Raw genomic sequence first — 1,110,206 nt, 5'->3', positions numbered from 1 at the left:
GCAAGGTGATCAATTACACTTGGTTTTACTCTTCATCTGGAAGCACAAATGGGAGTTGCTAATAAAGAGAATAAAATTAATTAAATAAAATTTTCAGTTAAAATTATTTTTGATTCAAGAGCTACTACATTATCAAACACCGCTGTCATTCAGGTTTGCACCCTTTGGATGACCAGCGACTTAAGAGCTGGGACCATATGCTACTCCAGTGGTAATAATGGCACTGAAAAGAAAGCATAGGCATGCCTACGCAATTGCTGTAGGGGACAAGAAATGACTCACCCTCAACGGCAACAACAATGCTAGTGGAAACAACTTATTTCTGGTTTCAAATCAAACAGGAGGAGAACAGGAGGGAGAGGAATAGGGAAGGACCCAGAACAAAAGAAGAAAGGAGGAAAGAGAAGGATTGGATTTCTGTAAAGAATTATTCTTAGAATTCGTCGCGGCCATTTTTCTGTTTATAAAAGTGAGAAATACAGACATTCTTAGCGGTTATACAGAACATAATGATAGGCAGTCGAAGGTAAATACTACTTAGTAAAAAGTTGCTCTGTCTCCAGAGCCACTCGCAAGAAATTACTTTAGGACATCCTGCTTTCTTTCAATATGCTTAGGAAGGTTTCTTTCATTCTCTAGACTTGAAATATTGGTATCTGTTTTCTAGTTTTACCCAGAGTCAATTTTTCAGAATTCACTAAGAGTCAATGATCAAACAGTGTTGCCTGGTACTTTTGTGTGAACCTCGTGTGTGTATGTATACTCTTGTATGAACCTGTGCATTATATATATATATATATATATATATATATATATATATATATATCTCACAGTTCTGGTGGGCACAGTAAAGTACTTTCATATAGATGATCAGCTGGCTCCAACCTCACAACAACATTTCAAAGTGGGTTTGGCACCTGACAAGAGACTTCGTTTTGGAGAGATTTAGTATCTTGCGGAATTAAACTCAAGCAGTCTGATGGTACTCCCGAAGTGTTTTCTACCCCATCAGGCCATGTGAATACTTTAAAACTTATTAGAGACACAGCTTTGGTTCTTTACGTTTCTTTACAAATGTCTGCACCCCTGTTTACTGAGCAAGAAGTGTACACATGATAATGATTTTTTTCCTGGATACCTGGAAATCCCCTAAGAAACCAGATGTCATTGAAAGGATGTGTTCTCTGATTAATTAGACCTCATCACCATGCAAGCACATATTTGTTTTCGGATAAAATCAAAAATTTTCCATCTAATTAATCCCTTCGCAGGCCATGCACATTCATTCTTCCTGCCATATCCAGCAGAGGGCAGGATGCTCCCACCAACAGCCGGCTCACTGGAGCCACCAATCAAACCAGCACAATTACCCAGAGCAGGGTTCCCGCATAATTAGAGCAGTTATCATTTTCTCATCTGGATCTGAAAAAGGGTTCAGGCTTGAGCTGAGAATAGGGGCTGTGGGATGGAGACTGGGGAATGTCAAGGAAAGTTTTGCTTTGGAGGCTGCCCACATTTTGTTGGGATTTGATCTTCAAGGTACCTGGAAACTAGCGAGTTCCAATTATCTTCCCAGAATAGCTTGCTGAGGAGGCCACCTTGGGGGATTAATGTAAGACAGAGCGTGATCATTTGTTTCTGGTTTTAGGCTGTCTCAGGTCACAGTGGGCTATTGCGCTCACAGGCCTTGTCGGGCCCCCCACCTCAATCCATCCTGAACCTACTAAATCCCCCTGTGTCCTTCAAAACTCCTAATGGCATAACCTCCTCTGTCTGACATTACTGCACATCGATATAAGAGAATGACCTCTGCCCCCTAATTCAAAACTTCCCTTTCTGTCCCCAGGTCCGATTCTGGAACCGTCTCAAGAAAATTTCTGGAAACCTTGGCCCTGTGATCATTACCAAGAAACTTTCACCAAGTGAACCAGTAGACGAAGGCTTTGTGCCAGGTCTTGGGTTTAAAATGATATACTCCATTCTTCTAGTCCAGTTTATAGCATGGTAAATACAAAATGGAAGGGAGCAGAATGAGTGCCATAGTTCACAGGAGACAATCTTCTAGCCCAGAGTTTTCAAACTATGGACAAAAAGTTTGTCGACTGTACCTCAAAGGCTCCCAGAGTGGAGTGGCGACTAGGAGTGTGGTGGTCACTTGGGAAGGCTCTGCATTATTCCTCAGTCCACTCCTCTCTCCTCCCTTCCCTTCCCCCAACCAGATGAGAGCAGTTCCATTTTTACCTGTATTATTTATGTACACCCCTGTGTATTATATGATTTCTTTTCAGAAAAGGAGCCTGTAAATATAAGCAAACAACGTGTTCATCAATAATTACAAAACAACAAGATAAATGTTAAAAACAGCATGAAAATCATTGCTCAAAAATTTAAAGGCCTTTCTTTTTCTATTTTTTGAGGGGGGGGAAGAGACAGGAGAGGGGGAACAGAGGGTCTGAAGTGGACTCTACTCTGACAGCAGCTAGCTTGATGCGGGGCTCAAACTCATGAACGACTTCGACCTGAGCCAAAGTTGGATCCTCAATCGATGGAGCCATCCAGGTGCCCCCAAAGACATTTGTTTATTGTTTAAGTAAACTTGCCTGGAAAGAAAGAAAGACCGGAGGTGGATTGGAAGCTGGAGGGTGAAAGAACGGGCACTTGCATACTTACATCTAGTCTCCAAAGCCAGAGATGCTCCCTCCCCCCCAAAAAATAGGGCTTGCATTGAGCCTGAAGGAGGAGAGGCATTAAGTAAAGGGATGGAGCATTCAGTCACCTGTGAACACAGCATTCCAACCAGTGGTGGGTACTCAAGAGCAAAGGTGAGAGACAAAGGTGCTTGCAGGGGCTTGCTCAGCAAAGAAAGACTAAGGTTATGGTTTTCTGCATGTTTATTGAACAATGTATTCAGCACTGGGACAGAGTGGTGGATGAGATAGACGGGCACCTATCTGTGTTCATGGAGCTTATATTCTAGTAGGGGAAACAGACATGTGATTGTAATTTGATAAATGCTACGCTGGAAAAATACAGGGTGCCACAAGATCATTCTTAAACTCTGTGACTTGTACCGCCTCCTGGATAATGCATTTGTCCCCATCACTTCAATTACTCAAGGAATCACCTATTCTAATAGCACCGAGTCCTGCCTGGCTCTCCAGAGAGCCTCCCCCAACCCCCAAACAAGACAAAATCAAGTATATCTTCTCAGTCACGTCCAATCTGGGACTGGTCCTCAGTCACTTTCTCTTTGTCTTTCATGACCTTGATATTTTTGAAGAGTACTGGTCACTTGTTTTGTAAAATGTTCTTCAATTTGGGTTTGTCTGGTGTTTCTTCATGATTAAATGGAAGTTATGTACTTTTGACAAGAAATTGCAGAAATAGCATCATACCCTCAGGGCATCCTGTCAGGAAGTCCAGGATGTCAATGTGTCACATTATTGGTGACGTTAATTTTTATTACTTGGTTGGATAGTGTCTGCCAAGTTTCTCCACTGTAAGGATACTACTTTTTCTTTGTAATTCGCATCTTGTGGTGAGATATTCTGAGATTATGCAAATATCTTGTTTCTAATTATATGTTTACCCGCTAATTTTAGCATCCATTGAGGCTTCCCTAAAACAATTATTACAGTGGCATTTGCCAAATGGTGATTTTGTATTTCCACTATTTATTTTACATGTACTCACTGCAATTCTACTGTAAGGAAAACCAGGCCTTTCTTTTGTGTTTATTTAGTTACTTGTTCAATTATCTGTTTTATCCATACAGACTTGGATATTTATTTTATCCTATGAATTATAATCCAATATTCCCAGCTTTGGCAATTGGGAGCTACTTCAGGTTGGTATCTAATCTTTTCATTAAGCTTCCACCCCTCTTCAACGTTTACTTTCTAGTACTACAACATGATCCAGACTTTCTTCGTGTTTTCTGTGCTCAGCCCTGGACTCAGCTATTTTACTGAAAAATAGTGCTTAAAAAAACCAAGGTTAGGGCATTAAGTATATTCATTGCTGAGGGGTCATTGTTTCTAGGTCTTCTAAGTGAACCAGAGCAAGGAAATATATACATGCATACACACACAAATACATGTACACCTGTATCTATCTCTGCATCTACCTCTCTCTATATATGTATTGAAAACCAGTAGTTAAATCTTATCTCTATGATCCTTATCCACAGGGTTCATTCTAGCCTTCCCTCTTTCCTCATTTGTAACTCCTTTGGACAGTAATAAATTGGCCCTCACTATCCACAGTTTATTTACTTCTTTATTCAATTTTAGAGTATACGTAGTTACAGAATTACTAATACAAACCTCTGATGAAAATAAATTTACTAACAAGAGGGCAATATTTGTGTCTTTGGCCTTGTAGACTATGTTCAAAGTACTGCTTTCCAATATTAGGCTTATCTTCTTTTATATCTCATTTGTTACAGCTGTGGTATTTATTTCTAGCAGTTAGATTCATTGGTCACCATGTGTATTCTCTTTGCCCCCCCCCCCCCACATCTTGATGGATATTAATTACCTATTTTTTAATATGTGAAACACCACTTGGTCCTAAAAGTCAGAACTATACAAGATGGTGGGCTTAGAAGTGTGCCCCCACGCATGCTTTCTACCCACTCTTACTCCCACATCCTTTCCACTCCATTCCCACTTACCTCTGTAGATAATCCATCACTTTAGTGTATAATTTATTCTTCCCATGTTCCTTTTTGCCCAAATGAGAAGAGGTATGTATATATTTTTATATCTCCTTCATTTTTACTTGAAGGGTACCCTACTATTGATATATGTATTTTTCTTTCACATAAAAATATATTCTGGATATCACTGAACATTGGTTTGGAAAGGTCTTCTTCATTTTTTTTTTTTTTACAGCTGCATAATACTCTCTGTTGTGTGGATGAACCATAGTTTATTCTACTACTCTCTTATGTATGAGTATTTAAGTGTTTTTCCATATTTTGCATTCACAAACCGTGCTCCAGTGAATAGCACTGTGTATGTTGTTTGTATTGCTGTCTTCGGAGTAACTTTCTGGAAACAGGATTGAGTCAGAAGGGAAATGCATATGTACCTTTGTTAGCTATTGCTAAATCTTCCTGGGGAGATTTTCGTACCTAATGATGTCCAAGCCCTACCCCAGAGGTTCTGACATAACTGGCTGAAAGATGGCACCAAGCATTGGTGTCATTTTTTATACTTTTTCTCACTTTATTGAGGTATAATTTGCACCATAAATTCACCCACTGTAAGTATGCAATTCAATAATTTTTAAAGTAAATTTCTAGTATTGGTATGTTTTTAAAGCTAATGGAAATCAAGTTTAAGACCACTGAACTGGTACACGATTGTTGGTACCACATGGTACCACATGGTGTCACTATTAAAGGCACATTGTGCTGCTTGGAGGCTCTGGGCTTTTCTTAGACAACAGCGCCCCTGCTGGTTTAGATCCAGTGGAACCTGTTTCACACTGAACAAAAGCATGTAGCCCAAAATCAGTCCTTATTCTTCAAAGCAGAATTAGAATCACTGGGCTCTAAACATTGCATTGGAGGGAGCTTCCAGTCAAAGTTACACACTTATGCAAAGCAACTTTCCTCCAGTAGACTCTCGTGCTGTGAAACTGTGTCATGAAACCAGACTTCACTTGTGACTTCTTTAAAGGTGTTCTCTCTCTTTTAAATTTTTTAAATGTTTATTTATTTTTGAGAGAGAGAGAGAGAGAGAGAGAGAGAGCAGAGGAGGAGCAGAGAGACAGAGGGAGACACAGAATCCGAAGCAGGCTCCAGGCTCTGACCTGTCCGCACAGAGTCTGACACAGGGCTCAAACCCACAAACTATGAGATCATGACCTGAGCTGAAGTCGGATACTTAGCCAATTGAGCCACCCAGGCAACCCCCAAAAATGTTCTCTTATTCATGCCAATTAGTCCCTTCTGTCCCAGCAACCAGCTGAAGCATAACTCTAAATGAACGAGAAGCCAACATAAATTTTAAATACTGCCCATGTGAGACAACTCTTTGGATGTCTTCCTTAAGAAGCACTCGTACAGTTCCATATAAGAAGGGTGTAACCAGCATAGACCCAGTCTGGGAAATGGTGGGAATGGTTTTCTTAGGCAGGCGATATCTGAACAGAGCTTTAGTTGATGACTCCTAATTAATCTGGTGAAACACAGAGAGGTAAAGGAGTACACATCCCATGCAAAGCAAGCAGCTTATGTGGAGAACCAGTAGGAGGAAAGGACAGGAAGGCTAGCATGACTGATGCATGGAGCGGTTATGGGGGAATATGTTACCGGACTAATGGGTAGATCTGAGCCAGATCATTCAGGCTTGAATCAGACCCCTTCAAGCCTGAATGATTTTGCTCCTAATCTTCAAATCAGCAGAGACCCACTCAAACATTTTAAGTGCTGGATTAGAAGAAGGTAAGGGGGAATTGCGTGATCATATTTACTGAGAAAAGTTCACTGTGACAGCAGCAAAGAAAACAGACTGACTAAAGTAGCTACTAGAAGACCAACTAGGAAACAAATGCTCTGAAACAGAAAGAAATGATTTTTTTAAAAATCTGGCTGGTGACTGGAAAATAGTGCTAATATTGGGGAAAAACAATAGATTGACAGGACTTAATGATTGGTTAACTCTGGCACTGAGAGAGAGAAGGTATCAAGGATGACTCAAGTGAACAGACTATACCACCCACTCCTCCTGATTGCAGTCATCTCTGGTTCATCCCTCATTACTCCTCATCATTCTTTTGAAACATTTAGCTCCTCACTCTCTGTCATTCTCACCATCCTGTGATAATTGTCGATGATTTCAATGTATAAGCAGATAATCCTTCCATTACTTTGATTGTTTGGCTCCTTGATTTCCTCTTCTTCAATCGTTTTGTATTCTGTGCTACCTTAGCCACTGATGCCCATGGACATATACTTGACTTTTCTCTAGTATTAATTGAAATCCCTCCAGAGTTTTATTTGTAAAGCCCCCTTCTGGTACTCCAACTCCAATAATCCTTAGACCCCACTGGGCCTTATAGTCTATTGATCCTACCAAGATCACACTGTCTCTCATCCCATTCTGTGCTCATTTTCATTACTATGCAAGTTAAATTCCAGAACCAATCATTCCAATCACTCTTTCTTATATCCTCAACTCACTTACCACCCCCCTCCCCCAATCTGTGGAATCTCTTGGCCAAGCCACCATTATGACAGTTAAATAATGTCCTTTGACGTTGAGTAAAAATAAGGTGAATAAAGACACCTTGTGTTCTCATCTTAAGATCCAATCTCCTTCCTTCTCTCTACTCTATAAGCTGACCTATAGGGACTACATGTACAGTATTCCCATGCCCTTTGGCTTTCAAATGGTCCAAGCAATGGAGAGGCCCAGCAGGAAATGGAAAGGATAGAAGATAATTGATTTCTATCTGGTTTCATCCCTGCAAGCTCACCAAAGGTTGTTTGTGTCCTTATATGAAGTCAGTTCACTGGCCTGCTGTAGGGAACTCACTCTCCCAAATTTTGGAAAACTCTGCTCCCACCCTGGCCTTCCCCTCTAGAGATGTTAGTAGCTCTACTTCTGGTAAACCTGGGTTCCTACATATCTCTGTAGTTCAAGTGCACCTTACCTACAATTTTTTTATTACATTTATTGTTCAGATATATTGACACAGTGAAATGCCATGAGCCAATCAACTTTGATAAATATATGTACCTGGAAATTCCATATTCCAATCAAGATATAGAACATTTCCATCTCATCAGAAAGTTTTCTCATGACCCTTTCCAGTCAGTGTACTCTCTGCCACGGCAAGAACTGTTCTGATTTCTATCATTACAGAATTACAAAATTACATTTGATTATTTTAAACTTGCATGAATTGAATCATATAGTTTTTATTCTTTTGTGTCTTGAGTCTTGCTCTCAACATGATGTCTATGAGATATATCATATAGTTGAATCTGTAATATGCCTCCTTTCACCGTCTTATTCCATTGTATGAATATACTACAATTGATCTCTTCTAATCATGGACATTCTAGTGCTTTCTAGCTATTGGCTTTTATACATAAAGATGGTATGAGTACACTTGTACAATCTTTTTGTGGGCACATGTTTTCATTTTTCCCAGATAATTAAAGAGGAATGGAAATGATGATTCTTAGGGAAAATCTATTGTTTATTTTTTTTAAGAAATTACCAGTTTTTCAAAATGATTGAATGATTTTATATTCCACAAACAATGTGTGATAGCTCCAATTACTTCATAGTTTTGCAACATTTGGGGTTGTTATATTATCTCTATGTTTATAGATATTTTACAGAGTGTTTAGTAGTATCTCATTGTAGCTTTAACTTGCATTTCTAATATTGAGTATCTCCTCACCCACTTTTTAACCATTTGTTAATATTCTTCTGTGATGTGTTCTAATTTTTTTGTCCAGTGGGGAGATGAGTATTTAGCTTCTCATAATTGAATTATAAGAATTCTTTTTATATTCTCAAAACAAGAATTTTTATATTCTCAAAACGAGGTCTTTGTGCATATATATTTTGCCAATATTTTCTTCTATTTAATGTCTTGTCTTTTCATTTTCTGTTGATTAGAGGATAGAATTGTATCAATGTTAATTTCTTATTTGGATCATCGTACTGTGGTTATCTAGGAGAATGTCCTTGTGTTTAGGAGATACATATTTAAGTAGGTAAAGGTAAAGAAGCATCATGTCTGCCATATATATGAAAGAGAATGATATAACAAATGTAAAACATTAACATGAGGAAACTAAATAAAGGGTAATCAGGAATTCTTTATACTAGCAATGTTTCTGTAAGTCTGGTTTTTTCAACATAAAGTTAAAAAAATATATTGTATAAGGGGCACCTGGGTGGCTTAGTTGGTTAAGTGTCCAACTCTTGCGTTTGGCTCAGGTTCGTGAGATCGAGCCCTGCACTGGGCTCTGTGCTGAGAGCATGGAGCCTGCTTGGGGTTCTCTCACTCCCACTCTGTCTCTATCTCTGCCCCTCCCTTGCTTGTGCTCTCTCTTTTTCTCTCAAAATAAATAAACATTGAAAAAATAATTTATGATATCAAAAAATCATAGGAAGAAAGGATTTTAATAGGAAAGATAATGTTTTTTACTGAATATTTGTGTCTTCCCCAAATGCATTTATTGAAGCTCTAACATCAATGCGATAATATTAGAAGGCAGGGCCTTTGGGAGGTAATTCGGTTTAGATGAGGTCACGAGGGTGGAGGCCCCAAACTGGGATTAATGCCCTTATAAGAAGAGGAAGGGAAACCAGAGCTTCCAGCGAGAAGGCAGCTGTCTGTAAACCAGGAAAAGAGCCCTCATCAGACACTGAATCTCCCAGCACTTTAATGTTTGACTTCTCAGCCCCCAGAATCATGAAAAATAATGTTTTGTTTTTAAACTATTCACTCTATGGTAATTTGTCAGGGCAGCCCAAACAAAGACAGAAAGATTCATCAAACTTATGGGCTAATGGAAACTCAATTTATTTAGAAACTGATGTATGTTGGAAAGGTACGTAGAAGGTAAGTGGTAGAAACCTTAAATGTCATACTAAAGGTAGTTAATTGTATTCCTGAGAGCAACTGGAATAAATTAACAGTTGTTGAACATTGGTAAAACAAATATGATGGACTATTTTGGTAATATTAATCTGGAAAAGACATTCTTGGGAAAACAAGAGGCTAGTTGGAGACATCACTTAATGAATAATTGCCAACCCAGCAAATGAAAATTTGGACTTAAGTGGTAATGAAAGTAGAAAAGCAGGGATATACATGAAAAGAATTATGGTGCATGAGCTCTGAATGGGCCGTAGAAATCTATAATTTTCAAATCTCTCCAGAAAATTCTGATTCACAGCCAGCCATGGGAACTTTGAGACTAGAATAGGTACTGGCACCCTAAAGTGACATTAATTGAGACATAATGTCAATTATGGGAACCAGATTGAAGCTAAAGAAAATGGAAAGTTACTATAATAAAATTGTGGGTTTAATTATTTTAAGACAGAACACTTAAACAAAATAAAAATTCAAAGTACTAAATCCAAAGGAAATGTAATGAAATTAACAACTTTGTATTGAGCCAGAGATCTGGATGGGACTGTTCAATATTGTTTAGGTTCATATAGTCTCACATATTGATTAAATTATAATGCCTTTAAGTTGTTTTTATTTTTTTGGGGGGGGGGACACTATCAATGAATAAAAACATGTGTGATACAATACAAGCTCTATTTACTCCCATTCCCTTTCATCTCCCTCATTATCCTGAGCTGTAAAAACCTCTCTTGGATATTTCCTAAGGAGTGAATCAAGTGCCTGTTCAGAAGACCTTGCAGTTACACACTTAATTCTCTGTAATTTCTACCTCATGAGCCTTTACAGGTCAACATAAATGCTTTTGTCAGACAAAATGGAATAAAGTCACCCTGCCAAAGTCAAAGGAACAGCATATACCATTTTCTTTCTTTCTTCCTTCCTTTTTCTTTCTTTCTTTCTTCTTTCTTTCTTTCTTTCTTTCTTTCTTTTTCTTTCTTTCTTTCTTCTTTCTTTCTTTCTTTCTTTCTTTCTTTCTTTCTTTCTTTCTTTCTTTGTTTCTTCTATCTTTCTCTTATAGGATATAAGATCCTATCTTATAGGATATAAATAATTACTAATAGTGAATATATTTCTAAGAAAATGAAGTTTGGCTAACCCAGAGAGTAAATACACAAGCAGGTAATGACATTAAATGAGAGCCAAACTAATAAAGCACTTGCTACATTAAAGGAAATAAGTAAATAGCAGCCTCCTCTCCCACCCAACTCCATCCGCTATTGGAGGAGGATAAGAAGTGGAAAAAAAATTGTCACGATTTTAAAATAAAGTTCATTTGTGCTTGCTGCCAATCTCAGGTCTCTCCCCAGGCAACAATTAGTTTCTGTTGGACCCTGTTGGGATATGGAGTTTTTTCCAAAAGGGGTGCAGAGAGGTTACAAAGTAGCTTTCAGGAATATTTTTTGCTTATTGTGGGTGGAAATAGAGAGTAGGCAAAGAACTCTGGGAACAAAATTGTCTCTCCCACAACTTCTAACATTTAAAGATTCATAGTAGTTAATGAGCTGTTCTTTTAAGGTGCAAAGGTCTCATAGGGTTAAGCCTCATTTGCACCTGGGTGTCATTAAACAAATAATCTTTTTTAGCTAAAATTCATGGCAGAATTTAAGGGGAGGAGATGTGAAAAGCCTTTTGGAGAAGTAGGGGAAATGGCAGATCCAGACACCTAGAGGCTCTGAGGGCAGTGAGTATCTGAAACTCAGGGAAATGATGGCAGATGGCAGTATGCTTTCAAAGGAAAAAGGGTTAATGGCCAAATTCAGCGTGGACATTTTGATCAGAAGTCAGAGAGAATGAATGTGTACTACTCATATTCCAGCAAGACTTAGAGATGACTACATTAAGACATTCAGACTCATAATAATTGTTTTTTCTTTTTTCGATACAAAAATTATAATCCCTACAACAATTTTGCAAGACAGATATTATAGATAGCATCATTTCCCAATTTAGGAAACTTGCCCACAGAGAAGTTGTGTGGCTTTCTCAAGGTCACAACAAAGCTCATAAATATAAGGGCAGAATTTGACCATAAATTTTCTTGACTGAAAAGTGTGCCTTGTTTTCAAGGAAGGCCTGTATACACTTGGCAAGCTACAAATCTCTTCTTCTTTCTGCTGGGCTCAGTCTTCTCAGGCTAGAGCTTAATGGATTTTTTAGTTCAACTCAGTGTCTTTCTGGTCAACCTATGCCTCTCCCCAGAAGTGGGTCAAAGAGTGGAAAGAATTCACGCTGTGGATTCATGTACCCTGGGATTCACAGCTCAGCTCTCCCACTTACACACTATGTGACTTTTGGTATATTTCTTCATCCGTAAAATAGATGATCATACCTAGCTTACAGTATTCTTGGTGTTCATCTGGGTTATTTATTGCCGCATAACGATCACCTCATAATCTAGTGGTTTAAAATTTGGTGTTTATTTTGCTCATAATTCTGTAAGTTGATCAAAGTCTGGTAAGGATAACTCATCTCTGCTCCACTCAGTGTCAGCTAGGGAGCTTGAAGCCTGGGGAAACGTAAAGGTTCCATTACTCACAAGTCTGGCAATTGATTCTTGGTGCTGCCTGATACCATAGCTGGTGCTGTCAGCCAGAACATCTATACGTGGCCTATCCCCGTAGTTTGGCTTTCCTCCCAACATGGGATTCCAAAGGTCAACATTCCAAGAGAACAAAGTTAGGTGGAAGCTCTATTCCTTTTTATGTCCTGGCCACAGCATCACTTCTGCAGCATTTTATTCACTGATATACTCACTAAGGTAGACCCAGGTTTTAGGAGATGGGGCATGCATTCCATTAAGAGGAGTGATAGCAACCTCCCGAAAGAGCATTTGGAACCAAAAGTATTATGGAGGCTGTTCTTGGAAACTAAAATCTGCCACAATGCACTTTTAGGCCATAACAATTCACATCTCTTCAATACTCAAAGTGTACCCACTTTCAGGGCACCTCGGTGGCTCAGTTGGTTGAGCGTCTGACTATTGATTTTGGCTCTGGCCATGGTTCGGAGTCCTACTTTCAGCTCCACGTGGAGCCTGCTTATCATTCTTTCTCTCCCTCTGCCCCTCCCCCCCCACTTGTGCACACATGCTCTCTCTCTCTCTCAAATAAAATAAAATAAAATAAAATAAAATAAAATAAAATAAACAGATTCACTTTCTTTGCCATGATCCCTCTCTCAAGCTCATCAGGCATGGGCTTGAGATCCTGGATTTTGTCAACTAAATCAGATGAAGTTCTTTGGGTATGGTTCCTTGGGTTTAGCCTTGACTGCCATTCCTCTGGATCTGCAGATGATTCCTCTATTCCACATACACCTGACAAACAATGATGTGATAGATGGGGAAAAACTATTAAATGTACTCACATTCAAAAAGAAGAAACAGGATGAAACACAGCTGTCTGGTTCATTCCAAAATACAACCAGAAATGGTTATCAGTTCCTTGACCAGGGCTCAGTCTTATCACCTAAGAGTTCTCCAGGGCTCCTTTTGCTCTGTCTTTGGGCTCTTTCAACCCGCTGTCCTATCTTTTCTATTCCATAAAAACGTAGATCACCTTTGTAGTTGAATGATTTTCTTAGTCTGCTTTCTGCCCATAGATTTTTTTGGAATACAAAGCCCTCTTAATTGTGTACAGTCTTTATCCTTTTTAGTACAAGAAGAGAAAATTCCTTTAAACAATTTGTGGGTTTCTTATGAATCACTTTACAATCCACCCCAGTACATAAAAGTAATATGTCCAAATATCACTGAGATAAGCCTTTTTTCTAACTTGGGATTTCTTTAAAGGCACCTACTTTATGATTCTTAGAAACCCTATTGTTTTATGTAAGGGATCTATGAAGCATCCCTTAAGATCCTTAGGGGTACTTCTGTCTATTTGAAGTGGTCTATAAGACACTATCTTAAAATTTTATGAGGTTTTAACAAATGGTTTTAAATTTAGACCATGTTTTCCTGACAGCACCCTGGATTTGATCTCTGCTCAGAAGCCACATCTTAATTTTAGCATCATTTGCCATCTGGAGAGGCTGGGAATGAGAAACGGTTTTCTTTTCCAACCCAGCAAGTCCTGGAGACTTTATATATAACAGTTCTTTCTTTAGCTCATCTCTCTTCCTTACATTTTACTACAGGCAGCTAGAAACAGACAGGTGGCAAAGCATTCTCAACCCTCTTTCTGCAAATCTTCTTAGCTACAAAATAGGTATGTTTCTTGTTTTCCACCTTACTGCAGGAGACATTGTTGCTAAACTTTCTGTCACCAAATCACAAGAGTCTCCTCTTCTCCACCTTCCAATGCCATTTTCCACTCTTTCTTTTAAGTCTTCACCAACATCCTTTTTAGGTCCATGAGCTTCCTATAATGGTCTCTTTGACCCCTTTAAGATTTCACTGACACTTTTAAAGATGCTTCCCATTTCTGCCTGCCTCCTGGTCCTAAAGCTGCCGCCACATAACTTAGGTTTAATTCTGTCCACACTTTACTTCTTAAAATTGAAATGTGTTCCGGTTATGCACTGCTGCTTATAAAAGCACCCTAAAACTTAATGGCCTAAAATAATGATATTTATTTTGCTCAGAAATCTGCAGTTTGAGGAATACCCTGTGGGATTGCTCATCTCTGTTCAGTTCAGCCTTAGCAGGGCATCTCAAAGACTAAGGACTGAATTAACATTTCACCTCTGCTCCATGATGGGCTTGGTAACTTACCTGGTAGACCTAAAGTTTATGAATGGCTCTCAGACAGGATCCTGAAATCATCTGAGGGCTTCTTAACTCATATGTATGATGGTTGATACTGGCTGTTGGCTGAGATCTTTACTGGAGCTGTTGGTCAAAACTTCTATGCATGACCTTTCCACGTGTCCTTAACTTCCACCATGTAGCTGAATTCCAAGAGTGAACATTTTGAGAAAAAAAAGGCATTTTGAAAAATGCCTTTCAAGACTTTGACTCAAAAGTCATGTAGGTCCCTTCTGCTGTAGTCTTTTCGTTGAGGCAGTTATATTGGCCCTAAGTTCAAGTGGCAGAAAGAAAGATTCCATAGACAGGAATGTGACAAGTTTCTGGAAGGGCATGCGAGACTAAAACATATTATTGCCACCATTTTTGGAAACATACCGTATGCCTCGAAAGAGTTAAACCAAGTAAGCATGCCTGGGTGGCTCAGTTGGTTAAGTGTCTGACTCATGGTTTTGGCTCAGGTTATGATCTCATAGTTTGTAAGTTGAAGCCCCACATTGGGCTCCAGGCTGACAGTGTGGAGCCTGCTTGGGAATCCCTCTCTCCATCTCTCTCTGCCCTTCCCCTGCTCACTCTCTCTGTCTCTCTCTCAAAAATAAGCAAACTTAAAAAAAAAAGAGTTAAACAAAATAATTTACATCAAAAAGTATATGTTCAACACATGTCAGGTTCCCAGTCTCAAAAAATATATATATTTCTCTTCTATCTTCACCCAAAATACTGCCTGAACATGGGATATACTTATGATCATTAAAGATAATTTGGATTGAATGTATAAGGTAGTCAGTATATATCTGTGCACATATATTTTTTGATGTGGAGAAGACCCATTAGTTTCTTAAAATATCAATGACCAGGAAAAACGTGAATAAAAACTACTGCTATGGTCTGTATCATACATACACTAGAGTACACTATTAAAAAAAAAAAAAAAAAAAAAAAAATATATATATATATATATATATATATATATATATGAAAAGGGACCTATCTCCTGTGTGCTGAAGGTCAATTTTACAGATGTTTCCTATGGAGAAATTAGCAGAAGGAGAAAGGAGCATCGATGCAAAAATATTTACATTTTCTATCATTTTATAATCCAATCAATATGCATTGCATATTTTTAAGCAAACACATATTGTCTGTTTGTTCCATCCTGCCCTTAAATAAGGTCTCTCAACTGAAAATGAAATCAATTTGCAGTAATTCAGTATTCCTATTTCATTAGAGTGGGCACCAAAGTAGGTAGATTATGGTAGTGGTGAAAACCACTGACGACAGTGTCAGCCTGCCCCTGGAGTTTTTTTTTTTTTTTTTTTTTTTTTTTCAAATTTCAATAAACAAGCTCTGGTTTCATGAATCTATCCTCAGAAGACTTTAAGCTAAATTTATGTGTATTATGACTCAGAGGTGGCCAAGCCATGTGAAGGAGGAAATAATGAAGCAAAATCCTTTTCCTCTTCTATACCAATCCTTACCACTGTAATTCCCATTATCTACCCCTTCTTGAGTAACAAAGAGCAGGAAATGAAAGAATACACACAACTGGAAAAGAAAAGAAGAAAAAGTGGTAGTCATTACAGGGGAGCATAAGTGCCACATTAAGAACCACGTCACATACTATGTGACTTTTAGCATATTTCTTCACCTGTAAGATAGGTGATCATACCTAGCTTACAGTATTCTTGGTGTTCATTTGAGTTATTTATTGCTGCATAACAATCCCTCATAATCTAGTGGCTTAAAATTTTGATATTTATTTCGCTCATGATTCTGTAAGCTGATTAAGTCTGGTAAGGATAACTCATCTCTGCTCCACTCAGTGTCAGCTAGGGAGCTTGAAGCCTGGGGACAAAATCCTGTAAAGTCTCCTCACCATTCTAAAGGAGAAAAAAAGTGATAACTGTCAGAAATAAGATAGAAGTATCAAAAGTATATATAATTACCTACATTCATTTAGAATAATAATCAGTGGTTTTGTTTTAGAGTTCTGTAAAAGTTGCAAATTTGGAGAACACAAAAGATCCAAGTAATATAGGTACCATACAAAATATTATGTTCAAGCTATGTCTATGATGAAATTGAACATTGCAGGTACAATTCTGGAGATGTTTGCACTGCATACAAGTAGTCCATTCTTCTAAAGTTATTATCATTCAGGGGTGCTTGGGTGGCTCAGTGGGTTAAGTGGCGAACTCTTGGTTTCACCTCAGGTCATGATCTCATGGTGCGTGGGTTCAAGCCCTGTGTTGTGCTCTGTGCTGCCAGTGCAGAGCCTGCTTGGGATTCTCTCTCTCTCTCTCTCTGTCTCTCTCTGTCTCTCTCTCTCTCCCTTTCTCTGCTCCCCCCTCATTTGTGCTCTCTCTCTCTCAAAACAAATAAATAAACTTTACAAAAAAGTTAGTATCATTCACTATCTCCCATAATCTGTTTATACCAACCCCTCAATATGAACAAATTATCATGAAGCTCTTGTGACCTTTCTCTCATTCCTTGTCCCCTAGTCACTCTTTATATTACAAACACATATTAATAAATTGAACACTTCCAAAATTTTACATTAGGTACTGGTTCTGTTGCATTTGACCTGATTGAGTTTTAATAGACTGAGTCCATGGACTAGATAAGCTTCTGGATAAATAATTGGAAAAACAAATAAAATACATTAGGAACTTAAAAAAAAAATAAAGACACTTCTGCTTCCATCCACAACAGTATCTGGTACTATAATTGCCTTCCTGCCATAAACAGCCGAAATTCTGAAATGGATGAAATATATGTGCAATATATGTGTGAAATATACATGAGATATATACATGAAATATATATACATGAGATACATATGCATATACATATATATCAAACTTTCAACAATAGGAAGCAGCACCGGATTATAATCCATAAAACAAGGGAAACACATGAAACAAGCATTCCCATTAGGATCTTTTCCTATATGCACTCCTTGGAGGAGGGTGAGAAAGGAGGAACCAAGCTAAGTATGGCAGTCTGGTTAAGTTGAGGAGACAGAGCCTGGAGTTTGAGAAAGCTAAGATAACTTGTATTTGCAGAACAGGGGGGAGTTTTACAGAGAAATAGTTTCCAAAGTCTCTACTGAGGGACCTTTGATTCTTTTGCTAAGTGCTAAGTTGTGCTACTTAGGTGCATCTTCATGAGACAAGGCAAAGAACACTTATTGAGAAGCTGTAAACTGCACAATTTACAGAGTTCACACAGGTCTGGGATATGTTTGAGTATTAATCAGGCGTAATATGAAAAGATTGAAACCTGGGGCACTCAGTTAAAATCCTAAGAGAGTCACACCTGTCCAGTATGGTTAAACTAGCTCTAGGATTAGGCTACTCCAGACCCATCCTAACAACGGTTAAAATGGCAAGACCTAAAAGAATAAAATTATTCTTCAAGCCTTTTAAATGCCTTCTAAATCAAACTTCCAATCTCCAGGAAAAAAATGACAATAAAATCCAGACACTCAATAATATAAACTTTATGATGTCTAGCATCTAATAAAAAAATTACTAGACATGCAAATAAGGAAAATATGATCCATAAAAAAGAGAAAAAGCAATTAAAAAACAGGCCTAGAGGAAGACAAAGACTTTATCACAGTATTATAAATACACTGAAGGACTACAAGTACATACGAAAATAGTGAGAAGAGATATCATATTTAAAAAGATCTAAATAATACTTCTAGTGGTGAAAAAGACAATACCTGAAATGAAAATTTCACCAGAAGAATGAATCAGGAGATAGAAAAAATGCAAAACAAAGGAATAATGAACTTGAAGTCACAAGAAATCAAAATAAATCAAGTTGAAGCACAGAGAGAAAAAAACCAGCAGAAAAAATGAACCGAGTTTCTACTCAGTTACCAACAAAGCAACGCCAAGATGTCTAATACACATGTATTTGAAGCTCTCTATAAAAGAGAAGGCAGTTTATGTGGCAGAAAAATTCTGAAGAAATTGCGGGAATTAGCAATTTTCCAGATTTGATGAAAATTGTACATACACAGATCCAAGAAATTCAATGAAACAAAAGTAGAATGAAAACTAAGAACTACACCAAGGCCCATCATAATCTGATTGCCGAAGACCTGTGAAAAGAGAAAATCGTAGGACAAGAGCAAAAGGCCACAACACACAAAGAGGAAGATAAGAATTAGCACTGTCCTTCTCATCAGAAACAACGCAAATGGGAAGATAAGGAAACAATGACTTTAAAGTGCTGACAAGAAACACTCACAAACAAAATAAGAAATCCTGCTAATTTAGAATTCTATGTCCAGTGAAAACATTCTTCAGAGGTGAAAGGTATTTTCAGATTAACAAAAGCTGAGAAAGGAAATTGAATGCTGTACAAGGAATGTTAGGAAAATTTGACTGAATAGTATCAGATTAAAACTCAGGTCTACACACACAAAAATGAAGATATCGAAAATATGATGGAAAATAGTCCTTATTTATGGGGAGCCTGGGTGCCTCAGTCAGTTGGGTGTCTGACTTCGGCTCAGGTCATGATCTCACAGGTCACGGTTTGAGCCCTGAATCAGGCTCTGTGCTGATAGCTCTGAGCCTGGAGCCTGATTCACATTCTGTGTCTCCCTCTCTCTCTGCCCCTCCCTTGTTAATGCTCTGTCTCTGTCTCTCAAAAATGAATAAATAATAATAATAATAATAAAGAAAAGAGTCTTCATTTAAAATTGTTTAATTTAATTTCATTATTTAAAATATATTTGACAATTTAAAGCAAAAATTAAATCAATATATTGTAAAATTATACCATATATATAAGTAAATCACACAACAACAAAACGCAAAGGACAGGAGGGAGAAAATGAAAATCTGTAAACTGTAAATGTGATGTGATGTTATTCAAGGTAGATCAGGATAAATTAAACATGGCCTAAACGATATAAGGTCGTTCGTGAGCATAGAGAAGGCAGATAGAAGAAGAATGAGGAAAAGATCCACTGTAGTGGATAGGGTAAGTGAATGGGCGGAAAGCAGATGGGGACAGAAAGTGATACCCTACTTGTACAAAAGTTTGTTTCGGGAAGGAGAGAAGAAATAAAGAAGTAGCCAAGCCTATGAATTTTGAATGTCATCTTCCTACCTGATTGTAAATTGGGGGCATTTACTAAGTACTTCGTAGCAAATGGATTCTCAGTAAGAAGTTCATGATATTACCCATGTATTTCTGGTAAAGGAAAAGCTGACTTAGAGAAAAATGCATTTCATGAACTAGTTCATGTATTATATAAAAGCAAAGATGTCGTTTGCAGTATAGAATTGAAATGTGTTTTTGCCTTCTTGCTTTTGCTCTGTACAGAAAACTAGACTCTATTTCCTTGTTCTGGTTCGCTTATATCTCTGTGTCACCTTGTGTTTTACCATTTGAAAAAAAAAAAAGGCGAACTCAGCAGTTCCTTTTTCTTAAACTGCTTCAGTAACCAGCAGTTGCCACATTAAAAGCTTCAGCTGGAAGATTATAAAAATAGCTTAATGCTTCCTAGCAGGTAACTACTTTTGAACCAATTCTCCTTTTGGGGATGGAGTGAGGTCAAATCAAATGGCCAAGGAAGGACGGGCTATGAGAGAGAAGAAAGCTGGTTGACATTCAAAGGGCAAAAGGGCATTGTGTTTGGAATGTTTTGTGTAAATGTTAAACAGTGCCCACATTTAACCACCTGCTTCTTGTTTAGAAGAGTTCAAACGAACAATTTCAAGCACAATTGAGTAACACTCAAAAGAAAATCAAGTGTAATTTCCTAAGTTGCTGAAGCAAGGGTTCTTCTATGAAATCACCATTAGTATTTCTAAACCCAATTTGATTATATTTGAAATGTACTGCACACAGTTCAGTGGCACCTGGAAAATTTTCATGCAGACATGGAATTACGAGGAAGACCTTTTGAAATGATTGTTTCTCTCTCTCTCTCTCTCTCTCTCTCCCTCTCTCTCTCTCTCTTTCTGTGTATGTGTGTGTGTGTTGTAAAAATCCCTGGGTTATATTTGCAATAATACTAAATTATTAAAGATGAAATCTTTAATAATCTCTAATTTCTTTTTCTATCTTCCTTGTGAATATATTCTGCTTTGCTTGTAAGACACATTACAAAGTAGGAAAAAGCACCATATAAAGACACCTATATCACACCAACTGTAAAGCTCATCTTAAAATTCTTCCCCTGTCTGCTATCTCTAAATATCCACCAATTAGGGAAGAAAGGTAATGGAGGAATCCTCAGGTCTGACACATCTCCTAAGAAGGTAACGTTTTTAGTTCCTTGATTAAATCTAGGCGGACCTTTGTTTGCTTTGCTTCTCTTTATCGAACTTCACAGATATTGCACTTTTTACAAATTGAAGGTTTATGGCAACTCAGCATTGAGTGAATCTATCAGTGCCATTTTTCTGACAGCGTTCGCTCGCTTTGTGTCTCTGTGCTGCATTTTGATAATTCTTGCAATATTTGAAACTTCTTCATTATGATTATACTTGTTATGATGATCCGTGATCATTAATTCGGACTTGCCAAAAGCCCAGAGGATGGTTAGCATTTTTTAGCCATGAAATCTTTTTTAATTAACGTATTTATACTTCTATTGTTTTTTTTTGGACATAATGCTCTTGCACGCTCAAAAGACTACAGGATAGTGTAAACATAACTTTTATATGTACTAGGAAAAGAAAGAATGAATTTGACTCATTTCACTGTGCTATTTGCTTTATTACAGTGGTCTGAAATCAAACCTGCAATATCCTCAAGGTACGCCTGTACCAACTTCCCATCATCCTTGCTGCTTTAAGACCCTCAGTCTCCCTCAGAGGTAGGATCAAGTTTAATCTGAACCTTATAAAAACCCTCTATGCTATTTCTATAGGTTACTCACTGCCTTGAGCATTCCTGCCTTTGTTTCAGACATTTTTCCTACCGGGGACTTCACTGTCAATTCCACTTATACATATTTTTCCCATCCTACAGGATCAACTCATTAATTTTCTTGAATATTCCAACTTAACTCATACCTCATTTCTATGTCTTTGTTATCATTTAATATCTGTACCCACACTCAACCTTAATAATTTTCTTATAACATCTCTTATATTAGCAGCTTCTAAGGTTGGGCAGCTATTTGTGTGCACGTCTTGTGTTCCTTAAATAAATTATCTTCTTAAATGTGGGAGCTTATTGTTTCCTTGGGAGTACCTACAAGAACTGCTATGATACTATGCACTTTGCAGCAATGTTTAATAAAAATGTGTTGACTAAGATGGGGGGGGGAGAATTTGAACCTATTTTAATTATAGAAGTGACTGTAAGTACAATTTTGTTAGATATAGCATTAAAAACAATAAAAACTTCCCTATAGGAAAGTTTCTCATTAAACAAATCTTAAAGAAACTATTCAAATCAAAGTTCAAATACTTTCTTTAACCACGACATATATGGAGAGCATTTCTTTAAAATCACACTTGCAGAGGGGCACCTGGGTGGCTCAGTCAGTTAAGCGTCCGACTTCGGCTCAGGTCATGATCTTGCGGTCCACGAGTTCGAGCCCCCGTCGGGCTCTGTGTTAACAGCTCAGATCCTGGAGCCTGTTTCAGATTCTGTGTCTCCCTCTCTCTGACCCTCCCCCGTTCATGCTCTGTCTCTCTCTGTCTCAAAAATAAATTAAAAAAAATTAAAATAAAATAAAATAAAATCACACTTGCAGAACACCCCATAAGACATCCTGGATTTAGTTATCCCCTAATCTCAAGGAATCTATCCTAAGGGGGGAAAAAAGTTTGACTAGCCGATTTTAAGTTCACTCACTAGGTAAATTATTTCATCACTGTGAATGTTCATCAACTTTTGCACACATTAGTGTTAAAAAAAGAAAATTGCTGAAAGGCCGTGACAAAGTTAGAACTGTAAAAACCCACTACGACTAGTCCTGAACCAAAGTGTTTGTTTTATGTCGGGCATGGGTTTCACACTCTAGACTGACAGAAGATACATATTTTGCTTTCCTCTACAACTCCAAAAGAAGCTAATCATGAAGCCAAATGAGAACCCGACTTAATGGTTTGTGAGGAAGAATACTTAAGTGTGAATCCGGTTAGTACCTATTTAATGCAATGAGGACACATGAATAAAACTGCCCTCAGAATGAAAAAAAGAAAAAAAAAATGAAGCAAAAGAACTTAAGAACCCATACCAAAAGTAAAGCTAATGCAGTATTCTGCCTCTCCGTGCTAAGTCCCAGAAAACACTCAACTTTGTAGGGTTGAAAATATAAACCAAACAACCTAATTTTCCCACAATGTCGTTCTGCAACAGCCACTATGAATTTGGATAAACCGTTCCTGACTGGGTTTGTAACCACCCCTTAAGGTTTATTACAGACATGGGGGAGGGGTGGGCAGGTAATGAGTCCTGCAGAGTATTTCTCACTGTGCACAATATATTATTCTTCATGTTTTAAAACTACATCTTCAAACTTAAGAAAAGACTCCTTCCTAGTCCTAGGGCTCAAGGTATATGATATAATGCCAGTTAATGCAAAGTACTATAAAGAAAAATAAGAGGCGTGTGGGTGGCTCAGTTGGCTAAGCATCTGACTCGTGATTTCAGCTCAGGTCATGATCTCAGGATTGTAGATGGAGCCCCAAGTGGGGCTCAGCACTGAGCGTGGAGCCTGCTTGTGATTCTCTCTCTCCTTCCCCCTCTCTCCCTGCCCCTCCCCTGCTCACATGCGCATGCGCTTGTGCTCTCTCTGTCTCTCCCTCAAAAAAAGGAAGAAAAAGAGAAAGAAAACAGGCTAAGTGGACTGTGAATGACAAAGCATGGCAAGAAAGGCCTGTTTGGTGTGATATATTCTAACAGAGACCTATGCCATACAACTATCTGCGGGAAGCATAATCCAGGCAGAAGGAATTGAGTAAATGCCCAGGGCAGGCAGTTGTGTTGCAAGTTCCAGGAAGAGCCGGAAGCAGAAATCTGGAGAACAGTTAGGGCTGGGGGGGGGGGGGGGGGGGGGGGGGAGGGCGGGAAGCCAGAAATGAAGGCAAAGAAGTTGTCAGGTTGACCACATGAGTGTTCAGGACTTTAAATGTGAAGAAAGCTATTTTTGACTTGAGAGCAGGCCTGCTCAAGAGTCTTTCAGTAAATGCTTAAAGAAGTACAAAGAATGGATACTCTACAGGAAAAAGAGGACAAAGACTATTTTGCTGAGTTTTGTGTGGAGAAATGTCTGTTGAAGAAGCGAGTGTCTCTTCCAGAAAGGAAGGGAGAAAATGTCCAGTGCCCATTGGAGCCAGCATTTGAATTTCCAAGACCCCTCCATTTACTGCATACAAATATAAAGATAATTTTTAAATAACAGAACACAGAAGCCAAAATATGACACATTTTCTTTTTATTTAAAATAGAGCTCTATATGCTTCACAGAAACAAGTGCAAGGAGTGATTGATGTATTAACTTTGCCACTTTACAAAACAATACATTTTCAGAAATGCATACATAAAAATATAACATTTAGGCAGATAAGTATTTACATTGGAGGCAGCTACAGTCAGTTATGCAATAATATTTTAAAAGCTTTAAAACAAATACTTTTATGACTTGCTGTTGGGAAAGTTAAAAATTTTGGTATGAAGGCTATCACTGAGTTCTTACTAAATTCTAAAATACTATTATTTCTAAACAAAATAAGTATATATATTACTATAAAATGCATATTTCCATAGACTAGAAGTTAATGAAATATCTGAATATTATTCATTCCTCTTTGGAATTTGGGATTCTTTTCAGCTTCAACAATTAAAATTACAACTATTAAAACTGCCATCTGCATTTTTTATACAATTTATTGCCCAATTCTCACTTTCAAACCTAATTTATTTCTTTATATTCCTTATATACATTCATTTGGGCCTATCTGTTGAAGGGTAATATCTTTTTACATACCTATGAATATTAGCCAGCTTACAATAAGTCTTTACAACAATGATTCTTTTCACAGTAGTTCAAGAGTTCAAGGCATGTTTTGCAATGTCAAAATGCAATGGTTTTGACATTTGTAATATGTTCTTAGGTATAAGAAAAGTCACACTACCAAAAGAAAAGTATAATTAGTATTAGTACTTTGAAAGTCAATCCAAAATTCTTTTTTTTTTTTTTTTTGAGATATGAATCTAATTTTCTGTTTTTAGGACATTTTAAAACCTGACACACAGATTGCATTTGAATAATTTTCTCCAGCGTAGGGTCAGAAGAGTACAAGAACTTGACACTGGTCATTGTCGAAATGAACTACAATTGAATATTTTGGGTCAGATACACTTTATATGCTGAGAAAATAAAAGTTGGATGTTTAGAGAATATCTTAATTACTTATCTTTAGTGTACTGAAAGAAATGAAGATATTAGTAAATCTCATTTTATACCCGCATTAGCTAGACAGACTTTAGGCATGTCATTGCCTCTTTATAGGCAAAGTCAATAACAGGTTTGCACATGAAAGGAAAACTCAACGGGAATATTAAATGAGGTTCCACATGTCTGGCTGCAGATTGTCTGGGTTGAAAATTAAATCAACAGAATACACATACAATCTCTTTTGCTCTCTTGGAAATGCCAGGATGAGAATCTAAAGAATTTTTCCCCTAAGTTCTCTAGTCAATTTATAGATGTCAAGAAGCATTTTGAAAATGTAATTCTCGTTTTCTTGAAGATATACAAGCAGGGCCCTTTTTCTGAAGATATATAGCATAGAAGGTGCTTTTCTGAACAATATAAAAATATTTAAGTTGAGGAACCAATTGCAGGTTGGATTTCGGCTCCTACCCGCCTCTCAGCTGAGAGTATTTGTGCAGACATACCCAGCTGGGTCTGGTGACACTCAGTATAAGGCTAATTTCCTAATACATTCCTAATATCCGAATGCATTCATACTCATAGTGGCTCTGTTAACATTCAGGTTCATGTAGTCCAAGGTAAAAATCTTGCAGTTAAAACTATTACATCTGGAGGGAAATTTTTCTTATAAAACATGGACCAGTGATAAGAAAATATAGCCATATCTGAATATATTAAAATCTAGGATGAGGCAGAGTGCATATTTTCCCAAATGTTGTGTTAACTTACAACTGAATTAAAAGTATCCTGGAAGTTCTTAATAGAGGGATTTTAAAATGGGGATTATTACTTAATTTCCATACAATGTTAGGTTATAAAGCATATGGCATAATGGCTTCATTTTAAAAGATGGCCAAAGCAAAATAAAGTGCTTGTATGAAACAGCAGAGATAAATTTAGCAATCACATTATGAGACATGTATTTCACATTCTCTGTCCAAGTCATCATCTCTGAAGTGGAATCTGGCATTAAGGCAAAAGTAGACATTCCTTATATGTTAGCTAAAAGCTAGAATATAACTACACTGGTAGTCTTTTTAAAACTTAAAAGAAAATCTTCTCTGCCATTAGCAAATACTCTCCTTATTGTGCCAAATGAAAGATCACTGGAAAAGGCACGAGACAAAACCTCTCACACGTGGGTATGGCACATTAAAATCATTTTAGGAAGTTCTGTGCAGAGCAATCTGAACATGAGCTAGAACACCTAAAAGAACAGGAATTACAGAGTGATTGGAACTGATATCTGGCAAAGAGGTTTTTTGTTTTCGTTTTTTTTTTTAATTTACCAAAGAAAGTGAACGCCAAAGATAAACTAATGAGAAGTTGAGAAGAGAGAAGACGATATGCTACTAGCCATGGTCTGAAAGTCAACTACGAATCAGCTCTCATTCCCCATCCCAGGCGTAAAAAGAACAATCCCTACAGAAAGGGTGAAAAAATATAAAAAAAAAAAAAAGAAGCAGGAAGTGTCTCTTACCATTCCTTGCTACTTGCACTAAGAAATTCTACATTTTCACAGTTCCTAAATTTTATTCAGCACTCAGTGGTTGCCTACCTAGCTTGACAGCTATTTTACCACTCTTCCCTGGCCTGTTAGAGTTTTTCTCACTGACCTCACCATGAGTGAGCAAATTATTTTAGCAGAAACAAAAAGAGAAGTGAGATTTGGTCATCATCACTAAATGGCACGTTATATCAGTGCACCTTCAAGGTAGGTTTAGATGCAGGCTAATGATTTTTTAATTAGCAAATGTTGAATGTGGTAGGGCCGTATGGTGGGTGTCACCACTGGGTTTTCCTATTAGTTCTAATAACTAGCAGTCATTTATCTCTGATCCTTGGTTTTGTCATCTATAAAATGTTGGGAATTGAATTATAAAGTCTCCTGCATCCTTGGCATTTTCCAAATTCTGGTTTTTGTCTGTGACACACCTGAAATAATTCAGACCACCAAGGGATTCTCTTTTATTAGGAGGCTAAATAATTAGAACGGTTAAGGTAAACAATAGTTGGTTGCTTTTTAAAATTAGGGACTAAAGATAATTTTGGAAGAGAGTAAGGGAATATTTTAAAAGGAGATGAGAAAAATAATGGAACATAAAAGTAAAGCTAGAGAGAAAAAAGAATGTCAGGTATCTGAAAATGTGCATTAAGACACTTTGAAAAAAATGCCTATTATAGAAATTCTATTTAGTATTACCACTTTAATGAAATTTTTGTATTCCAACCGACATTTTTTTCTGTTTAGAAGAAGCCCTCAGAAGGAAAGGATTACTGTCTTCACTAAATAGCGCATAACATCCATGCAACGTATTACCTTATGGAGGGAGCTAATACAAAGCATTGTCAAACAGACCAGCATGTTTTACAAAAGAAGAGATATTTAGAATATCTTTGAAAACCACAATGATGCCATTTTAAGACACTAATTCTTAAATATTTCTAAGTTTTCTACGTTTCTAAATTTATTTAAAGGAATGCTTGTTGAAGACATCAACTGCCATCAACTTGACTCATTTGCTACTGTTGCTTTCTTAATTTCCTGTTGGGAAATAAAACGTCCATAATTTAAATAAATGTATTGAAACAAAAAACATCTCCATATTTATTTTAAATAAATAATCAAAAAGTACTCCCTGCTAAACCATTTTAAGTTGAACTTTGTATAATGGCGAACGTGGGCTCCCTGCTTTCAGATGATTTGCTCAGTAGGTTCCCTGGTATTTTTACGTAAACTCTAAGACAGCCCTGAGTTTTCTCTGCCCCAAAAAATCACATGGTGGCAAAATTCCAGCACAGTAGTAGTTTTGTTTAATAATTCCCACTAAAGTAGAAGTATTAAGAATAATAAATTATTATGGAACTTGCAACCTAATGAATCTATCACAGATCCTCGTTTTAAGATAAAAGCTGATTTTGAAGTCTTCAGACACTGCAACCAGGTTACTATTTTCATACAATCATGGAAATTTAAAATGCGAAGTTAATTGAAAGTATAAAGATGAAAAGCAAGTGCTATGCCTAAAATAGTGCACGACACAGTCATGTTTCACTTCACTTTCAAGTCAGAACATAAATTAACAATTCTAGATGTGACATGCCAAATACTTTAGACATAGAAGAAAGCACACAAGCACACAACAGAATCTTTACCAATTACACACTTAAATGTGTAGCTTAAAGGCAACAAGTTCATGCTGTAATATTGACGACAAATAATGTTTCCCTTATTTTAAGGAAGTGATGCTGCATAGAAACTCTGTCACCACTTTGTACTGACATTTCATAAATAGCATTCCCCAAGCTTCAAATTATACCCAAAGTCAAAATATTTGAAAGGAGTAAAGAACAATGACACATTGAGCCTATGAAAAATATTTTTTGCTTATAACACAATTCAAATGAAATAAATACTACACAATGATACTTCATCAAAAACAAATAATATGAAGTTTAACAGTATAGGTATATACAATAAATTTGTTTTATGTTCTAAACTTTACCCTATTTTTGTAAGTGCATATTTTGTATTTATAATCGTGTTGAGAGTTGAGAGAAATTAGAACTTTTAACTTTTCTTTTAATCATTTTTGTTAACCTACCTCTTTTCTTAAAAAGTGCATCTGGTGATTGAGATGTAAGACTAGTTAGAAGCTACAGTCAACCAACATGAAAACAAGAAAAATGTCTCAAAAGGTAAAGATTCCTCTAGAGGAAAAGTTGAACCAAAAAAATATGGAATCATATTCGGACACCCTCAAATAAATTATAAAACACAGTGTCAAGGAAAATTGGGGATGTTAAAACATTCTCTTAAAAATTAAATAAGTATATTCACCCAATATAAGTGAATAAAACAGGAGATATTATTCTTGTTTATTTCGACAACCATGTAGCTATAGTATAACTAAAGTAAATAAATAATTTCATTCTCATATATTCATAAACAATCTCTGAGAAATCAAGGTAACAAGCACAAACAAGGTTACCCCTTCACGTAAGCTCTTTTTAAAATCCCTTCACATAGTCACTTTAAAAACTGATGTCTGCAATAACCAAATGAAGATACTTTCTAAATGTTTTGCAAATTGAAAGCAATTTCAGGAACCCACTGTCTTACAGAACTCAAGACTTCCTACTTTGTATTCTATTTGTCAATTTATTTCCTTCCCCCCAACCCAACACCTACATCCCTGTTCCCATTTCCAAATTGGCTTTTAAAATCCTCAGGGGCAGAACGTATCCATATTTTCTCTATTGGCCCCAATATTGTGGCAATGAAGATATGGGGTCCCCTATCTTATTTAATGAATGGATAACTGCATGAATGACAGTGCCACAGGCATCAGATTTGGACCTTCGATATCTGATCCCAGTCAAACGAAGATGGGTTCAGTAACATATTTCCATAGTGAAATGAATTATAACCAATAGATTGTGCTCTACATGAAAATACATAGATATATCCTTTAGAACACTTACCCAAGTTATGCTTTGTAGAACACTAAAATGTGGGACAGTAAAAAGGTCTGCCCTGTTCTTAATAAAAAGGGTTCCAAGGTCAAATAATTTGGGAAATCTAATTCAAAGAAATTCAAGTAACATCTCTTAATGGCTATATTCCTCAAAGCACATGATATACTAATGTGCAGTATCACTTTCTAAGAATCTATCAAAGAACGGTTTTGGCCTTGGAACATCTCAACAGAAGCGTGTTCTAAGGAACAGAGTTTAGGAAGCAGTGTTTTAGGACAACAAAAGATACCATGTTAAATCTCCTTTACCAAAGCAGAATTACAGATTTGAAGGAAATACTCAATGTTTCATGTATTATTCAGAATTCATCACTTCTGTCTCCACAGGAAGTAAAATAAAGCCAAAAGTATCATGAGGCTTCTTCTGCATCTACTTGCTCATTTTGAAAGAGTAGGGAAATATCTATTTATAGTTACTGAAGAATTTTCTTAATTTTTCTCAAAACATCTCCTGCTTTCGTCTTCCCTCTGTTCTAAGTGTGTATGTACAAAAGTAGTAGGGACCTCTGAAATAAATCTGAAAGACATCTTCTAACAATGGATCTATATGCCCGATTAATCTCTGGAAGTACGCAGAAAACATTAATCTTTATCTAACAAACAGGTGGACTATGAAATTTCCATGAGGAAAATGCCAATGAATATTGTCAGAGTTCATGCAGGTCCATTATGATTGTGCAAAATGACCCGATTTGTCTTCTGTTTGACTAGACCACGAATACCACCATGAAAGATGTTGTTTCTGCATAGGGAGAAAAGAACTACACAGATTTTAAGGGAAAGGAGGAAGTTGGCTAAGTCTACAGATTATCACAAGATTTGGACCAAGGTCCAGTGCCACCACTAGCTATGTGACTTTTGGGATTTCTCAGTGTCTCAAGCTGTCAGATGTCTCATTTGGAAATGAGAGGAAGTAAAAATTTTAGTGGCTTTCACACTGTTGCGGGGCTGCTGTGGTAGAGGCTTATGGAGAGCAGGGCACTGGGAAGAGACAAGGCCAAGGAAGTGGCTACTTCTGACCTCACTTTCACCTTCTAACCGAGCGGCTCCCCTTTTACATGTTTTAGACACTGAAGTTCAGAGCAATATTTACTTTTTTAAAAGATCCTTCTTAATTAAAAAAAAGCGAAAACCACAGATTATATCATCTAGAGTTCTGCTGAGATGTAATGTGCTCTAGTTCACATTTTTAATGAAACTGTTTTCGTCTCAGGAAAAAAAATGCTTTTACATTTCTTTTTCTTCATTCATGTGCTCTTGATTCAAGTAAAATAAAACCTTAATGGCTTGTATTATTTTTATATAGCTTATTTTACATTTTTGTCATATCTTATTAAACAAAAAAGATGAATCGATGTGTTGCTTTTCAAAATAAAATTAAAGACAACACAGAGATGGGATGAAGTCGACTCCTGCCCATGCTTGACTTTAGAGTTATTTTTCATGCTGCCTTTGGGCTCTTAAATACTGTCCTGCATTATCTTTGAGGTAGAACAACAACAAAAAAAGGCAACAACATTCACATAAAGAGGGAAAATGAGAAAAGAAAAGCTGTGAGAGACTTCTTTTTAACACAATTATCATCATTAGGCTTTGCAGTCTTCTCTCACACAAAGTTGAGAAATAGTCTTCTTAATACGAAGGGCGGTCAGGCGGGCTGCCCCATTGGCATACCAACACTCACGCATTATTCTCCCCATGACTCGGAGTGCCTTTAAAAGAGAAAAATATCAAACATGTTAGCCCATCACATAAGCACAGTACAAGAGAAGTATAACCACAAACCCAGGAACTGATGCTAAGCTCTGAAGAAAATCGTAAACTTAAAACAATATGAAAAGATAAGGACGCAACCTCCTTAAAAATCCAGTCAAAACACACACATTAACATTAGAGAAACTAACTTTTCGTTGAAAGTGCAATCCATTGATTTCTGGGAATATGGAAAAGTGGCCAGTTTTTAAAATCTGAGAAAGGCCATGAAAGCCAAAAAAGGGATATGGGATGAGTAGCAAATTCCCCATCCATTGGTCTGAATGGTAGGTACATATGTGTATACTTTTTTCTAAATTCATCAAGCTGTATATTAAGATTTGTGCATTTTAGCGTATGTAAATTATGCCATCTTAAAATAATGATCTAAGTATAAATATCAAAAATTCTCAGTTAAAAAATAAAACCTGTACAGTGAACTGGTAAATAAATAAATACTCAGAAAGGAAAATAATGAGAAAAGATGAACCCAGAGAGATGCAAGAAATCACTGAATCAAGTGGCCACTCTGGCGACATCTGCGGATCTCATAGTCTAGACTTTCAGAATTGACGAACAACATGTGAAAGTTAGGAAACACAGCCCAAAGTACACAGAAGGTGTCAAGTCAAGATGTTTGCCAAGTCCTGAATATAAGGATGAATCAGTCTGACAAGGAATTTTGTAAATTATCTAAATTTATTTAGATTATCTAAAAATTTTATAAATTATCTAAATTTTGCAAGTTACCTAAATCTTGACTCTTGGTAAGGAAAAAAAGTCAAGCTCAGGCCTTAAAATGTTAAGCATTTTAAGCAACAAGCCTAAGATCATGACAAAAATTCAAGCACAAGTATGAAGAAAGTACCATAAACAAGGATCAAGTGAAACAACAAACAGTAAAATCAGACCCATCAAAACATTAGATGCTAGAATTAAATGATATAAAATATAAAATAAATATATAAAAAATAAATTTTTAAAAAGCAAAGAGAAAATTCAAAATATAAGTTAAAAAGATCATTTTTTAAAAAAGAAAAAGTACCAAAAAAACATTGTGACATAACTCTTCAAAGAAAACCAAAGCAAAAATAAAATATTGGGACTACAACAAAGTTAAAAGCTTCTTCACAGAGAAGGAAATCATCAACAAAATGAAAGGGCAACCTACAGAATGAGAGAAGATATTCACAAAGTATATATCTGGTAAGGAGTTAATATCCAACATATATAATTTATACTACTCAACACACAAAAAATACAAATAATCTGATTAAAAAGTGGGCAAGGGACCTGAATAGACATTTTTCCACAGAAGATACACAGATGGCCTACAGACACATGAAAAGATGTTCAACATCACTACGCATCAGGGAAATGCAAATCAAAACCACAATGAGATATCACCTCATACCTGTCAGAATGGCTAGAATCAAAGAGATAAGAATAACAAGTGTTCATGAGGATGTGGAGGAAAAGAAACCCTTGTGCACTACTGGTGGAATACAAACTGGTGCAGCCACTGTGGAAAGCAGTATGGAGGTTCCTTAAAAACATGAAAATGTAAATAGTGTATGATCCAGTAATTCCACTATTGGGTATTTACCCACCCCCCCCCTTTAAAAAAACAGCAATGCTAACTTAAGAAGATACATGCACTTCTATGTTTATTGCTGCATTATTTAGAATAGCCAACATACAGAAGTAGCCAAGTGTCCATTGATAGATGAATGGATAAATTAAATGTATCTATATTTACATCTATATCTATATATAAATAGAAATGTATCTTCTCTATCTATCTATATATATATAAATCTATGGTGGAATATTACTTGGTCATGAAAAAGGACGAGATCTTGCCATCTGCAACAACATCTGCAACATCTTCTAGGTCCAATGGATGGACCTAGAAGGTATAATGCTAAGTAAAATAAATCAGACAGAGAAGGACAAATATCACATGATTTCACTTGTATGTGGAACCTAAAAGACAAGTGAATAAATAAATGAACAAAAAGCAGAATCAGACCCATATAAACAGAGAATAAATTGATGGCTATCAGTAGGGAGGCAGTGGGAGGAATGGACAAAATAGATGAAGGGGAGTGGGAGGTACAGGCTTTCAGTTACGAAATGTATAAATCACAGGGATGAAAGACATAGCATAGAGAATATAATTAATGGTGGTGTAATAGCATCGTACGCTGACAGATGGTAACTACTACACTTGTGGTGAGCACAGCATGATGTATTGAGTTGTTGATGTTGTATACCTAAAACTAATATAATGTGTCTCAACTATACTTCAGTAAAAAAACAAACAAAAAACCTAATAAACTCACTACCTTTTTCTGACTGAAAAAAAAAAAAGCTTCTTGACCTGAAAGATGAATAATTTTAATACTATTTAATATTATCATTAATATTTTTTATTAATATTTTTTTATTTTAAAAAAACTAAATGGATGAGATAAATGGCAGGTTAGACACATTTGAGGGCCAAATTAGTGAACTGGAAGATAAATATGAGATGCTACATAAAGATACAAATATGGAAAACAGGAGAGAATAGAAGACACACAAAAAACTGAAAGGTCTAACATGCATCCAATGAGTTCTCTAAAAATGGGCAAGAGAGACAATGAGAGGAGGAGCTATTTGAAGAAATAATGGTGCAGAATTTTCCAGAACTGAAGAACATCACAAATCCTTGGAATTAGAAAGTCCAAAAATTACAAGAAAGATTAATCAAGGGACAGCTATACCAAATACATCATAGAGAAACTGCAGAATACTAGAGACAGAGAAGTTCTTAAGGTAGTCTGAAAGAAAAGATAAATGAACTAAAAAAAAAAAAAAACAAAAGAAAACAAAACAAAACTCAGTTGACTTCTCAAAAGTGATAATGAAAGCCAGAAGACAGTGAAATAACAACTTTATTTAGAGAAAATAACTATGAACCTAACTTTGTTTATGATTAAGAACAAAATAAATTTTCAGATACCCAAACACTGAAAGAACTTCCAACCACTAGGTCTTCCTAAAAAACCAATTTACATAAAATACATTTAAAGAATGCACATCAGGAAATCAGAAAATGATCTTAGAAGGAAGCTCTGAGAGGCAAAAAGTAATGTTGAATAAAGAAAATGATAAACATGTTAAGTCTCAACACACAATAATGGTATAAAATCACATTAGTATCTCATGAGATTAATACAAAATAAGAAAACTAAATACTGGACACAAATGGACAAAAATCGCTTATATCAGCAATGTACAAAATTGTTTGCATTAAAACTATGTTAGATCTTTTCTAGGAATGCATGGTTGGTTTAACAGTGGAAAATCTACAAATGCAATTTATCACATTTAGAGACAAAGGAGAAAGGCCATATCATCACCTCATACAGAGGAAGAAAGTTTTTATCAAAACAAAGTCAGCTTTTATTTAACCTGATTAAAGTTATGAGAAACAAAACCTACAGCAAGTATCATACTCAAAGGTGAAATACATAAACTTTAAGGAGTAAATCAAAGATATCCAGTATCAATACTTTCAGGCAACATTATATTGAAGTCCTAGAAGCTGCAATAAGAAAGAAAAGGCTTGAGGATTGGTGCTAGAACTCTCATTATTTGGAGACATGATCATCTATATGGATACCCCAAAAGAATCTACATTTTTATACTCTAAGAAATTTTTCCACAACACATGTTGTTTAAAAATATTAAACTCACACATAAGACAAAGAGCAGAAAAAGAAATTTTACTCTAGCAATATAATGAACTACTGCACAGATATAAAAATGAACAGATTATGCTATACACATCTAAAAGGGAAAGTGAAAAGAAATTAAGAAGAGTATCTATAGTAAGTTTCAATAATATGTTTCATAATTACACAAAAGTAAACAATACATTTTTAGTGTATGTGTGTATGTATGTGTGTGTGTATATATATACATATACATATATATATAAAATATATATATATATATAACATATATATTTTTTCTCCTACAAAAAAGCAAGGCAATAATAAATCATCATAACAGTAATCTCTCAGAGGGGTAAGGAATCTTTGAATGTTCTATGTTTTAAAGTTGGTAGTGAATTCACTGCTTCTCATTTTATTATTATACTTATACTTTACATATATGTTATATACTCTTCCATATACATGAAATTATTAATTTTAGAAAAAAACGCACTTAATTTCAGTTTGGTTGTAAATGTCTCAAATTCTTCTTCTAAAATAATTAGTGGATAAGATACCTATACGAAATAGAAATATCAAGACATAAATCTTTTCTTAAGTGGAAAAAGAACTGAATAAAACATGAAGGAGGGGGGAAATGAGGAAAAAAACCTACTGTATAAAATAACCCTTAGGATAAAGCCAAACTAAAAATGTCACTTTCAAAAGACCTCACATATTACAATTAAATATGGTAGAATATATAAGGGGGTTGGGAGAGATTAAAGCATTAAAACAGTTCTGGAATTAGTTAGATGGTCTGTAGTCTTTGCCTCACCTTCCCTTCTTTCTCCGTGTGCAAACTAGAAAAGTCTCTTCCCTCACATAGGGCCAAACTAGCACTGCAATGACCATTTATTGTGTGTATATTCCATGGTGGTCACTGTCTGTGCCGTTGGGCATGAGGAGATAACAAAGGTCTTGGCCGTGAGGAGGCTTTTCTGATGAAAGAAAATAAGCTCAAATTTCAGCAAGTTAGGGGTTAGAAATAATTTAGTGACTCCAAGGATGATTGAAATTGTAATACTCTGTCTGGCATGGACACAGACTACCAAACATGTCTGTGTCTCTACAGTTACCAGCCTCTTTGCAGTCAGATGGGACTGTGTGACTGACTCTGGTCTATGAACCATGAGTGGAAATGATGTGACTCACCTGAAGCCAGAGCATTAGAGAGCCACGTGTGACCGTCCAGCTCCTCTCTTTGCCTGACCTAGACACTTGGAAACTATGCGTTGAGACAGCAGCATCCCAAGATCAAAGTTACCTGCATTACTGAATCAGCACAGGGAGCACAGCTGCCTGACCTGTTGGGGACTTTACACAGCAAGAAATCAAGTCTTGTTGTGTCAAGTCATTGGGATACCAGGGCCTGTTACTGGCACTTAACTTAGCATTCTGTATACATATAGCTAAAAGGACTAAAATCCTTCTGAGGACTGATGCAAGGACATACACTTACATACGTGGAAAGAATTGGATGCCTAGATTAAGAGAGAAGAACTATGTGGTCTCCAAAAACCTTCCCTGGTAACTTACCTCAGAATTACAATAGGTAAAACATATATAAGAACACAGCCTTACTTCACAGCTTTGCCACTGGTTGGGGATATTTGGTCGAAACTTCTGGTCACAAACAACCTTCCTCATTTCCTCTATTGATGGATCTGAAGGCACCATGTCATAATAAGGCAACTGGTACTCCTCAACAATTCCTATAAGAAATTTGCATGATAAATTTCCTAGTGTGAATAATAAACAAAGATGCTTATTTCCAAAGACAACCAATTATGTCTTCTAGGTACAAGGGGCACCCTGGGAAACTGGAAAGTCAGGTTTAATAAAATTTTGTGTCACTATGAAACCAAAGATACAGGTATTAAGCGCTCAGCTGAATAATTATTATGTAAGTTTATAAAATTTATATTATGAAAATGTATATAATTTTGATAATTACATATATCTTATATAAAACAAACATTTATTTTATGAAGTATATAAGTTTGACAATTACATATTGTATATTATGTATGATTTTATAGAAATACATCACATTTACCGGATTTTAACAATGATATAAATGTAAATATATAAAATATTTTACATAATTATAAAGATTATGTAAATTCTGATTTATATAAAATACCATTGTGCAATTCAAAAGTAATGCCTAATTGAAAAACTTATAGCGTGGCCTCATTGCTCTGGGAATGAAGTATGTTTTTCCATGAAATAACCTTTTCAAAACAGAATAGCTTACTCTTTTTGAAAATTGATGGGCAATCTTTTAAATGCTGTGTTTCTTACATTTGGATTATAGAAGTACCATACCTAAGAATGTGCCAAAGAAGCAGCAAAGGTACTAAATATGGACAGTTCAACATGAAGGTTCATATTAAAAGAGTCTCAAATACAAAGACCTGATCTAAATTATCAGAATATTACTTGAAATTGAGAATTTCCTTATAAAATTGTTTTAACTATAGTACTTTTAATGTAAAATATTTAAGATGTGCCCTAACAAATTACTATTTCAATAGTTGAAGAAAATTTAAAGACAATGACCTAAAAGCACATCTAGACAATTATTAATATGAATTAAAAAAAATTGTTACAAACATGTTTGAGTCATGCTTTTTACCACACACTGTCCTAAGCCCTTTACATGTTTTAACTAATTATTTCTCAAATCCACAGACTAAAAGAGGAACCGTATTATCCCTACTCTATAGAAGGAGGAAATTGAGGCACAAAGAGTCATAAGTTTGGTAAATGTCATAGAGCTAGTAAGTGGCAGATCTGGAACTCAATCCCAGGCTCCAAAATCCTATTGTAATTTTATTGCTTCTATAAATAGCTTCATCTTCCTGAATGGTGTACTATTTCATCTGTGAATAAAAGGGGGAAAATTATGTTTTCTCATTCAAGTATAATTTTAACCTTGGAAGCTTAAAAAATTTTTTTACTCATTTGAAAAAAATGAGATTAGCGTAATGCAAAATGACATCAATGTGAAATATAAAAACTGAAGTTGGTTTGATAATGACAGTTGTTTTATTGAATGTTTACTATAAGCATGCTTTATACTAATTAATTAATTAATTAAACCAATTTGTTAGATCCTCAAAGCCCAAGGGGTCAGTTTTATGATTCATTTTACAGATGAGGAAAGTGAGACCAAGTAACTTGCCTAAAGTCAGACATTCAGGAATTTGCTAAACCACAGCTTAGTTTTAAGTCTTTCTCCCTTGAAAGTGAAAACTCTAATCCATTTTCTAACAGTAGTTAACTTTTCTCCACTGAGGCCACAACTCCCTCAGACTGCATTTGTAGGGTTTCATCCTTTCAAACTCTCTTCCTCTCATTATTAATCTCTGAACTGCTAGGAGCATTGAGTCAGGAAGTTAGTCTATGCTCACCTCTGCCCACCATCGCTTTCTCTCTTCCACATGCATTATCACAGGGTGAAAAACAAAACAAAACAGGAAAAGCCTGAAAGCTAGAAGTCTTCAACTCCTATGGCTCTTGTTAAGTCATTTAACATCTTTGGGTTTAATTTCTGGTATAAAGTAGGGATATAGCAGGTGCCTGGGTGGCTCAGTTGGTTAAGTGTCTGACTTCAGCTCAGGTCATGATCTCACAGTTCGTGGGTTCGAGCCCCGGGTCAGGCTCTGTGCTGACAGCTCAGAGCCTGGATTCTGTTTCAGATTCTGTGTCTCCCTCTCTCTGCCCTTGCCCTGCTCACGCTCTGTCTCTGTCTCAAAAATAAATAAACACTAAGAAAAAAAAATTTTAAGTAGGGATACAGCTAACTGCATACAAACTGAAGAAAATTTTCAAGTGCTGTGCAAAATATCATTAAGAAAATCAGAATTATCAGGAGAAACGTCACTCCCACCTAAGCCGTAATCACAATATAAAATCAGCATTATACGTAGGATGCTCCACTTTTGCCAATGGAAAGCTATCCCTAAAAGGTAGTCTCTTAAATTTTAAAAAATGATTCAATATGGTGCTTAGAAAATAATACATACAAAATCATATCTTATATTCAAAGCATCAAGGAAAGACAGATACAAAATTATCCCCAACATCTTACCTCCAACTGAACACCTTCGGGCTATTTCCCAATAAACCAGACCAACAGAATAGATGTCAGCTCGTTTGAAGGACTCGAAGATATTCACATTCATAGTATCATCAAGCATTTCAGGAGCCATATACCTTGAAAAACATGCACATTTCAGATTCTGTGTATGACTTTACAGCAATCCAGTAAAATACAATCTTAATAAATCCTGTCACAAAATATAAATTAGGATAGCTTACATCATTTTTAAAAGTAGATCTAAGTCACTGTAATAAATTAAATTTAAATAATACAGTTATTGAATGAACCATAATTAAAAAAAAATTTAAATAAACCAGAGGTCATCCTATTCAGTGTCAAAGCACAAGTGCCAGGAGCCAAATGACTTGGAAAAAAAAGCTAGAGGGAAATTCAGTAAACAAAGCACTCAAGAGGAAAGAGGGAACTCAACTCCCACCAACAAATGTTGCCATGTAAAGCTCCTTGAGGGCAAGAAGCATCTCTTACTCATGGTGGGCGCAGGACAATAACGCAGTGCTCAGCAGCATACCCTAAACACCTTCTAAGAATGAACAATTTCATTTTATACTGGTTTCAAAAAATATATACACAATATACATTGGCTACAAGAAAATTACAACCTTGTTTGAATAAAACTAAACAAAAGATATCTACAGGCCACGGGACCTGACTGAGTCTAGCTGTCCTAGGGAGATTTTGATGATTTCCCAAAATATTAAGATCAGGGTGCAGTACTCTCCCAAACTCTTAAAAGTTTTAGATCCTCTTAAGGAATCCAGCATCCAAGGCTTCCCTGGGGGTCCCTAATGTGGAGACTGTCATATGGGCAAGCTGAAGTTTGCTTTTCAGAGGGAAAAGAAGAAAGGTCCCATAGGGCCGCCTGGTTTGAACAAACTGCCCTGAAGTGTTCCTGGGGCCTCATTAAATTCTAGGGACCCAAGAGAAGAGCTCAGAGTGATGGGCTTGGAATCTCTAATCTGGCTTGGAGGCCAACTGAACCAGAAATTCCCTACTCGCAAGATCCTTTAACAACTCCAGGAAAATGTTTTGGTTGTTTCTGATTTCAAGGTCAAGAACCCAGGAATTATACCAAAGGAGCATGAGCCTGATGTTCAAATAAAAGGAAATGGAAGTATGCTGGCTCCAGGCTGGCCAGAACAAGAAAACAACAGAAATCTCACTCCCAACGGGCCTGTCGTAATACATATGCAGTATGTTCTGTTTATCTCGTTCTTGTTCTGAACCTTCAGAGATTCTGTTCCCTGAACGTGGGAAATATGTCCAAACCCCTATTATTTTAATATACATCAGTTTGGGAGACTTAAGGATAAGTACAATTACAGGTAAATACAAAAACTGTTACACATCCTTAAATACTAAGGGAGTACAATAGCACATGTATGTATTTATTTAGAGTCCCTCACTTACCTTGCTCAATATACTGATTCTACATCTCTTGTTTAGAACCTGAAAAAATAGATCTAGCCCTGAGTTTCAGTGCATTTATAAGTATAAAGGCTTTGGAGGAGCTATATACTGATGACATGTTTTTCCTCCTATCCCTAGGAAAATGTATTCTCAGAAAGTGGCACACGAAAAATAATGTATCACCATCTCTTCCACTATCCCTATCTACTGGATTCCTTACCCAAATGACTACTGTCTATACAACTAAAATGCCAACTGTCCCTGCTTTATAAGCATTATGCCACTGACTTCTCAATGACCCACAGAAGACTTCTTGCTTTCTTGGGCCTAATGATTTTCCATTCAGACCACTCGCCACCAAAAAAACCAAAACGCACACACACATCCCATGACTTCACGTTTGGGAGGCAGTCACATGTCTCAGGGTGCTACCAAAGCTGGTTATCTTACCTTTTGGTTCCTACTTTAGGATTCTGAGGTATGTCAATAGTGTTCAGTACTGAATCATGCTTCACAGCCAACCCTAAGTCCGCTATGGCACACGTTTCACACTTTTTCACTAAGATATTCTTTGATTTTATATCTCGATGAGCAATCGCAGGTTTACCTATGAAGCATTAAGAAAAAAAATACTCCTTTTTTTTGTTGTTGTTACTAAAGATTGACTCTCTCCAAAGGGAATCACGTTGAAGACCTGGCTCAAATGTCACCTCCTAAGACAAGTCTTGCCTGACCACACATCCCACATCCCCAGTCATTCTCCACAGAGTACCTCGTTTTGCCTTCTTCAGAACCCTTATTACTGGCTATATTGTTCATTCCCATGTGTGTCTATCTGTCTTTCCCAACTAGACTGTAAGCTGCCTAAAGGCCTGTGTCTTGCTCATCCGCAAGCCTCTGATGCTCAGAACACTTGTTGGCACTTGGTGGCCACTAATAAATTTTTGTTGAATGAACAGGGAAAGAATTGGCATCGCTACAACTACGTAAGAATATAGCAAATATTCTCTTACAAACATGTTTCAAACTTTTACTACCCTACACCAGTGGTTCTCGAATGTGACCCTAAAATCCCTGGGAGTCTTTGAGTCTCTTTTCTGAATACATATCTGTGTGATATTACCTTTTCTTCACATACTTCAACCAAAACAACATATCGGAACCAAGTGAATGAAGAACATGCATGAGAATCCAGACATTAAGTCAGACAAGGAGATTTGCAAAAATGTAAAACAAAACCATTATTTTCACTAGATATGGTTTTTGTATTACAAAAAAAGGATGGAATTTTTTTAAAAGATGTAAATTTTTGAAACGTATTTCACATTTAATCGGTTAATTAGCATTCAGTAAATTAATAAATATTTTTTACATTTCTCAATTTTAGTTCATAATATAGTAAATGTTAACAGGTAGAACCCAAATACACAAACACTTTTGGGATCCTCAGTAGTTTTTAAGAGTTTAAAGGGCCCATGAATCCAAATTAGAGAATTATTGCCCCGTCCGGACTAATGACTTTCTAGAGCCAATTCTCTATTAACTCAATAAATAGTAAGGACAGTGCATATTATTTGGCCTTTGAATACATGATATGTAAATATCTTTTCAAGATCACATTACCATCTCCCATTATTTTAGTTATCAAAGGTAAATATTTAAGCTATCAATATTCTCTGAATATAGAGCATTTGCCGCCCCCCCCCCCCAAGTAAGATCTCCCAGGTGTATGTGCTAAATGGCAAAGCCAGAGCCACCAGTATAAAAACATTATTATGGCTAATATACACAATGGTGAGTATATAGATGAGAGTTGCCTGCATCATGATAATACCCTCAGTTTTATAAAGTACCTTAGTGCTTCTTTACATTTGATAATTGGAATAAATTAAAATACAAGGAAGCACTAAAACACAATTTGGTGTTTCCATCCTCATATTGAAGCAGAGAGAACTTAGAAAGAAAACACGTACCTTGTGTACCAACAATCTCCATATGTAAGTGGGCCAGACCACTCGCTATGGAAAGTGCCAGTTTGATCATGCCAGCCACTGTTACTACGTTTCTATTCAAATAGTCATATAAAGAGCCCAGTTCATGGTATTCAGAGACAAGCCAAAGTTGAGTCCAAGTTCCATTATCTAAATGGAAAAAAAATCATTTTGTTGCATTAAAAATCACTGTATTATGTTAAGGAAGAAACCAAAGGCTTTTAGCAAATGTCAGTATTGAAAATAAATCTGTATTGTTAACGAAGGAAAGTTAATTACTTTAGTGATGATACTGACAGTCCAAGTTAGTACCGTAAAATTTCTCACTGAATCCCTGAAGATGTTGATATAATAAAACCTGTTATACATACTGTAGCTATAGGAAGCTGTGAGAGTAATTATGATAAGTGAACAAGTTCTTTCTTATTCTCTCTATACATTGATAACACCACATTATAGGAAAAACTACTGACAGATGCTCTTAGGCTCAGTGTTGTGCTATAAATCACTCTGAGCTTTTAAGAAAGATTTTTCCAATAAAAACCAGAAATGCAACAAATGTACACAAAGTATTATCACTATAGTAAAAGCCCGAAAATTCTGAGAATGTTCATGTTGTTCACTTTTCAAAATATGAAGTTGATTTTCCCCAAATGCTTACATTAAGAGCCAGTTATGAAACATTTTCAAATAATTTACTTCATCTAACCAAAAGGTAATCCAGCTTATGAAATATTTTTAGCAGAACAGAAATTAGCTTAAAACTTCTGTAGGTATTAGAGTCCCTAGAGTTAGTTTTAGCTTTTGGAATGGAGTCTACAACAGCCCTGGGAAGCCCTGACCAGTTCTGATGCTCAGAGAAGGAAGCCATAATAAACATTTGCTCCAGAATTTTCCTATTAAATGCTTTATTTACAAAAGCTAACTCTTAATCCAAATATTTAATTTCCAAATCCAGGTAGCGATAAAATTTCCTAGGAATACAAAAATCAACATAACGTGATAAAGCTCAGTAATAAACTGACCATGAATAAAACTAATCCCTACTCCTACCCCTCTCTCTGCTCAACGCCAATGGCTACCTTTGTCCTCTCACATTAACGTCTTTGTCAGAGAGTTGACTAACCAATGGAACTGTAAGTACCACAAAAGATTTAGAAATGAGGATGAAAGCGATGTTAGAGGTCATTTGAAAGCATGCACAAAGCCACTGATTAGTAAGCCAGTGACAGGTAGACCAGTTAAACTGAAGAAGGAGACCATCAGGGATGATGTCTTTTGGGCCTATTGTTTTTTATAATCAAATAAACATTATGATTAAATTAGACCCATCAACATGATCCATATAACTAAAGTCATTACTGCTTTGACAACAATGCTAATTAATCTAATCAGTAGGTATGCTTCAACTCAATCTTAGGAAGGAAAAGTTCTTAGCTCACTAAGAAATGTCTCATTTTCGATAGTCTGGATATATTTTCAAAGTATATGTAGTTGAGAATTTGGAAAGAACATCTTTCTTTTTAAAGCTCATCTTGGCTTTACTCAGTCTATACCTACCCACATGAAAAAACACAAACCATCAGCAAACACAATTGCTACCAAAATGTACAATAACTCCAGGCCTCTCTTATGTCATCTAATTAATAACAATAAAGCTTATAATAGATCGAAATAACCATAGATTTTAATTTCCATAGGTAATGGTGAGTTCCTGATACCCGTAGATCATCTGTTTTTTAGATAGATGTTACAATCTCTACCTCACCAAAGTTCTTCATGAATATTACTGATTCAAATCAAAAACATTGAGTGGGTCAACTTTTGCTTCCCTTTGTGCCTTGTCTCCCTTTATTAAGGGAACTAATGCACAGTTAGGTGACTAAAATCTATGCAAAAAGAAGAAAGTACAGGTAACTCACAAACTTTATACCCAGTCCCTGATTACTCAGGGATTTACACCATATTTTCCAAATACGGATTTAAATACCAGGACACTGATGTTCTGCCTTGCTCCTCAAAACTCAAAAAATGATACTGTTTGGGGTTGTTGATGTTAAGCCTCAACATATAAATCATGCTCAAAGTACATTAATAGAAAATTTCACTAGAATTGATTTGCTGGCTGCCATTCTGATAATGTTCACGGAAAATTGGAATTCTGGAGTTGAAGCCTGTTCATACAGATGAGAGGTACCGTCCTAGTAAAGGTGGATATTCAGCTAGCATTCATTGGTATGTCTGTGCCAGTTATTAAAATATTGAAATATTTCTGTCCTCATCAGCTAACAGCTGCTATTCAAAATTCCAATCCCTTGGGGCGCCTGGGTGGCGCAGTCGGTTAAGAGTCCGACTTCAGCCAGGTCACGATCTCGCGGTCCGTGAGTTCGAGCCCCGCGTCAGGCTCTGGGCTGATGGCTCGGAGCCTGGAGCCTGTTTCCGATTCTGTGTCTCCCTCTCTCTCTGCCCCTCCCCCGTTCATGCTCTGTCTCTCTCTGTCCCAAAAATAAAAAAAAAAAAAAAAAAAAAAAAAACGTTGAAAAAAAACCAAAATTCCAATCCCATCCCTTTGCCCTAGACACCCAAAGCAACCTCCCCCACCTCCCACCCCAACCCCTGACAAGGTGCCTCCAGATTTCTCCACGAACCAGAAGATAAGGCATAAAAGCTAGCATTGCAGGGTTCTCTCAGGACTCTGTTCCAGTTGAATCTTCTATTCTGACTGGTCGATTCTTGTGCCATACCAGTCACCAAATACTTTAAATATCAACCTGGCTATGGCGTCATCATGATTTCATATCACTCGTCTGCCCTGCCTTTATTGTATGGATCTGTATGTTTATCTGTGGAGAAGAGGAAAAGCATTTTCTATCCTCAATAAAGAAATTAGACTAGATTTTATTAAAACAAGGACATTATTTCGTTTGATCTGATGACATAACATTTTTACTTGCTGAACTCAATTAGATTGAAAATACCTTTGCTGGGGGCGCCTGGGTGGCTCAGTCGGTTGAACATCCGACTTCGGCTCAGGTCATGATCTCACAGCTTGTGAGTTTGAGCCCCACGTCAGCTCTGTGCTGACAACTCAGAGCCTGGAGCCTGCTTCAGATTCTGTGTCTCCCTCTTTCTCTGCCCTTCCCCCTCTTGTGCTTTCTCTCTCTCTCTCAAAATAAATAAACATTAAATCAAAAAAAAATTAAAAAAAAAAAAAGAATATACCTTTGTTGTCAGCAGCTATGAAACCAAGTATGTTCTCATGTCTCAGCATAACCGTCTGGTAAATTTCTGCCTCACGAAACCAAGATCTTTCATCTCTGGAGGAGAATATTTTTACAGCCACATCTTCCCCACACCATCTTCCATGCCAGACCTCACCAAATCTACCTTTTCCTACTATCTCCTGAAGTACGATCGTCCTTGCGATTGTTCTTTGAACCAACAGAGGTAGACCTAACCAAAGAAAAGATGAAACTGATTAAAAACAAGGGAGTGCCAGAAAAGAACCATCATAATGGCCATTATTTTCACACAAATAGGGAAACATTTAAACGCTTTAATAATTTTACTGATTTTAAAGAAACTAGCACCATTATACCAAACCTTAATGTCAAACCATTGCTCAAAGGAATACTCCAAACTCTTACTATGATTTTCTCTTCTCATATTCACAAATGAAAATTTCCTGAACATAGACTACTGCTACATATATTTGATTTTTCAGAATTGCTGCAAATCTCCCCGATTTGCCCATCAAAACCAGTCAGGTTTTAATGGTTAAAAAAATATGCCGTTAGCCTCTAAAATAAAATGTATTGCTTCTAGTACAACTGGGGAAGCAGAAGAACTCTCTGTGTAAGACTGCAAAGTGAAGAATAAAATTCAATAATCAAGGGAGGTAATCACGTTACACTAAAAGTGAGGTATAGTCATAGAAAATATCAAATGGATATTCTGTGAACAAAAAAAAAAAAATTCAAAGAAAATATATTCTGAGTGTATGTAAAAAGTTCAGGTTCTTTGAACTAATAACCCCATGCCTAGAATTCTTTCTTAAAGATTCAACTGCAAAATGCAGAAATATTTATGTCAAAATATTTAATATGTTATTGTTTATAGGAAATAGAAGGAAAAATATCAGATAATAGAAAAATTGTTAAACATTGTACAGAGATTAAGAGAACAGATAACAAAGACCTGCGTTCAAATTTCAGCTGTGCAACATAACCACCAGCAAGTAATTGAACTTCTCTGAGCTTCAACTTCCTTATCTAAAAAACAGGGGCTATGGAGGGATTACTCCATAGGGGTAATCCAAGAATCAATAATCACGTTAAGCACCCAGCATAATATCTGGTATGTTAAGTGATCAATAATGGCTAGGCCTTAATATTCTGAGAACGGATTACTGAGAGCAAGTGATAATGATGCTGCTTATGAGGTATTTCTTAATGACATGTGAAAACACTTCTGCGATAACGTTAAATGAAAATAGTGCGGTAAATTCTATCCATCTAAATGAGCGTACCTAGCTATTCAAAATAGGCACCGGAAAAAGGCTAAAAAAGAAATCTATTAAATACTCTGATGGTTATTTCTATTTAGTGGAATCGGGGTGAATTGTGACATTCTTCCGTCTAACATACATTTTCTTAATTTCCACAATGGGTACTTACTACAATTATAATTAGAGGAAAATAGTTAAAGAGGTTACAGTACAAGCGTACTCTGGAAAGTCATGTTTAGTTATTATTATTGTAGTGGGATGGCTCGGAACCTCTCACTGCAACAGCTCTCTGAGCTCTGCAGGCTTCGGCCTCTGCTCCTGAAATGTGCCACGGTTTATTCAGATGTTCTCATCCTCGTGAGAACCACCCACTGTGGCTAAACAAGCACAGACTATAAGGTGGCTATTATGGGTCTTAACAATTAGTCACGGAGCCCCACGGTGAGCAAGTTCTGAGATCGTCTAGTCCAACTTTATCATTTTAGAGATGAGAAAATCGGGGCCCCACAATAGTCGAAGACTTGCCCAGAACTAGGCCATAGTGGGAGGCAGAGCTACAACTAAAACACGGGTCTTCAGTCCAAACTCTTGCTCTCACCATTCAGTGCATACCACCCCCACCCCCAGCCCTCTCCTGCTGGGAAGACTTCCAGCAGCAAACTATAAAGGCTGTTTCTGTAGACTACAGTCAATTTTACTACTTGGCCACACAATAAAAGTTGTACTGACAATTAGCAGGCCAAATTTCAATCTCAAACTCTCTCCTCCCTCTCCCATCTTGCACACACACACTCGCAAAAACATCACATCAGAGCTAGATAAGCCTGTGTTTTCAAACCGCAAATTGATCAAGTGCATGACCAATGCCCCAGACCATGGGCAAAGTAAGAGAACATCATCTAAGGTACTCAGCACGGCAGTTAAGCTGAGACACTAAAACTCGGTGAAAGTTGCTTTGGTATCTTTCAAGGCAACCATTCCAAACAATCTAGTTCTGCTTATACGCTTAGAAATTTCATTAGAAGAAACATGGACTCCGCTTCTCCATGTAGGTTCATTTTACTCTTCTTTTGTTTTTTTAAACCAGCCTTTGTAGAAGCTGCTGCCTATCTGATGGAAAGGTATCTTTCAGTTATGCCACTACTCATCAGAAGTGTTATATGGGGAGAGGAAAGCAGCAATGTGCCCAGACTCTTAGAAGCCACCTGAGACACAATCCGTTCTCAGAAACAGTCCCACAGAACATCGGTCCACTTGCCTCTTAGGTATTCTATCTCTTTGAAATGTGTCCCTGACCCGGTCAGGGATAAGTTTCATGATTTTGGTTTCTCAACATCTAACAAAACTGCCTTTGCCTAACATTTGCTGGCCAATTAAGAAAAGCAAAGGGGAAGCAGAACCACCTGATTTCCTCTCAGTGAATGAGTTTTCATGATGGAGGCATTGCTGCAGCTGGACCCATTCTCTCTGATTACCAAAGGCATTTTTAGCCAGTGCTCACTGCCAAATGTATGTATCTGACTTGGAGAGAAAGTGCCTAAAACTCTTTCAAACTGGTCATTTAAAAAAATCATCCCTGCTTGGGTATATTTACAGCTTTCTTTTTAAGAAAGATCTTAGAACATCCTGGGACACCTGGGTGGCTCAGTTAGTTAAGCGTCTGACTCTTGATTTCAGCTCGGGTCATGATCTCACGGTTCGCGAGTTCAAGCTCCACATCGGGCTCTGTGCTAGCTGAGGGGAGCCTACTTGGGATTCTCCCTCTCTCCCTCTCTCTCTGCCCCTCCCCTGCTCGCTCTTGCTCTCTCTAAAATGAATAAACTTTAAAAAAAGATCTTAGAATAATATAGAGACAAGAGCCCAACAGTTAATAAATCCAGATTTAGGTTTAACGATGCACAAAAACACCACAAATCTTAATTTTTTACTTCATGTCCTGACTCATGATTAGTTTCTTAAACTAAATATCCAGTCTCCAGTTATAACATCACTATTAATTTTATTTGAAAGGGACGTTCTTAGTCATCTTAAATATATTCCAGGAGTAGCTCTAAAATACACATTTCTATTTAACATCTTCAACTGAACTGAAGTTTTGGGGGGGGATATTAAATAGGAGGTTATTTAATCACTTGAACCTTATAAAGATATTATATAAGGTTTCAAGGAACTGGGTACAAATCAGAGCTCTCTGTGCTCATACTTTGTGCCTAGAATGGCACCAGTGCTCAGGAAATTAGGGAACAATAGTCCCCAGGATGTAATAGGGAGGACTGAGTACCAATTCTGGACAGTTTTACTTTTAAAGGAAGAATGCCAGCTTTCTATGCAAGAATTTAATTTGGATTTTAGTTCTATAAACTTTGCAGTTTGGAGACAGTTCTTTCCAATATTCCTCCTTTGAAAACATGCTATCTAATTTATGCAGGGATGGCATAAACACTGAGACCCTGTTCAATGAGAGAGCAGGCAGTCTTGCCCTCAGAAGCAACAAACTGTGTGCGCTCTCTGGATGACATAATTAGGCCTCTCTTTTCTGGACTCTGGTGAGCCTAAAGCTGCTTCATGTTAAATACGGATGCTCATACAGATGCTACCGCCACTCTGTCGTCTGCCCTTGTTAATCGTGCCACGCTCCTAAAGGCCATGGGCTGGGGAGTTTCTCAAAGTCCGCTTGGGGGAATCATCCTTAATGATTCTTCCAAAGCAAGAGGGGATCCAGGGCCTTCTGAGGTGACCCACCTCGGCTCACCCCAGTTCACATGTCTGCAGTACCACATGCCCTCAGGATTCCCGGATGTACACATGAGGAAAGGCCAGATTAGAGAGTCTGTTATTACGGAGGAGTCTGCTCTGTCACCAGAAACCCAAAATGCCCTCATATGGTTTGTGCTATGAAAAAGGCTCAGTTAGGCCATAAAATAGCCTCGTATTTTGAATGGCTTCACCAGGGGTTCTGGAGTTCCATTCAAGAGGAATAGAGTTATCATTTCACCTCGGCAACAGCGAGCAGAGGAGTGCTGTGCTGTTCCCTATCATCTCTGTTTCTATGCTTTTAGAACACATTCTTGATTTTGATTTCAGGTCAGCTCTCTGTTCACACACACATCCCAGGGGATGCTGCAGATTCCGAAGACTTTCATAACCACGAGCAAGGGCACTCTAAGAATACCACTTTGCACAACTAACATCTTTCCCCCAGAACCCAATTCCTTAAGTACAGTAACGTTTGTGCCCATGAAACATTACTAAGAGAGCCACAATGATTATCACCAACCATAACGGAGGCAGGGGGGAGAAGAGAAATTCTTTCTCGCTTCAAAAAATAAGTTGTGAAGGAATATAAAAGTGAGACTCGGAACACCTAAAGGCAGACAAGGCAACTGAGAAGACTTAACTCTTTCAGCCATGACGTTTTTTTCTCTTCATCAAATCCTAAAACAGGTTTCTATACCAGAACTTACCAGGTACCACGCTGAGCACTCTAAATGATGCAATTCATAATACTGGGGCCCTTTTCTACAGGTTAGAAATTGTTTTGATTTATTTTTAAATGTGAGTTTTCTTACTGCAAAATGGACAGGGGGCACATACCAGAGCCAGAGCCAGAGGCCGTCACATCGCATATCAGATCTTTTAGAGTTTTTCCAGCATTTACCAGATTGCACTCAGAGAGGGGTTCCTCCACATTCTGTCTCTTTTTCTTCCTGTCTGTGCACTGGCGACCTTGGCACGCCCATATCATCAGCGCCGCTGCCATGGACAGGAGGCAAACTGGCACAGTAATAACAACGGTCAGCTCCATGGGTCCGAGTTTTGGGGCATTTGGAGATGCTTCAGTTAAAAAAGAAAGAACACGACCATAAATCAACCCATTTAAGATACTCTAGAAATTGTAACCAGGATCACCAAAATTTCGCATCGTTGATGTGGAGCTACCCAGCACACCAGAGTTAGGATCGAGATGGGATCCAGATGGGATCCCAGATGGGATCCAGATGGGAGCCAGAGTTAGGATCGTGGAAAGCACCAGCACACGGGAGCCCTTTTCAATCCTCCAAGGCATTTGCCATTTTTCTACTATCTTCTCCCCATTTCTCAGCGGTCCATCCTTGGAGCACGTTCATTCACTCATACCCCAAATAATTACCGAGCTCTTTCAATAGCTCTTGCCACCGTTCCAGGTGCTGGAGATACAGCGGTGCGCGGCAGCCAAATCCTTCCTCTGGAGCTGCTTATGTTCCCACACGCCCACTGAACAGATGGATGTGCGACAAGAGGCCTTACGCGTGCTGTGATGAAGCAGAGGCGCACGCGCGTGACGCGGCGATGCCCCTTGCGGCAGAGTGCTCCTGGAGGCCGCTCTGGGAGGCGACAGGGAGCAACGCCCGGAGGGTCTCCGCGAGCCGCGCGCCAGGCAACGTGAAAGCAAGTGTACAAGACCCCGAGATGAGGCCCATTCGGGCTGCTCAGGCACAACCCGTGCCTGGAGGGCAGTGAGCGGGGAGGAAGGCAGAAGAGAGCGAGGCAACCAAGACAAAAGAGCCTGTGGGGTCTGGTAGGCTAAGCGAAGGGCTGTGAATTCTATTCCAAGTAGGAGCTGTCGCAGGACTTGGAGGAGGCGAACTACGGGATCTAAGGTTCATTCTGCGTGGCCGCAGAGGGTCACAGGAGTAAAAAAGCCAAGAGACAGAGGGAGGGGCCCGATGCAGTCATCCAGGCGCGATGGTCTTGGCTGAACCTTAGCTGAAATAGTAGGACTTCCTTCTGGGTCGTGGTTCATCCTCCACCCTTTTGCTGTTGTTTTAATCCCTGGGTTGTATCACCACCTGGCACATTATATATGCTTAACCGACTGAGCCACCCAGGCACCTGGCCACATCATATATGTATTTATTTATTATTCAATTCCCTCCAAAGAACGCATGCTTCGTGAGGGAAAGAATTTTGCCTGCTTTGTTCTCAACTCTATCCACAGTGTTGACAACTGGAGACGACGAATAGATCTTGAAATGGTGGAACCGCTAAAAGTTCTACTAGTTTGTTCTTAGTAAGCAAAGGATAAGGTTTTTAGTTTTAGAAAAATAAACATGATCATTGAAACCAAGTAACATAAAGGGTGTAATCAAATTTGTGACTCTCCTGTTAAAATACAGACAGCCAATTTTTCCAAAGTTCATCTTGCATTTAAGAAATCTTTTTAATTTAGGGAAAATAGTGATACATTAAAAAAATCTATGATGACAGATATTTCCTGTATTTTTTCAAAGAAATTATTTTGACACCTGAAATGAGCACATAGTTCATTTTCTTTTCATTCACTAAAGACAGCCTCAGCATCAATTTAATTTCATCACTGGGTCCTATCATTAGGGATGTTGGTTTTTGTTTTTAATAAGCCTTGGGAAGTATCTGATGGGATACAGGAATAGAATTCTGGGGTCTTAGGTTCTCAGACATCAAGGAGAAGTAGAAGAATGCAGACTTTGGAGAAAGAGAAGCCAAAGTGAGATGACACTTTCTCCATTTGTGGCTATAGTGCCTTGGGCAAACTGCCCCAGCTGACTAGGCATACCCAGTGAGAGGGTTGGAGAGAATGCATAGAAAGCAACGCACAGCACCTGCACCTTAGAGTCTAAACCAATGACGGTGATAATGGACCTTGTGAATTAAGCCATTCCTCAGAATTCTTTCTTTGCAATCCTAGAGAGCTTATTATATTAAATACACTTACATTTTACTTACAATATGTAAACCAGAATAGGTAAAGACAAATTTAAAATAAATATTATTTCATTCTCAAGGAAAAGGAATCAAATTCCTCAAAAATGTGTTCATAAGTTTCATTATAATCATAAAAATATATACATATATATTTTTATCATTGATAAGTAATATATTTAAAACTGTTTAGTGAGCTCTGGAAACAAACATAATCCATGCTTTTCTACTTTGCCCTAGGAATTCTGGCAGATCGCCAACTTTCCCTCTCCTAAAGGTTTCAGGATTCCTCTGAAGTCATTAGAAGTTGTACAGGTGCATATGAGAAGAGGTTGACCTTGAATGTTCTTATGACAAGGTGCTAAAAGAGTTCTCTGACTTGACTTTGTTTTAGAAATCATTAACTGTTGTACTTGCAACTTCTAAAGCTTGCTAATATAAAACAGTTTTATTATCCATTTAACTATGGTCTTTCAATCTACATTTCAAGTTGTATCTATATTTTTAGGTCCTCGCAATGCTATTCTAGGAATTCTAAGAAAGCCACAGAAAGCATTTAATCTCTTGCAACCTACATAAACATCTACTTGAGTATGCTTTTAAAAATAAAAATAAAATTTAAAAAATAAAATTCAAAAAATAAAACGCCACTATTAGCTACATTTATCAGGCTATATCTTATTCCGATATATGTTATCAGGAACTATCAATATAAACATTAGAGTTAAAAAGCTTATTGATTGTCTTCCTTTTAGTAAAGCTCTATTAAGCAGAGCTCAGATCATCACTATGGCAACCAATAAAGAGGCGAAAGGTCAGCAACCCTGAAAATAGAATACTCTCTATAAAAGTGTACTGCTCTCGTGAAGGTTAACAGCTCTCAGAGATGTTTATTACAGATGGGCAATGTTTCTACTTTTGTGAACAAATTTACCGATACGAGTTAGTAATAAAAAAAGATTACTCAGCTAGAAAAGGCTAGCAACAACATCCAGAAAGAGCTCCTTAAACACTGAGCAATTTTTAAAGCAAACATTTGTAAAACTATCTTCTAAACCAAATGTTGATTATAATCTCTACAGGAGAGAAATGAAGAAGAACTGTAGTCTATACCCAATGAGTCATGGCAAAAGGAAATAGTAGCACAGTTAAGAATACATTTTAATAAGTTACCTTTGATGAGCATATTAGTTTTTCTAGCAGGTTTTATATTCTTGATCATAGGAGAACGCTTATTATTCAATAATTTCCCATTTGAGATTGACTGTGCCAACTGAAATGCATTCTCCATGTTATAAGCACCTCCATGGTTTGGGCAGTGCTTCGTTGTTCATTCATGTTATTTCACTCCTTAGAAAATTAAGTAGAATAGAATGGGAATGGGGAAAAGCACTAACCCAGACGGGTGAGAGCCTAGCTCACAAATATCTCCCCTATATAAGCTCTACAATACATTGAACCAAGACAACAGAGGGAAAGGAAGTATTAGCAAGGCAGGGAGAAGAGAACATTGATCCAGATGAGGTGGAAGATTCTGGACATCTGGAGAGAGTCATGTGAAAGGCAGATGAATGTACAACAATAAGATAAGACAAAAGAACAACCGAAAAGAAAGATGGACGGATAGACACAATACTCAAAATGAAAAGAAAAAGATAATATGGGCATGATCCTCATGATCCCCATGTTTCCTTCCTTGCTGACCTCTTCTCTGTCCTTATTATAAGTTTAAAACTTACTGATGTTTATGAGACTTCTATGACCTTTGAATTAATTTATATCTCCTTAGTATATGCTATTAGCAGGAGATGGCTTAGAACTGAGTTATGGACTTGATCAATTGCTTCAAATGGCCCATATTGACCACTGGCACGGAAATCTTGTAGAATGTCTACAATCTATGTAAAGACTTTTTTTTTACTGTATTTGAATGACCTTCAAGTGACTAGAAACTAAAACATTATAGTGGAGTGAAGAATAGAAACTCTTTGAGAGTAGAGTGACTGAAGAGGTATGCACTGGCTGGACATCTGTTGAAAAACAAAATCAGACAAAGAAAACAGAGGTCTCCATCGAACCAAAGTGAATTTTTTGTGAAATTTACAAGGTTAGTGCTCCCTTCCCAGAAGCTGCTGTGGCAAGTAGCATACAGAACTTAAAGAAGATCCAAAAAAACCCCTGAAGAAACCCCAGACTAATATTAAAACCACTCCTATTCCTTTTATTAAAGGTTTTTCCCCAACTGAAAAGATACCACCCTGCAAGGTTGTATCCATGAATGTATAAATATCAAGTCTTCAACTGCCTCCCCACCTATTCCCCACAAAAGGGGAAGGAAGCATTTCTTCCTCCTGCTTGTAGCCTGTTCTCAGGTAGTAAGCCAACCCAAAAAGACAATGTTCCTTGAGATGCTTTCTGATGGGTCCATTTCTGTCCTGGCACATGGAAGAAATGCCACCACGGCCAACTGAATGATGTGGTCCATCCACCTACCCCATAAACCCTCTATGACACAGGCCTGTGACATCAGTGAAAAAGGCTTTGTTTAGTTTAGTTTAGTTCACAGGTTTCTGGGGCGAAATGTGGAAGTAATGTCCGCAGCTAAACCAAGAGAGAACACATTGCCTCTAAGATGTTCAAAGCTACCTTTTTAACTAGCCCAACAGGAATCATTTCTTTTTCTAAAAACAGAGTGACATGCTAAGCATCGAAAAATTTCCCAAATCTTCATGATGAACCTCCTTTAACCTGCCATTTCAAAACATCATTAAATGTGGATACCATCATTTCAAACATTTGCTTGACGGTAATGAAAATGCATTTTGAATTAGTTTCTTGCTGCTCTCCTAAAAGACTGGATCCAAAGGGATTGCTTTGTATAACTTTGCACTGAGAATGACTCTTGAGAAAAGATCCCAGAAAGTGGGGCACAGTCCACATCCTGATGGAATTTAAACCCTACTAAGGAATACATGATCCATCCGGGGAACAATTCTAAAGCAATTTTGAAAATAAAAAATATGAAGAAAACTATATAGGAGCAAGGGAAATGGGAGATAAGAAAAGATCATCATGAAAAATTCTATTCATGATAAATCAGTCTAATATAAAACAGCATGGAACTGCACTTACATGTGGAAAGTCTACACATGTGAAATAGAATGGGTCTCAGTTGCTAAGTCAAAAATACTGGGTGTATTTGTCTAACACTCCTGTGTTAATTCTGTACTCACTAATTGCAGGAAGCCCTCCACTACCTAGAGCTTGTCCTAGCCTACTATTCTTTACAGTGACCCTTACAAATGTCATCAGGAATAATTCAGGCAGAAGTTTATTCAATTGGATCTCTCCAACATACTCCACTCTAGGGAACAGCAAATGGTCACCCTTCTCCACAGAGCAAGAATAATCATGTCAAACAGTTTCTTTCTGATCAACATGAACCTCAAGTACTGAACGAGGGCAGATTTTGTAATCTAGAAATCCAACTGAACAATGAGAAATAGCCTGAAAATTATTTCTGCCTTTTAACAATCAGATGGGCTATTGATGGGCCCTCCATTGTTTAGTGCTCAGTCTAAAAATGGCTGCCTGCATACACCGTCTTGTCGGTCTTCTGGAATGATTTCATGATTTTATAGCATACAGGTTGCACCACACATAAAAATATTTCCTGACAGTTCTTATGTTCCTGGGCTTCAAGGAGTATGTGAGGGACACTGGGTATCTTCAAATCTTCTTTTGTCCACTTTTGTCTCAATTTAAGAAAAATAATGTTTTTATATTTTAAGGAATGAGGAATGTGAGATTGAAGAATATAATCTTTGGCACAGGGAACTTAGAGCTTTAACTTAGGCAGAGATGAGATTAATAAAATGTAGAAAGGATAATTTAAATCAGCTCCACAGTTTTTCTTAATTTCCCCACATGCACCTAAAAATTAGTTTATTCATATGTCATCAAAACACACATTCTCAAATGATACATATTTGTAAAGAAATTAGTTGGTAACTACTCAAGGAATATTTCAGGTTGTTTTTTTTTTCGTAAGCCAACACGGGAAAAATGAAAGATCCTTGAAAGTAGCACCCATATCTCCTACCAGTTTCCCCAGCTCATAGCAAAGCCTTGTTCAGAGAAGGCATTTGAAAATACTGACCATGAGGGAGAAGTTACACTTCTCTGTCCTAGAGTTCATGCTAGTATAAATTCTCCCACAGCAAACACATTCACAGAAAGCAGTTTGTTCACGTGGAAAAGACTGATGTGAGATAATCCTATTTTAACCGAACCCAATGTCCTGTACATGATAATCACATAAAAAGTATTTCAGTAAACAGGTAATAGTATTTACTTAGCATTACTAAGAGAGTAAGGGCTTACATAGTGTGAAATCCTCAATTTAGAACTGGTTATAAATTTTACTTCCAATTTCCCATTACATCCCTATGAACAAAATTTCATAATCAAAATCAGTGTACTTGTTTCCCGAGATAGGAAATGCTTCCTATGTTAAACTTTAAGAGCACTTCTTTGTATGCTTATATTTCATAGCACTTTCCGAAATATAAAAATCAGAGCACCTTTCAGTTTATGGAGGGGAAAAATACCCTGTCTGGCACACCTGTCAGGTGCGCACCGAATCCTCAGAGAACGAGCTATAAATGGATTTGTTCATGTGATGGCAGAACAATTCCACAAGGGGTCCCATGAGTATTTCTCAGCATGGAGATGTCACCTTACACTGACTACTATGGCAATGGATTCGTTTAAAATAGAAAGCCATGATAAAATTGGAAAACAACAATGAATTTTTAAAAGGACTGTAAATAACAAGACTTTAAAATCCCCAAAGAATAATAATATCTGAGCCTGCAATTTTTATAATTATAGCATCCTTTGAAATTATTAATTTTTGATAAACCTAATTCTAATGTTTTGGCAGTTTATCTTCCTTCAGATGTAACCCTTTAGTTTGGTTTAAATGAAAGTCCAATTTAGACATGTACCTAATCAATAAGCATTGTTTACCTGCTCTGACTGATATAAATAATCAATTTTCCTTTTCTCTTTACACAACTGAGAACACAATAGGAAGATGAAAATTGTATGGGGGTTAATAAAAGCACCCAATATTTTAATGTTGTGTGTGTCTTTTCTTTATTGAAGCCAATTATTTGTAAAGCAAAAAATATAATAGTATTATTAAAATAGTATGTGAAATCTGAAAGGAAATTATTACTACATTTAGCTTTTCAAGCACTGTAAGTTTTAATAGCAGAATGGGAACAAAGATACCTGGAACTTGAATGTTTTTGTTGAATAGTCTATTTCCATATGAAAGGTGGTAATTAGTGTAAGCAAGAACTAAATAGCAATTCCTATCAAAATTAACCCAGTAAATAACCAGTTTCTCTTGCCCAGGTTTCCTAAACTTATCCTAGATAAATTTTCATGGAAAATTTTAGAGTGTCCTTGATGCTGTGTGACATCACAGATATTTCTCTGAGCATGACTCTGATGTCACCTAGGGTCAGAAGAAATCATTTGTTACAAACTGAAATGCATACATTTTAATAAGGGAGAAAAGTAAGATATAAAGTTGAATAACTCAACTATGCTAAAGTAGAAATATACTAAACTATTGATAATGTAAACTTTAGGCCAGTGGGTATAAGCTCATTACATATTGAATGTGTGAATGAATGAATGAATGAATGAATGAAAAAACAGGGAAAGCCCATGTCCACTAAGGAAGAATGACTTGCTTCTCAGTTTTAACCAACTGATAAATGAGGAAAACCTCAAGAAAGCCATAACTGATTTTTCAAGGACAAGCCAGATATCTAGAACTTTTATATTAAGATTCTTAATTTTTAACAATGTTAAGAAATTTGTTTCTTTCCTTTTCCAGAAACTGTAGGTCAATCAAAATCCGTCTGTTGACTGGATACAACCCATATGCAGGTAGAACTCTGGATGACTTGTTTTGTTGTTTCTATATTCATTAGAATTGGGTTTCATTACAAATAACAGAGGAAACCAGACAAGTTTCCCTTTCTCTTTCATGTAAAAGAAACTTGAAGATGTTGAAGATGTCCAATGTTAGCAGGGTGACACCATGAAGTTTTCAGTCAGGCCCCTGTCAGTTCCCTTGTTGCCACCCCTGTGGTGCAGCCATCACCCTCATGGTCCAAGGCAGCCACTAAAACTCTAACCTTTACATCCAGGCAGTGTGATGGATGGTGGCATAATAACGTGCCAGTTCTATTTCAACAGGTCTTCTCAGAAGTTCTTCTAAACACTGCCACTCATCTCATTTGCCAGAACCTAATCATATGGCCACGCTTCTCTGTAAGAGCAGTGGAAAATATTGTCTGTTAGGAGGACAGCTATATAATCTGCTGGAAGTCTAGGTCCTGCTTCTAAATGGGTATTGGGGGAATCTAGATGTCTTTGAAACACTTATCTATAGACACAGTAACCTTTGATCTATTGGATTTTTTGGTTAAAAAGAGAACATATGTGCAAAACAAAAACCAAGTCAGACAGTACTGTACAAGAGTTACTAAGGAAAGAGCTACATCATGTCTTCAGCTGCTCAATACTCCAAAACCAACTCAGACGTTAGTAGAATGTGCAACCTCCCATTAACTTGCCTATATGCAAACATTACTTGGAAACTTGATGTTTGTTGTGAAATATAATGAATAAACAGAAAAGTCCATACATTATCTAGGTTGAGTATAAAAAGAATTATAAACTCCCACACATCACGTCCCTCCTCATCTCCCCGCCTTTTCTTCCACTCTGAGATACCCCCACATGATCACAACCTTTTTCCTTCCCCAAGGGTAACCCTTACCCTGATTTGCAAAATAATGATTTCCTTGCCCTTGTACTATGGTTCCCAGATCCCTTTTCTTACATGGCTCCAGGCTAAGATTGGCATATTTGTATACATGTTCACGAATCAGAATGGCTTGAAATTTTCCTTTCTTACACTGGCTTTGTTGGGTTTGATATCAAGGTTATGAATAAAATGAGTGAAGGAGTGTCTCCTCTTTGTCTACATTTTGGAAGAGTTTGTGTGAGAGTTCTCTGTTCCTGGAAGTGTATCAAAATTTTCTAGTAGAGCCTCTTTTCTAGTAGAACTTTGAAATTTTCTTTCTGGGAATATTTTTTACTACTTTTTAAAAACTTCTGATTCAAATTCTTTACTGTCATAAGACTATTCAGGTTTGGTATATTATAATTTTCTAAAAATTAGGTTGTTCGTAAACCATCTTGTTTCAACTCTATATAGTCTCACTAATTATTTTATCTAATTGTTTTATCACTTACCAAGACTGTGGCATATTAAAACCTCCCTCTGAGATTGTGGACATCTCTATTTCTCCTTATAGATCTCTAAGTATTTTCTTTATTTTTGAGTCCCATTTTTAAGTACATAGAAATTTAAATTCATTAAGAATCCCTGGTAAGTTGAAACTTTAGTCACTATAAAGTTACTTCTTAACTCTAGTAATTTTTTTTTGCATTAAAGTTAATTTTGTCTGGCATTAATATAAATAAACCAATATTTTTGTTTGTTTAATATATGTATGGTATATGTTTTCTATCAAAACAATTTCACATTTCTGTAAATTTTCATTTATCAAGACATTTTTAAAACAACATTTAATTGGATCTGTTTTCTCCAACTTAGTATCCTTTGTTTAGTCTATTTACATTAAATTAATTATTATTTAATTATTACTAACATTTGGATACTTTCTTATTGTCACATCTGTTGTGTGCTTCTTTCTCTTGCTTTTTTTTTTTACTACTTTTGGATAATTTTTATTGTTCTGTTTCTCATTGTAGATTAGAAGGTACATAGTCACATTCTACTCTTTCAGAAATAATTTAGCAATTACGACAGGGACATTTCAAAGCATAAAGATTAACAATATATTTACCTTTCTCCTAGACAAAAACAAGGCCCTTGGAAAATTTTAATTCCATTTAACCTTCTTGACATACATAGTATATAAAAAATGGTATTCTATGTTGAATGACCATTTTATCTTATTTCTTTTAAAACTCAAAAGACACCATTGCTGTTGTAGATTAATGTTGTTTAGAATCAGTGACATATTTATCACTTTCTTTGCCTTTCATTCCTCCCTGCATGTCAGAACTTTGGTATAGTTTCTTTATGCCTGAAGTACACCCTTAGAGTTTCCTTTATCAAAGAGTTTGATAATGTTAAACTCACCTATTTGTGTTACTTTGAAAATGTCTTTTGCTAAACCTCATTCTTCAAAGATAGTTTTTCTAGGTAGTATTCTGGGTTACCAATTCTTTTCTTTTAGAATATTGAAGATAAAATTCCACTTTTCTCTTTTTACTTTTTGCTTGAAAAGACAATGCCAGTTCTTCTGAACTCCTTTGAATTTCATTTACCTTTTTGTCTGTCAACTTGTAGGATTTCACTTTGTCTTTGGTGTTCTGTAGTTTTACTAAGCTATGTCAAGGTTCAGGTATCTTTTTATTCCTCCTCTTGATAGTCACTGGATTTCTTAGATTTGTAGATTGGTGTTCATCAATTCTGGAAAATTCTGAGCTGTTACTTCTGCAGAGACTGCTTTTGCCCAAACCTTTATCTCCTTTCCTATGGACCACGATAGAAAGCCACATGTTAAATCTTCTTATGTGTTCCTCTCTTTGTCATCCTCTTGTCCATATTTTCCATTATGTATTCTCTGTATAACTGCATACAAAATAACTTCTTCTGACCAGTATTTCAGATCCCTAATTCTCTCCATAGCTCTTTATATTCTATCTAATTGTTGTTAAACCTATCCATTAAGTTTTCAATTGTTATTATATTTTTAATTTTAAAAAATTTTATTTTGTTCTTGTTCAAATCTAGTAGGTCACTTTTTTATAATCCTCTATCCTCTAAAAATATTTCCAAATTCGCCTTATGTTTTTTTTTAAACTTAGAAGAATATTTGATCTATATTTATTTTCTGAGAATTCCAATATATGAAACCTTTGTGATCTTTCTGCTGTGTGTTCTCTTCTGCTGGCTCATGCATGCTGCCTTGCATACCTGTATGCTTGGGGTGCTTATTCTTCACAAGGTACTGCTCATGTCCTTGCAAAAGGGTCTGTTTTGTCTGGTTGAGACCTAACATTAAAGTCCCTTCCTCTAGAGAGCTGGTACTTTTTTCTAGACACTTTGGTGTACCCATAGTCTGGGACTAGCTTAAAGAAAGTTCTTCCTCTGAAGAGTCCCTGTACCACTCATGCAATGGGAACTTGGGCCTAAAATCCATGTGATGTCCAGGCTATGATCACAGCTTCACCAGAACAGGTTTTTTATTTGTCTTTTATTTTTCCTGCTCTGCTTAGTTAAAAGCCCAAACCTCCTCCCTGGGGTTAGAAGGAGATGGGTTTATATCTGCTTTAAACTTGCAGTAAGGAAAGAGACCTTCGATATCTCTGCTCAATATGGTGGCTTCTATTAGATGATTCAGTTTGAGCAAATCACGTTTCTTGACCTTTGCTATCCTTCAAGCTTGAGATCCCTGATAACAAAACCTTTTAACAAAAATTTTAACAAAGGCTTAACGAAACCTGATAAAATTTTCCTTATTAGAAAAAGCATACACACATGAGGAAAAAAGTATCAGAAAGTTATATAATAATGTTTTAAACAATAAGGTTGTTTACCAATTCCCCTAAGAATAAATCTGGAAATAGGCTGGTGACATTGTTGAGTCTCTTTGTTAATGAATCATAGAATCAATCTACTTCCAGATTTCCTACCATGTTGAGTTAGTGAACTCCCCTATTAAGACATTATTATCTAAGTTTCTGATACTTTTAGTTGAAAACAGCTTGACTGATACATCCCTCTTACAACTTATGCAAATCTAGTGGGCGGGGAAAAAATGGTTGTTTTAATTGGCCTCTCTCCAGCTATTAGTGATGTTGAACATCTTTTTGATACTTGACCATTTAGAATATTCTCTTCTGTAAAATTTGTCTGTGTCTCTTACCCATTTTTCCCTTTAGCGCTCTCTCTCCTTCTCTCTTTCCACTCTCTTGCCATGCACACACCCACACACATGCACACACACATGAGCTCTTTAACGTCCCATAGTTCCTACCTTTTTCCAGTCACACATGTGGCAAATATTTCTATCCCATATTTAACTTATCTTCAGTTTTATTTATGTTATCTTTCATTACTCATTTTTATTTTAGTTTGCATGCAGTTATATCTCTTTTCCTTTTATAACAGTTGGATTTCCTGTCTTATTTAAAAACAGCTTCCATACTATAAAGTCATAAAAATCTTTTTTTCTAAATTTTCCTCTGACATTTAAATTGTTTTATATTTCACAATTAGATATTTAATCAAGCTGTAATTTATTTTTGTATATGGTATGACACTGTGGTACAGCCCTGTTTTCTTCCAGATGGATAGATAATTATGCCAGCATCATTTCAAAAATAAACTATCCTGGAATTTCCATTTCTGCCAAGTTACACTTTAGATGTCCACAGAAGCCCTTCTTGGTACAGCACACAAAAATGCTGAATAAAATATAAATGAAAAACTTTTTTTCTATTACATGATTAAGCGGGTGAGAAAAGAAATGAATTGCTCAGAGCCACAAATAAAGTGAAAATCCAAAGAGGCGCTTGAGCACTTGGGCTGCTATTTACCCTGGAAGCATCTGGCAGCTCCTGGTGGTTACACGCTTAGTTTACCAGATTGTAGCACAAGATCAGGAGGTAAAACATGGTTCCTGAGACAGGGAAGGGCCAGATCAGAGACCCTCATATCAATCAGGCAACTATGAATGGCATTAAATTGAAAATAAAGCAGTGTTCTGCAGACAAAGACAGGGTGTACGCTCCTCTATGTGTGTGTCTCAACCTTGACTTTGGTATAGCAAAAAAGAAAAAATATATCTTCAAGTGTTTCTTACCCCAAGTGTGTACCATAGGCAGGCTTGGAGCCTTAATTCATATTACATGTTGGCCAAAATAAACCTAATCAAAACATTGAATGGGTTTTTGTTGGTAACACCCCCAGATACCTAGTGGAAGCCAATGTAAATCTTCTCTGGAGGAACATATATTTTATTATATATATATAATTTATTGTCAAATTGGTTTCCATACAACACCCAGTGCTCATCCTGGAGGAACATATTTTAAATACAGGCTCCAAAAATTTCCTCCACATAAGGTTCCCCAAAACCTGAGCTCACATTCAAAAATCACAAAACACATGAGGAAAGTAGCCATCAAAATATGAGTCAGAAAAATAAAATCATAGCACATTCAAACTCGCACAAACTGTAGATATTAAAATTATCAGATTCAAACATTAGGAAAGAACAGGGGAAAGATTTCAAGAGGCATAGAGAAGACATACAGAAGGCCCAGCTCACACAAACTCGGGGAAGGAATTGTGAAAAGTGAGGAGAACTTATTAGAAGGCTCCCAGATTGAACCCATCGTACATACACACCCGAACACCTTCCAATGTGAATGGAACTTTTTCATCTATTATTGTTTGTGTACCATAACTGGATCCCCCAGCGCCCCCCCCCCCCCACCAAGGGCACACCAATTTGTGTAAACAAGTCTTTTATTTTTGAAATAGAAATATTCTTGAAGAGTTAAGAATTTACTCTTTACTTTTTTAAAGATGTTTATTTTTTGAGAGAGAGAACACATGTACATGCATGGGGGAGGGGTAGGAGAGGTAGAGAAAGAGAATTCCAAGCAGGCTCAGAGCTGTCATCACAGAGCCCAACATAGGGCTGGTGATGAATGGTGAGATCATGACCTGAGCCAAAATCAAGAGTGGGATGCTTAACCAACTGAGCCAGTTACCCCGTATCATTTACTTTCAAAGGTAAATTTTTCCCACTCAGTGGCTTCTCTCCTAAATTCAGAGGAAGCTGAGAGTGGGCAATCTGCAGGAGTTATGAGGCAAGAAGTTTCCTGAAGCCTGGGAGTACTAAGTTCAAGTCAGAGCTGGAGTCTGGAGTCAGAACAAGAAAAGTAGCATCCAGAAAGGAAAGAGGATATTTTTGGAACTGAAGGTAGCTATTCTTATCTGGTCTAAAAATAAACAAATACATTAGTCAGGGTACATTACATAAAGTATATGTTTCTCTTGTTTAAGTGATTTGCACAATCTATATTTAATTTTTTTTATATTTAATTTTTAAATATTCAATACTACACTTGTTTTGTAAAAATAATGACATATTTGCTGTTAGTAGAAATGTACTCAAAGTACTAGTCAAATAAATGGCTGTTTTTGGAAATGGATGTTGCCTTTCAAGTTTTACATAGGGAAAAAAGCCTCTAAATATTTGTGATAATACTTGAACTTGGAAGGTCACTCCAGTGACATCAAAGATACCAGCTTCAATAAGCTTCAGGGAAGGGAAGCAAGTTTTCTAATATCATATCTCCATCAAACTATAAAACTGTTTCTATTAAAAAAAAAAGTATTATTAACTCCTAAAAATTAAACCCATGTGCAGTGTCACAGGAGAAAGTATGTTTTTTAAGGGCAAATGATTGAATTTAATGTGATCTAAGTCAATCTTGCTTGCAATGATCTAAATTAATTCTACTTAAATCTATACAACTTAGCATAAAAAATGAATGGGTAAAAGATTTTTAAAGGCCATTTAGAAAAAAAAATAAAAAAAAATTTCAACGTTTATTTATTTTTGAGACAGAGACAGACAGAGCATGGACAGGGGAGGGTCAGAAAGAGAGGGAGACACAGAATCTGAAAACAGGCTCCAGGCTCTGAGCTGTCAGCACAGAGCCCAATGCAGGGCTCAAACTCACGGACCGCGAGATCATGACCTGAGCTGAAGTCAGACACTTAACCAACTGAGCCACCAAGGCGCCCCAAGTGTTTATGTATTCTTGAGAGACAAGAGTGTGAGCAGGGGAGGGGCAGAGAGAAAGGGAGACACAGAATCCGAAACAGGCTCCAGGCTCTGAGCTGTCAGCACAGAGCCCGACGTGGGGCTCGAACTCACAGACCACGAGATCATGACCTGAGCCGAAGTCGGACGCTCAACTGACTGAGCCACCCAGGCGCCCCAGAAGGAAAACATTTGAGATTAAAACAGTAACTAGATTCTTAATAGATTTTTGTACTAGTAAATTAAAATAATAAGTGTCCCTGCTCCATTTTAAATTACCACATTTTAAAATACCAACTAAATGGTGTTTTTTGAACTGTGAACAACCTATTAGTAGGGTCTGACCACCGTTTTTACTTGAGGAAAATGCATAGGGTACCTCACAGGAAGGGTAAGAATATTTTGTAAAAATCTTGTTTCAGTAGAGTTTGCATGCAGGTTGGGGGAAATTGTATAAAATGTATTTCTTTCTGTGTGTCTCAGTGGAAACATGTATAAAAGCCACTAGTCTGGGTGCCTGTGTGGCTCAGTCCATTAAGCATCTGACTCTTGATCTCGGCTCAAGTCATGACCTCAAGGTTCCCGAGTTCTAGCCCTACACTGGGCTCTGCCCTGTCAGTGCAGAGCCTGATTGGGATTCTCTCTCCCTCTCTCCCTGCCCCTCCCCCTCTCGCCTGAATTCTCTCTCTCTCTCTCTCTCTCTCTCTCTCTCTCTCTCTCTCTCTCTCTCAAAAATAAAATAAATAAACTTGGGGCACCTGGATGGCTCAGTCAGTTAAGCATCCAACTTCAGCTCAGGTCATGATCTCACAGTTTGTGGGTTCCAGCCCCGCGTCTGGCTCTGTGCTGACTGCTTGCTCAGAGCCTGGAGCCTGCTTCGGATTCTGTGTCTCCCTCTCTCCCTGTCCCTCCACCACACATGCCTTGTCTCTCTCTGTCTCAAAAATAAATAAACATTAAAAAAATAAATAAAAATAAAATAAATAAACTTTTTTAAAAAAAGGCCACTAGTCTAAGGTTTTAGGAATTAGAGCCAAACACTTTAAAAGGATTTTTAGGAGGGAAAGAGCGAGCGCCTATAGTTCTCCAATTGCTGAGTTACAATCGCACAAGCAGAAGGAGGAAGGGAGAGAGAAAAAAGTCGAGGTCTGTGTTCAAGGCAGGAATTTTATCACAAAGAAACAAAGCAAGAGGCCAATTGTTACAGGACTTAAGCACAGAAGAGCATCAACTGAAATATCACAAACCTTGGTTACTACACCTACATCAAGTCACTACCCAGAAACAGCCCCATAGTCTGGAGTGCTGGGTGAAAGAACCAAAGAGCCAAGGATCCGCTTGACTTTCAGAGGAACCAAAAAGGGAAGTCCAGATTTTCCTGTATCTCTTCTGGTCACCTCCGTACGTTTTCTTCCCCATTTTGCCCGTTAATGTGATGTAGAGCACTAACACTGTAGAAATGTCACACTGCTTATTTTTCAGAGTGCTTTTATACATTTCACGTATACGTAACCAGATTTGAAATGGACAAATCCCTACTAGCCAGAGCAGGGGATATCAATCACGCTCACTGATGACACGAGAACAGTGGCGTTGTTGGCACGGCCTGTGTTCAGTGCTCAGCCTGGAAGTCCCTTTCCAAACAGCTGCTGCTCCAAATACAGCTAATAACCGTTTGGTGCTGCCTCACAGACAGCACGACCCAACCCAAGATGCCTGCATATACAATCCTATTCAATTTAATGTCAATTTACCATACAATGTCGCTAAAAGAAAAAAGTTCTTAGTTTAAGAAATTTGAATTGAGTAAATGTCACAGAGCATTTTTTGTAGACATATTAATTACTGGTGAGACAACATGTATCTTCCCTGTTATAAGTAATATTTGGAAATCAATGAATGTAATCCATCACATCAATAGACAAAAGAAGAAAAATCTTGCTATAATCTCAAGAAATTCAAGAAAATACTTGAAAAAAATTAATAGTCATTTAGGATTAAAAAGACCTCCCCCAAACCAGGAATTAAAGCAAATTTCATCAGTTCATAACAGGAATCTCAAAAACCTACAGTTAAAATCACACTTAATGGCAAAAGAGAGAGTGGTAATGAGTAATACTCAATACTCATTACTCATACTTAATGGTAAAAGAGCATTCACTCCTAGGACCAAGAAAAAGGCAAGGATCTTCACTCTTAGCACTCCTATTCGTCAACGTATTAGCAGTCCTAGCCAGTGCAAAAAAGCAAGAAAAAGAAATAAAATGCAAACAGATCAGAATGGAAGATGCAAAATTGTCTGTATTCACAGATAAGATGATTGCGTATGTAGAAAATGCCAAATAATTTCTTAAAGAGCTACTAGCACTAAAATAATGTGCTTTGGCAAGCTTGTCGGAAATAAGGTCAATATGCAAAATTAATTTCATTTTCGTATACTAACAATTAACATCGAGATATTAGAAATAGCATCCAAAAACATGTGCTACTTAGCGATAAATTCAAGAAAATACACATGAGACCTGTTTCTTGACAAGCACAAGACACTGCTAAGAGTAACTGAAGAAAAACTCAATAAATGAGGAAACATGCTATGTTCATGGATCAAAAGATTTAATATTGTTAACATGACTGTTTTCTTCAAATAATCTATATATTCAACTCAATCTAATAAAAATCTCAGCATGTGTTTTTGTAAGAATTGTCAAATCAATTCTAAAATGGAATTGCAAATGCAAAGGATTCAGAAGATCCAAATCAATTTTAAAAAAGAACAAATTTGGAGCGGTCACACGACTTGATTTTAATACTTATTACAAAGCTACACTAATAAAGGAAGTTTAATAGCGATATAAATAGAGACATCCATAACCCTCGAACAGAATAAAGAAGCCCGAAATATACCCACATATATATGGTCATTTTATGTTCAAAGTGCCAAAGTAATTGAAAGGATAGATTTTTCAACAAATGATGCTGGAAAAATTTCATGTCTATATAAAAAAATAAATTTCACCTAAACCTCACAGAGTAAGAAAAATTAAGTTTAAACTGATGCAGGCCTAAATTATGCTGAAATGTTAAAATTTCTGGAAGAAATTATGTTTCTGGAAGAAACATAAAAGAAAATATTTATGAACTTTGCATAAAGACTTCTTCAATTAGGACGTGAAACATATGAAACATAAAAATAAAAATAGATAATCCATCAATTTGTAATCTACTCTGCAAAAGACACATTCAAGAAAACAAAATGGCAATCCACAGAATGGGAAAAAAAGTCAGAATACACATATCTGATAAAGGACTGGTTTCCATATATATAATGAAGCTTTACTTTCAACCATAAGAAGGTAACCCAATGTTTTTAATGTGCGAAAGATTCGACATTTATAAAGGCAGATATGCAACTGTCCAATATGCACATCAAAATAATTGAACACCATTACCCATCAGGGAAATGCAAATTAAAACCTCAATGAAATACTACTACACAATCACTTGAATAGCTAAAATTAAAAAAAAAAAACAACTGATTGTAACACATGATTGTAAAAGTATGGACCAAACGGAACTATCATCATACATTTCTGCTGGGGATGTAAAAGTGTACAATTTCAAAACTACTTGGGAGATAATATTTGTAAAATGAATAGATACTCATCATATGATCCTATAATTCTGGTCTTAGATATTTTCTCACAAGAAAAAAAAAACATACCCCAAAACTTGTACATTAACGTTCACAGCACCTTTATCAACAATCCCCACATGGAAACCACCTGAACACTCATCAGGAGGCGAACAGGTAAAACAGCCATAGGAGATCCATAGAATGGGATATCACCCTGCAGTAAAAAAGGAACAAGCTACTAATACATCCAACAACATGAATACATCTCAAAAACATTCTGAGTGAAAGAAGCCAAATGCAAAATAATATCTTCCATAAGGACTCCTTTTTTTGCGAAACTCTGGGAAAAAACAAATCTAGTCTACACTGACAGAAAAGAGATCAGTCGTCTAGCCCTAGTCAAAATGAGGATTGACTGAGAACATTTTGAGGTGATGGAAATGTGATAGTGGTTACATGGGGTATGTGTGTGTCAAAACTCATCAAACCATCCAATCAAATTGTGTGCATTTCATTATATCCCAACTGTACCTCAATAACATTGATTTTTGAAACAGACTGGTTCCTACCTGGACTTGAGGGTGGAACATAAGCTTCTCGGTAGTTAGGCAGAGTTTATAGTTGGGCTGGAAGAGACCTACATTCTAGCTGCACTAAGTACCTTTAATTTGCCCAACTGCATATGAACCAGTTATCCTCGAAGACCGTTTGTTGCTGTCAAAATACTGTCTTGTGCCCATTCTGACTGGCAGAACCTGGTCTTGTGGGTAATTCAATATTGGGAAGACACATCAAAGATGCCATGGCCACAGGCTAATGCGGAGACCTACCTCCCCCTCCTTAATCTTTTGGATCTTGGTCATGGGAAGACAGCATAAAGTAGAGGGAGCCTTCACTTCACTTCAGCGTGTCTTGGGCCCACAGATAACCATGGGAGAAAGTCTAAGGGAAGAAAAGTACCCAGCATAGATGCCAGATCACCACCAAATCAAGGATGTCTATGGAATCTGAGACAGAGAGAATAAATGTGGTCTAAAAAATCAAGACTGCAAGTAGCCTTGGGGATGAAATATGCCAAGTATGGCTTCTTCTGCAGTATATAGGATAAAGCTCTAGAACAGTGTTTCCCAAAGAGTGGGACAAATACCAGTGGTGGTACATGTCCCTCAGAAATGATTCTAAGGGTTCTTGAACCGACTTGGAGTGGTCAGCAAACACGATTTAAATGACATTGAATCACACGATATTTTCTCTCTAGTTCTCTCAGTGTTTCTGTATTATCAAAAAGCCTCATTTGGGGCCAGTATGTCTATAACATCATATTCTTCTCTCTTTTAAACAAAAAGAAATACAAAATGCCTAACTGAAATACAGTAGCTATTTTTTCTTTATGTACATAGTTATCTTTTGCTTACACTAAGTAAACTGGTTTCTCATTTGTGGTAGTGATGCCAAGTTTCCGCATCAAATAAATGTCCTTCAGTAAAAAAGGGGGACAGTGAATTTATACAAAAAAAGAACGGGTTAAAAATACTACAGTAGAATATCGATATAGTGATACAGGAACACCTGAGGCTGCATAACAGTACCTTAACATGTTGCTTTGTAAGGAAGACTATATATCTGCGTGTAGATATAAACACATCAGTAAGCACTGAATTTTTACCAAATTGATAAATATGAAAGAAAATCCACTACAGAACATTTTCATGTCATAAATTGGCTTGTGGTTTTAATGACTTGCCCCTTAATATCCCCCAAAGTTGCAGATTCCACATTGCTGATAAAAGACGAGTTTCAGATTTTCTGTGTCTTGTAAATTAGGAGAAAACACCACGAAATTGGGGAAAAGGCAGGAATATATGTGCACAATAATGAAGAGTTACATTCCATTCTACCTCCATCTTCTTGCTTATGAGTGCTTGCTCTCGCGTGCAGGCAGGCAGGCAGGCAAAGAAGATACGCAGAAGGTGCCCATGAAAAAAGATTTTGTCTCCATAGAAGTCAGCAATCTACTATTTTTAGTTTTGCTCTCTTTTCTCTTTTTTTCTTGGTATACATTTTAATTTCTTTCCTTTACAAGAATCCATACAAACGGACATATTACTTTAGGTCCATTAATCACTTCTAAAAATACAACTCACATGGACAAACATCACAATTGTTATGCTGTTGTCAATGTTTTGACACTCTTGTGCAATTAAAAAAAAAATCAACCTCAGCTGTGCTCTAGAGAATATTACCAGTCAAATAAGGAGGGAACTGTAAAACAGATTTTCTTATTTAAAGAAACATCCAACAGTTTGATTTCTACCAGGCTTCTAATTTCCTGATAGTAAAATTACATTTGGGATGAACAAAGATAAATGCCTTACCTTTTGGAAGGTGCAGTGTTATGTTGTTGCAAAAATCTGTGAAGCAGCATTCAGTTTTGGTAACATTGTTGGAACTATGACAGAAGACTTGAGCGTTCAACTCTGGGAGAGAGACACAGGACTTGATCACCTGTTCTTTCCCATTGGTTAGCATAACCGAGGCCCAGCATGCTCCTTCAGTTTGGCAGGTAAAGTTTGAAGAGTCACACAAAAGACATACACACTTCAATCCTGGAAGTGTAAGGCAGAAAGCTTGAAGATGCAGAAAACATCATACAAATTTATTTCATAATACCTGAGTACAAGAGTTCAACCTTAATGAAAATTGAGGTAGGGTTTAAATGAACAGCATTGGGCAAACACATGCTCCCACTGTTAGTACCTCTCAGTCATGTGTTTTATTAAATAGGAGGCCCAATCATCTTTTATTATTACTTGTATTTTTGTGAATTTATTCAGTTGCGACTATATTTTAAAATCATTTTCCTGTCCACGGTCTAAATCCCACCTTCTTAAGCCCAACTGGCTTATTCCTAAGTCAATAGCTCCTGTGAAATGCTAGGATGCAGTAACACAGAAACCCAGGGGGACTGTCCAGCATCTCTTGTAAAGTGTGGTCAGAGAGCTGTGTAACCAAACATCCACTGTGCTCTGCTCATTTACCCTTTCTCCTTTAAACATTCAAGTACATGTGCAAAACACAAACCTAACCATAGAAATCTACCACTCTTGGGGCACCTGGGTGGCTCAGTCGGTTGAGCATCCGACTTCAGCTCAGGTCATGATCTCATCAGTCCCAAGTTCAAGCCCCACGTCAGGCTCTGTGCTGACAGCTCACAGCCTGGAGCCTGCTTTGGATTCTGTGTCTCCCTCTCTCTCTGTCCCTCCCATGCTCATGCTCTGTCTCTCTCTGTCTCTCAATAATAAATAAACGTTAAAAAAATTTAAAAAAAAGAAATCTACCACTCTAAAAATAATAGTGTGATCCTTTACATTTATATTCGATGATATTTTAATATTATTGCTATTGCCACAGTACCTTTAAGGCACTGATGAGCCATTACACTTCCCCTCTTGGCTAAGAAATACATGTCAAAAGAAGAGTCATTTGAACACAGACCATGACTTCAGGCACTTCTCTTTAATGAACACACCTATTCCAGAAAACATAACACATCAACAGTAGAATTTAACATATCTACACAAATAAAATTTCAAAACTGAGACTCTGCTAAATTAATCTGTTCACTGCACAAGTTTCCTCACTCTTCCCCACTTACTACACACACACACATACACACACATCCACCTCTCACATACACATTTACTCCCATGTTCAAAGTGGTGCCATATTTTTCTGTCCTGATGTAAAGTATCTCTCACCATGAAGTTCAGTGGTTGTGACAATTTATTCAAATTTTATTTAATTACACTGTTTTTAAATAGTACAATACTAAATAAGGCTTTTGTATTATTACTCTAATGAGCTTTTTGTTAAATTATAACTGTTCCCCACAATTATCTGAATGTACCAAATTTTATAATAAAATCATTTTTACTGAAATTAAAGACCTTAAATTGCTAATTGCTGAAATTGGAGCTAATTTCCTAACTGCACAGTATTTGATACATAAATGACAATTTTTATCCTCAACTTCAAACACCAATATAAAAACAAATATGGATAATATTCCTTCATAACTGGGTGTGTAAGAAAGAACAAATTACATACTGAAAAGCAAAAATGATCTCTTCTTTGGTAATCTTTCTTGATTGGCAAGATACCCTCTCTATAAACATTTTTATTACTATGGGCTAAAAGAAATACAGTCATAATACAATTTTGTTACCAACGTTGCACCAAGCACATAGTTCACTCCTCCATTTATTCTAGGGGTGACTAATATAAATAAATACACAATTGACCCTTGAACAACATGGGTTTGAACTGCACGGGTGCATTTATACATGGATTTCTTTTCAATAAATGCAGTACAGTACTGGGGCGCCTGGGTGGCTCAGTCAGTTGAATATCCAATTCTTGATGTTGGCTCAGGTCGTAATCTCATGGTTCATGAGTCTGAGCACCTCATTAAGCTCTGCACTGACAGTGAGGAGCCTGGTTGGGATTCTCTCTCTCCTTCTCTCTCTGTCCCTCCCCCATTCATGCTTGCTCTCTCTCTCAAAATATATAAACTAAATTAAAAAAAATTATTTTTAAAATGCAGTACAGTACTATAAGTGTAGTTTCTCTTCCTAATGATTTTTTTTTTTAATTTTTAAATGTTTATTCATTTATTTTAAGAGAGAGTCATGTGGATGAGAATGGGGGAAGGGCAGAGAGAAGAGAGTGAATCCTGACCAAGCTCCACTCCATCAGCCTGGAGCCCGATGCAGGGCTTGAACTCACGAACCACGAGATCATGACCTGAGCCGAAATCAAGGGTAAGATACTTAACCGACTGAGCCACCTGGGCATCCTCACCTAATGACTTTCTTAACATTTAATTTTCTGTAGTTTCTTTACTGTAAGAATATGGTATATGATATATATCATAAAGAAAATATGTGTTAATTGTTAATGCTATTGGTAAGGCTTCCAGTCAACAGTAGGCTATTAGTAGTTAAGTTTTTGGAGACTCAAAAGTTAAGGAGATTTTGAACTGTGTGAGGCGTTGGTGCCTCTAACATCCACGTTGTTCAGTGGTCAACTATACTCATTTGTTGATATTTATGTGCTACAGTCGAACCTTATAATCCACACTGATTAGGATTCAGTAGAGCTAGATATATAAAATCCAGGTGATTTGAAAAATATTTTAAGTCACTTTCCTTACATAAAAGACAGTTCATATAATGACTATCCATCCACCTAGGTGTCTTCTGACGGTGGAATCTCTCTAGTACCTCTACGACTGATCTGCCACAGGCTTTCAAATCCCAGTTATACTAGCTTTGAATTTTGGTCATCCATTTCCTTATATGAAAGAGGAGGAGAAGAAGAATATACCTCCTCATACTGTTGTTGTGAAGAATAAATTGATCTAGGTAAAGCTCTTAGAACAATGCCTGGCACACAGGAAGCATTATGGAACCATGCTTTCTCCTACTAGAAGAGGTAAAGCTAGTTGTATTATGTAACAATTGAAATACATTCATAATCCATAAAGGAATGGCTGAATGAACTAGGGTGTACAGACCGTTTAAAAGGCATCACAAAGAAATGCATCCCTTTCTACTCTGTGGAGTGAGTTGAATGCTCTCCTTCTCTTAACGTCCCAGGCTAGCACCTAGACAGCCACATAGCAGGATGGTGTCTGGCCATGGTCCAGATACAGAACTCAGGAAAAGAAGGTCTCAGTCCTACCTCGGTCACTAACTTGCTCATTGACTTTAGAGAAGATATTTAACCTTCAGGGCCTCAGTGTCTTCTTCTGAAAATGGAAAATGAACCCGGGTCAGGGCCATGTATCCCAAAACCTTGAAATATCATAGAGTGCCACCATTTTATGACTCTAAGATTTTGTACTTGATGGAAATTTAGAATTATAAAATATAGAAAACGCTGATGTTGAAGAAACTTAATCCACTGTGGTCATTCTTCACCCTCATATTTTAAGGGGCTGAAGTTGGGAAGAAGAACTCTCCTGACACCCAGTCTCAAACCAGTTGTTACTAGAGTCCTCATCAAAGTCTCCATGAACTTTCTATTTCCAAGAGAAGCCTAGCCTGGAAATCCAGGCAACTAACTATGGAATATGGGTCCACCGGGTGAAGACAACCATAAAGCACTCAACAACTAAACATACATTAGTTTTACGTGTGTTTATCATTACGTATAATTCCCAGTGACAGTGTGGGAGTTAGTTGTCACCATCTCCATTTTATAGAGAATGAAATGAGGCTCAAAAAGATCAAGTGACTGAATTAATGTAGCAGTTATTAGACTACTCAAGCGATGTTGTTTCTGCCCTACCAAAGCTGACACATTTTTTAAAAAGACAGGTACACAAACCATTTTGCTACCTCGCTGGTTTCTAGCAATTGAATAAAACACAATTCTAATACAGCAGAAAGAAATTAATAATTAACACTTGACCATTGAGGTGTTGATCTGTACTGTCCTAATTACCTTTTGAAATACAGTTGGTATTTTTAAAACAAATTCTACCCACTTATTTTCTGAGGAGACAAGCAGTTAAATAAAAGTCAGTCATCATGTGCTTTGTATCTACAGAAGTAACCTTACCTTTCAGGTTGTCTAAGTTTTGTATTAAGCACAAACATTGAAGTACCTAACCTGCTACTTTTTCTTAGAAATACTACTAGCTCCTTATAAAAATGATTAGATACTAGCTCTTATCGAGGAAGAATGTGGATACTCCCTGGATGTTTAATAAGCTATAAAAATTTCCTTCAGTTTTAATTAAAAGGTACCAATTAGAAGATTAATTCCGACCTAGGTGATAGAGTTACAACATAGTAAATGCCACCTTACTTTAAGTGGTGCATGATGGAAAACATTGACAAAACAGAATTTGCTGATAATGGCTTCAAACATCTGTTAAATATTCTCATTTATTCCAGGTCAACTGGCAGTACTATAGCACTGATGGAACACAAACAGCAAACTAAAAGAAACCTAAGACGTATATCTAACATGCAACATATTCAGTCTTGCATTTTTCATTTCCCACCAAACCACTCTATGGTCACATTTGGTATATAATTAAATTATATTTATATCAACCACCCTCAACATAGAACCCTTGTGCTGCCAATTGAAACATAAGCTGCCCTTAGTGATTAGACTTATGCTTTCATATTTTGTTTTTTAAAAGACTGATGTTAATTGAGTCAATTATACTAGAATATTCCATGACAGGATAAATCTGGCTGTTAGCAGACAGCAGTCCAGCCTTATGTTTCTTTATTTTATACTTTCCCATTATAATGTACTTGAGTCATATGGAAAGGGATAGCAAATGAAGTTGAAGAAGGAGGTAATTACCCGTAATAAGGAGGTCCATTAGAGTTTTCCCCACAAGAAAGATTGCACTTTTCTTGTGTCTCCTCCCACCCCTTTAATAAGCCCCCTTTCCCCCTTTTTGCCAATTAGTCTGTAAAAGCCAAGACATCTGTTACTCACAAGACATCTGTTACCCACATGAAACCCTAGGATGTGCACATTCCTAATCAACCAGAAAATAAATTTTCATCCATCTTTACATGTGATGGCAAACACACCCTGATGTCCAGAAGTGTAAAAACCATCAGACTGTAGAAAAAAACCCAAATTTATCAATTTGTATCTATGTGCTATTCTTGTTAAAAGGCCAAGTATTTTTTTGGGAAATATTAGCTATTTTAAAGGGGATACTGTTTTCAAAAAGTCGGTTGCCTATATTTTGGGTCTATATGCTAAAATATCTATTGACTGATGCCTTACACAAATTTCTGACACATACCCTTTCCTCTTCTCCAGACATTAGTTGATTCAATTTCCCTAATTTTGAGCAAGCTATTGAACACAATTTTTTTTTTTTTTAATTCAGAAAACTGTCTCAAATTTGACCGGTTGAATATGTAATCTTTTCATCATTTGCAGGCTTCTGAGTTAACAAAGGAACAAGTCAAGCTCGTCCATATGCTGAATCTGAAAAGAACACCAGGACGACTAGTACTAGTGAACGTGAAGGGAAGCCAGACAGGGTCAAAGGAAATCAGGCAAAGACCTATCTTCCCTTCTACTCCTTCTCAACATTGATTTTCTTCTCATTTGGTCATTTCAAATAATTTATCTTTCTTCACGGTAAGGAAAAATATAATAGAGAAAGAAAGCCGCCTTCATAAAATATGGGAAATCTGAATACAAACTTTTTGACCAGATGAGTTTTCAATAGAGATTCAAGTTGTAGAAATTCTACTTGCCAGGCTGTATCGAAGGACAGTCAGAACCCCTAACATATGAGAATATACCCGGCACAAAGGAAACTGTTCCTTTGCGCAAAGTGGCAATTATGTCCCCTGTTCAGGAAGGCCTCATCCTTAGCTGAGAAGGAATGGAACAACTCTAACAGGAGGGATTCTATCCAGGAGAATGGTTTTCACTCTCGGCTGCGGGGCTGTAATCAGGAAGAGCCCAACACATTTTGAATTACAGAGGTAGCCATTTTGAATGTCCGCAGTCCACAAGCAACACTAAATAAACCTCAGGTTTCAGCTCGACCACAAACCACCAAACACAACTTCTCCCCATCTTAGATTCCTCACCTGAGAGATAATAAGGTCAGGAAGCAGATTAAGAGATTTCTAAAGATCCCACCCACTTTACAGTGCTTTTCTGCTCTAGGCCCGGGTCGCCATTCTCAATATAAGTAACTACAGCGTTATCTTAGCTAAAAAGAGAGAGCACCCAAAGGATAGGCTTAAACCCCCAAATTCACACACGGGTTGTTCAGTGGATAGGAGGATCCTACTAGTTCATAAACTGACAAAATGTCTCCAGTCGGTATTAAAGATGATTTATCCTGTCCTATCTCATACGATGATCCAATGCCTTAACCAACATAGGCATAAGATTTTTCAGAAGTGAAGAGAAAGTTCACAGCCAGTCTGAATTGGGCTAGACACCCAGAGTCTTATCTAATCCCTCAATTAGATAGACACAGGATCACAGAAATGGCATGCGAGACCGAAGGCTATTCAGTAACACCAAACTATGGCAATCTGACGCTACTAAATGGAAATGAAAACATTTTCCAATAACGTTTAAATGGCTGATAAAAAGAGCAACATTTAAAGTTGGTCAGGATTATATTACTTATTTACCTACCGCCTCAAAATTGTGACCATATACAGAAAAGATATGCACTATGGCATAATGTCAAATGCTTTTAGGGAACTTAAAATTTTTTAACAGAGAAAAATGATCAGGTTAACCTTTTTGCTTCTCAGCACAGTATTAAATGTGAAGCTCACTTTTCAAAGAAGGGCTTTTCCAAAACTACCATTAAGAATATTAGCCCTGAAGCTCCTACAGCATGGTGGATATATATATATATATATATATATATATATATATATATATGGCAACCATAAAGGGCACAGCCTAATCTAAAAGGGGGATGACAAAATTATTTGTGTGGATTTTCTTAAAATGTCCCCCATGAAAGCATGAAAATGCAGAATTCTGTGCCAGGGAGAGGACAGCCTTTTCCTTCCTGCCTTGGGAAGTCAAGGCAGTAGTTTGCAGCAGGCTGGTAGGGGCAGAGTTGCATGAGGACTGCTTTTGGCAACAGTGTGACGTCTCTTAGAGTAAATCCTTGTTTCCTTAGGGAGGGCACATTTCCTGCAGTCCTCTGGCCAGCTTTAGATTTCGTAGCCATGTACGTAAGGAAAGGACCTCATTTGGGGTCTCCCGTATGTCTCCCGTATCAGAGCATCATGTCAAAGAAGAAGAGTGTTCTTGATCGCAAGACACGTATCCTCTGCCACCCTCCCATGGAATTCTCACTTAATTTGAGAAGTCAGATGCTTAGGCTGGCAGCTCAAATGGTGCCTCATCAAACTGTCCTCTTAATCTGGGTTTTTGTTGTTGTTGTTGTCTTGTAGTTAAGAAAATAGGTATGCTCAATGGATTGCAATTATATTTAGAATAAAACAAAATCCACAGTCATGACTGTGACCTTATAGGTTAGTAGGTCTGGGTTGTTCCCACTTCTTGAACCTCCTTTCTTTTAACTCAGCCCTTCAGACATACGGGTCTCCTTTTCATAGTTCTAGAAAATAAGTTCTTCCCCACTTCATGGTTTTTGCTCTCACGATTCCCTTTGCTGTAGTATTCTTCCTCTCCTTCTAATTCTTCAGTGTCAGCTCAAATGTCACCACCTCAGGGAAATCTTCACAGTCTCCTCTTTGACAAGTGATCTGCTCCCCATCCTTTCTGGTATATACTGAAATCTGTAGTTAGCCTAGTCATTGTATCAACCTTACAAGAAAGAACACTCTGTGAAGGCAAGGATCTTTCCTGCCTCGTCTACCATCACATCCCCAACACCTACAATAGGGTATACAGATGATAAAAAACAAGAAACATGTATTAAATTAGTAAGTATGAAAAACTACACAGATTAATGCTAAATGGCCAAACATATAAAAAGACTTACAACCATGTAACTATTCTCATTGTGGTATGTTATCTTCCAGTCTTTTTTCTTTTTTTAATGTTTTATTTACTTTTGAGAGAGATAGAGAGAAAGACTGCCAGTGGGGGAGGGGCAGAGAGAGAGGGAGACACAGAATCTGAAGCAGGCTCCAGGTTCTGAGCTGTCAGCACAGAGTCTGACACGGGGCTGGAACCCACAAACCATGAGATCATGACCTGAGCCGAATCGGACGTTTAACCAACTGCTCCACCCAGGTGCCCCTGTTCCATATAGGTTTCCATAGTTGAATTCTACCTATAAACACAATTTTAAGTGCTGCTCTTTTAGTCTATTAGCATTATATCATGAGCTTTTTATAATATCTTGTTTATAGTCACTTAACAGCATTCATAGACCTACCATTAGTGTAACTGGATGACATCCAGCATTTTCTTGCTTTTAGACATTTCAGTTGTTTCCCATTTTTGCAATTAAGTAACACCTTACTGAATATGTTTGTGGATTAATCTTTAACCAAATTTATTTTCTTAGGCTAGAGTCCCAGAAGTGGAATTTCAACATCAGACCTTCTCAATAGACACTGACAAATAGCTTTCCAGAAAAATTTTATCAATTAAGATTTCCATTGGCCTTAAATGAAAATACCCATTTCACATACACTTGTCAGCATTAGATATTCTCACTAAAACCTTAATAAAATGATAGATGGAGGTTGCAACTTATTTTAGTTTGCATTTCCCCACTAATGGGGTTGAACTTTTTCTTTTTTTTTTTCAAATATTTCCTCTGAAGTTCCTCTTGGGTGAATTTTTTGTCCATGTCATTTAACTCTCTGTTAAATCTGAAATTTCTTCCCAATTTGAAAGAGCTCTTTATAAAGATAGAAACCCTTTGCCATAGGTATTACATGTAACTTTTCCCACTTTCATATTTATTTGCTTCTTCCTAATGTAACATCTTCATTGTTTTTGAAAAAAAAAAAAGATACTTGCACCTTGTCAAAAAGGAGTCAAGCAATATACATAATATAAAGAAGTAAAATAAAATAAATCACCCCTAATCCCATATTTACAAAATGACTAGTGTTATCATCCTCTCCAAATATCTTTCTATGGAGCTTTACTTATAGAGATCAAAAAAACTAATGCAACAGATGGAAATCATATCAACCAATCTTTTACTCAGCACTTTCTTCCTTTGCCCTCAAGCTCAGGAAATACTCCATCATTATGTGTGTGTGTGTGTGTGTGTTTTATTCACTTAACCTCTATATGTATGCAGTTTGTGATTTATGTAATTTGCTTATGGTATTAGATAATAAATAGATATAATAAATAAATCTCTTTGACAGGTGATAAGGGGATTACTTTATGGTAAATTTCTAGATGTTAATTTTTAAATTATTATTTAAAGAATATCGTATTAACCATGGTTCTTCGGAGAAACAGAACAAGTAGGATGTATATGTATATTTACATGTATGTATACATAGCATTGTAAAATATATACATGGGGGGAGAGACAGACACAGAGAGAGAGAGACACTTATTCCAAAATTTGCCGGGTAGACTGCAGGGAAGAGCTGATATTGCAGATCAAGTCTGAAGACCTTTTGGAGGCAGAATTGCCTCTTCTTCTGGGGACTTCAGTTTGTTTTCTCTTAAGGCCTCCAATGAATTTGGTGAGTCCCACCCAATTATGGAGAGCAATCTGCTTTATGGAAAGTCTAGTGCTTTATTTTATTTTATTTTGTTTTATTTTATTTTATTTTATTTATTCTTCCAAGATTTTGTTTAAATTCAAGTTAGTTAACATATAGTGTAGTACTGGTTTCAGGAGTAGATTTTAATGATTCCTCACTTACATATAATACCCAATGCTCATCACACCAAGTGCCCTCCTTAATGCCCATCACCCATTTAGCCCATCCCCCCCCCAACCTCTCCAGCAACCCTCCCTTTGTTCTCTATAGTTAAGAGGCTCTTGTGGCTTGCCTCCCTCTCTGTTCTTAACTTATTTCACTTTTCCTTCTCTTCCCTTATGCTTATCTGTTTTGTTTCTTTTTTTAAAATGTTTTAATGTTCATTTTTGAGAGAGGCAAAGAGAGAGAGGGAGACAGAATTTGAAGTAGGCTCCAGGCTCTAAGTCTGACAGAGGGCTCGACCTCATAGACTGTGAGATCATGACCTGAGCTGAAGTCGGATGCTAACAAACTGAGCCACCCAGGTGCCCCCTGTTTTGTTTCTTAAACTCCACATATGAGTGAAATGATATGGTATTTGTCTTTCTCTGACTTATTTCGTTTAGCGTAATACACTCTAGTTCCATCCACATCATTGCAAATGGCAAGATTTCATTGGTTACGATGGCTGAGTAATGAAAATATTACATACATAATGGAATATATATCACAACTTCTTTACACATTCATCAGTCAATTGACATTTGGGCTCTTTCCATAATTTGGCTACTGTTGATAGTGCTGTTATAAACACTGGGGTGCATGTACCCCTTCAAATCTGCATTTTTGTATCCTTTGGATAAATACCTATTAGTGCAATTACTGGGTTGGAGTGTAGTTCTATTTTTAATTTTTTTGAGGAACCTCCACACTATTCTCCAGAGTGGCTGCACCAGTTTGCATTCCCACCAATAGTACAAGAGGGCTCCCCTTTCTCCACATCCTCACCAAAATCTGTTGTTTCCTGAGTTATTAATTGTAGCCATTCTGACATGTGTGAGGTGGTATCTCATTGTGGTTTTGATTTGTATTTCCCTGATGATGAGTGATGTTTAACACATTTTTCATGTTGTCTGTTAACCATCTATATGTCTTTTTTGGAGAAATGTCTTTCCATGTCTTCTGCCCATTTCTTCACTGGATTATTTATTTTTTGGATGTTGAGTTTCCTTATAGATTTCGAATACTATCCCTTTATCCAATATGTCATTTGCAAATATCTTCTCCCATTCCATAAGTAGCCTTTTAGTTTGTTGATTGTTCCCTTCAGAATATAAAAAGAGACAAAGAGTTTCTAAGACCAGCAAAAACTAAAGGACTTCAGGAACACAACCATCTCTGCAAGAAATATTAAAGGGGACCCTTTGAGCGGGAGAGACCAAAAGCAACAAAGACTAGAAAGGAACAAAGGCAATCTCCAGGAATAGCAACTTTATAGGTAATACAATGGCACTAAATTTGTATCTATCAATAATTACTCAGAATGTAAATGTATCAACCAAAAGACATAGGGTATCAGAATGGATTTAAAAAAACAGGACCCATTGATATGTTGCTTACAAGAGACTCATTTTAGGGGCTCCTGGGTGGCTCAGTAGGTTAAGTGTCTAACTTCAGCTCAGGTAATGATCTCGTACTTCATGAGTTTGAGCCCCACATCGGGCTGTGTGCTGATAGCCCACAGCCTAGAGCCTGCTTAAGATTCTGTGTCTCCCTCTCTCCCTGCCCCTTCCCCACTTGCATTCTGTATCTCTCTCTCAAAAATAAATAATAAATAAACATTTAAAAAATGTTTACAAGAGACTCACTTTAGACCCAAAGATACCTCCAGATTGAAAGTGAGGGGTGAGGGGGTGGAGAACCATTTATCATGCTAATGGACCTCAAAAGAAATCTGGAGTAGCCATGTTAGTATCAGACAAACTAGACTGTAAACCAAAGACTGTAATAAGAGATGAAGAAGGACACCATATCATAATAAAAGGGTCCATCCAACCAGAAGATCTAACAATTATATTTATGTCCCCAACTGGAGAGCAAATATATAAACTTACTGATAACAAACTTAAAGAATCTAATTTACAATAATACAATAATAGTACAATAACAGCAAGGGACTTTAACACCCCACTTACAACAATAGACAGATCATCTATGCAGAAGATCAACAGGGAAACAATAGCTTTTAATGACACAATGGACCAGATGGACTTAACAGATACATTCAGAGCATTTTATCCTAAAGCAACAGAATACATTCTTTTCAAGTTCACATGAGACATTCTCCAGAACAGATCACATATTGGGTCACAAATCAGCCTTCAACCACTACAAAAAGATTGAGATCATACCATGCATATTTTCAGACCACAACGCTATGAAATGAAGTCAACCACAAGAAAAAATTTGGAAAGACCACAAATACATGGAGGTTAAAGAACATCCTACTAAAGAATGAATGGGTGGGGTCCCTGGGTGGCTCAGTTGGCTAAGCGTCTGACTTCGACTCAGGTCATGATCTCTCAGTTCGTGAGTTCGAGCCCCGCATCAGGCTCTGAGCCAATGGCTCAGAGCCTGGAGCCTACTTCGGATTCTGTGTCTCCCTCTCTTTCTGTATCGCCCCTCCCCTCTCAAACATAAATAAACATTTTTAAAAAAAATTTTAAAAAGAATGAATAGGTTAAATACATGGAAGCAAATGAAAAGATGACAATCGAAAACCTTTGGTATGCAGCAAAGGTGATCATAAGAGGGAAGTAATAGCAGTACAGGCCTTCCTCAGAAGGCAATAAAAGACTTAAATACACAACCTAACTTTACACCTAACGGAGCTGGAAACGGAAGAACAAATAGAGCCTAAAACAAGCAGAATAAGGAAAATAATAAAGAATAGAGCAGATATAAGTGATATAGAAATAAAAAAACAAAAAACAGTAGAACAGTTCAACAAAACAAGGAAAATCTACTGCTTTAAATGTTAATCTTATTGAAAAAATGCCTGATAACAGCATCCACACTGGTGTTTGCCTATACATGCAGATACTATGGCGCAGCCAAGTTGACATATAAAATTTACTTTCCCAAGTATTTATTATACATCAAATTCCATGGTAAGAGCTAAGAAGGTAGGAAGGAAGAAAAGAGAAAAGACCATTCCCTAAAGGAATTGTAGAGTTAAAGGACATCATGATAGTGTGGTAAAAGAGTCACTGATGTGTGCACAATGTGTTGGGGGACAGAGGTTGAGCAATGCTTAATCTAACCTGGGGTGGGAGTGGGTAGGAGCAGGCAGGTAAGATTTCCTTAAGTTGAGTCTTAAGGAGCACAATTGTTCTTCACCATCCCCAGCCCTCTCTCCTCCTTCATAGTCCCACCCTACCTTCTCAGCTCATCAAAGACCCTCTAGTCAGCCCCCACCAGCCTGGGGATACCACGGCAGTCCTCACTCAGCAGACAGTGAAGTAATAATGTCTCCTGTTGTGGGGCTGATATGTACAGACTTTAACCTGCCCCCATTTTGCTAATGTGTTCTTGTCACACCCACCCTCCACGCAGAACTCCATTCCCAGTCCCAACAAGCATTTTGGCACTGCTTCAGAGGTCCCGTGGCCTCAGCTTCTGGTTGGAAAAGTTCAGCCTTCACTGGAGTTGCAGGATGTGGCTTAGAGCCCTTACCCAGGGCAAGGTCCTGGGGCTTCTGCCTGCTCTTCACCTGACTGGTTTGCCAGCCCCTGCTGGGGTCACGGGGACCCTCAGGCTTTGAGCCAGGCAGTGGCATGAGTGCATTCCAGACTTGTCAGCTCCTGGCTGGTCATGCCCATGGGTGCTTTTCCGATGCACCTGGGTACCACCTAGGTGTAGCAGGGAGAGGACACAGTTTGCTTTTTACAGAATGACCTCAACACTGCAGTAGCATTTCTCAAGCATTTTTAAAGCCCATATCTACTTAAACAAAGAAATCTCACACCTCCAGTCTTCTGTCAAGATTTCAAAATGAAATGTATAGCTTATCTAAAAACAAATCCACGTAGTGGTGACTTCACTGTGTTTTCATCAGAAAATCTGCCCTCTGCTCTTTAACCCCTTTGAATATCACCACTCTCAGTAGAGAAGAATGGCTTTGAAAGGCACTGCTTGCTAGATCAGGATTTATTGATATTATTTAGAAAGTGATATATTTCTAAATTATAAGAAGAAAAACGAAAAACTGGTAACTAAACCCTAAATACTTATTACAATTTAGGCTCTATTGACCATATAACTGCTGATAGTCACATAAAATCATACTTGATAGTGGTTACCAGATTTGGAGATTTCACCAACTAGTTAAATTCCAAAAATAATTTGGGACTCAACCAGGGTTGCACTAAATTTTTGTTTTCCCTAAGGAAGAACATGGGACCAGAGGGAAGCAATCTCTATTACCATCATTTCAAAACAGAAAGGTTATTATAATACCAACCAAGTGTGGAAGAACATAAAGACATTAAGGACTGACTTTGCCAAGATCAAGGATATCTTTTTAAATTTTCAAGTGTTGAAAAACATAATTACTTTTATAATGTCATATTCCTTTTGTCTTTATTAGATACAAACTGTTAATCTGGGGGTTGACCACATATCAGAAAGTGGAGCTTGAGTGGCCAACCTGTTTGTGTACTTTGTTTTGTTCACAATCCATGGTCACAATCTACACAGGAATGCTCTCTAAAATGGAAAAGGCAATATTCCACGGGGCTATTTGTACTCAGTATGGATATTCTGGAAAACTGAAATAATAAAAGCTGAATAATAGTAGCCACCTACCCCAAGCTACAAAAAAAACGAATAGTCCCAGATCAGTTGTCTGGCTAACAAGGGACTTCCTTGTGTAGTGAACGGGCTACCAGGCCTTTCAGGCTCAACTCAATGAGCTCCCTCTATGCAATGCCTCCATCAGTACTGGGGCACAGATCTTAACACTGTGTGTGATCAACCTGCACATTTAGGTCTATTTTACATGACCTGGAGGATGATATAGAATTTTTGGATCATTACAGACCTGTATTCCATATATTGTTTGTCAAATCTGTGATTTACTTGATGATAAACTCTTGGTCAGGAATACATCATATAATTTTAATACTGTTCTCATGGGAAACTATGGCCAATTATTACCAACTCCTGAAAGATGTAATTTCCAGCAACATCTTGTAGTGATAAGCAAAGACTGCTACACTGTTGCATACAGAAATGAGCCTGCATAAAGAGAACAGTGCAGGAGTTCTAATCAAGTCTGGTGTACTTAAGTCCATGTTAGGAGACCTGAGGTTCTAATCCTAGTTCTGTTAATGTGGCCTTTGAGGCTTCTGTGTCCTGATGATTTCAAAATGTTCTGAAGTTATATGACCCAAAGAAGTGAATGCATCAATGGCCACCATGAAGTATCAGAAAGAGCAATACAAATGTTTTATACCCAAAGAAAAAAGAAGTTGTCCTAGAATCATAGTTCACAGAGAAAACTGTTCAGGAGAATATCAGTCTAATAAGGATTGAAATGAACAATCTGAGCGCATACTTTGGAGATCCATTAAGTCATAGAAATCTAGTTTTGTGTTTTCAATCTCCAGGAGGTAGAAAAGACAAAAGATAGAAACCAAACGGGAAAGGACCACAAAGAATTCAGCGATGAAAGGAAAACAGGAGCCTACGACATGGTCAATCTATTCGGGATGAAAACATAAGGTTTTTTTTTTTCAATATATGAAGTTTATTGTCAAATTGGTTTCCATACAACACCCAGTGCTCATCCCAAAAGGTGCCCTCCTCAATGCCCATCACCCACCCTCCCCTCCTTCCCACCCCCATCAACCCTCAGTTTGTTCTCAGTTTTCAAGAGTCTCTTATGCTTTTGCTCTCTCCCACTCTAACCTCCTTTTTTTTTCCTTCCCCACCCCCATGGGTTTCTGTTAAGTTTCTCAGGATCCACATAAGAGTGAAAACATATGGTATCTGTCTTTCTCTGTATGGCTTATTTCACTTAGCATAACACTCTCCAGTTCCATCCAGAAAACATAAGTTTTTAAAGCTAAGGAAGCTCTCACCTGCTTAAGGGATACAATTAAAAATAACCAGTAAAGAAACAAGTAATCAATAATTAAGAGTCAAACTACAGGGCTAGAAGAAGATGCAGATAGAAAAAAAAAAGACAAAATTATCTCAAGTTTCAAAATAAAGTAGCAAAGAATTAAAGTCCTTGAGTTCTCAGGGGCTCACTTGTCAGAAATTTTCATCATGATCCACATTCATTTATATGATCAGATATGGTAAGGAATAGATAATTCTTAATCTAGAAATAAAAGGAAACTATCCAAAGTAAGATGAGCTAACTAAAAATAGATTGGCAAGTGAAGAGTTGAAAGGGGAAGAGAAGGGCAAGTGATACAGAAGGAAAGTTTTTCTTAGAGGCTGATCCCAACTGGGCCTCTTTCTGACACTGACCCCAGGACTCAAAGGTTTGGCTCATAGACTATACAGCATGCATAGTATGCACGCATGAAAAGGACAGCATCAACTGGCCCTCTATTCATAGAAGGTAGCTGGGAGTAATTGCTGAGGAATGGGAAGTGAAATTTTTAAATCCACAATTTAAAAATATATTGATAATTTTCATACTTTTAGGGATTTTCATAGATGCTTTAGAAGGTAGGTCAGGGGCATCTGGGTGGCTCGGTGAGTTAAGCATCCTGACTCAACATCCAAGGCCCAGACCACACTCCCTAAATATAACCCTTGGTGTGGCCGACAACCCTTCTGGCTTTGATTAACTTCTTCTTTGGTAGTAGACTGCCACTTCAAGGTGATAAAATTCGCAGCTCTGACACCAAATAGACATTTTTGTTAAAAAAAAAAAAAAACAAAAACCTTCTGGCATCTGAGCACGATCAACGAGTGGAAGTTATGTAGGGGTGGCTGGGTGGCTTAGTTGGTTAAGTGTCCAGCTCTTAGTTTCAGCTCGGGTCATGATCTCATGGTTCGTGGGATCGAGCCCCACATCGGGCTCTGCACTGACAAACTGGAGCCTGCTTGGGATTCTCTCCCTCCCTCTGTCCCTCACCCACCCATGTTCTACCAACCCACCCCCATCAAAAATAAATAAACTTAAAAAAAAAAGAGTGGATGTATCTAGAAATGTTCACTCTCCTACATTAGTTACTACATTATTTTTCTTCCCTTCTCAACCAATTATTTCTTGGGTCTGACAAACAATTTGGGAAGGACAAATGCTTCAGTAGAAAAATGAACAAAGCAGATGATTAGAGAAAGAAAAACTGTCAATAAATGTGAAAAGTGATACTTAAGACTCATTAGAGATTCAAAATGTAAAATTAATACAAAGACATTATTTCTATTTGCCAAGTCATAAATGATTTTGTAAATTATAACACCCAGAAATGGCAAGGGGTTATCAGTGAAATTTCACCTTTGTTCATAGTTGGTGGAGTACCAGGTCATAGAAACTTTTGAGAGGACAATCTGAAATGCTTGTCTCAGGAGCCCTACAAATGCTTACATTCTTTGTGATTGTATTTCCACTTCCTCTTCATGAAATAATCAGGAAAACAAAATTTTACTTTAAATCTCCATTGCAGCTATTAATCACAAAAGTAAAAATTGGAAATAACCGAAATCTCCCTAAATCAAAATGTTTAATTTCGACAAAACATATGATGGCATAATATGCTGTTTTTAATAATATTCAAATAGAATGAAAATTGCTCACTGTAAATATTAAATTAAAAGTAGAATCATTCAGGATATGATCTAAATTTACATACATAGGCACAGAAATAAAGACTAGAGGGAAATAACATCTAAATATTAATAGTGATTTCCTCTGAAGTAAAAACTAAAGATGATTTTTCTATTTTTCAACTCCTTTCTCTAATCTGCTATAATGAACACATATCAATACTGTAATCAGATACTAACATCTTATTTTGTTAAAATCATGTCTTGCTCTGTGAAAGTATTTCATTCACAGGGATTCGTTTTGGAAATCATAGGGATTCTGCATAGGACTTTAAAATAACGCTGCTGGCGGAATCTGGTCAATACCCACGTGCCCTCTGCCATGTTACCCCACAGCGTACAGTAACTATTTTCCAGACCCAAAATTGGAATTCTGTGGTCTAAAAATAGGCTGACATATGTGAAAGCAGGGTTGTCCCTGAAAATTCAGGTACGTGATGATTACAGAATGACTCCCACTCAAGACTGAAAACTTACCTGATCCTGAAATGTAAACCAACAGATTTGCTAGCCTGATGATCTTTCCATAACTTGACACCTCGTCTTTAAATCTGTCTTGGAAGAGGGTCATAACAGGTATAATGACTCTCCCTGACTGTGTAGAAGACAATCAAGAAAATGCTGACTGCCCACTGTGTGCATGACACTGTACTGAACAAGTGACCCTCCAATCTAACTCAGCAAAATGAAGTTTGTTAATGCATTAATGAGCCCATGTATAGACTGCTGATGCATGCAAACTTCTCCATAAGCAAGTTTAATGCTATAGTAAACCAACAAAAAGAGCCCAAGCAGCCCATAAGTGCTCCCTCGTAGGTGATAAATGACCTTTCAAGTTGAACCAAATGCTTTCACCTAAAAGAGCAGGTGAGTAATGCTGCATTTACAATGGGCTTTATCTATGTATGGATGATGTCCCTTAGTTGCAATTTCCTTTGCTCAGAGAAGAAATCACTACTCCAGGCTAATGAATTAAACATAGCCTAATTTATCCTAATTTGATTTCAGTTCTATCTGCTTTATGCCATTTTACAGAGTGCGGATGATACACACAAAAACCGTTTAAACAGAAATCCCTTATTTATATAGAAGTTATGTAACAAAAGCAAATCTATTATTTGTAATTTTAAAATGTTTTGTTCATATAACCGACCCTATAAGTGCATATGGTAAAAAAAAAAAAAAAAAAAAATAGCATAGGAAGAATTAAAGAGTGACCCACCTCTCCACAGTCTCACTTCACAAAGGCAGTTTTACATATTGTTGTTGCTGTTCTTTAGGACATTATCATAGGACATTAACTCTAAAAAATATACTGCTGCTCTTAATTAACCAATGTGAAACAGTATCAGCTGACTTCTTGATTTACGTAAGACTTCTTACTTCTCATACATGCTCTCCAATTTGGGGAGGAGGATCAGGCTTATTAAGATTTAATTTACATATAGTAACATTCATCCTTTTTCGTGTACAGTTTTATGGGTTTTGACAACTGCATTTCAATCATCCCTCCTTCCAGATTCCCTCATGTTCTCTTTTAGACAACTCCTCCTGCCACTCCAGCCCCCAGCAAGCAATGATACTTTTTGTTCCTGTATGTTTTCCTTCTCCAGAATATCAAATGAATGCAGCCCTTTGATTCTGGCTTCTTTCATTTGCTTCTTAAGGCATTCATTCATGTTGTTGTATACATCAGTAGTTCACTGAGTTGATATAAAACAGCTTGTTCATCCATTCATAAATTAAAAGCCCTGGGTTCCCCCACCTCCAGTTTCTGCTGATTAGGGATAAGCTTGTAATAAACCATACTCTATAGGTCTGTGTTGGAAATCAGTTTCATTTCTCTTTGCTAAATATCTAGAAGTGAAATTACTATACATTTTATATGAAATATAAAAAGTGTTTTCTAAATTAGCTATCCTACTTTATATTCACCAGTAATGTGTGAGAGTTCTAGCTGCTTAGGATTCCTACCGACACTTGATATTGTCATCTTTGTTTTCTTGTTGTTGTTTTTTTTTTCCTTTTGGTTGTTGTTTGGCTTTTTTAGCCATTCAAATAGATATGCAGTAGCATGTTGCTATGGTTTTAATAAGGACTTCCTCAATGACGAATGGTACTGAGAAGTTTGGGTGCATTTATTTCCATTCATACATCTTCTTTAGATCTGTTCAACTCTTTAGCCCACTTATTGGGTTGTCTTCTTATTATTGAGATTTGAGAATTCTTTATATATTCTGATTCAAGTGTTTCATCAAATACATGTTGTGCAAATATTATCTCTAAGACAAGGCTGTGGGGCTTGTCTTTTCATTCTCTTAACAGCATCTTTCAAAAATATAAGTTTTTTATTTTAATGAAGTCCAATTTATCAAGATTTTCTTTTATGGATTGTGCTTTTTGTGCTTTCATATTAAGAAATGTTGCTTAGCCCAAGATCAAATTTTTCTTCTATGTTTTTTTTAGAAGTTTTTATAGTTTTAGATTTTATTTTAGGTCCCTGATCCATTCTAATACTTGTAGATGTGCAAGGTGTATTTTGAGGTATTTTCTTTCTTGGATGTCTAATTATCCTATCATCATTTGCTGAAAAGACTATCCTTTTACCATAATATTGTCTTTGTACCTTAATTTAAAAAAATCAATTGGCTACATAGGAATGGGTCTATTTCCGGTTTCTCTGTTCTACTAATCAATGTGCCTCTGCTTTCGCCAAAAACGCACTTTCTTAATTATTGTAGATTTATAAGTCATCAAACAAGTTACTGTAACCATGCCAACTTTGATCTTCTTTTTCAAAACTGATTTGGTTAGTTCTTTTGCTTTTCCATACAAATTTTAAAAGCTTGTTGAAGTCAGCAAAAATCTCTGCTGGAATTTTAATTGGAACATTGAATGGGATTACATTGAGCCTATAAACCAAATTGGGGGATAACTGCCATATTAACAACATTAAGATTTTGATTCTGTGAATATACTATATCATTCATTTAGATTTCAAATATGTTTTATAGTTTTCAACATATACACCTTCTGTATATTTTCGTTAGATTTTTACCTAAGTATTTCATGGTTTTTAGGTGCTATTGTAAATACCTTCCTTTTTTTCCAATTTCTAATTTTCATTTGTTAGTATATATAAAATACAATTGACTTTTTATATTAACTGTGTATCTTGCAACCTTGAACTTGAACTAGTATTTATCAGTTCTAATCCCTTTTTGGGGAGATTCTTTGGTATTTTCTACATATAAAATAAAATCATCTGTGAATAAAGAAAATTTTACTTATTCCCACCCAATCCATATGCCTTTTACACATTTTTTTCTTAATGCATTGGCTAGGACTTCCAATGCAGCATTGATTAGAATTGGTAAGAGCAGATATCCTTTCCTTGTTTTCACTTGTAGTGAGAAGCATCCAGTCTTTTACAGGTAACACTGATGTCTAAAGAAGCTCTTTATTATGTTAAGGAAGTTCACTGCCATTTCTAGTTTGGTGGGAGTTTTTATCTAAGATGTTAAGTACTGTCATATGGTTTTTATGTATCTCTTGATATTATCATATTTTTTTTTCTTTAGTTTTCTGACATGGTAAGTTGTAATATTAAATTTTTGAATGTTGAACCAGCCTTTCATTCCCAAAATAAACTCTACTTGAACATGATGTATTATTATGTTATTTTCCTGTTTATACTGTTAGATTTGATTTGATAATATTATATTGAAGATTTTTGCATCTTTATGAGAGATATTGGTCTGCAGTTTTCATCACTAAGATGTCTTTTCATAGTTTTGGTCTCAGTGTAATGTTGGTCTTATAAAATGAGATAAGTGTTCTCTCCACTTCCATATTCTGAAAGAGTCTACAGAATAGACATTATTTCTTCCTAATTTTTAAAGCAATCTCGACACTCAGTGTGGGGTACTCTGAGATTAAGAGTCACATGCTTTACCGACTGAGTCAGTCAGGTGCCCTCTTCCTAAAATTTTTTGACAGAATTCACCAGTAAATCCATCTGGGATTAGTTTTCTTTAATAAAAGTTATCCAGGTTATCTATTATTTCTTGAGGGGCCATTGGTAGTTTGCACTTTTCAAAGAATTTGTTCATTTCCTAAATTTTCTAAGAATGGGCACAAATATATTTTGAAATATTTCCTAATTTTTATTTTTATGTATGTAGGATGTGTAATGATGCCCCCTCTTTCACTTTTTATATTGGCAATTTGGGTAGTTCCTCTTTTCGGTGGCAAATCTAGCTAGAGGTGAATCAATGTTATTGATCTTAAAAAAAAGATTTTGGTATTCTTGGTTTTCTTTAATGTTTCTTGTGTTGTTTTTTTTTTAATTTTCAACTTCATTGATTTCTCCTTCCCTTTATTATTTTATTCCATCTGTTTGCTTTGAGTTCATTTGCTATCCCTATAAATTTCATTCTAATCACTGCTTTTGATGTATTTTATAATTTTTGATATGTTGTAGTTTCATTTTCCTTTAATTGAACACATTATCTAATTTTTTTAAGCTTCTACTTTAATCCCCTACATATAACACCCAGTGCTAACTGACCTGGATGTAAATTAAAAAGTAAAAATAAATAATAAATACATAAATACATAAATACATAAATAAATACATAAATAAAACTAAAGTGGGTTGATGGAGGGAGTAGGGTGGGGGATAGGTTAAATGGGTGATGGGTATTAAAGAGGACACTTGTTGTGATGAGCACTGGATATTGTATGTAAGTGATAAATCACTGAATTCTATTCCTGAAACCAATATTACACAGTATGTTAACTAAAATATAAATAATAAAAATAAACTAAAACTTAAAAAAAACCCTTCTACTTTAATCCATGAGTATTTAGACATTTGTTGCTTAATTTTGAAATATTTGGTAGTTTTCCAGATAAGTTCCTGTTGATTTCCAGTTTATTTCCATTATGGTCAGAGAAAATATTCTATATACTTTTAATTCTTTTAAATTTATTAGGTTTGTTCTATGACCCACATTATGGTTTGTCTTGATTAACATTCTTCTAATACTTTATAAAATAATATATATTATCTTGCAGTTAGTTGGAATGTTAAATAAATGTCAATTAAGTCAAGTTGGTGTAAAGTGTTTCTCAAATCTTATATAAATCCTTACTAGTTTTTGGCTCCCTTATTCCATCAGTTATGAGAGAGGAATTTAAAGACTCAAAATATAATTATATACTTGTCTGTTTCTCCTTTGAGTTCTATCAATTGTTGTTTCATGCATTTGAAGCTCTATGATTAGATGCATACGCATTTAAGATTATCACATCTTCTTGGTGAAGTGAGCCCTTTCTCATTATGGGATATCCACTGCAATACTCTATTTTCTGAAGTCCGCTTTGTCTGTTATTAATATAGTCACTTTGGCTTTTTTATGATTTGTGCTTGCATGGTATAACTTTTTCTCATAATTCTACTTTTAATTTATTTGTGTCTTTATAGTTAAAGTGGATTTCTTATATTAAAAGTGAGTTTCTTAGAGCCAGCATATATTTAGGTCTTGGTTTTTTTTTCCCAATCTGATAATCTCATCTTTTTAATTGTTGTACTGAACCACTTACGTTTAATGTAACTATTGATATGGCTGAATTAAAATCTACCATTTTGCTAGTTGCTTTCTATTTATTCCACCTGTTTGGTGTCTTTGCCATTTTATCATGATAAGGACAAGAAGAAGACAATGGAAGAGTATGATAATAAAGTTCTTAGATTAAACTATGATCATTTAAAGATGGATATTACAAAACTTGGAGCAACCACTAAAAATAAAACAAAAAATTTAGCTTATAAACTAATAGTAGAAATAATACAGAATACTAACATTCTGCCAGTTAAACCAAACAAAGGAAAAAAAGGAATAAAGGGAGAGATATAAAAACAAGATGATAGTTTTAAACACAACCATATTGATAAATACATTAAATGTATAAGGTCTAAATTCTCCAGTTAAAAGACAAGTAGGTAAGATGAATAAAAAAGCAGGATCCAACCATATGCACTCTTCAAGAAGCCCAATTTAAATATATAATGTATACACACACATAAATATATATACACAAGTATACATATATACAATGAAAGTTTAGAAAAAAAGGATGGGAAATCTATGATATGCACGCACTCAGCCAAAGACAGTTGAAGTAGCTATATTAAAAGAGATATATAAATAGTAAGCATAAGAAAGCTGGGATAGCTACAATAGACATTAAAGCAAAGAATATTACCACTGATAAAGATATGTCATAATAATAAATAACACCAGGGATAAAGTGGGAGATTTCCTAATGATCAACATGCATTAAGAGTACATGACAATCTTAATGCGTATGTACCCGTTAACAAAATTTTCAAATACATGAAGCAAAAATAGAAAAATCTATTTTTCTAACAAATTCACACACATGTTGAAGATGTCAACAATCTTCCCTCTGTAATTGATAAAACAAGACAGAAAATCAGTAAAGATATAGAAGACTTGAATAACACTATCAAGCAACTTGACCTAAATAACATTTCTAGAACACCCCACCAAACAACAGCAGAATACAAATTATTTTCAAGTGCCTGTAGTACATTCCCTAGACCAGACACATGCTAGGCTCCAAAACAAATAGATAAAACCAGAAAAACTAAAATCATACAGATTATGTTCTTTCACCCCCAATGGATTTAAATTAGAAGTCAGTAACAAAAAATCACCTGAAAATCCCCAAAATATTTGGAAATTAAACAACAGATATCTAAATAACCCCAGGTCCCAGAAAACCCTAAAGAAAAATAAAAAAAAAAAAATATTTTGAACTCAATAAAAATTAAAATACAACATAACACGATTCATGGATGAGCTAAAGCGCTTGCCAAGAAGGAAACTTAAAGCTTTAAATGCTTATATTAGAGGGGCACCTGGGTGGCTCAGTCAGTTAATAGTCCTACTCTTTCAGCTCAGCTCTTTCGGCTCAGGTCATGATCTCGGGGTTTCGTGAGTTTGAGACCACATTGCACTCTGTGCAATGACCATGCAAAGCCTGCTTTGGCTTCTTCCTCTCTCCCTCTCTCTCTGCCCCTCCCCTGCTCACACTGTCTTGGTCTTTCAAAAATAAATAATAAATAAACTTTAAAAAAATAAATGCTTATATTCGAAACGAAGAATGATTTTCAGTGAATGATTTAAGAAAAGGTCATCAAACTAAGGCCAACTGGCTGGCTTATTCGTAAATAAAGCAACACATATTTGTTTGTGTCCTGTCTATGGTTGTTTTTATACAAAAATGACTGAATTAAATTTCAACAAAGACTCGGCCACAGGCCTAAAATATGTATTATATGACCCTTAACGGAAAAGTTTGCCCACTGTTGATCTAGAATACCAACTGAAGAAGTTAGAATAAAAAAGAATACATTAAACTCAAAGTAGAGGAAGGAAATATGAAGATAAGAGTTGGGGAAAAAAAACCCTGAAAATCGAAAAAAAAACAAAAGCTATTTATTTAAAGAATTTTAAAAATTTATTTAAAGAATTCAAAAAAAAATGATAAACTTCCAACTAGACTGATCAAAGTAAACAGAAAGAAAACTCAAATTCTTGATTCATGAATATGAGAGGACAGCGCTATAAATCCTATAGATATTAAAAATAAAAAAGAAATATTAGGAAAAATTTTATGAAATGGCAATATCCAAAGCAGAGTTCAGTAAAAGCAATTCTAAAGGAGCATCTTCACTTTGATTTGACACAATAAATCTTAGTACTTTTAAAGAGGTCTAGTTGTCTTAATGAAGTCAACTTTCTTCTCTGTGCAAAAGTAATACTTTTAATATAATGTAGTTAATTCATAGCTAGAGAATAGCTGTAGGAAAAAAAGATTTAAAATGAAAAAGAGGTTCATTTAATTATTTATTTATTATCATGTACGAAATGTTCTGCTATATTCTTTATTTAGTGTTTCAAATTTACAATGCATGATTATCTATTTCCTGGAAACATACACTACAGATTGTAAGTAGAATTTGGGTGAGAACAAGTCTCACTTTGATTATTAGAGCAGGCAAAATATTCACAGAGCAGATCTTTACCCTTGAAGAGCAACAATTGGGATGGAGGAAGAAAAATAAACATACTTTTAGGGGAGCAGGCCAGGAAAATGTCATCAGATGAAATTATGAGATGTGATGAGTTAATACTCTTTAATATATTTTGGCTCTGTTTTAAAACAATCTGGTTTCTTAAAGCTGTGTTCATCTGGATTACAACCTTCTGAGTTAACATCTCTTAGATAAGCATGTATTTATGAAACTACACATTTTGCATTAAAATGATCATTGTCCAGACCATAATGGGTTAGATTTCTTTCTTTATTTTTTCTTTTTTTGAAAGAGTGTGCACAAGCATGCAAATTACAGAGGGGCAGAGTGGGAGAGAGAGAGAGAGAGAGAGAGAGAGAGAATCCTAAGCAGGCTCCAAGCTTGACCTGAGATCATGAACTGAACCAAAATCAAGAGTCTGACACTTAACTCACTGAGTCACCCAAACACCCCTGGGTTAGATTTATTTCTAATCCTATTTTTGACCACAGAGTACTTATTTCAGTCAATAATGGTGTTAAACAAAAAATTTACAAAGAAATCAATCAATATACAGAGATATGGCGTCTTTGTCTATCATTTTACCTTATCATGAGATAAGGAAGATAAAACAAATTAGAAGAAAATATATGTGTCTCACTTTCAAAACTAAAGCATCCTAATCATTTTTTTGATGTGAAAAGTTTAATGAAAAAGTAGATTGATCTAATTTAGGATCCTTAAGTCACTGGCAAATTTAAATTGTTTAAAAAAATAATAAGCCAAACTCTTGACTCATACTGAATGATTCACCCATGAGTTCTTGAGGGGATTAATTTAAAACAGTTCCAAAGAAACAGTATATTCACATATCTACTCTAAAACACAGAAGAGGACAACAGAAAAGGGAAGTTATTCTAGAGGAGAGAAAATGAAGAATCAGGACAGAGCAGAACCTTATTAGCCTTGTTGGCCAATCACAGCAAGTGAATTCAAAAGCCACACAATAAGGCAAGGGAGCATCTCCTCAGATATGGGGTGTTGGCTTCTATGGAAATAAAGTCTTCATGTCTGTTTCACACTCCTACTCACCTCCTCCCTCCTTTTTACTTTTCACTGGATTCCTACGTGTGAGGAGTAGCGGTTTTACTGTCCCCATTCCAGGGAACCAAAAGGCACACGTGCTTTAGAGATCCAGCTTTCAAAGAACATGAAAGGCACAGGGTTCATGACCAAGGTCCTGTCTTCTACAGAGGTAATAAATGAGGGAAGGGCAGGACGTGCTTTCTAGTAGAAGAGACCCAGCCACCTCTCTGCACAGACCCTCCATCTTTTCCTCCCTGAGCAACAGCCTCTGACATTATTGCCTGAAATGTATCAGAGGTGCCATGAAGGCTGGATTAATGTGAGGTAATAGAGACAGAGGTCCTCCGCTCCGGCAACCTGGCTTCACTTTGTAGGCATAACAGCCTTTCGATCGTAGTGTCGGGGGCCAGGATTCTGATGTACCACAACTCCCCTGTCCTTTACCCTTAGGCTCTTGAATTGTTAAAAGTTCTGAAAAGAGGAGTATATTAGAGTTCTGCCATGCAATTTGGGGAGGGTAACCAAAAAAGTTACTTTGCTTTATTTTGGCTCCCTTTTCTGGATATCACCCTTAGTAACCTCTCTTAGACTGGAGAGATGCACGGCTAAGACATGACAGCATTTGGGGATTCCCACGTCTCCTTAGGAAAAAATGGAAATTCTATATCACTTCTGAACATATCCCTTTATTATCTCAGTTTCTTAAACAATGTAAGGATAAAACTGGAGATCTGACCATCAGTTGTGAAAATTTAAAACAGAAAATTTTAAACATAGAAAATTTACAAATTTAAAACAAAACAATTCAGAGGAGGCTTCCCAGATATAAATAAGGAAAAATACATACTAACATTTTTTGTGCTAGAATTTTTCCTTTTTTTCCTGTTTAGTTCTGTTTTCTATTTACATTTGGAAATTAACTCTCTTGTTTTATTATTTGTTAAACTCTTTATATACATGTGAACATATCCGTTTGAGCTTATTAACGATCCGTGCATAGAGTTGTGCATTATACATCACTTTCTTCTACAAATCTCAAAATGAAGCCAATACTAATCATTTAGTAGCAAGTCAAGACTTAGCTAATAGCAGAAACTAAACAGCCGCTAGGTGATATTAAGGTATCCCTGCCCATTTCCCAAAGGTCTTGCAAATGACTCCTTTAGGAATCTGCTCTAAAACCTCAATCTGCCTCAGATTACCAGGTCCTGTGAGGCATACCGCCTCCCTAGCTCCGACTCTGTCCATTCTCCACTCTCCTTAACCTTCTCTTATTTACAATGAGAGATGCAAGTATGGCCAAGAAAAATACAACTGTATCTTGGCTACTGCTTGGAAGCACTTCCCCTAAAAGAGAAAAACATAGGAACACTTACTCAAAAAGCAACTACTCTAAAAATGCATCTGAAAATAACAATAACATTCAGAAGACCGTGAATGTGGGCAAAACCAACTGCTTTCACACAACAATCATTTCCAGGGCATCTAGAGAGTTCTAACTTTTTCACAATCCTTTTGTGTAAAGATTAGGATTGTAAGATTAGGAAAAGCTGTCTCTCTCTGTTCACAGAGAAACAGTGGAGACATGCCATGCAAACCGCTGGAAGTGACCATTCAGAGATTCATAGAGGGATGGTGGCAGAGCTGGAATAGAAGTGGTAAGAGACAAGTTCTAGAAAAGAGGTTTATACTTCTCTTTCTAATCTAACGGCTGGGAATATAGGTAGCAGAAGCTGTTTAGCTCACCACAACATTTCTTTTTAATGTTGGGTTGCCAGGTGAAAGTACAGAACGCCCAGTTAAATCAGAATCAAGTGGCAATTAATTTTTTCAAAGTTTATTCATTTATTTTGAGCTAGAGAGAGGGGGAGGGGCAGAGAGAGAGGGAGAGAGAGAATCCCAAGCGGACTCTCCACTGTCAGCTCAGAGCCCAATGCGGGGCTCGAACTCACGAACCTTGAGATCATGACTTGAGCTGAGACCAAGAGTAGGACGCCTAATGGACTGAGCCACCCAGGCACCCTAAATAGCAATTAATTTTTAATATATGTATGTCCCCTGTCATACTTGTGTCATAATTATACAAAAATTATTTGTTGTTCTTCTAAAATTCAATTTAATTGGGTGTTCTGTGCTTTGCTAGATCTGCAACTCTATGTAATGTGTCTTTTAAAACTACCTATAAATACCCTTGGCTCTTGGTTTTTTAGCTTCAGCCTAGAATTGTGCCCTGAACCCTATACCCCAAAAAACCAGCTGTATCTCCATGTTAGTGTGCACTTGGCATTTTAAGCTCAATATACCAAAACCGAGCTCCAGCTCTCTGCCAGCAATCAACTCCATCCCTGCCCAGGCTGGACCGGCTCAGTCGGCCCCACCCCACTTAAGGGTCTATTCCTCCATTGCTTGGATCGAACATTTGGTGTCAATCCCCATTCCTTTCTCACACCTTACATTTATTTTTGTAGGATGACAGCAAATCAAAGGAACTCTCTTTGATAACTTCTGTAAACGTGAGGCTAGATAACAGGTTGAGGCACTACAGTTAGTGAAGAAGTATGCCCCCGAGGACTTCTGCACAGAAATTCTCCTGAGCCAAAGAAGTCTTTTCCTTGGAACCAGAAGCCTCTTGTCACATGTGTGTCAACCAACCAGGAAATGATCCTGCCGAAAGAAGGGCAAAGGTGGAAAAATCTTTTGCATTTACACATTCAGCCAGCCCAAGGATTTCACTTTCACTTCCGGCACAGCTTAAAATGTACAGAGAAAAAAAAAAAAATCTCCCTAACTGACCCCCTCCCCCAGGTTATTAAATGAAACGGCTATCTTTTCACTTTTATAGCACCAACATCTAGCTTACCCAACTCTTAATAATCCTTTCCCAACCAGCAGACCAAGGAATTTCATAAAATTAGTAGAGAAGGCAATGTCTAAATCCATCTATTATCCCAATCACAGCTTCAAACTTCAGAACCCCAGGATATTCTGTCCCAATCCTTTGTTTAATACGCATGATAAATGTGAAGTCATGCCAGGTCTTTCTTACCAAATAACAAGGAACTCAGAAACTAAATACCTAGAGTAACTTGGAGGAGCCTAATTGTTTAGTCAGTCCAGACCAATAAATATTTTCTCTAAGTTTAACCAGCAGTTACCCTCTGAAAGTCTCATCAAGGAGCAACGGTTTCTACCCCACTGCTAATGCCGACATGCCTCAGGTGATAGAGATACTGGGGAATAACAACCAAAGTAAAAAAGTGTTATTGGTTTATCAACGTCTTCAGGTATTTAAAGTCCTAGGCCGGGCACTCCGCAGAGTCAGCTTGGAAGGTGGTGTTTTCTGTCACCCAGCAATGTCATAGTGCCAACAGCAACCTCTCATATAACATGTCAACAATGACATGTACTGCAAAAATGAGCCTTAGGATTAACAATGTAATTTATAAAAGTGACTAGGTAAAAACAAAAAAAACGATGTAGGTAACCACATGAGAAAACAATTTAAAAGATGAGATAAATTGGGGTGCCTGAGTGGCTCAGTCAGTTAAACGTCTGACTTTGGCTCAGGTCATGATCTTGAGGAACCTCAAGATCGGGCTCTGCATCAGGCTCTGTGCTGACAGCTCAGAGCCTAGAGCCTGCTTCGGATTCTGTGTCTCCCTCTCTCTCTGCCCCTCCCCTGCTCGCGCTCTGTCTGTCTCTCTCTCATTCTCTCAAAAATAAACATTAAAAAAAAAGATGAAATAAATAAACTACTTGACTCCCTCTACCAAATCATCAAAGATCTATTTAAAAGTTAATATTCAAAAAAGTAGACAGCAATAGACATTGTTTCTGTGGGACACAAAGAAGGATAAAGTTCTTAAAAGAGACTTGAAAATGATTCCATTTTACACAGGAAAAGTTCAGTATAAAATTTCAATTTTGATAAGTACTTTCCTACTATATTGACACATTATCTCCATATCAGGCATTTTTCTGAGCCTTCAGATTTTGAGGAAAAAGTCAAATTTGAATGATCTATTTTTTTTTCTTTTTTGTACATTTCAATGTCAAAAGTCTCCATGCCTTTTAAAGAATATTGCATGGCATGTTTTCCTATATTGGTATGCCCAGGGTCTCTGAAATTTTCTAAAGATTCTGTCATATGACAAAATATACCTTTCAAGCTAGATAAAAAATAATTGAGTATTTTTTAAAATGTCTACAGCAAAGTTATTAGCTCCCTAAAATAAAAAGGGTTGTACAGACAGCCTGTGGAGGCAATTTCACAGGTGTCTAGTCAAAACTGTGATATGTCGAAGGCTTTTTTTCTTTCTTTCTTTCTTTCTTTTATTTCTTGGAAATTCTATTAAATCTATCAAGAGTAGTTTGAGTATTCCAAGTTAGTGAAGTTTCCAATCATTTCTTATAAAGACTTTCCCATTGTCAGTTTTCTTCCCATTGATGAATCTACTAACTCTGAATGCAAATATTTCACTTTATCCCATCATTTCCTGGACGGTCTCTAAGTGATGGCTGTATCTCCTAAGAGGCTGTGCTTTTCCAAAGATAACTAAAATGCTTTAATCCTCATATAGTATTAATTAATCAGTTCCAATAATCAATTTTCATTTGAATATTGTATTTAGTGATTCTCTCAGGACATCTGAAACACGAAATCTGCACATGACAGCAATCATACTATTCAAAACATTCCCCTGCACATGTCACTAAAAGGAAAACTACCCACCCTGGAGTATAGCTATTAATGTCAAACAGATTGTCATCTAGGAAAACAAAAATGCATCAGAATCAGCTTCGGACAAAATACAGCTCTACGGAAAAACACCAGGTTTTTGTGTGCAAATGTCTTAAATCTCTGATTGAAATGTTTGAAGAATGAGTTAGCAAGGAATCTGCCGCTGGTCTCCACAACCAAGGATAATGTTACAAGGAAAACAGTTTTAGAGTTAAAGGGTTTTTCATCACAGCACACTAGGATTTTAGCGAAGATGCATTTGCCCCAGTTTCTAGTAAACATTAGAAGAAACGTTGGTTTTTAGCTTGGGCCGAGGGCTCTATTTAGCCTATCAAGGCAGAGACCTGTTAAAAACGCTGGGGCGCTTGCCAGAATTTTTTTCCCCGGCAACTCTTAGTAAAGATCGTACCTCGAAAGCAATGTGCGTTGCAAACCACGCAGATTTAAGCTCCCTCTCCCGCCTACATCGCTTGGCACCAGCGGCTTTTGAGATATCCCTCGCCTCCTAAAACTCAGACCGAATCGCCACCACCATTCCCCACCGCTTCGCCACCACCACGTCACAATCCTTGCTCAGCTCTCCTAACCTCACTACAGAGCTTTCCCGAAGCCCCCGTATACGGGGAACTCCTGGCGCCACTCAACTCCCAGCCCTCCGCACACCCACAGACACGCTCTCCTACTCCCTCCGCTGCAAACTACCCCCAAATTTGTCACCCACCTCACCCCTACTAGCCATACTCCCACGTCCCTGTCGCTTTTTCCTCTCCTCCTGGCGGCTTCGTCCCCAACACACCTGTCTACCCCTATGGTTACCAGCCGTCAGAGGTGCCCACGCTGCGCCCTATCCCGAGCCCCCTCAGTCCAACTGGCTCTTCCCACTCCAGCGCTTCCCACTCCGGGAAGTCCAAGTGCTCGCAGCACCTTCTAGCCCACCCGCGTGCCCACCCGCAGGCCGCCCCAACCCCCCCCCCCCTCCCCCCGACTCCCACCTCACCGGCGCGGGCGAAGGAGCGCCCGTCGTACCTGTCGTGAGCGCGGCGGCGGTGGTGAGCAGCAGGAGAGCCTGGCGGAGCGCCGCGCACAGCGCTCGGGTCATGGCCACCAGGCGGCCGCGCCGGGGCTTCGAGGTCCCAGAGCGGAGCTAGGCGGTCCGGGCAGCGCGGGCCGCTTTGAAGTTCCCGGGCCGCGGGAGGGAAGCACAGCCCGGCACCCTTTTGAAGAGCGCAGTTGGCTCTAATCCATGCGGGCGCTCCCCTCTCCAACCTCCCCCATCCCCCGCCCCAAGCGGCTGGCGGTGCTCGGCGCTCCTGCCACCGGCCCCGGCAGCAGGCTGCGAGGAGGGTGGAGGGGGACAGAGCCCGCCCCCGCTGCGCCTCCGCCCCCTGCGCCCTCTTGCAGCTGCCCGGGGCCTGGCGCGGCCGGCCAGGCGGGCAAAAACCGCCAGAGCGCCAGGCAGTGAGACCGCCCAGAGCTGGGGGCTAGAAAGGCGGTTGGGTGGCGCGGAACCCCCAGGACCCGATAGCTGGGTAAGGGGTTGGGACACGAGGGAGAGCCCGACTGAGGCTTTGGGAAAACTTAAACCGTGCAGCGGTTGCTCCCTGGTGGTCTCTCTACTGTCTCCTACAGGAGATCCACCCGTCCAGGTCTCCAGACATTCGTTTGTAGTCCAGGTCCCTAAAGGTTTTCTAACTAGACTGAGCCGTGAGACAACCACTGGTATTCGTGCGGGGCTCATCCCACCACCATGTCCTGGCGGTGCATGAGTCTGTGGAAGGGCGCCCTCTCTGTTCAGCCCTGGAAATAACCAATTCCCTGACTGCCTTAGCTACCTATAGTTAGGCCTTAAACTTTCTCTCTTACCTGAGGTTTCAGGTAACCTTCCCCTCTAAGACTGGCCACCAAAGCTGAACCACCTGCGCCCGGGGCGATTTGATCATCAAGCAGGCTTAGAGGCAGAGGACTCCTCCTATGATCTTTGGAAGCTACCTTGCAGCGGAAATACTGGGCCAGGGGAGGGGAATCCTACCCACGGATTAAGGGAAGGTGAAGAATGATTTAAAGTAATATATTGGAAACTTGTTTGAATTTAATTCCTGGCGCTGCTTTATCGAATGGTTTGCTTCCCGTGTGGGCTGTGATTGAAAATATAAGGGTAACATTACCAGCTAATAAAAATTAGCCCCAAATTCAATTCATATATGTAGCCTATACGCTAAAGCGGATGAGTTTGTTTTAACCTGAACAACACAAAAAGCCAAGAAGCAAATACTGGTGTTATTGCTACTGTTAAGGGGCTCCTTGGAAAGCGATTGTCATATAAATTAATTGTTTTAGAGTAGGAGATATTATGTGCTTCCTCACCCACCTCAGCTCTAAATAACGTATGTTCTTTCTGAGGTCTACGAAAGACTTATGATGAAATAATGGATATAATTGACTTCACATCAAAAGATCACAGTAGTGGGGGTGCAATGTTTGTTGGATTTGGTGACAGTCCTGAGGATCTCACCCCCACCATTACCACCTTGAATCAAAACATTCCTAAGTGTAAAGAGACTTTGTTCTAATTTTATTATGGATCCAAGCAAACAAAACAAAACAAAACAAAAATGGAGATGTGGGACAAGCCTGAGCTCTTCCAGACACCCACAAAACAGATGCTTAAAAAAAAAAAAGGCAAGAAAATGCTAGGGCACATAATATTTTGGCTGATTTGGCTTGATCATTATTTGATAACTGAACTCTAGATTGTGATCTACCATTGGATCATGAGATTTGGAGCTGAAAGAACAGGTTTTAGTGTCTGGGCCTGCTTCCTCAAAAGTAAATGGCACTTCATCTCTCCCTGTTTCTTGGAACCGTGGCCAAGATTTAAAAAGAGTAGTGAATGTGGAAAGCATTGGTAAATCATCAGGCATTACACTCTTGTCAGGTATTTACTTGCAATATTTGTTTTGTCTCTTGAATACATGTCTCTTGCATGTTGGAAAGCTCTGATCTTCTAAAAAAGCGAGGGTATTACCCAAGAAGTCTAATATTGAATGACTTTAATATTCTAAACAAACGAAACACTGTCCTGTGAGTCTAATAGTGCATCATCTGCTATGGTATCCGCTTGCCAGGTGTAGAGAGTGAGCACTTGAATTGTGTCTAGTGCAAATTGACATGTGCTCTAAGTATAAAATACATGCTGGATTTCAAAGACTTAGTACCAAATAGAATGTAAAATATATCATTAATAATTTTTATATTGCTCATGTTGAAATGATCATATTTTGGAGGTATTGGGTTAAATATATTACTAAAATTAATTTCACATATTTCTTTTCACTTTTTAATATGGCTCCTAAAATTTTTAATTAAGTATAACTTGCATTATATCTCTATTGACAGTGCTGGTCAATGAATCCTCATCAAATGGCAAAGATCATCATCTTTGCCTTAAGCACTGTATTAAAGAAATAAACAATTGTTAATGCCTTGCCAGCCAACAGATAGCCAGCCAATAAAGGAATCAGGATCTTTTGAATTCTTGGCACAAAGTTCTGTGACACATGCACACACACACACACACACACACACACACATTCACACACCTATGGAAATTAGTCCACTCTTAATCCAATACCTTTTTGTATAAACTATTAAGAAAATGCTTTTCAGGACATATTGAGTGACTCCTGCCATTTAACATAAGCAGTACAACACATTGTTGAATATGTGATACAACACATCTTTTATATTTTTTGTACATAATAGAAAAAAATTCACATGTGAGGGCTTTTTTTTTATCCACTGGAAAGAATTTACATGCAAATGTGTTTCTCAGGACTTAATCTCCCCCCCCCCCCTTAATCATCTATTTGTACATATTCATTACCATAGCAACATTACATCATGACTCCTGGATTCTCATAATCAAAAGAAAACAACAGCAATAATCAAGGAGTTCATAACCCACCAGCAAAATAGACTTTGGGCGAATAATTCTTATATAAGCAAGGGAAATAAGCATAGGGACTTTAAATTGTAAAGACTTGATACATTTGCAGAATAACATTCCAAATTAATAAGGCAAATAAATGTATATAATAACTGAACTTTGAAAATGACTGTTGCGCCTGGTTGTTTGGGATTTTTTTTATCATACATGTTTCTTTTTTTGTTATCCTTTCTAGAATCTCTAATGCCATGCATCTTAATTTTTCATTTCATCTTGGAACATGAACTTATCATGGAATGAGCATATGGTGAGGAGGCATACTACGATAATTTGCTATATACTATCAAGGTCTAATCTGTTCTCATTTTACTGCATTTTTCCTTCCCTAAACTTATATTCTCCCTAAAGGAGCATATGATACATTCATTTCCACTCATCTCATCTGGTAATCCCAGAAATCTTTATATTAGGGACCCTTGACTTCACTTCTGTTCTCCTCCTTCTCCTTTTGATCATTAATTTCATTCCATGGAAACAGTCATGTGTTTTAGGACCTTTATTTAGGTTCTATAGTATTGTACCTTCAATGCATCTACCTCATGGGGACAGCTCAGGACTCATAAAGAAGAAAGATAATGGCATGACTGTGGATGATACTGGGGCGTAACATAGTTTCTTAACTCAACTTCCACTGCTAAAATTTTTAAAGTACTTACATTATCTGTTTTTACCACCTCCCAGAATGGCTGCACCCCTTCTCTGATTTTCCATGTCCTTTTAATACTATTAATATGGTCTTTCCACATAATTCAAACTTTGTCTGCTTTCCCTTCCACTGACCAATGTCAGTGTGCTGGGCTAATTAGCTGCATTCAATACGGACTCTGTAAAATGCAGGTCAGAGTTTCAGTTCCAAGTAAGTAAGCCACTACTACTTGGCTCATTACCTTAGAAAGGACCTGTAATTATACTCCTCCACAGTGAGGTCACAAGGAGGTTGAGAGAGTTATGGGATTCATACAAATCCATCCATTCCTGAGTGAGTAACTCAAAAAAAAAAAAAAACCACAGTTATTTCAACCCTAGCCAAATCAACATGGTCATTCTGATGACCTTGAATCAAGCAAAAGAGTAGTCTAAAGCTGCTGTGTTGAAGGTGGTAGCCAACCAGCTACTTGTGGCTCTTGAGTACTTGAAATATGACTAGTCTGATCTCATAGGTACTGTGAGTGTAAGATATTCACTAAACTTAAAGACTTAATACCCCCCCGAAAAATCTTAGTAATTTTTAAAATTAATTATGTGTTGAAATGATAATATTTTGAATATATGGGATTACATAAAATATATTATTAAAATTAAGTTGACCCTTTTGCCTTTTATAGCAGCTAGTAGGAAACCTAGCATTATGTATGCGGCTTTCATCATATTTTTATTTAGACAGTGCTCACCTCATGAATCTTCATCCGGTGTCAAGGATCATTTTTCCTTAAAATTGTAGGAGAAACAAGCCCTTTCTTCCAAACACATAGATCCAGCATAGTTATCTTTTACTCCTTTCACTCCTTCAATAGTGGCCCACAGTCAGTCAATAATAAAATCACATTTATTTTCCTTTCATGTTGTCCACTGTCATTCACACTGTTATTTCCACAGCTCAAGCCCCTAGTAACTTCATACTTCATACTTGAGTTGTTATAATTACAAACTAAATCGCCTCCACAACTTAATGTTATCCCCATCATAATGTATCGTCAAGACTGCCATCAGAATAACTTTCCGTTAACATAACTCTGATCATGTTTTCCCTTGCCCTCAAATCTTCAATGATCACCCTTGCATATAGAATCAAGGCTAAATTTTCTAGCCTGCTGGTTCTCAGACGTTTTGATATCATGATCCCTTTACACTTCAAAAATTTTGAGGACCCCAAAGAGCTTATGTTTAAGTGGGTTATAACTATCAACGTTTATCATATTAGAAATTTAATTGAGGGGTGCCTGGGTGGCTCAGGTCATGATCTCACAGTTCTTTGGTTTGAGCTCCACATGGGGCTCTGCACTGGTGTGCAGCCTACTTGAGATTCTCATTCTCTCCTCTCTCTCTCTCTCTGCCCTTCCCCCATTCATGCTTTCTCTCTCTCTCTCTCAAAATAAATAAACTACAAAAAAAAAAAAAAGATTTAAATTGAGAAATTCTTAAAACATTAAAACACAGGCATACACAAGCACACACAGTCCATTAGCCTTCAAAGCGATGACATCATTACACATCTTGTAGCTTCTGGAAAATTCCATTGTACCTTTGTGCCAGAATGATACTGGAAAAGACAAGTTACATGTTAGCATTACCTATAGACATAGTGTTCACCCTGTGAACACCCAAAATGGTCTTGAGCACCCCCTGGGGGGGCCTTGAACCATACCTGATGACCTGCTGGACTGGCTCATTTCTCTACACTCTCCCTTGGTGACCTAATCCTTTCCTTTTCATTGTTTATTTCTGTGTTACATGCTCAAGACTTCCAAGTCTCTGTTTCTAGCCTTGATCTTGCTCATGAACTCCAGATTTATACATCCTACTGCCATCTCCAAAGGTGGTCAAAACTGACACGGGTAAAACGGAACCTGCTTCCCAAACCTACCACTCCCCCTATCTTACTTATCTCACTAATTGTCACCACTCAAGCCAGATACCTTGTTTTGTTTTTTTTTTCCCTTATCTCTCCCTTCTTTCTCATCCTTTACATCTAATTAACCAATAGTTTCTATGGATTCTAACGCATACAAAATCTCTCAATTTTTTTTTTTTTTTTTTTTTTTTTTTTTTGCTTCTTTCCACTTCCCTGCCATCGCCCTACTTCCGATCTACCATCTTCTTTTATTTGAAATGTCAAAAAAGTCCCCTAATTGATCTCACTTCCTTGGGGTTTACTCTTCCCCAATCTATCCCTGTGACCCTTCAGCCAGAGGGATCCCTTAATAGCACAGAGGTGATTATAGCGCTGAAAGCTATCTAAGACATATTCCCATTTCAAACACCAGCAGTTCTAACATTGGCGTCTGAAATCAGCTTGGCGCATAATAAGCACTCAGTAAATACTTGTTGAAGGAATAAGTAAATGACATTTAAGATCCTTAACTGTATTGTCCCAAATGTCTGTCCATCTTCCCCTCTGCTCCCCTCACACTAACACTTTATTTGTTGAATAAATGAGTTATCTGAGCAACAGCAGCATTTTATGTAAATAAAGATACACTCCCTTTGCATTCACATGGCCAAAACAGAGACAGTGGCTTGGGTAAAGTACAGACAATGAGAGCGAATGCCAAAGCTGAGAGTGGGTAAATCTTAAAAGTGACCAAAGAGTGTTCCTTAAAGACAGTCTGGCTTGTGGGCTAAGTCATCCCAGGAAAAGAAAGTTGAGCTATACATCCGTCAAAGTTTTTAGTTGCGAACAAAGAAATCTACCTGAATAAGTTTAAGCAGGAATTAAACTTATGAAAGAATGGTTAAGTAGCTCATGGGCTTCTCTAGAAAAGTCCATGAACCAGGCTCGGAAGTTATGTGGCCAGGGACACATGCCACATCCTGCCACAGACTTGGCCTCAGAGATGCCCTGCCCCTACCCCTCCCTGAAGCACAGACAGTGCATTTTGCACCATTAACACCCTGAGGCTGGACAATGGATGATTCTGCTAGAACCTCTCCAACTGCTACATCCGAACATCAGCTGTAGCTTTCTCCGTCCTCCCTGAGGCTTCAAGGGGGGGCTTGGGACCTGAGCAGCAGGCTTTTATAGAGAGGTAGGGACTCATAAGGTAGGAAATTCCCCCCAACTGGATAATTGTTTTCGGGTGTTGGTGCCCCAAAAGGAACAACAAGCTGAGATCCTGAAACCCGGGGTTCTAGTCTCACTTTTCCAGGATTGAGGCAAATCAATCTTTCCAAAGTTACAATCAGAAACTGGGACTTTGCCTATAAGCCCTACATAACCACAGCTTTACCACCTTCTATTCACTTCAGCTATAAAATGGGAAAAGTACCGCTAAGACTATTATACAAATATAAAGTGGTAGTAATGTTAGTGTCACAAAATAGGGATAGTATGTTCCCAGGCAGAGAACTGTTGGTAATGACAAGATCACGTGGAGTCTTTCTGAATTTCAAAAACGTTGGACAAACACAAGGAACATATTTTCAATCACTTAGGTGAGAAAGGAAAGAGTAGAATACCTAAATGTAATTTAAAAATCACAAGTTACCTTGTTTGGTTCTATTTTTGCTAAAATTCTTTGAAAAACACTGAATCTTTGTTTACCTTTTCTGTTAGGATGATAAATGAAGTTTATGTACAAATACTGATTGGCATGAGTGACCTGTTTCTAAGTAAAAGGGACCACATATTTGTGTTTGTTCTTATTTGCCTGTTTCTTTGTCTGGCGGGGGCTTGGTTCTCCATGTTTTTCCAAGCAAAACAGAAAACATAAAATGTAAAAAAATTAAAAAGACAGCAAATGACAAAAGCCCTACACATATATGTACACATATCAAAAAGAATCACTTTCCATTCCCTCAGCCTAAACCACTTGTCCATAAACTCAGAAATCAGGGCTTCTTATGGAACCTAGTAGGAAAAATACCGAAAAGAGCAAGGATGGGGGACGCGACTGTCCAAAGCTCCAGAGGTGCAAGAATGAGACTGAAGGGAAGGATGGTGGGTCGTCTCAATAAATCCAAACTCCATTATTTCCTGTCAGATTTTCTATGTGACCCAATAGCTTTCACTATTCTACTGCCAGGTAGGGTACTTGTCTTGTGATAAGGGCCCCTAAATGTATCTCTGCTCTTAGAAGTTCATAAGCCATTATCGATCCACCTACTTCCTTTGCGATGACTCTTACATCAGGACTTTCAATTGCGCAGCAAACCATGACATTTTGGACAGTGGGGTACGTTATTTTCTTGGTGCTTCTCTCCTCCTTATCTATTGTGTAGAAATGTAAAATACACTGATACCTCTACGTATGCGTTTTCTGGGAGTGAGATTCTTCTGAAGACACCCTGCTGTGGTTGGGGAAAAAGCCACCCAGTACTTGGCCCATCACTCGAAACCAAGTTGGCTCATAGCTTATCATTTTCCCCTCAGGGCAAAAGGACTCAGAGCGGGATCTGTTGCCTATCTCTACTTGAAAGTAAATATGCCTCAGTCCAAGAAAAAAGGTAAAGTAAATCCAGCTTGCCTTTGATATTTCCAGCCTCTCTTATTTCTGTCCTTCCTGTACAAAAGGATCCCATCTCTGGCCCATTCCTCCCACTCAATAAATGTTATAAAATCATACATGATTTGGTTGATACATTGTATTTTGGAATGAACAAAATTCTATCAGACTACCACTGTGGCTGGGTATTTGTATATTTTTCCTTTAAGCTTTATTTTTTGGGGGTGGGGAGGAGAGAAAACTTTTTCTTAAATGGCTTTCAAAGAACAGCAACCTGATTAGGGAGAAATCTGAGGGTTATGGATAAACTTTAAATGTTACTGTAAAGAAGATTCTAAAGATATTTTAAGGAGACCAGAATCTTGCTCAGTAAATTAAGTCTAATACCTTCTGTGATTTCAATGGAGAGAATATTGTCAGGTGGGGAAAGAACTGGATGGATGGATACCTAATAATTAATTCTGCTACCACCACATGGTCCCAGAGAGTGAGGACATGAGGGATGCGAGTAGAAGAAAGTTCTCACCCTGTGACACTCTGGCCCAAATGCGGAGCACAACCGTTCCTTACATTTCTAGTACTAGAGGTGATACAGGAGCATTTAAATAAACTCCACTTGAAGCTCAGATGTAATAAAAAGGGAAACAAAACCAGATTAAAAACAAAAGCATACAACTAGGCGACATAATTCACAAAATATCACTTGCAAATGTTTTATCTTGTAGTCCCTAGAGAGGCAATTCTCCCTCCTCCCCCACCTTCAGGCTCCTTTCCCCGCAGCCTATTTGGCAGAAGCCATCTTTAACGAGGTGGAGGCTGACCCCAGAGAGCAACGGATGTTTCCTCTTGCATTTTTAAGCCCACCTTCTAAATGTTCATTCTTTTCTAAGAATCCTCCTCTTCACCGCATCATTGACTCCAGGAATATCCAACTCTTTAAAATGAAACTCTTTACTCTCTGCATGCACACATGCACACACACACACACACACACACACACACACACACACAGTAGCAAGGGTCCCAGTTCTCTGCAGCACCAGATTTCTCTCTTCATGAATGACTGCAGTCAAGCCTGAAATCAAAAGCACCAAAGATGAGTTTCCCTGAAAAGGGTGGCCAGTTCCATTACTCTGTTGCAGCTGTCTCTTTAGAAACCAAGCCCAGAAAATAAGGTAGGGGCAGGGAAGTGGACAACCTGTTGTCATCGGCTTCTTCGAGGTCCTGAAACATGTCATGCTATATAGCACAGAGACATCTAGCAAGCTCTGGTGTCCTTAGGAGATACAAAATGGAGAACAAGAATGTTTTTAGACTCTTTCATAAACCTCAGAGGTCAAAGTTTCTGATAACACAGAAGATAGAACAAGCAGATAGAAAACTTGCTACTTTGGGGAGCTCCTGGGTGGCTCAGTTAGTTGAGCATCTGACTCTTGATTTCAGCTCAGGTCAGGATCCCAGGGTCATGGGATCAAGCCCTGCATGAAGCTCTGTGTGGAGCCCCACATGGAGCCCCATGTGGGGCTGAGCACGGAGCCTGCTTAAAATTCTCTCTCTCTCTCTCTCTCTCTCTCTCTCTCTCTCTCCCCACTACCCCCTTCCCCCACTCATGCGCTCTATCTAAAAGAAAAAAAATAATAAGTTTGAAAACCTGCTAGTTTCTATCTTGATTTGGTTAAGACTACTTCCACAAAGCCCCAAAGTTTTACTTAAGTTTTAAGTTTTCTAAGCCATTAATACACCTTTAGTGTATATATCAAAGCACAATTGCTGATAGCTGTCTTTTCTTCATTCATTCATAGATGCAGTGACCATGATGTGATGGAAATAGTTTCTCGACACCTGAGTCAAACACACCTAGATTCCAGAAACTCCTTTTGTTAACAAAAACCTAAGTAATCAACATAATTGTTTAGAAATAGTTATTGAACACCTACAACATGGAAAATGTTATTCCATGGTCCTATAATACATAAGAAGATAAATTTGATCTGTCAGAGGTAGTAAGGAAAGTTTGTGGTAGAAAGTATGTCGAGCAGGACTTGGAAATAGAACAGAAATTAGGTGGGGTGAGTGTGTGTGTGTGTGTGTGTGTGTGTGTGAAGCACACAGGCAAGAAGGCGCTTGGTTTTAGGGGAACCTGAATAAGGCCAATGCAACAAGATGGGAAAGTACTGGAGATGAGTCAGAAGAAATATTTAGATCAGGTGGGTGTCTTTTAGGCCACATTAAGAATTTGGGTCCTAATTTTTAAGGTAATGGGAAGTCACTGAAAAACTTCAAGAAAGAGAATGAAGTACCCAGATTGAAATATTAAAATGTCACTTATCGATGCTAGTATGGAGAATGGGTTGTGCCTAGGCAAGAGTGAAATCTCAGTCACTAACTGGGAGGATTTTCAGTCATCTGGGTGATAAAATATTTTTGGCAAGAACCCATTTGGGCAGGGAGATGGAAAGAAGGGAATTTTGTTGAGGAAGGAGTAGGCAGGAAAGGAGAGGAATGTTCTCAGTATGCCCCAGGGTTCTGATCTCTGCACTGAACAAAGATGCCATTCACTAAAAAATGGAACACTGAGAAGAATCAGGTTGGGTGGGTATGAATTCCACTTAGGAGTTTAAGTTTGAAATGACCGTGAGACACCCAAGAGCTGAGGAGGGAGGAATTAGAAAAATAGGTCTAGGGTTCAAAAAGACTGATCTTAGCTAGAAGTACAAATCTGAGAGTTCTCTTGATATGCAGGAGGTAATTAAATTTTTTTTAATGTTTATTTTTGAGAGTGAGACAGAGAGACTAAGCACAAGCTGGGAAGCGGCAGAGAGACAGAGGGAAACACAGAATCTGAAGCAGGCTCCAGGCTCTGAGCTGTCAGCACGGAGCCCAAGGTGGGGCTCAAACCCAAGAACCTTGACATCATGACCTGAACCGGAGTTGGACGCTAGACCAACTGAGGCTACCCAGGCACCCCAGCAGGAGGTGATTAAAACCAAGGCAGTGAATACGACTTTCCGGATATGTGTTTTTAAACCAGACATCAAATAAGAGTGTCTTGAGTTTTTTCCTGATTTGTTCTAGTCTCCCAGCAAAGCTCCATTGGCTCTTCCTGACTTAAAATGTTTTCAAGAGCCATACTTTATGGCACCAAGGTAGAGACTCTTAATCAATTACTTACTGTAACTACTTAAGAAAATCCAAAATTTTTCCCTGAGAAAAATGTTGACGTTATGCGTAGATACCACTATATTGGTCAATTCCTGTGCCAGCGTGTTGATCTTTTGACTGAGATAGACTTCACATTTACATACTCAAGTGCACACAACCGAAAGAGAACTTTGCCCCTTTGAATCTGGGATTTTTTTTTAAATTTTTTTTAACATTTATTTATTTTTGAGACAGAGAGAGAGAGCATGAACAGGGGAGGGTTAGAGAAAGTGGGAGACACAGAATCTGAAACAGGCTCCAGGCTCTGAGCTGTCAGCACAGAGCCGACGCGGGGCTCAAACCCACGGACCGCGAGATCATGACCTGAGCCGAAGTCGGATGCTCAACCAACTGAGCCACCCAGGCGCCCCTGAATCTGGGATTTAAAGCATATGTCTTTCACTAGATTCACAACACAAAATAGACACAATAGAGCTAATTCTTGGAAAATCCAATCGTGCATGAAAGTCATTTTTGCCCGAGATAAGCATTTGTTGGGGAGGAGAGAAACAAGATATAATCCTCTACTACGTTAATCAGTAAGAAAACATATTTGCCCGGATGCCTGGGTGGCTCAGTTGGTTAAGCATCTGTCTTCAGCTCAGGTCATGATCTCGTGGTTTGTGGGTTCAAGCCCCGCGTCTGTGTTGACAGCTCAGAGCCTGGAGCCTGCTTCGGATTCTGTGACTTCCTCTCTCTGCCCTTCCCCTGACCATGCTCTCTCTCTCCCTCAAAAATAAATAAACATTAAAACAATTTTTTTGAATAAAAAAATTTTAAAAGTATAAAAAGAAACATGTTTGCCATTGAAGGTGTTTATATTATTTTAGTTTGTTACATCACTGTGAGGACCATTTTGTTGTATCTGTGAAGGTTACAGTTTTAACAAATTTCTGCAAGATTTCAAAGCTCCGCCTCTTTTTAGACAAAGTGGTAGAAAAGGAAGAGGCAACGGATGCTAGATTTTTAATTTATATTTCTTTGTGTTCCGTGAAGAATTTGAGAGGCCCTACAATAACATACGAAAAGTATGTATTCAAAACATGGAAACATACAAATCGGAGTAGATGGCCATGACTAAGGAAAACGTCAAATGCAAATCTCTGGGCCAAAGACCCCTGCACAGGTACGAAAGTTGGAGTGCAGATTTGAGTCTGACATTTTGGCTTTTGGATAAAGGGATACATCATTACATTCTTTAGTATACAGAAGGAAGATATTGTCTTTCTTCCAAAAGTAATTTATTGCTCGAGGTTTTCTTTAAAAGGCTGCAAAAGATATATTTAAAAATACACTCAAAAATATCTCTCAAGTAAAATGCAGTAGTAGATTTTGTACAGCCATTTCCAGTAGCATGCTTCAATTCAAGATTAGGACCGAATTCCAAAACCAAATCCATAGCAGCGATTCTGTGAAGTGAGAGAGTAGAAGGGAGATGGCCCGCATGGCCCAAATATGTGGCTCTGTGGCGGCCTAACTGAGTCCACAGCTAACCTCTGACATAGACAGATGACCGGCCCTTCACTGGTTTAGTGAGCCATTCTAAGGGAATCCGAGTAAAACTGTTATCTCCAGGAAAACAAATGTTGCACGCACACACACAACAAGGTAGCGTATAAATTCAGAATATTCGCTCATCCTTCAGAGCTTAGGTTGTAAGATAGCATTTTAAGTGCCCGAAGAAAAATTACATAAAAAAACTAGAGGCGGCCTGAGAGAGTGCTTAAGAGTATATGCTCTGTCATCAAACAGAGCTCAGTTTGATTCCAGGATCTACTCCTTGCTGGCTGTAGAATTTTAAGCAAGCTGGAGCGCCTGGGTGGCTCAGTCGGTTGAGCGGCCGCCTTCAGCTCAGGTCATGATCAGCTCAGGTCATGATCTCGCGGTTTGTGAGTTTGAGCCCCGCGTCGGGCTCTGTGCTGGCAACTCAGAGCCTGGAGCCTGCTTCCGATTCTGTGTCTTCCTCTCTCTCTGCCCCTCCCCTGCTTGCTCTCTGTCTCTCTCTCAAAAATAATAAACATTAAAAAGATTCTTTTTAAATAAAAAAAAAAGAATTTTAAGCAAGCTGTGTAACTTCCCAAGCCTCAGTTTTCGCGTCGATAAAATGGGGCCAACCAGTGAGGATTAAATACGATAAAGTATATAAGGGACTTAGCATATTGTTTCTAACATAGTAAGGACTTCGTTAATAGTAGCTATTAGTTATCATTAGTTTAATCAATCAATAATTAATTGAAGCCATCATTTCTGGTTACACTGTTTCCATTTCCCTGTAAGAGCAAAACCATCAGAGATCATCAATCCACAAAACACTATGCTTATACGTAAATGTAAACTATTTCTCTAGGAAAGATATATATAATCATTTCTCAGATTTTCAATAAGATCCACGAATGAAAAATGTGGAGACCACTGCAAAAAGGCAAACATAAGTTAGCTCTGTTCTTTATGAAGGTACTGACTCACAATTACTCTTTCCTACTCTTCATTTTAATAGGACACTCATGAACTCCAAACATATTTATCTTACACGTTGTTTCTCTAAAAAAAAAAAAAAATAGCGGTCTCATGGCTCACTAAGTGTCACTAAGCTCTTTTATTGATCTGATTCTATTTCTGGACACTCTGTCATTGACAAGTATGCGTGACCCACCCCATGGGTCCTCGGGTACTTCAAAGATGCATCAACATAAGAAATGATAGAAAACCTCCCACTGCGCTGTGTGAAATGACTTTAAAATCCCTCCCAAACTTCTCCTCTTTGGGGCTACCTTCTTCAATTCCCTGAGTTATTTTACTTCTGTATCACTACTGCCTCTTTTTTTTTTTTTTTTTTTTTTTTGCCTAACACAGACCTCCCATTTTTGTCTTTTTAAAACCTAGTGTTTATAATAAGAATATTCCTTTTGTTGGAAAACAACCAATCAGGGTAAATCTCCAAATCTTAACTCTTCCCCACAGCTTATCGCATCATGCTCAAAGATTCTTTTGTTGTTGTTGTTGTTGTTGTTGTTGTTGTTGTCGTTGTTGTTACTGCTAGACATAAGACGTGGCTTGTTTATTTTTGTCCCAATTCAGAACTATTCTGAATGCTTGAAAGAATCTCCTTCCATACAACCAAGAATTTACTCTATTGGCATGAACATCTTAAAGCTCTAAGATTTGGAAAGTTTCCAAAAAGCCTTGCAAAATTAGGGTTAAAGATGAGCCTGTGAATCTAGGGGTGAGTGAGCTTCGTTTTCTGCAAGCTTTGACTTGCTAACGTGTTTATCCATTACGTGGCTCAAGTAAAAGCCATCTCCAGCTCATGCCGTTGCTATTTTACCTTTGTTTCAGTAACACAATTTCTGCTGTTAACATTTAATGCAAATATTACAACCGTGAATTTCTCACCTCAAATAATTTTTAATATTCAGATAATATCCTCACTGCAAACAAAGCAGGCCCTTTCTGAACTCCCACAATAAATAATAGATATTTACAGTGCTTATTAAATGTGAGGGTTGTATGCTGGTGTGTCGTACATTCTTTTTTTTTTTTTTCTTTAACGTTTATTTATTTTTGAGACAGAGAGAGACAGAGCATGAACGGGAGAGGGTCAGAGAGAGGGAGACACAGAATCTAAAACAGGCTCCAGGCTCTGAGCTGCCAGCACAAAGCCCGACGCGGGGCTCGAACTCACGGACCGTGAGATCATGACCTGAGCTGAAGTCGGCCGTTTAACTTACTGAGCCGCCCAGGCGCCCCTCGTACATTCTTTACCACACTAGTGTGAGGACAGCTACCCTTCCTGCATCATATGTGAGATAAACTAAGGCTCAGAAGTTTGAAGCGACTTGCCCTTACTCATTGAGTGTAAAGTTTTGAATTTTAACTCACGTATGTCTGACGCTAAAGCCCTTGCTTCTCTGGCTGATAAAGAGAGTCCAGTGAATTTCATCAGGAACAACGAAGGAACTGTATGAAATTGTATTTTTGAGCTCCCGAATCTTCTAATTCAGGAGATCTAGGTGGAACTTGGAAAGCTGGTAAGGACTGGATTAATGGTATCTATTGTTAGCTGTTAGTTACGCTGCTTCAGGTTTTTTAATAGGACCAAGAACATTAGAGAAGAGGTTATTAATATTCAAAACATTGCATGAATATGCAAATGTGAATCTCTGGGAAACGGTCCATAATCTTGTTCAGATTCTCAATGAGGCCCTCAAACCAAGAAAGTGAAAAACCACTGGATAGAGGCAAACACAAGTAGGTTTGTTTCTTTTTTTTTTTTTTTAACTAAGATTTCTACTCACACCTGACTACATTTTATTCACCCTTTAAGAATACCAATGTGTTCAGAGCAGGCAGGCTTAATGTATATATTTTTACTCCAAACTCTATAGGTCACAAAATGTCCATAAGCTCTTTTATTGTTCAAATCACAAATACCTTGTACCATTCCATTTTTCACATTAGTGTGCTTCATCTATCCCATAGACCCTTGGAATCCCAACGCCCATGAAATTCAGATTCATACCCAGTTTGGGGAACAACTACTGTTTACTGAATCTCTTGGTGTGACATTAATCGTATTTATTAGCTAACACCTCTTTATTAACTAGCACTAATTAGTGGCTCAAAATAACAAAAGTTTTCCTAAATATGTCTCATACGTGGATAGATACGAGAGCAGCCTTTACACGGGATAAATCTTACTACTACAACCAAGTTCATAATATGAATATAAAGCTGTTTATGAACATGGATGCCTGATCATTAGGAATGTCATCCTTGCTGTGAGATAAAATTCATCATCGAAGCACTAGGATCTGTTCTCTGAACTAAATGTTATGTACGGTGCAGCACACGATGTTGGTTATTTTCTCATCACTCATCATCCCCTTCTTTTTGATTTGTTTGTTTCCATGTGTCTAGCCCCACAGGATGTATCACCCTTGGTGCAAGTCATTCTCCTTTGCCAATGATCAGTCTAGTCGTGGGCATATAGCACAGTTCTTACTCATTAACAAGGAAATTGGAGGTGGACATTCTCGGTGAATCACATTGTCATCAAGAACCAGGGTTCCATGACAGGTTCCTGCCATACATTGATCTAAATCTATAATTAAGCATTGCTGTTTTCAGTAAAAACAGAATGATTTCTGTACGCTTCAAAGCTGGAATTATCCCACGGCATTTGTATCTATTAAAACTGATTAATGTAAAAATAATATCTATGAAAAACTGATTAATTTGATCCCATATGATATATATTATATATTAACTTGTACATATTTGATCAAATTAGTCAGTTTCCAATGAATATGGCTAATACGAAATAATGTCTAGAAGCCTAGATAGAGAATATTATAGGCAGGATGAGGAAATTGGTCCCAGACACTTCATCAAAAAGAACATTTCTATAAACAGCTGAAGGGATAATCAATTGGTTACCCTACTGCAATGGTACAATATTCTTTGGTTTCTTCACATTAACGAGAATCCTGAAGAGTTGGTTTAAGAACAAGAACCTCAATAATGTGAAATGCTACAGACAATGTTTAGAAGAATAATTTATTCACACTATTCACAGTGATTATGGCTCAAATACTTGTCATGATTTTAGCAAGGACTCGCATATTCTGGCCGTTTTATAAGCACAGTGTCACTGACAGAACACAACCACACATGTTTCTCAACAATTCACCTTGGAGGATTGTTTTAAAAAGTCCGTAAGCAAGCTTGATTCAAATGTATTTAGTAGCTTATGTACATCTTTACATAATATATTACATGTGAAAATAGAATTTGTCTATTCACTCAGTCCCGATTGTTTTGTTGCTGTTCTCATTTTGTTTTTGCTGGAGAACACTTTCCTATTGCCTAGCATTTACTGTGAAAGGCTCTAGCAAAAAGCCTTTTCATCTGAGAAAACATACTAGGTATTAAGAGCTGGGGGTGGGGGGGTAGGCCAATGCAAGAACTAAGAAGCATCTAGTCTGCCTGCCATAGAAAGGAATCAATCCGACTGTTGAAATAACAAATGAAAGTCAGAAAACTTGGGTTCTCTTTCTGGCTCTTTAACCAACTACTATTATTTCAGGGGCAAACTACTTAATGTATTATGACAACGAACATTTATTTAATCCTTGCAACATGGTTAGAATTTTACCAAGCACTGAAAGTAGGTTTTCTCATTGAACAAATATATTATCCCTACGAGGGGGCTAATATCATTGGCCTCATTGATAAGATCATTTCTAAGGCACTTTTTTTTTGCTTTAAAATCAGTTTTAACATCTATATTTCCAGGTCCCTTGTCCTTCGGCAAAACATAACTCAGCAAGAAAAATAAGTCTTCAGTGCAAACAGACATACTGCAAGGTTATACATAATCAAAATGGCAAAGTTCAATTTAATAAATATTAATTCAGCACTGCAGAGGTACCCTGTGTAGTTTGGCTACATAATTGATAATACATTGTACAGTTACACAAATATGAGTAAAATATCTAAGATGAGAAAGCTTCCAGTTTAAGGAAGAAATGGCAAGTGTAAACTGATCAGTTTAATAATACGAAGCACAAACTATGATGGAGATATTCTTGGGATGTTTCTACAAGGAAGCACAAAGCAATTAATCCATTCTGAAATTAAGGGAGAATTGGTCAGAAAAATCCTCCTCTGGAAGTAGATGTCCAAGGGGAGCCCTAAGCAGGGAGTAGGAGTCAGCCAGAAAGGGAGGGGTGGGTCACAGAAACGGCAGAAGAAAAGACACAGGGCAGTGGAAGAGAACGACATGTGTAGGAAGAAACAAGTACTTTGATGTTGGAACCTCACCTGTGAGGCAGGATATAGCGCATGATGAGACTGGAAAGGAGGGTAGGGCCTCATCATGGGGGAATTTAAATTTTTTCTTTTAATTTTTAATGTTTACTAATTTTTGAGAGAGACAGAGGGACAGAGTGCGAGTGGGGAAGGGGCAGAAAGAGAGACGCACACAGAATCCGAAACAGGCTCTAGGCTCTGAACTGTCAGCACAGAACTTGGCCCGGGGCTGGAACCCACGGACCACGAGATCATGACTTGAGCCGAAGTCGGCGGCTGTAACCAATGGAGTCACCCAGGTGTCCCTAAATATTATTTTAAAAGCTAGAAATCCTACTCAATGGGTGATGGCCAGCAAAAACACTGCATATGTTCTCTATTTACCTCCACTATGCCCGAGCTAATAAAAGATCTACCAACCGTCCCCCACCGCACCTGGTCACAGTGCAGTAGTCCTGCTCAAGTAGTATTCTGTGCAGTCACCGCTAATGGATTGGACTTGTACTCAACATGGATTCCACCTGCCATTCCAATTAGAGCGGATGAGCAGCTAGCCAGACTCTCTTGTTGAGCTAGCTGTATACAGCAGCTAGGGGAGCTTGTTAAAAACATGGTTTCAAATCTAGCACCCTGAGGGAGGCCGCATGGTTTGTGTTTTTTTTATAACTTCCACAGGTAGCCCTGATGCTCTGCCATGTTTGGAAACCTATGATAGGGAGCATTCAGGACAAGGAATAACATATATCCCGAATTGCCAAGTGGGGGGTCCATAAGCGACATCTGGCTTTCATCCGTTTCATGGCTAAGTGACTTTTATATATTATATTTTGTACATACTGTTGTTTTTTTACTTCTCAATATTTAAACATTGGTAAAAATCACATAGAACCAGGATGCTTTTGCTTCTTTTTGACAATTAGAAAATCGGCAACACTGGACTCCTGTTCCAACATGGTGGGTGCCAGCTGGAGCTGAACGGAGCTGCCTCTGTTGGAGGGAGCAGACACTCTTTCATCACAGTCCCCCTCTCTTCTTGCCTTGGCGATTCCCTGCCTCAGCAGAGAAACATCGCTGCTATTTACCGCCGTGTTTCCACTTTTGTTTATCCAGATAGTGTGTACAGAGAAGAGGAAAGTGAAATATTTTTTGGACTCTTGTCTTTGTCAAAAGCAAGAAAACGAACGACAGACCACAGAGGTCAGACTTAGAGGTGGAACATTCAGGGATATTAGGGCATCGATCTCTTTTTCATGAAATTTGAAGAAAGATTAACGACGTCCCTGTGCAACGGCTTTGCCAAACGACTGTTTTCAGTCAGTTTCACAATTTTAATAATACCAGGGAAGTTTCATTCTGCCGCTGTTTTTCTTCCATGTTAGAGAGCAAAAGTTCAGCAGAGCACAGCAGAGAAAGAAAGTCCATTGCAGAACGTGACCCTCCTTGCTGCAGTGCCGCATTCCGTGTGACGGGGCTGGATACAGTTTGTCAGCAAAATCGCCTCATTACAACGGGCTCCAGCTCTAATGAGGACCTCCGCATTATCTTAAAACATGTGCTGTGGCGAGGCCAGTCCTAAATTTAGTGGTTTATGAGCAATCCTGCTACGCTTCCTGATTGTTTGTGATCTCATGTTTGAATTTCCAATGGTATTCTGAAAATATAAATTATCTTGGGTGAAATTTTAGGAGTAGTCATTCCATTAAAGTTCACAGCAAGCGGCATTGTCTAAGGATAACATGGGTGCAGGGGCTTGTTTTGTTTTAAGTTTGTTCATTCATTTTGAGAGAGAGAGAGAGAGAGAGCATGCATGCAAATGGGGGAGGGGCAGAGAGAGAGGGGAAGAAAGAGAATCCCAAGTGGACTGAGGGCTCTCAGCACAGAGCCTGATGTGGGGCTCAATCTCATGAACCACGAGATCATGATTTGAGCTGAAGTCAAGAGCCCAGTGCTCAACCGACTGAACCACGTGGAAACCCCTGTAGGGTTTGTTTTGTTTTGTTTTAGTTACACAAGTGCATATGAATATATTCTAAGCATAATCCATTTAAACAACAGAGAGGTATGGAGAATAAAAAATGTGACTCTCCCTTACCTCCCCATTGCCCCTCACGGACCCCACTTTCCATTATCAGAAGTACTCAGTTAACATTTAGGTGTGCCTTTTTCCAGACATCTTTTCTACATAGTTATATATCTGATATATACTTTTGTCTGAAGGATTTCTTACCATTTATGGAATCACACTATGCATGTTATTCCGCAACTTGCTTACTTATACAACATGTTTGGGAAGTCTTTCCTCATCAGTACTTACCATTTTTAACCATTTTTTAATGTTCCATATCGACCACTACTCTTTTGATAGATATTTAGGTTATTTCCACTTTTTCTTTCTGATGTGGCAATTAATTCCCTTAATCATATGTCTTAGTGCACATATGTGTATAGAAAAGACATCCAGAGGAGTGCTTGCCAGTTCAAAGTGTATGTATAGGATGATTTTTTAGGTACTCCCAAATTACATTCTACCTCGAATGTACACATGCTTTAGACTATTATAAATATTTTAAGTGTCTGTCTGAAGGGCGAAAATATTTCTGTTTGAATTTCATTCTAACATTTTTAACATGTTTATTGACCATTTAAAATTTTTTTAAATTTCTATTAGGTTGAGTTTTTTTCCTCCGAATTTGCATGAAATCTTAGCTATTAAGGCTGACATCTTTTTATGTATAGATGTTGCAATTTTCTTTTGTCAGGTTGACAGTTGTCTTTCAACTTTGCTTTTCACATCTATTGCACAGAAATTCTCCGTTTTAAATACTGAAATCAGTCGATGCTTTCCTTTCTAATTTGTGAATTTTGCGAATCCCCAGGAAGGCTTTACCTACTTCAGGGTTATAAATATATTCTCCTTTCTTTTCTATATGTGTTTCTCACATGGTGACCTGGGTTTGAATCTCATAATTACATCGATGTGGGTCCACAGACTTTTTGAAAAGCTTGGTAGCCACTGAGCATAAGCAAGTGTCTTCAGGGCCCAGGTGGCAATGGGCAGTGCACAATTAGAAACAGATCCATTCCCTGACTTTTAACAGAATCCAGCTCTAAAATCCTGTGGCTTTGGGAGCATGGCATGTCCAGAGACAGCATCTTAGACAATGACATGCCCACAATATGCACCTTCGTCATCACTCAGGCTCCTGTCCAGACCAGCAAAGGCAGCTGTCTCAAGGGGACTGTCCCTGAAAAACTAACTTTAATGGTCATAACAAGAATAAAAATATTATAGTTATTAATAACTACGTTAGTAGTGATTATTATGACGATCACGCTTAATGTTGCCAAGCACTTATGGGGCAGTGGGGATAACATGTGTCATCTCCTTTAGTACACCCAGCAACCTTATCATGTAGGAATTACTGCCTCTGTGACCATTAGCATCTACTCACATTTTCTGAAAGTGCCACAGAGCAGAGCCAGAATTTAAATCAAAGTTGGTCTAACTCCGGAAGCCATGATTATAGCCAAGGAATGATCCAGCCTCATACTTAGATGATTTAAGAAATAATCCCTTGATAATACCCAAAAAGCAATTGAGGAAGCCTAGTGACGGGGGGTGAGGTCCTCAAGTAGAGTAAGTAGGCGTTTGTGTCACATAAGTTAAGGTTCAATCTATGTAAGTGGAATGAAGTTTGGTAGAGAAAAAGAAACAATAATTTCTAGATGGATATAAGATCTAAATGTGATAAAAAAATTAATTCGTAAAAGTACTAAAAAGATAAATTCATCCTATGAATAAAAAAGATTTATGTATCCTATGTAAAAGATTACATAGGATAAATTCTCCTATGTAAAAATAAGAACTTTCCTCATTGCAAAAATGACCAAAAGTCAAATGACAAATGATAACTTTTGGAGAGGAAGGTGGTGGGAATTTACGATGAACATCTCTAATAAAAGGCCGGTAGCCTTAAATGAAAAGAGTTCACATAACCCAGTAATAAAAGTCCAAGAACCAAACTGGGAAAAACAGGTGTCAAATATTAATAGAAAAGATTTTTTAAAATTGGTTCTTAAACACATGAACTATTGTTCAGCCTCACTGATAATTTTTAAATATAATAAACAGAATAATGATGAGGTTACAGTCTCATCTACCAAATTGGCCATGATAAGAGAAGGAGAGAGAAGGAGAGAGGGGAAAATTATGTTGGGTAGCGTTGAAGAAAAATGCATTACATAAAATTAATTATGAAAATATGTATTTCTCATACATTGTTGGTTGAAAACTATATTGGCATATCCTCCCTACACAGGAGGCTTAAAATTTTTAATTTTCCAAAAATAAAACAGCACATACACTTTGATCCAACAATTCCACACTTAAATATGGTGCTGCAGATATATGACCTGTGAAAATGGTATGCATATAGATATTTCAATAGCAAAGGTGGAAAACAACTTAATAATATTTAACGTCATTAAATATTCACTATTTAATAGGATGAATAAATTGCACTATATCCATACAAAGAAATATTTCAGAATCAGTAAAAAGAAATAAGCAGCTTAAACAGACTACTCTATTATTAAATTAAAAACCAAAATACAGAGGAGTGTATAGATTGTGGTAATATTTGTGGCAGGGGGGATTTTATATACATCCTCCCTTCCCTGCCACACACATATACACATACAGAGAACTTTTCTGGAAGGATTCAAATGAATATGAAGGAAACAGAATGGTTGGGAAGCAGGAGTGTGAGTGAGATTTATTTTTCACCATATACTTGTGTGCACCTTTTGAATTTTGAATCAAGTGTAAATGATGCCTATTAAGATTATAACGATTAATGTTATTGGGAAATTTACAAGGATAGCTTCAGCAGGAAGTATTTTCTATAGAAAAAATATTCAAGATGACTTCAATATCTATCAACAAGGAAATGATCCTTTTAAAGTGGTACATGGAATAGTGTGCAGCTGTTAAAACATTAATCTTCACAGATGTTCACTTTTAAGAAGAAAAAACACCTACAGGCAGAATAACCGCATCCCCATGTTTATAAAACAAAAACTGCATATGTGTATGTATATGACGACATCTAGGGGTGTTTGTAAAAGAGGGTCTGGGCATTTACACGCTATGGACACCTGACAAATAGGGGGTAGCAGTGGGTAATCATTCTAATTCTTTATCCAATTCTGCGGTGTTTGAATTGCGCAAGGTCATGTGTTATTTATTATTTGTCATTTATTTGTCACTAAATATATATGGTTTTCACAAATCAAGTCACTGAGACCTTATTTGTAAATGGAGGATGCAGAACTCAAGAACCCAGTGGTTATATAATATTAAGTTACTTTATTATTTTTCTCTGAGTTTCCCAGACATGCATAGTTTCCACCTCATCTACTCAATATACTCAAACATTAGTAAATGTATATAAAATAAATGAAAAATATTTACTTGTTTATAATATATTAAAGTTTATATGCTGAAATTAACCTATAGTCAACATTTAGACATCAACAAAAAGAAGTTTTTGATAAAGAGCTATAAAGGTACTTGATTGGGTTTAAAAAAAAAAAAAACAACTGAGGTTTCAAATTAAGAAAACAGCCTCAATTCTAACTCTGAATTTCTTATTATGTATTTATTCTTTTGAAGCCCTGTGTCAGGCCAATTTACAGATGGTCTGGTGAGCCACAGGAAAATAACCCCAGTTAGCTCATGAATCATAAGCAGTTACTCTAAATAGTTATTAATGCAACTTCTCAAGGCATCTGTTTCACCTCAAGGGAACATTTTACCCATAAGTTTGAATCTTGCTCAAAAGTAAAATGGGTAGATTGATGCTCTGCTTATAACTAAAGCTGCCTCATAATGAAGTCCTTTGGGTACTTTATAATCTAAATTCCCCACCACAAAGAAGGATTAAAATTAATTCAATTTCACACAGAAGTTCTGTTCTGTAATTAACAAAGTTTATAAGAAGGCCCATGTTCAACAGACTTCACAGTTAAAATGTTGACACTCTGAAAGGCTAGAAGACCTTCACTTTCAGATTTTTTTAGAGTGCCAGTTATTAATGTGCAGGAAGCATGTTTTCCACATGTTCTTTAGTGTACTTGAATCTTTAGTTGTATTTAACAGATATTAACCAACAATGAGTTTTCCATTTTTTTTTAAAGTCACTTATCTTGTGTATGCCTAAAGAACTAGTCCTGGATGGAAATAAAACCCTCCAAGCATTCAAGAAGACAAATCAGTTTTGTTCAAAGTTATTCAAGTCCTGTTCAACTTTGTTCCAAGGATGTGGATATTCAACTTTATCGTTTTAGATAGGAAGAATGCATACTATGTATGTTTGCAATGTAACAACATGACTCAATTATAAATGATATTAAAGAGAATGGGTGTAAGAATACTGGACTATAACAACCCTGCATAATTAAGTACACTGACAATAAAATGGCTTTCCTAAAAGGCTAAAGATGGATGATATTCTATGTCATACATGAAATATCCACATTAATAGGGCTTCATGGTAAGCAATGAATGTAAAAATATCCCAAGTATTCTATTTTGATCAACAGAGTAAGTCTCCACCCCTACCAAATATTTTGTTTATGGAAGAATGGAGAGCTTTGGTTTCTTTCTTTTTATCCCCTATGAATGGACATTCTAGTGAGGGTTGCATTACCTAGAGTATAAGGGCAAATTATAGTATTAGAAAGAACACTGTACTGGAAATCAAGGAATGTGAGTTCTAATTAAAACTCTGTCAAGAACTGACTGAGTGCCAAAGAAAGTCAATTCTTCTCTATGGTCCTTAGTTCCCTCATTTTGCAAAATCAAGAGCTAACTTTAGAATTTCCCTAAGTTCTCACCAGGTCTAAGGCAATATAGAATAATGTTTAAGAGACTGTCTTCAGTGATATGTACTGGTTGTGTAAATTTGGCAAATTATTAACTTTTTGTGCTCCCAATTCCATATTGAGAAAACCGGGATAATAATAATGTATACCACATTGGATTATTGGTAGTTACCTGTAAGTTAATATGTGTCAAGAGTCTAACACACTCCCAATAATAATGATGGAAATGATGACGATAATAATGGTGGTGATGTTGATAGTGATGATGATTGTATGAACTGAGCATCATGAGAGAAGGTATGGTAAAAACATTTGGATCATCTACAAGCTGTATAAAATCCTAGAAAATATGAAATATGATTAGATATACTGGTCAAAGGAGAAATTCATTTGAGAAACTTTGTAATATAAGTCTCATCTGTATTTACCATTTTTGAGACAACTTGTGCCTCAGACATTTAATCGTTGGGTCACTAAATCCTCAGTTCTATTAACTGCTTTAAATACCAAATTACATTAAGCCTAAACATTGTATTTCAAGGATAGGCATTCAAAAACAGTCAAATATAAGTTTTCTATTAGACATAGAGACTCCTTGAGAGTGATACCAACTCTATTATTCCTTGTCTTGTTCTTGTCCAATGGTATGCATCAGACCATGCTTCTTTTAACATCCTCATTCAGAAATGTTTGCTTCTCAATCATTTAGTCATAAAATGTTAATCCTTGAAGAATGGTCCACTCATCCAAATGGGTTATTATAAAAACATGAGACTAGCATGCAGAACATGTGAAGGCAGATCAAAAGATCTGCATTGTATTTCTTACTCTTTCCATTTTGTCTCACTCTGTCAAGATTCTGGATTGTTCAGTGCCCACATATGACATTCTTAAAAGTTACGAGAACACTACCCATCCGTTCTCTACATCATTTGAAGAAAAACAAGAATTTATAGCTGATAGTTCATCTGCAGATTCTCAGATCCACTTTTCTTGAGGTAACTAAAATATTGCAGTTCTTCAAAATGCGAAAATAAAGTGTTCCTGGTACCTTTCTTCACTTCCCTTTTTTTTCTCTCTCTCAAGAACAGAGCCACCATTCAATACTCTTTTATGAATCCATTCTCAGAAACATTTAGTCACATACTCCTACAAAAAAAAAAAAAGACTCTTCACAAGTCAATGAATTAATCCATGTACCACCTGGAAATGGAAATTCTTAATACCTAGGTCCATAACCCTTCTGCCCAGATGGCAGTTTCACCCCTGAATTTAGCTGGTCCATTGGTTCTCTTCTGATTCATGGTACCTGCTTTCTCTTTAGTGTAGCCATTCCCCGGAGGAGCCTAGTCCAGTGACTGACAACAATGCAGCAACTTGGGCAGACCTCCAGGAAGTACTGCTTTGCCAAAAGATGGTGAAACTCTAGCTTGATGTTCTTCCCTTCAAGTCCATGTTGTCCTCACAATCCTTGTGGGGTGGGGTGGGTGTAAGATTTAAAACCACTCTCCTTTGCAGAAACTCTGTAGTTAATAATTGACTGGAGCTATTACCAATGCACTAGACTCACACAAACCAATGAGAGATGATAGAGCAACACGGTAAAGGATGCAGTTATTTTTAGTAAAAGGTACAGTGGTTTTAAAAACAACTGTCAAACTCAACCACGCTTTTCCTGGGAAAGGCAAATCAAATGTGTTTGTGTTGTTAAACATATTTTCTATACTCTCTCCCAGTTCAGGGGGACAAAATCAGCCCTCAGCAAAATTATAGTAAGTTTTTTTTTGGGGGGGAGGAGTTATCTAATCTCTTCTTTTGTCCATCCAATGCCCAAGGATAAACAAGTTCTTTTTTTAAATATACTGTAAACTGCAAGCAGATATTCAATCATGTTAAAATTTTGTGTGAGATCAGCGTAAATTGGCTCAAAGTGAGGGCCTGAATTGTTTTCCTGCAAATAAAGTATATGAGCTTTAGTAAATAGACTCAGTGGCTTCTATTTTGGGTACTTAGAAGTTCATTTTTACTTATTGGATGGATGTTATTTTTTCAAAATTTGAGATTCTTGAATTAGTGAGCTGGCGTTGCTAATGAGCACATTTATCATCGCCTTGTAGTCTCTTAGTCATCTCCATGTCTACTATTTCTGTCACGAAATATAAACACGCAAAGATCAAAGGCTCTGTCTAAGCCAATTCGCACAGGTCTAGCTAGGCATGAGCCATATAACAAGCACAGTCTTAATGCAGGGTAAAAGCAATAAAAGAGATTTTAACAACAACAACTCAAATTTGTAATGGAAAATAAAACTAGTATCTTCCAGCTTGGCATAGAGCTCCATGAGGACAAAAATAGTGACTCACTTACCTTTTTGTCCTCAACAGTGAATACAGCATCTGGCATATTATATATTAGTCACCTTAATCATTAATTGTTGATAATGAAAAAATAAAGGAGATCTTTTTAATGGACTCATAACACAATGTGGCACAGTGTAATGGCTAGAATACTTACCCGTTGTGAGTCTTTTCCATTGTCTGTAAATCGAGTTCAATAATATCTATCCAAGAGGGTAATTGTAGGACCTATACTGACACAGGACCTGTCCCATGGCAGGTACTATTTGCTGAACTGGAATCTTAGATACTTTAAAATACATTAATAGGGAAAGAGACAGCATGAGCTTCACACACTCACAGAGTTTGTTTAGATCAGAATAGCTTGCGACAAGAAGGGGAGGTGGACTTTCCCTCGATATGGGGAATATTTATAGGTAGTCTCCATTCCTTAGTTATGGAGACTATATTTATTAACACTAAAGGATTTGATAAGAACAACTTGCAACAGACCATATTTTTAAATCTGTATAATTGCTCCCTGAGCTATTGGGCACTGAGTCATCCAGAAGCACTAGGGGCACAATTGAAATTTAGGTCTATAAACCCCCTTAGGCCAGCATCCTCAATCCTGCTCAGCTAAGAGACAACTTTAATGAATCTATACAACCATTTTCATATTCAAGGGCTTAAATATCCATTTTGGAGTATCCAACTCTCTCTCGTTTTCCTTTTATTTTTTCTTTTAGACACAATTTTGATTTTAACAGATTCATTTGCAACTGCATCAAGAAAATGATTAAGTCAAAAGAAAATTTTATCATAATCAGTTAAATTTATTATTTAATAGCTATAGAAATGAATTTAATGTGGACAGAAAAATGTGTCATCAAAAAACCATGGTTTCTAAGCCAACCTTGTCCCCTATTACGGTGGTGAACTGTGAAAGTGGCTAGGACTATTCTATTCAGGTTTCACAAAATACAGAGTATGCTTTTACCCAATTAATAAACTGATAAATTTAGAGTATATAAAGTGTTCCTCTTTTATAAAGGAATCGGAGCCCAAGGTTAGTGAAATAAACAACTTACCAAAGCAACAGCAACAAAAACAAAGAAACCAACTTCTTTTATGTTCCTCACTGTGACAAAAGGTTACAGTGATGGGGCTGATGATATTTATTAAATTTCCCAGGTTGACACACTGGAACCACTTGTTTACCACAACAAGAGAGCACTCCATGTCCTCCAGATTTTATTTTGAATTGTTGGGGAGGGTAAACACATCTCCTGCTCTAAAGAGGAACATTGTGTGCTGTGGGAGACATTCATTGTCTTACTACCTAAGTAACTTAAAGAATATTCTTCAGGTCTTACTGGTATTCACGTAGAAGCACTGTTTGATGGTAATCAACTTATTTCTTGCATTGGAACAGGCACTATCATGCTTTCCCACTGTTCGATATTATTCTTGCAGGGTTCCAGGAATTGTGCCCAGCGTGATGTCTCAAGAGCAATAGAAAAATAACCTTGTTTTGCATGACTTTTTTTTTTCCATTTTAGAGCTACCATAACAAATTATGAATAGCAAATAACTTTTTTTTTTAATTTACCAAACTTCTCTCCGTCAAAGTTATTAGTACCAACTGCAGCCATAGGAGAAAATAAATCATAAACAGTGAGGTGGATAAAGAGAGAGTGGGTATTTTTGTCACTGCAATCAAATGGAGCACTGAGGCATGTAAGAAAACAGCAATTGCTTCTGACCAGAACCACTAATCCCCCATGGTTGCTCTTGTACTCAAAAACTTCAGGGTTGACCTCCTCCTTCATAATCAAAGTATGTGCCTGCCTGATGGTATGATTTGAGGAGTACTTGGAGTCTCTCTGGCCCCCAAATATTCACCTTGTCAGTTTTTATGGCCCATTATTAATATTCCATTGTGGAGGTTGTATTCCTTGGGGTTAAGACCTATGGCTTATTAGCATAGTGATACTCCTGAAACCCATAAACGGCAGGCCATTATCCAAACTTCCTGTACATCTTAGAGGTAATGCCTTCTCAAGAGTGAGCTCCTTTGGAGTTCTGCTCTGTCTCCTAAGGTAACTAGATCAGTGCTCTCTAACTTTGGTGTATACACAAATCATCTGGAGATCTTGTTAAAATACAGTTCCTGATTCAGTAGGTCTGGGGTTGGGCCTAAGATTTGCTCTGTTTATAATAAGTTCCCTGATGCTGTTGCTGCTGATCTATAGGCCAGACTTGGAGTAGCAAGTTCCTAGTCTTTTACCAAAGTCTCCTAGCTTGGGACACAAGACAAGGGGTCAGCAAGCCTATATTGTAAAAGGACAGACAGTAAATATTTTAAATTTTTTTATTATTATTTTTGAGAGAGAGAGAGAAAGAGACAGAGAGCAAGCAGGAAAGAGGCAGAGAGAGAGGGAGACACAGAATCAGAAGTAGGCTCCAGGCTCTGAGTGCTCAGAACAGAGCCCAATGCGGGGTTCGAACCCACAGAACACAAGATCATGACCTGAGCTGTAGTCGGCCACCCAGGCGCCCCAAGACAGTAAGTATTTTAGATTTGTAGGTTACAGGGTCTTCACTGAAGCCATTCATTTCGGCCATTGTAGCAAGAAACTATCCACAGACCGTACAGAATTAGGCATGGCTATTATAATAAAGTGTTTGAATAATACTTTATTTACCAAAACAGGCAGCAGGGCAGATTTGGCCCACAGGCCATGGTTTGTGGACTCCTGCTCTAACCATGCCTATTCAAGGCATGGAAAAAACCATTCAGAATTCAAGCACGAGAGCAACCAGGAAGTAAAACTGTGAGTTTTAAGACCATCACGGAAAATGTGGAATTGCCTTCGGAAGCGTAGCCTGGTGCTCTAAACAGACAGAACACAAGAAGTGGAGTCACCAGAGTACCCAACCACTTACCACTTTACAAGTTTACACATAATTTGCCTTGTGCTCATTTTGGGTTTACCCTGGCAGAATAAGGGACCTAGGAGTAGGAAAGGGACAAGTTTGTATCCTGTGAACTCAGACCCCAACCACCAGCCTTTTGTTGATACAGGGAAAAATCAATTAAAAAAATGTTTTTTGGCAGCCAAGAGGAGAAAAGATTTTCCTGAAGAGCACTGTGAGGTTCACTGTGCAAGCCACACACATGGCCCTCCCCTTTGTCCTGCTGACTCTTGTACTTAAACTCTCCACTTGACAGCTTAGGCATGTTGACACTCTAGTAGGCATTCTCGTATGCCCAGATGCATTCATTTACACATCAGATATTTACCGAGCATCAATGTTGTAGCTGGGATAACCAGTACTCCTGAAGAAAACATTGATAAGACAGTCCTGACCCCTGCCCTCAGAGTTTATGTTGTAGTGGGGGCTTTAGACAAATAATCACATCATTAAGCTTCACTATCATAAGACCCAGGAGGGCAGGAATACTGGTGCTGTGAGCAATAACAGGGCAGACATGTAGCTGAACTGTGACATGAAGAATGAGCAGCTGTTAACCAGGGTTGAAAGAAGATGCAAAGAGCCTCAGGGCGAGAGAAGTGTATGGCAATAGTCTGGAAGCAAAAGAAACCATGTATGTCAGAAGAACTGAAAGGCATTTAGTAAGACTGAAATAGAGTAGAAGTAGGGAATGGTGAGAGATAAGACAAAACAGTATGCAAAACCCAAATAATAAAAAGTCTTATAAATAGGGCGACCTTATAATCTATCAACTAAAGCAGAACACATTTGTGAGTGAAAGGAGGGACTGTTAATTATGCTGAAATAACAAGCATAAACAGAGACTATTCCAGAAAAGTGAGATATTTGGTCAGCTTACTTTTAAACCATATGAAGGAGATAGGTCTGTATCAAAGCTCAATGGGAAGCTGTTAAATATTTAAGGCAAGTGATGACATGACCATATTTGTGCTTCAAAATAATTTTTCTGTACACCTTACAGCAAAATTAGAGACATTATTAGGCAACTACTACAATATCCAAGTGGGGGATAATGGTAGCCTCAACTAGAGTTGTGACATTAGGCGTGAAAGAAGTGGACAGAGTCAAGAGCTACTTGGGACTTAGAATCTGCAGGACTCAGAACTGATTGGATTGGCCACTGGGGGGAGGTGGCAAGGCCAATGTGGAAAGGGGAAGTCAAGGATTAATTTTTGGTCTCTACTCTGAGCAAATGAATTCACAGTGCTGACATTCAATAAGATTAGGAAGCATAGAAGTCACTATAGATTTGGTGGGATTATTATGAATGAAGCTTTATATATTGTAAGTTTGAAAGGTTATGGAATAGTCCAGTGGAAATTTCCAGTAGTCAATCAGCTACATATATGAATATGAAACACACAAGAAAAGATCAGGATGGAGATGTGATTAGATGGTCATCGCCTTGTAGATAGTAATTGAAATCATAAATTGTCCACGTAGAATGTGCACCATGAGAAAAGAAAAGAAACTAAGCTGATATGACAATTCACAGGCTCCAGACTAAGACATGCAAAAACATTAACTTCCTTTATTTTTGGAAACATTACATTACATTTTACACCCTCTCAATAAGCATCCTGGTTGAGTGAATTCCTCTATGAACAGTTACCATTTATTAAGTGCATGTTCTACAAAAGGCATTTATATAGCCAGACACCTAGTATGCTTCTTCTTGTATCTCTGATGTGAACTGATATCCAGACCATGTAAGATCCTTAGCAATAGACCAAGCTATGCTCAATCTAGAACTTCTGCTAAAAGAGGTAGTGATCTAAAATGGTCATTTTTACAAAAATGAGACCAAGAGTATGACCTCTGAGACTATCAGGACAAAATGAGGAACTTTTCTCCCTCCCAATAGTCTGTATTGGAGATCCCCTCTTATCTGTTCCCAGGACAACACAAATGTAATTCCATCCCAGCAGTTGCCACTCTGTACTGTATCATCCATTTCCTTGCCATTTTCCCCATGAACTGGAAACATTTGATGGCAGGAACTGTATCTTGTTAATTGTTGTGACCCAAGGCCAAGAATAGTGCCTGATAGGTAATAAGACTCTTCAAATATTTGTTGAACGAGGAGAGAATGGGTGAAAAGAAAGACGTTTATAGTATCTTCTTCTCCAATGTTCTTCCTGGTATGTTTTTATTAACCTTGTCCTTGTTACTTGTAGGAAAGAACAATTTTGGTAAATTAAAGAAGCCTTTGGGTTCAGAGTGGTGTGCCAATCCCCTGTGTACACCATAGAATCTGGTATCAGGATCTCTGAAAACTTTTGATTGGATAGGAAAAATCAACTATGTAGAAGAGAAGCCCAGTGGACACTAAATATTAAATGCTAATGAGAAAGAAACACCTCAAACAGCAAAACTACTCCTGTGGTATAGGATCTCATAAGTAGGGACTCACAGGCACATTTCTAGCTTGTGACCACGGTAAGTTAAATAACAAACAAGTCAGTGCTCCAATTTCCTTAATTATAAAATAAAGATACAATTCTCTTTCAGGCTACTAAGGGTGACTAAAGACATTTGTGTAAAGTACCATCACATGATGATGCAGGCCTACCCTGTACCACATCATGTCAATAATTAGGTGCCGGTGCAGACAAGGCACCTAATAAATGTAATCATTAATGTGGGTTGTGTTTTAAAATGTTGGCCATCACACACAATGCTTTTGTTTTATTGATTTGGTCAATAATGGCTAGTTTCTCAGTGCTGATAAAAATGCGTCATGGCCTTCACCAAACCTTGACAAAGAAAGAAACAGGAGAAGAGGAAAAATGGAAGTAAAGAGAGAACAAGAGAATAAGTGTGTTCAAAGGAGATTACTAACATCATAAAATTGTCAGTGGTTCCCTATTGCAGAAATGTAAATTCTAAGAGGTTAGCAGATTTTCTGGAAACAACCAAAGCATCTAACTTAGGGAATGAGAAACTAGAAAGTGGAATGTGAGGTTTTCATCCTTTGTGCATGTAGAGTTTCTCATCAAGAATGGACAGAATAAGACTGTACATTTAACATGGAAACATCTGATTGTTTGTCCTGACAAATCTTTTGCAGTAAATCATGTAGTGCTCAATATCATTCATCATCAGGAAAATACAAATCAAAACCACTATGAGATACCAACTCATACCTGTCAGAGTGGCCAAAATTAACAACACCAGGGAAAAACGGATGTCGGTGAGGATGTGGAGAAAGGGGAATCCTCTTGCACTGTTGGTGGGAATGCAAACTGGGGCAGCCACAGTGGAAAACAGTATGGAGGTTCTTCAAAAAGTTGAAAATAGAACTTCCTTACAACCTGGCAATTGCACTACTGGGGCACTACTGGGCATTTACCAGAAGGATACAAAAATACAGATTTGAAGGAGTACACGCATCCTCAATGCTTATAGCAGCATTATCGACGATAGTCAAGCTATGGAGAGAGCCCAAATGTCTGTCAACTGATGAATTGATAAGGAAGATGTCATATATATATTGGAAAATATATATATGTGTATATATATATATATATATGAATGTCATATATATATATATACACATATATATAATGGAATATTACCCAGCCATCAAAAAGAATGAAATCTTGCCATTTACAATGGCATGGATGGAGCTAGAGCACATGATGCTAAGCAAAATAAGTCACTCAGAGGAAGGCAAGTACCACATGATTCCACTCATTTGTGAAATTTAAGAAACAAAACAGATGAACATATGGGGGTGGGGTGAGGAAGAGAAATACAAACAACCCATGAAAGACTCTTAAAAATAGAAATGAAACTGAAGGTTGATAGAGGAAGGTACGTGGGAGATGGGCTAGATGGGTGATGAGTATTAAAGAGGGCACACGTTGCGATGAGCAGTGGATGTTGCATGTAAGTGATGAATCACTGAATATTACTCCTGAAACTAGCATTCCACTGTATGTTAACTAGAATTTAATAAAAATTTGGAAATCAAATTTTGAAGAATTTTGAAGAACCACTAATGTTTTTGCAAGAGACTTTATACAGGGAATGAAATAGAAGGTTCAAAATTTTGAACCTGGAGAACTGATTATGTAATTTTATCAAATTGGAAAAGTTAGGAAAGTAAGACAGCCAGTTTCTGGAAAAAAAGTAATGCGTTCAATTTTCCAAATGTTAAGTTGGAGATGAGAGTTTAAAAAATTTTAAAAAGCATTTTGTGGTTGAGTTCCTTTGGGTAATATTTGGTTAATAGGTTTCTTTATCACAGAACTTCTCAGTACCTTTAATAAACTAAGGTGCAAGAGGAATTTTAAGAGGGAAGACATAGCATATTATTTAAACTTAGTTGATTACAGACCATCTCACTGAGCTTGATGTTCTCTTCTATGTTATAGTATTTACTAAAGTTCACATTTCAGATACTGTGGCAGTGTCACTCAAGAGGAGTAGAGCCTGGGTTTGAAAGTGATTGGGTTGAGGGCGCCTGGGTGGCTCAGTCATTTAAGCGTCTGACTTCAGCTCAGGTCACGATCTCACAGCTTGTGAGTTCAAGCCCCGCATTCGGCTCTGTGCTGACAGCTCAGAGCCTGGAGCCTGCTTTGGATTCTGTGTCTCCCTCTTTCTCTGCCCCTCTCCCGCTCACACTCTGTCTCTCTCTGTCTCTCTCTCTCAAAAAATAAACATTAAAAAATTTTTAAAAAGAAAGTGATTGGGTTGATTTTAATGTAGTCATATGTTAAGAAAATATCCTAGGACTCCAGAGTCTTAGTCCTGACTGTGAGAGAACTACCAGTTCATAAAGATCGATCCTAACCCAAAGAGGCAGATATAGGAATCCTGAGATGAAAGCAAGCTCCTTGGTGGTTCAGCAATCAGTGTTATCAAATACCAGTTTGGATGGCCATGGAACTTTCTAGGGTTATTGATATGTTCTGTCTCTTGATCTGAGTGATGGTTACATACTTATGTTTAAGTAAAATTGTCAAGCTGCACATTTAAGAGTTGTAAATTTTGCTATACGTTAGTTAGACCTCAAATTTTTTTTTAGGAAAAAGACTAATTGTCCTTGGTTGTCAGAGAAAGCAGTTGGTAAATAAAGAAAACGTTTAAATTATATTTTCTTTATTGACAAAATAAGCAAATCTCATCACCTGTGATACCCCATATGTCCCCCCGCCCACTCTCATGCCTCACACCTTATTAACCAGAAGCATAAAGTTACAAGAGTCCAGAAATTTATCACACAGGATAAAACAGAGTCTGAATAATGATATTAGTACATCTTAGCCCTTGGTCTTCAAAAAATAATAAGGTTAGCTAAAATCTATTGAGTGCCCAGGAATATAGAGCTCAGCATGCATTAATCCATTTAATCTTCACAATAACCCTGGAATATAGGTACTACTATTTTTCCATATTACAGATGAAAAAAACTGAGACATAGTAAATTGTCTAGATTATATTAACTCTAATCAGACTGGCTCCAGCACTGCACTTTTTACTATTATACTGTACAGTCTCTCAACAAAGATGGTCATTGCCATTGAAATCCAAATTTACATAAGAACTATAACATTGTCTTTTTATTGAGAAACCTGGGCTTGCTTCTATCACACTCAGATCTTCATTTGATCTCTAGATTGTACTTTCTTTTTTTTTTTTAATTTTTTTTTAACGTTTATTTATTTTTGAGACAGAGAGAGACACAGCATGAACGGGGGAGGGGCAGAGAGAGAGGGAGACACAGAATCGGAAGCAGGCTCCAGGCTCTGAGCCATCAGCCCAGAGCCCGACGCGGGGCTTGAACTCACGGACCGCGAGATCCTGACCTGAGCTGAAGTCGGACGCTTAACCGACTGGGCCACCCAGGCGCCCCTAGATTGTACTTTCTAAGTATGCAGTATGTATTTGGCAGTTAAATTAGAATGCACACCAGGGACGCCTGGGTGGCTCAGTCGGTTGAGCGCCTGACTTAGGCTCAGGTCATGATCTTACAGGTCATGAGTTCGAGCCCCGTGTCAGGCTCTGTGCTGACAGCTCAGAGCCTGGAGCCTGCTTCTGCTTCTGTGTCTCCCTTTCTCTCTGCCCCTAACCCACTCGCATTCTGTCTCTGTCTCTCTCAAAAATAAATAAACATTAGAAAAAAAAATTTAAATGCGCACCGGACATGACACCAAAAGCACAGGCAACAAAAGCAAAACAGACAAGTGAGACTACATAAAGCTAAACAAACTTCTGTACAGTAAAGAATCTGCAGAGGGAAAGGCAGCCTATAAACTGGGGAAAAGTATTTGCAAACCATATGTAGGTTAAGGCATTAATATCCAAAATATATAAGGCACTCTTAAAACCCATAGCAAAAGAACAACAGCAACAACAAGAAAACAAATAATCCAATCAAAAAAATGGGCAAAATAGATATTTCTCCAAAGAAGACATACAAATGGCCAACAGGAATATGAAAAGATATTCAGCATTAATAAACAACAGGTGAGTGCAAATCAAAACCACAATGAGATATAACCTCTCTTCTTTAGACTGGCTATTCTAAAAAAAAAAAAAAATACAAGTATTGGAGATGATGTGGAGAAGTTGGGAAAGCAAAAAAGTTCAGCCACTATGGAAAACCGTATGGACGTTTCTCAAGAAGTTAAAAATACAACTATTTCGTGATCCAGCAATTCCATTTCTAGATATATATTCAGAAGAATTCAAATCTGCACTCAATGTTCATTTTACCATTATTTACAACGTCCGATCTATGGAAATAACTTGAATGTTTATTGATGGATAAAAGGATAAGGAAAATGTGGTATATACATACAATGGAATACTATTCAGCCTTAAAAAGGAAGGCAATCCTACCATATGTAACAACATGGTAGAATCTGGAGAACATTATGCTAAGTGAAATATGCCAGTCACCAAAAGACAGATATTGCATGATTCCATTTGTGTGAGGTATCTAAAATAGTTAAACTCATAGAAACAGAGAGTAGAATGGTGGTTTCCAGGATCTGGGGGAGAGGGGAAAAGGGAGGAGTTGCTGAACAAATGGTACAAAGGTTTAGTTATGCAAAATGAGTAAGTTCTAGAGATCTATTGTACAACATTGCGCTTATAGTTTACAATATTTTATTGTACACTTTAAAATGTGTGAAGAAAATAGATCTCATGTTCAATGTTCTTAGTACAATAACAAAAAAAAAAAAGAGGAGCTGTCATTACACATTGTATAATTAGATCATTCCATTTACTCAAGCTTTATATCTCATCCTTCAATGTTCAATAATCTGTTAAGTAACAGTAGGCAAATTCTCTTATCTCAGTCTTCCTTTGTTTAACTCGTTGTTATACTTTATAAAGAAGCTCAGAATAAAAACAATAATAAAAAAAAATTAAGTTAAAGCCCACAGGTGAATCAGGAGAAATTATGAAATCAGCATTTAGTCAACCCTTAAAAGCCTGTCTCAAGTGTCACCTCCTCTGCAAAGTATTCTCTAGATTCCAAGGCTGGATGAATTTCTCCTTCCTCCCTGTTCTTATAGCTATGTGGCTGTGGGCTATGTTAGCATTTATTACACTAAATATTACATTTCTAACTCCACATAAGAGGAAATGTATCATAACCAGCCTTGTATCCCAGAGCATAGCATACCTGGCATATAGTAGGTGCTTAATACATATTTGATTGCTGAAGGAATGAACTTTTAGGGGTGCTTGGAAACGGTGTTATTTTGTATATAAAGTATCACCCTTAAATTGATGGAGTAGCAACTGAAATTGACAAATACATTAAGATTAGGCATTGGATGGTTGCAAATTAGCAGTCTGCTGTGATAGTCCTTGCTTTTACTAAGCACAAATTCTTTCAGAAAAACTCACAAGGAATTTTTGAAGTCATTGACGTAATTCTTTCAATATGGGGGTTCTTGCAAACCCCGCCCCTACCAATAACTTTGAGTATCTATTAATTTGTTTCTCATTTTAATTTCTACAATACTTGACAGATTAAAGCATTGTATAATTCTATTCCATGCAGCAATTTAAATATTTGTATTAATGCTTTTTATAAGCTTATTTACTTATTTTTAATTCCAGTATATTTAGCATACAGTGTTATATTAGTTTCTGGTATATGATATAGTGGTTCAACAATTCTATACATTACTCAGTGCTCATCATGATGAGTATACCCTTAATCCCCTTCACCTATTTCCACCCATCCCCCATCAATCTCCTCTCTGGGAACCATCATTTTTGTTCTCCATATTTACGAGTCTGGTTGTTTGTCTATTTTTCTTTGTTTTGTTTCTTAAATTCCACATATGAGTGAAATCATATGGTATTTGTTGTTTTTTTTTCTGGCTGATTTATTTCACTTATCGTTATACCCTGTAGATCCATCCATGTTGTTGCAAACGGCAAGATTTCATTCTTTTACAGCTGAGTAATATTCCCTTGTATATATACCATATCTTCTTTTTCCATACATCTATGGATGGACACTTGGGTTGTTTCTATATCTTGTCTATTGTAAATAAGGCTGCAATTTGAGTTCTGGATATTTCCTTAGACCATTCTACCAAATGCCTTTGAGAGAATTACTGGGCCCGTACATCTGCTACCATGCACAGCCCCTGACTGATCTTTTGAACTAACATTCCTCTTCCCTGCAGCTTCTGAAATCTCAACACATTTCTCAATCCAGTCATTACTAAATAACCAGATGAGCCTACACAGTATATCTGACGACCAAGATTTATCTTCCCCATACCATTGGTCTGCCTTCCAAGCCATGTTATCCCAATCATTGCCCCTCACTCTCACTCTGTCATGCATTCCTGAACAACCTAACAAACCTGAATCTGAAAAACTACAACAGTTATGAAGGTTTTCCTTGGTCTCAGGCCTTGAAGTTTCCCCTGCCCTTGGAGTTCTTGTACATCTCAAGGCTTCGGTCTCTTGCCTGACATCTAAGCCACTTGCATTCCTCTCTTCATGAATATTTTTTCCCATGACATGGCATTGACAATATTTGGTTCTTCACCTCAAGCCACCAAAGTCTTACACACTGGAGTTCAGTAAGTACAATTTCCTGTGCTTCTGAATCTTCAGGGGGAAAAAAGAAAAAAAAAACCCTCTGTGAATGCTCAGAAGACTCCTGTGAAACATGAACAAAATATCTGGGAAAGAATTCTGAGGTCCTACTGAGGTCCTACTGAGGTCCTACTGTTCACTCTCTTCGTTACCATTTTACCATGGTGAGTGCCAAATTTGTTCATGGTCCTGATAGGGGTTGGGTCCTCAAGAAGTAACATATTCTCAAAACATATTTGATGATGAGAAATACCTAAAAGATGTGATAATTTGTATGTAAGATGTATAATATCCCCAATTGCAACTCTCCATTCTTTCATTCATGTCTAAGTAGTGCAAATACAACTTACTATATATACAGCCTGAGATTCAAGAAACAGCCACATTTGTTTATGGGCATAAATTAATGTAAAATGAGTCATTTCAGGTCTATAACAACACTACTTGACTCTTCCTTCCCAGTGCAGCTTTTCACTGAGAAACTGTTGTTCCATTATCCCATGTGATTAAGACTGAGAGTGTCAAAATGGTCAAGTGGTCTAAGACATCAGACTCAAGCTCTGCTTCCCATGTGATTAAGACATGAGTCATCTTCTGTTCATCATAACTGGCCCACAAAGCAGGCAGTCAGCGTTCTTCCCAGATGCTTCCTATATACGGGTGCAGAGAATGAAGTTTCTCTAATTTGAAATGGAAAGCTGTACCAGCTACATAAGACCCAAGCTGATGACTATAATTCCCACAGAAAGATAAATTCTTGATGGCATTATCAGAGCTATCTAAATCCATGTATACCCAACACATTCTATCCCTGACCTTGTCAATCACATTGGTCAATAGAATTTTTTTTTGCTTAAAATAGCTTAAAATGGGTTTTTGTCACCAGAAGAAATCTGACTAATATATACATATATATGAAATATACATTATTCATATGACCTATGATCTCCTTAACATTTGAGAATCTCAAACTGTACATTAAAATATGCTTACTGGAGCTGCCACTATATTCCAACTTGCTATACCTAAATTACTCCCTTGAGTTCCTACCACCCAGGACCTAAGCATGGGCTAAGAGGTAAAAGCAAGAATCACCTTAATTAATTCCTCCTCTGGTTTGGTGCCTCCATAAGCCTCTTGAATAAAGTCTTCCTTCCTCTTTTATATCATCCTAAAGCCATTAACATCCTTACCACTAACTTGGCATGTATGGTCCTACTTTATATTTATATTTATATTTATATTTATATTTATATTTATATATTTATATTTATTTATAATGTCTTTCTCCTTGACTAAATTATAAGATTCTGAAGGACAAGGACTCTGTTTAACTCTACCTTGTGTCCCCCAAAGCCCATAGATGAAGGTCTGTCTCAAAATTGGTTTCTTGGGATTTTTAAAACTGCCACATAAAATATTAATTTTCCATAGAAAATTGCTTTAGTTATTTATTGTGATTCTGGAAGTTTCATTAGAGGCAGCAACTGCAAAGTGATTACTAAAACAGATTCTGAGTGAAAAATAGTTTGCTGCTATTGATGTGGGCTCAAGCTTACAATTCTGTAGACTCAGCTTCTTCCAACTAAGCACTCTTACTAGTTAAATATTCTGGGCAATTGTTCATTTATTTACTTAGTGCCATACAGCTAGAATAACGTTGGGGAATCAAACACTCTGAAGAATGGCTTAAAGTTAACCTGAAATCTCTCCATGCTTTACTGTCACCATTAAAACCTTTTCTGAAATGTCTAAAGTTCCACCTTATAAAGACAAAACATAACTTTTATTTGGTAGAAAATACCAGAGTGTCTTAAGATTATCATTTGGAACATCAAATCTTTTTGTCATTTAGAAATAGAACGTATAGATGGTGCGTCCACATCTCTATCAGAATATTTATTTTTATCTTAATTAAATTCCTGATAGGGGGGCACCTGGGTGGCTCAGTCGGTTGAGCTTCCGACTTCGGCTCAGGTCATGATCTCACCGTCCCTGAGTTCGAGCCCTGCCGTCGGACTCTGTGCTGACAGCTCAGAGCCTGGAGCCTGCTTCGGATTCTGTGACTCCCTCTCTCTGTAACCCTCCCCCGCTCATGCTCTGTCTCTCTCTGTCTCAAAAATAAAATAAAACATTAAAAAAAATTTAAAAAAAATAAATAAATAAATTCCTGATAGGGTTGTTATATTTGAACTTGTTTCTCTCATCTAGAAATGGAGTGCAGGGAAAAACAATCAAATCAACTGAAGGATTTGCAGATCTACTATACTGTGTTTGGATGGAGTAAATATTCATACATGAATGAGGTCTTATTTTATATACTGTAATAAGTGTATGATCTCTTGTAACCCCTCAGTTAGCCAGAGTTGACACACGAGATACAGATTCTATTATGCTACAAACACATTGTGGATATATAAATTTTCCAACACACAAGAAACAGTAGAATTCTCTCAAGACTTAATTTGGTCAGTTTCTATTTGTTATAGTGGGAGGAAGAAGAGACTTAGGGGGTACATTTACTTTGCATTAGAAAGAAGTTTGGAAAAGAATACTACAAAGAGAGCAGCAGAGGAGAGTCTACCCACAAATTTGTGAACAGTGGAAAACAGAAAAAAAGGCTAAGTTTTAAACTGATAGTGAGGAGAGCAGAGAAGCAACTTAACTCACACTGCAGAATCCCCAAAGATTCAAGAACTACTGGCACTAGATATCTCTAGAGATGGTATGAAGGTGAGGTTAAAATCAGGATCATTGGTTCCAATTCTGATTAAGAAAAAATTTACCTCCAAGATCCCCTCTCCCTCTTGGGAGAAGATGTAACTTTATTTTCTGAAGAAGGTAAAATAGAGAGTCCAGCTGGGGGACCCTGAACACAGTTGACAGTGGGTGTCCTAACCTGGAAAAAAAAAAAAAAAAGCAGACATGTAAAAGACTGCATTTTAAATGTGATTTTCAGCCTTTTGCCCCATTTGGATTCCTGAGTAGTGGCAGCTTGTCATATACCCTCCAGGTCAAAGATTGTAAGAGTTTTCTCTCAGGAATCTGACTGGACAAAAAGAAAGTCTTCAAGATAATAACATTGGAAGCTCTTTAATTAAATGTCTCACAGAGAGCTTTCAGTTGGTTTCTCAGATCTCCACTCTTACATATTATCAAAAAAAAAAAAAAAAAAACCTGGAAAACAACTCTAACATGAATACAGAGGTCAAAACTAACAAGAAAAAGATAAAACATAGACGAAACAAAGAATTCATTTTCATGAAGAAGAAAACAACACATGAGTTATAGTTAATATACAGAGAAATCATAGACAAATGCTGTAGCCATTGGCTATGAACAGGAACATGTATGTACACGCATGTGTGTATATGCGTGCGTGCATATATACATACATATACATATTCAGAAGCAACAGTAAAAACTCTTTGTGAATTTAACTGATGGTACAAATGAAAAGTCCAAAGAATCAAAAGGTAGAGTTGAGAAAATTTCTCCAAAAGTCAAGTAATACAACATAGTATGGAAATACAGAGAAAACATAAGATTTCGGGAAGAAGCCAGATGGCCCAAAATCTGATTAACAAGTGTTCCAGCATGGGGACAAAAACGAGGAGAGATAATCATCAAAACTAATCGGAAGAACTTTTCCAAAACTGAACAATATAATTGTCCAAACCCAAAGGGCTGATGAAAAACTCAGCATGATGGAATCAAAAAGCCCTACTCTCTATCAGACATCTCTTCTGTAATACATCAAATCCTCCTGGTCTCCCTTGTCTCTTGATTCAGTCACTGCTATAGCAAACATATATGCCAGGCTCACACAAGCTTCACATATGTCTCACCTCAAGCCTGCACCGCATGCCTCTTGACTCCTGCCCTGAGGTTGTCCACTGTCATTAAAGAGTAAATGACCCAAATCCTATTTGACATCCACACATGTACCTACCCTGAAGCTCAGAGCAAACCTTTCACCAGTAAGAAATGGGAGCTAGTGGATAAACTTCTTTCCTATTTCTTACCTTAAATGGATGATCCTGAGATGCAGTCAGTCCAAGGGGACAGCCCCATGGTATCAAACCATAGTAACTCATTTTCATATTGGCTCTGCTTCTTTTCTCCTTCACTCCTCTTGTCTCTCTGATTTCTGGATTTGTGCTACAAGCAAAGTAACTGCAAATAAGCTTTTGTCTCAAGTTCACTTTCTGGGGCATCAATATATAACATCATGAACTTTTAGAACTCTAGAAATAAAGAAAAAGTTCTAAAGGATTCTGGAAAGAAACAAAAATAGGTCATAAACCGAGGATCAAATATTACAACAACAACACAAGAAAGCTAGAAGAGATTGAGGCAAAGCTTTCCAAATTCTGTGAAAAAAAAATTCCAACATTTATATCTATAAACAGAGGCCAAAAAAAGGAATTTGAGGAACAGAATAGAAAACCCAGAAATGAACCCACAACTCCATGGTCAACTAATCTTTGACAAAGCAGGAAAGAATATCCAATGGAAAAAAGACAGTCTCTTCAACAAATGGTGTTGGGAAAACTTGACAGCAACATACAGAAAATGAAACTGGGCTACTTCCTTTTTTGAAATTTTATTAATGTTTATTTATTTTTGAGAGAGAGAGAGAGCAGGGGAGGGGTAGAGAGAGGGAGACATAGAATCCGAAGCAGGCTCTGAGCTGTCAGCACAGAGCCTGATGCAGGGCTTGAATTCACAAACTGTGAGATCATGACCTGAGCCAAAGTCAGACACTTAACCAACTGAGCCACCCAGGCTCCCCATTTTCTTATACCACACACAAAAATAAATTCAAAATGGATGAAAGACCTAAATGTGGGAGAGGAAACCATCAAAATCCTAGAGAAGAACATAGGCAGCAACCTCTTAGACTTCAGCCATAGCAACTTCTTTCTAGACACATCTCCAGAGAAAAGGGAAACAAAAGCAAAAATGAACCACTGGAACTTCATCAAAATAAAAAGCAGTAAAGGAAACAATCAAAACTATAAACAGCCTATGGAATAGGAAAATACATTTGCAAATGACATATCTGTTAATGGGTTATTATCCAAAATCTATAAAGAACATAGCAAACTCAACACCCAAGAAACAAATAATCCAGTTAATAAATGGGCAAAAGATATGAATAGCCATCCAGATGGCTAACAGGCACATGAAAAGATGCTCAACATCTCTTATCTCTTATCATCAGTGAAATATATTCAAAACCATGATGAGATACCACTCCACACCTGTCAGAATGGTTAACATTAACAACACAAGAAGCAATGGAAGTTCGTGAGGATGTGGAGAAAGGGGTACCCCCCTTGCACTGTTGGTGGGAATGCAAACAGGTGCAGCCACTCTGGAGAATAGTATGAAGGTTCCCCAAAAAGTTAAAAATAGAACTACCCTACAACCCAGCAATAGTACTATCAGGTATTTATCCGAAGGATAAAAACAATACAGATTTGATGGGATACATGCACCTGATGTTTATAGAAGCATTATTGACAATAGCCAAGCTATGGTGAGACCCCAAATTTCCATCAACTAATGAGTGAATAAACAAGATGTGATATATGTATACAATGGAATATTATTCAGCCATCAAAAAATGAAATCTTGACCTTGGCAACAACAACAACGTGGATGGAGCTACAGTGTATTATGCTAAGGGAAATAAGTCAGTCAGAGAAAGACAAAGGCCATATGATTTCACCCATATGTGGAATTTAAGAAACAAAATAGATGAACATATGGGAGGGAGGAAAAGAGAGAGGTAAACAAACCATGAGAGACTCCTAAAGATAGAGAACAAAGCGTGCCCAGATGGCTCAGTCGGTTAAGCATCTGACTCTTGGTTTCAGCTCAGGTCATGGTCTTGTGGTTTCTGAGACTGAACCCCACATGAGGCTCTGTGCTGACAACATGGAGCTTGCTTGGGATTTTCTCTCTCCCTTTCTTTCTGCCCCTCCTTTGTTTGTGCTGTCTCTATCTCTTTCAAAACAAACAAACAAACAACAAACATTTAAAAAAGAGAATAAACTGAGGGTTGAGGGAGGGAGGGGGGTAGGAGATGGGCCAGGTGGGTAATGAGTATTAAAGACGGCACACGTGATGAGCAATGGATGTTGTATGCAAGTGATGAATCACTGAATTCTACTCCTGAAACCAATATTGCACTGTATGTTAACTAACTAGAATTTAAACTGAAAAGAAAAAGATAGTGGACTTAAAGACAGTGCAATATAAATTCTCCAAATTGAAGTATAAACCAATGAGAGGAGAAAAGGAAATGAGTTGTACTGTTGTGAAGCTGTTACATTATATGTGAAGTTTTATTATATAATTTGAAGATAGGCTGTGCCAAGTTTAAAATATATATTGTAAAGTTTAGAAAACACTTTAAAATATGAAATGGAGATATTGCTAATAAGTCACTAGTGGAAATAAAATGGAAGAGCAAGAATAATGAATTATTCTTTTAAAAAAAGGAAAAGAATAAATAAACAGGTAGGACAGACAAAAAAACAAGGTGCAAATTGTTAGATTTAACCTCAAACATATCCTTAAATACACTATATATAAGTATTTTAAGCTCTACAATTAAAAGGCAGAGATTGTTGCACTGTATAAAAATGCAAGACTCAATGATAAGCCGTCTTCAACAAATCTACCCTAAATTAAGACACCGCTAGTTTAAATGCTATTAAATTAGAAATAAATAATAAAAATTGCCAAATATTTGGAAATTACACAATACATTTATAAGTAACCTAGGAATTTAAGAAGAAATCACAGAGAAATTAAAAAGTATTTTTAACAAGATGAAAAGGAAAATGCACATCAACATTTGTGAGATGTAGTGATACGTAGAGATATACTGTCCAATACACTAGCCACAAGCCACATGAAACTATTTACATTTTAATTTTAATTATTTAGAATTAATAAAATAAAAAATCATTTCCTAAGTTATACTAGCCATATTTTAAATTCCTCAATAGCCTTTTGAGGCTAATGACCACCTTATTGAACTGTACATAGTACATTTTTGCCATCACAAAAAGATCTACTGGCCACACTGTATTAGAGGAAATGACCAATCATTAAATAACTATTGTGAGGAAAAATATCCAAAATCAATGATCTAAACTTATCCTTTAAGAAACTAGAAAAAAAAAAACAGCAAATTAAACCCAAAGTAAGTAGAAGGAAGGAAATAACAAAGATAAGAGTGGAAATCAATGAAACAGGAAACAAGTAAAAGGCAGTGAAATCAAAAGCTGTACTTTAAAGTGATCAATTAAATTGATAAATCCCCAGGTAAACCAAACAAGTAAAAAGAGAGCAGAAACAACTTACTAATATTGGAAATGAAAGGGGATTTTACTATAGATCATGCAGACATTAAAAGAATTATAAGGGAATGTTATGCACAAATTTATGCCAAAAGATTCGATAAACTAGAGGAAATAAAAAAAAAAAATTCCTTGAAAAGCACAAATTACCAAAACCAACTCAAGAAGAAATTTTTAAAAAGTAGCTTTATATCAGTTAAAGAATTGAATTCCAATTTAAAACTTCTTCAAACAGAAAATATTATTGAATGAATCAAGCAATCGATAAACAGGACCATGCACCATGACTAAGTGGTATTACTTCACAAATTCATTTCAGAAATGCATAACATTTTAAATGTCAATTGAAATAAATAATTGTATTTACAGAATAAAAGAAAAAATATACTGTCATACCAAGAGATATAAAAACAACCATTTGGTAAGTCTTAATAACCATTCACAATAAACATTCAGCACTCTAAAATAAAAAAAGAGTTTTTGAGCTAAATCAAACGCATTTACAAACAACCTACAGCTAATTTAATGGTAAGAGACTGAATGTTTTCCCTTTAAGATTAGGAATAAGACAAGATATCACTCTTACCAGTTCTGTTCAATTGTTGTCCTAGAGGCCCTAGCCAGTGCAGTAAGGCAAGAAAAATAAATAAAGGCATACATATTAGAAAAGAAAAGTAAGCCTGTCTTTACTTGCAGATGATATTTTTATCTATGTATATACATACTAAGAAATCTAATAAAAAATCTCCAGTAAGTAACAAATAAATTTAGCAACATCTCAGGAAATATTATTAATACACAGAAGTTAATTATATTTCTATATTCAGCAATAAACAATTAGGATGTAAAATTCTAAAAAAAATTACCATAACTTCTAAAACATTTAGGAGTAATTTTTTTTCAAGAGTTATGCGTGATATCTACCCTAAAAACTAAGTTATATCACTATGAAAAATTAATAAGACCCAAATAAATAAGTATGCTCAGATAGGAACATTCGATATTTTTAAGATGCCAATTTCCCCAAATATATTTAATGCAATCCCAATGAAAATCACAGTAGACATTTTGTTTGTTTGTTTTGTTTCAGAAATTGGCAGATAGCCAAAAGGCTGTATTGGGATAAAAAAAACCCACAACATTTGAAGGATTACACATACCTGATTTTAAGACTTATTATAAAGCCACAATAATCAAGAGAGCTCGCTACTGGTAAAGGGTAAACATATAGATAATGCAACAGAGGTAGACCCCATATATATGGCCAGACGGTCTCTGACCAAGGTGCTAAAGTAATTCAGTGGAGGAAAAGACTTTTCAACAGATGGCACTAGAACTGGGTACCTCTCTGGGTAAAAACCAGTCTTGTATCACACATCACATGAAAAAATTATTTTGAACTGGACTATAAGCCTAAATGTAAAACTTAAAAGTATACCACTTCTAAGGAAAAATACATGAGAATCTTTGTAACGTTGGAGTAGGCAAGGATTACTTAGGACACAAAGAGCATGATAAAAGAAATGTAACAAATTAACCTTCATACATATTTAAAACTTCTCTTTGAAAAATGAACTAAAGAAAATGATAAGGCAAACCACAAACTGCGAGAAAATATTCACATATCTAAGAAAGACATTACATCCAAAATACATGCCAAACTTAAATAATTCAGTAATAAAAAAAACAAACAGAATGGGCAAAACATTTTAACAAAACCCTTAGGGGGAAAAAAACCACACAGAAAGGTCCTTAAAGCATGAAACAATTCTTAACATCATTAGTCATCAAGGAAATGCAAATTAAATCACAATGAAATACTTTCACTTCACACCTACTAGGATAGCTAAAATAAAAGACTGACAATGCAGAGTGTTGGAGAGAATGTGGGCAACTGAAACTTGCATACTTTTTAGATGGAATACAATGTGATATTAGCATGTTCTTATGCAGTTCAACATAAACTTAACATTTGACTCAACAATTCTACTGCAGAAGAAATGAAGACATATAACTACATAAAGACTTGTACATAAATGTTCACAGATTTATTTGTAATAGCCAAAATTTGGAAATAGCCAGAGATGCTCAACATCTGGTAAATGGATAAAGAAATTGTAGTACATTCATGCAGTAAAATACTGCATAGCAATAAAGGGAACAATTATTGGTGCACGAAGCAACATGGACAATCTCAGAAACATTAGTTTGAGAGAAAATAAACCAGAGAGAAAAGAATACATACAGTAGGATCACAGTCATATGAAACGTTAGAAAAGACAAATCCAATCTCTGGGGATGGAAAACAGATCAATGGTTATCTATACTTAAATTGTACGTAAGGATTGACTGGGAAGAGGTACAAGGCTATCTTTTGTGGTGATGGAAATGTTCTGTGTCTTGAACGTGGTGGCAGATCCGCACGTGTATACATTTTTCAAAACTCATCGCTTGCACAGTTAAAATGTACTTATTTTATTTTATGAAAATTATTGATTAAAGGCCTAAATTAAAATTTTTAAAGGGTGACCAACGGAGAGACAAAAAGGGAAGAAGAAAAGGAACTTGTGAAATGAGAGAAGAAAAGAAAATTATGACCAAGTTAGGAAAAAGAAAATTGGAGAAAAAAAAAAAGAGAGTGAAATGGAGGGAGTCTCAAATTAACTCTTACAAGGATCCTTGCCATGGGGTTGGTACTTAACTATTTCCTTGAATTCTCACAACATTCCACAAGTTACAGATAATTATCTTCATTTTATATATGTGGAAAGTGAGACCCTGAGAGATCATACACTTTTCCAAATTTTCAGATTTTTGTGAGCACTCCCAAACTCTATCACGTTACTAACATCCTTCGGAAGTCAATTTTCATTGGGTTAGTTCTCCAGATGCTGAGATGGAGTTTGTGTGCAGAGTATTTATCAGGGGTCAAATTCTGTGGGAGGCAGAAAGAAGTAGGATTAAGCAGAAAGAGAAGTCAAACTAAAGTGCAAGCCCAACAAAGCCTCTGCTAATGCCTGGCCAGGGGTGGGGGGTGGGCGTGCTGAAGAGCATACGGACCCTCAGAGTGTCCCATGTCACATCTGTTGTCATTCAAGTCTGCAGGGGAGTCCTGTCCTAGAAATCACCCATCTTTCACTGAAGTGATTTCAAGAGAAGAAAGGAAGGGAGAAGGAATGGTATGAATAACCATAATAACAAAAATAGTTGCTAGTATGTTTTATACGCATCATACATGTTTTAATTAACTTCATTTAAAACTCATAACACTTTCAGGTAGATACCACCTTTTAATCTATACTTGATGTCATAGAAACTGAGGCAGAGAGAGATTTCACTCCTAGCCTGAGACCACATAGCTAGTAACTAGAAATGTTAGGACAGGATCCCACAGTCTGGCTCCAGACTGTGCTTTCCCAGCATTAAAAAAAAAAAAAAAAAAAAAAAAAAAAGCCCTTTTTAGTGGCATACTGTAGATATACTTGATCAAGCACCACCTGGAGTCCCATAGCTCCTTCTCAAATAAAAGCCACCCACTGAAGTCTTTAGGTTGTTCTTCCATTTAAAACAAGAACCTTCTGTTGTATACATCTTTCTCCTTTGGCAATAGATTCTGACCTACTTGGCCTTGAAGCCAACAGCTTTGCATATAGGAGACATCTACGGTATCTGTAAGCTGTAAGGAAAAAAAAATAGCTAAAGCGAAAAACCACCTTGAGGGAAACTAGAGTGAATTTACTTTGAATTTGAAATAAAGGGTTTTGGGTACTAATACCCTGCCTCCATCAAGCCCAGATTGGTCTGTAACACAATCTGACTCTTGAATACTTAAAAATAGAGATAATTGAACACCCCACGCTATGATGTGGGGCCTTGAAATTCAGTGCTGAATTCGATGGTGGGAGTGCTGATTTGCATTAACTTAGTCATGCCCACCTCATCAACTTAGATAACTGATGTTAGGTCCCTAGAGTTTCCTAGGAACCTACGTGTTCCTGGGAACACATTAGACTAGGAATCAGACCAGGATTTTATTCCAAGTTCTGCATTTAACTAGTTCTCTAACATTAGACAATTTACCAGTTTCTCTGAGCTTCCTTCATCCATAGGCTTTGGAGCTTGGATTGGATAAGGTCCCTTAGCAGCTAATTCTGCAACTCAAAATAAATGAAAGATATATCAGGTGACAATGGGTGCCATAAGGGTAAGTGAAGCAGGGAAAGAGGGACAGAGAAGGGTGGCATGAAGTACTATTTTAGAAAGAGCAACTAGAAAAGACTCCTTGTTAAGATGAATTTTGAGCAGAGATAGAAGTAAAGGAGGGAGCTATTTAGCTATAAGAAGGAACAGTGTTCCAAGTAGAGGGAACAGAACAGGCAAAGATCCTGAGATGAGAACATACTTAGAATATTTATGGAACAACAGAGCAACCAGTGCTCCTGGAGCCCAGTCAGCAAAGGGAAGAGTAGAATCTGGGATTATATCTTAGAGGGTGCAGGTTATAGGGTTTTGGAGCTAAAGTAAAGACTTTGACTTTGACTCTGAATAGGATGGGAAGTTCTTAGAGCATCAGAATAGGTGATCTGACTCATGTTTTAGAAGGATCACTCTGGCTGCTCTGTGGGCATAGATTGTAGGAGGGTGAAGGTGGAAAGAGAGAAAACAATTGGGAGTCTATACTAATAATCCAGGTAAAAAATGATGATGGCTTGAATGAGAGTGGTAGTAGAACTGGCAAGAAGCGGTCAGATTCTGGATACATTTCAAAGACAGAGACAGCATGATGCATAGACGTAGGGGGTTAGAGAAAAAGAGTCAAGGAGGACTCCAAGGCTCTGACTTGAACCACAGGTTGAATGAAGTTGCCATTCACTGAACAAGAAGAGGCCACTGAAATATGTTAAGTTGAGGAGGAGGGGCCAACATGATCACATTTGTTTGTCCAAAAGATCACTCTGTCTGCAATATGGAGAATGGATTGGAGATGGACAAGAGTGGGTATTAGGTGACTAGTTAGGAAACTAAGTAGGTAGTCCTATTTTAACAGTTTCATTCAGCAATTATAGAGTTATATTAATGAATATTCAAAAAAATAAAATGCACTAACCTGGTGACTTCAGGAAATTGCTTAGGAAGCAGTGTAATATGGTACCTTAAATTTGATGTAAGAAACATATTTAGTAGATAATGAGATAGTATTCATTCAGAAATGGGAAAAAAATTGTGATGATGGTATGCAGATACTAAAGTTTAGAGAAGATATTCTACTACGCTGTCTGTTGGAAGCCTGGTTGATTTGGTGAGATCCTTTGAGTGTGTCATAGTTTGGGGCTTACACCCAGCCCACAAGCTAAATTATCACACACTGTCCTAGGAAATTTCCTTTGCTTGAACAATAGCTGCATTTGTCTTCTGTGACCCAGTCACTGGGTATTGCAAATGGGACCAGGCAGGGACTAATCAGATCTTCTCTTCTGGAGTGCAGACTTAGGACAATGACAGCAAACTAGTTCCTGTGGATGGATTGAATGATAGTCTGTAATCTCAGGAGCTGAAGGTGGTCATTGTCTGCTCTGTGGTATGGAGAATCAGAGGAAGCTGACTGCATGAGAAAACAAAAGGGAGCAAATGTGTGGAGAGGGGCTGAGACAACACAGAGGACTAATAGATTTTCAGCATCTAGTTCTGGTTCCTTCCTGAGGCCCAGTGGCCTTTGCATTGGATCCTAAGACATTCTGCTACAGTGATAAGAAATACAACTTTTTAATTTAGCTCTTTAAACAGCTATTTTTTTTCATTGCTAAAAAAAAGTCATACCTAATGGCTATTTTCACACTCAAGAAACAGTGGATTAAAAGCTTTATTTTTCTTTATGACTACCTATGACATTCTTAAATTTTCTGTATCAAAACCTGTCACTCCAACAAAAGAAAGTTCTAAGTTGTCTAGTTTGGGGAGAGGACTCATATGGCTTTAGACTAGCTTATGCAAGCAGTAAAAAGAAGGATTCTGATGGATGAAATGAAAGCAAAATCGGTTGAGAGAAAAATTAACAAAAGAGAAGCAATAATCCCATTTAGGAAGAAGAAAGAATGAGAGCCCCCTAGAAAGAAATTAGTGATGAGGTTTCAGAGAAATTATTTTAAGTGAGAAATTTGATCAAAGTATGTTTTAAAATTAATTTAATAAAAATCAGAAGACTTCACATCACCAACACTATTTGAATTCCTACATTGTATGAAAGTAAGGGACATCACATCAAATTAGGGAGTCTATTTTCACATGAAGAAATGTTTTGATGCTTGTACTTTAAAAAAAATTATAAGTATGGTGTACTAGATTCTATCCCCTCATCCCTGACCCCACCTTATCCTTTTTAGCCATGGAGATTTTCCCTCTTCAACCCTACAAATCTCCAAAGGAAAAAAGTGTATGGCTGACAGAAATATTATAGAGCCCACCAGAGTATATAAAACTGCCACAGACTGTGAAATGTAAAACAGTGATCTAGTTCTCTACTACAGGTAAAACATATTTTATTTTCTTTTGTTTGTTTAGTACGATGAAACAATAAAATGAGAGAAAAGCCATGAGCCATGTTGTTTGACTGACATAATGGGATTTAACAGATTATGCATAATTTGGAAATTTTTCTACTTTTTAAAATAATGCATTTGAGAAATGCTGACCCAAACAAAATTTGAATGAAATATGTTTTTTAACCTAAGTTGAAGTTGGGGAGAGATCAGTCACAACTGCATCCAGCTCTTGTGCAAGACTGTTTGGCAGTCCAGTCTGGATGGAGCAAAGATGGTTTAAGACTGAGGGATAGGACAGGATAGGCTGTGAGGTACATTACTTAATAATTCCTTAAGCTGAAAATTTAATGTTTTGTTTTGGAGACTACAAAATAAGTAGATGTGAACATCAAAATGGCCATAATGTTAAAATGGCTGCATCAAAATGTCACCTGACCATCCGGACTGGGTAGTAGCTATCAGTAGGTCAAAGCAGAGCTTTCAGCCTGGAAAGCAATAAGGTTCCCACATATGTTTAAGTTGCCCCTACAGCATTTTTCAAAAATGTGATCATCATATTTGAAAAATATAAAAATCTCAATATAAAATTTGGTTTTAAACTTCTCTTAGAACATAGGATACTAAAACTCTGGGCCCTTACTTTCAGATGGCATTAACTAATTGAATCTGAGCATGGGCTGCCCAGGTTGGGGTGGCATGCTATCTCCTTAAGTCCACCAGCTGCCAGGGCTCCATTTGGGTTCACGTCACTCATCTCTGTACCTCCCTGCTTTCTCCAGTCATCTGAGTTTGCAACCCCTGACCCTGAGCCTCAAGCCCTGTGGTGGGGAATGTAAATATACCTAATAGTGAGGCAGGCGTTACTTCTCTCCGACATATGTAACCATATGATGGCTCAGTGATGGCACATATTCCAATTTTGCAAGCGAATTTTGAAATTTGTATTTTTATGCAATATCTTTCCATATAAAAATATTAGCTACAAACTCACTTTTTAAATACTGACAACCATATAAAAACACATCTGTGAACCACAAGCTTGTGCCTGCCTGGTTGCCATTCTTCCCTGAACTATGGGAAAGAAGTCTACGTCAGAAAGTCTATGATATTTGAACAGCCCTACCATGGCTCCATTTCTATAAATCCTGGTGCAGAAGTCAAATTGTAGTTTTCCAAGGGAAAATCTAGCTTCCTTGATTTCACATTTTCCAAGCACTCACTATACACAAGGCTCTCAGCGAGACACTGTAAAAAGGGTGGATATATAAGTGGGACAAAACCACACTCATGCCTTTAAGGAGCTGACAATCAACCACATCTTTGGCATTAGTGACAAATGGGAGAAGTTTGTGTTCAGCTACCTTGCTCTCTAATTCCAGTATTGCCTTTTATCTAATGGACTCCCAGAAAATTCCAGTGTTCTGTTACTCAAGTGCTTCTCTCCTTCCTCTCCTTCTCCTTCTCCTTCTCCTTCTCCTTCTCCTTCTCCTTCTCCTTCTCCTTCTCCTTCTCCTTCTCCTGCCCCTCCTCCTCCTCCTCCTTCTCCTGCCCCTCCTCCTGCCCCTCCTCCTCCTCCTTCTCCTGCCCCTCCTCCTCCCCCTCCCCCTCCCCCTCCTCCCCCTCCCTCTTCTCCTCTTCCTCCCCCTCCCCCTTCCCCTCCCCCCTCCTCTTCCTCCCCCTCCCCCTTCCCCTCCCCCCTCCTCTTCCTCCCCCTCCTCTTCCTCCCCCTCCCCCTTCCCCTCCCCCCTCCTCTTCCTCCCCCTCCTCTTCCTCCCCCTCCCCCTTCCCCTCCCTCCTCGTCCTCCCCCTCCTCTTCCTCCCCCTCCCCCTTCCCCTCCTCCTCCCCCTCCCCCTCCCCCTTCCCCTCCCCCCCTCCTCTTCCTCCCCCTCCTCTTCCTCCCCCTCCCCCTTCCCCTCCCTCCTCGTCCTCCCCCTCCTCTTCCTCCCCCTCCCCCTTCCCCTCCTCCTCCCCCTCCCCCCTTCCCCTCCCCCCCTCCTCTTCCTCCCCCTCCTCTTCCTCCCCCTCCCCCTTCCCCTCCTCCTCCCCCTCCCCCCTTCCCCTCCCTCCTCCTCTTCCTCCCCCTCCTCTTCCTCCCCCTCCTCTTCCTCCCCCTCCCCCTTCCCCTTCTCCTGCCCCTCCTCCTCCTCCTCCCCCTCCTCCTCCTCCTCCCCCTCCTCCTCCTCCCTCTCCTCCTCCTCCTCTTTGTACTATGGCAGCAAGTACACAGCACTACAAGTTCACCATACTACACTACAAGTACCACTACAACAAGCACTACTACTCCTACAATAGCTGCTACCATCATATGTTGTGTCTTTATTTTGTGTTAAGCACTTTGTATGAACAATTTCTAATGTCCACAACAATCCTACCAGATAGGGGCTAACTCATTTTACATATGGCTCAATTAAGTTAATCAACTTTCTTGAGGTCATAGTGTGATATTCTGATTTATAATAAATATGTATTTGGTCTTTATCCTCATCCCAGGAACAGTGCTCCTAAACTCCTTGGAATTTCCTATAATGAGAAAAATAAAGGGGACTTTTCCTATGTTAATGAGGTGATGTTTTGGAAAGCATCTAAGGATCTGGCTTGTTGACAGAGGAGTCAACCACATGATTGGAGGGTTACAACTCTTGGCCCCAGTCAGTTAGAACTGCCACCCTCATACACACACCTCCAGGGAGGGGAGAGGGGCTGGAAGTTTGAGTTTGATCACTAATGGCCAATAATTTAATCAATCGGGCCTATGTAATGAAGTCTCCATAAAAGCTCAAAAGTATGGATTCAAGAGCTTCCCAGTTAGAGAACACATGTAGATGAAGGAAGAGTGGCACCCCAGAGAAGGCATGGAAGTTCTGCACCCTTTCCCCACCCCTTGCCCTATGCATCTCGTTCTTCCGGCTGTTCTATTTTATATTCTTTTATAATAAACCAGTAACCTACGAAGTAAAATGTGTCTCTCTTCTGTAGGCTGCTCTAGCAAATTAATCAAACTCAAAGAAGGGGTTGTTAAAACCAATTATCTATGGTTGGTGGGTCAGAAGCACAGGTGACAACCAGGACTTTGGATTGGATCTGAAGGGGGGTGAGGCAGTCATAGGACTGAGCCCTAACCTGTGTATCTGATGTTATCTCCAGGTAGTGTCAGAACTCAGTTCAATTATAGGATACCCAGCTGGTGTTGAAGAGTTTGCTTGGTGATTGGGGAAAAACCCACACATCAGAATCTAACTGATGAACACATATTGTAATCAGTAATTAAAAAAAATGGGACTGAAATACAAGACTGTTGGAAACTTTACACCATACTGCTTTAGAGAACATTTATCTTCCTACCAAAATTTTCCATCTCAATGGCCCATTACTTAGGACAAACCCACCCTTTAAGTATTAAACAAATCATTAGGTTCATTTTGTAGAATGTTACAAATTAAGTCTTAAGTTATATTTTCCCTAAATAATGTTTTACTTTTTAATGTTTATTTTTGAGAGAGAGAGAAAGAGAGAGAGCAAGTAGGGGAAGGGCAGAGAGAGAGGGGGGACAGAGGATCCAAAGCAGGCTCCGCACTGACAGCACAGAGCCCAATGTGGCGATCGAACCCCCAAACAGTGAGATTATAACCTAGCTGAGGTCGGATGCTTAACCAACCGAGTCACCCAGGAACCGCCTAAATAATGTTTAAAATAAGATCTTCCATGCCTTAATTTACAGAAGTGATTAATGAAAGGAATTTCAGTCATTACTGTGGTTTTGTTTGATGCTACTATTTTTGCACCTGTAACACTTCTAAAGTCATGCCAAATTTGTGGTCATATATAATACTGGCATCAGAATTACTCAGTTGGTAGGTAGAATCTGGAATTCAGAGGTGGGGTCAGCAGATTTTTTTTTCTGTGAAGGACCAGAGTTTTCTCTGAAGGACACAGCTTTTATCTATCTATCTATCACATTTATGTATTTATGTATTTATGTATTTATGTATTTATTTATTTATTTATTTATTTATGTATTTATTTATTTTTGGCTTTGTGTGTCATACAGTCCCTTTCAAAATTTTTCTATCATAACTAATCAACTGCTGTTGTAAGGCAAAAATAACCACAGACAAGAGTATACAATTGGGAGTAGCTGTGTTCCAATAAAACTTTATTTATAGACAGTGAGGCGTAATTGGCCTGAGGGCTATAACTTGCCCACCACTTATCTAAATTTGGCCTCATACCAGCTCTGTCACCATGGTGGGGGGAGGGTCACTTAAACTTTATTAACCCTGCTTTCTTCATCAGCAAATATGAGGATATTGCTTCCATTTCAACTGACTTGAAAATGTGATAAGGAAGAATAAAATTAGATAATTTACATAAAATCACTTTGTAAACTGCCTAGTGCCAGAGTAATTGTTTAATAATGAATACACAAACATTGAGACTTATCCAACTAATATTAGACCTCCTGACAAACTATTACCTTTATTCTCTTCTATCCCAGTCCCCTACCTATTGATCCCTGTTCACAGTTCCTCCAACACACACACACACACACACACACACACACACACGCAAATACTACATCCCTAGAACTGTATTCCTACCTGCTTCAGCTGTACCCTAGAGCCTTCTTTTCTCACACACCCACCAGGCTTAATTTTTACATGTTCCCTCTCAGCTGTCCCTCTTCAGAGTAGACCACTAATGGCAGAATGAATATCATGACTGGGCCAACATGCTTTCTAAAAGGAGTGATTTATAGATAAATGGCTTGTTCCAAGATGCCCTTTGAGCATCTGGCAAGAAAAGTCTAGAAATTCAAGTGGAGTGTGTGATTCTTTATAGAGTACATTAAATTACTTCTGAGAAACTCACTTATTGCCCAAAACAGCAACTCAGCTCTAGAAAGTTAGATGTTCAGGCTTAGAGGATGCATGTGAAGCTACTTGCACACATAGAGTTGCATTTATAGAATGGGAGCCACGGCAGTGTGCAAAGGCAGGTGACCTTGGAAGAAAGACTGAGTCTGGACCCAGCATACCGCCTGCCAGTTGCTAAAATGAACAAATTAAAAGCAACAGTAGGTTCACGGCAGCGGTGTGCTAGTAAATTGGGAAAGCAAGAAAGCAAGCCAGCCCCATTTGTAGCATTTAATCCATTTCCATCATGTGAATACTCCCACCACAGATGGTATCAAGCTACCAGTGATTTAAGAACCAGCTCACAAAACTGCTATTTCACCATTACTTGTTCCTACCAGCTCTGGCACATCAATGGCTCCATACCTTAACTATTGAGCTGTTTAGGTAAAAGTTTACCTCTACTAGTGCCTAGAGGAATGAACTCCACCCCCGCCCCCACCCTACCCCCCCACACCAATTTTATAACCCAGCCAAGATTAGTTCAGAGGCAAAGCTTTTTCCGCATTTCTTGATCCTTGATCCCGAGAAATTACAAATAAGCTCTTCCTCTGCATGAAATAGCATAAGTAGTTAATAAACTATTTCATTTACACACACACACCCCTTAGTATTTTCTTCATGAGCTAATGACTATTTCCTCCCCTAAATTATGTACTCCATATGTTCTTTTGTACATGTTAGATTTTTTTTTTTTTTTTTGAGAAAGAGAGAGAGAGCACAAGCAGTAGATGGAGAGAGAATCTTAAGCAGGCTCCACGCCCAGTACAGAGCCCAACGCAGGGCTCAATTTCACAACTCTGAGATCGTGACCCAAACTGAAATCAAGAGTCTGAGGCTTAACCAACTAAGCCACCCAGGCGCCCCTCTTAGGATAATTTTTGACAGGAATCTCAGTCGTTGCTATTCAAAGTGTGGTTCTCAGATAAACAGCACCACATCACCTGTAGGCATATTAAAAAGCAGAATTTCAGATTGCACTCCTGATGAATCAAAATCTGCATTTTAACCAGATTTCTATATACATTAAAGTTTGGAAAATGCTGTTCTATGCTCCCTTCAATTTACACCTAGGAGATAGATAAAAACCCTGATGAATTTTGCTATTTATCATATCACAAAAACAAATAATCCATCTTGCTCTTTTGTAGTGATGATTTGAAGGATTCTATATATACGGTTTTTCACTCAGATGTAAAAATATTTCAGAATCAGTCTGATTTAAAACACGAAAGCAAACTGTCCTTTGCAGAATCATAACAGCATACTCAGGTATCTATCAAAACTAAGGCAAATTAGAGAGATGTTCTTGTCTGGGTTCCAACTGTCCTTTTCAGCTTTATGTCTGTCATTTAATTGCATGCTCTGATAGAAAGAATAGTGCCCCTCCCCCAAGACGTCCACATTCTAATTCCCAAAGCCTGTGACTATTTAACCTCCTATGGCAAATGGGACTTTACAGGTGGAATTAATTGAGGATTTTGAGATGGGAGAGTCTCCAGGTGTGCCCAATGGAATCACAAGCTTCTTAAAAGGGAGAGACGAAGGCAGGAGAGTCAGAGATGTGACCATGGAAGCGGAAGAAGGAGCGTTGCAGAACTGCGAACCAAGAACTGTGGTCTCTAGAAGCTGAAAAATGGGAAAACAATTCCTTTCTACAACTTCCAGAAGGAACGTGATCCTGCAGACACCTTGATTTCAGCGCAGTGAAGCCCGTTTGAGACTTCTGATCTCCAGAACTGTAAGGTACCAAATTTGTGGTTTTTTTAAGCCCTAGGTTTGTAGTAATTTGTTACAGAAGCAGTAGGAAACTAACACAAATGCCTTTCTCCCTAGTTAGACTGTGAGCATTTCAAGAGCATGACTATGTCCTCTATATTTTGACTGACTACAGAGCCTAACCAGAAGGTTTTTCATGCAGGTTTGGAGAAGAAATGAGTGAAGAGGTAGTAATCCATTCTCCTACAGTACAGCTAAATCTGATCTCATTCTTTACCTAATTAAAACATTTCAGTGGTTTTCCATTATCCTTACACCCTTGACAAGACTACAAGAGCTGCATGCCAGACCTATGCCCTTTGGTCTAGCCTTGCCTCCAGCACTCCCAACCATGTCGGCTATTTTTCATGTTTTAATCTCTCCCCTCCCCTTCCAGCTCCTCTGTATTTGGTTAACTTCCATTTATTCCTTCAGATCTCAAGCTCATCCTTCTTTGCTTAACAGATTTCTTTTATAGCACTTTCTTTTATAGCATGTACTTGCATTTGTAAATATAAAAAGTTCTCTCACCAACACTGGATTCTAGTTCTATGAGAGCAGAGGCCATGTCCGTTGTATATTCCAGTATCTGGCATAGAGCAGGGACCCAGTAGGTTTTTGGTGAATAAAAAATATTTGTTGAACAAAGAGTATAAAGACCATGTGGAAAAGAAAATGCTTTCATGATTTGAGCTTCTAAATCCTAAAGAATTATGCATTAGAGAAAAATCTTAAAAAAGGAATTTTGCAAGTGTCTGTAGTACACAGTATTTATTGTCTTGATATTGCAGCTACTGACCACAATTTAGAATCTTCTACACCAAGCTACTACACATACTTAGAGTTAATGTAAGTCTGTTAAGGAGCTGCTAAATGACAGTTGAGGTCCTTTAATCAACATGTCCTTCTATGATTATTCCATGGAGCCAGTAATATGCTAGATTAATTGTATATATCTCTTCCTAATTTTTTGTTCAGGTATTTTATGTTGGTAGCTTGAAATCTGCCTTGGTGAGGGTATTTACACCACAAAAATGAGCAAGTGCTTCACATTGGGCCCCTTTGATCTTTTTTTTCCTCCCCTCCTTTCCTCTGTCCCCTCACCCCCTCAACAGTTGTTAAATATGTGCCTACATACTACATACCTAGAGTGTTTTCTTTCAGAGGCTTATCCTGGTGCAGAGCCTAACATAAGAAGCCTTGAGGCATTACTGGAAAATTCTATGGTGGCACCTGACTCTAAATTAACGGTCAGGTCACACATGGAGCTCTCACACCTCATTCTATCAAAGAACTCCCAATTTCTCTACAGTCAAAATCAGCTGTGTTTAAGTGGCCTTTGATTCCCCCTAATAGTAAGTCTTCTTCAAATTCAAATGTAGCACTTTTTCTTGATGAAACTGGGTATCAGGTCTTACTGGGCTGTGAAGTTGTCAGAAGGAAAAAAGGACAGGACAAATCCCAAAGACTCTACATTCACAATTTGTATATTTCCATCTCTTAATATTATAATCTAATAGATGGATGAACATGGGCTCAAATGATTCAGAACCTATGATAAAAACTGGGCTTAAGTATTCCAACCTATATCTCCAAGGTCCTTCTGGTTTTGGTCAAGCAAAATGCAAATAATTGACCCCATAAAGGTCTTGTACTCTCATTAGGAATATAGACTGGACCCCTGCTGAGCCCTATCTTTAAGTAGTTCCTTTCCCTTAAGATGAACAGGCTTATGTAAGTGGTTCTTAAGACTTTATTAAGATTGATATGACTTACTGAATGTTTTAAAAGGATAATAAAGTACATAGTCTCTCTAAAGCCTATCCGTGTTCTATACATAGTAGGGATTTACTAAATAATAGAGAATGATTTTAACCAATTTCTTACAAGGGTCTATTAGTATCCATTAATACAAGTGAACTACAGTTTGTGTCTTAACCATTTCTACCTGTTTGAATATCGTACTCTTGCAGCCAAGATTTTTAAATGCTCCTAAAGTGCATGGAGAGAACATTGCACTAATATGAAGTTAATCAATAGATAAAAGAACATGTCTTTATAATCTATCTTCACGTTCCTAAAAGAAACCATATGGATAAAATTAAAATCAAGAAAATCTATTACTAGTCTCACTTACACTTGAACTAATATCACCACTTAAATGGATCACCAGATGTTTCTAAATACTTGGATAAAGAAATGATCAGTAACACCCATAAGTGATATTTAGTATTCCAAGACGGAGATCTTGAACTTGAAGCTACAAAGAAGGTGATGGTGTGGTCTCTAATCCAGCTATAAGCAAAAAAAGATTTTTTTTTTTAAATCTTAAGTTGAACAATAGAAGGGAAAAAATGAACTCCTTTGCTTCTGCATTATTCTATTTTAAAGTAACTTTTTAAGAATGCTATTGATAGGTGTGTACCTAGCAAGATCCTGAAGGACTATTTGCCAGTAACTACTAAAATTTAAAATTTCATTTTTAAAAATTCTGAAGGACTTCCACAAATACATAAAAATATACAGATGTGTTCTAAAACTTCGTAATAGTAAAACACTAATAGCCTAACTGTCCATTAATAGAACGTCTATTAAGTGAACTATAGTGCCATAATCAGCTGTTTGAAAAGTTACTGTCACAGTTAATGTCCATTACAGCATAATGTAACAGTTCTTAGTTTTATTTTGGGCTTATTTAGGCATTAAGTCCAGAATGATCTGCTATGACAAACTATTAACCGTGAATATATAGAACGAGGATTGGAAAAAGAGGCAGTATTCTCACTTTGTTTTGTATACATCTATATCCTTTAGGTTTTATTTGTAATTTTCTACCATAAATATTAAAAGTATTTTACTCTATTTTTGTGTGGGCATATGTTTTCATTTCTTTTGGAAAGTACCTAAGTGTGAAATCAGTTGGTTGACGCATTCCCATCAGCAATATTCAGATTTGATGCTATTTGATATGTTAGTGGTATTGTGTTTTCATTTCTATTTCCAACTGTTTTCTGCTATGTAGAAGTCTAATTGATGATTGTAAATTGATCTTGCTAAATTCTTTTAATGGCATCTATGCATTCCTTGGAATTTCCTATCTATATTTAGTCCTAGACAGCATGATCATGTAGTTTAAGGCAAACCTCTCCAGGTTCTTTTAAGTTTTTAAATTCCTGTGGTACACCTGAAACTAATTACACTACATAACATAGTGAGTCAACACCTCCATACGTCACCTGGATATGGATCATGACAAGTGCTCTCCTTAGTCCCCATCACCTGTTGAACCCATCCCCCACATCCACCTCCCCTCTGGTAACCCTCAGTTTCTCTATAATTAAGAGTCTGTTTCTTGGTTTGCCTCTTCTCCGCCCCCCCCCCCCCCCCCCGCCTTTGCTCATTTATTTTGTATCTTAAGTTCCACGTATGTGTGAAATCATATGGTATTTGTCTTTCTCTGGCTTAGTTTGCTCATCATAAAACTCTAGCTCCATCCATTACCTTGAAAATGGCAAGATTTCATTCTTAGGACTGAGTAATATTCCATTGTGAGCGTGTGTGCGCATGTACACATGTGTGTATATATATACATCTTTATCCATCCATATGTTGATGGAAGCTTGAGCTGTTTCCATAGTTTGACTATTGTAAATAGTGCCACTATAAACACTGGGTGCATGTAATTCTTTGAATTAGGTATTTACCCAAATTAGGTATTTAATATACAAAAATACTAATCGTGTAATTGCTGGACCATAGGTAGCTCTATTTTTAACTTGAGGAAATTCCATATTGTTTTCCAGGGTAGCTGCACCAGTTTGCATTCCCCCCAACAGTGTGAGAGCTTCCACTTTGTCCACATCCTTGCCAACACCTGTTGTTTCTTGTTATTGACTTTAGCCATTCTGACAGGTGTGAGGTGATAGCTCCTTGTAGTTTTGATTTGTATTTCCCTGATGAGGGAGCATCTTCTGTGTCCATTGTCCTTTTGTATATCTTCACTGGAAAAATGTCTATTCGGGTCTTCTCCCTATTTTTTAATTGGATTATTCATTTTAGGGTGTTGAGTTTGATAAGTTCTTTATGTATTTTGTATACTAACCCTTTATCGCCTATGTCATTTGCAAATATATCTTCTCCCATTCCATAGGTTGCCTTTTAGTTCTGTTTCCTTCACTGTGCAGAAGCTTTTTATTTTGAAGTCCCAATATCTTATTTTTGCTTTTTTTTTTTCCCCCCTTGCCTCAGGAGACCTATCCACAGAAGTTGCTATGGCTGATGTCAAAACGGTTACTGCCTATGTTTTCCTCTAGAATTTTGATAGTTTCAGGTCTCCTATTTAGATCTTTAATCCATTGTGAGTTTTTGTGTATGGTATAAGAGTGGTCCAGTTTCATTCTTCTGTATGTCCCTGTCCAGTCGTCCAACACCATTTGTTGAAGAGATTGTCTTTTCCTCATTGGATATTCTTTCCTGCTTTGTCAAAGATTAACTGACTGGATAGTTGTGGGCTCATTTCTGGGTTCCCTATTCTATTACATTCATCTATGTGTCTGTTTTGTGCCAGTACCATACGGTTTTGATGATCATAGCTTTGTAATTCAGCTTAAAGTCCCGAATTGTGAGGCCTTCTCCTTTGCTTTCCTCTTTCAAGGTTGCTTTGGCTATTTGGGGATGTTTGGTGGTTCCATACAAATCTTTTTGTTCTAGCTTTGCAAACTGCTGTTCCTATTTTGATAGCTATTGTGTTAAATGTGATCTTGTAGTTTTACTACTTCCCTTCCAAACTCTGCTTTTCCATCTTTCTTGCATTAAGGCTGGACTTGGACCTCTTATACCATGTTAAATAGAAAACATAAAGGCTACGCCCTTGTTCAGAATTTTAAGGGGAAAGCAACTTAGCATTTCACCATTAAACATGTTAGCTGTAGACTCTTCATAGATGCCTTTTGTCAGGTGGAGAAAATCCACTATTCCTAGTTGACTGAGGGTTTTTTTATTACCTATGGGTATTAAGTTAAACATTTTTTTTGTATCTCCTAAAATCATGTATATATTTCTTTTATCCATTTAACATGACTAAATACATCGGGTTTTTCAAGTACAGTTGACACACAAAATCCTATTAGTTTCAGGTGTACAACATTGACTTGACATTCATATACATCACAAAATGATTACTAGGATAAGTCTAGTTACCATCTGTCATCCTACAGCTACAAGATTATTGACTATATTCCCTATGCTCTACAGTATGTCCCTGTGACTTATTACTGGAATTTTTTTTACATCTTAATCCCCTTCACCTATTTTGCCAAGCCCCCACCCCCATTCCTTGGGGCAACCACTAGTTTTTTTTTTTTTTTTTCTCTATATTTGAGTCTGTTTCATTTTCGTTTATCCTTAGATTATACACATAAGTAAAATTCTATGATCTCTGACTTTCTCAATCCGGTTTATTTCACTTCACATAATACCTTGTAGGTCCATCCATGTTTGTGTAAATGGCAAGATTCCATTCTTAAGTTTCTAAAAATCCTTTTTGAGAGTGAGTAAAGGAGAGCATGTGAGAGCCAGGGAGCAGAAAGCTAATCCCCTCAACTGGGAGATCATGACCTGAGTAGAAATCGAGTGTCTGATGCTTAAGAGCCGCCCAGGCACACCAGATTTCATTCTTCTTATGGCTGAGTAATACTCCATTTTGTGTGTGTGTGTGTGTGTGTGTGTGTGTGTGTGTGTGTGTGTGTACACCACCTCTTCTAGAACCATGTATCAATGGACACAGGTTGTTTCAGATCTTGTTGCAATAAACATAAGGGTTCCTCTATCTTTCCAAATCAATGTTAGTTTCTTCAGGAAAAACAAGAATGAATTATTGGGTCCTATGGTATTCCTTAATTTTTCGAGGAGCCTCCATAGTGTTTTCCATGACCATTTCCTTTTTTCTACATCTTTGCCAACACTTATTTCTTGTGCTTCTGATAGGAGCTATTCTGACAGGTGTGTAGTGATATCTCATTGTGGTTTTGATTTGCATCTCTGTAAAGATTAGGGATCTTGAGCATCTTTTCACATGTCTGTTTGCCATCTGCAGGCCTTATCTGGAAAAATGTCTATTCGGGTCCTCTGCCCATTTTTAATCAGATATGTGTAGTTTATTTTGTTGTTTGTGTGTAGAGTTGTATAAAGTCTTTACATATTTTGGATACTAACCCCTTATTGGATATATTTGCAAATAACTTCTCCCATTCAGTAGGTTGTCTTTTCATTTTGTTGGTTTCACTCACTGTGAAAAAAATTTTGTGTAGTCCCAATAGTTGTTGTTGTTGTTGTTGTTGTTGTTTGTTTTTGCTTTTTGTCTCCCTTGCCTCAGGAGACCTGTCTAGAAAAATGTTGCTAAGGCTAAAGTCCCAAGAGATTACTTCTTCTACTTTCTTCTAGTAGTAGTATGATGTTCAGATGTTCTATTTAGGTCCTTAATCCATTTTGAGTTTATTCTTGTGTATGGTGTAAGAAAGTGATCCAGTTTCATTGTTTGGCATGTAGCTGTTCTTTTTCCCAGCACCGCTTATTTTCAACATGGTATGTTCTTGCCTCCTTCCATTGTAGATTAGTGACCATATAAGTATGGGTTTATTTCTGGGTACCCTGTTGTGTTCCATTGACTTATGTATCTTCTTGCACCAGCAGCATACTCCATTTATTATAGCTTTGTAGTTTATCTTGAAATACGGGATTATGATACCTCAAGTTTTGTTAAGACTGCTTTGGGTAGATGAGGATGTCTTTGGTTCCATCCAAGTTTTAGGATTATTTGTTCGAGCCTTGTGAAAAATATTGGTATTTTGATGATTGCATTGAATTTGTAGGTTGTTAAAATGCCCATATTATCCCATTCTTCATGAACACAGTATATTTTTCCATGTGTTGTATCATCCTGTTTCTTTCATCAATGTTTCATAATTCTTAGAGTATAGGTCTCCTCACTCCAAGTTTATTACTATTCTGGTGCAATTCTAAATGGATTGCTTTATTCTACTTCATTATTGGTACATAGAAATGCAACAGATTTCTCTATATCCTACAACTACTGAATTCATGTGTACTAATTTTTTGGTGGGGTTTTTTTTTTTTTTTAGTTTTTCTATATAAACTATATCCTCTGCAAGAAGTGACCGTATTCCTTACCAACTTGTATTTCCTTTATTTGTACGAATGCTGTGGCTACGGTTCCAGTACTATGTTGAATAAAATTGGCAAGAGTGGACATCCTGGTCTTGGTCCTGATCTTAGAAGAGCTTTCAGTTTTCACCATTGAGTATGTTAGCTGTGGGTGTTTCAAATATGGCCTTTGTTATGTTGGCATGGGAATCTAAACCACTTTGAGCGTTTTTTATTCTGACGTCTTTTTTTTTTTTTTTCTTTTGAGATGACAGCATGGGCAGGGGAGGGTCAAAGAGAGGGAGAAAGAATCCCAAGTAGGCTAGGCACTGTCAACATGGAGCTCAATGCAGGGCTTGATCTCCCAAACAGTGAAATCATGACCTAACCCCAGATTAAGAGCCCATCACTTAACCAACTGAGCCACCCAGGCACCCCATGACTTCTTCCTATTTACAATTTGGACGACTTCCATTTTTATTTTTTGCTTAGGATAGGACTTCCAGTACTATATAGAATAAAAAGCAGGAAGAACGGGCATCCTTGTTGCCATATAATTTATAAGAAATGTATGTATTTTGTCATTTAGATGACCAAAATGTTTCTCAGATGTATTTGGTCATCCAGAAGTCCTAAGAATGCTTCAGAGTTAGGAAGGCAACATGGGTGTCTTGATACTAATAAAAATAGCCACCTTACCCCATCCAAGGGTAGGGGTTGGTTTCCAGGAGGACCAACCATGTGAATAGAGGGTATTTTAGCCCCTCCTCCCTCTCCCCACCTGCAGGGAAGGGAGAGGGGCTGGAGGTTGAATCAGCCAATAGCCATTGACTGAGTTAATTATGACTGAAGCCTCCATAGGAGCTGAAAAGGACTGGGTTCAGTGAGCTTCTGATTTACTGAACATGAGGTAAGGCGAGAACGAGGCAGCTGTGGAAAGCATGGAAAACTTCATACCCTGTGTCCCTTGCTCTATATATCTCCTTCTGACTGGTGATCCGTATACTTGATCATATCCTTTAATAAAGTAGCAAACGTAAATGTTTGCCTTCTGTGAGCCACTATAGTAAACCAAAAGAAATTAAGGAGCTCCTGGGACTCTGACTTCTAGTCAGTCAGAACTATAGGTAACAACCTAGACTTGGTATCTGTGAAGTCTGTGGAGAAGGTCATTGGAAACTCCAATCTGTAGTCAGTATGTTTAGAAGCCCAGGAAATAATTAGGGGCTTACAACTGACATCTGAAGTATGGGGTAAAGGACCATCTTGTGAGGGAAAGCACTGATCTCTTAACCTGTAGAATCTGATGCTGTCTCTGGGTAAGTAGTATTAGTATTAGAATTGGGCTGAATTCTCCAATACCCTCCTAGTGTTTCAGAATTGCTTGGTAGTGTTTTTGTGAGGAGATCCCCTCCTCACAGTGGAACTTTGAGACCCCGAAAAAGAGTTGGTATAAGGGGAGTTGGTGTCCGTGAAGTGGGATTTGTTAGACCAGCACTGGCTTACAGAAACATGTGGCTTTTCTAAGAGAAAAGACAGAAAGGCAAGGGTTAGAAACCTTTGATTCCATGGTGGCCATGTCTTTACTCAGGGTCTGGAATGGCAACTGTGCTGCAGTCAGTTATTAAAGGCAAGAGTTACCAATGGAATTTAAAAATGGTTCCAACTGGTAGGGAGTTAGTTCACTTGATATATAAGGAAATGAAACCTAATAAGAAAAAGACAATAACCACAGGATAGAATTTTATCTGTAATAGTGCTGTGGAGGAAGGCAAAACCAGAAAACTATCGAAATCGGAGAGTTTAATGTGAAGGGGTGGTTTCCTTTTATAGATCACTTTCATCAACTTCCTGAGAAACCTTTCATTGAAATTGTGAGAGCAACCAATTTGAGGGCTGTGTCTTTTGTTCTGAATGCTACAGACTACAAGAGCATATTTAGTTTGATGCAGGACCCACAGCTCACTATGGAGCAATCACAGATGACTGTATGTAATCCAGACACACAGGAGGCTGTTCCAGAGGGAAGAGCCAGCCTGTTGGACTAGATAAAAGCCACTTTTCAGTGTGTTTATCCCAAGAGGGGCTGCCCAACTCCCCTCAGTAAATACCAAACGGAACACCTCAGATGAAGCAGCTATGTTTCACGTGCAAACCATGTGGAATTGGCTTTATGATGACTGAGATGTTGGATATACTTGTTACCCATGTTGGGGCAAATGGTGTGATTAAGGAGGCCTGTGTTACATTAGCATGCCATGTAACTTTTCTGCTACAAAACTGAAAACTGTTTGAGTCCTATGCTATTTACTATCTTCCCTGTATGGTTACTGATATTAGAAACATTAAGGTAACTAAGAAAATGGTTGCGGAGGGTGCTGTGGCGGTGAACAAAGGGGAGGAGTCAAGGGACTGGAACAAACAAGGTGTAAGTCTTTAGATGGCTATTGAAAAATAGGATGAGTAAAGTCAACATTGATGGAGTTAAAATAAAGATCTTGATGGAGCACTAATAGGGATTGAATAGACCAAAGGGACCCCTTGTTTCCCCCAACTAAAGGGCCCCCCAAAAAGTCTGTTCTATTAACCACCATTTGGAAGAATTTAAAACAAAACAAAAAAAAAAACAAAAAAAAAACAAAAAAAAAAAAAAACAAGGCAAAGACTATGAGATACCTGACCAGCAACCTCTTGGGGCAGAGTTTTGGCAGGGTAATCAAGTTGAAGGTTGACAAAAAGTGCCAGAGTCCCTTGGTTCAACCCCTTGCTAGGGACCCAAAGTCTTCTACAAATAAGTAGTTAAAATGGCCAGGGGTGGGGTGGGGATGGTGAAGAAGAAAATTTTCCGGGACTCTGGCATGGGAGTTTCATGGACCATTGTACCAAAACCCATCAGTAAAGGTTTGATATGGCCTACGATTAAGAAAAGTTAAAAACATAATGGTTGCTAGGATTATGAAGTTGGAATGTTTAAGCAGCTATTCCACAAAGAAGGGTCTCTTCTACCTGAATTGGTTAACTGGGAAGAAGTATTATGTCTGGCCAAAAAACCCTTTACCTACACAGTACTGTAAAACCGAGTCTTCTAGGTGAAGTCCTGACAGAGGCTACAGTTACAAATATGCGTTGATGGAATTATATTAAAAGCTTCTAGAATTTTGTAGTTTAGAAATGCTCTAAGTGAAATTGTGGGTTACTTTACCTGACTATTGTGGGGATTGACAATTCATTTCACTGGGAAATATTTCTCTAGTGTTGTAAAAAAAGAAGGCATATAAAACTTGCTTTCAAGCAGTATTAATTGAACATGCTAAATGGTAATCAATAGGATTGCATGAACCCACCCAGTGCAGAGTAGAAACTGAAGCACTGTGGTGACCAATTTTCTATGCCCTCGCCCTATGTGGAACCTAGACTGGGGCTTGTGACAGGAGCCTGTACGTCCCTCTCAATGATGGCTACTTGGCTATTGGACTAGAAAATTTCCATCTGAGGGGCATTACCACCTTGCTACTGAACATCATTAACTGAAGCCAACCCATGGCTTAAAGACCTAAAATGATCCTAAAACACAAAATACCCACAGTGTCTAAAATGGTGTTGGAGGAATGCCCTAATAGAAATGGCAGTGCCCAGAAAAATTCCATCACCTAGAAATGGCTTATGTAAAACCATGCTGCCTGTTGAATACAAGAAGATCGTCAAAAACAAGGGGTGTCTTTTCCTCTAGGACCAATTTTGGAGCTCCCTGAGAAGCTTCCAGAATGAACTGTCACATGAACAATGCCTTATGAACAGCTCTCTGCTGAACAGAGCTGCTTGGTTTATTGATCCAAGGTGAATGGACAACATACTATTTGGAAGGCTACAACCATAATTGAAGATAAAAACAAGCTTGGTGGGACAAACTGCATGCTGTTTTTCTAGCAGTCATTGGATAATTGAACAGTAAGTAGTAAAAGCCCTTATGTTTAGGTTTTTTTACTGGCTTATGGGAGGTGACCAATGGACTGGCCGTATGGTCAAGAAGATGTACAGTAGAAAACTGGACTAAGAGAATACCCTTGTGGGGGATGGCCCTAGGAAAAACACTCGAACTTAGGAACATAAGGAATGCTTCCCATCCGAAGAACTCCCTTCCAGGTTCAGAAGGTAAGTAAAAAAACTATATCTCCTGGGGCCCCCTTGAGATGGCCATCTTGGTCCATTAAACAAGTGGACATGGGGATGCTGTAGCAATGCAGAAACTGGCTGAATCTGGGCATATTCCTCTTGTATCTTCTGAGGCATAAAATGCCAGTAAGAACAGTTCTGTCTGCCAACAAGTGAGACCAATTTCAAGTGGCTATGTGGCAGATTCCCTGGTGAGAATGCCCTGAACCTAGCTGAAGCATAGCCCATAACGCCCAACAAGGGGAAAAGAGTTATCCTCTTCAGAGTAAGTTTAACAGATAAATGGACAGGGCAACTAAAATACTGGCCTTCTAAAATGGGTGGGTGGAGGGGGCTAGAAAAAGGCCTGAAGGACTGGCTTACATGCCTTCATGAGTATGCAGCCACACTCCATAGGAACATAAGTAGGCTTAAAGGAATGTCCCGCTGGATAAATCTCCCCCACCCACCCCCTCACCGGTGGATCTGCAGAGGTAGGGCTGGAGAAGGTGCTGATATTCTTTATTCCCCCACTTCTTTTTTTTTTTTTTTTTTTTTTTTTTTTTTGTCCCCTACCTACTTGATGCAGGAGTCATAAGACCAGGACTGCAATTACAAGGGCTGTAAACTGGGATAACTTCTAAGCAAGAAATTGTAACTACACCTTGTAAACTTGTCAGAATTCCTAAGGGCCTGATGGGGCAAGATGTGCCTTCACTTTATCTTGCAAACTTGGGATTAGCAGTGAATGCAGTTACATTGCCAGATAATGCACTGGTTCTGTGTGTGTGTGTGTGGGGGGGGGCTTATTCCAGGAAAATGAGTAGACCGATGGGTCAGCATTTCCTAGACGAGTATTGCTCCCTGCAATCTAGACCAGCATGGTGGCCATACATGGATCTACATGGAAAGAAGTGGATCTAAATGGAAAGAAAAATAGTAACTGAGGGTGAGGGAATGAAAAAAATGGGTTCCAATACTTCATTAACACCTGGAAGGAGGTTTGGAGCAAGAGAATCTTACCTCTTAGCTCGATTATACCAGATGCTGAAAGGGAGAAGTCTACTACTGAGACCATTCCAGCCTTTGGAATCTAACAAGATCAAATAGAAGCCTACAAACCTGTGGGAGGGGGGGGGGGGCCTCACCCTGGGATAACTTCTCATATGGTATAATGCTAGGCTGGATAGTTAATAGTGACTCAGTGAGATTTTAGTCCTGTGATAATATTCTTGAATTTTATGACCCTTCCTGTAAGACATCTGTCTGAAGACCAGGGGTTGGACTGTGATGTAACAACTTGTAAGAAAATCCTGTTGGTTATTCTTATATCTGAGAAATCTATCTGGTCGTATTTTGTTTTCACCCACAGTTCCTAAAAACCTTTCAGAACATCTAGGGAACATGGATGTCCTAATACTAATGCAGGTAGCTTTTGGACCCCATTTGGGATAGGAGCTTGTTCCCTGAGGACCAACCACAGAATTGGAGGATTGGGACTTTCAGCCCTACTTCCTGACCTCCAGGAAAGGGAGAAGGGCTGCAGGTAGATTCAGCCAACAGTCCTTGATGGAGTCAATCACTGCTATGGAATGAAGCCTCCCTAAAAAACCAAAAGGACTGGGTTCAGAGAGCTGTCTGGGTTGGTGAGCACACTGGACATAATGGGGAGAGTAAGAAGTGGAGAGGGCATGGCAGCTTTTGTGCCCTTTCCCCATACCTTGTCCTGTGTATTTCTTCATCTGGTTGGTGATTCATATACTTCATCATATCCTTTAATAAAGTAGTAAGCAGAAGGGTTTCCTTGAGTTTTGTGAGCCACTATAACAAGAGAACCTAAGGAAGGTCTTGAGAAACTCTGATCTAGCCAGTCGGTCAGAAGCACAGGTCACAGCTTGAAGCCCATGAGTGATGCCTGAAGTAAGGGATGAAGGGATAAGGACAGCCATGTGGCACTCACGGAGTCCAAAAACCTGTGAAATTTGATGTGGTCTCTGGGTAAATAATTTGAGAATTTGGTTGGTAGTCTCAGACACTTGGCTGGTGTCTAAAAATGGCTTGTTGTTGGGGGGGACCCCTTCCCCCCACATTGGAACTGGGTCTTGTAATCCTAAAAGAGCGGTATTAGGTATGTTTTATTGTTCCTGATCTTAGAGGAAACTTTTCAGGTTTTCACTATTGAATAAAATGTTAGCTGTGGGTTTGTCATAAATGGCTGTTACTTTGTTCTATTCTCTCCATATCTACTTGTTGAGCAAGTTTATTGGATGTTGAATTTTTCCAATGCTTTTTCTGCATCTGTTAAGATCATGATTTCTCTTATTTTGCTAACATAGCATATCCTGTTGATTAGTTATTGAGTCATCCTTATATCAACAGAATAAATCCCACATTATGGTGGTTTATGTACCTTTTAATATACTTCTGAATTCTGCTTACTAATATTATCTGCTTACTCAAATTACTTGAGTATATATCCTTATCAAGGATATTGGCATATAATTTTCTTGAGTGTTATCTGCTTTTTGGTGTCAGGATAAGGTTTGCCTCCTAGAGTCAAATTGAAAGCATTCCCTGAAATTTTTTTTTTGGGGGGGGGAGGAATAGTTTGAAAATAAGTAACTTTTCCTTAAATGTCTGATATAATTCACCTGTGAAACCTCTGGTTCTGGACTTCAGTTTTGGAGGATTTTTACTATCGGGTAAATCTCACTAGTAATCAGTCTGTTCAGATTTCCCTGTTGTTTTTTTTTTTTTGTTTTTTGTTTTGTTTTGTTTTGTTTTGTTTTCCTTTCACTCCTGAAAGATTGTGTTTCTAGGAGTTTATCCATTCCTTGTAGGTTGTCCAACTTGTTGGTATATAATTGTTCACAGTAGTCTCTAATCCTTTGGATTTCTCTGGTGTTACTAGTAATTTCCTTTTTGATTTTTGAGTCCTCTTTTTGAGTCTGGTAAAGAGTTAATCACCACCTAATGTCTTTAAAAAAGCCCTCATTTCATTGATCTTTTCCATTGTTTTTATTCTTTTTCATCTATTTCTATTCTGATCCCTATTTCCTTTCTTCTACAAACGTTGGGCATCATTAGTTCTTCTAGATCCTTAAGGTGTAAGGTTAGATTGAGACTTTTGTTTGAGGTAGGCTTGTATGGCTATAAATCTCTCTCAAACTGCTTTTTCTGTGTTCCATAGGTGTTTTGGAACATTGTTTTCATTTTCCTTTGTCTCGTTATCTTTAGATTGACTCTTGGGTTTATTCATTGTCCCAGTGGTTATTACTTGCATGTTGTTTAGCCTGCATATGTTTCTTCCTAGTTTTTCTTCTCTCCTAATTTCATACTGCTATTAGAAAACAATGCTTGATAGGATTTCAATTCTCTTAAGACTAGTCTATCATTCGTCATGAAGAATGTTCCACGTGCACTTAAAGTGTATTGTTTTGGATGAAATGTTCTATATACAGCTGCCAAGTTTATCTGGTCTAATGTTCAAGGCTGCTGTTTCCCTACTGACTTCTCGCCCCTGGCCCCCCCCCCCCCCCCCCCCCCCCCCCCCGCCATGGTCTATCTATTGATGTAAGTTAGTCTTCTTCTATTGTATTGTCAATTGCTCCTTTGTGTTAGCTAATATTTGCCTTCTATATTTGTGCTCCCATATTGGAGCATTATTTATATTTGCTATATATCTTTGGATTAATCTCTTTATAATTATGTAATGCTATAAGTATTGCTACTTCAGCTTTCTTCCTTTGATTTTCATGGTCTATTTTATCCTATCCCTTCACTTGCAATTTGTACGTGTCCTCCAGTCAAAAGTGAGTCTTTTGTAAGCAGCATATAGATGGGTCTTATTTACTTATTTTTTTTATCCATTCAGTGACCCAATGTCTTTTGGAACATTTAGACCATTTAGGTTTAATTTTTCTCTTACATTTATTTTTGAGAAAGGCTGAGTGAGAGTGGGGGAGGGGCAGAGAGACTGGGGACAAAGAATCCGAAACAGGCTCCAGGCTCTGAGCTTCCAGCACAGAGCCTGATGTGGGGCTCGAACTCAAACTGAGATCATGACCTGAGCCGAAGTCGGACACTTAACTGACTGAGCCACCCAGGTGCCCCTGGACCATTTACATTTAAAGTAACTAATAGGTTAAAAAAAATTAACAGGTATGTGCTCATTGCCATTTTTTTCGTTGATTTCTGGTTGTTTTTTCGAAGTTCTGTTCCTTTCTCTGCTCTCTTGCCTTGTGATTCAATAGCTTTCACATTTAAATTCCTTTACTCTTTCCATATCTGTTTGTGGTTATCATGAAATTCAAACGTAACACCCTAGCTATATAGCATTCTTTTAAGTTGATGGTCACTTAAGTTAAAACACCTCCGAATAGCAATGTTTTACTCCTCCCCCCCCCCCCCCCCCCACACACACACACATATTTTGTGTATTTAATGACCTATTTTACACCATTTTTGGATCTGTATCCTTAATTATCACAGACATAACTGACCTTACCACTTTGGTCTTTTAACTTTTACACTAGTTTTTATATATGGTTGATACACTATTTCAACAGGTTTTCTGGTGAGAGTCTCATTCATAATCTAATTGTGGCCTTCCCCCCCCCAACCCCCCCCCCCAATTAAATAATTCCCTTTAACAATTGTGAGATCAATTTAGTTGTGATAAGTTCCTTCAACTTTTGTCTGGGGAAACTCGGTCTCTTCTAATCCTAAATGACAACCTTGCTGGGTACAGTATTCTTCATTGTAGTTTTTCTTCCTTTTAACACTTCACAGGCCAGAGAAGTAGGTGGCATGATCTATTCAAAGTTTCTGCTGAAAAATCAGCTATTAGCCTTATGGGTGTCTTGTTAGAGATGAATTGCGTTCATCTGCCATTTTGTTGGGGTCCCTCTGTGCTTCCTAGACCTGGATTTCTATTTTCCTCCCTAGGTGAGGGAAGTCTTCAGGTAGTTCTTCAAATGTATTTTCTGACTCCTCACTCTTCTCCTTCTGGGACTCCTATAAAGTAGATGTTAGGCTAGTTTAAAGGACCTCTGGGACAATTAACATACCATTAAAATTCTTTTTTTGAGAGCAAGCATGAGCAGGCGAAGGGCAGAGAGAAAGAGCATTGTAAGCAGGCTCCACGCCCAGTGCAGAGCCCAACATGGAGCTCAGTCTCCCAACCATAAGATCATGACCTGAGTCAAAATTAAGAATCAGATGCTTAATTGACAGTCACCCAGGCTCCCTTGCACAGATTTTTTTTTTAACTGCATTGCGGGTAGGTGCCCCTAACCCCATGCTGTTCAGTGGTCAACTGTAGTTGCAGCCTTGGTTGTCTGTGGAAGGAGGTTGGCTCAGGATTCTTGCAGTCTGCCATCTTTAGATCGGAAATTCATCGCTTTCATAATGATAAACCAAACTTGCATTCCCAGAATGTATTCCACTTTGTCTATATGACTGGATTCAAAATACATAGAGCTGGATTAAATTGATATTTTCTTTCCCCCCTAGTTTATTTAGACATAACGGATACATGTATCTTGTATACCTTTATATATCAAGTAGTTATGGATTGTGAAACAATTACAATAAATTTAGTTAACATCTATCACCTTGCATTGTTAAATTTTTTTCCTCTTGTGATAAGAACTTTTAATATCTACTTAGTAACTTTCAAATCTGGTATTAACTGTAGCCTCCTCTTCAGCATGTTCACCCAATTCCTCCACCACTCACCTATGGCAAACATAAATTTAAAAGCTGTTTCTATGAGGTGATTTATACTGAATTTTACATAGGAGATATATAGTAGTATCTTCCTTTGATGTATTTCACTTTCCACAAGGCCCTCAAATCAAGGTCCATTCATGTTGTCATAAACAGTAAGATTGCCTTCTCTTACAGCTGAATAGTATTCCTGTATTGTATATACATGCACGTGTTTTATATGCACGTAATACATCAATTTACTTTTTCCTTTTATCCATCACTGGACATTTAGATTGTTTCTACAACTTGGCTGTTGTAAATAATACTGCAGTAAACACAGGGTACAGATATCTTCATAGGACAATGATTTGTTTCCTTCAGACATACACCCTGAAATAGAATTGCTAGATCCTATGGGAATTATTAAACTCCTTGAGGAACCTCCATACAGTTTATATAATAGCACTGCCAATTTGCGTTTCCACCAAGAGTGTTCAAAGGTCCCTTTTCTCCACATCCTCATGAACACTTATCTTTTGTCTTTTCAGTGACAGCCATCCTGACAAATGTGAGATGATGCCTCATTGTGGTTTTGATTTGCATTTACTTTATGATGAGTGATGTTGAGCACCTTTTCATGGATCACTAAGCCATTTGTCGTTATAAAAATGTCTACTCAGTTCCTCTGCCCATTATTTAATCGTGTTGCTGAGTTTCAGAAGTTTCTTAAAGACTTTGGATATTAACTCCTTAACAGGTATGTGATTTACAAATATTTTCTCCTATTGGGTATATTACCTTTTCATAGTCTACTGTACAGAAGCTTTTTAGTTTGATGTAGTCCCATTTGTTTATATTTGCTCTTGTTGCCTTTGCTTTTGGTGTCAAATCTTTAAAAAGCATTGTCAAGACCTATGCCAAGAAACCTACTGCCTGTGTTTTCTTCTAGGATTTTATGGTTTCAGTCTTACATGCAAGTCTCGAATGTATTTTGAGTTGATTTTTGTGTATAACGTAAAATAAGGGCCCAGTCTCATTCTTCTTGCAGGAGGCTGACCAGTTTTCCCAACACCATTTATAGTGTTGTATGTTCTTGGCATCTTCTGTATGTTCTTGCCATCTTTTCCCTGTTGTATGTTCTTGGCATCTTTTGTTGTAAATTAATCGACCATCTATGCATGGGTTTATTGCTGGGCTCTCTATTCTGTTCATTGCTCTGTGTCTTTTATGCTAATACCATACAGTTCTAATTACTATAACTTTATAACATGTTTTGAAATCAAGAAGTAAAATGCCTCCAGTTTTTTTTTTTTTTCCCCCAAGACTGCTTTGGCTATTAAGGGTCTTCCTGTGGTTCTATACAGATCTTAAAATCCTTCTATTCCTGTGGGAAATGCCATTGATAATCTGATATGGGTTGTTTCTATAGATTGCCTTGGGTAGTATGGACACTTAAAAAATTTCTCAACCCATTAGCACAGAATAGCTTTCCACTTATTTTTTTTTCTTCTATCTGTGTCCTCTAATTTTAAGTATAGCTTTATCTCCTTTATTAAACCTATTCCTAAGTACTTTTGATGCAATTATAGATGGGATTGTTTCCTTAATTTCTGATAGTTTCACTCTTAGTGTATAAAATACAACATTTTTTGTACATTGACATTTATATTCTGCAGCTTAACTGAATTCACTGATCAGTTCTGTTTTGTGTGTGTAGAATCTCAAGTTTCCCATATATAATATCCTATCATCTGCAAATAGTGACCATTTTAGTTCTTCCTCTACAATTTTGATGCCAATCATAAAGCCAAACTTGCATTCCCAGATAGGACCCGAGTTTTTGTATGTGGCTGAATTCAAGTTATATATTGCCACATCTTATTTCTCTTAACTTTTTAAGAAGTCTTGCATCTATGTCCATGAGAAATTTTGTTAATGTCTTTGCTAGCAGGCTAATTTGGCCTCATAAAATATATGGACAGGGGCGCCTGGGTGGCTCAGTCGGTTAAGCGACCGACTTGAGCTCAGGTCATGATCTCACAGTTCATGAGTTCGAGCCCCACATTGGGCTCTGTGCTGACAGCTCAGAGCCTAGAGACTGCTTCAGATTCTGTGTCTCCCTCTCTCTCTGCCCCTCCCTGCTTGTGCTCTCTCAGAAATAAACGTTAAAAAAAAACTAAAAAAAAAAAATATATGGACAGTCGTTAAAAAATAGTTTGCATAGGGTTGGTATTACTTCTTTAAACATTTAATAAACTTACTAGTAATATTCAGACCTGAATTTCCTTCACAGTAAGGATTTAAAATATACATTGGGTTTATTTAATGCATATGAAGTTGCTTATGTTCTATATTACTTAAATCTGTTCATAATTTGTGCTTGAGGAAATTTTACCTTGGTTGTCAAATTTGCTGACCTAAACTTGTTGATCTTATCCTTCTGAATGTCTGTCTAGAGAATCTCTAGGGTTATTCCTTACATGTTCCTGATACTGATAACGTAGATCTCTTATGTTCTGACCTTTTGATCAGTTTTCACATTTTATTCAGCTTTTCGAAGACCCAGATTTTCACTTTTTTAAATTTTATGTTTTTGCTTTTATATTTTCTTTCTATTTCAGATTTAACTGCTTTTCTTTTCCTAACTTCTCAAGGAAGCCTAAATCCTTTGAGATAATCTTTTCTAAATAGAAGCTTTCAATGTTATGAACTTTTTCTAAGCACTGTTTCAGCTGCATCTCCAAAATCTTGATACTTAGTATTCTCTTCAAGATATTTTCCAATTATCTTGATTTCTTCTTTGATCCATTGGTTACTTCAGTGTCTAACTCCTAACTTGGGAAAAACTCTAACTTTTTTATTCTGTGGAGGTCAAAACGACCATAATCTATATTCAATTATTTTTTTTAATCTATGGAGACTACTTTTGTGACCAAGGATCTAGGGTCTTTTGGTGAATATTCCATGTGCACTTCAAAAGAATTCATTTCTGTTGATGAGTGGAGAGTTGTATATAAAAGTTGGGTCAAGTTGGCTTAAAATTATGTAGATGACCTAAATATCGACCTGTTTTTGCAATAACCAAGAATATCGAACAATAAATCCAACAATCATTTGTGATCTTTTAGGGTTTTTTCAACCTGTTTCTAGGTCCATACATATTTATGATACTTTCTATTTGGTTGATTAACAGGAACTTTCACAGGGGATCAATTGAACTCCAGATAGAGTCCTTTGGCTTGATAGCTTTGGTGTTAAAATTAGACCAGGTATCTTCTAATTGGGATTTGGATAACTTATTTCTGTGTTTTCATTTTTACTTAATCAGTCTCTTTATATTTAAAGTGAGCTTCCTATAGGCAGCATAGAATTGGGTCTTGACTTTTAATTGGTATGTTTATTTGAACTATTAATTTATTTTATTTAAATCTACCTTTTTACCACCTTTTTCCTACTTCAGGTCTTTCTCCTCTCTGTTCCTGACTTCTTAGGGGCCAGTCTTTTTCAGAGTGAATATATCTTATGTTCTCTCTACTGTTGGCTTATAAGCTATGTGTGTCTGTGCTTATGTTTAGTGGCTGGTCTAGAGTTTACAATATGGATCCCTTCAAATTAATCCCTTTATGTGTAATGTATATTTACAAAGTTTCACTTTTCATCTTATTGTCATACATTTTCTCTTGTTACAAACTCAACTAGACACTGCCATATAACTAAAGATTTTCAAATGAAAATTTTGTATATTTTTCAACATGTTTACCTTTGCCAGTGTTCCTTATTCCTTTTTGTAAATCCAAGTTTGCATCAAATATCCTTTCCTTTGACCATCTCTCCCTCTTTGCCTCTCCCCTGCTCACTTTCTCAAAAATAAAAACCTTTACCAAAAAGAGTGCCACTTCCAATGACTTCAACTTGCATACTTTTAAATGAAAAGTTTGAATAATTGTTCCTATGTATATATTGTGGACTCTCATAAAATCCACATTAGCACTGATTTTTAACAATTGGATTCTGACGCATCTTGGTATGATTTTTCTTAGTTTTTATCTGGTTTTATGTTTATTTGACTTCTGCTTTGTGGGTTTTCATTCATCTCCTTGGATCTGTGTGTAGAAAGCATCATACTTGGTAAATTTTTAGGCCTCATTCCTTCAAATATTTTCTTTCCCCTCACTTTCTGAGACTTCAATTACATATGTGTTAGACTTCTTGATATTGTCCCCAAATAACTGAAGCACTTTTTCTCCTATTTTTAAAATTCTTATTGCTATGTCTTCCAGGTTTAATAACTTTTTTCCTCTAATCTGGTATCCTAACAAGTAACATTTCCATTTTATATAGGATCATGTTCACCTCTAGTGGTCCAACTTCTCATCTTTCATTTGTTTTCTCTTGATGTTTACATTCTAAGTCTATGAACACATTAAACATATTTAGACTGTTTTAGCTGTTTTAGCATCCTCCCCTCCTATTTCTATCATCTAGATCTGTATTGTCTTTGTGGTCATTTAGTTATTAGTTTCCTGCTTCCTTGTATGTGCAACAAATCTTATTATATGCTGGACATTGTGCATTCTCCCTATTGAGCAAGGGGCCTTGTTAGATTTAAGGAGTTTTGGACTTGGGAGAATATCTAAATTATTTGTGAAGGAGTTTGAAAATTATAATTGGCTTGTGTGTGCTTTGTTTTTGTTCTAGAATAAGCTTATGAGAGCCTTTATTTTAAGGTTAATTAAACCCTGCTACTAAGACCTAGCCCTTCTGAAGTCTCTGCAGAATATTTATGTATTCAACAAGCATTCTTTACTCTGGCTATTGTGAACAATTTCTATACATGCTTGAACTTAGGGAATTCTTAACTCTATAGCTCCCCTAGGATTATCTATTCCTTATGGTAGAACTTCATAAGGCTAGACAATAAGAACTTTTAAGCATGTTCAAATTGTTATTCAGCCAGAGATTTGAGCACACCCCCATACATCTTGTTCTTTGTCCGTGGGACAGAGTAGTAGAGAGGAGGGAATTATGCAAATTCCAGCTGCCATGGTTTCTCCAATCTGCTCAACCTGGAAATATTTCAAGGATTGTTTATTGTTGTTCCCCATCTCTACATCCTCTCTACCTATTCTTGAAGACTTACTTCATTTGGCTTTCCATTCTTTACAGCAGAAAGTGAATGTCATTATAAAGCTTAACTCCCTTGTCTCCCACCTCCTGGGTGTCACAGTCCAGTGTTGCCCATCGTACTCCCTGATAATGTTTTCATCTTGGTTCTTTTTTATATTTCATCCAATTTTCTATTTATGGTAAGAAGGTAATCCAGAACTTCCTCTCACTCAGGAAGTCTGGATTATGTTTTAACTAAATCTAACAATTTAAAAAACATAAAAATCTAGAATCTTATAATTCACTCATTTTAAGGTGTGTTAGTTTCCAAATGCTCTCAAAACAAATTACTACAAATTTTTTGGCTCAAAATAATACAAACCTAATATCTTACAGTTGTGTAGGTCAGAAGACCAAGACTTGGTCTCACTGGGTAAAAATAGACTTCAGTAAAGTTCCAATCCTTTCTGGAAGCTCTAAGGGAAGATCTGTTTCCTTGATTTACAGCATCTAGAGGCACTCTTTCTTCATCTTCAAGGCCAGAAGCATTGCATCGGTTACGCGTAGTTTCCATAGTCACATGTCTCCAGCTCCTCCCTTCTGCCAACCTCTTCTACTTTTAAATTTGGTGATTACATTGGGTTCACCTGAATAATCCAGGACACTCTCCCTCTTTTAAGTTTAGCTGGTGAGTAAAGTTAATTCCATCTACATCCTTTTAATTCCCCTTTTCCATGTAACCTTTTAGAGTTCTGCAGATAAGGAGGATAACATCCTTAGTAACATTAATCTACCTACAACAAAGAGCAAATAATCCATCATAACATCTTCCCAATTTTGATACTGGAGGTGGCTTAAGACCTAAATCTAAAGTAACTTTTCTTAAGTTTTTAATGTTTATTTTTGGAGGGAGATGCACAGACAGGGGTGAGTGGGGGAGGAACTGAGATGGACATAGTCTGAAGCAGGCTCCGGGCTCTGAGATGTCAGTACAGAGCCTAACATGGGGCTCAAACTCAAAGCAAGAGATAATGACCTAAGCTGAAGTTGGACACTTAACTGAGCCACTCAGGCACCCCAAAAGTAACTTCTTATATAACATTAAACCCTACTGTTTACAGTCTTAAGAATACCATTGGCAACAGGCTTTCAAAAGCATAAAGTTAATTTCCATTTATATTTTTGTAAACTAGAATGTAAATGAGAAAATGAAAAATTCTAATTCCTAGATCTCTAAACAGTTACTTCTTGTAAGTTAGAACTCACAAGTTATAAATAGATGTAGATATGGAGTTACTAAGGTACATCTCCTAGTAGTTGAAAATTTTACTATAAAGCTGTGAGCTTATATGAATACACTGCTCCTTTTCTAAGATGTGGGATCTTTGAGTTTTTTTCCCCACCACTTATTTTCAAACATAACTGATACCTAGCACTCATTAATTGAAGGTGACAAAACAATCATTTCACAATATTAGTCAAATCATGATCAAAATAAGTTAACATCCATCAACTCTTACAGATACAAATAGGACAAATAACTTCTTTTTCCCTCATGATTAGAACTCTTGGAATTTGGTCTCTTAACAACTTATAAGTTGACCATACAGCAGTATCAACTGTAGTCCCCATTCTACATCATACCCCTAGTACTTCTTTATCTTCAAAACGGCGGTTTGTACCTTTTTTAGCCACATTCATCTGCCTTAATTTTAGATCCTGACACTCCTCTATCCCCTCCACCTCTGGTAACCACAAATCTGCTTTATTTTACTCTGTTTGGGAGGGTGGTGGTGGTCTTACTTTTGGTTTTTAGATTGTACATGTAAGATCCCACTACATTTGTCTTTCTGTCTCACTTATTTTACCTAGTATAATTTGGGTGCTCTGATGTTCTGTGAATAAATATTTGCAATCACTATATCTTGATCGACAACTTCATTATATAAAGATCTTCTTTGTCCCTCAATACTTTTAGCATAAATTCCATTTTGTCTGTATAAATACAGCTTACCTGTTTTGGTTACAATTTGCTTAAAATATCTTTTACCCATCCCATCCTCAAAGTGTCTTTTTTTTTCTATTTTTTTCTTATGTTTTTAATTTACATTCCAGTTAGCTTATAATACTACAATGATTTCAGGGGTAGATTCCTTAATGCCCCTTACCCATTTTAGCCCATCCCTCCTCCCACAACCCCTCCAGTAACCCTATTTGTTCTCCATATTTAAAAGTCTCTTACGTTTTGTTCCTCTCCATCTTTATACTTTTGCTTTTCCCTTGTGTTCGTCTGTTTTGTGTCTTAAAGTCCTCATATGAGTGAAGTCATGACATTTGTCCTTGTCTAATTTCACTTAGCATAATACCCTCTAGTTCCAGCCACATAGTTGCAAATGGCAAGATTTCATTTTTTTTGATTGCTGAGTAATACTGTGTGTGTGTGTGTGTGTGTGTGTGTGTGTGCGCGCGCGTGCGCGCCACATCTTTATCCATTCATCCATCAGTGGACATTTGGGTTCTTACAATACTTCTCCTACTGTTGATAGTACTGCTATAAACATTGGGATGCATATGTCCCTTCAAAACAGCACACCTGTATCCCTTGGATAAATACCTAGTGGTGCAATTGCTGGAACGTAGAATAGTTCTATTTTTAATTTTTTGAGGAACCTCCATACTGTTTTCCAGAGCGGCTGCACAAGCTTGCATTCCCACCAACAATGCGAAAGAAATTGTCTTTCTCCGCATCTTTGCCAATATCTGTTGTTGCCTGAGTTAACGTTAGCCGTTCTGACAGGTGTGAGGTGGTATCTCCGTTGTGGTTCTTACTTGTATTTCCCTGATGATGAGTGATGTTGAGCTTTTTTTTTTTTTTTTTTTTTCCCATGTGTCGGTTGGCCATCTGGAAGTCGTCTTTGGAGAAGTGACTATTCATGTCTTCTGCCCATTTCCTCACTGGATTATTTCTTTTTGGGGTGTTGAGTTTGATAAGTTCTTTATAGACTTCGGATACTAAACCTTCATCTGATAATGTCATTTGCAAAATATCTTCTCCCATTCTGTCGGTTGCCTTTTAGTTTTGCTGATTGTTTCCTTCACTGTGCAGAAGCTTTTTTATTTTGATGAGGTCCCAGTAGTTCATTTCTGCTTTTGTCTCCCTTGCCACTGGAGACGTGTTGAGTAAGAAGTGGCTGCAGCAAAGATCAAAGAGGTTTTTGCCTGCTATGTCCTCTGGGACTTTGATGGCTTCCTGTCTTACATTTAGGTCTTTCATCCATTGAGTTTATTTTTGTGTATGGTGTAAGAAAGTGGTCCAGGTTCATTCTTCTGCATGTTGCTGTCCAGTTTTCCCAGCACCACTTGCTGAGGAGACCATTTCTACTCCATTGGAAATTCTTTCCTGCTTTGTCAAAGATTAGTTGGCCATATGTTTGTGGGCCCATTTCTGGGTTCTCTATTCTGTTCCATTGATCTGAGTGTCTGTTCTTGTGCCAGTACCATACTGTCTTGATTATAGCTTTGTAGTACAGCCTGAAGTCCGGGATTGTGATGCCTCCTGCTTTGGTTCTCTTTTTCAAGCTTGCTTTGGCTATTTGGGGTCTTTTCCAGTTCCACACAAAATTTAGAATTATTTGTTCTAGCTCTGTGAAGAATGCTGGTGTTATTTTGATAGGGATTGCATTGCATATGTAGATTGCTTTGGGTAGTATTGACATTTTAACAATATTTGTTCCTGTCCAGATGCATGGAATCTTTTTTCCACTTTTTGTCTTCAATTTCTTAAGCTTCTTATAGTCTTCAGTGTATAGATTTTTCACCTCTTTGGTTAGGTTGATTCCTAGGTATTTTAGGCTTTTGGTGCAATTATAAATGGGATTGATTCCTTGATTGCTTTCTGTTTCATTGTTGGTGTATAGGAATGCAACTGATTTCTGTGCTCTGATTTTTATATCCTGCAGCTTTGCTGAATTCATGAATCAATTCTAGCAGTTTTTTGGTGGAATCTTTTGGGTTTTCCATATAGAGTATCATGTCATCTGAGAAGAGTGAAAGTTTGACCACCTCCTATTTCTTTGTGTTGTCTGGTTGTTGAGGCTAAGACTTCCAATACTATGTTGAATAGTAGTGGCAAAAGTGGACATCCCTGTCTTGTTCCTGACCTTAGGCAGAAAGCTGTTTTTTCCCCATTGAAGATATTAGCATTAGGTCTTTTGTATATGGCTTTTGTGATCTCGAGGTATGATCCTTCTATTCCTACTTTCTTGAGGGTTCTTATCAAGAAAGGATGTTTTATTTTGTCAAATGCTTTCTCTGCATCTGAAAGGATCATATGGTTCTTGTCCTTCTATTGATGAATCACATTGACTGTTTTTTTTTCTCTCTCTCTCCACATTGACTGTTCTGTGGATATTGAACCAGTCCTGCATCCCAGGTATAAATCCCACTTAGTCGTGGTAGATAATGTTTTTAATGTATTGTTGGATCTTGTTGGCTAATATCTTGAGGATTTTTGCATCCATGTTTATCGGGAAAATTGGTCTATAGTTCCCCTTTTTAGTGGGGTCTCTGTCTGGTTTTGGAACAAGGTAATGTTGGCTTCATAGAGTTTGGAAGTTTTCTTTCCACTTCTATTTTGTGGAACAGCTTCAAGAGAATAGGGGTTAACTCTTAAATGTTTGGTAGAATTCCCTTGGAAAGCCATCTGGCCCTGGACTCTTGTTTTTTGGGAGATTTTTGATTACTAATTCGATTCCTTTACTGGTTTATAGATCTGTTCAAACTTTCTATTCCTTCCTGTTCGGTTTTGGTAGTTTACATGTTTCTAGGAATTTGTCCGTTTCTTCCAGATGGCCCATTTTATTGGTGTATAATTGCTCATAATCTCTTACTGTTTGTATTTCTGCTGTGTTGGTTGTGATCTCTCCTTTCATTTATTTGGGTCCTTTTCTCTTTTTTTATCCAACTGGCTAGTGGCTTATCAATTTTGTTAATTCTTTCAAAGAACCAGCTTCTGGTTTTATTGATCTGGTTTTGTTTGTTTTGATAGCATTAATTTCTGCTCTAATCTTCTGTCTTCAGATTTGGGGTTTTATTTGCTGTCCTTTTTCCAGCTCCTTAAGGTACAAGGTTAGGTTGTCTATCTGAAATCTTTCTTCCTTCTTTAGGAAGGCCTGGATTGCTATATGCTTGCCTCTTATGATGGCCTTTGCTGCCTCTCAGGTTTTGGGTTGTAGTGTTATTTTCATTGGCTTCCATGTACTTTTTAATTTCCTCTTTAACTTCTTGGTTAGCCCATTCATTCTTTAGTAGGATGTTCTTCAGTCTCCAAGTATTTCTTACCTTTTCAAATTTTTTCTTGTTGATTCCGAGTTTCCTAGTGTTGTGGTCTGAAAATATGCACAGTATGATCTCGATCTTCTTGTACTTGTTGAGGGATGATTTGTGTCCCAGTATGTGGTTTATTGTGGAGTACATCCCATGTGCACTGGAGAAAAATGTATATTCTACTGTTTTAGGGTGATATGTTCTGAATATATGTTAAGTTCATCTGGTCCAGTGTGTCCTTCACAGCCATTGTTTCCTTGTTGAATTTTTGAATGGATGATCTGTCCATTGTTGTAAGTGGGGTATTGAAGTCCCCTACTACTAGAGTATTCCTGTCAATGAGATTATTTGTGATTAATTGGGTTCTCTCACATTTGGAACATGCATGTTTACAATTGTTAGGTCTTTTTGGTGGATAGACCCCTTAATTATGATATAATGCCCTTCTTCATCTCGTTATAGTCTTTAAAATTCTATATTGTCTGATCACTCCAGCCTTCTTTTGTTGACCATTATCATGTTAGATGGTTCTCCATCCCCTCACTTTCAATCTGAAGAGTCTTATAATCTAAAGTGGGTCTCATGTAAACAGCATATAGATGGATCTTATTTTCTCATTCATTCTGTTACCCTATGTCATTTGATTGGAGCTTTTAGTCCATTGACGTTTAGAGAGTACTGAAAGATAAGAATTTATTGCTATTATGTTAATTGTAGAGTTGGAGTTCCTGGTGGTGGTCTCTGGTCCTTTCTAGTCTTTGTTGCTTTTGCTATGTATTATTTGTTTGTCTATCTTTTTCTCCTCTTGGAGAGCCCCCCTTAAAATTTCTTGCAGGGCTGGTTTAGTAGTCACAATAGTCACAAACTCCTTTAATTTTTGTTCAGGAAACTTTTAATCTCTCCTATTTTGAATGACAGCCTTGCTGGATAAAGAATTCTTGGCTGCACACTTTTCTGATTCAGCACACTGAATATATCCTGCCACCCCTTTCTGGCCTGCCAAGTTTCTGTGGATAGGTCTGCTGCAGACCTGATCTGTCTTCCCTTCTATGTTAGGGACTCTTTCTCCCTTGCTGCTTTCATGATTCTCTCCTTGCCTGAGTATTTTATGAATTTGCTATGTCTTGTCAGTGGTCGGTTTTTGTTGAATCTCCTAGGAGCCCTCTGATTCCTGGATTTTGATGTCTGTGTCTTCCCCCAGGTTAGGAAATTTTTCCTCTATGATTTGCTCACATAACCCATCTACCACTTTTTCTCCATCTTCTGGGACTCCTAGGATTCTGATGTTCCTTTTTAATGAGTCACTGACTTGTCTAATTCTTAAATTGTGCTCTTTTGCCTTAGTCTCCCTCTTTCTCTGCTTCATTATTCTCCAGAAGTTTCTCCTCTATATTGCTGATTCTCTGTTCTGCCTCATCCATCCTTGCCACTGTGGCATTCATTGGAGATTGCAGCTCAGTTACAACATTATTTCATTCTGACTAGCTTTTACTTTTTACCTCCATAAAAAGGCATTCTATTTTTAACTTCAGCTAATATTCTTTAAAATATGGAACGCTTCATGAATTTGTGTGTCATTCTTGTGCAGGGGCGATGCTAATCTTCCTGTATCGTTCCAATTTTAGTATATGTGCTACTGAAGTGAGCACAACCTGTGTCTTTAAGGCTAAAGTGAATTTCTTACAGGCAGCATATTAGGGGATTTGTGTTGTTGTTGTTCTTTTAATTCATTCAGCCATACTAGGTCTCTTATTTGGAGAACTTAGTTCATTTACACTTAAAGTAGTTATTGGTAAGGACTTACTACTGCCATTTTGTTTTCTTGCTGTCTGTAGATCCATTTTTTCCTTATTTCTTATCCTGTAGTCTTTGTTATCGTTTGGTAGTATGCTTTGATGCTATAACGTCTTTTCTGTATAATTTCTTGAACTACTTAAATATAACTTTATTAAATTTTAACTAGGTGACTCGGTTACATGGCTGACTTTTGATTTTTGGCTCAGTTCATGATGATACGGTGGTGAGATTAAGCCCTGTGCCAGGCTCCATTCGGAGTGTGAAGCCTGCTTGAGATGCTTTCTCTCCCCCCCCCCCACTCTCTCTCTCTCTCCATCTGCCCCTCTCCCTCACTTGCACGCACACGCTCGCTCTAAAAATAAAATTTTTAATTTTTTTGTAGAATTTCTACGGTTTCTTTTTCCTTCATGGTCACCTTGAGGCTTACATAAAATATTTTTAGTTATAATACCCTATTTTAAACTTGTAACAATTTACTACAACTTCAGTAGTAGTCCTAAACTTTTATTTCTCCCCTTCACATTTTAGCTTATTGAAGTTAGTTTACATACTTCTATATGGTTTATTCAATAACAGTCTAATTATTAGGTTTTTTTATGATTTAACTTTTATTACTAGTGTTGTAAGTGAATCACACACTATATTACTGAATCTAACTTTGACTATATATTATCAGTGATTTTGGCACTACTTAGGTTTTTATCCTATTAACACCCTTTTATTTCCACCCAAAGAATTTCCTTTGGCATTTGGTATAAGACAGGTCTAATGTTGAACTCTCTGTTAAAGAAAGTCTTCCTTTCTCCACTTCTGAAGGACAACTTTGCCTGGTATGGGCTTCTTGGTTGACAACTTTTTCTTTCCACGTTTTGAATATATCTTCCCATTCTCTCCTGGCCTGAAGTGTTTGAGAAATCTGATAGTTTTATTAAGGGTTTTTCGTATAGAACTTTTCTGCTCTTTGTGTATTGAAAACAAAATGTTTTTGTCTTTGTTGACAATTAAATCTGTAGCCCTATTGGTTCCAACCTATTTGGAGTCCTTTGGGGCCCATGGATCCAGATATCCCTTTCTCTCCCAGGTTTGGGAAAATTTTAGCCATTATTGCTTAAAATATACTTTTTTTTTCCTTCTGCAACTTCCATAATACATATATTGTTTCTTTCTACTGTCTTTGTAATTCCCATAGGCTTTATTCACTTTTTGATTTTTCTTTCTACTGCTCTGCCTGAATAACTTCAAATGTCCACTTTTTTTTTTTTTTTTTTTTTTTTTTTTTAACAGGACACTGACTTCTCCCCTTCCCCCACTCTATTCGGTTGATTCATTTTTGAAGCTCTCCCATGTTCTTCAACTTGGTTATTAGATTTTTTTTCTTTTTTTTTAGCTCTAGTAGTTCCATTTAGTCTTTTTTTGTTTTGATGGTTTCTATTTCTTTGATTTTTCTCCTTTTTATACATTGTTCTGCTAATTTCGTTTAGTTATCTGTGTTCACTGAACTTGAGAATTATTCTGAATTATTTGAAGTTCATAGATCTGTTTCTTTATGGTTATTGAAGGTTTATTCAATTCCTTTGGTGGCCTGTTTACCTGAATTTTTTTTGTGTGTGATCCTTGATTTCTTACATTACTACATTAGTATTTACACATCTGATGGCATGATCTCTTCTTCCAGAACATTTTTTTTTTTTTTTTTTCCAGAGACCATTCTTTACCAGCCAGTTCAGTTTGGGCTTATAAACATGTCCACTGATAACCTCCCTGGACAGATAGGCTTTGCTGTTACGGTCTATTTTGAGCAAAGCCACTGATTGAACTCTGAAGTTAAGAGAGGTACCACTGGCTAAGAATTGGATTGGCTTGGTTTCCTGCCCAAGTGAGGCTGTATGATGAGCTCCATGGTTTCCAGCATTCTCTACTCAGGCTTATTACATGCTCAAGACCAGGTGCTATACTGAGTAGTAGTTGGGGCTATGAATTAGCTTTTCTGACCTGTTGGGACAGCAGAACAGGCCCCAAGGCCTGCATGGCTCACTGTTTAGGGACCTGAATTTAACCAAGACTATGCACACAGAATTCCCTGGCTGGACAAGTCATGAAGTTCTGTTCCACAGATGGAGAAAACCACAACCTATACTCTCTGTTCAGATGCCACTATAAGCAGGGCCACTGGATGTCCTTTCATTAGATTCCCTGGACAGGCAAGCTGAAGGTGTCGTTCAGTAATGAGTGAGGCTATGGATTCACTTCCTTGCCTGGGAAGAGCAGGAGAACCAGCTCCAAGTCCTACAAGCCTTTTATTTATTTATTTATTTTTTCTTCTCTGCAGTCCTGACTTGAGCTGACCCATGTTCCTGGACACATAGGGCCAACTATCTTTGCTCTGTGGATGATCAGTTCTGCCTGCCATATTCACCCCAAACATTGCAGGGCTATGCAGTTTCCAGGTATTCTGGCCAGCCTTTCAGTTTAGGTGGGGCAGAAAGATACAGTCAGCAGTGGGCTTGGGCTATGACTAAGATCCCCTACCTTACTTGGGGCAGAATAGACTCCAGAGCTGGCAAAATGTTTTGTTTTGAAGACCCAAATAAGGCAGACCTATATCCTACCAAGTTCCCTGATAAGACTATACCACCAAGTTGGTTCTGCAGATGATCAAAGCCACTGGCTGGGACTATTATTTAGTCATTGCAAATAGAAATTTGGTCTGCCAAGATTTGAGTCTCTCCCCACCCCCCATCACAATCAGATTCCCAGTGATAAAGCCCAAAGATTTCCCTGAATGCCTATGGAGTAAGGCCAGAGTGAGTTTCCCAAGAAATAACCCACAATGCTCTGGGAGCTGGATGTGTCCATCGTGGGCTCTTTTCCCACTAGAGGAACCATGGGCTCAGGGGTAGACCTCCAACTGTCTCCCCTGGGTCCACAGAGACCTACCCTTGCCTGGAGGAAGGGCAATACAATCAGCATTTAGCCATTTTACGTCTAACTTGGTTTCTGTAGTACAAAGGGGTGCTTCAGCCTTACTCCTGTGTTCTAGGATTTTCTCAATGGTGTCTTTATAAACAGTTCTTGTTTGGGGGGGGGATAAAGTCAGGAATGAACTATGTCACCATCTTGGTGATATCACCCTAGTTATTTTTTTAATGTCTGTTTATTTTTTAGATAGCATGCACATGAGCAGGAAAGGGGCAAAGAGGGAAATGGGATCTGAAGTGGGTTCTGTGCTAACATGGCATGCCACGTGGGCCAGAACCCATGAACCAAACCGTGAGATCATGTCCTGAGCCAAAGTCAAATGCTTAATCGACTGTACCATCCATGTGCCCCTGTCACCCTGGTCTTTTTGGTTATTTATAAAAATTCATTTTTTGTGTATGTCCACTTCTGATCTTAGGTAAAGTAGTCACAATTGACCACACATTTTGAGGTTTGTTATTTAAAGGTCATATTAATTTTTTGCAGTGATTGGCAAAAGCTAATAAGGCCTAGACTTTTGAGATTTTTTAAAAATAAGAAATCTCACTTTGTTTTTGCAATATTAGATTGCAAGAGTATGAAAGAAAATAAGACTGTGTGAAGAGATATTGGCAGAGAAACTCTCAGTCAAAAGTCAGAATGCTTGTTCCCTTCTGATTTTCTTTCCCTTCCTCCTCCATATTTTGCAACTTCCTCAAATGTACTCCCCTGTGGCTGGCTCAGTTTTCTTTGGAAGCTAATTATACATTTCTGAAAATCTAGACATGACAGCTTTTATTTCTTACCTATTCGTCAGTGAATGTTACAAACACACCTGGTGCATGATAGGTGTTGAAGAAACAGTCATGAAAATTAGCAAATGCTTCTCTTTCCTCAAGATGGTGCCATCTTCCAGGAAATTCTTCACACATCCCCTATGAACCTATGGTGTACTCAAAACCTTGGGGTTTTATGGAGGGGGAAAAAATCTTTTTCAGACCTTGTTTGTGTTATGGACCTTGGTCAGATAATGATGAGGATCGCAGGCAAAGGGAGTTTCTAGAAAATACCTCCACAAATCAGCAGGTTCCCCAATGAACAAAGCAACTCAGCAGAAACATTTTCCTGAACTCCAAAAACCGAGTGTCATCCAGTCACATGGATGCCACAATGGCAAAGCATCACAACTCCTTAGCCTATATCCTATGAACAGCCACTTTTCTAAGAGAACAGATTTAGTGAAAGCTCTATTTAGCACAGCGATTAGTTTCCTACACTTCCCCTTTATCTTAGTTTTTTCATTGGCCTCTATTCTTCACTTTTTTTTCTCTCTCCTTTTGAAATCCTGCTGCCTCTACTAACTTAATGAAGCCATCATTACGGATATCCTCATAAACTACCATTTTTAGTACTCATGTGTGTCTCTGCATCCTAACCCAAATAAAAAAAATTCAGCTCTTACAAGAGTAAAACATACATGACTCATCTAAAAAATTTGAACCTCCGATACTGGTGTAGCAGCTTTTTTAGTGGAAAATTTTACACAACAATACAAATTTCTGACTTTAAAAAACTGGAAAATTTGGCAACATGGGGTTGTCGTTGTATGGCAGCAATTGGCTGGAAGTGAATAACACTTGCCTCCACTGATCGAACACATACTTTCTAGTATGTCTCAATCCCTGCCACTCCTTCTATCACCCTTCGCCTACCTGACTTATTTAAATGTAAGAGCCTCGGACTAGACAAAACTGCCAAGTAAGACCGGCACTACAGGAAGGTCCAGCAGCCTTTATGACACCTGCAGCATTTATAATAAAGGGAAGGAAAAAATTCTGTACCAAGTATGTGCCAAGTGAATCCTTCTATTAAATAGCTTGTCTAGTAGGAGAGGCAATTAGATAAACAGTCCAGGTACAGTAAGATCCACACTAAGACCCAGGTAAGAAACGGCTTGTCTCTTCTGTAACCCACATTCCTCCAGGTGGCAAGTATAAACTCAGGGGAATCTGCATTTAGGACAGAAAGCCAAAAACTGAAGGAGACTGTCAATGCAAGGCAGGAGTGAGGATTATCTAAATTCTCCATACATCAATTTCCTCTTTAAATGGAGAAGATAACCTCTCATTGGATTGGGAGAATTAAATGAGTTCTTGATATAGTAGGTGAGCTAATGTTAACACCCTTTAGAGCACCTTGGAACAAAGGCTTATAAATGTCCATGAGTTTATAAATTCACTTTAATATTAAACTCTTATAAGTCTTAAGACCGTTTTCTAAGGAACTTGATTATGGTGGCAGTGGTGAGGTGAAGGAACATGAGGACGGGGAACCAGAACAAATTTGATTACAGGGAACATGTGCAGAGCTCAGACTACAGCTAACAAAACAAAACTATAAAGACCTTGCAGCAATAAAAATTCCTGGCTAAAGATTCCTGTTACTATGATAATACACGTTGCATTTTTGCACACTTTTTTTTTAAATGGAAATTTAAAGTTTCCTAGTACCTGCTATAAGCTTGCTTCTTAGTAGGTAACTAATAAAAGTTTATCAAAACAAGTGCATGAAAGAAGTGTATTAACAACTGAGGACTTAAAATTAGGTTGATATCAAAACCTTAGGAATGGCAGGGCTGAGGCCAGAGGTGAGGGTAAAGGCGTTCCATCTCACCAACTCAACACCTCTATGGGTAAAGAATGTGCTACCAATTTAAAGTCTTGAGTACTCAAAATTTGTGGGTGATTGTATCAACTGTGTATTTTGTCCAGTCATTAGCAAAATCAATTTCTTTATAACTTTTCATACTACCCACAGTGTTCCTCAAGCTAACCATTTTTTCTCAAATTAGGGTCTGTTTAGGAAGAGCCTGATCAGTTGAACAAGGAACAAATTTTCCCTTTGGCAAGGAAGAGCCAAACCACTTACAGAAATCAAGAGAGCAGCCACTTTTGTCTCCTCTTCTGTTCTTGTGCTCTTCTTGACTGGCAGGAGAGGTGGGGTCATTATGTGGCTAAGAGACAACAAAGGCTAGAGTGAGGCTTTTAGGACAAACAAATCTGCCTGTCTGGGAATCTGGCCCGCTGCTGTTGAAAGCCTATTTTTTCTCAAGATAAATGCTTTTGCCCAACACTGTTGCAACTCCTTTTCAATGCATGCTGCCCTGTGGCATGAACTCTCCCCTTTTTTTAAATGCTGCCAACTTCCTTTCTGGAGCCAATAGCCTATTTACCCAACATGGCATTAGGGATCAAGAAATCCCAGAAGCTGGCGCTATGGTCCCTGAGCGTGGTCCCTTAGCTCATTTCCCTTGAAAGCCTTATGTGCGAAATAGGATTAGTTACCACCAGTTCCCAACTCTGTACAACTCTCTCATTTCCCAAACTCCCTCTGCTATGAGGAAAGAGAAAATTTGAAAAGAGTATTTCTAATCAAGAAACTTTCCAAGAAGAGAGGCTGTTTTCTACTTCCTATATTCTCTACAGCTTAAGTAACCCCTGTTGCACTCAATCCCCTGCCTGATCAGAACCAACCTGTAAGCAAGTGAGACTGGCAGCTGCCTGATTCTGAGGACTCCAGGGCACTGGAGATATTCCTTAGGGCTCCGTCTCTACCTATTCAAACTGTGAATGTTAAGACTTTGTTTCTCAAACTTGAGCACCTATCAGAATTATCTACAGGGCTTGTTAAAACCCAGATTGCTGGCTGTACACAATGCCTCCCCGTCCAGAGTTTGCAATCCTGTAGGTCTTAGGTGTAGCCTGGTTTGCACTTCTAATCTGCCAGATGATGCTGATAGCATTGATTTAAGAGTCACACTTAGAGAACCAATGTCCTGAGGTATCTACTCAAAATCCAAACTTAATTTTTAAGCACTAGAGAAAATACATGCTATGAATTATATGTGTAAAGCGGTATAAAGATTTCAAATGATGTCTTCTGGAGGCAAAGGCCAGTAATTTTATGAAGAGTATTCAGCTGAGTACTGATCAGCGCGTGTGTGTAAGAAAACTACCCAAAGCTGGAGAAACAGAAACCTGAAAGGAGTTGGATGGAACTGTCCTTGGTTTTCACACCCAACCAGGAGTAATGCCTATTTCTACTAAGGCTTGAAAAACTGATTCATGGGGCATTGGTCAGAGTACATAGAAAAGTCTTGCCTCAGTAGAGGGAATAGCTGTCCCTAGTCTAAGCACAGCTCTAGGCCCACCTAATCTTAAAAAGCAAGAACCAAAATGACTAAGCTGCTTTTAAGTAACTTGAACCAAGAACAAAATATAAAAGTATTTAAAAGAATTTAAAAAAAAATCTGGTACCCAGTAAGGTAAAATTAAAGTGTCTGGAATCCAATAAAAGATTACCAGGGTTGTAAAGAAGCAAGAAAATAGGACCTATAATGAGAAGAAAAATGAATGAATTGAAACTGCCCTGAGGTTGCCATGGGTGTTAAAATGAGAAGCCATAGACATGATACAGTTATTGAACTGTATCCTATGTAAGCAAAAGTCTAGGGACATGAAGATATTTTTAAAACAGATTCAACTGGAATTCTAGAAGAAAACTACAACAGTGAGATGAAAAACACTTAGATGAGATTAACATCAAATTGGACCTTGCAAAAGAAAAGATTGGTGAACTTCAAGACAGTAGTAGAAACTCCCTAAAATAAAACCTAGAAAGAAAACTATTAAAAATAGCATCAGCCTAATATACACATAGTTAAAATCCCCAAGGGGAAGAAGAACATAGGGAACTGAAACATTGTTTGAAGAGCTGTATTTTCCAAACTTAATATATTCAGGCTTAAAGAGCTCAAGAAATGGCAAGAAGAAAAATGGGAAAACAAAAGATAATCAAATGTTCAAAAACCGGGATTAAAGATGTATTAAAAGCAATGAGAAAGGTAAAAAAAAGAAAAACTTTAAAAGTATTAAAGGCAGAAGGAAAATGGTACCAGAACAAGGTGTGGCTCTGCAAAAGAAAAAGAGCCCTGAAAACAGTAACTATATAGGAGGAAAGTATAAAAAGCTTCTTAATAGTTGCTTAATTTTTTTAGTGCATCATCCGGGTTTATCTGGGTAACTAGGAATTATCTAGTTTCTACCCACCCCCCACACTCCGCTTCCCCCACCAACCTAGAAAAAAATAAGAGGTGGGGAAGATTCATGAGGAACATGAAGCCAGCATGCCCTAGTCGTCAACATGAAATAGGAAAACATTTTAGAATCTTAATAAACAAGGGCTATGTTTCATGAGATCTATCAGTCATAATGTGGTCAAGTTTTAACTTTAAGAAGCTACCCACTTTCTGGAAGGTTTCAGGTATACTTTGTTACTTGGGAAACTATTTTTTTTCTCCTCCGTTTCTTAGACTTAATTGTCACATCATCTTTAGCCATTCATATTTCAAAAAAACTGGTCTCTCCATTGTCCATGCCTAAATCTACTTTTGTGAACAAAAATTATTAGCTTCTTGTCAAAAAACAAACTACAGAAAATCTAGAATTCTTAAATGCAGAGTGTTTTCATGGAAAAGCAAAACAAAAGACCAACCCATTCCTGAGGATTCCTGAGCATTTCTCTTAGGTACCCCTTCCCCAGAAAAACCTGAATTGCATGAACCATCCATTACAATTAGAAATGGTCCTGGTCTTCTGGATGCAGGAAATATCCTTGCAGCCTAATTCCTGATTCTTTCTAGTTCCCATCAGACTTTCCCCACCCTGTCCTGAGTTCTACACATTACTAAATGACTAACATAAGGGAATCATCCCTTGATAGAAGGTAAAGTGCATATTTTTGAGAACCCAAGCTTTGTAGTCAAACTGACCCAGGTAGTCACTATTACTGTTGTCCTGCCAAGCAATAACCAACCTCCCAACCTTATAACTAATCTTTATTTGGGGCCTAAACAAGGCCACGCTTGATCATATCTTGCCAGTCAGAATTTAAATACTTCTATGTTATATGTCATAGTTGATATTGATAACATGCACCATTGAGAAAGCAAATTTACAAAAAATTAAAAGTAGTGTGAACTAAATAGTACACGTATGTTCTAAAACTGTAAGCATTGTTCATAACGTAGAAGAAACCCAAGTGTACATCAACAGATGTATTGATGAATGTGGTATTGGTTACTACAGCTGTGTAATAGAGCTTGAAGTCAGGAATTATGATTCCTTCAGTATGTTTTTCTTTTCCAAGATTGCCCTTACTACTCAAGGTCTTTTGTGGTTTAGGAATATTTGTTCTAGTTCTGTGAAAAATGTTGTTAGCATTTTGATAGGGATTGCACTAAACGTCTAGACTGCTTTAGGTAGTATAGACATTCTAACTATATCTGTTCTGCCAATCCATGAGTATGGAAGGTCTTCCCATTTCTTTGAGTCCTCTTTAATTTCTTTCATCAGTACTTTATGGTTTGTAGAGTACAGGTTACCTCCTTGCGAATATATATAAAATACATATAATTCTATATACTTTGTTTTGGGTGCAATTGTAAATGGGATTATTAATTTCTTTCTGATTCATGTTAGTGTATAGAAATGCCACAAATTTTTGTACACTGATTTTTTTATAGCCTGCATATTTACTGAAATGATTTCAGTCCTAGTAGCTTTTTGGTGGGGTCTTTAGGGTTTACAGTCATAGTATCATTTGCAAATAGAGTTTTACTTCTTGCTTAGCAATTTGGATGCCTTTTATTTCTTCTGTTGCCGAATTGCTGTGGATAGGACTTCCAGTATGATGAATAAAAGTGGTGGGAGTGGACATCCTTGTCTTATTCCTGATCTTAGAGGAAAAAGTTCTGTTTTTCCCCACTGAGAATAATGTTAGCTGTGTGTTTTTCATATAAGGCCTTTATTATGTTGAGTTATATTCCCTCTTAAATCTACTCTGTTGAGAATTTTTATCACGAATGGATGTTGTACTTTGTCAAATGCTTTCTCTGCATTGACTGAAATGATCATACATTTTTTCCTTTCCCTCACTGTTGTGATATATCATGTTGATATGCAAATATTGAATCACGCTTGCATCCTGGGAATAAATCCCACTTGATTGCTGTGAATGATTTTTTTAATATATTGTTGAATTCAGTTTGCTAATGTTTTGTTGAGAGTTTTTGCATCTATTCAGCAGCAATATTGGCCTATAGTTCTTCTTCTTCTTTTTTTTAATGGTGTCTTTATCTGGTTTTGGTATCTGGGTAATACTGTTGCCATAGAACGAATTTAGAAGTTTTCCTTCCTCTATATTTTGGAAAAATTTGAGAAGAATGGGTATTAACTCTTCATCAAATGTTTGGTAGAATTCACCTGTGAAGCCATCTGGCCCTGGACTTTTGTTTGGGAATTTTTTGTACTAGCCCAAAAATACACACAGAGATCAATAGAACAGAAGAGAAAGCCCAGAAATAAACCCCAATTTATATGGTCAATCAACCTTTAACAAAGCAGGCAAGGATATGCAATGGGAAAAATACTGTCTTGAACAAATAGTGTTGGGAAAACTGGAAAGCTACATGTAGAAGAATGAAACTGGACCACTTTCTTACACATACACAAAAAGAAACTCACAGATCCAAACGTGAGACCTGAACCCATAAAAATCCTACAAAGCACAGGCAACAATTTCTGACATTTGTCATAGCAACATCCTTCTAGATCCATCTCCTGAAGCAAGATGAACAAAAGCAAATATAAGCTATTAGGACTACATCAAAATAAAAGGCTTCTGCAGAGCAAAGGAAACAACCACCAAAACTAAGAGACAACCTACTGATGGGAGAAGATATTTGCAAATGACCTACCCAAAAAAGGGTTAGTATCCAAAATATATAAGTTGATACAACTAAATACACACAAAAAATTAAATGATCAGTTCAAAACTGGGCAGAAGAAAGACATTTCTCCAAAGACCTACAGGGGTGCCTGGGTGGTTCAATGAGTTAAGCATCCAACTCTTCATTTCAGCTCATGTCATGATCTCATGGTTCATGAGATCCTGTGTCGGGCTCTGCACTGACAGCATGGAGCCTACTTGGGATTTTTTTCTGCCCCTCCCTCTCTCAAACCTAAAAAAAAAAAATCAGATGGCCAACAGACACATGAAAAGATACTCAACGTTATTCCTCGAGGAAATGAAAATCAAAACTACAATGAGATATCACCTCACACCTTTCAGAATGGCTAAACTTGAAAAATATAAGAAACAAATGTTGGTGAGGATGCAGAAAAAGGGGAATCCTCTTGCACTGCTGGTGACAATACAAACTGCTTTAGCCACTGTGGAAAATAGCCTGGAGGTTCCACACACACACACACACACACACACACACACACACACACACACACACACAAAAACCCGAGCAATCCAGTAACCACACTACGGTTAGGTACCAAAAGAATATGAAAACACTAATCCAAAGGGATATATGCAGTATATATGCTTATGCATATGTTTATATTTATTGCAGCATTTTTTATAATAGCCACACTATGGAAGCAGCCCAGGTTCCCATCAATAGGTGAATAAGGAAGATTGGCGGGGGGGGGGGGGGGGGGGTGTTTGTGTATATATACACACACAGTGAATATTATTCAGCCATGAAAAAGTGAAATATTTCCATTTGCAACATGGATAGATCTAGGAGAGTATAATGCTATGCAAAATAAATCAGAAAAATACCATATGACTTCATGCATATGTGGAATTGAAGAAATAAATGAAGGGAGAAAAAAGATACACTAAGAACCAAAATCTTAACTAGAGAACAAACAGATGGTCACAGATGGGAGGTTGATGGGAAGATGAGTGAAATAGGTGAAAGGGATTAAGGAGGGCACTTGTCTTGCTGAGCACTGAGTAATGTATGGAAGTGTTGAATCACTATACTGTATACCTGACACTAATAAATACTGTATGTTGACTACACCAGAATTAAGATTTTTTAAAAACTTAAAAAAATTTTTTAAATGAATATATTAAGTAATTTATCCTAAAAAGTAAGGAAATTCATTTAAGAAATTAGATCTCAAATATATGCTTTTACTGACCTAATCTTTCTTAAAACTGCTCTTTCTGCATCCGACAAGATTTGGTATGCTCTATTTTCATTTTTATTTTGAGATCTCTATTTTGATTTCTTCTTTGCCCTGTATGATGTTTAGAGGTGTTCTGTTTCCACGTATTTGTAGCTCTTCTCATTTTCTCGTTGATTTCTAGTTTCATATCATTGTGGTCAGAAAAGATAATTGATTTCAGTGTTGCTAAACTTGCTAAGATTTCTTTTTTTTATCCTATCATATGATCTATTCTGGAGAATGTTCCATGTGCACTTGAAGAATGTATATTCTGCTATTGGATGAAATGTCCTAAGTCTATTAAATCCATTTGTTCTAAAGTATGGTTCACTATCAACATTCCTCTGTTGATTTTTCTGTCTGAATGATATATTGTCTATTTCTCCTTTAAGATCAGTTAGTGTTTGCTTAATACATTTCAGTACTTGTGTGTTGGGAGCATACATTTACAATTGTTAGATCTTTGTATTATCATTATTGTTATTTAGAACATGTGCACAAGGGGGAGGAAAAAAGGGTGGGAGACAGAGGGACAGGGAGAGAGAGAGAGAGAGAGAGAGAGAGAGAGAATCTTAAGCAGGCTCATGCTCAGTACAGCGTCCAACCCATGGCTCAATCCCGCAAACCTGGGATCATGTCCTGAGTGACTCTTGATTTTGGCTCAACCGACTGAGGCACCCCGAAGTTGCTAGATGATCTTGATAGATCCCTTTATCATTGTATAACGCCCTCCTTTGTCTCTTGTTACCATTTTGGCTTGAAATGTATTTTGTGTGATAAGATTGGTTATGTTATACCCTTAGGTTCAAAGTGAGGGGATGAAGTAGATACTATGTGTGTCTTTAGAGCTGAAATGAGTGTTCTGTAGGCAATATCTAGTTGAGTCTTGTTTGGTTCTTATCCATCGGGGGGGGGGGGGGGAAAGCCAGAGGTATTACATTTCCTGGTTTCAAACTATACTACAAAGCCATAATAATAGTATGGTACTGGCAAAAAAAAAAAAAAAATGGGCACAGACCAATAAGACCTAAGAGACCAGAATTGACTCTCAGCATTTGATAAGGGAGCTGGGAACACTGAACAGGGAAAGAATAGACCCTTCAACAAATGGTGCTGGGAAAAATTGGAGAAACACATGAGGAATGATGAAATTGGACTCCTATTTCACACAACTTACAAAAATTAACTTGAAATAGATCAAGGACTTAAACATAAGACTTGATGCCCTAAGACTCCTAAAAGAAAATGTAAGAAATGAGCTCCTCGCTCAACATTGGTCTTGGCAATGAGTTTCTTGGACCTGACACAAAAAGTGCAAACAACACAAGCAAAAACCAACAGATGGGACTACAGCAAACTCAAAAGCTCCTGCACAGCAAAAGAAACAATTCACAAAATGAATGAAATGAGAGAATAATCTTTGCAAACCATATTTTGGATAAGGGATTAATATACAAAATATATCTAAAAATCAAATCTGACTGGAAAAATGTCTTCGTTTTCCTGCCTATTCTAAGATCTCAAAATGGCCAATAGACACCTGAGAAGATGCCCAATACCACTAATCATCTGGGAAATGCAAATCAAAGTCACAATGAGCTATCACCTCACACCTGGTAGAATGGCAATTATCCAGAAGACGGACAACAGGTGGTGACAATGTGGTGAAGGGAAACCATTATACACTGTCAGAATAGCAATTGTTCCAACCACTATGGAAAGCAATGTGAAGTTTCCTCAAATAATGAAAAAATGCCCTATGATAATAGCAATTCCACTTCTGGATATATACCCAAAGGAAACGAAAACAGAATTTTGAGACCTAAGCACTCCCAGGTTTATCACTGCATTATTCACAATAGCCAAGATCTGGAAACATCATAAATGTCCACAACAGATAAATGGATGATAAAGATATGGTATATATACACAGTGTAATATTATTCAACCATAAGACAGGATAACCTGCCATGTGAGCCAACATGGATGAATCTTGAACATATGCTAAGTAAGATAAATCTGAGAAAGTACTGTAATCATTTATGTGGGATCTAAAAAGAGTCAAACTCAAAGAGAAAAATAGTAATTACTAGAAGATGGGGATGCAGGGGGCGGGGGTTGTGGTAATAGTTTGTGTTTCAAAGTACACACTTCCAAGGAGTAAATAAACCAAAGTGGATGTGCAGTATAGTGACAATATTCTACTATAATTATATAATGTAAATAGCACTATAGCAACAATCCTATTACAATATATAAATGTATCAAAGTAACACATTATACACCTTAAATGTAAACAATGTTATGTCAAATACCTCCAATAAAAATTTTTTAAATTCATTATCATAATTAGCATTTATAATAAATGGAAATGGAAATAAAAACTGCAATGCAAAAAAGGAAATAAAGGAAATTCTGACATATGCTACAACATGGATTAACCTTAAGGATGTTGTGGTAAATTAAGCCAGTTAAAAAAAAAATACTAGATGATTCCACATAGGATGTACTTAGAGTAGCCAAATTCATTAGAGACATGGGAGAATGGTGGTGGCCAGGAGCTAGGAGAAAGGGAGCTGTGAGGAGTTGTCTAATAGGTATGGTTTCAGTTTTGCAAGACGAAAAGTCCTGGAAATTGGTTGTACAGCAATGTGGGTATAGTTAACACTACTGAACTTTACACTGAAATGTTGAGAGGGTAAAATTTGTTACATGCATTTTGCCACGATTTTTAAAAAGGAACGAAATTCTAATACATGGGACAACAAGGTATGAACCTTGAAAACATGATAAATGAAATAAGCCAGCACTAAAAGGACAAATCTTACGTAATTCCATAACTTTGAGGTAGTCAGAATAATCAAACTCCTACAGAAAGAAGGAATAATAGTGTTATCAGGGACTGGAAAGAGGGTAGAATGAGAAGCATTATTATTTAATGGTTACAGGGTTTGGAATAATTGCAGAAATGGAGAGTGGTAATTGCACAGCATTGTAAATGTACTTTATGCCACTGAATTATACATTTTAAAACAGTAAAAATGTTACGTTTTAGATTTTATACGTCGTATCACAATAAAGAGGAAAGCATGTGATCTGAAAGTTTCCCATTTTTTAATGAAAAATGTCTTAAATTTATCAAATTCTTAGCTCCTATGCCAATTTTGTCCTACTTCAGAAGATCAATATAAGTTGCACCTAATAGCATTTCCTCCTTTTCTAATGGTAACCCAAAAATACATTTGGGGCTTTTTCCTAAGACGTACCTACCTTTGCATATCAGTAGCTTGAGAATATATAACGTTTTTGCTACAACACTTATTGATGCGATGGCGGAAGGACACCATAAGAAGAACCCTTTAGGTTACAAGATGCTTTGCTAACAAAGGCTTTATAAACACTTTCAGTTGAAGTTAGACCAAGAATGTGGGAGCAAAGTTTACTCCCTACTCTTAATGATCTATTTGTCCTGAGGCTATAACAGCTGGAAGTTGAAGCTTGAGAAAAACTTTTTAAAAAATGATTAAGATGATTAGTAAACCCCAAGAAGCAACTGCTTTCCTAAAAGGAGTTGCCTACACGAAGAGCCTCTGGATGTCTCGTGACCCTGACCGCCCAAACAAGTACCAGTGAGTCCTTCATAGCTCTAAGTGAAATCATAGTTATATATAAAATAAATTCTGAAAACTGCTATACTAATAAAGTAGCAAAAAGTACAAAGAAGAAAGAACACAATTTCATGAGTCATAATGGTCCTCAGAGTACGTTTATCTCTTTACAGTGGTTAGTAAAGAGTATCTAATCAGACCAAATGGATTGGTTACAAAGATGTGTTAAATCTGGCTTCATAATGTTTTTTGTTTTGTTTTGTTTTTTGTTTTTTTTAAATCTGATTGAGTGGCATGGCAGTAGTTTAGGGTTCCTTAGACTTAAAATGTCCACATGTCAGACTTCTGAATTTGAAAGGCCCCTTCTACACATTAAGCCTCAAAACGGTTTCTGGAGTCTAGCTGCCTGCAGCATCAGGCCCACAACTGAACTTAAAAGGTACTGTATCAGTACCCGCTTGTGTATGACTTTCCTGCGAAGTTGTCTAGCCTATTTCCAGTCATTAAACATGAGCTCCCTGCCATTGGTGACTGGGCTCTTGCTAACTCCACCTCATCTGGATTTTAAACTTCCTGTAGCTATCCTCACATTTGTTCCCCGAACAAACCTCAGTCTCTACCTGTATTTGTTCTCAGGTCTTTGTTCTTTAGGTTCTTCCATAAGGTGGTTCATTCAGGGCACTGTTCAAAAGGCACTTCCTGGGGCGCCTGGGTGGCGCAGTCGGTTGGGCGTCCGACTTCAGCCAGGTCACGATCTCGCAGTCCGTGAGTTCGAGCCCCGCGTCAGGCTCTGGGCTGATGGCTCAGAGCCTGGAGCCTGTTTCCGATTCTGTGTCTCCCTCTCTCTCTGCCCCTCCCCCGTTCATGCTCTGTCTCTCTCTGTCCCAAAAATAAATAAATGTTGAAAAAAAAAAAAAATTAAAAAATTAAAAAAAAAAAAAAAAAAAGGCACTTCCTGAACATGTCATTGTCAATGTATGCTGTTGTATTGGAGTAAATAAAACACCTGTTGATGAGATTGGGTGATGAAAGATTGAGGTCAGTAAATGCAATTTGTAATTAATGGTCACTTTCTTGAGAGAGTACAAGTGGGGGATGGGCAGAGAGAGGGAGACACAGAATCTGAAGCAGGCTCCAGGCTCAGAGCTGTCAGCACAGAGCCCAACATAGGGCTCAAACTCGTGAACCAAGAGATCATGACCTGAGCCCAAGTTGGATGCTTAATCCACTGAGCCAAACAGGCTCCCCAGTAAACTCAATTTGGGCTCTAATACCTGACTATAGATTGACACATTGGTTAACTCTTATGGATTATTTTCTCTGAACTTCAATTTTTAAGTTTCTTTAAAGCTAAAAATCACCTTCTTCAAACATCTTAAAATATGGAAATGTTAATGTCAATTTCTGAAGAATTTTCAACCCATTTAGGGGAAAAAAGAAAAGACATTCCCTGCCATGTGGGTGATTAATGAAATATTAGCACTGAGAGAGACTTTAAACTAAATCATCTCTCCTCCAACCTTTTCATTTTACTGAACAGAGACCTGAAGAGAAATCAAGTGCCTTAACCAGATTAGTAGTCTGTCAGTGAGGTACCTGAACTTGGATCTCCTGACTCAATGTCCAGTGTTATTTTCTCATTCCAAAATTATTATGAATGGTAACAAGGGTCTCTGAATCCCTAAGGTGATGTGAAAAATGATAAACTCCTGGGCTTTATTCAGAATGACTTATCTAGTCTTAAAATCAGAGATTCCATATTTTTTTAGCTCCTTACCACCAAAGAACCCTGCTATGAAGCCAGGTTTCTAATTACTGCCTCTTCCCAGCTGCCTGAGATCTGAGTTAGCCCAGTGATGATAATAAGAAAATGAATCTCCAGAAGGGACTCCAGGCTCCATACATCACAGAGGTGCCTAACATCTGGCGGGGGTGCATGAAGAAATTTCTGTGGGTGTATATATTCAAATGACATCTAAAGATTTTAAGCATTATGAGGGTGGACACTGGCAACATTACTTCTGTTGCAAATCAGAAGAGTGGAGAAAAGCCCAATGAAGATGAGCTAACAGAGCACCCCTCCCCCAAGCATTTGTTTGCTTTCAAGGTATTACAACGAATTGTTCTTAAGGTTAAGTGAATTGGTGAAATATGTATCTACTTCAAGCCAAACCAACTCCTAGAAAATGACAATTTAAAGGGAAACATACGAGGAAACTCCAGGTTAAATGTTATAATGCAACCAAAAGCAACCAAAAAATTACAAATATAAATCTTATCCTATTAATAAAATTTATTGTCAAATTGGCTAACATACAGTGTGTAATGTGTGCTCATGGCTTTTAAGGTAGATTCCCGTTCTTTGTTACATGTGACACCCAGTGCTCATCCCAACAAGTACCCTCCTCAATGCCCATCACCCATTTTCCCCTCTCCCCCACCCCACCCCCCCCCATTAACCCTCACATTGTTTTCTGTATTTAAGAGTCTCTTATGGTTTGCCTCTCTCCCTCTCTCTCTCTATTCTGCCTTTCCTCCCCCATGGTCTTCAGTTTCTTAAAATCGATGTATTGGTGAAAATATAACAGGCTTTCTCAGATTTATTTCATTCAGCATAATACATTCCAGTTCCATCTGAACTGCAAATGAAATGGTTTCATTCTTTCTCAATGCCAAGTAGTACTCCATTGTGTATATAAACCACATCTTTATCCATTCATCAGTGGATGGACATTTACGCTCTTTCTATAACTTGGCTATTGTTGAAAGTGCTGCTATAAACATTGGGGTACATGTGCCCCTATGCATCAGCACTCCTGTATCCCTTGGGTAAATTCCTAGCAGTGCTATTGCTGGGTCCTAGGGTAGTTGTAGTTTTAACTTTTTGAGGAACCTCCACACTGTTTTCCAGAGTGGCTGCACCAGTTTGCATTCCCACCAACAGTGCAAGAGGGTCCCCGTCTCTCCATGTCCTTGCCAGCATCTGTGGTCTCCTGATTTGTTCATTGTAGCCACTCTGACTGGCGTGAGGTAGTATCTCAGTGTGGTTTTGACTTCTATGTCCCTGATGAGGCTTGACGTTGAGCATCGCTGCCTGTGTCTGTTGGCCATCTGGGTGTCTTCTTTGGAAAAGTGTTCATGCCTTCTGCCCATTTCTTCACTGGATTATATGGTTTTTTTTTGGGTGTGGAGTTTGGTGAGTTCTTCATAGGTTTTGGATACTAGCCCTTTATCCGATATGTCAGTTGCAAATATCTTTTCCCATTCTGCCAGTTGCCTTTTAGTTTTGTTGATTGTTTCCTTTGCAGTGCAGAAGCTTTCTATCTTGATGAGGGTCCCAATAGCACATTTTTGCTTCTAATCCCCTTGCCTATGGGGATGTGTCAAGTGCGATGTTGCTGGGACGGAGGTCAAAGAGGTTGTTGCCTGCTTTCTCCTCTAGGGTTTTGATGGTTTCCTGTCTCACATTCGGGTCCTTTATCCATTTTGAGTTTATTTTTGTGAATGGTGTATGAAAGTGGTCTAGTTCCATTCTTCTGCATGTTGCTGTCCAGTTCTCCCAGCACCATTTGTTAAAGAGACTGTCTTTTTTTTCCACTGGATACCCTTTCCTGCTTTGTCAAAGATGAGTTGGCCATGCATTGGTGGGTCCAGTTCTGGGTCCTCTATCCTGTTCCATTGGTCTAGGTGTCTGTTTTTGTGCCAGTGCCACACTGTCTTGATGATTACAGCTTTGTAGTAGAGGCTACAGTCTGGGATTGTGATGCCTCCTGCTTTGGTTTTCTCCCTCAATGTTACTTGGGCTATTCGGGGTCTTTTGTGGTTGCATTCAAATTTTAGGATGGATTGTTCTAGCTTTGAGAAGAATCCTGGTGCAGTTTTGACTGGGATTGCATTGAATGTGTAGATTGCTTTGGGTTGTATTGTCGTTGTGACGATAGTTATTCTTCCAGTCCACGAGCATGGAATGTTTTCCCACATCTTTGTGTCTTCAGTTTCCTTCAAAAGCTTTCTATAGTTTTCAGCATACAGATCTTTTACATCTTTGGTTAGGTTTATCCCTAGGTGTTCTATGGTTCTTGGTGTAGTGGTGAATGGGATCAGCTTCTTCATTTCTCTTTCTGTTGCTTCATTATTGGTAAATAAAACTATACATCTGTTTTCTGTACGTTGGTTTTTGTACCCTGAGATGTTGTTGAATTCCTGTATTGGTTCTAGCAGACTTTTGGTGGAGTCTGTCGGGTTTTGCACATGGAGTATCAGGTTGTCTGAGAAAAGTGAAGGTTTGACTTCATCCTTGCCAATTTGGATGCCTTTGATTTCACTTTGTTGTCTGATGGCTGAGGCTAGGACTTCCAACACTACAATAAACGGGTGAGAGCGGCCATCCCTGTCGTGTTCCTGATATCAGGGGGAAAGCTCTCAGTTTTTCCCCATTGAGAATATTAGCTGTGGGCTTGTCATAAATGGCTTTTGTGATGTTGAAGTATGTTCATTCTATCCCAACGTGAGGGTCTTTATTAAGAAAGGGTACTGTATTTTGTCAAATGCTTGTTCTGTATCCATTGACGGGATTGCGTGGCTCCTCTCTTTTTTTCTTAACGTGAGGTATCACGTTGCTTGATGTGCGAATATTGAACCAGCCCTGCAGCCCAGGAATGAATCCCGCTGGATCGTGGTGAATAACTCTTTCTACATGCTGCTGCATTTGATTTGCTAGTATCTGGTTGAGAAGTTTTACATCCATGTTCACCAGGGGTATTGGCCCGTAGTTCTCATTTTTTGCTGGGTCTCTGTCTGGTTTGGGAATCCAAGTAATGCTGACTTCATGGAATGAGTCCGGGAGGTTTCCTTCCATTTCTATTTTTAGAACAGCTTGAGAAGGATAGGTACTAACTCTGCTGTACATATCTGGTAGAATTCCCCAGGGAAGCAGTCTGGTCCAGGACGCTTATTGTGGGGAGATGTTTGATAACTAATTCAATCTCTTCACTAGTTACAGGTGTGTTCAAAGTGTCAATTTCTTCCCATTTGAGTTTTGGTCATGTGTGGGTGTTTAGGAATTTGTCCATTTCTTCCACGTTGTCCAGTTTATTGGTATATAATTTTTCATAGTATTCCCTGATAATTGCTTGTATTGATTGTGATAAATCCATTTTCCTGCATGATTTTATCTGTTTGGGTCCTCTCTGTCTCTTTTCTTTTTGAGAATGCTGGCTAGAGGTTTATCAATTTTGTTCAAAAAATCAACTCTTTCTTGGTTTCATCGATCTGTTCTGTTTTTTTGTTTGTTTTTGGGGTTTTTTTTTTGGCTTCTATATTGTTTCTGCTCTGACTTTTAATATTTCTCTTCTGCTGGGTTTGGAATGTGATTGCTGTTCTGCCTCTATTTCCTTTAGATGTGTTGATAGATTTTGTATTTAGGATTTTCCTGCTTTCTTGAGATAGGCCTGGATTGCAATGTATTTTCCTCTTAGGACTGCCCTTGCTGCATCCCAAACGGTTTGGATTGCTGTGTTCTCATTTTCATTTGTTTTCGCATATTTTTTAATTTCTTCTTTAATTGCCTGCTTGGCCCATTCATTATTTAGTAGGATGTGCTTTAACCTCCATGCTTTTGGAGGTTTTCCAAGCCTTTTACTGTGGTTGATTTCAAGTTTCATGGCATTGTGATCTGAAAATGTGCATGGTATGATCTCAGTTCTTTTGTATTTACTGAGGGCTCTTTCATGACCCAGTATGTGATCTATCTTGGAGAATGTTCCATGTGCACTTGAAAAGAATGTGTATTTGGCCACTTTGGGGTGCACAGTTCTGAATATGTCCAGTTCATCTGGTCCAGTGTATCATTCAGGGTCATGGTTTCCTTACACATTCTCTGTCTAGATGTCTATCTTGACAGAGATCTGTCTAGATGATCTATCCATTGTTGTGAGTATTAAAGTCCCCTGCAATTCCCACATTCTTAGCAATAAGATTGCTTATGTTTGTGATTCTTTTATATATTTGCGTGGTCCGGAATTCAGTGTATAGACATGTACAAGTGTTAGCTCTTCCTGATGGAGAGACCCTGTAAGTATTATATAATGCCCCTCTTCATCTCTGGTTACAGTCTTTAGGTTAAAGTCCAGTTTGTCTGATATAAGGATGGCTACTCCAGCTTGCTTTTGACTGCCAGTAGCATGATAGATGGTTCTCCATCCCCTCACTTTCAGTCTGAAGGTGTCCTCAGGTCTAAAATGGGTCTCTTGTAGACAGCAAATAGATGGGTCTTGTTTTTCGTTTCTTGTTTATTTGATCCATTCGGATACCCTATGTCTTTTGATTGGAGCATTAGTCCATTTACATTCAGTGTTATTGAAAGCTATGGGTTTAAAAAGTCACTGTTATCTGTAGGTATCATGCTTGTAATGATGCCTCTGGTCCTTTGTAGTTTCTGCAACGTTTCACGCAGAGTCCCCCTTAGCATCGCTGGTAGGGCTGGTTCAGTGGTGATGAACTCCTACAGTGGTTGGTTGCCTGGGAAAACCTTTATCTCTCCTTCTATTCTGAATGACAGGCTTGCTGGAGAAAGGATGCTTGACTGCATGTCTGTCCTATTCAGCACATTGAAAATCTCCTGCCACTCCTTTCTAGCCTGCAGTAGATAGGTCTGCCACTACCCTGAAGTGTCTACCCTGAAGGTTATCCTGAAGTAACCTACCCTTGTAGGTTAAGGCCCGTTTGTCCCTAGCTGCTTTCAGAATTGTCTTTATCTTTGTATTTTGCCAGTTTCCCTATGAGATGTCATGTAGAAGATCGACTCAAGCTACATCTGAAGCAAGTTCTCTGTGCCTCCTGGATGTCAATGTCTGTTTCCTTCCCCAGACAGGGAAATTTTCAGCTATGATTTGTTCAAGTACACCTTCTGCCCCTTTCTCTCTCTCCTTCTTCTTCTTGAACTCCTGTGTTAAGGATATTATTCCCTTTCTTTCTTTCTCTTTCTTTCTTTGGTACTAAAATTATTTATTTTTTTAATGTAATTGATAAATTGGTTTCCATACAACACCCTGTGCTCAGTTGTTGTTTGCCTGGGAAAACGTTTTTCTCTCCTTCTATTCTGAATGACAGGCTTGCTGGAGAAAGGATCCTTGACTGCATGTTTTTCCTGTTCAGCGCATTGAAAATCTCCTGTCACTGTTTTCTGGCCTCCTATGTTTCAGTAGATTGGTCTGCTCCTACCCTTATGTGTCTACCCTTGTAGATTAAGGCCATTTTTCTGTATTTCCTTCCAGAATTCTCTCTTTATCCTTGTATTTTTCCAGTTTTCCACTATGATATATTGCACAGAAGATCGATTTTAGTTACGTCTGAAGGGAGTGCTCTGTGCCTCTTGGATTTCAATGTCTGTTTCCTTCCCCAGATTGGGGAAGTTCTCAGATATGATTTATTCAAGTACACCTTTCTCCCCTTTCTCTTTTTATTCTGGAATTCCTATGATAAGGATATTGTTTTATTTGATTGAATCCACTAGTTTCCTAATTCTCCCCAAGTAATCATGAGTTTTTTTAATCTATTTTTCTCAGCTTTTTCCACAATTTTATCTTCTATTTCCCCATTTCTCCACTCTTCCTCTGCAATCCCTGCTGTGGTTGCCTCCATTTTATCTTGCACCTCATTTATATCACTTTTTATCTCATCATGACTCTTTATTTCCTTGATCTTTGTAGCAATAGATTCTCTGCTGTCCTTTGTGCATTTTTCAAACCCAGTAATTAATTTTATGATTATAAATTCTTGTTCATTTATGTTGCTTTAATCTTTTGATCATATCTTTAGCTGTCACTTCTTCCTGGAATTTCTTTTGAGGAGGATTCTTCTGTTTCATCATTTTGGCTAGTTTTCTGTCCCTTATGAGTTTTAAAACTTGTATTGTGCTCTGTACCTGGGAGTGCTGATATTTTAAAGGGGGTCATACACTGTCCAGGGCCTCACCCTTCAGATGTTTTTTGGACTGTGTTTCTTACTCTGTTGTGACTTTGCTTTTTTTTTTTTTATATCCCTACTGTTAGTGATGTTTTGGACCCTCTTCCAGGTGTGCTTTGATTTTTTTCCTTGAAGTAGCCCTGTAAAGGAAAACAGAAAACAAAACACATAAATACACAAAAACTAAAAAACTAAAAACAATACAAAAGCAAACACCAGAAACACCAGCTACAAATAAAGAACAGGGTGGAGGCAGTGCTGATGGAAGAGCACATACCAAGAGAGAAATGATAGTTGGGGGGGGGGGGGGGGGCGCAGGAATATACATTGACCAGGCAGAGAAACTGACTTAATCCAGAGAAAGAAAGGAAAATAAGGAAGCAGGGGAAAAAGAAATGAAGATAAAGTTACCCAGACAGAGAAACTATATGGCTTGATTATTCCATAGAGAAAAGAATGTAAAGAAGGAGAGATGTATAACATATATCAAGAGAATGGATTAAATAGGTCTGTTTAAACAAACCAATAACCAGAGTAACCAGCCTAGCGGAGAGAAGAGGTAAGTGGGAGAAATGGAGGGGGAGAATATATATATATCAAGAATTCTCCTAGAATTACTCCAGGCAATGCACAAGCACTGGTCTGGAGGAGGGATCCGTCTAGTTTACAGCATCTATCTGGCTCCAGTAGATAACACAGTTACCAGGCATGGAGTGGTGTGGTTTGGTGCAGGCTAGTCCTGTGTCCACTGTGGGCCCTGTGGACCGGTCCCTGAAGTCCCACCTAGGTGGTGGTGGGGAGAAAAATGGCGACCCCCCCAGTCTCTTCTCCACAACCTGGTGTCCCAAATAACTCCTTTGGAGCCATCCTCACTGTGCCGTGGGTGCAGAGGAGGCTGTCTTGCTCTGCCGACTCCTTTGTCCTAGGCACTTGGTTGGGGATTTAAGCTCCCACTCCATGTGCCTTGGTACTGGGGAAGCATCTCCCAATATGAGGTCCTTAATGGTTTTTTCCTGTGCCACATCCCTTCAGGGGAGGGGACCAGTTTCTCCTGTTGCTGACTGCACCTCTGATCTACCACTAAACCCAGGGGAGGCTCCCCTCCTCCCCACATATGCAAATAGGGCAGTAGGCCCCAGTCTGAAGAGATCTGCATTTAGAGATCCTCTAACCTGCAGTTAGAGATGGGATCTCTCTCCGTCCCAGTCTGAGGTTTATTTTCTCTTGTCCAGATACAGATACACTTTCCCAGTGGCTCTTTCTCTTCCCTTTGTTTTTTCAGCAGAAGGGGATCGCTCCCCTCCATGCCTTTGTGGTTCATTCTATCTCCCCCAGTTCACAATTATCCACCTATGGTCTCTCAAGTTGTCCCGGTTTCTCCCTGGTAGACATAGTCTCTTTGCCTCCCACATTCTTGGGGTTCAAAGTCCTTTGACTTCAGCTCTCCTTTGTTTAGGAGAGGTAGGAAGTATGGATCCCACTACTTGTCTGCCATGTTGGCCCCCTGAGCCATTATTCTGTTTCATTGAATCACTTAGTTTTAAAATTCTCCCCAGTGGACCAGAATTTTTTTTATCTTGGCTTCATCCTTTTGTAATTTTATCTTCTATTTCACTTATTCTCCCCTCTGCCTCTCCAATCCTTGCTGTGAGTGCCTCTAGTCTATTTTGCGCCTCATTTACAGCATTTTTTAATTCATCATGACTATTTTTCAGTTCCTTGATCTCTGCAGCAATAGATTCTCTGCTGTCTTCTATGCTTTTCTCAAGCCCAGAGATTAATTTATGACTATCATTCTAAGTTCTTGTTCAGTTACATTGTTTGTATCTGTTTTGATTAATTCTTTAGCTTTCATTTATTCCTGGAACTTCTTTTGAGGAGAAATCTTCTGTTTCATCATCTTGGCTAGTTTTCTGTCCCTTATGTGGTTTAAAGCTTGTTATGTGTCCTGTACCTGCAAGCACTGCTATATCAAAGAGGGGTCATACACTGTCCAGGGCCTGGCCCTTCAGGAGGTATTTTTTGGAGTGTGTTACTTGTATCTGCTGTTGTGACTCTGGTTGCTTTATCTCCCTACTCATAGGGATGTTTTGGACCCTCCACCAGATGTGCTTTGATTTGTTTGATGAAGTAGCCCTGGAAAGGAAAACAAAAAAACAAAAACCAGCTACATCAAAACAACGGGGTGGTGGTGATGGTGGTGTTGAATGAAGAGGCCTTATCCCATACAAAGAGAGACATGACAGGGGTGGGGGAAAAGAAAAAGAAAATTTACCAGGCAGAGAGGCTCTATACCTGTTCTATATATCCTTTATTTCCCTCTCCTTGGATTAAGCTGTAAAGAGAATAGATTAAATATGTCTGCTTAAACAAACCAACAATCAGAATAACCAGGCTAGAGAGGGAAGAAATGAGAAAATGAAGAGGAAATATAATACATATATATGTGTGTGTATAAAAGAATATAAATATACTTAAAAGAATCGCCCAGGAATTAAATCAGGAAGTGCAAAACTTCTGGGTGCCTTGGAACCGAAGGCAGCGCTGGTCTAGAGGAGGGACTGTCTGGTTGGTCACCATCAATCCCACTCCTGTAGATACAGTTATCAGGCGGGGAGGGCTGTGGTTTGGTGTAGGAGGGTCCCACCTCCACTGTGGGGGCCAGTCACTGTTCCCTGAAGCCCCATCTTGTAGGTGATGGGGAGAAGCAGAGCAGCACCCCAGTCTCCCCTCCATGGACAGGGTGTCCCAAACCACTTAGTTCAAGCCACCGTCATGGTGCTACAGGCACAAAACGAGGTGGTTTGTCCTGCTCTGCTGACTCCCGTGCCTCCCTGGCACTTGGCTGGGACTTAAACCCCAATGTCTTAAGGGGTCCCACTCCATGTGCCCCAGTTTTGGGGAAGTGCTGCTCTGCACCGCTGATATATGGTCTCTGGCTGGTGGGCACAGGCAGTCTTTATCCTTTGAATAGTTAGATACCTTCTTCCCACAGCACTCCAGGGAGAGGATTGCTTTCTCCCACTGTGGACTGTGCCTCTGAACTAAGTACCAAGACCTGGGCTGGCTGGGCTGGCTCCCCTCCACCCCAGGCATGCAAACAGGGCTTCCAGTCCCAGATTGGAGAAAGCCCCATAGTTAGAGGCTGGATCTTTCTGTCTCTGTCCATGGTTTTTCTCTTGTCCACATACAGTCAGTCCTACACTTCCTCAGCCTCTGTGCTTCTTCAGTGTCTTTCTCTTCCCTTCGTCTCTCCGCAGAAGGGGATCCCTTCCATCCATGCCTATGTGCCCCACTTTATTTCTCCTAGTTTGCGATCACACACCTATGGCCTGCCAGGTTGTCCCTGTGGGTCCCTGGAGAGGTCTTTGTCATCCTGAAGTCTGGACTCTTAGAATTTAATGTCCTTTGGCCTCAACACTGCTGTGGTTTGAGGGACAAGGGAACTTTGGGTCCCCCTACTTCTCCATGTTGGATGTCCTCACCCTTATCCTGTTCTTAATGTAGCTGATGCAGAACTCCTACCATTAGGTAAAAGCATGATTATCAAATATTTTGGCTAACTTGATTAAGAGACTTAAATATGGATTCACACATAATTTTAATAATGAACAGTAATAAAACAATTATAAAAATTAATATAGGGGTGCCTGGGTGGTTCAATTGGTTAAGCTTCCAACTCTTGATTTCGGCTCAGATCATGATCTTTCAGTTCATGAAATCGAGCCCTACGTCAGGCTTTGTGCTGACAGTGCAGAGCCTGCTTGGGATTCTCTCTCTCCTGCTTTCTCTGTCCCTCCCCAGGTCACTCATGCTCGCTCTCTCAAACATTATGAAAAATACTAATACTGTTGAAATAATAAACTTTTAGTTGGCTTTCCAGTGTCTTACTCTTAAATATGAATAGACAACCAAGTATCTTCTGACAGTTAAGGGATTTGTCTCATGGGAAACACAAACTTGAATAAGAATCAAGAAGAAACAAATGAAGGTGTTAAAGAACACTTACCTATAACACTCTCAGAAGGATAGAATTTTACTTAAGAAGAGTCTTTAAAAAGGTGCTTTTGCAACTTTTGGAAATTGTGAACCAATGAAATATGAAACCTACCTTATGGAATCTATAATAAAAACATTGAGAAAGGAAAAACAACAACTATTAAAAGGTAAAACTGAAGAAATATCAGTAGCTAATATTTATTGACAGTTTATTATGTACCAGGCACTGTTCTAAGTCTTTTATAGGTATTAATCCTAGCAAACCTGTGAGATGGGTACTACTAGCTCCATTTATAGAGGAAGAAACCAAATTTCCCAAAAATAAAGTGACGTCACAATTACACAGCTACCAGGTGTAGGAGTTTTCATACTTTCATACTAAGGCAAGTACAACAATCTGGATAGTAAGTTTTTTAAATGAGAAGATTAGCTAAGAAGGTCCAACATCCAAATAGGAGCTTCAGATAGAAATGTGGGGACAAACATAAGATTCTAAAAATTCTGAGAAACAAGACTGATTATCACAAACATTAGTAATCAGAATACATGAGACTTTCAACATCAACAGAAAAAGCTAGGTCATGTCATAATACCCTCAAAATTTTAAGAAAGATTTATAATGTTAAATTCTGTACCCAGGCAAACTCTTAATTAGGGGATACAGTAGAATAAAGATGCTTTCAGACCTGAAAGCACTCAAAACATTTACTAAACACACTATCAAAAATGTATTGAAAGCAATGCACTTCAACAGAACAAAGGAGTAAGTGCTAAAGATCCTAAGAATCAAGATTCCTAACACACGAATGAGCCAGAGGAAATTCATAAGATAATTGTGATGGAATATCTCAGGAGCACAGCTATAGCAGGTTTAGACAGCAACCAGCTCAGGTTCGCACAGAGGGACAGAGGACTCCAGAAGGGATATCCTTGGGAGAAAATATTGATTATCTTATATGAATGAACAGAGAGGACATTAACACGCTGGCAGCATGCTTGGTCAATAATTCTAGTGAGTGGGAAACTAAGCAAATGCAAAAAGAAAATCACCTCAAAGATACCAAAACTTATAGGAAAGGAAATACAATCGTTGGTGAATAATATTTACTCGATGACAAAATAAACAGTGGACATTGACTCAACCCAAAATTACATGTTGTAAAAATCTGAGGAAAGGATTTTTGTCTGTTTTGTTCATCACTGCCTTTTTTCTTATCAGTCGGGAGTAGAATGGGGATGTGGGAAAATCTGGTAAGAGATAAATGGTCATCTTCCATGAAACTTGATAATCTATACAACTTAAAGCATAATTCTATTTAGAAAAACAAAGGCAAAGGGCACCTAGGTGGCTCCGTTGGTTGAGTGTCCAACTTCGGCTCAGGTCATGATCTCCTGGTCCGTGAGTTCTAGCCCCACATCGAGCTCTGCACGGTTAGTGCAGAGCCTGCTTGCGATACTCTCTCCCTCTCTCTCTCTGCCCCTCTCCCTCTCACACCTTCATTCTCATTCTCTCTCTTTCAAAAATAAACTTGGGGTGCCTGGGTGGCTCATTCGGTTAAGTGTGTGACTTTGATTCAGGTCTGATCTCATGGTTCATGGGTTTGAGCCCCACATCAGGGTCTGTACTGACAGCTCAGAGCCTGGAGCCTGCTTCAGATTCTGTGTCTCCCTTTCTCTCTGCCCCTTCCCTGCTCACAGTGTTTGTCTGTCTCAAAAAGTAAAATATTTTTAAAAATTAAAAAGAAAGAAAAAGGCAGAAGCCAGAATAGACAGTTTTAGAAGTAATGGTTGCTTTTGTGGAATGAGGAAATGGATGTGGAAAATCACAAATGATAGCTACTATTGCAGTTGTAGTGAGACAGAAAGCATCATTGCAGAAGTTTAAGTTGTAATGCAAAGTGATTTAAATTATATTGAACAATGTTTACCACATAAGTTAACGTACATCATCTCAAATTGATGCAAAAGACAGCAAAAGGGGAAAAAAGAACCTGGTGACGAGCACTCCTAGCATTTAGTCTCTTAACCACTTTTATATATACCATGCAGAAGTGTTATCATGATCTTTGTTATGTTCCCAGTACTTATAACTGGAAGTTTGTACCTTTTAACCACCTTCATCTACTTCTCCCTCCCCAAAACCTAGCCTGTGGTAATCACAAATTTTAGATTTTTGAGTTCGCTTTGTACATGTGTAAGATCGCACGTATATGTGATAGAATACTTTGGTTTTCTCCGTCTACATGTTTTACCAAGCATAATGCCATTAAGGTCCATCTAGGTTGTCACAAGTGGAAAAATTTCCTTTTAGTGACTTCATAATATTCCATTGTGAGTATATGTATGTATGTGGACATCTATACATATGTATGTAGAAGTATACATATATATAAATGTACGTATAGCAACTTGATCCATTCATCTTTTAAGGGCTTCAACTGTAGGTGGCTTCTATCCCTTAGCTATTTTAAATAACATTGCTATGAAAATGCCAGTGCAGCTGGCTCTTCGACACAACATTTATATTTAGATACATTTGCAGAAGTGGAATTGATAAACTATATGGTAGTTCTAGTTTTAATTTGGGGGAAAACCTCAATATTGGTTTTAAACTAGCTGTACAACTTTACGTTTCCACCACCAGTGCATAAAGAATCCCTTTTTTTCCACAGCCGCAGTTTGTTATCTCTTCTCTCTATAATACCAGAGATTATAACAGGTATAAGGTTATGTTTCATTGTGGTTTTTATTTGCATACCCCTAGTGATTAGTAATGTTGAGCATCATTTCATGTACCTATTTGCCAGTCATATATCTCATTTATAAGAGTATATGTTCAGGTCCTAAGCACAATTTTAAAATTGTGTAAATATATTTTTAATTTATATTAAATTATTATAAAATACATATATTTTAAATATATATATCATATATAAATATACGTATATATAAAATATATTTTAAAAATATATATATTATATATAAACATACGCATATATAAATACACACCTATATACTCATACGTGCTTATATGAGTATACACATAATACATATATATACCTACACTAGTATACATTATATATACTTATGTATATGTATATTAAAGTGTATACAGATAAATACATTAGTTTTAGATATGGTGCATAGTGATTTGAAACTACAAGTTATGGTTACCTAAAGTACAGCTACCATCTAGCATGACAAACACTATTTAAATACCATTGACTATATTACCTATGTTGTACTTTTGATCCCCATGACATATTCCATAAATGAAAGCCTCTGTTTCTCACTCTGTCACTCATGCCCATTCCCTAAACCCTCGATGTTGGCAAATATCAACTTGTTCTCTGTATTTATGGATCTGTTCAGCTTTTTATTTCTTAAGTTTATTCATTTGATGGTGAAATTCTACATATAAATGAAATCCTATGATATTGGACTTTTTCCTTCTAACATTTTCACTTCACATAATATCCGTCTATCCATTTTCTTGAAAATGCCAATATTTCATTTTTTTATGGCTGAGAAATAATCCATTTGTGTATCACATATTCCGATCTTTCTGTTTATGTACACTTGGTTTCCTTCCATACTTGGGCTCTTATAAGTACTGCAATAAGCATGAGATGGCATTTGTATATTTTTTGGAATTAGTGTATTTGAAATTTTGGGGGGTATTACCCAGTAGTGGAATTACTGGGTCATACGGTATTACTGTTTTTAATTTTTTGAAGAACCTCCATATTGTTTTCTGCTGTGGTTGTACCAATTTACATTCCCACCAACAGTGCAGGGCAGTTCCCTTTTCTCCACATCCTTGCCAAGACTTGCTATTTGTCTTTTTGATGCTAGCCATTCTGACAGGGGTGAGGTGACATCTCGTTGTGGTTTTGATTTTCATTTCCCTGATGATTAGTGAGCATCTTTTCATGTGTCTGATAGCCATCTGTATGTCTTCTTTGGAAAAATATTCAGGTCCTCTGACCATTTTTTAATCAGATTGTTCTTTTAGCATTGAATTGTACAAGTTCTTTATGTGTTTTAGATATTAACCCTTTATCAGATATTTCATTTTCAAATATCTTCTCCCATTCACTGGGTTGGTGTTGTGTTTGGTCGATAGCTTCCTTTATCATGCAAAAGCTCTTCACTTTGATGTAGGCTCAAGAGTTTATTTTTGCTTCTGATTCTCTTGCCTGAGGAGGCATATCCATAAATATGCTTCTAAGGATGATGGTCCAGAGATTACTGCCTCTATTTCTTTTAGAAGTTTTTGGTTTCAGGTGTCACATTAACATCTCTGATCCACCTTGAGTTTCTTTTTGGGTATGGTATAAAAAAAGGGGTTCAGTTTTGTTTGTTTTGCATGTAGCTGACCAGTTTTCTGAGCATCATTTATTGGAGGGAATAGGCTTTTTGTCATTGTATATTCTTGCCTCTTTGTCACAGATTAATTGAGCATGTAGGAGTAGGTTGATTTCTGGGCTCTTTATTCTGTTCCACTATCTATGTCTATTTTTGTGCCAATAGCATATTGATTACTACAGCTATGTAGTATATCATGAAATTTGGGATTGTGATACCTCCAGATTTGTTCTTTTTAAGATTATTTTGGCTATTTGTGATCTTTTGTGATTCTGTACGAATTTGGGGATGATCTACCCACTTCGGTGAAAAATGGTACTGGTATTTTAACAGGGATTGCATTGACTCTGTAGATTGCTTTGGGTAGTACAGACAAATATTTAATTCTTCCAATCCATGAACATGGCATACATTTCCATTTGCTTTTGGTTATCTTCTACCTCTTTCTTTTTTAAAAAAAAATTTTAATGTTTATTTAGTTACTGAGAGGGAGAGAGACAGAGACAGAGCATGAGTTGGGGAGGGCCAGAGAGAGAGAGGGAGACACAGAATCTGAAGCAGGCTCCAGGCTCCAAGCTGTCAGCACGGATCCCGATGCAGAGCTCGAACTCACAAACCGTGAGATCATGACCTGAGCCAAACTTGGACTCTCAACCCACTGAGCCACCCAGTTGCCCCCAACATCTTTCATCGATGTCTTATAGTTTTCAGAGCATACGTCTTTCACTTCCTTGTTAAGTTCATTCTTAGGTATTTTATTATTTTTGGCACTACTGTAAATAAAGTTGGTTTTTTCTCTTTTCTTGAGAGAGAGAACACGCACAAGCAGGGGAATGGCAGAGAGAGAGAGAGAGAGAGAATGAATCCCAAGAAGGCTCTGCGCTTTCACGTGCAAAGCCCAATACAGGACTCAAACTCACAAACTGTGAGATCATGACCTGAGCCAAAATCAAGTCAGACACTTAATGGAATGAGCCACCTAGATGCCCCAGTAAATGCAGTTGTTTTCTTAACTTCTCTTTCTGCTACTTCATTATTAGTGTATCAAAATGCAACTGGTTTCTGCATATTAATTTTGTACTCTGTGACTTTACTGAATTCATTTGTTGGCTCTAATCATTTTTTGTAGTGTCTTTAGGATTTCCTAGATAATCCATACTATCTGCAAATAGTGACAGTGGTGACAGTTAAATCCTTGTCTTCTTCCTGATCATAGAGAAATAGTTGTTAGTTTTTCATCAGTAAATATTACAGTAGCTGTGGGTTTTTAATATATGGCCTTCCTTATCTTTGGGTATGTTCCCTCTAAACCCACTTTGTTGAGAATTTTTATCGTGAATGATGTTGTACTTTGTTAAATGCTTTTTCTGCATCTATTGAAATGATCATATGTTGTTTTTTTTTCTTTCCCCTCGTTGATGTGATATATCATGTTGATATGAAAATATCAAGCCACATTTATTCCCAGCCACATGCTGGGAATAAAGCCCACTTGATTACTGTGAATGATTTCTTTAATGTATTGTTGAATTAGGTTTGCTAATATTTTGTTGAGAATTTTTTGCATCTATGTTCATCAGCAAATTGGCCTAGAGTTGTCTTTTTTGTGGTGTCCTTATCTGGTTTTATTATCTGGGTAATGCTATCTTCATAGAATGAATTTGGAAGTTTTTCTTCCTCTTCAGCTTTTTGGAGTAGTTTGAGAAGAATAGGTATTAAGCCTTTAAATGATTGGTAGAATTCACCTGTGAGTCCATCTGGTCCTGGATTTTTTGTTGGGATTTTTTTTTTATTACTGATTCAATTTTATTCCTAATAATTGCTCTGTTCAGATTTTCTGTTTCTTCCTGATTTGGTTTTAGAAGATTGCATGTTTCCAGGAATATTGGTATTTTAATAGGGATTGTATAGATTCTGTAGATTGCTTTGGGTAGTATAAACAAATATTTAATTCTTCCAATCCATGAGCATGGCAGACCTTTACATTTGGTTTTGGTTATCTTCAACATCTCTCTCCCTCTCCCTCCCTCCCTGCCCCATTTTTACTTCCTTTTTCTTTTTTTCCTTGATGAGTCTGGCTAAAGGTTTATCAATTTTGGTTATCATTTCAAAGAACCAGATCTTGGTTTCATCATTCTATTCTTTTGTATTTTTAGTCTCTATTTCATTTGTTTCTGCTCTAATCTTTATTATTTTTTCCTTCTTCTGGCATGGGCTTTGCTAGTTCTTTTTCTAGCTCCTTTAGATATAAGGTTAGGTTGTATATTTGAGATTTTCTTATTTATTGAGGTATGCCTGTATTGCTCTAAACTTCCCTCTAATAACTGCTTTTGCTGCTTCCCAAAGATTGGGGGCCGTTGTGTTTTCATTTTCACTTGTCTCCATATGTTTTTTTGTATTTCCTCTATAATTTCTTCATTGGCTCATCAGTTCTTTGGTAGCATGTTGTTCAGCCTCCATGTACTTGTGTTCTTTCCAGATAGATTCTTGCAATTGATTTCTAGTTCCATACTATTGTGCTTGAACAAGATTCTTGATACGATTTCAGTCCTCTTAATTTTAATGAGACTTATTCTATGGCCTAACATGTGACCTATCCTGGAGAATGTTCTAGGTACACTTGAAAAAGAATGTGTACTCTGTTGTTCTGGGACAGAATGTTCTGCATATAGGTTAGGTTCATCTGGTCTAATGCACTATTCAAAGCCACTATTTCCATGCTGATTTTCTGCCTGGATGATCCATCCATCAATGTAAGTGGGGTGTTGAAGTCCCCCGACATTATTGTGTCATGGTCAGTTTCTTCCCTTAAGTCTGTTAATATTTGTTTTATGTATTTAGATGCTACAATGTTCGGTGCATAGATATTTACAATTATTACATCCTCTTGTTGGATTGATCCCTTTCTCATTATGTTCTATAGCACCCTTCTTTATCTCCTGCCACTATCTTTGTTTTAAAGTCTCTCTTTTCTGATATAATAAATATTACTACCCCAGCTCATTTTCTACTTCTATTTGCATGGAATATCTTTTTCCACCCCTTCACTTTCTGTCTGTATATGTCTTTAGGTTGGAAGTGAGTATCTTGTAGGCAGCATATAGATGGGACTTGCTTTTTCATCCATTTGGCCACCCTATGCCTTTTTATTGGAGCATACACACCATTTACATTTAAAGTGATCGTTGATAGGTGTGTACTCCCTTGCCATTTTTTTTCTTTCCTTTCTGGTTGTTTTTGTAGTTCTTCGCTATTCCTTTCTTCTTCTCTTGGTCTCTTTCCTTATGACTGATGACTTTCTTTAGTATTCTATTTGGCTTCCCTTTTATTTTGTATATGTCTATTACAGGTTTTTAGTTTGTGGTTACCATAAGGCTCATACACAACATCCTAAGTATACAGCAGTCTATATTAACTGGATGGTCACTTAAGTTCAAACACATTCTAAAGGAACTTCATTTTTACTCTCCTCCTCCACATTTTTCTGTGTATGTTGTCATATTTTACATCTTTATCTTTACATACAATTTTTTAAGTTTACATATGTCTACATATAAGTTTTCTGCCCTTTTCTCTTTCTCTTCTTTTTTTGGGATCCCTATAATGCAAATATTGTTATGGTTGTTGATGTTGCTGAGTTCTTTTAACTTACTTTTATTTTTTAATTCTTTTTTCATTATGCATCTCAGCTTGGTTGCTTTCCTGTAGTCTAGGTCACTGCTTCTTTTTTTCTTCCTGAATCTTCTAATATGCTGGGTTTTTTTTCTATACTCTATTATTTCATTTATTACATTTATCATCTCATCACTTGCTTTCCATATGTTTTCCTTTTTTAAGTTCTTACTGAGTTATCTATTCTAAAGTGTAATATAGTCTTTACGATCATTACTTTGAATTCTTTATCAATCATATTTATCTCTTTTTCATTCAGCTCTTTTGCTCTGATTTTTTTCTTGTTCTTTGGAAATATTTCCTTGTTTCTTCATATGTCTAACTCTTTGCATTTGTTTTTAAGTATTTTGAAAGTCAGTTATATAGGAGAATGTTAATTTCCGTGATTTTTTTTTTAGTTTAACTGCTGCTGTTGATTTCTGGTTTCATCCCATGTGGTTAGTGAAGATAACTGGTATGATTTTGACCTGTTTGTATTTGACTTATTTTGTGGCCTAACATGTGACCTATCCTAGAATATGTTCCATATGTGCACCTAAGAAGAATGTGTATTTTGCTATTGTTGGATTGTATGGCAATGCTGTTGTTGGATATTATTAGATTGATGTTCTTTATAGGTCTGGTAAGTCTATTTGGTCTGTAGTGTTGATTAAATCTGCTATTTCCTTGCTGATTCTCTGTTACATGAATGTTTTAAATTATTATTTTGAGAGAGAGAGTGTGTGAACAGGGGAAGGGCAAAGAGAGGGAAAGAGAATCCCAAACAGGCCCCATGCTCAGTGCAGAGCCCATTGTGGGGCTCCATTCCAAGACTGTGAGATTATGACCTGAGCCAAAATCAAGGCTTGGATGCCCAACTGACTGAGCCACCCAGGCACCTCCTCTGTTATATTCAATGTTGAGGGTAGGATTTAACATCCCCACTATTATTGTGTTGCTGTTTATTACTATTTTTATCTTTGTTAGTTTTGCTATGGGTATTTGGGTGTTCTGATGTTGGGTGTATAAATATTTAAAATAGAAATATTTTTGGTGGATTGATCCCTTATTAAATTAATGACCTATTTTGTCTCCTTACCATATTCTAATTTTATTTTGTCTGATACAAGTATAGGTACCCCTGCCTTTTTTACCTTTAGCTTGAAGTATTTTTTCCTTCCTTTATTTTCAGTCTATTTGTGTTTTGAAAGCTAAAATAATCTCTGATAGGCAACCTCTTCTTGGATTTTTTAAAATTCATTAACTCCATGTCTTTTGCATGGAGAAATTAATCAATTTATAGTTAAAGCAATTATTGGTAGGTAAGGACTTAATACTGCCATTTTGATTATTGTTTTCTGGCTGTTTTGTACATCCATTGTTCCTTGTTTCTAATTTTGCTGTGTTTTTGTTTATGTATTTTTTCATATCATTATACTTGGAGTTCTTTATCCTTGTCTTTTGTGTAATTTCTACAGGTTGTGTGTGTGTGTGTGTGTGTGTGTGTGTGTGGTTATGAGGCTTAAATAAAGTATCTTAAAATGATAACATTCTATTTTAAACTGGTAACAATTCAAATTCAATAGGATTCCAAAACTTTTCACTTTCACTTCTCCTCCTTTCTCACATTTTAGGTTATTGTTACAGTTTACATGTTTTATATCGTGCATCTAATAACAAATATTGTAATTACGGTCACCTTTACCACATTTGTTCTTTAACTTTAAAACTAAGAGTTGTACATGAATTATATAACAAATTACCACATTATAAAATCTAACTTTGACTATATATTTACCATTACCAGTGATTGCTATGCTATCTTATGTTTTTAATGATGTTAATTAGCATCCTTTTACCTTTATTCCCAGAATTTCCTTTAGCATTTCTTATAAGGCAAGTCTAGTGATGATGGACTTTCTCTGCTTTTGTTGATTCAGAAAACTATCCATTTCTGAAGGACAGCTTTGCTGGGTATATGATTCTCAGTTGACAGGATTCTGTCCCCCTCCCCCCCACTTCAACGTTATGAATATGTCATCTTATTCTCTCATAGCCTGAAAAGTTTCCATTAAGAAATCTGAGTGTTATGAGTGTTCCCTTTTATGTAACTTATTGCCTTTCTCTTGCTGCTTTCAAAATTCTTTCTTTGACTTTTTATAATTTAATTATAAGATGTCTCTGTGTAGCCATATTCAGGTTCAACCTATTTGGTATCCTTTGTGCCTCATGTATCTAGATGTTCATTTCTCTTCTCAAGTTTGTCAAGTTTTTAGCCATTATTGCATTAAATATACTTTCCAATCACCTTCTTCCTTCTCTTTCTGGAATTTCCAAAATGTAGATATTGTTTCATTTTAGTCCTTTGGACATTCTTTACTGTTTTTGGTTGGTTGATTTAGGGTTTTGTTTGTTTTTTCTCCTGTATACAATTTCAAATGCCTTGTATCCTGCGCTACTGATTCGTTCTTCGGGTCTGCTTAGTCTGCTTTTGAAGCTCTATTAAGTTCTTCACTTCAGTCATTGTAGTTTTCAGCTCTAAGATTTGTTTCTTTTTATATTTTCTAGTTCTTTATTGAACTTCTCATTTTGTTCATGCATGGTTTTCTTAAATTTGTTTAGCTCTGTGTTCTTACAGGTTACTAAATTTAAAATAATTCTGAATTCTTTACTCATATGCCTCTATTTCTTTTAGGTTCAGTTACTGGAACTTTATTAGTTTTTGTTAATGGTGTCATGTTTGCCTAATTTTTCAGGATCCTTAATTCCTTACATTGGTACCTGTGCATTTTAAAAAGTGGTCTCCTCTTCCACACCTTAGAGGTTCATTTTGGCAGAGATGGTTCCTGACCACTCAGCTCAGTTTGGGGTTTCTATATATGTCTGATGGTAATTTCTTTCGGCAGTGGGATCTGCTATTATGTCCAATTTTTTGGATGAGGCCACTGCCCTTGCTCTAGGCTGAGGGTACAGAGTGCCACTGGCTATGAACATTTGGATGACTGCTGGCTTGATTCAGTGCATAAGGGGGACTATAGGATGGGCTCTGGGTTTTCCTGGGTTATCTGGTCAGGCTTACTAGATAGGACTATCCTCTGTAGTAAGAGGGCTATAAATAAGCTGCTCTGTCCTGGCAGGGCAGCAGGATGCACCCAAGTGTTTTCACAGCTCATTGTTTGGGGACTTAAATTAGGCAAGACTGTGAATTAAATTCCCTGGCCAGACAAGGCCACTAATTTGCTGTACATATAGGGAAAGCCACAGGGTGTGTTCTGTTGAAGTGTCACTGTAAGTGGGATTGTTGGATGGGCTATCAGCTTTCTGTGGCTTGTTTAGGTTCCCTGCTCGGGTAGGCTAAAAGCTGTATTCAGCAATGGCAGGTCTAGAAATAAGTTTGCATACTTGGGCATAGTGGGTGAACCAGCTTCAAGGCCATTAAGGCTCTTTATTTATGGTCTTGATTCAAGGCAACTCTCCCACCAAGCTCCTGGCCAAACATGCCCCCTGTCATTGCTCATTAGACTATTTCCTCTGCCTGAATTCTCTCTGCTTGATAATATGGGCTATGCAACTTCCAGATATTCTAGCCAGCCTTTCTGGTCAAGCAGGACCAAAAGCTACATTCAGCAATGGACTGGAATATGACTCCACATTCCTGCCTGACTGTCAGACTGGTCTCCAGGGCTGGCTAGCCTCTGTGTTTGAGTACCTGAATCAGGAAGACCTGTACACCACCAATTTCTCTGGTTAGTTCTCTGGTCAGCTTCATTCTACAGATGAGCAAAACCACTGGTAGGTACCATTACTTGGGTATTGCATATAGGAACTCAGTCTGCCAAGATCTGAGCGCTGATTGTTACAAGACCTTCCCCACCTCTCTGTCACATTCAGATAGATCCTCCTGCAATCCCCATGGGATGAGACTAAAGTGGGGACTCCCAAAAAAGTGATCCACAATGCTGAGGGAGCTTGATGCCCATCTTGAGCCCTCTTTACTGCCCCAAAGGAACCATAGGCCCAGGGAAGACCTTTCTGTGTTGTGTTGTGTCAGCCTGGAGGTGGGGCAATGAGGTCATCATGTAGCCACTCCTCATACCCTTCTAATGCACTCTGTCTTGGTATCTGTGGTTCAGGAAGTACTGCAGCCTCACCCTTGTGTTCTAGAACTTTGTGTGATGTCTTATCCATGAAATAGCTTTTGGTTGTTTTTATGAAGTAGAGCAACATCAGGAATATCTATGTTGCCATCATGGTGATGTGACTCCAGATTGTCACTTGCTATTATAAACCTTTTAGAACTATCCATCTTTTTATATAATGACATGCATAGCTTGAGAAAAAATAAAATTGTAAGTTCACTAAAATAATTTTTAGTCATCAAGTTTCTCATTAACTAGAAAAACCAGATTTCTCAAACTAGTACAAAATGGCCATTCCTTCAACATTTTATAATACATTCTCATTCTAATTTTTTTTTGAGAGAGAGAGAGAGAATGAGCAGGAGAAGGACAGAGAAAGAAGGAGACACAGAATCTGAAGCAGGCTCTAGGCTCCCCACTATCACCACAGAGCTTGACATGGGGCTTGAACTCACAAACTGTGACATCCTGACCTGAGCCAAAGTTGGATGCTTACCGACTAAGCCACTCAGGCACCCCCATTCTCATTCTAGAAAGATGGAAAATATAAAAATATGAAGAAACAACTTGGATTAGCACTACTAAAAGCTAATACTGTTAGTTTTGTATAATCTGAGTTTTTTCTAGGTATTTTTTCAACTGAATTCATACCTGGCATGCAAATTTGTGTCCTATATTCATTTCTAAAATCATTGGAACCAAACAAGAGGAAAAAAAATCACCTGGGGAGAAAATAAATGCCAACCTCTCACAACTCATAATGTAGAAAATTAGTATGTATGTTCAACTGAAAAGAAAGTCAGTGATTTTATTTCCAAGTGAAAAAGAAAGCAGAAAAAATGAGTACTTTGTTTTAACAAGCCACAGTACATAGTATATGGAGAGCACAGGTGCTGGAATCAGTTGGCCTGGGTTCAAATCTTGCTTTACTGCTTTCTGGTTGTGGGATAGAAACAGTCACAATTGCCCTGAGCCTCAGTTTCTCTGTCAAATAAAATTATGATAATACCTACCTGCTCCTCTTGCAATGAGTACCTATAAAACAGCACAGTACCAAGCACCCAGTAGTAAATGCTCAGTAAATATGAACCATTATTACTGAAGTTATTATGCTTAATAACCATGTAGAGGTTGAAACTCACACTGAAAAAATATACACAGGGCAGGATAAGCAAAGGACTGTCACGAAACCACACAAAAAGTGTTACCAGTGTGACAGGAAGGACAGGAAAAAAAGTCTCTGCTCTCTGGAGAGGTTTAGTAGATACTCCCATGTTTATTTGTTAAATAAGTGAATCATAGACACACTTTAGTGACAAACCTTAGCATTTGTGGAGTGACTTGGAGACTTGATAACTTTGGGATTGATTAAGAGAAGATTGTATGCGGAGGGGAATAGCTATTGAGGGTGGTTTAGCTGGAGCTGGTGGAAACTATCAAAACAGACTGCGGGAGTAAACTCAGTGTAAGTCATGCATGGTTGGACACCTCCTGAAATATGTGAACTAACTGGGTTTTGAAAAACTGTATTGGGTGTCTGACAAAGGGAGAAGATGAGGCAGGAAGCTTTGGAAAGAAAACTTGGGAGTTAAAGAAGTGTTCAATGATAACACAGTCCTCCAATAGCTGAGAGAATCCTTAAAGGCATTCCAATTTAAGTCGACTTATTGTCATTTATTTAGGAATAGGGAGGGAAGGAAGCTAGACCGGCTTTTCTGTACAGAAGTGAACATTCTAGGGGAAAAGCCATTAGTTCAAGCCATGTGTCACTTGATCTTCCTGTGGAATACAAACACAGTCAGAAATAAAACCACAAACACCAGGCCAAATGGCCTTCCTTTTCTTAGTCTTTATCCTAGGGATATCTATAAACTGGGGGCAAGTGTTGGGATAGGCATGAAGGAGGCACAAGGTAAATGAGCTCTTACCTAAAAACTTAATCCAATTTTAGACCTGCCTCTAATTAGCTGAACACTCACACTTTACTATTGCCTCAGTTTTCTGATCTATAAATTGGGGTTGGAACATCTCTGCCTCAAAAAGTGTCAGGAAAGAGGCAATGGGATATTGCTTCTATCAGCAATAGTCAGGAGACCACACCACATTTCTGTTTTTTATTAGAATAGTTAACTAGGTGTAACAAATTATTAATAGGGTAACTAAAAAGGCCAACCAGACACATTAAAGTGAGGCAAAGAAAGCAGCTACCAGAGCAGCTTACACCCCTAAGGGTAGAGTAACAAAGGGAGGAGGGTGGAATTATTGGAACTTAGAAGTTTAAGGGGGAGGACCACAGAACTGCCATATCTAGCATGGTGTGCTAATGGGCTGACACCAACAGCCCTGAGTTTAGAGGTGGGCCCCCAGGCAGCTGGTACTTTGCCCTCTAAGGAGTGACTGCTTGAAAGTTGGTGCTCAATTTTGAGGCGGGGTATAACAAAGCTACTTCTGCAAATATTAGAACAAACTGGATTTGCCTGCTACTACTAGAAGGCACTGCCCCTGCTGGAATGCTGCTGACTGAACAGAAAGCTTGGTATAAGGGGCAAGTCCCCTCTTTGTCTTCTTGCCTTTCGTCTCCCTCAAATGCCTCTTGCCCTGAGGGCAGAGCCAAGCTGGTGTGCCCCTAGGCCAACCATCACAATGTGCATTATAAAAGGGTAGGTTTTCAGCTGGGAGATAACAGCTTCACATTTGGTACAGTGCCCATAAGAGAATAACAGCCTGCTTGTCTCTTCTTACAGGTCCTTTGAAACAGGACATTTCCATTATCTTAAAAGACAACTGGGGTGGGGGGGGGCAGATATGCTTAAGAAAGTGAGCAGACCAAGTAAGTCCTCACCCAGAGCTTTCAGTAGTGGCTATGCAGCTTGGATAATGTGATTCCATACAAATGAAGGTGGAAGAGTTTACTTTTGAAAACTGCAATGTAGCCTGAGAAAGTTTGCAGTGGTCTTAGATCATAAGGTCTAGTCCCGACTCACCAGCAAAACTCTTTGGACCTCAATTTCCTTACTGGACACCAAGATAGTATGATTCTTTGTAAACCTGGCTTTTTAGAGGGACTCGTGTGTTTTGTTGTCCCTGACCTCTTCACGTACATAAATCTTAAATTGTGGTGAGGTTTCAAGATCAGCAAATGAGGCAGAGATCATATGTGGTCAGGCTTGCTTAGAAATATGCCATTTTGAAACTTAGAGGTAACCTATGAGTCTGCACAGCCAGATCGTCCTCTAGAGTTGGAACTTCTCTTTCAAAGGATGAGTTACTAGATGAAGCTGTTAGACTGTTGAAGGCTTATGTTGTGTCAATAATAACATGTATCACAAAATGCTAGACTCAGCCAGCACCTGGGAACTGAAATCTATACATACATCTTAGGACTTGTTCTCACATGGGTTCTACAGTTACTGAGAATGGCAAGAGCTATGTAAACAGTATCGTTTACTCCATCCCTTCTTTGTTTTGTTGAAACACGTATACAACATCCACCAGAATAACTAAAATGAAAAAAAAAAATTAAGTACTATTGAAGTTGCAAGACAACCAGAATTCTCATGCATGCCTGTTAGGAATATAAACTGAATCCCTTTTGGAAAATGGTTTGGTAATGTTTACTAAAGCCACACCTATTCCAAACCCTATAATCCAGTGATTCTACTCTTATATGCTACCTACCAGCATTCATACTGTAAAATTATATAAGAAGTTCAATAATAAATGAGTATAATCTATGCTGTTAGAAATCAGGATAGTAGTTACTCTGGGGGTTGACAAGGGAGACAGGAGAAGGAAGGCTTCTAGGGTGCTTCGAATGTTCTGCTTTTTTAAACTGAAATATATTTGACATATACATTTCATAAACTTAATGTGTACAACATGTGATCACATTTGCACACTGTAATATTGCCACCTCGATCACATTACATAACTATCTTTTTTTAGTGGCTGGAATACTAGTCTCTTAGCAAGTTTGTTGCTTATAATGCAGTATTGTTTATATTCATTATACTGTGCATTATATCTCTAGGGTTTATTTACTACTAAGTTTGTACCCTTAAACATCTGTCTTATCCCTCTACTCCCCATCCCCTGGGCCCAACTGCCATTTTATTCCCTGCTTTTACAAGTTTGGTTTTTTTACATTCCACTATAAGTGATGCCACACACTACTTGTTTTTCTCTGACGTATCTCACTTCACATATTTTGCTCAAGGATGTTTCAAGGATGTTGCGAATGGCAAAATGTCCTCCTTTCTCATGGCTGAATGTAAAATATGCATCTTTATCTGTTCATCTATCAATGGGCACTTAGGTTGTTTCCATACCTTGGCTGTTGTGAAAAATGCGGCAATAAACATGGGAGTATCTCTTCAAAACCTTGTTCTCGCTTGTTTTAAATATTACCTGGAAATGAAAAGGCTAGATCACATGGTAGACCTATCTTTAAATTTTTAAGGAAGCCCCATAGTTGTTGAATCAATTTGCATGCCCATCAACAGCGTTACAGGGTTCCCTTCGTATCCTGGCCAGCAACTTGTTGTTGCTTGTCTTCTTGATGCTAGCCATTCTACCAGGTGCGAGATAGCTCACTGTGGTTCTGATTTGCATTTCCTGATGCTCAGTATCTCTAATCATCTTTTCATGTGCCTGTTGGCCATTTGACTGTGTTCTTTGGGAAAACTGTCATTTAGTTTTGCCCATTTAAAATCGGACTTTTTGTTGATAGTGATTTGTATAATTTTTAAAATACAGTTTAGATCACTATTAATCCCTTGTCCAATATATGACTTGCAAAAGTTTTCTCCCATTCTGTATATAGCCTTTTCATTTTGGTAACTATTCATCCTGCTGTGCAGAACCTTCTTAAGCTTGACGTACTCCCACTTGTTGGTTTATGCTTTTGCTGTTTCTGCTTTTGTGTCTTATCAAAAAACTCATTGCCAAGACCAATGTTAAAGAGTTTTTCTCCTACTTTTTCTTTAAGGAGCTGTAGAGTAGCAGGTCTTAGAATTAAGCCTTTGATCCATTTTGAGTTAATTTTTGTGAGTATTGTAATATAGGGGTCCAATAGCATCGTTCTGCAGGTTTTCCCAACATCCTTTGTTGAAAAGACTATCCATTCCCCTTGAATACTCTTGGTTCCATTCTTCCTAATAGGAGTTGACCAGAAATGCGGGGGTTTAATTCTGAGCTCTCTACTCAGTTCCATCAATCAGTGTGTCTATTTTTGTGCCAGTATCGTATGTTTTTATTATTATAGGTTTGTAGTATATTTTGAAGTGATTGTGATACTTCCACCTTCACACTTCTTCGTCAGAACTGCTTTGGCTATCAGGGTCTTTTTTGTTTCCTTACATATTTTAGGATTTTTTTTTTTTTTTCTGTGAAGAATGCCATTGATATTCAGTGGGGATTGTGTTCAATCTATAGATGGCTTTTCGTAGTATGGACATTTTAACAATAATAATCTTCCAGTCCATACACATGGGATGGCTTTCCATTGGTGTCCCCTTTGATTCCTTTCAGCAAAGTCTTATAGCTTTTATTATATATACCTGTTACTTTCTTGGTTGAATCTATTCCTAAGCACTTGTTTTGGATGCTATCGTAAAAGGGATTATTTTCTTTAATGAGGAAACTATTTAATGAAAAATAGTGTATAGAAATGCACCTAATTTCTGAATGTTGATTTTGTTTCCTGCAGCTTTACTGAAATTGTTAATTGGTTCCAATGGTCTTTTGGTTGAGTCTTCAGATTTTCTGTAGTTAAAATTGCATCGTCTGGAAATAGCATCAGTTTTAGGTTTTTTTTTTTTATTTGAATATCTTTATTTCCTGGTCTTGCCTAATTGTTTAGCAAAGATTTCCAGTGCTATATTGAATTCAAATGTGAGAGTGGGCACTCTTGTCCCTGATCGTGGAAGAAAAACTTTCAATTTTTCTCCATTGAGTATAATGTTAGCTGTAGGTTTGTTATATGGGGACTTTATTATGGTGAGATATGTTCCATTCTTTTGAAAATTTTTATTGTGACAGTATGTTTGTATTTTGCTGTATGCTTTTTCTGTTCCTATGAGTGATAATGTAATTTTTACCTCTCAATCAATGTGATGCATTACACTTATTGATGGCATTTGTTGAACCATCCTTGTGTCTGAGGGATAAATCCCACTTGGTCATCATCTATAATCCTTTTCATGTGTTCTTGAGTTCGGTTTGCTAATATTTTGTTGAGAATTTTGCATCTATATTCATCAGGGATGTTGGTCTATAGTTTTCTTAGAGTGTTTTTATTTGGCTTTGTTTTATTTTATCAGAGTTACACTGGCCTTGTAGAATGAGTTTGGAAGTATTCCCTTCTCCTCAAGTTTTTGGAGGAGTTTGAAGAGGATTGGTATTAATTATTCTAAATGTCTGGTAGAAATCACCGGCAAATCTGTCAGGTCTGAGCTTTTCTATGTTGGGAGGTTTGTTTGTTTGTTGCGTGTGTGTGTGTGTGTGTGTGTTTACTTATGAGAGAGAGACACAGCATGAGCAGGGCAGGGGTAGAGAGAGAGGGAAACACAGAATGCAAAGCAGGCTCCAGGCTCTGAGCACAGAGCCTGACACAGGGCTCAAACTCACCTGAGACTGTGACCTGAACCAAAGTCAGATGTGTAACAGACTGAGCCATCCAGGCACCCCTATGTTGGGAGCTTTTTTGATTACTGATTCAATCTCTTGTTAATGATCTGTTCAGATTTTCTAGTTCTTCATGGTTCAGTCTCGTTAGGTTGTGTGTTTCTAGCCATTTATCCAATTCTTTTAGGTTACTTCAGATGCCCCTATGTTGGGAGCCTTTTGGATTACTGATTCAATCTCTTGTTAATGATCTGTTCAGATTTTCTAGTTCTTTATGGTTCAGTCTTGTTAAGTTGTGTGTTTCTAGACATTTATCCAATTATTTTAGGTTACTTTATTTGCTGGCATATAATTTTTCAAATGTGTCCTGTGATCCTATGTATTTCTGTGGTATCTGTTGTACTGTCTCCTCTTTTATTTATAATTTTATTTGTATTTTTTTCTTAGTCAATTTTATCCTTTTGAAGTACCAGCTTTTAGTTTCATTCATCTTTATTGTTTTTCTGGACTCTATTTCATTTATTGCTGCTCTGATCCTTATTGTTTCATTCCTTCTACTAACTTTGGGCTTAGTTTGTTCTTTTTCCAGTTGCTTGAGGTACAAAGTTAGGTTGTTTGAGGGGAGCCTGTGTTGCTCAGTCAGTTGAGCATCTGACTTCAGCTTAGATCATGATCTCATAGTTTATGAGTTCAAGTCTGGCGTCAGACTCTGTGCTGATAGCTCAGAGCCTAGAGCCTGCTTCAGATTCTTTGTTTCCCTCTTTCTCTGCCTCTCCCCCACTCATGCTGTTTCTCTCAAAAATAAGCATTTAAAAAAATTAAAAAAACATTAAAGTTACATTATTTGAGATATTTCTGATTCTTCATACATGCACTTTCTGCTTAGAACTGCTTTTGCTGCATAAATTTTGACATGTCGATTTCCATTTTTATTTGAATAATTTATTTCCTTTTTGATTTCATCTTTGACCCATTGGTTGTTCAGTAGAGTTTTGTTCCGTTCCAACTTATTTGTAGATTTTCCAGTATTCCTATTGAGGATTACTAGTTTATACCACTGAAATCATACCAACTATCTTTTCTGAGCACAGTCTTCTTAAATTTGCTAAGATTTGTTTTGTGTTTTATCAAATGATCTACCATGGAGAAGATTCTATAAATATTTAAAAGAAAGTATATATGGCTGCTGGTGGACAGAATGTTCTATAAATATCTTTTAAGTTCTAACATTACTGATTTTCTGTCTGGGTGACCTATCGATTGCTGAAAGTGGGGTATTATACCATACTTTACAACAAATAGACTTAAGTCCCCTACATTATTGTATTGTTTACTTCTCCGTTTAGGTCTGTATTTGCTTAATATATTTTGGTACTCTGATGTTGGGTGTGTATATATTTATGATGTATACATTTATTGATCCTCTTATTATATAACAACCTTCTTTGTCTCTTGTAACTGGTTTTTTGGGGGGTTTGAAGTCTATTTTGTCTGATAGAAGTATGGCTCTATCAGCTTTGTTGCTGATGTATGGCTCTTACTGCTTTCTTTTTGGTGTTTTTCACTTGCATTGAATATTCCCTTCTGTCTCTTCACTTTGAGCCTATGTGTGTCTTTAGAGATGAAGTCTCTGTAGGCAGCATATAGTTGGGCCTTTAAAAAAAAAAAAAAAATCCAGCCACTCTGTGCCTTTTGATTGGTGAATTCAACCCATTTACATTTGGAGTGATTAACAATCCCTAAGTAGTTATTACTGCCATTTTATTGTTTGTGTTCTGTTTTGTTCTGTAGTTCTATTTCGTTTCTTTCCATTTCAGCCTGCCTTTGAGCACATCATCAGAGCACATCATCAAGGGAAAATCACCAGTTCCTAATTTCTCCCTTAGAATTTGTGATTCTCTTTTAGATTTTTGCTTCGTGGTTACCGTGAAGCTTACATAAAACATATAATTCTCATTTTTACCTTTACCAGAACATGACGTATTTCATAGTTTTTGTATCACTAATTAGTATCTCTTCGTTTTTCTTTACAAGACAAGTCTAGTACAGGTGAATTCCCTCAGCTTTTATTTATCCAGCAAAATTACCCTTGATATGAAAGAGATTTTCCCAGAGTGTTCTTTGCTGGCAGTTTATCTTTCAAAACTGAATATTTCATCCCACTCTCTTCCAACTTGTAGAGTTTATGCTGAAAAACCTGATAACTTGCAAAAAAATCTCATTAGTCTACTTTTTTTCTGTCCCCTTGAAGTATTTTTGCATTTAGATAATAGGTGTTAACATTGTGAACCTGTATGTCCAATTCCTTCCCCAGATTTAGGAAGTTTTCAGCTATTTCCTAAAATAAACTGTCCCCTTCTTCTGGTACAGCAAGCCATCGTTGTCTCCTCCTCCTCCTCCAATAGCATCTTTTTAAAATTACAACTTTATTTACTTTAATTAAGAATCTGAACTTCTACAACAGTTTTATTTTCCTCTACTTTTTGGCTATATTCTGTGACCATCTTTTCACAGGATAACAATATTACAAGATTTTCCCTATAGAATGTAGAGAAAGATAATTCAGTTTTATTTTAACATGGTTGATTACAATAGGTTCTTTAGTATTATAATTTATTTTTTAATATTTTTTAAGTGTTTATTTTAATTCCAGTTAGTTAACACACAGTGTTATATTGACTTTAGGTGTACAGTACAATAATTTAATAATTTAACACTTTCATACATCACCCTGTGCCCATCACAAGAAGTGTACTCATTAATCACCATCACCTATTTAACCCATTCCTTCCACCAATCTCCCCTCTGATAACCATCAGTTTGTCTCCATAGCTAAGAGTCTGTTTCTTGTTTGCCACCCCCCCTCTTTCCCCCTTCCCCCTTTACTCCTTTATTTGATTTCTTAAATTCTACATATGAGTGAAATTATATGGTATTTCTTTCCCTGACTTATTTCACTTAGCATAATGCTCTTTTGCTCTATCCATGTTGTTGCAGATGGTGAGATTTCATTTTTTATGAATAATATTCCATTCTGTAGTGTCTGTATACACACACATACACTACATCTTCTTTATCCTTTCATCAGTTGATGAACACTTGGGCTGTTTCCATAGTTTGGCTATTGTCAATAACGTTTCTATAAACATTGGGGTGCATGTACTCCTTTCAATTAATATTTTTATATTCTTTGGGTACATACTTAGTAGTGCAGTTGCTAGGTTGTAGGGTAGTTCTATTTTAACTTTTTGAGGAAACTCCATACTGTTTTTCAGAGTAGCTGCACCAGTTTGCATTCCCACCAGCAGTGCAAGAGGGTTTCCCTTTCCCTACATCCTCATCAATACCTGTTGTTTCTTGTGTTGTTGATTTTAGCCATTCTGACAGGTGTGAGGAGATAGCTCATTATAGTTTTGATTTGATGATGAGTGACGTTGAACATCTTTTCACGTGTCTGTTGTCCTTCTGTATGTCTTCTTTGGAAAAGTGTTCATGTCTTCTGCCTATTTTTAATTGGATTATTCAGTTTTGGGGTGTTGAGTTTTATAAATTCTTTATATATTTTGGATACTAACCTTTTATCAGCTATGTCATTTGCAAATATCTTCTCCCATTCCATAGGTTGCCTTTTAGTTTGTTTCCTTCACTGTACAGAAACATTTATTTTGGTGATGAAGTCCCAATAGTTTATTTTTGCTTTTGTTCCCTTGCCTCAGGAAACCTATCGAGAAAGAAGTTGCTATGGCCAATGTTAGAGTTTACTGCCTGTGTTCTTCTCTAGAATTTTTATGGTTTCGGGTCTCACATTTAGGTCTTTTATCCATTTTGAATTTATTTTTGTATTTGGCATAAGAAAGTGGTCCAGTTTCATTCTTTTGCAGGTTGCTGTCCAGCTTCCGCAAGACAACTTGTTGAAGAGACTGCCTTTTTCCCATTGTATATTTTTTCCTGCTTTGTCACAGATTAATTGACCATATAGTTGTAGATTCATTTTTGGATTTCCTATTCTGTTTGATCGATCTATGTGTCTATTTTTGCACCAGTACCATACTGTTTTGATCACTACAACTATGTAATATAATTTGAAGTCTGGAATTGTGAAGTCTCCAGCTTTGCTTTTTCTTTTCAAGGTTGCTTTGGCTATTAGGGGCCTTTTATGGTTCCATATAATTTTAGGATTTTTGTTCTAGCTCTGTGAAAAATGCTGTTGATATTTTGATAGGGATTGCATGAAATGTGTAGATTGCTTTGGGTAGTATAGACAGTTTAACAATATTTGTTCTTCCATTCTATGAGCAGGGAATGTTTTTCCATTTCCTTGTGTCTTCTTCAGTGTCTTTCATCAATGTTTTATAGTTTTCAGAGTTCAGGTTTTTCACCTCTTTGGTTAGGTTTATTCCTAGGTATCTTGTTTTTGGTGCAATTATAAATGTGATTGCTTAATAACTCTCTGCTGCTTCATTATTGGTGTATAGAAATATAACAGATTTCTGTATGCTGATTTTATATCCTTTATGGAATTTGTATCAGTTCTAGTTTTTCAGTGGAATATTTTGGGTTTTCTATATAGATATCAGATCATCTGCAAAGAGTGGAAGTTTGGCTTTTTCCTTACTGATTTGGATGTCTTTAATTTCCTTTTGTTGTCTGACTGCAATGGTTAGGACTTCTAGTGCTATGTTAAATAACCAGGATGTCCACTCTCAGCATTGTCTTATTCCTGACTTTAGGGGAAAAGTTTTCCATTTTTCCCCATTGAGGATGACAAAAAGCCATGGGTTTTCATACGTGGCCTTTATTATGGCCATATATGCCTTAATCTACTTTGTTGAGGGTTTTTATCATCAGTGGATGTTATACTTTGTCGAATACTTTTTCTGCATCTATTGGAACAATCATATGGTTCTCATCCTTTCTTTTATTAATGTGACGTATCATGTTGACTGATTTATGTATATTGAACCACTCTTGCAACCCAAGAATAAATCCCACTTGATCGTGGTGAAAGATTCTTTTAATGTATTCTTGGATTCAATTTGCTAGTTATTTTACTGAGAATTTTTGCATCCATGTTCATCAGAGATATTGGCCTGTAGTTCCTTTTTAGTGGAGTCTTTATCTGGTTTTGGTTTCGGTGTAATGCTGGCCTCATAGATTGAATTGGACAACTTTCCTTTTTTATTTTTTGGAATAGTTTGAGAAGAATAGGTATTAACTCTTTAAATGTTTGGTAGAATTTGCCTAGGAAGCTATGGGGCCCAGGACTCTTGTTTGTTGGAAATTTTTTCATTACTGATTCAATTTCTTTGCTGGTTATATAAGTCAATTAAAGTTTTCTATTTCTTCCTGTTTCATTTTTGGCAGTTTGTATGTTTCTAGGAACTTATCCATTTCTTCAAGGTTGTTCAATTTGTTAGCATATAGTTTTTCATTATATTCTAATTATTTGTATTTCTGTGATGCTGGTGGTTTCTCCTCTCTCATTTGTGATTTTATTTATTTGGCTCCTTTCTCTTTTTTATAAATCTGGCTAGAGGTTTATGAATTTTATTATTTTTTTCAAAGAAATAGCCCTTGTTTTCACTGATCCATTCTATTGGAGTTTTAGTTTCTGTATCATTCATTTCTCCTCTCATCTATATTATTTCCTTCCCTCTGCTGGCTTTAGGCTTTGTTAATTTGAGATTTTTCTTGCTTCTATAGGTAGGCCTGTATTACTATATGCTTCCTTCTTAGGACCACTTTTGCTGCATCTCAAAGGTTTTTGACCATTGTATTTTCATTTTCATTGGTTTCCATGCATTTTTGTAATTACTTTGATTTCCTGGTTGACCTATTGGTTTAGTAGCATGTTGTTTAAACTCCATGTATTTGTGGTCTTTCCAATTTTTTTTTTTTTCTTGTGGTTGACTTCTAGTTTCATAGCATTGTAGTGAGAAAAGGTGCATGGTCTGATTTCAATCATTTTGTATTTGTTAAGGCCTATTTTGTGACCTAATATGTGATCTGTTCTGGAGAATGTTCCATTTGCACTTGAAAGGAATATGTATTCTGTTTTAGGATGAAATGTTCTAACTACAGCTGTTAAGTCCATTTGCTTTTGCTGATTGAATCTGGTAGCTCTCATGGGATTTCTGCTTTTTAAAAAAAAAATCTTAGTTCTCTTTCCACATCACTTGTTCTAATTTCATCTGCTGTATCCTGTACCTGTGCTCTCTAATGCCATCTTCATCTCATTCATAGAATTCTTCAGCTCCAGAATTTGTTTGAAATTTTAAAAAAGAACAAATTTCTTTGGTAAAGAACTTTTTTTCCTGAGTTCACTGAATTGCCTTTTTAGTTTTCTTGTAGCTTTTTGAATTTCCTCATAATGACTATTTTGAATTCTTTATCAGTTCACAATATTCTGTGCCTTGGAGTTTCATTCCTGAAGAATTATCATTTATTTTTGGTAATACCATATTTCCTTGTTTTTTTTTGTAGTGTTTATTACTTTAAATGCAAAAGCAGAGGTGCATATCCTTTCTTTAGTGAAGAATCTGTTCACTTTTGCTGTTACAGTTCAAGTGGCTGATGATTAGAAACTTTTCATGTCCCAGAGGTGGTGCTATAGCTCAAGTTTTTAGTTTCTTCTATGGGGGCTGGGGACTGCACTCAGCATACAAAACGAGCTGACAGAAGGGGTGCATGGACTTACAATGTGGGGCTTAGGGGGGGTGCACATGGCTGATAGGGGGATTCTCCAGCGTGGGACTCCAAGAGGTCCACAGGTGGACCTTCTGCAGACAGCTGGAAAGACATTCCTTTGGTTGGAATTCTTTGTCTCTTTTGATTGGTTTTCTTTTTTGGCCTCTTCCTTTCCTTTATTTCCTCCTGGTGATGGAGATCCCTCTCAGAAATCCAGGGTCCTACTGGAGAGAGATGGGTCACTTCAGCTTCAACCCCTGCCAGCGGGCAACCACTTTTGCTTTCCACTCCCTCTAGCAGAGAGGTAGCTACTCACTGCTGCCAACAAAAACCTAGTATATTGCCATGACACCCTTGGAGAAAGTGTTGGTGGGCTCCAATGTAACTGTAACCCAGGAGACTCTAGGCCAAGGGTGGGAGGTGGTCCTGTGAGACCAAAGGAGTCTAAGGCAGACTGGACAAAGCATCCATGGCTGGAATCTGCATTAGTTAAGTTTTTATAGTGTAGCAACTGAACTATCAACTATCTGTAGCCTTTCCCCTCCTTGCATGGCCAGCGTTCTAAGGAGATCAAGGTCTGCCATCCACATATTCTTTGTTACAAAGAAGATGCTCCAGGTTGGCCATCCCCAGAGCCCCTGACCTTGAATGCTGAATGACACATTCTTCTATATCTTCTGCTTGATGAGCTACAGAGGTAGGATGGGTTCTATATATTCTCAGGATAGTGATTAACAAAAGCATTCAGGATGTGCCTGTACAAACCAGCCATCTAGTGTATACCACACAGTTCCTCTCTCTCTCCTTTGCCTCCAAACTCCTATCCTGCTGGGATCTTCTGTCACGTTGGCTAAACTTCTATAAATTCTCTATCTCCTTTGAGTGTTCACCCAGTTTTGTGCTCTCCAGGTTCCCCCTTTCCTGATCATAGCAAAGGGAATTGAGGCAGGTTCACTCACTCCCTTGGATACACAGTCTCCTCCCCGAGGTCCTATCCACACACTTTCAGATGCATATGTGGGTAGAAGTTGCCCAGGTGTCATGGTGTGCTATGCAAAGGCACATTTATTTGGTTATTGACGTACAATTAGTTGTAAATCAAAGGTAAGAAGAAAAGGAATTCATGCCACCGTGATGCTAACTTCACTCTAGAGAAGTCCATATTGTGCTTCTTGATCTGGGTGCTGTTTTCATGACAGTAACCAATTTACAAAAATTTATAAACATGCATCAAGCTGTATAGTTGGACATAGGTATACTTTTATACATGTATGCAATACTTCAATAAAAGTTAAATGTGATTCCATTATTCTTTAAGGTATGTAGCCAAAAAAAAAAAATGAAAGCAAGGATTCATAGAGATTTACATACCTATGTTCATGGCAGCATTATTCACAACAGGCAAAAGATGGAAGCAACCCAATTCTCCATCAGCAGATGAACAGATAAACAAAATGCTCTATATACGTAACACTGGAATATTATCAGCCATAAAAAGAAAAATTCTGATACATGCTATAATGAGGATGAATCTTAAGGACATTATGCTAAGTGAAATAAGCCAGTCTCAAAAATACTGTATAATTCCACTTATATGAGGCAGGTAGAGTAGTCAAATTGTAATGAAAGAAAGTAGAATGATGGTTACCAAGGACTATAAGGAGTTAGGAATGGGGAGCTATTGCTTAATAGGCAGAGAGTTTCAGTTTCGCAAGATGAAAGGAGATCTGTGGATGGATAGTGGAGACAGCAGCAAAACAATGGGAACGTACCTAACCACTTTTAAGTTTGTTTTGAGAGAGGGAGGGAGAGAGAGAGAGAACACGCGTGCGAAGGGCAGAGAGAAAGAATCCTAAGTGGGCTCTGCACCACCAGTGCAAAGCCTGACACAGGGCTCAAACTCACAAACTGTGAGATTGTGACCTGCGCCAAAATCAAGAGTCAGACACTCAACCGACTGAGCTGCCCAGGTACCCCATACTTAATTACCTTTAAATGGACAGTCCAGTGGTATTAAGATGGCAAACTCTTATGTGTATTTGATCACAACTTAAGTCAATGTAATAACCCATAAATAAATGTATCTTAATGATGTTATCAACTTACCTCTGGTAAACATTCCAAAAATTCACACCTCTTAATTGGGCTATTTTAAACCTTACCTTTTCAATCCTGGTGAACACAAGAAGTGGAAAAAGCCAGCAATGGACCCTCCCCAAGCCAGTAGGGTGAGATGCAGAACACTGCTTTCCACTCATGTGGGACCTCATTCATTCCATTTATACTGGCAACCCCCATGACTATAAATGGACATGCTTGGACATCATTCATCCCATTTATACTCACAACCCCCATGTGAAGAAAGCAGGTTAGATAGTTCCGTTACACTCATTTCACAGTTAGGAACACAGACCAAGAAAAAAACAATCACAAAGAAACAAGATTCAAATTTTCTGATACCAAATTCAAGCTGGAAATCATCCTCCTAGGACCCTCAAAATTGTTACTAGACTTGAAAAGCAAATTCAGTTTACAAATTCATTTTTTTGCTTCTATTGTTCCCATAATAAAATGCTTTCTAGAATGCAGATATTTTTTATATGGTAAAAAAAAATTTCACTTTTTGACTTGAAAACCTTTTATTTAATTTATACAAATAACTACTAAATACAAAAAGTAGATTAAAACAAAATAGTTATTTTTTTCTGGCAGAGTTTAAATGCACATAATGGATAATTCCGAAGAAAATGCATTTTCCCCACAGCGTTCAGGACTAAAATTCTACTGAAATCTTTGCTTCTAAATCAGTAATATATTCGGTGGTGTCACATGGGTAATGGCTAAATACATTTCTGCATATGAACTGAAAAAAGTTACAGTCTACACACATACAAATGTGAAGCACTTAAAATGTGAATTTAACTGATAATAAAAGAAAATGTCCATTTCAGAGTATAGTGTTAAAAACATTTCAGTAATAAAATCATAAGACCACATAAAAATAAGCTTTAACATATGCACGGAGCAGTTTTGTAAAAACTGCTGAGTGCACAAGTAATAAATAATTTGCAAAGTTGTGTATAAACAATTCCTAATGTTCAGCATCATTGTAAACATCCGCACATGTGTAAAATGCAGCAAAGTCTGACATTACGTTTTGTTTTGCCAAATTGAATTCCTATTATCCAAAGACAGACCAGTGGAGTACGCAGCCAACGTTTTGGCAAGTTGGGTCTTTAAAATTAAGAGTAACAGTGCAAGTAAGGAATGCAAAGAATTCCTAGTGCAATAAAGAAGAGAAGCACAGGCAATATTGCTGATAAAAATTCACCACCTCCGTGAGTTTCCCATGGGGAGAGTCTAGGAGACTTGTGAAGGATCTGCAAAGCCACTGTCTTAATGCCCAGATCTCTTTTAGGATTTCTCTGTGTTCCTCCAGTTCCCCTACCTTTGCAACAGCGTCTGTCCCACATTAGTCTCTGTAGTGTGAACAGTTTGTGAAATGCCCAGTTCACGGTCATTGAGCGAGGTTAGGGTGGTTTTGGTGTCTCCCCCGCACGCGGCTGGGTAGAATGTCTGCCTCGTCAAAGCAGCCACTTGCGGAGGGAGACAGATGGATTCTGTTCTGACGGCCGGTCAGGCCAGCATTAGGTCCCAGCTGGACAATGACAACGACAAATCTTCCTTTTTGACACCGTGAAAATGTCAACAGTCCGTTTTCAATTTGTCTAGGGAATTATCAATTTTGGTCAAAGTCTTTTTGATCCGCAGAGCTGTGAGTCTCGCGGATGGGTTCTGATACCAGCATTCCTTCATCAGCTTGGCCAGAGAGGTTAATGTCTGAGGAGAAAGAAACAAACACCACAGTTAAAACAGTGGCTCTTCAGTGGCCCCAGAAACTGGGTGGATGTTAAGCGATGTTCCTGCCACCTTCTTTAAACAAATAATCAAGGCCGTGACTGCCGGATAAGGAGCTCCTCTTCAGTTTCATGAACCCTGGCCTCTGCACTCCTCCTTTCACCAGCTGATTTTGAGGTAAATTACATGGGATGGGCTGCACCCCCTGATGTTTTATGTTTGCTAAAAGAGATCATGCTACCCCTGAGTTAATAATGAAATCTGCAGATGGAGTCATCTCTCCATGTTTCAGATTTGCTGCTCCCAACGGGAAGCAATAAGAATCTTGAGCCAAACAGCTTCTGTTTGGAGTTTCAGATGTGCAGTGATGGAAAAGAGGTTCATCTCTTGTTTTACTTGTGAAACTGCAGTCCTAGGGCTAGTGGCATAGTAATGAGTCTCCTAACTACTGGAGTTAGTCAATAGTTGAAATTCTTGTGAATATTATCATTTATTAGCAAGATCAATCAGAATGCTCTTTCAGCAACGAGACCGTTTTGTGAACCTACTCAATTAGGTCTAAGGCCCTTCTACATAAAATAGAGAAAGCAATAGATAAGGCAAATCATTCAGGAGTTATGTTATTTGCTTGCTCTGGACTTTCACCTAGTAACAAGGTGAAGATAGTTTTAGAACTAAGAAACTGACACTCTTACCGGGTCTGAGAACCATCTATTGGGTATGTTTGGCCTCTGTTGATCCACACAGACCACCTTTCTCATATCTTCAAAACTTGGGTCATTGGGAACCACATCATAAAATGGTGGCTTGTAATCCTCCACAATACCTGCACACATGGACAAGAATTGTGTTGGTTAGCAAGAGAGCAGAAGTCTCCCCTAGGATTTTACTGATCGGTGCCACAGATTATAATGTGGTAGGAAAAAGTACTGAACATCTTCTCTTCATGGTGATTCTGAAAGCTACAGAATAAGTGGAGAACAAGGTAATAAGTAATTATTCTTCCTCCAAATCTGCCTAGGAATTCTGTTGGAAGAAAATGTGGCTACTACTCATGTAATTACAATGTTGATAAAATGCTCCAAGAGTGCATATAAACAACTCTAAGATACCCAAAATGTAACAGAGGACAAAATTCCTCTGGTGATCAAAAAGAGACAACATTCTGGTACAAGATGGCGATATAGGAAGACCCTGCCTCATCTCCATGGACACCCCAAATTTACACCTATTTATAAAGCAATTCCTCCTGAAGAACTGAGTGCTGAATGAAAAGCTTCTGTACAACAAAAGACCACAGAGTATGGCCAGAGAGATGGAGACAAGGCAATGAAAGGAACCCTCCCCACCCCCAACACTGTTGAACTACTGTGGGTAGAGATAGCACCGAGGGACTACGAACAGGTTGGTCTCCTCAGGGTACAGAAAAAAAATGCCAAAGTTTAAAAGATCAACTAGAATATAAAAGATCTAGCCCTACAACTCCAACAAATGCCAGGGGATCTGCTGGAACTCTCTCTCAGTCAGGGGCTGGTGTGAACACCACTCCTTAAGTGCCCCCCAACCTTGATAGTGCAGACAGGAGTGGGGTCTTGGCACCATTGCCAGGCTACGGCCTCGGTGAGCCCCAGGCTCATAGCCTACACCAGTCCCAGCCATCCCCACCAAGGCAACCACACACTGAGACACCCCTGGTCAGCGCTTACTATGGCTCCAGCCCTCTGGCTAAATTACCCAGGAACACTCCAGATCCACACCACTTAGGCTCCAGACAACTTACCAGTACCACCAGTACACAAGACCCTGGAGCCCCAAGCCTATACCTGTTTAAGCTCAAGCTAACCTAACAGGGTGCCCTCTTCATGTAGCACAACACTTTAACTCCACTTACCTTGCCAGGATTCCCTCTGTAGGAGTACCCTGGAATGACCTGGCTTGCAGCCACTTCAGCTGTCCTGCAAGGATGCCTTCCATGCAGAGAACCCTAGGAACCCACAGCTGGCATCCTCTGACAGGAGAGCCCCAAGACTTCTGACCAATTCAGCTCTGGTCATCCCATCAAGGCAGCCCCAGCACAGATCAGACACAGCTCTGGACAGCCAACCAAAGTAACTAGACAGTCTCATAGGGGAGGACCATAAAATAGACCATTCCTTCAAGCTTAGCTGTTCTCCCTAATTCATAGAAACACTGAAAGCCAAGCAAAATGAAGAGACAGAGGAAGATGCTCCAAAAGAAAGAACAAGAATATACCTCAGAGAAAGAAGTAAACGAAATGGAAATAAGCGATCTACCTCATAACGTGTTCAAAGAGATGGCCATAAAGTTGCTACTGAACTGGAGAGAAAAATGGATAAACTCAAGAAGAATTTCAACAAAGAAACAACCAGTCAGAGTTGAAGACACAATACCTGAAATGAAATCTATACTAGAGGGAATCAACAGTAAATTGGAGGATGCAGAATGGATCAATTATCTATTGGAAAGCAGCCAAGCTGAAAAGGAAAAAGGAAAAAAAAATAAGGATAAGTTAAGAGATCTCTTAATATCACAAAACATCTGCATTATATGGGTCCCAGAAGGAAAACAAAAATGGGGCAGAAAACTTATTTGAAGAAATAATAGCTGAAAACTTTCCTAATCTGGGGAAAACAGACTTCTAGGTCCAGAAGCACCAAAAGTCCTGAACAAGATGGAAACCAAGGAATTCCATACCATGACACATGATAAGTAAAATGTCAAAGAATAAAGATAAGGACAGAAGCAAGTAGTTACATAAAAAGGGAAATGCCATAAGGCTATCAGCTGATTATTCACAAATTTTGCAGACCAGAAAGGAGTGGCAAGATATATTCAAAGTGCTAAAAGGAAAAAACTTCTAAAGTCAAGAATGGCTCTCCTTAAATGCTAAATAACCTTGCTGGGAAAGAGTTCCCAGACAAAAGTTAAAGCTCATCACTACTAAATAGACTTTATAAGAAATGCTAACAGGACTTCTTTAGGTGGAAAAGAAAAAGGAAAAAAAATAGAAGAAAATTATGAAACTAGATGATTATTATAAACATGCCATATATATATCTCATGGTAAATACAAAACAGAAACCTATAATAGTACACAAGAAATACAAAGCCAAGCATTGCTAAAGAAAGTCATCAGTCACAAGGAAAGAGATCAAGAAAAGACGAATGACAAAAACAACCAGAAAGCAATGAACAAAATGACATGGGCACACACCTATCAGCAAATACTTTTATTTTATTTTTATTTCAATTCAAGTTAGTTAGCATACAGGGTAGTAAAGGTTTCAGGAGTATAATCCAGTGATTCATCATGTCCACAGAACACCCAATGCTTATCCCAACAAGTGTCCTCCTTAATGTCCACCACCCATTTAGCCCATTCTCCCACCCACCTCCTCTACAGCAACCTTCAGTTTATTCCCTGTTATTTAAGAGTCTCTTACAGTTTGCCTCACTCTGTTTTTATCTTATTTTTCCTTCACTTCCCCTATGTTCATCTGTTATGTTTCTTAAATTCCACATGAGTGAAGTCATATATTTGTCTTTCTCTGACTTATTTTACTTAGCATAATATCCTCTCATTCCATCCACATTGTTGGTAAGGGCAAGATTTCATTTTTTTTTTTTTTTATTGCTGAGTAATATTGTGTGTGTGTGTGTGTGTGTGTGTGTGTGTACAGACGACCTCTTTATTCATCAGCTGATGGACATTTGGGCTCTTTCCATAATTTGGTTATTGTTGATAGCACTGCTATAAACATTGGGGTGCATGTGCCCCTTTGAATCAGCATTTTTGTATCCTTAGGATAAGTTCCTAATAGTACAATTGCTGGATTATACGACAGTTCTATTTTTAATTACTTTGAGGAACCTCCACACCATTCTCCAGAGTGGCTGCACCAGTTTGCATTCCCACCAACGGTGCAAAAGAGTTTCTTTTTCTCCACATCCTCGCCAAACTCTCTTGTCTCCTGAGTTGTTAATTTTAGCCATAGTGACAGGTATGAGGTGGTGTCTCATTGTGGTTTTGATTTGTATTTCTCTGATGATGAGTAATGCTGGGTATTTTCATTTTTGTTAGCCATCTGGATGTCTTCTTTGGAAAAATGTCTATTCATGTCTTCTGCCCATTTTGTCACTGGATTGTTTATTGGGTGTTGAGTTTGTTCTTTATAGATTTTGGATACTAATGCTTTATCCAATATGTCATTTGCAATTGTCTGCTCCTATTACCTTGGTTGTCTTTTAGTTTTGTTGATTATTTCCTTTGCTGTGCAGAAGATTTTTATCTTAATGAGATCCCAATTGTTCATTTTGCTTTTGATTCCCTCGCCTCCAGAGACATGTCTAGTAAGAAGCTGCTATAGCCGAGGTCAAAGAGGTTGCTGCCTGTTTTCTCCTACGGGATTTTGATGGTTTCCTGTCTCCTATTTAGGTCTTTGATCCATTTTGAATTTTTTTATGTGTATGGTGTAAGAAATTCCAGTTTCATTCTGCATGTCACTGTCCAGATTTCCCATGACCATTTGATGAAGAGACTGTCTTTTTTTTTCATTGTATATTCTTTCCTGCTTTGTCAAAGATTACTTGGCCATACATTTGTGGGTCCTTTTCTGGGTTCTCCATTCTGTTCAATTGATCTATGTGTGTGTTTTTGTGCCGGTACCATACTGTCTTTATGAGTACAGCTTTGCAATACAGCTTGAAGTCTGGAATTGTGATGCCTCCAGCTTTGGTTTTCTTTTTCAAAATTACTTTGGCCTTTTTCAAAATTACATGGTCTTTTCTGGTTCCATACAAATGTTAGAATTGTTGGTTCTAGCTCTGTGAAGAAACACTATTGTTATTTAATAGGGATTGCATTGAATGTGCAGACTGCTTTGGGCAGTATCAACGTTTTTAGCAATATTTGTTCTTCCAACCCATGAGCATGGAATGTTTTTCCATTTCTTTGTGTCTTCTCCGATTTATTTCATAAGCTTTTTACAGTTTTCAGCATATAGGTCTTTCACCTCTTTGGTTAGGTTTATTCCTAGGTATCTTATGGTTCTTGGTGCATTTGTAAATGGGATTCATTCCTTGATTTCTCTTTCTGCTGCTTCATTATTGGTGTATAGAAATGCAACCAATTTCTGTATATTGATTTTATATCCTACAACTTTGGAGAATTCATATCCATTCTAGCAGTTTGTGGGTGGAGTCTTTCAGGTTTTCCATACAGAGTATTGTGTCATTTGCAAAGAGTGAAAGTTTGACTTGTTTGCCAATTTGGATGCCCTTTTGTTGTTGTTGTTGTCTGATTGCTGAGGCTAGGACTTCTAGTACTATGTTGAACAACAGTGGTGAGAGTGGATATCCTTGTCATGTTCCTGACATTAGGGGGAAAGCTCTGTTTTTCCCCATTGAGGATGATATTACCTGTGGGTCTTTAGTATATGGCCTTTATGGTGTTGATGTATGTTTCTTCTAAATCTACTTTGTTGAGGGTTTTTATCATAAATGGAAGCCATACTTTGTCAAATGCTTTTTCTGCATCTATTGAAATGATCATAAGAGTCTTATGCATTCTTTTATTAATGTGGTGTATATCACGTTGATTGATTTGTGAATACTGAACCAGCCCTGCAGCCCAGGAATAAATTTCACTTGATCATAGTGAATAATTCTTTTAATGTACTGTTGAATTTGATGTGCTAGGATCCTGTTGAGAACTTTTTCATCTAGTTTCATCAGGGATATTGGCCTGTAATTCTGCATTTTAGTGAGGTCTTTGGTTTTGGAATCAAGGTAATGCTTCACAGAATGAGTTTGGAGGCTTTTCTTCCATTTCTATTTTTTTGGAACAGCTTGAGAAGAATAGGTATTAACTCTGCTTTAAATGTCTGGTAGAATTCCCCCTGGGAAGCCATCTGGCCCAAGACTCTTGTTTGTTGGGAGATTTTTGATAACTGATTCAGTTTCTTTGTTGCTTATGGGTCTGTTCAAATTTCTATTTCTTCCTGTTTGAATTTTGGTAGTGTGTGAATTTCTAGGAATTTGCCCATTTCTTCCAGATTGCCCAGTTTGTTGGCATATAATTTTTCATAGTATTCTTTTATAATTGTTTGTATTTCTGTGGTGTTGGTTGTGATCTGTCCTCTTTCATTCATATCTATTTGGAACCTCTTTTGCTTTTTTGAGAAGTCTGGTGAGAGCTTTATCAATTTTGTTTATTCTTTCAAAGAACCACCATTTAGTTTCACTGATGTGCTCTACTGGGTTTTTGTTTGTTTGATTCTATATCATTTACTTCTGCTCTAATCTTTATAATTTCCCTTCTTCTGCTGGCTTTCAGCTTTATTTGCTACTCCTTTTCTAGCTCCTTTACGTGTAAGGCTAGCTTGTGTATCTGGGACCCTTTTTGCTTCTTGAGATAGGCTTGAAATTGCTTTCCTATTAGGGCTGCCTTTACTGCATCCCAACGGGTTTGGACTGTCATGTTTTCTTTTTGACTTACTTCCATATATTTTTAATTTCTTTAATTTCCTGGTTTTTGAATTCATTCTTTAGTAGGATGTTCTTTAACTTCGATGTATTTTAGGGCTTTCCAAATTTTTTCTTGTGGCTGATTTCAAGTTTTATAGCATTGTGTTCTGAAATATGCATCATGTTCTGAAAATATGCATGGTCTGATCTCAATCATACCTCAACCCCCTGTTGAAGGCTGATTTGTGACCCCGTTTGTAATGTATTCTGAAGAATATTCTATGTGCACTTGAGAAGAATGTGTATTCTGCTTTAGGATGAAATGTTCTGAATGTATCTGTTATCTGGTTCAGTATCCTTCAAAGCCAATTGTTTCCTTGTTAATTTTCTGCTTAGATGATGTGTCCATTGTTGTAAGTGGGATATTAAAGTCTCCCACTATTGTATTAAATGAGTTTGTTATTGACTTATATATTTGACTGCTTTCAAATTGAGGGCATATTTATAATTGTTAGATCTTCTTGATGGATATACACTTAATGATGATGTAATGCCCTTCTTCATCTCTTGTTAGTCTTTGTTTTAAAGTCCAGTTTGTCTGATAAAAGTATGACTACTCCAGCTTTCTTTTAAAATCTAGTAGCAGGATAGATGGTTCTCCATCCCCTCACTTTTGATCTGCCGGTGTCTTTAGGTATAAAATGAGTCTCTTGTATATAGCATATAGATGAATTTTTTAAAATCCATTCTGATACTTTTCATTGAAGCATTTAGTCCATCTACATTCAGAGTGATTACTGAAAGATATGGATTTAATGCCATTTTGTTACTTGTAGAGTTGGTGTTTCTAGTGATGTTCTCTGGTCCTTTCTAGTCTTTGTTGCTATGGTCTTTCTTTTCCCCTCCACTCCGAGTTCCTCTTAAATTTCTTGCAGTGCTGGTTTAGTGGTCACAGATTCCTTTAGTTTTTATTTGGGGAAATTCTATCTCTCCTTCTATTCTGAATAACAGCCTTGCTGGAGAAAGAATTTTTGGCTGCGTATTTTTCGCATTTGGTACATTAAGTATTTCCTGCCACTCCCTTCTGGCCTGCCAAGTTTCAGTGGACTGGTCTGTTACTACCCTTATGTGTTTACCCTTGTAGGTTAAGGCCCATTTGTCCCTAGCTGCTTTCAGAATTCTCTTTGTATTTTGCAATTTTTCACTATATGTCATGGTGTTGACCTGTTTTTGTTAATCTTGAAGGGAGTACTCTATGCCTCTTGGACTTGGATACCTGTTTGCTTCCTCAGATTAGGAAAGTTCTCAGCTATCATTTGTTCAAATAACCCTTTTTCCCCTTCTTCCTGCTTTTCTTCTGGGACTCCTATTATGTTGATATTGTTTCATTTTATGGAATCACTAAGTCTCTCCTTGTGATCTAATAATTTCCTTTCCCTCTTTTTTTTCAGCTTCATTATTTTCCATAATTTTTTCTTCTGTATCACCTATTTTCTCTTTTTCAATCTTCATTACGACTGTATCTAGTTAGTATTGCATCTGTTATAGCATTTTTTAAAATCTCAATCTGACTAGATTTTAGGTCTTTGACCTGTGCAGTAAGGGTTTCTCTGGTGTCTTCTGTGCTTTTTTCAAGCTTCGCTAGTAGTCTAATGACTGTTGTTCTAAACTCTTGTCCAGATATATTGCTTATATCTGTTTTGAGCAAGTCCCTGGTTGTGATTGCTTCTTGACCTTTCTTTTGGGGAAACCTTCTTCATCTTGTCATTTTGGCTAAGTTTCTGTCTTTTGCATGTTTTAAAAACTTGTTATATGTTTCCTGCACCTGAGAGTACTGCATTAAAAGGGATCATACACTGTCCTGGGCACTTGAAGTCTTTCTGGTGTGTGTGGTGTATACTCTATTACTGTATTTTGGCTGCTCATTCCCACTGATCAGTCCTCTGCAGAGCTCCTCCTTGCTTGCAGTGGGGAATGTTTGGCCTTTTAACTAGGTGTGCTTTGATTTTGTTGTTGTTGTTGAAATAAGCCTGGAAAAAGGCTGGGGGAAGCCTGATCCCCCCCCCCCAAAAAAAGAAAAAGGGAACAAAAAAAACCAACCAGAGAATTGAAAAGTTATAGGGCTAATTCCAAAAAGAAAGGAAAAAGAAGGAAAGAAAAAAAGAAAAAGAATTAAAAAGAGAATCCAAAAGAGAGAAAAGGAAATGGAAAAAAAAAAAAAAAACAAAACTATGAGCCTGATTCTGAAAGAAAAAATAGGGCCAGGCTTAATTTTTCTTTTTTCTATTTCCACCAGAACTACAGGTATCGTTTTGAAGTGCTCGATTTTCAGTACACTTGGTGCATGCAGGGTGCTGGCTGTCCTGATCTTCTGGAGGAGAGGCCTTCTGTTTTGGCTCAGTCTTGGCCCAGTAAATAAGCAGTTGCCAGACACAGGGGGTGGAGTTTGGTGTAAGCAGGTCCTGCCTCCATTAGGAGCCATACTGTGTTGCTCTCTTAAGTCCCACTGTGTTGCGGGAAAAATGGAGTCACCCCAATCTCATGTTCCCAGACTGTTCAGGCAGCCCTCACAGAATAGGTAGGCCAGTCAGCTCACCCTGTGCCATAAGTTCACTGCTAGGATCAAAACCCAAAGCCTTAAAGGACCCAGCACCTCATGGATCCAACCCTCTCCTCTGAAGTAGAGCCTCTCCACAGTGTCTGAAGGCCTGTCCCTGAAAAACCATCCCACACCAGCACAGTGCATGGAATCTGTGGTGTAGCACAACTAAACGCAGCAAAGTTTATATTCCCTCTGGGTGCACCTCTGTCTCCTGCTGATGAAAGGCTTTTGGCTGGTGCCTGCAATGTCTTTTGTCCTTGGGGAGGCAATATACCCTCTTCCAAAAGTACTCCAGGAAGGGTAATGTTCTTTCCCAATGAACCCAGGAGATCCCTACACCATGCTATGCACTGAGGGGCCAATTCCCTTATCCCCAGGAGCACGTGCCACAGCTCCATTCTGGAGAAAGTCATGCACCACCAGAACCTCAGAGTTTGAGCTCCAAATGCTGCTAGCAAAAAACAAATGAAAACAAAACAAAAACAAAAAAAACCTGTGTACTCACTACTTCTTGTTCCCTAGTCTATGATCCAGAGATGTTTTCCTCTTGTGCAAACTCAGTGCTACACTTTATCAACTCCTCTTTCTCTCCCCCTCTGCAGCACTGCTGTTTTTCTCTCAATTCACTTCCATGTACCTCACACCTGCCACGCTATCTCCCTCCCACTGTGGAGATCCTTCTGCCACTCTGCAGATCAATTTCCTGGGTGCTCCAAGGATCTGACCTCAATATAGCTGTGTTTGAGGAATGAGGAAAGCCCAGGTCCCCCTACTTTTCTGCCATCTTAACTCATCCCATCTCAGCAATTACTTCAAATGTAAATGGTCTAACTATTCCAATCAAAAGATATGGATCAAAAAAGCAAGTCCAATCTATATGCTGCCTACAAGAGACTCACTTTTGACCTAAAGACACAGACCAAATGTGAAGGGCTGGGCTGGAAAGAGAGATTCCATGCAAATGAAAGCCAAAAATTTTTTTTTTTTAAAGTGCCTGGGAAGTAATACTTCTATCAGACAAAACAGATTTTAAAACAAAGACTGTAACAACAAAGAAGAGCATTGCATAATGACAGAAGGATCAATCCAACAAGAGTTAACAATTGTTGGGGCACCTGGGTGGCCTGGTGGGGCTTGGTTGAGCATCTGACTTCAGCTTAGGTCGTGACCCCCCTGGTTTGTGAGTTTGAGCCCCCGGTCAGGCTCTGTGCTGACAGCTCAGAGCCTGGAGACTGCTCTGGATTCTGTGTCTCCCTCTGCCCCACTCACACTCTGTGTCTCAATCTCTCTCAACGTGGAAAAAAAAAAAAAGAATGTAACAATTGTAAATGTAGATGTACCCAATACTGGAGCATCTAATGCAAATATTAACAGACATAAGGGAGAAATTGACAGTAATACCCTAATAGTACAGGATTTAATACCCCACTTACATCAATGGATGGATAGATGTTCCAGGCAGAAAATCAACAAGGAAACAGTGGCTCTGAATGATGTATTAGACAAAATTTACTTAACAGGTATAGAATATTCCATCCAAACACAACAGAGTACACATTCTTTTCAAGCACACATGGAACATTCTCTAGGGAAGATCACATTTCAGCCCAAAAGTCTCAATACATTTAGGTAGATTGAAATCATACCAAGATTTTTTTCTGAATAGAAACACAAAATCACAAAAAAGCAAAAACTGTGGAAAAACAAAACAGGTGGAGCCTGAACATACTAATGAATGAACAGACCAACAAAGAAATCAAAAGGAAATACAAAAACACGTGGAGGCAAATAAAAATGAAAGCACAATGGTGGTTTCTTTGGGACACTTCCAAATCTTTGGGACACTGCAAAAACAGTTATAAGAAGGAAGTATATGGCAATACAGGCCTAACTCAAGAAACCAGAAAAGAATTAACCCAAAGTTAGTAAAAGGAAGGAAACAGTGACAATTAGAGAAGACCTAGAAAATAAAAGATCAATGAAACCAAGAGCTGTTTCTATGAAATATCAAGGAAATTAATAACCGTTTACCCAGACTCATCAAGCAAAAGAGAGGACTCAAATAAGTGAAAGAAATAAAAACAGACCACAGAAATACAAAGGATCAAAGAGATTACTGTGAAAAATTATGTGCCAACAAACTGGACAACTTAGAAGGAATTTAAGTCCTAGAAACCTACAATCTTCCAAGACTGAAACAAATAGGAACCAAACAGACCAATTACTAGTATTGAAACTGAATCACTACAGATTCCCAAAAAACAAAAGTCCAAGACCAGACAGATTCACCAGTGAATGCTACCATTCATTCAAAGAGTTAATATCTCTTCTCCTCAAGCTATTCCCCCCAAAAATAAATAAGAGGAGGGAAGCTTCTAAATACATTCTATGAAGCCAGCATTACCTTGATACCAAAACCAAACAAACAAAAACAAAAAAACTATAGGCCAACATCCCTGATAAAAATAGATGAAAAATCCTGAAAATATTAACTGTTTTCAAAAATACATTAAAAGGATCATTCACCACAATCAAGTTGAACTTATTTCAGGGATGCAATGATGGTTAAATATTCATAACCAAAGTCATACACCACAATAGCAAAAGATGAAAATCAAATAATCATCTCAATAGATGCAGAAAAAGCACTTGACAAAATTCAACATCTGTTCATTATAAAAACTCTCAAAAAGGTTTTTTAGAGGTTTTTTTTTGTTGTTGTTGTTGTTTAGGTTTAGAGGGATTGTACCACAACATAATATAGGCTATATATTACAAACTGAGAATTAAGGGAAAAGCTTTTTTTTAAGATCAGGAATGAGACAAAGATGTTCACTCTTACCACCTTTATTCAAAATACTAGAAGTACCAAAAAAAAAAAAAATTAAAGGCAAACAAATTGGTAAGAAGAAAAAATAAAACTGTCAGTATTTGCTGTTGACCTACTACACACAGAAAATCCCAAGGACTCCATAGAAAACCCTAAAGACTCCTTCAAAAAAGCTATTAGAATGGATAAATGAATTCAGTAAAGCTGCAAGATACAAAACTCATTTACAGAAATCTGTTGCACTTCTATACACTAATAACAGAGGCAGAAAAAGAAATAAAACAATTCCATTTACAGTTCCACCAAAAAGAATAAAATACCAAGAATAAACTTAACCAAGAAGGTGAAAGACCTGTACTCTAAAAGCTACAAGACTGACGATGACATAAAGAAACCTATCATTCTGGTGGATTGTAAGAATATTATTAAAATGTCCATACTACCCAAAGCAACGTACAGATTCAGTACAATCCCCATCAAAATAACAATAGCATTTATCACAGAACTGGAACAAACAGTCCTAAAATATGTATGGAACCAAAAAAGACCAGGAATAGCCACAGCAATCTTAAGAACAGGAAGGCTGGAGGTATCACAATCTTAGCTTTCAAGACCCATTACAAAGTTATAGTAATCAAAATAGAATGGTACTGGCACAAAAATAAACATATAGATGGATGGAACCAGACAGCCCAAAGACAAAGCAGACAAGAATATATCATGGGAAAAAGACATTCTCTTCAGTTGTTGGGAAAACTGGACCACTTTCTTTCACTATACACAAAAGTAAAATGAATTAAAGACCTGACTGTAAGACCTGAAACCATAAAACTCCCTAATCTCTTAGACATCAGCCTTAGCAACATTTTGCTGTATAGGTTTCCTCAGGCTATAAAAATGAAAGGAAAAATTATTGGGACTACATAAAATATTTTGCACAGAGAAGGAGACCATCAACAAAACAAAAGACAACACAGTGAATGGGAGAAGACATTTGCAAATGATATATCCAGTAGGGGTTAATATCTAAAATATATAAAGAACTTAGCCAACACCAAAACTAACAACAACCCAATTAAAAATGGGCAGAGGACTTCAACTGACATGTTTCCAAAGACATCCAGATACCTAACACACATGAAACGATGCACAACATCACTAATCATCAGTGAAATGAAAATCAAAACTACAGTTAGATAGCACCTGACACGTGTCAGAAGGGCTAGGATCAATAACAAATATTGGCAAGGATGTGGAGAAAAAGGAACCCTTGTGCATTGTTGCTGAGAATTTGTTGGTGCAACCACTGTGGAAAACAGTAGGGAGGTTACCCCCAAAATGAAAGAGATGTCATATGATCCAGTAACTCCACAATTGGGTATTTACCCCAAGAAAATGAAAACACTAATTCAAAAAGATATACGCACCCCTATGTTTACTGCAGCATTATTTAGAATAGCCAAGATACAGAAGCAACCTGTGCCCCTCAATAGATGAATGGATAAAGATGTATTATACACACCTCTCCCAGCCCTTCTCTCTGGAAGACTACTAAGCCAAAAAAAAAGAATGAGATCTTGCCATTTGTGACAATATAGGATTTCATTTATGTGGAAAAAGAGAACGAACAAAAAGCAGAAACAGACCCATAAACACAGAACTGGTGGCTGTAGCAGGAAAATAGTCGGGAAAGTGGACATAAAGGGATGAAGGTGAGTGGGAGGCACAAGCTTCTAGTTAATGGAATGAATGTCAGGGAGGATGAGTGGTGCTGTATGGTGACAGATGGTAGCTACACTTGTGATGAGCATGAAATAATGAAGAAAGTTGTGAAACCCACTATGGTGTAACCCTAAAACTAAAGTAACATTGTCCACTATACTTGAATTAAAAAAAAAAAAAGACAAGGCCTCTGAAAAAAGGTACATGAATCTAGTGGTTTCAGACCACAAATAGAAACACGTAGCTAATCCACGACCATCATCAAGATATTCCTGTTGGTTATGAGATGCTTAGGGGGGAAATCACTGCTATGAAATAATTCCCCCCATTGGAAGAATGCAAACAATATGAAATATTCATTTCCTCATTCACTCTATGGTCAATGAGCAACCTCAAACTGCCAGACACAGTTGTGTGCTTGATGACTCTATTATTTACTCTCAGACTGAAGGCACAAAAGAAAATGTAGAGAAAAGATAGTCATTTGTAAAGACAAGAATGACAAAAGGATGAACTCTCCCCTTCCCTAAACCAGTATGGAAGTGGTTCATTTCAGCTTACCTTCTACCCCGGCATGGCTTCCAATGCCTTAGAAGCCCTTTTTCCCAGAAAAACTACTCTTCTTTGTGAAAGAAATTGATGTAATTTTACAAATAGAGAAATTTAAAACTTCATCACTTAGAATTAGAAAATGGATTCTTCCCTTTAAAGAGAAGAAACCAAGGAAATCATTTTTCTTGCACCATCAAAGGCTTTGACAATGAGGACAGGGGACTACTTGGTCTATTGCCCTCCTCCTCTCTCCATGTCACTTTCTTCTGTTCCTAAATACCTAACAGGTTGTTTGAGAAAAAGAGAGAAAAACTGAATTGTAACTTTGCTCACAGTGTTCTAATTCCTACAAGCCACCTGAAAATCTTCAATCTCCTTTTCACTGCTCAGAGAAATTAAGTGCAAGAATCCATTTCACAAACCCTATAAAAATATACACTGTTGATGCACAAGGTTAGCCATGATAATAGGAATATGTTAAAGAAATCATATGGATTTTCTTAAACTTCACAGATTTGACTAAGTTAATTTATACCATATTCCATGTTTTCAGCAATGTAAAAATAAATTTCTGGGTGAGATCGCTTAAGTCTAGATAAGTTATCCACATTGCACAATTGCATTTGTAAACTATATTAGTCAATGGATTAAAAGCTTTTCAAGGCAAAACATAAACTACCACTTTCAGAGGATTTGTGACAGCCCATCTCAAAGGCCTTACCTCCCCCTCTTGGAAAGATCCCATGAAGCTTTCAAACAAAACTATTTTCTTCTAGTACTAAGACATATCACACAACTGGACATGTAAGGTCATTTATACTTTTTCTAGGGGCCACATGAATTCATAGGCCATAGTAAGAGATGGGTCCTTTACTGGTCTGTCCACTTCTCTGAAGGAGAATACAGTTAGCCTACTTTATTATTATTTTTTTAACATTTATTTATTTTCAAGAGACTGAGACTGAGTGGGGGAGGACCAGAGAGGGAGACAAACTATCCAAAGCAGGCTCCAGGCTCTGAGCTGTCAACATAGAGCCTGATGCAGGGCTGGAACCCACCAACTGTGAGATCATGACCTGAGCTGAAGTCGGATGTTTAACCAACTGAGCCACCCAGACGCCCCTTTAAACAAATCTTTTTTTAACATTTATTCTATTTTTTTTTTTATCTAACATAATAGTATAACTGTTTGCATTTGCTTAGCCAGCTATTTGGGATAATTTGCCTGGTTAGCTTGGGAAGGGCTAAGTGGACCTTTTCTATAAAGGCAGAAGAAAAAAGCATAGGTGAATTTTTTAAACACGGATCTACTGATCCCAAACAAACTTCACTATGCAAAGCTGAAGTGTTCCCTCCTGTTTATATTCCCCATACTTTAATCTCATTAACTGTCCCATGTTTTAACAAAAAGAATCAAATTTAAAAAGATCATTTAATTGATTATGCCTGGGATTTAGTCACACCTCTCTTTCTTCAACCACTGGTCAATTGTGGATGGTTTCCATCTCATTGTGGAGAAGCATGACCAGTGCCAAATAAATCCGGGATTAAACTCTGGCAGTCACGTGCAACTCCTCTGGTCAAAGAAAGCAACCATTTCAATGAATAGAAAGTACATTACGTACCTACCATGTGTAGAACACCATATTAAATGTTGAGGATGATAAAAGTGGAAGACTTGCTCTTGACTGTCGAGGAACTCAAAATCTAGCGTAAGATGGGGACAAGCCCTTCTTTCCTTGGATAATGGAAATCTTGTAAAAGCTCAAAGATGTTTCTCACCCACTACTATCTTTGCCTTTCAGAATATATCTGTACATGCTAGTTCCTAAATTGGTACACATAGTTTAAGGGATCAAAATGGTTATTGAGTCAGAGGTTGTGCTTGGCACTGGGGATACAAAAATAAAAAAGATGCAGTGCTGGCAATAAGGCCCAGAATAAGGGGAAAGGGAAATACGAGAAATTACAAATTAGCATTAGCAGTAAGAGCATGGAGAAGATGCAGGGAAATGGTACTCAACCAGTCTTAGAGGAAAAAAACAGCTGTGTGGCTTCAGTACCAAATGTAACTGGGTGCCATCAGTAGGCTTTCCAATAGCTAGGGCTCGGGCAGACCTAGAAATATCAGCAGTTGGCAAGGCAGGGAAGAGGATGGGGATGAGAAACATGGCCTAACAGGACATTCATGGCGGGGGGTGGTGGTGGTGGCGATGAAGACAAAGGGTTACAAAGGATCCTACCCATTGCAAAGATGGAGAATTCCCTGTGGCTGAAGTCAGGTGCACATAGTGGTAGGGAGAGCAAGAGGTCAAGGGCAGACTAAAATGATGTGTTGTCAAGGTGGGAAGTTACAAGTGCTCCTCATTTCTGGCAGAAATCTGGGGAGTTGGGCAAAAAGTGAACTCTTAAGTCCCTTTATAGATAGCACTCGATGAACAAGTGCCAAATTATGAGCCAGCAGAAGACAGCAAGAAAAGTGACTAAAATTGCAAAGTACTTTGAGTGGCACATGAGTGGTGTGCACAACAAAGGGCACAGGAATGCAGGAGAACAGGAGCATGGGAAACAGTATCGAGGAAGGATGAACTGAGCCAGGCCCTGCTTTCCCATGAAAGGTGGCTGGCGTGACTCAAAGGGCAAGAAAGGAATCAGAAATTATTCATAACCTACTCCCCCACAACCCTTGGCATATGTATCTGATTTATACGCTAATTTTTTTCCCCTGGGCATATGTCTATTTGGAACTTTTCTATTCTGTGGGGCAAATATATCTTTACCAACCAATATCCCTACTATTCATTTGTTGCACGGTTCCGAGTAAACCCCTTAATTGCCATGCCTTGGTTCCAACACCTTCACACATCACAAAGCTGATACACAGACCAAGAAGAATGTCCTAGACAGTGCTCCAAAAAGCATGAAAACCACCATGGTTGCATTTAAACCACCCTCTGGAAAGAAAGCCGCCTTTGTGATCCTCCCCACCAAAGCCTTAGTGTACCATTTTTTCCCCCTTTAACAGCTGTCTCTGGGACCTACAGGTATCTGTGCTTGGAAGCCTCCCCTGCTAGCCATCCACCATATCCCATCAGCCCCTGCAAAAGCCTTGGGAGAAAAACTGTGGGAAAAGCTCATTATGTCTCCATGGGATCCTGCTCATGGGCCACCACAGTGCTCCTTCACCCATCTGGGTGTCAGCCACACTGCAGTGGCTTGCAGCTTTAGCACCAGGGCACCTTTAGGTTCCCCACGGTGCTTCCTTTTGCCCGGGATACCGATTGTTATCACCATCGAATTTTCTCATTCTCACCTACACGTCTGCCCAGACTAAGTACAACTGACTAGCTCCTATTCATCTCACTTATGACTCAGTTCATGCTTTCTATCTTCCAAGAAGACCTTCCCACCTTGCTACCACAATCCCGGAACCCTGGAAAAATTCAGCATCCTCCCTGTACTCAATCACCTCCATGTATACCTCAACCATAGTGGCTTAATCTCTTAAAGAAATATTAAAATCATATTTTTTTTTGCTCCACTGCTTCCTAGAGCCTAAAAAAATACCTCGTGTATTATACACACTGCATACATATTACTTGAGTGAATGTTGATTATATATCCATGGTCCTTTATCCAAAACCCTTGAGGTTAGTTGTGTTTGCAGAATTTGGAATTTTTTACATTTTAAAGATAAGAGGCACACACCATATTTATGTGACACACTAGCAGAGTCGGAGGGATACCCCACACCAAACACATTCTGTAGTGAAATATACAAATAGTCCCACTTAATGGGATAAAGGCTATAAATAGACTCATGTCAATTAAGGTCAAGTCTGCTAAATGAATTCACCCCATAATCCCTAATGGACCTGGCTGTACTCTGAAAAATCTGAAGGTAAGGTGAAGAGACACCTTGGGATATTAGAAACATGTAGATTACGTCACAGTCCTCCTTTCCTTTAGAAGAAAACACTGAGGACCACACAGGAAAACTACTTGTCCAAGTTCACAGGTAATTAATGGCAAAGCTAAACTAACATCCAATGCCCTGTTTATATTCTAGAATTCCTCCCAACAAGCCAACAATGACATAATAAAATATGCTTCTCTGCATTAATCTCCTGTCACAGTATGTTCACTATCTCTCTTCACTGTCGTCCTACTTGGGTAGTCACAACTGAAATCCAGATAACAGGTGAAGAGAACCTAGTCCCTTGCACCTGCATCCACATGGACAGCTCCTGTTAACTCCTACAAAAATGCTGAAATCTTTCAAAGACTAGAACTTTAAAACTGAAGCCATTTTAATAAGAATTAGAATGGATGGCCTTTGGCTTCTGAGAGAACTATAAGCTAATACAGCATTTCCTTCAAGAGTGGCACGTGAGAAAATGGGAAGTGGTTCATGTACAAAACTGATCTTCACAGCCAATAAGTGCTTTCCCTCTAAGATCTAAGACAAGGATATGCACTCTTGCCTCTTTTACTCAGCATACTACTGAAAAGTCCTAACCACAACAAGAAAAAGAGAAAAGGCATCCAAAATGGTGAGAAAGTAGTAACATTGTCACTAAATTTAGATGACATACCACTATATATAGAAAGCCCTAGACTCCACCAAAAAAATGCCATCAGAATAAATGAATTCAGTAAAGTTGGATACAGAATTAATACACAGAAATCTGCATTTCTATACACTAATATAAACAATCCCATTTACCATTGCATCAAAAAGAATAAAATACCTAGGAATAAACTTCCCCAAGGAGATGAAAGACTAGTACTCTGAAAACTCTGTTTTATACACTAACCAAAGGAATTGAAGATAACACAAATGGAAAGATATACCACAGACTGGAATAATTAATACCGTTAACATGTCTGTACTACCCAAAGCAATCTAGAGATTCAATACAATCCCCAGCAAAATAACAATGGCATTTTTCATAAAACTAAAATAATCCCAAATTCTGTGTGGAACCACAAAACACTCTGAAGAGCCAAAGCAATCGTGAGAGCGAAAGATGGAGGTATCACATTCCCAGATTTCAAGACCCACTACAAAGCTATAATAATGAAAACGGTATGACACCAGTAAAGAACAGACACAGTGATAAATGAAAGAGAATAGACAGCCATAAAAAACCCACATACTTATATGGTCAATTGATCAAGGACAAAGCAGGCAAGAATATACCATGGGAAAAAGACATTCTCTTCAATGAATGGTGCTGGGAAAACTGGTCCACTTTCTCACACCATACATAAAAATAAACTCAAAATGGATTAAAGATCTAAAAGTGAGACCAGAAACCATAAAACTCCTAGAAGTACCATCAGCAGTAATCTCTTGGGTATCGGCCATAACAACATTTTTCTAGATATGTCTCCTCAGGCAACAAAAACAAAAGGAAAAATAAACCACTGAGATGATTCCAAAATTAAAAGCTTTGTACAGTGAAGGAAACCAACAAAATGAAAAGGGAATTCAGTGAATGGGAGAAGATATTTCACATGACACATCCAATAAAGGGTTAATATCCAAACTATAAAGAACTTAGACAATACCAAAAAAAAAAAAAAATTGAATAAAAATGGGCAGAAGACCTGAATAGATCTTTTTCCAAGACATCCAAGACATCCAGATGGCTAACAGACACATGAAAAAATGCTCAACATCCCTCATCATCAGGGAAATACAAACCAAAACCACGATGAGGTATCTCCTGACACGTGTCAGAAGGGCTAGTGTCAGAAACACATGAAATAAACAGGTGCTGTGAAGGACGTAGAGCAAAACTCTTGTGCACAGTTGGCAGAAATATCAATTGGTGCAACCACTGTGGAAACCAGTATGGATGTTCCTCAAAAAAATTTAAAAGAGAAATACCATCCAATTGAGTAATCCCACTACTGGGTACTTAACCCAAGAAAATGAAAATACTAATTCAAAACAATCTATACACACCTATACCTATTGCAGCATTATTTACAATAGTCAAGATATGCAAGCAATCCACATGTCCGTTGACAGAGGGATGGGTAAAGACTCTATGTATGTGTTTGAAATATTCCTGTTAGGAACGATAAGTGGGACAACAGACATAGTGGAAATACCTTTTTGATGCTTGGAAAACAGAGTTCACAGAAAGGCATTCTGTGCACATACATAGGTACACAAGGAAATATTACTCGGCTATAAAAAAAAGAATGAGATTTCACCATTTGCAACAAAATGGATGCCTTAGAGGGTACTACGCTATGAAGTGAGTCAGACAGAAAGAGACAAATACCAGATGAATTTATCTACTATGGAATCTGAAAAAACCCAAACGAATGAACAAACAAAAAGCAGAAACTGACCCATAAATACAGGGAACAAATTGATGGGTACTGGAGGGGAAGGGGGTGAGGCAAAATGGGTGAAAAGGAGGTAACAGTTTCTAGTTACAGAATAAGTCACAGGAATGGAAAGTACAGCATTGGGAATACAGTCAGTGGTATTGTTATAGTGCTGTATGGTGACAGTTACTACAATTATGTGAGCACAACATAATATACAGACTTGACTCACTATGTTGTATACCTGCACCTAATGTAACATTGTGTATCAGCTAGACCTCAAAAGACTAAGTTTGAAAAACTCCAATGAAAAGAAAAAGATTAAAATAATGGTAAAAGTACCATTTTGGTATGGAAAAAAGCATGAAGGTAATACGTGTATAAGTTAGTGTCACCAGAAAGAATGCCTTTCCGTGAACTCTGTTTTCCAAGATTCAAAAAGGTATTTCTAAGATGTGTGTCGTCTCACTTATCATTCCTAACGGGAGGACTTCAAACATTTTTTGTGTCATGGCCCCCATCAAACATTACTAACAGATAAATGGATGAGGCTGCTGAATTAGAGGTGCCGACAGTGTAGGGGGTTCTGGTCCCCGTGGGCCCCGTCTTCCTGCCGGAGGTTTAAGAGAATCAGTACCTCAGGCATTTCTGTAACCTAACACCGCATACTCACTGGGAAGCCCTGCCTTACCCCACAGCCAAGTACTCCTTTCTGAAACAGGAAGCGGGTTGGAAGAACAGCTCTGTTCCCTGCTAGGTAGAGTGTACATGTGGCAGGTCCATGCCTCCTCCCGTACTGCAATCCACAGGCATATGGGACCATGCACGTCCCTCAAGTCAAGACTGACTCTGTTCTCAGAGATCTGTGTTAGAATTATAAAAGTAACTGCTATCTTGGGGATTCTTATCAATGTAACATAGCAAATGGTTTGTAGGTTACTGTGTAGTGAGGCCCTACTAGCAATATACATTAATGTCACAGTTAGTTGTCAGAGGAAGGGGACAAAAAGTGTAGGTGAGCTACAGAGCCCTGCTCTAAGCTAGAGCTTAGAGGGCTTAGATCTGGCACAGTGTTAAAACCTAAAGAGAGCAGTTCCACAGAAGGTCCAAATAGTTGGCACCTACAGGGGTCTCCTATGAGGTGAAGAGTGTATTGTTCACTGCATGCCGGGCTGTTACAAGGTTTAACACACTGTTACTTGAACAGCACCCAATGAAGTTCTGCCTGACTCAGGTTATTTTGTCATGAGGGCATGATTGCCGTCCTCTGGTCTGGATCTCTAAACCAGGGACATGACATTCTAGGAATCAGTGGGAAAATACCCTTCCTTCCCACTCCACCTCCATATGCCTGTCCCCAGCCACTTATAATTAAAGGCTCAACCAAAAAAAACACCTGAAAGAAATTCATGAATATTCAAAAAATTTCCTAATATGATTATTCTTCCCTTTGTTCAAAACTTAATATACCCTAATGAGATGAAATCATGAAATATAGTGGATATTAAGTTGCTAAAGAAAATAAAAGTTGTCATGGCTTTCATATACAAGTGCACTGTGCTTAGGAACAGAAGCCCAAGGATTATTTAGAATAAATTCGTGTTTGACACACGTACTTTGTAGAACCCATTCTAACAAATATTTCCTAGTCTTCACCCCAATAAAAGATGCAGCCAGGCCAGCAAGGATTTTTTTTATGAGATACATTTTAACACTGGAGTCCATCGCAAAATAAAGCCAGTAATGGTGAAACAAGAGTGTGTCCACCCAGCACTCCCATGGGAAGTGAAGAGAAAAACAAATGTAATATCTGAGTGAAGGATTAACATACGGAGAGGTGAAGGAAGACCAACTGAGGTCCACAAGCACACCATTGTCCTCTGACACTCATTTTTTAAAAAATTTTTTTTTAACGTTTATTTATTTTTGAGACAGAGACAGAGCATGAATGGGGGAGGGTCAGCCAGAGAGGGAGACACAGAATCTGAAACAGGCTCCAGGCTCTGAGCTGTCAGCACAGAGCCCAACATGGGGCTCGAACTCACAGACCGCGAGATCTGAAGTCGGCCGCTTAACCGAATGAGCCACCCAGGTGCCCCCTGACACTCATTTTCAATGGAACAGTAAATACCCATGGCCCCATTACCGAACACTCACTACATGCCAGAGACACACAAGATGCTTTACATACATTGTCTCGGTTCATCATCAGAGCTTTTTAAAGTGAATATTATCACCACCAATATTTTTTGGATGATGAAACTGACGTAAGTGATCAAGTCGGAGAGTATGATTTCACAGCCTGAAATGTTAAGGATGACGTCGCACCGCCTTGGGAGGGCCCAAGGGCAGTGGCACACAAAGGGCACCACTCAATAGCTTCTAGGAGCGGTGCTCTGGCCCCAAGGAAAGCCACAGCAAGGGAAGACAGAAACGTGTCACAACAAGATGTTCAGCACCCAAACACAATAAAGGAACAGTATCTATCCTATCTTCGGAATGTGTCTGCCTCTCCAATCTGGGTATAGTGCCTTTTCAAAATTGCTAGTGTACTGACGATAGTGAAGTGTGCCTATCACCTAAACGACAAACTTATATGACATTAAATCTCAATGAAAACTGTTAAAATACGTAACAGTAGACTGTGAGCTGCATGGAGGTGAACAGAGGCTCATTCTGCCCAGATGACACTACAAAAATATGCTGGAGGATGGGTGATGGAGATGATCTTATTTGGTTTTGAAATCCATGAGCAGGTGATCACAGTACGAGAACAACACAACCATGGGGTTTCTGCATACAGAGATATGAACAAGGCAGAACACTGAAAGCTGATGCTCCAGGGAAAGGGCTTCTATCCTGGAGAGGTAACACGCTACTGGGGGATGCTTCGAAGGGGCTACTAAAGGTCTTCTATCAGACCAAAGCTAAATGGCACAAGTTGACAGTGATGATGTACCCATTTACCTATGCAACCCCCCTGTAAGGTGCTGTCTTCACACCACACTGAACTCAGGTAACCAGACACAAATGTATTCACAGAACTATCAAAAGAAGAAAAGAATACTGCCAGAATACTCTCAGAGAAGTAGCAAAAAAATCTAGAAAGGCCAGGGTCTATATACAAGACTCTTAAAGAAATGAACCCCTCTTAAGCATGCAAGAGAGAGCAAGTATCTACACCTAAAGCATCAGAAACAAGTCATGGGTATCCTGCTGGGACAGACTGTCCACATTCTGGAGGCAGTCTATTTCCCGGCCCGGGAAGACTGACTGATTCCATGTTCACATGAGATCTCAAGACTATGGCCCCTGACCCAACAGTAATGTGGGGATCACCTGCAGCCCTGTTGGAAAGGGAAGCTCTCTGTCCAACCCTAGACCTCCTAAATCAGAAACTCTGGGGCGGGGCAGGGAGGGCTCAGCATTCTGTGTTTCTAGACAAATCTGACACACACTCATTTTAAAGAACTGATCCAGGCCAACCCCTGCCTTACATTGATACAGAAAATTCACACAGGACAGATGAGAAAACCATTTTCCTTGCTACCAATTCCAAATTCAGTGTCAATCTAAACATAAGAAGTGAATTCCAAAAGACACTACTGAGAAGTTTTCAGATGTGCAAATGGACTTAATTCTCATTTCCTGTACAGAAACAGCATGAAGCTTATTATTAGCAGCAAATAAATGTAACATTCCAATGAAAATACAAAATGCAACATATTTTTATACTCATGGTTCACTTGAGGATCATACTGCTCCAGGAGAACTATCTGGTCATCAATTTTTATCATGGGCTCGGAAACTCAAAGGATGCATAATTATAATGACCTTCCTAAGATAAGATATTCATATATTTAAATGAGGTACGTTTTATATGCAATAATTTCAAAAATATATATTCTTTTAATGACAGCTCCTAAAGCTGGCAAGAACGTGAAATAGGTACATCACACCCTGGGGTGAGTGAGATATTGTAAATTAGTACAACTCTTATGAAAAGCAATTTGGCATATGTATCAAGCCATAAAAACCTCCATACTCTGACCTATTAGGTGTACTTGTTTTCGGATTAAGAATTAATTCCCCAAGTGAAAAAGTTGTATGAACTAGTATGCCCCAGGTGGAGGAGACGGGATGTCTAAAATATGAAAGTGGCCACTAAAATATCACGTGACCACTTAAAACCAGACTATTTAACGTTAAAGGCACACTCAAATGAAAAAAAGATGATACAGAACTGTATATATACTATGATTACAATGGAGTCAGAAACATACACGTGGGTGCACAGAGAAGTGGAAAGGCATATAGATGTTTGAACTAAGGGCAGATTTTCTCTCATTTTTCTGTTTTGGTGTAGTAATAACTAAAATATTAATAATAAACCTGAAAGTGTTCAATCCCACATGCAAACCTACTCTGAGTTCAGATAAGGTGATTTCCATGTGTGCATGAGTGCGTGCACATGTGAACACTCATGGGAAAAGGGGGACTAAAAAGAGACGGGAAAATATCAAATTAGTCACTGCCAAGGGACACTAACTGATTTAAAATGAGACACAACATACCCTTACCTCCTCCAAAAACTCAAACCACAACACAGAAGAGAAGCTCGACTCACCAGAATTTTAGGAACTTGAGAACCACCTAAATGATGACGTAAGAGGAAATCAATCAAAAAAACCCACCAAAATAGTCTTTCTCTCCTCATGATTTTTTTCCCCAAAATAATGTTAAACAGATGATGCAAACGACCATTTGTTGAGCTAAATTTTAAACTGATGATTCTAATTTCAAGTGGACTCCTATTAAGCTTCTAAGAGCCACTTAGGTTTATGCCTGTGACACAGGGAACACGTTTGCAACAAGAATTCTTACAAAGCTCAAACCCCACATCTCTGCCAAGTTCGGCTTTCGTCATGCAGGCTTGCTTGGTGCTGCTCCAGCACACCCACCGCCGGACTGCCACCGTCCTAGCCTTGGGATATTCGTTTCCGCTTAATTTGGGGCAGGTTCCCTGTTGCATGGTTCATTATGATGCCAATCGTCTCTAAGTTGTTTGATAAAATAAACTAATCACAATTAGATTTTCAGTTCCAAGATGCTCAAGGATTATTGGTGAGGGAGTAGGCAAATGAAGCCGATGTGCAATTCCAGGCAAAGTTCAGAACTTCATACATCAGCAAAACAATCTCCCTGTTGCAGATAATTCTCAAGGCACTTGAATGGCACAAAATGCAAGTCAGTAAGCTCCCTATGATTGAGAAACAATTACCAAGAAAATGTTCATGGCTCCATCAGAACAAAGAAAAGAAAAAGAAAACTAAAAGAACTGTCCAGTTACGATGCATGTATGTTTATGTTTAATCTGAAACATTGCTTTTAAGAAATTCCCTAAGGGTATCAAAGCCAGACAGGCTTTGCTGTTAGAGAAAAAAAAAGAAAAAAGAAAAAAGGAAAAGCGGCAGCTTCAGCAGCTACCGTGAAGGCATGCCAGTTTTAATTATTGCACACGAAAGCTATGTTAAATTACCCCGATTCAACTTTCCTCAAAGAACTTCCTATTCTCTGGTTATGTTGTTCAGGAAAATTATGATTGCCCCAAGAATCTCAATCCTTGAGAGTTCGCACATTATTTAATACTTCAAATCCAGGATTCCAGCAAGTGCTAGGAGGGGAAAGTATCTTTTGAAAGAGTATTAATCTAAATATATGCCATTTTCCTGTTTTTCTGCAACAATTTCAGACATGTCCTCTGAAATAAGACTTCCAGTTCAGAAGAAGAAGTTTATTTAGGTGAGTCAAGAGAGCTCGCTATAATAACCACTTTGTGGGTAGCTGGGGCGTGTGCAGTTTGGAACAGTATACTTAGTTCTTTCAGAATACAGTGTACTTCTAGTAAAGTTCAACAACGTACTTGTGGCTAATGGGGACACGTGAAAGACAAGAGTAAGTAAGACTTTATTGTATGAGTCACAGGTTAAAAATGATTGACCTATGCTTCTCTCAGTGCTACGACAACACCATTTCAGAAAACGTACTTATAAGAGGCCCAGCATTAACCACCTGTTCAGGACTTCCTGAATTCAAACTTCATTAATTAAGAAGGTATAGACTGCTTCTCACAAGTGAATTCTGAGTGTGCAACCTGAGTGTTATTTTCTCAATAATCCAACTTTAGGAAGTAAAAATATCTAACATAGCAGGATTCACCCTTCGATTTACTCAAGCATTCTTTCATGTTAAACCTCACTTGTGAGAAGAGAAGAGGCGGAGGGAGGGTGGGAAGAAAGTGAGAATAGGAAGATGGAGAAAGGAAAGAATGAAATATGGACCAATCAAAAGAAAAGCTGAAGAACAGTCTTTTCCAGAAATATTCTTTTTTTTTTTTTTTTAAGAGACAGGAAGCATTTATTGGGGGCTTATACTTGAGGCACTGGGGAGGCAGTGCTAGGAGCAGATGTCCCAGCCCAAAATATTCTTCTTTTTCAACCATCATTTCCTCTTGTGTAGCTAAAATATAATGCCATTACATTCCACCTACTAGCCATAAATCAAATATAGATGCTGATAGCCTGATGTATGATTCAAGGAATAAGTATGATTCATGGTGCATTGTGGACTTAAATATTTCCTTTGCCCTTTTAAAGATCGTAGAATCAAGACGACTTGGAAAAGGACATTACTACATGAGATCAGATACTTACCATTGCTCACCATACGTCTGGCCACCTCCCACAAGACAAGTCCAAAGGCCCAAATATCAACTCTCTTGTAAGAATCAAAACAATCCACCTGAATGGTTTCATCTAGAACTTCAGGGGCCATGTAGCGTTTGGTGCCCACACGGGGGTTGTTCCCCACATCGAGCTGATTGGTACTCTGGGAATGCATGACTGCCAGGCCTAAAGGGAAGAAGACAACAGGGCGGGTCAGTTCACTACCTTTCTCACAGAGGGTTGCTGAAGGCCTTTTAAACCAACCCCAATCAGAGGCGCCCCCTCATGGTAATCGTGGTCACTGCTGCACTACATCCAGAGCAATCTGGAATACTGTTGTGATGACACCTGTCACCAATAGAAAAAAGAACTAATGCCAGAAACATTCTGACGCTATTAAGTTAACACATGAACCCCTGAGACAAAAAGACTTGGGGGAATAATAAACTGAAGCACCGAAGCACTGTGAGGCCAGTGTTTGAAGTCCACAGGAAAACAGGCTCACATGTTAAGTGGGAATCTCCAAGTGTCTTACCAGAAGGAAATTAAGTTCTCCTGCTCCGCCACAGCTCCCAATTGTGTGCAAACACAAATTTCCAACAGTGTGAGGCAGCGAATCTGTGGTAACGTATCACTACTTAAAGGGCAGACTCCATCCCTTAAGGAAGGGATGCTCACTTGAGACTTAGCAACGCTGACCAAGCCCACAGGCTTTTCTCTAAAGTCATGCGTACACACAGCATTAAACTAGCCCTCAATTCAAAGCACAGCTCTCCTGTTAAATGGGTTTGAAGCCCTTTCTTAAACCATCCCTCATTTCAGAATTCCTCAATCAGAGTGACCTGGCATTCCACACAGACCAGGAGGGTTAGGCAGATACATGCATGGTTCATTGTGAGGATGAAATTACTTTTTGATGTCCATGCTGACCAACTGAAAATAATTCCTTTAACACACAATGAAAAGTGCCACATTGGAACAAGCAGCCTGTGTAAACCTTTGCAACCCAAGGATCCTTTGGGGATCCCTCAGGCCATCTAGGAACACTTCTGCTCCTGCTCTGTGGCTCTGAGTGTGTGGGATGATGACTCCTTATCATGCCACAGGGATGGCACCTGTTATCTCACCTTGAAAAATTACTAGAGACATCAGCGATTGCATTCACTAAATCAGACCGGTTCCTCTTTCCCTTTTATAATCAACCCCAAGATTCTGTGGCCGCTGTCTCCCAAAACATATATACCTCTCTACTGTTTCCAGAACCAAGGAGTCAAAATAACAGAATATGAAAAGGAGCAGTTTAAATAGATCATGGCAGTACTAACTGTGGTGGTTTAAAAATATGTCCTCAAGTTCTTTGAGACTTCTCCTTTCAAGAGGTGAAGTTCAACTCCCTCTGCCTTGAGGGTAGGCTGTGTTATCAAACAGAACCCGGCAGAAATGAGTGTATATCTTCAAAATTAGGACATATAAGGCATCATGGCTTCCTCTCTGCTCGCTATCAGTTCTCTTGTGTTATGAGGCCACTCACACAACCCCGTGGAGAGGTCCCCGTGACAAGGAACTGAGGCCTCCCACCAATAGTCATGTGAGTGGAGCCATCCTGGAAGTTCCTCCAGCCCTCATCAAGCCTTCAGGTGCCTGGAGCTCTAATCGACAGCTTGCCTGGAACCCCCACCAGATCCTGAGCCAGAACCGTAGAGCTAAGTCATTCCAAGATTGCTGACCCTCAGATGACTATGTGAGATAACGAATTTGTTATTTTATGCTGCTAAGTTTTAGAGATAGTTTGTTACCCAGTAATAGATAATTATCACACTACTTAAAGAGACAAAATATCCAAATGCAATGTGTGAACCTTGGCTGATTTCTTGTTTGAAAAAAACAGAAAAATCTGAAAATGGACATTAAATGATATTATTGAATTATCAATAATTTTAGGTTTGATAAAATGATCATGCAGATATATTTTGGTATTTTTAAGAGATGCATTTTGAAATATTTAGAAGTGTTGTGATGTCTGCAACTTATTTTCAAATGTATCAGCAAAGATACACGTTCAGCTACATATAGATAAAGCAAATATGGCAAAATTTTAACAACTGCTGAATCTAAGTGCTGTGGGTATGAATGATCTTTATACTTAGCTATTCCCTCAGCCTTTCTGTATGTTTGAATTTTTTATAATAAAAAGTTAGAAAAATAAATACAATACTGAAATTTTTGCAGTTTCAATAACAGAACATGATTTCTAATGAGTGATCCTTAATTTCTGGGTATAAAGTGAAAAATTAAACAAATGATGATCTTACAGGACGAGCTGTCTTCTGTTCAAAGGATCTACTCCCTGAATAATAAACACCTTAACACAGATGTTTCTACAAATCCGTGTATCTAACTGGAAGGCTACAGGCCAAAAGAAAGACAGACGAATCACGAATTACTTGGACTTACTGAAAAACACCTCTGACTCCCTATCAAGTCCCATAACCAAAGCCAACAGCCTCCTCAATTTTCCATCTCCCCTAGACCACTGGACTATAACAGCAACCACCCTCTGAATGCTTATCATTTGCAACGCAAGTATTGTAACTTCTGAATCTTGTAAGAATCATGTGAGGTAGGCATAAGTGATTTTTAGTAACATGAGTAATAGTTGAACGCAGCGTTATGAACATTTGAAACAGTACAGAAGTACAGTGCACAGTGTCAAACGCTAAAGTGTTCCTTGCTAAGCCCTTACCCTAACATCGAAAATAAGTGGTCGTGTACTTGGGGCAGGTAAATAGATTAAAACACCCGCACAGATATACGGGGTGAATAACTGGGAAAATCAGGATTCCAGCCCAAATCACCCTGCTCCAAAAGCCATGGCATTGCCATGAAAGTCCAATACACCACAACTACAACTGCAAAGCAACAAAAAGCTTTAGAGCCATGCCCTTTCAATGCTATCCTTAGTAGCTGTCTTCTCACACTTGCAAAACATTGTAAAATAATTCTCAGCATGAATGCAAAGACTGTAAAGAAATACAAAAGAAATGAATATTCCTGACATGTCGAGTCTTTTGTGTTTAAAAACAAGAATAAATTCTATCATTTATATCATAGAGCTAATACTGTCTAAACCTTTATCAGCCTACAAGTATGGGAATACTAGGAACAATAACCACAGGTATATGGAAGAAAATAATATAAACCATTTTTTAATCAAATAGAGTGAGGACTCTCAATAGTCCACTGACATGAATAACCAATATTACAATTCAGTTCCCATTAGCATAACTACTCAGCCAACATCCAAGTCTAAGTTGAAGATGGTTTTATATACAATGTCGCTATAAATGAAAACAGTCTTATTTATAATGCAATTAAAGCTCACACTGAGCAGTATCCTAACACCACAGGAATGAGGTATCCCAGCAGGGCAAATTGCGAACTGGGTTAGGTTTTCTCTTTCTTCATTGATAATTTTGCCATGGTTACAGAAAAAAACAACTTTAGAAACATTTTCAAGATGAACTCATTCCCTAGGTTATTTGTGTACCTACTTTGTGTAAAGGTTTGGGAAATGAGAATGCTACACACTATTGGTTGCCTCTGAGGGTGGGCTGGGGCAGCGACGCACTGCATGAGCATGAAGTGACTTTCCAAAGTAATGCGAAGGTCTAACTTTCGATAGACATTTGGATTTTACAGCACTTGTCAAAACTCTGAGAATGTATTACTTAACGTTTGTTCGTTTCACATGAAATTGAAATTTCACCTGGAAAGAAAAAAGTAAACACACAGTAGTCACTCTGGGGAATGACACAGTGGTATACATGCTCGAGTCTTTACAAGAAAGGGCTCTTTTGTGTGCAGTTTACTTAATGCATCAAAGATTAAGATGGATTGATGAGAGGGGATGGATGATATGTGGCAAAGCTTAAGAACAGTAAAATGCTGATGGCAGAATCTAGGCGGTGGGTATACAGCTATTCACTATGAAGTTCTTTTGATTTGTCTGCATGCTTGACATGTTTCATAACGAAAGGTTGTGTGTGTGTGGGGGGGGGGGTGGATGCAACCTAGCTAAAGGATGGACTGCAACAGAAGTAAAAATGGTAATTAAGAAATATTTTTAAAAATTTACCCAAATCTGCTATGCAACACTGTCCATTCTTCTTAACCAGGATGTTTTTGCTCTTTAAATCTCGATGAGCTATGGCTGGTTTCCCTTGGGTCCCAAATATCTCTATGTGCAAATGTGCGAGACCACTAGCTATAGACAGCACTATTCGCAGGCAGCTAACTGTATCCAGAGTAGTAAGCTGAAGATAGTCATACAACGATCCCATTTCGTGATAATGTGTAATTAACCATAACTGGGTACTGGAGTGTCTTGATGTCATGTCTGAAGCAATAAAACCTGGAAAGAGCAAGAACAAAATTAGCAGACATGTAAGAATTTCACATTATAACTTTTGGTACACAGAAATAGAAACCTATAAGATAGACAACGTACAACACCTACAACAAAAAATCATTCAACTTCCATGAAAGGAGGTTTACAGAGGCATCAACAGAAAAATGCAATACTATTTATTCCATAACAAGGTACTGCTAATGAATAGGAAATTTCCATATTCATTTCCATGACAAATAATCCTTTAAAACATTATACATTTCACTAAGATAGGAATAATATCTTCGTGTTTACCCATAATGATAGCATCAAACTCTTTATCATGCTCATATTCCAAGCACAAATTATTCATCGACCACCCAAAAAGAATAAAAAAACATAGTATCTAGGGGCACCTGGGTGGCTCCATCGGTTAAGCGACAGACTCTTGATCTCGGCTCAGGTCATGCTCTCACAATTTGTGTCAGCGCTCTGTGCCGACAGTGTGGCGACTACTTGGGATTCTCTCTCCCCTCTCTCTCTGCCCTTCCCCCATTCACACTCTTGCTTGCTCTCAAAATAAGTAACCTTAAAAAACATTTAAACATTAAAAAAAAACATATAGTATCTAGACACCTATGTTCTCATATTGACTCTGCCTGTGATTTGCTGTGTAATACTGGGCCACTCGTTTAGGTTCTCTGGATTATCTCTACTCAGATGAAAGATAAAGGGATAAATTTATATTAAATGACTGACTACTCATCAAATAAAAAAGAAACCAAATATAATAAGCACCTATGATGCTCTTTGTCAATCACACAAGAAAACTAAGATAATAGTGTCTGTTGGCTAGAGAAGAAGACAGATATAAAAAGGAAAAATTACAATATAATGTAATGAATATAATGAAAAGTACTGTTACATCTGTAAAGGGCAACATGAGTCCCAAATAGGGACTGCTAATAATTCAGACCAGATGTTACAACAGGCTTCCACCAAGAAGTGATAACTGAAGTGGTCTTTTCAAGACCACTTTTCAAGACTTCTTTTCAAGAAGTGAGATTTGACAGAGGTTAATAAAATGGTAGGAAGAGATTTTTCTAGACATTCTGAGGGGACCCTTGAGCAAAGTGAATGACCTCTAGAACTTTCTAACCTATGGAATAAATTGTGATGTGCATGCTTGCCTTTTCTGCTAGAGGTGTTTTCCATGCACTCACTCTCACATGCTCTCTCTCTCTCCATACACACACACACACACACACACACACACACACACACACACACATCTTTTTATATACACACATATACATATTTTATATATGCACATGTAAATATTTATACAAACACACACATAATACACAAACACATAATACACACACAAATACCCCGCTAATGTCCACTACAGGCAGTGACATTTGGAACTTATAAATAAAAGAATATTAAAAACAAAAGAAAAGATGTGGCTTCAGGAAGGATTAAATGACTTGTGAAAGGATGTAGAAAAACACAAATACGTGGAACATGCCTCACACTTGCATAGTGCTCGATATAAAATTCCTGTCACTTTCACATGTATTTTCTCATGGGATTTTTCTCAATACACTAGTAACACAGATATCATTACAGTCAGTTTATAAATAATGAAACTGCTGCTAGGAGATGCCAAATTACACATCCATTAAGTAGCTGCCGACCCCAAGTTTGGTGCTAGCCATCTGGGTACACTGTTGCTTACACAGAAAACCCTGGAACAAAGAAATGTCCCCTATTTGATCGTCATCATCAGCAACAGAAGCAGCTAGTAAATACTGGGACTAACAAGGTGCCAGGCGCAGTTCTACACGGTCTGCACATAATCCTCCAAAAACGACAGAAAGGAGGCAGAGGACATGATTGACGTTAAGGCCAGTAATGGTCCCAGTAGCCTGGCTCTAGAACCCCTACTCTTACCCATGATGCCATACTGCCCCCAAACAAGCTCCTTTTTACTCAGAGAAAGACAATTTGACACTTGTATCCATTGGACATCTGCGAAGTAAAGGAAATAATGTTTCCACACGTGATACCCTACCTCCTTCTCCACTTCCCTCTGAGCTGGTTCCCCCAGGCAGCCTCACTCCTGCACGCCTTCCCCTCTCCAGTCTGTGTCACCCCATAGCCATTTCTCCTGGAGCCCTTCACAGGCCATAATATGTGTACTTACCTATTAGTCATTCTTACTAAAGAAAATGTTTCTGCTTTATACTTTTAAACCAAATGATATTGTTAATCATGTTCAAAAATAAATATCCTAAACTATAAGCACCACTGAAAAGAAATTAAATTACTGTTTGTGTATTTATATAGCCTCTACTGATTTCTCTGCTTAAGGGAGAAAGAACAGTCTCTGACTGACTGATTGATGAAAGCGAGAGAGAAAGCGAGAGAGAGAGAGAGAGAGAGAGAGAGAGAGAGAGAAAGAAAGAAAGAAAGAAAGAAAGAAAGTAAGTAAGTTTATTTATTCACTTACCTTCCCCTAAGCCCCTTAGGTTTCAGAGAAGGATTTTGTTTGTCCCATTAATTATGCTCTAGACCTTCCAGGAAAATGACTTTTAAATAGGCAGGATTTCTTTTTAACTGTTTATCTCCCAAGTGTGAATTATAGAACTACATTTGTTTGAGAGTGCTAGAGTATTTTTATGGAACTTTTGCAATTTCAGTCAAAGCTCTCTACTGTTAGGGAAGATTGAACAGGTACCTGGGCAGAACGCAGGCACAGCCATTGGATGTGTTCATTAACAGGGAGAAAAAGTGATTAGAACAAAAGGCTCTTAGGAGTGCCTGGGTGGCTCAGTCAGTTAAGCGTCTGACTTCAGCTCAGGTGATGATCTTGCGGTCCGTGAGCTGGAGCCCTGCACTGGGCTCTGTGCTGAGAGCTCAGAGCCTGGAGCCTGCTTCAGATTCTTGTGTCTCCCTCTCTCTCCACCCCTCTCCTGCTCACACTTTCTCTCTCTTTCTCTCTCAAAAATAAACAAATATTAAAATTTTTTTTTTAAAAAAGAACAAAAGCCTCTTATTTAACAGCTAAAGTCATCCTCCCAGCCTCCTCAAAAATGAAAATAAAACCCAAAATATTATGTTAGGTCACCAGTGGCCCCTGTGAGCCTCTCCTTGGTGACCCGCCCAGGAACCAGGAGCTGGGTAGCTATGACAGCTGAGGAGTGAGGCCACTACACTGTGGGGCACGTGCTGTAGAGTGTTGGGCCCCAGAGCTGGATGGCTGGGTACCAACCGGCTTCACCATTCTCGAGCTGGGTGATCTCACACAAGTCATGTAAGATCTCCACCTTGGCTTTCTCATTTGTAAGATAAGGATAACGTCATCATCAATCTCAAAGGAGTACTGTGAGAATAGAAGAGTAATTATAGGTACAGTGCTTCATATGATGCCCAACACAGGAAGTATCGAGAATAGCTGGTTAGTACTACATTTTAGAATAGCTCAGTATTCAATTAAAGCCACAACAATTTTGTAATGTACTATCTTTTGCGGGTGGCTTCCTTTACTTCCACTTTGGTCTCAAGAAATTCTGATTAAATGGTTAGGCAGTACCACTTAGGAGTATGAGGCAGTTCTAGAGATGGAGGGTGGCAATGGTTGTACACGGAGAATGTACTTAATGTCACTGAACTTCCTGCTTAATAGGATTAAAAAAGTAAACTTCACATTTTACTATTTTTTTTTTTTTTTAAAAAGAGTGTAAGATGAGACTTTGGAGTAAAATTCTCACATTGACTCAACTCCCTTGGTCTTAGTTATGAGGAAAAGAACACTCAGCAACATATAACTTTGGCCAAAAGTCACACAGTGGGGTTGTTAGTGGTGCTGAGAGTAGAAACCAGCTTCTCAAGTTCCTGACCACCGTTCCTGCCACCACATAGCACAGCCTCCCATTACCCTCTTGTCTGTTGACTTCTACACCAGACAGAGCAGAAGGAAGAGCTGAAAGCCACACGAGTCATTTGAAAGATATTGTTGGAGGGGGATAAACAATGAGGGTGCGGAGTTTTATATGTATGCATATATGTGTAAATGTTTGTAATTTTTTTACTTTGAGGGGCTAGAGTTAGCAATACTCAAGGGTGGATGGAAATCATGATCCGATAGCCAATACAACATGCTCCTTTGATAGAAAAGGAAATGATCACAGAAAACCTTAAAGTCTCTATATCCAGAAAACTGGTACAGCAAGGGAAAGAAGTTGAACCAAGTTTAGCCAAAAAAGAAAAAAAAGAAAAAAAAAAAAAAAGAAAAAGTGATGCATTTTTTAATGAGCTTTCTCAACTAAAAGAACTACACAGTAAAATCAGTTCATACAGCTGCAATTATGATGATGTTATTAGAAGGATCTCATGAACACAGAATTTCCTTGGATCATTTGGTAATAAGAAATGAACAGTGTTTTGCAACTATGTGGTCACTTCTCTCATGTGAATCATTATTGCAAAAGTGACTTTCAGATTTCTCTTATGATTAAATCTAATTTACAACAAACATTTACTGAGCACCTACCATGTGCTGGGGTACTGTCCTTGGTTCTGAGTATGAAAGTAAAAACAATGGAAATGATTCTTGTTCTCTGTATACAATGGAATGGTATCACAGTTCATTTAACTCAAAAGCACTGATAAAGTGATGATTTGCATAGCCTCGCAATATCTAGAGCGTTTTGCTCGATGAACCTGTGAGCCCATGAGAATAAGAAGGGGTGCCTAAACATGCCCTTCTTCTAATGAATCTCAGAGCCCACATACGTACTTATTAAGAGTATGTGCACCCGCCCATTAACAGAATTCCACCCTTGAAAGATAAGTACTTCTTATACATCACGGCTTCTAACATAACTGACGCTTTATCGGTTACTCAACCTGTCTGTCCCCGTGTCAGAGGAACAATTGGGACATTTAAGGATAGTTTTGACTGTGGATGAATTTTCACCTCATACTCTTCACTGTAGAATCACAGAAGCACTTCCCCGAGCTAGCTACCACATAGAGTACAGAACTGTGATTTAGAGACAGACTGCCCAGCGTGACTCTCAGCTCTACTCTCTAACCTGATGGGTGCCAGGAACCTCTATACCTTGGTTACCTCATCCGTTAAAACTAATGAAACAAGAGTATCCACCCTCTTATGACTGTGGTAAAGATTACACGAGAAAATGCACATTAAGCGTGTACAGCAGTGTAGTAGTAACTAGTGTAACTGGTGTTGAGTAGTCATTGCTGTTACACACGTGCGTTGAACTATGACACAAGGTAGTATGTGAGCAGGGCCACAGCGCAGTTACAAAGCGAGGGCATGCAGAAAAGCACAAGTAAGTCCTCTGGGATAAACTGAAAGGGAATTGGGCAATTTTGATGGAAGGAGGAGTCGGCGGAGTGTGGGGTGGGCTCATGGGTGATCAAGACCACCGAACAAAGGTACGGACACTTGAATGTTCGTGGCAATCCCCAGTAATGGCAAATATCAGAAGTGGCTGCTCTCTGGGGATATTTGTAGAGGAAGCCTGAGACTCCTTCGGACCCCAACAAATAAGGAGTCTGGATTGGCAAGCCCAGAAGGCACAAATGTGGCAGGCCATGCAGGAGTCATCAAAGACTCCATGAGAAGTATAGCAGGGGAGCAAGATGGACTGGAAACGGGAGACCAACAGCAATGATGCAAGTGAGCACGACTGGGTGACAGTGAGAGCCCAGCAGGTAAGGTAAGGGGAGAAGACAGCAGCAGAAATCCACAATTCTAAGATGGAACACACAACCATCCTGTCAAAGCAAAACTGTAGACAACTGTCAAACCGTTATTTGTGGACAACCTGACTCGGGTTTAATACGAAATTGGCAGCGATGGAATAGAAATAAATTCTAGTAACGGCCTTCCTATAAGCCACATCTCACCCAATAGCCATGAGGTGTCCAACACTATCCTATAGAGTCCATTTCAATATAAACTTTATACCCACCAATAAAGAACTCTGAGCAGCATTCCCCATACATGTATTAGTATAAACACATTTAGAGAAACTTTCCAAAGACACAGAAGTCAATGGGAACAAGGAATATTCTCACCCCTTATACTTCCAAAGCAGTATTTCAATGGGCTCCTCACATATTTCACAAATGGTTCTAAGCCTTCGTTTCCAAATTAAAATGGATGCTAAATCCCTCTGTAAATCTGGGCTTTAAAAACCATGCCTAGTTTGAGGGAACGTGCATTTAATTATGATGTCCCTGGGAGCTGTGAATCTCTAGGAAATCGTCCAAAGAGCTTTCTTAGTTTGATTCAATAAATATTCAAAAAGGGTGCGGTAAGTAGAACAACGGAGGAAGCCTTGAAGTGAACAATATGGGGTAAATTTTTGTTGCTTAAATAACAACCTACAGAATAAGAATTAGCAATAATGATTTCATTTTCATCATCCAGAGAATCTTCAAACTTCGCTTCTTTGCAGATTGAAACAAGAAATTAGCATTAAAAGAAAATTAAACTTTATATAAATGCTGACGATCCCTATTATCCCTTTTCGGGGGAGACTTGCAAATTCACATCCACCAACTCTGGAGAGGGCAAAGGGAGGCAACTCTTTGTTTCTGGATAAAATTAACGAGGGGATTATCTTTGTACTTACCTAAAATATTTTCATGCCTCAGCATCACAGTGTTGTACAATTCTGTTTCCCTGAACCATGACTTCTCATCCCGGGAGGAGAAGATCTTCACAGCGACGTTCTCCCCCTGCCAACTGCCCCTCCACACCTCACCATACCGGCCCTTCCCTAGAGAAAGCAACACAGAGGTGACGTGGGACTGGAGAACAGGAGAGGTAGCCAGGACATCTCTTGCCTGCAACTATTACCCCCTTCTACTGTTTACTTGCAAGAACTGAATCTGGGGCTATAAACACCACCACCTTTCTCCCGTGAAGACATTCAAAAGTAAGCCGGAACCTGCCCCTCCTGGCCACCCACTGTCATAACAAATTCAACACCCTCAGTGTCTGCACAGTACAACTGGCTGCTAATTACGAAGTTTACAGTTAAATTCCTCTATTAAAACCTATGAAACATGTATGGTTTTTAAAAGCACCTGAAAGTTAGTGAAATTAAGAAAATGGTACAGAGTATTAGATTTCACTGTTATGCTGAAAGCCAAAAATTTAAAAAAATAAAAAACCTGCACGTGTCCAAATTGAATACCTTTCTGGACTCCTTCCCTTCAAACAAGATCAACATAGATATTTTCTTGGGAGTCCAAATCTGTGAATTTACATATGCATTTATATTTTTCATAAGGGAGAGGCTATTAAGTTTGAGATACGCGTTCTGAAGGATCCCCCCCCCCAAAAAAAAATCACACGTAAACACACACACAAAAAACAGTGCTGTGTAGGAGACCGACAAGCAGCCACTACCTTCCCTAAAGGATTTCTTGGCAGAGGATATATTTCAAAAGAGGATTTGCAGAGTCTTAAAGACATAATCCCAGAACAGTTCTGATTCCCGACATTGGTCATGGGTATTTGCTTGTTAGACAGCCCCTGTGGTGCCAGAAGTGGGCCACATTGCAAAGGCCCCTTGGAGAAGGCATTTCCCAAAACGTGGTGTCTCTAGTTTGTGATCTGCTCTGTGGGGGGCACGCCCCCTCCTACAGCAGAAACACATCCGTCAGCCTGTCCACCACTTGTTCCCTCTTCCATTCTTCTCCTTAATTATAGGTAGGGGTGATGGGGGAGGCTGGGAGGAGGAGGTAATTACCACGAGACTATAGGGATCAACACAGGGTATAATCAGGGTAAAGACACACGCGGCACCTAGATACAACAAAGGCAGGAGATACACCTTGCGGGGCAGTGGGGCTTTCCACCGGGCCAGTGGCTGCTGGGAGTCACAGCTTGTAATAAGCAGCTGCAGCACCACCTGCATGCACAGGAACATAGCTCTTTGCTAAAAAAAACTAAGCCAAACATGGAGGAAGAAACCCAAACATGGAGGAAGCAAGCTCGCCTATCCAGGTGATTATGTCCTGACACAAAATCCAAACCACTCAATCTAGAATCCCTCATGATAAACAATGTCCCTATTAAATACCAATGACTACTTCCAAAAGGATGTTAAATGGGGCCAGGAAGTCATCATTGTGGGCTGCTGTCAGGTCACAAAAATAGTATTTAGAGCAGGACTAATTTTAATACAGTCATAGCAATTGCCCAGCATTTGTAGTGCGAGATGAAGGCTAGTGCTAAGACAGTATAAAATAGGCTGCTACAAAATAGTATGCTGATCTTTTCTTGCCTTTGGTAAAATTCTGTATCTTTATTTGCCCTTTGTCCTCATATTCTCATTAGGAAGGAGAGAAAAAACATGCCGGAGAATTGTATACATTACTATGAAGTTGCCTTAAATCCTTTTTTTTTTTTTTTTTTTTTTTTGTAAGAAAACAGAGATGGATGTCAGGATAAGTAGACAGATTTAAAATAGAAACGTACTTCAACTTCAATGGTTTTCAAATGCTTTTAAGTTGTCAAATGCTTTTTAGAAATGCAACCTTATGTGGAAGTCGCTAAAAACAGAAGCAGGACTGCCCAAAAGTACTGGCCATGGAGCCCCCATGGAAATCCCTAAGGTATCTGAAATTTGGGGGGTTCACTAATCACTATCTGGTAACAACTGATCTAGTCCAACTTCCCATGCTTTTGAACCCGAAATGGTAACGTGCTATCCAAGCAGTTCATCCCATACATTTTTATTCAAGACTGTACCACATGAACACTAACTATAAGCTACTGAAATGGCATTGCTTTTATGAAAGTCTTTAGCACCGAAGCAACAAAATGCTATAATTGAATTTACACTATTTCAAAGAATGCTCAAGAATATCCACACTACCCCAAACAGCATGTCTTTTTAAAGGCACAGTAATATTTTGCCCTTTGGACTCTGGGCTCAGTCTCTCAAAACTGCTATTGAGATCGGCTGCCCTGTGAATGGTCACCATCCATGGGACAGGAGGGTAGGGGGAAGCGAGACAGGAAAACATCCCTGTCACTGCCTTCTCACTCCTACTCAAATACCTGTCCCTGTTCATAATCAAATGGGATGTCAGGTAGTACAAGAGGACAAGCCTGGTTGTATGCAATGGGCACATTTGGGGCTTTTCCATTTTTCTCTGCCCACCACGGTCCACTGTAGAAGAGAAACATGAAGTGTGGTTCAGAGACAGCCCCAGCGGCTGCAGACCTACAGCAGAGGCAAAGGACTCCTGCTGTCCCCCTGTGTGCCTGAAGGCAGCGCCTGCTGCTCCTACCAGGCTGCCTACCCCCCTTCCCATTATCCGGCCTGAGGGGGTCCTGATTTCCATGAAAACAGAAAGAAAAGTCAGAGGGTAGCAGCCAAGTGGTGAAGGCGGCTAATGGCAGCCAGCCACCTCCCAAAAGCAAAAGATGGGATGACTGGAGCTGCAAAGAAAAGAAAGCCGGAGAAATAGAAAGAGCATGTAGGGGCGCTGCCTACCTATCCGCCCCATGGCCATTCCTGCACACCGTCCAAAAGAGAAATTCATGACAGCTACCAGGTGATCGGAAATACCCGCCAAATAAAAGTAAAACTACTAAAACTCAGGACTTCCCCAAAAAAGGGCATTTTGTACCATCTTCCCGGAGGGCGGTCAGCAATTGATAAACAGCCCATAAAAAGGTCACAAATTTTGACCCAGGAGCCCCAATTCCTGGGAATTTATTCTGAGCACTCAAAGACGCAAGGCATGCAAAAGCCTTTCTGAGCAGTACCATGAAAATTCAACGATCATTCAAAAGATCATGATTACATAATCTTTTAAAATACTTGTGATGTGTACAGATAGATGGAAATGTACATGAGCTTAAAACTGACAGGAGGAACACAAATCGTGTACACACTATGTTACATCTATATATAAACCTGTTCCTAGACGGGGAAAATAGAACAGGCCACAGAGGAATGGATATCACTCTTGTTTAAATACAACAATTTTAAAGGTAGCCTTAGTAAATTTATCTCATTATTTTTAAAGTCAGTGGGAGAGTGAGTGGGATTGGAGAACTGCCATAAGCAAGTGTATTGTCCAAACGCCTACTCACCTCAGATCACTCAATGCCTGTAGTCAGGAGCAGCCATACTATACAAATTCTTTTCTCATTCCTTCCCATCACCCCAAAGGGTCTACCTACAACTAAAGGCTTTTGATTAGCCATTCTGCATACTAACTAGCAACAGATTCCTTTGACAAGAACTTCAACAAGTTGAGGTGCTCTGACGCAGGTCAGAGCGAACAGATACATAGCCACACCGTCTCCTGTGATTTCATGAGCAACGGGCAGCAAGGGGCAGATTTTTCAAGTCCCACCCTGCCTCTAGAGCCACAGCGAACATTGCAGATAACCCACAAAGGAATAGAAAAAAGAATTACCGACACACTCCAACAGTGTGATCTGACGAGCCACCGTTCTTTGTACCAGAAAAGGGAGGCCAGAGCCGCTTCCTGATGTACATGAATGATCCAATAAATCCTGTGGTTCAAGACAAGGAGAAAAAAAGAAACTACTGAGAAACAGTTCCCGGTTCAGAGTATGAGCACGCGTATCACGGCAACACTCACGGACACAGCAATCCTGGACATGTGGCCCGTAAGTGTGCACAGAACGTCCCACTGGAGGAAGAACTGGTTTTCTTAGGAAAACCAAAAGCTAGCCCTTTCCCCGATAGAAGACAGGTTTGCTGAGGGATAAGCAGTCTCTTTGTGCATCCAGAGTTTTAGAATAAAAATATATATATATTTAAAACAAAACAAAACAAAACAAAAAACGCTGAGGGCACAAAGTCAAAGATGCAAATTACAAAGTCCCAGGAGCAAGGCTGAGCGCAAAGGGAAGCAAGAGAAAGAGCAGCAAGTGGAGCAAAAAGAGGGGCCTTCAAGTCCAAGGCTGGGCATAACTAACCACGTTCTGCTCTGTTCATAACTATCTATGAAAGGATTCACTATAGTTGGCACGCCAACTAAGGAACTCTAAAAAGGAATAAACGAATTAGGAATAAGGAACAAACAATTCTAATGTTGCTTATATTGGAAAGACTCCAGTGGCCACGTGGGTCATCTCCCTGGTACACACAAGCAGAGAAGGGCCACCTGGATGGAGGTTACCCTTTTGGTAGGTGAGGAACAAAAGCATCACAAAAGTTAACCCTCGATGTCATTTCCCGGTGTGAATTATACACAAAGCAGAGAGGAAAAATAAACTTTCATTTAAAACATAAAACCGTGCCCCAAACCTACTGGAACATACTGTGGGAAAAACTCCCAATTAGTTCATTCATAAGTTTTTCCTTCTTATTGTCAGTGCAAGTCAAAGAGTAGATGCCTCTTTGTATCAGGACTTAATAATTTGTAATACACAGTATTGTGCCCACGGTGATAGGTGTTGTGGTTGCAGTAATGTTGAGCTGACATTCCCCAAAGCTCATCCTTTCCCAGACGTTTTAGCTAGCCTGTTAGAGCAATACATTGATTTATCTGCATTTCATCTTCTTTTCCTTACTCTAAGCACCACTGGGAAGTACTGTTGATCAGCAAAATTACCAAAATCTGAACATCCAAAGGAAGATATTTAGAATCCTTAAAAACCACAAAATGGATAATCAACAAGAAATTGAATGTAGATCAAGCAGTTCCATATCTCCCTAACCATCTCTTTTGCTGTTCTGTTTTCTCATTATTCATTCAATTTTTTTGAGAGAATAACTCTGAAAATTAAACAAACGTGTTGTTTTTTCATCATGTATAATCATGGTTTTAAATCTGGTTCATAGACTTAAGGCGGGGGAGGAGAATCAACCAGACTAACAAACATCTACTTCAACTCCTGGATCCCAAGGCTTCTTTTTCAATGTAGGAAGCTGTTCAGTAAGATAGAGTTTGTTGAACCACATATATGAGCACATCACTTAAATAAGCAAGTATATAGATGAATAATGATAACTTGTTTTAAACAGTGTTCCTTACTGTGCTATCATATCGTTATATACTGTCATCCAACATGGCTGTGTTGAGAAGACTATTTTAGCATACACTCCCATTCCTCTTCCAGACTTACAGAAGCTACTTAACAGCATTTTACACTAGATATTCCTATCATTGTCCATTGTGGTTGGCAAGCTCTGGGGAACAGAGTTCTGACTAATCTACTTGAGAATCCTGCTTCGCTAAAGCTTTCTCAGGATTCAGCCTCATATCTTCTTGCTACTGACTCAGTAAACTCGTTTAATTTTCCTTAATATTTGAAATAAACTCCAAAATACATTTCTAACAAAAAACCGTGGTTCTCTTCTTTGGGAAACAGAACGCCCTCTTCTCCTGTTTTCCCAGTCCTGCTGTACTACAATCTAAATAGATAGGTGAACGGAAGAAAACGAGGTTCCTTCCCCCTTTCCATACAAAAAAGTACACCTGACCGGTGGCCCAATAGCAGGGAAGGCAGAGGAGGATGGGATATTTCCTAGCCTGTATCAGCTACCACCAAATGTTTTAACAACTAGCCCAGTTGGTCCAAGAATAGCGCCAGAGCTACAAAGACAGGTGAGGGTGAGTCTTCTCCAGCAAAACGGTAGTTGCAGGGCAGGCTTAGGTGGAGAAGGACCAGACACTATTAAGCTTGTCCCCTAGCAGCACAAGACTTAATATGAGATGATCTTAGGTGATGCATGGCCATGGCATTAAATAACATTGAATCACATTAGAAAGCTATGACCTTGACGGTCTTCCATCAAATTATGACAAGGAGAGTCTCAATTTCGTATTAGCATGTCTTTAACACCTAACACTCACTCATCTTCACCTTTTTCAAAGGATGCATCAGACTCAGCATAGCATCACTTCAGAAGGCTATTACTTCTCTCTTTTGCATTTTATGGTAACCTATTTATAGCAAGCGGTTCCCTTGTCTCACTTGAAGTTTAAAGTTTCTGTAAAATTAACACTCAACAATTTTAAAAATAAGAAAGGAAGGCACATTTTAATGTGATTTCATTTAAAAGTATGCAAAAGAATAACTTTAAAACATATAAATACAATGGTGTCTGACACTGAGTTGTCCATAAATGCAGCTACCAGCCACATGTTGGCTTTTAGCAAGGGAAATGTGGCTAGCCTGAACTGATATACATGCTGTGACTGTAAAGCATACATCAGATTTTAAAAACTTAGTTGCAAAAAAAAAAAAAAGGGAAGGAAAGAAAAGAATGTAAAATATCTCATTCATCATTCTTTATGGTTAATGATTATATGTCAAAATGATAATTCTATTCATTTGGTTAAACATATTATTAAAATTAATATCAGCTATGGTGGGGCTTTTTTAAACTTTTTTTTTTTTTTTTTTTTTTTTGTTAAGGAGCCACTAGAAAACTTAAAATTAAATATATGGCACACATATTTTATTGGATACCACTGTTTAACCAAATGGCTACACTCCACAAGGGGGCAGCACAGGAGCATGAAAAGTTTAATTGCTGCTTTTTTGGATGTCAAATTTTAAAGTCTTAAATTACAGGGTGTTAAAATAATCTAGAAAGGAAAGTGATTTTAATATTAAGCAAAGGTGCTTTTTTGAAAGTACTTTTATTGCTAAAAATAGAGTAACTGAATTACTTCAAGCCCCCCCCCCCCGACCCCGAAATTATAGGCAACCATTCTCTGTACCTTTTCCCTTACTCCCAAAAGAAAAGTAACTACCAAGAATCTACTAAAATAAATCCCCCCCCTTATTTAATATAAATGCCTAAAATAAATGTTCTCCTATAGGGGAGACTAAGCAGGTGCCAACATATGCTTGCCTAGGACACAAGTGACCAGTGGTAAGTGTGCACATTGTCCAGTCACCAGCTACTGGTTAGCATTTCATGGTGGGAATGGGAAAGCATCTTTAGCCATCTTTGTTATGGTTGGGATTCCCTGGGGTCACAAACTCACTGCTAAAGTGCTGTCTCCAACATTGGTGGTGATGAGCCCTTCGATGGTGCCGTACTCCACATCTCTGGGATTGAGGCGTTCTTGATTGCGCCTTTTAAATTTTCGGAGAGCGACTCCCAGTAGGCAAGCTAGAAGGCATACTGCAAACACTACAGACAGAATAATGAGGCCGACCTCCAAGTGGAAATTCTGTGTTCCAGGAAAGGATTTCCCTGGAGATGGGGGAGAAAAGGGCAATTGGCTGTAAGGATCAGTGTTTACTTACTATTCAGCATAACCAACACCTAACAAGTGGGTCCTGATGCTGACCACATAGTCTTGCAAGTCACAAACCGTGAAAACTAAAATACTTCCTAACACCTGGCCAATGGCCCAGTCATTTGAACCATTATTCATTTAGACAGAGCCAGAGATTGAAAAGATTCCACAGAGAACCAACTGTATTAATGCATATACGTGAAAGTACTTTTCAAATATGGAGTACTACACAAATCTCTGTACAAATGCTTTATCCTCAGCCCTTACAGAAATTATGACGTAATATTCCTATGAGAAAGCACTATCTGAGTTAAATCCAAATCACCCAATCTGTGGTTCTCCTCAATGTATCTTGGATGTTTACCGCAGAATTCTCATTGATCTTTTCACATCACGATTTCTGCCTAGGATTTCTGCCTAGGAACCTATTCATTCATCTGTTCTTTTACTCACTTATCCAATATTCATTCACTCACTCAAAACATTCATTCACTGATTCACTCACTCGCCTAATCACTCATTCACCCCCTAGCTTGGCATTATTACATTACCCATTCAAACATCCGTGCATTCACTCCAACACTCACATACCACTCAGGCAGATACACACAAAGACTTTCTACTTGCCTAGTGAGGTAAATGAAAAATTTCTTGATTGGATAGTGAAGCCCCATAATTAAGAGGTCCCCAAACAGGGGTGCCTGTGTGGCTCAGTTGATTGAGTGACCGACTCTTGGTATTGGCTCAGGTCATGATCTCGCGGTTTATGGGATTGAGCCCCACATCAGGCTCCACACTGACAGTGCAGAGCTTGCTTGGGACCTGCTCTCTCCCTCCCTCTCTGCCTCTCTTCCTCTCTCTCTCTCTCACTCTCTGAATAAATGAATAAACACTAAAAAAGTCCCCAAACAATAATTATCTCTGAATGTCAGACCCCTTATGACATGGTGTCACCGAGCCCTGTTCTTCCCCACATATGCCTCTTTTCCACATCCCTGCCTCCTTCCACAATCCAAGTGCAAGCCTGATGTCCTTTATACATTTCTTTTAACCTTCCAAATCTTGGAGATTTAACTTCCAACTTGGCACATTACACTCCATGGTACACGTCACTTGTACGATAAAGTGTCAAACTAATTATATACAACATTAAATTATAAATATTGAGCCTCCCTAATTGAATTAGAGATTCCTTAAGTAAAGAAAATAAATTTTCTATTACAACTCAGAGTCTTGCAGTGTTCTGCAGATCAGGAACTTTCCATATTGTAGGTATAACTTTTGTGTGGGTGCAGATACTTGATTGTGTCCATCCACTCTATTAATAATAATTTAACTCACAAAGGTTAAGAGTAAAGTTTATTCCATCAAGTACCCTTTTTGTTTTAACCATTTGAATACTTAATCTCTCTCTTAAAAATCTTCTTTCATTATTCAATGAATTAACAGAATTAACATTTGCTTATCAAAATTAACAGTTTCTATATGTCTTAACGTCACCACCGTAACCGAAACACTGCACAACATAATCTTGCATCAGTTTTTTTGTCTTGTTTTGTTTTGTTTTCATTTTTCGGTCTCTCCCCCTGTTAGCTGACATTTCTGACAGTGGGCATTGCTAGTAGCCTCTCCTACTCCACTTCTTGGTTTGTTTCTTCTTTTTGTGAGTGCAAAATTAAATAATTATGCCTATTAAAAATGTACTGTAGATTAAGAGAATTAACTTTGTCTTAGAGTGAGTCTACAAAGACTAAGGAACATTAGTTTTTGATAGCAATGTAGGGCTCATTTTATGGGGAAACAGTTTCAGAGAAACACTGATTTCCACTGAAAATGGAATCCATTTGAACACAACATGGAAAAAGATTCCACAGAAACTACATGTGAAATCTTACCCAGCTTCAAGCTTCAGTAATGGTTCATTGGGAAATCAGATATGGGAGCAAAGGTTAGTGAGGCTTTGTCTCTTTCCTCAAAAAGAAGGAAACATATTCTACTCAGTCACTGGATTCTTATGTTCCATTTTACTTCCTACACACTCAACAAAGAGATGAATATTTACCAAGCCAAACTGTTTCATAAATTATGACACCATGGCTCCTCAACAGAAAAGGGTATCTGGAGCTCTTCACCTGCTCATGACTACCAAGAGAGATCTGGTCACCCAAGCTGTTCCCCAAGATGGACACATCTTGCTCACTTGCCCAAAGATATTTATCCCCCTTCAGACTCCAAAAGGCCATGCCTTTCCCTTCTTCATCTATAGCTACCCTCCTTGTCACCCATGACCTCTAGTTCAAGGAGTAGGAGGAAAAGCTTGTGGCTACTTCCATCTTTAACCCACACAGAACAACATTAACAGAAACCCTTGATCTAGAAATAGAAAAGTCCACGGGAACCTTTGGTGGGCAGCTGGGCCGTGATGTTCCTGTTACACCAGTCGCCTTGGCAACACTCCACAGCTTGGCCAGGTGATGGCGGGGTCTTACAGGTCATCTTCCCTTGCTCGTAGACCTGGAAACAGCCTTTCTGGTAGACATGGAAGCCATCATTTATGCTCAGTGAGGAAAAGCACTGCTGGCCTTCACAGTGGTCTTCGTTCCCACAGGAGAGGCCTTCACACACACACATGTAAAGTTTGGGGTTTACCTTGGGCTTCTCATCTGCAAAGAAGCAAGAAGGGAAAAGAAATCACTACATGGGTTTTACCCCCATTAGGGCAATAAGATGGTTTCTCCAAGACCATTACAACACATTCACCAAACAGCAAGTCAGGCCAAGTGTCATCACTGGCCATGATGTCCACATTTTGTTATCTTGTATTTCTCACTTGACCAACTACCAAATGATAATCGCCTCTCAGTACAGGAACACATTTATACAAACTGTGTGCTCTTTTAGATCATACCAGGCCAAAGAATAGTTATCATGTACTCAGAGGCTTCTGAGAATGAACTTCCCCTCACTGTGGTTTTCACATTCTCTTCAGCCTGATGGGCTCTCACATCCCAATTCTTACATCAAAATAAAATGTTTTTTCCAGGACATAATGCTCATCACCTTTATTTTATGTTGTTTTTTTTTTTAAAAGGCTCCTAAGTATAGGGCAATTGTTAATGCCAGTTCCTGCTAACTCCATACTAATCCATCAACTAGTAATACAAGGAATGCTGGTGTTCCCGCCATTATCTGCAAGAGCCCAGTATAATCGAGAGTTTACAAGGATGCAGTCTGTAATTACAAATGTCTATTACCAATATTTCCAGCTAGATGCCTTAGATTAATTTTTCAATAGTGACAACACTGAAGTTTTCATGTTGATTACAATGGAAATTAATCACTGCTTACACATGTTTGCCTGGCAGGAAAAAAAAATGGCACTGATTATTGAAGATGAGGGTACAAGGAGACAAAGGGAATAGAGCAATGTTTTAAAAGTAAGGTAAGAGGTGAGACCACAGGAGCAGTCAACACCTGCTAGGTCTAAGGTGTGATGGAAAGATGTGCCTTGTCCATCAGTGAAGCACACCTAATCAGACTTCCTAATTGTCTCCTTCTGGAAACATCTGCAATCTAATTTTTGCAACCTAATTTTTGCAACCTAATTTTTCAAATCACTCTTTCTTTTCTCCTCCCTTGTGGGAATGATTAGTTCAGACTTGCTGGTCCCAACAGTTTGCACTAGGAGGGAAGAAAAGTGAAGAAAGAATGTAAACAGCCAAGTCCTAGAGGTTCCAAAGCAGTTTTGCTATAAAGAAATTCAGCTTTCAGAGCTCCCTCCAAAGGTCTATGGCACAGAGTGACTGCCTTCTGATTCTTGAACCCTCTGTAGCAGGTCTGTGAGATAACTACTTCTTTCTTAAAATAACAGGTCGGGTAGCTGCGCTTTCAAGAGGAGACCTTAAGGTAAGGTCTTTGAAATGTCAAGTTCATTTACACAGATTTGTGTGGGTGTTTGTAGAGACGTGGGTTATCTCAAAAAGAGAAAAGTGTTCTTAATCTTTCTTCTTCCCTCTTCAAAGAAGTGAAAAATAGTTCACTACCCACTGTAATGTGGGTGCCTCATCCCACAGAGTAAGTGCATGCAGACACACAGACACAAGCCTTCTATTTATAATTGACTTGCTAGTTCTTTTGAAAACCACAAGGGGCTCATCCAAGAGCAAAGACATGCCTGAAAGCAGGAGATCCAAAATAGCCGCTGACAGTGTATGTATGTCACCAGTCTCACCCCCGAGAATCAAGAGCCTCAGACATTTTTAATGAGCAAAAATTTTAATGAGCCAAAAGATAGTCTTTATTTTCCCTGCCTAGAGAAATTCCAGCACCAATCTATTTCTATGAGGATGAGAAACATATATATCTGTTGACATAACCCAGCAAAAGTTTACACTTGCCAAAAGTGAGTTGAAAGATAATATTTCCAGGGAGTCTAGACATGCTTGCCACTCTTGAATGGCACAAAGCTGGGCTGAGCATTGCCAACTATGCTGCCCAACAGGTGATGATTCTTTGGAGGGAAACGGATGGGCAGGATAAGGGGAGGGGTGGTTAACGGTATCATGTTGATTTGTTTGTGATCTACAGCAGGGAATTCAAAATACTATATTTGAAAACTGTGCCATAACACAATGTATGAAAATCTGAAACACAAACATGTATTTTAAAATCCTAAATATTTTCAGAGGTCAAAGCTATCCCAGGATATACATCCTTAGAGAGGTTGCGTCTACTGACACTGGGTTGGGGCTGAAGGATTCGTGTGAGGATGAAAGGGTAAATGAAAATAACGTTAGGAGAGTAGCTGTTCAGGGATTGATAATGGACTGAGGAGTATGCACCCCTCAACTCGTGGTGCCCATGGTGCAGTAGGAACAACCACAAACAAGTAACCGTAGGCAACAGAGGCCTCACTCACGGATCCTATGGAAACGGACAGTCCTGGTAAGAAGAATTAACAACATCTTGTGGTTCTAATAAAAAAGGTCAAATTAAAAAAAAATAATAAAATAACAACAACAATGATTTCTTTAATGTGCTCTCAGAGTGAGCTCTGCTCTTGAAATTAGAGCCCTGGGGTGCCTGGCTGGGTCCGTTGGTGGAGCATATGACTCTCGATCTCAGGGTCAAGAGTTCAAGCCCCAAGTTGGGTGTGGAGCCTACTTAAAAATAGATAGATAGATAGATAGATAATAAAATTAGAGCTGAAATTGAACTCTAGCTCACAGACATTAAGATGTGGACCCCCCTTCCAAGGTCTCTAGCTTTTGACAGGATGTGGGGATGGCCTGACAGATGTTTGTAATGTAACCTACAGAATTTTGCCAGAATTGAGCAGCCCTGAGTAAATACCAACTTCAGTAAAGGTCAATTCACTATACCCAACTATGAGGCATGACAGGTTATAAACTGTAATCAGATCTTATCCTGTGGGGGTCATAAACGGAGTCAAAGGGATTCATTCATTTAGTAAACACTCTCCTTGAATCTTTACATCCCTCTACTAGTTGTATGTATGCAGATGGCCGAGGGCTGACTACCTTTAAACAGGTAATTCTTTTTAAGGTGTCAAAAACTAGAGTTTTCATATCCTCACCTCCACAATCCAGAAAAAGAAAAAAGGGGAAGAAGGACGGTTGTCAGTGCTATGTGATAATTAATTTAATCTCTGATATGAGGAACCATGAGCTCAGTCCAGCTGTTAGCTAATGGGAAAGTACACAGGTTTTACCAGATTCACATCCAATTTTGCTTCTCACCAACATTTAATCTTCTTAAGTTGGGTATTTCCATATAACTACTTAGAAGAGCCCATCATGAATCTATTTTTTATATACTGCCAGATATAAATGCAGACCCTAAATTCATAAGAATATGAGAATGACCACATATACCACGCACACGCCTGCATGCACACACACATTAGTTAAATGCCACTTTGCCAGTTTCATCTGACAGAGTGGATTAGTCGAAGAGATGCCAAAGAGATTTCTGAGCTAGGATTACTAATTCAACAAAGAAGGTTAAAAGCAAGACAGCAGCATTTTCATATCTCAACATCCACAATTCTAAGGAACAGAGCAGGCCCCAGAATGCCCATGTCTCACTGTTTCAGTCTTGTCCGATTTTAGGAATAACCATAACATGTGTGGGCCTGTGATTTTTTACTTGGGGTGGGTTGGGGGTAGGGGGCACGCAGGGTGACAGAACTATTACAAAATCCCTTTTAGGGCCACGGGTAAGGGTCTGTGGACCTCAGATTTCTCCAACAGTGACATACATATAGTACACATCGAGGCACACCAAGGAATGGATAATCACCTTCCGTGACTGATTTCCAACAGTACAGACAGGAAACACCATATCTGATATGAAGCCCTTTGCACTTGCCTCTGCAAACAACTAGGAAGTGCCCTGGCAGAAGGCAGCAAGTCTACTCCACCTAATTGACATTCATTTAAATAATTCAGTAATTTAAATGTCAAGCCAGAGGTATTCCCTCTCTGCGAAGCTCACCCACATTGTTTGTTCTAAAAGGCACCTCCCAGCATTACTCAGTGTTATGGCTGGCACTGTGCGCCCTTTGTATCACCAGGACCAGGTCTGTGCAAACACACTCACAGGTCTGGCTGGGAGCCGCAGGGAGTTCTTGACGCCACCTGGGAGGACTGCGGGCTGGCTCCACAGCCAGAGGTGCAGGCTCAGAAGCCCAAACCTCTTAAAAGATCTCGTTCTGGGCTCATCCTCTGTGCACACCTACTCTCGTAGCCTCATGACAGACTGTCGTCACAGGAAGAGGCAGAGCAGAGAGCATCGTGGACTTTTTACGTCTGTCCACAGTTTGGGATGCTCTTGTACCTCGGAGTAAAAATCTTCACATTTATGTTTTAAGTGGGACTTGAGAAATCTAAGCACACCACCATGGGCTTATCCCCCACATTCTCAGTCATGCACTCCATAACGCTTTAAAGCATTTAAACTGATTACCATTCTAAATGGTGCACAAAACCTCACATCTCCCACTAAAGTTTGACACAAAAGACAAATGAGAAACTGCTACAAGTAAACCAGCTGCAACTATCACCCCAGAGGTCAGCAAAAGGAACAGGCTGAATTTCTTAGAGGTTCACCTCCAAGTAGCACAGATGACAATATGGTTATTAGACTATTATTATAAAAGTCAGATAGCTCAGAACTATATAGGCTAAAAAAGGAACCCCAAACATATCTGGACTCCTTCCAACAGTATAAACGACTCATTCATTTGAAATGACAGCCTATATTAGGCTTATAGATATGGGAGCCCTTCCATGGCCTCCTAATCTGAAAGTGCAGCTTGGCACTTCTCCAGAATCGGAAAGCATTTGAGATCTCTGGCATTAAACAAAGGCTCAGTGATGGATTTTGCAATGCCAGGTATCACTGCCAGAAGCCTGCTCCTAAGACAGAAACACAAAGGTCAGTCTGCAATGCCTAGTGAAGGGCATTTGATGGTCTGGTGAGAAGGCAAGCTATAGGCTCGGGAATACGGTACCCCAAACACCATTAAATGCTCTCATTATAAAACCCCCATCTAGGGAACCCAAATTCCATTTGTTTTTGTTTGTTTGTTTGTTTGTTTGTTTACCCCTGATCAGAGAAACAGATACTTGGCAAAGTTGTAAAGCGAAGAAGAAAACATATTCCTGGAGTTAAGAAAGATTGAATAGGATCACATATAAATTAGAATAACAATGACATAAAATGATTTCAGGATTCCCAAGATTTTGAACTGATGATAGCTACAAATGTACCCTGCCTCCAGTGTTCTGGAACCGAGCAAATCACATCCCCATTCAGATGTAATCCTCTCTGTCTTCTGTGACTCTCCAAAGAGAGACAGGAGGGTTAATGTGGCCAGAAGTCCTTCCTGGTGGAGCTGATCCCCACGTCCTTAGGCTCCCCTATTATCCCCTCCATTCTTGGGAGGCCTCCCCTGTTCCAAGATATCAGGTCCTTTAGGTAGGGAATTTCCTCCATGTGGAGTGCTTACCTCCCTCCCTGCCTATACTCCATTTACCTAGTTAGCATCTACCTTCTCTTAAAGAAGCCTTTGTTCACACACTCAAATTTAAAGTAAGAACCACCTGTATACACTCACATGCATGTGTCTGTCTGGCTACTGAACGTCCAAGTCTCTCCTCCGGACTAGGAACGCCATGAGGGGAGGGAATGACCCTACTCTGCTGTTACAGAGCCCTCGCCTGCCTCAATGATTGACAGGAGTACAAGCCTGATGGATATTTGCTTCCGGATGAATTTTCTCTTCACGGAAAGGATTTAGAGGTGGGAAGAGACATGATGCTGGTTTTCAGAGCAGACTGAGCCTATAAAGTCTTTAAATGTCAGCAGAGATCTTAAGGCAAGGCTTAGTCACCGAGCCAGCATGTCTGTGCAAGCCATTTCTTCCTAGAGGAGTTCGCCATAGCGTCACATCTGTTCACCTACTCTGGCTTACAAGTGTAGAAAATTAATACTTGCGGTGTGGTACAGTAGGTGTTCTGTCTGCCTGGTTGTTAGAAGAAAGAGGTAAAATACAAGAGCCCCTAAAACAAGGACTTATTTAACACATTAATAGAACAGCAGGGCTTGTATGGATGGTCCTTTCTTGGATGGCTGACGTGAGGACGTTCGGCTACTCTGATGCTAAGGTGACCAGAATGATCAAAACATAGTAAGCGCCTGGCCTCCGGCCACATTAGGGGAGTCATGCAGGACTTGTCTGCTCAGCAGTGAAAAAGACGCCCCTGGTATTTGCTGCCATTTTTCTCCTATCAGTGAAAGTAATGGCGTTTTCAGCAGGGAGTAGGGAAAGACTGAATTACATCATTTTCCCCTTCTTGCTTTGCTGAAGGTGATAAGGATTCCTAAGTCATCCTGCATTTGAACTGCTGAAGCTGAGAGGGGGAAAAAAAAAGTGCCATCTGTTTATTTTGTGTCTGAGCTGACTCCTTGTCTCTGAAATAATCCCTGTAAATTAAGCCCTATTGCAGCAGCCACACCTTCTATTTCAAAGCCAAAAACTTGGTCTGTGTTTAAGTGACTAACAAGTTAAAGAACATTGTGGGGTATTGACCTAAGACAATATTGGTCTGTCTTTTCCATGCGTTTTACGATTCCCAGAATGTAGCAAAGACATCGTTTTAATACTTGTACTATGTCATTGAAGCAACTCTTTAACAGGGGGAAAATAATGACCCCTTTCTTCATCATGTCTTCACACTTCTTCAATCTTCCCTTCAGAAAAACAAATGATTACAAAACCTAACGGAAATTACCTACTAAGGAATTCTCTTGGAGACCAGAAAATATCCCCACCCCACCCGCATATATTGACAACGCCTGGCCCTGAGTGAATCTCCACTTATTGGAAGAGTAACAGAGAGTACCACAGCCTGAGGGTGGAGAGAAAAAGACCTGGTTGATTTTAAACATTTCAGAGAAGCGATCCCTTTGTCATTTGGATTTGAAGAGAACCAGCGATGTGGTAACCGTCTATCAAATGTTGAGGCTAGAAGCCCTGTTCACAGTGTGGGAAGAGGTGTGCTTGACTCATGTGAGTTCCACAGGCTAACTAGGGAGTACACGGCTGCTCCAGTAAGGGTTTCCTAGCCAGGCGCTGTATTGAAAATTTTGCCGTTACAGGAAACCTTAACCAAGGGCTCTGCGTGGTATAGGATGATGGGAAAGGAACTATAGTGTGGACTCAGCACAAGGCTCCCACCTCTATTTGCCCTTCTGTGCCCTACCGGTGACTTGGCCTTCAAGGTTTTACTCACAATCAACAAACCACCACCACATCCCCAACAACCTTTCTGGAAGCTTTCAAACCACAGAGATAAATCCCTCAGAAGATGGGCAGGGCTCCAATTTGTTGAACAATAGTCTTAGAATGCCAGCCCCTAGGCAATGCAGTACCTGGAGTCAAAGGTAAAAATGTCCACAATTAGTTAAATTCCTCCTCTCTAGCTCCCTACTCTACCCCACCCCCAGAAAAATGCACGGAGAGAACAGGGGATTTCTAGACTACATTCTCTACAGCCTGCATGAAGCACAAGAGATTAAGCTATCCGAGGGTAAAAAGTGGGGGCACTGCTCAAGCCTCCGATACCGCTACCACCCTATCCCCCAATTTCCCAACTCACGTCCTAAGGCCCTATTGGGTCCAGAACGCCAGGGCAAGGTTAATTACGAGAGGAATCCCATGCCTTCAATCCCATGAATACATGTCTTGGGCATCTGTACTCCAGCCTTTAGCTTCATCTTTGCTTTGCATATCTTCTTTTCCCTATCAGTCTAACTAATATGGTCCACAAGAAGCCGCTAACTCCCAAATTCAACGCTTAAGAAGATTGGCGTAGTAGTCAATAGACTAAAGGATCCTGCAGTCACCAGGCCATGGTTGAGTGGGGGTCATTTTGAGCTTATTCTTTTTTCAGCCCTGAGCCCGCAGAAAGGCTCCAGGTGCCTACGCTCAAGGTAGACACCAAAAGCATTTTTTGAGAGTGCTGTGGACCATAATTGGCTTTTCAAACCCTCTCTTCCCCCTCCGCCCCCAATCTCTGTGGCACTGCATACCATTCCCAGCTTCCACAATCATCTTGAACCTTGGCAGAAGAAAGGCAGCTAAATCTGAGATGTGTCACGAGGCCACTGGCTAGGGAGCAAGAATATCTAAACACAAACTAAGGCGAAAGCAGCAGGCCAGACTTTCCACAGATTCCCATCAGCTCCTGTAGCTGCAGGGCACTGATAGCCTGAAGGTAACCCAAGTATCTCCGAAGGGTCACTTTTAAATAGTAGCTTTAATACACCCAGTCATTTCAGAAGTATTTCCTTCCAGAGCCCGCTTCCATCCACACTGACATGCCAACTGTGCCCAACAATGGCAAGCCCGCTGAAGACATGAAAGCCCAGAAGGAAAGGGAAGGATTCCCAAAGGGGCACAGGCAGCCCCATAACATGCTGTGATTCTATTCTATGGCCGCATTTGGACTGCTGAGAAAGAATAATCTAGCAAAGAGACACCATGCAGAAGTGGTCTACTGACAATCACTGGGGATTAAAGAACAGGTAGAAAATCAAACAAAATAGTTTAACGCCATGCCTTCCCGTTCTAAGACTGAAACAGTATAAACCCTGGATGGCTACCTTCCAGGAGTTTTTCAGGAAAGCTATTATCTCCAAGAGAAAACATATACCTCTCTCTCAGTCTACTGGACCACACTGTGGCTGAGCAAAGAGAACTGTATGGTGTCTTCAGCACATACTGTATATTATGCAGCCACCGTGACCACCCACTAACCCCAGACGTGCCAAAGAGTACTGCTCAGAAGAGGCTGCTGCTTTTTTTTTTTTTTTTTTCTTCTTCTTCTTCCTTTTCAGCCAGGGCCAAAGTTTCTAAGATCTTCCTAAGAACCATTAAAATCCACACAGCCCCTCACCTATCCACCAAGTTGAGTCCCCACTGTCCTAAATGGCAGTCGGCCAGGGGCTGGTGTGTAAGGGACAGGTGCTCAGTGGGCTATTTTCAGTTGCTATCAGCTCAATCGGGAGCCGCACATGCTCAGTAGGCAGGCAAGCCTGGGTTGCATTTCAAACTCCGGGCAGCCAAGAGACGTACACCTTTCACAGCTGCCAGGGCAACCAGCTGCCCAGTGCTCCTCCCAAGACGGGAGCGATGAAAACAGTATAACCTGGCCAGCCAACATGCCAGCGAGCAAGCTGTACCTCGCATTTCACCGCCTGGGTTATTCTGAGCTGGGCTTATTGACACTCCATGGCAACACAGGAACAAAGGGCCAGCTAGAGGGATTTAAATGTCCTGCAAAAGTTGCTAGAAAAGTCAGCAGCTCAGGCTTCTGTTTGCATAATAAAAGTAGCAGTGGAATTATTATTAGGTTATTCTCAGTTGCCACTGCAGTTGTTATTCGTGAATAATAATAACAAAGGTCTGTAACAGAGGTCTACTCTTTGAACTCAGGTTTTGTTTTTGTTGTTTGCCACCATTAAGTTGCCACAGTTGGGAGGCCTCCCAAACTACGGCATGTGGGCCTGTCCACCACCACAGGAGAACCAGTTTTCCTCACCCGTGTACCTCTCGCCTTGCCGTACCCCGTGATCCACTTCCGCTGCACAAATCTTTGCGAATGCAAACCACCCCTACTTAATCTTTCAATGGCTCTCACTCCCCTCAGGATAGGGAACACCCGCCTCAGTACCCCAGACCCTGCCGGGCCAGTAGGACCTGAACTCTCAACCCGGCTCCCTTCTCAAGACTGCGCTGGCCATGCTGGACCGTGCAGGTGGTGTCCTCACATTCCCCCACCTCCACGACTTCTCTGGGTGGGGCCCGTCTCTGCATCAGAAGTCCTTCTCGGCCCTTCCTTTGCTGGTCTAATGCCCATTCATCCTGCCAAACTCCTGCTCCCTGGACTGCTGTCCCCAGTCCCAGCCCAGTGTGATATGAAGGTCCTTCCTGTTGATATCCCCGGTGCTGTGCTTTAACCTTTGCCTTATCCAACCAGACTGTGACTCCTTGACAGAAGGAACCACTTCTAGTTATGCTGACATCACCAGCGCCTACCAGCATACTCGTGCTAATTAATCAGTCGGAGATTGTAAGACTGTGCTACAACTGATTCTTTTTTCCCGAACTCAGAATAAATTCTTCGAAAGATGTGCTCTTCTCATCTCCTCAGCCCAGACCAGTCCCTGTCTCCTCTTTTTTTTTCTTATATTATAATAATTAGTATTGTAGCCAACATTATTTATTCATTCATTTGTCAAATATTCACTGAGCGCCAATTATATGCCAGGCGCTGTCTTAGACACTGGGGATAAGATGATGAACACCACGAAGTCTTGGCTTCCTACGCTCCAGGGCTCACTTTGCTTGTACTCCCCATAAACTCCTCACAACCACCCTGTCACTGTTTCCATCGCGCCGCTGCAGGAATAGACCCTGAGAAGTGAAATAACGCGCGCATGCGCGCGCGCACACACACACACACACACACACACACACACACACACAGACGCAGTGAAGACAAAGAACATGGCTCATGACACAGTCTCACTCTGTCTCACTCTGTCTCTCTCCTGAGAAAGGCCTGCTTCCTCTGCATGGCCAAGAGCCTTCCCTTCAGAAGACTCTCTGACTAACCACATCATTTTTACCTACCAAAAATTACCCTAACACTTTGCAAAACTGACATTGTGAAGCAGATGAATTAGGACACGATGTTGAAGATAAAGAGAAGCCATGACAATGTAATTCAACATGGCAGTGTGTAGTATTATAAACACACCAGATGAGTCCAATTCTAAACTGGACTATGGGTTTTTGTTTTTGTTTTTCCTATCTATTCTTTACAACCTTTCTGAATGGATCCGATTCTTCTTTTCATACAAACTAGCTTGGTGTAGGTACCAGAATGTAGAAGGTGAAATAAATACAACTAACTAACTAAATAAATACGTAAGGCCACTCCCACTCCAAATCACCATTCGATTACAGGCAGAGGTGGTTGTTTTTGTTTCCTTAAGGTGATTTTCACCACCTCCTGCCCAAAAGAAATTTCATTCTTCCTCTTATTTCTTCCCTCCTGGCCACATCCCCCAAATTTCATATCCTCGGAAGGTCGGTGCTCCGCTCTAACCCATAACAAAGAATTAGATGGAGCATTACCGTGGATCTAGGAAAACACCCTGCTCTGCAGAGCTCAGATTCAGCTGATTAGAATCAGGCAGCAGCTGTTCCAGTGTTAACGACCAAGGCTGAGGAGGCACAAATGTAAACTTCCCTCTTCCTGTCAAACTACTGGCTCGGACAGAGAGGATGGTCGGGGCTTCGTGAACTCGTGAAAAAATAAAAGGTTCCAGGCCAGCTCTGCTGGAGAACGCACAGGTCGGTGGTCAGAGCTTTCACCTGAGGGCAGCAGGCACTTCCGGGCAGGGAGCTCCTAGGAGCAGACTGGAGTCACCTTTTTAAACCATGGAGCATGAACCATTCGTGGGTAGGGAAATCGATTTTGTGGTTGAAAACAAGGTCTCTTTTTTTTTTCTTTTTAAATTAAAATAAAGCCGAATGGAATAAAAAAGAGAAGAAATGGGAGTACGTTAAACATAGTAAGAGTAGCTGCTGTTTTTGCACGAATTTTGTGTTTCAGATGTGTGTGGGTCCTACTCTAAAACGTTTCTAAATGTAGATGCGCTGGGTCCAACGCTAAAATGTTTCTTACTGTGAGTCACAGTGAAAAGTTTGAAAGTCACTCCGCCCTGTGTCTTACATGATCTTGGACTTGACATGAGTTCTGAGTAATTATGACTATTCCATATAATCATTATCTGTGGAAGCTTGCCTGAGGTCATGCTGGGCTGCAGAAGGAACTTCCTGAGGACGGGCTAATAGCGTTTTGGGAGTTACAAAGCAATTTTTTATTATGTCTTATTTTCCTTGGTGTTTACTTTTTTCCAAGAGCGAAAGTTGCATATATGACACATCTACAAATTTCCTGCTTCGCAAGTTTTTCCATAAAGAGGAGATGGCAACCATCTTCTCATTCTTGAGACCTATCTTCATAAAAAGAGAAGCCGAGAAGCTATTGCGCTGCCCTCTCACTGCTGACCACAAGGAAATCGTTTCATGAGCGTGGGTCTTCGATTTGTTTTCACATCTGTTCAGTATTTGACTTAGATCGAATTTTTAGAGTCTTCTCCACCTCCTACTGCTACTACCCTCCTCTCATATAAATGCACTAAATACGAACATTTTATAATGTCCACTGGGGGAAAAAAATGGATGTGGCTTCAGTTTACCCACAGCCAAAACAAACATCTCCTAAGAAGAAAAAACTAAAAGGAAACTTTGTCGTAGTTCACCTGACATCAACTAACACACCACTAGTCTGTTAGAGAAGAAAATCTGACAATAAAGAAACAGGATCTTAAAAGTGTGCACTTCCATCAGATATTTACACTTTAGGTCCTAGTAATGAGTGGCAAACAATTGCTCAATATTTCTCATCTCTCTCCCCAAAAAGTCTCTCATTTGATGATGTGTCAGTGAAAAAGATTTTATTCTGAAAAGGGATAAATTATAGTAATGAGAAATGAGAGCAACAAATTTAATAAAGACATTTCTCTTACACTCACTCGCCCCTTCAAGAACTTCCTGAATCTTCAATAATGAGAAATTCAAAGAAAGGCTTATTCTATTCTTCTTCTACAGTCGCAAAGAGGGGCACCTTTGTGGACCCTAACAAAAAGTCCATTGAAGTTATCCCTTTCCTTCCCTCATTGGGTAATTGGGCTGGAAAGTCTTGAGTGGTGATGGCTTTGGAAATAATAAAATCAAGTCAGCCCACAAACTAATTTAGAACTTAGCAATCTTCTCTAGAACAGGCCAAAACCTCTTGCAACAAACCTCTGCAAAAGTCCAGTGCTCCCTGCTATAATAAAATCTAACTATGGCTTGCAAATTTGATAAAATGTGGGTCATCTTAGCTTAGAAATATTTCTGAAGCAATATTCCATTTTAAGTATTTGTGTCATGGACGTCACCTGCAAATGCTCTCAGGGACAAAGGGAAAGCCAAACATGGAGGTTCTGGAACAAAAATGGACTTCTCCCCAGTGGCATAATAGCAGTATTAGAGCATGATTAGTCTTATTAATGGGAAGGGATAGGAAGGATATACGGATAATTAGGACTCAAGTGCTCTTCTCGGTGAGAGCAAATAAAACTCTTCCTGCAGCTAGAGTTGTGTATATAATGAACATGAAAAATGAATACTGGTATGAGAGATGAGAAATAAAAAAAAAAAACATAAACCCAGGTAAAGGAGCCTGATCATCTGCTCTCATCTCAGCTCTCAGACTGGACTGAGGGGGAGTCTAGCATGCATCAGATATAATGTCAGTGTGGACGTAGCTAATTTAAGGTACAGAAAAAAAAAAGCAATATTCTGAAGAAGGTTGATAATGATTGAAGCTCTTGAATACCATTCCTTAAAGTATATTATACCTTTTTGTTGGCTGTGTAATCCTGAGCGAGAGTTTTAACCAATTCAAAGGCACATCCCCAAAAACCTATCTCATCAGGGTAATCATGAGAATTATGGGAAATAACTCATATAAAACATTTGGCATATATTAGCCACCACTCAATAAGTATTGCCTATGATCATCAAGGAGATAGTTATAGTAAGCAGTATTTTCCAGACCTATTTAGTCTTTTTTGACATGGAGTATTTAGGATTCCATACAACTTGAGAAATATTCTAAAGTACACTCATACTAACCAAACTCTACCAAAATCACTATTGGGGACCTATTATTTGACGTGCACACTATTTCCAATCAATATTTAAGAAACATGTGGGAGTAATTTGGGAGACAAAGGGAAAGTTGTTGTTGTTGTTGTTGTTTTCAATGAACTAAAAAGAGTACACTACCCAACAAAATATATTGGAATAAAATCTCTATGACTTTCTTATTTATGCCCCAGTAATGCCATCTAGCTCCACTGAAGCACAATCAATCAGGTGCCATAGCTACTTTGCAAACATCAAACATGGTTCTATTTCCTTTTAAACTTGGTAGTCGAAAGGTCTGCACTCAATAATCTTTGGCGCTAGTATAAAGATTTTAGTTATCTGCCCTATTATTTACCTCTTTTGGTGAAATATTTTGTACTTAACATTTGCTTTATGACTAATGTTGAATATATTAGAGTACATTACAATCAAGGGTTCTCAGTGTGGGTTTTTTTTTTTAATTCCTAGTAAATATACAAAAACAAAGAGTCTTTTCACAGAATATGCTATTGACAGTTAACAAGAAGTTGAGTCATGAAGGGAAGACAGGACTAAGGCAACTGTTATTAGGATTAGAGCACTCTAGGCTATAGCACGCACTGGATATTCTGGTTTAAAAAAAAAAAAAAGCTATTGCAACTAAAGAATAAAGAGTCCTTTTCCTTCCTTGTAAACATCCTAGTGGTGGTGATATATTAAAGAGCAGGACTTCAGGGGCAATCCGTTTCCATTTCAGCCAGACTGACTTGTTTCATGACATATCTGCACTGGGGCTTTAGGGGGTCATCTGCCGGATTCTTTGGGCAGTTCAAGAGCTAAAAGCAGGAAAAAACAACCAATGACATGGTTGTTAATATTGACTCATAAACACCCTTTTCTCCTTCTTTCTTCTCCATTCTTTCTCCACTTCTTCTCTCTTCATACTACATACCCACAACCACAGGCCCACCCATGATATCAAATGAAACCAGTAAGAACTGCTTAATACCATACGAAACTGATACTATATCTAGGGAAGGGAATGGAATTTGGAGGGACTTTGTGCCACTACATTCTGTAGATTTTTTTTTTCCTAGTTACCATAGTGTAACGATTACACAGAGGAGGAAAATTCCTGTTTTCCTGTTGGGTCTCCAGATATTGTCAAATGTTCCTTGGAGAGTAAAATAACTCCCAGGTGAGAACGACTGGTAAAATTTGACTGTTAAAAATTTGAACTACCATCAAATTTTTCCAACCCAATTCTTACTAATTCTTACAACTTAGGACCCAACCTTTCCTCTGATTTAAACACCTCCAATTCTTTCAACTTACCACAGGGGATCCTTAATTTATATCTTATCTTATATATTTATATCTTAATTTATAATTTCTCGGTACTGTAGCATTATTGAAATGTTTTTAACACTGCTTAGAGCAGAATCTAGACTATAGACACCTAAATTGGTTACAACGGCACTGTCCAACAGAAACTTAATGTAAAGCCCATTACGTAGTATTACATAATGTAATATTATTGGATAAACATAGGAGAAAATCCAGATGACCTTGGGTACGGCAATAATTTTTTAGAGGCACAATCTATGAAAGAAATAATAAACTGGACTTCATTAAAATTTAAAACTTCTGCTCTGTGAAAGACAACATCAAGAGAATGAAAAAGCAAGTGACAGAATGGGAGAAAATATGTGCAAAAGACACACGTGATAAAAGACTGTTATTCAAAATGTGCAAAGAACTCTTACAACTCAAAAATAAGCAAACAAACAACCTGATTAAAAATTGGGCCAAAGATCTTAACCGCTACCTCACCAAAGAAGATAGAAAGATGGCAAATAAGTATATAAAAGCATATGCTCCACGTCAGATGTCATCAGGAAAACGCAAATTAAAACAACGAGATACCGCTACACGCCTATTAGAGTGGCCAAAATCCAGAATCACTGACAACACCAAATGCTGCTGAGGAGTTGGAGCAACAGGAACTCTCTCTCATTCATTGTTGGTGGGAATGCAAATGGTAGAGTCACTTTGAAAGACAATTTAGAGGTTTCTTATAAAACTGAACATACTCTACCATAAAATCCAGTAATCACAAACCTTGGTATTTACCCAAAGGAACTGGAAACTTTTGTCCACACACAACCTGCACAGCAACTTTATTCCTAACTGCCAAAACCCAGAAGCATCCGATGTATCCCTTCAGTAGGTCAATGGATAAATAAAACTGTGGTACATCCAGACAATGGAATATTATTCACTGCTAAAAGAAATGAGCCATGAAAAGACACAGAGGAACCTTAAATGCCTACTCACAAGTGAAAGAAGCTAATCCGAAAAGACTACATATCGTACGATTCCAACTATATGACATTCTGGAAAAGATAAAACTATGAAGGCAGTAAAAAGATCAGTGGTTGCTAGTGGTAAGGAGGGTGGGGGGAAGGAATGAACAGGTGGAGCACAGGGGGTTTTTAGGACAATGAAATACTCTGTATGATACTATAATGGTGGATACACGTCATTATACATCTGTCCAAACCCACAGAATGCACAACACCAAGAGTGAACCCTAACGTAAACTACAGACTTGGATAAATATGACGTGTCAGTGTAGGTCCGTCAGTTATAACAAGTGTACCACTTTGGTGGGGGGATGTTGGTGATGGGGAAGGGTCTGAATGTGTGGGGGCAAAGGGTATATGAGCACTCTCTATACCTTCCTCTCAATTTTGCTGTGAACCAAAAACATGACTTTAAAAAAATAAAGTCTTAACAAAGGGGGAGAATGAAGGAGTGTGAAGTGTGGCAGGATTAAGAACAACCTAGTTCACAGAGAGCCAAACACTACACAGAAACTTACCCTACTCCAAATAGCTGTGAGACACTTACCTTCCATACTAGGGGAAGGGAAAGCAATCATCATTAGCACAGGAAGAATCATCACTCCATCTACCATTGTACAACTGTGGAGGAAAAATAAGACATATAAGTAAAACAAAAAATTTAACCGTAGGATGACAAATTAAATTAAGCATACTATCTTCAAACTGCCATTCAAGGCCTTTCTTACAAATCCCCCTCACATATGTCGCCTTATTTCTTGGTAAATTTAAACATATACCCTTTACGTATTTCTAAACAAATCATCTTAAGGAGTTAATCAGATTTACCTCCCACTGGTGGCCACTCTAAGGCAGCTGCGACTTTCTCTGAGTCCAGAGGGTCTACCCTCTTAGAGGCAACTCAATAAGGACATAAAAAATTCCCAGCTAGAAGGCTAAGCATTCTCAAAGAATTTTAAGCTAGAATTTTATCTTATCCTATGAAATGCAAAATTGGCACTAAATTTAAAACCTCTGAGAAATATGAATAGACTGTTGTAACATGATGTTAAAGATTAAGTGACTGAATAATTCAAGCATAATTTTTGAACCTTACTTCTACTTTAAAAGAATTAGAGGTAGAGCATCATCACACAGCCCAAAAGGGGAACAATAACAACAACAAAAACAACACAAAAAAACCTACAACTTATCCCTCATCTATGACAAAGCAATGCAGGATAGACACAACCAGGATAGGAAGAAATCATGTAAATGTGAAATACATCAAACTATATAATCAAGAGAAAGTAAGATACCAGATATGAGTTTCAAGTTGATATTGCCCTAAATTGGCAAAAGCTCAATTTTCTAAGTCAAAGGACTACAACAAAGCACTTTTAATAATAACTTAAATAATTCCTGCAAAATTTTGGGAATATGATGAAGATTCTGGTTATACTAATTCTTTAGTACAAGAAATAATTTTTAAAAATTAAACCTTTGACTAGTTGTGATTTTCTGGATGGTAAATAAACAAGAAAACTGGTCAAGTTCTTTAATGCACACGTTAGTGTGCTATCTTACACTTAGAGCTCAAAGCAAAGAGCAAAACCTATTGCTACCTAAGCTGTCTGGAGTGGACACCTTCTGGTTCATATTAAAATCAAAAATTTTGGTTGGTGGTCAGACTGTTCATTCTCCACGTCCCCATCTTATCTTACCACCCTCATCTCAATCGGTCCATAATTATACTTCAGTCTACCCCTTCTCTAATAGCAATGTAAGGAATAGCAACGTAAGGAAGAAGCAATGTACCTTCTTTTTACACTTTTTAAAGCACATGAAACTTGAGTGTCCTCTTTTACTGTTATTATTATGTCCATGTTCACAAAGATCTTTTCTATGACAAGCCCCTGATTTGTGGCATATAAGTGCCTCATGTGGCTGCCAGTGTCGTCACAACCAGATACAGACTCCTCCATCACCATCTTGTCTCCATGCCTTTGAACGGGGAGCACACTGCTGGTTCCCTCTGCCACAACGGCCCTAAGCGTCCTCTTCTACCCTTCTTCTACTTACTCCCCTCCTCCTGTCATTCATGACCTAGCTCAAAAGGCAAGCATTTGGTGAAACACCTCTCCATCAGCAGTCACTTCTAGCACCCAGCACTGGGCTAACACCACTTGAAATCAATTACTTGTCTAAGTCAGTCTCCAACGCTAACCTTCCTGTCCCTAAAAGAGGTACATGGATCCTAGGGTCATGCAAGAACATTTACTGAATTACAGGATGAAAATACAGATCTTACTCTTATTACAATGGGGTTACATCCTGATAAATCCATCCTAAGTTGAAAACATCAGAAGTGGAAAATGCATTTAATACACTTAGTCTACCAAACATCAGAGTTCAACCTAGTCCACCTTAAATGTGTTTAGAACACTTATTAGCCTACTGTTGGGCAAAATTATCTAATGCAAAGCCTATCAAAGCCTGTTTTACAATAAGGTATTGAAAACCTCATGTAATGTATTGAATACAGTACTGAAAGTGAAACACAGAATGGTTGTGGGGAACAGAATGGTGGTAGGTGTGTCCGTTGTTCACCCTTGTGACAGCGTGGCTGGGAGCTGCAGCTCACTGCTGCTGCCCGGTGTCACGAGAGAGGGTCATACCACATATTGGTAGCCCAGGAAAAGACCCAAGGATCCAAAGATCAAAATTCGAAGTACAGTTTCTATTGAATGTTTATCACTTTCACATCATGGCAAAGTCAAAAAAAATCTCTAAGTCAAACCCGAAGATCAAAATTCGAAGTACAGTTTCTACTGAATGTTTATCACTTTCACATCATGGTAAAGTCAAAAAACTCTTTTAGTCAAACCATGAGAAGTCAGGGACTATATATACTAGAATTTGTATCCTATGCAAAATCTAATAGAGCGATAAATAACTTGAGGCTTTATTTGGTGTCTCTCTCAGTTCCTTTGACAGTCTAGTTCAAAAGATGTCTTCCAGAAAGAAATGTGGACATGATTTGCTTAGAGTACAGCCATGTACTATACTTCTGAGGGTCAATTTAAGTATGTTATGAAACAAGCCCTCCCCAGATTACAAGTGTTCTAAAACTACAGATTGAATATATTATTAATGAAAGCACCAGAAAGAATAAGAAAATGGTGGAGTTGATATCTCTATTCCTAGTGGTTGTTTGTTAATCACTTTACTAGAAAAAAAGCAGTTAATATTCAGTTCAATCTGACAAGAAGCAGGCTCCCCAAATTCAAAATTAAAAACTACTTGAAAATGGATTTGCTTCCAGTATCATAAATAGTAAACATTATCCTGAATAATACAATGTTATCACCATTAACAATACCTTAAATATTTCACTGTCAAACTTTTTAAAATTTCTATTTTATGTATATTATATCATACATAGTTTTTATTTTATATGAAACTTACAAGCAACACACACAGTGAGGGTACATGCTTAAAAATATTTTTAATGGATGGGATATGTCCTCAAAAGCCTTTGAAAACCACTGGACTATCTTGTTCTTATCTGTGAATTCCCAATTCTCCTTTCCTTCCTTCCTTCTTTCAATACCTATTAAGGGTCTACTCACGTATTAGACATTAGAAACTTAAAATGATAAAGATATATAAACATAGCCCTTACTATCATGGAGCTTTCATCTATGGTGATAATCAAATAGTCATCCAAATGATTTTATAATTAAAAACTAAATGAAGTGCCAGTTATAAAAAAAAACAAATGGGTTAAATAGGATTGCTAACAAAATAACTTGAGATTTTCTGTGTAGAAGAGCTTCCCCAGGAAGGTTATATCTAAATAGGAATCAGAAAGATGAGTAGAAGATACCAGAACAAGGATGAGTGTGTAAGCGCGAGCGCGCGCGCGTGTGTGTGTGTGTGTGTGTGTGCGCATGTGTTGGGGTGGGTAGCACCTTGAGGTGGAGGGTTGCATTTAAGGAGAAAGGCGCAGCTTCTCAGCTTACGCAGAGGCCCTACAGCCAGGACAAGCATGAAGTCCTACAAATTTACGCATATTTCAGAAGTGAAGAAAAAAGCCAGGCTGGGTCACAGCCAGCCTAGAAAGAAGAGTTAAAGAGGGTGGAGAAACCCAAGAAGGCTGAAGGTAGGCAGAGGCGGAACTTCGATAAGGCACAAAAAGCCCAGGGAAGCCCTCCACTCACTCACCTCTGGACATTCTTGCCAACCATGTTCCTCTCCCTTCTCACATCTGGTCCCTAACTAACCATCCATTTTCCCAGGCACTCTGACCAGCCGGCTTCCTAGCTTTGTATACATGATGCTCTTCAAGAGTAGGTCCTTTTTTTTAGAGTCCAACCTGGCTAATTCCTATTCAGCCTTCAAGTCTCAACTATCACCTCCTTCTAGACTGTCCTTGCCTCAACCCTCACAGCCCTCATTACACTTTCATATACCACTTTGTTAATTTTCATTCACAGAACTTATCATAATTAATAATTATATGTTCATACCCGTGTGTGCTTTTGAACATCTGTCTCCTCACTAGACAGTAGATTCTGTGGTAGCAAATTCTACAGTCAATTTTATTAACCACTACCAAGTAGATGCACATTAAATATCACTAAATTCAAAATTTCCCTGAAATAATCAGCTCAATTTAAGTTTAAATTCTAAAGAGTTAGCTATCACTCCCATGTCCCAACACACAAGCACATACACACTGCAAAGAAATGACAGGATTAAGATATTTATCATCTCTGTGACTTTAATCTCTACCATTTAGTTTGGGTACTAATAGAAGTCAGCAGTTAATAAGCTTCAAAATCAAGAATCTTTCTACTATTAAAAAAAAAAACCTAAAAAACTAAAATTAAAAGACTATCACCATTGGCAATTTTTCCTGTCACAAAGCCAACAAAAACCCATGCCCCAAAATACATTTAACATATTATGATCATGCAAGCAAAATTAATACTTGATATTAGGCTCATAAATGGAAAACAGGAAAAAAAAGAATTATAAAGTTAATCTCCCAATCTAGTCTGTTTATAGGATAGATAGCTCAAACCTGCCATAATAAAAAAAAAATCTTTGGAAAAAAATATGAGCATCGCTACTGGTTGCCCTTTTGTTCAGTCTCTGGAGTGTCTCTGCTAACCAGTTAATTCAGCTATTAAAAACAGTACATCTAAAAGGAAAGGGGAAAAGAATGTAGAAAGGAGAACGTTCTGGAATAAATTCCCTGGTCATATTTTAATTATAAAAAAAAATCAGTATCCCAAAGTCCCAACTTGAGGCCTCAAGGATCTATTCCCAACTTTAAAATACACTGAAAAGAAAATATTGTTTTTAAAGGTAAATTTTCAATTATCCTGCTCTCAAGTATTCCGGCGTATGAAGTTTCAGATGTAGGTTGGCAAAAAAAGAGGGACTGGTAGTGGAAAAAGAGAGGAACAATAATTCAATAGTTTGGGGATGCCTTACTCCACTGGCTTTCACACTTTTTGGTCTCAAAATAACTTTACAGTCTTGAAAAGTATTGAGCCCCTTAAGGAGCTTGTCAATGTGAGCTTTATCTATCAATATTTACTCTATTAGAAATTTAAACTGAAGAATTTTTTAATACTGTATTTGTTTTAAAATAACATTAAACATGCTGGAGTGCAAAGGTGATTCAGTCAGTTAAGGGTCCAACTCTTGATTTCGGTTCAGGTCATGATCTCACAGTTTGTGAGACTGAGCCCTGTGTTGGTCTCTAGGCTGACCATGCACAGCCCAGGTGAGATCCTCTCTCTTTCTCTCTCTATGCCCCTCCCCCATTCATGTGCACACCTTCTCTCTCTCTCTGTCTCTCTCTCTCAAAATAAATAATCAAATAATTGTTTAAAAATTAGAAATAAAATAACAATAAACATACTACCCTGTCCAAAAAAAGGTAGTAAGAAAAGTGGCATTATTTTCCATTTTTGCAAATCTCTATGTTTGGCTCAGTAGAAAACAACTGGATTCTCTTATATAATTCTGCATTCAATCTGCTATGCCATGTTGTACTTGTTGAAGTACATATAGAAAATACAACCTTGCACATATATATCCGAGGAATCAGAGAGATGATTGATACATAAACACTCTTGGAAGGACCTCTTGGAACCACTGAGAACATCACAGAGACTCCACGAGATTCTGGACACTCTGGGAATCATTGCCCTACTCTTTTAAATGTTCATTCTTTCTACCATACCAGACAACCAGATGGTACCTGATATTTTAGGATAAGCATTTACCCAATCCATGACAAAAATGTTACTGTTCTATAGCTTTAGAAATCTCATTAACTTCTCTATCATCAAAGAAGTCAACAAGTCTAATGGTCAAGGAAGAAGGCATTAGACTTTTGTTTGGAATGTAGGAAGAATACTTTATGTACACAACTAAATATTTTTTACATGTGACATAAAATCTGTGATAAGAAGGTACTCAACTGTTCATCTACTTTGGTTGAACCAAAATCCATGTGCAGTGTTCTACGGTTGGCTAACTGAAAAATCATAGATTACTGGGGATTCCAGTTTATTACCTGAAGCGTACAGAGTATAAATTTTTGCCTCCAATATATGTCATCTCCTTTCTTTTCTTGGATAAGGTCTTCTATCCCTAGTAATTGATCTGTCTTTCCTTTAGACACAAGGGAAAGAGCTATTCAGAAAAAGTTTAAGGACCCACCCATGTTAACTAAGGTACCCTCTTTAAATCAGCACCATCTCTTACAATGTCTCAGGACTACTCTCTTAGTTAGGAGAAGGAACAGCCCCATGATTTTTCTGCTACAAACAGGTATATCACCAGGGCAGAACAGATCCGCTTTCAAAATCCCCTGGTACTTTTTAAACTCCATTTATAGATCAGACATATCCAGTCAAAGAGCTCAATTTTGAACACGTGTGGGCTTGAGACCAAGTGTGGCACTTGTTTTATGCATCACAATTTTTTACAGCTGGACAGGAGCCAGAGACACATTGTAATACATTAACTCCTCTCCCCCCAAAATCACAAAACGTTTTGATATTGATCACAGAATAAACAAGAGCATAATACACTTCTATATTCAATTTTTGGAACTCATATTAAGCAATCTAGTTGCTAATCCACTATTAGAACGAAGGATATTCCTAAAACCTAGACTTAAGGACAGCAAACAGCTTGTTATCTGCGATGTTGGAGATGAAGGAAAAGTTGTAAGACAAATTAAGATACTTTTCCATCAGAAAGGTCTACAAAATGTTCATTGTCTGGACCAGTCTAAACTCATTTGGTCTGTCCATTTGTTCAACACATAATTTACTGAGTACTTATTTAATAGGGTCTTTCTTGATACTCTCCTCAATTCATCTTCTAACAATTTACAAGTTAGAAAGAATCTTAAAAGCCGAGGTTGTACACCCACCTCTCCCAATTTTGAATAACTTTTACACCATCTACATGCGGTTGTTCTCTCATCACTGGTGAGGGTTGTCACTACTTTTCCAGTTTTTTTCTTTGTATTTCTTTATTGGTCTCTGCCATGCCTTCCATTAGGAAAACAAATTCATTCTCTTTAATATAAAAGGTAGAGGCAGAGCAGGAAAAGGAGCAAGAGTAATTCTGTTTTCTCTTGTTATCTGTTAACATTACATAGTTCTCACCCTAACAGTAGTGGCACATACTAACTAGCCAGACACTGTGCTTAGAGATCATATGCACTGTCTCATTCAATCTCTCCCTCAAATACTCTAAAATAATACTCATATTAATCCCATTTTACAGATAAGAACATGAGTGGGTAGAAGTAACTTGCTAAAGGACACAAGATTAAACCTAAGACCACCTGACCAGAGTTCAGGTGTTATTAAACCATGACTTACAACCTTCATTAAACCAGCCAGCCACAGTTTAGCAATGTGTGTTTGTCATCCTTAACATTTCATCCAAGTTTCAACACATTCTGTGCTTTAACCATCTGGATTTTCCTCTTAGAAAATAATCTTTACTCACGGCTATTTGGACCATCTTTCAATCATGCCCTCTTTCCGTTGCTCTAACCTCAAAATTAATTTCATAGGCTCTGCAAACTCAGATTATCTCTGTACTCCTGAAAACAAGATCTAAATGTGAAAGGAAAACCAAGCCACTCTGATACTGTTCATCAAGTGGTTTCCATCTCCCACCTCTCAACCCACTCTCCGGTTCTCCTGTAGCTCACATCTCAATATGAAAGCAGAAATTAGTGTAAGCCAGGCACATTTGGGACAGAGTTAGTAGTAAGACAAATTCTGGACATGAAACTTTGCAGGAGGGTATACTTAAAACAACCACCCCCAAGTAGGACAAAAATCATCCATTATGTACCAACAATTCTGTCTCTTCTATGCTCAATAGGCAGAGAGACAACCCAAGGACAGCTTGCTTGCAACTACCTGGACCTGTGGAAGGGGTGAAAAGAGGGCTGTCAGTTACGCTGGAAAAAAAAAAAAAAAAAGGCTAACCTGAAGCCATCATACCATATAAGTCAGGGACTTTTCTCCAGTTCACAAATGACCTGTGAAATATATTTAACACCACACTGTGTCTGAACTGGCAATGTGTAAGTTGCCAGGGCTTGGTTTTATATAGACTTCACTGCTGCTGCAGGGTTTCTGGTGGGATGTTACTTTCAGAATATTAGCATGTAATTTGATCTTCCGCGATAGATGAATACAAATAGCTTCTTGGACAAGTCCTATAGAACTGAAACCCAGCCCCTGGATCAGTCCATCCTGTAGTTAGAGGAAATAATTACAGATTATTTCAGGAAAGAAAGGGTTTTGACTGAAAGAGTTACACTACAAACATTCCAGCTGTGACAGATGGACCCAAGATAAGGCTTGGAAAGGAGAGGAAAAGAACAATATAATCTGAACGGGCTTTGGGGGGTGGGGAAGATGAGCCTTCATTGAATGAAAAGTGAAAGGTTTAAGTTAGGCTAGCATGTAAGAACCAAAGAGTCCCCAGTAAATTTATTTTAAATGTATACAGGACGAAACTGACTTTGCTGCACCCCTACCCAATTTACAGATAATACTAAGCAAAGCTTCTGAGATTTTGATGTTGTGATCACCCACTGCATGCCTTACTGGTATCCAAAGACTAGGTTTTATTTCAACACGCTTGACTGCATGGAAACTGTCCCTCATTTTCCACTTCGTTCCCTGTGTATCAAATAGCCATGGCTCTCCTGCTTTGTTTCAACTTACAGGACCCCATCAACTCCCAGCTGTTTTGTTATATTCTCCTAGGTAGCTCAGGGCTCATGCCTCTCCCTCTAGTTCACATACTATGACTGGAACGATTTTTCCTTTTTTTTACCCAGTGGTAGGAAGGACCCTGTTATCCCTATTCCCTCCCCCCACCACTGGCCCGAGACAAAACTTGTGGATGCCCAACTGTGGAGTCCATCTAAAATCGCACTTCCTCCCTAAATCCTCAGTCAGATGCTGCCTCGACCCTCTGTCTTCTCATTTCTAACTATGCCTGAAGTTTCCCCTTTCACCTAATAGTGCAGACTTGTGTACCCATTACTGGACAAATGGTGTTTCAGGCAACTACTGTCTGATAAAACTGTCCCAATTCTAAGGCTAATATAATTAACCTATAATAATTTGAAGGCTGGAGGGAAGGCTAGGATGAAATAAAAGAGACACCAGTACCAAGGAGGTATCTCTCTCTCATTTTTTTTTTTTTTTTTTTACATTGGAGACACTAGAGCATATTTCTGTATTTTTTTTTTTTTTTACATTGGAGACACTAGAGCATATTTCTGTGGAGGTAAAAAAACAAAAACAAAAAAGCAACAATAAAACCTCAAATAAGCCCACCCTTTATACGCCAGCCTGACCAGAACCTTCCTTCCCATCCATACTACCTACACACTCAAGCCTATTCCCACCTCAAACCTTCCCGCCCTCGCCCTTACATTATATTACCCTGCCAAATTTTCTCCTAGCACTTAGCACTGTGAAATCTGTTTTGCTGATTTATTAGTTCACATTATTATTACATATATATATGCATTTAACACAAGAGTAAAAAATAAACATTACATATATATATATATATATATATATATATATATTTTTTTTTTTTTTTTTTTTTTTAATATTTAACACAAGAGTAAAAATTCTACCTAACTCATGGCTACATCGCCATGCCTGGCACATACTGGGCACTCAATATCAATTAAGACACAGTAACTTTAACTTCTTAGTCTATGCTACGCTTTGGTTCAGGTGGGGAGAGGGAGGGGAGGTTTAAGGAATTGTATACAGCCTGGCAAGGAAATGACTGGGGGAGGGTAATACTCCTCATTCTCAATTTAATATAGTAGCAACCAGGTATTTGAGATAAATGAAAAGATCTCCTTTGTAACTTGGATTTCAGTTTTCCAAGGTGTCATCCAAGAGAAGCAGCCAAACAAAAAGTCGGCTGGCAGACTCCGGGTATACCAGACAACTCCCTGGTGGACAATATCCCATTTGGAAAGGACCGCATGGAGCTCTAGTTGCAGATACCAGCCGATCTGCCCAGAGCCATCCCCAGTGACCTCTGAGACAGCTTCTGTAGCTTGAAAATACATCTTCTACCAGTCAGAAATTGACATATTATCTCCTCCTCCCACCCCCAGTCTTCTAACAGTTATTGATGCTATTTGGAAAGCCATGCTTCCATGCCTATTAATAACCTCCAGAAAGAACCCCAAGGAAGTGTCAAGAGAAAAACAGATACTACTGGTGGAAGCCAAAGACTCAATCAGAGTTACAATTAGCAATTAATATATCTGAACAAAAAGAAAAGTTGTAACATCTTCGGTATCATAGGTTATCTGTCCAGGAGGCTTACAACAAAATACTCTGCCAATGAATTCATGAAATGTTCAATCAAAAATACTGGTCTTTACAGAAAGGAGCACTTTTAAAGGACCCCTTATCTGTTTAAACAGACCAGCACCAGCTACTATCTTTATCTACACAGCAATGATTCCGCGGAATTTTGCTTACAAGACTGATATCATTAAACCTTTATAGTTATTTACATCTTTGTCAAGTTTCTTCAGGTGACCCCTCAAAGAGCAACTAAATCAACCTACTCTAAAATAATGGAGTAACTAATTAACAATCTCTACAAAGACTTCTCTTAGTGGTCTTCTTCCTCTCCCCTCCCCGGACTAGAATGTGATTAATGGAATTCTCTCACAACTTAGCTTGAAATATGCTTTTGCCAGTTGAGCAGCTAAAGCAGAATCAGATAATTGTGGTATGACTCAACAAATGCACAGCTGTTCATTTAAATATATCCATCAAAAGTATAAATACGATCATGAGAAAGAAAATGGAACTGTGTACACAGGGACAGTGCATAAGTCGAACGGGTTAGCACTGAAGTAACCACAACAGACAACAAGGAGAAGGGGAGTCACAGCTGGGAGAGGTTCTGCATCCCAGGCAGAGAGAGACCAGAAAACCGAAGGAACTGAAAAACCACCCGCCCAACCCCAAACACTCCGTGACCTAAAAAAGAAATTAATGGCAAGTTAAACGTAAAAATAAATGAGTTCTACTACGTGGGGAGAAAGAAATGAAATCTAGGAAATAGCTGATGCTCCCAAGTACTGTGAGGTAGAAAGCCTACAGGGTAGAAATGAGGAATCCAATCTGTTATTCAAAACAAAACAAAGACCCGAAGCCCCGGCCGAGGAAAACAGGAGGAACAGGGATTCTCAGTCCTCTCCCCACAACCTTCTAAGACTGTGATTATGAAATCGTGAAATGTGGGAATCCCTCCAACAGTCCCAAAGCAAATAACTGAAAACTATCACCCCACACCAGGCAACACATTTTAGAGGTTCCACGCACATGACAGTGCCCACCTGAGCACGAAGGAAAGGAAACCAAGAAAAAGAAATCAGAGACTTAGAAGAGGAGCGAAGAGAGCCCTGAATGACAAAAACAAGTGCCTGCTCAGTCCTGCAGACCCCATTCCTTCCTTCTTCCTCAGGGATGGGCCCTAGGGCCTGATGGAACTTGAGAAGCAAAGGTACTGAAGACCTGGGTGCCTCTCCTCTTTTAATACGTAATTCAAAATAATAACAAATCAAAGGAACATCTATTCCATGATGATGATTTCCAAGCTTTCCCTGAACCATCAAAAATCAAGTTCTTGCCAAAAAATAATCTCTCCGGTTGAGGGGTGGCAGATGCTCATGTTGAGCCTGACCATTCGGCCATCTTGCCTGGGGAACCATTCACGTTCTCCATTTTAACAGACAAACCTCTTCTATTATTGTAAGTGACAGCTATTTGGACAACCACCTCCTACCTCAGGCCCTAGTCCTCCCACACTGACCCTCTTCATCCTTCATAGAAAACTTTCTAGCAAGAGCAATCTGCTCCTTCCATGTGCTCCCAGTCCTCTATCCAATCCATCACTGAAGTGCCTCTTGTTAAGGGTCTCTTTGTAGACCTTACCTTATCCTTCATATCTGTAAGGGATCTGAGATTTGGATTCGATTGACCAGACATGAGGCCCAGGAACCCCCCAAGCCCTCAGCAATTCAGGTGGTACTGAGAATAGAGGGGGGGCTCACTTGCCCATTCTGCAACATGGTGTTGCTGATGACCCCCTTCTGTCCCTGGGTTCCTCCCTGGCTGGGATTCAAAGGCTCCACTCTCCCTAGATCTTTACTTTTATGGTTTGGACCTTTTCAGTTTCCTTGGATGGGGTTTTCCTCTTCTGCCACTCATCCCTGAAATCTTAGTTTCCCACAGGGCCTCACATCTCTGCTCCCTCTTCTCACTCAAGATGGTACCCAATTCCTTAGCATCAAGGCCACCAAGCTGAGACTGAACCACCAGGTAGAGAATGGGATCGCCCATTCGTTACTCGTATACTCCTATCCTTACCACCTTCTTCTCCCACCATATGTCCTTGTCTTTCCATTGTTTACAAAATTAATTTAAAAAATTGTATCAGATATTTCAAATTACATAAAAACTAAAAAGTATTTTAAAAACCCGATTTTTGACCCCCCAGGTTTAATCATAAGCACCATCCTACCATCTAGTTTCAAAAATAAGTGATCTTATTTCCTCTGTTCTGCCCATTTTCTTCCTGTGGTATTTTAATGAGCATCCCAGATGTCACATCATTTCACCCGCAAATTCTCTCACAAATAAGAACTTCTTCTAAATACAACTATAAAATCAACATCTCACCTAACAAAATTAAAAGTATCCCTCTTCCAAATATCATCTAAAAGCTAATCAGTGTTTCAATTTGCCTGATTTTCAACTATAAACATCCCCTGCACTCCCCCCCCCCACACAAAAAAATTACAGGGAAAATGGGAATAGCATACCAATAAGTTGTTTTCACTGCTTTCCATTATTATAACGAGAGGTTCAGTGTTAGGATTGTGGCAGTACTGAGAATACTCTGTGTGTAATGTGGCAGAAAGCAAATGAGTTACTATGGTATATTCGAATTCTAGCATCTCCCGCTGTTTCGGAGAACCAGAAATCTGTGTGTGAAATAAAGGAAATATACATGTAATAGAGAAAAGGTTAAGTAAGAACCATATAAACTCAATTTGAATTGGAAGCATCAGTATGAACTTACGAAGTATTCTATATATAGTTATCCTTTGTCTACTAAAAGGCCTAGAAACAATGACCTAGGCAGTATGTATTCCTAGTGCCCAGACAGTGGAGTTAAAACACCACTTCTCACTAAAAGAAAAAGAACAAGTTGAATTGAACCATGGTTACCATCACCAAATCCAGCCAGTAGGAAATTAGAGATCAAATGGATGAGTTCTTCAACAGATAAACTATAAGGAAAGAAGGAAAGGAAAGGGTTGCTTGGGGAACCTGAGGTTTGAGAGACTTAAAAGACATAAAAGGATGCTCAAGACTAGAGTACAGAGGCTAGGTATGCACACATGGGTGATAAAACCATAAAGAAAGGCAACAGAGCAATTATTACAGAAGTGAAGAAAGCAGTGACTTCTGGAGGGAGAGAGGGGCTATGTCTGGCCTGGGACACACCAGGGGCTCAAGGGAAACTGCTAATACTCTCTCTCTTGATCTGTGTGGTGGTCACAAAAAATATTCCCTTTATAATAATTACCTAAACTATGTATGCTTTATGTGGATAGCTGTGTTTGATCTTATAATAAAAAGATAAAAAGAAGACCAAAGCAGAATGTGTGCTGTTAAAAAACAAAAACAAAAACAGAAAAAAGGGCACATTCATGATAAAACACACACACAGACACACACGCATGCGCTCTCTCTCTCTCTCTCTCTCTCTCTCTTTCTCTCTCTCTCTCTCTCTCAGGAAGTAACAGCACTGTGTATCGTATATATACACAAAAATCTCCCCAGTTCTGTGACATAAATAAGGTTTTGTAAATAAACTTTTGAAATATCAACTATTTTTTATCTTCAACATGAAAACTGTTTTTGCAAGTTCCAAGTTTATCAACTGTTAATAGAGAAATAGGCATGAGTTAGCTAGTCATAATCAGAAATCAAGTATTAAATAAAATTAATACATCGTATGATAGGTTGGTCCTTCCTCTCTCCTCCTTCAATTATAGAAGTTTCATGGGCCAAGGATATAGGGAGATTGTAGAGTCCAGATCAATGTTTCCCAAGCACAGTGTAAAGCTATCATCAAGCAACAAAAATTAAAATCATAAAGATGTGAGCCCTCGTATATATACATATAACAATCCCGACAATGATATCAGCAGGTGTTCTTCTTACAGGGGAGAAAGTGGTGACTAGATATGATTATTTTAAAGTTCATGTATTTTTAATTTTTTTTTTTTTTTTTAATTTTGAGAGAGAGAAAGAGTAAGCAGAATAGGGGCAGAGAGAGAGGGAGAGAGAGAATCGCAAGCAGGCTCCACACTCAGCACGGAGCCAGATGTGGGGCTTGATCTCACAACAGTGAGATCATGACCTGAGCCACAATTAAGAGTCAGATGCTTAACCAACTGAGCCACACAGGCACCCCAAGTGCCCATATACTTTTTAAAACCTCACACATGAAAATAGACATGAATGAATATTCTGTGAAATGGCACTTTAAAATTCCACCAAATGGAACTTAAAGAAAATATGAAAATTCTGCAAAATGGAACTGCCCCCATCACAAGGAGTAACACCCATAAGCTCTGAGAGTTAAAAAGCTGTGATCCTGGTACATGCATGGGCAGATAGATCAGTAAAACTAAATGGATACCCCAAAAATGGACCAAGATGTACAGGAGAATATAGAATACAAAAGAAATCAAAGAAGAAAAATTGGGACTTTCAGTAAAATTGGAACAAGTAGCCAGTGTGACAGAGACCACTAATTTCTCACTAAAATTCCTTCTTGGCTGCTTCTTGGGCACACGCTGACCCACAGAGACTGCATTCCCCACTCTCCCTTGCAGCTTGATGCACCCCAAGACCACGTTCTCACCAATGGAAGTATAAGTGGTGTATGTGCAACTTCTGATCACTTGCCCTGGACTTTCTCCATTGTCCTTTGCATGGAGGGAGCCCAGATACAGGAGCAACCCATCTATGACCATGCAGATAAATACTGGACAGCAGGAACATAAGTCTCAATGACCAGTGGATAGGGGCTGGTCTGCTGACCTGGTTTGTTCACACCGGTACCTTTAGGTGAGGACAAAAATCAACTTCCATGTTCTTTGAACCATAGCATATCCCCTGGTTACAGCAACTCAGCCTTATCCTAATTAATAGAGAAAAATTAAGTTGGATTCATACCTAACATTCCAGATGGATCAAAGATTTAAACCTAAAAAACACCGAGCCACATGACATACAAGGCACCATGAGATAGATATTTAGTTTAGAAATGGAAAAGGTCTTTTTCCTGTGATACAAATTCCTGAAGTCACAGAAAGTTTGATTATCTATGTAGCGCTACAAATGTTTTTGAACATCTTTTATTGACTGTCTCTTCCACTACAATGTAAGCTCCATGTAGCAAGAATTGGGATCTGTTTTCTTCACTATTATATATACACAGCTGCCCAGAACAAGTGCCTAATACATAAGAGGCATTCGATAAGTATTTGCTGAGTGAATAAATTGGTATATTTAAATATACACGATTTTAAATAATATGCACAACACAATAATTATTTCTGTGCAAATGACAAAACATAAATATCACTTGTCACACTTAATTTTGTTAATGCATAGGAACACCTATGAACTGATAATAAAAAAAAATCAATAACCCAATAGGAAAATAGACAAAGGACACCAACGTACAAGGAACACAATTGGAAAGTGTTTAAAATTATGAAAAGATGCTCGATGTCAACAGAAATAAAAATGCAAACTAAAGCTACATTAAACTGTCATTTCTCACCTATCTATTTGGCAAAGAAAAACACCTTTGACAATCATACTGTGATCAGCAAGGGTATGCGGAAGCAGTGTTCTCATCCACTGCTGTTGAAATCAAAAACTCCACAAGCTCAATGAGCAGAGCAACTTGGCAATAAATTTATACAAAATTTAAAACGTGTGTACCCTTTTACATAGCAGTTCTGCAAGAAATGGATCCTACAGATATGTTCGTGACCCTGTTTGAAATATTATATGTCCAAGGTTATTCCCTACAGCCGTGTTCACAATAAAAAACTAGAAGGGATCTAGATGGCCATCAACATAGCAGTGGTTAAATAAATTACAGCACTGGTCCACAGTGGAATACTAGGCATCCATTAAAAAAGAATGCAGTATTGGGGTACCTGGGTGGCTCAGTCGGTTGGGCGTCTGACTTCTGCTCAGGTCATGATCTCGCACTTTGTGAGTTTGAGCCCCGTGTCGGGCTCTGTGCTGTCAGTGGGGAGCTCACCTCGGATCCTCTGTCCCCCTCTCTTCCTGCCTCTCCCCCACTCACTCATGCTCGCTCTCGCTCAAAAATGAACATTTAAAAAATTAAAAAGAAAAGAATGCAGTATTAATATGGAAGATCTTCCAAGAAATTTTATCTCAGTGAAAAAAGGTACAAAATAGTATATATTGTTACCATCTGGGTTAAAAAAAACCACACACACTCACACACAAAAGAAATTGCAATAATCTGTAGGTTATGTGCTGTATATTATATATGCCCTGAAATCTCTGAAAGAAAACACAAAAAATTGTAGGAATTTTTGGTAGGAATTGCCTCTAGGAAGAATAATTGGGCACTTGGGAGATGGGGAGGAGTGAGGCTTATTTTTTCTCACTTTTGTACCTTTTTAATCTTATAAACATTGATTGTATCACCTTCTGAATATAAATATTTTACCAAGTAAAAACATTACAAATATTTATCTCTAACCCCTAGAAATCTGACCACTTCTCTGGCGATTCTTACTGTCAAACACACTTGGAAAACCAGTGAGCTGAACAGTCTTAACCCTGTTTCATAATTAAGAATCACAGGGTTAGCAATTAACAAACACCATCATCTCCTACTCGTTCAAACAAATACATATGCAAAATAAAGTCAGTCTCTTAGTTCCGTCCCTGTTATTCATTACTTCCTCTTAAAACTAATTCAACCTCATGCCCACCTTAAATGGGCATGAAAATATTTCAAAATGCTCCAAGAATGGTAGCCAGAACCAACAATTCCACTAATATATTAACACAGCCTGGTGCCTAAGAAGTTCCTTGCAGTCACACAGAAGATGAAACATTGCCATAACTGTCACCTGGGCAACAATCCAAAGCTGTGCATCATCTGCCTTGGAAAATAAAAACTCACATCGTTAAGACTAAAAGTCCAATGTCAACAGCCGTGGCTTTTGTTTTCTGCCTAATGCGAAAGGTCTCCCCCCGCATCCCCCCTTTAAATTATAGGCTAACCCCTCACTTGAGGACCGGTTATTACGTTACAGCCTTCTAAGGAACACTAAGCAGTCATTATTTAGACTGACATTCTGCTTAAAAGGAAAAATTCTTCTTGAAAGGGAAAATGTCCACAACTTATCAAGTGGAAGGAAAAAGCAACTTGTAAAACAAAATGTATAGTCATGTTCATCAAGCTTTCAACATAATGAATATGCATACTGTTTGTAATACGATAAGATCTGTGTATGAGTAAGTATGTGTTTCAAATTATCAGCTATGGGCAAAAGAGCAAAGACAGAGAGGAAATTTTACCTGTACCTATGTCTGTATTTTATACTGTTTTGTAATACTTGCAATTAAATAATCAAAAATAAACTATTTATATAAAGAATAAAGTTTTTAAAAATAGTAAATTAGACTTTCTTTTAAAAACAAAACAAAACAAAAATGTCGGACAGGTACTGGAGACTTTCCAAAAGTGTTGAACCAAGGAGGCTGCATAGACTGACCTCTACAAGCCTGAATCCTGAGTTACGTGTTTCTGTGTCTATATGCAAGTTTCCAACCATATCTGAACAACCTGAACACTCAGCTCAAGAGACACACCCACCAATATTTAGCACTTCAGGCCTCCCCTCACAGAAACATCTTATAGACTCTATTCTAAAGTAGGTATTTGTGGGGTGCACAGCTGGCTTTGTCAGTAGAGCATGCAACTCTTTTTTTTTTTTAACATTTATTCATTTTTGAGGGACAGAGAAAGACAGAGTATGAGCGGGGAAGGGGCAGAGAGAGAAGGAGACCCAGAATCTGAAGCAGGGTCCAGGCTCTAAGCTGTCAGCACAGAGCCTGATGTGGGGCTCGAACTCAAGAACTGCGAGATCATGACCTGAGCTGAAGTTGGACGCTCAACCGACTGAGCCACCCAAGTACCCAGGCATCCCTCTTTCTCTTTTTTTTAATGTTTATTTATTTTGAGAGAGAGAGAGAGAGAGAGAGAGAGCATGAGCAGGGGAGGGGCAGAGAGAGAGGAAGAGAGAGAATCCCAAGCAGGATGTAACCTCACAAACTGCAACATCATGAACTAAACTGAAATCAAGAATCGGGTGCTTAACAAACTGAGCCACTGAGGCACCCCAAGCATGCGACTCTGGATCACAGGGTTGCGAGTTCAAGTTCCACACTGGATGTAGAGGTTACTCAAAATAAAATCTTTAAAATAAAATAAAATAAAAATATTTGTATTACCCCTATAGCTTAACACAATGATAGCAAGACTGCTTTATATAGATTTCAAAATACTCCATAGGAAGCATATTATGAAAATGTAGTTCTGGAAAAGGTAAAAGTATGGAGACAATAAAAAGATCAGTAGTTTCCAGAGGGTGACTGGGGGAGAGACTAATTTTTTTTTTTAATTTTTTTTTTAACATTTATTTATTTTTGAGACAGAGAGAGGCAAAGCATGAACAGGGGAGGGTCAGAGAGAGGGAGACACAGAATCTAAAACAGGCTCCAGGCTCTGAGCTGTCAGCACAGAGCCTGACGCGGGGCTCGAACTCACGGACCGCGAGATCATGACCTGGGCCGAAGTTGGCCGCTTAACCAACTGAGCCACCCAGGCAGCCCGAGAAGAATTATTAATAGATGGAGCACAGAGGATTTTCAGGGCAGTGAAATTTTTCTGTTTGATACTGGAAATGGTGGATAGGGTCATTATACATTTGTCCCCAACCTATAGAACAAACAACACCAAGAGCGAACCCTAATGTAAAACCATGGGCATTGGGTGATAATGATGTGTCAACACAGGCTCAACAACTGTAATTAATGTACCACTACACTGATACAGTAGTCCCTCCTTATCCATGAGGGATACGTTCCAAGACCTCCAATGGATGCCTGAAATCATGGATAGTACCAAAACCTATATATGCCATGTTTTTTTCTTACACATACATACCTAAGATAACATTTAATGTGTAAGTTAGGCACAGGAGAAGATCAACAACTAATAGTGAAATAAAACAATGACAACATACAGGACTATAATAAAAGTTATGTAAACGTTTTCTCTCTCTCAAAATATTTTCTATGCACAATACCTCACCCTTCGTGTGGTGATGTGACATAAAATGCCTACATGATAGGATGAAGTGAGGTGAATGACGTAGGCATTGTGACCTAGCATTAGACTACTATTGACCTGCTGACCATGTATCAGAAGGAGGATCATCTGCTTCATCTGCTGACCACGGCTGACTGTGGGCAACAAACCATGGAAAGCAAAGGGGCGAAAAAAGGGGGTCCTGCTGCAGTGGGAGAGGTTGTGTATGGGGCCAGGGGGAACAGGAGAATTTCTGTACTTTCTGCTCAATCTTGCTGTCATTCTAAAACTGCCATGAAACATAGTCCATCTGAAAGAGAAAAAAAAGAAAAGTGGCCCCGTAAGGGGGAAAGAACGGGAGAAGTATTTCATATGTAGGGAAATATTGATAATATTGGAATAAACTGACCAAAGTTAAAGAATAACCGAGCAGCTCCGCCACAGAGACAGAGAGAGAGAAGCCCACCTTCAAGGCAACGCAAGAATTAAGCACTATGAGGCTAGAGTCCTAACCTTTTTATACTGGATTCATACAAACCAACGAAATAATCACTGTGGCTAAGAATTTACCGTGTAGATTTGATCTCTGCCAAAGAGCATTAAACGAGGTGATCTGTTGAAATGGCTCTAGAGCTGGCTCTCTCTGGCAACGCTGCTCCGGAGAGCTCCTGGGTAAGCTGACTCAGCTACCTTAGGGCTGGTGCCCCGTCATGTCGCGCCACGGTCCCTCGGGCAGGGCGCTCTGGTTCAGAGCTCCGCTCTCTCGTCCCCCATTCACCGGAGACCAGCGGAGTGGGAGAGGTGCTCCTGGAGTCTCCTGGAGGAAAAAGCTTCCCAGTAGTTCTGCTCCGGCAATGTGACACTCACAAGCGGCTCCGGGCTGCAGTTGGGGAAAAAGAAAAGAACACCAGCTAAGAGAAGAAAATTCTGCAGTTGTGAGTGTGCTGGCTCAAAGTGCACACCTGACAAGCCTTTCAGTTGGGACCCCAAAACTAAGGCCAATTTACAACTGAGGCAAATATGGAAGGAGCTGAAAAACAATGACACGCAGGATGTTGGTAAACTTCAAAATCAAGTTCTTTCAAAGCCCATATACCATGGACTCCAGCCCATTACAAAAACAGCAAAAAAAAAAAAAAAAAAAAAAAAGGCTTTGTACATATTAATTATTATATGTACCTGGTTAAAAACAAAACCACTCAAACGGTACACAGGTATAGAATGAAAGTCTCTCTCCAGACCCCCAGCTGCTCCTAGATAGCCCATTGCACCAGAGTAACCAGTTTCTTGTGTATCCCACCCAGAAGCAATCTGGTTTAGGTCCACTTCCAACCCATTCTCAGTCATAGACAGAACTAGTTCAAAGGCTCATAAAACAATAGTGGGGAAAGAACAACAAGCGGAAGGGAAGGGGTCTAGATAACTAACAAAAAAACACAAAGCCACCCAAGTTCCCCTTTCCTTTGGGAAGACTTTAAAAACATCAACATTTGCCAAAGGAAGAGGAAATTTTTATTAGAACCAAATTTTTCCATCCAAATAAGTCACACAAAACACTGAAGAACTTACTCCTTTCAAAAAAACAGCACCTTTTTTTTGTTTTTAACCTCAGGGAACATTTTGCCAAGAAAACGTTCATGTAAATAAATCTAAGCAGAAAACAAACCCAAAATACAGCATTCCTAAATAATTATTGGGAAGGAAAACCACATGAACCTTGAAATTCAAGGGGAATGCTTTACAACTAATACCAACTCTTTCCTTGCTTCAGTTTAAATGAAGGCTCACAACCAATTTGAAAAGACAGCCTAGCTATGTAAAAGGCACACAAAAAATAAGACAACAATATTTCCCCCATAGGAAAGTCAACCAGAAATTTTGCATTTTCAGCAATCATTTAGTGAAGTCAGAGGGTAAAAACCCATTTCTAGAGTGGACATCTGTAAAAACAGACTCATTCGTGAAGCAGCATCCACAACCTTCGGTTTCAGAACCAATTGCTAAAATCCCGGTGTTTTCCAAGCCGCTGGAGCCAGGGAAATTTGGTGGTCAGGGTCTCACATTGACGTTGCCTTCCCCTTGGGCAAAAAACTGTGTTTTAGAAGGGGGCCGCTGTTAAGCTACCCCGCCTGGCACTAACCATGTCTTTAAGTCATAGGTACTGTTTGGGAAGGGGCTTTAGACAATAGGAAAATAAGGAAACACGGGTGCATATTTTCCTGATTCTTTCAAAACAAGAATCATCCGAAGAACAGTCAGAGATTGACTGTTTAATTACAAAGGTGCTCCTATTTCCCTTCCAACTCCCCAGTCTTACCTATTACCTTCACCGCAAAGAATTCCTTCAAGAGCAGGCTCAGCTTCTCCTGTCTCTGTTCAGCCTTCTCTAAGGATTCTTCTTTTGTCCAGATCTTTCCATTCCGATTCCTCCAGTATTTTTACTCTATATGACTCAACCTGGCACTTGATCCCCTGCCTTGAACAAGGTTTGTCTCACAGCCAATTTAAAACTAGAAGAGATTCACATATTATCCTTCTGCTATATCATTCCTTCCCAATACCTAACACATAGTTGGTGCTCAGGAGTTATCGGATAAAACTCTTCAAATTAAACGTAATTGAAGATTTGCTTTAGAATTCATCAGGCTCTCAACCATGGATTGAAGTCAAAACGGTGGTGTACCACAAGGAAGAACAGGTTGGTGAAAAGGGAGCTAAGTGGAGAGCAAATGCCAAAAACTTAGGTCTTCAAACGTTCTACTCAGGACCCATCTCCCCACAAATATACTTCATGCCAATAAGCAAGCTTGGCAGAGCCTGAAAGGTAGTGGAAAGCAGTTATGCACAAAACCCCAAGAGTGATTAAAAAAATAAAAACAAACCAAAAGAAAGAGAGAGAAGAGAGGGGGAGAGGGGGAAGTGCTATAAAAATATCTATGTAGCAAACTTCAGCATCTTGTCCCGAAACTTCCATTGAGCTGAGTTTTTTCCTAAAATCTTAGCCAACTCATTTGTTTGGCTATTGAGGTTTAATTATTGGTGGCTAATCGTGCCACATGAAAATCTGACCCTTTATAGAAGCTAGAGGCACATTCCTGTGAAGTGGTGAAGGGTGAGAGTGAGGAAAGGGGAGAAAGAGAAATAAAAAAAAAAAGTTCTTACTCCAAATGCAGGTTTAACATAGCAGTATATTTTTCTTTAATCCAATTTAAGAGAGCATGCATAGTTTCTTAAAAGTTATTGTAATATGATGGGACCCGAGTAACAGGCAAGCATAAAAGATACTTAAAATCAAACAAGTTCTTGGCAGTCAACATAGCAGCTAAGCAACAGGAAGAAAAAAAAATTCAGGACAAGTTTCCTCAACTATTTAATTATAACTGTATCCTTGGCCTTCAGAAATTGCAGCTTCCAAATACCGAAAAGTCTTGCCCTTTCAAGACATCATCCCTAGTATGGTGATGGATGTTAAGGAAACTCATTGTAGTGATCACTTTGCAATATACATAAATTTCGAATCATTGTGTTATCTACCTGAAACTAAGATACTGTTTTATGCCAATTATACTTCAATTAAAAAAGGTGCGCCTGGGTGGCTCAGGCGGTTAAGCGTCCGACTTCGGCTCAGGTCATGATCTCGCGGTCCGTGAGTTTGAGCCCCGCATCGGGCTCTGGGCTGACAGCTCAGAGCCTGGAGCCTGTTTCAGATTCTGTGTCTCCCTCTCTCTCTGACCCTCCCCCGTTCATGCTCTGTCTCTCCCTGTCTCAAAAATAAATAAAAATTTAAAAAAATTAAAAAAAAAAAAGAAGACATCAACCCATACCTTCCCTGTTTATCTACCCAGCCCCATAACCCAAATAAACCATGGTGGATCTTGCTGTAAAACTACCGTTAACTGAAATTACTTTAAGAAGCACCATATGGTTGTAAGAACATGGACTTAGGGAAGAGCCAAACCCAGTTTTCCAACCTACTTAATGTGATCTTCCCCAAATCATTTAACTTCTATGGGTTTCAGGTTCCTTTCCCATGACACAGGGTAAATACCTTCCACCTTTGAAAGTTTAGTGAGCCCTTAGTTCTAGAACCATGCTAACTGCACACTTGCATTATCTGATTTAACCCTAACAGCACAAAAACTGAGGAAGGTGTTATTATTCCCCCTTGAAAGATAAGAAAACAATGTTAGAGAGGTTAAGTAAAACTGCCCAAGATCATAATTTTTAATAAGTGGCAAAACCAAGAATCAAGTTTTTCAGACTCCAAAATCTATGTTAATTGCCATTAAGTAAAATTGCATTGTGACTGTTTATAAGAACGGAGCTGAATGCTCATAGTAAATATTCTCAGTTCCCTTTCCTGTTTTCTACTCCTTCGAATAATAGAAAGTGCTAAAGCACTGTGGTAGGAACAGCAGAAAGCACACCAATCCCAAACAATAACACAAGTCATCTACAAAATCACACTACAAATGTCCTCTTGTCTCACTACAACCAATGTCGAGTATCCTTGAAGAATAATCTATTCCAAACACTTCAATACATGAGAAAGACAGGTATGATTGCTTAGTAATGCTGGAGAAAGGCAATGGAGATATCAGCCAGTTCCCAAGATTACCACTTTCCCAGTGGAACAAATCTAGGTCACATGCCCTAGACAACTGATAAACTCAGGGGACACCATGGAGCAGGGGGAAAAAAAAAAAAAAAAAAAAGGAAAGCCATACAAAGCTGAGAAAAGATAAAAGCTGACTGAACCAGGAAGCAGAGAGGAGCATGGAGATATAGCAGATCCCCTTCTCCAGGCGTATCCAAATTCTCAACAGATACTAATCTTTGGGACTTAGGGATGAGAAATGGGAATTTCCAGGAATTTCTCCAGAATTCCCCAAATTATAGCTTTTCTTAAAATACTTCCAAATACTCTTTACTCATTATTATGGATATATATATTTTTGTTTTTTAAATGTTACATATGTAAGAAGTAGTGTTATTTACAAAGGATTGTAGCCTATAACAAATATTCAAATGCTAGGAAATGCCAGTGAACATTATTGGGTAGTATTCCAATAGCTGGCCAAATCCAGCCTGCAGTCTGTTTTGGTAAACAAACGTTTCATTGGAACACAGCCCCACTTGTTCATTTTACGTATAGTCTACGGCTGCTTTCACACTAAAACAGCAGAGCTGATAGTTCTGACAGAGTCCATATGCCTTGCAGGGCCTAAAATATTTACTATCTGGCCCTTTGGAGAAAAAGTTTGTTGACCTCTGAAATAACCTGCATTTGGATCGATGAGGAAGGTTAACCGCACTACACCGAATCCCATGTTGCAGTTGCCATTTCCAAGACTTACTCTGCTTCAGAAACATATTTCTTGGAATACCACTCACAGGATTTGTATACAATATGCTATGTATATAAACTTATTTTATTTGCAAGGATGACTCACTGGTAGCAGCAGACAGGGCCACAAACACATATTTATAACACAGCAACAGCTACAAGCAATCACGACCAGTTCTTTCCTCTGTGCTCCTACCCTGTCCTGGCTCTGGGCAATGTCAGTCTTATCCTTCGCTCCACAGGTTCACGTTCAACTCAACATCAGTGGGTTCCTTCAGTCTACCACGGTCTCTATTGCTAATTGTTTAATTCTCACAGGAGAATTGCAACACACTTTTTCCCGTTCACCTGATCGCTCCGGGAATCTGAAAAGACATAAATTTCCCAAGAAATCCCTGGAAGGAATTCTGCCATGGAAATAAACTATTCTCTTCAGGTGTAGCGAGACTGAGTCTAGATCACACTCACTGGACTTTTAAGGGATAGAAGAAAAAGCATTGAGGAGAGGAGGGAGGATGAGGAAAAACAAAGTCTCCGGGATGTTTTAGGGAAAAGATTAAGGTCTGTCTCAGAGCCTAGAGAGAAGGGACACCTAAGTGGAGGTTCAGATGAAGACGACATTTCCTAAGGTGATGGCCCCAGTGACAGATTTAAGGCCCAAATATCCGAACTTAAGTTCTAATTTGGCTGCCATGACAGGCATTCGCTGTGAGTTATGACAGGAGTAAGTGTAATTAAACACCACACTATTTCTGAAAATAACCTGCTCATAGTTTATAATCTCAAACGCCCTCTTCTGAAGTGGCTGGGTGATCCACCAAAATCCCCTTTATCCATCAGTCCGGCCAAAGATTCATTTATTTGTGCCAGAAATACAAAGCATGAGGACCAAGGATAAAACTCAAGGGAACAAATGCAGTGGGATACAGCAGCACCAAAAGGGTTCTAGGCTTGAACCAAAGAGTCCTGGGTTGAGTCCCAGCCCTGCCAGTCACTAGACATGTGATCTTGGGCCAAATGGCCAACTGTCTGAGCCTCAGTCTCTCACAGGCAAAATGGACATCATGACTTCCTTGCGAAGCCCACAGCACGTGGTGGGTGTTAATAAATGGCAGCTGTTATTATAAACAAAGTATTTAAGGAGCAGGAATAAGAGGAGGAGACCGTGATAAAGACTGAGAATCAAAAGGGTTGACTTATTACACTGAATCATTTGAAAATGCTGACATTTGACCATTTTGACTCACAAAAATAGCAGTTTTTAAATAAATACTATAAAGGGCTCTGCGGGGAAGCCTAAAAGGAGACAGCATGAAAGACTAATAGCCCATCCTCATTCCCCCACTGGGGGAAGCTTAGAAGGAATCCAGACACCAGATGGGAAGGCTGCAGACTAAAATAGAATACCCCTTAGTCAACTCCTCACTAGAGAGGAGGTGTGACTTTAGGGAGGAGAAGATTCAACAAAGGACAGACAAACACATACACCTCACTCCTAGGTAGCCCACGTACCTCGCTCCTTCTCTCCTTCCTTCTCCACTGCTGCCCTGTCCTTTCCCTTCATTATTTCTTTCCCTAGGCAAGGCCCAATGGTGTCCTGTTAACCAGCTGGGGAAGGACAGAGCACTTCTGCTCAGCTGACGTTCCTGAATGCACAGCAAGCTTTTCGGTAGGCTTCATAGTGCAGTTGGCAGCTCGATAAAGATATCCAATGGATCCGCTGCATTTTCCCTGTTATTTTTCTATCTTCCATTCATACCGTAGGTGTTAATTTTTTCAAGTCCTCCTAGACCTCACCCAGCTGATGGGTCTGTGGTTGATCCATGGGCGTCATGACAGTTCCTGGATGAGATCTGAATTTCAAGCCCCCTCACCAGCCCAAACCCAAGTAGCTCTATTCCAGCTATCTCTAAATCTCAAAAAAGGTGCTAAGTGAGGACTCAAAATACCTTGTGTACAGAGGGATGAATAACAGGTTAGAGGTAAAAAAAAAAAAAGGAGGAACATGTCATTTCTTCCATCCTCCCAACCCATACACTTGAAAAACAGAATTAGACTTCCCTGGTAATTAGCTTGCCTTTCTCAGTCTGTTGGGTCACCTTTAACAAATGTAAATCCAATTCCCGCAGCATTTCAGCAATCACCATTGCTGTGTTTTATCTGCTGTCTGGAAGTAATGTGGCAATCCTTGATGATCACCCTCACACATTAAACTATGGAGGCTTTCATCAGATGATGATCTCAAAGCACTTTTACAAGAGTTCGCAGGGATGCCTCCCACGTGGGCCAGAACCAGATTTTCTGGTTTTCTAATGGGGCGTCTGGCATTCTGTTTCTCCTAAGCTGTACTCTGGTGTAAACACTCCAGAGTATATATGCCCTCACTAGATAGACATTAGCAAAGCTTCAACAGGGAAGCTTCTTGGAAGTGAGGACTCTGTGTATACAATATCCTGCTGTATCTCCAAAACCTGGTCTATGATCACCAGACATTTAAGTATTTGTGGAATAAATGGAGCTTAAAATTACAGAAAAATCCAAAGTATTATCAACTGCAAGCTCTTAAACTTGTTAAAAGAAGCTTTTCTATCACTAAGTGGCTAAGTTTCTACCCTACATTTAAACTCAGAACAGTGCAAAACATACTAAATACTCTTATTTGTGGGGAACAGGTTAACACAAAAAGCACAAAGAAACATATAAAAAATTGTGGGAAAAAAACTATTTCATAAAAGCAGGCTTCACTTTAGAATAGCAGTAAGTTTTCTTAGTACACTTATTAACTAAACAACTCCAAATTAAGGTGAAGTTTTTCAAAATTGTTATCTACAGAAATGTCCAGAAACACTGAAGGGCCACTGTAAAACAGGAATACCAAAATAAATGAAGAGAGAACTAAAGCTTTTAAAAACCATTCTTCCAATGCCCTCCTGAAAATATTTATGTCAATTACCAACCTAAATAAAATTTTTACCAGATTGTTCTCCCTAATTGAGATTCACCGAGAATAAATTGGGAAAAAAAAAAAAAAGGGCAATCGACATTCTTTTTCTAATTGTTTGGCTTAATGTATTTCCTCACAGGCATATAAGCATTTTCAAGGGGACGCAAGAAAACTACCTGCCCCCCTGTGCAGAGAGAACAAGGCAACAAAAAACAAAAACAAACAAGCAAAAATAAAAAACAAAAACAAAAAACAGTAAGGTTAAAATAATTAAAAGTGAACAGTATTCTATATGGCTTTGTCTTCTTGTACTGTTTCTGTGCATGTGTGTATACTACATACCCATAATTATGTCAGACAAGCTATGCATTTTATAAGTAGTTGCCAGCCCCATAATAAGTTATCTGAAAAACTAACCTGCAACTTCTTAAAGAGAAAAATAGCCTCTTATTTATCTTTAAGCTTTATAACAATTGGGGCAGCATCCCTTCCATACGACTCAGCAAATATTTGCTGACTGATGAACAGTGAGATTAATTAAAGTAAGATTCAAGTCAAGAATCCAGGTGACTCTGGGTCTACCAGAGATTACATAGCCTTCCACTCTGCTCCATCATCTTGATGGGATTATTGTAGGTTGTCTTCAAGGTATGGAGGAAAAACACTGAGCCAAGGAGCTTGACAGGTCCCTGCACCACACATGTGTGACAATGGGAAATCACTTACCGTCTCTGACAACCATTTTCCCTGATTATAAATTGAGAATGGGGTCCAAGCTGCTAAGTTTCCCTCCAGTTCCAAATTTCTGTTTAGATAGTTCTTTTACAATCACTAGCAGGATTCCTCAAGAGTTATGCTAACAAGAAAGGCTACGTCTTTTCATTAAAGATGGTTTTCCAATCTACTCCTGTACTGAGATGGCACACAACCCACTCATTAGAAAAAAAAAAAAAAAAAAGGAAAAATAACATTTTTCATTTAATTTAGCAGTTTCGTTCTTAACTCATACAGGTTTGCTTTTAATTTGCTTACCAATAATTTGTTTGCCAACTGAAGGATAATTAAGAAAATACACAAAAAGAAGTGGCACACTGGGGTGTCTATCAAGAACAGTAGGGGCATGAGAATATGCCCAGTTCCCAAGACAAGGAATCTAGATGAATAAAACTAAAGTCAGCACATCCACATTACCCACCACCCCAAATGTGCCAGTTTTCCTTTATGTTTTATCTCACACAGTGGAATCACACCAATGAACCTCGACGGCAAGGTTGGAAACTAGGGGTTCACCTTACAAACCCCACCAGTGCCTTTGTCCCAGCTCTTGTTGTCTCCCACCAGCAAGACTTCCAACTGCCTCCTCGGTGATCTCTTCTGGGGACCTGCCAACAGTGCAGTCACTAACCATTGAGCAGCCTCTCCTCTGCTTAACCATCAGCGGCTCTCCTCATCATGAACAGAGTCCCGATTTCCACAACCTGGCCCGAGATCTCTCCACCTCTCCACCCTCATCAGTCACCACCCTTCAGGTACTCTGACCCTGACTGTACCATACAGCACTATGAAGATGCCATACTTCTGTTCGCCTTCATGCCTTTACCCTTCCCCCCACGCCCAAATGTCTTTTTCCACCTGTCAAATCCCTACGCTTCAGGATCAGCTCAAGAATCACTTCCGGATGGAAGCCTTCCCTGAAGCCCCCATGCCTACACCCTGTCTGAGGTACATGCACCCTCCTCTGTTGTTCCCAAACGTAATTATCATGGCACCTAAAAAGTACATTTCACTCTTCTTTTTTGTGTGTGTTTTTTTTTTTTAATTTCACTGCTTAGTGAGTCCGTGACTCCTCAAAGATAAGTACTATTTTTTCATCTCTGGAACACCAAGGGCAGTCTTATAAATAACAGGTCCTTAATAAACACTGATGGATGAATGAATGGGTGAACCCTGATAATGGACTCAAAGCATAAGAGGAATGCTCCAAAAGAAATATGAACAATAAAAACTGAGAACTGTGCTAATGGAAAAAAAGAGGTAGGCCTACCAGAATCCACTTTTAGTGCTGTCATGGCTTTTAATTCAAGGCAAAAAAGAAAAAAAAATCCCCAAATCCTCAATTATAGAGACTGAGAACTAAAGTGTTCATTTCATACAAAAAAGACAATGTGTAAACTAAATGTATACACTAAACCATAGTCGCTGACTGACTTACATATGAAAACAGGGAAGTATTTCCTAGTCCAACACTTTAGAACATAATCTTCTTCTAAATTATATATACAGAAAAGTAACCTGAGAACAACACTTAAATACCATGCTAACACTGTAATATTACTGGAAACGAAGATGTTGTCAGTAAAATGTAAGAAGGAAGATGCTTCATCTTATAAGAAAAACATTAACTTTTTCCCACAAAATTATTCCCAAGATGGTCACTTGGAGCCAGGCCCCCATGTGGTTCTTAAGGCTAGGCTCTGACTCCCTGGCCTCCTTCCAGATGTCTTCAGTAAAGGTGCTGAGGGCCAGGGTGGGCAAAAGTGGGGGCTCTTGCTCTTACTATGACAAGGCTGTCTTCTTAATGTTCTTCCCCATCCCACTACCCATTTCCCCAGCCCCAACCTTTCTATACCACATAGCAGGAAAAAAAAGAACAAATGCATAAATTGCTATGTAATGTAACTGAGCTTAATTCAAGAAGCATAAAGTAGGTAACAGAAAGGAGGCAATGGCCAACGCTGAATATTAAGGAAAAGAGAAGGAAGATCCAAGGAAAACACTTGGCTGTTGGTAGTGCTCACTGGCTAGGATCACTTTAAGTTTACACATGAAATTGCTTAATGCATGAGTCACTTCAAATCATGACTGTATGGATTCATTTAATATGTTCAAGCAAACCTGCAATGAAGATGACCTAGAAGTCTGGAGATGCACATGATTCTCCAGTCAAAAGAATGGGGGTGGCAGACATATTGTAGAAAAATCAAAAACATACATGTGTTTGGAAAAAACTTAAATCCTGTCGTTTTCTTATTACAATGGGCAGAAGAATGTCAGACAGTTTATCAAAATTGGATGAGTTAAAAAAAAACAAAAAACCCACCAGGTTCAGAAATGACTGTTCTGAAGGTTTTTGGGACACAGTCAAGAACTCTGGTGCCCACTAGGGGACTGGTCCAGGAGCTCAGCTTCTCCCTTGACCCAGTGTACAGGATGATTGGAAGCCTGACTTTGGCTTCTACTGCAACAATCTTAGCTTTAAAATCAGTCTTAAATGCTGATGATTTCTCTCTGGGGTGATGAAAATGGCCTAACATTGGACTGGTGACAGACGCACAATCTGTGGATTTACTCAAAGACACTGAATTACACACCACGAAAGGGTGGATGTTATAGTATATGAACTAACTCAATAAAACTGTTTTGAAAACAAAATCAGTCTGGAAGCTCTTAGGCCTTTTTCCGTACAGCTTAAGACCTTAAGCATTTGCTGTGCTGTGCTGTGCTTGTTAACTACATAGAGACATTCCGTGTGTCTCCCAATTCATTTCTATGGAAAGAGCTGAAGTTTTGAAAATCACAGCTCAGTTTGGGAACTGAACCTAGGTCTGTCATTTCCTAGGCTCTGGGATCTTGAGCATGTTACTGTCTGAGCCTCAGTCCCCCCACCCCCCACCTATCAGATGAGCAGAATGAGTCTGCAGATCACCAGCGCACTCAGACTGATGGTAAATGGCAGAAAATTAAAATGGAAGGGGCTGTAAGAAAGGACATGCCAGCTGGCGGGTGAAAACTAAAGGAAAGACACAAAAGCAGAAAAGATGTGGTAAGTGAAGAGTAGGGATCGAGGCCAGCCTACCTAGAATCAGGGAGAACCCCTCTGGAATCCTCTATTGAGTTCCAATGATGCTTTGGGGTCACAGTGACGTAGGGTAGGGAGATGGGATAGGCCTGCTCCTAGAAGCATGTGTGATAATCAGCCTACATTATCTATGACACCTAAATGTCTGGATTCCTTACCCAAGTAATTCTATTTTGTTTATTTTGAGAGTGAGAGAGTGTACATGAACATGACCGATAGTAAGGGAGGGGTAAAGAGAGGGAGAGAGAGAATCCCAAGCAGGCTCCACGCTTAGCATGGAACGCGCAGGGCTCGATCTCATAACCGTGATATCATGACCTGACAAGAAATCAAGAGTCGGACGTTTAACTGAGCCACCCAGGTGCCACTTTACCCAAGTAATTTTATGAGTAACCACAAAGCAGACACATTTTCCATACTTTTAAATCACCTCAAGAGTCATTAAGCATTCAGTCCACTAATGGAACTATAGGTTCTTAATTGGGACTATTAATTAGAACACATAGTTTTGCACCAGGATTCATTTTTTACAGATTAATTCTATAAAATAAAACATGCCTGAAGTTGACTGTGTTAGATTTTCATCGCAAGCCCCAAGATTCCACACCTGTGATTTAATTTACATCAGCACAAGTCGTAACACCAGCTTTTCGATCATTTGTGATATTCCAACTCTTAAGAAACAACTTACCTGACAATGAATACGAACAATCTATATTTACCATCAAGAAGTCAAATTCCCAACTGGGCCAGAATTTCTAATGTGAAGTTAATTCTTCATGGTCGTTTTAACACCACCATTGTCACCTAAAATGTGCTCTATTTGATCAAGTAACTAACTACACACACACACACACACACACACACACACACACACGGTGTATATATATGTGTATATATGTGCACACACACACACATTTAAAAAGTATCAACTTTATTCCACACAAGTTTCTACTCTTGAAAACAACTTGAGAGGAACTAAAGAGACTAGCAAGTTATCAGCCCTGCCCTCCCCCAGGTAGAAGCTACCCTATAGCCAACTAAATTCTCACACTCAAAGATCCTCAAGAGACCAATGGGTAACAAACTAGTCTTCCTCAGCTGCGCACTAAAGCGCCTGGAGATGGCTCTCTGGTAGAAATGGAGAGTGAGCTGCATATCACTGAGCTGGGATTCTTTCAATAAGATGACGAAGCCATGAAAGCACCACACAGAGTATTAAAAGGAAATAAAACATTAGCAACTGCCCCTGTTTACCATTCATACTGTCAACAACTCTGAGAAAAATTCTGTTGAGTTTCATGTCACTAAACCCTCGTCCGTTTTATAAATATTTGTCTCCCTGATTTTGTTTTTGTTTTTTTACTTTTTTAAATCCCAGAGGGAAATGATAATGTTCTGTAAGTTTTAGAATACCTTATTTTCCAAAGTTGGCAGGAGAGAGAAGGCTAGCTTCTGCTAGCTCTAATTCTGAAAGCATGAAGCAGTGAGGGAGGGGTCTCTTAAATAATAATTTTTTAATAAAATTTTAGTTGTTTCCTGAGCAGCACTTTTGTTGGTTCTACCAGCATTGCTGTGCAGCCGGGTTTTAAAATAAACACACTCTAGCATAAACTCAACGGAGTCTCCCAGAACTTACAACCAAATTTAGACTGGTTTAACACAACCGTGAGGAGTCCTTCCATCATTTCTCACTTTAGACATATAACGAGTAGGTCAAATATATGTTTAGAAGGTATTTTACTTTACATTTAATTTTGTATGAACTTTCTTAGCATGTGCACGCATGCATGTGTGCACATACACACAGGCATGCACACGCGCGCACACACACACACACACACACAAAATGCTTTCTCTTCTACTTCAGAATTATACTCAACTCCTAATGCCTTTGGCAAAGACAAGATCCAATATGTAAGGTACTTATGGGGGAAAAAAAGGCAAATAAATATGAATATTCCATGGAAGTAGTATGCCAGGTTTGGGAAAAGCTTCCAAAACTTCTGTATATGAATATGCTCTTTCTCTAGAGGGAGATAAGTGGTTCCCTACTATAGGGGTTTTTGTACATCCAACATCAAGAATGGTAAGGAAACTAAGTATCTCATACCCACATCTGTTATTTCTCAAATACAGTGTGATCTATGGATGCGAATTATATGAATGTATATTTAATCCATATATATTTAAAATGCAACTAAAACCTTTGGTGAAGGCCTAGTTATTTTTCCTAGGAAACTACCAGCACTCTGTACCCTACCCCAATCATATCTTCTTCCTCCCCTACACTGAGCTAAAACCCAGAACTGAGTCCAGACGGCCTGAATCAGAATCTAGACCCTGCATTTTGCTATCTTGGGCACATAACTTAGTGTGCCTCATTTCCTTCAACTCCAGAATTAAGATTAAAACAAAAACAAAAACAAGAAACTGTACCTACCTCACAGCTATTACAATGGTTAAACAAGTGAATATATGTAAAACACTCAGAACAGAACCTGAAATATATGTACTATTAAAGGGTAAGTCATTACTGCTGATGCTGTTACTATTAGAACCATAATCTTAACTTTTATGATACTCCTTTCCTTCCTTTTCTTAATAGTTCTTACTTTTAACAACTAAAAACTATAGTTACTTTGGCTTATCTTGGAATTTCCCTCTTTTCTCACTCTGGAAGACATAATAGAAGGCACTGGGGAGTGAGGTGCTGAATCAGTTCTAAAATATGTCAAAACTTCTTTACCTCAATAATAAATAATAAAGCACTTGTGACACTCACACTGAACTGCCATCTAGCTCTGCCCCATTGCAGAACTGCAGACCAATGACAAAAGCAAGGATCCTTCAACCAGTAGAGTTTCTGGACAGACTAAAGAGGAAACTTCACATTGATGCCAACTTTGCAGGTTCTATCCCTCGGAGGTTATCCATGGAGGAGAAAACTGAATTCAAGTCACCACCAACCAACCATCCAATGACACTTTAATTAACGATACTTTATTTTTTTTTAATTTTTTTAATGTTTATTTATTTTTGACAGAGAGAGAGAGAAACACAGTGTGAGTAGGGGAGGGCCCAAGAGAGAGGGAGACACAGAATCCGAAGCAGGCTCCAGGCTCGGAGCTGTCAGCACAGGGCCAGACACGGGGCTCAAACTCACGAATGGTGAGATCATGACCTGAGCCGAAGTCAGAAGCTTAACCAACTGAGCCACCCAGGCGCCCCTATTTAACGATACTTTAATTCGGTACACAGTGCCTCTCTCTGTCAATATGCATGCATATATGAACATCTATCAAAATCACTATGGAGCCATATATACGATAAAATCTAAAAATGAAAACCAAAGACTCACATCTGGAACTCTCCCAAGTCCTTTAAATAACGTAAAATTAATACAGTGATGGTCTGACATTTCACAAAAGACAAGGTGGCACAATACTGTAAACATGACATGTTAAAGGCCATTCAACACCTAATATTAACCACTGAGGAATCCCTGCTTCCTCAGAACAGTCTCTCGAGTTTGCCATCTAAATAAAAACTATACTAGGAAAGGCCACACACTTTAAAAATTTTTTCATCTAGGGGTGCCTGGGTGGCTCATTCACTTAAGTGTCTGACTTCAGCTCAGGTCACAATTTCATAGTTTGTGGGTTTGAGCCCTGTGTCACGCTCTGTCTCTCTCTCTCAAAAATAAAAAGCGTGAAAAAAAAATTTTTAACTTCTTTTCATCTAAAGAAGATAGTTTGCCCATGAACCTTACTTTGCTATCTTTATTCATAAGAGGGAAGAGACCATGCTTCAGACATCATGGCCACATCGGCCCTGTGGCGTGGCAGGGAAGTGGCCTGGGAGGGATGGGTCTCCAGCTAGGATCCTTGAGAATGCTAACAATCCAAACATGGAGTTTCTGAAAGGGAAACACAGGTCACACCTAAAATCAGATTTGCGTCTCCTGGCCCTGGCATAATGTCTGACATAAGGCATGCACTCAAAGGAGTGTGCTGAAAAATACAGGACTGTCTGTCCTCACCACAGAGTCTTCCAGGTGCTCCTACCCCCCTACACCAGCATTCTGGAAGGTCTTGATAGAGCACTGCCACACTCAAGTATCTGTTCCCTCCACCTCATATACCATAAATCGAAAAGTCCAAGTAACTTAGATTATAAACTCCCAGGAAACAGAGACAGCACTAGGTTACTGCATCACCTCTCTTTTGAATTTCCAAAACTGCTTTTCTACACCAAATAGCATTTATTTCCTGCCCTTCTCTGGAGGCAGCCAGCGCTTACCCATCCTCAAGACAGTAAGTTTCTCAAGGGAGGTCCATCCATGCAGCCTTGCCTGGCCCAGGGTCCAAGGAGAGGCTTTACTCAGAGAATGGGCTCAGAAAGCACACACAGAATGAATGTGATTAAACCAAGCCTTTGCCACTCTCCAAAATAAGATACATTGGGGGAAAAATTATTATTATTATTATTATTATTATTATTGCTACTAATTTTGAACGGAAATCCAAAGATGTCTGGAGAGAAACTACAGAGTTACATCAATGACAAGTGACTATTCTCCCGGTTCTTAAGCAGAACCATCAAACTTTAAGGCTCATAACCCTTGGATACACTTTATATAAGTTACCAATTTCTATTGTCAAAAACTCAAACTAACCCAGACAAATAGGCTTGGAAACTACCAGCCAACTTCATTCTGTGAGTAACCATTAAGTTTTAATCAGATGTGGTTCAATTTCTGGAACAGCGAGCATTAAGAAGGGCTCATCGAGGAAAATGGGCAGAAGTGGGGGCAGGAAGAGGGGGAGGAGGAGGAAGGGGAAGAGGATGGGGAAGAAGAGGATGGGGAAGAAGAGGAAGAGGAAGAGGGGGAGTAGGAGGAAGGGGAAGAGGTTGGGGAAGAAGCGGAGGAGGGGGGGAAGGGAGGGGGAAGAGAACAAAAGAACCGCCCCCAAGCCGGTCGTGGAACACAGACTCTTGACTGAATGCTTCTGCCCTTCTTTGCAGCTGTTGTCTCCTGCAGTTGGCACGAAGCACTACCAGTCTGGGACCGGCTTCCAGTGAGGACAGCATTGTTTTATTGGCTACTTAGGCAGTGCACACACCATTAATGGAGTTTTTATCTCTCCATTTTCCTGTCAGTACAGAACCAGCCAGTCTGACTCTGTTATTATCATTAAGAAAGCTTTTTCCCCCCCTCCGCACACACATCTTTAATCCAAACAACATCTGGGAACTTCAGCCTCTATCATATAAAAGGGAAACAGATTTAGAGGGAGGGGGGAGACCGTTCCATCCACACTGAACAACAACCAAATTCCAACAGCCAAACTTATCTGGAGCCATTCAAGATCTCCGAAATGTTGTTCACTTCAAGAAGGCAAGGTAATTCCCACCGCGTTGCTTTAAACCTCCTCCTCTAAGACCTTTGCTATATGAAAATAATCCCATTGTGACATGTCGCTTAAAAAAAAAAAAAGAAGGAAAAAAATTATTACTGATTTCTTGGGTGGCAAGTTCAGTTGTGAAAGAAGTCAAGAATAATATTCGAAAGATGATTTTTAGGAGAATGCATTTTTTTTTCGAAAAGGGAAAAAAAAATAAAGACCCTTTATGACACATAACAAATGAGTACATCTCTAGTGTACAAATTAATAGGAAAAAAACTGGCGCCATTAAACCCAGAAAATATGTCCTCCTGTAACAGACAGCTGTCTCCTCTGTAGTTTAAATGCACTTTTTGCTTAGATCACTCCGTGAGTCATGGAATCAATACAGGAAAATGCACAGAGCCAGCCACACTGCAGATGCACACGGCGGAGCAGGTTCAAGCCACTCAGCAACTGTCCCTTTACCGTCTCCAGCACATGCACTGGGGGCGGGGGGGGGGGGGGAATGGACACCCGCTTTCTACCCCAGGCTTGCACACGCCTCAGGCGGTCCTCGGTGCTGGTCTTCTCAGCATTCCTTCTACAGAAGCAGAAACTAAAGTTACAGACCTCAGCCGCCCAGTTGTCAAGCAATCCCTCCTGCTCTGTGCCCTTGTCCTTTCTGAGTTTTCTAGAACACACCGACAACAACCATACTTAGGTTAGAAGGGACTGACTTCCCCAGAAGCACTCACTCATCATCCCGTAGAAGACACAATCCGAACTGAACATTTAGGAGAAGCCCAAATTTGAGAGTCAGCAAAGGTTAATAGTTTATTTTCAATTTATCTTTTTGTTCCATTCAGCGAAACGGGGGAGAAATCACTCACTGTCTGAGCCCCAGGCTCCTGCTCACTGGAAGCTTTGCCTTAGAGCCCCTTGCAGTCTGTGGTTAATGACAGTCTCAGTAACCTGATCTTCTCACAGTGGGAGACTTGAGTAAGCACTGGCCTCTCTCCGGTCTCGCCTTTCCATTGTCCCACCCTGCAGGGCCAGCTGTTTCTGACAGCCAAATTGCGGCGTGCTAAGTAAGCAATGAATGCTGTCAGAGAAGGAATTTTCATTTCTATAATGCATAGGCCTCCGTGGACAAATTATACAGCTTATGGTGCTGGCTGCAGGACGCTGCTCCGGGCTTGAAGTGTTGCCAAAATGCAGCCTTTCCTCCCTTCTCCCCAGCCCCGGGCTGACAGTCACTCAAAATGAACCTGAATGGCCAGGGAGAAACGGAACACGTGCTCTCAGGGACAAACAAAACATATGTCAAGAATAGCTGTCCGGCTACAATCTTCGATGTCACAGCATACAGTGAGAGCTAATTGAGCTAATGTCACACCAAAGAGCTACCCAGCGCGGCATCCATTAAGACCTACTGGAATTTGATACCCTGCAGTGAGCATCCCTGGGGCATCAGCAAAATCACTGGCCCTCTGCTTCCCATGGACGCCAAACTTACCTAGGAAACACATCAAGAGCTTACCACTTCCTGAAAACCAAGGTGGTAACCACCAAGCAACAATCCAGAAGGTCCCAAAACAATACTCTTAAATGGTAATAACAAAGGCTCCTGATACGAATCGTCGAATCATTTTTAGGAACTGCGTGCCTCTCCAACACCACCCCCACTTCCAGCAGCAACCCCTGACTTGGGTTGGAGCTATGATCCCTCCTTTCTTGAATGAATGTTAGGGTAGAGGGACTGGCCCAATCGACACACCGCATGCGATTGTGGGGTGGGACGTGACCTAGGCTGGTCCAATCAGAGTGACTCCTGGGATCTTACCAGAACCGCTCGAAAAGAAAGTTTGATTTTCTCATTATACTGGGATCTGGGAGAATATGCCACAGCCATTTTACTACCATGACGGGAGAACCTGACTGAGAAGGGAGCCGGCAAAGAAAGAAGAATTAGGGAGAAAATAGGGCCCCAGGGACACCTGCATCAGTCCTAGGTCAACCTCAATCGCAAACCTGCCCTACTCTGGACTCCCCAGTACAGCAACAGTTGAATTCTCATCTTACTAAGGCCAGTCTGGGTTTTCTGTCACTTGCAAATGCAAACTCACAGATGAACCAACATTCCATCCTAAGAACACCCACTGGTTAACACAAACACACATGTTGTACCTTACCATGTAAGAAAGAAAAAGGTTTTGTATTTTTGGTTGTTTTCCTGGAGAACTTACTCTTTCACTTTTCCCTTCTAGTTCTTGTACCCTAATGGCCACCTATTTGTGCATATTTGCTAAAATATGCAAAGCATCGTCTGACTTGGGCCCCTTCTGCAAGGGCAGTCTAAACCTCTAACCTGAATTGAAAGAGAAACGAGAAACCTAAATTCGTGATCTGCATTTTCTTTTGGTGTCACAGACCTTAACATGGCCTGGCCCATGTGGCACAGAAAACGTGGACACTGGTCAGCAAGTGGTCCATCAGCACTGTATCAATGAAGCCGACTCAGAGAAAGGCCAGGAAAGCGTCGCCGCCCTGACTAGAGGAGGGAGGGGGACATCGGCTCCTCTGCTAGGGCTTCAGGTCAGCCAAAGCACAAGCACCTGCAGGCTGCAAGCCGCCAAGGCCATCACGCGCGCCACATCCTGCAGCCGTCCGCTTTATCATTAACTACTGTCTGGCCAACGAGGGCAGGGTTCGGTTCAAGAACACCGGGAACTTTAAGGCAGGAGGCATATCCAGAACCACGGTGGGCTCACAGCCACTCACTACAACTATAAATATCCTCCTGGCTGCCGGCCCGACAGCAACCACAATTCCTGCTCCCTTGTTGGTAATAGAACTAACTGCAGGCCTTTTTCCCCCCAAGAAATTCAGCACAACCGGGGGATGGCCAAAATGATGACATATGCATGCGAGCGAGCTCAGTGCCCTGGCAAGCCTTGCTTCCCACCTTCATCTCATCCATACCTGGCGTCTGATCCCCAAGATCAAAATGAGGAGACTTTAAAGTTGAAAATCCTATGGCTTAAATCTCAGTTTGGGGCTTACAAGACACTGTACAACACAGGATCAGAACTGCGAGAGAGAGGAAGAGAATAAGATCAACCTACTTTCAACCCCCCTTTGCATCATGATGGTCATGAGGTTTGGATCCCAGACCCCGAGAGTCATTCTTTATTGGAGGATATGAGGGAGCAGGGTGTCCTGACCCCTCACTCGTGGGGAACAGAAAGCAGCACAGGAAGCCCACTAAAACCACTTAGGGCAATCCTGTAAACAGATGACGCATTTGTCTAGCTGCTTCTCAAAGGCAATAAAATGGACCAAAATTCTCAAGACTGACTTAGCCGAAGATCCACCCGATCCCCTGAATCAGAGTTCACACCAGTACTTCAGGAGGAGTCATTCTGGGGAAATACCTTTTGTTACAGTCACTGTGGAAACAGAGAAACCACAATGATCCAAATAGTGAGGAAGAACCTAGATAAGATCTTTTACACCATTTCATCTCTAGCACCTGGCACAGCGCATACAGTTGGCATCTCAACATGCCATGCCCCCAGCATGGATGGATCTCTCTTCCAAACAACTTCTTGACCCTTAGGGAAGGCCCCTCCAAAAATAAACAGCATAGAGGGCAGAGGGTGTTCTGAACCCTACCAAGTTCACTGCCTTTCCTCCCCATGGTCATTCATGCACTTGACCAATATGTTCTGAGCACCTATAAGGAGCCAGGCACTGTTTTAAGCAAATGTGACCAAGTTCCTACTCTTACGCAGTTTACATTCAGGCAGAAAACTCTACATGGAAGTTCTTTCATGCATCTAACCACATGTCTTCTGCTATAAGGACGTAAATCTGAGAGAAAATTCCCTCCATTATAAGAACAAATACCCCTACATAGAAGGAATTCTTCAAGTCATGAACCAATTAACTCTGGAAAAAGTCTTCAACACCCAGTCACAAAAATAAAGTTCAGTATCAGATGATGGCTCAATGTACTCAATTTCTACCACTTTGTGCTCCCTCCTCTTTTTTTTCCCCTGAAATGATCTGATACACAGAGGGGCTTTAAGGAAAGTCATTTTAATCCACAATGATGCTTCTGGGCAAGGGACTGTTCCAATGCTCATCTACTATGGTTTCTTTTTTCAACCTGAAAATCAGTGAGGCAGTATATGAATTGAAGCTTTCCTAGTACAAAGAACAATGTGTTTCATCACATCTCTAGTATACAAGCCAGGTGATACAGAATTACTCTCAGACTTTAAAGCTCTCGGACTGTAACCATCACAAAATTATTACTAAATACATGAACTTAACACTCATCGAGCCGTACTGTACATTCGACCCTCCCATTGACTTTGGAGACAGAAGCCTTGAACGAATGAGAAGTGTAGCTCTATAAAGCTAGCACAATACATGCCTCTGACCATGTGTTTTTATTCCTGCCATTTTTCTATGTTTCTACAAACAAACCAAAGAAATAATCACACAGCCAGATCATAACGACTGACATATTCAACACTGCATCACCCAACACAACACTGGTCTGTTTCCTAAATCCCACAAGTTAGGATCTTACTGTGGGTAACTTGGAAACATTCCTTAGTATTACTAGTATCCCAGTTTTCCCTGCAAAGTGAACAATAATAACACCCACAAGTTTTGAAACTTTTCTCAGGTACCAGAGAGTGCCGTTAGAGATCAGCATCTCCACTATCACACTGGGTCCCCCAACATGGATAACGGTGCAACAAGAATTATGATCTCCATTTTACAGACAGCAAAACTGAAGCTCAGAGAGGCTAAGTAAGTTCTCTAAGGTCACAAAGCTGGACCCCGCAGAAAGAAATTCACACCCACAGTTTCATGACACCATCAGCCATTCTGGCCCATTCCGTTAAAGTCTCTGCATCATGGGGAAGGATTAACAGGGACCTTATGAAGCAATCTTGCCACAGAATGATGTCCCTGTAAACAAGTTACATTTCACAGATTCGACCAGTTATATTAGGATTCATGGATATAGTAAAATTCCAAATGAAGATATCACCAGCTCGAAAATACCAAAAAGGCTGAAAATCAGTCACCTTCAAATGCTTGGTACAAAAAAGCATCAGAGTCCCACTTAAACTTTAATATGGTTAGACTGCCAGCATCCATTCAAAATAAGACTGAGACTAAAGAAAAAAAAGGTATTATCAGATAACCTTGAAACTAAGCCAGATGAAGAGAAGAAAACAGTTAGGAACGCAGCTGTGCCCACAGGGCAGGCCAAGGAGAGGACCTTGTGAAGCTGGCTGGCTCTTCAGGGAAAGCAAGGTTGGGTGCTGCCCTTAGCAGGGTGCTCCATCGTACCGAGGGAGATCAAGTTTTGGTGCCTACGAGAACCGTCCTCTAACGTTCCAGAACCCACTGGAAAGAGTTCCAGTGAAGCCAAAAACTTCCATGAGAGCAGGTAAGACAAAGTTCCAACAGTGACTGTCTGCCAACCAGCCCCAGAGCTTTACCTGTGGCAGGGCTCCAAACCCCACCGGCCCCCCAGGTCCGCCCCACCCTGCAAAGGCTTCTCGGTTCTGTTTCAGTGCCAGCCTCTCCCAGCTCCTCACTTAAGGTTTCTGAGAAATAAGAAGCTCCCCCCAAAAGAATACCAGAAATGAATAAACAAAAAACTTGCGCTGAGAAAGATCACTTGCTATATGTCAAAATGGCACCCTGACGATCGCCATGCCAGGATTTTTACATGCCACTTTCTGTTTATTTAAAAACAAAAACAAACAAACAAAAAAACTTTATCATTTCTTAAGCTCCCTGCCAGGAGCTAAGGGTTGCATAGCCAAAGAAGCCTTTTTGCCTTCAAGGGCAAGAATTATGCATTAAAACACAAAATAATAGGACAGAGATGAGGGGTTCCAAGTCTAGAGTTATGCCACTAATGCCAAGAGGTGGAATAAACCATGACTGCTGGCTGAGACGTGTAGTGGGATGATTGGTGTGCCCCCCCCCCCACAGAGAAGTTCTAGCCACATCCTAATTCCTAGAACTTGTGGATGTGACTTTATTTGGAAAAAGCGTCTTTGCAGATATAACTAAATTAAGCATGTACAGATGAGATCGTCCTGGACTACCCAGGTGGGCACTAACTCCAAAGACAAGTGTCCTCATAAGAGAGACAGAGAGAGTCATGGAGAGAAGAGAAGAAGGCCATGTGCAGACAGAGCAGCGGCTGGAGTCATGGTGCCACAAACCAAGAAATGCTTGGAGCACCAGAAACCAGAAGTGGGGAAGGATTTCTCCCTCCCCTCCACGAACCCCGCCAGGGCTATCAGAGAAGCACAGCCAGGTCCAACATCCTGATTTCAGACTCCTGATCTCCACCACCGTGTAGGAATAAAATCCTGGTGTTTTAAAGCCACGAAGTCTGTGGTGATTTGTTATGGAAGCCCTGGGAAACAAACACAGATGGTGAGGAAAATGCTGCTCGAGGAAAGGCTTTGCAGGATGGCCAAGGGCAGCACAGGCAGGAGAGCCAGCGGTGGGGGAACAACAATGAGGAAACGCACGCTGTGGTCCCAGAGACCAGAGAAAGAAGCCTGGACGTAACACAGGGGAGACAGCGACTGGAACGTCTGTCTATCTAGGTCATGTTAATTTTATTAGCTAATACGGGAGTCACCAAAGACGTCTGAGCGAGGCAATCAAATGTGCCATGTAGTGTTCAAGGAAAATTAATCTAACATGAAAAGGGAGAATGAACTAGAAGCAAATATCTAACAAACCTTCCTTTTGTGAAGAAAGATTCTTTGAAGAACAGAAACCAAGTATCCAAGTCCTAATCCCCAGAACCTGTGAACGTTACCTTCTATGACAAAGGAACTCTGCAGATGTGATTAAACTAAAGATCTTGAGATGGGGAGATTATCCTGGATTATCCAGGCTGGCCTTAAATGTAATCACAAGTGTCCTTTTAGGAATAAGGCAGGGGGAGGTTGAACTGCAGAGAGAAAGCAAAGGGACAATGGAAACAGACCCAAGGGACAAAGGGATGTGTGCTTAAAACAGAAAAAAGGAGGCACCGACCAAAGGAAATACGCTCCCCTTTCAGAGCCTCCAGAACTGTAAGAGAATAAATAGGTTTCTGTTGTTTCAAATCACTGACTTTGTCACGATTTGTTACAGTGGCAATAGCAAACTAAGTTTTATGTTTTCTTCTCTGAAATTTGGATAAACCTTTCTTACCCTGAATTCCTCCCAAAATGATTCTTTCTCACCAATCCCCTTGGTTCACCTAGGCTAGTCCTGTTTTAGTCTTCCCAAGTTCATGTTCAACATGTTTTATTTTAACACTTCCTAACTCAGTTGTTTTGGACCCTCATGAACTTCAAAACTCAACATTATTACCTACATATGCCAGGGAGGGAGTTGGAGAGAATCTACTAATTTACTCACCCACCCACCTTGTTCCAGAAAGGATTTAAGAACAAGCTCTTTCCTTCTGGGATGAAAATGTGTTATATCTTCAACTGTGTGAGTTTACATGGATGAAATAAAATGTCGAAATTCATTCAGCTACAGGCTTAGGATGTGTATATTTTACCGTATGTATGCTGTACCTCAGTAAAAATATAAAAGAAAAAATATAATATAAAATACAAAAGAAAATATATCTGATCCCACCTCTTCTCTTGAGGACAGAAGAGGAGGCTTAAAATCTTCAAAAGAGAAGAGAGAAAGCAACATGTCACACTGGGCCACTGGGCTGGAGGGGTGAAGAAAAGCTTGAGCATAAAAGATCATGTATATACAGTACCCAGATCATGTATATATGGTACTTATCTACAGATAAGCCCTTAGGTAAAAACATCAAAAGGAATAAACTTTAAAAAAAAAAAAAAAAAGGAATGGTTGGGTGGCTCAGTTGGTTAAGCATCCGACTTCAGCTCAGGTCATGATTTCACACTTCGCGAGTTCAAGCCCGGCATCAGGCTCTGTGCTGACAGCTCTGAGCCTGGAGCCTGCTTCGGATTCTGTGTCTCCCTTTCTCTCTCCCCCTCCCCAGCTCATGCCCTATCTCCCTCCCTTTCCCTTTCTCTTTCTCTCTCTCTCTCTCTCTCTCTCAAAACTAAATAAACATTAAAAAAAATTAAAGAAAAAGAAACAAACTAGAATACCAAGAGTTTAGAAGGCAATTGAATAGAAGTATCTTTCAAGCTTTTTTTGATCCACACCTATAATAAAAAATATCTTACATTTCAACTCATTACGTGCATACATAAATAAAACTGAAACAAAAATCTCACAAGGCAATTCTTATTCTTGCAATACGTGAGTTTTTATTCAAAACTTTTATTAGCTTTTATTTCTAATGCTGAGTATGACTCACTAAATTGATCTAGTAATAGATAGCAACCCACAGTTTGCAAAAACAATAAAGCATGGTTCGCAGGGATTGAACTGGACAGGAAAAAGATGTTATCAAAAGGCTACTCCCCTCCAACGTTATGCTACAGGGGAGAAAAGTTCAGAAGTTTCACTTTTCAACAGAAAGCCAATAAAAAAAAAAATCTTTCAAACAATTTGTATTAAAAGGAAACAATCTGTATTAAAAGGTAAGTTTTTAAGTTTCTCATTAAAATTTTCTACTTAACTACTGCCAAGTCCCAACCCATCTGGGTCCCAAATTTAAGACTGAGTTTGATACTGAATGTTCAATTCGAGGAACGTATCTGCTAGGAGATAGGCAAAGGTAAACAAGATATGGCCTTTACCTTCAAGAAGTTTATAATCTACCAATAAAGAAAATAATAAAGCACTAAGGGGAAAAGAAACTGATTTTAGCCAGAGAATAGGATGTGGCAAGGGCTGCATGGTAAAATAAATGGCATTTGAACCAGGGAGGGAGGAGAGGGTGGAGGGGGAAAGAAAGAGGAGGGAGAGCAGCTGACGGACAGAATTAAACACAGAACAGAGGAAGCTGGCTAATAGTAAGTTGTGGGCCCCAAAAGTCATTGGCTCTCTTTCCATCAAAACGTGAGATCTATATCCCCTCCCCTTGGATCTGGGCTATGTGATGCTTGACCAACAGGATGAGGTAGAAGTAAAACTATAACGGTTTCCAGGAACAAGGCTCGAGACACTTACCAGCTTCCATTCCCTGTTTTCTCAACACTTGCTCTTGGAACTCAGCCGTCATACTCTGAGGAAGCCTGAAGAGACCACATGTAGGTGTGTTGTAGCTGACAGACAATATCACCCACCAGATACGTGAGTGAATGAGACTTCAGATAATTACAGCCCCCGACCTTCAAATATTCTCAGCTAAGTCCCCAGACACTGTAAAGACAAGTAAAGATAAGTGGTCTTTGCTGTGTATTGTTCACATCCTGATTCACTAAACTATGATCATTATAAAACGGTTGCAATTTTATGCCACTACATTTGGGATGGTACATTGTGCAGCAATAGATAGACTAGAATAGTACAGCCAAGAGTAGAAGAGAAAGTGGTAGAAGGTAACCATGGGAAAGAGTGTGAAGGAAGATGCCACATAATCTTAAAAATCAATCTAAGCAATTTAAAATTTCTTCTGCATGCAATGGTGAGTAGTTGATGGGTTAAAGGTCAAGGGAATTATATGAATGGATTAGGGAGATTATATTAGCAGCAGCATAGAGAAGGGATTTCCAGCAAACTCCAGAGAAACACTTGAGGTAGATAGACAATCCCTAGTGCAGATCTCCTAACTGTCCCATTTTACAAAGGAAGGGCTTGAGGGAAAGATAACCTAGAATAATCTGACATCTAATCTAACAGCAAATCCCATTGGCTCTACCTTCAAAGCATATCCTGATTCTAATCAACCTCTTCTCATACTTCCAAGCCTGGTCCAAGCCATCACTATCTCTCATGCAGACCAGTGCTTATCCAGCTGAATTCACCATATGGGATGGATCAATACTGGATGTAAAACATCCTGTCCAGTGAGTTGGGTCCACTGATCACATGTCAGTCATCAAACTGCCTTAACAGCTTCTAAACACTTAAACATAATTTCTGAACCTATCACATTACAGATTAGGACAAGCAGTTTTAGAGATAAGCACTATGGACTCATCAATCATTGGACTCTAAGGACACTATGGACTATTGGGTCCAAATCCCCTGTAGACATCAATCGTTGGGCTCTAAGAACACTATGGACTACTGGGTCCAAATCCCTTGTAGACATCAACCGTTGGGCTCTAAGAACAAGAAGCTGGAATTCCTGGAAATTCTGGAAATCACAAATTATTTTTAAAATATTTCCAATATTCTTCACTCTTTACTACTATGAATTTCTTTTAAAAATTATTTCAAAAGTACATAATGTTAAGTCTAGTAGTATTTACAAAAACTGAAGCATATAAAAATATTCAAACACTGGGAAATGACAACAAATATATTAGTAGCACTATGCAGAATCACATGTCAAAATTACCAATTTGAGGATTTATTTTGCTTGCAAAACTAATCATCACTACCCACAGAGCTTTATTTAAAAAAAAATACTCCACACAAAAATGTATTAATATTTATTTGCAAAATGACTCATTCTTAGCAACAGACAGGGCCACAAATATACCATGCATGGATAACCTGGCAATAGCAACAGGCAAGTGTGACTGGTTAAATCTTGGCTACTTTTCTCCTTGGTGCTCTTCTTTTGATTCCCAGAATAGTCAACCTTAACCTTCTACTCTATGTGTCAGTGTTTCCTGCTCTGGCTTTCCACTTGAAGTCAGAAGCCTTCTTAGAGCCAATAACGTCTCTATGTAAATTGTGGCTAGTGGCTACCTTACTGGACAATGGAAATATCAAGAATCTTAGACAACAAATGAGCAAAGGAAAAAGGAAAGGGGGGTGGGGGCTGGGGAGACAAACCAAGAAACAGGCTCTCAATTATAGAGAACACACTGATGGTTACCAGAATGGAGGGAGTGGGGGCATGGATGAAATAGGTGATGGGGATTAAGGAGTGCACCTGTGATGAGCACTGGGTGATGTTAAGTGTTGAGTCACTATACTGCACATCTGAAACGGCTATAACACTGTTTGTTAACTAACTAGAATTAAAATTAAAACTTAAAAAAAAAAGAATCTTAGGGGCCCTTGGGTAGCTCAGTAGGTTAAGCAACTGACCCTTGATCTCGGCTCAGGTCATGACCTCATGGTTTGTGAGTTCGAACCTTGCGTCAGGCTCCATGCTGACAGCGTGGCGCCTGCTTGGGATTCTGTCTCTCCCTCTCCCTGCTCCCCCGCCCACACACACTCTCTCTCTTTCTCTCTCAAACTATATAAACTTGAAGAAGAAGAAGAAGAAGAAGAAGAAGAAGAAGAAGAAGAAGAAGAAGACGAAGAATCATTATCATCATCTTAGAGGATGGAGACTAAAAGAAAGAAACACTCTATCTCAGAAAATTCCAAAATGTGGGGGAAAGGGTACAATGAAGCCAGTAAGAACCAAGTCAGAAAGGATTAAGTAATCAATAAAAGCTCTGAAAAAATTTTAAACAAGGGGAAATGTTAACAGAATACAGACACAGACCAAAGTCCCAGGCAAGATGTGAGAATGGATTTTAAACACTTAGCGAGTGATAATCCCTGGGGACCCCAATGCTAAGAGCAGGTCATACAAGATTAACCTAATTTCCTTTTTCAATAAGATTCTGAAACTGTGAGTTCAAGGAAACATACACTTCTAGATTTTAGCAAAGCGGCTGACAAAGGCTCTTATGAAATACCTGTGGTCAAGATGGGCAAAAAGATAAGCAGTTGTATCTGTAAGTTACTGCATTCAAAGGGTGCATTGGGAAGATCTCATGTCTTCCTAACCTTATGGAAATGGAATCCAAAATGTTCAAGGTTATTGCAACAAATAGCAACTGACAAACTGAAAATGAATCAGGGTACATTTCAGTTCTTTTATGTAGTAAAGGGAATAAAAAACAATGACACAGTAACCAAGCAGAATTCGAGGGAAACATGATCCAGCAGCAGCATCTATGATATGAGGTAGATATGATATAACAGAAATTCTGAGACTTCTATTGGTAGTCACCTCAATTAAGTAGGACCATGTGGCTCTGAGAATTATAGCAGTTTTGGCTGAATACAAGCATGGGAGTCAAAAACTTAGAAGAGAGAAAATGCAGTCGGATACATTGCAATCTGCTGTAAATATCACGTTTGAAAGACTTCCAATCAAACAAAGACAGGGGCAACAAGGTGGGCAAGACCACCAGAAGCTCCAGAGAGATTCTGCTCAGATACAAGAGCACCAGGGGTGAATGTGGAAGCTCTAATCATGTAAATACAGTAGTATACTCTATGTCTTATAGCTAAACAAAGAACTATGACCAGAGGATGGACAGCAGCTGCACTTATTACAGACAAAAACAAACAAACAAACAACAGCCCCTGACAGTCAACCTTGTCTAAAGGCAGAGTGGGCTCATAGTCGACACTGTGTCCCTTAACTTTGCAGACTTTCAGTGAGGCCTGGGGGTGCCCACAGAGGTAGGCCCTGCAGAGTGGTTAGACTAGAGCCTCCCAATCTTGTGACTCTACCACTAGGAAGAGACCACTGAGGTAGCCACAAACACCCCTGAGGCACTCGCATCTGATCCTTAACCTGGCATTGCAGAGACATCTAGTGAAGGGGAGTAACTTTAGAAGAGTAAGGGGGAAAGAGACAGAATGTTAGGTTTCACGGACAATGACAAGGGGCTTTAGAGGCGGCAGCAGCAATGAATACAGACTGTTTTTTGTTTTGTTTTGTTTTGTTTTTTTAATGCTTCCTCAGGATGCACCTTATGAAAGTTATAGGGTTCAAAACATTTTGTTTCATGATAGGGAAGATGTAAACCCATTTCTAAGTTCAAGGCAAAAGCCAACAAAAAAGGATAAACTAGAGGAGGTTGGGAGGAAAGGGCAGACAGAGAATAAACATGACCTTGGGAGAGGAGAACAGACTCAACCTGAAAATATCTGGGACACAGTAAGGGCTGGGTGACATGTTTTAGACACACAGTCACACGTACAAATAAAGGTACTCAACATCGTTCTTGTTTACATAGCTATGCAAACGCACACAAGATAGGTACCATAGGTATCATGATCCTCTGAGTGGTATCGATTCCCAGTAAGCCTAGTTTCATTATTACCCAAGTAAATAAAATAGACCGTATCAGTCCATTCAGAATGCCACAACAAAACACCGTAGGCTGGGTGGCTTAAACAGAAATTCACTTTCTCACAGTTCTAGAGGCTGGGAAGTCTAAGTTCAAGGGATCAGCCGATTCAGTTCCTGAGGAATACACTGGTCCTGATTTACAGATAGCTGCCTTCTTGCCGTGCCTTCATGTGGCAGACAGCAAGCTTCTTTGGTGTCTCCTTATGAGGGCATCGATCCTATCCTGAGGGCCTCACCCTCATGACATCATCTGAATGTATTTATCTCCCAAAGACCCTTTCTTCATATACAGATGGTCTCCCACTTAGGATGGTTCAACTTATGATTTTTTTAATGTTTATTTATTTTTGAGAGAGTTGAGCGAGACAGAGAGAGAGAGGGAGAGAGGGAGAGAGCTTGAATGGGGGAGGGGGAGAGAGAGAAAGAGAGAGAGAAGCCCAAGCAAGCTCCACACTCAGCACAGAACCAAACACGGGGATCATGACCTGAGCGGAAATCAAAAGTCAGATGCGACACGGACTGAGACACCTAGGTGTCCCTAACTTATGATTTTTTTTACTTTACAATGGTGCGAATGTGGTACACATTCAATAAAAACCAAACTTCAAATTCTGAATTTTGATCTTTACCCAGGCTAGCAATGTAGAGAATGATCCTCTCTCGTGATACCCGGCAATGCAGCGCCCGGTCAGCCACGCGATCGTGAGGGTGAACAACTAATACACTTACTATACCGCTCCATACCCAGACACCCATTTTGGATTTCATTTTCAGTACAGTGTTCAATATGTTCCATGAGGTATGCAATAATTTATTATAAAACAGGCTTTGTGTTAGATGATTTTGCCCTACTGTAGGCTAATGTAAGTGTTGTGAGTACATTTGAGGCAGGCTAGGCTAAGCTCTGATGTTTAGTTCAGTTAGATGTATTAAATACATATTCAATGTAGGATATTCTCAATGTAGGACGTTGTTCTATCCTAAGTCGAGGGAGATCTATACCATCACACTGGGGCGGAGGCAGGGGAGGGGGTAGAGTTTCAACATGTGAAGTTTGGGGGCAGGGGGGACACACACTTGAGTCCACTGCATAGATGAACAGATAAAATCATCAAAGATTAGCTTCAAAACTTTTGCCAGTAAACGTTCCCAAATCCAAGTCTAACCAAACTCCTTTCTTACCTAAAAGTCCCTAATAGCCAGCATAGTTTGGGAGTAAGATCAAATTGTTCAGCACAGAATAAGGAGTCTTTATAATGCAGCCCTCACCCATCTCTCCAACCTCACACCGCATCAATCCCCACCTACCATAACTTTAGTTAAACTAAAGTCCCTTATGGCTCCCAGCATGCACCATGCTCTTCTCATGCTTTCTACCTTTACTCTGAATGTTTGCTGTGCTACAATACCCTGACCTTGCACTGCCAGGTTAATTGTTGCTTATTTTTAAAGTGTGCACTCAGTACCTCCTGGGGTCAGAAACTTCTCTCGATCCTTCCCCGCAAGGTGGGGTAGGTATTCCTTCTCTGGCCTCACTGCTGTACCTTCTGTACACTCCTGTGATGGACAGCACTTGCCCATCTATACTGCAACCACTGATGCGTGTCTTGCTCACGAAGCCCTGAATTCTCCAAGCTAGGACAGGGCCTACCATCTCACCTGTATTAGATTTAAAAAAATGAACAAATAAAAGCATGAGTGAAAATACACCATAAAGGTGCCTGGGTGGCTCAGTCAGTTAAGCTCAAGCCCAACTCTGGATTTCGGCTCAGGTCATGTTCTCGTGGTCATGAGATCAAGCCCCACATCAGGCTCTACATGGAGCCTGCTTGAGATCCTCTCTCTCGCTCCCTCTGCCCCTCTCTCTGGCTCTCACATGTTCTCTCTCTCAAAAAAAAAAGGGGTTTGGGGGTGGGGCACCTAGGTTGCTCAGTTGGTTAAGCATCCAGCTCTTGATTTCGGCTCAGGTCATGACCTCACAGTTCATGAGACCGAGCCTTGTGATGGGTTCCATGCTGACAGCAAGGAGCCTGCTTGGGATTCTCTTTTCCTCTCTATTTGCCCCTCACCCCCTGTTCATTCTCTCTCTCTCTCTCTCTCTCTCTCTCTCCTCTCTCCAAATAAATAAACATAAAAAAGACAATACATAATAAAAGTTTGAAAAAAGAAAGATGAATGAAGCATTTTTTTTTTATTCCTAGCAATTCACATCCATCTTCCATAGACATATTTCCAGTTAGAAATTCACACAAAGTTTTCATCATCTGAATCACCGGCAAAATGGAACACAACATAGAAACCACTGGAAGATCAAGAACAAAGAGGGAAAGAGAGATGGCACTTGGCCACAGGACTGGCCAACACACAATGCACAGCGGGGTCTTTATCCATAAAAAAAGCTTTACACTCCTCCAACCAGAGTACTGCCTTTTCACATCTTTCATGAAAGCCAATGAATGACTAAAGGGCCCTTAAAGAAAACTCGGTCCCATTCAGACTTGATGGCACTTTTAGGTTGTAAACTGATCAAAGCCCCTTCCCTAAAAAAACAACTCACCTGCACCCCGCTCCTCAGCAATGCCGACTTCATATACAGGAGTCAGAGCAAACCTGCGGGTGATCCTGGGGGAAGCCATACAGAGGTAAGGTCGGGACAGACGCCAGCCATCATGACTGTCTGAATTAGCCTCGTGGGTCAACGGTCCTGCAGGAGGGTGGCGGCTGAATTAAGTGCGAGAAATGCCCTTATGCTCTGACTCATATTTTGCCTTTTTCTCCTCTCAAGAGAAACAAGCTCCAAATGGGACATTTTCTGATGACCAAACATTAACTCATCTGCCTAAATTTCCTCAGTGACTACAAAGTTCCCCACTTCATACTGAACCGGTAGCTTGAAATTTTAACGTAAATACAAAAAAAAGGGACTCCAAATTTTATTCTTCTTCCTCAATCTGTAGCACTCTAAAAAATAAAATATTTTAATGTAGTCTGAGGTACAGAGTCTTAGACATGGCTCTACAAAAAAAGATTACACACTACCATCCCTTAGTAGAAGTGGGGGGCGGGGGTGAGTGCTATAGTGTGCTTTTGTCCTGTGGCTATAATTAAGGTTGAAAAAGACCTTCGGTTTTTCTCCTCTAAGACATCATCAGATTAGAATAACTCCTGTCTCATCCTCCCCTCCCCTCCGTGGACTCCTTTAAAAGTGCCTGACATCCTCCCAGTTCCCCCTGGGCGACGCCTTCCTGCTTTCAACTTTTCACTCAAAATCTCTTGTCTCTTGTCCTAAAACCTGCTGATTCCATTTCTCCATTCTCTTTCATCATTCCCTTTCCCCAAATCCTAACACCGTATCTTTAATGACCCACAGGGAAAAGAAAGACCATTAAAAAAAAAAAAAAAAGTTGGTAATGGTCCATGGTGATAAAATGGAAGAATACAAAACAGCATCTCCTTTATTCAAAATAACAAGTATTTGCTGAGCTCCCACTACATGCCTTGCAGGGATTATACAATAAGATAGCTTTCCTGAACTGTTTTGTCGGAGAGGCTGATTTACCTTCACAGCACTCCACACTGCCCGTCAGAGTATCTCATACCATAAAGGAGATCCCCTCTGATGTCCAGAGAGGTTTGGGCCTCTTCTGCTATAGATGACTTCTGGTATTAAAATATGAAGAAACGCCAAAACAGAGTGACAAAAACTGTGTATGTATCAAATATTTACAAAACATGCTAGGCCAATAAATATTACTGGGCTGGTGTCTAGATAATTACATGGTCCAGTAATGAGACACAAGTTCAATGTTCTGCGACCCATGATGCCTTCTTTCAATCCTGTTTTTTTTATTTCCAAGGCCCTGTCATTCAAAAGTAATGTCAAGACCAGCGTGAGGCACCTTGTGAGAGGGAAGCTTGGCCAAAAGGCCCTTCTGCCCACTGCCACTTCCAAAGGCCTCTTCATAGTAGTGAGTGAAGAAGTTCATGAACAACAGTGAACACACAGTCACTGCCCTCAAAGAACTTATAAACTAATTTAAAAAGGGGGAAGGGGGAGGAGAACACACTCTCCGCCCCCACCCCTTCCTGAATATGATGGAAAAAATAATGGGCCAGGAGACCAGGATTCCATCCGGGACCCATCATTATGTCATTAATGATGGGCGAGTCCTCAATATATTAAACTTTAGAACTTTTACTCTTTTTTCCCTGTAAAATGGAATGATACTGGTTTTAGCCCTGCCTTCTACACAAAGGTTATTTAGAGGCTCACATAAGATGCTGTGTTGCTTTGGTAAACTGCAAAGCCCTCCACAAATGGGAACTACACAGAAACAAAGGTGGCATACTGAATCACAAGCTGCTTTATCAGCATTAAAAAAAAAATGTTGAATGACGTTTAGAAACATATAGATTCAGAATTTGACATTGTTGTGTCCAGGGAATAGTAAGAAAAAGAGGGAAACGGTGAGTGGCTATGATTGGAGAGTAAAACAATTTTATGGAGCCCCAGAGAGCTCAGGCAACTTGTCTGTGAATACCTGATTATTTGTTATAATCTTTGCTCTTTGTTGAAATAACATCTATGAGTAACCAGAGGATGACTATTTCCCAGACAAACCCAGATTCATTCCCTAAGATCCCATACTATCCCAGGATTTTTCTTCAGTTAAAACTAGCTCTAGTGAGTCTGTTTCTTCTGGACTCGCTATAATCTTGTTTCCTCCCTCATGCTAAATTTACACAAACATGACTAATGACGTCCTAAATTACCAAAACAAACTGCCCTCCAGAGCTCTTATCTATCTGTGGTTCACAGGTCTACCTTCCTTGGGGCGAATGGAGGAAAACACACTCTCCTTAGCATCACGCCTACTCCTTGGCTGGTCCCAGACTCTTCTCTCAGGCTCCTTACCCCTACACTGACCAGAGGTCCTGGGTGTAGATCACCCTCCCAACCCTTTCCCCCAAGCAAGTTGATTCCCCACTTGGAACTTCCCCCGGACCTGGAGAGGCTCTTACTTGTTTCCAGAACAGACCTTTTTAGCCACTGACTCTTTTCTTCTGACAACCCTCCCTCCCCAAGGAGGTCCCAAGGCCTCTCAAACAGGACTCGTCAAATTCAGCCCTTCCCCTTCCTGCATTCTCTACTCCTCCCTATTCAGCCATGTGATCACCATCCATACCTGCTATAGCCTAAGAGTCTCCTCCTTTTCTACCAGACCACACAGATCACATCGGCTCAACCCCCTAAATGGCTCTGAAATCTGCAGTGTCTTCTCCAGCTACATTTGTTACCACTTCTTGGCCACTCTGATGCTCCCCAGGCCTCCACACAAGTGTTTCCCAAAGTGTGGAACAGATCCTACTGGTGGTCACCCAATATGATCCTAGATAAAGTTATTTAAACTTTTTTTTTTCTTTACTGTGATTAGTGTTTCTATTATACAATAGAAATTAATGAAATGAAATGAAATGAAATTCTTAAGGTGCACATCCATACTGCATTTTCAGTTACGGTTGTTTTGAACAAGCTTTCATGCCCCTAACCTGGAGACCTTTAAAACTTCCACTGACAGGGTACATCCAGATCAATTAAAGCACAACCTTGTGGGGTGGGAATGGGCACTGGGTTTGGAACCCCCCTCACACTGTGAGGTGCTTCCACTGTGAGAACAGATTTGGGAATCGCCCCATTAGAATGAGCCTGAAACAGGCATTTAAGGGAAAAGGTTGAGCCCATCTAAAGAAAAGGAACTAATTAGTCAAAGGCACAGTAAACAGTTAGGAAGGGTACCTAACTCACCTGGACGATCCAGGACTTTAGAGCTGAAAGTCCAGCAACCTAGGATGGTTCTCAGTCCCAGGTAATCCCAGACAGTTTGGCCACCCTCTGCAGATAAGACAGTGTCCAAAGTTTGGGAATGAGTGCTAGCATTTCCCAAAATGCTTTCTGCAAAACGCTATCTACTCTCCCTAGGGTGTTAACAGTTATGCATATAGCTACAAAGGGTTCCACTGTGGAATAATGTGAAAGACCAGGGATATTCCAGGGATATTCCGGGATAAAGGATTAAGATAAGGTGTTCCTCAATGCCGGCTTCTCAGAACGTTCAGTGTAGTATGAAAATTCACACTGAGAAAAGGGTATAATGTCCTTCGTTTCTCAAACTTATTCGAGGGCATTTTTTTCGTGGTGTACTTTTTGATTTCGGTTTCAAGAAACTTCTTGTAACATGCTGCCTCACTTGTACTTCCACATAATTTGGGGAAAATAAAAATCTGCTAATGTCACCTCTTCATTATCAATCCCATGCTTGAACACCGAAGTCCAAAGTCCTAACCAGGTCGTCTACGTCCCCAGCTCTCCCATCTTTTACCTATTCTTTATGTTCTAGTCCAGTGTTTCTCAAACTTCAGAAGTATTCAAATCACCTGGGGATACTGTTGCCACACTGATTTTAAATCAGCAGAACTGGGTGGCCCCGAGACTCCACATTTCTAGTGAGGCCTGTGCCCAAACCGTCCCATTACTGCTGAACCAGGCACCACACCTTTGAGTAGCAGAGCTCTGGTCACATTCAGTTCTGAAGGATACTGTTCTTCTGATACTTCTGTGCCTCAAAGGCCCTTTTCCCACCTACCACCTTCCTCCTCAACCTTTAAGATGCTCAAGAATATCATCCCTCTGAAAAGATGACCTCAGATGCCCTCCCGAACAAAACTGCACATCCCATCTTTATGTTTAGAGTTCCATTCTGGTGCTTTGCTCTGTGGTAGCTGGACTCTTCTTTCTGCCTCTGAGCTCTCTGACGACTTTTTATGGTTATAAGCTCAGTGCCTGGCACATAGTAGCTACTCAACAAATCTATATAGAAGGAAGGAGTAGCCACACAAAGGAGATAATACATGAAAGGTCCAGGGAGACCTTTAGAAAATAAGTTGTTATGCAGAATCAAGTTTGAAGCTTTGGAGTTTCATGGTTGGGGACCTTTAGCAAGAGAAGTAAGTAGAATTTAAGTTAACAGTGCAGAGATTCAAGTCATAAATGAGTATCATCACCTTTTTTTTTATACTATACAAAAAAAATTCCCAGTTTTCTCAAAATGAAAACTAAATCCAGATAATCTTCTGATTAACATTTAACAGACTAAAATCACCAGGCGCAGTGGGAAATAAAGCACCATTTGACCTCCAAATCTGTGTTCATCTACTTTACAAAGAATCCTTCTGACAATTCTAAGTTTAAACAAACCTTTGTGCAAAGAGTGTTCCAACAGCTTTAATGTAGTCACAGCTGTCAAAATCATGGGCAATGTATCATACTTAAGAGAGCATTTGAAAATGTGTCAATAATTATAATTAGACACTTGTACCAGATCTAATATACTTTCACTACCCTTTAACTTCAACTGATGTAAAATTAAAACCAGTTTCTTAAAAGTGCAACTCTCAGATCATAATTTAATTCTAAAGTAGATATAAAACCTGTCACGCTACAAAGATACAGTACATTTTACTCAAGAGGAGAAAAGGCCATGGTATTGTAATACATCATTTTAGGTAAGGTGAGCACCTTTAATGCTGAAAGGGTAAAATACATTATTGAGGTGACATAATCTTCCAATATTTACCTCACCCATTTGTATTAAAAGATTTTTCTCTTCAAAATTAGGCACAACCCACAGCTCGAAGACAGTAACTGTTAATATTCCTGTTTATTTCCTATCAGTCTTTTTTTTTTTCTATGTCCATACGTACGTAACTACAAATGTGGAATTGTACTATGTTTTATGTTTACTTACATTTACGGAATTGTATACAATTTATGGATACGGAATTGTACCATTTTTGTGTCCCACTTTTTCTACTTAATTTTGTTTTGTATACTCTTCATGGTCTATTCATTCCAAAAATTCCTGCGTGCCTAAATAAAATAAAATAAAATAAACCAGTATACTAGACACAGGATACACGTGTACACTCAGAGTACCAAACAAAGTCTCTGTTCTTGGTATTTACCCCAGAGATACTGGTAGTATGTGTGTGTGTGTGTGTGTGTGTGTGTGTGTGTATATATATATATATATGTGTGTGTGTGTGTGTGTGTGTGCGCGCACACATATATATACATGTATACATACATATATATACATATTTATATACATATATATATATGTATATATATATAGTAGTATATATGTAACATACAGAAAAGGAGGAAGAATCTAACTAGATGGGATAGCCAGCAAAACCCTCTTTTGAGAAGGTTCCATTTAAGGTGAGATCTGTCCCTGAAAATTCATCTAGGATAATACTTTTGGTGATTATATAATATTCCATTTTATTAATAAAAATGTGTGTATATATATATATAACATACATATAAATGTTATATACGTAGGTTATTATAGAACATTTAAGTTGTTTCCTTCTTTGTTGTTGTTGCTACTCTACAGCTAGATGAATAAATTTGTATATTTAAAGAGTGTTGGTATTTTTTTTCTTTTGAGTAACCAAGGGCTCAAAATCTTTTCAAGGAAAATTATTACATTTATACTAGCAGTCCAAAATTTTTAGGTCTTTGAAAGGAAAATCCAAGCATGTTGCTTAATTCTGGGGGAGCCAATTTCTAAAGAAAAAATGCAGCATGGGAAAAAACATGAATTTTATATTAAATTTTATTTACTTGGGTTTGAATTCTTAAATCATCTAATTTGGAAACTGCCAGAAAACCCAACTATTTTATTAAGCTACACCAGCTAGACAACTCAAAATTCCCAGTAATCCCCTATTGTATCTTCTTCAGATTATAAAAACTTTGAGAGATCAAAAGCAGTCCACTCTGGTATGCTCCCAAATCATAAATAAAATTTTGCTGTTTCTTGAAAACTGTCTATCATAGGCTTATTGCTTTTTTAAAAACCTATTATAAAAATAAAACTTTTTTCCCTAAGTCTAAAAATCCATTGCCTCTATTCTTCATCAATAATAAAAAGCTGACTATACGAGTTTCTTGGTCACTAAATGCCTACTTACCACTCACTGTATTTTTTTTCTTAAAGATAATCAGCCCCATAAGCTCTGCTTTTAACATAAAGCACAAACCAGACACGGTGCTTTAAAACAATCAAAGTAAAGCTGTGGTTAGCAAGGCTTCCAAAGCTCAGGGTTCTTTAGACTCAAACTTACACAGGGGGAAAAAAAAGTCATCAGGTTCCATTTACTGGAAATACCAAAAAGGAGGGAGACTGAAAGAGAATCAACAAATGAGTAAACTTTAGAAACAGCTGAGTCTATGCTCTTCCTAACAGATGAGGAAAGAAAAGCACCATGAAGAAAACTTAAGTTCAGAAAAGTGACTTTCTTGGACCATAAGCTTGGTTTACACCAGAGAACAGACCCTGCTGGAGTCTTGCGGGCTGCTCTGTCATTTCCACCAGGCCACTTTGCTCTACTAATACAGCTCAAAAATTAAATTCTTGGTACAACCTATACTGTAATTTAAAATGTAGGGGTACCTGGGTAGCTCAGTCTGTTGGGCATCTGAATTCAGCTCAGGTTGTGATCTCAGGGTGCGTGAGCTCCAGCCAGGCAACAGGCTCTGTGCTGATTAGCGCAAAGTCTGCTTGGGGTCCTCTGTCTCCCTCTCTCTCTGCCCCTCCCTTGCTCTCACGTGCACTCTCTCTCTCTCTCAAAAATAAACAAACATTTAAAAAATAAATACATACATACATACATACATAAAATGTAAAAACCCTCAGATTCAGTAATTCCAGTCTTTGATATTTACCCTCAGATATACAGCAGACAGACAGGTACATCTACACCTACATATAAACCAATCTATAGACGCGCATAGTAGCATATGTGAAAATTGTCACTGCAACATTGTAACATAATGTTACCTAAAATACGTAAAAGACTAGTTAAATAAATTATGAAACACCCACACTATGGAATACCTTTCAAAAGAATAAGGAAACTGCTCATACTAATAGGAAAAGATTTCCAAGATAAACTGAGTGAAAAAAGCCAGGTACAAAACTGAAATATGCACACTATGATACTGTATTTATAAGAAAAACACATTAGTGGGGCGCCTGGGTGGCGCAGTCGGTTAAGCGTCCGACTTCAGCCAGGTCACGATCTCGCGGTCCGTGAGTTCGAGCCCCGCGTCAGGCTCTGGGCTGATGGCTCGGAGCCTGGAGCCTGTTTCCGATTCTGTGTCTCCCTCTCTCTCTGCCCCTCCCCCGTTCATGCTCTGTCTCTCTCTGTCCCAAAAATAAATAAAAAACGTTGAAAAAAAAAAAAGAAAAAGAAAAACACATTAGTGTATGGTTGTAAATGTAAAGATGATCACTGGAAGGATATACAATCAGTTTCTTTTTTAAGTTTATTTATTTATTTCCAGACAGATGGGGAGTGTGAGCAAGGGAGGGGCAGAGAAAGAGGAAAAGAGAATCCCAAGCAGGCTCCACACTACAAGCTGTGCAGCCCTACTGGGCGCTCAAACTCACTAACTGTGAGACCATGACCTGAGCCAAAATGGAGTCCATCACTTAGCCGACTGAGCCCCCCAGGTGCCCCTACAATTAGTTTTAATGATGGTATTTCCTTAGGAAGAGAAAGTAGAAGTCTGGAGGACAAAAGTTACCTTCCTACACTTCAAATCTTGTACGGAGCACATGTAATACAACATAAATGACGTCTCTAAAACATAAGCCATTATAAAAAAAGTATATATTTTATTTTTAAGAAAAAAATTATGGGGGCACCTGGGTGGCTCAGTCGATTAAGCGTCCGACTTCGGCTCAGGTCACTATCTCGCCGTCCGTGAGTTCAAGCCCAGCGTCGGGTTCTGGGCTGATGGTTCAGAGCCTGGAGCCTGCTTCCGATTCTGTGTCTCCCTCTCTCTCTGCCCCTCTCCCGCTCATACTCTGTCTCTCTCTCTGTCTCAAAAATAAATAAACGTTAAAAAAAAATTTTTTTAAAAAAAAAAAGAAAAAAATTATGGGAACCCATATTAACATACTCATGTGATAAAATAAAGCTATGAATTAGAAATAAAAACACAAATGTGATTTTTTTAGAGTCATGTGGCCCAAAAAGGAGACCATAATGTCTGAGACAAAAGGTATGCGAACAACACAATACCGTATATTAACTGTACTGGAATTAAAATAAAAAGCTTAATTTAAAAACAGTATGAGAACGGGCACCTGGGTAGCTCAGGTGGTTAAGCGTCCAACTTCGGCTGAAGTCATGACCTTAGGATTCGTGAGTTTGAACCCCACATAGGGCTCTCTGCTGACCGCTCAGAGCCTGGAGTTGGCTTTGTATTCTGATACTCCCTCTCCCTCTGCTCCTCCCCCGCTCACGCTCCATCTCTCTTTCTCTCAAAACTAAATAAACATGAAAAAAAAATTTTTAATAAAATAAAACAAAAAATATTAAAAAATGTTTTCTAAAATAAAAGTATGAGAACAAAGGAAATGCCCTCCTGGAAGATTTTCATGCTAAATATCCACATCTGTGAAAGATTCACTCCACCTGTGCTTAGAATGTCCTAAACCGTTAAGACCTTCAGGGACCAAACGGGAACCAAGTGAGAGAAGGAGAGTAGCTGAGGAGGACCTTGCTGATTAAGTAACAATGAGCTGGAGGGAATCCTAACCAAACAAGCCAAGATAAGAAGAAAAAACAAAAAACAAACAAAAAAAACCCGTCATCTGTAATTTGAAAAGGACATTCTATGCTAAACAGGCTAAAAGAATAAATCTCAAAAGAAGTCATTCACTTCTGGCATTGCTTTCCCCATCTCAGGGCTACAGCAACCACTTTTTCTATCACCTGTGATATTAAAAAAAGAAAAAAAATCATTGTCAGGTTTTTTTTTCCTTTTTTTTTTTTTTTTTTTTTAAGCTCAGTGAAATAGTCATAAACATAAGTACAGGTGTCATCCTTCAAACAGTAGAACAGTCTTTGATTCCATGAGATGTTTATCAGGTCCCATGTTCAAAACTTGAAGACTGTTACTGTATCCTTTTTTAGGATAAACATTTGATTTATTTGCAAGATAAGGCACTTGACCCCCAAAAAAGTCAATAAGAGACTTTGAGCTGTTTGTAACTGGTTCATTTTATCATTCAGACCTTAGCCCACTTCTTGCTGTTTCCAAATGGGACCTTTCTCCCCCAGATCCAAATGTCCCAGGATGGCGTCCTCTCACACAGATCTAAGAGCCACAGTGCCAACCCCTTATCTGCCGGTTCCAGTGTCATACTTCCAACTTGACGTGAGCCTCAAGGAAGCCCTCTTCTATGTGTTTACTCCACCAGAACCTGAACCCCAATACAAGCCCTGCTCAAAACCAGCTCCTCTCACCCCTTCGTTTGAAGATCAACACCATTTTCTCAGCCATCCATGTTCCATACGTCAGATACTTCCGCCTCCCACTCACCCTTCTTTTCTTCACAAAAATGATTTGTTCACCTTGTGGCTTCTCCAGCCCAAGGCCAAACCCCTAATTGTACCTACTCTCATTTCCCTTGGCTGCTGGGCCTCTACCCTTCCCATTAATCTGTGGCTATCTAACAGGCTATACAGAAGGCTATAGATATCAGAGGTTTCAAACCCATACGCCTGTAGGGACAAGGTAAAGTTAGGATGTAAGAGTGAGCAGGCTAAGAGAATAAAGGAACAATAGCAGGTGAGGCTGAGCCTCAGTGTTGGGAGAAAACAGGGTGAGCCAGGACTGTGGCAAACAGAGCACACATGTCCGCTCAGACAGACAGAATCACAAGGGGCTCTGGCAGGTTCCTGCAGGAATGCAGGTCTCGGGCGGCCAGGGCTTGCAGTTCCGCCGAAGAAGGTGGAAATTGGAACTTCTTACAGGAAATCTCCCCATATTTAAACAACGGCAACCGCTTCAAAAAGAAAACAAAATGGGGGCGCCTGGGTGGCTCAGCCGGTTGAGCGTCCGACTTCAGCTCAGGTCACGATCTCACAGTCCGTGAGTTCGAGCCCCGCATCAGGCTCTGGGCTGACGGCTCAGAGCCTGGAGCCTGCTTCCGATTCTGTGTCTCCCTCTCTCTCTGCCCCTCCCCCATTCATGCTCTGTCTCTCTCTGTCTCAAAAATAAATAAATAAATAAATAAAAAACATAGAAAACAAAATGTTTTACAGGCACAATCCGACAGGACATAACTCTCAGGTGTAGTCAGTCCAGGGGGGCAACCAGTTTCCAAACCCTGCTTTACAGCAAGTGACTTTGGAACATACAGCCTAAGTTAAAGTTCAGATGTATGACTACAGACATTTTCCATCACCCTTCTGAGTCTCAGTTTCTCCTTCTGTAAAATGGGGTAATAAAAGTAGGTACCTTATAGTGTGGGTGTGAGCGATAAATGAGAGAATGCAAGTAAGGGGCCTGACCAGGGCCTCCCTTACAGATGTTCCGTTACAGTTGCTGTTTTAGAATCAAGTCAAAAATCGTTAGCCTGGCATTCAACATAAACCTTCATTTGGCCCTAAGGCTTCCTTTCTAATCTTTCCTCTGCATTGCTCATTTCAGTATACTCTACACAGCCACGTCACATCCTGAGGCTTTTGACTTCCAGGAGTTACCATACACACTCGGCAGAAAAAGTAAATAAATAATGTGGGGGAGGGGGTACAACAGAACCGTTTAAATGGTACCCACCATTGGACTTAACTTTGACTGTGGAATCAGCGCATAGCCAGACATGAGTCGGCCACTCCTTCCATTTGTCTCAGGGCACGAGGCCTCTCTGAGAAGCTGCACCTCAAGGCAGTGAGTCTGAGTCTAGCGACGAAAACATGGGCAACTATGTTTTTATACAACTTGGCTCTTAAACAAAAGCCAACTACCTCTTACTTACTTGCCCCGTTCCCCGGTTTTGACAGGTTGCATACTCCACAACCTATACATAGACGGATCTCTCTCAAAAGGATAACATCAAAGTGGTACCTTTTTCCAAGGCCAGCCAAACAGTCACTTCCTCAAAGGTGTTGTGTGATCGTGATCGTTATCCCTCTGTATCTTGTGACCAAGGTACTTGGCCTTCTGCCATTTATAGTTAGATGTGCAACTCTTCAATCCCTTCCTCAAGTGCACCTGAAGATCTACTTTATTTTACTGTACTCTCCATGCCCAGCCCCAAGGACAGGAAGACTTGATAAATGCTCAATAAAAGAAGAAGAAGAGGGGAAATGATGAAGGATAGGCAGCAAGGCAGGAAGATTTTAATGATAAGAACAATGAAAAAAAACGGTAAGGACAATGACAACAATGGTGACTGCAGCCACCAATTAAGCTCTTACATCTTTAAATGCAAAGAGTTGTCCCCTACTAACCTTGTTTTGTGTTTGTGAACAATAACTGTATCGGGTGATCTTCTCTACCTCTCTCCCATCCTTTTGGTACAGGTGACCTAAAAAGGGACTCCCACTGTCCCCTTATTACTGAGAGTCACCATCCCATTCAAATATAATCTTAGCAAACAGGGAGCTAAGTGGCTCCTGCCACCAGCTTAAATTAATTAGCCCCACCTTTGATGCTGATTAGGATCAAGATGATGATACCCTCTTGGAGCTGGTCCAAAGCACATATTAGTCACTTTAATCTGATGTGGAGAAACACGCAAAGACCCCTACACAGAGAAAAGAACAATGGCTCAGGGGGGAACGGCGGGAGAGCAGAAGGGCCCAGGCCATCTGTAGAATAACTGAGACTCATACAAAAAGAAAAACAAAATTCTCATCCAGGTTAGCAAATGTCCAACAAACAAATTAAGGCTGATTTCCACAATATCTAGAAGGTTTTTGTTTTTGTTTGTGTTTTGTTCCCAAACTCCTGGCTAGAATCCATCAGCAAGTTGTGAAATCAATTTAGTCAATAAAGATCAGAATTTTTTTTACGTTTATTTATTTTGAGAGAGTGAGAAGGCGTAAGTTGGGGAGGGGCAGAGAGAGAGGAGAGAGAAAAAGAATGCCAAGCAGGCTCTACACTGTCAGCACAGAGCCCGATGTGGGGCTTGAACGCACGAACTGTGAGATCATGACCTAAGCCAAAGTCGCTGCTTAATGGACAGAGTCACCCAGGCACCCCAAGACCAGATTTTTTTTTTTATAAAAATTGACCAGAGGGATGCCTGGGTGGCTCAGACAGTTGGGTGTCAGACTTCAGGTCAGGTCGTGATCTCATGGTTTGTGAGTTTGAACCCCACATAAAGCTCTCTGCTGTCAGCACAGAGCCCACTTCAGATCCTCTGTCCCCCTCTCTCTGCCCTTCCCCCAGGTTCTCTCACACTCTCTTTCAAAAATAAACATAAAAAAACTGACTAGAAATTAGGAAGCCCTACTGTATTTTTTTTTTAATTTTTTTAATGTTTGTTTATTATTGAGAGACAGAGAGAGACAGAGCATGAGCAGGAGAGGGAGACACAGAATATGAAGCAGGCTCTAGGCTCCGAGCTGTCAGCACAGAGCCTGACGTGGGGCTCGAACTCACAAACTGCAAGATCATGACCTGAGCTGAAGTCGGACGCCTAACCAACTGAGCCACTCAGGTGCCCCACTACTGTACTGTTTTATAAAAAATATAATTCAGCTTTATTTTTAATATGCATGTGTGTATGTGTGTGTACTCAGTCATGATGTAAAAAATGTATTGCTGAGAGTAGAAAATGTTTTCAAAACACTGAAATAGAACATTTATGTTTATATAATCTCCAGGGATTGAAACTTTCCATTTTTTCCTAGGCCATACTCATAAAATAAGAGAATATTGGTTCTTGCCACCTGTTGCACACAACAGTTCAGTTCTTCCAAGTTCAAAACACATTTAAGAAAATATCACTGGGCACACTTCTCCTTACCATGTTCTTTATTCTCAAAAGGAAGGTAAAGGTAACTCTAGATAACCACCTACACTTTTTCTTCCTACTGGATGTTCCTATGTATACTTCTTCCTTGTGTAAGTCCCTGACATCAAGTTACAAGCCCCAAAGCTCCAGCTTTCTTAGTGGTATTTACTTATAAGTATTAACCTATAACATAAGGAAAATGATCAGTCAAGCACATTATGTTTTCACCAAGAGCATAATGTCATTCATTCATCAACAGCTTCAATTCCGAACTTGGTTGAAAATACCACCTCATGCTGTTTCGAAGGGACACATGCACCCCAATGTTTATAGCAGCACTATCAACAACAGCCAAAGTATGGAAAGAGCCCAAATGTCCATCGATGGATGAATGGATAAAGAAGAAGTGGTATATATATACAATGGAGTATTACTCGGCAATCAAAAAGAATGAAATCTTACCATTTGCAACTACGTGGATGGAACTGGAGGGTATTATGCTAAGCGAAATTAGTCAGAGAAAGACAAATATCATACAACTTCACTCATTTGAGGAATTTAAGATACAAAATAGATGAACACAGGGAAGGGATGCAAAAATTATATAAAAAAGGAGGGGGACAAAACAGAAGAGACTCATAAATATGGAGAACAAACTGAGGGTTACGGGAGGGGTTGTGGGAGGGGGGATGGGCTAAATGGGTAAGGGGCACTAAGGAATCTACTCCTGAAATCATTGTTGCACTATATGCTAACTAATTTGGATGTAAATTCTTAAAAAATTAAAGACAGTTAAAAAAAAAAAAAAAACACCACCTCAACTCATCCCCTCTACACCTGAATGCTTTTCCTCAAGTTCTTTTCATTGCACATCTTTCTCAGTACCCACTGTCTTCAAACTCCAAGTACCATCCCACATCTAATATCCAGCTTTGCCTAAGACTACCCCTATGTTCGTTTATCCCCTCTGTACATTTCCTATCAAACTCAAGGTTATTTTTAGAGGTTCGATCAATAATTCTTTCATAATTGCCTAAAAGGGAAAAATAAAAACTAGAGCACTCTTATTTTCTTTTGTTACAATTTTTTAAGTAAGCTCTACAGCCAATGTGGGGCTTGAACTCGTGACCCTGAGGATCAAGAGTAGCATGCTCTACTGACGGAGCCAGCCAGCTGCCCCAGAACCATCTTATTTTCAATGTCATCCATGCTGCATGGAGGCTAGCAAAGACCCATCCCGGCTTTCAAAGATGAGCAAGGCACCCCACTATCAAGTATTCAAGCAGAAAAGGTCTACATGGCACGCCCACTCAAATCAGCCCTTAAAACCTATCAAAAGAGAAGTTCACTCTGAATTCCATCCATCGTCCAAAGAGGTCGTCCACATTCCACCTCTCACAAGAGCACTGCCTACCACGCTGTTTTCACTGTCGACCGTTTGTGAATAGGCACAACAGGAGAAAGTCAGTGAAGGAGTCAATTCATCCAAGAAAGTGAGTCCCAGCCATATACACAGGATTCCGTGTTCTGTAGTATATTAAGCATGAGTTGAGATATTCTTCCAAAAAAAAAAAAAAAAAAAGGTTTTTGCCCTTAAATCCAAAACAACCTTAAAAAAAAGTTAGCATAAACTCAAATGATTCACTAAGTTACAGTATTTCCTAAACTCATCCTTAAGGACCTCTGTGTCTTACCAGAGGTCATCTTCTCTCAGGCTGTCCCCCTGAGTGCTGGGCTTGTCTGCTTCTCTAATATGCAATCATCCATTTAGTCTCTCAACAATTAAAAAAACGGTTTACTAACTGTGTGGTCTGGACCAGGCATTGTGTTAGGCGCAAAACATATACAAAAGATGAATAAGACACAGTCCTTGCCCTCAAAGAGCTCAGTGAAAGAATTTTGAAAGGTTTTAAACTGGGAAGAACAATGAATTGTGTCCAACAAATAAATGGAGGAATGAATAACTTGAAGTCCTTGCCCTCAAAAATATCAATCAAGTCCCAGGATGAGTAGTAAAGATGATAAAATGCTAGGAAAATGTCAAAACACAAAATCCAGGAAGCATTCCTGTAATGAGAGTACTCTGAGCCCCGAAGGATTTGGCTGTCCCCAAAAGTGGGGGGGAAGGGCAATGCAAAGGGACAGACTCCAAGGCTTGGCCTTATGATGAGAAAGAGCAGAACCTATCAGGACACCTATGCTACAGGGGACCGCCTAAACTTGCCTCATGATCCAAAAAAACAAATTCAACCTGCATGAACCTCCATAAAATTTGGAAAAACTAAAATTCAGTGTCACTTTCCTGGTCACAGAAATAAAGGCCAAGTACCCAGAGCAAACAATGAAGCAACCCGAATGGGCAAAGTGGAATGTTGGTCAGAGGCTGAAACCCAAAAATCAAACAACTGAGTAGTGGCTCTGAAAAACAAAACTCTCATGGATCACAGAAGAGGCTTTAGACATATAAACAAGCTCAGATTTCCCCAAATGCATATAAGAGCACAGGAATATTATTTGACTCCGCAGTTTGAATATTGGGGATGGGAAAGTATCGGTTTTAACTTCAAAAAGGAATCTGCGGGGCGCCTGGATGGCGCAGTCGGTTAAGCGTCCGACTTCAGCCAGGTCACGATCTCGCGGTCCGTGAGTTCGAGCCCCGCGTCAGGCTCTGGGCTGATGGCTCGGAGCCTGGAGCCTGTTTCCGATTCTGTGTCTCCCTCTCTCTCTGCCCCTCCCCCGTTCATGCTCTGTCTCTCTCTGTCCCAAAAATAAATTAAAAACGTTGAAAAAAAAATTTAAAAAAAAAAAAAAAAAAAGGAATCTGCTAGGTGTCGTTAGTTCATTTGGGGAACATAAGGTCAAGCAAAACTACCTCCCATCTGAACCAAAGGCCATGATTTGCCAACCACACCATCGTGATGAAGCTCTTTCAAAAGGAATCTTTTATTTGAATGCCCTTTCCAACAGACAAATCCCACTTTGGAACTTCTGATTCTTAAACTAGCCCGGCAAGCAAGAGCAGTCTATGGCCAACTGCTGAAAAAGAAAAGGTAAACCTTCCACTTGGTCCTTCTGAGAGTTGAAATTGGCCACAGAAAGAAACACAAAGTTCTCACTCCAAGAGATCAAAGAAGGCATTTTGTACCAGGAAACCGAATTCAAATTCTCATTTCCAGGAATAAAGCCACAGTGCCCAATACTTGCTTGGGAAAATAAAACAAGAGACTATGTGGACTCCAATTAAAATCTCTGATGGCTTTACTTCCCAGCCTCACCAGTTTAATGCTGTTAACATTTTACCCAGGCTTTGCTTTAACTTAAACACCAGCTTCCCATTCGGAATGGCCATACTTACCCACTGGGTAAAAAGGAAAGCGTTGTTAACACTTCATGACAGCATTTTTTGTCCCATCCTGAGCACTAGATGTATGCGACAAGGTGAGGCTGACAAGTGCCAGCTTCAGCTAAGCCCAAGTCTCCCATAACCACAGTCAAGAGAAACCATGCTGCAGCCCATGCTATTATTTTAGTCACAATATTGAAATGCATGTGGCAGCAGAATAGAGAAGAGGGGACATACCGCAATCTCATTCAGGGATGACAACAATCAGCTTGCTTTAAAATTATCACCTGGGGTCTCACCAATCGGCCAACAGATTTGCATGCCTACTTCATTCACACAAGCACCAAGCTAAGCCTGTAGTCAGAATAGTGTGGTGAAATATTCCCCAAGTAATCATTATGTTAATAGTCATGTGTTTAATTTTATCTTTTTACAAAACAAAAATATGTATTATGTATGCAGGCTATGAAGTCTAAAAATAAAATCAGCACCTTTGAACCCACCGCTCAACCCAAAAACCACAGTGTCACCCACGCTCTATCATCTACCTACCTCCTCCACCCTGATCCCCAGGTTCTTGCAAAACACACACACACATGCACACACACACACACGCACGCATACACGCAAACACACACCAGGTAATCACTGTCCTGTATTTGGGGTTTTAGTTTAAGTATAAGTGCATCTTTATGTCCTATTACCAAAAAGTAAGTTGGCTTTCCAAATATGGCAGTGAAATATTGCTTCCTCTTAAAAGATGACATCTTTTAGGGTGTTTTTTTTTAAGGTCAATCACTGCTTTAAAGAAAAATACTAAATGATTGATAGACTGAAACTTAGCCATGGTAAACTCATGAAGACAGTGTATGAGTCAGTGAAATTTGGCAAACACTGGCAAAAGTGCCCAAGAACATGGGTTCCAGAGTCTCACAAACTCCTGGTTCAAATCCCCAGTCCACTACTGACCAGCTCTACAATGAGGGCAACTCGCTCAATCTTGAGAAGCCTCAGTTTCTTACCATAAACGCCTGAAATAATGATAAAAACATATGGTTGTTGTGAGCATGTAATGAAAAATGCATGTAAAGAGCTGAGCATGGTACCTCACACATGTCCAGAGCTCACCGTCATATCTGTCATTAAATTCACTCAAAACCTATCAGTGGGTTTTGCTACCATTAATAGTTTCCTTCTCTCCAATTTCTACCAAGTTGTGCATTAGATCTCTTCACATAAAAATAAAACAAGATGCAGGGATCCAAGAAAAGAACATGCACAGACAGTTCCCAGTCCTCGCTCCTCTTTGTCTAAAGTACTTTTTACACACACACACACACACACACACACACACACACACACACACGTTGATCCCATCTTCACCTCATGACCTTGAATCACAGGATCATTTTTCAAATGCATTTCTGCCCTGTCCCTTCCTCCCCCAGAAGGCTGGACTACTTGATCTAACCTTACCTAGAAGTCTATCATGATCATCACAGTATTAGTTCAGGGAAATCTAGAATAAGATAGAGGCATCGTCTCTATCTACCGATTCAATCACTGTTAGCTGTTCCATGGACAGATGCAGAAAATTTAGTAAATCACTACTTTGAAAAAAAAATCATTACAATGCTATTAATGGCATTAAGTTCCCCACTTCTGAAATTAATTACATTCCCAAATAAGGCATACTACTCGATCTCTACTCGGCATCCTTAATATTCTTTTAAATTACTTAGAGATAACAAGAAACTTACTCAGATTCAAATAATCACTCTCTTCCAAGGTACAAAAGTTGTAAAACTACTACCCAAATCAAATTTTATTCAAAACCACTCTCACCATTCCAAGTAAAATTCGCCCAAACCACCAGAAAATGAGCATGAACCCCATCCATACCCATTCCAGCCCTTGATTTTTGCCAGCTATCCAGAATTTATTGCAACCTCATTCACCACCTTTGAGTGTTTGCATGAGAGGTGACAGTAGCAATGCTATTACCTACCGCACAATTCCATCAATTTAAGGCCTGCACTTTTCAGCTTCAAAAGACTTCCGTTTTGTTTTTGGTTTTTGTTCCAGGCCAGAAAACAAAAAACAACTGAATCACAAAAAACGGGATTTGGTCTTAGAAGCCAGATGGTCCAAGTCCCATCCAGGCCTTAAGATAACTTCCTGACCCACGTCCCCATCAGTGAAATAGGTGAGGTCCATATTTCACACTTAGGCATACTGTAAAGCTGGATGGCCAGACCAGTGCCTGAGGTCAGCACAAGTCTAATGTCTGCTGGCTGCCCAAGCCCGGGCCCCTGGCCAGCCACCCAGCTCCAGAGACAAGTGCCAAGACATACTATAGTGTTTCCATTTAAGGCCTGCCACTTGGATCAGCCCATCTCTGAAATTTCTTAACACCACCTTTCCAGGAAGAATTTTTTTGGGGGAAAAGGGAGGTGGTGTCTATTTTTTGCCACCGCCTTCCCTTGGGCTGTCAGAGCAGTCTGCATCTCTGGGACAGGATTCTTTAAAACCACTGGGTTATATCTAAGTCACAATTAGAGGGCCTCTTTTCAAAAATATACAAACTATGTATGAGATCAGTCCTTTTTCTCATCACGTAACTCCCATCTCACACACACACACACACACGCACACACGCACACACCTCAAAAAAGAAAGAAAAGAAAGCCCAATAAAATGAACAAATCCACTGATTACTACCTCTCTTTAAAAGCCAAATTAAGCACAACTTTTCAACCAAGACTTTTCTTCTGCTACTAAGTGGAATGTTTTCTTCCCTAAGTAGTTTCCTCTACAGCCTTTCTCCCATGCAAGGAGCGTTCAAAACTCCAGGGAAATGAGGGGAGGAGGGGAGACATGTCTGGCGCAAACTGGACAGACCTAAGCCAGCCTAGAACCCGAAGGAAGTTAGTGAATCCAGCGGCCCCAGAGGCCCCACATCTCTCCCCAGCGCGCCCAAGGTTCTAGCCTCACTGTTTTGGTTACAGTGTTGAAGGAAGGGTTTTAAACTTGGCAAAGTACCGTGCAACATCTGTAACCACATTTGCCTTCTGGGGATCGGGAGATGAATCCCACATTCCTGGCTTTGAAGCTTTTTGAAACTGCAGCTAGGAAGAACGGAGGGCGGGAGGGAGTTGAGCAGAGTTTATTGGCTGTCTCTCCAGCAGAAAATTCCTCTTGGAAGAGACGGATATTTTGAGGGTGGGGGTGATTAGCCCATCCCTTCACTCCGTACCAAGCTCAGCTGGGAAGGTGAGCCCGTGGCCAGGCGGCCAGATCGATTTACAAGTCAGCGGCGCACACCCTGAAGGAGTTCACTACACACACACACACACACACACACACACACACACACAGAGGCACACGCGCACACTCCGCAAACCAGAGACCCCCCACTCCATGCCTCTGTCCTCTCCCATATCCCACCAGCAGTTCAGGCCCAAAGCAAGACAGTTTTGTTCCGCGGCTGCTTCCCCCACCGAGAGTGGATGAAGCTTGGGGGAGAAAGGAATGAAAGCGAGGGGGAGGCACCGCAGACGCCCACCCTCCCACCCCCAATCCCAGCCTCTTCTCCAGCCAGGCTCCCTCCTCCCACGGTCCTCCCGGGTCCCGCGGCGCGGCCGGCGACCTGCCCTCACCTCTGGTCCCGCCGCGGCCGGGGCTGAGCCGCGGGAGGCGGAGTGCGAGCCAGCCGGGCGCTGCAGGTCGGCGCGGAGCGGCGCGGCGCGGCGCGGGGCGGGGCGGGGCGGTGCAGCCGGCGAGAGAGCCCGGAACTCTGCGGGGCCGAGGGCCGGCGGCCGGCCCCGAGCGGCGGCCGCGGCGGCTGCAGCCGGGCGGTGCGTGCGGCCACGGGCTCCCCAGCCCTCGGGCCGGCGCGGCTGGCCGAGGAGCAGCCTGGCAGCGGCGGCGGCGGCAGCGGCAGCCACCCGGGGGAAAGAGCCGGGGGAGGGAGGGGAGGCGGGGTGAAGAGGAGGAGGAGGAGGAGGAGGAGGAGGAGGAGGAGGAGGAGGAAGGGGAGGAGGGCGGGCGGAATAAACTTCCCGAGGCGCAGCGGCACGGGCTAGGAGGGCGGCCGCGGGCGGGGCGGGCGGCCCGGGGGGGAGGCTCGCCCGAGGGGCGGCGGGGGAGACGGTCACTGAGAGTAGAAAAGTTCCCCCGGCGCGGAGGGGGAGGCTGCGGCGGCGGCGGCGGCTGCAAAGAGCAGGAGCCGGAGCGGGAGGAGCGGGAGGAGGAGGAGAAGGAAGTGGCTGCGGAGCGCTCGGCCAATGAGTGTCTGGAGCTGTGATTAACCAGGCAGCAACACATCATTTCCTCCCGGCGCGGATCCAGGGAGCCGGGAGGGAGAGGGAAGGCGGCGGGGCGGGGCCGTCCCCGCGCCCCCTGCAGGCGCCCGGCCGGGGGCGAGCCCGCCGAGCCCCGCCGAGCCTGGCCTGGCCGCCCCCGGCGCGCCCGGCGCGGTCTGGCGGGCCCGGAGGAGGCTGCGAGCGCTGCCGCCCGCGGGGCTTCTCAGAGGCGGGGCGGCGGCGGGGCAGGCCCGAGCCGGGCTCCCGCGGCCGGGGTGGGAGGAGGAGAGGCCGCGCGGCGCGGGTGAGTGCCCAGGTAGGCGCGGGCGGGGCCGTCTGGACAGCTCCCGGGGGCGCGAGGGGCGGGAGGGCTGCCTCCCGGGCCCCTGGACTGCGGGCGGCGCCCGGCTGGGGTCCTGCAGGTCAGAAAGAAGCCTCAGTGTTCTCATCCAGGCCATTTCTGACCTGCCTTCAAATCCCCTTCCACTTTGCTCATTTCCTTGCAAGGTCTGGGGTTATGCAAGAGCTTACCATTTTTGCAGTCGGCCTCCTTACCGATAAAACTAAGGGGGGAGAGGGGGAGGAGGGAGCGTGCGGGGGAGGGGGCTTCTGCAGTCATCTAGCCCTGTCCTAGGCGCCAGGGGAGCTTACTGTGGAAAGGAAGGAACATTCCCCGCCGCAGAGAGGCTGACAACCTCGGTCCTTAGATACACAAAAACACTCCAGTGTTCTAATATTATCCAGAGCATCAAAAAGGCATGCGAGGATCAAATTTTGCATGGTGCCTGCTGAGTGTAAGGAAAGCACCAAGCCATTTCCTCTGCCCTCTGGAAGCTTATAATGTACAGTCCTATCACAAAGCAAAATAAAAGCATGAAACCAATAAATGGGGATACCATAAAGTATTTTTATCTCTACAGGTTCATTCATGCAGCAGGCATTTATTGGGTGACTGCAGTACTGCAAAGGTTGCAAAGGAAATGGAAGATCTGGTCCCTGCAGGTCAGTTTACAATCCAATTAGGAACGCAAGGCATATATACGTGAAACATCTAGAAAATCATACCCAGGTATTATATAAGCAAAAAGATGTAGAAAGGGGGGGGGCATTTTTTCATAAAGGGAAAGACAATACCTGTATGCCTGGTGAGAATCAGGAGTGGAAATTCCAGGTCAAGCAAGCAAAAGTGCCTATATGCATACCTACTCTGTAGAACATTAGAACAGGGATCTCAGTGTCACTTAACTGAAGCTCTGCCATTTATAAACTGTGTGACCTTGGGCATGTATTTAACCTCTATGAAGGGAATAAAGCCTGTTTCCAGGTTTGTTGTGTGATTCAAATGAAATTACACTTACATAAATGCTTCTCAAGGTGCTGTGTGAATGTTCCTCAATTGGGTACGTTTCTGGAGCTCTCATTTTACTGGCCTCTTCTTGGTGGCTTTGTAGTCTCCCATAGGCTGTAAGCTCCATGAGGGCAGGGGCCAGGTTTGGTGGTGTTCACTGTGTATCATCATCATGCCTAGCAGAGTGGCACATGTGGGTGCCCAGCAAAAGTTTGCTGAATAAGTGAATAAATGAACTAATGAATCCTGCTATGCTTTTAACTGTTCATTTTATGTGTTCCTTCAGTAGTGGTCTTGTGTGACTGGCTCAATGCAAAACCCTCTAACTCGACCTTCCTGTGACTAACTTGTATTCCAGGAGACTATCTGGGAGGATTCAAGGTAGTTCTTGTGGCCTTGTAACAATAAATTGATGATTGCACATGTGTGTACATGTGCATGTGTGTGTGTGAAGCAGGAGGATAGATACGCAAGGGTATAGCCCGTCACACAAGCCCTAGCCACACAAGGATACAGCCCAGATACAGTCCTTTGCCTTTGGATACCTTAATCCAGAGTTGCTCAACCTAGGTACTATTGACATCTTTGGCTGGATAATTGCTGTGGGGTGTGTTCTGTGCATTGTAAAATGTTTTGCAGCATCCTTGACCTCTATCCATTAGATACAAACAGGATGCCTTCTCTCCACAGCTGTGACATAGTTTTTACTTTTTTGGTTAATGTTGATTTATTTTTAAGAGAGAGAGAGAGACAGAGCAGGCGCAGGGGAGGGGCAGAGAGAGAGGGAGACAGAGAATCCGAAGCAAGCTCCAGGGTCTGAGCTGTCAGCAACGTGAGGCTTGAACCCACGAACCATGATATCATGACCTGAGCTGAAGTCAGACACTTAACCGACTGAGCCACCCAGGCGCCACCTCCCCACTGTTTAACATTTAAACATGCCTCCAGACATTGCTAAATGTCCCCTGGAAGCAAAATTGCCCCCGATTGGGAACTAGTGCCTTTACCCCAACATCTAATCCATTGATTTAACTCTGGTGGAGAAATCACACAAGTAAAGTAACTTGAAAGAAATACATCTTCTGTTATTCCAAGATTCTTAGATCTCTTCCATCATATGTTTCAAGGAGCACGACTCTTGTTAATTAATTGCCTGCTGCATTGTGAATTGGCATCTCTTCTGTTTTCTGCATATCCTCCTCCTTTACACCCAGATCAACATGTTCATTTCTAAAAGTCAACAGCTTTCAAAAACTATTAGGAAACAGAGTCTTGAGCAACCTAAGAGTCCTGTATAATATTTTCCTATAAAATTTGGAGGATTCGTTCCATAAAATTTTGCAGCAAGTGTCCCTGTTACAATTAAGCTCTTGGACTTACCGCACAGCCTCTCTGCACTCAGATTGTAAGTGATATAGAATATAAATTGTGATATTTAGAATTTTTTTCATTTAAAATATTTAAGTAACTACTTTGAGTGATTTTTCTTTCATCCTGAAGCCATTTCTCTTTGGTACCGAAATAGTTCTCCTTTCATAGTGGTATAGAGAACGTGGTTTATTAAAACCTATAAAGCGAACATCAGCTTAGTTGTACATATCAGCTTCCAGAAGCAAGTTCTTTAGAATGTTTGGATGTTTAGAGCTGGTGTTGTTGTTGAAAATCCTGATGGGCTGATAAGCTGCTGTTTAGTTTCTAAAGATTTCTTGAAATAAAAAATAAAGATTAATGGTTGAAGAAATGAACTAATTCTGATAAGTCTGTTCACTCAGTATGGGCATGTAGAACCAACAACAACAACAACAAAAAAAAAACCCTGTTCCCAGCACACATCAGTACTGTGTTTACAAGGTGAGCAGACATTTTTGTTCAGCAAGACAATATCATCTGTCTCATTAAATAAAGTTATTTGAAACATTGGTTTTATAGCTTTGTTCGTATTTCATTTTGGTTTTACAGTTCTGTAATGGTTATAAGCATATGGAGATTAGTTCACATCCAGTTTAGTGATTATTCACACTTAAGTTGAGCATTGAAGACAAGGTAGGCATCCAAACTGCTTAAAAAGAGGGCAGACTTTGAGGGTTGGATGTGGCTTATGGGAAAACAATTCCTGTTTTGTTAGACTGGAAGTAGGACTCCTACTCCAGGGATCTCCAAGTTTTCTATAGAATCCATGGAATTTGTGGTTTTGCTTCAGTTAATGATATTTTTAAAAGAAATTAATATCATGTTAATATGATGCATATTCTGGGTCATACGAATATCATGTAGCCATGATCCCACTACCCGTTTTTTGCCATGTACCTATAAGAATATGTAGTTTATTGAAATGATACTTTTATAAATATAATTTAAGACATCACTGAAGGTCTGTGGAGATTGTTTTCTTTTTAAAGGTGTCCTTTATAGGACTCAAATTATGAGAAACAGTGACCCAGCTGCGTCATAACTATCCTTGGAAAATGATGAATTTATTGAATGACAATGATACGGAATTTATTCCTAATCCTAAGGCCCATAAGAAACCATTATTGCTTTCCAAAGATGGAAGTAACTGGATCAGAACAGCAGGGCGATAGAAGAGAAAATCATAACCTGTTAGGGTCACTAGAAATCCTATCAGTCGTGGCACCCTTTCCCCAAAAGGTAAACATTTAACCAGTCAGGACAGACACTTGTTTATCTTCCAGTTAAACTTTCCCAGGTGTAGGAATGACTCATTAATTGTTCATTTCATACAAGACCTTTTTGGCCACCCACCATATTCAGGGAACTGTGTTTGCTGCTCAGGGAGTCCTCAAGCTGCCTACAGCTGCTTCCCACTGGGAAAGTTAATCCAGACACTCTGAGCACAGCAGGTTACATGCAAACTAGCATACAACTATGGGCTGACCATGTGATAAAAGAGGCATTACAAAACCATTGCAGAAAGGAAAGATTATTCATTCAGCAGTGTTGAGGCACCAGGAAAGTAAACTGTTAGTGCTCCCTCTCACACCATTCCTGAAAATATCTCCAGAGGGAATAAGAATTAACTATTTTTTTTAACTGTAAGTTAACTCAAAGCAAATATAGGTAGATGCTCATCTTCGGATGGGAAAAGGACTTTGTACGTAAAAGCTATAAATAAGATTGGCTGACTTGACTTTGTCTCCCAGCCAAGTACTAAGTACTAACCAGACCCGACCCTGCTTAGCTTCTGAGATCAGGTGAGATCAGGCACGTTCAGGGTGGTATGGCCGTAGACTGGTTGACTTGACTTTGTAAAAATTTTTCCCTAAATTTTTTCTTAGGAAACAAATAAAAGGAGGGGAAAAGCCAAGTAGTGAAGCTACCTACAACCTATACTCAAAGGGTTAAAATCTTTAATATATTAAAAAAGAAAAACTTATGAATCAACAAAATGCACCCTTTAATAGCTGGTCAGATGTTATGAATAGACAAAAACAAAATTATTATGTGTGAATATTAGGGAAAAAGTTTAAAGATTCAAGGAAAGATAATATAAACAAAACTGAGATAAAATATTCCAGATAATTTTTCAGCAAATGAACATATTCCCTATTGGTAAGATTGACTTTATAAAGGATGCTCAGTTGTTGCAGAGAGAGTAAACTGGAAGACAATTTCTTGAAGATAATTAGTAGGTGATATGTATCAAACCCCTTAAACATATTTCTACCCTCTGACACTTTAATCCCATGTCAGGAACTTATGCTATGAAAATAATCATCAATCACGCAAAGATTTGTATAAAATGATAATCATCCACTAATTTTGGAAATGCCAACAATAAAGCACAAACTGAAAAAAACGGATGATAAAGGTTATATTTTGGTTCCATAATCCTTATAAACACATGAATCTCTCATGTTCACATATCCTTAAAGGTGAAAAACTAGAGGAAAATATTCCATGATGTACAGTAACTATCTTTGCATCATGGATATGTTTGACTTTTATGCTCTTCTTTAAACAGGTCTATGGGTTCCACCCTCTCTATAACATTACTTTTATAAGCAGAAATTAAAAAAAAAAAAACACATTATGAAAGGAGAAATGCAGGGTGCCTGACTGCTCAGTCAATAGAGCATGAGACTCTTGATAGTTCAAGCCCCACTTGGGCCTAGAGCTTACTGAAAAATTCATTCATTAATTAATTAAAATAAAGTGGAAATGCACATATTTTAAAAGAGTCTGGCAATCATGGAACAAAACCTAACTGGTGAAAGTTACATATAAATTTATACTTGCGAAGTGGGAGGTAGGGTGTAGAGAATGGAATTCAAATTTGGCATTTTCTGTACTCTGCAGGAAGGTGCATTTCTTTCAGAAAATCATTTCCCGGAGGGCTCAGCCTTATCTCATCCTTTGCCTGCATCTCAGTCTGTGACCCATTTCCTTGTAACCTTGAGGGCTAGATGCTCATCAGGACTGTCCGTGGTCTTGCTCACATTCTGAAGCTGCTTGAGTTTCTAATTTACTTAACTACGGTTAATTTAGCTACGTGGCGGAGATGTGGATTTTAAAAGCTAGTCCTGTGGATGAATGCCCTCAGGACTATCAAATTAATTTCTTCCTCAAATTAAACAAATATATTTCAAATATAATTGTGTGGTTCTTGGTAGAATCCAACATCACAGAGGCTTTTCATTTTTAGGGAACATTCTTTTGCCTGATTGGTCCCTCTGAGCATTGGCATCATGAAGACATTTTCATGGATAAGAAATCAAATTAATTTTCCAAGTCCTAGTGTAGCCCCACTCTACCAATATCTAAAATCTAAAGGCTTCCTTTTTATTAACCTACTTTTGTTTAATGAAACTCCAGAGATCAGCTGCTAAGGTTAATTACATATAGCAGAGAACTAGCTATGTGACCTCAGGCAGATAACTTCAGACTGTAGAGCCTCACTTCTCCTCAGGTGCAAAGTAAGGGATGGGTTGCATTTTGGAGGTCTCTCTGTTCTGAAATTACACAACTTGAGTTGGAAGTCCTAAAGAAGCTTATTATCTGAAGTTGCAGATGCTGCATTTGACATTTCTGGGGGCGAAGAGCTTAAGACTTCCAGGAACTGACAGAAGCCAGGGTGATAGGAATCAAAGGACCACGTGGACAAACGGCCTTAGAGAGGACTGAGGCGGCCTGGCCCAGTCATGCAGGTCTCAGAAGAAATGTGCAAGGGAAGGGACTGAAAGGGGCTAAGCAAGGGACTGAGTGACAAGCTTGCTTAATTAACATTACTTATCATTACAACCAAGATATGTATGTTCTTCCATTAGCAAGATTTCCCCGGACGATTATTTTGTTTAAAAAAGAAATACAAAATATGCATGTGTGCAAAAGGATATATTGTATAGTGAAAAATAAATTCCAGAACTACCAGCTTCTCAGCTAGCCACTTCCCTCCCCTAATGCCAGCTTCTCTATATCCTTATAGAAACGCGGTAGGCATATGAAACTATACCCATATTCCCATTTGCTTTAACAGGGATAGTAGCATACCATACACTCAGCTATCCTTTGCTCCCATATTTATCAATATAACAGCATATCTTGATAAATACTTTGCTATTATAACAAAGCTATTATACCAAATTTCTGTTATTGTGCCCCACGCAGGGAAGCAGAGACTCGTGGAATCTAAAATTGGAAGGAACCAAGATCTCATCTAGTCCTAGTTCTGTCTCTTACATATAAAAAAGTTTGTCCCTGCGGGGGACGTGGCTGGTTCAGTTGATAGAGCATTCACCTCTTCGTTCTTGATCTTGGGATCATGAGTTCAAGCCCCACGTTGGGCATAGAACTTATATTTTAAAAAAGGGGGTGGGCTCCTGGGTGGCTCAGTCTGTTAAGCATCAGACTCTTAGTTTCAGCTCAGGTCATGATCTCATGGTTTGTCAGTTCAAGCCCCCCAGTCGGCTCTCATGTTGACCGTGCAGGACCTGCTTGGGATTCTGTCTCTCCATCTCTCTCCGATCCTCCCCCAATCGTGCTCTCTCTCAAAATAAATTTAAAAAAGAAAAAGTTTGTTCCTGAAAAATCCTGTGATTCCTCAAGTTCTCATGGCTCCTTAAAGGAAGGCTGGAACTGGAACTTGGTTGTCCTAATCATCCTTTGGTTTGATTATACTTTTTGTTTGTAAAGTTATACATGTTATAATTAAAAATATTTTTCAAATGGTATGCATCGTATGATCTGATTTTCATTCTTTAAGGAAGTATGTATGATGCACAGAAAGGAGACTATAAGGCTATACACCAAGATGCTGGCAGTAGCCATCTTGGGATGATAGCAATACAAGGGATCTTTCTGGGGCGCCTGGGTGGCGCAGTAGGTTAAGCGTCCGACTTCAGCCAGGTGACGATCTCGCGGTCCGTGAGTTCGAGCCCCGCGTCGGGCTCTGGGCTGATGGCTCGCAGCCTGGAGCCTGTTTCCGATTCTGTGTCTCCCTCTCTCTCTGCCCCTCCCCCGTTCATGCTCTGTCTCTCTCTGTCCCAAAAATAAATAAAAAACGTTGAAAAAAAAAATACAAGGGATCTTTCACTTTTTTATTTTTTACAGCAACTTCATTGAGATACAATTCACATACCATTCAGTTCACTCAAAGTGAGTACAATTCAATGATTTTTAGTATATTCACAGAGCTGTGCAAATATCACTACAATCAATTTTAAAACATTTTTATCACCCCCAAAAGAAACCCTATGTACATCACCATATTTACACTTTTTATTCTTGTGTCGTATTTCCAAAACATTTTGCAGTGATTGTTATTTTTGTAATAAAAATAAATCTATTAGAAAAAAATTAAAATAGGGGCACCTGGGTGGCTCAGTCGGTTGGGTGTCCAACTTCAGTTCAGGTCATGATCTCACAGTCCGTGAGTTCAAGCCCCGTGTCAGGCTCTGTGCTGACAGCTTGGAGCCTGGAGCCTGTTTCAGATTCTGTGTCTCCCTGTCTCTCTGCCCCTCCCCTGCTCATGCTCTGTGTCTCTCTGTCTCAAAAATAAATAAATAATTTTTAAAAATTTTTTTTAAAAAATTTAAAAGAACAAAAAAAAAAGAAAAAAATTAAAATAATGCCATATTCACTATAAAAACCCAGAGAGAAAATACAGAAAAGTATTTCAAAGAAAGTAAAATTACTTAATTTTACTATCTCCAATATAAACAGATATAATATTTTGGATAATTTTCTTTTTATCTTTTCTGTTGATATACATTATATTATACATAAATACGCATTGTTTTCCTTGCTCTTCTTCATTATATTACGAACATTTTCCTAGGTTATTAGATACTCTCTGAGAGTATGATTTTTGGATTGATTTAAACCCCTGAAGGTATCATGTTTGACAGCATTGCATTGTTTTCTTAGGATAGTTTCCTAAAAGTAAGAATCTAGGTCATATTTCCAATTGCTAGGTGGTTTGAACTGTTTCCAGGGGCTTGTCACACTCACCACACCCCTTACTGTCTCTGTTACGACCCTCTCTATTATACTTGCCAATTTGGAAATTTAAAAAAATTCTGTTTTCATTTGCACTTATTTGATTGCTAATGAGTTAGCACCTTGCTCATAAATACATCAACTGTTTGTATTTTTCCAATTTTCTTTTCAGTTAATGCCCTTTACCTATTGTTCCATTGGAATGTTAGCGTCATTTTTATTGATAAGAATATAGAGAGCTTTCTCTTTTTCTTTCCTGCTGAGCACTGAGCACGTAGAAATTCCAATCTATTAATAACTTCTAAAGATTAACTTGGTTTCCAGTCATTATTTCCCACATCTTTGCAGTGGGACTGGCTACCTTTCTTTAGGGGGACTCTGCATTTCTAGCGTACTAAAGAGATTGCTAGGGATGAGGTAGGGACCAGTCTGTGTAGTTCCTTACATTTTGATAAAATGGTTGTTTGCCAATTTCATTCTAAAGCTCCCCAGAATATATTTACTACCAATAATATAAAAATGGCATTAATTAGCTTTGATTTTCCCAAGTAGCCATATAGGTTGTGTTCAACCAAATTCATCAGTCCCTATGAGGGATAATGACATCAATGCTGGATCAAACAGCACAAGGGTGTAGAAGATACACCTACATCTCACTTCACTTTTCTCTCCAACAAGCATGAGTGGTGACACCAATGAACAGTCTGAAGTTTAAGTCTAACTCAGGTCCTCTTGATGCTCCACACAGAGCACTAAAGGTTATCAGACTCTCCAGTTTCTAACAGAGATCCTATCTGGAAGAAAGGAAGTAAACGTCTCACTCTTTAAACAGCTAAACAGGGGCACCTGGGTGGCTCGGTCAGTTAAGCGCCCCACTCTTGATTTCGGTTAATTTCAACTCAGGCTAGAATCTCATAGTTATGAGGTCGAGCCCCGCATGGGGCTCTGCACTGACAATGCAGAGGCTGCCTGGGATCTTCTCTCTCCCTCTTTCTCTCTGTGCCTACCCCGCGCTTGCTTGCTCTCGCTCTCTCTCAAGACTAAATAAATAAAGTTAAAACTAAATAAATAAAAATAATAAATAGCTAAAGATGTTATTACATCTAAGATCTGATTACATCTAAGAAACTGGAGTTGCAAAATATGAAAATATCTGAATCTCTCGATAATGGAATGGACCTTGGAAAACAAAAGAAATACACAAACACCAAGGAAAAAGTGTTGATGAGAGTGATTATTCATGGATATAAAATGGCCATATAATGTATTTGATTACAAAAAAAAAAAGAGAGAGGAAAAAGGCAATTTATTGATCTGGGTGAACATACCACAACCTCATGTAGAGCTGAGATGAGCTTTTCATTTACCCAGGCTTACTCTGCTGCTGCTAAAGGTCGGGGTTTCCTGTTGACAAATCAAGTGTAGATTTGGTGACAAATTTGTTCTGTTCATCAGAAGTTCTTCCACTGTGAATTGTCTACTTCTTGGTTTTCACTGATATATCAGGCATCGATAAAATGTAATAACCAGAACATAGCCTTAATTTGATATTACTTGATTTTGAAAATCAAAATAGCTTTATATTTTGTTTTTATTTTTTTAATGTTTATTTATTTTTTAGAGACAGTGAGAGAGAGAGACAGAGCATGAGCAGGGGAGGGGCAGAGAGAGAGGGAGACACAGAATCTGAAGCAGGCTCCAGGCTCTGAGCTGTCAGCACAGACCCCGATGCAGGGCTCGAACTCACTAACCACGAGATGATGCCCTGAGCTGAAGTCAGATGCTCAACCAACTGAGCCACCCAGAAGCCCCTGAAAATGGCTTTATATTTTGACAGCCATCACTATTCAGTCTTTGAAATACAATGATGGGGTTTTCTATTTTGAAGAAAATTTAGAAATGATTTAATACAGCTTCCAGGTTTCTTTTTCCTTTTTTAAAGATTTCATGATATGGGTGTTTCTTTTTAATGACAATTTTCGAACAGAAAATAATCAGAATAAACAGAATAATCAGAAAGAGAAAAAAATAGAATAAACCCCATATACCTAGCACCTGGGTGAGCAATGATCAAGATTAGCCTGCACACATTGCCCCCCACCTTAGCTTTTGCAAATTATTTGAAAGTAAACTTCAGCCACCATGGCATTCCATTCCTATGCATTTCAGCAAGCATGTCTAAAACATATGGACATTTTCTTACCCAGCCATAATGCCATTATCAAACCTAACAAAATTAATGATTACTTGGTACATTCAATTCCCAGTTGAGATTCTAATTGCATCGACTTTCTCAGAGAAGTCTTTTATCAGATCAGAATGCAGACAATGACTTTTTATCATTTGGCTGTTTGGCGTTTTATAAAGTCTCCTTTAATTTTGAGATCAATTCATCCTTCCATCCTCCCCCCAACTCCACTCCGTTTTGTTGGTAGTGGTGGTGGTGACGCCATCAGTTTGTTGATAAGATCAGCTCAATGGGCTTCTCCATTTTACTTTCTGTTGAAGAGATGCAGGCTTAAATAATGAATCCCCCCAGAAGAGGTAGTGAATCAATACAGAGTGGAATCTCCTAATCCCATTCTACCACACCTTCCCCATATACCATGTTGCTATCCCACAGTTTTACACGAACTCTGTCTTTAGCGTTCTGGTGGTTCAGAAAACATTAGAAATGTTTTTAAACTCTACTTCTGCCACGTTTGCTGACATTTAAAATCCCCAGTATTTTCCAAAAGTTAGTCAGGACTTAGAATTTGCAGCTTGCTTTTCCCTAAGGCCTGGCCCATTAAAGTTACTCTATAACTGTTACTTTCTGAAAAAATGCCAAAACTAATTCAGAGACTCAGGTTGTCCAAAAAACAAAACAAAACAAAAAATCTCATAGCGGACCAATGAAAAGTGCTACTGCTTTCACTGGGAATGGGAAGCAAAACTACTCCAACAAAATTGCACAGACACACAGACCAAAAAGTAGACTCAAGCACTAAAGACGTAGAAAACCTCAAAGACAAATTGACTTACTATAGCCTATTTTAGTCAAGCAGGGTATATATTTTTCTGTTGATGATATGACTAGGACGTGAAATAAAGTGTGGTCATCGACACTTTATATGTTCCCAAGAAGCATGGAGGTAGAGGGGACATGGTGGAATTGAGAGCAGAAAAAACTCCTCATTCATTTCTTACAGCCTCCAGAGAAGATGGAAAGAAAAAACAAAAACTTAAATCCATTTCAGCAGCTCTGGCTTTGTCCTTTTTAACAAGTCAACCAACAAATCATTTCTTTAAAGCCAGTTTTAGCTATTACAGACTTTTATTTGCATATGCTCCATGCATTCTTCCTGTGTTCTAGAATTCTGATTAGGAATTGTTGCTTTCAACCACCACAACTTCCTCACATAAAAATGAAAAATTCTTGGCTACATTTTCCCCTCCTTCCTTATTAGGCTGTTAAAACAGGGGTCACCTACCACTTTGTGGGGTTTGTTTATTTCAATCCTTAAATATATCTGAAGAGATTTTAAAATATTACTTGTTACAGTGGAATAGATTCTGCATGGTTGCTGCTGAGTCTTTTTTTTTTTTTTTTTTTTTAGAAAGAAGGAGGAAAAAACCACATTGTTTTGAAAAAACATGTTTTTAAAATAATTTTATAGATTGCAGATTTTGTAAATGATCATGTTAATTGTTGGAAGGGGGTTCCCAACCTTGTTAATGTCCCCTTAGCATTAGGCTTTTGTTCCCCAGCGTTGAATATGTCATTTTCTCCCACAGACTGCATTTCTAGGGGTATAATTGCTGTCTCCATGTAAAAGACAACTCATGTGCATAAATTTCCACTCACTGAAACAAGACTCTGCCTCCCCTAATTTTAATGCAGATGTGATCCAGGGGGTAGAGTTACACTTACTTCCCCAAGCAAAATGAAACAGATTACACATTAAATATTGTCTTTGGAACCAGGTGCACAGAAACAACCAATTACCTAGACAGCTCATCAAGTCCTGATATGTTTACCACATTGTTTTTTGTTTTCTCTTTAAACATTTGGTGAATTATTCTGAGGCTTTCATTTCTCTATAATGAACAGAATATGCTTATTAATAAAGGTCCCTTTTGTGTGATTCATTACAGTTGACTCACAAAAGCCTTTAAAACCATGTCTGAAAGTTTCTGAACTGAACTTGAGTTCCCGTGAAGACAAAGCCTTATTGCTACAAAGAGGCTACTGCTTCTGGTTCGTCTTCTTTCCTAAATAATGGATATCCAAAAATCACTTAAAGGAGAAGGGACGTGAATTTTTGGAAAAGAGACAGAGGGAGGGTGCTTCTTTCCCCCATTAGATATTTGGAATTGTTCATACTTAAATAACAGTATCCATATTATCAGGTTTTGGTCACTGCTCATTATAGCCTCTTGAATTTTGTGCATATCATTACTTCTTTGGGATTTTTAATTAATTGAAAATGCTGATGAATTCAAGAGCTCTTTCAAGACTCATTCCTGTTATTCCAAGAGACTTTTACCACTTCCTGAGGAGGGACTGTTTTAGATTTCCACAAAGTCATTAACCTCCCCAAGAATGTGAAGAATAAATAGAATGGGGTGGTGCAAAGATGTAATGGGTACAAACTCTTAGGAAGGTCGAAGGCAGGGGGTCTGTGCGGGTGTGCCTGATGGTGAACAGAGGGGAGGGAGGGTTGGGCATAGGGAGGAGGAAGATGTTTTTGGAAACCTTACGGAAAGGCTTAGTGGTGAATGGCCTGGAGATCAACCATCTGCTGATGGAGTGGTTATGCACCACTGACTTACTGAGGGTATCCCAGTCTTTAAACTATGTATCCTCTGAGCTTCCGATGGAAGTTAGGGGGAGCTCTAAGCAAAGTAGGTGAAAATGTACAACAGAAAAAATTCTACCTGTGCGTATGCAACCAGGTTGCAGAAACTGGGCATAAATTTTATGTGCTTCTTTTTAATAAAACAATTTGAGACATTTTAGAGAAGGTGAAACTTACAGGTATGGGAATAGAAAAAAAAATACTTGAAATACAGACAATGCTGAAAGTTACCCTCATTCATTAGGGTCAAATTGGAAGTTGGTATAAGGTCTGTGGAGGATAATTTGACATTATATTGCAAAATTACAAATGCACCTATCCTATGATCTTGCAATTCCATTCTAGATTCCTAATTTCCTGCACATATCCTCACCCACCTATGAAATGATGTATGTACAAAGTTTTCATTGCAGCGTTACATGCAAAAGTAAAAGGTTGAAAACAACCTAAATGTATTTTTTTTATTTTTTTTAATGTTTATTTATTTTTGAGACAGAGAGAGACAGAGAGTGAGCAAGGGAGGGGCAGAGAGAGAGGGAGACACAGAATCCGAAACAGGCTGCAGGCTCTGAGCTGTCAGCACAGAACCTGATGTGGGGCTCGATCCATGAACCATGAGATCATGACCTGAGCTGAAGTCAGACGCTCAACCAACTGAGCCACCCAGGCACCCCAACAACCTAAATGTTTATGGATAGGACACGGTCCCTAAATTATGATACATTCTTACAGTGGAACACCATGAAGCTTTTACACTTGATCTTAGCCAAAAGGTTGAGAAGCGATCCCATGAAGCTTTTAAAACAAAATAACGAAGTTCTGAATGTATTGATATGATTGAGCTCCTCAATATAGTGGTTAAGTGGGAGGGGGGTGGGGAAGCAAAGTTCAGGAAATTGAATTGCATGCTATCATTTGAGTTAAAAAGGAGAAATAGCCATGTATATTGGCTAGTACAACTGGACAAAAATTCTTGAAGACAGTGGTGGGTGAGTGGGAATGGAAACAACAGAAAGGCAGGGGAAAGGTGTTTCACTACTTTGAACAGGAAAAAGTTCAAAGTTTAGAAGAAAAAAATTGCTAGGTCTGGAGTGAGGCAGGCCTGGTTCAGTGGACCAGTTTTAGCCCTTTCTGACGCCATAAACATCATTTCCTTGTCTGCAAAGTAGAGAAGATAATATTACCTGTCTCATGAGGGAGCCGAAGATATTAAATGACGGTACACATACAGTGTGGGGTGGTGTGGTCCCTCGATATGGTCAGTAAGTACAATGGGTTTCCATTACTCTTCTTATTAATACATCTCCACCTTTCTTACAAATCACTGGGTATTTGGGGGAAAGGGTGGAAAAATCACAGTGGAAGTTAAGGCAATGATTACATTTTCATCTCCAAAGGGGTCTGCTGAAGGAATCAGTATCATCAAAACTATTTTGGGACACCTGGGAGGCTCAGCATGAGTCATTGGCTCAGATCATGATCTCTCAGTTTGTGGGTTCGAGCCCCACATCGGGCTCTGGGCTGACAGCTCAGAGCCTGGAGCCTGCTTCGGATTCTGTATCTCCCTGTCTCTCTGCCCCTCCCCTGCTCCTGCTCTGTCTCTCTCTCTCTCAAAAATAAATAAACATTAACAAAATCGTTTTTAAACATTTATAGACCACTTCTCTGTACCTGGCATTCTTCTCTTCGCAATTAACAAATAAGGACCCTCTCCTGGGTTTCCTATCATGTGCATCTCTTTCCAAGTTCTGAAGGAAACTGGAAAGACACTTATTTGTCTGACTTGGGGCAAGTGCCTTGCTCGAGGCCAGTCAGTGATGGCCACACTGGAAATGTCAGCACTCACAGACACCACATTGTTGGAGCAGGGAAGGGAGGTGGACAAAACACAAGAGACCTCAACTGCAGACGTTTTTGTAGTATTTCTGACTTTAAAGGGGGGGATGGTGGGGAGAGGGAAGAGAGTGGGTATTCTGTGTACTACCTACATGAGTCCTGGTAGCAGCCTGCGTGGTTTTGCCCTGGGCAGACAGTGAAGGAAGATGCTGTTCCTTGCAGAAATATAGGCATACCTTAGAGGCTCAAATGCCAACCTATGAACTTAAGAAAGCAAAGAATGGGATTGCCAAGCAAATGGACACAACCTTGAATATATGAACTTGAGATCTCCGGGAGTCCACAGATAAACTCTAAGTGGCCCTGAACACCCACAAATTATAAGCAGGAGTTTGTTTATATATAAGAATATACATTTTCCTGGGGAAATCCATAAATTTCTCCAGATTCTCAAAGAGGGCTGTGATCTCAAAATGATGATAAGCCCCCACTAGGTGGATGGTGATAGTAAAAGCAGGGACCCAAGGGATATGATTCATCCAACATGGGGACCCTGAGGCTCATACAGCCAGGCTTTTCCAGAAAACCATAAAGAAAGAATTAAAGAACCACTGCTCTGCTACAGTTGCTTTCTAAGCCACCATTCTCGTACTTCTGCTTTTGTTTTTTCATATTCACTTTCATTTTATTTAAAAAAATTTTCTTAATGTTTATTTTTGAGAGACAGAAAGAGAGAGAGAGACAGAGACAGAGTGTGAGCAGGGGAGGGGCAGAGAGGGAGGGAGACAAGAATCCAAAGCAGGCTCCAGACTGTGAGCTGTCAGCACAGAGCCTGATGCAGGGCTTGAACTCATGGTCCGTGAGATGATGACCTGAGCTGAAGTCTGATGCTTAACCAAGCGAGCCACCCAGGCACCCCTGCCATATTCACTTTTATTATTCCTTACTGAATGTTCTTCTTTAAATTTTTCATTTTTGGAACTTAAATGCCTACTTAGGCTCATCCTATGAAAAAATATCTGGGAAATCATGGGTATGTTGTGCTATTTGCAGGGTTTTTTTCCCTAATGTATATTAGAAGAAATTTCTTTCTTTTAAAATTTAAAGATGTTTGTATAGTTTCCAAACCATTCACTGCACGCACAGAGGTGGGCCCGTGGCACTTTGGAAAACCCTGTTTCTAAGTATTCTAAAATTCACATCACACATTCCATTTTATAGAGAAGGAAGCTGAGGCATGAGGCAATTAACGTAACTTATTAGAGATTCTAAGCAAATGTGGAAAAACTTTAAGTCAGGTCCTGGGCAATACCGTATCTGCTAATGACTTGGCCGTGCTGTCTTTCTTATTGCTCTGCAGACAGTTCAGAGAGATTTCTCAATGCTCTCACATTTCCCCACCACCACATAAAGAGGACCAACTAGGCTAAAGTACAAACTTGATCGATTTAATACTCTGGTAATGATCCCAATAACTGAAGACTCGGGGCGGGGGGGGGGGGGGGGGGAGCCCGTGAGTTTCTTTCTACTGAAATTCCATCTCATTTTTATTTTCTCTTAATGTTGTTTTTTGAATCCCAAGTTCCAAAACCTGTCCCCTATTATGCAGTGCAAACGAGAACAGATGGGGGAAAGTTATGTTGGAAAGGGCTTTGGAGGGCCACAGAGAAGAGAAATATGACTACTCAATGTGTCACACACCAACTTGCAGCTGCCACCAGCCCTTGCACACGATGCGAGCCGCGTATGGAACCAGCCCGCGGTGCTCAGAAGGAGCGGGCAGACTGCAGCAACGAGCGCAATTAGAGAACAGTCACTTTACTTGTGTTTCCTTGAAAATATGAATAAAGAGCATAGCAGCGGCACAGCCAGCAAAAGAGAAATAAATCCAAAGGCCAGCCTGGAGGATGGTTAGCAATACCCCCAAGCGTCCCAAACTTTAGTCGATAATTGGCTTTACCCCTGCCTTTTTATAGCAATGAATTGCCTCCGCCTTCCTCAAAGTCACCACTCAGGTCTTCTCTGTGTCTAGGAATTACTCTTCTAGAAAGGTCATACTAGCTTACATGCCTGATATAGCTTCCAGCAAGTGTTTTTTTTGTTTTTGTTTTTGTTTTTGTTTTTTTGGTACTCACAGGGTGCTTAGGAGTTCTCTACATGTTTCCAGGGGGAGGCAGCTGATCTGGTTTCGAAGGGCACGTCTGCCAGTTACTAGCTATGAGACCTTCAGCAAGTCCCCTAACTTCTCTGAGCCTGGGACCCATCCCCTATAAGACAGAGACAGCATGACTTACTTTTGAGGGTTTTTGTATTTGAAGAAAGGTATATAAATTCCTAGTGCAAGAGCATCATTTGATACACAGCAAATATTTTGCTGTGATTATCAGAAAACATAAAACATGCTTTCTCTTTTCCTTGAATTCAAAATAAAGATACAGAGAAAAAAAATATATCTATTTTTAATGTATGTACATATATACATACACACGTATCCCTGGGAATCTACGTTGAAAGTAAGTATAAGGTAAATGTAGTTGACATAGTTTATTCAGATGGAGACTCAGGTCATAGAGATGGTATCTGGGAACAAATTGTCATGTAACAGTTGTGTTAAGTCCTACAGGGACTTCCTCTGAAATCATGCCTGTCTTTGCAAAGTATGTATGCAAAGACTTTACGTCATAGAACATTCTTCATCCCCAGGGCAGTTCGTAAATTACCTATGTCAAAATCTCTATGGGAGGGTATTAAAATATGGTTTCCTGGGCCCACTCCACACTGTATTTTCAACGTCTTGAAGCTATGGGATCCTCATTTTGAATAAAAACGATGGTGATTCCTGAGCACGCTGAAGTTGGAGAGCCACCTTCTGAAGAAATAGGAACAGTGATCATGCAAATTTTGAGTCATTTCCAGCTGCCTTTCTTCTCCCACCACCCACAGCCAGGCTCAGAAATGCAGCAATTGCTTGCGAGGCAGAGGTTTGGATCTAGTAGCTTTGGCTTCTGTTCTCTTATTTTGTGTGGTGTTTAGTTAAGGCTGGACTATTCATACTCTCTTTGTGCATAGGAGATATTAGCTTGGTTATAGTTTATCCTAAGAGGGTGGCCATGCATCCCAGTTTGCCTGGGGCAGCCCTGAGTTGCCCAGCATCGTTATTAATAGCACTTCTTTGCATTATCAAAATTGTCCCAGTTTGTATGATTAATTATATCATTCATTACCTTGGAGGTCTAGAGGAACTTTGATTAGCACATGTAGGACATGAATAAGGGCTGGCAAAATGTCTAACGCTTCCTATTCACTAGTATGGGAACGATACACTCAAATACCATCAGCAACCACAAGGAGGTATGTTGGGCTGAAGTAACGTAGGAAGGATGAAAGAAAATTATACTTTTTCAAGTTATTCCATAAATTGGTATCTAGAAAGAAGAGCATGGACAAATTAGGAATTCTATACTAGTTAATGTCTCCCTTCTCACCCAAGCTGTTGAACAAGAAAGCATGGATCTTGGCCTCATACCAAGTTAGATATATCCCATTTTTCTGTTTACTGGCTGTGACCTTGGGCAAGTTATTCAACATCCCCGAACCTTACTTTACTCATGTCTGAAAAAGATAACAAGGCTTACTTTGGTTATGAGGATTTAAAAAAACATATGTATAAGATATCTGGCACCATGGTTAGGTGCTCTGTAATGGTGATTCTGACATTATTCTTTCCATCATGGCCACGGCATTGTGGTTCCACCAAATAAACATGACTTTTAAAATAATGAGCCCTTACAAGAGGAGTCATGAGGATGCTGTGGAAATGGGAATAGATTCTAGGGTATAAAACCTTTTTCTTTCTTTTTTCTTTTTCTTTTACAAACCCAGTCATACTCTTTTGGATGGAAAAAAAGCAAATGGGTAAAGGGAAAGAAAGAAAGAAAGAAAGAAAGAAAGAAAGAAAGAAAGAAAGAAAGAAAGAAAGAAAGAGAAAGAAAGAAAAGAAAGGAAGGGAAGGAAGGAGGAAAAGAAGGAAGAGTGGAAAGGAAAAGAAAGAAAGGGAAGGAAGGAGGAAAAGAAGGAAGGAAGAAAAGAAGAAAGAAAAGAAAGAAAGAAAGAAAGAGAAAGAAAGAAAAGAAAGGAAGGGAAGGAAGGAAGAAAAGAAAGAAGAGTGGAAAGGAAAAGAAAGAAAGGGAAGGAAGGAGGAAAAGAAGGAAGGAAGAAAAGAAGAAAGAAAAGAAAGAAAGAAAGAAAGAAAGAAAGAAAGAAAGAAAGAGGTAAGGAGGGAGGGAATGAGGAAAGAAGGAAAGAAAAAAGAGAAACAAAGGAGGTGGGATGTGATCTCCAGCCAGCAAAATCTGTGTAGAATTTGGCCTAAGAACTTCCACAAGAGGTCCTGAAGTTTTGGGGGGTCTAGGGGGTGGGAGGCATAGTCCATCCAATGGAAATGATACTACTGTTCATCTAACTGTTGCCTTGCAGCCCCAGACTGCTGTTTGGGTGGGCGGGATGGAGAAATACTACTCTGTTAAAGCTGAGAGTTTTGAAGTGGAGACAAACACAATCTGGTAGTATTACACAGGCATTATTCACCCTGATGACTCACTCTCGTTGGCTCCCACACAGCAGAAGCAAGAGGTAACATCAGTGACCTTGAAGATGTTGGCCAAGTATAGATCCAGCCCTAAGGCCTGATTTTTCAAATGAACACACACACACGTGTGTGTGTGTGTGTGTGTGTGTGCGTCTATGTATGTCTGTGTGTGAAGAGAGAGGGAGAGAGAAAGAGTGAAAGGATTATTCAACTAAATAATAAGTATTTACAGGGAAATAACCATCACATGAGTAGGTCTCAGCTCAATGCACTAAGAAGGTAGCTCAGTGTGGGAACATTTAAAATAAGCATTCTTACCTGGAGTTGAATATGAATCCAGTCCCTATTCCTGGGCTCAAATCTTTCTTGTTCTTTCCATTCATCATGACTCCATGAATCCAGTTTGCTTAGAAGAATCTTTTCTATGTTCCAAACCACACACTGCTTTATGCTCACAGCCTACAAATAAAATTCAAACAGATGCAGTCCCTAGGTCTTTGACAACATGCAATGGAAAGCAGACAATAAAAAGGTGCATGAGAACATACAGATGTGCAGGCAGCTGCACAAATGGCAAACAGAGCTATGGCTGTAGACCAGATGGTCCTTATGGTCCAGCAAAAAAATTAAAAAATCAACGTGGAACCCAGCAATGGTTTCAGGATGGTAGAGATAGTTCTTGATTGTACATTGAAGCCTCCAAGAAAATAGAAGCCAAACCATAAAGTTATTTGAAGCTAACAAAAAAAGAGTGCATTACAGGAGTTAAGCACTAAACAGCTAGAGTAGAAAGGGTTTCTAGTTATGGAATGTACCTCATGGAAAAACCAGGGGGTGATAGGGAAGCATGGCATTATAAACCTTGAAGAATATTCAACTGATCACCATGTTTGTCTGGACAAATGAGGATTGGATCGGAAGGGCTGTAAAAGATGGCTTAAAAATAGACTTGGGACAACTGGCCTCATATAGCTTGTTCTTGCTGTAAGTTTCCAAAGGTTTATGATTATGTTTTGAGTTATAGTTTTCCCTCAGTGTTTCTACTTTAAACTTTTGCTTTTCATGGGTACATATATGTTATAGGAAGTAAGGTACAGTTTGCACAGTTTTCATAGCTATAATTAACCAAAAAATGCTTAGCATCTTTTTTTTTTTTTTTTTTTTTTTTTTTTTTTGCAATGAGCAGAACTCAACATAGCCCAAGGGAAGAGGAGACTTCATTATAAGAATATACATGTGTTTCCCAGATCCAAGAACTGGCATATAGGTGGTTCTCATAAACAACTGGAACCACACTTAAATACTCTTTTGTCTTTGTGTCTCCATCGATCTGCTTCATTCTCCCCTCTTTCTGACTCCTAACCTATTTCTGGTGCTCATGAGTATTCACAGGAAATACACCACCAAAAGGCCACAAGTTCACATTTCTTCCATTTTCAAAAAGCAGCCAGACAGAGCTTGACTCTCTTAGTCTAATTCCAAATTCCCTAGTAAGGGCTAAGTTTGGGTCAGGTACTTATTCCTGAATGAATTAACTGTGACCATAGGGTCGCCCTGCATTAACTTTGCTCCCATCATATCCATGTTTGTTTAGGTGTGAGGAGGCAGTTCCTAGAAAAGGATGGTACTATCTGGAGACAAGGTATCTGAGTATTAAGTTGCTTTGGGCTATAAGTAAGAGGATATTTGTTATCTCGTATAACAAAAAGGAATGTCTGAAATTTGGCGAATCTGAGATTCAAGACAATTCAATTCAACCAATATTCAACAGTGCCTGGTACTGTTTTAGGTGCTGGAGACGTTTGAACAAACAAAGCAGACAAAAATCTCTGTCTTCAGGGAGCTTATGTTCTATGATTGGTTAGTTCAGTGACTCCATAACACTAACAAGTTTCTAGACAAAGTTTGTTTTTATTGAAATCTGCCAGACCCAGCATGTCAGCTATAACCCTTTCTCACAAGAATCAAACTGAAACGTACAAAGCTTTTGTAATTTACCTGAAGTCACACAACTACTAAATAAAGGAATAATGAGCCGAGATTCTTACACCCTGTGGTGGTGCCGCTTCTTGCCCTGAGGCTGGAGAGGAGCCGAGCCTCCCTGAAGCCCAGGGCTACCTGACACCTGAACAAAATTGGGGTCTAAGATCCAGGAAGTGATAAGGGATGGCTTCTGGAGAGGGAACTACAGTGATTTCTACAGCCTGCTGCATTGAGACTTCTTGGATCGAATGGATCTCTAAGTCTCAGGATTGACCATTTTATTTTTAGTCTGGTTAGAAGCTCTCTCAAGGTCATGGTTAGGAGATCAGGAGAGAACCTGAGGTGGCTCACACAGAATCAAGGTGACTGTGGGTCAAGGTTTCTATTTGCAAAGGCAGTGATCAGCGCAGAAGGGTTGGGGCTGATGGCCATGTCAAGAGGCAGTTTTCCTAAATCCCAGAATAAGCAGTTTGATAGGCAGAAAGCATACAAAGCTGGAATTTAGAGGCTCTGGGCATCAACTTCTACAACAGAACAGCCAGAAAATTCTTTAAGTATGTTGGGCATTATTTTGGCAGAGGCTGATGAAATTGTCATCATTTGACTATAACCAAAAAGGTGCTTCTGCAGCTCAAGTTCTCAACATTGCTATAGGTGGCTACTATTCAGAGGTGGGAACTACAATATTCCGGGTGGGGAGGGGAACATGAATTTAAACAGAATTTAGATAAAGTTTAATAATGTAGAAGGAAGAGGAGGGGGGGTCATAAATAATTACTTCTGTGAAATACAAACTGGAGATATAACGTCTTATTTAAAGAAAACAATAATAAACCTTTACACTAAGAGACACAGAGGGGTGCCTGGGTGGCTCAGTCTGTTAAGCATGGGACTCTTGATTTTGGCTCAGGTCATGATCTCATGGTTCGTGAGTTTGAGCACCGTGGGCTCTGTACTAACAGCACAGATCCCACCCGGGATTCTCTCTTTCTCTCTCTCTCTTTCTCCCCCTCTCTTTCTGCCCCTCCCCTGCTTGCATTCTCTCTCTCTGTCTCTCTGTCTCTCTCTCTGGAAATAAATAAATAAAACATTTAAAAAAGACAGAGACAAGGAAATCATCAAAAATGCTGATTAATACATAGAAGGGAGTTCAATTGTATTTGCAATGTTTCATTTTATGCACCGAGTGGTGGGTACATGGGTACATATTTTATTACCCATGCTTTCCTCTATTTTTTTCTGAAATCGTTCATTAAAAAATAAGTTTGTTATCATTTGCTTTTTTGGAATCTGTTGTTTGTGATTTCATGCATTGTCATTAATGAGAGAGGTGGAGAAAAGACTCAATTCTGAAGTCTTCTTCCTTCTAGAAAGAAAGACCTTGGGTCCCTGATTTTAGATCATTAGCAATATTCCTCATATCTTTGCAAGTTGTGGCATTGCCTTTCTCTCCCGGTTCCCTCCCCCCTTGCAATTTTTCCCATTGCATTTGGGAACGCAGTTACATCCTAAAATTTGCCACTGCCCCAGTTGTACCAAGGAGTGTGGGTGTAGTAGAAATTCAATATCCACCGCTATGTGTCATTGTTCCTGAGTCAACTTTGCTTTTCAAAAACACAATATGTTATTAAACAAAATCTCTCCTCTGCTCTGAACAACAGACTAGCGGTTGGGTTTTTTAATATAGATTTAAGAAAATAGTATACATGTTTAGTCCACCCAAAGGCTAATCACTTGCCAGGGTTTATTGAAAGTTGCTAGGGTGGTTCCTCCCCCCCCCCCACCCCCCACCCCCCACACCAGTTTTTGAGTCACATAATGGCAACATTTTGCTATAAAAATGCTAACTTCTCTTCTGTTGTGCTTCTGCTGTTATTCAAAAACAGCCAAATGGATGTTATTGAAATCCGGTCCCAAAAAAGGTTGAAATTGCTCCCCAGCTGGGCCTGAGACCCTGTGTGCCAAATTTCAGCCTAAAGAGAATTCTTATATTTGAGTCACTGTGAGCAGCTGAAAATATGAGGTTTGGGGTGGAAATGCTAACAGACTCTTAACTATCATTTTGCAAACCATGTGATTATAACACAATGCAAACCTCCTCTGGAGCAAGTCTCTGGCAAAAGCAACAGAAACAAGATGTCTGGGCCCTGAAGTTCTGCCTTTACAAGCTTCTGCTGGGCCAGCAGGAAGCAGGGAAGGCTGGCGATGACATTGCCGACATTTCTGTTCTTGCTGAGGTTAAAAGATGGGTCCCATTGGTGAATTTCTGTTAGAGAACAGAAGTGTGTGCAGCTCATTCCTTTGCAGGGCTCCTTGGAACACGGGTTTATGGTCACCCTTGCTTGTTCTGGAAGTGTTATCGCCAACACAGTGCTTGGTTCCAACCAGACACGAATTGTTTGCCACCTCTAGTCCCATTGGCTTAGTCACACTTGCTCCCATTCCAACTTGGCAAAAATGCCTGCACTGCTTGGCCACTTGCTTCTGTCATCTGGCATTTAAATGTGGGCTGAATCTCTCCTCAGTAACGTCCAGGGCCACAAAGATGCTTTAGTTCCAGGCTTCAAACACATGTTCCGGGCGGCGAGTGCCCAAAAGTAGGTAGAGTTTCCATAGGCCAGTCCATTCATGGACGCTTCACGTGATGAGAGGTGATCAGAGCTTCTTGAGGACAGCCCCCAGAGTGCTGTTTCTAGAAGAGGCCTCACTTCTTCACACTTTCTGTCACACTTTCTGCAACACTCAGCCTCCTCTAGGGGCTGAGAGAGAGCTTTGTTCCCAAAAGCCCAGTCAGAATGTGGTTTATCTGTTTCTGCCACTTAACAGCCAGTCTGCTTTGGGCGAGACACTCAACTACACCGAGACTCAGTTCCTTCATCTATAAAATGGGGATAGCACCTGCCTTCTATCCACTTGTAAGGATCATAGAATGTGAGAGTGTTTCCTAAATTGCAATGCATTATACACGTTTTTGGCAGTGTTGTTATCTCCAGAATCTCATTATAGCTGCAGAATTCTAATCTGAGTTAAAACTGTGGCTGAAGCCAACGGGAATGGATTTAAAAGATCTGCTCCTATTAGAAATAGCAGGCAGGCTACAGGGGCACTTGGCTGGCTCAGTCGGTGGAGCACGAGGCTCTTGGTCTTGGGGCTGTGGGTTCGAACCCCACATTGGGTATAGAGATTACTTGAAAATAAGATCTTTTTTAAAAAACAAAAGAGGGGCACCTGGATGGCTCAGTTGGTTAGGGGTCCGACTTCAGCTCAGGTCATGATCTCACGGTTCGTGAGTTCGAGCTCCGCATCGGGCTCTGTGCTGACAGCTCAGAGCCTGGAGCCCGCTTCAGATTCTGTGTCTCCCTCTCTCTCTGCCCCTCCCCTGTTAATGCTCTGTCTCTCTCTCCAAAAATGAATAAACATTATTTTTTTTAAACGAAAGAAATAGCAGGCCACAGGTTCTAAGAATGAATATATATTTATTGGACGTCTCCTACATGCTCAGCTCTGTTAGGGGCTACAAAGGATACACAGAAAGGGAAGACATGATTCTTAACTTTGGGAAGAATATAATTTAGCATGAAACACAAGGATAATTGAGTGATAAATGCTTTAGATACACTACAAGTTTGGAAGTGGCAAGAAGTAAGGAAGGCTAGAGAAATAGTGGGGGGTTCATGGACAAGGCATGTGGTAGGTCCTAAGATCCCTTCTTCAGGGAACTTGATATTGTTTTCTTTTTTTTTAAATGTTTTTAATGTTCATTTATTTATTTTTGAAAGAGAGAGAGAGAGAGAGAGAGAGAGAGCAGCCAGAAAGGAGCAGAGAAAGAGGGGGAGAGAGAATCCCAAGCCAGGCTCAAACCCAGGAAACCATGAGATCATGACCTGAGCCAAAACCAAGAGTCAGATGCTTAACCAACTAAGCCACCCAGGCACCCCATCAGGGTACTTGATCTTCTACCCTGCAAGTGGTTTTACTGGGTTTGCCAGTCACAGTACCATGTGATTATAACACAATGCAAAGCTTCTCTGGAGCAAGCATCTGGCTATACGTGGGCATATGCCCAGGCTCAGCTACTGTAGCATCCCACCCTTCTGGCCAGAATGATTGAACAAGGGAATGGCACTTGATCCAAATCAGGCCAATGAACCTCCCTCCTCCCCTCCCCCCTCCCCCCTAGATATTATAAGTGAAAGAGAGAGGGAAAAGTTCTTTCTTGTGGGTGATGCATAAGACAGAATGATGTAACTTTGGAGCTTTCTGTGGCCTTGTGTCAGCCCCTTCAGTAGAGAAAGAAATGCATAGAAAAGAGAATAAGTCCAAGGCAGAGTGAAGTGGAAGATGAATGTGAGAAGAGGGACCTCGTAGCACTGTTTGGATCCCTGGCTTCCCTGAGACAAGTTCTTCCATTCTTCTGAAGCCAGACTTCCATCTTGTGCCCACAGAAGTTTGGTTTGGATTTTCTGCCATTTGAACCAAAAGTCCTAACTCTTAGAGAGTGGTATTTGAATGATGTATTTAAAAATGGGTAGGATTTGGATATCCTTAGGGAAGAAAGCAGAGTATCCTAGGCAAGGTCCAGAGATGAGAATGAGCATATTTGGGGAATCTGAGAAAATCAGCCTAGGTGGACCAAAGGAAGTAAGTTGGGAATAAGCAAACAGGTGCATTTTTAAGGGAGAGGCCTGTTTTGTCAAATTAGATAAGAGTTGACGTTTGATTAGGAGGAAGCAGTTTCTAAAAATAAAACAAAGAAAAACTGCATGTGTTTAAAGGCAAAAATTAAAGTCTGTAGAATAAGTCTGCTTGGGCTGCCATAACCAAATACCACAGACTGGGTGGTTTAAACGACAGACATTTACTGTCTCACAGTTGTTAAAAGTTAAAAGTTAAAAGTTCATGATTAAGGTGTCAGCAAATCTGGTTTCTGGTGAGAGCTCTCCAGCTCAAAGATGGCCATCTTCTTACTGTGTTTTCACAGGGTCTTTCCTCTGTTGCGTGGGTGGAGAGAGAAAGCTCTGGTGTGTCTTCCTCTTCTTCTTTTTTTTTTTAATGTTTATTCATTTTTTGAGAGGGAGAGAGACAGAGCATGAGTTGGGGAGGGGCAGAGAGAGAAAGGGAGACACAGAATCTAAAGCAGGCTCCAGGCTCCGAGCTGTCAGCACAGAGCCCGACGCAAGCCTTGAACTCATGAACCATGAGATCATGACCTGGCCGAAGCCGGACACTTAGCCAACTGAACCACCCACACGCCCCTCTTCCTCTTCTTATAAGAACACCAGTTTTATCAGATTAGGACCTCATTTGACCTTAATTTCCTTCTTAAAGACTCTATCTCTAAATACAGTCACATTGGGGGTTGGGGCTTCACATATGACTTTTGAGGGGATACGATTCAGCCCATAACATCTGTCAAAACTAAGAATAGGAGATGAGGGTAATGAGACTCTCATACACTGTTAGTGGGAGAAGAAATCTGAGGAGAAAAATCAGGCAAAATCTAGTCCTGTTGAAACATGAATAACCAACGCCCAGAAATTCTATTCTGAGATTTGGAGTCTTTTGCATCAGTGCACCATGAAGTACATTCAGAAATGATTCTTACAGCATTGTTTTTAAGACACAAACGATCCGGAGTAACCCAAATATCCATCAAAAGGAACAAATGTTAGTGCATTCACGCAATCCCCAGCCTTATATGGCATTAGAAGTAAAAGATCCTAGAAATACATGCATCAACGTGAGTAAATCTCAAATATAATAATGATGAGGGGGAAAAAAATCAAGTTACCGGACATGTAGAGCAGTGTGACGTATCAGTGGAGTCCGGGATCTAGTTCATGTCTTCCGGGCTCATTCCTTCCCAGCTCCGGGTTCACTGACATCAGGTGGTAGCTTGAAATCAGCTGTGGTGGGAATATTTACACCACAGAAACTGGCAGATGCTTTAAATCAGGTCTTTTATTTTCGAGTTTTTTCCCTCCCTGGAGATCCAGTTGTTAAGCATTTACCGGGATGCCGTTGAATAACATTTTTATAAATCTTAAAATATTTAAAACACGATACACCAGAGTAATCATAGAAAGACAGTATTTGGTATGATAAACACCACATTCAGGATAGTGACTACTTCTTGAGAAGAAGGGTCAGAATGTGAGAAGAGAGTGATACACAAGGCTTCAACTGATCTTGAAATGTTTTCTTTTTTCTTTTTCTTTTTAATGTTTATTTTTGAGAGAGAGAGAGAGAGGGAAAGAGAGTGCAAGCAGGGGATGTACAGAGAGAGGGAGACACAGAATCCGAAACAGGTTCCAGGCTCTGAGCTGTCAGCACAGAGCCCGATGCGGGGCTCAAACTCACAGACCGCGAGATCATGACCTGAGCCGAAATCGGATGCTTAATCGACTGAGCCACCCAGGTGCCCGAAATGTTTTATTTTTTAAACTGAGGAGCACGTACATGAGTTAGTTAATTTATATTCTATACTTTGTGTTTTCACAAACAATTCGTAAATCAATGAGATGTGGAAGCCAGTCTTCTCATACAGCAGCGTTACATGGGTGAGACAGGGGAGGCACCAGACTTAGTCCCCCTCCTTGAGCCATCCTGCTAGTTTGGCAGTGATGGGAAATCTGTGGCTCTCAGATTTGGCCACGGCAGGGTCCAAATGAATCTGTAGTATCTCTGGGGCTGCGCCCAGGGGCCATGTTTATTCTGAGGTTCCAAGAGAAAGAGGGAATAAATGCCATCACAGTGAAGAGGTGAGATAATCGAGGGAAATCTTTGGGTGGTTTTCGTGAACATCTACTTAAGTGCCATGTTTGGCATCCACTCTGTCTAAACCAACCCCCGCAGCCGCCCAGCACACAAGAGAGTGTATTTGGTTCTGTGCCTCAAACACAGCTTATTTTGTATAGGTGCTTGTTCCTAGTCAACTCGGGTCATAAAGGCACTCAGAATCTCCGAGAAAAAGGCATACGTAGGAAATGTTAAGGCAGATTTACAGCAAACGTAGGTCAGGAGATGCTAGGAGAGGATGACATCGTTCCTCGGGGAAAGACCTTTTAGCCTTTCTGTTTGGATTTCTGGCATGTTTTCATTCCTCCGTGAGGTGGGCTAAAGTGCTCTGTTTTATTTTATTTATTTATTTATTTTAATGTTTATTTATTTTTGAGACAGAGAGACAGAGAGCATGAACAGGGGAGGGGCAGAGAGAGAGGGAGACACAGAATCCGAAACAGGCTCCAGGCTCTGAGCTGTCAGCACAGAGCCCGACGCGGGGCTCGAACTCAAGGACCGTGAGATCATGACCTGAGCCATAGTCGGACGCTTAACCGACTGAGCCACCCAGGCGCTCCTAAAGTGCTCTATTTTAGTTACAACCCCCTGCCTCTGAAAGCGAGTGAATGACGCATTTGTAGGCTGGTCTGGCCTTCGTACCTCTCCCTGACCTCCCTCCCCCCCTTCACATTTAGTGATGCTTAGAGTTTGCTAAACACACCATGCTGTTCTCTGGGCCTGGAACCCACCACCCCGCCCACAGTCCTTCTCTGTCGTGAAGCTCCTCCTGTGTGAAGACTCCCACCCCTCCACAGGAGAGGAGTCTGGCTGTGTCTCCTGTGGGCCCTCCTCCTGCTAAAACGCAGCTGCGCCATTTTCCTTAACACACAGTATGGTAGTTACTGCTCGTGCGTCCTACCACCCCACCCCCCCCCCCCCCCCCCCCCCCCGCCCGCTGCGATGTTGCGCTTCTTCAGGGCAGAGACCCTGTGTTATTTAACTTTCTACCCCTGGAGCCTAGCATCCTCTCTTTTGCTGTAGTCCTACCATCCACTCTTTTCTCCTTAAAATGATCTGTTGACACCCATGCAGAATTCAGTTGTAGGCCAAGAAGCAAGGCAAGAGAGGTGGGGTATACCAAAGAGGAGGAAACAGACACTAGCTGGGACAAAAGGCATAATTCCATGCATTCGCGGAACTTCAGCTGACGCTGTGCAGTTTGTGGAAAGTAAACCATAGCTTACACAAAGGCTTGAGGTGCAGAGAAGGCAGGGGTCAGCGATAACAAAGGTCCTGGTACCTCTTCCTTCCCTTCAGCTGTGACCCTCTTCCGCTCCCCCCCCCTTTTTTTTTTTTTTTGGTCTCCTAACCTGGTCTGGAATCTCCTGAATTGTTGTCAACAGCTAGTTATTCCATGTGTGTTATGCCCTGAATCCTGTTCTGAATACAACACTAGTAGGTTCCACTAATTAATTAAATTGTACTTCATAGACTTGGAGTCAAGGCTCTTGAATACAAGATGCAAATTTATGCAACATATGCAAATCACTCATGTTCTCAAATTCCATGAACAAAATCTGGTAGCCTTGAGATAAAAAAGCCCCTGCCAAGCATCATCTCTTCTAATTATTTCTTAATTCCACCCCCCCCTCCCCCTTTAACACTGAACTAACACTTTCAGGCTTGGCAGAAACTGGTAGAAATACAATGAGAGTTGGTTACAAACAGGAAGTTCCTTAAGGGCAAAGACCCTCTAATCTACTTTATGTTCTCCGGGGGCTCCTAGTACACAGTTGAGCACACATAGTCTTCCATAGGGCACGGCACCACTAGTCCTAACTACTAAATTATGGATGATTTGGATGAACAGAAGTTGAAGCCCTGCAAGCTTTGTCTAAAACATGCCATTTAAGTCTAGGAATAAGGATACAATGACCTGCACTGTCTCTAACACGTGGGGTTATATAAATTCAGGTGCATTAAAATTAAATAAAACTAAAAAAAAATCAGTTGTCAGAATAGTCACTTTGACTGACAACTATACGTGGCTAGTGACCTGCTGGGCAACACAGATATGAATGTTTCTATTTCCATACAAAGTTCTATTGGGCAGTTCTGGTCTAGGCGTGGCTACTCAAAGTCTGATCCTTGAGCCAGCAGTATGGCATCACATGGGAGCTTACTGGAAATGCAGGATCTCGGGCCCTACCCCAGGTCCACTTCATGAGACTCTGCATTTTAACAAAATCCCTAATTCATTCATACGCATGTCCGAGTAAGAGGCATCGGTCTAGATCCAAAATAGAAATTGGTGGTTCTCAGAGTTTAGCATGCATCAGAATCATCTGGAGGAATTATTAAACACACATTGCTGGGCATCGATCTGAGAGTTTCTGATTTAGTAGGTATATTCTAGTTTCCCAGTGCTGCCATAACAAATTACCACAAGCTGGGTGGTTGAAAACAAAAGAAATCTATGCTGTGTCTCAATTCTGGAGGCTAGAAGTTTGAAATCAAGATGTTGGCAAGGCCGTGGTCCCTCTGAAGCCTTCCTTAGGCAGGGAAGAGTCCTTCCTTGCCTCTTCCTAGCTTCTGGGGGTTTGCTGGCAATCTCTGGTGATTCTTGGCTTGAAGGTATGTAGCTCTGATCTCTGATTCCATCATCACACAGCATTCACCTCTTACGTCTGTGTCTCTGGGTATGTCTCTCTTCTTAAAAGGACACCAGTCATATTGCATTAAGGGCCCACCCTGCTCCAGTATGACTTCATCTTAACTTAGCTAATTGCATCTGTAATGACCCTGTTTCATATTCTGGTGTACTAGGGCTTAAGGCTTCAACATATCTTTTTAAGGGGCAGGGGGCACATTCAATAGATAACAGGAATTCCAGGTTGGGACCTGATAATTTGCATTTGTAACAACTTCCCAGGTGATCCTGATGGTGCCCCAGAGATCACACTTTGAAAACTACAGGTCTAAGATACCTACAAAATAGGAGTACATAGAACTAAAAGTTGCATTGTACTGTAGAAACAACTGTGTTCAGGAATTCTATTTTAAAGCATACTTGGAAGATGGTCATCCAGTCTACGTGTGAATACTTCCAATGACAGGGTTCTCATTACCAGCAGAGCAGCCTTTTCCACAGCTATTCCTGTGAAAATTCACACCCTTTGAACTTTCTAAATATCTGATATATCTAGACATCTCTAGATAACTGATAGCAGCTGAATATCTCAATATTGAACTCTATCTATATATCCCTTGTGTGACAGAATTCTCAGAATCCACTAGATTCCGGGTTGCTGCTGGGGGCATACTTGCTAAGGTTTTTGGGGATGATAATCATGTCTCCCATTATTATACATTAATTAGAACTAGACACTAGAATCCAGCAGATTAAGATCAAAAGGTCAGCTCTATTTCCAGCAAACATATATGGAAAGTACAACTTGGACCTTCACTGCAATCAGCCTTCCTCATAACCCCCACCTAGTTGAACTTATCTGACATAGTCAGATACAGAGAAGCAGGATGCTTGAATCTACACCAATGTGCAAGGTTTTGAGGGTAAGAGTCACTGTATTACCATATAAAGGCTTCACCACTAGTAGACAGGTTTTCCTGAAAGAGAAAGGAAAAACACCTAGTTTCTCTTCCTTCAAACTCACCCATCTAAGAAGACAGCCCTTCTCCTCTGGTGGCCAACTTGCCACCCACTCCCACTATTTTGTCTCTTTCAAACACACCCCCAATGTTACTTATAGAAGACCCCTCTTCCACGTTGCCCAAATGTTGGAAGGTGACCCTATTCTCAACTCAAGCCAATCGTAGTACCTCTCAAGTGATTGGTTCTAGAATTCAGCTTTCAGCACAGCATTATTATAGAATGCTATAGAATGCACAGCATTATTCTAGATCCTGCAATTGGACCAGGGATGGGCACATGATACAAACTAGCCTAATTAGACTGAGTAAGACGTTTGCTTGAACAGTTAGAAAAGAGATTTTTCTAATGAGGAAGCATTTTGTTCAAGGACTGAGAGTAGCCATCTTCTAACTGCAGAAGAGTCAGTCTGAAGAAAAAAGCCTTCCCCTAGAGGCTGAGAAGAGGCAAAGAAGAGCAGAGAAATAGATTTCCAGCTCTACTTACAACAGGTTTGCTCTATCTTTGTTCATTTGTTTTTGTTGTTTTTTAATTTTTTTTTTTGAGAGAGAGACAGACAGAGTATGAGCTGGGGAGGGGCAGAGAGAGAGGGAGACATAGAATCTGAAGAGGGCTCCAGGTGCTGAGCTGTCAGCACAGAGACCGACGTGGGGCTTGAACTCGCGAACCTCGAGATCATGACCTGAGCCAAGGTCGGACATTTAACTGGCTGAGCCACCAAAGCACGCCTGTTGTTGTTGTTTTAATTATAAAAGAAACTAAATTTCCTTATTGTTATTTAAGCTAGGTCTATCAGCGTTTCTGTCATGTCCAGGTAAAATAATTCTTACCAATAAAATACTCAAATGTTGTTCCCACGGGTTAGTAAAAGTTGCCTCATGAAAACCTAAAGATGTAGGACTAAATCTTCACCCACCAGTGCTCTATTTTAACTTATTAATGCTGCTCTTAAAGTATGTGCCCTTCACTGGACAGATTGCTCCAGACACTGTGCTACTGGCAGCTCCCAGAACTCATCACAGTGTCTTCTACGGAATACACTGTAAGCAATCATTTATTGAGCAAATGCAGATGGAGACTGCATTAACATTTTCAGCAGACACATAATAGTTGTCACAGTAAGTTCAGATAAACTAAAACCCCTAGAACATTTTTTACATGAACTAATGTCAAAGCTGTCTGTCTCTACCCTGTGTCTGAGCAGTAGCATTGTGTATGGAATTTTCTTTTTAACATTTTTACCTAAATAAAGGCCTTGATATTTATTGCTAGCCAGTTATATCTAGGAGATTCCAGCCTGGTGGATTCCAGCTCAGTTGAGATTATTTTTTTTAAGGATTTATTTATTTTATTTATTTATTTATTGAGAGAGAGAGAGAGAGAAAGAGAGAGAGAGAGAAAGAGAGAGTGGGGCAGAGGGAAAAAGAGATAGAGAGAGAGAGGGAAAGAACACTTTACACTTCTGGAGGCTGGAAAGTCCAAGGTCATGGTGCCAGCGTGGTCAGGGTTCTGGTGAGAGTTCACTTTTTGGTTGGCCATCTCATGTCCTCAAACAGTTGGGGTTGGCAGAGGAGGGGGTGGAGAAAGAGAGGGAGGGAAGAGACAGAAAGCTCTCTGGTGTCTCTTCTAAGGGCACTAATTCCATCATGATGGCTGTATCCTCAGGACCTAATTACCACCCAAAGGCCCTGTATCTTAATCCTATCACATTGGGGATTAGGGTTTCAACATATGAATCTGGGAGAGTAGACACTCAGTCCATAGCAATTATTGTGTTCTTATAAAAACTTACGAGTTATCTGCTGTTTAGCAAAACCTAGATGAGTATTAAAAAGAATTAGCCTTCAAGTTATACATTGGTATTTTCCATGATTCTCACTTTTTCTCCGTTCTGATAATCAGACTACTCTTTATCTTGTCTTTTAAAGCCACTCCCATGAACCACAATTCCTCTAAGATTTCTGTGGCTGTCAAATGGGACTTGCATTTCCTTCAGTCCCTTGGAATGTAATTCCCAAGGTCCAGAGACGTGAATTCAAAAAAACCAAACAGATGAATTCCTACCAAATCTTGTCTCTTGAGAAAATTAAAACAAACCATAGCAATTGTCACTCCAAGCTGTCAACTGCCTGAGAGATTCAGAGATCCATGGTCGGTAATCATTTGTTACTTTGCTGAGCATCTGGTCTGGCCCACTCTCATAAGTGGTAGGTGGCATCAGTTCGCCTAGCTGGTGACAGCCTAGTCACCTGCCCAATGTCCCCATCTCAACCATGTGTTCTGTGTGTACTCTTTATCTCATCATGGTGATTACAACCGCTCTGTCTTTATGAAAAAGATGCTGGGGGAAAACATGATTTCTTATTGCTATGATGGAAATCAAAAAGGTCTAAAGAAAAGATGGCAGTCCTGAATTTAAAAGCTTAAACATGTCTTGAGTCAAATGTCTCACGAATGCCAGTGAACTCAAGCACTTTGGTGGCATGATGGTTTCTTGAAATGTTGATTTGTAATGTGTTCTCTGTATTTTCCTTCTCCCTTCATTTCAAGAAGGTGGTTGGCCTACTGGTTGGCTGAACCTGAAGCTATATCAGAATAACTTTGTTTCTTATCTTCTGGGAAAAGCTGAGCTTGTTGAAAAGTTTATGCTAAGAGTTCTAGAGAAGATCAGAGAAGAGAGAGAAAGAGATTTTGCCCAGGCAGGAAAGGGTTAGGATTTGATGGGCCCATGATGCCTTTTACCAAGAGAAGTGGCAAGACCACAAGAGGACATGGCTTCTAGCCTCACTGTATTCTGCAGCCACAGAGAGCACCTGGCTTGTATGGACCACGTGGGGTGAACAGAGAAAATAACAAGAAATCATGTGGCCTGAAGATTAGATATTTTGGAGAAGAATGCTAAATTCCATCAATATCTACTTCACCCATCCTTCCTGGATACACAAGTCAATTCTTCTTATCTGCTAGTCCCCTTCCATTTAATTAGAGCCAAGTGCCTGAGTCTGGCTGAAGTAATGTACACCACATTTAGGCCTGCCCCTTAAGGATGTCTCTATGATCTCCCCATTACCACCTTAAATCACTTTCTGGTCTGAGTGGCAGGAAGCAAAGGATTGCAAAGCCCAGAGGATGATTGGAAGATCCCATGATGGAAAGATTCCCTGAGTTACCACTTGACAAGAGCTGCCCAGCATGGCTACCTGACCAGGAATATCCATGTTGGACTTCATGCGAGTAAGGGACAAACCTCTTATCCTAAGAGACTGTGATCTGGAGTTGTTTTTTTTTCTTACACAATAACTAGCTTTAATTGCCCTGCCTAATTCAGATGTCTAACCCCTCGCTCCCATGCAACACATACCTCTCAGAGGCTTATATCTGGTATAGAGCAGGATACCCAAGTAACAGCTGGGATAGAGCTGTTTGCTGGTTCACTGGGATCCTAAGAGTTGCACTGAACTTGATGTAAAGGAGACACGCTACTTTAAAAGAAGATTTGACGTTGCAGGCCAAGAGTTTTATCTCATTTCTCCATCTGAACTCCTCTTTCTTTCTGGAAGAGACGCAAATGGTAGAGTCCGGCCTCCCTAACAGACAAGACTCTCCACAGCACACCTAACTGTGATTCTTCCTGCCAAGGTAGGCACCAGCTTTCTGGCCTCCCGCTTTAAATTCCAGCCTTTCTTGGTCCTTCCAGGGTACAGGCGTGAGCCTCAGAGGTCTGGAGGGCAAAGAGTTATGCTTTCTTTTGGGGGCCGAGGGGGGGGACTTTTTGCTTCTTCAGTCAATTAATGAGATCAAAATTTCAACTTGAGGCTGCTCTGCCCCCGTCTCTAGCCCGCGCTATCACCTGAAATCCTGCCCGCCACACACATGCTTTTGACAGCAAGAGCCGCTCAAAAGCCTCTCCATGCCTCTATTCCAGGAATAATCCGAGGAAAGGGTTGCTACCTGTAAAAGCTGTGAGTGCCGAAGCCCTCCCTGTCCGCTGCTTCAAAAGAACAACTACCCTCAGTCTGCCTTTATTTTGCATTATCGCTCTTCTTTTTCAATGAAAAGTCCCTGCTCTCTATTCATTATAAAGAATAAAGAGCTTTTCAAGTGTGAGTTGCTCAACCCAGAAGGGAACAGAGCTATTTTTAAGAGGGTTTCAACTCAGAGCTGTTACACAGGCCAGCCTGCCAGCAGAAGAGGTCTTCCAGGGAGGCCGAAGGCAATCGTGGCCTCTCGTCAGGAGGGGATATGCAGGAAGGAAGCTCCTGGGGCAGAAATATTCTAGCTCTCTGGCCCACAGACAGCCCTGGTGCCTTCACACCTGGCTCCTCCAGGCAGAACCTCACAAGGGGGTCGGGGGAGTATTTTTTATTCTCACCCATTTGGGGTTTGCCTGCTGCCTTAGGTTTCTCACATCGACTTCCTCCAAATAGGAAACAATCTGCTTGATTCTCATCCAGGAGCACAGAGAGGAGGGGGGCCGCCTTTATGTCCTCTCCTATCTTCGTCAAGCCATATGCAACTGGCAGCCACCACACTTCTCTCAGTGGGAAGAGGATAATCAGAGCTGGATTCCTGAATGAAAGGAGGAACATGCAGAGTCGCCTGCCTCTCGCCCAATGGCAGTGGAATCCTTGTGGCCTGAGTCAGTCCAGAGCTCATCTGAAGCCCGCGCCCTTTAGGGACCGGGATGGGCTCTCAGATTCAGAGTCAGAGGGGCGTGGGTTCAAACCTCGCCTGTCGGGCCCCTGTTCTCTTAGGGTAAATGAGGATAACACTACCATCCTCTCAGAGGCGTTGTGGGGAGGGTTACCCATCCTACAGTGGCACACGCATGTTCATCATGGATCTGGGGGCTGGAAAGGTATGCTAATTTCTTTGAAGAACAGAAAATGGTGCTGCTGGATGACAGAAGAGATATTGACAATTTTATAGGAACTAATGATTCAGGAGGATTGAGATGGCTTTCTATTCTCACATTACATTAAGCTTCTCCAACAGAGAGAAGGGTCAGGGAATTGAAACTATCCCATTGTTCTGGTAGCTTTGGGGAGTAGAAGACATGCGTGTATCCTAAATGATGAGAGGGGACAAAAATATCAACTAGTTTCCTACAAAGAATTGCCAAAAGAAATAGAGAAACTTTTTTCATTACAATATACCTTGCACCATGGAGGTACAGAACTTATAGAGTCATCTTCAGTAAATTTTTTTAAGGGAAAGTAATAGCCAAGAAAATATAGACTATTGGACCCAAGGGCAAAGATAACGCAAAGATATGCAGGTATAGTGTTATACTGTTAGAAAGATGGGGCAACCAATGAGGCTCTGAGCTTCCAGTAGGCCAAAGCAGAAAGGGAAATATTATGTTACCAAATGTATATCTTTCATGAGGAACCCCCTACTGCTACCAATTCCTCATCCTTTTTTATCATAAGATTCATGAGCATGGATAATTATCTTCAGGAAGAGAATACTTGGGGAGTTTCACTACGGCCTCTTTCAAGTATTTGATGGGCTGCCAAGTACAAAAAGGAAAGATTGCTTTGGGTAATTCCAAACCACAAAACTAGAATCAATGAGTGTAAGTTAAAGGGAACAGATTTTGGTTAAAAATAAAGAACTTTCTAACAATTAGAGTTGTCCATAAATGGAATGAGCTGTCTGGCAAAGAAGTGAGCTCCCTGTTACTGGAAGTGATCAAACAGAGGCTGGCTAACCATCTGCTAAGGATAAAAAGGATTTGTACATAATGAGAGAATTATGCAACAACATAATACAAGGCTCTTCATGACAGTTTTATTTATAATAGTGGGAAAGAAAATAGAATCAACCTAAATGTCCAACAGTAGGGGATTAGATTATTATGGTACTCTCATATGATTTATTTATTTTTTACAGATTTTACAGATGTTAAACATCAATAAAATGATGACATGGGAAATGCTCATAATCTGTTACTAAGTGAAAAAAAAAACAGGCTATAATAGCATATATATTGTGATGCCATTTTGTCAAAAAAATATTTGTGTGTGGAAGAATAACACTAAAAAGTCCATACATGAAAACATTAATAATGATTGCCATTAATGTTTGAATTATGGGTGATTTTCCTCTTCAGAGCTTCTCAGGGTTATCCAAGTCTTGTATGTTGAGCACTTACCACTTATGTAAGTGGGGGGGGGGGGGGGGGTGGGGGGAGTAAAAAGAAAAAAACCCTCCAAAATCTCTTATTCACTAGTAGCTTCAACTAGATGATCCCTACAGTTTTTCAAACCTAAGATTCTATGATTTTTATTTTAAGTTTACGTTGATTGTTTTTCTCATAAAGTAACTTGTCTTTAAAAAAGATTTTAGTCAAATATAAACGCCCTCCCCCCCCCCAAATATATTGGCTTAAATCATAAAGTTTGGGTATAATCAAATATATTTCTGACTGCCATGACCATTTTCATCTGAAGTCTCTTTTGAAAATATTTGGGATATAATTTTAAAAGTCTATACAGGAGAGTAGAAAGAGCTTATGAATTGGAATCAGACACTGCTGGGTCTCAAATTTTGGTTCCATTACATACCAGCCTTAACTTCCTCAACTTTAATGTGGGATAATAATAATAACTAAGATTCGTTTAAGATTCACTACGTGCCAGACACTGGTTAAGTGCTTTACATGCAATGGAATCCTCAATAAAGTCCCCTGAGGTGAATTCTATTTTCCTTATTTTTCAGATGATAAAACTAAAGCACAGAGAATTTCTATATCTTGCCAAGATCAGACAGCTCTAAGTGATGGAGGAAAAATTCAACCTCAGGTAGTCTAACCTTAGGAACCATGGTGTTAACCACTATACTATACTGCCTTAGAGAGTTGTGGAAGGATTGATTAAATTAACACACATAAAATGCCTAGCAGAAAAGCAGGCAGTCAGCATGTTAAGTTTCTCCCTAAACTTTTCCATAGCTATTTGGCCCCAGAAAGACTTTTGATTGTCTTCTCCAAGAATGCATTCAATGAATACACTGGAGAAATGTTGACTGTATGGTAGGCAGTCTTACAACAAGTTCATTATCAATGGCATTGATGTCAAAATCAGAGATATTAGAAATCATGTCCCACAGCATTCATTCTGGGACTGATTCTTTAATATTTCATCAATGATTTACATGGATAGAACAGAAAATAAGCTCCTAAAGCTGACAGATGATACATGCTGTTAGCAGATGACACCCATCGTCAGTTAGGAGGGCTAGCATCCAGGACAGGATTAGAATTCCAAATGGTCTGGCAAGATGGAGAAGAGGTGGAGGCAAAAAGAATGAACTTCATTAGCAACTAGCACAGAGTAATACATTTATTAAGAGGGAAAACATTATACCAGCATAGCAAGGGCAGTGACTAACAATGAATAATTGTTGCTGGAAAGAGTTAATGGTTAAAGTTGCTCATAAGCTGGAAGTGAGACAGAAAAGTCAAGTCTGATTCTGGAAATGTACTGAAAAAATAAGACTTTGTTGGAGTAAATCAATTTCCCCATTATATACCATATTTGAAACACTCTTTTGAGTCCTGTGTTTTTTTTCCCTCAATATTGTTCTGGACTTATTGGAAAAGGCATACAAAAAGTAAAGGAAATTTTTACAATTACAAAATACAACCCGAGGGAATAGTGAGGGAACTGAGATCTTTCAGTTGAAGACCAGTCAATTGCTGACAATTCATCTCAGAAATGCTTACTGAGCAGTATCTATATGCCAGCCATTGTGCTGGGTGCTGGGAGACAGAGAGAGTCAAGATCTGGTTTCTGCCCTTGAGAAGCTTAAAAACAAGAGAATAATCACTCTTAGGTTTATAAAGACTGTTATTTAGCTCTGATATTTGTGTCATTCCTGGCTAACTCCTATGCATCTCTTTCTTTTATCTCCCCTTCTTTCCCTCATTTCCTCTTCTTTTTCTTCCCTTCTCTAGATGTTAGGTCTGTGATTGGAGCCCACTAGCATGGCAGGTGAGCTAGGTATATTCAGTAGCGTCCCATTTGAGACTTTGCCAGGATACTAAGATCTTTTCTTCTTCCATCTCAAAATATTTCTATAAACATCTTTCACCCTTCACAAACTTCCAATAACATTTCAGGCAATGAAGCAAGGCTGGGAGAGAGAAAAGTAGGTTGTCAGATGCAGAATAGATCAGTTTGGCTGGAGAGAATGCTAGAGTAGGTATATTATGAATTTTATAATATTAAGGAATTTTAACTTCCTCTTATTGGTGACAGAAAGTCAATGAAAGTTTGTGAGAAAGGGAGTGACAAGATCAACTTATGTTTTAGCAAGAGTGATTTTATTGTGGTAGACGGAATGGGTTCTTAGCAGACCGACTGGAGGAAGAGTCTTGTTAGAAGGTGGTTATTAAGCTATAAAAAATGACCAGGATTAGGCAGTAAAGTTAAAAGAGGCAGAAGATATGCAGACGTGAGAGACACTGTAAAAGAAAAATCAATAAGATTTGATGCCTAAGTAAATATGAGCATCAAAGGAAAGAGAGGAATTGAAAACAACCCATAGATAGTAGACAAGGGGTTTGGAAATAAAAATGTCATTAACCAACCGGGGCAGTGGGAAGGTCAAGATGTTTGAGGTAAGGCAGTCATGATGGGTTTAGGGCCAGACAGGTTGTCTTTGTGTTGATGGAATATATAAATAAAAACCATATATCCAATGGTGAGCTAGGAATAGATTTTCTAGATCATCCTCACAGAGGTAATAGTATGTCCTGGAAACCTCCACCTGTATATCCCACTGACACATCACACTCTGCATGCCTAAGACTGAACTCCACTGTCATTCACAAACACGAAACTCAATTTGTGTTTTTCCTCAGGTTAATCATGCTTTTATAAACACCCAGGCTACCAAACTCAGAGTCATCTCTGGCACCTTCCTCTCCCATCCTTTCCACTCCCACAAGCAACTAGCCACTAAAACAATCAATTCTAGGAGCAAAATATGTTGTATATCAATTCCTAGTGCCATAGTTAATGCTTGCATGGTATGTTCTCTTAACTATCACACAATTTTATAACAGGTTTTCATGCCACATGAGTCTGTATTTTTCCACTGGCTACTGAATGAAATTCAAAGTCTTCCAGAATGAACATACTTGTCCAGTCTAATCATTGAGTATGTCTATACATACCCAACCTGAAAAAGCCCCACAAGCTTCCCTGCCTTTATTTAATGATGCCAGGCATTTGTATGCCTGGGTTGCCTTTATTGATGATGTTCCATTACTTTGGAATAAAGTTCTCTACTCAAGGAAAATATCTTTCAATTTCTGAGTCCTGTGCTAGCCCCATTATGAGGGCTTCTCATTGCTTGTTCTCTTCACTCATGTTGTTTTCTTTGAAAGCAAGAGCCTGAACCAGGGAGGTGGAAGTAGATGTGGGAAGAAGCAAAGTAGGTAATAAAAGTCTAAGCAAAGGATTGTGGGGAAGATGGACACAGAGAAGGGAGAAGTTCAAGATAAAATGATAGTCTTGGCCAGGCCCAGTTAGCTGGAGAGAATTATCATGTCTCCCTTGACAAAAGGGAAGAAGAAGGAAAGAAAGAAAGAAAGAAAGAAAGAAAGAAAGAAAGAAAGAAGAGGGGAGGGGAGGGGAGGGGAGGGGAGGGAAGGGAAGGGAAGAGAAGGGAAAGGAGGGGAAGGGAAAGAACAAAAGAAAAAGATTAATTTGGCTTTGAGTATGTTTGAGTTGAGAGATCAGCAATGAACCCAAATTGAGTTGATAATTAAAAAGCCTTTCAGAAATGAAAAGAGTGGTTGAAGCTAGAGAAAAATATTTGGAATTTACACGCAAAGAGATGATACCAGATGTGTGGGGAATAAAGGGATAGAAGATTCTGTTAGGGAAAAGGTTGGCCTGAGGTTAGACTATAAACATGTTATCAGAGTTCCAGTCCAAAATGTCAACATAGGAAGACCCTCACTTCCTCGGTGGACACACCAAGTCTACACCTATTTATAAAGCAATTCCTCCTGAAGAAAAAAATAGACAAAGAAAACCAAACAAACAAAAACAAAAACAAAAACAGAGCAAATAGAGAATGGCAAGAGAGATGGAAGCAGGGTAACAAAGGGAAACCCCGTCTGCCCACATGGTGAACTATAGTAAAGAAGGGACGTACAGGGACCATCAACAGATTCATCTGCACTGGGGCACAGAAAAAAAAGCCATGGTTTAAAAGGGCAACTAGAATATAGAGGAGCCATCTCTAGAAACCTGCCAAACAGCAGGAGAGTTGCTGGAACTCTTTCCAGGTCAGAGGAACTGATGAGTGCCAGAGTTTACATTTGCCCTCTACCTTGATTGTGCAGACAGGAGCAGAGTACCAGGCACCGTAGCTGGCCTGCCACCTCAGCAGGGCCCCAGGCCCCTAGCCCACACCAACCGCAAATGCCCTACGCACAGGAAAAAAAAAGGTGTAGTCTAAAAGAACAACTAGAACACAGAAGAACTAACATTAGAGCCCTGCCAAATGGTAAGGGAGCCGTTGGAACTCTCTCTGGGTCAGACAGGCTTGCAGGTGGCATGGTTTACATTCCCCTTCCACTTTGAGATGGGAACAGGATTCTGGATATCATAGCCAGTCTACCATCTCAGTGGGACCCAGGTCCCTAGCTCACATCAGTCCCAGCTGTCCCACCAAGGCAGCCCCAGCTTACTGGGACACCCCTGGTCAGCTCTCACTATAGCTCTAGCCATCTCACCAAGATGACATGCATGCAAAATACCCCGAACACTTCAGGCCGACACCACTTCAGCTCCAGATGACTGGCTAGAGCACCCGCAGAACAGAGCATCTCAGGACCCCATGGCCCGCACCTGCCTCAACTCTATCTGTCTTGCCACAGCACCCCCTGCACAGAGTGCTTCAGGATCCCTGGTCCACAGCCCACCTTAGCTCCAGACTCTTTCCACTAAGGTGCCCCTGCATGGAGCATCTGGCTTACACATGTCTCAGCTTCAGCTGCCCTGCCAGGTCTCCCCTGCATGGAGCACCCTGAAATACCTGAGCTTGCATCCACTTCAGCGTCAGCTGTCATCCCAGGGTGCCCTCAATACAGACATCCCTGGCCTGTGCCCACTTCAGCACCAGCCATCCCACCAGGGCAGCCCCAGCACAGAGTGTCCCAGGACCCCCTGCCCATGCCAGCCACAGCTCCAGGCAGCCAGACAAAGTCACCAGGCACACATAGTTTACATAGGGTACAACCATACACAGAATCATTTCTTCAAGTTTAGGACCAGTAGCTGTCCCATTCATAGAAACAAACACAGAAAGTCAAGCAAGATGAGGAGACAGAGGAATATGCTCCAAATAAAAGAACAAGACAAAAGCTCAGAAAAAGAACTAAATGAAACAGTGATAAGCAATCTACCTGATAAAGAGTTCAAAGTAATGGTCATGAAGGTGCTCTTCAGACTAGAGAGAAAAGTGGGTGAAGTCAGTGAGAACTTCAACAAAGAGAAAATACAAGAAAGAACCAATTAGAGTTGAAGGATACAATAACTGAAATGAAAAAAATACATTAGAGGTAATCAATAGCAGATTAGAGGATGCAGAAGAACAGACCAGCAATCTGGAAGATAGGGTAATGGAGAGCACCCAGGCTGAACAGCAAAAAGAAAAAGAATTAAAAAAAAAAAAAAGTAAGGATAGGTTAAGGGATGTCTTAGACAACAGCAGTGAACAAACACTTGCATTGTAGGGGATCCCAAAAGGAGAAGAGGGTAAGGGGACAGAAAAATTATTTGAAGAAATAATACTTGAAAACTTCCATAATCTGGGGACGGAAGTAGACATCCAGGTTCAGGAAGCACAGAGAGCTCCAAACAAGATAAACCCAAGGAGGTCCACACCATGACCTGTAATAATTAAAATGTCAAAGATTCAAGATAAAAATGCTGATTCCTTACCCAGAACTATAAAATTAAAAGGTCTGAGTAGGCATGAAAATCTGCATTACAACAAGCCCTCTGTGTTGCTCTATGCTTACCATAGTTTTTAAAGAGCTATTTGATATTAGAATGATGGATTTTAAATTCCTTAAGGTTGCTTGATGCATGTAAGAATTTATAATGAAGTGTGTGTATATATGGTGGGGATGGGGAGTGATGGATGGGGTAGGAGTGCTGAAGTTTGACAGACCTGGTAATCTGGGAATTGGTTATGAAAATGACAGTTTTCTTGAGGCTGGAGAGTGTGGCATTCAGATGGGATGACAGAGAAAAGGTATGTGAACAGGCACTGGTAACTGAGTTGTCTTATGTGTATGAGTAGTGCTTGTTGGCTATGTTTCACTGCATAAGTCCCTCTGTGAAATAAACCCTGTTATGGTGATTGTTTTCAAAAACTATTGTGAGAAATAAACCAGAGAGACAAACATATAATGAAAAACATGTATTTACATTTGACCAATTCCTAGAAGATGAAAGTTGATATTTTTTGGAGTATGGTATCATTTTAAAGCCCAAATATCACATGAGTCATTGTTTTCGATAACTTTTATCACTACCAATCACTCTCAAACAAAATATATAACTTTAACTTAACAAGCTATAACTATCAGGTTAAACAAATTTAATAAACTAGCAGTTTATCTAATTTCTTAAATTTGTTAGCTCCAGTACCTATTAGTCTTAGAACTTCTCTCTTCAGAAAGATAAACAAGCTTTAAATATAGACAATATATAGTGAAAGCTTGCCACTCTATAAAAATTTGCCACCAATTGTAAGCTTATCTATAAAGAGCATAGTTATGAGGGAAAAAAAGAAAAAGAAGAAATGTGGCTGTCACCCTCAAAAATTTATTCATGCCCTTTGTGGTTCCCTCCCTCTCATCCCTCTTCACCCTCCACTTGGTTCCAGGTGACCACTGAATCTGCTTTAGTTATTGTAGATTAGCTTGCATTTCTAGAATTTTATATAAATGGAATCATATGGTACGTATGTACTCTTGTTTTCATCCGACTTCTCTCACTCAGCATATTATTTTAAGATTTATGCATGCCATAGTGTTTGTAAATAGTTCACCCATTTTTATGGTGGAGTTGTATTCCATTTGTGTGACCATACATTTATGTTAATCCATTCACCTATTGATGGACATGTTAATTGTTTCCAGTTTTTGGCTATTACAAATTAAGCTGCATTAAAACACACACACACACACACACACACACACACACACACACATAAAACATGTTACTAGTTTCTAAGATGAGAGGAGGAATTCTGAGTAGCAAAAGAGCCAGACAAAGACTGGCCACCGAGGTAAAATTACACATTTTAGTTTTCTAAAAAAGTAACTTTTTTGTCTTTAACGTGTTATGGAAACTAACAATTTCTGAGACATCATACTTGTGATTTGAGGAAACTGCCAATCCTCTGCTCAGTTGGGTCCCTTTTGATTAGAAATTGTGAAAATTCATCATTTTTCTTCCAAAAGAGGTATTCTATTCTTATGTGAGGGTATCTAACCAAAACCAACAACCAAATATCAGGCTGTAGAATTTTTTTTTTTAATTTTTTTTTTTAACGTTTATTTATTTTTGAGACAGAGAGAGACAGAGCATGAACAGGGGAGGGTCAGTGAGAGGGAGACACAGAATCTGAAACAGGCTCCAGGCTCTGAGCTGTCAGCACAGAGCCCGACGCGGGGCTCGAACTCACGGACCGCGAGATCGTGACCTGAGCCGAAGTCTGACGCTTAACCGACCAAGCCACCCAGGCGCCCCAGGCCGTAGAATTTAAAGAGAAGTGTGTTAGTAGGAGCTGTTTTCACATCATCTAATAACATACTGGGGTGGGGGACTGGAATAAAATGTGTTAAAATGGATTCAATTTGACCAAATTACAGCTTTTGAAAGAACTTCTTTTTAGCACAGGGCTTCTTTGTTGTTTTTAGAGGAATTTATTGAAATAAAAATATTATAAAAATACATGCTTGTTGTAAAATGAATCCAAACAATCCATAAATAAAGAAGTAAATATGAAAGCCTCATCATGTAAGCAAGTTGGCCTATACCCTTATAAACTTTTCAGAATACATACATAATTATATATATATTTTTTTCTACATATGACTTGCCCAACTTCCACCATCTCATTTCCTCTAAAAATAACAACCTATAGCAATTAAAAATTACATTTAAAAAGGTTACATTTCTACAGGACACCCACACGTATCACATTTCACATTTGTTACATTCTGACCCTTACTCTGATGGTAGAAATGGGCAGGGTAGGATTATTGGTGCCATTTTATAGGCAATATTATTCACGCAAAGTCTCAAGGCTACTTGTGCTGAAGAAGTTGTGACTTGAGTCCTCCATACCAAAAAACATGTTTCTTTACTACATCACACTGTTCCCCACAGTGGGATTTCCACATCTGAGTCTTCTCAGCCTCAGCTAAAGTGTTCTACAGTGTACATCAGATCAAAACCTGAATTAGGATATAATTTTGAACATCACCATGTAGTTGCCTACTAGCTTTCTTTAGATAGGAAAAGAGTGGCCTTCCAAACTTAATCTACCAAGTATCTGGATTACATCTTGAAGTGATGACAATGGAGGGTATGATGAAAATTCTACAGGACTCCACACTGATGTTTCTATATATAACCTAACTTTATACATAAATATTTCTGGCAATGGGCACATTCACTACTGAACAATATGCTGGCAAAACAAAACAAAACAAAATAAGACAAAACAACACAGTGGGCCCAAGGAAGAGTCACTTATGCTAAACTCCACAACACCAATCTGAGACTTAACCATAGTTTCTGCTCTCCCAGAAATGGATTCTTAAATCATTCAATCAGGAATCACCTGATGAGCACCAGTTAGGATATTCTGCCTGATAGAGCCCCATCCCTTAAAGGAAAGTAACCTTGCAATAACCAACCCACTTTTTTGCCTAGTAAAAAAAGAGCTGCTCCCTTCTGCCTATCAAAGTCTATCATTTTTTAAGTTTATTTTTATTTTGAGAGAGAGAGAGAGAGAGAATCCCAAGCAGGTCTGCACTATCAGCTCAGAGCCCAATGCAAGGCTCGAACTCATGAACCATGAGATCATTAAAATTCTACCATTTTGTACAGCTCCGTGGAGCCCTATTCGGTCTGCTAGTTTGGATGCTGCTTGATTTGAGTTTATTTTTGCCCAAATAAACTCTTAAAATTTTTACATATGCCTGTGTTTATCTTTTAACAGTTCTAGTGAAGGGAAATTGGTAGAAGAGATGCAAGAGGTAATACAGAGGAAAAAGCGCTACTATATTTCATTTCTGAGAAACACTTTTCCCCACATCTTACTACTTAGAAATAGGCATTCATCTTACAAATCCATGGATCTTTGATTTGGTGAAGAACACTAAACAGAGACTCATTAAAACTGGACTCTTGTCTAAATTCCGATAGTTCCCCATTTGGGGAGGGGCATTTAATCCCCCAGTATTGTGAACAAGACATGACATACGTAATGCTCACTGCAGGCTACGCAGGAATTGCTCTTAATAATAACTAACATTTATGGAGGGTTTGCCCTGTTCCAGTTACCGTTCTTAGCACATTGAGAGGATTTTCTCATTTTAATCCTCATAGCAAACCTCTTAGGAAACTCCTATAAATATCCCAGTTTTATAGATGAGCAAAGTGAGATTTAAAAGGTTCAAATGAATGTAGCTATAGGTGAAAACTGGTAAGTGGCAGAGCTGGGAGTTGAAGAAGGAAGTACAAGGCCAGAGGCTCCCCCACTAACCCCAATACTGTTGACCTACTTGCTAGCTATGATTTCACCTCATCGCCTTTTTATTTTCCTTCTTCCTGTTCCCTTCCTCCACAGGTTTACTGCTGATCCTGATTTATTATAGACTCAGATGCCTTTAGGATTATACACGTAGAAAGAACTGGTAAAGTATGATCAGTGTTAGGGATAGTAAACAATATGATTCTCAGCCTGGGCATGTGCACACACACACACACACACACACACGTTAAACAACACATCAAATTAAACCGAAAACCAAACCAAATAGCCGTGGACTAGCTTTTTAAAAAGTAATACAAATTAAATTTATTAGGGATCCTTGGAATGTCCAAAAAAATGTGTTGATTTCAGCTACCAGTATGGGAACTTTGATTAAGTCTCCAAGTAATCGTATCTATTCCAGATGGATTATAGCAACACCTGCAAAAACTCCAGTAAACCTAAGGAAAGAAGGTGACTCGAATGGATCTATAAGTCCCTAAAGAGGAGGTCTCCAAAATGACATTTTTATTGAGCACGTCCTATCAAATAACAGGTACTTTTGTTTCATGCATCTTCTCCTTAAACCATTTCTAAGAAGGAGGACTAGAGGGTCTTGTTTTTTTGGTTACCCAATTAAGGCTCTAGGGAGTGAATAACTTGCCCAAGACTTTCAAAGCCTCAGCTTTTTCTGTACACTCACGGGGTCAGAGATGGATGTATCATTAAGCCAATGAAGACCCTCAGTTCTTTCCAAAGCCCTGAATCTGTTTTTATTCATAGTTTTATGTTCTCTTTCTTTAAAAGAGCCCTCCAAACTGTTTAAACATTATGGTCCCTCAAAACACAGATCCATGCTGTAGGGAGGGGAGTCAAAAGGCTGTGCTAACAGCTATCTTGAACGAGTCGCCCTCTGATTCCAGCTCCCTCCCAGTTGAAGAGAAAGCCACAAACCGCACAATCTCTGGCCCATCCCAGAACTGTGGGAATTTATACATCCTGTACTTCTCCTGAGAGAAGCATCTAGCTCTCTGCTGTTCACCATGCAGAGACACTTGGAGGACAATGTTGACTATATTTTTGCAGCCTTGGTTTTTCTATTAATTGCCAAGTTGCCCCTAGCCTGCAGGAAATGAGATGCCAAAAGGAAGGGGAGTGGATCCCTTCCAGACCTCTACAACTCTCAGATTATACTAAACCAGTAGCAAAAACCCTCTTTAGCATTTGAAAGGGAAGGCAATTGTATTGCTAAGCCTCACTCTACCGCCTCCAGACTTTTCTCAGCCAGAGAACAAAGGGAAAAAAGCAAACACCACTTCACACTCTTATTCATTGGAGGTTAAAAGAGACCTCCCACTATACAAAAGTCCTTCTAAAGGTCAGTTTGGGAGTGTATTGAGGAGGGCACTGGCTGGGGAACAAAATGTTTACCATCACTCTCAGGCGGCTGCTTCTGTTTTTCTTTCAGCACGTGCACGGGGTACATCTGTCAGAATTGGACGTTTTCATCCCCAGTTAGCTTGCTGGTGGTCAAATTATGCTTCCTTGGCCCTCCTCAGTCTTTTGCAGATTCTTAATTCCAGTTGAACTAAGAAAGCAGGGCCACCGCGGGCCAGGACAACTCCCTGGGGACTGTTATTCATTCATATTCATTGAGTCAACAACTACTCATTGAGTACGGAACATGTGTCAAGCACTGTTCTAGGTGCCAGAAGGATGTAACAACACTAGAGCTGATGCAGTTGTCTTAGAGCTTCCACTCAATGCGGAAAGCCTGACATTAAACAATAAAACATGCACACCATTTTTTTTTAACTACAACTGTGATAAATATCTGAAGGAGCACAGTGTGCAAAAAGAGAGGTTAACATGAGAGTGGCTGACCTCACAAGGCCTGTAAGAGAGGGGGACTTCTTTGAGGAAGTGAGTGGGAGTTAGCTATGTGCCAGAGAAAGTTGTGATCATGCTGGGTATCGCAGGCAAAAAGTCCCTGACTTGGGAAAAAGATGGCAGGGCACAGAAATTGGAAGACTAATGTGGCTAGAGCCCAGAGGGCAAGCCAGAATGCAGCTGGAGATTGGTCAGGAGGGGAACTTCTATAAGGTGTCTATTCTGTAGGCTTTTGCCTTCTGTCTCCAAGGCAACAGTGAGGAGGGGGATCTTGGGGGGCGGGGGTTAGTTACAGGATTTAATAAGGGAAGTGACTTATGAGGTTTGTAGTGTCAAGAAAGAGTTTTAGGGGCAAGACACTGATCCAGGGAAACCAGTTAATAAGCTATAGCAAAAGTCAACATGAAAAGTTCTCAAATTTTAATTAATTGCCTGGGAATCCTGTTACAATGCAGATTCTGATCCAGGAGTGATCTGGGGTGGGGACTAAGATTTGCATTTATAACCCAGGTGCACAGGTGCTGGTCTGGAGATATACCACAAAGTTTCTACTAGCAGTTTTATTATTTTAAAGTTTATTTATTTATTTTGAGAGAGGTATAGAGCTCTCAAGAGTGGAGGAGGGGCAGAGAGAGAGAGAGAGAGAGAGAGAGAGGGAGAATACCAAGCAGGCTCCGTGCTGTCAGTGCAGAGCTGGATGTGGGGCTCTTCTCATGCCAGTAAGATCATGACTTGAGCCTGTACCAAGAGCCAGATGCTCAACAAACTGAGCCACCCAGGCGCCTCTCTACTAGCAGTTTTAGATTAAGGTGTTTGCAGTACAGGTGAAGAAAAGCAAACAAACTTGAGAGCTATTGTGTGGGAAGTGAAACAGGTCTCTGACTTGGGTGACTCTAGTGGAAGGGAATTGTATTCTTGGAGATGGACTGTACCAGAAAAGAAAGAGCAAGTCTGGGTGGCAGGCGAAAAGCTCAGTTTTGGACATGTTGAGTTTGATATGTCTGAGGAATCTCTAAAGAGGCTATGTTACATATGAATATGAAGCTCAAGAAAGAAGAAGAAACTGGGGATACAAATTTAGGAGTTATCAATATGTAGATGGCATATGAAACCATGAAAATGGATGCTGTCAGCATAGGGAGAGGGTATACAGCAGGGGTCACAAACTCAATTTTGACCTGCTGGCCATCTGTTAGTCCTCTCTTAACTATTTTGGGAAGAGAAGAGTCCCAAGGTGAAGCAAGTATTTAACAACTGAGTGAGGAGGAGAAGCCAGTAAAAAAAATTGAGAAGAAAATGTCAAAGATGAAAGAAAACCAAGTTGCTATCCAACAGCCAATGTCTTTCTTCTTTGCTGACAGAACAGATTTGAGACATGGAGATGGCTTGGTATTAAAAAGATAAATCCTCTCTGTAGTCCCTGTGGCTGAGTTGTGGTTGATCTAAACCAGACATAATCTCATGCCACTCTGCCCGAAGATTGTACCAGTTGTGGGCTCTGACCAATGAGAAAAAATGGCAAAGGATGTAGTGAGTGGGGAATTCATGGAAGGCATTTTTCTTTCCTTTATTATAAAAAAAGAACAAGAAGAACTTCATGCATGGTGCCACTGCGCATCCCCAACCCCCCTTTACTGTTATGAACTTAGATATGGTGTCAGAGCAATGTCAGGCATCCTAAGGCTGAGAGAAAATGAAATGGGGGTGATAACTCAACAGTAGAGGATAGCGAAATTAAAAACGAAAAGTGTCCATGTTGCCGATGACATAGCTGGGCTGCTTAGCTGCTCTGGAACTACCTCCTTCTACTGTTTTTGTTAAGTGAGATGATAAATACCCATGCTACTTAAGCCACAGGTAGGGGATTCTGTCACTTGCAGCTGAATGTATTTCCAGGTGTTAATTAGTGCATGTTGTGTAGTGACATTGTGTTGTGTAGACCTGGAGTTAGATAGATGTGGTTCAGATAGATAGTGTTTAACTTTGGACATTTTGTGTGTTTCCTCATCTGCAAAATGGAGATAATAATAGTATCTATCCCAAGAACTCTCCTATACTGTTGATGGGAGTGTAAATTAGCAAAACTACTCTGTAATTTGGCAGGATTTACTAAAACTGAAAATGCATGAAGCCTAAAGCCCCACCATTCTCCTTCTAGGTAAATCTTAGAGAGACTCTTGCCCAATGCATTGAGGGACATATACAAGATTACTCATTGAAGCGTTTTTTGTAATAGGAAAGAATTAACAACAGGGAGAAATACATAGATATCTATCTATACATAGATTCTATCAGGGGGAAATATATAGATAAGCTATAGTATATCCATATGATAGTATACCATGGAGCAGTTTAAACAGATGAACTAGCTCTCTCTATATATATCAACATGGATGGGTCTCAGAAACATAATGCTGAATAAAAAAAGCAAATTGCAGAGTTAGACATGCAGTATGATCCATTTATATATATTTTAAAAGCAGACACTACACTACATATTTTTGTGGATCTGTAAGTCTATGGAGAATAGATTGGAACAACATATATTCGATACACTCAGGAATGAGGGATAAAGAAGATAAGAAAAAATAGGGGTCATGTCTAGACAGATGATTATATCATGCCAGTAACGGGAAAGAATGACTGACTGAATCAATTCAATTCTGTGCATCTGCAGTTCAACCTTAGAAACAAAATAAAACAAAACAAAACATAATAGTATCGCTCTTCTAGGATTAAATGACATCATATATCAGTGGCTCACAGTAAGGGCTTAACAAATGGTGGTCATCATCATTATTATTATGTCCACTTGCTGTCTCTGCCTTTTTGCTTTCTATAGGCTCTTTCTATTACAACAATCTTAGATGGGGAGTTTGGTTGGGTACTACACTCTGGGCCTAAATGTCCAATTCCCATTTATTGTTTGGAGGCCTATAACAGCAAAAGGCTTGGTTTCAGCCAGGTGTTGATGTGCATTAAGACTACTCTAATGGGTTAAAAAAAAAAGTGCTATAAGGCCCACCCAATGGCAGCCCCAACCTACTGATGTCCCAAATAACCACAAAGAGGGGAACACCTTGCTCTTGTGACTCCTTGCATTTTGCATACATAGCTTGTTTAATCAGAACTAGATTGAGCAAAACAAGAAATTTACTGATGCATGTGAAAATTGGAAATTTCAAGAAAAGAACTGGCTTCAACTTTTTCAACCGAATTGGAGGATTTCCACTGCCTTGTACCTACCTACATCTGCTATTTCCACGGCTGAGATTTCTGTTGCTTGCAGTGCTTACTTCCAGATACCTGTTTTGAACCAGTCCTGCAAGCTACTGGAAGAAGCTCTGAATGATCTAGGTGGAAAAAGGAAGTTAGTGGAAGCATACTCAATAGCTCACAGAATTAAAGGAAATGCTGAGAGCCATGTGTTGGGAAGAAAGGGAAGGAGGGAGCTATAGGGTCTCACTGAGGAATACATTCTCTTTCCTTAGTTGTGACATAGGAATAGTACAGCTCCACCTACCTAGAGTCCCTCTGTCATTCTCCCTGAAGAAAGAGTCTGGTGGATTAATTCGTGATGGGGCACCTTGTAATCGACTGTCCTATTAAGACTCCATAGAATTGGAAGGAGTAGTCGCCCCAAAGACAAGCTACTTCCAATACAAGGGGAAGGATGCTGGCTAGCAAAAATGACAAATGTCTACTACACTGTTAAATATTGTTTAGGATTCCAAAAGTCATACATGGAAAGATAAGATATTACAACTTCATTATCTGCTTGTTTAATGACTTGGGGAACTAACTTCACAATTCTTTTCTCTCTTTCGTACTGACAAAGTGGGGTTCATGACACATACTCCTTTCTTAGGTCACCAGATGTAAGTCTCAATAAATTTATACTAACTCTGAGCCGGAAAGGGTCTCAGATCTCTTAAGGTATTGATTCTCAATCTTGCCGTGGCTGCGCATTAAAGTAACCTGGAACACTATTTTAGAATGCACACACCCAGAAAGCCTGATTTAATTGGTCTAGGAGGGAGAATTTGGGCATCAGTACCTTCCTTCCTTTCTTTCTTCCTTCCCTCCTTCCTTCCTTCCTTCCTTCCTTCCTTCCTTCCTTCCTTCCTTCCTTTCTTTTCTTTGTATTTCTTTTCTTTGTCTTTCTTTCTTTCTTTCTTTCTTTCTTTCCTTTGTATTTCTTCTTTCTTTCCTTCCTTCTTTCTTTTCTTTGTCTTTCTTTCTTTCTTTCTTTCTTTCTTTCTTTCTTTCTTTCTTTCTTTCTTTCTTTCTTATCAGTATATTTAAAAAGTTCCCAGGTCAGACCTGGGAGTAACTCAGTTGCTTGGTGGTTCCATATGTCTGTCCATCTCCAGGTGCCATCATGGCAAATATGGTCTGTCAAGTGCTCCTGGGTTCCTGCCTCACTATCCTGTCCCAGTCTCTCATGCACTCGAAGGTGCTCATCCACGTGGGATATAAGCCTCTTCTTCCAACAATAGAATGAAATATTTGGGGGCAGCAAGTATGTCAGTTTCCTGTCTGTTTTATCATGTTCAGCACATTGGGAGCATTGATGGGAAGCATGAGTTGTTCACAGATTCTAAGACTGTGTTCAGGAGTCCTTGGAACTGTGGTCTATGGTAAAGTTTTACAGGATTTAGGCCCTGGAAATGAACAGAAAGAAGTCACACCTTCCTTTGACCAAGTTATGAATGATACAACTCAGGAGAGATGACGGTTCGTTCTGCTGCTACCCTTATCATAAATCCCTTCCACATGACCAACTCTGAGATCTATGGTACAATTCATTGGCAGAGAATCCAAGTACTGTGGACTTTGTGACCCCATAGTAACCTTCTATTGTGAAGAGGGCATCCTAGGATTTTTTGTGGGTTTTATTCCTCAACTCCTAGGTGACATCATTTCCTTGTGGCTTTATAACTCACTGCTCTGTTACCTATGCACTAGACAGTGGGGTTTCTACCATGAATGAAATGAAGTTATTCCCAAGCTGTCATAGGACTTTTTACCAGTATGTTGAGCTACTCCTTTGTGCTTGTCTCTAATCTTGTGGCTGTCAACAACTGGGGGCTTTCTTGGATCCCCTCGTTACTCCCCAGTGTATATTTCTTGGATAGATAGCTAGTACATGCTACAAAAAGAGGGAAATATGAGCTGATGAAATAGCTTGTCTTTCCAGAAGGTCCCCTTTGGAAAGAGTTATTGTCGTGACTTGAGAATGTTAATTTGAAGCTGTGGGGCAGGGACAGTGATATTTCTATAGTTCCAGATGCAGAGAATTATGGGAGATAACGTTGATTTCCCTCCCATGAGTGGTATTCTTTTTTAAATAATTATTTAATCTTGGAAAATAAAAATAAAAAGTTCCCAGGTCATTCTAATATGCAGCCAAGGTTGAGAAGTCCTGGGATAGACTTAGAGATAGTTTGTTCTTATTCTACTGTCCTCCTATGGAAAGTCCCTCTGTATCTCTGAAAGGTGACTGTCAGCTTGTTTTAATTCCAGTGAGGAGAGGATCTTAGTCTGCTCAGGCTGTGATAATAAAACACTGTCGGCTGGTGGCTTAACAGAAGTTTATTTTCTCACAGGTCTGGGAACTGGGAAGTCCAAGATCAAGGTTCTAGCAGGGATCAGTTCCTGGTGAGAGCTCTCTTTCTGACTTGCAAATGGCTGCTTCCTTGCTGTGTCCCTTCCACGGAGAAAGGGGAACAAGCTCTCTGATGCCTCTTCTTATAAGGACACTAATCCTATTGGATCAGGGCTCCACCCTTATAACCTCATTTAAGCTTAATTGCTTCAATAAAGGCTCTCTCTGCAAATACAGTCACATTGGGGTTTGAGGTTTCCACATATGAATCTGGGGTCAGGGGAAACACATTCAGTCCTTATCAATGAGGTCACAGCTAATTAGGTTGTAAGGTGACTCAAGTTGTAGAAAGCTCTTCATATTAAGCACAAGCCTTTCTCTTCCTAAATTTTCCCTACCTCTTGGGTCTTAATTCTGCAGCAAGGGTTAAGAGAACAGGGAGGCATCTAAGACAAGAACAACTATTTTTGCATGCATTACGGTCTCTGGAGCCTCAGGAGAATATTGTGAGCAAGATATCATTATCCCCAGTTTATAGATCAGAAGACTGATACCAGAGAGGATGAGTCATCTGCCTAAATTCATAAAGCTGATTAGTGGCAAAATGAGAATTCACACCCAAGCCTTTCTCCTTCCTAAGCCCGGCTCTTTCCAGCACTGTGCTGAAGTGATTTCTATACAACAGCCCCTAGGATATATGAAGGTAAAGTTGACTGACTCCTGAGAACATGCCTTGTTTGTCCAAATTCTGCTTGTGCTATTGCTTGTTTTTGCTTTTCTATTTCTCCCTTTCTCCCCTTTATTTCATCCATCTATTACCTACTCTTCATTCTAGCTCTGATTTACTTCTTTCACCTCATAATCTTATTTTTCCTCAATGTCTTTCCTGGAATTCCTTTCATTTTACAAACTGTAGTATGGATCAAACTTTAGCATGTGTAGGAATCATGCAGAAATATTCTGATACAGTAGGTGAAGTGGGGCCCAAAGGTGTGTACCATGGTTTGTCTATAATGTGTTTACAATTTTTTTATACCTGCTCTCCTTCCCCACCCCCATTTTTTTGCAACAGCCTTTCTCTTTCTTTTTTTAGGAAATGATTTTAGCCCACTCTGTGTGATTCTGGTGTCTGTCAGTCATGTGGTCCCATGTAATCTACCATAGGAATCGACACAGGAGTTAGAACAGCATGTCAGAATGTGTACACCATTTCTCTGGACACAGTGATTGGTCTGCTTGTCACTTAGCACCTGATCCATGAAGAGCCAATCAGAATCTTTTCTCAGGATTGCCATGGATGCAGGGAGAAAAAGAGTTCTTTTCCTTGATGTTGCTGACTGTTAGTGATGCTGATGGCCATCTTTGTTCTCACACAAATAGTCTACCTGGGAGTGAAGTGAACACAAAGGAAAGGAGAATGTAAAGGTTAAGAGTGAGAGGGACCAGTCTTGATGGCACTGCATCTAGATTTGCTGAAGTCTGTTTCTCCCTTAGGTTGCCCATTCCCTTGAGTCAATAAATACTGTTTGGTTTAAGCTTGTTACAGTTGGGTTTTACCTTCTTGCAACCACACTTAAGCTATAAAACATGTCCATTTTAGGCGTGCCTGGGTGGGTCAGTCAGTTAAGCATCTGACTTCAGCTCAGGTCATGATCTCATGGCTTGGGTGTTCCAGCCGTGCATCAGGCTCTCTTCTCTCAGTGCAGAGCCTGATTCGGATCCTCTGTCTTCCTATCTATGTGTGTTTGTGTCTCTCTCTACACTCCCCCACCCCCACTGCTTGCATTCTCTCTCTCTCTCTCTCTCTCTCTCTCTCTCTCTCTCTCTCTCTCTCAAAAATAAACATTTTTTTAAATGTCCATTTTATCCAACACTGCAATCAATACCTGCTCACAAAATAGGCACAGAGAGATTTCTCACTGTACATTTACTTTCCTGGGTCTCCAAATTGGCTGAAATACCACAACTCTTGCTGGAAATTCATGCAGAAACTGCTTTGGAATCTGTCTTTGATTCCTGGTCTTCAGCAGATACCAAGATGGGAATAGTGGTTAAGAATCCAGGCTTCAGGTTGGGCAGAAGTGGGTTCAAATTATGGCTTTACAACTTGCTACTAAGCTGCAAATTCTCTGAGGCTCAATTTTTTTTTTTCCCATTTGTAAAATGAGGGTAACATTATTTATGAAGCAATTATCACTTTGGTCTGATCCATTCCTCCTGCTCACTGTTTTTTCCCCCTATAACTGAACATGTACCTCTGGCCCATAGTGGGCATTGTCTCAGGGAGGGCCATCAATAGTACCTTTGTTCCAGCGGAGTCAAATTAAACTCTGCTTGGAATTCAAATTGTCAGTGAAAACCCACAGAAGTAGAAGGCAGTATAGGTAGAGTCATCTGATGATAGGGCCACAGACGGAGAAGAGAACCGAGAGCTGCGGCTGAGTGCCTCAGAGTGTTGTCCTTTCTGTCTTTCGTAACCCTGTTTGTGCAGCTCTTCTGATTCATGAGCCAGTCCAGAGGCCTACTCATAAATCTGTTTTTGGTTATGTGGGATCCAACTAAAGAGCCTTAATGAATCACTCCACCTCAAAAGGTAGCTCTGAAGAGCAACTGGGTGGCTTAGTTGGTTAAGTGTCCACCTCTTGATTTTGGATCAGGTCATGATCTCATGGTTCATGAGATCGAGCCCTGGGTAGGGCTCCATGCTGACAGTGCAGAGCCTGTTTGGGACTCTTTCTTTCCCTCTCTCTCTGCCTCTCCCTTGCTTGCATGCGCACACATACACTCTCTCAAAATAAATAAACTCAAAAAATAAAGTTAGCTCTGAGAATTAAATAAAATAATACATGTGAGGTAATTCACTCAGTACTGGGGATATAATAAATGTTTAATAAATGTTTACTAGTATTCCAGCTTGACTTCCTGACCGGTGAATCCTACATGGTTAAATAAGTACCCAGAAGTCAGCTATGTGGAGTTTCCCATGTGAGAAGAAGTTTGACTCTGAACTGGAGACTATATATCAGTGTCTACTCTTATACCTTTGGGTAGGGTAAGAATTAGATGGAAAGATTCTGATTCAGAAGGTCAGGGGTGGGAAAGTCAAATTTGAAATTACCAATTATTTTCTCTATCCATGGTGTGTTAATTCATATGGTAGTTTTCTTCTGATTGGAAGATACATGAAACTCCCATTGTTTCTCAGTATTGGGTTCTAGAAGCAGATTGGTCTTTGAAAAGACAGAGCCCCACAAATTGATTTCATATGTATTACATGTTTTAAATCAGTCCCTTGGTAGTAGACTGAATAATGGACCTCAGAGATGCCAGTCCTAATTCCTGGAACCTGTAAATGTTAACTTATCAGGAAAAGGGGGTCTTTGCAAATGTGATTTAGTCAAGGATCTTAAGATAGAGAGATTAACCAGTATTATATGGGTGGGCCCAATTTGCTACAATGTCCTTATAAGAGAGAGGCAGACGGAATTTACACCCACACCCAGAAAAGAGGGGTATGTGAAGACAGGCAGAATCAGAGTGATGTGACCACAAGCCAAGACATACTGACAGCCACCAGAAACTGGAAGAGTCAAGGAAGGGATTCTCTTGTAGAGCCTCCAGAGGGAGTGTGGCACTGCTGATGATTTGATTTTTGCTTAGTGAAACTGATTTTGGATTTCTGGCCTGCAGAACTGTGAGAGAATAAATTTCTGTTGTTTGAAGACACCAAATTTGTGATAATTTGTTACAGCAGCTGCAGGAAACAAATACACCATCTTAAATACATTTGTCAAATGTATTGAAAATCTGTCTAACCAAAAGCTATAAAAGACAGAAATTTTATTCTATTTATGTAAGTTATTTGGCACATTCTATCCTGCAAACTTACCAAAAAGCTGAGAAAAGTTGTTCTTATTCTTTTTCTGCACCCAAAGTGGGGCATGAACTCACAACCCCAAGATCAAGAGTCATATGCTCTACCGACTGAGCCAGCCAGGTGTTCCCAAGAAAAGTTGTTAATGCAAAGATTCAACTCCTTCTGTGGTATCATGTGCAGACCACCCCCAACTGAATGATTTTTTTTAACAGGCACACAGGTTGCTCTACTTCTGATGCAGTTTCCATTGCTCCTGGGTCTTAGTTGCAAAGCTCTTTGGCCCCTTCTGAAGAGAAGTAAAAGAATATGGCTGACCGCAGATAACAAGCCCTTTCCCCCTCACTTCTCCAGGAGCAAGAGACTGGTTCATTGCACAATGGCCTTCACATATCCCTTCTCTCCCCAAGGGATGAGGTCAAGTGAGGTCAAGCGTCTTGCGGGAAAATAAAGAACATTACTAAAGACTTCTTTCATTTCTCTCCTCTTATGGCAATGATCATTTTAATGTTTCTAATACTTTAAAAATATTGTACAAATATTTGTAAAAAATACAGAAGAATGTATAGTAAATAGTTCAAGTTCCTCTCTCCACAACTTCCCATTATACTCCCTTCCATATATTTAACCATGGTAAAATGTTTCTTTCCAGGAATTTCTTTAAATGCCTGTGTACTCCAATGGCATGTATGTGCCTGTATGTGTACTTGTACACATAGACACAGAGGCTTTTTGGTTTTTTGTTTTAATCTGATATCAATAATTGGAAAAGGCCAATTGCTGAATCAAAGCAACTCTGTTATGCCAAGATCAGGGCCATGGTTCAAAAATCTAGAACACTGACACTCAAGCTGGAGACGTTTGGGTAGATGCTATTTAAGCTTTTGAACCCTTGACTTCTTTGAATCCTCCTGGTTCACAGAAGTGATCGCCCATCTCCATTAAAAGCCAGCACTCTTTCCTTCTTGAGGACCATTAAGATGTCTTTCCCTGCATGCAGAATGTGCCTTCCTCATGATCTGCCCCCATTTTTCTTTCTGGTCATTAGGCCTATATCATTAGGGTTAACTTTCAACATAACATAGTTGGGGGACATGCTGGGCCTGATAAGGAAGGAAAGAGACTTACCTAAAGGAGTTATACGACCTAATTATAATGTATTGGTAGTAGCTGAGGGAGTATTACAGAAACTGGATTCTGAGGCCACTCCATCACGCAGGCAGAACAGTTGGATAAAGGAGAGTTTACGGATTTGTGGACACTTCCCAAAATATAAGATTTAACAGCCTGTCAAAGATCTGAGGAGACAGTATGAACTCACCACTAGTATGGATGCTAGAAACATGGAAAAAAGGTGGCTCATGCTAGATGAAGGTGAAATGCCAAAATTGCTATGGTAGACAGTGGAGAAAGGGATTAAATGCCCAGGGAAATGGGCATGCTTAAATGGATATATATGTAAGGCTAAAAAGACACCAGATGATTATGTACCCTGGAAAGGACTAATGGGCACATCATTCCCAAGGTCATAAGTAATGCATTCACGGGAGGGGCAACAGCATCACTAAAAGGTTCAGTGAGGAAAGTCCTTGATAAGACAGGGTTAACATTAGGAAAGATTACAGAATTAGGAAAGTGGGAAAGTTACAGAATTAGGCTCAATAATAGCAATAGGGATGTTAGGACTCCAAAACAACACAGAGTAGGTAATGCCACTTAACTGCCAGAAGCAAGATGGATGTAATTTTCTTAATGAGTGGCAGAGTCATAGGGTACCTAAGGGGGCCTGATCTGCAGAAAAATAGAGATGGTTAATGGACACAGTATGCCTAGGGGCAAAGTAGATGGGCACCCAATAAGGGTACAACTCAGCTTATACGGTCGGAAGAAAAAGAGATGGATGGACACTAAATTGAGGGCAATTATATGCTTTGATGTCTTGCTATGATGCTGGACCTGAATTGTTTTTCAGGTGTAGAACCCATTGACTGAATAGTCACTTATAGTTAGTTATCACAAACATTTTGGAGACTGTGGGAAACAAAGGTCTCAGTTAATATAGATCTTCAGATACTCAAAGTATCATCATGGTTTTCCAGAATGGAGGCTTGTGGAGTTTCGACCAAGGTCCTGCTTACAGTGAAACTACTGGATCTACTGATCTGCCCAACAGTCATTTTCATGATCTCCAAATGTGTAATTGGGATTGACCTATGTCGTAGTTGGCATAACTCCAACTTTGTGTTCTTGGCCCTTGGGGTATGGGCTGTCATAATGGGGAATCCCTAGTAGAAGACTCTGAAAATATTTCTTCATCCCCCCAGTCCCATCTAAGAACCAAAACCAATATCACAACCCCAGATAGGGAGATGGCAAAAGTTAAGGCTATAACTTTTGTAGAAATGGGGGACTCTACCGTATCTCCATTTAATTTGACCACCTGGCCCCCAGAAGAAGTAAGATGGCTCTTGGAAAATGATAGTTTATGGCAAACTTAAATGAATTGTCTCCCTAATTGCAACCATGGTACTATGTATGATTAATATATTTGCTAGAATAAATTAACATTGTTTCAGGTACATGACACATGCCAATTAAGTTGGCAAATATACTCTTTTATACTCTGATTAAAAAATAGCATCAGAAACAGTTTGCATTTACATAGAGTAAATAATACATTTCTACAGTTTTTCCCAAAGCTATGTTAATTCTATGTTTTCTATAAGAATATAGGCCAAAATGATCTGGACCATCTGGGCATCTCAGAGAACTTCACATTGATCCATTATATCAATGATGTTATGCTAATTGGAGCTAATGAATAAGATTGGTTAGCATGCTGGAGGACTTAGTAAGACACATGCATTCCATGCAAGATGAACCCTATAAAGAATAAGAATCCTGACACATAAATAAAATGTTGTAGTCTTTTTTTTTTTTTTTAGAGAGAGAGGCAGAGGGGAGGGGTGGGCAGAGGGTGGGAGGGAGAGAATCCCAAGCAGGCTCCATGCTCAATGCAGAGCCCAATCCAGGGTTCAATCCCACGACACTGAGATCATGACCTTGAGCTGAAATCGAGTTGGACACTCAACCAACTGAACCACCCAGACACCCCAAAATTTTGTAGTCTTGAGGTCAGTGGTGTGCTAGGGCATACCTTCCAAAGTAAAAGACAAATCATTATACCTTGACCTCCCACTACTGAGTGGAAACTCCTATCCTTGATAGGTTGCTCTCAGTTCTAGAATCAGCATATTCCACACTAGAGAATACTTATCTAGCTCATATTCCAGGTGATGAGAAATGATGCCAGCCTTCAGTAGGTGCCAGCACAAAAAAGAGTTCTTCAGCAAATTCAAGCTGCAGTGCAAGCAGCCTTGCCACCTGAGCTGTAAGTCCCTGCAAGTCCCATGGTATTAGAGATAAGTGGCAGGAAAGATGCAATGTAGCAGCACGGTTTATGGCAAGTCCCAGTGAGAGAATAACGGTGCAGATTCCCGAGATTCTGGCATAAACAACATTATATACTTAAAAGAAACAAAAACTTCTGGGGTGCTAATGGACATTGGTAGAGATGGAATGCCTGACCAGGAGACACTAAATGACCATGCTTCTAGAACCACCCATTCAGAGCTGGGTTCACGTAAGGTTGATAGAATCCTGTAGCAGTCTATTGTGAGATGAGCACGAGCTCAAGCACGCGAAGGACTAGAGAGCAAAAACAAGCTGCATGAGCAAGTAGCCCGTGACCCTCACCACTGTGCGCCAGCACCTCTTCCTCACCTCACTTTGATCATACTGGGAATCTCTTATCCTCAGCTGACGGAAAAGCAAAATCTACAAGCTTGGTTTACAAATAGAAAAGCTTAGTATGCCAGTGCTTAAAAATGGAAGCAGCCACACTGCAGCCTCATTCGGAAGTGGCTTTGAAAGACACTAGTGAGGGAAAATCCTCCTGATGGGCAGGCGTTTGGGTGATGCACCTGTTTATCCACTTTGTGTGAAAGAAGTGGCTTGAGGTTGCAATATATCAGGACTCACGGGCAGATACACAGAAAAGAGTAAGATTTAAAGAATGGAGCAAGGAGGTGGATGAGCATAGTGGAAGAACAGAGTATGAAAATCTTTCCATTATATGTTAATGCCCTCCACAGCCACTATGACTATCCAAAAACTTATGGAATATTTTATCCCTGAGAAAGGATCCTATATAAAATTGTGTCAGAACACAGAGCCTATTTTACTACAAAAGAGATATGGAAGGGGCACCTGACTGGCTCAGTCTGTACAGCATATGACTCTTGATCCTCAGGTTGTGAGTTCGAGCCCCACGTTGGGCGTAGACATTACTTAATAAAGAGAAATTCTTTATTTAAAACTTTTTTCAAGTTTATTTATTTTGAGAGAGAGAGAGAGAGAGAGAGCAGGGAAGGGGCAGAGAGAGAGAGAGGGAGAGTGAGAATCCCAAGCAGGCTCTGTGCCATCAGCACAGAGCCCAATGTGGGGCTTGATCTCACAAACGACGAGATCATGACCTGAGCTGAAATAAAGACTCAGGTGCTTAACCAACTAAGCCACCCAAGCAACCCACAAATTTTTTTTTTTAAAGGAGGTATGAGAGTGGGCTTATGACTACCGGATCCACTGGTCATACCACATACCATTCTAATCAGAAGTGACCTACCTGATAGAGCCTTAAAATGATCTTCTGAGGACACGGTTGAAATTCTAGCTTAGAAGCAGCCCTTTGTAAGAAAAGGTATCCATCCTCCAGAAGACTGAATTAAAAAAAATTTATATGACACTGTATCCCCAAGTAAGATGAATGCATAGGTCCAGTAACTAAGGGATGGAAGTAGGAGAGACCTCAATTACTGTATCTCCTAATGATCCACTAGGGACTTTGTCCTTTTTGGCTCCATAATTGTACACTCTATAAGGTGAGAGGTCTTGGATTCCAAAGGAGGACACTTTTGCAAGGGGACCTAGCAAGCTTCCCATTGAAATATAGACTACAATTGCCACTACAAGTGCTACTAGGCACTTCAGATTCCTTGTGTCCAGGGACTGGCCAACAAAGAGAGGAGTTACCATCTTGGAGGGGGTAACAGGACCTTGGTCTTCAGGAGGCAGTAGAGGTGCTTTTACACAAGCGGTAAATATGTGTGGCATCCAGATAATACACTTGTGTGTGTTTTTGTACTCCTTTGCTCAATTGTAATGGTAAATAGACATGTCAGCAACCCTGGCCTCAAGAGGACATGGTGTCCTGAGACTAATAACACCCCTCAGGTGTGGGAGTCTGGGTAACACCAATAGATAAGTCACCAAAATCAGAAGTAGTGCTGAGGTAAGAGGAATCTAGAACGGATATTGGAGGAGAAAGATGATGAGTATCACGGTCCTAAGACCAGCTCTAGGCAGGAACTGTAATTTGTCCCATTAACCTTTCTCTTCTAAGTTTCTTTTGGGAAGAGAGGTACATTAGAATCCTGGAAGAATCACCCTTCATACATATATGTGTTGTCCTTGAAGAAATGTTTCTGAGTGGCACCAGGAGTGAATAGTAATGGATATGGACATGAGCTACAATGATCCCCTTCGTGAAAAGACTTGCTGTCCTGTTAGCTCCTTCAGACTTGATCTCAGTTGCCTTGCTCAACACCACACCCTTTCCAGGGTATCTTATATCCAATGACTTGTCATGTGAGGGTTTAAAGGCCTAGCCATTTTGGGTTACTATGCAACAACTTTGATTAACTATATATATATTCCAGAGTTCCCAGTGCAGTTACTTAAGACTTTGCTAGAATTCCATTGTAGTTCAACTTCTGTCTCTGCTCAATCATACTTCCTTCCCCTTCTTTCCATGAATGTTGATTTTTTAACAGTTTTCCTTTGCATGAAACTTTATCTCAGAGTGTGCTCCTGGAGCTCAACCTATAATATCAGCCTTGATCCCTACTCTGAAGATGTGAGGAGGGTATCCTCAAAGTGGCACTAGTATGGAATGGGACAGAAGAACTACTGATCAAGGCAAGGAAAGCATATATAGGGAAGCAAGAACGACGGCAGAGTTTGAAGATTTACAATACTGGGGAATTAATCAAACAAATAAAAATGAATAAACTAATTCATTGATTGATTTTGTAAATAAAAGAGGAAGGGTTTTAAAAAAATTTCTAGATCAGAGAATTTTCCAGGTCAGGGAGAAAGGGTAGATAAATGAAGACAACGTTCTTGATTCAAGATCTTGGACAAAGCTGCCTACTTCGTGGTGTCATCTGCTTCTGGAGCCTGAGTATGCTCAGGAATTTCTCAACTTGTGGTCCCTCATAGATGGGGATGGCCTTCTGATGGTCATGGGGGTGATGATCTGGATCTAACTTGTGGCTAATGTGAATCCAAGAAGAGTTTTATTTTGATGACAGTGTACATGGTTAGCAGTACTTCCTCAGGCCTCTCCCAGTGAAGTGATAATGCTTTCTTCTAAAAACTTTGCTGTATACTCCATGTCCTGCGCCTAGAACTCAAGCCGCTGCAGCCCCGCACACATTCGCGTCTGAGACAAACTCCCCAGGGCCCCAGGTGGGTCCCAGCTGGCTCCCGCAGCTGCAGCAAAGTGGCAGGTGCTGCGCCCTGGGGAAGCGAAGCTCGAGGTCGTTCCAGCCCGGGGGTGCCCTCTGGGAGGCCTTCCTGCAGCTCCCCATGTCTGCGCCTCGGGCGACCCCTGGGACATACTCCACCGCAGCTGGCCAGGTGGACACTGAGGGGTCCTCTACCCCTCTGTCCTGGCCAAAAGCCAGGGGAGCTCCGGTCGAGCAAATCTGGAGGGGTCGTCAAACAAGTAAATATAAATTAAGACAGTGGAAGCCAGTTTTCTCACTGTTGGAGAAGTACAAACACAGAAAAGGAGAAAATAAGAATACATTCTTGAGCTTGGTGGGGGAGGCATTGGTGTGAACTCTTGGTTGTTAACATATAGATATAGATAAAGAAATAAAAAATAGATGCAACTGTATGTGTGTGTGCACGTGTGTGCGTGTAGCTGGCTGTGTCTACTGAGAAGGACTGAGCCCAGGGACATGCTGACTCTAAGGAGCATATTTAGTACCCAGATGTGTCTTTGTAATACTATTTTCTACTCAAGGAGCCAGGGCTCGTTGAAGAAGTGGCTGAGGCAGGAAAAGAACAAGATGATCATAAAACATCCTATTGTTCTAGAAGCACGTTTGTTAAGAATTGTGAAGGGCTGGAGAGTTTACTCTATTTGCAGATTAACAGGTTAGCCTGCCATAGTTTCACTGATGCCCACAGAAGACAGGAAACTCAGGCGTCAGGTATAAAGAACTTTCTTGGTTCTGGCACAGCAAGGAGCTTCATGTTTGTGTCAGTGCTCTTGCCCCTCAACCCCTGTGGGGCACAGCACCAAGCACATGCACATGCAGTGAGTCAGGCATGGCTGAGGAGGCCTGAACTTAGGGATCCTGTACACTGTCACTATTTTCAGGAAGCCTGCTCTAAACCCCCCAGTTTGGCCTAAATGCTCTTCTTCTGAATGGCCATCACACCGTGTAATTGCCTCCATCTCAGTACTTATTCAGAGGTAATCAAATAGACTGTAAACTAGTTGATTTGGGGGATTGTGTATCACTAATCTTTGTACTCCTTGTGTTAAGTCCAGTACCAGAAACATAGGAGTTACTCATTTAATGATTTTTGAATGCATTTGAATTGAACTGAACCAATAAAGAAATCACAGTTGGTGTGAAGTTATCAACTGGTGTTATCTGGCCTATCCAGTCCTTATGACCAGGAACGGGTGGTGATCGTGTTAGGGAGGTTTAAAAAGGGCATGGTTAACACATTGCCCACCAGTTAGGGACTAACTACATAAACATGGCACATTCATGCTATGGAATACTCCGCAGTAATTTAAAAACAGAGATGGCTCTATATGTATACTGAAGCAGAAATAAAAATCTACAAAATGTATTAAGATTTGTAAAAGAACATTGAGATTGAGGGTAATATATAAAATAAGTATGACTATACCTATATTTGCTAGTCTGTGCATGTGCATACTTATGTGGGCATATGTATATATGTGTGTGTTTATTTATTTATGTGACAGACTCTGATGTTTTCCCACCCATTGGCCTTTCTACCTTCTTTCTTGCTGTAATATGTGTTATCCCAGGGCATGAATTATATATGATTGGTTTAAACCATCATGGATATCCCATTTCTCTTTGACTATAATTGGTCTAGAGGCATGTCATCGAGTTCTGCTCTGTTGAGAACTTGAGGAAAAGACCAGCTTCTTAGGTAAGAGAAAGGCATGAAAAGAAAGTCTTCTTTTAACCACTCCTCCTCCCTTCCTGTTTAGGTATTTTGTGAGATCTATGCTTGGAGTTCCAGCAGCCACTCTATGACCACAATGGGAGACTTGGTTGACATGCAGAGGACAGCCTGGAAGAAAGATAGGAAAAGCCCTAGACCCTTGACTTCACCATAAGCTTCCAGACCAACTAGGGATCACCTACTTCCAGATTGCTCCCAGTTGAAGAAGAATTGTCCTAATGGTTGTCGCTATTGGTTGAGTTTTCTGTCCTGTGCAGCCAAAATTTTTCCATTTTCTATGTGCTATTATTATTTCACAGCATACTATTTGAGCATTCCCCTTTACATTCTTAATTACAAAATGTACTATATATATATTATATATTATATATATATATATATATATAATATATATATTCTTGTTCTCTTCAATTTCCTACCTTTTTGCCTTGTATTTCACCCCTATATCCTGCATAAATTTTCTTACTTTAGTTTTGGACCACCTCCACAAGCAAAACAAGAAAAGAGTCCACACTGTCAAAGACCTGTTGGATTCCCAGTAGAACCAGACCCATCTCTGTTTCTCTTTACCATCCACATAAATTTTCAGATAGCTTTATGGGTTCAATTAATACCTGGGATTTTATAACCCTCTTGTGGATATTTATAAAGCACAAATAGGGGCACCTGGGTGGCTCAGTTGGTTAAGCGTCCAACTTCAGCTCTGGTCACGGTCTCACAGTTGGTGAATTTGAGCCCTACATCAGGCTCTGTGCTGACAGTTCAGAGCCTAGAGCCTGCTTCAGATTCTGTGTCTCCCTCTCTCTCTTCCCCTCCTCTGTCTCTCTCTCTCAAAAATAAATAAACATAAAAAATGTATAAAGCACAAATAATCACAGATATAAAGCTATGATAAACTGAATTATGGTGACTTTCAGACATTTGCCCAAGACTTAGGTGAGTCCAAGGGTCACATTGTATTTGAAATCTCTCATCGGATTCTGATAATTTGCTTACATAAAATTTATCTGGTAGTGCCATAGGGAAAGATCTCAACATGAAGGAAGAAACCTTCACGTACCAAGCACAAGAGATGGGGGGGTGGGTGACTGAGTTGGATGACAGCAGAGTCATAGGAGGACCCAGCATAATTGGCTAATGAGGACATTTTAAAGTCATAATAAAGGTGAACATTGACTCCCTTCATAAATACTCTGCTATATGAAAGAAGTTTGGCTAGAACTTCAGGGAGCTGAGTCTCCACCTTGTCAATTAATATTTGACACTTACAAAGTGGGGTAACGGGATTGTTACCTTGAGGCTCCAAGGCAACTATGCATGTGAAATTACTTAGGAAAAGAAGATTCAGTGGAAGATGTTCACATGGAAGCATAAGCCACTTTTTTTTTTTAATTATTAAGCTCAAAGAAGGAGATAGATTTTCCTGACCATACACAGATATTCTCATTTCCCACCCCCCTTTTTTTCCAACATGTAAAACATACAGTAGTAGATTAAAACTTATTTGGCCTCAGGAGTCAGAAAATTTGGATTTACATTTTAGCTGTTAACACTTGCTCACTTTTGTTTTTTTTTTTTTTTTTTTTTTTTTAGTATGAAATTTATTGTCAAATTGGTTTCCATACAACACCCAGTGCCCATCCCAACAGGTGCCCTCCTCAATACCCATCACCCACCCTCCCCTCCCTCCCACCCCCCGTCAACCCTCAGTTTATTCTCAGTTTTTAAAATTCTCTTATGGTTTGCCTCCCTTCCTCTCTAACTCTTTTTTTTCCTCCCCCCCACCCCCATGGTCTTCTGTTAAGTTTCTCAGGATCCACATAAGAGTGAAAACATATGGTATCTGTCTTTCTCTGTATGACTTATTTCACTTAGTATAACACTCTCCAGTTCCATCCACGTTGCTACAAAAGGCCATATTTCATTCTTTCTCATTGCCAAGTCATATCCCATTGCGTATATGGAAACCACAATTTCTTTATCCATTCATCAGTTGATGGACACTTAGGCTCTTTCCATAATTTGGCTATTGTTGAAAGTGCTGCTATAAACATTGGGGTACACGTGCCCCTATGCATCAGCACTCCTGTATCCCTTGGGTAAATTCCTAGCAGTGCTATTGCTGGGTCACAGGGCAGACCAATTTTTAATTTTTTGAGGACGCTCCACAGTTTTCCAGAGCGGCTGAACCACTTTGCATTCCCACCAACAGTGCAGGAGGGTTCCCATTTCTCCACATCCTCTGCAACATCTATAGTCTCCTGATTTGTTCATTTTAGCCACTCTTACTGGCCTGAGGTGATATCTCAGTGTGGTTTTGATTTGTAGTTCCCTGATGAGGAGCGACGTTGAGCATCTTTTCATGTGCCTGTTGACCATCTGGATGTCTTCTTTAGAGAAGTGTCTATTCATGTTTTCTGCCAATTTCTTTACTGGATTATTTGTTTTTCGGGTGTGGAGTTTGGTGAGTTCTTTATAGATTTTGGATACTAGCCCCTTGTCCGATATGTCATTTGCAAATATCTTTTCCCATTCTGTTGGTTGCTTTTTAGTTTCGTTGATTGTTTCCTTTGCAGTGCAGAAGCTTTTTATCTTCATGAGGTCCCAATAGTTCATTTTTGCTTTTAATTCCCTTGCCTTTGGAGATGTGTCAAGTAAGAAATTGCTGTGACTGAGGTCAGAGAGGTTTTTTTCTGTTTTCTCCTCTAGGGTTTTGATGGTTTCCTGTCTCACATTCAGGTCCTTTATCCGTTTTTAGTTTATTTTTGTGAATGGTGTAAGAAAGTGGTCTAGTTTCATCCTTCTGCATGTTGCTGTCCAGTTCTCCCAGCACCATTTGTTAAAGAGACTGTCTTTTTTCCATTGGATATTCTTTCCTGCTTTGTCAAAGATTAGTTGGCCATACTTCTGTGGGTCCTTCCTTTGGTCTATGTGTCTGTTTTTGTGCCAACACTTGCTCACTTTTGCATGATCTTAGACAAGTTACACTTCTGTCAATCTTTCACTATATGTAAGTCCCTCTTACTTGTGCTCTTCCCTTCAAAGGAAAGATGTCACACCTCTGTAGAAATAAATCCAAACTTTTGGAAAGATGATTTCACAACCCTCCCCCAGGAGACACCAGGAATGGGGGCAGTTTGTAGAGAGGCATGAACTTCTAAGTAATCTGAGTGAAACAGCCATAGCATATAAACTCAGATGCTTAAAATCTATTGGCAGAGAAGTCCTGGGGAGGGTCAACTTTTCCAGACAACCAGGAGTTTTTTTTGTCTGCAGACATTTTCTTAACATCTTCGTAAAAACAAATTAAATACTATTAACAATTTCTTAAAGATATGGAATTATTAAAACCAGTGACCCTTTCTTTTAGGTGCACAGTATAATGATTCAACAATTCTATACATTACTAAGTGCTTATAACTACAAGTCCCCCTTCACCTGTTTCACCCATCCCCACACCTCCCATCTAGGAACCACTAATTTGTTCTCTATAGTTAAATCTATTGTTTTGTTTGTCTCTTTTTCCTTTGTTTGTTTTATTTCTTAAATTCCACATATGAGTAAATCATATGGTATTGGTCTTTCTCTGACTGACTTATTTCACTTAGCATTATACTCTAGATCCATCCAGGCTGTCTCAAATGGTATGATATCATCCTTTCTCCATACTGTTTTCCACAATGGCTGAACCAGTTTGCATTCCCATCAACAGTGCATGAGGATCCTTTTTTCTCCATGTCCTTGTCACCACTTGTTATTTCTTGTCTTTTTGATTTTAGGTATTCTGACAGGTATGAGATGGTATCTCATTGCAGTTTTAATTAGCATTTCCCTGATGATGAATGATGTTGAGCATCTTTTCATGTGTCTATTGGCAATATGGATGTCTTCCTTGGGAAAATGTTTATACCTGTCCTCTGCCCATTTTAAATTGAATTATTTGTTTTTTGCTTTTTTTTGGTATTGAGTTGCATAAATTCTGTGTATATTTGGATATTAATCCCTTATTGGATATATCACTTGCAAATATCTTCTGCTATTCAGTAAGTTGCTTTTTTATTTTGCTCCTGGTTTCCTTTGCTGTGAAAAAGCTTTTTTTTATTTAATTTTTTTAATGTTTATTTATTTTTGACAGAGGGAGAGACAGAGCATGAACAGGGGAGGGGCAGAGAGAGAGGGAGACACAGAATCCGAAGCAGGCTCCAGGCTCTGAGCTGTCAGCACAGAGTCCAACACAGGGCTCGACCTCACAAACTGCGAGATCATGACCTGAGCCGAAGTCGGACACTCAACTGACTGAGCCCCCTGGGCACCCCTGAAAAAGCTTTTTACTTTGGTGTAGTCCCAATAGTTTAATTTTGCTTTTGTTTCCCTTCCCAGGGAAGACTTATTTTGTAGTGTTATTATCTGGTGTTAGTATCAGGGTAATGCTGCCCTTATAGAATGAATTTGGAATCTTTCCTCCTTTTATTTTTTAGAATAGTTTGAGAAGAAAAGGTATTAACTCTTTTTTTTTTCTTTGCAAGAATGAGAGAGCATGAGCTGGAGAGGGACACAGAGGGAGAGGGAGAGAGAGAGAATGTTAAACAGGCTCCACACCCAACATGGAGCCTGATCTGGGGCTCGATCTCATAACTGTGAGATCATGACCTGAGCTGAAATCAAGAGTCAGATGCTTAACCAACTGAGCCACCCAGGTATCCTGATATTAACTCTTCTTTAAATGTTTGGTAGAATTCACCTATGCAGTCATCTGTTCCTGGACTTAGGCTTGTTCTGAGTTTTTTGATTACTGATTAAACTTGATGGCTAGTAATCAGTCTGTTCAAATTTTCTATTTCTTTCTTGTTTCAGGAATATAACCATATATGAACAGACATTTCTCCAAAGAAGACATCCAGATGGCCAACAGACATATGAAAAGATGCTCAACATCATTCATCATCAGGGAAATGCAAATCAAAACCACAATGAGATATCACATCACACATGTCAGAATGGCTAAAATGAAGAACATAAGAAACAACAAGTATTGGCAAGGATGTGGAGAAAAAGGAACCCTCTTGCACTATCGGTAAGAATGCAAACTGGTGCAGCCACTGTGGAAAACAGTCTTAAGTTTCCTCAAAAAGTTAAAAATAGAACTACCCTACCATCCAGTAATCAAACTACTGGATATTTACCCCCCAAATACAAAAACACTTACTCAAAGGGACATGTGCACCTCTATGTTTATTGCAACATTATTTACAATAATCAAATTATGGAAGCAACCCAAGGGTCCATCAACAGATGAATGGATAAAGAAGGTGTAGTGTATATACATACATATATATATATATATATATATATATATATCATAATATTATTCAGCCATAAAAAGGAATGAAATCTTGCCATTTGCAACAACATGGATGGAGCTACAGAGTATAATCCTAATGAAATAAGTCAGTCAGAGAAAGGTAAATATCATATGATTTCACTCTTATGTGGCATTTAAGAAACAAAACAAATGAACAAAGGGAAAGAAAGAGAGAGAAACCAAGAAACAGACTCTTAGCTCTAAGAGAACAAAGTGATGGTTACCAGAGGGGAGGTGGGTGGGGAGCATGGGTGAAATAGGTGATGAGGATTAAGGACTGTACTTGTCATGATGAGCACTGGGTGATGTATGGAATTGTTGAATCACTATGTTGTACATCTGAAATCAATATACACTATATGTTAACTATAATAGAACTAAAATTTTAAAAATAAAAAAAATTTAAAAAGGAATATAACCATATAATAACAGTTATAAATATTTATGCACCAACATTTGAGCACCCAAATACATATAGTAACTATTAACAGATATAAAGGAAGAAATTAATAGTAATATAATAATACTAGGTGACTTTAGCACCCCATTTACAACAATGGATAGATTATCCAGAGAGAAAATCAACAAAGAAACAGTGGCTTTGAATGACACATTGGGCCAGATGGATCTTACAGATATATTCCAAAAATTTCATCCAAATACAGTGGAATACACATTCTTTTCAAGTACACATGGAACATTCTCCAGAATAGATCACATTAGGCCGCAAAAAAAGTCTCAACGAATTAAAAAAAATATTGAAATCATATCGTGCACCTTTTCTGGTCACAACTATATGAAACTAGGAATCAATCATGACAAAAAAATCTTGAAAGAATACAAATACATGAAGGCTAAATTACATGCTACTAAACAATGAATGAGTCAACCAAGAAATCAAAGAGAAAATTCAAAAAAAAGTACATGGAGACAAATGAAACTGAAAACACAATGATCCAAAACCTTTCAGATGCAGCAAAATCTGTTCTAGAGGGAAGATTATAGCAAAACAGGCCTGCCTCAAGAAGCAAGCAAAATCTCAAATAAACAACCTACTCTTACACCTAAAGTAACTAGAAAAAGTAGAAACAAATGAAATCCAATGTCAGTAGAAGAGAGGATATAATAAAGATCAGAGCAGAAATAAATGAAACAGCAACTGAGAAAACAATAGAATGGATCAATGAAACTAGGAACTAGCTCTTTGAAAAGATCAACAAAATTGATGAACTTCTGCCCTATAGCCAGAGTTACTGGGAGATAGACAGAGAGAGGACTCAAAATCAGAAATGAAGGAGCAGAAATAACTGACACCACAGAAATACAAAGGATTATAAGAGAATATTATGAAAAACTGTGTGGCAACAAGTCGAACAATTTAGAAGAAATGGATAAATTCCTAGAAACATATAACCTTCCAAAACTTAGCCAGGAAGAAAACCAGCAACTCTTAATTCTATCAAAGTCCAGCTCCCCTGTTCATGATAGATATTTTATGGTCTGATTATAATTCTGTCCTTAAATAAATAAAGAATGTATGTTAAATGAATATAACATACATATGTACATAATTTCAAAAAAGCAACACAATGCCTAATTATAAATATAAAAGAGTAATAAAAGCAGAGTTGGTTATAATAAAATAGTGTGTACTTATATGTGCAAATGTCGAGGTTGACTAGTAGACATAATAACATAGATGTTTGCATCTATATGTAGAATTTTGTAAATGAGACCACAGCAAATGTAAACTGATACAAGTATATCATACCAGAGACTCAAAAACTTTGTGCAGCATTTCTGCTCCTGATGTTATCTGCTTAAATGTTGAATAATTTGTGGTAAATTTCTAACAAAATATTCCTAGAAAATTTAAATCTGTTAATGCAGAAAATATTTGGTATTTATTTGTAGAATGGAGTTAGGTTCTAAGTTCAGATAATTAAAAAACCACTTCTACCTAAAGATATGTCTCAGTGGATGTCAAAAAGTATGAAGGATACGGGACAATTCTTACTTCATGGGACTGCCCCATGCATTTTAAGAAATGCAATGTTCAGGGGCACCCAGGGGCACAGCCTGGGTGGCTCAGTTGGTTAAACATCTGGCTCTTGGTTTGAGCTCAGGTAATAATATCACAGTTGGTGAGTTCTAACCCCACATCAGGCTCCATGCTGATGGCGAGGAACCTGTTTGGGATTCTCTCTCCCCCTCTCTCTGCCCCTCCCCTACTCACTCTCTATGTCTCTCTCTCTCTCAAAATAAATAAATTAATTTAAAAAAAAAGAAATGCAATGTTCTTAGTACCACCTAGTAGATCCCAGTTATTTTGACACTGTAAAGTCCTTGTAACAAATGTATATAATGATATCAAGTAATATCATGCTTATTGAGAAATTCTGCTATAAGCACTATCTGTCACTTAGTATGTGTTTAATTCCTGTTTATTGATGGGATGGATGAATGAATGTATAAATGTTATATTTCTTTTTTCTTATTTTTTAAATCTTTTTTAAGTTTTTTTTAACATTTATTTATTTTTTAGAGACAGAGACAGAGCATGAGCAGGGGAGGGGCAGAGAGAGAGGGAGACACAGAATCCGAAGCAGGCTCCAGACTCCGAGGCATCAGCACAGAGCCTGATGCGGGGCTCAAACTCACGAACCGCGAGATCATGACCTGAGCCGAAGTCGGACACTTAACTGAGCCACCCAGGCGCCCCTAAGTATTCACTTTTGAGATAGAGAGAGACAGAGAATGAGCAGGGGAGGAACAGAGAGAGAGGGAGACACAGAATCTGAAGCAGGCTCCAGGCTCTGAACTGTCAGCACAGAGCCCGATGCAGGGCTCGAACTCAAGAACCGTGAGATCATGACCTGAGCTGAAGTTGGACACTTAACCAGCTGAGCCACCCAGGCATCCCTGAATGTTATATTTCTAAAAATAACTTTAACTTCTGATGGCTAGTAGCAAAAAATCCAGCTAACTCTAGTTTGACAAATTAGAGTATACAACCTTTTTTTTAACTAAGAAGTTTAGAGTTAGGCCACCCAGGTTTGGTGCCACAACTCACAATGTTGTCATTGTCTATGGTTCCTATTTTCCTTCCATTTTGCCATTTGGCAAGTCTGTTCTTTCATCACTTCATGAATTAAAGATCACAACAGCATCTTTGGGTCTTACATCTGCATTCAAAGCAGAAAAGGGGAAGGAAGAGGAAAGGATCATTGCTAGTAGACTTCCTTTTCTATCTTATTGGACAGAACTGTGTCACATGGCTAGTGTTGGCTGCAAGGGAAGCTATGATCCTCCCACAGAAAGCAATAATACTGGCATATCAAATGTAAAACACAAAGAAAGAAACAAAACCTTTTAGGTACATCACTGAGCTGCTAAGAAGTAAAGATTGTAAGAAGCCAAAAAGTGAAGTGAACAAAGAACTCCTAGGAGGTGAGGAAGTCCTAGGCATGGATTTTGCCTTAGGCGTATGTGACAAACTCTGGTGACCTTGATATTTCACGTTTAATGGTTTCACAGGAAGTAGGGATGTGGGACAGATGATAACATTTAAGATTTGTCCGATGTATGAAACCTAGTAGAGCCTGACTCAAAGTTGGAAAATGAAAAAGCAAGCCACAGACTGGTAGCAAATATTCATAAACCTTTGTATTCAGAATATATAAAAACTACAAATCAGTACCAAAATTAAAAACAATTTAATTTTTAAAATGGACAAAATCTTGAAAAGACACTTTAGAAAAGACAATACACTTGTAGTCAATAAACACATAAAAAGACACTCAACATGATTAGTCATCAGAGAAATGAAAATTGAAATCACCAGATACCATTATATATCCATTAGAAGAGTTAAAATTTAAAAAAAAATGAACCAAACCAAATGGTGCTGTGGCTATAGAACAATTAGAACTTTCATACATTGCTGATGGGAATGTTAAATACACAAATACTTCAGAAACTCCTTGGCAGTTTCTTACAATGTTAAACACACACTTACTATACATCCAAGAGAAATGAAAACACATATGTACACAAAACCCTGTACTTGAATGTTAATAGCAACATTATTAATAATAGCCAAGATGTAGAAACAACTCAAATGCCTATCAACTGATGAATGGTATACCACAAAAGTGGTATCTATCCATATACTAGATGAAAAGAAGCCAGCACAAAAGCCACATTGATACTATTTATATGGTATATGTCCAGAATAAGCAAATCCATACAAACAGAAAGTAGATTAGTGGTTGTCAGGAGCTGAGAGAGGGAAAAGTGAGGTGACTTCTAATAGGTATGAGGTTTCTTTTTGGAGTGGTGAATAAGTTCTGGAATTGGATAGTGGTGATGCTTGAATAAGTATACTAAAAACCAGTGAACTGCACACTTTAAGTTGGTGGAGTGTAGGGTATGTGTTATACTCAATAATGTTGTTTAAAACAAAACAAAACATATATAAAGATTATTGGCATTGCCACCATCCCGAGATTACCACAGCCATCATCTTGGTGCATAGACTTCCAAAAAATCATTTCTATGTGCCATATGTACTTTTATAAAGAATAAAAATTGTGTCATAGCATGCAAAAAGTATTTTTAGCTACAACACATAATTATAAAATTATAAAGTAATGTCATACTGGAGGTGATTGTCTTGTTCCTGGCTCTTGGTGGGGGGAAACATCCACTCTTTCATCCTTAAGTATGAGGCTAGCTATGGGAGTTTTTATAGATACCTTTTATGAGATTGAGGAAGCCCCATTCCATTCCTAAGTTGCTAAGTGTGTTTTATCATAAAAAAGTGTTGGATTTGATCAAATATTTTTTCTGCATCTATTGAGATGATCGTGTAAGCTTTTTCCCCTTTATTCTATTAATATGTTATATCATATGGATTGATTTTCATATGTTGAAACAATCTTGCACTCCCACAATAAATCTCACTTGGTAAGGTCTAAAATCTTTTTATATGTTTTGCCAAATTTAGTTTACCACTACTTGGTTGAGGAGTTTTGATTCTATATTTATAAGGATATTGATCTGAAGTTTTCTTTTCTTGTGGTCTTTGTGTTGCTTTGACATTAAGGAAATTCTGGACTTAAATGATAAATTAGAAAATCTTCTGTCCTCTTTTATTATCTGCAAAAGTTTATTCAGAATGGTATTAATTCTTCTTTAAATGTTTGGTAGGATTTACCAGTGAAGCCATAAAGTCCTGGGCTTTTCTTTGCTGGAAGTTTGTTGATTACTAACTTAAGCTATTTACTCGCTATATGTGTTTTCAGATCCTCTATTTCTTCATCAATCAATTTTGGTTGTTTCTGTGTTTCTAGGAATTGGTACACTTCATTTAGGTTATCTACTTTGTTGGCCTACAATTGTTCATACAGACTGCGTTGTTTAAACAGCAGAAATTTATTTCACAGTTCTGAAGGCTATAAAGTCCAAGGTCAAGGTGCTGGTTGGTTTGGATCCTGGTGAGAGCCCTGTTCCTGGCTTACAGACAGCCACCTTCCCATTATGATCTCACATGGTCTTTCTTCAGTGCATGCACATGTTGAGATATATAGAAAGAGAGAGAGAAAGAGAGATTTTACTCTCTTCCTTTTCTACTTCTAAGGTCATTAAACCCTTCATGAGGGGCCCATCCTCATGAGTTAATCTAATCTTAATTACCTAATTAAATTCCAAATGCCCCATCTCCACATACAATTTCACTGGGGTACAGGGCTTCAACATATGGATTTGGGGGTGGGGCACAAACATTTAGTCCATAATATTCCAGCCTAGGCTCAAATTCACGTTTTCTCAGATGCAAAATATATTTTTTCCATCCCAACAACCCTAAGAATCTTAACTTGCTCCAGTATCAACTTTAAAGTCTAACGTCCAAAGTCTCATTTAAATATCTAAATTGGATATAGTGAAACTCGAGGTGTGATTCATCCTAAGACAATTTCCTCTCCAGCTGTAAACCTGTGAAACCAGACAAATTATGTGCTTCAAAAATACAATGGTAGAACAGGCATAGGATAGACAATCTATCTCCGAAAGGGAGAAATAGGAAACAAGGAAAGAGTAATGGGTCCCAAGCAAGTAAAAACCCTAGAGGTGAGTTCCATCATATCCTAAGGCTTGAGATTACCGTCTTTGGTTTGATGCTTTTGGACCATGAAGCAGAGATCCTGCCTCTGAGGCTCTTTTGGGCTGGGGTTGTGCCTCGAGGACTGCCAGGTAGAGGCTTCGCCCCCACAGAGCCCACAGCTCTGCATGATGGTCCCAATCCCAAGGTCTCTGTGAGAGGCCTTCTGGTCTATTGAAACCAAGGTGTGGTTCTGATGATCTCTGAATCACCCTTGGGGTCATTTTTTCTTCTTCTTGAAGAATAACACATGTTCTAGCTGAATAGCACTATCATCCAGTGCTATTAATTTCATAAAGTCCTATAGCCTTTCTTCATTTTGCCTCACTTCCATTTTCTTCAGTTCAAACCAGCAGCACTTCTGATTATATAATCCCACAAAGTCTTTATCAAGAGACACAGGCACACTCATGGTGTTCTCTTTAATACATGTGTTCTAATTTTTTATAATATGGATAGGTGGAGAATTTTTCAAATCTTCAGGTTTGGGTTTGTTTTTGCTTAACAATCCCTTCTTAAATTCATTTCTCTCTTTTTGTGTTTTAATATGAGCAGCCATGGGGATCCAAGATACTCCTTCAAAACTTTGCTTAGAAAGCTTTTCAGCTAATTCCAGATTTCAAGATACACTACAAAGCTGTAGTAATCAAACGATATGGTATTGGGACAAAAATAGACATATAGATCAATTAAACAGAATAGAAAGATGAGAAATAAATCCATGATTATATGGTCAATTAATCTATGACAAGGGAGATAAGAATATATCATGGGGAAAAGATAGTCTCTTCTATAAATGGTTCTGGGAAAACTGGACAGCTACATGCAGAACGAATCTGGACCACTTTTTCACGTCATAAACAAAAATAAACTCAAAATGGATCAAAGACCTAAATGTGAGATATGAAACCATAAAAATCCTGGAAGGAAACAAGTATGGTAATTTCTTTGATATTGCTTTAGCTACATTATTCTAGACATATCTTCTCAGGCAAGAGAAACAACAGCAAAAATTAACTATGGGGACTATACCAAAGTAAAAAGCTTTTACATGGCAAAGAAAACCATTAACAAAATGAAAAGGCTACCCACTGAGTAGGAGAAGATATTTACAAATCATATATCTGAGAAAGGGTTATTATCCAAAATATATAAAGAACTTACATAGCACAACACAAAAAATATCCCAAATAATCCAATTTAAAATGGGCAGAGAATTGGGGCACCTGGGTAGCTCAGTTGGTTGAGGGTCTTTTGATTTGGGATCAGGTCATGATCTCATGGTCTTGGGATCGAGCCCTGCATTGCACTCTGAGCTGACAGAACGGAGCCTGTTTGGGATTTTCTCTCTCTCTTCCTCTGCCCCTCTCCCACTTGCATGCTCTTTCTCACAAAATAAATAAATAAACATAAAAAAATAAATAAAATGGGCAGAGGACATGAACAGACATTCTTTCCAAAGGATGCCAGATGGCCAAGAAACACATGAAAAGATGACCAACATCACTCATCATCAGGGAAATGCAAGTCAAACCACAATGGGATATCACCTCACACCTGTCAGAATGGCTAAGATAAAGAAGACAAGAAATAACAAGTGTTAACAAGGACATGGAGAAAAAGGGACCTTCATGCACTGTCAGTAGGAATGCAAACTGGAGAAGCCACTGTGGAAAACAGTATGAAGGTTCCTCAAAAATTAAAAATGGAACTACCACATGATCCAGTAATTCCACCACTAGGTATTTACCCAAGAAAATGAAAATACCAATTCAAAAAGTTATACACATCCCTATGTTTATTACAGCATTATTTACAATAGTGAAGACATGGAAGCAACCTAGGTGTCCATCAACAGACAAATGGATAAAGAAGAAGTGGTATACATAAACAATGGAATATTACATAACCATTAAAAGGAATGAGCCCTTGCCATTTGCAACAATGTGGATGAACCTAGAGGGTTATTATGCTAAATGAAATAAGTCAGAGAAAGACAAATACCATGATTTCAGTTATTTTGGAATCTAAGAAAAATAACAAATGAATACATGAACAAGCAAAAAGCAGAAATACAGCCATAAGTACAGGGAGACAAGCTGATGGCTACCAGAGGGGAGAGGGGTAGGTGATGGCCAAAATAATTAAAGGGGAATGGGAGATACAGGCTTCCAGTTATAGAATGAATAAGTCACGAGGATGAAAGGCCTAGCATAGGGAATATAGCCAATGATATGGTAACCATGTTGTATGTTGGTACATTTGTGAAGAACATTGCATAACATATAGACTTATTGAATCACTATGCTGTAAACCTGAAACTAACATTACATTGTGTGCCAACTAAATATTTCAAGAATAAAATAAAATATATTAAAAAATCTCTTAAACTAAATATTCAATTCCATAACTCACAAGTTCTATCTTCCACAACACACGAGGACACAAGCACAATTCAGCCAAGGTCTTTGCCATTTTATAACAAGTATCTCTTTTTCTCCAGTTTCCAGTAACATGCTTCTCATTTCCATCTGAGCTTTCACCAAGGACTTTCAATGTCCATATTCCTACCAAAGTCCATTTATGATTCTTTAGGTCTTTTTTAAGAAGATGGAGCTTCCTCTTTAGTTTTCCCCTTCTTTTTGAGCCCTTACCAAAATCTCCCTTAATGTCCACATTTCTGGCATGCACCTCAAAACTCTTTCACCCTCTATTCATTATCTAGTTTCAAAGCCACTTCCACATGTTTAGATATTTGTTACAGTGGTACTCCATTTCTCAGCACCAAAATCTGTCTGAGTTAGCTCAGGCTGCTATAATAAAATGATATAGACTGAGTGGCTTAAACAATAGAAGTTTATTTTTCACAGTTCTGGAGGTGGGGAAGTCCAAGATCAAAGTGCCAACTAATTTAGTTCCTGGTGAGAGCTCTCTACCTGGCTTACAGAGCACCACCCTCTCATTGTCTTCACAAGGCCTTTCCTGGGTGTGTGCACCTGGGATGGGGGTGGCATGGGGAAGAAGGGTGGGGAGAGAGAGAAGAATCTTTCTCTTCTTTTTATTTTTAATTTTTTAAACGTTTGCTTATTTTTGAGGGAGAGAGAGACACAGAGCCTGAGTGGCAAAGGGTCAGAGAGAGAGGGAGACAAGATCTGAGTCAGGCTCTAGGCTCTGAGCTGTCAGCACAGAGCCTGATGTGGGACTCAAACTCATGCCACGAGATCATGCCCTGAGCTTAAGTCGGAGGTTTAACCCACTGAGCCACCAAGGTGCCCCTCTTTCTCTTCTTCTAAGGTCACTAATCTCATTATGAGAGCCTCACTCTCATGACTTACCCTAGCCCAAATTACCTCCCCAAGGCCCAATTTTTAAACACCATCACACTGAGTGTTAGGACTTCAATGTAAGAATTGTGAGGGACATGAACATTCAGTCCACAATACCTTAGAATCTTTTTTTTTTCCCTGTAAGTTTGGTAGTGTCTTTTCTTTTGTTGGTAATTTTAGTAATTTTAGTCTTTTATTTATTTATTTATTTATTTGTTTGTTTGTTTGTTTACTTATTTAATGTTTATTTATTTTTGAGAGAGAGAGAGACAGAGACAGAGAGAGACAGAGAGTGAACGGGGGCAGGGGGGACAGAGAGGGAGAGAGAGAGACACAGAATCCAAAGCAAACTCCAGGCTCTGAGTTGTCAGCACAGGGCTTGACATGGGCTTGAACCATCAGACGGAGGGATCATGACCTGAGCCAAAGTCAGATGCTTAACTGATTTAAGTCTTATGAAATTTAATGAAAATGAAAATACCAATTCAAAAAGTTATACACATCCCTATGTTTATTACAGCATTATTTACAATAGTGAAGACATGGAAGCAACCTAGGTGTCCATCAACAGACAAATGGATCCCAGTCTTATCTCTCTTTTTGCTTGATTAAGCTAGCTAAAGGTTGGTCATTTTGTTAATCTTTTCAATAAAGCAACTTTTGTTGATTTTCTCTATTGTTTCTCTATTCTCTATTTCATTAAAAATTTTTTTTTGTTTATTTACTTTTGGGAGAGAGAGACAGAGAGCCAGTGAGGGAGGGGCAGAGAGAGGGAGACACAGAATCCAAAGCAGGCTTCAGGTTCCGTGCTGTCAGCATGGAGTTCAATGAGAGGCTCTAACCCAGGAACCATGACATCATGACCTGCGCTGAAGTCAGATGCTTAACCCTCTGAGCCACCCACGTGCCCCAATTCTCTATTTCATTTATTTTTAGTCCAACCTATATTATTTACCTCCCTCTGCTTGCTTTGGATTTAGTTTGCTTTTGTTGTTCTAGTTCCTTAAGGTGGAATGTTGTTACTGATTTTAGATTTTTTTTTCTTTTTTAAGATAGGCAATTACAGTTATAAATTTCCCTCTACATACTGTTTTCACTGTATCCCTAAGATTTGCTATGTTGTGTTTTCCTCAAAGTATTTTCTAACTTCCTTTGTGATTTCTTTTTTGGCCCTGTGATTATTTATGATTGTGTTTAACTTCCATTTGTAAATTTGTTTAACTTCCTTCTGTTATTAATTTCTAGTTTCATTTATTGTGATTGGAGAGCATACGTCACATGATTTCAGTCTTTTAAAATTTATTGACACTTGTTTTATGGCCTAACATACGTTCTACCTTGGTAAATGTTTCACATTTACTTGAGAATATGTGTTCTGCAGTTGTTGAATGGAAGGCTCTATAGGTCTGTTTGTTAGTTGAATTATAGTGTTGTTCAAGTCTTCCATTTGCTTGATGATTTTTTTGTTTAGTTGTTCTACCATTATTGAAAGTGAGATATTGATAATTCTGACTATTGTTGAATTGACCATTTTCTCTTCAATTATGATAGCTTTTGCTTCATAAATTTGGTGTGTATATGTTTATGGGTATTATATCTTCTTGATGAGTTAATTCTGTTATTATCAAATGTGTTTCTTAGGCTCTAGAAATAATTCTTGTCTTAAAGTCTACTTTGTCTGATATTAGTATAGCCGTTCTAGGTCTCTTTCGGTTATTATTTACCTAGTATATCTTTTCTCATACTTTTATTTTCAACTTCTTTGTGTCTTTGAATAAAAGTGTGTCTCTAATAGATAGCATATAGTTGGGTTTTGGGTTTTTTGTTTTGTTTTGTTTTAAGCTATCCTAAAAATCTCTCCCCTTTAATTCAATCCCTATTAATATAATGAATTTACTCATAAAGTCAAGTTTATTCTTGCCATTTTTCTATTTGTGTTCTAAATATATTTTTTTATACTTCCTCCATAACTGATGACTTTTGTTTTAAAAGAATATTTTCTAGTGGACTATTTTAATGTCATTATTTCTCTTACTATATATTTTGAGTTGTGTTCTTAGTGGTGTCTATGAGTGTTCAATTATCTTAATTCATAACAATCTAGTTTAGATTAATACCAATTTCATTGTAATAGTATACAAAACTTTGCTCTTATATGAGTTCAACCTCTCCCCTCATTTGTGCAGTAAATTGCATCTTTATAGACTGTGTGCCTATCAACACAGAAAATATAAGGAATACTTTATACATGTATAAGTTATACTTGCACAGGGGCCATACTAGTCTTGTTTGTATTGTTCCAATTTCAGTATATATGCTGCCAAATTGGGCATAATATGATCTAATATTGGCATTAAAAACTACTCTGATTTCAGTGTGAAAAATGAACCAAAGAGGAGACCAGTCTGGAGGTGAGAAGACCAGTTAGAAAATGCTGAAGTAAATCAGTAAAAGATGAAAGAGGTCTGATCTAGATTCAGCACTAGTTTATTGGAGAAGAAATGTAGGCAACTTAACAAATTTGAAAGATATTTAGAAGATAATATCAACTAGCCTTGGCAACTGGATGTATAGTTGAGTGAAAGGAGAGACAAAATGACTAATTCTCTGAGAGAATTATGGTGCTATTCACAGATAAGGATAACGTTGAAATAGGAGCTTTGGGGAAAAATACAATGAGTTCAATTTTAGACTTTTTAAATTTGTGATGCTAGTAGGATATTTAAATGAAAATAGGAGAGTTCACTAAAGATGGGGTATCTAGGTTTGAAACTTAAGTGAGCGATAGGAGCTGTGAGTAAATATTTGAAAGTGATTAATATGCAGATAGTAATGAAAGTCTTGAGAGTTTATTAGACTGTCCAATGAGAGTGTATGAAGTGATGATAGGAAAGGACCAAAGGTTGAAACCAAAGGAATAGTGATGTTTTGAGTTTGAGGATTCATCACAAGAAAATGAGAATAGCTCTAGAAGTAGCCAGAAAACAAGAAGAGTGTGTTGTCATGGAAGTTGAAAGAAGAGAATATTTCAAGAATTGAGATGTCACATAAACTAAGGACCGTATTGTTTTTATTGGAGTTAGCAATAAGGAAAGCCATTAATTACAGTAGCATATTAAAGAGATCTGCAAATTCTCTGCTATTCCTCCCATCAAGAGATAAAATCATTTTCTCTTCTCTTGAATCTGGACTGTATAGAGCTTATATTGACCAATAAAATGTGGCAGAAGTGAGGTTGTTTAACATCTGCGACTGGAGAGCTTCTGCTTTCACAAACTTAAAACATTCCCTCCTCAAGCTTAGCTTTCATGCTGTGGGAAGCCCACATATGGAAGAGCCATGAAAAGGAGTCACTTCCAGCTAAGCTCCCAACCAAGAGTCAACACCACCTGCCAGCCATGTGAATGAGACATAGTGGATGTTCTAGTCCAGTCAAGCTTCCAGATGACCACAGCTCCAGCCAAAGCCATGCAGAAAAAAAGTATCCACTCAAGCTTAGTCAACGCACAGAATCATGAAGGATAATAAGTAGTGGCTGCTGTTTAAAATGATTAAATTTGGGGCAGCTTTTTACTTAGCAATTGATAATTTATTTTATTACTATGTTTTAATCTTTATAAGAGACAATGTCCTGTTGAGGTTTTGCAGGTGTAAATTGCCATGGATTGAAGAGTGACAAAGGACAGAAACTGGAGACAACTATTTTAATAAGTTGATTATGAAAGAGTAAAAGCTATTTAGAGTGGTATATATAAGAAGGCCTGAATTTTACAAAGGTGTTGTTAGCATTTTATATGAGAAATTTAAATGGTATTTAAGAAGGTGCATCCCCACGCCACAGCAGCAACACTAATATACCTACACGACAAAAGAAAATACTTAGAACTATGGTTCCCCAGTGACCTAGTAAAGAGATCCTTTCCACAGAAAACATTGAAGATACAGAAGAGAGATGGGGTAACTTATGGAGAAATGTTCCCAAGCAGATGAGAGAAAACATTATCTTTTTCAGACTCCTCCAGAAAAGATCTGATTAGTCTCATCAGACATGATCCATTATAGAGACTCTGCTTGTGGACTCTCCTATCCTGACTCCTTGGCATTCACCATATGGATGGCTGCTTTCAGCTCAAGCACTAATCCTTTTCTAATCATCTATGGCTAGGATCTTAGGTTGTATTAGTTAGGATATTATATTTTGGGCCACAAGTAACAGAACATATATTTCAAAGTGGTTGAAATATAAATCTGAAGTTTGAGGGTTGGTGAATTCAGTAGCTCAATGGCATTATCGAGGTCCCAGGTTCTTCCACAGCGTTTTGCCCTGTCATCCTCAGAGTTTTGTCTCCTTCTCTTAGGTTGGCTTCTGTGATTGTCTCAAGATGACTGAGGGAGTCCTAGGGGTTATATTCAGAAGGTAATGTCCTCGGACAGAAATAGGAGGTTTTCCTTGCATCTTCCTTTCCTGTAAGGCACATAGCAGATTTCTCTTCTAATGGTTAGAATCTCATAATGCCCAGTCAATTCCAAGGGTGATTTTATGTAGATTATTTATACTTTCTGAGCTTCAGTTTCACATTCGTGAAATAGGTAGCATAGTACCTGTCTTAAGATTATTGTAAAGAATAAAAGAGAGTATTCTATTAAGTGCATAGCACATTGCCTGGATCACAGAGCCTTCTTTCTTCTATTTCATCCTCCATACTGTGTTTAGAGTTTATTTTCTAAGAAGCAAACTTAAGATTCTCTTCCCATATAAAAGACCATAACTGGCTGGAGCTTCTGGGTTGCTCAGTCAGTTGAGTGTCCAACTCTTGATTTTGGCTCAGGTCATCATCCCAGGGTTGTGGGATCAAGTCCCTCATCGGGGTCCATGCTGAACGTGGAGCCTGCTTAAGATTCTCTCTTTCTCCCTCTGCCCTTCTCCCTGCGCTCATGCTGTCTCTCTCACTCTCTCTAAAAAAATTAAATTAAAAATTAAAAATTAAAAAATTAAAAACCATAACCGGCTTAAAATAAACTTGATTTGTCTTCTGGTGCTGGGGTCTACTTTTCTGAAAGCACTCAGAAGAGAAAAAAATAATTGAGTGTGTATTATAAAGGAAAATGGCTAATGGGTAAGTAATGGTATCTGCCACACAGGACCACCAGTGTGTAAGAAACTGTTCTGGTTGCCTTGACTCTGGGGGTGTGAGGATTCCCGTGTGCTGGGTAGAAACTGAGATGTCAGAATTTCCTTTTAGGGGTAAAGGGTGGGGACCCAGGGCACAGATGGAGTACAGGTACTGATATGTGTGTTTGGGTGATCAAATGAGTGAACATTCAGTGTGATTTATTCTTATCCCAACTATATCCCTCATAGAATGGCCCTGAGCTCTGCCACAACCCTGCATCTGAGCCAGAATAATAAATCACAAAGTTCCTTAAGCTCCAAAGAGGGTGCTAACATGAATACTGAGTAGTATTTGTGTTATCATGTTACTAAATAGAAAAAAAAATGCATTCTTACATGCAGTGTGCTTTCTCCAGAAATAATTAGATTTCCCATCTAGATTCCCCTTTTGCTTATCTCAATAGACACAGTGCCATCTACTGAAAATAAAGCACCAATAGCCATGACACCCCAAAGGGATTCCCAGGAGAGCCCCCCTCTCTGTGGGCTCCCTGTCTCACCCACCTCCCAGATGGACTGGAGGGAGTAGGCGGAATCCACAGGCTGTTCTCCTGTCACAAACTGTAATGCATCTGTTCCCTGGTGCTTTCTGTGAGCAGCAAGAGTAAGACATTCCTGTAGGGACCTAAGGAACCTGGCCAGAAACTTAAAGTGTCTGTAAAAGCTCTTTTAGGCTATCTGCTTGTCTTCCTTTGACCAGGTATAAAATTAAACTATCTTATCTAGATGAGGCATACTTTTATATTAAATAATAACAAGGATCATTGACACGTTTTCCTTTGGGTAATTATGTTCCTTTCCATGTAAGCGTTTAGCAATGTATTGTAAGTCTTTGTATTTTTCTGTGAAATTTTAGTGGGTAGAACAGACAGGAGATTAAGAACAGAATCCTGGAACATTATCAGGACTGCTATGTCTTTGGGGTTTGTGGATAACCTATGTTGCTACAAAATTCACTTATGCCAAATTTTACATTCTAGTCAATTGCGTTCTCTCCAGATTGCAGTGTTTCTTGGTTTCATAAATGGAGACATGGAGAAACAAAAGGAAGATTGTTGCTTACATTTGGCCATCACAGTCAGCAATAAAATAGAAAACGGAAGCTCTTTAAAATGCACAGCCTTCTGGAGGACACACTCAATGCTTGCCCTCTCCACCCCTCACTCTACCATTCTTCCTCCCAAGGAATCTTGGCTCCATCTGGTTATAGCCCTTCAATGACCATCTATAATTTAAAGCTCTGGTGTGAATTGATTTGGATTTGGCTTGTGGTAAGCAGAGCTGGCATTTCTTCCATTCACCCCTCCAAGTCTGGCCCCATTTTCTCTATTGCCCTTGCTGTTCATTCTTTCTGCTTTCTTCTTATTAGGTTTTCCAAAAACAAAACTTCCCACAGTTAAGTTTGTGGTCTGGTAACTTATCATGAATATTCTCAAATTTGCCTCATTAGAAGGGGTATTTGAAGCTGAAACTTAAGTGTCTGTTACCATGGTAACCACCACCAACTATTTAGAACTGCCTCCCTAAAACAGAGAGGTAAGGAGTGCTGTTGGCAGCAGATTGAGGGTAGACTAAAGACTACTGGGCAGGAAAGGCAGAAAGGGAAGGAAGGAAAAGGCCTGTAGACCTTGATGTGGAATTCTCAACCCCAAGTTGGATATCCCTCTTTTTTTTTTAAACATATTTTTAATGTCTATCTTTTTATTCTAAGAGAGAGTGAGTGTGAGCAGGTAAGGGCAGAGAGAGAGAGGGAGGGAGAGAGAGAATCACAAACGGTCTCCACGCTGCTAGCACAGAGCCCAACGTGGGACTCAATCCCACGAACCATGAGATCATGACCCAAGCTGAAATCAAGAGTCCAGCACCCTACCAACTGAACCAACCAGGTGCCCCTAGATAGCCTTCTATGCAACAAGACAAATCAAGTTGGTGCCATGCTCCCAAATTCTTTACATTATGCATTTGAGGAAATTTGAGAATGGGAAGTCCTTTTTACCATCAGGTTATTGAGTAGAATTTGGATTCAAAGTTTACAACTTGAAACTTATTTGATCACCTGTTCTTTTTATAGTCATTTACCTCTCTGTGCCTCATGTTATCATTCCTTAAAAGATGGACAAAATTCTATGTTACTAGGTTATATGACTATCAGTGAGGCAATAAGGTGAAGCCATTTTGTAAACAAGGTGCTACGCCCATGCAGACTAATACCCATGTTTTGAGTCTACAACTGTTCTCTAGAACCTCTTCTGGGTTTCCATCAGTCAACCTCTCTTAAAGAAAACATGATTTCTCCAAGAGTAAGTAGCATCAAACTAACCCTACTGATTGCTTTTTCCAAGCCAGGATTCTCTAGGCTTTCCATTAGTCACTGGGCCTATAAAAAAGTGAACAAACACTGGCCGTTAGGCATGTCTTGAACTTTTACAAAAGTGGTTATATATATAAAAAAAGTATATTTGATAAATACTGAAAGTCACAAAGATTACAAATTACATTCTTTCACCTTCTGTCTTCTTTGCATTTCCAGTTGAGATTTTGGATAAAATGTTAAAGACACAATCAAGAGTGGCAAGCACTGTATTTGAAAAGGGAGACATGGCAGGTCAGGGAATGTATATGGGAAATGTAGAAAGATCTACATTTTAAAATTGGTTAAATGCTTGGGAGTCTTCTATATGTATTGCTTTCTTTGTAGAAAGATAATGCAGTGAATCAGTAGGATTAGATACATATGACAAAGGGAAAAATACATCTTGATCAGCAACATATGGAGGGATACAGACATAATAAAGAAGAAAATACTGCACAGTGTTCACATTCCTAGGACCACGAGAAAGGGGACACTGGATGGGGTCTTGGTAGGAATTCTTCTGGAACATAATAACTAGGAACATATGAGAAGGGGTTAGACTATGAATATAAATGAACACATGAAATTTGCCAGATCTACTACTTCTTGGGCACCGCACGCTTTTGATGTCTTTCTCATTAGCACAACTGCCATCAGCATAAATAATTGAAATATTAGTGAATTTTGGATGACTCATTTGTGTACCAGCCTGAAGGACCCGGGTTAGGCAGAGTCATTCTTCAGCTGATCATAAATTGGCAGTCTGATACTTCAAATGTTCTAAATTTCCCCCTTTCTACCAAATGAGTAGGGAGTTGAACCTTCCCAGAGATAGGTGGGGTGTGAAGGAATTCCTCAGATGTTGAAAATAGGCAGATGTTCAAATCAGAATGAGTTCACCAGCAGAGATGTCTTGCACATGTTTTGAAAAAGAATAGACAAAACAATTCGACACAAAATCCTTAGTTTTATGGTTGTTAATGAGCAATGTCCAAAAACATACCCTTACTGTTTATGTTTCAGACCTTATAAACCCTGAAACGTAGTTTCAAATTGTAGTGTAAGACCTATAGAGTAACATGGGTATTGCTGTTAGCTGTAAATACAGTGCTTTATTATGGTTGCAGCTTGCTCTGCTTAAAATAAAACTCAGCATTTGCTGAATTTAAGTTTAGCTTGGCTTTCTTCTCTGCCAAACAGAATATAAGTATACCGGATACAATACTACGTTAGCTTTCTTTTCAACATCAACCTCAAATCTGAATGTTCTTATTGTTTATTATTAAACTGTCATGCAAAAAGAAAAAAAAGGGAAAATTTAAGGACATGATTTTTGGCATCAGATAGACCTAGTTCAGATCTTGACAGTGCCACTTCGTTGATTGCTAATTCTCACTTTGTCTGTAAAAATTGGGTGACAAAAATGCCTATCTCTTATAGTAACTACGAAGTTTAAAGGAGCTAATGGATATAGATGGTACTAAGGTGTTTGGGTAGCTTCGATAGAAAGTACTCATTTTCCCCACCCAAGTTCTGAACCAATTAACAAATAGACTAGAGTAGGGCAGACAAAAGACATTATCATAGGAAAAGCCGACACTGGCGAACATGGGCTTCCTGACACCAACCACCAGAAATGAACAGACTGACCAACCGGGTCACAAGCAGGCCTATACAACAGATCTCCTACTGGGAAAGGGTATTTGCTACTAAGCTTAAATTAAAGCGTGCCTGAGATCAACTGAGAACACATGTTCTCTGTGAGATTTGCTACAGAGAGAGGAAGAGGCTGGATTATAAATACCCAGTTTCTTCCAAGCTCCCCAATGAAATAAATCACTCCTCCCCTGGGGGTGGGTGGAAGGTATCCAGTTGTGTGTGTTACAGCTCATGAAGTTTCCTCTCATGGGAAAAAAACATCGGAAGTGGAAAATTAGTGGTCCCTGCAACAGAATATTTAACCTAGGATCTGGCACAAAGAAACATTTATTATATGATAATATAATCAGATAAACTGAGGCATATTAAACATGTTAAGAGTTTATTTGAACAAAAATTGATTCAAATCGGGAAGCATTCCAGCTAGCAGGTAAAAAGAAGCTCCTACGAGCTGTACAAAATGAAAGACTCAGCAGAGGGGGCAGGACCAGGGAAGTCAGACTAGGCCAAAAGATGGTCGGTTATTGCAAAGTGGCTTTCTATGAAGGGATGGCAGGGGTCTGTTAGCCAGATTACCTAACTAGTGCTGATCAGGCAAATCCTGCCTGACTCGTTTAAGATTACATTTCTGGGAGAACTGAACCTAATTAGGACTCACCTTTGGTGATGTAAGGTTTAGCTTAAGCCTTTATGGCCTGTTGTCTTATTTTTAACATATGTCCACTTACACCTATTATAATTATTGATTCTTAAGGAAATGTGAAAATATTCACAAATTATATATTAAAGTTTTTATTTATTTACTTATTTCGAGAGAGAGAGAGAGAGCGTGAGCATGAGTGGGGGAGGGGTGGAGAGAGAGGGAGAGAGAGAATCCCAGGCAGGCTCCACACTGTCAGTACAGAGCCTCACATGGAGCTCGAACTCACAAACTGTGGGATCATGATCTGAGCCAAAATCAAGAATTGGATACTGAACCAACTGTGCCACCCAGGTGCCCTCACAAATTGTATTTTAGACCTTAATACATGAGACAGTGACAGGTGGCATATCCAGAGAAGTGCATAAAGCCTGGTAGTAAAGGTCTTCACGTGCCATAATGTACATTTTTATTTTGTTTTATAGATAGTGGGTAACCAAAAATAACTTTAAGTTGGGGAGAGACCCTCAAGCTTACATTTAGCATATGAATTCTTGCTGCAGTACGCACGATGGAGAAGACAGAGTTCCACAAGCCAGGCACTAGGCCATGCGCTCAGTGTAGGAATAATGTTGTATATATGTAATGGTCTCTCTTAATTATCACAACAATCTTGGGAACGATGCTGTACTCTCATTACTCTGATTTGACAGATGAGAAAAGCAAAGCTTTAAAAGTTTAAGTAACTTTCTGAAGATACTCACTCAACTTATAAATGAAAAACCTTAGAATTTGATTTCATGTCTACCTGACTCCAAGACTCAGCTCTATGTACATTCATACCAGGCTCTGTGCTTAGAAGGGTCCCGTTCTTGGTTTGCTCTGTTGTCACCATCTTGAAATGCTTCATACTTTTAGAACAACAGGCCCCACATTTTCATTTTGCACAGGCTCCCTTAGATTATGTAGCAGGCTTGCCGAGACATCTTCTCTTTCCACTACTTCAGTCACCACTTTCTTCAAATCTGGAGGGTTCTACACAAATAAAACTCTTTTAATCAAAGAAATATGGAAAAATAACTACTGTAGGTGGACTATAAATACGTGGATGATTATATGTGGGTGTTTTAACATTTATACCCATCCATATCCATAATTCAGAGCCACATCTCCATCACCAAACAATCATTCTCAGAATTTCTTTGGTTCCTGGAGACCTCCCCAGTGCTGCATGTGGGAGCCAGGCCAAGAAGTGGTGAGGACCAGGTCTGAGGTTTAGTGGGGGGTAAATACATTCATGTCTAAGCACATGTGTCTGGTCATATTCCAAACCCAAATCCAAATTAATTTAGGATTATCTTTGTGATGTTTTCCATATTTCAGCTCCCATCGGTTGGCACAGATAATTAAGGATGATGGAACACATACTGGCACAATTTTGCAAGTGTTTTGAAGCTATAGGCCCACTGAAAGGCAGCTATTATAGAAGATAGAGAAGAGTATTTTAGAAGAGCATGCTCTGTGGGCAGCCCTATATGGGTGCCTTATTTTCAATCACCTTATTTAATTATACATTCATAATTCTCTCTGAGGTGGTTGGCTACTCTTAATATCTTTTTAAAGAAAGAACTTCTTTACGGGCACCTAAGTGGCTCAGTTGGTTTAGTGTCCAACTTCAGCTCAGGTCATGACCTCACAGTTTGTGGGTTCAAGCCCTGTGTCAGGCTCTGTGCTGACAGCTCAGAGCCTGGAGCCTGCTTCAGATTCTGTGTCTCCCTCTCTCTCTGCTCCTCCCACACTGGTGTTCTGTCTGTCTCTCTCAAAAATAAATAAACATTAGAAAGAACTTTTTTAAGTCAGAGAAAAATTAGACAATACAAAAAGAAAGACTCTAGAAAAATTATTCTAAGTCCTTCCATATTTTTTTATATGCACACACATACTCACAGAGTTACAAAATGGAAAATAATGGGCATATGGTTTTAACCTGGATTTTCTTCTACTTAGTGTACTGAGTTTTAATAATTTTGAAAAAAACACACACAAAAAACAACCACTTCAATGGTTCTCTTGGGCATTTTAATTACTTCCATTACTTTTTAATTTTTATTTTTTGCTATAAAGACCATTGTAAAAAAAATCTATTTTCTTAGGCTAAAAGACATGAAAAATTTTGAGGCCCTTGATGTATATTGCCAATTTGCCCTACAGATTGGCTTTACCAATATATAATCACAGTTTAGTGTGAGAATGCCTGTTTGCATACATCCCTTTTTAAAGTTTGGATCATGGGGGTAACTGGGTGGCTCAGTCAGTTATGTGTCTGACTTTGGCTCAGGTCATGATCTCATGGTTTGTGAGTTCGAGCCCTGCGTCAGGCTCGTGCTGACAGCTCAGAGCCTGGAGCCTGCTCGGAATCTGTGTCTCCCTCTCTCTCTGCCCCTCCCCTGCTCATGATCTGTCTCTCTCTGTCTCTCAAAAATAAAAATAAACATTAAAAAATTTAAAAAATAAAGTTTGGATCTCAATCTATTTAATTTTCTCCTTCTAACAGCTTGTCAACCCAAGGTGCATCCTGTGAACCTCAGGAGAGCAGAGATGTTCGGCCACTATACCACATCCATTGGGTCCACATGATTGTAGAGACCACAAATTTATCTCTCCTTTGGAGAAAAGAGCTTTTCTTCTTGATTTACTATAGCTTTTCTATGCCTTTATTCACCATAGCTCTGGTTAGGAGACATGATTGGTCCCTAAACATACATTTTTTTTTTTAAAGCTAAGCTCTAATTTTCTCTAGGCTTTTCTTTTCTTACTAGAAGAAAATGACTAATTGATTCTCTCACATGCTGCCCTAGAACTTGTTTATCTCCTATCAGTGGAAGATTTCCAATCTGAAGTCAGAGTTAGTCCTGTTGTTGCTTAATTTTGCCTAATTTTGAACTCCTAAAAATGACTTTTAATGAGTATTAGATCCTAAAGAAAATAATTCTTCCAACGAATTCCTTTTTAAAAAAATATTTATTTTGAGAGAGATAGAGAGCGAGCAAGGAAGGGGCAGAGAGAGAGGGATAGAAAGAATCCCAAGCAGGCTCCACCTTCAGTGCAAAGCCCGATGTGGGGCTCAATCCCATGACCTTGAGATCACCACCTGAGCTGATACCAAGAATCAGATGCTCAACTAAGCCACCCAGCAACCCCTCTTCCAATTAATTCTAAACCTTTCATAGCCATTTTTATGCTTGTGTTGTGTTCTTTGAGGATTTTCATGGCTATTAAAATTCTAGAGCTTTCTAGATTTCAGCAGAGAAGCAGCAGCCTGAAAACCAACATTTTGGGTAAGCTCAGATATTACTCAAAGGGGCTTAGATACTTCTCCAAATTCTAGGTTTGCTTTACTGGAGGCCATGCCAATCAGGGCTCATATCAATGAGAAATTTAATAGAGAATTGTTAAAAAGAAATCCTCTCTAGCCAGAAATGGAGTAAGTAATTTTAAGGCAATATGACATGTTTTGAATGATAAACTGCATTTTGAAGAGACATTATTCAGTCATACTAATGAAGTAATCATAATTCTTTTCATTAACTGTTTCCACCTCAACTAATACATTTTAGTCAGCAAAAGGACCAAGAGAATAATAACACCAACTTGACCTTTATCTTTTAACCTCAGCTGTGTATCTTTACACCACTCTAGCAGCCTCTAGCAGGCTGAAGGAAGGACTGCATACAAGAGTCCTTCCCTTTTGTTCTCTCATAACATCTCTTCGGAATTGTGTCCTAAACTTGAAGGGTAATTTGTCTGCCTGGAACCTAAGGGGGCTGCTTCTCTGGTTATTAGGTCAAGTAGGAGGATGAATTAGAGAGCTCATCAGAGAATCAGGAAAACATATTTGGGACACCACATAATATTTTGTTTCTTTCTGTCTCTCACTTTTTGTTTTGCTGCTAGGCACTCTACTGCTCATTTTGGAAAATCTTTGCTCGTATTTTTTTTTTATTATAGGGTTATCACTTTATAATCCACTATTGAACATGTGTAAAGATCCCCACGTTTTTAGGTAGCTAAAATTGGATTTCAATATTTTTTTAGAACCCTGTTGCTTAGTAGTAATAGAAAGAAGGCAGGACAAGAGACTGGAAATAGCTATTTTTAAATTGTTAGCAAATTCTGCATTCTCTAGAGATAAAAGTTTGAATTCCCTTTTTAGTATGGATTTTCCTGCTCCTCCCACTCCTTAATTTCCAGATCTATGTATATTGGCTATGGTGGAAATGACACCACGTAATGGTCTCTGATTCAAAGCATATACTGCATCTGGTAAGACAAAACTTCCATTTTTTTAGGCTATTGTCTCTCAATAAACACCATACCAGAGTCTTCAGTAAGCCATCCAGCCCTCAAATAGCCCAACCATTTCTGAGAAACGGGTCTGTGGTAAGACCATGTAATTCCATGATCATTTAGTTCATTGTTGTACTTTCTTGACTGGGAAAACCCTGTGATAACCTCACTTGGGGCAGATGCCTAGAATGGAAATGTCCATTTTCTTAAGACTTACCACAACCACCCCGTTACCATGGACCAGTGGATTGAGTCAAATCTCAGCATATTCCAAGGAAATGGGTACACACTATGATCCAAGAGGAAACAATTTACACCCCAAAAGAATCTCAAGACCTTGCTAATAATATGTATCAATAGAAACCTAGGGCATTCCAAGGGCATTTGTCCAAAGAAGATATAACAGTAGATTGGTTTGAACTCATTGATATAAGTGCACTTCCTAGAGATTCTGGATTTAATGTGTCAGTTCATGAAACTGGAGGTTGCTCTAACATCTTTCTTGGTCAATCAGTTAGAACTTGGACTTAGTGGTGACCTGCATTTAATGAGATGACATGTCAAATCTTCCTAGACATGATGTAGAGGAGGAAATCCACAGGCTTGGGGAGATAGGAACGTTGAACCGGATTTATCATCTGCAACTTACATACCATCCCACACCTTTGTTCCACTAGAAGACCCTTGCATTAAGCCATTGAAAAATGCATTCGTGAAGGGACTATCTGCATCTTTTAAATACTGTAGTTGCTCTCATTTGAAGACCAGGTACGAACTGTCGGGGATGCTGTCATTGATTATGAAGTGCTTTGGTATGGTTTCTTCACGTTTGTTTTTTAAATTAGGCTTTATTAAGTTTATTGGATCTGGATGTTTATGTTTTTCACTAAATTTGGAAAAATTTCAGTCATTATTTTCTCAAATATTTTTTCTGTCCCCTATTCTCTCTCCTTTCCTTTGGTGACTACAATTATATGGAAGGTAGACCACCTAAGGTTGTCCCATAGTATGCTCTGTTGATTTTTCCCCCCAATCATTCTTTTCTGTTTCATTTTGAGTAGTTTCTATTGACATGTCTTTGAATTCACTAATGCTTTATTCTATAGTTTCTAATCTTCTTTTAATCCCATCCGGTATATTTTTCACCTCAGGCATTGTATGTTTCCACTCCAGAAGTTTGATTTGGGTCTTTTTAAAATACTATTCTGTATTTTTCCCCCTAACCTGCTTATGGTTCTCTCTACTTTCTTAAAGATATGGACCATAGTTATAATGCCCTTAACTACTTAGTTTTAATATATGTGTTATTCTGGATCAGTTTTATTTTATTTTGCTTTGTTTTCTTTTAATTCCAGGGTAGTTAATACACAGTGCTATATTAGTTTCAGGTGTGCATAATAGTGATTCAGCACATCCATGCATCACCTAGTGCTCATCATCTATTACGCCACCACTATCCCCACGTCCCCTCTGGTAACCATCATTTGTTCTCTCTCTCTCTCTCTCCCTCTCCCTCTCTCTCTCTCTCTCTCTCTCTCTCTTTAATGTTTATTCATTTTTGAGAGACAGAGAGAGCCAGAATGTGAGCAGGGGAGGAACAGAAAAAGAGGAATACACAGAATCTGAAGCAGGCTCCAGGCTGTGAGTTGTCAGCACAGAGCCTGATGTAGGGCTCAAACCCACCAACCATGAGATCATGATCTGAGCCGAAGTCAGATGTTCAACTTACTGAGCCACCCAGGTGCCCCCATCATTTATTCTCTTATAGTTAAAAGTCTGTTTCTTGTTTCTCTCTCTCTCTCTTTTTTTCCTTTGCTCATTTGTTTTGGTTCTTAAATTCCACATGTAAATGAAATCATATTGTATTTGCCTTTCTCTGACTAACCTAGTTCACTTAGCATTATAATCTCTAGCTCCAAGGTGCCTTGCTGGCTCAGTCGATAGACATGTGACTCTTGACCTTGGGGTTGTGAGTTCAAGCCTCACGTTGGTTGCAGAGATTACTTAAAAATAAAATCTTAGGGGTGCATGGGTGGCTCAGTTGGTTGAGCACCTGACTCTTGATCTTGGCTCAAGTCATGATCTCATGGTTTGTGAGTTTGGGCCCTACCTCAGGCTCTGTGCTGACAGTGCAGAGTCTGCTTGGGATTCTCTCTCCCTCTCTCTCTGTCCCTCCCCAACATGTGCTCCCTCTCTGTGTCTCTCTCTCTCTTTCTCAAAATAAATAAAACTTTAACAAAAATATCTTTAAAAATATATACTCTCTAGTTCCATCCATGTTGTTGTAAATGGCAAGATTTCATTCTTTTTTTATGGCTGAGTAACATTCTATTATATATGTACATACTATATATATATATGTATATATATATATATTATACACACACACACATATATGTACATATACATAGAACTATGTATATTCATCTATTGATGGACATTTGAGCTGTTTCCATAATTTGGCTATTATAAATAATGCTGCAATAAGCATAGAGGTGCATGTACCCCTTTGAATTAGTGTTTTTGCAAATAATGCTGCAATAAGCACAGGGGTGCATGTATCCCTTTGAATTAGTGTTTTTGCATTTTGGGGATAAAAACAACTTTTTGAGAAACCTCCATACTGATTTCCATAGTGACTGTATCAGTGTGCATTCCTTTTTTTTTTTTTAATGTTTATTTATTTTTGAGACAGAGAGAGACAGAGCATGAGCAGGGAAGGGGCAGAGAGAGAGGGAGACACAGAATGTGAAGCAGGCTCCAGGCTCTGAGCTGTCAGCACAGAGCCTGACATGGGGCTTGAACTCATGGACTGTGAGATCATGACCTGAGCCAAATTCGGACGCCCAACCGACTGAGCCACCCAGGCACCCCAGTGTGCATTCCTACCAACAGTGTGTGAGGGTTCCTTTTTCTCCACATCCTTGCCAACACTTGTGGTTTCTGATCTTTTTGGTTTTAGCCATTCTGACAGGTAGGAGATGATATCTCATTTGGTTTTGATTTGCATTTCCCTGATGATGAGTGATGTTGAGCATCTTTTTATGTGTCTGTTAGCCATCTGTATGTTTTCTTTGGAGAAATGTCTGCTTATATCTTCTGCCCATTTTTAATTTGATTATTATTATTATTTTTGGTGTTGAGTGTGTATGTTCTTTATAGACTTTGGATGCTAACCCTTTATCAGATATGTCATTTGCAAATATCTTCTCCCATTCAGTAGGTTGTATTTTAGTTCTTTTGGTTGTTTCCTTTAATGCCTAGAAGCTTTTTATTTTGATCTAGTCCAAATACTTTATTTTTGCTTTTGTTTCCCTTATTCCTCAGGAGACATATCTAGAAAGATATTGCTATTGCCAATGTCAGAGAAATTACTGCCTGTGTTCTCTTCTAGGATTTTTATGGTTTCAGGTCTCACATTTAGGCCCTTAATTTGAGTTTATTTTTGTATATGGTGTAAGAAAGTGGCCCAGTTTTATACTTTTGCATGTAGCTCTCCCAACAGCATTTGTTGAAAGGACTGTCTTTTTCTCATTGCATGTTCTTGTCTCCTTTATCTAAGATTAATTGATCATATAATTGTGGGTTTATTTATGGGCTTTCTATTCTGTTCTATTAATCTATGTGTCTATTTTTGTGCCAGTACCATACATTTTTGTTTACTACAGCTTTGTAATCTAGCTTGAGGTCTGGTTTGTGATACCTCTAGTTTTGTTTTTCAATACCCTTTTGACTATTCAAGGTCCTTTGTGGCTCCATACAAATTTTAGGATTGTTTGTCTTAGTTCTATGAAAAATGTTATTGGTATTTTGATAGGGATATTCGGAGTTGGTTTTAATGGATTTTTCTTTATCATTATGGGGTGTTTTTGTTTTGTTTTGTTTTTAGTTTTTTGCATGCTTGGTAATTTTTTATTAGATGCTAGTAATTGTGAAATTTACATTTTTAGATGCTGTATATTTTTGTGTTTCTACATATATATCACTGAGCTTTGCTCTAGAATATAGTTAATTTACTTGGAAACAGATACTTTTAAGGTTTGCAGTACTGACAAAGTCTAGGGCTGATGCTCTCCCCCTACTAATCATGTAATTTATTTCTGAGTACTCTACCTGGTGTCCCATGTATTACAAGATTTCTTTTCATTCTGGCTTGTGGGATCACCATCTCTTTCTGGATATATGTGAGCTCTGAAGGTCATTTCACCTGCTTCCTCTGAGTGTCTTTCCCCAGACTTCAATGGTTTCTGCACATGCATATGCTGATCGATATGCAGCTGAAGAATCTCCAAGTAAGCCTCATCATATTTGTAGGATATTTTTAATGGTAAATAACAGAAACTCAACTTAGATTAGGTAAAAAATAAAAAAGTATTTGTTGACTCATAAGAAAATCTAGGGATAGAACCCACTTGAGGACAGTGGATGCAAAAGCAAAACTAGGTCTTCTCTCTTGTGCTCACTCTTGCCCATTATCCAGCTAACTCTGGTCTCCAGTGTGTGTGCATAATAACATATGATTTCTTACTGGAGAGACCTTCTGCCAAGCAGAGTTGTAAAATGGTTCCAAGCAGTAGCAGCTTACCTAATCATCCTGCTAGCCCCTTCCTTAAGCCCATACAACAAATCTCAAGAAGACTTATTGACCTGTTTGGGTCAGTTGACCAGTTGACTGGTCAATTGACCAGTTTTGTTACTAGAAGTTACTGAGGGAGGGGCATAGAGTTGACAAAACAGCAGTGATCTCCAGCACCCAGTTTCCTCATCTGTAACACAATGTAAAATGTGATAACGTATTAAGGGTTGAGCACAGTGTCTGGCCTGTCATAAACGCACAGTACATCTTACGTGACTATCACTAATCTGAGTTTGGTATTTCCAGATGTCAGTAAATTTACTCACTTCTCTGCATCACTAATTCTCAGTAAAGAAGTTTCTCCTTTGTCTCTCTGGGCCAAGAATGACTTGAATTCTCACCTGTGGGCCTCAGTTCCCAGGTAACTGGGTTCCTGATCATTTTCCATTGTAATTTCTCAAATATACTTGTTTCTGCCTTCCCTATGCAGAAATCCCCTGTAAGTGTCAACTTAGCAGCAGGAAGCAGACAGTCCACTCGAGGTGGTAATTTGAAGAGAGTTTAACAAAGAGATTATTAACAAGGGTGCTGGCAGGTTATAGGGAAATCAGGAGGGGTGGGGCAGGACCCAGGGCTAGTAGGAGGGTACTGTTATTTTCCAAGGCCTGAAAGGACAAAGGACAGAATAGTAACTAGAACCAGAGAGAGAGGGCACCTGCCAGGGCTGGGACATTCAGCCAGCCTGTAATAATCCCACAGACAGGGAGCCAGTGAATAAATAACCTGACCTCTACCTCTCCCTGATCTCTAGTGCTCCCCACTAGGTGAATCCAGCAGGAAGCCATAGGACAAGGAGCCTGTTGTTACAGTCCAATAGGCCAGCCTCCTGCCTGGGGCACAGAGAAGGGGGGCAGAGGGTAAAGAGTAGACTAGATGAACAAATGGGACATGTGCAGCATATGCTAGATCTTTGGGCCTTTTCCCTAGGGGTGTGCATCACGCACACCTTAACCCTGTTGCTTGATATGTCAGTCCACTTGGATTCAGGGTTTTGTCCCTCTTCTCAGAACAATCTATTCCCGATCATATTCACAAAACCTTTGGATGTTCAGGATTTCTCTGGTCCCAAGGTAGGAAACTCTGGGCTTCTATAACCTGGAATGGGGAAAATGACCTGCAAGCCACAGTCTGGTATTTAGGAAAGCAAAATGCCAGTTGCAAGTGCCTGACATATGCAGCCTTGGGACAGGAGATTTTCAAAAAGCCCGTTTTTGAAAGGGACAGTTTTACTGCTTGACTGGAGAGAATCTGCATCAAAAAAGGAGTGCTGTTACCTTATGTGGACTCACGTAGGAGGACACATCTGAGAGTGGCTTTAAAGATCCACCTCAGCATCTACCACAGACACAAAATTCACCTTAGTTTTCGAAGTCTTTCTTTTTAAATGTTTACTTATTTATTTTGAGGGGGGGAGGGGCAGAGAGGAGAGAGAGAATCCCAAGTGGGCTGCCAGCACAGGCTGACGCGGGGCTAGATCCCACGAACAGTGAGGTCATGATCTGAGCCAATATCAAGAGTCGGTCACTTAACCAACTGAGCCACCCAGGCACCCCATCATTTTTCAATGTCTTTAGAGAGAAAGCCACTAGTGTAGGGCAAGGAAATACAAATTAATAGTAATAACCTACAAGAGAGGGGGGAAGAGGTTGAAGCAAGTTGCTGGGAAATATACAGATAAAAGTGAAGTCAAGGGGACAGGTGAAGAATTAAAATATGGAAAGTGAGGAGTACTGGAGATAAACTTGCAGCCTGGAAACCACAAGCTATCCTGTAAGTAGAGAGAAAGAGCAGGCCTTACTCTAGCTTTGGCTGTGACAGATGAACCACAGGCCAAGCAGCTGCCGATTAACTCGGTTAGAGGCAAATGCAGGTCTGGCCTGGGAGCCTGCTCTTTATTTTGAATCTGGCCTTTTGCTTTCTGAAACACCTTGGAAGCAACTCAGCCAAGGCAAGTGAGGAAAAGAGAGAGCCTGACTGTCTAGCAGGCCTGCACCAAACAAGAGATTTGCTGAGCCATTTGAATTTGGGGCTGGGGTGGGGGGTGGTGATTTCACTGGTACCTGAAGAGATGGTCCCAGTGGTGGTTTGAATATCCTGGATATATTACCTAATACCTCAAAAGAAAACTCACAACCCAAGTGCCCTCTGGCTTAAGTGCATGTTTATTTTCACAGCCTTTGTCTTTCGGAGATCAGCACTCTGTCGCTGTGTTCCTATTGTAAGGATGGAAAAAATAGAACCATTTTAATGTTGTGCTGTTTGCATTTCCCGACAGTTAAGAAGCAGCCCATTATTAGCTGGTAACACTGTTGTGACATCAGTGGTGACTTTGCTGCTTGAGATTCAGCTCATGAAATATTTTCCTCTCTGGTGCAATTATTTTTCTTTTTCCTTTCCTTTATTTTCCTTCTTTCACCTTTCATGTTTCATTTTCATGCAAACAGGTGGCTAAATGGCCATCCATGCTCCTAGTCTTTTCAAGAATTGATGACCAAAGACACCAACATGTTAGACTTGACCCAACTTCAAAATATTAGCCCCCCCACACACACACATACCAGTTTCTTGCAGCTGTTCCTCAAATGGGCAAGGGAGCTGTCCCTGCTGTGTTGGGATGAGTTGGCTAGTACAACAGGGAGAACCTGGCATGGAGGAAGGAGAGTGTCTATGCTCTGTGCTGGCATGGGTGTCAGAACATGAGTGGGGGGAGAGATTATTCCATGACGGGTGGGAGGGAGTGGCAAGAGTGGCTGATGTGGCCTTGGAGACTGGGAATGAGAGAGACACCCCTACTGGGGGGTGGGGACAGTGGAGGCAATAGGAGATTCCTTATACGCAGGGGGATGGATTCAGTAAGAAATATACTGAGGACAATTGGAGTCAGACTTCTCATTATTAGAAAAGGGAAATATACATAAAAAGAGAAAAATGGGGGTGCCTGGCTGGCTAAGTTGGAAGAGCATGTGACTCTTGATCTTGGAGTCATGAGTTCAAGCCCCACATTGGGTGCAGAGCTTACATAAATAAATAAATGAACTTTAAACAAAGAGAGAAAAATAAAACTCTGTGATATAAGAATTAAATTATGGATATTCACATGATCTCATGTTTTTCAATGAATGGAGATATAGAAGTAAATATAGATGTGAAATATACATGGGTGTGTTTGTGGGTGCTTTGCATGTTGCAACCTTTCTCTAATTTGAGATGGTTCCAAAATCGAAATTAAAAACATGTTACTATAGGGTAGAGGTACTATTTAAAATAGAGGTATAATGCTAACAGTATTGAGGTGTTAAAAGAACTAAATGATATAATTCAAGTAGCGGGTATAATATAGTGCCTGGCACATAGTAAGCTCTAAGTAACTATTATTATTATCCCCTGGGATAAAAGCCTATCACAAAGACTATGCTGCATCTTGTTTCTGTTTTCACTAAGAATATATCTTGGAGATCTTTCCATAACAAAACATACCTTGTTTTTTAAAATTAATAAATCTAGCTTGTGTTCTTTACCTTATCACTTTTATAATTAGAAAAAAAAACCCAATAATCGTAGGGGGATAATCTGCCTTAGTATGTCATCTGCTGATGACTCATAATTTAATTAATTCTTGTTGCTAATGGAAACCTCTGGTTGAACAAGGCATAGTTGTATTTTAATAGCAGTGCTTTAGTAGAAAGAATGAGAAAAACATATCCAACACCAAATCCACGAACACATGGATATTTACACTAATTTTTCCTACTTTTGCACAGCTCTGAATCAGAAGCACTGGGTGATTAAAGGAGCTATCAAAATTCATTTATTTATTCTACTTCTCAACCTATGGACAAGACCCTACTTAAGAACTCCTATGACCAGATACTGTTTGATGTGCTATGGAGGCTGCAGTGAACAAAACAGAGTCCCTGCCCTCATGGGGCTCTCTTAGTCTAGTAGTGGGGAGACAGATAATAAACACCCAGTCTTATATGATACCCAGTTGGTGATAAACTGAACATTAGATCAGTCCCTTTCCTTCATGAAGAAAACTAATTTGGTAATTTTTAAAAGTCTATGTCTTACTAATCATTTGACTTTTAGTAACCTTTTGAGCTTCCGTTTCCATATATCAAAAATGGAGATAATAATAATTATCTTATAAGGTTGTTGTAATCAAATATGTTAACTGTCTGGCATAAAGCCAGCCCCTTAGCAGGTACTTGATAAACAGAAGCCACAATGTTGGGTTCTTGCTTTTGTGACTAAATAAACAGGGTTGCTTTGATTTACAGGGAAGCTGTTGCCTTCCCTGGGTTGGGAGTGTCACTGATATATCCCCAGAACTTACCAACCTACATGATTAGTCACATTTCCTTTACTGTCTTATCACACCTCTCTCCCACAGGGATAGGAAGTCCATAATTCTATTGGGTTACCTTCCCGAAAAAATCCCAAGAAATCTGTCACCGTCTCTTGTCACTTACCCAGGAGTCCACACTTTAAATGGTCACTTTGGCACTGCCCTATAATTGGGTTTTCCAAGTGGCTTTTCCCAGAGGCCAGGGCTTGTACTAAAGTCTCCAAAGCACATAGAGTTTAGATTTGGCCTTGCAGAGTATGCTGAATACTTGGGTCTATATCCAGAGAACACTGAGAAAACAGAAAGGTTTTAGGAAGAGAATGATTGACTTCACTTATATTTTAAAAAGAGTCCTCAGGTTGCTCTGTAAAGAATGGAGCAGAAAAGTCAAGAGAAGAAGCAGAAAGAGTGGGGCTGTGCTGTAACCCAGATGGAAAATGTGGAGGCTGGACTGGAGAGGGAGCTAGGACAGGGAAGCCGCATGGGCTTGGGATGTGGTCTACTTGGAGGCAGAATTGAAGTACTTGCCGATGGATTTTATGTGGGAGTGGGAAGGAATAGGGGAGTTTGTAGTTTAAGCTTTTGGGTAAATTTATATGGCTGTGCCATTCGTTAAATATGGGGAAAACCCATGGCAAAGTTTTATTAAAACTTTGTGCCAAAGGAATCTCAAGAAATATTGACTGCCTGACACTACAGGGACCAATGGGTATTTTTGGGGCTTACACATGGCTTGAAACAAACTTCGGCATCTCAGCCTAGCCCCTGGAGGTCTCTGCATGGCCAGGACCAGTCCAACGCCCTCCTGCAAAATGTCCAGGCCTCTGCAAGCCTCAGTCCCATGCCTAACCCATCAGTCCCCTTAAAGTTAAGCACTTTTCTCTCCTCTTCTATTCTGATGCGTGTTTATCTTCTACCTCAGGATGATTAAGGATGGGAGAAACCATCTTCCACATGGGGCAATGGCCTCAGCTACACCACCCAATCAGCAAAACACCCCAAAGTAAATTTCTCAAAGTCTGGGCTCTTTGGTAAAGTACAGTAAGTGGGCGGATAGTCCAGTTTACAAAATCTTATGGCCAGAAAAAGATTCATTAAATTCTTTAAGAGCACGATCTACTTAAAAATGTTCATAACTCCCACTATGAAGCACAACACTTCACATCTTGCAGACTGTAGCATCTGTACTCAGATATCTGGAAACCTCCCGTCATTGCCAAAAACAAGAGAGAGAGGTCCTTGCTTCACATTTTTGGAAATAAGGGGGCCATTCACATAAATACAAAATAAAGGCAACTCCCAAGAATCAGTTGTTTTGGCAAACAAGCTAAAAAGCAATCTCTTTTTAGTGGATGCCCTACCATGTGTATCTGCAAGACCCTTTCTCATTTCCATTCTTATTTAATAAATGCACTTATAATATAACTGGGTCTCGATCAGACACGACACTAGGTTTTCTTTCCAGAGCAGCTACTTCAAATGGCTGGATTCAAAGGTATCTATAAGGGATGATGGGGACAGGTGGACATCCTTAGTGGAAAGATTTAAGTGTACACGATTTTTATGAAACAAAGCCATTGGCTCAACTCAAAGAGCAGTTAGGAGAGCCCTAACCCTCCTGACTCCCTTTGCCTTGCTTCCTTCATCCCCTAGACTTGGACGTCTGTGAGCACCCATTCATTTCCTTCTCTGAGGCTGGCACTCATTCCACTTTGCCAGCCTCTCTGGCAGCAGCAGCAGTAAATTATAATAGCTCACAACATTTGTTAAGCCCTTTCTGTATACTGTTAGGCAATGTGCCAAGCACTTAATGTGCATCGTCTTACAACCTTGTAATAATTCTGCAAGGTGGTAATATAATATTATTATACTCATTTTACACATGAAAAGCACCAACCCTGAGAGATTAAGTCCTTTGCCTGAGGTGACACAGTTGGTAAGTGTCAGAAGTCAGGTTTTTGTGACTTCAAAGCCCAAGCTCTTTCCTCTTTGCATTCAGCCCTCTCTTGTTCCCTTTCCTTGTTTCTCCTGGCTCGTGCTTCCTGTTACTAGCCTCTCTATTCAGCTGACTTCCTCACAACAGATTGATCTTGCCCAGTGCTTGGTGTCCTGAGGGTTCCCTGGCAACCACGGTGTTTTGAGGGCCTCAGCTTACCAGTGTCTTCCCAAGGTGCTCTCTGCCGCCCCCACCTGGCAATCCTTACTACTGACTAGCGTTCCTTGGGCCACATGTTTGCTGAGGAGCATGACTTTTTTACATACTTGTATTTTCATCAATCAGATGCCTATGTGTTACCACATAATTGTACAATCAATGGTCAAGATTAGGTTCTAAGAATACGCTTAAGGTCTCAAAAATGGATTAAAAAGAATGCAAATTTAACTTTAATTCGATAGATGGGTCCTCAAGACAGGTTAATGGGAAACAAGGACATTTCAAATTCAAAATTCTTTTATTAGAAAGGAGAAATTACAATTAAAAAACCCATTGTGTGTCTCTTTAACATGGTTTCTTACTTATAAATATGTTTGTTCATGAAATTTGCTAGAGTCTTTCAGGAATGCCAGTTGAAAGCATAAATATACTGATTTGAGGCCATTGCTTCTTTAGCTTATTAGAAACAAGCCCATGGGAGATTAGCAATTATCTCTTGGAACACTAAATTGCTCATTTGATTCTCTTGTGTGCCAGGTATACAGTAGGTGTTCAGCAAATGTTTTATGAATTATAATGAGTACTTAAATAGCTGTTATAAGTTATGGTGGAGTGGAGGAAAATGTCATTTGACTTGGGTTAACACTAAAATGTGTCCCAAACTACACAGTTGTTTGGAGAGTTTATTCAATAAAATGCTGTACAAGTACAATGAAAGGGATATCCTGTTCCCCCAAAGTTAATGACTTTCTCAAGCACTTGGCTTTCTTACTGTGCGCTTAGCACCATTATTTCTAGGCCAATCAATAGGCACAATTCCAAGATTAAGAGCAATTTGGATCATTATTCTCCTTTCATCACATATTCATTATTTTCTGTTCGAATAAGACCTGTAATCAGTGTTATTTACCAATCTTTACAGTGAAACTTTAAACCACCGATTGTTGCTGTCTTTGCAGGTATTAAATGCCATTTCAAATATCCTTTCAATAATTTTGTAATAGCTAATGGAGTCCATTTTTCCAGATTTGTCAGTCCACTAAAGGAGCACTGAACCCCCCCAGGAGTCTTTAAAAAGTATGTGTTGTTTAATTGGTGGCAGCTGTTCCTTAGAAAGTTACCCAAGTATATAAAAGTGTTCTTTTTTCCCCCTGTTTAATGGCTTTTTAAAAAATCATGGTTTAAGTTATCCTTGAAATATATATGGAATACATCTGAAGGTCCCCTGAAGTTCTTTGATATTGAAATTTTCAGATATTATTAATTCCAACATATGCAAGAAATTATAGGACAGTACCCTTTAATTTTGGATTTAATTACTAAAACTTAAAAATACATATATTCTTTTGGTACCCTGGATAGATTTCTTCAAGACAAGTTAGTAGTTTATTGTAGTTAATTGTAAAACATGTACATTCTGAATTACTTGAATGCAACATTTTTCTTGCCTTGTCCTTGAATTCTTTCCAAAAATCATTAAGTATTGGATACATACAGCAATAGCAGATTTGCTTAAATGTCACTATTAATCCAGATTATAACCTCCAACATTTTGTATGAGGAATTTTGGAAAGAAACCCTGACATAGACATCTAATGTCCAGAATAACCAGAGCCAAATATAATGATTTTACAGTTGAAGGATAGCCAAGATGCACATTTTCTACAAGTGGTTTTACTGAGAGGCTGTGTGCAGATGAAATATGGCTTTTAAGAACATAATCTTCATGGAAAAGGTCTTTCTTGTCATAGCACTGGGCTGACTTTCAAGCCAAGGTCAAAGTACTTTCTGCAGGCCTATTTTTAGGTTTTCCATTTCTCAACAGGACGTTCCCAGTTTTAAGTTAGTGCAACACAGACCGTCTGGTGCTGTGGAGGAGGAGGGAGGCCTGGTCTCTGTGCCTTCTCCCAGCTTTGCTCCCCAGACCCCCCTGCTTCGTGTACCTCCCGGGGCAAGGGGACTGGAACTCTCCAGCTCCTTGCCCCCTATGGTCACCTGGCCCCATTAATCCGTGTCCTTTCTGAGAAGGCAAAAGCATACCGAGGGGACTCTCCCTCAAAAGGGGGAGACGGAAGTCTCTTTTGGATTTTTCTGAGAGAGTGGCGATCTCACGTTATCATTTTTCACCCAGAGTTGTCCAGATCTTCAAACTATAAACCTGAAGGGAATAGAAGTAGTGAGGTCAAAATGATTTCATTTAGATCAAGGATGAAGAGAGCCGGAAACAAGAGCATATTGATAGAAAAGGTCAAATGCCATGCATTTGTTTTCGAAATTGAATACAGAGGACCTGGAAGCCTGTAACAAAAAAATAAATCAATGCATTTCCATTTTATATTGTGGCCTTTCACAGAAAGAGACACTGTAGTGAAGAAAGGAAGGGGGGAGGGGAAGACAAGTAAACAACCTTGATGTAGCCAGAATCTCTGAAAGGAAAAGATCTAATGGAATAACCATGTATTTTCTCCTCAAAAAGGAATCAGTAGGCTTTTTTAAGGAGTACTCCCTAAATTTGTTATAAGCAGCGCCTTGATTTTATAAAAAGTTTAGCAGCATATACGTTCACAAAACACGTTTTTCTTATTTTTTAGAGAGGAAAGATTTCAAAGTTCTATCCCCGATGTTGGAGAACACTGCGTCCTCTCCACGTGCTCCATAAAATTCTACTTTCCCTGCGTTAACAGCCCCATCTTGTGGTTGTCCGGAATCTTTCCATCAAACACACGTTGCATTTTCACAGTTATGGGCATAAGTGGGATCCTCCCTTTTAATTTGCCCTGTAATGTGGATGAAATTAAGGAGGAAAGAAGAACGAGCATGCATCCATTCAGTTTTAAAGTCCACAGACTGGAGGGAAATACTGGATGAGTTTATGTTGAGCGAAGGGGGAGGGGACGGTGCTTAAAGCTGAGAGAAAGTGCAATAAGGTCCCCCCAAAGCAACATCAACTCCCTCACTATCTTGCTAAATCATTTGACCTTGCACCTACCTGCTTCACGAGCCCTAGGAGGCTCTCTTATCCATCCCCCTATCCTACCATTTAACACCGAGCTCTGCAATGCTAGGCGCCTGCACTGGGGAGGTTTCAAGTGGCAGAAACCAGCTGGAAGGTAACGGCTCATGTAACCAAACAGTCAGAGGAACAGAAGAAGTGGTTAACTAGGGAGGACTGAAACAGGGATTTGAACGCCAGCAGGTCTCTTTCTCTACCTTGTGTCTCGGAGTATCTCTGCTCGTTGTCCCATTTTCTACTCTGCTTCTTAACTGGCTCTTTGCGGCTTCCAGGCTCACACCTTCCCAGCTCTCTAACTGGAGGGAAGCAGCTCTCTTTTCCTATCCAGGTTTTGGAAAAATCAAGAGACGAAGTCCGATTGGCCTGTTTTGGGCCACATGACCACACTTTGGCCAATTGCAATAGCCCGAGGAAGTGAGTCACATTGATTGGCTAAACTTGGGTAAGTTGGCCACCACCCAGCCAATCACTGTGGGAAAGCATCCCGTGAAATGACAGAACACCGATCTGGAGGGAGGGAGAGAAGGAGTAGTTTCTCTAAAGAGGGAGGGAAATAGTTCAATAGACATACTTGAAACAGATTCTCACCTTTCTTGTACTGTCTATCACGTCACCCAATAATATTTACTCGATGAATGGCAAATTTTCTAGCCGATTAGAAGATCCCAGGGTAGGCATAGGTGGTACTGGGGCGGGGTTAGAGGTGGGTGGGCTATTTTCTGGAGCTGGAGACACCACAGGTTTCCTTCCCTTATTAAAATCGTGTGGCCGCCTTTCCCCATCCCTGGCTGTGGTCATGTATATTCTTCTTCCTTTGTCAGAGCTCAAACCAAGAATCCTGTTTTTTTGTTTGACTGTTTGTGTTTTACTTTACCCAGTGAATGCCTTCTTTATCCTTTGGGTATTTTCTCCTAACTTCTGGCTTTGCAGTTGCCTTCACTTTCCTGAGCACCCCTGTGGTCCTTGTCACATAGGGAGAACAATTAAAAATAGCAAACATGAGGACGGTTCAAAGGTTCTATAGTGGTACCAAATCGTTTCCCCTTTTAAGGTATTTGAAACATGTACACAGTCAAAAGGAACTTTTGTCTCCACCACAATGCTGTAACTTTAAATACTGAAGCAAGTTATGTTGCAGAAATCATTTAAATTCACTTTTGCTTTTCCTGTAACATTTTGTTTGAGCATTTCTTTTCTTTGGATCTTTATAATATTTTATTGTATTTTTTCCATAACTGTAACTATTACCTTGTTCTTGGAATTTTAGTTATTTGCAGTTTTTATTTTTATAAATAACATTGTGATGAATTCCCTTGTGATCTTTAACCATATGTTAATTTTCCTTAAAAGATTCCTAAAAATGGGATTATTAAAGTATATGAATATTTTTATTAAAAATGTATTTCATTTATTATAGCATTTTTGAAAAATGCTAAAAACATATACAAGAAAATAAATATTATTCATAATAAGCTCACTACTCGAGATAGCAACTATTATAATTTTATTGGATATGTAATTTTTCATGCATACAGACTTTAAACAAGAGTAATTACAAAGATACTTTATTAATGTTTATTCACTTAACAGTAATTCACATTTTTCTACATTATTAACAATTTTAATAGCTCATTGTTATTCTATTATATGAATGGATACTATAATTAATCAAAGTGCCCCATTGTTGAACATTTACACCGTTTCCAGTTTATGCTACTTTAATTGGTTCTTATACATAAGTCTCGGTGAATATATCTGATGCAGGCATGAAGTGTCTGTGTTTAGAGATATGTTCTAACTTTTAAATATTTAGACATATGGTACATGGATCTCCAGTCGCAGTCTTGCCCAGGCCCCACAGATGTTAGGGGTGGGTCCGGCTGAGAAGGGTCAGATGTGGAAAGGCCTGGAGTGGAGAGGATTAGTAAGGGGAGATGGTAGGACACCATTTTTGACTCCCTCTCCTTCTCCCTCTCCCTGTCTCTCGCCGTCATTTTGAAAGAATAAAAACAGAAGCATAACCTTGTGTTGGATGCCAGCAGGCTTGGGATAGATGTGATTGATGAGGTAGAGATGAGATTATGGGTGCGGAGTCCCTGGATGGCAAGAAGTACTCAATATTAGTTCATTTTCCTGAGAAGGAGAGGGTGCCCATCTGTGAACCTTCTAGGTATCTTTGCATATCTGGACAAAAACACCTTTACACAGCAGTAAACCTAAAGGAGGAACAGCAAACCAGCATATGAATGTGAAGGAAGGTTTTGTTCCGCTTGCTTGTATGAAAGATAAGCCCATGGGTTTTGTTGTATATTGTTTACGTAGGAAAGTCACAGACAGAGGCTTCTGGAGAGACTGTCTTCTGTAGCCACGGCCTGTGTCTAACGGTTGCAAGAGCTGCCTCTCCCTCTGACGCCCGACAAAGAGCCGACAGCCGGCAGGGTCCCTGATGGGGAGGAACCGAGTTGTTTAGGAATGAACTGCCCACCTACTGTTAAGTAATGTTCTGTCTCTAATACAGTCTTTCCACTTAGGAAAACGTGCTATGCACTTGGCTGCAGCCTTTACCGCGCATCTGCTTGACAAGCCTGGAACTGAGGCTCTGAGGCCCAACTCTGAACCGGCAAGGGGTCTCTGAAGATGTTGCCATCATCAGGAGCCAGGCTACCGGAGGGATGGGTGAGGGTAGCAGCCAGTCTTCCAGGACGGTCTGGCAGAGTCAATTAGGAAAGTTAAGCAGGGGAGCCCATCAAGCGACGATTGCCTGTCCTAGAACAACCCCATCCGCACGACTCCCTGGAGCTCAGCAAGCAGTGACAGGATCTGGAGAGCGGGCCTTGCTGCAGCATGAAGCCGGAAGATAGGGAAGTTTTGTGATGGGCTTCCCAGCATCCACGCAAAAGGCATGGTTTCCTTAACAGTGTTCCAATTGCACCCCATATTTTAGTAAAAGTATAGTTAATCTGGACTCCCCCTGCCTTAATGTCAGAAATGAAATGTGTTTCTGATAATCAATGTTCCCTTTGCTGCACAGCTATATTTCATCAGGATCGTGGTTAGCAAATTGCTGCTGCACAGCATAAAACTAAGCAATGAAACATAAGACATGTGCCTTGTATAATTGGCTCCGGGTGGATGCAGGTAGTCTCTAATACCAAAAACACAGAAGCAGCACCCCAAAAGAATCGTACCAAATTCCACCGCATCTCCCATTCCAAAACACCCAAACCATTGAGTTTCCTGGGGAAATTTGGTTGCTGACTGTCAGGCCACAAATTCTTTGGAAAATAATGCTTATATTCCAAAAGGATCCTTAGGCTCTATGGGGATACCGTGTTTCAGAATGCCCGGCCAAGTTGATTTATAAGAGGCAGAAAACTTGGGATAGCAGCCCTATGGATAAAAGTACCTGCATTCCTATTCTCTAAGGAATCTTCTGAGCATCGTTTAATTCATCTTGCTTATGGCCATTTAAAAGAAATGAACAAGCATCTTTTAAGATGGAAGATCTCTTTTTTTTGTTAATGTGAGTTGAGAAAAGATTTTTCATCAGTCCTTCCCATGAAGACCTTCTTTGAGAGTTTTGGTATTTATTGAGTATCTTGTAGGGATCAAGGTCTCTCTTAAAGGTTTCACCTTATGCAGAAGTTGATGGGCAATTTATGTTAGCAAAAAAAATTCTTGTGAAGCAGGTGGTGCAGTGAGTTTTACATCATTGGTGTGTTTCTGCCATTTTGTTTTTAAAAACTAAGTATGATAAATGCTGTAGGTCTACAACTGGATGACCCAAGCCCACCCCCTCTTCCTGTGGAACTTGAACTTGAGATTAGTTCAGGCAACTTTGATGATTTCTAGCCCTCCTCTCTAACCCTGGAGGGAGCCCAAGGATTTCTCAGTAATTAAGTGTTGAGAGGAACCCTTTCCCTCCTCACTTCACAAGCTGAATCAGGTAGGTGATGGTTCAGGCTTAAGTCCAATCCACTTCAAATTTTCCTTCTGCACAAAGAGGAGAGCCACAGAAGAATGAGTGACTAGACTTTGTAACTGCTCATTACAGGGCCATTCATTACACTTTTTAGTATGCAGTATGTTAATAAGCCAAGATATTATGGCAGAGGGTCCATAACTAATCTACTGTAATAAATAAGAGTAATGGCAATGGTACCAGTATATTCTATGGATATAATGTGCTGCTGGCAAAGTGTGACATTTTAAATAAACTTTATTCTTGAGGTATTTAAAAAAACATAAAGGCGGTAATGAAATATAGAGCACAACATTAGTTGACACAGCAATTCCTGCCTCCCCAGACCCTGCTAAATAACCAGAGTTTAAATCTTCATCTTGAAATACACAGCTCGTCTATGATTTTAAGTGAGTTGTAAAACTTTTATGGAGTGTGCCCTAACTTTATTTAAAAAATATTCTCCACTTTTATAGTAAAGGTGACCCAGAAGTACCTCGCGAATAATAGAACAACATATTTAAGCTATTAAATTCACCTCTCTCGACAATACATAAGCCTTTGTGGGACTCACATCTCTCCTGGAAGGAAGAGAGAGCGGGAAGAACCTTGAATTAACAGTTTACCCAAAACACAGCTTTTAACTCCAGAAGTGACAGAGTTTTACTTCAAATGGGAAAACTTAAAACTCCTGCCACCAAGTTGAAACGAGGACTCAAAAGCTAACACCACTTATTACAGAAACATAGAGAAAGTCAAATATTTGTATGCCTGAGTGTTGAAACTGCGAAAAGTTCATACCCCCAACACCTGGTTTAGGGTTGTTGTTTTTGGACCTTTAAAAGCTGATTTAGGCCTGTGGGATGAGTTCATTCCCATATATGGAGAACTAATTTTAAGTCCAAAAACTAATTAAGATTCTCAAGCGCTTTTTATTTACTGGCATTTTCATCACTGAGTTGCAATCCCCTGATTACATCAAACTCCCGTACATTTCTCTGTCAAGAACAAACCGTTCATTTTCTACCTTTGTTTTTTTTTTCTTTTTAATCTTACGCTCTTTGAAAATAGTTGCTGTCTATTAAATATATATATTATGTATGTATGTATTTATATACATACACACAGAATGGTCTTCAGATGAACACAATATGTGCAGCCCCATATGGATATAGCAATGGTGTACAAAAAATGAGAAAGCAGTGATTCATTTATTTCTTCTCTTTTTCATTGAAGTCACGTACAATAACTAGAGTGCGTCATAACCAATAGAAAACATCTAGTAAACAACTTCTTTTCTGTGGTGCCATATTAAGCATTATTCAAAAGACACTGGTTTTCGTCACTGAAAGTTCTGCTTTCTGCAAACTCCATAAAATATCTACCTGCAACAATACTTGCAAGAATGCAATTATTTACAGAATTCAGAGGTCTTGTTAAATAAGACCCTTTGGATTGCATGAATACTGTCTATGTCAGTTTTTAGAGAGGGCAGGGAACGTGGCACTGTGTCTTTTTTTTTTCCTCAATAGGAAATCACTGTGTGAGCCTTAGCTGCCTTTTTATCAGTACTCAGTTGTACTTCTCCTTTCTTCTGTCTCTACTTGTAGCCTCAGTTTCTTTCTGAGGGGAGAAGCCGAGGAGAGACTGAGCGGACTGAGCTGAGAAGAGCAGGCTGCCACACTGGAAGGCTTGGGCATGGCTGTGGCCCATGTGTCTGTGGGGAAGTGTGCTGCTTAGTCTAGCTGGCTGGAGAGTGGGTGGGCAGTGTGGACAGATGTCCTTTATTTCAGGGAATGTTAGGTGAACATAAGTCTGTACTGGGGGAGGTTTTAGTGGGAGGGAAAAAGGAAATCCTTTCCCTTTTGTCAATAGACTCTTCCATTCCCATCATACTTGCCAGCGATGTAAGAGTGACAAGAAGGTAGAGGCCAGCAGCGTGGGATTTACAGGGATGGAGACATGAGGGGAAGAGAGAAAGAAGCTAGAGAGAAGCCAGGAGCCTAAGCGAGTGGGGGTGGGGTCTGAGAGTGAGGGCGGACTCAGGAGGTGGGGAGGGTGAAGGCCCTCCCCTGGGTGATGGGGAAGGGGAATGCACAGAGGCCTCCTTCAGAGGCTACAACTCTCCTCAGGCATTGCCCCACTGTTCACAGTATGCTCTGATATCTTCTGTTACAACCTGAAAACAATCAAACCATCATTTTGCTTTGAAAAATTATTTTAATTTGTTTTGTTTTGAGAGAGAGTATGCACGCTCGAGCAGGAGAAAGGGCAGAGGGAGAGAAAGCGAGAATCCTAAGCAGACTCCACACTCAGAGAGCTGTGATCTGAGCCCAAATCATGAGTTGGATGCTCAACCCACTGAGCCACCCAGGCACCCCTGCTTTAAAAAAGTATTGAACAGGCTCTTCAACAAGGGCCTGTGTGGATTCTTTTTCAATAATTTTTATATCCTCAAAAGTGGAAGGAAATCAAATCCTCTAGGGTTGCCTGGGTGGCTTAGTAAGTTGGGCCACCAACTCTGATTTGGGCTCCATAATCTCATAGTTCGTGGGTTCCATCCCCTCTTCAGGCTGCTCTGCTGACAGAGTGGGGCCTGCTTGGGATTTCTGTCTCCCTCTCTCTCTCTGCACCTTCCTGGCTTGCTCTCTCTCTCTTTCAAAAAATAAATAAATAAACAAGTATTTAAAAAATCCTTTAAAACACACACACACAAGTTCTATCTTCAAAGAAAACACAGGGGCGCCTGGGTGGCTCAGTCGGTTAAGCATCCGACTTCAGCTCAGGTCAGGATCTTGTGCTCAGTGAGTTTGAGCCCCGCGTCCGGCTCTGGGCTGATGGCTCAGAGCCTGGAGCCTGCTTCCGGTTCTGTGTCTCCCTCTCTCTCTGCCCCTCCCCCATTCATGCTCTGTCTCTCTCTGTCTCAAAAATAAATAAAGATTAAAAAAAATTAAAAGAAAAGAAAATGTATACTTCATTTTACAACTATCCCTGTAGATTTCCATTTATGTGTACACCAGTATAATTATTTTGAAAATCATTTCAAAGGGCTAGCATTAAGGAGATTTTTGGTGTGATGGATCTATGTATAGAAGGTGGTGGTTACACAAATCTATACATACGTTAAAATTCATAGAACTGTATGCCAAAGGAAAAAAGTCAATTTTACTGTGCTATAATTTTAAAAGGAAAATAAAATACAACATTTTACTGACACAAGAAAAGCCCAGTTCCCTTGTAAGATCCCAGGTCTCTGTCTGTCTGCCTGTCTTTCTGTAATTGGCAATAAAGGCTAAGGTGGCTGTTGGGAAGAGACTAGATTTACTTGAAATGCCCAGTCGTGCTCTGCTAAAACATTAATCCATTCAACTAAAAAAAAAACACTTATTAAACACTTGCTGTGCAGTTCCCCAAAAGTCACTTTCCCTGAGAAGAGGGTGTTTTGTTTCCCCCCACAGGTGTTCACATAGACTAAAAGTCAAAAAGTCTGTGCCCTTCTTCTGACTTTGCATCTCACGTCTCTTGAACTTCACTGGTCCTCCTCTGCAAAGTGGGTTTGATTCCTTTCCTTTCCTCAGAAAGGTTGGGGTGAGGAGGAGAGTCCAGGGAGAGAGCTGTGTAAACGGCACTGTGTAACACAAGTATGGGCATTATTTGGACCAGCTCCACGCACTCTCACGTCCAAAGACCAGACATTCGGGTCGAGGTAGCACCTCTGCTCCTTTGCTGAAAAGGAGAAACACAAAAGGAGTTGGTTTGCCCTGTTCCCCAGGATACTCTTAGTGTTGACACTCCCAACCATGTGCTAAACATCACCGCCCCCCCCCCCCATGCCTTGATATTCCAGGAAGAAGGGAGGATGCAGCAGGGAATAATGTCCAGAGAGCTAGAGAAGCCCACTGGGCAGCCATGAAAAAGACTCCAGGCACAGGGCTGAAGTTCACACGGTGTGCATCTGAATCGCCTGTTTACAACTAGCATCCATTCCAATTGGTCAGTGGCTGTGCTCCACCAATGTTCACTGATGGTGAACATAACCCCTGTGGAGAGAGACCACTGAGGCAGCATAAACAAGTGGGGCAGCTTAGTATTAGAATTTCGAGGCTCTCTTGTCTTGGCTCGATTTTTTCCCCCAACTTTTGAAAGAGATATGAACACAGGGAAGTATTGCATGACACTGGGAAAAGCATCAGTTCAGTGGAAAATGGAAATGGATGCATGGCCTCAGAGTAAGTAAAGACTGATGAGAACTATGGTCAGTTATGGGTAAAAGGAGCAGCTGCTGGTTGGCCATAGACTAGGGGTTTCTTAACCTTTATCCGGCCATTGGCCCCTTTGGCAGTCTGGCGAAACTTCCAGATCCCTTCTCAGGATGCTGTTTTTAAATGAAATAACATACATAAGATTACAAAGGAAACTATTATTTCAAAACACAGGGATTCCATAGGTCAAGGTTAAAAACAATTGTACCTGTGTAGCAATGTGGGTGGTATAATGCCTAATATTTTTATTTTCTAAGAGAAGCCAGGTTCCAAATTTTTAAATGAAGCTTTCTGATTCTTAAGACCAACGTAACATTTTTCAAACACTAAGCCACTTTACCTCAGCACATGTCTGGGTTTGGGGTGCCTGGTGGTCACCATTTCAAAACCTCCATGTTAGACGTTGTAGGAGATTCTTTGTACTAAAGTGGTGGTGACAATCCCACATGATGTCAACAGACAAGACTGGGGACAGTATCATAAAGCCAAACCAGGGAAAGCCTAACATTTGGCCATTTGTCTGATGGAAGAGGACAAAATATGGCATAAAGGATCCTATGTGCTTGGGTTCTAGTTCATGACGGGGTCGGTCATTTTTTTCTTTCCTTTGTGATCTTAATTTTAGCATCCCATCTTCCACTGTGATTTCCCACTGAGATATTTAGATAGATTTTAAGTCTGGCTTTAGAATTTAAGGTTTTTAATTTGCTTTCATCACTTCTTTTCACTAACCCTTAGAAAATGGATTTTTTTTACCCTTATGGGAAAGAGGGGAGAGCTAGTATCATGCTGACAGCCTAGAAAGGTAACACAGGGGTAGACACCAAAGCAAAAACAGAGGGGAAGACCCTTATTTCAGAGAAGATTTCTTACAATAATAATATATAAGAAGGATTTTACCTGTTCCGAACTTAATTAAAATTAGGTAAGATCAGGTAATTATACTTTCATATAATTAGAAAATATATTGATCTTGCAAAAGAGTTATTGACTCCGTATGCATTTGCATATAAATGGGGCCCCCTATTCCAATTAATGGAAGTCATACCATAAGGTAAGTTGTTTTTTCAAATGGAGTCAATGAAGTATATAGGGATGGCATTTCCTAAATCAGTGGCTTCTATATTTTTTGACCACAATATGTAGAAACATGTTTTACATCATTATATATGTGTGTGTGATTACATATATACGTATACACACATATACTTCTAAAAGTTTTTTTTAACATTTATTCATTTTTTGAGAGACAGAGAGAGAGCACAAGCAGGGGAGGGGCAGAAAGAGGGGGAGACACAGAATCCGAAGCAGGCTTCAGGCTCCGAGCTGTCAGCACAGAGCCCAACGTGGGGCTTGAACTCATGAAATGTGAGATCATGACCTGAGCCGAAGTCAGACCCTTAACCGACTGAGCCACCCAGGCGCCCCTACACACATATACTTATAAAAACAAAAGTTCCATCAAATGTACTTGCTCTTACCAAAAGAAATGTTTTCTAATTCGATTCTGTTCTATTTCCTTTTAAAGTGTTGGTCTGAACCCACTAAATTGATTTCACAATCCTCCAATGGTCTGTGACTTGTGCTTTGACAAGCAATGTTGTGATAAGTCCCCATGTTTCTTCAACCCTAGGTACAGACCTCCATTCCTGAGTTCTCCCCATAATACTTCAGGGCCCATCGAGTCTGGACCCAGGCCTTCCTTCATCCATGCTTGTGTGGAGAATAGGTGTGAAGCTTCTGTATAATAATCAGCTTCCATCTCCTTAACTCTTTAATGTATTCGTTTACTCACTTTTCATTCTTGGCTTCGTTTATTCAATAAAATGCTTATTGAATATTCACTGTGTGGTAGACATAGGTCTTACATCTAGGGCCATAGGCATGCAGATTGATTATCACATCTCGCGTTAAGAACTGAGCCAGGTTACCCAGGTAGTGATGGAATCACAGAGAAGTGGTACCTGGTGGTGGAGAGTTTGAATAAGATAATAAGAAGGATGGGCCAGATAATCTCTGACTAGACAATCCCTTGCAGCCATTTCAGTGCCCTCTAAAATAAGTTCTCAGGTAGGAAGTGGATCCATTCACCAGAAGCCTGGGGTGAAGGGTGGGCACAGGAAGGGAGTCTGTGATGACAGGGTGAGCTGAAGTCTTTGGGTTACAGTGGGGGGAGGGGAGAGGAAATGAGGAGATCATAGGGTTGTGGGGAAATTTGGAGATCTCTTGGCCCAGTGCTGAAGTTTTTTCCCACAGAGAGTTGACAATGCAGAAGTGTGTTATTTATTATTGTTATTTGTCATTTTCATGTTGACAAAGGATCTCATCTTTCACCGTGACACTCCTTAAGAATGGATTCTTGCAAACAGCAAAGACTAGTCCTCTTCCCCTGAAAGTGCAACATTACAAGATCTGGTTAGCGGTGGAAGAAATTCCATAATGGTCATCCAACCACTTCCATTTTATAGATGAGGACAACTGAAGCCAGTGACCTGCCCAAGTCCACACAGCTAATCAGTGGGAGAGTCAGGCCCGGAAGCTGGTGTCCTGTCTCCTGCCCCAGCCTGGGTTCCACATCCATGACTACCTGGTGAGGAGCCTCTGGAGGGCTGGACACAGGGAGCATGGTAACCTCTCCTTTTTCCTTTTCGCTGCTTCCCATACAAGCTGAGGGAGGCGCCCTAAATAAGGGGGTCACTCTTTTGGTAGATGATGGCTTCTTGTTTAGAGGGCCCAGCTGAAGTCACAGGTCACTGCAGTCTTTAATGGTGTCTTTGTTCAAACAGCAAACATTCAGGTAGGCAGGAGCTTTGGAACAGCATTAGTGTCTTGAGTTCTCCTCTGTTCCAAATTCCCTCCCTCCCAGGGCCTAAGGGAGACTCCTCAGGGTCAAACTGTTTAATTCGTTAGATCCCTGTCTAATTTCTTTTTTGCACAGACTAAAATGCAGCACTGTTAGCAATCTAATGTGTATAAAAATCAACTAAGAGGGCCTCCTGGGTGGCTCAGCCAGTTGAGCGTCTGACTTGGGCTCAGGTCATCATCTCACGGTTCTGAGTTTGAGCCCCACATCAGACCTGCTGCTGTCAGCCTGTCAGTGCAGAGCCTGCTTTGGATCCTCTGTCCCCCTCTCTCTCTGCCCCCCTCCCCCGCTTATGTTCTCTCTCTCTCAAAAAATAAACCAAACATAAAAAAAAAATCACCTAAGAAACTTGTTAAAAATGCAAATACCAGAACCTATCCCTATACATTCCAATTCTTAGGTCTTAGCATAAGTGTGCCGAGACCTGCTTTTTAAATATAATCTTCAGGATGGTGGTACATGTATCCCCTTAGGGCACATTTTGAAAAAAAAAAATACAGGGATAAGAGCATATAGGGTTTGAAGAAAACAAAGAGCTGGGGTCCCCTGAAGTTGTTCCCTTTCCATATGAAACCAAGTTAAAGGACCAAAAAGGCATCCTTCAACTAGACCACTGAGGCCACTTTGAATAGACTCCTTTCTCCAAATTGCAGGAAATCTCCACAAGTGGACCCGCAAAGAATCAGGATTAGGGTGTGAACTGCATGGGAAAAGATCACATTAGAAGGCCTCTATTTTAATTAGCGGCAGGGCCCCAAACCCGGTGACAAACCAGCACAAGTCCAAGTAGCAGATTCTACAGTGGCCACAAGGTGGCGATCTTCTGCATCTATTTGAAACGCTCTGTGAGTTTTCAGGTTTAGCTTATTTCCAATGTTAAATACATCATTAGTTTTAGAAGTACGCATTAATTTTAAAAGGATGCAAGGAGAAATGGTTTAGCAGGCAAGCCTTCAAACTAGCATTTCAATCAAATACTGACATACTCTAGATGGAAGAACTTAGTGAGATTTCCACATCAAACCCCAGAAAAAAAAGATAAAAATCTGTTTGAGTAAAGGCTGTAGTCTTTGCAAGATGAAAAATGTCACTCAAAGAAAGTATCTTAAAAGCTTTCTGAGAAGTTGAGTTTTTCTTGAGAACTAGCAGGTACAATCTGGTTATTAAAAAATAAAAAATAGAAAAAAAAAGCATCATCTGGTAAAATTTCCTTTTTATTGGTCTGTAGTCAGGATCAGAAAATGAAAGAGAGAGAGAGAGAGAGAGAGAGAGAGAGAGAGAGAGAGAAACAACTCTGGATCAACATAACACTGGTGCAGTTCTGAACCACAAGTGAAGGCAGAGCTGCGGATTGGGTGGTGTGAACCTGAGTTTTTCCTAGCAACTCTGCTAGGCCTCCTGGGAGGTGCAGCAGCAGGCGAGGAAGCCAGTGGCCTGAGAGCAGAGAGAGGAGGCTGTGAGCGCTCACCACAGCACAACTTCAAGCCAAGCAGCACAGCCTCAGACTTGGAAGGCCAAGCCATTGGCAAGGTCACTGTGGTCCTGAGACTTCAGGAGACAGAGAGGCTAGTGGTTGGCATTAAAGTGAGGCCAAGACAACATTCCACAGGAATAGGCTACAAAAGACAGCCAAGGCCTCAGGCCAGTGGAGAGTGCAGGGGACAAGGTTGCCGATCACCTTGTGGGCTTTGGGCCATATGTATCTACGTCTTAGCCCTTGGTCACAGCCCCACGTTGAGGATGTCCCTGACACATTTGAGTGTAGAAACAATGTGTCTAGAAAGGTCAGTAGAAGAAAGGTGCCAAGGCATAAAAATCAATTCTCACCTTTCAAGGGCACTTGGCAAAGTTGGCTTCATATTCTACCCTCTTAATTCAGCTTCCTCTCAAAGAAGAAACCCTGGAAGGCATGACAATATCGTTGAAGGAAGCACGAAGGGCCACCAGGACATAAAAGGTGGTGAGGAAATAGAACGGGCCTCAATAGCTGGGCCTTCCTCCCTCCCACCTTCCCAGTTTCTCCCATCGTGTTCTTGGTCAGGACAGGAAAATGGTTGGAAGGGGAAAACTCTTTTCAAGAAGAAAGGCTGAAGGGGCCATTGTCTTAGAAATTCAGAGACTGCAGGAGAGATGTCCGAGATATTTCTTTTCTCTTTATTCTTCACAACGTGGGGCTGGGGCAAAGGCTTTGAGGTCCTGGTTGTTTTAAGGGACAGCCATCCTTTGGTTATTCTCTGTTCAGAGCCCCCTCACTGCAGGGAAAATCATATTAGAGCTTTGGCAGACAGGATGGATGCTCTCTATGGAGCCAGTGTGTCTGCAGGACAGTGTCCCATTAGAACCTTCCCTGTGCTGCCAAGCAGCTGAGCGAGATGCTTATATAGCTGAGGAGAGGGGATGCCTGAGAGACATTCCCCTCGACAAGACCCCTTCACTGCATTATCCGTGGATTTGGGGAGATGGGCTGCCCAAAGCTGGACACACAGAAAGAGCTCATATCTTGCCAACTGTCATGAGACCTTGGGCCATGAGTAATGTAAAATATCATAGGTGATTTAAGGATAAGCAGTTGTATTTAGTGACCCTCTAAATGCAAACCATATCCCACATCCAGTGTGATAAATGCCTTAACTCTGGGGTACATGTGTCTCAGACCTGGGCTGATTTCCTTACACTCAGGCAATCAACCCTTAGAGGCAGGAATGGAGAAACATAGAAGAAGAGAGCATTCACCAGCAAGTTTTTGAGTTTTTATTTGGCGGGGTTTTTCCTTGCATGGCAGATTTTACGTTGGAAGATGAAGTTCCTGATCTCCCAGGAGGCGAGCTGGTGCTCAACGTGATTTTCTGACGAGTGGGAGCGGATTTGCACAGATACGTCCTCTTCAGTCTCTGCACAAGCGTAGGCATTGTGCAGGCAGCCCAACCCACAAAAAGAGAGGGAAGTTCTCTTGCACGTCCACTGGGGGTCTCAGGGACCCAGAGCTCGGGTGCAGGGGGCACCTGCTCCACCTGCACCCACACCATTCATTACACACAGCTCACTCGCCTGCAGGGCGGTCAACCGGAAGTGAATCGTGCCTTAGCCCAGGCATCTTGGCAAGTATGGATGGTTAAATCATAAAATTAATAAAGACAACTTCCCTCCCAATATTTAGAAACATTAAACTAATAATAAAGGCACTGTTCTCAGATCAAAGCAGCTCTTCTTAACTAATTGAAAGAGTTTCTTATAATTAGATTTCTTTTAAAGATTTATTAAAAAAAAAATTGTTTCCTTTGGAAGCAGACGCTGTGTTGACTGGAAGTCAAAGTACCAGAATCTTAGACATTGTAATATCACTTTAGAAATTAGCCGCATTGCTTTAATTTTCAGCTACTGTGCCTTTGAGTTCTGTCTGGCAGCCGGGTGGGTATTAGTCTCACAGGAAATTTGCTGAATGGCCAATATGTTGAATGCCTTGGCAAGGCCACCAGAATGACAATATATAGTATGCTCCTTGCTAAAAGCAGAGTAACTATGTAACTTACTGTCCAAACTGGGATACTTTTGAGAATAAAAGGAGGCACAATTCATAATCACTCCAGGAAAATAGATATAAACTGGGACTTCCTTGCTTATATGGCAAGCTTTTGTCCTGTAAAGTTATTTCACAGAAAGAAGGAAGATACAGATAGAATTCTCAATGTTATTCAGGTTCTCATGAACTTACTCATATTCCAGGTCAAATTCCTTTTTTTGTTAACTACAAAATGCTCTTTAGGAAAGACATCCTGAAACGATTCAGCCACTCCTAGTTTTGCATTTTTGTAGAGATCCACTAATGCAAATCAGATTTTAAAAGGAGGGATAGAAATTTGACACAGATTTCACAATTATTCCTGGGTGCAGTCCCTCATCATTTTTTTTTTTTTTGTAGGATTTTCCAAAAAACAGTCACAAAAGCAAAAAAAAGTAAGTGGTTGTGCTGTTAACCTATAGGATGAATGGAAATTCCTGTTGTTATGAAAGTTTACTGTTTGCAGGAAATATTTCAGCAACATCATCATGCCTGATTTTTAAAAGTACTATATGTCAAACAACTGAAGCGTGAAGACATGTGCTCTGGATGACTCAGCAAAGGATAAAAAAAAAAAAAATTGGCCATTGTCATGAAGACGGAAAATGTATGTGGAGACTGAATGTAAAGTGGAAAAAAAATGTTAAATTAAGCATTATTTTATGTAATACCTGACTTTTAATATCAATATATAATTTAATTAACAAATTAAGTATTTTGATTAGACACTTGAATATTTTATTTATATTCCCCAAAGCTTATGTGTCCAAACCACATGGGTTTCTGTTCTGTGTAGGTTGGTAGCAACAGGCTCTTGGAATTCAGGCTGGGTGAATACGGGGGTTCCCTGTGACTTCCTGCCTGGGCAGAAAATTTATTAGGACTCCAGGTGATAGAGCAAAACACTGAGCCTGTGAGCTATGTCTTTTTGTTTTTTGTCATAAGTCCAGCTGCTGTCTTTCAGAATTCCACCATGCATGCGGTAGGGGGTGATGAATATGAGCAGGTGCAAGATTCACTGATGAACACCAGGGTCTCTGCAAGCAAAGTCTACACTGAATGGCTCAGGGACAGTTCCTTTCCATCACATGCCTAAGAAGCCTCCGTCATCGACCCCAGCCTAACCCATGGTGTTAAGGTGGCCTTGGATACATCGACCAAAGACCAGCCACTGTGTGGATCTGTAAAGAAGAATGTGTCAGTCTGGTCTCTTCTGGCCTCCTGGCAGCTGAGAGTCTAGTCAGGGCTAGATAAGATGCACTCTTGGACTAACTGGCTGTGCTGTACAACATCGGGCAAATCCCTCAAACTCTCTGGCGGAATTAGAGGACTTTCCTTCCAGAGCTATTGCTTTTCTCTATGAAAATAGAAGCAAACGGGCAGGGAAAGGTTGCCATTGATGGTACAGAAAATGAACACCTCAGAGGTAAAAAGAAACAAGAGATCAGAAGCTTCCATGATGAAAAGAAATGAGGCTTCTTTCTTCATTCGCTGTAAACTTAGTTTTACAGATTTTGGAGTAGAAGTATGCTGAAGGTCAGTGAGGAGAATTCACTTACTTAAACCTATATAGATACATATAAGGCCCTTAAGGACCAGAGAAAATAATCTAGGCTTCTAAACCCTGAAACGAGGTATTACTTGCTACATTGAGTGGCTTGGGGAAAAGGAAATCATGTGATCCTGGTGGCCTTCCTCTTAAATTTGATGACTCCATTCTCTTGATTTGGCCCTTTAAAGGAACTTCAGAGATTTTGAGGAGCGAGAAGCAGGCTTAGGAGGGTGGGGGACGAGTGTAGAGATGGGGAGCCAGGGTGTTGGAGCACCTCTAAGACTGCTAGGATACTTGGAGAGTCAGCCAGTGGTGGTTTGGGAGGCTTGCAGCTTGGATGCGCTTCATTTTCTAACTTGCTCTGGTTCCCTTTTTGGTTCGTAACATATTCCTGGATAACCAGGTACATGAACTTCTTTGTAGAACACACACAAACCACAACTATACCATCAAAAGGCTGTGAGATAAAATTTAAAAAATGGATTCCATGTTTGTTGCAATCCAGGTGGTTCTAATTCTGACACTTTTGGTTTTTTTTAGAACTGGAATCCCTTGGTTGGGTAAAAATCCTTGCTTGCTTGCTTTAAAAAGCATTTTTTCCTTGTTTTAAGCAAAGATCATTGGAATCCAGTTGTGTTCGTCATCACAATGAACATAAAAAGACCTCCCTCAAGTGCCTCCTTCCCTCTGTTTGGGCTAAGATTGCACATATTCAATAGCTGAATATTATACTTAATTCTGGGCAGCACTTTTCATGAGGGATATTGGAAACCAGAAAGCTCCCAGGAGAGGGGGATGGTACAGGATCTGGAAACTACAATAAATGAAGAACAGGCAAAAGAACTGAGCATCTCTAGTCTGGAGAAGCAAATCTCAACTTAAAAATTGAGAGCTGCTGGCTGCCCAGATGCAGCAGTGGGAACTGGGACACATGGGTGACTCAGTTTCTGAGGGTCTGAATCTTGGCTTCGTCTCAGGTCATGAGCTCACGGTTTGTGGGTTTGAACCCCACATCAGGCTCTGTGCTGGAATCATGGAGCCTGCTTGGGGTTTTCTCTCTCCCTTTCTCTCTGCTCTCCGCCCCCGGCTCGCTCTGTGTCTCCCTCAAAATAAATAAATAAACTTAAAAAAAAAAGAGGCAGATGCAGATATTGCTCATTTTGGCTTTGTGAAAAGAAGAACTTAATAAAACTTGGGGCTAGTCAGTATTGAAATGGGCTAGGATGAAGTCATGAAGTCATGGGAAATGTCCATGGAGAGAAAGGGACGCCATATCCAGGATACCTCCCGGGTAACTTGCAGTGAAAGGCTCTGAGTTTAAACTGGGGATACAAATAGATGTATGACAAAGTGCCTCCCTTGTCAGCACCTACTGTCTTCCAGAAGAAAGGATGCCTAAATAAAAATATAAGTAACAACGTAAGAAGTGCATGCTACAGACCAGGGGAGATACTGAGAGCTGTGGGAGGACCTGAAATTGGCAGATGCAGAGGGCTTCATTAGGAGGTGGGATACGCGGTGGGTGTTGAAATGTGCTGAGACTGAGATAAATGGTTGGGGAGATTCTAGGGGTGCAGCTGGGGCTACAGGGAACACTGTAAACAAAGGGCTATGCTAGAACAATGTGGACACCAGAAATAGAAGGGTCTGTGGGGGGAGGACTCAGAGAAATGGTTGGGGAGATTCTAGGGGTGCAGCTGGGGCTACAGGGAACACTGTAAACAAAAGGCTATGCTAGAACAATGTGGATACCAGGAAGAGAGAGGAGGGTCTGTGAGGGGAGGACTCAGAGATTGGAGATAGCTGTGAAGGCCAGATACTGGAAATCCTTGAACTGTAGGTGGTTGGAGTACATTCTCCTCTGGTACCTGAGTTACTAAATAGCAATGTCTTTCATACTTGACAGGCAGTATTGGCTTCCTTGTGCAGTGCCTCAGAGAGGCCAAATGTTAGGGTAGAAAGCAAGTAATATCATGGCATTTTCCTGACCTCTTTCATCAGTGGAGTCTCTAGCCCTAACAGGCTTTTAAGGGAAATAGTACATTCTTTTGGCATTTGCCAGTATTAGCCTACCCACCCCTAAACCCTCAAAGCCCACTGTATAATTACCCCCAGGGGGCCAGAGGTCATTTAAAACAGCAAGTGTAGGCAACACCCAGCTATTAGAACTCAAATTTCAGAGCTATCCCTAAATTCTGGCCTGAAGCATTTTGGAGATGGGAGGGGGCCCCAAAGGTGGGGAGACTTTGAGGTTGGTATTTCCTGCCTGCAATGAAGGCATGTGGTTTCTGAGGTTGGCATGGGTAGGCTGTGTTCCTGTAGGGGGGCTGCAGCCCACTCCCAGGGAGGCCCTCTCTCCTCAGCACTGGCTTCAGGCCTCCTCTTGGCCCCTCCACTTCCTCAGAAGCACAAACTTGTCTGTTCTCCCTCTTCCTGCATTTAGCTCAACTCCTTGGGTGGGAAGATGAGAGGAGTTTCAGGGCTGCTCCTGTGACCCACTACCCCAGATAGGAGGGGTGGTCCAGACAGAGAGTGGGAAGGAAAGTTGTTCCAGAAGGAGTCTTCCAGTCTGTCTGCAGGTAGCTACCCAGCTAGCCAGTGCTTCTCTGGTTTCCTGAGAGAAGGAGAAGTTGGAAAGCGGGCAATGCAGCAGTTGGTCTCCATGCAGGATGAGTGCTTGGCCAAGATGGCAGTAATAACTACCTTGCTCTGTTTAGGAGCTGCCTACAGATAACTGCCCCACATGTTCTCATTGAGGGGCCCCAGAAGCCCCTCAGTAGCTTCCACATTAGCCTAATCTGAAGTTTAAAATGCTACCATTAAGATGGATTCCCTGGATTTTAGTATAAATCTCACCCTTAGTTTCTCTTTAAAGATGCAGTTCCACTGGATACAATAAATTAGTCAACTGAGTCGTTCCTCCCTAGTAAGAGGAGTGCATTGCCCTGGAAACGTTAGGAGTTGGAGAAGGTAGCCAAAGAAGCTAAATATCTTGAATTGAGAGAGCAGAGAGTACCAAGGGCCACATTCACTTCCTTTAGGATTTGCCATGGGCCAACACAGACCCAGTCAAGCAGCATCTCCTGGGCTCTGGAATGCCTTAAGTTATGCTCTAAAATGGATGCTTCTAGGTGCCTGCATGGTTCAGTCAGTTAAACATCTGAATTTGGCTCAGGTCATGATCTTACAGCTTGTGAGTTCGAGCCTCATGTCAGGTTCTGTGCTGACAGCTCAGAGCCTGGAGCCTGCTTTGGATTCTGTCTCCCTGTCTCTCTGCCCCTCCCCCACTCCTTCTCTCTCTCTCTCTCTCTCTCTCTCTCTCTCAAAAATAAATAATAAAACATTAAAAAAAATATTTAAAATGGATGCTTCTGAAGCCCTATTTTATTCAGTTTCTCCAGCAGGAAAACACATAGGAACCCAGAGTTTGACCAGAATTACCAATTCCACCCTTCTAATCTTGACCTGCTTTGTCTGCTATTCTTACGTTCATTTTTACCATAAGGGTCTTGTCTTTGAAGCTTGCTGGAGATTCTCAAGTCTGTTTTCAGTGGGAAGGAGGCACGTTTTCACTAAGCAGACACAGGGCTCATTAGAGCATGGAAAGTTCTCCATTTCTATCCCAGTCCAAAAGCCAATGTCCTGGGACCATCACTCATAGATCAAAAACCTGCTCAGATGCTTTCCAGAGAGAGGGAAACCGTCCAGCAGGTGTCAGTAAGTTCTAACATGTGCGGGGAGTCTGGCTTAACAATCAAGTGTGTTCTTTTCCAAACCAGCTTAGCTTTCAAGGCCTTCTCAGGGGATTGTGACTGACAGAAGGGCCGTGATGACTGGAGTTCCCAAAGAGGAGGTCAAAGAGGGAAAATAGAAATCCTTTTCCTTGCGGAGAAGAACTGAGATTTGTTGTGTGTCTGAGGATTCTAGGAAGTCTGTACCATAGAGCCTAGGCTGAGAAATGCATGATGATTGACTAGAAAGATATCACAAGGCACCAGAAAGGGGTTCGTTCTGTCTTTTTCCTTGCCTTGGGGCACAATTCCATCTGGCCTTACCTAGAGGCAGCCTGTTCAAATCAGCTTCAGGTTTCTCATTCAGCCTGCATGAGGCCTTAGCTGAGGTAATTGTGAAGAACCCAGGCCACGTCAGTCCAGCCTAGCGGACTCCATTCTATACTAAGGTGACCCTCCACCACACGAAATTGTGCAAACTGGAAGCCTTAGAGCCACAATAGCTTGGGTTGGGGCCCTGTTTCTGGCCTGGCATCAGATCAGATTCTAGGAGAGATCAGGCAGAGGTGTGGAGAAGAGTCTTTCCTTTCTTTCTTTCTTTCTTTCTTTCTTTCTTTCTTTCTTTCTTTCTTTCTTTCTCTTTCTTTTATTTAAAGATTCTACTTTTAAATAATCACCCACATGGGGCTCGAACTCACAACCCTGAGATCAAGAGCCATACACTCCACCGACTGAGCCAGCCAGGTGCCCCTGGAAAAAAGTCTTTACATCCCTACATCCTCTTTGTTTGATCAGCATTTACTGAAAGACTGCTGTTTTCAAAGATAGTGCTAGAAACTATGGAAGATACCGAGAGATATGATGTGGGGGTGCCTGAGTTTAAGGGAATCAGTATCTTGTGGACTCTGGTATTCATTGTTGACCATCTACTACCCTGTCCTTATCGTGCTGGTTCCATTTAGAGGAGCTCCGCCCACAGTTTATAGGATATTGGTAGAGGTATCAATCAGGCATCATAACCAGCTACCACAGGGATGGGATTGTGATCTAACCTGGCTGATGAGGGCACACTGACATCACTACGTAGTTGTTCTCTGTTTCTTACAGCTAAAGGAATGAAACTAATCCATAGATTGACAATGTTTGGTCAACAAAACTGTTTAACACTATATAAAAACCAGCATGAAGTTTCCCAGGGAAAGGATTGACTGATCCAGAGATGTTCTTATCTTACATGGGATGCAGTTGCTCAAATGTACAGGTATTGAAATTGGTTTTCATCTGATAATCAGCTACTATCATTACAAGCTACTTGGACAGGGATGTCTAGGAAGTTGATTTTCTCATTAAACTTAGCTTAGTGAGTTCTGAAGGACAAGGATTGTGTCAAATAGATGCCCGATAGTTTGAGCCCTTGGATATGCTGTTGCTGCTCTGACATGTGAATCATTTGGGCGGTAGGAAAAGGATCCTGAACATGGACCTTGAAAGAAAGAAGGCTCACAATTTGAAAAGTAAAAGTGACCATTTTAGGGACACCTGTGTGGCTTGGTTGATTAATCATTCAACTCTTGATTTTGTCTCAGGTCATGATCTCATGGTCATGAGATTGAGCCCTGAGTTGGGCTCTACACAAGGCATGGAGACTACTTAAGATTCTCTCCTCCCTTTCCCTCTGCCCCTCCCACCTCCAAAAAGCGACCATTTTAAAAAGGCAAAATACCAGCTTTGCTTCTCTATTCTAAGATATTAGATACATTATCATCAGAGAATGGCTAGGAAAAGTGCTTGTTGAGTTTCTTAAGCCATTCTCCAAGATTCATAGTGTCACACATTCTGTTATTAAAGTTATATTTTGTGTTTTACAGTTTTCTTTTCGATGTTGAACCTAAAGTCTTTCCACTTGAACCTGAAAAGGAGGGGATGGCAAAGAGTCCATTCACCACTGTTATAGCCCCATGAGCTAATCAGAGACATTACGTGTTCCTGCTAAGTCCAGGGGGCAGTCTTACAAAGTACTGAACTTAGTACAAAGCTCTCCACCTTAGCATTCGTTACTCAGTCCATTAGTGTTGGCCTACTGGATGCCATACAAGATGAAAGCCACTTTCCATCATAAACTGTAACCAATGATGCACATTTATGTAATACAGCTTTCTGTATTTATGTAAGACCCTGAGCAGAAATTTTCCTAGCTCCTATCTGTTCACAAGCTGGTATAAGTCTCAGAGAAAGACACAACTTCAAAATCAATCAGCTATAGATTGCAACGGTGATGCTGTGAATATAAATGCTTATGGAAAGGCAAATGAAGATAAGACCAGTTACTTCCAAGTACTCAACACGTCAGTTTCCTGTCCCTGTGGGCAGAAGATAAATATTCATTGAATGAAGCCAATAATGGTGATCAGTTGAAAGGGGTAGAGTCAAGGTTTCACATTTCTAGATGTGTTTTGCTTCATGCTGACAGGTCCCAGACAGTCAAGGAGACCCAAGGTCATCTATATGTTCTTTAAAAAAAAAAAAAAAAAAAGCGACACATCTTCAGCAAAACACAGATCAGTCCTAAGCCTGCACTGGGTTGGGAAAGTTTCCTATCTTCAAGATCATTTATTTCCTAAAATCTCAGATTCATTCTCACCTGAGAGAGCCAACCAGAGTCTAACCTGATAGAGGATGGAAACATAACAATCCTTACGAGGGGGATATATTAATTTCCTAGAGCTATGATAATAAAGTACTATAAACTGGGTGGCTTAAAGCAAATAAATCTATTCTCTTATAGTTCTGCAGGCTACAAGTTCAAAATCAAAGTGTCAGCAAGGCTAGTAGCTTCTGAGAGCCTTGAGAGACAAACTGTCCACTGCCTTTCTCCCAGCTTCTAGTGACATGCAGGGATTAATGGCCTGCAATCCCTGGCTTTCCTTAAATTGTAGATACAGCTCTCCAATCCTCACCTCCATCCTCACATTGGTGTTCTGTCTGTCCTCACATGGCCATCTCCTTGTAAAGACACCAGGTATTTTGGATGAGGGGCTCACCCTACTCCAGGAGGACCTCATCTTAACGGATTATAACAGCAATAGCCCTATTTCCAAATAGGGTCACATTTTGAGGTGCTACAGGTTACAGCTATCACATATACAGATATATATATATATATATATATATATATATATATATATATATATATATATATATATATATATTGTTGTGGGGGAGGAAGGATACATTGCAACCCATAATAGGAATGAGAAACTATCTGGCCCTGTCAAATCACGAATGTTGCCAAAGCATGCATGGTAACATCTTGGATAGGTTTGATGTGTAGTGGCAGGTCCAAGGGGCCTTTGAAACTAAGACATCCAATAATGTATCCCCAATGGATAGAAGTGTTTCTGTTTCATGATTTTTCCATCTCAGCTCTGATTAGAATGTCAACTGTCACCTAGAAGAGAAAGGTTTCATATCCCATCACCAAATTTCAGATTCATCTTATTTTTAGTGTCTCAAATTTGAAGATGTCAGGAACACATCTTTCAGTATCTGATCAATAATACAAGCTTTCTGTATTTGTTCAGGTGGCTTCCCTCCCTGGAGCTTTCTACCTACCAGATTTTCAACATGACTTCAATACATGTACAAACAGAAAAACTACCCCACAGAGGCTAAAGTAATGTGAAGATAATTTGTTAAAAAGGTTGTGTCTTTAGGATAAGTGGATACACAAATAGTTGATTTCAAAGAACTAGATGGATAACCCCATTTGGATTGCACCAATAGGACAACCAAAGCAATGATACTTTGTAGCATATATTTGCTAGTTGTTTATAACTTTTCACCAGGCAGATGCTGGAATGATTTTTTTTTTTTTTTGTATTATGTAGCAACACTAGACAGACAGCTAATATGTTTTTCCAGTTCAGTTATTCATATCTCAGCACTGCAATAGAAAGAAGTCATCTCGTTCCCTTTACTGCAGAAAAAAGAGTTTGTACTTCTCCATACCATTGACTTGGAACAGCCTGTGGCTAATGCAAAACCATATTGGGAGAGGATTTTTTACTCTCTGCTTTCTGACCTCCCCAAAGACATCACTGTCAAGTGTGAGCATTAAAAACTCTATTGAGGGCTTTTATAAAGACAATGGGGGTAAAGAGAGAGCTGTATGTTTCCAACACTTGGACTATATTTAACTGTATCCCTGGGGAACAGGTCAGCAACACTATACCATAGGTTCCATGGGGCATCCACAATCTTCCCCAGGGAGGAAATGCCTTACCTTCAGAGCCGCAGGGATCTGTATACTGCACTAAGGAGATCTAATCCATTTTGGCTGGTTGCACTGAGATACTCTCTGTTCCCAATTAAATCAATTATCTGGGTAATCTTCATAATTAACGGCAGAAGACTTGAGCTGTCAGGACTGGCTGTAGCAAAAATATTTGGGCATGTGGGTTAAGCCACAGTTGTTCTGTGGTGTCTGAGGCCGGGGCAGGAAAGTGGGCTGAGCACATGCTGGGGCCAGCTTTCTCAATTATTGTTGGGCTCTAACTAAACAGCAGAAAGGGCTTTTGCCTAGAAGTCAGGAGATAGTGTTCTCACTCCATCTCTGACACTAGCAAGCTGTGTCACATTAAGCAAGCTTCTTCATGTCAGAACGACTTATCTTTACATCTGCAAAATGAAGGAATGAGGCCAGATGGTTTTAGTTAGCCTTTACAAAGCAGATGCTGAATATCAGGCACTGTAGTAAACCTTATTTCATTTAATCCTTATAACTAACCTTTTATGAGAAACAAGGCACAGAGAGGATAAGTAACTTGCCTGACATCACACAGCTAGGGATTTTCAAAGACCAGATGATCTTTAAGCTCCCTTCTGACTAAAATTTTAATCTCTATTGCTGTGGAAGCCAAGTGGAAGCCCCTGTGTCCCAGATAAGGCTTAGGCTAATTTATATTCTTGCTACTCAAAGTCCATGGACCAATAACATAGCCATCACCTGCAATCTTTTTGGAAATTTGGAATCTCAGATCTCACTCCAAATTTATGAATCAGAACCTGCATTTTTAACCAGATAACAAGGTAATTCATGTGCCTAGTAAAGCTTGAGGGGCACTGATCTAAGACTGACCAAAGGCCCAATTGGAACCACTGCAAGGGATTTCTGTTTTCTGCCCCCACTGGTAAGCATTGAAGGCCCTAGACTGAGGTGCCGGGGACTTCCGTCCTGCAGTTCTAAGCCATTGGCCCAATGCAAGGATCTGTGTTTCTTCTTTGCTTTCTTACCCAAGTCATACGCTCCTGACTGTCGGCTCTACTTCCAAAAGGAAGTTTCCAGTAGCTAGAACAGATCTTTGTATCTCTATGAGCTGACCACAGGGCAGAGGCTATTGTGAACAGATTAATGCATGTTCAGGATAAAATTCTCCAATGTCCTTTTGCAGGCAGGAGAAATTGCTGTTCTCACTTTCCCACTGACTTCCCTCTTTTATTTAACAATGACTCTACACAAAGGCTTTCTATAGAAAGATAATTGGATTTCCAACTCTATTTGTTCAAAACTCACTTAACATTATAATGGCCCTAGTTATATTGTTTGTATCAACTCATCAGTAGTAAAGTACCAATTTCTGAATAAATCTGTAGATTTTTGTACATACATCTAGCATTACCAAAGCAGGAAAGGAAAAATAAGCCAGAAATAGAAATCCATTAATAAAAACAGATACTAACTAGATACTTCGCTGCACTAGGCTTAAATGTGCTGGATAAGTTTAGATTTTCAACATCTGAGTGCTATTTTTGTCTTATATATGTATTTGCTTAGTGTTTAATCACTGTGGAACTTTTGGCCAACAGGTCATCGAAGAAGAATATAGCCTGCTGTATTCACCACTGAAGTACCAATTTAACACAATCTTAAACGAATTAAACATATACTTTAACAATGATTATCCTTCCCTTGCCATGGGGGTTGCAACAGAACCTGGCTTCCTGAATACCCTAGAGGTTTCCCTTTGACATCTTTAAGGCAAAAGTAGAGAGGGGGGAGAGAGAGAGAGAGAGAGAGAGAGAGAGAGAGAGAGAGAGAGAGAGAGAATTTCTAGGGATTTTTATGTTTTCATTATGTATGTTTGATAGAGATTTCTTTTCCACCTTTCAAACATATGAAACAAGGCCTTTTTTTCCATGTTTTTTCTTCTCTGTTCTTTCTCTGGACAAGAAAGAGGCTACCACTGAATAAATGAAACAAAGAGCAGAATGCATTACTTTCTAAGCAAAAAAACCAATGAACACGGACTCTGAAGAGAGCAGATGCTTGCTCTTATATGGGGCTTGGGGAAGCTAGGCACTCAGAGATAGGTGGCCTCTCAGAAGCAGGAGTGGTCAGGGATTGGCCATGGAAAGCAGTTACTAAAACCAGCTGCTGCTATTGGCTGGCTTTCAGAAGCTTGATTACCATTTCAGAGTTGTCATTAATTGATTGGGAAGAGTTTACAACTGAATCTGGTACTTGTTCCTATGATCAAAGAGTAGTCAATCTTTCTTGAATTTGGAGTTTGAACACTTTTTATGTTCACCTCCTGCCCCCACTTGCTACTTCAGGCAGCCTGTGTACTCACTGTGGTATGAAACATTAAGGAATATAATCTGAGTCCATTGAATCTCAAAGTGCCATACCTTGGCACTCTCCCGTAGGGTAAATAGGAAACACATGGCCCGTGTGTGGGCCAATTCCCCTTCCAGGCTTGCTCAAAACTCGTGCCACTCTTTGCCACGGAGCCCAGATTAAGGCTTTGGCTTCATTCTAGCAGCTTCTACTCATTAAGTGGGATTGCCAGCTGATGAAAGAAGATTGCCATCTTCTGTGGAAGAAGCCGGTTTGCCATCCCTGCTCTTGAACAACTTTGTAAAATTTAAGTATCCCGTGTCCCATTCTTTTACCTTCTCCTTTATAAACCAGCTGAGGAGAGTTCCAGGCAACTTCCCTCTGAGATGTAATGTGTTACACAATGCGTGGTTGTCCTATACCTGTTAAAGACAAAGATCCTGAGCTTCGCTCTGGAATAAATCTATTCCTGGAAAAGGGCACTGTGTTGTGTCAATTAAGAGCACCAAGATAGATAAACACGTGAATTCTAATTCTAGCTGAAATGTCATTTACCAGCTGTGGGACGTTGGGCAACTTACGTAACCTCTCTGAGCCTTAGTTTCCCCTTTTGTAAAATAGGGATAAAGCACAGTATTCATATGATTACTGTAAAGATTAGATGAGAGGAACGTAAGACACTTAGGGTGGTACCTGGTAGATAGTAAGTACTCAAAATGTTGGGTATGACACAATTTGCTATTTTTGTCTGTAAAGAAATCCTTGGGAGTCTAAAGGTCTGGGTTCAGATATGCCTAATATTATTAATCATGTAGCCAACAGTCAATAAGAATACTTGCATTGTTTACATGAGCGAAGCTAATGTGTACTAACTTCATGGTGCTGTTCAAATCACCCTTTTGGGGCCTCAATTTTCTTCCTTGTAAAATGGTGCGGACAGCTACTCAGTCTAACAGATAGCGTCACTGTGAATATTAAATCAAATAATATACATGAAATGGCAAGGAACCATGGGAGAGACTCATTTCTTGAAGATAACTGAGATTTAAAAAAAAAATTAAAGGAGAAATCACTTAAGAGAAGAACGAAAATTTTACCATAAATGGTATTTTTAGGTGTTGGTTGAATTCTATTGTTAAAAATGAAACATTAAAAATAAGTTTATCTTCTATTTTCCAGAATCTTATAGCTGTAATTATTTGCTAATTCTTGGAATCATAAAATGAATCAAGTGTCAATTTTTTTTGGCTTAACTTGACTGACAAAATACTAAGGTCTCCTTTTCTTCACATTTGATTTTTGCTACACACTTACTGAAAGGGTCAGTTTTTGCCAAAATATTAACGGACTTGGCTCATTCTCCCAAGGGTCTCTTTTAATTCTCTGATATTTAAATCAGTCTCTTTTGAAGCTCAAATTGTCCCTCATCCAAGTCAGATGAAAGCCCTCATCTTTTGCAGGATATGCAATTTCACTTTGTTGCAATCAATTTGCATTTTATTTGCATTGTATTATTGACCACACGGGAGGGTCCAACAAAGATCTTGATACCATAAGTGAGAATAGACACCAGCATGATGGAAAGTTATGATTAAATGGGAACTAATTGTAAAAATGGTCAGTTCATTAATGAATCTTTTTCTGTCCTGGAAACTTTTGCTTCCTCACCAAATCTTGACACTGCAAAGATGTAGTTAATGAGTCTCCCTGTTCCCATTAAAACTGTATAGGATCCATGTCCCAAGAATTTGATTTGGGATCAAATTCTTAAGAATCAGATTGTATTTCAAGTGCCCTCACATAAGAGATACTATTTTAAGGCATCCTTTGATGTTTCTCAAGTAAAAGGAAACACCTACCTAATCCCTGACTTAATCTTACTTTTCACAAACCTGAATTTCCAGGAATCACATTTTCTTAGAGCAAAGTTCATCCCTATTGCTTTAGGGAGTTGGGGGTCGAGTGATGTTGCCTCACCTTTTTTCTCTGCAGGCAATGGGCCAGGTCCAAGAACATTTTGAAGCAGGCGCAGGAGGGCCAGGTGTAGAAATGAGTCCCCCACCGGGCAGGAAGGAGGGAACTCCCCTTCCCTGCTGCCTAATAGAGGCCTGTAGAGCAAGAGCTCCTCACGGTCCCTTGCAAGCAAGACGAATAGATGATTAGAGACATGAGCAGGCTAGGGAAGCATGGCCCTACCTTTCCTGAGTGCCTCCCAGTCCTATCACTTCCCTGGCATGTCTGGAAGGGGAAGCGTGTGATATTTGTGGCAATCACAAAAGCCACCCTTCCCCCACCTTGAACCAAACTCCACTCTTCTGTCCTGGGGGCTAAGGAGTGAATATGGCTAAGATCAAACAGGATTTCATGGTGCTTTTGCTAGAGTTCCTAAACAGGCAGCTGTGGGCAAAGATTTAAACAAACAACAAGACTTTTAAGGGGTTCTTGAAACGATCTTGTCACGTCATGGGTGACTGTGTCGGTCCCAGGCTGCAGTCTGACCTCAGTGTGACAAGAAACTTGCACTCTGAAGGACTGGGGAGACCCCTTTGAATGTGCTTCATTCTTTTCTTCCTCTCAAGGGTGGGTAGGGAAGGAGACAGAGAGAGAGAGAAGAGAGAGGGGGGTGAGGGGCAGAGGCTCTGGAGAGAATGGCATGCTGCCAGGAGAAGAAGGGAGACACAACATGGCTTGTTGGGAGGAAATGAGCCAGTTGCACCCCCCAGCCCCACCCCTGCTAAGTCCTCTTACAACAAAGTGGCCATTGCCAAGATTTCTCCTGCCAGGCCTAGGTCTGTGGAGCTCCCACACACCATCTACAAAGACCCAAGACAAACGTGGACAGCCTCAAAGCCTCACATCACTACATCTTAAGGCAGTCCTAAATGCTTGTAGCTTCTCATTTAGGACAGCGAAGAGAAATCCCCTTGGGAAAACTCTCTTTGAAGTCCTAAGCTCTAATGTTTAAAATCTGTTAGCAAACCACACATTTCTCCACTCTCGCTGGGGCAGCTGGTTTCTTTCCAAATAAATCACAGGGCTGCTGAGCATTCTAATGCAGGATCTTTGGGGTCTCCTTTCAACACTGCTCAAAAGGCCCAGCTGCAGGGCAGTTTGGCCTGAGACCACCTCCTACGGGCTACAGTCCTATTTATAAAATCCTTTGGGACAGGTGTCTGGAAGGTGGATTTAGGAACATTGTGTGACTGTGCAATGCAAGAGGGTGTCAGGTGGTGGCCAAGATCCTGGGACATCAGAAGTCAGGCCTGGAAGATAGGCAGAGAGAAAATGGAGTCTCCATGAAGATATCAGCTGCCTCCTACCTTTGGTGGTCAGCACCTTAACCATGCAGGGGCTCATAGAACTTTTACAGGAAGAGAGAAGAAATGCCTAACCTCAGCAGAGTATGAGCAAACCTTGACTATGAAGGTCACATTGCTCTGTATCTGAAAAATGATGACTCAACAGGAAAGGACAGTTAGGGAGGAGATAAGAAGTGCCATTCAAAGGTCTATTATGTGCCTGTGTAGGAGGACAGAGAGCACAAAATCATGACCTTGCCATATAGATGTTTATAGTGTAGTTGGGGAGAGAGATGAAGACAGATGAAGTCAGAAGGAGCAATTCTCTGGGGGTGATAAGCCATACCAACTGAAAGGATGGCCTCTGGAGTCCAATTTCTCAGCACGAACCCCACCCACATCAACTTGCCAGCTGTAAAACCTTAGGCAAGCTTTCAAATTGCAGAGGAGACTCTGTTTCATCATCTTCAGGCATACATATTTAGTGCTCACCTCACAGGGATGGTGTGCATCAAATGAGCTATCCCTGTGAAACACTTTCCCCATAAAAGGTGCTCAATAAATATTAGCCATTGATATTACCATTATTCAAAGATGGAATATAACTAAGCCCTAAAGTAGCATGATATGGCATAATGTAACCGACAGTTCAGAGAAACAGAAAATAAGTTGCTTTGAACCACTTCAGTGGCTTGGAAAAAAAAATGGGCTGGATTTGAATGATCAGTGGAGAGGAGCACAAATCTGTTCAGGACATGCAAAAAACATGAGAGAAGGCACAGACAGTGGTGTTCCTATTCATGGGCCAGACTAAACTGGAGGCATGGTGAGCAAAGAAAGCATTTGGCTTAGTTGACAAGGGCAGAGACAACAACAACCCGACTGGGGCAAAACCAACCAACCAGAGAGGAGGGAGAAGCCTGACATCTCTGAACAGCAGTGGATGTGGTGAAGGTGGAGTTTCAGGATGACTAATGGGGCAAAAGTTGGAGGATAGCAGAGGGCAGAGGGCCTGGAGTCAGGCTGGCCAGCCAGGGTGATGGGGCAGTGATCTGGGGGTGTGACGCTGGGGATATGGGGCTGGGTGGAGGGATGGATTAGAAAGACCTTTACGGGAAACAGGAAGTGAGACTTGATGCTCATCTGCTCAGCATACACATTGTGAAGTATGAAAGCCTTAACTGAAGGCTCTTGTTCATGCACGTATTTTGGCTTTAAGGAACAGAAATGCACTCAAGTTAAATTGAGTAATTAAAAATTTGTACACAAGCATAGGGGCTCAGGAAAAGCTAAAGAAACAAAAGGAGGCCTCAGGGAGATGGTAACTGGAGAGTTTTCTCTAACCTAAATGGCTCTAGTAAAATGTCCATGTGTTTCATTTTAGTGCTCTACCAATAACAGACTTAATTTTTCTCCGAGCTTCTGTATCTCCATCTCTCACTTCTCCCCATGTCCCTCACCCTTAAAATTATATTTTGTAGTCTCTATAGTGTAGTGGGGATACTATTTGCAAAAACATTAAACTGATATGTTTTATTTCCCCTCTTAAATCATGTTCATTGTAGCTCTCCACCTCTGAGGCTCAGCCATGAAATCTTTTGTCCTGTGAGAAAATAGTCGTTCTGAAACCGGGGCTTGGGTGAGGAAGATTTTCTAAACGCCTTCAGAATTTCAGGAGTTAACCTGTTTGGGTCAGATCATAGAACTCCTTGCAGGGCATGGAGATACCTTTTCCATCTAACCTAGCCATGTCCCAAGGCTTGACTAGAAATGGTGGAAGGATGATCTGATGCAGGTGAAATGATGGAAAACCCCACTCTTTCTGGCTTGAAGGACCTTGGGAGAAAGGAGAGAGGCAGAGGTGGAGGAAAGGAGATACCAGACACTTACTTTGTTCTCCTCTTATCTCAGCCTCAAGGCCAACCTTGAAGGACAGTGGGTAGCTTTAGGAACATCTAGGTAACTTGGAGTCTTCAATGCCATGAGAGTTCTGTTGTACCCCTACCTGGGACTCCAGAAGGCAACCACTTCCCACGTCACCTCTGGGACAGCTCCCTCAAAGTAATCCTGGTGGTGTCGTGTGGTGGAAGAGACAGGCTTATCTGATGCTTTAGTGTTTCTTGTTTGCTTTTGGTGCTCCAGTGGTGTGGATTCAACACAGAGGAAACTGAGAGTTTGGGGAGCTCTATTTCTGAGCAAGAGTGTTTTGATGTTGTGGCAGATGAATGGGAGTCACAGGCCTTTCAAATCAGCAGGAACAGAGTGAGGCCACATGAGATGGAGGGCCACCAGCCACAGTCCAAGCTGCAAGAGATCAGATCACAGGTAATACCACCTACCAATGGCAGTGGTGCATGCCAGCAGTTCCAGCTGTGACTGAATATTCAGGATCATGGCTGTGGGGAGGAAAAGAGACACAGGATATCATATGGCTTTTAGGGCTCTTTCCTTCAAAGCCATGAAGTCACTTAATCTCTATTTGCCCTATAGACCCACATGCCATATTGAAATAGAGAGGGGAAAGAAATAAAATTCTAAAATACTGGGTAATACCTAAAGAAATGTCAAAATTATTACTTCAAGCCAAGAAATGGTCTAAGATGTTTTGTTTTATTTTGCTCTGTTCCTTTTGTTGCCCAGTCAACGGGGCTCATGAAGAAGATTAAAGGAGTTACAAATCAAATGAGGAAGCTACACTTTCTCTACACTGTGGAATTATAGTTTAAATAAATTTATAACCCTACCACGAGGCTGTCTGCTTGCACATAGTTTCCACTTGAATATGGTCCATCGTGACTTCCCGGCCAACTTCCCAATTGCTCTCTAAATCATGATCTACAATTTCATTTCTCACTAAGTGTCTAATTTGCCCACTATTTGTTAGCTTAAGGACTCGCCAGTCTTCTTTGACCTGATCGTCTTTTTGAGCCAGGTTGTGCATTGAGATTTGACCTCTGAGTCAGGCAATAGGAGACAGAACCGTATGAAGGGGAAGTTCTAGGAAAACATCTGAGGTAAAGTAATAGCATAGTCAATTCTTTAGTATTTCACCTATGCTTCAAGTCATGACCAAAGGAAAACTTGCAAACCTGCCCTATAAAGGCATAAAAATGTTCTATCTCAACAAAATGTTCCTACCTCTGTATCTCACCAGTAGACTTTCATAATTGTGATTGAGTTTCTCCCCTACCAGAAATAAGCTTAGGGTGTCCTGTGAATTTCACCTTCTTCTCCCATATGGGGAACCAGGGATCAGTCAATTTTTTTTTGCAGAATTTTATTTATATAGTCCAGTTACTCAGCTATTACAGTTAATAAAATTTTGCCATTGTATAAGTAGAATATGATTTCTCAAAGAATTCAAATGTATTGAAACAGATAAATTAAGTCATTTATCCCATGCTCAAACACACTATTCTTATTTGAAGATTCTGAAGATAATTTAGTATTTTGCAGTCTCTCTGGGTTGTAATTATGAAAATCAGTTATCATTGTTCTTTATATGTGCATCTGAGTTTGGGTTAACAGTCCAAGTCAATTTATAATTCTGTCTCATGTTGCATTTATTCCAAATTTCCTTCCATCCAAAAGCAACTTTGCACTGCCCTGTGGTGTATTTCCTCTCTCGTGAACACCTTTGTCAGAAACTCCACATGTTCACACAGCAGGGATGTTAAGTCTCATCTAAGGAGAAGCAATCATGAAGCCCACTCCAGGTGATCCACACTTCAGCATGAGCCCGGGGCTGATGAGCTAACAGGAAAGCTACACCTGAGGGGTGTTTGGATACATAGGTGGTGGCTGGTTTACTCATTTGCCTAATATCAGCATAAGTGTAAACCTGCCCTTTTCTCAGATTCGTATGTCAGTAGCAAGAGCAACGTGTGGATAGGAGGATTTGGTGGCTGACATCACTTGTAAGCCTGGGTATTACCGCCTACCCAAAGACGTGAGACCAACACAAATGGGAAGACACAGAAAGTCTGTTTCATGTTTTCTAATTCAGTGCCACTCCTTAGTGTCATATGTGAAAATAACATCACTTCAACATCAGCTGTAACTGTTGAAAATGAGGAAAGATAGAGCCAAATTATAAATGAATGTACCTCCAATTATACCTGCAGGTAGGGAACAGCTTATCACCCTTATCCCATGCCCCGGTGGCTTATCCATTAATGTATTTTTATTCAACAAGCATTCAGTAAACATTTACCAGATTCCAGGCTTTTTGTAAATTGCTGAGGCCCAAATCTCCTCAGCCAGCTTTCCTCCAACCTCAGTCCCGGCATATTAGGGTATTTGGTCGTTTTGTGGGATTTTCACTCCTGGATCAGCTCAAAATCTGAAGAGAAGAGGTATGGGGGTGAACAGTCCTGAGCAGCATTTGGTCAAGGGTAGGTGAAAGGGTGAGGGCCTGTGAGAATCCATAGCCAGCTGTTCAACCAGAGATGAGGGGGCTTCTGCCCCCTGCCAAGCACCTAATTGAGAAGGGGCACTAAGTATTACAGGGCACTAAATAAGAAAGAACACAGGTTTTTGCAAGAATTGTTCTCAGAGACTGTACTCATTTGGAAGGAATGCTTGGACAAGTGGGGTGGGCAGTGTCAGGGGCAGGGGCAGGGCCAGGGGCAGTGTGGGACCACCCACTGGGTAGGCTTTGGAGACAGAGAATGTTAAAAGAGTATTTTTGTCCCTCTAGTTGTCCACATGGGTGAGGTCCTGACCAGAGCTGAGCTGCTCAGGAATGTAACTGAGGCACTGAGGTCAACCCCACATGTCTTCCCTCTCGGTTTACCTGATATAGCATGTAGTCTGTACTCTAAGTCAAGCAAGTACTTAAAGAATATTGGTTTAGGGGCGCCTGCGTGGCTCAGTCAGGTAAGTGTCTGACTTCGGCTCAGGTCATGATCTCATGGTTTGTGAGTTTGAGCCCCACATCAGGCTCTCTGCTGTCAGCACAGAGTCTGCTTCAGATCTGTCTCCCTCTATCTCTCTGCCCCTCTCCCACTTGCACACTCTTTCTCCCAAAAACAAATAGACATTTAAAAAAGAATATTGGTTTAAAGGGGTGCCAATTATTAGCTATCCAAATTCCTGATTCCATGTTTACCCATATTCTTCTGGTCTCTCCAGGACCTGAACCATTTGAGTGGTTTGAAAAGGACATCGGAAAGCTGCATGAGGACCTGAGGGGTGTTGGGAAATAGAGGTGAGCCCCCACCCAATTTCAACCCCTGCCCATCTCCCAGCTAAGCAGAGCAGACTCTTTACAGATGTGATGTGAGTGAATGTGACCTCTGCCATCCGTTTTCCACTGAAGCCCCTCCCTTCTTTCAGGCATCAGTGCTGGTGGAGTGAACCCTGACAATTTAGGTCTCCCCGGTGTGGCTCCAGACATTCTGCTTGCCCACCCCCATCACAACTTAATTGTTTCATGTTGGATCTCCTTAGGGCTTCATTAGTGACTTTTACCGGAGTATCATATTCTACAATAATGGTGGATTATGGCTCAATGTCCAGCTTCTTCCTCAGAGGGAGACAAAGAGGTGAAAAGGAAAGCATGAGAGATAGTTTATTTCAAAGGAATATATCTGGCATGGTAGGCTGTGGGACAGGTGGAGAGTGATTTACGGGCTTGTGCCACCTGACAGTGCACCCTGCAAATCACAGTTCCTGGGGGATAATAACTTCCCCATTCATGCCGCGGCCCTGCTCTCTTCTTTCAGTCTCATGAGTTAAGTTCCGTGTTGTTCTCAGGTGCAGTGCAAACCAGAGGACAACAGGTCTTGTGTCCTTTCCCCCATTTTCCTTTTTAAATTTCTTCATCTGTTTGTGGCCCAGTGTTTCTTAGTAGCAGAGAATGGTTTTTCAGGCTCTGTTCGTTTTCAGGTGAGATACAGTAGTGAGTTTTTCCCCTACTGTGAACGACAGGTGTATGGAAATCATAGTTGGAGAGAACCGGAGGCAGCGATCAGAGGCTCATATACCCTGCAGGAAGTAGGAGCAGCGAGCCCTTGGACCGACTCATGTCTTTGGGATCTAAAGCCATTTCAAAAATCAGTCTGTACGAGAATAGTCATCAGCTTTCATTTAGAATTCTAAAGTGAGCTGGGAACTATTACCCGGAGGGAAGAAGTTTGTAAATGTTTTCCATTAGTTTCTTCTGATTATATGTTAGAATTCAAATGTATTTGTTTAAGGCCTAAATCCTATGGAACGTGTTCACTAGCAAGAGACTCCAGCAAAATGGCTCTTATGTGGTATTATTTATTCGGACCAACAAGCCCCATTGCAACTTGAGACAAGCGTGCCCTTGGTTTCAGGTTCTTCCCTAACAGCAGTGATTTATTATTTTTTAGTTCTAATAGTCAATATCTTCAATTTCCTCAATTTCCTTTTTCTCTTTTCTTCTTGATTGGAGAAGTGAAAATATTAAGAATGTTAGGCAATAATGGAGAGTAGGGGGCTTTAGGCTTTGTTCCTGACAAAGAAATTTAGTGAAGAGATTTAGCTAGGAAGATTCATGAGGAATAAACACCTTTGTGGACTGAGGCTTTCCGTGAGCATATTCTGACATAGAGCATCTCCTGCAGACAGAAAACTTATTATTTTCTCTAGTCTGCATTTTGAAGAACTGTGTGAACTGTTAGCAACTATTTGCTAAAAGCCTAGAGGTAGAGACTCGAAAGTGAAGATTAGGAGGTGAACAATTTGGTTCCAATTTGTTTACATGGATTACTTGGCTAAGTTGGGTTTTCTTTTTTTTTTTTTTCCTTCCTTCATGCTACTTTATCCTGTCCTTGCTTTCCAATAAGGTAACAGATGAAAAGTGCATTGGCTCTAACTAAAATTCCAGTCTCTGAAAGAGATCTTAGAATAAGAAGGATCTGGCATTTGCTGAGTGAACAAAGAGGACAAAAATTCTATTCGTCAAGAAATTTTTTTTTAAAATGAGTTTGTATTTGCTGCTATCAAATGTAAAGATGAAATTTGAATAAGTGTGGCCATCAGAGCAGCTATTACTGGTGGTGAGCTATTAAAATTTATTGTGGGAACTCCCAGGAATATATGTATAGAATATCCTTCATTTGATCGCAACCTAACTTGGTTAACTAATTTTTTTCTATGGAATTTATAAACCAAAGATGATTTTGTGTACTTAATATTTAAATCAACTTTAATGATCAGTGAGATTCCTCTGTCAGATGCTGGAAAGGAAGGAGCTTGGGAACAGAATCCAACTGGGCTGTGCTGAGGGCATGTTGAAGAATATGAACTGAATGTGAACTATTAGAGGGAATAAGTAAAATGAAATAACAAATTTTACTTGGAAAGGAAACAATGATTACTACTTTCTACCAAGCCCAGTGTTATTCAATACAACATTTCATTGAGTCTTCACAAAACCCAGCCAGTATGATACTATTATTCCCATTTCATGGGAGTGAAATGTAGGTACATTGAAATGTAGGTATGTTGCCCAGTGGTCCTGGCATACACATCCTCTAACAAGAAATCATGCATTCTTTTTCTTAATCCACAAGGCCTTCTATGTAAATGTCCTATGTGAATGTCCCTGCAGTGGATAATTCATCTTCTAGCTACCAAAATATAGCGATTGGGTTAAGGTTGCCAGTTTTAGCAAATACAAATATAGGACATCCTGTACATGTCCTAAATATTCTATGGGAAAATTTTTTTCCTTAAAATTATTTTAAGTGTGGTAACACACATGTAACACAAAATTGACCATACTGAAAATTATTTGTTGTTTATTTGAAATTCAGATTTAACTAATGTGCTATATTTTATCTGGTGACTCTATATGGGGGGTCATGAGCATTTACTGAGCGGGAAAAGACTGAAGGAAAAAGCAGGCAAGAAACTGGAACCCAACAATGAGCCTAGAGTCCAATGAACAGCAATGAATCTTCGTAAGGAAAAAAAAGGTGCACCTTACTTACCCCATTTGCCCATGCAGCTGTTGGAAAAAGTATGAAGATAGAGACCCCAGAATGTGGGTAAACTTGGAAAAAGTGTACTTGTGGTAAACATCCAATAAACAGTGACAGAATTAAGGTCTGCTATTATCTAGAATGGACTCAGTTTATTACCTAGAATAAGATATACTGTTATATTCCTAATGGCTAATGCTCTGGATATCGACAGCAGTCACTCATTATATAGGTATGGCACTACTAAGTTAAGAGCACAAACTTTGGAGTGATATTAGCTGCCATGTATTATCTCTGTCACTTTGTGTTACATGATATCTTTGGGCTTCAGTGCCTTTGTTTGTGTAATAGAGTTGATATTACTCTAAGAGTTATTTTTACTCCATAAATGGCAGACATGGCTTTTCTTCTTCTTCTTCTTCTTCATCATCATCATCATCATCATCATCATCATCATCATCTAGAATGGGAATTGGTAAACATTTTCTGTAAAGCCTCAGATGGTAAATACTTTAGGTTTGATGGGTCATAATGTCTCTGTTACAGTTACTCAACTCTGCCCATTGTAGTGAGAAAGCAGCCACAAACAATACACACAAGAATGGCTATAGCTCTGTTCCAATGAAAATTCATTTACAAAAATAAGCATTGGGTCAGATTTGGCCTGTGGGTTATAGTATACCAATTCCTGATTTAAAGCGGGGATCCTCAGTCTCCCAAATCTCATTATCATGGGGAAGGAAGGAAAGAGGTGCTTTGGAAACTGGTGGATAAGTGTGAATTTATGTCTGATAGGGCATCAGTTGTGTGTGGTGAATGGCAACTGCTCTCGCTCTCTCTCTCTCTCTCTCTTTCTCTCTCCACACACACACACACACACACACACACACACACACACACATACATATGTGTATATATGAATAATGTGTATATGTATATACATATATATGATCTTATTTTTTTTAGAGCAGTTTTAGATTCACAGCAAAATTGAAGGGAAGGTACAGAGATTTCCCATATTTTCCACGTACCCACATATGCACAACCTCCTTACCAACATCTCCCATCAGAGTGGCACATGTGTTATAATGATGAACTACCGACTCATAATATCATAACCCAAAATTCATAGTTTACATTAGGGTTCACTCTTGGATTTGTACATTCTTTGAGCTCGAACAAGCATGTATCCATCATTGGACATGTATCCATCATTATGGATATCATACAGAGTATTTTCACTACCCTAGAAAGTCTCTGTGCTCTGCATATTCATCCTGCTTCCCAACCCTCAACCCCTGGAAACTACCGATCTTTTACTCTCGCTATAGTTTTGCCTTTTTCAGAATGTCATGTAGTTGGAATCACATAGTATATACAGCCTTTTCAGATTGGCTTCTTTAGCTTTGTAATATATATTTAATGTTTCTCTATGTCTTTTCATGGCCTGAAAGCTCAGTTATTTTTAGTACTAAATAATAAGCCACTGTTTGGATGTACCACAATTAATTTATCCATTCACCCACTGAGGGACCTTTTGATTGCTTCCAAGTTTCAGCAATTATGAATAAAGCTGCTATAAACATCTGTTCGCAGGTTCTTGTGTGTATGTAAGTTTTCAGCTCCTTTGGGTAAACATGAAGGAGCATGATTGCCAGATCAGTAAGAGTATGTTTAGTTTTTCAAGGAACTGCCAAACTGTCTTCCCTGTAGCTGTACCATTTTGCATTCCCACCAGCAGTGAATGAGAATTCCTGTTGCTCCACATCCTTACCAGCATTTGGTGTTGTCAGTGTTCTGGATTTTGGCCACTCTAAAAGGGTCTAGTGGTGTCTTATTGTTGCTGTTGTTTTAATGTTTATTTATTTATTAATCCATTTATTTTTGAGAGAGAGATTGGGCAGGGGAGGGGCAGAGAGAGATGAGGGGAGAGAGGATCTGAAGCGGGCTCTCTGCTTATGGCAGAGAAGCTCAAACTCACAAACCACGAGATCATGACCTGAGCCTAAGCCGGACACTAACCAACTGAGCCACCCAGTTGCCCCTCATTGTTGTTTTAATTTGCATTTCTCTGATGACATATGGGTGTGAAACATCTTATCAGATGACATATGCTTTTGTTATTTGTATATCTTCTTTGGTGAGGTGTCTGTTAAGGTTTTTGGCCCATTTCTTAATAGAGCTGTTTTGTTATTGTTGAATTTTAAGGTTCTTTGATATTTTGAATAACAGTCCTTTATCAGATATGTCTTTTGCAAGTTATTTATTCCCAGTGCACCTTCCTTTTGAGAATTCCTGACCTAGTGGAATAAGGAAGAAACATGTAAGCTCTTTGTCAAAACCCTGAAGGAAAAAGTTAAATTGTATGCACTTTTGTAACAATATCTAACATGTACTGGATGCTTATTGTGTGCTGGCAACTGTGATAAGAATTTTATATACATTATCTGATTTAGTACAGCTCAAACTCTAAAAAGAACAAGTAGTATGACTATCCCTACTTTGCACATGGGGAAACTGATATTTGGAAAGATTCGCATGATCACACAGTTAGCCAGAGTTTAATTCATGCAGTCTGACCCCAGTGTTTGGATGCTTGACTCCCATACCATATTACTAGCACCTTGTACTGGGCCTGGTTCAGTACTGTTCCATGATTATTTGTAGAAGGGAATGAATTAATATATGAAGCTATAGCTCACAGTTCTTCCAGGGAATTTTAAGCATTTTACCCACAAGTTGTTGAACTCATTACCATTACTTTTGAAGGCTGAAGGATTTACCTTCTATAAGTCAAATGTGGAGAGCTGGGCATAGACAGATGAAGGTCTTTTTAACTGGAGGTAGAAATAAATAGTGAAGAAAATAATAGAGTATTATTCCAAAGAAGGTGTTTCGTTTACTAGGTTTGATGGGACAGTGTATCTGCTGTAAGCATTTGCACAATTTCACTCTGACTTACAGCAAGATATTAGCAGCCGTGTTGAGTAAAGATCTGTATATGCAGGAAAGTAACAAAAAGGAAAAATGCAGGTTTGCAATCCTAGTTTACTTTCTCATGGTTTTGTTTATTTGTTTTGTTTTCTTAAAGAAGAAAATTCTTATAAAGTATGGGAAGGAAACTAAATATTGTATTTCTCTGTGTGCTTTGGAGAGTTGTGGGCTTTGCATATTGAAGGTCATTTCTCCCTGGTAACATGAGATTGTGCTGAAATTGCTGTATTGGGACATGCAGAAATGTGAGGCAATCAAAAATGTGAAAACCATCCCAAACCCAGTGACTTGTAGGAGTCTAGTGTGTGCTTAGGGGAGCTTTAGGGGTTAGGCTTTGTAGCTTTATCACAGCCTTCTTCAGAAACATCACCACTGGTATTTTAGTTGACTCCTCTCATCCCCATAAGCAGTCAGTGAATTTCACATTACATTGGGTTAAGAACTTTTTCCATTAAAATTATTTTAATTGTTATAAAATACATGAAACATAAAATTTACCAGTTAATAATTTTTAAGTGTACAGTTCAGTGGCATTAAGAACATTCACAATGTTATACAACTATTACCACCATCCATCTCTGGAACTTTTATGGTCTTGCAAAATTGAAACTGTACTTATTAAACAACTCCCCATTCCCAACTCCCCTCAACCCCTACCAACCCCCATTCTATTTTCTGTTTCTATATGTGTGCTATTCTAGGTACCTTATGTAAGTGGCATTATATAGTAGTTGTCCTTTTGTGTCTGGTTTTATTTAACCTCATGTCCTCAAGGCTCATCCATATCATACCATATATCAGAATTTCATTCCTTTTTAAGGCTGAATAATAGTCCATTATACATATATACCACATTTTGCTTATCCATTTATCTGTCAAGGTACATTTAGGTGGCTTCTGTCTTTTGGCTATTGTGAATAATGCTACTGTGAACATGGGTTGGGGTAATGATTCCTCTCTTTTTATTTTTTTGTTATAGAGAGAGAGAGAGTGAGTGTGAGTGGAGGAGAGGGGAAGAGGGAGAGAGTCTTAAGCAGATTCCACACTCAGCATGGAGACCAATGTGGATCTCAATTCCATGACTCCGGGATCATGACCTGAGCAAAATCAAGAGTTGGATGCTCAACCAACTAAGCCACCCAGGCACCCCAAGACTACTGATTTCTTAACATTTTTTTTCATTTGAGTACAATTGACAATGATACATTAGTTTCAGGTGTACAATATAGTGACTCAGCTTTTCTATGTTATGCTCACCACAAGTATAGCTACCATCTGTCACCATGCAATACTATTACAATACCATTGACTATATTCCATATGCTGTGGCTTTTATTCCCACGACTTATTCATTCTATAACTGGAAGCCTGTATCTCCCACTCGCCTTCACCCATTTTCCCACCCCGCCTTCCCTCTGGCAACCATCATGGACTAATAACTTTTACACAACACTGTGCTAAGCTCTATAGAGAGGAAACACAGAGGCAGCTCTCTAAGAGTTTCTGTTTTAAAGTAACATCAGGGTGCCTTGATGGCTCAGTTGGTTGAGCATCTGCCTCTTGATTTCAGATTGGGTCATGATCTCATGGTCCATGGGATTGAGGCCCACATCAGGCTTCATGCTGACAGTGAAGAGACTGCTTAGGATTCTCTCTCTCTCCCTCTCTCTCTGCTCCTACCCTACTTACATGTGCATTCTCTCTCTTTCTGTGTGTGTGCATGTGTGTTAAAAAATTAAAAAAATTTAAAAATTAAAAAAGAAGAATTGCTTTAAAAAATTAAATAAGATAAAGATCACATTTATCCAGAAAATATAAAACCCGACTCTTAATTCCTTTATTTGACATTTATTGAGAGCTTACTATGCACTCTTGTGTGCTAAAGAATTTAGCATGGTCCAAAGAGAAGTTCTGGCCTCTGTCTCTGACTTCTGGGAGGCAATATCCGAGCCTTTGGAAAGTTATGCCTAATAAGAGTGTCTTTGTTTGCTTGACGCCTTTGGGTCATACTGGATTTAACAATCTATTCAGTCTAACAGTGTATTTATAATGGGGGCCACCTACATTCATATAAGTTTTAGGATGGGGCTGGCTAGGCTGGTAAGGTCAACAGTGTGGCTTAATGTCAAGAAGTGAGGGCAATCCTGGGGACTTTATACTCTAACTTTATACTTGTCCTAACTTCTTATACCTAGGTGTTGTGTTAGGCACTGAGTGTGTGCTACTAAATACAACACAATTTCCTCAAAGCAAGGGAAGGGAGACGGCAGATTTCCAAGTGCTGAGAACAGAGTGTTGGAAGTACTGAGGCATGAAATAACATGGTGCATTTCAGAAATGGCAAGGAGTTTGGCACAGCTGGTCTTATTTTGCTTTCATATCTTTCTGTCTCAGTGAATGACATATTCATCCATCCAGCTAGTCATACCAGAAACCTAGAAGTCATCCTTGACTTCCCTTTCATTATTTTAACTTCATGAAATATACCATTAATTTTACTTTCTATACCTCTCAAATATCTACTCCCCATCTCCTCCACCATTACTACCACCACCACCCTGGTTTATGATACCGTCAGGCTCCACCTGGATTGCTGCAGTAGCCATCTAACTAGGGTACAAAACCCACCTCATCTCTGACTATCCATTCTCCACACTGTAGCCAGAGTGATCTTCTGAAAGTACATATTTGATGATGATGTTACTCATTCCTCCCCCACAAACTTTTAATATCTTTTATAGTTTCCCATTGTCATTAGGGAAAGACAAAATCTTTGGTCTGGTTTCAAGGTTGTGTGGGGTCTGGCCCTCAATTTCCCTCACCAGCACCTTCCCACATCACACTCACCTCACCCCACTTCACTCAGGAAGCTGATAGGAAGAAGAGATTTGTGAGCACAATAGCCATGAAAAAGAGAGAAAGGAAGTTGCTCAGGCCAAGCAAAGATTCACTGATTAGAGGTCAGAAAGGTTATGGAAAAGAGATGAGTAGAGGGATGTAAATGAAGAGGACAAGTACAGAAGGTCCCAAAGTGGGCCGAGGACTATCAAAGCAAATGACCCTGTTATTAAGTAAACTGTTAATTATCGGTCATTGAGGAGATCTTCAGTAAACAAAAAAACAACTATCTAGCTGGTTGTAAGATCATAGATCCCCTCCAAAATGCCAACCAAGATGGAAAAACACATGGTAGGGAAACTCTGCACTTACAAAATTTGTTGCCCAGCTCTAGCCATTTAGTGGACTTGACCATCAAGTAACCAAGCTGGTGCTCTCATTCGGCTTCATATTGGACACAAATGCCTATCAGTATTTCAATTATGAGGCTATTTGATTGATGGCTAGGATAACTGGCTATTCATCAATTTTTAATTGAACTAGACCATTAAACTCTTTGAGCTTCTCTTGAGTGTTTTCCCACGTGAGGTCATGTTTTAACATAAGCCATATATCATATCTTGGCAGCAAGGCATGACCAACCTTGAGCACCTGGCTGGCACAAAGATAGGTTTTAGCAACTGACTTTGGCTATGTTAGGCAAAAAGGTAAATGTATATAAACCTTGTCTAGGGAGGCTGTATACACAGTACAGTTTTTTTTTGTTGTTGTTGTTGTTGTTCAAATGTAGGCTATTTACTTGATATATAACTTTAGGTAGCTTTTTAATATCCCCAAGATTCAATAGCTGCAAAATGGGAGTAACAAAGTCTGCTTCAAAAGATAATTGTGGGCAGAAATAAATGAACAAAGAAAAAAAAGAGAGAAACCAAAAAAAAAAAAAAAAAGACTCTTAACTATAGAGAACAAACTGATGGTTAACAGAAGGGAAAGTGGGTGGGGAGTCGGTGAAATAGGTGATGGGGATTAAGCAGTGTACTTCTCATGACAAACACTGAGCAATATATAAAATTGTTGAATCACTATTTGCATGCTTGAAACTGATATAGCACTGTATGTTAACTATATTGGAATTAAGATAAAAAACTTTATAAAATCAAAAAATAAAGAAAAAATAAAAATAAAAATGAGAAATTGAGATGTAAAAGTAAGATAATTTGGGGGAGAAATGAGATAATATTTTTGTAACGTCTTCGGTACAGTGTCTGACACAGAGTTCCGGAGAAAGCACACTCCGCTTTCTGTACCCATCTTCCTAATATGGCTTCCTCTTTCGCCTCCAACCTTTTTCTTCCCCTCAGACATGTATGTCTTTGTCTGATACCTAGCTGTTCATGGCTCCTAAATTCAGCCTTCTATCCAGGCTTCTCATCCTTCAAATGCTCCATACCAAAATAGCTTCTTGCTTGTCACCACTCATCAAAGTTCCCATTCCTGAAATTCTGACCTCAGCCGGATGTTAAGAAAAAGCACTTTGATTGGTTGGTTAAATAAGTCGATTATAAAGTGTAAATAGTTCATATGCACTAATACATTAATTAGTATATGTCATTAATACATGTGATTTTGGTCAAGCATATCTTGCGGTGTGTGTTTGTGTGTAGGTGTAGTAATTTCCCCATTGCTTGTGTCCAACCTGAGGCTGTAGAGACTAGGAGAGCAGGCTTTGGAATTAGCCTGCTAATGAATCACATTCCGACTCAGTTTCATATTAGCTATGTGACTTTATGCAAGTTACTGCAGCCTCTTCAACCTACATAGGTCAAATAAAATCGTAGGGTGAAATGAGATGATTCATACAATACACTTTGAAGAGTGCCTGGTGCACGGTAAGCTGCCCAGTAAATGTTAGCTATCATGATAGTTGATCATCAAAGTAGTCATCCCCCCTGTCTCTGTCATTCCACCTCTGCTTTGAATCTCAGAGAAGGTGGGACTCAATGTGATACTTCTTTCTCAAAAGTCTCCTAGTAATGAGAAGAGCATTTCCTTTTGTTTTGTCCATGACCAGAGACCAAAATTCCAGGAATTCAGCATCTAAGCAGAATGTCCTTTCAAGGTTTGTGCTATGGACTGAACTGTATACCCCTGTTCCCCAACTCACATATCAAAGCATTAACCACCAATGTGATGGTATTTGGACATGGGGACTTTGGGCGTAATTAGGTTTAGATGAGGTCATGAGAGTGAAGTCCTCGTGATATTAAGTGCCCTTATAAGAATAGACATCAGAGAGTGTACTCTCTCTTTCTGCCATGTGAGGACATGGTAAGCAGGTGCCATCTGCAACCAGAAGGAGGGCCCTCACCTGGAACCAGGTATGCTGGCACCCTGATCTCAGACTTCCAGCCTCTAGAACAGTAAGAAAATAAATGTCTGTTGTTTAAGCCACCTGGTCTATGGCATTTTGTTACAGCAGCTCAAGCAGACTAATACAATTTGAGTGCTAAGATGATCTTATAACTATCCAAGTATAAAATGTCAGAACCTTTCAGTGACCTGGTAGAAACTTCCTAATAAAGCTAAAACTTTATTCATTGACATGTGATCTCGTTCACTACATTAATTATAGTCACAGTCTAAAACCCCAGATGACTTTTAGATGAATCACAAAATTGTTTCCTGAGCTGGATAAGAACTTAGGAGTCATTGATTTACCTTCTCATGTGGCAGATGAGGTCACTGAGGCCTAGAGTGGTTAAAAGCTTTAGCAGAAGCCACATAGCTGGAGTCAAGTTCTCTCCCTCTGAGACCAGTGTCCTCTCCACACAAGGCCTTGGTGTACAGCATCAGTCACAGGGAGGCCCTGGTGAGGCTGTAGAGATGAATGAGTTCAAACCGGAGCTCCTAGGGAGTGCAAAGATATCCTTTCCTGCTCTTCGTCTGTGGTGTTAAACTTTTATTTGCACTGTACCTCAGAGATGCAAATAAATCATGGCTTGTTTTCTATAATGGGTCTAAACTTCCTCCTGAGCCCCCTCCAACCCCTTCAGTGTGAGAGATGGGGATACAGGGAGTGGTGGGTTTGAGACAGTGGGTGGTGACACCTATGTTTGCCATCAAACAGTATCACTGTCTCCCCCAGTTAGTCTCTTTTAGATCATTTGTCTTATTTGGGTTTGATCTTTCGGGTTTCTTCCCATTCCTGCTGCTTCTTCTCAAAATGGAGAACACTTGACTCTGTGTGTGCAAGTTTGTGTGCTGTTCTGTGATGCTAAGTCTGGTCCTTCACTGGTGTCTACTGAGTTGCGCCTGGACCTGCATCACCTTTGGGTGCAAGATCAGGTAATTTGGTCCTATTCCAGGGCTCTGCTAGTCTGTAAATTCTTTCTGTGGCCCCTGTCCCTTCCCTAAAGCACCTGGGAGCTTTGGATCCTCCAGACCAAAGATGGGCATACTATGGCCCTCTGTCCAAAGCCTGTTTTTGTAAAGTTTTACTGAAACATGACCATGATCATTCATTCACACATGGACTGTGGCTGCTTTCATACCACTTTTGAGTAGCTGTGAAGAAGACTGTGTGATTCACAATGTCAAAAATATTACTGCCTGGCTCTTTAGAGAAAAAGTTTGCTGATCACTAGTCTAGACAATGCTGTTCAATAGAACTTTCTGCAATGTTGGATATGTTTTTTATCTGTGCTTTTCAGTGTAGTGGCCAACACCTACACACAGGTATTGAGCACTTGAAATGTGGCTAGTACAACCAAGGAACCATATTTAAATTTGATTTAATTTTGGTAACTTGAAATTTTATTTTAAATAACCCTAGTGTCTAGTGGTTTTCTTTTTTATGGCTGAATAATATTCTATTGTATATAGATACACCACATTTTTTTTTTTTTAAGAGAGAGCGTGAGTGGGGGAGAGGGGCAGAAGGAAAGTGAGATAGAATGTTAGGCTGGCTCAGCACAGAGCCTGCTCAGCACAGAGCCTGACACGGGGCTCAATCCCATGACCCTGGGATCGTGACCTGAGCTGAAATCAAGAGTCAGATACTCAACTGACTGAGCCACCCAGGTGCCCCTATACCACATCTTCTTTACCCACTCATCTGTTGATGGACACTGGGCTGCTTCCATAATTTGCCTATTGTAAATAATACTACTAAAAACATACGGGTACATGTATCTCTTTGAATTAGTGTTTTTGTATTAATGCTTTTGTAATTTTCACCCAGTAGTGTGATTACTGAGTCATAGGGGAGTTCTATTTTTCACTTTTTGAGAAACCTCCATATTATTTTCCACAGTGGGTGCACCAGTTTACATTCTCATGAACAGCACTCAAGAGTTCTTTTTTTTTTTTTTTTTTTACATTATTGCAACACTTGTGTTTTCTTTTTATTTTCGTCATTCTGACAGGTGAGAGGACATCTCTCATTGTGGTTTTGATTTGCATTTCCCTGATGCTGAGTATGTTGAGTATATTTTCATGTGTCTGTTGTCCATCTGTATGTCTTCTTTGGAGGAATGTCTGTCCAAATCTTCTGCCCATTTTTAAATTAGATTATTTATATTTTTAGTGTTGAGTTATATAAGTTCTTTATGTATTTTGGATACTAACCCTTTATCAGATATATCATATGCAAATATCTTCTCCCATTCAGTAGGTTCTCTTTTAGTTTTGTTAGTTGTTTCCTTTACTGTGAAGATGCTTTTTTTTGTTGTAGCCCCAATAGTTTATTTTTGCTTTTGTTCCTCTTACCTCAGGAGACATAAGTAGAAAAATGTTGCTACAGTCAATGTCAGAGAAATTACTGCCTGTGCTCTCTTCTAGAATTTTTATGGTTTCACATCTCACATTATGTCTTTTAATCCATTTTGAATTTATTTTTGTGTACAGTGTAAGAAGGTGGTCCAGTTTCATTCTTTTACATGTAGCTATTCAGTTTTCCCAACACCATTTATTGAAGAGACTGTTTTCTTCCCACTGCATACTCTTTCTTCCTTGTCAAAGATTAACTGACCATATAATCATGGGTTTATTTCTAGGTTCTTTATTCTGTCTCATTGATCTGTGTGTCTATTTTGTGCCTTGCCTATTTTCGAATGAATAAAAAATGGGATTATACCTCATACTTTGATGTTTTAAAATGAACAAAGCTCCTTCCCTACTGGGGGTGAAGATAGAAAAGGCCAGAGGAGATAAAGGCTATAGACCTCTTTCCTTACAGCAGAACGAAAATTATAAAAGAACATGGAATCCCACTCACATCATGGATTAAAAAAAAAACAAAGCTTTAACAAGTTAAATGATGACCCATTGCTGGAAGAGAAGATGTATAAACCCACATGCCCTGTTTCCTACATTCTAATTTTTCCCCCATTCTTTATTTGATCATAAATACTGCAACTCAGATTAATTTCGGAAATTTGTGTATTTGCTTAAAATTTCAATAACTATGACTTCTGGAGGTGTCTTTTATTTTATAATAAAATAATTAAGTTGTGGATATTGCTTAAATTTTTATTTGGAATTAACTAGAAGGTTTTCTGAATTATGTTTCACCTAGCATTTTTAAGCTGCAATTGAAATTAAATTAGGCTTCTTTCTTAGAAAACAAAAGGGTATCGGCAAATAAAGTTTTGGAAGGTTTATTTTAAATGAATTAACACATAGCAAAGCATATCATCAGCCATGAAGTATTCTGCATTAATAAGGCATTGCTACTATGATCATTATCAGCAGTCCTGGAAAAACTTTGTAATACCGTTTTCTTTCTCACCTTGCCAAGAGTGTGAAATTATTTAAGATTTGGAAATCGCCTAACACTTAGTTACTTTATGAAAATAGCATAGATTTCCCATTTTGGTAAAGTGATAAGAAGGTGCATAACCTCATCAGATGGAGAGTGATAGCTTTGAAAACACAGGAGAAGGGATAAAGGGGGAATCAATGAAATTGTTTTTATAGTAGTAATTATAGATTGCGAAGTGCTGATCTGGTTGCCAGAGATTGTGAATGAGATTATGCATGAGGGCACACTTACTATCAGGGTAGTTCACCCAATGAAAAACAAGTCTTGATAAGCTCCTGGGTATTTTCTTGCTATCAAGGATTACCTGAACACATTTCTTTCAACAATCCCCTGATTCTATGCAAATGAGCAATGTCTATGCAATTCATACAGCCCAAATTTAATGCAAATGTTTCAGACAAATCAACATTTAAGATAGGTTTATTTATTACTTCCACTCTGCCATCTGTTTGAATATGACAGAGATGGGATCAGGGGACAGAGTAGCTAGTTTAAGCAGGCTGTTTCATTTCTCTGAGCCTTGGTTTTGTCATCTGTAAGATGAAGCAGATAGATGGTCCAGGATCACAGACGATCCCAGGGACCCGGCGTGTATCTGTGTGAAGCCTGCCTGCTCTGGCTAAGACACTGGGAGTTACTGAGAATTTGGTTAGCCAGAAGGCCTTCCTTAAAGCACTCACATTCAAAATGTTTAAGTTCTTTCCTGTCCTGGTTTGGTGAGCAGGCCTCTGGCTGGCTGCCTCTGGAGCAAACGATTGCTAAGGTACAAGAAATCATGTTCCACGAACCCATATCTTTTCTTTTACGAAACTGCTTTTGATGTCCACCTGTGCAAGTTGTTACTGCATCTCAGACTGAAATGTGCCCCTTTCTCTTGCTCTATGAAAACTAAGATGGGCCCTTTAGATAATTTTCTTATGCCAGGTAGCACAAGCTTAAGCTATGTTGGTGGGTGGTGCTAGAGAAAGATTTCAGGAGAATGAAGTTTGCTTCCTGATTCCAGTGAGCTCTCTTGGTGGGCTCCCTCTTGGCAGGCAGCTTCTCCAGTGTCTGGCTTCTGCAGGTGCACAGCTTCTCTAGCATTTGGCTCTTGCAGCATGGGAGTCTCTTTATGCACTTGATTCCTGCACTGCATGCAGCTACTCTAGTGCTACTGCAGTGCGTGACCTCTTCAGCGCCCACTTTTTTTTTTTTTTTTTTTTTTTTTTTGCATTGGGAACGATTTCTCAAGCATCTGAATTTGGCACTGGATTCGGCACAATTTCTCCAGTGTCCAGTCTCTGGAGGGTGTGAAGCTTCTCCAGAGGCCAGCTTTTGCAGTATGGGTGACTTCTTTAGCATCTGTCTACTGTAGTGCATAGAACTTCTCCAGTACCTGGCTTCTACAGTACATCCTGGCCAAGCAGCTTCCCCTGGAAGTCTTTGTGCACATTTGTAGCAGAATACTTCTGGCAAGACACCTCCCTGTAAACAGCTTTTCATGATAGCCTAGAGGGAGGACTTCCAGCAGGTTCCACTAGTTGGGCACCACAGTGACCTCTCCAGCAATCTGTGAGCCACAATCATGTCCTCCAACAAGATCTGGAGCCTGAAGTGGAATGGCTCCTTCTTGGGTGCTCTATCTCAGCCCTAAGGGTAGCACCTGATCCTTAGAGCTGCTCTTTCTATGTTTGTTAGAGTTCTCTTCATTTCTCACTAGCTAACCACTTGTTACTCTGATCTGTTCTTAGAGTTAGCCATTATTTATATGAAATTGTCCCTTGTGTAAATTCCTGTGTGGTTTCTGTCTCATGAATGGACCCAAACTGAACTACCCTGGAGGTCTTGGTAGCTCTCCCATTTATGTTGGTGTCACTCAGATAGGGCAACCCTACCCATTCCAGGTAAGACATCTCTACCTATCTCTACCCAGAAATTAAACATCCCTTACAACAAAAGCTTAAGTCTTTTTCTTTGAGTGAAGACACCAACCTCCTTTAATAGATAAGATCTCTGAGAACAAGAAAAATTATACAGTTTCCTTATGATCACAAAGCCAGTTAATTATGGAGCTGGGACCAGAACTCCAGTAGCCTGATTCACAATCTGGTGCTCCTTCCTCTCTGCCACAGTGACATTATTCACCAAAAATATTAATTAAGCAACTATTTGCCTATGGCCCTACACACTTAAATTAAAATGTAAAAAACTGATCCAAGATATGCTTCTTAGGTAGAAAGGGTTGGGGGAAGAGTGTGGAATTTAGGGTCAGAGACACCTAGGCTATTCACCACTTAGAGAAGTAAGGCAAATGGATGAACATTGTTGTAAAAAGGAAATATCTACTTTACAGGTTTGTTGTGAAGAGGAAACAAGATCACATACATGAAGCACTTGTCATCATCAGACACATTTAGGGAAACCAGAAAACTGAAAAAGCACTTGAATCATGCTGAATCCATTTCATTTCACACAATTAGTTTTCCCACTTGCACATTTCTTTGATGTATACTTTATTTTTTTTTAAGATTATGAAAGGGCATGATTTTACTTATACCGACACAGTTATATGATTTTACACAAAGATACAAGTAGATATACTAAACATGTCTTCAAGAAAGAGGGCACTTTTTGCTACAGGTATATGTTTTAAAGCTTCATTTCCCCTCTCATCCCCCAGCTTTATTGAGGTAAGACTGACAAATGAAATTTGTATATATTCATGGTGTACAACTTGATGTTCTGACATACGTATATATTGTGAAAAATGACTATAATCAAACTAATTAATGTATTTATTGCCTCACCAAATCATTTCTTTCTTTTGTTCTCTCTTTTTTGGTGTGTGGTGAAAATCCTTCTTAGCAAATTTCAAGTATACAATATAGTATTGTTAACTATAGTGGTATTGCTGTACATTTGGTCTTCAGAACTTATTCATCTACCGTAATTAAGACTTTGTACCCCTTGGGCACCTGGGTGGCTCACAAGGTTAATCATCAGACTCTTGATTTTGGCTCAGGTCATAATCTCAGTTTCATGAGTTTGGGCCCCGTGTCAGGCTCAGCACTGGCAACGTGAAGCCTGCTTGGGATTCTCTCTCCTTCTCTCTGCCACTTCCCTGCTCGTGCTGTCTCTGTCTCTCTCAAATAAATAATTAAACTTAAAAAAAGAAGACTTTGTACCCCTTGACCAACATCTCCCCATTTCTCTCTCTCCCCAGCCCCTGGCAACCACCATTCTGCTTTCTCTGCATCTATGAGTCTGACTACTTTAGATTCCACAGATAAAGTGAAACCCTGTCATATTTGTATTTCCATGGTTGGCTCACTTAGCATAATGTCTTTCCAGTTCATCCATATTGACACAGGTGGCAGGATTTACTTCATTTTTAAGGGTCAATAATATTCCAGTGTATATACTTACCACATTTTTGTCATGCATTTATCTGCCGATAGACACTTAAGCTGTTTCCATATCTTGGCTATTGTGAATAATATTGCCATGAACATGGGAGTGCAGCTATCTCTTCCAGGTCTTGATTTTATATCCTTTGGATATATACCCAGAGTTCCATGTATATTTTAAGAAAAATAGGTTTAAAAAGCTTTTCCAATTTTTCTCCTTTACTTGTGACTATTTCTGCTCTCAAATGATGAGTGTGCATCTAGCAAAGAAAGGTTGAGTGAGTTAGAATGAGTCACAGTCATTGAGAGAGGGGTGAGCTATATGCTGCCTGATTCATTGCTCTGCACACAGAATCAGGGTGTGTAAGTGTAAAGTTAACTGCATCCAGAAAAATGTAGCACAGGAATGACTTTCCTGTCTGTCAGGCACTATGTGTACAGAGATATCTGGGCTGTTCAGTGTCATTGCCATCTGTGTTTGAAGTCTGATTCTCCAAGGCAGAGTTCTGCTTAGGGACAGTACAGACACATAAACATGCCTGGCCTTAGCCCCATGGCGGTCCTGGAATCCCCCTTTTGGAGAATTCTTATTTGACAAAGAGATTCAGATTCCATGAACCACACATCATTTCACATTTCTCTATCTGCACGTTCCACAGTTTATTGTTTTTTGTGAGAGAGATAGAGAGAGAGTGCACACTGCACAAGCAGGGGAGGGACAGAGTGAGAGGGAGAGAGAGAGAGAGAGAGAGAACCTTAAGCGGGAAGCTGATGCAGGACTCAATCTCATAACTGTGAGTCGAAATCAAGAATCTAACACTTAACCAACTGAGCCATTCAGGCACCCCTTCCACAATTTTTTAAAAAGGGTATGTTAAAATGGTATTAAGATAGTAATTGTCATCCTTTATAATGGGCTTATTATAAACGAGGTATTTAATACGTATTTTTTCATTTTATCTTTCCAACACTCCTGTATGGAAATTACTATTATTTCCACTTTACAGGAAATAAGCAAACAAACTAAAGTTTGAAAAGATGATGAGCTTGCCCAACAATACACGGATCCATTTGGCATAAAAAGAATTATCTTTCCAATACACCATATTGCCTTGGTAGGTTCCATTTGTTAGTCTACCATTATGAAACAAAACAGCATTCATATACTGTGATAGAATTGTGCTTACTTCTTCCTTCTACTTCCAGAGCCAAGAATATGGCTTTTCTCTGAATACAATGACTTTCCATTTATCCGCACACTGATTATACTCAGGGACAATGCATCATTTGGAATGTTGTTGGTCTATTTTTATAAATCTTGATGTTCTCCTCTCTTCAAGCTTATTAAAGTCATAGTTCTCTTTCCTAGCTAGCTCACCTCAAGTCAAAACTTGCTAAACATTGCAAACACTTTTTTTTCCATTGCAAACGCTTTGGAAAAGAATTGTGACACTTTTACCAAAATCCCAGTCTCTGCATTTTGTTTCCCAGACTATGTCCCAATTAGTGTGTGAATGAAAGGATTAAGGCAAAGAAGTAGGGGATTCCAATCGGGACAGGACATCTCTCTAGTCCTGCTGGCCTGCCCCCTTCCCTTACCCTAAGAATGGAGAAAGAGCCAGGCTCTGACGAGAGGGAAAATGTCCAGTAACAGGGGTTGTTAGGAAGCCACATGTTGTAGCATTTTAAAAGTATTCATTTAAAGGCATGTATTTTAAATTTTTCAAGTAACATTTAGTATTAATAGTGAGCTGTGCCTGTGTCCTATTATTCTAAATGTTGATTTGCAGTGTTGTTACACTTCAAATGAGTTACAGACGTAAGAATCAAGCGTTACCAGGAAAATAAAGGAATAGATACATTCTCATCAAGTAAATCATAGAATATAGAATTGTGTGAAATGCTGACATTGTGGGAAAAAAAGAACATAAGTCCAAAAACTGCTTATGTCAATTCTTTAGTGCTTAACAGAGATAGAGACTATTTTTAGTGCTTAACAAAAATCAAGCCTATTTTAAGAAAAACTTGTGGCCCTGAATGAACTAATTTCTCTGTACTGTTTTTTTTCTGCCACATTTTCCTTTTGCCTAAGGACCAAGTCAGTTTTAAAAATCTCTAATTTTTACAGTAGCAGCTTTGCTTATGAAACAAAGCATGTGTAAGCAACATGGAAAACTGAGCCACATGGCCATGTCTCTTAAAGTAAACAAGAGGAGTATTGTGTAAATGTTAATGGGTGAACTTTGAAAAATGAAAGAGCAAACCCTAGGTTTCAGAAATGAAGATCATCAGGTCATGAGCTGATGCGATCATGGCGCAGTGAGGATCAATCTTGGAAGAGACCCTTATGCCAATGTAGAGGGGTTTTGCAGGATGCACATACATGGTCTTGACCTGCCAGAGGTGGGCTTTGGACCTGAAACCCCCGTATTCAGCTGGGACCTTGGAAATTCTGTACCTTCAGTAAAAGAGAATATTCTAATGACCACTCTTGAAATGCAAATGAATTTTTTGTCAGCAAATGTGGATAGAAGCACAGTTTCTAGTGAGTAACTGAGACAAAGTATGATGTGTCATTGTAAAATGACAATTTATGCTAGCTACATGGTGCTGAGATCCTCAGATAGGAAATTGATATAAACCTGATCCTAGACTGGGGATACCTACCCTGGGCGTTCCTGGCAGGTGCAAATACAAAACCACTGCTTAGGAACGCTTTCATAAACCAGTATATATATTGGACACTCATAGGAAATGGATTCAAAAAGAAAAATTATAAATAAAACCAGGAAAAAATCCCTTATGAGAGACATCAACAGACACAACAAATGGGAAGATTAGCACCCCTGAGAACTTAGAATTAAAGTCTAAAAGAAGCTATAAAATAGTTCTGTTTAAAATGATCAAGTAGACAAAATGTGGAATAGAAATGTATGGAAACAGGACATAATTTTTAAAGGATAGGCAATTTGACAAAAATGACAGTTGGAATATCTACAAATGAAAAAACCATTATTTGAAAGAGAGATCCCAGAGGATAGTAGTTATCTGTTTCTGTTGCCACAATCACCCTATGGCCTCGGACTTGAGCGACGTACAACAAGCATTTATTGCTCACGTGCCTGGGGTCAGCTGGGGCTGGCTAGGTGGCCCTGCTGTCCTCGGCTGGGTTTGCTCACATTTGAGGCATCAGCTGGCTGTTGGCTGATCCAGGCTGGCCTCAGCTGGGGTTCCTGGGGTGACTGGGCTCTGATTTACATGCTTCTCACCCTCCAGCAGACTAGCCTGGGCATGTTCTTGGGACAATGATAGAGGTTCAAGGGCAGGAATAGCTGACACACTGCCTCATTTTCTGGATCAAAAGAGTGGCATGGCTGAACCCAGCACGGGGCAGGACATGTCACTCCATCTGTGGTGAGAGGGCGTTGTACTGCACAGTCGTATGGGAGAGGGTATGAGTACAGGATACATGAGGAATCGAGGGCATTGCTGCAATAGATGGCAATTGAGTGACAAAGCTAGTTTAAACACACCTACCGAGAGAACAAGTGAAGAAAGACCAGAGAAAATTTCTCCATTTGCAGCAGCGAAGCAAAGAGACAGAATATATGAACAAGTGAAGACATTTGGAGGACAGACTGAGATGGCCCAACACATAGCTAATAGGAGTGCCAGAGAAGACCGGGTATTCAAGGAAGAAATCATGAGGATTTGCTTTCTCATAATTTGGAAGCACAGTGAGTCCTGAGAAGAACTTTTTTTTTTTAAGTGACATCTAAACATACTTTAGAAAACTTGAGAATATAAAGAGAAAATTTAAAAGACACAAGGAATCGGGTGCCTGGGTGGCTCAGTAGGTTAAGCATTTGACACTTGATTTTGGTTCAGATCATGATATCACCTGAACTGTTTCATAATTAAAAATTTAAAGAATATTGACCAGTATAAAATACTGAGAGAAATACCCACAATCATCACAATAGAAAATGAAATGCAAAGCCAAGGTGAAGTGTTCAAAATAATCACTTTAGGAAAGTCATGACATTCCTAAGGAAGGCATTAATATAAATGTGACCATGACCCAAGCTTTTCTACACTTTTAGAAAAAAGTTCACGTTTAACTCAATGTATTTCACTTAGTAGGTTAGAAGTGCCCATAGACCATGCCATTCTCTGTCACTCTGCTAAACCCAAAGTAAAATCAGTCCGCTTTGAAATTTCATGACATTCTGGGCCTGGAATTCATTACCTCCATGATGCATTAGCATTATTTTCCCATCTGAGCTTTCTTGGGCAGCAGCAGCAATAACCTTGTTTTTTGTTAGAGGTTAGGACTGCACTTCCTTGAGTTCTAAGGAAAATAGCACCCTCTCTCATTTCAGAGTGAGATCTGTCAAATTAAAGAGCTTCTTTCCAATGGAGAGTCTGATTTCCCAATGTACTTCACATTCAAGTGGGGCATTTTCTTTTCTTTTCTTTTCTTTTCTTTTCTTTTTTTTTTTTTAACTAAACTCTACACCCAACATGGGGCTTGAACTCCTGACCCTGAGATCAAGAGTTGCATGCTCTGCAGAGTGAACCAGCCACATGCCCTCCCAGATAGGACATTTTCATCTGGTGCTGAGAAACAAACACAGGGCTTTAATCACCAATGCCTCAAATGTGCATAATGGACAAACCATAGGGAGTTAAGAACCTCTCAGCCAAGTGCTTTTTAATTCTCTTTTCAGAAACCACTCAGGAGCAGACAGAACTGGTTATGGGCAGGGTGTTAAACTGGACCAAACTTTTGGGGTAAAATCTTAGGGAAGTGGTAAGCCTGAGATGAATTAAAGTGGAAATTAAAGTTTGAAGCCCATTTTAAAGGTCAATTTAAATTTTGACAATGAGATGATTTTAAAATCTGTGTCAGTGTTGGGCTATCATTTTAGTGGGACTAATTTCTTCAGCAGCATTCACATAACACCCACCATGGCTTACTATGCACCCCTTTCCCATAATCAGTGAAATCAACAATGCTTACCACCAACCAGGCAAGATGTTGTAGAGAGATGCTCCTCACATCCCAATCCTACCTCATTTTTAAGACCCACATCACACTTCCTTCTTTTGTTGATGTTGATGTTCCTTCCTTCTCTTCCATTCTCCTTGGACTCTTGTCTTCTTTAAAGGACTCTAACAGGGGTGCCTGGGTGGCTTAGTCAGTTAAGCATCTGACTCTTGATTTCAGGTTAGGTCGTGATCTCGTGATGGTTGAGAGTGAGCCCCACGTCAAGCTCTGTGCTGTCAGCACAGAGCCTGCTTAGGATTCTCTCTCTCTCTCTCTCTCTCTCTCTTTCTCTCCTTCTCTCCCTCTCCACCACTTGTCCTCTCCCTCCCTCCCTCCCTCTCTATCCATCTCAGTAAATAAATAAACATTAAAAAAAATAAAGGACTCTAACATTTAAAAACAGTGCTGACATAGAAAGAGTCCCCATGGCTTTGTAGCTGGGCAGACCAAGGCCTGAATCCCAGTCTTGGATTACTCATTGTAGGCACTTCATTTAAACTCTCTGGACTTCAATCTCCTCATCTGAAAATTGGGGAAATAATAACACCCATTTCAGAGGCTTGTTGTGAGGGTTGAATGAGATGGTCCAGAGTCTAGCCTGGTGTAATGCTTGAATTCACTATTGTTACTGACATTCTTCTTCTGACTGTTCTTTTGATTATTTTTCCCTTGTTCTTCAGATTTCCATTCTGAATTGAGAGGGATTATTTTGATTTTAGAGAAGAACGTTTACATTTTATTCCTGACTACTACTGATTTAAAATGTCATGATTTATTCCCAATACAATAGCTTTTCTTGAATTTTTGTCTGATATTCTGCCTCATATTTTCTTCTCTCAAACATTATTATGAACAGAAATATTTTAAAAATTGAAATCAAACATATTCAGAAATCAAGTGGCTTCAGCCTTAAGTGTCTCTGTTGGCCAAGCCACTTGAGGCACTGCTGACCTTCGTTGGCATCTCAGTGTGGCCCACTGACTAATTGAGACCCTGGCATTAGTATTAAGGTCAGCCATTGGGGAACAGGAAATTTAAGCTTTAGTCACACTGTGGGAGTCATATTCCCAGGAAGAAAGATCACCACAGCAGCCAGGGCAGTTGTAAGTTAAGTTCCTTTAATTTGGAGGTTGACAGAAGAATGAGTCAGAGAACAAGAAACATTTTTTTTAGTGTTTATTTATTTAGAGAGAGTGTGTGTGAGCAGAGGAGGGGCAGAGAGAGGGGGAGAGAGATGTGGGGCTTGATCACAAACCTTGAGATCATGACCTGAGCCCAAATCAAGAGTCAGGTGCTTAACCAACTGAGCCACCCAGGTGCCCCAACAAACATTCTTTTATGTTTCTTGTACAACTTCAATCAGGAACAAATTTAGCACAGAGTAGGTGCTTTAGTAACTTACTGCAGAGTATGTATGGCACCTTCCATGCAGATTCACTTCAAAACAGACTGTTATGGACTAAATGTGTCTCCCCCAAATTTGTATGTTGAAATCCTAACCTCCAAGGTGATGGTATCAGAAATAGGGGGCTTTGACTCTTATGTGGATCCTGAGAAACGTAACAGAAACCCATGGGGGAGGGGAAGAAAAAAAAAAAGAGGTTAGAGTGGGAGAGAGCCAAAGCATAAGAGACTGTTAAAAACTGAGAACAAACTGAGGGTTGATGGGGGGTGGGAGGGAGGGCAGGTGGGTGATGGGTATTGAGGAGGGCACCTTTTGGGATGAGCACTGGGTGTTGTATGGAAACCAATTTGACAGTAAATTTCATATATTAAAAAATAAAAAATTAAAAATAAAAATAAATAAATAAAAACTTCTGAAACTCAAAAATAAATAAAAAATAAAAATAAAAATAAATAATAATAATTAAAAAAAAAAAAAGAAATAGGGGGCTTTGAGAAGTGACTAGATCATGAGGTGGAGCCCTCATGAAGGGGCTTATAAAAGAGACCACAGAGAGCTTTCTCATTCCTTTTGTGCTATATGAGGACAGAGAGAGAAGATAGTGGTCTATAAACCAGGAAGCAGTCTCTCATGGACACTTGATCTGATGGTACCTTGACTGTGGACTTCCCAGCCTCTAGAATTGTGAGAAATAAATGTTTGGTGGTTAAGCCAGCCAGTCTGTATTATTTTGTTATAGCAGCCTGAACAGACTAAGAAACAGATCCTATCCATCTAGGATGGTTGACGACAGTCAAGTCCTCCCATGCCCCAAAACAGCCCTATAAATAAATGTCTGCACAATTTGAAATATGTTCTTTTATTATTTTAACTCATTGTCCAAAAAGAAATTTCTGGTTATATATAGTTTAAATATTAGATAATATAATTCTGGAAGGAAAAAAGATCAATGCAATTTTGTAAATCAAGAGGAGTTATTTTCTTTAAAGAAATTCTTTCTTTTTATTTTAATTCCAGTGTAATTAACATACACTGTTACATTCATTTCAGGTGTACAATATAGTGATTCAACAATTCTATCCATTACTCAGTGCTCATCAAGATAAGTGTACTCTTAACCCCCTTCACCTATTTCACTTATCCCTCCACTCACCTCCCCTCTGGTATTGATCAGTTTGTTCTGTATAGTTAAGCATCTATATTTTTTATTTGTCTCTTTTCCCACCTTTGTTCATTTGTTTAGTTTCTTAAATTCTACGTATGAGTGAAATCATATGGTTTTTGTCTTTCTCTGACTTATTTCACATAGCTTTATCCCCTCTAGATCCATCCATGTTGGTACAAATAGAAAGGTTTCATTCTTTTTTATGGCTGAATAATATTCCATTGCATATATATACCACCTTTTCCTTATCCATTCATCTATGGATGGACCCAGGGCTGCTTCCATAATTTGTATATTCTAAATAGTACTGTTATAAACATATGAATTAATGTTTTTGTATTAATGTTTTTGTATCTTGGGGGTAAATACCCAGTGGTATAATTATTACTAGATCATAGGGTAGTTCTATTTTTAATTTGAGGAACCTCCATACTATTTTCCACAGGGGGTGCACCAGTTTGCATTCCCACCAACAGTGCTCGAGAGTTCCTTTTTCTCCACTTCATTGCAATACTTGTTTCTTGTGTTTTTTATTTTAGCCATTCTGACAGGTGATATCTCATTGTAGTTTTGATTTGCATTTCCATGCTAATGAGTGATGCTAAGCATATTTTCATGTGTCTGTTGGCCATCTATACGTCTTCTTTGAAAAAACGGTCTGTTCATGTCTTCTGCTCATTTTTAAACTGGATTATTTGGGGTTTTTTTTTTGTGTGTTGAGTTATATCAGTTCTTTATATATTTTAGATACTAACCCTTTATCAGATATATCATTTGCAAATATCTTCTCCCATTCAGTATGTTGTCTTTTAGTTTTGTTGGTTGTTTCCTTTGCTCAGCAGAAGCCTTTTATTTTGGTGTAGTCCCAATAGTTTGTTTTTGCTTTTGTTTCCCTTGCCTTAGGAGACATATCTAGAAAGAATGTTTTTATGGCCTATGTCAGACAATTTACTGCCTATGCTCTCATCTAGAATTTTTATGGTTTCAGGCCTCACATTTAGGTCCTTAATCCATTGTGAGTTTATTTTTGTGTCTGGTGTAAAAAAGTAGTCTAGTTTCATTCTTTTGCATGTAGCTGTCCAGTTTTCCCAACGCTATTTGTTGACAAGACTGTCTTCTTCTCATTGCATATTCTTGTCTCCTTTGTCAAAGGTTAACTGACCATAGAATGTTGGGCTTATTTCTAGGCTTTCTGTTGTGTTTCAAGAAGCAATTATTTTCTTAAAGCAAATCTCACCTTTATAAATATGCCAGAGGTCAGTGCTCTGTGGGTTCTGGAAAATATGTCTTTTTTTTTGTATTTTTAATCTCATACACAATTATTGAACTTTTAAAACAAAGTAACTCTAGAATCCTATGGGACTGAAAACAGGAGGCTTCAGTCCTCTGCAAGGATTGGGGTACGCATTCACTCTTTCCATGGTCTCAGTGTGGGTCATCCTCCACTAGAGTCCCCTTCAAGTGACTCCACTCATGACACAGGCTTCATCCACTGCCCCTCTGCATGGTCCTGTCTGGAAGAGTGTCATAAGGTTTGAGTACAGCATTCTAACAGAACTGTGGATGGATAAGTGCTCCAAGGAACAATACAAACACTGGTACTCTTGGCCTTTGTGCTAGGGATTCAATTCTTATTACTTATAACATTTACAGAGATAGTAGTTTTGAAACATATTGCCAAGCTTTTCTTTCCTTTCTGCCTACATGACCATTTTCATAGTCCACATTCCTACCTACCTGTTGGGCAATGGGAATTAAAGGAGATTAAAGGAGGAAATTAGAACTCTTTTAACAGGAAGTTTGAGTCCCTAGGGAGGCAGTGTGAGGAACAATAAGATTTTAAAAATGTTTGTTTTAATTAACATAGAAGCTAGGTCCAGTGAACTTGAATGTGGGGATTGCCAGAAGCCAGGAAGCATTCAGTATATGATATATGGGTATCTCACATTGGTCAGGTAGAAAAGGCACAAAGAGGACCTCACCTCCTTGTGATGAGAATTGTGGGGGTGGGAGCAGGGAGAAGAAGTAGGGCAAGAAGTTCATACAGGGTCCCTGGTCACCATCTACCTCTGGGGATGAATGCCAGGGAGAAAGTGCCATGTAACTATCCAACTAGGCATAGGTCAGCCTGATGACACTGGAGCCAGAAGTTTGCGTCCTTTGATGTAGCCCAGGAGAGGTTTCAAGTCTGCAGGAGAATCTCCATCCAGCATGGTATTGGACATTAGTGTACCAATGGTGGACAGAGAAGAATTGAGAGAGACAGCCCAAGACAACACCAAGGGCTATGTCTGGCATGCAGGGGCCTCAAAGTTCTGATTGCTCTCACAAAGGGAAGCAGAAGTTCCCAGATACCAGTGGGCTGTCAGGTATGGGAACTGAACAAAGAGGCCACAAGGAAAGGAGACTTTGAGGCTGGAGATGAATAGACAAGCCACAGACTTCAGAGGTGGGTGTCAGCATAATGTCCCATTACTGCTGGATGGGCCTAGCTGCATGCATTTCAGTCACCCCATTCAGAGACCCACAGACCAACCCAAGTAGCTACAGGTTTGTCACAAGAAAGCAATGGACAGTGCCTGACCTGCCACCTCCCAGGACAAGGACCTGAGCACATGGATCCCAGAGCCCTTCTCTTCCTTACTGTCAAGAAACCAAGTAAGCCCCTTCCCATCCACCCCATTCACTGTGTGTCATATCAGATGGGAGCAGTGGGCAGAGGGAGGAAAACGTGTACTTGAAAGAGAACAAGCAGCCTAAATGAGACTGTCCAAAACAAAGACAAGAAGATGCTTCTGATTGGCAAGTTTAAAGTCACCACCCTCTACCCCAACTTCCAGGATGGTAGACATCATGGGAGAGATTGGAGAGAGGGTGGCTCTGGGGTTGTGTGTTTGCCTGTGTGTGTAATGCTAATAGAAAATAAGATGCATTTTCCTTGCACATATGTGTGCAAATGTTAAGCTGCAACATGTCTATATGATAAAGGAAACAATTGTTTATTTTTTGTAACTCCCCTCTTCCAAAAAGGATTTGAGGCAGCTACAGTCTATGTATTGGAAGGTAAACACTTCAGGAAAGATCCAAAGACTCAATAAGTTTTAGTTATTAGGTATGAAGAATAGAATATAACACTCTATAGGGGCGCCTGGGTGGCTCAGACGGTTGAGCGTCTGACTTCAGCTCAGGTCACGATCTCATGGTCCGTGAGTTTGAGCCCCGTGTCAGGCTCTGTGCTGACAGCTCAGAGCCTGAAGCCTGCTTCAGATTCTGTCTGTCTGCCTCTCTCTGCCCCTCCCCAGCTTGCTCTCACTCTCTCAAAATAAAAAAAATAAATATTTAAAAAATAAAAAGAATAAAAATGGAATGATGAAGATACACTTAATCCTGTGTTTTGACATGGGGAAGGTTAGTATAAGAAGTGTGGTAACTTGTATCTTTTCTGTTTATGCAACGTCAAAGTTTTCGTGGAAGAAATCAGAGAAGCAGGAGCTGTCTTAGTCATAACCGTATCTCTGGTACTTCCTAGACTTCCTGGAGCATCATGTGTGCTCAGTCAATATTTGTTCAATGAATAAATGAAAAAATAAACTGCTTAGCATCTGAGTGGATAACTGAAACATTTTTGAGCTCTTGCAAGCCATTGATGGTACCCTGGGCCAAACAGTGGAGTGGGGTGGGGTGGCAGGAAGATAGGCACTCTTTGTTACCCCATCCTCACCACGAGGGACCCGCTGCAGAAAGAGGGAAGAAAGAAAGGGGTGGACATGGGGACTTTGCTGTGCATTGCCACCCATCTCCCACAGGCTGTGAGGGTGGCTCTGGGGTTGTGTGCTTGCCTGTGTGTGTAATGGTTTCCCAGACAAGAGTGCTTTGTGTAGCCTTAGGTAAACTGAGAGGACCCAAAGGTGCTTCATGGAGAGACACTCTCAGAGAAGAGACTCTGAGCCCAAGGCAGAAAGGTTTGGTCTGGAAGAAAAGAAAAGAGCACTGAGGCATGGTCTCAAGGAGGCAGACCCGGCCTGGTGGGCCCAAAGGTGGGGGCTGTTTGGTCTAAAATTAGACTGTAAATATGTATATATAAAAACTCACCAACTGCACTGAGAGAAGGGAAGACTATGTCTTCCTGCAATGTCTTGTGATTAGCAACACAATTTGACTGTATTCTTTGTTAAAATAGTCAAGATGCCAATCCCTTAAGTGTAAACTTTTAAAGTATATATTTTATAACTAGGATAACCCTGCTCATCTCTCTTTCCCACTAAAGTATAAATGCCTTTAGGGCAGATGCCATGCATCTCATCCTCTTTGTGTTCTCAGAATTTAGCCCAGGGCCTGGCTTGAGGTGGATGCCCAGTCTTTACGGCAAGGTTCTGGGAGCCCCAATTCCTACCTGGGGCCCTCCCCAGAGTGATAGGGACACTGTTTTCGGGGTGTCGGTGTGGTTCTATGTCTACACCATCTCACAGATTAAGCAGAAAGCGTATCAAAGGGAGAGAGACCCCAATGTCCTCCAGTTGCACACCAGGACTCTGTTTTCTTCTTTCCACGTTAAAGGTGTAGTGACGAAATTAAGCCAGATAGAGAATTGTTATGGGAGTGAGAAGATAAAAATGCTGACACTGTGGAGGAAGATGGTGGGAAATCGAGGGTTTTGTCTGAGGCCAGACACCATGGAGCGTGGATCTGGCAGAGAGAAAACAAGCATACTGACCTCAAGGTCGTGCTGAGTCGTGGGGCTCTGCCTGGCACATGGCCTTTGTTTGTAAAAGAGCCAATGATGGCCTGCACTTACCTTGTGTGGTCTGTGTACATGCTTTCTAAAAATGAAAAGTTTATCCACTGCAATTCAGATGATTGGCCTATTGCAATACAGTTAAAACAATCATCCAGGAACAACCTACCAGAAGAGTAGGATTGGGTCTTGAAAAGAATGAAAATGGGAAAATAATTGAAGACTCTCCAGAAGACAGGAATCAGTACTCTGCTTTCGTAGACTCCACAAAACTATTTAGCATGTCACCCACATGATGACCTCTTGCCCTAATGTCCTGCGACATGTTACACGGGGTCCGTAAATCTTGGCTGGCATTACCTGGCACCATTAGTGATTGAGACCATTGGCTGACAGAATTTGCACTGGAAACAGACTTGTTAATCAGTCTAATTAATTCAAAGGAGTAATTAATTATCTAGCACTTTTCTAATTAGCTACCACTTTCACCTGTCAGAGCCAGAGGTAAATGCCAGACTGGAATTCGGTGGTCGGACTCATTATACCCTAAAAATAAATTGAGACATGCAGCATGGAATACCAAACACAAGTGTGGAGGCCTCATGGTGGCAATTGCTGAGGTGCCAAACTGTCAGTGGTGGTTGGAAAGCACAGCAGGGGGAGCAGTTGGAGGTGGGTCATGAGGTAAGAGACATCTGTATCATTGTAAACTACAAACAGGAGCTACTGTCCCAAGTGACAGAAGCAACACACGTGTTCAGGCTTATTTAGCCTCAAAGCTGTCATCACCCTTACTAGGATCAGGGATTTGTGAATACTTTGGGCAAAGTTACCAATACCTATTTGGTGGTGGCAGTGGCAAGCTTTAGACTGCTGCATTGGTTCCCTATTCTCTTTCCATCTCATTCTGTAAGCTTTGTTAGCTGGCCAGGATAGACCAAAGGAGGCCAGCATGGAATTTGAGGGGTTTGCCCAGAGTGACTATCACCAGGAAGAGGAGTATCTTCTAACATGGAGATCCCAGGTAAGATATGAACATTTGAGGGCCTCCTGGGTGGCTCAGTCAATTAAGTGTCCGACTCTTGGCTTTGGCTCAAGTCAGGATTTCATGGTTCCTGGGTTCAAGCCCCATGTCAGGCTCTAGGCTGACAGCATAGAGCCTGCTTGAGATTCTCTCTTCCACCATCTCTTTCCCCCTCCCCTGCTCTCTCTGAATAAATAAATAAATAAACTTTAAAAAAAGATATGGACATTTGATTATTGGCTGTTATGCACATTCGTAGAGAGAAATCTGTGTATTATGAAATGCCTTGTATTTGCTGCTCTTTGGGCACTTTGATTGACTTGGAAGCCATGAGACTAATGTGGCAAAAAAGGAACAAGATGAAGTTCCTCAAAAGTCTCTTAGACTTTCTGTCCCGAAAGCATAAAGTGAAAAGCAGCAGCAAAGTTGTGAATTCATGGATTTTTTAACAGATACTCTGTTTTCTAAAAATTTTGGACTGTAGTTCATTTTTCTACCTGGATTGGCCTCTGACAGGTAGCTCGTTGGATTTTAGCTAGGGTTTAGCTAAATGAAGAGACCCTGGGAAACAGGTTTTGTTTATTTATCAGAACTTCTGTGTGATTTTGAATGGGGAACATTCAGATAAAGGGATATTCTGAGGTCCTGACTTTGGATGTTTTCCTCACTTCTGATCACAAAGAATAAGAACAAGTTGGTGAAGGATGGGATGGGGTAAGAAAACGGAATGTTTGGAAACTGGAAGTTCTCACGTGCACTGGACACATTTTTGAGACAACCTGGTGGAGTTGTTATGGAAATCAGTGGAGGACTGACATCCATGTACTATTGTCTCAAAATAAATAAGTCAGTGTGCTCCACCAGACCCATGCTGGGACTAGGGCCAGATGTGAGAGAAAGGCTCACTGGTCAACAGTTAATAAGCTAACCAATCTGGTCAAAGAGACAGGATGACACAGCTTCAAAAGAAGTCTGTCTTCTAGGGGGAATGCTATTCTGAGAGCTGGGTTGGAGTATAAAAGGCCATGTCAGGGAGGATATTTTTGAATTGATAAGGGACATTAGAATGCTCAGGGAAAAGTTCCATTAAGCAATTTTAGAAGAAAACATAGGTTTTAAAGGAGAGTGTCATTCTAACTTGGAGCTGAACCACTATGATTTGATCTTTAATAACAACTCACAATATTTTTCTTAACATTCAATTTAATTTGATAGCATATCTGTAATAGCAAATTGCAATTCTTCTTCTTAAAAAAATTTTTAACGTTTATTTATTTTTGAGAGACGGATCATGAGCGGGAGAGGGGCAGAGAAAGAGGGAGACACAGAATCCAAAGCAGGCTCCAGGCTACGAGCTGTCAGCACAGAGCTCGATGTGGGGCTTGAACCCACGAACCTTGAGATCATGACCTGAGCCGAAGTTGGATGCCCAATTGACTGAGCCACCCAGGCACCCCTGCAATTCTTTTTCTTAACATCAAGTTAAGAATGACTATCCATATAGTAAAAAGTATGGCTTCAAATTTACCTGCTTCCAATAAATCCACAAAATCTGACAGGAATACATATGTTGGGTGAGTAATTTTGATTGTTTATTTATTCTGATGAGATGGATGTTCTTTGGATTTTATATTAAATGTTCATAAGATGAACCTCTACAGTTACGTAAATTTCTTTAGTTTAGAGACAATACATTGGAATGTAGTTCATAATACAAAACAAAATAAAAACAATGCACATTTTCTTTCCAATAGAATTTTCATCCTTTGGTTCTGGGGTTTGGCTCATCTAAGAAAGTGGGGGAGTGTATCAGTTATGTCTCAATAAAAAAAGTGAGGCAAAAAAATGTCACAAAAAACATGAGTGAACAAAATCAAAGTTCAGCCTGCATGAGTGAACAAAATCAAAGTTCAGCCTGGGATTCAGCCTTTAATTCCAGGATCACGGGCTGTATCTAAAAAATAATTAAAGGAGGCTCCTAGTGCCTAAGGGAGATTTAACTGTGTTGCAGCCTATTATGAAGTGATTTCATGTGCTTTGTGATGGACCTTACATAGAATTCACTTCTAAAATACTGTGTATGTTATTCATCTCAGGAGTAGACATAAATCTGCCAAAGCAGTCGGCAAATTTAGCTCCAATTCTTGCCCCAGGTTCGCAGAACATAATAGAGCATTAATAATCTTCATGAGGTTTAAGGAATTCTTGCGAGTTCCCTCTGATTCACTAAGAGTTGTGTGAAATGTCTTGCTTAGAGCCTTTATCATGTCAGCATTTCAGAAGGTGCTCCTCTTACCCATCCCAAACAGAGGTAACCTCCTACATGTTTATTTCTCTAGGAAGGTCAAGGAGAGGAAAAGGAAAAATTATGAAGATGAAGGTCAGAATAAAATGAAAGACTTCTCAGCCAGCACTTTCCTTTGGTCACTGATATATAATACTAACCGTTCTGTGTAACTTCTCACGGTTTGCTAAAGACTTTATTCCTAACTTTGGGCAACTTTGGCCCATGTTTTAGAAAAAGAAAATACCAAACAAGGTTGAAGAAGACACGGTAAAAGCAATTCTATTTAGTAAAAAATATATATCTTGGAAAGATCAAAGTATTGCAATTGCCAGATTCATACTGGATTGAATTTGGTTTGATGCCCAAATTAGTCTTTCCTTTGGTCCCTGATAGAGTGATCATCTTAGAAGTGCTTCTTATCAAGGGGATAAAAACTTTCTATGGACAAGCTCTCCAATTTTTTGACAAAGGGGTCATCAGACATTGGGAGCAGACATCAAGGAAAACTAAAGAATATCCCCCTTATGAATTAATAGGAGTATTATAATTCATACAAGAGAATAAAATTGCTGGTTTGAGAATTTCTTCTTGAAGATAGGAAAAATGACTAGATCAGTGATTTTAAAAATACCAAGGCCCAGATCTCCTTGACCAACTGAATTAGAATTTCTAGGGGTGGGGGCCAAGGTATCAATACCTTTTAAAGCACCCCAGGTGATTTCGAAATGTGGTTAGAGTTTAGAATCACTGAGGTAGATGAACGGCATGCTTTTGCAGAATAATGATTCATAGATTCCACTGGGAAATCTCCAGATAGTGAAAGCAGTTTTGCAGAGTAAAACAGAAAGTGTAAGAGAAGTTGGAGGAGAAAGTGGATGGCAGTATTTCTCCAACTTTAATGCTTTAATGTGCACATGAGTGGCATAAGAGTTAGTTAAAACCAGATTTTGATTCAGTGGGTATAGAGTGGGGACTGAGATTCTACATTTCTAACAAACTTCCCAGGCAATGCTGCTGGGGTGCTGCTTCCCTGACCACATTTTGTCTAACAGAGAACTATGGGTAAATGTCCTCTTGCCCCTCACCAAGAGAAGAAAGGAGGTGTCCTTTTGCCTTAAGATTTTGAGGCTTATTCTGAAGAAGGAGAGTGTATTAACATCATGGAATGCTTTATTTTTGAAACCAGCTATGATCCACTAACTAATTAAGAATCTGTTACTCTAAATGTTTTTGAGGAGGAAGTTAATAGTACTTCTGTTCCACTTCCTGAACAGTTAAATTTAATTCAACAAATAGAATTTAAGCCTTAGGGATTAAAAAAAGATATATGAGACAGCTTGCATGAGGGAATTCACAATCTTTCTGGGGAAACAGAAAATTAACATGTGAAATGCTAAATCAATGCTCTAGGAGCACAGTGTGGGGAATCCATATTGACCAGGGAGGAAAGACGCTTGGAAAAGCCTTCATGGAGGAGGTGATATTTGAATATGAAGTTGAAGAATGAGTAGGATTCCAATTCATGAAAAATGGGGGGGGAAGGGGAAGGATGCTTCAGAACAAAGGACTAAAGCAGGGGTTCCTAACTTTGGCTGCACATCAGACCATCTGGGAAGCTTTAAAAAGTACTTTCAGCGTCTAAATTAATTGGAGCCCAAGAACCAGTGTTTTTTGAAAAGCTCCCTGGTGATTTTAATGTGCAATTAGGTTGAGGATCACTGGAGATGTATAAAGACACAAAGTTTTTGTTAAGATTTTTTGAGGTATTTGGAAGGAAGTGGGAGAAATGTAGAGCAAAGAAGTCCCAGATGGTTCTTGGCAAAGATGGCTTGACCCACTGTGGTGTGGGGAAGAAAACTTGTTATCACTAATAATTAAAGTAGTATATAATTATTACTGAAATAACTGAAGGCTGTGGATGATGTGCTTCATAAATATGAATTAGATTGAATTAAGGTCATTCCTATAGTAGCAGTTAGTCTTGCATTCTCTGTCATGTATTATTATACCGAGAGATAGGAAGTGCTGGTGGCCCAGCTAGGACTCCTGTGATGGAGGCCTGGGGCAGTGGCCACCAGGGAGGAAAGGGGATAGATTCAGTATAGTTGATGGAGTGAGTCCTCAATGTCAGTGTTACTCCCAGTGTGGTTCTTGGACCAGCAAAATCTGCATGAATGAGGAACGTTATTAAAAATGCAAACTCTGGGGGCACCTGGGTGGCTCAATTGGTTAAGTGTCCAACTCTTGATTTCAGCTCAGGTCATGATCTCGTGGTTGTGAGATCAAGCCCCAGTTAGGGCTCCATGCTAGCTAGGAGCCTGCTTGGGATTCTCTCTCTTCCTCTCTCTGCCCCTCTCCTGCTCACATGTGGATTTACACACATTCTCATTCTCTCTCTCTCTCTCTCGATCTCTCAAAATAAAGAAATAAACATTAAAAAAAAGAAGAGATGCAAATTCTGATACATACATCCCCAACCTGTTGAATCAGAATTTCTGGAAAAGGAGCCCATGAAGAGTCCAGTGATTCTTATGTTAGCTAAACTTTGAGGAGCACTGGTCTACAGAGCTGAAAGAGGCTGCAGGACTCATAGACTACATGCACACATAGCCTCAGACCCAGACATACACAAAACCCATCGAAAGTCAAGAAGGAGACAAAGAAGTGTGTGAGATGGAGAGACAGTAGTGAGAAAGGCCCTCTCTACAGGGCATATGGGAGGATTACCATAGGAACATATGGCTGCTGGTTCAGGATGCAGTGCTCATGTGACAGAGGAAGGGACAGGTGGAGTAACAGCCATGGCATTGCTAGGATGGATGGTGTGGCCGGAGTATGCTGGGACGTCACACCCAGGATGATGAGTGGGAGTGAACCCGCTGAATCACATTGGTGATGGCGTGAGGGGCTGGCACCATGAATGGCTGCAAGGTCTTCTGGCTGTAGTGCTTTCTTTCTGGCAAGCCAGCTTCCTTTGGCTCCTTAGTAATTTTTCCACATTCTCTCCTGGGAATCTGGTGGAGGAATGCTTCTGGACAAATAGTTTCCACACAAAAATGTCTGCCTTCTTCTCTTACTTCTGTTTTTCGGCTTCACTTACCTTATTACAATAATTCTGTATTATTCTGTCACACATTTGCTAAAATTTGGTTGTCTCACTCCCCCTTCTCTAAGCTCTTTAGCCTCATGTTTTCTCCTTCACGCTTTTTTTGAGCATTCCTTTTCTTGAGAAGCTATAAGTCCTGTTTCTACAGAACTACATGCCCATTTATTCTTTCTTTGTGCCTATTATAACCAAATTCAGTCTCTCAGGTTCTTACTCAGCTCTGTGCTTTCAGTGCATCATCCATTTCACTTATTTCTCACTAAAATCTTCTAAAGTGACAAAGGTCACATTTGTCAACTATGTTGACAGAACTAAAAACCTCTTATTGATCAGGTGGGCTAACGCTGTTTAAAATATCAGTGGCTTCTTGCTCAATCTAAAACAGTGATGAAGTAAAGAGAGGTGTCTACTATTCAGCCATTCAGAGATCTAGAGCCTTCCATCTCCTGCATTTAGCCAGAAGGCAAGGGATTGAGTGAGATACTGGTTTTTAGGAGTCACGCCGAGAAGTAAGTGTGTCACTTCCACCCAAATTCCACTTGCCAGAACTCAGTCAGATGACCTCACCTCACTGCAGGGAAGTTGGGAATACATTCTACAATGCTTTCAAGAGGGAGAAGAATTGGGGTCTGGTGAACACGCTGCATTCTTTGCCACACCCTACTTTTTCACGTCAGTCTCTCTAAAGCTGGTGTCTTTCAGACTCTCAATGTTGGGAGGTGTAATAATGAGGGCTAGTTATTCTCTGTTCACTGTACATCAAGTGGGTCACAAACATTATCTCTGGCTTTCGGGCAATATTGCAAAGCAGTTATTATTTTCACTATACCCATTTTATAGATGAGGAAACTAAAGAACAAAGATAAAGTAACTTACCCAAGAACCCAGGCAGTCTGAGTGCAAGCCCAGTAGCTTATGTTTTACAGTCCCCATGCAGAGAAAGAAAATGGCCACTATGGCCAGACAGAACTGGGGAAATGAGTGTTCTGTAATTTACTGGTTGTATAATCTTGCACGAGTTTTCCAATTTCTGTAAGCTTTGGCTTCTGCATTTGTAAACTGAATGATTAGTATTGCTTCATAGAGTGGATATAAGATTAAAACACAACCCACCAGCAACACTTGGGAATGTAGAGGTAAAACTATTTCTAAATTTAGGAAAAACAATGGAGTTTTCTCTGTCACTGTTTCTTCTTATTTTACCAACATAACATTATACCTTTGGCGAGAGAAATATCAGAGGTCCTCACAGGAACCCAAGCTATGTTCATAATCTGCAACCAGTTAGAATGTGCAATCGTTTCCACCGCAACGAGACATAAAGGTTCCCAAACTAAACTGAATACAAACATGATTATTTGGCTGCTCTGGCCCCTAGAGATAAATACAATTTTGTTGACAATGCTGCTGGGTGTTCAGAATTCATTATGATTCAGTTCACTCTTTAACATCTACACTCATAGCTGAACCTCACTAATTTTCATTCTATTAAATTATAAAATAACAAAACAATACTATCTTATTCTGCTTCTTGAATGTAACTTACCTAATATTTCATATTATTAAGATTTGTGTTATTTCATAAGAAATATTCTGAGAAAATTGTTTGTGGAATACTGTTAGGAAAATTGTGCTTCTGTATATTTTAACTTATATATATTTTTTTAATTATAAAAGCAACTCATGTTCATTATTTATAATCAAGGAAATAAAAAAAAAACCACTCCTTCCATCTAGGGGAGCCTGGGTGGCTCAGTGGGTGAAGTGTCTGACTCTTGGTTTTGGCTCAGGTCATGATCTCAGGGTTCATGAGATCGAGCCCCCTAATTGGGCTCTGTACTGACATGTGGAGCCTGCCTGGGATTCTTTCTCTCCCCCTCTTTCTCTGCCCCTCCCCCACTCATTCTCTGTCTCTGTCTCTTTCTGTCTCTCTCTCTCTCTCTCACACACACATACACACACTAAATAAACTTAAAAAAACTCCTATCTGAACACAAACACCATCAACTTATTTGCTTTTCCTCCAATCCTTTTTAATAAGTAGGTTTTAAAAGAGTCAGAAAATTTTTCCCTCTGCATTCTGCATTTTTTTACTTAACTTTATGTCATTAGCATTTCCCCATATTATGACATTTTCTTTGAAACACATTGCATACGGATATCAAGTGGTTGTGCCCTACATTCTATAGTCTATTGATGACTTTTATATGGAAGTATTTTCTATTACAAACAGCACTCAAATGGACACTTTTGTACCTAAAGATTTTTCACGTTTGCTTGGGATGATTCACAGAAATGGTCAAGGGAATAACCTTTTTAAATTTTTTAAAGAACTTTTGTTTTCTAAAAAGGTCACCCCTATTCATAATCCTACCAGTGGAAAGTTGTACAGTTTTCTTTTTTCTTTTCTCTTATTGTTTTTATTTATTTTTTGTTTATTGAAGTCTAAGTGACACACATTGTTACATTGGTTTTAAATGTACAACATAGTGATTGGATAAAGCTATAGATTACATTGTGTTCACACATGAGAGAATTCTGTGAGAACCATCTGCAAGAATTGAGCAGTTTTTATCTGACCTTTATTTTCTTAGCAACTACAGGAGCAAAAGTAAAAGCTCTTACATTCATCATCTTTCAAAATCTTCACATTAGCTCTTTTAGGTGGGGTTAGCAGATATTAATTTCCTCTGTAAAACAAGGCAATTGAGTTCTGGAAGGTCAAAGGAGTTAAATAAGTTACACCACATAGTGGTAGAGCAAGGACTTGGACCAAGTTCCTCCAAGTCCCATTCCTGGTCTCCTTGACCACTGCACTAGGTGTGCTCTGTGAGTCATAGTAACTGAAAATAGTCCATTACCTGGGAGGGGCATTGAGAAAGGGAGGAAGAAGAAGAAGAAGTTAGCTAGAGAAAGAAAAAGAAGAAAATAAGATGGAGGAGGAGGAAGGAAGGAAGGAAGGAAGTAAGGAAGGAAGGAAGGAAGGACATTTGTGATATTCATTAATTGTAGGTGCTAAGTTGCTTCCTCCCCTTCCAGCTCTCTGAGAGCATCTGTAACAGTCATAATGCAACTGGTAAGTAAAAAAGCTGGGATTAAACCTTAAGTTTCTCTGATGGAAAAAGTAGTGGCTCTTTCTCTATTTGAAAGAAAAAAGTACTACACTTTTATTCTAACTGTTAGTTTCTGGGAAACCACTGGGATGGAAAGCTTTGTCTTAGACATGAAAATTACAGAACTCACACATCTCTCTCTCTCTCTCTCTCTCTCTCTCTCACTTTCTCTTTCACACACACACACACACACACACACACACACACACACACACAAACACACAGTTGTCTCATCTTTGTTACAATCCCAGGAATCAGGCCTTTACCTTTCTACCTGAATAGATTTTCATTTGCACTTATTCTTACACTCTGTCATAACCACTATCCAAACTTATAAACTCACCATCCACTTGGTTATGGACATCTTCAGTAGATTCTCTTTTGGATAAAACAAAAACAAAAACAAAAATAAAAACATGTTCTGATTTAGAACCTGTTGTTTCCACCAGAGAGTTAACTCTCATTATTGGACCATTTTGATGGATAGGAAGCAAAAGTGTGTGTGTGTGTGTGTGTGTGTGTGTGTGTGTGTGTAGACTGGGGAGCAGGTAGTGTAATTCCAAATGATCAGAACTGGCTGTTTAACCTATAGCAGGATTCTCGAGAGGCAGTAGGTAAAGTCTGTTCTGCATATACAGATGTTTTTCTTGGAAACTTGCCTTCTTCCAGCCACATTTTTATCTTTGAATGAGAACATGCTAGGTTCAATCTCTTGACTCCCTTAAATCCCAGGGCAGTAATTCTAGCTAAGAAGAGAGGATAAAATCCATCAGTACCTAAAACTCAGCCTTGTCTTTATAGAAATGATAAGCATTATTAATAGCATTATCTTCAAAGGAAAGGAGAATTCTGGGTGTGTAAAATTTAAATCTTAAAGATTCTGATAACCATTCTTATTTCCTTCATTTCCTTGCTTGCTAGATTTTAAAAGGGTTTGCTAGCTGCTGTGGAAAAATATCAGTTGCTTAACACAACCTAAGGTTTTTTTTTTCTCACTCACATTGAGTATAAAGTGAATATTCATGGTGACTTTCCTCCATCTGGTGATTCAGGGACCCAGGTTCCTTCTATTTTGTTGTTCATTCACCTTCAAAGAGTAGCTTATGAAGTTTCCCTGGGTGTCTACACCCTTCCAGCAGACAGAAGAAGGCAATCTATTGGAGCACCAATGAGAGATTTCTATGGGTTGGGACTAGAAGTGGCATCCATCAAATTTGTTCACATTCTAGTTGCTGGAATCCAGGCATATGGCCTCAGCTAACTGGAAAGGAGGCTAGGAAGTTGAACTGTGTGTCTGGAAAGAAGGGAAACAGCTTTGGTGAACAGCTAATCAGTCTTTATCAAACTGACTAGAAATAGGACCAGGTTAATATAACATGGACAACATGGCAAAGTTAAGTCTTTTAAGACACTGGGTATATTTGAAAGTGAATTCATTCTGGCAGTCATTAGGCAAAGTCCATAACATATTTTTGTAATTTTTCAGACTCCTTTCCAATGCATTTCTATCTTCTTTGATAAAACCAGGAAAAATGATAATTTTGTTTGGGGCATAAATCACAGAAAATGTCACTTAAGGTCAATGTTGGTTGGTGGTCTTCAGCCATATTTTACTTCTCATTAAAGCAACCAGACCAAAAATTGTGTCTAGAGGTGATATTTTGTAAGTCTCAGTTAGGAGTAAGTCTTCAAGAATGAAAATGTTTCAGTCTACACATATATCTTTGTGTCTCCAGAAACATTCAGAAATTCCTGTTGATTACAGCAATATCTACAGTTCAAAGAAGAATTGAAACCACAAGCTATTCTAACATCTGTTTTGGTTTTATGGTCAATCTGAATAGTTGTAATTTACGTTCACTGACACCACACAATGAGGTTATTTTCAAACTACTGTATTTTGTAAAAAGAAAACAACAAAAATGGCCTCTTTGTACTTACATGTTGAGCCAAGTCTCAACTATCCATACCAACAGAGGGAAAAAATCTCACGAATTATCAATAATAATTTAAGAACTCACCTTAGACCACAGCCTTCCCTCTTTGCTACCTAGCCTTTATGGCTAACTTTCATTGCAGTTCATTACCAACCACAGGCCCATTGGAGAAACCCATGAAAGGACACAGAAAAGACAATAATGATAGTAAAAGAGAAGCAGAGGGCCTGGATAAAAGGATAATTACATCCCAAAACTGAAAAATTAGTCTGGCACAGGAATTATTGTTAAATGGAAACATAATGCATCATGTAATCAGACCACCCAATAGTCCCAGTAAGTCATCTGTGAGTGGGGACGCCTACTCTATAACCTCTGTTAGGTATTTCCTTGGAGGCTGGACAGATAGTCTTCATTGCTAGGAAGAACCTCTCCAACAATCCTTCTGATCCTGTGCCTAATGCTGCCCACATCGGTTAGGCACCACCAACTGCCTTTTCCTTACTGGATTCGAACCAGCTTCATTTGTACTAAGTTCTGCAAATACAGAAACAATAAGCAAGCTTAAAAGCAAGGCCAGAAAATTGCTACGTGATGTGAAAAAGAGGAAGCAGCTGCCATTTGTTGAACACTCAGAAGTTACCTGGCTTTGTGCAATGTCCTCTGCCATAGTCTATCCCATTTTGTCTCTACCAAACCCCCCCCGACGTGCTCTGCATTTTTCTATTTTGGAGACGATGATCCGAAGCACGTAGAGATTACGTGTGTAACACTAAGCAAGTCACTTAATCACTGACAGGGTTGGGGTGCAAAGCCAGGTTTATCTAATCTCAAAGGGCAGGCGCTTAAACACTACATTTGTTACCTATCTCTCTGACATGGACCTTCTTCAGCTTCTGGGCACGCTTCGGCTTAGCTTAGATTTCTGAATGGCTTTGCTCCTGGTTCCCTTCTACGGTCTGTGCTTCCTTGGGTCTAGGACATCTGCTGTTGCTCATCTACTCCGCTGCTGACCCCCAGTGATCACCAGGCCACTGCTCACCCTTGCTGTTAGGCTACTCCCATCCTGCCTCAGACCTCCACCTCACTCACCCCTGAGGCTGGTGCACCCTAATGGGCCGTTGTACAAGCAACTATAACACGATTGTATTACCACATTTTCTTCGAGTGGACCCCCTTGACTGCAACACTTTTTATCATTTCAGAGATGTTACAATGTGAACAAAACAAAAACAAATCATTGGAATTGGTGAAATAGCGTAGTGACATTTCCAGTCTACAATGAATGATAAGGCTTATTACATGAGGATTTCTCCTGACTGAGAAGCTGGAAAGGCTTGATGTGATTGTTTAAAGCTTTAAGTTAACATAGCACATTTTACGATAAAAACTAATGTTTGGGAATATGGAATGGGAAGACATATCTAAAAGTCACAGTTCTTTTTTTTTTTCCCTCATGTTACTTATATTCCATATAGCCTGCTAATACCCTGAAACAAGCTGTCTTTATCAACTCAAGATGTGGGATGATGTTCACTGTAAACAAAAACACCAAGAAACACCTCCTTGAACAAAATCAACACTTACTTTGATTTTGTGATTATCTTTTTCCTTTACTAATTAAGTACCATCAAAGTTTGCGTCTGGTTGCCTTATTTACAGGTTAATGATGCAAATTAGCTAACTCATAAATGTAACCCATTATGTCTATATGTACTCTCATGTAAATTACTGAAAAAATAAAATAAAAATATTAAAGTTGAAAGCTGACCCTTGTTTCCTACATCAGTTATAAGGCAGGTAATTATTTATTTTTATTAACAGTTTGCGTTGGTGGGAGCCCCAACACAATGAAAGAGTTTGCACTCCTTATGCACAAGGAGCTCGACTTGGAGGAGAGTGGAGAGGACAGAAAGAACGTCTGAGCCGGGACAGACAGATCTTGCAGGGACAGAACTTGTCTCATGCCCTCCATCAGTCTACGTACTCAATAGTTGCCCTTGAGGTACTCATCATAAGCTAGCAGAAAAAAAGGTGGGAAATTCTGAATACAGGAGTTCTTTCTCCTTACCTGCTTTGCATTTTCACACAATTAAATTAAGTGCCCAGGTGTGACATTCATTGTTGGAAAAAGTCCTAGGGGCAGAACACAGCATTCCTTTTCACTTTACTTTATTAGCTACCACTTAGCTATTCAAGTTAGGAGGGAAGAACACCCTCAAAGCACACCTCCTCTCTTTAATTTATAACTGATTAAGCCACCAGCACTCTTCTCTCTATCCCTGATCTAGCTTTGGGAATGTTGAGCTTTTCATACACAGGGGCCAATTTTCAGGATTGTCAAAGTGTGCTGTTTAACATTATAATAAGCTCGCTGGAAAAGCTGCTAATGCATTTTCACAAGCTCTTGTGAATTGCTCTCCGTATTGGGAATATGTTAACAGCTCCCGACACACACAGTGTCCTAACACAAAATGAAAGCAGAACGATTTGCAGTTTAAGGAAACACAGACCACTTCCCTCTTCAACTCAGGGCAGCATATGCATAAAGGGAGTGGATATACGTGAACACCCAGCTCGCCTTTCTAAGTGCGTCTGTCTGCCACAGGCCTGTGGTCTGAAACCACAGCTCTGTGTCTGTCATGTGTCTGGACACTATGGCCCTCCTAAGGGGCACCACCAGGCATGCCAGAGTAGAGGGGAAGAGTCCACTGCAGACGTGTGACAAGTCTAAGGAGCTGAATTACCCGTGGCCCCTGCACCAGGGAATAGCCTTCGTCCATCAGTCACTCAATAGCACCTGGCGATGGAAGGACAGATGAGGAAGGACAGATGAGCCATCTTGGCTGGAAGCCTGGAGTAAAGAAGGGAAAATTAGGCAATGCCAATTGGTGCAGCCAAGTTGATCTCCCCTCTGGGCCATGAATACCTCAGAACTGCTTTGGGGACTCAAATGGGCGAATCCACTCATTTAATAATTTGTTCATTAACTATTATAGGATATCTACATTAGATGAATATTCTCTGATCCTGGCAATTTTTTTTTTACTCATCTTTGCCTGACTTTTAGACTGCAACTGGTTTTCCTTTTTTGCACGGTAAATGAGTAAGGACAAAAAAGTAATTGTTTATATAAATGTGAAACTATCATAAACAAGCAGTAAAACTTCAGAGCAAGAAAAACTGCACTAGACTGATCCTGCTGTCCTGTCTGGGAAAAAGACTTGAAATGTGTGTCATGTTCAGGAGTCTGCCAATTAAAAGTGGCCTTTACTAAGGCAGACAGAGGATTTCCAGTTGGGACACCTTCTTTAAAAAGTCTTTCTCCGCAGCAGCTGCTGAGGATGTGTGTGTGTGTGTGTGTGTGTGTGTGTGTATAAGAGAGTGGGGGAAACAAAGAGACTTTTTCAGGAACACATAAGCCCATTTGTCATTTTATTACCATGTTGCATAATAAGTGATAATCATAAACCTATCAGATATCTGATTTAGAAGGAACCTAATAGATGAAATAATAGTTCATTCTCTTAATTTATAGTTGAGGAAAATGAGATTTAGAGAGTCTACTCATTAGTGGCAGAGACAGTGCCAAAGCCCAGACTTGTTAATCTTGGACATACAAATTAATACATATTTGATTCATGTCTCTAGGAAGCTTACAATGCATTTGGAAGTTAGGACATGTTCATTGGGAACCAAAAATGGTGAACCCAGAGATTCAAACGTTCCACAGCTTAATATTCTTTTTTTTTTTTAAGTTTATTTATGTATTTTGAGAGGTGGCAGGGGAAGGGACAGAGAGAGAGAGACAATCCCAAGCAGGATCCAAGCTGTCAGCGCAGAGCCCAATGCAGGGCTCGATCGCACAAACTAAGAGACCATGACCTGAGCCAAAATCAAGAGACGGACACTTAACCAACTGAGCCACCCAGGTGCCCCATTAGTTTAATATCCTTGATGGTGACAGTGAGGGAACTCAGGTGAGAACATCATGGTCATGGTTGCAATTAGTGGCAGGCATCACCTAATTGCCAAGATACCCCTGGTGCTGTTCCACATACAAAGTCTTTGTGCTCAAGAGGTGAATACATTGAAGAACACATTTGACTCCCTAATGTTTATGTTAGAAATGAAATCACCACCAATTCAAAACTCAGCTCCAGCTACTACAGATTTCAATACAGACAATCTTTCTGGAGAGTTATTAGAACATATTGTAACCACCAGGAGTCGCTAAATCCTCTAACCTATGTTGACCCCCTATTCTGGTGATGTGGATTTTGTTGTAGCAAATGCTAAGGTAAATAAGGGTTATGATGGAAATAGGCGTTGTGGTCATGATGTATAGCGATGTAGCCTTGCCTATGCGCCGAATTGTTAGGTATGGATGTAGACCACACCTCTACCCTCATACCTTTCAGAGCTCACACAGAATTAGCAGCAAATGAACAAGGCCACATGAGAGCAATGAAATGGATTTACTATTTCACTTAGTACAGTAGAAGAGGACTAATAACATGGCAGCCAAATTTATATTTCCTGAGAATCAAGTCAATCTTGCAAAAAGCTCTTTTTCAAAAGCTCACTATAAAGAACCCAGTGGGGAGATGAGAAACGGCCATGCTCTGACACACGAGTACACCATGCTATCCCCACCTTCTGCTCTTGACAACGAGGGCTGAACTCTGTGTAACTGGCAGGGAGATGTCTCTGTCTGATCCTCACAGATGGACACATCTATCAGCATGTCAGGTAGGCATCAGTTAGAGCTGACTTACGTTTTCCTCAGCTTTGGCAAAGTCATAATGATTATGTAAATTTATCTGAGGGCTGTTAACTTGTAATGAAGTAAGAAAATATGTCCTGTGCATGTACCAGTTTGCAAGATGTATAATGACTTTCTCTTTTCTCTCAACAGCATGGCATTGGCATTCCCTCCATTTTTATTATGCGTATGCTTCACGAACTCATCAAATTACTGCACCATGCCCGGTGCTGTGATGTTACCATTATCAGAACTGGTACATCAGGGAGAATAGGTGAGATGGGCTGGTTTCTACTATGAAGTCCAAGTGACTGTTCCATACAGGGTGGCTGCCAAAATACAGCAACATACTTAGAGACCAGCAGAGACCCAGGTGGGCTAGAAGGTGTCAGGAGGCTGGCCTTGAGGAAAATTATAAAAATTTAAATTTAAAGAAAATTAAAGAAATCTAAAGAAGTATTTCTTTTTTATCTTCCTTTTTTTTTTTCTCCATGGAAACCTGGCATGAGAGATCACACTGCCTATTGCCCAGATGGACTTAGGTATTCTTAAGGGGAAGACTGGAAGAATTGCTAGGGAATATGGATGAGGATAAGTATAAGTTTTGAGGCTGAGGAATTTTATAAGTGACAGAAATACGTGCTTTCAAGGAAAAATTAATCACTAAGGTTTGCCTTGTTTGTCAGCTAAGTAAGCAGACTTCATACCTCCAGGGGAACACTTTGTTTTAGCTCCTATCAGTGACTACACCCCTTTTCTTGGCTGGATCTTTTCCTCATCAACACACCAGAAAAGATCAGGCTGGGCTTTTAGAGAAGGGCCAGGTGATGCTTCCTACTGTTTTCCCAGAGCCTCCCCTCCGCCCTTCCTCCTCCACTGGTCAGGTGGCTGGCTAGTCAGGGGCCATGCATGTGCTTCTGCAGTGAGGAAACCTCCTTCTTTTTAAATCTTTTCTCCAGGAGCAGACCTTGTGAGGAGGTGATTTTACTACGTACCCAAATGCAGATATAGACAGGGCATTGTAACTGAAAATGTTTGGTTGACAGAATGGCAGGACTGCACAGAGATTATAAAAAGGGTTGTGATTTTGCTCACAGAATGACACAGTTTTGGGATAAATTTCAACCTTATAAAACTTCAGACAAAGAGCTAGAGGAGTGACTTGGCCAGTATCACAGAGCCACAAGTGACTGAGCCATGCTTCACTAGAAATAGACACGTTCAAAAAGATTATGACCTTTCCATAGCTGTGTACAGGGTAAGGTCCAGCCATGGCCCTCCCAGGTGGCATAAAGAAAAACATCCGTGGATGCCCATCTAGAAACAGAAGGAGAATATTAGCAATCAGTTAAATGAGGTATCCTTCTAGATTGTTGTTTACCCATTGTTACCCCCAAATAAGTAGTAGATAACAGTGCATTCGGTAATGAAATGGATAGTACTGTTATTAAGATTGCTTATAATTTGGGGGTGTGGGATGCAAGGATCTGTCTGCATAGCCCATGCCAGTGCACTGTACCATCCTTGCTGCTGCAGCTGCCACTGGGTATGAACACATGTCCAGTATGCACAAGGCACTCTGCTGCCTATCCAACTCATGGTCATGAATTCTAGGTCTTTTGCTTTATGGCAACAAGATACATCCAGCTCACAGGCTATACCCGTATCACAGCGGAGGTCTACAAATGGTGGGAAATAAAACCACTGGGCTGTTGTAGATACCTTCATGTTGAAGTTTTATCCTCATTAAGAACTCTTAGCTTATTGCTAGGATGTGAATGTTTGTTTTGTTTTAAGCAGCATTGAATTCAGAGATGAAGGAAGTAAAGCTAATTCCTCTGCTGCTGTTCCCACTCCTTAGACAAGCCAGCAAACTTTCATGAGGATAAAATACCTGATTAAATAATACTTTGACCTTTAAGAGACTTTGACCCAGATATAAATGTTCTAAAATCTCTAAATATCAGGATGACCTATGAATAGTATCAGTTTTGATGCCCACATTTTCAACTTTGTTCTCAATCTCTTTCCTACTCTTAGGACATTGTGAATAATTCAAGGAGCCACTTGTTTGACTTATTTTAAAAGTATCTGACCCACCAAGGCTTTTTCATCAGAGCCCACCTTGGGTCTCTACCCGAACCTTCTAAATTAACCGCATGTTGATTAGTATTAGAATTTATAAAACCCCAGAGTGATATGACTATGCCCTGTGGCAGGGATCAGTAAACTTCTTCTGTAAAGAGCCAGATAATAAATATTTTAGGCTTTGCAGACCATATGATTTCTGTTGCAACTTCTCAACTCTGTCATTGTAGTGTGTAAGCAACTGTAGATAATATATAAATGGATGAATGTGGCTGTGTTACAATAAAACTTTATTTATAAAGACAGGTTGAATTTGGCCCATGGATTGTAGTTTGTAGATCTCTGCTTTATGGCATCTCTGTGAAAGCATTCACTCATTCAACACATTTTTATCAGTACCTTTAATGTAATAGGCAGAATGCTAGGCTTACAGGGACAACAGTGAACAGACATTGCTCCTGCCTTTATAGAGTTCGTGTGTTATCCGGGCAATAGACATGCAAGGAGTAAATACTAAGTATAATAAATGTTAAGACACAGAATCAAGGGTACTATCAATACATATCCCCTTATCCAGGTTCTAAATAGAAATCAGAATGGATCCAAAACTAGATCAAAACCTGGGCTGAAGAAATTTAATGTAACCTATCTGTGTTGCCTTTTATTCTTTCCCCCTCCGTGGATTCAGATGTTTTTTCAGATGTTTCCCCCTCCATGGATTCACACCTGGAGAATGAGTTGCAGGTAATCTGGTGAAAGAGTGTGGGTCAAGAAGGCATTCCAGGCAGGAAGAATGAGTTGGCAGAAAATGGTTTCTTGAGTCCCTGAGACTTGAGTTTCTGAGTCCCATGAGCAAGGCAGAGTTTGCAGCAATGGAAGGTCAGCCAGGAGGCCTAATTTACATGGCGGGGGTGGGGGGTGGGGGGTGGGGAGGGAGTGGATGTGACAAGAATCAGAAGGAAGAGAGGACGGAGATGCAAAGAAATTATAGTAATCAAGGAGCTGCAGAGAAGATTAAATATCAAGTAGTCACATCACTTCATGAAAGCTACTTGCTGGCAGGCTCATTTAGTTTATTCCTGACCTAATTTACTCAAATTTGAGCCTGAAGGCCGGTACTAATTTGCATGTCCAAGAGTCATGTTTGTCTTGAAATCTAAACCTGATCACACTGTAAATGTGAATCTGGAAAGACAGCAAATGTAAATGCTTGTTCTGAATATTATTTAATTGCATTTGGAAAAGAAAATAATGTAAAAGATGAAAATAGGGAGAATCATTAGCAACCAGCATTAATTAGTGTTGGCAGAATAGATTACATACTACACGTCAAAAGTAAACTCTCAGTGACATTCTTCTGTAACCACTCTTTTAATCCCACATTGCAATACTGCACCAAGGTCTGTTGTAATAGCAGCTGGGGCCACAGACTCCTTCCTTAAGCCCTGGCTTGAATAGGTAATCTCGGACCATATCACCACCTGAAGTGCTGAGCTTGACAAAGACCTGGCTGAGGAGCTCCTCAACTATGGTAAAGGGACTTCCCACTTCCCAATCTTCATCAGACATGCAGTGTGTACCTAGGAGATTTGTATGAAGACAGAAGAAGTTATAAACTGGGAAAGCAACAGAAATTTGTCAGGAACTCTTTGTTATTCAAAGCCATAATTTATATTAAAAACTGCTTTAGAAAATTAAATAGTTGGGGATTAAAAAAGGAACAGAAACAGTCTTTTTAACTTACTAGAGCATGGGAGCACAAGGACATAATAAGCAGCAGAGAAACATCCATAATGAATTTATATTGAGAGTGGGTTTAATCCTCCAAGAACAAATCAAATACTAAAATGCAATTAGTGATGTTAGCAAAATCATACCTCTGTTTATGCCTTTAATTTACACTGGTAACTCTGGGAAAAAGGGATTATGCTGATTCTATGTTTCTGCCATTTTGAGGTATATTCACCTATATATCAGAACAGATCTGGTACCCAGGGAAGAGTGGGGACCAGGAAACAGGGAGAAATATTTGGGGGAGGGAATCCTAAAGGGATGGGTGCTTTCAGAGTGGTTCTTTTATCTCTCAACCATGAAGGGTGCCCAAATCAACTTTGACACAAATTGAAGGTGATTGCCAAGTAGTAGCTCTTGGCAATCCAAGAGCTCCAAGGGGTGAGGGGCCAGGAGAAAACAGTCTCAAGGGCAGACTCTGCTCATCCCAGAAGAAAGAATCTAACCAGGATTGTTACCATTTCTTGAAGGGCCTTCTAGAAATCTTAAGATGTAGTTGTATTTGTGTAAATTCATCAAACTATGTATTAATTCATTTTAAATTATGTTTCTTTTCTTGTCCCTTGGATCAAACTTAGGATATTATACTGAATTTTAAAAAAATATGGGGGCTCCTGCATGGCTCATTTGGTTAAGCATCTGAGTCTTGATTTCAGCTCAGCTCATGATCTCACAGTTTGTGGGTTCGAGCCCTGCTTGGGGCTCTGTGCTGACAGCATGGAACCTGCTTGGGATTCCCTCTCTCCCTCTCTTTGTTCTTCCCTCAATTCATGCTCTCTCTCTCTCTCTCTCTCCCTCAAAATAAGTAAACTTTAAAAAAAAATTATGTATGGAGGGGCACCTGGGCGGCTCAGTCGGTTAAACATCTGACTTTCGCTCAGGTCGTGATCTCATGGTTTGTGAGTTTGAGCCCCGTGTTGATCTCTGTGCAGACAACTAAAACCCTGGAGCCTGCTTTGGATTCTGTGTCTCCCTCTCTCTTTCTGCCCTCTCCCACTTGCTCTCTCTCAAAAAATAAACATTAAAAAAATTGTTTAAAATTATGTATGGAGACAGGTTATATTATGTACAAACATTACCTGAGGTTAGTAAAAGTAGTGTCAGTACCTATGTGTTATAAAGTAGGAGGAATGTTGGGTCTAATAGGGTTGAGACTCTGTGATAGGTCACTGGCCCCTTCACCAGGAGGGTCATCACTAGGTTTAAGTCAGAGCTTGCAAACGGCAGCCTGTTGGAGTCGATGTTTTCTTTGGCCTGCACAGTATTTTTTAAAATGTGAATTATTTTGCCAACTTTGAAAATTTCTGGAGGTTTCACATGAAAGTCCAGATTTTTGGCTTCCTGAGATAACATCACATAAAAAATATGAAATGATATATTCATGGCAACCCTAGCAAGCCCCAGCCCACATCGGGCTGCATTTGCTGAAGGTGAGGCAAGGCTTCTCCCTTTAGACCAGGCAGACCTCACTGATGTTACCTGCTCGGCTTCTGGGACATCTGAGTTTGAATTGGCTTAAATAACGCCGTATTAGAGGTGTTGGCAGGTAGCACTGAGGAGGAGGGAGCAAGGAGGAGGAGACAGCCACGGTGGAAGTGGTGTGTAAACTAGAGGAAAGGGAGAACAAGAGAAGAAAGGGAGCCAAAATGGGGACTGTGCAAATAATGGATGGTGACAGAGTGTGTTGGCCTCCCTGCTTCTATCCTCCCTCTTCAATTGGGAGCAGTGTACGCACAGTGGAGGAGACAAAATAGCTTCAGGCTCCCCTCCCTGGCTTCCTTCTGGCTTCACTAGTTGACACAGGAGAAACTAAATGAACACTGAGAGCAGCCTAGAAGGGAAAAAGTGATCACAAAAGGGTGGCATGCAACTTGAGACACACGTGGCAGAGAAGACAGTGGACAAGTCCATTGTCCATATGTGGCTCCATTGTCCTAACGGAGATGGGGAACTGCAAGCTCCAAACCACCATCCTGGTCCTCAAGTAGCTTCAGGAGCACCACTGAGGCTTGGAGCTGCTTCTTCTCCTTCGGCACCTCTCCCTGAGCCATTCCCCAGTCACAGAAGCAACCTGAGATCTTCCTCAAAGGCAGATCTCCTAGCAAGCCTCCAGGTCATGCTATCCCTGGGCACAGTGCTAGCTGTTGTGGCCACTCAATGGTTACTTGTTCCAGAGCTAGGTCACTCAGCACCATGGAGACTCCTCTCCACAAGAGACTCTTGAGCCAGGCACAGCCTTGCTCCAGATACCTTGACAGGATGGTTCAGATGGCTGGATTTTTCCCAGGAGTGCAGACCCAAGTGTTAGAGTCAGCCATAGAGCACTTGGGTCCACAGTAAGCCCTTTAATGATGCTACTGCCACCGTGGTAGGACATCAAGCCACTAAGTGTTCTCCATTCTCTTTCAGGCCAGGGTCTACTAGATGGAGCGCTGTGGTCCTTTCCCAGAGGAGAAAAGTTTGACTGCTTGAAGAGAGCATATAAAGCCGGCATCAGGAATACTGAAACGGAATCTGCAGTGTCCTTGGCTACACGTAGAAATTGTGATCTAAAAGGTAAGCTATTCATGAAAGCCTCAGGTCCAATTCTCCTTTTTCATGAAGTTATTTTCACTCTGCAGGAGAAGAAAAAGGAATCCAACTATTTATTACTTGGGGTTGAACGCATGCCTTATAATTGTTTATAATATGATCATAATGTCTTATGAGAGGGGAGAACATTGTTCTCATTATGCAAATAAAGAAACCAAGCCTCAGGGATTAAAAAGGGGTTGCCCAAGGTCATCAAGGTTATGTAGTCAGGACTTCACAGCAAGTTCCACTTTCTTGATCCTGGTAGTGGCTGCTGTTTGCTGTTACAATTTAATTTATCAAGACATGATAAAAATAAAATATTCCTAAAACTGTTCAAAGGACAAAGCATCAGTGGAGTAGGTTTTTAAAATTAATTTACATGCATTTTTGCTTTTCCCAACTTTTTTATTTTGAAACTTTTAATAATTCAGAAAAATGGAAAAAAAATAGTATAATACCTATCTACACTCTACAAAGATTGAACAGTTTTTAATATTTTGCCACATTTATGCATGCTTTCTAAATATATATATACACATATATATGTATATACATGTGTGAAAATATAGGTATACACACATCTATTTGCTTTTTTCCCTGGTTCATTTGTTAATGAATTGCAAACATCATGCCAGTTAACTCTTATACCTCAGCATCATTTCCTAAGAATAAAGGTATTCTCGTAATGACCAAAATACCATTGTCAAAAAAAAAAAAAAAAAAAAACAAAACCCAAAAACCTAAGGAAAGTAAAAGTAGCTTCATAATATCACTTAGTATCCATTCCATATTTAAATTTCCCTAATTTTCCTAAAATATCTTTTATAGATTTTTTTCTTACCCATTATCAAGGTAACTTCATACATTATATTACTTGGTTGTTATATCTCTGTTCTAGAAGAGTTTCCCCTAATTTTCTCTTTTTTCCTACAACAATGGATTTTTTAACGCATCAAGGCTGTTATATTGTTAAATATACCATGTTCTAGATTTGTCTGTGTGTTTCATCATGGAGTCTCACTTGTTCATCTCTACTGCAGATTTCCTGTAGGTGGAAGTGAAGTCTAGTGGCCTCACTAGATTCAGCCTTTTGGCAAGAACACTTGATGGTAATGTAAGCTTTGTAGTGTACCACCTCAGGGAGATGTAATGTGAAGATGTCCCACTATTAGTCATTTCAAGTTGGAGCACTTGGTCCAAGGGGTAACTTCCATCACTTTCCATGGAGAAGTGAAAGTTCCCTCTTTGTGTGGAACAAGCAATCTCTGTGGTGACTATGTGGCACGGCATGAACACCCAGTAACCCAACTGTCTTTTACTAATGATTTTAGCATGGGTTGCAAAATGGTGATTTTTCAATTCCATCGTTCCCTCTACATTTAATAGCTGGAATTCTACTTTAAGAAAAGTTTTTCTTCATCACATTCTTTCTCCCTCGCTCTCTTTTTTGGTCATGGAGGGTAGTTACTATTGTTTTGTGACTCTTGTTCAAATCAATGTGTTATAAATGGTTTCTGTCATTATTGTCTTTGATACTCAAATTATCTCAAATTTGGCCAGGCCAGTGGAATTGGCAGTACACCTGGAGAGTCTAGTGTCCTGGAATTCAGAGAAGCAAACTTCAAAGAACACGTAAAGAATTATAGCATGTTAATATGTCTTTTAATCACAGGTGGAATTTTAATTGCAACGGTTGTCCTTATGATCAGTCAATTTTAATATATAAAACTACAGGGGTGCCCCAGTGGCTCAGTCGGTTGAGCGTCCGGCTTCGGCTCAAGTCATGATCTTGTGGTTGGTGGGTTCGAGCCCCTTGTCGACTCTGTGCTGACAGCTCAGAGCCTGGAGCCTGCTTCAGATTCTGTCTCTCTCTCTCTTTCTCTCTCTCTCTCTCTCTCTCTGCCCCTCCCTGGCTCATGCTCTCTCTCTCTCTCTCTCTCTCAGAAATAAATAAACATCAAAAAATTTATCAAAATATATGTATATATCCAATACTATAAACAAAATATATATGGTAAAATTTCCAAAAATACATTTTAGAAAGAAGTCGCAGTTCATAAGAAGAGATTAATTGTAGAACCACTAGGCTTAACTACTCCCATCTCTCAGAAGTCATGTCCATGCAGATCCTTGTAGTATATGGGTGAAGAATGCAAACGAATCCTTATCCTCTTTCGAAGGTCATCATTAATACCCCCTTTCAGAGAAACAACAGCATCTGCTTTTCTCCCCACAAGTTAGCCAGAGTGAGAGCCACAGGTGGCGGCAGCTTGACCTTGACCTGAACAACAGCCCGATCAGCACACAGCCTGTAGGAACACCCGGATTTAGACATTTCTGCTCCAAGAAATGCCTCCTCACATTTCTTTATTATAGAAACAAGTGGTCACCTGAGCCACGGCCCCACATAGTATGCAAATGGAGAATTTGGTATCCAGTTAACTTAGAAGGAAAAAAAAATGCCTACTGACAAACGTGCTGCCCTGATGTCAGTTTGGTGATGACCATCAGTTCTTTCCTAAGAGGCATCAATTGGCAACCAGGGAGAGTTCTCAGCTTGTGAACCCTGGACCCTGGTCTTTCTCTCTTTAAGGACGTCGCCAAGCCCTCAGAGAAATGATTCTGTTATGAGGGATCTTTCTGTCCTTGCTGCAAGTCCTTGTGACCTTGCTCTCTCTGCCACCTGCATGCACCTTCCTGGACTCCTTCCTCCCTTATTTCCTGTAGTTCCTGATGCCCTGCAGCATTTGCCTTTTCCCGAGGCTGGCTGCCGGAGCTGTTGGTAGCTGACTTCAGCCCGCTAGCAGCTCTCTCCCAAGCCACTCCTGCAGCTCTTTCAGGGAGCAAACCTCTTGCAGACTGCCAACCTTCACGCTAAAGGTTGCAGCTGTGATTGTAACACTGTAGTTCTTGGGAGTATCTCGGTCTGAAATTCTTCAAGGTGATGAGGACTCATCTCCTTCAGACACCCCTGTTTTCAAAGGTGAATTCCTGGTACAGGCCCCACTGGAAGATCAACCACCAGGACACAGACCCAAACTCCATGCGTACAATGCTATCATGTTCGACCTTGCATCACTGCTTCATAACAACAGTTCGCCACAGCAGTGAAGCTCTGAAAAAACTCTGTGAGCTAGAAAAACTTGCTTGGGGGGAAGGCTGAGGGAGGCTTCACAAGCAGCTGCTTTAACATGGAAGAAGGGAGGGAGAATATATCAGTGGTAAACGACACGGGAAAATGTATTTCACCTGGCTCAAACAGCTCAGGGCCCACGGGCTAGGGTTGACTTCCCAGGCCTATTCTCTCTTCCCCACCATTCTGCTCCCACTGTTAGTAATGACCAATACCACTCTGTCCCCCCAGATCACCTTCTCTAATGGTTTTTTCTGTCCTTTTATTACCAGATTACTGGATAACTAATCTGACTTCATACTAAGGTCATGATGGCCATGGCTTCAACTTATAGATAAATTTTTGTTAAAACAAGGGTCTTCTAGAAGCCATTGTTCTAATTCAGAGGAGTCACTCGCTGTATTTGGACTGATGCAAAATGGATCTTTCTGCATCCCCCTGGGACAAGGAGGTCTTGGGTCCACATGGATTACCACTTCTTATTTTGATGATTAATATCAGATCTCATCACAAATCTCACTTCACTGGGAAGCCTTGCCAGGACGACCTCAACTCAACTCACTCACCCATTGTTTTTCTGGTTTCTTTACCTATTAACTTATATACTATTTTACATATATTAATGCATGAAGGTATGTACTTAGCATCTCTCTCCATTAGAAATATAAGCACCATGAGAACAGGGACATTGTTTGTAATTTTCTTGCTATATCCCCAGCACTTAGAATAATACCTGCCTTATGGGCATTCAATAAGTATTTGCTAAATGAACAAACACATGAATGAAAGCAATGACCTTTAACTGTCATTTGCCATGAAAGATGGCTATGGCAAATCCATCTGGTTCCTTCATTTCCTGGCCACATTAATGACTTGGGAGAATGGCCTAAAGGACCTTAGGGCACCTCCAAACTGTCCTCATTGGAAGAGGCAAAGCCTTAGAGTTAAGCCTTCCTTTGCAGTAAAGTTCATACAATAACGCTGCTGTATCTCTAGCCCCGGGATCCTTTGATGTTTGATAGGCGTACAACCTGCTTGAAATGTGGCCACAGACACCCATAAGTCACTGTTGTTATCTTGATCTCATTATCCCGAAAAAGAACAGTGGAAATCCAACGTTGTGTTAACAAAGATTAGGGTGAAGGGAAATAGTGGCACTCACAGAATTATTCTCCATCGAAAGGCTAAACCTTCAGAATAACGTAAATCCACTATATAGTGCATAAATGAATTCACCCATGATTTTGTAATATGCATACATCTGTCCCTCCCTTAAAGCAAAATCTACTTTAATTAAACCCCTAACATTCTGATTAAAGATGATAATCCTTTTGCACTGTGAACTTGTGATAAGTATGTTCAACTTGTATCCATTTTTAAAAGACAGTGCCGCCTTTTGACACACGCTTGCATGGCAATACGTGAAACCTAACGTTTATCTAAGATTAAGTTCTGCTTAAATCCTCTTCTTTGTCTTTAACTGTTTGCAGCACTCACAGTGGTTTTTTTCTTTAGGATAAAGGAAGAATCCAGTGTTCTTTCGTTTGACAGATACTGGCAACTTTGGGGATATAGTCAGTCTTTATAATATTACTTTATTACAGTTCAATGAAAGGGAGTAGAATCTTGATTTTAACTCAGTTTTATATTCTTCCACTGGTCCCAGCAATGAAGGATGGTGGACTCTGGGGACTGTGCAGTGATCACTGATTAAGCAAAAAAGATACTACAACAAGGATTAAAGATTATACTCGGTCTAGAGCCGGAGCATTTCTTAACTCTAAAATGGAGACAAGTCAGGGTTTTGAAATATTATTGCAGAAGGGGATGAGGCAACCAATTACAGCTCTCTTCACCCTCGCAGGAGAAAAATAAACGGTGGCTCAGAGACGTTCAGTAACTTTCCCAAATTCTCCCAGTGAATTAGCCGCTGAGCGGGGACTTGAACCCAGCTCTGATTGGAGGCCCCTTTGCAGCACGCTCGGCTGCTTCATCCCAGCAGCTTCCCATAAATACACAAAGTTCATAGAGTCTGTTCACAACAACAACTATGCAGATATTTCTATTTTAAAAGTTGTGAGCAGAGAGTTGAGCTACTTCAGCAAGCAAGTCCTTAAGGTTCAGCGTATACCGAGATGGTGAGTGCTAGAGTCAAATAAAGCATTAATTTGACAATTTTTCAGTACTCTGCCTAGACATTATTTTGCCAAGAAAATCAGTCAGTTTATCTGGGAAATCATACATAAATGTTAGGTAATTCATTTATTACTTTTACAAAAACAAGACTTAAAAAAATGGTTTCTTCTTACTTTGTTGGTGTTATTTATTTATTTATTTATTCATTCATTCATTCATTTATTTTTGAAACAGAGCATGAGCAGGGGAGGGTCAGGGACAGAGTGGGACAGAGGATCTGAAGTGGGCTATGCACTGACAGCAGAGAGCCGAAAGTGGAGCTCAAACTCAAGAACCACGAGATCACAACCAAAGCTGAAGTCGGACGCTCAGCTGAGCCATTCAGGTGCCGTTTTTATATATTTTTAATCAAGGTGAGCCTCTATCATTTTATTTGATTTATCCTAGTTCTCCTCTCCTACCCTCTATCCAACTCCTCCCTCCCCTCATACCAACACACTCACGTATTAGAGGACCATTTAGGACCACTAACTGAATCCCTTGTATGGTTGGCATTGTTTGTGACCCACTCCTCGCTATGACCCCAGGGAGGCTTCCTGGGTGCCCCCCCTGGAGCCCACCCCCACCCCAGCACATCAGGCTCTATCCTCTGCCCATCCTGACATGTCTCTGGTTGGCAGTCCAGCACCCAGCAGACAATCAAGAACCCATGGCTGCAGCTGGACCTCCTGGAGATGACAGCATGGTCCTTACACCAGCAAGAGGAAGGGAAGCACGTAAGCTGAGGGTGTGGACTTGGGAGAGACCTCTGAGATCCAACCTGCCCCTTTCTCAGAGAGTGAAAGGAGGCAACCTGCTTAAGGAAAGCCAGCTAGACAGAGAAAGACAGATGGACTAGAACTGAGATTTCCCATCCCCTGATCCCCACTCCCTCCACTATTTCATAAGGTGTAAAAGAGTAACATATTTATCTACTGACAGTTACTTGTATTCCCTATTTTTTTGAATAGGCATTAGCAGCAGCTTTCAATAAAGGATGAATGTTTACTATAATTTAAGCAAAGGTAAAGTGAATAGAGGCATGTATTTAAGAGAGTGGATGGGGAGTTTTCAATATGAAGGAGGCCATTTCGGAGTGCAATACTAAATCTAAATACTCCGATTTGGTTCTGAGTTTCCTGGAGGTAAGTTGAAAATGGAAACACTGAATTAGTATTTGAAGTTTATCATAAAAACTTCATCCAAACATTATACTTAATTTAAAAATGTCAGCTATATTATAATGGACAGTGTCTTCAATAACACTTATAAAAGATATGGGACAATTCTTGATAGAGTTCATATTAAATCTTGGTTCTGTCTGAATCAGCATTTCTTTGGGAACCTAGAACACGAGGGTTCAGTTATGTTGTTGTAACATGATTTGATTCAGGATAGAGTTTAAAGTCTTTAAAGCAATTGTTCTCAAGAGTGCCTGGGTGGCTCAGTCGGTTAAGTGTCCGACTCTTGATTTTAGCTCAGGTCATTATCTCACAGCTCGTGAGATCGGGCCCCACATTGGGCTCTGTGCCAACAATGTGGAGCCTGCTTGGGATTCTGTCTCTCCCTCTCTGTCTGTTCCTCCCCTGCTCATCTCTCTCTTTCAAAATAAAAATTTAAAAATGTTTAAAAAGCAATTGTTCTCAAATATTAATGTGAAAATAATTTACTACAAAGGGTTTTTTTTTTCCTAATGTAGATACTGTCCTCTCTCACCCTCATCCCTCAATCTATAGGTCGAAGATAGAGCCTAAGAGTCTGCATTATTAATAAGCTCTGGTTGTGATTCAGGTGGCCAGTGGGGCACATCTGAAGAAACACCAACCTAGAAGAACAAATTATTCCTATGCTCCTTAGCTTTGATCTTCCCTTTGAATATATATTTTCTCAACTTGGTTTTGATTAGCAGCCAATAGCCTGAGATTGATTTTTCAGGGAAGACAGAGGAAGTGCAAAGGCTCTGGGTTGCTGAGATTCCTATGCTTTATTTATCAGGCATACATGAAATAACAATGCTTAATAAACTCAAACCTTGAGGAGTAAAGGGAACCATGAAAAAGACGGGATAAGTGGAAGAGGAGAAGTCATAAGGGCCACATTGGAAACTCCAAAGCTAACCTTTGCTGCTTTGTCATTTTCCAATGCCCAGCCTTGTTTGGGTTCTGCAGTGCATGGGGGAATCTGTGCCTCACCTTGCTGTCTTTGCCTACAGTTTATATGAAGATTTTCCTGGAAATCCATTCTGAATCAGAGAGGTGGGGCTAAATCGGGTGTCCAATGGGGGTCTGTAGATTCCCAAGGATTCACAGTGGAATTCAGGGACCCTGAACCTCCTGAAATTATACATCAATATTTTGTGTGTATAGGCATATGTGTATTTTTGTGAAAGGAGGTTCCAATTACAACTTTCATCAGTGTTCAAAGAGACCATAAATGACTGCAAAGAGTGAAAAACCACTGGGAGTCCCTGGCACAACCAAGGGTGCATCAAGCTCTGTGTTCATGTTGCAGTGCTCCATCACATTGCAGTCTAAGGTCAGTTAGCCGACATCTTCCTTGGTGATAGCTAGGTCACTAAGTATCTCTCCACAGGAGCACCCCTCCATGCCCAATCTGAGGATTATGGTAGCAAAGCTGTCAGGCTTAATTTTGACAAATTGTTTTGGGTAATTAGTCCCTTTTAATGGCTCGTGGAAATAGTAATTTTAGGTGACAAGATTATTATATGCTGCTTGTTAATGGGTCCTCCAGGGTCAAGAAAACACCACTGGGATTGCTATGACCTGTTCTTTTCCATCTTTGGCATTCCCCTTGAAAGTATCAGAAAAGACGTTTAGTAAAGTCAGCTCCCACTCCGTGAAAAGTTCAGAGCATGAGTTTCCTTTTATCCTTTTGCCAAGTGAAGGATTAGAGAAGGACTTTCAACTTTTCCCTGTTTCTGCCAGCCCATGTCAGGCTTCACAGACTTGTTGATCATTAACTCGAAAAGCTGGGGAAGTTTCTAGCCCTTCCCTTTGCTTATTTACCTGTTCAACCAAGTTGCTTTACAAGCGAGTGAGTTTTGAATAAGTAGGGCAGGTCCTAGGTGATAAAATATTTGACTCAGCTCAAGTTGAATATTTTCATTGCTTCTCACTTCACTGAACAGGAAGGTCAGTTTGACCAGTAGGTCGGGGCAGGTCTGTGTAATGGTTCATCATGTGCCTTCCCAGGGGAGCAGTGGATGGAAAGGCAGAGAACTCTTCTCAGCACTTTAGGAGGCTGGGAATTGACTGGCTATTTACTAACTGTGTCATTCTGGGCCATTTATTTGACCTCCTTAAGCCCTCATTTCATCATCTGTCAAAAGGGGATAAAAATAATAGCTAGCTCATGGTACAGCCATAAGGACTAAATGATATCATAAATACCAAGCATATAACAAGAACTAAACCAAACAAAGAGCATCTATTATCATTATGGTCCATTTATCCTTCCCAAATCCAGATCTTATTAAGAAGTTTGAAATAGTGAAGAAGTAAAAAAAAGTATTATATTCACACCCAACTTTATCTCCATGCCTTCCAAGCTTGTTAATGTAGGCACATCTAATCCCATGTACACTGAAATGTATAATGGTTTAAAATGATGCAGACACGGGGCATCTGGCTGGCTTGGTCAGAGAGCATGTGACTCTTGACCTTGGGGTCATTGAGTTTGAGCCCCACATTAGGTGTAGAACGTACTTAAAAAATAAAATAAGATGATGCAAGTGAAGATAGACATCACTACATTGCTATCTACTTAAAGTAGGTAACATTGATTTCAATGTGTGTAACCACATTCCTTGAAATCAAAGATTTCATGTGAAAGTGACCGTAAAGAATTTGTGGGGACCCAATTTTTCTCTCTCGTTCTTCTTGGTGGAAAAAACCACAGACCCCACCTGCATGGTGATTTTTCAAACCTGAGTTTCATTTTTTTTAAGGTGTTTGTTCTTCTCCCCTGGTTTCATGTCTAAAGATTTCATTCCTATTCTTCAGCCACTCAATTTTAATAAATTTGCTCCTTCACGGAGCTGGTTCTTAAGTTTACGCATTTTATTTCATATTTTCCTTCTCAAATTTCGTAAGGATCAGTAATCACGTTTATTGGTGTTTCCTGAGGTCTGTGTTCATACCTCTTCTGTATTTACTCTGCTCTTTACCAAGGACTACAGCAGGCAAACTCAAACATTGCACCCCAGAGTAAAATGTCATCTCGGGAGTAATGACTAGCTCTCCACTTCTACCCTCCTGTAAGAAGATCCTTCTCTAAGAAGCGGCAATAGGATAGAAAGCTGGAGCTTTGTGTGTCTAGAATGAAAAAGATCACCCCGTGTTCTTCTCCTGAACACAAACCTTTCCTGAACCTTACAAAGGAAAAAGGAGAGTACTTAAAACTATCTCAGTTAATTTATTTAGATGGGGTGTTTGCTGGAGTCCACAGAACTATGAATTATATGGAAGGCTAGAAGGTTCTGTGGGTTGTGTCTACGTAACAGAGAAAATAACACAAAGTACATATGCTAGGGAGATGAGGGTGTTTGTCTGATGTTTCTATACAAAAAATAAACCCATTTGTCCAGTAGAAGTGCTACCTGCTCTTCCAACTGCTGTGGTGTGTGACATGTCTTGACAGACTTAAATGTGACCAGATCAGCTTGCCCATGGTGTTTTAGCAGAGTAACGGCAACAGCCTCAGCCCCTAATCTCCAGCTTCATCAGACAGCAGCTTAGATTTCAGGACCAGATGTTATAACTATGCAGCCTGATCCTTCCCTGCAAGTTTGGGTAGCTCAAACTGTAGTGTTAAAGTCATATATTATTTGTGACATTTTTATACAGGTCTCATCATGTGCTAAAATCGTAATAGAGTGGTTTTATAAAACCCCTTTCTGTTAAAAATTGAATTTATTGTAAAAGAATTAAATACTCACATTAAATCGAATTCAAATTTCATTTTGGAATAAGTTAACTGAGTTAGTCTAATAATTAAAAATTTAAAACTCCTGGATTGTAACATTTGGAGTTTCATATGCAGCATTAATTAAGCTCACATCAAAATAGATTAGCCACTTGTAGATACGGTTACCAGTCACTCTGTTTCTGAAACCAATCCAGAAATGTTGGAACATTGTCAGGCACTTACTAGGTGTTGGACAAGTGACAGAAATTGATCATGCACATTTAGAATATTTACAGGAAAAAAAAATGTCAGTGTAATGTAGGTCTATAGCGAAAGCTACCCTTCAGGAAATGTGATCACACTTCTTTTCTGCCCCCCACCCAACCCCCTGCCCCGTCTTCATGATTTCAGTACACCACAGAATAGGATTAGAGGCTTATGTTTGCCTACGTTTGCGATTTTATCATGGAATAGAATGACTCTAGACCACACATTTATATGAAGATGAAAACCCCAGGTAATGCAGAGAATGATCCTCATTTTTTTTTTTTTCAGAACTCACAAATGACTAAATTGCCTTCTAATAATTTTCTTTTCTTTTGAGAAAATGTGTTTCAAGGAGGCTATATTTTTAAATCTCATTTCAATATTAACTTGATTGAATAGGCTGAGGAATTAGCAACAACTGAGTTTAGACTTGAGTTCAAGATGTTAGGGGCGCCTGGGTGACTCAATCGGTTAAGCATCTGACTCTCGGTTTTGGCTCAGGTCGTGATCCCATGGTTGGTGGGTTAAAGCCCCAAGTAGGGCTTTGCACTGACAGTGTGGAGCCTGCTTGGGATTCTCTCTCCTCCTTTCCCTCTGCCCCTCGGTCACTCTCAAAAAATGAGTAAATAAACATTAAACAAAAAAAAAAAAAGATGTTAAAGTTGTCATTTTGTGTGGCGATGCTTTGTATGAGGTGCTACCACCTGGGAAGTTTTTAAAGCCTACACACTTAGACGTTGGGAAGCATGGATGGAAAATGGCTGACATGCTTCTACAGTGTATGTCGTGTACAGATACTTATATGCTTGTGGTTCAAGTAAAGTTTAATTCCATAATAAAGATTATTTGCATCCTGAAACTATTGCTTCATGAGTGACAGAGTGGAGACACAGGGTGGCCTTCTCTATTGGTGGTCAACATGGTCTAGCCTGGTTGAATCTAAAGGGGTCTGCTCCTGCTCAGAAAGTTTTTCTCTTTTATTTTTTTTGTATTTTTTTTTCTGTATTTATTTTTAAGATTTTATTTTTAAGTGGGATGCCTGAGTGGCTCGGTTGGTGAAGCAGCCAACTCTTGATTTCAGCTTGGGTCATGATCTTACGGTTCAGGAGTTCGAGCCCCACATCAGGCTCTGTGCTCACAGCATGGACCCTGCTTCAGATCCTCTTTATGGCCCTCTCCCACTAGCACTCTCTCCCTCTCAAAAATAAATAAATGTTAAAAAAATTTTTTTAAGATTTTATTTTTAAGTAATCTCCACACCCAACATGGGGCTTGAACTCACAACCCCAAGATCAAGAGTCACTCGCTCTACCAGCTGAGGTAGCCAGGTGCCCCAAGGATTTTCTCTTTTAATCAGTGACAATAAACAACATCCTGTGAGGTGCATCCATTTGGGAACTTCTTCTGGCAGTTAGGTGTGCTTGGAGTGAGATTCTTAAAGTACCCCCATAATTGACCATCAAATATAAAGATCGGAGCTAAAAGTAATGTAGAAGAACACTGCAGTCACTAGTCAAGTTTTCACTTTGTTTCATAATTTTTTTAGACCAAGTGGAATACTTTATAATGTTCTCCATAAGCCTTCAGGTTGAACTTTTACCTGTCTGCTCCTGGGAAATCTCCTTTATTTTCCTTTTTACTGGGAGAAGGGGAGGTTAAGAAAGAGAAGAAAGAACTAATTGCAGTTAATCCTCTCAACCCGTGATTGGGAGTGTGTGTGTGCCCACCCACCTAAGTCTGTATATGTGTGTTTTCCCCACTAGGATTTCCTATCTCAGAAAATGGTATCAGTTGAACAAGCAAGAGACCTGGGAAACCTCTTTGATGATTCTTTCCCCTTCCAATCACCAAATCCTATTAATTGATTCTCCTAAATGTTTCTCCAATCTGTCCACTGCCTTCTGAGTCTTCAAACCGGATTCCTCCGAGCCAACCTCGCCCTCAGCCTCCCACAGCGCCCTCTACTGCCTCCTCAAAGCACTCACCACAGCTTGCAATTATGTTGTGATTTGGGTCATTATTTAATTAATGTCTACTGCCTAGATTATAAGGTTCACGAGGGCAAAGTGTGTACCTCTTTTATTTACTGATGTACCCTAAGAACCTAAAACAGTGCCTGTCACATACTAGGTACTCAAAAAATATTTGTTAAATGAAGAATGAATCTTCTTGATAGCATTTCCCTTATAAACTCTCACTAAAATGTCCCTAATCTTTGCGAGACTCATCCTTTCCTCTGTCAGTCCCTTGTCAGATGGCTCCCCCGACTGTCCTTCTTAATGCATTTCACGTCAGGAGGAAAGGCCTTTGTACTATCAGTGTAGAGTTGTGATGTCTAGAACCTCTTGTTTTCTCCTATAGCACATGGCTTTCCTTGTCAAAACCAAACCCCAGAGTCAACTTTGGGAAGTTCTCCAAGCTTAGCTCCCTCTCAGCCCATAATAATTTCCCTTCTTTTTCACTTAGAATTGGGGTTGCACTAAGAAGATACCGATTTGTTCGCATTCATATATCGTGTTGAGAACATTCATCCTTTTTCATGAATTTGGGTTATGACCACCCAGATTGTCCTCACTCAAAAGGCCTGTGTGTCCCTTCTATCCTTAGACTGTTATGGAGTTTAGTCCTCTGTAGGCAGTCTTGGACTGTTCAACTATGCCTGCCCTATGCCTAGACACTGGCTTTTCACCTCACTTCTAATTCCATCTTTTCCACTCATTTAATCTTGCTTTCCTTGAACACTCTTCAAGAAACAGAAAGGCTTGCAAAAACTCTCTTCTGGTTATTTCTGTGTATGGGTGCTCATGTGCATTTTTTGATATGTTTGTTCCTCTGTTCATTCGTTATAAATACATATCCCTCCTTCTTCCCAGAAATAACTAGGAACAGTTTATAAGGATAAATAAAGCATATCAAGATAGTATAGGTTAGATAGAATAAGTGGAAAAGAAAAGGGAAAAGTGAACGGAAAGGGCATCACTGACACAGAGCCTGGAACTGATACTGGGTTGCATAGATGCATCCCATATAGTCTATGCATTGGCAGATGTCAGGCCCTGATATGGTTCTGGGCTGGCTAGCATTGTTTCATAAACAGAAAAATATACAGTGTCTTTAAGATAAAATGTGAACTAATAATTAGGAGAAGAACAACTAGTCCTGATTCTAAGAGATCACAGTGTAGGGTAGCAAGGAGTGTGGGCCCCAGAGCAGATGGCCTGGGTGTGGGTGTGCGGTGGGCAGTGGGTCAATGCATCTACTCCAGGTGGTTCTCAACACTAGTGCACATTTGGGTCACCAGGGAAGCCCTGAAAAAACACTATTTGGGCCCCTTCTTCAGGCCAACAAAATAAGAATCTCCGGGAATGGGACTGGAAAGCCCTATCTAAAAAATTTCCCCTGGTAATTTGCAGGTGGGGTCAAGAGCCAATGTTTAGAAGAATGGATAGGCTATGAGTATGGCAAGGCATTCCTCTGGGTGAACTTCTACAAGTCTTCAGAATCTTGTTCCTCAATGTCAGGAACAGTATATATATGTTTTAATTGAGGGATAATTGATAGATAAAATTGTATATATTTAAAGTATACGGTGTGATAGTTTGATATACATATACATTGTGAAGTGATTACCACAATCAAGTGAATTGACACCATCCATTACCTCATATAGTTCCCTTTTTTACACTAGTAGAGATCTGGAAAAATACCTAAGTGTCCATTGATGAATGAATAAAGAGAATGTGGCATATGTACACAATGGAATAAAAAGAAGGAAATCCTGCCATTTGTGACAACAGCAATGAGACTGGATGGCATTCTGTTAAGTAAAATAAACAGACAAAAAAGACAAATACTGTAGTATTACTGATATATGGAATAATTTTTAAAAAGTCAAACTCATAGAAACAGAGAATAGAATGGTGGTTACCAGGAACTAGGGGTGGGGGAAATGGGGAGATGTTGGCTAAATTGGCCAAAGGATACAGACTTTTAGTTATGAGATGAATACGTTCTGGGGATTATACATGGTGATTATATTTAATAATGTAATATTGTATACTTGAAATTTGCTATAAGAGTAAATCCTGAGGCGCCTGGGTGGCTCAGTTGGTTAGGCCTCTGGCTCTTAATTTCAGCTCAGGTCATGATTTCATAATACGTGAGATCGAACCCCACATTGGGCTCTGCACTGACAGTGTGGAGCCTGCTTGGGATTCTCTCCCTCCCTCTCTCTGCCCCTCTCCTGTTCATGCTTGCTCTCACGCCCTCTCTCAAAATAAATAAACAAACATTTTAAAAAATAATTTAAAAAATAAATTTTAAAAAGAGTAAGGCTTAAGTGTCCTCACCAAAGAATACATTTTTTAAAACAGGAATTTTTGTATCCCCTCCAAAAGTTATATGTTGAAGCTCTGATCCTCAGTGTGGCTGTATTTGGAGATGGGGCCTATAAGAAATTATTAAAGAACAGGAGATCATAGGGTGGATCTCTGATTTGATAGGATTAGTGTACTTATGAGATAGGACACCAGAGAGTTCACTTTCTTTCTCTGTGTGTACACACTCACTGAGGAAAGGTGATGTGAGGACACAGTGAGAAGTTGGCCATCTGCTTACCAGATATGGAGTAGGCTGGAATCTTGATCTGGGACTTCTAGCCTCCAGAACTGTGAGAAAATACATTTCTGCTGCTTAAGCCACCTAGTATTTTGTCAGCTTGAGCTTATTAAGACATATATTTTATAGGTATATAATTATATATGTGTGTGTGTGTGTGTGTGTGTGTACATATGTAATGAATTTATGTGTATACATCATTTACTCTCACAATATACCAGGCACAGTGCACGTGTGTTTGTGTGTGTGTATGTGTGCAGTATATGAAAATATATATACAAAAATAAAAAACAAAAAACAAAACCACCTTACATAGATAGATACAGAGAGATAGAAAAATACATAAAAGCAAATACATAGGGGCACCTGGGTGGTTCAGTCGGTTAAGCGTCCGACTTTGACTCAGGTCATGATCTCACAGTTCACCAGTCTGAGCCCCGGGTCGGGCTGTGTGCTGACAGCTCAGAGCCTGGAGCCTGCTTTGGATTCTGGGTCTCCCTTTCTCTCTGTGCCCCTCCTCTGCTTGTCCTGTCTCTGTCTCTCAAAAATGAATAAACATTATTTTTTTAATTAAAAAAAAAAGCAAATACATAGCTGTCAACTTAATTTTGCCCAAATATTATCCCTTAACCAAACTTTCAAAGTAATATGTATATATTATTCAACGTAATTTACTATATGAGCTCATTAACACCTATGACTAGCTCTTGGGTTCCATGTTTCACTTCTAAGAACCAACAAACTAAATAATTGACACAATTAACAATTGCTTAGTAAAACTGAATCTTTGGTCCAAATTACACAAAATAACTTCTCCTGGCTTATGTGTATCTAGTTACAGAATGTTATTTAGTACTTTGTACCCTGTATGTCCTTAACAAGGGCTATAAACCATCAAACTCAGGAATATATCAAAGTCAGTTTGAATTTTATTTCCATCTCTGAAAAATCTAACTCTTGGGGCACCTGAGTGACTCAGTTGGTTGAGCGTCCAACTTTGGTTCAGTTATGATCTTGCAGTTCATGAGTTCAAGCCCTGCATTAGACTCTGTGCTGACAGCTCAGAGACTGGAGCCTGCTTCAGATTCTGTGTCTCCCTCTCTCTGCTCCTCTCCTGCCTGTTCTCTCTCTCTCTCAAAAATAAAAATAAACATTTAAAAATATAACTCTTAACATTTGGAACTCTTAAAATCTCTATGGGCCGGCTCTGCAGAAGAAGCCACATTCACACATACATCCCCAAATTTGCATATAACTTCCTGAGTCCAGACACCTTCCTGAGGCTGGTCACGGCAGGATAACTGTATCCCTACCAATGGCCAGACTTGGGTGTTGACAGACCTTGACATATTACTGTCCTCTCCAGGCTCTGGTAATTGATTCCCTCCTGCTCCCTCACATCAGGGCTGGTAACAACTATTCCCAGCCGCACCGTCCTTTGAGCCACACTGTCCTTTGTCGTCCCTTTAATCCTGACCACCTCTTTGTAAATTCAGAGAATTTACCCCTTCAGTAATTCTCTCTGTTCTCCCATTTAATTGTGCCATCCGATTCCTGCTGGGACCCAGTAATACAACCTCCAAAATACATCTGGGGACCCAAAACCATTATGAAAAACACTGACTTAAGAAACTTCATTCCATGTGAAGATCTTCCGATTGCAATTTTAAAAAAAAATTTTAATGTTTATTTATTTTTGAAAGAGAGAGAGATAGCGTGCAAGCGTGGGAGGGGCAGAAAGAGAGAGGAGGACACAGAATTTGAAGCAGGCTCCAGGCTCTGAGCTGTCAGCACAGAGCCTGATGCGGGGCTCAAACCCACGAGCCGTGAGATCATGACCTGAGCCGAAGTTGGACACTTGACCAACTGAGTCACCCTGGTGCCCCCGGATTGCAATTTTTTTACTGCAGAATAGAAGTTAGTATTTTTCTTCTTAACTGGCAGGATACTTTTTAAACAATAATCTTCTCTACAAGAATGTTTATTATTACATGTAAAAATTCTCATGGAATTCTCCAGGGCTTGCAGCTTGAGAAACATGGTGCTTGACTTATTTTCCTAGCTGGCTGCTGGGCATCACATGTAGGAAGGAATTGAAAGCCTGAATTAAAGACAGATAAATGGCTTCTGTTGCTTGCCTCCCAGCTACATGTCCCGTCATCCTGTCATGAAAGGAAATTAAAATGCTCTGACACATACTGAGTTTCATAAAGCCACGGTGTTCCTCTACAGGATCCTGTGTGCCTGTGGAAGTCAATACCACAAACAGGATTTTTGAGAATTTGATCTACAATCTTCATTTCAGAATTAGAGCAAAGTAAACAAAGAAAAATATTTCGTTATTTGGGTCTCTCCCTTTTAAAAAATAAATGAACTTCATAAATGTTTTGTTCCTCAGTCCTTCAGGACTTTTTCTATCTTCCAGGAATCCTAAAATAATAGCCAGTGGCTCTGGCATCTGATGTCTCCCAAGATAAATAACTGAAATACTTATAATTTGCAACCTGCTCCATTATTCACTCCTCAACCGTTCTCATTTCTGGTTTGCCTTTTTGCTCCCCCTAAAGAGGTATCATTCAAACCAGAATGGATTTATGATTTGTTTTTCTAAACACTGAGCATCACAATTTTCACTGGAAAACAAAAGCCCACAATTAAACCACTTTTTTTCCCTGAAACCTTATAAAAGTAACATTTAAGTTATGTTTAAGTATAAAATAATTTTAAAATCATCAGGCAAACAACCTAGAAACCAATATTATATATTTTGTAGAGAATTACTCAAGAATTAGCTACAGGGGCGCCTGGGTGTCTCAGTCCGTTAAGCGACCGACTTCGGCTCAGGTCATATTCTTGGGGTTCCTGAGTTTCAAGCCCTGCATCAGGCACTGTGCCCCTCCCCTGCTCATGCTCTCTCTCTGTCTCTCAAAAATTAATAAACGTTAAAGAAAAAAGAATTAGCTACAAAATGTAGTGATTTAGGATTGTACATATTTTTTCTAAATTTCTAAAATTTCTTGGAAAAGCCATTACTGTCTACAGTAGCTTAATCATTACCATCACGAAACACTGTGGGCATTCCAGAATTAGAGAAATCATCAGAGTAATGTGATTTTGCCCCATGCCCTATTAGAACACGAAGAATAAATTATCTAACATTTAGATTCTTCTTTTTATTTGCATATCACTTCTTTTTTGTTGAAGAGAGAGAGTGTGTACACAAGCGGAGGAGAGGGGGACAAAGAGAGAGAGAATCTCTCTCTTGATCATGGGGCTCCATCTCATGACCCTGGGATCATAACCTGAGCCAAAATCAAGAGTCGGACATTCAACCAACTGAGCCACCCAGATGCCTCTGCATATCACTTTATCTTTCATCTGAGTTTAAGGTCCTTTGCATTCCCATGTCTTCCCAACATTGCAACCAACAAAAACCAATGAAGAGGCAAACAAAATGTTATCTATGTTCTACTTACTCTGGGTAAATTATCAGCTGTGGAAACCAGTCCAGTCCACTACTCAGATCTATTTCTTACATTTCATTGTTCTAACTTCCCCTGTTTTCCACTGGACTCCAGAGGAGTTACCTATTATAGAACTGGTACCATGATTGATTTAAAGTTGCAATACCACAGACCTGCTCTAAGTAAAAAGCAAATGATAGACGAAATAGATTTATAAGAACCTACTTTGTGCAAGTCACAGTGATAGGTGTTGTGGGAGAGCAAGATACAGTAACTTCCCTAAGTATAGCCTACTAAGTTTGCGGCACTAAGACAAATGTGTACATAGTTATAATTCAAAGGATAATCTGAGAGACTCCAAAAGAGAGGTAGAAATAAAAGTGTTTTGAGGAGTCAACAGAGGGAATGATCATATGAAGCTGGAAGGATGTGAAGGGGTTTCTTAGACAAGATGGATGTTTGAGATGAGTTTTATTTAAGGGCCATAATTTTGAAAGAGACTTTGGGGAGGGTGTTATTATCAAAAATAAAAGCATGCAAGAGGACAAAGAAGGAAAATATAGGACACAACCAGAATAGTAGTGTCCTGTTTGGCTGGATCTGGAAAGGTAACTTCGGGTTCTGTTATATTGGATCCTACAAGTCAGGTTAAGGAGATTGAGCTTTGAGCCTAGGCAAAGGGAGGTGACTGAGAGGCATAGAGCAGGACTGATGAGGAGTTTTTTCGGGCTAAGTGGGAGGAGGGGGAGTACAAGAAAGAGAAGTACCAGTAACAAGAAACTGTGTCTGGGCATGGATGACCAAGACTTGACTGATACATTCCACAATATCCCAAGGTTGCAGGGAGGGCAGAGATGGATTAAAGACAAGCTGAGGCCGCCAAAGACATCATTTTCTTGTTAGACTAGTCAGGTCCCCTACTTGTGAAGGTCAGTGTCTTCAAATTTTCACCTAATAAGTTAAGCAGCTTACATATTTCGGAATAAAAATTCCCTTTTCATGTGAAGATGATTTGTTTCCAAAGCCTTTCTTTTGCTAAAAGGCAAAAGAAAGTTCAAGCATGACAGAGCCAGAGTAACAGCTATGGAAGAGAACAGCATCAAAAGGGCCAATGAGGGAGAGATGTCAGCCATGGTCTTGGTATCTGTGCAGATAAAATGTTTTCTGGTTTTTTGACTAATAAAAAATTAGTTTTCCCAGAAAGGAAAAATGTATAAAATTCAATATATTAAAAGTAAGGGTTCAATGAAATTCTGACACATACTACAACATGGATAAACCTTGAAAACATAATGTTCCATGAAATAAGCCAGACACAAAAGGACAAATACTGCATGATTCCTCTTATCTGAGGTACCTAGAGTACCAAATTTATAGAGAAAGAGGGGGCGCCTGAGTGGCTCAGTCGGTTGTGCATCTGACTTCGGCTCAGATCATGATCTCGTGGTTCATGAGTTCAAGCCCCACATCAGGCTCTATGCTGACAGCTCAGAGCCTGGAGCCTGCTTTGGATTCTGTGTCTCCTTCTCTTTCTGCCTCTCCACCCCCCCCTCTCAAAAATAAACAAACATTAAAAAAAATTTAGAGAAAGAAAGTAGAACAGTGGTTACCAAGGCTGAGAGAAAGAAGACAGGAGAGTTAGTGTTTAATGGGTACAGTTTCAGTTTGGGATGATTAAAAAGCTCTGAAGATGTATGGTGGTGATTGTGTCACAATAAAGTAAATGTACGTGACGCCACTGAATTGGATACTCAAAAAGGGTTACCATGGTATATGTTATGGCGTGTACATTTTAGTATGATTTTTAAAGAGCAATGGCTCAATGAGGTCCATAGTGTGGTTTTTATAAAGCCAAATTCTAATTTACTGATTTTTAGAGAGAAAGTTCACATTATGTGGCCTGATAGAATCAGGCTTGTAGGTTGGCCTTTCTACACAGGCCTCTGTTCCAAGAGAAGAGTTATGGTCTCTAAGAAGTTAGCATGGGGAGTTAGGAATCAGAGCAAAGGAGTTGGGTATGGTAATGGCTACCAGTAGAGAGACTATTTTCCCTAATGTTTTAACCTCCAATGTAGGAAGATAGCTGCCAAGGAGGTTTGAATCTTTGCATTAGCCAGTCTGGGTACTCTTCCTCAAGATAGCGTAGCAAACCAAGCTTATCTTTCAAAGCACAGTTCATCATAGTCACAAATGCAGTGAGAAAATACGACTAACACATCAATAGCTATCAGAAAGAATGATTAAATCTAAAACACTCACTAGAGAGAAGAGAAGAAGAGTGACAACAGGAAATATTTCTCCAGGATCAAAGTCTGATTTTAAAGTGAAATTTTCCTGCATCAACCTAATATGTGTTGCCCTTGGTATAAATGTTTTGGTGTCTCAATGAGAGTAGAAGACCAATTAATAAAGTTATTTATCTTTTCAGGTTGACATAGCACATACGGGACTCTGTAGGATTGAGATATGCTACCAAAGAAGGAAAGAACCTGGTGTGAAGTAGAGGAAGGTGATAAGAAAAAAATAAAAGGAAATATTGAGAAGGAAGGGAGACTGGTAAGGAAGGAAGATAGTTGTGAAATTATATTATGTGAAGGAAGAAGTCTCCTGCAGTTCTGCAAGATGGAGAGCTAGCATACCTCAAAAGCACTGGAAACATCTACAAAAGCTCCATAAAATAGTTTGGGAACAGAATTAAAATGTGCTTAAAAAAAAGAAAGGAAAGAAAATTTAAAACTGGAGTGGTGAGGAGAATAGAGACTTGGAATGGTGTTAGACTTTATTAAGTTACTTGTGCATATTAAAATATAAAGGCTATATCGAAAGAAGGAAAATAAAATGCTGGATTTCCAAATAATTAGAGGGGAAAAAATAAAGGAATATCTGATTAATGTAATGAAATAAAAAAAGGAGAAAAAAAAGAACAGAAATCTCATGGCAAAGGGAATAGAATGTAAGGTGATAGAAATAAATGTAACAGTAATCACAGTAAATATAAATTAACTCACCAGTTAAAAGGCAGAGGCTATCAGATTGAAAAGTAAAAAAAAAAAAAAAAACCCAGCTAGATTCCATTTATGAGAGAACTTCTAAAAACATAATGACATTGAAGGTTGACATTAAAGTGACAAAAAAGAATACCAGATTTATATTTCCAATAAGATCGAGAACTAGGTATAAAAATCCCTCTGCCACCCCAGAACACCCAGATCTGGACAAACCACTCAAAGATACTTTAAAGTTTTGGGTTTTGTTTTTGTTTTAGTAATCTCTACGCCCAACATAAGGCTTGAACTCGTGACCCCAAGATCATGAGTTCTATGCTCTTCCAACAAAGCCAGCCAGGTGCCCCTCAAAGACACTTGAAAATGTCTTATTACACTCACAAGAAAATAGGGGAAACCCTTTGAAGACAGAAAAAGCAAAGAGAAAGCCCAGACCACAGAAGCAGATGAACAAAAACACAGAAACTGATGCTACCCCAGATCAGGGGTCAACAACTACAGCCTGGGAGCCAAACTCAGCCTGCCTCCTGGGTTTGTAAAGTTTTATTGGAACCTGGCGAGGCCCAGTGTTTACATATTGTCTGTCTCTGGCTTCTTTTGCACTGTAACAGTGGAACTAAGTCGTAAAGACGGAAATCATATGACCCTCAAAGTGAAAATATTTAACTATCCCTTTACAGAAAAGGTTTGCAGGCCCTTGCTCCAGGGGTTCAAGATATGAGGATTCATGCCTGCTGGGCTTGGCATAGGATGAGGAGTGAAAACAGAAACCCAGGCCTTCAGTCTGTGCACAGTGAGGAAAGTTAAATGGACACTTCTCCAAAAAAGTCAGACAACTGACATGAGTCTACGTCTATGAAATGATGAGTTGAGGGAACATCTAACTGTTTGCAAAGGAAACAGATAATAGATAAGGAAATAGATAAGGAAACCTGCCAGTTGCCCTGCTCTAGATGGGAGTTACTCTGAAATTGGCACCCATTGCTTAGACTGAACACTGCTTCAAATGCCCCCCATGAAAAGCAGCCCACTGGCTTAGAGGTCCACTTCAAGGGCATTTTCTCTGCACCTTCCAGCTTTACTCAAAATGAGGTGTTATCAACATTTCCTCTCTGTTGTTTCTGTGCATTTTTTCATTCACTGTGGTAGACTAAAGAAGGGGAATAGTTTCGTCCCTTGGGGTCTGACAGACTTGGAGACTGCTTCCAGGCAAAAGAGACACTTGGGGTCTTTCCTGGATGCAGGCCACTACTACATAATGGCACCGCTACATCCTGGCAAGTGGAGAATGGTGGCTGTTGGGAGACCTCCTGTGGAAGAGCTGGCCTATGATCACTTCTCAGATATTAGTCCTTTATTTCTCTGATCAGAATCCCCTCTTAGTCTCTAAGCCTTCAATAGATCTTGTGAATCGCTACAGGCTGATCATAGTTATCAGTGTGTGGAATTAAGGAAATTCCCTGTTTTCATGCTTGTAGCAAAGCATAGAGAGAGAATGGCAACTGCTTATACAAGACCAAATATGAGATGGTGAAAGATGTTCTGCAGAGTATAGGGCTGTGGTTGGAGCCACAGGGCTGGCTAAGATGGCAAGCTGAAACCAGGACACATTTATGTGATGTATGGACCTTCCCAGAAACATGTGTAAAGGAGAAGCAGGTGAGAAAATACAAGCCGATGGTTGTGGATAAACTATATATAAAAAGAAAGTGAGACTTTATAGTCACCAGTTGGGGAGGCATTCATTGTGTGAATACATCTTGGGGAAGAAGGTTCTATAGGATAGACCTTGAAGACAATGGCTTAAGCTAGCAGCCAACCCAGAGGATTGACATTTTCATAAATGCTTCACCACTGAAGAGAATTTAGCATCTATTGCAGATAATGAGAGATCATTGACGTATGGGAGGGGATCGCTAGGGGACTTTCTCAGCACTTCTTAAATCACACTATTACGATACATTTGATTCCATACCCAGGCAAAAACCCAGAGAAGAGTCACCACTTGTGACTGACTTGTGGCTATATCCCATCCTTTCTAATCAAGGCCCCAAAATAGTTCTAGAGATTAGTGACAACAGAAGGATGGCCTGATTGGCAAATCCTGAGACTAGGAGGCAGTAGAGTTCAGGCTTTAAATCTAGGCACTGATGAGCTGTGTAAGATTGTACAAGGCAAGTCATTTTGCTGCACCTGCTTCTCTGTTGAATAACACGGATGATGTTAGTCCATAGCTCATAGAGTTGTTATTGCAGATCAAATTACTTCAGACAAGTAAAGCACCTAGAACAATGCCTGGTATGTGGTTAGTGCTCACTGGATGTTGGCTGCTCCTGCTGGGAGTTCAGGCAAAGGACTGGACGTAGTCAAGTCCAGGATCTGTTATTCAAGAGTTTAGATTCAGACATCATTTCTGTACAATAGATGACTTTATAATAATGTATCACCACTTCTCATAATTCCTGTGGGATGAGTGGGCTCAGATGAGTGTTTCTTCTGCTGGGGTTTCTCATATGGTTGCAATCAGCTGGTGGCCGGGGCTGGAGACATTGGGACGCCTGAATCTGTTGGAATGCCTGAGATGACTTCTTCCCTCTGGTGCCTGGTGATTTAGTGCTTCACAACATGATGTCTCTCTCCACAGGGCTCCTCATCCTCCAGGGCTCTCTGTGTGGCCTGCCAGTGGGGCACCCAGACGTCTCACATGGTAATTGGTTTCTGAGAACACAAAAGCAGGAGCTGCCAGGACTTTCCTAGCGTTTAGGCCCAGAGCTGGCACAGTGTCACTTCTGCCCATTATATTGGATTAAGAAGTCACAAGGTCACCCAGATTCAATGTGGAGGGAGCGGACTACAGAAGGGCATGACTACTAGGAGCCATGGTTCACTGGGTATGGTCTAAAGGAAGTTTATAAAAGCAAAAGGAATGGGTGAGCTCAGAGTTGTTTTCCCCCTAAATTAATAGACTCCACTCTTCCCCACATTCACATCATCTCACACCTGATATATTCTAGCTTATCATCAAGGTCTCCCCCCAAACCCAGTCATCTCCCTACTTCTATCCAACTTGTGTTCTGCTCTCATGTTAGCCTTCCAGAAACATTGTCTTTGTGTCTCTGCCTAAGAAAACTTAACTATTTAGTATTGTCTGCATGATAAGGTTTGAACACCTCAGGCTGTTATTCAAGGGGCCATGGGCTTGTGTCTGAGAATACGGGGTTGAGTTAGAGAATGACAGAAATGAAATTCACATAGCAATATTGACTGCTTTCTAGCTTTATCAAGCCTAAAGAGTGCACAAACAGCACAAAGGAAACATCTGAATGATATATCATTTTTGTCATCAGACCACAGAGGTGACAATGGTCAGCAGCCTGCAGGGATAAAAAAGCTTGCCAGATTTGAACAAAAGGGCACCCAGAAATTCATTCTTACCTATGAAAGGTTTGCATTATCACCCAGAAAAATCTTCTGCTACCTTATAAAGCCACTCAGCAAGTCACATCACTTAGGATAATAATCTATGCCCAATGTCTGAGCTCTGGGTCCCCATATTCTTGCTGCCTATCATTCAACCACCTTTTTTCCTGTGTCTAAACTACAGGTTATGCAATTTCCTTCATTTGTACCTTTGTAGGAGATTAGGAGATTTTCCAGTTCTCCAGGAGGGCAGTTTGCATCATGATCAACCATAGAAGTCCTCTGCAATGGTGTCCCAATTTCATGTTTTAACCTCATACTTATCTATGTGCTGCACAATGTTTACTATAACATTCCCTTTTACCCCTTGACACAAATCTTTGCACCCATTCAAACTGATCTACCCTCTCTGTTCCCCTCACTTCCTAGTCCTTTCTCATCTCTCTGCATAAGATGGGAAGCAATGGCAGGGAAGGAATGGAGAAGACACAAGCTGTGCCAATGTCTCAAGAAGCTGAGGCGTTGGAGCACAAGAAATGAGGGTAGCAAGAAAGATAAGAATGCCTTGTTTTGTAGTCCTCACATGTCTACTGCATTTTACTTGTATTCTTCTTAAATATAGGAGAGGTTTCATTTCCTCAGCCATATTTTTTTTAAATGTTTCTTTTTGAGAGGAGAAAGAGAGAGAGAGAGAGCGCACATGAAAGGGGCAGAGAGGCAGAAAGACAGAGAGAATGAGAATCTCAAGCATGCTCCGCACTGTCAGTGCAGAGCCCAACACCGGGGTTGAACTCATGAACTGTGAGATCATGACCTGAGCTGAAATCAAGAGTCAGTCACTTAACCCACTAAGCCACCCAGGCACCCCTCCTCAAGCCATATTCTGAGCCTACTTTGGGAAAAGAAGGGGTTTATTCTAAACTGTGTTTTTCTACCCTATATATTTATACTTATTCAGAGTAGCAATAATTACTTGTTAGTTGGTTATGCCATAGAAAGACAAAACTCTCACAGTTCACCCATCCATCCATTTACCCGTTTTGTCATGGAGTCAATAATCACTTACTGACTCCTATCCACCTCAAGCCTTTGCCGTGCATTGCTCATCATCGGGCAGTTTATGCAGGCTCTGGAACTCTTAGATTCCTCAGCATACATAGCACCCTATAAAATATTCAGCCTTAAAATTATAAAAATAAAGAGATAAAATTATGAAAATACTACAATCTCATTGTAAACACCAAAACAGCATAGAAGCCTCCTCTGGTTGCTACTCCACCCAAACTTCCCATTCCAATAGCTGAAAAGTAACAGTTGCTGACAGTTCTTTCTATATCCTTCCAGAAATTTGTATTTTTTTTACATAAATAAGACCATTCTATATGTATTTTTCTGTTGTTGCCCACACCTCTCATCTATACAATATATTTTGGTTCTCTTCTCATAAAGGGCCATGTACCTCTCCTTGTTCTTTTTTAATTCATTTTTTATTTTTTATCTTGGGGGGGGTGTGAGTGAGGAAGAGGGGCGGGGGGGGTGTGAGTGAGGAAGAGGGGCAGAGAGAGAGGAAGAGAGAATCTCAAGCAGGCTCCACGCTCAGTGTGGGCTTGATCCCATGACCCCATGAGCCCAAGGTAATGACCTGAGCCAAAATCAAGAGCCAGACACTCAACTGAGCCAACCAGGCACCCCTCTCCTTGTTCTTTTCTGATAAAAAAAAAGAAAAAAACGGTTTTATTGAGATACAATTCAAACAGCCTGCCATCACCCATTCAATGGTTTTTAGAATATTCAGAGCTGTGCAGCCATCATGACAATCCTCATTCTTTTTAACGGTTGCAGAGATTTTGTTTTATGCCACAATTTCAGTAAATATTTGTTGAACTGATTTAAACTATAGATTTGGACTGAGAAAGTGGAGGAAAAAAAGAAAATTATCTAGAAACATAAAAATAAGAAAGCTCCAAGGCTTCTGCTGGTCCTTTTAAGCAACTATGTTATATTGATATAACAACATGGATGAAAACATATCCTTTTCACAGTATCTGTGTTTTTTCTTTCCAGATAGCAGGATCCTAATCCATGTGGACATAAATTCATGTTGTATTATGCTGGATTTCCCTTAGCAAGTCAATTGTTTTCAATTTCAAGTAATATATTGTTTCATTTCAGTAAGTTTAAAAATAAATATTACTTTTAATAAGCTCCCCAAATTTAGTTTATAATATTTCAATATGAATAGGACAATTTTTGCAGCATTTGTTTTAAATGTACTGTGAAGGTAAGCATTTCAGATTAATACAATATTTATAAAATGTCTAAAGAAATGTAAGCAAGTTGTTTTTGAAATTATTTATAAATATTAGGAGCTTTAAGCATATGGGGTGCTAAGTAATATTGACATGTCTGGGAAAATGTGCAAAACAGAGGGAAATAATGCAACTCCTCTTTCCCCACACTTACATTCCCACATACAAAATAACACATTCGCTCAGAGGGGGGACAAACGGCATTTGGTAAAATTAGTAAAGCTTAACAGTGACATTAAAACATGTACTTCAATGCAAACCTGAATCAGGCAAAGCACTGAAAAACTTAGACCCAACTGCTGTTGAAGTGGGCAAGCAAAAGACATAGGCACTTGCTAGTGTAAAAAGAGGAATTGCTGTAGAGGTTGGAAAACATCTTTCTGGAGATTTTAAAAACATGACAAGAACAGAACATATTCGATGCCACATTCCTCTCTAGGGATTGAGACTTGATTCCATGAGGTCATGCAGCTCATGGATTCTATTATTATAATCGAGTCCCACACTGAGTCTCAAAGTGCAATATTCACTGTTCCTAAATGCTTAATGTCTAAGTTCCTGGAAACTCTCCCCCTCAGGACCTCTCTGGTACTCAGCAGTAATCTAGCAAGTGTTCATCTTCAAATGCATCATCAAGCATATACCATTTTTCCAAAACAAATCAATCAGATGTCAAAAACAGTAGAAATCTCAGATCTTTTTTCCACCTTAGGTCAAACTCCATCATTCCTGGGATTTGATGGAGATCTTTAAAATTCTGTATCTTAGATTCTCCTCATAAGTTCTCCAGGCAAACAGAGTCTTGATCTTAAAAAGTCTCTAATTTATCCAAATTTCTTTAAAACTGTCTTTTCCTTTTGGAGTTCCTGGGTGCTCAGTCGGTTAAGCATCTGACTTCGGCTCAGGTCATGATCTCATGGTTCATGGGTTCGAGCCCCACATTGGGCTCTGTGTTGACAGTTCAGAGCCTGGAGCCTGTTTTGGATTCTGTGTCTCCCTCTCTCTCTGCATCCCCCCCCCACATGCACACTCTGTCTCTCTCAGAAATGAATACATGTTAAAAAATATTTTTTAAATGTCTTTTACCTTCAAAATGACTTCATACTTTACCTGTGTCCTAGAATTAAAATCTAGCACAGATAAGGAGAATGATGGAGCTGCTTTAATGATGGCAAAATAAAACCCAAGAAAATGTGAAATAACCATTAGAAAATAACCAAATATATACCAGGCAGAGGAAGCTCCAGCTTCTTCATGCTTTTTTTTTAATGTTTATTTATTTTCAGAGAGGTAGGCAGGGAGAGAGGAAAAGAGAATCCTAAGCAGTCTTCGAACTGTTACCATGAAGCCCAAAATGGGCTTGAGATCATGAACCGTGATCATGACCTGAGCTTATATCAAGAGTCGGATGCTTAACCAACTGAGCCACCCAAGTGTCCCATTTAAAAATACTGTATGGATGGAACTACCCTACGACCCAGAAATTGCACTACTAGGTATTTATCCAAGGGATATGTGCTGTTTTGAAGGAACACATGCACCCCAATGTTTATAGCAGAACTAGCAACAATAGCCAAAGTATGGAAAGAGCTGAATGTCCATTGATGAATGAATGGATAAAGAAGACTTGGTGTATATATATATATATATATATATATATATATATATATATATACACACACACACACACACAATGGAGTATTACTTGGCAATCAAAAAGAATGAAATCTTGTCATTTGCAACTATGTGGATGGAACTGGAGGATATTATGCTAAGCTAAATTAGACAGTAAGAGAAAGACAAATATCATATGACTTCACTCACATGCCGACTTTAAGACACAGAACAGATGAACACAAGGGAAGGGAAGCAAAAATAATATAAAAACATGGAGGGGGACAAAACATAAGAGACTTTTAAATATGGAGAACAGAGGGTTACTGGAGGGGTCGTGAAAGGGGGGATGGGTTGAATGGGTAAGAGGCATTAAGGAATCTACTCCTGAAATCATTGTTGCACTATATGCTAACTAACTTGGATGTAAATTTAAAAAAATACTATATGGGACTTTGGATATGGGAAGATGGACTGAATTTTGGGGGGAGAGAGAAAGTAATTTTTTTGAGACAGAGAAAGTAATTTTTTTGAGACAAGCAGGGAGAGAGACAAGAGGAGGGAGGAAGAGAGAGACAGGAGACAGAAAGAGAAAGAGAGAGAAAGAGAGAGAGAGAGAATCATAAGCAGACTCCACACTCACCCCAGAGTCCAACATGGGGTTCAATCTCACAACTCTGAGATCATGACCTAAGCCGAAATCAAGAGTCAGATGCTTTACCAACTGAGCCAGCCAGGTGCCTGAAAGTAATTTTTAGTAGGCCTCTCCTTAGAGTGAAAATCATTGCTGTGAAAAACAGTACTCAGCAATTAAGGGGACATTAAAAAAAAAAAAAAGCCTGAAATGTTCTCTTCTTCCTACTTTCTGAAGAGAAGGGAAATGGTAATTGAGAGAACAGATTACAGAGAGGGATTATCACTGGAGAGCACGAGACTGTGGTTGGTGCATAACAGGAACTGCAAAAAGATCAGTGTATCTCTGCATCCACAGTAGCAAACCCACTTAAGCTAGTATAAACAGAAAAGCAATTTGTTAAAAAGTGTTAGGTATTTTTGGGAGACCGGAGAGTCTGTGTTTGAGGTTAGCCAAATACTTGTTAGGCAACAGCTTCACAGAGACCCGCGGCTGCTCTGGTAGTCCCACACACCTCTATTAGCATCACCTCCCCTGAGTGCTAGATACTAATAGCTCTGCAACTATGACCCCCCAAAGCTGAAAGCCTCTACTGCCAGCCTTGCCAGAAAATGGATTCTTACCTTCTCACATAGCTCTCTTATGAGTGAAATCTCAAATAGGTTCATTTGATTGCCATAGAATATACCATGAGAACCAGGAAAACTGAGGGGCTAGCTTCTCCTCTGGGAGAGGGGTAGATAATGTGGAATAATCCCCGAATGTGAAAATGGTGTGGCTAGAAAGTCGCAAAACACGGCAAATATCTTCCATTGGATGTATGGTTGCAGTATAGAAGCCAGAAAGTCAGTAGGTTTTGATAGATTAGATACTTCAAATGAGAGAGAGGAGGGCAGTATGAGTGACTCTCAGATTTCAGATTTGTATATGTGGTGGATGGTGGCATCATTACAGAGATGCAGTGGGCATATTTAGTGCATGAAAGGCCATTAGGATCAATAATTCGGTTTGGAAGGATTCTGGGAAGATGACAGCAGAAGTGGGGTGATTTTTTAATCTCCTCAGAGCAGCCTATAAAAAGAAACAAAAAGCAGAATAAAGCCAAACACCAATGGAGATAATCTTCAACAGTGACAGTGACAAGGTTTTCCCATAAACTACAAATTATGAATGGATAAAGAGCAACCACTGACAGCTATAAGAATTGATTGTACCAACACCTTTGCAGGACAGAGGGAAGCAAGGGACATCAGATGGATTTGAGATCTCTAAAGAGCCAAGAAGTACTCACTGGAAGCTTCTGATAAAATTAAGAGGGGGTTTTACACTCTGATAATGAATGAGTACAAAGTGTTTGCAGTGAACTCTGAAGGGGCCACAGAAATCTGGGCCCCATGAAATCCCAGACCAGGTAGTCAAAACTCACTTCTAGGACAAAGTCCCATGATGAGAAAATGTTGCAAGGAAAATCCAAATTGAGCACCACAGGAACAGCAAAGTCAAAGGAAATAACAGGTCCAGATAAAACTAGGGGAGGAAATATCTCCAGAAAGTAAGCTGCAAATTTTTTGAACATACACAAATATAACAAAAGAGAGAACTGTAGAGCTATGAAGTTAGAAGGGTTGAGTCACAACTATTTCTAAAAGTTGAGGAAGACAAATTTTGAGTATAAATGAGCAAAAAGAAGAATCATATCTTAAAGTTAACGTAAAAACAGATTAAGAAGAATAACATCCACACAGATAAGGAAGGAGAGACATTAGAGAGACATTAGAGAAACAGGACTACAATATGTCTTGCAACATAGAGAGGATGTGCTCTGATAGAGCAGGGCTTTCATGGTTTATGGTCTGGGGCTTCACATCAAGTAAAGCGAGGACCCTTAAAGGAACATTGTGATGGTGGGAGACATCCTCAAGAATGTTGCTACTGCCCACTTCCCTGAGTCTTGTTCATGATTCCTTCTCCTCTTCCAATTAGGAGATGTGATGATGCAAAAGGTTGAATGGAGAGGGCATTATAATGAATTGTAGATACAGATTTTGTCCATAGAATCTCTTGTGAAGGTTTATTCTGATGAGCTGGGCTTGCTGCATTATTTATTCCCATCATATTGGGAATAATCATGAAACCTAATATTCCACCAGTCAGACTGGTCTTTTTTTTGCATTACTCCAATAACAGCAATTCTGGGCTAGAAGTAGGGAGGAAATGGCAGGAAGTTGCAATAGAAAGAAAAAGAAGGTGGTGGAGGTAGTCTTAACAGTAATAATGGCAACTTCCAACAACACTGACTTGTGATTCTGATTAATCAAGTTTTTAAAGTAGACATATATGGTTGATATTTATTTGAAATGCTCTTTATGTATAAAACCATCTAGATATTAAATAATTTGGAATTTTTGATAACATTTGAAATATTATAAATTGTAAAATATTCTTTCTAAACAACCACACAAATACATTTTTTTCTAAGCCCAAACAGATATTCCCATGCTTGAAGTGCTGTTCCTAATTTCTAATTTATTTTTAAAGGCTAATTTGCAAAATGAAATTGTTTGGATGATTGGTTTGCAGTAAACATGGTACACCAAATTGGTTTCTAAATTTAGAGAAAGGTTGAGTCTCCTCTTATAATAATCAAGAAATAGAAGTATTAATGATAATGGAGCTTCCATAATTAAAAAGTCAAATTCTGAAATAACAAGCAGAAATGAACCTTAGCAGGTAGTAGCAACATAAATTGTAATTCCTGAAAATGGTTATTTTAAGCTCTTTTCATGGGATAATGCAATCTCCAATATGCAGCTTACTGAACAATAATATATGTATCATATGCATTATAATTATGTTCCATAGTCTTGCTGAATTCAGTACTATCAGACATAACAAAGATATAGGAAATAGTGCATGATATTCTAAGAGTCATAAAAGACAAAGTTGTGTTAATGAATGCTTTGATTTCTATGTCTGATATTTTAAAAATTTTTGGAAAGTAGTAATTGTTATCTATATAAATGTATTCAAAGAAAAATCTTGTTTACATATAATAGGATTTACAGAAGAACTCTAGAGTTTAAATACAGTAGACTCCATGTCCTTTCTTGGAGGTTTTTGAGGACTGATTTTTGGTAATATCTCTCTGGCATAAAATGTTTTATGAAGTCCAGCTTCTCGAACTGCTAACTCAAAACGGAGTCTAGGGTCAGAAATTATCTGTAGAAAGAAAAAAGAAATTATCTGTAGAAATAAAATACAATTTAAATAAGTAGCAATTCGTTGAACCAAAGTAAATTTTATCATTTAGTTCTATACTTGCTCAAGCTATATAATTTGTTTCTTCTGGGTAGATGACTAGATGACAATAAACTTTGTGTATACAGTGACTATATTCTGTTGCTGTTTTTTAGGGGGAGAGGGTTGGGGGTTTTTTTGTTGTTTTTACTGAAAACGTCCAAATGTTCTTGACATTATCATTTTCCAGTATATCTGTGGCTTCCGAGATAAGATACAGAGAATATTATACTAGATTAGTCAAAATACAACATACTGATATTATTAAAAAGATGGAGTAAAAAAAGCTTACTTTCAGTACTATCATTGATTCATTATTTATTCATAGCTAGAATTACAAAATATAGACATCATTGATTAAAGTAAATCTAAACCACACTCTTGGTACATTCGTCTTTAACCAGACATTCTAATTTCTCCATCATTCTGAAATATGTAAATTATGTTTAAACACATGGCCTCTACTTAAAAAACAAAATCAATCGAACTCTCCAAGGCTGATTTCTATTTCAAGCAGAATTAGAAAATGTCTCCACCAATGTGGTTCTAAGTGGCAATGGAAGTATGAGTAGCTCAATTTCTATTTTCATTTATAGCTGATTGGACCTTATTCCTCTTCCCCTCCTTCCATGAATATTAAATGTCAACAGACGCTGCTTGCAATAAGGTAACCACATATGGATTTTAGCTAATGAGGCATTTTACACGGACTTCAAGTCCCCCTAGAGGATGGGATAGCAAGCTGTTGAAAGCAGCCCTCCTTCAAGAAGCTCTTAAACCAATAGGGGCAGTAAGAAGGTATACAGATAACTACAGCTGGTGGCACATGTGACTGATGTTCCAAGGATAGAAGATCACAGAAGTACATCTCCCGGTGCGGGTTAGACTAGGATGACCTCAGGTGAGGAGGAGCACGTGAGCTAACTGTAAAGTCCACCCTATTCTTCTATGAAGCAGAGTGGGGAAGAAAAGAGACAGCCAAAAAAGGAAGGCACATGCAAACTCAGAGGTGAAATAGGTCAATTCGGGGTCAGGGCAGTTTGGGTAGAACACTGGAGTAGCAGCAGTCTACTACAATTGTCTAAACATGAAGTAATAAATGTCTAAACTTGGCTGGTAGCAAGGAAGAGAGAACTTTCAGAAACACTATGAAGGGAAGAATCAAGAGAATTTGGCAACTGATGAGGTACAGGGACGAGGAGCAATGATTGCACACAAGTCGAAAATAATACAGAGATTTGTGTCTGAGAAGCAATATATTTTGAGCATTAGTCTCTCCTCTTCTAGATACAATCTCTGTAGTCACCCTTATCCACTTCCAAGGATTCATGCTCTGCCTGTGTGCTCCCTAATTTTTTCTGGATTCACCTGTCTTCTCAGCTTCGGGTCTGTGAGGTTTAAAAGATCGCCTTATCCTATTTTTAGAATAGGTATCAAGTGAAATGGAGATCTCCCTGGAAAGTTGACCTGCATTTCCCCAAATCACCTCCCCAGAAGCAACCAATCAGATTCTTGTAAACGTGTTCTAGACATCTTCACCCTAATCATGACATGAACAAAATAAATACTCTTCCCCGAAGTCTGTTTTTACTTCTGTATTCTTATATGGTTAATGGCAGCCACACGTAATGACTATAATTTACTGAATTACTTGTAGATGCCAGGCAATATCCTAGGCAATTGACATTTATTATCCTAATCCTCATAAGAACCTTACAAATTATTATTTTACAGATGAAGTAAACAAGACATAAAGATGTTAATAGCTTACACAAGTTCATAGCCAGTAAATAGCAGATGTAGATTTGAATCCAAAATGCAGGCTCTTCTCAGTACCACTCGCTGCCTGGCTTAGAATCATCCTCACTTTCATTACTCCCTCCTCTCAGCCAGAGCCATTCATGCCACGCCCTCCCACGTTTATGAGGACTTTGCCATCTTAAAAGACTCTGACCCCCACTCCCACCCCCACCAATTTTCCGTCCAGGATACGTTGCTAAGCATATCTGAGTATATAATTCACCTGCTTCTAAGTCTCACCTGTGCTCACAGGATAACATCTTAGCAAACAAAAGCTACTATACTTTTCAATCTGACCCTAACCTATGTTTCCAATCTCATCTCCTAGCACCCACCCTTGCCGTGTACCTTTACACTGAAGACACGCCAATAAGGGCCTCTTTCCACCCTCCTCTGCTTGGTGAAACCCTTATTTCCTCAGCCCAGGTACCCGAGAGCTTTCCAGTTTGACTTCAATTCTTTGCCAGCCCCAGCTGCCCTTCCTGCTTTGGCTTCTGGAGATACACTTGCATCCTTATAATTAATCCCTTTCCTTTCGCCCAACCCCTCCTCCCAGCTGAGTTTTTTGGTTTTAATTTAAATCAACCTGGAAAAAATGTTGTTACTGCTGCCAAAAATCCTCGACTAAGATGTAGCTTAGTTTCCTCTTCAACACTTGGTCCGACTTCCGTAGTCTGCATTTCTTTTGGTTCCCTTCGTGCCGCTACAGGCCTTAGACCTCCACCATGGAGGTAGTCTCACCCCAGGGGCGTTATTCTCACACATGCTACCTTCCCTCCTAACCCAGCCGCCCTGCTCACTTCCTTCAACAGAGTAAGTCAGTCTTATTCAGGATGTAGCCCTGGCAACTCCACTGTGCCAGATATAGAATATGTTCCGTAAATATTGTCCAATTGATAAATGAACTGTTCATCTTTTTTATTTCTTAGTGAAGTATACAGCACATAGGAGAGGCACACTTGATCTGTCAATGGGTGAATGGATGAAGTTTCCTACTCTGTAAATAATTAACTAAGTGTCCAGCTTCTCTCCTTAGACTTGCAAAATTAACAAACTAGGGAGAACTACTTTCTCCCTTAATATCAGTGATATCCATTCATTCATCTGTCCTCCCTCCCTGCCTTCCATCCATCTGAAAAGACTTTTTTTTTAAACTTTTTTAACGTTTATTTATTATTGAGAGACACAGTGTGAGCAGAGGAGGGGTAGAGAGAGGGGAGACACAGAATCTGAAGTAGGGCTCCAGGCTCTGAGCTGTCAGCACAGAGCCCAACAAGGGGCTCAAACTCACGAACTGTGAGATCATGACCTGAGCCAAAGTCCGTCGCCTAACCAACTGAGCCACCCAGGCACCCCTGAAAGTACTTTTTAAAATCCCTTCTCAGTTACAGGAACAGACTAAAAGGAGTCAGAAGTTCCTAGAAATGGTTAAATAACACCTTAATACTTTTCCACAGAAAATGTTTTCTTTTATCATTAGCTCTGATGTATTATCTTCAGTTCATTTTAATTTCTGAAAGCTTCCCTCTGCTTCGTCTTGTATCAGTGTCATCAGTTGTTGCCTTAGTAGGATTTATATCATGAATTTAACATTAAACAAATTCTGAATGATAGAGAAACACTTAAAATAGAACATTAAACACAACTTTAAAGTAAAATTTTGTAAATTTTAAAGATATTTTAATGTAGAAATGTCAATTTTAAAAATAATTTTCAATGACAGATTTATAATATGTTCAGACAAACTGTTCTATGGTCACCTATCAACTATTTTACAGGGCTAAGAATCATGCAGTAATTAGTAATTGCGTGCTATCATTTAGCAGTAAAAATTAAGTAAATCCATATGGTATTCAAATGTAAATATTGAAAATAATTTTTAACCCAAAACACACACTTCTATAAATCTTTTTATCATCATGGCTTTTGCATCAATCATGCTAATTCCCACAATTACCTGGTATTCATTGTATGTATTCAATGTAAAGAGTGGCTTTTGAAGAATAAATTCTTCTTCAGTTCCAATACCCATTCTTGCTTTTGATGCCATTGTGTCTGACATCATTCTAACAGGATCAAATTGAGCTACAATAGCAACCTAAAAGAAGAAAAAGCATGGCTATTTGGATTACGATACAAGCTAACTACTTCTGGGGAGCACTACTAATGTTCAATGTCCATTAAAGGTAGGAAATTTTATTAAAGATAAAACACAAGAAGGAAGGACAGACAAAATATTAAGCCAGGCCAGTCGTAGAGATCCCCAAAGGAGCTAATGGTTTAAAAACAAAACATATTAAAAGGCCATAATATATATGGTTTGCTACTGATTGAGTTATCAGTTATGATTAAATTTAGATAAAAATGTATTTTTCTGGTACTAAGTCATAGGAAATCTTATAAAGAAAATCTATATATTGAACTACCTTAAAAAGTAACCAAAGATAATAAACATTAATTTTTAACTACTAGCAATATATGGTCATGGTGACAACTCCACAAAGCTTTCTAGAAAGTTTAATATGATCAAGATCATTCTACAGTATATTATTCATGCATTAAGTTGAATTATGTTGGCATTATTGGGCAAGATGGGTGAATCTCCATTGTGTTCAGCAATGAGATTTCCAGGGACTATTGTAAACCATTGTTTCCCCTTCTACTGAAAAACCATAGAGTCATTTTAACCTAAATGCCCTTGTCCTTTATGATAATTGAAATCATTCAAACCTGTATCCTAATGAAAGAAGCCACTAATTTTGTAAATTATATGCACCATTAGTAACACCTGCCTGTTAATTCCTAAAGTCAAGAATTAGCATTAAGAGAATGGCATTTTTAATGCCATTTAGAAACTGTAATGACAAAACTGGGGGTTGAATATGGTTTAATTATTATAGGTTTCCTAGCCAAAATGTCTTAAACTATAGTTCTAAACACCGGTTACAGGTAACGGGCATAAATATTTCCTCTTTCAAAGAGTTCACAGATGGAGAGAATTCTAATCATATGGACTCTGTAGTTATCAAATATATATTTGAACAAGAACGTACATAGTAATACTGACATTAAGTTTTGTCCCCAGAAGGCCATGGTGTATAATTATTTGCTAATGATTAAATTTTGTTGAATCTAGCATGACCAGGACTTACATTCCTCTTTAAATTTATTTCTGTAACCTATTTTTATCAAAGATGATGACATAATAGCGGTATGCATTTACACTTCCTGTAAACTATGCCATTTAACTAGTTTAACTAGACTTCCTCGGTTTGAATCCAGTCTGACAGTTGCTTGCTGTGTGACTTCGGGGAACCTGTGGCTCTTCTGTTTCCTCTTCTATAAAATAGAAATATTGCTACCAAAATAAATACATACATCATGAGGTTGTTGTAGAGATTAAGTGAGCTAAAACCTAAGAGCATTTAGAAGAGGGTTTTATATTTAATATTTTAAAAGTGTGAACGCACATTACTACAAACCTGTGAAGCAGGTACTATCATTATTCCCATTTTTCAGAGGAGGAAATGAAGCTTAGGGAAGTAAATGATCTAAGTTTCCTCTGCCAGTAAGTCATGAACCAGGATGCACCCAGGTTTGAAGGATACCAGAGGCCAAGTTCTTATCCAAGATTCCATGTTGCCTCCACTGACATGGAAGGGAAATCAGACAGTCATTTCCCATCAGCTGTGTAGGGGTGTCAGTGGGCTTTGGAGCTTAGGAGTTGAACTAATCGCTTCCAGATCAAAACCTCTGAAAAATTACCAAGTAAAACTATTTTATCACATTTCTCAAATTGAAAAACTTTTGCCTACTTTTACTAGGCAACGCAATGGGAGGCTTTAATTCTCTCACAAAAAATAGTATACAGTTTTAAAAAATGGTTTTTCACATGTTTGCTGACCACAGGGGATTTCCAAACAGAAGTTTCTACCCCTAAGATGATTATCTTGCTCAAACTCCACCAGGTTTTTTGAGGAGCAGAAAATCCTGCTAGATGTAAAGTTTCACTCCTGTAAATGGGTACTATTCAGCTAATAAATGAGAGGTAATACGGATGCATTTAAATCTTGGGAGAGCCTTTTGAAAAGTGCTGATAAAGTTCTTTTAATATACTAAGAAACTGGAAATTGTTCAACATAAATCTAATTGCTCCCAGCAATGAAGATCAGTGTCCCAATTTGGAAAAGTTACATCTTATATCACAGATGTTGTAACTAAGCCCTACTAACAATGTTATTAAGAACACTTAGAAACCACCCATGAAAATTTCCAAATTAAAAACACCTGTTTCCTAAGGGCTTCTAGCCGCCTCTCTCTCTCGCCTTCTTCATGAGCTTCTTGGAGGGCCACTGCTTTTTTCTCCAGCAAACGCTTTTCCAGTAATTCTTGTCTATATTTAACCCTTTAAAAATAATGCACAAGGAAGTTGGGAAAGCATCATAGTAACTGTGTAAATTATATGGGTAGGAACATAGATAGGGGCAGAAGGCATCTCAGAGGTGACATCACGGTCATATTTTGGCTTTACTTGCTTTTGGTTGATATCTCATAACCAAACAATAAAATGCATTGGTGTAAAATGCAATCTATAATAACTCTAATAACCAGAGAACTGCTGGGGTGCCTGGGTGGCTCAGTCAGTTAAATGTCTGACTTCGGCTCAGGTCATGATCTCGCAGTTTGTGAGTTTGAGCCCTGCGTCGGGCTCTGTGCTGACAGCTCGGAGCCTGGATCCTGCTCTGGATTCTGTGTCTCCTTCTCTCTCTGCGCCTCCCCCACTTGTGCTCTGTCTCTCAAAAATAAAGAAATGTAAATTAAAAAAAATTTCTAAAATAACGAGAGAACTGCAGATCACAGAGCAGGAAAAAGTAGGGTAAAAATCCAATCCATCTCTTTCTTCCTTTGAAATCATTGTATTGACCCTCAAACTGTCTGTCAGCTGCCACAGCTATAGCTAATCAACCCACCAGAGGACAGCCTCACTCCTGAGTGATTCTTCTAGCAGTTTCTTCAAGGAGTTTCAACACAATTTGAGATGTTAAAAAGGCTACCTTACTGATTAAATATACATAGTTTTAGAAGAGTAAATAAAATGCTATAATATGCCCAAATTGTCTCAATACTAGAACTTAAAATTTTATCTATATTTTCACTTGTTTTGTCTAGAACCCCCATTTTGGGTGTGTGTGTGGTTTAAAAATTACACTTTGACTGTAGATGGCAGCAAAAACATGACTTTCACTTAGCATTATGTTTTCATTCTCCTTAAAATCAGCAGATATTGAAACAGAGCACATTTCAATACCCATTTTAATACTTCCAAACTCATTCAGCCCTCCTCTGCTGCCTTTTTTTAGGCAGCCTCCCTTCCCATCTTCTTGCCCAAGCTATTCTTCTTTTGAATTATAGAGAGGAGATTTGTCTTTTCTAAAAAAGTAGACATTTGGGTTCTCAAGGGAGTATGAGGCCATTGCCTCTGTCTTCCATTATTGATGGCTTAGATTTAACTTTCTTTAAGACATCAGTCACAGATGTGCTTTGCCCTTAATGTGCTTACCTGCATTTTCCACGGATATACCTTCACTAGACCCTTTTAATTCTGGATCTTGATGTTAACTGAAGTGTTTACTATGCATTGAGGCTGTTGCTAAAACCTTCATGTCTTTTAGCTCATTTAGATTTCACAACAACCTGATGTTGGGGTACCAATATTGATCCCATTTTAAAGATAAAGAAATGGAGGTATAGACTGGTGATGTGATTTGCTCATGTTCTCACACCCAGCCAGTGGCAGAGCCAGAGATCAAACCCAGGCAGACTGGCCCCAGATCCCACGCTGACCCTGGCCCTCCCCCTACTGTGCAATTAGCCCCTATGCTCTTCTCTCCTTCCCTTGATTGCTCTACTCACCTCACTGACATGAATACCTGCTGTGTGCTGTACCCTGTGCGAGGTATTGGAAGCACATGGAGAAGACAGCCCTTCCAAGTTTGTAGTTTAATATGGATACAAAAAGACAAGCCTAAGAACTAATCAAGGTATAGAGTGCCTTCAGAGAGGTATAAACAAGGTCTGCTGGGGGACCTCGTGGAAAAGACTTGGGAGCTTCATGGAGGAGGCAGCATCTGAGCTGGGTCCCAGGGATTATTAGCATTTGGAGAGGCGTGATGGTGGAAAGGAGGCTGGCCTTCCTGGAAGAGAGTCCCAGGCCAAGGGTGAGTCCAGAAAGGCACTCCCACTCAGGCACATGCATAGACAGGGTTGGCATCTGAGAGTGAGCAACTTTTAAGTTTTGCTCCCTGGGCATCTTGCTTGCCTCGCTGGTTACAATCCCAAGAAAGGAAGAGTCCAGGGTGGCTAGGACAGACTAAGGCATTTGAACCTGTGTCATCTGAACAGAGTGAGTGAATGAAAGAAGCCCAGGGAAGTATTGGCAGGGTGAGCCTGGTAGTCATGTGGTTCCTTCAGGAAGATTTGCTCCTGGGGAGGAAAAATCTCCAAAACCAGGTTGCCCCTGAGGCTGACATTAAAGCAGCAGCGTAGGAGAGGAAAAGAGCGGAATGTGCAGTAGATCCTTGCAGAGTACAAAACCCACAATGGGATTTTTAGGAGGAAAGTCCTAAACCTTGATGGCTGTGGCTGTCCTCCTCCTCATCTCCCATTCAGGAGTCAGTAGCCTGACACACGTTAAACAAGCTACAGACCAGGTTGCTCCCTTTCTCCAATGCCTCCATGTCATGGAAAGCTATTTCTCATTCTCTCCATTTTCACTAGGGCATGACACAACCTCCCTAATAAGGTTCTACTCAATTTATGTACTGAGTACAAGCTAAGTGAACGACTGTGAAGGTTCAATTAAAAGATACCCTGGGATTTGATTATTACCATATGCTAATTCTCAGAACCTTTGAAAACTTTCTCTTCCTTTGGGATATATAGGTTGCTTTGTCTGCAACAAAGTTTTGCCTGCTGTGGAAAAGTAAGAGTTGTACCAGTTAGGGGAGCTTGACTTGTGAGGAAGAAGTTGCAAATCAGACTAAGGCAGTTGAACTTGTGCCTAAAGAATTCTGGCTCGTGGTTTACCCTGAGGCTCACTCACTCGTTCAACCTAGGTTTATTGAGCACCTGCACTGTATCAACCACTGTTCCAGGCACTAGAGATACAATTTCAACACAGGAGACACGTTTCTGTCCTCACAGAGCTAACAGTCTAGCAGGGATACAAAGACCCAGGCAATTTTGTTAAGGGGTGGCCCTTGCTCTGAGGACACAGTGGGATGTAGGCCTTGGGAGGGGCACTTTTGCAGACTTGGGGCATTTAGGGGAGCACCCAAGAGGAAGTGCTCTGAATCTCACACCCGAAAAAGGAGCAGAGGGGGAAAGAATAGGAAGAATGTTCCAGGCAGAGAAAAATAGCATATGAAGGTGAGAAAGCACAGTATTTTTTGAACTGAAAAATACTCGGAAAGACCAAAAGTGCATAATGCAAGGTGAGGCTGGAGAGGCATGAGAGGCCAGACTGGGGCTTCACATGCATGAGGGTTTTGATCAGGGAAATGTGGTGATCTGAAAAACCTCTCCTGTAATATGTACGTGATAATAAGGAGTCAAGACCAGAGAGGGTTATCCACAGACAAGTTGATGGTTTCCTAACCTAGGGAACTGGTAGGAGATAGACCTGGAGGAGATGCTGAAGGAGAAGACTTGGATTTAAAGTTTATGTAGAAGATAGAATTAATTTGAATTGGTAATGTTATGGCAGAGCAGAAGAGATAGAGAGAGGAAGGAGTTAAGGTTTCCTTCTTGCACAGTGAGCAATGGCGTCCCTCGCTAAAACTGGGAACTTGGAGAAACAGGGAAGAGAAGGAATCAGGTTCCTTTGGACATGGACCAGCCTTCACAGATCTGGGCTGAAGATGCAAATGGGAGATCTTTATCAACGGCGTGGAATCGAGGCCATGGACCAGATGGAATCAATCAGGAAGAGTGTAGAGTAATAAGAAAAGTAGGTCTAGGAGTGACTGCCAAGGAAACATTTAGGAAAGGGACAGAAGACAAAACTAGGAGGATGAAGAGAAATGATGCCAAAGCAGCTAAGGAAAATAGCATTAACAATGTCAAATGATACAGAAAGATCTGATATAACCCGCAAATGATCACTAGATTAAATAAGAGGGAGTCATCTGTGATCTTGGCAGGAGCAGTCAGTAGAGACGTGGCTGGAGGATTAGTGGGGCTGAGGAGGTGAGTGAGGGAGCAGACAACCCCTTCAGCAAGACTGAGGGGCTGGAGGGAGCGCGCAGCTGATCACACTTGTGTTGGCTCCAAAGTGATGACCAACGTTACTCTGGCCACCTTGAGGATTTGCCACTGAAAATATTTTTTAAATATTTATTTTGCGAGAGAGAGAGAGAGAGAGAGAGAGAGAGAGAGAGCGCCCCAGCATGAGTAGGGGAGAGGCAGAGGGAGAAGGAGAGAGAGGATCCCCAGCAAGCTTCATGCTGTCAGCATACAGGTCCACTTGGGTTCCGATCCCATGAACCATGAGATTGTGACCTGAGCTGAAAATTAGAGCTTAATCGACTGAGCCACCCAGGAGCCCCTTGCCACGAAAAATTTAAGCAAACAGGTGACATACTCAAATTCTTCATTTATACAGATGCTGTGGTATAAACTCAGATAATAATCCCCTTGGAAAGGGGAAACTCTTGGTGCCTCTCTCCTCTCCCAGTCTGGACAGAAACTTTTCTTTGCCTAAAGAGAAGTGATGCAGAAAAACTCTTGGGAGAAAGCCAAATACTCACATATTCATGGGGAAAGAAAATAGCAACACAGTAAAGTCAATCATTTGGAAAATTTTCCACATAAATACCTTTAGCTATTTGAGGTAGCAGATTTTCTCCAAATTAAACTGTTGCTATGAAAGTCAATGTCAGGAAATGGCGAAGCTCAAAAGTCTAAGTTGTGCACAGAATTCCCAAACAGGAGTCCTAGGTCCATCTCTCAGTCCGTTTTATGCTCCCTGCTTCTACAGAGGTTCAAAGTATTGCAGAAGGGGCATTTTCAACTTCTCATGGGGGAGGAGAGGCATCGTATTGTTCAAAGGCAACAGCTGCTGCAGAATCAGGCACAGCATTAACAATAATCTGGAAAGGATTTTGTTTAAGCCTCCAGGCCTGAGTGTAGTTGAAGGGACAGGAAGCTTTCATGTAGAAATGGAGAGTTTATGTATCATTTAGGAGATTCTTTACTTGTGTGTACAGCACTCGAAGAGGTGAGTGTACGAATGCAAATGGCTTGGGAACACCTTGAACTTTAGTAGCAGCATCCCTTTGCTTCAGTGAAACTTCAGTGAGAACTGGGCAAAATATTAAGTACTAAACCTTGACCTCCCTCCTGTTTGGAGGCACGGGTAACTTCAGTCTAAACAAACCTACAGCACCCAAGGGGGATTAGGAAGACTCCTGAGGAACAACTGATAGTGGCAGGAGCTACCATTTTTTTTTTTAACAAAAAGCTTATGCAATAAATAAAACAGCATAAAGATATATCTTAATTAGGGCACTGTAACCAGTATTGAACTCCCCCCAAAAACATTTCAGGGAAGTAATTTACCCTACTGAATTAAAGGCAGTTTGTGTGCAAACTTGCTACTTAGTGTTTAGGTCATGTGGCTTACTCAATATTGAATGAGAAATCTTTATACAGGCACATGCCAGAGGTATTTCAGCAGCAGCATGGTGAACCTGTTCCTGCCTGTTGGGAAATCCATTTTCTTGGCTCAAACCCACTCGGAAAGTTGTTCTTCCCACCAAATTGAGAGAAACCGCTCTATTAGACATAGGGTAATAGGGAAGAATATGTGGATCAAAACAGGCCAGGTGGAAGCACCTGTCAAGAGGTAAATGGCGATGGGGGAAAGGGGGAGAAGGAGGAGAAGCTAGCCCAGAGGAAAAAAACCTGGATGCTCACTGGATGCTTCTAATGATATAGGCAATGAGACTCTACTCAGTGGGGATGTTGGCTAAGGGCATAAGCGGAGACCAATTTCTGCAAATAGAATGTAAATCCTGATGCAAGGCAGTGACATCCTGGTACAGATAGGCGTGGGCAAGAACAAAGAGGATTCATAGAGAATCCACAGAACCAAGAGGAGAGGAACCCATGCCAGCCCCAAACAGAGACTATTCTTCCAGCTCAGAGCACTTACTGCTTCCTTTGTGAGGTGTAAGAGCAAGTTCTTATTGGAACTCTATTCTTTAATAGATTCAGTTAGCCAACATACAGTTAGTTGAGCACCTACTATGTGTGAAGCACTGTCCCCAATGCTTAGGATACAATAGGGAAAAATTAAAACTAGACAAAAAAGACCCCCACTCTCTTAAGTCTTATATTATTTGTGGTTATTTATAAGCATGCCTAAATTAACATTCTAATAAAATACATAAATTAAAAAATAATTATCAAGAACAATCTTATCACAAAGTCCTAAATTAGCCCCTTCTTGTATTGCTATAGTGATGGTTCTCAACTATAAAAGTCATTAGGATCACTGTAACATGTAAAAACTTCTGATGCCAATGTCCCGCACCAAACTAATCGCATCAGAATCTGGTGTTGTGGTGTTGGGGCTCAAGCGTTGGTATTTTGCTAAAAGTTCCTCCAATTGATTCTAATGTGCAGCCAGGCCTGAAAGCCAAAACCACCTAGCCCATTGGTTACCTAACTTGAGCTAATATCAGAATCACTTGGAGGGCTTGTTAAAGCTCAGATCACTTCACCACCTCCAGAGTTTCTCATTCAGTAGTAATGAAGTAGAGTCTGAAAATTTACGTTTATGTTTCCAGGCGATGCTAAGCCAGGGACCACACTTTAAGAATTAGAGTCTAGATAGGGGTGCCTGGGTGGCTCAGTCGGTTGAGTGACTGACTTTGGCTCAGGTCATGATCTCATGGTTCATGAGTTCGAACCCTGTGTTGGGCTCTGTGCTGACAGCTCGAAGCCTGGAGCCTGCTTCGGATTCTGTGTCTCCCTCTCTCTCTGCCCCTCTCCCACTCATGCTCTGTCTCTCTGTGTGTCTCAGAAATAAATAAACATTTAAAAAATTTAAAAAAAGAATTATAGATAAACGTTCAGATTAGAGGGATTCTGCCTGACTATTGTTATCAAGACAAAACCAGGTACATTTTACTACCCAGGACTGGTTTCTGTTTTCATGTGCCAAATAGCACAGTTACATGCCTCAGGATTGATCCAAACTAGAAATTCCTGCCTTGGTGCTACTGACAAGTAGCAGAATCTTTCACCCTCGCCCCAGCCTCCATGACCCCCAACACACACAAATGACGGGTTCCCCCAACCACAGTGGCCCTCTCAAGTCTTGGGTCAGTGTCTGTGATGAGCAGTTACAAGAATGGCTGCTACAGAACCAATTTCTTTCTCTCCAGTGGACAAAACGCTGGTGTACCCTGAAGACAGTTGACAACCTCAGACTACTGGAGATAAAGGGTATACTCGGTAAAAGCAAAGAAAGAAGAAATAACTTCAAAGTATTCATGCCTTAAAAAGGAGGTACGAGCCGCTTCCTCTGGGACTAAATCTTGTAGTTCCAAGGGGGTGGATATTTTTCATACTGAAAGTGAAAACCCACAAATACGAGTGAAGTACATTTTCCTGTTTGTTGTGATCAATTTCAACCTAGCTGTCTGAATTCACTTGAGTTCTAGGTACAGACCTATAAACAACTGTGAAACAAGGACTTAAGCCTGGGAATCTGGACTTGAATACAGGGGAAGATGTGGGGAGTACGTTACAGAAAGAATGTGACAAATATATTAGCTTTCCCCCAAATTAGTGCAGAAAGAGATTTCTACCACAATTTATCTACCCTCCTCTTTTTGAACTATTCCTAACACTTTCCATATAGGTTTCAGTAATTCTTTCATGCCCTTAAAATTTGCCTAGAATCGTCCCTTCCAATAGCATTTCCAGAGTGCACTGTCTATAAGGAATTAAAAAACAATAAAAGTCTGTCTTTTTTATGATCACGCACTAGCAAGTCTAAACGAAGTTAGTGATGAAATATTCCCTTCGTTGGAGCACACAACCCCATTTCACTTCACTCTTGGTTGCTCCTTTTAATAGTTTTTCTTAATTGAAAACCAGTGCTTCCCAGGTGGCACTACTCCCATCGCTCCTCCTTTTTGTTAAAGTTTATTTATTTTGAGAGAGACAGAGAGAAAGAGAGAGAGAGGGAGGGAGTGGGGGAGGGACATAGAGAGAGGGAGAGAGAAGATTCCAAGCAAGCTGCCAGCACAGAGCCCAATGCGGGGCTGGAACCCACAAACTGTGAGATCATGACCTGAGCTGAAACCAAGAGTCAGATGCTTAACCAAGTGAGCCACACGGGTACCCGCCCCCCCCCCACCATTGCTTCCCTTTAAAATTGTTGACGGAGAAGGCTGGCATTTTCCTGGTCTCGGGCAACAATTCCAGAAAAGCTTTTTCTATTGACTTTGGGGTTATACATCCTCTTTGTCATTGGGTTCTTGCAATCAACTACTAGCTGCCCAAGGTCACTGCCCAACATTCACTGACGGTTATTCAAAACTCCACGCTTACAGTCTGCCTTGTGCTTCAACAACATTCTCTCCCCCACTGCTTCAACAGCTCATTCCTTAGACCAGACTTGGAGCTTGGCATCACCTAGAACGGCTTCCTGCCAAAATCTTAAACAGAGGGATTCCGTTCTGACTCCAATGTCTAGGGCCAACACATATACTGATAAAGACTGTACGACTTTAGGAGTGGATTGCCTGCTAACCGCCTATGTTCCTTATGTTCTTATCATTTAGCCTTACTCAACCTGCTACTTTAGCTCATCAGACTCTCCATTTTCAACGATATATTTAAACTGTGTTCTGTGTGCCAGACACTGGGCTAGATCTTCCCTCGTGAAGTTTACTGTCCTACTTCTTCCTTTCCTCCCAGGCTAGGAGACACAGACTTTATTCTCTGTCCAGCTGTGGATCCCTGGGTCTGCTTTTAAGAGTATAATCACTAGTATCCTTTAATTGTCTTCTTTTATTCCCACATCTGCCCTGCCAATTTCCAGCCCTGCTTCTTTGCTGTTATTATGCATTTATGAAGTCGAACCTTACCTGGACATGCAACACTCCTCCAGATTAATGTTATTTACACCAGCTGCTTAACTTTCTCCCTCTTAAGCAGAGAACCTCACCTCCCACTTTACTGCAGAGGCCATAAGCATTCATTTCCCCAATATGTCCTGCCCACTTCCAATCTTGTCAAGATTCCATTTTACCCATCCTTTGCTTCTTAAATCTGGGCTTTTGGGCGCCTGGGTGGCTCAGTCAGTTAAGCATCTGACTTCGGCTTAGGTCATGATCTCACAGTCTGTGAGTTCGAGCCCCGCGTCAGGCTCTGTGCTGACAGCTCAGAGCCTGGAGCCTGTTTCAGATTCTGTGTCTCCCTCTCTCTCTGACCCTCCCTCCGTTCATGCTCTGTCTCTCTCTGTCCCAAAAATAAACAAACGTTAAAAAAAAAATTAAATCTGGGCTTTTATCCCATAAGCCTATTTGTTTCTAGGAGCTTGCTCCAGAAATGAATTTCTTCCTTTCCTATTTCTTCAATATTTCTCTCTCCCACTTCATGATGCTTTTTTTCTCCACATGTAAACTTCTTCAAATGGGGAAAGTGTGTCTCTTTTCAACTACCATCCTCCTTTTTTTTTTTTTCTCCTTCTAGGTGAAATTTGTTAGATGAAAAAGCTATACTTTCTGTTATCAGTTCTTCACTTCTCATTTAATCCCAAACCCATGCAGTCCGGCCTCTGCCTCCTCCATTATCTGGAAACCATTCTCCCCAATGTCACCAGGAACTCCAAATTGTAAACCTAGAGTCTTTTAGAGCTCCTCTGACTTAACCTGTCCACAATGGCTGGTCCTAATGACCACCTCTTTGAAATGTACATCCTACTTCTCTGCCTTTCCTCCTTCTCTTTTACCTGCTCCGTGTTTTTTAATTTTTTTTTAATGTTTGTTTACTTTTGAGAGAGACAGAGACAGAATGTGAGTGGGTTAGGGGCAGAGAGAGAGGGAGACGCAGAATCCAAAGCAGGCTCCAGGCTCGGAGCTGTCAGCACGGAGCCGGACGTGGGGCTTGAACTCCCGAGCTGTGAGATCATGACCTGAGCCGAAGTCAGAGACTCAACTGACTGAGCCACCCAGGTGCCCCTTACCTGCTCCTTCTTATTTGTTCACCCATGGTTCCAAAGTGAATCCACTTCTTTTCTTAATTTAAAAACATCTTCCCCGAGATCTGACTTTTGCTACCATTGAGGCATCAATATCTGTGGCCTCCACCTCCTTCATACCCCCAAATCCATTGATCTTTTATTTTTTCTTCATGTAATATCAAGATTCATTTCAGACAAATCTCTCAAGTGTAACTATATCATATTGCTAGTTAAATGCAGAGCTGCTGCTTTAGTGGGCATCTGAGCTTCGCATAGAGTGGACATCCTTTTCATACACAAAAAATTTAGGAACAAACGTAATGACACATGCCTATTAGAACATGCCTATTAGGCACATGCCTCTTCACGTCTGCTTAGAGATAAGCCACCATGTACCATGGGAGAGGGTCGAGATTCTACTCAATTATTTTGGGTTTGCTCTAATCCAAAAGCAGAGAATTAAGTTCCCCTTGTTTAATACCTCATCATATACTGCAACAATTTTAACCTGTAATATTTACAGCAGGGTTAATCATTTCAACCACTTTAAAAAATCATAGAATGTATAACTTTGAGCAATGCCACTTCCTGGAGCCAAGAAAATCTTTTATATAATTAACCATCTGAGGTCACAACATTTGGAATTATTAACTATAAACCATTTTATAAGTTAGGAGATATCTTCCAAAAATAATGACTTTACTATTAGAAGAGCAGATTCCCCACCCCACCCCCTTTCTGGAAGTAATTGGATACTAGGGCCAACTGCCCATTATGGCCAAATCTAGATTTTAATAATTTGACCACATTGTGGTAGACATGTCAGGTTTTTTTTATCCCCTATCATCAATATAGAATTATCAATCCCCTTCAAATTGCCTTTCCTTATTCTTTGTAGATCTGTTGAAACCTTTAATCAGAGTCTCCTAACTTTTCCTGGTGACCAGATATGGTTAATATTAGTACATTATAAATCTGACCATAGTGATTGGCCCTCAGTGAGCTTCAACGGAACCAATCAGAATCTTTCCCTGGGGGGGGCGCCTGGGTGGCTCAGTCGGTTGGGCGTCCGACTTCGGCTCAGGTCATGATCTCACCGTCTGTGAGTTTGAGCCCCGCATCAGGCTCTGTGCTGACAGCTCAGAGCCTGGAGCCTGCTTTGGATTCTGTGTCTCCCTCTCTCTCTGCCCCTCCCCTGCTCATGCTCTGTCTCTGTTTGTCTCAAAAATAAATAAAAACATTAAAAAAAAATCTTTCCCTGGGGATTTATATATGAATATTGAAGAAAAGCTTTCTTTTCTCTCTGCGGTCACTACCTAAAATAATGTAATTAAATCAAGCCATGTCTCTTTTCCTCCTGGTTTCCCCAGCCCATAGGAGAAGTCCATTCCAATGCACAAACTGGTAAGAGTAAAGAAGCAGAAAGAGTGAGAGAAACCTGAAGATGTCATTTGAGTCCTTGAAGCAAGATTCCCTCCTGGATTCCCATTCATTCTCCTTTCTGCCTAAGCTAGTGTGAGTTAGGTTTCTCTCAGTTGCTTCTGAGTAGTCCTGACCAGTAAACATATCTTCTACGTATAAGGGAATACTTGGGGCGCCTGGGTGGCTCGGTCGGTTAAGCGTCCGACTTCGGCTCAGGTCATGATCTCGCGGTCCGTGAGTTCGAGCCCCTCGTCGGGCTCTGTGCTGACAGCTCAGAGCCTGGAGACTGTTTCAGGTTCTGTGTCTCCCTCTCTCTGACCCTCCCCCATTCATGCTCGCTCTCTCTCGGTCTCAAAAATAAATAAACGTTAAAAAAAAAATTTAAGGGAATACTTATCTTTTCATCCTCTGTAACAGAAGGGCATGTGCCAAGCTGTTCCAAGTGATAATCAGTTTGTTTTCCAAATTGATGGCCCATGGAATGCTAATATTCCACAGGATGTTAAGATGTGTGCCATGGATATTGTGTTGGGTATTCAAGTAAGCTTGAGAAAGATAAACAATGTGAAATAGATTTCTTCACAGTAGGATCTCTCAGAATAGTTATTAGAATATAGTGGTATGCAATATGAATTCTCAAAAAGACGACGTGTACTAATTTCACAAATTATCTGATAATCGAAGCTTTTTTGAATAGAATCCAGCTTGGGAAATGTTACTTGCCTTTCCATTGAACAGGCAGGGATGGATATCCAAGTAAACTAATAGGCATAAACACATATACACTTATTCACTTGTACTATAGTTGTTTGTTTCCATGTGTTGTTTGTGTTAGACTATACTTCCTGAGGGTATTGGCTATGTCTTAATTGCCTTTGTATCCCCAACAACTAGCATAGTGTCTAAAACAGAAGGCAATATTCATTATTCACCCATAAATGAAAGAGATTAAAATTTTTAAAGTTATGGCAAACATTTGATTAAATTTTCTAAACTGTAGGTAAATAACAGAAGAGTTGACAAAATAAAAAATTAAGAATAAATTGAATATACCCTCTTCTGTTAAGCCTGTCTAATCAGTGGGTATTCCTTTGGAACATATTTAATCACTTGAGGAGTAGTAAGAGAAGTTGAACCACTTCAACTTCAAGTGTCCATCTCCTTTGAATGATCAGGAACCGTAGATGCTAAAAGGCAAACTCAAAGATGATTTCCATGACACGAACTTCCTGGTACTGTGAATTTGGATGGGCAGGAGAGGCACAAATGACATGTTGGCTCTCAGGAAATATGATTTGGAATTTAACAACCACCCAGGCAAATCAGCATTTATTTGCCTCACTGCCTTCATATATTCATTTATTCCACGTATTTGTATTAAGTGCCACATATATGAGTGTGTAAAAATCATACTCCTACCAAATCACATAAGAAAATCCCAGAGCCATTAGATATACCTATCAAGTAGACAAACACAGCCTACATCTAGATTTTTGAATACATACGGGGCTTGCCACTTGCCATCACAGGAGTTCACCAAGAAGAGACATCTGTCATTTAACACTACTTGGGTAATTTGCACAGTAACTCTTGAACTCACAAATGGTTTATGGTAGATAAAGTTTAATGTCACAGCTAACATGTATTGCATTTAAAACATCTTTAAGATGCTATCATTTTATCAACTACATAAGAAGGGAACTCATATTGAGGGTTTACTTCACAATATTAGGTTTCTTTAAATTATTTTCCCACTTTGGAAAGGAAAAAATTATTTTTCTTAATGCTATTTTTTTATTCTGAGAGAGACAGCATCAGAGTGCCGGCACTTGAGTGGGGGAGGGGCAGAAAGAATGGAGAGCAAATATCCCAAGCAGGCTTCTTGATGTCAGCGCAGAGCCTGATGCAGAGCTCCATCCCACCAACTGTGAGATCATGACCTGAGCCATTATCAAGAGTAAAACGTTTAACCGACTGAGACACCCAGGTGCCCAAGAAAAAGAAAAATTTTAAAGTAAGAAGAGGAGAAGCATAGGTGATTAGTTTCATTGGATTTTCTTCCCTGAAGAATTCTTCTAAGATACATATAATTTCTGATGACCTTAATTTCAATAAGAATGTTTTCAGACTCACAACTGAAGGAAGCATTGTGTGGGTATGAAATTTTAAAAAGCCACACTAATAAAATATACCACTGGGTTACCAAATTAAAATATTTCACTCTGGTTTTATCTATGTTCAACTTCTGATTTTAATTGGTCCTGTCTTTCCAGAGACAGACATATAGGCCATTTTGATGGAACTGGTTTCCCTTTGTCAGGAGTCCTGACAGGATGGCATTAAGAACAAAAGAAACACAGTCCTCTCCCCTCAAACAAATGACTTAAGTAAATAGGATTAATAAAACTTGCCATCTCTACTATTGTTTGAAAATCCCCTTATGGTCTCTTTCTTTCCTTCCCAGGTTTCTCAGAACTTCTATAGGCAGCAAACATCAAAAGGACCAAAGATTTTTAGACTGATTCAGCCACCCACAGCAATGAAGTAAACCCTGATTTTCTTTTAGTCTAGGAAATGATCAGCAAAGAGGCTTCATAAACAGCCTCTTTAACACTTGAAGCTTAAAAAACAAAAAAAAAAAAAATCAGTGTAGCAGAATGGTTACTGTCATAAACACCTTTGAAGGTTTTTTCTTTTTTTTTTTTTTTTTTAAGTAACCCTTCTAATCCCTCCTCTACCAACATTATGGAATATTTTCTTTACCACAACTTTTCGGTTAGGCATTTTAAATTATGCCTTTTAAAAAGCAAAAGATAAAATATATTACATTTTGGGCATGACTTTCCTCCTGCTTTTTTCCTCTGCTCGCTCCCTTAAATGCTGATCCGCTTGCTGCCCCTGGGGGTTCCGCCTCCAAGTTTCAACTCCCTCCTCCGGTGACTTTCAGCCGAGTCATGCCTCTCTTAGTTCTGTCTCCTTTAGGTCTCAGAATTCAGCCTTTGGGACTGAATCACTGACACCTCCACACAGCAGCGCAACCGGCAGTCCAGCCAAGTGCACGCTGACACGTTTGCATCTCGGGGGAGGGGGCCCGTCCCCCGTGCAGGCTTGATGAGCTCTGAGGCCAGGTGAGATGCTGAAGCCGGATGTTCTAGAAAGGCTATTGAGGCCAAGAGAGAAATCTGTGGCTTTCTCCAGAACTCAAGCAGACACATCAGCTTGAACATAGTACTGTAGGCTAAAGTGACCAGCTTTACCGGGAAAGATAAGATAAAGTGGGCAGAGATCCAGATAAATGTATAATACTTGAATCAGTGACCCTCCGCCCCCCTTTTAAAGTTTATTTATCTTTCGACAGAGTGAGCACAAGAGCATGTGTGAGCAGGGGTGGGGCAGAGAGCCTTGCAGAGCCCCATGGGGGGCTCTATCTTGGGGAATGGAGATCAATGAGCTGAACCAAAATCAGGGGTTGGTTACCTAACCAACAGACACACAGGCGCTGTGTTTTTTCCTGTTTGTTTAGCCCCCCTTTAAAGGATTTTTTTTCCCTCGGCAGCACTGTTTAGGTAAGGGCAGAAATAAATCTCAAAAACCCTGTATTTTCCTTTCCTACATTAAGCTAGAGATACACACACCGACATTCCATGGGACTGCTCTTTGAACGGAGAAATGGAGAAATTCCTAGAGGAGAGTCATGGACCAGAGAAGCACAATGAAATAGGTCGACAAAACCACACTTTGTACAATTTAACAGTGTATCAGCTATATATTATAGCTAAATCCCAAGTTTGAGGAGCAGCCGGGGAAAGGGTGGACAGGCTAGAAGAGAAGTAGGGCAGAGTTTCCTAAGTTGCTGGTGTAAACGAAACAGGTAATTAATTTTTATGAAATTTTACTCTAATAAAAGTTACAATGGCCAAAAGTTGGCCTCTCTAGACACAGCTAACAAAGGACACCAGGAGATGGGTTGTGTCTCTTTTCACGTTTTGCACCGTGTGTAAAGCAACAGCATGAGTGGTTTCTTAGGAAGAAGAGCTCTTTCTTGTCACAAGACCTTCTTGGTAATCAAGCTCTGAAAAGAAACAGGCCCAGCTCTCCTAGGGGCCTAATCATGACCCCCAAACACTAAGCCCACAGGAAAACCCACTTAGTCCAAGTTAAACTAACAGAAGCGGCGTTAATCTTGCTCCTCAAAGGTAAATTATTTACTCTCCCTCAAGTTACTGGGTGATCCAGTGGCCTGGATAGCAAAAGAAAGCTATTTCATTTTCTATAAAAGCTATAAGCTGAACATCCACGTAATTCTAATTTCTTTCTCTTTTTTGGCATCAAGAATTTATTATCAGCAAAATTGATAAAACTGGGAAAATAAATATTCTCTTTAAACAGAAATTAAAAATGGTTGCCCCAAATAACACAATGGTCAATAGTTAAAATAGCTCTTCAGATATTAAGTCGACACTTACACATCCTTCAACCTGATAACTTTATTTCAATTGAAGTATAGTTGACACAATGGTACACAATATTCATTTCAGGTGTGCAACAGTGATTTGACAAGTCCATGTTATGCTGTGCTCACCACACAACACTATTATCATACCATTGACTGTATTCCCTATGATGTACCTTTCATCCCTGTGACTTATTCTGTAACTGGAGTACTGTATCTCCCACTCTCCTTCATTCGTTTTTCCCATTCCCCCAACTCCCCTCCCCTCTGGCAGCCATCAGTTTGTTCCCTGTATTCACTCATAATTTTAATTTCTTAGAGATATAGCCAACCTTGTCACATATATGAAAGGCAACTCAGATTCTCTCTCCAACCAACTCTAAATTTTAATCTTTATTGTCCTCTCCCGATTGTCACAACTCCTCCTGCCAGATTCCCATTTCAAGAGACAAGAATATTCCCTAAGGCCTCCTCTTGAGTATACATCTTTCTGAGATCATGTTTCTGGTTTCCCTGAAGACTGTCACATCAATAAATCTATCTTTTGCCTGGATCCTCCGTTGTGAAAGTAATTTTATCACCTTAGCCAAGCACAGCCAACATTTCTCTCTTATATGTATTCTTCAATCTGATCAGAAATGTCTTGCTTGGACTGCTCCATTTGAATGCATAACAGCATTTATATGAAGACCTTGGCATAATTGCAGATGGAGACAAGCCTTTCTGCAAATAGGCCAATTGCCAAGCACAGACCACAGGAAGACCCTAGCTGAACCTGGTCCAACATAAAATGGTTTATGCCCATTACATCGAAGCCTCAGGAAGGGTTTGTAGAGCGATAGTCTGAGACATCATAAGGATTAACTTGCACCAAAAGCTCCCAGGATTTAAAAAAAAAAAAAAAAAGCATCAAAAGCCTTGATCTTTTAGAAACATCTAGAGCTTTCAAGCCCACACATACTCAGATGGTACTGATAATCCTCTTTCTGTTTGTAGGATTTGGAAGAACTACAAAGAATAAAGAGCCACAATATTTTGACAAAGTGATGTATTCTTCTCTTTAGGTATACTCAATGGAAACGTAGTCTTTCCCCCTTCAATTACTAAAACCTAAGTACAAGAAGCTTTGAGTAGATACTTTATAGGAATACAATAGATAAATACACATACTTATTTGGTATATATAAAGTACTGATATTTTAAAAATCATCTCGTTGTATAAAACTTGACAGTTTTCAAGGTACTCTCCCATACATTATCTAGAAAGACTCAGTATAAAACATTTTATTATTCAACTAAACAGCATTACTACCTTTTTCCACTTCTGATTACATGAGAGGCCATCAGCAATTTTTTTATTTAATTAGGATTTATATCCCACCTGTTTCCAAACAAGATTGGAAATGATGCATAATATTAAACCCAGGGTAAAATGGCAACATTAAAAATCAAAGAAGATACAAAAACAAGTAAAAGGAGTAGATGTTTCCAAGCAACTGCAACAAGTTGTGACAGCTGGGCCATGAACTTGCCTCTCACAGGAGTTAGCATTTGCTCGCCAGGTGGGAATGCTGAAACTCTCGGCTACTTAACAGGATGTTTACAGAACTGTCTTACCATCAGGGCCCCTGGATTAATCACACTGCTATCTTTCTCTGACAGTGGTTGGTAAGCCAACTGAAATGGCATTTTCAGTGGTGCTTCTATTTAGAATGCAGATTCCTGGGCTTAATCTTAAAATCCCTGGTGGTACAAATCTGGAATTGTATTTTCACATGCCCACTAGGTTATATTTTTGCTCTGTAAATTTGGAAACCACTGCTTTCCTGGGATCAGTGGCTGTTGCATGGGAACAATAGAAAACCCAGCTTCAAGAAGGTAGAAGGCTGTTCTAGTGATCAGTCTCTTGGATACTGCTTTTTGCCTTCCTATTCCTGCCCTGTGCTCATAATACTTTCAAATGCCTGGTTCATTACCCACTTAATGTTTTACTTTGGATGTTCCCACACACTTGGCCTCTTCTGACTATAATATTCTCCTTCCAGCATCCCATCCCCGTCCTGCTCATCAGCTTGGTTTAGATTCCTGCCACAGACTCCTGATACGTGTGTATGTGCCATCACCTGCTGGTAATTCCTAAACTCACTTTGATAGCTCTGCACATGTTGCAATCTTTACTTGTCTCACTTGGGGTTAATTTACTCCACTCCTAGGATGCTCAGCTCCTGGGTGGCTCAGCCGGTTAAGGGTACAACTCTTGTTTTTGGCTCGGGTCACGATCTCATGACCCATCTGTGCTGACAGCATGGAGCCTGTTTGGAATTCTCGCTCTCCCTCTGACACCCGCCCCCCTATGCTCTCCCTCTTTCTCAAAATAAACTTCTTAAAACATAATTTAACAAAGTTTACTCCATTGTTGTTTATGGGAACATGTGAGATACTCCCTCCCTGACTTCTGGCCATTGGTGCCCAGATGTGGACTTAGGTAGGAGAAATTCTCTCTTCTCTGCTTTTACTTCCTGTTAAGGGACCTTATGGGATTATTCTCTGTACTTAAGGTATGTATCTTATGCTTTTCCCACTCCCCAAATCCTCCCAAAGTCTGCTATTCTTGTTATTTTCCACTTCCCCCTCAATATATTAACTGATACTGTTGTCTCCTGATGTGTCTCCGGTGTTTGGCCATTTCACATGAAGGCACATCCAACATCCTGACTTTAAAGTTTGTCGTCCAAATTTCTGCCCTATAATGATCAAACCTCCAGTCATACGCATGGGGTTTCATCACCATTCAGCACCTATTTAGCCCCAAGGTCTTGTTCTTGTTCTCTGAATTTTTGCCTATTCTCTTAAAATTTAGGATAACACTCTGCCCCTCCCCCCACCTTTATTAGCCTTGTAAGACTCCTGTCGAAAATATTTGCTCCAAGAAGTATCTTTGTTCCTAGCTCAGAGCCTCTCTTTCTGGTCATAGACCACCCAGGAAACAATTTTTAAAAGATCATGTGTCACAGACTAGGAACCTGGAGTTCTCCCTTTGTCAGCAAGAGAGTAGACGCAGAATCAAATAGGAGAGAGACTAACGTCCAGGAGGAGACAAAAGCTGGAGCAGGCGTTTCATCTCCGTATTTATTGAGTACTCAAGATCTTACACACGTGGTGAATGTGGAGAAAACAAGATCTTATACACGTGGTGAGCGTGGAGAAAACAATCAGTCAGTAATCATTAACTTGTGTGTGAGAGAAGCAAAGGGTCTGAGGGGCAAGTGATGTTTGTGATCAAGGTACATTGGTGCCAGATGGAAAGTAATTTCCTGCAGGTGATATAACAAGTTTCTTGTGATCTCATTACAATATCTCAGTAACTAACCTTGGGTGCTTTCGTCCCATGGTGGCAGCTTTCTGGCCTAAGCTTTTTTCTACCTCATTTATGTAAGTATAAGGAATTTTTGAACCTATTTCCCCACAATCATGTACAGCACATCCTGAGAGTTTTCTGTGTTTGATTCTGCTTCCTAAGCTACCAGTGGTAACAAGACCAGATGAAAACACCACCTCCATACTGAAGTTCCTTCAGTCTTCCATTCAAGACTTCAAAGTTTCTGGGAAAGCTTTTACTTTTCTTCAAACTGACCAGACAAGCCACAACGAGTATAGTGTCTCTTGGGTGCATGAGGCATAGGACCTCACTTCTGAATTTTGGGAAAACTCACAGGGGAGGCAGCACAGCTAATATGGCACAGGTCTGCACACAGGCAATGCCATAGCTATCCATAGGGAATCACAATTATCTCTTCATGCGACCTACGTCATGATTGCTTTCATCTGCTGGGGTCAAGTGCCAAAGCTGCCTCATACCAGCTGGTGAGAGCCAATTGCTAGATGTTTAGGATCTTTGCAAGCTAGTTGCTTAATACAGGCGTCAATAAACATGAAATTATATTAACTTACAATAAAATAAATTATATTTAGAAACAAAGGCAGCATGGCTAACAGACACACGAAAAGATGCTCTCAACATTACTCATCATTGCAGAAATACAAATCAAAAAGTACAATGAGATAGCACCTCACACCTGTCAGAAGGGCTGAAATCAAAAACACAAGAAACAAGTATTGGTGAGGATGTAGAGAAAAAAAAAAAAAAAACCCTTATGCACTATTGATGGGAACGCAAATTGGTGAAGCCACGCTGGAAAACAGTATGGAAGTTTCTCAAAAAGTTAAAAACAGAACTACCCTACATTCCAGCAATCACACCACTGGGCATTTACCCCCAAAACACAAAAACACTAGTTCGAAGGGATACATGCATGACTATGTTTATTGCAGTATTATTTACAATTGCCAATTTATGGAAGCAGCTGAAATGTCCATCAATTGATCAATGGATGAAGAAGATGTGGAATGGAATATTATTCCACATAATGGAATATTATTCAGCCATAAAAAAGAATGAAATCTTGCCATTGGCATCAACATGAATGGAGCTAGAGAGTATAGTGCTAAGTGAAATAAGTCAGAGAAAGACAAAAAACATACAAATTCACTCATGTGGAATTTAAGAAACAAAACAAACGAACAAAGGAAAAGAGAGACAAACCAAAAAAACAGACTTTCAACTATAGAGAACAAACTGATGATTACCAGAGAGGAAGTAGGTGGAGAGATGGGTGAAATAGGTGATGGGGATTAAGGAGTGCATTTGTTGTGATGAGAACTGAGTAATGCATAGAGTTGTTGAATCACTATATTGTACACCTGAAAATAATCTAACATGTTTACTGGAGTAAATACATTACAATTAATAACTTGTATAAATAATACAATACACAAAAAAAATGAAAAATAAAAAGAAAGGTAACAAATAATCAAAATCAAATAGTAATTATTTTACTATTATCTATGCTCTTGAGGTTATTTATGTCTGTTGTATCTATACAGTAGAAATAATATATAATGGTATGCAAGTGAACATTTCCTCTCAACTCTGTGTTAAGTGACATCAAGTGGGTTGTTTGAAATAAACCATGGTAAAAGTGTGTACACCACAGAAGACAGTAAATGCTACTACAAATCAGGGCTTATTCCATGCCCTATCCCAAACCCCTAGCAAGTTGTTGAATATTTACCAGCACATTATTATTGTGAATCCAGTTAGTATTAAGATGGAGAAACACAAAGGTACAGTATAATTATGTGGAATTTCCTGACTTTAATTCACAAGTTCCCATTTCCTCCAGCCTTCTTTCCTTTCAAAGTGGTCTGACATCTCCCAAATCAAAACATGTGGAAGTATAGTCTATTTCAAACAACTGACCTGAATAATGTTCATATTGAATTGTTATTTTATTAATTGGCTCTCCTCTCTAAGGTGAAGTCAGAAATTCCTTTATATAAATTTTATATCTGACTTTTCTCTGTTCGAAATCCCTGCTCCTTTACCTACATTGTCCCCTAGACCCTATTCTGCACATGTGTGTATCAGTGTTTGTGTGGGCATATCTCTGGGCTCTGTACAGCAGTTGTATAGTTACTTCTTATTAGCTAAGTTGAACTTCAAATAACTACAATTTAAGCCCAACTCTGTATCTACTAAGACACTAGAAAGGGAGATCATTAAATGTCTTTGAATCAATAGTTGAATTCTTAAGAGGGAATTCAGGAGGAGGTCAGCAAATGTTATTAAAGGATCAGGAACTGACTCAAGAAAATATAAAGAAAGTAAGACTCTTTATATGGCAATGATAAGGCTAATGGTAAGCTGAAAGTGATCTTGCAGAATGCCTGGGAATTTTATACAGAGGAGTCATTGTTGTCAGTTTCCACTTAGGATAAGTTCAGAGAGATTCAACTTACAGCACTTCATAGAACTTGAGAGGAATTCAGTAAGAGAAAATTATCTTAACGGCTTTTTCCCCCCTAAAGTTGTTTTTAATCAGCCATTTTAATCAATGATTCCACAGAAGCTTAATTTGGAGGTAGAGAATCTTATTACTAAAAAGGCACCCAAAAATGCAGTCAATGGAAGATGGGATGTCTGGATTTTCCCCAAAAGTAGATATGGACTTCAGGTTTCTAAATATTCTCTGATGTTCTAAGCTCACCTGAAGATCATATTTACTAAGAGTACCCCAAATAGATGGGTATGTATACATAAGGGATAAGGTTATAAATACCTAAGACACATAATACTAACTCAGACCAAGAAAACATTCTGTCTGAGACTCAGTGTCTGATCATGCCAATGAGATCCCTTTGTGGGAGGGCCTTAAATAAACAAGTTCCCCTAATAACCTACTACGTCCATGTTGTGTGTCTAATCCCATTTTGAACCCATTAATACATTAACATGTGCAACCTCCCAGGGTAATTATTTCCATAGCTTTTTATTCTAGTATTCTGGAATTTGTTTAATCTCTGTGCATACATTAAACTTTTTTTGGGAAATAGGGTATAACCACTAAATATATAGTAATTGTTTGACTCAATTAATTATAATTAATAAATTTAAAAAGTCAGAATTTACCCTACTCAAACCCTACAAGATTTAAGTCTTCGGAGAACTTTCATAATTTGGCCTCTATATATCTACTCAACCTTTTCTCTCACTGGAACCTTTCCCCAAACCACTCCAAATCCTATGCTTCAACTATACCAAATTATTGTCACTTCCTTAAAATAGCCACAGGTATTTGGCAGAAAGATATTTCCCCTTTCTGAAAGATGTTTCCTTCTACCACAAAGACTTCCTGACGCCCCTGCCACCGCCTACCTGGTTTAGATGCTGTTTCCATGTGTTCCCATAGTACTTTGCGCTTGCTCTCACCAAGAGTGTTTAAATTCCCCATTTAGACCATCAGGTCCTTGAAATCAGGGACTGTCCTTTTTGTTCATTACTCTATGACAATATAGAAGGCATTCGGTTATTATTATCTTATAAATTAAATAGGTTAATAGATTTGGAATAAAATCACCATTGAGTTCCATACTAGAGGCTCAGTTCATCAACTCTGGCCCTCTACAAAGAATAGCCCGATGAGTCATACTCATCATTTTTCTGAATCACACTAGGAATCATTCAGTCTCCCAAATGCAAATTTATGGTGATTTTTATACACATGCCAATTCATGTTTTTGCTTTCTTTTGTAGTGATGTCTGGGATTTCATTGAACTTCTTGGTTAATATCTGCAGGCAATACTTGTAGTGGCCCAAGATCTATTTTATAGGTTGGAAAAGATCATTTAAAACTATCATCCTGTAAGGATGGTTTGTAGGATAAAAAAGGTAGAAACAGTGAACTGTGTTTAAATTTATCTTGTTTGATTTTGTATGTTACTGGTAGCACACATTTTATTTAGCCCTTTGTTAACCATAACTGAAAAGCCACTGTGAAGTTCAAAAACATCTCCCCTAAGAAGCAAAAGCAGGAGAAACTTTCAATGTGACGAGGGACATTAAGCCCTGATTTTGAAACAGCTTTGTCCTCACAAAGATGACTTATTAAGGAAACTAAAACAAGAGTGGAAAAATCAAGGAAGGGATGATCAGACTAGTGAAGATTAGTTGAATGTAAGGAAGTCTGCTCTAAAGTTGTGCATAGGCTTTACTGGGAGAACAGAAAAGTGTCATGGCAGTAAGGTGTGAATTGGGGGGGAAAACATCTTGTCTTGGCCTATAAGAAATCTTACTTGTCTTTATTAGTTTGCTCTAAAGTATATGATATTTCAAGCTTGGAAAATAACTTTCTTAAAATAGTTTCAGTACAAAGAGATGTTGATGTTAATTTAAAACCCGTTTTCTTTTTTTTTTCAATATATGAAATTTATTGTCAAATTGGTTTCCATACAACACCCAGTGCTCATCCCAAAAGGTGCCCTCCTCAATACCCATCACCCACCCTCCCCTCCCTCCCACCCCCCATCAACCCTCAGTTTGTTCTCAGTTTTTAAGAGTCTCTTATGTTTTGGCTCTCCCCCACTCTAACCTCTTTTTTTTTTCCTTTCCCTCCCCCATGGGTAAAACCCGTTTTCAACTGACAAGTTATTTTTAAGTTACTTTTCTATAGCAGAACTTAGGAGTTCTAAATGAAATTTTCTGAAATAAATTGAGATTTTAATTCCAAGTCATGTCTCACAGGAAAATTGCAGGTGAATAAGGAAGGTCGCCTTATAATTATTAGTAAAAATATAGTTATCTGCTTAGATTGTTATCAGGAACAAGCAAATGTTTCTTTTCCTTTGGGAATATAAGGGTCAAATGATACAAACTTGCTTGTAACTGATGATAATTAAAGATTGGTGATTAAAGCATAGGTTTTTTTTTCTGCCTCTTTCTTCATAAACTTGCTTTCTTAATAATTGTAATCAAAAGTTTAGTAAAAAAATATGATTGATTTTATGTCATGAGACTTTGAAAAGCAACCCAGGAGGGTTGAGACATTCTCAAACTGGTCGTTCTGGTAGTGATTGTAAATCATTCTGATGGAGGGAGAGGATAATCAAAAGATTCTGTACATTCATCCAAAAAATCATCTGCACAAGAATGGGGGTGGAGACGCAGGGTTTAGTGGCCCATGTGTAAAATTAGACGGTCGTTGGGACGCCTGAGTGGCTGAGTCGGTTGAGTGTCCGACTTCTGCTCAGGTCATGATCTCACGTCTGTGGGTTCAAGCCCCACGTCAGGCTCTGTGCTGACAGCTGAGAGCCTGGACCCTGCTTCAGATTCTGCCTCCCTCTTTCTCTGCCCCTCCCCCACTCGTGCTCTGTCTTTCTCTCTCGCTCTCTCAAAAATAAAAAATAAACATTAAAAAAAAGGTTGTTATCTAGATCCACACACTGAAACAGTTTATGTCTCACTAGTTTATTTTAGTCTGAACAGTTCCATCAGTTCTTTTACTCATGATATTCACTTTTTTGAAGCATTTAAAGTTGTTTTGCAACATGTCTGTCATTTTGGATTTATCTGATTATTTTCTCTTGGTATCTAATTATTTCCTTTCATTCCTCTTCCCCCTGAATTTCCTGTAAGTTAAGTCTCAAACAAGGAAGGGCTGACCAACTATAACTCACAGGCCAAATCCAATACCCCACTTTATTTTTTGTAAATAAAGTTTTATTGGAACAGAGCCACACACATTAGTTTACATATTGTCTATAGCTGATTTCCTGATATAAGGACAGGGTTGAGAGTGGTCACAGGAGACCATATAGCTCACAAAGCCTAAAAAAATTACAGTCCGTCTCTTTCTAAAAAATCTTTGCCAATTCCTATACTAGAAAATCAGTTATATTGAGATAAAGTATTTTGGGCAAAAAGGTGATGTAAGATGTATTTAATATCACATCATCTCAGAAGGCACAATGTCAAGCTATTAGTCCACTATGAGTCATGTTAAATTAGTACATTTGATTAAAGTGGCGATACCCAGATTTCCCCATTGTACAGGCATGTTTTCCCCCCTCTTTTCATTTAGTAAGTAATTCATGGAGTGACACTTTGGCTCTGCATAAATATCTTTTTATTTCTCAAAAATTTTCCATCCAAAGATTTTACTATCAATTGATGATCTTTGCCTAAAATAATTATTACATTGGAGATTGAAAAGTGCCAGTTTGATGAATGGATAAAGAAATTGTGGTTTATATACACAATGGAGTACTATGTGGCAATGAGAAAGAATGAAATATGGCACTTTGTAGCAACATGGATGGAACTGGAGAGTGTGATGCTAAGTGAAGTAAGCCATACAGAGAAAGACAGATACCATATGTTTTCACTCTTATGTGGATCCTGAGAAACTTAACAGAAACCCATGGGGGAGGGGAAGGTAAAAACAAAAGAGGTTAGAGTGGGAGAGAGCCAAAGCATAAGAGACTCTTAAAAACTGAAAACAAACTGAGGGTTGATGGGGGGTGGGAGGGAGGGGAGGGTGGGTGATGGGTATTGAGGAGGGCACCTTTTGGGATGAGCACTGGGTGTTGTATGGAAACCAATTTGACAATAAATTTCATATATTGAAAAAAAAAGTGCCAGTTTCTAAATCTACTATTTCTTCAACATTTTTGAGCTGACAAAATAAAACAGTCTAAGCTCCACTTATAATTTCTCAGCTCTAGACCTAGAATCAGCCATTTTCTTTTCAATTAATCCTGGTTCCTTTAGGTGAAAATGATGGTTAGAGCAAATCAAAGCCACAATGAGCTACCAACTTACACCTGTCAGAATGGCTAACATTAACAACTCAGGAAATAGCAGCTGTTCGTGATGATGCGGAGAAAGGGGAACCCTCTTACACTGCTGGTGGGAATGAAAACTGGTGCAGCCACTCTGGAAACCAGTAGGGAACTACACCATGACCCAGCAATTGCACTACTAGGTATTTACCCAAAGGATACAAAAACACTGATTTGAAGGGGCACATGCACCCCACTGTTTATAGCAGCACTATCAATAATAGCCAAATTGTGGAAAGAGGCCAAATGTCCATCAACTGATGAACGGGTAAAGAAGATGAGTTATATATATATATACATATATATATATATATGTATATGTATATATATGTATATATGTATACATATATATATACATATATATATACACACACACACAATGGAATATCACTCTGCCATTAAAATGAATGAAATCTTGCCATTTGTGACAACGTGGATAGAGAGTATTATGCTAAGTGAAATAAGTCAGTCAGAGGAAGACAAATACCATATGATTTCACTCATATGAGGAATTTAAGAAACAAAATAGATGAACATAGGGGAAGGGAAGGAAAAATAAAATAAGATTAAAAAAAAAGAGAGGGACACAAACCATAAGAGATTCTTAATTACGGAGAACCAAGAGGGGTGCCTGGGTGGCTCAGTTGGTTGAACATCAGGCTTTGGCTCAGGTCATGATCTCACAGTTTGTGAGTTCGAGCTCCGGGTTAGGCTCTGTGCTGACAGCTCAGAGCCTGGAGCCTGTTTGAATTCTGTGTCTCGCTCTTTCTCTGACCCTCCCCCGCTCACACTCTGTCTCCCTCTCACAAAAATAACTACACATTAAAGAAAAATTTTTTTAAAATACAGAGAACAAACAGAGTTGCTAGAGGGGAGATAAGTGGGGGGATGGGCTAAATCGGTGATGGGCATTAAGGAGGGCACTTGTTGGGATGACCACTGGGTGCTATATGTAAATGATGGATCACTAAATTCTATTCCTGAAACCAATACTACACTATATGGTAACTAACTTGAATTTAAAAAAATTTTTTTTTACATTTATATATCTTTGAGAGAGAGAGTGAGACAGAAAGTGAGCAGAGGAGGGGCAGAGAGAGAAGGAGACAGACTCTGAAGCAGGCTCCAGGCTCTGAGCAATTCAGCGCAGAGCCCGATGTGGTACTCGAACCCACAAACTGTGAGATCATGACCTGAGGCGAAGTCAGATACTTAACTGACTAGGCCATCCAGGCGTCCCTTAACTAACTTGAATTTAAATAAAACCTTGGAAGAAAGAAAAAGAAATGGGAAAAAAAAAGAGAAAATAATATTTAGAAATCAATACCTAAATTGATGTAGATGCTAGTCTGTGTGATTTAGCACCTGCAGTGTATGGCCCACAGGGTGAAATATTATCTAGCCCTTTGCAGAAAAAGTGTAGTGACCCCAGTTACAGAGGGATAACAGAAGGGAGAGCCATCACAGACTTAAATAGTACTAGATATACTCATTGCTATTGAAGTGTCATTGTTTCTAGGCCATTTCAGTGACTATTTCCAGAGAGAGAAAAATTTATTTAAAACAAAAAAAAAATCACAAGCCCTTATTGATATTTTCATTTTATGTTTAATACTAACATTGTAAAAATTTATTAATTTAACATTGGTATCTTTTCTTGTACACACAGTCCTAGCCCCATTAACATTAAAACGTTCTTTTAAATGTTTTGTCCTACCACAAATGTAGAATATTTCAAGGTCACAATTAGCACAAATATTAAACCTACTGAGTGAAGTTTAGGATTTCTTTCCAGTAAAACAGAAAGTTTTCCCTTAGAATTCATCCAACAAAGGCTGTAAAAAGCACTAGTTTCAAAAGTTAGTTGAAATAATTTTTTTCATGTGGTTATATTGTCTTAGTTGGGGAGGCTATGAAAAAATTTAAATTACAACTAGGGAAACTGGAATATAGACTAGATGCAGGAGGATATTATGGAGTTTTTGTTCATTTTCTTAGCTATCACAATGATATTGTGGTTAAGTAGGTGACTGTCCTTATTCTTAGCTAAATCATGCCAAAATATTTAGTGGTGAGATTTCACGATGTCTGAAATTTTCTTTTTTATTTTTTTTAGAAAACCTGGATTTATTTGTTAAACTATAACAAAGACAAAACAATTTCATCTGAAGCACTCGGAGTACTTACATCCCAATTTCACCTGTTGTTATGGACACCGACCCAAGAAGTTAGAATTAAAGGATATAAACTAAGAGATTATAACAAAACAGACTTGTGAAATGTGGTGAAAGGAGTAAAAGGTAGTCAGAAGCACTTGTGTTAGTGGTATATGTGGCTAGGATATTTCCCAAGAGGCTCCCTAGTGATGCCTGAATGAATTTATCTGTGTCCCAAGTTAGTAAAAAGAAACTTACCCTTATGGAGAATGAGTGGAGGTCAGGATTTCTCTGAGATCCCTTTGTCTTTCTTTTTAAGGGGTAAGGGGATCCTTAGGCTCTAAGGGGGTATATCTTAGACTCAGCCCCCCTTCTTCCCAGTCAGTCCACCTACACCTTCAAGTGCCTGTGCGTTCTCACCACATAGTCCTGCTAGGTTACAGAAGATGCATACAGTAAAGGCAGGAACTGTAGGCCCACTCTGAGGGTACCTATACACAGAAAGTTTTGAGGTAGATGATAAACTACAGATACCCTCTTGGTTAAGTTAATTCACCTTTGTTAATAAAGGTCATAGTTTCTTCTACTGGTAACAACTTTTTGTCTCCGTATAGTCTGTCTCAAAAGAGAACTGATTCGGGTAAGTTTGGGAGAAAGAAAAAGACTTTCATCAACACCCCCTCCACAGTAGAAGAGGCACCAAGTTCTTTCTGCAGTCAGGAGCAGAATCCCACAGCAGCATAAATCATTTTCAGTGATCAATGTCTGCATCCTCCACTTGCTCAACAACTGTTGATGCAGTATCTACCTCCATCCCATCTTCATAATCTCTTGTTGAGTCTTTTGTCCAGACCAGCCATGTTATGCCGGCTGCTCACAGACTGAGAAAGCATTTCTTCTAATCTCCCCAGTGAGGCTCGGCCTTCTGCTGTTATATTGGATAGTCCTGCTTCACAGGTGTAAAATGTAGGGATGTCTCCCTGCCCTTGTTCACATGCTTCCACATCATAATCTTCTCCACTGCAATCATCTGAATCTTCATCCTCAGGATCTGAATGCAAAGCCTGGCATTCACCCATTGCAGCAAACGTTGCCTCCAATGCTGACTTATCATTAGGTGCAAATCTAAATTCAGCAATAGGTTCAACAACATCATCACTGTCTTCTCCAGCAACAGATTCTTTTGATTCTTCTCCAAATTTGGCATTCACCATAACATACAAATGCTCTCATGGATAGGCATTTAAGTCCCTGGACACTGCATGCAAACTAATGGTGGAGTATTCCATTAAGAATCCCAATCCAGAGTCATCAAACCAAGACAGGTGCCTCTCAATGATATCAGAGGGGCCGGTGCTGAGGCCCCTGCCATTCAGCACAGCCTCAGTGTCTGGCTGTCACCAAAGCCCTCAGCCTCAATGGCAGCAGGGACCTTTTGAGGAAGCTCATTGCAGCAGGGAGCCAGAGAGGCATAGGCGGGGAGGGAGCTGAAGCACAGCAACTCCTGCTGCTTGCCCGCACTTTCTTTTAAATAGTATGGCAGACCACGGTGTGTGGGGGTGGGGTGGTGGGCCAGAGGGAGCAAGAGTACAAATGATAAAGCAAATAGGGCAAAATACTAAAAATTAGTAAATCTGGGTAGAAATTCTTTGTGCCATTTTTGCAACTCTTCCTTAAACTTGAGATTTTACCGAAGTTAAAGAAAAAAGTGGAGAAAAGAGAGAAAGATGATCATTAGTCTAATATAGATTTTAAAAAGTGATTCATATACACATGCACAAAAGCTATGTTACCTGGGCAAGATTAATTAACATGTGTCTTGGGGAAGAAGCTTTTAATTCTGCTCTGCTTTGGCAGAAGGTCAGAGCGTACCTAGAGCTTGAAGTGGTTTACTATGAAACAGAATAGACAAAAAAAGGATGCAATCAGAGGAGAGAATAGTGCCTTAGAGTGAATAAAATGTCAGGTCTTCCTAGCTTTCCTTCATTCCAGTTCAGTTTATCTAGACACTAGTTAAGGATAGAACCCAAATACACAAGGATATTTTGCAAAAAGCAACAGCATAAATGTCCTTTCCTTCTACTATCCCACTAGACCTGGGGTCAGCAGACTTTTCTTTAGAGGGTGAGATAATACATATTTCAGGCCTGTTGCTCATACAGCCACTGTATGTCACACACAGATACACAGTGATTGTGGGCCTTACTGCTGCTGTGTATGTCACTCTTTATGTGTCATGGTGACATACAAAAGTAGTCATGGACAAATGAATGGACATGGTTGTGTTCAAATGAGACATTGCTTATGGACACAGAAATTTAAATTTCATATGGTTTTCACATTATTTCTTTTTTACCCAGCCATTTAAAACCGTAAAAAATATTCTTAGCTTACAGATGATACAAAAAAACAGAAGGGTAGATGTGGTTCAAACCAGAAAACAAAAGGGAAAAACTTAACAATTACTCCTTTGTGCTGGCTGCCTTTTCGCTGTCTCACTTGGCTATGGTGATGGAAAGGGGCTCCTTTGGATAGCATGACAGGGCTGAGCAGCTCTATGATTTTAAGCCACTGAGCAGATAGTAACTCTCCTCCCAGACCACCAAGATTCAAGAAGTCCAACAGCTGCTCTAAATAGAAAGGCTCGTTCCAAGTTAACAATCAGTGTAATTAGGAGGAGTCATAATGTAGGTAGTAACAAGTAGAATCTTAGTCTATTGGCCCAAGATCCACCTGGAACTAGAGAGGTTTTCCATTTACTTCCTTCTGCAAGTGAAACCAACCTCATCCACTGTCTTCGTACTCTGGGGCCTCTGCCTTGAAGATTGATCTCATGTTAATACCTCTGTCTAATCAAATTAGTTTGCTTGTAGATATAAACTTATCTTATTTAAATAAATGTATATTAGATACTGACAGAAATAATTTCCTAAGTAATAATCTTTATTTACAATAATGCCTGTCCTTTGTGGGGTACCTGGGTGGCTCGGTAGGTTATGATCTCAGGTAATGACCTCAGTGTCCGTGCTGATGGCATGGAGCCTGCTTGAGATTCTCTCTCCCTCCCTCTCTCTCTGCCCCTTCCCCACTCTTAATCTCTCAAAATAAATAAATGTTAAAAAAATAATTTTTATCCTTTGATAATTATTTCCATAGTGACCCTGAACCGTGATGTGTGCTGAATCACAACGGGCCCCTTTGGCCAGTGACGGTTTCCCCCTAAGCCCCTCCTCCACTGCAAATGACAAATGAGTTGAAAACATACCTCTCCAAAAAGAGCTTATAAAATAAAGGGCTTATAGGAATGGAGATGGAGACGGGGGAAGAGAAATATATAACTATTCTCAGTATTTAAATGGTTGTCAAGGGAAGGAAGGTTCAGACTTGTTCCACATTATGTCAAGCAATAGAAGGAGGAGTAATGTGTGGAAGCTGGTGAGACAGAACTGGGCTTACTACCAAAACATAAAGAAATAACAAGAGGAAAAAAAATTCAATAGCTGTCCAAAGATGAAATGGACTGATGCAATGAAATGGACTTGCCCTGGAAGATGCAAGTTTAGCATCCGGAGATACATATCTAGGATGTATGACCATTTGGAGAGGTAGTAGAAAAAATTTAAAAAAATTAAAATCATTGAACTAGGTAACCTTTATGATTTATGACATTTAACACTTAGGCTTGATACTTTTGAGATGGTATTATTTTCTGTGTAAGAAAAGAAAAGGGGGATAAAGATAAATAACCAAAAGAGTGAGGCAATTCCTTATTCCTCTAGTTTAACCACAACAAAGACAAGTGTGGCTCCTTCATCTACAACAAATTGAGGCCCTACCATTTGTCGAATAGTACTTTCCTCTAATTATATGCATTCTCCAACTTGATGAATATTTATTAAGATTGTGTGTTACCTACAATGTACAAAATACGAGGGTATTGTGTAGACACAGATTCCACTCTTATAGAATTTATAATTTATTGGAAAAGATAAAAATCTAACAAGTAATTACAATTAAAATATGGGTGTTGAGATTGCGCAGATATAGGGCATTGTGATGGTCTTTTTTTTAGATAGTGTCAAGTTAGCTAGCATACAGTGTATACAGTGTGCTCTTGGCTTTAAAGGTAGATTCCCGTGATTCATCACTTACATACAACACCCAGTGCTCATCCCAACAAGTGCCCTCCTCAGTGCCCATTGCCCATTTTCCCCTCCCCCCGACCCATCAACCCTCAGTTTGTTCTCTGTATTTAAAAGTCTCTTATGATTTGCTTTCCTGTTTGTAACTATTTTATTTTCTTTCCCTTCTCCCATGGTCTTTTGTTAAGTTTCTCAACTTCCACATATGAGGGAAAACATATGATATGTCTTTCTCTGACTGACTTATTTCCCTTAGCATAATACCCTCCAGTTCCATCCACATTGTTGCAAATGGAAAGATTTCATTCTTTCTCATTGCCAAGAAGTATTCCATTGTATATATAAACCACATCTTTTTTATCCATTCATCAGTTGGTGGACATTTTGGCCCTTTCCATAATTTGGCTATTGTTGACTGCACTGCCATAAACATTGGGGTACATGTGTCCCTATGAATCAGCACCCTGTATCTTTTGGATAAATTCCTAGTAGTGCTATTTCTGGGTCATAGGGTAATTCTATTTTAATCTTTTGAGGAACCTCCACACTGTTTTCCAGAGTGGCTACACCAGTTTGCATTCCCACCAACAATGCAAGAGGGTTCCTGTTTCTCTACATCCTCACCAACATCTATTGTTTCCTGAGTTGCTCATTTTAGCCACTCTGTCTGGTGTGAGGTGGTATCTTAATGTGGTTTTGATTTGTATTTCCCTGATGATGAGTGATATTGAGCATCTTTTCATGTGTCTGTTAGCCATGTGGAGATCTTTGGAAAAGTATCTATTCATGTCTTCTGCCCATTTCTTCCATTGTGATGGTCTTTAAACATGACGACAAATTATTTGATATTCCCCCATTGAGAGTTTGGGGCTCAATTTCCTTCATTTGAATCTCATTGGGCTTATAACTACTCTGAACAAAAGACAAAATAGAAGTAACACTATGTGGGGGCACCTGGGTGACTCAGTTGGTTGAGTGTCCAACTTCAGCTCAGGTCATGATCTCACAGTCGATGAGTTTGAGCCTGATGTCAGGCTCTGTGCTGACAGACTGGAGCCTGCTTCTGATTTTGTGTCCTCCTCTCTCTCTCCCACTCATGCTCTGTCCCTCTCTGTCTCTCAAAAATGAAGGAATGTTAAAAAATGTTTTTTTAATAAAAAAAGTAATACTATGTGATTTCTAGATCATGAGGCTTCTGCTTTGTTTGTTGGAAGATGGGTCTCTGGAGCCCTGAAGTACCCTGTAGGAAGTTCAGCTACTCTAAGCCCACTATGCTTTGAAGAAGTCAAGCTTTAAAGAGTGACCATGCAGAGCTCCACTTGATAGTTTCCAGCTACACCTAGGTTTCTAGTCATTCCAGTCCTAATTAAGGAGGAAGTCACCAGATCATTCCAGCCCCAGGCATTCAAGTCCTTCCCAGTCATTCATGTCTTCCAGACTGATAGTCCAGACCTCAAGGATCAGAGACAAGCCATCCTCTCTGGGATCTGTCCAAACTCCTGACCCAATGAATCCATAAGCATAATAATAACATCATTGTTGTCTTATGCCAATAAATTATAGGGTCATTTATAAAACAGTTCATCACAACAGCCCATAAGAACATGTATGAAGAAGATCTAACCTTGTTTAAGTGCCAGAGAAGGCCTCTGAGGAAGTCATATTTGAGCAGAGACATAAACAAGTAAGAATTAGCCACAAGAGTGTTCTCAGAAGAAACAGTCTGTTTGAAGAACCCGTAGAAGAAAGAGAAATACTGAGGCCATTTAGGAACTGGTAGAGTGTAGTAGTTTAATGAGGAGTGGGATGGGCAGAAGTCAGGTGGGAGGTAAAAGATGAAACAGGGGCAACTGGGTAGCTCAGTCATTTAAGCATCTGACTCTTGATTTCGGCCTAGGTCACGATCCCAGGGTTGTGGGATCAATCTACATGCCTGGCTCTGTGCTGAGAGTGGAGGCTGCTCTCTCTCCCTCTGCCCCTCCCCTGCTCTCTTTCTCTCTCTCTCTCAATAAATAAATAAATAAAAATATTTTTTATAAAAGTGAAGGAGAGTCTGACCATGATCCTCTCATAAACAATATTATGGCGTCTGAACTTTACCAGAAGTGTGAAGATAAACCACTGAAGTGTGAAGATTTGGTATCAGAATGACATGACTGGATATGTTTGTACTGTGGCAAGGCTGAAATAGTAAGAAGTTATAGCTTTAATTCTGGTGAGAGGTAATAGAAGGCTGATCAGGATAGCAACGGGGATCAATATTCAAAAGGTAAATTCATGGGATTTATAAACCTTTGGCTGTGGGAATGGGGAGTGAGGGAGAGGGGAGTTGTCTAGGCTTCTGATTGGGTGGTGAGGTGAGTGATGGTGTCATTTATCCAAAAGGCAACAGCGGAGGAAGAACAGATCAGAAGCAGTGATGAATAGCTCCATCTGGGGAATGAAGAATTTTGTTGAAGTGCCAGAGAGACATCCATGTGGCAAAGCCAGAAGACAGTTGGTTAAATATTATAGGTAAGGAGGAGAGTATGGAGAGGAACTGATATTACCAAATGTGTATTTTAACCCATGTAATTTATAGATATTATTTCTATAATTATAATTCTGATAACCATGTGGGAGTGTTCAGAGAGGTAAGTAACCTGCCTAAGATCAGAGAGACAGGCAGTGTAGGGTAGAAATTTCAATATAGATCTTACTCCAGTTCGAAGTGAAAGACACATGGTTCTATTTTCCATTAAAAAAAAAATCAGTTTTTGAAAGCAGCAAAATCGGCATTTGGGAATGCCTCTCTAGTCAGTTTAGCGGGTGACCTAAAAAGCTACAGTTTTGAAAAGGGGCCAGAGAAAAAGAAAGCTGTCCAGCTGGTCTAAGCCACAGTGCAGACAGCAATGCCACTTGGCCCTGACACTGTGGATTCACTGGTGTATTCTGGATGATCAGAATGTTCTATAGATCTTGTCTAGTAGAAACCCTCAGGATTCAACAGCACACTCATGCCTTCTTTGCAAGTTGCTATTTTTCTTTTAAGAACTAGTTCTTGGTTTACTAATGGATCCTGGTAATTATTATGGTAACTATCATTTGTCAAGCAGGCACAACATAGTAGGCATTGTAGTAAGTGCTCCCATGTTTTAACTTTGTCATAACAACCCTATGAGATAAGTATTATTTTCTTATCTATCTTTTATAGATGAGGGTGGGTATCAACTGGACTTTTGACTTTAAGACACTTGGTGACAGTGAGACTCTAGCTACTAATGAGCTGAATGTTATCTGAACCACCTGGTCATAAACCTGGGCATGATTAGCAGCACAGACTAATGAAATGAAAGTACATTGGGCTTGAGCAGGATCAGAAGGCACAGGTAATTTGTATGAACCGGTAGCTTACTTTCCACATTAACATCCATCCCTCAACCCATACATATGGCCCAAGGGGAATTCTCAGTAACTAGCTTACTGGGAAAAAAACGAGCCAAGAAAGAAAAAAAAAAAATGAGCCAGTTTTATAGCTATGTCTACACATCTACTGGCCTCAGACAGAAGTAGAATGCTATGGTGGATAGCCTTGCTGGGAAATCTCCCTGGAAGATGGTAAAGAAGGGAAATTTTCCATGTGGGTATAATGTCAAGAGGAATATCTTAACGTTCACTTTACCTGAGGTAAAGCGGTGACTGTCACATATTAGGTACTCAAATATTTTTAAAGTAAATGAATAAATAATGGATTAATGACAATTTGTTGGCAGTAGTTAATGGTTTGGCCAGCTGATTAGGGATATTGAAGGAATGTGATTGGAGGATTTGTGACAGGAAGATTCAGAGAGATTATGTTGGTGGACCTAAAGAAATGGGTTCAGAGTGTGGGAATAATTTAGGGGTGATTTTAAAGAATTAGGTGGGAGAGATGATCTGCTAGGTTTGTGTCAGTCTTCTCCAACAGACTGGTATCTGTTCAATGGGCTCATGATAAAATTCTCCCAGTGAAGAGAACAGAAGCTATACATTGCTCAGTTACATGAATTTACCTTTCTCAAGGCTAATCTGGCTACTGTCACTCTGAGCCCTTGACAGAGTAAAATACAACAGGAGAATTAGACAGTGTTACCTGGTTAAAACATTATATCACATTCATGCTATCATGGGAAAGGCAAAAGAGTTTGGATTTTCTTTCCCTACATACCATGTTTGCACTATTCATGCACTCCTAGTATATCCCACAAGATATTGCTTCTTCCTAAGGAACTCCCTTAACTGTGCAAGAAGTAAGACAATGAGCTGAAGCCCACATGCTGCTGTCCTTATAAAACAAAGAAATGGCCTGTTGAAGACTCAGATACGTCATGAGCTGCAAGATAATATTTTGGAAGGTTGGGTGCTATTCTATAGGAGGTGGTTTTCCTCTGAAGTAATGGCCAATATATTGTGCTATTTCACAACCCAGCCAGATCATGTGCATAGGTGGACCAGTAAGTACAGGTGGGAAAGGTGTTTTTCACTATTAACCCTAAAGACACATTTGCAAAATCTCTTTTTCCCATCCCTGAGACTCTACTCTCTGCTGGTTTTAACTTCTAGTACTTCTATAAGGAGTAACAGTTACATTGAAAGGAACTGATGCAAATATTTGCCTTTTGGGGTTTATCATACCACTAAGTAAAGAAGTAGAAAAGGAAGTTACAGTGGTAGCTGGAACAATTGATATCAGAGGGAAATAGGACTGCTGTCATTTAACAGAGGCAGAAAGAAGTAGATGGAATCTAAGGAACTTCTAGGATACCTTGTGGTATTGCATGGCCAATGGTAAAATTCATCATATACAAGCCAGTGTAAGTCAACCCATTAGGTAAAGAACCTCACCCAGCCAAGATGCTGGCTGAAAGCAAACAGCAAATGTAATGCATAGTAGAAAAAGAGAATAATAAATTTGAATTGTGATCTTGACCATTTACTGAAAGAAGGTATTCATCATCTGCCATTTACATACACACACAGAGATACCTATATATAATATGTGCAAATACAGATCTTCCTCAACTTATGATGGGGTTACCTCTCAATAAACCCATCATAAGTTGAAAATATTGTCAGTCAAAAATGTGTCTAATACACCTAACCTACCAAACATAGCTTAGCCTAGCCTACCTTAAATGTGCTCAAAACATTTGCATTAGCCTATAGTTGGGCAAAATTATCTAACACAGAGCCTACTTTAGGCTCTGGAATATTTTAGGCTGTGGAATATCTCATGTAATTTATTAAATACTGTACTAAAAGTGAAAAAAGGATGGTTTTATGAGTGTAAGTGTATCGGTTGTTCACCCTCGTGTGGCTGACAGGAGGCTGTCTTTGCCACTGCCCAGCATCAGGGGAGAGTATCGTCCTACACACCACTAGCCCAGGAAAAGATCCAAATCCAAAATTCTTTTTATATATATAATAATTTTCTGCCTGACTTCTTCACCCCTCTTTTCCTTACAATTTTACTTAAGGCATGTTTATTAGTAGTAGAGTAAAATTTAGTCCATAGATCATGGAATATTGAAATGGATCATAACAGAACCAGAAGACAGTAAGACAAAAAGATCTCACTTAGAGATCTTGAATTTAGAGCTAGACAAAATGTGATAAATAAGACTTCGAGTTGATTCCCTTTAGGAATGGGGTAAGCATGTTTGGGGTTGTACAAGGTAAAATTACAGTGTTGGGTAGAAGGACATTTCTTGGCAGAGTAGTATAAAAATAAGGGTATGTTGATTTTGCCAACTACAGTTGTGGACTATAAAAGACGTTCGTTTATATTTTTCTTTCCTTTTCTTTTCTCAGCATCTGGGCCCACTTCTTCTTTCTAATAAATCCCTCCTGTAAAGTGATGTCAGATACTTGCTTTCCCACGTTTGCAACTAGCTCATGAGCACTTGATCTGAGTTCAGCCCTTCAGGTGCTGCACTTGGAAGCCAGTGATGCAAAGAAGCAGGGCCTGTGGAGACACTGTCAAGGATACTGGCAGTAGAAGCATGGCAGGGGTGTGGATAAAAGCAGCATTGCCAAGGGGGATGTCCAGAGTCCAGAGACGGCAGAGGAGAAAACCCAAGTTGTGGCATCTAATTTTCAGTGATTGGACTTGCAGGGATGATTCTGTGCAGGGAATTGGGGTACAGTCTTGACTCTTTTTATTTATTTTTATTTTGAGAGAGAGACCAAGAGAGAGAGAGAGCTGGGGAGGGGCAGAAAGAGGGAGATACATAATCCCAAGCAGGCTCTGAACTTTCAGCGTTGAGCCCAATGTGGGGCTTGAACTCACAAACTGTGAGATAGTGACCTGAGCCAAGATCAGGAGTCCAACACTTAGCCAACTGAGCCACCCAGGTGCTCCCAGTCTTGACTCTTCTTATCTTCCCAGCCTCTGTCATTCTCAAACATTTTCTATGCTCAGTTCTGAAAATGATTCTGTAATCTACCCTAATATAAAATACTTTTATTGCAAAATTCAAGTAGAAATACTTTCTGTTGTTTGCAAACTAGAACCCTAGTTAATCAAGGGGGCTGGGCTAGATGCTTTCCAAGATTCCTCCGAGCTCTAAAATAACATGACTTTATAAATCTCATATTGAAATACATAAAGTAAGAAAATAACCTAGATTGTAAGCATGTTTCTTTCACTAAGTATTATTTAATATCATCTGATAGCCATGTGTGTGTGTGTGTGTGTGTGTGTGTGTGTGTGTGTGTGTGTATTTTTCTTATAGGAGTGGTTCCAAGCAAAGAAAGGAAGGATGAACTAGTGCTTGAAGCTATACTCTACCCACCACAGTAGAGGTATCTTGTGAAAGTTACCTTTACATGTCTCCCAATCCATGACTTGATACTTTTTTCATGTAACCATGGTTGTTAAGTTTCTGCCTACCTAGCCCTGCATCTTTAGAAGATCTTCCTAAAGTTTATGCCTAAAAGGTATTTCATTACCTGAAAGTGCTTAGTAAAACTCCCTAGCTACGGAGTTTGTTATAAAAACCTCAGTAAACCTAAAGAATGCTTGCCTCCACTTCACTCACAAATACTGTGTGGAGCCTTGGAGGACACAGCGTCCCTTTGCTGCAGAAAAGACACAGAAAATAATTTACCTCTACAGATGTAAGTGGTAAATGGGAGAAAGGCAATGCAGTATCAAAACAAATTGATGCCCAATGAGGAACTTTCAAATGTCTGTAGCATTAATTATGGACCAAGATAAAAGTCTGTGCTCCTGGGGAGGAGAATATGAGATAACAGATTCTTGAGAAGACCATAGCATCTGGCCATTCTATTTGAAATCATAGCATCTGTGGTCACTTCACTGACATGTTTGTATGGAGGACAAATAATGGTGCTCACTACAGGGAAGCAATAATGCACATTTTGTATAAAAAATTTATTATAAGGGTTTCTGAATATTGCCCACCCTCTACCAAACACACACCTGCTAACATTCCATTTTGTGTCCTAACTGCACCAGACAGCTCAGTGTGGCATACGGTAGAAATCCAGGAGCTTTATTAATGAGCAAAGATTTCTAAAATCAAAAATCAAAGTTGTAAACAATAAAGTAAAAGCAACCGAAACTACTAAACAAAAGACATTATCTGATTGCTGTGGTTTAAAAAGGATCACAGATCTGAAGCTGGACTTGCATACCTGGGGAGATAAATCATCATCCAAGACCTCTACAATGACCCTCAGCTGAGCCATCTTTGCCCAGCTGGTGCTCCGTCTGCCCACTGGCACAAGCTTGCTTGTTTATTTTCACATTAAAATTACTGTACATTGCTTTGTTCATAAACTTCTTAGCCTCCCTCTGTCAACTATGCTTGGTCAGCTAAGATTCATTCACAGACTACTACAATTATGTCCAAATAATCTATATATTCATGCCCCAATATATGAAAACACACACACACACACACACACACACACACACACGCACACACACACACACACTCATAGTTATGTTATACTGATGAGCAGGTTCTAAGTATTATTATTATTTTTAGACAAAATTACCTCTATGGATTGGAAGATAGCATGTTGGCTAACAGTAGGATCTATTTCAGTCTTTTAAATTAATGCTAATTTGTGAAATATTTCTGATATCACTTAAAAAAAAAAACAGACAGTCTTACTAAGAACTGTATTTGTTTAATGCCTCACAGTGATCTTTGGTTGACATCATTTGGCACATCCACTTGGAAAGGGGATTTGGTTGACAGAGATTTAATGAACGAGAGTATTCTACTAATTTTGGGAAATCTCTTGCTGAGAAGCAAAAACATAACAAATGTTTGTAAAGTTTCTGTTGAAGTCACTCTAATAAACGTACTCTTTAAAATCTCACAGATTAGACTATGAACCCACTTTAAATGCCCATAATGTCTTCCAATACAACATACTGAATATTGCATATTGTTAAGAAAAGACATGGAAAATAGAAACATCTGGTTTTACTACTTAGAAAATGCAATAATTGTCAATTGCCTGCTGTTGGCAAGCACCCCAAAAACACACACTAGATTAACAAAGCCAATTTAGTGTTAGGAAGGCAGCTGGCTCTAGTTTCTTCCTTCCCACATGGTCATCACCATCTTAAACTTCAAATATGTACTGTTTTGCAACATAGAAAAACTCCATTCCTTTGGAAACAATAACTGAAATCTAATGTTTGTTACTACAGAAAGCAATGCTTCCTCCATTACACACACATCCGTGCACATGTATGCACACACACACACACACACACACACACACACACATACACACACACAGCTGCTTAGACAGAAACATGCAAGATTTTTGCTTGCAGAGGATTCTTGAATTGCTAACCTCCTCCGTGAATATGAAGTTTTACCTCCATGACTTCCCTGGACTACTTCAACGAGGGAATCACATTGGAAAAAAGAATTCAGGGGGAATTCCACAAAAAGTAGGATCTTCTCAAGAACCCAATAGATGATTTGGGGCCCATACTCCAGAAAGTATAAAAAGAACTCTGGTACATTAATCTTCAAACTTCACTGCACTTCAGAATACCCTGAAGATTTTCAAAAACTGTTGGGACCAAAATCCTAACGCCACAGATTTTGATTTAATTGATCTGGAGCTTTGTCTAGGCATCAGGACTTTTCAATATTTCCCAGGGGATTCTGTTGTAGCAAAGAATGCAACCAGGGCTCTTCTATTACATTAACATTGACTAATGAATTTCTTTTTTTATTATTTATTTATATTTAGTTGTTATCTAAGTTCCAGTTAGTCAACAATCAGTATAATATTAATTTTTCAAGTGTGCAGTTTTGTGATTCAACACTTATGTACAAAGTCCTATGCTCATCACAACAAGTGCATTCCTCAGTTTCCCTTTGCGCAACTCTATAGACAACTCCCCTAACCATGACTCTTTGCTACCATTTTGCTTCTTCTGTAATGTCATATACATTTGATCACAGAGTGTATGGTATTGGGTGACCGATGAATTTCTCACATCTTTCCCTTCCATTTGTTGGTCATGCCAGCTCCATTCAGTCTTCTCTTATGAAATGTTATCCAGAGGAGCTACTTAGCCAACAAAGGTTCCTAAAATGCTTTAGGAATCTTTAAATTACCTTCCAGGGCATATAGCTAAAAATTTAAAACTGTTAAAGTTATTACAAAGGAGGTAAGTGGGAAAAGTGGGGTTTTTATTAAATGACAAGGAACAACAATGGATATAAATAAGTGAAATGTCACAATTACAACCATCCTTGTAAAGATAAGAACTGGCAAATACAGAGGGAGGACAGAGCTGAAAAGTTAGAGATTGAACATTTTAACAAGCCTTTACAAAATGTCATAATGACAAGAGGAGAGAGGGCCCTGTGCATGGAAGGATGATATAATTTCTTATTTACTCTGCAACTTTCAGTGGTAATGGGAAGCAATGAATCTAAAGACAAAAAAAAAAATGAGACATGGCCATTACAAGTCCTTGCATCCTACTCTTCCCTGTGCATATCTAACATAAAGAATGCTCAGGAAAAAAAAGTGTTTGTAGACAATATAAATATGCCTCACAGAACCATTGTGGCTTACAGAGCCACACACTGCAATGGCTCGTGCTGCAGCATTGGCCCCAATAGGCTGAGTAGGAAGGCTGAGGGGAAGGAGAGCATTCAGAGCCCTGCTAGAGAGAAAGAACCACTGTATGCAAGAGAAGAGAGTTTAACTTACAGTGAGTGGGTGGGAAAATAAGGCCATTAGGAGGTCACATGACAACGTGGGAGGGCTAGCAAAGGACCTGGAGTGTAGAATTAGGGAAATTAGATAATACGAGGTATAAACACTGTGGCAAATAATAAAAGAGACATGTATGTTCTTATGTTTATTTTAAAGTCTGATACTTCTGTTATGTGGAAAGGGTATCTTCTATTTAATACTTTTATATTTGATTCAGTATATTCCCTTCTATGTGACTTACCACTTTGCACATCAGTTTGAAGCCCACAGCCAATCAATGAACATGGAAAAGTATGGATTTTTTAAAAAGTTTCTTAATGTTTATTTTGAGAAACAGAGAGACACGAGCAGGGGAGGGGCAGAGAGAGAGGGAGTCACAGAATCTGACACAGGCTCCAGGCTCTGAGCTGTCAGCACAAAGCTTGACATGACTTGGGGCTTAAACTCACAAACCATGAGATCATGACCTGAGACGAAGTCAGACGCTTAACCAGCTGAGCCACCCACGTGCCCCAGAAAAGTATGTTTTATTTATTGTTTTCAAAACCACTATTGTTTCTTCTTACTATCAGAAATGTATGCTCATTGTGGAAATTTTGGAAAATACAGGTGAAAATCAAAACCATCTTTCATTTTATTTCCTGGAGGAAAAAAAAAACTGTTATCATAGGGTTATGTTTCTTTCAAGATTTTTTTATTTATGTAAATATTACAGAAACAACATTTTTAAAATATTAACTTCATCTATTTTATTTCTCCTAGAAATCATGTTTCCCTTTGGCCATTCCACTGGTATGAAAAGGAGAAGTAGGTAGGTTCTGAGAAACCAGCTTCATCACTTTCTACCCCTTAGTGGATCAACTGTGAGGGTTGAGGCTTAGAAGAAATACTGAGGTAGCACTGGGAAAATCCAAGAACATGGGGCTAAGTCTCCACTTTCCTGATATAAAATGTCTCCCGGGGAAGCCTTGCATTTAGCATGGCATCCTGCCAACCATAACATGGGAACAGAGGGAGATATTTAGGGATTGCATGAGAAAATATTTGTTTCTCATGGCTTGCCCAAAGTCTTATTGGAAGTATAAGTCGTGTGCTGGGAAAACCAGGTCTGGCAAGACTTGGAGGAGAGCTGAGGACCAAAAGCAATGGCAGGGTATGTGGTCGGCAGCAGCATATGTTGGCCCACATCCTAAGGCTGAGTCCAGTATGTTTTCAGTGGATCGTATAAGAAATGAGGCAAGAAATATCAGGGACATCCTGACAAGGGTAGTGAAGACCCTGAATTATTCAAGATGATGAAAAAAGCAGGGTTCAACATTTGTATAAAGTATACCATTAACCCTGTAAGAAAGTCAGAATCTGCCAGTAGACCAGCCACTCAACCATCCATGGCCAAGAAGTCCGTTCAGCTTTACTGTAAACCTCCAATGGCCCACACAGTATCTATTCATCACATTGAGGTTATTCTGCCCTTGAAATGTGACTAGTCCAAATCAAAATGTGCTGAAAGTATAAAATGTACAGGTTTCAGAGACTTCATATGAAAAAAAAAAGAATGTAAAATATCTTGTTAAGGGGCACTTAGGTGGCTCAGTCAGTTGAGCATCCAACTCTTGGTTTAGGCTCAGGTTGTGATCCCAGGGTCATGGGATGGAGCCCCGCATCAGGCTTGACACGGAGCATGGAGCCTGCTTAAGATTCTCGCTCTCTCTCTCTCTCACTCTCTTCCTCTACCCTTCTTCCCCACTTATGTTCTTCCTCTCTTTAAAAAAAATTAAAAATTAAATTTTATATTGATAGCATGTTGAAATGACAATGTTTCTGGATATATTGAGTTAAATAAAATTTATTATTAAAGTCAATTCCACCTGTCACTTTTTATATCTTTAAGTGTGGCTACTAGAAAATTTAAAATTACATGTGTGATTTGCATAATATTTCTATTGGGTAGCTCTGCTTTGTACCCTGGGGAGGTAGAGGGATGAGATGAAATTGTGCAGGGTAATGAGGACCCTGCAGGGTGTCAGAACCCACAGGCTGACCAGCTATGCCATCCTTCCATTGAAGGAGGTTGCCTGACCTCCAGCAGAGACTGCAGTTTGTACTTTGTCCACCTAAACAGACGGAATCCAAAATCAGATCACTTTGAAATGAAAGAGCTTGAGATAACTTTAATTGAAAAGTTTCCATCTTTCTTCACTACCCTGCAGGAGGGGGTCTCAAAGAGATTGAGATCAGTTACTATTCTTCACACATTTGGGAGTGGTGTGAGTAAATATTTGACCTAAGTACAAAGTAAAGTCTTTTATAGAATTGATATCATACTTTATATAAATTTTGAACCCTACTTTTTAAAAAAAGTTTATTTTTTTTTTTGACAGAGAGATGGGGGAGAGTGCATGCCTGCTCACAATCAGGTGAGGGGCAGAGAGAGGGGGAGGGAGAGAATCCCAAGTAGGCTCTGCACTGACAGCACAGGGCCCCAGTGCAGGGCTCAGTCTCAACCATGAGCTCATGACCTGAGCTGAAATCAAGAGTCTGACACTTAACTTAGCCACCCAGGCACCCCTTGAGCCCCATTTGTTTAATCAACCTGCATATGTTAATCTCTCACCAACAGGAAAACATATATACATTGTCCTGTAAAAATAGATATATAAAGTAATGCTGAAATGGAATGATATTCAGTAATAAAAAGGAAAAAAAAAATACATGCTACAACATGGATGAGCCTCAAAAATATTATGCTAAGAGAAAGAACCCAGATAGATTACATTTATATAAAATGTTATAGGGGCCCCTGGGTGGCTCAGTCAGATGAGCATTTGACTTCAGCTCAGGTCATGATCTTGCAGTTTGTGAGTTCAAGCCAGGCATCGGCTCTGTGCTGACAGCCTGGAGCCTGTTTCGGATTCTTTCTCCCTCTCTCTATGTCCCTCCACTGCTCATGCTCTGTCTCTCTCTCTCAAAAATAAATAAACACTAAAATTTTTTAAATAAATAAAATGTTATATAAATGTATACAAAATGTATATAAAATTTATATTTATATATAATTTATATAAAAAGGCAAATCTATTGAGACAGAAATAGACTAGTGGTGGTGCAGGAGCCAAGATGGCAGAACAGCATGGAAGTTTTTTTTGTGTCTCACATCCATGAAATACAGTCAGACCAACACTAAACCATTCTACACACCTAGAAAACTGATTGGAGGATTAACCCAACAATCTGCACAACCTGAACCACAGAATTCAGCAGGTATGTGGTGTGCAGAGGTGAATTTGGGAAGCGAGAAGCCGCGGAGGGTAGGGAACCACTTTTGTGGGCAGAGAGGACGGAGACTGGGGAGGGAGAGAGAACACGGGAAAAGCACCCCTCACCAAAAGCAGCTGGAGAGAAAGTGGAAAATTGGAAACAGCCACAGGGACTAAACTAAAAAGGGAGAAAGAAGAAAGGAGAGGGTTTAAATTCCATTAAGACTGTAAACAAGGGGAGCGCAAAGGCTGCAACTCTGCAGTTCGATATCTTGTGGTGCTCTGGTGGGAAGGGCAAATCCCCAGGAACAGAGTGGGGTCCAGGAGGTTCTCAGGCCACACAGAGAAAAGCGGTTCCACTGCTGGAAGGACATTTGGTAGAGACTGTTGAAGCCACCTGGTCCCAGCAGACTCCAGAAGGCCACCACATTCGCTGGTGCTGGGGCAAGGTTATTAAGGGTAAAGCCTGGTGCCAGATGTGTGTTGTGATTTTCCATAATCCCTGAAACACTGCTGCTACACTGTCTCATGAACTTTTTCTGGGGCGGGCTGGCATCTGGCTGCAGTATTGGGGCACCAGCAGCAGCAGGGTCCAGTGGGCGTTCCTGGGCGCAGCCGATATTCAGCCATTGCTCATTCGGCCATTGTTCGGTGAGACCCTCCCGCAGAGGGGCAGAACGGGTCAAAGCCGCAGTCCTTCGGAAGTAAGGGGCCGGGGAAAACAGCCGCATCTGAGACAAAAGTCGGGAGAGAGGTACTGCCTGAAGCCTAGTCACAAACAGTGAAAAAGCGGGGAGTGGACAAGAGCTGAAGACAGAGGACAGGTGCGCGATTCGGTTCCAGGAGAACAGACTGGGTGGCTGGATGGTGCCATTTTCACCTCTCCCACATAAGCGCATACGCACCTACGAGCACCGCAACAATCCACCCCAGTAAGCTAGCAGTGCCATCTATTGGAGAGCGGAGCTGTTACGCTGAGCCCTGCCCATCTGGGCCAACTTCACTCTTCAAGAACACAAGTCTCACTGCCGGCTTAATTTATGGACTATAAGGAGCTACACAGACTGACTTCTAGGGGAAAACGAAGAAATTTCAGTCCTACTTCAATCTGTTAGCAGGTTCACGTATTCAATTTTCTTTCTTTCTTTTCTTTTTTTCTCTTTTACAATTCTTTTCTTTTTCTTGAATACAGAAAGAGAAAAAGTTCATTTTTATTTTCAATTTTTATTAAAAATATTTTTCTTTAATTTTTATTACTATATTTTTTACTTTGGTGTAAATTTTTTCAAATTCTACTTTACTTCCATCATTTTATTTTAGTCTACTTCAGTGTATCCACTTTTTCAAATTTTCAAACAATTTCCTTTTTTTCTTTTTTTTCTCTTTTTCATTTCTTTTCTTTTTCTTGAATGCAGAAAGAGAAAAACTTCATTTTTACTTTCAATTTCTATTAAAAATATTTCTACTTAATTTATATTACTATATTTTTTGCTTCTATGTAAATTTTTTCAAATTCTATTTTACTTCCATCATTTTATTTTAGTCTACTACAGTGTATTCACTTTTTCAAACTTTCAACCGATTTCTTTTTTTTAATCTTGTTTCTCTTTTTTGTTTCTTTTCTTTTTTCTTAAATACAGGAAAAGAAAAAAATCATATTTATTTTTAATTTTTATTAAAAACTATTTTTCTTTAATTGTTTTGTACTATATTCTTTACTTTTGTATATAATTTTTCAAATTCTATTTTACCCCCATCATCTCATTTTAGTCTACTTCAATGTATTCATTTTTTCAAATTCTCAAACAATTTCTTTTTTTTTCTTCCCTCCCCCCTTTTTTTTCTCTAATCTGTCAAACCACTTTCAACACCCAGACCAAAACACACCTAGTATCTAGCATCATCTATTCACTTTTTGTGTGTGTGTGTTTTTAATTTTTAATTTTAATATTTTTTTAAATTTTAATTTCTTTAATTTCCATTTTTCTACCTCATTAATTCCTTTTCTCCCTTCAAAATGACAAAACGAAAGAATTCACCCCAAAAGAAAGAGCAGGAAGAAACGACAGCCAGGGATTTAACCAACACAGATACAAGCAAGATGTCTGAACCAGAATTTAGAATCATGATAATAAGAATACTAGCTGGAGTTGAAAATAGAAGAATCCCTTTCTGCAGAGATAAAAGAAGTAAAAAATAGCCAGAATGAAATTAAAAATGCTATAACTGAGCTGCAATCACGGGTGGATGCAGCAGCGGCAAGGATGGACAAGGCAGAACAGAGAATCAGCGATATAGAGGACAAACTTAGGGAGAATAATGAAGCAGAAAAAAAGAGGGAGATTAAGGCAAAAGAGCACGATTTAAGAATTAGAGAAACCAGTGACTCATTAAACAGGAAAAACATTAGAATCATAGGGGTCCCAGAAGAGGAAGAGAGAAAATTGGGGGAGAAGGGTTATGTGAGCAAATCATAGCAGAAAACTTTCCTAACCTGGGGAAAGACACAGACATCAAAATCCAGGAAGCACAGAGGACCCCCATTAGATTCAACAAAAACCAACGATCAACAAGGCATATCATAGTCAAATGCACAAAATAGGCAAGGAGAGAATCATGAAAGCAGCAAGGGAAAAAAAGTCCCTGACATACAAGGGAAGACAAAGCAGGTTTGCAGGAGACCTATCCACAGAAACTCGGCAGGCCAGAAAGGAGTGGTGGGATATATTCAGTGTGCTGAATCAGAAAAATATTCATCCAAGAATTCTTTATCCAGCAAGGCTGTCATTCAAAATAGAAGGAGAGATAAAAAGTTTCCCAGGCAAACAGAAATTAAAGGAGTTAGTGGCCACTAAACCAGCCCTGCGAGAAATTTTAAGGGGGACTTTCTGAGGGGAGAAAAGATGAAAATTTATATATATATACCAAAAGCAACAAAGATTAGAAAGGACCAGAGAACACCACCAGAAACTCCAACTCTACAAGCATCATAATGGCAATAAATTCATATCTTTCAGTACTCACTCTAAATGTCAGTGGACTCAATGCTCCAATCTAAAGACATAGGGTAACAGAATGGATAAGAAAACAAGATCCATCTATATGCTGTTTACAAGAGACCTACTTTAGACCTAAAGACACCTTCAGATTGAAAACAAGGGGATGGAGAACCATCTCTCATGCTAATGGTCAACAAAAGAGAGCTGGAGTAGCCATACTTATATCAGACAATCTAGACTTTAAAATAAAGACTGTATCGAGAGATGCAGAAGGGCATTATATCATGATCAAGGGGTCTATAGACCAAGAAGACCCAACAATTGTAAACATTTATGCTCCAAATGTGAGAGAACCCAAATATATAAATCAATTAATCACAAACATAAAGAAACTCATCAATAGTAATACCATAATAGTAGGAGACTTCAACACCCCACTCACAGCAATGGACAGATCATCTAATCAAAAAATCAACAAGGAAACAATGGCTTTAAATGACACACTGGACCAGATGGACTTAACAGATATATTCAGAACATTTCATCCTAAAGCAGCAGAATATACATTCTTCTCCAGTGCACATGGAACATTCTCCAGAATAGACCATATACTGGGACACAAATCAGTCCTAAGTAAGTACAAAAAGATCAAGATCATACTGTGCATATTTTCAGACCACAACGTTATGAAACTTGTAATCAACCACAAGAAAAAAATTGGAAAAGTAACAAATACTTGGAGACTGAAGAACATCCTACTAAAGAATGAATGGGCTAACCAAGCAGTAAAAGAGGAAATTAAAAAGTATATGGAAGTCAATGAAAATGATAACACCACAACCCAAAACCTCTGGGACACAGCAAAGGCAGTTATAAGAGGAAAGTATATAGCAATCCAGGCCTTCCTAAAGAAGCAAGAAAGATCTCAGATACACAACCTAAGCTTACACCTTAAGGAGCTGGAAAAAGAACAGCAAATAAAACCCCAAACCAGCAGAAGACAGGAAATAATAAAGATTAGAGCAGAAATTAATGTTACCGATACCAAAAGAACAGTAGAACAGATCAATAAAATCAAAAGCTGGTTCTTTGAAAGAATTAACTAAATTGATACACCACTAGCCAGTTTGATCAAGAAGAAAAAGGAAAGGACCCTAATAAATAAAATCAAGAATGAAAGAGGAGAAATCACAACCAACACAACAGAAATAAAAACAATAATAAGAGAATATTATGAGCAATTATATGCCAATAAAATGGGCAATCTGGAAGAAATGGACAAATTCCTAGAAACATATACACTACCAAAACTGAAACAGGAAGAAATAGAAAATTTGAACAGACCCATAACCAGTAAGGAAATCGAACTATTAATCAAAAATCTGCCAAAAAACAAGAGTCCAGGGCCAGATGGCTTTCCAGGGGAATTCTACCAAACATTTAAGGAAGAGTTAACATCTATTCTCATGAAACTGTTCCAAAAAAATAGAAATGGAAAGAAAACTTCCAAACTCTTTCTATGAAGCCAGCATTACCTTGATTCCAAAACCAGACAGGGACCCCACTAAAAATGAGAACTATAGACCAATTTCCCTGATGAACATGGGTGCAAAAATCCTCAACAAGATATTAGCCAACCAGATCCAACAATACATTAAAAAAATTATTCACCACAACCAAGTGGGATTTATACCTGGGATGCAGGGCTGGTTCAATATCCGCAAAACAAGTAACATGATTCATCACATCAATAAAAGAAAGGACAAGAACCATATGATCCTCTCAACAGATGCAGAGAAAGCATTTGACAAAATACAGCATCCTTTCTTGATAAAAATCTTCAAGAAAGTAGGGAGAGAAGGAGCATACCTCAAGATCATAAAAGCCATATATGAAAGACCCAACGCTAATATCATCTTCAATGAGGAAAAACTGAGAGCTTTCCCCCTAAGGTCAGGAACAAGACAGGGATGTCCACTCTCGCCACTGTTATTCAACATAGTATTGGAAGTCTTAGCCTCTGCAATCAGAAAACACAAAGAAATAAAAGGCATCCAAATCGGCCAGGAGGAGATCAAACTTTCACTCTTTGCAGATGACATGATACTCTATATGGAAAACCCTAAATGTTCCATCAAAAAACTGCTAGAATTGATTCATGAATTCAGCAAAGTGGCAGGATATAAAATCAATGCACAGAAATTGGTTGCATTCCTATACACCAACAATGAAGCGACAGAAAGAGAAATCAAGGAATCGATCCCATTTACAGTTGCACAAAAAACCATAAAATACCTAGGAATAAATCTACCCAAAGAGGTGAAAAATCTATACACTGAAAACTATAGAAAGCTTATGAAAGAAATTGAAGAAAACACAAAAAATGGAAAAAGATTCCATGCTCCTGGATAGGAAGAACAAATATTGTTAAAATGTTGATACTACCCAAAGCAATCTAAATATTCAAGCAATCCCTATGAAAGTAACAACAGCATTCTTCACAGAGCTAGAACAAATGATCCTAAAATTTATATGGAACCAGAAAAGACCCCAAATAGCCAAAGCAATCTTGAAAAAGGAAACCAAAGCAGGAGGCATCACAATCCCGGACTTCAAGCTGTATTACAAAGCTGTAATCATCAAGACAGTATGGTACTGGCACAAGAACAGACACTCAGATCAATGGAACAGAATAGAGAATCCAGAAATGGACCCACAAACGTATGGCCAACTAATCTTTGACAAAGCAGGAAAGAATATCCAATGGAATAAAGACAGCCTCTTCAGCAAGAGGTGATGGGAAAACTGGACAGCGACATGCAGAAGAATGAACCTGGACCACTTTCTTACACCATACACAAAAATAAACTCAAAATGGATGAAAGACCTCAATGGAAGACAGGAAGCCATCAAAATCCTCGAGGAGAAAGCAGGCAAAAACCTCTTTGATCTTGCCCGCAGCAACTTCTTACTCAACACGTCTCCGGAAGCAAGAGAAACAAAAGCAAAAATGAACTACTGGGATCTCATCAAAATAAAAAGCTTCTTTCTGCACAGCAAAGGAAACAATCAGCAAAACTAAAAGGCAACTGACAGAATGGGAGAAGATATTTGCAAATGACATATCAGATAAAGGGTTAGTATCCAAAATCTATAAAGAACTTCTCAAACTCAACACCCAAAAAACAAATAATCCAGTGAAGAAATGGGCAAAAGACATGAATAGACACTTCTCCAAGGAAGACATCCAGATTGCCAACTGACACATGAAAAAATGCTCAACATCACTCATCATCAGGGAAATACAAATCAAAACCACAATGAGATACCACCTTACACCTGTCAGAAGGGCTAACATTACAACTCAGGCAACAACAGATGTTGGTGAGGATACGGAGAAAGAGGATCTGTTTGCATTGTTGGTGGGAATGCAAGCTGGTGCAGACACTCTGGAAAACAGTATGGAGGTTCCTCAAAAAACTAAAAATAGAACTACCCTACGACCCAGCAATCGCACTACTAGGCATTTATCCACAGGATACAGGTCTGCTGTTTCGAAGGGACACATGCACCCCCATGTTTATAGCAGCACTATCAGCAATAGCCAAAGTATGGAAGGAGCCCAAATGTCCATCGATGGATGAATGGATAAAGAAGTTGTGGTATATATATACATGGAGTATTACTCAGCAATCAAAAAGAATGAAATCTTGCCATTTGCAACTATGTGGATGGAACTGGAGGGGATTATGCTAAGCGAAATTAGTCAGAGAAAGACAAAAATCATATGACTTCACTCATATGAGGACTTTAAGAAACAAAGCAGATGAACATAAGGGAAGGGAAACAAAAATAATATAAAAACATGAGGCGGACAAAACAGAAGAGACTCATAAATATGGAGAACAAACTGAGGGTTATGGGAGGAGTTGTGGGGGGGGGATGGGCTAAGTGGGTAAGGGGCATTAAGGAATATACTCTTGAAATCATTGTTTCACTATATGCTAACTAATTTGGATATAAATTTAAAAAAGAAAAAAGAAAATTAAAAAAAAAGAAAGAAATAGACTAGTGGTCATTTGGGGCTGTGTAGGAATAGGAATTAATGGAAATGGGCATGAGAGATCTTTCTGGGTTAATGTAAATGATATAAAACTGGACCATAGCCATGGTTGTACATGTATATAAATTTACTAAAAATCATTTCATTGTACACTGAAAACAAGAGAATTCATATATAAATTGTTATTCAATAGAAGGGTTTTTTTAATGTTAAAAGTAGCAGGGTTGGTAGCTTTCCATAAAGCATTTTAAATGTTTGCACATTGTTATGAAAAGACATGGAAAATGAGGCTCCTGAGTGGGTCTGTTGGTTGAGCATCCAACTTAGGCTCAGGTCATGATCTCACGGTTTGTGGGTTCGAGCCCCGCATCAGGTTCTGTGCTGACAGCTCAGAGCCTGGAGCCTGCTTCGGATTCTGTGTCTCCCTCTCTCTCTGCCCCTCCCCCACTTGTGCTGTGTTTCTCTCTGTCTTTCAAAAATAAATAAATAAATAAATGTAAAAATAATTTTAAAAAGAAAAAAAGACATGGAAAGTAGACAAGTAGAAAAAAATTGAAAACTATCAGTAACCTTGCCTTTGGCAAACACTCCAATATCTACCAATTTATTGTTAAGACATCAAAAATGCAATGTAAATTATTTAGAAATTAGATAATGAAACCTTATTTGAAAACTTATAGAATGCAGGCCAAGAGACACAGGTTAAAAAAGGAACCTATAGCCAAATAAATTTATTAGAAAATAAAAGAGACTGAAAACAAATTAAAATTTTCAACCTAAGAGGATAGATATAGCTCAGTAATATTCAGGATCATGCTTCTTCCTCTGTCTTACCTCAAACTCCATTCCCAATGAAACAAGTCATCATATTTTACCTAAATACTTGATGAACATTTGTCATTTCTGCATCCCCACTGCTACTTCCTAGTTCATACACTTTTCCTCACACTGCTACTAAAGAAAATTTAGAATCAGCTTCTTGGTCATCAATTTCTACTTATTCCGAGCCTTCACCAGAAAAAACAAAACAAAACAAAACAAAAAACCAACAAACTATGAAATCTTTGGAAGAAATTGAGAGAAGACTTGAACTGGAGAGCTATTCTGGAAGGATGATCCTAGGTTGGAAATTTAATTTGGTATATATGGCAGCATTCTTTAACAAAATATCAATGCAAACAATTGACAAGATTTTTAAAAATGACACCTGACATAAGAATAACTAAGATATGGGGCACCTGGGTGGCTCAGTTGGTTAAGCGTCCAACTTCAGCTCAAGTCATGATCTTGTGGTTCGTGAGTTTGAGCCCTGCGTCAAGCCCTGTGCTGACAGCTCAGAGCCTGGAGCCTGCTTCAGATTCTGTGTTTCCCTCTCTCTTTGTCCCTCCCCAGCTCTCACTCTGTCTCTGTCTCTCTCTCAAAAATAAATAAATATTTAAAAATTTTAAAAAAAGAATAAGATATTTTGAAAAGAATAATGAGTGAACACTTGCTCTAACAGATAGCAAAAGAGATTAATTAAAATAGCATGGTATTGATGTAGAAATATAAATATAGATCAGTTTTTATTTAATCTAATAAGAGTCCATATGGAAAAGAAACTATAATTAGAAGTATAATATATAATAAAGGTGGCATTTCAACTCAGTGGGTTAGGATGAATCATTAAATAATTGGTGTTGAGAGAGCTATCAATTTAGACCAAAAAATGAAAGTCAAACACTTAGCTCATATCATTCTTGGAAATAAATTCCAGATGGCTAAACTTTAGAAGAAATGTGGATGATATATACTATTTTAAAAGAATTAGGTAGGTCTATTTGCAGGAATGCCGTGTGTCGTTTTGAAGTTTGTGCTTTGCAAAAGCATTGCCAGACCAGGAGTATAAATAGGGAATGACATCCAGCTTTGCTGCTGCTTGTCAAGCTGAGTGCCATGGTTCAGGAAGGGTTTTTTTTCCTAATTTGTCTACTTCTGGATAGGGGATCTACGTACTTTGCCACCAGAAGGGAGAACCTCTTCTAATTGGAACAAAAACCTTATATACTAGCAGCAACAGTAAATAGTACTTAATAGTAAATAAGTAATTTGTGGATACATAAATGCTTTTGTTTGTTTTTTAAAAACACAAATGGCTGCTATAAACTGAACTTGTCTCTCTAAAATTCATATGTTGAAGTCCCACCCTCCTATGTGATAGTATTTGGAGAAGAGGCCTTTGGGAAATCATTTGGTTTAGATGAGGTCATGAGGGTGGGCCCTCACGATGGGGTTAGTGACCTTATAAGAAGAGACAGAGAGATACTGTCTCTCTCCCCAGCTATGGGCACAAAGTCTAAAATCAGTTGTCTATAAGCCACAAAGAAAGTTCTCCCAGAAACTCACCATGCTGGCACCTTGATCTTAGACTTATAGTTTCCAAAACTATGGAGAAAATAAATTTCTGTTGTTTAAGCCACCAGTCTGGTATTTTATTATGGAAGTCTGAGCTAATACAACAGTATTATATCATAAAATGTATTGGATTTCTGTTGTTGTTCTTCAACTTATTTTTTATGTAGGTACATAGTATGTATGCATAAGTATTAAACAATGGAAAACAGAAAGGGCTTCTAGAGAAGACACTGTATGAGGGTAGTGATCAAGGGGCACTTTTGCTTTAACCTTGTTTTATTTTTAATAAAAATGTCCTCATTATTACATGTTTTATCTAAAATATTTAAAATGCTTAAACACTTTGAGAAAAAAATTGTTAGAAGGCGTCTTGTGTTTTAAAAATTCAATTGGTTGGGGTGCCCTGGTGGCTCAGTTAGTTAAGCACCCGACTCTTGATTTAGTCTCAGGTCACGATCTCACGGGTTCATGAGACCAAGCACCATGTCAGGTTCTGTGCTGACAGTGTGCTGGTACATCCATACACACTCTCTTCCTCAAAACAAATAAATAAACTTAAAAAATTCAATTTATAGTAATCGCTTATATTTGATGAGTGTTGCATTCAATACTTCATTTAATCCTTACAACAATCCTATGAAGTAGACATTATATATGTCTTTATTTTACAGATGAAGAAATTTAAGCATAGGCAAGTTAAATAATTTACCCCAAAGTCACATAGCTATAAAGGATAGAGCCAGGATTCCAATGTCAACGACTTAATTAAAGAACCTTCCTTCTTAACCTCTCTGGCATGTTCAGAAAGAAAATAGGCCTTAGGGTTAGTGGAAACTTTGGCAAAAACAAAAACAATAAAATAATAAGGGCAAAACGCAGAGTATAACTGAGAAGGAAAACATAATTAATAAGTAAAATGAATTACTTTATCTTTTTATGTTGAACCACATGAAACTGCCAATACTTAACCATTTCTGACCTGCAAAAATGGAATTTTCTTTGGTTCAACATAATATATCTGCTAATTTATGAATATTGTTTTCAAGAAACTTAACCTTAGAATTAAAAACTAGACAAAGAAAATAAACAATGGACATTTTTAAACCCTCAAGGCCATGTGTGCATGTTTTTAACAGATCTGGAAACAGTTTTAAGCTCTTATTCTGATATGAAAAAAAACGAGCCTCCAGTTAAAATATTAAACATGAGGTTTGTGAATTGTATTTCAGTAGCAGAGAAAAACAAACTAACCAAATTTCTTAGTGTCAGGATGGTTATAAAAGAACACAACTTCTGGTTCTTGCCAGGAGCAAAAGCTACCAGCAGTTTTTACACGTTGAGTTCCATCTCCCTACATCACAGAATGAGGACTATGCTTTAATCTACAACATCATCCAAAATTTTCTGGGAACTATTTCTTGATATATGATCCTGATATTTTAATGGCCTTCCTCACTGATTTCCCAATGGCATGAAAGAACTAGATTCATAACTTTCTGAATCTTACATTTCGCGTGAGTAGAACATACAGATCATAGGCCCTTAAACGTTGATAGCTTACTTAGCCCTCAGAGGTTATACAGTTCAATTTTACAAAGTACAAAGCAGAGCCCTATAGAGGCTGAATGGCTTTGGCCAGATCAGACACTATTCCAAGAAGATTGAAGACTAAAAACCTGGTCCCCTGGTTCCTAGTCCTTAGTACTCTTTTCGTTATGTTGTAATATGCCTATTTTTTCCTGTTATGTAATGCAGATTAATCTGATTTTCCTTTTCTTCTTTTCAACTGGATTTCTGAGTCAGCTAATCTTGATAATTATTGGAACAGGAAGGAAAAGACCGAAATGGCTCTGTAATCAAAGAAACTCCCTGGCTGCGAGGGGAGATTCTATTAGAAGCCTGTCTGCTAGATGCTGGGACCTCACATCTGTTCTGTTCTTCCCACCCCCTTTAGTTCCTGTGGCTCTCTTGTTTCCCCAGCATAGCTTCAGACTATCCACCCAGACTTTGACCTCCACTATTGCCTTGCTCTTTAGTATTTAGCTGTTGGTGGGATTTTTGTCTCTGACCCATGGCATGGCCTATCTGCTGGTAAGCACTTTGTGTTTGTTTGGCTGGTTTCTCATTGGTCTCTGTGCTGGCAGTGCGGAGCCTGCTTGGGATTTTCTGTCTCCCTCTCTGTCTGTCCCTCCCCTCACGCTGTCTCTGTCTCTCTAAAAATAAATAAATAAATAAAATGGCTATGTCCCCCAAGATTATGTATAAATCTAAGGAATAATTTTTTAATAGATTTTATTTTTAGAGCAATTTTAGAGTCACAGCAAAACTGAGCAGAAAGTACAGAGTTCCAGGCAAGTTTTTTACATTGACTAACAGTAAAGAAAAAACTATTGTGACTTCCATTATGAAATAAAAGAGCTATTCTTAATTTGTCTCCTGTGAAAATCTACTCAGAAGCTAGGTAAACTAGATAACTATGTGGGCTACCAATTTATTGTCTCTTAACTCCAAATTCACCCTTCATTGCCTACTCTATGAAAATAAGATAGACCCTGTAACTATTTCTCCCTTGCAGCTGGCACAATGTTAAGCTATGTCAGAAAGGGGTTCTGGAAAGATACTGAAGGAGGAAGGGGCTTTCTTTCCTGATTCCAGTGTTTACCCCTTCTTGCTCCTACCACATGGCTGCCGGCTGCATGTGTGGGGAACACACAGTGGCACCTGTGCCCATGGAGTTCCACTGGTGCCCAATGGTCAGTTTCCCAACAAACTTAAGAGGCACTCCCATGGTCAGATCCCCACTGAGTTTTGCAAGCATCCCAATGGTTGACTTCCAGCTTTGGCTTCCTACATCCAGGCAGGGTGTTTCTTGCTTTCCCAGTGACTCTGAACAAGACCTGGTTGAGCCCATATAATAACTTCTCCACCATTCAGTGGGCCACAACCATGCCTTCTACAATGAGATCTGAATCTCAACCATGGAGGTCGGGAGGGGGGGTGGTTGGTGAGGCACTTCCATATTTGTTTCTTCTATGGGAACCTTCCTTCAGCCCTGGAGTTGTCTTCAAAGCTCTCTTTATCTCTTTACATAACAGAGGTTTTCTGTTAGAATTAATAATTCTTTATCTTAAACTTTCCCTATTCAAATTATTATGTTATCTTTGTCTCTTCACTGACCCTGATTGATACAGTAAACTTGGAAAAATAATTTTAATTTCTCAGTTAATTTCTCAGTTTAATTTCTCATTCATAAAATGAGGACACTGGGTTAGTTGGTCTCAAATGCCCTTTTCAGCTCTAAAAATAAACCATTCCAAGAAACCCTCCATGTTTTCCTACATAGAGTGCATTCTAAGTATACTAGAATGAATCACATACACAGTATAATTGTGTATTGTCCTCCTCAGCCTCAATTATATTAAATGGGTCTCCCTTCTTACCTGAATAATGGTTTCCTCCTTCTAGGTCAACATATTAAGTCATAGTAGCACCCAGTTTTCTTTCATGCACACAGTGGGCAATCAAATACTATAAAATCCTCTGTAAGGGTTTTAACTAGGAAGCTATCCAAGGAACAAAATGGAAAACCAGAGATTTGTGTATGAATATGAGAGAGTGAAATACATTATAAGTATCATTTTATCTATTTGTGGGATACAAACATTGGAAGGATACATTAAGTATAAAAAAATGCTCCTTCTGATACTGTTTACCCAAACCATCTCCATTACTATGCAATTTAAGATCTTTTTTACCTTTCTCTGTCTTTTACTGACTGTTCAGCCATTAATTTCTTCAGTTCTTCTAGACGCTGAAGATCTCTCATTTCCACTTCTTGCCACTTCTGTTCTTTTTTAGCCCAATATTTTCTTATCTATTGTATAAATGTTACATAAAATTTAAATTAACAACATATATGTTAAAATGAGGAGAAAAGTTAAGACAACATTATCCTGTGGTTCCTATAGCCAATATTAAACTTAAATGGTACTTTATATTTTTCATTTCTTAGATCTGCTTATAGTATATTGACAGCAGACAAAAAATAAATGAAAACCTGAAGATACAAGTCCTGAGAAACTGCATGGTTTAACAATTTCTGAAGTGGAAATGTAACTTGTGCCAAGATCTAAAGCCTGAATCTATGGCTAAAATAATTGACTTTCAGGGAACCACAATAGAAGCATGTTATTGTCTCTAAAGCATATGATCTACCTGTTACTCAAGAATATTTTTATCCTCTTATGGTAATGCAGTCTTTAACAAATATAGCATTAAACCTATTCTTACTTTAAAAGCATGAGTTTATTTATGCTAATGGACAGCAGGATGTTGAAAGCTTTATGCTTCTGGGGAAGTGGCAGGAGATAGGTGGGAGGAAGGAGAACAAGAAAAAAATAGCAGGGTTATGATATATAGTAGTTCTGACTTATGTGGTAAAATAAAGGACACATTTATCAAGCTCAAAAAGGTGAAAGCATTGTTCTTACTAGGCCTGTTTTATTTCCCTTCTCTGGAAATGGAGACAGCCTGAGAAAACTGGAAGTATACATATGCTCTTCTGTTTTTTTTAATGTTTATTTATTTTTGAGAAAGAGAGAGAGGGCATGAGTGGGGTAGGGGCAGAAAGAGAGAGGGAGACACAGAATCTGAAGCAGGCTCCAGGCTCTGAGCTGTCAGCACAGAGCCTGAGGCAGGGCTCGAACTCATGAACCGTGAGATCATGACCTGAGCTGAAGTTGGATGCTTAACCGACTGAGCCACCCAGGCGCCCCTACGTATGCTATTTTCAGGAGGATGAAACCATCATTCAAGGTTCCCCTGGTGATGGGGCAATTGAAGTTAATGTGTATTTGACAGAGGCCCCTTCAACCACTTGGCTCGCCATGTTGTGTGCAACTCAAGAGACTGGATCTTATTGGTAAAAAGTAGAGTACTTCAGTGGTGAATGATAATGAGTGACTGCCAGCAGAAGGTCTGTTGTGGAGGACATGTTAGCTTCACCCCCAACGTGGCATTGTCTCTTTTGAGAAGTGAATATGAAAACCTAAGTGGTTTCCAGACTTGCCTTAGCAACATGGTCTCTGACCACTGGGAGAACAAAGGAAGCCTCCCAAGCAACATGGCCACAGTCATAGCAGCTCTGCCACAGGGCCGCCACACCAGCAATCACAATGGAAACATCTGCTCAAAGCATAACAAGTAACTGGGTGAGGTCAAGGTACCATGATTTCACCCTGTAGATAATTGAGATTTGAATTTGGGGAGAACAGAGATGAAGCTAGAAAGATAGCAAAGAGAGGGTAGGGGAGGCAGAGAAAGAAAACACTGACTGATAAGGTGTGTTTCAAAGTCCTGACTGATAAATGCTGGGGCATTCTATCAGTGTCAGGTATGGAAATGTTAACAATGATTATATCATCTCCCTCTGGGGTTTAAGTGGTGTTTATTTTACACTTTGTGTATTTTTGTGTTACTTTATGTTTTGCAATGAATATGTATTTCTTTCATAATCAGAGAAAGTAAAGCTACTTCAAAACTAAATTTTAAAAAAGAGCAGATATTGGATTAAAGAGCATTTGCCTCTAGGCTCTAAATGACCAACAATATTTGCTTACTCTCAGTGTTGGCCTTGGAGGGAAGTCATTGGTCCTTTTGTCAACAATCCCTTGACTACAAGTGGACAAACCCTTTAGATCCAACCTGGACAACCAGGTTGCTGGTGTCCTCAGAAGACAGATACCATTTGGTGCAGTATCCTCTGAAGGTCATATAAATATGTCACACCAGAGTCTTTTGGTATCTCAGGATCAATTATTTCCATCCCCAACTCTCTAGTATGCTCAGACATTGCTACAGTGTGAGTCTCTCTCTCTCTCTCTCTGTCCTCTTTTTCTCTCTCTCTCTCCCCTCCTCTCTCTCCCTCCCTCCCTCCAACTCTCCCTTTCCTCCCTTCTCTCTCTTCCTCTATCTCTCTCTCACCACCTCTCTTTCTCAATCTCTCTCTCCCTCTCCATCTCCCTCTCTCCCTCCCTCCCTCCCTCTCTTATGTGAGCCCAATTTATTCTTTCTCAGTGTTTTCTACTGGGCTCTCTGAAAGCCCTGTGTCATCACACATAAAATCCTCTACATCTTCAAACTTCAGACCACTACATGATTATTTTGACTGGAATTCTCTTGAGCGAAGGATGCTTATCCTCTGGTGCCCCACATGCCAGGAGGCTGAGGAATGGTTCGAGCATTTTCCTCGTTAACTGCTACTTTTACACTAAAGGTCATTTTCAAATATTCATGAAGAATTCAGATACGAGGGTCACAGCCACACAGAACTTGTCCAAAACAACCCCTTTTACTTCCCTAGACAACTTCAGCATCTGCCTGAATGCCCTTCCAACCTACTAATCTCACAGTTCCATAACTTCCTCTATTCCAGGAGTCATGACTTCCTCCAGGATTCTATTATCATCAAACACATTTCAGTTTCAATTCTTAAATCTTCAATTATAGCCATTGATTCTATGATCAGGACCTACCCATTCCTTTGCTATCATCCTCAGTTTTCTGATCATATAATTTTATTCCTCCATTATAGCCCTCTTCTCAAGGCCTTGCTAATTAGTATGTTTGTTTCTCTCTCCCACTGCACTTCAGAAAATGTGATTTATCTATCTTGGCACTTCCAACATTAACTACAGGGTTTAGAACATGATATATACCTAATAAACATTTGATTGATGAATGAATTACACAACTCTAGAAAATTATACCAAATTTATGGTTTCAACTGAATATTCATTGATAATCAGCATTCCTTTTATGAATTCCTGGTTAATACCTCTTGCGTTCTCATGAACATATTCCAAACCCGTTCACTATGTTAAGCTGCATATCTGCCTCCTCTTCTTCACTTTTATCAGGGGAAATAGAGACTATAAATGATACCTTACTTGATGCCTGCCTTTTAGAAAAAGAGGTGTCTGTACAAAGGGACAATAAATCCCTCTTGGGCTCCAGATCCTATTCCCTAATTCCATCTTCCCCATAAACTTACTCCATCATTTACCCCTCTCTCCCTTATACCTTCAACTTCTCGGTCTGTGCTGCTTCCTTCTCCTCACATGGAAATATATACAAATCTCACCCATTTACAAAAATTTAAAAGGACTTTCTTTAGACCCCTGAGACTGTAGCATCTCATCCTTCATTGTTCTCTTCTTCAGTCAAGCATCTTACTTACTGTTCTTCAATTCTCATCTCCTGTTTTATTCCTCATCTGTAATATTCCTATCTCTGCCTTCCCTCCAAATTCACTACTCTTACCACTGACTTCCAAGTGAGTGAACAAAATGATCCTTTTCAATCTTTATTTTACATAATTTCTTTGTGTATTTGATTCTGTCAACCCTTATCTATATAGTCTTAAGACACTACTGACTTTGGCATTCATTTGTTCAACAAATATTTACTGAACATACGCTTTAAGCCAGATATTGTGTTGTATATTTGGGATATGATGCTCAAAAGAGAAATAAGTTCTCTGCCTCATATTGCTGGGACTTTCTAGAAAGAGAGAGACAAAGAGAATAAATATGTAAACGAATGAATAGAATATTACATCATACGTTCTAAGAAGGAAATAATTATAGCAATGATTTAAAAAAATTGGGTAGAATTTTGACTAGAAGGCATATTTTTGTAATGACCTTTGAATCAAAATTTAAAAGATGAGAGTGAGACAATTATGGGAAGAAATGGAGGGTGATCACCACAGGAAGCGGGAGCTCTAGGTCCAATAGCATTGAGTGGGAAAGACTTTGTGCATTTTCAGGACTGGGAAGAAGCCAGCGTGGCTGGATGGAGCATGTGGTTGAGTTAAGAGTGAAGGTGAGATTGAGAAGCTAGCTGAGGGCCAGATGATTTGGCAAGGAGTTAGGTCTAGAAACAAAGAAAAGCTATAGATAAGTTTAAAGCAAGGTATGACGTGATCTGACTGAGATTTTTAAAAGATAGCTCTCGATATTGAGTGAAAAATAAGACAGTAGAGAAGCAAAGGAGAAACAAGGAGACGAGATAGAAGAATAAGGTAAAAATGATCACTTGGACCAGGAAATGAAATGTTCATATCTGAGATGGTTTTTGAGTGGGACCAGAGTGCTCACTGAGGAAATGAATATTAAAGCTGAAGAAAAAAGGAATTAAGGATGATTCCTAGCTTTTTGCTAGAGCACCTGGTTGAATGATGGTACCAATAACTGAGATGGAATACTGGAAGAATAACAGGTTTGGGAAAGAAAGACCATCAGGAGCTCAGTATTGAACATTAAACAGTTGACGTGACTTCAAGACCTTGAAGTGGAGATTCCAAATAAACGTGTGGAGGTACAGATGGGTGGCTCAAGGGTCGATTCAGGGCTGGAGGTATAAATTAAGGAAATATATACTTAAAATGGCATTTGATGCCTCAGGACTAGAAGAGATCTCTAGGGTCAGAATATAAATAGAAGAAAAAGGTGGCTATGTACTTTCATTCTTATCTGCCTTTTGCAAAGTTTTCTCAACAAAAATGACTCCATTTCCCCTTCCACCTGTCAATTTTACTCTACCCTTATTACCAAAACAAATCTCCTTGAATCATCCTCTGAACCCTCCAGGAAAAAAAGCTTAGCCATCCTTGGCACACCAATGACCGTTGGCGAAGGTTTATTACTCTCCATTCTTCATCCTGCCTTGTATTCCTTGACTCATTTTCATGAGGCTCTGACAATGCACTGTTACTGATACATTTAGGCATTTACTACATGCCTAGCATGGTCTATCCTACCTGTGTCCTGCTAAATCTCTCCTGTCCATCCTTTAAGATGCAATTTTAACACTGCTTACTCAGCCTTCCTCCTTCTTCTCTCCTCCAGACATAGGTGTACCTTCTAAGGCACTATTTATGTGTCCTTAGCATAGCACTTTCCATATTGGTTCACATTATTCATCTTTGCATTGTAGTACCTTGTATCATGTCTCACACATAATAGGGCTTAATTGATCACCATTAGGTGAGTGGAAGCTTCTTCTGGTCTCTGGTCTGAGAATAACAAAGATGTGGATGGGAACAAGGCCAGCAGTTTTATTTGCAGGATGGTAAAGTCTGAACTAAGCACTTCCCTAAAGACAGTTCCATTCACCCTTTGTCAATTAATAGGAGCGGGAAGTATGTATGTCAAGAATTATTGGCTTTGAAAGCCTCAAACTAAAGTTAAGGCTAAGGATATTTAACTAGCCCTTTGGGACATTTGTTAAGACACAGATTTCAAACACCCTGCGTTTTACTTCTTGAGTGATACTTATAATATTCCAGTGATAGGGAAATCAGAGGTTAGTTAAAATGAGAAGAGTTGCATTTAAAGCTTGTCCCTTGACTCCCACAGATGAGGTTTCTAGACAAAGCTTGCTTTTCTGAAAAGCAAAACAGGCCCTCATTACTACCCCTCTATAATCTCAGATTCATATCAGGGATGTTCCCCTTTTCTTCTTCCACATTTTGCTCATTTTGGTAAAGTGAAGCCAGTAAAAGTGTCAATAAACTGAAGAAACCGTTCTCTAAAATAATGCTATGCTAACTTTTCAAAGAGTTTGAGATCACTTTTATATCCTACCTTACCTTTCTAATCTTCCAAACAATATGCTTCCTATTAAAAACTCCACCAGGAAGTGATGTTTACTCAGGGTTTAATTTTTAAAAACTTGTACTAATACTACACAACCATCAAATTATATTTTTTCACTCCTTCAGTCCAAGAATTATTATAATTCAACATGAAATAAGAATTTCATGAAAGCAAAAAGTTAGGGCTCAAATATCATAGAAGGAAGACAGTTTGGTCTCTGATTTCAAGCAATATGCGTGGTGTTGAATTTTTGAACAAACTTCTACACCTTGCTCCCAGATCATTATTTCAAAGACTTTAATGACTTATTCAGAAGGAGTTCATTATTCTTAACCAGATACATAAAATGTATGAAATAGGAAGTTCAAAATATCCAGTGCCATTACTAATAAGCTATGGAGATAGAGCAACTTTCAGTCCATTTTCTAGATTCTAATTTACTTAGCTAATTCTTTGCATCTTACAGCTCTCTTTTCTACTTTTGGTCTGGAATATGAACCCTCACAAAACAGTGATATTGTTACATATGAAAGTAGCAAGACCTCTTAATAGAAAGTGTTCATATTTTTTTTACTGTAATTTTTTTCCATTTGTTCCGTGTAGATCAACCTGTATCCCATAAAATTGCCACCAACTGATGTATGACTCTTCTTTCTATACAATGAATTTGACAAGCATCTATATTTCACCAGATAACTTTTCACACTTTTGTGTGAATTTCTGAAAGGTAAGAAACATGCCTTATGTTGTAGTACTTATTTGTATCTAATATTGCATCTAGCTAATGAAATGTACATGATATGCAACTGCCAAATGAATCCAGGGAAAAACGATATAGAAAAGCAACATTGCACACAATGCTTTTCTTATATCAATTTATATAAATCCAAAACTATTAATAAAGCATCCAGTTAGACAATAAACAGTCAGTAGTCTACTCAGTCATGTGTGGGATGGAGGTGCATTTAATCTCAAAAGAGCCTGAAGGCATAGTATGTCTTTAAATCAGATTGTCTACGAATCAGATTAAAGACTTTTTTTCCTAAAGATGGACACTTTGTCACCTCTGGCCTCAAAACTTTTTAGCCAACATTCATCTCTTCTATACTTGTGGCATAGAGATCTCTGTGGGCTTCAACTCAGGATCTGCTGGAGCTTCTGAATAAAAATTTGGCCCCAAGAGAATTACTTTACATGACATTCTTTATGCAAATATTTGAAAACTCTCTACATGGGTAAGAAATCACAATACAAAGTCAAATTTGCCACCATCCTGCCAGATTATTTGAATAGAACTCCTTTCAGTCCACATTTCAGACTATTTGTATTTCAGCTACTTATCAGTGTCTTACACTTGAACATTTTGCCACCAATCTCCAACCTGGTAAACAAGTACATCCACCACTGGTAAGAGGGTAGATTGTTATACTCTTCCTGAATAACAAATAAAATCACTGGCAAAAGCCTTAAGAATTAAGAAACAAAGCTTGAGAATTAATAAGCAGGGACATATGCAAAGATTCAGGTATAGGTATGTTCATTACAGCCTTAAAAATGTGAAAGGTTACATATAATATAACAGTGCAAAATAAGAAATTGGTTAAATAGAGGACTCCTGGGTGGCTCAGTTGGTTAAGTGTCCGACTCTTGATTTCAGCCTAGGTTATGATCTCGTGGTTCATGAGATCAAGCCCTGCATCAGGCTCTGTGCTGACAACTCAGAGCCTGCTTAGGATTCTCTATCTCCCTCCCTCTCTCTCTCTCTCTGCCCCTCCCCTGCTTGCATGCACGTATGCACTCCCCATCTTGCAATAAATAAATAAACAAACTTTAAAAAACAGTTAAATGCAATATTTCACATAATGAAACACTATGCAAACACTAAAAATTATGTGGTAGAAAAACAAGATATACTAATACATGTTAAAAATAGGTTAAAAATAATATGTGCAGTATGATTCTAGGTAAGTTAAATTCCTCATGTATATAGAAGAAGGATATATGGATATTGTTAATAATTTTCTTTTCATACTAGTTTAGGACTTGGGGTGACTTTTATTACATTTTGTGTGCTTGTTTGTATTTTCCAAACTATCTACAATGGACATAAATACTTTATAGTTACAAAAGTATGTTTTTTGAAGGTTTGACCAGAAAAAAAATCAATATTTATAAGGACGTGACTATTATTCATTCCTGAAGTTTCCAAACTCTATTTCTATACCAAGTCAGATGACAAGAACATTGTATATACCTTTATATAATATTTTCACTTTTTATCACCTTGTGTGCAGCATCACTTTCACTTTCTAGAGAAAGGTTCACAGGACTATAATTTAATTTTATACCATAGGCCTTATAAAGGTTGATGCAATATTATATGAGGACTGATTTAGATTCTTCTGTAAAGCAGTTCTACTAAAAATGCTATCCACTGGGTGGTTTGCCTCCCTCCCCCCGGTACATGCTGTCAGCTCCTGATGTGCTAGGATGTTGTCTATTATTAGCAAATAAGAGCTAAATGCTTCCTTTTAACTTTAACCATGTTCAATTACAGCACCCCATTTTAGTCTTGGTTTGCTGACATAACTATATTCCCATCCTCTTAATTTTTTGTCTTACATTCTCTTACTAATTTTCTATTTTAATGATTCTTAATAGGAAACAGATGGCACACTCAAAATTAGAATAAATCAAGAAGAATATAATAAGAGGACAATTGACAAAGGAGGGTTGGAATTCAGGATAATCACAAGACATCATGCAATAGCCGGGCTGCTTTACCACCCATTGACCAGTCAAAGACAGCTATGTGGGGAGGGCCACCCGATAGGAGCTGAGAACTTTGGTGGAGGACACAGTGGTCAACACAACTCTGCAGGGGTAGGAACAGGGGGGTCAATTCTCCCAACCTCAGTCTCCTTCCTAAACTGATCTCTAGTGTTCCATTTTGACTGAATCCAACCAGAATCCAGGGGTCAAGGGAGCCATGTAACACAACTCCCTGGGCCACAGAAAAGAATGGAGAGTAGATACAATCCAAGGGGAGGATGTCCAGCACAATAGTATTAATGTTTCTTATTATAACTTTCTTGGAAGTAGGTGATGTCTATATGCATAAATACATAAATGAAATGAAATATCTTTTTAGGTGGTGTTCACTTTAGTCACTTACATGAGTATTTTTCCATGGCAGAGCTGCCTACTTGAATTGCCAATAGCAATTTCTGCTCTGATGTAGTCTTATGTCCTTAGAACAATGATGAGCCAAGAAAGTATTCTGAGGTAAACACATTAGTTATCTCCCTCTTAATGAAATGCCAGGTGGATTAAAAAATAACTGTCATGTCTTCCTTAGAAGTAAAGTCTATTTTCAGTATGGGCACTGAAATATTACATAATGATCATGTCATATGTTGATATTGCTAAAATGGATTTGTCTGTAATCTTGTTTAATTTCTCTCTTTTCACTATTCATTAGGAAGGGAGTATATATACTGAGGATGTTGTATTTCACAGCCTGAGGTGTCACAGAGAGTGAAAAGTGAAAAGTAATCAAACCTCAGAGTCATTCAATCATAACTTCTTAGAGCTGAGGTGATTTTAGCAATCATTTAATCCAAACACCTCATTTTACAATTGAGGAGGCAAAATCCAACAGAGCCTGTGTAAGTTGCCCAAGGTCACCCCACCTTGTTGGGGCCTCCTACTTTGGCATGTTTTCCTCTCCACCTCACCATGAAGATTCAGTGGTATCCTGCTCGTTCATTACATTCATTCATTCAAGCAGTATTTATTGCATGCCTTATGCCAGGCACTGCAGGTAAAACAATGAAAATAGACAAACCCCTCTTTTTTATGGGGCTTACATCCTAGAAGAAAAAGAGAAGACAGTGAATAAATAAATAGATATGTATCAGGTGGGATAAGTGCTGAAAAAACATGAAATAGAATAAATGGACAGAGTAACAGGGAAGAAGAATGTTATTTTAAGTTTGGTGATCAAGGATGGACATTCTCTCTAAGATGACATTGGAGTGAAAGCCTGAATGAAGCAAGACAGTGAGTTGTGCAGACATCTGGGGGAGTAGTATTCCAGGCAGAGGAAACAGCCAATGCAACACCCTAAGAGGTCATGTGCCAGGGTGTTGGAAGGGGAGGAAGTGGACTGATATGGCTGCCACAGGATGAGTGAGGGGGAAAGTGGCAGAATATGAGATCTAAGAGATATAGAGTGTAGTGCAGGGACTAACATAATCTGACGTGAATTTTAGAAACATCTCTGACTGCTGTGTGGAAAATAGACAAAAGAAATAGTGTGGGAATAGAAAAGGAGGGAGCAGAGACATTCAGAGATTCAGAGATTATTATAATAGCTCTGATTGAGGGGCATCTGGGTAGCTCAGTCGGTTAAGCGTCCAACTCCAGCTCAGGTCATGATCTCACAGTTCATGAGTTCAAGCCCTGAGTCAGGCTCTGTGCTGACAGCTCAGAGCCTGGAGCCTGCTTCAGATTCTGTGTCTCCTTCGCTGACTGCTCCCTCCCCCACTCATACTCTGTCTCTGTCTTTCAAAAATAAGTAAACTTTAAAAAATATTTTTAAAAAATAACAGCTCTGACTGAAGACAGAGCCTTCTATTTATGACAATTTATCAGTATGAGGTGTGCAGGGAAAAATAACAAAGATAATACCAAGGCTTTTGGCCCAAGCACTGGGTGCATAGGTTCCCATTTTTTGAGAAAAGGTAAACTGAGGAAGGAGTAAGTCTGGAGAGAAAAAGAAGAATACATTTTGGACATACTAGATTTGAGGCAGTGGGATGTGTAAATTTGGAGTTCAGGAGAGAGGTCTAGACCAGAGATGTTGTTATTTGTCAGCATATAAATGACATATAAGTAATTTTGCATTGATTGAGATCACCCAAGAAGTATATATACTTAGGACTGAGTCCCTGGGACACTCCAAGGCCTAGAAGTCAGAATGGTGAGGAGGATTCATCCAAATTTATTGAGAAAGAGAAATCAGTGAGGTAAAAGAATGAAGTGAGATAAAAGAGCAAAGAGAAAATGGCCTCCTACAAGCCAAGTATTAAGTTGGAAGCCCAATATCCAAGGAGGAGGGAGTGATCACTTCCTTTTAATAGTTCAAGTAAAGTAAGGACTGAGAACTGACTCCTGAAATTAACAACATGAAGATCAATGATGACCTTGGCAAGCACAGCTTGGCTGGAGTGGAGGGCCAAAATAGCTCAAGAGAGAATGAGTGGAAAGAAGCTGGAAACAGTGTGTAGGCCATAGAATGGTACAGTTTCTAAGGGAGGGTGTGTGGGGTAAAGGAAGAGTAGTTTTTTAAAATAGAAGTCATAATGGCATATTTGTAGGTTAATAGGAAAGATGTAGAAGAGAAGAGAGAAATGGTAGTGGCAGAGAAATTGGGATAGCAAGCACTATACAGATGTCTGTTAATTAAATCAAATTACCATGAATAACCAAGACATAGAAACTGTAAAAAAAATTGATACCTTGAGTTAATTAAAACAAATTTTTTTTAACTATCTATTGGAAAATCTCTTACAGAGAATCATTTATCTGGCTTTTGATGACCCAGGCTGCTTCCCCCCCCCCCCCCGCCCCCCTCCATCTGACTTTTTCCTAAAACTGTGTCCTGACAGGGGCACCTGGGTGACTCAGTTGGTTGAGTGTCTGACTTCAGATCAGATCATGATCTCAGTTTGTGGGTTCAAGCCCCAACGGGCTCTGTGTTGACAGCTCAGAGCCTGGAGCCTGCTTCGGATTCTGTGTTTCCCTCACTCTCTGCCCCTCCCCCACTCACACTCTGTGTCACTCTCTCTCTCTCTCTAATTTACTTTTTTTTTTTTAATTTTTTTTTTCAATGTTTTTTTATTTATTTTTGGGACAGAGAGAGACAGAGCATGAACGGGGGAGGGGCAGAGAGAGAGGGAGACACAGAATCGGAAACAGGCTCCAGGCTCCGAGCCATCAGCCCAGAGCCTGACGCGGGGCTCGAACTCACGGACCGCGAGATCGTGACCTGGCTGAAGTCGGACGCTTAACCGACTGCGCCACCCAGGCGCCCCTCTAATTTACTCTCTTAACAACTTTCCTATACAGCACTGTTAGGTATGGTCACCATGTTGTACATTAAATCTCTGTTACGTATTTATCTTATAACTGAAAATTTGTACCTTTTGACTGCCTTCCTCCAATTTCCCCTCCTGCCACCCCCTCTCTTGTGAGAAGTCTGAGCTCTTTTTCAGAGTTTATTTTTTTTAATATTCCACATATAAGTGAGATCATATAGTATTTGTCTTTCTCTGACTTCTCTTAGTATAATTACTTTCTGTGACTACACTTAACATATGATTTCACTTTATCTGTCTTATGCCACTTAGCATAATGCATTCAAAGTCCATCTGTATTCTTGCAAATGGTACATTTCCTCATTTTTAATGGCTGAATAATATTCCATCGTGTGTATATATACCACAACTTCTTTATTCATTCATCCATTGATGGATACTTAGGTTGTTTCCATGTCTTGACTATTATAAGTAATGTTGCTTTGAACATGAGGGCCCAGATATTTTTTTGAGTTAGTGTTTATGATACCTTTGGATATATTCCCAAAAATGAAATTGCTGGATTATATGATAGTTCTGTTTTTTTATTTTTTTGAGGATCCTCCATACTGTTTTCCATAGTGGCTGCACCAATCCATAATCTTACCAGTGCGCAAGGATTCCCTTTTCTCCACATCTACACTAGTGTTTGTTATTTCTTATCTTTTTGATGATAGCAATTCTAATGAGCATTAGGTGATATCGCATTGTGGTTTTAATTTGTATTTCCCTAATGATTAGTGATTGAGCATCTTTTCATGTACCTGTGGCCTTTATATGTCTTCTTTGGAGAAATGTCTATTCAGATCCTTTAAAATTGTCCATTTTTAAAATTGGGTTGTTTTGTTTTTGTTGTTAAGTTGTATGAGTTCTGCATATATTTTGGATATTAACCCCTCATCAAATGTATGGTTTGCAAATATTTTTTCCCATTACTTAGGTTGTCTTCCCACTTTGTTGGTTGTTTCTTTTGATTGCAGAAGCTTTTTAGTTAGATGTAGTCCCACTTGTTTATCTTTTATTTTGTTGCTTTGAGCTTCAGGTATCACACTGAAAAATCATTACCAAGACCCATGTCAAGGAGCTTTGTTCCTACGTTTCCTTCTAGGAGTTTCATGGTTTCAGATCTTATATTTAAGTCTTTAATCCATTTTGAGTTAATTTTGTTGAGTGGTATAAGATATGGTTCCAATTTCTTTCTTTTACATGTGCATATCCAATTATCCCAGCTACATTTAATGAGGAGACTGTCTTTTCTCCATTGAGAATTCTTGGCTCTCTTCTCAAGTATTAGTTGACCATTGAGGGTTCAGTTTATTTCTGGACTTTCTATTATGTTCCATTAGTCTATTTGTCTGTTTTTACGCCAGTATCATACTGTTTTTATGACTGTAGCTTTATAGCATAGCTTGAAATCAAGAAGTATTATATACCTCTTTCTTTGTTCTTTCTCAGGATTTCTTTGGCTCTTCAAGGTTTTTGTGGATCCATATACATTTTAAGAGTGTTTTTTCTACTTCTGTAAAAAATGCCATTAGACTCTTGATAGTGATAGTGAATTTGTAGATGGCTTTACATATCAACAACATTACTTCTTACAACCCATGAACACAAAATAAGTTTCCATTTTTTTGTGTCTTCATCAATATATTTCATCAGTGTCTTGTAATTTTTAGTATGAAGAGATTTCACCTCTTTAACTAAATTTGTTCTATTTTTTAAGTTTATTTATTTATTTTTAGAGAGACAGGGAGAAAGGTCAAGCAGGGGAGGGGCAGAGAGACAGGGGGACACAGGATCCGAAACCCTGATGTGGGACTCAAACTCATGAATCATGAAATTATGACCTGAGCTAAAGTCAGGCACTTAACTGACTGAGCCATGCAGGGGCTCCCAGTTATATTTGTTCTTCAGTACTTTATAGTTTTTGATGCTTTTGATGCTGCTGTAAATGGGATTGATTTCTTCGTTTTTAAAATTTTCATTTTTACTGTATAGAAATGCTATTAATTTTTGTATTAATTTTGTATCCTGCAACTTTACTAAAATCAATGATTAGATCTAACACTTTTTGGCTGATTCTCTAGGATTTTCTATATATAAAATTATGTTGTCTGCAAATGGAGACACTATTACTTCTTCCTTTACAATCCTGACACCCTTCCCTCCTTCTTCTCTTCCCTTCCCTTCCCTTCTCTTCTCTCCACTTTCATTGCCTGATTGCTCTACCTAGGACCTCTAGTACTATTCTGAATAGAATTGCAAGAATGGGAATCCTGTGTTGTTCCTGATGTTACAGAAAAAGCTGTCATCCTTTCACCATCGAGTATGATGTTAGCTATGGGCTTGTCTCTTTTTTTTAATGTTTATTTATTTATTTTAAGAGAGAGATAGTGTGAGTGGGGGAGAGACAGAGAGAGAAGGAGAGAGAGAATCCCAAGCAGGCTCCATGCTCAGTGTAGAAGCTGATGTGGGACTCGATCTCACGACCATGAGATCATGACCTGAGCCAAAATCAAGAATTGGACGCTTAACCAACTGAGCCACACAGGTGCCCCCTTTTTAAAAAAATCTTTTTTTATTCTGAAGACAGCATAAGTGAGGGAGAGGCAGAAAGAGAGGGCGAGAGAGAATCCCAAGAAGACTCCATGCTCAGCACAGATCCCAACATATGGCCTTTATTATATTGAGATACGTTCTTTCTTTGCCTGATTTAAGAGTTTTTATCATGAATGTATGTTGAATTTTGCTGAATGCTTTTCATGCATCTATTGAGATGATCATACAATTCTTTTCTTTCATTTTATTAATATTTGACTTTCTTATATTTGCTAAAACTTGTTTTGTGGCCTAACTTAAGATCAATCTTAGAAAATGTTCCATGTGCTCTTAGAAGAATGTGTATTCTGCTGTTGAATAGAATGTTTTGTATATGTCTGCTAGGTCCATTTGTCCTATAGTATTGTGCAAATCCACTGTTTCCTTATTGATTTTGCTTGGAAATCTACTTATTGTTTAGAGTGGAGTATTAAAGTCCCCAACTATTATTGCATTACTGTTTATTTCCCCTTTTAGCTTTATTAGTTTTTGCTTTACATATTTAGGTGCTCCAATGTTGGGCATGTAAATATTTACATTTTTACAGTTGTTATATCATCTTGATGTCTTGAACACTTTATCATTATATAATAACCTTTGTCTATTTTTATTGTTTTTAGCTTAAAGTCTATTTTATCAGATATGAGTATAGCTACTTTGGGGTTTTTTTGTTTTTGATCTTTTGTTGTTGTTGTTGTTGTTGCTTGGCTGATTGGCTTTGGTTACCATTTGCTTGAAATGTCTCTATCCACCCCTTCACTCTCAGTCTATGTGTCTCTTTAAAGCTGAAGTGAGTCTCTTGTAGGCAGCATATTGTTGGGTCTGGGTTTTTGTTTTTTTGTTAAATCCACTCAGTCATTATATATCTTTTGATTAGAGAGTTTAATCTGTTAAATTTAAAGTAAATATTTGATAGGTAAGAACTTACTATTGATGGCCATTTTGTTAATCGTTTTCTGGTTATTTTGTAGATCCATTGTTCCTTGTTTCTTACCCTTATTTTTTTGAGTTTTGCTATATTTTGGCATTGATATTCTTTGATTTCTTTTTTACATTCTTTTGTGTCATTACTACAAGATTTTCCTTTGTGGTTACAATGAGGTTTACATAAAATATATTAAACTTATAACATCCTATTTTAAACTGATGACTTCGATAGAATTAATACATTCTACACTGTTACTTCTTTTTCTCCTTATATTCTAATACTCTTTTTCATTTTTTTCTTTTTCTCCTCTAGGTAATTTTCAATGTCCTACCCTCTCAGTTGCTGAATCTTTCTTCTGAATAGTTGAGTCTACTTCTGAAACTCTCTGTTGAATTCTTCAATTCAGTTGCTATATTTTCAACTCTAGGATTTCTGTTTGTTTGGGTTTGGGTGGGTTTTTTGTTTGCTTGTTTGTTTGCTTGTTTATTTGTTTTTGATGGTTGCTATATCCTTGTTAATGTACCGTTTTCCTAATTTTGTTTTGTTGTCTGTGTTTTCTTGTACTTCACTAAACTTCCTTAAGAGAGTTATTCTGAATTTCTTTTCTGAGAGTTCATAGATCTCCCTATCTTTAGAGTTTTATTGGTTTCTTTTGGTGGTGTCATATTTACCCGATTTTTCATAATCCCTGATTCCCTATGTTGGTTTTTATGCATTTTAGTAATGGGGCTCCTGTTGCAGACTATACAGGTTTGCTTTGGCAGAGATAGTTCTTCACCAGTCAGCTCAGTTTGGGTTTCTGAGTCTGTTTGCTAGTTATGCCTTTGGGAAGGTGGGGTTTGATATTATGGGCTATTTTTGTGTGAGGGAATTGTTCAAGCTCTGAGGACAGGGATTGGGGCGGGGGGTTGTAATTGGCTGAGAACATTTAAATAGGACTACTGGCTTGGTTCCCTATACAAGTGTGGCTGTAGGATGGCTCCATGGTTGTCTGAATTTTCTGGCCAGGCTTACTAGATGGTTAGGACTGGGTACATATTCAGTAATAGATGAAGCTATGAGTTAGCCTCCCTGCACTGGCAGGGCAGTAGGACAGGGCCCAGGGCCTGTATAGCTTATTGTTTGGGAAACCAAATGAGGCTTGGTTGTGCATTGAATTCCCTGGTCAAGTGAGACAACCAGTTTGCTCTGCAGATGAGGGAAGCCACAGGCTGTGCTCTCTGTTCAGGTGCCATTGCATGTAGGGCTGTTGAATCATCTATGCAGCTTCTTATATGCTCTGGTTAAGTTCCCTGGTTGGACAGGCTGAAGGTTATATTCAGTGATAAGCAGGGCTACAAATTAAATTCCCTTCCCTGGCACAGTGAGAGAAGCAGTTCTAAATCTCTGTTTGTTTTCTTAACCGAAGCCAACCCCCACCCCAGTTTCCCTAGCTACTGCCTTTGTTCTCTGAACTATCAGCTCTGCTGCCCTTCTCTCAACTCAAATACCACTGGGCCACACAGCTCTCAGGTGTTTTCACCAGTCCTTCTGAGCAGATGAGGCTGGAAAACACTCTCCATAGTACGTAGGGCTATGTCTCAGCACCCTTGCCTGAATGTGAGAAGGAGGGGATACTCCAGGCGGTGCTCAAATGCCCAAACAGGCCCTCTAGTTCTGACTGTCCAGTAGTTACCCTCAGACTTGTCTATAAATTAATCCCCATGTCTGTGCATAGCCCAGGAAGCTCCATGCTCTGTACTGGCTTTGCTCTGGGGGCTATCAGCTCTTTCCACCCACCTCTCAGTGCCAGTGGACCACACAGCTTCCAGAAGTTGTTATAATCCCATCTGGTCAAATGGGACTAGGAGACACTTTCCACAGGGTGAGGCTGTGACTCAGCACCCTGACTGGGCATAAACAGACCAGGATCTAGGACTGGCAAAACTCCTTATTTGAGGATCCAAATTAGACAGATCTGCACCCCCCAGTTTGGTATTGCAGATGAGTAAAACTGCTGGTTGGGATTACAATGTGGACACTGCAGATATGAACTCAGTCTGCCAAGACCTGTGTGCTGGTTGCTGCAAGCCCATCCCTCCTCCACACACACACACACCTTCTCCATCACAGATGCCTAGTGGCTGGGCCCCTGATGATTCCCTGCAATCCATGTTGTATGAGATCAGAGGAGGGGCTCCCACAAAATGACCCACAATGCTGGGAGAGGCTGGTTGTCTCCCCCTGGCCTTCTTCCACAAGACAAACTGGAGGCTCAAGGGAGACCTGTGTGGTGCTGCACTGTCATAGGGGGAGAGGCAATGGAGTGTCAATGTGTAGCCTCTTCTCTTACCCCTCTAATGCAGTCTGTCATGGTTTCTGGTGCAAGGGGCTGTTTCAGCCTTACCCCCATGTTCTAGGATTCTCCCAGTGCTGTCTTGTTCTGGAATAGAAGTCAGTTGTTCCTTTTCTGAGAGGGAATGAAGTCAGAAACAACCTAGGACACCATCCTGGTGACATCACCTAGAAATTTTCACTTTTAAAAGACAGTTGACACTAGAAAATTGAGGTTCTTAGACCACCATCCTATCTTTATGCCACCTGTTGATTCATACTGAGAGTTGACTCTATATTCAGTCTCATATTAGAATGTTAGAATCCATTAATTAATAAGCTTACATTAATGTTCATTTCTAAATTTTAATAACAAAATAAGGAATGTTATGAATATTTTTAAATTATATAATCCTTGACTTCTTTTGGAAAATCAAACCTCCCATATTACATTACTTTCTTTACTTAAACAATATTATTCAGAGGACTAATATTAGGGTGGAGGGAGGGGAAAGTGGGTGATGGGCATTGAGGAGGGCACCTGTTGGGATGAGCACTGGGTGTTGTATGGAAACCAATTTGACAATAAATTTCATATAAAAAAAACAGAGGACTAATATTAAAATTTCAGAAATAAACTCTGACCCCAGTTTATTTGGAGTCATTTTTACATAAAATATAACTATCTTCTCCTTTTACTTATAATATCCTAATAGTTAATTTACTCATTAGGTTTGATAGTTCCCATGTTCATCAGATTCCCAAATAAAAGAAACAATAATTAAAAGACAAACACCCCCTCAAACTTTTACTGAAACTTCACACTTCTAGGAGTTAGTAATTGAGAGAACCACAAAACTGAGGGTGGGAAGTAATTCAACAGATTGGGACTCAACCAGCTGGGGATAGTTTGGCTTTAGTGGCAGGTGGTTCCTTTGAAAAGTAGATGTTTGCAGTGAGAGATTTAGGTGGGTGTAGTTACAGCAGAGATCAAACTGGAGTTCAGAGAATTTCAAAGACATATTTCCAAGGTCCAAGGCATCAATGAGTTTTTATATTTCATAGTCTCCATTTTATGAAAATGTAAAGAGTGCTGTAAGCCCATTTTAAATCAACTGAATGTCATTGCATTACTATGTTACCGAATGCTGCGGGGTTTGTTTGTTTGTTTGTTTGTTTGTTTTGTATGTTCACAACTCAGTCAGTCCTCAGTGATATATTACATAAATTTACAATATTTATATCTTAAGTCATTTTAGTCTAAGTGGGATCCATTTAGATCACAATCTCTCTCTCACACACACACACACCACTCCTTTCATCAAGGTTGAGAAGGAGCAGCATGAGACAAAAGGACCTGGAAGAAACAGAGGGTCTAGACTACAAGGTGCCATCTCAGAGGCGTCTCTGTCAGGGGATGTTTTCCAGGCAGTGCTCTGATCTTAAAGGTCCTTTTTTCCACTACCTAAATCCTCAAAATCTATATCCCCCTCCCTCTGCAATAGCAGAGCATTCACTGGAAATGAAAGATAATCAGTCACAGGCATTTGAAAGAAATTGCATAGGACAGTTCTGTATCGTGCAGTATGCAAACGTATACGGGAGCAATTAAAGACCCAAACACAAAGAAAAATTAATGGATAGTTGATGAACCTTACTAGAGTCAGTCAGGGCAAAAAGTTCATATGCGAAGGCCTGGACCTTGATCAACTGTAGCAAAACTAATAAGTTTCATTGGCATAAGAGAATGCACACTAGGAAGCATTCAGAGTAGCACGGGCCATCACATGAGGATAGATGCCCACAGTATGGTTTGATGATACAGGACCAGGAAATAATAGAAGAGGAGGTCTAGGCATGAATGAGGGCAAAGGCACTGTCCTGATCTCCTTCAGCTATCACTACCCACTGAGAAAGACAGGAAAGTCACACTATAATTGTGTGTGTGTGGGGGGGGGGGGGGTGGATACACAAATATACCCATTTGTAAATACCGTGTATATATGCATATATATTTAATTTACTATATGTAGTCATGCTTAATTTAACTAATCTTACCATCTTACCATCAATATTTCCTACTGGGAGCTAATACAACTACTCTATGTATAACATGGTGAGAAGTGAAGAGAAGCTTTTCCTGACCCTAGGTAAGTGGCTTTGGTCCAGCGGCAGAAGTGTTAGGAATTCCAAGTTTCTGCTTCCTGCCACTAGAATTTTAGGAGGTCTATGAGCTCCTTTCATTCCAAACTCACTCTGTCTGTTTCAGTCCAAGCTGGAAGTGTTTCTGATAAGATTTTCTCAAGAAACAAGTGAGCTTTTGCAGATTTTATGGGGATTCACTCCATTAGACAAAAGCCACACACCGACAGGTCTTTTCGAGATAATCCTTTCTCTTCCTTGGTTTTCCTTTGAGGTGGCTGAGAGAAATTGCCCTTAAACTTCCCAGAGGCTCTCTAGTTTGAGAAGATCTATGAGAAACACCCTTAATCTCTTGGAAGGGTCTTTTATATGACTGAATACTCTGTCCCTGTGATCTTTTCGAGGCTATAACAAAGAGTTGTATATTCATACTTTCAGCCTTTTCTCTATGGCATGATGACAGCAATAATCTCTGAACTCTAGAGTCTTTTGCCATTTAGATAGGTTGAGAATTTCCCAAACCATCAAATCTCTCCTTTTTACTATAAGTAGCAAAAAACCCCAGGTGACATCTTCAACACTTCGGAAATCTTCTTAGCTCATCACCTATGAAGTTCATTACTCAGGAATGTTTTCTAACTAACTGCAGCACGGAATTAATTCCTGCCACCACATAACAGTGATCCTCCTTTCTCCAGCTTTCAATAGTATGTTCATCACTTCCTTCTGAGACTCACCAGCCACATCTTTAACATTCACATTTCTACTAAGTCAGTTCAAGGCATTCCTGTCTTTTTTTCTATCATGTTCTTCAAAATTCTTCCTGCTTCCTCCCACTTGCCAACTCCAAAGCTACTTTCACATTTTTAGGTATTTGTTATAGCAACAATTCACTTCTAAATACCAAAAACTGTACTAGTTTTCTTAAATTGTTGTGTAACAAATAACTACCAATTTTGCAGCTTAAAACAACACTCACTTATGAGCTCAGACTCCTGTAAGTCAGAAATCCAGTATGTTGTGGCTGGGCTCTCTGCCCATGACATCCTAAGACTGAAATCAAGGTGTAGACAAAACTGAGTTTTAATCTGAGAGCTTTAGAGAAAAATATTTTCTTGCTTGCTTGCTTGCTTTTTTAAATTTTTTTAATGTTTATTTTTTTAGAGAGAGACAGACAGACAGAGCATGAGCATGGGAGGGGCAGAGGGAGAGGGAGACACAGAATCTGAAGCAGTCTCTAGGCCCTGAGCTGTCAGTACAGGGCCCGACACGGAGCTTGAACCCACAAACTGGGAGATCATGACCTGAGCCGAAGTCAGACAATTAACCGACTGAGCCACCCAGGCGCCCCAATGTTTTTGTTTTTCGAGAGAGAGAAAGAGTGAGAGAGCACGTGTGTGAGTGGGGGATGGGCAGAGAGAAGGGGAGAGAGAATCCCAAACAGAATCTGCACTGTCAGCATGGAGCCTAATGCAGGGCTCCAACTCACAAACCATGAGATAATGCCTGAGCCAAAATTAAGAGTCTGACGCTTAACCGACTGAACCACCTAGGAGACCCGAGAAAAATATGCTTTCAAGCTCATTCTTGTTTTTGGCAGAATTCAGTTCCTTATAGCTGTAGGACTATAGGTTACAGGTTCCCATTTCCCTTCTGGCTGTCAGCCAGGGCCACTCTTGGCTCCTAGAGTCCACCCACATTCCTTGCCATGTGACCCCCTCAATCTTCAAGCCAAAATGCTGAGTCATGTCCTTTTCATACTTCAAATCTCTGCCGACCCCTCTTGTGACCAAAGAAAACTCTGTACTTTCAAACTCTGATCTCCAGCCAGGTCATTTTCCTTTCTCAAGGTTGTGCCATATAATATAACCTAACCTGCAGCATTTATTGTCCTGGTGATTAGGATATGTATTCCAGGAGGGCAGGAAATCTCTGGGACCATCTTAGGAGCCTACCTGTCACAGGCCCATTGGCCATTATCCATTGGCCCCTTTATATCCCAACAATACTGAAGAAGTAGATTTTATGGTCTGGGAATTATTATTTTTTTTTATCATTCTTCTGTGTCTACCTTCCCCCCACCCCCTGCCACTCGTAGCTCTTTAGATCAGCATATTATTAGATTAAGAAACACTGGGAAAGAGATTTCATGATAAATTGTTCTCATAAGAACCCACAGACTCCCACACTGAGAGAATAGCCTTGATCTGAATTGAGAAGGTACTCTGGATTCCCTCCTAAGCACAGAGCTTCTCAAATCTTCTGAGAAGCAGTGTTCTAGCCCTCTAGCCTACATTCTGTTTATGATAGCCTACCTTCTTTTATTTTAGAACTGTTTCTCCTCTTCCCTGGTTACCTGTGGGATGAATATAATTCTGAGTATTTGCCACATTACCTGAGGATAAGGGAGACCACCTACATGCCAAGCTTTTATGGAAGGCTGAGTCTATCGATATTTACTGATATGATGTCACTTGAGGCTATGAGATCACAAAATGATAGCTTCCTCCCCAGAAACATCTCTGAGGTAAGGCAGAAGGTCACAGGGCTGGTGGACCATGGCTGGTGAAGTTACTCTGACTTCCCTGATCATGCTCCATCCCTCAGCTCTACAATGTGGGGAGCTTCAATGATAGATTAGGAACTGGTCACACTGGGAGAGAATTGTGACATGCTAGACTAAGGAAGGACTAGGTCTCCTTTTTATGTGAGCCTTGGTTGAAATCTCTGTTTTGAGAGTGAGGCTGAAACTATCCTTGCTTTGATCCCATAGAACACCAGGCACCAGGCAGCAACAAAACATCTTAAAATGCTGTGATGCAGAGTAGTTTTTATGTTCTCCAAGCCACCCAAAGAGCCACGTCTAGTGAAAGGGGAACACTGGGACCAATATTACATATCGGGCGCTTTAAGGTTCACCTAGCACAGTAATTTTGTTTCTTACAATAGCTCCTAGGGATAGTTTATGGAAAGACTTTATCTTTTGATTTTATCATGACAATAATTTTAAAAGTGAAGAGATGCTTCTGAAATATTACCATTATCACCCAACAGCCTATGACTCAAAACTTTCCTTGAGTCTTGGGATAAAACTATGAAAACTGTGAATGTTATGTTCAACTCGAGTTTTAAAGCACAGATTTGAAGATCAGTTTGAAAAGAACTGGGCACCTACCATGGTAAACTTTGGCATTGGATACAAATTAAAATGTTACTCCACAAAAAGACAGTATCATTCTCTAACAGACAAATTGCTGAGAAGAAAAATTAGGAGAATTCTCTGTTCTTCAGAATCCTCACGTGGGGTTTTATACATGGAGTTGTTTCTCTATCTCTGCTGCTGTTCACTTATGAGAAGAGAAATCCAGGCAGGAAAGATGGTGGATGGAGAAAAACAGAGCACCAGCTAACAAAGCAGTCAGCTTCAAGCCAGGGGAGCTTCTGACTTGAGAAATTATAGGAGGGTTTCTGCCAAACTGCTGTTAAACACCAAAGAACTAAAATTTGTCTCCAGCATATAAAACAGTTAGAACAAAGAGAGTCTGGATTTGTAGTATATATAAAGGCAGCCAGAACTTTGGTCAGTATGTCTGAGTTGACATAGAAATCTCCTTTCCCAGTTTAGGGGCTCAGTTGGTTCCTCTGGGCGGCTCAGTCAGTTAAGCATCCGACTTCAGCTCAGGTCATAATCTCGCAGCTCACGAGTTTGAGGCCCGGGTCTGGCTCTGTGCTGACAGCTCAGAGCCTGGAGCCTGCTTCGGCTTCCGTGTCTCCCTCTCTCTGCCACTGCCCCACTTGTGCTCTGTCTCTCTCAAAAATAAATTAAAACGTTAAAAAAATGTTTTTAAAGAAATCTCCTTTCCCAGTTTAAACACATAGAAATTTGGGGCAAACTATAACACAAAGACACACAATGCCCCAGTGCTGAAGATAAAGATGGGACATAAAGTCAGAGCAGTAAGAGGGAGCCAAAGCCAAGGGGCCCTTGGGCAGAACAGAGCCTGAAACAGGCCTGAGGAGCTGGTGGTTGGGTGTTCAATATTAGGTGTGGGATTTATATACAGGAGCTGGAACCATGCCACTTAAAAAAGAGCAAGAAGTCCTGTAGAACTTGTCCAAACACCAAATGGGACTGAGACACACCAGGACCACTCCCCAGAAGTGACAAGGAAGCTGACTTTCTGCTTGGGACCAGAGCAGGGAAGGGGTCAGCAGCAGAACCCAGGCTGGTGCTGTGCATGAGTGCTAAGTCAGCAGCCACTCCAACCTCACAGAATTGGTCCCGAATCTCACAGTTAATATATGCACTGGTCCTGAGCCAGTAAAATGTGTAGGGCCCTGAGCAAAAGCATAAACTCTGTAGAGGTGTTCTCACTACCAGGTCATGGTTCATAAAGGAAAGCACAGTTCACAAAGAGAAACAGTTTAGGGGCATCTGGGTGGCTCAGTCTGTTGAGTGTCTGACTCTTGTTTTTGGCTCAGGTCATGATCCCGGGGCATGGGATCAAGCCATGCAAGAGAGTCCATGCCGAGTTTGGAGCCTGCTTACTATTCTCTCTCTTTCTATCTCTCTCAAAAAATAAAAAAGAAAATAAAATATCTTTTAAAGAAAGTTTAATAACTTTGATTCCTTGATCACTTTAAATTTCCATGAACCTACAGACACTACAGACCAAATGTAAAGGCAGATGTCCAATGAAAGAAAATAAATTTGCAACCTATATAACAAATGGAAAGCAATAATATCCAGAGTTTATAAAGAACTTCTACAGATTAATAAAGAAAAATAGACAAGTAGATAAAAAGCACTAATAAACAATTCCCAAAGGAAGAAAATCACCCAATAAACATAAGGAAATTTTCAATCTCACAAGTGATCAGGAGAATCCAGTTGAAGACACCAAGATACTGTTCACATTCATCACATTGGCAAAAGTCAAAAAGAAAATTTATAATACCTTATAAAGAAAAAAGGCATATAAAATTGAAACCATAGAAATCCTATCACATAGTAATTCTCCTCCTCAGTGTACTGTAGAGAAAGCTGTGCACATGTGCCCCAGTTGATGTGACAAGTGGCTGCTTCAGCACAGGTGCAAGAACAAAACTTTAGAAATGTAAATGTCAACCACTAACAGAAGGGATAAACAGTAGCCTCGTTCTATAATGAAATACCATGTAGCAGTAGAAAGGGGTGAACTAAGTCTCTGCCTATTAATATGGCTATATCTCAAAAATGTAGAGTTAAATAAAGAAGTACATGCTGCAAAATGATACAGTAAGAGAGTATTCATGAAAAGAAAATGTAAAAGTCACAACCTATGTATTAAAAGATGTTAAAAGCAATAGATGGCTTGGAAAGATAGAAATAAAATTTATGATCGAGACTTACTTTGGGGAGGTCCTGAGTAAATCCTGAGTAAATTCAGTGCTAGGTGATGAGTACTAATGTGATTATTTTTATCAGTTTTTGAGGTGTAAACAAACAAAAATATCTAAATAAATACCCCAAATATATTTTTAAAATCCTGCCTCAAATACACTCTTTTTCTTCCACAGATTGTCGGCAATCGTTTTAAAGCTGTTAATAAGTGTTGTGATTAGTATTTTGAAAACTGGGAAGCAAATGTTTTCTGAAAAGTAGAGTGATGAATTTATGTCAGTAAATGAAAAACAAACAATATAACAAATAATAAAACAAGAAGTAAATTCTTTAAAGGGCCTTTTGTATTGCATGAGTTGCTCTGACCCTAGTACAACGTATTTTATCAGCAAAGACACCTTTGACCGTCAGTTGCTGCACTGCAAACAAAATGCTCTCCCACGTGTCCCTAGTTAGTACAAGACTCAGCAGTCACAAACCCTGTCTTGTCTTTACCTATAGCATTGCTTCTAATCACAATTTCTTGTGCTCATGCAGGTCAGTAAAGCGGATTCCCCTCCATGTCCAATGAACCTCTGAAGCTTAAATGAACTGAAGCAAGACTAGAATCTCATGAATCTAAGAACTACCTATGATGATTCCATGCCAAACACCAAGATCACCCAAAGCTCAATCAGGCAATTAAACATTCATTAGCACATTCACAACAATAGCAGATTACATACTTTCTTTTTCTTCTCTGCTCTTTGAAACAATTCCTTCTTCTTCCATAGCTTCTCTCTCTCCTCCTCCTTTTCTCTTCTTCTGGCAGAAATTTCCATTTCCAGTCTTGCTGCTTCTTCCTGGTGGGCTCGCCATTGAAGAACCTGAAATAAATAGAAATTCATTCCAATAGCTATACCCAGTCAAGTGATTTCACAGATCACAATGAGACTAGGTTCTATATCAAGCAGGTGTCAAAGTTTTTCCAAATACTCATTAAAATTCTGTGTGCACATGAGTGTGTGATATGTGCATGATGTATATGAAGTGTGTGTGTGTGTGTATGCATGTATGTTAAAAAGAGAGTAACTTTAAAATCATCTCATTTCAGAGATTTTTCACTTGGATTCATGGAGTGAGATCCCAAAGAGTCTGTGAATTGATTTCAAATAATCTATGAATTCTCATAAATAGTATGTAAAAATTTCTGTGTTTTTGCACAAGTATGTTTTTCTGAAACAACGGTTCCAGTTTCTGGTCAACAGTTTTCAAAAATTCTGAAATGATCCTAAGATCCTAAAAAGTTTAAGAACCACTAATATATTTCATCCTTTTATTTCGTATGTGAAGGAAATGAGCCTGAATGAAGATGAAAAAAAAAATGTCTAAGACGTTTAAAAGAACTTTCTGGGTACTGGTAGGTGTTATTGGTAGAAGTGTAATTGGTATAACACTTCTAAAGGACCCGAGGCGATATGTAAATATGTATCACAATATAAAATATGCATAACCTTTGACCCACGATCCTATTTGGGGGAAGCTATTCAAAGAAGACAGTCAATTGAATAAGTGCACAAAAATGTATCCATAGGAATGTTCACTGCAGTGCTGCTTACACAAAAAAATTAGAAAGAGTCTAAATGTCTGGCAACAGGTGGTGGCTTAAATTAATTATGGCATTTTCATATAATGACTGCTATTGAAAAAGAATATTATATACCTTTATTCATTGACATAGAAAATATCCACAACATATTATTAGATGCAAAAAAGTAGGTGCAAAACCACATTAATAGTATGATGTCCTTAATATAAAACATCATCTATGCATCTATCCGTAGAAAAAGTTTTGGAAGGAGATTTATCAAAGTAATAATACTAGTTATCTCTGAATAGCATCATTTCAAGAAATGTTAAAAATTTATTCTTTAAGCCTTTCTGTACTGAGTGACATTTTCACAACAAATATGTTATCTTTGTAGGCAGCAAACCAATGAAACTAACAAAATAGAAACAAACATTTACACTTTCCATGCGCACTAAGAAAGCTGAGAAATCAGAGAAAAGGGAGATGGAGATGTGTGCAGAATTCTTTTTAGAAAAGGAAGAAACTAGCGTTACCAATTTAATACCTCATGTCTTATATTTAATATAAGCATGACTCATTATGGTAATACATAAAATGAGAATGGAATATATAAAATACAAGGAATTAAAGTGACTAATAGTTAAGCTCTTTTCTCACTTTCAATATTCAAAGTCTGTTTTCTAAAAATATACTTCCCCTATTTATCAGAATAACCAAGGAAATTCAGACTCTTGTTTCTCAGACACACCTAGGTTTCCCAATCTGCTGCTTATCCTGGCCATTATATTTATCTTCTTTGGAAGCCCATTCCTAGAATAAGATCATCATGCTTTCTGTCCTGATCTGCTTCCAAACCACTCCTTCCTGCAAACCATCTTCCATCTGTAACATACTGTATTAAAGTCATGCGTCTTGTCAAGTGTTGCTAGTGATGGTGTTATATCATGTGGACCCTGGTGACCATCTCTTCTTGATGAAAGCTCTTTCCTGACCCACAACCTTGTTCTCTCTACTTCTCCACCAATGGATACTATTCTTTTCTTTTCCTGCTCTCTTTGTCCACCTTCCACCCCAAATTCTACTGTTATCCTTTCTCTTTGACCTCATCTCAGCCTCTCTATGCTCATGTGTGTCTCCTACAAGTTAACCTATCACTTCTGTGCATATGACTAAAATGTACAATTTAAGCTTTGCCTTTTTGTCTGCAATCCCAACCTAACAAATGCTTAAGGCCTTTACTTTTTGCATGTGCACCCAAAATACAATATTTTCAAAATTAAATTCAACATCTTTAACATTGCCACAGTCTCACACCAAGCCCTGTGCACCTGTCTCTTCTTTCAAACATCCGGGATTGTTCTGTGGAACAACAAGCATCTGTGTGGTTTGTATTTTTTTATTATTGTGTACACCTATCAAAATGACTAATTCTTTACATTTTATATCTGACTTGGGCATTCTTATATTTCTTTCTTTTTTTTTTTTATTTGTTAAAATTTACATCCAGATTAGCATATAGTGCAACAATGATTTCAGGAGTAGATTCCTTTGTGCCCCTTACCCATTTAGCCCATCCCCTTTCCCACAGCCCCTCCATTAACCCTCAGTTTGTTCTCCATATTTATGAGTTTCTTCTGTTTTGTCCCCTCCCTGTTTTTATATTATTTTTGTTTCCCTTCCCTTATGTTCATCTGTTTTCTCTCTTAAAGTCCTCATATGAGTGAAGTCCTATGATTTTTGTCTTTCTCTGACTAATTTCACTTAGCATAATACCCTCCAGTTCCATCCACGTAGTTTCAAATGGCAAGATTTCATTCTTTTTGACTGCCGAGTAGTACTCCATTGTATATATATACCACATCTTCTTTATCCATTCATCCATTGATGGACATTTGGGCTCTTTCCATACTTTGGCTATTGTTGATAGTGCTACTATAAACATGGGGATGCATGTGTCCCTTCAAAACAGCACACCTGTATCCCGTGGATAAATGCCTAGTAGTGCAATTGCTGGGTCGTAGGGTAGTTCTATTTTTAGTTTTTTGAGGAACCTCCATACTGTTTTCCAGAGTGGCTACTCCAGCTTGCATTCCCATTATATTTCTTTGTTTTTAAGTTTATTTTTTTAATTTATTTGAGACAGAGACAGAGTGAGTGGGAGCAGAGAGAGAGAGAGAGAGAGAGAGAGGTAGAACCCAAAGGAGGCTCTGCACTCTCAGTGTAGAGCCTGATGCGGGGCTCGAACTCATGACTTGTGAGCTCATTTCCTGAGCCGAAATCAAGAGTTGGACACTTAACCAACTGAACCACCCAGGCGCCCCCAATTTTACATTTCTTAAGATCAGATGGGCTTTACTTATGACAAATCAATTTCTAACGTATTGAATTTCCCTTGACCACTTTGCTGTAGTTTCCTAGTTCACCCAAAGTCTACCTGACAAATGTATTTAGAAAAATACCAGAGTTCGTGGGGTGATGCCAATTTATCCAAATAAGACCTTAGTAATTTAGTTTTCTTACTCACAATCAATGTCCCATTTTAACTTAAAGTGTAATCTCTACACAGATTCTTTCCTGTGCCTTCTCATATGTGGCCATTCTTGTTCTTAGCCTCATGGCATAGTCCAAACTATTCTCCCACCTGGAACACCCTCAGTCTCCCCCTATTTCCTAGGATGCTCCTTGGCCCAATACATGTCCTGCATCTTTCATGAAACATTTTTCAACCCATGGTCATTTCCCTTTTCTTACTTCACTTACCATACCATAGCTGTTCTCTAATCATTTTGAGCATGTTTAATTTTTATTTATAGCAAGTTCCATGATACCTATGTATTTTGTTTTCCTCTTACACCTTCTAGCAGAGTGCTAGCACATCATAGGTGCTCAATAATTACCTTCTATTTAATTTACCAAAATAAAATGTTTTTTAAAAAGCCTAATAAATGGAGAAGAAATAAAAATATTAGAATAGATCATTTTGTAACACTTGCTGAAATAATAAATCCTTGTTTATGATCATCAGTGGCTACTAAACACATTAATAGCAGGTGGGAAACTTTATAATGGCTAGCAACAACTGAACACACTGAACAATCTTAATGTCACAGAGAAACAAGCTGATATCTTGGCCTCCTGATGGAAATATGCAATATTGCCATGAAGTATTCTTGCCAAGAAATAAAAATGAATATCAAATATCTAGACCTATTTATCAAGATATAGGAAATTCAGACAGTGGAGAAACATGCAATCAACAAAATTGAAATTTGAAAAACTTTAAAGGACTTTCGGGGCATGTGAGTGGCTCATTCAGTTAAGTGTCCAACTTCAGTTCAGGTCATGAGCTCTCGGTTTGTGAGTTTGAGCCCCACATGGGGCTCTGTGAAGGCAGCTCAGAGCCTGGAGCCTACCTCAGATTCTGTCTCCCTCTCTGCCCCTCCCCCGCTCATGCTCTGTCTCTCTCTCTCAAAAACAAACATTAAAAAATTAAAAAAAAAAAGATTTAAGAAACATCAATCAAATGCAATATGTAGATTATATTTGGTTTTGATTTGAATAAACTAAATATAAAAATAAATTACAAAACAAAAATATTTCTATATTGGTTACTTGATGCTATTAGGAAATATTGTTAGTGTTTTTAGATATGATTATAATATAGTTATGTTTTTTAAAAGAGTGTTTTTAATTTTAGAGATAGATACTGAAATACTAACAGATGAAATGGGGATTTGCTCACTAGGGCCCAGTGGTCATGGGAGAGTGGGTAAGGATATAGATGAGACAAATTTGACTAGTGAGTTGATAACCGTTGGAACCGAGTGATAATACACTTGTGTGTGTTTAAATTTTTCCACACTACAAATTCTGTATGAATAAATAAATAATAAATAAATAAACCATAAAATCTCATGTATGTCCAAAGAGTTTCATATAATAAAATGCTGTAGCCTCAAAGTTCTCAGACAGTAGAAAGGGAGATTTGAGACACACTGAACTAATGAAAAGAAAAATGGCATACATTTAGCCTTTCTGAATACTAAAATTGTTTTTATAAATTTCAGTAAAAGAAGTTTGGGTTCTAGAAGTACTCTTCTCACCTTTTGATTTAAAATAACTTAAGGGAATTATCATTTAATAATGTTGTTAATGATGTTTCTCCTGTTCTCCAGAGAAGAAAAGAATATGGTAGTTTTTTATTTTTTTTAATTTTTTAACTGGTTAAGTTTATATTAAATCAACATAAGTAAAAACCATATCATGAGAGGCTATGGTAGATTTTTAAGTGGGAAAACACACTAAAGAATCCTGAAACAAATACAGGTTTAGTAACCAAAAGCCAATGGGTTCAGCTGTCAGGCAATACATGTATATATAAAACTCTGGGGAAAAGACTCTCGAGCAAGTCAGCATCAGCCTTTAGAAACTAAATTGCTTCCATTTAATATTGGAATCATGAGAATGGTCAGGGACCCGTAGAGGTTTGCTTGAAATCAATAACTCACAATATTATCTGTAATTATAACCATACCTAAAAAAAGGTAAAGAAGAAAGGAGAGAAAGTTGTGGAAGGTAGCATTATATCCTAAGTAGCTGGGGTTGTGAGATCTTGATGACAAACAGGCTCTGCATCAGTCGGTGTCCAGGCAGTAGGATGAACAGGGCTTTTTGGAATGCACAATGGACATGGTAAAGAATTTGGTGGGAAAAGGGTACCATTGAAAACAAAATCCTTATCCAATGGATCCCCAGAGGCAGCCAAGGGATGTGGATGGCTCCCATGTGGAGAGAATGACAACCAATTATGGTATTTTCGAGATGCCCAAGAATAAGGAAGCTGGCAGGTGGGCAAAGGAATCAATATTATCACAATAAGCTAAAGTATAGAAGATTCTTTAGTGAACAGTGAGCAAAAGGAAGAATGACCCAGGAGAACATTTTAGTGGTTTTATTTTAAAGGGTTTGTTAATTATATAGCTTTAAACAAAGCATGTGAACATAACTGTGCAACAATAATCACCATGAAAGAACATTACCTCAGTGGCAGGCAGGAGCCTGTTATAAGGAAAGCATTATTTAGATTATTAACCACAGGACATTTTTCCAGGTCTTTAGTTAATACTTCAATATTCCTGCCAAAGGTACAATCTGAATGAAACCTTAACCCAACAAAGAACAAATGAAGTTTAAAATACATTCATCTATTGCAAATAATAAATTAAGGGTTTAAAATGAAAATGGTTGGTAGCATTACATGTGTCCCTTGCTCTTAATGTAAAAGTAAAATGGTTGAAGTGAAATTAATAAACACACATATTCTCAGAGTAAATAAAGTACTAGAAAAGCAAAAAATGAAGCCCATCAAAACGTCAAAGGTAGTAATGGAAATTAACATCAGGATAACAATATTAACACAATTTTGCAACAAAGTTGAGTGCTTTGAAAAAATTACAAGTGGCAATGTAGTATAAAGGACATGAGTATTGAAATGTTGGTCGGAACACCTGCTTTTTTTGTCTTATCTCTGCACTAACCAACAATGTTGTTAGTTTGAGCAAATGGCTAACTCATTTTTCTTATGTGTTAAAAGGGAATACTGGATCAGGTGACTTCTACAATTTCTTTAAGTCATATTATCCTGATTCTATTTATATTTTCCTTAAATAGAGACATCACGATATATGACATGCTCTGTAATTTTCCTCTGCAAGCAAAATGAATTGCAATGAGGAATATAAGTATTTTATAAGCCTGTTAAATAATAATAGACAATTAAAATTAATATAGAATTCTATTTCTCATATTCATGGAAACATTGTGTCATGTGTGTTGCCTTATACAGGAAAAGTTCTGTCTGACCACTACCTATAACCGGCAATAATAAAATATTAAAAACTGCCATTTCTGAGGGCTTATTGTGTGCCAGGCCTAGTCTTTATAAAAGCATTGAACACAAGATATGATGTGATCTTTGAGACAAGCAAGTTATCATCTTCACAATCCATCTGGCTAACTTCCACTTACCCTTATGCATGTCTAAGGTCAGATATTGTTTGCTCCAGGAAGCCTTCCCTAACTCACCATGTCCAAAGTTAGGTCCCTCTTCTCTACTTCCCTAGCACCTTGTCCCTCCCTTTTATTACAACATGCATTAAATCATTTATCTGTACTTCCCACTTGGCTACAAACTTCTTAAGGGCAGGAACCAAATTTGTCTTATTCATAAACTCTACACAGAGCTTATCATGGTTTCTGGTACTTAATAAGGGTTCAAGAAATACTTGGGATATGCACGGGTAAGGCTCGGAGGTTATACCTGGAAGTTAGACTAACAACATTTTCCCTTCCTCCCACTGGACTTGTCTTTAGAAAAAAAAAAGTAACCCCCCACCACCATAATGCTACCATTTTCTGACTCCCCCACACCAGACTCTCGATCCTTGATTTCCCCAGTCCTACTTGTTTCCATGCCTCCTAATCTCCTCCTCTGCTTGTCTGACAGAGAAAATATCCAGGAAACCTTGCCAGGATTTTCAACAGCTTCTAGCAATATTAGAGGACATTGTGCAAAACTGTGGCAAGCAAATCCCCTTCTCTTTTTCCTCAATGTTCCTATAAGTTTGTAGATTCAGTTCACCTGAGTAAACTTCAAATTTTCATTTTATTAAATCTTAAACATTCTGATAGTTCCATTAAATTCTTTCCAATTGTCCCACTATTTTTCGATATTACCTAAGCTTTTTAATCTCATGTGTTCCATTTGTGTTTAAACTTTACTCATGAAGTAAGGACCTGTGATTTTGCATATGTTATTAACGCTTTCTATTCTCTCCTTGGCATTTTCACTTAGCAAAAAGACTTGGTTATTCCTCTTGGTTTCACAAGTGTCCCTTGGTTTCTTAGGTGACATCATAAGTCCATTTTTTATCACCTTCCTTGAATAACCACTTTCCATTTTCTGTGGCTTTTTATTAGTCTTTCTCAGAATCTCAAAGATTATTCTCTATTATCTTGACTGTTTCATGTCCTTTACTTTTCAAAGAAAGTTTTGCAAACTTTCATTTAATAGGATCCTGCAGAGTCTTAGCTTTACTGTAAAACAAGACATGTAGATAAAGAAACAAACTAAATGTCATAAGCAGAAAACAATCAACAGATATTTTTTCATAAGGCACAAAAATCTACAAGCCTCTCAATTTTGTGTGTGAAGCTGACAAAGCCAAATTGTATAATATTGTCAGAAAATGGGGCTAACAGTCAGGAAATCACTTGCCTGCCGGCTACGAGATCCAGGGGAAATCACTTCCTATTTTTGGACCTCAAATCTCAAATCCTCTTTGGAAAAGGAAAAGGACTAGATCACTTTTTTGAACAGAGGCCTATAACTCATTAGTAGATAATAAAATCAATTTTGTGAATGGGAACTAGTGTTATTAAAGAAAATAGAACAGAAAATATCAAAGTGCATCTCATGTCATTATAGTAATGCTGTTTCAAGAAATTTTTGTTTCCTCTGTGTGTGTGTGTGTGTGTGTGTGTGTGATGTAAAATACATTTCTCATTTTATTTCGAGAAGCTTGAAAAATACAGCAGGAAGTTCTCTATAATTCCTTCCAATGCTAAAATTCTATGACTCTGTGATGTAAAGACTAAAGCTATTGTATTGTCATCATTAAGCCACAGTCCTTATTCCTCCCGCAATAAACCCAGAAGCACGGGACAGATGAGAGAACCCAGGTTTTGTGACCATAAACCAGAGCTTGAGTCTTACCCCTGTAAATGATTAATGGTATTCTCTGGGGTACACTGCTTAACTACCTAGAACTACAGGCTAATGTAAAATAGGATAACAGTGATGCACAATTTACAGGATTGCTGTGCAAACACCATCAATCTGCACAACTCAAAAACTCAAGCATCATTCCAACACTGCTTATCCCTGACATTCCATATGTAATCCATTACCAAGTACCTCTGACTATCTCTTAGACCCATTCACTTCTCTCCATCTTCACAGCCCCCATTTTAAAGCTACAAGGATGCATCTGGCGTCTACTGTTATTTCATTCCATGCCCACAGCCCCATCTTACCGCCTACACTTTCAATGCTTTCCACTGCTTCCAACTATAGGCCACAAGGCCTCCAGGATTTGGCCCTGCCTATGTCTGCAGCCCCAGGTCATAACCCCATAGCAAGCATAGACTCAACCTCTGCACTCCAGGAGCACGTGACAATCTTACAAATTCCCGAAGAGAGCACATTTTCTTCAGCTGTGTGGATATTGCATATGCTATTTCCTTTGTTTGGAATGCTCTACTCTTCCTCCTTGCCTCCCCCATACCTTTCCCTACTCAGTACTTACTTAGTTCAAATTTCAGTTCCTATGCGGTCAGTGAAGCCTTACGCACCCATCCTACATGAGGTGAAGCCCCCAGCTACATGCTCTTGTAACAGCTTACTTTGCCTTCAAGATACTTACCACAGTTTAAAATGTGATGTTCAGTCTTGTAATTACATGACCACTATCTGCTTCTCAACCAGACTGTGATCTCCACAAGGACAGGGACTATCTAGCTCACCAGATTAGCTCACCATTACATCCCCAGTGCCTTACACACCACCTGACACCCTAATAAATGTGCAGTGAATAAGTTTGGATGAATAAATGAGATAAGAAGGTATATGTGCTACACAAATGTTAACTATATTCTTGGATTGCTACAATTGCTTTCCAGTTGACTTTCCTGACTTCATGCCACTTTAATTCAACCCATTCTGTATACATTTGTCTATTGGATTATTTGTCACATATATTTGCTCCCCTGTTCAAGATTCTAATATTAGGGGCTTTGCACAGGCTACCATTTCAAGTGGCTTCTATACCTACTTATTTGGACACCACCTTATTCAAAAGGAGGATTCAATCTTTAAAGGCATATTTGGACTTGAACCCACACATCTGACCTTATTTCCTATTACTCCCCAGAGCAGACAAGCCAGACTTTCTTCCTCTTCTGCCTCTTCCTCTTCTCCCTGCTCTTACATATTCATGCTTATCTTTGTCCCAGGCATTTGCCTAGAAAGCCTTCACTCCTGTTCATCTGCCCTTCAGGGTCATTCAGGGCCCCGTCTAATGATTTCACCCAACATTTGCCATCCCAATTCTGATCTATATTCATGAATGGTGTCTAATATAGACACTATCCAGTCACTCTCAAGCCTGTCTTGCTTTATTTTCATTTTACTTACCATTATATAAAATCCTAAGAATTTTCATTACAAGGAGAATTTTTTTTTCTTTTCTTTTATTGTTAGATACATTTAGGTACATTATAGATTACGAGATGATGGATATTAACTAAACCTGTTGTGGTTATCATTTCATAATATATGTATACCAAATCATCACCCTGTACACCTTAAAAATATAGTGATACACCAGTTATTTCTCAAAACTGAAAAAAAATTATATCATTCATCAATTAATTTATTTTCTTGTCTGTGTTTCTCACTAAACTTTTAGCTCCATGATAACAGGGACTTGGCCTTATGTACTGCTCTAACCCACTCCTCAAACAGTGCCTCACCCAAAGTAGGTGCTCTATGAATATTTCTTGGGTGAATGAATGAGTGTCCAAGACTGAGATTAGAAATTGTTTACTTGCTTAGGCTGTAAACCTAAGATCCAGATACCTACTATCAAGCATGTCACTTCTGGGATTCCATAATTAGAGTAGGAAACTTTAGGCTGACCACTTCCTTATACACATCACACTTCCTTCCACTTATCCTCTCTTTCTCTCTGCTCTCTGCCCTTTTGTTAACAAGATAGGCTGAAATCATTAAGGTATCACACAGCTGGTAGGATCTGAACTCAACTTTGAACTATTTCACATTAAAGAAGGAGGATTAGACTGTAAGAGAACAGAATACTTCAGAACACATGAAGACTCTACTTTAGGGTATATATTCTGGGAATGAAGGTCTTCAGAAAGGTAAGGCTTATATATGTGCATAGCTATGTAGATAAGGAGTACTGACTTATTCTCCTTTTTATCTCCCATAGAAATCATCTCAGTGTCTGGAACACAGTGAATGTTTACTAAGTGTGTGTTAAACATATTTAGTACTTTATTGTCTTTTATAAAAAGGTTTTATTTATAAAACCATAAAACTTCCAGATGAAAACATAGGGGTAAGCTCTTACTTATCTATCTTGATTTTTTGACATAAAAGCAAGGGCAAAAAAAAAGCAAAAATAAATAAGTGACACTACATCAAACTAAAAAACTTCTGCACAGCAAAGGAAACCATCAACAAAACAAAATGGCAATCTATCAAATGGGAGAAAATATTTGTAAATTATATGTCTGATAAGAGGTTAATGTCCAAAATATATAAAGAACTCAAGCAACTCAGTAGGAGAACAAAACAATCCAGTTGGCAGAGGATCTGAATAGATTCTTTTATCAAAGAAGGCATACAAATGGCAAACACGTACATGAAGAAATGCTCAACATCACTAATCATCAGAGACATGCAAATCAAAACCACAATGAGATCTCACTTCACACCTTTTAGAACAGCTATCATCAAAAAGTCAAAAAATAACAAGTGTTGGCACGGATGCAGAGAAAAGGGGAATGTAAATTTGTGTAGCCATTATGAAAACAGTATAAAAAATTAAAATAGAAATACCATATGATCCAGCAATTCTATTTCCAGGTATTTATTTGAAGGAAGTAAACCCACTATTTTTAAAAGATATCTGCAACCCCATGTTTATTGCCAAAACTTGGGAAAAATTTAATTGTCCATCAATGGATGAATGGATAAAGAAAATATGTCTTATACACATTATGTGTGTGTGTGTGTGTGTGTGTGTGTGTGTGTGTGTGTGTGTGTGTGTTTATTAAGCCATAAAAGAGAAGAAAAGACCTTGAGGGCATTATGCTAAGAGAAATAAGTCAGAGGAAGACAAATACTGTATGATCTTACTTATATGTGGAATCTAAAACAAACAAAATGCACTCATAGATACAAAGAACAGATTGGTGGTTGCTAGAGACGGAGAGGTTAAGGGTGGACAAAACAGGTGAAGGGAGTCCAAAGGCACAAAGTGCCAATGATAAGATAAATAAATCCTAGGGAGGTAATATGCAGAATGATGACTATGGTTAACTATAGTGTGTATTTGAAACTTCTGAGAGAGTAAATCTTAAGTGCTAAATAATAATTATGTGTGGCAATGGATGTTAACTAAAATAATTGTAGTAATCACTTCATGTAATATATACATATTTCAAATCATTATATTGTACACCTGAAACTAATACAATGTTATATGTCAATTATATCTCATTTTTTAAGAAAAGAAAAAAATGGTCTTGTTTATTAACCGTTTCACATGCATATCCCACATCTCAACTAGATTATGTACCGCTTATATTCTGAGGTCAAGTTTTATGCAGTTTTTGTAATCCATAAAATCCACTACAATGCAAACTCATGGAAGGTATTCTATGAAACACGTTATAAAGATATCTGTGATTTTACAAACATCCTATAAGAAAGTTGAGGCAACTTTCTGCTGAGCAGAAATAATAGCAATTTTGTATCAGAGATTTTCCATAAAGCCACCAACCCCAGAATGACTTCTCTTTTTATTCTGCAATTCTGAGCTATCTTACCTTGGGCTATAGTTAAAAACAAAATACAAATAAAATTTGCCTAACAAGGCATTTGCTTAATTAATGCAAGTGAAAGGGATTACCGACAAGAGAAGGAGTTATCTAGAATCCTTCCCTGTATTTAGGGTGGTATGATATCTAGAGAGGGAAAGTGGAAGTTGTGTATTATATAATGTAAATAAGCATTAGTAAACTATTCTTAAATGCACAAGTTTACACTAGCATAGCCATACACCTCACAGCTCTGATATTTCCCTTAGAGTTATCATTTTAATTAACAGAGCCTCAAGAGAAATGCTCATAGGCCAGTAAACAATGGAACAGGTTTGTTTGGGGTTTTTTATGAGATTAAGATAATTTTGGAGCTATGATATGGGGACCACTGCTGAGAACAAAAATTAAGGAAAATGATTATAGACTATGATAAAAGTGATTACAGTTTATGGATTTCCTAATTGTTAGGACTCAAACAGGAAGCCTTCAATGAGAACATTGTTTTCCCCCATCAGCTCAGTTCTTTATAGATATAGCGCAGAATCAACAACAGATAATTTACAGAACTTGGCAGTACTTTTAATCTCTTCACAGAAACTCATTATATCTTACCTATATGGGCACTAAGAAGAGAAGTCAAGCAGAGATCACAAAAAGATTAAATGGGAAAAATCATAAAAGAAAGTGACTTCCATTATCATCAGCAGAACCCCCTTCACTTAGGATGTTATTCGGCAATAAATATTTCAAACTAGATATAGTGCATATTGATATATGTGTATTGCCTGAATGCCCTCCTGCAGAAAGTACAGTCAGAACATATCAATGAAAAAAAAAAGCAATATCTTCTTATGGGGAAAAAAAGGGGGGTTCAGGAAGACAAAAGTTAAAATGCAAAATTAAGGTGGCATTGTATCTGTGCACAAGGACCTCACCCAGATTATCCTCCAAAATGTTAATGGAAGTTACAGACAATAATTCCTCAAGCATTCACAAGATGATAAATCCTGTCTTGAACTTTTTCCAAATAGATACTAAGGAAGAAGCAGGATGCTATGCTGATACTACAATATGTTCATGGAAATGGGAAATCTTATTCCTTTCCATAAAGTCTTAGTAAGTCTATGAAATGAATGTTCTGAGCAGATAAACACTAGAACAATATGCATTATTTTGAATTCATTTATTTTATGTTCAAAATTTAACCAGTTTTACTTCTAAATGATGACTTCACTGAAGCTCGCTTATATATTCCTCTACCTTCCCCAAACTTCTAATTACTTATTCTGCATATGTTGCTCAGAGAAATAGCTATGACCCCTTACATAAAATTCTACACTACTCAGCCAAAGAGACAAGTCTGTCCTAATCCATAAAAACATATTAAATAGAACATATAAAGCATGATGGTGTGAATCTAATTGCCACTTAAGCTGTGAGATTTAGAAATTTGAATTTGGTCTTTCAAGTCTATGTTCTGCTGCAAATTTCCTGCTTACAGATAATTATTCCCAGCTAGAAAAATGATCCTATCTGTCACAACAGAGCTAATGCTACTGACCAGTAATTCTGTACATCATCATTTGCAAATGTCATGGGGATTTTTTACAATTATTTTTTCAGATGTTTATTTAATTTGAGAGAGTACAAGTGGGGGAGGGGCAGAGAGAGAGACAGGGAGAGAGAATCCCAAGTAGGCTCCATGCTGTCAGTGCAGAGCCCGACTCGAGGCTGTATCTCACAACAGTGAGATCATGACCTGAGCTGAAATCAGGAGTCGGATGCTTAACCAACTGAGCCAACCAGGTGTCTCGGATTTTTTACACTTAAAAGAACTTTGTCTTTTCATAGGAGTCAGAAAAGTTATGGCAATCCAGGTTTCTCGTATGTGTGAATCCTCTATGTCATACACATTCCATGAATCACACAGGAAGAGGATCTAGTCCTTGAATAATATTATCATTAGCATTTAAATTAAGACATATTCTGCAACATTAATAAGAAAATAGCTCTAATTTATAATTGAATAAAAGCATATTTTAAAGAGTTAGTAACATGTCAGAATTAATAATGCCAATTGTAAATCTTTATTTCCTAGCTGGACCCACCTCCTTTATATACCCCCGGTGTTCCCAGGGTCTCCTTTTAGTTCTTTCCTTTTGACTTAACCCATTGGGACTCTAGTACCATAAATGTGCTCACAGCTCCCAAATCCATGGCTCCAGATCCATATTTCCAACTCCCCAAAGAGTAATCCACAGCCCTCTAAAAGTAATGCATTCAAGAAAAAAAAAAAAAAAAAAAAAAAGAATCACCATCTTTCTCTCAGAACCTGTATTCCCTATCTAGGTTGATGGCATTATACATAACCCAGTTGCCCAAGTCAAGATCCACTCTAGACTCCATTGTCTCCATTTCCCCTCAGATGCTGTCACCAAATCCTTCTTAGTATGTCTAGACTCTTTTATCTCCTCTCTAGCACCAAAGATACCATGTTCAGTCAAACTTCCATCATCACTTTCCTAGATCATGAGAATTATTTCCTAACTGGGCTTCCCACTTTCAGATTTATCCCATGTCAATCCATCCTGCACATCATGTCTGACTAATCCCTTTATAATGAAAAATCTGATCATATTTCTCCACTGGCTCAAGCCTTTCAATGGTACCCCACTGTCTCTAGGAGAGGCACAAGTTCAAACATCTGTCGGTGTCAGGTGAGTATCAAATTAGTAAAGGGGACTGTGTGTAAGACAACAGGTGGTGGCTGGGACTGTACTCAGATGGATAGGCACATGCCCTACCTAAAGGCACTTAAGAGAGGCAGTTGCTTTTGATTCCAGCTAGTTGTTGTCGTGGAAATGTAGGTCCTGGGCCACCAGATGTTCCAATTTTTCAAGAGAAGCTGGAAGAATATTCCTTTCTTCATCCTCCATGCTGTACCCATAACAAGCTACATGCGATGCTGCTTTCAGGCCCCCATGGCTTTGAACAGTTTTTTCTACTTCTGGAACACCCTGCTACCCCTACTTACCCTTTATTTTAACAGAAATTTTTATTCACCCTTCCAGATTCAACTTAAGTATCTCTTCCTCTGTAAGGCCTTCCCAGACCCAGCCACAATCAGAAAATTATTTTGTTCTAAGACCTACACTTATTACAGAATTAATCACAGTGTGAAATTATTTATTTTAAAGTTGTCTCCTCAATCAGATAACAGAATTATTTTAACACAAAGACTTATTCAGCTTTTTACATTTATTCTCAGCCCATAGCCCTTTTTTTCAAAAAAATAGGTTTCATACCCAGCATGGAGCCCAATGTAGGGCTTGAACTCAGGACCCTGAGATCAAAACCTGAGCCAAGATCAAGAGTCAGATGCTTAACCAACTCAGCCACCCAGGTGCCCCACCCACAGCTTATTACTGAACACATAATACTACTGGAATGAAATAGCACATAAGTGACTGCCATTTTCCCCAGATTATAATAAAGTATTAACAATCGGAAACAGATAGAGACCTTCACTGATGTCTGAAGGAATTTAACTTTGCTTTCATACAAAATAACAACTTTAGGTTTAACTGAAAAATGCTCACAATCTGTCTCTTCTTTCAGGCTGGTCAGTCCTTTACTTATATGCAGTGGCTCCACCCTGTTTTCTGACTCTATAAATTCGCCTTTTCCAGATTGTTATATAAAAGTAATTATATACCACATAGTCTTTTGGGTTTGGCTTCTGTGACTCAGCATAATACATGGGAGATTCAACCATGTTGTTGCATGCATCAGAAGCGAATTCCCTTGTATTGCTGAGTATTCCATTGTATGGGTGCACCACAGATTGTTTATCCACTCACTAATTGCAGGACACTTGGATTGCGTCCAGTTTGGGGTGGTTATAATTAGGCTGCTATAAACATTTGCTGCAGGTTTTTGTATAAACATAAGTTTCATTTCACTTGGATAAATACCCAGTAGGATCAGTGAGTCATATGGTAAGTGTATGTTTAACTTTATCAGAATTTGCCAAACTGTTTTTCCAACTTTGCTGCACCAAGCTGCATTTCCATAAGCAATGTATAAGAGTTCCAGTTGCTTCACAACCTCTCCAGGACTTGATGTTGTCAAATTTAGGGGTGGTTAGTTTTTGAGTGGAGGAATGATTAAAGCTGTTCTCACAGAAGTATAGTGGTATCTCATTGTGGTTTCAATTCACCTAACCTCTTATAAATCATTTTATCTTTACTCCTCCTTGTTAGCTGGTATATCAGACATCTCTGTGTCCCACCTCACATCCTATTAGCAAACCTTTTTACTGCAGTGGCTGTTGTGGCAACAGCTGCTCCCAGGTATGACCTGAAAGCAACGCAACTTGATTTCACTTACACTATGTATCTCTCACTTTCTGCCCCATGGCTTCTCAGTCCCAACCCCCCATGTGAAATATTTGCAAAAACCTTCTATTCTAATGCATACATAAACCTAGAAATGCAAGAAAATTCATACTCTGTTGGGAAACTTTTGGCCAAAAGTAGATGGAAGCTTGTGAATACATACTCTTCCTCTTGGAAGAATGGTTCCATCCCTTGGAAAAATAGTTCTAAGGCATTTTCTCTATGTCTCCTCAGAGGATCCCCAGTGAGAATGAACACAGACTGAATGAACACAGCCTGCAGTGGTGATCAGCAAAAGAATATATCTTAACAATAGCTTTCCCTCCTTCCTTGTTTAAGTCCTTCAAAGTCCCTACTTTTCTTCCTTGAGGTTACTTCCCAAAATAAATTATCTGTACATAAGCCTTTCCTTGGGCTCTGCTTTAGGATATACCCAGGCTAAAGCATCTTTCGAAAGTCCTTCAGCTCAAAGAGGAAGTAAATAACAGAATCAAGCAGTATCTATGCCAATACTTTCTGTAACACATCCCTCCCTTTGCTGGGTACTTTGTAGGCATGCTTTCAAGCAGAAGATTGCTAAGTTATATGACTAAATTGTTGGATTTTTAATACTTAAATATGTCTCTGTGATTAGAATCTCCATAAAATATGTGAAGATAGTATTCAGATTTATTGAAAACAATCAAATATTAATGTCAACTCACTGAACATTAATATTTAACTTTTACTCTTCACTAATTTGTAAATTTGCATTGTTTTATTTTGTTTGCACATTTTGTGACAAAGTCTCATGAGAATAATGTGAAAAACAACTGAAGTGGCTTACTTAGATGTAGTTTCTTATGGAAGGGGGTTGTTCTGGGTCCAAGGGCTCACATCAGATCTGGACAGAGAACATGAGTGACAATGACCCTTGTGTTATTTAGGACAGAAGCAAATAGCAAAGGAAAGGGTTGCTTTTTTGTATCAGGAGCAGAGTCCTGATCCTGATAATTCTGGCCGCTAAAACCATATTCAAGTGGATCAGACAAAGATAACCCTTAGAAATGTCCATAGAGAAAAATAATTCATAGGTAAACTTGGGATCTTACAAAGGTTTGTATTATTATCATCACTTTTGACAACAGATACTACTTTTCTGGATGTTTGTTAGCAAGCAAGAGAAAGTTAGTCTATTCATAAGGATAGATCTCTAAATTTCCTTGATGACAATACAAGTATAACTCAATGCTTTTTGGCACAGATCTGTCTGGCACAATACTATGTATGTACACACACACACACACACACACACACACACACACCACATACACACAGGCACTCTTTGCGTGGGAGTCCTTTTCCTATTGTAGAAAGCATTCTTAGTATCTTCATAAAAGGTAGAAGCTGACATAGTGGTAGACAGAAGCCACATATGTGTGCTCTATTAGAGAATACCTCCTGAATTTCATTCACACACAGTTTTAGACTTCATAGATGAATCCTGGAGGAAAAGCTCCTGGAGAAAAATGAGCAACTTAGGTGTGATGTGATTCCAGATTTTTAAAATCCCTAAGAGGAAATTATATAGATAACTGCTTAGTATTTACAATAATCAAACATTGTAAACATTTATGACAAACTGCCTTCATGAAACTGACCTATCCTTTTCCACCATAATCATCGTCACCTTCTCTGTCACCAACTAATATAATTAATGATATAGATTTTTATGGTTAATAAGCTACTCTGAGGGTTTTATGTGTACCCTTCTAAACCTTTCAGATAATAATTCACCAGTATATGAGTAGCTTGCAACATATCTATTTTATTAAACTAAAATCAGAGAAAATGTTGACTATTTTTAGTTAGGAGTATAGCTATCATTTAAACAACACACCTTATAACCAAACTTAGCAATTTTGTCACAAAAGTGAATTGTTCTTCTCTTTTCTCTGTTATTCTAAACACTTCAGGTCGGAAATTTCAGGTATCTTACATCCTCTTTGCCTCCCTATAGTAAATCAAGTTATATTAATTCATTCCTTGTTATTCTTTTCTTTTCCCTCTCTTCCTGTCCAAGTCCAAAAGGCTAGGTTGATGCTCAGTCTGTTAATATCAGGACCAATTATATGTGAGCTCTGAGAAGACATGAAAATTGCCTGGCAAGCTTAAATACAGCATTCCAAGCGGTTTTCATAAGATCATTTATAGTGGGAATTTCTGGGGAAAGCACAAAGAGCTGTAGCTCAACTTCAGACTTATGAATGATCTTAGAACAAACCTCAGAGCATGTGCTAGAGGTGGAGACAAATATATGGGTCCTAAATCCAAGTTAGTCTCTTCAATGGAAGAGGAGGCTTTCATAACTCCTCCTACATCTCTGGTTTATGGAAGGTGAAGTACAGTCTTGGATGAACAGAATAAAGTATCCTTGAATGAAAGTCAACAAGAAAAAGAGCACAATTACTTCAATGCTTTGGCAATTCTTATCTTTGACACAGATAAGAAAAAGAGTAAAGTCTATAATGCCTTACTCTCCATCAGGTATGAAACTCTCCCAGGCAGAATAGACTCAGTTTCTGATGAAGCTGCAGAAGACTTGCCCAGAGAGGAAGATGCCAGTTCTGCATGGGCATAGATGTGTGGGGCTTACTGCAGAGGACAGAACACTGAATGCAAGTCTGACATGGGAAATTTATCTTCTTGGGGTACTCAGTCAAGGTTCAAAAAGAGCTTGTCTAGAATCAAGCACACCAACCCTCACATCTCTGCTTCTTCATTGGGAAAGAATGAAATAATGAAACCCAGAATGTGTCTATCTCTTGGGTCTAAAAAACTCGTCCCACAAATTGAAGACTTGGAGACACAAGAAATAGGTTAGTTTTTCTTCTAACTGGAAATTATGTATTTGGAAGAGGCTAGAGAATGTGAGCAGTAAGCCTCTGGCTCTGAACAAAGAATCAAGAAAAAAAAATTGCTTCCTGCACCACAAAGTAGGATTCCAGATCAGCAAACTTCTACATGAGCATTTTATAAAGATCAGGAAGAAAATTTAGGTGGGAGTCATACAAACCTGATATAGAAGATGTCAAACTACAAGGAGACGAAGATGGGTAAAAAGTATACATTGTGGTGATAACAGGCATGATATATAGAGAACAACAGTAAAGAATGTGTTTGATGATTATCAGTAGTAAATAATACATCCAGTCCCCAGTAGTAAATAACAATGTCCCCAGACTTCTTCAACCTGTGACTACAAATAAAGTCACATTAACATTTGGGTACAAATTTTACTGCCTCCTTATGCTTACCTCCTCCCATGGGATTGCAGCCCACTATAAAACGTCCCCAAAGTATTTCTAGAAATTAACAGAGGGTATATTAACAGGTACATGTCTGATGGGCATTTGCCTCTTTCTTACACGTCAGGGGAGGATCTGCCATCTCTACTTTGATCCACTAAGTCTGCAGCTCTTACAAGGGATTTCCTTGCAAGCCATCTGTTGGTGCTCACAAAGCCACCAAACCCTAGAGGTGCTAGCTAGCCCTGAATTCCCTTCAGTTTTTCTGTACCACAGTGATTCTGGGTTCCTTACAGGAATGCATCATGTTCATTACTCCCTGTTTCAAAGGATTCAAATGCCATGCCATCCCTCCACCATCATCTCTCATACATTTGTCTCAGGCACTTGAAAACCTGGATAGATACATGGCATGAGATTACAGAATCAGTTTGGGTTTGGCAGGAACTATCTTTCTCCACTGTCCTCCCTGCAAAATATCACAAGTCCCTTGGAGAGGATTCCAACCTTAGCCACGGACTCTTTCTCAGAGAAGGGGATAGTGTTTTCTCTGTGGCTTTCTGGCCCTTGCTTTGGGCTCAGAGCCTATGGTTGCTGACCTCCATGGCTATGTTTCAGGATAGCAGTTATTCCAATATATAGATGACCCCCATGCTATCTAATTCATAAAGTCTTGCATGGACCATGAAAATGTTAATGGAATATCCGTAGATGTTATTAGCCTCTGCATACAAACAAAGTCCCCTTACTCGAGGCTCTGGCTATTCAACACGTGATCCATGGACCTGCAGCATAGGGATCACCTGAGGCTCATTAGAAAAGCATAATTTCAAACTCTATCCCAGAATGTGCAGTTTGAGGAGATCTCCGGGTGATTCTTGTTTACATCGAAGTATGAGAAGATAGTGTCACAAACTATATCACTAAGTTTTACCATTTTAGAAAATCATGTCACTGACAGCAACACTGCTCATAGATTTGAGTCATGAATATGTACACCTGTATCCATCTGTATCTGCAGCCATCACGGTCACTGTGATTCTACATATAGGTGCAAGTGTCTGACCATCATGTCTTCTGCTGGTGTCACACCCACACATTTGCACACTGAAATACGTATTATTTTACAGTCAATTATTTTACTTTACTCTCCTTTTACATTATGTTAGGGTATTTTATTGATTGCGTTTTCAAGTTCTGTGTGTGTAGGTTGGTTGCATTTTCTATGTATTTCATTTCAGGAGAGTAAGTGAGATTTTATAGAACATTTGTTGCAAATACAGGGCATTGGGTCTGAGGGCATTGACAACCACAAGCACGGTCCATGGGAATACATACACAAGTTTTAAGCAGGGAAGTACACAGCTAGATATTCTGCTTTAGGTCGACCATTCTAGTGGCTATTTGGAGGATAGATTTAGGGTCATAAGGCGGGGGTAGGAGGAATCGATGTGGGAGACTATTACTGCAGTCCAAGAGAGTTAGGAATGGCCATAGACTAGAAGAAAAACTGGGCAGAGAGGATTCTCAGAAACAAGGATGAGAGAATTTCAAGAATAAAGAGGCAAGTCAATAGAGTCAAACGGATTTATATGAATTTGTTTAAATTAGTAGCGAGGTGGCTACAAAACATTTACACAACTGGGAATAACAAGGCCAACTCACTTTGCTGTGGCATGAATATAAAGAAAAAAGGACTCAGAAAAGGAGAAAGTTGAAGGAGCACTTCCTTACTTTTCTCAGAGCAGCATTTTCCCATTTATTCCTATGTCCCTGCAAGTGATCCTGTAGTCTTTAGGAAATGGCAGTGGTAAGACTCTGCAGAATGAATTCTAGTCCCAAATCAAATGCCAAATACGTCACTTCTGACAGGCCAATTTTCTGTGACTCAATGTCCTTATCTGGGGCTTAGGGATAATAATTTTTCTTTTCTCTTAAGACAGCTTTGATGACAGAAATATGTATGTCAAAGTATTTTGAAAAATTAAGGAAGATAACTAAATTGTGATTGTTATACTGTTTAAATTTCGACAATATAATAGGTTTCCATTCAGATCATCAGTATGCATGAGTGGGAGCCACGCCACTCACTTCTAGGGAGTAATTAGGTTTTTTCCTTTCTTGAAAAAGAAAGAAAGAAGTTTCTGGTATTAACACTTTTCTATGGCTTCATACTAGGGAATTTATGTGAACAAAGGGCCTAACACTCTATGGCTTTTTGGAGTTTCTCTCTTTTCCCCTCAAATCCCTGTCAATCTAGTTTTATAATCAAAGTACATTCTTTGGAGACCTTTGGTGACAGCTGGAAGTCAGAGTTGCAGTTTGTTATATTTATTCAAAGTATTTTGTAAAAGATTTTTGATGGGGAAATTTTAAATTGAAAAAAAAGTCTCTGGAGAAATTATTATTACTTTGGAAAAATAGAAGTAGTCATGATGACTTTGAAAAGATACATATTGTAGTGAGCATTTTTCCTGCATTGTAAGTTCCAGACAGAATCACCCATGCACATCATTAGCAGTACTTGTTAGTATCCAAAGAAGTTTATGGCTTAAGGATAAATTCACTTTAAAATCAAAGTATTACCATTATACCTATAAATTCCTGACAAGCTTTCTTTCTTTCAGAGAAAGAAAGATGCCTAATTTCTCCAAAAAATTAAGTTGATTTAGTAATAAAAGGATTAACATGTAAAATGGCAATATTTAGTGATAAATTATTCATATAATGTGAATTTTTTAAGAGTCTTATCAGACCAGGATGAGGCATTAGAAGTTTACTGCGTTTGTGTTCAAAGTTGCCTAATTGTACCATTGAGCCAACTTTAAGATTAAGTATGAATTATTACATTGGGTGAGCTGTAACTCCATTCAAACACACAAAATGGCATTTCCATCATCACTGATAAGGACTTTTTGTAGCTATATGAAATACTGTGAACTAAGTAGGCAACGAATATGGTCATTTATACACAGATAATCATGGTTTGGGACCGGCCTTTGAAAAGGTCTCTTGGAGACTCATTTTAGACCTGAGGACACCTTCAGATTGAGAGTGAGGGGATGGAGAACTATTTATCATGCCACTGGAAGTCAAAAGAAAGCTGGAGTAGCCATACTTATATCAGACAAACTAGACTTTAAATTAAAGGCTGTAACAAGAGATGAAGAAGGGCATTATTTAATAATTACAGGGTCTATCCATCAGGAAGAGCTAACAATTATAAATGTCTATGCACCGAATACGGGAGCCCCCAAATATATAAAACAATTACTCACAAACATAAGCAACCTTATTGATAAGAATGTGGTAATTGCAGGTGATTTTAACACTCCACTTACAGAAATGGATAGATCATCTAGACACACGGTCAATAAAGAAACAAGGACCCTGAATGGTACATTGGATCAGATGGACTTGACAGATTTATTTAGAACTCTGCATCCCAAAGCAACAGAATATACTTTCTTCTCGAGTGCACATGGAACATTCTCCAAGATAGATCACATACTGGGTCATAAAACAGCCCTTCATAAGTATACAAGAATTGAAATCATACCATGCATACTTTCAGACCACAATGCTATGAAGCTTGAAATCAACCACAGGAAAAAGTCTGGAAAACCTCCAAAAGCATGGAGGTTAAAGAACACCCTACTAAAGAATGAATGGGTCAACCAGAAAAATTAGAGAAGAAATTAAAAAATATATGGAAACAAATGAAAATGAAAATACAACAATCCAAACACTTTGGGATGCAGCGAAGGCAGTCCTGAGAGGAAAATACATTGCAATCCAGGCCTATCTCAAGAAACAAGAAAAATCCCCAATACAAAATCTAACAGCACACCTAAAGGAAATAGAAGCAGAACAACAAAGGCAGCCTAAACCCAGCAGAAGAAGAGAAATAATAAAGATCAGAGCAGAAATAAACAATATAGAATCTAAAAAAACTGTAGAGCAGATCAACGAAACCAAGAATTGTTTTTTTGAAAAAATAAACAAAATTGATAAACCTCTAGCCAGGCTTCTCAAAAAGAAAAGGAAGATGACCCAAATAGATAAAATCATGAATGAAAATGGAATTATTACAACCAATACCTCACAGATACAAGCAATTATCAGGGAATACTATGAAAAATTATATGCCAACAAACTGGACAACCTGGAAGAAATGGACAAATTCCTAAACACCCACACTCTTCCAAAACTCAATCAGGAGGAAATAGAAAGCTTGAACAGACCCATAACCAGCGAAGAAATTGAATCGGTTATCAAAAATCTCCCAACAAATAAGAGTCCAGGACCAGATGGCTTCCCAAGGGAGTTCTACCAGACGTTTAAAGCAGAGATAATACCTATCCTTCTCAAGCTATTCCAAAAAATAGAAAGTGAAGGAAAACTTCCAGACTCATTCTATGAAGCCAGTATTACTTTGATTCCTAAACCAGACAGAGACCCAGTAAAAAAAGAGAACTACAGGCCAATATCCCTGATGAATATGGATGTAAAAATTCTCAATAAGATACTAGCAAATCGAATTCAACAGCATATAAAAGAATTATTCACCATGATCAAGTGGGATTCATTCCTGGGATGCAGGGCTGGTTCAACATTCACAAATCAATCAACGTGATACATCACATTAATAAAAGAAAAGATAAGAACCATATGATCCTGTCAATCGATGCAGAAAAGACCTTTAACAAAATTCAGCACCCTTTCTTAATAAAAACCTTTGAGAAAGTCGGGATAGAAGGAACACACTTAAACATCATAAAAGCCATTTATGAAAACCCCACAGCTAACATCATCCTCAATGGGGAAAAACTGAGAGTTTTTTCCCTGAGATCAGGAACACGACAGGGATGTCCACTCTCACCGCTGTTGTTTAACATAGGGTTGGAAGTTCTAGCATCAGCAATCAGACAACAAAAGGAAATCAAAGGCATCAAAATTGGCAAAGATGAAGTCAAGCTTTCACTTTTTGCGGATGACATGATATTATACATGGAAAATCCGATAGACTCCACCAAAAGTCTGCTAGAACTGATACATGAATTTAGCAAAGTTGCAGGATACAAAATCAATGTACAGAAATCAGTTGCATTCTTATACACTAATAATGAAGCAACAGAAAGACAAATAAAGAAACTGATCCCATTCACAATTGCACCAAGAAGCATAAAATACCTAGGGATAAATCTAACCAAAGATGTAAAAGATCTGTATGCTGAAAACTATAGAAACTTTATGAAGGAAATTGAAGAAGATATAAAGACATGGGAAAACATTCCGTGCTCATGGATTGGAAGAATAAATATTGTCAAAATGTCAATACTACCCAAAGCTATCTACACATTCAATGCAATCCCAATCAAAATTGCACCAGCATTCTTCCCAAAACTAGAACAAGCAATCCTAAAATTCATATGGAACCACAAAAGGCCCCAAATAGCCAAAGTAATTTTGAAGAAGACCAAAGCAGGAGGCATCACAATCCCAGACTTTAGCCTCTACTACAAAGCTGTAGTCATCAAGACAGCATGGTATTGGCACAAAAACAGACACATAGACCAATGGAATAGAATAGAAACCCCAGAACTAGACCCACAAACGTATGGCCAACTCATCTTTGACAAAGCAGGAGAGAACATCCAATGGAAAAAAGACAGTCTCTTTCACAAATGGTGCTGGGAGAACTGGACAGCAACATGCAGAAGGTTGAAACTAGACCACTTTCTCACACCATTCACAAAAATAAACTCAAAATGGATAAAGTACCTGAATGTGAGACAGGAAACCATCAAAACCTTAGAGGAGAAAGCAGGAAAAGACCTCTCTGACCTCAGCAGTAGCAATCTCTTACTCGACACATCCCCAAAGGCAAGGGAATTAAAAGCAAAAGTGAATTACTGGGACCTTATGAAAATAAAAACCTTCTGCACAGCAAAGGAAATAACCAACAAAACTAAAAGGCAACCAACGGAATGGGAAAAGATGTTTGCAAATGACATATCAGACAAGGGGCTAGTATCCAAAATCTATAAAGAGCTCACCAAACTCCACACCTGAAAAACAAATAACCCAGTGAAGAAATGGGCAGAAAACATGAATAGACACTTCTCTAAAGAAGACATCCGGATGGCCAACAGGCACATGAAAAGATGTTCAACGTCGCTCCTAATCAGGGAAATACAAATCAAAACCACACTCAGATATCACCTCACGCCAGTCAGAGTGGCCAAAATGAACAAATCAGGAGATTATAGATGCTGGAGAGGATGTGGAGAAATGAGAACCCTCTCGCACTGCTGGTGGGAATGCAAATTGGTGCAGCCACTCTGGAAAACAGTGTGGAGGTTCCTCAAAAAACTAAAAATAGACCTACCCTATGACCCAGCAATAGCACTGCTAGGAATTTACCCAAGGGATACAGGAGTACTGATGCATAGGGGCACTTGTACCCCAATGTTTATAGCAGCACTCTCAACAATAGCCAAATTATGGAAGGAGCCTAAATGTCCATCAACTGATGAATGGATAAAGAAATTGCGTTTTATATACACAATGGAGTACTACGTGGCAACGAGAAAGAATGAAATATGGCCCTTCGTAGCAACATGGATGAACTGGAGAGTGTGATGCTAAGTGAAATAAACCATACAGAGAAAGACAGATACCATATGTTTTCACTCTTATGTGGATCCTGAGAAACTTAACAGAAACCCATGGGGGAGGGGAAGGAAAAAAAAAAAGGAGGTTAGAGTGGGAGAGAGCCAAAGCCTAAGAGACTCTTAAAAACTGAGAACAAACTGAGGGTTGATGGGGGGTGGGAGGGAGGAGAGGGTGGGTGATGGGTATTGAGGAGGGCACCTTTTGGGATGAGCGCTGGGTGTTGTATGGAAAGCAGTTTGACAACAGACTTCATATACTGAAAAAATAAAATAAAATACTTTATGTAATCAAAACAAAAGAAAAGGTCTCTTGGATCAGACTAAACCCCATTATTTTAAGTAATCTCTACACCCATTGTAGGGCTTGAACTTATAACCTTGAGATCAAGAGTCATGTGCTGTACCAACTGAGCCAGTCAGGTGCCCTAAACTCCATTATTTTAAAGGTCACTCATTTGTTCTAGAACATGGACACTTTGTTAATATGACAAATGGAAAAGTATGATCCTTAATACTAATTACCAGCCTATAAACAGAAATTCCAACCTGTACAGCTAATACTAGAAATTCACTCAAAGATGGAAATTTACCGCAGAGATGAAAAAATTGTATTTTACATGCAAATCCTAGAATTTGAGACCTGGAGATAATTTAGTCCAACTCTTATCTTTGAGAGAAAAAGAAATTGAAGCCCAAGAATATTAGGTCATGTCTTCTCCAGATTACTTATGAGTTTGTTAAACTTAAACAAATTACTTACCCCCATCTAAGTTTCTGTTTCCTTGTTTATAAAATAGAGAAAATTAAAATATTAAATGATGCCATGTATGTAAATCACATGGCATAGTCCCTAAAATGTAGGAAATGTTTCATAAATGTTAGTTATTATTTTTCTTGTTTTTCTTTGTTTTTTAAAAAACATTTTCATGTTTATTTGATTTATTTTCAAGAGAGAGGGAGAGAAACAGAATGTGAGTGGGGTAGGGCAGAGAGAGAGGGAGACCCAGAATCTAAAGCAAGCTCCAGGCTGAGCTTTCAGCACAGAGCCTGATGTGGGACTCGAACTCACAAACTGTGAGATCATGACTTGAACCGAAGTCGGATGCTTAACCGACTGAACCACGCAGGCGCTCCTATTTTCCTTATTTGTGAGCCAGAGAGAAAAATTATAAGGTGATTATGACAAAACATTAGCCTAATTTGGAACATTTGGTAGGTGTGAAATGTTAAGTATCAAGAATAACCATCGTCACTGCAAAGAAGTGCAGGTTGCATTAGAGTAGCTCCCCAACTCCTCAAAAGGACTTTTTGCATGAAATAGTCAACCCTGTTGTGAACATTCAGGTTGTGCACTGCCAACTTTAATTCCTTCAGATGGCACAACCCCTTGAGTGTGCTATTTACTTTGCACAACTACATGTAGTAGCCCTGAGATAGTTTTCAATAATGATATATTCTTAACACTCACAATATTTATTCGCAATCCATAATTGGACTTAAGGTATCTATTGTAATTAGTCTTCACAATTTTTTTATTTTTAAGAGAATTTTTTGAATTCTAGTTTCTGCCCTGGAGGTAGGGAAAGATATTTTACACAAAATACAAAAGCATTAACATCAGAGATAAACTGATAAATTCATTACTTAAAAATTAAAAACTTTTCTGGGGAGCATGGGTGGTTCAGTCGGTAAGCGTCCAACTTCGGCTCAGGTCATGATCTCGTGGTTCATGAGTTCAAGCCCCATGTTGGGCTCTGTGCTGACAGCTCGCAGCCTGGAGCCTGTTTCAGGTTCTGTGTCTCCCTCTCTCTCTGCCCCTCCCCAGCTCATGCTCGCGTTCTCTCTCTCTCTCTCTCTCTCTCTCTCTCTCTCTCTCTCAAAAATAAACATTAAGAAATTAAAAAAATTAAAAACTTTTCTAAGTGGGAAGTTACTACTCAGACAATGAAAATGAGTGATAAAGAGTAGAAAAACATATCTGAAGCAGATATAACCACAAAGAGCTTATACCCAAAATATTTAGTGAATAAGTATAAACTGGTAAGAAAAAAGACAGGTTGTCAAATAGGAAAAAAAATGAGCAAAAGATTTGAACAGCCAATTTTACAAAGAAGAAATCCAAATAGCCATTAAGCAAGCTAAAAGACCTTCAACATCACTAGAAATTAGGGAACTGCAAGTGAAAATCACAGCAAAATACCAGTTCACATCCACCAAATTGGTTAAAATGAAAACATTTCAGAATACAAGCATTAGCAAGAATTTAGAACAATGGGAGCTTATATACGTAGCTGTTGTAACAGTAAATTGGTGCAGCCCCTTTAAGAAAAAGTGTGGGAGTACCTTGCAAAGTTGTAAATACATATATGCCCTTATCCAGCAATTCACTCTTAGGTATTCCCCACAGAAATGTGGTGTAAGGGAACATGTGTAAAAATGTTCACCGCAACATACTTCCTAAAAACTCTAAACATGCAAATGACCCAAATGTCATCAATAGCAAAACAGATCAATAAATCGTGGTAATCTACAGTCACATGCAACAACAAAGTATAGGGGAAAAGATGTCATGCATGATACGATAACATACTATTTGATTCTATTCACAAAATTTCAAATACAGGCAAAGCACAGGGATGCATATCCAGTGGTAAAAGCAGAGAAATGATTATCACAAAAATTGGCTTATACTATTCAGAGGCTGAGGGTTGGTGTCAGGGTAGAGCCTGAGAAGGAAAATGTGGGTAAGAGGCTGAAAGAAAGGGACTAAGAGAAGCATGCAGCCAGGGACTGGGGTAAGGCAGAAGTCTTGAAGAGGAGGGGGCCAAGAAGGGTGACATGTATGGTAGACCTAGAGTGACAAATAAGATGCAGGGGCACCTAGGTGGTTCAGGCAGTTGAGTGTCCGACTTCAGCTCAGGTCATGATCTCACAGCTCATGAGTTCTAGCCCCGCATTGGGTGCTGTGCTGACAGCTCAGAGCCTGGAGCCTGCTTCCAATTCTGTGTCTCCCTCTCTCTCTGCCCCTCCCCACTTGTGCTCTCTTTCTCAAAAATAAATGAGCATTAAAAAAAAATAAAATAAGATGCAGATATGGAAGCTGAGGTGAGTCACAGAGCAAAGGGAGCTGAGGCACAGCAGCAGGCTGAGGGCAGGATAAGCTGGGGTCACCAAAACAAGCTAGGGAAGAAGGAGGCTACCAGCTGGCCAGAACTGGCCACAGGGCATGCTCTGCCAGGCAGTGAAGGTTGTCATTATATATTAACATTTCATACTATCATCTCTAGCCTGGCTAACTGCAAAATCCTCCAAATGGGTTAGCCAGCTTATTCCCTTGCCCTTCTAGCCTATTCTCAAACCCACAGTCAGAGGGATCCTGTTAAGCTGTTTAGGTCAGATCACAGCATTCCTTGCTCACTCCAACCACACTATTCTCATTTCTGTTCCTCAAGAGGCAGGGCCTTTGTACACGCTTCCCTTTGCCTAGATTTGCTGGTTACATTCCCCCTAGATACATAGCTTGTTCTCTCATCTCTTTCAGGTTTTTACTCAATTGTCATCTTCTCTCTAAGGCCTTCCATAGAGTATCTAAACATGCAACAGCACTCTCCCCAGTTTGGGTCCCTTTCTTTGCTTAATCTTTCTGTCACTAATACTTACTACTCTCTTGCACTATATATTTTACTTATATATCTTGTTAGGCATACTAACTTCTATTAGAATGTATCACAAGGGTTGGGATTTAAGGGTCTTTTTCACATTTGACTCCCCTAGTACTTAGAAAAATGCCAGCACATACTCAGCACTCACTTAATATTTGCTAAATGAATGAACAAAAGAATGAATGAACAAACCCATCCATCCAGTAATGAAAGCTAGAAACCTGGGTAACTTTTACTCTTTGTTCTCCATTACCCAGTTCTGTCCAGTTTCTAAATATCCTTCTACCCCTTCTCTCTATCTCTATTTCCATCACTCTAACTCAGACCACTATCATCTTTCACCCAGACTGTGGCAATAGTTGCCTGACTTCCCTCTCCTCCTCTAGTAGTAGTCTCATAAAATCCATCCTCCCCTAAACTATCAGATTGATCTTAAAACCTGTCGATCTACTAAAACACTTTGATGGCTCCTTATCACTCCCGGTGACTACAACCCCAGCTCCTTGACATTGAGCATCCCTGCAAGATCTAGCACACACTTACCTCTCTAGCCCTCCTCTCGTCATTCTCTAGACCACAATTTATGATCAGGAAACACCAAAATGCTTTAGTATGCCAACAGGTTTCTGATCTGTGGGAGACTGGCTCATCTGTCCCATGTTTAGAATGTCCGTCCTCTCACTTCTCATTTTACCGCTAATAAACACCATCCTTTAGGATTGAGTTCAAATGCTTGCCTCTCCCAGGGTTTACTACTGCTGCCTCCCTCTGTATGCTGTGTACCCTCCTCCACGCTCCCATAATTTTCATACATACTCTCCTGTGGCACTTACCACACTCCATAATAACTATATGTTTATACACTATTCTTTTCTACTGGAATCTAAGATCTTTGCATCCATCTTAGTCATCTCTGTATGCATAGTGCCTATCACAGTTCCTGGCACAGGCAGGTACTCAAAAAATATTAGGTGACAGAGTAAATGAGTGATTTAGGCTATACACAAAGAAATTTTTGTAATAATCACTAAGGAAATTAGAAACAATCAACTTGTGTCACTTTCAGATATTCAGGCATTCAACATATGTCTTTTACAAATTCCATCTTTTGTGAAAGTAAAGAAATAGGCACAGAGCCCAGAAGAATCACTTTTAACATGTCTCTTATGGTTCTTTCATGCCCAGAAATTTGATTCTCTTTATTATAAATGCCGCAGGCACCAACAGATCACTTTTCTCATTTTTTGTTCAACTCTATCCCTTCACTACTCTGCCTCTCTCACTCACAAAAAAGAATTTCCAGCAAGCCACCATAACCAAATGTAACATTTGTCATAGTGAGACAATATAGGAGAAACTCAATATACATTATTTTAGACATTTACAAAATGGGAATTTTCTCAAGTAGTCTGCAGTGAAAATAGGCTAATGGGAATTCACTGGGTAAGAATCAGCCTGGTAACAACAGACAAGTAGTCATTGTGTTCAGAGAACTAAATTCTCCACTAGGTAGAAATGTACTTATGTACCATAGATATCATAACAGATATGTCCTTCAATGACTAATATATTTAATTTCTCCATTACTACCCAGAGAGATCTATAAAAATACACGGCACATTAAAAAGATGACCTCATTTGTCCATTTGTAACCTGTTAATCTTAAACTTGAAATTCTTTTGATAAAAGATTTCCTGTTCCTTCTGGAGCTAAAAGCAAGGAATCAGGACTAGGTTTTTCTACCCAATTATCCTCTCGTTCACTGCCTAAAGTTTCCGTAATCAAACAATGCCAAGGTAAAAGGGCAAACTATAAAAAGCAGATAGATCTGCCCTCTGAGTTTCTAGTTGGAGAAAAGTATATATAGAAACCAGAATGAGCTCTGGAGTTACAAAAACCATGACAATTGTCTCAGAAAGACTTGGATGAGTTAATACCATAAACTGATTTTAAAATGCAAAATTTTTTTAACATTGAAAAACCATAAAAGCCAGGTGTGAACAGCATGAAATGCAAGTAGATTATCAGAGAACTTTGTGTATACAAAGTGTGTATTAGAATCTTGTCTATACAAGATTCTTCCCGTAGCATTTTTTTTAAATTAAAGTCAATTTTATACAAATATAATTTATTCAAGGGTATATGAAATCAATACTGGGCTTTTTGAGTACCTATGATGGATTATAATTGGAGTCAGACACTAGTGACACAAAGATGAATAAAATGTGTATCCTTGTCTTCATATGTTTAGAGTCCAGCAATAGACATATAAACATTACATCAGATGAAATAAATGCAATATGTGAGATGAACACGGGGAGAACAGTGTGGAATGGGGGACGGAAGAGCACATTTATCTATTGCATTACATATAAAAATCAGATCTCTAGAGAAAGTTGCACTGTTAATATTACCATTGTATATGATACAAAAGGAACCAGCATACCTTATACTTATCTACATATTAAAATGTGCCATATAAAAGTGCTAATAGCTGTTTCTGACCTACAAAAACAGCAGTTTGACATGATTTAACCTATGAGTTTTTTAAAACAAATTTTCATGTATTTATTCCACAAATATTTGGTTATCACGTAGCAAGTGCAAGTGGAAGAGGCATGGAGAGAAGAACAGATGGAACCAATGGGGACTGAGAGAAGCTAAAGACCATAGTTACCATTTAACCAAACCTATTTTTTTCTTGAGATCTTCCCTAAAATAAACCATCGACTCAACCCTCCAAGAGAATGATACAGCTCCAAGGTCCCTGTGTCTGTCCTTACAGATAATAAGCTTTTGTGAGAATGCCTGAAGCAGAAGTAGAGTCTTAGGGAGCCAGGTACCCCAAATCCCTTGCTGGTAACTCACAGTCATAGTCTGCTGATTATCCCTCGTATTTATTCTCCCCTTCTTTCATAGTAATGACCTTTTAACTTTGGGCTGGACATCAACCACCTCAAACAGCCCATATTGTTCACCTTGCAGTCATGTCTGACAGTTGTGAAAAAGTGCTGGTTTATGAGACACTAAGTGGAACCAGAGTGTGCAATTTCTGGAAAGTAAATTTCAGGGGAAGTGATGTGGCCTTCTCCTCTTCCTGCTGATTAGGGAAGTCCCTCCTTCTCCAGCTTCTAAAAAGAAGCTCCTTTTTGCAAGGAGATCATATAATTGAAATCACATAGTATGGAACCTTTGCGTGTGGCATTTTCCACTTAGCATAATAGCTTTGAGATTTGTCCATTTTTTGTGTGTATCAGTAGTTCGTTACTTTTACTGCTAAGTAATAATCCATCGTATGGAAGTACCACGGTTTGTTTATCCTTTCCCCAGTTGAGGGCATTGGAGTCTTGGAGTTGCTTCCAGTTTTAGCAATGAAAAATAGAGCTGCTGCATGTGTTTACTTATAGATTTTTGTGTGAACATAGGTTTTCATTTTACATAAATAAACATCTAGGAGTAGGATTGCTGGGGTATTGTGGTAAGTGTATGTTTAACAGCATACGTAACTGCAGAAATCTTTTACAAAGTGACTGTATCATTTTGCATCCCCACCAGCAATGTAAGCAAATTCAAGATGTTCCACATCTTTGTCAATATTTGGTATGGTCAGATTTTTATTTTAGGCTTTTCAATAGGTTATATAGTGATATCCCATTGTGGTTTTAATTTGCATTTCTCTAGTGACTAAAGATATTGAGCATCTTTTCATGTCCTATTTGCCAAATATCTTTTTTTGTGAAGTGACTTTCTTTTTTATTGAGTTGTTTACTTGTTATTAAGTTTTGAAAATTCTTCATTAACTCTGATTCAAGCCCTTCATCAGATATGTGATTTGCAAATATTTTCTCCTAGTGGGAGGCCTGTCTTTATTGTCTTCACAATGAGTAGAAGTTCTTAATTTTGAGAAAGTCCAATTTATCAACTTTTTCTACTAGGGATAGTGCATTTGGTGTTGTGTTTAAGAAATCTTTTTCCAATCCAAAGTCATAAAGATTTTCTCCTTTACTGTCTTTTCCTGTGTTTTATAGTTTTCAGTTTTACATTTAGGTCCATTTTGAGCTAATTTTTGTATAGAACACAAGGTATGTATCAAGGTTCATTTCTTTTTGCATCTGGGTATTTAATGGCTCCCACATCACTTGTTTATAAGACTACTCTTTCTCCATTGAATTAACTTTGTGTCTTTGTTGAAAATCACCTGAACACTGATGTGTGGGTCTATTTCTGGATTCTCTATCCTGTTAAATGAGACACACTTAAATTTTTTTTAGTAAATATATTTTTATTTTTAATAGGAATTTTAAAAATACTGGCTTTCCAACCCCAAGTTGTGTTTTCTTCTCTTAAATTACCTAGTGCTCGTGGTTATCATTGCCTAAAGTTGTATTGCATAAACTCACTCTAAAATGCAAACAGACAATATATGTCATATCCAATATCCTCATTTGTAAAACATCTTATGAGATTTTTTTCTGATTTGCCACTGAAAAAAAAAGGCATTCATTATAAAGAACATTAAAAAGTACAGCCTCTTTTAGACTTTACAAAATAGACCCCAATGCAGATAAATGCACTTTTTAAAACTAAGACATTTTAAGAATAGGGCTAGCTTGATTATTTTACTTGGAACTAATACATAGATTCATCAAGTCCCCAGGCCTTGTGGAATTTCAATTAGCTACCTGCCAAGAGCCACAGATAGCATAATATAGCTGTATAGAGGAAATGCCATCTGCCTCTGTGAACAAAAATCACTCTAGCATTGATGCCTATCGTTCCTCAGAGCTCTCTTGATTATGCCAATATTATGCCCATGGTTAACCACAGAGAACTTCTCTGTGAATGTCCCCAACTGCAGAGACTATAGGGAAGCCAGTAATGTGAGGGATTCATAGATAACACTGATTATGCTGATGGTGCATGGCACAGTTGACCACACCAAGACATTGATAAACAAATGCCCTAAATTGGCAGAAACTACTGAATCCTTGCCAGATCCTGTGATAGACTAGTCATCTAAGTTTTTCCAGTGTCTTGGGTTTTTTTTTTCCTTTTCTGATTAAGGAAGCATGTAATGTGAGCTTCGTTAATGCCCAAGAAGAAATTTCTTTTATCTTTAATTACCAAGGGAAAAAAACCTGAGATGATGTCACATTTATAAATGGAAATGACTTACAACTATAAATATTAATAGACTGTTATCATGTGATGAAAGCATCCTTTCCCTTTGGCAGGTGGTCACTCAGCCCATGTGACTTATGGCTAAGCTTTCTGTGGTCACCTCCCCCTTTATGATGATCCTATACAAGGTACTGTGTGCCTATAGGATCACTTCCAGCTTGAACCAGGTAAGTGGTGGGTCCTTATTGATTCTGACGCCTGCTCATCTTAACCTGCAGTCAGCAAGCAGGCAAGTTAGAGCAGCATAGCAAAACCCAGACACCTTCTGGGCCAGAGTTATTAGGTGCATACATCAGAATACACCCTAGTTAAAGAAGAAAAGTATTAATGGCAGGATTGTGGAAAGTTCATGAAGTCTTTGGAAGGGTCAGAGAAGCAAGTTCTAGACTAAGCTTCCAGGAATAACATCCAGAACCACATATCACAGTTGGTGAGGTCACACTGATTCTGGCACAATTGGGAAGTTGCTGCCATCACCACTGACCTCAGGACATGCTACCTTTGCTCTTGATCACACCAACAAAATGGATCTCCACGCCATATCTGTCCCTCCACATACCTTGTTTCCCTTTACCTTTTGTTTCAGGACTGTGATTATCATGTGCCTCGATATTATTTCCTTTGTATTTATCCATCTTGGGGTTTGCTAAGCTTCTTGAAAAAATACATTGATGTTGCTCATCCAGTTTGGTAAGTTCTTGGATGTTATTTCTTGAATATTGCCTCTGTCTCATTTTCTCTCTCCTCTTTTTGGGACTTTAATTACATGTATATAAAAACTTTTACTATGTTCCATATTTCTCTTATGCTCTCTATTCTGCTTTTCATTTTATTATTTTCTCTTTATATGCTTCAGTTTGAATATTTTCTATTGATCTGTCTTCAAGTTCACTAATTCTTCTGCTATGTCTATCTAATCTGATCTTAAAGCTTATTCACTGAGTTCTTAATTTTAGGTATTATATTTTGCATTTCTAGAATGTATTTTTTTCCTTTTAATTCTGAGTCTGTTTTATTCCTTGATTATCTATCAGTTGCTTTTCCTGTTTCTTTGAATGTTTGATCATTTTTATTGTGGGCTGGACATTGTAATAGATCTATCCTATGGTCTCTAGATTATATTACTTTTCTCTAAATAGTGTTTTGTCTTTAGTCTGGAAGGCAGTTAAATTGCCAGGGAATCTCCTGAATCTTGTTGATGCTTTATTTTTACTTTTCTTAAGCCAGGTATGTTTCAGTTTTATCTATAATCTTATAGTATAGCCCATACTTCTAAAACATTGTCTCTCTAGAGGTACAATTGAATGTCTGGAGTGTTCGCCAAGATGTCTCTACTTTGGCTGGGGTAGAATTCAAATACCTGCCCCTCCCCAAAACTGTATGACCTTTGAAATCTCTATTCAGTTCTCAGCTTTGAGTAGTTGTTCTCTCTTAGCCTTTTGGTGTCTCACTTTGTGCATTCAGAGCTTATAGGTTGGCTAAGGACCCATGAGGTATTTTTATATGCATTTTGAGGACTCTTTATCTTCCATTCCTTTATCTCTAGTACCCTATACCTCAAGATATCCCTTCGCAGCCTAAACTCCAATATCTGCTTCCTTCACTTGTCAAGACTATAATTTTCAGGGCGCCTGGGTGGCTCAGTCAGTGGAGTGTCTGACTCTTGATTTCGGCTCAGGTCATTATTTCACAGTTCATGAAATTGAGCCCTGTGTCGAGCTCTGTGCTGACAGTGTAGAGCCTGCTTGGGATTCTCTCTCTCTCTGCCCCTCTCCCACTTGTGTTCTCTCTCTCGAAAAAAAAAAAATAAATAAATGTTAAAAAAAAAGACTATAATTTTCTATGTGGGTTACACTTCCCTCCACCTTATATTGAAAAAAACTGTTATAAAGAAATCTAGAGCGAATATAGGGTTCAACTTCAAAGTTTCTCTTATTTCAAGAATTTTATCTATGCACTTTTTGTCCAATTCCCGAAAATGTTTTTTTTTAAATATTTTGCTCAATTTTTATAGTTGTTTACCATATCAACTATTCATTATCACTGAAATAGGAACTGAAAAAACCCTCTGCTTTACATTAGGTACCATTCATCATCTGATTTGTGAAACTCAAGTCTAAGTCTGTTCTCCATCAGCAAAGAAGCCTGAAATCTGTGGAGAAGGAAGATTGTAGAAGGGGTTGATGCTATGAGAAACTATCAAAATGTGAAAAGGGTGCCAAATTATATTTACTCAAAAGAGTATTTTCTATCCCATTACTATCTGATTCCCTAACTACTGTGTCTTCTTGATCAGGTCAGACAATCAGCTAGAGATGCAGCAAGGAGCACAAAAGTAAGATGAATCGGAGAAGAGTGGAGAAGTGCATGGTAACTTTGTTTATGCCTAAAATGTACCTTTTATGGTTACCAGGTTTTATTTTTAAAACCGCATTTCAGATTTCAGCATATTCCATATTGACAATTACGACTTATACTTCACCCCTTAATGACTTTGCACATCCACATGTTTCTACAGCTAGCTTTCTCATAAATAAGGTAGAAAGAAGGTAGTGGAAATAGTACTATATCAGGAAGTATTGAGAAGGTGGGGGTAATTCCTAAGGCTTATTATATACTTTGCTTTAGCAACAGTTGCTGAATACCTACAATATTCCAAGCACCAAGCACAGGGTGTGGTGGGTTGGGATGGGACATGAAGGAATAAGGAAGTTGAAGTGAGTATATGTTATACCAAGATGAATAAGATGGGGTTGCAGTTGTGTAGTAGACATAGATTTTCCAGTGTGCCATAACCACTATTAAGTCAGGGTTATATATAAGGGGTTAGGGAGAACCAAGAATGGATTGAATCTGGCCAGGGACTCAAGAAAGTCTTCCTGTAGCAGACATTTAAGATGAATCTTGAAGAAGAGTGAGACTTAGCCAGACAAAAAAAGGTAAGAGAGACATTCCAGGCAAAATCAATAATAGCAGGGACCTAGAAAAGCAAGCCAGGAAGTGTGGCCATTGTTATAAGCAAAGGGTGCCACCAAGGAATTGTCCTGAAGGGAAGGTAGCTCAAACTGCATTTTAGATAGAGCATTCTGCATGCAGCTTAGGGGGAAAAATTCAGAAGGGCAGGATGTGAAGCATAGCCATTAGAGCACTACTGCAATAGTCCAGGAACTGGCCTTTCTAGTGACAGAAAGAAAGATGTGGAGAGTTAAGGTGTAAAATTTCCAAAGGTGGTAAATAGCTATGGGGGTTCGTGAGGGAGAAGAGGAAGCTAAGTTTTAAGAAAAAAAAGTGCAAATTTACTGGAGGGAAACAAAAATACCTATTTTGGACACTGACTCTGATGCATCTGTAGACTTTGAAGTTGATGTAATTGGTAGGCAGCTGGATAAATGAGATTCAAGAGAGAGCTGCTCAGAGATGGTGGAGATGGGAAGGAGATTGAAGAATACTTAGCATATAAAGGTAGGTAAAAAACCTGAGAGGGATTAGGAACCAGTGAAGTGATGAAAGAAGAATAAAGAGTAAGGATAGAAACCTGAGGATAGCAGGGTTTTAGGATTGTGCAGACAATGACAAATGCACACACAGACTAAGTATTCCTCAAAGATATGGGAAACAGAATAATATTTTAGAAGCTGAAATAATATTTTAGAACAAAGGGTACGTGGTCAACAGTGAGAAATGAAGCAGAGGTCTACTAAGATAAGGATGCTAGAGCACTGACAGGATTAGGTAATTGGGAGGTCACTGGTGACCTTGGGGAGAGGAGAGGATCTTGACAGAGTAGGGCAGTCAGAAGTCCTGAGAAAATATAGATTATTCTTTCAAGTGCTTGATTTCAAAGAAAAGGTTAGAAATTAGGAGGTGCCCAGGAGCTGGAGGATGATTTAGAGTCAAGAGAAGGTTTGATTTGAATAAGAAAGACTTAACCATATTTATGGGCTGGGAGAAATACCCACATAATAAGAAAGAAAATAATCAAAGGAGATAATCAGTAGAATCAAGTTTCTAAAGTGTTTAGATGGGTCAGAGTCCCAAACACTGGCAGAAGGACTGGATATGAACATGTAGAAAGCATCACATCCTGCATCAGGAGGAAAGTGGGGGATTAGCAGAAGACATAAAGACATAGGGTAGGGGGCAGGAATTAGGGATCTATCTCATAACTCCATGACTTCATTTTTTTTGATAAAGTAGGAGGTAAGTTGCCTCCTCGGGGCATGAAGGGGAGGGTGTATGGTACTAGGTAAGGTTACTGAAAGGATTGGTGACCTTTTGAAATAGTCATAAGAGGAACGGGGAGAATTGGCAAACTAAGGACAGGACTAAGGTCTCTCATGTGGCATTCAGAGTCCAGGTGAAGGTGACTTTTCCTTAGTAGCACTTGGCCACCCAGCATGGATGCAGAGAAAGTCAACCGTAAAGCAGATCTGGGAATGAGGTTTCCCAGCCATGGCGTAGACAAGCATGCCAAAAATCAAGCGCACAGCTAACAGAGTGGTCTAGGCTGGATGGTGAGGAGGGGCTGGTGGTCTGAGAGAATTTAGGGGATCAAAGAGTGGGTTTGGTGGTAGCAGGAGAATGAGAATTCTTCCCTGTTTTCTTCTCGCCGCTCGGGTGAGAGGCCTGCACTCGCTACCACATCCATTACTGATAGAAAGCCAAAATAAAACAGAGAAGGAGGGAAAGAGAGAGAGAAAACTCATTATTGCAAAATTCCTTTAATGCTTTTCTTTAAAGGCACGAGTCATCTAAATCATCCCCCAAGAGGCTTTTTAAATTCCAAGACTAAGAACAAAATTATGGTTAAACATTTAATTAATGTTTATTATAGCTAGCATGTTAGTTTTAGAAAGGTCAAATATATGATACAATGAAGTAATATTTTTCAGATTCTGTAGGTCTATTTTATAGTGCACTGGGGCTCGCAGTATAATAAATATCTTCTATTATTTTGTAAGATTCTTGTATGCAAAGCTATGTAGGGCCAAGATAATTTTGAATTTCAAGTCAAATGAGCTGGCATGAACCTTAGGCAAGTCACTTTATCTTTCAGGACTTTAGGTTTTAGACTTGTAAAATGAAGGATGGGGGTAAATTTCAAGTTTCCTTCCAGGTAAAAACAAAATGAGTATAATTTAATATTTTAAATTACTATAGAATTGATAGGATTACTCCTTTTCTGTTATGATATACTAGTGTTCACAGCTATAATTTATTAAGCCTCAGTCCTCGATCAGGAACACAAACTCAAATGATAACACCATCTCTATGGGAAATAGAATCCATTTTGTATCACAGTTTACATTATGTTCCACCATCCTCTGCTCACATTTACTTTTCGGAAACTTCGTTTCCAAAGGTTCAGAGATATTTGTTCACCATCTTGTGACCATGGCTGTCTGAGGAGGCACCATATTATATTGCTTCCAAAAACCAAGCCCCTGATTTCACTGGGTAGGTACTCCGTTGCAGCAAACCCTGCACATCTCAGGTTTTTCACTGGAGGTAACATGACAAAATGACTATAAAGCATCTATTAGAATGCCTGAAATGTAGGGAACACTCCACAGTGTATACACAATACACTGAACAGCATTACATGTGAGAAATAATCAAAACACAGCATTATTTTTGTCCCCCATTTAGAGATTTCTCCTGCCACGAGATGAAAACTAAGCAGAACCCATAACTCACCCATGTTACAAAGGGGCCCACAGTCATAAGTCACAAAATACAGTCTTGACTCAAAATTAAATGGTCTGGTTCCAAGAGATTCATCAACTCTTCCCTTTTATTCAGATGATGACATCTCCTTTCATTCCCTAGATGCTTAGACAGTCAGAGTGCACGGGCAGGAGGGAAAAGGGGACAAGATGTACAGAAGACAGCAGAGTTCTCATGAGATTGGTGACCAATGCCGTCCCAAGTAAACCTGGCAGGTGGTTAATGCTGACTCTTGCCCTCCTACCAGTTTTGTTCTCTTGATTGATAGCTGGGCTGTTTCTGGAAAAATTTCCCTAATGTGGGTCATGTACATTGTCTAACTACTTCTCTTCCACCTATCAGGTTCCCATTTATTGCTATTCCACCCCACTTTTTTGGGGGGAATCCCCTCTCCTTTGGCAGGAGCCCTGTTGGACAGAAAAATCTCAAGCAGGATGCCTCTGAAAATGACCCTGTGCCATTAGCCAATGATTTCTTAAATAAAGCAGATGAAAAATTGATAAATAGTATTTCATGAGGACGTTCAGCTTCCATTAAGAATGTAAGAAGCTGGAAAGATTGTTGCCTCCCACTTGAAGCACAAGAAAAACCTGAATAGCCTACATCAGAACTTCTCTTGAACCCATCAGAGAGCTGAGGTCAGAGGGCAAATAAACCTGAAATTTACAGAAAGGCAGATGTCTTCAAGGAGAGAAGCAATGTGGAAACTGGCTTACTTGAGACAGAGTACCTGGGAAAGACACAGCCACTGTAGAAGTGGGTAAGAAGATTGCAGCTAATCATCTGTAATGGGTTAATAGTTAAATTTTTACAATTTGCTGCTGTCATAGATGTGAGAGTATAGAACCCGTGAAAGTTATAGACATAAGGGGAATTTACACCCCCTCACAGGCTTTTTCTCCACAAACTTCACAGAAAGCTCCTAAGAAAGGTCAGAGTCAGGGGAGGTGTGCAGAGGAAGCCTCTTATGTTAGCACAGGTCTAAGAGATATGAACAAAACCCCTATAGAACAAAAACCGCTGGGGTGCCTGAGTTGTTCAGTCGGTTGACACTCAGGTCATGACTGTTTGAGCCCTGTATCTGGCTCTCTGCTGTCTGTCTGTCTGTCTGTCTGTCTCTCTCTCTCTCTCTCTCTCTCTCACACACACACACACACACACACACACACACAACTCTTTCTCTCTCACAAACATAAAAATAAACCTTAAAAAAAAAAGCCCCTGGGGGGGTGTTAGTAAGGGATGTAGACCCATTATAGCCGGGGAAAAAAACAAAAAACAAAACAAAAGAAACCCACCTCTCTTGGGTGGGAGGGGGCAGGAAGATCTCTCCCACACAAGAACCACCATGACCCGAGGCAGAGTTTGTCTGCCATGGGGTGGAGGGCAGGATCACCAAGCAAGTTCTAGTCCCAAGACCAAGAGACAAAAATCTTGCCTGAGACTGAAGCTGAACCGAAAAAGCAGAATGCCTCTCCCCTACCAGGCCAGCAAGTGTCTAGTAAGAATCTACTGCAGGGGAAGGAACAACAGTGGCAAGTGTCTCCCAGGCACAGGCTCACAGGGGAAGCTTAAAGCCCACGCCCACCATAAGCAAAGTAACACAAATTGCCAAAAACTGAAAATAGGTCATAAATGGATAAACTGTGCTTAAACCCAGGCATGGAATACTACTCAGCAATCAAAAGGAGTTAATTATTAATACACATAACAACATGGCTAGATCATAAATGTATTATGCTAAGTGAAAAAAGCTAGACCCAAAAGTCCACATACTGTATGGTTATGTTCCTGTGACATTCTGAAACAGCCAAAAGTATAGGGATAGAGATCAGTAGTTGCCAAAGGCTGAAGGTGGGTGTGGGGTTGAGTACAAAGGGGCATGAAGGATTTCTGAAGGGTGATGAAGCAGTCTATACCTTGCTTGTGGTGGTAATTACATGTCACGCATTGGTCAAAACTCATGGAACTGTACGCTAACTATAAAAGGGTGATTTTACTGCATAAACTTATATCTCAGACATTTAAGTTAAAAAAAAGAATTTCATTAAAATTAAGAACTGTTTGTTTATCAAAGGACACCATTAAAAGTGTGAAAAGTCACAGAAAAAAAAAAAAGAACTTGCATGCAGAATGTATAAAGAACACACAGATGAATAAGAAAAAACAGACAATCCAATAGAAAAACAGGCAAAAGTCTTGAGTGGGCATCTCACAGGAGCGGATATCAAATGGTCAATATGCAAATGGAAAGTTGCTCATAATCTATTCTGAATCTAGATGAAAAGCACATAGAGGTACCACTACACATACACAAGATTAGCTACAAGTGAAGATTGGCACTCCCAGTGTTGGTGAGGATGTGGAGCAATTGAAACTGGTTGAAAATGGGTATAACCACTTTGGAAAACTATTTGGCTGTATTTTCTAAAGCCAAACACACCTGATCCAGCAGTCCTACTCCCAGGCATTTATCCAATAGAAACGAGTGTATATGTCTACCCTAAGACATGTTCAAGGGTGTTCACACAGCACTGTTATCATGAGAGCAAAAGCCTGGAGACAACACAAATTTCCATTAACAGGATAACATATAAATAAATTGTGGGACATATCTACAATGAAATACTACCCAGCTATAAAGAAAAACAAACAATTCCAACATGCAACAAGAATGAAACTTAACAGATATGATGAATGAAAGAAGTACAAAAGAGTATATACTGTGTGCTTTGAGTTGTATGAAATTCATGAATAAGCAAAACTAATTTATGGTGATAAATTCAGAATAGGGGTTATGGGTATGGGTAATATATACTTAAAAGAGGCATGAGGGAACCTGAGCTGCAGAAAATGTTATATATTTTGATCTCGGTGGTTTTTACATGGGTAATATATATTTGTAAAATTTCATTCAATTGCACACTTATGTTTCTGTGCTTTACTGCATGCATGTTTACCTCAGTGCAATACAATAAAAAGAAAATATCCCCCACAGAGTAGCTGAAAGGCTAATGACAATGTGTGCAAATTTAATACAAAAAGACTATGAGTATATAAAGACTTGTCCCAGTCCCTGACCCCTGTGCGTTTCTTATCAGCCACAGATGGAGAAGAAACGAGCATTAGATCTGTAGCCCATGGTAGATTAGACTTGATGCAGCTTCTATTCCTTCTAGGTCCCAAGTTTACACAATGCCCAAAATAATATCTTTTTGTTTACAAAAAATGCAGAGCAGGCATTTTTCCTCTAATTTTTTTTTTTTTTTTGGTTTTGTTTGTTTGTTTGTTTCACAGAGAGAGCATGAGTCAGGGAGGGGCCAAAAGAGAGGAAGAGAGAATTTTAAGCAGGCTCCACGCTCACCATGGAGCTCAATGCTAGGCTCAATCCACAACCCTGGGATCATGACCTGAGTGAAAATCAAGAGTCAGCCACTCAACCAACTGAGCCACCTAGGTGCCCCTCCTCTAATGTTTTAAAAGGGACATTTGTTTTTATAGCTATTTTTATATTTCATAGCTATTTTACAGCTATTAATTGCTATAGTGTAACACCTACCAGGTTATCTTTTTTCTACCAATAGAATCAAACTTGTTGCTCTATCGTTCCCCTACCACATCGTTTATCAGTAAATAAAGATTTGTGTACTTTACTGTGTGTATGCTGTACCTCAATACAATTTGTTTTTAATGGTCCTGCCAACAACACTCCACATGGGGCCTCCAGGACTCGTGCACTATGGGGAATGCAGTTATTCCCAACACAGAGGCCATCCTTGTTTTCAATTCTGCCACGGAGGCAGCTCCTCTATTTCCCTGTAAGCATCAGACACCAATCTTTAAGCTCCAGCTGCAGGAGATGCCCCCTAAACTCTCCAAGCCACCCTGGAGGCCCCTCGCTGGGTGTGAGGAAGAGGAACACCCCATCCGTTCCCTCTTTCACTTTGTTGAAGGCTCTTACACAGCCCATCGAGATCTCCTCAACATACCTCTTCACAAATCCTCTCTTTTTTTTTCATAATTTTACCTTTTTTACATCTTTAGTGTGAATGAGAGGTCCCAGGGTGTTTGAGCCAGAATCAGACTTGACTTTATGGTTACATTCTACATTTCATCCAGCATCTGTCTCTGGTGTGCAGCATTTGTGGTTCGTGTTGGATATCTCTCAATCCAAACGTAAACATGAACCTCTTGGTTCTTGGTAACTTCCACTTGAACCATATGAAATTATTGATTGTTGACGACTGTTGATCTAAAAGAATCACAATTTCATATGGTTCAAACTAACAATTTTTAGATTTTTTTAAATGTTTATTTATTTTTGAGAGAGAGAGAGACAGAGCACAAGTGGGGAAGGGACAGAGAGAGAGGGGGACACAGAATCTGAGGCAGGCTTCAGGCTCCGAGCTGTCAGCACAGAGCCCAGTATGGGTCTCGAACCCACAGACTGCAAGATCATGACCTGAGCTGAAGTCGGATACTTAACCACCCAGGTGCCCCTCAAACTAACAATTTTATTGAAAATTAAATTTTTAGAGAAACTGAACTTTAGGTTCGGTTTGAACAAAAGGGAAAGTGGGTTCTTAAATGAATACCAGGGCAAATCCTGAAACACCTTTAGCAGAGCACCTCACCTTGGCTTTCAGATGAGCACACAGTTCCTGTTGCTTTCTCCTATCCTTTGCCAACGTGCCCTCCATGGCATGTGCTGCACAGGCCTCAGCAAGTGTCAGTATGGCCTTCTTCATAAAGTCTCTCCTGTTCTTATTCCAATTTGATATCAGGATCCTTCGCTGCTCCCTAGCAAAGCGATACTGATCACAATATTTCTCATGTTCCACCTGATAAGAGATGGTAAACACTTATTATGAAACTGAGCCTGTGCTTTATGTCATTGTTACAAAAATGAATTATAACCAATGATTTTGAAAAATTGGGGACAAACATCTTAATATTAAATGTAGCAACCAGGACAAGGTACCAGTCCTGTAGTTCTGAGCTTATGGCTAACTGGTGACTAAGGACCAGCTTATAAGTCCTAGTTTCCTCGTATAAGATAGAGTCTGATGAGGCAGCCTTAACACAACTTCCACATCTATGTGGCAATGAACCTATGAACAGAAAGCATTGCTTCCCCTACATATAATTTCAAAAATACTCCATCTTAATTTTTTTTTTAACATTTATTCATTTTTGAGAGACAGAGCATGAGTAGGGGAGGGGCAGGGAGACAGGGAGACAGAATCAGAAGCATGTTCCAGGCTCTGAGCTGTCAGCACAGAGCCCGATGCAGGGCTCGAACTCATCAACCGTGAGATCATGACCTGAGTAGATGTCAGATGCTGAACCGACTGAGCCACAGAGGCACCCCCAAAATACTCCATCTTTAAATCAGATTGGGTATCTTAACAATTACTTAAAGTTCATCAGTTAGATACATGCTAATAAGCATAAACTTCTATGATAACCCTAAAAATTCAGTCTGCCCTTGATTACTGAATGTCCAGGTGTTTGTATGTCTAAACTTGAAGGAATTCCAGCAATGATGTTAGCTCTTCCCATCCTGCACTCCTGATGGACATGACATTCTCACATGGGTACTGGTAGTTCCTGTTGGCAATGCATCCCAACCATGGGAGACCTCAGAGCTCTGAGGGAAAGAATAGGAATGGAGATTGCCTGAGTGCCTGAGTAGTTTGAAAAATCTTTGTAGGTGATTCTGAAATGCTCCTTATATAAAGTTGTGTCTCCTGAAGTTGAGAGCCACACTGACCTACATAATTCTTTATCTTGCTAGTATAGACCACATCTCTGAATTTGGTACATTATTTAGCCCCTAAACAGCAGGAGAAAAGAATCTAGCAAGTAGGATAAGGTTGTCCTAAAATAATAATTTAGGTATGGTTAATCAGGGACATGATAAAACAAGCTATGGCTTCAATTAAACCAAATATCAGCTACCAAAATCTCTTCTGGAAACTTCTGAACTTTGTTCCTAAAAGCCAAAAATATACTTAAAATCTGTCAAACACTAAGAAATGAAGCATATACCATGCAGAAATGCATACTAATGAGTCCAATATAAGAAGTGAGTATAAAAATCTTTATCATGTTAATAGCAGGTAAACATAAAAATTTACAAACTTAAAAATGACAGCTGGTCAGAGAAACAAATAGAATCAACAGGGAATAAAGAGAAAGATCTAATTTAATAAACTAAGACCAAAAGAAACTGGAGTGAATTATTTATTGTATAACATGTTTTTCATAAAACAGGTATCTGCTATAAAGGTGAGAATTAAAACAAATAGTTGTTGGGTGGGGGGGTGGGGGGTAGGAAAGGATAAGAAAGGATGGTCATGCTAGCTGTGGCCTTTGCTCTGGTTTCTTCATCTGTAAAATAGGAATACAAATAGTACTTTTTCACCTAATGTTATGTGTCTTACAGCAGTTTAGATGACTGATATAAGGTAAATTTGATACACATGTTGGTCTTATTACTTGCTTAATTTAAAACAACTACAAAAATGCAAAGTATTTGATAATATTTTATAGCATGGCCCATTTAGAAGTTAAGACTTTCACATGTGTGTTTACATACATGTTTTAAGGTGAGTTATTGTGAAGTTAATTGGTGACATGGTAACTTCTGTTTTCTTGTCTTTGTGGCCTTATTAACTAGAGAATGAAACAATAGTCTCCCAGGCCCTTCTCAGGGAAATTTCAGTCATGACTCTGAGTTCTAACTTGGGGCATGTGTTTCAGACCTGACTAGAGAGATCAAGCAGAATTGTCGAGGTGGAGATTATATACAGAAAAAAGGCTGAGATGCGCAGGCTTTGCGGACAGATGAGCAAGCACCCCATTTTCGGGCAAGACCCAGAGATTGCAGAACCTCTGAGGGTGGGCCAGTGACTGCACAGACCCCTAGAGGTCAAACACTAGCAAAGCAACCCAGGGAGCCACAATAAAGATCTCTGGGGCAAGTAAGCATGGGAGAATATATGTGGCCTGAGGGGTTCTCCACCTTCTTATGTATGATATAACTTGAAAAATGAGAGGATTTCAGGGCATTTGGGTGCCTCAGTCAGTTAAGTTTCAGCTCAGGTCATGATCTCATGGTTCATGGGTTTGAGCCCCATGTCAGGCTCTGAGATGGAGCGAGATGGAGCGTACTTTGGATTCTGTGTCTTCCTTTCTCTCTGCCCCTCCCCCTACTTGGGTGCTCTCTTTCTCTCCCTCTTTCTCTCTCAAAAATAAATAAACATTAAAAAAAGAAAAATGAGAGATTTTCAACCTATAACCCTATTATTTTCTAGAGTATAGGAAAAAATAATTTTTAGACCACCATTGTAGAAATACAAATTTTCCTTAGTTATTATGGACCACTGAAACAATTTAACTTGCTGTTATTAGGGTCCAGCACTCACCAAATCATGCCTAGATTTGTGAGGAAAATATCTTTGTAACATGTTGAGATACAGAGTCCTTCTACCACAGAGATCTGTCGGATACTGATCCAGAACAGCCTGGTAAATCCAGTGGTCTTCTTCACTTAAGTGGAAATTTCTGGAAGCAAGAAAAATGTCACAACATATTGTTAAGCAATCATGGAGTTTGAGGGAATTCACACTGCTCAAGCTATTAGCAAATGGTACTGATTATAGAAAACAAAGTCTGGGGTGGTTTATTTTTTTTTAATACATTAGCCAAATTAAATGTGTGCTATAGAAAATGTTCTAAATTCTAATAACACAGTGAGTTCTTCAATCCTTTATGGGTCTTGCCATGAGTTCCAGGCATAATTTCAAGAAGTTGCCAAGTGACATAATATTTTAGAAGTATTTATTCTATCTTGCCAAAACAATATTTTAAAAACCATGACCAATGGATGAAATAAACAAATATTGGAAAATAAATTATTAAGACATACAGACTAAAAAGGAATTTTTATTCCTGGAGGAAAACACAAATGTAGATGATTAAATGAACAATTGTACAAAGGAAATTAAGGCCTGAGGAAAGCACTAACTTAGGATTTGACTTTAAAACAAGTCTAAAATGATCATCTATTCTCTCAAATTCTCACTTTGTGGGATTAAGACTAGATATTGTTAGTGAGCAGATTACCAATGGTATTAAATTTCAGACCACTGAAGAAATCATTTGTAAATAGGAGCTCTTCAAGGTCCTATCCAATAACATGTCTACCTGCTCCAAAATGCCTTTTGTATTTCAGAATACTCATAGGCACTGGCCTGGTTTGTGTTCTATAGAAAGAATTAGCAAAGCCCTACACAGAGTGAAAAGGTTGCAATATCAGCTTGATTTCTAATCTGAATTAATGTCTCTTTATTATTCTGGGTTCATTTGCATATCGTTATTCCTGTTTAATAAATTGGAATAATCAAATACAGATGCAATCAGAGTGAATATTATTAGCAACAAGTATTTATTTGATCCAAGATGGAGACTTGCTATTGTTTATTTCTACTATATCAATGATCTTCTGCTTTAAAGTTAATTGTGCAATTCACAGAATTTACATAATATGTCTTCTATGCCCTTGAAAAATATTTGACAATTGAAAATAGAATAAAGATCTCTTTGAATTAGTGATACAAATGGGATTCCACTGTCCTCATACAAGGTTACCTAGTTTCTGTAAAGCATTTCAGTATTTCGGTAAGTAGCAAGAAAGAAAAAATTCTTTTTCAAAGATACTCTTCACTAAGCTCTATAATGGGAAGAAAAGAGGGTTGGAGGTGTTCTACCAGGAAGAAGCATACTCCACAGTTCTTCTGTATGATGTAATAATCTATTGCAGAGAAAGAATTTAAGATGAACTCATTCATCGAACACACTGAATGCATTGGTTCTGTCTGAATCAGTTATGAATGTGTAGACAGTAGAAGGCTTCTGCAAACAAAACATCTAGGGGTATTAAGCCTTCAGAAAGGCCTGCCCAAGTGTACTTGGCATTTGAAACACCCTCAAGTCTTCATGGACAATGCCTCAGGTCCTCTCTCCAGGAACTCATTTTCATTTGTGATAACAAAAATGCATTTTAATAGCAGAGTCAGCCACATAAATTTTTTAATAACATTTTTAATGTTTATTTTTTCTATTAGAGAGAGAGAAAGAGAGAGAGAGAGACAGTGTATGAGCAGGGGAGGGGCAGAGAGACAGACACAGAATCTGAAGCAGGCTCTAGGTTCTGAGCTGTGAGCTGTCAGCACAGAGCCTGACACGGGCTCAAACTCACGAGTCGTGAGATCATGAAGTGAGCTGAAGTCAGACGCTTCACCAATTGAACCACCCAGGCACCCGTCCACATAAGTTTTCTTTTCTTTTCTTTTTAATGTTTTTATTTATTTTTGAAGGAGAGAGAGAGAGAGAGACAGAGCATGAGTGGGGGAGGCACAGAGAGAGAGGGAGACACAGAACACGAAGCAGGCTCCAGGCTCCAAGCTGTCAGCACAGAGCCCAACCCGGGGCTTGAACCCACAGACCATGAGATCATGACCTGAGCTGAAGCCGGACACTCAAACGACTGAGCCACCCGGGCGCCCATAAATTTCCTATTACTACACCACAAAAAACAAAAAAGAATAGGCCTGAAGTCCATGTCTTCATTTATGAATTTCAACTGTTTCTCTAATCAAAGGGACTTGAACATGACTACCCACCTTTATTTGATTACAAATATAGGTGTGTGTGGTGGGGTGTGTGCTGAGGAAGGGAAAATAATAGAACTGAGGTCCAGTAAATTCTCTGTTCTTTTAAGTTGTCATTCATCTATATAGCAGATGCTGTTGTTGCCTTGTTGATCTCCCATATTAACCAGAATTCCCATCACCAAGATGCTGATAATTCACAGATGCACCTCCCTTTTCTGGAGAATTTGCCCTGGACCAAATGGGAAGTGCCTCACCGAGGAGGCTTCTCTCCCACCAGTTCTTGAGGGCCAGTTGCAACCAATGTTCGGCTGATACAGGGGTACCAAAGTCCAGCCTACTTGCCTCACGATAGAACCAATTCCATGATACCATTCGTGCTCGAGAGTTTCACTGTGGCAGCAAACTGCAGCCCATTTCTACTGAGATCACCTCCATGCATAGATATTTCCCCCTCCTCTTTCCTTCTTCCCTTACAATCCTTCTCCTGAGAGTATTGCCCAACAAATCACTTGTTCTTACAATTCCTGTCTCAGCTTTCCTTCTACAGAACCTGACCTACGATAATCTCGAAGCAATCTTACCCATAATTTTCAAAAGTAGTTTTAGTCCTTTGGTAAATGGAGAAGTACTTCTAAGCTAATTGCTTTGATGATCTCTCATACTGAATGGTGGCGCAAGATTGCGGCTATTCTCTAAGAGAAAGTGCAAATAGCAAACATTTACAAAAATGCTTTTCAAATAAAAGCACACATTAACGGGTGTACATTGCCATAAATAAATGTAGCAGCAGGAGAATTTGTGGTACTGAGTGCATTTTTATATATTGTGTGAAAGTATTAATTAGGTGCCATTTTAGTGACAACATTAAAACCACTTAAACATATGAAATGATAATATAACAGTAAAACTATTTCAAACCACGTATGTCACAAATGATCCATTTTTGCTCTTCTTATTGATTTTAGAACCCTCACATCTCAACAGCTTTTTCCAATTACCATAATTACGCAAATTGTAAGTCATTTTTCTAATATACATAGAATAAAAACTAAAAACAGGCTTTAAAATGATATATAAATACTCAGAATATTATTATTTTAGAGTATTTATAGTCATTTCCAGAGCCACAGGCTTACATTTTGAGGCAAATATTCACATCAGCAATAGTAATGGCACAGTCATACATCTCCATTAGGATGCAGTTGGTGAGGGAGAAAGCTCCCACCATAATATACACACTGAGTCTTCTGGATAGTAAAAATCTAGGAGGAATATTCAAACATAAGAGCTTCTTCACAATAACAAAGTAGCTGTTCCCTTCTTAGCCTCTAAAATAAAATAAAATTTAATAAATCTGCATTTCTAACTTCCAATCTGAACATTTACCTTTACTAATCAAACATCTTTCCATTGTGCAGAAAAAATCTATGTAAGATAGCTAAGCCATATAAAATAACTAAGGTTAGCTTTTACCATACGAAGTTCTTGTTTAATTTAGTTGCTCTGCTGGTGATTATAATGACAGAATTAGCTAAACCACACACCTACTGAAAAATATTCTGATCGCTTACCTATTTTCTCAATTTGGAAAGTGACTCCATAATTTTAAAGAAAAGTTTAATGAAGGCTTATAAGTCATCCTAAATTTTTGCAATTTTTAAATTATCTTTAGACAAAATATCTTTGGCAGGTTTGTGTAATTTCTATTCTTTTTGTCCATCCGAAATTTCTAATTTCAAAGGTTTCATAACTTTCATCTTTATAACAGCACACCAAGATTTTACAGTTTCCAGGTGTATTGGGCACTTCCAACACTTGAGGAAATTCCAGACTTCAGAAGTGTGAGATAGCTACCACTCAATCCCCACCCACTGTTCCTGCCCCATAATGAAGTCCCATGATATAATTTCATCATGATATCCCAGGATGTGAAACAAAATAGGTAATTCAGGAAAGAAGAGCCATGGCTGTGAGAATCCAGCCACACCAAGGCTGACTATCTCCCTAATTCTACCTGTCTGAATCATTCCAGAAATTCTAAACTGATTCACAATTAACTTAGCTACCAATTTTCTTCTTAGTCATGTTTAAGCCTCTTCCTTAAGGTTCTGGCTCCATGACATCAAAACACATTTGTGGTGGGGAAGAGGTAGAGAGGCAGTCAATGGTGGCAAGCAAGGTACATAAGGGTAAAAGGTACTTTAACACCAGGAGTAAGTCTATGAAAATAAACATTGTGCTTACAAACTGGCTCAAAGTTGTTTTATAATTTTCTCATAGTGAAGGCAGCTTTCCAGCAAAATGGTAGTATCTCCTGAGGCTACCTGATGCATCAGACAGCTGGCTCAAGATTGGCAACTGGCCACAGTGAATCTGGCCCAAAGAAAAACTCTTAACTCTTCTAGTGTTAACGGTGGCGGGAGACACCTAGGGATCCTCCACTAAGAAGCAGGATTGCAGTGAAACACTGGAGGATTAATGTGGATAAAATATAGCTCTGACATAATCTGCCTGTTTGCCTGTATTGGGTCTGACCCTCTAGAAAATACAGCTTGACTTTACTTTTTAATGTTATCTTTCCATATCAGACTCAAACACTGAATCTAATCAGCCTGGTTCTTGAAACTGTCTCCCTACCCAACTACTACCCCACCCTACCCTCATTGTCCAAATATAAATCTATCTTTGATTTTCAGCCTGGTTGCAGGGGGCTCCCTAGCTTTAGACTTGTTTCTGACCAAGAGAATCTCCTCCTTGGATTTTGTTTTGGTAAGTACATTGTCTTTTCAGGAGAGCCATTCCCACTCAGCAGTTCTCACCTCCAGGGTCCCCAGGGTCTGCCTTCTTAGGTGGGAGGTGACAGCCAGAATAAGGTGGGCTCTCAAAAGTATGGCCGGAATCCACTAAATTAAAGAATCAATAACAAAATGGCCCATAAGGTAAAGCCAGAACTCGCATCACCATCCAAAGGCACACTTCCTTCTTCTGAGAGGTGACAGGAAAGTGAAAATATGGCAGGTTTGAAAATTGATGGCACCCGAATTTCTTATAGAAGGTTTTAAGGGTATGAATCTGGCCAGAAGAGGAGGAGGTTAAGTGATTTATTTGGAAGCTACACTTCCTATTGACATGGCAAGTATGCTATTTTTACTTAGATTTTTTTTTGGAGTAATTGTCATAGAAAGCTCAATTTTTTACTTGGAATGTGTATTTTTTTATAAGTGGAGTATCTGGGATGATGGCACGCCTCCTAAACCATCCTTTGTTCCTACATCTATCTACACTAGTTTTAAGACGCAATATTATTCCTAGTGGAAATTTTGAAAGAATATGATCAAGATAAAACAGCCTGTTAAAAGTAAAACATAATGGCTCAACCACTCCATATGCTACATTTTTAATAATTATATTCCTCATAAGAAGTGTAAGGAAAAGGTAACTGTGGCAGACATTGCCCTTACTCCTGCTCCTGCCCACCAGAATCCTAATTTTATTCAAGATCTACCTTCCCCATAGGGTCCCCACTCTAGGGAAGGTGAGCACCATCCCCAGCCCTGGGAGTAAATCTTGATTTATTTTAAGACATTTACAAACATCCATTCGTATGGTCAGTATTTGATCTAGGCAGGGACAAACGACCCATTCTGGCCAATGAAATGTGAGGAGAAGTCTTACAAGTCAAAGGTTTTCTAGCTTACAGGGAAGAAGAAAAGGTCCTTTTCTGTTTCTGTGTGTTGTAGTGGGCAGTGCTTCAGGAAGTCAGGGTAAGAGAATGCAGAAAACCAGGCTTCTCTGTTCTTGGGCTTCTCTACCTCTGTACTTTGTGGAAAATAAGGAATCACCTTATTGTTTAAGTGACTTTGGCTTGGGTTGGAATTCTTTTGCTTACAGCCCTAGATATCCTATTTGATAGCTAACTGAGGGGAATAAAAATGACTTTTTAAAATGTGGCATCCTGTGCTGGAGAGAATGTGGAGAAACGGGAACCCTCTTGCACTGTTGGTGGGAATGCAAACTGGTGCAGCCACTCTGGAAAACAGTGTGGAGGTTCCTCAAAAAATTAAAAATAGACCTACCCTATGACCCAGCAGTAGCACTTCTAGGAATTTACCCAAGGGATCCAGGAGTGCTAATGCATAGGGGCACTTGTACCCCAATGTTCATAGCAGCACTTTCAACAGTAGCCAAATTATGTAAAGAGCCTAAATGTACATCGACTGATGAATAGATAAAGAAATTGTGGCTTATATACACAATGGAATACTACGTGGCAATGAGAAAGAATGAAATATGGCCTTTTGTAGCAACATGGATGGAACTGGAGAGTGTTATGCTAAGTGAAATAAGTCATACAGAGAAAGATACCATATGTTTTCACTCTTAGGTGGATCCTGAGAACCTTAACAGAAGACCATGGGGAAGGGGAAGGGAAAAAAAAATTGAGAGGGAGGGAGCCAAACCATAAGAGACTCTTAAAAACTGAGAATAAACTGAGGGTTGATGGGGAGTGGGAGGGAGGGGAAAGTGGGTGATGGGCACTGAGGAGGGTACCTGTTGGGATGAGCACTGGGTGTTGTATGGAAACCAATGTGACAATAAATTTCATATTAAAATAAAATAAAATAAAATAAAATGTGGCATCCTAATATTGCTTTGGAAGGAAAGTACTATGAAGGATGAAGAGATGCAGATCCAATGTATCCAGAGACCACCATCTACACTAACATTCCTCAGATGATTGGCAACAGACGGGTGTTCAACATCAAGGGCCATTTTAGAGACAAAAACCCAAAACTAACAAAAACAGCTCAAACTCAAATGAACAGAATCAGTAAAGACAAGATAATCTATAAACACATTATAAGCTCTATTTTTTTATTTATTTTTATTTTTTTAGCTTTTTATTTTTTTATTTTTTAATGTTTATTTATTTATTTTTTCAGTATATGAAATTTATTGTCAAATTGGTTTCCATACAACACTCAGTGCTCATCCCAACAAGTGCCCTCCTCAATACCCATCACCCACCCCCCCTCCCTCCCACCCCCCATCAGCCCTCAGTTTGTTCTCAGTTTTTAAGAGTCTCTTATGCTTTGGCTCTCTCCCACTCTAACCTCTTTTTTTTTCCTTCCCCTCCCCCATGGGTTTCTGTTAAGTTTCTCAGGATCCACATAAGAATGAAAACATATGGTAAGCTCTATTTTTTAACCCTATTGAGCCAGAATTTGTCTCCATGTTACCATGTTATTCTTCATTTTGGGGAAGCAAGAAGATTTTTAAGTGCAATACAGTTGAAGTGAATAAAGTTACTTATATAGGCATTATGACTCCATTTTCCAGGTTCAAAAACAAGAATAATAAAACTGGCCTATTTCTTTGAGATAGCATGAGGAAAAATTTAATTAACCATAGGACTTTTGAAATTTTATCTATCTATCTATCTATCTATCTATCTATCTATCTATCATCTATCATCTATTTAAAGTAGGCTCCACCTGCAAAGTGGTGCTTGAATTCACAACCCTAAGATCAAGAGTCACATGCTCTACCAACTGAGCCAACCAGATGTCCCAGGCTTTTGAAATTTTAAATGCCACATAAAAATGCTATCATATCACCTCAAACCAACTACCAGTACTCATGAAGAAAGTATGAGTGGATTAGAAGCCTGATGGTTCTCTTTCTCAGTTCATTATTTTTTAGACATTAACAATATTTAACTTTATGTTCTTATATAGGCACTAATATGGCAAGTAGACATAAACCTATGAAGGTGGTGATTATAATTTCTTTTTTTTCTTCCCCTTCCCCTCAGGCCACACTCATGATGATAATTTATTACATTACTGGTTCTCCATAGTCTCAGTTCTAATGATATGGTTTCCTCAAAAGGATTATATATATCCACAGTTGGACCTCAAGTTATAAGGAGTAGGAAAGCCTTGTTATATGCAATTGATTTGATATATAATATAGCATTATAATTCTTCTCTTGTCAAAGTTTGACAAGTCTGTCCATAGAAGTTTTAATCTTATCTTTGTTTTTAGTTACATGTATTTTATTATTTTAATAATAAATTCTATCTGTTTTATCCACGTTAAAAAATAACATATGTCAATTGTCCTGGACACAAATCTGTCAAGCTGCTATGTTTCCATTTTCTCCAATCTGATTTACTCAAGATTAATATGATTTCACATCAAGCAAAGAACAGAAGCCTCTCATAAATGGCTCTTACTCCTTCATCCCTTAAAACACAGATTCTTCAGTTTCCAAAACTATTAAAAATGTAGCCTTATACACCACTACACTGTGTAGTTTCTAGTTGAAACAATTATACCAAGAAGGTAGGTGTGGGCTGCAATGATACTAACTATAAAGACTGTTGACCTAGAAATTTATAACCACTATTCTCAGACATAGTTTCACAGATACATTTAAATAAACATAACATCCAAGTAAATGTACAGACTCTGTTATTAATTAAGCAAGGCAAACTCCAAGACTAGTTTTTAGGGTATCTTACAAAAATTGCATCCATTTGTTCCCTTGATAAAATGCATTCCACTATAGCCAAAAGAATTTAAAATATACTTTCTTCCCACGACAAACCCAAAGTAGGTTGAACAATCACCACATATGGCTTTTGATTTAAGAATCATAAAGTAATTGGGGCGCCTGGGTGGCTCAGTCGGTTGGACGTCGGACTTCGGCTCAGGTCATGATCTCGTGGTTTGTGACTTCCAGCCTTGCGTCGGGCTCTGTGCTGACAGCTCAGAGCCTGGAGTCTGCTTCGGTTTCTGGGTCTCCCTCTCTCTCTGCCCCTCCCCTGTTCACACTCTGTCTCTCCCTATCTCTTTCAAAATAAACATTAAAAAAATTATAAAAAATTAATCATAAAGTATTTTCAATGATGTGTTTATTTTAAGAGAAAGATATTAAATATACATGACAAAAAATAAAACGATAGTCTACAACTATTACCTCCCTGTAACAAATATAAATTCCAAGCCAGGTTGGACAATCCATGTTGGAATATGCCAAGAGAAAATGAGAGTTGCAGTGACCTAGGATGTTGCTCAAGTGGGTCATGTAACCTATGTGACTAAGTAACACACCAGAGAGAGACAGACAGCATGAGCGGGGGAGGAGCAGAGAGAAGGGGAGACACAAAATCTGAGACAGGCTCCAGGCTCTGAGCTGTCAGCACAGAACCGGTCGTGAGGCTCGAATGCACAGTGAGATCGTGACCTGAGCCACAGTCGGACGCTTAACCAACTGAGTCACCCAGGCACCCCAATAGTAACTTTCAAGTAACAAGTAAATTGAAATAATTTAGTTGAGAAAATATGAAACTATGGGCCTTGGCAATATACACATAGAGGGACAGAATTGTTATAATCATTGTTGATTTTAAACAGTACTCAGATTCTGATCTCATAAAATAATAGAATAATTACGGATCAATAATTAAAATTTAATATATCTATCAAACAATAACGTAGAAATTACTTGTTATCACTCTATAGCTTTTGCTGCACATTGGCTTCACATCTGACATAGCTAAATGGAGCATCAGACAATTATATCTCATCTATATGATTAATTCATCCAAATGTTAGGAAATTAAAGCCACAATCTCATCTGAGTCTAAAACAAGCAATTAAACTTGTCTTCACGTTACTAATGAAATACAGACTAAATAGAATCTAAATAGCTTCACACGTATTGAATAAAGAAATAAGTTCAATTGCAGTCAGATTTTTAAAAACTATGTTTTAGTAAAAGATAATATCCTTTAAAGGACACTGTCCAAGACAGTAGCCATGAGCCACATGTGGCTATTCAGGACTTAACATGTGGCTAGTCCCAACTAAGATGTGCTACAAGTATAATATTTCAAAGACTTTGAAATATTAAATTTTATTTTATATAAAATGAAACCAGATTTCAAAGACTTTCTATGAAAAACAGAATGTAATATATCTGATTAATAATTTTAATATATTGATTGTATCTTGAAACTATAATGTTTTGGAACTACTGCGTTAAATGAAATATATTATTAAAATAAATTTCATTCTTTAAAAAAGATTTTAATATGGCCACTTAAAAATGTTAAATTATAGGGTGTTAGATGGCTCAGTCAAGCATCCAATTTTGGTTCAGGTCATAATCTCATGGATTGTGAGCTCTGGCCCCGCATCGGGCTCTGTGCTGACAGCTCCGAGCCTGAAGCCTACTTTGGATTCTGTGTCCCCTCTCTCTCTATCCCTCCCCTGCGCTCTCTCTCGCTCTCTCTCAAAAAAAAAATTTTTTTAAGTTTTAATGTTAAATTATATATGTGGTCCACATCTCGCATCGTACTTCTATTGCACAGTACTTACTTATTATCTAGCAGTGAACACAATTTACCAATGTGATTGATAAATGTAAATGCTCAAAGTGGTGTGGTGTGAGGGAAAAGCGTTCAAGACAGATGAGCAGAAGAAACTCATTCTGCTCAGCTATCTGCTAGCTCAGAAACTTTGGAGAAATTGTTCACTTTCTACTCAGCTGTAGTTTTTCCATCTGTAAAATAGTTGTCTAAATGGCCTATGTTGAGGATTAAAATGGCATGTATTTGTCATGTCATGTAACGGGTGCTCATTACATATCAATTCACTCTTTAACTTGGATTTTTAAAAATCTGTGTTTTTGCTTTACAAACAGGGAAAAACATGTATGTCGAATTTATTTATGATTTTACTACCTGGGGATAACTACTGTTATTGTTTATTTGGATAAGCTTCCAGTCTTTTTTCTGTAGCTACATAGATGTAGAAATAACACTTTCAGAGGGAAAAGAAAAAAAATATGTAAGAGAATCCATTTCATACAAACTATTTTGTGGCCTAACCCTTAATTAAGTTGCATAGCAACATATTGCAGTTATTTGTGTCATTAAAATTTTTTTAATATAATTATTAATGACTGTGGCATCCCATTACATGGATGGATCATAAATGATGAAGCTAATCTTCTGTTGGCTATGTAGTCATTTCAAAGATTTTGCTATCATTAAAGAATGGGGGGAAATATTGAATATCCTTGAAACCACCTATTTATTTCACTTCTATGATTATTCCCTCTAAGATTATTTCTAAACAACAATAATTCACATTTAGAAATTTTTGATGATTTATTGCCAGATTGCCTTCCAAAAGAGTTTATATACCATTCATGTATAAAAATGCCCATTTCTTCCATATTTTCAACTTTGGATATTTTTTTTAATGCTTTACCATTTTGTAGGTAAAAATCTTTTTTTAAAGTTTTATTTATTTAATTTGAGAGAGAGAGAAAAAGAGAGCATGAGCAAGGGAGGCAGAGAGAGAAAGAGAATCTCAAGCAGGCTCCACACTATCAGCACAGAGCCTGATGCAGGACTTGAACCCACGAACTGTGAGATCATGACCTGAGCCAAAACCAAAAGTTGGATAGTTAAACAACAACGCCACCCATGTGTCCCAAAATCTGAGTATTTTTTAAAAATTTTATTGCTTTGATGAGCAGGGAGGTCTTCGTAAACTTCTTTGTCATGTATATTTGGAACCACGCCCAGAGTTCCATGGACTGCCACTATGACATCTATTCACCTCTTCAGCACCTGCACCATGTGCTCTGCATCCCCACCAGTTACTGTAGTAGATGAGCCATCAGTGTTTCTTCCCCTACTTGTGTACCAAATCCCATTACTGGATTTTTCTCATCAGCATCAAATATAGTAATATTTTCCCCATTTTAAGCAAAACAAAAGACCAAGCAACAACATAAAAGTCTGACCCTACTTTCTTGCTCTCCTTTACAAAAGAAATTCTCAGAAGAGTTGTAGGTACTTCAACTTTCAAGACAATATTCAAGGTTGTCTTCAATCCTCTCCTCCCAGTCACTTAAATCCAACCCAATTAGGCATTTGTTCCCAATGACTCAACAGTTGTTTGTTCTCTAGAGCCAAGGGTCAATTATCAGTCGTATATTATTTGACTTAGCAGCATTTACTCAGTGATGATCCTTCCTCAGCTCACACTGTTGACCACTCCCTCTCTACTTGCCTTCCTGGACAGCATAGTTCCTTGGTTTTCTTCATATCTCACAGATCTTTTCTCAACACCCAGTGTTGGTTACCCCTCTTCTTACTGACTCTGTAATGTCAGCAGATTCTAGGGATCTCTCCTTTGTCTCTTCACTCACTATTTCGGTGATCACACCCAATTTCATGGTGGTGACTCACAAACATGAATCTCCAGCTCAGATCTCTCTCCTGAACCCCAAAGTCATGTAACTGACTGCCTTCACAAATCTATACTTAGACATCTGATAGCATCTCAAACTCAATATGTCCAAACCTGAACACCTGATCTTCCACACAGCCTAACCCTACATCGTTTACAGTCTGCCCCATCTCAGTTGATGGGAACTCCATTTTTCAGTTGCTCAACCCAAAAACTTTGGACTATTCTTTTGTTGTTCTTTTTCACGTGCCTAATGAACTCTATCAGCAGATGCTGTTGGCTCTAAACCCTTAAAATGTGTCCAAAGCCTGGCTATTTCATGCCACCTCCACTTGCTGATCCAGACCACCATTATCTCCCACCTGGTTACTTTAATAATCTCCTAAGTGTTCAATCTTTTCTTGCTTCTCCCTGCTTCCATCTTAAACACAGCAACTCCCAAAGTGGTCCTGCTAAAACGTAAGTTAGGTCTTGTTACTCCAAAATCCTCTCACACTTCTGCTCCCAGTAGCTTTCCATGCCACTCATAGTAAAATCAAGTCACTGTAGCTCAGGGAAATGAGGTTACTGACTGGTACGCACTCCCAACCAGAGCCTACCTTTGGACCTGGGGACACAGTCATTCCAACCCAAACCAGTGAGCTGCTAAAAAAATAGAAAGAATTAAAATAAATGTTGGGATTAATGATGGCATCCACTGTCTTTAGCCCAGTGAAAATTTTATAGTTTAAAAATGTCCCCCAGATATTTCAACCTTATGTCACAGCACTATGCATCTATTTAAAATAAGCACCCATCACTTGTGCTGGTATGGACATAAATGCACACAATCTATATGAATTCTCACAAGGCCTAATAACTAGACCCAAAGGAGAAAATGGCCTTATCAAAATCTTGGCAGATACTGGCAAAGTAGAGGTCCAGTTAATACTATAGCTAAACATATAATTCATTGTACTCATTAGAATAGTACATTTACATGCCTTACTGCCCACCAACCACAGATTGCTGATGCCAACCACCTCTGTATTTATTCAAAATAGCCCAGTTACTCTCCCAGTTTTTTCTTCAAAAAAACTACTCCTGAAAACGCATTTAGTGTTATTGATGCTTCATCATTTATTGCCAGCATATTTGTAAAATAGTCTCTTCAGTTGACTCTTGCATATAGTCTTTATTTGGTCAGGATATGTGTGTGTGTGTTTGTTGCTTCCCCTAAACATTCTAAGCCTTTTATTTTCTTTTTCTTTCTTTCTTTTTTTTTTTTCTTAAGTAGGCTTCACTCCCAGCGCAGTGTCCCATGTGGAGCTTGAACTCATGACCCTGAGATCTAGACCTGAGCTGAGATCAAGAGTCGGGCACTTAACTGACTGAGCCACCCAGGCACCCCTTTTCTAAGACTTCATAAAGGCAAGGCCATATTCTAGTCTAGTCTGTCTGTTGACTCTCCTACCAAGGAGCTTAGCAGAAACCACTGTATGTTAAGGATTTCCCAATGAATCTTCATCAAGCAAAACATATCAGTAATTATATAAAATTTATTCTGGATAATTATATGTGACAGACTATTAAGCTAGAATTTATGAACCTATATTCCTCCAAAGTGAATTCCTACTGCTCCCTTAACATGCCTTGCCACTCTTACCTTCATTGTTTTCACCTTTAATTCAACTCAACGGAACAATCATTTATTTGAAAGCTGCTCTGTGCCAGGATGGGCCAGGTGCTAAGGATACAAATATTGCTAATAAATTATTTTGTCTTCAAGGGGTTTGCAGTCTAGTCATGCAACATCCCTTCTTAGAATGTCCTCCCTGCCTCCTATCTTATCCAAACTCTACTCATTCTTTGAACCTATAGCGAATTTTATTTCCTCCACTAAGCTTTCCTAAGCTATTTTTTCCTCAGTGTACCTTCCCGCTGAAGAAAACTTAGCATGTGATGTATGTCCATCATATTCTCTACTTAACCTTCAGTAATGGCAATAGAACTGTGTATCTCAACTTTTTTCTGAGTGATGCAGTGTTGTACAAAGGAAGAGAAGAAACTGAGTTCAGATGAAAAATAAGGTAGGAAAATGGGCTGTGAAGATAGGTCTTAGTGGAAAGCATCCACTTCAGGCTGCTAAGGCAAACTTTTCCAGGTTTAGGAGCTGCTAACCTAGAAACACCACAATCCTAGCCAGATGTTCTAGGGGGACAAGATTCATCTGGGAGGAAGTGTAATGGGGCAGCCAACATGCTTTAAAAGGAAGGAGTCAAAGGGGCACCTGGATGGTTCAGTCAGTTAAGCATCTGACTTCGGCTCAGATCACAATCTCGTGGTTCATGAGTTGGAGCCCTGCATTGGGCTCTGTGCTGACAGCTCAGAGCCTGGAGCCTGCTTCAGATTCTGTGTCTCCCTCTCTCTCTGCCCCTTCCCACTCCCACTCAGTCTCTCTCTCTCTCTCAAAAATAAATAAACATTTAAAAAATTAAATAAAATAAAAGGTAGGACTCAAACTGACCTTCTTCATAGCTGTGAGAAGTAAGTGAAATGATTCATTTTCATAAATACCAAATAAAAGTTGTGCTGTCTAGTTAACAATAGGTTTACAACCTACTGGAAATATGTACAAACCCCTCCTCCTCCCCCACAATGGAGTCTGAATCCCTTACACACTTCACTTCCTGTTTTTTCTTCCCCCTTCCCATTTCACAGGCTTATTTTCCACGGGCTTTGCAATGAGCATGAGCCAAAGAAGTCTGTGCGTCACCTCAAGGAATATACATTTGTTCCAATCAGACTACTTTTGCCTTACATGGGCACAGGTGACTTCCGGGTAAGGCTGTAACATCTGTAGTACTCAGCCCATGAGGAACCAGGGGAGGGACTTGCATGCTAGGAGATAAATTGCCTGCTGCAACAACCCCCAGTGTGCCTGTCCATCAGACAATGCTCTTGCAAGAATGTTGATTAAAGCCTCATTTCACTGTGCTCTGAGTCTCTGTATCCCTCCTTTGATTGGGTCAGTGGGCTTATTTCTCACAATAGCCACAGCAGCCTGATTATAATGCATCCCCCTGGAAAAACAAAACAACAAAACCCACACCCGTCTCGCTCTTGCTTAATGAGCTCTAAAATCTCTTTAACAAGGTTGAGATGGGGAAAGGAGAGAGAAGGTTTATTTTATAATTAGAGACTTCAACTAAGTGCATGGTTGAGTTAACATTTCATTGTGACTGAGTTTCAATTAAAATGTAATTAATCAATCAACACATATAAATGATATATTATTAATTTTTCCCAGCTTTAGTGAAAGGTGGGAAGAAAAAAAAAAAGGAAGGCAGAGAGGCAGGGTGAGTAGGGGCTCTTAGAAGAACAAAAAGTTTCTGCCCAGGAGGAACCACGACCATTGCCACAGAGATGTAAGAAAAAAGCCTGGGTCAGGAAAGGTTTGGACTTCACCTACGATTGCCTAGTATATGAAGACAAGTAAAAGCTGTAACCAGAGTTGGATTAAGAAGCTACTAAAGCAAGTAACTCTACTTGATAAGATTTAAGGTTTTCCTTGTTGTCACTTATTCCTTAACACTAGCAATTTCATATAAAGGAGTTTCACTTATAGGCAATACATTAAGAAATATAAGAAATATAGTAAAAGGCTTACTTTAATTGACTATAAACGTGTCACTTGAATAATTATCCTTTCTTTTAACATACATATTCTTTGGTGGTAACTGGATGGCTCAGGCGGTTAAGCATCTGACTCTTAATTTGGGCTCAGGTCATAAACATGGTTCGTAGGTTTGAGCCCTGTTTCAGGCTCTGCACTGGCAGCACAGGGCCTGCTTAGGATTTTCTCTCCCTTTCTCTCTGCCCCTCCCCCCTGCTCTCTCTCTCAAAATAAATTAAAAAAAACTTTTAAAATATATATTCTTTGAAGAGAATTTAGAGGTCAATATACTAGAATAAAAGGCATATTTTCCTATAAAATATTCTGCAGAAACTTCACATGCAAAACACACATGAGGTAAGCTATTGATCTGACCCTACAGTGGCATTTCTGGCTTTATTCATTAAATTAACTTTAATATAGAATTTACACTACAGAAAGGGTACCCGGGTGGCTCAGTCGGTTGAGCATCTGACTTAGGCTCAGGTCATGATCTCACAGTTCGTGAGTTCAAGCCCCACACTGGACTCATTGCTGTCAGCGAAGAGCCCAGTATGGATCCTCTGCCCCCCTCTCTGTCCCCCCACCTGGTGCTCTCCCCAAAAAAATATTTTTAAAGAAGGATTTATACCACAAAAGATGACCCTGTCAAAGGTGAATTTTAAATCCCCTAATGTTGTATTTGTTATTCAGAAGAGGATTTGTCATTTTCAGATACAACTAAAAGTCCATTTTCTTAAAAAAATGTAATGTGTTTTAAAAATTTTTATAAAACATATTTTGTGTTTACTGTAGAACAAAATCACAGTGAATTACAAGTAACATAATTCCATGGGTACATTTTTCCATTGCAGTCAATTATTATTAGTACTGATTTATAAATTTCCACTAAAGAAGAGCTTCACGTCTTAAAATCAAAATTCATAGTTACTAAAAATTCATGCTTCAAAACTGTTTCTTAACTATGTAGTAAAGAGCTCAATGAGGTGAGTATTTTCATCATGTTTCAAGCTTATAAAATTTTTACAACCATTGTTTGGGGAAATTACTTTAGAGGAAAGAGAACCCTCATTCAACAAATAGTCAATCTAAAAACTTATTGATTGACTACATTTCAACCACATAGTAATTATGAAAACAGTAAAGCAGAAGTATAGCAGCCTTCAACAGAAATAAAAATTGAGTGGCAAAAATCGACACAATTCAAGTAGCTTTATCTTATCACCTGGCTATGTCTTCTAACTGCAGATCAACATCTTGAAGTTTCTTTTGATATTTCTCTGTAAAGTTATAGAACTCATTAAGAACTGAAGATTTTAAATCAGGGTATGGGCATTCCAAGGTTTCTAATTCCATGGGCACTTCACTAAGCTGGTTACATCTTTCTTCTGAAGAATGATCTAGTATCTGAAAAACAGTTTATGATTGTTTTATTTAACATAAATGACAAATTGATAAACAAATTACTATATGCATCACACTTACTTTCATACTCCAGTCTGAAAGATAGTTTTCTATTTTCTGTTGCTCCAGGCTAAGTCTTTCAAAGACAGCTTTCAATTGTGTCTTCACAAAGTCAACCTGTAACATATAGATAAAAGAAAGTCCCTTTGAGAACCTGTGGAAGAGGGTTTAAGAGATGCCATAGCCAGGCAGTGCTTACCAGAAGGGGGCTTTCAGACATCGATCCTAAAAATGGAGCTAGGAGTATGGTGGGGTCATAGACACTCTATACCCTCATTTGGATTTTGTTTGTGGTAAGGCAGAGAGCTTACCAGACTATTTCTGGCTCAATCACCCTTTCTTCCGCTAGCATCCCTGCCTCCAGTCCCCAGCTGGACATGGGGTTTTTAATACCTTTTTAAAAAATATATTATTGGGGCATCTGGGTGGCTTAGTTGGTCGAGCGTCCAACTTCTGCTCAGGTCATGATCTTGCAGTTCATGGGTTCAAGCCCTGTGTCAGGCTGTGTGCTGACAGCTCAGAGCCTAGAACCTGCTTCAGATTCTTTGTCTCCGTCTCTCTCTGCCCTTCCCCTGCTCGCTCACTCACTCTCTCTCTCTCTCAAAAATAAAAATAAAACATTAAATTTTTTAAATTATTTTAAATATATTATTTATAAAATCAATATAACAACACTACAGAATAACTGAAAAATAGTAAGAAAAATCACCTAAAAGTTTATATCTAGTGCAACTATGACCATGGAGCTTATGGTCTAGTCAGGGGAGGCAGTCAATACACTCATAAAAAAATAGATAAGAAAATTATCAAAAGGAGGTAGGTGATGTAAAAACAGGGTGAGGTAGGGACGCCTGGGTAGCTCAGTTGGTTAAGTGGCTTCAACTCAGGTTATGATCTCACAGCTCAGGAGTTCAATCCTCACGTCAGGCTCTGTGCTGACAGCTCAGAGCCTGGAGCCTGCTTCAGATTCTGTGTCTGCTTCTCTTTCTGCCCCTCCCCTGTTCTCTTTCTCTCTTTCTCTCTCTCAAAAATATATAAAGTTAAAAAAAAATTAAAAAACAGTGTGAGATAATAGAGAATGACTATAGCTTCTCTCCTATGGGTGATCAGGAAAGGCTTCTCAGAGGAGAGAACATTTAAACTAAGACCTAAGTGACAAAAAGTGCCATCAGTGGGACAGAGAAAACAGACGATGCAAAGGCCTTGAGATGAGGAGTCTGGTATGTATGAGGAACAGACAGGAGGCCAGCCTCAGTGTGACAAAGTCTAGGAGAAAGGGGGAAGTGCCAGGTAGGAGATGAGGTTGAAAAAGGGGGCTGGATGTACAGGGAGGAATTGTGGGCCAGCAGGAGCTCTGCAGGGATCTACCAGGGGGATGACTGGACCCCACCGCACTGAAGGTAGAATCCCAAAAGGCACTGTAAGGAGGGGCAAGAATGAGTGCAGGGAGACTAGTCATGAGGCCATCATAACTTTTCAGGTGAGAAATAAGCATGCTTGGACAGATTCAGGGATATGTTTAAGATATTGAAGACACAGAATTTGCTATACCTTCTATTTAAATACAAGACACATGTTTGTTTCTTATGTCAAACTGTTCTAGTCAGGATAAAAATGAGGTATTACATTATTAAAAGTAAAGGTAATATACTGACCTCTTCCAGTACTTTCACTGAGTTAAACTCAGTATGTGAGTATGAATGCTTGGAAATGTGATGCTGTCTGTATTTCAGATCTGCTCTCAACTGCTGAATAGGATTTATCACATTTTTAAGATACACGCACCATTGTTCTGATAACTCTTGTTCTATGGAGAAACAAAATTAAATCCAGGTAACACTTTATTATTTTTTTAAGTTTATTTATTTACTTTGAGTATGTGTGTGTGTGTGCGTGCACACGCACACATGCAAAAGCTGAGGAGGAGCAGAGGGAAAGGAGAGAGAAAAACTCCCAAGCAGGCTCTGAACTGTCAGAGCAGAGCTGACAAGGGGCTCAAACTCACAAATGGTGTGTGCGTGATCATAGCCTGAACCTAAACCAAGATTCAGCAACTTAATCAACTAAGCCCCCCAGGTGCCCCCAGGTAATATATTACTATTCTAAATTTCTTCAAGAACAGGACATTAAGAGTGCAGATTTAGCTTTGGATTCCTTTAGGAAAAAAAACTGGCAGTTAACAGTAAGAAAACATAAAGTGAGTGGCCCACTTTCATCTTCAAAACAAAACTCCCCTTTAAATATAGGATAAAAACAAAAAACAAAAAATCTCACCAAAATTTGTAAGGTCAGTAAGACATTCATTTCCAATGTTCTCTTCATTGAGAAAGGATTTTATTTCAGATTCCATTTTATACCTGAAATAGACATTATCTCTATCAGCTTTTTAAAAATAATCATAAACATACGTGGGTTTAAAAATATCTAAAAATAGAAATTTAATCTATTTTTTTTAATGTTTATTTATTTTTGAGACAGAGAGAGACAGAGCATGAACGGGGGAAGGTCAGAGAGAGAGGGAGACACAGAATCTGAAGCAGGTTCCAGGCTCTAAGCTGTCAACACAGAGCCTGACGCGGGGCTCAAACTCACGGACCGTGAGATCATGACCTGAGCCGAAGTCGGACGCTTAACCGACTGAGCCACCCAGGCGCCCCTAGAAATTTAATCTAATGTGGTCCCATTCACCTATTCATGTATTCAGACCATATACTAAATTCCTAATATGGATTGGACACCTGCCAGACACTGACACAGAAAGAAGCACAGATGAACACTTCAGGCAGAAGTAACAGCGTGAGCAAAGGCAAGTGCCTGGCACATCCTGGCAATGCTTCCTGTGGAAAGAGCTTAGGGCACTAGGAAGCCACTGAGGGATATTATGCTGATCTCACCTGCCCAGCAGATCTGTGTTTCAGAAAGATTCCCAGGCAGGGGAACCTGGGTGGCTCAGTAGGTTAAGCCTCCGACTTCAGCTCAGGTCATGGTCTCATGACTCATGGGTTCAAGCCCCACATGGGGCTCTGTGCTGACAGCTCAGACCTGGAGCCTGCTTTAGATTCTGTGTCTCCCTCTCTGCCCCTCCCCAATTTGTGCTCAGTCTCTCTCTCGGAAAATGAATGAGCATTAAAAAAAAAAAGAAGAAGAAGAAGAAAGAAAGATTCCCATGTAGCAAAACAGAGGATGAGTTGGAAGGAGGGGTAGTCAAATAAAAACAGAAAATGAAAAGGAGAGGATCAGGTTAACCTGGACCAACAAGGTAGTTATTCCAAAAGTTAAGAGATGATGAGGTCCTGAACTAGAGAAATGACAGTAAAGGTATGTTTTGTTTTTATAGACTAATAAAAGCAATAAATCTTAATGATTTTTATTTTATTTCAATATAGTCATTTTTAGAGTACAACCATAACCAGCTGAAACTGGACATCTGAAAACATTGTAGTCTATCCCTTGCTTACGGCAGATTTAACGAAATCATAGAAGAGTTTTGATTTGTTGTGATTGTTAAAATATAATATTGGAAATGGTATAAAATAATAAATTATCAACAACTATAACACTTTACTACAATTATTATTTTTATTTTTGCATATAAGTTTCTAGCCCTTGTCCACAGGCATATGTATGTTAAATAACTATAATTATGAATTAATTGGTAATTAATGGTAATATTCATCATCTTATATTGGGGTTTTTCAATAACATTTAAGATATTTCTAAATAATTCTCATAATTATCCTTTATTTTAATGGCTGCATGGTATTCTATTTTATATATGTGGCATCATCTTCTAAACCAGCTCACTTACATGGGACAGAGACTTTATTTGCATGTATAAGGGGGGGGGGGTGCTATTGTAGATGACACTTCGCTGTCTACTCTTTATGTAGTTTTTGCCAGAAGCATTTTTTAGATTACATTTGAAACTGTTACATGGAGAATGGGTGCAAAACCTAAGCTCTAAAACCAGAAATTATTTCATAGTGGATTTGTATAAACAAAAACATAGTACTTATCAACCTTCTAGCTCTCCTACCTATATTTCAGCATCCAGAAAGTCATAGTAAAACATATAAGCCAACAGGAGAAGTGGCTTTGTTCACACAGGAGACCAACCTGCTACTTGCATGTAATAATTCTGGTAAGTTCCATCCTAGCTTCCTAGATTAACAACCCTACCCATCTGCCAAGACCAGCCCTTTTTGCTGATTGTCCTGATGGCCCAACAAAATCCAAAAGCATTTTTTATGCCTTCTAGAACTATGACAATCTGAAACTAGCTTGTGAATGAAGGCTAACATTTCCTGAATTGTGTTCTATAAAACAGTAATGTCAATGAGATGCCATGGGGAGGGAGGGGGATGGGAAATAGTAAATAAAATCAGATATGTTTCTACAGTGAAGGATTTCTCAAAAACTTGATTATGCTAAAATACAATGAGGTTATACAAAAACGGTAGGAAATGTATTTTCTAATTTATAGGAACATGAAATTCATTATTCTCCATGGAGTAACTTGCAGAATATTTGTTTTGCAGAATATGATTTAGGAAATATAAAGATTGCGGTGCAACTCAAGAGCATTAAAAATGGTAACTCTGGAGAAGAGAACCCTGCCCTGTTCATCAATGACATGCTAGACTAGGCCCCCGGGTTCTTCAAGTTGGAACTCTGTGCAGATTACAACCTCCTCCCATCTGAAGAGGGAACAAATATAAGGCAACTTTCTGTGCCCATGCATGCCAATTTAAGTACCTCCCAATGCTGTATGGGCTATCCTCTGTTTCCAATAAATATGATGGTACTACAAAAAAGCCTCTTGAGTTCTTGTGTGACCATTTGCTTGATGATATGTTAATCTACTTCCTAGATCTGCCTAGTTGCAATGTAACCACCTGTAAGGTAAACCAGCCTGGTGAAGGGTGTTCTTGAACTCTCAGGAGTCCACTGTCATATAGGTCCTCATCCTTCCAGGAGGGTGCCAAAGTTATAGATGTAGAATCTGTCTCCTCAGAACATCAAACATTCCCAGAGCTTCCTGAGATGACTAGGCTAGCCACTTAATTACCAGTTTTGGTAGAACAAGCAAACTACAGGTCCAAGAATGGTAGTCAGAAGCCATTTAAGCAAACAATTAGCAAAGGGACGTGGATCACGAAAGGCAGAGCAAGAGAATACGTTAAAGTTCCAATAATGGAATTAATAGCCAGGAGACCTGCAGAAAATCAGCAGGTCAGAAAGCTTGGTTTCTTAGAATCAGCTATTGCATCCACTTCTCAGTTGAAAGAGTCTATCCCAAATGAGCAAACCACAGAGACAACAAAGGGAGTCACACAACCAATGGCTAGAGAATGAACTCAGGAGCTGGGCTTAGAGAGTTCTCTGATGCTCTGAGTCATACAGTGTGAATGCTGGTGTTAATTTTATCTTTAAAGATGCATTTACAGACAACATTTAATTGTTGTTGGTAAAACCTCGTGATATCCTCTGTAAAAAGGTGATATTTAAAAAATGTTATAAAACTAAAAGTGTGAGCAAAAGACTATATGTATTCCTAACAGAGATTTGGTTATAAAACATCCCTGTGTAGTGAAAGTAGTAAGGTGTACAAATAAACCCTGAAAATTTTATGATTCAACAATTCTTGTTAAAATAAAAATTATAGGGCTGCTTGGGCGGTTCAGTAAGTTAAGCATCTGACTCTCGATTCCTTCTCAGGTTGGGATCTCATGGGTTTGTGAGTTCAAACCCCACATCAGGCTCCATCCTGACCATGCGGAGCCTGATTGAGATTCTCCCTCTCTCTGCCCCTCCCTAGCTCATGCGTGTGCTCTCTGTCTCTCTCAAAATAAATAAAGTTTAAAATAAAAACTGTCTCTCTAAAGAAGACATGATGGCCAATAGGCACATGAAAAGATACTCAATGTCATTCCTCATCAGGGAAATACAAATCAAAACCACACTGAGATACCACCTCATGCCAGTTAGAATGGCTACAATGAACAAATCAGGAGACTATAGATGCAGGAGAGGATGTGGAGAAATGGGAACCCTCTTGCACTGTTGGTGGGAATGCAAACTGGTACAGCCACTCTGGAAAACAATGTGGAGGTTCCTCAAAAAATTAAATACAACTACCTTATGTCTCAGCAATAGCACTTCTAGGAATTTACCCAAGGGATACAGGAGTGCTGATGCATAGGGGCACTTGTACCCCAATGTTTATAGCAGCACTTTCACCAGTAGCCAAATTATGGAAAGAGCCTAAATGTCCATCAACTGATGAATGGATAAAGAAATTGTGGTTTATAGACACAATGGAATATACTTGGCAATGAGAAAGAATGAAATGGGGCCTTTTGTAGCAACGTGGATGGAACTGGAGAGTGTTATGCTAAGTGAAATAAGTCATACAGAGAAAGACAGATACCATATGTTTTACTCTTAGGTGGATCCTGAGAATCTTAACAGAAGACCATGGAGGAGGAGAAGGGAAAAAAAATTTGAGAGGGAGGGAGCCAAACCATAAGAGACTCTTAAAAACTGAGAATACACTGGGGCACCTGGGTGGCTCAGTCGGTTGAGCATCCAACTTTGGCTCAGGTCATGATCTCACAGCTCATGAGTTCAAGCCCTGCATCAGGCTCTGTGCTGACAGCTCAGAGCCTGGAGCCCACTTCGGATTCTGTGTCTCCCTCTCTGTCTGCTCCTAACCCACTCACATTCTGCCTCTGTCTCTCTCAAAAATAAACATTTTTTTTAAAAATTAAAAAAAAACTGAGAATAAACTGATGGTTGATGGGGGGGTGGGAGGGTGGGTGATAGGCATTGAGAAGGGCACCTGTTGGGATGAACACTGGGTGTTGTAAGAAAACCAATTTGACAATAAATTTCACATTAAGAAACTAAAAATTAAAAAAATAAAATAAAATAAAAACTGTCACAGAAAAGGTGGTCATAAGAGGGAAGTATATAGTAATCCAGGCCTTCCTAAAGAAGGAAGAAAGTTCTCAGATATACAACTTAACCTTACATCTCAATGAGCTGGAAAAAGAAAATCAAATAAAACCCAAAACCAGCAGAAGACAGGGAATAATAAAGATTAGAGCATAAATCAGTGCTATCGAAACCAAAAAAACAGTAGAACAGATCAATGAAACCAGGAGCTGGTTCTCTGAAAGAATTAACAAAATTGATAAACCCCTAGCCAGTTTGATCAAAAAGAAAAAGGCAAGGACCCAAATATGTAAAATCAAGAAAGAAAGAGGAGAGGGGCGCCTGGGTGGCTCAGTGGGTTGTGTCCGACTTCAGCTCAGGTCATGATCTCACAGTTCGTGGGTTTGAGTCCCACATCAGCTTCTGTGCTGACAGCTCAGAGCCTGGAGCCTGCTTCAGATTCTGTGTCTCCTTCTCTACCTGCCCCTCCCTGACTTGCACTCTGTCTCTCTCTCAAAAATAAATAAACATTAAAAAGAAAAAGAATGAAAGAGGAGAGATCACAATCAACACTGCAGAAATACAAACAATAATAAGAGAATGTTATGAGCAATTATACGCCAATAAAATGGGCAATCTGGAAGAAATGGAAAAATTCCTAGAAACATGTAAACTACCAAAACTGAAACAGGAAGAAATAAAAAATTCAAACACATCTATAGCCAGTAAAGAAATTGAATTAGTAATCAAAAATCTCCCAAACAACAAGAGTCCAGGGCCAGATTGCTTTACAGGGGAATTCTACCAAACATTTAGAGAAAAGTTAACACCTATTCTCTTGAAGCTGTTCCAAAAAATAGAAATGGAAAGAAAACTTCCAAACTCTTTCCATGAAGCCAGCATTATCTTGATTCCAAAACCAGACAAAGACCCTACTAAAAAGGATGCATAGCCCAATTTTCCTGATGAACATGGATGCAAAAATCCTCAACAAGATACTAGCCAACCAGATCCAACAATACATTAAAAAAATTATTCACCATGACCAAGTGGGATTTATGCCTAGGATGCAGGGCTGGTTCAATATCCACAAAACAATCCATGTTATACATCACATCAATAAAAGAAATGACAAAAACCACATGATCCTCTCAATAGATGCAGAGAAAGCATTTGACAAAATACAGCATCCTTTCTTGATAACAACCCTCAAGAAAGTAGGGATAGAAGGATCATACCTCAAAATCATAAAAGCCATATATAAAAGATCCACTGCTAATATCATCCTCAATGGGGAAAAACTGAGAGCTTTCCCCCTAAGGTCAGGAACAAGACAGGGGGGATGTCCACTCTTGCCACTGTTATTCAACATAGTATTGCAAGTCTTAGCCTCAGCAATTAGACATCACAAAGGAATAAAAGGCATCCAAATCAGTCAGGAAGAAGTCAAATTTCACTCTTTGCAGATGACATGATATTCTATATGGAAAACCCAAAGATTCCACCAAAAAACTGCTAGAACTGATCCATGAATTCAGCAAAGTTGCAGTATATAAAATCAATGCACAGAAATTGGTTGCATTCTCATACACCAACAATGAAGCAACAGAAAGAGAAATCAAGGAATCGATCCCATTTACAATTGCTCCAAAAGCCATAAAATAGCTAGGAATCAACCTAAACAAAGAGGTGAAAAAACTATACACTGAAAACTATAGAAAGCTTATGAAAGAAATTGAAAAAAATGAAAAAAATATTCCATGCTCCTGGATTGGAAGAGCAAACATTGTTAAAATATCAATACTACCCAAAGCAATCTACATATTCAATGCAATCCCTATCAAAATAACAACAGCATTCTTCACAGAGCAACAACAAACAATCCTAAAATTTGTATGGAGCCAGAAAAGACCCCAAATAGCCAAAGCAAGCTTGAAAAATAAAACCAAAGCTGTTGGCATCACACTCCCGGACTCCAAGCTGTATAACAAAGCTATAATTATCAAGACAGTATGGTACTGGCACAAGAGCAGACTCTCAGATCAATGGAACAGAATAGAGAACCCAGAAATGGACCCACAAACATATGGCCAACTAATCTTTGGCAAAGCAGGAAAGAATATCCAGTGGAATAAAGACAGTCTCTTCAGCAAGTGGTGCTGGGAAAACTGGACAGTGACATGCAGAAGAATGAACCTGGACCACTTTCTTACACCATACACAAAAATCAACTCAAAATGGGTGAAAGACCTAAACATAAGACAGGAAGCCATCAAAATCCTCGAGGAGAAGCAGGAAAAACCTCTTTGACCTCGGCCATAGAAACTTCTTACTCAACACGTCTCTGGAGGCAAGGGAAACAAAAGCAAAAATGAACTATTGGGACCTCATCAAAATAAAAAGCTTCTGCACAGCGAAAGAAACAATCACCAAAACTAAAAGGCAACCGACAGAATGGGAGAAGATATTGGCAAATCACATATCAGATAAAGGGTTAGTATCCAAAATCTATAAAGAACTTATCAAACTCAACACCCAAAAAAACAAATAATCCAGGGAAGAAATGGGCAAAAGACATGAATAGACACTTCTCCGAAGAAGACATCCAGATGGCCAACCTACACATGAAAAAATGCTCAACATGACTCATCATCAGGGAAATACAAGTCAAAACTACAATGAGATACCACCTTACACCTGTCAGAATGGCTAACATTAACAACTCAGGCAACAACAGACGTTGGTGAGGATGCGGAGAAAGAGGATCTCTTTTGCACTGCTGGTGGGAATGCAAATTGGTGAAGCCACTCTGGAAAACAATATGGAGGTTCCTCAAAAAATTAAAAATAGAACTACCCTATGACCCAGCAATTGCACTAGTAGGTACTTATCCAAGGCATACAGGTGTGCTGTTTCAAAGGGGCACATGTACCCCAATGTTTATAGCAGTACTATTGACAATAGCCAAAGTATGGAAAGAGCCCAAATGTCCATTGATGGATGAATGGATAAAGAAGATGTGGTATATATACACAATGGAGTATTACTCAGCAATCAAAAACAATGAAATCTTGCCATTTGCAACTATGTGGATGGAACTGAAGGGTATTAAGCTAAGCGAAATTAGTCAGTCAGAGAAAGACAAATATCACATGACTTCACTCATATGAGGCATTTAAGATCAAAACAGATGAATACAAGAGAAGGGAAGCAAAAATAATATAAAAACAGGGGGGTAAACAAAACATAAGAGACTCTTAAATATGGAGAACAAACAGAGGGTTACTGGAAGGGTTGTGGGAGGGGAGATGGGCTAAATGAATAAGGGGCATTAAGGAATCTACTCCTGAAATCATTGTTGAACTGTATGCTAACTAACTTGGATGTTAAATAAATAAATAAATAAATAAATAAATAAATAAATAAATATCTTTTTACAATAGCATAAAAATAAAGTATTTAGAAATAAACCTATAAAAGATATGAAAGATCTCTATATCTATTGAAAGACACTAGACTAAAATAAATGGTGAATTGAAAGACTTGATAGGGCTAAAAATGTCAATTTGCTCAAAAACCATTTGCCAATTCAGTTCTATTCTAATTAATATTTCTAACAGGTAAAAAAAAAAGTAAAGTTAATGACCTTTAGAAATTTGAATTTGAGTAAACTACAAAAATAATCTATTGTGATGTACAATATCCGATTAAAATATACATTTTTAAAGTATACCTTAAAACTAGTATATTGCCTCAAATGGAGGGAAAACACATCTGCCTTCTCCTTTTGCCCTGCCCTTTGAAAAGAAATTTATTTTTCAAAGATTACATTTAAGAACAAGTATAGAATCATTATTTTGTTACTTCACCTTGAAATGAGAGCTGGAAATAATGACAAAAGTCAAAAATGCAAATTGACTTAGTCATAATGCAGTTACATCTAGAAATCAGTCAACAACTTGAATCCCTGAGTTCCTTCATTCATTCATTCATTCACTGAAAGCAGTCAAAGATCTCCTCCAAATCCTACAAGGAAAAGATGAAGCTGATGGTATGTTTGCCCTTGTTTGCCACTTCATAGGGAAAGCAAACATGTAAATAAGACATTATAATTCAATATGCTAAGAGTAAAATGAGTAATTACAAGTATGAAAGGGAGTGTAGAAGAGTTAAGTGATCAGCAGATATAGAAGATTATCTTTTCTTCCAAAGCAAAGCAAAAGCCATATTAACATATTTGCTGGATTCCAAATTAAATTGAGGAAATGAAAGAATTTTAATTTGACTCACAAAGCATAACTTTATATTTTTAGTTTAATGGCTTCATTAACACGGAACGTTATAGAACGTCTAAGTAAGTACAACTCTTAGCGAGTCTTAAATGTTCTTATAGAGATTTCCCTCGATTCTTACCTGACGTCATTTAGCCTTTGGTGTTCCTGCCACCACACTTGCTTGTGTTGTTTTATTAGTGTCTGCTCTTTAGATGCTTTTGAAGTCTGCACTGCTTTTCGGATCTAGATTTAGAGGAACAAAAGAGGAGCAATTCCAATGTTTTCTGAATGTGTTTTCCACAATGAAATTGTTTAATTTGTAATTTCTAAGTTACATATTTATCTCTGTTCAGTCCTATTAGTGCAACTTCTGAGACAGAGCCCACCTTAAAATAAATAATTCATTAAACAAAAACCAGGGAGGTGAAAGAGAAACTGGTTTGGAATACTGGCCAATTTAAAAATTGTTTTTAAAGTATCTATGAAAAGATAGGTAATTATATTTTCCATACATACAACAAATAACACCTTAATTCATGTAGTCTCAGAAAATTTTTCAGTAGCTTTCCATATATTTTCGCATCTTTTTGATACATCTTCCCTGCCAGGCACTATGGGCATCACTATTCCCACTGATGCATGAGGACTGAAGTTCAGAGAGGTTAAAAAACGTGGCCAAGGGGCGCCTGGGTGGCTCAGTCGGTTAAGCGTCCGACTTCGCTCAGGTCACGATCTCACAGTCCGTGAGTTCGAGCCCCGCGTCGGGCTCTGGGCTGATGGCTCAGAGCCTGGAGCCTGCTTCCGATTCTATGTCTCCCTCTCTCTCTGCCCCTCCCCCGTTCATGCTCTGTCTCTCTCTGTCTCAAAAATAAATAAACGTTAAAAAAAAAACGTGGCCAAGATCCTAAAGCTCATAAATGTCAGAATTACATAGAACCTTAGTGTTCACATTGGCTTTTACATGATCCTTCAGCATAGGATGGGGAAAAGTCATTGGATAAGTTGTTAGGAGGCCTGGCTTTTGTCTCAGCTTCAGCACCTACTAGAAATAGGACCTTGAACATGTAATTTTAATCTTTCAACTCCATGCCTTCATAAATAAAGTTTTTTAAATGTTAGTAAAATACTTTTAAAAATTTAGGCAAGTATTTATTTGAAGGTACAGAAGTTGACAAAGAAATATGTCAACTTTATATTGAAAACTGAAACCTGAAAACTCGTGTAGCATTGAAACCCACATTTTTGACTAAATTTAAATTTTCCCCAGATTGTATGGCTTTTCAAAAATGTAGCACATAATTAGTACTTTGGAGTTTGTTGACAAATTGTATCAGGCCTGGATCTGTTTGCCTTAATGTCCATTGTTGGCCATCTCCCTGATCTGCTCCATATCACAGAGCAGCCTGTGTTTCCCAGACACCCCGACTAGCTGACTTGCAGCCAGGTTCAGCCAAGGGAGACACTAGTAGTAGGATCCTGAAGGGAGGGGGGAAAGGAGAAGCCAAAGGATTACTCCGCCTGCCTTCTCTAGTATCACAATCATCTCCAGGAGCATCTGCATCTTCTCCATTGCTCTGACTTTTCTTGACAGTTCTAATACAGTTCCAACAATTTCTGGGTAAATTCAGCAGATGGAATGTGGTACAGCCTTGCTTTGTCTAATGTCCCTCTGACCTAGGCATGGGAGCGCCTTCTGTTGTTAACCTCTACATTGCTTCATGGTATCCTGTTTGCCTTCTCAGCTCTACACCTGTGTAACAATTTCCTGTATTAAAGACCTGTCCTCTCTTAGTCTTCAGTGTCTGTTTCCTGGTTGGATGCTGACTGATACGTACGTGTATGGTGAATTCACGTATTCCGTATTAGTACTTCTAAATGTCTATGAAAGCGCTATTCTCAAATCAGAAATTTGATGAAACATGCATATTTTATATTTTCTCTGCTACTAGAATACTTGGTATCCTGAAAGCCTTAACAGATACATCTTCAATGCTGAAGATATAAAAACTTCAGAAGACAAATCCTAAAAAGACTCTTCAGAATGCATGCTATTTCTAGCTGTCATTCACTGATTACTTCAACCTTGAGTTTATCCTTCCACTGTTCTGGTTACTGATTCAAAATTAGGGGTGTAAGAAAACAAAAACATGGAGTCAAAGTCAAATCTTTTCCTCAGGGGGTCTTAAGAGGGCTACAATTATGAAATTTAGGAGAAAAGTATATTTAAATAAGAACAGGACACTGCAGAAAAACATTCAGCAATCCTCATTCTACCTACTGAAAACATAAAAGTACATGTTTCTAAAATCTGATGCTCTAGTGTTTGCTTTAAGAATGCTTAAAACTCATTGCAACTGTTTGCCACCTACAGCCTCTAAAGTTTGTTGCAGCAGACACAACTTTTAAAATTAGATTTCTTTGACATATTTGGTCCATGTCGTACAAAAAAATTAAAACACATTGGTGAAAGATGTGGACACGTTTTAATGGCTTAAAAAAATCAATGCTGTCTTTGAGCCCAGAGAAAGACCAATTAAGTAGACTATAAAAGTCAAAATAAAGCTACTATTTTTCACTAGACATTTCCAATATTTTAAAGAACATCTTGATTTTTTGTAAGTTCACTCATTGACTCCACTTCTATCCTCAGGCCAAAAGTGAAGAAAAATAAAGTCTTAAAAGAACAAAAAGATTTAAAGTTGGATCTCTATCAATAGATTTCTAGGAGATTCCAATTCATTTTGCTGGGCAGTAAGCCATACGAAATCAATATTTAAGGTGGATGATGACTTATACGGAATGTTGATGAATTAAAAATAGCAAAAATAATAAATTCATCAAGGAATCTGAAACTAGAGGTTTCCTATGTGGTTTAATGTGATGATCCAAGATAATAATAAGACTCTAGGTAGGCACCTTGAGATACCATGATAGCCCTTCGGGTCAGATGACCTATCTTTAGATATATGCAACAATAGCTAGTGGGCAACTGAAGTGTTGGTTACATATGTGTATACATTTGTCAAAATTCATCAAGGTGTACACTTAAGAGTTGTGCACTTTATTATAGGTGAGGTATGTACACTTTAGTATATGTGAGTTATATCTCAATAAAGATAAAAGAAGAGTTAAATGTATAAAGAGCTATTAACAAAAATAAAAAGAGAAAACCCAACTACACTGAAATGAAATTTCTCATCTAGCAGGTTAACAAAACCTCAGATGTTTCACAAAACACTCTGTGAGGCCATAGGGAAACATGCTCTTTCCTATGTTGCTAGTGGAAATGCAAAATGATGCAGCCCCCCACAGAAGGGAATCTGGAGGTGGGGCAAAATTTCTTATGGATTTGCCCTTTGACCTAGACCTAACCTTATTCATAGAAATCAATCTGAGAACTATATTGGTAAAACTATGTAAGAAGATAAATGAACAAAACTATTCACTGAAGCACTCTTTGTGATAGAAAAAGAATGTAGCACAAAAACTCCATCAATAAGTGTTCTTGCCAAAATAAATTGAACCGGAATCTGATCAAGTTTCCAGATATAACCACCAGTTTACTGGAAATACAAGAGACAGAAACACATGTTAAATGACACCACCAGGATGTAATCAGCAAAATCCAGACTGTAAGAAATACAATTTCTTCAAAAAATAAATTACAAAAACACAGGAGGATAGAGGAGGATATCTAAAAAATAAAAATCAATTATAATATATGGATCTTACTTAGATGCTGATTTAAACAAACTTTAAGAAAAAAATTGAAGACAATCAGGGAAATTTAACACTGGATATTTGAAATTAAGAAATTATTAATATTTTAATGATAATGGTATTTTAGGGTTTGGGGTGGTGTTTTGTAGCCCTAATCTTTTAGAGATACATACTGAAATAATTGTGGTTAAATGTTATGATGCCTGAGATTTGTTTCAAAATAACCTGGCACAGGGGAAAGTTATGGTAGGGAGTATAGAGAAAACAATAGGCAAGAGTTGATTATAGTTGAAGCTAGATAAATTACATAGAGATAATGATATCATTCACTCTAATTTTGCATATGATCACAATTTCTCATAATGTTCTTTTAAAAATTTAGTAGATAGATACTTAGTTGAACAAGAAGAAATATCCATTCTTGCTAAGCAAAGCAATTCAAATAAAAATAATAATAAAGATCCCTTTTATACTTACCTAAACTAGAAATGAATAGTTAACATACAGTGTACCTAAAATTGGTCTCTGTTTCCAGGCCAACTCTACTATTTGGCTTCAGACTCGATCTCAGCCTGTGAAAGCTAGATCACTCAACGTCCATATCAGTGTCTTATCTGGCAGCCCAAAATTTGTGCATGATCAACGACAGGGATTTTATAGGGACTATCACATCTGATCAGTATAATACCAGTAACAGAAACCAGGCAGGTCTTCTGAATTTACTGTTAATTAACAATAATTATTACAAGAAATTATTGTTGGGGTGCCTGGGTGGCTCAGTCAGTTAAGCGTCCATGGTTCGTGAATTTGAGCCCTGTGTCGGGCTCTGTGCTGACAGCTCAGAGCCTGGAGCCTGCTTCAGATTCTGTGTCTCCCTCTCTCTCTACCTTTCCCCTGCTCCTGCTCTGTCTCTCTCTCTCTCTCTCTCTCTCTCTCTCAAAAATAAATAAACATTAAAAAATTTAAAAAAAGAAATTGTTAATTTATTTTCAAATATAACTAAGTATTCTAGATATAAGTTGAAGCAAAACCTCCTTATGTGCTCTAAATGTTAACATTCTATCATTCAATTTAAGTATGTTTACATTTAATATTGCCAGAGTATAGTGCTGTAATAATTAACAATGATTGTTAAAGCTGCTAATCTCATGTGCAAGGAAAAAACACATTTAATTAGTAAAAGAAGTAGGAAATAAACTGATATTTAATACAAATATTGAGAGAATGTGTTAACCATGTAACATTAGGAAGAAGTATTCTTCTTGAGCCAATGCACATTTTACAAAAATGTAAATACCAATACAAGAAAGAATAATAGAGATGACATTATTATCACAATCCTAGTTGGTGTAGACTGGTTGGTATATATCTTAGCATTCAAAACATTAAACAAAATAAACTTTAAGAATTATTTTTCATTTCCAGTTATCTAATTCCATTTAAGCCACGAGTCTTTTAAAGAAAAGTCCTATTTGGAAATTGTTCACATTTTAGAAGAGTCCATTAAAAGCAAAATGTCAACTTGCTATCTTCTAAATTAAATGAAAAGGTAAGACCAAAAATCATGTAAAACAACATTCCCAATACATCTTTCTTAATCCAGCTATACTAAAAAATAAAAACCGTAAAAGGAAAGAAGAAAGTATTCGAAAATGATGAGGTATCTAGGACACATTTTGTTCTCACTAACTGGAATTCAAAACAACAGATATTATAAAAATGCCTTAACAGGACAATTCCTTATCATTATGAATCTATGGAAACTAAAAATTGAACTAAAAAGCTTATCAAAATGATTGCTACACACTGTGAACCACTTTCACTAGTTGAAGACAAGGGATTTTTTGAGATTTGCCAAGTAATAAATCCCAGGTACAGTTATTCCTAGAAAATATGTAACTAAAAAGCTTCTTCCTGAATTACATTCTACAAACAACAAGGTTATTGATGTTATTTAAAATGTCAGTTGAAAGTGATCATTTGTTTAATCTCACAAATATGTAGCACAGTAACCAGAGAAGCAATCTAGCAGCTGACAGGGCTGAGAAATTACTGCCCTTGAACTTAATATCAAAACTTGAAAACCACATTAAAAATTAAAATTTTAAAGTATGTTTATTCTTTGATAGTGATTCTATCATCAAAGAGAAATTCACTTTGAACAAACACTGATTTTGACATTCAACCATTCCACATTCAGCCAGAAAAAAAATTGGTAAATGATGGATGGATGCATAGAAGCATGGATTGGTGGACAAATAGATACATAGATAATATTTAAAATGTATGTGTATCTATATGAATATATATGTACATATTCCAGTACTGATAAGAGTGTAGAGAAGTGTCTGTGATGGTATCTTTATTAGAACAATACCTTGGGAAAGAACTTTTTTAAAAATAAAATTCATAGTTTTTAGCCCAAACATGCCAATCATGGGAATTTATCCTATGGGGGTAGAGGATTCTAAAATGTGAAAGGTGTCTCTGCATGAAGATATGTAATTACCAAAGCATGATTTCCAATATCATAAAACTGGATACAATCCCAATATCCAAAAATCAGGATAAGGCATGCATCTTTTTCTATTTGAAGTACTCATCACTCTTGTTTTTACTTCATTTTTATTGACCTTGAAATCCCATTTCCAATGTCATTGCCTCAAAAAAAGCCTTCCCACTCAACTAGGATCAAGTCCTATTAGTACACACCAGACAGCATGTTTTTATTATTTGATAAACACTGACTTTCCTCCTCCTCCTCTCCTGCACACAGTACATTCCATGAGGGTAGGGATGTATTTTGCTCATTATTGTATCGTTGAGCCACATAATAAATATTTATTTACTGGAGTAATTAAATATTATAAAGATTATGTGGCAAAGTGTTAGGGGGAAAGTATACAGGATTTCATGTTTATGTTTATCATGGGAGAAAATAAAAAGTGTATGTATATGTTTATGTCTCTATACATGTATGTAGTGTATATGTGATATAAATACAATGGATCAGAATATAAGTCAGAAATATGAAATAGTTCTATTAGGATGATAGTTATATAAGTGATTTTGCCATAAAATTTCTTTCACTGTCCTGATAATGTCAATAATATCAAATTATTTTAAAGTTATATCTGAACTGAACAAATAATGTCGTATTTGAGAGGTTCCCTTACTTGAGGGGATATAGCTCATGGATATATGGTAATTTCTTTAGAATAGGTATGAAATGTGTTTTGGAATCATAACATTTGCCCAAAAGATATTGGGCACCTGGGTGGTTCAGTCCGTTGAGCGTCCAACTTCAGCTCAAGTCATGATCTCATGGTTCGTGGGTTTGACCCCATGTCGGGCTCTAATCTGACAGCTCAGAGTCTGGAACCTATTTTAGATTCTGAGTCTCCCTCTCTCTCTGCCCCTCCCCCGCCCATGCTCTGTCTCTGTCTCTGTCTCTCTCTCTCAAAAATAAATAATAAAAATATTTTTAAAACATCTTAAAAAAAGGTATTAACCATGAACTGACTAAAATTTAAATAAAAACTGAAAAAAAAGAAAAAGAAAAAGGTATTAACCATAAAAAGCCATCGAAAACTAATAAAACACAAAAATATTAAATGAAAATAAAAACTTGTAAATTACTTAATATGTTACTTTGCCAAATCAGATTTTTAAAAAATAATTAAAAATGCAACCAAGCAATGAAAATGTTGTTTATAATGTACTTTATTATTTGCACAAGAGGGAAATATACTGCATGAGTAATCCTAAACCATACATGGTCCTAAAATACAGTGCACAATCACTTGCACCTAAACCCCTTTCAAATCTAGTCCAGGTTCACCTTTCCTGAGATCAGGGCATAAAAGGAAATTGTAGGAAAGAGAGGCACCTGAGGGCATATTTGTATGATGTTGCAGAAAGAGCCTTAAATGATAATCCATGGCTGTCCCTTATTTGCAATTTTTATTGTTCAGAGCAAGTTAGAAATTGTTGAAAGCTAAAAGTAGAGGGGCAGCTGGATAGCTGAGTGGGTTAAGCAACCAACTCTTGATTTCGGCTCAGGTCATGATCTCATGGTCTGTTAGATCGAGCTCTGCATTGGGCTCATAGCTGGGAGTCCACTTGGGATTCTCTCTCTCCCTCTCTGTCTCTGCCCCTCTCCCATGTGCACATGCATGCTCTCTCTCTCTCTCTCAAAATAAACTTTTAAAAAATAAATAAATAAACTTTTTATAAATAAACAAATAAAAGTAAAGTTGAATTCATATCTCAGGGTTGTTATGAACATTACATGAGGAATGCATGTAAGCTATATACCACATTGTCCAAGAGCATTCAATAAATGATAGTTGCTATTCACTACTAGTAATAGTTGGAAGATTCTAAAAACTATTCAGAATGTTATTTATTTTCACATTTACTTTATAAATATGACTTTACTTCCTGGAAATTCAATTTTCCAAAACTAGAAAACACACATACACATATGCATAACTTCTAACTAACCTTTAGCTCTGTAGAGGCAGAAGCTAATTTTTTTGCTTCAGTCAATGCATGCAATTGTTGATAGTCTACTGGTTTATACTTGGTACTTCTCATTCCATTTTTCAAATGGAACATCAGATTGTCTGTTTTTCATCAAAAAAAGAAAATGACAAAGAAATAGTATCATATTATTGGAAGTCTAAATATAGTTATGGTAACATTTTGGTCTTATTTTTAATTATTTTTAAGCAAAAACAAGAATAAATATTACAACACTCATATTATACTTGAACCTCTATCTCTAGAAAATTTAAAAATATCACCAGTATATTTCTTGCATAAAATTACTTTTAAAAGAACATAAAGGGAATATTCCCATTTAAGTAAATATATTGAGAATTTTAGAAAATTATAATGCCAAGATACAAAGTATGACCATTCTTTTTATTTAAAAAGTTTTAGGCGTCAGGGCACCTGGGTGGCTCAGTAGGTTAAGCATCTGTCTGATTTTGGCTCAGGTCATGATCTCACGGTTCATGAGTTCAAGCCCCGCGTCAGGGTCTATGCTGACAGCTCAGATCCTGGAGCCTGCTTTGGATTCTGTGTCTCCCTTTCTCTCTGCCCCTAACCCACTCACACTCTGTCTCCGTCTCTCTCAAAAATAAACATTAAAAAGAAATGAAAAAATTTTAGGCATCAATGGTGAATATTTAAGTTTCATCTTATGAATGAAATTAAGTAGATTTTTTAAGTCATAGCTGCATTTCTAACAGAAAAATTGAAATAATTTCAATTAAATTTGAAAAAAATTGAAAACAAAACCTAAAATTTTAATGGGCCAAATAGGAATAAAATGATATAAAATGACCAAGCAGCCAATCTCCATCCAAATACATAAAGTGTCCTAGTTTAGTATGATATTAACTGTTTTGATAAAGTAAAACATAGGTAGGAGGTATTCATAGGCCAAGTAGCATAAAGCATAATAATCTGAGTAATCCAAACAAAAAAAAAATGCACTTTTGCCTCAATTATATGAATAAGTAAACTGTGTAATGTAAAGTAATTGAGATTAATTAATTATATCATGAATCTCATGACTTTAAGTAGGCTTCAAGTGATTTAAGGACAAGCACAGTAAAAGAAAGTATGGTTATCCTCATCACTATTGGAAAAGATTAAAGCATGCATTGCAAGGAACTGGAGAAACCTTTAATATGACCAAATAATGAGCTTTCCATTAAAATTTTGAAAATCAACATTCCAACTTTACATCATGCATCATCCACCATAAATCATAAAACAGATACGGAAGTAGAAAATAATACCTGGGCTATCATTTTTCTGAATCATCATGAATAGCTGGTCTCTTTTATTCATGTCCTCCATATCTGTCAAATAAAAAAAGACAGCTAAATTTCAGTGTTATTTTCCAAATGTTTTTAAAGATGGGTTAATCATACTGTTTTTTAAAACAAGGCCCAGGACTGGGTGCCAGAACTCTTTGTATTTAACTAAAATTTACTTCTCCACCCTCGAGAAGCTTCCTTCCATTAGTTTTTTCCCTCTATGCTTTTCCTGTTCTTGATCTCTCCTTTGAACCTCCAACATTTTAATCCCTTTCTCTTGGATTGCCTTAGTGACTGATATTTTGTGATTTAAAAATTGTGTAAGCTTTATCCTGAGTTCCTAGGAAAAAGAAGCTACATAAATTAAAGAATAAAGCAGTTAGCCAAATGACTCACTAGTAACATTAAACAAATCAGCATTTGTAGCAGACACTAGGATGTGCCGTCTATTTCTAGAAAGCACTTGATTCCCAGCTGTCACTTCCTTCAGGGTTAGACTCAGTTTCAGAGAGCTACCTCGTCCAAAGGTATACCATTGCTGGGGCAGCCTATACCCAATGACTGAGCAAGGCAGAACTATAAAGCCCCACCAGTTTGGGCCCAGTGTGGGTCACCCTGATGGGCAATATTTGATCCAGATCTTCTGGCAGGGTTGACCCAGACTTTATCGGACCTACATTGAAACTGACTTTTTCATCTGCCCAATCCTGCTGCTGCTTCTTCCTTTCACAGGTTTGGATGCCTAATGAATACACAGCACCCTAAGCTCTGCCTCAGTGTCTCCTTCCTGAGAACCCAACCTGCAATAGCACTGAACTGAACTGACATCTTTTTTAGGGCACCTCTGGGGCTACAGACTAGTAAAGTGGTTCTTAAGTAACAGTATCCATTTTTCACAAATTTTGTTCCATATCCACTAGGTTGAACTACTCACATCTAGTAGCTTTTGCAAAACTAACCTTGCTAAATGGAAGAGAAAGTAGTACACATACACGACTTTGGAAACTGCCAAGTTCCCAAGAATCATGGTGATTGCCCACTAGCTTTTGGAATATAGGGATGAACTCCAGTGTATAATAACTTCTACAAGGAATCCTTGTTTCAAGCCCTCAGTAACATTGACAATCCTCTCTATAGTCTGCTTTCTACTGACACCTACAACTTATGTTAGGATTCTTCTTTTTGGGGGGAAGATATTGCACATCCAATCTATCAACCTGTACTGCCTCAAGCCACCATCACCACCCGCCTGATGGCAGCAGCAGTTCCACTTTGTACCCTTATAGTCCATTCTTCAAACAGCAGCCTGAGCAACCCCTTTAAAAACTCTAGTCTGACCCTGCTGAGTCCCTTCAATGGCTTCCCATTTACTCTTTAAAATAGTGCCCAAACTTCTTCAAGAGGCTTATAAGGCCCTCCAAGACCTTGTCCTTGGTCATCTCCCCATTCTCACCTCATCCACACATTCCAACCACACTGGTCTTTCTATTTCTCAAACATACCACGTTTATTTTGCCTCAAGGTCTTCCCACTTGCTGTCCTCTCTACCTTACAGACATTTTTTTTCCTCTTTTTACCTGGTTGGTTCCTACTCAGCCTTCAGCTACACCAACATGTTGTTCTTCCTCAGAGAGACTTAACCAGACTTCTCCGTCTAACTAAGGGAGGATGCCTTGTTTCTCTCTCATCCCATTCCTTCCTTTCCATAATAATTTGTATCAGTCTTCACATCTGCATGTTTCCTGATTCAATATCTGTCCTCCTCCACAAACTTGTGGCCTGTGTGTGTCTTACTTCTGATTGTATTCCTGGTATCTAGCACAGGTAGTAAATGCTCAATAAATATCATTTGAGAAAAACAATGAAAGGTAGCTGGCAGTAGCTCAATGTCTTCTAGCCCCCCAGAAGGGCTGCGATAATAATTCCTTAGTTCATACTATACCCTCTTTCTTCCAACAAAAAACTTTCATTTTTTATAAGTCTGCCTTAATAGCATAGCCTACAGGAAGAAATGGCACATTTACATGCCCTCAGAGGCCATCGGGTCAATGAGAGAGTGAAAATCATAGGGACTGCAGAAAACATGAAAAACTAAAAAGCATTCCATGCCCAAAGATAATCAAGTACATCTTTTTTTTCCTTTTTTCTTAACAAAGGTACTGCACAAATAAAGTGAGTGTCCAAAACAAATGGATGCTGCACTTAGCAACCTGTCTGTGAGCTCTGCCTACCACATCTCACCTCTGGTTTTCATCTCAATCTCCCACCCGTCTGAGCTGACTATCCCCATCTTGGAGAGACCTCGCCAATTCTTTAATTGATTCACTTTAGGTTTTCCTCAGTGGGGAGCCCAGCCCCCTCAGATTTACGACTCATTTGTCTTGGGATTTAGATTGCAGGATCGAGGCTGTGAATCAAAGTGGGGTTTTGCAGACTCCCTTTAGGTTACTTTGATCTAACATTGATTAATTTGTTCCTCCTGATGTTCAGAGAAAAGTCATGAAGTCCAAACATTTCTCACCATTTCTACATGGTTCAAATATTAATTATGACCATAAGAAACTTATAATATATTCTGGGGGCACCTGGGTGGCTTGGTCGGCTAAGCGTCCGACTTCGGCTCAGGTCATGATCTCACAGTTTGTGGGTTTGAGCCCCGCATTGTGCTCTGTGCTAACAGCTCAAAGCCTGGAGCCTGCTTCGGATTCTGTGTCTCCCTCTCTCTCTCTGCCCCTCCCCCACTCATGCTGTCTCTCTCTGTCTCAAAAGTAAATAAACATTTAAAAAAAAATTTTTTTAAAGAATACATTCTGGAAATCAAAATTGCAAAAAAAAAAAAAAAATACTACTCTGCCTTCATGAACTTGAAATCTAGTTTGGTTGCAACTGTACAGAAGATGAATCCAAAACACTTCTTGACCTACATTCTTTAATATTTATATATAAATCATAGTTACTTACTACTTACCTTTCAGGGATGTTGAGGACCTCTGAACTAAATAATTATTAAAGTGAGATAATATAAAACTGATTTAGTTATAGTGTTTTTTATATCAGTGGATTAAATAAACATTCAGATTCAGAATCTGAAAGGTTTGCATAAAATTTAGCTCGTCCAACTTCTCATTTTAGCATGAGATGGTTGGCAGCCCAGAAAAATGACCAAAATCACAGAGAACTTCAAGTCCTAAATCATACTCATAACACAAAAATCTCTGAAATTGAAGGTTTATTTCATAATCACTATTGTGGCCAAATCCAATCTGAGCTGAAATCATTTGGCGGCAAATTTGACCCAGACTGAAGTTTATTCTATTTAATGTGGACATTCATGCATTTGTGCAAAAGTGTCAATATGTTTCTGTATGGGGTGCTACCCAGATACCATCGGTCTTAAGGAATATAGGGCAGATGCTCTATATCACAGCTCTAAAAATCTGAAAAATTGACACTACATCTGGCACCACAGACTTCAGATAAGGGATTATGAAGCTGTACTAAAACAAGCAGCCTCTGATTCCCAAACAAGCATATGTCATCTAGGCCATTTCAACTTTATGCTTACTAGTGAAATTCAAAGTGGCTACTTCAGCTGGCCATTGAGATGCTTTTGGCTGAGTAATGGCCACTCGAACAGAATTTTCCATGTTACATAATTTTAAAGCTTTCACAGTTTTAGAAATTATTTCATGTTCACATTACGTGACATTTTAGAAATTGCTTATGAGTATTATCAAAATGTTAAACATTTTACAGCTATTCAATTACTGAAAATATTTTCCAGTAATATGTTTCTATGAGAAGATTCTTAGAGTGTAGGAAGAACGTTTTGATATGTAATGTAATGATAGCTTTGCGGTAGCTACAGGATTGAATCAAGATTTTAATATAAAGTTAATTTTTACAGACTTGATAGAGAATCTAAACTCAAAAAAAAAAAAAAAAAAACCATGACCTCAACTAGTCTCTATGGGGTAGGTAAGCTTCTCTAGAGATGAGAAAAAAATAGCAAAGAGATCATTTATATAACAAGGTAATCTTTTTACAGTGTGAAAATTTGTATTCCTCTCTTTGCTGAGAAAATCTCTTTTAATACACTAAGGAAGAAAATGTCAGTTGTACTTAGGCTTAAAATTGTACAATGCATGGATAATTTGTGAACTCTAAACTGTCTAACTGTATAGATATGTAGATTAGCCAATCATCCTGTGAGGGTAAGTTTTCAAAATTGATAGGGCTTCTGCCAGGCCAAACAGTGTGAGGACAACACCAACGTGGAAAAATATCTTGGATGTAGCATCAAATTATAACCTTTTTCATATGAAAGATCTCATGACATTTCAAACGTTAATTCAAATACTTTGGCCTAAGTTTAAGCAATATTTTTCTAGCATGCAGAATTCCCTTTTAAATTCTAAGCAGAATGGTGCATATTACTTCCATTATGAAACATTTTATATTGTAGTTAGCATCAAATAAAAATATTGTCCTGGAAAAACTAATGGAACCAAGAGCGAATCCATGAAGGTTAATAAAAATATTTAAATAAAGTGTTCAGTTACATAATAAATATCTCATATTCAATTCAAACATAATGGAAAAGCTCAGACTCAAAAGAGCAACTACAACTAAACGAATAAAAACAAAATCCCTAGGAAGAAACTGTACAAGAAGTGTGTAGCACTCATACCCTAAAAACACCCACAAAGGCTTATTAAAGGAAATAAAATTTAAATAGAGAAAAATAATTCTAATTTTGTGTACCAAATATTTAATAGTGGCAATTTGGGGATAGCAGGATTATAGTTGATTTTGGTTTCCTCTTTTTGTTTGAGCAGAATTTAGAAAATATTTTTTACACGAAGAAGAAATATATATTTTAAAAAATACTGAGCAGGGGCAATAGTTATTTCACTATATATGAGGGGAAAAGATACCACAATTTCTATATTTTACCAGTCAAAAAAGAAACTGGATTTTATGACATCAAGAATCCTTTAAGATGTGAACTTGTATATATGAGTATAATTTTCCATACTAATACTGAATTGACTTATTTCTCACTAGTCTTTCTATTAAAAAATAGGATATGTTAAGTACATTTGTAGAATTTTATAGAACTTGAAAATGTTAGCATTAAAATACTCACAAGGTTATTTTTTAATGCTGTATGAGGAATAAATATATTAAACTCTTCTTTCAATTATTAAAGTACTGGCTGGGGCATCTGGATGATTCAGTCAGTTAAGGGCCCAACTCTTGATTTGGACTCAGGTCATGATCAGAACTTCGTGAGATAAAGGCCCACATCAGACTCCGTGCTGACAGCTAAGAGCCTGGAGCCTGCTTTGGATTCTCTCTTTCTCTCTCTTTCTCTCTCTCTCTCTCTCTCTCTCTCTCTCTCTCTCCCCCTCCCACCCTGCTGTCTCTTACTTTCTCAAAAATAAATAAACATTAAAAAAAAACCAAATGCAATCATGATACATATATAGTTCTCCCCCATCCATGCTCTCTCTCTGTCTCAAAAATAAATAAACGTTAAGAAAAAAAAATTTTTTTAAATATTTTACCCTTAAACTGCAAAAAAAAAATCCATAATCAGACAAAGGAAATCTACAAAATATCTGCCTTTTTCACAATTCATATAAATTTGCTTTTGAAGCAAATTCTACATACAATCAACCTTTCTGTTTATCCCTATTTTTATGTCTATAATATCTCAAAGAGGAGAGTCTAAATCAACCTCAGTAATGAAAATGATTAAAATAAAAATCTACTTATCCAATATGCTTTTCAATAAAAGACTGGGGAGCAGAGTAAAGTAGAAAGAACACAATTAATTGAAGCAAGGAACCTAGAAGTTTCTGAAGGACTTTAGAGTTCCACAGAGAGTGGAAGTAACTTCAGGGGAGCCTCTCACGCTTTTATTCCTGCTACATCCTCAAAGCTGTTTTAATCATTTCAAAAGCACAGGAGAAATTGCATATGTACCTAGTTTAAAACAGTACATAGTAAAAACAAAGGGTGGGGGATGAGGAAAATTTCCAGACATTGAGGAAATAAGGGAATAGATAAATTCACAAAGCTCACATTTATAGCCTCAGAAATTCTGACCTGAAGCCATAACAACAGTTTCAAGCTTTGGGGAAATTAGGTAATTATTTATTTATTCACATTTATTTATTTGTTTGTTTATTTTAGAGAGAGAGAGAGTGCACATGCATGAGCAGGGGAGAGGAGCAGAGAGAGGGAGAGAGAGAAAATCTAAACAGGCTTCATGCTAAACACAGAGCCCAATGTGGGGCTTGATCCTAAGACCCTGGGATCATGACCTGAGCTGAAATCAAGAGTCAGACGTCCAACCGACTGAGCCACCCAGGTATCCCTACATTATTTGTGAAGAAACACTATTTTGTCCCCAGTTTTTTCCATAAGGGTGCAACCCATCAAAGAAGAGTATTAAAAGTGATCCTCTGTTGTGAAAAGATTCACCACTTGCCCTTCTTGACTTGCCACTTTGGACATGCTTAAACTGGAGACTTTGTCAACCTTCTTCTGATACAATTTGGGAATCCAGTTCCTCATCCTATATATCTGGACTTGAAGTTAGAAGCTTATCTGCTTCCCCCCATACCTTTTACCCTTAACGTTTCTGTCAATAGAGGAGTATCATATAATTCACCACCTCCAAATCTCGTGTCAATTTTTGTGGTAGCATTTTATCCATTCTCCTGGCCCTAGCTACCATCACACAAGTGCCTGAATGTGTGATGCCTCAAAACCTCCAATATTTCTGATCTACCAAATGTTTTCTTTTGGCTTTCCAGACAAGGTTCAAATTCTGTATAGCTGACAATGACCTTTTAAATCTAGCTCTTCTCTATTAGCCTCTTCCTTACCCATTACCCTATATGCACACTACACTTCAGCATTCTCAAATTATTTGAAGATCCCTGAATACACAATGCTGTGGTAGACAGAACAATGACCTCCCCCAAAATGTCCTCATCCTAATCCTCAGCACCTTTTAATATGATATGATATGTGGCTAAGGAGAAATAAGGTTGCAGCTAATCAGTTAACTTTAGCTATAGAGATTACCCAGGTGGGCCCAATGTAATCACAAGTGTCCTGCAAAGAGGAAGGCAGGAGTGTCATAGTCGGAGGAGGAGATGTGAGGTGAAAAGCAGAGGTCAGAGAGAAGATGGTTTTGAAGATGCTACTCTTCTAGCTTTGAAGATGGGGGAGTGGGGCCAGACTCAAGGAATGCAGGCAACTCTTAGAAGCTGGAAAAGGCAAGGAAATGGATTCTTCTGTAGAGCCTCCAGAAGGCATGCAGCCCTACTGAAACCTTGATTTTAACCCAGTGAGACCTATTATGCACCTATGACCTCCAGAATTATAACATAATAAATATGTGTTGTTTAAGCCACTAAATTAGTAGTGATTTGTTATTTAGCAATAGGAAATTGACGGTGCTCTTTCACATCTCCTTACCTTTGCGCATGCTGTTACTTATGCTTGGAATGCCTTTCTCCACCCCTGCCTCTCTGGCCAATGCCTACATACGTTTCAGTCTCATTTTAAGCATCTAACTGGAGCTTCTCAATACAGGTAGAGATTATTTATCTCTTCTCTTGTGCTACTATTGTACTTTTGTATATCCCAGCTGATGCAGTTATTCATTTATTCAATGTTTATTGAATATCTATTAAAGACTAGACTAAGGGATATAGAGTTACTCAGGCTCTGCAGAGAGACCTGCCCGAGGCATCTTCTCTGAAGTAGCCCCTTTCACCCTCAATCACTCTTTATATCCACAATCTAATTATTTCCCTTCATAGCACTTAACTATGTGGCATTATACTATGTATTCATTTATTTATTTGCTTATTGTTCACTTCTACAACTAGGATGTATGCTCTATAAAAGCAAGGCCTTTAGCTGATCATCTCTATTTTTCCAGAGGGCCTAAAATAGTGTAGGTCATATACTAGACACTCAACAGGTATTTGCTGAAAAAGCATCAAGTGATTGCATTACAGATCATGAGCCTGCTCCTAAGGCATGGTGCTATTAGAGGCAAGCACATAGTTTTTACATCCTCTTTTCCAATTTTTAAAATCTAGGCTCACTTGTATGAGATGAAAGTTATTATCAAAAACAAAACTCCAAACCAAAATGGTCAGTGCACTGAGGTATATGTCAAGAAGTCCTACTTTATCTTGGTGAGTTTCAGCACTGATTGTAAGTTCATGTTAACTTATAGTTGAAGGTGTCCCTTGATCAGCTATTCAGCTGCCAATCACAGCACATAACACATTTGTGTCATCTTACCTCTCCAAGAGTTTGGGTAAGAAGGCCATGCTTTGCAAAGTACACACAAATTATCTGGTCTTATCTCCAACAATATACTGTTCAATGAAAAAAAGCAAATTTTACCATGATATTTACCATATGATACCATTACATAAACCTGCAAAGACACATACACTGTATTGCACAAACACACCCCACACACATGCATTCTACAAAGGAAAAAAGTCTAAAGAATATACAAATAGTCCAAACTAGAATGCAGCTGGAGGTTGGTTTCAAAGGGGACTCTGATTATCTGTAGTGAAATCTTTGCTTTTTTACAAAGAGAATGCATATATATATATATATATATATATATATATATATATATATATATATATGTAATTAAGAGCAATAAACATAACTCCCAAAGATCTTATTTCTAAATAATTATATTATCTATTGTAGAGTTAATACAATTACATTTGAGTTTATAAATGATTATCCAGTGGGTTCTGCTAGTGAGAGCTCCAGAGCCTAATGACCCAACCCCACCCATTTCTGCACCTGCTAACACTTGGACTACTGCCAAAGGACCTTGACACTCCCATGTTGTAACAACCCTGTGAAGCCCAGCCTGAAACATCCAGTTAACTTTATCTTTAATTTTGAATATAAGCAAATAATTTCCATACAAATTTGTTGTGCCTTGTACAAGAAATTTCTTCTGACATTTTCTCTAACAAAATGATTCAAAATACAGTATTTTTACATTTTAATTAATAGCCACAAATGCACTGCTCATTCTTTTGATTACAAGTTTGTTCATTAAAAGACTATTAACATCAAGGCCATAAGCAAGGTTATAGAGTTCAACAATTAAATGGATTTTTGATGTGCTTTCTACTATTACTGCTGAGGAAATTGTGTCATCTTAATTTTAAAATTGTGGCAGACATAGCTTGGTGCTAATATCCATTCTCCCTTTTTTTCTTTCCTAGCAGAACCCACTTTTGTTCAGGATTAAAAGATTGGCCTTCCTTGATATCCCTGAGACGCTAAGTGACCATGTGACACAGTTCTAGCCAATGGGATTTAAGCAGACAGAGGTCTGCTGGGAATTGGGGGATAAGATTCGTCTTTTCATATGAGCACCACCCCTTCTTCCCTGTCCTTCCCTCCTTTCTCTTAGCCTGGAGATGTGGATGTGAAACTGGACATGGAGAAGCCATCTGTGACTATGTAGTGAGGATTAGGATGAAAAATGTATACTAACTATCCCAGAGAAGAAAGCCAAAGGGAGCTTGGGACACTGATGATAGCAAGAATGTGCTGCAACAGCTGTGGACTACTTCTGTCTGGGCTTGTTGTTATGAGAAAAATAAATCCCAAGCTTCTGCAAAGCAGGTTTTATAACTTTTGGCCAAACAAAATTCCTGACTGATACAGAAAGGGAAAATATGAAGCACCCAAGAAGTTTTGATGCCTTTTCATATAAAGGAGTATAAAAATTCTTCTAGAAAAGTACCCATCAATACAGGCACAGGATAAAATACTAGAAAATAATACTGTTGTTGCTTTTCAATAATAGCATGAGAAAATCACAGCTAGAAAATTTTCCAACTCCAATAGAGTTTCATTTACAGTTCAACATAGCTGAAAGAGAGTAGGTAAAGTGTGTAGGTGATTCTGGAAGGGGAAAGAAAACAAAAATCGCAACCTTAATTTCATTATCAAAAAATAACACAGAAGAATGTATCTGTGGGTTTTCAATACTCCAGGATAAATAGTTTTTCCACAAAAGATCAACCATGTGAAGAGGAATTTTCTTTTTAAATGTTACGAGATTTTTTTTTTAATTTTTAATAAAAAAATGGCCATCAACCATTCTTTAACAACAAACACTACAAAACTATGTTTAATGACAGTGCTTAGAACACAGTAGCACTAATACATTTTGAGTGGATGAAATAATTATAATGGGTGGGAAATATTAATTCATTTTTGTGTAAAGGAAAGATCTCTAGTCAAAGACATGAAGAAATGAAAGGAAAAGATTAAAGGAATTAAGATAAAGTTTAAAGTGGGGGAAGAAAGTGTGAAGAAAAAGAACATTAAAAGGAACAAAGAAAGAGAAAAATATTGTGTTCATTCCTATTTTCTATTTCCTATTTCCTATTTCTAGTTCCCTCGAGTTTGGTCAAAAACGAAAGCATCCTCCACCCTACAAAGTCAAACTCACAGTTTGGATCAGCTGCACTGAAGTGGTTAGAAGTTTTATTACAGTGGAGGGCAGGTAATTTTCCAGCATCAAAGGTGGGCCCTAAGGCAGGTGTGGTGGGATTTCCATTGGCAGGAGGCAACTAACTCAGGATGAACAGCTCCACTCTGGAGAAGAGAGATGGAACATCTGATGTGAACAGATGGACTGAATGCAGAAGGTGTAGTGAGAGATGTCAGTCTTTTCCTATTTCGATTTTTGTTTCAACCTAGTTCTTCACACAGAAAAGGAAAAAGAAATCCTCCACTATCCTCTCTTTCATGTTCTCCTTCTACAGGAATCCATAGTCTCTGAATAAACTTGAAAGTCTTTGTATGGAAAATCCCAGTAATGTCTTATGAAATCTGGGCAGGGTGGGTGGGATGGGTAGAAGAAAAATAAACTTCTCTCCCTTAACAGTGAAAGAAGAGGGGCACCTGGGTAGCTCATTCCATTCAGCGTCCGACTCTTGATCTCAGGGTCGTAAGTTTAAGCCCCGCACTGGGCTCCACACTGGGTGTGAAGCCTACTTTAAAAAAATAAAAGTAAAAAACAAAAAAAAACAAGAGTGAAAGAAAAGCTCTGCCTAGGGTGGTGGAAGAGGAGGGTAAAGCAGAGGGTGGTGAGAGGATCAATTGTCATGTAATACAAGGACAACAATACAAGAATTTGGCTGCATAGGATTTTCCAGTTGGCTTTAAAAATACCATCAAAGGAATTTGGTCCAAAATATAATGGTCAGTAATAAATAAAATATTCACTAACATATGATTACTACCTGTCAGTGGCAATTGAAGACATGGGATACATGAGATATCCATGCAATGGGAGATTTTAAAAGCTGGTCCTGTAGAAAATATTGCCGACAACATGGGTTTGTTTAAAATATAATTGAAGGTGCCTGGGTCGCTCAGTCAGTTAAGGGTCTGACTCTTGATTTCAGCTCAGGTCATGGTATCTCAGTAAGTTTGAGCCCCATACTGACAGCGTGGAGCCTGCTTGGAATTCTTTCTCTCCCTCTGTCTCTGCCCTTCCCCCACTTGTGCACATGCACGTGCTCTCTCTCTCAAAATAAACTTTAAAAAATAAATACATAAAATAAAATTTAATTGATATGAAAACAGCACATTCTCAAAATTGAGATATACATTAATTCTAGAGTAGTGCTGGGCTTTGGAGTAAGACTACAGAAGACTGAATTCCAACTCACCCCTTATAAGTTATGGGACTCTCAGCAAATTAATTAAATGATAGAAAACACTTCATATTGTAAAGATGTCAACTCCTCCAAATTTATATACCTCTACTGAAATCCTAGAAGTTTTTTTGGTAAAATTAGCAAGCTGATTTAAAATGTGTACAGAAATGCAAAGGACAAAGGATAGCCAAGGAAAGCTTGAAGAAGAGAACAAAGCTGGAGGATTTATAGTGTTATGTATCAACATCCATCATGAAACTATAGTAATTAAGACAATGTGTTATTGGCACAAGGATGGATAACTAGGCCCATGAACAGTACAGAGAGGTAAGAAACAGATCCATATATAACATATAAGGTCACCTGATTTATGACGGAGGTGAGTCACACTGTAGTGTGCAAAGAACAGTCTCCAGTAAATGGTCCTGGGATAGCTGGATGTCCATATGGAAAAAAATGAATCTTGACCCCCCTACCTTCCAACATTAACAAAAATCAATTCCAGATGTATTGAAGATCCAAATGTGAAAGATTAAAAAATGAAGCTTTTAGAAGATTATATAGGAGAACATATTCATGACCTTGGAGTTGGCAAAGATTTCTTAAATAGTTCACCAAAAACAAGCTAATCATAAATGGAAAATGTAGTAAGATGGGAAATACTAAAATTAAGAACTTCTGTTCATCCAAATACACCATTAAGAGAGTAAAAAGGCAACACAAAGAGTGGTTAAATATATTTGTAATACATATATTCAATAAAAGACTTGTATCCAGAATACAGACACATTTAAATGCCTACAAATTAATAAGAAAAAGTCAGAGAACCCAACAGAAAACAGGGCAGAATACCTCAATAGACACTCCACACACACAAAAAAAGATATCCAAATGGCCAATAAACATATTAAAAGGGTTCAACTTTATTCATTAAGAAAATACAATTTAAAACCAAAATGAAATGCTTCTATAAACACACTGGAGTGGCTAAAATGACAAAGACAGAGGAACGTCTGGGTGGCTCAGTCGGTTAGGCCTCTGACTCTTGATTCCAGCTCAGGTCGTGATCTCAGTTTGTGGGATCTGCGCTGACAGCATAGAGCTTGCTTAGGATTTTCTCTCTCCCTCTCCCTCTCTGCCCCTTCCCAGCTCATGCGTGCTCTCTAATCTTTGCGTGTCAACTAATCTTTAGACCCCATTCAAGTTTTGTCAATTGTTCCAATAATGTCCTTTCTAGTAAAAAAAACTCCAGTTCAGGGGCGCCTGGGTGGCTCAGTCGGTTAAGCATCTGATTTCAGCTCAGGTCATGATCTCGTGGTTCATGGGTTCAAGCCCTGCACTGGGCTCTTCCCTGACAACTCAGAGCCTGGAGCCTGCTTCAGTTCTGTGTCTCCGTCACTCTCTGCCCTTCCCCCGCTCATGCTCTGTCTCTCTCTGTCAAAAATAAACATTAAAAAGTTGTAAAAAAAAAAAAAAAAAACCCTCTAGGTCAGAATTAAGCATTGCCTGTAGTTGTCATGCCTCTTCAGTCTGAAATTGCTACTCAGTCTTTCTTTGACTTTCATGATCTTGATCCTTTTGAAGATCACAGACCAGTTATTTTGTAGAAGGCTCCTCAGTTTGAGTTTCTCTGATGCTTCTTCACAATTAGGCTATATGTCTGTGGCAGGAATGTCACAGAAGAGATTTGTGTCCTTCTCATTGCATCCTATCACCTGACTTCCTTTTGTCCGTTACTGATGATGTTCATTTTGAACACTTAATCAAGGTAGCATCCACCAAGGTACTCCACTACAGAGTTACTCTTTTTCCCACTTGTAATTAGTAAGTATTTTGTAGAGACTTACTTTGAAATGCTATAAAATCCCTACATTAAAAATTTAATTTAGATATTTATTTCGCTCAAATGTGTATAGGTTTATTTTATTCAGTAGGCTATAATCTGTTACTGTAATTATTTTTTTTAAGATTTTATTGTTAAGTAATCTCTATATGCAACATGGGGCTCGAACTTACAACCCTGAGATCAAGAGTTGCATGCTCTACCAACTGAGCCAGCCAGGTGCCCTATTACTATAATTATTTATTTTGATGTTCAAATTATCTTCATATTGGCCAGGAGAAGACTCTTCAAGTTGGTCTTTGTGTTCTACATGTTTTAAAAAACAATACTCATTTATTAGCTCACAGATCTGTAAGTCAGAGGTCTAGTATAGTGTGCTAAATTCTTGGCTGAATGAAATCAAGGTATCAACCAGGCTAAATTTCTCTGCAGGTTGTCTGGACAAAATTCACTTGCGAGCTCATTCTTACTGCTGGCTGAATTCAGTAACTTGCAACAAAGGACTGAGGTCATCATTTCGTTGCTTATTTTCAGCCAGTGGTCACTCTCTACAACTAGAAATTGCTTTCATTCTTTTCCATGTGTCTTCCTCCATCTTCAAGACCACCAGTAATAATCATTCTCATGTTAAATCCCTCGCATGCTTTGAATCTCTTTGACTTTCTCTGTTTCTGACCATTAAACACAGATTTAAGGGGCTAATGTGATAATATCAACCCACTCAATAACCTCTCTATGGTAAGACCGACTGATCAGGGACCCTCATTACCTCTGCAAACTCCTTTTGCCATATAAAATAAGAAAATCACAGGAGTAATATCTCCTCATATTCATACTCCTGGGGATTAAACAAAGCATGCACACTGGGGGGCAGGAAGTCTTGGGGGCATCTTAGAATTCTGGCCTACTACTACTTACTATGTAAAGTGTTAGAACAGTGCCTGGTACATTATAAACACTATACATGCATTAGCTGTTATTATTATTACTATTACTATTATTATTATTATCTAAAAAATTCACAAAAATCTTAAAAATAGCAATGACAGTAATGACAAGGGTGTAGTGAAATGACACCTCCATGTAACATCAAAGAAATATAAGCTTCTTATTAGAAGCTTCTGGTGATCAATTTGGCAATGTGTATTGAAAGCCTAATATTTCTGCTTCTAGGAATTCATCCTAAGGACATAAACAGAGGTAAACACAAACATATAGGAAAGAAGACATTAGTTATAATATATTTATAATAATAAATACTTTAAAAGAAACAAAAATCTCCCTTTAAGGGTTCGATTAAATAATACTCAATATATATTGCTATTCAAGGGAATAATATGTAGCCTTAAAAATATAAAAACAAAAAACAAAAATACATGGTATGAAAATTTTTGAATGAGGAGGGGACACACTCATGTTAGAAGAGAAGGAATTAGAGGTTGCAAAATTGCCTTTGTAGTCTTATCCAATTTTAGTACAAACACCAAATGGATTCCTGCTTTTCTTTATCTCTCTTGAGCTGTGTTACAGTTAAACACCTATGGCACAGAAAGATGGGTATTAGCCTCCTCACATTGCTGTAGGTCAAAGAAGGTTCCTGCTGACCTCTTAGGGACCCCCTAGAGTGTGAGGTGGCCCTCTGTCAAGACAGGGTCACATGAAAAGGGAGAGAACATTCTCTGACACCACCTCTCTGGTCATGCCCATTTGCCAAAACAACGAGGGCATCCTGAACAAGAAGGCTTTGCATTACCTTCCCCACCCCCCCCACCCCCCCCACCCCCCCACCCCCGCTTTTCTGTACTGCTGCCTTACCCAAGGCCTTAAATTGCAAAAGTATGGTCTTACTTACTCTCATTCCTAATGTATACTCCCCTTTATACTAAATTGGTTAAGTTACACTCTCAGCTTAGATTTTAGAGTAGGACTTTTGGTTGGTTTTATCTATAGTGAGAGTCATTCGAGAGTAAAAACTATATATTAAATGGGGTGAAGGGGGAAACAGAAGCTAACAATTATTAAGAGAGCACCTATAACTCTTTATAACACCATGAAATACCTACTATTAGTCCTGTTTTAGAGGTTAGAAAACTGAGGCCCAAAGGAGTTAATTAACTTGTCCAAAGGCATACTTCTAGGAAATGGTAAAAATTGGTGTTAAAGCCACTGGTTTCACACTTTTACCAAATTCCAATGATTCCTGGTGATTTCTGAGACCAGGTAGGTAAGTAGGTAGATAGATGGAGAACACACCAATTAAAAAGCTCCCTGGGGAGCGCCTGGGTGGCTCAGTCACCCAGTCAGTTGAGCATCAGGCTTCAGCACAGGTCATGATCTCATGATTTGTGAGTTTGAGCCCTGTGTTGGGCTCTATGCTGACAGCTCAGAGCCGGCAGCCTGCCTTGGATTCTGTGTCTCCCTCTCTCTCTGCCCCTCTACTGTTCACACTCTGTCTCTCTCTCAAAAATAAATAAAGATTAAAAAAAATTATTTTTAAGCTCCCTGGGGTACCTGGGTGGCTCAGTTGGTTAAGCATACAATTCTCGATTTCAGCTCAGGTCATGATCTTACGGTTCATGAGATCAAAACCCTGCATCAGGGTTCTGGGGATACCCTACTGGGGATTCTCTCTCTCCTTATCTCTGCCCCTCCCTGCTCATGCTCTCTCTCTCAAAATAAATAAATAAACATTTTTTTTAAAAAAACCCTAAGAATGTTAATGATTAGCCTAGTTTAAGACCTACTATATAGTACATATCACTGCTTCCCTATGCCTGAAAGCAAATTAGCCATATGCAATATGATTATACTGCAGATTAATTTTTTTCTCCTAAGCTTTTTTCAGCTCCAGCCTCTTAGACTCTTACTCTCAAATTAGCAGATACACTTTTAACTGGGGCATCTAGATATCACCACAAGTTCAGACTGAAAAAAACTTTCCCCTTGCTCTCTGAACCCAAAGACAGATACTCTAAAGTCCATGTTTAGAACTAGCATCTTTCTACAGAGCCAAAAACTGCGGACAGTTTCTTCTACCTATTACTATATAACACAAGTCTTGATAAAAGTCAATATCCAGGCCTCTGAAGATACCAACTGTCCATTTCTTCTTCAGGGATTCCCCCTACTCCATCCTTCCCAGATTCCTTCTCTGCAATCACCTTCATTTACTTTTAATTTGCATCCATCTTTAGCCCTAGCCATCTGCCCCACTTATGTTCTAGTTTTTTGCCAATCTATCTTTGGTAATCAACTCAAACCCATTGTTATATCTGAGCTATATAACAAGTATTCTTGCGGGGAACAAAAAAGAATGTAAGAAAATATATATGGTTAAGTTCTGTGTTCTTTTGAAATCAGTCTTTGAGTACTTCCTTGTCTTCTGGAATAATGTATTGTTCCAGTCTTATCTTGTGCTTTGCTTGTCACAGTCCCGGAATTGGCTATTTTTTCCAAATGGCTCTGGTTTCTTGGAAGATGGTATTTAGAAGTTAAGATCTGGCCCCTAGATGTGCTCATGGCTATTGGGATATCATTGCTCCTTGACCCTCTCTATAGGCAAAGCTAGAAGTACACACAAACACGAGCACACACACACACACACCTACCTCTATATTTATTTCTATTTCTATTTCTCCTTAAAAATTAGATAGGTAGGTAGGTAGGTAGGTAGGTAGATAGATAGATAGATAGATAAAGAGAGAGAGAGAGAACATACCATGCCAACTGATATCTCCAAATGCAATACAACAGCATGAAGTTCATTCTCATTTTGTCCTTTTCTGCATTTGTAACTCCTTACTCTAACAATGAAAAACTCAGCCCCCATTACTCTTCATATTTTGTTATTTCATAAGCACTTTATATATACCCATCTCTCATCTCTGATACCATTCCTCCTCTACACAAACTCCTTCTTCGACCTACTTGGGTTCCAACATTCTACAGAATATATCTCCACCACTACCATATAAGTTCCAATATTTCATGTCAGACTAGACCCTTCTAAATAGACTTCTTCCACTCTGACTCCCCCCCTGGGTACCCCAGCCCACTGCATAGATGTGGCTCCTCTGGTTGGGTTTCAAAACCTCATGTCAGGCTGCCCTTCCATATATATTTACACTCTACTCCCCCTGCTTGAGTTCTAACACACTGCAGTGGATCACTCCCATTTATAGGTTCTCCTCCACAGCTTTGCTTGAGTTCTGACACCCACACAAGGCTGCCCCTCCACATGGATGCGGTCCTTATTTTGGTTGGTCTCTGACAGCACAGGTCAGCCCTCCCAAATGAATCCTTTCCTATCTGGGGGGATATTTCATCAGGGCAATGTGATACCCTGAGTCACTGCAGTTCCCTCCCTATTCCAGTGTAGAGACCAGTCTTGTTCTGCCCTTTCGAATGGCTTCAGGACTGATTGTTTAGGAAGGGAAGAGAAAGAAGAGGAAATTGGATACAGGAAACATTGCTGCCTTCCTAGGTAATGTACCTTAACACAAATTCTTGACTTTATTCCTACTACCATTTAAGTTTTCTATTGACAACTCTAAGGATTTCTGATATATAAATTAATTTATCCTATAAGCAGTCATACTCTTAAAGACCAGTCAACATTTTCTCAAGTCTTTGTATTCTAAGAAATTAAAATCTATAATCATCAAATTAATAAAGGTAATTACTTTTTAATGATCATAATTATAGGGATGTAACCAATGACAAAGAAAGCCATTTTTCCTTCCAGGGAGGGAAAATATCATACCACTCAAGAGTGTGAGCTCTGGAGCTAGAATATTAGATTTAAACCCAGCTCTGAGGCCTCTAGGAAGTTCCTTAACTTTTTTGTGCTTCAGTTTTCCCATCTGAAAATAGAGGACAAAAATGGTACTTCTTAGAGTCATAAGGACTATGCCAGATAATACACAAAAATTTCTTACAAGAGCATCTGACATTAAAAAAATATCATTAAAATACTACTTATTAATGTTACTATGAGGGTACTCCCAAATACTTGAAAATGTGCTCACAGACTCTGATTCTCAGACCCTGATTTGAAAAACAAGATATTAAAATGTAGACTCTGGGGCCCCCTGGGTGGCTCAGTTAAGCGTCCAGTTCTTGATTGGGGCTCAGGTCATGATCTCACAGTTCATAAGATCAAGCCCTGCACTGGACTCTGTGCTAACAGCGCAGAACCTGCTTGGGATTCTCTCCCTCTCTCTCTGTCCCTCCCCTGCTCAGGCACTTGAACGTACTTTCTCTCTCAATAAATAAACAAACATTAAAAGAAATGTAGACTCTGACACTTAGTTAACCGCTTGGCACTTATGTCATAATAAATCAGTGAGCACAAAGATAGGCACTAAAATTGTATGAATGGATTTAAGACTATATATTTACCTCTTCCTTAAAGACTGTGTTTGAAATAAAAACATGAAATATTTAAATTCTCTTAGAGAACTTGTAAATCTCCTATTATATGTTGGTGATCTCTAGTGTGAGAATAACTCCTTAAAACATAATAATATATTTTCATTCTCTCTACAACTTGAGGTAGATTAAAAAGATTAAATAGCCCTCTAAGAATTTTAGTTTAGCTTAAATAGACAGGCTTTCTTTCAATTATTCTAAATAAGAATCACCTAGAACAAAAAAAAAAAAAAAAAGGAAAGAAAAGAGAAGAAAGTTTATGTGTGATGGAATTCATGCTAATCAACTGCAGAACACGAGAAAAGTATGATACAGTTAATTGAGCTGATCCTAGATCAACTCCAGTTTTCAACCCTCATTCTCTTACAAGCGAGGTCATTACGCTTTCAAAAGCACTTATCCACATCTTCACAAACTAATTAAAGAAAAACTTCATTTATAAATAATTTCGCCAGAGTCACGTGTAGAGTGCTCTGTATGACTACTACCTTACGTATTTAGATTCATTCTGCTCTCTGACTCTATTATTTTCTCAAGATTTAAAATGTATTTCCAGGACAAGTTTCTCACATTTTCTAAACTCAGTGCAAAAGTTTATGTGGAAGAGTGAAGATGAAATATCCCGCTCTAAAAATGGGCTGGCACCTCCTTGGTCATAGTCAGATAATGTCATTGTCAAACCTTGACTCAGGCTAGGCTCTGCTGTGGCTCATGGAAAAGGAGCCTTAATTGTCCAGAAACAGAAAGGAAAGACTGTATTGTTCATTCTCATGCTTCAATATGCATGCGCTTCTTTAGTAATCAAGGTCATTTCTTAGCACTTATTTCAGAGAAAATTCTAGTTGTCTGCGGATTGAAGGTGTCCCACTTTATAAAAGAAGTTATTTTAAGAACTTTTACCCTATTTACATGCTGCTTGGGAGTACAGTGGATATAAAATAACCGCCTTTGTCCTTAAGTGAAAACCTTTCAAAAGCAGCAGGAAGATTTAATACAGCTATGGTGTGTGTACTCTTGAAACTTGCACATTATGTGGCTCACTTCCTCCCAGACAGAAAGCTGGAAGGGGAATCCCTGGGCAGGCAGTCTTCACTCAAGACAAGAGGATAGAAGGACTAAAAGGCATATGAAGTCCAAAGAACAGGAAATCTCAGCCAAACACACCAGGAGGAGAGTTAAGAAAGAAAGACAAGGCAGGGAGATCCAAGTTCACAATGAGGAAAATGATGCTGAAGCAAAGCAGATGGGGATAGAAACAGGAGGGTAAGAAAAGAGTGGTGGGATTGCACATTAATTGCTTAGAGCACAAGTTTTTCAAGCCCTTTCCTATAGTCGAACTCTTCTGTAAACAAAATTCCTTTTCCAAGATTGTAAACTTAAGGCCAAAGAAAGTTTGAAGTCAGTCTTTACCCGGTGACTAAAGTTCTGAAACATAAAAGTTTAACAGCTGTCATAAACCATGTTTCCCACTAAAAGAAACCAGTTTGCACTGAGTGTGTATGAAGCCAACATGCTGAGAGATGGAGGTAGTGAATTCTTTTGAGGCCCACAGTGAATCTTGCCCTTTCCTTGGCCTCATTCGTTCTCCCTTTGTTGGTATTCCTGAGCCAACATGTTGTTTTTTGTTTTGTTTTGGTTTTGGTTTTTGTTGTTGTTATTGTTGTTTTTGCCTAAGCTAGATTGCATTGTAACTAAGAATCCTGACAAGTACACTCAGGTGATACAAATGTTTGGCAGAAAGTACTTTACTGTGTGCAGAACCCTTCAGCATCTCCACAGAGCAACAAAGTTCTCCAGATCAGAAACTGAAAGTCACTGCCCCAAGTAATACCTATTATTTGAGACTTGTCTTCCTGGACAGAAATAGGTGTAATGTATGACTAGGGTCAAGGATGAACCCACACTACTTCATTCATTCATTCAACACATATTTATTGCATTCCTGTTATGTGCTAGGCACTGTGTACTAAGCATCTGGTCCACAATGGTGGACATGCTCCCTGCTTTCTTAGTACTTACTAATGGCCTGGTGTGCTCATGGGCAGTGAATTACAGAAGACAAGGCTCTCTCTGCTATTGATGGTGGTTACTCTTTCATAATAATGCAACAAAAATATTAGTATTCAAATGAATATTTGATATTTATCATGAACATTTAATGAAAAGATCAATATTATTTGCGAAATGCCTATATTACCAGTCCTAAGCCATAGTAGCTCAGCTTATAACTACCATCAAATCTCACAGAACATTTAATCAAAGTGACATAGATGAATTAAACATTTGCCACAGAGTAATGAGGCTTTATTTTATACTACTAGTTATTGAAATTGTTTTTGTTCCTTTCTAATATTGAGAAAATCTTTCTTTACTCCAGAAAACATAAGTTAATTGCTAGCCCATATTGCTTTCCTTAGCACTTAATATTATTACTTAAGAATAGAAATGATTAAAGGATCCCCCTATTACAAACCAAGATCTTCTAAGGGTAACTAATCTTTAAATAGTAAAACAATTAAGTCCTAAGGTGAGATTTTTGGTGTAGAATCATGACATCAATTTGAAAAGTTTTTGCCACTATATTGAAGGACAAGGCTGGGCTTGCCAGGTTATGCAAGTATAGTTGTAATCATTTATCAGAAAATACTTTGGGGACTATGACCACACTAGAGACAAACAAAACCATTCAGGAATGCAGGTGACTGTTTCAAAGTTCCACAAAGTTTCCACAGTCACAGAGGCACAAGTGGAAGGTATGAGAGGATAAGACTTGGATGAGAACTTGCGCAATGGGGTGCACTTCTAAGGTAAAATCACAAGGAGAATCATCCCAAATTCTTTCCTTTCACTGGCAGTCTCTCTTTTCCCAGGAAGCGATGACCTCACCAGACATAGTCCCATTGCAGGGTCAAAATTTCGCTGATGTACTCAGACACAAATCTACTTCCTGCATCTGAGTCATCTGATTTTTTCATCTTGGTTTCTCACCTCTAGTGTAAGGTTGCACCAGTACCAGTTTAAAATAGAAGAAATGATTGAGGTCTCTTTGCAGGGCATTCACCATCCTGTACTGATTCTTCCACTGATTTATTCCCTCACTCAACATTTACTGAGTGTATACCATGTTCTGGTCACTGTAATAGATGCTAGGGCCACAAAGATGGGAAGACACAGGCTGTATCCTCTAACAGCTCTGAGATATGGTCTCTAAATGCATGCTAGTGCTAAGTTTTTCTAATCCATACTCTTAATAAAATTGTTATGTTCTGTCAATAATGGATATTTACCATTTGCAAATTCTTACAATTATGATAGGCGATTACTATTATTGTACTCCTTTCATCTAATATCTCAGGGCAAAATAAACCCTTAGGATAATGTTCCCAGATAGCAATTGTTGATGTAAATCTATAATTTAAATGATCTTAATAATTTAAATCTTCTTGAAAATACGGGAGGTGCAGGGTGCTTGGGTGGCTCAGTCAGGTAATCATCCAATTCTAGATTTTGGCTCAGGTCATGATCTTACAGTCCTTGGGTTTCAGCCCCATGTCGGGCTCTGCACTGACAGCAGAGACCCTGCTTAGGATTCTCTTTCTCCCCCTCTCTCTGCCTCTCCCCTATTCACCCTCTTTCTGTCAAAAATGAATAAACGTTAAAAAAAAATACAATCAGGTTGGTACCATTATTGTTTTTACCTATAATGCGTTTGCTCGCAGGGCCACTGCATATTACTGCATACCACAGGCCATCCTACTCCTTAGGAAGTCCTCACAGAGGTACAGAGGAGTCAGCACTGATATTTTCTTGTCATTTGTTGTACCTACATTATAAATATCATTAGGAATCCAGGGATTTTGTAGGAATGTGTTTAAGGCATTTGTCCATTAAAAAGGTTAGGTTTAAAAAAAAATTTTTTTTAACGTTTATTTCTGAGACAGAGAAAGAGCATGAGTGGGGGAGGGACAGACAGAGAGGGGGACACAGAATCCAAAGCAGGCTTCAGGCTCTGAGCTGTCAGCACAGAGCCCGACGCAGGGCTCGAACTCAGACAGCGAGATCATGACCTGAGCCGAAGACGGACACTCAACTGACTGAGCCACCCATGTGCCCCAGTTTTGGTTTTTTAAAAAAGCTAGCATAATCTGTAAGCTCTCGTAAAACCACATGAAAGTAATTATAACATTTCTGAATATGTTGCATATGAGAAAATGAGTGACAGCACACTTGGTATAATGGGGGAACTGAGTGAGGGTGCCAGGATGTATCCATGCATTAAAGATAAGACAAGTTTACTTTATTTCCTTATGTTTGAAATAAATATAAAAGGAAGATCTAACATTGCCTTCCTGCGCCTTCCTGCACGGAGTCAACCTGCACTCCACCTGGAAGAACACCCGTCTGCACCGTGCGGCAAAGATCCTGACATCTGAGGTACCAAAGCACGAAGGGCAGACAGCCTCATTTCGCTTGAGGTGGAAGGCCAAGGTGGAGAAAGGTAGGACTGGTGTCATGTAAGGTGAGCCTGAAAGAATATTAAGGTGGTTTCATCATGTATAGGGGGAGAGAAGGCCTTAGAAGACACAGCTATTAAAATCAAGGAGCACAAGAGCGGGACATGTTTGGAGGAGTACAGACAGGCAATTCTGTGTGGCTGCAGGTGAGGGGGCCAAGTGGGCAGCTTTATATATAGACAGAGAAATAACAGATGAGAAGAGGATTGGCAGCAATCTGCTGGTGCCAAGAACACTGATGGCTTCAATTTAGAAAAGGGCAGCCAAAATTAAATAGATGAGCTGATGAGAGAGCAGATCACAGAGGTGGATAGATTTTTAAAGAGAAATCATTGAGGAACATGTCATATTAAAAGACACAGCCATACAGCAGCTTTCTTGATAACTAAATAAATGGCTCTTATTTCCTTGAATATCACAGAGAGTAGGACCATAAAAGCCTTTCCTAGTACCAGATATCTGTGGGTTAGACAAATGGAATAATTACATAATAAATTTGATTTTAAAGGATGCCACGATCATTTTGCCTTTAATGGCCAAAGAGCTTTCTGAATTCTTAGCCCCCGATATTCCTCTTTGTAGCCTTGTTATTCTTCAAAATGTCTAAGGGACTCTGGGGACTGACCAGTGAGAGGTGTGTGGGTTCAAATAGCCAAGTGAGTCCTTGTCATTGAACTGTATCCTACTTACAATCACCATCTACCAGTTTTGCATTTATTTACAAAAAGCAAAGCTAACTATTCTACATTAATATATGCATACATTCAAACTACTCTTATGTGAAATTATCATATTACCTACCTTAAATATCTTACAATTTTATTTGTCAATTATGCTTCAACAAAGCTGGAAAAAAAATACTACTCTTCTATTCCTGGAAAATGCAAACTTTTGCAGAAAGACAATATACTATAGTTAAGGCAAAGCAACAATTTACTACTAACAAATGACCAGGAATTTCAGTTGAGGATCCCAGGTAGCATCTGAACCACAATAAAAGAATAAAAATATTTCATTACTAGTTTCCCAAATGGAAGAAGGGAGAAGAAAATAGAACTATTCTGGGATTGCCAAAAAGCACAAAGAGGATTCATGTTGCAAGGAAGCATGAGCAAATTCTACAAGGGTTGGCACACTAACCATTAAGGGGATGTTTTGGGCAAAGCTGACTAATAAATAACAGTCAGTCCTGAGGCTTAGCAGATGTCAGGGAACTCTTAGCATCAAGTCACCATGAATTCTTCCAACTCTTCGCACTCACTCTTGCTTGCAGGAAATAAGAAATCTGGGGAAACCCTACACTCCATAAGGCTCCAAGAAAGGGGAGAAAGAGAGAGAAAACCAACCAAAAAAGTCAGCTCTTTTGTTGCTTCCTTTCTTGTGCCCTATACCCCACCACGTCCCCTCTCATTAAAGTAATTCCAGATTTAGCTCATAAGCAGTAAAATTTGACCACCTTATTCTTACCACACATTGACAACTAAGAATTTTTTCACTTATTGTACTTCAATAATATAATTCCGTTGTTTGTTCTTCTTCTAAAAAGAGTTATCTTGGGGCGCCTGGGTGGCTCAGTCGGTTGGGCGGCCGACTTCGGCTCGGGTCATGATCTCGCGGTCCGTGAGTTCGAGCCCCGCGTCAGGCTCTGTGCTGACAGCTCAGAGCCTGGAGCCTGTTTCAGATTCTGTGTCTCCCTCTCTCTGACCCTCCCCCGTTCATGCTCTGTCTCTCTCTGTCTCAAAAATAAATAAACATTAAAAAAAAATTAAAAAGAGTTATCTTATTATAAAAAATTCAAACAATACATAAAGCGTCCATCATAATCCTATCCCTTGGAAAGAGCCATTTTGTGATTATTTCTTTGGCTTTGTTTTCTCCTTCATTATTCATTGGGTCTGTTCCTTCATCCGAACAACAAAAAAACAACCCAATTTTTAAAGATCATATTTTAATTTTAGAAATATAAAAGATGTTCAAAATCTATTCAAAGCAAAAACACTGCATTAAAAATATTTTTTTTAGTTGAGCATAGTTGACACAAAGCGTTACATTAATTTCTGGTGTACAACCTAGTGATTCAACTTCTCTATATGTTAGGTTGTGCTCACCCTAAGTGTCAAAATGCTGCATCTTTGTAACATAAATGTAATAGGATAAAAAGCACCAAGCAACAATATGGTCCATCTATTTGAGGGAATAGCTCTAGGCAAAAAGTAAAGTAGGCAACAAACTTGTGTGTCTACTTTCCTGCTTCTGGGGCAGCCAGAAGCATAGCCCTCACACTAGGGTCCTATCCCAAGTAACGCCACACAGTCCCTCCACCTGCACAGTGACCCATACATTAGAATGGTGCCTACTTCTCCCCTGCTGTCCTAGGAAAACCCCACATCTCAACTAGTTGTTTATTATCTCCTTAACTTCATGTTAACATGTCAAAGAAAGAAAGGTTGCTTAAGCAGGGAGCTTCCCAGGAGTATGCTTGTTAACACAAAGGAATCTCTAAAGGCTAGAATTTCAAGGTGCATGATAAAGTGAAATGGAAGAATTTCCTGTAGTGTGCAGAGATAATTTTGATTCGAGGAACCATCCCCCACTGAAACCGAAAATCAGATGAAAAGGCTGTCCCTGCATACCCAACATAACGCTCATCTGGTTGGGATATTACACTGTAAGGCAGGCAAGCTGAGCAGCAAGAGGAAGGGCTTGGAAATAGGTACATGTGGATTCTCACCCACACTGCTGCTGGCTGGAGGAACGCTTGTGGCAAGATGTTCATTGTTGCTGTTCTCGTTGAACTTTTCAGACCTCGTTTGTCACCTGTAAGCAGGGCTGCTTTGGAGATTAAAATGAATAAAAGAGCATGTATAAAGTGTTTGGCACACAGTAGGTACTTAAGAATAGGAGTTACCGCTCTTTGTTTTGTTTCTTTCAGTCTTTATACAATATAAAGACTGGGGTTTTCCCAGTCTTCTGTTAAGCGAAAGTTGATGGAATAGGCAAGGATGGTCCAACTACTGGCCAATGGGGGAACAATACATCTCTTACTGTACTGTCATCATTCACTGAAATGGTTAGAATGTTGCAAAAATTTTCCCTTGGGAAAGGTTACAAACCAGGCCAAATTTGGTCCCCAGACATAATTACTTTAGCCTTCACAGTGTTTAGTTTTTTTTTATTTGAGTTAGTTGCCAGCATTTAATAATCAGGACATATGACATAAAGTCTCTATTTCCATCTTTTTTTAAAAAAAATCACGTTTCAAAAGCTTATTCACTAATGAAAACAAGTGCTTGAGTAAGGAGCAGCTAGCTTTTTTAGGGAGGACACACATTCTCCAGGAAGGCCCAGTCCTTACCATGCCTTGCAGCCAACAAGGAGGAAGAATGTCAACAGCCATTTATCATCCAGCTTGCCCTGTTGGCCTTGCTAACTCTAGGCTCTCCACACTAATGTTCATTTCTGGCCTAGTTCCCAGGGCATCTGAGTTAGTGACCTCTGCCACGAGAGCTGATGGACATATTCCATGATGCACAGAAGTATATTCAGGTTCCGAAATCTGATAATCTGGGTTTGAATACCGATTCTCCAGATTGCTGGTTTTGTGACCTCAGGCAAGTTACCTCCCAGAGACTTAGTGTCTTCAACTTTGCAAGAGAAAGTATAACTGGCTCATCTCACAGAACTCTTGTGAGGTTTAAATAATGTAATACTTACCAAGAACTTTTCGTCACAAATGGCCGTAACAAGGGGCAAAACTGTTAACTACCACTGTGACAACAATGACAAGGATGATGATGGTGATGGCTACTACTTACTACTACTATCACGATTACTGCTAGTAGTGGTACCACTACAATTAGTACTACTGTTTGTTGAGAAGGATAAACACACTTCTGGACTCTCTCCATTCACATTTCTTTTTTTATGCTTATTTATTTATTTTTGAGAGAAAGAGAGAGAGAGAGAGAGAGCATAAACGGGGGGGTGGGGCGGACAGAGAAAGAGAAGAGACACAGAATCCAAAGCAGGCCCCAGGCTCTGAGCTGTCAGCACAGAGATCGACGCAGAGCTCGAACTCATAGACCACAGGATCATGACCTGAGCTGAATTCAGATGCTTAACCGACTGAGCCACCCAGACGCCCCTTCATTCACATTTCTGCTTTCTCAAACTGGAATCTGAAATTCACTTGGAAAGCCCTAGGGAACACGGAGCCTTTCGAAAGTGAGAAAGAGCAGTCTCTATCTGCACTGTGCATGATAGCAATGAAATTGGCTATGGGATGAAGTCAGAGAGCTTCTAATCTCAAAGGCAGTGAGACCACAGGCAAACCAGACTCATTAGCAAGCCCAGGTGAAAACGGCAAAAATCTGTTACAAAATCCCCGTAAGAAATATGTTTTAGATAAGCCAACCCGGCAGACAGAAGCAGAACAGGGAGGAAGTAGGACCTCTAAAGATTTGGGGGTAGAAAGTTTCAGAGCGGCAAGGGAAGTACCACAAATTGGCACTGATGCAGGAAAGACAAGCTTCTGTCTCTGGGGATGAGGTATTGGGGCAGAGCAAGGGAGGAGAGGGCAAGAATGCAGTGAGACAAAGACAAGACTAGAAGAAAAGGGAGATCACATAGATAGTGCAAATCCCACCATGTGTGACGGCACACAATCTGAAATGACTGCTCCTTAGGGCTTCCACAAAGTGGAGAAAAACAACAAGGCTGTGCACCTAATGTACCTAACAGCCTCAAGGCGGGACTTCCATCATCAGCACAACAACTAACATCCATCTTGTACAAAGTACTTTCATGTTTATCATTTGATCCCAGGCTAACTATATGAAGTAATATCCTCTTATTTTACAGATGAATAGCGAAGAAGAGATTAAGTCAATTGCTTAAAGGCACAAAACCAGTAAATGGTGAAGATTGCTAGAGCTTAATTCTTCTGAAACCAATTACTTTGCACTGCTTACTGCATCGTCTTATGAAATTGCATTTTGATCACCATGTGGTTTCCAGATCTGCTTTTTCTTTTATAATTTTCCTTATTTGCTTAAGGAAGTTTGTTTTACCGTTTGTTTGTTTTTTGTTTTAATGCAGATATACCTTGGTTGACTACAGAAAGGTCAAGAAAAAGATATGTCAAAGCCTGGGCCAACATAGCTAAAGAGATCAATTTCTCAGAGTGATTGGGTGGCTCAGTTGGTTAAGGGTCCAACTTTTGAGGTCATGATCTCATGGTGGTGAGATGGAGCCCTGCTTTAGGCTCCACACTGGGTGTAGAGCCTGCTTAAGATTCCCTCTCTCCCTCTCCCTCTGCCCTCCCCTGCTTGCGTTCTTTCTAAAAAATAAAAAATAAAAATAAAGAGATCAATTTCTCTAGGGTGCCAGATATGGGGTCACCAAAAGTCCCAGCTATATAAATCAGAGTAACCCAATTTCCCTACCACCCAGCCCCAGACCAATGGAGTTGGAGATTACAATGTAGTAACATTTCCATACAGGATTTATAGTAACTTCATCCAAAATACCTTTATTCTCCCAATGGATAAGTTAATCTTATATTATTCTAGTGGGAATGAAGGATTATAGACAAAAAGAGACTTTAAAAAGTTGTAGGAAAATGTAACTCAAAGGAATATTCTCTGCCAGGATTTAGAACTTGCCTGTTTATATGGTATAAGTTTGCCAAGGACTTTCCAGTTAATACTATGCTTTCAACAATGATTAGAAAGTAAAATGTACTATCTCAAACTGAAGTAATATTTTTTTTGCAGGTCATGTGATTTTGCTTTAAAAGATTTTTCCAGTGCTGAGAATAGAACATGTCTCTAAGGCCCCAGTCCAGTGAACTAAACAAAGTGGTTACTTCACTTTTAAACGGTCTGTTTTGAAATGAGCAAATCTTAACACTTCATCAAGCTAAGAAAAGAAACAAAAGGAAAGAAATAGTCTCTTGGGCCAGGAAAAGCTGAGATAGGTTTGAAGATGCGGAAGCTGAAGTTACCTGTAAGGTTGCCAGACTAAACTGAATCAATTGATTCCATTTTTTTTTAATCAAACAAAACTCACCACAAATCTATTGTCCATTTTTTCTGACCCGAAGTCTGCCTTTCAAAATTAGCTGAAATGCCTATTGAATCCAATGATACACAATCGATTGGCAGATGTTGACATTTTGTAAGATAGGGATTTACAAATCCAGTGCGGAAGTTTGTAAGACTGGGCTTTCAAACAAGGTATGCGTGTGCGCACAGGCACACGTACACACACATTCGCATGCCACGCATGCACACACCTTCTCTCCAGAAGGTACAGAATTGCTCATTTCAACCACTGAGGGAAAGCACCTGCAGCACATATAAACCATCTATTACATCACCCATTAAAGTGTATATTTTTGGAGCCACTGACCTTTATGTGAACTAAACAATAAGCTGTTCACAAACCTGACAGAGAGCAGCTTTTCCAAAGTAAAACAGTGAACCACTGTCCCTAATGCACCCATCAAACTAAACAATTAAATGCCATCTAGCACAAAATTTAAAAAGCCATTGTAACAAAACAGTGCCAAGATTATTGGTCCTGTCTCAAAAAAAAAAAAAAAAAAATCGCTGTTTTCCTTTGGCATTTATTTAAACAAATAAAAATAAAAAGAACTAATTTATTTATCAGATGAATGCCCTGAATAAATTTAAATCCCAGCAACTCAAGCTGCCAAACTCACTTGGGCACTGGTGGCCACAGGCTGGTCCTAAAAACACAGTCTTAATAACAAACAGTTATTGTGTGGATCCAATAGGCCTGAATTCAAGTCCTAGTTCTTTGGTTACTACTTGCATGGCCTTGGGTAAATTACTTAACCTCTTAGCTTCCATTGTTTTTTATAATATAAGTATCAGAATACTAGTCACCTATTGGAAGTTATACTATATGCAGTTATAAATCAAATCATATATGAAGAGTTTAGCGCAGTGCCTGGTATGAAACAAATGCCCAAAAAGGTTAGCCATTATTACAAGTGAGAAATCTCATAGAGAACCATATAATTTCTCATCCAATCCGAGACACTTTTGAGGTTGAAAGGGGGCTCTCTTAGCAATATGATGGCAGGGATGGAAAGTCAATGTAATCATTGTGTAGCACAGTCTGGTAGCATAGAATACTCTAGAACGGGAGCAAGGTTTTAATGATAAGCAACATGAAATATAAAATTGTACTAGTAAAGGAGAATGCCTAGCTACCTAGCAATGAGAAGGAAAGACTCAAACTAATTAAAAATTTCCAGTTTTGCGCAACAACGTGGTCGGAGCTAGAGACTATAAGGCTAAGTGAAGTAAGTCAGTCAGAGAAAGAGAAACACCATATGATTTCACTCATATATGGAATTTTGAAACCAAACAAACAAGCAAAGGAAAAAAAGAGAGAGAGAAACCAAGAAACAGACTCTTTACAGAGAATAAATTGGGGGATGGGTGAAATAAGTGATGGGGATTAAGGCAAGTACCTGTCATGAAGAACATCAGGTGACATATGGAAGTGTTGAATCACTGTACTGTATACCTGAAACTAACATAACACTGTATGTTAACAATACTGGGGTTAAAATGAAAAACTTAATAAAAAAATTAAAATGAAAATGTCCAGTCTTGTAATCAGCTGATGACATGACCATACCAGGGGCAACTGTCAGTATAAATTTTTTTTTTCTGTATTCTAAATTTAAACAGGTCAAACTCTTTTGCAATATCACTGTATACAACACTTTGAAATTAAGAGTTTTTAACATTTGCAGGTTACTTATTAGGTCTATATATACCTTCCCATGTGGTGTCTTCAGCATAGCTTTTACGCTAAAAATTAAACTCATTTTTAAATGGTGGAAAAAATAGCACAGCAATTATCCAAATAATCAAACCAGGAAGGCAGTAACCTGGACAGTGCACCAAAATATTTCAATCACTAGAGAAGACCAGCTTCCTCTCTGACATCCTTAAATCAAGCATTGGGCTTCTAGCAAATTAGCCAGTCCACTTGGAAGCTTCTAGGAGTGTAATCAATAAATGTTTACTTAAAATAACCTTGTTGATTTTGATAACCTTATGGAGATCTTGTGAATGTGTATGTAGATGATTTCATTAGTCTTCTTTGGCAAAGAAAAGGTAAGTTACCAACTGACAAATGAGTTAGTAGCAATATTAAGAGGGCATTATGGGAATTTGTATGGAACCACCAAAAGAATCTGAATAACCAAAGCAATTTTGAGAAAGAAAAACAAAGCTGGAGGCATCACAATCCCAGATTTCGTGTATACTACAAAGCTGTACTAACCCAAACAGTATGACACTGGCACAAAAATTGATACATATATCAATGGAACAGAATTGAGAGCCCAGAAGTAAACCCATGCTTATATAGTCAATTAATTTATAACAAAGAGGCAAGAATATACAATGGGGAAAAGAGAGGCTTTTCAACAAATGGTGTTAGGAAAAGTGGATAACAACTACATGCAAAAGAATAAAACTGGACCACTTTCTTACACCATGCACATAAATAAACTCAAAATGGAATAAAGACCTAAATGTGAGACCCAAGACCATACAAGTCTTAGAAGAGAACACAGGCAGTAATTTCTTTCACATCAGCCTTAGCAACATTTTTCTAGATACGTCTCTCAAAGCAAGGGAAACAAAACCAAAAATAAACTATTGGGACTATCCCAAAATAAAAAGCTTTTGCACAGCAAAGAAACCATCAGCAATCTACTGAGTAGGAGAAGACATCTGCAAATAATATATACAAGAAGGGATTAATTGCCAAAATACATAGAGAACTTTTATAACTTAGCACCAAAAGAACTAACGATAGGACTGTAAAAAATGGGCAGAGCATCTGAACAGTTTTTCAAAGAAGACCTTCAGATAGCCAATAGACACATGAAAAGATGCTCAACATCACTCATTATCAGGGAAATGCAAATCAAATCAAAAACCACAATGAGATATCACCTTACACCAGTTAGAATGGCTAATATCAAAATGACAAGAAATAACAAGTGTTGGTGAGGATGTGGAGAAAAAGGAACTCTCTTGTACTCATGGAAATGTAATTGGTACAGCTACTGTGGAAAATAGTATGAAGGTTTGTCAAAAAATTAAAAATAGAAATACTACATGATTCAGTAATTGTATTACTGGGTATTTACACAAAGGAAATGAAAACACTAATTCATAAAGATATATGCACCTCTATGTTTATTGTAGTATTATTTACAATAAACAATATATGGAAGCAACCCAAGTGTCTATCAATAGATGAATGGATAAAGCAGATAAAGTATATATATATATATTATACACACACACACACACACACACACACACACACACACACACACACTGGAATATTGCTTGGCCATATAAAAGGATGAGATCTCGTCATTTGCAATGATATGGATGGACCTAGAGAGTATTATACTAACTGAAATCAGTCAGACTGAGAAAAACAAATACCATATAATTTCACTTTTATGTGGAATCTAAAAAACAAAACAGGGATGCCTGACTGGTCCAGTTGGTAGAGCATTTGACTCTTGATCTCGGGGTTGTGAGTGTGAGTCCCATGTTGGGTATAGATATAATATAAGAAAAAAAAAGAAAATCTTTTAAAAACAAATAAGCAAACAAAAGGCAGAAACAGACCCATAAATACTTGATGGTTGCTGAGGGGGAGGATGGGCAAAATGGGTGAAGGGAAATGGGAGATAGAGGGTTCCAATTAGGGAATGAATATGCCATGGGAGTAAAAGGTACAGCATAGGGAATATAATCAGTGATTTTGTAAGTGTTCTATGGTGACAGAGGGTAGCTATGCTTACGGTGAGGTCAGCAAAACATATAGACGTGTCAAGTCACTATGGTGCACACTGAAACTAATGTAACATTGCATGTCAACTATACTTCAGTAAAAAGAGAAAAACAAAAAAACATGTGAGGTGCTTTTCAAATTTAATAATTCTATATGACAAGTTAGTGTAAGATGTATCAGTATTTTAGGGGCACCTGGCTGGCTCAGTTGGTAGAGCATGTGACTCTTGATCTCAGGGTTGTAAGTTCAAACCCCATGTTGGGGGTAGAGTTTACTTAAAAAAATAAATAAAATAAAAAAAATTTTAAAGCTATATCAAAAAAATTTTGCATTTAAAAAATAGAAATATAAATATTTTGAGTAAGCAATAAATAATGTAATTTTCCTTCTTAGCAAAAATAAATGAGTATGTTTTTTAAAAATTGAAAAAAGGGGAATTATGGGGAGAGTTTTTAAGTTTTGCCTGTTTTTGAAAGAACAGTAGAAAAGCAAGAATGCATATTGTGTTTTCATTAAGGAATATAGAAAAGATTAAGAAAAAACTACTAAAAATGGTTGTGTACAAGGCAGGAGGAGCAGGGGAGGCAGGGATGGAATGATGGTAAGATTTCTCCTTGCATACATTCTGACATCATTTTAATTTTTGAACCATGACAAATATTAAATATTTTAAGACTTAAAAGAATTTTAAAATTGCCTATTTTAATTTTGATTTTTTAAGTTCCATCAGCGCAGAGCCCAATGCAGGGCTCAAATCCACAAACCATGACCCAAGCTGAAACCAAGAGTCAGATGCTCAACCTGAGCCACCCAGTTGCCCCCAAATTGCCTATTTTAAAAAATAAAGTCTGGGACACCTGGGTGGCTCAGTCGGTTAAGCATCTGACTTTGGTTTAGCTCAGGATCTCATAGCTTGTGGGTTTAAGCCCCACATCAGGCTCTGTGCTGACAGCTCAGAGCCCAGAGCCTTCTTCGGATTCTGTGTCTCCATCTCTCGCTGCCCCTTCCCCACTCATGCTCTGTCTGTCTCTCTCTCAAAAATAAATAAACATTATGGGGCATCTGGGTGGCTCAGTTGGTTAAATGTCTGACTTCGGCTCAGGTCATGATCTCGCAGTTTGAGTTCAAACCCCACGTTGGGCTCTGTGCTGACAGTTCAGAGCATGAAACCTGCTTCAGATTGTCTCTCCTTCTCTCTCTGCCCCTTCTATGCTTCTGCCCTGTCTCTCTCTCTCTCTCTCTCTCAAAAATAAATAAGAACATTTTTAAAAATTTTTAAAAAGAAAATGTCTTATTCTAAAATAAATACACATTTAAAAATTTTTTAAAAAGTAGAAAGTCTGTTTTGTTTTTTTAAGTAAAAAGCTGAAAGAGACTGTCTTGAATCTACAATGAAACAATTTAAGCATAGAGGAAGAAAAGGTACCTCCCTACCTCTTACAACTATAAACTTTACTTATCATGATAGATGATGATTAGTAAATCTAAATGAAGAAAACGGGCCAGTCTTATAAGGACAATCCACAAACAGACAATGAAGACACAGACAGAATTCACATTTGATCAGATTATTACCCAGATTTTCAGTAAATTTGCAAAAGAAGATAGAGAAAACTGAAGAAAATATTGGAAATATGTGCAAAATAATTTAAACTTAATCGTTTACATGAATAAATTGTGTTAGATGTTTAGTTAATTAGCAGTAAACATTAAATTAACAGCTCAGTAAGACTGAATCATGTTTTTAAAATTCTAGGGAAGTTAATGACTTCCTTATTTACATACTTCATATTTTGTTCTAGTAGACACAATAGGTAATTACATTTATTGGAGAGTATACTTTTGGATATTGCAATAGCTTAAAGTAAACCATATGGAAGAATGGCTAGGATTCATAAATATATGTTTATATGAGGCATGTAAGAATCTTGCATGTATGTGAATATATGTGTATGTGTGTATTTTATACATTTGTGTGAATGCGATGACTTCTGAAACTATTTCTACAATTATTTGTAAAAACCTAAAAATTATAACCAGTTTATGAAGGTGAGAGCAATCTGGCTGAAGCATCTGCCTCTTTTTTTGATTGTCAGGGGTTCTGTGTGATGTGGCTGACTGGACCAGCACTTACTTCCTCCTTGATTTCTCCATGTAATCTCCCCAAACCAGCCTGATCTGTGACCTTGTTACCCTGATCCACATTTCCCTGGATAGTTTGAGTTCTAGAAACAAATCACAATGTTGTGGGAGCTCTGGCTGAGACCTGAAATGTCTTTACACAGTTATGAAGGCTCTCCTTATCCTCTCTACTGCCTGAAGCCTAAAGAGAAATTCATTTCTCTGTAACAGGGCTGACACATATGGTTGGGCAGTGAGTTAATGGCATAAGAGGTTCTGGCATTGAAAAGAAATGGGGCTAAAAGTCTTGACTATACTCTGCCTGCTAAGCCACATGCTGAGGTATGGGGTTGCATCTGCCTGTTTCTAATTCACACACAAGTGTCCTGTGGGCTAATGTGAGCCCTGAGTCATAATTTCACGTCCAGGTGAGAGACTGTCCCTTTTCTATTCTCTGACACTCCTGTCCTCACACTGAAGCGTAAATAAAACACTACAATGTATACTTTCAGGAAGTCCTTTTAAGGAACACTCGAGAACACAGCCAGGTAGGCAGATGACATTTCCAGTATAATCAATGAGCCCAGTTTTGTCTAGTTTAATACAAGTGTGGCTGGCTTCTTTCCTGAACTTCTCTGCTTTTCTCTGTCTCACTTCCCTCTCCTCCTTCCCCTCTCCTCTCTTCCCCACTCAACATTTCTCTCTCCCTCTCCCCTTCAACCTCATCCCTAAGACCTTGAAGAAAACAAGATTCTTTCTGCCTGAGTTTTTGATACAATGCTCAAATTTGGGTTGAAACAGTTCTCTCTGAAGCCATCTGCCACCCAAGCTGTTTGCATCCCTCAGTGAATTCTCATTTCTAGAACTAGGGAGGAATCAAGGGCCTAAGCTGCCAGCTTCTTCTGAATTCACCCCTTTGGCTCCAGGCTGCCCTGTTTTTCATTGTCGGTTTCTGGTTACCTTAGCTTCCCCCTCCCCAACCCCCCAGCCCCCAGGCATCTTCTTTTCAATCCTAGGGTCCATCAGGAATCACACGGTCTCAGGGTATCTGTCCCTCTATCATGCCACCAACTAACTGTCAACTTCTTGTTCTTTACCTAAATAGCATCCCCCAAATCCACAGCTGTACCAAAATACATGATTTTTTTAAAGGACATGGTAAGCAAAAGAAGTGCAATGACAATACATATCCTATTTAACTGGAAAGAGAAATATATACAATCAGGATACCAATACCTATTAAATCTTTGGCTACATGGCATCTTATAGACAAAAAAATTAAGGTTAAAGACCTCTAGATGTAGAGAAAAAATTGAGATAAAGTGGGTTCAACTAAAGAACAGACCTTAACTTGGTTCAGGGTTGGAGTCTATTTTATATGTCAGGGTTAGTAAAAACCTTGTAATTATATGCAGAATTTTTGTGTGTTAATTTTCCTGGGGAGAGATTACACAGATTTCATCAACTTCTCAGAGGGAATCTGTGACCCAAATAAGCTTAAAATATTGAAGGAGAGTCAGTGACTAAAATATCAAAAGAACCTCACTCTAAGTAATTGATGAAATTAACTAATATTTAGACTCTTTTAAGTGCAAATATTAAATTCTATGTGTAAATATTAAAGTGGTCTCATCATTGGTGGGAGTATATTATAGGCCCAGGTAAGCTTTTCAAGTCCATTCAAATAATTTATACATTATCAAGAAAATGTGAAGGTATTCTTTAAAGAGGCATTTCCTAAACTTCTGTGATGATGGGGTACTTCTATTTGAAAAAGAAGAAGTCTTAGGTCCCACCTCACAAATACTGAATCAGAATTTAGAGGGGAGAGGCCCAGGAATTATTCATCTTTATTTTTTTAAGATTTTATTTTTTTAAGATTTTATTTTTTTAAGAGTAGTTCATAGCAAAATTAAAAGGTACTGAGATGTCTCATATACCTCCTCCCCCCCAAACATACAAAAAAGCCAATTACCAATATCCATCATTACCGATATCCCCAACCAGATTGGCACATTTGTTACAATTGATGAACCTCACATTGATATGATACATCATTATCATCCAAAGTCCACAGTTTACCTTAAGTTCACTCTTGGTGTTGTATATTCTATGGGTTTAGACAGATGTATAATGACAGAGTAGTTTTATTGCCCCTCAAAATCCTCTGTGCTCTGCCTATTCATCTCTTCCCCCTGGAATTTTTTTTAAAGTGCCCCTGATGATTCTTACCAATAGGAAGCATTTTATGGAAATTTTCCAAAGCTGCTATTAATTAATGTCCTTGTTAATTACACAAAACCAAATGGACTGACAAAAAAAAACAACCCTATAAACTTATGCCCTAATTTTTAAAAAGTATCATCTATTAAAAGTTACATTACTTCTTTGTGAAATCTTGAATACAAATGATTAATAAATTATAAGTTTAAAACATTTTTACCTTCATAGCAATATAACAAGTATTAAAGTTAATCTTATAATTCATCTGTAACCAGATACAAAGGCTTTTCTACTCAATTTTTCCAAACCAGGTACTATGATACACTTACTGAAATATTTAGAAAGCTTTATGCATGTAAATCTAGGAATTTGATGAATTATCATGCCTAAAGTATTACGAAATTATTAAAGGAACCTTAGCATAAAAAGCAAAACGTTAAAAGAAGCAGCAGGGGGTCAAGTATTCTCTCTCAAACATATTATTTCATTAAACTAATAGTGTATTCACAAAAGGAATATTTTTCTCATGTATTACCAATCACCCCAGGGAGATTATTTATAATGGTCACTCTAATGGACTAGCCCAGCTAGTTTATTCTACAGTGCCAACTTTAATAAAAACATACTGGGAGGAAATTTCTTTTTAATTTTAAGTATTTAATTTTAAAAATTAATGCAATCAATTCAATTCCACAAATATGTTATTAGTATCTACTACAAGCCTGGCTCTAGGCTAGCTACTGAGGATAAATTGATGAATCAGGCACAGTCCTACCCTCAAAAAGCTATCCTGTTCTAGATATATTTTTATTTTTCTTCTGCTTTTAAAAATTTTGGGTAAACTAAATCAGGGGTTGGCAAACTTTTTCTGTAAGAAGTCAGATAAGAAATATTCTATGCTTTGTGGTCCAAATGGTATCTGTTGTAACTATCCAATTCCATTGAGTAGCATGAAAACAGCCAATATGTAATCTAAAAAGCATCATTCCAATAAAACTTTATTTACACAAACAGACTGATGGTCAGATTTGACCCTTGGGCTTCTGTTTGCCAATCACTAGACTAAATAGTTTGTGAATGCTTATGTAATCTTCCAAATGCCTATTTAGCCTTTATCATGTCTGCCTTACTGAAAATGCATATGCCAGGAATAGTGAAAATCAGGTATACCAAGGAGACAGGTAATTAAAGAATTACAGAAAAAAAATAGGCCAAGAGAAATCAAGGAAGTTGTTAAAGAAGGAAAGGCAGTTTCACCTAAATAGAAAATGATTCGGGGTGCCTGGGTGGGTAGGTAGGTTAAGCATAGGCTCTTGCACGTGGCTCAGGTCATGATCCCATGATTTGTGAGATGGAGTCCAGCATTGGGCTCTGTGCTGACAGCACAGAGCCTGCTTGGTATTCTCTCTCTCCCTCTCTCTCTCTGCCCCTCCCCTGCTCTTGTGCTCTCTACTCTCTCAAAAATAAGTAAACATTAAAAAATAAATAAATAGAAAATGATTCATCAAGAAAGGTAAAGATCATAGTGCAAGTATGAAAACTTTGAAAATATTTGTGCAATCACAGCAGTGATAATAGTATAATGCTACAGAATAATCCACTTCTATGCAAGACCACCTTTATAGCTCTAACTTGCTTTAAAATGTAAATGTGTTAAAGGATTGGGCATAAAATTTAAAAAATATAATGCATAATCATTTTTAAATTCAAAATACAAATAAGCACACAGAAAAACTGTAGTTTCTCCTCAGACACTACCAACCCAGAGATACTACTTTGCAACTGAATGATTTTCAAATGCGTTATAAGAGCTCACTCTTCAAAGGATCCTTCTGCAGCCTGAAGAATCAGTGCTTCACGTACTCATTCACTCCCTAAGTCCATATTTTAGATTGCCCAATCTGCTCAAGTGGCCATACTGCAGGGTTCAGCACCCAAGAGCCTATCACTGTAGGAATCGTGTGTGCCAGGCATTGTACGAGGAGCTTTCTAGAGATCACCTCACTGAATCCTCCCCACAATCCAATAGTGGAAGAAGGCACTATTATTATGTCCAAGTTAGAAATGAGCAATCTGAGGCACAGAGAAGTAATCTACTCAAGGTTAAGTAGCTAACTAGTGGCACAACCACATTATGAACATAGCAACTTTGTCTCCATCATCCATCTTTAGTCCTTCCCCTGAAGGAAGGTAAGTAGATACACACCCTACTGTGTAGCCCTGCCATCAGTACTCTGACATTAGTTGTTTTCACTGTGATAAACATAAATGTGAAAAGTATGAGGGTCTCTGTCTCTCAGGAAGGAAGAATGGGGACAACGCCACAGTTGTCAGTAGTTTGGTAACTCCTGTTTATTGACTTTTAGTAATAAATTTGAGTCCATACTTTGGTTTCTGAGGGCCACAATTTATTTTTTATTTTTATTTTTAAATTTTAATTCCAGTGTAGTTAACATACACTGTTATATTACAATATAGTGCACAATATAGCGATTCAATAATCTCATATATTACTCAGTGCTCAAGATAAGTGTACCCTTAATCCCCTTCACCTATTTCACCCATCCCCTCAGCCACTTCCCCTCTGGTAACTATCAGTTCTCTATACTTAAGAGTCTGTTTTCTGATTTGTCTCTTATTTTCTCTTTTGTTCATTTTGTCTTTTAAATTCCACATGAGTGAAATCATATGGTATTTGTCTTTCTCTGACTGGCTTATTTCACTTAGCTTTATACTTTACAGATCCATCCATGATGTTGCAAATGGCAAGATTTCATTCTTTTTTTATTTTTTTATGGCTAATATTCCACTGTATATATGCCACATCTTCTTTATCCATTCATCTATCGATGGACACTTGGGCTGCTTCCATAATTTGATTATTATAAATACTTCTGCAATAAACATAGGGGTACCTGTATCTCTTCAAATTAGTATTTTCATATTCTTTGGGTAAATAGCCAGGAGCGTGATTGCTTCTATTTTTAATATTTAGGGGAAACTCCATACTGTTCTCCACAGTGGTTGCACGAGTTTGCATTCTCTGAGGGCCACAATTTAATCAGTTAGGTGTCAGAATAGTCCGTGGTCCTGAGCTTATGGGGGGGGGGGGGGAACCACATTCTTTACAATATGACAAGAGCAAAACATGAGCCTAGTGTGATGTTCTTGGAAATGCACTACTCAGTCCCCTTCCAGTGCACTGCTGCCAGGAGCAGAGCTGATAGACAGTCCCAACTGTTGCCCCCCCTGGATCCTTGATAGTGTTCACAGCAAACCACATTTCCCCTGGGGCTGCTTGCAGCAAATAACTGAGCACGGCAGGGACACAAGTGCCAGTGGCTTTCTGCTGGACAAAAGATACCTCAAATTAGTAGCTTCTCCACAGGGATTCCTCATCAACATGACTGACACTTTCCTGGAACTGTACTGATGTTTGAGACTTTTTACCCAATTCTTCCTTCCCTTTCTCCCTTCACAGATGTCAGACCTGTCTCGTGGTCTGTTGCTACTTATTCTGCTCCCTCTCTTATATCCTCCACAGGCATTTTCCCATAAATTGCCTAAACCTATCTTGATGTCTATTTCTTAGAGGAGCTGAAATGATACTTATAAGCACAACAAATGTGCAACTTTTCAGAGGGTTAATAGAATCTCAAAGCCCACCCCCATTCATGCTCTGTTTCTCTCTGTCTCAAAAATAAATAAACATTAAAAAAAATAAAATAAAAACATAAAAAAGGGGTGCCTGGGTGACTCGGTCGGTTAAGCATCTGACTTCGGCTCAGGTCATGATCTTGCAGTCCATGAGTTCGAGCCCCGCGTTGGGCTCTGTGCTGACAGCTCAGAGCCTGGAGCCTGTTTCAGATTCTGTGTCTCCCTCTCTCTCTCTCTGACCCTCCCCTATTCATGCTCTGTCTCTCTCTGTCTCAAAAATAAATAAACGTTAAAAATAAAAATAAAAATAAAAAAAATAGAATCTCAAAGCCCATTTGTGTATTCCTTAGAATGTAAAAACTCCAGATAAAAAACCTCTACAGATGGTACAATGAAAGTCAAATGAAAGATAGATACTAAGTCAACATTGGCATTATTCTGCTCTTATAGTTAAAAAAATGTGGTCAATGATTGTGGCTACTGGGTGGCTTAGTCAGTTGAGCATCCAACTCTTGATTTGGCTCAAGTTCATGGATTTGAGCCCTGCATCAGGCTCTGCACTGACAAAGCAGAGCCTGCTTGGGTCTCTCTCTCTCTCTCTCTCTGCCCCTCCCCTGCTCATGTTCACTGTCTGTCTCTCTCTCTCTCTCTCAAATAAATAAATAAACTTAAATAAAATAAAATGAAGAGGTTGGCCTACATAATTTCTAAGGAACTTGTCAACTTAAAATATTATACTAATATATGTTTCAATTAATAAATTGTTCCAGGGAGATAAAGTTAATTTTAAGGCAAATATAATATCAATAATGTTATTTCAGAAGAAACTGATAGTAACTTTAGGTTTATTTGAAATCCTCTTTTCCCACTATTATAAATCATGTTCTAGCAACACCTTCTTTCTGTTTCTAGTACCTCTCGCGGTTGTTCCTAACTCTAGGTCTGTTGCATATGTTTGGAAAGTAGTTCTTACAGCTTTTCAAATGGCTGGCTCCTTCTCATAGTTCACGCCTTGGCTCAAATGTCACTTCCCCCAAAAAGACTTTATGTGACCATCCTATCCAAAATAAACCTCTCATAATTTCCTCAAGCCTCTTTATCAGAATTCCCTTATATGTTCTTATTAGTTTTCACCACTTGTTTGATTGTCCATTTCTCCCCACTATAGTAGAATCTCTATGGGGAAAACATTTTGTCTGTCTTATTTATCATTTTATCTCCTAGAATGATACCTAACATGTAAGAAGCTCTCAATAAATGTCACATGAACAAATGAGTTAGCAACTGAATAGATACACCCTAAGAGAAAACATACATTTTAACTTTTTAAAAGAATGAAAAGAGTTATAAAAATCATTTCTTGTTCAATTTTTTTTCCAGGGCCATATAGAAGCAGAATATAAACTTGGCTCTGTGTGTTGTTTTTCACAATTAGAGAAGATAATACCCTAAATGTGAGCCAGCAGTGGCATTAGTTTTAGCTTTCGGCTAGGTTTTTCTGCAGAAGGTCAATAGAATTATATGCTGATCAATATCAAGATCATGTTCTAACTAATTGAGCAAAAAGGCTTTAAATTCCTGAGGTTTTAATATTTGGAAACAGCAAGTATCAAAATAATTCTATTGCTTTCCAAAGAATTGAAAATCACAATGCCTAACAATAAAGTCATGAAATAGCTCTATGAAAATTTAATCACTATAAAAAGGTTATATTAAGAATGAGTCATAGAAATTTAAAGAAAACATTTTTACAAGGTAATCCTTTAAATGAATTTGATATCATAAAGTACAAGGAACAGACATATCTGAAGTCAACTCTCAATTTTCCATGATATAATCAAGAATTGTCTCATGAAGAAGTAGCAGGGACAGTATAGGTTTTGGGCCTTTGCAAATCCTGGCCCTGGCACTTACAATGACTTTCAGTAATTCACTTATTTTTTAATGTGTAAAATAGTACTACTAATGCATGTTGCATTATTAGTGATACTTGTTTTGAAGCTTCATGATACTGAACATGGAACTAGGAATATATAAGACAATAAATGGTAGCTAAACTGGACAATGAAAATGTATTCGCAATGTAAGTCTCTGGTGCTCAAGAGTATGTGTGTGAGAGGGAGAGATGTCAGAACTACCTAATACTATTACAGGAGGATAGTGTTGCCTCCTTTATAAAATTTACACAATCTATACAGTTGAAAACTGACTGAAATATTTTGGAAGTAGGCCTTTTCCCCGTAGAAGTACAAATGACAAACAGCAACCAGGAGGTGAATCTTTCAACCATATTTTTAAAAAGAAAAAAATTACCCTCGTAATGAAAGTTTATGTGAAATTAAATTCTTCTATGCTATTATTTTCAATGAAATATGAACCTCATTTTTTAGAGGCTATAAATAAACTGTCATTCAGAATATATGAAATGATGCATATTAGGCAATAACTCATAAAGTGGTCAACAATATTCATTTAGGATCTATCATGCTCATAATTCTATAAAAATAAGAAGGCAATCATTGACTCGTTCGTTCAACAAATATTTATGTAGTGCCTAATGCTGGAGACATGCTTATTTCCACTGGGGATAAAGTGGTAGTGACATAAGTAGTTTTCTACAATTATACACAAAGTGCATGTTTATTTTTTTTTTTTAATTTTTTTTTTCAACGTTTTTTATTTATTTTTGGGACAGAGAGAGACAGAGCATGAACGGGGGAGGGGCAGAGAGAGAGGGAGACACAGAATCGGAAACAGGCTCCAGGCTCTGAGCCATCAGCCCAGAGCCTGACGCGGGGCTCGAACTCACGGACCGCGAGATCGTGACCTGGCTGAAGTCGGACGCTTAACCGACTGCGCCACCCAGGCGCCCCACAAAGTGCATGTTTAAAGGTTAAGGAAGGCTGTGCTGAAGAAGTGATAGGAGCTAAAATCTACAGATAAATCAGAATTAATCTGGAGGAGGGGATGATTGGAACATGAAAAAGGACATTCCAAAAAAGATAATTGCATTTGCTGAGATCTTATGGCAAGAAGGAAGGTGAAATCTCCCAAGAACTGAAAAAAAGCCAGTATGACTGGAAAATAGAATGAGGGGTCTTATGGTGACAGAAAAAGAGAGGTACGCAGGGCCTTTTAGGCCTGGTTTAGGATTAGTTTCTTTATCTAAGACCAGTGAGAATCCATTGAGGAGATTTAAGGAAGCAGGTGACATGTGTAGACTACGTTTTGGAAGATCACTCTAGCCTGAGATATTGGGTGAATGATTAGAGGGGATATACAGAGGTCAATTAAGGGACTGTTACAATAGGTCAGGTGAGAGGCGATATTTGGCTTGTACTAATTCAGTGGCAATGGTAAGAAATGGATGTAGTCAATAAAATTTAAGACAGCAAGATTTGCTGATGAAGAGAGTATACAGCTAGGGACAGTAGGGGAATAAGGGAGAAGAAGCTGTCCAAGCTCTCTCCCTAGTTTCTGACCAGCACAACTGGATAGGGTGGGGGTATAAGGCACTGAAGTATGAACCACTGGGAAGGTGAGAAGATCACAAGATAGACTGATCAAAAACCAGAAAGATACAAATTATCAATATCAGAAATGAAAGAAGGGCCATAACTACAGACAATATATACCTTGAAAGATAATAAGAGAATATATTATCAACAACTTTATGCCAAGAAATTCAACAACATATATAGAATGTACAAATTACTGAAGGACGTAAATTATGAAAGATTATTGAAGAATAGAAAACCCAAATAGCCTCATACCTATTAAATTAATTATATTAGTTGTTGAAAAGAAAAAAACAAAAAACAAAAAACCTTGAAGGACAAACTTGCAGAGCTAGATCATTCTACTGGTAAATTCTATTAATCTTTAAGGAAAAAATAATGCAAATCCCAACCAAACTCCTTCAGACTTTAAAGAAGGAACACAGACCAAATCTTTTTTAAAAAAATTAATTTTATTTATTTGTTTTGAGAGAGAGAGAGAGAGAGAGCAGAGAAGGGGCAGAGAGACAGAGAGAGAGAGAGAGACAATCCCAAGCAGGCTCTGTGCAACACAGAACCTGATTGGGGCTCAAACTCAAAGAGGGTGAGATCATGACCTGAGTCAAGATCAAGAGTCAGACACTTAATTGACTCAGCCACCTAGGCACCCTCCAAATCTTTTTTTTTTTTTAATTTTTTTCAACGTTTTTTATTTATTTTTGGGACAGAGAGAGACAGAGCATGAACGGGGGAGGGGCAGAGAGAGAGAGGGAGACACAGAATCGGAAACAGGCTCCAGGCTCTGAGCAGTCAGCACAGAGCCCGACGCGGGGCTCGAACTCACGGACCGCGAGATCGTGACCTGGCTGAAGTCAGACGCTTAACCAACTGCGCCACCCAGGTGCCCCATCCTCCAAATCTTTTTAAAAAGTTGGCGTTACCCTAATACCAGAACCAAAAATGAAATTACAGGAAAACTAAAGACCAATGTTCCTCAGAACAAAAACAAAAAAACCCTCAATAAACAGCATATTACATCCAAAAATATACATAAAGAATAGTAGACTTGGGGGTGCCTGGGTGGCTCAGTCAGTTGGGTGTCCATCTTCAGTTCAGGTCATAAATTCAAGTTTCGGGAGTTCAAGCCCCACATCGAGCTGTCAGAACAGAGCCTGGAGCCTGTTTCACATTCTGTGTCTCCCTCTCTCTCTGCCCCTCCCCTGCTCATGCTCGTTCTGTCTCTCTCTCTCTCTCTCTCTCTCTCTCTCTCTCTCTCTTAAAAATAAACATTTAAGGGGCACCTGGGTGGCTCAGTCAGTTAAGCCTCCGACTTCAGCTCAGGTCATGATCTCGCGTTGCGGTCCGTGAGTTCGAGCCCCGCGTCAGGCTCTGTGCTGACAGCTCAGAGCCTGGGGCCTGCTTCAGATTCTGTGTCTCCCTCTCTCTCAGACCCTCCCCTGTTCATGCTCTGTCTCTCTCTGTCTCAAAAATAAATAAACGTTAAAAAAATAAATAAACATTTAAAAAAATTAAAAAATAAATTAAAAAAAAAGAATAGTAGACTTGACCCAGTGATGTTAATCCTAGGAATGTAGTGTTGGTTTAACATTTGAATATCAATTAAATTAGGGATATTGACAAAATAAAGCAGAAAAAACATTTGATCATCTTAGGATGCAGATATATTTGACTAAATTTAACATCACCTCATAATTGAAACTTTCAACAAACTTTGATACAAAGGAACTTCTTCAGCCTGATAAAGGGCATTTGAAAAAAAAAATTATAATTATAATCATATTGCAAGGTAAAAGAATGCTTTTCATTCTAAATCATAAATAAGGCAATGATGTATACTTTGACAACTCCTAGTCAGCATTGTTCTGGTCTTCACAAGCACACATAACAGAAGAAAATAAAATGCAGAGACTTTGGAAAGAGGAACTAATACTGTCTTTATTCAAAGACAGCATATTGTACCTATAGAAAATACCAAGTAATAAACAAACAAAACCTACTGAAATTAATATGTGAGTTTAGCAAAATCATAGGATATAAGAACAATATACAATATTCAATTGTGTTTCTACATATTGGCAATGAACAGTTGAAAAATGAAATTTAAAATACCATTAAAATAGCATCAAAATGGGGCACCTGGGTGGCTCAGTCAGTCTGTCAGATTCCTGATTTCAGCTCAGGTCATGATCTCAAGGTCATGAGATAGAGCCAAGCCCCTCATCTGGCTCTGCACTGGGCATGGAGCCTGCTTAAGATTTTCTCTCTCCCTCTCCTTCTGACACTCCCCTCCCTTAAGAACTGGAAAATATTCCCAAGAGACATTAATGAAAATCCAAATAAAAGAGGAGATATACTACATTAATGGTTCAAAAACTTGATGATATTGTCAGTTCTCCCGATAGTAATATGAAATGTAATGCCATCCCAATAAACTTCCTAAGTTGGCTTCTTTAAAAAATAGAAATTGAAAGCTGATTTTAAATTTTTCCAGAAAAGCAAAAGACTTAGAACAGCCAAAATCATTTTGAACAGGAAGAACACACTTGGAGAACTTAACTATCGCATCTTAAGACTGACTATAAAAGATACAAGTATCAAGACATTGTGGTTTTGGTTTAAGGATAGACATATAGATCAATGAAACAGAAGCAAGTCTAGAAATCAACAAATATGGTGAGTTGATTTTTTAAATTGTGGTAAGATATATATAAACCTAAAATTTACTATTTTTGAGTGTCATTAAGTACATTCCCATTGTTGTGTACTATTACCACCATCCATCTCCATAATTTTCTCACCTTCCCAAACTGTAACACCATATTTATTCAACTCACCCTTGCCCTCCCCTCTGGCCCCTAGAAATCACCATTCTACTTCCTGTCTCTATAAATTTGACTGCTCTACATATCCTCATATAAGTGGGATCATACAATATTTGTCCTTTTGTGACTGGTTTATTTCACTTAACGTTAGGTCTTCAAGATTCATCCATGTAGCATGTGTCAGAATTTCCTTACTTTTCAAAGCTGAATAATATTCCATTATATGCATATACCACGTTTTGTTTATCCATTCATCCTTCCATGAACACTTGGGATGCTTCCACCTTTGGCTATTGTGAATAATGCTGCTGTGAACATGGGTATACAAATAATCTGTTTGAGTCCCTGCTTTCACCTCTTTGGAGTATATACCTGCAAGTGGAATTGCCGGGTCATATGGTAATTCTATGTTTAATTTTTTGACAAATTGACTTTTCCATAGCAGCTGCACTATTTACTTTCCCACCAACAGTCCACAACGGTTTTAGTTTCTCCACATCATTGCCAACACTTGTTATTTGGGGGGTGATTTTCACCTTTTTTAATAATGGCCATCCTAATGGATATAAAATGATAGCTCATTTTAGTTTTATATTCAGTTGATTTTGAAAAATCTATGCCGATAAATTCAGTGAGGACAGGATGGTCTTTTTAACAAATGGTGCTGGATATCTACTGGAAAAAAAATGAAAGTCAAGCCTTACTTTATACCATACATTAACATTAATACAACAGGTAAAATTATAAAACTTCTAGAATAAAACTGACATAAACCTTCATCACTTTGAATGTAGGCAATGAATTATCACATAAGGCAGCACAGCGCAAACCATAACAGAAAAAAGTTGATACAGTGGACTTAATAAAAATTAAAACTTTTGCTCTTCAAAAGATACTATCCAGGAACTTAAATTACAAACAAAATACTAGGAGAAAATATCTGTGTTAAGTATATTTGATAAAGAACCTGTATCCAGAATATGTAAAAACATTATAGCTCAATAGTAAGACAACCCAATTTAAAAAGGCAAATTATTTGAACAGTTGCCTCATAATAGAAGATACATACATGCCCAACAAACACATGAAAGGATGTTTAACATCTGTAGTCATCAGGGAAATGCAAATTTAAACCACAATAAGATACCATGACACACATTAGAGTAGCTAAAATTTAAAACATTGACAGTACCAAGTGCTGACAAGAATATAAAGCAAATGGAACTTCATACATTACCGATGGACATATAAAATGGTATAGCTGCTTTGGAAAACGCTGGCAGTTTCTTCAACAGTTAAACATAAACTTACCATAAGGCCCACCAATTCCAAGAGAAATATAAATGTGTGCTTACACAAAGACTTGTACACAAATGTTCATAGCAGCTAACTCATAATAACCAAACACTGAAATTCAATGTCCATCAATAGGTAGATGAATAAACAAATTGTAGTATATACATATAATACAACACTACTCAGCAATAAAAAGGAATGAACTAATGATACACACAATATGGCTGAATCTCAAATCACTATGCTGAGTGAAAGAAGTCAGACGCAAAAGAGAAACATGTTGTATTGCTTCCATTTAAATGAAATAAATCTAATGTGTAATGACAAAACCCAGATCAATTGTTGCCGGGCAAAGGGCAGTAAGGAAAATTTATGAAATGAGAGAAATGATTGCATTGGTATTTATAAGGGTGATTGGTTTACCAATACCTATCAAACCATACTTTAAAAGAGGTACATTTTTGGGTTATCTGGGTGGCTCAGTTGGTTGAGCATCTGACTCTTGATTTACAGCTCAGGTCATGATCCCAGGGTTATGGGCTCAAGCCTCACATTGGGCTCCGCACTGAGCATGGAGCCTGCTTGCAATTCTCTCTTTCTCCCTGTGCCCCTCTCCCCCACTTGTACTCTCTCTCTCTAAAATAAAAAGTTTTAAATAGGTACATTTTGTTTTATGTAAATCACACCTCAATAAAGTTGCTTTAAAAATACAACTCATCTCCGTCCTAATGTTCAATATTTAAAGAGAAGAGAAATATGAAACAGGAAAAAAAATAAAGATCTATCAGGAAATTAGATAATTTGGAACTTAGAAACTCAACTCTAAGTCTTTCATGTAATACAGTGCATTAAGGCCAGACTCCAGAACCAGAACACCTGGGTTCAAATCCCAGCTCTGCCATTTAGAAGCTGAGTAATTTTGAACAAGTACAATAATTTATCTGTGCCATAATTTACTATAAAGTGAGGATAATAACAGTATACCTACTTCATATAGTTCTTATAGAGACTAAATGAAATGATATAAATGAAGTGCTTAGAACTGTGTCAGGCATACATAAATGCTATGTAAGTATTAGTTATTATGGTGCAAATAAAAATGACTACAAATCTACTTCAGGCTGCTCATTTCTGATGGATGTTCAGTAGTCTAGTAAAAAGTAAATGCAATATGCTTAACAATGAGAATCATTTCCTATGTGCTATATTAGCAGATCATCCAAAGATCTCATGGAAGGAGAACTTGGAACAAAATCTGAAGTACTAATACAATCCTGATGTGAGTGGATTAGCATACAGCCCTAAATTTGGACAAATTAGGGCAACCTTAACATCTCTTACATGGGTCCTAATAAAAATGGGATTTTCATTTCTAGAGCTGTCATTTGGCCAAATTAAACTGTGAAAAATATAAATGTACAATACATAAGAAGCAAAATGAAGAGGGGTGCCTGGGTGGCTCAGTCAGTTAAGCATCCAACTTTGGCTCAGGTCATGATCTCACAGTTAGTGAGTTTGAGCCCCATGTTGGGCTCTGTGCTGACAGCTCGGAGCCTAGAGCCTGCTTCAGATTCTGTCTCCCTCTCTCTCTACCCTGCCCTCAATTGTGCTCTGTCTTTCTTTCTCTCAAAAAGAAGTAAACATTAAAACAAAACAAACAAACAAACAAAAAAACACCCTAGAGGCACCTGGGTGGCTCAGTCGGTTAAGCGTCCAACTTCAGCTCAGGTCATGATCTCACAGTTCATGCGTTCAAGCCCCACATCCGGCTGTGCACTAACAGCTCAGAGCCTGGAGCTGCTTCAGATTCTGTGTCTCCCTTGCTCTCTGCCCCTCCCCCGCTCATGCTCTGTCTCTGTCTCTGTCTCTCTCTCTTTCTCTCAAAAATAAACATTAAAAATGTTTTTTAATTAAAACAAAAACCCTAAAAAAAGAAGCAAAATGATGAGATTCTCAGACCTAATTATATTAACCATTACATTTATAAGCTAAATATCACACCAAAAAATCCAAAATAAATCAGAAATATCTAATTAGAAGATTGCAGAATAAGCACAGAACTTAGTTACCTTATATATCCTGGAACATCTATTGACTTCTTTATTTTTTCTTATGTAATTGTAGCTTCTTTTTACTAGTAAGAGTGATAACAATATAAATTTTTATTATGGTAAAATATATATAAAATTTACCATTTAACCATTTTTATTAAATTTTAACTAGTTAATAAAATATAATCGACATACAACATTGTATTTGTCTTAGGTATACAGCATGATGGTTTGATATATGTATGTTTTGTGAAATGATTATCACGATTAGTTCAGTTAACATCTGTTACCTCACATAGAAATGTTGTGCGTGCATATGATAACTTTCAAGATCTACTCTCTTAGCAACTTTCAAATATACAATAGAGTATTTTAAACTTTAGTCACCATATTGTACATTACATCCCCGGTCTGATTAATCTTATAACTGAAAGTTGCTATCTTTGGAGGCCCTCACCCATTTTGCCCTCTTCCCTTGCTTTTGGCAACCACCAATCTGATCTCTGTATCTGTGAATTCTAACCTTTTAGATTCCACATTTAAATGAGATCATACAGTTTTTATCTTTTCCTGTCTTATTTCACTCAGTGTTGGTGCCTTCAACGTCCACCCATGTTGTCTCAAATGGCAGGATTTCCTTCTTTTTTATGGCTGAATAATATTTTGGTGTGTGTGTGTGTGTGTGTGTGTGTGTGTGTGTGTGTGTGTGCGTGCGCATGTGTGTGTATGACTTCTTTATCCATTCATCCCTTGATGGATGCTTAGGTTGTTTCCATATCTTGGCTATTATAAATAATGTTGCAATGAACTTGATGGCTCCTGATATCTTTTTAAGATAGTGATTTTTTTCCCTTTAAATAGATACCAAAATGTGGAATTGTTGGATATGGTAGCTCTATTTTTTTTTTAATTTTTTTTTTTTTAACGTTTATTTCTGAGACAGAGAGAGACAGAGCATGAACGGGGGAGGGTCAGAGAGAGGGAGACACAGAATCTGAAACAGGTGGTAGCTCTATTTTTAACTTTTTGAGGAACCTCCATACTGCCTTCCATAATGGGTGCACCAATCTACATTCCCACCAACAGTACACATTTTTTCCACATTCTCACCAATGCTTATCTCTTGTCTTCACAATGATAGCCATTCTGAGAGTTGTGAGGTAATATCTCATTGTGGTCTTGATTTGCATTTTCCTGATGATTAGTGATGCTGAGCACATTTTCATGTATATGTTAGCCATTTGTATATCTTCTTTGGAAAAATGTCTGTTTAGTTCCTCTACTCATTTTTTAATCAGTTTTTTTGTTGTTGTTGTTACTGTGTTGTGTATCACTTTTCTACATGATCATGTAATACATGAGTTTTTCTCTTATACTAGTATTTGAAATAAAAATATGCTGAAGATGTTTTATTAAAAGGCATATTTTTTGCCAAGTGACATCCTATGGCTTGGGAATTCTAATTTCTACTTTTGTTGATATATTTATTTTTGAACTTCAAAAATAATGTTTATGACCTGACAAAATACATGTACTAATCCTTTCCTTCTTTCTTACAAAACCATGAGGAAAAGTGAAATACTCATTGATTTATCCAGATTCAATATCTTCCATGTCCACATCAGGTATATGCAGTATAATTTTCTAAACACTATAAATTTTCTCCTCTCACCCAAATCATCTCTTGTGCTTTTTTTCATATCACATATTTGTTACGCTAGCTCTACAGAACATCAGGTATAATAGACTCCTTAATCAAAATGGATAAGCCCCTCCCTATTTAAAAAGCTCACGTAGTTAAATATTAAGGTGGAAAATATGCTTTGTACCACATGATAATCTTGCTATTAGATCTGGCTGTCTTTTTCTTATTAAAAGAGTGGTTATATTTTTAAAATCTACTTTGATAGAGAATAGAAAAAGAGCTCCGTTATCAAAAAACAAGATTTGTTAAAGGTAGTATTGAAAATAAATAATTGGCTTTTGTTCATGAATGGCTAAATCTATTTTGTGGTTTAAAGAGCTAAGAACAGATTGCTTCCCTTAGATTGTTAGCAAAGAAATGTTTTCATCAATTAACATTCTTTGCTAAGAACAGTTTTTTCCAGTGCTATTTCTCAAATGGAGCATTACATAAATAGACCTGCCCAAAGGACAGTTCTTGGGCTTTTTTCTTTAATGTTTCAGAATATAACAATTATGGCATGCCAGTTCAAAACGCTGGCAGAAAACAAAACAAAACAAAATCACAATTCAAATAGATAATTTACTTGAAGGAAAAAGTTGCCATTGGTAGCCATTCCTGCAAATTAAATAAGAGACATCACCAATAAATTGTGTCAATCTTCCTCTTCATCATACTTTTGCCCAACATTTACATCCCAGTAGGATGAAAAGGGCAAGGAGTAGGAAATAAAGAATGTTGTCACAAAAGGCCCTGAACTGTAAAAACACACCATTCAATTCACCCAGAAATATTCCCCTGCCTCAGCTTTATCCTTTCCTCTTCCAGCTGTGCTAAAGTGTTTACCACTTTATGAGGGTCTATAGAGTAGGTGCAATAATTGTGAACATTTGTTGAGCAGTTTCTTACAAGCCAGGCACTATGCCAACAGCTTTATCTATTTTGATTGACTTAATTCTCAAAATAACATTTAAGCAACACTGTTGTTCCCATTTTTCAGAATAGGAAACTGTGGTAAAGATCATATAGCTACTGAGTGGTAGAGACCAGATGCATACCCAGGCTTTAGAGTCCATACACCTAGCTGTCTGTGCTACTCCCTGCCAGTGAAGGGAGATTAACTCATAGGCAGTGCTCTTCAACATGCATACAAGTAGACCTCTATCATCTTTTTTTCTTAATAGAGACTTGCTCCCTAAGGGTAAAGGTAAGTTTCTAGAAGGAGCAAAAAGAAGGCAAAATATAACTGGAGTTAAGGGGAGAGGCAGATATTGAACCAAGAAAGAGAAAGAAGTATATTCAAAGACAGTTTATGAGAAAAAACAAATTCCAATGACTATAGCAAAGTGATAAAAACACTTTTGGTAAATTTCCTTCAAGAAAATAAAGAAAACCAAGCCAAGATTTAGAATGAGATCATGCAGCATTTCACTTTATGCACAAATTAACCTAAGCCCAGAGAAGATTTTAGTGTGACTGTTACACTCTACAGATCAGTAAACACAAGAGAGATTAAATGACTTAGCCAAGACAAGAAGAAGCAGGTAGAATAGGCAAGGATAAAACTCAGCCAGATCTCCTGACTTTGAGCTCAATCCTCTTCCACCAACTATATCAAACACACTTTGTCAGCTTTTAAAATATAGATGTGGTGGTCGACATGGTTTTGACTCAATTTCTGGACCATAAAAAATAATTACAGAGCATACATGTTGAAGATTAAATACAAATATCTTAAGTTATCATCTCTTCACAAATAATATTGTAGAAGAGCAGTGTAGATAAAGTAGTCATTTATAAATGCAAGGAAGAGAATTCTTGGCATAAATGCATATTTTTTACCTCTAATGTTAAAACATAACATATAAAAATCTATAAAAATCTTTAAATTGAAATTAGCTTTGGAAAAATGTTTTAATTGTTTTTTTTAATTTGTTTTTAAAAAGTTTGTTTGTTTGTTTGTTTAGAGAGAGCATGGGGGTGGGGGCAGAGAGAGAGAAAGAGGGGGAGAGAGAGAATCCCAAGCAGGCTCCACACTATCAGCATAGAGCCTGATGTTGGGCTCAAACTCATGGAACCATGAGATCATGACCTGAGCCAAAACCAGGAGTTAGATGCTTAACTAACTGAGCCACCCAGGTGCCCCTATTTTAGCTTTGAAAAATTTAGTCACGTGCATATATATGGCAAACAGTGAAATGTCCAAATCATATAAATTTCTTCTTTACTAGAGAAATTGAAAAGGTTGGATGGAAAGAATCTTAATTGAGAGTTATATAGCCAGTTTTAGTGCTGGTTTATGATCTCTAATGTTCTTTCCAGCTCTAAAATTCTATAATTCTAGAAAACTGATAATTGAAATAAACACTAGATGAACATATTATAATTTAAGTATATTTGACCATGAGATTATGATACACCTCCTAACATAAGCCTATGAGAAACTGTTTATAGTGGCTTCAAAAAAAAAGATTAATAAATTAATAAAATGCTGATGGTTGGTTTCTATGGTATTTCAGACTATGATAATAATTATTATTATTTTTTACCTGTTGAGAACTAGAAGGGAGAAAGCAAAAAGGAAAGCTGAAGTAAAGTAGAAATAAGGAGACCTCTTCTTAGATAAATTCTTAGATACCAAAGACCCCAATACTAATGGTCAGATATAGGCACAGTAGTATACTCATACTAAAAGTTCAGAAGTTTATGTATTTCACCTTTTTTAAGTTTAAAAGTTAATGAGTAATGTTTGTGAGAATGGAGAAGTATGTTACATCTCATTTTCACTAATGTGGGGCGGTCAGTGGAAAAAAAAATGAGTTTTCCAAAGCCAAATAGTAAATCATTGAAAGCCTAGAATTTTGAAATCAGGTTTTCTACTGACCATAAAAATGAATTAATTCTGTGTGGATGGAATTTTTTTTTCTTATCTCAAATTCTCTACTTTATGGCAATTTCCATGGCCTTCTTTCTAGTGTATTTTTGTTATATATGTCTCACTTTTACATCATTTGGCTATGTCAAAAGAATAAACTTCTCAATACAACTCAAGATTTCATTGACCTCTCTCAAGTTGGACCACAGTTATGATTATTGTCTCTAATGATGTTAAAAATTCAAATGTGACTTGTTAGAGGTAAATGATCTAACTGATCTTCAAGACAAAGAAAACACCAAAAAATTAGAATGTAGTCTTCCAAAGATTTATTCCTACCACCTGAGGTAGACAATACAGAAAAACTAAAAAAGCAACAGAAACAAACCAAAACAACAGGGAACGAAGGTACATTTTATCTAAATATATTCTATTAAAACTGAGGTCTCTTGGGGCACCTAGGTGGCTCAATTGGTTAAACGTCTGCCTTTGGCTCAGGTCACAATCTCATGTTTGTAAGTTCAAGCCTCACATCAGGATCTGGGCTGACAGCAGACAGCCTGCTTCAGATCCTCTGTCCCCCTCTCTCTCTGTCCCTGCCTCACTCACTTTCTTTCTCTCTCTCATGTAAATAAATACATACATACGTACATGCATAAATAATAAATTTTAAAAAATAAAATAAAAAAACTGAGGTCTCCCCTTCAAACATTATCAATCACATATCTCTATTATTAAACATTATTATAAGTTTTTTAAATGTAATACCATACTAACATTATATAAATTATAAAACACAAATATAAGAAAATACACAAGTACCAAAAAAGATGTATTGAAATATATGGTACTGATAATTTAAATAAATTTTAGTGGGAATTTTGTGATAAATGTTGCATTACCTTGAAAATCATGGTTTAATATCTGATAACAGAAGGATTCAAGTCTAAGATCATTTTATTCCCATGCTTGGCTATAAGGGCTATAAAAGCTAAGATAGATATCACAAAAAGATATGGAAGAAATACAAATTTGGCTTCATGTACTCAATTATAACACTCAAATTTCAACTCCATCTAATACTTATACTAAGGTTGTATTTTTCTCTGACAAATTTCTGACTTCTCTATCAATCAGTTCTCCCTGAAGTTTTTTTTTTTCCTTTAATGTTTAAAACCTGGGGTCTCAATCCACTGAAATGCTGTTGGGAAGATTTTCTGTCATGTTAGAAAATTGTTTCCGGGGCACCTGGGTGACTCAGCTGGTTAAGCGACCAACTTCAGCTCAGGTCATGATTTCGTGGTTCACGAGTTAGAGCCCAGCATCAGGTGCTGTGCTGACAGCTCAGAGCCTGTAACCTGTTTCGGATTCTGTTTCTCCCTCTTTCTCTGCCTCTCCCCCACTCATGATCTCCCTCTCTCTCTCACTCTTTCTCTCTCTCTCTCTCTTTCTCAAATAAACATTAAAACATTTTTAAAAAAGAGAATTGTTTCCAAATTTACTAAGTGATCATATATGAGAGTTTTAAGATGTGCCTATGTCATTTTTTAAAGTTTTTGCTTGCGATAGTTTTATTGAGACATAATTTATATTCCATGAATATATATCCATTATAAGCATGCAATGTGATTTTTAATAAATGTATAATTGTGCAACCATCACCATCATTCAGTTCTAGAATATTTCCATGACCTGAAAAAGTTATGCCATAGCCACTTGGATTCAATCTTCCGGTCCCAGCCCAAGGTAATCACTGATCTGCTTTTTGTTTCTATATTTTTTTTCCTTTTTTGGAAAGGTCATACAAATGGTATCATAAAACATGTGGCCTCTTGTGGATTTTTCCTCTTGGCATAATATAATGTAGGTTTATCCATGTTGTAGCATGTATCCACAGTTATTTTTATTGTTGAATAGCATTCTATTGTACCACATTTTATTTAATCATTAGTTGATTGACATTTTATTTCCAGTATTTTCCTATTATGAAAAATGCTGATATTATTGATGTAAACATCTTTGTGTGGACACGTTTTACTTCTTGAGTAGAAATCTAGAAGTAGAATTGCTGAGTCACATGGTAAGTTTATATTTATATTTGAAAGAAACTGTCAAATGGTTTTCCAGAGTTGGGTATACTAACCCATAATTTATGATAGTTCCAGTTTTCCACATCCTTGTCATCACTCGGTATTATTAATAGGTTGGTGTTATTAATCTTTTGTCTTATACCCATTCTAGTGGTTGTACAGTTGTGTTGTGGTTTTAATGTCCATTTCCTTTATGATTAATCATGTTGAGTATCTTTTCGTGTGATGATTTGTATAACTTTTTGGTGAAATGTCTATCCAAATATTTTGCACATTTTTAAATTGAGTTCCTTGCTTTCTTAGTTTTGATGTTTAGAAGTTCTACATAAATTCTAGATATAAGACCTTTATCAGATGATGATTAGAAAATATTCCTTCCCGGGATGCTTTGCTGGCTCAGTCAAAAGGCATGCAACTCTTGTTCTTGGGATTGAAAATTTGAACGCTACATTGGGTATAGAGATTACTAAAAAGACAAACTTATAAGAAAAACAGAAAAGAAAAAAGAAAGTATTCTTTCCCAGTTTATGACATATCTTCTCATTTTCTTGTTGTTTTGAAAAACCAAAATTTTATTTAAAAAACCTTTATTTCTATTAAGTTCAATTTATTTTTTCTTTTATGGATCATGATGTTGTATCATATCCAAGCAATCTGTGCCTAAAGCAAAGTCACAAAAATACTGTACTATGTTTCTTTCAGAAGTCTTATAATTTTAGTTCTTACATAATTAATAGTTCTTACAGAAGTCTTACTATTTTAGTTCTTAGGTGTATGATGTATATTGAGTTCATTTTTCTGTATGGCTTAAGAGTATAAGTTCATTATTTTGCACATGGATGTCCAATTATTCCAGTAGCATTTTTTAAGTTTATTTATTTATTTTGAAAGAGAAAAAGAGAGCATGAGCAGGGAAGAGGCAGAGAGACAGGTAGAGATGGAGAATTCCAAGAAGGATCTGCACTGTCAGTGCAGAGTTCGATATGGCGCTCAAACTCACGAACTGGGAGATCATGACCTGAGACGAAGTCAAGAGTCCCAATGCTTAACTGACTGAGCCATCCAGGTGCCCCATCCCAGCAGCATTCCTTGAAGAGACACCCCAGTCCCCATTGAACTACCTTGGCATTTTTTGCTGGACACCAATTGATCGTAAACGTAAGGTCTTACTTCTGTACCTTCAATTCTATTTCATTGACCTACATGGCTATTATTATGCCAATATTATGTTCTATTATTGCAACTTTATAGTAAATCTTGAAATTGGATATTTTAATTCTTCCTATTCTGTTGCTGTTTTTGGTATTCTTGTTCCTATGTATATACATTTTAAGACTGGCTTATCAATTTCTACATAAAGTATTTGCTGGGATTTTGGTAGGGATCACATTGAATCGATAGGTCAGAGTTCTTATACTTTGTAAAAATGTATTCCTAGGTATCATGTTCTTTTCTGTGTTATGAATGGAACTGTTTTCTCAAGTTGTTTTCAAATTGCTAATTCCTATTTTATAAAAATGTAACTGATTTTTATGTACTTATCTTGTATCTTGTGACTTTGTTAAATTCATTTACTACTTCTAGTATTACTTTTGTTGTATATTTTTCAGAATTTTCTATGTATAGGGTCACATCATTTGTAAGTAAAGACAGCTTTAAATTTCCCTTTCCAATCTACGACTTTATTTTTCTTTCCTTGTTACAATGGCTAAAACCTCCAGAACAGTGTCGAATAAAAAAGGATATGAGTAGATATCATTTCATTCTCAATTAAGAGAAAACATTCAGTCTTTTGTCACAAATGTGATGATAGCTGCAGGTTTTTCATAGATGCACTCTATCACATCAAGGAAGTGCCCTTCTATTGCTAGTTCGTTGGACATTTTTATCATGAATCGGTGTTGTATCTTGTCAGTTGCCTTAACTTCATCTATTTTCATCATTTTTTCTTATTTTTAAAAATATAGCCATTCTTGACTTGTGGTTTCTGATAAGATAATAACAAGCAGATGCTATTGATTTATCCCCCTAGTCCAACCCCAGAGATGCACAGAAGTTATAACCAGCTGTGTGGAAACCCGGTGATGAGAGTTAGCTGACCCGGTACGTAAAGAAACAGGGGCACAGGAATGGGAAGGGCCAGGTGCCACGGTAGGAGAATAGGATATAAGGAAAGCACTTGTGTATGATATATGTCCTCTCCTCTACTGTTCTAATCGGCTTCTTGCCACCTTTCTGACAGAGACAGAGCTCTGGAGTTAAGAAAATAACGAAGTCATATTTTCACAAAATTTAGGGAAAATAACTTCAAATCCAGTACTTCATACAACATATTGTTGTGGTGATCATTTGACGTCCTGGGGTTGGCACTGAGTCAAGAGCTACTTTACAAATGGAAATTGTTGACTTGCCAAGTGCCCTGCATCTATCTGTCTGACAGACTTCTGCTTTAGGCTTCACTCAAAGCTATATGGGTACCATTAGTAATTAGTATACTTCCAACATAGATCCATTTATGATCCATTTTTCCATCTATGATCTATTTATCCATCTATGATCATCCATTTATGATCACCAAATTTTTGACAGACTGTTTTTGCTTGATCTAGAATTCTTGACTGATAGGTTTTTCTTTCAGCACTTTGAATCTATTCTTCCATTGTTCTCTGGCTTCTTTTGTTTCTGATGAGGAGTCAGCTGTTAATTTTACTGTGGGTTTCTCCTTGTACATAATAAATTGTTACTTCATTGTTACATAATGATCTTGTTGCTTCAAAATTTTCTTGTCTTTGTCTTTCAGCAATCTGATGATGATATATCTAGTTTTGATTCCTCTTATGTTTATTCTATTGAGGGTTTACTGAGTTTCATGGATCCATAGATTAAGTTTTTTATAAAATTTGGGAAATTTTAGGTTGCTGCTTCTTCAAATATTTTTATATATCCTTCTATCACTCTGTTATTTCTTTCTTTCTTAAGATTTATGTATTTATTTGGAGAGAGACAGAGAGAGTATGTGCATATGCAAGCAAGTGGGAGAGGGGCAGAGAGTAAGGGAGAGAGAAAATACCAAGCAGGCTCAGCGCTGTCAGTGCAGAGACTGATGCAGGGCTGGATCCCATGAACCATGAGATCATGATCTGAACCAAGATCAAGAGTAGGGTGCTTAACTGACCAAGTCCCCCAGGGTCCCCCATCCTTTCTTTCTTGTACTCCTAGTTGTCTCATAAGTTTCTGAGGCACTATTCATTTTTCTTCAAACTTTTTTTCCTTTCTATTCCTCAGATTACGTAGTTTCCATTCCTTTTTTATTTTTTTTATTTTTAATTTTTAATGTTTATTCATTTTTTTAATGTTTATTTTTGAGAGAGAGAGACAGCATGAGTGGAGGAGGGGCAGAGAGAGAGGGAGACACAGAATCTGAAGCAGGCCCCAGGCTCCAAGCTGTCAGCCCCATGCAGGGCTCAAACTCATGAGCAGTGAGGTCAAAGTTGGATGTTTAACCCACTGCACCACTCACACACCCCTCCATTCCTTTTCTATAGTTTCTTTTTCTTTATTGAGAGTCCCTATTTGTTGAGTTATTTTTCCTTTAAGGTTTTAAATGTATTTATAGTAGCTGTTTTGGATTAGTTGCCTACTAAATCCAACAAGTGGAACCACACAGCATGAACATTGGCTATCTATTTTTCTAAATTTAGATTATGCTTTCCTCTTTCTTTCTTTCTTTCTTTCTGCATGTCTCAAATATTTTTGTTGAAAATTGGATACTTCAGCTAAAATATTACAGTAATATTGGATCAAGCTTGGTTTTCCTTCTGAGAATTTTTTTTTTTTTAATTATTTGCTGGAAATTAGACTTCGGAATCTGTTTCCCCTGAGCTGTGGTGCCACTGATATCTCCGGTAAATTTTCCTACCTTATTTTTATTTTTTAGCCTGGTTTCTAAAAAATTATTATACATGTATAAAATATATATAAATTCTATTATTTTCTTCCTCTACCAGTGGCATGGTAAATGATTCTACCTTGAAAAAGCAATCACATTGCTCATATTCTTTTTTTTTTTTTAATTTTTTTTTTTTAACGTTTATTTATTTTTGAGACAGAGAGAGACAGAGCATGAACGGGGGGAGGGTCAGAGAGAGGGAGACACAGAATCGGAAGCAGGCTCCAGGCTCTGAGCTGTCAGCACAGAGCCCGACGCGGGGCTCAAACTCACGGACCGTGAGATCATGACCTGAGCCGAAGTCGGCCGCTTAACCGACTGAGCCACCCAGGCGCCCCATATGCTCATATTCTTGAAGTTCTTCTCTTGCTCCCAGTTTCACAGGAGAACTAAGCGTTGAGGAATATAAGGCTTTGAGCTTGGGGAGTGGGGAGGAATAGACATCACACTAAACAAAAAAAAAAAAAGTTTTATCCAACTTAGGAAATATTTGGATCATTCATTTTTTATTTGTTGCTCTTCATAGTCCAACAAGATGGTCATAATATATGTTCTGCTGTCAAATATTTGCATAATATTGTCACAAAACCTTTTTATTGTAAGAGACAGACTCACTAAAGGCAAACCAGGAAAAGAATGTGTGAGAGGTGACTCTAAGAAACAGAAAGCTCATGGAGTACTAAAAAATGAAGTGTGTTCTAGCCTTGTGAGGAGAATAGGATCCCAGAAAACACAAGGGCCAACACAGCAGTTCTCTCTGTATTTGTTCTCTTAATTTCAAATTTCTAAGAGAAGAATCTGATTGGCACTATTATAGGGTATGGTCAATGGTCTATAATAAACTGGTCACATTTGAATCAGGTGTCCACCGGGCTGAACCATGGCCAGCTACTAGGTCATGAGGCTTGCAGGGCTGCATACTTCAAGGGCTGTGGATATAGGTACTTAGAAACATGTCTATTACATTTACCAGATGTTTGATCCCTTTCTTATTTTATAAAGTTGTTAAATTCTCATGATTCCACTGTGTTCAAACAACAACAACAACAACAACAACAACAACAACAACAACAACAACAACAAAAGAATCAGAGCGAACTGGATGTTTCGGATGAAAAAAAAATGTAGGTAGCCCTTATTTAATCTGCTTGACAAAGCTGAGTTTCAACTGTTTTTCTCAATACACCAAATTTTATGGCCTTAACTCTGAATAGGATAACTTCATGCCAAAGCATGTACAGCCAGTCCTTCTCACACTGCCCCCCCCCCAACCCCACCTCACCAAGGGGTAGAGATAGGTCCTCACAGAGATAAGATCTAAGGCTTTTCTCTCTTGGGTGGCTACATGACAGAAACCTCTATGCTGCTCTGCCATACATTATCTCACTTTTCTACACTGAACCTCCAGTCCCATCTTTTTCTAAGTACCTCCCAACATTACTGATCCTACAATTTCATTGTTAGAAGTCAAATTCTTCCAAGGACTAAAAAAGGATTAATGAATGGTGGCTTTTCTTAGTGTGAGAGACACTTTAGTAGTCCAAAGCACTATGGAAGTTACAGTCATGACTCTTACTGTATCCTATCTTCTATGGGAGAAGGCTCACACAAATAACTACACCATGGGGTAGAGTGTATTAAGTGCCACTATAAAATACTAAGGCAGAAATCATCCTCTCCAGAGGTGGATAAGGTGAGGAAATTTTCAGAAAAGGCTTTAGAGGTATTGGATTGGACCTCTAAGGGGAGGATTTGCATATTCAGAGAATGGTCTGGAGGTGGCATACAGTCAGTCAATCCTGAGCAGAACTATTATTTTTAGCAGCCATTCGCAGGACCAGTTTATTCCACTGCTCTTTTTCCCTCATTTGCCACCTGCCTCTGTTTTAACATTCCTTTTAAAAACAAACAAAAAAAGCAACTATCAATTAGTGTGTTATTTGGAATTCTTATATTTACTGCTCCCACCTTCTCCGTAGGCATCCAAGAATAAGAAAGGAGAGTGTTTCTGCTCTTCCCCTTTCTTTGCTGCCTCTATGATTTTTCAGGAATATTAATCATGGTGAGCTAATATGAAAATAAACATCAGAAAGGTACAAAGTTTTCATAATCATGATGGTTCTCATTGACTTCTTTCTGAGATGGTAAGTGAAAATTCCCTTTGATTTCTGTTTACTTTGTTCTTGAAGGTGGTGCTCACCAAACCTTTTTAGTCTTTTGAACTTTGCCTTAGGTCCAACCATCAGCATGAGCAGAGCCCTGCCCGCCCCACCCCCCAACCCCCAGCTTCCCACCTCTACTTCCCATCAGTTAGACCCACCAAAGTGGTGTGGCTAGCAGGTTAAATGCTTCCTCTTCTCAAGTTGTTCATTTGCATTTATATGGAACCTCAGACTGGGAGACAATGGTCTCCACCCTCCACTGGAAATCTGGAAGTAAGGCACTGCAATTAGCAAGTAAAAGGCCCTTTTTGTAGGAGAGAACTTTACTGGCAAAATGGGTTATGATTTTGAGGAGAAAATGCACAATCTTCAGAATCTTTTTAGTTGTATTCAAGGGCCAGCATACTGGAGGTTAAAAAAGAAAAGGCTTAATAAATTTCCTTCCTTTTTTGGTGAAAAGAAGGTGAGGAAAGGGTGGTAGGTTTGAAAGAAGGTGGTTTCACAAAGGGTCAGATATGCATAACATGTAAGGAAAACTTTTGGAGGAGAGAACAGAACATATGATGTAAGAGAGAAATTTACAATCAATGGAGCAAAATCCTGGGGAGAGAATACGGTCCATGTTCAGAAGCAGAAATAGAGTATGGGTTTAGCACAGAAGAGGGGCACCTCTTCTCAGCAAGACTGAAGTAAGTGATCAAGTGTAAAAACGGAGACTGAGTGTTAGGAAGGTTAAAATAGAGGAACTCCATGATGGATGTCTCAGCCAAATATGAGGCAAGATCACTTAAAGAACTGGAAGAAGACAAAGTACAGTGGGGGGGCTTGAGGAAAGCAGAAATAGGACAGGTTTGAGAGAAGTACCCTGGATAATCACCCTCCTCATTGAGGAAAGGAGTTTAGAGAATCAGTGAAGACCCAGCCAAGTCTGGAGAGCCTAGAACTCTTAGTGGAACACAGTGATTTTGTAAACTTGTCCAGCAATGCATGGTAGTACTTTCAACTGAGTATAAGAATTAAAAAAAAATAATAATAACAATAATTAATAATAATGATAATGACAACATTTTAGGGGACCTTGTTCATGGTAGATTTTAGTAAGATTTTAATCATTACAAACATGGAATACACAATATCAAAATACTCATCACACTTGTGATCTGAGAAAAATACAAAAAGAAAAGATTATTGGAGTAAAAAAATTAATTCTTGTTGTCTTCTTTCTATGCTAGCCTAAGGCAAGAAAAAAGGAAATATTAATGTTATTTTTCCCATGTTCTTTTCATTCACTATTATTAAAAAATGTTTTTAAACCAAATCATTGGCATCATCTTAGTACATTAAAAATGAGTCTTGGGGCACCTGGGTGGCTCAGTCCATTAAGCATCCGACTTCGGCTCAGGTTATGATTTCACGGTTTGTGGGTTCAGGCCGAGCATCAGGCTCTGTGCTGACAGCTCAGAGCCCAGAGCCTGCTTTGGATTCTGTGTCTCCCTCTCTGCCTGTCACCTGCTCATGCTCTGTCTCTCTCTCTCTCAGAAATAAACAAACATTAAAAAAAATTTAATAAAAATGAGTCTTGAATTTGCATCTTACTTTTTTCATTTTCCAAACACACACACACAAGAGCCAGAAATGAAAGGCATGATGAGCAAACTTCCAGGATGGCAAGGCTCTACGGTCCCTGCTGATTCCTTCCCAATTCTGGAAATATTTGGGGGGAACACTCACATGTTCAACTGTTCTATTCTGCACTTCAACCCTGCATAAGATTATCAACGAAGTTTACATTTTACTACAAATTGTAAGAGGTGTTTTTCCAATCAAGATACCATATTAACAAGTCTTATCTATTTTTGCAATTTTCAATTATAGCAAGATAAAAACTAATAGCAAAGCATATTATTCAACTTAAAATTCAGCACAGTAGTTAGATATATGTACCTTGCACACACATTAATCTCTTTCTCTGAACAAATATTTGTAATTTCCAAAATCCTAACTGCTTTTTCACAAAATATGGTCCCTCCAACTTAAGAGGCAGTAACATAAACATTACATTCTTACATCTTACTAACATGGCAAAATCACCAAAAGAAGGAACCTAAGAACATCAGTGGCTACGTGATAGAGCAGTATAATGCTTAAAAGTCTAATGTCTTCATGAAGACCCACTTGAATAGCCAGCATTTAACTATGAAAGTTATTTACAAAAAACAATCAGTATTGACAAGCTAGCACAAAGTGACCAAATGAAAGCATAGAACCTGTTATTAAAGCTCAAGATTTTTCTGTGTACTGATTCCATAACTCAGTTCATTTCTTCATAAAATTTAGAGGTAAACTGGAAGATACCCAGAAAACTTCAATCAACTGCAATCTATTTCCTTTACTCTCTGAGATCATCGGAACGCATGAAGAACTGACTTTATCACCTGTTTTTCCCCACTGGGTAAACTGGGGGGAAAGAGCATGCACCTGCCACGCTCACAGTGTGGAATGTACACACAGGTGGGTCTTTCATAAATACCCTTCAATGGAGGGATTAGAGGCTTGCTTGGAAAAGCAGGGAACACATTTAAGTGACGACTCGATGACATCCAACATATTATACGTCAGCCAGTTCCTTACTAAAATATCATTCAAAGGAAATCTTTGAGTCTCCTTTAGGTTAGGCATTAAGTTTTTAAACCCAGAATTTTGAGGCAAGATCCGCCCCAGGGAAAGGGGAGTGGTTCGGAAAAACACGTAGAATTCAGGTGGATCAGTGACGTCAGGAAGAAGCAGCGAATTAAGAGATAGGGAGCAAACTCACCTGGAGTAGCAGAAGCTGCACACAGGTCAAAGGTCAAAGGTCAAGGCCTCAGGGAGTTCCCCCGACGCAGGAAAAGTGAAATGCCCACTCCTAGGTTCTCATGGATTCGTACAAGGGCTCAGCTGTTCCTGCCTTTGAGGTGAGATGAGGGACAAACCCTCATGCACAGCTGGGGTTGACAGGAAGCCGAAGCGCAAGCTGCCTCAGGTGTCAGAGCCAGCACGCGGGAATCTCCCTGTATTTCTTCCCTACACCCCCTCCCGCTCCCCAAGCCTGAGACACCTCCAGCCTCACTCCCCACCTTCTTCAGGCCCTCTCGCTCTTAACAGCATCGGTCTCTATGGCGACCTGAAACCGCAGTTCGCATTGGCCCGTTCAATATGAGGGCCGGGCCAATAGGGAGGGCCAGCCTTCTCCTTCCGACCAATGGCGTTGGCGGGGAGCAGGTCCGGAGACGGCGGCGTGCTGACGTTCCCGGGAGCCCGGGGCTGGCTGGGCAGGCGGGCTGGCGGCTGGGCGGGCGGCGGCGGCGGCCTCTGGGCAGTAGAGGGGGCTCCGGGGCTGAGTCCGTGTCGACGCCGGCCGCGGAGGCGGCACCATGGGCACTGGGTAGAGGGGCAAGTTGGCCACCGCCGCCGCCCGGGGTGGTGGGAGAGCAGCTTCGGGGGAGGGGGCGGGTGGGGGAGGGAGGGGCGGGCAGCCGCTTGGCCGCCGCACTTTTTTAATTTTTTCGGGTGCCGCAGCGACGACCCCTCGGCGCAGATGTCCCTGATCCCCCGAGCGACGACGGGCGCTGCCTAACCTGGAAAGTAAGTGTGCGGGCTCGCGGGAGGGCGCGAAGACTCCTGCCCCCGAGACCCCCGGCCCTCGCCCCCTCGCGCCGGAGCCGGGACCTGCGTGTGAGGGACGCGTGGGGGACGGGCGCCTCCCTCCCGTTACTCCGTCCCCACCGCCTCGCGGCCGCCTCGGCTTTCCTGCCCCGCCTCGTGTTCCTGCCCGCACTCGCCTGCCTGCTCCCCTCCCCCCGGCAGGCGCACAAGTTTCACCCTCCATTTGCTTTTCCCGGCTATTACTCTCCTCCGGTCTCCCCTGCGCGCCGCGCACGACCCTCCCCGCGTTGGCTTGTTCGGATCCAGATCCCCCAGCGCCGAACTTGAGCGCCACGCCGAGCCCTCCCGGACGTCTGCCTCGAGGCTCACCCGCTCTTGCCCGCCTGGCACGCCGCCCCGCGCCCCCAACACCCTGGGGCGCCCGCCTTCCCCAGCCCTCGGGGCGGTCTGTCCGTCCCTCCAGCCCCAGGTCCTGCGTCCTGGCCCCCTTCCCTTCCTCCCACGCCCCTTTTGCCTGCACAGTCTCGCGTTTGCCCCGCGAGTCCCGCGCTCCTGCGGGTCCTGCCCACCCCCTCCGTCCAGCGCGCCCCTCGCTCTTCGCGGCGTATCCTCACGCTCCACCCCTCCTGGTTCCCCAGCCTAGAGCTTCCTCCGCTGCCCTCCTGCGCTGCCGCTTCCACCTCACCCTGCCTGAGTTAAAGCGGAGCTGCGGTACCCACCCCCACCCCCCCAACCCCGGGCCGTTCTGGAGTCCCTGCCCACCGCTGGGGCTGCCTGGTCCTCTTTCCCCTACCCGGGAAACGAGGGGATGAGCGACGGGGCCGGAATTTGGCTGCGTGTTGGCCGAGTGCGACAAACTGAGAGCGCGGGCAGTGCAGGCGCCGCGGCGGCAGTGGCCGCTCGGGGCGCAGCAATAGGCAGGTGTGTGTGTGTATCCGGGGGGCGGGGGTGGGGGGGGGGGACGCGCGCCGCGGGCTCCTCGGCTGGCGACAGATTGTGCAGGAATGCGAGGAATGCACCAGGGGCATAGTCCACTCGGCCCGCCGCGGCTGCACTAGCGCCTTCCTGGCCCAGCTTTCGCCGCTCAGCCAGAGGTCACCGGAGCATCTTCGGAGCTGGTGAGCCTAGCTCCACTCCTCTCTTCCCCTTGCCTCTCTCCATGCGGCAGAGAGGGCGGCAGAGGGGAAGCGCGGCAGTTCTGTTGGGCTTCAGCTAGCATTTAGCCTGGGTTTTTGCTGCATTGGTCTCCAGGATCGTGAATTTGGGGTGGATGGCGGTGTAGCCAAGGTTATTGATCATTGCACAAGGTTCTTGGCAAGTTTGGTTTGCAAGATTTGAATAGTGCCTGTTTTACGAGGGTTTTCTGAAAACCTGCAGGAAAGGTGCCCAAGGTTCTTAGAGTAATGAGCTTGCAGCCAACGCATTTTAGCACTATCAAAAATGTCTGTTAATGCTCATGGATAGGGATGTACCGCAAGAGAGAACTTGAATGCATCACTTTGCTGTCACAAGAATTGCAATTTTTTCTCGTCATGCTGGGTTGTGTTTAGACCTCTTATAATACGTAATGAATAGAAACAGAGAAGCAGTGTTTGGTCAGCGATGGGACAGATAGAACTGTCTGGTACAGTTAAATTCGGGGCGTGTCAGTTACCATTGCAAGTAACTGGGGACAACACAATCATGTATATTTCAAGATGTAATTTATTAGTTGAGGTCTCAGTTCTTTTTGTTACTGAGTTTGAAAAAATAAATGCAGCCCTCCAACTTTTAACTAATGGTAATTATGTATAAAATCAATAATAATTAATATACTTTTTCGTCAAATTTTATTTTCTGTAATGCAGGAAAGCACATTTTCGACAGACGGTGTGTTTCTAGAATTGGGCTTAGATTATTATATTTTAAAAGGGAAAGTAGAAGACCGCTTCGCTTTTTGAATGCAGTGTGTTGCAATGGAAGTAACATCTTTTCTGGTACCTGTGAAATAGTTATGGAAATGGCAACATTACAATGAGAACAACCGATGTCCAAAATAAGGTTTCTGGATGTTGAAAAGCATACTATGTATGCCTTTATTTGACACAGTTTGCTTTGGAGGTTGAGTTTACTACAAGCCTCTCCACACTTCGTTATTTTTGTATCAGATTCAGGAAAATAATAAGTTGATTGTCTAGCTGTCTTCCAACACCTACTTTGTGTGAATCAAGTGCACTGAAAAGTATAAGATGAGTACCTTTCAGTTAAGGACTCAACAGAAAGGAAAAATAGAAAAAAATGAAAAAACTTTGCACTGGGAAAGGTTGTGTGTTTTAACTGCTACATTGTTTTTTTAGGTAGGTCCCTAATCTGTAGACCTTCTCATTTATAGATTTAACTCTAAATTGGAGTTAGTAACACTGTAGGATATTGGGAGGTGTTTATGGATGCTAACAGGAAATTTGTTATGTAACAATATCATATTACAGCAGAGTTTAACACATGCTTATTTGACTTGATGTGAAGATTAGAAAGTAAAAGTACAGTTTCTCTGCTACCTTAGAAATTTAAATAACTCATTCAAGTATATAATGTATATACGTGATTGGCTGTGCAAATAGTTTTACCTGCTTCAGGTAAAGGTATGCTTTCAGTTGGAAATAGATTTTAGTTGTTACAGATACTTGAAGAGAAGTAGCTCTAAAACTAGTAATCATTCACAATCAAAAATAACATAAATTGTGTTTTGATGATAGTATATTCCCTTACCAACCCCCGCTATTATATAAGTAGAAGGTACTGCTTTTCACATATTAGATGTTATACTGAAGATTCTAAATTGTGGAATTAAGTGTCCAGTTTTCTTAATTCTTAACCTATACTGGTTTTGAGGGGAGATAGGGGAGCAGGGTAGTGATGGGAAGCATAAGAGAAGGTAAGCAGAAAGTAGGAGCAGCTGGCGTTCATCCAGAAAAAAAAAAAATGTTACTGCTGCATTTACAGGCTGAATAAATCAATCTATTTCAGTGAGTGGTTCTGATATAATTTGACTTAAAGAAACTACTCCCTAACTCAGTTTAATAAAAACTTTAGCAATTGTATGACCTTGATTAATTAAATTAAGTCTATATTAAGTCAGAATTGCAATTTCTTATTTCTATACAAATTGGGAAAGTAAATTTAATTTAAAACTTTTAAATTCACTTAATTAAAAAAACCAGTTATTGCCAATTTTAAAATTGAATTCTTTCCTTGTTGTTGGCCAAGGATTGATTTACATAGAGAATTGTCACATCACCAATCATTTGGGAAGTCCAGTCTCTCACCTGACTGCTTTGAAATTTTAAAGTATTTTGAGAATGCTCTATAATCTGCTGGGGTTCCCCCCCCCATTTCAATCAAGGGGTAAATCTCTAATTTGCCTAATTTTAAAATAGAATTATAATAATGAAGTCATACCTGCATTATTAACTGGAAGATAAAGTAGGGGTTATTCTAGGGTTATTCTGGGGCATAAACATTCATGGAATTGTATGTCACTTTGGAAAGCTGCCTTCATGCCTTCATTGTACTGGGAGATAATTATTTCTTCAATGTCTTAAATGGTTTTGTAGTGCCTTTCCTGCGCTGAAGGGGGAAGAAGAATCTGATACAGGACACCAGTGGACTGATCATGTTTAGAAAATTAGGTAACTATTTCATGCCCAAACTGTAACTACAAAGAGCTGCAGAGAGAGAGGAAGTAAAACTTTAAGATACCTGAATGTGAGACTTCATAAACTGCCAGTAATGATGATCTCAATCAGCAGATCAATTTGATGCCCAGCTGTAAGAAATAACAGGCTCCTTTTAGGATAAGGAGGTGAGGGCCTAAGTGACAAAGAGCAACAATTCATGTGCTTGCTCGTTTCAGTTGAGAAGTTGTACAACATTCATATGTTGTTCACATTATCACTTTAATAAATCAGTGGAATTATCTTCATCTTTTGGGGGCTTTGTTACTGTAACTAATTGGGGATATTACATGATGGTGCTTTTCAGTGAAACTTAGAATACTGCAGACATTCCATTTGTCACTGGTCTAAGTATTTTCTTTTTATAATTTAGATTTACTGTTATTTGGTATACTAATAAATGTTAGCTACAGTGCTGTTCATTTGATTATTCATAGTCTTGATATTATAGTTTATTGTGACTAATACATAATGATTCACTGCAGATGATAAAATGCCATTAGAGATTGGATTGTAAAATTTTAATACTATAAAATATATAAATTAAAAATATGGAGGTGTCTGCATTATTTTAAGTCATGTCATTATGAAACATTTTTCATGAACTGTATAATGCCTGCTGATTCAGTAGATGCCAGTCCCTCTAGGTAGATATAATATCATATAGCCTTCATTAAGTCCAGAACTCAACAAACAAAGGGTGGGTAGGGAGGGGGTAAGTGAACCAATAACCCTCTTCAACTGCCAAGGCATGTTTGCTTCTATCATTATTGTCTATGTTAAATATAAATTTAGTGAGTTGTAAATATCCAGAGAAGTTTATTCTGTTCTTCCTTAATCTGGATCCCCTCCCCTCCCCTGCCCCCTTTCCCCGACGTCAAACACTACCACCCAATGCATCTGTCTGCTTGGAGAGGCAGAGAAAGCTCCTTTTCAGGAGCCATTTAATATTGAAGCTGATGCTTAGTGTTCCAAGTTGAATTTAGAGTGGATGCGGGTTTTTGTCATCAAAATGGCATTATATATAAAAGGTAAAATGTGTCATTGAAGAGGGGTCATCAGAGTACTCTGTAGGCTTTGGAGGCCTGGCCTGGAACTTGGGATACAGTTTTTCATAGATGCCACGGCTGACTTACACATAGGCTTTTAAAACACTAGGAAGTAGTGTCTGAAATTCTGGTCCTTTGTAAGCTCTCTCAAATTGCAGACGGGGAGGTGAAAAGCACTCTACTCCAGAAATTAGGATATCTACCACTAAACCTTATGGCCCTAATAAACCATTTAACATTTGGGTTATAGCTTCCTCCTTTTAAAAATGCAAGGTTTTGGGGGCACCTGGGTGGCTTAGTTAAGCATCTGACTTCAGCTCAGATCATGGTCTCGGGGTTCCTGAGTTCAAATCCCACCCCCTGCTTCAGACTCTGTGCTGACAGCTGAGCCTGGAGCCTGCTTTGGATTCTGTGTCTCCCTCTGTCTCTGCCCCTCCCCCACTTGTTCTCTCTCTCTCTCAAAAATAAATAAAAACATTAAAAATAAATACAAATAAAAATGCAGGGTTTGGGGTGGCTGGGTAGCTCAGTGAGTTAAGTGTCTCTTATTTCAGCTTAGGCCGTGGTCTCACATTCCACGGGTTCAAGCCCCACGTTGGGCTCTGTGCTGACAGTGCAGAGAACCTGCTTGGGATTCTCTCTGCCCCTACCCTGCTAGTGTACTCTCTCAGGCGCTCTCTCTTTCTCTCAAAAATAAATAAACATCAAGTAAAAATGAAGGGTTCGGATTGCATTGCTTTGCTCAAGGTTTCCAAAGCCCTCCATGCTTTTGCTTTTTTTTTTTTTTTTTTAAAGAGAAGTTTCCTAAGCATTAGTTTATGTAATCAGTCTTCTTTCTCCTTCCCCAAATCATAGCAACAAAGGAGTTGGAGTTCTCTTTTGGGACTTTTGAATCTCCTTCATGGGCACCTTAAATTGTTTTGTTTTTTTCTTTTGTAACAAGATCATTTTGGCAAGTGAGAGGAACGGATTAATGTATATAAATGTTTTCATGGTCTTTGGCTGTCTACCCCTAACCCACCCCTCATCCAGAATTAACCATGGTAGTTTAGGTCAGAAAAGGTCCTTGGACTTTCACCTTGACACTGAGTGAATCCATAAAATGTATCAGTAAAGCAATGAGGTGTCTGCTTAGAAGTCAGACTGCCATAGTTCAGTTCTGTCTATTTGCTAGGTGTGTGATATGCTAAATTATATAAATTCTATAGATCTCATTTTACTCATTTGTAAAACAATGATGTAAGTATCCACCTCAAATGGTTGTGAGGAATAAATGAGTCAATGCATGTAAAGCCCTTAAAGCTCAGGGCCAGCTCTTAATACATTTAAACCCTTATTCTTGCATTGTTGTACTTAATGATACTTTCTGTAGCATCTACTATATATTGGGCAAATTATTAACTTGCTTTCTTTTATCTTAGTAAATACGATTATGAATCTAAATAAAATATTTCAGGGAAAATATAAACTACGAAAGATAAATTATGAGTTTGATAGTTTGCAAGAGATTGTTCATAAGGAAAAGAATCCAGCAAAATCAAAGAAGGGCCTTTTTAAAATAGGGAAGTTATAAGTTCTTGGGGTGCTTGGGTCGCTCAGTCGGTTAAGTGTCTGACTTTTGCTCAGGTCGTGATCTCGCTCGCGTTCGTGAGCTTGAGCTCCTTGTTGAGCTCTGTGCTGACAGCTTAGAGCTTGGAGTCTGCTTCAGATTCTGTGTCTCCCTCTCTCTGCCCCTTCCTCGCTCACACTTTATCTCTCACAAATAAACAAACATTAACAATATTAAAAAAATAAAATAGGGGAGTTACAACTTCTTTAGTTAGGCAATATGTAAAGGCATGTAAAATACCACTAACCAACACATGTAGGAGGTTTGGTTGAATAATTCCTTAATAAACGTGTTTGAAAGGTAAAGACTGATAGTATTATATTGCAGGGGCCAGAGTGGAAACGCTTGCAAAATGTAAAATATCTTTTAATTATGTATATAACTATTGCATTTGTAATTCTAATTAGTATCATTTTATACAATGTCTTTCCTAGTCTTTACATGAAGAAAGTGTTAGTGTTTTTTTTGTTTTGGTTTTTAATATAATTTATTGCCAAATTGGCTTCTATACAGCACCCAGTGCTCATCCCAGCAAGTGCCCTCCTCAATGCCCATCACCCATTTTTCCCTCGCCCCCACCCCCCATCCGCCCTCAATTTGTCTCTCTGTATTTTAGAGTCTCTTGTGGTTTGCCTCACTCCCTCTCTCTACTGTAACTATTTTTTCCCCTTCCCTTCCCCCATGGGCTTCTGTTAAGTTTCTCAAGATCCACATATGAGTGAAAACATATGATATCTGTCCTTCTCTGACTTATTTCACTCAGTGTAATACCTTCCAGTTCTGTCCACGTTGCTGCAAATTTCATGATTTTATTCAGAAAGTGTTAGTGTTAATCATATATGCATTTATGGCCTAAAATGCAGCTTGTAAATTAACTTTAAAAAAAAATATATATATATAGGGGCATCTGGGTGGCTCAGTTGGTTAAGTGTCCGACTTCGGCTCAGGTCACGATCTCACAGTCTGTGGGTTCGAGCCCCGCGTCGGGCTCTGGGCTGATGGCTCAGAGCCTGGAGCCTGCTTCCGATTCTGTGTCTCCCTCTCTCTCTGCCCCTCCCCCATTCATGCTCTGTCTCTCTCTGTCTCAAAAATAAATAAAAACGTTAAAAAAAAAATATATATATATATACATATATATATATATATATATATTTATTTATTTATTTTATTTTATTTTAGAGAGAGCACACAAGCCAGGGAGAGGGGCAGAGGAAGACAGAGAAAATCTCAAGCAGGCTCCATGCTCCGCACAGAGCCCAATGCAGGGCTTGATCTCACCACCCTGGGACCATGACCTAAGCCGAAATCAAGAGTTGGATGCTCAGCCAACTGAACCACCCAGGCACCCCTTAAATCAGCTTTTCAAACTGATGTTTCTGTCCAGAAATGAGCACTTGAAATTGACAGGAAATTGAGAAAGCAATGAAAGACTAGAAGTTTGGAAGATACTTAATGTAATAAACCAAGAGACAGTGGTTTAAGAGATATAAAGAGTCTCTTGTTCTAGACCTGGCTGTGTTACTACATAGGTGTGTGTCCCATGAGTAAGTCCTTTACCTCTGGGCTCTAGTTTTCTCGTGTATAAAATGAGGGAGGGAGTTGAACTAGATGCTCTCTAGAGCCCTAGTACTTATATTTCACCATGCTTAGAATTACATGTTGTCATTCTGTTTAATTTTTCCCTCAGCAGAAATGAGGACTGTCTTCTCAAGTATTTATTAAAATTTACTTTTTAGGATAAGGGGAGAAAGTTGAAGTTGTATACATGAAATGCTCAGCTCATAAAAATATAGGCATTGTAGCCAGACAAACATTTGACCTAATGTTGGCTGAGTCAGTGGCTAACCTCTTGGATTCATTTGTTAATAGCCAGTTTCCTGTGCACTTTTGAGGCTTAACCCCTAATTGAGACTAAATTTTCCGGAAGTTGGATAGAAACAGAAGGGGGATTTAGGTGGTGATTTGAGGGGACTAGTCTTGTTAAAATGAGAAAGACCCACTTACCATTTGCTTTAATTTTGTTTTGTCCTCAAAGACATGAACTGAGAGTTGTTCCTCTGAAAACATCTTGCTTTTCCATAAATACTTTATGTTCATAGGAACTCACTAATTCATATCTCATTATAGAATATAGATCTCTTTCATTTAACTCTAATCTTTGCATGCAGACAATGTACAGTGTTCGGAAACTGGTGGATTCCAACAGGATGATATTGTTCTTGGATTGTGTTTTTTGTTTTTGTTTTTTAAAGCAGTTAAAAACTCTGTTGAGGAGAGCTTCTTCTAGATCCTGCTCTCCCCTACAAAGGGGAAAAAATCCTTATAGAACTTACATATGTATACATCCATAAACAGTAGTTTAAAAATATTGAGATCAGCTGTTTTCTTTTGCTAATGTAATCAGTACATTATTTTCAAAAGGAGAATTATGTATGTATACTAATGTATGCAATATTAATTTTCAGTGTCATGATCAAAGTAAACACTTGAATAGGCTTTTCAGTTTCCATACCTTCACAAGAATTAGAAGCACTCATGTAAAATGGAAACCAGTAATAACCACTTTGAAGTGAAGCGCATCATATATTCTGACACCTGTACCCTGTATTGAATAGGAAAGAAGGACTGATCTAGCTAGTTAGAAGTAACTTCTTATTCTTGAATACTACCAAGGGTTCAAACAAAGGGACTGAACACAATTAGTGCTTCATATTTACTGGAGCCCTACCATGTATGTGTTCTGTTTTGGATACCTCTTATTTAAAAAGATCTACGATTCATTTTAGCTCCTTTCAAGCAACATTCATTAGTCCCCTGCTCTGTATCAGACTGTGCTAGGCCTCATGGCCAAATAATGGTTTCTGTCAGGAGTTTTACTTGGATTCAGTATTGAGAGTCTCCATCTTTAAGGAATTTGTGATTAATTTTACAATCCAGTTGGGAAAAATAATACACATGAACTGGAAGAAAAAAGTCCTAGAAAACTTTGGTATATAAATAAACATGCAAAATTTTTCTGTAAGTGTTAAGAAAGAGCTGTAAGATGACTTTGTATTAACTGGGTTTTAGTTAAATTTACTTTTTTGGTATGTGTTGATACATTACCAGAATCTAGATAGACAGCTGCCTGCCTTAACCACTGTCTGTGGCTTTCTTTGGAAAAACCTTGCATCTGAAAAAGTACGCTCTTACCAATAGTAAGGTAGAGATTTCAGAAAAGGTTTTAATCATGAACTTGATTATTTGGTTATATTTCTTAGAGTACTTTACCAAATACCCTATGTAAAATGATCACAATGAAAATGAATTCTTGATGAAAAACCATAATTTATGCTTCAAGACTTACCATTTTAAGTAAGTTCTTTTTTTTTTAAACTTTTTTTTTAATTTTTATGTTTTTATTTTATTTTTGAGAAAGAAAGAGAGAGAGACAGAGTGCTAGTGGGGGGAGGGGCAGAGAGAGAAGGAGACACAGAATCTGAAGTAGGCTCCAGACTCCAAGCTGTCAGCAGAGAGCCCGATGCGGGGCTTGAACTCACGGATGGTGAGATCATGCCCTGAGCCAAAGTCGGACACCCAACCGACTGAGCCACTTAGGCGCCCCTTAAGGAAGTTCTTATTTTCATTTTCATATAGCAGTACTTTGGTTTATTGTGTTTTGTGCTTTTCTTTATTCTTTATGCAATTTATGTGCCTTTATAAGTCCAGACTCATTATCTATTATTGAAAATATCCCCTTCCGTTGTTATGAATAAACAGAAGAATGTTTTGAAAATCTCTTGTGACATCTGCTAGAATAAATGGTCTCATTGAATCTTACCTTAAATCTCAGACTGATGTACTGTTGGGAATTTTCCACTTATTGTCAATTTGTCAATGACTGAATAAGCAGAAGAGTCAGTTTTTTTTTAAAGCACTAAAAAAGGAATCCAAAAACCCAATTGGACTTGCACAAGAACTGCTATTATTTTGAGACCTGTGATAAACAACTCAGCTGTTGAAATGTCTAATTCAGACTGTCAGCAGATGAAAAATTCAGACTGTCAGTCTGAAATCTTTAGACAGGCTATTGGCAGGTGTCAGTCTTCAGAAATATTGTTTGTGGGTCATTCATTTGGAGCTCTGAACACAGTTTTCCATAGAAGCAATATAAATCCAGAAATTCAGCATCCTAAAATATAACTAGAATTTAGAATATATTGGTTCCCATTGTCCTCCTCTGAGCTCTTCAATGGCAGGGATTTTGTCTTTGTGTGTGACTTATTCTTGACCTCTAGTCTTTCTAGATATTTATAAGAATAAATTGTGTTTTTTTAAATATTTTTTATTTGAGTATAAATGACAACGTTACATTCGTTTCAGATCTACAACATAGTGATTCAACTTCTATGTTATGCTATGCTCACCCAAAGTGTAGCTATCATCTGTCCCTATGCTGCACTATTACAGTATCACTGACCTATTCCTTATGCTGTCCCTTTCATTCCCATGACTTATTCATTCCATAAATGGAAGCCTGTATCTCCCCTCCTCTTCACTCAGTTTGTTCACCTCTCCTCCCTCCTGGGAAACATCAGTTCTCTGTGTTTTTAGGTTTGATTCAGCTCTGTATTTATTCATTTTTTTAGACTCCATATATGAGTGAAATCATGGTATTTGTCTTTCTTTCTCTCACTTATTTCATTTAGCATAATATCCTCTATATCCATCCATGTTGTTGCAAATGGCGAGATCTCTTCATTTTTTAATGACCATGTAGTATTCAACTGTGTGTGTGTGTATACACACATACATACATACATTCACCACGTGTGTTTTATCCATTAATCTATTGATAGACACTTGGGTTGCTTCCATATCTTGGCTATGTGGATTATGTGATATTTCTGTTTTTAATTTTTTGAGGAACCTCCATACTATTTTCCACAGTAGTTGTACCAATTTACATTCCCACCAGCAGTGCATGAGAGTTCCTTTCTCTCCACATCCTTGCCAACACTCGTCTTTTCTTGTCATTTTGATGTTAGCCATTCTAACTAGTATAAGGTGATAGCTCATTGTGGTTTTGATTTGCATTTCCCTGGTGATGAGTGATGTCAAGCATCTTTTCTTGTGTCTGTTGGCCATCTCTGTGTCTTCTTTGGAAGAAAACTGTTCACGTTCTCTGGCCATTTTTTAAATCAGATTGGGGTTTATTGGTGTTGAGTTGTAGAAGTTGTTTATATAATTTGAATATTCACCCTTTATCAGATAAATCCTTTGGAAATGTCTTCTCCCATTAATGAATGAGTTTTAAATTGCAATTTTGGAATACCTTCACCAACTACTCTTGGATTAACTTCTCTCTGCAGCCCTCTTTCTTTTGTAAATTATTTTTGTAAACTGTTTATCATGCATATTTCAATGGCAACACTGCATTTGCCTCATAGAAAAATTACCTTTGTAATACAACTTGCTAGATAATTTATCATATCAAATTCCTTACTAAAAATCCTCAGTTAGAAGATGTTAAACATATTGATTCATATTCATATTAATTTTAATTGCCTATATTATAACTATGGTGAAATGAATTTACATAGTCCTCTTTTTCGTACTATTCACATGCAGACATCAAGCACCAAGACCAGCTTGGTCAGGTTTTGGCAGTATGACATTGAGCAAATTTTCTGTGTCCTTGTCTTTTGTAAATTAGTAATAACTTTTATATACCCAGCTGATGAATTGAGGTCAGGAGTAGATGTAATTTTAAGCACATGAAGTTTTTCAAAGGAAAAAGTTTACTAAAATAGTATAATTTATACTATAAACCTACATAAACATTAAAAATACTAAAGCAGGAAATTTCATAGCTTGTTTTAGCCCAGTGGGTACACCAAACCTTTGTTTGATTTTAACAGTGCAGTTGGAAATACTCTTAAGACATTTTGGTGGTCCCTCACCTAACCTCAAGTAATCACAGTGGTAAAATTTGAATAAATAATAATTTAAAAAATAAATTTTAATTGTGAAATTATTTTGAAATCACACGTGGCTTTAAGAAATAACACAGAGATCCTGGGTACCCTTTACCTAGTTTCCTCCAATAGTAACATTTTGCAAAACTACAGTACAGTTTCATGACCAGGATATTGACACTGATACAGTCAGGATACATAACAAATTCTATCACTACAGGCATCCCCTATGTTGCTCTTGTAGAGCCACAGCCTCACTTCTCTCTCACCCTCCCCCCCTCCTTAATCTCTACCAACAATTTAATTAATTTAATTTAATTCCATTTCTATAATTTTGTCATTTTAAGAATGTTACATAAATAGAATCATATAGTGTGTGACTCTGGAGTTTTGGGTTTTGTTTTTACTCAGCATAATTCCTTAGAGATTCATTCAGGTTGTTCTGTATCAATATCTCTTCTGTTTAATTGCTTAGTATTACATAGTATGGATGTACCACAGTTTAATCATTCACCTATGGAGGGACATCTGGGTTATTTTTAATTTATGATAATTTTAAGTTTACAAATATAACTGCTGTAGATATCTGTATCCTAGAAAATGCGTAGGAATGAAATTGCTGGATTGATTTTTTTTTTTTTTTAAGATACTATTTTTAAGTAATCTATACCCAGCGTAGGGCTCGAACTCAGAAACCCAAGATCAAGAGTCCCATGCTCCACCAAGTGGAGCCAGACAAGTGCCCCTGAATTATAATTTTTGAAAGCTTTCTTTCTGTGATTACACACTGAATTACATGAGGCCTCATGTAAAGTTAGGTAAATTACCAAAACTTGTCTGTAAAATATATAGACAACTTGTCTATAAAACATAAAGTCTTTTATCTTTTGTTAGTGTTTTACAAATACTACTCCCATAAGTTTACCTTATTTTTAGCAAAACATCATTCATTTTAAGTGGATATCCTGAACTTGCTTTGTAGCTTGACTTCAGTATTTGTTTTCTGTTCTGTTCTGTTTTGTTTTGGACAGCAGGTATACTTAATTTCTGGTAGCAGTACTGTATTTTTAAATGCAATTCTTGATGTTGCGTTTATTTGGAATTTCACCTATGTAGGATGTACAGCATTATAGGTAATGTTCTTCCCAAAAAAAGGGTGTTTATTGTGTACCATGCTAACAGGCAAAGTGGGGACATAAAATGAAGACATCAGTATCCTTGTATGTGATTGGAATTGATCCAGCTGTCAGGTAGAAGACAATAAGCATACCTGGTATTTTTAAAGGCAAGGACTCTTTTCTTTCCTAGGAGAGAAGACATTTTTTAAAGCATGATTCTCTCACTTTCTCCTCTTAACCCCCTGCTTTTTGCATGATTACATACAATTTCTGCTAGAAAAAAAAAATGCTGAAATTGTCTAGCCTAAAGTCTTTACTAATAATAATTTGATTTTTTGAATTAATGTCCTTCTTATCTTGAATGTCAAATATGTTTCTTCTCATAGTTTAAAATACCACCAGATCCGTTAGTTTTATATCTTGTTCTGTAGTGCTTATTTTTAGTATAATACATTTATCAATGCTTTTAGCATTCATAGTCTTCTGCAATCCCAGCTGAGAAGACAACTGATGATCATGAGCAATCCTAAAACATAGCTTATCCAGTAACATTCTTTTTTAACACGTGCTTTTAAGGATTTGATCCTTTCTCTATATTTGAATGATATAACCTCAGCACCTTTTAATTTCACTGAAGTATGATCTTCCCAACAATTTGTATATTTCCTGAAGGCTTTTCTCTAGGTGACTAGTGTGCCCTTCTCTGTCTCGTGAGCCTGTGGTTCTTTTCCTTCAAGATCTAACTCAGTGACCCCTTCCTAGTGAAGCCTTCTTTGGCCCTTCTTTCTTACCATTTTGCATGTAACTCTGCTATGAACATGTGTCACGTTGTGTTCAAGTTGTTTTCTGTGTCTCTGTTCATGGCTATGTTGCAAGTCCTGCTCAGGTTACTGTGTCACAGCCATCATTGTAGCTCTCACTTAGCAACGTGCCTGCCATATATTATGCCCCAGCTGCGTGCTTTGTGTGAATGAACAATTAAATACTTTATGATCTTAGTTGTCCTGTCTCCCCTAACCTTCAGTGACTCCTGGTTGTTCACCTTCCAGGATGGCTTCAACACTCCTTAGCCTGCCTACCATTTAAGACCCTTTACAATGAAACCCTAATTATTCTCCTTCCTGAGCCTTCCCCATCAGCAAAACTAGTTTCTACTTGCTGTTACCTGCTTCCCTGCACCGTAGGTTTGAATCTTTCAGCCCTCCAAGACCTGGTTCAAATATTTCCTTGTATGGGTGACCTTCTGTGACCACTCTGGTTGACTGTTCTCTGTCCTCCAAATGTTTTTACTTGTACTCTTTTTTTTTTTTTTTAATTTATTTATTTTGAAATAGTGGGAGAGAGCACACAAGCAGGGGAGGAGCAGAGAGAGAGTGGGGGAGAGAATAACCCAAGCAGGCTCAGCATGAAGCCTGACTCAGGGCTTGAACTCCTGAACCCTGAGATCATGACCCCAGTTGAAATCAAGAGTCAGGTGCTTAACTGACTGAGCCACCCAGGTGCCCCTGTACTCTGGCTTTTAATGATAAACTTCCCGTGGTGGTTTTTCTGTTGTATTGGATTGTTCATCTCTACCTATTAATGTTTCTCTTGTCTCTTTCTCCCAAGTATAGTCTCTTGAGGGAAGTGTCCTTGTCCTGCACATGTGCTATCCCAAGTGACATTTTTCAAGTAGAGGTCACTCAAGAAATAGAGGTTGTATCTGCTGGTGATATGGGTAAGCAGGGTTAACTTTTAATTTAGGCATACCAAAATGTCCATGAAAAGGCAGTCTCTCATCTGTCCTTTCATTTAGAGTTATTTGCAAAGCACCTAGCATGTACCAGTCTTTGGTATATGTCACTTAGATATTTTGGTGACCTCAGTAGGCAAATAAGCTACATCAAAATGAAGCTTTGATGGTTAGTTTTTAAAGACCCCATCTGTGAAGTAAGGTGTATTAAGTGGGGGTTTTGCTCCTGTAAGTTGTTGTCTTATATATATGTGTGTGCATATATACATATATATATATATATATATTAGTGTCACATACTGAAAAGAGTGAAAACTGTAGCTGAGAAAACAAAATTTACCTCTTGAAATTTGTTTTAACAAGGAAAAGGTTATATGCTTCTGAAGCTACAGAAATGTTGATGTCCAATATGGTAGCTACTGACCACGTGGGCTGTTTAAGTTTTTTAATTAAAAGTTTAGTTTCTTATCCTTACTGGCCACACTTTAAGTGCTGGATAACTTACAGATGGCAAGTGGCTATTGTAATAGATAAAGAATGTTTCTGTCACTGCAGAAAATTCTGTTGGAACTGGTATAGAGAGTAGCTGGGACCAATTATAAATAAGAAAATTGTAGATGCTTTCAGAATAACACAGCAAGATAGTATAACTTTACAGTCTTCAAAGCATTTATGTTCATATTTATTTAATCTTTTTAATAACCATAAAATCAGTGATATGCTACCTTTATTTCACATGCAAGGAAGTTATGAGCATCATCACAGCAATAAAAAGTAACTCTTAAAAGGGGATTAGAATATACTATAAGTTCAGTTTGTGGTTCAGTTCTTCATACTGAAAGCAATAGTTGTTATTTAGTAGTAAATACTTGATTAATGAATTATGGAAAGCATTGGATGTACATGAATGTATTTTATTTTTGCTTTCACTTAAAATCCCATCAAGTTAAAAAAAAAATCTCTTGGCTTACCTATTGAAATTTTCAAAGGAGGTCAATGAATTCTAGTCAATAACCTTTTTTTTTTTCCCCCTGAGGCCTAGTGCTAGGTGTGAGGAGGGATGTGGAAATGAGGCAGAAAAGGCTTACTTCCTTTGTTCATGACCTACAGTAAGGATATTAGCTCTTAGACGTGACATTATAGTAGCAATTGAACCTCAGAGATCCCAGAAAATGTCATTATTGATTACAGAAAAGCTTGATCGTCTTCACGTATGTAGCAACTTCAGGCTGGCCAGAGCCTTTTACTTTCTATTCCGTCTACATGCTGAGACCTGTAGGGACAGCAAAGTATAAAAGGCAAAGAACTTGTCCTCAAGAAGCTTGAATTAAAACTGCTATAATTCTGGGGATAAAAGAAGGAGGACAGTTGTGCTGAACACCTTCCATTTGTGGTTTTGCTTTGAAAAAAATTTTTTTTAAATTTTTTTTAACGTTTATTTATTTTTGAGACAGAGAGAGACAGAGCATGAACGGGGGACGGTCAGAGAGAGGGAGACACAGAATCTGAAACAGGCTCCAGGCTCTGAGCTGTCAGCACAGAGCCCGATGCGGGGATCGAACTCACGGACCGTGAGATCATGACCTGAGCTGAAGTCGGCCGCTTAACCGACTGAGCCACCCAGGTGCCCCGAAAATTTTTAAATTAAAAACTGCCTGGAACACATAGAAGTTTGAGTATATGGAATAAGTTAATCCCACATGCAAAATATGATTCATTTAATGTATAGACTATCCCCTTGCTTCACAGTCATAGGGAAGTTAAGGGGCAGAGTCCTCCCCCTTTTCTTGTTTTTTCATTAATGCTGACTTAAGACACAGTAATTTCATCTTATTCTAAATATCCATAAATTAACTTCAAAGCAGAAATGCTGATGTAAAATTTGAGTTACTTTAAATTGATATATTTCAACCTTTCATGCTTTTTAAAATATCTAACACATAACAAATCTATGCTATAGGTTATAGTTTTTTCACTGCTTGTAAGAAACGAGGTGATCGACACTCCTCACGTGAATGCATAGGCTGTAAGTATTTTGCAGGTTGCTTCTGTGCTCTGAATCAGTTGGGTTGTAAAGACATTAGAACTGACAGAGTCAGTTTGAAAATAGGTTTTCATTCACCTTTTTTGGATTCATTTTAATTTGCAGTTTTGTACTAAGCTGCTTAAAGCTTTTTGGAGCAGAGAAAGAGCTGAGGAAGAATACATTTTCATTATATATCTTTTAAAAACCATTTGATAAGCTATATTTAAGTTTTGGCTATCTGTAGAATGAGCCTGAATAATTTAAGCATGTTTAATTTTTCAATAATCAGAAGTGTTTAAATGCTTTTGTTAAGTTTAATGTGGTAACTTAAATGGAATTACTTTTCAATGACTGGTGCTGCTTTTCTTTGAAATAATTCTTAGTTCAATAAATGGCAGTTAATAGAAGGAAATCATCCTGATTTTGTAACTGTGGATAAGACTGGAGAAATATTAAAACAGGCATTCATTGATATTTAGGTTGGATGCTACTGCTCATGTCAAATCAACTAGAAGAGGAGATGAATCTTCCTTCCAGTATGTCTCCTCTCATATGTGTGATGAGCTCCTGTTACTGCAGTGATGTGCACAATTTGAAATAAAGCACAGTTCTTCGTGTCAGCACTTGAAGGCCTTTTTTTTGACAACAAGCAAAATGTTAGACATTTCAGTGTGAATAGCTCTCATGATCCAGAAAATACGAGCAGACAATTTAATTGTTCTTGACTGTAAAAATTAAATCTGATACTAAATTTAATCCAGGAATCTATTCATGTAGGATTTTTCCCTTATTTTGAACAAAAATTAAACTTGCATGTCTAAGCAACTACATTGATGTAACATTCAGAAGAAAATTCGTCCTAAGTGATTTATCACCCATACTTCCTGATTATTAATTAATCCTATTCTTTGACTTCCTTGCTCCATCCATAGCCTTCATCTTTAAAAATCTTTCCTCCACTAAGCCCCCTTTTGGGTTGTGATTATTTCTTAACCTCCAAGGCCTGGAAATATTCCTCTGTCCTGGGTGGCTGCAAAAGTGTTTGTAGAAAGGGGCTTAGGCTGGTGGCCTGGGACTTTGGGTGGACCATGGTCTTAAAGCTGTGTTTGTAAAAAGCATGGTGTCTCTCAGTTAGACTTTGACAGACAGAAATTCCCAGCTGCAGTGGGCTTCCACCAGTATTCTAAGGAAGACAGTCTTTTTGCCCTTCCCTCAGCAGTTTGAGACTCTGTTCCATAGTAGGAATAGGGGAGGAGGATCCAGGGGAGGTTTTGTACCTTTCCCACAGCAGCCACTGTTCCCATGCACCAGCCTTGCACCTAGTGGGAGGCTGCCTCAGGACTCTTGTGGTAGCACTTGGGAGGTCCATGGAGAAGAACCTGAGTGTGAATTCACCTCTTGTCGTGGGTGATTTCTGGGTTCTCTTGCTTGCCCACGTTCGGACTTTAGCAATATGCTAAAAATTCTAGCTCATTTCTTACCAGCATTCAGCAGTATCTGCCCTGGTAAGCCAGCCTGTCATTTGAGGTGCCTCTCATCCTTTAATTCCAGGTTAATTGGTTATACCGAGGTTTCACGTCTTTGGTGGATTGGAAGAAAGCTGTGAATTGGCAGATTGTGTGGTGTTTTGTTGCTGCCATCAGGGTGAGATCTCTGATCTTCCTCTCTCCTGGAAGAAATGTTACTTTTATAGCTGCTTTGAAGAAGATAATCATTCTACTTGAAATGCCAAGAACCCCTGGCCCCACTTTCTAAATCCTTTTATTAAAGCTTCTTAATTTTTTGATAACCTATTTTCCACCTCCCTACTAAGTCGTCAACTAAATGTCATGAAACTGATCTTATTCTTTTTCTTTTTTTAATCTTTAGCACCCAGCAGAGTTACTTGGCACAGAATAGGCACTCTAAGTCTTTGTAGACATTATAGCTGCATTTTAACTTAAGTAAGGACATTATTGTACTTAAATGATGGCAGCATAATCTGTGTCCTACCCACATTCCATGGCACTCACCATCAGTTCATTATCTGTTAACCCAACAGAGCCCTGCTGCAAGCCCCTGGGACTTGTAGCGTGAAGGCTTTCTCTGCCTTCAGCGTTGGGTCAGGTGAGAAGAGCCAGGAGGTTATCACCTGTAGGATCCCTAACAGCCCTCAACCATTAACCAACAGGAGCTGGACCAGTAACCTCTTCCTCACCCCTTGCAGGAAGTATTTCTGAGGCCCGCCCTCTGTAGACTTCCAGAAGTCCCCAGCAAGCATGGGATCTGCTTGCTCACAGCACTAACCTGCTTGCTAATGCACCCTGTATTGATGTCCTTCTCTGGCCTATCTCACTTGTCCACTTCCCAAGTCAATTATTTGTACTCAAATCCTTGTCTTGGGGTCTCATTCTGGGGAATTTCAACTCAGTGAGACACTTACAAGTCACATAAATATTTAGACATTTGAAGTGGTTCTATGTATTAGGAATAGTTTATAGAATCAAGGAGATTTGAGTGTATGCAAACTTTATTATTTTTTTTTGAGAGCAGTTACAGCTTTGAACAGATTTTCAAATGGTTCTCTGCTTCCCCCCCCCCCCCCCCGCCCCCAAAGAGTTAGGACAAACTGCAATAAATGAAAAGAAATACCCTGCCTTTTTCTCTTTAGCTTAAGAATTGAGAGCAGCTTTTAGAAAACTGGTACACTGATTCTGTGTAGATGCAATGAGAAAATCACTGGGGCATTGTAGATGCACATGTAATCATATCTGAGTGACTAGATTTTAAGGTTAGGATTTCAGGTTTGCATTTATGTTGCTGGTTGTCATCCACATGCACAGCAAAAATGGGCTGTGGTGTCACATTTTATAATTTTCTGTACTTTTGAATTAGGGTGCATTCTCTGAAGTTTTAACTGAAATAAAAAATAGTGTTAGTCTTAGAATAGAAAACTGCTATTTTAAATACAGAAAAATCCACTGTTAAAATACTTCTTTTCAGATTATAAATGTGATCCATACTTTTGTAGAAAAATCTTAAAAAAAAAATTTTTTTTTAACATTTATTTTTGAGAGACAAACACAGCACGAGCAGGGGAGGAGCAGAGAAGGAGAGAGACACAGAATCCAAAGCAGGCTCCAGGCTCTGAGCTGTCAGCACAGAGCCCAACGCGGAGCCTGAACCCACCAACTGCGAGATCATGACCTGAGCCAAAGTCGGGACGCTCAACCGACTGAGCCACCCAGGCGCCCCTGTAGAAAAATCTTTAAATGCAGACTTAAAAGCAGCACAGAAGAAAGTAAAATCTACCTATATTTACCTGCATCCAAAGGTGACTGCTGTTGCCATTTTATTGTAAATAATCAAATTCCTTTTTAAATTTATTAAGCCACACACCTCATGATCCACACTCACTTGAGGATAGCATTGTTGTTGAAGTGAATGGTTATAGGATTAAAGCCTTTCAGACCAGGGAAGGATGTTAGAAATCACCACCTGGATGTCTCAGTCAGTTAAGCATTCGACTTCTGGTCAGGTCATGATCTCACAGTTTGTGAGTTCGAGCCCCACGTTGGGCTCTGTGCTGACAGCTCAGAGCCTGGAGCCTGCTTTGGATTCTGTGTCTCTCCCTCTGTCTGCCCCTCCCATGCTCATGCTCTGTCTCTCAATAATAAATAAACATTAAAAAAAAAAAAAAAAAAGGAAAAGAAAAGAAATCACCACATGCAGTCCCTTCCTTTTCTGGGTGAATGACCAGAGCTCTGAAGAGGTAGTCACTCAGGTTCATGTGCATGCCTGCATCAGGAGGCATAGGTGCTCTCCTCAAGTAGTTGTGTCTAGGTGTATCTGCAGCCTAGTCATCCTTTGTAGGAATAGGCTTTGCAGGTTGGGCCTTCCAAGCTCCTGAAGAGTCCTTACTATGATGGATGCCAGATTGTTCTGGGCATGCCACACCCCTAGTTTACTTCTTAAGGTAATCAGTCTGCTACTTCTGTGGTCACCTTGCTTTAGGTTACTGTGGGTGAATTATTTGGAAGACTAGACTTCAGGTTGAGTTGCAGGAATCAGTGGCAGGTGTGTGGCATCTTTGGAATCTGTGTTACTGATACCATTTTTGTCATCCAATCTCCAAAACACATCTAAGTCAGAAAGCTGAAAAACAGACCCAAGCCTTAGCCTGAAGCTAAACTAGATACTGTGTTATAACCGCAAATTATTAGCTAGCTCATAAAAGATATGTTGACCTTACTGGGCGTTACTATCTCTTTCATTTCATGGATTAATTTTGTGTTTGATTTTATGTTTTAGTTCATAGGTGTTCTTTTTTAAGCTATGTATAGTGATTACTACATTATGCTTTTTAAATTTTAGGAAGTACTGAAGAAAAAAAAAACATACATGCAAGTGGTATGGAATCCACACGTAGCCCTAGATTTGGCATTCAAGTGTCTTCAAAAAATGGAATCAAACTATTATGAATATTCAAAATATACCTTTTTCTAAAAAGTGAGTACAAGGTACACAGTTTCCAGAATGACTCAAATATTCAGTTTAAGATGAATCCAGTAATTGATCCCTAGACCATTCATTCTCACTGTGTTACCGAAACATTCAAGTGGCCTCTCTATCTGTTCTTGGACTTCAGCCTGACCAAGAATATCTTTCTGCTTCATGTTAAATAGCTGGTCTTAGTACTTAAAGCTTTGGCCTAGTGATACATTGTGATGTTGAAAGTAAATATGAGAAGCTAAACTAAAGATACTATTGAACTAAATCTTATGTCCTAGAAGTTACATAGAAGGAATTGGTGAGGTGGCAGTGAATGATGTGCTAAAGAAATTTGCATCAGGATTTGTCTTCTGCTCATGTAGTTCAATTAGTTTGTTGCTTCACGCATCATATCTTATGGTCATTCTATTTAAATCTAAGAATTAAACTTGGAGGTGGTGACAGGGAAGGCCCATGCATGCTATCTAGCTGGCCAATTTAAAATTAGTCTCTTGGGGCGCCTGGGTGGCTCAGTTGGTTAAGCATCTGACTCTTGATTTGGGCTCGGGTCACGATCTTATAGTTGTGAGATTGAGCCCCATGTCAATTGAGCCCTACCCTAGGGCTTAAGGTAGGCCGGCTCATGGTCTCTCTTTCTAAAAAGAAATATAAATAAATAAAAATAAAAATCTCTTAAGTGGCACAGTCAAACCCTGCCATAATAGTATTAGTGGGATACAGAAAATTCAGTCCTGTGAACTGTGTAGTTGGATCAGTGCAAGGTTAATGAACTGAGCAAGGTGAGTCTGTCTACAAAGCTAGCCAAGCACAAATTCAGGGAGTTTGGGTGCCAATTCAGTTATATATACATTTTTTATATGTGAATTTACATTATCCTAATGTGTTAGTTGTGAGGCACTTTATCACAATATTTGGCTGTAACTTGTTTGTTATATAAAGCCTTTCCTTCATAAATTCCAGACTTCCTATCCTGCATGTGTTGGTGAGCAGAAAGAAATTCAGAATAGTAACCAGTTGGCATCCATTAGTCTTTATATCCAAGAAAAGCAGTAAAACCATTATCAGTAATTACAGAAATCTTAAGTGCTGGTTAGGTGTCTCTGATTTTGGAACACTGGCAGTGACCAAATATTTAGGTCTGGAGTATGAACGTGACCTCTTGGTTTGGCCAGAACCTGTCTTAAACCATTAGATGCCTTCATGCATAGTTCCATGCCTTATATGGAGGACACACATAGGAGATCAGTGTACTCCATCAGTTTTTAATCTACAGTCTGCCTGCATTATGTGTACCAAGGAGAGGAAGAGAACTCGTTGACAGCAATAGATGGTGGGCCCAGTTGTTTCAAGGCCACAGGAAACTCTCAAAACTACTGGGCCTATCTGATTGCATAGCAGCATCCTGGGCAAGGTACCATGTTTCCCATTAGCTAATTTAGATGAGAATTCAGAACTTTAATCTCTCCCTCCCACCTCCCCCCACAAAAAAAAATTTTAAAACAGGAAATGATCTAGGCCAACTCAGCTGGAGGTGTGCTTTTTACAAATAATTAGAAGAAAATCATGCCAAAGTGAATGAACTACTTGAGTGCAGCAGAAATATCAGCTCTTGTAGCATTGAAATATTAATTATGGCTTGATTTCTTTGGAAGTCAAGCAGCAAGGGACAGACACTGTGAAGAAAAGTGAAGTATCCGTTTCATAGCAGGGGTCCCTAAAAGTCTATTGTCATATTGATCAACTGGGATTAGACTGAGGTTCAATTCCCCGGTAATAGTTTCCTGATTTAAAAAATGACTAAAACTCCATTCCAGTTAAGCCATAGGAACTAACTTCTGAGGTATGCAAATAAATAAGCTAATAACTATAATAATGCTTCATATATGTAACAGATAAGCCAGGGACAAAGTTTATTCTCCCGGCTCTTGTGTTCTAGAGAGATTTCTGGTTCAGGCTAAAAACACTTTCAGTGTTCTAAAATAGACTGGCAAAGGTTAGAGATCTTCAGTTTGCAATTTTGTTTTTGAAAGGGTGTGGTTTGAAGTTGAACTCCAAATGTTAGCTACAAGATGTAAGGTCATTGAATAAAGACAAATTTTGACTTTATCCCAGACTATAAAGATATTTATTTAGATTATTTTGAGTTTTTAAAGAGAAACGTTCAAAAGATTACTTTTGTACCTTAAAAGTATCACATTATGCTGTATGCTTCGTTTCTTCATTCAGGGAGTTAGAATATTGTAAGATGACATATTCACAAGCTGGTAACTTGTTAATTTGACTTTCAAAGTTTAATAAACACTTTGGACTGTGCTGACCACGTGACCTTTAAATTCTTTGTACTCAAAGATAGCCAAATGTTTTAGAAGTATCGTACCTAACTACGGTACTAATCGAGATAAATGAAGTCATCAGCAAGTGTGTGTTGTCTGCCTGCCTGTCTGCTGTCCACGGCTTCTTGGCAGTATCTCCTCTTTTTCTGTAAAATAGCTTTGCAAATATTTTTGATCAAATCACCTAAGTTATTAGTAATGACTTAAACCTCAATCTGCATGGTGAAGCACAAAATATGAACTCTACCTAATATTTTGGTAGTTATCCAAAAATATAATTTGAAGTGTAATGGGTGAAGGGGTCAACAGGTATAAATTTTCCAGTTATAAATAAGTCCTGGGGATGTAATGTACAGCATGCTGACTGTAGTTACTAATACTGTATTGCATATTTGAAAGTTGCTTAGAGAGTAGATCTTCAGAGTTCTTATCATAAGAAAAATAACTTTGTGACTGCGTATGGTGATGAGTGGTGGTCATTTCCCAGTATACACAAATATCAAGTCATTACATTGTACCCCTGAAACAAGTATAATGTTTTATGTCAATTGTACCTCAAAAAAAACCATAATTTGAGCTTTTGGGGTAAGTGAAACTGGCAATCACTAATGATAATGAGACTTTTTGTTTAAGGTTTTTATGGAATATTTCAAATATAGAAAAGTACAGAGAATAATGGAATGAGCACTGATGAAACTATCATTCAGACGTAAATCTCGTTTTGCCAAATTTGCTTAAGATTTCTGAAGTTGGTGTTTATCCTTTTCATCATGTTTTTATTTTTACTGTGTACATGTATTTTTATAAATATGGGCCTTTAGATGCTGAAAGTCTTTGTTAGCTTTATATGATTTTCTGTCACTTTTTCTCTGGTATTAGAGTTAGTAAGTTACACCCACTAAGTACTTTGATGGAAGGGACTTATTCCCATTCCTTTTCTAGACTGGGCTGCCAAACCAGGAGGTTTCTGTTACTTTTCTTTTTCCATTAGTAGGAGTCAGTTAAGCAGTATTATTTTTTTCAACATGGTTAGCTGTCTAGCGGTTTAGATGTTAAATATGAGCTAACTTATAAATGCAGCATAATTTTAAAAATTTTATTTTTCCTTGATATATTCATATTTAAACTTCAATAAATTTGACATTTTTGTACTTAAAATGAGAATCTTGACATGTTTATCAATTTGGAATAGAATTCAACTAATAGCAACCATTTTCATAGGAAAAAACTTCATTAACCTGTAAGAGGTGGTAGTTTGGTTCTCTAAGATGACAGCTGAGTAAGAGTTTGTATGTATTAATTACCTGTGATTTATTAGTCTCTGACTTACTATATGACCCAGGCAAGCAATCCTTTTTCCAACTCATGAAATAGAAGTGTATTTTTAAAGCATTTGTGCTTTCTCTTCTGGAGCTATGTAAATTTTGTACTTCTGTGTTCCTACTTGTCTTATTCTTCACTCCAATTTCTCTTTGTATCTTCAAGGAAAGAAATTTCAGCCCATTTCTTACATTTCCATGGCTTAATGTTAAAAAATTCAGGGCTTGCTCCTAACGTGGCTCCACTTTTGCTTCATCTCTAGTGTCAACCAGGGCTGCCCGTGTGGCTTCAATCTTCACTTCTCAGGTCCTTTGTCAGCTGAGGAGGATGTCAGAAACAGGGGGACTTAGTCTTTCTTCTCAGATTTGGCTCAGAACTGCTGCTGCTTTATGGTGAGAGCCTTAATTATAGACTTGCCCTGTATCTCTGGGTTAGGGGCGTACACCTGTCCTTTTCTGTTCAAAAGTCAGTGTCAGCTCAGAGGTTTTGTTGATTTCTGTTGAATGTTTCCTGTCTTAATTTTAAGTATCTAGCAACCTTTAAAATTTGTCTCCTATAATGAAGAACCTTTGTTTTCAAATATCTCTTCTTATACAAAACCACTTATTAAAATGACCATTGTTTCTTTTTAAAAATTTTTTAAATGTTTTTGAGAGAGAGAGAGAGAGCAAGAGCACGTGCATGTACCAGTGGGGGTGCAGGGCTTGAACTTAACGACCATGAGATCATGACCTGAGCTGAAGTCAGATGCTTAACTGACTGAACCACCCAGGAACCCCTAAAACGACCAGTATTTCTTTAGAGGAAAAAATAAAACACCCCCAAGATAGATAAAGTATATAAACAGGAAATTTATAAAATTTAAAACCAAAAATTGAAGTGCTTTTTAAACTTGAGGTATATTTCACATACCATAAAATTTACCTTTTTAAAGTGTAGAACTAAGTGGTGTTCAGTCTATTCACCAAGTTATGTAGTCATCATCACTCTTATTCCAGAACATTTTCATCACCCCCAAAATAAACCCTGTACATGTTAAGCAACAATTCCCTATTTCCCTTTCCTCCTAGTTGCTGGAAACTACTAATTTACTTTGTGGATTTGCCTATTCTGGACATTTCACATGAATAGAATCTTACAGTATGTGAACTTTTGTGTCAGACCTCTTTTACTTAGCATAATGTTTTCAAGAGTTGTCCATGTTGTAGCATGAATTAGAACTTCACCCCTTTTTAAAACTGAATAACACTCCTGTATGCATATCCCACGTTTTGCTTATCCCTTTATCAACAGTGGACAAATAAATATTCCCATCATCACAGAAAATTCATTTGGACAGTGCTGGGTCTAGATTTATTTTATTCTGAAGTTTCTTATTCTAAGGAAATTGTCACTGGGATTAATTTTTTTTTTTTTTTTGCCCGAGTTATCTTAGAGACTTAGAATTTGATATAGAAACTTTAGAGAAGGTGCAGATCACTGTATTGGATGGTAATATATCTATTCATACTATTCATGTTAACATTGTCCTTCACTCCTGTGCATTTCATCTGTGTTTGATATTTGTAGCCATCTTCTTTACACTGCAAATGACTTTAGAAGTGTTAAGTTTTTGTTCTCGTTTTCCCCAAAGGGTTCAGATTGACTTCTCTCTGAATGTCCCATGACCCTTTTGAAACTCCTTGAAATTTCACTTGCAGGTAACACTGTGAAGGGAAAGAATTACATTTTGAAGGTTTATGGTGTAGTGGTTCTTACCTTGTACATAGACCAAGTGATTTTTTAGAGTAGCTTTTCCCCATCCAGTGTGAAAATAGTAAATATTTATTGCTAGGTTCTGAAACTTACAGTACAGGTTCTGTACATTAAAAGTAGTCTTTTGGCCCATTTCTTTTAAATTTTTTTTTTTAACGTTTATTTATTTTTGAGACAGAGAGAGACAGAGCATGAACGGGGGAGGGGCAGAGAGAGAGGGAGACACAGAACTGGAAGCAGGCTCCAGGCTCTGAGCCATCAGCCCAGAGCCCGATGTGGGGCTCGAACTCACGGTCCGTGAGATCGTGACCTGAGCTGAAGTCGGACGCTCAACCGACTGAGCCACCCAGGCGCCCCCTTTTGGCCCATTTCTAAATCACCAGTGAAGCAAGCTGTCTGCTCACTGGTGTGTGCTTACAAAAAATCAGTACAGTATTTTGAATTGGGGAGTTTGCTATCTTTTGAAAGTTGAGGTAAGTGTTAGGGACCTATGATTTGTTTTGTCCAATTCTCATGGCAAAGTTACTTTTTTGTCCTCAGTTACTTGTTCTTTGTTAATACATTTTTCTCAAAAGTTTTCCTAATTTCTAGTGCCATTCTGGGAATTCTTGATCCTTTCTCTCCTTTTTTTCCTTTCTGTATTACAGTTTGCTCTTTTTTTTTTTCCATGTGTTTGTGTTTTGTGTTGTCACTGTCCTTTCATTCTGTCCTTGTATTGTTGGGGTTTGTATCTTTAACTTGAAGAACTTGATCTCTATCAATTCATATGAATTTCATTGAGTCGGAGAGAGCCATTAATCTGGAGATTAATTGGCTCTGGCTGGACACTAGTGACAAAATATGTAATGTCATAATGAGGGTGGAAGGTACTGTTTTGTGCATTGAGATGGTGTTTGGGGAACCTACTATCTAGAAGAGTGATTTGTAATTTTTTTTTTTTAATGTTTATATTTAAGAGAGAGAGAGAGAGAGAGAGAGCACGCGTGGGACAGGGGTAGAGAGATGGAGACAATCTGAAGCAGGCTCCAGGCTCTGAGCTGTCAGCACAGAGCCTGACAAGGGGCTTAAACTCACATGAGCCATGAGATCCAGATCTGAGCTGAAATCCGACACTTAACTGAGCCACCCAGGTGCCCCTAAGGAAGAGTCATTTTTGTTTGTTTTATTGTTGGTTGTTTTTTGAAACTTTATACTATGGGGCATATTTTTTTATTAAAGTTAATTATTGTTTTTAATTCTTGAATTTATTAACATCTTATTAAAACCAACTGAATTTGGAATTAGGTTGTACTCTAATAATGTGTGTAGATAGGTAAATTTGAAGAGAAGTTAACATAACCTGAAAGGTGTTGATTTTCATCAGTTCTGCAAAGTATTTTAAAGCTAGTAAAATTTATTGTCAGTGGGTTTCAGTTTTATTTTCTCATCTTTTGCCAGTCTAACTAATGAATCTGTACAATGTGTGTGTGTGTGTGTGTGTGTGTGTGTGTGTGTGTGAGACATTATAAAGTAAGCATAATAACATGAATAGTTAACATTTTTCCAGACCTTTTTTGATTCTGAGCTAATTCTGCATCAATTCTACTTGCCTTTGAGAACTGAAGCATTGACGTTCTGCTGTTTGAAGTACCCATTGCTGTCCTCATTTAGTAAATGTGTAGAGATGTTTGTGGTTCAAGGTTAGTGTTTCTTAATATGCATGTTGTTGTCTATTCTTAGCAAGAATTCCTTCCTTTGCACACTCATGCCCATGTATGCCTTTCTCAAAGACCCTACCTTCTGAGGCCTCTGGTGTATTTTCTGTGATGAGGATGGTAACAATTGAACTTTATTCCAAATGACATTTTAGGAAGTTGTAATAAATGGACTTTCTTCCTTAAAGTGGATGGTTACCCATGAATCTATTTGAGATGTAGTTATGGGTAAGTGATAAACAGAAGATAGCCTGGTTTGGTAAACACAGGAAACTGCTCAGTGGGGTGCCAGGTGAGCCACATGTGGACTTGGTAGAAGGGAGTGTTTACAGTAGTAAAGTTGTGTGAGTAGCAGTAAGATATTGTTACCGTCCAGTCTAGCATACTGATGTCTCACCTCAGCATACCTCACTCATTGTCCTCAAGTGCCAGGTCTTTAGAAAAGAATCAAAGTGTCATTTGATTAGGTCACTTCCCTATTTATATAGGGAAACAATGACGTACCATTGCTCTGTGATAAAGACTGAAAGCCTAAATAAAACAAGTTAATTAAAAAAAAAAAAAAAAAAAAAAAAAGACTGAAAGCCTGACCGTAACCTACAGGGCCTTGTGTGACCTGCCTTCCTCTATTCGCAGAGGTTCCAAATTGGCACAAGTCTAGATTTCCAGTTTCTCTTCAAGTAACAGTCGTTGTTTATTGAGTGCTTATTATATGGCAGGAACTATTCTAAACATTTTATGTGAATTCATTTAATACTTACAACCACTCTACAAGCCAGGTATTATTAGCTCCGTTTTACAAAAGAGAACATAGAAATGCAAACAGTGAAGTAGGTCATCTAGAGATATGCAGCTAGGAAGTGACAGAGCTGGGATTTCAGTCCAGGTGACTTCTTCCTGGACCTCAGGCTTATAACCACTTGCTGTGCTGATAGGCTCTCAGTGTAACCCATATCACTGTTATTCATAATTCCACATTTTTTTGTAGAATTATCTGATTGAAGTCTCTATTTCCTCCAAGACTCTAGGTTCCATGAAGGAGGAATTACACCCTTTCCCTCTTTACCATCGTTTTTAGAGGTCATTACAAGCATTGTACTTACTGGTCCATGTATGAATAATGGTGGTCGAATGAATAAATGAAAGTGATTTGATGTGACCCGTCACTGAGCTTGACCATGAGACTCGGCCCTTCTGTAAGCAAAATTATTTAATCCGTTAGTTCATTATCATCTGTAAAATCAGAAAGTGGTAGTGAAATGTCTGTGAAGCATGTTGGATTCTAATACAAAAAAATGTTTAACGTCATAATGGCCAAAGATTTGTTTTTGTTGTTTTGTTTTGATCATGAGTATAAGAATAGGTATAATTAGCTCATGTTCAGTTACATCCATCAATAATGTCAGTAATTAAAATACATTGGCATGTGTAATCTAATTAAGGTTATGTTTATAGTAAATTATTATTTTAATTTAAAATTTAAAACCTAACACTGTTCATATTTTATTACAGAAAGAAAACATACATTCTGACTTGAGTCTCATTGAATTTTTAATTTCTTAAAAAAATTTTTTTTTTAATTTTTTGAGAGAGAGAGAATGCACAATTGGGGAAGGGCAGAAGGAGAGAGAGAGACAGAGAGAATCCCAAGCAGGCTCCACACTCAGAATGGAGCCCAAGTGGGGCTTGATCTCACAACTTGTGGATAACTTGAGCTGAAATCCAGAGTCAGATACCTAACTGACTGAGCCACCCTGGTGCACTGAATTTTTTTTTTTTTTTTAATTTTACTTCTAATTGAATCTATGTAATCACTAATAGTGGAGTTCAAACTAAAAGAAATACAAAATTGGAATTTGATAAGAAACATTGTATTTTGTAGCATTTAATGTATAATCACAATAAAATTATTTTGGAAATGCTTGGTAGCTCAATTTCTAAATTCTTTTGTGATAGGCTATAATTAAACTAGTCTTCCTATTTGAACATGTAGATATGATATAAGAAGAAAATTTCATTAAGTTGTATGACGTATGGAGAAAATGTTAATTGTGCCCTAAAAAGTAGAATTTTCTTTGTGGTTATTATTAAAGTAATAAATCATGATGAAATCGAGAAATTTAAGCAAAATGTGGCTGAACATTTTCCACTGTATCAAATCTAACGTGGTTTTTTTGTTTTGTTTTTTAACTAATACTTCTGTGGTAGTGTAGAACTGACTTTTAGGTGAAACTGAAGCCTTAGAGAACAAAGTTGTTTTTTTTTTTTAACGTTTATTTTATTTTTGAGACAGAGAGAGACAGAGCATGAACGGGGGAGGCTCAGAGAGAGAGGGAGACACAGAATCTGAGACAGGCTCCAGGCTCTGAGCAGTCAGCACAGAGCCCGACGCGGGGCTCGAACTCACATACCGAGAGATCGTGACCTGAGCCGAAGTCGGATGCTTAACCAACTGAGCCACCCAGGCGCCCCGAGAACAAAGTTTTAAAATGACTGAGATTCCTAAGACCTGCCAATCTCCTGTAGCTTTCTGAATGCTGTTTCAGCTTACTAAAAGTTGTGGAGGGTGAAGTAAAATGTGGGGCTTAGAACCAAGTGGCCCATATTCCAAATCTAGCTCTTCTTGACTAAACCATAAAGCAGAGAATTGATTAAATCAAGCATAATAACCTTGTGCCTGCTACATAGCAAACCAAATTTGGGCAGTGGTCTGGAAAAACACTTAAAAGATGTATCCTGCATATCAGCAACAGCACATCATTGTCATGAAGTACAGAATAACTGATTGCAAGTCAGTCTTTTTTGCTTGAGATGGTCCCCCTTGAGCACCAACAGCTCAAGGCTGGATCACAGACAGTAAAATGTGTGACTCCAGTGACATTCTTTGTAGGTTAAATAAGACTGTTTTGGGACTGGTCATTTTAGTTATGGCTATGTGAAGAATGGTTATGGTCAGAATTAAGGTAACATTTTAAAAAAGTATTTTCCATGGTCATGGAACTTCATGGTCATATACCTGTTTCCAGCACTGACTATATTCTTTATGAAATGTTACATCAACATTATACTTTGTATAAGGTATAACTATAAACAGGGGTGGGACAGAACACAGAGAAGTGGCCAGAGCATTTATCACAAAATGATTTGACCTTTAGTACTGATTTTAGCACTAGCCTGTCAGCTTTGTGTGATAGTTAAAAACGATTGCAAGTGACATAGTGGAGCCTTCAGGCCATACATAAATAGGATGTTTTCAACTGGCACAAAGCCCTTTTTAAAATTGCATTTGTATGAACCATTGTATGGTGCTTCTGTATATTTTCTTATTTACCAATTGTCTTAACTATGATCTTTGGAAATATGTAATAATAATATCTTTATACATGTTTTAAATGCCAGGAAACAGACTAAAAAAAAAAAAATCTTTGACTTGCCTAGTATCTTGCAACTAGTAAGTAATAGAATCCAAACCTTAGTTTTCTGCTGTAAAAATAAAAAGTCTCTGTAGCCATGCTGTTGCTCTGAGTTAATGTGGGCTATGTCGTATATAGAAAGAACCCATCAGTTTAGAGTTTTGGTTTGTTCAGGTATAATGTTGATATAATTGTTGAAGTTAAATTTTGATAAGACTTGTGGTGAAAGAAATGTTAGAATAGTTTCTACAAATACTATTTCATACTTGTTTCTTTATATCATTTTGATTGCTGAATAAAGACATTGTACTCTACCACTTGCATACACAGACCTGGCTCATAGCGACTCCATGAAGTCGAATGAATGAATGAATGAATGAAAGGAAGGAAGGAAGGAAGAAAGGAAAAAGATTTGGCAGGTGTTTGTGTCTTGTAAGAGAAGTCGTTTGGGGAATAAATATGATAGTGAAATATACAAAGTAAATTAAGTAGGAAACTCCTGATATGTGCCTAAATCATAAATGAAAATATTAATTTGTTTCTTCAGGTATGGAAGGATTCACTTCTGCATTCTTCCATAGGATCAGATCACATTCTAGGTAGATTCTCCACTTTTTTCAGTTTCTTCCTTCTATACCCACAACTTTCATTGCTACCTGTGAAATGGGTTTTTAACCATTGTCTGTGCAGTCCTACAGATTTTTGCATACATGCCCTACAAATCAAATTTTATCTTCTAATGAAACCAAATTATAAAAATTTGGGGGAGGGGAAGAAGTATAGGATGCGGATAGGGTATAAACTTTAAAAATGTATAAAAGCTTAATTTAACAAATATTTGTTGACCCTGCTATGTGCTAGGAGCATTCTCTTCCTTCTCTCACTAGCACATGCCATCCCTTCTGGAATTCCTTCACTTTTTTCTCATTTGGTCTTGCTCTAACTTCTGAGGTGTTTTCCAGAGATGGTGCCTTGCAGAATTCACATATGTACCATGTGCTCTTTCCTTATTTTTTTTTCCTGTATGACTTCTATTGTTCTGCCACTTAAAAAGAATGCGAGGAAGCATCCACAAAGAAAAAGTGGTCATCCCCACCCCTGTCTTGACTCTGGTATTCACTTATATCACTTGTATCCAAGTATTCAGTATGAGGTAATAGATGGTAGACAGTTCTTAAGATAGCCTCCAGGGATATGGAATGCACACTTTTGTGTAATCTCCCTTGAGCATGGCCCGAATTTATTATTCACTTCTAATGAATAGAATATTTCTTAGCATGATGGAATGTCACTTCTAAGAGCAGTGTTACCAGTATCATGATTCTTGATACCTTTGTGGTATCCATTTGCAAGATGGATAGAATCCATTCCTGAGTCAGGGAAAGGGCAAGGCCTGTGACTGCTTAAAAAGAGCTATCCAAAAGGTATCTGGAAACAGAAGGGAACAGGTGAGCAGGGCACGTGGCCTTCAAAAGTAGGCTTCTTTTCATTTCTGCTGACTAAGTCGTCTTGGGGAAGGCATTATATCTCTTTCAGCCATTATTTTTTCATTTTTCTTTAATGGATGGAGTTAAATTTGAGGATTTTGAGAAATCTCTTCAATTCACATTCTGCACATCCAGAAATCTAACATTTTTCTTGTGATAAGGAGGTTTCATTTAAAATAAAAAGTCCCATCCAGGTAGAGTGAAATGAATTTTTTCCTTCAGAAACCATGTTGTAGGTATGAAATTCATGTACCATCTTAAAACTTCTGATATTGTTTCACTGGTTGTTAGCATATCTAGGCTTCTCTTTTTTGAGTTCCTATTTTTATTAACTTCTTAGAGTAATACCTTTTATAGTGATTATGGAAGCAGTTTTAATGTGGTCACGCTATCTTAATCTTTTTGAGTTTGTGTCCCTGACCCGCACGTTTCTGAAACTAAAAATTAACTTGCTAAGGGAAAATGATGTGTCCCTTTCTCTATGCTGTATTTATTTTTTTCCTCTTGTGGCGTTGGTACGACATGCCTGAAATCCTCTATCTTCTAAAATGTTCCTGGTATCTAATGATGGCACTCAAAATACTATATGGGGTTCCCTGACTCTTTGGCCTCCTGCTTTAGCTGGATGTTGGCGGATGTTTTTTTGCCAAGAGCCCCTCCCCATCAGGTCTAAGGTTTATTAACCCTTTTCAGAGTATAAGAAACTAAATTCTAAGTTTAAGCCCTGTCTTATTCATATGGTTCACAAAATTATCTTGCCAGTTGGACTTAATGGAAATAATTTTTAAAGCTATGTCTGTCAATTAAGACATGTATATATGTTAAAAATATAATTTTGTCCAGCAAAACTTTAACAAGATATTGTAGGAGGGCATTGAGGTAAAGGGAGTCTGTATTTCTCAGGTCTGGTTCTTGTACTAGTAAGCTCTAAAACCCTCCTCACAGCCCTCCTCCCCACCCCCTCACCCCCACCCCAACCTCCTCTGAGAAAGCAACTAGGAATGTAAATCATGTTTCTTTAGCTGCTGGTCATTAAAGATTAACAGGGGAAATCTTACTCTCAAATTGTGTTTTGACACATGAACACATTAGAGATACTAGATCAAATGGACACATTAGAGATACTAGATCAAACAGTTGGGTTTACGTAAAATACTTCAGTCAACTTAAGGGTGTGCGAATCATTCATACCAGATGGCATCTACCTAGGATATTTGAAGGGTAAAATTGGGATATGTATAGCCCAAACCTGTGAATTTGGTTTATGAAGAGTTACTGTGCCCACAGATTGGTCAGTGCTGTTGTGAACATACCAAGGCAAGGGGATTTAGGACATTAAATCTTTCACTTTTCTTTCCTTCTAGGCTTCTGGTAACAGACACGGTTACCAAAACAAATTTTAAAACCTCTTTGAAGGGAAAGCAAATGTGATAATACAAGGGGAAAAAAACATATTTACTAGAATTTTGAGGGGGTTAAAAACACATAAGTATATGTATTTATTGTAGATTTTCAAAAAACCTGTAAGAAATTTCTGCTTTTTTTTTTTTTGAAAGTAGTCTCCACTCCCAGTGTGGGGCTTGAACTCACAACCCTGAGATCAAGAGTTCTATGCTCTACTGACTGAGCCAGCCAGATGCCCCAAAATCTCTGCTTTTAATGGCTGTTTTTAAAAATTGCTGTTGCCGGGGGGGCTCCTGGGTGGTTCAGTCAGGGTTGAGTGTCTGACTCTTGATTTTGGCTCAGGTCATGATGCCAGGATCCTGGGATCAAGCCCCACGTTAGCTTCTGTGCTGAGTGTGGAGTCTGCTTGAGATTCTCTTGCTCTCTTTCCTTCTGCCCCTCTCCCTTGCTCACACTTGCTTGCCCTCTCTCAAATAAATGATAAAAAAGAAAATGCTGTTGGGCTTTAAATAGTGATAATAGTTTATTTGTCCTAGATGGTTGAAGTTTGGAAATGAGGAATAACAACTTAGAATAAATAGGCATTTTTCTGGAGGAAGAAGTGAGGACAGCAGTGTTCCCTAGGAGTCCGTGCGGGGAATGGTTTTAAACATCTGACCCCTCTTGAGTAGGGCATGCACTTCTGGGTTTTCTGTAGTGAACACCCTAGAAGACTGATGAAACTGCCTTATTTGTTCTCCCTACTTTGTTTACGTGCTAATCTTTATTTTGTAAAAATTACTTAGTAGGACTGAAGTGAGGGTTGAGTTGTTCATGCATTTCAGTTGGTGACACTTTGTTATCATTGGTCTCGGCCAAGCCAGTGTTTTATTAATTTCCTGTTATCGTCATCTCCTACATATACTACCCCCCACTACCAGAGGCACTTTTTCTAATGTGTTTAGTGTGGGGTTTTTTGTACGTACTCCTGTATAACGTATATTTTATATTATGTAAGTTGTTATGTAAATGGTATTATCCTCATTCCGTTCATTTAAAGAGCTGTCCCTGGGCCTGTGTGAATATTAGCTTGTTGGTTCTGAGTGCAATTAAATATTTCATGATAAGCATTCTTCTGGTTTTACCTCTCTACTCCTCCACACCTCCCCACCATCACAAAGTGGGATCCACATCCCTTGGGATCTGTACGACAATTTGTTTTAGAACTGTGCGAATCACTCTGTCATAGACTGTAAGTACATTTAATCTGCATGAGCAGTACCTGAAGGTCTCCAGGAAGGCAGCATCCGTCTATATCCCCACAACCCACCAACGTTTGGTGTGGTACACCTTTCTAATTTTTGCCAGTCTATCAGGTATGAAATACCTCATTCTTAGTTTGTATTTCTGACTACTTGTGAACTTCATCTGTTCATCTGCTTGTTGTCTTTTTGGATATAATCTTCTGTAAATTTTTTACTTCTAGATTTTGCCCACTTTTCTACTGGGGTTCCTATCTTATGGTGATTTGTGGGACATTGTCATATTCTGCATATTAGTCCCTTATCAGGGCATTGTAAAAATCTTCTAATCTCTCATCTGTATGTAAACTTTATCCATTGAAAAGAAATCCTTAAAATAAGCTATCAAAATAGGTGTGTGTTTTTTTTTATCTTTATCTTTTTTTTTTTTTTTTTTTTTTTTTTGCCTTATGGCAAAGTAGTTACTAAGTCTTTTCCTATTCCTGGGTTTTGAAAATGTTCTCCAACATTTTCTTCTTCTAACTTTATAATTTTACATTTCACGATTTGGCTTTTTTCCCATAGGGAGTCCACATTATGTCATGGCCCTGATTAAAAGCCTTTAAGTGGCCTAAGTTGCCTACAGAATAAAGCCAGAACACTCAAGAGGGCATATGGAACCCCTCAACATCTGTCTCATATCTTTCCTCCCATTTGGATATGCCCACACTCCTCCTTATTCGTCCTCATAATATGGGATAACACAAAATCTGATGTTTTCTATAACATCCTGTAACAGAAAAGTGAGTATTGTGATATAATTCAATAGTATTTTCTATATTTAAATCATTTTAAAACCATAGGAAAGGGTATTCCTTTTGTTAATTTTTTTCTTTTCTTTCTTTTTTTAGAGAGAGAGAGAGACAGAGCTTGAGTGGAGGAGAGGCCGGCAGAGAGAGAGAGAGAGAGAGAGAGAGAGAGAGAGAGAGAGGGAGGGAGGGAGGGAGGGAGGGAGACACAGAATCTGAAACAGGCTCCAGGCTCTGAGCTGTCAGCACAGAGCCCGACTTGGGGCCTGAACTCATGGACAGCGAGATCATGACCTGAGCCAAAGTTGGACACTCAACTGACTAAGCCACCCATGCGCCCCTCCTTTTGTTAATTTTTTAACAGAAATATTTCTTTTTTTTTTTTAACAGAAATATTTCTATTTAAATTATAAAAGGTAGAGGTGCCTGGGTGGCTCAGTCCATTGAGTGTTTCACACTTGATTTCAGCTCAGGTCATGATCCCAGGGTTGTTCAATCAAGCTTTGGATTCTCTGTCTCCCTCTGCCCCTCCCCTGCTCATTTGCATTCTCTCTTGCTCTCTCGCTCTAAAATTAAAAATAAATTATAAAAAGTATGGAACATTCTCATTATCTTGGGAGTCAATACAGAAATGTCCAAAGTAGGAAATGAAAAATTCTGAACACCAACCCTTTCAAACTCTTATCTTTATTCCACAAGCAAGGAGGTAGAGGGCCAGGGAGGAATATCAAAAATCCTAATGCCCAGGCCATGGCCATGTTCAGACCAAATGAACCAGAATCCCTGGGGGTGAGACCCAGGTCTTGATATTTTTAATACCTCCCAAGGTGATTCTAATATGTAGCTAGTGTTAGAAATACTAATTCTTACAATACTTTAAAAAATAAATATAGGTCACACCAAACATATTTTTCAGCATTCTGTTTTTTTCGTAAGTACTTGTTAAGTGAGATTTAAAGCCCTACCATTGGTTTAAAATTTAACCATAATGAAACACTGCTTATTTTTAAAATGTTATCAAGTATGCTACTGCTGTTAATCAACTTGAATAGTATTATAGAATAATTATCTTAAAGTGGTTACATATTCTTGTGAATAATAGTAACTTTTAAAAAAAATATTTAAATTCAAGCTAGTTAGCACACAGTATAGTATTGGTTTCAGGAGTAGAACCCAGGGATTCATCACTTCCATATAACACCCAGTGCTCATCCCAAGTGCACTCCTTAATGCTCACCACCCAGTTAGCCCATCCCCCCACTCAACACCCCTCTAGCAACCCTCAGTTCTATTTATTTAAGAGTCTTCTATGGCTTGCCTCCCTGTCTGTTTTTATCTTATTTTTCATTCCCTTCCCCTATGTTCATGTGTTGTGTTTCTTAAATTCCACATGAGTGAAATCATATTTGTCTTTCTCTGCCTGACTTATTTCGCTTAGCATAATCACTCTAGCTCGATCCACGCTGTTGCAATGGCAAGAATTGATTCTTTTGGATTGGCAAGTGGTATTCCATTGTATATACATACCACATCTTCTTTTTTCCATTCATCAGTTGATGGCCATTTGGGCTCTTTCCATACTTTGGCTATTATCAATAGCGCTGCTGTAAACATTGGGGTGCATGTGCCCATTTGAATCAACATTTTTGTATCCTTTGGATAAATACCTAGCATTGCTATTGCTGGATTGTAGGTTAGTTCTATTTTTAACTTTTTAAGGAATCCCGATTCTGTTTTCCAGAGTGGCTACACCAGTTTGCCTTCTCACCCAACAGTGCAAGAGTCCCCTTTTTCCTCATCCTCACCAACATCTTTTGTTTCCTGAGTTGCTAATTTTAGTCATTCTGACAGGTGTGAGGTAGTATCTCATTGTGGTTTTGATTTGTATTTCCCTGATGATGAGTGATCTTGAGCATCTTTTCATGTGTCAGCCATCTGGATGTCTTCTTAGGAAAAGTATCTGCTCATGTCTTCTGCCCATTTCTTCACTGGATAATAATGGTAAATTTTGACTTACATATTAGTAGTAGTATAAAATTCTTCCCATTTTACATTAGGATTCAGTTTGTCAACACCAGTAATGAATGGCCAGCGTCCTTGTGGGTGCTTTGTTTTTATTGTGCCAAATGGCAGAATATAATCAGGCACTGAGTAGGAACTAAGGTTTGTAAAAATTAACCCCTCCCCCCCAAAAAAAATTACTCAAAGTTAATCTTGTTTTTTTTTTTAAACTGGGATAATATCTTTTCTCTTATCCTCAGTGACTTCCTCTCTATTGTCTTCTCTTAAACTTGTTTCCCCAAATTTGAACAGCCAGAAATCTGCCTTCACCTCATGAGAACTGGCTGGGGCTTGCTGTTACCTTTCCCAGCCAAGTGCCCAATGCTGTCCTCCTCTTCCCCTCCCTGCTGGTCTTCCCACCGCTCTGCTCCAGCTTTGCTCAGGAAGATTCCCTTGATCTCCTAACTGAAGTTTTTTATGCTTCATCTTGCCCAGCAGCTTTTGGTTCTATTGACTTCCCACTCCCTGATGAAATGTCTTGTCTTCCTTGCCTGTTAGGATACTATTTATTTTGTGTCTCCTTTCATCTTTCCAACTCCTATTTCTCAAGTTCCATTTCCTGCTGACCACTTTGCTCCCACTTATTTTTTTAAATCACCTTTTTTTCTTCTTAAAAAAGTGTTAAACATGTTTACAGTAAGAAATATGGAAAAAATTTAAAAGATAGACTATCCAAAATCTCACCACTTAAAAATAACCTTTTGATTTTGATTCTTTATGAAATATGGGATCATGCTGTGTATGAAGTCTTTATATCTAACCTTATGTCCTCCCTACCTAATGATATATGTTTACCAAATGTTTTTTTTTTTACATTTTTTTACATTTATTTTTGAGAGACAGAGTGAGACAAAGTGAGAGTGGGGGAGAGGCAGAGAGAGAGAGGGAGACCCAGGATCAGAAGCAGGCTCTGAGCTGTCAGCACAGAGCCCGACGTGGGGCTCCCACAAACCATGAGATCATCACCTGAGCCGAAGTCAGACACTTAACTGACTGAGCCACCCAGGCACCCCCAAATGGTTTGTTTTTAAGTTGGTTACTGTTTGAACTTTTGGGGCTTCTGGGTGGCTCAGTCAGTTAAGCATCCGACTCTTGGTTTCAGCTTAGGTCACGATCTTACGGTTTCCGGAGTTTGAGCCCTGTATTGGGCACTGTGCTGACAGTGCAGAGCCTGCTTGGGATCTCTCCTTCTTTCTCTGTCCCTCCCCTTCTCACACTGTCTCTGTCTCTCTCAAAAATATATAACTTTAAAAAAATGGGATCATGCTGCATATGCAGTCTTTATATATTGCCTTTATCTCTCCCTTCTTAATATATATATGTTTATTTAAAAAAATTTTTTAATGTTTATTTAATTTTGAGAGAGAGAGAGAGAGAGACAGAGAGAGAGAGACAGAGACAGAGGGTGAGTGGGGGAGGGGCAGAGAGAGAGGGAGACACAGAATCTGAAGCAGGCTCCAGGCTCTGCACTGTCCACACAGAGCTAACCCATGAGCTGTGAGATCGTGACCTCAGTCGAAGTCAGACGCTTAACTGACTGAGCCACCCAGGTGCCCCCCAAATAGTTTGTTTTTAGTGTCGGTTATTGTTTGAGCTTTTAAAAATTCTTTTAAAATAATATGTATGTTGTTAAATCAAATAGTACCAAAAGGCATATAATAAATTACAGGAGTCCTGTTGCCTTATTCTTTTTCCTAGAGGCATGTACTTTGAATGATTTGAGCTGTTTTTCTGATATTTATCTCTTAAGTTTTAAATAATCTAGTTATACTATGGGGCGCCTGGGTGGTTCAGTCGGTTGAGCGACCGACTTCAGCTCAGTTCATGATCTCATAGTTTGTGAGTTCGAGCCCTGTGTTGGGCTCTGTGCTGACAGCTCTGAGCCTGGATCCTGCTTCGGATTCTGTGTCTCCTTCTCTCTCCGCCCCTCCCCCGCTTGTCTCGTCTCTCTCTGTCTCTCAAAAATAAATAAATGTAAAAAAATAAAAATAATGTGGTTGTACTATTTCTTGAATCAGTAATATTAGACACTAGTTATTGTGTAAGTGAAAATTTCTGCCTTACACCTCTTTCCTCTTTCCATTTTTCTAATACTGATAAATCATAAGTTTTAAAAATTAAAACACTTCGTTGTTTGCATTATTTCCACTATGTAATTATCATTCATCAATGAGCCAAATAGTCTTTTGTCTGTCTTCTTGTACCAGTATTTATCCTCCAGTAGAAATGCTTTTCTCATTTTTCATTTCCTTAATTTTGTTTTGATTTATGGCTGAGTCTTTCCACATCCTCCTTCAGCCTCTTAGTACCTTTTCCCCTATGGTGGTCAATCCAGTCATAAGTGAGTTTCATTGTTTTCTTTTGACCCACCCTCTTGGGGCCACACCTGTCTTTCCTGCTCCAGACTGGGCTGGTTGCTCTCTAGGTCTGCTTCACAAATGAATATCACTGCACCTGAATAGCTGTTACCCAGGGAGTGAAGGGACCCCTGACGCTCCTGCATGTTAGGGGATAAATTCAGTGATACAGTGATTTTAGCAAATGTGGGGATTTGAGAAGGTTTCAGAAAGTCTCTAGTCCCTGTAGGCATCAAGCACTTGCTACTGACAGAGAGCAGTGGTTCACCCTGGTCTTATGATGTGTGTGTGCCTGCTCATTTGTCAACACACTTCTTGATGTTTCAGGAATGCTAGTCAAGATCTGACCATTGATTTGCCCTCTTTTCTCTTTCCCCTTTTCTTGCTCCATTGAGATCCCTTCTCTCAATCTTCTTTCGTGCTCTTCTGTGATTATTGATTGCACTGCTAACATTTTTGGTCTTTGGGGAAGAAGGAAATGGAATCCAGGGGTGCAAGATTTATTTAAAATAAGTCTGACATTTTCAGACTTCAGGAAGTAGGCAGACTCTTGCCATTATAAAAATTGGATCATTTTCTTTTTTAAAATTTAGGAACTTTTAAGTGATTCACTGATGAAGAGGGAAAAGCTGTTTGCACTCAGCATATTTCTCATCATACTTCAACTCAAGATATTCATCTATTTTACTACTTTAGACATTTGCTCTGTTTTCAGCACTCTAGGACAAGAGGTTTTATATTTTCATTATGTGCATCCTGAAAGTCATTTCACCTCAGCACTAAAATTGTTTTGTTTTTTTCTTAATCGTGGAGGGGGAGACGAGTTCTGTTTAAAAAAAAAAAAAAAAAAAAGACTTCCTGGTAGCAAAAATGGTTATTTTATCTTTTTAAAGTTCTACCTTTTTAGCAATAATTGTTAAAACATTATGGTGTCATTTTTTTCAGACTGGAAACAATGATAGACCCTTGTGCAGATGAGGCTCAGTGAATTGAGCTCATGTTGTCTCAACTGTTATGTTCTGAAATATCAACTGTGCCAAAAATACACTGTGAACTAGAAAGTTCCTTGCAATAGTTTGAGTAACTTAAAATATACCTGAGTTATTTGAAAATAGATGAAATTAGGAATGTGAGAAGTCTGAAATGATGATTAATAACATTAAGGGTAATTTGTTTTAGAATAAAATATTTGAACTAGGCAATCACAGATAGTAAAAACACTTAAAAATATCATAGATTACTTTCATTACTCATTTTTTTAATTTAGATTTTTTAATATGAAAATTTTTTAAACCAACTGCAAAGACTTTTGAGGCACTAAATATTCTCACTGTAGATAAAATGCATTTAATATTTCTTTTAATTTGTAAGTAAACGGTTATGATTTTTTAAAATTAGAAGTTTTAGTTTTGCTCTTTGTCCATTAAATTTGAGCAAATATTTTAACTGCTTTGAACCTGTTTCCTTATCAGTGAAGTCAGAATAATTCCTACCATTAGGGTTTTTGTGGGTTTTTTTTTAAATCAGTGAGATTAAATAAATGGTTGTTATTTTATCTTTTTAAAGTTCTGCCTTTTTAGTAATAATTATTAAAACAATATGGTGTCATTTTTTTTCAGACTGGAAACAATGATAGAACCTTGTACAGATGACGCTCAGTGAGTTGAGCTCATGTTGTCTCAACTATTCTGGAAAGGAAGTTGGCACTAGGCATTAACAACCTTAAAAAATCCAAAAAGTACATTTGGTTCCTGACTTCTAATGTACTGTAAGGCAATAATCAGTCAAGTAAACAAAATTGTTTTCTGCTGAGTTGTTTAGAGTATTAAAAACTATAAATCTGAATACTAAGTTAATACACCATCCAATAGACTTCTGTATAGCCATTAAAGATAGTCCTATGTTTTGAAAATAAAAAGAGATGTATGTTTGTATTTTTAAGCTTTCAATATGGTAAATGGATATCAGCTTAAACATATTTCTTAAATGATTACAAGATTGGCTAACTTTTGCTATTCTGTGTTGGGCTATATTTGCATTTATGCATTTTTGAGTGCCCTTCCTTTTCCCCTTGGCTCTTTGCCTAGTTCACTGTTCCAAATTGCCTTCCCTCTTGCCTGCTTTTTTTCTACTCCTCTTTAGTTTCTTTGCTTTTCCTTGCCCAGTGCTAGATATAAATCACATGGAGAAAATAAGTACTGGTTGAAGAGGAGTTACCTTCTCTTTAAAAAAAGAAAATCTTCCAATTCTTTAATGTGACTTTAGAAATGGTTTTTCACTTTTATTGGAAACTTATAGAAAGAGCTAAGGAGAAGATAGACCTGGGCTTGAATCCAGACTGTGCCATTTGCTATGTGTTTGACTTTAGGTTAGTTATTAAATTCTCTGGCTTCTATATCTTCAACAGTCCTGAACCAGGGATGATGTGTGAATGGTTTGTCTTGAAGATTAAATGATACATTGTTTGTAAAGTGCTCAATACTGTTTGACTTCTGTATGGGAAGTATTCAATAGATTGTTGCTATTGTAACATTAATTTTTCAGAGATGGAGGCCAGACATTTTATTTTAAATGCTGTGTTGGTGTTCAAAATGCCAGTAAACATTGCCTATTCAGTGTGTATTCAAAAACCCCCAAAACAAATCAACAAAACATAAAAGCATGGGATAGAACTCAAAAGTTCATCTGATGTTTTACATATAAATATTATATAAACTTAGATGTGGAGTGTGGCAGAAAAGGAGTATGGGTAGAGGGGAAAAAACAAATCTTAGCTCCTAACTACATTAAAAAAAAAAAAAATGATGATGATGATGAAGAATGGATGACTGCCTTGAGGCAATGTGAGGATGGTAAAAAGGGGAGCAGAAGATTTTAAGTTGTGCAACTATTGCACATTTTTAAATGAACGAATTCATTTAAAAATTAGAAAATATAGGTGATTTGAAATAGACCAAAAAAAAAACCCTACTCAGATATAAAAAGCATTTTTAATGTTTGTTTGTTTGTTTATTTATTTATTTATTTATTTATTTATTTATTGAGAGAGAGAGAGAGACAGAGCATGAGCAGAGAAGGGTCAAAGAGAGGCACAGAATCCGAAGCAGGCTCCAGGCTCTGAGCTGCCAGCACAGAGCCTGTTGCGGGGCTCAAATCCAGGAACTGTGAGATCTTAACCTGAGCCAAAGTCGGATGCTTAACCGACTGAACTGCCCAGGCGCCCCTAAAAAGCATTTTTACAGTCTTCACTGCATTCTCATGATGGATTTTGTATTTTGGTACTTTGTTTCAGAATTTTATTAGTCAATGTTATTAATTTTACCCAGTGTTTCAAAAATGTTACTTGTGTTGTGAAAAGTAATTTCGTTTCTTGAGTTACATTTTTATTTACAGCGTTCATTAGTGGTAAAAAAAAAATCATTAGGAATCTAGTTTGTTATGCTGATGTTGGCCATTTAGCCATCTTCCCTAGGATATATCTTTAATATCTGGAGATAATGCAGTGTTAAACCATGGAAATAAATTTGTAGGGCAGACAGTCTTAGGCTGTTCTGGAACTTTCTCTTATCTGCCTTGCTCTTAAATATACTGCTGCTCCTTTTGTTCAGATAATGCTGTTGCTTTTGTATCAGCAGTGGGAAGGTTGTGAGTTTTTTCTCCAGAGGTGGGAGATTTGGGGGGATCCAGTTGCTATGCCTCTCCTGACAGCACATGGCTTTGCATAGCCCAGCTGGCTATGGTAACATCATAACCAGAAAAGAGCAGAGCTCCCTGCCTAGGGATTGAACCCATGGGGCTACTGCATCAGTTCAGTGCTCCTGAATCCAAAATAAGTATGAAAGCATGTACAGTAAGAACTGTAAAATACCCTACATGAAAGAGGCTGCTGTGAGGGTACCTTTGGGGGTCCAAAAGAGCAATTACTTTAGATTCCCTACATGTTTGAGTAGTTTATTATAGCGGTTAAGAAAGAAGACTTTGGAAACTTCTTATTTATTTATGTTTATTTATTTTGAGAACACAAGCAAGAGCTTGAAGGGGGGAGGGGGGCAGAGAAAGAGAGGGCAAGAGAATACCAAGCAGGCTCCAAGCTGTTAGTGCAGAGCCCAAGGCAGGACTAGAACCCATGAACTGTGAGATCATGACCTGAGACAAAATCAAGACTTGGACACGTAATCAGCTGAGCCACCCAGGCACCCAGGAAACTTCATTTTAAATGCAGAAGACCCAGGCGCCTGATAATAGAAATGCAGAAGACCTCCAGCGAAGAGCCTGCTTGGGATTCTCTCTCCCCCTGTCTCTCTGCCACTTCCCCACTTGTGCTGTCTTTGTCTCTCTCAAAATAAATACATAAACTTAAAAAAAGTAAGTGTGTAAGACCAGTGACCCCCTTTACATCAGCACTGAGGATGCATAACTCAAGTGTTTGGAGTTGGGGGGGGGGGGATTTCCTGCTGAGCAAACTGCCCCATCTTGTACCTTTTGTCAGTGAAACATGCTGTTGACCCACCTTGCTCAGTTTGCAAGCTTGTTGTGTGGAAACCTTAGTTCCTTGTGACCCAATTGTGTCTTTAGCTCTAGAGAAATTGTAACACCGCTGAGTTTTGGTCAGATAATATTTAACACATGTCTTCATTTAGGCTAGAATAGCATAGGTCAGTGTTCTGATAATTCTAAAGGATAACTGGTCATGTGTCCACTGACCCGGAGAAAAATTTTTGTGTGGGTAGCAGAACAGAGTACCACTGACCCCTACTACAGTTGGAAAGTTCAGTGGCCTGACATGATGACAATGTGTTCTAAATCATGCCATTGCCTTAGTACTTATTCTTCAACCACTTAGTTAGAAATGAGGTCATTTATTTCTGGGGGAAAAAAAATGGCAATACTTGGACCGACTTGAAAAAAATTCCCTTGCCCATAGATTTGTCTCCGTTTTCTTGAATAAAATGAAGGATATCCAAACATAAAGAGTATAGAGATTCAGAGTTTAAAGAGCCAGATGCTTGAATTGATCAAAGTCTCACCTCTCCGGACTTGAATTTGCAATTTCTGATTCTATTATGTACAATTATGTGTATCAGAGTGAGATCTTAATTTTCCAGAAATGTTAGTAAGTTCAAATTATTGTACTCATGCTAGAGAAAGTAGTCATGAAAGACTTCCATGGTAAGTTGTTGGCATACTTGGGGATAGGACAGAAGGTAATTTAGTATGTTTTACATTCATGAATAATCAGGGCAGGCTAATCTTGCATGTTTGTTTCCTAATTATTCTATTTTTAGTACTCCCATCAGTTCTCTTTCTGCTGCAAGAAGCTGGAACATCCTAACCGCAGTGCAGTGCACACACCCATAGCACAGTGGCAAATGTGAAGGCCCTAGTCAGCTTGGTTGCTACTGTAGAGAAAGCAATCATCCTGATAACTGCCAGTGATGACTGCCTTGGTGATTATACCAAAGTCTATTATTAAGCTTGCAGAAATTTTTATTTTGCCTTACAAATGTGTTTTTCTTCTTTGATAAACATGCATAATAGCAAAAAAATAAAGATAACCCTTCCTTATTAAAACCTGAGTTCATAAAGAAAAGGCACAGAAGGCTTCCCTGTTTGTAGATATTTTGTTTCCCTAAGCAACAGAAAATGCAGTTCTTACTTAACTTAGCAGCAATGTCATGGAAAAATAGAAGACTACAGATGGTAATGCCTCCATTTTTTCCCACAGATGTGCCTCCAAGTCATAGTCTATGGCTTACTTGAACCATAGAGTCCATGATAGCATGCATAATGAGATGCAGCCAGCTCTCCTGTGTTGTTGGCCCAGAGACCCCTGGGCTGTGGAGATGCTCTTATAGAGTTGGCCAGTTTGGGCCTTGACCCTGGCTGGGCAAAAACGACCTGTAGCTGATGAAGTTGTGGTTCCAGATTAGGTCCTTTCTGGTTTTCTGTTGGCCTTCTTCCTCAGAGTGACTTACCAGGTCTACAAACCTGGTGTGTCTAAACTGCACTTATCATTTGCTCCTCTTCTTGTCTCCCCTAATTTCATTAATCGTACCAGACATACAACCATAGCTCATCCTTGAGTTGTCTCCTTCCCCTATTCCCATGTCCAGTTGGCTATCTCTGGTTGATGACTTATCTGTGTAGTATTTCCCAAACCTAGCGTCTCAGCTTAATTCCCACTTTTATTTTTCTTCCTACCTGAACTGTTAGGATAAGTTTACACAAGGCCTCCTATCCCCTCTTCTTTCGAGCCAGCTTAACATAGAAGCTAAAGTGGTTTTCTTGAAACTTGAAGGTGATGCTATCATTCTCCCGCTCCGATGTTTCCATTGGAGCCCTAATGCCCATCATGTGGGGGTCAAACTTCTTAGCCTCACTTGCATGACTAGCCATCCTTGTTTCCCAGGATTTATCACTATCTCCCTTGAGGCCCCCTGTCATTCATCTGAACCAGAGTGATCATCTGATCTATACACATCCAACAGTATGTTGCCCCCATTCTCTCTGACCGTGCACTTTACTCTGCCTTGAATTTTCTCCATGATTTTTACTCACTGTCCAAGGGCTTTGCACCCTTTAAGGCCCTGCTCACGTATTGCTTCCTCAAAGGTGTTCGTGATTGCTAACGCCCTCCTTCCTCCTGCACATGTGTGTATACACACCATTGCCCACTTGTACCTCTTTTAATAACCTCAAATACTTTTTGACAATGTGTTTATAGCCATCCATGTCTTACTTTTTACTTCTGAACTTATTTTTTTTGAGGTTAGAATTAGCTGCTGAGTCACTGTTCTCCATGGTACTGGGCATGGTGCCACACACATCAATAAATGGATCCACAGATCTTGATTTTTCAGATTCCTACTTGTCTGTGTTTTGTTCTCTACAATTGCCTTTGATATTTGGTAAAATTTATGAAATTGCAATTTATAAATTTGGTAAGTTTATGTAAATTGTAAATTTGGTAAAATATATGAAAATGTTAAGAAAACTAATCCTTGACCATTTCTAAGAAAAGTTTGCATTCCTTTGTTTTAAAAAAATTTTTTTTTAACGTTTATTTTTATTTTTGAGACAGAGAAAGACAGAGCATGAATGGGGAAGGGTCAGAGAGAGGGAGACACAGAATCCGAAACAGGCTCCAGGCTCTGAGCTGTCAGCACAGAGCCCGAAGCGGGGCTCGAACTCACGGGCCGTGAGATCATGACCTGAGCCGAAGTCGGACGCTTAACCGACCAAGCCACCCAGGCGCCCCTGCATTCCTTTGTTTTTAAAGCAATTTTATGAGGAATTTTGTGGTAACATTTATTGTGCTCTATAAGTAGGGAAAGAGACTTCTTACTCTACCTTTTTATAGTTTGGAGTAAAAAATCTATCAATCAATCTGATAAGATGTTAAATGCTTTTTTAAATATTTTTAGCAGGCCATGGGAGTTTGTATATTGGTGATGTCAAGGGTTGATTACAATGGGAAATGATTTCCATTCTTCTGTTAGTTAGGAAAGGTTTCCTATAAGAGAGAACCTTTTAGACTCCCCAGTATTAGAGGGAAAGAAAGAGAGGTGTAGGTATCTGGGAGAGGACCTGGACTGGCAGAAAGGTATTTGTATTCGGAGCTACTATGACAATTGTGCCTTTAGGAGCTATCTGGTCATTCTGGTCTGCAGCTCTGATCTGGGTAGAACGGATACCAGAGAGCTCAGACAGATCCCAAATCACAGTGCCCAGCCTCGGCGCTCTTACTGGGCTGCTTGAGGCTGCCTCTAGCCAGGAGCCATTTTGTAGAACTATTGCTTCGTCTGAGACTCCAGAAACCTGGTAAAATTTAGCATGGCTGCTAGCCCTGGGCACAGATGGGTTTTAGATTGAACTTAGCGAGGACAACAAGCATCGTCGAAACTCCCTAAGGTGGGGTCCAGGCTCAGCAGCAGTCTGCAAACACTGTACTTTCTGGAGCAGGCTTCCTTACTTTGCTGCACCAGACCCCGTTGCTTCATGGGCTGTGGCCTCAAGTGGGCTATTTGACTTCTGATATGTGTTATTAAAAAGCTAACATTACCAATGATAACATCTCGTTTAATAAAGCAAAACAACAGCAAACCCAGTATTTATTGTTGCCTTGCAACTCTGCCTTTGGCCTTTCTAGGTATCCACTGATGTCACTTAATATGAACCATTTTATTTCTAATTGCCACATGCCACTTTGGTTTGTGCGCTTCTGTTTCTCAGCATTCCACAGATGCCACATTACTCAAAGCTGTGGTGTAGTGCATCTTCACAGATTTCTCCCTCCCTGCCCTGCACAACCTCCCTGCTTGAGGTTCTCATGTAGCAGCTGCTTGCATACCCTGCTGACAACCATCCACAGCACATGTCCAGCCAACTGAGCATGGAGTGAGCATGTTTTCAATGCTGGTGAACTGGCTATGCTCCAGGACTTTGCCACTCTGTCTTGCCATCTGATAGTGCTTTGTTGAAGAGCAGATTTAAATACCTGACTGGGGGCAGAACCAAGTTTACAGCTCAATGAAAGGTACATGATTACCATTTAAGTCTCTGTTAAAATGTGTGGTTTTGATTCATTTTCATACTGTCTCCTTAGCACATGCACAATATCACCATGCAGACAGGAGGTTTTCTTCCCTAAAACAGGTTTTAACCTTGATCTTCCCGCTTACTCTTCAGTTCTTAGTATCTTCAAGACAACAGGATCATTTGTGTCACTCAGGTTTGGCTTTCCCAAATCTGTACTTCAGAGGCATGGGCATTGGGCAGGTTCTGGATAGTATCTGCAAAGCACATTTGACCATGCTTTAGAGTCTTCTTGAGGTTTTCTGAGGGCTAAAGGCACTTAGCAGAGTAAAATGGAAACCGCTTACTTGACTTTGTGTTACTGCATTCACACTGAAGAGTTGACCGTACATTTAAGACTATGAGCATGAAACCTGAAGATCTTAGTGTGCTTATAAGAGCAATCACATTTTAGGAACTGGGATAATCCAGGTCAGCTGATGATGAAAACTTAGCAGATATCTTGATGTTATTTCCTGGAAATAACGTACTGGACACATGAATGACCTCCAGGTCCATCAGAATCCAGATTCCCGCCTCTGTAGGCAGCTGGTGCATACCAAATCTGGTCCTAGTTTCTTCTGAGCTTGATCTCTTCCTTTTCCTAACGTGGGAGCTCCCCAGAAACCTTTCAGAGAAGCTAGTGCCCTGGGCTGGAGACCTTAGTTTGAATGGTCTCTCAGGTCCCTTTGAACTTTAAAATTCTATGACAGAATACCTAACCTTCAGTCCCTGCTTCTGCTCTTTGCCTGCCATCTTACCTGTCTGAAGATCTGCCACCGAGGTGTCTTCTCTTCAGCGTGCTCCTCACCTTCTGCGCACTCCTTTCTGCCCACTCACCTTCCACGTGAATCACTGCGGTGGCTTCTAGCTGACCTGCAGCCACCACCACGCTTCTTTCTGGTCCCTTGGCCCAACTAGCCTCATGGCAAACAAAAATACGTTTCCAAGGTGCCACGACCCTTTAGAGAAAAATGCGTTTGGTGAAATTGGAGACAAAAAGTGGTTCACAAAGTTGTGTTAACTCACATGCTAATAGGTGCTGATAGTGATACAGAATGTTTATGTGTGGTACAGCCTCTGCGGTGTGTTAGAAATAGTTTTTGTAAGAATAAAAGTAGACATTCATAAAAGCAAAGAATAGTAAGCTCTCCCTGTTTTAAAATAAACTTTTGGCACAAATCCTTGAGACTTTTCTGCTCCATGGTCTTCTATTTATATATTTAAGAATGCTATGGGAATTCTTGGTAAGAAGTGTTAAAGACTTTAGGCCTATCTTCTACCTCTCTTAGCGTTGCTCTCCACATCTGTTTTGCATAAATGCAGTCAGAACCTCCCCTCATAGGAATTCTTTAGCCTAATTAAAACTTTGAGCCATAACACATGTGAAGGAATTGGGAAAGCTCCTAGAAGCGACATTTGTCAGATGATAGAAGCAATATCCAAATTGTTAACTATACTTGCTATGTTTCTGATATTTCATAGATGCGTGTCAACTCATGTAGAAGATATGTCGAGAGGAATTTCAGTGATGCTCTGTCTCTAATTTGTTTCATATTTCATTTAATTGGTAGCAGATATAACACTTCAGCTGCAGATGCCCTTGATTCTCCCTTTACCTCTAATTTTCTTTCTGTGATTCCGAAGTATTGTGATAACTTATAAACAAATAGTTCAATGGCTTGACTCAATTTGCTACTAAAAGTAAATCCCATTAGTAATTTTATAAAGAATATTTTTGTAAGATGAAATCATACCTTCATTTATGTATAAACATTTTATCAAATCATATTTTTTCCGTGGGGATGCACTCATAAATTTTTGAAATTGTGCTTTTAAGACATTGCAATTTTATGTTAAAATTTTGGACATTCCAGGCTTTTTAAACACCTTTTATTTTTTAACTGAAAATTTTAGCAGCTGGGCAAAGTTTATACCATTCGTTTACTTAAAACAATTTTTAATTCCAAGCCCAGTAAATGAAGACTTTTTGAGTTAAATATTGGCCATCCAAAATTTCAGCATTTTTTGTATACTTCAGAAGAAATTGTGTTCTTTAATATTTTTATTGTGAAATTTTCTATAAATATAAACCGGAACCGTATTTTCATTATTCTGTATAGAATGATTAAAGCATTCTGTTTTATTATGTTACCTCTGATTTGTTATTTTGGGACAGTGGTTCTTAACCTTTAGTGGGTGTCAGAATCACCTGGAGCGATTGTCAAAAACAGTGCTGTGTCCCTACTCCTAGAGTGTCTGATTCAGTAGGTCTGGGGCATTGCTGATCCTGCTGGACTATTCTTTCAGAACCACTGGTTAGGAATTCCAGTAAATAGTATCTCTTATGATTTCCAAATGAGTGTGAGATACAAGAGAACGTAAGATAATATAATTTGTAAAATTATATTTATTTTTTTTTTTCAATATATGAAGTTTATTGTCAAATTGGTTTCCATACAACACCTAGTGCTCATCCCAAAAGGTGCCCTCCTCAATACCCATCACCCACCCTCCCCTCCCTCCCACCCCCCATCAACCCTCAGTTCTCAGTTTTGAAGAGTCTCTTATGCTTTGGCTCTCTCCCATTCTAACCTCCTTTTTTTTTTTTTTTTTTTTCCTTCCCCTCCCCCATGGGTTTCTGTTAAGTTTCTCAGGATCCACATAAGAGTGAAAACATATGGTATCTGTCTTTCTCTGTATGGCTTATTTCACTTAGCATCACACTCTCCAGTTCCATCCACGTTGCTACAAAGGGCCATATTTCATTCTTTCTCATTGCCACGTAGTACTCCATTGTGTATATAAACCACAATTTCTTTATCCATTCATCAGTTGATGGACATTTAAGCTCTTTCCATAATTTGGCTATTGTTGAGAGTGCTGCTATAAACACTGGGGTACAAGTGCCCCTATGCATCAGTACTCCTGTATCCCTTGGGTAAATTCCTAGCAGTGCTATTACTGGGTCATAGGGTAGGTCCATTTTTAATTTTTTGAGGAACCTCCACACTGTTTTCCAGAGTGGCTGCACCAGTTTGCATTCCCACCAACAGTGCAAGAGGGTTCCCGTTTCTCCACATCCTCTCCAGCATCTATAGTCTCCTGATTTGTTCATTTTGGCCACTCTGACTGGCGTGAGGTGATATCTGAGTGTGGTTTTGATTTGTATTTCCCTGATGAGGAGCGACGTTGAGCATCTTTTCACGTGCCTGTTGGCCATCCGGATGTCTTCTCTAGAGAAGTGTCTATTCATGTTTTCTGCCCATTTCTTCACTGGGTTATTTGTTTTTCGGGTGTGGAGTTTGGTGAGCTCTTTATAGATTTTGGATACTAGCCCTTTGTCCGATATGTCATTTGCAAATATCTTTTCCCATTCCGTTGGTTGCCTTTTAGTTTTGTTGGTTGTTTCCTTTGCTGTGCAGAAGCTTTTTGTCTTCATAAGGTCCCAGTAGTTCACTTTTGCTGTAAAATTATATTTAAATTGCTTTTTAACCATAATTCCCTTTCTTGATGTTCTCAAGATACTACATTTCACTTGCCTGGATTTAAATGTACATAATGCTGACAGTTTGACTGCTATTACTTGATAAATTACCAAATGTATATTTGCTAGTTTTCTTTAATTTGAGAGGTGATGATTGGAGCATTGCAGTGACTTTTATGCTGTTAGTTTTGCGTCAGTATTAGAGACTCAGTATAAATAGGTTTCTATAAAGTACATGGCCCAGTGCCTGATACACAGTGGATGTTCAGTAAATGTTGGAATGAGCGTGGGTGTATGAGCAGCCCATTTTCCTCCAACATAATGGAGTTACTCCTAGAGAACTTGGCTGATCCAACTTTGAAAATTCGAGAGTTAGCTGGTGTATTGACTTTACCATTTTTACCATCTTGGCTTCTTATGCTTGTATTCCTGGGGGATGATTATCTCACTGATAACTTAGCCCTTCTACTAGCAAGAGTGGGAGACAAGTTAAACATAAAATTAAGCCTTCCCTTTTCTCTCACTTGTTAGTAATACTTATTCACTGAAATAGGTAGTATTAACTTAAAGTTTCTTTGGGATGATTTGGGTTCATTATTCAAGTTGGCCTTACGATCTTCTAAACATATTTTTTTAAAACACTTTTTTAGGTAATCTGGAGTATGAGTGGATAGCAAGTTAGATATTATTTTTGTGCCTTTCTTAGGAATTCATAGGAATTTCTAATTCTTTATTGTGGCATTCTAACCAAGTTTATTATGATATTTCCCAAAATATTGGATGCATTGAACATCTATGTAACGTTCCATTTTTTAGTAATTTCAGGGCAATTTTAGCTTTGTTTTTTGATAACTGTCCTGCTGGTTAGAACACGTAGACTGCTCATACCAGTGTTCACAAAGATGCTTCTTCCACACGAGAAAATGGACAAAAGAGCTTAATAGTGTTTTCAGGTGGAAATTAAGAGAAAGCTCCATTCCATAATTTCATGGGTTTTCATAATTTCTATACTGCTCCTGCTTTGTTCATGAGGATATTATAAGAATGAACTAAATAACTATTTTGAATGGCTTACGCTACTGATAAGAAAGGTACTCCATAAGCCACACAGATTTAGGAGAATGGTGAATTTAGCTGTGGACATGCTGAGTTTGAGTGTCTGGAACTCAACCTTGTTGATGGCCAGTAAACATGAAAATTGCAACTGAGCTCAGGGCTCCAGAATTATATTTTTAGTGTTTAGCCTAGAAGTGATCATCAATGCCTCAAGATTACGTCCCATTCCCAGAAGTAGATCTACTAGGAAAACCAGACAAATCCTTAGGAACTACTGGAACTTAGGAGGAATCAGAAAATTGAACTGCAGTCATATGACCTGGGCTTCAGTTCTTCCTCCTACACGATGTTGATATCTACTTCTGTCACTTATATTTAAGGTGAGGGAAGATGAGACAAACAGACCTGGTGGTAATAAGTGTTAAGATGAAAAAGCAGAGTGAGTGAGGGGGAAAGGAGTGAGGGTCATAGGGTGACTGAGAGGGGATGAGCCAAGGTCAAGGTCAGGAAAGTCTCAGCTGAAGTGAGTGACTCAGCAGTATGAAGTAAAGGACAAAGAGCTAGAAAGAGGGAGCATGCCAGGGCCTGGAACAGCAAGTACAGAAGCAGTTTGAGGCTGGAATGTCCCTGAAGTACAGGTGCAGGTAGAGGGGCATGAAATGCAGCTGCCAGCTCTGTGCCAGCCTTCACTTGTGAGGGAGACCTCCAAAATACTCTGGAGGCACATCCTTCAACTGTGAATTTGAAAAGTCCTCATTCTGAAACATTAAAGCATTTGGAAAACAGTAAATCCCAGCCTTTTCCCTCAAAGCTGTATACTGTAAATTTTGAAATTTAAAAAGTTGTGTAGTATTAAGAAAGTACCTTTGAGTTGGACGGTAACACACTCATGTTCCCCTAGGATTGCGTTGCTGTGGTTGCACCCCGCAGTGAAAGAACCCTGCGGGGAGAACCAGCAGATCCATTAGCCAGACTGCAGGCAGCTTATGTCCCAGCTGTCAGCCTCCAGTCATCTCTCTAAAGTGCCATCCTCGATGATGGTCTTCTTCAGGGATGCTGCCTGGTTGCTGAGGAGATGAAGAAGGTTCAGGAAGAGTAGCTTCTGCTTTTATGTTTTAATGTGTTGGTTTTACTCTTGAGTTGATTTAGAGAGAAGGGTTAAGAAAGTAAGGAATTTGGAAAACCACCCAAGTAGATGATCTCCAAGGTCCTTCCTGTTTCTAGAGTTCTGTGAAGCTGTTTTTATGAGTCCTCGTGTATGTTGCTACCACGTAATTTAGCCACAGCAGCGTTTGATACCTGTTGGTGATCTCAGGCATTTTTGACAGAAGTGCTTGTTAACTGATCTTGTATTTGGTTAAAGGGCTTCCTTAGTGGTAGTTTCTCCTATGTTTAATACTATTTGTTTTGTGATTATTTTTGAAATCTGACCAAGAATTGACACAATTATCTCTTCAAATTTATACTTATGTCTATTTTTTCACCTTTTAGTAAAGTTTTATAGATTAGAATAATTCTCTGAAGAGAATAAGAATGGACCATTAGAGTGGAACTTTCCCCTATTCCCTCTGACTAAAATGCTTTTATGAACTGTTGCCAAGAAGTTCCTGTAGATGTAATTTCGCCTTGTATGATGTTAGGATGGATGGACCAGCCAACTGCTGCTCAAAGTATTTTTGACTAGGGAAGAGAAATCAAAAGTAATTAATAAAAGCACAACTAAGTGGTTTCTAAAAGTATCGTATTTAGTGAATGGTTATTCTTCATGGTTGCACTCACTTTTGAAAACATGGTCTTGCAAGGTGCTGCTGCTACTTTGTCTTTCTTGATGACAGTATAGAATTACAGAAAGTCAGGGGTAGGAAACAGTCCAGTGATTCCCCTGGTCAACGTAAAGCCTCTTCCATCCAGCCTTAGGCTGTTTTGTTCTTCTTTTGCTTTGAAGGCTGAGACGAAATGCCCATCACTTGTACATTTTCACATTTTGTACACTTATCACCATACGTATGTTTTGCACTTGTGCAGATATATTGACCCATAAGTGATTGGTATCACACACTGAATTGGAATACATGAATTCCAGTCTAGAGAGAGACCTGTGTGTTTCTCTCTGTGTGTTGTTGTTGTTGTTGTTGTTTTTTCCATGTGACTGACTGTGAAGGTCTGAAGATGACTTTATACTGTTAGTGGAGTGGCTTTGTTGTGATGTAATTTCAGTAGCTGCTCATGGCAGCTGTTAGTCGAAAGTACATTGGAAGCCAGCTGGTTTAGATAGCACAGTGGTGAGGATCAACAGAGTGCTGTGAAGCTGGGACTCAGTTATGGCAACATGAGACCGTCCCAACTAACTCTCAGACGTGTTTCATCTGACACTTTTCCCATCTCCCTCTCTTGCCTACCTCACTCCATTTAAGAAAGTCCACTTTCTTCAAGGAGTGACTTTTGCAGGTCTTGATAGACAAACAGACTTTGGGCTTCTTGAATAGCTTACTCTTTCAGTTTTTTTGTGACCATCAGATTATTGGAGTTAATGTTGATATCTTGCTCAAACTTCCTTTGTTTCTTTCACAGATATCAAAAGAGCAGAGGAGATACATTGTATTAAGCAGCCGTTAAGAAAGTGAAGTTTGGGGGTGCCTGGGTGGCTCAGTCGGTTAAGTGTCTGGCTTCGGCTCAGGTCATGATCCTGCGGTTCATGAGTTCCAGCCCCGCGTCAGGCTCTGTGCTAACAGCTCAGAGCCTGGAGCCTGCTTCAGATTCTGTGTCTCCCTCTGTCTGCCCCTCCCTCCGTCTCTCTCTCTCTCTCTCTCTCTCTCTCTCTCTCTCTTCTTTCTCTCTCTCTCAAAAATAAACATTAAAAAAATAAAATAAGTGATGTTTGGGGCCTTGGAATTTCTTTGACTACTACTAGAAAAAGCTCTCAAAATCTTTATTGCCGGTCGAATGCAGGGTAATGTCAACCCAGTGAGCTTTTGTCCATGATTGAAAAATTCCTGGATCTTTCCCCATTAGTAGACCTCCACTTCTGCTTATTGTAACTCTACCACAAGGTGGCTGCTTTCATAGGTACATGCATTTCCCCACCCAAGGAGTACTTGATCCCTTAGACATTCCATAGAACATTGAAAACAGAAATGAAGATACCAGTGAGGGAAAGTTAGAAACCACTTCAAGTTCTAGGCATTTCTTAATTCCCACTGACAATTCTTGCATGTGTTTTGTAATAGTTTACAATTGATATATGGGTAGAAAATTGATACTGAGAGATCCAGCTGCTCTCAGAATAATCATAGTGACTCAGAAAGAGGAGAGAATTGTTGGGCTATAAAATGAGCAGATTGCCGTTTCAGTGTCTTTTTCTATTCCATCAAAGTGGCAGCTCACTCCATCTTCATCAGACGTTAAATTAAATGTCTAATTTATCATGGTACCTCTGATGTTCAAACTTATATTTGTTGCTGTAATTCTTAACAAGTTGTGAGGGTACATACTTCCATTTGGACAGATGGTACTTTTGACACAGCTGTTATAATCCTGCTAGGCTGATTGGACATCAAAATTTTATATTCACACTATTACCTTAATTGTAGAGAGATTCTAGGGTGGTTGTGGAAAGTCGTCTAACATGTGTTCTCCTCCTTTGCATTGCCAGGGTTCTAAATATTTATCAATCATTACTTATTTATACCCTGTAATGCCATACTTTATTGGTGAATGTTCCACTTTTCAGAGGGCATTAGGTAGGTTCTCTGCAGTATCTAAGAGAAATATGATCATATCCCTATCAACCTGTCAGTGAACTTCAAATCACAGTTCATGATCTTCAGATTAATAAAAGCAAACATCCCCCTATCCTCAAAATTAAAATGACATGAAAATGCATCTAGGGCACAACATTTTAATGTTTGTTTATTTTTGAGAGAGAGCACGTGCATGAGCAGGGGAGGGGCAGAGAGAGGGAGGGAGACGCAGAATCCGAAGCAGGCTTCAGGCTCTGAGTTGTCAGCACAGAGCCCGACGTGTGGCTCGAACCCACGAGCTGTGAGATCATGAACTGAGCTGAAGTCGGACACTTAACCAACTGACCCACCCAGGTAGGGCACAACATTTTAAACTCAAAATACTTATTTTTTGAGACGTGGTTATGTCATATTAACTTAGATTCTGAATTTGTGGTCAGTTTGATAGACTGAAGTTAGCTTTGCATTCTGAATAAATAAAATGTTAAGCAAAAAAAAAGTAATTTTTTTTCAAAAATAAAATTTTAAAAGATTTGGATGTACTTAATCTTTGAGGCGTTCTATCACAGTGTTTTAAAATCACTAAAGGCTGATTTGGATCTGTTCATTAAATCAGGGCACAGATACCTATATTTTTAATAGTAGCAATAAAAAATATGTTTTTATAATATGGACTAATCCAATCCTTTCATTTTCTTGCCCATTTAATCTGAACAGGTAATGTTTCAGTATATTGAGACACAGTCAAGACTTTGCTAACAGCTTTCTAGATTATTGTGGGAATCATAACTCTGATTTATAGGGTCTCATTTAAAGTACACTTTTGTTATACACTAAGATCTGCAGCTGAGAATTTAGAAACAGCAGAGTGAGCACATCTTGGCATGGGGTGTGTTATCTCCTGCAAATGGAATGTAGCTTCCTTGAGTTGTGGTTCTTCTTCCTAAATTCTTTCTTTAAGGAAGTGAGACCCTCACCTAAAAAGAAACAAGTTACCTAACCAGGAAGATAGAAAATGAAATCTGATTCTTTTTGACATTTCTTTTAGTGCCAAGTACTGAACAAAGGACCTCTTTAAGGAAGTCCTTTGTTCAGGGGTTCTTTGCTTTTGAATAGGAGCCATCTAATATATTAAACATTTTTCAGCAAGTGCAGCAGTGAAACGCCAGTTTCTGTTTTCAGCTCCTTACATAGTAAAACCAGTTCAGTCAACAGGCAATGTAGGAAATGCCCCAGCACGTGTTAGATACCAGAGAAAATACATACACAACTGAATCCTGGTTTCAGTACATTTAACTCTAAATAGGTGAGGGAGCATTTTAAGGAACGTGAAAATGAGCATTGTGTGTTGTTAAGATTCTAACTAGATTAGTTGGACTTGAGAGATGAGTCATCCAAAAAAAAAAAAAAAAAGGCAATTCCAGAACACATTGAGGAATGCCTTCTTAAGGGTGAGGCTCTTAGAAAGTATGTGTGTGGAAGGAAGAGATGGTTTGGTGAAGTAAAGGCAGGGAACCTAGTTTTATCCTCGCTTGTGAAGTTAGAAACCAGAGGTGGAGGGGCTGTGCTCTAGAAATAGCTGCAGGAAGCAAGCACAGGGCTGGAGCTCTGTGAGGGGAGGGGAGCAGAAGGGCTGAGTCAAAGGCTTGAGAATAGCTCCCCCACAGAGGGGCTGTGTTGAGAAGGACCTGCTGATAGCAAGAATGCCCTACAGGTTGGGGACAAGCACACACAGAGGGGCCCCTTCCAAATTTCCACCTAACTTTGGACCACCATTCTCTTACAATTCTTCACCCTTCAAGGTCTTGTTGTCCCTTCAGTTCCTGTTGTCCTAAGGAGCACACCATGGTCAGGGAAGACCTGTAAGCCTCCGTGAGTTGAGGGAGGAGCCCTAAGAGAAACATAGGGGAGAAGGAACATGCAAAGGCCTGTAAAACCTGTGCTAGAGTCCCCTACTCTGTTACTCACCCCACAGAACCTTTCCTCAAATCCCTTTTTTTTTTTAATGTTTATTTTTGAGAGAGAGAGACAGCATGAATGGGGGGCATGCAGAGAGGGAGACACAGAATCTGATACAGGCTCCAGGCTGTGAGCTGTCAGCACAGAGCCGGATGTAGGGCCAGAACTCACAAACTGCGAGATCATGATCTGAGCCAAAGTCAGACACTCAACCGACTGAGCCACCCAGGCACCCCCTTCTCAAATCCTTTAAATTGATGATCTTTATTTTTTTTATACATATTGTGTTAGGTTGATCAAAAGTATGCCCTTCAGTTAATTTGAGACACACAAGTTGATTTGAATGCTAAAATTTACCAGTACTTCCAAACAAACAAATGTTTGGAAGAAATTAGCAAGTTGGAGAATTTGCTGTAACTTTGAACAATTTAATGTATTATTTATCTGATGAATAGCATTTGCTTAGTTAAGTGTGTCACCTGATTGAATTTCCTTCTGGAAATTTGAGAGAGCAAGGGAGACAGACACACCGAAGCCAGTTAGGAAGACATTTTCAAAGCGCGACATTTCTGTTGTGCAATTTAGTTTGTAAGTTTTCAAACAGAAAACATTACCTTTCCTCTGACTGAGAAATGCCATTTAAAGTTTACACATGAAATAGGAGCATATGTAACAGAAGCTAGTCGTAAGAGATACCCACTCCGTATCAGTCCCATTGGGTGTTTTAAAAAAAAATCATGAATGAAGCATATTTAGTCATAGAAGTGGGTAGTATTAAAGCCAGTAGAAATGGTATGGTATGAATTATATTGTAAGTTTAAAATGATACACCGTGTGTGGAGAGTACTTTTTCTGGTTGCTTATTGCAAGTTTGATGACAGTTCTATCTTGTTATATATGCATTTGTATGGGTCCGTGCCTTGGGGTGACGAGACCAGAAACACAGAAAGCACTGTGAACTTTAGTGGTAGGCTTTATTTAAAAATATGTAAAATAGAGATAATTGCCTATGTGCTTTCTGGATATCATGTTTGGAATACTGAACCTGGTTCTTGGTTTTGAAATTGTTTGCACTTCAAATAATGAAATGCACTTTTTTTTGTTTAAAGCAAAATTTTTGGACAGATTATTAGACATAATTGATATCTCAGAACTGAGGTATGCTTCTGCAAAAGTTGATTCAAACTAATGAATATTAAAAGAATCTAGTTTAAATAACACAATGTAAGTTGGCAACACAATGCACAGGGGTAGCAAATGCACAGCAGTGCTAGAGATTGGTGGAACGGTTGGCATAGAAAACCTTCCTCGGCAGCTCTGCAAGTGTGTAGCTCTTTTTCTCCTGTTCTCGAGTGACTGACAGGTGTATGTTGTGCATGGTGACTAACCTCTTTATTTATGTGGGTTTTGTGTCCACCTTTCTTAAGTTTCTGAATTAGAATGAGGGACCACTTAGCTAGATTGTTATCTGGAGAGAACAACTAGTGGCATCGAGGAGGTTTCTCCAAAATCACACCACAGAGCTTTGAAGTCACTGCAGTTCTGAGCCTGTCCTCAGTTTTGTGGTTCTAAGAATCAGGACTAATATGGAAAGCACAGTGCTAAGTTATAAATTCATAATTACCAAAATGTCCATGTTTGCCAGATAGGCTTCTTTCTCCCTTTTAGCCATCAGGGTAGCTTTTGGAGTGGTGAAACTAGAGTCCTGTGAAGAGATAGTTTCAAGAGAGAATTCATTTCAGGACCCTCTCTGTCCCTTATAGAGAAGATCTCATATCTTTTTACTTCCCCAGACAGAGTCAGAATCTAGGTTTTCCTTTCCATACTGACTGTTCTCTTCTCCAATTCTGATGGTAATTATACACGATGTATCATAATCACATTCTGATTCTGGTCTGGATGTTATGATCTTTTCCTTGATTATTTTATAAAGTTCTTTAGGAAAACACATGCACTGATTTTTAGGTTTTTTTTCCACCCATATCTAATCTTATCCTTATTTTAGTGGTTTTTCTAAATTTCTTCTCCTGGGAGCAGCCCTGTTTTCTTTTTCTCTGGATTTTGAGGAGATGCCCTGTTGCATCTGAATGTGCCCTGGGACGATATGGAAGCTTAGAAGTAGTGATACTTGAGGACTTCTCTGTAGACTTCTTAAACAGACCACCTGGACAAATGAGGACAAGGTTTCTAGGATTATATTTATCATTGTGTCCCTGGGACTTGGCCCGTGAAGGAAAGAATTGTTTTCTCTTACAGGTTCTGTATGGCATGGTCTTTTTTGTTTGTTTGTTTGTTTGTTTTTTAATGTTTATTTATTTTTGAGACAGAGACAGACACAGCATGAGCAGGGAAGGAGCAGAGAGAGAGGGAGACACAGAATGTGAAGCAGGCTCCAGGCTCTGAGCAGTCAGCACTAGAGCCCAACGTGGGGCTCGAACTCACAAACTGTGAGATCATGACCTGAGCTGAAGTCGGACGCTCAACCGACTGAGCCACCCAGGCGCCCCTGTTTGTTTATTTTTGAGAGAGAAAGTGTGCATGTGAGCGGGGGAGGGTTCAGGGAGAGAGGGGCCAGAAAATCCAAAGTGGGTTCTGTGCTGACAGCAGAGAGCCTAATGCGGGGCTTGAACTCACGAACTGTGAGACCATGACCTGAGCTGAAATCAAGAGTCAGATGCTTAACTGACTAAGCCACTCAGGCGCTCCTTCAAGGCACGTATGTTCTTTTTGAAGTTGTCTTAACAGAAGTTGCTCCGTTCCCCACAGTTGCTTTCTAGCTCTTCACTGGGCCTTTCAGATGTTTTATGCTACTCCAAGTGGACACCATCTAGTTTTTCCTCTCTTCCACTCCTCTTTATTCATAATGTCTAACTCCATCCAGGTCACATTCCCAACTTCTCTGGGGCAGAGGCACCTGACTCAAACTCTTTCCTCTACTCTCACCATCATATGAAGCAATCTGTCACTCTCCTTCCCTTATGGTTCCTTCTTCTTATGTTCAGTGTTTTCTCCCTCTTTCTCTCCTCCTCCTCATCCCCACCTCAAGGTTAGACCATTGGCATTCTCTGCACACAGCACATTGTGGTGTTTTGTCCTCTGTCTTTGTGGTAAGTGTCATCTTTCCTGATGACCCTCCTACTGTGGTATGTTTTATGCATCGTTACTGTTGTATTTGTCACCAATTTTTATTCTTTTCTTTCCTGCTAGACTATGAGCTCCCTCAGCATCTTGCTGGTTCTAAAACCTACACTATCTGCCATATAAATGTTACTTCAGTGGAAACGCAATATACTATACTTTGATCCTTTCCCTCAGTTTGTTTCATTCTTTCACTGAACAAACTCTGTTGAACACCTACTATGTTTCAGGCACTTCTATGGCTGCGGAGAATACAGTGGTGGTCTAAATAGCAATAGCCCTTGCTCTCACTGAACCTAGGTGTATGCTTGAGGGACAGAGAACAGTGGACTGGAAATTACAGTAGGGTTCACTGAAGCTCCATCTGTAATCAACAAAATTCTAGAACCTTTGGTATTTTTTTCTTGTGCTTTCTTCAAAAAGCTGTTTGGAGATGTTAAGTGTGAAAATGTGTTTGTCTTCTTGAAAACAAAATATGGCATTAAACATAATCTAAATGAATAAATGAGACTGAAAGAAAATCATCAGTTCTCTAACTCAACCTGCTGAAGACAGGGACAGGTATAGTTGTTCACCTCTGGAACTTTATTTTTGATGCCTAGAATTTTCCCTTTTACACTAAAGAGCTGCTTAATAAATTGGAAGTCATTAGATGCATCATTGCTTAAATCGGCATTATTAAAAGTGATTTTAGGGGTCCCTGGGTGGCTCAGTCAGTTGAGCGTTCAACTCTTGATTTCAGCCGAGGCCGTGGTCTCTCAGTTCATGAGATTAAGCCCTACTTCAGGCTCTGTGCTGACAGCACAGCAGAACCTGTCTGAGATTCTCTCTCCCCCTCCTCTCTCAAAATAAATATACTTTTTTTTTTAAGTAATTTTAAACATGTGTAAAACCAGTGTTTTTGATGATACTGTCATTGAAAAATGTAAACTTTTCTTTTTCACCCGTGCTTTCGGTAAGTCATTTTATAGATTAACATCTGCCCAAACTGGACCTGTTTTGAGGAAATTGTTATATCCCAAATGAAGAGTTGATCTCTCCAACCAAAGCACCAGTATGCATTGTGTGTATATATATATATATATATATATATATATATATATATATATATATATATATATATATACACACACACACACACACACCTAGTCTCTTTTCTACATGGGTGTTCATGAGTAGAGCATGAAAAATATAATTAAAACTCACACCTGGCCTAGAGCAGGCTGGCTTCTTCTTCTGGAAAGTCATTTATTCCTTCACTTAGAAATTAAGTTTTCCAAGAAATTGGTACCCAACTTACAGCCAAAACACAATTTCATGCTTAATTTTGTTGGCAGGAATCTTTATTGAAAAGAGCTTAAATTTTTCTTTCCCATTTTCTGAAAAGTACTTAATTAATGTTTTTCTTTTAATAAACTGACATCACTGGAAAAGCTGGGGAGAACCAAATTTTAATTGTAAAGGATGGAGCAGTGCCTCTGCTAGCTATTATTGTTCAATAATAATAATTTTTACTATACTGTGGAATTTCTCAAAGTATGTTCCTCAAAGTGTTACTAGGTGACACAAAGAGAAGGGGTCAAGTAAGTGTAAGATACCAAGATGAGATTAAACAGGTTCATTTATTTTAAGATCTTTCAAAATCTTTAAAATGCTCTGTGCCACTGCTTCTCAAACTTGAAGGTGTGTACGAAACACTAGGGATCTTCTTCACATGAAGATTCTAATTTAGTAGGTCTGGGGTAGGGCCTGAAATTCTGCATTTTTTACAAGCCCTAAAGTGCTGCCAGTGTAACTGGTCTACAGATCACACTTGAGAAAACAAGGTTTTTAGGGATCTTCAAGAGGAATCAGGCTCTATAGCATTCTCCAGACTTATTAATCACAGGAACCTTCTTTTTGACATACTAGAAGTCGTCTATGGAGCATACTTTGAGAATTTTAAATTTTAAATGGAATCTGTCACATTATAAGTGAATGTATAATTTAAATAAACATCTACTGTAGACCTTCTAAGAAATCTAATACAGAACTAGGTTATTCTCAGCTAGACAATTTAGTATAAATCCTAAGACACTGAAAAATCATTTAGCTAGTCCATGTAAAAAAAAAAAGATAAATACAAGGAACTAAAAAGACAACCACTGTATAAGATAGGAAGTTGTTACTGGGCTGTATACTTTTTATTTTTAATAGACCTTATAAATATTATTAAATGCCCAAGTCCTTAATTAAACAATTTTGCATTATTTTTATTGCCTCTAGTAATTCACTTATAAATTACCATATTTCTAAATCCCCATATGTGCTGTGTTAGTGATTTCATTGGTTTTTAATCTTTGTTAACACTAGCATTTGATATGAAAAACTAATGATAAAAACAAATCTTTTATTTAAACAGCTTGAGATTTGATATGGCTTACCATATTCTTAATTGCAAATGAGAGGAAACAGTAGTCTAGGGAGGTTTTTGAGAAATCTATTGAACCTAAAGCAAATTTTTAAATGTAAAAGCTTAATAAAACTAATTAATACATCAGAGGTGGGCTTTCCCCCAGCTGCATCCTTCTGCTACACCTGGAATAATTTCCCTACTTACACATGCCTTTTTGAAACCCTTCTCTGAGCACCTGCCTTCTGTGTTTGAGTTCTTAGTGCCTCGTTTATTAGCTCAAGCTACATTTTATTGTAGTTGCCTTTTTTTTTTTTTTTTTTTGGTCTTCCCTTTTAGACTGTAAATTGGATTGGAGGTCAGAGTCTTATATGTCGTACTTTCAATAACGTCTAGTTTATAGTGTAATACATAATAAGTGAAAGATCGCTAATGCATTAAATAAATTATATCTTTATAAGATAATTCAGCGTTTAACATTTAATGTTTTAATCTTATGATACTTAAAAATAATACAAGTTAATTTTTTCCTTGTCCTCATTTCCTGTTTTGATGGTTGTATTAGTATTACTTGCTCATCATGTAACAAGCCGTCTTAAATCTCAGTGGCTCAAACAACAGTTTTTTAAATTTCTCACAAGTCTAGGTTGGTAAGGAGGTTCTTCTGGTGTTACTTGGGCTCACTCAGGTGGCTGCAGTAAGCTGATGGCTTGGTCAGGGTGGGACTCTTCCAAGATGGCCTGTCTTATATGTTCTGAGGTATCTGCCAGAGTGGCTGGGAGCACTGGGCCTCTGTCTCCACAGTATCTTTTTAATCCTGAGCTCTTTCACAGCGTGGTGATATCAAGGTTCCAGATGAAGAAGCTACAGGGCCTTTAAAATTTAGCCTCATCCACACTGGCCACACTGTGTGAGTCACAAGAGGCCAACCCCACATTCAAGGGGCACACAGTGGGCTCTGTCTCTTCTGGAGAGGAGCAGCAAAGGCACACTCACTCGGAGTTACTCTGTATGTATTTTTTCCTACCAGGTTAAGTAAGAACATGTGTACAATTTATTTTCTTCAGCTTTTCACCCTCTGATGCTGACATCATGGGCAGTTTATTTAGACTTTAATCTTCACTTGTCGGAATTACTTGCTTAGCATTGTTTATATTGTGTCTTAGTCCTTCTATAATATGTTGTTTGGTTCCAGAACTTCCTTGAAAGATTGTTGAAGCCAAACTTTCTTGAGTCCCGATATGTCCTAACATGCTCTTATTTTGCGTTCATATTTGAATCATAGTTTTTGGTCAGTACCAGAAGCTATTGTTACATCCACTGTAGTTGATAAGGGCTCTGATGCCAAATGGACTCTCATTCATTTGTAAGCGATTTGTTTTTCCTCCATGGTAACATTTACAATCTTTTCTTTATCCTTGGAACCTAGATATTTCAATGGATTTGGTTTAGAGGTAGTTCATTTCATTCAGTTTGTTCACTTATTGGCCTATTTTAAATGATTAGTTTTCAGCTCTGAGAAATTTTCATTTTTTATTTCCTTTAATATTTATCCTCTTTTTTTTCCCCCTGTTCCTAGTACTCTTACTAGTCAATAAATGTAACCCTGGACTAGTCTCTAGTCTCCAAACTTCTTTTACCTTTTTCATCTGTTTTTTCTGTCTTTTTTTTTCAAGTTTCTGAGAGAATTATTCAGATCATTCTTATGAAATATTCTTTTTAAAAAATAATCTCTACGCCCACGTGGGGCTTGAACTCAAAACCCCCGAGATCAAAGGGTGCATGCTCTACTGGCTGAACCAGTCAGGCACCCCTCTTATAAAATACTCTTTTTGAAAAAATGTTATTCTGATATTTATTCTACTGAATGAGATTTTAATTTTTATCCTATAGCTTTAAAAAAAATTCTTTTTAATGTTTATTTTTGAGAGAGAGAGAGAGAGAGAGAGAGAGAGAGACAGAGCACGAATGGGGGAAGGACAGAGAGAGGGAGACACAGAATCCAAAGCAGACTCCAGGCTTAGAGCTGTCAGCACAAAGCCTGATGTGGGGCTCGAACCCATGAACTGTGAGGTCATAACCTGAGCTGAAGTCGGATGCTGAACCTACTGAGCCACCCAGGCACCCCTATCTTGTAACTTTTTATTTCAAGGCCACTGGCTGTTTCTCTTTCATGCACACAGCTTTCAGTTTAAAAACAGCATCATTCACTGTTACTTCTACATATGCCACTTTACTTTTCCTGTTTAGGGAATTGATTCCTTCTGGGCATCAGTAGCTGATCGAGGCACTGCTCTGTCTGGATCACTCCTTTGTTTGTCTCTAAATAAATAAACATAAAAAATCTTTTTTCATTTTGTTAACAGTTTTTCAGTGTTTGCCTGTGTTACAGGGACTGTATCCACACTCTTCACACTCCAAGGCACATCATTCACATAGAGCACGGTGTGAACCGCTCCCTTTGAGGTGTGAGCAGTGTTGACCCTTATGTTATATATTAACTATGTGTTTTATTTTCAGAAATTATTAGTGAATGATATATGAGGTTTCAGGCATTTTATTTTGTAATGTAAGCCCATTTTTTATTGAAATAAATACCTTCACATTTATGAGTTATATATTTAGTATAGTTTTATATGCAGAAGTATGTCAGTTCTCTATTTCCTTAGTCTTCAAGCTATTAAACACTATTGCAATCTATTTATAAATACCCTAAATTTTTATATTTTATAGATCATATCTAATAAGAATTTATCATTTTCTGCTATATTAATATTTTTCCCTTTTCATGAAAAAAAAAACTATAGAAGAGTACATAAAATATATATACAATTAAAAAACATTAAAAGGCAGGGGTGCCTGGGTGGCTCAGTTGGTGAAGCATCCAACTTCAGCTCCGGTCGTGATCTTGCAGTTTGTGAGTTTGAACCCCGTGTCGGGCTCCAGATTCTGTGTCTTCCTCTCTCTCTGCCCCTCTCCTCATGCTCTGACTCTCTGGCTCTCAAAAATAAATAAACATTAAAAACAATTTTTTTGCCTGGCTCAGTTGGTTAAGTGTCAGACTCTTGACTTTGGCTCAGATCATGATTTCACAATCCGTGGGTTCGCACATCGGGCTCTGCGCTAATAGCTCAGAACCTGCTTGGGATTCCCTCTCTCCCTCTGTCTCCAGCCCTCCCCACCCCTTCTCTCTCCATCTCAAAATAAATAAGTAAAATAAATAAATAAAAATTTAAGAAAACCACCTAAAAGTGTAAATATCCATTAATAATTCCCCATAACAGTCCAGCTCTCCAAAAGTTTTTAATGTGCTCTTCTAAAATTACAGCCTGCACCTTCCTTGCAGATATAACCACTCCTTTGACTTTGATAGTCATTTTCTTGGTACCTATGAATACATCCCTAATAAACAATTTTATCTTGCCTGTATTTTAAACTTTACGTGTATGGAATTCTACTGTTTGTATTCTTTTGTGACTTCTTTTATTCATCCGTATGCTTTTTAGAGTCATTCTTGTTGTATAGACCTTTCATTCATTTGTTATATGTCTGTAGGTAAAATACAGTGCATGACTATACCACAATATATTGACCCATTTCACTGTTAATTGTCATTTGGGTTGTTTGAAATTCATAGCTTCCACAGAGTGCTGCCATGACCTTACTTAACATGGTTCTCCAGGAGTTTGTGTGCAAGAATGTTTCTGTATAATCGGGAGTGGAATTACTGGGCTGGGGAATATATGTATCAGTAGCTTGACTAGATAGATGCCAAAATGCATTCCCAAGTGATGGCTCCTTTACATACTGATCAGTAGCCTGTGATATTTACCAGTGTTCTACATCTTTGCCAACATTTGATATTGATAAATGTTTTGTCATTCTGGGGGTTGTGTATTGATATCTCATTGTAGTATGAATTTACATTTTTCTAGTTACTAATGAGGTCGAACACCTCATTTTTGGCCATCCAGATTTCCTCTTTTCAAGGAGGTCTGTTTACACTTTTTGCATTTTCAAAAAAAATATCAGGTTATCTTTCACTGATCTTTTGATTGTAAAAATAAATCCATTAAGTCAAAATACTTAACTGCTATACATAGTTTATTCTCTAGAATTACTATGCTGTTTGGCATATAGCTTCCTTCTAAACAAATTCTTGCCAAGAAGTTTAAATTTGTTGGATAACTGTCTGATGAGAAGTTTAGTATGTAACCAACTATCTGTAAGCTTCCTAAAGAGTTGCAGATTTTAGTAATGCTTCTTACTTCCAGGATATTTTAATACTCTTAACTGTGAAAAGTTCATCTAGTACTACTTTTAGAATTCTAGAATAGATTCCATATGGTTCTGAAGGTGTTTAACTTCTCAGGCACATTCCTGATTCCCAAGTACTTCATTCTTCCAGTTTTGTTACAAGTAAAGCAAAGAAACTTGTCTTTACTACATAGGATACTCTGTAATTTATTCTCTTATAGTATTTTGTTTATCTAATGCTTATTCAAAAACGTTTATTATTGGGGCGCCTGGGTGGCTCAGTCGGTTGAGCATCCGACTTCGGCTCTGGTCATGATCTCATGGTCTGTGAGTTTTGAGCCCTGGGTCAGGCTCTGTGCCGACAGCTCAGAGCCTGGAGCCTGTTTCGGATTCTGTGACTCGCTTTGTCTCTGACCCTCCCCTGTTCATGCTCTGTCTCTCTCTGTCTCAAAAAAATAAATAAAGGTTAAAAAAAATTTTTTTAATGTTTATTATCCCATATTATTAATATCCTAATTTGAATTGAATTTAAATATTCATGATTATTTTCTGTCCTTTATTATTTTTCTTCATCTGTTCTTAGGCATTATTATTTTATCCTATCAATTTTGAAATGGTGGTCATCAATCATCATAACATTTTGTGAGTGTTGAAAATGAAGTCATGAGATATGTTATGGTCCAAAATACTAATGCAAAAGTGGAGAAGAAAAAAAAATATGTAGACTCCAGTTTATATCACTGGATAAGATGAAACAAAGTATACTTCGTATACTCTGGCTAAAAATTATCAGTAAAGAGAGTAGAAATGAGTATATAGAGGAAAATACGGTATGTAGTTGATCTTCTATCCCAGAGAGGTTTAGCGCAGAGATGATTTTATGGATTAGTATCATCTGTGATAAAAGGGATTATAGATATTGAGTCATAGATTGTACCCATATATATTATTACATCCATAGCTATATGTTACATCCCTACCCTGCATATATTACACCCACTGCCTCAAGATTCAGTACTCACACTTGAATATATGTGGCCTGCAACCTTGAGCGGGAAGATTTCCCATAATTCAGTGATAGTTCACTGTAAGATTGAGATACACACATGCACACAGTTATACTAACAGTTTCACCTGAAAGCTTGTCTTTGATAAAGATTATAGAGAAAGCACAAGTCTGTCTTCCAAAAAGTGTTTTGCAAGGTGCAAAAGAATGCAGCTCAACAGAATGATAAAAGTAGACCTGGGCAAAGAGGAAATTTAATAAGTAAAGTCTGGAATAAAATGAGAAGACACGTGTAAGAGTTGGTCACAAACTCACCTCTGAGCTTTGTACAACCAGCCAGAAAAACAACACTAAGATTTTCATTGTCCATCATTTCATCAAGAAAAAGCACAACTTGCTGCCCTCCAGGTGCCTTTTTACAGATAGCTGTGTATGATAGACAACATTCTGAAAAATGAGGGACACTGAAATCAGTTCAGATGTAGTTGTTTTCTTGTCTTAGTGTCTGCCTCAAGATTCAGAGGACTTTGTTCCCTATTTCTAACATATACCCAGGGCAGGATCCCTTCTATACCATTCCTGCTACTTGATCATCTGAACTGTGATTAAAGACCTCTCATAAGAGGGAATGTACCAGCTTTAGAGGATTCTTGAAATGTTGGACACTGGACTGTTTGTTTCAAAAGGAGAGGCCCTCCCACATGAAAAGATGCTCAACGTTGCTCCTCATCAGGGAAATACAAATCAAAACCACACTCAGATATCACCTCACGCCAGTCAGAGTGGCCAAAATGAACAAATCAGGAGACTATAGATGCTGGAGAGGATGTGGAGAAACGGGAACCCTCTTGCACTGTTGGTGGGAATGCAAACTGGTGCAGCCACTCTGGAAAACAGTGTGGAGGTTCCTCAAAAAATTAAAAATAGACCTACCCTATGACCCAGCAGTAGCACTGCTAGGAATTTACCCAAGGGGTACAGGAGTACTGATGCATAGAGGCACTTGTACCCCAATGTTTATAGCAGCACTTTCAACAATCGACAAATTATGGAAAGAGCCTAAATGTCCATCAACTGATGAATGGATAAAGAAATTGTGGTTTATGTACACAATGGAGTACTACGTGGCAATGAGAAAGAATGAAATATGGCCCTTTGTAGCAACGTGGATGGAACTAAGTGAAATAAGCCATACAGAGAAAGACAGATACCATATGTTTTCACTCTTAGGTGATCCTGAGAAACTTAACAGAAACCCATGAGGGAGGGGAAGGAAAAAAAAAAAAAAGAGAGGTTAGAGTGGGAGAGAGCCAAAGCATAAGAGACTCTTTTTTTTTTTTTTTTTAATTTTTTTTTTTTTTAACGTTTATTTATTTTCGAGACAGGGAGAGACAGAGCATGAACAGGGGAGGGTCAGAGAGAGGGAGACACAGAATCTGAAGCAGGCTCCAGGCTCCGAGCTGTCAGCACAGAGCTCGACGCAGGGCTAGAACTCACGGACCGCAAGATCATGACCTGAGCCGAAGTCGGCCGCCCAACCGACTGAGCCACCCAGGCGCCCCCATAAGAGACTCTTAAAAACTGAGAACTGAGGGCTGATGGGGGGTGGGAGGGAGGGGAGGATGGGTGATGGGTATTGAAGAGAGCATCTTTTGGGATGAGCACTGGGTGTTGTATGGAAACCAATTTGACAATAAATTTCATATATTTTTAAAAAATACATTAAAAAAAAAAAAAAAAAAAGGAAAGGCCCTCATGAGCTTGCTCTCATGGCTCCAGCCTTTAATTTTGAATAAAAATAATAAAACCGTCAGCCAAATTTGATTCAAAGTATAAAGACGGTAATGAAAGGCAAATACGAGTTTGTTACAAAACCATTAGTTTTTGACCTAGCTCTTAGGATCATAAATCTAAAGCATCTAACCTTGTTTGTCCATAGCAGCCCTTCAGAGGTTTATAGACATCTGCTTGACTGCATAGTCTCTCTCTTCTTGAAGTCAGACTTTCTCTTCTTGTTCCATTAACTGCTCTTTCTGTGTCCCCCTACCTCCCACCATTAAGGTCTGAGTTCATAAGGAGTTCATAAGGAGCAGGAGCTGTCATTCATTTTGTCCCTACTCCTGTGACTGGAAAGAATGACTGAATCCCTTTACCATCCTGCTCATTGTTTCCTGAACGGATACATTTGTGTCCATTCCTGGAAATGTGCCATCTGTAACTGGATGTGGACATGTCCCCAGGAGCCTGAAGGAGAGGTGTGCACTCCCATCATCTTCCTATCATCTTAAGTACTGACCTCAATACAGCATACAATCACCTTGGTTTTGGAACAGCTTTGTCTCATGCATGGTTCACTCATCCTGCTCTTGAACCTAAGTCTATAGCCTAAATCTTTTCCCCAATGTGTTGCTGAGCTAACCTCAATATAAGGCCCACATTTATTCCTATTGTTTCTATCTCATCCAGGCAGCTCATTACTACAGTGTGACAGTGTTTTTGTATCTTAATTGTATTATATAGATTAATTCAGTATTCATAGTGATTGAAGAATTTGAGCATGCCCTGTGTGTTATTCTTTACATTATAGCCTAAGTTTTTGGTTGGGATTGGGTCAAGATCAAACTTCTCTGGCATTACATTAGAAACCTTTATAGGATGATATGTTTCTGTTAGCCGTTTCCAGACTGTGAGAGTCAGCAGTTGCCCTGTGCCAGCCCCATTTCTGTGCTGATTGTAATACCATGGGGGACTTCTAATACACATGCCTCACTGGAGTCTAGACACACTGCACTTCCATGGTTACGCTGCCACAGACAGAAATTAGAACAGCTTAACATGACTTTTCTTTGGTGGGCCCCTTTTTCGTTCTCACAAATCATCTCTTGGATAAAATCCTTTTAAGAATCTCACCTAAGATGTATGTCTAGCTCTCTAGTTTATAATGTGAAGAGAGTCTACTTTTGTCTTCTCAAAAACAGCAATGGCATTTTCCTGCTTCCAGTTTTCTGTCACCTCTACCATTCTCTGATTCTCCAGAGAGCCCCCACAACAGTTCGGTTTTCTCCCATTCCTAGAACGTGATTGTCCAGATCAGGCAAGCTGAGGTCATTGAAGGAAGCACGAAGCCTAATTTCTCACAGTCTCTTTGCTAATAAGCACTCATTGTTATTTGGTTTTTTTCTTTGTTGAGGGGAAAAAGTAATATCATTCTGTGACTCTAAGTTTGATTCCTACAGCTCCTTAAATTGTTATAAGAGCTACAAGAAAGTGAACAGAAGACCATGTTAGGTTTAGAACTTGTCGGAGCTGTGGCATCCCTCCTCTGCCCAGTGTTGGTTGTGGTATTTGGAGACTGTTCCAGAGATGAGGGGCAGGGAAGTGTCTCACCTCAGTTACACATGGGCACCATGGTCATCATTCTTTAGCCCAACAGTATTAGCAATTGCCTGCAATGCCTTTCAGTCTTGAGGAATCTGAGAATGAAAAACATCATCCCTGCCTATGAAAATCTCTCCTGCTGAGTACTAGTTTCTTCTGTGAATTTATAAGCTCTTCACAGCCTCTACCTATAGACTTTGGTGGTGTTTGTTATTCCATCACTTGTGTCTTGCTGTATTTGGCCTTGATCTGATTCATATTTTGCTGCCTCAGCTGGGTGATGAGGCCACTAATGGTCAGTGACCCTGCCTTATGCCTGTATCCCCTTACCCCCCTGCATATTATGTGGGCAGAGTGGTATTCAGAAAATGCTCATCCAGTACTGCTTCTGGACAGAATCATCAAAATATTGTGAAATTAAGTGTGGTACATTTACAGTAATGTAATAAAATAACAATAATATAATTCTTTATCTTTCAGGGCACCTGGGTGGCTCAGTCGGTTAAGCATCCGACTTCAGCTCAAGTCATGATCTTGCAGTTCATGGGTTCGAGCCCCACATCAGGCTCTGTGCTGACAGCTCAGAGCCCAGAGCATGCTTCAGATTCTGTCTCTCTCTCTCTTTGGGCTCCTCTCCTGCTTGCGTTCTCTCTCTCTCTCAAAAATAAACATTAAAAAAAAAAAATTCTATATCTTTCAGTAAGACTTCTCCTATTTATGTAAACAATTAATAATTATTTCCCTAGTGATATTTATTTTCTCCTTTTCTCAAATTCTCTTTGTTCATTGAATTTATGTTTCTTTTTTCCTTACACATTGGTATTTCATGATATTTTACTCTTGACATTTAAAATTTTTGATTCTTGGCATTATTTGTTTCACTGTTGCATAGTAACATTTTTGTTCTCTGCAACCATCTGCTTATTTTAAGGTGTGTAGTTTTTCAATGGCATAGAATACTTTCATATCTTTACTTGCCTTAAATGTTAATCTAGGATATTTCGTGTGGCATTTGTTTCTTCATAGACTTCATATCTTGTTTTTAGTGAGCACCCAGTAAATATAGAAATGGGCTATTTTATTCAGTTGATGATATTTTAAGTGTATTTTATATCTCAGTAAGCCTACCACGTATACTAAAAAATAAAGATTACCATAAAATACTTCCATTGTGCTGTAGAAAGTATTAGTAGGCCCTTTTTTTAATGAGGAAAGTGGGCTCAACAAGATGGCAACTTGTCCAAGGGCACTTAGGTTTTGATCCTAGACCCACTTACTCCAACACTGAAGGGAGTTCCTCCTCTGCTCATACTTGAGGAGGTCCTCCCCCTTGAAGGCCAGGCTCTGCCCTGAGCCTTGGCCACCATAGAAATAAAGAGAGAGAATTCACTTGCTGGAGCAGGCATGCAGACTCTTCATGAAGCTGGCGTTAGAGACGCATCACATTCACTGCCTATTTCTGCCTATTAATATGACGACAATAAAACAACCACTGTTAAAAGCCCAGAACTTAGGGGCGCCTGGATGGCTCAGTCCGACTTCGGCTCAGGTCATGATCTCGTGGTGTGTGAGTTTGAGCCCTGTGTTGGGCTATGTGCTGACAGCCCAGAACCTGGAGCCTGCTTCAGATTCTGTGTCTCCTCCTTTCTCTGCCCCTCCCATGCTCATGCTCAGTCTCTCTCTGTCTCTCAATAATAAAATAAACATTAAAAAAAATAAAAAATAATAAAAAGCCCGGAACTTAAACCTACCTTCACTTACTGTATAAGTCAAAAGAGTGAAGATGAGAGACGGAGAGAGGCGCAGGTGGTGCACATATCTTCCCTTGTCTTACAGGTTATGATTTTAGAAAGAAACAGCAAGCTGGTATTGAAATTTGAGGGAATGGGGAGGTTGGAATCCCCAGATCATACTATGGAATTAAACATTGTGGAAGTTGATAAAGAGCTGAAATGGAACAGTAGAGTAATTTTGAGGAGTAAACTGAAGACTATCAAGAAGAGTTTTTATGGTCTGAGATACCCATATATGAGTATGCAGAGTTACACATTGAACAAATAAGGTCTCATAAGCGTCATAGCACTTGGGGAGATTTGCTTAATGACTGGAATGCGACATGGAAAACATGGTCAGTCCTTCATTTATATATTCATTTATTCAGCCAACATGTATTGAATACCTATTACATATGCCAGGCACTAGGCTAGTCTCATGGTATGGTAGACTGCTGCATGATTAAGTTATTTAAAAAGGTACAACATTTTAGGTGGGAATCTTTTCCCAATCTTTTCCAAATTTATGAAAAGTCCATAACAGGTCAGGTGATTGATCTGGCAAACACACTGCTCTCAGTGTGTTATCTTAGGAGAGGCACCCCCTCTGTTGCCAAGAACTCATTCTTCTGTTAGAAGCTATGAGCCTGCAAAGTAGATCCACTAAGGAAACCAAATTAGCTGTAATACTCCAAAGATATCCTTGTTTCAGTCATTAATGCCTTCCGTTTCTTTTAAATACAGGAGACTTTTGTTTATTTTCAAGCCCAAGTTATAAACCTTCTTTTTTTTCTATTACATAAGCCTCTTCTGTAACCAGTAAAGCATTTGAATATTTGTAGATGTCATGTGTATACTTTATAAATTGGCTCCTATAACAATCTAAAGTATTTATTATTATTTGTTTCATGATATAATCATATTTATTGGCTATCTGAATAGAATATTCAGCAATTCAACAAGCTTCTAAAAACGCTTTAGTGTCCTTAGTATGTTTTTAATTAAGAGCCCTCCTCCCCAACACTTTTATGTCATTTTTCCTATGATGTCTTTAATATATTTTCTTCGTATGTATTGTTGTTATTATTTTTTATTATCATTTTACTTTTTCATAGTACTAGCTGTGCTTTGGGCCCTAGATGTTGCCTTTAAAAATCAAACAGCTGTAAGAAGCTGTGATCTTTGTATGTAGAAGTCCGTGGTATTTCCCAGGAGCCATCTGCAAATCCTCAGCCACTGCCTGCTCTGCATAGGAGTCTGTGAGCCCGTGTTAACTCTTTGCCTGCTTGCTTGCAGGAGGAATGCCCGCTCCTGAGCAGGCCTCATTGGTGGAGGAGGGCCAGCCACAGACACGCCAGGAAGCTGCCTCCACTGGCCCAGGCATGGAACCCGAGACCACAGCCACCACTATTCTAGCTTCCGTGAAGGAGCAGGTACATCCTCTTGCTGGAATTTGCAATCAGTTCTTTCTTCAATGCCTTTAAAAATTAATCTTTGGATGTGTTTTAAATTTGTCTAACGTCCTTGATGCCTTCACGTTTTTTAATTATAAGGTGTTTACATCCCTGAGTACATTGGGATGACTGGCATGTAGAGCCGCTCCAGGTGCCAGTCAGAATCGGAACATGCAGGATACTTGTGCGTCTGCAAGTAAGGACAACATCGATGGTGATTGGTGTCTCTGTCTCTCCCACATCGCAGAGTGTGTGCATGCGCGCCAAGCTTTGTGAAGCGTAGTTTACCCTGCTGACTTTTCTGTCAGGGCTCTGGCATCCCGAGGCCTGTAGTATCCTTAGATATGTTGAACCTTCTAACATTTTCATGTAGGTATTCTATAGGGTTGTCTCTGTGATTTTTTTGGATAAAGGCTATATTTGTTGTGTTTGTCTGAATCCAAGTATATTCATTTTGTGAGCTAGTGTTCTAAAACTTGTCAAACTGTGCCAGTTTGCTTCAATGTCATGTTTATGTTCAGTTTTTTAATAAAGGATACTATTTATCCTTCAAGTACAAGTAACCTCCTAAATTAGATCTTATCTGTTGTGCTTAGAGAAATTGGAACTCCTGCATTTAATTTCTTCAGATTTAAAAGCTTAATGAGGTAAATGTAAATTTAAAGCTCCACTGTTTTCTTTTCTGCCCCCTCCTTCAAAAATAAGACTCTTTCTGTTGGAAATAATTGAATAGTAATTTTTTTTTAAAAAATCTTATGGTTAAACCTCTGGTTCTTTTCTTCTCAAGAGTTATAAACTTAGATGTATATTTGCTGAAATATTTTTTAAAAAATCAATAGTTCAGATGACTGATTATGACAGAGAAGAAAGGAATATTCACTACCTCATTATTTCACTGTTTGCTATAACTTAAAGCTAGGTATGTAGAGTGAAAGAATACTCCAGAATGATATCTGACATTAGAGCTATGTTTTCAAGAAGAATTTCACAGCTGATTCTGGTAACAAGATATCAGAATATTTTCCATCCCCTTACTAAAATGTGAGGCTTTTAAAACATTCCACAAACTAATTTGAGAAGACACAAAAAATTGTTGTCAGTACTGTTTTCATTTTCCACCAAACTCTAGGTTATCCAAGCTTCTCTCACCTTTGAGGAGGAAAACAAAGGACTCTTTTCTTATTGTACTTCATAGTTGTCAAGATTTGACCCAAAGAGCTGTAAACTGAGGAGACTCTGATTTATTTAGAGCTGTTAGTGTATACCGCATTTTGGTGGAACGTGACAGTAAATTTATCAAAATGCCCAGAACTCACTTAAAGCTAGAAACTGTGTCCCATAAACATAGCTACAGGAACTCTGCATTTGTACTTTGAGACCACATACCTTGCATGTTGAATAAAATTGGAAGCCTATTATGATTTTGGCACTGGAATTCCTTGATGGCCTCACATGACTTGAGCATTTTATGTTTTGGTGATAAATAGTATTCTGAATGAATATTTTGTAGGAGATAGCAAGAAGGGTTCCTGTTTCTGAAGATAGCCAGAGGAATACAGGTATTTGTTATTTATTAGAAGAATTAAAATATATATCCCAGATTGTTTGTTTAGTAAGAGGATATACTCTACCCTTCTATTCTTGTTCTAAGAATTTGAATCCATTAATTTATGTTTGCAGTTTTCATTCTTAATTTCTTTTAAAATTGTTTATCATCGCTCAGCACTCAGCATTTCGTTCAACCCAAGACACCGTATCCATGTCTCATTCCAAGATACTTACCTGATTTTAAAAAGCTAACTCAAGCTTCTGTGGGATTTTTGTGCTACCAGGCAAGATACTCTAATTTCTTTGTAGTTGGGGTAAAAATTTCTTAGGACTTTCCTAAAATGTCACTCCCTATCATCTGCCCAATGAGACAGAGCACAGAAAAGTTAGGAATAAGAAAACCAATTACTGTTTACCTTATATATATGATTTGAAAATAACTAGTCAGAATGCTACATTCTTAATTGTGTTAGATTCAAATGAAACAGTTAATGTTAGAGCGTGTCCTTGATCATGTTTTATATCAAAAGAATAATATTCTTGGGTGGGATGTATAATTATTTAAAAAATAAAAGCCTCACTACCATGCAACGTTCATGGCCATGAAGTAATAACATCAGCTTCTCTGTTGTCAAAGAAGAGACCTTGTTTGGTGGCAGCCATGTCTCAGGAAGGATGTTTCATTAGGGCACAGAAGGAAGAGACCCCTTCAGTGCAACTGAAGTGGCCCTGGCTCCTATCACTACTTTCCATGTGATCTTAGGAAGATTTCTTAACCTCTCTGTGTCTCAGTTTCTCATCTGTAAAGTGGTGATAATGATCCTGAAGATATTGAAGTAACCGTTGTAAAATGTTTACAGTGGTGCCTGGCACATTCTAGTAAGTGCTCATGGTAAGGGTTAATATTACTATTTTCATCAGCATTTCTACCTAAGAAGAAAAGGTTCCTCTTAGGAGGATCTGGTGATTCTACTCTTAAGTATGTATCAGGATTCAGTGAACCTTCTTTGGACATGGATATGAAGACAAAACAACTTTCTGAATATTGAGCTCTGTTTATGCTGTGGTAGTATTTTACTTCTGCATGTCATTAAACTTTGAAAACTTCACCATGCTGGTCTCACAAACTAGAACTGCTTTATGTATGTATTATCAGAAATAGAGCATGTGAAAATAAATTTTATCTACATGGTGATTTAGTGCAACCCCATCATAATGTCAAGGCATTTGGATAAAGAATTAGAGAGTAATACCTTTTAACACACACCTGAATGTTGAGAGGAAAAGTCTGTGTTCTTGAGTAAAGTACATCCAGGCCACTAAAACACCTCAGACATACTTGCCCTGGGCCATTCACAGATAAGTAGTAGGGAAGGAAATAGCAAGCAACCAAAGCAATCTTGTTAACAAAGCATTAATCTCTTAATATCCAAAATCGGATTTGGGGTGTCATAAAAACATTTAAATCTTCCTCTATGGGGCCACACTTCCCCTAGGATCCCAAAGACATAACTGTTCCTTATTCCTTGACAGAATGCTAAGATGCATGTTCTCTCCCTTTTGTGAAGTGGTAACCTTTCACATTGATTCGGTCACTTAGGTGCATACCTGTGCAGTTATAGAAAAAGTCCTTGCTTTTTGACAGATAGAAAGAAGGGATCTACTTCTGTTCAAGTTCTGCCTCTTTTGTGAAGCCATTTGCACCCCAGCTGAGGTCAGGTCTCTCTCCGCTTTATTCCACTGCTTTATATTCCCTCTCTAGCACTTTATTCCACTGCTTTGACTCTTACTGTATGCTTCCTTGGATTATATAGTCAGTTATCTAAGGATAGAGCCATGTTTTATACAGTGTTTTACACATGTGTCACAGGCTACTCTCCCAACCCCTTTACTATATTAGACTTGTAATGATCGATCAGAAAGGGAGTGAATGAATAATATTGGCCCTCAGATTTCTTTGTCACCAGCTAACTGTTCTGTGAAGATAATGGAACTTGCGGCCACATTCATAGAACACTGCTAAGCCAGAGAATCTCACAGGGAGTGCTTAGAAAACTAGTTACTCACCTGTGTATTTTTATCCTTCAGACAACTTGTATATATTCATACTGATCTAGGAATTAAATCTGATCTCTGCATGGAGCAAACTAAAATTTTATTTCCTGTTAATGGTTAGATAATGACATAAGTGTTATAAATGTCGTCTCCCATCTGTCCAACTTAGCTGAAAATTAAGTGTACGGAATAGAAGGTTATGGTTATCTTGGTGATGTCACAAAACATCCACCATCATCATGCATACCTGGTTACACAGGTAACCACCGAAGAAATCTCTTTCAGTTAAGGATCATGTTTTAAAAGAAATAAAAAATCATCCCATGGGAATAATAATGTGCTCCTTGAACTCAAATCTGAAATTACCTGAAGAGCCAAGTAAACGTAAGCCACCAGTTGGCTGTAATCAAGATCAGCATTGGACAGGTTCTGTTATTGAACTCAACTCCCAATAAGGATCCAGGAGTCCACGATGAACATAGATGTTGAAAACAAGGAATTTTTTTGCATCCTGAGAGTTAAATGTATGGCAAATTTAAGAAAGGTCTGGTGTCTAGCTTAATGTCTTTTGCATAGTAAGGTAAAGAAATATGGCCAATGCGGTGCCCTCAAAGGGCCCTGCCTCCTCCCATGAAAGCCTTAGACCTAAATGATTGATTTCGCCTTGAAGTGGGTCGTACATATTTGGATGCAAAAGAATTAGAATTTGATAAGACATTGGCTGCTCATCCAGAACTTTGCTGCCACCCCCTGCAACTTAGATGTGTCAGTGTGCTAACTTCACAGGCTCAAAGGAAACAGTGAGCCAAAGACCATGTGCAGGCTATTGTTATCAATGGGAAGAGTATATGGTAGTTTTTATAGCTGATAGGAAGTGATCTGGATTATAGAAACACTCTGTAAAAGACTATGTGGCCAATCATAGGGTTAACAAGTATATTTCATAGCTCTATATAGGATGCAAATTGATTTGCATTCTGTAGATCATGCATAATTACATTATTACATTCTTTCATCTTCTGTCATAACAGTTGCTTGCATAATTGAGACCTCTATTTGAACTTGGCCATACTCAGGCACTCTAACCTCCATTCTACTGTTCCTTCAAACCACACTCTTATTTTTGGCTTCTGATTTAAGAAGTTTGAAAACCACATTTAAGGTTGAGGCCAATCCAGATAGCATGAAATTGTAAGCACAGAACAGATTTGGTAAAACATGCTCATTTTACATATACGTTTCTTAACTCTGGTAAAGTCCTAAATTAGATAGTGTGTATACTTCTTTTGTTGCCTTTGGTGAGTTAAAATTGCAATGTTCATTACTTGTGAGGCTCTCAGAGAGAAGCCTCAAGACAATATTTTCTGACTTCAGTGAAAATTTCAATTCTGCCTTCAGTGTGTCCATATTAATGTAGGTGATACTTAAATATCAAAGAGTGAAATGAGAGTCATTAAAGATCCTTAATTTTTGAAGATAAAATAAGGAAATTTGGAGCCAACTGTGCCCTATTGATATTACTTCATTTTTACATGGATATGTTAGCTTCAGTAATTACACACCCTTCCTGTATGGCAGAATGCCCAGAACTGAACAAATTCCAGTGCAATTATTTACTTTATTCCTTCGAAACTGAAACAACTCAACTGTTGTGCACCTGCCTTTGCAACTTCCTTTTATTTGGTCCCTAAGTTTATTTACAATAAAATCATTCTCTATGACACACCTCAAACACATGCAGAAGACAGAATTTTTATTTCAGCTGTAAACAAGCATAGTTTTTTGCTTAGCTAAAAGCACTGTAAGAACAATGCCTAAAACTTGGCATTTTTCCTGTGGTAACTTAGTAATTGCTCCTACTGGTAACTGGATTATTCTGGCGATTGTAATTACCACATAATGTATAGTGAAGTCTTCCATGCCTGAACTGCATCATCAAACACAAGGTAAGATTGGATCTTTTCTTAATGATTTCTGTGGGATCATCAAATTTGAAAGCGTTATCTCCTTAATATTATGGCAGTGTGGTTCAAGATGAGGTCAGGTGGTAGAGTACCTGTGATACTGTTCAGCCTGGATTCAAAAATTCTGAACCCCGAGACTTGCTTCTCAGATCAGTCTTCTTTAAGTGTGCTGTGGTCAGACTGTAACATTTCTCTTCCATGTGTTCATGGTGTAGGGTATCCTTCACTTCAGGTGTCTCTGTGGTTAAGGAATACAACTGAGTATGGCCAACAGCTTTATTCATTATGTGAGTGTATGCAAAAAAAATTGTCCTCAGCAAGATAAAAAATTAGATTGCCAAGTTAGCTAGCAACAGTTATATCCCTTTTGTGATGGCCTGATAAATGATCAGCTGGACCTATTGGCAAAGTTCTCCAGTCTTCTATGTCTCAGGAGTGCATCCTGAGTAACTATTTGTTCTATTTGAGTCAGTTGGAGACTCTTTTTAGGTTTATTGGGTGCTGTAGGTTTTGTTTGTTTTGTTTTGGGGTGCTTTGCTCTGTTTTGATGTGAAGAGTTCTTAAATTCCAGGAATTTGAACAGGCTCAGTCTGGCTTTGCACACATAGCTGTATCACATATGTACACATGAAATACATAGTAGGTGCCTAAAAATACTTACTGTATTAATGAACTGGGAATGTAAAAATGCTCAAGATCCCCCTGTAGTTAGCTTTAGTGCTTGCTTTTAACTAAGTAAAAAATATCCATGGAAAGCCTCCTGTAAACAAAACACTCTGTCCAGGAAAGGGAGGGAGGGAGGGAGGGAGGGAGGGATGGAGGGATGGTAAGCTGGTCTACAAAGATGATCTGTTCCGTATAGTTGCCACCTCAGAAGAATGCAGAGTCACAAACCATATTGTATACTTTATGTGCAGTAATTGGCAAGTATGAATATTCATTTATGGAACCACAAAATCCAAGAATGTGTGTTTTTGCCCCCTTTTTTATTTAAGCAGGTTATAGATATGTATTGTATTGAATCAGTTTTATGTAAATTTGTTAACTTAGACATTTTTAACTTCAATTTTTGCCATTGAATTAGCATTACCTTTCGTTCACATTTGAAAGTAATGCAGTATTTTTCCTTTATTAACACTTAAAGCTAACCCTGACTTTGTATGTTTAAAATGATAATTTCCTTTTCACTTGAATAACAGTTCCTGTTCAGAGTTAAATTATGAATATATGGAATATTTTTTCCCCTGTACATGCAAAGTTGATGCTATTAAAGTTGAAATGAGTGACTGCTGAGTTGGTGAGATTAAATGGATGACAGGATCATTCAGCATTGAATTCTCTGCACTGCGTGATCGTTTTTCTTTTTAGAATCATTTCTGGAGAGAAAAATATTTTAGAAACATTCTTTTCCCCTCAGGTCTAACCCTGCAGTTACTCCATAGCTATAGCAAAACAGTCTATCTTCATGTTGAAGTGCTCTCGATTTCTAAATTGCCGTTTTTGTTACTTTTGCAGAAATGGGTCCATATGGTCTTGCTGCATCTGTTTATATGTTAGGAATGTATTGTTTCCAAAGTGATCAGATCTGCTTGTACCTCAGCAAAGTAATTTAGGTTATGATTATTGCATTTTAGACATTCCTAAGAAAAATCATTTAAAACGTATAGTTTTTTTTTTTCAAGTAGTTCAAAGATAAATCTATGTCTTCGCTTAGAGAATCTTAAGAGTTTTTATGCACTCAAACCTTAATACAGGGGTTGCATGTAATAGAAACAGTCTGCAAGCAAATTGAAAGAGCACATTATTGAAACTTGGAGACAAATGCATGTTATGCAATTCTGTATAAGTTATATTTCAGATATGAATGTGGCTATCATAAATTGAAAGATAGTTTTCTTAGAATTGAAATCTCTTGACTGTTGAAAGAAATTGTAATTTTCCTTTAAAAATTGGAGTTCAAGGTATGTTTTAATGTATAGGCTACTTAATTTATATTTTAATTTGCAGACTTTTATATATGAAAATTCCCACAGAGCAGCATGACATCAGGAAAGTATTCATTGTGTGGAATCATTGTCCATAATAGGAATATATCTGATTTGCAAGTTTTCCTAAGATCATTCCTAAAGCCTAAATCAAGATAAAGGTCCTTAGCCACTGCATAGGCCCTTTTATTAAGCTGTTCTAGGGGAATTGATGCTTACTATTTTAACTTCATCTTCAAAAACTAAGGACTGGGGCACCTGCGTGGCTCAGTCAGTTAAGCGTCTGACTTCGGCTCACATCATGATCTTGAGGTCTGTGAGCTCGAGCATCGCGTCGGGCTCTGTGCTGACAGCTCAGAGCCTGGAGCCTGCTTCGGATTCTGTGTCTCCCTGTCTGTCTCTGCCCCTGCCCTGCTCGTGCTCTGTCTCTCTCGTTCTCAAAAACAAATAAACATAAAAAATAAATTAATAATAATAATAATAATAATAATAATAACTAAAGAGTAAGCCTGCCTTGCCCAAGTGCAGAGTAAATTGACAACTCCTTATTTCATTTGTGACCTTAGCTACCTCATATGTTTCTTGCTTTAAAGCTATAATTGTTGTAAGGAGAGAAGCTCACTGGAGTTTTCCCATTGCCCCATTTTCTCCTCTGTTTCTTAATAAGGTGAATACTGTTTTCTTTATATAATGTAAGCTCTTAACAGCAGGATCTTTATTTTTCTTTTATTTCAGTTAGCAAAGTATAATGAAACAAGTGAATTCTTATTAAATTATTTTGTAGAAAAATGTATCTTAGTAATTGCTGCTGTTAGCATTATTTTAAGCAGATTGATTAGAAGATTTGATGGTCTGTAGGTAAGAATAGGAAACATATTTGTGTAACTATGCATACCGAACAGAATGCTGTTACATGTAGCTTCTTTGATTTGTACTACAGAATAAGGAAAACCTATTTTACTAATATGAAACCATTTTATTTGGGTGAATTTTTTTTTTTTAATTTCTGAACCCTTGATAAAACTTTTGATTTTCCATAAAAAACGATGAAGAACTCACTCTGTTGTCAGAGTTAGAGCTCTCCTAATGTGAGGCCAGTAGAACAGGTTTGAGAAGAATGGTCAGTGCATCATCCATGTCAGGTCTGCCTTTTTGTGATCACAAAGACCAACCCCCACCCCCCCCACCCCCACCCCCGTTGCTTTACTGGTTTTGCCACTTATTCTAATAGCCAGACTGCTATTTCTTCTCTCCCTACCATCACCACTATTATCACCACTACAACTGGAAACCAATGAAAAACTTAGGAAAGATATTGTCATAAGGATAGCTTATAAGAATCCATGAACTCTATGGAATAGAAATCTATTAGGAGACTAATAGCTAACATTTATTATTACTTACTATGTGCCAGGCATTTTGCTAAGTGCTTTGCATTGAGGATCTCCTATATTCCTTATCCCAACCTAACGAGTTGATGCTTTGAAAATCTCTTTTTTTTTTTTTTTTTTTTTTTGGCCACTGAACATAATCTGATCCAAATTTCTTGGTTCCATGCATTTTCCCTCCTCAATAGATGTGGTGGGAAATATATAATTTTAAGCGATACAGGTAAATTGTTTTAGTAAATTGTTTTTAACCCTTAAATTAGCCACGGCATTTTCTGTTGCTTTTAACCTAAAACCCTGAATTATTCAGAGAGTTGTTATTATTGCCCCTGTTTACAGGGAAACTGAAACTCAGGAAAGTTGATTAATTTGCCCAAACTTACACAGTGAATAAGTAGGGAATCTAGGATTCACAGGAAATTATGTTACAGAGATGTTTACTAGACAGTTAAAATCTGCAGTGGAGTCAATAAAGAGAAGAATGGATACAGAGGAAAAGTGAGTCATTGGCAGTGACAAGATTGTTTGAGTGGTTATCTTGGAATATGAAGGAAAAGAGCAAAAAGGATATGATAAATGTTAGTAGACATGGAGCCTATAGAAAATAAATCTAACATAAGCATTATGAATGTTCTCAGTAAACATTTTAGAGTAGCTAGAACAGAAGCAATAGTTAAATATAATTTTTAAATGTTTTTTCTAAGCAAAAAGTAAAGCTGTGAGTGTACTCAGGGGTTATCACATTCCAGGCATCACCTATGGAAAAGAGATTAGTCTAGAAATAACCTTGACAAAATTTTGTATTTACAAAAATATAGGAGAAAAAAAAAAAAAACCTAAGAATCCAGATTAAAAAAAGCAATTTATCTGCAAAAGATAAAATCAGACTGAGATCTAGCTTTGCTGAAACAGTAGATATAAGAAGAGCATAGAGCAATGTGTTTAGAGTGTTGAAGGGAATTTTCTTTTAATCCAATCCAAGAGTTTTACACAGGGCTAAATTATCTAATGTGTGAAGGATTAAACAGATATACTCAGACATTCAGGGTCTCATGAGATATAGTCACCCTTGCACCCTGGTATCCTTTTGATAATTGAAGATGTGTTTTCTTCAGAAAGTCCCCAAATTTCAGACTCAGGAATGAGAAATTCATGTTACAAAATAAGTAGTGCATCTTTCCTTACTTGATTAAGATTCCAATCCAGGAATCAAGGGTTATTACATGTTATCAGTTAGATTTTGCAGTTTCTCTCGTACTCTCCTGTTTCCTGTGGTCCACAAGCTACATACTCCTTCAAGTAGTTCAGATGGATGTGTTAAGCTGGTGACCACCACTATAGGCCATTGTTTATTCTGATTCACTTTTGATAATAGCAGCTAAACTGCTTACATGTTTAAAAATTTTTTTTAACCTTTATTTATTTTTGAGACAGAGAGAAACAGAGCATGAACGGGGGAGGGTCAGAAAGAGGGAGACACAGAATCTGAAACAGGCTCCAGGCTCTGAGCTGTCAGCACAGAGCCCGACGTGGGGCTCGAACCCACAGACCGCGAGATCACGACCTGAGCTGAAGTCGGACGCTTAACCGACTGAGCCACCCAGGCGCCCCAAAACTGCTTACATGTTTTAGATACTCCACAGGGAGAACACCCAGTCAACGCAGAATTTCATTTAGAAATTCGATGGTGGGCGTCTCGGTGGCTCAAGTTGGTTAAACGTCTGACTGTTTTTTGTTCGTTTCTTTTGTTTTGTTTTTATTTATTCTGAGAGAGAGAGAGAGAGAGAGAGAGACAGGGAAAATCCCAAGCAGGCTCTGTGCTGGTAGAGCAGAGCCCGACACAGGACTTGAACTCAAAACCCTGAAATCACGACCTGAGCTGAAACTAAGAGTCAAGGCACTCATCTGACTGAGCTACCCAGGCACCCCAAACATCCAGCTCTTGATTTCAGCTCAGATCATGATTTCACAGTCCTGAGATCCTTAGGCTGCAGCACTGGGCATGGAAGCTGCTTGAGATTCTCTCTCCCTCTTCCTCTGCCCCTCCCTTGTTTTTGTGAGCATGCACACATGCTCTCTCTCTTTGTAAAAATAAATAAATAAATAAATAAATAAATAAATAAATAAATAAATAGAATTAAATTAAAATAAAATTCGGCGGCACTTTTCATTGTCCCAGCATGTAAGATGTTTTGCAACCTGTAAACTTCTATTGAATGACTTGAGTCATGATTTGTTGGCTTATTGAATTTGCAAAGACCCCCCCCCCCAAAAAAAAAAGTCTCGAGTTTGAGCTGGGAACAAATTCCTATTCCTATTATCATCTTCCATTGACCTATGAGTATTATTTTAATTGTGCTTAAAATATCAATGTTGGTAATATGCTCTTAGTTATATTAAGATACATACTCACTTGTAAGGAAATTCCCAAAGGCGTTCTGGAGTACAAAGGATAGGATTTGTATCCTTAACACTGGACAAGGTAAGCATCAGGAGATTAGCAGATACCTGTTGAATGAATGAATGAATAAAATGAAGGTGATCTGTGCAAAGTAATTACAAATGAATAACGAAAAACAAGGTGGGGGGAAAGGGGAGATATTTGATATTAACAGATAATTGATGACAGAAGGAATATAAATGACATATACATATGACATAATTTTCTTACCTCACTAGTAATCACAGAAATATGAATTAAAATAATGGGGAGGCATCTGGGTGGCTCAGTCGGTTAAGCTTCCGACTTTGGCTCAGGTCATGATCTCACGGTCCATGAGTTCAATCCCCGCATCGGGCTCTGTGCTGACAGCTCAGAGCCTGGAGCCTGCTTCAGATTCTGCATCTCCTCTCTGTGCCCCTCCTCCGATCGCTCGTGCGCTTGCTCTCTCTGTCTCTCAAAAGTAAATAAACATTAATAAGAATAATGGAATATCTCTGCCTATTATATTAGTAACAGTTAAAACAGTGTAAGTGTTGTGATGTTGGCAATTTCACATAGTATTGATGAGAGTAAATTGGCACAACCGTTTTGGAAAGCACTTTAATGATCTGTAGTAAAGGCATTAAAGATGTTTGCATCTTTGGCTCGGTAATTCCAATTCTAGGGATCCAGTCTAAAGAAATATTTACTGTTAACACAAATATATTAATCATAGCGATGTTTCTAATATCTAAAAATTGGCAACAGCCTAATTGCCCAATATGAGTAGAATGATTATATAATAGTGTATGTATATGATGGGGTTTGCACAGCCTTTAAAAATCACATTTTTAAAGAATTTTTAATGATGTGGGGGGAAGAGTTCACAATACAACTATATGTTATAGAATCTTGCTATACAAATACATATTCATGTATATAAACACACATGTGCACTCATTAATAAAACAGGAGATACTCCTGAAGGTTATGTAAGAATCTTCAGATGCTTTCCCCTTTGTATTTTCCAAATTTCTTACAGAACACATGTTGTGCTTAATAAAAATTCTAAAGCCACAAAATAATAGAATCTAGGAGGGAGAAAGCCTTTATAAAAATTATAAAAAAGTTACTACAGACTATGGTTGACAGAGAAGGAAAGAAAAGACGTTTATATAAGTTATAAAATGTGGAAAACTTGTCAGATGAAGCATGGTTGAAATGGAAAATTTTGCATGACTAGCAATCTTCAGATCCAGAAAGGTATAATGGCGGTGATTAAAAGCAGGAGCTCCCACTTCTACCCCTGGCTATGATGTGTGACTTTGAACTTCGAGTGGAGGCTCCTGTGTCCTCATAATGGTTCCAATCTTACTAAAATAGCAAGTACTCAATATAACATTTACTACAGTTGTTATCCTTGAGAAGGTAGAAAGGTTTTGGAAGCGCAGTGTTCTAGCCTGGGGCACTTAGGAGGGACCTGGATCCAGAATGAGAAATACTCAAAGGGAGATGCGCAGGCTAAGATGTGGCCCATGGAAGGGGTTCCAAGCAAAGGACCAAGCTGAGGTTACATGCCTAAGGACCCTTATGTCATCATGCTGATGAAGCTAGTCGGAGGGGTCAATGTCTGTCTGGATCCGTAGAGATAAAGGTTATGTCATCTTAATATAATTTTGCAAATTCAACTCTTTACAGCTATCTTTAGAGTATATTCGGAAATCTCATTAAGAAATTCCTCAGATACATCTTTACCAGTTGCCTTGGAGGGAATTCTAGCAAGTATCATTAAGTAAGAGAAGGGAGATGCAAAGAAGTATATAAAATATCCATTTTTTTGGACTGCCCCCCTCCAGGATATAAATTCCAAGGATGCTTTCCACTTTATTCCAGAGTTTTAGAATAGTGTCTGATACTAATCAGCTCTCAGTACTTATAGAAAATACACACTTGTTCAAAATGTTTGACTATTCATGGAAAACAAGTAGGGAATAAAACACAAGTACGCTAGTGCAGATCATCGCATTAATTACCTAGGAAAGGTGAAGGAGGAAGTAGGAACCCCTCCCTAGAACACCGAGTAGGAGGGGCATATCCAAAGTAAATAGTTTCTTCATGATGTGTTTAGGACAGCTTGTACCTGATTACTTTTTCCTTGCTATTAGGAAACTCAGTCTTGCAGAAAATCAGTAGTCCAAAGAGATTGTTCAGAAATGATGTTTTTTTTCTAAAGTATAATGGTGGTCTTTGCACCTTAACTGGAACCACATGACACTTTGGGTTCTCCTGTGTGACACGTAGATATCAGCAACTCCACCCAACAGCCTAGTGACAGAAGAATAACTACATCTTGAAATGAGGTCATACATTTTTGTGGGGGGTGGGGGTCAGTCTGTACTGTCATGATTATATTTTCTACCTTTTAAATGCTTCCTGCTATATTCTCATTGAAAATATAGCTTTAGTGAGTCATGTCTAAACCTAAAGAAATCCTGTGCTTTTACAAAGGAGTTGAGAATTTGTCACTGCTGTGATGGTCCATACCCCTAATCTGTTCTCACCTTCCATAGCCCGGATATAGTCCAAAACCAGTTGGAATCACTTGGACTGATTTATTTAACCTGGAAGAACTCACATTGGTATATTCTAAACGTTCCTTTATGACATATTCCTGCACAGAAAGGTAAATGTAATAATTATGACTGCTTACTTTATGACTAGAGCAATGCAAAAAATAAGGAGCTATATCCAATACAATTTTTGTGTCTGACAAATACCACCCCAATTTCAAAGTCCTTTACCCCAGACAGAGTAGAAATACACCAAAAAATGAGTACGTTGGCCACAAAATATTGCAAAGCACAAGAACCAGTTTGCTATTCTGTGGCTGTTTTAGCTAGCATGTTGACTGGTTTTTAAACATCTTGAGGAAACCATGTTCATTATTACAAATACCTTGACAGCTCCAAAAATAATGGCAAATGGCCACCTAAGAGCCTAGGCCAGGCAGTGGGTCTGGGGTACCAGTCAGGAGAACTGAGCCAAAAATCACGGGTCCCTCCTGTTAACACTTCACTGGGATATTTTGGAAGGTGTTCCACGTAGGCTGATCATGATCATCCCATTAGCCAAGGTATCCTCTCAGCCAGCAAGCCTGCACGTAGGATCCTCTAGAAGAGGCACACAGAGCCCTCTGAGCTTCGTTCTGTCCTGAGGACATCACTTTACCCTAGTGAATATTTTTAAATGAGGTTATCCTCATTATTATTTATGGTAAGAATCTGATAATCCTAACTCATCAGGGAGCTCTTACAGAATTTCAGTGTATTCTTCTAAAGATTTCAGTTGTTTCAAAATTCATCTTGGTACAGTGGAAAGAATGTAGGCATTGATGTCCAGCTAACCTGGCTCACATCCAGACTTCTACAAATAACTTTATGATATTGGGCAGGCCCTCATAGCCTGTTGCCCCCTCTGAACAATTAGAATAATAATGTATAGTTTGTTGGTTGTATATTTAAAATGCAAATAATGCTTGGTACTTAACAGGTGGTCAAGTCCCTCTGTAGAAGCAGAGCTATCTGAGGTGTTTTATAAATATTGACACTTTATCTTTTGGGGGGTTTTTCAGTGATAAAGCTGACATGGAAATCTAGTTGCTCTTGAAATTGCTGTAGCAAAATGAAGCCACCCACCCAGTATGGAGTATTGTGTACTCTGTTGCTCTTTATTTCCTGCAGAGCATTAAATTTATTTTCCATCTTTATGTACCAGAAATCTTTAACTCCCAATCTTCCAATTTTGTTTGGTGAGCTGAGAAAATCCCCATTTGTTTCCTACTAGAACCTGCCTTAGGATTTCTTCTTACCTGAAATGCATTTGAACATTATGTAGTCTAAAATGATGTAATATGATTGTTCCATAAGCGCTCTCTGCCGGATCTGAGAAACCATTAATTGTTTGGAGAATATGAGCTGTGGCTGGGTAGAAGCAGTAGGTTCTGATTCACAGTGCAGGATGGTGTGCTCAAGCAATTTGGTGTGCTCCAGGTATTAAAGCCATCATAGGGAGATGGATAATGTTCTGTTTTGAACCCCTTAAAGATGATTCCCAAGTTATCATATTGGAAAGAATCCAGAGGAATTATTTCTTGGAAGGTTTTAATATTTTCAGTTTTTAATATTAGGTCGCAAGTGCCCTGTAATATTCAATAAGTCTTTGTAAGACATGTCCACAATTCCTGGCAGACAGGTGGCAGATATAAGAAAAGATAAAACACTACAAATAAAATGAACACCAAACTCTGATTGGATGTAGCAGTTCTGAATTGTGTTTCTTACTGAGCGCTAACGAATACTGCTCTGATGCTGTGGCATTCAGTGAGTATCTATTCACCAACCATCAATTATTGACAGTTCCTAATTGTCAATATTTATTGAGTACAGTGTGATAATAAGTACTTTGTACATATCATCTCCTGTATCCTCACAACCGTCCTATAATAAGTCTCTTGCTGTTATTTATAAGCCTTGGTTTACCAATAAGGAAGCTGAGTCATAAGGGAGTTTGTGAAACCCAAGTCCTCCAGAATCATCCACAGCAGAATTCTTTGTTCCTAGAATGGGACCTGCTGCATAAAAGGTACTCAGTTGATATTTGTTTGATACCAATCTGGTTAGAATCCAGAGACTAACAAAAGATTCAGTTCCAGGAGAATATCTGACCCTAAAGCCTACAGCCTGAATTACTTCATTTTTCTGCTCCTCTCCTCCTTCAGTCGGCCCTATATTAGACCAAAATTGAAGACAGGACCCCAGCCCTCTAGATGCACAATCCAGTGAAGATGGTTACAAACCAATAAAGGGTTGTATATGTTTCCTAAGCTTCAGAATAAGAGTTGAGGAAGGTAGGCACTAAAATAGCTCTGTCATAAATATGTGTTCCCTTGGCTTCAGGTTTAGCTGCTATAATGAGACATCATAATAGTGTGGCCTAAACAAGATGGAAATCGAGTCTCTCTCATGAAACATTCCAGAGAGTAGTGGTCCAGAGCTAGCCAAAGCAGCTTTGCCATGTGGTTGCCTTCTCTGGGTCTGAGGTGGCTCAGTTCTCATTAGGATCTGGCTGGCAGGTAGCGGTAAAGAACCAGGGGAACATTCCTTTTGGAGAACATGGTCTAGAAGACACTTGTTCTTCACAGCAAGCTGTGTCCAAAGCTGGGAACGCATGTTCCAGTTAAGCAACAATGAGATCAGTGAAAATGATTCTTCTTTTTTTTTTTTTTCAACGTTTTTTATTTATTTTTGGGACAGAGAGAGACAGAGCATGAATGGGGGAGGGGCAGAGAGAGAGGGAGACACAGAATCGGAAACAGGCTCCAGGCTCCGAGCCATCAGCCCAGAGCCTGACGCGGGGCTCGAACTCATGGACCGCGAGATCGTGACCTGGCTGAAGTCGGACGCTTAACCGACTGCGCCACCCAGGCGCCCCGAAAATGATTCTTAATAGCCAGCAGTCCCCTTGGGAGAGTATGGGTGCTCTGGCACCTGGGCCTTGGTGCTCCTCAGCTGTTTTCCACCTGCCTTACTGTACCCTCCTTTAGATTAGCATTAGACTGGGCTGTGCCATGCTGGATGTTTCATGGTAGGTCCATAAAGGACCAGAATCAGAATCATTACACTGATTATTATGTTTTCTGAGAGATGGTTTTGTTTCTCTATTTAACATTAGTAACAAAGAGGTGCTATGGAGAATATGGTTCCCTTGTATTCTCAGTAACTTTTTATTTTAAAATGCTTCAAGTTCATCTTTCCTGTCGATACTGCTTAAATTTTTAAAAATCCTCATATTGAACTTTCCATGATATTGCCATCTTGTAAAATGATCATAGAAATTAAATTTTTAAAAAATTCTCCTATTGAGCTTTTCATGTATTGGGGGAGTTTTCCTTTTTTTTTTTCTTTAAGATTCTTCCAGCCAAGTTAGGAATTAAGCCGACATGAGACAGATTAATAGGAGGAAAAGCCCAAGTTTTATTAAATGTGCATGATGGCCCAGTAATGAAATTGAGACCCAAAAAGTGACCAAGGCAAGCAGTTTTTATACATTTTAGACAAAAAGACAGTACAGTAGTGTGGAATTGTCAGGATAAAGAAGGCAGGTGCTTGGGAACTTCAGTTAGTAAGGAATTTTAAGTGGAATTTGGGTGGAGGTAGTAGATTAATAAAAACTAACCAAATTTGTTTCTACAGCTTTCACGGTTTCAAAGTCCCTATCTCTTTACTTAGTATAGGGGTGGTCTGTTTCCTGCTTTTGAGAGGACAGAGAAGAGTGAGTGTCCTTACACAGTTTCCCAAGTAGCTTCAATTCAGAATGATCAACATGCCACTGTGGCATATTTGAGGTGGCCTGCCCTGGGCCTCTAAACATGCTATTACCATCTTGAAAAATAGTAATGGAAATTGCTGAATATGCCCAGTATAATAATTGATGCTGCTATGAGATCCTAAATGTTTTGTTTCTATTTCTTTACTTCTCATTTTCTGCGTTTGGAAAACTCTTTTCATTACCCCTTGGGTCTTAAATTTAAGTATTTTTTATAATATGATCAGGTTTCTCTCCAGGGAACTCCTAGGCTCAATTTATATTTGTAAGCATGTTGAAGGCGGATAATTCCCCCCATTACCTGAAAACTTTTTCCTTTACAATTTATAATTGGAAATGAGTGAATTTCAAAGTGTAATCTCAACTAAAGCACAGAGCCTGATGTGGGGCTCGAACTCACAGACTGTGAGATCGTGACCTGAGCTGAAGTTGGGCACTCAGCCTACTGGACCACTCAGGTACCCTGGGATTGTTTTACTTTAAATATGGCAGAACTGAAGTGTAAATGGGTTGAGTTGCTGTTCATGGTCACACAGTTCATATGCAGTTAACAAGAATCTTCTCCCTTATCCCTTGACCCCCTTTCCACTACCAGTTGCTGAGCTTGTGCTCTTGGCCAAGGTTCAGGAGAGCCACGCTTAGGTGAAGCAAAACCACTCTCTAGTTGTGTCACCCTAGCCCAGCCACATAGTGTTTCCAAGCCTGAGTCTCTGTTGGATGAATGGGATAAGAGTAATTAGTTGACTGCCTATTGCATGAGGGGTAAGACTCATCATGAGAATACAACTATATAGAAATCCTCTAAGTTGTAATATTGTTTCGAAGCACTGTTATGATATCCTTATAGTTAGCAAAATGACAGTTATTTTCCTTTAGGAAGTGGTATAATATAGCATTGTGGACTAAGAAATAAGGGTTCATTTAGGCCTCAAATATTTTCAAGTTAGAAATCTTAATTTGGTTCTCCCTGCCATAAATATTCTCCTATTGTACCCTCCCCACCCACCCCAGCTTAATGAAAAAGTCCTGGTTGTGTTATGTTTGCTTCATCCCACTGATATGTAGGCTGCATAAAGGAGACAGTGACAACAATGAAGAATTTGTTTTGATTGGTGATTCCTTCTGCTCTGATTAGTGAATGTGGTCTGAACTGAACATGCCACCAGAAGCCAAAAGGTCCTGTATTCACATGCAGTCATCCATCCAACTCAGTATATACACATCTATTTTCCACGTATAAATAAATGTCAAACTTCTTCACATTCATCATCTGTTGGAACTTCAGGACAGAAGAAACCATGTCAAGAGAAAGCCCTCTTTACCTGCTGGTGGAAACAGGAAATGGTAATAGTGAAGAGACATTTAAGGAAGCTGGAGTTTAATAAATGAATCTCAGCTGTTCCACCTAGCACCTTCTACCTTCAAGGCTTTTCAGTGAAAGGACCAGTATCTGGTTCTGTCCTCTGCACATGAATACACAGTGTTATTGGGCACCCAATGATCCAGCATTTGTAGTCTTTAGTTCAGAGCATGAAAGAGGGAAGGTCTAGTTTCCACATTTATATGGGAGCCACAGGACACAAGACAGTTGAGAATTACTTCTGATCGGCTTTGTTTCCTCTGGAGGAAGTCTTCTCTTTGCGAAGGCTTGGCTTCCTCACCAGGCGCCTGGGCCTCCTCACTCTCCCTCTGTCTTCCCTTACTTTAACAGCTGTTTCCTTTTCCTGCTTCCACAGCTTTGTCCTTTTTGCTCTTCCTACAGTCCTACCAGCAGCAATGTTTCCTATTGTTTGTTCAAAGAAAGGGAGGTGGAGAAGAGCTTAAAATGTGAGGTATGGGTAAGTGTTCTTTTAAGTTGTAAACTGATGGAGGGTAATGTGTAAGCTGTTGTTACCTCTTGCAGAGCATTGATAGAATCTCATGAGTTCAAATGCTTTTAATAGTAACAACACAACTATTATGGGATCTAAGCAAATGCAAATTATTTTTCTAATAATACCTGTATTCAGTTTGTAGTCTTCATACTTATTTAAAAACACTTGGAATAGTTTTTTATCATATCCATGAACAACTGTAGCTATTCATATATAGATATATTTATATAGCTACTTACATGTATTTTATAGCTGTTCATTTCTGTAAAATATATTTTATCTAATGTATGAATATTAATATATGAAAGTTTTAATATATTCATATTGATGTATGAATATATTAGATATATATTCACTTATACATACACATATATAAATATATATATATATACACATGTGTGTGCGTGTGTGTGTGTCATGTTTGGTTCAAACCTGGTGCTATAAGTGTTGTGCCTCTAAACTGTTAATGAAATTTCACAAATACATTGTATGGTTTAATTAATGTTTATAAAAATTCTTTGAAGGTAAAATCTCTAGATAAATGCAAGAATTATGATTGCTTTCTTCATGTAATTCCCAGGACTCAATTTTTCTTACATATAGTTTCTCACATGATCAATCAAGGTTTATATGTAATACCTTTCACAGTATTTTAACTTAAAATCATGTTTTGGTTGAGGTACATACTGGATTATTCCTACTGGTTTTACTCTTTTTTTTTTTAATTTAATTTTTTTTAATTTACATCCAAATTAGTTAGCATATAGTGCAACAATGATTTCAGGACTAGATTCCTTAATGCCCCTTACCCATTTAGCCCATCCCCCCTCCCACAACCCCTCCAGTAACCCTCTGTTTGTTCTCCATATTTAAGAGTCTCTTATGTTTTTGTCCCCCTCGCTGTTTTTATATTATTTTTGCTTCCCATCCCTTATGTTTATCTGTTTTGTCCCTCAAAGTCCTCATATGAGTGAAATCATATGATATTTGTCTTTCTCTGACTGTCTAATTTCGCTTAGCATAATACCCTCTAGTTCCATCCGCGTAGTTGCAAATGGCAAGATTTCATTCTTTTTGATTGCCGAGTAATACTCCATTGTGTGTGTGTGTGTGTGTGTGTGTGTGTGTGTGTACACATATATATATACACCACATCTTCTTTATTCATCCATCAATGGACATTTGGCCTCTTTCCATACTTTGATTATTGTTGATACTGCTGCTATAAACATGGGGGTACATATGTTCCTTCAAAACAGCACACCTGTATCCCGTGGATAAATGCCTAGTAGTGCAATTGATGGGTCATAGGGTAGTTCTATTTTTAGTTTTTTGAGGAACCTCCATGCTGTTTTCCAGAGTGGCTGCACCAGCTTGCATTGCCACCAACAATGCAAAAGAGATTCTCTTTCTCCGCATCGTCGCCAACATCTGTTTTTGCCTGAGTTGTTAATGTTAGCCATTCTGACAGGTGTAAGGTGGTATCTCATTGTGGCTTTGATTTGTATTTCCCCGATGATGAGTGATGTTGAGCATTTATTCATGTTTCGGCCATCTGGATGTCTTCTTTGGAGAAGTGCCTATTCATGTCTTTTGCCCATTTCTTCACAAGATTATTTGATTTTGGGGTGTTCAGTTTGATAAGTTCTTTATAGATTTTGGATAATAACCCTTTATCTGATATGTCCTTTGCAAATATCTTCTCCTATTCTGTCAGTTGCCTTTTAGTTTTGCTGATTATTTCCTTCGCTGTGCAGAAGCTTTTTATTTTGATGAGATCTCAGTCGTTCATTTTTGCTTTTGTTTCCCTTGCCTCTGGAGACGTGTTGAGTAAGAAGTTTCTGTGGCCAAGATCAGAGAGGTTTTTGCCTGCTTTCTCCTCGAGGATTTTGATGGCTTCCTGTCTTACATTCAGGTCTTTCATCCATTTTGAATTTAATTTTGTGTATGGTGTAAGAAAGTGGTCCAGGTTCATTCTTCTGCATGTCACTGTCCAGTTTTTCCAGCACCACTTGCTGAAGAGACTGTCTTTATTCCATTGGATATTCTTTCCTGCTTTGTCAAAGATTAGTTGGCCATACGTTTGTGGGTTCATTTCTGGGTTCTCTATTCTGTTCCATTGATCTGAGTGTCTGTTCTTGTGTCTTTGTAGTATAGCTTGAAGTCCGGGATTGTAATGCTTCCTGCTTTGGTTTTCTTTTTCAAGATTGCTTTGGCTATTCGGGGTCTTTTCTGGTTCCATACAAATTTTAGGATCATTTGTTCTAGCTCTGTGAAGAATGCTGGTGTTACTTTGATAGGGATTGCATTGAATATTTAGATTGCTTTGGGTAGTATCGACATTTTAACAATATTTGTTCTTTCTATCCAGGAGCATGGAATCTTTTTCCAATTTTTTATGTCGTCTTCAATTTCTTTCATAAGCTTTCTATAGTTTTCAGTGTATAGATTTTTCACCTCTTTGGTTAGATTTATTCCTAGGTATTTTATGGTTTTGGGGGCAATTGTAAATGGGATCAATTCCTTGATTTCTCTTTCTGCTGCTTCGTTGTTGGTGTATAGGAATGCAACCGATTTCTGTGCATTGATTTTATATCCTGCCAGTTTGCTGAATTCATGAATCAATTCTAGCAGTTTTTGGTGCAATCTTTAGGGTTTTCCATATAGAGTGTCATGTCATCTGCAAAGAGTGAAACTTTGACCTTACAAAGTCTAATCCAGCAATATGTAAAAAATTACATACAAAGTCTAATCCAACAATATGTAAAAAATTAATTCATTATAACTAAGTGTGGTTTATCCCAAGAATGCAAGCTTGGCTTAGGATTTGAAAATTAAGCAATGTAATTCAACACATTAATAGAAAGATGGAAAAACCCATGTTATTAACTTAAAGAAAAAGCATGTGATAAAATGAAACTTCCAATTATATTGAAGTCTTTCAGCAAACTAACTTAATGTATATCTGTGGAAAACCTAAAGCTCATAAACTTAGTGATAAAATACTAACGACTTTACCTTTTAAGATTTTAGCCAGTGTTATAAGGCAAGAAAAAGAAATAAGAGGCACACAGATATGAAGGCGAAAGTAAGACTTTATTCACAGAAAGGATGATTTTATATGTATAAACTCCAGAATGGGGGTCAGCCAAATTTGGTCTATCACTTATTTTTGTATGACCTGTGCCTAAGGTGGATATTATACTTTATTTGCTTGTGCAGGTGTATTGTGGATATAACCATGCTGGAAAGCAGCTTGGCAGTTTCTTCTAAAATTAACCAGTCTGCTTCTCATATGACCCAGTAATTCTTCTGGGTACAACCCAGGAATGAAATATGTCCACACAGAAATTTATATATGAATGTTCATAGCACCATTATTTATAGTACCTCCATATTAAAATTTTAATTGTTGGGGCACCTGGATGGCTCAGTTGGTTAAGCATCTGACTTCAGCTCAGGTCATGATCTCACAGTTCGTGGGTCGGAGCCCCACATCAGGCTTTATGGTGACAGCTCATAGAGCCTGCTTCGGATTCTGTGTCTCCCCTCCCCACCCCCCCCGCTTCTCTCCTCCCCACCCCTGCTTATGCTCTCTCTCTGTCTTTCAAAAATGAATAAACATTAAAAAATTTTTAAATAAAATTTTGATTGTTGATAAAGTATCTTACGGACATACTGCTCAGCAACAACAAAAAAATTCCTTATACAACATGGATAATGTCTCCAAAATATGCTGTTAAAGACGTCAGACCTAAGAGGGCTTACTGCTATTATTTCATTTACATAAAATTTTAGAACAGATGAAATTCATCTATAATGACAGCAAATCGTGGTTGCCAATGAGCAGGTGGGGAAGAAGTACTGCAAAGGAGTTAAGACAGTGTTTGGAGGGCGATGGAATTAAATATGATTTGAGGTGTGGTTCATTGGTGTGTACAGTTAATAAAATCTATCAAACTATACCTTTAAAATGGGTGTGTTTTATTGTATGTAAGTTATATCTCAACAGAGTTGGCTTTACAGGTAAAGAATATTAATGTCTTTTTAAATCCCATATGGCTTGACTTAAACTAGACAGCTTCAGTAAAGCACAGATTCTTTGGTAGATTTTTTTTTTTTTTTTTTTTTTTTTTACCTCCCCATGCAGCTTGGTAATAGGCACCCAATAAATGTTTTTGAGTAAATGCCTGAGTGAAAGATAGAAACAATGTGACATAATAAGCTGGGAATAGAAGAACAGAGTTCCCTGGAGTTCAGCCAGCAAGACTCCAGGGCCAGAGTTCAAGTCTAGCCTGGAGAGACTGGGTGAAGCTATTGGATATAAAATTTTTGTTTTAGATTTGTTCATCCTCACATTTATTTTTCTATTGGGGAGGAATGTGTGCAACGTAATCTGCCACGGCTGGAATTACAGATAAAGTCTTTTGATGGTAGAGAGGGATTCAGACGATTAACTGTGGAGTACTTTATATAGGAAACGATTTTATTGAAATAACGTAAGGAAGTCTGTGTTAGTAGATTTAATAAAATCAAGCCTGACTCATCTGTTTGAGGGCCAAGATTATGGAAATAGCATCTTATGCTTCAGGAGTATTTTAAGATTGAAACAGATATAACTGTTCATATTTACTTAGGAAGAAACAGAATTGGTGGATAAGTAAAACTTTAACCCTGTGGAAAAATTTAATATTTGTATTTGGCTTCTCTGTGTTAATGCTGAAGAAATTGCTTTAGGTTATACAACTCCATAAATGTTAAGTTTTCAGTGTTACCAGAGGGGTACTTTCGGAGGGAAGGATCATGTTTTATTTCATGTGTGAAAAATAAACCTGAGTCAGTGTATTTTGGTGTTTAATCCTTTAAAATTTTATTGCAGTATTTTTCAGTTTGGGGGAAAATTCTTAGTGGCCCTGTACCTACATCCCTGTAAGGGATGAGTGCTTTGGTTGAAGTCCTCTAGATTTCATACTTTTTATTTTTTGTTACCCTAAGAATTCATCGGCTCATCTTTGCCTTTTCTGAAGAGTTCACATATTTGGTTTTGTGGCCTTGTTTGGGTCAACAAATGTGGTTAATCCAAGGAAAGCATCATTTTATTCTACCTACACACCTCTTGTAACTGAACATATGTGTGTCCTTGGAGAGAGAAGAAAATTAGCCTCACCCCAACTCCATTCATTTACCTACAATTTTCCTATGAAATGTTTGTAATCAATTGGTACTTAAAACATCCCAGACCTGGTATTTTGCCAGAGGGGACTGTTTCCTTCTGGGAGAGGGTCTTAATGGTGTTAGTCCAGCCTTCCTCTGGCAGCCTTACTTCCAGGTAGTCAAAACCAGATCCAGATTTCTTGACATGTGTTTGATAGACCGTCTTCTTTAGAATCATCCAGTGTATCTGCTTGTGTAAAACTAATCCTAAAATGATAGAATGGGGGTGGGGGGGGGGGGGTTGGCACAGTTGGCAGTCGCCAAAGTAGTAATTGTTTCAGGCAAGGATTGTCAGTGGCTGCTAAAACTGGTGGGTTAGCATGAGAAACAGTATTATTTACATGATCTGTTTATGTAGTCTCAAGGTATCTCCCTGCAAGATACTATTAATTACAAAGGGAAAATAAGTATCTTAACAATAGAAAAACCTGGCACAGACCATCTAAACAATGAAGCAAATCAGTATCTGCCTTCTCCCCCTTTCCCCCTCCTCCTTAGTTTAACATACGTAGATGAATTTGAATAAGCTAAGATTTAGGTCTAATTTTCTTCCCTCTGGTCTTTTCTGTGCATAAAATATCCTAACTAATGTCTCTGGACCATGATTTCCATGATAAAGCAAGAGCCTTAGTTTCTCTTCAGACTATGCTATATGCCAGAATATTTCAACATTCTAGTGTATTTTTGTGCCTTGCAAGCATACAGATACCTTTGATCTTATCTAGCTAGGTGTTTGCCTCTCTGTACCAATACCTGTTTAAAAGTTTTGAACAGTTACATTTTTGGTTCCCAGATGGGGTTCTTGGAAGGAACACAGTCCACAGATAGCCATACAGACTTCTATAGGATTTGGTAAAGCTAACTGGCAGTACTCCTATATTGCTCTAAGACCTCCATGTCCCCTAGGATATATTATTCATCACCAACACTTGATCCATTTCCTTGATGAACTAACTTACTGTGCAAACATCAGTGCTTTCATTGGTCCAGTGCTCAGTGTGAGATTCTGCAGTCCCCATCTGTTAGCTCTCAGTTCCTATAAGGGTGAAGGCCAGTGTCCTCTCCCCTCTGAGTGGCCTACATACAAGATTTTGACATAATCACCAGAGACTAGCTCAAAGACCTTTTAGCTTTTTACGGGTAGATGAACGTCTTTTAACCTCTTAGGAAACTCATTTTACACAGACAAATTTGGAATCGGAAACAGACAACTTTTTTTTTTCTCCTTAATGTATTACTAAGCAGAGGGAAAAGGCAGAGTGGTTTAACTACATAGCCCAGTACTTTAATCTTTCATGTTAACCAGTTCAGAAAGAGTCATTAATATTCCAGTGCCCATCTTTGCATTTATTAACGAAATTTAAGATTAAAAAGTTTTCTTGATTTAATTACAATGATTTTATTGAAGATATAGTAGCTTTGATAAAATTTCCCTTATTTAAAAAATTGTATGAATTTATAGAAACAAAACATCTAAGTTGTGAAAAATATTTATGAGTGTGCCTAATATATATGATTGTGGTCTTTTAAAAGGGTTCTAAAATGATTCAACCTAATGTGAATGATATTTTACCTCAGTGCGGTGTAGCTAATGGTAATTAGTATCTTTCCAGCATCTTGGAGGAGAAAACACCAGAAGGGTTGGGGACACTTAGAGGACCCAAACCCTACTCTCTGGCAGCCCTTTCTGTGGCTTTGCTCCAAAGTAACATTTATAGATCTCTCAGGAAAAAATTATTCTATTGCCCAGGAGAAGTTAAGTTGGACAATGTATTAATGAGGACAAATGATTCCTAAAACATAATATGCATCAAGGTGGATTAGTGAATGAATCTACAGCAGTATTTACTGGCAGAAACATAAGAAATGCATCTGTAGGTTAAAATGTCATACCTTAATAAAAAGAAAATAGAAAGCTGTGTGTTAATGGTTTTGAGGAAAGTTTATCAAGGTGTAATTTACATGCAATAAAATGCACATTTTCAGTGAGTAGTTCTATGAGTTTTGACAAATGCATACGGCTATATAACCATAATCAAAATACAGAACATTGCCATCACCCCCAAGCAAATGTTCTGTAGATGGTTTTCCAAAAGGTGGCTATAGTCTGAACAAACACACTGTGACCCAGCAGTCACTTGTCACTGCAGCTGTGACTCTACTAGGGTGATCTCTAGTCTATCCCTGTGGCTTCACAGTCTGCAAGGGTGGCAGCTTGAGATCTTTTCAGCATAAGACCTTTCCAATTTCACAGACTCCATGAGTCTGCCTCCTCTCAGACCCAATGGAGAATTTCTGGCACTCTGTTCCAGTGAAAAACAGTGTTTGAAACTGCTCTTATCGCTAAAGTTCTACAGCTGTGAATTTTTTAAGTTTATACAGGACTGGGCATTTACATTTTAGGTAATCAATATTTATTGTTATTTTGTTAGTTTAGGTTTGCAAAATAAATACTAAAAGAGAAAGCTTATAAACTTTTGGGAAACAAATGGCGTGCTCTACCAGGGAACTCGTGGGCTAAGCAATCTGGTTTTTGAATAACAGAGAAAATAGATTAGGTTGCTTTGCTGCTTTTTTATGCTCTTTTACGTAAAAAATACAACTGTATACTCAGTGTCTTGCACAAATCACTTTTTTAGAGTAATATTTTACAAATCCAAGTATTTGTTGATCGTTATTCTTTTCACTATTAAGTATTAATGGTCATTCTCTAATGTAACTCTGGTTTGCCTGCTAGGCTTAAATGGAAAAGAACAATCTCCTTTCTTAATGTTCGAATTTGCACTAGGCCTGTGGCCCTTGGGTCAACTTTACCAAAGCAATTTAAACTATTAATAAGGACACCATTTTTATTTGGCAGTTAACAGCTCTAGATGGAAAATCCCAAACTATTTGCTTCTAGGTTAGAGAAAAGGCATTAATTTGTTTAGCACTACTAGTGCTTCTGTAAATCTTCCCTTCCTTCCTATAGCAGCAAATACAGTTAGGGAGCTAGTTTCTTGGCTGCGAAGCCATTTCTGGGATAATTGATCAAATTGGCAAAAATAGCTGCCTGCTGCTCTACCAAAACCATCTCAACCAGTGTTCTCCCATCTGGTATGTGATCACCCTTGGCCCTTCTTTATCCAAAAGAATGAAGGTATAACCTAGATAGAACTCAGTTTTAAAGAGAGAGGTCAGCCACTTATTTACCCACCCCTAAGGGAAAAAAGTATTTTCCTAAAGAGTAGTTTCCTAAAATAAAGTGATATCTGATCCTAAAATCTTTTGACTTTCTGCAGGTTTTTTTAAATCTTTGCAACTATTTATATTTGCTAATTTACCATTGCTTACTCTATTTAGCTGTACTATTGACTTCATTTAAAAATTGTTCGTATAGTTAATTACACTTATCTGTATATGAAAAAATCAGGATAAGTATTGCACATTAACACAATAGCCTTGGAAAAGTAATTTCTGCAGCTTTTTATTGCAATATTAATAACAAATGGTCACTTTTAGAGAGCCAAATTCAATTTTAACACTTGTTTCTAGACATGATAGACTTGTAGTAAATTAATATGCTGTGCCTCTATACTGTGATTGTAGTGGGCAAAATATGCTTCCCTCCCCAAAGATATGAGGTCTTAATACCTATAGCCTGTAAATGTTACTTTATTTGGAAAAGAGGTCTTTATGGATGTAATTAAGAGCCTTGAAAGTAGGAGATTATCCTGGATTATCCAGGTCAACTCTAAATGCCTTCACAACTGTCCATGTAAGAGAGAAGCAGAGGGTCATTTAACACATATATAGAGGAGAATGCAATGTGAAGGTGGAGACAGAAATTCCAGTGATGTGACCAAAAGCCCAGTATGCCACTAGCCATCAGAAGCTGTAAGAGGCAATGACCAGATTCTTCCTTTCAACTTCTGGAATGAGTATATCCCAACTTACCACCTGATTTTAGCCAAGTGACGCTCATTTCAAGTTTCTGGTCTCCGGAACTGTGAGAGTATAAATTTCCATCATTACAATCCACCAGATTTGTGGTGATTTATTATAGCAGGCATAGGATTTGATGGGTGGGATGCTGATGTAACAAATACCTAAAAATTAGAAGTGACTTTGGAACCGGACAGTAGGTAGAACCTGGAAAATTTTTGAGGGACAGAGTAGAAAAGGCCCTAAACATACTATTGGTAGAAAGATGGATTTTAAAGCCACTTCTAGTGATAGCTCAGAAGGAAATGAGGAAGATGTAGTTGGAAACCAGGGGAAAAGTGATCCTTGTTATATGTATAGTGGGAGAAAACTTAGCTGAATTGTCTACCACAGTTCTATAGAAAGCAGGTAAGCATTGAACTTGACTATTTAGCTAAACAGATTTCCAACCAAAATGCTGAAGGTGCAGCCTCGCTTGTTCTTGCTTGTTTTTGCTTGTTTTTGCTTGTTCTTGCTTGTTCTTGCTTGTGCAGCCTTGTTTGTTCATAGTAATAAAATGTGAGCTGAAAGATATAAACTGAGGGGAAAACTTTCAAGCAAAAATGAGCTATAACTTGATTTGGAAAATTTCCACTCTATCCAGATTGCAAAAGACACTAAAATTAGGAAATGTATTGTTAGGAAAGTGTGCTCTGGAGAGTAGGCCAAAGGTGTGACTGGACAATCTTTAGTGCTGACACAATTAGGTGTGTGACTCATGGATCCCCTCAACCATCTCAACAGGAAACAGGAATGCAGATGGGATTTTCCAGGAAAGATCTGTGGAGGACCGTCTTCTTTAATGGCATGAATACACAAGGGATACACATGGTTTTTGGGAATATTAAATCAGAAACAATGCCAACTTGACTGAAAGGGACACAGGATGAAATATAAGAAGGCTGTTGGACCTCCAAAATTCTGTAGGCAGAAAACAGCCTTATAAAACTACTCAGGATCTAATATGTGCTACCCTTTAAGAAAAAGGAAAAAAATGACTCCAGGGACTCCTGGAGTTTTACTTCCAGGCCTTGAAACTTTGCTCCACAGGACTTTGAAATTACTTGGGCTGCGTGGCTTCCATTTTCTCCCTTGTGGAGTTGGGGATGTCATAAATGTTATCCTATGCCTGCTTCACCATCTTATTTTGGAAGCAGATAACATGCCTTCTAGTTTCACAGATCAACAGATGGAGAGGAATTGTGCTCCAGGATGGATCATATCCAGAATCTCACCCATACCTGATATAGATGTTTAGATCATGAGATTTGGGACTTTTAAGCAGATGAGGTTTACATCATGAGATTTGGCTTTTGTGGTTGATTCTATCATGGGTTGGGATGGGGTCCACCTATTCTGCACATGAGACAGACAAAAATCTTTGGCCAGATGGACTATGGTAGGCATAATAATGCCATGTCCTGTCTCTTGCCCCACCCCCAACCCTGCCTCTGAAGATATCCGGGTCCATATTCTTGGACCTGTCAAGGTTACTTTATTTGGAAAATGTCTTTACACATGTGATTAAAGATATTGAGATGGGGAAATTGTTCTGGATTATCCAGGTGAGGCCTAAATGCCATCACAAGTGTCCTTGTAAAAGAAAGGCGGAGGGGGAGTTAACACAGAGAAAAGGCATTATGAAGGTGGAGGCAGATATTGGAGTGATGGAGCCTCAAACCAAGGAATGTTGCAGCAACCAGAAGCTATAAGAGGCAAGGAAAGGATTCTCCTCTGGAGATTCCACAGGTAGCATGGCCCTCTGGACACCTTGATTTTGGCCTACCGAAACTGATCTTTAAATTCTGGCCTTTAGAACTCTGAGATAATAAAATTTTGTTGTTGTAAGGCATCAAGTTTATGGCAATTTGTTAGAGCAGACAGAAGAGACTAATATGGTGACCCTTTTACATTTAACCCTCAAGAAATGTTTGCTTTATTTTCCATTTCAATTTGATTTCTCCCAGGTTATTACTAGGAGTCATCAAACATTTTAAGGAAATACTTGATTGTACTGTTAGATATTTTTTCCTTTTTGTAAAAAAAAAAACGTTTTTTCTTTGCTCTTTTGATTTTTTAAAATATGCTTGGTTTTGATACATATATATTGCTTTATCTGATGATCTTCATTCATTTTTGAAGGAATTCTTCTGTTGTTCTTCCTCTATCTTGGGTAGAGATAATTTTTTAAAATGTTACCTTGATTTATATTTATCTTATGAGTTTTTCAGATATAAAAGACAAAAGAAGAGCTTTAAAAGACATTGAAATTATCTTAGCTTTTTTAATCAGATGTGGACTTTAGTTATTAAGACCTAAAATGATTGTAGTTAAATAACAATGTTAGGCAATAGTTTGAGGTTAAAAAATATACTGACAAAGAGTGATGCATTCATTCTTTCAATGTATGATTAGTAGAATGAGTACTGGAAAAAATACAGTGGTGAAGAAAAATTTTAAATGCATGGCTCCCTACCCTTGTGAAGCTTATATGTACTTGTATCACAGGTTCAGCCATTCTAATCGTTAGAATCTATCCTGTTATCTAATTTAATGATGGCCCCCTTCCCACTTCTCTTTTCAGAGTTTTTGATCATGTTGGAATTAGAATCTGATAGGGGAAAGCACACATTAAACACATAAACTCAAAGGACTTTATATATGTGAATTGATTTTGAGAAGTGCTGTAAATGAAAAGAGTGGATATCACAGGAAAATATCTAGGGGGACTTACTTTAAATGGATGTTCAGATAAGGCCTTTTTCAAAGAGGTGGCAGTGAAGCTAAAACAGGAACGAATATTCTTTTCCTCATGTTTCCCACTGCTGCCTCTATGCTAGCTAGGATAGTTTCTTGAACTAGAAGACTCATGGGCTTCTATCACCAAAATCTCTCCAGAATCCAGCTACTCCCTATCTGCATTGTCCAGCTACTCCATAGTCCACACATCACCCCCATCAAATTTCAGCCCAGACTTGCGGAAGCCTTCTGACTGGTTCTCCTGTTTTTACCCTTTCCCGTCTGGTCTAGTTTAGTCTCAACAGAGGGATGCTGTTAAAGGGGAAATCAAGTTTGGTCATCCTTCTACCCAAATCTTGCAGTGACTTCCCATTCTCAGAGTAGATGCCAAATGTCTTTACAAGGGCCTCTGAAGACCTCTATGATCAGATCCACGGTTTCACCTCTCTTTATCAGTCACTGCTTCAGATGAAGTTTCCTCAATGAACCCATGCCAGGCACATTTCATGGCCTTTGTACTTGTCCTTCCCTCTGCCTGGAATACTCTTCCTTCGGCTCTTCCTGCCTTGATTTTTTTCACTTCCTTCTAATTGTGATAATATTTGGTAATCTCTGCAGGATAGTGTCTGGGGACAGTAAGCAAGACTTGGAAACAGAAAGGAGTTGTTGGCTGGGGTTGCCTTCTAAGAATATTAAGAGTAAGGTTTTCTTTTGGCTACAAAGTCCAGTAATCCGCACACATTACCTAATCACGCTGTGGATCAGGACCCCCTTAACTCAGGCTGTGACTACCTGCACACTGTGTATGAGATCTATCATACCATGGGACAGGTGACTGCCAAGTCACCTCCTGAGGCCTAAGACCTTCTAAACCCTGGAGCACCTGTCATACCTGCACCTGAAGCTCAACAAGACATCTGTACTCAGCTGTCTACCTCCCTTTCTCCTAGGAACAATCCGCAAGTTCCTGCTCTCTACTTCTAGAGACATTAAGGACTTCATCTCTCACACCTCACATTGTCTTTCTTTCTTTCATCACCAGAAGTCTACTCCTATCTGGTTATCCTGTTAGCTGCCAGTCTTCCATCTTCCTCTTTCTGTTTATTCTCTTGCCCAGTCTAACCCCCATCCTCCTCATGCTTCTCCCAAACTCTTCTTCTGTGTTCTCTGGAACTCCTGTGGAAACCACTCACCCCACATTCTCAACACATCCTCAGTCACATCCTCATATCTTTCCTTCCCCACGTCTTGCCATTTATAGCAGTCTGGATGTCCTTTGAGGGGACTCCATATGCCTTAAAACTCACTCTAGGGACATCTGATTATTCTCTTAACCTCTGGGTTCCTCAAGCTCAGGAAGTAAGACCATTCATTATTCTCCTCCATCTCAAATCATTTACATATGTGCACCCTGCTCCTTTGAGACTTCCATGACTGGTTGTATCACCGTTTCCTTCTTATTACTATCATTCAACAGCCTTTTGGTTATTCAGTTTCATTCACTGAAGACTCAACTCTCAGTTCATAGTCACTTCTCCAGCTCACCTCTGCCATGTGTCTCTAGGTGATTTCAGTATCCCTCCAGATAGCCCATCAAATCTCTGGTAGAGCAGTCCTTTGGCATCCTTATCTTGAGTGTCCTATTCCTTTAAACATTGTATTCTTAGACCAAAAACCACTGTCCAAAAATACCAAAAAAATACCACTCACCTCCAAAAATAATTCTTCATCTTCATTAGAAGCTCCTGTGCTTTGGTCTTGCCTTGACCAACACTACTCTTAATATACCAAACTCACATAGTCCAAGAATAGGGAAGGTAGGAAAACCAGAATGCCGTATCTAGAAGAAAGGTAAAAAAGATGCTGGGGCACCTGGGTGGCTCTGTTGGTTGAGCGCCTAACTTTGGCTCAGGTCATGATCTCAGGGTTTGTGGGTTCAAACCTCACCTTGGGCTTTCTGCTGACAGCTCAGAGCCTGGAGCCTGCTTTGGATTCTGTGTCTCCCTCTCTTTCTTCTGCTCCTCCCCTGCTCTCGCACTGTCTCTCTCTCTCTAAAATATAAATAAACATTAAAAAAAAAAAAAGCCAAGTGGCAAATCAACAGGTGTCCACTACATAATACTTGCTTCATCGCATGTTTCCATTGTATTGTGGTTTAGTATTTATCTTACGTGAAATAGTCTTGAATATTCTAATTACATAAATAGATTCTAAGGAAATTGTCTCATTAAAAACCATGTCTAATCAATTAAATATGACTGCATGTTTAGTGAAGTGATAATTTCTAATTGTGCTCTAGGTGTTTAAGGTACTTCCCAGTCTTCTAAGACAAAAGTCAAATACAACATCAAAAATGGAAGAAAAGAAACAAGTAGTTTATACTAATCTTATGTAAACTCTGAGTGCTTATAAAGTAATAAAGGTTTGAAATTGTTTGGCCAGCTCTTTTCTCTGGAGCTTGTCTGGAGTATTTGAAATTGTGAGCCAGCTGTCCTCCTGCCCAGCAGGCTTCTGCGACACCACCTTTCCCATACAGCAGGTGTGTATTAAGGACATGTAAACTGATTTTAATAATAAAGCAAAATGTAATTCGAAAGGCAAGTCTGCCACCAAAACATTATACCATGCATTACAAAACCAAATGTAAATAATTTGGATTATATTCACACCATTGGGTGTCTCTAGTAGCATAAATAACAGAATTGGTTGTGTAAAAATAATGAATGCTCTTCAGTCTTTTGATTTGAATATTTGTAAAATGTTATACTCGGTCTCCAGCGCCTTTACAACCAACTGTGGAGAAAGTTAAGTGTGTTCTGTTTGGACATGAAGATGAATGGAAATAATTGACACTCATCTGGACTTTTGCTTTGAGTTGATTTTCTGATGGTTATGATGGATTTTGCCCATGCCATCTGTATCTTCACCTGGTCTTACTTTTGATCATGACATGATTTGTAGGGTGGCTGACATTCTGTGGTGATACATAGATATAAACTCCTTTTTTTTTTCTCTGCAGCCTCTTTTTTGTTATCAGTGTATTGTCCCAGCTGAGCCAGAGGCTCAGCAAAATCTATGAGACTGAGGTGGTTTTAATGTCAGATCGTTTTTTTCTATAGTTATTTTGGCCGCTGTTTACCTAACTCAAGGTACTTTAATACTCCTGATTAAATTCAAAGGGTAGTACATTTATATTCTGTCATAATAACAATGAAGGATTAAACAAATATTTATGAACCAGAATCTGAATTCAATATTTACCTGTGATAAAAGGTAATGCCTTATTTATCACATTACTACACAGTGACATTGGCAACTTCTGAAATAGTTTAAAGATGTCTCTTGTTTTCCGAATAAAAGAGAAATGGGCTACGTGCAATTAAACACATATCAGTGTGAATGTATGTGTGAAAAATATCTTCACACAGGGTAGTTTATTTTTTAAAGTTCCTTCAATACACTAATGACATACAGTTTAGTTTAACAGCTCGGTGTGTTGTAATCAAGAGTGTGAATAGGCAATCAAATACTTGTGTGAAATTCTGCTCCCCAAAGAATTCACGGCAAGCCTGTTGCTATGGTGCATTCTCACCTGGGACTTGTTTAGCTTCTTTCTCAATCAGATATATTGACAATAATGAGCTAAATAACAAAATCCTCACAGCAAATTCAGAATGGGGAAATCCAGATAGATAAATGAAGCAATGTGGCTCTTCCTTCTTTTTCTGCTTGCACTTAGGAGTTTTTATTTATGATCCCAAGAGTTAAGATACAATGAAGGCATTACTGTCTTACTGTTAAAGTGAACTGGATGTCATAGAAGGCACTGTGTGTATCAGATGGGAACCATAGAGAAGAAAACTCTGAAAACTGCATCTCTGAAAACTGCAAACTAGATTTTCTCCATCTGCAGCTGTTTCCCTGGAACTTTAGAAACTGTTCCTTGTTTGAGATCATCAGGGTACTATTTAGTAGTGCCTTCTTATTTAGGTAATGCCAAAGTAGAGCTTATGAGTGGCAGTTATTAAATTGAAGGAGATCATCACACTAAGTAACAAGCTGGGCAGTGAGACCTTTGATGGATTACTTAGGCTTGTGTTGTTTTTCAGAGATTATTATCTTCCTCTCTCCACCTTGAAATCTGTTTCATTGCCACACTCTGTAGGTCATGGTGTGAGGCTGAAAGACAGTGATATAGAGAGAACCGACTCTGGAGTCACACTAGTTAACTTCCTATCCCTTCTCTGCCATCTACCAGCTGTGTGACCTTCGACTCTTATGACCCACATCTCAAAAATGAGTATAATAATATATACCTCATGGGGTGGTTATAAAAATTAAGAGGTGCTTAACGCATAGAAATCATTCATTGGGGATGATTGTAGAGAAAGCATTAGGACAGTATGTAACTCATAGTAAATACCTAACAAATAATAGCCAGTAATACTAGTGTCATTATAAATTCTTAAACGAATCTGTGCCAGATATAGTCTTATTAAAAACAGGAAGAAATACAAGAGAATGGTTAAAATTTTATATAATTCTGTCATAAAAATTTTAGTCACGTGAATGAGATGGGATAGGGAGCCAGAAAACATCCAAGCCATTCTGTATACTGTCCCAGAGTTGCAAGCCTGCTGGGACTACAGTCTTCTGCCCTGCAGCCTTTGTAATGAAAATGTCACTATTCTTAAGTTAAATCCATTCAGTGAAGTATGTTCTGTTCTAAAGCAACTTGATGTGTACTATAGAGAAAACGTTGATTTGCCAAATCATGTATTTTTCCCTACTCTTTTCTATGCTTTACATTCATTACCCAATATTATTATAATGTTTCATTTTAATTGTACATACTTTATTTTATTTTAAAAGATAAATGTCACAAATGTTGATTTAAATTGATGATTTAGGTGTAGATTCAAGGTGAGGAATAGCCATAGCCTGCCTGTGGTGATCCTCTCCACAGCCCTTTTATTCATCCTGTAGCAAACCGTATTATCCCTTCTGTCCAGTGGGACCCAATCTCCTCCCCCGCTCATATACGTGCAGGCAGGCAAGGTCCCAGGACCTAAGGATGGCACCCGAGGGGGGTGCAGACCAGCATGCTGGCCTCTGCTTACCTGAACCTTAGGCCCTAGACAGGAGCACTGGCTAACCTGATTGTCTGCTGATCATTTACACCAAGCATTCGGGTCAGAGGAAGCATCTTGCCACATCAACTTCCTGCTCTTAGAAGGAGAGAAGACAGTTACAGAATCCAGCTTGATCTTTTCATGTCTCTCAACTAGAGGTATGAGTTTTTGGCATGAAAATTACTGGCCAAATTATCCTCAGAAAACAAGAGGAAAACAGGTTTTTTTGGTTTTTTTGTTTGTTTGTTTTCAAGTATTTTCATAAAAGACATAAGAAAAAATTTTTTAATTTGAAATTTAATTGCCATAACATTAGTTTCAGGTGTGCAACATAATGAGTCTTATATATATTTGGCAAAATGATCACCACAGTAAGTCTAATTAAGGAATTTCTTAATGGAGTAAGATGACGAAAGATACGAATCAAGACTTTGTGCCTTAGCTCAGTCTCTGAATATTAAAGAACAACTTAATATATTTACCCACTATCCCCATACTGTTTTGTTTTTGTTTTTGTTTTTTAGTGTTTGTTTGTTTTAAGAAAGAGAGAGAGTGAGGGAGGGGCAGAGAGAAAGGGAGAGAGAGAATCTGATCCAGCGCTCAATCCCACAACTACAAGATCATGAAATGAGCCGAAATCAAGATTTGGATGCTCAACCAATGGAGCCACCCAGGCGCCCCCTCCCCCATACTGTTCATTGGCATTGATGTTTTGATATCTTCAAGCTGGCCATATAAAGAAATTAGGCATTTTAATTTTGTGAGAGTCATGAGAGTCCCTAACTTTGCTGAGATTGATTGCTCTGAAATTTAAGAAATAGAAAGTAGAGCATATGATAGCTCAGTCATTTATTATGAGAGGTGCTTCAGCCAGTGTTCTCTTGTGATTTTGTATATAAAATTGGATCCTCTTAAATGAAGATTAAGAGGGGAGAACACAAAATGACAAAGCAGAGCTGTTGAGAACACAATATGATCAGACGATGAAAGATAAATTATTAACTGAGTGGTATAACAACACCGTACGATGCTAATAGCTTAGTGAAGATGGAATCCAAGACATCTGTCTATACTCCAAATTACTTCATTTTTTCTTCTACTTAGGAATTGAAAATATATTCCCAAACTTTTGGCAAATAAACCTCAGAAGAGAATATGGTACATTTTTCAATGTATATTTTTACTTTATAATGCCTAGTTCTTTAAAAACAGCTTGACAGTTTACACAGCACTCAGCATCTTGTTCATATATGAACACTAACTCCTATGTGATATGGGTATTGTTCCCATTTAACAGATGATTAAACTAGGGTTTACAAATGTTAAAGTGACTTGTCCAATATTATACAGCTAGTAAGTGGTAGAGCCTAGACTCAGATCTAGATTGGACCCCAAATCCTATAATCCTTCCATCTTTGTTTCTCAAATCATATGCCTTTAAAGAAGCTTATGAGCTTTTAAACTGTTGGGCCTAGGTTAGCAAACTTTTGTGCATAGGCCAAATCTGGCCCTCTACCTGTTTTTGTTTTTGTTTCTTGTTTTGTTTTTTATGGCCTGGTTTTTTTCTTTTTACATTTTTAGTTGTATAAAAAACAATCAGAAGACTGTTTTCATGACATCAGAAAATGAGATGAAATTCAAATATTGGTGTTCATAAATAAAAACAACCACACTCATTTTATGTTACTTTCTATGGCTTCTGTCATACTACCAGGACTGAGGTGGCTAATTGTGACAGAGACCTAGCGTGTTGTCCACAAAGCCTAAAATATTACTGTCTGGACCTTCATAGAAAAAGTTGGCCAACTCCTGCTCTAGGATTTTGGAACCAAAATCTGCGATTAGAAGTTTTTTATGGAACATGAAAATTCATTAAGGCTTTCATACACCTTAGGTCTTTTGATGGTCCCAACAGCTAGTGAGGCAGATGGTGTTTGCCTTCTTGTACCAGACAACCAGGAAGTGGATGCCAAACCACGTGGTCTCATCAGCACCACACAGCTTTTCATGTTCACTAGCTTTCTAGGTACTTAATTTTATTTGGCATCTTAAAGTACGGGTTTATTTTGACATTTCAGCTTGAATATTTTAATCCAGTTTCTCACTGTCATGAACAGAAACTTGATGTCAGATTTTGTCTGCTCTGGTCCTGTGACCCCCACAAAGACCTCTGGGTGGGGGCAATTGTGAAGTTCATGCACTCATATTCTCTCTGTCTCTTTTTCTTCTTCCCTCTCCTCCCTTCTTTCTCACTTCCTTTCTGCGCACCACAGTGCCTGGCACATAGTAGGCACTCGAATGAATGAATATGAATGAATGAATATTTAGCTAAGTCAGTCTTTGAAATTACAGAAAGAAAGGTCATAATACTAGTTTTATCCTTGTAGATAAAGCCTTTCACTACTGAATTTTGTGGAGGTTGGTTGCAGAATTTGGCCTAAGTTTTATATAGAATTTTGGGTTTTTAAAAATGTATAGAAGCAGTCCATGTGTATGTATGGATTGTATAATGATGAATGTATAAACAAAAGGTGGTATATACATATGATAGAACATTATTCAACCTTAAATAGAAAAGAAATTGTGACACCTGCCACAACATAGATGAACTTTGAAAACATTGTGTTAAATGAAATAAGTCACAAAAGAACAAATACTGTACGATTCCACTTATGTGAGATACCTAGAGTGGTCAAATTCATGGGGACAGAAAATAAAATGGTGGTTGTCAGGGGCTGGTTGAAGGGAAGAATTAGGAATTATTATTTAATGGGCACAGTTTCAGTTTGGGAGGATAAAGTTCAGGATATGGATGGATAATTTTTCATTATCAAATGAAAAATTTACCATTTGGTATGCAGTACCTAAGTGATTTGGCCCTAAAATTATTTAAAATTTAAAGTTAAGTGTAGCATCCTCTTTTGTGTTTTGTTTCCACAAAGTATGTTGATGTATAGGATTTTTAAGAAAGATTGTATAAATTTGATTTTTTGGTTATACTGGGCATCAGTTGCTCTTTTCTTCCTTACTTGTTAGCAGTTTATGGAAGAAAATTAACCATAGATCAAGCTGAGATGCACCTTTCTAAAGGTACCAATTCTTTCTTAAAGAGTCCTGAGGAGTTTCAAGAGAAATGCACACAGTGGAATCCATTAGATCAGTAATTCATTATATAGCATGTGTTTTCAAGTAAGATAGTTATTACTGTTGTCATGTATTTCATGCCCTTCATGAAAACTAATTCTTAAAACATTGTCTTCTTTAGTAAGCCAAAATTGGAACATTTAACTAATTGTAAAAATTAGCAAAAAACTTTGTGTGGTTTTACATGAATAAACAACTCTTATTCTATTTCATCTATAAAATTAGTAACAGAAATGAAAGTGCAAGTTAAAAGAAATTCATCAAAAGTATATAAAAATACAAAAAAGTGTGTACATATATATATAAGTATATATAAAGTATATATATAAATATATCTATATGTATAAAGAGTATAAAAGTAAGCCATCCTACAAATGGAGAATTCTTTTTCCCAAACTGTTAAAACTTTCCCCCAAATTAAGTTTCTTGAGTATATGTCAAGAAAAATATTTTTGCATACTCCAGTTGTTTTTAAAAACAACTGCCTGGCTCTGCTTTCCTTTCTTGGAAATGATTCCACATTAATGCATGTGGATTTACTTCAGTCCTCTGTAGTGACTGCGTGCGGTCCTATTACATAGTTGTATGTAATATGTTGAATCAGTCCCTCGTTGATGGATGTTGGATTATTTCCAGTTTTATTTGGTCAGTTTTGTGTACCTTCCCAAGTATATCCAGAGTCGCAGCCTCTGAACTGGTGGGCCAATGGGTAGGCACATTGTTTATTGTTGTTAAATTGCTGTCCAGGAGTTTGCACCAATACACATTCTCAAAGCACCTTTCCTCCACAGCCTTCCCATTGCTGCGTACTGTGCAATCTGGTAAGTCCTCTTCCTCATGGTTAGGGGCCTCTGTAGATCACTGGACTATTACTGAACCCCTTAAACTACTTTAATAGTTTAAGAAAAGCAAAAATCTCTCTTCTCCTCTCAATCAGAATACCATTTTCCAGGAACTGGATTGTTTCTTAAGCAGGATCTGTCCTGGTAGTGTTCAAATAATACTTCATTTCTTTAGCCCTCTTATTCTTTTCTTTAATTTTCTGAATTAGATTGTAATTAAAGAAGTCATATGCTAGTTGTAAAAAGTGAAACAATATAAAGAGATTAGATAAAAATGTAAATAGTATCTCAGTCCTTTTTCTGAATCCTACCTCCTGAAGTAACCAATCTTACTGACCTACATTTCTATCAGTTTTCTCCATGTTCAAACTCAGGATTTTTTATCTTATTATTTTATTCTGTTTTACTCAGCTCTCCAAATGATGTTTTCCCTTAATCATAGATGGCCGTTTTGAGGCAGCAGATAAAGGTTCAGCTTATTCCTTTTAATAACTATTCCTTTTAATAGTAGTTATTACATGTAGTGTGGAGATTCTATAGTTTGTTAAAATACCACTATGTAGATCAACATTCAGATTCTTTCTAACAATGCTGCACTTAATATTTCATATATATGGTTGCTTTTATTTCTGTAGAATAGGTATCCAAAAGTGGAATTGTGAGGTCATAGGGAATATTTATTTTTATTTTTAATAGATGTTATCAGGTTGTTTTCCAAAAGGGTTACAACAAATGACACTAATGTGAATAGTATGCTCCTCCTTTGCTGGCTCCTCCCCAGACCTGGATGTTACCACTGTTAAAATGTTGGCTAATACGATGAAAATGGCATCTCATCGTTACTTGATTTTCTTTCTCCCTACAAATGAAATTGAGCAATTTTTTCTGATATTTTAATTAGCATTTATATCTGATCTTTGACCACTTGTTTTGTTTGATACTCTTTGCTCATTTTACTATGTTTTTGTAAAATTGGTTTATATGAGATTTTAAATGTCTATTATGTTACAAATATTTCGCTTTTCTGGTCATTTGACTTTGCATATCTTTTGGCAGATGAACGTTTGTTTTTATGTAGTTAAATATGGCTGTCTTATCCCTTACAATTTCGGGATTTCTTATCTTAGGGATGTCTCTGTCATCCTAAGGTTATAGACATATTCTCTTAGTTCATCTTTTCACATATTTGGGATTTTTTTCTACATTGATTATAGAACGTGTGTGTGTGTGGATGTGTGTGTGGCTTGAGATACTAATCTAACTTTGTTTTCATTAATTATACCAGGAGTTTTTTCTCATTGAATGAAATTCTACCTTTGTCATAATTAGTAAGTTCCCATATATACCGGCATCTGGCTCTTTAATTCTTATTACATTCCAGGGCTTTATTTGATTTGGGAAGAAAGTTTTGAAGCAGTAAAATCTATTACAGTTCTAAATATAACCTTCAGGAATAGAAAATGAGACCTCAGTGTTTTCAGCTTCCTGTAATGGCAGGAGCAAGAATTTAGAATTCCATTCCTAGCTCTTCACTTACTAATTATATGACCTTGAACAGGTCATGTATTTTTCCTCTCCCACCCTAAGATTGCTCAACTCCATGGCCTGTACTAAGGATTAGAGAAAATATATGTAGAGTGCCAGACCCACAGTTGGCATTCATTCATTGGTGCCCACTTTTATTATCAGTGTTATGATTTAGCAAGAAATAAGAAAGTAAGACATTTAATATCAGATTGTACCTGTTCTAAACATAAGCAGATATATTTCTTGATGAATATATATTATATGTAAGAGAAAAAGAATTCTAAATGTAATTTAAAGATTCTTTTCAGTGCACCTGGCTGGCTGAGTGGGTAGAGCATGTGGCTCTTGATCTTGGAGTCATGAGTTCAAGCCCTACATTGGGCGTGGAGCCTACTTAAAAATATTTTAAAAATTAAAATAGAGATTCTTTCAGACAGATGTATTAATCTGGACAATAAAAATAGCATGTTCAAACCTGACACTTTTGTTTTTCTAAAAATGTCTCTTTTTTATCTTTTGTTTTTCCTTTTTTTCTAATAAAAGTCATATAGATCACACAAGTAAAAAGCAACAGCATACTGTCTGCTCTTTTAGATAAGTGGAGGAAATACAACTACTAAGAGTAACAAAGAGGAAATGAAAATTGCTCTTATAGATAGCTAACCGGTGGAAGGAGCAGGATGTCAGGAGAAAGCAGGAGAGGCAGAGACAGACAGACGTTATGGAACAACACAGAGTGGCACACAGTGGACCTGAAGACTTCAGTGGGTGGGAGTTTGGATGCAGACGTACTGAAGTTGGACTCAGCCTATTGCTAGACATGCCCCAGTTCTGTCCTCAGGCTTTAGTGCTCTTTGTAGGTTAGATATATCCTATGGTTATCAATAATACATTGATTGTCTTAACCTTATTTCTCAAGAATCCCAGGACAATTTCTGGAGGTTTAGAAAGGAAAGATAATGTTAATGAAGCCATAAAGATAAAATGTAAAATTAAGAAGTTCAGAAGACAAAAAAAGTTGAACACCTCATACCTCTTGAGCCAGGTAACAAGCCTTCACAAGGAACCATTTAATTGTCTAGGTCCCAACTGATCAATGTGCATTCCAGTTCTAATTCCCCATACACTGTAGCCATAAAATATCTGCAAAACAGAAAGAACAACTGTAAACTAAGTTTAGTAATTAAAAAAGGACCGTCATAAGAAAAGATCTACCTGTACTAGTTGGTATTTGTTTCCTTTCCCCATTACGTTTCATTAAGTTACTAACCAAATCTTAAATTAATCATTTTTTAAATTAGACTTATTCCTTAATGCTATTTATTAGACCTACTGAAGAAAGGAAGATTAAATTTAGGCTTGATTTTGTTTCTGCTACCATTTTTATGGTTTATGCTATGCTTATAGTAACTAGTCCACATGGAGGAAGTGGAAGATTGGTCATTTATTCTTCCCACTTTTCCATTTCAGCAAATAATGATTTATTTGCATTATCATCATCTACTGTGCAGTCAATTAACTCTCAAATAAGCATCTAACATTACGTGACATGCATCATTGAGCTCATTAATTTTGAAATATTTATATACTAGAAAACCAGATAAATTGTTAAGTCACTTATTTTTCATAATTTCTTAATGAATTTTAAAGTAATGAGTAATAAAATTTTCAAGGTATTACATTTTAAAGAAAAACTTCCTTATGTTTTTGACATTTAATTCTTTTTTTTTTAATTTTTTTTTTTAACCTTTATTTATTTTTGAGACAGAGAGAGACAGAGCATGAATGGGGGAGGGTCAGAGAGAGGGAGATACAGAATCTGAAACAGTCTCCAGTCTCGGAGCTGTCAGCACAGAGCCCGACACGGGGCTCGAACTCACGGACTGCGAGAGCATGACCTGAGCCAAAGTCGGACGCTTAACCGACTGAGCCACCCAGGCGCCTCGACATTTAATTCTTTTTAACTTATTTTTTATTTTTTTAAATTTACATCCAAATTAGTTAGCATATAGTTTAACAATGATTTCAGGAGTAGATTCCTTAGTGCCCCTTACCCATTTAGCCCATCCCCCCTCCCACATCCCCTCCCATAACCCTCAGTTTGTTCTCCATATTTATGAGTCTCTTCTGTTTTGTCCCCCCTCCCTGTTCTTACATTATTTTTGCTTCCCCTTCCCTTATGTTCATCTGTTTTGTCTCTTAAAGTCCTCATATGAGTGAAGTCATGATACTTCTCTTTCTCTAATTTTGCTTAGCATAATACCCTCCAGTTCCATACACGTAGTTGCAAATGGCAAGATTTCATTCTTTTTGATTGCCGAGTAATACTCTGTGTGTGTGTGTGCGCGCGCGCACTCACACACACACACCACATCTTCTTTATCCATTCATCCATCAGTGGACATTTGGGCTCTTTCCATACTTTGGCTATTGTTGATAGTGCTGCTATAAACATGGGAGTGCGTGTGTCCCTTCGAAACAGCACACCTGTATCTCGTGGATAAATGCCTAGTAGTGCAATTGCTGGGTTGTAGGGTAGTTCTATTTTTAGTTTTTTGAGGAACTTCCATACTGTTTTCCAGAGTGGCTTCACCAGCTTACATTCCCACCAACAATGCAAAAGAGATCCTCTTTCTCCGTATCCTCGCCAACATCTGTTGTTGCCTGAGTTGTTAACGTTAGCCATTCTGACAGGTGTGAGTTGGTATCTCATTGTGGTTTTGATTTATATTTCCCTGATGATGAGTGATGTTGAGCATTTTTTCATATGTTGGTTGGCCATCTGGATGTCTTCTTTGGAGAAGTTTGACATTTAATTCTACCAGAGAACTACCTTGTTAGAGAAACGACAGCAGCAGTTATTGACAACTGCAACTGATACTGGCTCAGGTGTCCATTTTCTGTGTTGTAGTCCTTCCTCCATATTTCCTTTACTACTAGGACTTCTTCACGTATATGTATTTTTAAGCATTAGTAAAACCTCAACTAAAAGAAGACAACTAGAATTATTTCTATTTACACACACACACACACACACACACACACACACATTCATTCTGCCTTTTTTTAGGGGAGAAAGTAAATGAAAATAAAACAAGGCATTGCTAGTTCAATGACTTAAAAGGTCAGTAGACTGGTGGGCAGGATTTTTAAAATGGCATGTTGCCACTGGGAAACTCCTCATTTTCTCTGAGGCAGAGCATGAAGCCTGAGAGATCAGAGAATTCAGCAGGTGGAAACAGGTGTAAGTAGGGGCTCCCGGATGGCCCAGTGGGTTAAGTGGCCAACTTCGGCTCAGGTCACGATCTCACTGTTGGTGAGTTCCAACCCCACACCGGGCTCTGTGCTGACAGCGAGGAGACTTCTTGGGAATTCTCTCTCTGCCCTTCCCCCACTTTCTCTCTTTCTTTCTTTCCAAAAACCAGGTATAAGTAATTGTGGGGGAGGAGGTAAGCAGTGGCATGGAGTAAGTCATATTAATGGCTATAAACCACCATGTCACTGAAATTATGCACACATTGTTTTAAAAAATAAAACCTTATTTTACCCATGTCACCATGAATAATAGGAAATTCCTGATAGAACTAATTTGTTAACAGAGCAATCAACAAAATTGTGGGAAACGAGATTCTAGTCCCAGGACTGCCTCCGCATCTCCCTTTGACTTTAAATAAAAGTAGAACGGGGCGCCTGGGTGGCTCAGTCGGTTAAGCGGCCGACTTCGGCTCAGGTCATGATCTCGCAGTCTCTGAGTTCGAGCCCCGCGTCGGGCTCTGTGCTGACAGCTCAGAACCTGGAGCCTGTTTCAGATTCTGTGTCTCCCTCTCTCTGACCCTCCCCCGTTCATGCTCTGTCTCTCTCTGTCTCAAAAATAAATAAACCGTAAAAAAAAAAAATTAAAGTAGAACATTAATTTGCACGATTGATTACCTGCATTGCAAGGATATGATCATTATTACATCTGAAATGTTTTAAGACCCTAAAAAAGGATCAGCCATAATATATTATGCCTTTCTCTGGTACAAATACTCAGGAATCAGTTTAAAAGTTTATGCAATCAATTATAACATACAAATAAAATATGCTATATAAAATTCACCCTGAATGAATTAGCAGGGTTTTATTGTTTTGCTTTTGCAGGGAGCTAGAAGGATGCTGAGGTTAATGAAATAGAGTCCAGCTTAGTATTGAGTACATGTAGTGGACCAAGCTCCTTGCCCAAGGGCTAGATAAAGGACTGTAGGTGTTCATGGAAAGGTAATATTTCAGGTGGATGGAACAACATGAGAAAAAGCTTTGAGTGGTGTGCATAGAAAACCATAAATAGTTCAGTTTAGGTGCCTGAAGGAGAGTGACAGGAAACCAAGAAAAGGTATTTGGGGAGGCACACACACTACCTTGGGTCTTAAAAAACAGCTGAGCTGACTTCATAAGTTCTATTGTGGATGGGGTGGGAAGGGCATGGTGCACAATGGTTAGCACTACGCAGAGTCAGGCTGATGTGATTTCAAATCCTGGCTTTGAATTACCTTAGGCAAGTCATCCCTGTATGGAGTGAGGGTAACCCTGACTTCCTTGCTGGTTGATTGGGGGAGTTAACCAAGTAGTGCATTTACAGCACTTAGCAGAGACTCTGCAGCCCAGAGAGCCGCCAGTATAGGATAGAAATTATTGACTAGAATTGTGCCTTTGACAGACATGGCTGGAAGAAACGTGAAAGCAGAGGCAAGGTCCCTGACCACCCCGGTGGGGAAAGACTGAGGGAGGGGTACTGCAGTAGTCCAAAGTTAATGTGAGCCTGAATTAGGGGAAATGGCAGGAATGGTGAGGAAGGGAATGGATTCAGTCCATGTTAGAGAGCTAGAGCAACCGATTTCGGAAAGCATTTACCATGAGAGGTGTGGGGAGTAAGAGAAAGGAGGGAAATGGTGAAAACACTTGCGGTTTGAGCCTGGGTGAGAAGGGAAGGGTGACTTCATTAGCATGCTAGTCCTTGAACTTCTGCATGCACAAGAATCTCCTGGAGGACTTGTTCAAGCACAGGTGGCTGGACTCCACCCCTTCTGATTCAAAGAAGTTTCCAGGTAGTGTTGACGCTAATGCTGCTGATTCAGGGCAAACACTTTGAAAACCATGGCAGTGGAGAAATAGTAAACACAGGAGAAAGGGGGAGGTGTAGCAGGGTGGAGGATGTGTCTGCTGGTACAGCCACTTAGCCAAACATTGGACCTGATTAGAGATAATTTGTATATCACAGGTGTGGATGGACCTGTTTCTGGTCAGATTGCCAGGTGAGAGACTGAAGAAGAACCACTGGCAAGGAGTTACCATTAAGGGGACAGTTTTTTAAAAGCAATCAGTGGTACTATAAAAATGCTTGGACTTTTACCTGTTTACCTTGATGTTGTCATCTGCATCTGGTTCTAGGCAAAACGCTTTCCTAGTACGTTGTATTGAATACCTTTCTCCCTTTATTTTTACTTCTAATAAAGGAGCTTTGGTGACAGAGTTACAGATAAGAGCCTGAGCTTTAGAATAAAAATTTAGAGCATCTGGTAAACTTCCCCTGCTTTCTCTCTGCTTCATTAAAACTGAAAGCTAAGAGATCAAAGCTAGAAGCTGGCATAATCCTGTGTGGTTTGATAGGAGGATAAAACAATAAGATCTTAACATTGCTCATCCTTGGAATGTTAGCTAGTATAACAAAAAATCAGTCTGGTAATTGTATCTTGTATTTTCCTTTTATCTCAAACAATATCTAAATGCAAGAAGCTGTGGCTATATAGTGTAGGGCGGCTAGCCCTGCAGAGGTGCCCTAATCATTCATACCCTTCTTATCTTCAGAGTGGGAGGAGGTCAACAGTTTCCATTTGAAGGTTAACCCTTTGTGGTGCCCTGCCTTTTGTAAATATTCTTTCTGGACAAAAGTAATTAAAATGTTGTTTTCCTGTATATGTTTCTAATGTAGAATACAGGTTAAATACCCCTTTCTTAAACCATCCCTAAATACAATAAATGAGCTTTATTTTTCAGTATTGCCTAAGTTGTGTTTTGCAAGACAATATTGTTTCTTGAGATGTTAATAGTTGTTCCTTGAAAAAGTGTGCTTAGTCTCAGTAAATCAAAGTTGCTAGGTTTTACAAAGGTAAGCTGATTTCCTATCAGTAGACGTCTTAGATCTTTTAAAATCTAAGTGTTGCCGAGAATCCCCAAGAATCGGAATCTTCTGGGCAGCATTTCCCAAATCTAGTTGACCTGGAACCTCTTCCTTTCAGGGCATATTTCGTGGGACACTGATGTTCTCAGAACACAGTGAGAAAGTCAGTGTTAGTTGTTTAAATCTTTTTAATTTTGAATTTCCTTTTGACAAAGGGAACTAGCCAGTACAGAAGAGATGGCCATGATATGCCTGGCACTTCTACAATTAATTATGGATGGTTTAGGGATTGCCAAGGAGACCTAATAATGATTTGTAAGGTTGGGGTTTTTTTTAATGTTAATTGATTTATTTTGAGAGAGAGAGCACGCACATGTGCACATGCACAAATCCAGGAGGGGCAGAGAGAGAAAGAGAGTCCCAAGCAGCCTCCACCCTGTCAGTGCAGAGCCTAACTTGGGGCTCCATCTCACGAACCGTGATATCATGACCTGAGCAGAAACCAAGAGTTGACGCTCAATTGACTGAGCCACCCAGGCACCCCTGTCAGTTATTTAACCATGATAGGAAGTCAGGACGTTTAATCTCCTTTACATTACTGACTGGTTATTTTGAGGCTGAGAAGTTAAAGAACCATTTGACAATATGGCTGCTTTGGTTTAGTACCAGCCTAGATTAAAGAATGGCATTTAGGATGTTTTTGAGGATTTCTTATTTGCTCTTAAGTAATCACTTTTAAAAAGGATCCCTAGGCCTGGCTGAAGACCCCCAAAGATATGATCATGACCATAATTTGTTCATATTTTGAACAAATACTTTCCATATTTTGAGGGGAAAAAAATGCTATAGTATGTATATCCTGAGAGCAGGACATATCCAGCACAAATTTCTGTACTTTAAAATTTTAACATATTATTATTTGGTGATAATTGGTCTCTTAGTGGTATAAAACTCTTTCAGCACGCTGAGACAGAAATATACATTTTGGGGGAAGGTTTTTAAGCAAAAATGATTGAAATAAAAATGCTTTCCTGCTTAACCACTGATTGCATCACATAATAACCATTTATCAGGTTTTTTTTTCCTTCAGCATAACCAGTACTCAGTACTTTCCTGCTGAGATTTATAGGCATGGAAAGACATGTTGACTCCTGCTGTGTTCCACGTGCTCTGCTGATGTGAAATGATTTTTAGTACACAGATGAACATCTTTAAAAATTACTATGTACTTGAGTTTATATTAGAATTGTAAAAAGCATTAGAAACCAGGATTTTAATTATTTTAATGTCTGAGATACTGTGTTTTAAAAAACAAGTCAACTTAAAGAAAAATATTTACCAAAAAGGTAGTATAGGTCGAAGGGAAGGAGACAAAGATTAAGGAGTCCTGAGACCAAGTAGGTGCTTTCCAATGAGAAAGATTTGAACATTAAACTGAGAGGAAACTCTTCAGAGTCAGGAAAAAAGCAAATCCCAGAGGAGGCCAGAGGGCGTGGAGAGGCTAGGGATAGTCAGGAAGGGGCCACTCCCTCCACTCAGCCTGGAAGAGATTGAAGATTAGTTGAGTGTGGGGACAGGAATTTGAGGGCATCATGGCTAATGGCCTGCTGTGATGCCCACTGCTCGCTCTTGTCATTATCACGGCAGTAATAACTACTGTAGGTACCCCTGAAGCAGTAAATCAGATAGAATAACTAGAAGTAAATATAGATAGTAGTGATGGAAGTGGGCAACTCTAGTTGGATTGCATGAGCCTGAAAGCACAATGAGCTTTTGTACATATTTGGAGGAAACATGGTTTTTATCAATTAAGGGGGGAAAAAAAACGTACTAATATCAGGAATGTAAGAGGGAATGTAATTACTGATCCTACCAGCATGAGGACCACGAGGAATATTACAAACAACTTTATGCTAGTAAGTAGAGGTAGTGAGGAGCCAAGACTTTTGGGTACTTCAGGTATGGACTGTGAAGAATGTATAGTGTTTGCCAGAGAGAGAGGTCAGCAAAAGCACTATTTTCAGGAAAGAACTACATTTCACATACAGTCTGTAGAGTCTTCTTAGTAACCCAGAGACAGAGAATATTCTGAGTAAATAATGAAGAGTTTATAAGGAGAGAATTTGCAAACTGGAGTAAGGCTTCCATAGGGCACAGTTAGAAAGGGTCAGGAGATCTGTCACCACGGGCCATCAGTGAGGATTTTAAAAAGGCCACAGGAAAATAAAGTATGCCCTGTTTTCAGTGCCAACACCAGAATCCTTGAAGCTAAGGTGGAGCTCTTCCTGCTTATTAAAGGAGATGAGAGTAGAAGGCTTCCTGGGGCTTCTGGAAACCAGAGGAAGTAGACAATAGCCTCGTGACTACATGTGCAGGATCTGTAGTGTTTCCCTTTGAAAGGAACACCGAATCACCAATTTAGGACCGAAGTGCCTGGGAGTTTAGGTAAAGAAAGGTAAACCTAAATAAGAAGGGAGAAAGATTTCACTCTCAGTGAGCAGCAGGAACAGGTGGGTGTGATAAAGAACCAAGTAGAAGTTTCAGCAATGGAAAATATTGTCATTAAAATAGATGAGATAAACCCTTAATAGGGCACATAGAGAAATAGCGAATTGAAAGTAATACTAAGAAATTTCCCCTGAATATAACTGAGAGAAATTAAGAGAAAATATGAAAAATCTGTTAAGACTCTTCATTCCTGGCTTACCCTAACCAGTCTTTTCCCTGAAGGAAACTAAGATAAGCTGAGTAAAATATTCACATTGTTTTTTGTAAAAGCAGGACTAAGCTGGAAGGGAAGTAAAGAATCCACAGAAACCAAAACTAAAATGAAAGTGGGAATCTTAAGCTAAGTAAGTAGTAAGTAAAACTGGCTTTCACCTTGAAGGTACTTGCCAAACCTAGATGATCTTCAGCATGTCACTTGACAGCTACAAGCTACTTGTCAAATGAGGGATCCTTAAGGTGGGGAGTCAAATGGGAAGTCCCTTGCCCAAAGCCAAAACTTGACCAAACTACCTTAGTAGGCGGGTAATAAGACACCTGTCCCACACAAGAGGACGAGCGTGGGTATTGGAAGTAGGGAAAATTCTCCCCCCTGAGAATTCATGATGCCTATGGTTTTCCAAATCTGAATGGCCAATAAACATATGAAAAGATGTTGGTTATCGGGGGAAATACAAATTAAAACACATGCAAAGTAGCTGCCCATATTTATCTGATTATCAAAAAGGGAGGGGGGATTTAAGCCCCCAAATGCAAACTGATGCCCGGGAGAGAGAATGTGTAGAAACTCATACACTGCTGACTGGAATATAAATTGGTCACGTGATTATTAAACACCAAATTCAGGTGAATGGTTTCTTCTGAAGAGGGAGGAAAGGAGGGAGAGAAATAGGATCCATGAGAAAGAAACCAGGATTTCAATGTATCTGTAATATTTTATTTATCAAAAAACCTGAAGGAAATGTAGTAAAACATTAAGATTTGCTACACCTGGGTCGGGTTCTCCAGATTTCACTGTTATTGTTTAAACTTTTTCTGTACAAAGTGTCTCACAGAATTTAAAAATTAAGAGTGAGAGAAAATTTCTATCTTTATATAAAAGGAGGCCAAAAAACAATACTGTCTCAGGTCGGGTTCTCACGGAGATGGAGTTTGGGGCACAGAGTATCTATTACAGATCAACACTTGGGGGCAGAGGGGAAGTTCAAATACTCAGCAGGCTGGCCCAGCCCCTGGGGAGCCCTGAAGCAAATCTGGGCTCCACCTTTATACTCCCACCTCAATCAGTGGTTGGCTGCAACCACCCAGAAGGGCGTGCCCTTGGGCAAGGACGTTCTCTGCCACTGAGGCACCCCTGAAGTGGCTGACAGCCCCGCAACAAGTCCTTCCTCAGGCTTCCTGCCCAGCTCTGTCCACCATATAAAGCATGAAAATGAAGTTTTTCTTCTATTCCCTTGGCTCACTCTCAGAGAATATTTATTGGTGTATTTACCTGAGAGAGAGGAGGTAAACATAAAGAAAAGGTTTCAAACACATGTAGACTCCATTTTATAGCAGATTAGTAGCCTTGACTTTCTGGGTTTGTTTATGGTCTTGTTTGCCAGAATTTAAGAGGAAACTGTCATATGCTAAATCATTGGCAAATGCTTTTAACATTGCTTTCCTTGTCTTCTCAAAGGAGAACAAATATAGGGTCCCCTTATAATTCAGATGCCCAGTTTTGGATACTGATTTAAGTGTTACCCTCCACAATGTCAGTTTAGAGGATAAAATACAAAATTTTTAATTTGTAGGTGGTATCTCTGTGTAATCATATTAATGAGTGTTATTTTAGAAATGATCAAATGTATTTTTATATGACTGTAATAATAACTTCCTCATCAGGCAGTCTAAGAAGTTGGTAGAGACAGAACTGTCAAATATTTATATCCTGCTTACCCATCTTGGTGGCAGTCCCTTATGGGTGTTTGATTTATATTCTGGGGGCGCCTGGGTGGCGCAGTCGGTTAAGCGTCCGACTTCAGCCAGGTCATGATCTCGCGGTCCGTGAGTTCGAGCCCCGCGTCGGGCTCTGGGCTGATGGCTCGGAGCCTGGAGCCTATTTCCGATTCTGTGTTTCCCTCTCTCTCTGCCCCTCCCCCATTCATGCTCTGTCTCTCTCTGTCCCAAAAATAAATAAAAAACGTTGAAAAAAAAAAAATGATTTATATTCTGTAGGGGTAATATGAATACTTTTGCAACAGGGCATATATTTTTGCTTGTAAATATTCACAGGTATTAGGTAACCTCTACAAATTTCATGTTTTATAGCTTCCTGATAATCTGTTTTCAGGGCTTTAATGACATCCTCCTAATAAGAAGTGTGAGCAAATACTGGGCAGAATGGTTTTGATAAAGGCAGCTGGTGATGTTCAATATTATAGGTCCATGGCCACTAGGGATATAATGTGGACATTACTCAGTCTGTATGAAGGTTGAAGGAATTACCCAACTTTTAAATGAAGAATGTAGCTACTTCATGGGTACATAGGTTTAGCTAGCAACTCGACTACTGTAAATGGTTTCTGTAGGTGCTTCAGTCAAGATTTCTAGTTGCAAAAAACAGACTGACAAGGCTGATTATGCAGAAAAAGGCATTTAAATTAAGCGTGTATTTGTGAATTCCCATATTTGTTGCAAGGGCTGGAGAACAAGCCTTGAGATTTAACTTCCAGAAACAGTGTCTCGATCTGTACCACAAATTGGTTTAAAAAAAAAAAACCACTGACATTGCCACCTGGCATAAACATAGCAGTTTTGGGGGAGGTCATTTCTGTATTGGGAGCTTGACCTTGACACCTGTCGCAGAGGTTGCAGCAAGAAAGTGAAAGAGAGAGAAAATAAGCTTTGTGTTTTCTGATGTCAAAGTCTTAGTTTCAGGGGCGCTTGGGTCGCTCGGTTGAGTGTCCACTCTTGATTTTGGCTCAGGTCATGATCTCATGGTTCGTGAGATCGAGCCCTGCATCAGGCTCCATGCTGACAGCATAGAGCCTGCTTGCGATTCTTCTCCTCTCCCTCTCCTTCTCCCTCTCCCTCTCTCTCTCTCTGTCAAAAATAAATAAAAAATTTTAAAAAATAAGTAAAAGTCTTAGTTTCAGCATCTGAGTCACAGTGTAACATCTTCTTGGCAGAGCCAAAGTCACCCTCTCTGCTTCTGAGGGAAGGAATGATGGGACAGTAACTTCCAACTTTCTGCCTTGAAGTGGGAAATATCCCAACCATTTCCTTGAAAGAATGCTCAAAAGGTCATAGGCAACCTCAAACATGATAAAAATCCACTGAATTGGAATTTTCTTGTATGAATGAAGATTTTTTTTTTTATGTTGTAATGTGAAACATACTTCAATTCTACCCTGGTAACTTTTGGCCATCCCAAAATGAAGAAAACACTACAGCCCTCCATCCCTAGTAGCCACTGAACTCAGAACACAAAGTTAATGTGATGGCTCTGGGAATATTTTTTGGATTCACAGATGGTCCTTGCTGGCCCAGCTTGATACAAGCAACCAATCTTCTGGGATAAGAGGTATAATAAACAACTGAGTAAAATAGTTAAAAGATTGCAAGTGTGTCACAAGAAATGTGCTGTTATTTAAGGGCAAAGAAAAACCAAGTGTGAGATAAGTATAATACTATTTGTCCTTAAAATCAGTTATCTTAGCTTGATACGGAATGTTGTTATCTATCAGGTCTTTTGTTGCTAAGCTGACAGAGGTCTAGGAAATGTTGAGCAGAGATAGGTATCTTCCCACTTTGATCATGTTCTATAGCATTATTGAACCAACTATTATTATTCATTCAGGCCCTGCCTTATATACCCACACCAACTAGGCTCATTAGAAAAGTATTCTCCATATCACAAAGCAGTAAAGAGTTCAGGGACTGTATTTTAAAAAATTGCAGTAAGAGTAGTTTGTAGAATTTACAAAGCCAGGGCTGTCAAGTAATAGCGTGATTGCCTGAATCCACGGGGCGCTAACATTTTTCAGTTAAATTGTTTTAAATTTTTGCATGGCAAACAGATATGTACATATTTTCATAAATAATATTTAAGGTGGCTTTATTTCTGATTAGTTTCTAGGCTTAGGCTTCATATACCTGGTATTTTGAACTAGCAGTCATTGCCCAATTAAACTATTTTGAGTTCAGCATTTGCTTTGAGTAGACTTATAAGGAGATAATATGGCACAGGGGAGCTTGAGGTGTTATTGGAGATGTTATTTGTGGCTTAAAGCCTTTGGAGTATACTTGATTTGATCTATAGATGTTTTATAGCATGGCATGCTTCCTGTTTATTAAAATCTTGTCAAGGTAACAGTGAGATAAGCACAAATGAAATTAAAGCATCTTCTATGATAGAACTTCCTTGCCTTCATAATGCAGCATAGAATGAATAATATAATATCTGTAGACAGTCTTTCCAAACTTCTAAATACAGTTTTAAATTCCGTATTATGTTTCAGGCTTCATTTTTTTTCTGCCCTTCACACAGTGACACATGAATTCGTTTGTAACAATAGAAAATTTTTCTTGCTTATATTGCAGATAAATATAGCAAGATTTTTTTCTGTGGGATTGGAATGATTTTTTTCCCTAACAATTAAAAGGCTCTGTATCAAACATGAAAAAGTGATTCTCCTATGGGAATTTACATTTTTTCAATATAGAATGAAGGATATAAAAATTGCTCTTGAGGCTGAAGAGCTTACGTTGGTAGGTGGGCACCTGATGTAGATACATCAAGTATGGACTCTGCAGACCTTACATTTAATATAGTACTGTAACAGAAATACTGTTTGCAAACCTCAATTAGAAGAACACACAAACCAGGGGTGTCTGGGTGGCTATGGTCGGTAAGTGTCCGACTCTGGATATCCGCTCAGGTCATGATCTCACGGTTCGTGATTTCAAGTTCTGAGTCGGGCTCTGTGCTAACAGCACTGAGCCTGCTTAGGGTTGTGTCTCTCTTCCCCTCCCCCATTGCTGTCTCTCAAAATAAACCTTTAAAACTGTTAACAACAACAAAAAGAACAAAAAAGCAGATAAATATCCACATGTTTCCCATTCCTAACAAAGGCTAACATTCTAGTGCCTTTAAATTTGAAACAGGTACAAATCAGTATGTTATCTAGGCCCACAATTCCATCCAAAACTCTTAATTTCACAAAGCCACACTGTATACAGTGCTCTGTTATGGGTATGTTCCTATGTTTCCTGTGACACACATTAATTCACATATCTGTCTTGGCACCTTATATACCTTTTATTTCCTTGAATCACAGGAGCTTCAGTTTCAACGACTCACCCGAGAACTGGAAGTGGAAAGGCAGATCGTTGCCAGTCAGCTAGAAAGATGTAGGCTTGGAGCAGAATCCCCGAGTATCGCCAGCACCAGGTACAGGGCTGATGGCTCTATCGTTTTACATGCCTTCAAGTTACATGCCTTATTAAGTTGTCCTGGATGCAGCAAATGATTCTGTTAGTGTTGTCACTGTTAACTTGCCTTTCTGAATTTGACACCAAAAATGTCAATTTATTCTAATTTGAGAAGCCTCTTGCAATATTGATTATCCTTCAGTCCTGTGCTTGAAATGTTTTATGTGGCATTGGTAAGTTTCTGTAGCAAAAGCTAGTATGCTGCCTTTAGAAATTTGAGTTCTCATATGTAGATACAGTTAATGCATGTTTGCACAGTTAATTACTAATTACTTGGTAAAGCTAATTGGCTTTGAAAGCCTGGCATTGATTTTTTCAAATAAGAAATATTTTTAAAGGATAACATTTAAGTAGCTTTTAAAAATGTCTCCAGTTGACCTTGAGGTTTTCTACAACTCTGTAAAACTGCTATAAAGAATAATTACCATATGAAATAATTTAGTGTATTCACATAATAAATTCAAAACCAGTATATTGCTGGAAAAAAAGCATGTTTAATCAGAATTACTGTTTTCTGTTTAAATAGCCTCTTGAGCTATGTAAAAACATCATTACTATAAAATTATTGCTATAAGAATGAAGTGGTGAAATCACTACTTATCCTATTTGTGGATTTCCTTCTTGTTAATTACATATTCTAGTACAGCCTACCATAAAATAACTTCTATTACTTACATTTTTAAGCTTGCTTTGTTTACTCTTGCATAGGAATGTACCCACAGTAACTTGTCTCTTAAGTTATTTCTAACATCATCATTGTTCTACTTTTCAGTATCTTCTATTACTCATGGCCAAGAAATCCTTCTTGGTGAAAGAGTACTGCCTGTTGTTTCTCCTTTCAGGCTAATTGTTGCTATGGATTTAAAAAATATTAGGCTGATAAATTGTGTGCTTGTGAATCTTTTCATCTCTGACCCTTAACGTTTGTGTATATTGGTATGTTTAGTAAGACATAAAGCATACAAATAAGATTAATAAAAATTTTTAAATACAAATATAAAATTATGTGTTCATATTTTAGTTATCCAGTTATTTTTATAGGAAGGGAAATTATAAGCAAGGTATAAAAATGTAAATCAAATATTTCTAACTCTGGCTTTGTGGTACTCAATGAAATAATTTATCAAAGAAGTTAAAATTGTGAAAAATTAATTTAGACTCTATTCAGTATTTTTAAAAAGCCATCTGTATCTTTAGCACCAAAAAGAGCAATTCACAACCTCAGTAATACAGTATTGTATGTTTCCAAAATGTACAGGCCAACAGATTTTAAAATATATAATTTGATACTAACAAAATTTAATTCAACATTTAATGAATTCATTTAGGGCTTTTATTCTGGCAATGTAGCTAATTAAACTAACATAGAATTTCTCTTGATAAACCCCTAGAAATATTTGATACATCAATAAGCAAGTCAATACCTAGAGGAAATGGCAAAATAGAAAGGAAAATCCCCAGGTCCTAGAAATAAACTGAAAGCCAGAGCCAGAAGCAGTTGAGCTGTCTGTACAGGAGACCTAGGGACAGTCAAAACCCACCCCACTTCCATGTAAAAGCACTAGAGTCTTGGATTTAATACCCATGCAGGGACCCAATAACGAGGCCTGGTATAATTTGAAGGTGGTACATGTGACCTTAAGATAGCTGCATTAAGCAACCTATGACCATTTCCCATTGCAGACTCCAAGCTTGTACCACGTGTGGGTTTGGAGTCCAAGTGTAATTCTTCACATTGTTCAGGAATCCCCAGCCGAGAAATTGACATCACTAAAGATGAGCTCACAGCCAGATATTATAAAACTTGAGTCAAAAAAAAACCTCAACAGTGAGTGAGAATCAACTGGCAGAAGAGTACGATTTACAACTTGAAGAATATGCTATCATTGGAGAGAGTTTGATAGTGTGCATAGGACAACAGGTATAAGGATGTGCATTAGAGCATTGTTTGCAAAAGTGAAATATGAGAAAGAATATAATTATCCATCAGGATGGAAATGGAAAATAAACTGTGGATGAGTAAATGCCAGAACAGTTAAAATAAAATAATTGGTTTGCATGTATCAACATGGACATCTTTGTAAAACAGACTCCTGAGTGAAAACCACAAATTGCAAAAGAATAGATGTAAGAGTATATCATTATGAACATTTTAAAAAATATATGCAGCAGTACTATGAAATATTTAAACAGTATTTGATATTGTTTATGGATGTATGCATGTGTAGTAGAAGTATAAAAAGTATTTTGGAATGACACCAATTTAAGATAGTGGTATTTCTCAGAAAGAAGGGAGGAAGAAGCTATCAGAAATTAGGCTTTAGCCAAATCTGTAACATGTTATTTAAAATTGCCATCTATAGGGGCGCCTGGGTGGCTCAGTCGGTTAAGCATCTGCCTTCGGCTCAGGTCATGATCTTGCAGTTCATGAGTTCAAACCCTGCATCGGGCTCTGTGCTGACAGCTCAGAGCCCGGAGCCTGCTTCAGCTTCTCTGTCTCCCTCTCTGTCTGCCCCTCCCCTGCTCTCACTATGTCTCTCTCTCCTTCAAAAATAAATGAACATTAAAAAAATAAAATAAATTGCCATCTACAGCAAAATGACATAATATTAACATATGTTAAATAAGGGGGTGGATATGTTCATGGCTATTAGATCATTTTCTGCACTTCAATTTTTAAAGTATTAAATAATTTTAAGATTATATAGTTGAATTAGCTTATTCCTAATTAGTTAGCTAATCTGTTAGTAAAAATACATTTTATAATATTTACTCTCTGTGATTTTGGTGCTTTGTGTCTAGATCTCAGTGCCTAGTGTGGTGTGTGGCATGTCACTGGGTTCGGTCGGTGACTTTGGGGTAAGTGAATGGATCCTGCAGAAAGGGAAGCTGGTTTGACCAGAGGAAGGGGGAAAACGTGCACAGAGGTATATAGGATTCCACACTGTGGTTATACTAGAGCGCCAAGAGGCTCCCGTGTCTAGGATGTGTCCTAAAAAGACCTGATGGCTTATGAAGTTGGGAGGGTAAAGCTGGCATTTGATCGTGGCGAACAAGGAAAGAGGGTGATGAGAATCTTAACCTTCATTAGGTCTATAAGGGAGACCTGTGGAAAGTTGTTTTTGGAGGTAAGTGTCCTGGCAATGTAGGGCCTACATAGTTCAGAATGAAGAGAGACCAGACAACAGGACAGGAATCTGTTATGGAATTTTAGGGTTATGAGTAAGCCTGGTTTTGGCACTCAGTGAGATTGCTAAGAATCATAAGTGATCCATTTTGATTGCCCTACTCCAATCTCACGCTGGATTTTCATGTATTCCTGATGCCTCCCGTGTAATGCTAACCCTTCCCTACAACCTTTCCCAACTTTCTCCAGGAAAGTCACCTCTCTTCATCTGAACTCTTAACTGTGCCTTTGTTAGCTTTCCTGTGAGGTGGTAAGTACCACCCTGTCCCCACAACCCTGGCACAGTACCTGGTGCTCAGCGGGCAGGCACTCAGACAAATGCTCATTGAATGAATAATGAAACTTAATGAAGCCCAATGTGTTTTAAGCTCATCAAGTTAAGGATGCTTTATCATGAGGGCATCTAGTTGGCATATTTGGGTTTCTCTCTGCCCTTTTTCATTGTGCTTTTCAGTGGACCTTGAGAAGCCTGTTGACATAATTACTTTGCTCTGTGACCACCAGGTTTACACACAAGCAAGGAGCCCATTAGAAAACAATGTTAGTGAGGAGAGCATAGGTTTTGGTCACTTGAGAGATCCCCCTGTGTCTTCCAGTCCCCACCAGCTGTTCATCTCAGAGCAAGATTCTAAAGAAACACAGAAATTAGCTCTCAGACCCAAACCCTCTTTCCTGTCAGCCATTTCTGATTTGCTCAAAGGAAATTAAAAGTGGGACCACTGCTTATGGTCACAAAGTAGATTCAGGACATTCTTACATGAATCAAGTCAAGTAAGCAACATGGGGGATTTGACAACCATCTGTCTTTCATATCATTTTATTTAGATCCTGTGTCAGAGTTGGTAAGGTGACCGTAAGATTTTCTTATGTTTCCTGGTCCGAAGATGACATCTTAATAACTCAGAGGGAAACGAAAAGCATATTTTTATTTACTTTTTCTGTTCGAAGCATTTGCCATTATTGGCCTCACCCTGTGAATAAGATGGAGGCGGTGGCATGAGGTCATATTTAATAAATGGTTGTTCTGTTGTGCCAAATAGTACACTATGGAGTCCTCTCCCAGAGGAATGGCCCTCCAAACGAGCAGTTTGGTTTCCTTACACTTGCAGTACCAAAGATAACTTTTTAACCCATGCCGTGAGATATTCTTATTTCATAGGTGGAGAAACTGAGCCTGTGCTTGTTTTTATTTAGGAAGTGTCCTAAAAAAGTGAACAATTGCCATTGGCAGTTTACTTGTAATATGCCTTTTTGAGAACTTAAAAACAAAACTCATTAAAAATCATTTTAAAATCTTAATGATTAAAGTAATTGCTTAGTTTTTCTATTAAGGCCCCTTTGGAAATCTAGTTCTAAACAAGGTTAATAAAAACCCCATTTCTGATAGGATTTCTCATTTGCTTTATTTACTACAAAAAAGCCCTAATAACCCAAGCAGTAGCAACATAGAATGATTCTTCATCTGGAATTGATGGTGCTTATATCCTAAGATGATATGTGAAACCAAAAATAATCATTGTGACTTTGAAAAGCCTACAGTGACTTATGAGATTAGTTAATAGAGAAGTTACGGCCTCACTGCTTTGTGCCCAAGTACACTACAGTTACTTGTGCGTTTACCATTACCTGTGTATTTAGTATTTCACCTCACTGAGGGCAGGCTGTAGAAATACTTCATAAGGAAGTTAGAACTTTTTTTCATATATACTGAGTATAGTATAGTTGTTTATATATTTAATATTCACTTCATTTAAAGTGGGCTATGGAATCAGATAATAAAGAAGGTCTCACTTTTTTTTCATTTGTTTTGAGTACACCGTAGTTATCTATGTATTTAATATTTTCCCTCATTCCAAAAGCATTTGAAACATCTTTTAAAAATACAAAAACCAGGGGCGACTGGGTGGCTCAGTCGGTTGAGCGGCCAACTTTGGCTCAGGTCGTGATCTCGCGGTCCGTGAGTTCGAGCCCCACGTCGCGCTCTGTGCTGACAGCTCAGAGCCTGGAGACTGTTTCAGATTCTGTGTCTCCCTCTCTCTGACCCTCCCCTGTTCATGCTCTGTCTCTCCCTGTCTCAAAAATAAATAAAACGTTAAGAAAAAAAAAATTTTTTTAAAAATACAAAAACCAAAGATGGAGAGAGGAAATTAGAGCAAATGCAAGATAATGATTAGAAAAACAAGATGAAATCAAGGTTAAAATAGTATAAGAAATGTGTGTTGTTAACATTCCACGCATTCGCTAAAAGTAGGGAACCACTTTGGCTCTGAGTGACCTAGTACCCATCCTAAAGAGAGAAACACTAATGAATTGTATGATTCAAGTGTCTCTAGTATAAAAATAAACCAGGTTGCTCAGGAAAATCTGCCATTCCTGAGGCCGGGACTTGAGTGGTTTCTCCTGTGAGTCAACATTGAGGGGCCACTATATGATGTGGCAAATAGTGTCCTCAGTAGTCTCTCTCTGAATTACAAAATCAGACTGCTAGGTCTCTTTCTTCCATTGTTAAATGGGAGTATAAATGGATAGAATAGCGCCTTACCTGGAAGTAATTCTCTAGGAGGCCAATTCTGACACTAGTTAGACTCAAAGCTGAATTTAGCATGTATAGATGGAAGGGTTAATTTCAGGTCCTCCAAGCAGGCAGCATGCCATGAAGACTGTCTGCCACGCCTTTTACAGTCATGGGTGACAATGGGTGCTGAGATGTGAGATATCCTACGTTAAAGATCACTGTGCAGGTACATGGTGTGAGTGCCTTAAAAAGGGGCATGACCCTCATGGGATGCTGAAGTGTGTACGGCTCATTGTAGGAGAATCTCAGCACGGGTACCTCAGGGAAAATTGCCCTTTAAACCTCTTGCCTCCCATGGACTAAGCAATAAACTTCAAATCCAAATTTTGATGAGCATGGAATTTTATTATATTTCCCCTTGCATCCCCATCATCAATGGGGTTTCATTCTAACTCTAGTCTAGCTTAGATTTCACTGAATAGAGTGACAGTAGAAGGTCCCAGTGGCCCTCAGTGAGAGGCCCAGCTCCTCACCCTCAGATTTCCCCTGCCCACCTATACTCCCAATGGATAGAAAGGGCAGGGGTGGCCAAAGTATTATTCTCACTCTGCTTTTGGGTTTGGGTTTTGGTTTTGGTTTGGTTTTTACTGACTGTGGAGCTAAATATGCTCATTTTAGACAATTTGTAAAATTCAGGAAATTAATAAAGAGAAAAATCCATAATTCTGCCATTCAGATAACCATTTTATTTTCTTTTTTAAAGTTTATTTATTTATTTTGAGAGAGACAGAGACCGTGCAGATGGGGGAGAAGCAGAGAGAGCAGGAGAGAGAGAATCCCTCTGCTCAGGCAGTGCAGAGCCCTACTTGGGGCTCAAACTCACAAAACCGCGAGATCATGACCTGAGCTGAAACCAAGAGTCTGAGACAACCAACTGAGCCAACCAGGCGCCTCACCACTTTGCTTTTAAGTTATGTTTATTGAAGTATAATTTACTTACAGTAAAATTCACCGTTTGTAACATGCAGCTTTATGATTTTTTAGCGTTTTGGCTTGTAGTTTTGTAACCATCACCATATAGAACATCTCCACTAACGCCAAAAAGAAACAACCACTTTTAAATGTTTGCTACATTTCATTCTTTTGAGAAAAATTTTTTTTATCTTTTTAATTTAAGGTTGAGGTAATTCCCCTAACTTTTGGTTTTGTCTTGTTTCTAAAGTCGCACTTCGATATGCCAGGCCTCATTTTTAATGGCCCTCTCTGCCTGATAGCTTGAGGCTGAACCAGTGACCTAGGGATGTTAATTCAGCAGTGGTTAGAAATCATTACAGCCTAACAGGGGCAAGGGGCACGGTGTGGGTGGAAGACTTGGTCAGGGCAAATACTACAAGGCAGATTCAGCTTTCAAGTGTACAGACACATTTCATGTTTCACATTTCATGCAAGCAGAGGAATTACACAAGTCGTTCAACTTGTGTAACAAAACTGTGCAAGGAGAAGAAAATGTAATTGGAATTGAAAAGTCGATAAATGAAAATATCATTTTCGACTTCAACAGGCTATTTCTGAGATTTTGTTGTACAGAATTTCAAAACTATACCTGAGTGCAGACTTGGGATCTTCCCATTCATCTCCCAAAACTAAGTTACTTCTAGACAAGTTGTAGATAATGAAAGAAAAAGGTTGTTTCTTTAGGACACATAAATTGGTTCCATGTATTTTATCTTATACATCATAGTTTGTCCATTTATCAAGACGAAACACTAACTTTTCCTTTGCATTGAAGTCAAAAAGAGATTCTTAAAAAATGGACCTTTAATTGTAAGAAACATTAATAGCAACTTTTGGAATCAAAATACAGTTTCTCAGTTTTCATTTTGATTTTTGTACATTGTCTTAAACTTTGATGACCCTATTTGGAAGCGTTTGGTTCTTTCACATTATCCTTTAACTGGCTACTGGTGGTGTCAGGAAGTTATTCTAGACTTGGAAAAATCCTGTCCATACCAACTGAATGGGGGTGGGGGGGAATGGGTAGCGATATTGAAATTAAATAACTTCACACTCTTCCCAAGATTATCTCTCCCTTTCAGTTAGTTTAAAGCCCTGCTAAAATAGAATTCTTTATGGTTTCAAAAAGGTCATACAGTCTTGACAAATAGTCTTCTTATCGCCACTTAAGAAAAGAACTGTGTTATTTTTTAATGAAAAGATTTGATTCCGCACAGCCATTCAGATTTTTTTTCCCACACTTTATAGGGTCATCTGTGAGTGCCCATCAGGCTTCCATTGATACTATTAAAAATTCTAAAAATGTTTTAGGCTGACAGTAGCAAAAAGGGCCTTTTCATGGTTCATGTCTTTTCTTCAGCGAATATTTTCAAGTCATTGTGAGCTAAACCTCCTCAAATGATACATTCTTTAAAAAATGAAGGGTCTTTGAGAAGATTGAATGTTTGTGCCTTGACAGTTTATTACATGTTAAATGTACCTCTTCAAGAAGATGCCTGATAAAGTTCTGTCCCTTTGACCTTCAGAGCTCTCACCAGTCAAAACCTGAGTTTTTTAAACAATAGTTTTATTGAGATATATTTTTAGAGCCTAAAATTCATATTTTCAAGGGTGTAATTTTCACAGTTGTTCACCCATTACCACTGTTCCATTTTAGAACATTTTCATCACCCCAAAAATAAGCCCTCTACCCATTAGCACCCTGTTCCCATTCTCCCTTCCCCACAGCCCCTGGGAACTACTCCTCCGTTTTCTGTGTCTGTGGATTTGCCCACTGGACATTTCCTATATACAGTATCATGCAATATACGGCCTTTTGTGACTTGGCTTCTTTCACCAAGCATGCTGTTTTCAAGGTTCATCCATGTTGTAAGCATGTATAGTACTCAACCCCTTTTTATTTCCAAATCATGTTCCATTGTATAGATAGATATACCCCATTTTGTTTATTCATTCACCAGTTAATAGACATCTGGGTTGTTTCTACTTTTTGACTATTGTAAATAATGCTACTATTGTCTTGGGTGTTAAGAGGGGAAGATCCCAAGGGTATTGCTGTAGGCATTCTTAGTTTGGGGGTCAGGGAGTGGCAGAAGTTTTCCTTAGCCTCTCCACCCATCCTCCTACTCTCTCATGAGAACTCGCCTTCTGTCCTTTCTCCTCTGCTTTCTCTTATGGTAAATCCTTGTATACTGCTGCGCTAGTTGTCTGTGTTGAGTTACTTTAAGTGTGGAGTAAGAAAAGCTATTTGGGAATCCTGTGATACTCACCAGAATATAATTCACCCAATTCCATTCCTAAATGTTGTCTTTTAATGGTCACTCTCTCTTAATGGTCAAACAAATAAAAGATCTCTGATTTCACTTCTAATTCAGACCAGATGAAGAATAAACTATTTGATATTGGAATGTAATTATCAGAAACTCTCTTGGGGATCTCTGCAGTGAATATTTATGAAATGGATGCTCTTATGAGTAGATTTAGTAACACTGAACTTTTATGATGCAACTGCTACTATAAACAGAGTAAAGAGTACCACATCTGAAAGATATAAATGAGTCTGTGGCTGACCTGCAGCTCTACAGAAGTCATTTATCTGGAGCAGTTTACTTAAGCACATTTCCTCCGGAAGGCATTTTAATTATTACTTCTCATTGCCATTCCAGTCACAAGCCAATTTCATCTGGGACTTACAAATCCAAGTGACAACTATCTCTACTGATTTGAATTAAACTTGTATAAACTAGGTCTTCTGCAGGGCATGTGAGCCCAAGGTAATTCAACCAGTATTCTGTTAAGCTAACCTATTTTAACCTAAGAACGTGACCATGTAGAATGTGGATTTTAAGCCAAGTAGTTTTTATAAGAGTGTCTTTATGGACATTATACAACAAAATGTTTTAATCATAGTAAAAAAATATTTCAAAATGAACTACCTATTTCTTAGACTGAGCATTTAAAAATGTTAGGTGGGTGATACAGCTAGAAGGAACCATGAAAAGAGATCAAGTTTATAGTTAGCATCACAGTTTGAGATTATCTTTTATTTTTTTTAATTTATTTATTTTGAGAGAAAGAAAGGGCAAGTGGGGGAGTGGCAGAGAGAGAGGTGAGAGCGAGAATCCCAAGCAGGCTCCACGTTAACAGCACAGAGCCCAACATGGGGCTCAAACCTGCAAACCATGAGATCATGACCTGAGCCAAAATCAGGCACTTAACTGACTGAGCCACCCAGGCACCCCAAGGTTTCAGATTATCTTGATTCTTTCACTATATTTGATTAAATATGGAGGCAGCCCAAATGTATCAATTTTCCTAATTAATGAAGAGGAAAATACTTTTTAAAAGTCAGGGGCCCATGCTTCTAAAATATATGTATCATGCCATGATTTAATTGTCTTTTAAAACACCATTTTAATTAAAATAACATTATTTCATTTTCTTTAATTTTTCATAGTTCACATTCTGTAATTACTATTCTCAAAATATATAACAGTGATTAATTATTCAATCAATACATTAATTATATTACCAGTCCCCACTCTGTCATTTTTTTTTAACTATGTATGTATACTGGTAAATTATAAAGTAATTTAAATAGGCCATACAGAGTATATTTCAAGATACTTCCTGAAAAAAAAAATTGACCTTTACTGCTTCATAGGAATTAATAATTACTTTAATCATATATCTTCTTTTTACTATCATTTTGGGTTTTATCTGCATCTTTTAATCTTGATCTTGAGAAATGTTAGAAGTACTAAGAAGTACAGAGAATAACAAAAACTCAACTACTCACATCCCGGAATTGAAAATTATTGATAATTCATCACATTGGCCTTTTTTATTTAAAATTATTTTTAAATTCAAGCCCTCTTTGCCCATTCTCTCTTCCCAATAGCTGACCACTAGTATATAGTCTTCCAGTTTACTTTGCATACTTTTATGTCCTATACGTCCTTGACCAGTATTGTGTGTTGCTTTTTTTTTTTTTTTTTTTATTTATTCTTGGGACAGAGAGAGACAGAGCATGAACGGGGGAGGGGCAGAGAGAGAGGGAGACACAGAATCGGAAACAGGCTCCAGGCTCCAAGCCATCAGCCCAGAGCCTGACGCGGGGCTCGAACTCACGGAGCGCGAGATCGTGACCTGGCTGAAGTCGGCCGCTTAACCGACTGCGCCACCCAGGCGCCCCTGTGTGTTGCTTTTTTAACCTACACAAAATGGTATAGTGTGTGTATCATTGTGCACTCAGTATTTTTCTACTCAGTATTTAAGATCTATCCATGTTGGTATGTGTAGGTCTAGTTTATGTTTTTAACTATTGTTGTGTATATATATTTCTTAGAATAATAAACCGGCCATTTCCTTATTGAAGAACATTTAGCTTCCACTTACCAATACTTTAAATAATGAAACAGTGATATCTCTTAGTTTACACATATAGAGTTCTGGAAAATATAGCATTATAAGTAGAATATTAGGGTTATAATGTACATTTTTCAATTTTTCTAGATCTTCCTGAATTGCTTTCTAAAGTAGCACAACAACTATAACCTCTCAAGCAATATGCGGAAAAGTTCCAGGGTGTGTGTTCTCTGTTTTTCTGTTTGCTTCTTTCTTTGGCCAACATTTAATAATAGGCAGGGTCTTTAAATTGTACCAATCTAACATTATCTTATTTTACTTAGCATTTTCTTGATGACTAATGGGATTGAGTATTTTCGTATCTTTATGATCCATTTGAGTATTATGATCCATTCATATTCTTTGCCCATTTTTCTAATGAGTAATTTGGCTTATTCTCTTTGGTTCTATCATTATTTTTTTGCACTGAAATAACTCTGAAATGTACATGTTAAAATAATACAGGTCTTAGTACATTACAACACTAAAAGTTTACTATACTAATCTGTTTTTAGGATACAAGTCCCTTAGTATCATTACTAGGTATGTAGAAGTTACATATTCTATATAGGATATGTAATAATTGATATGTAGTAATGTAAACATTAAATATGTATTAATAATATAAATACGTAAAGATGAAATAATAGATACCTAATTGTCCAAATTTGCAGTTTAGGGTAGGTGAAAGCCCAAACAGATGATACGAACATTGCTTTCTATTTCCAGATTTCCTTTCATGATTCTTTTTTTTTTTTTTTTTCCTCTAAACTCACTGAGTAAATATGTATACCTTTGCTTTACTGTAGAGATATAAAGATCTAAAAGTCTGGAAATTCCCAGCCTGTAGAAGGGACCATTGTGCATAACTAGCAATATGACAAAGCACCTTAGTAGCAGCATAAAATATAGGTTTATATTTTATTATTTTTAATTTTGTAAAGAGCTCCGTGATGATCAGATTACATTCTCTGTCCTGTCTCTATCCCAGAAGGCTTTTATTTGGTGTCTTTGATTCTTATATTATTAGGTTAAAGTACTTCTTTATATTATAAGGAAGAGAACAATAGTCGTTGGGCACCTATTGCATAACAGACACACCCATTATCTTCTTTTTTTCTTTCCTTTTAATTTTTTTTATGTTTTATTTATTTTTGAGAGCAAGAGAGACAGAGCACAAGCAGGGGAGGGGCAGAGAGAAAGGGAGACACAGAATCCAAAGCACGTTCCAGACTCTGAGCTATCAGCACAGAGCCCAACATGGGGCTCAAACTCACAGACCACAGATCATAACCTGAGCCGAAGTTGGAAGCTTAACCAACTGTGCCACCCAGGCACCCCAGAGACACACCCACTATCTTAACTGTTCAGCAGTGTTTCCTTTTTGGTGTTTTGTGTTTTAGTTTGCTTTGGTTTTAATTATTACTATATACCTGAATTTATCATTAGGATGATATTTTCCCCCACAGATAGCATTGTTCTTTTGGTTTTTCCCCCGGGGTGTCAATAAGTGGTGTGAGAAGACTTAAGCATCCCACTTACATCCACTATACCACTCCCAATAGTTACAGCCTATATCAAATGGTGCCCTTAGCCCCGTCTCCACTGCCACTGTTTTGTCTCTTATGGCAATTGCAGTGGTTACCATTTATAGTTTGGTCCATCACAAACATGTTAAAAGAAGTCATGTAGATATTAAAGATTCTAGGAAACATTCTTGAACAACATATTCCCCCTAATGTACTTTCTGGAGTTCGTTGTTTAAGGGGGAAAAGTTTGCTATTTCTTCATCTAATCATTTTAATCTCTGTGATGAAATAAAGGAAGTTTAGTGTTAAGTTCACATTCTCATTACCATTTGGCAGGTTAAGGACATGGAGCAGAAAGACTGATATAAGTAATGAGATGTTCCTTTAACCCTTCAGAGAATTACTACTATATACAACTCTAACCCAATGATGTATGGAAAAGGAAATAGAGAATGTGATTATCTACCTAAAAGTGAGTGCCATCCATTAGTGCATTTTCAGCAGTTGATCAGCTTGCCCTAAAAATGGATATGGCTTGTCTGCCCCCCAGGGGAAGGAGGGAGACAACCTACAAGTTTGCCAGACTTTGTAGTGACTGAATTGTCATTAGGGCTGTCCTGCCTGAGGCTTCACAGTCTATTTAATAACTAATAAATAGACTAATAAATCAGTCTAATCCGCTTGTTGCATGGGTTTTTCTATTCTCCAGTTGTGTTACTCTACTATTAAATAGGGGGGAAAACACTTTTGAAACTGAAGAGGAACAAAAGCCTGTACGCTACAGATTTTCACAGCTAAAAAAATTTATATTAAATAATTACACATTTTAGCCACTGTCACATAGTTTAGATACAACATTTGGTTTGCATTAATAGACTCCCATAATCCAAGGAGGAATGACTTTAGGGTATATGTGTGTGCTTATTTCTTTTAGCTTTGTTTTTATTGAAAAAGAACAAATAATAGCCAGTTACTCGAGGATCCTACGACTTGTCATCTCTGCTTCAGAACATGTCAATTAAAGGTTGATCTAACCCCAGCTTCAGTTACATTATCTATACAGGGATACTTGAGGCACAGAGAAAATTCAAGTAAAATTATCAACCGTGATTCAAGAATTTAGTTGCTTAGGAAGGACAACACGTGATCTATATCTGTTTTCTCAGTGGTATTAGCAAAATACTTTTTAGTAAGACTTACTGGTAAATAGTGAGTGAAACAGTATTGTATCTCTATGAATGTAAATATAAAGGTAGAAAGTAATTACTGAGAGAAGTAGTACATTAAGAATATGTCCAGAAGTTAAAAACTTGGGTGAACTTCGCAACCACTGACAAAATAATATATCTAGATCAGTGATCATGAACAGCAGTTAAAATCATTAGCTAAAAAGATGATGGGAAACTTTACACTGAATGGATCAGGCTGACAGCATCTGAACCCATCAATCTATTCTTATGTTAATATTGCAAAACAGGAGATAGTCAGAAATTATGACCTCCTGATGTGATGCAATTGGAAGAACATAACGTCACTTGTGATACATTCTTGCCCAAGAATTTCTCAGTCATCTAAATATAAATACCGAGTCATAGGAAATATGGAGCTGAGGGAACATGTTGAATGACAATGTGCTGATGCATCAGCCAGATCTTTCTGTTGGGCAGATGAAATTAATTTCAAACAGGAAAGAAAGAATTAAGAGAGAGGGAAGATGAAACCAGACCTTAAGAGAGATGTATTTTAGAGACCAGCATCCAAATATAATGTGTTGACCTTGTTTTGATTAGATTCAAACAAACCAACTGTGTTAAAAAATTGAGGGACTCCTGGGTGGCTCAGTCAGTTAAGCATCTGACTCCTGATTTTGGCTCAGGTCATAATTCCAGGGTCGTGTGATCGAGCCCCACGTCCGTACTCAGCATGGAGCCTGTTTAAGATTCTCCCTCTCTCTCTCCCTCCCCACCCCCTGCTCCTCTCCCCTGCTTGCCTGCTCTGTCTCTAAAATAAAAATTAAAAAAAAAAAATTGAAACATGGAATTTGAATATGACTAGATATTTGTTGATACTAAGAATTTTACTATTAATATTTTAGGTGTGATAATGTTATTGTGGTTATGATCTCTTTAAAGTATCTAGAGGTACATCTAAAGTATTTATTACAGAAGTGATAAGATGTCTGAGAGACTTCACTTCAGAATAATCTAGTAATGTAAAGAAAATAGTAGGTAAAGCTGGGTAATGAATATATAAGGGATTTATTATAATCTGTTTTCTTCTTTATACACGTGTGTGTGTTTTAAATATTGCATAACAAAAGTTTTTTTTAATGTTAAGTGATTGAGCTCTTTATTTTCTGACTGAAATTATGGTTAAAATTTATCTGTTTCATTTTTACAAAATTGAGATGGTTCTATTTCTTAACATTTGAGTGGTGGATGTTCTCTTTAATAGTTCAAATAAAGACTATTTAAATTGAATAGATTATGAATCTTCACAGAGTGCACCACACATTTCTTGCTGCCTTTTCCATCAATAATGTTGGCTTATTATGGCAATGAATGGGAGGGCACTGAAAGGGAGAAGGAAAGATAAAGCTGATCAATCACTTCTTCTGTCATATTGCAAACCATTGTCCTTTTCATTCATATCTCTCAAAAGAATAATGCTGGACATGAAAGCTAGGAATTTAATACAGTCTTGCCCAAATGCTTGCCTTGTCTATTTGCCATAGATTGCCTGTTCAACCACTGAACAGTGTTTATGGATCACCCTTTCTGTATCCAAAATGCTATTTTAAGAGACTTTATCCTGACCCTCCATTATCATTGTTGTCATTCCTTCTCATTTGTTCTTTTTTTTTTGTTAATTTTTTAAAGTTTATTTTTTGAGAGACAGAGTGCAAGTGGGGGAAGAGCAGAGAGAGAGGAAGACACAGAATCTACGGCAGACTCCAGGCTCTGACATGTCCACACAGAGCCCAATGCAGGGCTTGAACCCACGAACTGTGAGATCATGACCTGAGCCGAAGTCTGAATAATCAACTGACTAAGCCACCCAGGCACCCCTCTTTCTCATTTGTTCTAATAGGCTTTTTTCTTTTTCATTCCTGTTTGGTAGTTTGGAAACACTTACATGTGGGGGATAAACAGAGAAGAGATAAACAGAGGGGATGTGTGACAAATTAGGGATCTATGAGGGCTTTCAGAAGACTTTTAAGCATTCTGGAACCACTTTCCTAAGTTCCATAGGTCTTACATAGAAACATAGCATATACTATGCCAAATGTTGACTGTATCCTTGTGTCCATTCTTTTTTCAGAACAGTTATTGATGATCCTGGGTCTATCCCACGTGTGAATTCATTCCTCCTTCAGCACTAAAACAGCTATTTATGGTGCTTGTCCGTGAATTAAGAACTGAAAATGCTGTTACAGTGAGAAACATAATTTTTTTCAAAAAGCAAAGGAGAAATTTAATATATCATGTTCTTTCTTTTAACACTTATAGTGAGAATAAAAGTTTTTTTCAGAAGTTAAAGAAACTTCACTGTTTATAAAAATTAAAAAAATCAATCCTTTGGCTGATCAATGGAAAGAAAGTGAATATCGTTCTTTAGACATATGCCAAATTTGATAGTGTCTTTATATGAGTATAAAGAATTGTATGTGAATAAATCATTTGCTTTTGAATGTCTAAATGGGATAAATAATCAGGGGAGTACATGCTTAATAAAACATTTAGGTTTTTATAATTTAAAATTCCTTTTAAGTAAACTTTTATATTGGCTTTTCAAAACATTTTAAAGCCTAAAGTAAAAAATGAAATTGTATGCATCATAAACAAAGCTATTTATAATGATGAGTTTTACGGAATTTGGATGCCAGCCAGTATATCTTACTACACATCTCCACAGCTTAGTTCTTTCTGTGTTAACGCTGCTCAATCTCATGCAGAGCAAGTAGAAAAACAGGACCCTTCTCCTGCTCCCTACCAGTGTAGCTTTTTTTTCAAATATAAGATTTAAATTGTTTTATACATTTCTAAAAAGAGTGTGTTTTTGTGTGTTCTTTCTCTTTTTTTTATTTTCCATCTTTAAAACTGTTTCTCATTTCTGTTTTTTTCACCTTTGGAAGGTTTTGGAAAGAACAGAAGTGAGGGAGACAATAGCAGTTTTTAGACCATGGACACAAAAAATTTGCAGTAGCCCATCTATTCTAAGGCTAAACCTTTGCCTAAATAGCACCCTAAGTCATGGCACAATACTTAGGAAAGAGAGTCTGGTATTGTATTTAGCCATTTTACTATTTTCAGTTGCTTTCATTCTTTCAAAGGTCAACTGAAATGTTAGAAAACCCTTCTATTCTGATTTCTACTTTTACTGGTTGGAACACCTGTTGTGGGATGGACTTAACCAGAAATCATGTTTCCTATATAATTTATGGGGATACCAGAGGGAACTGTTTGTCTCATTTTTGTCTAGTACTACATCCTTTTTGATCTTCCCCTTCCCATATGGTCTTTTGGATCTTTTATTCATAGATTCAAAGCACTAACACAAAATGCTTTTGTCAAAGAATATTTAACATCTTCTAAAATGTGTTTACCTCCAGTCCCTATGAAAGTTACTTGAATTGTTAAAAGGACTAGTATTATCTGTTCCTTTACTGTTTTTGCTCTGCATTAAATACATAATTTTCTCCTTAGGAGACTGGTCAGAGTGTTACTTATTTATATCTTACGTCTTCCTAGAATTCATTTTATATAGCCGTTATAGGAGTCTAAAACTATTGCTATTGTAGAGTAGCATGGGGAGAAGTGGAATGAAGAATTAAAACAAGGGTGAACACTAATAGAGCCAGTAATGAGACCACAAATGTTCACCACAGTGGCTGGGTATACATTTTACTTTAAACTTGCTAACAGCCAGTGAAAACCAAGACTTTGTTGTCCCTATTACTCATGATTTTTTAAAGACTAAACTTGTAAAGCACATTTTGAGAGCATGACCAGTTTTTTCAGGTAAAGTGTCACTGAGAGGAAATATATGGTTCAGACTGTAAGTCTTAGATCTTTCCCAGATTCCTTGAAGTATCAGTCCTTCTCTTCTACAGCCTTCCTGTTTGCACCTTCTGTTGGCTCTCCAGGTGACTTGGTGTAGATTGCAGATGGATCAGCCCAAATCCATCCACACTAGTGAAAGGTGACTCAGGGCTTGTGTCCTGGTACACAAGGAACAACTGCATCCTACAAGATGGGTCAGGAACAACTGCATCCTACAAGAAGGACATCATTTTTCATGCAAGTGCTCTTTCCTTTCTCTAACCTCAATATCAGCCTCAGATCATATAAACAATTATGAAAAGAGATCCTTTGCTCTTTCTCATATGTTATGCCTTGCTTAGCCCAGATTATAAGCATATACCATTTCAGGGTCAACTCAGAGCCATAAGACACAAAAACATTAATAAACTACCATAATGAGCATGTTATCATGGTTTCCTTTTTCCTGGCTGCTGATCATGTGGTCCTTTCTTAGGAAGAAGGAAATCGGTCTCCATCCAATAGAGAATTGTGCAGGGTCTGATACCACGATAAAAACACAGAAAGGAACCTGAGTCCTGGAAAAATCATAAATTTAGAGGAAGAGTTTTTGTTTTCGTTGAGATTGATTATGAATAGACAAAAAATTTGGACGAGGCTCTTAAAAATGTAGTTAGATGCTAAGAAGGATTGCTTTCTGGGTGTTATTGCTAAGATAACCTTATTGTGTATGGGCTAGTGACTTTTCAAACTAGGGTCCTCAGAGCCCCTTAAAAACAGTGTCGTTGATAGGGCTAGCTATTTGCCTTCCAGCTCCCCACCTCTGCTTCAGCCAGGTAAAGCATTCACCTTCATTGTCTGTTCTACATATTGGCCTTCCTATCTTTGACTTCTTGATATAGCCTGGTGGAAGGTGGAACAGGTATATACCTGTTGGTAGGTGGTATGAGTTCTTGGAACACCAGAAGCTGGCTTATAGCATTAGAGAGGTCTTGATTCCATCTCCATTTTCTAGACCCCACTTCCCCCCCTGCTAATTATGAGCATAAAATAAGCTCAAGGGTATTCTTGCTGAAGGTGAAGAGAAATTTGACCTGCTTACATGGTAACTGTTTTTAAGACTTGGGACTTCCACAGACATTATATTTAAGAAGTAGCATTCTCAAGCATTCAAGAGCACTCGAGATTAAGCTAAAGGACAGAATAAGCTATCTACCTAGCTAAGAACTCACAAGGAACTAGTAGACTTTATAAATGTGTTAAGAGAAACACGGCTAAATTTTAAATGTACTAAATTAAAAGGGAAGTCAAAGCAATACTAAATACAAATTTAAAAAAAACCTTAAAGTATGTTATGGTATTATCTCCATATCATAATTGACTATTATAATTAATGAAGATACAGAAAGTTACGTTTACCAGAACGGTTACTCAGTTAAGGAAGTTTGTTTTAAATTTATCTTGTAATACTCCCAAGTAGAGACTAAAACTTAAGAATCATTAGTAGTTATTTTGCCAGATTTCTGGGGTAGAAAATCCTAGGTACATATTAGGAAATACGAAGTAATCTGGGAACTGTGGAGCCCAGAGTCCATATCTAAGAAGATTATGATGCATTTCATTAAAAAGCAATTTGTAATGCCTAAAAGATAACAAGGTGCTAAGTAATTGCAATATGAATTCATTGCCAGAAAATAAAAACCCAAATAAACCACTTTCCTTTTTATTTTATTTTATTTTTATTTTTAGAGGAGAGCAAGTGGAGGACAGGGGCCAAGGGAGAGAGGGAGAAAGAGAGAGAATCTTAAGCAGGCTCCACAGGCCTGACATGGGGCCTGATCCCACGACCCTGGGATTGTGATCTGAGCTGAAACAAGAGTCGGACACTCAATCAACTGAGCCATGCAGGCACACCTCTTTTTTCTTTTCTTTTCTTTTTTTTTTTTTTTAGAGATTTACTTATTTTTGAAAGCGAGCACAAGCATTAAGGGACACAGAGGAGGGGACAGAAGATCTGAGTGGGTTCTATGCTGACAGCAGCAAGCTTAATGCAGGGCTTGAATTCACAAGCCCTGAGATCATGACCTGAGCCAAAATCAAGAGTTGGTCACCCAACCGGCTGGGCCACCTAGGTGCCCTCCACCCCTCCGCTTTTATTTCTTTTTAATCCAGAAATGGACCTCGGAATCAATTAACATTAGACATAAATATTAGAGCAACGGATTATAAAGGAAATTATAACAAACTAATAGAGAGTCACCAGAAGTTTTCACAATGGATTTAGAATCCAGGAGACCTACATACTTGCTAATAGAATAACACCAATTAGTAGAATAATAAAGCCAGTTTGGGATATATAACCCAATATAATATTGGGATATTCACCAATAACAAGTGAAAAGTTGAAAGTTGATTTTTAAAATAAACGCATCATAAATTGAAAATAAGACAATAATGAATTGTTAGAGAAAGATACTCAGTTTGGAATTTATTTAAGCAACTGAGATGTCATCTGTAGTGATAATTTTTGAATTCAGGAGTTTACATGTACAGAAGAAATACAGAACTTTTGTATGAGACTCAGAACTTATACTCAGAACTCAAAGTAGTAAAACTAATAGTAAAAATAGTCAATGAACATATGATTATTGTGTGTTCGTCTGTTAATTACCTCTGTTCAGTAAAGGAAGATCACCTAAGAATCATTTTAAAAACATTGTGGAAGAATATGTTGTAATAGTGAAATAAATAGATGATATAATGCTACCAAATTGGGATGATTTAAATAACCATTTGAAGACAGTGTCATAATACAAAAGGGAGAAATGTTTTATTTGGACATGTAGAATATTATGTTGGTGGTCTCCCAAACTGGCTGATTACTAGCCCTTTACAATTTTTGATCCATGGGAATTGAAGTGAACTCTAGAATTTGGTAATACATTTCATATTGCTATATCTCTCTCCCACTGGAGCCTTCATGTTCCGGTTTCCACCTGAGTGGTCCCAATACTAATTTACCTTCTCTTGCTAGGTGAGTAGAAGGAGAGCTAGATCTTGTGTTTTTTTGTTGTAAAAGACAAATGTTTCACACTTTGGGTTGTTATAGATAGGTGAATGCTTCTTCCTTCAAACACTACGGGGCCCATCAGAGTCCTCTCTTAAAGGTTTCTGTCTTTAAGAACAGCCTTTCCAAAGTCTCTTGACACCTTCTTGCCTTTGGGCATGTGATCCACTGGAGGTGTCACAAAAGTACCATAATGAGTAATTATAAGACAGTCCAGCATTGGAAGACAAGGACTTTGCAAATGAAGCTTCTAATGATGTCTGGCACTCAAGTAGATAATCAGATATTTATTAATTGGATTCATGTTATGTATACAATAAACATCTTTACTATAATAGAGCCAAATCAAGGTGAAGGAATTCTGATCCCTTCATAGAATAATTGAAATAATTTCTGGGGCACCTGGGTGACTCAGTCGATTAAGGATCCGACTTTGGCTCAGGTCATGATCTCATGGTTCATGAGTTCAAACCCCACATCAGGCTGACAGCTCAGAGCCTGGAGCCTACTTTGGATTCTGTGCCTCCCTCTCTGCTTCTCTCTCTCTGTCTCTGTCTCTCTCTCTCTCAAAAATAAACATTTAAAAAATTAATAAAAGAATTTCTAAAATCACATAGAATTAGCCTTGAAAAAAAGAATCCAAAGAGCTAAGATTAAGATCAGCTATCTATCAATGCTAGCTAGTTGATACAGACAGAATTAAAACACAAACTTTACCCTCAAGAAGATGGTCATAGTTTGGTAGTTGAAGCAGGTAAACAACTACTACAATTAAAATCATACAAAAAGACCTAAAATTGAGATAGGTTACTGGGCACATTGTTCACTTAAAGGAGGATGTGATCAAATTTCATTGAATTCTTTTTGTTATTATTAATTCTTGAAGGATAATTGGTGATCATCAGGGAGAATGCTGTAAAGAGTACATAGTCTAGACAGTGGCACACACCCATACTCTTATAAGCAAAAGTCTCAAATAATTCATTACAGTGATTCCTCTCCATTAATACAAGTGAAATTTACCTTCGTATTGACTATACTCAAATTTTAAACTATTAATGAGGGTTCTGTATATACACATATGTACGTGTGTGTGTGTAAAATTTCTTAAGGTGATTTTTTTTCTATTCCCCTTCTCCCACTTTGCCCATCCTCCACCCTCCTCCCCTCTGGCAACCATCAGTTTGTTTTCCATATTTATAGTCTGTTTCTGCTCTTTGTTTCTTTGTTTTGTTTTTTTAGATTCCATATATAAGTGAAATCATATGGTATTTGTCTTTCTCAGACTCTCCTCACTTAGCATAATACTTCTAGGTTCATCCATGTTGTCACACATGGCAAGCTCTCTTTTTTTTTTATAGCTGAATAATATTCCTTTGTGTATTTATACTCCATATTTTCTTTATCTCTCGATGGTCATTTGGGCTGCTTCCATGATTAACTACTGTAAATAATGCTGCAATAAACATAGGGGAATATATATGTTTTCAAATTAGTGTTTTTATTTTCTTTGGGTTAAATACCCAGGAGAAGAATTACCGAGTCATATAGTGGTTCTGTTAATTTTTTGAGGAACCTCCATCCTGTTTTTCATAATGGCTGTACCAATTTACATTCCTACCAGTAGTGCATGAGGGTTACTTCTTCTCCACATCTTCCCTAACACTTGTTATTTGTCTTTTTTTTTTCTTTTCATTCTAGCCATTCTGGCAGATATAAGGTTTTATTTTGATGGTGATGTTGAACATCTTTTCACATATCTGTTGGCCATCTGGATGTCTTCTTTGGAAAAATGTCTATTTGAGTTCTGTGCCCATTTTAATCAGCTTATATGGGGTTTTTGGGTTTTTTTTTTACTGTTGAGTTGTGTAAGTTTTCTCTTTATTTTGCATATTAATCCCTTATCAGATACATCATTTGCAGACCTCTCCTTCCATTCAGGAAGTTACCTTTTTGTCTTATTGTTGGTTGCCTTCACTGTTAATACAGAGAATTTGTTTTCCATAAAACAAAGCAGTAAGTTTTGCAGTTTGACCACGTTCTAGTCTCAGGCTGAGGCCTGACTTTCTTTTCAACAGAAAAATGACTCTGGGGTTCTATTCAATTCAGTGTGTCTTGTAGGAGAGTAATGATAGTAGCCTGCACTACTACTAATGGAAAGAACCCCATCTAGACCTAGGAGAGAGAGAGAGAGAAATGACATGCTAACATTACTCTATGTGGCTCCATCAAATTCTCTACTGCCCCCTCCACTACTGTTTACCTACTAGTGTCCATTAACGCAGGCTAGCCCACATCAGAAATAGAATTGGAAGGAAATTGGGTGCAGACTTAAGTATACAATTTTTCAAAAAAATTTCTGTTATTAAGTGATATGGAGTAAAGTTTATCAGCATATTCAATTTCATGGGTGTATGACATATATGTTGTAACAGGTTACCTGCATTGGCCACTCTAGAATTTGTGTAATTCTGAAAGAGCTTCCAGACTGTGTTTCCGCACATTCTATCCCCAAAATTGCGCTGGAAGCATGAAGCAGCGCGGTATGTGGGGGAACTGCAAGTAATTAGAAGTGCCTGGAATGTAGGTTTGTGTGGAAAAGGGCAGACTAGAAGGACCTGGGTGGTGGAGGGCCGTCTGGGGCATACCAAGATGTTTGAGCTGTTTCCTCTGTGGGTCTGTTATGCGTTAGCATCACGAGAGTGATGTCAGATATCCGAGGGTTTGAAAAATCACTGCAGCGGCAGTGTGGAGGAGAGCCTGGAAGGATGATCCAGCCACAACACACTGAGAGGATGAAGGCCCGAACTGTGTCTGTGGTAGTAGGGATGAATTCAAAAGGTGTATGTTTTAAGTGGCTGCTGTGTGCCCGGGACTATCTTAGTTTCTGGAAGTACATCTGTGAATAAGGCAGACTTTCCTGCCCTCATGGAGATTGCACACTAGTGGGTGGAAAACAATAAAATGATTCCATGCTCTTCACTTTGAGCGACTAGGTGGTAATGATTAGGGGTTTTTAAGACATTATGCAACCATACACACCTAGCAAAGATATTTTTGCATCCGTTTATGTCTGCGAAATGAAAAATAAAACATTTAATTTTACAATGATTTACTACATATATTTTTATAACATTACGAGGAAAGCATGGTGTCTTCTTTAAAATAAAACTAATATTGTCCACATTAAAACGAACAGCCTTGATTTACTAATTTGCTAATGAACTTCTAATTGTTCACTGTGTGACTCCACAGTCTCAGACTTAAGAATTTCATTCTAGAAGGTTGTTGATAATTAAGCTGTTAGAAATTGTGAATGCATCTTTCCACTGAAACAAAGTTAACCTGGATGATTCAGTTCTTGTATTTTAAAATGTGTTTTACATTCCAGCAGAAGCTCCTAGGACACGAGTCACTTGGAATCTTCGGATAAGAAAGGGAATAGGATGGAATCATTTGTGGGCACAGTGCCTATAGACACGTTGTAGACAGTACAAGTTGGGCAAGTGTTTCTAGGATTAGATGGTTGGAGAGAGGAAGGGAAGAAGGGAGAAGAAGCCTACATGTCTAACATGGGGGCCACCTCTAATTGTTCTGAGAAAAGCAGGTTATGTTCAGTGACTTAAAATAGCATTTCAAAATTGCACATATTTATTGTCTGATCCCCGAATCCCAGAGTATTGAACGATTTGAGAATCATTTAAAGTGAATGATTCAAGAGAAAATTGACCATTCTGAATAACATGCAGTGACCCGTTATAACAGAATTGTAAGATTAGTATGAAGTAATTTGGCTGAACACACAGGTCTTCAAAAAAAAATACCATGGAAATTTTTGCTTGTTTTTGATCCTAATATTAGTTTATTTTCCTAATGATTTTTATCTTTTACCTAAAATAGAGAAAAATATTAACCGAGACTTCCTGTTGCCTTCACTTCACCTAGGAATGGCTTATTGCATTTTGATGATCAAAGGCCTTTTCAGCAGTAAAAAAGCTGTTTGCCTAACCGAGGCTACTGCAGTTTTCTACCTAGAATGGATGAGAATAAGTTGCCTGCTTGATCACTTATGTATACCTGATCAGTGCGGACAGTTAAGAACTTGATATTCTACCCAATCTGTTGTAACAACAACATATATTAAGCATCTGCTATGTGTGAGATAGTATGACAGGCACTTGACATTAAAAAGATGAGCAAAATAGCCACAACCCTTGCCCAATTTGAGAAATCAACCTGAATTATATTCTGTTATCTATAATTATAAGAATAAAAAATCTTGTGAAAGTATTTCATTAAAGTTTATGTAAGTTTCATACTCAGAAGATAATAATTTTCATGATATTATTCCCAAGAAACTTGAGGTACATTAAACAATTCTAGATGGCAGTTTTTAATTTATCACATATTTTAATATTGGCAAAAGTATGAACATTTTGAAAGGAACACAGTTAGGTAATATCAACCTCAGTATTTAGAAAACTAATTTAGATGATAGAGTGAAATAAAAACAGATTTAAGAGAAGTTGAAATTCAGTGTAGGGAACCACTTTTGGAGTCACAGAATGTAATAACCTTCCCTCAGGAGCAAGAAGACAAATGTGCCCTAACTCGTATCTGACCAAATGTTCACCTTTTCCTGTCCCATCAGTCCCTTCTGAAATCAGGTAGGAGTGCAGCAGATAAAGGAACATCAACAGAGTAATAGAGATACGCATTCACTGGGGGCATGCCCCTCCCCTGCTTGCTGCTAGTTCAAGGTCCCAGAATGTAAACTGCTAGGGCTCTGACCAAAGTAAAGGCAAATCACACACAAAGTTGAAGTTCAGGGAGTTCTTATTAAATCTAGAGTTTCATTAACCACTTTATGAATTGGGGAAATAACAGGGGGTTAACAAGAACTTTAAATCTGAGAACTATAGCACTAAAAACACTGCTCCCTTCTTCTGTTCCATGTCCTGTATTTTATAGTGTTTCCTTAAGTCCAGAGAAACACACCTTTTCCTTAAATTTAATAAACACCCTAAAAATAAGTCAATATGTGCATTTTTCCTGATTTCAAAAAAGTAAAATGTTTAAGAAGGAAAAAAAAGACATTTTAATTGTACCCCACAGAAATAACTGCTAACACTTGGGTTTTTATTTTTCCAGACTTCTTTCTTTCTAGGCATATTGTGTGTGTGTGTGTGTGTGTGTGTGTGTGTGTGTGTGTGTGTGTGTGTGTTTACATGGTTAATGGAAAAATGAGATCGCAAGCCGTTCTGCCATATACACTAGTGAAAAGCCCTGACTTTGGAATCAGACCATCCTGGGTTTGAATCCCAGCCAATTCTGGTTACTAGCATAAGATTTTGACCAGTTTCTTTACCTGTAAAATAAGAATGATGATGTATCTTTTCAGAAGGTTGTTGTGGACAATAAAAAGGAGATAATATATGTAAAGTGCTTCATCAAGAGTTTAATAAATACTTCATAATCCAGCCTCTTGTTCCTGTGTTCTACTTCACTGTCCCCTTAGCACCATGCTTTGCTGTATTTGGCAAGTGGGGTTGGGGGGGGGGGGGGGCACAGATATGTTTTTATGAAGAAATGTATTAAATTGGTACTCTATAAACTAAGAGACATGTATAGCTAAAATATTCTGATTTTTAAAACCCTATATATTTTTTTAAATTTTTTTAATGTTTAGTTTTGAGAGAGAGAGAGACAGAGGGCACAAGCAGGAGAGGGGCAGGGTTAGAGACAAGCATCCAAAACAGGCTCTATGCTCCGAGCTGTCAGCACAGAGCCCAACATGGGGCTCGAACCCAGGAACCATGAGATCATGACCTGAACCGAAGTCAGAGGCATAACTCACTGAGCCACTCAGGTGCCCCTAAAACCTTATATAAGGTTAACATCCAGCTCAAACTAACCAATAAATTTTGTGCCGATTATAGTTTCTAGACATTTATGTTTGTATGTGTGCATGTGTGTGTGTATTTATTTTTAGTTTCCGGGGCTTTTAACAGGAATTAGAGTGAAGTTTTTAACAGCCTTTTGGGTCCTTTTTAATGTGTTGTAGTCAATGTATACATGTATAATAACTTCTATGTATATAACGTATATGTTCTTTTTAACGTATATGTAGTTTTCATATCACAAAAAGCAACATAATACATAAGTACCATGAATATCATGCATAGTTGTGCTATTTTATTTGTCTTATCCAAGAAGAATCTTATATCACTTTATAATTTGCCTTAATTTCCAAGTAGAACTAGTTTCGTCCCAAATTGATATGGAAGCTTAAATATGTCTAAAATTAACTTAGTTAAAAGAGTGGCTTTAAATTTTGTTTGAGACTTTTATACTTTTATGTAATGAAATGTGAAAATTAGATGTTTATGTGCAAAATAGGTCCACAGTTAAATGTTATGACAAAGGAAGTAAATATTTCATTTTTTCCCTTTTTTCTCTAGCTCAACTGAGAAGTCATTTCCTTGGAGATCAACAGGTATGAGTTTTTATCATACAAAAAATATTTCTTATGTTTTGCACACACAAAAAGAGCATTCATATAGCTTGCTTTCTCAGTTTACTGCCTCTTGTAGTGACACTCCTGAGCTCCTTCACTTTCAAATAGTTCTTACTTTGCTTGATTCGTTTGAACATTGTTGAGTAGACTTAAAGATATCAGCTATAAAGAAAGTTAAAGCACTGGACATCAGCATGTCAATGTTATCACCACTGGACATTTTTAATATAGGCACATATCATCTGAATATTTTCTTTTCTATCATAAGAAAGTACAGGGATGCCCTCACAAAAGTTCCTGCATAATCTGGGAAAGTTGACTGATCATTTATATAAATCAAGATTTTTCCTTTCGTAGTGTTTCCCGCACTCAAGAGTTGCCTGAAACATTCATATCCTTTATGTATCCAGATGCAGACTATATGGTAGCTTCTAATAGAATCCAGAAGCTTCTAATATAATTTCCTTATCTTTCTTTTCACTCCAAATTCACTTCGCAGAAAGGATGAATTACATTAAGGAGAGTATCTGCCATCTTCATAAATATTTGATGACTTCATATTCAGTGTTCATTCATTAAATGTTGAGCACCTACATCACGGACCCAGTCCTATACACATTGCTGGTCACACAGTGATTGGTGCACCACGTACATGTTTCTGCATCTTCCTTGGAACTTATAACATAAAGGACAATGTTATCAATATATAAATACTAGAATAGGCCTTGTTATCTAAATACTTTGACAATTTTTAGACAGATTTTGATCTTGAATAAAACTCAAATCACTAAATGTCTGATATCTGAGTTTACCAAAACCTGGTATTAGGATTCCAGGGTTATTTATAGTGCATACAAGGCACTCCACTGTTTTATAAGGAAGCTATTCCCAATTCCCATGAATTGTTTACTCAAGCCATAGATTAGGCAAAGACATATGAAAAGCTACTTAACAATAAAACTCACAAACAGTAGCTTAATATAAGGAAAATCATACCATGAAATAGTATGTGGTTAGATGCCAAATGTATATTGTGTGGGAGACATTGTTGTAAATGGACAGCCTACTGCAGAGAGCGCTTTGTCACTAGGCAGCAAAAGAGACAACAAATGTCACATATGAACATTTAAAACTGGTTTGAGAGATGGCAAAGTGTGCAAAGTCTAGATAGCCACATTGGGTCAAAATAGATTTGTAAATACTGGTGACTTTTAACTCTCCCACAGGTCATGGAGAGTCACTGAAAATGCTTTGAGCAAAAAAGTTGCCTGATTTAAATATTCTTCAGGAGAAATAGCAGCTCTATAAACTATTAAAAAGTGATTTGAAAAATGTAAAGAAAAATACTAAGCACACAGTAGTGCGTTTCGTACTTGTCTGTGGCAAAAATTTGCCATTTCATATAAAATTCTTCTGTAAGTTTATCTTTAACAGTACATCATTAATTTATTCCAGAAATATTTCTTGAGAGCCTTAAAACAGTTGTCTAGCACATAGCTGTCAATCTTTAAAACAAATATCCTTGTCCTCTTAAGTGCTTCAGGTCTAGTGGAGGTAGATGTTGAGCACCTACATCATGGTGCTATCCACTTGAAATTGGAGGAGGGGGGGCTATAAAGAGGAACGACAGATATATGCCATATTTACTGATATCTCTATTTCTGGACATTAAGGTTGTTTCTAATTTTTTTTACAATTACATATAACATTGTGGGAAACATCCCTGTACATAAAATTATATCTGTACTTTTGATTTATCGTAGGCTATACTTTTAAAGAAAAAATATTAGAGTATATGAACATTTTTAAGCCTCTTGATATGTGTAACCAAGTTGTTTGCCTGAAAAGATTATATTATTTTTCCCTCCCTTTAGGAATGTGAGGTTGATCCTCTCATACTTCCTCATTGGCATCATCGTTTTATTAAAAATCTCTTATATATTGCCCTTTTTTGTTGCAGTGCAAGTGTTTGATAGGCACGAGCTTTTTGTAGACCAAGGATGATAACTATATTAGAGTCAAGTCAGGAAAACCAAGCTCATGGCAGCTAGTTCCATATGAGGGATTTGATTCAGGGAGGTTTATAGTTCAAGGGCGCATTGGAAGGTTTGGGAAAATTAAACAGCATACTCAAACGCCCATGAGACTGATCATAACCAAAGCTGCCACTGTTTCTAGGACTGAGGGGGCAATGGATTAGGTGGTTTTGTTTCCAAACTGGAGCAGTGGTGAGAAGTAGGGCAGGGGGAGATTTCCAGCATTAGCTGGAACCAGGAAGGAGATAAAGCCAAGCCAGAAATGCTGCCTAGAGCAGAGCCGGAGAACATCCTGGATCTTCTTAGTACAGTTCCGCTCCTGACACACACCATTCTGCCCCGGCTGAGCTGAGCCAGAAAAGGCAGTTCGGTGGTTTCTAACTACCAAAAGCCAGCCAGGCAGTGTACAACTGTGTTGATTTACATATATAGAGAATGAGCTTTGATTAGGAAGACACATAACAGAATGAAATATTTGGGGCCTTGCTGTCCTTTCTACCTCCCTCCCCTCTAGTACATTTACTCAGCATCGTTCGACCACCATCTTCACGATTTACTAATGAGTTAAATATAGATGTGTGTGTGTGTGTGTGTGTGTATTGTCTGAGTTCCTCCCCAAATACTTTAACGTTAGGGAAATACAACTCCAATAATTCATCTGTCTTCACCACAGCTACATTTGTAATTCACACCTAATAACTATGCTTCATCCCTTACTTTTGTCAGAGTATACTCATACCAAACTCCTATTCAGATCTGGCAGGTGTTAGTTACATTTACTGACCTTGTTTTTTGCTTTTGGGGGGAGAAGGAGTGTATTAATCTTCACACACTACAATCACAACTGCTATTTACTCCACTTTCTATTATTTTAACTATAATAACGTTACTTGTGTGCTTTCTTAAATTTGCCTACGTTTCAGCCACAGTTATGACATTTAAATTGTAACCATGGCAATAAGCTACAAAGATAAGGGTAGAAAACTGAAATTTGATTGTATGCATAAAGGAGTAAAATCTGATTTGTTTCATGTTTCTTTTTCTAAGTAGTGATAGATATCTTTAGAAGTTTGATTGCAAGTAAATAATAGCATAAAATGTCAGTTTTGCTGCTTTTTCTGTTAAGTTTAACTCTTATCTTCTCTTTACCACATTGCATGCAGAAATACTAAATGTAGTATAAAAATCCTCTCATTTTTAGAATTTGGTAGTCCTGACCAGAATAAGGGCAGGGGTGGCTTAAAATTTAATAGATAGATAGATAGATAGATAGATAGATAGATAGATAGATAGAGGTAGTCTTTGTCTTTGTCTTTGACTAGATCTTGACAAAAGTAACATCTTTGTTCAATTTTCTTGGTTTCCTAAATAAGAAAGGATTACATGAAAAGATTTAGGATTAAGTCTCTTATTGTTCCTCATTTTTCTTCAATATTTTGAACATTTTGTTGCAGACAATTGCTCTACCTTTATATACATATTACAAACTTGAGTTGAAAATCTTGGAACTTAAAAAGCCTTTTAGCAATAAGGTGAATTGTTAACAGGGCAATGGTTTGATCACTACCTGGGAGAGATCCCTGCCTACTCTGGTGTTTTCAGGATGTTACACATTCTGTTGAAATGCCAGAACCTGAGACCAGCTGCTGAATTTTGTTTTTAAATAGCTGACTTACTGCAGAGTCATTTTCTAAGGAAGAGCTCAGGATGCCCTAGGCTGAAAAGATTTCCATTTCTTTATGATTCAGTTCAGCAGAATCCCTCTGTTTGTTTGCTCGGGTTGGTTGGTCTTTTGGTCTGACAGTCGTTTGGTTGATTTTTGTATGAGGGATAGTAGGCTGTATGAAAGTAAAAAGCCAAAGCTTTTTAAGTTTGGGGCTCAAAGAGATTACTTCCCAAAACACAAGGAAGAACCATCCCCTCTACAGTTTTCTCAGGCTGGTTGGGAAGGAGTCTTAAGGAGAAGCTTCCCCGGAAGTAATAAAGTTGTTTTGAAGTATTTATGCTTTATTGTTATCTTGCTTTTCTGTTCCCCTCTCTTCATTATTCCGTATTTTCTAGCTTAGCAGTGTTACATATCTACTCTCTATAAACATAAAATGCGCATCCTTTTGTCTTTTATGAAGAGAGTTTATCGTTTTGTTTTGGCTCTGTCTTTTCCTTATAGCCTTGCATTTCTTATAACCTTGTGTTTTTTGTTTTTTTTATGTATGTTCCACTAAAGAGCAGTGAGGAGGGAATGTTGTCTTAATGTTCCTTTCTGTTTTCTCTTTTATTAGTGTTCCATTTTTCCATTGTTCACATCTTCACCTCTCTTAAAATTTGATGCATTTGTACAGTCTCTTACGTTCTGCCAAAATTTGAGGTAGCTTTTAAGACCACATACAATAAGATAGAAAATAAACACCATAGTCATAAACATATATAATAGAATAATAGATAAAAGCCGGAGGAAAGTGAGAATACAAATATATGCACATGTGATTACAATTCTTCTTGATGGAAAATATTATGCAAAATAGTCCTTAAAGAAAAGAAAGGAGGTGGAACCCTTGGTGGAACCCTTGGGCTTCTCTTTTAAGAAAAAGCACACCAATTCACACACACACACACACACTCTTTCTCTCTCTCTCTCTCTCTCTCTCTCTCTCTCTCTCTCACACACACACACACACACACACACACACAAAAGATACATAGTTTGTGTTGCCCACCAGAAAGAAGCTGTTGAAGCCATAAATTGAGTCCTTTTGTCAAAGTGTTCATTGGCTGTTACTTAAATCCTCCAGCCACATCCTGTAAAGTGAATTGTGCCACAAGTCACAATTTCACAGTTTTTCTGTTCCAGGAAAAAAATACTAGAGTCTAGGCAGTTTCCAGTTTTAGTACTTATGTGTAAAATGAGGGGAGGGGAGCAGCATGGCATCAGCCTGAGAATCCTAGCCTTCTTCCGGCAGCCCCCCACCCTCCCCTTCCCTGCAGATGAGAAGGGGCCCCCTTCTGAACCTGAGTGCACCTGTCTGTGCCCACAGGCCAAGGAATCTGGCTCCCTTTCACTAGAAGAAAGTGCTCAAGAAATAGTGTCAAGAGCAGATATTAATGAATGTTAAATAACTGATTGGGAATTACTACTTCTAAGAAAATAAAGAAGCCACAAGATTAGAGTTTTTCCTAAAGCAACGAGTTAGCAAAGGACACAGGAGAATAAAAGTAAGGGAAATTTCTGGTTGACCCAGAAGGCATTAAGGGGTAGAGAGCCTTGGGTGGGCCTATTGTAATAAGTAATGAGCAAGAGAGAAAATATTAATGATTTCATTCAGTTGAAATAGTGGATATTTGACAATAAAATGCGAAAGGGAATGAAAAAGATGGTGGTAAAACAGAAATTTTAAACTGATAGGGCAATTTAACTTCACAGTGCCACATCCATTTATTGTGGAGTATGTATTTAAGTGCCATAATTTTAACATACTGTCCATTAAATCATTATTGTGTGGTACATACTGACATTAATAGTTAATGTATACTACTAATTTTAAGACTTTATAGGGGTTGGGTTTTGTGTTTTGTTTACATATTTAAATTTTGTTCCTAAAATGTATAGATACGACTTTCTTCCCACTGCAGTGGGTTAAAAAAAAAAAAAAAAAAAACATAAATACTGAAGGTAAAAGATAAATGTGAGACTAGCCCTAAGTCAATTTATTTCTTTTTTTCCTCCATCTGGAGCAAGTAATTTACAATACAAAAAAGCATCAGCACATCATGAGATAGGACACAAACTTAAATGGGAACACTTTATGCCTCAGTAGAAATGTGCCGGATTTATAAAGGAGATAGAATAGGAAGTTATATTATACATGTTCATAAATAGAATATTAGATTAGCAATCATGTATAAAGGACGATTGAGGATTTTGGATGTTATGATTTATTATGGCTAAATGACAAAATTTCATCATATATTCATTCCTTCCTGTTTCTTTTCTAAATAACAGGAGGAATACGACTTTCTGTTAAAACCAGCCAAGTTTTTCCTCCCTTATTTTTTCAGGCCTTTTTAGCTACATAGTCATGATATTCTTCTTACCACAGCTACAACACTATAGCTTCCTGATCACCACAAAAAGGTTCTCTTAACTTGTTAATGTTTTATTACAAAAGGCCTTCTATATTTTACAAAAAGTAAGTCTTGAAGAACTTGGAGTAAAGGTAAAATTTCCTTCATTCCCACATCTTTCTATACAATGGCCATTGCCCCACACACCTCTGTAGATACCTACTCACACGCGCGCACACACACAAACACACCTTTGGCTTTGTTTTGTTTTTAATTCAGTGAGGATATATTATACAGTGTTCTATAATGTAGGTTTTTTCCTTAACGGCATAGTGAAAACCAAGCATGTGTTTCTGTTATCAGTATATAAAGACCCACCTCTTTTTTAATGGTTAAATACCCATGGTTTAGAAAATTTATGTAAGCAATCCCTTATTAGTAAATTTTTTTTTCCAGTTTTTTACTTTGACGAACAATGGTAAACGGTTTCTCTGCACATCTGAGTATCTTTGTCACTTATATTTTTTTAAGTGGAACTGCCTGGGCAACTGTGTATACGGGGGCTTTAGGGGCACATATTGTCAAACTGCCCACCAAAAATGCTTAACAATATGTGGGAAGAGTGAGGCTTTTCCTCTGCCTTCTTAGGTTAAGTGACTGAGGAAGCCAGTGAATTTAACTGACAATAGTTAAATTAATAGAAAAATAATCCCAAAGTATTCAGATACACATAGGAGCTCATGAAAGTAGTTTACCTAAATGACTACACTAGGGGTTATCTACCTAGCTTAATGGGGGAGAGGAAGTGGGCAGAAAGGGTTTCTGGGGGAAAAACAAATAGGTTCCTAGGGGAACAATGGGGATCTAAGAAATTTTGCAATAATGTTTGTTTATGCAGGTACAAGTGGTCCTCCCACTTTTTTTTCATGCCATGAATCTCCCACAGAAGGGACCCATGGCAGCCTCACCCCCAGAAGTTTCTGCTTTTAGTGAAATAAGGGATGCTCCAAGAAGGCTTGTTTCTACATTTGTTGAATTTCAAATGTCTTTACTTCAAAACAACCTTCGTGCTGACTGTCAGAGTCTGAGGGGGTCCCTACAAATATTCCTACCTATACCAACTGCTATGCCTATCCATGCTTGCTATGTTGCCAGAGTCTAGGAGTGTAAATTTTCATGAATATATAAAATGTTAGTGAGTTATTAGGCTTTAAAAAGCCATTTGTTTCCAAATGCCCTATATCATAAGCTTTATAGACAGACTTAACAGTAAAATCACTTAAATAATTCTTAAATATTCATTAAATCAGAACATTGTGTGGAGACCAGCAAACTACTGACCTTTCTATCATTTGATTAGTTCTTATGGAAGTTGGAGATCAACCTGATCTTGGAATTTAATAAAATTGTCATGTTTCCTGTCAGCTCTTCTTTCTTTTCTTTTCATATCTGGGTCAAAACGATCACATACATTTTTCTGTCAACAGAAATGCAACAACCACTACTGGAACAAGCAAACAACAAACTTTTGTTTATCACCATTGGAGGTAATTCGGGTACTAGCACCTCCAGAGGTTCCCAACTTTGTTGTACATTAAAATTGCCTGCGGAACTGTTGAAGTCTGGGGCCCGAAGCAGGCATCAACTTTTTGAATATGCCCTGATGATCACACAGTGCAGTGTGAAAATCACTGCCTTACTCAAAAGTAAATTAATTTAATTACTGGTAATTAAAGAGAAGAATTAAAAGTTTATCCTACTATCCTGTACAGATTATTTTTAGGATAACCAAATAATCCTGGCCATTAATAGCTATCTTAAGGTATCTAAATACGCCAAAGGAATTCCTGCTGATAAATGTAGAAAGAACAATAAAATTAGAAAAATCACCAATTTGCATGCTCTAATGAAATGGTTCAAGCAAAGATTGTCAGTGTATGCAAAAACCACTGTATTTTGATCCTGGCTGCACATTAGAATCATCTTGGGAGTTTTTAAATTCCTAATATCTTAAATATTTAATATTTTAAATCTCTAATATTCAGACCACAGCTTGAATTGGAATCTCTGGGCATGGGACTCAGTCAGTGATAGTTTCTAAACTCTGCACCTACCCCATCCCAGGTGATTGCAGTGTGCAGCCAACATTGGAAACCATTGCACTAGGAGACAGGTTGATGATGAACTTGAAAATATGGAAAGATGGGGCTGCCATCACTTGAATTGGCTGACTGATCTTAGCAACTCTAAGCGTTACAGTATGACAAGATGTAAAGTATACAGCACCATCCATAAAGTATTCTAACCACAAGAGTTTGACCTGAAAGCTGCTAGCTCTAACTTTCTGTTTATAAGACATACTGAGGTTAGAGGATGTTTTAATGCCACCATGATGAAACCTGCACACAAGCTCGGAATGTGGAGCATCCTATGAGTTTGTTGCTATGGTTCCCTCAGTAAGCCAAGAACATGAAAATGAGGGTATGAGAGCCTCTTTTTAGATTTAAGGTACTTAAGTAGCAATCATAGTCCAATGCCATCAGTAAATCTTATTTCAGCCTGACTAGTACAAGCCAACTGAAGAAAGAAATTTTTGAGACATCAGGAAAATTTGACTGTGAACTCATTATATGGTGGAATAAATGTAGTTTTGCGAAGTCCTTATTTTACAGAGCTACATATGGAAGTATTTAGAGTTGAAATGATCTGATGTGAGGGATCTGTTTTAAAATTCTATAATAGTAGAAAAGAAAGATAAATGGAGCATAAAAAGTATGGCATAATGTTGTAACTTAAATTGGGGAGGTGGTTTGTTGATCTCTCTACTTTTATGAAAGTTTGAAAACTTAAATTTTAGAATACTTGAATACAAATTCTTTAAACAAAGGGTTCAGCATACTGTGGGTTAAAGTAGTACATCAAAGTGGCACATGTTAAAGCCCGCCAACTGTTGGTCATACTCCCAAGGTTAGCTGTGACACAAATGAAACCACTCTGAGGTAGATGAGAGAGTTTCTCGGCCAGTGGATGCTATTTAACATGTATTTCCACATAGTTGGGATTTTGTTAAATGAGTCCTAATTTAAGCAAAATTTTCTGTAAATGCTGGACATCAGCCTTTCTGCTAGTTTAGAACTCTACATTTATCACTGTGTTTGTGTGGATTGTAAGTAATTTCATTGTACATATCTCAGCCACAGACACTTTCACAGCGTAACTAGCCATAAGGCAGTTGCACTGTAAAGATAAAATCACGAAAAACAAAAGAGGGACATTCACTCAAAGGACATAATGAAACATGAAAAATGAATAGCAAAATGTAAAAGACTACTACAAAACACAAAATATTTGAATACATTCAAAATGTGGAAGGTAGAATCATGGAAATACTGACTTTATTTTGTGGGTTGTACCTAAGCATTTGTCTTCAAAGTATTTTGTTGATAGTATTAAACACTTTTTTTTTTTTTTTTTTTTTTGCTTGTTGATGTGTCTCCTCGTTTGGCATCACACTTTTTCTTTTTTCACTAAAATTTCTTTATTAAGAGAGGCATCAGATTTCAAATGCTAGGATGCGTATTTGAAACTGAATTTTGTGTTGTGCTGTGATAAGCCTTGTTTGTTCTTAGCATATTGTCACATGTCTTGATAGATGTTCCAAAGTTCTGTGGGAAATGTGGGTGCAAACCTCTGCGCCACGGTACAAACCATTATGAGGGCTACGATTTACGTAATATAAAAATAGGAGTAGTGCATCACTGGAGAAAAGAAACCAAATTGTCAGCCAGTTATTTTTATTTTATTTTTTTTATCTTTTATGGCAAGATTGCCTTATGGCCAATTAAACAGCGAAAATGTTTCTGTTGAAAATGCTTATGGTAAAGTGATCTGCAGGAAAGATACTTACAGTAAAAGTATTGGACATGGTTCATGGATGTGTGGCAACCAGCAAATAAGAGTATTTGCATTTTACTTTAGCAAATAATGTATCTGACCATTCCTACACCATTTACACATAATATATGGGGATGGATTACATACATCCCTCAAAGACTTAAATACAGTGATTTATGACTGTATCAAAATCTCGTATCCAGTTCTAGCCTCTAACCTTTCATGTTTAATATAAATGTATTAAATAAGTATTTAAGTGTTCTCATGCTCTTAGTGATATGTGAAGAAATATTCTGTTAACTACCTAAAATAAAACAAATTATCAAGTTTAAAAGCTCCTTCTTTTCTTTTACCATCTCTGCAACACACAGAGCCATACTTCCTCAGTGAACAGTCATTGCTTTGGGAAATATCAAGGAGGCAGGCTATCATCTGTAACTCCACATTTCATTCTTATGGCAGAAAGTTAGTCTTCATTTAGGTTTATCTTGATAATCTTTACCAAAAAAGATAACCCAATAGAAAATTATAGAAAAACCTAGTTTCAGAAGACCCATTCATTTCTTATGGTAGTGAATATCCTCCTTTACAGATTTGTCTGGGTCTTTTTAAAGAATTTTTTTTTTTAACAGAGGGAATCTATCTTATATCTCCGGCTATCAAATATATCCACTTTTATATTTGGTAACACTTTTTCCCTAAGGAATAAAGTGTGTCCTTGGAAAAATATTTGAATGATTTTGAGCACTTATTTTTCATAGACATTACCGCAAATCCTTTTCTTTTTTCAGCTTTCTCTATAGGAAGCAAGAGGCCCAGGGCCTTTCATGAGTACCTACCTGTAAACTCAGTGTTGGAAATTTGACATGTATGATCTATTTCTTTTCATTCTTACATTTCTAAACTCCTTGTTTTTCTAGTTTTCCTCTTACAGATATAAATTATTTATGGTAAGTATGACACCTGTATTTTAATTCATGCCTAGACAAAAAAATACTTGATAAATACTCATTTTAATATGACTATTTGCAAAAATTCCTTTTTTTTTTTTTCTAAAAAATACTTTTAATCATTTTGTATTCCTGAACGGAATTCAGGAATTTTACAATATTATGAACAAAAGATCTCTCTGGTGACATATAAAACTATAAAATACTTTACAGATGTGTCATTATAGAAATTGAAGAACGTGCTTTATACCAGCTTATGTAGATACAAAGTTTGCTTAAACCATGAAATTGAATCTAGACAGATGAGCTTTTACAGTGGCTTTCAAGACAGATTAATTGATGTTTAGAGCAAAGTGTAAAGTGAACTAGAAGATACTTCATTAATGGTTTCTGCTTTCCAAGACTTTTTACTCAACATTTTCTAGATGAGTAAAATTTTTGGAGTCTTTGTCTTAATGTTTAAAAGATAATATAAGCATGTATAAGACCCAGAAACCTAGATACACTCAAGAACCAGACTAGAAATAGTTTCTGTAAACATGATCTTCTGCCCGTTCTCATAAGTTTTTTACTTCCATTAAAGCCCAGCTTTTAAAGGATATCATATGTGGGTACAGGTACACACACACACACAGTAATTTATATTTGAGTCAACAAACTCTGGGTATCTGTAATATTCTTAAAATATCAGTCAACATCTATCTATGTCTTCTATAGACCAAAGAATGTTTTTATGATTCATGTTTCCATTGCCCTATTTACATTTTTACTGTGCAACAGTATTCCCCAATAATGTCATTTCCCCCAATAATTGGGTTACCTGCTGTAGAAGTGACTCATGTACATCAAAGAAGTTACTGAAGAGAAGTCTATTCAAGGCCATCATCGGTGTTCTCTTCCAGAATTTGGCCTAGAGCTTTACTTCTTAGCCATAGAAGGCACTGGACTATTTCTACAGCTCTGTGGATAGACTCCTTTCTGAGCCTGTAGCCCTACAGGAAGCCACAGTACCATGGCCAAGTAGGAAGTTGAGTCCCCATAAGACAAAATTTTCTATTCATATTTTTCATAAAGTGTTGCCACTCTGAATATGAAGGCTAACTTCAATTCACAGTCCAGAGTTAGAAAAAAAAGTGAGATACTCCATTCCCTTAGCCGTCAAAAAATCATCTGCATTCATTCTATTAACCATCACAGGAGTCCTGCAAAAACTCATATTACACTATCTTTTATGCAAGGGCAAACCTCTAGACACCATAGCAACTCAGAGCAGGTACAAACAAGGAGATTCTAGCACAAAGTTACAGTATGCTGGACTAAGAAAGACTAGTTACAGGGGTGTATATACTAAAAATCTCCTTACTGATCTCTGGGTTCCTGTTTCCATGGTAATTTTACACCTAGCATAGACCTCTGTTTCATATACTCTAAACAGTAAGACACATAGATTAACAAAGCAGAGGAATTTCAGTAATTTAAGTTCTTTAGTGAGACCTTACCCTGTTTCCTGAGCATATTTTTATGCATACTTGGTGTATATTTTGGACATACATCACAGAAAAGATAATACACTTTGTATTTTCTCTTTCACTGTAAGCTTAATGGGGTGGATAATACATGAGATTTACATAGCCCTACAGCATTATTATCCCTTACCCACTAATATTTTTCCTAGCTGCAACCTTCTACTTTTTCTAGTTAATTGCCTTTTTTTTTTTTTTTAGTGATATTGGAGCACTCAGAAGAAATGTAATAGGCAAGAAGGGCCATGTTTCCAATAATCTCCTAGTCGTAAATACAAATGGGAGATTATCTCATTCTACCTTGAAGCTTGTTCAAATTCTACATTTTTAAACATGTATTTTCATGGAAAATGATAATTTCAGGTTTGAAAATGCCCCATAATGTATTTCTGATGTCCCACAAAGCATGTTTGTGAAAAAGTAACACATGTTCTTCAGTACACAGATTAAAGAAATAGCATTGACATTCCGTTTGTCATTTTTGCTCATAAAAATGTCTCAGTTGCATGTTCTGACTGTGCTAAATCACACCATGCCAACTATTTAATTTTAGTTTATAGCAATGAGCATGAAGTGATCCCATCCTGTGAGGCTCTGTGGTTTATCTGGTAAATTTGACTAGTGTCTTCTTTTATTCCACTAGCATGTGTTTTTAAAAGACATTCATTTTAGGCACACCTGGGTGGCTCCTTCGGGTAAGCATCTGGCTTCAGCTCAAGTCATGATCTCCCGGTTCATGAATTTGAGCCCAGCATCAGGCTCCACAATGACAATGCAGAACCTGCTTGGGATTCTGTTGTCTGTCTCTCTCTGCCCCTCCCCCACTTCCCCTCCCCCCCCAAATAAATAAACTTTTAAAAAGACATTTATTTTAGAGTAAGATTGCACAAATAGTGCATAATTAATAATTTCAAGCCTTACCTGGGTGCCTCCGTGGTTCAGTTGGTTAAGCCTCTGACTCTTGATTTCAGCTCAGGTCATGATCTCTGGGTTTGTGAGATCAGGCTCTGCGCTGACAGCATGGAGCCTGCTTGGAATTCTCTCTCTCCTCTCTACCCCTCCCCCGCACATGCGTGAGCTCGCTCCCTCGCTCTTTCTCTCAAAATTAATAAACTTAAAAATATAATAATTTCGAACTTTACCATACTACAATACGAATACTTTATTCAGTAATTAGGAAGTGGGTCTTCTTACCTTAGGTATAACATCTATGCATACATACATTTATATATGTGCATATAATTTGTGAATTATAAGTTTTCAACAAAATAGTAAATAATAGTAAAACTTTGAAAATTATTTAACTTCTAATGATTAAGATGTCAGTATCTTTTTGTCTTTGCATATGTAGATTACACTGGGCTTCATTACAGAAATAGAGAAATAACTGAAGACCTCATTCATAGTTTAAAATTTGGTTGTTTTGTACTTCATATTAGATTAATCTCATTTATCTATCAACTTCTTAAAACTTACTTAAACATAAAAAATAGGGGTGCTTGGCTGTCTCAGTTGGTGGAGTATGCAGCTCTTGATCTCAAGGTTGTGGGTTCAAGCCCCAAGTTAGGTGTATAGATTACTTAAAAATGAAATCTTTAAAATGAAGTTTATATCCTGTTCTCTAAACCTAATTATTTAGATCTTCAAATTGGATTTGGGGGACACGGGAATTTAGTATTTTAGTACTCTAGTTAGCCATCTCAAAGTCCTTTTCTATATTATATTGTTTGAGGCATTGCATTTCAAAGTATAAGAAATAGGTACTAACATTGAGAGGGTACATGGTTATACTACTTTCAGGGTAATTTTGTTTATTTTGTTTGTTTTTGTATTTTTTTAAGATACTAGTTCTGTTAAGTTTTATTTATTAGGGTGACCAGTATAGAATCCTGTATCTCACAATTTGTGCTTGTTCTATTTAAGATTTATTTTATCTTATCTTATTTTTAGAGAAAGTGGGGATGAGGGGCAGGGAGAGAGAGAGATAAAATCCCAAGCAGGCCCCATGCTCAGCTCAGAGCCTGACGTAGGGCCAGATCCCACAACCCTGGGATCATGACCTGAGCTGAAATCAAGAGACGCTCAACCTACTGAGCTGTCCAAGTGCCCCAAGATTATTTTAAATAGCTTCTCTTAAAGAGTTTAAATGAGCGCAATTGTTTGCCACATGGTTTGTGAGAAAATGTTCTGGGTGAGGAGACACAATTGCTGAGGTACAGATTTGTAGGGTGCCTCTTTCTCTTTTCCTATTTAAATAATAGCTCCTAATAGTTTTTTAAAAATGAAGAGGCATACATGGAACTCTAATGGGTTTCGGTTTCCATGGTGATAAGTTCTCCGATCCTGACACTGCATGCCACCTAGTGTTTCCAAGCCAAAAGCTTTGATGTATTGGCGTCCCACGTTTTATCTCGTACTAAACCTGAAGCTAAGAACTATCTAAACCTCTCTTCCTTTTGAAAAACGGTACCCTTTCCATGTATGAGAAGTCTTGGAGCTACCGCAGGGGTGCTTCCATGTCTGCTGCCGTTTCGTATTCAATGTCTCTGGGCTTCATTTGGACGAACAAAGCCCCGGTGGACTGCAGCACAGCCCTGCCTTCAGGCCGACCCTTGCATTGCTATTCCCAGGCACTCCAGTTCTACAGAAAACTCTAGTAGCCTAGCAAACTACATATTTTACTCAGTCCTGCGTAAAATTCTGTCAAGAAGTGCTATATAAGAGCGTGTGGAACCCTGGAACTTGTAACGCAAGACTTACAAATGAAGCAGATCACTCTTCAGGATCATCAGCCTGCCGGAGACTCAGATCATGTTTCAGTGTGTACCAGGGAAACCATACACAATCTGTAATCTTTATTGAAATTCCAAGCTTAAGAATTCAGAACCGTCACAGAACTCTACCACCTAGAAATGTCCTGTCAAATAATAAATCAGGAGACAGGTCGTTAAAAGCCTATATTAAGAATGTCAGTGAATCTTTCTGGAGGCTAAGAAACAAAACCTTGGATTGAATTCAGCGTCGAGCTAAAGGTTTAGAATGCAGTGGGGCTCCCGGCTCTCCTATAAACCTTGTATTTGCTTTCCAAACTAGCTTGATCAGCAGTTCCTAAAAGTTTCACTTCGCTTTACATAGATAAACTTTATTGAACATTTTAAAGCTGCAGCACTATGCCAGGCATGAATCAGCATTCAGTAAAGAGAAGTTGTTCTTCTTACTAGGAATTTGTTTGTTCCACACATATTTACTGGGCACCTACTGAGTGGAATGTACCATCCTAGGCACTGAGGAAGTAACAGTAAACATACCAGACGAGAGTCCCTGATCATGCTGAGCTTATGTTCTAGGGGACGGAGGTATAAGTGTAGTAAAGAAGGGGCAAGTTGGCCTCCTGTGGTAAGATATTACTTCCTTAAGGAAATTTTTCTGAAGCTACTTTTCCCCAGGCACTCCCTCTCTTTCTCTCTTACACACACACCTGTCTTTTCACATAGCTGCATAGTTAGGGCCTTAAAAAATAGCTAAAGGAAGAAAGTCAGAAAGGAAAAACAAATGAAGACATTGAAATCCTTAGGACTCTGTGTTGGACTCGGAGTGTGATACAGACTTCATATAAATCTTTGAAGAGATAGTGAAGCCGGCATTCCTGGAAAAAATGTTTACTAGCAACCTGAGAGTTAAATTTGAGGAAAGACAGAGTTGTGAAGATAATCATAACATGGGCTAATATATTTTGAAGGTAATGGAGAAAAGAGGTCATATATGAATGGAAATGGGGACAGGCAGTGTAATTATACCACCTCGATTTGTATGCTGTAGCATACAAAAAAAAGCAGGAATAGGGAAGGAGGTAAATAGTTTTGTTTTTAAGTTCAAGATGGCACAATGGTACAGTTGGAAGGAAAATAAGATCATGGAAGAGACTGATTTGGCTAGAGAAAACAAGGATCAGGTTAGATTTGTCTGTATTCGTTTGGAAAGAGACTACATACAAGTAAGATAAGCAAATGGATAAAAAATTAAAGTTTCCATCATTTGTAAATCTGAAAACTCCATACTGAGTTCCACTGATTTTAGATAACATGAAATATGACAGAAAAGCCTAGTTCTACCTTCAGAGGTTTCATTACCAAACTCAGTAATGTGAACACCATGCAAGTTTTTATTTCAAAAGTTTGGAGGTATGGAGGACCTTTTATTAAACACTTGGCTACTGTTCTGAGTTTGTTAGTCCTCTTGGAGGACTCACCTGAGTGGTGAGTTTTCCAAGGAGGAACGAGGAACAAGGTCAGTTTTCAGATTTTAATTTAACATAGTTTGTAAGTTCACTTGGGGTGGTAATCAGGATGAACAACTTTCATGAAATTTAGGAAAACATATTAATAAAACGGGTATATGGAACACTTCCATATAGAAAAGAGTAAATCATTGTGCAGTTTACAATGAAAATACTCTTTTATTAACATATAGATTATAAGAAGGTACAAATATCTGAACCTTTTTTTAGCAAGTTTTTATGTAATACTGTCATTAGATTTCGCTGTTTAAACTTCTCTTCTTACAGATGTGCCAAATACTGGTGTAAACAAACCTAGAGTTTCTGACGCTGTCCATCCCAACAACTATCTCATCAGGACAGAGCCAGAACAAGGGACCCTCTACTCACCAGAGCAGACATCTCTCCATGAAAGTGAGGGTCTGTTGTATTATCTTTTAAGTATTTGATTTGGTTTTCATATACGCTTTTTGAAAATGAGCATCCGAAGTGTAAAGTAAAGGTGTTTCCTGCTGGTTTCATTCCTGCAGGATCATTGGGTAACTCAAGAAGTTCAACACAAATGAATTCTTATTCTGACAGTGGATACCAGGAAGCAGGGAGTTTCCATAACAGCCAGAATTTGAGTAAAGCAGATAATAGACCACAGCATTCATTTCTAGGATCAACTAATAACCATTTGGTGAGGAATTCAAGAGCTGAAGGACAAACACTGGTTCAGGTAAGCCAAGAACATCAAGATCCTAGTGACGAAATAACCCCCCTAATTGAATATCTGTCATAAGTATTCTTTCTGGATTGATTTTATAGAATGGACAAAGTAGCGAAATCAATTTAACGTTATTAGAGTCTGTGATAGTAAAAAGAACATTTAGGAATTATTAGCTTGTATCAGTAAATTCTAATAAATTCCAGATATAGGAGAGTAATTCTTCTAGAGGAAGCAAGTTTGGCATGAGAGGAAGAATATTGGTGGGGTGGGGGGAGTATTAGAAAACTAGGTAGAATGTTGCAGTGCCTTAGGTATTATGCGTTTCTAAAAATACTAGAGCTACAATATGTTCTAAAGAGTCCTAGAGGGTAGAACACTATTCCCACACCTGAATAAAATGGCACTGGCCTGTTGTAATCAAAATGCTTTGCCTTCATCTTTGGAATTGTTCCCTGAAATCACATTTATTTGCTAGAATATAGATACTCTTGCCTATAGAAAGTTGTTTAGAAGTGTAGGCATTCTGTTAAGTTAGGGTTTTCTCACTTGTTTGTCAAAAAAAGATTGCCTGTGTATGTACTTGTAAAACCTCCTTAGCTCCCGTATTCACTGCCACTTCACGGACTTCGATCCACCAGCATGTACCAAAATTCATGGAAGCAGTAGGATCCTGAGTGGTAGTAACCAGCGGGGATAACAGTCTGTCGAAGTACCCAGTGATTTCTCTGGAACTGAAAAATGCCAAGATAATCAAGAAGTTAGGCAGACACTAATCCTCTCATAATGTTGTAGAGGAAGCCCTGAAGGTAACACTACCATGGGCCAGGCTTCCCAGTGCCAAAGGAGAAACAGGAGAGGACTTTGGCACTTTGGCTCAACAGTTTAGAAGAGATTTTTAAGTATTGAGAAACATCTCTATATGAAAACAAACAAAAATAGAGTGCATGTTATTTTTTTCTTCTCCAATCATCATATTCCTAGTGCATGAGGGATGCTTTGATGGGAAAGTGTGAGAAGCTTTAGACTGTTTACAGGAGTTAATCGGCTTAGGTGAATTTTTATGTCAGCTGGTTTGAAGTCACACTTTTGAATAATAATTATCTTAACTACAGACATTTGTTCATCTCCCTAGAAGTGGTCATGTTACCTCTTTTTTCTTTTCTTTTCTTTTTTTTTAACTTAAGGTAAGTTGATTTTGTTCCTAGAGCTGAAGAGTTAGGTTGCAAGGGGGCAACCTGTGCAACTGAGCTGTCCCTTGAGAATAGATACACAGAGGAGTGCTTTGGACCCCAGGCCCTATCCAGACATTCATTTATTCCACATTTGATCACATTCCTTTCATTAATGGGGCCAACCCATAAGGACAAAAAAATTATAGACACTCCTCTAGCTACATTTAGATTGGTACATTCAAATTTTGTTTTGCTTTACACAAATGCCTTACCATGGCCAAAAACATTGACTCACAGGGAACAAAATAAATACATTGATCCAGTGACGCTTTACACTTGCAATACAGCATTTTTTTAATTGTGTACAGTGTACTGATTCAACAATTCTGTATATTACTCTGTGCTCATCATTATAAGTGTTTCCCTAATTCCCTTTATCTATTTCATCCATCCCCCCATCCACCTCCCCTCTGGCAACTCCCAGTTTGTTCTCTGTATTTAAGGATCTGGTTTTTTATTCCTCTGTTTCTTTTTTCTTTGTTTCTTCGTTTGTTTTCTTTCTTAAATTCCACATGTGAGTGAAATCATATGGTATTTGTCTTTCTCTAACTTACTCCACTTAGCATTATACCCTCTAGGTCCATCCATGTTGTTGTAAATGGCAATGTAACATTTATCTGTTGTGAAAATGCATAGGCAAGAGGGTAAAAAATATAAAGACAAAGGAAAAAGGAATATTAAGTATCTTCAGATCTCTCGTTATTAACTGATTCTGAGGGGGAAAAAGTTAGAGGTTAAACTACCAAAAAAAAAAAAGTAGAGCAAGAGAAGCACAATAAGGACAAATTAATATCCAGCTCTAAAGCATAAAAAGGAAAGAAACTTAGACGCCTAAAATGAGCAGTGAATTCATGTTCTGTAGTGAGCTATGTGCATTTTGTTCTGTAATGACAGTGGACACAAAACCCTGGATAAACCCGTTCTCTTTTTTCCCCCCCCTTTCATCAGCCATCAGTAGCCAATCGGGCCATGAGAAGAGTTAGTTCAGTTCCATCTAGAGCACAGTCTCCTTCTTATGTTATCAGCACAGGCGTGTCTCCTTCAAGGGGGTCACTGAGAACTTCTCTGGGTAGTGGATTTGGCTCTCCATCAGTGACAGACTCCCGACCACTGAACCCCAGTGCATATTCCTCAACCACATTACCTGCTCAGCGGGCAGCATCTCCATACTCTGCACAGAGACCTGCGTCCCCAACAGCTGTACGTCGGATTGGGTCAGTCACCTCCCGGCAGACCTCCAATCCCAACGGACCAACCCCTCAGTACCAAACCACCGCCAGAGTAGGGTCCCCGTTGACCCTGATGGATGCACAGACTCGAGTAGCTTCCCCATCCCAAGGCCAGGTGGGGTCGTCGTCCCCCAAACGCTCAGGGATGACTGCCGTACCACAACATCTGGGACCTTCACTGCAAAGGACTGTTCACGACATGGAACAATTTGGACAGCAGCAGTATGAAATTTACGAAAGGATGGTTCCACCTCGGCCAGACAGCCTGACAGGTGAGTTCAAGGTGACAGCACTACATAAAGCCCGGTGAGGAAATCTTCTGTGCAGTCGTCACCGAAACAGAGCATGATAAAGTGGAAAAAGCTTATAGTTTTATCTCAAAATTTATACTGCTGACTTCAGGCTGACTTGTCTTTCAGGCTCTATAATTCTTAATGCATGAAACTATATATACATTTATATCAACCAGAAATCTTTTGCAATGAATGCATTTTCCCCCTCCCAATATTAGGATATAAAAAGTACTTTTTTTGCATTTAGAAACATTGATTGGAATTCTAAGCTGTTTGTTGGGGTTTGTGGGGGGTTGCTTGTTTTTTTTTTTTTTTAATGAAAAATTGTTCACCAGGTAGGCCTACCTATATCCAAACCTCTAAGTTATGTTAAAAAATGGTATCAGAATATCTCTTGAAATATTTAGCTTTTTTAAAAGAAATGCTTTAATGATACAGAATATGGATTTTTCTCACCTACTGCCTTGATTTTAGCATCCCAGTGGGAAATGCACAAAGCTCTTATGATTACCTTCAAATGCCATTCGGATTAAGTCAGAAAGACACCAGCAAGGTGCCTGATATTATAGCCATTTCCTCCAGGGTATTTTCATGGAGGGTTTCCCACCTAATGTATAGGCATTGTTCTTTTTATCAAAATGAAATTTATCCTTAGTTAGTGTTTTAAAATACATTTTTAACATGTACACAATGGTAAAAAAAAAAAATTAAAGAATGTGTGTTTACATATGTATGTATTACAGATGTGCACTCACTGTGTTTTATACTGATGGGATTCTATTATATATTTATATATTGTATATATCTTATACCATGTAAATATGTATAATATATATGTATATCTTCTTTTTTAATATGTCTGAGAGCTCCATTCTGCCAATAGATGCCTAGGACCCTATTTTTATAGATGTGTTATAATTTATTTTATCTCTTCCTTATTAACATTTAGGTTTTTTCATATTTAGGCATTAGAGACAACAATGTAACGTGTATGTAGCTAGTTCTGTATTGGTCTTGCATATTTGCACATAGATACTAAGATAACTGTGGGATCCATTTCTTGAAGTAGAATTGCTAGATCAAACTAGGTGTTTATTTGTTCTTAAAGAAATACTATCCTACCTCGTGCCTTCCAGGGAAGTTGCACAGATTTCTATTTCCACCAATAGGTTTAAGCATATCTGTTCTCCTAAACCTTCACTAGCACTGCATATTGTCAGAGTGCCTCATCTTTGCCAATGTCGTAGATTAAAAGCTGTACCTCATTGTTTTAAGTGCCCTTTATCGAGTTATGACTGATGTTGAAGATTTTACATGTTTATCAGCCTTTTTATTTCTTTTCTCCAAACCACAAGTTTAGGTTTTCTGTCTATTTTTAACTTATGAAAGCTTTTTATACTTGAAGTAAATTAGCTTCTAGTAATATACTTCTCGGGTATTTTTTCTATTTTGTAACTTGTCTTTTGACTTTGTTTTTGGTATTTTTTATTTATAGAAGTTTTTAATATTTTGTATAGCAAAATTAATATCATTTCCTTATGGCTTCTGGGAAAGGTATTTTCTAGTTGAATAATTTTGCATGAAGAATTCATATTGAACTAGATTTTGAGCTCAAAAGAAATTCCTAGTGGAGAAACCACCTCTTTTTCATTCAGTCATCAGAGGAGTGTACTTGACTTAGATATTTTCTGGCATGCCTCTGAAAGTATGCAGCAAAGTGAGGTAGGAATCATTTATGAAATTCTGTCTCCCAAGGAAACCTTAAAAGATAAATAGTTCTGAGGATTTCTGTATTCCCCCCAGTGTACGTATAGAATAGCTATGCAGAAATCTATGTTTGCCGTAGAGTGAAGTGGAAACCCAGGAAGGAAGTGAGCACATCAATTACTGTCTCTATGTTTAACCCTGAGAGGGATGATCTTCTTTGGTCTACAAAGCCTGTCTTCTGCCATCACAGGTGAAATTAGACTTTATGTTTAGAGCTAGCCTATCACAGATTTTTTGCCCTAATCTACTACAGTCTTTAAAAGAAGCAAAGGGTGTCCTTATAAAGGTTCTAGGAAAGCTCTGCCTTCCCATTGTCTCCTGCCTGCTTATTCTGAATGTGGATCCTAATTTGTGAATTCCTTTCTTTCATTCTTATTTCCAAAAGCCATGTGCTTATCATGATATTTATTATGGTTCTTGATCTCAAAGGATTAATAACCTGTTAATTGATAAGCCTGAAGCAATATTTTCTAGTAGATTCAGACACTTGGATATTTGGTGATCATAATTTAAGTGATGATACAATATGTGTATAAATTACTTCCTACAACAGAAAAATATCTCTGCCCTAAAATACTCATTTCAGTAAAATCATAGCATGTCAAGAAAAATTTTGAGAATATAAAGAATACTATTTGGGAGATAAATTTATGTTTATTTGCAATGTCTTAAATATAAAGATTTTAAATCAAAGGGAATGTGTCATTGTAATAGGTAAACTAATGTGTATTTGTGGAATTGCAAATAGAAACTATTGGTTAGATAAATAATTTTGTAGATCAGCATTTTCCATTATTTGGAGGGGGAGATAAGGTTATAAAAAATTTGCATAAATGCTTCTGGAAAAGTTATTTCTAATAACAGTTATGGAACATATTTACTTATCTTGCAGTTTAAAAGACACTAAGTTACAGTGGACTTTCTACACTTAATCATTTTACTTAATCTATGGAGGCTATGTAATTTTATAATTTTTTAAATGTAAATCTGTAAGACTGTGTGTTTTGTTTGCATGCATGAGCAGGTGAACAAAATTAGTAGCCATCACTGTTACGTTACTCACAAAGATTATGTTACTCACGAAATAAAAGCCTTAGAATTATAGTGAAATGAACATTTATAAATGAAATGTTCATTTCACTATAATTCTAAGGCTTTTATTTCCCATTTCAGTCTGTCACATATAGCAATTTCATCTCACTAATAATCTTATAACAAGTGAATAGTTGCTGGATACTTTTTATGGTTCTCAACAAGCTCATTTGGTTTCCTTTCCCATGAAATTATAGTAAATACTTGCAAATATTTATAAATCATATCATATAGCATGGTTTCCAGTGAAGAATCCAGCCAGATTCTTGCATAGTGAGAATATAACATTCTGATTATGTGCAAAATGCTTTGTTTGAGGGCATGGCTGTTCAGCCAACTTCATGAGCATTCATTGCTCAGCTTGTTTGTGCCCAAGTATTGAGTGATCTACAGAGTATCACAGCAAATCACAAGTATTTGTGGCTTTATTGAGTGTTAAAATAGCACCTTGTATTGAAAAGATTACCAAGGACCAGGTACATTTACCTGCCCACTTTATATCACCATTAACAAATGCAATGCCTGCACTTTCATTCAAAATGCATCCCATAAAGAAATGGAGCTTATCCTCTGCTAAGAAGAATGAGAAATCTGCCAGTGAATGAAAAGCTGAAATCTCCAAATGAGAACTTTACGATAACAATCATGGTATCATCTTTAGAGTTACATTGGCTTCCATGGACCCCTGGTGGGCTAAACTTGCCCTTTAATTCTGTGTGAACGCAGAGGGCTCTATCGAGTTCCAGATCTCTCGCACCACGTCTTATTGAACCCGGAGGGTTCACTGTGTCCAGTGTTGGGTTCCTCTCAGCCCTACCAGGAGGTAGTTTTCTGATGCGGATGAATCACATTTCCTTTTGGGCTCTCAGTTGCCTTGGTTTTGAAATGAAGTTTGGCTGGAGAATCTCCCAATTACATAATTGTTTAAGCCTCTGATCGTCATTTTGGCAAGTGGAGAGCAGTAGCTAATGCCCACATTGGTTCATTTAGTTTCTTACCATGTCACCTTGCTGTCCAGGGTAGGTAATAATCATTCATTTCAGGAGCTCTACGTATTAAACTTTCTTGCCACTCCTCACTAAGCAACATTATCACTCATACTCAGGCCCATTTGCTTTTTGTTGTGATATGATTAACTGAGCTAATAGGATATGAATGAACCTATCTTTTTGTAATTAGTTACTGTGTTAATTATTTGCAATCTTTTTAAAAGGAAGTAAGTGCTGACTTCAGATATGTTTGTGCTTTCTCTTACTCATATTTGGAATGTAACCTTAGTTACTATTCTTACCAAGTGACAGATTTTCCTTACTAGTGATGACAGATCACAAACTTCTGAGCATCCTAATATAGAATGTACTAATTCACTTTCTTTAAGCAAATAAAATGTTTGAGTTTGAACTGTACTTTTTTTTATCACAAATCCCATGTGTAAACTTTGGTTATTAGCAATTTGAATGAAAGAATATTTCAAATGATCTAATGTTAATGTACTAACTTTGTATTTTTCCTTTGCACTAGAAAGAAGGTAAACAAGAATCTGGTATGTGGGTTCCTGCAAAAACAGCTATGTTTGTTTTTTTTAAAAAGGAAAAATACAGTGATAACAAATAGTAAAATAATACCTCATAATACTAAATAAATGTTATTGCTTCATTGATAATATTCCAAATTTTGTAACATAAAATTTCATGTTTTACTGAAAAATCATGGGTGAATTGAGAGATATATTTCAGAAGTGTTCTTGAATCTCAGCCTTCACTAAGCACTATTACATAGGCATTGTCTTAGATGTTGAGGTTTAAAGAGGCGTGGGACATGGTGGGCCCTGCCCCCAAAGAGATGGTTGTCCAGTTCTGCAGAGCAGGAAAAGAGAATGACATGAACCATTGTTTTTATGTTTTAACTGTGAAAATCATGTAACCACAGAAGAGGGCATTCTCTCTTTGGTCACCACCATAAAATAGCTTACAGTTGGGGAATGAATTTCAGAGTATCAAACCACACAATAATTTTTTCTTACAAAATTTACCTTTATTTTGCTGCCAAGAGAAAGTTTAACTCAAAAAAATGTATATAACATCCCTTTCATAGCTGGCATCCTTCTCTTGTAAAGTTCACCAGGTCTAGTGTTTAGTCTTAACATCGGGTCCTATTGGTTAGATCCTATTAATTAAGTCTTTTAACCTCTCCACAATTTTCTCAATTTCTTAATGATGTAATTTTCCTGCCTCTAGGCTTACGGAGTTCCTACGCTAGTCAGCACAGCCAGCTTGGGCAAGACCTTCGTTCAGCTGTGTCTCCTGACTTGCACATCACTCCTATATATGAGGGGAGGACCTACTACAGCCCCGTGTACCGCAGCCCAAACCACGGGACCGTGGAGCTCCAAGGATCACAGACAGCATTGTATCGCACAGGCTCAGGTGGGTCTTAGTGCTGTTTAGCTGGTTTTCCCAAATGCAATGCCCAAGAGCAGACGGATTTTATTGAGATTGGTACCCTGTTAGAATGAAATCATGTTGCCCATTCAGTTGTCAGATAAGCAGCTATCACAGTAGATCAATAAACAGTACAACACAAGTTCATGTTGTACCTATTTATAGGTGATATATTTTCACCTTAGTCTAATCAATGAATGCAGTGATTAGTTTGTTAATTCACAAATAACTTTGTAGAGCTACACGTATGACTCTCCTTGCATTAGAAACATGTTAGATACAGAAAGGAAAACCTGAGTTGGAATATTTCTTTGTGGTTTTTGTTGCCTGGAATACGTATTTACAGAAGATTCCTTTATGAGTTATTTGGCTATCTTTATTTCAGCATGTATGTATCCCAAGTGTATTTGGTATTACTCCTCTTCAGATACTAGATTTCCTCTGAATGTCTACATGTGGAATGTGAACATGTAGACCGAGTCCTCATGATGGACTCAGTCTGAGGCAGAATACAGTAGCTGCATTTATAAAAACAGGGATGAGTGCATCACACCCTTGCACCCCCACTCTCACATTTATGCCATCCCATATTGGCTGACAGAGCAGAAGCTATGGCCCGTGGCCAAGTGAGCTGCCAGATTGTGATGCCGGCCTGGTTCATGGAATCCCAAGAGGCCTTTTCTTCTCTCTTTTTTTTTTTTTTTTTAAGAGATAGTGCATCTATGGACATGCCCACAAATGAACATGCCCACAATGATAACACATCAAGGCACCATTCTAGGCTGCATGCCTCCCAGAATACCAAGAGGGAGACGACTATATTTGAATTGGTTCTTTGCCAAAAACTGACAGTTTGGTTTACTGCAGGATTTCTCTTCTAATAGAATGTACCGATTTTTAATAGATATCAGTCAAGAAATATTTCACTTGTTATGTTCTCTAAATTAAGGAATTTTTTTAAAGTTCTAATTGGCTTTTTTAAATGATTAGTGATTCAGCCTCCTGTCTAGAAATAGAGGGGAACTCCTCCCGAGGAATTTCTTTCATAGCATTAAGAAACAAACAATGTTATTAAAATCTTTTAATTGGGAGAAGAACATGTCTGCAATTATTGGAGAAATAGCTTCTGTAATAATTAAGAAAGAAATGTTATATGCAGTGTACAATACCTCTATATATAGCCTCATGCAAAAATTTAAGAGGGTACCTAGAGAAGAATTTGATGTATCAGCCTTCTTACGAAATAAATTTTCCAATATTATCAAAATCCAAAGTTCTATAAATAAAATGTGTATCCAAATAAGTAACCTGTGTACACTAAGTGTTCAGTTTGACCATCTCAATTATCTACAGGTTTGAATAATTGCTTTTTATTGCTAAGTAAAATTATGGCATTTTGCCATTTATTTCTTGGAATAGTTTAATTCTTTTCCTATATCTCTCTTGCACTTTTTTTTTTTTCTTTAAGTTTAGTATTTTGAGAGACAGAGGGAGGGAGAGAATCCCAAGCAGGCTTCGTGCTGTCAGCACAGAGCCGCATGTAGGGCTCCATCCCACAAACTATGCAATCGTGACCTGAGCCGAAATTAAGTTGGATACTCAACCAACTGAGCCACCCAGGCGCCGCCCCTTGCTTGCATTTTTGTTACAAAATCTTATTAAACATAGTAAGATCAATCATGTAGGCAGATTTATAGTTTTATTTTTGCTCTTTTCTGTTAATAAAATTGACATAGTTTGTGTATATTAAAGATCTAAGTGCCTTCTTTAGCCTTGATAAGCTAGATTGGTAAAACCTAAAATCTACATTGGAAATACTAGTAAAAATCTATAAAGCAATTTACATAATTGTTAGACTATAATCTTTCTTAAAAATAGTTTTCCTTGGAAAAGTACCACCTTGTGGGAAGTATACTAATCTTTTGAAAAATGTTGACTTTCTAGTAGGTGTTGGAAATCTGCAAAGGACATCCAGCCAGCGAAGCACCCTTACATACCAAAGAAATAATTATGCTCTGAACACAACAGCTACCTACGCGGAGCCCTACAGGCCAATACAATACCGAGTGCAAGAGTGCAATTATAACAGGCTTCAGCACGCAGCGCCAGCTGATGATGGCACCACAAGATCCCCGTCGATAGACAGCATTCAGAAAGACCCCAGGCAAGTACTGGTTATGAATCTCCAGGATGCTACAGTATCACAGGCATCAGTGGTTCCTTCAGTCTGACTTTTTTTCAAGTTGCCAAGTCTATGATACTATCAGTTAACTCCTAATCTCTAGTATTTCCAGTTGTATTTTAGCACTGTAGGTCACTGAAGTTAATTTCATCTTAAAGATCGATTCCTTCTTTTGATGCCTTAACAAGTTAGAGAATGCACACACTATCTGCGGCACTCATCACTGAAGTGCTTCACCAGGAACACTCCCTGGGTTAGCCTCTTTGTCTGAATTATATATACGCATGATTTTAAAGGATCATTTTACCCAATTTCCTTAATCCTGACTGACTTTTTAGATAAGGGCTTCCGAAAAAAAATGTATGGTGTTTTAAACTAGAAAAGACCAGTGATGTGTACATTTTGAATCCTACTGGTCAGTGCTGTGTTGTGCTTTTATTGACTAGGTCCTTTGAAAAGCTTTCTGCCATTTAGGAGAAAGTAGTTTACAAGACATTCTCATATCACATAAGCAAAAAATATTTGGCCAGTAATACATGTTTCTTCCTTTTCATTTTATTTGGCCATGTAGAAAGAATGTTTTATTAAGATAAGTATGACTCATTTACTACTTGATTGATTTTGAAAAGTAGTCTCATCTTTAATGAAAGCCACTTAAAATATTTAGGAAATAAAAAAGATTATTTAGAAACTGAAAGAATTTTAATTTCTAAAAGAATGGAATTATCACTAAATTTTAAGCAGCTTGAGTGTTATATTAAGGTATATATTAATTAGCAAGATTTCATTCACTCTTCGCCCACAAATTGTTGTTTCACTGGAAAATTGTTATAATTATCAATTCATTTTTAGCAACCTACCAACTTATTCTAGTGAACGTGAATTAAAAATGTGAATGAGATTTTGGTCATTTAAACAAGATAACTAAAGGTACTCTTGAGTTGAGTGGGAGCCCACTGCTTCACTAAAACCACTCCACTCTGACTCTTTTGCCTAAAATTCTTTATAGTTCACACATGTGTTTGGTTCTACTAGTCCATGTCCTTGTCATTTTAAGGGTTTTAAAATAACTTGTCTTACAGTACCTTCAATATAATTGACTCACAAATTTTTTCACACGATTCCATTTTTTTAAATCCTCAAAATGCCAAAATACTAAGACACCCTAATAGATGTGGAATTTCCCAAAAGGGTTTTGAACTGTACGCGATTTAGACCTTACCTCGGCTGAACCTGCAGAGAAAAAGAACAGTTATCCAGAAAGACAGTGAAGTGTGATTAGAGCTTTGAGCTTAATAGGTGTCCCTGAAGATTTCAGTTTTGACCTCTGCTACGAGTTGATTCATGATAAATAAGGATTTCATGTATGATAATACACTTCAGCTATTCATAGTATGATAATTTTGTAGTCTAATGCATAAAACTGTTACGGCTAGCTTTGATTATGTGAAACTTAACTGATAATGCATTTTGTAAGATGAATAAATGATTATTTTATAATAAATGCATTTATTCTCGATGAAACTGGAATCCAGGTGAATTTGAAGTTTAAATATTCAAACCAAAGTACAAAGCTCATGACAGCTTTTAATTTTTAGTTTTGAAAGTAGCAAACTTGAAGTGATTTCTATTCACTTGTAAGCCCACATTCTTTACCATTAATGCTGTATTATAATTAGCCTGAAAACTTTCTTATAGGACTGGAGAAGTTATTAATATTTTCCATATAAATGGAAATCTGTGGGGTTTTTTAATAGTTGTTGAGTGTGGAAGCAAAATTTATTAGTAATATAAGTGACACATCTAGAAGTAGTAACAATAATTCTTCGTATGGAAAGCGATAGCAACATAAACAATAATAGCATTCATGGTGTTCCTTTTAAGCAGGACTTAATCTGTGCTGTTCAGCAGAATAATACCATGTACAATCCCTTTGACCTTTATGTTGTCAAATATTTTACTTCTACACACATAATAAAACCCATAATATAGTATTATTTCTACTGTAAATAGTCAATTGTGTTTTAAAGAAATTAAGGGAACAAATGTCTTTATATTTACTGTATGTTTACCAAATATAGTTCTCATCCTATGTATTCTTCCTACAAATTCCAGTTTCCATCTCGACCCATTTCCCTTCATTCTAAGCACTTCCTTTAGCCTTTCTTGTGTTGCGTGTCTGCTAGCAGCATATTCTGCCAGTTTTAATTTATCTGAAAATGTTATTATTTCATTCATTTTTTTGTTTATTTTTATTTACCTTTATTATTTTATAAAATATTACAGTATTATCATTTTTATATGAGTATTTTTGGGTTGTAGAATGAATCACCTGAGTTTCCATTATTTCTTTTCTTTTTTTTATTATAACTTACTGTCAAATTGGTTTCCATACAACTATTTCATTCATTTTTAAAGGATATTTTTGCTAGGTATAAAATTCAGGATTGACAGGTATGGGTTTTTCCTTTCAGTACTTTAAAAAGATGTCATTCATTGTCTTCAGCCGCGATTGTTTCTGATGAGAAATCAGATGTTATTCGTATCGTTCTTCTCTTTATGTAATGTATCTTCTCTCTTGGCTGCCTCTCAGGTTTTTCTCTTTATCTTTGACTTTCAGCAGTTTTATTCTGACAGGCCTACCTATGGTTTTTTGGTTTTTTTGTTTTTTTTTTTTGTTTTGTTTTGTTTTTTTACATTTAACCTGCTTGGGATTCATTGAGATTCTTTGAATATTGGCTGGTGATTTTTATCAAAACTAGGACATTTTTAACCATAATTGCTTTAAATATTTTTTTTCTGCCCCAAACTCATTCTCCTCTCCTTCTGGAGTAACTTGACATTATTGTACTACATGCTCGTACTCTTATTAAAGCTCTGTGTATATCTTAAAATAGTTTTTCTCTGTATTCTTCACACTGGATATTTTTTGTTGATCTATCTTCATATTTACTGCCTTTTCTTCTGTAGTCTCCACAATCTGTTGGTAAGCCCATCCAGTGAATTATTTCAGATACTTGAATTTGGTAGGGTTTTTTTAATAGTTTCCATGTCTCTAAACACATTTCTTCATCTATTCACTCCCTGTATACATCTTTTCCTTTCCATCTTTGAGCACATCTATAATGACCTTTTAGAGTCCTCTGATAATTCCAACATCTGGGTTTGCTCTGGGTCTATTATTGGGGTTGGTTGGTTTTGTTTTGTTTACATCTTCATAGGTCACATTTCTGTTTCTTCTTATACCTAGCAGTTTTAAATCATATGCTAACTTTTGTGGATGATACATTGTAGGAACTCTGTATTATGTTGTGACCTGTTAGGATTCTGAGTTTTGTTGTGGCAGATAACTAAATTACTGACAGATGCTTTTGATCCTGTCAAGATTGGTTCTGTTCTTCTGAGAAGGGTCTGTTCAGATTTGTTTTAGTCCTAGCATATGCTTCCACTCTTTGGTGTAGTTCTTTGTGGAAATTAAATGCTGAGGTAATCAGGAAGGTTTACAGTCTGACTGGGCTGGAAGTTCATAGTCACTGGCCTATGCTCAGCTCTGTCCTGCAACAGCTACCCCATCCGACCTACGCATGTGTCATGGACATGTACGGTCCAGCATTCAGTTAAAGACTTGTGAGTAATCCTCCTATAGACTTGTAGAATCTCTTCTACATAGTTCCCAGTTCCCTGCCCCTCAAATTCCAACCATTTTCAATTCTCACTTCTCTCCCTCAGCTCACTAAGTCCATCATTGCTCCACTTCATGGGCCCAGCTTCCTATGTCACGATGCAAAAAAATGCCCTCAGGCAGAAAGCCAGGGAATATGGGGCTACTATGATGGTTCCTGTCTCTCAGGAACTCAAAATTGTGTGCTTTTTTCCCTGCCTGTTTTGGCATTGGTAGTATTCTTAATGTCTGTTAAGAATTAAGTCATTAAGTCGGTCCCCCAAGATTACATTCTTGTGTTATGTGTTGTCCAGGACCTAAAAACACTTCCTTCATACATACATTTCATAGTTGTGTTTTGTGAAAAGGCCAAGTCCAGGATCAGTTATTCTATGATGGCTGAAAACAGAAGTCTGGGCTTAGATTGTAATGAAGCAAATCCTGGCAGACATTGATGCCATCCAACCAGCCCATGAATTGATAGCAGTGTTTCCAGGGTAAATTTCTGCTGAAAATCAGGGTTGGAATTGATGCCAACCAAGCCTAACTGTCCATCTCCAGCTGGAGTCTGGCCCTCATGGTACCCAGTGATGCCAGAAAATCTTGACCATATCTGTGCCACTTAAAGAGGACAAAAATGTGTATTTGTTATGATTGTGAGTCATCAAGGAAAAATTAAATCACACTCCTTGCACTCTGTTAATTAGAGCACAGATTTACAGAACAGGCTTTGGACAGATTTTGACCAGAAATAGTTAACATAGCTTCAATATATAAAAGGGAATTTATTATAGAGAGTGACCCTGTTTAGTTCCTTTTTCAGGGCTGATGAATATTAACAAAACATCCATATCATAATTAAAAGGAAAATATTTTAATATACACCATCACAATTTAATCATCACAGCCAACCTAAGAAGAAGGTACAACTGATAGTTGTTTTGTTCCTATTATACAGATGTAGTGCTCCAAAGTAGTAGTGCTCCAAACAACTAAGTGCTTTTCAAAATCACATAGTAAATGAAGGACCTAGCACCTCAACATAGGCAGTCTAACTCCAAATTGTGTGCTTTTTTTCCTGCCTCTTTTGGCATTGGTGGTATTCTTAATGTCTATTAAGAATTAAGTCATTGGGGCACCTGGGCGGCTCAGTCAGTTAGGCATCCGACTTCGGCCCATGATCTTGCGGTCCGCAAGTTCGAGCCCCGCGTTGGGCTCTGTGCTGACAGCTCAGAGCTCAGAAAACCGGACCAGAGATTCTGTGTCTCCCTCCCTCTCTCTGCCCCTCCCCCGTTCATGCTCTGTCTCTCTCTGTCTCAAAAATAAATAAACGTTAAAAAACAAAACAAAACAAAGAATTAAGTCACTAAGTCTGTCCCCCAAGACAGAATCTCCCTCTTACCCTTGGCTTCAGTTTTCAAAAAAAATCATCTGGCTGCTATGCAGAGTAGATGGGGTAAGGGAGTGATATTTGAAACAGACAGAGCACATAGGAGACTATTAGATGGGCCAGGCAAGGCAAAGAGAATGGATGGGTTGGGCTTATATGAAATAGTTCAGAGATAGTCAATAAAGTTTGCTGATAGGTTGGACAAGAAGAATACAGGAAAGAGAGAAGTCAAGGATGGCTCTATTTTGTTTTGAGCAAATGTGTGGATAGTCTTCTTGCCACTAATATTTTCTGATTCTAATACGTTCTCTACTTGGCCACCAGAGTTTTCTTCTTTATAAATGTGACCTTATATATGTTACATTCTCTCACTCTTCTGCTTCACAACCTCTGCTTTCTGTTCCTTATGTGTGGAGGCAACATACAGACTACCTGAGTGGGTTTCACCCACCTCTATCACTTATTACTAATCTCAGGTTCCTTACCTCTATCAAATGTTATTGAGTAGTGCCTATGTCATATGGCAATAGTCAAGGTAAATGAGATAATGCATATAAAGCTCTTGACACAGTGCCTGACACAGGTAAACTCATTGAATAAGACATTGTTGCATGTACAGAGTCTTGTACACCAAACCACGTCTCATTCAGTGCTTGTATCTCTCTGACACCTGCTATGGCACTATTCATTTGAACGGGTGGTGTGTATGTGTGTGCAGGTTTAGGTTGCCCCTTGTAGTGGACAAGCAAGTTAATACATAGAGCGCTCCCAGACCAAGAGAGACTCTAGGCCTTAATAACTGGGCAATAGAAGGATCACTGGGTTGTTAATTTAAAGATTTTTTTTTAGAGTTTATTATAAACAGCATTCATTTTACTCATTTTGTATAATAGTTCATTCTGCAATCAAAGTCCACTAATTTGTTGCTTTGTGAACCATTCCTTTTTTTTCCTAATGTTTTTAATGTTTATTTTTGAGAGAGAGATGGGGGTGCACGATTGGAGGAAGGGCAGAGAGAGAGGGAGACCCAGAATCTGAAACAAGCTTCTGGCTCTCAGCTGTCAGCACAGAGCCCGACACAGGGCTCAAACCCATGAACTGTGAGGTCATGACCTGAGCCAAATTTGGACACTTAACCTACTGAGCCACCCAGGTGCCCCATGTGAACCAATTCTAAGAAGTTGGTCTCTATATGTTATAAGCATGAATGCACATTTAAAAAGGATCCTAAACAGTGAGCCAATCAGTTGACATCCAAATTCCAACAATGTGATGTTATCTGAAAAAGCAGAGTATAAGTGTACGTGCTTAGTGTGACTGTATACTCACTCTACAAGAAGTGGGATAGCATACCGTCTCTGAAAGCAGAGTGTTCTGTTGACTAGCTGAGTGAGTTTAGGCAAGATGCTTAGCCTCTCTGTCTCAACCTCAATATCTATGTGGTTGCAATAAGAATAAATGAATTAATGGGGTGGCTGGGGGGCTCAGTCTGTTGAGTGTCCAACTCCTGATTTCAGCTCAGGTCATATGATGATCCCAGGGTCGTGGGATCAAGCCCTGCATTGGGCTCTGCACTGAGCATGGACCCTGTTGAAGATTCTCCTCTCTCTCTTTCTCCCAACCTCTCCCCCAGTACCCCTCCCCTGCTCGCTTACATGCACACTCTCAAATTTAAAAAAAATTTTTTTAATTGAAATTTAAAAAATGGTGGTTCCATTAAAAAAAAAAGAATAAATGAATTCATATATATAAAATGCCTAGAATAGTGCCTGGCACAGAATAAGTACTCATGAAATACGAAGTGCTATTTAAATATAATCCATTTCTTTGAAAAAATTCTGTATGCACACGTGCACATTTTTATATATGTATTAGGGAAAAAAAGACCCAACAGGAAATGTAAGCAGTGGTTTTCTCTGGTTATAGGATTACCGAAAAAAAATATTTTTTTTATAAATTTCTACACTTCTTATATAATCGAGAGCAACCATAAATATTATATTAAGTTCTTTAAAAATCATCAGGCCCACATTACTTGCGATTTCCCAGCTGACACCAGTTCTGCCTATTCCCAGCAGCTTTCTTTCTCTCTGCTCAGACATGACTTCTCACCTGACTAAAGTGCATTTGTTTACCTGAGCCTCACACCTGCAAATTTCTGACATAGGTAGAAAGGCATAAAATTAGAATGGAAGAAGAAAATGAGAATGGAAAAGTTTTTCATATTAAGAATTTCCTTTGTTCTCTTGAACCTCTTTCTGTGCCTGATGATTTCTTTGAGTTCAGTAGCATCTCGGTCTCTGCGTATGTTCATCGGGGCGGGCGGGGGAAGAGCTCTTTACATTTATATATTTTAGGAATTTTGTAACTTCCAATTTTAGTCTCAGCCAAGCCTTTTTTATGACAGACTCTTCATCGAGTGTATTGTTAAAACACGGTCGTTCCTGCTTTGAAGCCGTGTCTTTCTCTCACAGGGAGTTTGCCTGGCGTGACCCCGAGTTGCCCGAAGTCATTCACATGCTGCAGCACCAGTTCCCGTCCGTGCAGGCGAACGCGGCCGCCTACCTGCAGCACCTGTGCTTTGGCGACAACAAAGTGAAAATGGAGGTACGCTCCCAGCGCCTGGCACGCCCCCGGGGGGGCGGTGCCTTCCATGGAGCAATCACGTGCTTATGTGCTTCAGAAATTACTAGCTGCAATTCACAGGCCATTTTAAAGGGATAGTGTGATACCAGATACCCCTTTCATTCTTAACCGTGCATTTCAGTGTTTTGTAGGAGAAACCAAGATGAGGATATTTCTTGGAATGCTTTTAGCATTTTCAAATCCCGTGTCTACTCATTAGCTTACTTATAAAACATGAAGCGAAATTCAATTTAACCTACGTTTTTAGAGTATTTTCCAAAAATCTATTAGATAAAAATTATGTATGAAACTAGTGAGCTCACGTACTTTATGTGATTCTGTTAAGATTGGTGCCGACATGAAATTAAGTCAAGTTACAGAGAATTTTTAACTGTTAACTAATACTGAACATAAATGAGTATTTTATTTCATATTTTAAAGTTTTTTTGGCATTTATAGAAATACAGTGAGTCATTGGTTATTGACTAGTGTCCTATGACATACAGACTCTTTCTTAACACTTTGGCAATGGCAAATGGAACTTCATTGTTTTTCCTCAGCTTCATATGCAAAACAACATACCAGCTGCTGAGCTAAAGGTGGATGAAGGAAATAAAGCCCAGATATATTCATGTAATGTACTAATTAATTGGCAAATGGGAGAAAATTAGGGAGAGTAGTCTAGAGAAACAATTCTGTAATCCAAATGACTTCAGTCAAAAATCCTTACCTCCAATCCATACAGCTTTATTGTGTTTGTGTATTTGCTCATTTCCCTCAGAAGTATAAGCATAACCCCTCTGTGTGTTTAGGAGGGTAGAGTAGGACTATGCTACCTACACTTGGCCATTAATCCACCTACGACTGCCTTCCTTTTTTTTCCTGTGATCTTTCCATAACAGACTTTTATTTGATCACTTTTTAGTCATGTGTCACTTAGGCCTGGTACCTCATATTTTTCATTCTAGGTGTGTAGGTTAGGGGGAATCAAGCATCTGGTTGACCTTTTGGACCACAGAGTTTTGGAAGTTCAGAAGAATGCTTGTGGTGCCCTCCGAAACCTTGTTTTTGGCAAGTCTACAGATGAAAATAAAATAGCAATGAAGAATGTTGGTGGGATTCCTGCTTTGTTGCGACTGTTGAGAAAATCTATTGATGCAGAAGTAAGGGAGCTTGTTACAGGTGGGTAAACAATGTGATCTTGTCCTGAAGGAAATGTTGAAAGCCACCTAGCCGATGTCCTTGTGTGGTGGCACAGTGAAGAAGTTGGAGGTTCTAGGTAGGAGATCATGATGTAGTGTGCACAACTGTGACAAAGGCTGAATCTAATTTAATCCGATGATTCAGAAAGCACTTGCACTGCTACAGGGTCATCCTGACTAGTATCAGTTATTGTACTTGAGTGCGTTAAGTATCAGCTAACAGATGTCTTGTGCATAAAGGACTGAATACAGCTTTTTTTATGATGTATTCCATAGTAAATCTACTTGTGTTAAATAGACTGGCTCTCCTTTATTATGAAAGTAAAATACAGTTAATGGATTAACTACCTTCCACTTGAGTTCAGCCAGTTTCCAGATCCCTGTTAGTACGTCAGATGCTTTCCTGGCTACCGGAGATGCACACGTGAACACACCTCACCCCCTGCCCTCAAGTAGCACTCCGACTCAGGAGGAACAGGAGTGGTTCTGAGAATGTCAGCGAGAAGCTGCAAGTGTCAGGACTCAGTAGGGGCTGCAGCTAGGAGCACAGAGGATGGGCAGGGAAGTCCTCTGGTCAGTGTGAAACCAAAATTGCCCTGAAGGATGTAGAGGTGTTGACTGGAGATACTTCCATTCACAGGCAGAGCTCAAAGCCAGCATGGAATATGAGGTCAGAGCTTCCAGCCAGAGAGGCATGCTGAAGGAAGACAAGGCCAAAGAGAAACACAGGCCTGGTTTGGGGAACTTTTATGAGGAACTTGTGTCCTGTACACTGTGGGGTGATTATAGGGCGTGGTGTGGCCAGTTTGGGCTTTTAAATGCATTCTTCTAGCAGGTATCAGGGTGGGGGACTGATTTGAAGTAGATGAACATGGCATCTGGGAGGCCTATAATCTTGAGGTAATAGCTTGAGCCGCATCCATGATAGAAAGAAGGGGTGGCTGGGGTGCCTGGGTGGCTCAGTCGGTGGAATGTCCAATGCTTGATTTCAGCTCTGGTCGTGATCTCACAGATCATGGGATTGAGCCCCATGTCGGGCTGACATGTGCTGACAGTAGCCTGCTTGGGGTTTTCTCTCTCCCCCTCTCTCTTTGTTTCTCGCCCTGTTCATGCACTCTCTGTCTCTCCCTCTCTCTCTCAAAATAACTAAATAAACTTTAAAAAAAAAAAAAAAAAAGGAAGGAAGGGGTGGGTGGTCGAGAAGAGGGAATAGAGAGAAACACACTTGATGGTCAGGGCACAGCGGTCCAATGTGGGGAGTGAGAGAACAGGAGGAAGCAAGTGATGCTTTGTCTTGGGAGACGATGTTGCAGCACTGTCAGCTGAGTTTAAGGGTGCTTGAAGTCCAGGTGAAAGAACAGTTCTGCAGCAGAGCGAATTAATGACACCATTATTTATAATAGAGAATTAGAGGGAAATACTGAGTATTGACTGGTAGGAAAATAGTTAAATAAATGGCAGTATATTCACACAGTGAAACCAGACATAAGAATTAAGACAAATGCATTAGAGCTGTCTCTGGATAGCTGTAATGTCTGTGTATCTATAGATGTATAGATAAATATCTAGAAGCATTGGTGGGATGGCAAGCACAGCATGATACTATTGATATAAAGTTTCATAATATGCAGGTTGAGGCTATAAATTATTTTCTGATATACACACATGTAATAAAGTTAAAATTTTTCATTGAAATGACAGAAGATAGATTAAAGATAGTGGTTGCCTGTGGGGTGGGGAGGAGGGCAGGTAGAGAAAAAGGGATTGGGAGATTTAATCCAGCTCTGTTTCTTTAAAAAAGAAAAGAAAGAAAGAAATCTGAAACAAAGAAGACAAAATGTCAAAGTTAGATAGTAGTTACCTGGGTATCTTATATTTGCTATGCTATTTTTCATGCCTGAGATATTTAATTTAAAAATCTCTAACAACATTTTAAAAAATTAACCCCATTCCCCACTGGCTTTCACGATGAAATTAGAGCTGTAGGTTCTGTCACATATAATTCAGTAACACTGGGGAATGTAGCAAACCATCATGAATCTAATATTTGAGGGGAATCAGCTTTCTCATAAGATACTAAAATTTAAAATATAGTACCCTATACTCCAAATAAGGTATGAAATTTACATACTAAAAGTAGAATACACTTTATATATAATCTTAAACTCTGGATTAGACTCCCTGCCTTAACATAGTTTGAATATTAATGCTTTAACACATCTAAATTATCTATTGATTTATTACTATGTTCTCTTTCTCAAATGCTTTCGAGGCATCAAACCCTCTCACACCAAAAAATAAATTATTTACACGTACATACATATGGCATATGTATATAAAATGAAAATTAGAACAGGATAAATAGAACTAAGAGAAAAGGAAGAATATAGACCTATCCATTCTAGAAGTCAATATAGTCCCTCCCTTACATTAAGTTCTCTGTAAGGGAGGCTCAGAGGAGACCATGTGTTTGCAGCATGAGTGCTTTCTTTTCTTATTTGCTGTTTCTTTCCCATCACTGTGAACTTCCTGTGTCATTGTCCAAATAGCATCTCCCAGTAATACCTGTGTGGCCAACAGGGCTGCAAACTGATGTGTGTGGGCTCCCTACAACATCATGGCAGTCCGGGGACAGCCTGATGTTAAAAGCATAGCTTCTATTCAAATTTGGTTCTCTTTTGATTAGTCATGATAGATGTGTAGGGTGTTTTTTCTCTTCTGTCATAATTTCTCACAGGAGGAATAGGTGTTTGGTAGATTTTTTTTTCTGAGGTTTTATCCTTGGGTGAAATGGTTACAGTGCTTTTTCTGAGCTCAAGGAATGTATAAGATTTAGTGATAAACAAGAAGCAAGTACATGAAAGTTTGGCGATTTCTTTTTCATTTGAGAATAAATCCGATTTATTGGAAGTAGAGCCAAACTTCACTAAGAGCTTTTATGTACTAATTTGCCTGGTGCGTACTCCAGATGTAAGTGCTAATTTAGATGCTTCCCTCCATATTTCACTCTCTCTTTGTGAGTGCAGTACTAGTTGCTGAGAATGCAAGATGTTTTAAGACATGGGTCCTAGCCTTGAAAGGAGGATATGAGTGTTTATTAATTCAAAAAGGCTGTTTCTCCAGTAGATCGTATTGCTTCCAATGTAAAACCAGCAACAACCTCTTTTTTTTTTTTTTTTTTTTTAGACAACTGCCAGTAACTTTTAGGCTTTAAGAAGTATTTTTTGTCCACATTTGTAGGGGAGGAAAAATTAATAACTCTATATTTTTACTCCCAATAATTTATACTGATTTATGAACCAACTGCTTATGAAATGTTCTCTTCAAAAGTAGTCTTTGCTTTGGAATGGGAGTGGTCAGTGTGTGAACACTTCATCCAGTTGACATTTATAAAGGAGTTAGACCAGAGGACTTCAAAAGTGAATTTCCAGCTTCAGAATGCTGAATGTCAACCTGAGTTTGATTTGTATATAACCATTATCCAGCTAATTTGAAACTACAAAGTCATAATATAAATCTAGCACAGTTATGTGTGTGTGTTGCATGTATGCACGTATTTGTAGACCAAGATTTATGAAGACAAGAAAAATTATACGTTCATATTTTTCGGTTCCAGAATTTAGTGGTACCACCTCTAAATGATGTTCAGTAACTTTTTAAGAATAACTAATCCCTGGTGTGTTTTAATGCCTGACAATATCAAGACTTCCTTGAGCTCCTTCAGTAACTCTTCCTTGAGTCAATACTCATAAACCATCTTTAAACCAATCACAGGGTTGGAGGAGACCTCAAAATAAATTTTGTCCCATCAGCTATCCAGTGCCTGAATTCCCCGTACAGTTTCCACACAACATAGCCACCCCTGATGTACTCGGACCCACAGGGACGGGGAGCTCACTGCTTTGTGGGGTTAAGACTGAGCACAGGGTTATCCAGAGAGCAACAAGAAAACATTAAGTATGGCTTGAGAAAGCAAGCAAGGTACGCCCTCGGGAGTTCATTTGGCCTAAGAATAGCCCCATAGGAGAAGACCAGTCGCCCCTAAATCCAGCCTCCTGGACCTCTCCTAACCAGGAAAGTGTGTCTCAGGCTGAACCATTCTCATTAAGGCATGTCTGCTCCAAACATGGGCAGCTGCGTGCTATGTGACCACATCACTCAGCATTCCCTATGAGCTGCCCATCTCCTGTAAAATCCTCTTTGAAAACAGAACATTATCCTTCTAAATTTCCGTGTTCTTCCAATGTCTCCACGAGGTACTCTGGCCCTGGCTAGCCTAGTGCAGTACTTACCCTTTGCAGGGATGGCGTTGGAGCTCCTCAGTGGAGATTATCATCGGCTTAAGATCATGAAATGTCAAAGCACAATGAACTGCTGTGTTCAAAATATTGTATTATTGGAAGAAATTACTATCTCCTTGAAAACTTAAGTATTTTGATATTCTTAATGTAAGTAATTCAACCTAGTTATTAATCCGAAGACTTTTTTTTTTCCTAGTCCCCTTTGTTTCAGTTTGGCATTTTAATGTACGTAAATGAAGAAATTTTAGCTCTTCTTTTAAAAAGATGCCTCTCCTCTGCTTTGAATATAATAATTGCCCAGCACCTGCATTTTGGGCCACATCTTTACTTGCAGGGAAAAAAGGGAAAACTACTTTTTGCCAGGTGTGTTTTCTCAAGACAGTATGGCTGTCATTGTTAATTAAAATGGTCCTCTAATATGTAACAGGATTCTTGTGTTTTCTTCATTTTGTTGAATATTTTCCAGGTTGAAACCTAATGAGTTTTTCTTTTAGTAATTGCTGATCTATCTGGTGCTCAGGGTGAGGTTTTTTTTATTACAAAGATACTTTTTGCCTTTATTGTGCTTCAACTTGAAAGCCGCATGAAATATGGTTGTTCCTGGTTGGGTAATAAAATGAATGTCTTCTAGGCCACATGCTATGGGTGGAAAGTGGGAACATCTTGTCACTAGAAAAGATATGTTGAACTCATTTGCTCAAGATAATTAAATAGTGTTTCTAAGCCAGGAAATATGAGTTTTGAGTTATTGAGCATTCTGAAAGCATCATTTTTTAAAAACTATAGAAATTGATATTTCACAGAATTCGGAGGCCTCCCTTTTTTTTTTTTTTTTAATGTACCAGATGTCCTAAAACTACCACATTTCTATTATCCCTGTTAACACTGGTGTTAAATACCACAAAGTAGCCCTTGTTCTTGAATAATAATAGCCTTTGTTTAAATGACTGCTATATTCACATTCTTTCCAATTTAGCAAGTGATTATTCATCCATATGGCTAAGTACAATATTTCCACACTGTTTATTTTAAAAATTTTTGGATGCTAGCAGTGGATTTCAGACACTATGCAGAAATTAGGTCTATTCCCTTACTGATCATTAGCGCCGTATTTCTAATTAGGTAATAAATTAATAAGGAAATGATAGTCCTGCACTAAGGAAGGGTGGATAGGCCAAACTAAAGTTTAGCAAACAGTAGGATGTTCTATAAAGAGCTGAGGCTTAGTGGACATGCATTCAGCCATTTGGAATGTTAAGTGCCATTACAGAACGAAATAATTTACTAAATATGTCCCCTTGGTCTAATTATTATGCCTTCAAAACAGTCGTTTGTTCTTTGGTCCAGAGAGGAGTTGGCCTATTACTTTCTATCCTGCTTTTTGTGGACCGCTAGAGCCATCAGGAGCTGCATGGGTAGTTTCCACAAATCTAGCAACATCTCTTCCCAGTTCTCAGCCAAAGTCAGTGGGATCCTTACACTTGGCCCAGTTTATAAAACAGGAGCAACAGAATCGTGTGCTTTCTTATTCACTGAACATTTCAAACCATAAAAATTGGTAATAAATAACATGACAAAAAAGTTTAATTGGTGGGGCGCCTGGGTGGCTCAGTTGGTTGGGCGTCTGACTTCGGCTCAGGTCATGATCTCACGGTCTGTGAGTTCGAGCCCCACGTCGGGCTCTGTGCCGACAGCTCGGAGCCTGGAGACTGCTTCTGATTCTGTGTCTCCCTCTCTCTCTGACCCTCCCCTGTTCATGCTCTGTCTCTCTCTGTCTCAAAAATAAATAAACATTAAAAATTTTTTTAAAAAAGTTTAATTGGTAACAAGACAAAACGGTGTATTACAGATGGGACAACTCCTAATTCAAAGTCACAACTTTGAACTGGAAAGGGCCTTAAAGAAATCTATTCTTTCCCCCATATTGTAGATGAGAAACAGGGATCCAGAGAGACTGAGTCCTGGTTGTGTTCCTGGCATGCAGCTCTTCCTTCCTCCTCTGCCTCTGCCCCCCCCCTCCCCCAGGCCACTGAAAAGTGCTGAGCAGGTGCACAACTTGGGGGTGCACCTGCCCATTTTCCCTTACTCTTTCAAATTACCACCAAAAAAGGAAAAACAAAAAACAAAAAAACAAAAAACTCTGAATTTATTCTCTGAATTTTATCTGCGAGTACAGAGAAATATGTTTGAACTTGGCCACTAGCACAGTCACATCAAACTACCGATAAGGTATAATCATAAAGTGTTAGGTTGCTTAGAAAACATGAAATGTGATTTTTGTCTTATAACTATTTCAGGATTTATAGTTCGAGTATGAAAAGATTCAACTAATAAGATGAATATGATCTTCTTTTACGCGTAGGCTTCTTTTTTTTTTTTTTTTTTAATGTTTTTATTTCAAGAGAGAGACAGCATGAGCTGTGGAGGAACAGAGAAAGGTACAGAATCCGAAGCAGACTCCAGGCTCTGAGCTGTCAGCACAAAGCTGGATGCAGGGCTCAAACCCATGAACCGTGAGATCATAACCTGAGCTGAAGTCGGATGCTTAGCCAGTTGAGCCATCTAGGTGCCCCTTATATGTAGGCTTCTTAAATGTCAAGCAAAATGAAGCAATCAAACAGGGAGCCTCAGAGGTCCCTACAGAACTCAGGTGGTCAACTGTTAGAGTAGAATTTCTCAGTACAAAAGAGACCCCATAGTGACACATGTGTTTAGTATATTGGGGAACCAGTATATTTGAGAAAGATGAGGGCATATGATAGAAATCTAAAAAAAAATGCCCAAGAGAACCCAGCCCAGGTCCCCTGAGTACCTTGCAGTTTCTGAGTCTATAGAACTTCTCATGGCTGAGGACTGGAGGTACTTTTGTCTGTAAGCTTCTTCTGCTGGTACCAGATGACGAGGTTGAAGATTTAGTACACATGGAAAAGCACGTTCCTGGAACCCATCAAAGCCAGACGTGGAACACATCACTTCAGTGACTTTTTCTCAGGCAAATCTCTAGGATAGTGTAAGTGACCTAATTCTGTGCCAGAGGCTGAAGTACCCTGAAGAACAACCAGGGTGGCCACATCACTGCCCTCCCTGCCACCTCTGCATCCCTGTGATTCTCTCGGGTGGATTTTTCCTTTGTGCGACCTGTTCGCTTTTACAACCTCCCCCTGACAAAAAGAACCATCTTATACGTCCCTTACGGGCAATTCTCAGTCAGCATTTCTGAATTTTAAGCTGATTTATTTTCAGCGGAAATGCTTTTCCAGGGTACAGAGGACTCTGTGACTACATTATGTAATTAATCCTCTCAGCCTACCCATGAAGTTGGAAAATTACCTGAAATAAAGAATATGTTGAAATGTAAATGTGAGTCTGTAAACGGATCTCTAGAAATTGATAGATCTTTTCAAAGATGCTGTGATCCACCACCTTTGTACCTGAAAAATCACAGAAACGCAGGCTAACCCTTATGGTCTTTAAAGACTTTAAAGATCTATCGCTCGTGTCGTTCAGCAGGGAAAGAATTTAAACAGCAGGAGCAATCCTCTTCAAATTGAGTATGTAGCCTCGGCGGCTGGCCCAGGCCATCATCAACTCCACACTGCCCCTCCAGGGAAGTCTCCTTCTCCCACACCACCTAAGCACCCTCTCACTACTGCTGCTGAAACCAGCGGTGGTGACCACCATGCCCACAGCTGGGCGTGAGGGAGCTCTTCCATGTCTGACATGGAGTATGCGTTAGCTGTGTGCAGGAAATCGCGGGGAACAACCAGGCGAGCAAAGTAAGGCCCACCCAGCTGGCCGGGCCAGGCCTCCTGTGCGACCCAGCCCTCCAGGCCGCTGGACTGGTCCACCACCTTAGTAGCCAGCTGTGCCAGCCAGCAAGGAGGGCAGCAAGCAGGCCCAAGGCTGGCGGCAGGGTAGGAAGAAGGAAGCCATGAGCCATGCATTTCAGTCTGGCCCAGGACTGCGCATTCGTCTGCTCTGGGAGTCCCTGCACACGGTTCAGCAACCCCTGCTGAGGCAGTAGCTTCTGAGGAATCCTGGGAGCGACTATAAACCACCGTGACTGTCGTTTCCTCAGCATTTATCCAGAAGGAGGAAAAAGGCTTTTCTAGGATTAAAGACAGTACTTCTGTCCCACTCATAATAATTGCTTTCCCATTATTTCAGTTCCATTTCAGTTTCATAATTTGTTCACAGCATTCCAGTCCTGGTGGAAAGCTTGAGTGATTTGCCTGAAGCCACAAATGGTGGACATTTTTCACTGTATTTCTCTCTTCCCACTGCCCCTGGATTTCCTCATTCCTGTTACACCTCCAGATCCTCACACACATGCCGAACCGGGGCTCAGCTTGGATGCTACCCTCCCCTTGCATCAGGCTCCAGATTCTCATCACGAGCACCCGCCCTTCCTCTGTGCCTTCCCGTCTCCTCACTCCTTCAGGTCCTCATCACATTCCCCCTACAGTGCTTCCTGGGACATAGGCTGTGCCCCTTCTGGTCCATCAACCTCCCCCTCATCCCTGGGATCACACCTGTCCCTGCCTTCCACACTTCCCCCCCTTGGCAAGTCTTCATCTGCAGCCCCTGCCCTCCCCTTCCAGGCCAGCCCAAGCCTCGAGGCTCTTCTACTCCTGCTCCTCCCAAGCTGGGTTTCCCCAGCCCCAGCCTGCTTCTCCCTGGCTTCTGCCCTTCATACTCCACCCTGGATGCCGTGGTCCTCAATCCTACCAGACAGAAAAACATCCAGGGAGAAGTAGCATGGTGTCAGGAGTGACTGGGTTCTGGAGTGAGATCCACTTGTTTCTTTCCAGCTCTGTGGCCCCAGACAAATCACCTCACCTGGCACCAGCTTCCCCAGTGTAAACACAATACCTGCTGCTTGGCGTTTGTATGAGGATGGATGTGGAGTGCATAGTGCAGACAACACGCGAGCTGTGCTCGGCACTCTTCCTACTCTTGGATGCTTTGTGATGGCTGCCTCGTGCTGTGACCATTTGTGGCAAGGCCTCTGAGAGCAGAGGACTCGCCTACGTGTCTCTACCAGCACTTTCCAATACACGTATAACGTAGGACACATGTAATTCTGAACTTCCTAGTAGACACATTAAATAGGATACAGGAACAGGTCTTATTTATGTTAACAGGGCAGTTTATTTAACCCAGTTCTTCTAAAATAATCATTTCAGGGGTGCCTGGGTGGCTCAGTCGGTTAAGCATCTGACTCTTGATTTTGGCTCAGGTCATGATCTCATGGTTCATGGGTTCGAGTCTTATATTGGGCTCTGCACTGTTAGTGCAGAGCCTGCTTTGGATTCTCTCTCCCTCTCTCTCTGCCACTTCCTGGTTTGCACGCTCTCTCTCAAAATAAATAAACTTAAAATATAAAATAATGACTTCAATTTATAAGCAATATAAAAATTGAGGTGTTTTGTATTCATTTTTTTCATGCCAAGTTTTCATACTCCACTGTATATCTTAATACTTCTGGCAGATCTCAGTTTGGACTAGCCACATTTCAAGTGCTCAACAGCCACATATGGCCAATAGCTACTCTGTTGGACAGCACATATCTATACCATGCTTGGGTATAAGTAACATGCATCTGAAAGGCATGAGCTGTATAGCTTTAATGGACAGGGACGTAGGAGGCCATAGTGTGACTAGATGTAGCCATAGTCACAACATTTCTCTCTTCCCAAGAGAAAGTCTTAGAGCTTTGTAAAAACCCTAACAGGTGTTAGGGGAGAGCTTCGGGGGCAGCTGCGATGAGAAGAAGTGGAGAGGTGTATTTGCTAGATCATGAGTATATCAGCCAAAGACTGTCTAGGGGAATAATAACGGAAGCATGTGCAGGAGCAGGCAGTGGCCCTAGATTAAGAAGCCCACATTCCTGCCTTGTTATCCACAGACTGAGTTTGCGAGATGCACACACACTCTGACCTTCGTATGCAGTCTGAAACTTTGATTTTCTGTATTTTCACTATTAGCATAATATTTCTATCCCCACTTATCAAGAATGCTTGCAGGGTGGGTATCCCAACACCAGCCTATTCCAAAGAGCACACAGACGCAGAATTGCTAGGGGCGAACAAAGGCAAATATCAGAACTGAAGCATAGAAACCAGTCATGATGCCTCTCTGTGCGGGTACGACAGTGCCTCATCTGTCCTCTCATATAAAACTACCCCCCCCCCCCCGGCCTCCCGAAGGCTTGGGCAGTTCTTTTTACCTCTTATGAAAGACATCTTGTGAAAGAGCAGGACTGACATGACATCGACAACAGACACCAAGAATAAGGCTAGGTTGTGGAAGAAAATGCAGGAGCATGCCCAGTGGTACTGTTTGAAGTGCGCTAGTTCTTTGGGCTGCTTTATGTTTCTTTTTGCAATATCCACAAATATTTGTGGGAGGGGTTTATAAATTAGGAAACTGAAAAAACTGAATGCCATATAAAAATTAGTGATTTTAGATTTCTTCCAAATCAGAAAGGAAAACAATTGTGTAAGCTGTTATATATTTATGCTGCCAGAGAAATGACGTTGTTTGGTTGGTGTTTAACACTAGTTCAGAAATACGTTTTTCAAATAGTGCCATTATTTTAATTAATCAGTAAAATCAGATTATCAGTTGGTTGTTTGAATAGCTATAAAGCTAGTTTTAAGTGTGAGCTCTTTCAAAATTCTGCAGCATAGGATTTATGGGAAATAATATTTTAATTACTTCATTCTTTGTGGGGAAAATGAACTTTCATCTCTCATGGCAGTATTTCCTTGCAATTATTGGTTACTCATAATTGTGTGTGCTTTTTCCTGTGGTAGAGAATAAGCAGCTTTTTCTACAACAGTATGCATGAAATTCTCTAATATTTTCTAAATTAGTTTGTATGTGTATATTCTTAGTTCTCACAACAAATAGCTAATTGCTTTAAATTAATAAAAAACTCAAGTTTCCTAAACCAAATTATAGTTTATTTTTAACTTTCCCTTTAGAAACCAGGAGTATGCTGCTAAATTTTTTGAAGCAAATTTCTCATTAGGACCTCAGGAGTTGGAGGTTTATTATGTTAATGGAGAATGCTAATCCTATAGCTCTCTCTTTTCTCAACAGTCTTGCTACATCTGGGAGTTGGTGTATTTTCTATTCATTACTTACTGCTCTAGCAGCATTCTGCCTGACCCATTAAATGAAGCCTTAGACAGACTAAGTGGGGAGAACATTGTTTTATTACTACTTTAGTGAGGTGGAGTACACACAGATATTATTAGCTGGTCTCAAGAATGGTGCTTTTTACTTTGATTGGATAAGCCAAATTAATCATTCCATAGCTAAGGCTTTTAAGTGTAATTGAACCTTCTTCATCCAATATTGGTTGATTGGAACTGATTGTTTAGTTTTTCCATAACCTTACTTTTGAAATTGAAGGTGGGGAAGAAAAAAATCCCTGTCTTGAGACTTGCTTTGATATTCAAAGTGGCTAGTTTAAATCCACACCCAGTGCTGTAGCTCTTTGTGTTACCTGGAGAGGTGCAAGATTAGAGGGATAATGTAATTCAGTGCAGGATGATAAAGCTGCCTTGGTGTGGGTTCTCTGAAGGCCACAAACTTAGGAAAAATAGAATCTTTCCTTTTTTCTGGTCAAGAATAATTTTGGACATTTTTTGAGGTTCGAGAAAGCCTGTAGTAGACTGGTTTTATGATGAGTAAGTCATCTCAGTTAACCAAAAGATAGCCTTGTCACCTGGTCGACAGAAGGGTTACATACTTTTAAACACTTTAACATTTTATAATTGGGCAACACTGAGCTTTTCTATTTTGCAGTTTTGAGGGGTTGGGATTCTGGCACGTTAATTTAACTCTTCTGTTTCTAGAGGTATAACAGAAATGGGATTCTCCCATCCTCAGAGCTAAGATGGTTTCAACAGCCATCTCTTTTGGTTTTCATATGAAAGGCAAACAAAACTACGCTAGCAAATTCCCTTACAGGTACAAAACATTGTTCTGACCCTCTCCCCATAGTTATAAACCTTAAAGACACTCCTGAATACTCAGCTTAAGAGAAGGCATGAAAGGGAGGTAATTGTGAACTAAGTCTGACAGACAGGAAATAAAAGGGAAATCCAAAAATAAATACATGCTATTAAACTGGATCCATTAACAACTATTTTTGAGCACCCATTATGTGCCCTGCTTATGTGTAACAAGACATGTAAAAGAATGGATGATGGTAGAGTATTTGTTCCTCTTGTATTTGCCTGATGAAATTAAAATTAAATTTAGAAATACAAATACTCATCCTTTAAAAAAATCAACATGTAGAATTTCAGTCCTACAAAATAATTAAATGGGAATTTAATTCATTTTGTGCAGCTTGACTCTTTCAGTTACTATATGTAAAGCACACAATGCCTGGCACAGAGTAAAATCACAGTAAATGGTCATGTTACTATTGTTTGTATTGACCTATGCACATTTATGCTGTTCAATCCCATGTAGATAAGGGCTAGTAGTAAACTGTAGAATGACATATAACTCCACTGATCATTCTAAATGCCTGATAAAAGAAAGAGCAGGACAAAATTCTACCTGCACAGAAAATCAAGGAAATCCATAAATCTAGGAAATAGCCTCTTAACAGAAGTGGGTCTTAGCAGGAGCCAGAAGTGGAGGCAGGAACCATGAAAAACAAGATTTGCTGCTAGTGATCAGAGAAATTCTAGGCATCAACTCCTAGATCCATCATGCTAAAGAACCACCCCTCTTAGTCATGTTTTCACATGTGAGTCTGTGACTCACACTGTTTCGTTTTCTGTAGTTATATATGTAATTTTATACCTATAGCCTATAATGTAACGAGCTTTCCTTTCCATAAGCCTTGCCTTACAGTTAACTTTATTAGAATACATGTATTCCATGAAGTACAACATAGCGTATTAGAAGATGCCACTCTCCCCCATGGTTGAATTCTGTGGAGTGAGGAATTTGAAAACATGTTACAAAATTGTCAGGGGAGGTTAGGAAATGACCCTTCCCACCCAACAGTATCTGGGCCGTATGCTGCCCTGCGGCTGGCTCACGCCCCAGCAGGCCCCGGCAGTATCCTGGGTGGAGTATGGTTGTCCTCATTAGCAGGAAATGTTAAAGCCCCATTCGTGGCAGCCTTTATCGCCCACCCTTCTATGCTTCAACCCTCTCTTTCTTCCATCTTGTCTCCCTTCTGCTATCTCCAAGGACTCATTTTTACTTGTTAGCTCCCAGGTCCCACCCATGGTCATCAGTCCTCTGATACCTTTCCCCTCAAACAGTGCTTTTCAAATGTCTTTTAGACATGAACCCTTTTTTTCAAACAGAAACACACAGTGCAGCCCAATATTGAGGACAGATAAATATGGAGCCACTCTGGGTGAATCAGGGTGGGGATCTGGCAGCCCGCTGCCAATTCTCCCCCCACACCTCACATGGCTGCCCCTGAGACAGTCCAGTGAAACCTCCAGAAAGCAGGTAACACAACCTCCCTAAGATTAAAACATCCCTGGATTAAAGCCATTTTATATAGAAACATGGCCAGTTTTATCAGAATCCATGGAGAAATAACTCTGCCTAATGAATTTAAGTTCATTTCATAAGCACCCATATGCACATGTGCACATAAGCACCCATATGCACAATATGTCTATCGTGTGTCATGTATTATATAAGCAAAGGCCTGTAATGGTGGACACAACAAGCTTTCAGAGACAAAGCAATGTCTTTATTTTCCTGATTCCAAACTGTCTAAATTCCCCTCCCATTTGGGGCCTAACTAGATGAACCAAGGCTGAGCCTGAAGTCCTTTGCTAATGGTGAGCCATCCCACCCCAAAGAGTAAGCAGAGAAAGGGTAAAAGTCCTTGGGGGACAAAGGAAACCCATCCAGCCAGGTCCAGAAGTCAAAGCCAAGTGAAAGAGGAAAGGAACCAGGCACAGGGCAGAGCAGACGGCTTTCCCAGCCAGAGCCCAAGCATCAGCCTCCATTACCAACCATTCCCTCAACAGTGTGGGTAGCTCAGGACAGACCTGCAGGGAAGGGGTGGTCCTCTCTCGGCTTAGAGTCAGAATATCCGTTTACTATCTTCACTCCAAGCCCTTTGTGTGTACTTCTCCATCTTCTAAAAGGAAAAGGTCCTGTCAGCACTGTCACACCTCCCTCTTTTATAAAGGTCCCCACCATTTCTCCAGGCCCTGAGAAGGCTGAGCAGACAATCCGTGGTTACCATGCACTGGAGGCAGCGGTTCTCCCAACACCCTTGATCAGTCATGTTCACAAGCCTGACATGCTCCCATGGAAATGGGCAGATTTTGCCAATTCCTTCCCCTTCACAGGGCCTGAAGCAATTTTTTTTTTTTTTTTTTTTTTTTGGTCGATAATTCTAAAAGCACTGTTGTATGGGCTTTTGAGCATCTTGTCAACGATGCTTCAGGAGTGCAGGGCTCTGAAGGATGTCAGGACCTCAGTGCCAGCTGCCCCACCTCCCCTCTACCTACATTTCTCTGACTTAGGAAAATGCACTGATGTGAAAGGGTCATAGAGTAGGTATAATCTTGAATTTGCTCTGATATCTTATAGAATAATTATTAGAAAATATATGTACTGTAACAATAACCCACCTCATAGTTGATACAGAAATAAAGACACTCTAATAGGCTTACAATTTAAATAATACTCTCATAAGCTGCATTTAAGTCTGTTGTTCAGTCCTGATATGAATTATAGTAGGAGTGACGTAATGTAGTGTCAGTCTCGCCTAGATCCAAAAAAGGAATGGCAGTAACTTGCACATGGCAGTAAAACTCTTAACATGGAAATAAAAATGTTTAAACCTTATCTGATTGTGGAGGTGAAACAGATGTAACCGCTCTCTATATATGTTACTGCAAGCATATTTAAACTTGAGCTTCGGGGCACCTGGGTGGCTCAGTCAGTTGGGCGTCAGACTTTGGCTCAGGTCATGATCTTGCAGCTCATGAGTTTGAGCCCCGTGTCAGGCTCTGTGCCGACAGCTCAGAGCCTGGAGCCTGCTTCGGATTCTGTGTCTCCCTCTCTCTGCTCCTCCCCCACTCTCACTCTCTCTCCCAAAAATAAAATAAAAACATTAAAAAAAAAAAAAAAAGAATTAAAAAAAAGCTTGAGCTTCCCAGTAGGAAGAGGAAGCATGATGTAGAGAAACATGTCAGTCTTTTGAGAAAGAATTTTTTTCCATGTACCAAAGTCTAAAAATGGTTTTGCCACACAGAGCATTGAATGTAAGGGATGATGCAGTGAATGACAGCTTTACGACACCCACAGATGTGTTATGTTTGTATGTTTGTGCCCCTTGATTGGATTGTGCCCCTCCACACAAAGAGTAGCTCTAATTTACCCTGCAGAAGCCACAGTCATCTTGTCTGATAAATACGTCGGCTCTAAAACTTAAGAGATGGACTGCTACGGCTTTGTGATGGGCTGCCAGGAGCTCACATATGTTCACTCAGCAGTTAGTAGAGGTCCACCCCTGCCTGATTGCAAATTCAGGCCATAGATTAGATTTGGAACAGAACGAGTTCACATCTGATGTTTATTTGTTTATTCCTAAACCTGCAGGATCTCTAATTGATAATTGGATTTTTTAAATCTCATTTTTAAGGAGTTCTTTGGAATTTATCTTCATGTGATGCTGTAAAGATGACAATCATTCGAGATGCTCTCTCGACCTTAACAAACACTGTGATCGTTCCACATTCTGGATGGAATAACTCTTCTTTTGATGATGATCATAAAATTAAATTTCAGACGTCACTCGTTCTGCGTAATACGACAGGTTGCCTGAGGTAAGTTCTTTATTTCTTCTTTCCAATTCTTTGATTAAAGAGCATGTGTTATGGTTAAATTGATTAAGAGGATTTACTTCATTTTATTAACGTTTACCATGTAGGTAAATGACCACTGGACTCTTATCCTGTGAGTTAAACACCATGAGCACAGACTAGCGGCCTGAAAGACATTATCTGATAAATGACCCTTCTGTGGATTAGTAAAAAGGGCCCTTTCAGTCCGGAATTACTGCCAAAATTCCTGTGTTTTCCACTTTAACAGCATTTTTCTGGTTATCACATCCTGACTGCTAATGTGTTTACAGCCTGGTTTTTGTTTAAATTCAAAATGTGATGGTTAAAACCTTTCTGCTTTTAAAAGGTGCAAAAGGTGTGTGGTTTAAATAATCATTGGGTTTGAGTTTTATAAATAAATGAAAATGAGCCCAAATAGTATTTTAAGTCATTATCTTTAGCATGTGAAATTCATAAAGGCCGCTTTATGGACAGTAGTGCTTATTATTTGCCATTAACACTCATCAGCTCAGTTTCTACCCAGTGTCCCAGGCTTACAGTGCTCTGGGAAGTTGAAGCAGGAGCCTTGGGCAGAGTGGCTTCCTGCCCCACTCTGAGCTTCAGCTTCCTCATCTTTAGAATAGGGAAAATAACACCATCTCACACTTGTGAAGAATCAGCTCCATATGAAGTGCTTGGTGAAGTATCTGACACATAGCGCTAACATTTAAACCATGCATCCAATGTAAGGCTATAACAGAGCTTGAAAGATGGAGAGGGAGCCTAGACTGCTGCTCTGAAGCCTTCCACTGTTGTGACAAGTGACTGTCAACCCCCTTGCTGTGGGTGGATGACAAGAGTCAGGATCCTGGGAAGCAGGCTAGCTCCCTAAATCAGACGTGTGCATCAGACGGCAGTTTGTATCCCCTACTGATGATCTGTGGAAGGAGCACCTCATGCTCTCCCTGCCCCTGCATCTGGGGAGAATGTGATCACTCCTCAGCCAGCCTGCCGGGCTTCCCAGAGGCAGGACATACCAGTCAGGTCCCTCAGGTTCAGGACTATAAACATTTGGTGCATGCCCTCTCTGTGAAATGAGTGATGAATAAAACAGACAGGACCCTGCTCAACAGAACCATATTCTATTGAGGAAAACAATCAAGAAAATAACAGTGAATGCCATGGTAATGTAGGATTTATTGGGAGATGATTCTGATGGTCGAGTGGCCCCTCATAGGAGGTGAAATTAAAGCCTACATTGAAATACCACCAGGAGCTGCTCATCTGAGAGTGGAGTGGGGTCCGGACACATATTTTAAGTGAAGAGAACAAGTAGTATGAAGGCTCTGGGGCAAGAATGGGCTTACGGCTGGAGCTTAATGGGCAAGACACAGAGTAGTACCATAGATTATACAGGATTTTTGAAGTCAGAGGAAGGACTTTGCACTTCATTCCAAGTGCCTTGGGAAACTGACAAAGGGCTTTAATCATGGGAGTGATGGGACTGGATCCTGGCTTCAGCATGAAGACTAAACAAGGGCAACAGTAGAGACTGGAGGCCAAGGCTATTGCAGAGATCCAGGCAGATGATGACAGTGGCCTACACCAGGTGCTGGAGAGAGGTAGGAGATAGGGGGTATTTTTCTGGAGAGAGAGCTGACAGAATTTGCTAATGGATTGAATAGAGGGGTGGGGAAAGGGAGGAGATAAGGATAATACCTCAATCTTTGGCTGGATAAATTGGCAACACAGGGAGAAGAAAGGGTAGAGAGGTGAGCAGTTGAGAGCTTTGGCCATGTCCATTTTGAGTTGTCTGTTTAGCTATCCACGTGGTAATATCAGGAAAGCAGTTGGATAAAGGAGCCCAGAGTTTTAAAGAGGGGTCAGCCTAACGATAGACATTTGGGAGTCATGCATGGATCCACAGGTTGTATTAAAGCCAAGGGGCAGAGGGAGACCACCCATGAGAATGGAAAAAGATCAAGAAGGGACCAAAGTAGTCCTGGGCACTCCAGGGGGTCCCCCTGGCTGAAAAGACTAAGAAGGAAAGGCAGCAAGATGGGAGGAAAACCAAAGAAGTGAAAGGTCCCAGGGGCTTATAAAGGAATAGAAGATGGCAGCTGTTAAGTGCTACTGAGAAGTGACACAAGATAAGAACAGAGTAGGGACCACAGATGACATTGTCTCTCTGGCCCCAGAAAAACAAAGATGAAAAGAAAAATCATTCCAGACCCCCTTATCTAGCCTAAGTTTTTGCAAAATCTTAGCATATCCTAGAACCTTTGCTAATACCACATAAAACGAGATAGATCCTTAATATATGGTATCAATTCATGAAGGCAAACTGGTATCAAAATTTTCAATATGGATTGCCCGGCTGGCTCAGTCGGTAGAGCATGCAACTCTTGGTCTTGGGGTTGTGAGTTCAAGCCCCACGTTGGGTGTAGAGATTATTTGAAAAAATAAAATCTTTAAAAAAAAGTTTCAATATGGATGAGACCTAAAGCAATTTTCAGGGTTTTTTATATTTGAAAAGATGAGAAAAAGTGTAGCATAAGCAAATGTCCATATTTAACTTGAATATCTATACAACAAGTGACCTTTCTTCTGTTCGTTCATTGAGGAAGCATTTATGACCACCTACTACATGCAAAACATTATAATAGGTACAGGAGCCTGCCATATCTGGTGGCCCAACAAGGGAAGCAAAGCATGTCTAGAAATAACAACCATAGCTGACATACCAGGCACTTTAATAATTGCTTTATATGGAGCATCTCTTCCTCACACAACCCTATGAGGTGATCAATATTCTCCCCTTTTTACATATGAGGAAACTGAGGAGGATAGCCCCCAAAACAACTTTTTAGGAGGTTAGAAAGTAGGGTGTCACCAGAGGGATACAGAATTCAGATGCCCCTGCTCCTTTCTATTTGGGTTGACAACAGGGAGCTAGTTATTGTGAGTTCTCGCGATGTTAAAATGCCTCCTCACACGGCATCTGCACGGTTGCTGCCTGTCGTCGGTTCTCTGATGTTAAGATAAGGCTCCGTGGCTAAGGAGTAAGCTGTTCATCTCAGCAGCTCCCACGTGTCTCTGCCCCTTCAGGAACCTCAGCTCTGCAGGGGAGGAAGCGAGGAAGCAAATGCGCTCCTGTGAGGGGCTGGTGGACTCGCTCCTGTATGTGATCCACACATGTGTGAACACATCCGATTACGACAGCAAGGTCAGTGCCGGCCTGCCATGCGAGGGGTATGGTGGCAGATGATGACAGCTGCCTGATGCTGCTCCTTGCATGCCATTGATTCTTTCTGGGATTCTTGAGCCTTTCCTCCTCATTAGGCTACACTCCAGATTAAGGGGATTAATTTAAAAATTACAAATTAACAGGGACATGTCAACTTAAGAAAATAGCCTTAGAACCATGAAAACTGAGTGACTCCATGTGGCCAAGGACTTAGTGTGGGGTGGCAGGGTCCTAACTTTCTTTGTGGTTCTTCTGGGCTAATTGTCACGTGACTGCCCGTGCTGCTGTTGCCTCCAGTCCTGTGTCCCCTGTGCCTAGAATCAGACCCATCTGTATTTGAGTATTACTGAATAAACATTCCTGGTTGAGGCATTATAACCCACCAACCTCTCTGCCCTTCTTGCCCCAGTGCAGGCCACAGCCCACACCCCACAGCCCACACCCACGTGGATACCCTTCTCTACATCCCCAGTCTGGCCCTTTCAACCCTCCCTCTGTTGCCTTGCTGGTTAGCCTGTTCCAGTAGGAGACCCTTCTGTTCCCCTCCAGTTTTCCCCATCCTTGCCCCAGGAACAGGAGCTGAGGAAGGTGGGGGCAAGAAACAGAAAGGAGGGACTAAAAGTGTCAGGAGTTCCAAGTGGGCGAGCTATGGGCTAGATAAGGAGAGGCCATAAATAGGCCTGTGTCATAGACGTGGGTCTGAGAGAAGAGAATGACGAGTGGTAGGCTCAGGGAGAAGGTGGGGGAAAAACTCAAAGTGATGGCCAGGTTTTTATTTGAACCTCGTTGATCAAAAGATGTGCAGATGAAATGGAGAGGAATGAAGTGACAGGTGGCCTCCCAACAAGAGGTGTGATACAGATTTTAAGAAGCAAAAGACCATGTACAGAAGGCAGATGTCAACAGAGAAAGAGCTGATGGAACTTTCCTCAGAGGGAGGGCAGAGGGAGATGGATGGAAGGGCCGAAGATGGGACTTGGGGGGAGGGGCTTCCCCAGAGAGGGGGTTGCTCGCACCTCTTGCCATGGCAAGGATTCCTAGTGGCGAAAAGGAGTGACGTTGTGGCAACTTGGGTACACCCCTGCCAGTGCAGCCGCACTGAAGCAGGAACACTGGACATTTTCTCCTCCAGAGCCCTGCACATTTTCATCAGATGCAGCATTGTGATCGGGGCCACAGATGTACCGAGGATAGCCCTGCACTGTCATTTGGGTATCCCACAGAAATTCTGGAACTGTAATTCTTTCCTTAGATTGTTTCAGGTTCCCTTAAGTAAAAAAGGAGCTCATATTCTACATTTATTTATGACCACTGCAGCTCAGTACAGAAGCATTTTTGCAGTAATGTGCTACGATGGTTTTAATTATACGCCGTGTTGGTTTTCAGACTGTGGAAAACTGCGTGTGCACCCTGAGGAACCTGTCCTATCGGCTGGAACTGGAGGTCCCACAGGCCCGGCTACTGGGGCTGAGTGAGCTGGATGACTTACTAGGAAAAGAGTCTCCCAGCAAGGACTCGGAGCCAAGCTGCTGGGGGAAGAAAAAGAAAAAGAAAAAGAGAACGCCACAGGAGGATCAAGTTAGCATTTTATTTGACATGAAACTCTAAGGTTTCATTTTTCTAGGAGTAAGAAATCACATATTTGGCAAGAAAAAAAAAATTTCTCATACAGTTTTTCTACCTAACTATAGCTGAATCCAGCAGAGAGGAATATTTTCAGGAATGTTGTGTTCATTTTGTTTCCATTTCACGTGTGCTCTTTGTCTTTCAGTGGGATGGAGTTGGTCCTATCCCAGGACTGTCTAAGTCCCCCAAAGGGGTTGAGATGCTATGGCATCCATCAGTGGTAAAACCATATTTGACTCTTCTGGCAGAAAGTTCCAACCCAGCCACCTTGGAAGGCTCTGCCGGATCTCTCCAGAACCTCTCTGCTGGAAATTGGAAGGTATGATGTCTTCCAGTTATCTACAATTCTTTCCATCTGTGCAGCCAGATCAATAATGATGGTGAAAAGGAGACAGTTGTTTGGAGTTTGGGAAAGGGTGGGAGCACAAAAAGGAGGGAGATAGCAAGTGGTTCTGGAGATCCAAAGATGAATGTGACACGGCCCTCCCTGTACAAGCTGAAGACTAGCAAGAAAAATGTACAGATAGAGTCAGTACAGCATAGCCTTCACAGGATATGTGTACTGTGGCGTCTTGAAAAAGGACATCTAACCCAGCCTGGCAGGTGACAAAAAGGCCAAGAGGGAACCCAGGAGATGGGGAAGGTTTCCTAGAGGGATGGTGCTACCCAGATGGACTCTTAATGAGCAGAATTAAGCCAACAGAGTGCGAGGTTGGGTATATAGAGGGAGTGATCTAGAGAAAGGGACAAGAGAGGAAAGGACAGTGTGGCAGAGACTGCAGGATGGTTGCTGGGGCATCAAGGGCAGGGCAAGTGTGGCCTGGGTTAGACCCAGCCATCGCAGACAGGTCTGATGGCCAAGCTTCAGAAGCTGGGACGTGACCTGCAGACCACAAGGGCCACTAAAGGGGTTTAAGCAGACAGGTGACACAGCTGTGGATACTACTGGGTCCCTTCTGCCACGGTGCAGAAGATGAATTCAAAGAAGAGGAAAATAGAGGCTAGGATTCCGTGCTAGACATGTCAGGGGCCTGAATTAAGGCTGAGGTGGGAGGGAGAGGGGCCACCGTCCCTCTCTCAGATGCTTACAGACATATGGATGATGCACATTACCACATCCCTTTGAAGGTGTGTGACTTCTTTATGAAAATTGAGAGTGGTTTCCTACTGTTACTGTAAGCAGGGTCTCAAAACTTCTTAAACAACCTCTAGCAATTTCCCAGACAGTCCTTGTCTGAAATATTTTTAACCTCTAAAAATTTCCTGACGAGTATATTTTAGTAAAGTTATTCTAATGCTTGTTTTTGGCTACTTCTGCCACCACCACCTCCCCAAATGAGAAGCTTTTGGCCACTGTATTATCCATGAGAGTGAAAAGCACTGCTCAGGCTAGGTATGGTTTCTTACATGCAGTCAGCTGCTATAATGAATGTACACAGATATTTACGGCCTAGTGCTAAGCCAATGTGGTTATTTTGTTGTTGTTCTTAAGTAGCTTAGCATCTAAGTGCTGGCTATGGACCCAGACCCCTTGGTTTTGAATCCTGATCCTTCCTTATTAGCTAGGGGCCTTGGATCTTCTCTCCTCAGTTTCTTCATCTGTAAAATGGAGATAAGACCTACCTCATGAGGTGGCTATGAGCATTAAGAGAGATAATAAATGTGAAGGACCTAGGACTGTGTGTGGCACATAAGTATTGATAAATATTTATGTTGGTGACCCAGTGTTCACATCCAGCTTATTGTATGACAATAAATAAGATAATAATTGACATAGATGTGATTTGAGTTGTGTTGAATGGTCATTTAGTGAATGTAAGTTAGAAGGCAAGCTCACTTAAAATATAAATACTGGGGTACCTGGGTGGCTCAGTCAGTTAAGCATCCGACTTCTGCTCAAGGTTCATGGTTCGAGCCCCATATCGGGCCCTGTGCTGACAGCTCAGAGCTTGGAGCCTGCTTTGTCCACATCTCTCTGCCCTCCCTTGCTTGTGCTCTTTCTCTCTCTCAAAAAATAAAAATAAATATAAAAAAAAAAAAATTTAAGATAATCCTAACCACAGATGCTATCAAGTCAGAGGCTAAATTGGGAGTGGTGGTGCCCCAGAAGGGAAGCACTCTGGGCTGGGCTGAGCCAAGCGGTCTCCACATGAGCCAGGTGTTGGCTCTGTTCTTGCAGGTTTCAGAGAGAAGTTGAGAATGCTGCCTTGAGTGCTTTATAGCAAATCAAGTATTCCATTTCCTTTCCCCCTCCCCCACAGATTTCATCTGATTTAGAAAAATAGGAGTATTCGTTTCATATGAAGAATGTTAATAGGGTCTTTGGAATGAGTCTTTTCCTCTTACTTGTATTATTTAAGTAATCTGTTGGCATTCAAGAAACTGAGTGGTCAATCATATATTTTAATGTTCAAAATAATACAAAGGGCTGGCAGATCTTTATCCTTATGTCTTGACCACAGCAGGAAAGTATTAGATGTTTCATGAGCAACATTTTTCAACTTTCCTAAATTTTGAAAAACAATTTGCATTGGTAAAAAATGTCAATAAAAGCTCAAAACAAGATTAAAGACCCAATTTTCAAATGCTACTTTTTTTTTTTTTAGTTATTTCTCTGATGACTTAGCTAGCATTCATTTCCAATTCAAATGGTACACATGCTGAACAAACTTGCCTCATAGTCACAAAAGAATTTCTTGACTATGAATTAAAAAAAGCAGCTAACTAATCTTGAATAAGAAAGCATCCTGCACACAAATATACTTACTTTTTCACCAGTGTGCGTGAATTATGATGCTCAGTGTTTCTGGAGAATTCCTTTTCTTCTGAGGCAAGGGCTTTTTTTCAGTCAATCTCTTTGAAAGGTTACTGAACTCTAAATATTGTTGCAGAGAATATAGGAAAAGAATGACTTGATGGAGACAGGTTCTCCTGTAATGTGCAGTGATCAGTTACTGCCATCCTATTTATAGCCTCTGGACCTGGCATGGAGCCAATTGCCAAGAAGACCCAAGATCCGTCCTTAATCATATTTATGTATCTGAGGTAGAAAGCAATCACTGCCTTCTCTTTTCTGCACAAAAATATCTGGCAGATGGTGGCTTGAGATTTTTAGGCTTTAGAATTTCTTTTTTAAATCAGTCATCCTCGCCTATCTTTATCCCCAACTATGGTTTTTTCTTTACTGACACCACAGATTTATTCTCCAATTGGAAAGAAAACATTTAATCTATTAGTTTATCTTTTGGAAACCTCTTTTTTAGGTGATAGTAACATCTGAGTTGAACTCTATTTTATATTACTTATTGGCCTATTTTACTCACTAGTTTGCAGCGTATATCCGGGCAGCCGTCCGCAAAGAAAAAGGGCTCCCCATCCTTGTAGAACTTCTGAGAATGGATAATGACAGAGTTGTTTCTTCTGTGGCAACTGCCTTGAGGAATATGGCACTAGATGTTCGCAACAAGGAGCTCATAGGTATGTTCTGGTGACAAGGTAAGCTACAAAAACAGAGTAACATTTATAAGACTCTTCTTTTGATTTATATAAAAGATGACATTTTATATCATCAGCAACTGAATTCTACTTTCTGGCTTCTTGGCATATTTGGGTACCCTTTGTGGTGTCTATCTTTTGTGACCATCCCTTTTCATCAAGAGCCAAGCTCATTAATTAAACATTGATCAGGGAAGGTACATTTTCAAGAAAGGTTCATTTCCTGAGCCACAAAATAAGTTAATTCTCCGTTTCTGATATTTGAGACTGGTATCTGCTAACCAACTACCATGTTCTAAGTAAAAAAAGAAATGACATAAATGGTTTATAGCTTCTCCCTCTCAGATCTGTGTTAAGTGCTCACCCTGAGGCAGAACCACTGTCCCATGGCCATTTACACCCAAGGGTGGCATCAGGACTAGGGTAAGGCAAGTCAGGCACACTGGGTACAAAATGGCAGGAAGCATCCACCCTCAGGGCTGTAGGGTTGGCACTTGCATGAACCTGACACTGAGCCCCTCTTCAAGTTTGACACACTCACCAACTTAGCTTGCTTGTCTCCAAGGGCATTGCCACACTCAAGCCGACTGTGGGGTAAAGGAAAGATCAGAGACTCTCCAGTTGACCTCAGTTACCCCCTGGATCTGCTGCTCACTGGCTGTGTACCCTGGGGTGTGCTGTGGTGAGCCCACCCTGCTTCAATTCTTTCATCTAAATTTGAAAACTTCCTTGACCCCATGTCTGAAAGGGAGCCGACCACCCTGCTGTCCTCGCTGCAGGTTTGCTGTGCAAATCAGAGAATGAAGCAGCCCTTTATAAACCAGCAAGCTCCACACCAGCCCCACAGCTGACGACAGGCCAGGAGAGAGGGAGGGGAGATTTGATAGGATTTCATGTGGATTAGTGAATAGGTACTGAACTCATTAAAATATGCCTGCCCTGAGATGGGGGGTGTGGGTGGGGGAACACAAAGATGGAGGGAGGGAGACAAAGAACAAGGGCAATAATATTTACCTTAAAGTGTTGCCTTGAGGATTCACTGTGGCAGCTTACAGGAAAGCCACTACACAGTGCCTGGCAATATTGCTATTTTAAATTACCACCCAGGTTAACCTGCTCTTAACACACCATTCCTTTGAGCCAAACTGTCCCCTGATGAGTGAAAAGGAGCTTCCTCCACACCCTGTTCATACAGTCCCGCTGGTGCCTGATGCCAGTATGCATTATAACTCTTAGTTCCCATACTTCTTAAGAGAAATCCTTCAGGTCCCTAAAGAGATTTTTTTTTTAAGTTATTTTTACATCCATACTGTTTGAATTTCTTAGAAGAAGCTCATACAGTTTGGGAGTTTCTAATGCTAAAAATTAAAGGCCTGACAACATAGGATTGTGGCCTGTCACTCTACAGCTGGGGAGGGGACACAGGAGTGCAGAGGTGCAGGGCCACTGAGGGCCAAGACCTCTGGGAAGGGGGACCGTGTTTACCAAGCCCTGCCCTTCTTTCAGAGCATCTCTGTGTTTTCTGTGAATGTCTTGACTCCCTTTTAAACTTTCAAGAGCATTTTCTCTCTCTACCTGTGAGCCTTTTTTTTACCTAACTGGAGCACTCTTGAATGGTTTCATGAATCACTTTCTTATTTCTTTCTCTATAAAGATCCCTCCTTTCCTGAGGTCTGAGCCCCTCCCAGATTCAATATTCGACTCTAATTTATTCAGTACTTCTGTTTCTGAGAACCATCCCCTTCTTCCTTCACTCTGTGCTCATGTCCATCACCAGCACTAGCAATGGACTTTCTCTGTAGAGCCATTTTTCACAAGGAAACCAAGTTTTGTCACTCTATGAAAGTTACTGCATACTCCACTGAATCGAACCAGCCCAGCTGTCTAGAGCTGCAGGCTCCAAGGGGACCACCAGGCTCACTCACAGGCGGAGTGAGCTGCCTTATCCCAGTCTCCGGGGGCAATTTAAAGTTGTGCCTTAGCAAAATGACGAATTACATGTCATGGACGTTTTGGTTTTTCGTGAATATTCAAAATCACCAGCGCTAACTTCCATCTGCTCTAAAAACCACATTTATCTTCTGGCTTACAATGTCAATACTGTTTTCCCCCTATTCACAACAATGTTCACCGTGAGTAAGCCAGAGCCTTCCCTTTGAAATACAGTAAATTATGCAGCGTGTAGTCAGGGCCTAACTTCCACTGCTTACCATTGTATATAAATAGGTCTTTAATAAAAAACCCATTTTGTATCCACTCAATTATTAGCATAGAAAAAAAAAAAACTAAGAAAATATTTACTTGAGCTTTAGTTCATTTCTTTTGTTTGTCATGCAGTTATTCTAGTTTGTCAGTTGGTAATTGAAATTGAAAAAGCTAGAGATAATCTCTTTTGAGAGAGAAGTAAGGGAAACAGAGTATCCGTAAAGAAATGCTTGAATAGCTGGGGACTTCCCCAGCATTGTCCCATCAAGAACTCTGTTATATTGGGGCACCTAGGTGGCTCAGTCAATTAAGTATCTGACTCTCAATTTCGGCTCAGGTCATTATCTCATAGAATTTGAGATCGAACCTCGAATTGGGCTCCACCCTAACAGCTCAGAGCCTACTTGGGATTGTCTCTCCTCTCTCTCTGTCCCTTCCCCTGCTCTCACATGCGTGCTCGTGCTCTCTCTCAAAATAAACAAATCTCTATTATGTTGCATCACTCCTATGAAATAATCAGCCATCATTTTAACGCCAAAGGTTACTTGTGTCCTTTAAAAGAAACTAACCTGTTATCACTGTTGAAGTCAGACCAACTGATATTTACCTTTCACTTGATAAAAATGTATAATTGTACCCAGCTCACATGTTAAGACCCTAAAAGATTTAATGAAAAGTATTGTTTGGCAGCCTTACTTAGTCCAATTTTAAAACTTATTCAAAGATCAGTTTTTAAAAGCATTAAGAGGAATTTAAGGTATTTTTGATGAATAGGAATTCAATTGAAAGTAAAATTTATTTTTATAATTTATTTTTCACTGTTAATGAAGATAGTTGAACTAAAGCAACTTGATTGGCATACCAAACTATATGCTGATTTACATTTTCTTCTAGTGGCTCACTGTAATGTTTTATAAACCAATTATTTCTCCAAGTGGTTTTGCCGTAAAGATTAACTTCCCCCCTACGTTTGTAATATTTGTCACTTCCTATTTTGCCATGGTTTTTTTTTTCCTGTTATTGTCTTTTGAGGTTCTATTTTCAAGAGACAACACACTGTCAGGATCTTTCAACAGCAACAATAACAAAAACCTGTACCTTCTGAAAGCAGAATGAACTCCTTTGCATTTGGCAGGTAAATATGCCATGCGAGACCTGGTCAACCGGCTTCCCGGCGGCACCGGCCCCAGTGTGCTGTCTGATGAGACCATGGCGGCCATCTGCTGTGCTCTGCATGAGGTCACGAGCAAAAACATGGAGAATGCCAAAGCCCTGGCCGACTCAGGGGGGATAGAGAAGCTGGTGAACATAACCAAGGGCAGAGGAGACAGGCAAGTCTGGCGCAGGGAGGAGATGGGATTGTCCTATGATAAGGGCTTTTGTGGAGGATATTTCCTATTGGAAACAATTTATTTCTGCATATCATACACACTATTAATAAGATAAACAGTCTCCACCAATTAAAACCTGTTTTGTTGGGAGAGGTATTTGCAGTCCTGTGGCCCCTTTTTTTCTGGTTTTTACTTTGTTGTAACACCCCTACATCCATTTTTGTCTCTAAAGCCATGTTTGGTTGTGCTGACCCCAGGAAGAATCAGAAATGCTATGATGACGAAAATCTGGGGGCACCGTTTCCCTTTCACCTTTGACTCTGCTCCAGCCTCTGGGGCCTATTCTGCAAAAACATCTTATTGAATCCTCAGTTCTGGGACTGATGCCTCTGCCAGGTGCCTAAAAAGTATTAAAATCATTGCTCTGCAGCAGGGCCTGTTGTGTGGCCTCAGGATGTGCCCTGGGCTTGGATCATACATTCCCCTTTACTTCTGGGTGACACCTAATTGATGAAGCAGCAGAAGTAGGAATTAAAGAATTGGTGGCAAAAATAGAAGATTTTTTTTGTCACAGAGTTATAGCAGTGGACTATCAGTTTGCCTTAGTATCAGATCAAAGAATCCTTCAAGGAAGTGGGAAGTAGGACTGCTTGGAGCCTTTGCAACACACAGGACAGCAGCCACCTGATCCATAAAATGGCACCTCTCTCCCCACTTGCCACCCTGTCCCCTGCTCTGTTCTCCTTCACAGCACTGATTAACCCCTGATATGTTAACGTAGGGCTTTCTGTGCCGTCCGACTCCCCCAGTAGCAGGAACTTTGTCTTTTCTTCTACCCTGTACGTGGAGAACAACTTGACCCAGTTGTTGCTCAGTAAATATTTATTACTTGACTAAGTGACAGTGCTACAACTCACCTTATTTCTTGTCTAATCTTTTAGTTTATACTTTTGAAGGAATTTCTAAAATATGAGTAATGTCGCAAAGCATATTCTCATCCCCTAGAAGTCACACCTGTCAACATTAACCACATTAACCAATTTCCTTTCAGTCCTTTTTTCTTGCATATCTTTTTTATCTCGTTAGTAATAAATGCACACACACCTTTTTATTTCAAAAGAAATGAAATGTTAGAGATAAAGCTAAGGGAACCAATAATCACTTTTTGTGCTCTTAAAATTTCATTAAGGGGCCTTCATTTGTGAAAGGCATAAGAAGCTGGAGAAATGCTGAACCAGTGCCAAAACCTTTGTGTATTAAAAAAGAAAAATTCTCATCCAGTGTAATCTTTTTTTTCAAAACAAGAGACTCAAAGTTCTCGATCAACTCAAGTTGTCCTCTAAACACACATTTATTTTCCCTTAGGAGTCATTCACCAAGTTTACTGTTCACCTGCTATGTGCTACAGCAGTGAGCACATCTCCCAACAACCCCTACCCCTGGGTACCTTACATACAAGGGCAAGGTAGATGAGGTACCCATGAGTAGGAAACACAGCCTGTCAGATGCAGATGGGGCAAACAATAAAAACAGGAAAGGTGATAAGGAGGAAGTGGAAGGGCTCTGAGACAGAAGAGTGCCTCACGCATGTGATGGGCAGCAGGAAGCCAATGGGAACAGAGCAAGTCAGGAGTGGTGCGGGAAGGTGTGGCGAACCAGTGCCAAAACCTTTGTATATTAAAAAAAAAGAAAATTCTGTAACCAGAAATACAGGACCCTGTGGGTCAGTGTAAGGACTTTGATTTACTCTGAGGAAAACCAAAAGCCACTGGAGATCATTCAGCAGAGGAGGGACACAATCTGGCTTCCCTTAAAGGGGTCATCATGGCTCAATGAACCTTCCCCTCTACCAAGTACAGATTAATGGTGGCAGCAGTTGTGGGGAAGTGGTTGATGCTGACATGGTTGAAAGAGTCAACAAAATTTGCTGAGGGATTAGATGAGCAGCAGGAGAGGAGGAAAATGTCAAGGATGACCCCAAGGTCTTTGGCAAAAAAGACCACAGGATGAAGTTGCACTTACTAACATGGCGAAGCCTACGGGAACAGGGTTTTTAGGGAAGACCAGGTGTTTGTTCTGGACATGTTACATTTAAGACCTTTATTAGACATCCATGTGAAATGTCTGGTCAACTGTAGAATATACCTGAGTTGAGTTCAGGATAGAGGTCCAAACTAGAAATAAAATTTGGAAGTCATTTGTGTATAAATGGGGTATTTAGAGAAGTGAAATGGGCTGAGATGAATAAAGAAAGAACTGTAAGTGGAAAGAAAAGAGGCTTAAGGGCTGATATAATTTTCCCCAAGGAAATGGGGAGCCAGCAAAAGAGCTGAAGAGTAGCCAGAGCATTCAGAAGAAAATCAGGAATGTGTGGTATCTTGGAAGCCAAGGAAGTGCTTCAAAGGTGAGCACGTGTCAAATGCTCTGCTTAACCAGATAGGACGACAACAGTTGAGACTTGTCCAGTTGAACGCTACTGATGTCACACGTTTAAGATGAGAAATTAGAGGATAAGAATTAGAATTTTGAGGATACATCACTCTTCCAAGGAGGTGTGCTGCAAAGGTGAGCACAGAAGCTTCCTTGATTTTCTCAAGAGTTAGGTTTCTGCTGATAGAATTCATCTGCAGATATCTAGCCTAGCAGTTTGTATCAAGGTATATAGCCGGCACACTCCTGCTTGCTCGAGTGTTGCAGAGCAGTCATTGGAGCCGGCGTGGGGTCTGTCTTTCCTGCCCCTCCCGGCTGCCTAGCACCTACAGGCGGGGAGATAAACACCAGCAGCAGTGTCAGGACCTGGCTCAGAATGGCATGGCTGTGAGGTGCGAAGGCCCTGTGAGGCCATCCCAGGTATCAGAAATTTCATCTCTGTTCATTTTTTGTTTTGAGATATCTCCTGCTCTGTGGTCCATTTTGAAAATGTACAATTTAGAACAGCTTTGAGTGGGTTTTTTTGACCTGGTTCTGCCCTTGACTCAAGAGGAACACTGAGGAGAGGTAGTCTTGAGTGGGAGGTGGGGGCGGAGTTAGATGCAGAAATGCCCCACCTCCAAGAACAGGGACAGCGCTATCCCTGAACATGACTATACTCCCTCCTCCCTGAAGCCCTCAGAATCATTACAACCCATATCCTGTTGTTTGGGGCAGAGAAAGTGCTTCCAGCCTGCCCACCTCACTACTTCTCCCCTTCCTAAGGGTTTCATTAGGAAGATAAGAGGAAATCAGATTTTAGATACTGTGGTACACATCTTAAGTCGAATTTTCGATGTTGAGGTGAACTGTGAAGAGGTATCCCATTATCCTTACCGCTGACTCCCCAAGCGCTGATCCACCTCTGACGTGGTGATCTGCAGGCCTGGGCTCAGGAAGGAGGCTGCACTTCCCTCTTCACTTATCACCGAAGCCACTGATTTAGAGGAGCAGCCCTCGAGGTGAAAAGCAGTGACTCATGGTGAGCAGTGCTTGAACAGAGCGCCAACATTCAGCAAACGTCTTCAGAGAGAACTTACAACTGACCGTATTTTCCAAACTGAACATTACAGCACATATGTACGTTTACCCAGAGGCATAAATAAGAAGGCAATGCTGGTGTTTATAGGAAGACCTAGTCATGGGGGAAACATTTAAAGTGGGAAGGTCCTCCAGTACTCAGGATGCTCGGTCATGGTCGAGTTAATCCCAAAGCCCCAGGGAAGTCAGCCCCATGGGAGATATGGGGGGAGCTAGGGGCTGACACCTGAAAGAGGCCTCCAGCTTAGAGGGTCATGGCTCATGCCAATCACAGCCTCTCACCACAGACTTGACTGGCTGAGAGTCTCACTTTGGTCCTAGCCACCTGGGCCCGCCCTGAACCTACCCAACTCCCAGGTACACCTGATTCCTCGGTCGTGTTTTCCAGCAGTGGCCCCTGTGCCCTCTGGTCCTTGGAGAGATGGCCTCTTGATCACTGGTTTGCAGCTTAAATCTCTGCAGATGGAGCCTGAGGATGTGCCTCCCACATTCATTAACATTACCTCGCTCTCTCCTAGATCATCTCTGAAGGTGGTGAAGGCAGCAGCCCAGGTCTTGAATACATTGTGGCAATATCGGGACCTCCGGAGCATTTATAAAAAGGTAACTTAACAAGAATAGCTTTGGCATAATTAGCATTCATCAGAGCACACATTCATAATCATTTATTGTAATGAAATGTCATTATTCATTTTGAGAGGTTTCTTTTTCTCTTTTAACTCCACAGGATGGGTGGAATCAGAACCATTTTATTACACCTGTGTCAACGTTAGAGCGAGACCGATTCAAATCACATCCTTCCTTGTCTACCACCAACCAACAGATGTCACCCATCATTCAGTCAGGTCAGTAGGCAAACTCCACTCCTTCGCGAGAACATTTGTGTGACAGATGTTATTTTCCAGCCAGAGAAGATTGAACATAGACAATTAAGCCTGTCACCTCCAAACACTTAGGAGGTGGATTTGCTTTTCAAGCGAAGAGCCTTCTTTGGGAATTACATGCCATTGTAAACAACAGACCCATTTCCCTCCTTCCATTTTAAAAGTTTATGCAAGTTTACCCACAAAAGATGGGCCCTCCATCCCATCTACTCCCCCATGATTCTGCTTCACTAGGTTTGTGAAGGGGTCTGGGAATCTGTGTTTGATAGGCTGGCCAGGTGATGTGGCTGTAGGAGTAGAGGAGCACACTTTGAGAACCACTGGATTATGCCTGAAAACAGCTGCCCTGCCTGCCCACTAGCTTCAAGTTTGGAATCTCCTCCAAAGTGATTTTTTAGTTTTCTTAGTGAAAACTCTTAGAAACAAGGTCCTCTAGACATGATCTTTACATCTGCATTCTGGGGAAGCCACAATCTCCTGCACCTTCCTTCTTCCCAGTTAAACCTCCATCCCCTGGCTGTATTCCAGACCCTACCCCCACCTGCCACCTGCCCCCACCCCTTATCCATGACTGATGGGAACAGGCTCTACAGGTGGGTTCACAGGAATTCCCTTTGATTTGTAAGTTGGGAATCTTGGCAACCACACGACCTACTTATTAGTGCCTAATTTTGTAGAAAGAACGTTCTGAGACTCAGGCTGTTTTTTATATACAAGGACAGAATATTACTACCAAGCACAGTTAGTCCTATAAATTTAATTCTTAGTTAAATGAAACAGGAAAAGTAGTATCTTTTTTTTATTTGGCTTTAAATCTCCCATTCTGACATATAAATATTATCTGTTGTATTCAACTGTGCTACTGCTGGCAGTCTTATTTGTCATGTGGACAAATGTGGCCAGAAAGACAAAGATAGGACTGGTGGTTCTTACCACATAATTGGATAGCTCCACTTGTACTAAGAGTTTTTTAAAAGTGTCTGTGCCTACTGCGTCTGGTGTATATTTTTATCTTAGTTTTTAAATTATGAGTTGTTTTCTTCAAAGAGACTTAACGCTTGGTTTTTGACATCTTGCTGAGCTTCCAGGTGTAGCCTGTGGCTGTCTTCTTGTATAAAAATGCTCCGAACTCTTTAGGGACTCTGGAATAGGGGTGTCAGGGGAAACAAGAGATTTGGCTGCTTAACCAAAGGCATATGTAGCACAGGCAAAAGGATAATTTCAGACAGATTAGGGCATAGTTACTAAACAATGAACTTATTTTGAGGGCCTCACATATATACACTGGACAGTGTTGATGAGCCCATCCACGTTCCTGAACGTAGCTTTTTGGATTCCGTTTGAGAGGAAGGATAGAATTCGCACTTGTTTCTCCAGTAATTCTAAGCGCTAATCCTCCACCTGTCAGCACTGATGTGGTCTCGACTTACTGGCACTTCTGACGCCTTTGCGCTAATGTAATTGTGGGAGGCGGGTGGGCATGATCTTTGTCCTGCTATCTTCTAGAAAGTAAGCAAGGTGAGTAGCACATAGACGCAGCCCATGCATGCTCACCTCCCTTTAACACACAGCAGCCCTACGGCAGTGAAGTGACCTTTTAGGGAAAATATTTCAGTGTCCTGCCTCTGAAAGCATCAAGGTGTGCAAAAGCACTGGTGGCAAGGTTTGCAGGCTGCTGCTTGCAAGTGGATCAAGTGAATAAGTGACCACTTTTATTTATAATTAACTTTAGTGCAAGCAAGATGACTTTTTAATGAGGAAAAAAAATGCGTGAAGCTTTCCTTCTGTGCAGAAATGCTCAAAAGGAGACCTGTGGATGTATATGTTATTATTAAATATCTGGCTCAAGCTGGGATAAAAAATCGTCTGGGGTTTTGTGAGGCTGAACTTCTTAGCACCGTCAACTTCTTAAGGAGCCAGGCTTACTGAGTTTATAAAATTTCCCTGACAGCTGATCACCATAAAGAGACGTATAAATGTTATGGGCTGGGTACTCTTACTCAAACACATTCAGAGATGCAGATATTTTTGAAATAATTAAAAATCAAAATATGCCATAAAACATCGATTTACTAAAGAACTGCACATAAAGGATAATAGACGGCTGTTTTACAAGCAACCGAACCGAGATCATAAAATAGCAAATGTACCTCTCGCATGGCTAAGAAGTTACTCTCGCTCCGTTGTAAAGGCGCTGTAAAGGCACGTCGGAGTCCTTGAGGCCCATTACCGTGAAAGCTGCATGGTGTCTGCGCTGCGCCCCTAACTGGGCAGCCCGGGCTTCAGCTCTCCGGAAGCTCTGCTCTCGCCACGCCCACTGATCCTCGAAGCGGCGGGCTTGCAGGGCTTGCAGGTCGCACTGGCTGCTCTTCAACTCACAGTACCTCTGAAGGCTGATTTTTAGCATCAGCTGCGTGGCATTGCTAATTGCTGATTTGTATTTTTCCAGAGAGGATTTTGCAGAGACACTGACAGTCTGCTTTCTCTTTCTTCTCCTTTCTCTCTCCCTTCTCCTTCTGCCTCTCCCTTCAGTCGGCAGCACCTCCTCCTCACCAGCACTGTTAGGAATCAGAGACCCTCGCTCTGAATACGATAGGACCCAGCCACCTATGCAGTATTACAATAGCCAAGGGGATGCCACACATAAAGGCCTGTACCCTGGTAAGACGCCAGCCGGGTGTGTGATAGAGTATCTCGAAAAGCCACGTGTTTCCAGGCACCCTGCCAGCAGCCTGGGAAATAGCCCGTGCCTGTATTGAGACGGTCCCCCCAGCAGCAAACCATGTTCTAGCGTCAGCATTTCCTGCTTCGGGGGCTGTTGCCTTTTCCGCTTCTTTTAAGGAAAACAAGCTAAGGTAGTGGCCTAGTGACCACAAATAAAAGAGCACTGTATCCAAATGGGAGATGGTTTCTGGCTCTCCCCCAGCTCATTCCCTTTGCTCTGCTACCCCAACCCCCATCCATGCAGTGTGTCCCTGTGTGTCCCCCGTATCAGAACTCTGAGTTCTGTGACTCTTTGCAAGGCCACACATCCTAGACTGGTTCTTCTTTTAAATTCAAACCTGAGAATGGTGATCAATTTCATTTACATTTTCATGGAAAAGAGTTTGAATGAATAACACAATGTATAATGTGATTCTTCCCAGGGTGATTATATTTTAAGATAACAAAAATAATGTTGCACAGTATTAATATTTTTATGTCATTCAGAAAGCTGGGCATAACATTTATTTAAAGGATGCCAGCCCTAAGAGTTCCCAGGATTTCATACTGTCCCCATTCTTGACTCTCTTGCAAATTATAACTACTCTAGAGGTTTCAAATAAGGCAGTGTGACTGAGCTACCACAAAAGAGTACTCTTTTCTCAAAAAACCTATTTATTAAAAAGATAAATAAAATCTGGTGGCAACTTAACTGCTGGGGGAGCCGTCTCAGTTGTGCTGTTGTCTTTGAAATTGTGATTTCACAGGACTGTTTACTAATCGACTGTTGTTACTATGGCAATTAATAGCTCAGAAAATTGCAGATGCTACATTTCAAACACCAAGCTCTTTGCAAAGGAAATGCACAAACTGAAGTGCGTTGTTCCTTCAGATTTGCAGCAGCCTGCTTTATTTTTGAGATCGCCTCCTTAGCATGCATGCCCCTCTGTATCTTCTTTGCTTGCTTCAATAAACTAATTTGCCTCAAGTATGTTTCATTTTCCTCATTAAAAAAAAAAATCTTTGTGAGCCCTAACAATAATAGAAGGGTAGCCAGTGACGTCATTGGGAGTCTGCTGTGGACTCTTGAAGACCATCATCGGATTATCAGATCCTTTTTGTTTGAAAATGTAGTTAAATATGCCAGACACAAGACTGTGCCTCCATGTGGCCACACTGCTTAGAACATGCCTGTGCCTGCTCTTTCCAGGACCTGGGACTTGGAATCAAAGTTGTTCTGAAGGCATGGAGCTTGTTCTAATATGTTTCCCTTCCCCCATCTGACCCAGGGCTCTAGCTCAAAGCCCTGGAAAAGTGATGTCCCTCGGCTCAGGGAGCAAGGCTGCTGTTCAGAGCCAGCCAGGGAACTCTTCACAGGTATGCATAGCTCCCCACAGTGACCAGAAGTTGAGAAGGAAACCTTCTGGTATTCTGGTATTGCTTTTTGGTGACACACACACACGACTTGTCTTTGTCGTATTCATTAGCCCCTAACAACCCTGGGGTGAGCAGCAGCCAGGCTAGATCCAGGGAACTCAGACTGCTGACTGTCCCGATCTATGCTGGCACTGGGAAAGGCAGGCCCTGTCAGGGAGCCCACACAGCCTAATGGACCACAGTAATGAGCACTAGTTTTAATTTCATAAAATATTTTCTTACAGGCTCCAGCAAACCTTCACCAATTTACATCAGTTCCTATTCCTCACCAGCAAGAGAACAAAATAGACGGCTACAGGTGAATTTGCAATGTCATTTTTACAGAAGGTCGATTAGCAGGGATCAACATAGGAAGGGGTCCGGGTCGGTTGACTTACCAGAACTGGGCCAACACAGCAGGGGCCAAGGAGCTTTCCCGGGGGATCTCTGATGCTCCTCAGAATCTCCTCTGTGGTTTAAGCAAATCACTTCCACAGTAGCCCCAGGTGCTTGAATATCCAAATCGGTGCTGCCGAGACCACCATGCCACTGATGGAGACCAGCCGAGAAGTCTTTAACTCCTATTCTTTGCCCAGTAATTTCCTTTTCCCACTCCTTTTTTCTGTTAACCTGTAAAATCTCTTCCATCCTCTGTGGGGAAAGGTTGGTAAGCATACTTCATTCTCTCATCTCATTGTTCTCTTTTCTGTACACCTCATTCCTCATCTCCGTGACTCCCTCCATATCCAAGCCATGGTTTGAAAACGCTTGAGTCCATGGCCAGGTCTCCATTAGTCTCAGAAGTCAAAGTGGACTCGGCCCTACTGGGGTGGACCCCACTCTCCATCAGAGTGGGTACTAGTGATTATAACATCCAATCTCTGCTTTCATGGGGACCTAAAATTTATTTCAGTCCTTCCGGATGCCATGCCCACGTGGGTCATCTGATCTCTCCTCCTACCTTCCAAAAATACATGAACAACTGGGGTTTTCCAAACAAGCCTGTATCCTCAACTTCAGATAAGGATGCTCTAAAACCTCCCTCCATTTCATCTTTTCTCTAGATGGACAAAAAAAGAATTTCCCAAATTATTTATAATTTATGCCATAGTTTTTAAGTCAAGAGAGGGGAAAAAAAAAACTAAAAATCATAACTCTAACTTAAAAAGAGAATTTATAATGTTAGAATGAGTTTAGTTCCAGAACATGATGTTTTGATACCTACGTGGTAAATTTGTTACATCTTACTAAGTGAGGGGATTTGGACATGATCAAGAGGGAAATCAGACATAACAACCAGGACAGTTTTTCTCTAAACATATTTGAAGAAGTTAATGTGAGATCAGAGATGAGCTAAGACAACACAAAAGAACATGGGGGCAGGGTACCCTGATGTGGATGCCCACATGTGCTCACCTTGCTTCCTTACAAATCGATTAGTCCTGGCTTGGGGAAGTCTTTTCCTTTCGAACCATTTGCTCACATGTCTCTTCCAATTTTATTACTCTGCTGCCTGGAGATTGCTTACTCCTTTAATAGTACCTCACATTTGTCCTAAAACTGAGGGATGGACTCAATCTTCATCTCTGAGGTAAATGTTTTAAAAGATGGTTCTGCACATATACAACTATCTGAAGCATGAAAATCCAGCCTCCAACTAAATTCATGATGTACTAGTGGTTCCCATGTCAAAGCAAAAATCAAGGCCATCCTTTCACTGAGCATGCCCAGGTAACAAGCCCCTCCACAGCAGAGCGCAGAACTGGTCCTCTAGTGAGGAAGGAGGTAGCCAGAGGCCACCTCAGGCTCTCTGGAGACACCAACTTCTAGAGGCCTTAGAACAGGGCTTGAGCAAACTCTGCCAGCCTACTTATAAACATAGTTTAAAATCCTTACAATCTACTAGTAAACATAATAGCATGTACCAGAAACAACTCTGAACCATATGTTCACAAATATTGAATACTGCTTTAAAAATATGAAGCAGGAAACCCACATTAATTTCCCTTAAACATGTATTGCCAAAAATTGCTTTGATTTATTTGCTTTTTCATTTTGTCAACAGCATCAACAGCTGTATTATAGTCAAGATGACTCCAACAGAAAGAACTTTGACGCATACAGATTGTATTTGCAGTCTCCTCATAGCTATGAAGATCCTTATTTTGATGACCGAGTTCACTTTCCAGCTTCTACTGATTATTCAACACAGTATGGACTGAAATCAACTACAAATTATGTAGACTTTTATTCCACGAAACGACCTTCTTATAGAGCAGAACAGTACCCAGGGTCCCCGGACTCATGGGTGTAGCATCAAGATGCTCGGGAGAGGAACTCTTCTTTCTAACCTTGTTTGGATTGAGATGAAAAATCCGTCTTGCTGATTTGCTGATGAAATGTGAAAGTGAAATGGAAGGAATGAGTGAAGAGCATTTTTTTTTTCTTTTTTGAGGAATTATCAGGGAAGTGAGGAAACCTTTGGGAGAGAGGACTTTCTAAGCTCTATTTAGGTGTTAGATCTAATTACTTATAGATTCTGTAGTCTGGTGAAGGTGTGGGCGATGTGATGAGAGGTTTGAGAAATGGGTGCAAGGAGGTGGGGGATGTGTAGGTCAAATCAAATTAAAGATGATTTTTTTAATGTGAATAAAGTTATGTTCTGATAGTTTGTACAGAAAAAAAATAATAAAATGGATGCCCTTCATGTTTTATTGCTATTACTAAATGTCAAGATTGTATGCTATTATGTCTTGTAAATTTCTTTTGTTGGTGTAAATATGGAAATGCCACATTGGTTAAGTGCCATCATTTGTAATGCAGTGTGTCATTTGAAAAGAGATTTGAAGAAACTGACAGCTTAAAAGACAAATGGGAAACCCGAGGAATTGTTAGCAATTAAAAACAAACTATAACATCCTTTGTTTTCAAAATGAATAGTGTACCTTTGAAGCACAAAGTCCAGTCTGGTATAGAAGCGCCATGCCCATTCCCTGCCTCTTTCATAGGACACTTCACTGCCATTTTCTATGCACATGAAAGAAAAATAAATGTGGAAATTTCATCCTTGGAAATTTGTTCCCCGTTCTTTTTTTATTTTGTGTGTAATATGGAAAAGCACATGCCATAAATGTGAATCTAAATGCATGTTGGAAACAGCTTAAATATATCCAAGTATTATGGACTTTTCCTAGTTTTATACACTTTGTAAGATGGACAATACCAAAGAATGAAGCTGTGAAATTTCCTCCTCCTTAACCACCTTAGTATTTTTATTTGGGGGGATCTATTTTGAATCTATTATACATTGCCATTTTATCTTTTTTTTTTTTTCTTTCCTTCGGACTGCTGTATGTATTTAACACCACTTTTCACCTGAGTGAAAGTCCCTCTGGCAAGACCGGCCCTAACTAAAATTGACAAAGACTCCTCTTGGCAATTTTTTAAAGAACTCAATAACTACGTAAGAACAGTGGTTGGGCACTTACTGGTTGGCACCAGTGTAGGAAACCAAAAGAAATTCGAAATAATTCTTTTGCTGAATGATCCCATGAGACAATAATCCCTGGATTAGAGACAGAGTGGAAGAAGGCCTGCATACGTGACAGGGGTTCCAATAATACCAAGCAGCATTACTTGTAAGCTTTTCTCCATTTATCAAGACGAGGGGTACCAACACCACGAGGGCCAAAGACAGGCCTTCCCAAGTTTTGCAGTTTCCGCCCTGGATCTGACATGGGAAACAACACATAGGGCAAGTCAAACCCAGAGCTGTTGACTCAGCTCAGTATATCCTGCGAATGAGGTACAAATCCTAGATTAATACATGCGTGCTTATGTTTGTGAGTATATGGAAGGAGATGTAGGAGAATAGTGCTTCCCTTTGTTGAACAGACTGTAGCCCAAGATTAGAGTACAAAGTGAAATGGAAATCCAAGTACAAACAGGAATATTCCTAAAGTCTGCCAGTGAGGGGACTTAATGATGTGTAGGCTATCTGAAATGACAACACAATAAGACTGCCAGGATGTCCCCGGCCTCATGTGCCCCGGCAGAGCTCAAGAAACAGCCCTCTAGGTGGCAGACACTGCCAGATTTCCCTGAGGAACTGGCATCAGGATTTTTGAGATGTCCAGTATCCATCTGAGCTTTCAATCACTGACTTCCTTGGACCTGACATTTTCATGTCTGGGTTGAAGACCCTTACTCGAGTCAGGAATAGAAGAGGATCTACAGCGGGCCTAAGCTGAATCACAGTTAACTGTTGCTTTTAGTGACCTCATCTGTCTTTGAGATAACTTAGTGGTCACAGGTGCCCGACTCTGACAGGCAAGATTTCAAAAACTGATCCAAATTTGGGTTACAACCCACGTGGGCGTCCACCCAGACCTCCTACTGGGGCCAGAAAGAGACCTTTGGGTGAGGATTGGACAGAGAAGATCTGATGCCCTATAAGGCTCCTTCCTTGTAACTAGAGAAAAGAAACTATAGATAGAGCCTGAAAAATACAAAACTGTATCCCTGCTCAAAAAGCCATCCTACTCTTCCTTCCAAGGTATAAGAATAAGCAAGCCCTGCTGGAACAAAGCTGACTTTTGCTACCCTAATGTCACAAGGTAGCATGTGGAATTCATTCCCCCCAAAAGAGTTCTGTGGTTTCTGCTCAGTGCACTTCAACCTCATCCTGCAGGGTCAAGGCTGAACTGAGCCAGTGTTGGAGAGCTAAACCAGTGTGTCTTTATCCTGACCGTACATTAGAATCACCCGGGGAACTTTCACAACTAAGAGGGCCCTATCCTGACCAATCAAAAGCACAAGAGGGGTGGGTCCCGGCACCAGTATTCTTGAAAAGCTCCCTGGATGACTGTGATGGGCAGTCAAGGTGAGAGCCACTTGGCCCACACACTATTTACCCTCTACCTTCCTGCCCTGTGACCCGAAATTTTGGTGGTTGGAGTTTGGTGTGTGGAGTTTGCCTGGGAGAGTGGTAAGAGATCTGGAGTATTATCATTGAGATTTTAAACTTGGAACGTGAAAGATGAGGTTTTCCTTCTTGCCAGTTTAAAATTTAAAATGTGTGTCCTTTGAAGCCCAAGGATGTCTCATGAGTGTCAGAAATGACCTCACAGAACCATCAATTAATCCAATCATTGGGGCACCTGGGTGGCTCAGTCAGTTAAGCGTCTGACTTCGGCTCAGGTCGTGATCTCGCAGTCCGTGAGTTCGAGCCCCGCCTCGGGCTCTGCTGACAGCTCAGAGCCTGAACCCTGTTTCAGATTCTGTGTCTCCCTCTCTCTCTGACCCTCCCCCCATTCATGCTCTGTCTCTCTCTGTCTCAAAAATAAATAAACGTTAAAAAAAAAAAAAAAAAAAAAACAGGTAAAACCTGTCTATGGTGATAGACATCAGAACAATGTTGCCTAAAGGGGTGGGTATTGACCAGAGAAATTTGGAGATGATGGAATGTCCTAGATCTTGATTGGGGTGGCTTTTACATAGGTGTATACATTTATCAAAACTCATCAAAATGTTCACACAAGACATTTCATTACAGGTAAGGTTTATTCCAATTTAAAAAATTACTAACATTTGTTTTAAAAGGCACTAAAAAGATTCCCTCTCCCTCTCTCTCTGCCCTTCCCCCACTTGCATTCTCATTCTCTCTCTCTCTCTCTCTCTCTCTCTCAAAATAAATACATAAACTTAAAAAAAATAAATAAATAAATAAAAAAATAAAAGGCACTAAAGAAATACATGATGACATCATCTGAGACGTAGTTTTCTATCTTAGAATCACAGTGATTTTACTGAGTGGAGAAAAATCCAATTTATACATTTTAAACCTTCCAAAATAGCTACTTAAGAGTGGTGTTAGAGGTGGTTCTTGAGAGGATGTGACCACCAGTTCACCTGAGAGCTGGACCCAGGCAGTCAGAGGCTCCCCATCCCCCTCCCCGTCCTTAGAATGTGCACTCTGCTTGCCTTCACTACCCTGGAAGCTGCCCCACAGAGCCTTGAGATAGTAATGTGGTGGTGAGGCCTTCTGTTACTGAACCCATTAAGGCTTCCATATAAACTTCTAAGATCCTGGTGGGCAGGTGCAGAGAGCTGCTCGTCCTGTCACCCCCCCCAAGACAAGCTTCATAAACTCTCTTGCTTATTAAATCTGACACCTACGAATCTGGATGGTCTGCCTCCTCTGGTCTCCCCTGGCCCTCCATCCACGGGGGCCAGTTTGCAGACCAACAAGTGGTTTCTCAAACAAAAGATTTTAGCACAAAATTCTTTGTAGTTATATACACAAAGTCTGTTTAAAAGCTGACAGCTTACCAAAGTTAAATTTAAACAGAATTCTAGAAAATACATATTTGAAAAGCACTATATGGGAGTGTCTTTTGAATGAGCTATGATTGTACAGATTTACGTGTGTGTTGACCAGAAAGTAAGTTCAGAAGTAAAACAGGCTCATGTTTAAACATGTTGCCAAGAGAGAAGTGTGCCACCCCTTTTACCTAATGATCCAGAGAGATGTGTAAATAAACACCTCACCCGCCTCAGTGCTACCCAAACCACAGGGAAGAAGGGGAGGGAAGTCCTTTCAGCAAGGTACCAGAGAGGTGTTAGCAGCAAAACAAACAGATCAGTGAAATCAGAGGCAGAACAGCTAATGGGATTTTAAACTCTACAAATGCAGAGCAGACTTTGAATTCAGAGAGGATCTTTGCTGTAAGTCAAGGAAATCCTTGCTAGAGAAGGAATGAATAGTCTTTCTCTTAATTAGAGTGCATCTGCAGAGGGAGCTGGAAGAGAGCAAAGGATGCAACCATGTCTGGAATTCCCTAGGTAGTTTCCACCCTGATGGACAGCTGCCCTTTGCTGGCCTGTGCCAAGGGCTGGACTCATCCTCAGAGAACTATATGCAGCCATGAGCTGCCATCATACAGAATAACACTCCTCAGCTGGTACTTGTCAGTTCTGCCTCACTTTAGGAAATCTTGACTTTTGTCCCCCACCTCACTCACCCTTGTGATAGCAGTTTGCTGTTAATTCATCCGCCGGATGGCTTGACTTGACTTGCTATCTTTATGAATGCACTTATTCAGGACAATCCTTCAAGGCTGCAGACACAAAAAGGAAATTATTAGCAAGCAAATTATGACTTGAATTGTATCTGTTTTAGTGCCATTCCCTGTTTTTATGTCAGCAGCTTCTCTGGAAGCAGCTGGCATGTCCCCTAAGTGGCTGTTTGTGCCTATTGCTGTTGCCTAATTCTAACTCGAAATCACTAAAAACCATTTTGTGCTGTCATAATCATTTGCATGAGCCATAACTAGCTCTTTCATTATTAAAGCCCATCCAACGGTTGGGGGAATTTTGATAAAGACTTCGTGACACAATGGACTATTTCACCCTCCATTCACATCCCATTGATTCCAGAGCTGACCAACGCATTGTCTTGTAAAATACAATTAAACACAACGTGCACTGGGTCAAAGGTGTAATTCTGAGATCAATGGGAAAATATCCAATTCTTCCTTCAGAAATCCCCTTTAGCTGATTATTTACTCCCCCCACAGGCATACACCCCTAAAATTTGCCTTCATTTGCTGGCAATAAAATGTAACATGTTGAGCTTTGGCCTTGATGAGCTGCCATCCACTGAGTACTAATCTAATAAAATGACTTCAGGGAGGAAGACATCCCTCTAGCATCTCTCTTCAGGGCTCTTCAGAGTCAGTGGCTGTTCCAGCCCAATCCCAGGGAGCTCTCTCTCCTTTCTACAAATGAGAATGAGTAGTGAGACACGCCCAGCTTCCTGAAGACTAGAGGAAAGAATTCAACCCAGATGGGCTCCAGGATGGAAATAACCATCATAGGAGGGGATCTGGCCATTATAGAGATGGTTGTGCTGTAAGGAATGTATTTCAAGCCTTTAAAAAAATATTTTATGAAAACAAACCAGGAAGTGTATTGTATAGCTAAGTGATTAAAATATTTACATGTCCACCAACATTACTGCAGTCACAGCCAGAAGGCTCATTCTTGTC

The 1,110,206-nt window shown here is 38.9% G+C and overlaps 5 protein-coding genes, 1 long non-coding RNA gene, 3 other non-coding genes and 2 pseudogenes across 31 annotated transcripts; 4 read left to right on the top strand and 7 right to left on the bottom strand.

Moving 5' to 3' along the window:
- Positions 1 to 23,832: 23,832 nt before the first annotated feature.
- Positions 23,833 to 104,630, bottom strand: ACVR1C (activin A receptor type 1C). 2 transcript variants are annotated; one of them, XM_053908642.1, is made up of 9 exons: positions 104,301 to 104,630; positions 71,641 to 71,871; positions 50,537 to 50,716; positions 45,658 to 45,888; positions 42,418 to 42,585; positions 40,895 to 41,051; positions 39,005 to 39,129; positions 36,490 to 36,620; positions 23,833 to 31,101 (listed from the first exon to the last, which is right to left on the bottom strand). In XM_053908642.1, the coding sequence occupies exons 1-9, from the start codon at positions 104,371 to 104,373 to the stop codon at positions 30,976 to 30,978; spliced, it is 1,422 nt and encodes a 473-aa protein (XP_053764617.1). In that variant the 5' UTR covers positions 104,374 to 104,630; the 3' UTR covers positions 23,833 to 30,975. The 2 variants fall into 2 exon arrangements, with proteins under 2 accessions (XP_053764617.1, XP_053764616.1); XM_053908641.1 differs by having other exon boundaries at positions 50,537 to 50,776; positions 104,301 to 104,626.
- Positions 104,631 to 140,619: 35,989 nt separating this feature from the next.
- On the top strand, positions 140,620 to 140,704 carry TRNAL-UAG (transfer RNA leucine (anticodon UAG)). Its single transcript has one exon. It is a non-coding gene; the product is annotated as a tRNA-Leu (tRNA).
- Positions 140,705 to 193,368: 52,664 nt separating this feature from the next.
- LOC128772899 (U6 spliceosomal RNA) lies at positions 193,369 to 193,474 on the bottom strand. The gene has a single exon (XR_008416973.1). It is a non-coding gene; the product is annotated as a U6 spliceosomal RNA (small nuclear RNA).
- Positions 193,475 to 249,330: 55,856 nt separating this feature from the next.
- On the bottom strand, positions 249,331 to 389,063 carry ACVR1 (activin A receptor type 1). 4 transcript variants are annotated; one of them, XM_019456909.2, is made up of 11 exons: positions 335,849 to 335,969; positions 328,650 to 328,811; positions 315,771 to 315,844; positions 298,921 to 299,184; positions 296,264 to 296,475; positions 292,709 to 292,808; positions 288,895 to 289,041; positions 281,969 to 282,244; positions 277,822 to 278,019; positions 251,264 to 251,394; positions 249,331 to 250,550 (listed from the first exon to the last, which is right to left on the bottom strand). In XM_019456909.2, the coding sequence occupies exons 3-11, from the start codon at positions 315,835 to 315,837 to the stop codon at positions 250,416 to 250,418; spliced, it is 1,530 nt and encodes a 509-aa protein (XP_019312454.2). In that variant the 5' UTR covers positions 315,838 to 315,844; positions 328,650 to 328,811; positions 335,849 to 335,969; the 3' UTR covers positions 249,331 to 250,415. The 4 variants fall into 4 exon arrangements, with proteins under 4 accessions (XP_019312454.2, XP_019312440.2, XP_053764604.1 ...); XM_019456895.2 differs by lacking the exons at positions 328,650 to 328,811; positions 335,849 to 335,969 and adding an exon at positions 388,960 to 389,063; XM_053908629.1 differs by lacking the exon at positions 328,650 to 328,811 and having other exon boundaries at positions 335,969 to 336,073.
- Positions 389,064 to 389,635: 572 nt separating this feature from the next.
- LOC109271516 (mitochondrial carrier homolog 2-like) lies at positions 389,636 to 445,365 on the top strand (annotated as a pseudogene).
- Positions 445,366 to 474,719: 29,354 nt separating this feature from the next.
- Positions 474,720 to 474,826, bottom strand: LOC128772705 (U6 spliceosomal RNA). The gene has a single exon (XR_008416868.1). It is a non-coding gene; the product is annotated as a U6 spliceosomal RNA (small nuclear RNA).
- A 52,217-nt stretch (positions 474,827 to 527,043) lies between these two features.
- Positions 527,044 to 558,997, bottom strand: LOC109271558 (uncharacterized). The gene is made up of 4 exons (XR_008424412.1): positions 558,730 to 558,997; positions 532,551 to 533,056; positions 529,339 to 529,496; positions 527,044 to 527,783 (listed from the first exon to the last, which is right to left on the bottom strand). It is a non-coding gene; the product is annotated as an uncharacterized LOC109271558 (long non-coding RNA).
- Positions 558,998 to 581,792: 22,795 nt separating this feature from the next.
- On the top strand, positions 581,793 to 594,367 carry UPP2 (uridine phosphorylase 2). Its single transcript, XM_053901899.1, has 4 exons — positions 581,793 to 581,852; positions 582,395 to 582,515; positions 588,530 to 588,676; positions 594,198 to 594,367. The coding sequence occupies exons 1-4, from the start codon at positions 581,793 to 581,795 to the stop codon at positions 594,242 to 594,244; spliced, it is 375 nt and encodes a 124-aa protein (XP_053757874.1). The 3' UTR covers positions 594,245 to 594,367.
- A 25,934-nt stretch (positions 594,368 to 620,301) lies between these two features.
- Positions 620,302 to 867,304, bottom strand: CCDC148 (coiled-coil domain containing 148). Of its 5 annotated transcripts, XM_019456947.2 has the most exons (15): positions 866,850 to 867,304; positions 800,156 to 800,218; positions 798,849 to 798,970; positions 790,762 to 790,865; positions 781,687 to 781,769; positions 781,068 to 781,219; positions 779,434 to 779,529; positions 779,174 to 779,355; positions 761,769 to 761,907; positions 758,973 to 759,179; positions 712,875 to 713,015; positions 686,742 to 686,860; positions 627,643 to 627,760; positions 625,313 to 625,453; positions 620,302 to 621,477 (listed from the first exon to the last, which is right to left on the bottom strand). In XM_019456947.2, the coding sequence occupies exons 2-15, from the start codon at positions 800,214 to 800,216 to the stop codon at positions 621,331 to 621,333; spliced, it is 1,812 nt and encodes a 603-aa protein (XP_019312492.2). In that variant the 5' UTR covers positions 800,217 to 800,218; positions 866,850 to 867,304; the 3' UTR covers positions 620,302 to 621,330. The 5 variants fall into 5 exon arrangements, with proteins under 5 accessions (XP_019312492.2, XP_019312511.2, XP_019312520.2 ...); XM_019456966.2 differs by lacking the exon at positions 798,849 to 798,970; XM_019456975.2 differs by lacking the exons at positions 798,849 to 798,970; positions 800,156 to 800,218; positions 866,850 to 867,304 and adding an exon at positions 790,218 to 790,374 and having other exon boundaries at positions 790,762 to 790,867.
- On the bottom strand, positions 655,626 to 657,738 carry LOC109271553 (methylosome subunit pICln-like; annotated as a pseudogene).
- Positions 867,305 to 867,532: 228 nt separating the features above from the next.
- PKP4 (plakophilin 4) lies at positions 867,533 to 1,105,232 on the top strand. 15 transcript variants are annotated; one of them, XM_053908577.1, is made up of 23 exons: positions 867,533 to 867,658; positions 945,283 to 945,419; positions 1,001,605 to 1,001,717; positions 1,028,981 to 1,029,015; positions 1,046,063 to 1,046,194; positions 1,046,305 to 1,046,495; positions 1,048,667 to 1,049,219; positions 1,054,337 to 1,054,525; positions 1,056,485 to 1,056,704; positions 1,064,248 to 1,064,380; positions 1,065,367 to 1,065,580; positions 1,081,561 to 1,081,744; positions 1,084,850 to 1,084,967; positions 1,086,375 to 1,086,566; positions 1,086,760 to 1,086,933; positions 1,089,941 to 1,090,091; positions 1,093,450 to 1,093,645; positions 1,097,674 to 1,097,758; positions 1,097,883 to 1,098,000; positions 1,100,572 to 1,100,700; positions 1,102,404 to 1,102,477; positions 1,103,678 to 1,103,749; positions 1,104,224 to 1,104,335. In XM_053908577.1, the coding sequence occupies exons 2-22, from the start codon at positions 945,288 to 945,290 to the stop codon at positions 1,103,714 to 1,103,716; spliced, it is 3,372 nt and encodes a 1,123-aa protein (XP_053764552.1). In that variant the 5' UTR covers positions 867,533 to 867,658; positions 945,283 to 945,287; the 3' UTR covers positions 1,103,717 to 1,103,749; positions 1,104,224 to 1,104,335. The 15 variants fall into 15 exon arrangements, with proteins under 15 accessions (XP_053764552.1, XP_053764536.1, XP_053764527.1 ...); XM_053908561.1 differs by lacking the exon at positions 1,103,678 to 1,103,749 and having other exon boundaries at positions 1,046,063 to 1,046,188; positions 1,056,488 to 1,056,708; positions 1,064,252 to 1,064,380; positions 1,104,224 to 1,105,232; XM_053908552.1 differs by lacking the exon at positions 1,103,678 to 1,103,749 and having other exon boundaries at positions 1,046,063 to 1,046,188; positions 1,056,485 to 1,056,708; positions 1,064,252 to 1,064,380; positions 1,104,224 to 1,105,232.
- The last annotated feature ends 4,974 nt before the right edge of the window (positions 1,105,233 to 1,110,206 follow it).

Source organism: Panthera pardus, unplaced genomic scaffold (assembly GCF_024362965.1).
Source record: "Panthera pardus isolate Hobbes unplaced genomic scaffold, ASM2436296v1 HiC_scaffold_10, whole genome shotgun sequence".
Taxonomy (NCBI): Eukaryota; Metazoa; Chordata; class Mammalia; order Carnivora; family Felidae; genus Panthera; species Panthera pardus.
Note: the sequence above shows the minus strand (reverse complement) of the source record. Positions and strands in the feature narration are given on the sequence as shown.

Coding starts and splice junctions, on each gene's coding strand:
- UPP2 (XM_053901899.1), top strand. CDS start 581,793: ATGGAAATAGGCGTTGTGGTCATGATGTATAGCGATGTAGCCTTGCCT. Junction 581,853..582,394: donor CCTTGCCTATGCGCCGAATT/GTTAGGTATGGA, acceptor TTCTCTCAACAG/CATGGCATTGGCATTCCCTC. Junction 588,677..594,197: donor TAGAAATTGTGATCTAAAAG/GTAAGCTATTCA, acceptor TTTTTGAAACAG/AGCATGAGCAGGGGAGGGTC.
- CCDC148 (XM_019456947.2), bottom strand. CDS start 800,216: ATGGAGGACATGAATAAAAGAGACCAGCTATTCATGATGATTCAGAAA. Junction 625,454..627,642: donor TAGAAGCCCTTAGGAAACAG/GTGTTTTTAATT, acceptor TTCTTCTTTTAG/GTTGCTATTGTAGCTCAATT. Junction 621,478..625,312: donor ATACATACAATGAATACCAG/GTAATTGTGGGA, acceptor TTCTTTCTACAG/ATAATTTCTGACCCTAGACT.
- PKP4 (XM_053908533.1), top strand. CDS start 945,288: ATGCCCGCTCCTGAGCAGGCCTCATTGGTGGAGGAGGGCCAGCCACAG. Junction 1,093,646..1,097,673: donor ACCAAGGGCAGAGGAGACAG/GCAAGTCTGGCG, acceptor GCTCTCTCCTAG/ATCATCTCTGAAGGTGGTGA. Junction 1,097,759..1,097,882: donor TCCGGAGCATTTATAAAAAG/GTAACTTAACAA, acceptor TTAACTCCACAG/GATGGGTGGAATCAGAACCA.
- ACVR1 (XM_019456895.2), bottom strand. CDS start 315,837: ATGGTAGATGGAGTGATGATTCTTCCTGTGCTAATGATGATTGCTTTC. Junction 296,476..298,920: donor GGCCCAGCTGCCCACCAAAG/GTTCCCGTGGAC, acceptor CCCCATCTCCAG/GGAAATCCTTTCCTGGAACA. Junction 282,245..288,894: donor GAGGCATGAAAATATTTTAG/GTAAGTACAAAG, acceptor TGCTCTTTCCAG/GTTTTATTGCTTCAGACATG.
- ACVR1C (XM_053908641.1), bottom strand. CDS start 104,373: ATGACCCGAGCGCTGTGCGCGGCGCTCCGCCAGGCTCTCCTGCTGCTC. Junction 45,889..50,536: donor GGCCTCTGGCTCTGGCTCTG/GTATGTGCCCCC, acceptor TTCTTTGGTTAG/GTCTACCTCTGTTGGTTCAA. Junction 39,130..40,894: donor CCTAAAGTAGGAACCAAAAG/GTAAGATAACCA, acceptor ATGTTTTTCAAG/GTATATGGCTCCTGAAATGC.